We start from the raw sequence: 1,049,567 nt of genomic DNA on the forward strand, positions 1-1,049,567 counted from the left end.
AGATCTGATGGGGAACACCAATATAGAAGAGCCTATTTCAGCTTCTTTAGCCTTCTATCGTTTTTCATTTTACAAAAAATATACAGAAAAAACAAAAATGCAACCCTTTCTAGTGCAATTACATAAAAAAGTAAAACCTACCCACATTTTTAAAAAATATGAAGATGATAGTTTGTACGTAGTCTTTGCAAAACAAAGTAGATGAGCACTTATTGATTAAAGGGATGCACACGCTGCAGCAATTTATAAATTCAGGGTGCAAAACAAAATGTTTGTTTTTACTCTTTTTAATTATTTAACATGCAGTGACATTACTGTTTTGCCAACAGCAGTACAATAGGTCCCTAATGAACTGCACTGAGTTAGTAATAATTAAACCATCAGGCAGAAGTAAAGGGTGCAGCGTGTTATTAAATGAACATTCTTAAATAATCATTCCTTTGTTTTCTCAAAGAAACTCTTTCTGTGAATCTTTTAACTAACCAGAAGAAAATGGTGGTTCTGCTCATTTAATAATAGAGGGCATCACCAAACACAGAGCAGAGATAGGATAATGCACAGCAAACTAAGAGGAGACTTCACTGTGAAGGCTTTTATTTAGTATAGGCCAAATGAAAGTCTACTTTCTAATTCCACTGGGCTTTCCATGGAGGTGGTATGGGCAGGTTATATGTTAAATTTAATTCTGATTTACTTGAAATGCTTTAAATTAATACTGATTTACTTGGAATACATGAAATCAGAAGTATATATAAAAAAAGACTTGTGCTTTAATATACAGTATGAGGATGTCTGGAAATGGATTCCTAAACTGCTTACTGAAAACCACTGTCAAAAGGGATTATTTAGTTAAACAAACTCACTCAGTTACTGTTGCTGCTTTCCTTAACATCTGCTACTTGGTGCTTTACACAAAGCAAAGTAGAGATAGACTATATCCCTCAGGTTTATTGTATAGCAGCCTTTCCCAACCTGACACACCCTCCAACATTTCTCTGATAAAAATAGGGATGCCCTATTCCATACCCTCCAACAACCGATAAAAATAGTGATGTCCTAAGGAAAAGCAGGACCAGGAAAAGTGAGAGCTGGACCATAAAGAAGGCTGATCGCTGAAGAATTGATGCTTTTGAATTATAGTGCTGCAAGAAGATCAAACCTATCCATTCTTAAGGAAATCAGCCCTGAGTGCTCACTTGAAGGACAGATTGTGAAGCTGAGGCTCCAATACTTTGGCCACCTCATGAGAAGAGAAGACTGCCTGGAAAAGACCCTAATGTTGGGAAAGATGGAGGGCACAAGGAGAAGGGGACGACAGAGGACGAGATGGTTGGACAGTGTTCTTGAAGCTACGAACATGAGTTTGACCAAGCTGTGGGAGGCAGTGGAAGACTGAAGTGCCTGGCGTGCTCTGGTCCATGGGGTCACGAAGAGTCGGACATGACTAAATGATTAAACAACAACAAGGAAAAGCAGAAACCAGAAAGAAAATCTAGGACTGTCCCATGGAAATAGGGATACTTGGAAGGTCTAGTGCTCTCCAAATATGGCCAGACCCTTGTCTGATTGGCTTTTGTATATGGGGTGGGGGAAAGCCCTTTGCCTCTGGCATGTTTTGAGCCAGCCCATGACTCACGTACCCAGACATATCTGTTCTCTACATCTCCCGGTTGAGCTGGGACAAACTACCATCAGAAATCTGGGAGAACCATTGTCAGTCATTGTAGACAAGACTGAGATAGACTAAAGGTCTTACTCAGAATAAGGCTGCTTCCTCATTTTTGAGTATTCAAGGAGAGAACCACTTTAGACAGTTAGTGTGGTTTTAGAGCACTTACTCATGCCTTAACTAAGTTATTTAGGACCAAATACGGGCTTCAAAATGAGAATCCAGGTGCGATTTGAGATCTCTCTCTCTCTCTCGCTCGCTTTGTGTGCAAGTTTTACACTACAGTGAAAAATTCTTTCCAATATTCTCTTAGAAATGATTCCTTCTGCAGCTTCTCCACAGTAGTAGAACAAACTTTTATACTGGCTGCAAGTCAAGTCAAAATATTTTGTCAGTTACCACAGGGACTCAGTTAGCTCATGTCATCTGTCACCCCGAATGAAAGTCTATAGAGTTTCAATGTATGTTTATTGTGTTTTGTAATATATGACAGACTTTACAATACTCCTGCCATTTACACAGTGCGATGCCTTCTATTTCACTGGCAGGAAAAAAAATGCAAACAATTTTTACATTGATTTGATCATTTGTGCTATATACTTAAGGGTTATATTATGCCCTTAGGGTTCTCTGAGCTTTACCCTAAGCATATGGGGGGACTTGCCTTGATCAGTGTGGGAAGAAGTTGTGCATGGTTTTGCCTGATCTTTCCCATCTGTCCTCTACAATCCACACTGACCTTGCATGTCCTTCTGGATTACCCTGCAGACAACAGAATATTACTATGGAGCCTGTGGGGATACTGGAAGGGCATATGGTTTTATCAGTTTGATGTTGTTATTACCCATAGATCCCAGTCCAGGATGTTTAGCTTTAGGTTGGAGAAAGCTGACAAAACCAGTCCAAACCTGCCAAAGATCCTTGTAAGTCTCCTCCCAGCTCCAGACCCAGTTCTATGAGGCTAGAATCTGAAATTCAAGCCTACTTCTGTGTGGTTTGCAAGGACTGAATGTATTGAATCAGCACTTCATAACTACAAAACAAAACAAAATATCTGTACAAAAATGCCCTAAGGGTAGAAGCAGCTTGAACAGATAGGACTGGGAGGAATCTTTATGCAAAGGCATTTATGCCTTTTGCATTCACCAAAATATGACAACAGCAGAAATTAGGTCAAATATTGCAGTTCTGTTTCTAGATAACCCCCCACCCCCGAACATTACTTTGAAAATTTTAGTAGTCTATACAAAATCTGCAGTCTTTTGTTGCTTCTGCTTCATGATTATCTGAGGAGTTTTGTTTTCTTGCTATAGCAAAGCTGATTTTGCATTTCTGTGATGAAGTCCATGATGCAGTGCTGCTTTAAAAACACATGGTTTGCATATGTGTGTGCACATCAAAATAGTAATTTTCATATTATAAACACTGCACATGTTTGCTGTTGAAATATGACCTGATGAAACAGACATGTACCACAGCAATTCAGCATACTGTCAGCAATATAACTCTGACAGCTGCATACACAAATTGTGTATACCCAAATCATATACAAACTGTATGAACAAATTGTGCTCATGTAATGATGAATTCTAGCAAAGAGGAATGGATTGTTTGGATGAAGGGATTTGAACTTAGCACTATTAATTGTTGTAGGGACTCAAATGATGAAAACAAGGGCTGAGCCAAAATTCCTCAGAAAATATAATTTCTGGCCATCTTTCCGTTTTTGAGCTCTTCCTGCTAGAAAACCTCAATTCTTCGTAAAGATATTTGATGTAATGGCCTCCACAATTTCACCACCCATGAATTTTGGACCAAACTGTGGATCCAGTTTTATTTTTATTTAATGCTAAATATTTTAACAACATTAAAGGAAGATATGGCCTTGGCCTAATCTTCCTGTTGTAGCTCATTGTTCCTTCATCTACCAATATGAATGAACAGCAGGTTTCCCTTCAACTTAAGTGAGAAATTCTCAGAAGGTAAGTTTCCTAATTAAAAAGAAGAAGACAAAGAAGAACAATAATTTATTGGGAGGGGGGACTGTTGGAGAATTTGACCTCCACTCCAAATATTTGGCAAAATTCCTCCCCCACAAAATGCTTGTGGGATTTTGGGAGGCCACTTTTCCCCAACCCTGATGAAATCAGGTTGCAGGACTGCTGAGTTTTGTCTGAGGCTAAGTTCTGCCTGTTCCCATAACTTGAGAATGTTTACTGTGTAGGATCTAATATTTGGTACAGGGGATCTCCTTTATTAAAAAAAAAAGCAGCCCATTAATATATTGTTGTTGTTTAGTCGTTTAGTCATGTCCGACTCTTCGTGACCCCATGGACCAGAGCACGCCAGGCACTCCTGTCTTCCACTGCCTCCCGCAGTTTGGTCAAACTCATGTTTGTAGCTTCGAGAACAGTGTTCAACCATCTCGTCCTCTGCTGTCCCCTTCTCCTTGTGCCCTCCATCTTTCCCAACATCAGGGTCTTTTCCAGGGAGTCTTCTCTTCTCATGAGGTGGCCAAAATATTGGATACATTAAAAAGTAGTAGTTCTGAGAAACAGAGAATCATGTGGTAGTGTATGGGCAGGAAACACAAAGCATATCACTCATTCTGCCTCTTTCAGCCTAAATTCAAAGCTTGTGGGAGATCTGTTGGTCCAAGATCTGTTGGTCCAAGTTGGTTTCACTAACAGAAGTTGTTGATTCACTGGAGAAAGTAGTTATTTGGCTACAGGGCCAGCATGATTATTAGGCAGAGTGAGGCAGCTGCCTCAGGCAGCAAACACTAAGGATGGGGGCATGGTGGTGAAGTGTTGAAGGACAAAGTTGGGCATGGCATGTGACTTATTGTGTACGCCATAAGTTAGTCTATCACACTCAGGTGTGCTGCAGCATGCTGTCCTGTCAGCTGCCAGTCCAGCTGGATTTTATACATGGAATTTTGTCTCAGGCAGCAAAATGTTTTCGACCAGTCTTGTGTCTAGTCGTGACTGCTGAATTTAACAGTTGTGTGGTTCTGTCCATCACCCTACAGGGCAGAAAAATTCTCTCTCTCTGGGATAAACAACAACACCCCACATTCCTTGTCTTCATGTCACCGAGCAGAAGGTTCAGAATAAGTTCTTCTTCTTTTATCTTCAATCACTGTGATTAGCCCTCCCCCTCCCCAAAATGCTTTCAGAACCCATACAAACATTGCATTTATTTGCCAACATCAGAATGAAGCTCCAGAGTTCTGAGGAAAGTACTTCTTTTTTTGTCTACTAATGTAATGGGTGCTTATTTTCTGCATCTCCATGTTCCTTAGGAAAGCATCAGGGTTTCATTGTAAATCCATTATGTCTTCCTGGGTCAGAAATTATAAATGACAACTAGTCCCAAGGTAAAGAAAAGAAAGTATTATTTTGTAGAGTAAAAAGGGGTTAAATCACTTTTTATCATGACTGTCCTCCTGGTTATGACACATTCAATGTATTATTTAGCTTAAGTGCATGATTAAGAAAGAACGGGGGTACTTCTTGGGAGCATTTTCACAGACACTATACTTACGGTATCTCAATCTGTAGTACAGAAGAAAGAAAAATGACATGTCCCTTTGTGAACCTTTCCATTTAAAATTAGGCTATAGATTATACAGTGGCGTGGGCTCCTGAAAGAAATTCTGGGTCAGAGGTACTTTGTTGTCTGTCTCTTTATACAGCAAAACCCATGTATCATGATTAAAAATGTATTTGCTGTCAATAATTAAATGCTTATTATTTGATCTTTAATGGGGTCAGGATTCCCATAGTCCCATATTAATGTGATAATGCAAAAGTTTTTTTTAATGCCTTTCAGATGGAAAAAGTACTTATTATTCTTTCTTTGTTCTGAGAGTTTATCTTCAATTAAAAATTAAAAAAGGAATCGTCTTTAATCTTCGAGTCAAATTAGTGCTAATTAGTTCTATTTTCTGTTACAATTTTCAAATGCCGAAATCTTAATCATTTCTTCGGAGTATTAATGGTGCCCTTCGGCTGCAATCAAGATTGTCTTCAATTAGAAGTAATATAGTTGACGCCATTATATTAAGATTTATTGTTCTCAAACCACAGGAGCACAAATCATGAATGTTGTTCAAATGGAGAGGGCTACAAATGTGTCTGATAAAGTCACAAGCAAAGCCAACCAAAACTTTGTATAAGGTGCCACTGCTCTAGATGCACTAGCAAACTGTTGGAATATGGAATATTGTTCACATATCCATTGAATACTGAAAAGCAAAAGTGTGTGTGTGTGTTGTATATTTCATGCAGTTGTCAGCTGAAACCTTTTTTAGGCTATAAATCCAGGAATTCATAATATCTAAACTAGACAATAAAACAATGTAAGTTATGTGGCATGATAGAATTTCAGCTTAATTCACATTTGAAAGTGAAAGGTTATGGGACATTTGCTGTTTTGCATTAAATCATTCGGCTTCACTAATGCATTTTCTTTCAGTATGGAAGAACTGGCCTATAAAGTAATAGTTGCTGTAAGCTAAGAAAAAAAGTGCATTTCATCCAACATTTTCAGCTAAACAAAAGGTAGAGAACATTGGCTGTTAAACATGTACACTTTATACATTCTGTCCAGTAGAACATAAAATAATGTTCCTAGCTACAAAGCTTTGTCTGTGTAAAGACCATGTTCTTCGTGTACCAGGTTTGGCAAACAGAAATTTATAATGGAAACAAGACTAGTTTGTAACTAAATTAATGCCCTTGTAGAAATGTCTCTATTCTTTTGGCATGTAAACAAAAGTGATTGTCATTTTTATGTATTGTGTTATCACCCACCACAAGGGCAGGCCTCTACTTGGGAACCCATTAATAAATCCTATTCTTGGGTTACTCAGATAATAGTGTTGGAGGTATTTGGACAATTGTTAAAAGATGTAACCATTAGTGATTAACTAATTTGATATAATAGTTAAAAGAATGATGAAGAGTTGGTTTGTGGAAGGTGGTGCAAGGAAAAGGAGTGTGGGAAAGAGGAAGACAGTGATAAGCAGTGATGGCTGGCCTGGGGATCTGGATCCTGAGAGCAGAGCCCTGAGGGCTGGTAGAAAGAGAAGCCAGCAAGGGGTGGTGGTGGTGGGGAGGGCTGCAATGAAGTTGTCCTGACCTGTTTTGAATATCTCTCCATGACTCGCCTAGACTGCCCATTCATTGCTTGTTGTCATGCTGTAGTTCACAGCGCCATCTGTCTGCAGCCATGTGAACTACAGCATGATAACAACCTTGTATTATTCTTATATGTATGTCATTTTACCCACAAAACCTTTTTGTTAAAAAAGTAAAACCCAGTGCTGCCATTCCACATGCGCAATTGTTCCACTGATAATGCCTCCACAAACTTGCTCTGTTTCCCCCTTTCTCACAATGCTCTGGGAGTGCTATGGTTCAGAGGGCTTCAAGGGAAAGGGGATGCCCCCCTTCTCCATTAGTTAAAGCATCTGCTGCTTCAAGAGCTGTCATGTGATGGGAATGGTAGCATTTGATCTCATCCATTGTACTCTCAGTTTCCAGATCCTGCACAAATCAGAAATGATGCTTGTACCATAAGGGAAGAGCCACTGAATTCCCACAATAAACTCCCTCTCAAACTTTGTTCCAGTGACTTTAAATGGCAGCTTGGGAGACATCACAGCAAATCCCCTTTTATAAGTTTTTAATGTTTTTCGTATTTTAGGGTAGTTTCCAACAGAGAATAAAACAATAATTTCCTCACTGTAGTTAAGTGATGTGCAAGAAATTGTCACAAAAGGTTTTGGATAGTTGATTGATGAAATGAAAGATGGTCCTGCCATCAATTTACCAAGATTATTTTTTAATGAATGCTACTTTAAAAGCATATGCAAAATTAAGATCAGTCACAAAAATGCATTTGGATATGGCATTTAAAGAATGATATACATAATGTATTGGTAGTAACATTTATAAGCCACAGATGTAAAATAATTTTTGTTCCATGGCCTTTCAATTTATAAAAGCTTTGGTAGTGAAAATATTAATTACAAGCAGGGGAACCTGAATTATAATTTATTTTCAGATATTTATATCAATTGCTTTTCCAATAATGACTCCTCAGGATTAGGAGTGGGTAAGTAGGCTGTATTCAGAAGTGTCATAACCTGTGTTATGTGTCATGTCACCACATATGACCACAACAGAATGGTGAAATGTATAATGAGCCTGTGTAGGCCTGCATTTTTCACTCTATGTTTCAGCTACTGGCCTTACTGAAAAAGCTGAAAAAGCACAGGTGCTTAATGGCCTTGGTAGGGGAAGGCAGTGCCACAAGAATGACACAGGAGACTGGTATTGGGTTGAATTAGGCCACAACCTTATTGATTACAGGAAAGAGTAGGTTTTGGCTAAGGCATTGGGCATACATCCTGCACCAAGCAGCTTACCTGCTACCAGATAGGAACCTGGTGGGGGTCAAACTTGTGCTGGAGAGTCGTCCCCACAATGGATTAGATGCCAAAACCCCACACATACTGCCATTGGGAGAGATGTAGTCACCCGTTAGTCCACCAGTGGACTCCTGGACAGAGTCATCTCTCTGGGACCCCTCTAATGGGGTACCCCTGTGATGAAGGACGCAGCCCAATGCTTAACCTGCCAAAGTTGTGACGGTTGCTACGAGGTGAGCAAAAACGTACAAACCGGCCAGTTTGCTTGGAGGAGAAAATTCCTCCCTAGCCCTGAAAATACGGTGACCAAATTAATCATAGCAAGGTCCATAAGCAACATGCCCACTTCCCCTCTCTGGATAGGTCCCTGAAGACTGAGTGGTTGGGTTGAAAAATCCCACAATGATTGTCTAAGAGGGTAGCCGACACCTGGCCACCCAGGTGTGGGCTGTTCACAGCCCCAAGACCCAGACTCTGATTGGCTGAGTGGGCACTGCCCACCCTCACCTGTGGGTCTGACATGGCCCAAGGTGGGCAGTGCCAGTCACCCCTCCCCCGGCTGTGCCTGGAAAGATGGCAGCCTCCCTGAACCCACCACAGCTGCGCCATGCAGCAACGGCCACCCCCCACTCCCCTGAAGTCCCAGGTGAGCGGATATTATCAGTGCAAAGATTCTGACCGAGGTCACCAGCAGTTGGAATGGGGTTTCTATATATTTCCCCTGTTAATCCTTTCTGAAAACAGGTTAAAAACATATAAGTAAATAAAGGAAGAACAGTTTGTTTCTATGAAATGGAACAGGATTGAAAAATAACCCTCTGAGATATAGATAAAACATTATGAAAGAATGTTATCAGGTGTTGTAAACTTGCCTTGGGGATAAGACTGTCAGAGAATTCCAAAAGAAATGGGAATAAAACTGCAGCTGTTTCCTTATTTGTTGCATGTCCAGAACAGAAATCAGTCCAGAAAATATGATCAATATTCACTGGTGGTGGTGTTTTCAGTCCGCAAATGATATGTAATTGATATTACACACACACACACACACAAACACACACACACTCTTAAACTTTGTATTGCACTTCCTTTGCGTTGAAATGAATGGTGCAAATAGCAGAATGATAATTAATTACATAAATTTCTACCACAATAAGCCAAATAACATAGCTTTTGTTGGAAGCTGAACTGCAGAGGAATGGAGACAGTGCTGTGTTTGATGAATACAGGCTGGAATGGAAATCATCGCCGAATTGCCTCCTGGCTCAAGGGAGTCCACTGAAGTTCATTCATATGCTTCAGCTCTGGTGTCATTTTGTGTAGCAAGCTGTCTCTACCCTGAGCCCACTTCCTGTAGGAACATCCATAAGGAGGGTCCAGGGGATCATGGGAATGACGTGGTTGACAAAGGCCCGTCTAGTTAAAGCTATGGTTCTCCCAGTAGTGATGTATGGAAGTGAGAGCTGGACCATAAAGAAGGCTGATCGCCGAAGAATTGATGCTTTTCAATTATGGTGCTGGACGAGACTCTTGAGAGTCCCATGGACTGCAAGAAGATCAAACCTATCCATTCTTAAGGAAATCAGCCCTGAGTGCTCACTGGAAGGACAGATCCTGAAGCTGAGACTCCAATACTTTGGCCACCTCATGAGAAGAGAAGACTCCCTGGAAAAGAACCTGATTTTGGGAAAGATGGAGGGCACAAGGAGAAGGGGACGACAGAGGACGAGATGGTTGGATAGTGTTCTCGAAGCTACCAGCATGAGTTTGACCAAACTGTGGGAGGCAGTGGAAGACAGGCGTGCCTGGCGTGCTCTGGTCCATGGGGTCACGAAGAGTCGGATATGACTAAACGACTAAACAACAAAATGCCTTCATTAGCCATACAAGCTCAGTTGAATGTGGACAGTACTGAGCTTCATGGCAGGTTGGGGGTTTGAACTCTCATCTCCCAAGTGCTAGTCCAGTGCTCTAACTGCTACACCACACTACCTTTCAATGTCTGAGGAAAGATTCCTCCATCTCCTTATGGGGTCATGTTCAGTGGAAAACACTCATACCAGCCCTGCATGCGGATGGCTGCATATTCAGTTACTTTTTCACCCTTAGTTCCCAAACTTCAAAATGGGAATATTGTCTGTGTTTCTGATTATTGTTTCAAAAGTGAACAAACTAAGAACATGAAATAACAAAAACTATAACATCCCCCATTATTATTAATTATTACAATATCTGGACAAACACATGGATGTGTTTCGCCCGGTGTTTTGTAATTCCGTTCATTGCTCTTTTCATAATTTTAGGCAATTTATTCTTCCATGAAATAAAATATGCTGAAAGCCTCGAGATTTTTATGCCTTCAAAGCTCTCTGCTTCATTTTTGAAAATGGTAGGTTTTGAAGCACAAGAGGTTTTAAAAGTTTGGTACCTCAAAAGATCTCCATCGTTTTAGGTAACTACAGATTTAGCTTATAGATTTTGCTTATCTCCCAAACCCTTTCATAAGATATTTAACCTAATTTACAATTAAATACTTTGATCATATTTACTGTAGCTGTTTAAGATATCTCTGCATGAATGATATATGAGTTCAGTTTCTTCATCAGATGTGCCGCTCATTTGATATCTAGAAAGTACATGTGTCATTTCCTATAAGAAATATAAATCATGGTTTAATCAATCTGTCTTCCTGGTAGCTATTGCCAAGTCACTAACTATCTTCTCTCTGTGCCATCCTTAGAACATGCTATGGGGTTGTTCAGCGGTAATATTAATTAGTCATTTCCCCCCCCCCCCCATAATTTAATATATTGGAATACTTGCTTCTGAGCATGACACATGGCTTGGTTCCAGAGTTCCTGTGAGCAGAGTTCTGCTTATGGGATGCTTTTGCTAGAGGAATTGGGTGGGAAGGTGATTTTTGCAGATTCCTTCTTTCCCCTGCAAGCCCCAGGGCTCCCCAAAAAACTGCTCTGGATGGCTGGGGAAGGGCACTCTGAGAGAAGGAGCTGAAAGGGGAATCAGCAAAAGCTGTCTCCCTCCAGTGGGCGCCTCTTCTCCACCTCACTTTGGCATCTTTTCACAGAATGGACACTGGATCCAATCAATTGTTCCTAAAATGACAGAGCACATGTGAAATGGCTGTGTTCATGTCTTCTTAAAAGAGCTGCCCGTCGGGAGGGCTAATCTTCCCTGTTCCCAGTACAGTGGTACCTTAGTTGTTGAACAAATCGGCTCCTGAACGCCACAAACCTAGAAGTACGTGTTCCAGTTTGCGAACGTTTTTCGGAAGCTGAACATCCGACGTGGCTTCCGATTGAGTGCAGGAAGCTCCTGCAGCCAATTGGAAGCCATGCCTTGGTTTTCAAGCGGTTTCAGGAATCGAACAGACTACCGGAATGGATTAAGTTCGAGAACCAAGGTACCACTGTAATACATTTAACTTATTTTCTAGCATGACATTAAGTAACATCATTTAGGACCAGGGATCACCTTTCTCTGTGATCCAGTCTTACTTTATATGATTTAGCTCCAATTCATCTGAGCTCTTCACCAAAAAAATTATGAACTTTTCCTTCTAAGGCTTCATTCCTGTGCTCACTTCCATGGCAGTAAGTACCATTGAACTCTATGGGGTTTTCTTCTGAGTAGACATATATAGGATTGTGCTATTAGTGTTGTTTGTCATTTAGGCTGCAATCCTAATCCTACTTACCTGTGAGTAAGCCCCACTAAACACAGGGATTTATGTCTGAGAAGGCCTCTCCTCGTCCCAGAGGAGAGAAGTAGTGAGTGGGAGCAGGTTCCCGCAGCAGGAGGGAGGCATATTCGGCTCCCTGCTTCTGATTGCCTCTGCTGCCGTGGCCAAGCCTTTCAGCCAGTCAATAGGGCCGGCTGGTGGGCAGGGTTAGCTGCATTTAAGCAGCCGTGGCAGCGCTTTGTCCCCCATTGGAATATGTGTGCTGTGTTGGAGGATTGGGTATGGGCCATCATCTACCCCTCCTCTTTTGGTATTCCGTTAAAGGAATCCGGCAGTTGTGGATCCTGTCCGATGCCCTGCTGGTGGCTAGGGCCATGGCACGACCCCTGGTGACATCATGGGGAAGCTTCCAGTTGTATTTGCACCAACAAGCTCCTCCCAGTGGTTGTTAACCCTGAAAGGACTCCCTGCTGAGCGGGGTGGAGTCATGTACAGTGGTACCTTGGGTTACAGACACTTCAGGTTACAGACGCTTCAGGTTACAGACTCCACTAACCCAGAAATAGTACCTCGGGTTAAGAACTTTGCTTCAGGATGAGAACAAAAATCAGGCGGTGGCGGTGCAGCGGCAGTGGGAGGCCCCATTAGCTAAAGTGGTGCTTCAGGTTAAGAGCGGACCTCCAGAACGAATTAAGTTCTTAACCCGAGGTACCACTGTATTACTGTTTTATCCAATGCCTAAGCCAATGCTACTCACATGCTGTAACCAATAAAGTTGTGGCCTAATTTTGCCCATTAACCTAAAATAATGTGTCTTTGTGTCTTATTATAATCCTATGCGGGTGGTGGGTCCTTGACTCACAAAACATGTGTAAGATCATGCCATTAGCTTTTGAAAAGCATTTGTTTGCTGCGTATCAAAAGACACCTTCCCTCTTCCACCTGACAGCCCGACTTCCCAGGTGTTTTTTTCATTTCTTTCAATTGTGTGCCACATAACATCAACAGAAGTGCCCGAGTCCAACCCTTCTAAGATTCGTTTAATCTTTCATTTTGTTTGGAAAGGATGCCACAGAATACTTTTATAATTTGCTTTTTTTAAAAGAAGAATCTATGTTTACCTTTCTACAAAATGCCCCTGAACATCGTTACCCTTTGCCTTGTAATCAAATTCAATATTTCTGCTTGGAATCCTTCCAGAAACATATGCTGTGGCTGATCTATGTAGTACTATTCGAGCTTAGGCTACTGGTCATATTTCTCCTAAGAAAACTCTTTTGATTAACTCTTCTCATTAGTCAACTTGGTAAACAAATTACTGCGGGGAGCTTTCAAGCTTTGGTTGAAAGCCTGAGCAGTAGCAAACGATATCTTCTTTTTCTGCCCCCCCTCCCGAAAAATAGCATCGCCTCCTCTATCAGGTTGTCATTTCAGGTTGCTACAAATTCACATTACTCAGGGTTAATTGCCTCTGGCACAATAACTCAGATTTCTCCTGAGGACTGTTGATAGCACACTCTATCTAAAACCATATTTAGAGTTTATCCTTCAAGCAAGGTGCAACAATTTTAAACATTTCTTTTAAAAGTAGGATTGATGGCATCCCACGCCATGTTTCTCCTCCTAGTAGATTTGGCTTTTCACCTCTCTGCAGGGTATAATTTTTCTGTCACTAAGTGGACTCTCCCACTTTGACATGTCAGTTAAAATGGTACATACATTAAATACTGTCCTTTCAAATGAAGCTATTAATTTTCCGTCTTGGGGATCTTGTTCTAATCTTTTGTGCATCTTAGTACTGCATCTCGCATGTGGAGCTATAGGAGTTTAATTTCCAGATGTACACGTGTGTGTGTGTGTGTGTGTGTGTGTGTAGAAAGCAGCCTTCCATTCTTATAAGAAAGAACCGGCTTACCTTTGACCCTCTATACTTCAATTTCTTTCCTGGTGCATATGAGGCATGAGTGACTGATTCAGGGCCAAACTACATGCTACATTAATGCATATTCACATCTAACATGCAAGTTTTGAAAATTGCAAATAGCATTAGCTGAGGGGTGTGATCATCATTGCTGTGCTGGCAACCATTGTGGATGGAGGATTAACCCCTTCTTTCCCTGTTGCTATTTGTTTTTGGGGTGGGTAGGTGGGTTTCTGCTGTGATCCTGATGATTATCACACACCCCAGCTGGTGTATTTACCTTTTTTAAAAATTGCACATTAACATCACAACTCATTTGGCCCTCAATTAGTCCCTTAATGGGCTTTGCTCACATGGTTACTACAGTGATGCAAACCAAATACACACATTTTCTTTTCTTCTGTGAGATGTGACGTGAAGTGCATCACTCCTCCCTTTCTCCCAAATCTTCACAATTCAGAGCTCTTGTACCTCTCCTGAACCAATCTCCTGCTTAAAGTTCAAGTTAAACCAAGTGCAAGTCCCTTTTCTCTATTGAACTCTTCATTGTATCTGCTGTAAAGGTTGTCTTCCTGGCAGAGCAGGGCAGAGGTATTGCATTCCTCCTTCCTTTTCCCTCCTCACACCCCTTTTAAAATAGTTTCTGTCTCATTTGGAACCATCAGAGGGAAATTACTGGGAAGGATTTAGGCCAGTTCTTGAGGTGGTCTAAATCTCTATCCAATTTGAATGTGCATTGAGTGGCTTCAATGCCCTTTGTGTGGTGGGTTGGTGTAGCAGCTGCACAAAGAGTTACTGCTGGCGGTGGGAGGAAGTTTCATTGCTTCCTCCTAAGGTTGCAGTGTGCTATTTTTGCTTGGGCTTCCCTCCTGCCTGAGGAGCACAAGCTTAAGTGAGGAAAGCAGTGTTCAACAATTTCCAGACAGCTGTTCCAGAGGATGTCTAAGCCAACTGAAGTGCTTTAGAACTGTGCCACGGGAGAAATTCTGGCCCACATATTTTTTCTTCTTGCCTGTCAGATGCAGGTATATTGTTTCGCACATGTGCAAGCATTGGGCTGCAGAAGTGTTAAGTGGCTGAAAGGACTTTGGACACAAACTATTTTCAGGTCATTTTGGACCAGCCCAATGTCAGAAAAGCCCCCTGAAAAACTGCTCTGTAAGGTTGGTGTCCTCTCTGGAACAGCACCAGAAGTAGTGCTAGGGGCTTTAAAAGGAAAGGAGAATCAACACAAAGCCTATGGGAGTCTTTGCTGGATTGCCATGAATTGAAGAAGCCATTCTGTTTGTGGAAGGGCAACTCTGGATCAAAGTACTGTCCTTGGAGGGAACAGAGCTCATTCGGCACGTCAACATGGATCTTTCCAATACTTTGGACTTGAACAAAGGTGGTGGTGGGGTTGATCCCCTTTGCTCCTCCATGAACTGACGTGGTAAGAAAATATTGGATCTCGCTCCTCTTCCTATTTAATGTTTCACCTTGCCAACAAAGGCCCGTTGTTATGGTTTTCCCAGTAGTGATGTATGGAAGTGAGAGCTGGACCATAAGGAAGGCTGATCATAGAAGAATTGATGCTTTTGAATTATGGTCTGGAGGAGACTCTTAAGAGTCCCATGGACTGCAAGAAGATCAAACCTATCCATTCTTAAGGAAATCAGCCCTGAGTGCTCACTGGAAGGACAAATTGTGAAGCTGAGGCTCCAATATTTGGCCACCTCATGATAAGAGAAGACTCCCTGGAAAAGACCCTGATGTTGGGAAAGATGGAGGGCACAAGAAGGAGGGGACGACAGAGGATGAGATGGTTGGACAGTGTTCTCGAGGCTACCAGCATGAGTTTGACTAAACTGCGGGAGGCAGTGGAAGACAGGAGTGCCTGGTGTGCTCTGGTCCATGGGGTCATGAAGAGTCAGACATGACTAAACGACTAAACAAAAACAACATGTCAGGAAATGAGGAGCCAGAACTGACCATGAATTCCTCCCTTGTTCTTTTATAATGGCAATGGTGCCCACCTGAAAGGTGCCGGAACTGAGTTCCGGCAGGTTCCAGCTGAAAAAAGCCCTGGGCACAGCACAAGCCACAGATGTCATAACAGACCTCTTATCTAAAAGACATATACCCATTCCTGGTATGCCTGTACATAATTTAAAGACTATAGGCTTGCATGGGTGAATCATCCATCAGAATTAATCACCAGAGATAGAGCTATCATATAACTGGAGGTCATCTGAGACACTACACTTTTTGATAGAGATACCTGAACATCTGGCTAAGAGTAATCCAATGTTCAGGCATCAAATAGCAAGAGCTGAAGGGATCTTCATGCATTTGTGAATCAGTCCATCAGGTCAACCTCTCCATCACACAAACCTGATTCACATACATAGCTAATGTATTGTGCAGTTGGAAGACAGACCCAGTCCACAGAAGTCTATGTTTCGTTTTCTGCCAGTTAAAATTGTTTTCACACCTCTACTTACAAGCTATCAAAAATGCTTCATTGTCCTCTTAAACAAATATTGGTGAATGAACATGCGTTGAGTTGCCTTAATAAAAATGAACATGAAAAGGATTTCCTGGAAGGGTAACAGTATGGTTTGTAACTCTGGGAGTTATTGTTAAATCAGAGTCCCATGTCACCAGATGTTCAAAAGGTGTCCTTGCCACTCTGAAGGGATGATCCCACCATTTAAATAATGGTTTATCCCTGCTTTTATTTGAACAATTATTGGTTATTTCAGACTTGAAATGGGCAGATTAAGATCTGTGAACCTCACAGCTGAAACCTCACAACACTGGCAATTTTCAGTGATTAAAGTAATTTACTTTATAAAGTGTAAAGATATTCCATAATAACTGTACAGCAAGTACAGGGAGGTGTAGTTTTCCTGGAGATAATCAGACCTCTGGGGATAAAGGGTCCTGGTTGCACCTCATGCATTGCAAAACCCAAAGGGCTTTATTATCTGATGATTACCCCACCCCCCTTTCCATGTCTTTTTGCTTAATTAATCACAGTAACATTATTGCCCAACTTCAGACAACAAAAATAATGAGAGAAGCTTTAAAAGATTCAAAAGACTAGAGGAAAAACAAGCGATCCCAAAGGAAAGGACCCGTGGTGCAGCAGAGGTTTACAAATCGAAAAACGATGCTTACATTTTGTAAAGTGCCCCCTTTAATATAAATATATTTATATTTTTAATATTGTAAGTATGTATATATAAGGGATAAAATGTACACTTGTTTTAATTGGGAGAAATGAGGTTATATATATATTTTTGGACGTCACGTGTCCCTGACGTGTCCTGAATCTAGGACTCAGGAAAACATGTTAGGGTGGCTGCTATTCTTTCACACTTGTTTGTATTTTCATTTAGTATTTCAAGCCCTGTGTATCCTGGGAACTTTAGCATATTAAGGGTGCTGAGAGTTGTTATGAGACCCATCTTCTCCTCACAGAACTGTCCCTAAAGGTTCTAGGGGAAAACCATGACTTTTTTAAAAGTGGTGTGATTCTGTTTTATATGTGTAGCACAGGTGAGGCTTAGATGAAGAACCCATTAAACACTCCCACAATATGATTCCTACAATGCAGCTGCTTGAATAGTAATAATAATAATAATAATAATAATAATAATAATAATAATAATAATAATAATTTATACCCCGCCCATCTGACTGGGTTTCCCCAGCCACTCTGGGCAGCTTCCAACAAAAATACATGAAAAAACAACATGAAACATTAAAAGCTTCCTGAAACAGGGCTGCATTCAGATGTTTTCTAAAAGTCAGATAGTTGTTTATTTCCTTGACATCCGGTGGGAGGGTGTTCCACAGGGTGGGTGCCACTACCAAAAAGGCCCTCTGCCTGGTTCCCTGTAGCTTTACTTCTTGCAGGGAGGGAAGTGCCAGAAGGCCCTCAGAGCTGGACCTCAGTGTCTGGGCTGAACAATGGGGTGGAGATGCTCCTTTAGGTATACGGGGCCGAGGCCGTTTAGGGCTTTGAAGATCAGCACCAACACTTTGAATTGTGCTCGGAAACGTACTGGGAGCCTATGTAGGTCTTTCAGGACCGGTGTTATATGGTCTCGGCGACCACTCCCAGTCACCAGTCTCGCTGCCGCATTCTGGATTAGTTGTAAATTTCACACACTTGTATCTTTCTTCAGCAACTCAGGAGACAAAACTCCCTTAGGAGACACTCACAGCATGGGCTATAATTGACCTCACAGCCCGGCCACAATCCAGCACAGAACTCAGCATCTGAAGTCTATTGAGTTTGGTGGGCTTCAGCATGCTACACTCTGTATTGGAATGCAAGTCTTGAGATATATATAATGAGAGACAGGGCAGAGCTGGGTTCCTGGCAGTCATTCATGCCATGGCAGTTGCTGCCTTATTTTACAAAAGAAAAAGCATGAAAGGGATGCAAATTTTCCGTAATTATACTTTTAGATTGTTCCTTAAATACCTGTCTCTTTTGCATTACAGGCAAAAGTTGGTGACTAAAGGGATGTATACCTCAGATATGCTAATAAAAATAAATGTCTATGGTTTCTGGCAAAATTATATATATATTTAAAAACCTCCAGTACTTTGCTGAATGTGAATATATACATCTCTTAGGCACTGTCGCGGCGCCTACCGAGGCAAACTTGGATAAAAACCACTACAGTGTAAAGATTAAGGCTGTGCTGTATTCTTTGATTTTCATTTTTAATGCTCCCTGCATTTAAATTACTATATTACTAATTTTATCTGCTATTGGTATTTATGCCTGAACTATTTACACACAAGATGTAAAAGGCAAGCAAAGTAAAATATTGAGTAGAGTAATTTTGGGGGTGGGGGTGGGAGTAATGAGGCTAAAAAAAAACACAACAGCATTACTGTAGTGAGGATTTAAGTTTGGAAAATATTAAATATGGAGAAATAGGCAGTTAAGCTGTCCTACTTTGTCTTGTGTGGTGAGTCAAAGCAGATACTTCATTTAATTCGCTATAACACAATTGTAACTTAAGGTCAAATTGTGCCTGTCCTGGTCTTCTGAGGCATTTAATCTCAGAAACAATGGGTTGTATTCAACATAGCGCTAACCAGCTCCATGCACAAGCAGAATGACTTCTGCTTGCACAACCAGACTCCCCTCCCTCTCCTCACTTTGCACATCTGCTAAATATGTTCTGGGTCTGTCCCCCCAATGCTCTAGAGCTGATTTGGGGATAACTCAGGGTATGTGGTGGAGAGGAAGTCCCATGGCATAAGTAGGAGTCATTCTGTTCACATAATGATTTAGTTGAATACCAGACAGTGCTTCAACCCAAAGACCACAGAATCTCAGCCAGCAATCCTGGGAACAACCTCGACCCACAACAATGGAGTCATTCTAAGGAGCCATCACTGGGCTAGATAGACCAAGGCCTTATCCATGCATACACAATTAAGAACAAATCTAAGCTAAGATACAACAAGGCTCCCATTATTCAAGTACTAAATACAAGTACTAAAATCCACCATATATATCCAGTGTGGTGCCAATTCAGTATATATTTTCAAATGCAGTAAGTGCATTCTGGGATATGCTCAAAGAACTATGTGACTAATTCCATATTCCCAATGACTTGTTATGGGTTTATATTTCTTGAATATCAGATTTGCCTCTTGCTGCCCATGGACACTATTTTTATGCTTCAAAAGCTATTTGTAACATGGTATGGGTGGGGTGTGTGTGTGTGTGTGTGTCTGCCATTAATGAAAGCAAAATATTCCACTTAGCACATCCAAGCAAGCCAGGTGTGCCCCAAGTCGATTTTTGGATCCAGTGTCTAGGAGGAGGCCCAAACTAGCCAGAATATGCTACCCGATAGCCTTTTAACGGGTAATACCTGTGACTCCTGCCATTTAACTATGGCCTCTACAAGTTTAGGTTTATAGTCAAGGTCAGTGGCGTAGCGTGGGTTGTCAGCACCCGGGGCAAGGCAAGTAATTTGCACCTCCTAACCCGTGGATTTGCGCCCCCTAACCCGTGGATTTGCGCCCCCTAACCCTAACCCCCAGATGTTGCGCCCGGTGCGGCCGGCCCCCCCTGCACCCCCCACGCTACGCCACTGGTCAAGGTTATCATTTTCTACAAACTCCTTTCTCTATAAGAATGATTCTCACACTGACACCTTTTATGAAGATATTAAAGCAACTTCTGCAATTGGCCAAATTTTCACTCGCAAATGAGAGAAGCAGCATGTACTGGGACTGTGAAGTCCAGGAGACACTTTGCTTCCCCCTCCCCACTCCCCCCCCCCCCGCCCCAGGAACTTGCTCAGAAACAATTATTGTGATTTGCAGCATAAAACATCTTGATAGATCCCTCATGGGATCACTCCTATCAGCACCTCTGTATTTACTTTCTCTATAATTTTACCTTTTATACATTTGCTTAATCAAGACACTCATTTATTGTATTCACCTGTGTGTGTGTTCAGGATCACCACACTCCTCAGATAAATCATCAGTTAGGTTAAGTGAATGCATTAACCTAACCATCTTTTGCATAATTATCTGATCACAAAACTTCCAGATCTCATAGGGGATGTCTGGTGTGTAGCTGTTCAACCTCTGGTTATAATACAGGATAATTCGCATAGCCATCAAGCCTATCATTATACTTTTCAAGCCGTTTCAATCCCCTTCTCTGAAATTATTTAATTCCTTTGAAACAAGCTCCCATTCATTTGACATAAGGATTAGTGCTCTTCAAAAGCCATCAGCATTTCAAGGTGCAGAACAAATGGCAACCAACACCTTTCTGGGCAGGGGAGATAGTTGAGTTGAGCGATAAGGAATGAGAAAGTGCTTGATTGCATGGCAGTATTCAGATGGCTAGTTACTCACTGCCAGGACCAGCCTGGACAAAAGTACTATTTACAAAATTTACATGATTAAGGGTCAAAGTCTTGGAAAAGCCAGGAAAAACAGGACAGAAAGACAGGAGGCAAGCAATCATAAAATACTGTAACTGGGAATTTGGGTTAAACAGAAGGCTTTGCTGAAACACTCACAGGGGGCACTGGGCAAGAAAACCTAAGGATCACAAATCGGCAAGGCAAGATTGAAGCAGGGACACATAATTAAGGTTCTCTTTGCAGAAGTTTGAAGGCTGGGTGCCAATGAGGCCATAAGCCATCCCCACCCCAAATTTGAGAAATTTGAGACTGATTTTCATTATGAATAAGCGAACAATGGTAATTCCCACTCCCATTTAAATTATCTAATATCCCTACTCACAAAACCCCTTGGCCATGACATTTCCACCATAATCTGCTCTTCTCTTTGATAATACAGTTCCTTTTATCATTAATTGATGGAGAATGATAACAAAAAGTGTGTGGAAGACATTTTTGGCGTAGCACTAAAGTTTATCGGTTAGATTTATTCTCATTCTACTATTGTAATTATGGTGAATAAGAATTAGTCATATTTCCCTGAATCTCTAGCTTAAAGGAATTAATTGTTGATGTTTACAATCTGTAATTAATAAAAAATTTTATTGAAAGTGAGCCCAGAACTATAGCTATAAAGATCAGACATTAAGAACATTCTTCTTGGTGAATAAACTATACAGTGAGATTTTATGGGCCATCTTATTAGGGTAATTTAGACAAAGACGTGTGATTACTCAAGGCGAATAGTAGTAAGCATTTCCACCTGAAGCTGGATGTGTGTATATGTGGAGGTGTAGTTGTGTCCTGCCTGGGGCGTTCTGGGCTTATTGTAACGCCTCAGGCACAGCATTATATAGAAATATCCTATTTTGAAACAAGCTTGCTCATTGCTGCTGTGAAAACATTAGGGTAAACATACACAAGGCAGCCAAGTCTAATAAACCAATTACCAGTACCAAGTCTCCTCATGAATTTGTTGTATTGGGCTGGGGGCTGCTCAGCTAAATTGGCAGCTCCGGAATCCTTGCAGATATATCTCCCTTCCTAATCAAAATGTGGTTTTCGGATAATGAAGTCATTACATTAAGCAAAGGCAGCCTTTGCTCTAGTAAAGATGGCACACCTTCATGACCCCTCGGAATCGCAAGGAACTGCACCGATATCACTCCAGTTCCAAGGGGACATGAGGTCTCAACTAATAAGATGATCATACTATAAGAAAACTTCTTGAGAATGAATGGGTGGTAGAATAAGACAGCAAAGGAAATGGGAGATTTTCAGTAAGCAGAGCCTGAACAAATACCATGACCAGGGTAATTCCAGATACTATCTGTCTTTCAAAGTGACTGTTCTGAGACAAAAAAAGGGAGCCTGCACTAAACTGCCATCCTTACAGGTTTACCATTCCTTCCTTGGATACAGAATTGAACCAGCACATGGATGGGAAAGGGAGATAATAGATCAACAGCATCTCGACTCTTCTTCTGAACTCAGAAGATGGTATTCTTCAGGACTTAGAGAGATGTTCTTTAGTTCTTTAGTTCCTGAACTTTCCCCCCTCTCTTTTAATATCTTTTCTCTCTCTCTCTCTCTCTTTTCTCTGTTTTTATTTTATTTAGATTAATGTTTTAGTTTGGATAAAAAAATATTTGATATTAAGCTTTGTATTTTTCTTTATAAACCTTAATAAAACTCATTATTATAAAAAAGACTTAAAGATATGTTGCTTTTAGAAAGGACAATCCTTTTATTTATTCTAAAATGCATGTACCAACAACTCCCCCAACCCAGTGCTGGATTTATGTATAAGCTAAACAAGCTGTAGCTCAGGGCTCCACTCTCTTGGGGCCCCTCCAAAAATTTAACTATTAATATACTTCTTCTCAATTGTATTTCAGTTCAACAATTACTTTGATAAAAGACATATTTTGTTATGTGCAAATGGCCTTAGATGCCCATTAGGTCCATAAATTACCATATAGCATATATGCAACACAAAAAGTGACAATTTGTTGTTGACAAAGGACAGCTGGACATCTAAAGGGCCCCATTACCTTCAGTAGCTTAGGGCCTCATCAAACCTAATTCCGGCCCTGCCCCAACCTAGATCTGCATGCCAGGGGGTCAGGTCAGGTCATCTTCAGGCAGGTGCAAGGGGCTAGTGGTGCTTGTGGACTGGGCCTACATGCCCATTCACTCAGCTCAGCTTTACCTTGCAACAGGTGGCTGTGAATTGCCCACCATTTTAAGTTTACCCTGGAGTGCTGCAAAAAGGAGGCGTGCAAATAGATGCATTAGATGGCACTTTGCCATGTGTTTGTGTATGTCCTTAAATCTAGAGCTGGCCCTGCCACAGTTAATTTAATGTACCTCATCAAGTTAGACAAAATACCCTTTTTGCTAGCATCAGACTCTACAGCTCCTAGGAGCAGATTGAGGGGCCAGGCCTCCCCCCAACCCCAAGGAGGAAATAAATTAGTTTCTGTGTGTATTATTAATTATTAGTACACATGACATTGACTGCTTTTCAGTGCCAAAGACTTTCCCCTTCTCCCAAGCATTGGATTGTTAGAACCTTTCATTATCTCCATGTGTGTTTTAGCTGGACCCTATTGTCATTTGCAGGAAATGCCCAAATTCCTGTTCTTCTTTGGGTTCTCTATGCCTTTATAGTGATGCTTCATTGGTTTTATATTATATTTTTGTTTCAGATATATTGTTTACTGTTTTTATGTTGTACACGTCTTAGAGATTGATTTATTTTTTAAAAAAATATTAAACGATTTATAAATGTAAATAAATAAAATTTATTGGTTACTGTGACCGGAAGTTGGTGGGGTTTCTGTCTGTTGCTATTAGAATTAGACTGTGGTTGTTTTAGTGCTTGTTTTAAAGCTCTTGCATATTCCTGAAATGGAAAGTAATTTTATAATGCAAGTTGCTGCAAGACTTTTTTGTAGTTGGCACATAACCAATGAAACAACAATAATATACCATGCGTAATTGCAAGAAAGTAGCAGATAGTGAGCAACGTGAGAGCAGTGAACATGGTTAAATTTGTAGTTTTGATCAGTTTGGGTGCACCCTTTGGCTGCTCCTGATTGCTGCAAAAAGATAGGACCATTTGTGCTGGCCAGGTGGGGTTCAAGCTTTTGTGAAACCTTTCAGCTTGTGTTCACTTATTGGAATTCTCACTTGCTTTCCTAATTTCAGATGTATCCTGTTCCTGATCAAAAGTTCTGCTCTAGACATGACTTCATCCATGTCTTCCACCACCTGGATCCACTCTTTGCAAGCGTTGGCATTATTGGTTAAAGTCACAAAGGTTGGTGGTGGTAGTTACTCTTTCTCCCTGCCAAACAGTTTTGTCTGGGTGATTCAAGGACCTGTTCCTGGGGCAATTCAGATTTGACACACCAAAGTTCATAGGAACTATTAGCTTTTTTGTCCTATACAACATAGGCCTAGGAGCAATGGCATGCAGCCCCCTCTCCTTCAGACACTGGCATTCAGCTTCGAAAGTGGGGTCAGAAAAACTTGGTATCTAACCACACTTACCTTGGAAAAGACAGCATTGAAGTTAATGGGACTTCCTTCTCAGCCAAGCTGCATATGATCACACTATAAGGCACTCCTGCATACTTAGCTGAGAATACTGACTGGGAAGAAATTCATTTGGTTCACACTTTAATACGAACCTACTTAATTTGTTCTTCCGTAACCAGTACACAAACTGAAATGAAGCTATCGTTCATTATTTACTCTTCTCTGAATTTTGCGATGCAGGACTCCAGTGCAAAGGCCCATAGGGGGAAAGTGATCACAAATTGTATATACAGGTAGTAGTGCAAATAGCACAAAAATGCATTAGGTATGAATAATTTGCTTGCAGAAATAAATGTATATGATTTTTCATGTGAACTTTAAAAAAAATCACAAACTAATACAGAAATGGGACGTGCTGAACTTAATATGGGGGAAAAATGGAAACTAAGAAAAACTGATTCATTCATCCCTACATGAGAGTAAGCCCCACTGAACTGAATTAGGTTTATTTCTGAGTAATGATGTGTACAATTGAACTCTAAACTTGACATGTCGCCCCCACCATCTTAGGAAGGCAACAGAAAATCTACTTTTAAGAAGATGTTGAAATACCATGCGTTTTCTTCCTTTTTATCATTAGAATACTGTGTTATACTGACTTGATAAGAATAAAAAAATTCTATTTCATTGCAACAAAGAAATGACACGTAGAAAATGCTTTTCTTCTTCTTATAGATCAGGTTCTATTGCTCATGCGGAAAGTGTTCACATTTCAAGTATTGTGGTACCTCGGGTTAAGAACTTAATTCGTTCCGGAGGTCCGTTCTTAACCTGAAACTGTTCTTAACCTGAAGCACCACTTTAGCTAATGGGGCCTCCCGCTGCTGCCGTGTCGCCACACGATTTCTGTTCTCATCCTGAAGCAAAGTTCTCAACCCGAGGTACTATTTCTGGGTTAGTGAAGTCTGTAACCTGAAGTGTCTGTAAACTGAAGTGTCTGTAACCTGAGGTACTATTTTATGTCTTTATGAATGCTCTTATGTGTCTAAACTGTGAGACAGAGCATGTTATAAGAGGGTGATGCTGATGTTAAAAAGTTTCTGGTACCTTTATGTAATAAGGAAGTCATGTCAGAATTATTTATTTTATTTATTAAATTTCTAACCTGCCCTTTCTTCCAAAGAAGCCCAGTAGAAACACAGGAACAAGTGCAAAGAACAAAGAAGGTGTGACTCTTTTTGTTTTACTTTAAATAATTATACCTAGGGATGTCAGAGAATTTCAACAAAAACAGAAATGGGAGCAGAAGTTGCCAATGTTTGCTTGTTTGTCCCATGTCAAACAGAAATCAATGCAGTGATTCGGTATTCACCCTTGCTTTCAGTCTGAAAACGATATGTAATTGATTACTTACCCCATTTGCCTTGTGTTTCCTTTGCACAGGAAATGAATGGGGTAGAATAACATAATGACCATGTAACTTTTGTAATTAAGTCACAGTGAAAAGCTAGACAAATTTCACAGTTCTTGGTGGGAAATGAACTGCAGCAGAATGGAAACAATGCTGCGTGTGACAAATACAGGGTGGAATGGAAAACAATTCTTTCTTACATGCCTTCTTATTTATCCCCTACCTTTCTACTTTATCTGTAAAGTCCTGCCTCTTCAAGTTTAGGGCCCCTCTCCAAGAGCACTATACTTGAGGGCACTACCACTGGCTGGGCCCTCCTTGACTGACAGGTTTACCTGGTAGCAGTGTTTGGGTCTGGAAACTTTCCTGCCGTGTTGCATTGCCCACAAATGAACCAGAAAGTCTGACATAATGACACTGGATGCTCCAAGGTGGTGCCTGGATCTGGAATTCTAATATGGCGGTCAGTTTTCCAGTTTCATATGCTGCTGCCAGGTAAACCTGTTTGTGGGAGAACAGGTGACAGGGAGGGCCAAGCAGGCACCAGCAGGCTCTGCCAGGACAAAAGGACTTGCCCCCTTCATCAAGTTAAAACAAATAGAGTCGTACCTCGGGTTAAGAACTTAATTCGTTCTGAGGTCTGTTCTTAACCTGAAACTGTTCTTACCCTGAAGCACCACTTTAGCTAATGGGGCCTCCTGCTGCTGCCGCGCTGCCACCACACAATTTCTGTTCTCATCCTGAAGCAAAGTTCTTAACCCGAGGTACTAATTCTGGGTTAGCAGAGTCTGTAACCTGAAGTGTCTGTAACCCGAGGTACCACTGTAAGTAATAAGTAATTGTACTGCTTCTGTGTAGTCTGAAGTCATAGTTTAATTTTGAATCATAATCATAATAGCTCTCAGCTCATGTACGTAGTGGAGGGAGAGATAACAGAAAGGAGTGTGGGAGAGAGACATTGGGATTCACCCACCAATGTTTTTTTTAAAACAAACTTTGGCCACACTCAAGCAAGGGAGCTCTATACAAAAGATATACAGGACTAGGGGGGAGAAAAAAAATAACTGATTAAAATTTAACCAGCTGCTGGGCAGATAGTTTGCCTCAGGCACATTTGTCAGTTTCAAAGGGTCCTTTTATTAATTTTGCATTTTGTATTTTGTTAGTGGAAAGAGCTTACTCTGCTGGGACTGCCAAAAGCTATATGATGCGAATCTTACAGCAGCAAAGAAGCTGTAGAGAATGCCAAGTAGATTCAGCGCGCGGAGTAATCTTGGAAATTACATTTGTTTTATGAGTGCTAAAATATATATTAACTTCCAGGTTTAGCGTTTGGTGAATGTAGCTATCACGTTCGTTTCTTGATTGTTGATGACCCTCTCTTAGTCTTGTCTGTGTAAATAAGCCCCTTCCCCATGCCCCTCTGCTAAAAATGCAACCTGCCTTGCAATTTTTACTCTTCTCTTTGACATTAACAGCTGATTCACAGTTAGCTTGTTTCTTTCTTTCCTTCCTGACAGTAAGTGTGAAAAAAATAGTTCCTTGAACAGACTTTAATTTCCACAAAAGTCGGTCATAGTTTTGAGTTTTCTATATATGGCCAAAGAGATATTCAGAGTGAAGGACGGCTTGCAACTGAGAGTACCTCAGGTCTACAGTGGGTGAAGTGATCTTCCCTAGCATGTGGGAACAGATACATACAGCAGGTCTTTCAGACAATTTGTGAACACCAGTTAGAACTCAGGGGTTAAGTGGAAAACACAAACCTCTCCTGTGATACTAGGGATTTCACAAGTTTCACTCAAGTAGCTTCAAACAGCATTAAATACAAAGCAAAAAAGTATACCCCCAGGCTAGAATTTTCAGCAGACTTACCTGCAGGAGAATGAATCTCACTCTAAGCCTGAAGACAAAGCTTTGGGCTAGAGGTGAGGAAAAAATGAATGACAAAGAACTTTTGGGGTTGTTTTTTTTGCTCCATGCATATTATACTCCCTCCCCTCACAAAACACTTTTTGCTCGCAATAATTTTTATGCTCAATCAATACATGATGGGGATCATTCTGAATTATTTAGTTTTTTCAACAACCGTAGTTGTCAGCAAGCCTGTAACAGCTAGCTTCATTCCTGTCATTTATGTATCTTATCTGGCTGCTCTCGCTGAACTCACTAAAGATTCGACAAATTGGTGGAAGCCCCCAATATTTTTGCAAATGAATGCAGGTACAAATCAGGGTGAACTTGCACTGATTCTGTAGGACTGTAGAAAGAGAAAAGCATTGAGGGGGAAAAAATTGCATTCAAAACCTTTCAAATGAGAAAGAGGAAATTGGTGAAATGTTTATTGGCAGGGCAAAGGGTTATGATGAAATGTTCATAGGCACAGGGTTTCAGTTGCACTTACACAACTGGCTTTTAAGGAGGTCATGGGGCATTTGTGAGTTTCCTTTCATTCTATAAATCACCTGTGGTTTGCATGCTGTATCCTTCCTGGGTACCTGCACTTCAGTGAAAACCCAGGGGGAAGGCATCATCAGGTAACTCCTTCCACGAGGAATATTTCCAGTCAGGAAAGGAGGAAGGGTTATAGCTTAGTGGTAGAGCATCTGCTTTGCATGCAGAAGATCCCAGATAAAATCTCTGACATCTCCAGGGAGATCTGGAAAAGAAGATGGGCCAATGGTCTGAGTCAGTTTAGGGGCAGCGCCCTGTGTTCCCAGGTGGGCAGTCAGGAAGGCAGCAGAAGACTGGAGAAATTGCTTCCCATCTACTACTAGGCCAGGTTCAAGATTCCATTAGTTTACAAAGTCCTGAGCAACTTAGGCCCAAGACACCTTAAGGACTACCTTACTCCATAAGTCTCCAGCCAATCACTGAGATCACCTTGGGGAACACAACAAGTAGTCCCCACTCCCATGGACCAGAAGTTTCAAGTTCAGGATCAACAAAGATTGTTCAGGTTTTTTTCCAAGTTCATGAAAATATAAAAATTCAGACCGTTTCATGGTTCTTCTTCAGCTTTGGTTTGACCTCTCGACTGCATTCAGGTGAGAGAGTCCCTCAGTTTGTCTCACATTATTTGGATCATACTTTTCCTTACAATTTTTAGAAGAAAAAAATTCGGAAGTTAGTTTGAATAGGAATAATATTTTGAAGGGAGAAAAAAAAAATCCAAAATCAAACACTTACCACTGAAAGCTTAGTCCCTCCTGAGGTTGTTGGAGGAGATGATTTTAAATAAAAAATTTAATAATTTGTATGATTGATGCGTAATGTCGGCTGGTACATTTTCATTGCTTGTCTAGCCTCCTTGAGTGTATAATAAGATTTCCTTTAAATGGAAATATGTGCATAAAATGGAGAGTTGTAGGTTTTCCCCAATAGTACTCTTCAAGCCTTTTGCCTGCATTAAACATGTGATAGTTATGTCATGTGCTTAGTGTAGGCCTTTAAAAGAGATTTTCTGTTGGAGCATTAAGGGAATAACAAATATCTCTGGAATGCTATGCTGCCATATGTTAGCTGGAAATCCTTCACACTCAAGCCATGCAAAAAATAGCTTAACTTCTAAAAACAGCAAGAAGGTGTTTGTAAAAGGGGGGGGGGATCTTCATTGATTTAATTTCAGAACTAGATGCAAATTGAAATGTACCGGGATACACAAATACTGACTTGGATCTATGAGCCAGAAATTATTTGTAGTCACCATTTACCCACTCCCAAATCCTCTGCATAAGCAAGAGGACCCAGAATTGGTTTGGTGGGGTGTTATCTTACCCCACAATGCAGGTTAGATAAGGTCTATTTCTGCTGAATCCAAAGCTCATTGCAATGTGAGAGACGCCTTCAACTTTCCCAAGCCTTCTGTGCATTTGCAACCATTATACACGCCCAGGCCTAGAAATGTGCTCAGCAGCATCTTCCTTCTAATTTCTGACTCATCTTCTTTACCTTATCATCCCCAACACCCCAAGAGCTCTAGGTGTGCTCCTTCTCAGTTATTTGAGAAATTTACCTAAACATAAGGTGGCCATATACACATTGCCTAAAAGGAAGAAATGCCTCATCAAAACAGATGTCAGAGAATTGCTGTTCATTGCTGACATTTTAAGAGGTCATAATACAGCAGGGGGTATTTCAAAAATAACCTTGTTGTCTTGTGGGCAAAATAAGGCTTGCACTTCTTCACAGTCAACTCAGAGGCCCACAATTTCTCTGGCTGCAGCTAAATCATTTGCCCATCCATTGGGTTTCAGTGAGAGTGACTGCAAGGAACACATTCTTTTCAATATAGCAGGTTGTTCTGTTTAAAAACTATACTGGCTGGGGTATTTGTTTACTTTTAAATATCATGGATTTATCAGACATAGATAGCACCATCCTATGCCTATCGGCTCAGAATCCAGTCCCAAGGAGCTCAATGGAACTTAACTCCCAAGGAACAAAGCCTTCATTTATTTATCCAATGAAATAATTTACCCCCAGCAGCAACACATAGAATCAATGGAGCCAGTCTACATCCCTTCCTTGTTTCCCTCGATGAAATATGCTAATGAATAACAACCTGTGCTGACATGCTAATGGAGGGAGCCCTGTTGCCACACCAGATTTGCGATGCCTGACCTGCAATTATTGATATTGCTCCTATTTAAAATATGTTCTTCTGAATGCACTCGGCCAACAGTTCCATTCCGCATAGCCTGCGTGAATGAATGGGCTTATTCCTGCTGTTAACAGGCCATTGTCCCTTATGTGGACATTGCTGCACAGGTGGATCTACTTAAAAACTGAGCTGATGGCATCATTTGTTTGTTCTTCAATCCTATGCACTGCCATAAACTTAGAGCCCCAGAGAAAGCTACGTAAGCATTGTTCCTCTTAATGCAAATCAAACATCCCCAAGGGAGAAATTAATATTGTCTGCAAACCTGTGGAGCTTATGGCACCTACTCAGAAGCAGCCAGAATAGCATAGCAGGGCAGAATTATTATAAGAGGAAAATCAATATAAAGAAACAATATTTGTTTGATTTAAATAGGGTTTGTAGGGCAAGGCAAAATCTGAACAAAAATCCTCTTTAAAGGTGTCTTACAAGTCCTGTTTTCAGGAAGAAAGAAAAGTCACGATTAGCAATGAGGATAGCTCTACATCTACTGTGTGGGAATAATACTGCAAAGACCATGAACATTCTTAGGCTATAATCTCATACACATTTACATGCAAGTACAGTTGTACCTTGGATCCTGAAAGCCTTGGTACTCGGCCGTTTTGGCTCCTGAATGTCACAAACCTGGAAGTGAGTGTTCCAGCTGGCGAACGTTCTTTGGAACCCGAATGTCCAGCGGAGCTTCCGCAGCTTCCAGTTGGCTGCAGGAGCTTCCTGCGGCCAATCAGAAGCCGCACTTTGGTTTCTGAATGTTTTGGAACTTGAATGGACTTCTGGAACAGATTCTGTTCGACTTCCAAGGTACGACTGTACTATTTAACTGGTTGGGCTTGTTTCTGAATAGACACGCATATGATCACACTGCAAAACACTACTATTGCAAAAATGTTGTAGCTATTTGCAAAGCGAAGTAAATGCTTCCATTATTCTCCTTGGAGATTCTCCAGAAGAGATGAGGAAAGGGACGATGGGTGAATCATATATTCCAGGGGGTGTTCATGTAGCACTAAACCTGGAGGCATCTAAGCGCCCCTGAGGAAGAAGTATTTTTTGAAATGCACTGGGACAAGAGACCTTCATTCTTGTGCTTGAGGCTCTGCCTCTCTGTTTCCTTCCAACAGGCTAAACCAGGGTACCCAAACTTTTTTCAAAGAGCGCCAGATTTGATGAAGTGAACATGCATGCAAAGTTGTTGAGCTTTTTTTTAGGATTGAAGTTGTTGAACGAACTGTCAGCACTTTATAGTTCTTTTAATAAGACTTAGGGAGGGTAGCATGGACCAGCATGTTTGTCTCCTATCAACTGTCTTAACTTGTGAAGTGGAAAATCCAGGATCTAAAATGTATAGGAAGCTTCCATGAGTACAGCAGACACTCTGGTTCAGAGGTTTGCCCAGCCAACATGTGGAGCATGGCCAGAAGAGTCACAGGGTGGGTGTGGAGGTGGGGCACTTGTCCCCACTTTCCTCCCTCACATAGTTACTTAACTTGCATCAAGCACACTTGGAGAGGGCAGTAGCAGCCATTTTCCTGAGACCAGTGTGCTGCGCATTTGAATGGGGCAGGGAAGAGTGGTCCCAGGGTTGGGGCCGTGCAGACACACTGGCCTGAGTTCATCTGTGATGCCCTAACCACACAACCACCTTCTCCCAGCCCAGCCTTGGCTAGGCAAACTGCAGCACTGCCAGTGTTGGGAAGGCAACTCTGCCTGACCACCCCGGTCACTACTGGAAAGGGGTTTTATATTTTCCCACCAAACAGTTTTCCAAGCCAGACGAAAAACTGTCGGGACCAGTCACCTTCCCACATTCCATATGATATAATGTGAAGTCAGATACAAAATAAGTAAGAGGAGACAGAAATACACATTTCTCGTGCACTGTGTCTTTCAAGAGTTCATCAAAGCAAATATTTAAAGAGTTGTTTTTAGTGAAGGGAAACTTTGCAATTAGATGAAAGGGCCTATCTTCTGTATAGATGCTAGTCTCTGAAGTTTGCCCTGACTATTTCTGCACACCCTTGTGGATGTTCTATGGTTGTATAAGACCTAGGTGGAATATATCTGCCTAACTGCTGTAATTTCTAGGAAGTGCCATCCCTCGGCTGCTTCTTTCCAGTGTGATACACATCACCACAGCATGCCCTCCATTAACTTTAAACATTTGTCCTGATGTCCTCTGGAATGATACGATGCATCAGAAAATTAATGTAGAAAGACTGTACCTGTTGCAAAGTTCTCTTTCTCCACTTAAAAGTCTTCATAGGTCAAAGGAAAATAGCTTTAAATGCTCCCTGGTCAACCATGGTACTTAAAGTACTACACAATAAAACCCTGTTGGGTGCCTTTTACACCCTCCTGAGTGCCTTTCTTAAATTGATCTAATATTGACTTCCCTTGGAAATTTTTCATGTCATTGTAGTCAGGAATAGCAAAGTGCATCTTCCATTAGTGGTGATTAGTGGTTAAAACCACAATTTCTTTTTTCAGAGGAAAAGGAATATATATCCAAGCTATAGTGGTCTCTTCTTGAAAATATACATGGGTTAAGCACAATCCCCTAAGTTTACAAGGGGCAGCTACTGTATATGATATTTGATAACGGAATAATTAAATAGATCAAAATATATGTTTACAGTGAGAAAGACGATGCGAGAATGTAAAAGAGGAACTGAAATCCTCACAGAAATAACATGGAAATATGGTAATCAGCTGAGAACGTATGCCAGAAAAGACATAAGTTTACAACATACTGATTTGTCACAAATATTCAGGCAGATGTTGATATTAAATGCAGAAATGTTTATTTTATTCAAAGTCTTTGTGGAGTGCAGGAGGCAATTACCTGAAAGGACAGGATCCATAGAACAGTTGTCTTTTCTGATTCAGTTCAGGCTTGGAAGTTCATTTTCCCTTTGATGTGTAAACATTAAAGCCCCCCTCCTTCCTCTACTCTGCTTTAATTGCATTAGTGTCTAGAGGTCTCAGCTGGGGGATCAGGCCCCCATGAGCTAGCCGTTGAACAAATGTAATAAAATATAAAATGTTAGTGAAAGACTAGCAAAAAAACAACCACCACCGAGCGCTGTTTATGTTGAGCTAATTATTACATCAGTCTCCCTACATAGCGTTGATTGATAACCAAATGAAAGACATTGAAGAATTATTGTCTCATGCCTAGTAAAAAAAAAAGCAATGCTGAGCTTTAGGGTTTTCACAAATTGCCAGAGGCCGTTTGGATCTTGACTGAGCAGAAGCTTCATGGGTTTGGATTTTGCCCGTTCGAAAAAGTAAAGTAAAACCTAAAAAAACCACAAAACCCAAAACAGAAGGCCAGTCATGCAAAACAATGGTTTTTCTCAAGGCTGTTTCATTGAGGCAGCATTCCAGCTTCAGAACCAAAATGTGGCTGTGGCCAATGATGGCAGCTGCAGCACAGAAACATCTGGAAGGCCACATAGTAACATTAGAGTCTGAGGGATCAAGCCAATGGCTCATCAAGCCCAGCATTATCTTTTTTTTTTAATAAATTTTTTATTAATTTTCCAACACTAAGCCCAGCATTATCATTCTTTATTAATTTATTATTAATTAAATGTCTATACTATGCTTCATCTAAGGTTCACAGGGCAGTTGACAATATCAAAACACAAAAATATATGACACATAGACAAAACAATGCTCTCCCCTGTTCTCACAGTGGCCGCCCAGATGCCTGTAGGAAACTCTCAAACAGGACCCAGAAACAAGAGCCCTCTCCCCTCCTGTTTCTAACAACTGGTATTCATAAACATTACTGCCTCTGACTATACAGGCAGAGCATAGCCATAGTGACTAATAGCATGGATTTAAAGTAATCAGTCAAGTTCTTGGCACAAGCTGCTTGTCTCGCCTATATTATCGAGAAAGGGCTGTTCAAGTTCTGGTTTCTCAAGAGCCATTTCGCAGGGAAGTGTATTTTTCCATGTAACCCAACCTCTTCGGGGCGGGGTGCAGTTTCTGTAGCACATATCAGTAAGGAATTCAGCTCAGAAACTTTCAGAAGAGGGTTACGTTCCCTCTGAAGGAGTGGGTGTGTAGCTTGGGGAACCTTCTGGATCCGTTGCTGTCACTTGAGGTTCTGCTGCCCTCAATGGCACAGAGTGCCTTCCATCAGCTACGGCTGGTGGCCCAGCTGCACCCGTATCTGGACAGGGATAGGCTAACTTCTGTTGTCTATGCTCTGGTAACCTCTAGGTTAGATTACCTCAACACATTCTATGTGTGGCTGCCTGTGAAGACGGTTTGGAAGCTTCAGGTGGTGTGGAATTTGGCAGCCAATTTGCTCCTTGGGCCAAGATGGTTTGAGCATATTACACTGATCCTGGCCCGAATGTACTGTCTGCCAATTAGCTTCTGGACCCAATTAAAAGTGTTGGTTTTTACCTATAAAGCCTTATATGGCTCAGGAACACAGTACCACAAGGACCGCCTCTCCCCATATGAACCAAACCAGATCCTGTGATCATCCTCTGAGGCCCTTCTTCATGTGCCCCCTTCATGAGAGGTCTGGAAGGTGGCAAGACGAGAACAGGCCTTTTCTGCAATGGCTCCCCATTTGTGGCATGCTCTTCCCAGGGAGGCTCACCTGGAACCTTCATTACAGCTCTTTAAGCGTCAGGTGAAAACGTTTCCCTATAACCAGGCCTTTGGCTGGTTAACATTCTATGGCCTTTTATATGTGTTTGTGGGAGTAGAGGGTTGTTAGTTTGTTTTGTTCTTCTTGTTCTTTATCATGTATTTTGTGTTCTCATTTTGAATCTTTATGTTGTGAACTGCCCTGTGTTCTAAGGATGTAGAGTGGTATACAAATTTAATAAATAATAATAATAATAATAATAATAATAGAGCCCTTCTCCTTGACAGTCTAGCCCAGGGGTAGTCAACATGGTGTCCTCCAGCTGTCCATCTCCCACCTACATTTACCACTAGCTGCACTGGATGGGGGGGATGGGAGTTATAGTCCAACAATGTCTGGAGGGCGCCATGTTGTCTACCCTAACCCTCCGGTAGCCTAAACCATTTGACCTTTGGTCTAAACCTTTAGACCTTTCTAAAGACAGGTCATGATTGCTACCATAACCACTCTCACCATTTCAGAGCACTGAAATCTCTCTCCCATTATTAACAAGTCCTCCTTCTAAACGCTCTCTTCCTACTGAGGTAAAGTGAGGAATTCTGTCGTTAACGCCATTAGCGTTTCATGGTATCTGAATCTCTTCTGCCATGGGCATCAATAGTGCTTTGCGGCCTGTCTCCAAGCGGTTCTGCATCAGTGCTTCTGGATGGAACATGACAGATACAGTAATGTTCTCCATGTAAATTGCTCCTTACATAAATGTAACAAGCAAAATAACATGGAACATTCATTGCCCCATGACTGCCACAGCAACAAAAGAATTGCAACTGTGCTCATTGCCTGCCGCTTAAAATGTGTGAGCAGCACATTACAACAGACAGCCGTGACTCCATAATTTTTAAAGCCGTGCTTTAAAGTTAAACAATGCTGTGAACGTTGCATGGGATTTTTTTAGGGTGTGTGTGTTCATATACATTATTTATTTTTAAAGGCCAAAAAAATCCAATAAAATAGACATATCTTCCAGATAGTTTGGAACTGAAACTAATTGCAGAAGTCCAACTGGGTGATCCATCTGCGATCCATCACTACACATCGGGTGATCCATCACTATTCAACCTCGTTTTGCCCCAATGCAAATAACTCATAATAATCTTCTTTTTAATGGCGCTCCATCAACAATGCAAAAAGTACTAGTGATGCACTCATGCAAAAGGCTATGTAGCAGAAGTGCAACTTTTCCAAATAACCTCACGAGGAAAAAAATCAGCATGTGTCACTACCAGTGTTGATTCCAGTTGCAGTTGCAGTAAAATGGATCAATAGTCTCTTGAATCTAAATCATCTGCAGTGCTGCTCACAACACTTCCAGCACAATCCGATACATGTCTATTTGGTAGTACAGTGGTACCTCGGGTTACAGACACTTCAGGTTACAGACGCTTCAGGTTACAGACTCTGCTAACCCAGAAATAGTACCTTGGGTTAAGAACTTTGCTTCAGGATGAGAACATAAATCACGCACTGGCAGTGCGGCGGCAGCAGGAGGCCCCATTAGCTAAAGTGGTACCTCAGGTTAAGAACAGTTTCAGGTTAAGAACGGACCTCCGGAATGAATTAAGTTCTTAACCTGAGGTACCACTTTAAGTCCAATTAATTTTGATGGAAGTTACTTACAGGTGAGTAGGTGTAGGGTTGCATCAATAATTATCCTTGTTCACCTGCATTGCCTCCAGACCATGGCCAATAGGCCTGTGTAACATCATCCTAATAGGTCAGTAGTCTGGAGTATAGCATTATGAATGTATGGTCTGTACTCAAATTCTGATCCTGACAAATTGTAAAAAAATTGTCATTCCCTCTCCCTTCAGCTTGGCCTGCCTTTTACAATGCATTTTCCTGTCAGAAGCAACAAGAATTAATTAAAGGGTTAATTGAATTAAGTACTTAACACTTTAAATGGAAAAATGTAGAGGTAGTAAGAGAAACCAATTAACTGCTGTCAGTGGGATTTGAATCCAGGCCTCTCCAAAGTAGTAGAGTGATCCACTAACCATTGACACACTGCTGCTGCACTCACAAAAATAGCCTTGGTAGTTTCTGATAACACAGCACAGGCAGAAGCCTGGGCCTAAGGGCATAGATTACAAAAATTAGTGAAAATTGAATCCAGCACTGTTAGGATTTTGGCAAAGCTGCTGCATGTTCACCCTGGGTTTGGATGTTTGTTTGCACTCAGAATACCGGACTGGATCTATGATTCTGTGATTCTACAGGATAGAGAAGCATATCATTCGGTCAAAAATGATGCCAGACAGACCAGTCAGTGCTATCTGCTATTAAATCATCAACAAGTAAAGCAGGGCTTTTCTTTGATACTGTTTGCAAATTGAAAGTCTAACAACTTTACCACTCAACTGCCTGATGATTAGTAGGCAGTAATTTAAACTATACACATTATGCTAAGTATCCTTATATTAATTCAGTTTGAGTGAGTTTTTATAAAATGCTTTGTTCTGCTCAATAAAGTTAATTATATGTTCTATGTTTCATAACTGAAAGTCTTGATTTTTTTGAACATAATGGAAGCTTCAATTGCACTTTCCCTGCAAAGCTTGATCTGTAACAAAAAGCAAGCCATATAAGGAAGCAAAGCTGTACGCCATATGCACAAAATGAGGAGCTGGAAGTCTTATTTGTTTCAAGTATTTTGTTCTCAGTGTGTAACTGAGTCAGAGAAGAGAAATGCAATCCGTCAACATTAGGCATGTGACTAGCAGCAAATGTTATGATGTGCGAGCTTTTCATTGCTGAAGCCCCTTTGACAGGGCAGCCATAGGGTGCCTCAGTTAGACCAGGGCTATAAAATCTTTTCTAGACTTGCTCTGATGTCTCTGGAGCAAGAGAGTTGACATTACAGCTCAGACAGCTCACTGTGTAAGGAGTAGTGCCATCGCTTTCCAAAGATACTTCTTTGGAATGTGTATTTTGAATAATGCATCTTTCATTCACCATCAAGCATATGTCCAAGCTGCATTTTGAAAAATCACATTTAATTAAATATGGGGCATGCTTTTAATCCATACTAGAAGGCTGCAGCCCCCCAAAAACCTGACTAATTAGTTCAAATCAATATGTGATTTGTGTTGAATTTGTATGCTTTATGTGAAATTCAGTCCAACCACTTCCCCCCAAGATCAAACTCCTCAAATGTACCTGCAGGACATATGCTCTCATATGCCTTCAGTTCAACTGAAGATGGTGTGTACGAGGAGCCTGATTATGTTGAAGAAGGTTCTGGACGTGTTATTCTAGTCTAGGTAAGATAAAAGGTAAAGGACCCCTGGATGGTTAAGTCCAGTCAAAGGCAACTATGGGGTTGTGGCACTCAATTTGCTTTCAGGCCAAGGGAGCTGGCATTTGTCCGCAAACAGTTTCCGGGTCATGTGACCAGCATTACTAAACCACTTCTGGTGCAACAGAACACTGTGACGGAAACTAGAGCACATGGAAATGCCATTTACCTTCCCGCACAGGGTACCTATTTATCTACTTGCACTGGCATGCTTTCGAACTGCCAGGTTGGCAGGAGCTGGGACAGAGCAACGGGAGCTCACCCCGTCATGGGGATTCAAACCATCGACCTTATGACTGGCAAGCTCAAGAAGTTCAGTAGTTTAGACCACAGCACCACCTGTGTCTAGTCTAGGAAATTCAGTTCAAGGAGGGCTTTGGCCACACTTGAGTTTATACCCTTGAACTCATGCGATACTCCCCTACTGACTGCAGAGGGAGTGGAATAGTGGTGAGAACTTTTTATTTTTTGAATGATTACTCTTTGCCATTTTGGATCTTCTCATTAATAATAATAATAATAATAATAATAATAATAATAATTTATTATTTATACCCCGCCCATCTGGCTGGGCCTCCCCAGCCACTCTGGGCGGCTTCCATAGAAACCAAAAATACAGTAAAATATCACACGTTAAAAACTTCCCTGAACAGGGCTGCCTTAAGATGTCTTCTGAATGTCAGGTAGTTGTTTATCGCTTTGACATCTGCTGGAAGGGCGTTCCACAGGGCGGGCGCCACTACTGAGAAGGCCCTCTGCCTGGTTCCCTGTAGCTTTGCTTCTCACAATGAGGGAACCGCCAGAAGGCCCTCAGCGCTGGACCTCAGCGTCCGGGCAGAATGATGGGGGTGGAGACGCTCCTTCAGGTGTACTGGACCGAGGCCATTTAGGGCTTTAAAGGTCAGCACCAACACTTTGAATTGTGCTCGGAAACGTACTGGGAGCCAATGTAGGTCTTTCAAGACCGGTGTTATATGGTCTCGGCGGCCGCCCCCAGTCACCAGTCTAGCTGCCGCATTCTGGATTAGTTGTAGTTTCCGAGTCACCTTCAAAGGTAGCCCCACGTAGAGTGCATTGCAGTAGTCCAAGCGGGAGATAACCAGAGCATGCACCACTCTGGCGAGACAGTCCGCAGGCAGATAGGGTCTCAGCCTACGTACCAAATGGAGCTGGTAAACAGCTGCCCTGGACACAGATTTGACCTGTGCCTCCATGGACAGCTGTGAGTCCAAAATGACTCCCAGGCTGCGCACCTGGTCCTTCAGGGGCACAGTTACCCCATTCAGGACCAGGGAATCCTCCACACCTGCCCACCTCTTGTCCCTCAAAAACAGTACTTCTGTCTTGTCAGGATTCAACCTCAATCTGTTAGCTGCCATCCATCCTCCAACCGCCTCCAGACACTCACACAGGACCTTCACCGCCTTCACTGGTTCTGATTTAAAAGAGAGGTAGAGCTGGGTATCATCCGCATACTGATGAACACCCAGCCCAAACCTCCTGATGATCTCTCCCAGCAGCTACATGTAAATGTTGAAAAGCATGGGGGAGAGGACAGAACCCTGAGGCACCCCACAAGTGAGAGCCCAGGGGTCTGAACACTCATCCCCCACCACCACTTTCTGAACACGGCCCAGGAGGAAGGAGCGGAACCACTGTATGACAGTGCCCCCAGCTCCCAGCCCCTCAAGACGGTCCAGAAGGATGTTATGGTCGATGGTATCAAACGCCGCTGAGAGATCCAGCAGAACTAGGAAACAGCTCTCACCTTTGTCCCTAGCCCGCCGGAGATCATCAACCAGTGCGACCAAGGCAGTTTCAGTCCCATAATGAGGCCTGAATCCCGACTGGAAGGGATCCAAATGGTCTGCTTCTTCCAGGCGTGCCTGGAGTTGTTCGGCAACCGCTCGCTCAATCACCTTGCCCAAGAATGGAAGATTTGAGACTGGGCGATAGTTGGCCATCGTGGCCGCATCTAAAGATGTTTTTTTAAGAAGCGGTTTAATAACTGCCTCTTTCAGCGGGTCTGGGAAGGCTCCATCACGGAGGGAAGCATTCACCACCCCACAAAGCCCATCGCCCAGTCCTTCCCAGCTAGCTTTTATAAGCCAGGATGGGCAAGGATCCAGGAGACAGGTGGTTGGTTTCACTCGTCCAAGCAGCCTGTCCACATCCTCGGAGGTAACAGATTGGAATTGATCCCACTCAACTTGACTAGACAGAACTCTAGCACTCTCCCACCCCGGCCCTGCTCCCACGGTGGAGTCTACTTCTTCCCGAATCTGAGTGATTTTATCTGCAAAAAACTTTGCAAAATCATTGCAGGAGAACATGTGGCCCGTACTGGGCCCCGATGTTGCAGGTGGTTCCGCTAAATTATGAACCACCTGAAAAAGTCTCCTGCTGCTGTTTTCTGCAGATACAATAGAGGCGGTGAAGAAATTCTTCTTCGCCGTCGCTATCGCCACTTGGTAGGCTCGACGTTGAGCTCTAACCTGTGTCTGGTCAGATTTGGAATGAGTTATCCGCCACCGGCGCTCTAGCCGTCTCAACGATTGTTTCATTGCCCTCAGATCCATGGAAAACCACGGGGCTGTCCGGGCTCCATGCAATCGGAGAGGGCGCTTCGGAGCCAAACAGTCAATAGCCCTGGTTAACTCCACATTCCAGCGGGCCACCAGGGAATCAGCTGAAAGGCCATCAACATGGGATAAAGCATCCCCTACCACTCTCTGGAAACCATTTGGATCCATTAAGTGGCGGGGGCGGACCATCCGAATTGGTCCCATCTCGCTGCAGAGGGGATGGGTCACAGAGAAGTCCAGTTGCACCAGGAAGTGATCTGACCATGGCACTTCTTTCGTTTCGCTTTTACTTAGTGTCAGATCACCAACATCCATAGAGGTAAACACCAGGTCCAAGGCATGTCCGTGGCTATGGGTTGGGCCAGACTTATTCAGGGACAGCCCCATGGAGGCCATGTTTTCCACGAAGTCCCGAGCGGCCCCTTGTAAGGTCGTGTCGGCATGGATGTTAAAATCCCCTAGGACGACCAAGCTAGGTGTCTCCAGGAGAACATCCGCCACGACCTGAAGCAGCTCGGGCAGGGAATCCTTGGTGCAGCGGGGAGGTCGGTACACCAAAAGGAATCCTGTACTGCCCCTATTGCCCAACTTCCAGAACATGCACTAGGAAAACTGGGTCTTCCCAATAGGACGCCTGGTGCAAACTAATGACTTCCTAAAAATCACTGCAACCCCCCCTCCCCGCCCACATGACCTGGGTTGCTGTGCGTAAGAGAAACCTGGTGGACAAGCAGCAGCAAGGACAGGCCCATCTGCTTCATCCAACCAAGTCTCTGTTACACATGCCAGGTCAAGTCCTCCATCCATGATCAAGTCATGGATGGCAGTGGTCTTATGAATCATTGACCTGGCATTGAGGATCATCAATAAGCTCTGAGGAATCTGAGGTTTCTCCAGATAATATCTAAATCCACAGGGCAAACCACAAGCATGGTTATGTAGACAAGACGGTGTCAATAGCGTAGGTCCATGCATAACTCCATGAAAATAGATTAGAAAAGTGGGAATTGATCCCAAGACTGGGAATGTTTTCTCACAATTGACATAGGAAAAGCACAGAGAGCAATGGGGAAACACACCACAAACATTATTTACTAATAAAATAATATGGGAAATCCCAACAACTGCAATGCATAAGACTGGGTCATGGTGTATCCTGAGCATAGCAGAAATCAGTAAGCCTGTTGCTGCACTCAAGGCTATCCAGAATGCATGCACATGTAAAGGGATTACTTTAAATTTGTCTCCCCCCAAATTGCTGCGCTGGATTGGGCAAGAGTGTTGACCTTGAAAAGAAATCATGCATTTCATGCCTAAGGTATTCTATTTCTATGTAGTCAATATGTTCCCCCCCACCCCATCTCATGTCTCATCAAAACCCCATGCCATTGGTTTATTGCATCTCATTTCGCTATTGTGCAACACTTTCCAATCCATCATATTAATGAGGCATTGAAAAGGCAGGATCGTGTCAACATCTTGATCTTATCTGACAAAACACATTAAATGCACACACCTGATCATGCAGTGCTCTCCCCCACCTTGCAGAAAACAAAAAGTGTCCCTCTTTGTTGCATTGATTAAAGTGCACTCTGAATGATCCTGTTGTTCAGCTAACAGTGTGTTTTGTAGTGCAGAATAATACACCGTTTTACAAGGTGTCTCCAAATAAGCCTCCTAGGTTACAGGAAACCAGGGAGGGGGTGTTCTTTGATAGATGGAGCTTCACGCTGCAAATCAGAAGTTACTTTTCCTGGTTGCTTCTTTAATGAGATGTATCGCACAGCTGGATAAATTATCTGCTATCCAAAGTGACTTATCATGCCAAAATATACAGCATATATTGTCATGGGCTTTTCTTTTACACTTTTTTTTATTCTCCAGTATCCTGATAAATTATTTGCAACATTTTCTTTTTTCACAGCTGCTAGAATAATCAAGTTATGTTCCTTGAACATCAGTCTATCATTTTCATTGACTTCCTCTCTTGTCAAGGATATGGGCGTTGGTGATGGTGAGGGAGAGAAGCGCTGTTTAATTTCACAAGGCATTTTCGTATTCCCTTTGCAGTCTGTACTTCCTTTATCACAGCTTGGGAGAGACTTTAATTCTTCCTGTTTCAGACTAAGCTAATGAAGTCTCTCTCTCCCCTTCTCTATTCTATATGCCAATCTATCATCACAATCTACTGAGTTCCTTTCCTGTGGTCACTATTTGGGTGGAATTTCTTTTTCCATCTTCACCCTAAGGCTGGATCCCTGCTTCTGCTGGTTACTCTGCACTCAAGGTAGCCAATTGACAGCATCAGGCTTTGCCCTTGCCTTGGTGTGTTATGGCTTCCTGTCCTTAGCCTATCACATTCCCAAAAAACTGGGAAATCCCGCTTTTTATCATGAGAGCACAGTGACCACTTTGATTGCTGTGACCTTGGTTTTCGAGGCAATCTTGTGCAGCGCCCCAAAATGCAGGTTTTGGGGTGCTATTCCTGAAAAAGCACTTTTTGAGGAGGGGGCAGAAACCACGCCACAAAATCACATGATATCATGGAAACCAAAATGGCTGCCGTGCTCTCATGATAAAAAATGGGAAGATGGCATCCAAGAAGCTGGCGTCCCAGATTTTGGCTTCAAAGTGTTGGAGGGTATGTTGGCCATGACCAGACCTGAGTGAAAATGTAAACTCGCTAGTTTGCTCAAAGGGCAAGCTATACATAGACCTGGCCATTGTGTTCCACAAGGGGCGGTACTCACCTAACAAACCCCCATCAGCGGAAGTCCTTCTGCCTGTGCTATGGGGCTTTCCAGCCTCTTCTCCATGTGTTCCCCAAAAGTAGCTCTGGAGGGAGCGGTCAGGTGACATTGAATTCCACCCATTGCCTCACGGGCAAGTATGATGACAACAACTTTAGTGCTTAGGCGCATGCTACTTCCGAACATGGAGTTTCCATTTAGCCATCATTGCTAATAGTTGTCGACAGATTGAACTACCAGGGGTTTTACTCCTTTTTAGAAAACATCTAGGCTGCTGTTACGTTTTCTACAGAAGAAGGCCCAACTATGAATGTGTATATAATTTAATTTTGAAATAAGTAATACATGAACAAGTAGTGAAAGGCTGTAGCTCAGTGATTGTGCACACACTTTGCACAAAAAAAGGTCCCAGGTTTAGCCCTTAACTGCATCTCCAGGTATGACTGGGAAAGACCGCTATCTGATACCCTGGAGGGCATCTGCCAGTCAGTGTAGACAAGACTAAGCTAGACGGACTAATGGGCTAACTCAGGATAAGCTCCAATGAAAACAATTACATTTACTTCTGAGTAGACATATACGGGATTGAACTGTTACAGTCATTTATCTTTATGGCCTTGCTTCAAACCAGTTCTTGGAGTTTTTAGTATCCTTGATCTTCTGAATCTGGACAAAGCATGATGTCAACTGTCGAACAGGAAGTGACCAACTCTGACTACTTTGTGGGAGCTATTTCTGTGGCATGGAAAGTGACTAATGACTTCACTGTGTCTTAAATTACTAACTCTGTATGGTAATTATGAGCTCCCTGAAGACGAACTTCCTTTTGTCCCGAAACTTCTGCTAATCAATTTCATTTGATCCTCGTATTAAGAGATGGCAAAGGGGAGAATCTATCTCATTCCCACCTCCTTTTCCTTGCCTTTGGTAACTGGGAGCAACTGTTAAATATTTGAGTAAATGCTTAACCATAATAGCTGCCAGAGGTCTCTGACCAGTTTTAGTCACTGCTTCCTGGCTGTGAACACTGTGTTGAAATTGTTTATTTATAAACAGCCCAACTTCAAGAGTTCCATCTCAACCAGCACAGTTTTACAGAGCTCAGGACTTTGATGCATATGCAAAGGCTTTGCATCTTAAATAAATAACAGCAAATTCATATTTAGAGACTTCAACCTGTGATATAACAGGTTTCATTACAGCCCAACATTTTATAACTTTTTTTTTATCTGTGATAACAAATCCTGCAAAGGTCTGATGGTATATTTCTTCCCAATGAAATTAAATTATGTTTCAAATGGCTTAATTTCCTGGAGCTGCAGCTACAAAGTGGGCCTCTGTCTCATCATGCATACTGTATATCTTTACAGAACATTTTTTTGAAGCTGAGATGCTTCCACCTTATAAATGCTATGCAAAAGCTCTAATATACAGCACAAGGAACATGCCAAGGTCAGCCCCAGCCTCTTGATGTTACAACTTTTCAGAACACAGAAATGCCCATATAGCTTTATAGTACCAGCAATGGACTTTATAGTGTGTGTGTCTTGGGGGTCCTAATAAAAGGGTGGCTGCTGACATATCACCCCCAAAAAGATGGCACCAAGTTGCAGAATATTTGCATATGTTAATTTATATGTATAGATGCAAATTTAATTACTATAATTTGCATAGAAATCCATTACATACCATAGCAGGAGAGATTGCCTCCAGGTGATCTGTGTGCCTGCTCAGTCTACTGTCTAGGTGTTAACTGTTGGTGGGCAACTTGAAGTTGCCTACCCACAGTTATCCTTTCTGATGGTTCTGTGAACCAGGCTAGGATTGGACAGTCCTTCAAATAGAAAACTGGACAGTCCTTCAAATAGAAAACTGGACAGTCCCTCAAATAGAAAACTGTCCTCTGGCAGCCTTTTGATAATATGGCTTTCCTCTGTAAGGCATATGGTCATTCTGCCTAATAATGTTCTGTGATGAGCATCATCTGCAGCAATCTTTTCTAGCCTGAACAGTGTTAGGTTAGGTTTATTAAATTTAGGTAGGGCTTTCCACTTCAAAAGTTCCAAAGCAATTTACAGCCAAGTTTTTTGTTTTTTAAAGGCTTCTGCAATATTAAAATCACAAACATGTTAACAGATTTAACAAGACAGTATCATATTACACTTTCTTTTCATGGTGCCAGGGAGATGGCAAGAGTGGTGCCAGATGGACCTCACTGGAGAGAGCATTCTGGGAATAGATAAGGTCCATTCTGCAACAGATCAGACCCATTCTCTCTTCAACAGCTCCAGACCACCCTCAGAGGTGGGACGCAGAAAAGAGTCTCAGAAGATGAGCTCAGGGTCTGGGCAGGTTCATATATAGGGCAAGGTGGTCCTTTAGGTATCGAGTCCTGAGTTTTTATTGCTGTCAGAAGGGGCAATAGCAGGACAGTAAAAGCCGGACACCCCAGGACATTGGTGGTATAAGAAGTCATGGAATTTTAGCAGGAAGTTACAGATATACACTGATTCGAAGCAAAGCAGTGTGAGCATCCCAGACATGGACAGTATGAAAAGTGAAATATTGTGAAAACACCCTGATAGCATCTTGACCAGAAATCGCCATGAATATAAATTAAAATGACATGTGGAAGGGCCCACTGTTTCCTTCCTGAAAAACTTGCTCACTTACATAATCTGAGTTGTTCGATGGTGAATTGGAGTCTAGACAGTATTTGCATCCTGCACTGAACAGGCCAGAGTGGCTGATGCCCATTTGGACTTGTGGGGCAGAAGGCAAGGAGGCCAACAGTAGGTGGGGCCAGAGGCTATGCCAGACGGAGGTGACTAATTCTACTTTTGACGCTTTCTGCGGAGTCCTACAAGGGCAACACTGAGATTAAGGAGAAGGAAGAAACTGACCACCCTCTGGACTAGTTGTAAGAAGACAGGCAGGTGAGGACTAGAGATTGAGGTTGGTGGTTCCCCAGTTACCCTAACAGAGCACTGGAGCAGAGGGTTAAAGTTGATGAGCATTAAGTTCCCTTACAACTGCTAAGGGATTCTAACCGACCTAAGATTTACCAACCTATGAACACTTTCCTAGAAGTAAAGCCCCATTCAGCACAGCGGATAAATACATTCTGAGCAAAAGTTCATATGACTTTGCTTTTATCTATATATGTATATTATGAAAAAAAAGGAAATGTAAAGCTGTTTGCAGCAAGAAATCTCATTCTACAATGCTACTCCAGCTATAGATATATATTTAGAACTTTGAATAAATATTCTGTTTCCACAAAGCTTAAAAATTATAATGTGGTTTTAAAATACGTTTTAATGAGTGAATGATCATATAATCGCTGTTTTATGGCCACCTTTCGCAGATAAATGATTCAAAGTTTACAAATTTGAAACCGCCAGAAATATTTTTTTTTAACATTTTGACTCCAAGCATATTCCAAAGTCACCCAGCATTAAACTAGGCAGAATATAGGCCACAATTAAAATGTTCAAAACCCACTCTTAATATATATTCAAAATGATAAAATAATTGCTAAATTATGTAAATTTTTATGGTAGACCAAGAAGCAAGTAGATTTTTATTTAATTGCCACCTTTTGCTGATTCAAGTATGTTAATCAGAGGGAGTTCTAATAGTTCCACGCAGCTTCACTAATATATTCAAGTAAAATGAGCACAATTATTAAATGTCTAAATATTGATCTAAAGTGCTCGAAGTATTAATGAAGTTGTGCTCTCTGTTGCAAATGGGTTAAACTGGTTTGGATAACTCCATGCTTTGGATTTGTCTCTGACTGTAAACACTTCCTAATAGAATCTGAAAGGAGGAACGGCAAATGATCCACACCTAAGTGAGGGCTAGGGACACGATTATGAGGTAAATTGCCCCTTGCCATTGTGAAGCATAGTAAGCGGCATGAATGAGTGCTTTGCTGAAATCTGACCTTCAGTTTCCCCAAACTTTTATTCCCCTCTGAAAGAGGCTTCAATTTTTCTCAGGGCAGTTAATAATTTCTTCATAAAAAAGACTTTGGGAAGTATTCAAAGTAGTGCTTAGTAACTCCTGGTTAGCACAAGGATTTCTGTTTGCACAACAGAACTTTCCACCCCCAGAACAGGGGTGGAGAACGAACTAGCTGTGTTACAAGGATTATGATGATGATACTCCTGGCCTACCTTAATAGGCTGTAATAAGGATTTCTGAAATAATGAACATGAAGCTTTAAACACCCCAAAATGGGGTTCAGATGATGCATGCTGTGGCCATACCCCTCCCACCTTTATCATATTTAGCCAACACACAAAGAGATTCTATGGGCATAATGATGGACATGTACAGAGCTCTTGTGGGATAACCAACCTTATATATTGTGTCCTCCATCATGGAGAGCATGTGTTGCGGTGAGATCACCTAAACTGCCTCCCTATTGTGGGGCGGGACCATTTGGATAGCCACAACTCCCCATTCGTTGCCCCTCGGTTGCTGTTGCAGAAATTTGGCCTGTTGGGTCGTCTATTGGCTACTTTAAGCCAATATTTAAGCTGCTGCACTTCGCTTTCTCTTTCTTGCAATGTGCATCGGATCACCCACCCTCCCACCCTATATTTAGGGCTGTTCTTTGGCTTTGCTATGCCTGTCTAGGGGTCGTCTGTTTTGGAGCGGGGCCCAGTAGGAATTTTGCCATTTGGGTGGTTGGCTGTTGCCATTTGGTTTTGCCTACCGTGTAGCAAATCGTCACAACTTTGTAAGGTTAGGCATTGGTTCAATGTTTTTGGAGGGGAAGTAGTTGGCTGTGCCTGTCCCTCCATTGCTGCTAGGGAATTCCATTAAAGGAATCCAGGGACTCGCCTTGCTTTTGTCCAATCCCCTTTCAGGGGTTAGGGCCACGCCAGTCCCTGGGAACATATGGGGTGAACTGGAGCCTGCACTCAACTCCGTGCTCCCCCAGTATGTTTTCCCTTACTGACCTCTGGTGGAGTCCAGTTGTCAGTCCTGCCCTGCCATGGTGCAGGGTCAGGTAGTCGGGAACCAATGCCTAGGCAACCACTCACATGCTATAATTCAATAAAGTTGAGGCCAAATTATTGCCAAAAACTTTAAACTAAATTTCTGTGTCTATTGTGTATTTATTTTGGGGGTGGTTTTGGGGGTCTTCACATGCAAATCCAACATGCTTGAAACTAATTAATGCATGGAGGGGTTAATACCATAGAGTAAGCCGTCCTGCCAGGCTTAGCTATGTCCACTTCCCCTAGGGGGGAACTAGGTAATCTCTCTCTCAGTCTACCTGAGAAGCTCAGCTTGTGAAGAGGTTTGAGGTGGTTGCTCCAGCTCAGACCACATAGCTCTCACCAGCTCTCACCAGCCATTCTTGAGTTCCTATATTAATAATTTAGGAACTTTCATCACTTTCTAACCAAGCCAAGTTTTACTGCCTGTGCAATTTTTCTGACTGATATAGTGCACTGACTTAGTTGAATCTAGCCCCTTGTACAGCATCAGACCACAGGCCCATCTCGTTTAGGACTATCTACATAGCTTGGCAACTGCTCTCCAGGGTTTCCCAATCCTACCAGGAGACATCAGGGACAGAACCTATATGCAAGGCAGATGATCTTACCTCTGAACCATGCTCCTTTCCTCAGTTAATGTTCCTTATCAGCATTTTCGAGAAGTAAATTGTTTATCCTTTTCTGAATGCAGCCTAGCGAATGGTAAAAGTCACTTTTTCAGGATGTCCAGGTTGTTTCAGGGGTTTGAGCATATTTGAACAGAATGAGATGGTTCTCATCTCAGTTTTAAAAGTAGACAAGCAGCAATTGTAGAGTGTTTTTTGTTTGTGTGTGTGTGTGCTGGCTTCAGCTACGAAATGTTCTTTTGTACTTCTCAAACAATAAGCTGTCAGCTTCATGAAAATAACTTAACAGCAGTTGAGCAAGCTGAGGAGGAAAGGGAATATCTGGACTGTCTTGGTAGGGAAATACATTATGCATTGAAGCAGTGTTTCAGGTATTCATATTAGATTTTTAATGGAAAAATTAAAAAGTAATGCTGCTTTGCACTGCTGTTACTTCCTGTACATCAATGGAATGTCTTTATTATTGGCACATGAAGGGTCGTTTCCACAGCAGTGGCATCTGTACAATTGAGCAATGCAAGACATGGTTTCCTGCCTAATCTAGGAAGAGAATACAAAAGCTGGAACAGTGCAATCTAGTGCATGGGCAAGTAAAAACTTGATATGCTTGAAGGAAATCTGTTGGGACTTTATACAATGACAGGCCTAGACAGCATCTTGAGAAGTAGAGACGTCACCTTGCCAACAGAGGTCCGTATAGTTAAAGCCATGGTTTTCCCAGTAGTGATGTATGGAAGTGAGAGCTGGACCATAAAGAAGGCTGATCGCCGAAGAATTGATGCTTTTGAATTATGGTGCTGGAGAAGACTCTTGAGAGTCCCATGGACTGCAAGAAGATCAAACGCATCCATTCTTAATGAAATCAGCCCTGAGTGCTCACTGGAAGGACAGTTCGTGAAGCTGAGGCTCCAGTACTTTGGCCACCTCATGAGAAGAGAAGACTCCCTGGAGAAGACACTGATGCTGGGAAAGATGGAGGGCACAAGGAGAAGGGGGCAACAGAGGATGAGATGGTTGGATAGTGTTTTCGAGGTTACCAGCATGAGTTTGACCAAACTGCGGGAGGTAGTGGAGGACAGAGGTGCCTGGCGTGCTCTGGTCCATGGGGTCACGAAGAGTCGGACACGACTAAACGACTAAACAACAACAACAACAAGCAGATAGGTCCATGAACAACAGGATTCAAAGGCTGCAGTTCCCTGCACAGTACAATGTGCCTAGGCCTATTAATCTCAATGCATTTGCTGTCCCTGAATAGGAATGATGTTTTGTCTCCCAGAGCCTACCATGATCCTTTGAATATATGTGCCCTTGTGCCACACACACACTCTTATTCCAAATGTAGCACATGACCTGAATGAATACTAGTTGCCTTTTGGCTTGTAAAACTTTGGGTCAGCATATTCTTGTTTGTGATTGATCTTATGTAGGCCACACAGGGAGCCACATTGGCTGAGGAGCAGGGTAAAAATTCTTGCAATAACATACCCTCCAACATTTCTCTGATGAAAATAGGGACATCCAGTGCTATTTGTCTTGAAGAAGAGATAATGGAACTCACCATGAATGCCTCTCTTGTTCTGTTATAATGGCAATGGTGCACAATTGAGAGGTGCCAGAAGTGTGTTTCAGCAAGTTATGGCTGAAAAAACGGGGATATCCTATTCCATACCCTCCAACATTTCGACGATGAAAATAGGGATGTTCTAAGGAAAACTGGTGCTCACTGGAAGGACAGGTCGTGAAGCTGAGGCTCCAATACTTTGGCTACCTCATGAGAAGAGAAGACTCCCTGGAAAAGACCCTGATGTTGGGAAAGATGGAAAGCACAAGGAGAAGGGGACGACAGAGGACGAGATGGTTGGATGGTGTTCTCGAAGCTACCAGCATGAGTTTGACCAAATTGCGGGAGGCAGTAGAAGACAGGAGTGCCTGGTGTGCTCTGGTCCATGGGGTCACGAAGAGTCGGACACGGCTAAACGACTAAATAACAACAACAACAACAACAAGGAAAACTGGGATATCCTGGAATCAAATCAGAAACCGGGACAGCTTCTGTAAATCTGGGACTGTCCCTGGAAAAGAGGGACACTTGAAGACCCTGCAATAATAAACAAGCCAAAAAATATTTTTGCATAGTGTTTAGAGCCTGTGCTCCCATGAGAACCATATAGTTGCAGTTATGTGCATATTCCTAACTTAATATTATAAATGAATGCCTGGTATAAGATTCTTTAAGCAGCATGGCTAATAAAAGGGGTTTAATGGGAGTTGACTAAACTGCGGGAGGCAGTGAAAGACAGGAGTGCCTGGCGTGCTCTGGTCCATGGGGTCACAAAGAGGTGGACATGACTAAACAACTAAACAACAACAACAACAACAACAACAATGGGAGTTATAATTAAGCATACCTGAAGAGCAAGAGGTTTTCCATTCCCTGCTTTAATGGAAGAGATATGCTTGTCCTGGCCACCCCCTGTAAAAACTTGTGGGATCAGCCCAAGCAGGTACCACTGGAGAGCTAGTTCTTCTTCTGTTTGAGGCATGCCATTCTGACGACTCAAAAGAGGGCAGCTTTTTAGAACCTATGAATATAAGAAACTGCCTTGTATCATATTCCATCATGGAGAGTCAGCATGGAGAGACTAGCATTGTGAAGGTCCCAGGTTAAAATCCTCATCTCACCAAGATGTTAATTGAGTGATCATGGGCTAGTCCCTAGGTCTCAGCCCATCCTACCTGCTGCCTCACAAGACGGTTATAAGGATAAAGGGGAAGGGGAGAACCATGTATGCTTCTTTGAGCTTCTTGGAGGAAAGATGAGACATAAATGCAATGAGTAATCATTGTCAGTATAGCCTGGGTTTGGTTACTCTGACGGCAATTCTCCATCTCACCTGAAACCTTCAAACTTTTAACAGGAGATGTAAGCAGCTAAACCTGGGGCCTTCTGCATGCAGAACCACATAACCACAGTCCCTTTAGGCCTTGGTAACAGAGGAGGTTCTGCCAGTGCTTGATTAACTGGCACTTGGGGCTGCCTTTTGTTATCATCCCTTAAGAGTTATCTGGGAAGCTCCACCCACCTTGAAAAGTGACATTGAAACCAGCTTTGCCTTGACTGGCTGAATGCTAAGAGAAGTGGGTGGTCGGCATTTAGTGATCAAAGATGTGGATTCTGTGGTGCTGAGATTGCTTTTGAGCTGGCACTGCTTGTACATTTGGTTCTGCACTCTCTGCAATGTTGTTTCGATTTAGACATCCATGCATAACTGGTTCGCACAAATGCAGCATCAATCTGCAGCCATATCACCACCAAACAAAGCAGGCATTGTGAAGGCTACTCTGAACTTCTGACCACTCAGGGACATAGGGAGCTATGGCCTCTTGCTTCCATATACTGAAGTGCAGCATTCTGACTGGTCCATCGTTTAATAATGCCACCATCCTTCTCTTTCTACAATGGTAAGTGCCCACAATTACTGATACATTGTACAATTTTCATGTAATTGCATTGTTAACCTCCTCGATTAAGGCTTTCGGAGCACATTAATCAAAAACATATACACATATACATCCTAGTACAGACCAAGATGGAAAACAATGTTTCTGTTCTTCCAGCAATTAATTATCATGATGAATGCGCTTCCCCACTTCCCAAACACAATTCTGCCAGGCGCAGCTATTCCGCTATGGAGTTATAATGCATATCTAATTAAAGGTGACCTGATAAGTAGGATTCTTAGCCTTCCAAGTCAGGACCAAGACACTGTTAATCAGAAAGTGCTTGCTTTGCCCCCCTCCCCCTCCCCTTGCTCTCTCTCTCTCTCTTTTTATTTTGTGTTAATTTCAAATCCTCTTCCTGCATCAGTGAGCAGATGAGATCTTCAGCCAGCTTTCATCTTTCAGAAAAATGAATAGTGCAGAAAGAACATTATCAAATGAGCTGTTGAAGAAGTCAGTGAATATGTCATTGAGTGTGACTGCTTCCAGAATGAATTTAGATTTATCTCTGTTATCTCCCTTCTCCCGACTCACTCACCCTACTGTGTCCACGTGTCAAGCAGGCTGGATCATAATGAATCATGAGGGACAGCTACTTGGAGTTGGGTGGCAGGTCCAATTGTGATACGGCTTGTTCTGGAATTAAGTTTGTTAGCATTATAAATTGTCTCATTTGACCAGAGATTTAAACACCTAGATACTTTTTTATGCATGCAATTTCCTAAAGCATTCCATTTCCATTAAGTGGCGGTGACTGCTTTGCAGTGTTCCACATGTAAAGTTGCTACCACATCAATAGTTGCACAAAACCACTGTGACAATGGGAAAGCTGGTTTTGTTTCCTCCTGTCTTCGGGCGGGGGGGGAAGGTATGATTTAAATCAATAACCTCCAGCAATCGCATAACAACACCATGCAAAGGTATTTATTGAAATCCTGCCTTTAAAAACAGACCTGAGCTGTCAGCATCCCAATGAGCCGCCAAATCTTTTAATTGTTTTTACAACGTTTATAACCAGACTACAACTTGTTCTTACAGTTAGTGTAAATTCAAACCTACGGTTGTGATGACCAGAGTACTTTATTTGTGGGAAGGTTGGCAGAAAGGGCTCCAAAGGAACTAGGATGTGGTTCTCATGATATTGTTCTTGTTGCATTGTTTTGAGAGATTCCAACTCCATTTGCACATTACAAGATATAGGCATAACCAGAAGATCACTTGTGTGGCATTGACTTTTCTACTCCTGCATCCTCACAGCATCCCCTTGGACTCCCAAAATGCTGCCCCTGAAGGCCAGGGCACCTTCTGAAACATAATGGTGTGGGGGTAGAGATTCATAGTGTGTGTGTGTGTGTGTGTGTGTGTGTGTGTGTGTGTGTTGGTTAACTGGAGGAAATCAGGCAGAGACATTTTCTGTTAAGAATACAGTGGTACCTTGGATTAAGTACTTAATTTGTTCCGGAGGTCCATTCTTAACCTGAAACTGTTCTTAACATGAAGCACCACTTTAGCTAATGGGGCCTCCTGCTGCCGCCATGCCACTGGAGCACAATTTCTGTTCTTTTCCTGAAGCAAAGTTCTTAACCTGAAGCACTATTTCTGGGTTAGCAGAGTCTGTAACCTGAAGCGTATGTAACCTGAAGCGTATGTAACCTGAGGTACCACTGTACTCAGAGCTGCCTTATTGGGGGGGGGTGCATTAGAGAGAGTGCTCCATTGCATTAGCACTTGTGCAAGTCTGGATGGCCTATCCTTTTTGTTCTTCAAGTTCCTAGAGTTCTTGGCCAACATCTGGAATCACACTTTGAAAGATAAGGGATTTTGGCTTCTGCTGTGGAGCATGAACAGAGCATAGGTTTAAGCCTTGTATCCATCTTGAGAGACATTTATGTTCCTGCTCTGAAGAAGACAGAGCCACAGTCTTTGGGGATAGTGCAATAGAACTACTGTGGGAACTGAGGAACATAGGAAACTTTCTTACACTAAATCAGACCATTGGTCCATCTAGTTCAGTATTGCAGACAGTAAAGCAGACATTCCCAGACCTACCTCTTCCTGCTGGGGACTGAAACTTGGTCCTTCTCCATGGAAAGGAGATGTTCTACCACCAAGTAACTTCCTTTCCTCCATGCACTGAGGTACCAAGAGCCCATACAACAAGCTTCTTGCGGCAGATAGGTAAAACATTTAATAAATAAATATAATATCAACGAATCATCCTACCTTCTTCAAAACATGGAGAGAGCTGTAATCCCATAGCAGGATTTACTTCTGAGTAAACAAGTATTGGACTGTGTGATTAAAATCTTTACTACCTTCAGACCAGTTCCAGTTTGGTCTAAGCACCGCCCTCTAAGCTACCAGAAGATGTCGAGACTCTGTTACTACAAATGAGTTTCTAAGAAATGTCACACCAGCAGATGTTCAATCTCAGATGGATTATGTGAGTTAAACTAATATTCACGAGTCCTTGATTCTGGGTGCACATAAGTAGTGCTTTTCTTCTAGAAAAAAAGGTGCCAGTATTGCTGTGTACCCTTGAGTATATAACCATATAACACTGGTCCCGAAAGACCTACATTGGCTCCCAGTACATTTCTGAGCACAATTCAAAGTGTTGGTGCTGACATTTAGAGCCCTAAATGGCCTCAGCCCAGTATACCTGAAGGAGCGTCTCCACCCCCATCGTTCCAGCTCCGAGGGCCTTCTGGCAGTTCCCTCACTGCGAGAAGTGAAGTTGCAGAGAACCAGGCAGAGGGCCTTCTCGGTAGTGGCGCCCACTCTGTGGAACACCCTCCCATCAGATGTCAAGGAAATAAACAACTATCTGACTTTTAGAAGACATCTGAAGGCAGCCCTGTTTAGGGAAGCTTTTAATGTCTTATGTTTTATCACATTATTATTATTATTATTATTATTATTATTATTATTATTATTATCATTAATTCTGTTGGGAGCCGCCATGAGTGGCTGGGGAAACCTGGCCAGATGGGCGGGGTATAAAAAAATTATTATTATTATTATTATTATTATTCCCCAGAAAAAGCACTGCCCATAAGGATATCAAACCAAAATTCATTTATATGGAAGGGATAAGAAGGAAGTGTGGAGAGGTATATTTTTCCATTGCCCAGACGATTCCTTGACATCTTTGGTAGTACGAGTGAGAAGATATCCCAACCTCATTTCTGCTGATTTCAACTCCCAAGCATCAGCCTTTAGCCAAGCATGCTCCCTTTGGGAGGAAAGACTGGATATAAACTGAATAAATTAATTAAGTCAATAAAACATTTTTCCCTTGTCAAAAGAAAGCTATTTTCAACTCTGTTTTGCCACATATTCAGTGACTGGGAGTAAATGGCTACCCTACATTTACTTGTTGGGTACAACGTAAAGCTCACACACAAATCAGGATTGTCAGAAGAGCAAGGAACAAGGCCAGTGATGTGATAAAGCAGTAGCTTCCAAAGACAGATTCCAAAAGAGGTGTCATTTTCCACCTTTTAGTGTCCATCCAGAAATTTAGCTCTAGATGGGGGGGGGGACTATAATTTTAACATCATTTAAATGCAAACATGACTATAAATTTCTCCTGGATCTTGTTTTAGTACATTTGCCCCTGTGTCACCATTCTGTCCTTGGCTTATTATCCTCCCAACATAGTTTAGAATAATTCTTTTAAAAACATTACGTGAATCAAACACATATAAGCAATCCTATCCGAAATCCAAACTATAATCCCCCCCCCGAAAGAAATCTCCATAAAGCAATGCACACCTCCTTAGGGAGAGAATTCCAAAAATATGGGGCCACCATGAAAAAGGCCCCATTTCTGGTACCCACCAGGGTGATGGACTGAAAGCAATGCCTCTGAGACTTATTTTGGGATCCCAGGCAGATTCTTAAAGGTCACCACCAGAACTTTAAATTAGACTAACGCAGCTGGTGTGACATGATATACTCTGGATGCTTGGCCGTCACAAGAATCCTAGCAGTTGAAGTTTCTAAACAGTATTTAAAGGCAGACCCATGCAGAGCTCACCACAGAAGTCTAGTCTTGGATGTAACCAGAGGATGTGCAACTGAGTCACAGTCTGTTTTCTCCACATAGAATAAAACGTTAGAAGCCCTACTGATCTTGAGAGTTGTTTCTTCCAACAAGTGAATTCCTTGCAGCATGAATTTTCCCAGGGTGCCCTTGGCCAACACCCAAATCTACCTTTGTGCTAATGACACCAGCCAAATGGGCAGACCCTATGAGTGCTTTGTAGACTAGAACATGGGGGAAGGCTTTAGAATGGTGCCCGAGTCAACTAATATTATATATATATATGAATATAAGAAAAAGAAAAGAGTGAGAGAAGGAAAACCGGTGGTGTAGATTCTGCCGTTAATTATGTGCATGTAAATCTCAAATAATGCCAATTACTTCTATGGAGCTACTTCAGATTTACCCCACTGTAAAGAAAAATGAAAAATCTGGCCCATTGTCTTAGCAAAAATACACCCAGTCAATGTCAGTTTATTACGGAGAGAAAGAGAGAAAGGGAATGAGAAAGAAAACAAGGATTTCGTTAGCAATGCATTCTGGAGTATAAAAGATAAAAAGGAATATCTAATTAACACACCACTATAATTGCTTGCAGACATTCTTTTTTATTTAAAGATGAAATAGCTAAGAGTTCTCATCAAAACTAGGGTCACAGCCTACATATTAAATGAAAGAAATTGATTGGGCTTTATTACACCCTGACTACTGCAAATGTGCCTCAATCACTGATTGCTATAAATTTATTCTTATAAACTACTAATTGCCCAAGTCATAATGGTAACAATGGTATAATGAAATTATCTTGATCAAGCTGATGCACAAATTTTGCTTGACAACATGAGCAGTGTGAGAAAAAAGGAAAGAAGACATGCATACAAATACATAATCTTTCATTAAAATTAAAATCAATGTTAAAACAACTGTTCTCTGAAGCATACAAAGTTCTGTATTAGAAGGGTTTCCTTTAGAAAAAATCATTTAAGAAGACAGGCATTTACATTTATAATAAAATGATCCTGCATATTTTATTTGTCTTGAAAATTAATGACTTACTTAATCACATTTGATCAAAGGAGATAAGTTGATGTAGTCATGTGTTTCTGATTGCATTAGGCCTGATCTGAAGTGGCATGATGGATATTTAATAGTCTTCCTGTCCCTCTATATATTGTCACCACTTTTTGATATTCATGGATACTGTAGGATAACATCAGCACTCAGATTTGTACTTTCTGTTTCACAGGGTTCCTCCTAGACATCAAGTGGGTGGGCGGGGAGTAGAAGAGGACGGCAAAGGATTTCATGCAGCAAGTTTTGTAGATTTTATTTCCCAGTCAGCAGAGACCATAACACACAAAGTTCTAAAGGGGCAGGAGGAAAAGAAATATTAATATACAGCGGTCATATAACAAAAGATGGTATGCAGCTGGATAACTGGAAACCATTCTCTTCCTCCACTTCCAAAATACACTTTTTCTGTCTGATGCCCTCAACCAAACCCACACACCTAACCACAGTAAGAGTAACTGGAATGATCACATTCCAGTTTTTCCTCATGCTGCTGGTTTCTTCCCCTTCTTCTGTTGAAACCAAAATTCAACCATCCATTGAATTTTAGATTCTAAGCTCCTCAAGGTAGGGCCATTGGAAAGCACAGTGCATATTAAGGGCTTTAATAAACAAATAACCAACCCAAATTGGCATGGCCTAATCAAATTTGAAGACACTCTGCAACTTTTCTAGAGCTAATCGTTCAGAAGAACCAGTGTTCTGTTTACTCTCTGACATACAGTCTCCCTCCCACAATAGACTTCTCCATTTAATTCAATGGAGGTGCCATCTGCACACCACTGAAGTGAATGGGAAATGCCTTGTAGGCAGGAGTGATTTGCAATTATGGCAAGAGGGTGCATGTGTGCAAGTCTGGATACATTGTTTCAAGGAAAGCAAACACACAGATCCTTCAAAGTGTGGGGGGGGACCTGTGACCCTCCAGATGTTGTTGGACTCCAACTCCCATCAGCACCAGCCAGCATGGTCAGTGGTAAAGGATTGCGGCATGTGTACTCCAGTGATATATAGAGGGCCACAGGTTTCCCACCTCTGTTCCATGGGAATGCCTGTCAGTTGTGTGGATGGTGATTGTGGCCGTATCTGACTTGCTCAAAAGTATCCTCCCTAGAGGACTTTTTCTTCTAATAAATTAGAATTTGAAGGAAAAGTCTCTTGAGTGAGCAAAGTGGCTTCAAACTCCGCTCCAGGAGCCTGCACTTTGGTGTGGCCTCACTAAGCCATAGTTTGGCTCATCATGTTGTGTGAACCAGGTCATTCACAGAAACCCAAAAATGACAAACCCATGCCAAGTTTCTGCCTCCACTGGTTGATGTGCCATGTCTCCTGATGACATCGTACTATTCCACGGACTCTCCTCCACACTTTTCGCTGAAGCTTTCAGTCACTCAGTACGTTGCCCTTGTGACATGAGGCCATCCACTTCATGCTACCAAAGGGGAAACTCAACATAGGGCTGTTGCGGCAACTCCATTTTTGTGATGAATGTCATTCTATGCTTAGAAAAGCAGAAACCTGGAGTATTCTCAGGCAAATTTCATTAAACTAGAAGATCAAACCTATCAGTTCTTAAAGAGCCTTGAGTGCTCACTGGAAGGACAGATCCTGAAGCTGAGGCTCCAATACTTTGTCCACTTCACGGGAAGAGAAGACTTCCTGCAAAAGACCCTGATGTTGGGAAAGATGGAGGGCACAAGGAGAAGGGGACGACAGAGGACGAGATGATTGGACAGTGTTCTCAAAGCTACCAACATAAGTTTGACCAAACTGCGGGAGGCAGTGGAAGACAGGAGTGCCTGGCGTGCTCTGGTCCATGGGGTCACGAAGAGTCGGACACGACTAAATGACTAAACAACAACAACAAGTAGTAGATTCAGGCATTTTCAGATAGGGCTGCTTTTGAGGCATTCTGTCTTTGTGATTGAATTATATGCAGTTTGGAAGTCAGCTGCCCAACAGATCATGCATTTCTTCATAAGTTGCAATGCCAATCTTCGTAGTTTAAGTGTATCAAATTACATTTATAGATGCACATTATTGATTTTTTTCTTTTACATTTTGAAATGAATGGAAATTAGTTTGTTGAGAAAACAGGTTTAAAAATTCATACAGTGGTAGCTCGGGTTACATACGCTTCATGTTACATACTCCGCTAACCCAGAAATAGTACCTCGGGTTAAGAACTTTGCTTCAGGATGAGAACAGAAATCGTGCTCCGGCGGTGCGGCGGCAGCAGGAGGCCCCATTAGCTAAAGTGGTGCTTTAGGTTAAGAACAGTTTCAGGTTAAGAATGGACCTCCAGAACGAATTAAGTACTTAACCCGAGGTACCACTGTATTTAGAAATGTATTTAAATTCAAATTTCTGTGGGTTTAAAAAAAACACCAAAAATTTAGAGATTGAATGAGGTGGAACAGACTGGAAATAGACTGATTTGTCCATTCCTCTTTTCAGACATATGAGCCCTACAAAGACATTGTCATTGGACCAACATAAAATCAACATATGGAATATTTCAAAGGGATCTGCCCAAAATTGTGAAGCAATTTGAACTTCTGGGGATTAAGACTGGCAGGGACCACATGTTTGATTTAAAGAAAAAGAAAAAGATTGCTTTCACTACCCTTCCAACCCACAGCACCATCCTTTTGACTTCCCATCTGTCTCTTTCTTTATCACAAAGTGACAATCCGAAGTTACTTTAAACTCTCCAAAGGAATATTCTTAAATGTTAATGCTGGGAAAGCTTCGCGGCGACTAGTACTTTGGCTTAATGTGTGATGGCTTTTGACAGCTGCCTCTGTAAGGAGAGCAAATGCTGACTGCATTAATGTCAGTTTCTGTCACCTGCCGGTTGCCAAGTCTGCGCCGTGATGATGACAGTGAACCCAGCCAGAGTGACAAAAGGAGCCAAAGCTGTGATTTGAAAGAAGGCAGAGTGTACATTCTTTTGCTGCATTTTTCATGTGTCCTGAAGTTGTTCGTTCTGTTCAACATGGAGGCCGCATTGTGTTGAGTGCCTCTGGCCCTGGCTACCTGCTTTCAAAATCCCCAGAAGATATCACAAATCTTCTCAATGCAAAGATGTTCAGATTGTTTTAGTAGTGCAGCGTTGAAAGTGCTGTGGGTGGGAGCGTTGTCATCTCTCGGGGCTGCTCACAAGTGAACTGGAAACTCTTCTTCAAAGCAGTTAAGAGCAATGAAAGAAAGTTGCTCTGAAAAGGAATTGACTGAGGGGATGAGTTGACAAAGCGCATCATCCTGCCAAAGTTTAGCATTTATAGACCCTGTAGATTTCGATAGGAACATAAGAAGAGTCCTAGTGGATCTCACATCTAATAATAATAATAATAATAATAATAATAATAATAATAATACCCTACCCATCTGGCTGGGTTTCCATAGCCACTCTGGGTGGCTCCCAACAGAATATTAAAATCATGATAAAATGTCAAACATTAAAAACTTCCCTAAACAGGGTTGCCTTCAGATGTCTTCTAAAAGTCAGATAGTTGTTTATTTCCCTGACATCTGATGGGAGGGCGTTCCACGGGGTGAGCGCCACTATCGAAAAGGCCCTCTGCCTGGTTCCTTGTAACCTCACTTCTCGCAGTGAGGAAATCATCAGAGGGCCCTTGGAGCTGGACCTCAGTGTCCGGGTTGAACAATGGGGGTGGAGATGCTCCTTTAGTTATACTGGACCGAGGCCATTTAGGGCTTTAAAGGTCAGTATCACCACTTTGAATTGTGCTTGGAAATGTACTGGGAGCCAATGTAGGTCTTTCAGGACCGGAGTTATATGGTCTCGTCGGCCACTCCCAGTCATCAGTCTAGCTGCTGCATTCTGGATTAATTGTAGTTTCCGGGTCACCTTCAAAGGTAGCCCCATGTAGAGTGCATTGCAGTAGTCCAAGCAGGAGATAACTTGAGCCTGCACCACTCTGGCAAGACAGTCTGCAGCAGGTAGGGTCTCAGCCCTGGACACAGAGTTGACCTGTGCCTCCATGAACAGCTGTGAGTCCAAAATGACTCCCAGGCTGCACACCTGGTTCTTCAGGGGCACAGTTACTCCATTCAGGACCAGGGAGTCCCCCACACCTGCCCATCTCCTGTCCCCCCAAAACAGTGTCCTCTTCCCACATTGGCCCACAATCAAGACCTGAATACAACAGTACAGTGGTACCTTGGTTTAAGAACAGCCCTGTTTACAAACTATTCAGTTTATGAACTCCACAAAATGTGAAGTAGTGTCCCAGTTTGCAAACTTTACCTCTGTCTAAGAACGGAATCTGAACAGTGGAAGGGCACCGGCAGCGGGTGGCCTCATTAGGGAAAGCACGCCTCGGTTTAAGAACAGACTTCCGGAACGGATTAAGCTCATAAACCAAGGTACCACTGTACTCTCTTCGCTTGTGACAGGAGGTAGTAGATAGCCATCCTGGCTAGTAACTTTGGAGAGCCTCCTCCTCCATGAATCTGTCTAGTTTTGCTTTAAAACCATCCAAGTTGGTGGCCATTATTACAACTTGCGGGGAAGTTAATATTTTTCTAGGACTTCAGAGAACTGATAATCCTTAAACAATCCTTTAAAATGAATCTCTGTCATTCCATATTGCCTATTAGAGTTGAGGGTGAGGGGAGACAAATACAAAAAGCAAGCACTGCATTCCAACATGTGTGTGTCCTCCTAAAGCTGTCAGGGACTGGACACAGAGAGGCCTCTGAAGGCAAGGTCTGGGCTATGGTGTTGGGCTAGGGTGCCCCGCTTCTAACTCAGAAAGGATATTTGACCACCTGATCCAGCAATTAACTGAACAGGAAAGTTTCAAAAGAGGAGAGAGAGGAGATTACGTATATAGCTTTGAAAAACAGAGTGATTACAGGCTGCCTACCTTTGCAGGTGGACAGGTGTTCCTGTATCTCAAGTGGAGTTTTGCACTTGCAAAACAGAGTCAGCAAGCAGAGTCAAGGCAGCTGTTAAGAACAACACTGACACAGGTTCAGGTTGAAAACAGTACTGAGCCCAGACACTGCTCCTTTTAGAAAGCCAATATATATACTATATCCATAGTAACTGAGGGCCATGTAGCATATCACATGTAGCATATTATGCAGTGCTTTCCTTGTGGAGGACAATTTAAAGAGTGCAATCTGGCCACCCATTACTGTGTGCAGTAATGTGCAAAGGCACCATGTGAGAATCTGGACAAATCCCCCCTCCCACCCACCCAAGATTAAATGTCTTCAGTGGAAAAACTGAAAATGTATTTTGAAGAGCAAAAACTTCTAACTATGGATTGCTATGACGACTCTACCCATGGAAAAGAGGATGTATGTCAACTCATAAGTTAAACTGCTTTGCAAACCACTGCGTGGGAATCTCCACCCTCCAAGGGTGCTTGCAGGGCGTTCTCTGTGGTGGCCCCTTAGCTGTGGAATTCCTTCACCACAGAGGTGTACCTGGCACCTTCATTGCTTTTGTAAAAGTATAGCTTTTGTTATATGCTGAAGATACACTTCTCTTACCCTGGCTTTTAATACTCTCTCTCTCTCTCTCTCTCTCTCTCTCTCTCTCTCTCTCTCTGTGTGTGTGTGTGTGTGTGTAGATAGGTAGGTATATAGAAAGATAGATATTTCACCTTGTTCTTGTGATTATAAATTCTCTGTGCCAGAGGATTGCAGGATCCTCCGGAGCAGTATTTGAGGGCACATGGGGGAGAAGGGAGAGGAAAGGAAAGGAAAGGGAAGTCCTATTGCACATGCCATATCGGATACAACCTCAAATAAATAATAATAATAAAAGAAACAGATGGTGATCTGGTAACCGCTGCCATATAGCAGACTTAAAGTACTATACAGTGAGAACTTGAAAAGCATGCTGTTTTTCTCTCCATGCTCCCCTTGAGTACTGAATCAGGTCATCATGTGCTTTAGTGTGTTTAACCTGCCATAAATTACAGCCCATAAAATGCTGCAGAGAAAGGGCTTCTTTCTGTCATGCAGCTGGCCCTTGATGTCCTCCGCCACATTCCTTTTCATTGCTTGCTTTTGCATACATTTCTCCGTCAGGAGCTTTTTATTTCTACATTTTCGCCTTTGACTCTTTCGTATACAAATCTCCCTGATCTAAACCTCCACAGGGCTGACTTTGCATTCAGTGCCATTTGTCAATTTCATTGATTGCTCTCTGACCAACAATAGCAGAGGCAAACTTGACGAGTCAGCAACATGGCAATTGGGCTTGTGCTTTAAGAACCTCCAATTTAGAATCAACCAGGAGCTTTCATGCTTCCCAGCTATGGGAATAACAAAATGATTATATATATATATATATTATATTAAAAAAACCCCTCAATCCACTTTCTTCACTCAACAGCAATTTTTCCCTATTAATTCCTGCTCATTTTCCATAGGATGACTCTCTTGTGGAGAAGCAAAATGAGTTTTGCATGCTTTAAATTATTTTAAATTTGATTTGACTTCTTATTAGGTTTCTGCATGCACAGGAATCAAGCAGAATCCCATGTTTGCTTGCTCATACAACTCCCACAGTTTCAGAGATGATCCTGAACTTAGACCCTCTCCACAGCCCCTAAACCATGTGGCTTGCTGGAAAACAAGCAGAGCTCCATGGTGTAACAGCTACTACTATATCCTGTGTGCAGATGCAGGATACTTAAAAAAAGAAAGAAAAGAAAATTGACCTGAGAAAAAGCAAAAACATGAAAGAGAAAAGTAAAGCAATAAAAAAGAAGCAATAAAAGGTGAACAAAATAAGCACAATAAAGTAAATGATGTATAGGGTTGGATAGTAACCGGAAGTGTGTCATTCCAAAACACTACAAATAGACTTCATCACTCTATAAGCTTACTTGACTGTTGATCTTTATACGCCCATCTATCCATTTATCATTTGTCAGTTCAGATAATATATTCCGTATTTTATTGAAACAGTCTGATAACTGAGGAGCTCTGTTCTGTTCCCATTTGGCTGCAATACAGTGTAGGATTCTCCTAAACACAAAGAAAATGTCCTTTGATACAGATCCAGACCTGTTCAGTGCGGACCCAGGAACAAGAAAGAAATCAACAACAACAACAATGTATACAGAGTACATCCTCAAAGATGCACAAGTATAATAGATACAAAAAGTAGAGCATGGATTTACAATATCCCATGTTTATAATGGTTGGATGTTGCCCTCCCAGATACCTCAAGTATCTTGTTGGCAAACACATCTCCTCTATAATCTGCTGGGACAGAGATTGTATCGCATTTATACCTTTCTTCACATTAAATTCTGAAGGCTGGGAGGTGGCGGGGAGGGAATGCCAAGGCACGTATGAATGAATTGTGAATTGAACTGTGAATTAGTTCCTTCTTGGAAGGGGTGAACTGGAGCTAAGACCTTTTTAAAATGAACATCCCAAGCACTGCACCTGCTGTTTTAGTATAGGAAAGAAGAAGAAGAGTTTGGATTTGATATCCCGCCTTTCACTCCCCTTCAGGAGTCTCAAAGCGGCTCACAATCTCCTTTCCCTTCCTCCCCCACAACAAACACTCTGTGAGGTGAGTGGGGCTGAGAGACTTCAAAGAAGTGTGACTGGCCCAAGGTCACCCAGCAGCTGCATGTGGAGGAGCGGAGACACGAACCCGGTTCCCCAGATTAGGTGACTACCACTCTTAACCACAAGAACAGCTCCAGGAATTGAGATTTTCTGAAATCCCCTCCAGCTAACTTGGGACACTTCTGCATATGAGGAACTTCTTCCTCCTACCATGTGCTATCATCCCATGAACAGATTTGTTAAAACAGTTTTGCAGACTTTTGTAGCCTGTTTCATTAAGTAGCAGAAGAAAGTACAGAGAGTACATTACAGACCTTTCTCTTCACCTGTTTCCAGTCAAAGACTCCATCCAGTTTCTGGTATCATTCATCACATCCATTGTTTCATAATGTAACCCGGGGTGAGGAACTCAAGTCTATGGGCTCTATATCTGACCCTCAGGTCTAAGCTAACCCCCTTCCATAAACCATCTCTCTGAGAGGCATATATAGCATGAATATAGTGCTTTTTCTGGTCCTCTGTCCTTGTTCTTTTGATCTTTTGGCCCATAGAGACCTCTTTTGCTTCCATTTGCTCCTGTATTGGTGACTGCATGCAAAACTTTAACAGTGGTCCCCAGCCTTTTTCAGCTGGGAACTTCTTTACTCAACTCTTTGTTGTGTTTATGCTACCTGTTATTGGCATGGATGCACTGAGAAACCTAGATTATGTGGAAGGCTACTGAGGATGCAAATTGTTTTGTGATTCACCTATGAATATATGCTGCTACAACATCATTTGACAATGACTTGGGAAGGCATAGACTAGGCATGTGAAAGTGTAGGTGGGGAATAGTTAATCTATTCCTTTTCTTTATTAAACTTATTCAAGATAGTGAAACCCAAGCAGACTCTGAAGTCTCTTTCCAAACTGAAAGAATGAAAAAGAGGTCAGTATTATACAATTCTGCAGTTGGTTGCATGTGGAATACTGTGTATGTTTCTGGTCAGAAAAGGGTGACCATAAGTGGTTTAAGAACATCTCCTATGAGGAAAGGCTAAAGCATCTGGGATTTTCAGTTTTATATATATATAAAAAAGACAACTAAAATGAATGTGAGAGATTTATCAGATGGTGCATGGTGTAGAAACGGGACGCGGGTGGCGCTGTGGTGATCAGAAGGTCGGCAGTTCGAATCCCCACGACGGGGTGAGCTCCCGTTGCTCAGTCCCAGCTCCTGCCAACCTAGCAGTTCGAAAGCATGTCGAAGTGCAAGTAGATAAATAGGTACTGCTCCAGCGGGAAGGTAAATGGCGTTTTCGTGCGCTGCTCTGGTTCGCCAGAAGCGGCTTTGCTGGCCGCATGACCCGGAAGCTGTACGCCGGCTCCCTCGGCCAATAAAGCGAGATAAGCGCCGCAACCCCAGAGTCGGTCACGACTGGACCTAATGGTCAGGGGTCCCTTTACCTTTACCTTACATGGTGTAGAAAGTCTATCATCGATCAATCAATCAATCAATCAATCATCTCCCTTTCCAACACGATAAATTAGGAGAAAAGGAGCAGCCTCCTAATGAGATTGACTTGCAGTAGACTGAGGGCAGACAAAAAATTTCATGTGACACACAAATAATTTATGGCGTTCACTGCCATAAGAAGTGATGGGTTAAGGCATGGCTTGACAATGAGGTACCGTCCAGACAGGGCTTTGTTCAGCTGGAACTCATCAGTACTCAGTTCCAACCTGGTATGTAGTAGTGATGTCACTGCCGTGAGACCTGGTGACTGCACCATGCACACACACCCCTCCTTTGCACCAGCCACTCCAGTCTTCCTGGCTAAATGTAGAGTCCCAGTTTTGGAAGCAGGTTGCCAGTGAATACAACAGTAGAGGAAGGCCATTGCTTCTATGACCCAGGTATTACTAGAAACATGCAGCCAACTCCTGTGCTGCGAGGAACAGACAGAGCTTGGGCTGCATCTACTCCTCCTTTGGTCTCCTCCCTCTGCAAAATGAGGATAATACTAATGTGCCTTAAAAGGCTGCAGTAAAGATTACTAGGATAAGTGGGATGCGAAGTGCTCTGACCATTTGAAGTTTGTTCTATAAATGTTGTCATTATAAACAAAATCTGCATGCCATCGAGTTGCTTTTTGTGTTAGTTATTCTGCCTCCAAAGGCAGAAATGATCGGCAAGGTCATCCAGAAGGCAAAAATAAAATGAAATAACTGAAGCTAATGCAAATACACCATGAGTGCCACACAAAGGGAGAGAGCGCGCCAAGTACACTTTATGAACTCGATCCTCCCCCTTTCTTTTTAGTCTATTGAACATTTACTCCAGCTTTAGTCCCTGTTTGAATTAGTGGCCCATTTCTCATTGGCTTCAAAGGTCCTGGATCAAGCCTCTAATGGTTGCCTTTGAGTTCATGTACGCCTCTGTGAAGCCACAGCCACTTTCAGCAGCCAGGCTCGACAACAAACCTAAGTTGAAAGGGGGGGGGGGATTACAGAAAAGAGGTAATGGCAAGATCCTCTGTGGGGAGGCTTCCCTTCAGAGATTGCTAGTCACAATTCAGTCAGTCAGACAATGGGCCACAAGGTCGAGAAAAACAGGTACCACTGGAACCTCTGAGCAAGAGAGATGCTCCATTTCCTTGCAGCTGGATTCCCTTCCCTTTGCTTACAGCTTCTATGGCTCATAATCCAGCTTCTCTGCAGATGACAGAAGGGCATGGCCATCATCGCTCTCCCCCCCCCCCAGCACTGCTTTTTGTTATTATGCTGGTGCTGAAGTGTCACTTAAAACACACCAGAATGAACACAGCCGAAGTAGAGCTGTAGGTCAGTTCCAACAGGTTTCAACTAGAACAAGAACAAGGCCATTTTGGTTCTTCCCTCATTCTCCTGTAAAGTGTTGAGAAATGGGGTTCTGTCTAGTGTGGTGTAGTGGTAAGAGTATTAGGCTAGGGCTGAGGAGCTCACCACTCAGCCATGATGCTCACTGTGGTCCCCTCATTGTATTTCTGCCTAACCTTCAACCAAATTACGAAGCAGCCACTGTAGTGTATCTCCAAAGTTATGAGGATGAAATGGGGTGGGGGTGAGGACAACAATGTACACCACTTTGGCCTCCCTGGAGGGAAGGCAGGATATAATAATATATATCTGGTAGACTTGAGAAGAGCATATTTTCCTGTCTAAAAGGAAAGATGATTTGTTCACTGTCAAATATGACTTGCCCATTCTAGACATAACCCATACAGAGGTAGAAGGACTCCACCAAAGGGGGAGCTATATTTCCACTTTACACAAGCAAAATGAGACTTATGCAATGCACCTTTCTGAGTACACCATTTGCAGTTTGAATTGCAGAAGAGCCTTGTTTTAAAACCATAATTTGTAAAACCTTGTTTTCCAAAGTGATGTCAAGAGCAGGGGGAAAAAGCCTGCTAATTCTGAACTGAAATCTATTCTTCTGAGAAACATTTTATGTTAATTTCTTGATACAAATGCCCCGGGTCTCCTTTAAATAACATTTGAATACTCTTTTAATAACGTTGAGAGTTAACCACAGATTGAAATGTAGTTGATCTCACAGGCAAATTTAAATAAAAATGGCATTCTGCTGACACAAGTGTATTAGGAAGAAAACCTATGTAAAGGAGCCGTTAACCCAGATCTATTGTGGGGTATATTATATATTGTCTGACATACTTTCATAACAGCAAGCAGAAGTATCCCATCCTTTAGACTCTGGTAATGTGCCTTATTGTTAAATTCAATAGGAAAAGCTATTCATACGGTGGTATGATTGAAAAGAAAATTGAACACTTTTGATGTTATAAATGTGTCTATTACAGCATGTGCACACAAATTTTCCATGGAAATTATTGTGAAAGTAGTGATTCTCCTAGAAAAATGCATTAGTGTTGACATGTTCAATTTTATCTGCATCAGAATATAAATACCTTTTAACTGTGGCAGAATTGTTTGGAATGTACATACTGTAAGTTGGTTGTCTAGCTATCCAAAACATGTATCTTCCTTTAGTCTAATTGTGTTCTTTTTCATTTCAGGAATGCAGACATTGTAAACAGGTTCTTGAAGTTGCAATACGTTTTAGATTTATGTTGTTACACATTATCTTTTTTAAAAAGTTTTAAACAAAATGCCACTGATATGACATAGGCAAAAGGTTTATTTCACTGTAAGCCTGAGATGGTTTACTATCATACATTAACAGTACTAAACTTGAGCCAAGATATACAAAAGTGGATTACATATGCATATAGGTCTTCTTATGAGTATCAAGTTGTTGAAGAGAATGTTTGTTGAAAGAGCTGCAATATTAAAATAATTAACAAAAGTTATTAGTATGCTTGCTATAGCCTTTGTCTGTATTGTGGCTTGCAAGAGATCACAGGATGTATCACACTTTCATTGCCTCTTGAGTCAGACAGATGCCAACAATAATAGCTGCTTTATACAAAAGAAAAATAATGGATATTTGATACTAACCTTAATATTTTCTTTCAAACTTTAGTAAAAATTATTGGAGGGAAAAGGGAAAAAAATCTCAAAGTGACTTAACAAAATAAAAGACAAGCAGATAAAACCAATTAAAAACAGAAAAATGAAAGCAATGTACAATACAAAATTTCTAAAATGTTCATAATAGCACTAGTTAAGTTCCTTCCTCTATGACCTTTTTCACAAGTATTTTAAGAATGGGGACTGAGCCATACTATTTTGATGCCAGTGCACTGCAGTTCCTCCTCTATGTCACTCAGAAAACATGCCACTGGTATAGTTCAAAACTCCTCAAGCCTAGAATGTATGCATGTTTTTCCAGGCAGATGATTATTACTAGATCATAACAGTTCACAACATACTAAAGTAAAGAGGTTCTTTAAAACATACAATAATAAAACCCTAAGTTTGTACCTAATGCAGTTGACCAGTCTGTGGAACAGCTTCTGTTTGTTTCTCCCCATCTCCTCCCAATGTACTCCCCTGAATCTATTCTGGAGTTCCCCAACTCTACGGAGCAGATTTGGAGTTTGTGCAGGAGGGGTCATGGAGAGAGGAGAAGACAGGCAAGTTCCATTCCACAGGTGGAAGTCCAGGCCAAAATGGAACACCATTGAGTGTGGCTGGACCATATCCTATTTCATGCATTTACAAAACAAGGATAGGAAGAGACTTGTAAAACCGTGCCAAACATTTTAACCGGGCCGCATATAGCCTAACATTCTGAAACATTCTACACACAAATATATGACTGTAACAAAGCACCACAGCTTCTTGAAACATTTGGTTTCATATTATGGCTGGATCCTCTACTAGTGGAACTCCACTGACAGAAGAGGAAGGAGGCCATTTTAGGTGTTTCCTCCTTCATCCTGAAGTCTCATCTCCTGAAAAGTTGCTGGAGCTGGCATGGTGGGCGGTGGGCCTACACAAGGAAGCAGGAATCAACAAATATCAGCTCCACCCTTCCTCCAGTGGGAGTATCTATTTGATTTTTGCCCTTCCTGCAAATGGAAGGAGCCATTCCATTTGCAGAAGGGATATTCCATCACATCCCACTGTTTTAAAATACACTTTAGGTTATTTTAAAGATTGTATAATGTATTAATTAACTCCAGCTATTTATAAACCGCTTAATCACTGACGTTTATAAGCTGTACCAAGTGTCAACTCAAATGAATATTATCCATTTCTTTCCCCCTGTGATGGGCATAATACACTAAGCCATTTCCCCACTCTTTCTGTTTGCAGCCCTGACTTCAACAAAATCATCACAAAAACTGAAATAGCTTTTCCAAATGGAAATGTCAGAGTTTTAACAAGCATATAATAGGCACTGGAGAAGAGTTTCCTAAGAAACAAAATGTCACAGCTTCAAAATAGAATCCGGCAGCATTAAAGGCCAAGGAGTTAGTACTTCTGCATGATGAACCAGGTGGTGGGGAAGAGGTGTAGCCACAGATGAGAAGACTTGATGTAGGACCACATCTTGTTATGGAAGTTTTCCAATGTGCAAACAGAAGTTAAACCTTCCACTATCTCATCTGGACAAGAAGCACCCATGAGCACAATACTATCTATTGATATTATTACTTCACACTTTCAGGACTGAGCCACACATTGCAAATATGTTCTGATGTGCTTTGATCTGTCATGGCTCCAATAAAACAATGTATGTCTCTTGGTTGGAACACTTTGTTTTTTGAATTTAAAGAAATAACTGTTTTGGATAATGAAAAGTTAAAATGATTCTTTGGGGAGGAAAACTGTATGAAACTAGAACAGTTTCTGTGTGTTTTAGTTTTTGTCAATGGATGTTTAGGCGGAAATAAACGTGTTCCAAAAAAATGTGACATGTGTTGCTTAAATTCTATATAAGAGGCACAGAGTCAATCTTGTTTGAAAATCATACTTAGACCCTCTTACATATAAGCTCTTCCCCAATTCACAGATATATAAAGAATAATTGATATTTTAAAGTGAGAAGACAGTGGCACTCTGCACATGTGTAATGGCACACATTCCTAAATCAGCACTGTTGTGAGGAAAACGGTAAGATTAAATAACAAAATGTGATCAGCTGCTATTGTGCATGTGGCTATGTTTTCTGCAGGTTTATTTCTTTGCATTGTAAAAGATGAGAATTTCCTTTCTGAATTGCAGAAGGAAAGGTGCAGTAGGTACTTTTTAAATTCAGAATCAACCTGGGATCATTGAAACAATGTGTAACAGAACTGGAGAAATTTCCACTGGAGCTACCCCAATTTCTGAATAAATTTGTGGTTGGCAAATATGTTAGAGTAATATTTTTGTGAAATAGCTTTAAGGCCATTTTGTACATTTCCAGCCAGTCCCATATAAATGTATTTCAGATTAAAGCATAAAGCATCTTTGCTAGAATGAACTATGGACAAGCTGTTTCACCAAAATTGGTAGGTCAGAGCCTCCTAGACACTGACTTCCCAAGAGAACAATGGGTCGATTGTAGTTTGATTTGGAAACATGTGCTCCTCCTTTGTGGTTCTGGTTAGCTTTCTTGAAATGAGATCACCACCCTAGAGATGCTATGCTAGTCGTCTAGCATGCTAAGCCAGCCCTGTGACATCTTAAACTCAGCATGCAATAAATATTGGTGATAACTTCAACGGCTTCTGCTTCAACAGGTCTTCAAACAAAATCAGTGATGGGATTGATTAAATATACGGGCTTTAAATCAAAGCAGACTTGCTTCAAGTGAGACTACAGAACGGGTTTATAGAAACATACACTTTCAGATGAAGTTAAACATGAAATGCCTCTGCCTTACTCCTGAACTAACATGGCAAGTCATACGGTTGCAAAAAGATAGTAAGTTCTAACACCCAGTTAAATATATCTGTACCCCCGCCTCTCTAGATTTGCCTTCTGAACATTGAAAATGTAATACAGTGGTATCTCGGTTTTCGAATGCCTCCATTGACGAACATTTCGGTTTCTGAATGCCAAAACCTAGAAGTAATTGCTTCGGTTTTCGAACATGCCTCGGAAGTCGAACATGCCACGTGGCTTCCGCTGAGTGCAAGATCCTGAGGCCTAGCTGTTAGCTGTTGAGTTTTCGATTTTTGAACGTTTCAAAACTCTAACAGTCTTCCATAACAGATTACGTTTGAAAACTGAGGTACCACTGTAGTAATGGTGCAGTCTAGAGCCCTGCGGGTGCAGGAATTTCATTTATCTTCCATAAGAAAGGAAATGTGATGAAAGCAGCTGCATTCTTAAGCAGGCTCTTTATTGCAGTGTTCTTCAGCACTGGGTCCCCATATGTTGTTGGCCAAAAATTCCCACCCAGTCAACTTAGCCAAGAACATAAGAAGAGCCTGCTGAGTAATTCCAGTGGCCCATCTGGTCCAGCATCCTGTTCTCACAGTGGCCAGTCTGATGCCTATGGGAAACCCACAAGCCAGACCTGAGAACAAGAGCACTCCACCGTCTGCAGTTTCTAGCAACTGGCATTCTGAAGCATTGCTTCCTCTGACCATGGAGGCAGTGGCCATTGATAGCCTCCCCGTCCAATGCTTTCTTTTATCTGTCCTGAATCTTCCAACATGCAGCTTCATTGGGTGTCCATTAATGCCATGAGAAAGGGAGAACAGCTTTCCTCTATCCCCTTGCATAATTTTATAAACTTCCATCGTGTCGCTTCTAAATGAAAAAGTCTCAAACACTGCAACCTTTACCTCCCCTTGATCATTTTAGTTGCTGTAATGACCTCAGGCAGGCAAGCAAGCTCCGGTAAGAATTAACGAGTCTCTGGCAGTTTTATGGACGTTTATTTTCAACTAACATAACATACAGAGAGCGGCTCCAAGCCTGCCGTTCTTAGCTACGAGTTGGTCACTCAGAGTCTCCGTTGCTGTCACAGCACAAAGGGCACCAAAGTCCAGTCCTTCCTCTCTTGCACTTCCATTGCATTTTAACCCATTCAGCTCTTCTGGTTTGGGGAGAAGGTGGGTGGAATTCCCACCCCCCAGCTCGTTCTCAAAAGAAAAGCCCTCTAAACGCTGTTTCTCTCCTGGTTGCATAGCAACTCCCTCAATGCTGTCTATCTCCTCCCCTCCCCCTGCTTGCTCACTGTCCGAGTCTACTGCTCTATCTGAGTCTGGGAACTCTTGGTGAAGGGGGGCCGAGCTAACCCACTCCTGCCCTGTCTGGGGCTGCAATCCCTTGTCTCCAGAGTCAGATTCTGGCTCCTTTTGTACTGGCATTCCTTCATCTCCAGAGTCTGACTCTTCCCAGGCGTTTGATTCAGCCATGTTCCTAACAGTTGCTCCTTTTTGGAACCTTTTCCACCTCAACAATATTCTTTTTAAGATCAGGTGACCAGAGCTGTACACAGTATTCCAAATGCGGTCACACCCTAGATTTGTATAACAGCATTGCGATATTGGCAGTTTTATTTTATTTTCATTTCCTAATGATTCCTACCATGGAACTTTCCTTTTCATAGCTTCCACACACTGTGTTGGCATATCCTAGCTAACCGGTATGGCCCCAAGGTCTTCTGGTCAGTTACTGCCAGTTCAGACCCTAAGAGCTTACATATGAAATTAAGATCTTTCTGCCCCAACAAGCGTCACTTTACACTCGTTTATGCTGAATTGTGTTTGCCATTTTACTGCACATTCACTCAGTTTTGGAGTTTAATGACCCTGAACAATTAAGTAGCATCAGGAAACAAGGCCCCCTCACTCCTAAACCCTAAATCCAGATTATTTTGAACATTATTAAAAGTGCATGTCCCTATATCAGTCCTTGGTGTTGCTTCCTGCTACTTAACCAATTCCTGTTCCACAACAGATCCTCTCTTCATATCCCATGGCAGTTAGTTTTATTCAGGAGTCTTTGCTGGGGTACCTTGTTTAAAGCCTTTTGAAAGTCCAAGTGCACAATGTCAACTAGATCATCTCAATCTATATGCTTGTTGAAACTTTATAAGTCCTCTTAACAGCTTAGTGAGAAGATTTTGCCCTTGCAGAAGCCATACTGGTTCTGCTTCAGCAAGGCTTGTTCTTCTATATGATTAGTTATTTTATCTTTAACAGTACTTTCCACCAGTTTTCCCAGGACAAATGTCATGCTAAGCAGCCTGTAATTTTCAAGCTGCCCCATTGAATTCCTTTTTAAAAATTGGTGTTACACTGGATACTTTCCAGCCTTCAATTATGGAGACTGCTCTGTGGGACAAGATGCATAATTTTTGCTGGAAGATCAACAATTTCACATTTGACTTTTTTGAGAACTCTTGGATGTATTTCTGAATTGAATTTCCACCCCACTGAAGGCAACTGTTGGTCTGAGTAAGAGCAAATTATTTTGTCTTTCTTCAGTGGACAGGATAGTTACAACAATTCTGACTTTATATTAGCCTTGTCCCAGAATTTCAGGCATCCTGGTTCAAGGCTATACATACAGGTGTAATACTAATAATCAGAGACCTTATTACAGGTTGCTGGTGTAAAATTATTTCTTTCTCTTTGCACTCCTGCCTAGATTTCATTTGCATCGCCTCTGACAAGATCTCATATCTATTACCAGAAGTCCTCAGCCTTCATTTTTTGCTTTTGTTGTTTGAGGTTTCTGTGTGTTGCCAGTCGATAGTCTCTTTTTCACATTGCTTCAAACACTAACATGCACAGTCTTGTTTCAGCCGCTCATTCCAGGGTGTTGAGCTTTCAATTAAACAGGGAGATTTTTATTTTATTCAAGGGGGCCACATCATGTCTAGCTCAGTAGCTATTTGACTAGATAGCAACCGAGGGGGGGATTTTATTGGAAATGGTCTAACTTATTGCAGGAGAATCACAGGATTAGCTTTTCCCTAACACTATTATTTTTCTTCCAATGGAGTGCAAAGTTTTAAGAGAGGAACTTCTATGCTTTGCAATACTGAAACTAGGTTGCTTTTGCATATATAACACCGAAGCAGATAATCTGGACATCAGAGTTTCAAGTGCTACCTGTTTGCTTTTGTCTGCTTCTTCCTTTTTTATTAATATAAAGTTTTGTCTACTCATGTGAAGACCTCAAGGGAACTGATGCACACATTAATGGACAATGCATTATAATGTGTAGTTTTCTGATTTCTAAATTTGGAGGGATGGGATGTAATCTGAGCCCAAGATGACTCCAGCCTCCACTGGGGTTCTCCACTCCACAGGAATAATAATAATAATAATAATAATAATAATAATAATAATAATAATAATTTATTACTTATACCCCACCCATCTGGCCGGGCCTCTCCAGCCACTCTGGGCAGCTCCCAACAGAATATTAAAAACACGATAAAACATCAAACATTAAAAATCTTCCCTAAACAGGGCTGCCTTCAGATGTCTTCTAAAAGTCAGATAGTTGTTTATTTCCTTGACATTTGATGGGAGGGCATTCCACAGGACAGCCACCACAGCCGAGAAGGCCCTCTGCTTGGTTCCCTGTAACCTCACTTCTCAGAGTCAGGGAACCACCAGAAGGCCCTTGGAGCTGGACCTCAGTGTCCAGCCTGGACCATGGGGGTGGAGACAGGAAAGTGGGGGCAGGGGGAGCTGGCATCTCTGTTCCTTCCAAAATCACTGAAGTCAGTGCAAAAAGGGAAGATCCTTCTTCTTACCACCATTCAGTGTGCACACACCTTATTTTTTCCTCCTCCTTCTGCTTCAGAACCTGCCGTTCCAAACTCAGTTCCAAAAGCATGGCAGGACTCATGGCTCAGAGACCTCTAAGTTGGTTTGAGGCCAAGATACCCATAGGTGGTGGTTGTCGCAGGTTTTGCACATAGCACACACCTGCATGGGAGACGGAGCCCCTGCCCCAATGCTGCAACTCCAACCCAAGGGGGCTTTGTGTCTACTTTATTGTTGCTGTTGTTGTTGGGTTGTAAGTAACCCTAGAAGATCCAGTCCTGGGTCTCCTTGCACCTTGTCTAGTTCGGACCCTTAAGAGATGCTTTTCTCTTGCTTTCCAAATCATGTGAGAAAAATAGCGCAGTCTTCTTGCCTAGCCCAGCAATAGAAAACGCTGAGAACTTTAGTCAATCAATATTCTTTGAGCTTGTTTTGTTTTGTTTTTTGTTACCCGGTTTTGTAGTGTATTTATTCGCCCCTCCCTGCTAAAGCATCAATATAAAATCCCCAACGATGTGTGTTTTTGAAAGCAAGAGGCACTGATAGTGCTAGCTGGCGTTTTCCCGTGTGCCACACAGGATAGACTTCGCCCCCAGTGCCACACTCCCCAAATGCATTGTCAACAGCTCAATTAGCTCCTGCTTCTGCTTTAATTAATATTGCCGCCTGGATCTATCAACAGCAAATCAGTATGCTTCACACCAGAGGATAAAAACAATCTGCACCTTGTCAGCCCCAGCACTTGGGAAGCGGTTCTGGGGCTGCAACCCTCCTGGTAATTACTCACCTGGGTCTTCACGCTGCCTTCATTTCCGTTTTTTGATTGTTGACGTTGCACAAAACTGCTTCGTCTGTCTCAAATAAAATTTAAAAAGTGGAAGAAATCGTGTCGGGCCCAGTAATTATGCCTCTGTCACCTCTCCCTCTTCCCACATTTGGACCCCCAGCAGCAAAAATGATAGACATCATTTTCATGTTAACTGTTCCATTAAAAGAGAGTGATTATGTTAAGCTGAGTGAATGAGTTGACACTAAGAATCAACACCTCCCAAGCAGCTGTGAAAACATTTAGAATACATTCATGTACCAAATGACTAAGTGAAAGGGTGCAGGGCGGGGGGGGGGGAGGGTATGTGCAGGTTGGAGATGTATTTAAAAAAGATAAAGCAAGGGGAAACATATCTCTCTCCACTCCTTGTTGTGTGTATAAAGAATGGCTGGATGGTGGTGGTGGTGGGGAATTATAAACCTGCACACAGCCCTGGATGTTCTTTCACAGCATTATGTGATTCTAAAGGAATGCAAGAATGAAGCTGAATCAAGGAAGCCTATCTTTGTATTGTGCCTGCATTTTGGAGCATAAAATATTCACACTTCAAATGTTTCACATTTGGGAATAACAACGGCTGCAGCAACAATATAACAAATGATTTCTTGGCACCTGTCCGGTGGGGAGGGAGGGAGGTTTGGAGGGAAATAAGCAGATGCTTATTAGGTTGTTTTAGGCAAGCCAAAAATTTTAGCTACAAATGCAGGAATTTTCTCACAAGGCTGTTGTTCAAAGAAAGGCGTTCGGATGGTGATCTTATTGTGTTTGAAAGCCGGACTGGAAGCTGCCCTGAGTTTTTGGAAAGGCAAGATAAAATAGTTTGGGGGGATCATTAAGAACTAATTCCTTGTTAACCTGCAAAGCTGTGGCCAAACTCTTGGCCACTGGTTTAGGTGGTGGAAACCATCATTGGCAAAAGATTCCTGCATTGCAGGCGGTTGGACTCAATGACCCTCATGGTCCCTTACAACTCTACAGTTTGCTTATGATTTTATGATTCTGTCTCCCCCTCTTGCTCCAGATAGGTAGATTGATAGAAGCAGTGTTCTTACATTTTTGCCTGGATCAGTCTGCTTTTGCAAAAAGATTAAATCAACCCAGTGCTACAGCATGTCATGGGATGATGGTTCCTGTGCCCCCATATTCAGCATCCTTATGTTCTCCAGACAACTCCCATCAGCTAGCTGGGGCTGATGAGACTTGCAGTACAGCAACATCTGGAGGGAGATTGGCAAGGGCTGCTACACAGCATCACTTTAAATCGGGGACAAGGAACTTCAGAACCAGGGGCCCTTGGACCCTTCCCCCATCCCACACCCCTCACTGGCCCTGCGGTGGGCACTCCACAGGTAGTTTTGCCTGGCTGGAATGTGCTCTTGGACTGTGATCATTTGCCATGCTCATTCAAATGGGGGATAGACAGGAAGGTGATAGCTCAGTGGGAGAATGTATCTGCTTTGCAGGCAGAAAGTTCCAGGCTCAATCTCCAGCAACTCCACATAGGGTGGGGAAAGATCCCTGTGTGGAACACCAGAGGGTCATTGTTAGTCAGAGTAGACAATACTGAGTCAGATGGACCGATTGTCTGAATATAAGGTAGCTTCCTGTGCTCCAATAATCTCCAGATTCTAGAACTTTGCACAGTTAGGGTTGAGAATCTGGTCTATGAAAGCTTCCCCTCCACAAATGTCCATGAAAATGTGTGGTCAATGGGGCTGGGAACATCCAGGCAGGCACGACCCTCTACTGCTACTTTCATCTAGTGCCATTTCAGTCTGACTTCTGATCAGGGCTTGGGAAGCAGATTGTTTGGGTTGTCCTCTTGGACGACCTCGGAAGAGACCAGAAGAGCCTGATAAGTCTCTTGGATCTCACAGACACTTTTGATACCATTGACCATGGAATCTTTCTGAGCCACCATTGTGGAATGGAAGTCGGGGCATTGTTTTAGAGTGGTTCTACTGCAAGCTGGATGGCAGATTCCAGAAGTTGGTGCTGGCAGACTGCTGCTTTTCCCTATGGGGATTTCCCTGCAGGTTTCCATCTCTCTCCCATGCTTTGTAATCCTGCTACACCAAATGCCCATGATGTTCCGTTTTGATTGTGAAAATTGATGTTTTGAAGGGTGTGAGAAGGTCCATGAAATACCTTCTGGCTTTTCACAGTGTTTGTGCCTGTTTCCAGTCAGGGTCCATCCAATCTGCAGCTCCTTCAGTGCAACTTCCAAGGGCATTGCTGATGCTTTCTTTTTCACTGGGAGCTTTCTTTTTCATTGCTGGGAGCTGATACTCTTGTGAACACACATTAAAAGACTCCTTTTAAAACACTTTTGTTCCTTGCTATTGCTTGCCTTTAAAAACAACTGCAAATTTAAAGGATTCTTAAAACCCCATTGATCAGCATGGAGATAGTTTTAGGGGGTGCAAGGGGAAAAGGGCAAGGGTTCTGTGAAAATCACCTTTCTCCCTCCATCAGGGAACATCTCATTTCACAATGGAAGGGCATGTCTGGATCCAATTGTGGGAATGTTAAGGAAGGTAGGAGAGGATATATTGTTTAGATATTATCCCTCACCACTCATGCTAGTGAGTAAACAGCAGAGCACATTCCCTTTGCAACTTATTGGAAGCAAGTAGATGATTCGTTAGAATCCTTTAATTAAGCAATCCAGTCTGGCTTGTCCAGCCTGGCTTGTGTCTGGTAAGTTTCTCCTTGATTTCCATCTTAAAATAATAGTAACACAACACAGCCTTCTTTAAAAGTAAGAATAAAGTTTTACTCACATTCAGTTCACAGCAGTAATCTGAAAGCAGGTTTTATCTTGTGGTTACAGTGAAAAGAAGTCTGAGCTACATCTCAGACGTTCTGCTTGTGGGCTCCATCCTATGTGAAGGTTGAGCGATGTGCTAGCTAAGAGCCAGGGGAGTCCAAGAGTAAGAAAGTGAGAGTCCAAGAAAGAGATGGTTAAGTGGCCAGTGCTTTCATCTGGTCAACTAGGGTCACAACCATCTACCTGGTCACACACAGGGAGAGGAAGCTCCAGAGCAGGTATGACAGGAAGTCATCCCTGTCTGGAGCTACATTCCCCTGTGTGTCCATTCTAGGGAACAGGAAAATATTGGACTTGACTGCTCTAGTAATAATACATTCCACACCAATACCACCATCCATGTTGCTAGTTCTGTTGCTTTTTTCTGCCTTCTTTCCCTGGACTCTTCGGAACAGCCTCTGCTGGCTGGAACACACCTGTATTTTATTTTTGCAACTAGTTAGCATGAAACATTACTATGATGGGTGAGACAGGAAATTAATGTGAGATTATGGGCTTACCCGTGAGATGTTTTTCTTGTACCTTATGCCAACGTAACCAGCTGTGTAGGACCTTGTCTTTATGGACTGCCAGCCCAAGGAATTCAGATAAACATCATAAAGGATATTTAAACAAATCTTTCAGCAAAACATGGTTAATACAAAATAAATAAATAGCCACCTGGAGGCAATCCATCCTTTAAAAAAAAAAACTAATTTAAACTCTCAAAATAGCATACCTACCAGCCAATAGATAATGGATACTTTTACTGCCAGGCATGGCAAAGGAAGGAAACTGATACTCCTCCTCTTTTTCTTCAGAGACGGGCTTCTATTGCACATTGATTTTTATGATTGTTGTATGTATTCATTTAAAAAGCTGTAAAATAAATATAATAACAGTAGAGAACAAAGAGTTTGTATGACAGCTGCCGCATACCAAGCGTTCTTCTTAATCGAGCTCTGCTATAAGTTAATGTTTCTATTTATAACACAGAGTATCTACAGAGTCTTCATTATTGGCAAAATACAGGATGACTCTTGCGTGTCCTCTCTGGAGAGACAGGGAATCCAGTAAGTAGACGCGAGCTTCTTACACTGGTGCTCTTCGTTCAAATCTTCCCTTCATTAAAAACTTCCAGTATAAAATAACATAAATGACGGTAAAATATCAAAAGAAGAAGAACCCATGAGGCAGGTTAAAATGGGGAATTAGTGGGTTTATTGGGGTGACCGGATAAAATAATACTTTGCTTTTCTCTTAGGAAAAATGAATGATCAAGGAATTAGTGTGACTTCCAATAAAATTCTGTTTCAGTGATTCTTTATCTGAATTGGTCCCTCAGGTACTTTGGTGTGCTTTTCTCTCAAGAGGGGAGAACACCCCAAAACATTCAGCTTCCAGATATGCTTGCAACAGTACCAGTAATATCATGGGCAGCCAAACAGTGATTATTGTCCATTGCTGCTGAAAGTATCACAGGGCAGTGATTTGGCACACGCAGGTCCACATTCATCAACTGCCATCCTTCCTGTAGGGTACAAAAGAACTGGGGGGGGGGACAGGTTTGGGCCATGGGTTATGGCTTAACTCTACTCTAGAGCAATACACTACGAACTGCCTCTCCCCGTGTGAACCAACTAGGACTCTGTGATTATCATCTGAGGCCCTTCTTCATTTGCCCCCTCCACAGAAGGTCCAGAGGGGCCTTTTCTGTGATGGCCCTCCATTTCTGGAATGCTCTCCCTAAGGTGGCTCGCCTGGCTCCTATCTTTTATGCGCCAGGCAAAAACTCTTCAGCCACGCTTTCAGCCGTTAATCAATCTATGGCATTTTAAAGTGGTAGGGGTGTTGTATTCCCCCCTGCATTTTACTATGACTATGTTATGTTCTTAACCTGAAGCACCACTTTAGCTAATGGGGCCTCCCGCTGCTGCCGCGCCGCCACTGCACGATTTCTGTTCTCATTGTGAAGCAAAGTTCTTAACCTGAGGTACTATTTCTGGGTTAGCGGAGTCTGTAACCTGAAGCGTCTAACACGAGGTACCACTGTAAATTTAATTAATTTAACAACAACAGCAACTAATAGTGGTGTAGCCCTTTTGTTGTTTTGTGTGTGCTGTGTTCAGGGCAATGGGGTTAGCAGTTCTGGGATGATGGCTAGATGCTCACCAGTCTTGCCACATTTCTACCTCTATCCACCATGTTCTCAGGCACAGTTGCTTAGGTACAGGGCCACACACTACAGTGGTACCTCGGGTTACATACACTTCAGGTTACAGACTCTGATAACCTACAAATAGTGCCTCGGGTTAAGAACTTTGCTTCAGGATGAGAACAGAAATTGCGTGGCAGCGATGCAGCAGCAGCGGGAGGCCCCATTAGCTAATGTGGTGCTTCAGGTTAAGAACAGTTTCAGGTTAAGAACGGACCTCTGGAACGAATTAAGTTCTTAACCCGTGGTAGCACTGTATTGTGCATCAATTTAAGCTGTGCAAATGCAGTGCAGATACCAGTCGCAATGCTTCAGTGTAAAGGAACGTACATATGAATCCTTTCCACCTACTCACTTCTTACTGGAAGATGGAATCATCCCAGAAATGGAACTAGAGACACAGCAGTAAATTTGTGGCATATACGGGCCAAATATAGAGTACCCCTTCAGCTACTTCCAAGGTTCAGCTGATGAAAGTGAAATGGATTGTGCTTTTCAGACTATAGTAAAATGGTTTCACGTAGGAATGAGTCACTCCGGCACAATACTGAAGAAATCACTTACGAAACAGAACTTTGAAAACTTTCATAAATGACTTATTAATTCTGGTTTGGCTTCCATTAACATCAATTGCATTTTTTTCTCTTGTTTTGCCAGGCCCATTCTCCCTGCATTAGCTACAAGAACTGACTGCTTCATCTTATTTAGAACTCTCTAATGTGGAAGCCAGATAATAGCCGTAAAAGAATGACTCTATTTCACAGCTCACTAAATCATGGATCCTCGTGTACCATGAAGCTTTGGCTGCCCTTTCAAAGAGGGCTCTTGTTACTTTACAAAAAAAAGAAAAAAGGTCAATATACCAAAAAAGACAGAGAAAAACTTTCAAAAGTTTTCATATATTTATATAATTTGAATTCTTGCTGAGCAGTACTATTAATATTTTTATGGATGTTTTTCCCCCTTCCTTCTATGGATCTGATACATTTCCCCTAATTCAGTTAAGCCTGCTTTCCCTTTAAGTACACTTCAAGCTATCTTGCTCATTCCCAGTAAATTCTTACCAGTGTACCCAGGGGTATTGCACCAATGTTACCAGTTTTCAGACCATTCACAAAACACTAGAAGAGGACAAGTTCTTTTTTCACCCACCTCAAAATGGTAAAGTCTGCCCTAGCAGGAGAACAACTATGGACTCAGCTATACAGCTGCAAATAAAACATTTTAAGTGTATTGTAAAGTGCAATATACAAATGTGACACTAGATGGTGACAGTGAGCTATGGCAAATTCAATATATTTTTCAAAACGTTTTTATACAAAGCATTTTCACAGCATTTTTTATAAATTTGTGTGTGTAGATTCCACCCCAGTCTGTCATTCAGAAAGTATGCAAGCTTCATCCCCTCAAGGGAGGTAACAATGCCTGCAACTTTCTTCAAAGTCTGGCAGAAAATTAGCATGCTGGGGTATTTTTCTTTCTTTTTAAAAAAACCTGCTTTAAAGGTTCCCTGAACAAAAATTCTTAGATGAATCTGCTTGCAATTTGGCACTCTGGTAGGGCTCTTTTTTCTGCAAATTCCATCCACTTCTGTGAAAACAAAACACAAAAAGCCATTTAAAAATTCCCAATTAGTCAATGCAGGAGCAGAGGAACTGTGGATTTAACAAAATTTATTTGGATCCAAATAATAATTAATAATAATAATAATAATAATAATAATAATAATAATAATAATAAACGGAATCAGAATGATACAGAGAGGATCTGGTTGCTTCCCAGTGCAGCAGATACAGAGAGATGAATATTGTGGTTGAGGTATACAACATATATAATAGGGATTTCTTTTACAATCAAGTGGTGTGTATTTTACTAAATAAATAAATGTTGCATGCCCGAACAGGAAAGCCTAGTTGCATTTCAAGAATCCTCTGAAAACCAAAACTAAAGATAATTGAGAAAGAAGGAAATCATGCTCTCTTTGTTGTGTCAGGATCAGTCAAATGGTCTGAATGGGTTAACAACTGCTCAGCGTAATGTGTTGGCTGGTGCATGCATAGAACAGCGGAGATCCTACACTAGTTGCATTCTCTCTGGTCATAACCAACCATTAATTACTCTGCATGATATCCATTAAAATGAATGGAGCATTGTAGTGCTCTTTAGTAACATATTTTGTTCAGCTTCCATTCAATTCAGTGGAATAACCTCCCTTTTAATGGTTGTTCCAATAAGAAGACCACATGATTCCCATCTGACACATGAAAACAAGATACCAACATTCCTGGTGTTCACTTGTCTTAGTGAGTTGATAGCTGAGCTGGGATGTTGGTGCTGAATTCTCAGTTCTCTTTGCAACCTAACTGGAAGCTGTTTTGTTTTGTTTTTTTTATTCAGCATGCATGTGCTTATAGATTTGGCCTATAAAGCTCTAAGGCTGCAAACTTACCTACACTTACTTGGAGGTGAGCTTCATGTCTACGTAGGGAATCGAACCCTCTACGTAGGGAATCGAACCCTCCTCTCTCAGGTCATAATCCAACTATCTAACCATTATACTGCTCTGGGTGCTTCATTGTATTTTTGTATTTTGCAGTTTCATTGGAACTTGAACTAAGATGTTGCAATGCAACAGGATATCAGTGTGAAAGAAGAGCATAATGGAATGACCAACTCTCTGTTCATCTCCTTATTGGTAGGATGAGGACATATAACTCAGGGACTATGTGAAACCCATCAAAGTACAGTACCTGCTGTCGTGAGCTGTTGGGTCTTCTTATAATAGGCCTGGTTTAGAAATACAATTTGTAGCTATTAATGCAATTCCTTGGATCAGGCAGAAGACCATGAGGGGGCAGGGAAGCTTGTTATACAAACTTTTCTCTAACTACGTCGAGCATTCAATCCCCTGACTGCTACGGTGTGTTTTGTAGAAAACAGAATCATTATTTACATTTGAAACAAAGGGCTTTGTGGCATGAGGATATTCTGTATCGAGCTCTAAATCTTGTGTACGATTCCTGTTGCCTTAACTTTGTTTTGTCAGGGTAAAACTTTGACTGATCAGTTTCTCCTTTTGTGCCTATTCCCCTTGCTTTTTGCTTGTAATCTATTATTAAAAGGTGTATTTGAATTTGGGAAGGACACGCTTTTTTCTTTTATTGACAAAATCCAGTACTTAAAAGAAGTCTAGGAAGACTATAAATCCGAGGAATCAACTATAAACCTGAGGTGTATATGATTATGTTACAATCACAGGGGTACGTGGTGGTTGTTTGTTTGTTTTTTCCATTAGGGAGAGGGGAAGGAATCCATAATGAAGCATTCTATCAGTTTTGTGCAGTGTTTTACACTGAAATGAACATGATTCCTGTAAGCATTATATGTTGCTTAAATGGCATTTTTATCTCCAGGGACTTAGCTACATTGGCAAAGAAAAAGTGCTTTATCTGTGTTGTATATGCATTTTAATGATGTGACACCAGATGGCACTGTGGAGCTCCGTTTTCCCCAACCCAATTTCTCATACAAAGTTTACAACGTGTTAAACTGAAACGCTTCTTTGATGTGTCTAGGTCCACCCTGGATTCTCAAGACCTCATAGAGAACCAGCAGCTCAAATCCTCAACATGACTACACATTTTATTGCAGTGCCCCAAGACAGCATAGGACTATAACAATTGGCCTTTGCGCTCGCATCTCTAGGTGGATCGGGGCAAGGGGCATCCCATGCAAATGATGTGCACAATTCCCTTTCCTCATCTACCAGCCTGATTGCGGCCCTGCTGGATTTATTCCCTGTGTGCTCCCTCTCTTCCCAAAACACCGGACTGACACGTTCAAGGCCTTAACTAGGGCTGCAATGTATAGGTCTTGAGCAGCGCTTAAGTCTCTTGCATCACCACAACAGTCGTTCTTCGTTAACTCATAACCCGCCTTGTAGAATAGAAATCTTTCCACAGGGGAATTCAGCAGAAATAAAGCAACAGTAAAATGCGCACTACAGCCATGGACCAAAGGTTACCATATTTCTGTGGTATATTACAGAAATATACCACAAGTCTAAAACCAAGCCGTATTGGACATGTCCTGCACATGTCGTCCAATGCTGAATTATGGTGCTGGAGGAGACTCTTGAGAGTCCCATGGACTGCAAGAAGATCAAACGTATCCATTCTTAAGGAAATCAGCCCTGAGTGCTCACTGGAAGGACAGATCCTGAAGCTGAGGCTCCAATACTTTGGCCACCTCATGAGAAGAGAAGACTCCCTGGAAAAGACCCTGATGTTGGGAAAGATGGAGGGCACAAGGAGAAGGGGACGACAGAGGATGAGATGGTTGGATGGTGTTCTTGAAGCTACCAGCATGAGTTTGATCAAACTGCGGGAGGCAGTGGAAGACAGAAGTGCCTGGCGTGCTCTGGTCCATGGGGTCACGAAGAGTCGGACACAACTAAACGACTAAACAACAACAACAACCCATCATCACGGTGCCAAATTGAGCTGCTGTTGGAACTTGGGTGTAGATCTGCATACCCTCCAACATTTCTGCAACATAAAAATAGGGACGTCCTATTTAATAATGATAATTGTTGTTGTTGTTTTACTATTTATACTCCACTCCTCTGACTGGGTTGCCCCAGCCACTCTGGGAGGCTTCCAACATATAGAAAACCATAACAGGGCTGCCTTCAGATGGCTTGGGGGGTCGGATAACTCCAAACCCTCCAACATTTCTGCAATGAAAATAGGGACGTCCTAAGGAAAAGCGGGACATTCCGGGATCAAACCAGAAACCGGAATAGCTTCTGTAAATCCACGATGGTCTCTGGAAAACAGGGACACTTGCAGGGTCTGGATCTGGGGTTTGTATGTGACAGGACTACACAACAATAACCCAGGATCTCATTAAAACCTGATTAGAACTTGGAAGTTTCAGTGCTTCAGGAGGCCTGCTTATGTGGACTGCATCACACATACACATGGAACATTGTGTGTTGGGGGGGGGTAAGTATCAGTATAAGTGGGACTCCACTATATGTCCTAGTTCCTAGTTTTCTCCTGTTTTGCTTGCAGTCTCAAGTTAGGCTCCACAAAGAAAGTCCATTTTTAAGTATTGTATGGAAAGCAGAGAATCCCTTGTGTCTGCTGAATTCCTTTCATCATGGTGGCTGTAAAGGATTGAAAATGAAGTAAAAGAGCTGCTTCACACTGTCACAATCTCATTGATCTGAAAAGCACCAAAAATGCAAGTGATGATCTAAAAGGATATTGCTCTTTCAGTTTCAGTGATTGTGATTTGCATGGCCTTTTTGTTTCTCATTTGTGTGTGTGTGTGTATGTGTGTGTGTGTGTGTGTGTGTGTGTGTGTGTGTGTAATAAATCCAAAACGAAGACAACTGAACTAATATGCAGAAATTGTGTTAGAATGCAGCTTCCTTTTAGTATATTATAGACATGCATTCTGTTTTTATCCCCCCCTCCAGTCGTCTTAAAGCACATTGTTATCTTAGCCTTTGAAATGTAAAAATACAGGGACATCAAAGAAATATTGTGATGGTCAAAGGAACGTAGAAAAAGAGACTACATAATAAATACTTAACACCAGAGATTTGCTTCATGCCTCATGAAGCTATCCATTGTAGCAATAGAGTTGGAAAACAAAGCATGAAATTGTTTGTAGAGGAGTCAATACACTGCATATTAAACGTTTGCCTGCATTTTGCAATTGAGGAATCATGCTTGAAATTGTAGATCTTGCTTTGGGTTTACAAACTAGTCCTTTGATATGTGAGGGGAAAGGCAATAAAATTAGTTGAAGGGCAGCATTGTGACATAGGCAGCTGGATCCAAACAACCCAAACTTCACATCGCCACACTTAGAAACTATGTGCATTTACCCCATGGTGAAAAATTGTACATGTGGGAATATGTTGCCAATTTTCAACTATTTTAACAGCCCTAGGAAGTCAAATGGAGAACAACCATTCACCCTATTCAATGATTATATGACAAAGGGTAATTCTTTTCACTGTAGGGAAGTAGATTTATGTTCAGAAACAGGAAGAACTTCATAACCAAAATAGGAATTAACTAATGGAACAAGCTAGTTAGAGATGTTGTAAAATATTATTTCTTTGACTGTAGTATACGTTATACAATTATATCCCAGGGACATGCTCTGTTTAAGATGTCCTGCCATAGGGCAGTGTGGGAGGGGATAGGACAGGCCATAGACCACATGGGTTGCTAAGCAGTGTATATTTAAGGCACATCCTTCCCCTCAAAGAATCCTGGGCACTTTAGGTTACCACTCACAGAGTTACAATTTCCAGGAACCCTTAACAAACAACACTGCCCAAAATTCTTTGAGGGGTGTGTATGTTTGTGTGCTTTGAATGTGTTTTAAAGGTACAGTGTCCACAGAACTACAATTATAGAGGAAGCTCAATATTCTCTAAAGCAACTGGCAGCAGCTCTCCTTGGTTTCAAGAAGGGTATTTTTCCAGGCCTAGTTGGAGATTCCAAGGACTGGACCTGGGAGCTTCTACATACAAAACATGTGCTCTAGCGCCGAGCTATAACTCTTCCTCAGTCTGTTCTAACATGGCTCTCAATAACTGAGTTCAAACAATGTTCATTTATACTAGGAGGGGTTTGGTGCTTATACCTTGTTTGAAATTGTCTTACAATATAGGTGTCATGGACTGGTTGGACACAGATGAATGGTGGGAGGAACCAGCTGGGGAACCACCAAAGGAAGAAGGCTCAGAGCCCAAGGATTGGTGGTGGCATGACAATGAGTGGTCAGATGGAGAAGACTGGGAAGAGGTGTCAGAAGCTGAAAAGTTAACAGGGCTTAGTAAGCTGGGAGAGTCTGTGGCAGATAGTAGTCAAGAATCAGAGGCAGAAGCTAAAGCAGGAAAGTGGGCGGAGTAATGTCAACAGGCAGAGATGAAGAATCACAGGTGTGTCCCCCTCCTGCTGTAACAAGTTCCCCTAACCCCTTAACTCCCAGCACCAGAAGAGGCATGAAAAGGTCAGAGGTTGGCTGCACACAGGCACAGTCTCCGATTGCTGGGAGAAAGCCCTGAGGAAGCGGTGACTTTCAGTCTCAGTAACTGATTTTCATGGAGGAAGACCACTGGAAATGAGCAGTTCTGCTCATTAGTCACGACACTCAACCAAGTCTGTGGAGCTCATGTTTTTGCTAATAACGAGTTAACTCCATCTGTGAACCATGTGATTACTGACCAGCACACTCCTGTGACAATAGGTACTTTATTCATTGATTGATTTCTCGAATTTCTACTCTGGATTTCTACTTAGAATATAACTGAGGCAGGTTCAAAACAATAAACAACAGCAGTGAACACTAGAAAAGCCTGCCAAATTAGGTCAATGGCCCTCCAGTCCAGTTCTCACAGTGGTCAGTCAGATGCCTGTGGGAAACCCGCAAGCAGGATTCGAACACAAGAGCTCGCTCCCTTATGATTTCCAGTACCTGGTATTCAGAAGCATTGTTTCCTCCTTCCATGGAGGCCATATTCATTGATAGCCTTGTCCTCCTTGAATTTGTCCAATCCTCTTTTAAAGCCATCCAAGTTGATGGTCCTCAGTGCCTGCTGTGGGAACGAGTTCCAGAGTCTATCTGTCCTAAATCTTCCAACATTCAGCTTCCCTGAATGTCCTCTGTTGAAATATATGGATGCAAGGGGAAAGCAGACGTTAAGAGCATGGGAAGCAGCCTTGATCTGTGTCGAACCACTGGTTCATCTAGTGCACTATTGCCTACACTCACTGGAAACAATTCTTCAGAGTTTCAGTCACGGAGATGCCAAGGATTGGATTTGGGACGATCAGAATACAAAGCATGTGGTCTACCACTGGGCTATGATTCTTCCCTATCTGCATATATCTATATATCGCTATGTATTTAAATCCAACCATCTCATCCTCTGCCGTCCCCTTCTCCTTGTGCCCTTCATCTTTCCCAACATCAGGGTCTTTTCCAGGGAGTCTTCTCTTCTCATGAGCTGGCCAAAGTGTTGGAGCCTCAGCTTCAGGATCTGTCCTTCCAGTGAGCACTCAGGGCTGATTTCCTTCAGAATGGATAGGTTTGATCTTCTTGCAGTCCATGGGACTCTCAAGAGTCTCCTCCAGCACCATAATTCAAAAGCATCAATTCTTTGGCGATCAGCCTTCTTTATGGTCCAGCTCTCACTTCCATACATCACTACTGGGAAAACCATAGCTTTAACTATACAGACCTTTGCTGGCAAGGTGATGTCTCTGCTTTTTAAGGTGCTGTCTAGGTTTGTCATTGCTTTTCTCCCAAGGAGTCGGACACGACTAAATGACTAAACAACAACAACAAATTTAAATACATCTCTCTCTCTCTCCCCCCCTGCTTCGCTGCATAGTACACATACTAGGAAATTGTTGTTGACTTTGAGCTCCCATATACATATGGCCAAAGAGACACATGCCCAAATCATATTGCAGGATGATGTATGCATTTTCTGTAAACTTATGTTAATCTTTGTGAAGGACTGGGGGCAAAAACCCATGTTCTCTCAACCACACAAGTGGTGCTAAGTAAATATTTAAAAGTAGGAGTAGCAAACTATATTTCCCAAGGCATTTAATGCTTAGTTGTTTCATCCTTGCATTTGTAGAAACCCATGTCCATATGCAAACTGCAGCCTGCCTTTTCTGCAGGCTGAGAAAGTTCCCTCATCTGTGTTCAAACTGCTTTCTCCCTAAGTTGGCAATATTACCTCTCTTTCATACCTTCACGCGCTTGCGTTTGCTTTATGCGAGACAGTGTCATTTCAGCGACGCAATTAATCCTTTATTCTGCTCTTCATCTGAATCACAGGCATCCACAAAGCTGCCTGTGATTGCAGACTACATCTTAGAATACTTTTTCACTTCTTATTGTCTCACACCATTTCCCCTATTCCTCTTGACACTTTCAGATGATTTTTGACATCTGAGAAAATATATACATCCAAATTATTAGAATGTCACTGCTTGGTCTCTGCCCGAGTCAGCCACAAGACGTATAAAAGAGCATTAGAGTAAGAGGAAATTAAAAGGCAATGATATATGATCTCCTTTCTATGTTATTTATTGAAAGATCAGGTGAATGTCAACTAGAAAACACTTTTGCCTTTCTGGCTTGATTTTTGATCAAGCAATTTCCACGTTGATATTCATGTCAGCATATTTTTAGTATCCCTGCAAATTCAAAATTGACTGTTCTCTATGTGTCAACTTGGGTTATTCGAGGCAAATTGCCACTATATTTTAGTTCCTTGTCATTGCTAGAATGATACCCCCCCCCCAATACACCGTTCTTGTGAGCTGTTGAAAAGAAGAAAAAGCCTTCTCCAACTCTTAGGTATCAGAAGCCGCTTTGCCCTCTTCTTCTTCCTAGTTCTACTGAGTATGTGCTACAGGGACAATAAAATAAAAATGCCTCTGTGCCTTTTCTGCCCTAGCTCATTGCACGCATTGTGGGATGGGAAGAGAACAGCACAATGCTAGGTTGCGAGCTGTGATCATGGTAATACTTAGCATTTAAATGACAGGCTGGAGTATTTCAAAGCACATCAAACACATTGTCTTAATATTATCAGTACTATTTACTTATTATATAAGTATTACCAAATAAATAAATAAATAAATAAATAAATAAATAGTAAGTCTCTAAGTATTACAGTGGTACCTTGGTTGTCGAACGGCACAGCTCTCGAACAAATTGGCTCCCAAATGCTGCAAACCCTGAAGTGAGTGGCTTCCGTGACTTCTGGTTGAGTGCAGGAAGCTCCTGCAGCCAATCGGAAGCAGCGCTTGGTTTTCGAACGGTTTCGGGAGTCAAATGGACTCCTAGAATGGATTTAGCTGACATCCAAGGTACCACTGTAATACAGGTACCTCAGGTTACGAACTTAATTCGTTCCGGAGATCCGTTTTTAACCCGAAACCGTTCTTAACCTGAGGTGCGCTTTCACTAATGGGGCCTCCCACTGCTGCTGCACCGCCGGCACGTGATTTCGGTTCTCACCCTGGGGCAAAGTTCGCAACCTGAGGTAACTACTTCTGGGTTAGCGGAGTTTGTAACCCAAAGTGCTTGTAATCCAAAGAGTTTGTAACCTGAGGTACCACTGTACAGTGGTACCTTGGGTTACAGACGCTTCAGGTTACAGACGCTTCAGGTTACAGACTCCGCTAACCCAGAAATAGTACCTCGGGTTAAAAACTTTGCTTCAGGATGAGAACAGAAATTGTGCAGCAGCAGTGCGGCGGCAGCAGGAGGCAGGAGGCCCCATTAGTTAAAGTGGTACCTCAGGTTAAGAACAATTTCTGGTTAAGAACGGACCTCTGGAACGAATTAAGTTCTTAACTCGAGGTACCACTGTATTATCCACATGATTTCAGCTTGCCAGGCAGAACAATCTGCCCTCTCCTTCTCTTGTATTCTGTCCTGGGGTTTCTCATGACCCTCTGAGCCAATTTGGGGGATGCGGGTGGCACACAGTGGGGGGAGATGCGGCTGCAGAAACGGAAGTCCTTACAAGGGCTTCCACTGATGGAACTCATCAGTTCTTTGACCATAAGCCATAGTAGAACTAAAATATCATAGAAAATAAAATCTCAGAATGATACAAACATACAGAGAAGAACCATGATTCAGCAAGCAGGGTACCAGCTAGTAAAACAAAATATCAAACTTGTCTCAAGAGGGTCAGGGGGAGAGAGGAGTCAGTCCTGTTGTACTAGTGGCAATCCTTGTGCTGAGAGCACCTTTATGAGCATTACATTGGCTATAACCCTTTCCTTCCAAACATTTAGAAAGGAAGTTTAATTTTTTATTGGGAAAAGTGAGCAAAGCTACACCTGAGAAACAAGGGAAATAAGTTGTCCTTTCATGTTGTCTTTAAACATATGTGTATATATGTGGGTGTGTTTCTGGCTAGCTTTACTTACTTGTTCAAGAGGAAGTAGGAGGACAAACTACAATCTCTTTGTTTCCGTCACCTCATCTACAGATGTGGGGAAGTCCTGTCTAGAGAGAGAGAGCTTGATACGAATCTGGTTCAGTACCAGTCAGTGGGGCAGGGTGAAGGCGGCTGCCCTGCTTCCTTGGCTTCCCGATACTGGGGTCACTGCTGGTTACTAAGAGGGACAGGGACTAGGTGGCAGGGAGGTCAGCAGGGTGTGGACACAGTGGGCGGGAGCAGCAGATTGGCTCCACCCATGTCCCTACATCATGCCAATCTCCCCATCTCACCCCTCCCACTTTTTCTCTCAGTAACTGGCGATGCCCCCAATATTGGGAATCCAGGTAAGCAGCACAGCCCCTCCCTGACCCACCTTGCCAACTGCTACTGATCCGGTTTGACCACTTTCCCCTTTATCCCTGTGCTCATAGAAAATGTGGTCAAGGGAAGAGATTGGCCGTGTGAACCTGGTTCTGTGCGGACTGTTAAGTCAAGCGTTAAACTGTGAGCAAGTGCTAAGTGAAAGGACAAACCCTGGCAGCGAAGAATTGGTCTGGACCAAAGTACTTCACTTCATGATTACAAAGCTGATGTGGTACAATTGCCCCGAAGTGCTACTTAGCGGCTGATGTTAAATAAAAATGAAAGGTCAGAACATTTCTCGCTCTCGCAGAAAATTTCCAGGGATATGCGCTCTAAAGCAGTAAAGTAAGTAAGTAAGTAAATATTGGCAATACGAAATGATGTCAAAATGCTGTTCAAAATTACAATCATCTCAATCCTTTTTGGAGTTCTTAAAATGGCTACACAGCTGCTGCGGTTTTAGACAATTAGCAATATCACATCTCTACCAGGCAAATCAGTGCTTAAGGTACAGTTCAGCTCATAATTTTTTGGCAACAAAAATATCAGCTTCATCTGGGATATTTTCCTGGAAACTGCAAACCACTTGGTTGGCTCGTTTAAGGAGACTTTGACACAATTAATGAAGGATAACAGAAATTTCAGTTGTATAGAAAGGTTCCACCGTAGCGATGCTATTAGAAAGCCTTAGCCAAAATCACTCCTGACATTTGCGATTTGAGTGTTTTTTAGATGTGTTGCAAAATGTTCTGCTTTTTGTTCTTGTACCTTCCCCTCTCCCCTTCCCAACCCCTAAATATTTGGCTTTTTTAATATGTTGCCTCTCAAGCTACGGAAACCCAAGAAAGAGTGTTTTTGATGATATTTCCTTGTTGGTTTTGAAAAACAATTGATACAGATATTTACATTCTGACATTCCTTCTGCACACATCTTCCTCCATCTGTTCTTTTGCGTAATGAGAAAAGTCATCAGAGGTTTGCTTGCATCAACAACTGGCTGGTGGAATATCCTTCTTGAAACTTTGAGAATGGCTGTACTTGTGCAAAGGCTCTTGGGCTTGTGTTCAACAGAGCGTTGTCACTGGTTCCATCTCTAGAAAGATTTCTCTTTGTGCAACAGAACGATTTCCCCCTGTCCTTCTCACATATCCTCTAAATCCATTTCGTGGTTTTCCCCGAGCCTCCAGAGCAGTTTTGGGGGTGCAATAGGATACACACTGGGGGAGAAGAGGGGATTGTGCTAGCTGTACTCCTTGCCCGTGCACAACTATTTCATTGAATGCCACACTTGAATTCCACGCTTGGATTTACAACAATAAATATAGCAACATTAAAACTATAACTTAAAAAAATGGTATCAATACAGCCAAGAGGCCTCATCTATTGTACCTTACTGAATCCATTTCTTCCCAAAGGTCTGGGGTGAAGAGGTGCATTCTTAAGTGTCACTGAAAATCATAGAACAGTACTTGCATAAAAAGCTGCTGCTGTTCTTTCACTCTTGTATGTGCAGAAATAAGTTTTTAAGAAGTGTTAAAAATTTACAGCATGGGACCAAAGCAGCAGGAGATTGGGTAACAATGGCTATGAAATGGTATGAAGCACGCTGAGAAATTGGAACCGATTTCAGCCTGCTTTTTGCACTTGAAAGAACACTTTTAGTCTGAAAAAAAAACCACAGTTTGGGGGGGGGGCAGCAAAAATTTGGCATAGCCTTTGTTGTAGCATTGATGATATTACATACATGGCAGACATTTTTAATGCTCAGACAGTTCTTAAATATTTCCAAGTTATAATTTCATTACATCCAAAATATATCTAAGATCTGGGCTCCATAATATGTCATCATATTTTCCCTGATTCTTGGATTCTTCTCATCTGCCTTTATACAAAAAAGAAAGAAAGAAAAAAGAAAAGCCTTTTCTTCTTGATCTTGGTCCTCTCTTTGTTTTTAAAAAATGTTCAGCTGGATTCTCATATACTTAGGAACAATTGCTCAATTTCTATCCTTGCATGTTTTTTCTAATTTCAAAATTACTTGAGCAGGTGCTTGCTATTTCTTCCTTTATAAAGTATCGTGCAATCGAATATTATCAATTCTTCTTTGTTGGTTTTTGTAGAGAGCTCACTATGCCAAAAGAAAATGCTCTATTGAAGATTCCTGGTCATACATTTCTTGTCAATACCCCAAGACTGTTCTGGCTCCCAGTATACTGTGGATCTGACTGTGGTTAAAGCATTTCTTCCCCCTCTTGTTCATCGTTTTCCAGTCTTTCCAAATATTGATTTTGAAGGTATAAAGAACAGCTAGTGCCTAATTTAAATGGCCACTTCTTTCAGCTTCCTTACACTGCTGAAAACATTATCCACTGAAGTCAATATGACTTTTGTTCATTCTGACCTCTAGTACTAGTGTACGAGAATCTCTCAGTTTGAATCCTAGACTCTCCTAATTAAATGTTTTCCACTCCGGGGGGGGGGGGGTATGACACACAAATAAACTGATACTTCTAACAGATTTCTCATTTATATTTAGTTATTTATTTATTAAAAGATTTCTATACCATCCTTCACCAAATATGGTCACGGGGCACTTTACAGAAACAAGGTCATGTATAACCTAACAAGCAAGATATTAAAAGAATTATCAGACATTACATAAAGACATAATGATCAGTATCCTTTAAAATGACTATACTCAGCCCCTGAAGGCCTGACAAAGATGAGTCATGCTCCTTCACAGCATCCCTCCAAAGTAGAGATCATTCCCATTTTGCTGGCAAAGACTGAAAACCAAGATACAATTATTTTGCCTTAGGTCATACAAGAAGTCTATGGCTTCATCATGACTGCAAGTACCATCATCTCTGACCATTGGCCATATGGACTGGGGCTGATGAGAACTGGACTCCATCAACATCTACGGGGTCCCCAGGTTTGCCACCCCTTCTGCCACTACTTACTTGCAAATAAGTGTATGAACTATAGCAGTTCCTTTCCAAATATGTTTTCCCCAAGTGATTATACCAGCCTGTAGATTGTTACTTATCATTTTTATAAGCTGTTTGGCCACAGGAAGAATGCAAACCTTGTTTATCTTTCTTGAGGTTATCCAGGTTTTCAACCCGTCTTTTATTTCTTGAAAGTACTAAGAAATAAGTGCTGCCTATAAAATAGACAGAAGGTGGCTTCATGTCTGAGTCATTTTGATTACCCAGATGAGTTCACTAGGGGATATCAGTAGTACAATGGATCTCACGTATTTCTTCCAAAAGAGGGCACTGCTACCCATGTCTCAAACCCAAAAGCTCTGGGTTACTTGTAGATGCATGATGCGGCAACAACACAGTAAACATCCCCGCTGCTGTACCAACAAGAGCCACTGGAAATCATATTAATAATTTTCTTTTCTTTTCTTTAATTTAATTTATGCATCCGTTGAAACTCTTATTGTGCGGCTGTGATGATTCTGCCTGGAGCAACTAACTGGATGTGGTTTGTTGTATTGTTGTGTAGTAAATTAATTGACAGCAAGAAAGAGAGATAAAAGGGAAAGGAAATGCTTTGGGGGGAGAAGTGAAACAAGAAAATTATTCATGGTTTGTTTGTAAGTGTTTTCCTCTGCAATTGGTTAACCCATATTTACATATTAGCTACCGGGCTGAGTTCAAGGTGCTGGTGTTGTTCCATAAAACCCTACAGAGCTGAAGAACAGGATATGTAAAAGATTGTCTTATATACCAAATTGATTACCGTGCTCTGCAAGTGAAGGCGTCTTGCAGATACCATCCTATCAGGAGGTCAGTTCCACCCAATGGAGATATCGAGGCTTGTTTGTATTTATTTATATGCCAACCCTTCATCTGAGGATCACAGGGTTGTTTACAGTAGAAAAACACAAAAATACATAATATAATACTGTGGCCCAACCTAGATTAGGGAGAAATAGTTAACTCTTTATTTGCAAGAGAAACACAGCAGTTTGCATGGTGCTCTGGATACACATGTTCACATACGTCTAGTCTCTAGGCAGCTGTCCACAGGTCTGGGCCCTATGGAGCAGCTGCAGCAACAGTGGGTCTCTCCTCTGGCTTACATACCCTGCCTGCTCTGACAGGTTGCATGCCTGCAACCTGAGACTTCTCCTGCACAGATGCCATTACTGCTCTTCCCTTTTCAAGCTACTCCTGGTTCTAGGAGACAATGGGGCTGGGGAAGGTGGGGAATCTACAGACCCTGAACCATCCCTTCTTCTTCTGCCATTGCTGCATGCCTTCCCTTGCCTTGGACTGCCCTGACTCTCCCTCCTCCCCTGGTTCCTGCCTGTAAACGCAAAGGTAAAGGTACCCCTGACCATTAGGTCCAGTCGCGGACAACTCTGGGGTTGTGGCACTCATCTCGCTCTATAGACTGAGGGAGCCGGCGTATGTCCACAGACAGCTTCCACAGACATGTGGCCAGCATGACTAAGCCACTTCTGGCAAACCAGAGCAGCGCACAGTAATGCCGTTTACCTTCCTGCCGGAGCGGTACCTATTTATCTACTTGCACTGGTGTGCTTTCGAACTGCTAGGTGGGCAGGAGCTGGGACCAAACAACAGGAGCTCACCCCGTCACGGGGATTCGAACTACCAACCTTCCGATTGGCAAACCCTAGGTCCAGTGGTTTAGACCACAAGAAGTGTAACACCCCATAAATCACTGGTCCCCTCTCCTGGGTCTCCCCTGGTCACCTGTGTCTGCCACACACTCTTTAGAGCCCTGCCACTGACTGAGTTATAACAAACAAGGGGGGAAAACCAATAATCCACCTTAAAGGGCAATAGATCAATTAGCCAAAGGCCGGGGAGAACAGAAATGTTTTAGCCTGGTGCAGTAGCACTCAGGCTTAAAAAGTTTCCCCATCCCCTATGATCTAAGGTGAAACATCTGAGACCCTCTTGAAGAGCAGTTTTCATTTCTGCTGCTGCTGTTTGTGGTAGAAATCCAGTTTTAAGGATATTATTTAAAAACGTCGCCCATGAAAACGTTTTGTTTCTTCTTTTGTTTAACTATAACAGCTTGTACTGTAGAATACAAAAAAAATGAAAACCACGCTATGGAAGTCTGTCCTCTCTGCAAAAGAAGACTAAATATTCAGGTCTGAAACATTTTTTCCTCATTGTACATTTTCATGGTTTTTATGGAATCCCCCAACACCCGGCTGTTGGCTAGAAAGCTATATGTGTGGCTGTATTGGGGCGAGGGGGGGAATGAAGGCAATACATTGTATTAATTAGAAACTTAATATATGCTAACTAATCAGCATATATAATTAACTATGGTTTATGTAATTAGGGGAAAGACCCATGTAGGAAGACTCTCGAATTCCAGGTGCAGTTAAGAGAAAAAGCAATAAAAGGATGGGATCTTATTTGGATCACCTGAGATGAAGAACTGTGGAAAAGAAAAGATGAGCACATTCAGTGAATACAGGGTAAGTTGGTCTGAGATTTGGTTGCCCAAGAGCAATATTTAATCCTTTCATATGAGCAAACAATCCACAGTAATGGTCCTTTTCTGACATTTCAGTGCAGTTGGTGAGGTTTACTGAGATTTAACGTGGGAGATAATCATTCATAGAAAACATATTTCATATTTATTTCTGCCATTCTCCCTGAATAATACTGGCCTAAGCAGGGTTGCTATTGTGCTACCAAATATAAAAATAGTATAGGGTAAGAGAAAGAAGGAGCAATGGACAGTAAAATTGGCTTCCAGGTGGAAAAATCAAAATTGGAGACTGAATTGTTAGAATCCAGTACTAAGAATTTGTCAAAAATGTACAATTTGCTGCTGAAATGGAATACACAAGATGAAACGGTTAAATCAAGTATGATTAAATGGGCTCAGGACATTGGTCATAACATTTTGTTTGCTGATTGGGAAAAGTTGTGGACCACCGGGATGAAATTTACGGCATGTAATGCCTTAAGAGAAAATATTATGAAAATGATCTATAGGTGGTACATAACCCCAGTCAAGCTTGCAAAGATTTACCATTTGCCTGATAATAAATGTTGGAAATGTAAAGAAAAGGAAGGCACATTCTTTCACCTTTGGTGGACGTGCCCGAAGATTAAGGCATTCTGGGAAATGATCTATAATGAACTGAAAAAGGTATTTAAATATACCTTCCCTAAGAAACCAGAGGCCTTTCTCTTGGGTATTGTCGGCCAAGGGGTGCTAAAGACGGATATAACTTTTTTTATGTATGCTACAACAGCAGCTAGAATACTTATTGCGAAGTACTGGAAGACACAAGATCTACCCACTCTGGAAGAATGGCAGATGAAGGTGATTGACTACATGGGTTTGGCAGAAATGACGAGCAGAATCCGAAACCAGGGAAGAGAAGCAGCGGAAGAAGAATGGAAAAAGTTTAAGGACTATTTAAAGAAATATTACAAAATTAATGAAAGTTAGAATGATGTTGGACTGGAAAGTAAACGGTTACCATTAGTAATGGTTAAGACAAGGAGAATAAGGAAGATTAAATTAAATTTAAATTAAAATAAGGGAAGATTTGCTGAATAATTGATTAGAACTTGGAATACAGAAAAGGGAGGCATGAGGAAGTCGGGGAAGAAAGGTTAAGAAATTAAGATATGAAATTGTACTTGTTTTTTGTTCTGTTTATGTTTTTGTTTGTTTAATGTATCTGTGGTGTTTATGTTATGTTTTTGTGGCTATAAAAACTTCTTAATAAAAAATATTTAAAAAAAAAAAGAAAGAAGGAGCAATGATATGGCTGTTGCTGGTTATAGATAACTTTTAAAATAGATTTGTCTGGTCCAATATAATTAGAAAATAAATATGATTGACTCTGTACTGAGCTTGCATAAATCGGAAGTGTCTGGCATATGCTATGAAATGGTAAAGTATGCAAGTATGCAAATCAGCACTCTATATAAGAGAGACAAGCTTCTGTTTGCAAAGGTAATTAAAGGCAGCCTTGGCACCCATAAATTGCATGGCCACGGTGCCAAGGAGAAAGCTTGGCATTGCCCAGAACAACCCTTCTATAGAGGCATTCTCTTTCTGAGAGCTGATTCGTATGAGCTTGCAGTTAAGCTCACTCACTGCTTTGGGAAGAGGTCAATTCCTGCACACACTTAACTGGGAGTAAGTACCATTGAAGAGAGTGGGATTTCTTTCTGAGTAAACGTGAACAGGATTAGCTGTTACTCAAACAACACCCTCGCAGAACTGACCTTGAAGCTCTGACTCTGGGATGTAGTGAGGGGGCATGGCTGGGGGAGAACCGGGAAGAGATTTGGATCCAAAAACCCAGAGGGGTCTCCTGACACACCCTTGAACTCGGGAGAAATTTATATAGTGCAAGAGCAGATCTAAATTTCGCCACCCACAATCTTTACCATTGTTTCCAACAGATGGGAAAACACAAACTTAAAGACACAACAACAACAACAACACAGAGAACAACATAGCAGGGCATAGGATATGACAATGGAAGGCACCTTTAAGTTGGACAGCTTGTAGTCTCTGATGCGCCAAAGAAAAACCCTGGGAAACGTCCTTTGGTGTGAAGCGTTGGTAGACCCAGCTGATATTCAGAGTGGAAAGAGGTGCCAATGATTCCTTTCATCTCAATTAAATCATCGTTTCTTTAGAATAAAACAGTCCCTGCTATGGAATCAATTGAAATTAATTATCCATGTTTGCTTTTTACTGACTAAAAGGGGGCAGAGGGCACTTGGCCACGGGGAGCAGTGAGTTTTGTAGCTTTTAGCTATTTGTACAGAGGGGTAACCGTGCGATCAAGGAATAGCCCGTCCCTTTGGTCTTTTAAAGCCTCTGAATACAGTAAGAGTGCTCTACCTTTCTGAAGAAAGGCAAATGCCTGCATTTAAAAAATTTGCATTCATCTTTCCCAGGCCTCTGAAATAGAAATATGAAATATCCAGAACCTTGTCACTTCAGTAATAATTAAGCTGATGGCCTATTATGTTCGATTGCAAATCAATATAGTATCTTTTGGTGCCACTTGAGTTCTTGAGGGTTGGCTTGGGGCCAGCACTAGTTATACAATTGAGGAGCTGCAGCTGCGTGGAAAAACTTCACTGCCATTTCCATTCAAAAAGAATAGACTGGTAACAATGGTGGCCAGCGTCTTCATAGTAATTGTGTGCAAGTACACATTTTGAAATAGTGTTTTGTTCAGCAGGTGCTGTTATTTTAGTTTAATTTCAATTTTGAAATATTGAGGAGAGAGGGGGCTTAATCTTAACAGCATCTAACCTACAGCTGTTCAGAACAGGACAGCAAACAGCATATGTTGCTTTAGATGGGGGCGGGGGGAGAATCATAATTGCTCATTCTTCCTGGCATATTAACAGACCAGATCTACGCCTCTGAAATTATCCTGCATTTCAGGCTTTTCTTACTTTATAAAGTGCTCTGCAATGCTCTGGAAGTACAATCCTAGAACATATGACTTGTGTTTCCCCCCACAAGAAAAGGCTTTGTGATGTCGTTTTTTGCACAGTAAAGGTAAAAAGGTAAAGGGACCCCTGACCATTAGGTCCAGTCATGACCGACTCTGGGGTTGTGGCTCTCATCTCGCTTTATTGGCCAAGGGAGCCGGCGTACAGCTTCCGGGTCATGTGGCCAGCATGACTAAGCTGCTTCTGACGAACCAGAGCAGTGCACGGAAACGCCGTTTACCTTCCCGCCGGAGCGGTACCTATTTATCTATTTGCACTTTGACATGCTTTTGAACTGCTAGGTGGGCAGGAGCAGGGACCGAGCAATGGGAACTCACCCCGTCACGGGGATTCGAACCACCGACCTTCTGATCAGCAAGTCCTAGGCTCTGTGGTTTAACCCACAGTGCCACCCACGTCCCTAACAGTAAAGGTAGCATTGCACAATAGCAGGGGATTCTCTGCACATTCACGGCCACAACCTGCCTGCCATTCTGCCCTAGCCACAAGCTCCTTGTCTCATTCCTTCTCTGTTATTTCTATGTGCCACACCATTGCTATGTCAAGCTGAACAATGTGGGCATTTCATTTTCAGCCATGCATTGAGTAGAATGGTGGCGCTCCCTTTATTTTTCCAAAATAGTAAATGGTGGTTACTCTATTTTCCCAGAATGTCCTTCATATCATTTCAAAGTTCTCAAGGGCTGGGGCATGATAGTCCTTACTTGCTACTTGTTCAAGTATGTTCAAAATTCTACTCAAACACATAGTGGGGTCAGGGCAGATACATGCCGGGTGGCTGTGTGTCTCCTTCTCTCCTCCTCCTGCCAAACTGCCCTCCCTTTCGAGAGCCCTGGATCACTGCAGGTAGACTTGATCTGACCCAGGGCAATCTGTGACTACCTCAGCCCGATCTGGCCAAATCCCATGTTTGGGGATCTAGGATTCTACCGGATCCTGATGTTGACTGTTGCTTTGTTTTCAGAGAGAGAACAGCAAGTTTAGAACTCCTGTACTGCTTAGCATATTGCTGAGAAGAACATAGGAGGAATCAGAAATCAAAATTAAATTTCTAAAACATCATGTCCCCTTCTGTGACTATTAAAGATGAAAAGAAAATAACACACCTAGCTTGAAGTGTAAATAAAGAGGAAAGTTGTGTTGCCTTATAAGGTTTTGAAGGACTTTTCTAGATTGTAGCAACAATCTTGTGCAAACAGGTGCAAGCATTGTATGAATACCAGAGTGTGTCTGCTTATGGACAACTCATTTATCCCTTTGTTAATGAACTCTTCCAGCTGCTCTGGGATGCTAGATCACCACCTCTACCTGGTTATTAACAGACCATTTGCTTAAGTGCCTGGCATAATTGCTTTCTATGGTACCTCAGAGAGGCACACTCCATTTAAGAAGGTCTAGCAAAACTTCTGATCATCTGACTGATTACCACAACCACATAGTCTTGCATCTACCACCTGGTATCAGTTCTGGAGCCAAAATGAGGAAACGATCGCCAAAGCACTCAGCCAGGCAAGGGCCGTTCATTGCACAGGAGCTTGAGTTAGGACTCAGCTCGACTGGTAAAGAAAAAGCGATTTATATGCGTTGTATGTGCGATATAACATTCTGCCACCAGATGGCGACTTATAATAATAATAATAATAATAATAATAATAATAATAATAATAATTTATTATTTATACCCCGCCCATCTGGCTGGGCCTCCCCAGCCACTCTGGGCGGCTTCCATAAAAACCAAAAATACAGTAAAATATCACACGTTAAAAACTTCCCTGAACAGGGCTGCCTTAAGATGTCTTCTGAATGTCAGGTAGTTGTTTATCTCTTTGACATCTGCTGGAAGGGCATTCCACAGGGCGGGCGCCACTACCGAGAAGGCCCTCTGCCTGGTTCCCTGTAGCTTTGCTTCTCGCAATGAGGGAACCGCCAGAAGCCCCTCGGTGCTGGACCTGCGTCCGGGCAGAATGATGGGGGTGGAGACGCTCCTTCAGGTATACTGGACCGAGGCCGTTTAGGGCTTTAAAGGTCAGCACCAACACTTTGAATTGTGCTCGGAAACGTACTGGGAGCCAATGTAGGTCTTTCAAGACCGGTGTTATATGGTCTCGGCGGCCGCCCCCAGTCACCAGTCTAGCTGCTGCATTCTGGATTAGTTGTAGTTTCCGAGTCACCTTCAAAGGTAGCCCCACGTAGAGCGCATTGCAGTAATCCAAGCGGGAGATAACCAGAGCATGCACCACTCTGGCGAGACAGTCCGCAGGCAGATAGGGTCTCAGCCTACGTACCAGATGGAGCTGGTAAACAGCTGCCCTGGACACAGATTTGACCTGTGCCTCCATGGACAGCTGTGAGTCCAAAATGACTCCCAGGCTGCGCACCTGGTCCTTCAGGGGCACAGTTACCCCATTCAGGACCAGGGAATCCTCCACACCTGCCCGCCTCCTGTCCCCCAAAAACAGTACTTCTGTCTTGTCAGGATTCAACCTCAATCTGTTAGCCGCCATCCATCCTCCAACCGCCTCCAGACACTCACACAGGACCTTCACCGCCCTCACTGGTTCTGATTTAAAAGAGAGGTAGAGCTGGGTATCATCCGCATACTGATGAACACCCAGCCCAAACCTCCTGATGATCTCTCCCAGCGGCTGCATGTAAATGTTGAAAAGCATGGGGGAGAGGACAGAACCCTGAGGCACCCCACAAGTGAGAGCCCAGGGGTCTGAACACACATCCCCCACCACCACTTTCTGAACACGGCCCAGGAGGAAGGAGCGGAACCACTGTATGACAGTGCCCCCAGCTCCCAGCCCCTCAAGGCGGTCCAGAAGGATGTTATGGTCGATGGTATCAAACGCCACTGAGAGATCCAGCAGAACTAGGAAACAGCTCTCACCTTTGTCTCTAGCCCGCCGGAGATCATCCACCAGTGCGACCAAGGCAGTTTCAGTCCCATGATGAGGCCTGAATCCCAACTGGAAGGGATCCAAATGGTCCGCTTCTTCCAGGCGTGCCTGGAGTTGTTCGGCAACCACTCGCTCAATCACCTTGCCCAAGAATGGAAGATTTGAGACTGGGCGATAGTTGGCCATCGTGGCCGCATCTAAAGATGGTTTTTTAAGAAGCGGTTTAATAACCGCCTCTTTCAGCGGGTCTGGGAAGGCTCCCTCACGGAGGGAAGCATTCACCACCCCACGAAGCCCATCGCCCAGTCCTTCCCGGCTAGCTTTTATAAGCCAGGATGGGCAAGGATCCAGGAGACAGGTGGTTGGTTTCACTCGTCCAAGCAGCCTGTCCACATCCTCGGAGGTAACAGATTGGAATTGATCCCACTCAACTTGACTAGACAGAACTCTAGCACTCTCCCGCCCCGGCCCTGCTCCCACGGTGGAGTCTACTTCTTCCCGAATCTGAGCGATTTTATCTGCAAAAAACTTTGCAAAATCATTGCAGGAGAACATGTGGCCCATACTGGGCCCTGATGTTGCAGGTGGTTCCGCTAAATTGTGAACCACCTGAAAAAGTCTCTTGCTGCTGTTTTCTGCAGATGCAATAGAGGCGGTGAAGAAATTCTTCTTCGCCGTCGCTATCGCCACTTGGTAGGCTCGACGTTGAGCTCTAACCTGTGTCCGGTCAGATTCGGAATGAGTTATCCGCCACCGGCGCTCTAGCCGTCTCAACGATTGTTTCATTGCCCTCAGATCCGTGGAAAACCACAGGGCTGTCCGGGCTCCATGCAATCGGAGAGGGCGCTTCGGAGCCAAACAGTCAATAGCCCTGGTTAACTCCGCATTCCAGCGGGCCACCAGGGAATCAGCTGAAAGGCTATCAACATGGGATAAAGCATCCCCTACCACTCTCTGGAAACCATTTGGATCCATTAAGTGGCGGGGGCGGACCATCCGAATTGGTCCCATCTCGCTGCAGAGGGGATGGGTCACAGAGAAGTCCAGTTGCACCAGGAAGTGATCTGACCATGGCACTTCTTTCGTTTCGCTTTTACTTAGTGTCAGATCACCAACATCCATAGAGGTAAACACCAGGTCCAAGGCATGTCCGCGGCTATGGAAAAACGGACTTGGAGTTCCGTTTTTCTCTACGTGTTTTCCCTGCTTAAATTTACAACGCTTTAAACTGAAACGCTTCTTTGGTGTGTCTAGATCCAGCCCTAGAGGTGCTTTGAAGACTTGCACATTGGTTTTCAATAATAACAATAACAATAATTTATTATTTATACCCTGTCCATCTGGCTGGGCCTCCCAGCCACCCTGGGTGGCTTCCAACAGAATATAAAAAATAGAGTAATTATTGCTTAATAAGAATATTAACTCATCAGCCACGTCTAGAACACTTTACAAAGAACAGACTTTACAAGTTTTTACCCCAAGGTAATATTCATTTAACGAAGAAACAAAAACCATTGGATTTAAAGTGTGTTAAGGCATTTCCATGTTCATTCAAGGTCCCAAATGCTGGGAAATTACAGCTGCTAAGGGCCACACCTTTAACAGATGTGTTATTTGGGAAATATTTTTATGGTACGGTGTCCTGTCCTCTGATTAGTCCCAGCTTCACCTTGGAGTCAGCTGTCAGTGGCAGAGTGGTGGATCCAAGTGTTCACTGGAATATACACATGGCGCTTATGCAACTGAAGGCACCATTCCATGTGAATTGTACCCACCTGGTAGCCAATGTCATCAACATAGAATAGTAATTCAATTTGTGTCTCCAGTTCCTTCCTTCTTTCTTCACAGAGGGCACTTACAGGAAAGGCTTATTATATATAACAAAGGTAAAATCATCTACAGTGGTACCTCGGGTTAAGTACTTAATTTGTTCCGGAGGTCCGTACTTAACCTGAAACTGTTCTTAACCTGAAGCACCACTTTAGCTAATGGGGCCTCCTGCTGCCGCCAGAGCATGATTTCTGTTCTCATCTTGAAGCAAAGTTCTTAACCTGAAGCACTATTTCTGGTTTAGCGGATTCTGTAACCTGAAGCGTATGTAACCTGAAGCATATGTAACCCGAGGTACCTCTGTAGTAGTATGACAGCCTCTGGACCCATCTGTCTGAACTTTGTCAGGTTTACCTCTCTTATGTCTCCAGTTTTCAAACTGATTGCCCCTGCAAAAAAGGGGGGCAGGAGCATGGTTTCTAGTTTCCTACCCCAGAAGGATAAAGCACTGCTGCACCAATATTTCTGAAATTTGGCAAGCTTTGTTCTCTTAGAAGGAATCATAATGCAGCTTACATTCCACTCTGGTAGAAAATTAAAGAGTTAGAAACACTTCTCTTTTTTCTTTTTCTTTTTTTAAAAAGGGGGGTTTCCTGCATGCTATGTCTGGCACTTAAAATAGATAAAGATGGCACCAAGTGTGTGCCTTCCTGGGAAGAGCATTTCACTAGTGGGGAGCCACCACAGCAAAGGCCTGTTCTCATGTTGCCGCCCCCTGGCCTCCTGGAAAGTGTGCACAGGGATAAGGGCCGCCAATGGCAATCACAGGGCCTGGGTCAGTTCATTTTCTTACTTCAGAACTCCAAAGGGTATTTTTCTTCTCTCAGGAACACAGTGAGCAGTATCTCTACCTATGAGTTTTGTACATTTCTCCCCTCGCTTTTGATCTCTAACTGCCAGCATCGTTTGCTCACTAAGACACTATTAGTGCAGCTTCTAAAACAAACAGATAATGTTCAGTTTGGATTTTTAAGAAACAACGCACAGCACAGAACTTCAGAACTGCCCTGCCTTATGAGAGATCAGAATTCTTCATTGCTTTTCAGGGGCTGAATTTCTTTTACTTTTAAACTCTACCTTTAAGGCAATGTTGAGCCCAGGAAGAGGCAATAATATACCTGTCAGATTAGATGGAAGCTGTGTAAATGACTTCCACAGGGCATTATATAATTTGTACCTCCTTTGTAAAATCCAATCCTGCTATTTCCTAAAAATAGGTGTTTAAACTGGAAGATAACACGTTGAGGTGGAGAGGTGTGAACAGACCTGGTGCAGAATTGTTAAACATTCGGTATGTAAAGAGGCAGGCGAGACCCCTGTGGCTCATCAAATGCCAAATTAGATATTATAATGAATGGTAATTGGTTAGATTATTAATCATTCTATTGCTTATCCCACAGTAACTAAATGGCCTTTCAGTTGCTATATAATTACCAGGTGACTGATGCTCTGTTTTCTTTCTTTGTAGGCCTTATAAGCACGGATATAAAGTCTAAAGCCTGTCATAACACAGCAGGCGAAAAAGTTGTAGAGAATCTTTGAAAACCAACAGTACAGAGTTGAAAACTCTTGGATCCTCTTCCGTCTTATTCTTTAGGCCTGATGTCTCACAGGCACGTGTCATTAGTCCCTTGGAATGGAAGGAGTTGGGAGCAATCAAGACAGGGTCATGGAGGAAGTTAATCTGTAGAGTCACCAAGGGCAGCAGGGGAACTTCTATCTGTGCTGGAAAGTTGTGTGCTGTCAACTCAGTGTCATGCTGGGAATAACTTTGGCAACATTTGAATCAAGAGAGGCTGTGAAAACTCTGGACCGATGTCAGGAAGCAGTGGGTGAGGACCAATAAACTGTTTCTGAATCCGGAGAAGACAGAGGCTCTTTGGGTACGTGGTTCTCATGTTTGGGAAATTGGCAAGTTACCTGTTCTGGATGGGATTACCCTTATTATTATTAGAATTTATGTAGTGCCCTATACCCACAGGTCTCACTTCTTCTAAAGGAGCAAGAGGATCCTTTGTGAGTACGTACTCCTGGATACATCTTCATCATTAGAGGCCCAAGTGTCTGTGGCTAGGAGTGTCTTTTACCAGCTTCGTCTAGTTTGCCAACTAGTTTTTCCTCTGTATGTTTGGCTGATTGCCTCTTTCAGGATGGCGAACAGGCCTGTCTTAAACATATGCGGTGCCAGGGTACAAAGATCCACCCAGTGCCCCCCTCCAGATCGCCCAGTCCCAGGCGCGCAGGAGAGCGGAGCCGGCCAGCCGCTTCAGCATCTTGCTGGCTCAGTCACCCCCGAACTCGCAGCACAAAGCTTCTTGCAGCAGAAGGGCCCACCGCGGCACTCCAACTGATGGGCGGGCTCTTCCCCAGACTCAACTCTCAGGCCCCGGACTCTCAGCCTGGTGCCCCTGAGAACCCGGCGCCCAGGTGCCCCGCACCCCTAGTGCCTATGGGTAAGAAGGCCCTGATGACAAAACCTCTCTTTCTCCTCAAAATACATACTTTTTGTTCTGTTTCTACAGTAAAGTGTTGTTAGGATTTTCTCTCTCTCTCTGGATTCCATCTGCATTATTTCAGTGATCATGCTAACAAATGGAACCCATAAGGGGCCTAGCAATGGTCCCCCATTGCATTCTTTTCCCCCCGGATGCTTATAGAGAACAAGAGGCATTTTATTTCTAAAAGCCAGGGTGGCTGACCCTGGCTTTGTAAACCATTTTCAGAGTGAGTTATTAGTCAATCCCTCTTCACAGGGAGCTCTGAGAATTGTAGCTCTGGGATCGAAATAGAGGTCTCCTAACAACTCTTAGCATCCTTAAACTACAGCTCCCAGCAAGTTGTATCATGTGCACAGTGGTTCTTGGATAGAGTCAAATACATATGGTATTAGTGAGGATACGTACATAGTACTATATATGTGCAAAGAGGGATACCCATTTACACCATACATATGGGGGAAGAGAGCATGAGAATGGACGCATTGACAGTGGTCTGTTCAAGGTATTTCCATTTTTATTTCTCTAAGGTGTGTGATCATACCAATTTGTGCAGATGAAGGTAAGCTCAAGATGTAGGGTGTTTTTAGAAACACAGACAGAAAGAACTATTGGAATTACAGTTTTAGCGGTTATTAAAAATAGTTAAAGGAAGAGCTCAGGCCCAGAGAACATTGGAGTTCTCCAGCCCTACTCTGAGTCATTGTGGCCTGTGCTGCCATTATAGGTAACAAGATATCCAGGATTTGAACATTTTTATTATTATTATACCTTGAAATACATATAACAGAAGATTCTTTCTTCAGCACAAAACTAAAATAAGCATAAGAACCAAACCAGACCTGTGCCTCATCCAAAGAAATTGAAGTATCTGTTTTATGAGTTTAAGCAACTTAAGGTGAATTGCATTAAAAGTAATAATTTTGCCATAATTCTTCCATGACATAAGTTGCTAGGACAATTGTATTTTGGAACTATATTTTACCGTAGGCATAAAACACTAAGGGCACCATCTGGTTGATAGCTGGATTTGAATGTAATGTTCAAGTGTGGCTTAGCACAGGGATTGGAAACCTATGGTTCTCCAGACGTTTTTGGACTCCAGGTAACATCATCCCCAGACAGCATGGCTAAGAGTCAGGCATGATGGGAGTTGGGTCCAGTAACATGTGGTAGCACAGGTTCCTCATCTCTAGTTTAGCATTCCATACCTAAGCCTTGGCCTCATGCACTTCCTCTTCTCTGCAAGGATACTATATAAGACCAAATGTCCACCCACTGCAGCATCCGCTTCTCACAATGATAAACCATAAGCACACTGGAAGCTTGCAAGCAAGGCATGAAGGCAACAGCTCTTTCTCCACTTGTGATTCTGAGCAACTGATGTTCAGAGTCATTCTGTCTCTAACAGTGGAGGTAGAACATAGCTATCAAGGCCATTGGTAGCCCCAACCTGCATGAAGTTGGCTAGTCCTCTCTTCATGCTACCCAAGTTGCATAATTTAAGTATGCGCTGGGTGAAAAGTAATTTTTATACTCTGTCCTGAATCTTTGAACATTCCATTTCATTGCTTGGCCCTGGGTTCTAGAATTATGAAAGAGGAAGAAAAATGTTTCTCTGTTGAATTCAAATTTTAGCTAAAAGTAGTTTGTTGTCATGTCTAACTATTTAAGAGGGGGAAAATTAAAAAATTGTCCAGAACAAACTTAGTTGGTCTCTATGGTGCTACTGGACAATTTAAAAAAAAAAATCGACTGCGTCAGACCAACACGGAAGAGTTGATAATAATAATGATAATGATGATGATGATGATGATGATGATGATGATAATTTTATTATTTGTACCCCGTCCATCTGGCTGGGTTTCCCCACCAACAGAGATTAGAGTTGAGCAGAGGGGCACAGCTGATTTCCCAATGGGTCTTTTAAAAAGGGTATTTTAAATAGGTATTAAATGGGTCTTTAAAATGCTGAGCTTTTACAAAATAATCGTTGGCTTTGGCTGGATTCTGCCCCAAAAAAATCTGAGCTGAGGTATTTCCCCCCTTGCTTTTCAAAAACCATATATTAATTATTTCAGGTTTCCACGTCCCTATAGAAAACAACAGAAGAGACGTGTGAGCTTTCTTCTATTCTTCATGCCATCAAGCTATACTTTGGCTTTATTGACCGCAACCCCCTCTGCCAACCTGTTTGCATTTTTCAAAAATGTAAATGCTCCTTGAGTGTCAATACGGTGCATTGCGGATGGGTGAAATCAAAAGATCTGCTTTTCCAGAGTGATTCAATTGACATTTTGTTTCCATGCTCTAGACTTTCAGAATGTTAAGAGTATTGATTAAACATCTGGTATTTTGCTAGGTTTCTCTGTATCTTTAAAAGGAACAGTTCTCAAATGAATTGGAGACTCAAATAGCTCAAAAGAGGAGCATGCCGCTTCTCATTTTAGTAAAAAATGGACACAAAAGTTTTTTTTTGAAAGAACAGAAGGATGCACACACACACACACACACACACACACACACACACACACACGGCTCCCCATGGTACCTTTCCCCATATTCCCCTATCATCACATTCATTAATTAGAGTGAGGCTAAAAGTGGAGTCTTTTTTTGTCTGAAAAGAAAGAAAACACAACACAACTCAGGTGAGAGCAGGTCTGTTATTGTCAATGGGTTGTATCCAGTTGCTCCCTTTTATGAATGGAAGGAGTCCTTCTATTCATGGCAGAGTCTTTGATCTTGCAGGTGCCTCTGCTAATAGAAGAGGGGACTTTTTATTTATTTATTTTTTGCACATTCCCCCACCACCCAGGGCTGACCCAATACAGTTTGGCACCTGAGACAAACCACAAAATGGCACATACACACACACACACACACACACACTGCCAGGGATGAAAGGGTGAGTGAAGATCTATATATCATGAACAAGGTGGGAATAAAGATCTACATTGGGAACAAGGCTGGGAGGAGAGCAGCAGAGCTTCCTGTTCACCAAGAGGCTGCTGTAGAGGTGGCATGGCGAGGGGTGGTGTTGCCAAGGAGGTGTCAGATCTGGCCTCTGAGGACTGCACCACAACACCACAACTGTCACTGCCAGTAGAGCAGCAGTGCCAGCAGCCAGCAGTGCATTCCGTGATTGCAGTCTTGGGATTTTTGTCTATCACATGATGGTATATGTTTTGACTCCACAGAGTGGGAAGTGACTGAAACAGGATGTTTGTGTTACTGTGTTCCATGAAGTGGGACTATTGTCCTTTGTTCTTTCTCTTTGCTGTCTGATGCTAGAGAGAGAGGGAGCCATGTTGCAGTGCTCCGTGTGTATTTATATGCAGATAAAAGTAGATTAGCCAAAATGCTGAGTTGCTGAGGTCTGTCACGCAAGTTGCGAAGACTCTGTGGATCCTTAAGTGTGCCAGTGTCTGTAGGCATTGGTCGCTGTGATGTTCGGGCTGAAGAAAGCTTATGAAGCTCCAGAACAATCAACCAAGAGGGAGAGAACATGCCAGTCGGGCATGGGTCTCTGCCAGGGTCCTACTTGAGTGTAGGCTGAACTCTTGACAGGGCCGACCCTGGCCCACCCCATCACATTCCATGCTCTTCTAGAGGATTCCCCAACACTCTGGAGCAGATTTGGGGGAGTGCAGGGAGCTCTAGGGGAATGGAGAAATCAGTGAATGTTACTTCCTTTCTTTTTCCATAAGTGGAGACATCTAGTGGATGGCAAGCCCTTCAACAAATGTATGCATGTCTAGTCAGAACCCAATTAAACTGAGATGGATGGAGGTTACTCCCAAGTGCGTATAGGACTGCAATATAAAACACAGAAGAAGAACCATGTAACAAATCTCCAAAATAAGTTCCCCACTGTCCAAACGACCAACAAATGAAGAAGCCCATCTGCACCTTCCATTGCGTGCATGGTATATGCATCTATGCATTGGGACAGTGGTGGCTCTGTGGTCTAAACCACTGAACCTCATGGGCTTGCCAATCAGAAGGTCGGTGGTTCATATCACCACGACAGGGTGAGCTCCCGTTGCTCTGTCCCAGCTCCTGCCAAGCTAGCAGTTCAAAAGCACACGAATGCAAGTAGATAAATAGGTACCGCTGCAGCGGGAAGGTAAACAGCGTTTCTGTGCGCTCTGGTTTCCGTCACGATGTTACGTCGCACCAGAAGCAGTTTAGTCATGCTGGCCACATGACTCGGAAAGCTGTCTGTGGACAAACGCCGTCTCCCTCGGCCTGAAAGCGAGATGAGCACCGCAACCCTATAGTCGCCTTTTTAACCATCCAGGGGTCCTTTACCTTTACCTTTTTGCATCTGTCTACCAGTGTGGACTGATAGCAGTGACAGTCAAAATCCCAAAGCCTGCTCAGTGTTCCATAATATTAAAAAATATGCAACAGCTTCACTTTAAAAAAAAAAATCTTGGGAGATGTTTATGCACACAATCGTGTCCCATCCCTTTACATATCCAGTATGGCATTGAGCAGCTAAGACTAATAATCCCCTACAGTGCTCAGGGATGGGGCACCTGATGTTGTTGGACTCAGACTCTCATTAGTTCTCAGCCAACATGGCCAGTGCTCAGGGACAATGGGAGTTGCAGTTCCCCCACTCCTGTTATATAGTACTTACACTACATTGAAGGACTCCATGGTGTGTGTACTGGTTTTGCACAGGACAACTGTACTTTAGACTACTGTTGGGAAAATATGGAACAACCATCACAGAGAAAAGAAAAAGAACCGCTCAATAGAAGGCAAAGTTGGAGCACCAGTTCTGAGATGAAAACAACAACATTTGAGAGCGTCCCCCAGTAGAGCCTAAAGTGTCTCTTTATGTCATATCATGGCAATATTGTCACTATTGTCACTCGAAATCAGTCATGCGTCTCTACAGAGTTGATATACTTGCGAAAACACAGACACAAGTGCAGAACAAATTGTTCCAGGTGGTAAGAGCAAAAAAGGGCTTGCGAGGATATCTCCAAGGATATCTCCAAACTGGGTGAATGAGCATTAAAATGGCAAATGTGAGACAATGTAAGCAAGGATGCACATTGGGACAAAAAAATAATAATTTCACATATTTGCTTATGGGGTCTGAACCAGGTGAGGGATCAGGAAAGAGACCTTGGACTCAGAGTGGATCGCTTCAGGAAAATGCCACTCTCGCTGTTAATTGGGGTTGAACTGGCCATAGCCTGGCTCCTTCAAGAAGGTTCAAATGGTCTTACTCAAGGGAGAAGCAGGGATAGCCACATGGGGGTGGACTGGTCAGTCAGGAAAAGGTGGGGATCAGGCTTTATAAGCCACAAAAACTCCACTATTCTTCATTGCTGTGCCTTTGCAATGAGGACTTCCGCTAGTTGCCTGTTTGAAGGTGAGTAAGAATTGTGGGGGGAGTCCCCGACTGGTTTTTGGAACTCCTCTTCACACTGCTGAGAATTCTTGTTTGTTTGGAGTGGCATTTTCACATTGTGATTAATTGGCTTTTAGCCCAGGCAGGAAAGAGAATTTTAAGAACTAGTTGGGGAAATACCTGAGGCATTATTGGGTTAAGAGCACTCTTTGATCACTTTCTGCTGCCTTGGCTTCAGGGTCCTTGGGGTGTCCTTTAGAGTCGGCACGCGTACTAGAGGAAATGCTGACCAGTAGGGATACCGTGTACTTGTCAGGTCCACAGACCCAAAGTTCCCATAGCAAGGAAGAGGAAGTGTTGGTGATGACTTTTAAAGCCCTAAACGGCCTCGGCCCAGTATCCCTGAAAGAGCGTCTCCACCCCCATCATTCAGCCCAGACACTGAGGTCCAGCTCTAAGGGCCTTCTGGTGGCTCCCTCACTGTGAGAAGTAAGGTTACAGAGAACCAGGCAGAGGGCCTTCTCGGTAGTGGCACCCACGCTGTGGAACGCCCTCCCAGAAGGTGTCAAGGAAATAAACAACTATCTGACTTTTAGAAGACATCTGAAGGCAGCCCTGTTTAGGGAGATTTTTAATGTTTGATGTTTTATCATTTATCATCATCATCATCATTTTTTATTTGCAGATTGTCTGTGTTATATTTTAACAAATATAACCTTTTATCACAATGGCTATGTTAGCAATGTTGACCCAGTGTGCAGAAGCTGAGGGTGAATTCTACCTTAGGGATCCCATTAGGAAAGTGACTGAAAATAAAATGGCCAATATCTTGATGTCATTACACAAATGTATGGTGTGGCCGCAGTTGCGTACAATTCTGGTCACTGTAGCACAAAAAGGATATGGAGCCCCAACCTTGAAATTCAGTAATAACTTCTGTGAAATGTTTTAAAAGTACTCCGATTTTTGGCACCCTGCTTTTTCATCTCTGAAGTTAAGACCAGGTCAGACAAGCAAGCAAGCAAACAAAACCCCCCAATGTCTTCCATTCAGATTCAATATATGTCAACAGACCATCATTAGAAATCTAACAGTTTTACCTTGCTGTATTTTTCCACCGTCTGATCGAGGAATGGTGTTTCCAGTGCTGTCAATCTGAGACGTTCTCTGTGTTCTCCCACCTACTAAATATGTTTTAGCCCTGGAGCACAAAAGCAGCATGAGTGAAAATTGAAACAGAGTGTGCTGAATTTTCTTCTCATTTACAATGGTAACAATTGGATTCGTCTCAGCTGGGTCCTCAAAGCACCCCAGCCGGCACCAGCCCCACTGAATTTGGACGGGTCCTGCATCAATGGAGTGCCTTGAGGAATAGATTGCCAGGATTCCTGCCGGAAAGCAAAACTTGACCGAGATTTTGTTACAGAATAGAAAATGTTGCCAAAGGCAAGGAAGCTAATAGCTTCCCAAATATTTCTGAAAAAAGTATAATTAGTTATCTTAATGCCCAGAACTTACCTCAACTTTTCATGAGCTCTCTCTGTCTCTCTCCAATATCAGCTCTTCCTATGTCAACTATAATGGGACCCCTGAAGTCTTGGCAGTCCTAATCATTCAAAGGTCACAAGTAAGGTCCTGCAAAACATCCTGACATTTGCTTTAAAGCCTTCAACACTACCTATTAAATTATATAGTCCATTAAGCTATATTTATTTGGGCTCAATTTTTTGCAACTCAACTGATATATATATATATATATATATATATATATATATATGCACATGCAGCCATGAAAATCAAGACATATGGCCAACAGTTCACGCTTTCAGATTACTTTCTAATGCTACCTTATTTGACCTCACTGATATTCCAAAGTGGCAAAATGTGAAGCCTTTCATCAGCTGTCATTTCCTCATGCAGCAGGAAACTTGCAAATACCAAACCACAAATCAAGAAAGTTCTCAGAAAATCAACACTGACATGCAGCTAGAATTTGCCTTAAGAGAGAGAGAGGAGAGAGAGAGAGAGAGAGAAGCGCCAGCATACTTGTGTCGCTTAGGGCATGGTCGTTCCACTAGCATTCCACCTTATTAGCAGAGAGCAACATTTGCAGGAAAATGGAAGGGTCAGACTGAAACAAGATTTCTCACAGATTCAGAATCCTAAATGATCTTTTCGAATTCTAAATTTTGTTTTCGAAATGTGGCTTTAATCTTGATTAATTTTAAGGAAACTGTATCGCCTTAATCTGGCCACATTTGCTACCACTGTTTTGAGCGATAGCCAATGTTACTCAGTCACGGCAGTCAACTGACTTCAGTAGATCTGCTCTGACTTGGTTGGTTATCACCCTTTGGTGGTGGTTTTTACCTCAAACTTTTTAAATCCAAGAAATAGATGACAATGTTCAGAACGAAAAGCCATTTATAAGGAGAATATTAATGACTTGGCTTTCCTCTCCAAGCAAATTTGAATTATATGGGAGTTTGCTTGGGAATATTTTGGTGATTTGGCATAGCTCTAAAATGGACGACGATTTCCAGTACCCTTTTGTCATATCAAAAATGGGAATCCTAATGTACAGAAACTTATTATTGTCTCACTTATTTGTTTGTTTTTTAAAAAAACAACCCACCTGAAGACTATGGCAATAAAAATAACTAAAAGGAGCACAAAAATAAATAAATAAATGTTATTGTTTTTAAATATGTAGCACTTATAAAACTTTAATTCATATCCATTTAAAAAGCCAAAGCCATACAGGACAGAAATTAGCAGATGATCTAATGAAACAAAAACATCTCAGTAGTGCATGAAAACCTGTACAAAGGATCTTTTCAGTGGCTGGCTACATCTGTGATACAGTCTCCATGCTGAGGTGCCTCTAGCCATATCATTGTTTTCTTCTAGGAGGCAAGTAAATCATCAATGCAACTCTTCAGGCATCCTGGCCAAAAAACTACAGGTGGTTCTTTTTTGGGGGGGCACATATTTTAGATTTATCCAGCACAAATGACCCTGTACCTATTTACCTATAGCAGGCTTCCTCAACCGTGGCCCTCCAGATGTTTTGATACTACAATTCCCAGCATCCCTGACCACTGGTCCTGTTAGCTAGGGATCATGGGAGTTGTGGGCCAAAAACATCTGGAGGGCCGAGGTTGAGGAAGCCTCGCCTATAGTTTTGTACGCTTTATACATTTGGGAGGAGCTACTGTGCCTGCAAATTTCATCCATTCCTGGGAAAGGGAGGGAAACCTAGGTGGTTATTTTAAATTTCCCAAGTGTAAATTGGGGTGGAGTTGAAGCAAACTTGGACCTTCCCGCTGAATTGAGTGGTCTCTGAATTGGTCCAAACGAAATTGGACTGTTTTGCGAAGAACTGAGTTGGGGTCCAGACAGAATCTTGTTAGCTTTCTCTTGTCAACAATATATTTTAAAGTAGGTCCTTCCTGAGCAAACTATTGCAAGACCAGGAAGGAATTCAAAGAGCAAAGAGTTTTCATCAGATAGCAAGCAGCATTTGTGCTTTCACACAACTCCAGAGTCCAGAGTCTTGTGGAATTGACAGGGGAAAGTTTGCTGGCCTGTATTCTTGTTCTCTGGTGCTTTCTAGCTGAAGCATCTAAAACCCTACAAAACATTGGCTAGTTACCAACTACAGAATCAGACATCTGGGCACCAGATGTCTATAACATTATATCCAGCTGTGTTACTGCTGCTACATCTGCAAACCACAGCATATGTCAGTTGCTATTGTAAGAGTATTTTGAGAACAGAAGGCTTATGAAAGAAAACCCTGAAGCAGAAGTAGCAAAGTGTGCATTTTACGTGTGCATAGATGTTTCCTTCATGTTGGCAGTTTAGAACACTCTGTTTGCTTTCCAGTAAATTTGGACCAAGTTAGGTACGGAAGTCATAGATTAAGGCATCAGTTCTTTGTCTTTGGAGTCAGCAAGCTACTTTGTTCATTATAATTTACACATTTGGCACTTGGGTTTGGCACATGTATTTCAGTGATATGGGGAGTAGAAAGAAGAAATGTGGCCAATGGCACACCCACTACCTTTGGGTTCCACAGTTCTATGCAGTGTTTGATGCAGCAGTGTGAAGTGGGCCTCACTAAGGCTTCAAGAATGCATTGAAATGTTTGACCGAACCCAAAGAGTACTCATTAATGGTTCCTTGTCATCCTGGAAAAATTGGCAAGTGGGGGTGCCGCAGGGTTCTGTCCTGGGCCCGTTGTTGTTCAACATCTTTATAAATGACTTGAATGAAGCAGTTGAGGGGAATCAGAATTCAAAATGACCGTAACAGGTTCCTTGAGACAGGCACAAGCTAAAACAATAAATTTCAATACGGACAAATGTAAGGTTCTGCACATAGGCAGGAAGAACCAGATGCACAAATATAGGGTGGGAGACACCTGGCTTACTAACAGCACATGTGAAAAGGATCTAGGGGTCTTGGTGGACCGCAAGCTTAACATGGGTCAACAGTGTGATGCAGCAGCAGCAGCAAAAAAGCTAATGCAATCTTAAGCTCCATCAGCAGAAGTATTACTTCCCAGATCAAGGGAAGTAATAGTACCACTCTATTCTGCCTTAGACCACACTAGGAATACTGTGTCCTATTCTGGGCACCACAATTTAAGAAGGATGTTGACAAGCTAGAATGTGTGCAGAGGAGGGCAACCAAGATGAGCAAGGGTCTGGATAACCAAGTATTATGAAGAGCAGATGAAGGAGCTGGGTATGTTTAGCCTGGAAAAGAGGAGACTGAGAGGAGATATGATAGCCATCTTCAAATATCTTAAGGGCTGTCACATGGAGGAGGGAGCATGCTTGTTTTCTCCTGCTCTTCAGGTTGCAAGAAAGGAGATTCCAACTAAACATATGGAAAAACTTTCTGTCAGTAAGAGCTGTTCAGCAGTGGAACATACTCCCACGAGAGGTGGTGGACTCTCCTTCCTTAGAGGTCTTTAAACAGAGGTTAGATATCTGTCATGGATGTTTTAGCTGAGATCCCTGCATTGCACGGGGCTGGACTAGGTTGGACCAAGGTCACTTCCAATGCTAAGATTCTATGATTCAACATAGTGGGACTCGTTTCCAATTAAACATACATTGGTTTTCATTACATTTCATCATTTAGGGCAGGTCCCAGTCCAGGAGAGGCACATTTAAACTTTGCTGGTTTCAATGAGAAAGTTACAGATGTTGAAATCCATGCACCCAGACCTTTATGTGGCTCTTACCCCTTAACTAAGACCTTTAAAATAGATCACAAATGTTAACCTCACCTGTAACCCTTACAGAGACAGACTGTGGTGTGGAGGGCATGGCACTCTTCACATACTCAAAGTCACATTTGATATGTTTTCATCCTATTTCTCAGAAATGAACCCTGTTCATAATAAGGTCAAGTATAAATGGATTGTTCTATAAATAAGTTATTCCTCCTCTTGGCTTCATTCTCATCCTCCCATTCTGCCCCTTCCTCATAGCATTAACCAGGATATCAGATATGACTTGTCCACACATTTGCCTGTCCTGACATTGTCAAAAAACAGACGAGCCTCATGGAAAAGAGCAGACATAAACAAGATAAAGGAAGCTTATTTTCTCAGGCCTAAATCATAGGGATTGTTATCTGAACTCTGAACTTAGTTTGCATCTCGCTAATAAAGGGAAAACATGATGAAACATTTTTGTGTCCAGTCCAAGACGTTTAGTAAGAAACAACGATCTATAGCCAAAAAGTAGTCAGGTTTTTGAACCGGAACTAAGAACCCCCACTTAAATTCATAGTATGTTCTAGAAAGGAATATCTGAAATCTCATGGTGTGCAGTGATCTCAAAAAGGAAGTAACTGGGCTTTCAGAAACTGTTTTCCATTCTCTAAATTGTTTGTTTGTTCCTTCATTCCATTTACAGACCAACTTTCATCAATAAAGATCACAGCGTGGTTTACAATGCATAATGAAAACAATATCATACAATTAATATCGATAAAATCATTCAAAGAAAATACATTAGAGGCAAGAATTATTAACTCCCAATAACAAAGACAATCGGTTGGTTCAAGGTGTCCCAGAAACCTGGGACAGTCACCCAATCATCCATTGCCTTAGCATTTTGAGCTGACAATTAAAACTGCACACAGAAGGTGGTTGGTGCCCTTCAAGGGGGGTGGGTTCCATAATTGCGCCACTATTACAAAAAAGGTCACTGCATCATGGGCATTGGCCACCAACAGGACCACAATGAGGGCATGTCCTGCATATCTCAAAGACCGGGTCATCAGATAGAGGGAGAGGTGTCCCCCAAGTCATGCAGAGCTTTATTAGTTTAGTATTTATACATTGAATTGTGCATGGCCATCTGTGGAGGGTTAAATCAGCATCTGGAAAATAATGACTAGGCAATTCTCTTGCTCAGTGCTCAACCGAAATAGGTCTTCTTTAGACTGAGGAGAAACATGTGAGTGGTTGCACACTTTCTCTCCTGTTGGACTCGTCACTCACCAGCCTCCACCTCTTGGATGAGTAGTAGGTGCACATCTGTTAGTGGGAGGGAGAAAACAAAGAAAGAGAAAAGGAGAAGTTGATATTCTGTAGGCTTGCCCTACCCGTGCTCGGTTGCTTGCCTTTTGAAGTGAAGAGCTCTTAGGGCAAACAGTTTAGGGCTGTGCCAAAACTAGTCCTCCAATTTTTCACGTTTCCTTCTGCCATGGTGGTAGACTGAAAGTGAGGACACTCAGAAAGCCCCTAAGCCATCTATCTCAAAAGTAAGGTGACTGCAATGAAAAAGGCATATTCAAAAGAATTCCACCTATATTTCTCCCCCCCCCACACACACATAAATTTCAAATGCAATTTCTTTTCTCATTAATTGATGGAGAGTGGTTTGGGGAGAAATGCAGGAGGAAATTTCAGCACAGCACTTGGAATTAAAAGGCACTTCTAGGCTCTAGGTGTATGAAGCAGTGATGTGCTTGGTTTGTTAGAGGTATGCCCAGGATGCAAATGAAGATGTAAAATACTTTGGCAATCTGATCCAAAGTTCTGTGGATGTTCCAATGCACACATAGTGAGAAATGGGATACAAATATGAAACTTCTTCTGTCATTGATATATGCTGTCAGTGTATCTACTGGAACATCACATGTGAATCAAAGCTCCACACTGATATTTATATATATGTATGACATAGAAGATGTTGTTTTCATGCAGCAGAGTATTTTTTTTGTCCTGCAAATATTTCTCTTTTTTTCATTTTATATTTGAAATACCGTGTGTGTGTGTGTGTGTGTGCGTGCGTGTGTGTGTGTGTGTGTGTGTGTGTTAACCCCCCTCCTTGTTTACCTCCTATATAAAAGCCATTTAAGGCCAAAATTGAAAGCAGAAGATTTTACTGTAAAGGGAACAAGGAAATTGATTTATTCCACTATTGCTGTGTTCCAATTCAGGTTTCAAAATACCTATTATATACAAGAGCTCTTCTATGGCTTTCAAGCTTTATCACTGCATTTTTCATATCAGCCCTATCAGTCACTGTTGCCTTTCTGTGCTCCCTGTCATTCGTTTTGACATCTTCTGCAAACAAGAGGAGGTGGAGTCATGCTCAAGTTTTTCTCTATTGCTGACAAATGTCGCTGCTTTGATATGACAGGTGTCTAAGGCCTGGGCACTACTAGGCTTTCATTTGTAACATGCTTGAGAAAATAGGGAATCAGTGTCCAGCACTATGTGAGAAGCAGAATTGCGGTTTCAGATAAAAGAAAAGGATCTGATACCGTACAAACATATTCAAGAGAGACTTTTTAAAAACATTTTTCAAAAGCCAATGACGTAAATGTACAGAAAGGCCCATGGGTGTTATAAAAAAGCCCTTTCCTACATTATCTTGGTCCAACATACAAGAACAGTTAAGCACTTTCAAGTCCCTCTGAAATAAATGCATAAATATTTTCCTCTTCATTCCAACAGTGTCTCAGCTACACAGCTGCAAATAAAACGTTTTAAATGTGTTGTAAAGCGCAATATACAAATGTGACACCAGATGACGACAGTGAGCTCAAAAAACCCCAAAATTCAATGTCTTCTTCAAAACGTTTTAAAAAAAAGCATTTTCACAATGTTTTTTATATGTGCGTAGATTCCACTCAAGTGCAGTGATTTACTTTCCGTGCAGGAGTGGGCAGCAGCCATCCATTAATATGGAAGAAATGTTTGCCCACTTCAACTGTGTCCAGAATTGCAGCCCATCTACTAGTCTCCTATAGAGCTCAACAAGAATTATTAAGAGTAGATTCAGCCCCTAGGTGAACATCTCTGCCCCTTTCATTTGCATTTTCATGATTGTGCCCTGACTTCTGTTTCTTTACTAGGTAGAGTGAGATGGAATGGAATGGAGGCAAGAGTAGTTCAATGCCCTGATCCAGCAACTTCCAGTGTGTACACAAGGTATGCATGAGCTGGGTTGAGCACCTTAATGCAGGCAGCGGGTTGGAAAGTATGACATGGTGAAATGTTTCATCAAATTCTAGAATCAACCAGAGAGTAACCAATCAAATCATAGTCCTCCAGTAGATAGTCAAATTATGACCTAACAAAGCTACAAAAGGCCTCTCCAGGCATTACAAATTGTGGGGGATATAGCACATGAGGGCACAGCAGTGAGGACTAGCTCCACACACATACCCCTCTGATTTCTAATGGGAGTGAGTTCCATAAAGATGGGTTCGCTACACTAAAGCCACAACTCCTGATATGTGATGTGCTTCTGATCCTTCGGGAACCGCTAATAGTGATCGCCTAGATGATCTCAGTGTTTGACCTGGAACAGATGGTCCTTAAGGTCCTTAAAATGAAGTGGTGTAATGAGTCAGTGCATCTGGCTGTTAACCAGAAGGTTGGTGGTTCAAGGCCGCCCAGGGATGGCTGTGGACAGGATTCCTGAATTTCAGGGGGCTGGACTATATGACTCTTGGGGTTCCTTCCAGCACTACAATTCTACGATTCTATGGGACTGCAGAAACAATGGCTAGTGTGGATAAGAGATTCTTGCTTCCCGGGCCATTAAGTCCTTCTGAAAACTTCTGCTGGTTTCCAGCTAATTGTCCATGAATAGTTAGTAAAAGAACGGTTTGTGATTATGTAAATACTAAAACGGAATTACTCTGAAGTTTTCCCATGTCTCTCACAGAGATTTTCACAGTCTATGCTAAGCAAACTACTCTCATAACCTGCTATGTGTGGCATTCTGTATAATAACTGCCATAGGTCACTTGCTGGAGGTTCTGCTTGTCTAATACATTAGTGTGATGTTGCTGCAATTTTATGGGTTTTGTTTTAAATTGTGATACATGTCCCTCCTTGTCTTTACCCCTTTTATTCTCCCCCCCCCCTCCATGCGATAGCACAGTCTTATCTGTTAAGATTAGCATCATGCCCTTGTAATTCCATAGACTTGTTATATACATGCCATTTTCCTTTAACACATTTGCTAGAAGGGCAAGTCCTAGTTTGTAGGGAGTATCACTTATTCTGAACTACCAAAAAATAATTTATTTGGTCTGAGATTCACCCCCCACTTCTCCATCAAGGACAATAAGGTAAAAATGAATGGCAATCTCTCTCCCCCCTCTCCAATTCTGGGCTAATGTACAGACAGATCAGCCCGAAATCCTTAAAACCGATCTGAATTATTCAGTCTTAGATTCACAAAAGACCCAGGATGTTTTCCTGCCTGTGATGTAAGGCAAGATGGCACCTCCATCTACAAATTTGCAATATAAAAACTGATCAGATTAGCAGCTGAGCCTTATTGCAAAAGTGGCAATGGGACGGCACCATCATAGGGGTGGCATACCGGGTGCATATGTAGGCTGTGTAGCCCACACAGCTCCTTCCACGAACATCTGGATGCCGTTACCCAGCATCCGCCACCTGAGTCAGTTGCTGCACTCTGCCCCGTGCTCTGCAAGCAGGCTTAAGCATGCACACCTCTACCTGAATAGGGAATCCCATGTGCAAATCACAGAACCATGTTGTTGTTTGTTGTTTAGTCGTCTCTTCGTGACCCCATGGACCAGAGCACGCCAGGCACTCCTGTCTTCCACTGCCTCCCACAGTTTGGTCCAACTCATGTTTGTAGCTTCAAGAACACTGTCCAACCATCTCGTCCTCTGTCGTCCCCTTCTCCTTGTGCCCTCAATCTTTCCCAACATCAGGGTCTTTTCTAGGGAGTCTTCTCTTCTCATGAGGTGGCCAAAGTATTGGAGCCTCAGCTTCAGGATCTGTCCTTCCAGTGAGCACTCAGGGCTGATTTCCTTAAGAATGGATACGTTTGATCTTTTTGCAGTCCATGGGACTCTCAAGAGTCTCCTTCAGCACCATAATTCAAAAGCATCAATTCTTCGGCGATCAGCCTTCTTTATGGTCCAGCTTTCACTTCCATACATCACTACTGGGAAAACCATAGCTTTAACTATACGGACCTTTGTCGGCAAGGTGATGTCTCTGCTTCTTAAGATGCTGTCTAGGTTTGCCATCGCCTTTCTCCCAAGGAGCAGGCGTCTTTTAATTTCGCGACTGCTGTCACCATCTGCAGTGATCATGGAGCCCAAGAAAGTAAAATCTCTCACTGCCTCCATTTCTTCCCCATAGAAGGGAACTAATCGAACCTCCTGCAATGCAGGAATCAAATGGGTTTCTTGGTGTTCAGTTCTCCAAGTGAAGGCAACAGCCAGGAATCTGGAACCCCACTAGTCAGGAAATGGGATGAGGGAGCTGTGGATCTGAATAGCCTGTGCATGCAGCATTCACAGCCAGCTGGTTTCATACATTCTTTTAGAATTTCATTCGTTCTTTTAGAAATAAAACTTAGGTCCCAATCCTAGGAGTTACTGCACTTTGTCACTCAGTCCTAGGACCACTGCAAGGAATGGCTTGCCCCTTGATGATGGCACTGAGCACTGGACAGTCTTCGGATATATTGTGTTTGTGGTGCCAGCTGTACTGTGGTAGGGCCACCGTAATGACTTGATGCAGAAGGAAACAGTGACACTTCCTCCCATCTCCATATTTTACATGGTAGCGGGAGGACTCCAAAGAGGTCCTGGCCAGATAGCTCTTTCCGACTCCCCAGATCGTGTGATTCTGCTTTGGCCGCAGAAGTGCAACCGTTACTTGGAAACCATGCTTACCTGTGAGGGGTTTGTAGTCAAATCACAAATGCATGTTTTGCTAGACAAGAACAGGGCTAGTACACAGAGAGTTCTTAAGCTTCCTAGAGAGGACCTTCTGTGTGTGGTCACTTCCTTTGCCTCCTCTGGATGGGAATTCTGAAACAAAGGAGACAATCCTTTATATTTCCTTCTGCATGTGAGAATACTATCTCTTTCTGCCATGCCTCCAAGCTGACCAGACATGCATGGCTAAAGCTCCTGCTTTCAGCCATATTAGTTAAGACTACCAACTTTTATTTTACTGTAACTTAGAAGTTACAGAGTGGCTGGAGCAATCCAGCCAGATGGGTAGGGTATAAATAAAAAAACTATTAGTATAAGTATTATTATTATAAGTGTTTTTCTGCACATGACTTTGTTGTATTTGCTGCCCGCATTGATATGTAAGTAAACCATTTTACTCTTTATCTTATTAAAAACACGTGGTTCATTATCTGCAATGGAGCTGAAGAGGGAAAGGTCAACAGACCACAAATAAAAAGGGGTAAAAAGATAAAACTCCCTAATTCCTAAGCTTTAATAAGTTGCAAAACTTATAAGTGTTTTATACTGCTAAAAAGGCTACAGGTAGATTACTTTTGTATTTCTCCCACACACGTGGGGTAGGTGGTTTACACACACACACACACACACACACACACACACACACACACAGCTTCCACATCTGAAGATTTTTCAATCTTTATCACTTAATCTACATTTCATTAATTTCACTATTACAGTGGTACCTCGGGTTACATACGCTTCAGGTTACATATGCTTCAGGTTACAGACTCCGCTAACCCAGAAATAGTACCTCAGGTTAAGAACTTTGCTTCAGGATGAGAACAGAAATCGTGCTCTGGCGGCGCAGCAGCAGCAGGAGGCCCCATTAGCTAAAGTGGTGCTTCAGGTTAAGAACAGTTTCAGGTTAAGAACGGACCTCTGAAACGAATTAAGTACTTAACCTGAGGTACCACTGTACTTTTAATAGTCCTTCACTAATAATTCTCTTCATACTTTTCTCTGCAATATTTTGCATAGTCCTCCTTACAAAAATTCTTGTAAACCTACTAGCATAATCTGTTGATTACAATTGCTTTTCAAATAATTCACGTATTTACTCCAGTCTTCTGAGAATCTCTGGTCCCGCATGTTTCAGATTCTTCCTGTCATCTTGTCTAATTCTGCATAGTCCATTAATTTCACCTGCCATTCTTCTTTCGTTGGTATTTCTTCTTGTTTCCATTTCTGTGCCAACAATACTCTTGCTGCTGTTGTTGCATATAAAAACAGTTTATTGTCCTGTCTATTAATGTCCTCACTTACAATGCCAAGTAAAAATGCTTCTGGTTTTTTAATAAATGTATATTTCAACATCTTTTTCATCTCATTATATATCATTTCCCAGAAGCTTTTCACTTCCTTACATTCCCACCACATGTGATAAAAAGATCCTTCTTTTTCTTTACATTTCCAACATTTATTACTTGTTTTATACATTTTAGCTAATTTCACTGGTGTAATACATCATCTGTACATCATTTTCATCACATTTTCTTTCAAAGCATTGCATGCTGTAAATTTTATTCCTTCTTTCCACAGTTTTTCCCAATCTTTTAACTGTATATTATACCCAAAATCCTTGGCCCAGTGTATCATAACTGACTTTACTTCTTCATCTTTCAAATGCTCTTTCCCACAACCTTTGCACACCTGACATTATATGTGACATCAGGTTTGGGGCAGGTATGGACACAGCTACGAAAGAACAATTGGGAGCTTAAAGTTGAACCCTCTATTGTACCTGTTGAACTCCCTAGTGCGATCAGTCAGGGTGGAGGAAGCACTTTGCATTCAAAATGCTTCCACCAAACAGGGCATTTTTTTCCTTGCAAAGGATAAAATAACACTCTGCTTGGGGGAAGTATTTTGAATCCAAAGTGCTTCTTCTACAGATGGAGAAATGCTCTATTTTTAAACATGGCAATGCAGAGGAGAAATGATTTGAATCCAAACAGCTTCTCCCCCCAAATGGGCTTCAAGTGGACTTCCTGTAACCACTGATCAACAGATCAGCAGTTACAGCAAGTTCCTTTGAAGGTGATCCTACCCAATTGTCAGAGTTGACCTATGAAGGAAAGGGTGACTATCAATACAGCCCGCCCACTGGATTCAGTTTCCCACGCTCAGTTGGTTGGAAATCCCAAACCACTGAAAAGTCTGCCCTGCTTTAATGGACAACTTTGCCCATGAGTTGCCAAGTGCAGCCAGTACCATTACAGAACTCTTGGCTAAAAAATTCACAACTACAGTTTTGCCATTTCTGATTCTCCAAGTGATGCTGGAGACAAGCAGATGTGGCATGATAAGTAAATATTTATAATCTCTTTTATACTTCACTTGGTGAATGCACAGCATATTCTGGGATATCATCCAATAGCGTTTCCCCTCTTTTTTAAATAGAAAGATTTTTAAAAGGCAAGGAGAATGTCTTGAACCTAACACTATTTTAATGTGTTTTTAAAATAATGCCGAATCTATGGATTATTATACAGATATTTTTGTTGGCTGCTTTTCTGTGCAAAGGAGACAAACTAGAGGGAAAACACCTAACACGGGTCACAAAATTACATTGCAATGGAACATTCGCTGATTAAAGGCTTGATCTCAGCAGCTGTGCTACTAAGTACGAGAGAATGACAAAGTCACCCAATGAAGGAGGACTCACGAGGATCAACCCCCGGGGCCTCTGTGCTTGTGTTCAAATACTGGGGAAGAGGGAAACAAATCAAACTAAATGATTGACCTGCCACTGAAAGCTCAGGTAGACAGAAAGTGCCATAAAGAAGGAAGGCAAAACAAATCAACATTTCTTAATTCTCTTTAAAACTAGCTGCAAGTGATATAATTGAGTCACAGTTGCACAATTTTGCTCACATAACGTTTGTTTTGTCTTGTGATGATCACTGGTTGAATAGGTTTTTCAGGTTTAAACACTACACAAAACCTGCAGGACCTGTTTGAGCAGAGGTCATAATGGGGCCAAAGAAGGGAATGTATGCCCCTAGTTGATTTTTATGGGCATGGCAAATACATTACCTAGATAAAGCACCACACTTTGCTTTCAAGGCTCTGGTTTCAGTAATACAGCTGAATATTTCTACTCTGAGGAGAGCAAGTTCTGCCACAGCTTCTCTCAGAAAATTATCTTCTGAGGACGTTAGTGTTGAATGAAACTCTGCTCTTAGTTCATATTATTGGATGAGAGAAGCAATGGGCTACAAGAAAAAGAGCAGGGGCCAATACCTTAAATGAAACTTTAAAAATTAAAACAACTAGAGGCTGCAGCTCTGCTCACTTCACTGTCCAACTCCAACTAGCTGCATAACACCTTTCTAGCAAAGCCACCCAGCCACTCCATTCACTCCTTGCCCAAACCACCCGACATTCATTATTTATTTATTTTATTGCATGTATCTACAACATTTTCTTCCAAGGAGCTCAAGGTGGTTACCATGGTTCTCCCCCTCCTCTCTCTCTCCCCACAACAACCCTGTGAGGCCAGTTAGGCTAAGAGGTAGCGACTAGCCCAAGGTCACCCAATGAACTTCATGGCTGAGTAGGGCTTTGAACCCTGGCTTCTCAGGTCATAGTCCAACACTCTAAAACCATTACACCACACTGGCTTCCTCCTCACCAAAGCCATCCATCCCCTCCAATTATACTTTGCAAAACGCAGCCCTCCCTTTAGACCTCTTCAGAACTCCACAGTTTGCCTGGACTGCTCACTTGCCAGCTGCTTGTCCACTTGTTAGCTTACAGCACTCACCTAGCCGCCTCCATTTCCAGTTTCCTCCTTCTCACCCTCCAGTGCTACTGCACAGCCCAGCAGCTCTGAGAACCTAGTTTCTCATTGTTCAGTAATTTACAGTGCCACCTGTTGGTGGCTCCATAAACTACAGCATGATGACATTCATATCTTTATTACATATCAGATATGATCCACAGTTGTCACCATGTTTATCTGTTGCAAGGAAAAGAACATAAATTCTGGTCCCACCATAAAAACTAACAGACTTTAAGATACCACAAGACTTCATTTTATAATTGGTCAAAGCCACATGGGCACCAAGCCATATAGGTACTACCACTAAACATACAAGACATACCATGAGGAACTCATGCTAGAGGGATGTGCTGTAGCTCAGTGGTAGAGTATATGTTTCGCATGCAAAAGTTCCCAGGTTCAATCCCTGACATCTCCTGGTAGGGCTTGGAGGAACTCCCTAAAATGCTGGAGAGTCACTGCTAAGTCAGTGTCAGTAAGACTGAGCTAGATGAACCAGTATAAGGCAGCTTCCTATGTTCTCATGGACATAGGCTGTCCATTTCACCAGGATAATGTGAACACTAGTGTGAGCCGGTGAGAATTTGGTGCAAATGGGACCTTTGCGCATCCTATGAAGGTATCCATTCTAATGCAAATTCCCTTGCCAATGCACTTTGATATACCGGTAAGCACAATCTTCTCTAGTAATAATCCACCATGTTCTTATAGGTTTTGTCTTGTTCTCTAAAAGCTAGGCACTGATTGCAAGTGTGCTTCCCTCTAAAATAGCATGATTCCCTTTCTGATGTCCTCTGTACATATGCTTGCAATCCCCCCCCTTTTTTTGATGCTACGAATCTCTCTCTCTCTCTCTCTCTCTCTCTCTCTCTCTCTCTCTCTCTCTCTCTCTCTCCTCCCTCCCTCCCTCCCTCCCTTCCAAGTTTCTTTCATGTTCTCCATTGGTTTTTCTGTTTCTCTTGCTTTAGCTACTGGTCTTAAGGAATGTCAGTGTTTCATGATTGTCTTGTGGTTTGGCTTTCTCTATCTGGTTTCGCATTCAGTTCTAGCCACTAAACGGGCTGGCATCGCCTGCTAGGTTTTTACATAGCACTGCAAAGTGGAAAAACTAGTTCTATCCAGCTTCCCTTGTTAGAGATGAGCCGGCTGTTAAATGCTTTTCCAGAATTCTAGCACGAATGCTGGATTTAGTTGTGACCACATATCCAAATGTTCTAAGGGTTTTTTTAAAAATGTATGGAAAACAATAGGCTTGCCACTGAAAGACATATAATGTATTAACATATTCACATTCACGTCCAGTGATGAATACTGGAAAAATGACATAAACAACATATACTGGGGAGGGAGGCATCTGAAATGTGGGGATAATCAAGTACACAGACACAAGTACTGTACTGACCTACCTGTGAGATATAATCTACTGGGAGCAGTCAAGTTTTGCTAGAGTGGTCATGCAGGGGATGTTGGTCCAGCCAGTTGAACTTCCTGTTACACCTGGCTGGTGCATCCTTCCTTGCAGGTGACTGGTAGGTGGGCGTGACCTTTCCAGACCTGGTAAGAAGTTGTCACGCACCCACCTCCCTCTCTTTGACCTTCTTTTTTGTCCTACGAACTTCGTGATTCACCTGGACTGTACTACTGGCTGCTAGCCAGCAGTCCTCCAGCTTATCTCCCATATGGGGTAAACCTGTTTGTACATGTTTGTAACTTCAAGCCTAAAGCTTGCCTTTAGTAATCACACTGTGCTCTGCCTGATCATGAGTAAAACTACTTTTTGTTACTTATGAATAAGACTGTTGTGTCTTTATTCTTTTATGAGGGATCAAAGGGATCTGACCAGGAATAATAGAACATAAATGGCCTCGGTTCAGTATACCTGAAGGAGTGTTTCCACCCCCATCGTTCTGCCCAGACACTGAGGTCCAGCGCTGAGGGCCTTCTGGTGGTTCCCTTGCTGTGAAAAGCCAAGTTACAGGGAACCAAGCAGAGGGCCTTCTCGGTAGTGGCACCCATCCTGTGGAACGCCCTCCAACCAGATGTCAAAGAAAAAACAACTACCAGACTTTTAGAAGACATCTGAAGGCAACCCTGTTTAGGGAAGCTTTTAATGTTTAATAGACTATTGTATTTTAATATTTTGTTGGAAGCCGCTGGGGAAACCCAGCCAGATGTGCGGGGTATAAATAATAAATTATTATTATTATACCTCAATCTGGGCAAGCCAGATTGAGTTGCTTGTTGTCTTAAGAGACTCACATGAGTATGCAACCAGCTTTCTGCTGTGTAAGAAGGGGAATGTAATTCTGCTATATAAAGGAACTTGCTAGCGTGAGTTCAGAAGGATATTAATAATCAATTTATCCTTTCCTACCACCCTCAACATTCCCACACTACCTTGGTTAGGAATAGTGAATTCAGATACTCAAGCAACCTAGATATCAAGGTTTGGAGAGAAAGGGAATTCTTCAGACTGGAACAGAAATTACACATTTCACAAATGCGCAAATCCAGAAAAAGCAATCTGTGCACAAAAGCAAGCTCTGGATTCCTCCCATAGGAGGGCCGTGTGGAAGATGTGATCACCCCTGCAGTGTGGAAGGATCCTAGCAATTCATTTATGGGGAAGAGCTCAGTGGAAGTGTGCATACTTTGTGTGCAAAAGGTTCCAGGTTCAACTGCTGGGCTGGGAAAGACTGAAATCTTGGAGAGCTGCTTCCCATCAGTGCGATCCTTGGTCCATGTAGCTCAGTGTTTGACTAGCTCACTTGAGTTCATTGTTTAGCTCTCTGAAGGCAGCACTCAGCTAGATGGACCAAGGATCTGACTTGCTATGTTTTTGAATTGTGTATTCATTCTGAAGCCGCCCCAGTTATTGCTTATCTGGTGGGGTAGGGCTCTGAATTACGACTTTTCTCCCACCTCCCACAGCCCCATCCCACCAACCAACCATATTGGTGGATCAAACCAGCAATGATAATAATTTATTCAGCATAGCCTCTGGGGGCCTCAGGACTGAGGACTTTTTTATATATAATCATCCTAAACATTTTCAAGCTATCAGTAGCAATATGACACTTGTGCATACGATCGTGCTCTCCTCCCCATGTCCCAAGTCCGTAAATGCATGTTTGCATTTCTCCCCCTTAATAACAAGTTTGATCCCTCGGCTGCTGGCAATTGGTCATTGAAAAAAAATCTCCTGACATAAAGAAGGTATCTGCAAGATAAAGTTGTACAAGGGATGATTAGCGGCACTTAAGTTTCCTTTTTGTTGAAAGGAAGAATCCCTGATTGAACAGTGCATTGAATGATATGACAAGCGAGTACTTGATCCCTGTCCAGCTGGAAAGGAATTGTATTCATCAGCAGCTTTTTCAGCTAAGGATGTCTTTATATTTTCACTCTTTGTCTGAGTCTCTCCAGATCCTCCCTTTACTTCATGTCAGCACTATATAGTAGGTATGCCAAGTGGTTTTGAAATTTAAATTACAGTCTCTCTTTCAGATGTTATTGGAAAGAACATGTAATTTATAACCACGTGTTAGAAGTACAGGATGTTCATGGTTCGCTGCCAATTCTTCTTTTGTAAAGTTAATAAAACTTTTCATAAAACACTTACATACTTGTATATTTCATGGTAAAGATTTTTTTTTCTATCTCAGAGGCTAATGTAAAGATTTATTAAAACCATTCTTGTTAAGGGGAGTGTCAATAGTCTGCAGCTGAGTATAATTTCGCATTCCCACTAGATGACGGTCTGACTGAAAAAAAATGACAGTAACAGCTTTGTTGATTTAGCGCTAAAAATACAAAAAAGATACTTTCAAATGATAGAAAGCTCCTGATGCTCATAAAGTGTGCTGCTGAAATGCACTCGAGGCCCAGCAGTAGTCACAGTGAAATTCTTGCAAGCTCTATGAACTTTGCTGCCCGTTCCACCACTAGGCTAAGACTCAGAACTGGCAAAAGAACTCAGACCTGTGCTGGCTGGTGCCTGTCAGCAATGGTAGGACAGAAGACAGAGTGACCAACAGGTGGAGCCAGAGCCAATGGCCAGCAAATCTAACTAATCCTGGTGTGGTTCCCCCTGCCTTCTTCCTTCCTGCAGAATTCTATAAGAACAGCACTGAGACTAAGGAGGAGGAAGCTGACAGGGGGTTGCAGGCAGGTAGGGTTTTAGCGAGGTGCCTTGTTTGCCCTCGTGAACTAGCTGCCACTTGGGCTGGGGGCTGATTGAGGGCAGATAACAGCTGGTAGGACACTTCTGTCCCAGACAGCATTCTAATTAGACAGTTCAACTCCTTAGAATCTGGGGGTGTTCAAATTGGTGTCCCTGGGAGCAAGCTAGGGATGTGTGGTTTTAGTTCCAGCAATGCCGGTGGAAAGGGATGAGCCTCTACACCAAAATGCATTTTAAATGGCTCTCCCTTCATACTTGTGTTTAATAAAACTAAGATAGAGGGAATGGGAACTGCCCACTATTTTTCCATTCTTCAGTTCAGTTCACCACAATACTGTTATCAGTGGTGCAATTTTAAAAAAAAAAATTCCCATGGAAATTCATCAGTATTTTAGTCCACCTGTCTTCTATCACACTCCCTTTTTTGTCTGAATTTTTGCCTAATAAAATGGACATATGTTGCTTTTGCAAATATATGCATTTTTATGCACACTTTTCTCTAACATTTGCATCTTTGTACACGTTATTTGGTTGTAGAACAAAATTGCAAACTTTGGAAAAGTGTGGATTTCAAATGTTTGCTGTGCTTGAATCTGTGCCTTGTTTGAGGAAGTGAGAATTAGGTACATCCATATTAAAATGTGTTTTTGAGTGGTGGTTGTCTAGGCAGAGGTTTCCCCCCAGTTCTGCTCCGTGAGATCCTTTTACATAGAAGAGCCATGGATTGAACTGGGGTCTTCTGCAATGGAGGACCGTCTCAAGATATAACTGAAGGGAAATTGAAAGCAAGATGAATAAGAGAAAAAGACTGCAGAGTGCTAGGAAGTGTCACATGCACACCTAAAATTATTGCCCCAATGAAAATAAAATAAACCATATGTACTCAGTCACATAGACTAATACACATAAAAAACCCAATGGCAATGGAGGGAGAAGAGAGACTAGATAGTATATCCAAATACATCAGATCATTTCATAAATCTGGATGACTCACAGCTGAATGGGTGAACAATCCTAATTAAAAATCATTATAATAAATAATAAATAATAAATTTTATTTATATCCCGCCCTCCCCAGCCGAAGCTGGGCTCAGGGCGGCTAACAACAATAAAACAAGGGGTTTTGACCTGTGATGGCACATTCACACAACCAAGTCAGCACTTGATGCTACAGTCACCAGCTTAGGAATGTGAATGTGTGAACCGCTTGGAATGCATCCTGCTCAAATCTGAGGCAACGAATCAGGATGCATGAATGTGACTAGTACAGACAACAGATGTTTTGTTGTTGGAAATGATAATAGGATTTGGGGACACTTGCATGTCAAACTTGATCATGTTACTCCAATTCATCCTCCCTGTGTGAATAAATAAGAGCATAGAGCCTTAGAGACTCAATTAGTGAGCATAAATATAATGAGGAGGTAACTACACAAAGAGACTCAAAAAGAAACTAGTTGAAAATAGAATATGTTTTGAGACAGTGCTGAGTTACTGCTGCTTCCTGACCTAAATTGGCCACAAATTACTAGTCTTAAATGGAAATGTAATGCTTCTTGAAATGGAATTGTGTAATTCGGCTTCTGACACACTTTGGGAATCATTCAACTCTTTTTCTGTTCGGAGTCCTTTGTTAATGGATAGGAATAAAGCCCTGAGCTACTGGACCCAGAGGAAAGGCGCTCTCCTTCCACACATTGGAGGAAAATGCAAAACGAGTCCTTTGCACAGAAATGTAAAGTTTATCTGCATGGTGGGCTACGAGGAAGAAGGGTTTGGAAATCATCTCTCACTGGCAACCAGTGATGTTTGAGTTCTCCATGCAATAAGTCTAGCATGCATGCAAAAGTGTAGCAATTTTTGCATGTGTAAAAAGCATTTTTGGCAGCTTTCACAAAGGGGCTATTCTAGGGGTGTGCATCAACTCCAATACTCAGTTTAGGGGGGGGGGACCTTTTGCATTTAAAACAGTCTGACTTAGCTCAGACCACTTTGGAGCTGCCTGATCCAGCTTGAGGGTCCAAGTCTTCTTTGTTCTCTCTTCTCCATTGACTGTTGGGAAATTTAAAACATGGCCGTTCCATGTCTCTCTTTGAGTGTTATCTCTCTCTCTCCCCCTCCCCACTAGAATAATAATAGTGCCTCCAGAGTGGGTAAAGCCAGCCAAATTAATAATGTTTTATTCTGAAATGTTTAAGATGATTTTTGCTGTTGTTAACTTTAATGTGTTAAATGTGCATTCTGTCATTGACCTCCTTGGTAATGTATTTATTTTTGAAAACTTTAAGATAATATTTTTGTTTCCTGTTAAAGCATTCCTGTTTTGAATGTATATTTTATATTTGGCATTTATTCTGCATTGTTTTATTGGATATCCTAATGTAGGTTGTAAACCTCTTTGAGTTTTATTTCTTAAAAATATAAAGGGGTATAGAAATGAGATGATGATGATGATGATAAAGATAAAAGCAAAATTGTATTTCTTCCTGCTGCAAAGATGCTCTTTTTTATCTCTTGTACTTTCTCAGCTTGGCTACTATAATTTTCTTCTTTGCCCCTTTCCCAGAGTCACCTTCTCTCCTCCATTCTTATCTCTGCAGGTCATTTATTTTATTCATTACCTTATCACACACACCCCTTCAGTGGCTTCTGACTGAATTTAGAACCTTCAGCACTTCTTGGAATAGGCTACCTATAATGTCACCTCTTGGTCAACTTTTCTCTAAACTACGAATTCCAAAATGCTTTCTTCCTAGGGAGTCGTTCTACCCCCTTGACCATTTTGGTCACGCCTTCCCAACTCTACAATATCCTTTCTGAGGTGAGGCAACCAGAACTGAACACAATATTCCAAAAGCAGTCACACCACAGATTTGCGTAGCAGCATTAGGATATCAGCAGCCAGACGGGGGTGGGGCGTAGCATAATGTTTCTGTAGAAAATACAGTGATGACATGCATATGTTCCTGTGAGGTATTAAGGAATACATTGGGATAAAGCATTGTACCTAGAGACGCCTAAAAGTGGCAAGCTATTGATTTCTTGGAGCCAGAATGCCACGAAATGAGTCTGTTTGTATGCTTAAAGCAATGAACATGCAAGTTCAATACCCACTGAACCATGTCTGCCTATTCTATTAATATGCTTACCAGCTCTGTGATTCAAAAGAGAAGTATCAAATGCTCTCTAATTGAGGCCGAGTGTGTGAAGTGCAGAGGTCTTCTTTTTCCCTCATAGGGCAATCTCATACATATGTCAGTTCAGTTGTATTTAAAAACTCAGACAAAAAAAATAGCATAAATTGTTTTGTTTTGTTAGAAATTGCATATTAGAAGATTAAAGCACACTCAGACAGCCCTCCTCACCACAATTCATGTCAAAATGATATCAATAATTGCCAGTTTTTAACTGGCTCAGAAGGTTTCACAGTTTATGCTTTATAGAAAATTGCTTATTGTTGCCTTTGATGTTGACACTATTTAATAGAGATCCCCTCCCCCCCGTGAATTGTTTCAACTTGTTGGTGCTGTGTTTACATTAGCAAAGCTTTTGAGAAGCAAGCCATCAACAAATGATATTGGACGATTTAGAAAAGATATAGATTGTATTCCATCACTAGTTTTTAATGGGTGTATGTAATGTGATTTTCAACTGGTCATTTCATTGTGCGTGTTTATATGGTAATCTGCTCCGACTCTAGGGATGGGATGAGTTTGAAGCTCAATCAAACAAACAAACAAATGTCCTATGATGATGGCATTTTAATATGTGGAACACATGAACCATCAAAAATTTCAGTGGTGTAGTTTGATCTTTAAATATGCAGTGTTGTGTACTTTACATTTCATTCACATTTCTAACACTTCCCCCCTTTTAATTTACTGCTGTTCAAAGAGTGGCAAACATTGATTCTATGAGCTTGCAAGGAATGGCCTGAGAGTCCCTGATGGTGCGGCAGTGGTTGGCGCTGAACAGCTGTCAATCTGATCAATCTCCTGGAAGGATGAAATCATTCATTTAAAAAGAAGGAGACTGCATGAACACATATTCCAATTGCAAGGATCATATAATTTAGATGAACAAATCAAGTGGTGGAAATGAGCTACCAAATGTCTTCTGGCAATAGTTTGTAAGGGAAATCGTAAAGAAAAAAAGATCTAGGGCCACCATGACTTTTTATTCTTAGCGCTTGTGCAAAACACAGTTGAACAGGAGCGGCGGGCAGGGCAATGCCGTGTAGACAGCAGCAACACTACAGCATAGTGAGGTTGTTTGGCAGCAGGGTAGGGCAGCAGCAATGCCAGGGCAGCACAGGGGCACCAGTAATACTAAACCTGCAGTCCCATAGCTGTGCAGCCAGACCAGCTGCTCCTGTGCAACAAAACATATGCAAATGCTATGCAAATCTGTGTCTTCTTTCTCGGATGGGTCTGAGGGCCCAATTCCTCTACAGTGTACTGGGCCATAAAGTCCTGTTGCCACCCCTTTTGGAGCACCTGACTGCTTTGATATTTCATGAACCCAGAACCCCATTGAATGAGCATTGGTTTTGCCTGGAGCGCTGCCCATTCCAGTAGAACTTTATTTCTCTCCTAGATTTGGCTCTCTGGAAGTTGCTATCTGTAGCTTGAAACATACTGTTGAACAATTCCAACTCCAGATGAACCAAGCTGAGACCTTCCTTTGAACCACCTATCATGCACTCAATCCAGTTGGTATATGACAAGGATCTCCTCGTCCTGCTTTTCATCTCCTTGCATGCAGTGGTGGCTCATGTGGGATGTAATCCATTGGTGCAGTCAAATACAACATTCCTTATTTCCCTAGAGTGGGCACAAGCAGGGGGACATCCAGTCAGTGAAACTTCCTGTTCCACTGGTCTGGAGCTTCCTCCCCCTGTATGTGATCTGGGAGATGGGCATGGCCCTGGCTCACTCCTTAAAAGACCCGAATCACGCAGCCATTTTCTTCACTTGCAGATTTGTCCTGATCACTTGTCTTGTTCTACTTTTGCTGCCATGCTGCTCTCCTTCAGCCATTTTGTTCTATTAATGCAATTTTGCTGTCTGCTGGCTCTCAGTCAGCAGCACATGAGTTCAGTCTCCATATGAGATGAACTCACAGTTTCTTTGTGTAACTACCAAGTAAAGTCTACCTTTCAGGGATCAAATCGTGAACTGAAATGTGAGTAAACTTTTTGTTACTTTACTCAGAAAGACTCTTGTTTTATTCTTTTAAGAGAGATTAAAGGGGACACCAGGAATAATCTTAACTCAGAGATTATAACAAATCTGCAAACTAGTTTCCAGCTATATTGAGGGGAATCTGCTCTGCTACATCACTTACTACTTATCCAATATATCCTTTCCTACTATCCTTAACTTTCCCACAGCTCATGGGGTGGGTGAGGCAGTGGCAGCTTTGCGCCAGCAGTTCTGCATTCTTCACACCAATAATGGGATGGGGCAAGGTGATGGTAGTGAGGTTGGAGGTGCTCTGGGCTGGTGACAGTGGCCCTACAGGTGCACACACTCCTCTGAGGCCCCTGCACCCCAGAGCTCCCCTGACCCTATTGCATTTGCCCCACCCCATGTCCACCCCAGTGCCACTGGTGGCCAGACAACACTTCTTCCCTGCTCCCATGAGCCACTGCTGCGTCCCTCTACAAATTTCATTCAAACATGTAGATCTACTTCAGGGGACTCTAGCACTTTCTTTATGTTCATAAGATAGCCTGTTCTGATCTTTCATTCTTTTTACTATTCCCACAATTTTACTGAAACTTTTATTTTTGTACTATGAATTCTACTCTTCTGGAAGTGTCAGCTACTCAAGCTGCCTTCCAAATCACTTAATTATTTTACAGAAGAAGAAAAAAAGGAAATCCACCAACTGCACAGGGGTTTACTCTCCAGTAAGTGTGTAAGGGATTGGAGCTTTAGCCTCCCAAATTTGGGATCAAATGTTCCCCTGTCTGAACTTGTTTCTCCACCTCCCACTTTCTCTCACAAAGAAACTCTTGTGCAGGAATTGTCATCAGGGAAAATAGAAGGGGGAAACAGAGAAATCTTTGATCTTTGCAGTCAACCTCTGCAGCAAAAGTGAATGGGAGATCAAACACAAGGTGAAATATATGCTATGATGGGTCACAGGAATCCAATATTCCAATGAACAAAAAGATCTGCTGGAAATACCACAATTAAAGCAGGGCTCTATGAGTAACAGAAAATTCAGGCAGATATTTGCTTAATAACCTTGTGATTTCGCACAACTAGGTTTTTGTTTTTTTTAAAGGCCTATAAGGCGTATATTGTGCAGTGACAAGAAGAAGCTTCTGTTTCTAAGAAACTTTTCAAAAGGAGCCTTTTCACTGCCTCTTAAAAACAGCATTTCAAAAACACCAATGGTAGTTGCCTGCTTTCCATGGGGAAGTTCCTAGGTTCATTCCTGGGGCATCTCTGATTAAAAGGATCTCAGGTAAGAAGAAGAGTTTGGATTTGATATCCCGCTTTATCACTACCCGGAGGAGTGTCAAAGCGGCTAACATTCTCCTTTCCCTTCCTCCCCCACAACAAACACTCTGTGAGGTGAGTGGGGCTGAGAGACCTCAGAGAAGTGTGACTGGCCCAAGGTCACCCAGCAGCTGCATGTGGAGGAGTGGAGACGCGAACCCAGTTCACCAGATTACGAGACTACCGCTCTTAACCACTACACCACACAGGTTTCTGCCTGAGACTGCAGAGCATAAGAACATAAGATCCTGCTGGATCAGGCCAATGGCCCATCTAGCCCAGCCTCCTTCTCTCACAATGGCCACCCAGATGCCTATGGGAAGCCCACAAGCAGCACCCGAACCTTCTCGCCTCCTGAGGTTTCCAGCAACTGGTAGTTAGAAGCATTACTGCCTCTGACTGTGCAGGCAGAGCAAAGCACATCTTACGTTCTCTTTTAATATAGGATTTCCCCACTGTAGGATAAATTAATAACTAATGCTCCAAAGCTGTTGCCTTTGAGAGCCCGGGTGGTGTAGTGGTTAGACTGGAGAGGCCTGTGTTTATTCCCCACTCTGAAGTCTATTGGGTAATCTTGAGCTAATCACAAGTTTCCAATTGTTTTAATAGGAAAAAAATACAGCTCTCCCCTCAAGGAGCTTGTGGTTTTCTTATCTCAAATTTATCATAATAACATAACACTGCTCATTCATAAAAAGACATCTAATAAATAATTGGGATCAGTAAATATTTTTACAATGGAAATCTGAACCATCACTGTTGGTGGTATTTGGCTGTGGTTCTTGTTAAATGTCCAGTTGACATGAAAAGGTTGTGGATCATATGGATATGATGATTACGGATATGATGATTATGCAAAGCTCTCTTATGTCATCATAGAGACCAGAGGGAAATGGCCATTCTCAGATCTGAATGTATTCCAAAAAAAGGATGTTGTCCAAAAGGCAGAGGGTTATGCTTGTAACAGGAAATAGAATAGATGCTAGCAGGATGTGTCCTGGTTTCTGAGTTATAAATCTCACCCTGACATGTTGGCAGGATTCCTCATCTTCCCTTTGACATTGTCCCTCTGCAGATTTCTTAATTTTCTCTCTGTTTAAAATTTGTCTCTTTTTCTTGGAAGTCACGTGACTTTACATGACATGAAACAGTGGTGAGAAACTTCTTTGACTTCTCCTTTTGCCCACTGAATGCTTCACTGTGCTGTTGAGAGACACTTCAGCCCACTTCCTCCAGCTCTCTGATCTGTTAGAAATAGCTAGTGATGAGACCTCTAACTCAGAAGCTGATGGATGTGCCATTTCTATTTCCCATTGGCTTCTACAAAAATTGATATCTAGATCCATTCTGCAAGAGGAACATGCTTGTGTTCAGAATGAAAATGACTTGAGGTTGCCTGCAGAAGATATAGGGAGGAGTGTAGACCGTGGCCTGTAACTCATGTGCAAAGTACAGTGGCCAACTTAGGCACTGTCAGAGAAGAGGACAAAAGAAGACATAGATTTGCATAAAGTTAGAAATAATTTGTTGTTGTTTAGTTGTGTCCGACTCTTCGTGACCCCATGGACCAGAGCACGCCACGCACTCCTGTCTTCCACTGCCTCCCACAGTTTGGTCAAACTCATGCTGGTAGCTTTGAGAACACTGTCCAACCATCTCGTCCTCTGCCGTCCCCTTCTCCTTGTGCCCTCAATCTTTCCCAACATCAGGGTCTTTTCTAGGGAGTCTTCTCTTCTCACGAGGTGGCCAAAGTACTGGAGCCTCAGCTTCATGATCTGTCCTTCCAGTGAGCACTCAGGGCTGATTTCCTTAAGAATGGATAGGTTTGGTCTTCTTGCAGTCCATGGGACTCTCAAGAGTCTCCTCCAGCACCATAATTCAAAAGCATCAATTCTTCGGCGATCAGCCTTCTTTATGGTTCAGCTCTCACTTCCATACATCACTAATGGGAAAACCATAGCTTTAACTATACGGACCTTTGTCGGCAAGGTGATGTCTCTGCTTTTTAAGATGCTGTCTAGGTTTGTCATTGCTTTTCTCCCAAGAAGCAGGCATCTTTTAATTTCGTGACTGCTGCACTCTAATCTAAATAGAATTACAAAACAACCTAGCATAATGGGGAAGACTCTGGCTGGGTGTGCCTGCTCAGTTTGTTTTTCAAGTACTAAAAGTTAAAGGGCAATTGTTCTTCCTTCTTATGGTTCTTTTTCTTTAAACTGAACTTGGAGCAGACTAGCCTTAAACTAGAGGATTCCTTCAAATAGAGGACCCTCCTCTGTAGAATAGGGCACATACTCACCCTGGCATTTGGCTGCATATTTTGAAGAGCAAAAAAAGAGGACATACCGTATTTGCCGACTTCTATTTTAACTATGGATCGCTATGACGACTCTACCCGTGAAAAAGAGGACATGTCTTGGAAAAAGAGGATATCAGCCTAAAGAGAGAAGTGCAGATTTTAACCACAAATAATGTGTTTGTGGGTGGGTGTGATAGTTATGTATATATAAGGATCATCTGTATGCCCTGATGCAAAATACCTTGGATTTCAGACTATAATCAAGTCCTGTAGGATCTGCAGTAGCTGATGCAGAAAATGGATTTTCCTGCATAAGGAAAGAAGACCACACCCAACAATGAGGTAACTCATGGAATCTTCTGCTGCGCTCCCAGTTCACTAGATTGGGGCATTTTATGTGAAATTATTCTATAAATTAAATCAATGTAATGCTGTATTTGGTGTTCAGCTGTTAGGGTGTTCAAATGTGCCAAAAATTGTCCCTTTGTAATAATGTCCGCTAAGGATTAGCTATTCATGCACTCCAAACTCCCTTTTCAATATTACTCAAAGCTCCCTTTTCAATATATGTCTATCAGAAGTCAGACTCCCTGGGATGAATGGGATTTGCTCCCTGGTAAGCATAGGGTGGCACTGTGGGTTAAACCACAGAGCCTAGGACTTGCTGATCAGAAGGTCGGCGGTTCGAATCCCCACAACAGGGTGAGCTCCCGTTGCTTGGTCCCTGCTTCTGCCAACCTCGCAGTTCGAAAGCACGTCAAAGTGCAAGTAAATAAATAGCTACCGCTCTGGCGGGAAGGTAAACAGCGTTTCCGTGTGCTGCTCTGGTTCGCCAGAAGCGGCTTAATCATGCTGGCCCAATGACCCGGAAGCTGTACGCCGGCTCCCTCGGCCAATAAAGAGAGATGAGTGCCGCAACCCCAGAGTCGATCACGACAGGACCTAATGGTCAGGGGTCCCTTTACCTTTACCTTTAAGCATGGGATAGAAGCCTTAGTTTTTATAACTTGACTGACTAAACACTCAGGACAAAATAGTGCCTTGCGGGACCCATAACTATTGTGGGTCCGTGGAATAGTCTTCAAATGCTACTCTCTGGAAAAGCTACTAAGAAATTAGATAAGAGAAACAGGATCACACACCCCCTCCCTGCTGTAAAGTTGTTTTGTTTGTCTATCACTATGAATGCATTTTTAAATAATTAGAGTTAGGCTGAAAGTGCAGCTTTTGTTTATATTGCTGGTGGAGGGGGCAAGGCAGTTAGGCTGTATGCCTTCTAATTCTAGCGAGGATTTAATTGTTGAAGTATTCACTTTCAAAATGACAATTTTAATATAGCCAAATGGTCCTAAACAACAGATTGAACGTTTTTGATGCTATTCAGAGATCTGTGAGTCTCTTGCTGCTGCTCCATGGCATGGTTTTACTTTTTATAAACACCTTCACATAAAGTCCTCGGCCTCATTTTGCCCTCTCTTGCATTTAACCAGATTGGCTGTGACTGTGGTTTTGAGCACCCATCATAGTATTACATCAGATGCTGCCGTGTGATGTCACTGGATGGGGTGGGGGAAGCACTAACCATGGCAGGGGAAAGAAAGAAAGAGGGAAGGGTGCTAAAATGAAAACAACAAAACAACAAAAAAGAATGCATTACCAGCAACCAAAATTGCCAAGAATGAAAGGTGTTTTTTTCCTACACTCTCCAACAAATACAAATCAAGTTAACTAGCTGTAGCTTAGCTCTTGTTTTAATGTATGCTAAAGAAGAAAAACCTATATGGCCGCTTTGCCCAACCCAGTGCTTTCATCTGTTGTTGGACTCCAACTCCCATCAGCCCATGTCAGCATGGTGGATGGTGAAGGATGATGGGAGTTGTAGTCCAACAGCATCTGGAGGGCACCAGGTTGGGGAAAGCTCACCCGCCATCTCTCCCATTCATCTATTCAGTTGGCTGTGTCAGTTTATTGTAGCATGGTCTTACGCCAATGGATTTGCTTGGTGGCTCTTAATATCATTTTGACCAAAATGCATTCCTGTCTCTTTCAAAGGAATTGTACTTGTTCCTTTTTCCCTTCCCTTTTCAAGGAAAATAAATGTTTAGCTCACACTAATTCTTGGCATCAACACTTGCTTAATGATGTGTTAATTAATGAATAAGAATGAATGGTGTAATCATTTTTGGCACAGTATATTGAGGGGCTTTCTAGGAATGTTGTCTTGTGTGTGCAGGCAAATGTGTTGTTTTGCTTTTGATATCAGGAATGGCATGTTTTAAATTCCTATTTCGAATTGGCGATTGCCATTGGGTAACCCCGCTGCATGATGCAAAGTGCACTATTATGTAAGATAAGTTTTACATGTGCAGTATTTTGCTGTCCATATTTATATGCTGAGAAAATTCACACAAGAGAAATCTGTGGAAGCTGGAAATTTGGTTGAGAAAATAATTGACCTAAAAGGATATGGGTGAACCCAGTTTTGCAGCTGACTTTAATGAAGTCAAACATTAAGGCTGGCCAATACATTTTGTTTCCTTGGGTGAAGCAAAAGATGGCACACTACCAGCACACACACACACCCTGTCTGACACAGATAACTGAGCTGTGCTCCCTCAGGTAGTGTGCTGCCCTCAGATAGTGTGTTCCATCACAAGTGTTGCCATTGTTCCCTGCCCCTCTGCCACAATAATCTCATCCCCCAAAGAATTATGGGAACTGTAGTTTATTAAGTGGGGTGAGAGTTGTCTAGAGGCCTCTATTTCCCTCCAAGCTACAGTGGTACCTCGGGTTACATGCGCTTCAGGTTACATATGCTTCAGGTTACATACGCTTCAGGTTACAGACTCCGCTAACCCAGAAATATTACCTCGGTTTAAGAACTTTGCTTCAGGATGAGAACAGAAATCGTGCTCTGGTGGCGCGGCGGCAGCGGGAGGCCCCATTAGCTAAAGTGGTGCTTCAGGTTAAGAACAGTTTCAGGTTAAGTACGGACCTCCAGAACGAATTAAGTTCTTAACCTGAGGTATCACTGTACAATCCTCAGAGTAATCTAACAGTCAGTCCCAGGGAATTCTACTGCTTTATTGAAACCTTTGATCCCAATTATTTTTTCTTGACTTGGAGATTTATATATTCACGAGCCAGGATGGCTGGGTGATTATGTGGAATAATGAGAAGAAAGAGGGCCGAAGGACCTATCTGGTGTTTTTTTATTTGTATTATGTCATCATAAACTCATTTTTTAAAAAATACCAAAATCTACAAATAACCCCCCCAAAAATTGTCCACTTTAAGCTTTGTCACCAGTCCAATTCTTCTTCTCCTCTTTAGAGAAAAACGTCAGAATTTCTGACTGAATAATTTAAATATTGAAAAGGCCTGGTTAAATAACACTTTACATTTGTTAGAGTGTCACATGTAAGTTACTTTTAGATGGAATAATAGATTGAGCCAAAATGGATCTCCACTCAGCCCTGGATGTGATTAAATAAACAGGAAAGATTCTATCCCACCCATGCCTTGGGTATAAAATTCCTACCAAGACCAGCCTACAGTAGAGGAATATAAGGCTGCCTGCCAAATCAACATAGACAAATGTTGGGTGGTCCCATTTTACACATGATTTAGTCAGTGTTTTCATTGCATGAGTTTAGCTCTCTTTCAGAGAAAATCCTGAAAACAATACGATCCATTTACATACTCTCAAGGTGCTTTGTTTTGTTAGGGTATGCAATTCAGCCTCAAAATCTGCAATCCAGCAATGAAAACATTTGATTCAGATTAAACCATGTGGCCTAAAACACTACAGATCTTTCAATGAAAGGCTCTTAACACGTCTTCTGTGGTGCGGCAGAAGTTACATCACCACTGCAGATGTAGTAGCTATTGCTGCCAGGTTTCTGTAAGATGTTGGCTCTACAAATGGAATAGATCTCCTGAAATATGGAATGTAAACCTTGGCAGTTGTATCATAAAACCAGATGAGAACTTGTTGACACTGGTGTTATCAGGTACGGCAGATTTCAAGAGAAACCATGCTTCTAGTTTGCTTTGGATGGCAAGGGGTAGGCCAGATAGAAAGATAAGTTTTGTTGTCAATCCCTTTCCTAATGTTCCCAAACATGGAATTTGCCTTGTTCACAGCTGTCTCACATGGGTCAACATCTTCATTGAGCTATCCACCATGACCCCCAAATCTTCCCTGGCCTTTACCCGCCTACCCAGTATGCAGTGTAGGTTTCATTTATTGCTGGTTTCCATTGCTCTGCTGGAATCTTGTAACCTGCTAACCCAGGTGGGCTGAGTGTCTAGTGGGTGGCTTTTGGTTTCAATAAATTCTGTTGCAAATCAGATGTATTGAGCATTGCCATCAATGCTGTCAAATGCTAACTGCTGCCCTATGCCAACGATCTAATACTGCAAAATACCAGCTGTCATATATCAAACATTTAGATTGACATTTTCCATTAGTTCTAACATTTTCATTTAGTTATCATATCAAGGATTTGAGAGAGAATGGACACAACTGTAAAGCTACCCCAAAGGATTCAAACAGCACTACCTACCTGCTAGTCTGGGTGGGCTGAATTGAAAAGGCATCTTTCCTTTGTAAACTGAACATGTGGGATTACATACATCCCCAGTCCAACACCTGTGTGGACTCTGCCACTCACACTGATCCAGCGGTTACCTTCATTTCAGAAGCGCCAAACTGCTCCCAAGATTGGGGGGGGGGGGTCCGACGCATGATGTGTACATGGAGTCACAGCGTCTGGAGGAGGCCAAGTGCTCTGGAGGAGCCAGCCACTGAATCTGTGTCACACTCAGCTCCGCACTCAACCTCCTCTGCTCCCTCAAGATCGAGGCTGCCCAGCACCCTTCCAACAAATATTGAGAGGGGCAAAGACACCTTTCCCTCCTAAAATTGGTGTGCCTGCTTGGTTTCCTCTCTGGACTAGTACAGTTATCATATCATTTGACTAACATTTAAGAGACACAGTCATGATTTACATTGGCTGTGTCCTTGAATTTTCAATTACTTCAGAATATAGCATTGCATCATAGCAGGGAGATGGTTAGGGTGCAGCTGAAGAAGTCCCAGGTCCCTTTCCCCCCTTTAGTTTGATTATGGAGCAACTGGGCATGCTCCAAAGAACCCAACCATGCACCATCTTCTTTTGCAGACAGCCCATTCCAGATTACAGTCTACTGGGCCCAGCAGAACCTATTGGCCCTCCATAATTCAGAGTTAAGCCTTGGCAGCAACAGCCAGAGCTTGTTTTCCCTTCTCTCTGAAATTTGGCCTAAGTGTGTATTTATATAAATTAGTATATGCTGTTGTGCATTCATCCCGTGAGCCCAATTCTTTAAGTATCAGCTCAGCACCTAAGACTGCAACCGTTTAGAGTAAGCCCCCTTTAAATCAGAACCAAGGATTTATTTCTGAGTAGACATATAAGAGTTTCAAGAGTCCTTGGTTCGGAACCATCATGTTACAGACAGTTTACCTATGAAATGGGTACTTTTAAATAGTTAGAACACTCCAAACATTTAACCACCATGTTCCGAGTGATAATAAATCATTCTATCCCACGCTTTTGGCACACCATTCATTTCAGGCAGCCCTTTGAAAAGCAGTGGAGTGTTTCCTATACATTCTGCTGCCTAGACTGCTTGGAGAGGCATTGTATATTTGTCAACAGCACTCTGTGCTGAATTTCTTCCATGAGCAGAAAATTAGCAGGATATTCTAAGGAAGCTTCTCATGATGGGTTTCGTCTTCATTAACTGAACGTCCAAGGCAAGAAATGGGAATAGAAAGAAAAAAAGACCGTCTGTGGAGATCTTCCTTCACCCCACCTCCTGCCCCAGTCACCATCTGCAGCAGGGCTGTGGGTGGAACAGTGGCCTTGTCACTCCCTACAGCTCTACCAGTCATTGGGGTTTGAACTGCACTCTTACAGCTATTTGATGAAGAAAGTAAAGATTTTGTGAGGTGAAAAGGTATGGGTATGACAAGTCCCAAGGCTTGGAAAGAGACAGAGAGAGAGTTAGGTATAGCATACCCTCCAACATTTCTCCAATGAAACTAGGGACGTCCCATTCCATAATGATACTTTTACTATTTATACCCTAGACATCTTACTGGGTTGCCCTAGCCACTCTGGGCAGCTACCAACACATATAAAAACATAATAAAACATTTAAGAAACTTCCCTATACAGGATTGCCTTCAGACAGCTAATTCCATACCTTTCATCATTTCTCCGATGAAAATAGGGATGTCCTAAGGAAAAGCGGGACGTTCCGGGATCAAATCAGAAACTGGGATGGCTTCTTTAAATCAGGAATGTCCCTGGAAAATAGGGACACTGAAAGGGTCTGATATAGCCCTTGGGCCTGTGGTTCTCCACCCCTGTCCTAGTCTCATAAAAAAGAAATTACAAAATTGGCTAGAGCAGCTCAAGCATTCTATAGTTCGGTCAGTTTCATGCTTCAATAGTGGGATACTGCTGAGAGAGAGAGAGAGAGAGAGAGAGAGAGACTGACTGGCCTTGCACTTTTTTTTTTAAGGGTGTATGTAAATATGAAAACAAGCTCCCATTGTTTCACATAGTTAAAAAAAGAGCAAGCAAGTGGTGCTGTGGTGGGGGGGATTCACACATCTAGCAGCAATACTGGTCTCACCTCAGGGAATTCGGTTAGGTTTTTCTAAAATGCAGCTCAGAGTACAACGAAAACTTTTTAAGCAAATTTAGAAGACCACTCTGGATCATTTCAGAACAGCTAATACCCATAGGCTTGGTGGGTGTTGGCACTGTGGGATGCATATGGCTGTCCTGCATACAAATCTAGCTTTGTGGGGAAGTAAGCTGGGACATGGGTGGCGCTGTGGGTTAAACCACAGACCCCAGGACTTGCCGATCAGAAGGTCGGCAGTTTGAATCCCCACAACGGGGTAAGCTCCCATTGTTCGGTCCCTGCTCCTGCCAACCTAGCAGTTCGAAAGCACGTCAAAGTGCAAGTAGATAAATAGGTACTGCTCCGGCGGGAAGGTAAACGGCATTTCTGTGTGCTGCTCTGGTTCACCAGAAGCAGCTTAGTCATGCTGGCCACATGACCCGGAAGCTGTACGCCGGCTCCCTCGGCCAATAAAGAGAGATGAGCGCCGCAACCCCAGAGTCCGCCACGACTGGACCTAATGGTCAGGGGTCCCTTTACCTTTACCTTTTAAGCATCCTGTAATGGTTGCAAAAGCCCATAAGAAATCTAGCTTTACTCAAAGCATAATCAGCTTTGGTAAAATTACACACACGAATATAATTCTAGATTTCCAGCATGAAAATATTACATGCCTAAACCAGAGTGAGCAGTTTAACTTTTATTTAATATTTTATACGTGCATGTTCATGAAAGCTCTGTGTGTGTGCTGCATTGGAAAGTGGCAAATGCTTTTTGGAGCAAGTTGAACATACACAAACCTGCATATGCACAGACTTGCGTTTTTATGTCAAACTGGTATATATCTGGTATATGCCAGACCAGTGAGGAACCATTAGTCATCGCTAAACCTCTGTTGAGTGATCTTCTTATCTTCCAAGTATCTTATTTTTGCTTAAAGGATCAAACTTGGAGGATCAAAGTTAACATCAATTCACTTTACTGCTCTCCCCTTCCATAATGATGGGGTCTGGAGAATAACACAACACTACCATGTATGCCTAAACTGAATAAGGGTGAATAAACAAAGAAAAGGATGAAGGGCAAAACTTCAAAACAAGGCAATGATTAAATGGCTTTGTTTTTGTGCAGCAAGAAACCAACAAGTGAGAGAGAGAGTGAAAGAGAGAGGAACCTTATCCAGCCATTTATTAATGCACTGCTCTGGTTTTTATTAACATCAAATGCTGTACATATTTACTGCCAATTATTTAATAGAACAAAATGTTAAAATCCCCCAAAATAAATATATTGGGTGTGGAGTAAAGTCATTGAAGCCTACACAGGGTAGTTTAGACAGATGCCTCAGTTATACACTGGCCATAATTGTGCAGTGTTATGGATTCTCTTTCTTACTTGACTCAGTTGCACTGAAACTCAGCTAAAACTCTGAACTGTTTCAAATATCACATCCGAGAGTCCCGGCTTTAGCCCAGGTAGTGTTCAGATGAAACGATAATTCTTGAAAATCAATTAACTAAAGTGTCTTCTGGAGATAATCCCTGCAATGCTGGTATACATTTCTGAAGGCAAAAATTCTTTTCCTTGTTGCACTATAAATTATGAAATGGCTTTAAAAGTCTGAATATAAGTGGAGCTTTCTAACTAACTGTCAGTGATGTCATGGCCATGTCAATAACGCCCTGTAAGTGCAGGGGGTTGACTTCCTTTTCCCCCTATATTTTGATTTATAAATTCCATTTCATAATAGCAAAAAAAGACACTTAAAGGAAAGCCTTCAGCTTCTTGCCTTAGAACACCACCCAAGGCATACAATAATCATCCAGAAATGTGCAGCCTGTCATGTCTTATTGCTTAAATATAGGCCTGAAAAAAACTGCCCTACGAGACAGGATGAAATAAGTGTGACATAGGAGAGAGTGGTGAAGGCAGAGCAAAATAACTGGATCATCTGCTCCCATAACAGCAGAATCCAGGCAGAGGTCCAGTAGAAGCTTAAAAACAGAAGACTAAAAAAGCAAAAAACTAGACCCACCATATGGAGAGTCTAGGACCCTCAGTAATCAGCAATGCGATTGTCATTATATCTTTGCTATTTTGAAGAGACGGTTAGTTCCTTTTCGCTCTTGTTCAGCATATTACAGCTGATGTTTTTCTTTTTCATGGCTATTGTTATTTTGTGTGGATTCCGAAAAATGACAAGCAAGATAATTCAGATAGAGAACAGAGAGTTTCATAGAAGACCAAAAGGCTGGGAGATGTGGTTGAAATTGTTTGCTATGATTTTAGTCCTTTGCCTACATCTCCCACACTTTTCCACCTTCCAGCATGTTGTGCCCTCAAATATATTCAGTTTTGTTCCAGATGGATGTCTGGAAGGAAACTCAGCTACCAGGGGCTGAATATGGTTCTCCAGGGCTCTCTATCTGGTCCTCAGGACCTTTCCCAGGCCACATCTCCTCCAGAGCCACTTCATACTTTCAGTGTTATTGCCTGTCTGGGATGTATCCTTGGACTCTGTTAATGCCTCTTGCTTGCTTGCTTGCCTGCATGGACGGAATATAGAGGGCTATGCAAATGTCTGTAGAAACAAGCCTAATGTACAAAGGTAAAATTTGCACTAGTTTTCCCCCTTCACCCTTCCCACAACTGACATCTGGCTGCTGGAAGGGAATATGACACTCAGGTTGAAAAATGTTCCCCACTGCTTCCTCTTTGTCACTCTCCTCCTACATATGAGAGAGTTTTTAAAATTCAAAAATAATAACAAATGAAGGGTGTGATTATTGAGTGTAAACACATATAGAGGCTTTTCATTAGATTTTGTATAATTTAGTACAAAAGAACAAGCTATTTTGAGTGCATTCTTTACAACCCCCCAAATGTAGCAGAAGACTGTCTTCATGAGCTGCACAATCATCTTGGGAAGGTCATTAATCCATTTGTACATTTGCCAACAATATTTTTAGCAAGCCGGTAATTAGGCCTAAGTACCAGTTTCAAACAATAAAGGAAGAGTAAAACAGTCATGTCTGACTTCTTCTAAGAATATGATATTACTTCTTTCCAGCAAAGCTGGTGACATTCCAACATTATTTTGATAAGGCTGTTAACCAAGACCAAAGACCATGGGAACAAAAAAGAAAATGGCAGTGTGAATCAAGGATTTTGTTTTCATTCCCGTTTTAAGATGAGTTGCATTGCAGAATGATATAGACCAGAACTCATTGTTAATGCATTCTCAGAATAAAAAGGGTTTCTGGAAATTTAGTTTGTAGACAAGGTCAAAGGCAACGGAGTGCTTTTGCCTAGCAAACTAACCCATATTATTTTTTTCTCATACACTGGCTGGAATGTTGAGGGAAATGACTGAGCATCAGCATCTATGTTCATTTTCAGTCTGAGGAAATGGATTCTTTCAAGACTATCTGGTGTTGAATCTTCAGCTTGAAACCTTGTTCAATTAAGGATATAAGTAAAATGCAATCTCAAAGTAAAACAGAAAAAGTGCCCCCTAAAAGACTATTTACCTTTGATGGTTTGTCAGGTTCTTGACTGAAATTGTTCTTAACTCCCGTTTTACAAATGTCCAGATCCAAGTAGTTTCATTAATCTTCACAAGCAGTGGTTGTGTACAATACTTTTCAGGAGGTGAGAGTGGTGCCTCAGGGTTCTCACAAAAAGTGCCTCAATGCAAGCACATGCCACAGCTCAATAAACATTCACCAAACCACAGCAAAACCTTGTCTGGCCACTTTTATTCTGGTTTGTACTGGACTTTTGTACAATGTTGTATTCTGTTTATGGTGGTGGTAATCATAAGATGGGGACGCGGGTGGCGCTGTGGGTAAAAGCCTCAGTGCCTAGGGCTTGCCGATCGAAAGGTCGGCGGTTCGAATCCCCGCAGCGGGGTGCGCTCCTGTTGTTCGGTCCCAGCGCCTGCCAACCTAGCAGTTCGAAAGCACCTCCGGGTGCAAGTAGATAAATAGGGACCGCTTTCTAGCGGGAAGGTAAACGGCGTTTCCGTGTGCGGCTCTGGCTCACCAGAGCAGCGATGTCACGCTGGCCACGTGACCCGGAAGTGTCTGCGGACAGCGCTGGCCCCTGGCCTCTTAAGTGAGATGGGCGCACAACCCCAGAGTCTGTCAAGACTGGCCCGTACGGGCAGGGGTACCTTTACCTTTAATCATAAGATCATCATGCTATGAGAACCCAAATGACCTCCTCACTCTTTCACAATGATTCTATAAAACAACCTCAGGTGAAATCCATTGACATAATTAGCTGGGTGGGTTTGACCCTTTTCAAAGGGCTGGTGCTTATCTTTAAAGCTTGGATACTTGGGAAGAATATATCCCCCATCTACTTCCCCATATGCTAAGCTCTTCCTCACAGTCCTTTCTCTGGGCGCCCTTGTAATCCGAAACGAAAAAGGTGGCTACAGGAAAGAAGCCCTTTACTTGTGAAACTCTCTCACTTATTTATAATTTTAGTGTTTTTTGTTGTATTTTTGTATGCCACTTACAGATTTTTAAATATTAAGCATTTTAGATATGCTTTTGAATAATTAAGACTTTGAATTTGTTCTTCTGAATCTGCGCCGGAAAATGGTTGTACATTTTATGGAAATAAGAACTGATATGAATATTTACAAACATTCAGGGTTTGGCAACATCTTCATTTACATCATTCAAATTTTAAGTGTGATATATCAACTTCAACATGTCCATTCAAATGTCACTCTTGACGGTTAGTTTGTCAGATTTCAACAATGAAATTTCATATGCAGTTGATGGCTACGTATCAATTCTTGGTGTCTATCCATGCTGTCAGATGAAATATGTCTGTGCGATGCACTGCCATGGGATGTGCATATTGGATGTGCTTCAGAGCAATCTCTCAATTCACAATAGGTGATGGAGTCCCAGCAATGTCACCATATGCACCATAAAACAGCAGAATCCTCAGCAATGCATGGGGGATATGGAAATTATTCGCTGAAAGTTAGCTTGAAACTAGAGTGGTGTGCCATTGAGTATATTGGGGGGAAATATTGTGCATCATTTCGTGAAAACTATTAAATACTGATAAATATCAACAATCAAATAGACAATATTGAAATAAAATATCCTTGGGTTTCAGATGCATTTATTCATAGGCCATTAGCATTTGCATTGTTCGAGAATATTCCATAGATAATTTTTTTGCAAGGGGAAATTTTGAGAAGAATTTTTGGAACCAACTTGTTTTGCTGCAATGGAAATACAAAACACAAAAAGGAATGTATCCAAATAGAAAATAACTGCTCTTCCTAGTGTTCTGGCTGAACCAGGGGGCACAGCTATTGTTGTTGTTGTTATTAGGTTTGAAGTCCTTGTGATTTCTTTTTGTGCGTGCAACATGCTTTACATTCCCCATCTTTGCTGTACTTTCAACAGCATGTGCTGGTATAAATTAGCTCCTCAGTTCCACCCCTGAGGTGACAGCACTTGGGAGATTGTCAAGTGCTTCTGGCATGCCGCTCTCGCAAGGCTACGTGATCCTGTGTGGTTGAAAGGTGCCACATAATTGTAAAATTTCATTTCCTTTCAATTAGTAGCTGATTACATTTGATGAGCTGCAACATTGTTTCCTCCATGCAGATTACGAGTCAGCACAGTCAATGAGCTGTGAAATCCTCTCACATGTTGAAACAATAGACAATGATTAAAGAACAGCTAATCTGATCATTATAAACAAACCCTGTTGATCATTAGAAACCAACAGAATCTAACAGATTGGAAGTGCTTATTGGTAAGCTGAAGGCTATTGATGAGTACAGGTAAACAATAGATACTGGCAATGGTCATTAGTCTGAACCTGAATGCAAAAGCTGTCCAAAATACCAATGGAGGAATGGAAGTGTGCACTGTATGGTTCAGGTGACCATAGCAGTTCATCTTTGGTTTATTTTTACTAGGTCACAACCATCATTTGCGTGTTCAGAGCCAGAAACCTCCCCCCTAAATAAATTCACACTTGACTCAAATTTTGGTTTGTGGCAGAATTTAGACCACAACTTTATTGATTACAGAAAGTGAATGGTTGCATAGGATCTGGTTTGACTAGCTCCCTGCCATGCAGGTAATGCTGGCCCAGGGTTCCAGCATAGGTCAGCCAAGGGTGAACACCTGGATAAGCAGAAAGCCAGGAACAGGCTATCTCCGCCACCCAAATGTCCCCCTGGACTCAGGCATGGGCACAACCCCTTCTCAGGGGTTGACCAAACCATCAAGTCCCTGGATTCCTTTAACGGAATACCCTTCACATAGGGATGGCAAGAGTGTTCTCCCATCCCTATCACCTGAACCAGAGCCTAGCCACAACCTTACAAGTTGTGAAGATTTGCTACGCGGCAGGCGAAACCCAAATGGCAACAGCCAGTCAGCCAAGTGGGGAAAATTCCTGCTGTGCCCCTGTCCCAATGACAGACAACATACGATGGCATAGCAAGGTCAAGCACAAAGCCTTAAAAGTAGGGAGAGGTGGGCGGGTGTTCCAAATGCACCCGCTGAAAGAGAAAGCTTTGGGTCACATGCATGGGCATAAATAGGTCCCTCGAACTGTTTGGACTGCGTCCCATTGGCCAGCTACGAGGGACCTACCAATTGGGTGTTGTGGCTGACCAATCATACCCACCCACAACACAGGGTGTCGGTTTCCAGGTCTCACCACAATACTTGCCCTCTTTAAGGGAGGACCCGATTTGCTGCTGGACAGGAAATTATTTGCAATTATTTTTAATTTGGAAAACAGAAGAATTGTGCCCAAATGTATAGCCTTACTGCAAGCGTTCAGAGCAAGGATGTTGATGATAATAATAAAGATGGGTCTTTCTTTTTATTTTCTCTTTTACTGACTAGACCAGAATTTAGCCAAGAGTCTATATTCTTGGCCTGCAGCCTGAGTTAGCCATAAGGGAGCAGAACACCAAGGCAGCTCTCTCAGGCCAGATGTTCATTTTCATTTTTGATACAGTAAATTCACCACAACATGCCTTTTACTCAGTAATTTTGGGTGTAGCATGTTTTGCCTGGAAGTAGTAAATCTCAGGTCTCACTACGTGCAGTTGCTTTTGAAAGAACTGCTCACTGTGCAAAACTAGTAGCTAAAAGTCACCTTGTGCATCTTTACTGTGTCAAAAAAGGAATAAAACAATCTTGCTTTATTCCTACTGCAGCCTTCTAAACCTCAGGACATTTCTATGCTGAATTGTTTTCCAGATTTGTGTCCTACTTGTTTATTTTTAGTTGGCCAAATTGTAATTTTCTACACCTCTTGGTATGATTACTTTCAGAAAAGTGGAATAACAAAAAAGTGGAAAAATCAATAACAAAAAACATTGGTAATGCTACTGTGAGTGTCATAAATTTCTGGCAGTTGACATAATTTTTATGCAGGGGCTTGGGGTTAAATGCTGATAATCACAAATGGAGAGATTTCAGATAACCCCAGTGAGTGGTGGCAGACCCCAGTTTTTACATGTGCTACAAGCTTATGCACAAGATCTGAGTAACATGTGAGTAGGGCTAATATTACTCATGAACACATTCAGTTTGGGTAACATCTGAATTGCCAGAGTCAGGCCAGCCATAACTCGAAGGAGATGGGCTGGAACTGGATCTGAGACATCTTTGGAGTCTGGACTGCAGCAAGCAGGACCTCTCTTCTGATGGTCAAGGAAATGCAGATGGGGCAACTCCTAATCTCTACACCTGCTCTGGCAATCAAGGGCTTCATACTCCCTGTTGCATCCTTGTTCTGTTCTGTGCCCAGAGAATGGTTTAGAGCACACAGTCTTGGGCAATGTACAGTCATACCTTGGAAGTTGAACAGAATCCTTTCCGGAAGTCCGTTCGACTTCCAAAACATTTGGAAACCAAAGCGTGGCTTCTTATTGGCTGCAGGAAGCTCCTGCAGTGAATCGGAAGCCACAGAAGCGTTCAACTTCCAAAAATAGTTTGCAATCCGGAACAATCACTTCTGGGTTTGAGGTGTTCAGGAGCCAAAACGTTCGAGAACCAAGCTGTTCAAAAACCAAGGTACGACTGTAAAGCCTAAACCCCAGCTTCAGATAATGTGTGTCTTAATTCATGCTCTGCATGCCCTAAGTCAAATCCTGGAGAGCACACAACAAGCAAGGTGGCCAAATGACCAGGAAACAAAACATCAACAACCTATCCTGGACAGTCTGGGGTGTGTTTTTGTGTCTTTAAATGGTAGCTTGATGTGCAGAAATCATTATGCAGCTCGTTTTCATACACTAATGTCTGTAGAGCAACCCAATGTTAACAAACCAGAGGAAGAGGCTATATAAAAAGTTGGCCACCTTACAAGGGAAGGGTGGCATCACAATGTTAGGATGCACTGTGGCTTCAGTTTGTGGGGAAAGATTTTCTAGGCTTCAGATGTTGAGCTTGCTCCTGCCCTCTGTGCTTGTCTTCCTGCTGGACCCCAATCTTGTGGAAACTTCTTACATGCAGCTTTCTGGAACACGATCCTGTGGAAACTTGTCGCTGGCTATGCCTGATTTTTTTTCTTTTTTTCTTTCTCACACTATTCCCAGCAACCATGTTGATAAATTGGTTCTATGAGATCACCCCATGCCAAGTTGTTAGAAAGGGAATCAAAGCAATTGACACAAAATGAATCACAAAAACACTTGAAGGAGACCAAAGACACTTCAGCCTCATGGATGTTCCCTCATTGCCACAGTCTGTTGCTAAAATACAGTCAGACGGTAATGCAAACAAAAATGTAAGGCAGAAAAATGTACGGCAGTGCTTCTGAAGACTGAGCGTAAAATTCCTATAAGGAAAAGTACAAAAGACAGGCATACTCTTGACTGTTTTGATGAGTTATGTTGTTGCTATGGTTATTATTTATTTTTGAATTAAGGCATTTTAAATGACCTAACTTTCCAATTATCCAGCCAAGTAAGAGGGATGGGAGAGATGTGGTTTCATGGTTCAGATCATACTGAATCACTGTCTTGAGAGCAGTTTCTTTTAAAAACCCAAGCAAGTCCTTGAAGCACTTGCAAAGTGTGCAAGGACTGATAATAGTGGAAAACGTTCCTTAACTGTCTTAACATTCTTCCAGGGAGACGATCAGGTGTGATTACTTTCCTAACCATTCCTACCTCTACCCTATGAAAGGTCTAGTATTTATGTTTGTGTCTAGGGATGGTAGTTCTCGTGGAAAGGCAGATGCTTTCTACAACATGTCCCAGTGAGTGGTGCTATACAATGAAGCTCAGATGTTAAGAATGTAAGAAAGGCCAACCACAAGAACATAGGAAGCCTTAAACTGAGTTAAACCATTCCTGCATCCAGCTCAGTACTGTCTAAACCAGGCACCCCCAAACTCGCCCCTCCAGATGTTTTCGGACTACAATTCCCATCATCCCTGACCACTGGCCCTGTTAGCTAGGGATGATGGAAGTTGTAGTCCCAAAACATCTGGAGGGCTGAGTTTGGGGGTGCCTGGTCTAAACTGACTACCAGAGGCTCTCTGGGGTTACAGACAGGGATCTCTCACAGCCCTTCCTGGAGATGCCAGAAGTTGAGTCAGGGATCTTTTGCATGCAAAGCAGGTGCTCTCCCAATGAGCCACAGCCAGTTGCTTATGGGAGGCCCCTGAGAAGGACTTGGAGGCAAAAGAATTCTCCACAGTTGTTTAGCAGCTGATTTTCAGAGGCATGCTGCCCCCGAATTTGGAGGTAGTAAACAGCTTTCATAACTAATATTATTTTTTTGGTCTTGTTTTTGTACTCAAGTGCCTCCAAGCAACTTTTTTGTTGTTGTTTAGTCGTTTAGTTGTGTCCGACTCTTCATGACCCCATGGACCAGAGCACGCCAGGCATTCCTCTCTTCTACTGCCTCCCGCAGTCTGGTCAAAGTCATGCTGGTAGCTTTGAGAACACTGTCCAACCATCTCGTCCTCTGCCGTCCCCTTCTCCTTGTGCCCTCAATCTTTCCCAACATCAGGGTCTTTTCCAGGGAGTCTTCTCTTCTCATGAGGTGGCCAAAGTATTGGAGCATCAGCTTCACGATCTGTCCTTCCAGTGAGCACTCAGGGCTGGTTTCCTTCAGAATGGATAGGTTTGATCTTCTTGCTGTCCATGGGACTCACACAGTAATACAGTGGTACCTCAGGTTACATACGCTTCAGGTTACATATGCTTCAGGTTACAGACTCCACTAACCCAGAAATAGTGCTTCAGGTTAAGAACTTTGCTTCAGGATGAGAACAGAAATCATGCTCCCGTGGCACAGCAGCAGCAAGAGGCCCCATTTGCTAAAGTGGTGCTTCAGGTTAAGAACAGTTTCAGGTTAAGTACGGACCTCCGGAACGAATTAAGTACTTAACCTGAGAAACCACTGTAAATAAAATAGCAAAGACGTTAACATTACATTAAAAGGGCAACGAACAAAAACTGAAACACTCACCTCACGATATATGTAAAAGGAGCAAGTCTGACCCACCTTGCTTCAACGCTGAGCACAACAAAGGTCATGGACATATCTAACAATTCTCCCAATTAAAAAAAGTAAGTCTGGGTAAATAAGAATGATTTTGCAGGGCACCTAAGAACAGACAGTCGTGGCACCAGGCATGCTTCCTTGGGGAAAGCATTCTGCAAACAGGGAGCTGCAACCCCAAAGGTCATTTCTCGTGTTGGCCCCCATTGCACTCAGTGTCTGGCTTGGTTCATGTGAGGAGAGATGCCCAGGATTTGTGGGGGAAGCCATGAATTTTAAAGTGGTATAAGAGTGTTTTAAGTGTATGCTGTGAGTGTGTGTGACCTTTGCCTTTTTTCAGGCAACGGGGGGGTGGGGGGGAAGAGAGAGAAGGTGTGTGTTTTACCACATGTGTGTACTTACCCTAGCTGGAATTGTGGGCTCAGGAATTATCCATTTATTAATTTATTAAACAAAATACTGGTTCAAATATAAGCTGAGCTAGTTCTCAATTTTGAGAGAAGAATTTTGGCTATTTCCAGACTTGCACATCTAATCAACTGCACAAAGTTTACCAGAAGGTTCAACATACCAGTTTTAATGCTTTTTAAGAAGCAATAGTGGCTATTTGTTCTATGCATTATCTTGTCGCATATAATGATAATCTGACAAATTACTTCTGTTGTTAAAATTTGTTACTTCCATCACAATTGATCAAGTCACTCTCAGTTTGCTTAAATCTAATTAGGGCTGTTACACCAAGTGGTCTCTCATCCATCTACAGTTAATTTGACAGTTCTTTGAATTGCCACTTTTTCTTAGCTATAGGAAGCTTGTTCCTTCATCAAGGAGAACCAGTTAGGATTCAATAGGTTGAAAGGGTGCTAATGTAATGAGGCTGCAATCCAGGAAGGAGGACAAGGCAATCTCTGGCTGCCCCTTTTGAGATGGACGGGAACTTGCATTCCCACTCCAGGCCCCTAGTTGTCATACACAGCTACAGAAGTGCTGTCTAGGGAATGATTGGGGGCTATATGCATTCTGCATAGGTTGAGGATAGATTTCCTTTGCAAATGGTAACTGATTAGATCTATTTACATATGACCCCTTAATGTGCAGTGCAAACGTCTTATAATAGGCTCATTGTTGTACAGTTTTCTTAATGATGTCACCAAAGTCTGTTTTAAGTGTTGTCCATTAACATTCTAACTCCTTCTGAAATCACACTCCTTTCTCTCTCGCTCGCTTGGAGAGTCTTTAGTCTCTCCAGCAACTCAATCCAGGTTTCTATAATAACATCAAGGACTAGGGAGGCAAGTTCCCAGTAGAGAGAGATCTCCATTCACCCATCAGCACTACACACATAAAATACTGCACAATTTCAGTTCAGGTGTAGGAGTCTACGGATCATTTGCTGACTACAGTTCTAAAAGTGGTGGTTTCTGTGAATGACAAAATCCTGTACACGTCTACTGAGAAGTAAGTCCCAGTTAGGCTGACTTCCATGTGAATGGATGTGGAATTGCAGCCTGAGCAATTGGAAGTTAAACTTTATTATTTTTTTATTCCAACTGTTTATCTCCCATTTAATTACAATTGTCTCTAAGCAGTGTACAGAAGCTCAATATAATGAAAGTGAAAATATGTTAAAACCATAACATCAGAACTCAGTTTAAATGGAGTAATAGTAGTAGTAGTAGTAGTAAATTTTCGGGAGGTACCAGAAGTTCAACAGTGGGATGGCCTGTCTTACCTCAACTGGGAGAGAGTTCTGTAGAACTGAGCTCATGATACTGAACACACCAGCTCCAAGTGGGTAGAAGCCATATATCTGAGCCATGGGGGACCACAAGCAGTGACTTCCCCGTAAAACAGTGTGTTCCATTGTCAGCTCAAGCATAATATTTGCAAATGGAATTGATTCACACATTCAGATGATAGACATCGAGTGCTGACAAGCAAAGGAAGCCGTGTTAGTCTATAAGAAAAATCCTAAAGAGGGGGCAATATTTTTCTTAGGGCCAAGCAAAATGTCACACAATAGTGGAGAAGTTAGAAGAGTTGACAGGATTTGAATGTATGTGTGCACTAGCCTGGGGAAAAGGTTTTCTTGGGTTAATTTTCCAGTGGTACAATGGCAAAGAATGATGCTTGGGTTTGTTTTTATGGGATGTTCTACTGCTTTTAAGTAAGTCTGATGAAGGATGGTCTGCAAGTTTAAAACCTGAGCAGGCTGGATGATGCTACAGATAAAATGAAAGTAATTATAGTTTTGGTGTTTTTTGTTTTTAAAGAAAAAGAATATGACACAGGAGCAAAGACATCTTCCAGAGAGTTCACAGTGTTAGTCTACAGCAGCAAAAAAATAATATAAAGAGAGATACATAAGCATATTGTCTTTGTCAATAAATCACAACTTAAACTGATTAAAATATGAAAATACGCGTTCTACCTATTTTCCCACACTCCAGTAAGCAATATGGTAAGAATAATTCTCAGATACGTGTACTCCATTTTGTGTTAGTAGGATGGTAATGGGTCACACATGAGTGATTCTACAGAATAAAGGATAAGATTAGATAACTCTTCTTAATAAAGTGAGCATATTTCCAATGAGGTTTTTTTTGGTGTCAATTAATCACAGTTATGCATCTGGGGCTAACTTCCTTCTCTTTTTAAATGTACCTCATTCAGAGTCCTGAAAATGAGGTTAAGCAAATATTACTGAGCATGACAGTTCACAATTTGGACAGCTGTTCCCAACTATTGTCCAGAAATTAACTTGAAGTCATACAGGAAAAGGTTTGTGTCAAAAGGAAGGAAGGAAGGAAGGAAGGAAAATTCTTCTTAAGCTATGTGAATAGCTTTTCAAAGACACAGGTAGGTGACCTTATCCCTGACCAAAGGTAAGTCCCACTGTGAGGTAAGAAATAATGAGCGTCTTCACCCCCATCAATCTGCCTGGACACTGAGGACCAGCGCCGAGGGCCTTCTGGTGGTTCCATCACTGAGAGAAGCCAAGTTACAGGGAACCAGGCAGGGGGCCTTCTCTGTAGTGGTGCCTTCCTTGTGGAACACCCTCTCACCAGATGTCAAGGAAATAAACAACTATCTGACTTTTAGAAGACATTTGAAGGCAGCCCTGTTTAGGGAAGTTTTTAATGTTTGATGTTTTATCACATTAAACATCAAACATCTAGATTACAAAGGAAAAGTGCTAATTACACTCTGCACTGTTTCCAGCTTCCCCTCATGGACCAATAGCAGATAAGGGAGATGACTTTCACTGATGATAATGGTGGATGGTAAAGAATAGCCCTCCCACACTATGATCCAAAGAGAGGCACTGCAACAGCAGACCCTCCAAGTGCCCCTATTTTCCAGGGACATCCCTGATTTAGAGAAGCCCTCCTGGTTTCTGATTTGATCCCGGAATGTCCTGCTTATTCTTAGGACATCCCTTTTTATTGGAGAAATGTTAGGGGGGTGTGGTAGGATATCCCTATTTTCACTGGAGGGTATGGAGTTATCCGACCCCCGAGGCATCTGAAGGCAATCCTGTATAGGGAAGTTTTTGAAAAAAAATGTTTAATGTTTTATTGTGTTTTTATATATGTTGGTAGCTGCCCAGAGAGGCTGGGGCAACCCAGTAAGATGTGGGGTATTTCTCATTATTTTTTCACTGCACAGCTCAAATTCATCCTGTCTCAGCTGACCATGCAGTAAAGAGAAATTGTGCTTTTCTACTTTTCAGACTGGAAATGGGAGTTGTTATGAACATGGCATGACTAAAGCAGAATTTTCTGGAGGATCTCTTCTAACTTCTGACCAAAGTCAAAAGAGAAGAGTCAACGTATTTGCTGCCTCTGTCATTAACTTAAGAAAGACATATGATGACCTGATATCATTTTCTTCATGCCATGTACAATCTGTTGGAATTAATTACAGCCCATCATCAACTCTGTGCCAAAGTGACCCAAATGACTGAGAAGTCTCTTGCGTTTAATAAAATACAATCCAATTAAGAGGAACGCTTCGGGCCAAATTTGCTGCTGGTGTGACTGGGCAGAGAATGAATGAAGCCATTATTTACCTCACCAGAAAATTTGGCCTAAGCAGGATATATGCCATGATCTATATTTTAAATGACAAAAGCTGCAACTCAGGATTTTATCCAGATTGCTATTTTAATGTCAGTGCTAAAAGCCAAGGAATGTCAGATGTAACTCATTTTCACCCTTGGAGTGGTATTACCAGCTCAGAGGAAATAGAATTGCAAACGTTCTTGACCAAAGTCCTGAGAATGGAAGCCAAGAGATATTCCCACAGTGAGGCAGCTAGGCTGGATCATTTGCGACTGAATCACACGGCATGGGGAAAGTAACGTTACAAACTGGAAGCATTAAAATCCACATGGAATCGTTGAAGAGTGTTTATTTGTGCAAGATCGAAGCTTGCCAAGAGCCTGGGCAGAAAACGAAGCTTCACAGAATAAAAGTTAAGCATACTATTGTTAAGGGAAGTAAGCAACTCATTGTTACGCAAGGAGCTAATGAAACAGAAAACAATGGCTATAAGTTTTTATAAAAGAACAGTGAATTTCTCAATTGCTTTTAGGAGCAATCCTCCACTTGATAAATTGAAAAACCAAGACAGTGAGGTTGGGTTGACATCTATTGCTTATGTCCACTTGTCTTTTTTCTTTCTTTCTTGGATGCAATCCTATGCATGCCTACTTAAAAGCATGCCTAGAATATATTGCACCCTAAATATAATACCTGTAGCACTGCAACCTGTAACATTGCACCCAGGCTCTTCTGGAACTGAGGTGCAACAAAAACAGGAAACCCAAAGAGGAGCTAGAAACTGAAGCCCCCCAAAAGTAGTGGGGTAGACAAGAATGTGGGTTACTGCATTTCAGACCCTACTAGTTCTTTTTCAAGAATATCTAAAATCATTTTTTAAAAATCAATTTTAAATTCAGTTCTTCCTGGAAATGACTTAGCAAGTATTACACACGATTTGCAGACCAACAAAACATGTTACTTGCAATAGCCAGAGATCTGAGTCTGAAACCCAGCCTAGGATGCACACAATGCTAAGCAAAACCAAGGCTAAGAATAAATGAGCAGACTAGCAGATATACACAGGAAGAAACACGACTGCTTTGCTCTTCACCTGCTGCTGCGCTACCCAGTGCTAAGCCATGGTTTGGTTTAGTGTTGCATTCAATCCTGGACTCATGATTTGTCTTGCTCCAGACAAATCCCAAGCTGTAGCGAAGCTTTACTTGCTGCTCTGGGCAACACAGCAGAAGCAAGACTGGGGCAGGAGTGAAGCAGCCACCAATTCTAATGTGAGCACCTGCCTGCTTGCTTGGTCATGCCTGCCCATGGCTTAGCAAACTAGGTCCAATACTATATGGGGGGAATACCATTGCAGAATGGGACACGGGTGGCGCTGTGGGTTAAACCACAGAGCCTAGGACGTGCCAATAAGAAGTTCGGCGGTTTGAATCCCCGTGATGGGGTGAGCTCCTGTTGCTCGCTCCCTGCTCCTGCCAACCTAGCAATTCGAAAGCACATCAAAGTGCAAGTAGATAAATAGGTACCGCTCCAGCAGGAAGGTAAACAGCATTTCCGTGTGCTGCTCTGGTTCGCCAGAAGCGGCTTAGTCATGCTGGCCACATGACCCAGAAGCTGTACGCCAGCTCCCTCGGCCAATAAAGCGAGATGAGCACCGCAACCCCAGAGTTGGTCACGAATGGACCTAACGGTCAGGGGTCCCTTTACCTTTACCATTGCAGAGGACACAGGATTTATGTACCTCTACTCCCTCCCACCCTCTTCCTTCTGTTTATTTTTTTTCCTTTCCACCACCTCACTTATTACCAACAACAACAGTATAATACTGTTCCCCAAACACAATATGTTTCAATCACCTCTAATTAGGGAGGCAATGAGTAGTTGGAACTGCCTTAAAGCGGTTAGATTAAATACTCTTTTGAGCCATACCAAGTCTGTGATGTTATGTTACTAATCTGAACCCAGATCCCTGCATCCCAAAGCAAGGTGTTTGATGACTAATAATCACCCTGTTATGTACTGTAGTTCTGATCTTGCATCATTTCTCTAATATTAGTGTTCCATTTTAAACCCAGCCCTGTAGCCAGAATCCTAATCCCACAAACCTGCAGCAAGTTCAGCAAAATATATCACACTCATTTTTTTCTTCCCCAATATTCAGGGACGACAGCCTTATACAAACTGATTTTCAAAGGGAGCAAAATCATAAAAGGGTTCAGAGAGCTGTAATTCTAAGTGGATAAGGCAGAATGAAATCTTCCTTTACTTGTGACATTGCATAGTCAATTACCAGTCTCAGAAGTAATTTCAACTGACATAGTATTTAACGTAGAGATCCCATGCTGTAAGAATTATTGCTCCCGGTTGGAATGGCTTCAAAAACAACCCACCAAGATAATATTAGTTTTCATTTCACTTTTGGTCCCATGTGTCTAATCATAAGAGCTGAACAGTATGTCATGTGCAAAACATTGACTGGATGTGGAAGCTGTGACACTAAATGACAAAAGAAGGATATGCACAGTTAGCTAGGAAATGTACCAAACTGGATATTTTCCAATACAATGCCACAGTAAATTAGATCTTTCGAAAAGGCGACCCATGTAATCCTAGGTTTGTTTGTTCTTGTTTCCTTTCCATCTTCCTGCATTGTTCTAATAAAGGCAAGTCCTAAAACAGAACAGAATCTTCTGCTGCTTATTTCCTTCTTGGGTGTGGGAAGAGGGAGAGACAGATGGGGGGATTCTACCCTCTGTCTTCATACATCCCATGTTTTTTGGGTTTTTGAACATGGAGTCCGTGTGCAAACAACTTGTGCAGATGTAGCTTTGGTCAACATGAACTGAGATGCTATAAAAAGCAGGAAAAGTGCCTACAAACACATGAGATCTTTGCATGCAAAGTCAATAGGTGTGTGGAGGTCGTGGTCAGGCAGGCCTAACAAGATGGAGCTCACAAATGAATGTCTCTGAGAGTGACAGGATGTGGGGACATGCCATACCTCCCAGGAAGGTTGTACAGAACAAATATTTAATAATAACTAAAGTAAATGTTTAACCCCACCTCCCCAATGGCTAAAAGTGACATGAACAGGATTTAGACAGCTTGCCCATTCCTAGTGTCAACCACCCCATTAAAATTCTTAAATACAGGAATGCAATTGACCACATCACTGCAAGGACTTGAAAAAGATGGCAGTGGTGGAGTTGCATAACTTCAGGAGGAGCAGGTAAGAACACAGCAGGTTTCAAATTGAGCCAATAAACTTTCAATCCCAGTGCCACCTGGTGTACTCATTCTAATCATCTTGTAGGAGCTGTACTAACAGAGTCCCATGATACCCTTAACAGTAGATCCAAACTTTTGATTACCTGAACATTTGGGTATCCTCCAGGCCTTCAGATAGATGGGACTGTGCTATACAGTATTTTTAATATCACCACTAACACTTAGGAGAATATCTATAGCCCTCTCCATGCGGAATATGAAGGGTTAATGTGACTAGCATTTGTTTATTAAGCCCATCAAGTACATGTTTGTGCAAATTTGTCAGTTATCTGAGCGAGGCCAGAAAAACAACATGGATCTTGAAAGAAAAAGAAAGAAAGAACTTCCCTGCCCCTGAGAATTAAAGAAAATGTACTGTAGATAACTAGATAGCTCTATGTAATGAATATTTTTATCAGATTCTATCATATGGCTCTGTATAAAAGAATAATTCTTTATCCATGTTAACAGTCAGTGAACATCATATTCACTTAATGGTACCACAATGGGATCAGCTGTCTTGTCAAGTAAATCTATTGCATCAACACCGTGTTTTATCCCTCGTTCTTCAGCTTCGTGCACATAAAATTTTAATACATACAGTCTTCAGCAGAATGTTCTTTTGTCCATCAGTCACAAATGCATGGTTTCATCCTCTAGTACCACAGTATATTGATGTTACTGTGCATGGTTGCTTTTGGAATCCATCGCAAAGGAGACTGTAAGTTAAAAGGTCTTTTACATCAATTCTAGGGAAATCAGAAATGTGCATCTGTGGATATTGCTGCTTATGTTGAATTTCCAATGGATTCATGTTCCTATCCTATAAAAAGGGCCCTGTTTTTAACATGAAAACAAATGTATTCTGTTTTGGGGGGAAATGTATATATTTTAAAGGATTTTGATCATATCTGCTCCATATTTAGATTTCCTGAAGAACGGGACTCGTTTTCCTATAATAACTTTCCGGCGAACTGTGGCAAGAGAACTTGTGACCTAATCCTGTGATTGAATCACAAAGAAGTATGGTAGGGGGCTTTAGTCAAATGAAACCATTCTCATGTTCAATGAACACATGTGGAAGTAGTGGAAACGTGCATGCTAGGCACACCCCTTCCATGCCAATGTACCCACTGGTCACAGTCCTTGACAGCCACACATTTGGTGTCCATAAGAAAGCGGCTGTACACACACACACACCTATATGTAGGCTTCTCCAGTTATTGGTAATCTTGACTGGGTCAGATTTCTAATCAGGCGGAAAATCTCTATGTGCCTAAGGCTAGCCAATCAGAATTCCAAATAGGTGAATCCTGATTGGCTTGGATTCCCAATCAGATGCACACTGATATATGTGTCACTTGTTAACAATGACAACTGCTGGGGTGTGTGGCCACTGGACACATCGCAGTGCAGGAAGTGAAGGCAGTAGGCACATTCCTACTACCGCTGTGGGGCACGTTTGAACACTCCTACACTAAAGTTCGTATCTCCATACGTTTGGCTGCAGTCTGCACAAATGGCCACGTCAAAATTTGCTTCTGAATCCCACAAAACCAGTGTAAGGAGGGCAACACCTGATTTGACTTGGTGCCAAACCCTTCAGAGGCTTTGAGTTTGCACTTTTCTTATGATTGCTAACATGGCTTTGCAGCAAATAATGAGGAGAAAGCTCTGATATGGTTCTGATGTATCACAATGATTGTTCATGCAGATGACCCATTCATTTAAGCAAGATAACATTTGCTGCCTTCTCACGTCTCCATGCCTTTAAAAATGCAACTTGGCCTCCCGCGTAACACACACACACTCAGAAATGCGCTTTGCCTGTTCTGTGCAGTCCCTCAATATACACCCCCCCAATGCTACCACTTCAGTACCACTTAAGAGTCATTGGTGAAAGTGCTGTTGCCACCACCAACACCAGTGAGTTCAACCCCATTCCAGAGGCACACCATATCCACCCCTGTCAAATATCCTACCCCTCCCCTTTTCTGGTGAACAGTGGCAAAAACTGAAGAATCATAGAATCATAGAATCATAGAATCATAGAGTTGGAAGAGACCACAAGGGCCATCGAGTCCAACCCCCTGCCAAGCAGGAAACACCATCAGAGCACTCCTGACATATGGTTGTCAAGCCTCTGCTTAAAGACCTCCAAAGAAGGAGACTCCACCACACTCCTTGGCAGCAAATTCCACTGTCGAACAGCTCTTACTGTCAGGAAGTTCTTCCTAATGTTTAGGTGGAATCTTCTTTCTTGTAGTTTGGATCCATTGCTCCGTGTCCGCTTCTCTGGAGCAGCAGAAAACAACCTTTCTCCCTCCTCTATGTGACATCCTTTTATATATTTGAACATGGCTATCATATCACCCCTTAACCTCCTCTTCTCCAGGCTAAACATGCCCAGCTCCCTTAGCCGTTCCTCATAAGGCATCGTTTCCAGGCCTTTGACCATTTTGGTTGCCCTCCTCTGGACACGTTCCAGTTTGTCAATGTCCTTCTTGAACTGTGGTGCCCAGAACTGGACACAGTACTCCAGGTGAGGTCTGACCAGAGCAGAATACAGTGGCACTATTACTTCCCTTGATCTAGATGCTATACTCCTATTGATGCAGCCCAGAATTGCATTGGCTTTTTTAGCTGCCGCGTCACACTGTTGGCTCTGAAGAGGGCCATTTGGGTTCAGCCTTAAATTTAACTTTTGCCCTGAGGAAGAAATGCCACATTCAAAATGCATTGGGATTTTTACCTGGCAATAAAATATTACTTGCACTCACTGGCTTTCGGCTTTTACACCTGTTTGCAGTGTTTGATTAAATAATACACTTGTGGGGTAGGAAACTTGCCAGAGGGATGCTGATATCTGTCACAAGTGGAGTATCTCAACCAGTTACATTTCCTCACCTACAGCATCCTTAACTTATGGAATCTTTGACTGAGACCTTCTTGTGATTCTTTGACATGACAGTAATCCAACAAGCCCTATCAGGCTATTTTACAAAGGTGCATCTTCAATATGTCACCGATGCAGAATTGAGCAAAATGAAGTGTATGTGATACATTATACTATACAAAGCGGTTTTAGAGCACTATGGCTCCTTAATTTTATTTCTTCTGACGCCTTATTTTCCTCTCAGTTTTAGCTCTACCAACAGTGTATATTTGGAATAAAGTAATCATAATAAGAGTGATTTTAATAATACGATCCTTTGATTAAACTGCTCTTGATCTGCATCTAGAATAAAAGATCAAGTGATAAATTAAAAGCATAATATCCTTGCTAATGAAATCTGGTTTTTTTGTGGACTCTTTGGTCATCTCCGTCAGTATTTGCTCTCTAAAATCCCTAATGCAGTCCATTTATTTCAATAAGTTGCAAGTATACATACGTTTTATCAATATTATAGATTTCAGTTGTCAGGCTACATTAATTTCAATGTCAACGCCATCCACCATGTTCCTGGGTTTTGAACTGAATAGCTCAATGTACCAGTAAATACACATTATTCTTATTCCAGGATGAGTGACTTTGCAATGAGCTACTTTCATTTCCTTTCATCTGAGAAGAACGCTTTCCTTTTGGTATCCCTCAGGTGTGAGTTTTAGTATACACATAGTCAAAGCAAGAGCTTGAAGAGCTCCCAATGTTTTGTTTTGTTTTGCTCTTCTTATTACATGTCAAAATCTTATTCTGTAGACAGCTCCTTTTCACAGGTTGCGATAAGCAGCTAAATCTAGATTCATCCTCCTTTTGCTAGAGGGAATCACCTTGCATCTGTTAAAACTAAGATTATCGCCTGATTAGAACATCTGAGATCAGAAATGCTTTACATCAAGCTCAGGCAACAATCTAAATAATGAGGGCAGGAGAGAGAAAGAGTTGGAGGGAGAAAGAGAGATCGAGGATGTGGCCCGAATACTCATGCAGAGCTGCTGACACATCTTGAATACTTAGAGTTTAAATGCTAAGTTAATATAGAAGCATAATTGTGGATTTTTAGGCAGGGAGAAAAAGACGTGAATGGTGTATGCACGCCTGTATTTATGCACTGGATACTGAAAAGCGCTTCCAATATTCTGTAAAAATTTACTATCTCTCCCCCCCCCCAGTAGAATAAGCCATATCCTTTATGCTTTTTTAATGACTCTGTTTCTCTCCCCCCCTCCCTTTTAAGAATCTACATTCAACTTAATGTTTACTCGCTACGAGGAAATATTAGCAGGATAAATGGATGCTTGGTAATCGGAAATACATTCTGTCTCAGAACCACCATAGTCAACAATTTCCATGTAATAAATGCAAGCATTTGAGAATAAAATTTGTAAAGAAAAAACCCCTGTATTGCTAACATGAATTCCAAAGAATCTGTTGTGATGCTCCAAATTAGTCAAACCATAGAGTATCATTTGAATTCGTTTAAAGATAATTCTGATGGGTGTAGATGTCTACAAGATGGGTTTGGGGGCTTGTTCATATAGCACTGAAAGTGGGCTGATCTAGGGCTTATGGCGAAGCGGCTACATGTTCAATGTATGCCAGCATTTTCCTGCAACACTATGAACCAATTCCTAGTGTGAGAACAGTTGACAGTAATGAATTTATGATGCCGGGTTAATTCCTTGTAGAATAAAGGTTAGGAGAGAAAGGGTTACAGTTAACTCCTTCCCCATTAACTACAAGGAATTTACTTATGCAATAAGAGGGAGGAAAAGATCACGTCAATTACATACTCATTTCTTTGAAGAGGCACAGAGGAGAGTAGGGAGTCAAACCAGATTTCCCAGAAGGGAAAGTAAAACACACATACATACTCAACATATGCACCCTTTATTGCCATCATTTATAGGTCATACCATCTGTTTTGCATGCAGAAGGTGTCTAATTCAATCCTTAGGATATCCAGGGATAGCTGGGAATTGTCTCTGCCTGAAATTCTGGAGAGTCACTGCTAGTTACTGCAGAACATTACTCAGCTAAATGGGGGTAGTGGTCTGATTCAGTATAAGGCCGCTTTCTCTGGGCCTATGGACCCCTAACCACTTAAGCGAATGTGCAATGCAATCCTAATTATGTTTACTGAGTTCAGTGGGACTTACAACCTAGTAAAGGTAGCTCATATACAGGCGGCAACCATTTTAGGCATGTCCAGTTGACACATGATCACTGAAGCATGGATCCTTTTGTACCCGGAAGATGGCAGAACGGGGGTGGAACAGAGCACAACAGAGGTGGGGCAGGGTGGGGCATAACAGGGCACGGCACATTTATTCATGCTCCGCTGACATGCATGGGGACCAGGAATGAAATGCCCACACGAAATGATCGCCACCTATATACATGTAGATAATGTAAGTTGAAGAGTTAATGTGCATAGTAACCAAACATTGTGCACATTCACCAGGCCTCATACAGAATGCGTTCATGAATTGTGCACATTTTTTTAGTCAATATACATATGTAGGGTTGCAGCCAACTAAGCTTTATGCAGAGTAGACCCCCTGAACTGAAGGAATCTACATTAGTCATGGGTGGGATTCTATCAAGTTGTTGAATGTCTGGGACAAGGTCTATTCACATAATAGGACTTCCCTCTTCTTCTTCCCCAGTGCCCCCTAAATCTGTCATGGAGAGTTGTGAGAAGCATGACAGGAGAAAAGGTCAAAACAAAAAAAAATTTTCCTTCCAGTAGCACCTTAAAGACCAACTAAGTTAGTTCTTGGTATGAGCTTTCGTGTGCATGCACACTTCTTCAGATACACTGAAACAGAAGTTGCCAGATCCTTCTATATAGTGAGAAGGTGGGGAGGGGTATTACTCAGAAGGGTGGTGGGAATGGGTGATTGGCAGATAGCTGTGATGAGCCTGTTGACGACTCTTAACAACTGCAATAGGTCTTACAGGAAAAAGCAAGGGGTGCGTTGTGCCAGCAGACCTTGTTCTCTGTATGCATACCCCACCTAATCAAGACGACCACCCAACCTCTGCTTATAAACCTCCAAGGAAGGAGAGTCCACCACTTCCTGAGGGAGTCCTTTCCACTGCCAAACAGCTCTTACCATCAGAAAGTTCTTCCTAATGTTTAGTCAAAATCTCCTTTCTTGTAACTTGAATCTATTGTTTCGGGTCCTCCCCTTCAGAGCAGGGGAAAACAAGCTTATTCCACCTTCCATGGGACAGTCCTTTCAATATTTGAAGATAGCTGTCATATCACCTCTTGGTCTTCTCTTCTCCAGGCAAAACATATCCAGCTATCTGAACTGTTCCTCATAAGGCTTGGTTTCCAGACCTTTTATCATCTTGATCACCCTCCTCTGCACATGTTCCAGCTGGTCTCATTCCTGTGCATGTTCTGCCTCAATCACTTACTTGCCAGAACAAGAAGGATTCATCAGTTCCTCTTGTGCTTCATCAGATGATGTCACCGTTTCTGCTCTGAAAGAAAAGGTCCTGTATCTTTGGTCCCTTGTTTGATCACTGCTACATCACCAGCAGGCAACAAGGCATTGGTAGCAATTTGTGTGGGAAGTCTGAGACCAAGATGAGCATGGAAAGTGCCAGCGTTGTGTAGTGGTTAAGAATGGTGGACTCGTAATCTGGCGAACCGGGTTCGATTCCCCACTCCTCCACATGCAGCTGCTGGGTGACCTTGGGCTAGTCACACTTCTCTGAAGTCTCTCAGCCTCACTCACCTCACAGAGGTTGTGGGGGAGGAAAGGAAAGGGGATTGTTAGCCGCTTTGAGACTCCTTAAGGGGAGTGAAAGGCAGGATATCAAGCCCAAACTCTTCTTCTCTTCTTCTTCTTCTTCCACTTCAAGCATCAGGTATAGAATGAAGGCTGCTGCTAAAACAGTTGATATTTATGTCACCTTATCATTATATGCTTTGGCTTATTTCTTACTAAATCACACAGCTACCTTTGGGTCACCTCTTACTCAATCATGCAACTATCGAAGACTAACTTCTTCCATATGAATCTACACAAACTATAAGTTCTTCTTCAGTGGACCTGCTTTGAGTGACCCTCTAAATGAAGGAAGGTGTGGACTACCAGGAGAGGATCTTTTTGGTTGTGGCTCCCTGGTGACAATCCAGCCTTCCCAGATAGGCACCATCTTTGTATCTTATGGTTGCCTGGTGAAAACCCTTTCAGATGCCATGTGAAAATAACTTATGTTTTAGAGTCTGATCCTTTAAGTTGTTTTTTAAAAATAAAATAACACCCTGTGATTTATTTGTGTGTTTTTTAAAAATGTTTAAGTGTGATATAATTTTATATAATTCTGACTGAGAGGGGTGGAGAGAGAGAGGAGCAGAACAGGATGATCAAGAAGACAGTGGTGACAACTGTTATTACGAACCTGACAGCGAATATTCTGAATTTTTTGGATTGCCAGAAGAAGATGATGGTCCAATTAAGAGAAGAAATACTGTAATGTATTTCCCCAAATGCACAGAACAGTGGACAGACCTGCTCCCTGCCTTGCAGGCCTTTTCCCACCTGGCCTGGGACCGTAGGTCCCGGACGGACTCTAGCTACAAAAGCTGAGGCTGGTGAAGAAACTCTTGGGCTGGGGTGTTGTTTGGGGGCTGGGGGTGGGTTGCAGAAGGGGGTTGTTGCTGCTGTTGCTGCCATTTTCTCTGTATCTTCATATTAGATTTGATTTAGGTGGAAATTGTTCAGTTTGGTTGTGCATTTTAAAAATGTTTTATTCTTGTTTATGACTGCTTTTCTTGTAGTTAAGTATTTTTTTTTACATGTAGTGAACCACCTTGAGCATGGTTTAAACTGTGGAAAGGCAGCATTCAAATAAAATTATGGATGTATGCAGTAGCTCTTATTATTTTATATTATTTCAGCCCCAGCCAGCACAGCCAATGGTTAGGAAAGATGAGAGTTATAGTTGAGAAACCTCTGGTGGACCACAGGTTTCCTGTCCCTGTTTGATAATTGTGTTTTAATTGTTCTATTTGTTTTGTGATTCACCCAGAGTACTGTTATCCAGAGTTCTTCAGCGGTATACTCCCAGTATGTCAGTCAGTCGGTCAATAATTAGGAAGATGGCACTTGCTCTTGCTGTACAATAAAACAATGCATTGCCGTTCCAAATGCTTATGTTGTTAAGCCGCTGAACATCTCTTGGGTAAGAATGTTGAACTGCTTACACGATAAGCTAATTACTCATCTTCTTGCATTTTTTTTCAGACTCGTAAAACTTCAGTGTAACATGATCACACATAGATCTGATTCCCTTCCCAGTTCAACACAACTAGCATCTAATAGCACTGTCTTCATCAATCTGGTATCCTATAGAAATATAGAAATACTTTATTGTCACTGTACCACTTGCTTACAGTGAGATTAAACGAGTACAAAACATCCTCCAGATGTTTTGTACTCTGACTCCCATCAGACCCAGCCCGAGCCCCCAACATCTGGATGGTAGTAGCCTGCACTGGGGTGTTGTTATATGTAACAGTAAAGCAAAACCTAAATCCCTTGACAATTGACACCTATGGTCTCCCCCACCCCATGCCATTATTCCCACTTTCTGTAACTGATATTCAACAAAGGATCCTCCACTTTTAAGACCCTTGCTTAACATATTTTTATTTATTTTTTGGGACATGGATCACAGACTTTGTTTTTTTAAAAAAAAAAATCTATTTGGAACTCGATCAATGCACATTTGACTTTTTACCTTATTTATTGCGCTTCTGTGCATGAATTATAACTTAATGGCTGGCATGCTTTGAATTCCTTAGCATGTTTTTTATACCTAATAAGTGAATCATCCTGCGTGTGTGCATTTTAAGGCAGTCTTTATAAGTCCTGTGTTTGAACATCTGTCAAGGGATGGAGATTAGCTGAATAGATACAGGATGCAAGTATATTCTATTCTCTGTTATCCTGTATACTGCAATTATCTTGATCCTCAAACAACTCTGTGACAGTTACAGCCACTTTTGCAGACTTGTTATTACTGCAAATTCAGAAATTTATTTTACTTGAATCTAAATTAAATTGATATGTAACAAGGCTCTACCCCCCATTTCTTTCCATTGCAAAATCATATTTTAAATGTCCTTACCTTCATATGATACAGTATCGTTCATAAATGCTTTATAGTGTTGTATTAATTTAGAGGTTTTTGATACGTTGTATCTACCGGTACATCTTTGGGACGTGGGTGGTGATGTGGGTTAAACCACAGAGCCCAGGGCTTGCCGATCAGAAGGTCGGCGGTTCGAATCCCCGCAACGGGGTGAGCTCCCGTTGCTCGGTCCCTGCTCCTGCCAACCTAGCAGTTCAAAAGCACGTCAAAGTGCAAGTAGATAAATAGGTACCACTCCGGCGGGAAAGTAAACAGCATTTTCGTGCGCTGCTCTGGTTCGCCAGAAGCGGCTTAGTCATGCTGGCCACATGACCCGGAAGTTGTACGCCGGCTCCCTCAGCCAATAAAGCAAGATGAGCGCCGCAACCCCAGAGTCGGTCATGACTGGACCTAATGGTCAGGGGTCGCTTTACCTTTTACCTATTTACATCTTTAGACTATAGGTAAAGGTAAAGGACCCCTAGACGGTTAAGTCCAGTCAAAGGCAGCAATGGGGTGTGTCGCTCATCTCGCTTCAGGCCAAGGGAGACGGCGTTTGTCCGCAGATAGCTTTCTGGGCCATGTAGCCAGCATGACTAAACCGCTTCTGGTGCAACGGAACACAGTGATGAGTGTCAGAGTGCATGGAAGCACCAGTTACCTTCCCCTCGCAGTGGTACTTATTTATTTATTTAAACAGCATTTCTGTGTGCTCTGGTTTCCGTCACAATGTTTCATTGCTCCAGAAGTGGTTTGATCATGCTGGCCACATGACCCGGAATGCTGCCTGTGGACAAATACCAGCTCCCTCGGCCTGAAAGCGAGATGAGCGCCGCAACCCCATAGTCACCTTTGACTGGATTTAACCATCCAGGGATCCTTTACATTTACCTTTTATCTACTTATTTATCTACTCACACTGGTATGCTTTTGAACTGCTAGGCTGGCAGTTTGGAATATACAATTTCTGGGCTTGATTAAAAAAAAAATCATTCACACAGTTTTTAATAAAGAAAATTAGAAGAATTTATTCCATCGGCCTGGGTGTGTGTGAACCTTTTCTTTCATTATTTCGTTCTTTCATCAAGGATTATTCTTTAGAAGCATTCTGAAATCCTGAACCAAAAGTTAGTAGGGGGGGGGGGAATGTAAGCATTGCTTGTTAGGTTATGTGAGTTTAAGGCTGAAATCCTATACAGTGGTACCTCAGGTTAAGTACTTAATTCGTTCCGGAGGTCCGTTCTTAACCTGAAACTGCTCTTAACCTGAAGCACCACTTTAGCTAATGGGGCCTCCTGATGCTGCCGTGCCGCCGGAGCCCGATTTCTGTTCTTATCCTGAAGCAAAGTTCTTAACCTGAAGCACTATTTCTGGGTTAGCAGAGTGTGTAACCTGAAGTGTATGCAACCCGAGGTACCACTGTACACACTTAACTGAGTGTAAGTGTCATTGCTCAACAAAGTCTACCATTTGACTGTGAACTACGCTCTTCTAAAACTCAGTGATGGGCTGTAGTTACATAGAACGCCCTGCTCCTGGATCCTATCAATTGCTTCATCTAGCAGGCCTGATGCAGCAGGCTCTCCTTATGGACTTGGTAACTGGACACACCTACTTGCTTTCTTTTCTCTATTACTGCAGCTTGCCATCAGTATTCCAGCTGCTGGAACAATCTTTGGTTCCGTCTATGACTCCGACCCCTTCATGGATCACTGCCTTGCCGTGGCGAAGGGGCTTGAAGAACTCAGAGAAGCTATGAACTACGCCGAGCAGGGCACACAAGATGAACAGGTCATAGTGGAGAGTTTTGACCAAACGTGATCCACCTGGAGGAGGAACCGGCAAGCCACTCCAGTATCCTTGCCAAGAAAACTCCATGGACAAAGACAACAGGCATATAAAAGTTATGACGCTGGAAGATGAGCCCCTCAGGTCGGAAGGCGTCCAACATGCTACTGGGGAAGAGCGGAGGGCAAGTACAAGTAGATCCAGAGCTGATGAAGCGGCTGGGCCAAAGCCGAAAGGACACTCAGTTGCGGATATGCCTGGAAGCGAAAGGAAAGTCCAATGCTGTAAAGAAAAATATTGCATAGGAACCTGGAATGTAAGAACCATGAACCTGGGTAAGTTGGAGGTGGTCAAAAATGAGATGGCAAGAATAAATATTGACATCCTGGGCATCAGTGAACTAAAATGGACGGGAATGGGCGAATTCAGTTCGGATGACCATCACATCTACTACTGTGGGCAAGAAACCCGTAAAAGAAATGGAGTGGCCCTCATAGTCAACAAAAGAGTGGCGAAAGCTGTACTGGGATGCAATCTCAAAAATGATAGAATGATCTCGATACGAATCCAAGGCAGACCTTTTAACATCACAGTAATCCAAGTTTATGCACCAACCACTGGTGCTGAAGAAACTGAAATAGACCAATTCTATGAAGACTTACAAGACCTTATAGAAGTGACACCAAAGAAGGATGTTCTTCTCATTATAGGGGATTGGAATGCTAAAGTAGGGAATCAAGAGATAAAAGGAACAACTGGCAAGTTTGGCCTTGGAGATCAAAACGAAGCAGGGCAAAGGCTAATAGAGTTCTGTCAAGAGAACAAGCTGGTCATCACAAACACGCTTTTCCAACAACACAAGAGACGACTCTACACATGGACATCACCAGATGGGCAGTATCGAAATCAGATTGATTATATTCTCTGCAGCCAAAGATGGAGAAGCTCCATACAGTCAGCAAAAACAAGACCTGGAGCTGACTGTGGCTCAGATCATCAGCTTCTTATAGCAAAATTCAAGCTTAAACTGAAGAAAGTAGGAAAAACCACTGGGCCGGTAAGATACAATCTAAGTCAAATCCCTTATGAATACACAGTGGAAGTGAGGAACAGGTTTAAGGATTTAGATTTGGTGGACAGAGTGCCTGAAGAACTATGGATGGAGGCTCGTAACATTGTACAGGAGGCAGCAACGAAAACCATCCCAATGAAAAGGAAATGCAAGAAAGCAAAGTGGCTGTCCAACGAGGCCTTACAAATAGCGGAGGAGAGAAGGCAAGCAAAATGCGAGGGAGATAGTGAAAGATACAGGAAATTGAATGCAGATTTCCAAAGAATAGCAAGGAGAGACAAGAAGGCCTTCTTAAACGAGCAATGCAAACAAATAGAGGAAAACAACAGAATAGGAAGAACCAGAGATCTGTTCAAGAAAATTGGAGATATGAAAGGAACATTTCGTACAAAGATTACCATAATAAAGGACAAAAGTGGTAAGGACCTAACAGAAGCAGAAGACATCAAGAAGAGGTGGCAAGAATACACAGAGGAATTATACCAGAAAGATATGGATGTCTCGTACACCCCAGGTAGTGTGGTTGCTGACCTTGAGCCAGACATCCTGGAAAGTGAAGTCAAATGGGCCTTAGAAAGCACTGCAAATAACAAGGCCAGTGGAAGTGATGGTATTCCAGCTGAACTATTTAAAATTTTAAAAGATGATGCTGTTAAGGTGCTACACTCAATATGCCAGCAAATTTGGAAAACTCAGCAGTGGCCAGAAGATCGGAGAAGATCAGTCTACATCCCAATCCCAAAGAAGGGCAGTGCCAAAGAATGCTCCAACTACCGCACAATTGCACTCATTTCACACGCTAGCAAGGTTATACTTAAAATTCTACAAGGAAGGCTCAAACAGTATGTGGATCGAGAACTCCCAGAAGTGCAAGCTGGATTTAGAAGAGGCAGAGGAACCAGAGACCAAATTGCAAACATGCGCTGGATTATGGAGAAAGCTAGAGAGTTCCAGAAAGACATCTACTTCTGCTTCATTGACTATGCAAAAGCCTTTGACTGTGTCGACCACAGCAAACTATGGCAAGTTCTTAAAGAAATGGGAGTGCCTGATCACCTCATCTGTCTCCTGAGAAATCTCTATGTGGGACAAGAAGCTACAGTTAGAACTGGATATGGAACAACGGATTGGTTCAAAATTGGGAAAGGCGTACGACAAGGCTGTATTTTGTCTCCCTGCTTATTTAATTTATACGCAGAATACATCATGCGAAAGGCTGGGCTGGATGAATCCCAAGCTGGAATTAAGATTGCCGGAAGAAATATCAACAACCTCAGATATGCAGATGACACAACCTTGATGGCAGAAAGTGAGGAGGAATTAAAGAACCTTTTAATGAGGGTGAAAGAGGAGAGCGCAAAATATGGTCTGAGGCTCAACATCAAAAAAACGAAGATCATGGCCACTGGTCCCATCACCTCCTGGCAAATAGAAGGGGAAGAAATGGAGGCAGTGAGAGATTTTACTTTCTTGGGCTCCATGATCACTGCAGATGGTGACAGCAGCCACGAAATTAAAAGACGCCTGCTTCTTGGGAGAAGGGCAATGACAGGCCTAGACAGCATCTTGAGAAGTAGAGACGTCACCTTGCCAACAAAGGTCCGTATAGTTAAAGCGATGGTTTTCCCAGTAGTGATGTATGGAAGTGAGAGCTGGACCATAAAGAAGGCTGATCGCCGAAGAATTGATGCTTTTGAATTATGGTGCTGGAGAAGACTCTTGAGAGTCCCATGGACTGCAAGAAGATCAAACGCATCCATTCTTAATGAAATCAGCCCTGAGTGCTCACTGGAAGGACAGATCGTGAAGCTGAGGCTCCAGTACTTTGGCCACCTCATGAGAAGAGAAGACTCCCTGGAGAAGACAGTGATGCTGGGAAAGATGGAGGGCACAAGGAGAAGGGGGCGACAGAGGATGAGATGGTTGGATAGTGTTCTCGAAGCCACAAACATGAGTCTGACCAAACTGCGGGAGGTAGTGGAGGACAGAGGTGCCTGGCGTGCTCTGGTCCATGGGGTCACGAAGAGTCGGACACGACTAAACGACTAAACAACAACAACATGACTCCGACTTCTCCAGTGTTTCCTGAGCTCCTATTCTTCTTCATTTCTATTCACCACAACTCCCATCACTGCTGGCAATTGACCATGGTGGCTGGAGCTGATGGAAGTGTGAGGTCAACAACATCCAGAGGGCCATAGGCTCCTCATCACAGCATCAAAACTGACTTTGAACCTGTCCTATCCTAAGGGTGGGATTCAGCTACGTTTTACACAGAGGAGACCCCCTAAAATTGATGACCATGACTAAGTTATATCCATTAATTTCAGTGGGTAATTCTGAGACAGTGGTTCCCAATTAGTAGTCTGATGACCCCATGGGGTCCACATAAACCACTCAGGGGGTACATGGCACCATTCACATAACAAAAACTACACTAGAGATATCAAAACTTTCAAAAGTAAGGAGTCCATGGCTTGGCTTTTGAAAAACAAGGGGTCGACGGTCCTTAGCTAATTTAGAACCACTGCTCTGAGTAAAGCATAGTGGAATACCACCCTAAGATTTCATGTGGCAGCAAACTGCATAATGCACATAACTCTTCAACACAGTCTGGCCACATTGATGTCAGTAATGACACTTCATGGACAGACTCTCATTGTCCCATACTGGAATATCTCATTAGTTAACCAACTGTGACTTATGACTTCTATGCAACTCTATGTCAATGCAGCCATACCCAAATGGCTACACACTTAGCCAAGTGTCTCATTATCCACACGTTTTGGATGTCCTCCAGACTATTTGGATAAATGAAGATGTGCTTTATAGCACTGCTTAATTTGTAGAATGAATTCTCAAATTATTGATTTTTTTTATTTTTTTACTTCAAAACCACAACCACTCTATGGTAAAATCACGTGACCCTTTTCACAACCTTGAATCTTTACTTAAAAGATTAAAATTGCATCATAATATAATGATGATATTACAATGCAATTATTAACTTTCTTTCTGAAATAAAGAATTTAAATTTGGCACCAGCTGCCAATAAAAGAGTTTCATTGTACTTTGTTATCTAGTTATAAAAGGCCCTTGGGCTGGCAGATGCTTCAATACACATTTATTTGCCTATTATCTTTTTTTTCTTTTTTTGTGGCCCGATTGTATAACCTCCCAGTCAGTCATTTCTGATAAATTGAAACGAAGGACCCATCATAGACATATTTAGATAGATGGATGATAGATAGATGACAGACAGACAGACAGATAGATGATAGATAGAAATAATTTGTGTCATTATCAACAACAAATATAGTTTGATAACAGTTATGGAAATACAGAATATGCAGTCAAATACTATATGCAGATATTTTCATCTCTCTCTGTGTTAAAAACCTTCTAAAAATACAACTGCCATTTCCCTAAAGTACATAATGATTATTTCCAGTAATTTTTGCAGGTTACCATCAGCCCATTAATGTACATGGGCAGTATTTTTCAAATAACACAGACTTTATCTATGCATTATGATGACAGAAAGTGGGTAGGGTTTTACTTTAGTGTATTTTACTGTATTTAGGCTTACAGCCTTTTGAATCTGTCTCCCCCAACTGGGTTCATCTTGAGGGAAAGTGGCTATGAGAATCCTATGTGGTCGAACCGCATAGCACCAATCTTGAAGCACTATATGTGACCAGGCTGCATATGTGCCACCAAGCCTGAATCTAGATGTTGCTGTTAGCATGTATGCTACATGACTTGAGACTCAAGTATATTGAGCCGTGTCTCCACCAGAATGGGGTGGAGTTAGCCTTGCTTCTGCTTACCAGAAGAAGAAGAGGGTCTAGCTGGCACTGAGGTCAGGCCTGTGTGAGTACACCAGCAGAGTCTATCTGGTGCTCGCACTGGTGACCTTGGCAATAGTTCACTCCTCCCCTCATTTCTGGCATTGTGGCTCTGCTCCACCAGGTGAGACATTTCTAGTATCAACCTGCCCATGAGTTAAGATCAGCAGGAGGGGGCCTTATTGTTGTTCCATCACTGAGGAAAACTTAAGGTGCAGTGGCACAGAATAGGGTCTTCTCTGTGGCAGCACCTCCTTTATGGATTTCTCTCACCCATGAGGTGCATCTAGATGTTATTTTACTCTGACACACATCAGCCAATATGGCTGATGTTCAAAGGTGATGAAAGTTGGAGTCCAGCAACATTTGAAGGGCCAAAGGTTCTCCACCCCTGCTCTAAACCAAAATTTGGAGGTTCAGGATGTATGTACTTGCTCTTTCCCTTCTGATTTTCCCTCCTTCCTTTCCTATCATGAGTCGATTTCGTATTTCCTTCCTTAGGTTAAGAATCTTCCTAGATAAGTTATGAGACCACATTGGCTTTTTAAATCTGAGCTCTATAGGAGCATAATGTTCACCTCATATTCAAAGCAAGCATTATGAGTTGCTGAGATTCCTCTTTATCAGCCAGGAAATGCAAATCGTGGAAACATTGCAATTCAAAACCATGGTTTGAAATGGGTTTTCAAACTATGGTTAGGAAACAATCATGGTTAATGCTAGCTGTAGTTTGCCCAGGTTGCCCAGGCAAATTTTGGTTATAGGAAAGTAGGCAAATGAGGTGTCTGAAGGAAGAGGAATTTTGTAATGAGCCAACAACATGCTCCTGATTCTCCCATCCATGAGGTCTGAGATGGACCTAGAAGTTATTTATATGGAAGAGAAAACACAGAAATGAGACATGCACAGCTTCTCTCTCTCTCTCTCTCTCTCTCTCTCTCTCTCTCTCTCTCTCTCACACACACACACACACACACACACACACACACACACACAACACACACCCCTCTCCACCCCCTCTCTCTGAAGGGATGGTTTTACATTTGCAACTGCATTTTAGAGATCAAATGAATTAAACCCCCGAGTAGAGCTGGGAGGGTGACCACATCAAAGGGATTTTTAATTGAAAAATAAGCCAACAACAAAAGACAATAATTTATACAAATGTTTTCAATCCAGAGTATCTGATTATATATGAGAAGGAATGACACCTGTTAAACGAAACCATTTAACTTTTTTAATGCATGCTGCCTCTGTCTTTACAATTTCCTTTCTCCTGAGAAATAAACAGTTCATTATATGTGTCAATATATATGTGTGTGTGTGTGCTTATGTGTGTGCAAAGATAATCCACTAGACATTTAAACAACTTTATATTTACAATTCTGCTTCACATAATTTTACAAAAGTAGGTCTAGATGCATTTCTTTCCATCTGGCAGCAGGGGGCAGTAGGCAGTGAAGAATCTGATCTCAAAAAGCCCACTTCTGCTTAAAATAAAAGCTAAAACGAAATATGTCCAAGACGTTTGCTGCCCTAGAGTTATGAATTTATCAGATAGAAGAAGAACTGTCAGAGAGAATTTGTAAACCGTCTTTTCTAAACAGGAGCTTTCACGAAATACAAGGAGAAAGCTAAATGAATAATAAAGCAAAATTGAGGCTACTGTTACAACAGTGCATTTGTAAGAGCATCTCCGTGTGTGTACAGAAAAGTACAGCTCTGGTTTAAATTCCACACTAAAGTTCAGGGAGGGAAACTTCTGCTAGCTGACTTCTTCAGTGGAACTGACTTGGGCAGCTATAGATTAATGAAACTATGCTGGCTATGCAGTGATCACAATTATTACAAGACAGCTTGACTGTTTGAAGTTTCCATTAAGCATAATGGAAAAACATAGTGATAGAGCTTATATAGTGACAGTTTTCATGGGCCTTGAACCTATCTTACATTTCTCTGTTATTATCCCAAACACTCCCTGCCACCTCCCACTAATCTCAGGTAAACAGGACTTAGAAAGGCCTGTGCCTGGAAAGACAGACCCCTCTCCACTCAAAAAACTCCTACCACAAACTTTGTTGGGAGTCTCCACTTCTGTGTGCTAAATATTAGTAGCTAGAAGGAGGAATGGACAATTCTAGGGATTTTGTTTCTCTCTGTTTTTCCCAATTTTAAATTCAGTTCTTCGCATTTCCACACCCATCTGTGGTTTTTTTTAAAAAAGAAAAGTCAGCATGAAAATTCACGTGTATTTTTCTGTGCATTTCACTTAATGTATGCTTTTTGTACACAATTTTATCTAATGTACACATTTTTGCGAGCAACTTCTGCTGACTCTTGCACATTAAGTTCAGTAATATAAACCCTTTGGTGTGCACATTCCCCAAATAGTCATTTTTATACAACACTTTTTGTTTTTCATAATACAGTACAGGGAACTGTTCTGATGGACAGCTGTATTTTGCATTTTGGAAGTGTGAACTGGGGTAGTTCACCATTAATGCAATACACCCATAACTTGTAACAACTTTCAGAACAGCATTTCTTCCTGAAAATGAATGAACATATATTTTCAAGTAGATGGCATCCTGGGTTTCAAACAGTACACCTGAAAGGTAATGCAAACTGAAAACTTGCTTAATTATTTTTGAGAGGTGTGTAGAGGCAGGAAGACTAAACCATCTATGACTGTATAATGGGTTCCATATCTCTTCTGTGGGTATAACTGGAAGGCTGGCGGTAGACTGAAGAGGAAAGCTGGCTGGCAGCTTAGCATATATAGGTTGAGACAAATTGATAGCAAAAGAGAAAGCCTGAGAACAGCAAGGTCGTGTTAAGGTATGGCCTGCAGCTTCAAAGTTCAGAATGTCCCTAATGAAAGTCACAAATATTTCATACCTTTTATGCATTGAGAATCTTTGGTTTGGCATGTGTAGAAATCTCCCTACAGTCCTGAGTGTCAACAGGGCCTCTCTCACTTCCAAAGCAGAGTTTGGTCTACTAAAGATGAAATGTTGCAGATCAAGATAATCCCAGGACAACTAAAGTTTGATATTAAAGCACTCTCCCCCCTTTATATTATTAGCTTTTTCAATCATAGCTGCTTCGGCTGAGTAACACAACTCTTATGTTAAAAAGACATCAGATTGTTTACAGAGTTTCCCTTTCATGAATGGAGGGTGTTTTTCTTTCCACTCACATAAGGGATTGCAATTCAGGGGTGCTCCCACTGGAGAAAGGAAAGTGTGATTTTTACTGATTCCCCTGAAGCTCCTCACACCACTTCGGAGGGGTCTCCAAGCTCCTGGAGCAACTTTTCAGCAGACACAAGGGGGCAAATGAACAATAGTAAAAATTGTAAAAATACAAAGCTCAGGTCGGGGAAGTCCTTAGTCCCGGTCAGGGACTTCCTTAGCTTATCTTAGGTATCTTGATGAAACTGAGGGATGCAGACATTCTTTTAGGTATGCCATGTAAGACTCAACAAATCACATCGAAAGCATGAATTGAGTAGTGGCTGAAACAATATAAGGTGTCAGCTGAAGCTTCAGGGAAGTAAAGAATCATGATGAGCAAACTCAGAGTAGTATTCTCAGAGCTCTCTCTCAGAATACTTGGGGAGAGCTTTGTGGGTGGTATTTTTGTTTTGTTCTGCTTTGAGAAAGCTGAAGGGGCCTGCCACCTTCCCCCCACCAATTCCTTTCATCTGTCCAAACAAACCTATGTGGAAGAAGGGAATGATCTAGTGATGCAGAGAAGTTGCTACAGACAGAACATGCCTGGTAGAATTGCACCCTTTAGGCTTCAGAGTGCCTGAGCAGTACTCCTTCTAGAGGAACCTCTTTCAGCTTGAGGGCTGCGTTCCCTTGCAGGCAACTTCCTAGGGCAGAGGCGGGTTTAGGACAGCACAACTGGTTCCGTCGCACTGGGTGCCAAACCTAGGGGGCGCCGCAGAGCATTGCAAGTATGACATAGTGGACTGAGCAGAATGGAAGGCAAAATCTGAAAGACCAAAGTCCATCCTTGCCCAGGGCCTGTGTGCCCATGGAGGAAAGGGCCAAAGCCTGGAATTGGTGGGACCTATACCACATAAAAACCTTTATATTCCATTCACATCCTTCCCCCATTCATACATTTGCATCCATCCACCCACTTACCTACGGAGCAATCTCTTCCATCATGGGCAGCTCTGTAATATGATGGTCAACAGCCACTCAAAGGTTACGCTGCTCATCTGATTAGCAGTAAACACCTGAGTAGTGGGGGAAATGGGATTGTGGAGCAGGTGGGGCCAGGGAGGCTCACAGGCCAAAGGTATCCCACCCTGCTCTGGAACCTAAATCTGACCTTTAACATGCCTCTTATGGGTGTTAAAAGCAATTCATTTGTAGTGAGAGAATCCCCATTGCACCCCATTTGTTTTGTCCCCATCTATTCTGCCCCAGGTGATTTCTGCATGATGAGGCCACACGAGTCAGCATGCAAAGAAAGCAGACCTACATAGCTCACTGGCTTCTCACATTCTTGACAACCCTGCTGTTTTGCAGCCCAAGGAAGGGCAGAAGAAGTGGCAGGCTCACCATGCCCAGAGTGACAAATGGTTCAGCTTGCCGAGTCATAAATAGTAAAGATCTGGACTTGCCAATATAGGATTTTCGCCATATGGACCAATTGTTCTACAAGTACATCATTTATTCTTGCGATTTAGCAAAGCCTAGTGTAACTGTGCTGCAATTGTCCCCTTAAAGCAGCGTGCCTGGGATGCCCTTTCAGTTATGAAGTGAACGAGAAAACTTCTTTTGGGGGGCTAGATTTTCTTTGCTTTATTTTTAAATTCTTTGAGAAATATTCATTCAGCTCACATTTTATTCTGCAACAGTACATAAATCTCTCTCTTCCCCCCTTCTCGGTTTGGAAGCGCATACCTCAAGGTTTGATGATGTGTCAAAATTAATTGAGAATGCTTTAATTTAATCAAGTTCAGTTCATTAGGCAAACATTTAAATTATTAATTTAAATACTAGGGTAGTTCAATAACATTTATGACAGTAACAAATACAAAAACATCTTCTTCTCAAAGCCTGATTTCTCAGAGATGCACAGCTCAGTAGGTTGCTGTAATTACCATTGTACACGAGCAAATAGTTTTCTTCTTCTTTGCCAGTGTTTAAACTTTTTAGGGCTGCCATTTCAGTGGGATTTCCTTCTGATTAGATATGCATAGGATTGTGCTGTTAACAAATGTTACGAGCTCATAAATGTTACATACAAAACAATAGCAGGAGGGGAAATGAATTGTTGAACTGAAGCAGCAATAATATAGCCAGGAGGTCAGGGCATGGAAATTTAGCACATATGTAGGAATGCCTGCCATGACAGAAAGGTTTGTCAAATTCTATCTTCAAGAATGCATTTACCGTGATATGTTTTATCATTCTAAACTGCTTTGCAATGAGGGGGTGGAGGATCCAGAATTCAGGTCAAGTATTACGGTTTTGTCAGAGTGGAACTGAATCCTGGCCTGCTAATCTAAAATCTACCAGCCATCTAGAAGCATGATGCTTAATCTCAATAGACATGTGTGGGGTGGGATAGCAGGCTGCTCCCATTTCTGCCAATTCCTGCTCCCTAATTATCATTTCCTGCCAGTGAACACAAAGATCCTAGTTCCCTTGGCCTTCGGATTTAGTTCAGGAATCTAAATCAATTACCCACCTCAGGTGCCTAGGCAAGAAATCACACTCATCTTGACCAACCAGAAGAGCATCACTCCCAGTTACTGAGAGGCTAGCATGGCCTGATTATAACTTAGCTCTCCCAGTTACAATTAAGTTCTGCCATGTCTCAAACATTGCTTAGCAAGGGGGAGACTAATGGGGCATGTGTTTTATTCTTGAATTTGAGGGGGGTTAGCTTTCATGAAGAAAACTAGCATGCCTTTTTAAAACAGTTTTCAATGAACAATTTTTAAAAATGGTTTTCAAGGCAAGCTGACAGAAATTTGCTCATCACTCCTATAATTTCTAATTTTAGAATATCTCGATGTTTCTTCATTTTACAAAACTGTTTACTTAGATATTAGGCTGCAGCTTTTTACACTGAATTATCACCCAGCATGGAAATAGCCTGTTTTCCTATTTACTATGCAGAATACAAAAATATTTAAGAAAATAGTCTATATGCTTCTTTAAAAATGGAAAAAAATCCATATCATAAAATAGAGTTAGGATCATTAATAATTCTTTGTGCCTTGCCTTCTCTGTCAGGAACCATGCTTTCCTTTGAGTATTAAAATTATTTTGCAATGAATATTTGACACAGCTCATAATTTGCAAAAATGCACAAGCAGTATGTGTTTCATTGCAAATATTGTGCCAAACTTGACCTATGCTATAATGATTTTTTTCTCTCTCTCCAAGATTTTTCCATGATTGGAAGCAAAATAGCCTTTTGTGAATTAATGGAGAGAGCTTTGATTAATAAATAATGTGTGAGATATTAAATAATAATGGTATGATTACACATATGAGTCCTGTGCCCACACCCAAAGAGATCCATATAGAACTCAACGAAGCCTTCTTCTACATGCTGTGCTCATGCATGGGCTCATGGGTAGTCGACTAGGACAGTCTGAGGAAAAGGAGGTCTGTGCACACCTTTCATATCCCCATCCTGCCCACCTCCTCTAGTTGATTAAGTCATGTGAGCTCCAGACCTGGGTCAACTTGATGAAGCAGAGGAAGCAGGCTCTATGGGGGACATGGAAGGTGCACCCACAAACCTCCCTTTCTGCTGACTGCACAAAGCCAACCTTATTATTTAGCGGAGCGAGGCGGATGCTCACTGGAGCAAGACGGTTTGAGCATAAAGTGCCAATCCTGGCCCGACTGCACTGGCTGCCAGTTACTTTTGGGGCCCAATTCAAAGTACTGGTTTTGATGTTTAAGCCCTTAAATGGCTCAGGAACACATTATCTCAAGGACTGCCTCTGTCCATATGAACTTACCTGGACCCTCCGGTGATCATCATCTGAGGCCGTTCTTCAAGTATCCAGGGGCAACATGAGAACAGACCTTTTCTGCGGTGGCTCCTTTCTTGTGGAAATGCTCTCCCCAGGGAGGCTCACCTGGGGCCTAAAGTTATGTAACAAAGGCACTAAGCAAAAACATTCCTCTTCTCCCAGGCCTTTGGCTAATTAAACAATATGGCATTTTAAACTATGGGAGGTATTGTTTTTGTTTACTACTATGGACGCGGGTGGTGCTGTGAGTTAAACCACAGAGCCTAGGACTTGCCGATCAGAAGGTCGGCGGTTTGAATCCCCACAACAGGGTGAGCTCCCATTGCTCGGTTCCCTGCTCCTGCCAACTTAGCAGTTCGAAAGCACGTCAAAGTGCAAGTAGATAAATAGGTACCGCTCCAGCGGGAAGGTAAATGGCGTTTCCGAGCACTGCTCTGGTTCGCCAGAAGTGGCTTAGTCATGCTGGCCACATGACCTGGAAGCTGTACGCCGGCTCCCTCGGCCAATAAAGCGAGATGAGCGCCGCAACCCCAGAATCGGTCACGACTGGACCTAATGGTCAGGGGTCCCTTTACATATGTTACATATTTTTGTGCTGCCGTGCGATACTTGAAGGGCAGTATAGAAATTTAATTAATGATAATAATAATGTGTCAGGCAGAAGATGGAAGTGGCAGCAAGATGTTGGAAGAAATAGCTGGATGTGCCACATAGCTTGTACTGCAACTTCTAAGCTAGCTCTCAAGTGCAGAAGAGGGTGCTGTCCTATCACTGGTGCTGAAACAAAATTATTTAAGTTGCCATCTTCTCCTTCACCTTTGGCAACACAATGTCTTGGGCTGGCCCTGTCAACAGGCAGAGAAGGAAGAAATAGGGTTCTGCTGTGGGAATTTGCATAAGCAAATAATACCTCCAATGTTTGCAGCTCAAAAACATGGCTGGCTGAGGAAGGTATACCACTGCTTTCAATAGAACTTGTACCCATGAGGCAGAGGAATGTTCATCTAGCCATTGCAAGGGTGTGGCACTTGTGTGGAACTCTGAGCCACATCTGAAATATAGCATTCATGATCTGGATTACTACAGGCTATCTGCAATCAAGAAAATAGATTTGGGAAAGCATCATTCAGGTATGAAGATTTGGCAGTCTTGATCCAGAACACCTCTCAGTTTAGAAGTTTGTGAAAATCCATATCATAATGCACTTAAAGATTTGTAATGTTGTATTTTATGGTATTATTGGCAATGGAAATTGTCAGTGAAACCTGTGGTAATTATGGGTAAGACAGGAAAATGGGTTTCTGGGTGACTATGGCTGGACTACTGAAATTCTAAAGATCCCCAGGTAACAACTGAAGAATCCAGCCCATGTGACTGGAACCTTGTTGTGCAACTTAACTGACAATATATAAAGACTGATTGAGAATCACAGCAGACATTGGACAGTGCTTGCCTGTGGGGAAACCATGCTTGCCCACAGGGAAGCCCAGACAGTGACCTGTGCTTTAGTATCTACTGTAGAGATTGTGTCTGATAATAAATGAAGAAATCACTTTCAACCAGTTCACCAGCTACCACTGATTGGAAGGGCAAGTTCTTGCCAGGATCCTGGTAGAATCTAGTGCAGTGCAAAGGGTGGGGTAAGGTCAAGAATTCAGGCATGTTGCTGATATTATGATGATATTGGCGTTCAGATGAAATACACAGTGCCAAATGAATTTCAACAAGCTGCTGCAAAATGCTTTAAACTGACATGGGCGGTGAACCAGATGCTTCCCAGGGAAATATAAAATAGGTGTGGCTGAAGTATATGGACAATGACATGTGATTCCTGAGGTGCCCCATCTTGCACTAAGGAGTGATATAGGATCTTCAGTAGCTGTGTAGCCTCACCAGCCATTGCCCATAACTTCTGGTAGCAACTGCAAGTATCTCACCACACTCAATGCAAACTTAAATGAATTGTGTCCATGTATAATCTTACAGTGCTGACATTTTGTTAATGCATGGCTAAACATAGCGCTGCATGGGTTTGGTACAACTTACTGTTGTCCACTATCTTTCAGCCAGAAACAGAAGACAATGATAGCATGTTACAGAGATGGCATTTCGTAACATAGATCCAATGGGATTTTGTAAGATAGATTGATCGATAGGAGTTCTGCACATTTTTAGCTAAATTTAAATCCCACATTTCTTTAAATTGCAATCATTTACTATTAAAACACACATTTCATGACGTTTCTTTATTTAAATAAATGTGTGTTTAATTATTTAAAATGAAAATTAAAAATGCCCTTTTATATTATTTTGAAGTGCCCTTTTGAGTTCATTCCTCCTCCCAGTGAAAATTCATTTTAAAAACGCTGGTTACCTGTGACCTCAATCTGGGATAGGCAATCACATGTTTACCAAGTATGAATTCATGGTGGCTTTACTGCTCAAACAATCTAGACTGTCCTCACCCTTGATGACACAAGTGCATCTTTAAAAGCTCAAATGATCAAGCTTTTCCAACAGCACGATTTTCTCAATTTCCTTTTGTCTTTTTGCAATACTTCTCCAATAACATTGCAAAACTGTAGGAATGTAATATTATTATTTTTTCAGCAAGAGACTAAGTCCTCTGTGCTCTTAAGAAAAGCAAAACAACCAACTTCTAGCTTTCCCCACAATTAAAAGTAAAATAGATAACAAATATAACTAAAGTGAATTTGGGTTTTAAATCTTTTTGCAATCTTTGTTCCTCAGTTAACTGGTTTAAGAGATTCCATTATTGAAAACAGGTTTTAAAAGCACGAAAAGCCTTTCTTTGCACAGTGGGGTTTGTTTTTTTTAATCTAGCCCTATATTACAGGTATAATAATGTCTTCTTTTATCTCTCTATTTAATATTTTTATTTCTCTTTGATAAGATTTCTGTTGAAGTAATATAAATGATTAATGTGAGAAATAGACAGTACTTTTTCAAATCACACAAAAAAACACAGAATACTGGGCATTTTATTTTCATTTATTTGCACCAGATTATTCAGAAATAAAGATATTGATTCCTACTGTTAATGAGTTACATTTGTTTTGTTAGGTACAGAGTAAGAGATACCCATATAATCACTCAGTGCTATGACTGGTACTATTTGTGTTTTGTTGCACATACTATTTATGATGTCATCCTAAGTTTGTGGGGGGTGGAGTAAAGGCAAGTGCCTCTCCCCAACAGGGCAGAGATAACGGTAGAGAAGTACCCTTGCACTCCTCCATCTGTTTTGCATCTTCCTGCTTTTTGTTTCAAGAAGATGGGATGCTGGGCTAAATTTCTTCCCGATTTGGGGACATATCTGGTCCCTAACACCAGCAATACCTAAGCAGGCAGGAACAAGTAGGTGGGATAGGAAGGAACACACCATATAATTACAATTCTTTCTCTCCCTCTTTCAAAAGTCCTTCTTTCTGCAGCAAATATCCAAGCCACCACCAGCACACTGGTGAGTGAGTGAGTGGGTGGGAAGGAAATGAGGACAGGGACGAAGCCATCCCTGCTATTGTTTCCTTTACTCCCTCTACTCAAAATCACTTCTGGGCAACAATATATGCCCTCACCCCATTGCCATCTTTTGAGCATAGCTGTCAACCTTCCCTTTTTTTGTGGGAAATTCCCTTATTCCAGCATCGTTTCCTGCTGCTTCCTGCTGCTATCCCGGATTGTTAGATATCCCATAGACTGTCCCCAGGACAGGTGAGGCTGCTGATCCCTTATTTTCAAATCTGAAAGTTGACAGCTATGCTTTTGAGTCCAAACACCTCAAAATAGGCAGACAGGCCTACCTACAGGCCTACAACCACCTTCCTGACAAACTCAGAATTCCCTCCAAAAATAAGGGGAGGTTATTATTTCACAGTCAAACAGATTGTAAGGGGACGAGCCATTGTGACTCCCGGAACTGCTCTGCAAAGCAATATGAAACCTGTGTCTCTTACTTCAGTAATATCTTGTTTCCAGTCAGCTTGCACATTTTGATTCATAACTTGGAAGGGCAAGAGACTTGCTTTTCTAAAAAGGAAAGCTAAGACTCTAACCACCCCGCCCCCGCAAGCATGCAATTGTTCCAGTTGCACCATGATCTAGCCTTGGGTTCTTGGGTACAGAAGAATGAGTCAAGTCATCTCAGCGTTCTTAAGTGCTTTGGTAACAAATGTATGTCACTTTGGGCTGAGAAGCAGGGACAGAGAGGGGTGTGGCCTAGAGAGAGTTTTGAATGGCAGATAGAGAGGCCAGGAGGGCTATGTTCAGCGCTTGGGCCTGAAGTTCCTCACCTCTGCAGAAAAACAAATCAGGATCCAGGTAGAATAAGCCACAAAACCAGGGTGGTGGAATATTCTAAAAGGAAGCTCAAATGCCATTGAACATCTGAGAGAACAGGATGGGTTTCACCAGGCATATAGAGGACCACAATGAAGATGCCAGGCGAAGATAGTGAGGTGGTTTCAACCTTGGTTAGCCATCCCTGAGAATATCATCTCACCATTAGCCAGGCAGCTAACCTCTTAGAGTGAGGAAACCTAGAGAAGGGCATCGGATTTGCCTGGTGGGTTCATAAGGAGAACTATAAAATGAGGAAATCACAAGGAATAAAGGTTATGAGGGAATTTCCATGGCTACACTGGCAGCTCTTCCAAGGTGCAGCAGACTCTCCCCTCATTGATTTTACCAGTTCTGTCATTTCTACAGAGGAGTGGAATACAATGTAGAAGAATCAGCAAGGACTTCTTAGGAAACATATGCCTCGGGATTGATAAATCAGGCTTTCCCCAGACTGTATCAATTTCCCACATGTTCATTCATAAGTCTGTCATGTCCTTGCATTAATCTGCAATTTTCTATCTCCACAAACAGTTTCTTTATGTATTTTAAAATGTATTTATAAACACATTTTATCTCAGAGTACACATATCTAAAAGCATTTTATCATAAAATTTGCATTTTTAAATGTATTTTGGCATGCCTTTGAGCCCAGAATTGCATCACAACATTTGGTGAAATGAGAGGTCTGATTTACATGTTAGTTCAGGAGGTGAGAATCAGATCAGTTTTTGCACAGGCGTTCTCAAAGACAGCACTTCTTCAGCAATACCTGGATCTTGGTCATTCCCATGCACAGCATTTCTCAATGAAAATATGTAGGCTGTCACTGCAGCTACTGTTTACATGATCCCTTAACCTAGAATGAATGAGAGGTGGCTCTAGTCCCTGATCTGTCATGGTTGTTGACTCTTTTTCAACTCAATGCTACTTTTGATTCATCACTTGAATGTACACTACAGGCCAGGGGTTGTAATCTCAAGTTAGTTGACTGTACAAACAGAACCTTAATAGCCCCAATGTTTTTTCAGTATGATTTCTAGAGCAAACACATACGTTCTCCTTTCACTTTTACAAGCAGGGACACCACTAGTTACTTAAAGGACTCAAGCCCCATCATACCAATTTGCATACAATTTTCATATACTAACTTATATGAATAGATGCAAATTCCAGCTGACATTCAAAGAGGGGGAAAACTGGACTGTGTCCCCAATCCCAAAATGAAGGCTTAAGAGAACAGATTTGATATCAATGTTATATACATTTAGTGCACTTTTTTGTGATTATACTCACAGGTATGGAGTACTGACACCTCCTGTTTTGCTCCTCATGGCAGCCATTTTGGACTGGTGCCCATGACGCTTTTATAAAGAGCAATAGCACCTCATTTTTTTACACACACACCCCAAAGAGACCACTTTATCGTTTAATAATATAACATGTGGATCTGTGCCAATAGTTCGGCTTAACAAGTGTAGACAGCTGCAGAGGCACCAGGTTGCCCCCAAGATTGGGGAACCTGACACTCATTGTGCATGCAAAATCACACATGCAACACACGTGCCGTGTGTTTGTGTGTGTGTGTGTGTGTGTGTGTGTGTGTGTGTGAGATGTCTCACACATTATATGCATGTGATGACGCAAACACAATGTTAGAGTAACTGAGAAAGAGCCATTTGTTTCCAGGAACTGTGATGAGATTCTTGAAGCATCGAGGTGCAAGATTATTTAGTCTATAGCAGCTATAAATAGCTGTGGACTTGTGTGATTCCTACAGAGGAGAGAAGCTGAGCTGAGGGCAGGCAGCTTGTTCGACTGAAGTGTGCCTTACTATCTGTGTGGTAGAAAAGTTGTAAATATTCTTCTACCAGCAAGATTGTCGATGCCTGTCAAGTAAACAATGCTTGACTGAACTTTACTACTTCCATGAGTGTTTTACTGACATCGTCTGTGCACAACTTGAACCTTCAACACTTAAGCTGTGTGAGTGTTACTCTGCTAAGCAAGGGAGCTAGCATACATGCAAGGAAGTGTTGCTGGACCACCCTCAAGATTTAAGGTTGAAGATCGTAATATCTTCTTCATACAATGTTTGCGTGACACAGGAGGCCAAGTGCTCTGGAGGAGCCGGCCACTGGACCAGTGCACAACATGTACAGGGCCACCTGAAGATTGAGGGGGCCTGATGTCCTTAAAACAAATATTGAGGGGGCCAAGGTGCCTTTGACCCCGTAGTGTTGGCATGCCTGGACAACTGTAATCTGCATAGATAGCATGGGCAGACCTGCTGCCTGCTGCCAAGGCCAAAACCACCCCAAGAGTGTCCCACCATTCTAAATGGCATGATGGGACTCCACAATGTCCATCTCCCTTGAAAAAGGAGCATTGGGTGTATGTAACCATATTGGCAACCCCAACCCCTACTGTTAAGTATAAAGCAGATGGCACCCACCAGACCCCCAAGAGCCATTAAGAGGAACAACACCCGTCCATGATAAGGCAATCTACCGTAATTAAGGATAGTGTGGAAAAAGGTGCACCAAAGACCAATTGAGGTGGACCCTGAAAATTCATAACCACCCCCCACCCCACCTCCCGGGTGGAAGAGCTGGATGCTGTAAATAGCAAGAGAGATATGTGAGGATGGGGGTACCACTTTTTATAGCGCATACCAACCCCCCATGCTGATTGGCCAAACAGTCCATGTGACTGCCTCCCTCACCATTCCCTTCAGAAACAATCCTATTGAGACTCTCTCCTCATTAAATGCCCGCCTCCGTCAGAGTGGTAAAAATGTCATAGTGGGTTCCTACGGGTATTTCACTGCATGAGGTGGATTGGCCAGCATGCTGCTTATAAATGTATTAAAACTAACACAAATTAAGGTGGAAGATGGCTGGGTCTCCCTGGTGTTGCATTTTGTACTGTGCTCAGTCACTGTGTAAGCATGATTTAAACACAAACACATACAATTTTATTTTATTTTATTTTATTTTATTTTATTTTATTTTATTTAAAAAAAAGAGGGAGGGGAGGCATGCAATTAGTGGTCCAGCAGAAAAAAATCTCTGGCACTCATATCCTTGTTTACAAGAAAGAAGCCCAAGTTTGAAATGTAACTCTGTTGTTTCTCGTTCTGACAGGTAAGAAGCAAAGGAGGTTTAAAAACTTGTTTCAAGCATCTCAAAAGAAATGAAAAGGGTTAAAATAAATCCCAGAAATGTTAGGATGAAAGATTACAGATACCGAACAATAACCGTCCACAGTAAACTGTTGATCTGGGTATCTGTATTAGGTGGTGTTTGTAGTCTCTTCATGTAGAGTGATGGAAAACACAGATTAGGGCAGTGAAAGTTGCACAACAATGTAGTCTGATGCTTTGTTTCCACTTTTCAAAGGCTTTTTTTTTTTATTTGATAAGGCCCAGGAAATTGTTAGCGACATGCTGGTGGGAACCTATGGAAAAGAATACGCACTCTATCAATGGCGCAGTTCTTATCCCAAGAGCTGTGTTTGGTGGGTGTGGGAATAGCATGCTTTCAGTGTCTGCTGTTGCAAGGAGATAGCATTGAGAGACCAGGCTGGAGAACAGTACAAATTCAGTCTAGGGAACTAGGGGCTTTATCCAGCTGTAATGTGTGTACAGACAATGTGGCAGTATATTTGGCCGAACAACAAAGAACTGTAAAAGGATTTGATAGAAAGGGATTGGCAGAAATGCTGGATTGGTGTGCAGTATAATAACAACCTTTTTAAGGCATTTAAGTGATATACTTATGACCTAAAAAGAGAGTATTTGAAACTATCCATTATCTTTAATAGGTCTCATTATTTTTCAGTATGTTCATTTGATACAAGATGAGTAGCATTTAATAAAGGCTTTAGCAGGTTCAGTTACTTACATTATAGCTATTGAAAAGTGTAATATATACTATGGCAGGAATGGGGCGAAAAAAGGCTTAATAATCAATTAATTTTTATAGGCATGAATTCAATTTGGATTGCTGAGAAGTCAAAGGTGAGCACAAAATTTTTACGGCATATAATGTATCAGATTAGTCCCCACATAAACCTTCATGTCCCTTTCCTATCAAAAATTCAAAAGTGTGCTTTGTGGCCATGATAAGGGCAGAGTGTTAAAGCTTTCTCATGAAAGCACTGCTGAATCAGGAGTAGATTAGCGATACATGCAGTTGCGCCAAATATCCTTTTCTTTTTTGACAAATCTTTTTCTCAGAAAGGGCCGATTGCTGGGTAAACAGCCGAGACTCTCTTCCTAATTGTATGCAAAGGAGGAGTAACTTTGGGCAAGGTAGAACTGTCTCCCTTACCAAACTCTGATTTTCCAACCAATTTGAAGAAGCCTCATACATCCAGTTCCACCCAGTGCAATATTGAATCAGTAAGATTCTTATCCTCTATCCTCATTGTCACAGACAATTAGCCTAATATAGCCTAATATAAAACTTTGGAAAGAAAAGGGACTTGGACTTATGGATAGCTCTGGAATGTTTCAGAGAGGAGGCTTGCCTAGTTACATAAATTTTGGGATATGCAAAGAAAGCTGCATATCAACTTGCATGGTGTTCGGTTTTTTCTTTTTCATTTGTTTGCTATTTATGTTGTTTCTGCATTTTAATAGCGACAACAAAAAGGGCATCCTGTTCTGGAGTGGCTTAAGTGAAGCACATTTCCCCTACCATTCAGATTCTAGTCCCTCCCTTCTGTACCCTGCCTGGCACCCTCTGAAGCAGGTCACCTCAGGCTCCTACAGGGGAGGACAGGACACACAAAAATTGCTAGGTTTAAAATCTCATGATGTAAGTGGTTAAGTCCAAGTTCTGCAACAGACCCCATGGTTTTCTTTATCTTAAAAAAAAGATGTGCAGAGAATCTTCATGTCTGGGTGATTCTTTGACCTCCAAGTACATATTTAGCTTGGGCAGACATGCTCATTTTCTTGCATGAGTTCTTTAGCGACTATTTGCCAAGATGGCAAATACACAAAAGAGGATCTGTGATAACTTGGGAAAGTGTGCCTATAGCAGAGGCTGATGTCACGCAGGCAGCCCTCCGAACATTGAGGGAACCAGCGCCCTTGGCCTGTACAAAGCTAGTTTTGGTGCTGTTTCTTATTTCAATAATTATTAAGGAAATACACACTATCATTTTCATTCTACCCCTTACTCAAGGCAGTGCACATGTCCCCCTCTCCTCTTGCAGCAGCAGCAACCCTTCTGAAGAGATGGGGATTTGCTGAACAGCACCTGCTGAGCTTCATAGCTGAGCAAGAATCTTCCTAATCCAGCTTTCTATATCCACTAGATGAGGGCCACATTGGCTCAAATCCAAACCTCTAAGGGCCATATTGAAAGATCTGGTAATGATTGTTTTTTGTTAACACCCTAAAAAAGGTAAGAAAAAGTGCAATTGCTCTTCAATAGCTGTAAGAGAACAGAATGGAGAGTTATAAAAAGCAAATTAATGCACTCAAGATGTCTTACCTGTAATTATACCACAAAATGAAATCACTGGAATATTGACTGTCCTCATGCTAAGCACCATGTTTAATTACAAAATATCACGGGCAGACACTATTTTCAGCATTTGGAACATATATATGGAGTGCTAAAAATCTCCTGTTCATGGCTGTTTATCTTCAGGCACTGGAGAGTTAAATAAAAAATATTAAAATTGTGCTGAGGAAGAGGGGCGAGTGAGAAGAGGCTTCCTTATAACATATTTTCATTTATTTCAGTGTGTAATCTTCCCCCCCTCTTTTCTTTTTTTAAGTGGATACACTTCAAAGATAATGTGAAATTGGAATTATGAATATCCCTGCTTTGTAGTAAATGCATTGCAAGCTTCTTAAATAATTAAATTATGTGAGTTCTGAAAATGGAGTGTAATTAGTCATTAAGGAGCAAACTCTATTGCTGTGCTGGGCCGCTACTGTGCTCTGTGAAGAATATCTTAGAGCTTGAGAATATTATTACAGGATAGTTTCAAATACCAATGGAGCAAAATCAACTATTGTCTACCTCATGATGAGAAAAACTAAGCTGTGTTTCAACCCAAATATATTAAACAGCAGTTTAATAAATGATTGTACATCACAGCCTTTGATTCTCTTGCTTTTCTCACAAATTGGAAACAAGGCCTGAGCCAGACCAACACTGGGGGCTGTCATGGGCAGTCTCTTAATTTGCAGAAGGCAGCAGTCGCTGAGGACAACAGTAATAGTGAGCAGGTTGCAGTTGGGGTGCGTAAAGAGAGTTCCAGAAGGCGAAAGGGTCACAATAAGGTTCAAAGGCCTGCTTGAAAATTAAATTGCAAGAGGCAGACTCTTCCAGCAGCATTCCTTATGGTTATTTTTTAAATACCTCCCAGGAACCAGAGGTAAAGGCAGTGGCGTAGCATGGGGGACACAAGGGCAGTTGCCCCAGGCGCAAAATTGTTAGAGGACGCAAAATTTCAACACGCAGTGCAGCCTCAATACAACTGTGCACTTCTGTCGCTGGGCTCCATTGAAAACTTCCATGCCAAGCAGGAAATGACCTCTGCAGACAACAGAACAACTCTTCTTTTCCTATTTCTGTGGCTGCAATCTCCTGGGTGCCGTGGACGCTGTTAGGCCATTGAATGAGCATGCGTACTCCATTTCCCTCCCTCCCTCCTTCCTCTGTGCAGCCCTGGGCGCTGGCAACCCACACTACGCCACTGGGTAAAGGTATTCCTTGGTTGGGGGTGGGGGTGTAAAAATCACCACCCTTTTCCTCTGCTCAGCAATGGAGCCCTGCCTGAAGGGACATTGTAAGAATGGCAAGGGGGAGGTGAGTGTGGTTGTTATTTATTTGAGGGAGGGGTTTTTTATTCGCCAGTTGCCATAAGGTTCTGGGGCAGGTTACAACAATTTAATTATATATTTATAAGAACAGGCAAAGTAAGTAAACCTGTCCCACCAAAACAGATTCCACCAAAGGAGTGGGTCCCACGAAACAAAATACCTCAACTGTCAAGAGATAAGTCTCCAGCATACAGCAGAAGGTGCTAGATGCACTGACGGAGGAAGAAGAGTGCAGGGGGAGCATACCGCCCCCGGCAGCGCGATCCCGGTGGGGTGCCATTGCGGTTGCCCCCCGCCCATGCTGGGCGCCACACCATCACGCCCCCATAGATGGAGAACCACGCTCCCGCCTGCTCTCTGCCCCCCTGGTGCTGAAGCGTGAAGCTCCGCCACTGACTAGATGTCCCTCAGAGGGACTTTCGCAATTCATGGACAGCCTCAGATAAACTCCTCTCCAAACGCACTTTCCACACGCACCTGAGGGCGATGACACTTGTAAGAAGGGAGCTCCCTTTGCAGATCTTAACAACCGAGAAGGTCTTTAGTGATGGACATATTTGAGGCTTTCAGATATTTGAGGCTTCAGCCAGGTCTTTCATTTATTAGGGGAAGAAGGAAGTCAAGATGTGCTGGCATAAAAATGTAAAAGAAAATTTAAAAAGTTGGACTTGGCATCAAAACTAAGAAATAGGAGTTTGTATTGACATGCAAGTCCTGGTCCAAAGTGCCAAGCGCTCAGCAACACATACACAGACCTACTGTGGACAAAAACCAGTAAGATTTATAGGCACTGGCATGTGGCTATAAAATGGCATGTTAAATAATGAAAGGCATAGAGAGAGTCAGTCTAGCATTCTTGTTTTCCCTTTTGTTTTACTACTTAAGTACCAGAGAGCTGACCAATGGAATAGTCAAGTAACAAATAAAACATAATAGGAAAAGTAATTTTACACTGTGCATAATTATCAATTTGGAGTCCGGAATGGGAAGGGGCCACCATGGCTGGATTATTTGTCTCTATGGGACTTTATATGGACTTATCATTGAAACAATAACCACAACTGCATAAATAATAAAAGGATGTGCCACATGCTACGGGGAATGCGACCTAATTGTTAAAAAGCTGCCTTGCAAAATCGAATGCTTAAACGCTTTCCTTTGCAAACACTGTTCCTGCTTCCTGTGGGTTGCTCTTGTGCCTCAGTGTGACCTTCTGCCAAATGGGGACAGGAACATTTGTTGTACACCAAAAGTATGTGCCACAGTTTAACTATGGATACGAACAAAATGCTGGTCGTGGGCCCTGTACGGAACATGTCAGCAGCAAAGGGCAAATACACTGGTGGTGCTGGCCTTACGCCAATTTGAGGAAATGCATGGTGTTCATTACCAAATCCTTCTTTAGGTTCCTCCAAGTTAGGTGAATGTGCATGGGAGTCAGCAGGGACAAGAACACTCACTCTGCCCACTGGTTCTGCTCCCTGCACCCCCCACAAGTTCCTGAATCTCCATACCCTTTAGAACTCTGATTTTCCAGAGGGAGACTCCATGAGTAGAGAAGACTCCCCATTTTGAGAAAAAGGACCACTCCCACCCCTTTAAAGATCAGGCTAAGCTTATAAATGGCAACTGCATGGCTCCAGGCATTGAAACACTACCTCAGACTTTGTATCACGAAGAGCTTGACTTGAAAGGTAATATTTGGAAAAGTTCTTGAGTCAATTTCTCCTGAAGGACTGATTCGTGAATTGAGTTAGAGGAAGATTTGCTGTGGCTTTTCTCCTTTTGCTGCATTACTTTAAAGAATACGCAAAACATTCATATGGGTGACGCTTAAAAGTTGCTCTGAGCACAATAAATATATTTAACTAATTAGTGTTTGCAAAGTTCTTCTGGTTATTTGATAAGAGGCACTATAGATGTGCAAAAGCACAATTACTCAATCATTTATTAATGATTGCTCGCAGTATAAAAAACACAACTTAAGTACTATTTCAAAAAAAAAGAAAAATTCAGCTTTCTGATATTTGCAAGCACATTGTAAGAAGACCTTTTTGTTGTTTAAATTTATATTAGAACTGGTAGCAAAAACACATATGGTTACTTCTACTGTTGAAGAGATGCTGCGTGTTGATCATCCTTTAGTGCATTTTGAATGATAGTTGGTCTATGGGGACCAGTGAAGACCTCCAATTAATTATTACTGGAGAACATGAAATCATAAACAAAATTCCTTGTAATAAATTTTTAAAATGAGATTGCATGTTTTATTTACAGTACTGGTCCATTTTGGGCTTTAAATCTATGAACAAAAACAAACATGTTTCTTATCAAACTGAAATAAAAAATATATCAATAGTATTTCTTTCCTATCAAAGTAGGACACACAATATGTGGAATGGACTTCTGGTGTGGGGGAGGAGGAAGGAAGGCATCGCTGAACAGGAAGAATAGAATTACTGTATTCCAATTTGTTGAAAGGGAGGACGGAGAAGGAGGAAGAAGAAAAAGAGAACAATAGCACAAAATGTGGTCCTGCAGTGCTCTCTATCTGGCTCCCAGGACTCTCCCTAGGTCACACTCTCTTCTCCATTCCACACTGGCCCTGCTTCTAACCACCTCAAGTTATTTTGCCTTGCTGGAATGACTTTTTGAAGTATGATAGTGCTTCTTGATTAACTGGCTGGGGGTGAGGCGGGTACAGCATTTCCCAACTTTTGCCTACTGCACAAAATTAAGTCTCACACCCAGTGCCGGATTTACGTATAAGCTAAACAAGCTATAGCTTAGGGCCCCACTCTCTTGGGGGTCCCAAAAAAATTTAAAGGAAAAGAAACTGGATACATTTCCAAAATATAAGATAAAAAAACAAATAACATAAAACCTACATACAGTTAGAGCTTAATAATTATTTCACTATTAATATACTTCTTCTTCATTGTATTTAACTATTAATAAACTTCTTAATTGTATTTCAGTTCAACAATTACTTTGATAAAATACATATTTTGTTATGTGCAAATGGCTTTAGATACCTATTAGGTCCATAAATTACCATATAGCATATATTCAACACAAAAAAACAGTGACAATTTGTTGTTGACAAAGGACAGCTGGACATATAAAGGGCCCCATTACCTTCAGTAGCTTAGGGCCTCATCACACCTAAATCTGGCCCTGCTCACACCTGCTACCCTGCCCAATTTTGACTCTACCCCCAACTGCCACGGGCATGAGGCCTCTGAGGGATTGAACTCCCTCCATTTAGAAAGGAGGGAGAAAAAGGGGGCGTTCGTGCTGGAGCTATGCTTTCTGCTCTTAACCTCTCTGCCTGGCTGGTTTTTAAGTGGGTTGGCCAATGCCAACAGCTACCATATTGTGAACAAGTGCCTGGGAAATAAGAATTGTTTACATCTGTAGGGAAAAGAGGCAGCCCTGTGACCATGCTTATGGTACATGGAGATATAGCTCTGCAGATAAGACACGCCATGTAAGGAGAAAGAGTAGTCTTGCCATCTCTCTCCACCCACTGTTGTTCCCCCATACAAAGTAACTATGGTAACCTTGCCAGCTTTCCCTTAGGCCTCTTCATGCTGTTACTGAATACTAGTTCATGGTCTGGTGTGTATTATGGAGGCATGGGTGGGTGATATGGAAGGAGCACCAGCTCAAGGCCTGTCTCCATGCTTCCTGGCTAGCAGACTACCAGTTTTGAGTTATTGTGCCTGGTCAAATGGAACAGATCAGTGGTCTCCTAAAACATAGTTATCCCTTCACATATTATGGTTTTCCTGCATGGAGTTAATGTTCACATAGAGAAGAAAAGCCGCAAACTTTTACTTGAGAAGGCCAGCACAAGTGTTGATTTTACTCTGGGAAGGTGAGTTGAGAAGCATACATGTGCAAGTGTTTTTCATCCTATGGGGGAGATTATCTCTCATTTGGAAAACCATGTGAATGCCATATGTGATTTGGCTTTTACTGCCTACATTAAATAGAACTTTCTCCTCATTCTTATTCCATTGAGTTGGCATCTCAACAAAATAATGCCTTCTTTACAAAGGTGCATGGCACACTGACAGTGCATCAAAGCTACTTTGGTATGAATCAAACCAGAGGTGGGAGTACTGTGATTGGCTAGTCGCTTTATCAAAGGCATCCATCAATACCCTTGGGCATTTCTCCGGATCAAAGGGCCTTGTGTTCATAAATTTGGTTTACTGGCAGTTCCTCTGTTCAGATTATGAATTGTCACTCTTGCTGCTACTGCTTCAGGTCAAAGATGACACAGAATCATAATAGTCAAAAGTTTTTGTGATAGTAACATCAGAAGGAGATCGCTGAAGTTTCAAACAATGTCCCTCAAATCCCCCAGAGCAAAACATGAAAATGTGATTTAGGAATACCCCAGGCAAATTCACAAGTTGAGGGGGAAGCAGCTCTCACTATTGGCTTGAAAGTTACAGTATTCCCCCCTAACATTATTACTTTGTTCTGACAGAATTATTCACTCTCAGGTGTTGTTGTGGGTTTTTTTTATTCCATTTGTAATGCCCTCTGATAGCTATCAAAAAGGAGACAAACTCAGGAACTCTTCACAGTTTGGTCTAGGCATTAACACCTGAGCAAGATTTCTCACTGGGTTAATTTATGTGTCATCTCCTTTTACATATATGTGTGTTGTTGTTGTTTTTTAGAAACAAATAAAAAGAAGCCAATCTAATACCTTTCACGGAATTACAGGTCTTCATGTGTAAAATGGGAGTGATATTGATTAAAACAGGAGAAATATTGATCTTTCTTTGTAGCTATTGTTTGGGATACTAAAGCCAAGACTGAAAATAGGGCAAGTTAACGTTAGAAATGAGTCTGTAGTTAGTTTTTCACTCCTGGTACAATAGGGTGAAATGCATGCAGATTGAGTAAGGCTGGGGACACTCTAAATCTTCAAAGCACATTGGAAGCAAACTACAGTGCCCAGAATTCTTTGAAGGTGTATGTGCTCCAAATGTTCTTTATGTGCACACAGTCCCTGAGTAAAATCAAAGTAAATAAACTCTGGCAGTTTTGTGGGAGATACTGACAATTTGGGGATACTGAAGTTAATGGGAATACTGTGCCTGTGATGCTTCTTTTCTCCTTATTCATGTCCCCTACCCTTTAGAAAGTGTGTTCCATACCTGGTGCACTAAAATAAAGTAAAATTTGAGTAGTCAAGCCCTGAGATGTCACCTTTAGACAGAATTTATTTGAGATGTTAACAACATGGTTACAATATCATAATCTGTATGAAGTATTTGAAAAGGCTATGAAGCAGTAGTTTGGGGAACAAACATCACAACTAGAAAGAGACCTGTTAAACTGTAATATTAAAGTAATATCTAAATTTATATGTTATTGGAATGGGAGACAAAGAACGAACAAGTGAAATCTTCAGTGATACACCGGGCAATAGATATTAGTGATAATATAGAAATGGATGCATGGGAACATTTATGAAATGTGGATATAAAATTCACAGCATGTAATACTTTAAGAGGAAACTATATGAAAATGTTATATAGATGGTACCTGTCAGGGAACTGCCATCAGCTCAGAGGCGGGAGGTGGAAGAGCAGTTGGGTTACAGGGAGCCTCCAAAGATCATGAGAAGCAGCACTTCCTCCGCGGAAAAGGAAAGCCACGCCTCCAGTGGGGAAGGGCTGCAGGGTTCGGAGTATGCAAGGGAGAGACACAGCACCGAGCATGAACAAAGCAGGGGGGGGAAGCAGGTCCCCCTCTGCCCACGCCTTCTTTGTGCAGTCGGTTTATGTGCAGAGAAGGGAGGCGTAGGGTGGGGGTCAAAAGACTACTCTGCTGGGGAAACTTTAAGGACCGCCCACTCCCAGATTCTGCTAGCGAGTGAGCAGACATGGAATTGAGTTGATCTGCATTGTGAACGTTTTGGAAAGATAATAAAGCCTTGAAAAGACCAACCGGGAGTCTTGCCTGTTTGCTCTCGAGCAACCACGCCGGCACACATAACAGTACCTAACACCTAGGCAAAAATGTATAAATCCAAATTGAATATGTGCTGGAAATATAAAGGGAAAGAAGGTACCTTTTTCATATGTGGTAGTCTTGTAATAAGGTTAAATCTTACTGGGAAATGATACATAAGGAACTGAAAAAGGTGTTTAAGATAATATTTATTTAAAAACCAGAAGCTTTTCTTTGGGGAATTATGGGATCAGAACTACCTAAACAGTATAGAAATTTATTTATGTATGCAACCACAGCTGCAAGAATGTTATTTGCCAGGAAAATGGAAGGGATAATAGATCCTAACGAGAGAAGAATGGATACAAAAGTTAATGGACTACACAGAAATAGTGATACTTACTGGGAGAATAAGAAACCAAGATAACATTTTTTAAAAAGAAAGGAGTGGAAATGGTTTATTGGGTATTTACAAACAAACTGCAAACAGATTAAAACATTGACAGGATTAATGTAAAAATCTGCAGTTTCAAAATATATGTGGGATATATACAGGAATTAATATATAAAATAATATGTTGAGATAATTTGGAGTATACAGGAAGATGAAAAGAAATGTAAAGAACCACAGAAAGAGGGGGGAGGGAGTCGGAGTTTGAAATGTTAAAATTATGATTGAATAATTTTTGTTTATATATATATATGAAAGTTAATTATTAATAAAAAATAAAAAAGAAATGAAGAAGCAGTGGCAATACCAGTGGGAGGGAGGGCATAGAAGGGGCAAAGTATATTTCTGGGTGAGCAAGTTGTTCCCCACATATTAAGATCTCTGAAGCAAAATAACGATATTTCTTAATGGCAGAGTCCAGCAATGAGGGCAAAGCTTTTTGTTTAGGAGAAGCCTAAGAGTATGGGCGCTTCTGAGGGGGAAAGGGAGGCATGGAATACCCATGGTGGTCCTGAGGATGTTATGGAGGTGTGACAGGATTCACATATTGAAATTAGTCTGGAGAACAGGAAAACGCTTTTCAGTTGTGGCATCACAGGTATGGAATATTGTTCCCATGAGAGCCATCTGGCACCAAAACCAGTGCCAGGTTAAAACTTTATTCACATGCATTTTGATGTTTTTGATGTTTTCATTCCTTAGGAATTTTTTATTGATCTGTTTGTTGTGTTGATTTTGAGAATTTTTATGGGGCTGGGTGGTTTTAATATTGTATGGATAAACTGCTGTTTTATTGTTTTTAAAAAGTTGTATATTTTGTATGTTTCTGTAAGTCACCTTGAATCTTTGTGAGAAGGTTGACTAAACAATTTAATGAAATAATCATAATATATTTTCTAATGTCTTTATTTTTTAAGGAAATGTTTCATTTCTTGAAATATATTTGCCAAAATATTACTTTCCTGAGCCCATTTCCAAACTGAGATGGCATGAATTGTCCCATGTCTAATGAAAGAGAGCAAGCAACCAGAGGAAGAAGATACTACTAATATGATATTGATATAGATATATTAGCTAGATAATATATAAAATCAGATATATTTTTCTTTAGCAGGAAAGCAAATGAAGAGCAAATGCTGACTTTAAAATAAAAAAGGCCACCTTTACAAAGTAATATTGTGAAGAATAGAAATCATAAACTGGCTTTTAAAATACCCATTTGTGGCATGCCGTTGTAAGGAAAGCAAACAAATAAAGAATTCTTGAAGAGATCTGCCGTTGGTGTTTGAAGGTCTGTGGCAGCATCTGAAAGACAAAAAGGGAAATAATTGATTAGTGGGTTTTGTTTGATCTGTTCAGGGATCAAAGGGACAAATACTGTCTGCAAGGATGAAAGAAAGGGAAACTGCTCCCTGTACTGATTCAGTTATCTGCTTAATCATACACTCTTTATTGTGCATTAGAGAGTTGCTGCTACCTGACCCTGCCTCAAACTTTGAAGCAACAAATGTAGGGCCTAAGCACTTCCTGCCGTTGCTCAATAATCTCATATGAATCGGCCGTTGAGGAGTATTGTTGTTATGCAGATCTATAAGAGTGAGATGCTTATTTTCCAGAACATGGAATTTCATTGCTAGCCTATTACGTAGCTGGGAGTAATAGGTTCTCAGCTCGTGAATGAGGGCTGCTTTGCCCTCATCTTCCCAATCCCAGGCGCCGAGAGTTATTTGGAGACCCCTCACGGAGCTTACAGTTCCCAGCACCCTTAACAAACTACAGTTCTCAATATGCTTCAGGGGAAGCCATGATTGTTAAAGTGGTACAAGCGTATGGTGTGTTTTTGATCTAGATCTAATAGGCTTGAGTTATAGAAGTGCTGATTTTGGGTGAACATAAGCAGAAATGTCTTAATGGTAAGAGCAGCTTGGCAATGGAACCAATTACACAGAGAGTGGTCCCCCCCTCCCTCATTGGAGTTCTTCTATTATCTGCAAAAAGGAAACATGCACATTGGATCTGGTAGCGTTACTGGTCATATTATTTCAGCTCTGCTTCAGAATCATATGCCTCATATGCTTTGCCATCCCTTCTACTACATCGCTCCTTTGCATTCCATTCTTCTTTCCCAGAGTCTGGACAGTTTCGTTTTTTCTGACATAATGAAGGGAAAGCACTGTTAAGAATTAAATTGGCCAGGCTCATGACAGGCTCATGACAAAGCATCCAGTGGGTTTGTCTTTCTCTGTCTGTTTATAATCATGCATGCCTCCTCTTGCACTTATAGTTGCAGAGTCAAGGGTTGTGAGACTTAAGGAAACAATACTAACTAAGTTATGAGAGTATTGGCTGGTGACAAGAAGGTCACATGGGACCCTGTGAGGCTGGATCCACAGGATGTCACAGTCTCAGGCTGCCAAGAGTGGCTAGGGTTAGAAGTCAATCCTGCTTAATTGAGCTCTCACCAGCCTTCTCTACAACATAGAAGTGAAACCCAGACACTCTTCTTTGCCCGCAGATGGCAGAGAAAAGGCTGAGAGACACATGAGCACTACTAATAACCTTAAGCATTAAGTGGCCTGTTTTTGTTATTCGTTTGCTGCTCTCTAGAAATCAGTTGTAAATGCATTTTCCTAAATGTCTTTATTTATAATAGCCTGGATTGAATCCAAGGATGATCTTCTACATGCCATCAGTTCAAAGAACGACTGTTTTCTGCCATACACTACTACAGTGTGGAACGAGAAAAAATGAGACCAGCCCTTCAATCCTGTGGTCCCTAGGAGGGCATCCCAGGGGGCAAAGGATGTTTCAGATCTCCCCCTCCAAGGGTGGTTTGACCTCAGAGATCCGATTCACAAGGCCTTTCCGCACAACTGAAGAAACCTCTGCAGCCCTTGCCTTAGTGACATCAGAACATCAGCATCGTTGGAAGTTGAAAGAGGTGTGTGCTGGTGTTAGGCTTAATTTTGTGTCAACATGCTTCAGCAATAAGCTAAATTAGCAACAAGCTTATGTAGGCTTAGAAAATCATATATAATGATCATAGGGACTTCTCTGGTACTATTTTAAGTATTAAACCTCAGTACAGTGGTACCTCAGGTTACAAATGCTTTGGGTTACAAACGCTTCAGGTTACAGACTCCACTAACCCAGAAATAGTACCTCAGGTTAAGAACTTTGCTTCAGGGTGAGAACAGAAATCGCACGGCGGCAGCGTGGCAGCAGAGGGAGGCCCCATTAGCTAAAGTGGTACGTCAGGTTAAGAACAGTTTCAGGTTAAGAGCAGACCTCCGGAATGAATTAAGTTCTTAACCAGAGGTACCACTGTATTATATACTCTGGTTCAGGATGCGCACCATTAAGTATGAGGCTTTTAGAAGTATTTTAAATGTAACTGCCCGGCTGCTGGAACAGAAAAAGGGTATAGTAGCACAGGTACAAAAAGTGAGGGTCTGGTTGAGAGGGAGTCCTACCACTGAGAGTGTATCTGTGATGTGACAAGATCGACTGGGAGAACCCAAAGAATCCATAGCTTTCCCAGGCCTCCAACCTAGTGAGACAACTATAGTAACCCTGGAGGCTGTGACACATCTTGGGGTCTCAAATTTCAGTGCACCCTGTATGATGCCATACCCACCCACCTCTACAGTTGCCATACATCCGGAATTTCCCGAATATAGCTGACAATCAGCCATCAGAAGCAGTGTCTGGGCAGAAATCGCTGAAATGTCTTGAAAAATCCAGATGTATGGCAAAAAAAAAAAAAGCTCAGCAACTTTGGCTGAAAAAAGCAAAAAGCTCAGCAACTTTTCTGTCCGGATTCTCACTTTTTGAAATGTGGCAACCCTAAATTACCTTCCATTTTACATCCTAGTTGTGGTGCCCCCACAACACCCCCAAGGCTCCATGCCCAGTGCGACTGAACTGATGATGCGCCCCTAAATCCACCTCTGCTAGAAGTGGCATACAGAATTTCTGCCACATCATTCTCATGGATGGATGTGGTTGAATGAAATGTCCTTGGATGGACTGGGGCAGGAAAAGATGAAGGAGCAAAGGAATGCTGCTTTGTTCTCTTTTCTGCCCCGCCAGCATGAGCCCGACAGAACACAAGGTACTTATGAGGTGATCTGCCTTCTTTAAAAGATGTTTTACAAGAACTCAGGCATTGTATAGAAAAAAGATGGCTGTCCCCACTGTTAAAGGTAAAGGTAAAGGGACCCCTGACCATTAGGTCCAGTCGTGACCGACTCTGGGGTTGTGGCGCTCATCTTGCTTTATTGGCCGAGGGAGCCGGCATACAGCTTCCGGGTCATGTGGCCAGCATGACTAAGCCGCTTCTGGTGAACCAGAGCAGCGCACGGAAATGCCGTTTACCTTCCCACCGGAGCAGTACCTATTTATCTACTTGCACTTTGATGTGCTTTCGAACTGCTAGGTTGGCAGGAGCAGGGACCGAGCAACGGGAGCTCACCCCGTCACAGGGATTCAAACTGCCGACCTTCTGATCGGCAAGTCCTAGGCTCTGTGGTTTAACCCACAGTGCCACCTGCTTCCCACTGTTACTTGCATACAATCTCCTTGCTTGTCATCCCTCTCCAGGGCATTTCTGGCTTCTTCTCAACCCTTGCGGTAGCTGCTGTGCTTTCTAGTTGCACCAAGCAGCTAAATCTTATAAAAAAGCAAACAAGCAAATAAATAAGTATAAAGGAGAAAGGGAGAAATATTAAAGACAGCCCTCAGGCCACCTCATAGAACTTGGCAGCAGTATAAATTTTGGAACAAGCCACATTCCAATCTAAATATTAATCCAGAAGCTGCAAATCAAGTGAGTTTGCTCTGGAATGTGGACACCTTCCTCCCCAAATTCCTCACCCTTTGTAATACCATCACGTCAAGACTACTTTCTTAAAATGTTTCATCAATGCACATGTGCACAGTGGTAATGCAGAGCTGGGAAGAGTCTGCAAAAGAAATGAAAGCTAAGGAAATGAAATCTAACAGAAGAAAAATCTCCTGGTTAAACCAGAATTGAGGGCAGAGTGAAAAAGGAAGCCCAATGAAAAAAGAAATGGGGGGTTATTTCACCCCCGTAATAAATATAACACATTGTTCAAACAATGTCAAACACAGATAAATAGTCCCTTTTGGTTCTCTTTTCCTCAATTATGCAAGATCTGGAAGTCTGAGGAAATGTTTGTTATTCCTTCTGAAACCAATCTTTCCTCTTTCTGTCATCGACCCAAATAAAAAACCTACTCTGGATACTTATTCTGCATCAGAGTAGCTTGAGCAGCTGTTTGATACTGATTGCCAGATCCCTTCTTAGTAACAGGAAGCCAGACAAATTCCCAAACTTCTTCAGTGTCAAACATGCCTATCTTCTTTTGTTAAAAAAAGAACACAACCAGACAATTTCAAAAGTTTATATACCATCCAACATTTCTCCAGTGAAAATAGGGACATCCTATTTAATGATGATGATAATGATGATGATAATTTACTATTTACACTCCGCCTACCCTAAACATTAACGAACGTCACATACCTCCATACCCTCCAGCATTCCTACAATAAAAATAGGGGCGTCCTAAGAAAAAGTGGGATATTCCAGCATAAATCAGAAACTGAGACAGCTTCTGTAAATCCAGGACTGTCCCTGGAAAAAAGGAACACTTGAAGGGTCTGAGATTATAAAATACAGTACATTATTTTGCATTTTCTTACTTATTTGGTAAACAGTAATCACCCAGATAATTTGCCAGCATCACCTTTCCCTGGGAGTGTTGATGGATGGTTTGTGCATGGCTTTGATAGCTTTGTGCTCATACCACATTTGAATCTTTTTCACATGACCGGAAAAGAAGGGAAACAAGATGAATAATTGATTTGTTAACATAAATTGTGCTGCTGGGCCCTTCAGTTGTTTTTGCTGCTGCAACAGCCTAAGACAGTCTTCCAAACATGCCCCCAAAGAAAGATGTGCAAACTCCCATTGGGAGGTTATTGCCCAACTAGGAGAGACGGGCAAATCAGAGAAGTCCAAGGAAGAGAAGTTAATAGTTTGTCATAGCTTTCCCCAACCAAGTGCCCTTCTGATATTTTGGACCTCAACTCCTATCAGCTCCAGCCAACATGGCCAGTGGTCAGGTATGATGGGAAAGTCTGGAGGACATCAGTTTCGGGAAGTCTAGCTTATTCTGTTCTGCTTCCTGTGCCCTGATGTGCAATCATGACTAAAGTACCCCATCAAAATTTTATAAAAGATACAAAAAAGGTATGATGCTAATGATCTCCCTTCCTTCCAGAAATAACTCTGCTGCAGTGGTCAGTTGTCCCTCTATTTATTTATATAATGTATAGAATAACCAAAACACATAAGGCAAAAATTGTACTGTACTACTGAAAAGATTAGAGTAGCTTAACCACGGATGAGCTGAAACTTCTCAAAAGAAACTTTCAGCAGAGGTAGATGCAGAGCTTTGTCAAGGTATGAGGTGAAATTTACTGGTGCTACCAGAGTTTATCCCAGCGGTGGGCAATTGCCACCACCCCCCAAAAAAAAACAGTCCGTCCTTTAGACCAACAGAACATCAATCAACAATGTGAGTAACCAGGCAGGGCAATAGGGTGAAAGGTTTCATGCAACCTGGTCCCAAGTTGCTTAAAGCTCTGCAGGTCAAAACTAAAAGCTTCAGCCAGGCCTAGTAGCATATTGGCAGCCCACCCAAGCTGCTCCATTAAGAACAGTGTAGCTAATGCATGAGAAGAGAAGACTCCCTGGAAAAGACCCTGATGCTGGGAAACATTGAGGGCACAAGATGAGGACAACAGAGGATGAGATGGTTGGACAATGTTCTTGAAGCTACCAACATGAGTTTGACCAAACTGCGGGAGGCAGTGGAAGACAGGAGTGCCTGGCGTGCTCTGGTCCATGGGGTCACGAAGAGCTGGACATGACTAAACAACTAAACAACAACAAAGCTAAGGCTAATCCACTCAGGACACTAGCTGCTACATTTTGAACTAGCGGTGGTTTCTGGACACCACCCTTTTCTGGCCTGAAAATGAGGCCACAACATGGTGGAGAGAGAGGAGGTCTGCCCTAAATAAACATAGTACTCTTTGTGGACTGCAGCAGAACACAATACTGTACCTCTTTGCCATTTTAACTCTCACACAGCCACTTATTGTTTAAGTTCTTTATACATTGGATTTATTGATGGAGTTCTAGGCATTTGGTGAGCTTGAAGACAGGAATCATAAATCATATTCCTTCTTAAATGGAACAACCCAGTCAGATGCTTGTTTGTTTGGAAGTATGCCCCACAGAGTTCAAGAGAATCTGCTGCTAAGAAAGTGTTCACAGGTGTGAAGTCTCACGTCCACTTCATCTTTGAGCATCACCTTTTGTTTAATAATAATATGGGCACCAAGCCTTAGTTTGATCAGCATTTTTCTTCCAGGTCAGTTTTTGTAATGGCATCAAGGTAGCATATGCAGTCGTTCGCCCACATATTCTTGACTGTGCTTTGCCAAATGCAATTAGTAACCAGTTTTATGGCTTTCGGACAAACAAGCTATTTTCAAACATCACAATGAGCTCCTTATTCCTGAGCCCTGTTGAAGTCTCAGTAGGATACATAGGAATTTGCCTTTAATTAGGGCTTCTAATAGAAATGTCAAAAGAAAGATGCAGCTTAACCTTAAGCATAATGGAAAATTAACAATTTGTTCAGCTACCATATTTTCCTAGAAACAGACCCCTTTTGATGTTGGAACGCAAATAAAGCAGGCCAGATCCCCTATAAAAGAAGGTTAACTCTCATGTCATTTTAAAATAAAGCTAAATGGATGAAACTGAAACAGCCGTCTCTGTTTCTTCCCATGCCAAAGGGTAGAACATGCAACCATTTAAACTACTGCATTGCTTTCTTATACATTGCTTTCTGATGAAAATCAAAGCATTTCATTCACTTTTCTGCTTTTCATGTTTTGTTTGTAATGTGTGAAGAAGGACTGGAGCTAAGAGCCACGAGATTTGCTTTGTGTATTGCAGTAGTAGAGACAGATAAAGTACATTAGAAATTGCTCATGATTCTGAAATGCTCAATTACCTATCATAATGAAGATACAAGTCATGAATGGGATGAGGGTCACTCACTGTACTGAAAGAAGAGCTTTGCAACAGATCTCTCAGATAAAGGTCAGAGCCTTCAGTAGAGAAGTGCAAAAGAAGGTCAGTGCATCATATCCAATCCCCAAGAGACAATTGTGCACATCCCATTTGAATATGGTTAGGATGGTGGGCTCTACATAAAAAATGGTATGCCAGCATCTCAGACCAAATAATCATGAAATTAAGAATTCAAGTCTTTAATTGCCAGATATCCTGACCGTGAAGATGAATAACTAGTAATGTGCACCATGCACAGGTTAAGATCCCAAAACTGAACTGATGCATTGCTAAACTTCTCTGTCCAAAAGCTACCATGATAGGGAGCAGTTCGGGAAAAGTCAGGTTTTGAGTTGACTCTTGAGAAACCCAACTTTCGAGTTAGTGTTCTGCCCACCAATGCTTCTTGGGAAATGCCCCTCAAACCAATTCCAGCAGTAGCATTTGTGAGCAGTTCAGCCTTGAGCAATAAGGTACTCCTCCAGAAAGAAATGCAATTGAACGGTAAAGTGCACCTTCACATAAGCATGTCAGCTCTCATGTGAGCTGCACCCTGTGAAGATGATCAGCAGTCAGACACTATCTTGTGTCTCAAAGCCTGTGAAGAAAGGCATGCCAAGCGGCCACCACCTTACAGGCAGAAGTAAAGTGCCTCACTAGTTCCTGAAGCTGCCTGAGAGTCACACCTTTGGCCTCAGAACAACTTTCCAGCCTCTTTCTGGAGGTCAGCAACTTACTCTAAGGGAGGCAACCAGTCTCAGTCACCATGTCAAATTGGTGGCTGGCACCTTCATTTTCTCAACAGCTAAGGGGAAGCCAATATAATCTGCTCATGCCTTAAATTAATGTATTAAGGGCAAATATTGTCCTTAATTGGCAGGGCCTGCAAAAAGCAAATTATTGAGATAATTAATGACACAAAGCAAACCAGCCTTGCCTTGAGGATCCACCATATCTCTATGGTGGCTGGTATCCATTGGGACTGTAAGAGCTTAAGGCAGGAAGCCAACAGTAGGTCTAATCAGAGCAAATAACAGGTGAAACCACAGCCAATGGCGGGCAGAACCAATTAATTATGGTTTTGTCCCCATCCTCATCCCTGCTGTGTTCTGCAAGGACAACACTCAGAATAGGAAGGAGGAAGCTGACAGCCAGCGTCAAGCTGACACCCCTAGATTGGTTGTAAGTATGAAGCTAGGCAGATGGGGGTGGCTGAGGGTAGACTGAGGTTGGTGAGGTAGTACCCATTTGCCTTAATGGACTGGTCTTCTCTCTCTCTCTCAAGCACATTTTGGGCTGCACAGGGGCTGCAGGGAGGATGAAAGGAGCAGAAGTCTGTTCCATTCACATGCAGACACCACTGGATTTCACCCTGATAAAATTATTATGGCATAAACTTTTATGGACGACACTTCACTTCAGCAGATGCAGGAAAATTTCTTGGGACTGTGGTCTAGCAAAAGCACACACACAATTCCAATTAGCTGTGCCAAATTCCGGACTGTTTTGAGGATTGTTTTGTACAGATTATTTGCCCTGTTGATTAAACTGCTTGCAAAGCAGTCAATTTCCAGATACAAGTCGAGTCCCGGAAATATTATGCAGCCCGCAATTTGCCAGTTGTCTCTTGACAAAGACCGAGAGTAAGCCACTTACTACTCTTTTTATACAATGAATCACTTTTTCCCCCTTCTTGCAAAAAGGGAATCGTCTAATGAAAATTCAAATGTATTGCTTTCCAGGATACAAACATAAGCCCAGGCACTTCATATACTCTGTAAATAAGCCTCATTTGCCGCACTGTGTCAGCTAACAAGTGATTTTAGTTTTACATGCAAACTCCAAGGGGAAATTTTTCAAATAAAAACAGGTAGCTTCATTTCACATCCAATAAGCAAACATTTTCAAAATATTTAGACATCTGTATATAATAGACTTTATAAACTGTTTGTTCGGAAGCGTAAATAGATCTCTCTGTGTTTGAGTTACCGTCTGTGTTTCTCATTGTAGAAAACAAAACAAAAAAATTCTACCTACAATGCAAAGCCACATGTCGTATTCTTCTTTCCTTTATGTTAAAGGTTTTCAGTCAGGCCTTTACAAAACAAGGAAACAACTACTTGTTCATGAGGCCTGATTCACGAGCATGGTGGTGACCATGTGGGTGGGCACTTGGCATTGCAGATGCATAGATTTTACAACATGCAGAACAGTGTAGAAAGCACCTCCTTGTGTAGTTCTCAAAAATGTATGGGGACACCAGCTGGTTCAGAATGCAGCAGCTGGGATATTGGATATTGACAGCAAAGCACTGCAGTGGTTAGATCCCACTAGTTCTTAAAGATCTCCATGGAAATTTATGGAGGATAAGGTTTCCAATGACTACTAGTCATGACAGCTATCTTATACCCCCTAGTGTATTGGAGATCTGTACTAGGGAGTCAGTTTGTTTCCAAACACTATCCAAAGTGTTGCCCTGAACAGTTTGGTTTCCATGTAGCAGAGGGTGCAATCCCATACAGCTACAGATTCCCAACCGGTACAGCACCCATTTGACTTGCATAAAAGCAGCCTCCAACCCACAGTCACTGCACTTGTGAAGATGGTTGAAGAGAGGGTGCTAACTCTTATCCAGGATGGAGGCAGACCAGGCAAAACAGAGAGAAATATGCACATGTGCAAGAACAATGAACATTTGCACAGTGTTAAGACTACAAAAACCTATGATGCAGTGTGAATGCGTGTAATACATGCATAAGCAAAAACATTCATGTCCTTTGATGGAAATGAACAGTTGACAGAATTGAAAAAATAGTGAGGGCACCACAGTTCATATGAGACAAGGCTGCTTTACTATGAGTACATCTGCATATGAATTGTCAACTCGGAAATAAACGTTATTCCGAACCAACCCCATATTCATAGTTCCATTTACAACTGCAGCATTCTTTATATTACCTTCACATTTTTGAGCTTATCTCCACAACCATGAGTGACAGAAACACTTTTAATGCGTGTGGTTTTTATTTTTTTTAAAGTATCTCAGAATTATAACAAGAAGTCGGGGGATACAACAAGCCACATCACAACTCTGTTGAACCCATGGGCCATGTTGCTCACTTTTGACTGAAGGAATGATTAGGACAACCACCAGCTCAGTTTTTTTTCGTAGCTAATTTTGCTACTTTTGAAAAGAAATATATTTTATTCATCATCGTATCACTTGGATATCAAGCTGGCTCCCTTTGTGAATCATTAAGAGTATGCCTTTTGTGAAATAATATAAAATCATCCACCAGAGAAAAGGACATTAACCGCTTGTGCTTTGGAGCCAAAACTTATCTAAAGAGTATTTCTACCAGGCTAACTTTTACTTATTTTGCTTTGATATAGAGGGTGCCAGCATCCCAACCAGAGCCTATGGAGGGTGGGCAGGGGGGGAATCTCATTTGTTAGCTGCCTGAGAAATACTTACTTTTTAACGAAGTTCACTACTTAAAGACTTTACATGGTATGATATTGCTGGGAGCTGGAACCTGACACCCCCTTCTCCTGCCTTGCCTTTTCTTTCTTCACATATTTGCTTTTATCAAGTCAGTTTTACTCAAGTGACACTGAAATATGGAGATTTTTCTGATCCTTTCTTTTTCGAGAAGGAGCTTATCAGTTGTAAAGCCTACATTTTTTAATGTGAGCTTTGATGTTAACAGCCCCAGTGCTTTTCTTTCTTATTTGGGGCATTAAGTTCAATTACATATTCAAAGTATCTGTTCAGTGCTTTTCCTAGATTTTTTAATAATTCAAATGGCTAAGGTTTTTTTAAGGTCTCTTTCATCGATGTTTCATATATTTTAGATATGTGATTCAGGTTCAGTCCAGTCTTTCCTATCCATTTTTCCACTTTAGAGCCTAATGCTGACCAGCAGTGAATACTTTAGTTCAGGTTGTTTCATGCATGTGGAGTAGCAAGGAATCTATGGAGTAAAAAATAAAGTGGAACAGCTGGAATAGTCAGTACTGCCCTGAGTATGTACACTCATTTCCCAAGCACTTCCAAAGAACTGTGTCTCCACAACAGAAATGGGGGATCAGTGGCCAGCAAATATATCTCCCAATTTACATTGAATTTTCCTGTAAGCAAAATCTTGTGGAGCTCAGGGAAGGGCAGAAGCCCCCTCAGAAACTTTATTGTCCTTATTGAAATTATTATTATTATTATTATTATTATTATTATTATTATTATTAATACCCTGCCCATCTGGCTGAGTTTCCCCAGCCACTCTGGGTGGCTCCCAATCAAGTGTTAAAAACAGTACAGCGTTAAATATTAAAAACTTCCCTGAACAAGGCTGCCTTCAGATGTCTTTTAAAGATAGGGTAGCTGCTTATTTCCTTCACATCTGAAGGGAGGGTGTTCCACAGGGTGGGCGCCACTACCGAGAAGGCCCTCTGTCTGGTTCCCTGTAACCTCACTTCTCGCAGTGAGGGAACCGCCAGAAGGCCCTCGGCGCTGGATCTCAGTGTCCGGGCTGAACAGTGGGGGTGGAGACACTCCTTCAGGTATACAGGACCGAGGCCATTTAGGGCTTTAAATGTCAGCACCAACACTTTGAATTGTGCTCGGAAACATACTGGGAGCCAATGCAGATCTCTCAGAACTGGTGTTATGTGGTCCCGGCAGCCTCTCCCAGACACCAGTCTAGCTGCCGCATTCTGGATTAATTGCAGTTTCCAGGTCACCTTCAAAGGTAGCCCCACGTAGAGCGCGTTGCAGTAGTCCAAGCAGGAGATAACTAGAGCATGTACCACTCTGGCAAGACAGTCCGTGGGCAGGTAGGGTCTTAGCCTGCGTACCAAGTGGAGCTGGTAGACAGCTGCCCTGGACACAGAATTAACTTGCACCTCCATGGACATATGCATATGGCATTCATTTTATATAAACACACAAACTCTTTTGGCTTTCCTCTCAGTTTTTTTCGGGTATTTTGCCTAAGAATTGTCAGTGTGAAAGCACTGAGGTCATTCCAAAACTTCAGACAGAGCTCAAGCCACTGTTAGTCACTGTAATCGCTAGTTTCCCTCCTTCCAAAACTTATCCTGTGGGGTGAAGGAAAGGGGGACTGATAGGTGCTGAGTCCTAGTCCTTAAGTTTTCAGTTTTCTGGCACCAGTGAAGGGTTCCAAGCATACTCAGAATCATCCATTGACATTAGACACGCGGCTCAAGCCGTAAACCAGGAAAGTTGGAAACTGCGTATCAGAAGTCACCCATGTCTTATGATGTCTGCCGTGAGGCTTCCCAACAGCATTCCTGCATCACAAGGATTAGTTTAGGAAGAGGGTCTTGTACCAGACTGAGCACATAACTTCAAGGACAGGGGGTGGACTCAATATCAAATGAGCTCAGGGAACAAACTCATGAAGCCACCCTTCCAACCCCCTCCATTATGAGGTATCCCTTGCTCCAAAATAAAATTGAAAATGGTATCTTAATGTTACCGTTTGACAGGAGACATAGCACCAAGAAGGAAAAGTTGCTTCTTGTTGGGACGTTGCTCTGGCTTCCAACCCAAAGGCTTTTTAGCTCCAAGCAGCATAAAAGGGTAGTTCACCACTGTAGGAGCCTCCTGCCTCCATTGCAGATTTACTAGTCACAACACTGGTTTTTGCCATAATCCTGAATGTATTCCAGCAAAAGACTATGCTCTACAGCATTCATATGAACCTTCCAAGAAAGTTTTCTAAAACTGGAATTATTTGCACAATCCCAGTGCCATTTTGATTGCACAATGTGCTCATATTGGCATTGTACTTGTTAGGAAACTTTTCAGAGTTTATTGGAAATACACATTAATAGTAAACAGGAACCGAGATTGGCTATGGCTATATACTTGCAAACTGTCCTCCCATAGGCAAAAGCTCTTCCATAGCAGGGACTATGGGACTGTGGCTGCTGATAAGTTGGAACTGCATGGGGACCCCTTGATTCTATACCTGCCAACATGTGTCTCATTCACAGGAAGAGGATGAAGAGCTAGAAGAGGAAATGGGGTAATGTTGTTGGCCTCATTCCTTTTAACATTATACTCATTGAGGCTGGACATCCAAGTATGAGCGTCTGAACATGGATGCTCATTGAAGGTGGATATCTTACAAGTTCAGAGCTAGATGTGCATAGGCATGAACAAGATCTGGAACTCTGAACACAATACTGCCACAAGTATGCATGGAGCCCCTTTCATGGATGAAACACATCAGGAAGCACTTCAATGTTTCATTCTTATTTTGTACCATAAAATTTATATTTTGCAAAAAAAAAAAAACAATAAAATTATCAGTAAGAAAAATCAGTAACAATAATTTGAAAAGTTAAAATAACAATAGACTAAAACAGATTAAAACTCACACCAACTTTCTAAACATCTGGGTTTAAATACCTGTCCTTGGTTTTCAAATACTAGACATTACACAGGAAACGACACAGACGCTAGCCACAGAATACAGCATTTACGATAGATGCTGCTGGATGTGGGATGTGATGATTAAAGAATTGGGAGTGGGGATGTGAAAGGGGAGATGAGAATAGGGTGATATAGGGGCCCAAGGTGGGTCTTGAGGAGAGACTTGAAGGAGGTCCAATGAAGAGAGAGAAAGATGCTGTTCTGAATCTAGTGAGCAAGACAGAAGCAAGAGAGGGAGAAAGGACAAGAAAGGAAGAGTTGAAAGCCACCCCCCTCCCCTCAAAAAAACCAACAAGCAGCTATGGTTTACGATTTGGATTGCATATTTTCCACAGTATAACTAAAGCTTTTCTTTACGTATGAGGTATCTGACCTGCTGTACAGAAACAGTGTAAATCCAGTGTCCACACAATGGCCGCCATGTTAAGGATAGGATGCTTAAACTTGCTTGGGGGATAGGATGTGGAAAGTTGTAAAAATGGAGGCAGTGCAGAGACTTAAGGGAGACTGTTGACAAGAAAATAGTGATGTAAAGGAAATACATGTTCAGCAGAGAACTTCTAAACTGCTGTTACTAATACTTGGTGCATTTGTGTAACTTGAAAATGTGTTTTCTACTGGAAAGTTTACTTTGATGTGATGAGCGATCTCAAAACAATACAGTATTGAACAGGAGGGGAAATCCTAGTTTCCTTTGCTTTGATTAAACAATTGTTCATATAATGGTTACTGGATTAATTGCACAATTATTTAATAAATAACCTTAGGGCCATGTGATGAACTTTTTTTTCTTAAAAAAACACCAAACCCTTAAGAATCAGACTCACTAAGCAATTCTTCTGCTAGAGACTCACCACTGGGCAATCATTAGGAGTGGAAATGAGTGGTTTTGTATTATTAAACACTTCTCCAAACTCACCTATTAAGTAAAGCAGCAGAGAACGAGGATAAGCTAAGTCTTGGGCTTAATGTGCTACTCTTTTCCCAGTAAAAGCCTTTAGAAGGACAGAAAGCTAAAACAAAAGCAGATTTGTAATACAGCATCCCATCTGAATGAAGCCCCCCCACCCCGGCCGGTCTGGTGCTTTATTAAAGACCAGGACATACTCGATACAAAGAGTTCCCTTGCTCAGATGAATACGCCTTTCACAATTTGTTTGGGAAGTAGGAAGGGGAGGAAGGGGAGGTTAACACACAACAACAGCAGCAGCAACAACACAAAAAAGTCCATTCATGGGATGAGTGGGGAGGGAGGGGAGTCTGAGGAGATTTTGCTTCATAACTCAAGTGAGAACATTAGTGACACAGAGACCTGCTTAGAAACCTTAAAGTGTGTTTCAGTGTTTAACAGAACAAGTCATTAACAGATATTCAGGCTCAAAACTAAGGCATCTGCAGAAAAACGTGTAATGACGGACCCTCACACAGCATTTGTACTTTCCTAACAGCGCAATAATATGCACTGCTACTCAGAAGTAAGTTCCATTGGATTCAATGGGGGTTCCTCCCAGGTAAGTGGGTATAGGAATGCAACCCAACAGCACAATCCTATACATAGCACCTCAGAAGTCAGTCTGATTTCAAAAAGTGGTAAATTGATATAGGATTTCAGCCTTCATCTGTTTCATATAACCTGATAAGTAGGTTTGAGATATATAGGGTTAGCCTACCCAAAGCAACAGAATGCTATTCCATTGACCTCTTTGCTTTACTTGTTTTAAAGACACAGAGATGTGCTTGCATACAGGTGGAGACCATTTTGCACAGGGGTTCTGTTCCCCACGTGCATTGACAGAGCACACATAAACCCAACACACCCCATGCCGCCCTTTTTGGGCCACTTCCAGGTTGGCAGCGACAAGTGTATGCTTGATTGTGCATCAATCAGATGTGCCTAAAATGGTCACTACCTGAAGATGCTGGTGCAACCAAACCAGTTGTGTTCCAATAGATCCACCTTTGTCTGTGATGCAAGGATTTCCACTTGTGCAATGGAACTTTCTCCTCCTCTTCCTCTACCCATGCCACCTCTGGGGGGTTAGGGGGGAACCTAGAAGAGATTTTGGAGGTGTAAGAGGATACAGGGAGAGGAGAGGGAGGGGAAGTTCCATTGCACAGCCAGAAGTCATTGTAGTGGCAGGTAGGTACTTCACTGGATACTGCCCATTGTTTCCTCTTTGGGGTGGAGGTGGGATAGATTTTTGTCACCATAACCTTCAGTGAATACTTCTCTTTTCTGAGGCAGTTGCATTGGTAATCCATTTGAACCAGGAATCATGTTGCTATACGTCTGATGGCATTATTCACTTGCACAGTTTACACTATCCCACACCTCACCATCCATGAATTGACAGGAAATGTATGAAGAGGGGAAGCTGCACTACATGGACTGCCTTTGGTGATGTAGAACCCTAATCATGCAGTGTTCTAAATAACCGGGGGAACCTAAACTCATAGAGGAGATTCCTCTCTTTATATGCTTCCCAATCCATGGATGAAGAGGGTTGGAGCCACGGGGTGGGGTCTCACCCCCCCCCCCAATGTTAGTTGATTATCGGTACATAAAATTATGTGGGCTAATAGAACTGGCTCAGTGGATGGAGAAATACCTGTGACAACATTCCATTCTTACCTAAGGAGCAGCTTTCAGGATGCTGCTAGATTTTACGATGGAGGTTTCCTGGCCTGGAGTTTTCAGATGGGACTGATTCACCACCTGTGTTGGAAGATAGGCACCTGACCACCTCATTCACGTCCAGCTCAGACTAGTGTAATATGCTCTATGCAGGGCTGCCATCAAAAGTTGTCCATAAATGCCACTGCTTATTTGTTGACTCATCTTGATCATCCTGAACATATAACACAATTTCCAGAAAGCAGGAAGTTGCCATTCCCTATTTATGGTAAAAAGTGAGTAGTTTGTTTACGCTGAGCTTAATTACACTCAGAAAATGATTGCAGAAATTCAGTATAACATCCTGTTGCAAACAATTAAATTTAAGTTTTAAGAAGTCCGCATGCATTGACAAATGAAAATACCTTTTTGTTTTCAGCCTAGGAAATTAGGCAGCAGTTATAGCAGGCACAATTAATATGATGTGGCATTATTTGTTGTAATCTACATGGCATTTTGTACCCTTTCCTAATCGTTCTGATGCTCCAATGACCCAATAAAAGCCCAAACCATGTTGTATACAATTTTGTCTGCATCCCTGCTTGACATCAACAAAAATTACTGTATTTTTCATTACTTTGGCACCTTTCCAGTTAGGAAAATACAAGTCTAATGTGATTTCTTTATTGGCCCATAAATGCTGCCAGTATGATTATACATGAGACCTCTCATTTCATATGCTAACCCCAATCACATTCTTATATTTTAGTAATTATTATGGGTCAGCAAGAATTGATCGGGCATTGTGGTTTTTCCATATGAACTTCATGCCTTTGTGACAAACACATGCCTTGATGCAGTTTAGCTTTGTTAGCCCTTATTATAAAGAAATCAAGAGTAGGTATTATATCAACATTTTGCATGTTGTTACCTTGGTCTTTGACGTTAGGGTGACACCAGACTTTTGCCAACAAAAAAAACCTCTAAACAAAGGGAGCTGCAAAAAGTTCCACATTACATCCCCTTTGTTTACCTTTTCAATGTGCCACCTCTTACCTGTTCACAGCTGTTTCATTTTCTCATCTACAGCTTTAGTACCCTTTTAAAAAATAACCAGAGGCTTCTTCTTGAAGTAATCCCAGCCAGGCTGGGTGATATGATGAGTTATAATCATAATTATTATAATGAGTAATGGCAATACTTCACGGGGGGGCCTTTTCCACATACCATGCCCTATGTCTTAACTGAAACATATTTGATATACATATTCACTCATGCTGATGGTAAAATATTGACTTTGTTTAATGAGGGAGCACTACCTATTAGAATCTGAGAAATGCAGGACACTTCATATTTTAACACTAAACATTAAAGATATACTCAGTGAGATTCTGTAGAAAGTTAAATCGTATACTTCTAGTTCAATTAAGCCAGTACATATTAATAAAGTGCCATCTGCATCCTTTAAAATCTACTAAAATCTAAAAGCCAATGCAATTCTGGGCTGCATCAATAGGTGTATAGCATCTAGATCAAGGGAAGTAATAGTGCCACTGTATTCTGCTCTGGTCAGACCTCACCTGGAGTACTGTGTCCAGTTCTGGGCACCACAGTTCAAGAAGGACATTGACAAACTGGAACGTGTCCAGAGGAGGGCAACCAAAATGGTCAAAGGCCTGGAAACGATGCCTTATGAGGAACGGCTAAGGGAGCTGGGCATGTTTAGCCTGGAGAAGAGGAGGTTAAGGGGTGATATGATAGCCATGTTCAAATATATAAAAGGATGTCACATAGAGGAGGGAGAAAGGTTGTTTTCTGCTGCTCCAGAGAAGCGGACACGGAGCAATGGATCCAAACTACAAGAAAGAAGATTCCACCTAAACATTAGGAAGAACTTCCTGACAGTAAGAGCTGTTCGACAGTGGAATTTGCTGCCAAGGAGTGTGGTGGAGTCTCCTTCTTTGGAGGTCTTTAAGCAGAGGCTTGACAACCATATGTCAGGAGTGCTCTGATGGTGTTTCCTGCTTGGCAGGGGGTTGGACTCGATGGCCCTTGTGGTCTCTTCCAACTCTATGATTCTATGATTCTATGATTCTATGATTCTATGATTCTACTGGTTGCACTCAAACACTGATTTTTAATGTAAAATGATTGAGCACTTGTTCACCTTATTCACTCAGAAGGATCAGCCTCTCTGATGGAGGCCAGTATCAGATATTTGAAATAATAGCTCTATAATTGGGCACTCAGTCCCCACACACAATTAAAATCAAGTGAGCAGAGCGAGGTATTTGCCCAACCACTTCAGTTGTATCGGCCCACATGGTTTTATCTACTGATACCTGCTAACATACAAGGGGTGGGGAACCACCCTGTGGCCCCACGCCTCTCTGTCCATGCATTGGAGGGCAGGATTGTTGTGCAGGAACGCCTCATGGAATCTCCCTCATTTGTGCAAGGTTCTAAATCATGGGGAATGGGGGCTTCAATATGTGCAGCAGACTCCCCCATGCACACATCTAGTGTGTGGAGGGCAACAGGTCCAAGGGACAGAGACAATACAAAGGGGGTGGGCAGTGAAAGTGGCCCCACTTTACCCCTCACACATTTATCTTGTGCAGAATTATTGGCAACAAGAAACCAGAAGTTCATTTGTATGTTCTCCATGCCAAGTCATCCATTCCCAGGCTTATGTTACTCTATAGCAGTGTTTCCCAACCTTGATGCTCCAGCTGTTTTTGAACTACAACTCCCATAATTCCTAGCTAGCAGGACCAGTGGTCAGGGATGATGGAAAGTGTAGTCCGAAAACAGCTGGAGACTCAAGGTTGGGAAACACTGCTCTATAGTTGAATGGCTTTGGGGCACACCTAGAATAAAGCTTTACTAAGTTAGCGTATTTACCAGCATTTTGATCTTGAGTGAGCATCTTTCACAGGCTAACATCTAACCCATTAATTTCGTTTCTGTGGAATTTATGTGTTCTTTTTGTGCAGGCACCATTCACTTTGCTTTTACTAAGGTGATGACAGGATTTGCATTCTGGAGGTTATAAGCTGCTCTCATAAACAACTACACTAGTAGCCATAAAAACGTATCTCTGGAAAAACTCGGAAAACAAAATGCCAGCAAACTAACAATTGGCTCCAAATGTTCCAGGAGGGACATCTGGGAGGCAGCCAAAAGAGAAAATGTCATAATCATATGTGTCTTCAATTATCCTCACATCAACTGAGTAGATGTATATCTGGATAATGACAAAGGGACAACCACAGTTCTAGATATGATGAATGATTTGTTTTAGAACAATTACAACAAGCCTTTGATTTAATTCTGAGAGGTGCCCAGACCCTTATTGATGTAGTTGTTGCCAAACCACTCGGAAGCACCAACTGTAACACTGTATTAAACTTAACCAGTTTGTGTTCTTTGAGATGGGACACCTCTGCCACAGGAGCAAGTGCCCATGCTTTGACCCAGCCTCCCCTAAGACCTCAATCCAGAAAAGAACAGGCTAGGGCTGCAGCATCATGTCTCAAGGTCAGTGTGCCCCTCTGCCCATGCCCTTCAGGGTCTTATGTGTTTGGCTGAAAGGGACTCCAATGCAGCCACATGTAGCAGTTCTCAATAGCATGAAAGTCCTATACACCTACAGTGGAGGAAGACTCCATTTTAGCAGAGAATCCAGGAAGGGCTTAGCACTGAATCCTGCTGAACTGAGCAGGTTTTTCCCTCTCTCCCTCCCCGCACTCCTCATCTGACGAGGAGGGCTAAATCCTACTGCCTTGGGAGAATTGCACAGCCAGTGCAGGATTTAACCTCATCTTCCTTCCCATCAACTGACAGTAGGTGACTGTGGTTTGGGAAAATAGCCTGATAGGCCAATTGGGGTTTCCTGGCAGGCCAAGATTTGACATGTGTGTCTAAGGTTTCTCAGCCCTGGTGTAACTCCACCACTTACACTCTGTTCTCACAACTCAAACACACAGGAGAATGAGGACCCATGTGAGGAACAACCTTGGGTTATTTTCTTTGGAATCCCTCCTCCAAATTACTGTGATTGGCTTACCGCTGGAAAACATTCCACTATTATTAAAAGTTGGCCTTGTACATCAAAATACCCCCTTGTCTCTCTTCCACACCTGATCTCCTCTTGAGCTCTGAGAGTTTTCCTAGCTGGCTTGGTTTGTTTCTCAGAAAAGAAGTGGGAAAGGTTGCATATTTAACTTTTTTGAAAACCTGAGACAACAGAGCTACTATGAAGGTTGGAAACTCCCTGTTCTGCCTTGACAAGCCTTATTAGCAAGCAACCTGATTTGGGAATACCTCAGACCACCCCAATTTGGCTTGTAATTTGGAGTATACACACAGAGCCAATGCACACCCCTAATATATGCTGCTTTCAATACAGATATACCATTCTCAGTGGGAGATCCACACCATGGAAGTAAAACCATCAAAATATATGTGTATTTTCCTAAGAATCAGTGATAACACACCACCAAAAAAAAGTCCAATATAATCAGAAAATACTCATTAGTGATCCCACCAATTTAACATACATGCAAGTGTGACAAACTATCTTTATAAACTATAAACACCCTCAAGAAGCTTTAACAATAGAAAAGCTATCTGTACCCAAATATAACATGACAGTACTGTAGCACCAAAAGAGAAAATGAGAGAGAGAGAGTTACAGACCAGACAAAGACAAAGTTAATTAGTGAATGGGGAATCAGAGCCAAGTGAATCCACAGTTTATTCTACGTTCTACAGAAACCTTCTAAACAGGAAAGTTGAGTGAATATATGTATTGAACCATGCTTCCTGTATGAAAGTAGAAAGGCAGCACATCCTGCAGGATGATCTTACAAGCATAACTTCAGCTCTGTGTAAGGATAACTTTAACTCCATGCATGTACGTATTAACCTAAACATGACTCACACAATACGATATTCCAGTAGCTGTACAGAGAAACAGATGTTGCAAATAAGCATTTAGTTTATACTAAACATAAGAATCAAATATTAGTCTAATTAAAATTGCTTGTGCAAAACAGGCATGATCTTATGGTGAATGGCCAAACCAAGGGAATCTGCCAGAGTTCACAGAAATGTTTCCATTTTATCTTTGGTTTCTTTCACATTTTGAAATAAAAATTACAGCAATGAAACTAAGGCGGAAAGCTGGGTCCAAATGCTGAGAAAGGTACCTTCATATTTGTAACCTTGGATTATTACATTCCTCTGCCAGGTCTTATAAATCACCAAAACATCATGACCAATGGTATCCAAAAGCCACTGAAAGTTGAATTAGATCAACAAAGAACATCTGCTTCTGTCAATATCCAACTAAAGATTTTGTATCAGTTTTCTTCCAGAATGGAAGCATCTACAACCACATCCACAACAAGTCCTGTCCAAGCTTTTCCTACCCAGCTGACACTGGCCAAAATGGCCAATAATCCAACCTGCAGTTTGTTCCCTGTTTGCCACCCTCTACCCAACACATACCACCTCTGCTTCCCTTCTACACCTGTAAGTGATGCCAACTATAATTGATCCATAAGCTGGACACAACTGAACTTCTCCCATCCAGAATTCAGATTCTTTTTGAAGATGTTGGTGACTTCATCTGAGAGAAAGGTGGGGAATTCAACACAACAGCGATTTACCATCCAGTCACTAGGTAGAACAAATGCAATAGAATGCTCTCAAAATAAATGCTGTCACTGAATAAAATGTTGGACCTTCTATGTCAAGCATATATTTTTTTCTTTCTTTGAGGAAGGGTGCACTTTAATCTTTAAAGGCTTCTATTCACTCAAAGGTTCTGCATGAGTGAGGACAGCTGTTTTCACTACTGAATGATCCAGTGGCAGATCTCTTGAAAGGATATTTACTGCTAATATTCACCTTTGGCATAGGTGGGACCCATTTGCACTGTGTCTAACCAAGAGGATTAACACTGACAACAAGCCATTGCTCTTTTTGACAAGGGGGCCAAATGATTTCATGATGCCTCTCCTAAGTGAAAACAGTTTTACTGCTGTCAGGGATCTAAAATATGTTCATCTTTCTCATTTTATTGCAGGAGGAGACAAAGCACAGACCAAAGAATAGCGCTTTTTTGTGGTCACCATCTTAATTACACCCAGGAAGATGGAGACAGAACCTCCAACTTCTTAAAAAGGGAAGTGGTGAGCCTTTTTAAATGTGTGTGGATAGAACACATTATCAGTGACACAATAGAGAACAATAACAGAGTTAGGGTTTATTTATGGAGTGTGCATATATACTGACAATGTCTTGCATTTATAAAAAAAGAGTGGGAGGAAAAAAATGTTTTTTCTGGGTATTATAACAATGAAACGACTACCAAGGAACAGCATTCAATCCGACCAGAGAAGTCAAAAAATTAAACAGACAACCACAATAAGGTTCCTTTTTATAGTTTTATCTGTGCACACCTGCAAAAGAACTCAGAGAAATGAATGTTGTGGAGGGTTTGTGTCAGTCAGTGTAGACAGTGGTGAGCTAGATGAACCGACACTCCAACTCGGTATAATGTGGCTTCCTGTGTTATTAGCTAAGCAGGAAGAGTGGAACTTAGGGCAGAGTTAACCAACTGAACAAGAAGGAACAGAATGAGTGAAATACTTTCAGCCTTAGTCAAATCCTCGAGAGCCAAGACCCACTGGTACCCATGGGGAGGAATTCAGTGTTGTGGAACGCCCTCCCATCAGATGTCAAGGAGATGAGTAACTATATAACTGTACAACCTTTAGGAGACATCTGAAGGCAGTGATATAGGGAAGCCTTTTAATGTGTAAAGTTTTATTATGTTTTTATATATGTTGGAAGCCGCCCAGAGTGGCTGGGGCAACCCAGTCAGATGGGCGGGTGTACAAATTAACAAAGATGATGATGATGATGTTGATGATAATGAAATTGTTCCATCAGTGCAAACATTTCAGCTTGCCAGACAGAACAGTCCTGCCCTTCGTCTGCACTGTTCTGAAGGTTCTGCTGGACACCCCCAAGACAATGTCAGGATTCAGGGGGATGAAGGTCCTTGCACAAATTTCCACTGATGGGACTCATTAGTTGAATCCCAGCCATGCTTTTCACTATTGTTTCTCACCTAATCTAGGATCACATTTCATTTTTTAAAAGATACAAGGAATTATATCTTTCTATCCTTAATGAGGTTTTCTTTTTCTTTGCATGCCTTTGCAGTTTGATTGGTTCTGTTAAAAACTGTGTTTTGTCCAAAGTGGTCCCCATAACCACCACCACCAGACCAAAGCTCCTGAGACCTGTGTAGAGTATAAGGTTTAGGGAACAATAATCTGTCCTTTCTTTTGTATCTCAGTATAGACATATACACAAGAAATCATCTGAGAAAGCTCACGGTATAATGAGGAAATTCTGGGAATAATTATGCAAGGGATAGTATATACTCCAGCAAATGAAATACATCTTTTTATTTAAAGCAATGTTTTTACCACCAACTTGCTGCAATTAGGAGGTTGTTGGAAAGATATCAGTTGAGATTTGAAGCCTTATTTCTGAAGATGTTTTGAATTAACAACTAATTGGTAGCTTTCTTTGATAACTATTTTATTGTAGGGTGCAGCTCAGATGAAAATCAACCACAAAGGGAACTCAATTTTGTTTGTCATTAATTTAAACAGATGATTTACATAGACCCGCTTCTCCGCCTCCATTTTTGTGTGCCTTACAATTCCTTAATGCCAACTAGCAGCAGTTGGAATTGATGCTGTGTCATTTCCTATTTATATATGTTACAGAATGTTTCCTGTCATACATTAGCAGTGGGTTGTGGGAATGGCTGGAACACTGTGAGAATCCAAATGGGAGCCCTTGCAATGTTATGAAGAAGTGGCAAACAGAAAACATTGTAAGGGCATGACTGTGTTTGGGTTAGTGAGGCCATTCTAGTCCCACTGGACAATTCAATCTCCATGAATTTACACTTGTAGCACTCCAGGATTTTTTTTAAAACTCTCTGTGAACTTGCAAATAAAACTACACATATCTGATTTGAATCAGAAATCATGCAAGTGACCACAAATACCCACACATTATCTACAATCCTCCTATACCTGATGCACCTGATGCAAGAGTTTATGCATTTATATTTTCTGGTAACTATGAAAGGCATGGACCATGGCTCAGTGTCAGAGCACATGGTTTGTATGCAGAAAGTCCCAAGTTCAGTCCCTGGCATTGCCAGTTAAGAAGATGAGTTGGGGGAAGACGAATCAGGCAGCTTGTGATGTGAAGAACTGAGAGCTTGCATATCCAGTGCTAGTCAGGGTAACAAAATGCTTGATGGACTAATAGTGTGATGGGACATTAGGCAACTTCATTTCAAGTGATGACTTGATCAGAATAAGTCACAGAATTCATTCTGAGAATGCACTGGCAATTCACTAAAAAAAAAAAAAGCCTCACAACTTGCTCACAGGAGTGGGCTACTCATGGAATCTTCTGGTACACCTCTCTCAAAGTGTGGATGGGAGAAGGGGTATTCATGAAAGCTTCAGAGACCGTCTAACACCAGTCCTGAAAGACCTACATAGGCTCCCAGTATGTTTCTGAGCACAATTCAAAGTGTTGGTGCTGACCTTTGCAGCCCTAAATGGCCTCGGCCCAGTATACCTGAAGGAGCGTCTCCACCCTCATCATTCAGCCTGGACACTGAGGTCCAGCACTGGGGGCCTTCTGGAGGTTCCCTCACTGAGAGAAGTAAGGTTACAGGGAACCAGGCAGAGGGCCTTCTCGGTAGTGGCGCCCACCCTGTGGAATGCCCTCCTATCAGATGTCAAGGAAATAAACAATGATATGACTTTTAGAAGACATCTGAAGGCAGCCCTGTTTAGGGAAGTTTTTAATGTTTGCTGTTTTATCGCTTTATTATTATTATTATTAATATTCTGTTGGGAGCCACCCAGAGTGGCTGGGGAAACCCAGCCAGATGGGCAGGGTATAAATAAATTATTAGAATTAGTATTATTAGTATGTTTCCCGCCCCCTCAGTTCCCAACCTTCCTTGTGTGATGTGGGGAAGGTCTGCACTGTGCTTGCGTCTGCTGGAACAGGAACAGGTTTCTCCACACAATCAGGGAGCCTGCTTTACTAGGGTCCCTAGTTGTGACGGGGGTTCTACTTGTGTAGACCATGTATTCAAGTGAACAATGAATTGCTTGGGACATACCCACCCATGATTGCCTTCTCTTTCTCTTTGTGAACTGGAAAATTTAAAAGCTTTCCGTTTTTTCCTTTCATGGAAGAGGGTCTATGATCTTGCACTGAGTTCACAGTTCTGATGCAACATTGTTTATAAGACTGTTTCACTTTGATTACAAAATTTGGCTCTTGGGGTGTTGTAGTAACCAGTTCAGGGATAGTCACAGCAGCAGTAGTATACACTAATGGGCATATCCATCTTTGCACATAAGGGATGTGTGTGTGTTATTAAGTGTTGCCTGGCTCTGAGGTCCCACCTGCCTAACCCTATAATGACATGGAATACTCACAAGCAATCTAACTTTTTAGAGGGAAACTGCCAGCAATAGAATATTGCCACCTAGGGGGAGAAATGAAGAGTGAGTCAACTAGTCAAAATCCCGCACAGAGCCTAGGAAAATGAAAAACTGTGTGCAATGTGGCCAAAAATCACAATTACAGGTTCAGAATATGAATTTGGCACACTTGTATTGTGCACCTGTATTCCAAACTGGGCATCATTTCCCCCAATTCCTGTCCAGCTTTGATTATATTCATAATGTATGACTGTACATAAATTTTGGAAGCATCCAAGAGGCTTTGTTCAAATCCTCTTTTAATCCCATGGTTGCTACAGGCCTCCAATCCACAGGTCCTTGCATATAGCATGAGGCAATAGTGTACATGGATACTGAACACCGATCTATGGTGCTAGAGACAAAGTAGCATGAGCTGAGATTGGATTTGAGCTCAAAAGGATTCAGAAACTCTGAGTTAGTACAACCCATTCTTCCCACCTGTGATTTGAAGACAGAGCCTCCAGATAGACTTGACTCACTGGCATGTACTTATTTTTAAGAAAGAACACAAAGAAAACAATTGAAGAAAGATGTCTGGCCTGGCTTGGGTATCCAGTTGAATTTGCATTAGAGGTAGCTAGACAAATAAACCGTTTGAACTGCAAACTCTGTAAGAACTATATGTATGGAACATGTCAAGAGAAAATAAACCCAGATCACCACAATCCCACTTTTAGAAGGTAGTTTTTGTAAGAGGAGTGTTAATCTTACTTTCAATACAGTTATGAAATGTTTGGCTTTTCTGTATAATATTTTAAAGTCCCTGATGAAATTAAAGTGTCTAACTCCTTGAGCAAAAATGTATTTTTAACAGCCTTTCATAATTGGGATGATCATTTAATTGGACAGCTGTGTAAATTATATGAAGGGAAATCTGGATTTATACAATGTCACCTTAGTTTGATATTTCAGAGTAGTTCTAAAAATTGTAGATTAAAAGTATTTATTTATTTTACATTCAACCTGCCTTTCTGTAGAACAAAAATATACTCAAGATGGCTTACAATTAAAACAAAGCAAGGAATATTGCACACACACAGCTTCCTAGAAGTATAATACAATTTAAAAAGAATCAGCAGAGCACCACCACAGCCCAGTTCGCTGGGCAGCACCCAAAAATGCTTGCTGGAGAAGGTTAATTTTAGTCTGTCAGAAGGCAAACAGTTGTGGGGCCAGGCCAATGCCCTTGGGCAGCGTGTTCCAGAATCTCAGTGGCATCACAGAAAAGGCCCTACTTCTTGTGCCTGGCTGATTTCAGATGATGGAGGAGGATACAGAACAGGACATCAGTGGCTGATCATAAGAGTTTAGCGTTTTCGTGTTCTTTTCATATGGAAGAATGTAAGATAGATAGATAGATAGATATAGATGATAGATAGAGAGATAGATAGATGATAGATAGAGAGATAGACAGATAGATAGATGATAGATAGATGATAGATAGATAGATAGATATAGATAGATAGATAGATAGATAGATAGATAGATAGATAGATAGATGATAGATGATAGATGATAGATAGATAGGGTACCAAATTCCATCCTTTGCGTCATCTTTGAATCCCAGTACACTGCTAAAATTCCCCCCCTTTCAGAATCCTTCTAGATCAAGTATGGGAAACCAGTGGCCTTCCAGATGTTGCTGAGTTACAACTCCCATCAACCCTAGTCATTGATCATGCTCACTAGGACTGCTGGGAGTTATAGTTCAGCATCTTCTGGAGAGTAAAAGATTCCCTGCTCCTGCCCTCGATCTTCTCCCTCCCCACCCCCATCTTCCTCTTCCCAGGAACCTCTAATGACCTACTGCCATAACTAAGAGGCATTGTTTTCAGGTTAGCTTGGCTGTGTAAGGATACTGGGAACTCAGCAATATCGAGGGATGTGCCATCATAGTGTGTGCTGTGAGCACAGTGGACAACTGGACATGGCTCAGTTAACAATGTACAGACTCTGCTTCTTTATTTAAAGGCTTTAAAACTTCTACGCTTCCAAACTTCCCATGTTCTTTGGTTCACTCTGGAGCAATGTTGGGCTATGCTACAAGAAACTGGGGCAATGACTCATGCGTTTGGGCTGCATAGAACATGTCTCATGAGGCTCATGGCAGAAGGCAGGGATACCTCAGCAAACAAATCAACCTGGCAGGTGTTTCGTGAAGGACAATACCACTGTTTGAAGCCATTCAGTCACCCTCACAAGGAAAAAATAAAATTGGGGAAGTTTTCTTCCCCAATGTCTTAATGTGCACACAAATCTGGCACCCTCAAAATAAGTGAATATATAACTCACCTTGTCATGTTCTCAAAACCACTTTAGAATTATGGCATTGTTCTGGGCACAAATTTCTGTGTATTTACGAGGTGTGCGTGCAGGTATGAAGTGGCATATCACAAAAGCAGGTTGTTAGAAGCTACATTAAATCAGATAGTTTAGATTGTTCATATATGCAGCTGAAACGGAACAGCATTGCAGCAAATGATAATTCAAGTATGCTAAAATGTGTGTGCTGTTTTGGAGTCTTCAGAAATGATTAGAGGAAGAGAGTGTTCTGGCTCTCCTGGATAGCGTTGCAGACTGTGAATGCTTTTAAAAACTAAACAATTTATCTACCGTATTATTCTTTAATATGTATTTAAGCAAGTCATTCCACTGACTCTTGTATTACATTACTTTCTGCCCTCTCTCGATATAGTCCACCATTTCCTAAAATTATAGCTGTAATCCAAGCTGCCAGTAGCTATTTGTTTTCCAATTTAGAGCCAGAACTATGCAGTCCGGAATGGGAGAACACAGAGAAGCATAGACTGTGTCCTAATAGAAGAAGAAAAGAGTGACCATAAAGTCATCGGTAGCCCAGTCCAGAAGAGACTGCAATACTTATAGCAGCATTAGCCACAATGTAACTTCAAGGTGCACAGATTAACGTGGGAATTGCATGAATTTCACTTTCTGTGAACAATGTCCCAATGCAGTAGCTGCTCAGCAGAGTAGATGTTATTCATAGGACTACAAGGTGCCATCTTTATCTGAAAATGTGTGTGTTCTCTATTAAAAACATTGTTGTATACGAACAGAAATTTGAATCCTATATGGAAGAAGGACTTTCTGTAATATCCAGTTGTTGGCATCTTTCTGTCTCACAAGACAACGGAGTGTGCCTCCACTCTGGGGTACAAGCCTGGGCAGTGAGTATGGAGGTCCTGGGCTACCCAGATGACAAGACTCCACTATCAGCTTCCCTAATGCGATCTAAAGGGAAGGAAAGCAATATATTTGGCACCAGCTTGGCTGCAGGAGTTATCAGGAGGCAGCACACAATATGCCATTCAACTGTCTTAGGGACTCCACTCTAGATACATGCAGGGTTTACTCCTTAACCTTTTCTTCTCCCCAAGATGTCCCACAAGCAGTGGGTACAGATTATTCCTCGTGGTTTACTCCAGAAGACTTTCTCACGAATGAGTATAGCCATAAGGCAGCGGATGTTTAGGAACTCTGTGTGTGTGTGTGTGTGTGTGTGTGTGTGTATTTGTTTTTCTACATGGTGGGCTGCATTATTTTCCTGTTTTAGAGTTTTACTGAGAAATGTAATATAGTCAAACATGTGTAAGAACAGCAGGCATGGAAGTGATACATACTCCATTTGTTGCTTATTGTCTTGTATAAGAAGTGAACTCATATTCTCTATCGCAGGGAACTGCACGGGACTCTTTATCTTTTTCTCTCATGCATCTTTTTTCTCATAGAGCAAACTGGAAGTCCTAAGAGCAACATTTCAGCTTCCCCTGTGTGTGTTTCAGGCAGAGGACAAAGAAATTCACAGCAATAGTCAAAAGTATGTTCTCAAAACTATCCAATGTTAAATGACAAGAAGCCATTTTTAAAAGAGTGTTTGTTGTGGTTCCTTTGTATGTGCATCTCATGACAACTATACTTTTGTTTATTGATTCACTATGACATTTATAAACTTCCTTTCATCCACAGCACTCAAAGTGGCATACATTGTTTTCTCCCCACGCTGCCGCCGCCATTTTTATTCTCAAAACTAATGTTTGAGGTAGGTTCAGCTGAAAGACAGTTACTGGCTCAAGGTCACCCAATGAGTTTCATGGCTGAATTGGGACACTCAAACCACAACACTGTGTTGTTCCTCTAGATATAGGGGTTTCTGAGAAATAATCCCTTATTGTGTGAAACATGGTATATATGGGATACATATCCTGCTCCTGGCGAGTCCCCATTTTGAGTTAAGGCAATAGGCCTTGAAAAGTTGACTCATGCATCACTTGCACAACTATTTGTTCCTGCTACATGTTATCATGTGAGAAAGGGTCTTCAGATTAAATTAAATTGAGCCCAATTGTAAACAGTTTCTCTTTTCTTTTTAAAAATAAAGGAATAAAAATAAATTTGAAACACCAAATGAAAAATCTATTTTTCATATTGATTTCAGATTTAGAATGTAACGGAAGTGAATTCCACTGTATCAAATTTGTGTTTAGCAACAGAGACTGCTTTACATTAAAAGAGTGAGAACAGATTATTGTGCGGGCTGTTTCTTTCATGGTATCAAATACATTTGTAACACGCAGCCTTCTAAAGAATCTGAGGTTCTACATGTCTCTCATATTCTTTTTATAAAAAAATGTCCAGATGTTTCCCTAAACATTTTAGAACTTTATTTGAAAAACATTTTTCTTCTTTTCAAATGAGAATATCTGTAAAGTGCAATTAAACATGTTTTTCCAACTAAGCACACTAGCTTAAACTGTGTGGCAAGAAAAGATAAATAAGGAAAAATAAAAACAAGCTGTGACTTAGAAGTGAACAAAATGTAGCATCCTCTAGTTTACACCAGTTCCTGATTCCAGTTCATGAAGCTGCAGCATACAGTCTCCATGAATTCTAGCTTTGTGTGGCCTTTAATGCATTCATTTCTAATCTTAAACTAATCAGCACTTACCAGCATTCACATATAGCACTTAACAATGAGGTGAAAAAATGAACTGTATGTTGCACATAGAGTTTATGAAGAAATACGTATGAATAGTCAAATGCTTATGTGAACATCCTAACATTTTAGAATCAGAATGAAACCACCATACACTCATGGCCTGCACAATCTCCTATACTGTTTCTCTGCTTTCCCCCAAAATGAACCTCAATCATATTTCAAAACTGTGAAATGATTTAGGCAGCACTCCCATGTCCACATCCCAGAAGCCATCCAAGGGGGCATAGTGAAGATAGGGGTCCAGTCACAGAGGCCTCCTTGCAACAGGTGTGCTGCTTTTGCCTCTCTGCCTCTAGGGCTTTATCAGCAGAATAAGCAAAGGGGGGTCTTTTTCATGATTGTTGAGGCATAATGGGGTACAGAGGAAAAATCCTGTAAGCTGAAGGAAGAGGGGAAAGGAAGATCAATATCCCTCTTCCCTCCTCTTCTCTTATTTTGGCCATCATTTGAAGTATTATATTGGATTATGGACGGAAATCCCAATCCCGTAAGGGTGATGTCTGCCGTGAGAAATCCAACTTTTCTGCCCCAATTATCTCTTAACAATCATTATTTTGTTTGTTGGTTGGTTTGTGCAAGAATTTAACTTAGCTTGCCGATTCTGTTTTGCTAAAATATATGGGGGGTATGCACACCTGCCAATTCCCATCTTCTTTTTAAACTGTTTGGGTGCTGGGGACATGCCTCTATACTTGGCTGGCTCCTATAATAAACAGGGTACTGCAAGGAGCTATACGTGATACTGTACACTTGTCAATTACATATATTTATTTTGGTTTGCACTCATTGTGTTTGTTTCTCTATGTTCCAGCATTCAGAGTGCAATGCTGACACTTCCTTTTATTGTATTCTATTGTGCTGTCAGCTCTGGTTTGCAGCACAGTCAAGTCATGGAGGCTGATAATTTGCATACTTGTTAGGAGTATTCACAAACACATTACAGCAGTGCAGGTAGCAGATTAGCCACCAGATCTCAACAATCTGCACTTACAGTAAATATTCCACTTTTGGAGAATGAGAATGATGCTTTAAATGTCGGCAGTTCTTTTAGAAACACTCTGTCACATTTATGGATCTCTGCGTCACGTTTATGGCACCCGGTGTCATGGTAAGTTGTCTAAAGTGCCTGTCAGCTTCACTCACAAATTGAACAGAAATGAACACCTCACAAGACTAACATATGTTTTCTCCCCGACCCTGGCTTCTCAATGCAAGGTTTCTTTTCTACTTTTCACCCAAGGCTTGGATCTATAATTTCTCTTGTTCCATATAAATGGAGCAGTTCAATAGGTGGAAAAGTTATAAATACTGAAATCTTATGAAGTGAAATGTCTGTAATTACTCTTTAAAGCAACAACAACATTCTAGTTGAGGGGTGAGCAGAAGGTAGACAGACCGGAAACTACTGGTTCTATTCTACTCCATCCTCTTTTACAACAGAGCAGGGGTGCCAACTTGAATAAAATATTGTGGGGGCCCAGGAAAGCCCTTCGCCCACATAATCGATCACATGACGCAGTGCGCACACACCATTTGAATGGGAATGCCCGTCATCTTTGGGGGGGCCCGCAGACTGTCTCGCCAGAGTGGTACATGCTCTGGTTATCTCTCACTTGGACTACTGCAATGCGCTCTATGTGGGGTTACTTTTGAAGGTGACCCGGAAACTACAACTAATCCAGAATGTGGCAGCTAGACTGGTGGCTGGGAGCGGCCGCCGAGACCATATAACACCGGTCTTGAAAGACCTACACTGGCTTCCAGTACATTTCCAAGCACAATTCAGAGTGTTGGTGCTGACCTTTAAAGCCCTAAACGGCATTGGTCCAGTATACCTGAAGGAGCGTCCCCACCTCCATCGTTCTACCCAGACACTGAGGTCCAGCACTGAGGGCCTTCTGGCGGTTCCCTCGCTGCGAGAAGCCAAGTTACAGGGAACCAGGCAGAGGGCCTTCTCGGTAGTGGCACCCGCCCTGTGGAACGCCCTCCCACCAGATGTCAAAGAGAAAAATAGCTACCAAACTTTTAGAAGACATCTAAAGGCAGCGCTGTTTAGGGAAGCTTTTAATGTTTAATAGGTTATTGTATTTTAGTGTTTTGTTGGAAGCCGCCCCGAGTGGCTGGGGAAACCCAGCCAGATGGGAGGGTGATAAATAAATTATTATTATTATTATTATTATTATTATTATTATTATTATTATTAGGGCCGAAGCCCCCACAGCCCCTAGGAGTTGACTCCTATGCAACAGAGTACAAAATGTAAACTTCTTAAAATACACTAAAACGGTGCCTTTCTAGCGGTAAGGAAAGAGAGCTGGGGTGTGGTGCTGGGGAAGAGATTAGGAGCTCTGCTTTTCATCATATTTAACCTGAGATGTTGGAGATCTTCCCAGCAGGAAATATGAGCAAGAAGAACATAGAAACTCAGAAAGCTGACCATCCAGCCCAGTATTATCTACAATGATAGACAGTGACTCACCAGGGTTTTAGGCTGCGGCCGCTCTCTGCCTTGCCTTGAGGTGCCAGGAACTGAACCAGGGACCTTTCACATTGAAAGTAGCTGCTCTGCCACTGAGCAATTTTTTCTATCTTACCATTGATTCCAGTGGGACAAGCAGAACGAGTTTTTCTGGGCTAGTGGTGTGATTTTTGTAAGAGAAAATATTGGAAAGATTAGACAGAAGAAGGAAGGAATGCTTTCCTTTCTGCCAAGGTGGTAGAAAGATATTGTGAGCAGCGAGGTTGGTGCTACAAGCAGCAGATGAGTAAAGGAGAAACAGAGCTAAGAAGAGGACATTTAATTTGTTAGGAATAACATCACTGGAAAGCTTTTGAAGTGGTGATCAGGGATGGCACAGAAATTCAATTCAGTTTGCATCTAAAGGCTAACTTACCAGTTGCATACTTTCTGAACCAGTATGTGACCCGAAGCACAGATCTCTTTTGAAATTTGCACTTCTCCAAATTTTATAACACAAATCTCAAGTCAGGTAATGTGCACGACAGTTATTAGGTTTAAGTGTTCATAAAAATGCATATATTAGTGAAAGTAACATGCAAAAATACATTATATCAGGGGAAGATACAAAAATGTGTATTTTAGGCAAAACTGCATGCAAAAATGTGTAAATTAGGAGAAATTCATACTAAAATGCTGATGAATTTTCATGAGAACTTTTTCCCCTCAAGGAAGCAGATGTAGAAATGTGGAGAAGTGAAGATTTTTAAAAATGAAAAACACGGAGTAACTGAAATGGGCATTTTTGCCCATCCCAAGAAACAAAACAAAAAAAGTGGCAGTAGGAAGGAATGAGTAAAAGCTGGAGTTTTCTGCCCAGCCTCAATGCACTAGACATTGCCACAAATGCCTTGAAATATCTCACTCTGTGAGGACAATGTGATCATTTAAAATAGTTTTCCAGATTCACTTGCTGGGGAGCAAACATTGCATTGCAAACAATCAGAGCGTAAACGAGCCATTATGTGTGTTCCAGCTTTCAATGTTTTTGGTACTTGGCCCTCTTGACTCACCCATTACTACCCTCAGTGTTCCTTATTTACATGCACCTGCCGCACTATTAACACCTCATTAAGATACACACCTGCTGTGGTTCATATTTAAGTCCACTGTACCACAACCATTAACCTGCTGTATTTCATTAGGAGGCACTCAGCACAATGGCAGCACAGAGCAGAGCTCATTAATGGGTCACATTGCCACTGAAAATTGGTTTTCTGGGGGGAGTCTCCTTTGGGTTCAAATTCCCTTTTATTAGTAATTGATTTTGTATTAAATATTTTCCCAGAAAAAAGTATATATAACTGGAACACGCATAACATTAAATCCAGCTGAAACAGCATCGTTTTCAGACACTGCAGACTAATAATAGGAAAGTGAAATATATTATAATTAGGTAACAAGGTCAGCTTTTCAGTTAAACCCAAGGGCTTGGGCCTGCCACAAGCTCTTGGCTGAATAATGCAATCTCCCCAGACCTTGGCTCATTCCTATGAAAAATGGACACTTCTCTGTGAGTGAAACCCATATAGTTGTGCAGTATATGGTTTGGAAGCCATTGTGGCATAGTGGTTGGTTACACGTTGGCAGGTTCAAATCTGCAGTGAGCTATGAAGATCAATGGGAGGAGACCTTAGATCTCTCTCTCTCTCTCTCTCTCTCTGTCTCCTGAGAATTGCAGGTGGCTAGAATGCTGTTGTAAACCACTCCGGGGTCTGAACTGATGAAGGATTTTAAATGTAAATTAATATGGGATGATTGCCATGGAAGACACAAGAATGTCCACACAGAGGACATCTATAGCAGAGAGAGCAAGCCCCCCCCCCAATTCCCCTATATACCAAAAGTACTGGTCCAAGAACATTTGGCACAGCCTTAGGTGGTGGTTTCATTTGTCCCATAATAATAAAACCAAGAAATTGTATAAGTAAATACAATATGTTTGTGTAAAGTGCAAAATATGAGGTTCTTGACATTTGTGGTTCTAGCCACTTTCAGAATGTAGACAATAAAGAATATTGATAGTCCCATAACAATTTCTCAATATCAGTGATCAAGTTAGTTAAATATGACATTGTGTCTTGAGTACTGACTTAAGCATTACTCATTACATCTACATCCAGCCAATGTATATTCTGTAGGGTTCCCTAGCAGTCTCCCACACCAAACCAAGACCTACTCAGCTTCTGCAGGGTTGGTGTATTATTTGCCTCCAACACCATGACTCACAGAGAACCGCACTGCACAGTGCATCTTTTGATTCTTTTACCTGTAAGAGCAGGTTGTGTCTTTCATGTTAATGTACCTTAATGTATCAGTCAGGTACCATAGCTCAAGAAGCATCCTCCGGACTACAAAGTCTGCGTAGGCTTCTTTGTTCTAGAACAAGTTCACTGAAGGGATAGAGAAATATGTACTGTGTCAGCTAACATGAATAAATGATTGCCAACTTTTGTCTGATGTAAGCAACTATCTATATTAGTTTCTTTTATATGAATGGCACTGTGTTCCTGACTATATGATTTAAGGACTGCAGCTACTGCCGTTCACATGAAATCCATGCCTAGGAATCCTACAAGTATGAATGAACAAGGTAACTGATGCAAACAACACTGCTTTTTTCTGAGAAAGTGGGCTTCTGCCCATGAAAGCTTATGCCACAATAAAAAAAACTAATATTAATGGTGCCACAGGACTCCTAATTGTTCATATTACTATATGGTAGTTTCACATCCCATATTTTGAGAGGATATTTTAATGAACTGAAAGCCACATTCTAATGAAGATAAAGAGGTAACACCACAGAAATTCTTATCTTCGGCATACAATTCCAAGAGATATTTTCTGATGAAAAGGCTAATAAACCAATGGCAATGAGGACACTTAACATATGCAAATCTGTTCCCGTGAAAGAGTTAAAGTGCTTTATAATATAATTTTGCTTTCAGTGCCAATATAATTAGATTGTAACAAGCAAATCCTCACAACATAACACAGTGAAAATTTGAAAATTTGATTTTGCCTGGCAAACAACCAAGTCCCTGTGTGTGCGCAAACCTGACATTAATAAGCTACAAGAGATTACATGATTTAGAAAAGAAGCACTTGGTGTTACAAAATCAAATAATAGATCTCTAGGCTATAATTAGGAGAATTGGGATTCAACAATGAAGTCATAATAAGGTAATTTAGCTGTAAGTAACAGAGCCATGGAGTCACATTAGGAGGTGTGATCACATCTTTCAGCAAAGCTCCACTGTGTAGACTTATTGCTGCTCCGTTTAGTCAAGTTCCCAGCAACCTGTTGGCACCGAATCATGAGCTGTCGGCCTCTTGTTCTCCAGGGGCAGTATGGCAAGGCGCCACCCATGCCTTTTTATTTCAGCCTTGTGACTTTTAAGTTCAAACAGTAAAATTATATATACTGAGTGCAAAGTTGCCAGCGAACATTTGTATAAACAGCATGACTGTAGGGGCCATCTGAGAAATAATAATGCATTAAATAATCACACATTTAAAGCAATGCGTTAGATGTCTGCTTGGGTTGTGGGCATGTTAAATCTAGTTATTTCATTAGTCCTGGAGCATTTTTTGTTATTTGAATTCTGTTGTTATGATATCTTAGCTGGAAAAGTGTGGTTGTTCCCCCTCCCATAAGTTAAGAATGTATTTTATTTATTGAATTTGTATACCTCCCTTCATCTGAGGATTGCAGGGTAATTTCTAATATAAAAATACAAAACACATAACATAGTAAGTAACAAACACAAACACACTCTGTTTAAAAGGCAATAGATTGTTTAATTGGGCCTTGAAACTAGTTGGCAGCCAGTGCCGTCAGGCTAGGATTGGCGTTACTGTATATGCTCAAACCATCTTGCTTGCCTTCGCTAAAACATATTGTTACTTTTTTAAAAAACCAAGGACAGTGAATGTTGTACATACACTGGGAAACAGACATAAATCATTTACGTAGCTAAGTACTTCATCTGAATGCTGTTCTGACATTTGATATTGATTGCTGATTTCCATTTGCGTGTTGAGTCCCACAATGCCACCCCCAAAAAAATTCACACTTCACACATCAATTTTTGTTTAAGGTTTTTGGCATAATTTTGGCCACAACTTTATTCAAAATACAAAAAATGTGAGTGGTTGCTTAGGCATTGGTTATGACTATCTGTCCTTGCCCTCAGGGACAGAGCTGGCCTTCCGGACTCCGGCGGAAGCCAGCGTGGGAAACAAGTATTGGGTGAGGAAATGGAGCTGGGCAACAGTCCCTCACTTCTCACCCTCATGTTCCTGTGGGGCTTGCACGGCCCAAGTCCGACTCCGGGGACAAGGACGAAAAGAATGGCAAGCCCCTGGATTCCTTTAACGGAATTCCCTTTCCGCATCATTTGGAGGGATAGGCACTTACCCCTCCAAGAACCAATTTAACCAATGCCTAACCGCCATGGAGCCCACAGCTCACCGCCAAACCACTCACAGCCCCAGCCAAGACCTCAGCTTGGCCACCACCGCACCTATCCAAGCCTCATTCCCAGAAGCAGAAAGGTGCACGCCATCAGCTCGGAAAAAGGATGGCACCTGAAAAAGAATCTCAGGGTGAAAAAATCACATCTCCACCCAGCTCAACGATCTTTTTAGACACAGCAGAAATGATGCGCTTCCTGGCCCTTTCAGTGGCAGCTGGGCAACGACTACCCTTCCAAACACATCGTTGCAAAAGCTTTGACCAAAATATTTTTGCTGTCGGCACCACTGCCCGCAGCTTCTCCAGGTCACCCAAAATTGCAGCACGTGGTGAAAAAACAGTCCATGGAAACCAGGTCGTTCTCACCCAGCTGCACCCCAACAGCAGTGGGCGGCCCTTCCAGCAGCACCTGCCTCCGAATCAGTGGCAGGAATTCTGGCCGGCGCATTCCCCGTCTGGACAGCCAAGGCAACTGCACATGTGGAGGAAGGCCAAGACCCGGTCCCAATCCGGACTGCCGTGCACTGATGCCAGCCCAATGCATGAGGCTGTGCCCCACCATCCAGATGCGGACAGCTGCTAAACCTAAGATAAAACAAGCAAAAATTGAAAGACACCAATAGTGTTAACGAACATAACCTTTGAATGCATTCAATTTCCAACGACCTGTATTTTATTTCCACTGCCTTATTAACACGCTTTCCGGCCTTCACAGTGGTAGTTTGTCTAGGCATTGCTTCCCAACCAGCTGCACCTGACCTCAGCAGGGCACCACTGACGACTGGGCCCCACCATATCGTCAGTACCAGCAAACATTGTGGGGGAGCAATGAATCCCAAGGCAACCGCATCCCGCCAGGTGTCGTTCCCCATAGGGGAAAGATGCGCCCCATCTGCCCTAAAGAGGGCAACAGCCTTGAAGAAAATAGCAGGGTGCAATATTACAGAACCACCTAAAGCAAGGACCTATTTTATTTGTTATTTTATTTTATTTACTTTATTTATTTTATTCTATTGTCCACCACCTTATTAACATGCTTTCTGGCCTGCTCGGTGGTAGTTTGTCTAGGCATTGGTTCCCGACTAGCTGCACCTGACCTCAGCAGGGCAGCACTGACGACTGGGCCCCACCATATCGTCAGTACAAATAAACAGCGTGGGGGAGCAATGAACCAGGATCAGACTCAAGCTCACCCCCAAATGCTCCCAGGGACTCTTGCGTGGCCCCACCCCTCGAAAGGGGTCGACAAAAGCATGGCGAATCCTTGGATTCCCTTAATGGAATATCTTTGCGCATTGGAGGGAACAGGTGCTCCAACCCCCCCCCTCCAGACCACCTTGAACCAATGCCTTAAATTATTTTGAGTCCAGGGAGAGCTGCCATCAACTCAATCCAAGCCCTCTTGCATGCAGGGATGCAGACTTATGCTGGAGGAAGACAGCAAACATTCTCGCCCAGCTGTACTACCAGCACTGCGGGAGGACCTGCACAGGTCACACTCGACCGCACCAAAGGAAGCATCTCCTCACAAAGCATTCCCCATCTGGACATCCAGTATATGTTCACATGGGCAGGAAGACTGAGATGGCACCCCAGTCCAAACTTGTCAACATGCTTGCCAGCCTAGTGTACAATGCTGTGGCCCAAATGTGCACAGCTGCTCCTATGGGGAAAAAAAAAAAAAAAGGAAATAACAGACAAGCATCAGCACAGACATCATTGTGACACTTCCTGATATAACCCTTGTCAGCATCAGACTTCCAATGACCCGTATTCACAATCCTGTCTCCTGACAGGCCCCCAGTGTGCAGCCTTTGCAGCAGCACCTAATCGTAAGGAATGAGGCGTGTTCAGCGGTAAGCAAGCCATAGGCCGTAATAACTGGTGCACGACGTAAGCACATTGATGCCTGGCTAACGGGAACCCATTTACATGCACTAGGAGCGGGCCAGCCCCCAGGGAATAAAAAGCCAAATATTCTGTTATCCATAACCGGGCAAGGGCCCTCCTCACCTGTGGCGGGAAGCCTGATTGTGGCACTCCTGCCCACCAAGTCTGTTTTTGAGTTCCCAACTCTAATGACAAGCTCCAAAGGATAAGGAAAAGTCCTGAAGCAATAAGCCTCCAGACTCTCAGCCCCGTGCTGGCTCCAACAACCATTTCCCAACCCTCAGTGCAAAAATGCAATGGACTACTGAAAGGAGTCTCGCCTTGATCTTTAACCAGCAGACAAGTTTTAACTTGTTGAAGATACTGCATATGTAAAAATTGACCGACTTCCTGCCCACTGTCCTATGAGGTTGGAGCCTATTACAACCTTCCAAGGCCCTGCGCACTACAAACTTTATACAAGGGTCTCCGAAAAATAAAGCTTCAGTGTAACAGACATTGCAGCGGACTGAATTCTGATAGTTATAACCGCATGCCCAATCTGCAGCAGGTGGACCAAATACTGCAGGATCTGCTCAGAGGATGGGGGCCAATTCATCTGAATGGCCGAGGACTGCCAGCTTAAGGCTAAGAAATCCATCCAGGCCTTCCCATAAGAGCTAAAAGCAGAAGGGGAAATGGAAGCTGCTGCTCTCTGTAATTACTAATTGTTGTCAAAATGCCACCGGTGGTCTGGAAAAGTCTGGCAATAGCTGAGTCTGGAGCTCAGGATCTGAAGCGCTTCATCTGAAAATGGGATAGAGTGTCAGCGACATCATTAGAGGATCCCGTAATTTGGAGAGTAGAAAGCACAATATTAAACCTTAAGCGGCGCAGCTCGAAAGCATGAGCGGAGGGGCAGAGACTGTGCTAGAGCGTGAGGACTGTTTTGCCAAGACGCTCACCACTACCTGGTTATCAAACCAAAAGCAGATCTGATGGTCACTGAACTCCTCGGGCCACATGTGAACTGCTACTACAATGGGGAAAACTCAAGAAAAGTTATGTCACATGATTGCCTCACCACACCGGGCTTGAGGCCATAGCTTTGCACACCAGCAGCCCTTGAAATAAAAACCAAAGGGCAAAGATCCAGCAGCACCAGCATGAACCTGAAAATCCCTGTACGGGTTCAAGGTATCCTGCCATGGCGAACTACTATTGCATACATTCAGGAATTGCTACCATCGCCTGATATCTGCCTTCACCACACTTGGTAGGCGTACACAAAGGTAAGGGGACCTCAGGCCGTAGGCAGCCTGGCCTAGTGGGAAGATTAATCGGATCTGATGAAGCATCACTTGCTACAGAGGAAGTATTACAAAACAACTTCCTTCAAGGCAGACAGCTTCTCCATAGGCAAGTGGTATGTTTTAGCAACGATATCCAACTGGATCCCTAAATAAAATGGGAATATGGGCAAAAGGTATTGAGCTATTGCTTGCCAGCTTCCAGCCCCCGCTTGGGCAGGGGGCATCTTGCGCTGCCATCATGATATGTAAATTTACAGGGCCGACGCTGGCCAGAACCCCTAAAGAAGTCCTGACAAAGCTGCCGCCAAGCCAGCTTCCTTTTCAGACACACACTCTGTGCAATGCAAAAACACACTCCGTGCAGTGCACACACACTCCATGCAATGCAACTACACACTCCGTGCAATGCAACTACACATTCTGTGCAATGCAACTACACACTGTGCAATGCAAAAAACACGCTCCGTGCAATGCAAAAAACACTCAGTTCAATGCAACTACACGCTCCGTGCAATGCAAAAACACACTCCGTGCAATGCAACTACACACTCTGTGCAATGCACACACAAACCCTCCGTGCAATGCAGCTACACACTCAGTTCAATGCAACTACACGCTCCGTGCAATGCAAAAACACACTCCGTGCAGTGCACACACACTCCATGCAATGCAACTACACACTCCGTGCAATGCAAAAAGCACGCTCCATGCAATGCACACACACTTCATGCAATGCAACTACACTCCATGCAATACAACTACACACTCCGTGCAATGCAACTACACACTCCGTGCAATGCACACACACTCTGTGCAATGCAAAAAACACTCTGTGCAATGCAACTACACCCTCCATGCAATGCACACACACTCTGTGCAATGCAACTACACCCTCCGTGCAATGCACATACACACACTCCGTGCAATGAAACCACACCTTCCGTACAATGCAACAACACACTCCGTGCAATGCAACTACACACTCCATGCAATGCACACACACCCTCCATGCAATGCACACACCCTCCGTGCAATGCAACTGCAAATCTCTCACGCAATGCAATGCAATGCAATTGCAGCCTGTGCAGCGCCGTGCCCTGCAACGCACAGAGCAAACTGCAATGCGGGCACGCAAAGGTGCTTTCTCCTACTTGCATATTGCAAACGTGGCGCCTGTTACATCCCTCGCAGTGAGGTAACCACCAAAAGGACCTAAGTGTCCAGGTAGAGCAATGGGGGAGCATGCAGCTGTCCCATACAGGGACCAATCCTGCAACCTAGGCATTACCGGCACTATGCGCTGACCCAGTGAAACCAATGCTTCATGGACCACATGGGGACACTATTCAGGCCGGAAACGCTTCCAGGCCATTAAATTCTAGGGCAAAGCCCTAGGATCACCTGCTAAGCCAGGCATAAATGTTTCCACTGAAATAGCAGAGTTGAGGTAGCCCACAGCTTGTCCAGGTACCCCTGCTTGCCCTTTTAGAGGGAAGCACCCCTTCAAGAAAACCCAAAGTTCTTTTATCACGAATGGGCTGAACTACCCAGCAACAGAATAGCCCAAAAGGAGCAGTTTGTTTTGTTTTGTTATAACAATGGCTAAGAGGGGGATATGAACCCTGTCTCCCAGGTCCTAGTCCTATACTTTAGCCACTAAGCCACAATGGCTCGTCTCTAAAATGGCAGTCGCCACTATCAGGGCAAAACAAACTTAAAGAAAATAAACTTGTTCAGAAACAGCATAGTTCAAGAGCATATACAGAGTGCTCATAGTCCTTGGAGGCACAGGGAGCCCCTGGGGCCCTCTGTCTGCCTCAGATATACATTAACAGCAACTGGGCCTGCAAGCAGATACATTCCAATAGCGAGAATGAGTCACATGTCACAGAGACTTAACAATTAACTGCTACCTGTAACAGACTTAGGCTTGGAAGTTATGTGCAGGCCGAATAGGCCTCCCTGCTTCTGATCTTGAGAATCTTAGTCTCATAGCAATTTTAAAGGAACTCAAAATAGTGCTCCCACCCAAGGCTATCTTAAAATTTGGCCAACAGCGCTGCACACACTCAAAATAAAGCCAACCTTCGGGGATACTATAACGAAAGTGATTCCACCTAAGCTGGGAACAGCCCTAACTAGCCCCACAATTTCAACAAGAGAAATGGGGGAAACCTTTTTGCAAAAGAAAGCCCCTAACGGGGGCTCTCTCCCTATTGGGAAAGGCAAGCCATAGATACAGGGAGAATCTTCCCACAGGGCAGGGTAAGGGGTGGGGGAGAAATTGAACAGGAAAGGGGGGGAATTAAATTATTTAAGGGACTAGAGAGGATTAAAAGGAAAGGGGAAATACAGAAATAAAGAAATGTAACCAGACAATGAGAAGATTGTCCAAGTGCTCCATGTGATCCGGTGCAAAACGGCCAAGAGGACGTCCAACGTCTGGCCCCTGTATTTAAAGACTCTTACCCCTCCTCCAAATTGGCAACAATCAAAACTCCCCAGCAACCCAAATTTAACCACTTAAAGGCTTGGGTTCCTTACCAAATTTGCCTAGTCACTGCAGGGTGGCTTGTTCCCCCAACCGCAACACGTGCTCTCTGTTAGGGAGAACACGCTTTGTAGAAGACTCTATAGCTGGGACTGAAGTCTAACAGACTCTCACTGATAAACTGATACTGACATCTGATTTGTGTAGGGCTGCCATACGTACAGGTTTCCCCGGACGCATCCAGGAATCAGGTGGATTTTTGCTGAATCGGCAAAATGGCTGGGAAAACCTGGACATATAGCAAGTAGGGTGATTTTTAAAATAAATTAAAGCTTTAAAAATCCAAGAGAAGCCCAAAAACTTATGGGGAGGGGCTCAACAACTTTGACTAAAAACAACATCTGGGATATATGACAAACCTAGATTTCTGAGACACTGCAAACTTATTTTATGATCTCTTTACTATATGTGAACTCCATTTTCTTGCATTGGGTCGTTCAACACAATATCCCCCCCCCCCCACATACAAGTGTGCAAGGGGGTAAACCCATAGGATGTCACAGAGTATGCTGGTCAGTAATCGCACAGACCAAAGTTGGAGTTCACACTTTACTACCAAAAACACAATCTTCACAGACTTGGCTGAGCATCAGGCCTAATGAGCTCAGCATCTCATTCCTGGTGGGTCTTACTCCATCAGTTGCTGAGGCTGAAAGTCTCCCCACAGCTGTCTATGTTTCCTCCTCTCCAGGGCTTTTTCCCTCTGGGCAGCCAATCTCTCCTTCACCCTTTTCAGGCTTCTCCTTGTTCTGAGAGATGGGGAAGTTGAGCATGTTGCAGCAGGGAGCTACACCCATGACTCTTCATTAGCCCAGCTCATTTCTGCCTCTTGACCTCCTTCCCACTCACCAGCTTCAGCTTCTGATTCTGGACTTCCCTCTGCCACAGAACCACCCTTCTCACCAAGCCTTGTCATCTCCTCAGCTTCTGACACTTCCTCCTGCCAGTCTTCTCCTTTCTCTGACCACCCATCACCTTCCCTGTCCCTGCAGCTCTGAGCCTTCTTCCCTTGGTGGTTCCCCAGCTGGTTCCTCCCAACGTTCCTCTGCGTCCTACCAGTCCATGACAAAGGAAGAGAAAAAGCTCGTTAACGCTCATGTACATTACTATGTGCACAAATCATGAATGCATATACTTTAGTCCATCTGCATATATTTTAGTCCATCTGCATAGATTGGGAAGTTGTAATTGGCAAACAAGCTTCTCATGCTGTAGATCAGTTGTGTCTTGTGGTGCCTTGGTGTATCCTTGTTTTCCTACCTCCATGTAGGAAAACTGCTATGTGTGAAATAGGTCCCAGTTTGGTTACTGGTATCAAATCATGAGGCCTTTTGAAATCTCACTGCATCTTCTTTGTACTGATATACACAATTAAAAATAAGATAGCTACAATGAAAACTGTGTAAGTATAATATGACCAAAAGTTCATAATTTCAGAACAAAAGACACCAACTCCAACAAAGCTTTCCCGACTTTTTCTCTAAATCTGAGGGTTTATCATATGGAGGAAGGCGAGATCCTTATTATCTAACTCAAATCAATTCATCACATTTATGAACATTGTTTTACCACTGTAGCACAGTTAAGGACATCTTGTTATCTAAGCTTGTGCTTTCCTATTGAACTGTAGGCCTTGAGTTTTCCTATCATTTTCATGTGTTGAACTTTCTGAAGCAAAGAAAATACTGTTAGCTTTCAGGAGCCTGTTTCTAATTTGAATTTATTTGGTATGTGTTAGCCAGGACTGTTTCCTTGGCTCATATCATCTACTCATTGTAACTTAATAAAATAAATAAGTCAGCTTAGTTTTGTGAGTTGTGACTTGTGCAGTGGCTGGCACCTCATTATGACAAAAATGCTAGCCATTCACCGGGCAAGAGCTATGCTTACATCAGTCGAGACGGCTGGGTATACATACAGTTTTCATTTATGCTACACACTATCCTTGTCTGAGTCAATTATCTCGCTGTGTGAATAAGAAAAGAAAAGAGCTACAGTCCTATGCAAACTTACTTGGGAGTAAGCTCCACCAAACTCAGATGAACCTTCTGTCAATCATACATTTGCTCAGCCTGTGAGGTTGCACCCGTATACACGTTGGCCTCTGAGTTCAAGACTGCAGTTATTTTTAACCTTCTCTTCAATAATATTGATTTAGAGGAGATTTCCTGGTTTCAGCCATTCATTTCTATGTGTAGTGAGGGGACCAGTGGAGGGCAGGACAATGGTGGGAGATTCAGGACAGGCAAAAGTGAGAGCTTCACACGGTACATTGTCCATCTGTGGAACCCACTGCCGTGTGAAATGTGGTGATGGACACCAACTTTTCTTCTTTATTTTCTTTACTCACATGTCGCTATTTTGAATGAGGGTAGGTTTTCCCTGAACTGAGAAAAGCTCCACAATTATAGTCACACTCCTAATGTATCTTCATGTTTCTCCAGCAAGTAAATGTCAGAGTTATAAACATGTGCAAGGGAATGCCCCCTTTTTGGCTTAAAACTTTTTAATGCCTAGTATTCCAGAATGCTGATCTTGTTGGAAGTATAGGAGATTAGACGAGGAACTTTGTGACTCCCTGAGCAATAGGCAACATCAACAACCTTGTTCTTGTCATGAAATTTTATATGCAGCTAATGATTCCTGTCATGGGCAGTACTTTGACACTTCCATCTGCCCAACCTGTCCTCTGAACTAAGCTCACAAATTGACAGTTTGCACCAGTCAGAGGGAAGTGGCACAAAACAGATGTCTCCAAAACCACCCCCAACAACCCCAACACAGAAAGCAGGATGGTGCCAGTATGTTTTCCACACAATAGAAATTACTGAGGATCCAGCTGGAATCTTTCCCAAAAGTCTTTTTCAAAGTGGTGTAGGGAAAAGTAGGTTTTTGAGAACATTATCATACTAGCTGAATGATTTCGTGTGATAACCTGTCCAAAACATCTTTTAAAAGTTGCAACTATGCAACTATAAATGGTGCGAAAAGGCCTTGAGTCAAAAGCTTTTGGAAAGTCGAAGTACACTATGTCCACCATGTCACTTCTGTCTATATAGTTGTTAACACTCGCAAAGAACTCTAATAGGCTGGTGAGGCAGGCCCTGCCCTTCCAGAAGCCGTGCTGGCTCTGCTTCAGCAAGACTTGTTCTTCTATATGCTTGGTTATTTTCTCTTAAACAATACTTTCCACTAGTTTTCCCAGGACAGAGTTTCAGCTAATTAGCCGGTAATTTCCAGGCTTTCCCCTGGACCTCTTTTTAAACATTGGTGTTACATTGGCTACTTTCCGGTCTAACACCTTGAATTAGACCCAGTAACTCACTGACACTGCTTAGAGATTTTTTTTAAATATCAGACAATATTTAAATAATTTCAAATAAATAAATAAAAATGCAGCACTTTCAGGACTAGTGACTTTATTTAAATAGCTTTGAAGGGACAAAAAGACAAATTCATGCAGGCTGCTAGCCATTATGGCTATAAATTCCCTTCAGAATCAGACACAGCATGTATCTGAATACCAGTTGCTGGAAATAACAGTGAGAGAAGGATATTGTCATGGTGTCTCCTGCTTGTGGGCTTCTCAAGAGGCATCTGATTAGCTAAACCAACGGAGCTAAACTTATGTAAGTGCAAGGGAGGATGTGAGCCTATACAATATCTGTGTATATGGATGGGACAAGTAATTATAAACAATTTCATTGAGAGCTTTCATCCAGGTTTTATTTTTAGTGAACACTTTTTGGGCTACCCACAACCTGAATTTTATGGCATATTGCTATCCATATCTCCAATGCTAACCATTTATCCTAAGTAAGAGAACACCAAATTCCACCGAGTAGAATTAACCCAGATCCATTTTGATCCAATTTTATAGCATACACAGCTATAAAATTAGGCTTTGTTTAACTATAATGGACACAAAGCTGAGATTCCCCAAATCACAAATGGCAAATAGCTGCCTCAGTACTTTGAATGTCAATTGTCGTAAGGTACCCTAACTGTAATTTGTGCCTTGGCTAATTATTTCCCCTAGTCCCTACACAATCCTAAACATTTATATCCAGGATATCAAGAGAGAGTTAGAACAATTCAGATGTGCTAATGAAGCATCAGATGCCATGAATACACAATGATTCATTGGAAACTATTTGTTGGCTTCTTTAAATAGCAGAATACTCCAGATTCACTGAAAGGAATGATGCTGTGTCTTAGGACTACTTTATATAAATCTTAACTGATTTTAATACTCTGATGTAAATTGCCTTAACTTAAATAATATTATATTGTTGTAACCTGCATTGTAATAGCCCACCTTTTTGGTGAAGGGCGGGTAAGGAATCCCATAAATGAACAAATTTTGTGGCAAAATACACGTGCATACAATCAGTTAAGAAGGACATGCATTTGTTTGCTGCCGTCAATGTGCTTGGTGCTTTATGGAAATTAGTTCCCTGCCCCAGGAAGTTTGCAGAGTGGGATGTAAAGACTTTAAATTTTAAAAAATACCCAAGCAAGCTTGGTTTAGGCAAGAGCTGTAGCTCGGTCTTAGGGCATCTACTTGACATGCAAAAGGTCCTAGCTTCATCTCCAGGCAGGCCTGGGAATGTCTCCTGTAGAGCCACTACCAGTCAGTATTGACATTGCTGAGCTAGATGAACCAAGGACCTGACCCAGTAGAAGGCAGCATCCTAGATGATGATGATTAAACACATGACTGCAAATCCTCTTTTGTTGGTGGGGAGTGCTGATGCTGTGTATAGGTGTATAGATCAATTTGGGCAAGATGTTCACTGCTTAACTATGTTTATATGTTCCAAATTTTTTATGCCCCAACCCAAAAGCTGTTCTATGAACCACCCTGTGATCTTTGGATGAAGGGTGGCGCACAAATTTAATAAATAATAATATTCTATGAATTAGCCAAAGAGCAGCCAAATTCTTGAAATAACAGAGCCCAGATTCTCCCTGTCTAAGCTGCTATTCAACACAGCTGGGCTGGAGACAGTCCACAACCCCAACCACCCTACCCAATGCTCAAAAAGGCTACAGGAGATTCTTTCTTGCATGTGCTGGTCCACTGGTAAGATGAGAGGTTTCCTGTGAGGCCTCTACAGTATGTCTCTGGGGGTTATGTGCCCTCTCATTGCACACAGAGAGCAACGCCTGTTGAACTGAAAGCTGGGCATTCCAAGGTTGACATGACTAAACGCAGTGCAAGAGCAGGTGCTCCTCTCTGTTGGAAATGACAGGTTTCCCTGGGGATTCAGAGGTCTCTGGGACAGCCTATGGGAAGCTGCCTCATTCCAGGTCATAATCATCCATCTGTCTAGCCCAGTCTTGTCTACTTTGACTGACTGAGGCTCTCTAGAGTCTTGGGCAAAGTTTCCCATCACTTGCTCCTTCTTTCTGAAGGAGAGATGGTGAAGGTTGAAGTTGGGACCTTCAGCATTCAAAGCAGTTACTTTAGCCCTGGGCTAAGTTCCCTCTTTCTTGGCATCCCTATACTTCCCAAGTTCCTACTTTCTAGTACCTTAAGTTGTGTTAACTTCTAAAGAGAGGGGAGGGGGGCTGAGCATGCTCAGTTGATATTCATGCAGCAGTAAAATAAAGGCACTCTACTAATGCTATTGATAGGGACATGGGTGGCGCTGTGGGTTAAACCACAGCGCCTAGGACTTGCCAATCAGAAAGTCGGCGGTTTGAATCCCCACGATGGGGTGAGCTCCTGTTGCTCGGTCCCAGCTCCTGCCCACCTAGCAGTTCGAAAGCATGTCAAAGTGCAAGTAGATAAATAGGTACCGCTCCGGCGGGAAGGTAAAAGGTGTTTCCGTGTGCTGCTCTGGTTCGCCAGAAGCGGCTTAGTCATGCTGTCCACATGACCCAGAAGCTGTACGCCGGCTCCCTCGGCCAGTAAAGCGAGATGAGCGCCACAACCCCAGAGTCGGCCACGACTGGACCTAATGGTCAGGGGTCCCTTTACCTTTTTACTAATGCTATTGACCTCATATGTTCCATTTTTTTAAAAAAAAAAACTGTATTATTTACCACTTAAACAGCCATTTAGATGTATAGTTAAAAAATAAATAGTCCTAGTTAAAAATTAAAAAAACTGGATTATTCATCCCAAAGCTGCAATGCAAGGATGTAAGGTGATGACTTCCAACTCTACATTTCTATGCTTCTAACTCAAATCTCTCTCTGCCAATTTACACAGAGCCATTAGTCCCCCTTAAAGAGGGGGTATTTTCAGCAATTTTTCAGATAGTAAAAGAAAGAGAAATAAGCGCAAAACTCTGTCATCTCATCTTACAATAGTAACCTCTCCTGCCCCAACAGAAACTATACTAGTCTTCACTTGACCTTTTCCCTCTGTCCGTGAAATTGCTGGCAAAGTGTAGGATGAATACTTCGGCCCAGCTCTAGACATTGCCCTTTGCTTTTATAGACTGGGACCCTATAATGTGTTGAAGAGGGGACTGCTCAGTTACTCAGGAAGGTGGGAAATATGTTCTGCATATGTTCAGAGACATTTTCTTGCTGTAAAAGCCCCAGATAATGCTAATACAACTTGTAATTGATCCCAGAAGTTGGTTGGGGGTGGCTGTGACTGTTCTAAAAATAATCATTTAAAAAATATATCAGCACATCTTTCTTGTTTGCTAGTTTATTTATCTTCCAAAAACTCCCCTACAAACACTTTAAAACTGAAACCACTCAGGATATTGCAAAGCTCCAGAAATGTACCCCACAAAAAAGTTATTAAGACTGGTCATGTATTTCATCTTCCATTATATTTCTGACACAACCTTAACATTTCAGGCACTACCACTTCTGAATAATGAAACTGGCATGGCTCTCTCTCTCTCTCTCATTAAAGAATAATAAAAATAAATTATTTACAGCAAAAAATTGGATAGGGTTCTGTGAATGGATTCCTGCCTTTTTAGAGATTTGCTTTACTCTCCCTTTGTGCCTTTTGGGTTGATAAGCCAGAGTAAAAGCCAGCAGCCCATTCCCTCACCTCCTAAAATAAACCCACCAGCAGCTGCAGAAACAAAGAGGTCATGAAAAGTAAGTACTGTACAAATACCAAGTATAGAAAGCAAACATAAACGAGTGTAAAATGAAGACAACATTGGGGAGAGAGGGAAGAAGAAAAGGAGTATGAAAGAAATACAGATTTCCCTAAAACACCAAAATGAAGAACCCTGAAAGCTAATAAAATGATCCACTAACAGGGAGAAAATGTAAATAATTAATTGGAAAAGGGCAACAGGTGACAAGAATAGCCTGTCCCCAAAAAGGAACTGGAAAAGCATCAGAAAAGAACAACCAAAAAACCAAAGGGGTGGAGCACCTCCCCTATGTGGAAAGGTTATATTTGGGGCTTTTTAGTTTAGGAAAAAATGAAGGTAAAGAGGTGAGGGGCAGGATAGAGCTGCATTATATTATTGATGGTATGGAGAAATACTAGAACTCAGGGTGATCCAATGAAAGCAGCTGGGCAGAACTCATCAGCGGCATCACCAACAGGGCCTCCCCTGCCAATTGTAGGGGCTGAGATGGTTGCTATTGGTCAAGATGTTCTTTCACTACTTGGATCACAGTCCATATGGTAATACTAACACCTTGAACTGCACCTGGTATATCACTGGCAGCCCTTATGGCTTTGGAGGCACTGGGTCCCAGAAACCTCTCCCTAAATAAATTCACACATGACTCAAATTTTGGTTTGTTTTTTGGCAGAATTTAGGCCACAACTTTATTTATACAGAAAGTGACTGGTTGCATAGGGTCTGGTTTGACTAGCTCCCTGCCATGCAGGTAGCGCTGACCCAGGGTTCCAGCATAGGTCAGCCAAGTGTGAACACCTGCATGAGCGGAAAGCTGGGAATAGGCTAACTCTGCCACCCAAATGTCCCCCTGGACTCAGGCATGGGCACAACCCCCTCTCAGGGGTTGACCAAACCATCGAGTCCCTGGATTCCTTTAACGGAATACCCTTCACATAGGGATGGCGAGAGCATTCTCCAATAGTATCATCTTAAACAGAGCCTATCTGCAACCTTACAAGTTGTGATGATTTGCTACATGGCAGGCAAAACCCAAATGGCAACAGCCAATCAGCCAAGTGGGGAAAATTCCTGCCGTGCCCCTGTCCCAACGACAGATGACACACGACAGCATAGCAAGGTCAAGCGCAAGCCTTAAAAGTAGGGACAGGTGGACAGGTGTTCTGAATATATGCGCCAAAAGAGGAAGCTCTGGGTCATGTGCATGGGCATTAATAGGTCCCTTGAACTGTTTAGACTGCGTCCCATTGGCCAGATTGCACTCAGCTTCAAGGGACCTACCAATCAAGTGTTGTGGCTGACCAATCGTAGAAGGAGGTCATCAATTGTTGTTTAACATTGTTCTTTTGCAAGACCCTGAGGAAATGGAGTCTCTGTTGGGCCTTCCTAACCACCTAAGTTATATTGTTTTTCCAAGTGAGGTCTTCACTAAGGTAAACTCCCAGGAATTTAAAGGAAGAGACTGTCTCCACACAACCCCCCGCCAATATACAACGGGGCTAGTTCCCCTCTCTTCCTCCGAAAGTCCAACACCATTTCCTTTGTCTTGCTAATATTTAGGTGCAAGTTATTCTCTAGGCACCATGTAGATACTTTTTTGAACCTCCCCACTGTACGCTGATTCATCTCCACCAGCCATACAGAAATTCCAGCAGCTCTTGACAAAAGTATCATATAATTATAGATCTGTAGTCAGAAGGGACCTCAAGGGCCACCAAGTCCAAACCGCTGCAATGCAGGAGTACAGCAGACAGGAAAACAATTACCTTCACATGTGAAACCTTGCAGCTCTGAACTATGCCAAAGAAAAAACACAATGGTAGTGGACAGTTCATTCAATCATATAGTAATATATAATCACAGCTTAGATATTTTTAAACATGTTATTTATAACTGTATGGGAAAACTTTCAAAATGATGGTTGAGTCAGGAGCTGAGGCCTTTGATCTTGACATGTATTTGAGCATACACAAGACTCACGTGTGCCCCCCCCCCACAAAGGGGCTATATGACAACAGAAGTCCTCTCATGGTAATACCCACCACTAAACATATGGTTGTGTGAATCAAGAAGTTGATTGGGAACTTCCCTCCCAAGCAGTTCATCTGCTCTGCCTTTCCAAAAGCAGAACCATGTGTGTTTGCTGCTCGAGAAGCAAAACTGCACTGTCAGCCAAACGCATAGCAGCCCCCATTAGAGATCTTGTTTGCAAGATATGCATATCCCGCAGAACGAAACTTGAACATGGTACAAAAAGCGAAGTGCAGAAGTTAGCCTGAGGGCAGCCCGTGACTTACATGCCAGAGAGTTACATGGTTTTGCATAACTCTCACTGGGGAAAGGAGGAGATGAAGACATGGTGCAGGCCAAAAGCTGCTGCTGCTGCTGCACACATTGCAGCACTTATAACCTAAGCAGGTGCTTTCTCTTGTGCAATAATAGGTTCAAATATCAGTTTATATTATATTGTGTTCTCTATTATTAAAATAGCCTACTTTCTCCTCCTCCCTTAAATAATATATAGTAATCTGTTGCCAGCGTGAATAATATAAATAATCATGTTCTTTCTTCTGCCCTGTTACAGTCCTAGGGTGGGGGCATTGCTTTCTTACTAAGAGGGTGCACAATTATAATGGCCTAGGGCAGCCTTTCCCCAAGCTAGTGCCCCCAAGCTAGGGGGCACTCCTATCTCCCAGAAAACTGGACTATTAACCTGAAAGGACTATTTCTCCATCCAGGTCAGTTATGCCTACTCAGCAGCTCTCAAAGATCTCAGACAGAGGCATTTCCAATTAGAAGATAACTAGATAACCCCATTGTGTATATAAACAAAAACAAAGATCTGGCAATGGTAGGGCTTTGAACCATGTGCCTACACATCCTGAAACATTGAGCTGTGGTCCTAAAAACTGTTACAGAAGTCTTCACAATCAAATTTACATCTTCTGGCATTCAGTATGGATTATATTTGCTGCACTTCGTTTCCTATCAAAATGTACCATAAAGCCCATGCCCCTAAGGTCTACGTTATGCCTCTTCCATTAAGTTCCATAATAGTTTCTTTACAGGGACCTCCTAACGATTTGAAATCAAAAGGTGAACTAATCCATCTGTTTGTAACCTGAATTACATTACCCGGCATGCTTGAGGAATTCTGTCTTTGCAAATTCCAATAAGAACTGACCTGATCCGCGCCACCTGGAGGACTTGTGACAACTGGAGCACAGTCACCCTTCAGATTTCGCATTTCTTCAGATTTTGTGATGCAGTTCTCTGCTATAAATATACACAGGGGGGATAAAATATATTTAGATAAGTGTGATTTGTGGGGGGGGGTACATATTTAAATGTTTAGATATGAACTTCCATGTAGATTTTTAAAAAATGGATAGATTAATGCAGAGGTGGCATGGGATGGACTTGGGTATGAACACATGTTAAACTGGCAAAGACTAGAAATAGACAAATCCTTACTTTCCTTTATATTACAACTTATGCTCCAAACACCTAAGAGATCATTGCCCTCTGTACAGACCCTTCGGGCTGTTACGAATACTGGAGGGAGCAGTCTTGGTAGTTCCACCTCCCTCAGAAGTTCAGGTAGTGGTGTCCTGGGAGAAGGCATACTATGTAGCAATGCCTAAATCAGGCTTCCTCAACCTCAGCTCTCCAGATGTTTTTGGCCTACAACTCCCATGATCCCTAGCTAGCAGGACCAGTGGTCAGGGATGATGGGAACTGTAGTCTCAAAACATCTGGAGGGCCGAGTTTGAGGAAGCCTGGCCTAAATTGTGGCATTTCCTCCTCACAGAAGTGTGTGTGGCACCTTCACTATACTGTGTTGGGTGGATGCTGCAGCCACATTTCTTTACCTTGGCCTTTGACACCTAAGGGCCCATCCTATTCCTGTGACTATAATCTGTTTTAGCTGTTTTCAGTTGGTGTAACTGCTTTGACAAATGTGTTGGCTTCCTTCCACAAACCTACACACTGAACTCAACTCCTTTCACTGCTCCTTTCTGTACTTTTTTTTTTTTTGTGGAATAATAATTGCTCTGGTTAAAACACGATATACCCTGTCACATGACTATAACTGAGCTAGTCGGCAAAAGTAATTTTATGTATCAATTATTTAAACAGAATCTGTGATTATCCATTGGAGCAATGTGAGGGGTTGTTTTTTTATTTTTTGCATAGAATAAGTCTTTTCTTTTTAGGGAATTGCAGCATGATAAATAAATGAATAAAGACTTGTAGCAGTGTATATCTCTGTGAAGAAAGCACTTCTGCTGTGGGAGCATGCCTATCAGAAAACTTAGAAATCACAATATTCCCAAAGGTCCTACTGTTCTGTATTAAAAAATAACTAAAGACTCCAGATGTATGTTTCCTTCCAATACATAAAATGCATTTTATGCAACAATGCCTGAGATGAGAAACTGGCTTGGCAGAGCTTACAACTATTCCACATTACTTCTTTTCATAGGGCTGCTGCTGCTACAGCAAAGCAGATTTACAGGCTATTGTGGGTGTCACAGCGTTTTGCTTGGATTAAAATTCATGACAAATCTTGCTTGCATAAATAAATCAAAGAGGCAAAAGTAAAGTTTAAACACCCATACACAGCAGCTGACATTATGCCAAAGAAGATGCATAGCACAATTTCAAATTTGCTACATAATTCAGTAATTGAGAAGAAAATTTGCCATACTGAATGAATTATGAGAGTCAACACTATTACACACAGCATAGGGTGTATATACAAGTTAGTTCACTCCCCACCTCTATTACATAGCATACTTTAACTTGGGAGCTACAGACTATGGATAATTAGAAAACACAATCCACTTGATAACATGTATGTAGCTGATTTTTACTACATATACTTAAACTTTGTATTTGTAAAGCTTCATTTAGTTCGCAACCCAAAAGCAGCATTCAAGTCAATTTCATGGAGATCAGATGTAAATATCAGTGTTAACCAAGTTTCTAGCCCATATGGAGATACCTTTGGGAGGGCGGAAGTGGTGAAGGTGTGTGCTATGTTTCTGGATCAAAGAGTAAATTAAGAAATACAAGAATGTATTAATTATGTTTTCATTAATCCTTTTAGGCCATCTTAAAGATTTTTAAAGAGTTGTCCCAATTTTGTTCTAAACTGGCAATCCCAAAATACAGAAATTGCTGTTGCATGTGTTCACCAGCTATGTGTTCATATTACTATGGTCATACAAACCATTTATTTATTTACAGATATTTCTATACTACCAACATTTTTTTTTAAAAAAAGAGCTGGATCACCCATCTGGGAAAGCCTGGGTGAACAGGAAAGTTTTAAGAGAAGAAGAAGAGTTTGGATTTGATATCCTGCTTTATCACTACCCGAAGGAGTCTCAAAGCGGCTTTCTCCTTTCCCTTCCTCCCCCACAACAAACACTCTGTGAGGTGAGTGGGGCTGAGAGACTTCAGAGAAGTGTGACTAGCCCAAGGTCACCCAGCAGCTGCATGTGGAGGGGCGGAGACACGAACCTGGTTCACCCGATTACGAGTCTACCGCTCTTAACCACTACACCACACTGGCTCTTTAAGGAGGCGCCTTAATGCCAAGACTGTTTGGTTTCCACTGAAGACACATTCCAAAGGAAGGTGCTACCACACTAAAAGCCCTTGACTTAGTGGACATAAAAACAATGTATGAATTGGTTTATTTGCTTTCAGCTAGGAGTTGTGGGTTAGTTCTTGCCTCCTGGTTATTGATTTATTTCACTGACATTTCCTTGGTGATGAAGAAGTTTATTAAAGGCTTGATGAAGAAACAATAACATTATGAAATCTCAGTGTTTGATTGGGACACTACATGAAAATCTGCATAATTTTACATGGTGGCGCAGAAATTATCAGTCACCTGGATCCAATAACAAATTGTGGAAATTAATTAAGAACACTGAACAATCTATTCCAAGCATAGTTGCGGTACCCACAAGTGGAATGATCACATAAGAGCCCTGCTTTCTCCTCCAGTGAAAGCATTATTATAGGATATAGGAGGTCTGTGTGTGCCTCCTTAATTCCTCTCCAGCTTTCCTGTGTGATGCAAGCTACTTGAAGTCTGGAGAGCTCAAGCTCTTGTTAATAATGTATTAGCTCTCCAATTACAAACATTCTATTTTAGTCTGGGATTTTAACTTTATCTCAAATAGTGGGCCAAAAGCTTCATTCTCTTTCTTGGCATATTTGTATTAGGGAGCATGCATTACCAAAAAATGACCAGTTTTCAATATAATTTGTTAAATTTCTGAAATTTGGCCATGTTAATGTGCCTCAGATGGTCTCAAACCTGACTTGCATTCCTTGAGCATTAATTATATTCAGGGTAAACTATTATACAAAATATTGCAGAACTGCCCTTAATCAAGACTCATCATCTGCTGACCTAGGTGACATAGCATAAAATTCTCTCCCCAAAAAAACCTTTTGATGTGGGCAATTCACAGAACAACAAATGTTGACGATGTAGCAGCTCATGAGCAACTCTAGGCCATGTGTTTTGAAACTGACCTGTTATCAATCCTGTCACAGGGAAAATCTATTTAATCTAATCTTTGAAACTGGAAATCACACTCAGTCACCTGATTTGTGGAAAACATGCCTGTGGGTTGAACTGCCAGACCTTCAGCATTAGCAAAGTCTTTTGGAAGTTACAGTCTGCACATAAAATGGATGTCAAGGACTGGCTGGATGCAGAGGAGTGGTGAGAGGCACCAGCTAGGGAACCCCCTAGGGGTTCTTCCCCCCAGGGGAAGAAGGCTCAGAGCCAGGAGAATGGTCAGAGGGAGAAGAAGCAGGTCGGGAGCGGGAGGAGGTGTCAGAAGCAGAAGCAGTGACAGGGTTTGGTGAACAGGAAGAGGCTACGGCAGAGCACAGTTCAGACTCTGAGGCAGAAGCAGAAGCTGAAACCAGGGAGCCTCCCCCTCTTGCTACAGCCAGCTCCCCTCCACCCTGGTCTCCTAGAACATGTAGAGAAATGAAATGAGTAGAACTGGTGGGGCCGTTCTGATGCAGCCTGAGATTGTGGCACCTCCTGGTAGGGCTGGGGGAGGGACACTCTGGCCTAAAATTCTGGGGAGCCACTGCCAACCAATGAAGATAATCAGGGCCAATTTTAGATTTGATGAGGCCCTAAGCTACTGAAGGTCATGGGACCCCTTATATGTCCAGCTGTCCTTTGTCAACAACAAATTGTCGCTGTTTTTTGTGTTGAATGTATACTATATGGTAATTTATGGGCCTAATAGGTATCTAAAGCCGTTTGCACATGCAGAATATAGGCACGCTATATACTGAAATGAGCAAACCAGTAATATTTTAGGGAGCAGGCTAGCAGGCCAGGCCCATTACTTACATCATAGAAGCCTACAGAACACAAAACACTGTTGCTGTATGTAGGTTTTATTTTATTTGCTTTTTATCTTATATCTTGGAAATGTACATCCAGGGGTTTTTTTCCTTTACATTTTTTTGGGGCCCCCAAGAGAGTGGGGCCCTAAGCTATAGCTTGTTTAGCTTATACGTAAATCTTGCACTGAAGATAATACTGAGCTAAATGAACCAATGGCTTGGTATAAGGTAACTGATTCAGATGGGCAGGGTAATGAATAGAATAGAATAAGTTATTTTCAAGAAATGACCCACATCCATCAAAATACATATCCTATAGGAGGGAAAATAAAGAAAATTTCAGTGCGACCACTTCCACAAGAAGTACACCATAGCAGAATCACATTGAACATGCAGCTTTCAGTGTTGAAGGAAGTATGTGGCTTGCAAGCTTCCTATACACATCAGTTGCAGGTAGGCAGCCTGGTTGGTCGGCCGTAGTCAAAACATCTGAAGAAGTGTGCATGTGCACAAAAGCTCATACCAATAACAAACTTAGTTGGTCTCTAAGGTGCTACTGGAAGGAATTTTTTTATACACATCAGGTTAGCCACTGTATGGACAGGATGCTGGACTAGATGATCCCGATCCACCGGGATTCTTCTTATGTGCCACAAGACCATGCGATCAACCTAAGGGCCAACTTTCTCCATGAATTAACACTACCAACTTAGTTAGAGGGTATGGCGACACCACCCACATCTCTGAAGCTTCAACCTACTCATGTTGTGTATATTAACTCATGCCTTTCAATAGCCATTGGCAATCTGCATTGTGCAGACAGGGCTATGTTTGAGAGAAATAATGGATGGATACAAATCCTACATTAAAAAAAACAAAAACACAAAGACAAAATAGAATCCTTTGAATAAACATTTTAACCTCCCTGGACACTCCATCAGAAACTCAGAGTAGCTATCCACGGGAAAATCAATGCCTGTAGATATATGGAGCGTGAGATGGCAGAATAGGAATTAATTTTAAAAATTGGCTGTGTCAATCAAAGCCTAACCCAGGGACTATGGTTTCCTCTTGCATTATAATAGCTGGAAGGAGCACTGCTGATTTTGTAACTCAATGTTTGCAAAGTAGACTTTGCAGCTTGGGTAACTGTCCCTTTAAAGACTGAAAAGGACCCCACCCCCCACCCAATATTCAGCTTTCACTTCCAGGGCAGTATCTGTTGAATTACATAACCACCTATGAAAGCTCATGCTCTTTCAGTAAAATTTTTAGTCTTAAAAATGCAAGTTGATAATTTAATAATCTTATTCTGGTCTTTATCCACATGCAGATAATCAGGATGTTGTGGGTTTTCTTTGTTCTACTTCTGCAATGGATAACTTTTAAACCTTCTTTAAAAATAAAACATCTTAAGAGTAGACATTACTGTGTGACTTGTGCTGTGATGCATGCAACTTTTCACAGTGTCCCCACGTCATTATAGGCAGCCCATATTTTCTCCCTATTCAGTCTGGATTTACCAATTCCATAGAAAGTGGAATTAATTCAAAAAAACAACAACTTGTCAACAACCTGTTTGCAATATCTGCATGACCTATTTGTGATATTAAGCTCCTTATTAAATCATAGAACAGTTTCAGAAGCAAATGATTTCACAGTAATACAACCTAACATATTGGAAATTGACAATATGCAAGTCATTTGGGCCATTTCTTGAAAATAACTGAATAATAATAATTTTATTATTTATACTCTGCCTACCTGAAACAGCTGCCTTATAACAAGCCAGGCCATTGGTTCATTTAGCTCAGAATTATATTCATTGGCTCCCCAGCATTTCAGGCCAGGGTCTTCTTCCCCCAGCCCTACCTGGAGGTGCCAGGGATTGAATAGCGGACCATCTGAATGCAAACAGATACCCTGAAACTGAACTATGCCCCTTTTCTCTGAATGTGCACATCTGTATGCAATTTTGCCTGATAGATACATTTTTTCCTACTACAGTGCATTTTGTGTGTTGTTTTCATTAATATATGCATTTTTATCCACAATCTGCTCCAGCATATGCATTTTTGTAGTCATTATTTGGCTGGGAATAATGAATTTCAAAGGAGGGGTACGCTTCAGCTTGCATATTGTTTCAGAAAGTGAGAATTAGGGAGGTACACCTTTAAATGCAAAGAAAAGAAAAGCAAATTCCTCCCACATCCTTCATGTCAAGGGATTCTGACTTAAGGTTACCAGACATCCCCGTTTCCCAGGGATAGTCCCTGGATTTACAAATCAGTCCCCATACAAAATCCATTGAAGTTGATAATTGTCCCCGGATTCATTGAAAAAAATCTGGTAACCTTATTCTGACTTCCACTTGTTTAACAGCAGCAACACCAAAATGAGCACTTCCCCCTCCCTTAAATTACATTGTTGAAACAAAGAAACTTGGGGGAGGGAGCTAGGAAAAGTTCTGTATGAAAGGATAGTTAGCATAGTTCTGGTCTGGAAGACAAATTCCTGGGCTAAGTGAGCTCTTAGAAGTGCCCCATTCCTTAATTCGTAGGGTACATTATATGCCCACTGTTTCGTACCTGGCTCACATTCACACAGAAGCCCCCAAAGAATTACATAGAAAGAGAGTCAAAGAAAGCAGCACAACCCCCAAACCGAGGACTGAACATCAGTAAGCAGCTGTGATATGCACAAGATGGCAGAGCACTTGCCTGGTACTAATGAACAATGTTTCCAACCGCATTGATTCCCTGGGATGATGCATAGCCACTGAGAGTTTATAAAGTAATGGTGTGCACAGTGTGTAAATTGGAACAAAAATGTACAGTTTTCAGCCTGCCTGATGCCAATTGCTTATTTTGGACAGCATGACTGTGATTATTTTTCTGTTTCCGTGCTATGTCAGCTCACCTAGGTAGAATGAGCAGACTCAATTTCACTGAAAGTAATGGAGTGCGATTAGCTAGAATTATTTCCACTGGGCTGAATTTGTGCACCCCTTCTGTTAGGAGAATAGAAGTAAACAATGAGGCACCTTCCCTGAAACCCAAGAAGCTTCATACTACTTACCTCTTCATAAAGATAACATTTTCTTTCCAGCCATGCTCAATTAACTTATCCAAGAACTGATCCAGTCAGAAAACAAGTTCATTTAAGTGAGTTAAACTGGGCATCTGTTGGGGAGGGGGGAACCCTGATTACCCAAAGTCTCCTTTCACCAGGAGGAAATGAAATGTTCTCTCTCCACATTTTAAAACATATGCCACTTAAAGTGCATGTTTGTGTTTCTCTATGAACAGGGAAGTTTGTATGCAATAAAAAAACTGACTTAAAAGATGTAATACCCTGAGCACCCAGCACTGTGCTAAATGAGCCAACATTTCCCAGCAGATATTGTTTTTCTGAGAAAATTTCTGAAGTCTTTCTTTTTCTTAGCCACTAGAAAAAGAAGACTATATCACAATTGTTTCTTAATTATTATCCACCATTTTGTGATGGTCACCATCTCTCAACCTTTCCAACTCCAGGCCCTATCAATGTCCTAGATCAACACTGGGGTCTGATCGGCACTATACATTTAAAGCAGTATCACACCCCTTTAAACAGTAATGGCTTCCACCAAAGAATCCTGGGAAATGTAGTTTGTTATGGGTGCTAATAATTGTTAGGAGAACCCTACTCCCCTCACAGAACTACAATTCCCAGAGTTCCATGGAAAGAGGGACTGACTGTTAAACCACTCTGGCCCAAAACACAGAAGACATAATTGCACACCTTGGAAAAGATACACCAGATCAAAATAAATAATGTTAGTGTCTAGCGTACTGAGTTTTGTGGAGCTGGCATAAGAAACAATCTTAAATTTGTATCCATTTAAAAAATAAGTCATATAAAAATCACCATGTGAAGAAATTGCTACTCTATGTCTTTCTTTCTTTCTTTCTTTCTTTCTTTCTTTCTTTCTTTCTTTTTTATAAGGGCAGATTATTAGTCTCACAAATGACCTATCTCTGCTTACTCCCTACAACTATCAGCTTAGCTTAGGAGAGTCGATGCGCTAACAAGGTGCTGTTGATTTCAATGCTGGGCACACAGAGTGTGACTTTGAATTCCTTGCATACTCAAATTGCTATTGCTCATTGCCTGGGACGTTTGCTTTCCACCTTCTGCTTGTTGTTTGGAACCAATGAATCACAAAATAAGTATGCATGCCCAGTTTTCAAAATTATTGCATTTAGAGAATGAGATCCCGATAGCAAAATAGTGAGATTTGTTTGTTTATTAGACTTACAGAATCATGCAACTTTTGAAATGAACATTTTATTCAACATAAAACGAGAGGCGGCAGAGCTATCCAGACTTTGTGATGTTCTTGCTCGTTCAGTATCAGTGCACTACATGGAGTTTTTCTCTCCTGTCAAACGCTGGATGGCACCAGCTGTTGGGCAGGTTGGTTCCCAGGGGCGCAAAAGGGCCTCTCAGCAGCATGATAAAGCTGAGTTGCCACTGACTGCCCTCCTTAGTAGGGCCCTGGGTAGCCATTTTAGCAGTGGTGGGCAGCAGTGCACCTTTTGAATGTAAGCCAAGCTTAGTTGCCATCTGTGGCGTCTACCTGCCATGTCCACTTACTCTTGATGGTTCAGCGGCATTACAGGCCGGCACCACCTCCCCCAGCACCACTTGACGAGGAACACTCACTGCAGAGGGTTTCCCGGCCAATTGGAGGGAGTCTTTGAGAGCCCTGATGTGTTCATCTGTTATACCCACTGAGAAGACCAGAGGAGAGGAGTTTTTCTGGTCCATTCCTAGGCAATACCCCTTATCCCTGGTGTGAGGCCTTATTGGCTGCCACCAGGCAACTAATCCAAGGTCCTGCAGTGCCAACCCTGGAGCCCAGTTAGCTCCCTTCCTCTCACACGCCAAAGCACAACGAGGCCCACTATGGATTACCAAACGGTTGCATGCTTCCAAACCTATCTTTAAAAAAACATGCCTAAGCTTAGATGGTCCACAAATCGTCCATTTGCAAGTAATAAAGGAAAATTAGCTAATAATCTGCAACAGTATGTGAACAATTGCTGCTAATCTAAGTTGCGCATAGGCAACAGACACCAATTTGTAAACTACCCAAAGCCCAAAAGCTTTTTAAGTATTTCCAGTCCCAGTGAATTTCAGTGTGCCACATTAAGGTACAATATAGACAGAGAGAAAAGGGAGCAAACCAATCTATTGGAAAAAGCAGGCATGCAAGAAGTTTTCTAATACCACTATGAAATCCAGATTCTGAAATGTTGAAAGAAGGGGAGAAAATACCCAGAAAGGATTCAATAATAGGCTTACATTAAACTAAATAAAATCATTTTGAAATGACTGAAGAGAAATAGTGTACAGGGGGGAGAAACGCCCTTGGGTCTGCAGTCTGTTTATGCACTGCATATTATACCTTTTCATCACAATTACCTAAAGTGGTACATTTGTATTTCTGTAATGTATGGAATTCATTACATAGTTTTGCAATGAAATTATCACACTGTGGCTGGGACATCTGCACCCTGTCATGTATCATTCTATTCATTTCTAGTTAATTTAATCTTAATATCTGCCTACATGACAAGACAGATGTTCAGCTATACTGGAGCTTCTATAGTTTCTGCCTGGAAGAAACTTTCAGACATTGCAAGAAATGACATATTTCATGCAAACACCTTATGGGCTTCAAAATATGTTTTTTGTTCAGCGTTTTCTGTTCAATTAGCAGTCGCAGTCATAAAAATCAATGCATACCAATGAATTCTTAAATAATATTGACCTGAATGTCCTTTTCTCTCATTTATATTGAATTGATTTCTATAAAAAAATAAACTTTTAATAGCATACTGAATGTGAGGAAATATCAAGTATTGTCGCTCAGAGAAATTAACCTAGAGCTTTCTTATGCTGTCATTAATTTTGATCTCTACTTTTATATCAGACCATTAGCAGGTGAAATGACTGGCAGTTGCCTATAATGACGCATATCAAGGGTCTGAAATGACAAGGTGCTAAACACATGATTTTGACCCAGTGAAGATATTAAATATGAGCTTAGCATTAGCAGAAGAGTAATTCCATTTCTGTGTGTACTGAAATGGCAACAGCAATGTTACCATATTAAATTGCCAAGGGAGCTACTAATTAATGGAATAAAGAGAGCAATATATTTAAATATATATAAGTGAATCAAGGTGCTTAGGAGCCAAATTATTAGGTGGTAATTGTAGTAGTAATTAATAATAATAATAATAATAATAATAATAATAATAATAATAATATTTTATTATCATATCTAATATATTGGACATTTCTGCACCACAGCATGCCCCAAAAATATTCTAGTTTTTTTTTCATGCTACTCTGGAATCTCCACAAGTCACTCATCAGTGGCAATAGTGAAAAATCCATCTGCACACAACAGATTGCAGAGCTTTGCTGCAGGGAAGATATCTGTGCTGATGTTTACCTCCTTTGTTCTGCGTTCTTTAAATATATCTGGATAGATCTGCACAATGTTGCATTAGAATGAGAGAGCAAAGATGAGCAGAAAGCATATTCATAGCTTCTGCCAATCTCCCTGTCTTCCTTTAGCACGTCTTTCACTATGTCTTCCAATGGCCCAATCTCCCCCTTGGTGGTTTCTTGCTTCTAATGTATTTACACAAGTCTTACTATTAATCTTAATGTTTTTAGAAATGTGTTCCTAAAATTATGCTTTTGCATGTCAACTTATATTATTTTTTATCTGGTTTTGTGCTCCATTTTGTTCTCCATTTCTGCAGAACTTACTTTTAAAAAAATGAAAGGTTCTGGTCTTGGATTGTGCTAATTAACCATACCAGAATCTGTTAGACTTGTTGGTACCTTTCCTGATCTGTTGCAGACATTTTACCTGAACTTCTATTACTATGGTTGTAAACAACCTCCAAGTGTTTTGGGAAATATCTGACCCTTGGCTGAATATATTTTAGACTTCTAGATATGCTTTATGCAAACTTCATTGCAGCTTGACATTACAGCTTTTATGTTCCAATGTTCCAAAAAACATTGCAGCTTTTGATTCCAAAAAACCAAAGTTCTATACAACTTTGAAGATGGATCTGCTTAAAACAACAGTACTCTCATGCATATAAAGAGTGTGGAGAGGTTATCCAGTTTCTTAGCAATTATAAGGAGAATTTTCTGAAAATTATTGAAAAGCATTGACAGCATAACAGGCTATTGTTTTCTTCAGTGTTTTCAGAACTGAGCCCTCCAATATTCCTACTCCAAGAATATTTCCCAGTAATTCTAAGAGATATACATTGTACCATAGAAAGACAAATTACAGTAATGTAATCCTTTAAAATCCTTGTCTCTACTTCTTCTGTCTTACCGACTCTCTCAAATGTCTTCTTTGTCTTTGCATTTACTTGAACTTTTAGGGAATTAAACAATATTTAGCTTATTTTAAAGCAGTGTTTTGGGTGAAGGAAGTGAGGAGGGAAATGTGATGTTTATCAACTCAGCTGAATCCCTGGTTGTTTAGTGGTATTCCATATCTCCAGCAGTGGTGGAACTTGGGGTCTTAAATTTCTGTTGCACCCTGCATGATGCCAAAATTCTCACCTGCACCATTGTTGCAGCACCCCCTGTGGCACACCCAAGGCTACATGCCTAGTCCTCTTCTTTGGTGAGCACTCGTAACATTGTCTTCCATACACATGGTTTTAACAGTGAGTCTGTAAGTGACTGTAGGGGACGCAGGTGGCGCTGTGGGTAAAACCTCAGTGCCTAGGGCTTGCCGATCGCATGGTCGGCGGTTTGAATCCCCGCGGTGGGGTGAGCTCCCGTCGTTTGGTCCCAGCTCCTGCCCACCTAGCAGTTCGAAAGCACCCCTTAAGTGCAAGTAGATAAATAGGGACCACTTTCTAGCGGGAAGGTAAACGGCATTTCCGTGTGCTGCGCTGGTGCTGGCTCGCCAGAGCAGCTTCGTCACGCTGGCCACGTGACCCGGAAATGTCTTCGGACAGCGGTGGCCCCCAGCCTCTTAAGTGAGATGGGCACACAACCCTAGAGTCGGACACGACTGGCCTGTACAGGCAGGGGTACCTTTACTGTAAGTGACTGTAGAGGCCAATTCTGAATCCACATGTCCTTTCACAGTGGGGACATAGGTTTCCAGGTGGGAGTTGATCACGGTGAGGGTTTGCCAAGTGTGCCTTCTTCTTAGCATGTTTCTCCCTTTCGTCCTGAGTTTGAGTGTCTTCAAAGCCCATGACACCTTTGGTAAAGGCTATTTTCCAATTGGAGCGTTCGCAGGCCAGTGTTTCCCAGTTGTCGGTGTTTATACTACATTTTTTTTAGATTTGCCTTGAGTGACTGAATCAGTTGAACTCACTAAAATTCGCCTCTGTCTCCAGGATGCCTTTCCGAAGTGACTTAAAATCTCAAGTTTCACATGTGCTGGAAAAGAAAATAGCCCCCTGTTCCACTTTTTCACTATCACAGGTAGCAGAAAAGTATCTGGCTCCCACTCACTACTTTGACTGTGTCTGAATTAAAGTCACTATAGGCTTATTCACAAGTTTCACTGAACACAGGTACAAGCTGTTTCTACCCATGAACAAGCTGTTGTGTGATTGATTATACACTTGTTGATTTGTGAAGCTCAACTATTGTGCATACAGTTACACAGACATGAGCAACTGCACAAGCATATAGTTCAGCTGTTTGTGTACACAAGTACAGAGGTTGTTCGCTCATTGAATGCAATGTGTGAATACCCCAAATGATTCTCTGAGTTGCTCTTCTGTCAACCTTAATTAAGGACTATATTGTAGTCAGGCAAACAACACTCAGCCATTACTGTTTGTCAAGCAAAAGTCTCTGGTTTTGATTTTGATTCCTCATTGGGAAAGTATATAAGGACGACTGTAACAGAATTAAGTTAAATTCCAGTACCAAATGGCTGAATATTGGTATTATGCCTAATACATTTGAGGGGGTTTAAGTTTCTTAATATGGAATAGATTTATGCTGGCAACAGGCCCAACTCTCTTGAGAGACATAAAACAGTAGCCTCGGCCTTGGGACCTCTTGTGGGTTCTCTAGGATTATTTGTTTACTTAAATCTGTTTGCCTTGACTGTTCTTTAAAACAAAACCCCCCAAAGAAAAGAGAGTTCCTGTCTACGGCTGCTACTTAGGATTCCCACAAAGCACCCAGGAGGGGGAAGCTGGGTTGTTTCATGACAATATATAACAAGATTGTTAAATTAGAAACACATGTGTTGAAGGAAAAATGAGATAGACTTGGAACGGCAGAGATTTGGTTAAACCAAGACACTGAGCAGAAGAATTAGAACCACAAAGGCATAGAGGCAAATTCAAAATACAAGGGGTGTTGGAATGAGAAATAGAGGAATTTGTTTAATTGTGAACTGGAGAATGTTATGACATTTCTTCTGCTCAGTAACTGAACAGAGACCTGTAAGGGTCACACCAATCTTGGGATTTTTTGTACGTTTCTACAGTTTCAACAGAGGGAAGGGGCCAAGATTCAGCAAGACACACCCTTGAGTATATTTGAGCTTAATTTTTTAAAAAAAATAAAAATAAAGTACATCTTAAGAGCGCTTGTTGTATTTAGTTTGTTTTGTGTTCTTCATAACACTAATGTCATCCTCACTGAATAAACAGGTACTTTTGTTTGAAGAAAAGGGATTTGTGCCATTTCAGATCTTAACACATGGAGCTATTTCAGTGTGTGGAACATGACCTGGCCAGGACAGACTTCTGCTTCCCAAGCTGAGCATTGTCTGATTGGAGAGCGATAGCAGGAAGCTGACAATGAACTCGCTGGGCTACCCAAAGCAACACAACATCAGGCAACACAACATCAGCAGTTGGTGTCACTGGGCATCTGACATTGTTCACACACTAGCAGGTGAAACACCATTGACCTCTGACATCAGGCTTGCTGCTGTTGGTTTGGGGATGGGTGGTGTTGGTATGGAAGACAAGCAGCACCCCTGAAAGTTGGCCTGTCTTCCCTCTTCCTCTGCGTCTGATGCAGTGGGGTAGCAGTGGCTAATGTGAGCTCCTGGTGTTTTCCTCTTCATACTTGCCTGTCCAAATTCTTCTCATAGTGGGAATTAAACCCAAGTGGACAGGCCAAGCAGTGCCTGGTGCTGTTCTTCCTTTTGCTCTCCCTTTGGAGTCAATTTTCACCCTGGGATTGTGGTGAGACCAAGGAGGAACAACAGAACCGCTGCTATTGCCAGACTGCCGGTGACCATGTATGCCATGAGGTGGGGCCATGAAAAGAAATGGTGTTTTGTGAACACGAGTGCGTAGGCAGTACCTCATTTCTCTCCTAAATCTTTACATCTTAACCTGAGAGTATCTTGCCCACCTCACATACAAAACATTTCAAGTTTAAGAGGAAAGCTATATGTTATGATTTAATGGTTGAGTAATGGTCAGCTAATGAAATGGGTTGTGGTTGTGCTGAGCTGAATATATAGGGTCTGAGCAGCTGTTGTTTAACCAGGGCCCAAGGGCCTTTTGTAAGGCATGCTGTAAAAGTGCTTTCTAAGTTAGAGATGTCAGTTTTCTCTGCTTGAGTTATTCCTTGCAGACAGTGCAGTGTTTTGTCTTCAGTGATGTCTAGGAGGAAAACATTTGCACTATTTCATAGGCATTCAAAGTTGGTCATGGAGCCCAGATTACAAAATGCAAACTCCAGCTTTATTATTTTGACAGATGCATAAAGTAGAAGCGAAGCAGCATGTTTAGTTTTCATTGAAATCAATAGGGCCTAATCACAAGTTAAGCATTTAAGACCCAGTGATTTCAGTGGGACTTCTAACATTATCTGGCTATATATTTAAATATCCTTTTTTGGACCCATCAACCTTAACCTGTTTGAGGATTTAAGGAAAAGAAATTAGTACAGCCAGCAATGTATAAAAAGGAGGTGGCTCAGTCAGGTTTTCAGTTGGGTCAGTTACACACACATCAATCTTTTTAACAATCTGATAATGCAGTTGTGTGGGTTTGAATTTGTTTGTATGTGACCAATGTATGGTATCACATATAAAGTAGATCCCACTGTTAAGCCTCTCATTAATAATTCTGAATCCTTTAATTGCCAGTTTAAACATATGAAACTGTCATCAGCTTCAGAGGAATGAAGTGAAACTGAACTCAAATGGTGATTATTTAGAAATTTAAGTATGTGCTCAAATTGGAAACTACTGATTTCAACAGAACGGTTTGAATGCTTTGTACCTAAAGTGAATGTTTTTGTATCTGTGATAAGGGGACTTTCTAGTCTCTTGAATCAGTGACCATCTCCTTGAGTTTTCATGACTTCATCTGAAAGAAGATCTTATGAATGTCTTGTTTTGAAAGATAATGTTTAACAAGTTCCATTCTACTTTTTCGTATGCTCAGTAGTTCATCCTCAGTGACACTATCTATGAGTGGTATTCAACTAAGTTTTACTTGGGGCAGACCCATTGAAATAAATGAACATGGATCAGCTATGTCCATTAATTTCAGTAAGTCTACTCTGAGTAAAACTTAGCTGAATACCACTCTTTACATTCAAGATCACCTTTAATTCCTATGTGAACTGTTTAATTCTGGGACAGGGACACTTGTGACTTCTCCGTATTATTTCTGCTCATTTATTCTTTATTCCCAATTTTCCTGGGAGCTTAAACACTAAAATCCATAAGCAGTTTACATAAAATATATTCTCTCTCATACACAGATACACACATACAGAGAGAGAGAGAGAGCCCAGTCTTTATGAAGGGTAGAAAATAATTATATAGAAATCAGTTCTGAATTTTGGGATGAATCAGTTTGGGATGTTCACACCCTAATAGGACCAAGATGTCATTTTAGATATGATAATATAAGCACTGAAAATGGTACGGGGTGGGGAGAGAGGATAAAAGACTGGTGTACAGAACAATTAGTCTGTGCTTGTATCTATGCAACCCACAGATTCACCAGTTAAATATAAACTTCAAGAATAAAGGCAATGTTCTCATTCAGCTTCTTTCAATTCCGTTGTTGCAGAACTAAGCAATTAAAACAAGAACACTGTTCAGTGCAACTAAATAAGCAACTCACTTTCTCTGCAGCAGGTCCAATCAAACATGAATATGAAATAAAATATGGAGGAAAGAGCTATTTACAGCGCATGGGGTCAAACTAGATGTGACAGCAACAGTTGTGTGCTTAAACATGGATCTATCAAAACCACATAAAGTTGGTCCAGTTTTAACAGAAAAAGTATTTCATTGGAGCTCAGCTAAGAACAGAGGTTACATGCATGAAGGCAAGCCTCATTCATATGACTCCCTTTGTTGAAGAAACCAGATACCTCTCCAGCTTCTAGTGCCAGCCCTACCATTAGATAGAGATGGCCACCTCAGGTGGAAAATTGGGCTGGCCCTACATTAGGCAGAAAGTGGTGGCTGTGTATGCTATGTGATGTACCCATGCCCCCAAGGTAGCCCACTTTCCTTAGGTGTGATGGTGGTTGCTGCCAATCCCCAGTGTTGAAGAGAGCCAACTGCCACTTCTGTTGGCTTCTGTATGTGGAATGGGCTGCCATCTTGCCTTTTGCCTCAGGCAGCAAAACATCTTGAAACATCCCTGTCTGCTTCTGCAGTGTTTAAACACATGCAACCTGCTGCAGTCAAGTGTGGATTTTTTAAAGAAAAAGAATAAAAGATCTTGCAATTTTTCAATGGGTTGTGACTTAGATCCAAAGTACTGCCAGCAGCAGGAAGCTCATGCAAGGAACCTTTTGTTGTGGAAGTGGGGGGATGATTAACTAAATCAATTCTCCTGGCAAACTGAGAATATCCCCTAACTCACCCAAGTTTAGGATATTCCACACCTTTCCTTGGCAGAGTTTCTTTTTCTTTGAGAAAAGTAAGTGGCTCAGGTAAATGTAAACTAAGCTTTAATAATAAAGAAAATTGTAACAAAATAACAGGATGAGAGAAGCTAAATGCAACATGAGGCAAGAAAAAAGAAGAGGCAGTTAGTCCCTCTTAACTGACATTCTTAACTGAACATACTGAAGGGAGAGGCTGATTCGGGAGCAAAACACACAAGCCCCGCCCACCAGATAACAAGCACTCTACTATTCAAATTAAGCCCCAGTGTTACAACAAAGTTACAATGTTCCCACCCCCAATTCCCCCTCCAGCCCCATGAACCCTTGAAGATATTTTTTTGGAATGGCAAGGGGGATCCGCAACAGTGTGGGATGGGGGCACAGGGAAGTGCTAGGGAAATGCCCCAAATTGGGCAGAGCCACCAACCTCAAAATAATGGATGATTGACTCTAGAGGCTGAGTTTAATTCTCACCCTGCAATCAAATGGGAATACAAAAGCATTGCTTGGTTTCTCCTATGTGTCACCAATGAAACCTATACAAAACAGGGGGACTGCTGTACCAGGGCATTGTGCGAAGTAAAGTTTCACAACAAGAGAAAAGCTAGGGCAAAGCAGCACAACGCCACTAGGAGGGGACAGTCTTACATGGGACAGAGTTTCTTAGCTTTTAATTACATACTGTGTCTATGAACACAAATTAAGCAGTTAAAGCAAACATAGTTCAGGTTAGAACCAATTAAACACACAAGAGCTGGGGAAAACAAAACAGAGCAATGACATTCAGTGATCCACCTGGAAGAATTAACTTTGTGCTGCATACTGTGGTAAATAGTGGTCAAGCCTGCAGATGACTCCAAATTATTCAGAATAGTAAAATACAAAGGAAAGGACTTAGCTCCTGAGTAGCCTGGAAACAGAATGCCAAGCTTGAAAAACAGGAACAAAGCAAATGTCCTTCAGGCAATGAAGGTCAGGGCACATACTGGAGTTGTCACACTGAATTTCCTCAGGGAGACACATTTGACACACCATGTTTTGGTTCTATTTGCTAGTCTGATGTGAAGCTGCCCTGCAGCTAGCCCCCAAAGTCTACCAAGATTGGTGTGTGTGTGTGTGTGTGTGAGAGAGAGAGAGAGAGAGAGAATTGCACAGTGCCTTTCTAATCAAATTTCAATAGTACACATATTAAATAAAACTATCCATTTGGCAAATACAAACTATGCCACAGCACAAAATGCCACTTTAAAATTATTTGCCAAATGCCCTCTGCAGTCTGTTTGTCCAACAGCAGTGGCTCCCCACTATCATGTGGTTTGTCCCAATGCCACTGCAGAAATGGAAGGCCAATAAGAAGCCGCTGTCAACATCAAAGCCTCTGTGAACATCTCTTTATATTGCTTAGGTGGTGCCATTTTCCCTGCCTTTTTGTCCTCATTTCCATCTAATCCTACTGGCTGTGGCAGTCCCTGTGATTTTGTAAATAATGTAATGAAACCAAATCTGATGTTAATAATGTCACAGACAACCATAAGCAAAGTCCTGTGGGGATACCACAACTAATTGGATTAAACAGCAGTGTAGATAAGCAAGAGGTGGAGGAAGATTCAGTGAGTGTATTTTCAGGATAAGAGTGTATTTTCATAAGAAGGAGCCTGTTGGATCAGACCAATCACCTATCTAGTCCAGCATCCTGTTCTCACAGTGGCCAACCAGATGCCTGCAGGAAACCCGCAAGCAGGATTTGATCACATAACTATGCTCCATAATTGCTTGGCTGTATCAAATTTACTTTCTTCAAGGCAAACATCACAATTGGAGAATAGTGGCACAGACCTACAGAACCAAGCTCCTGCTCTCTTTTATGACTCCACAAAACATGGGAAGAGGAATGGAAATTTAGTTTCTATCCTGCTCTGTTTCCTGCAAGTTGAGAACTGAAGTCGGCTAGGAGCCTCTCCCAAAACATAGGAAGATGCTCTTAAGCCCTTTCTGCCTGTGGGATTTTGACACAATTTTGAATTTTACTGCAAATCTCTGTGGACTGGAGTATTATTCTTCAAATTTGTGTTTTTGTTTTTTAAAAGTAACCCTTTTCTCCTAAGCAATTGGCAACAGCTTTAACATTAGCTCTTAAAAATAAAATACACGTTATTTTAACTATTTTAAGTTGCTGTTTATTTCATTTATTTGTTCCAAATATTTGTTCCAAATATCCAAAGTAGTGTACAAAAAGTAAAAGCACATCTTAAGACAATGAAAAACAAATTAAGCAAAACTAAGTACAGAGATTCAATTCATCACACGGTATATGGCAGTTGTAGGCAGTTGTTATTGACCATGGGGCAACTATATGTCATTTTGAAAGCCTCCATGATTTTTATAAACACAACCACTCCAATCTGCTGCTGTGTCTGCATTTAGAGACCCCGTTCCAATATGTATTCAATACTGTCCAAACTGTCACTGTTCTTCATCTGTTTAGCTTAGCTGCAAGGAGCCAGAGTCTGGGACACATTTCTCCTGCCCTACAGATAATCAGAAATGTTCTGTGGCATTTATGTGATAGTACAAGAGCATTGCTTGTACAGTCAAGGATGCTGAGGTTGAGTTCTTTCCATCACTATAGCCATTTGCAGGAAAGGTGGAATCAATTCATGTGTGGAAAGTATGCATAAATATTAGTTCCTCTGGAACAGGGTGTCACCAGGCAGCTGAGATAAAGGCTGTCATCCTATAATCACATTTACCTGGGAGTAAGCTCCATTGAGCTCAATGGGATGTACTTACGAGTGAAAATTTATACACAATTGCATTTAAGCCCTGGTCTGCAAATGGAAACTTTATATTTAAACAAACTTAGGTTTGGTTGTTCTTAAAAAACAACAACACTAAAACATACAATGGCATTTTTGGCTAGTAACTCACATTTAGATTCCCAGTTTAAAAAAAAAAATTAGGGAAATGTACCTAGTTGTTTTCTTATTACAATATGGCTCCTTTTGTTCACTGTTCCATGTTTTTCTTGGAATGCACTAAAGTGGAATGTTTTAAATTATGAGGTTTTACTTCAGGCTGTCCAATATCTACTAAATATCCATCATCTCATTCTGAAATTGGGAAGCAGCAAATGTACTCTGGTAGCCAACAAAGCATACATTTTTTTTATTCCAGAAAAGTGCCCTTCTGTTCTGAATTTACTGCAAAGTGTTCCGCAGACCGGGGGGGGGGGGGATCCTCTACCAACCCCAGGTTTCGTTCTTTATAATGTAGCTCTCTATTCAAACAATCTAGCTTTACATAATATAAACTGTGGGGAAAGTTTTCTTCTTCTATAATACATAGTAGCAGTTGCTAAGCTTTAGCTGATCTAACACCAGGCTCTTTTGTTTATTACCAGTAAAAATGAAACTATGGAGCAAATGAAGGCATAAGATACCGTGGTGAATATAAATCAGAGTCATATTGTAGGCTCTAATTATGAACAGATTTGGAAATGTGAGGCAAAAATTAGATTAAAGGGCTATAGATATCATTCCTACCACTGGAATCTGCCGCGTTATTTCCATGCCCCCCCCCCTTGAGTCCCAGCCACAACTATCACCATTGTTAGCTACATATGCAGGCTATATTAGTACAGAACATGTACTGAGAGAAACATAAATAGTGATGCAAGAATCTCATTATGAACCTAATAAGCATCTTCCTGTTGGAATGATTCTAATTTGAGACATGTGAAGCTCCGGAAGCCCTGCCACATAATTCCTTTGCTTAATGACAGGGAGAAAGTCTAGTAAGCTGAGGTATGGAGTTGGGACTTGGAAGTTGTGGGGTCAAAAACAAACAAAACAGGTCTGCTATCAGCACCGTATATGATCCTCAGCAAGACAAATGGTCCATTTATCCTCTGTTTCTGTGCACACAAAATGTTCAGCAGGTAACAGACTTATGAAATCTTTCCAAACCTTCTCTGGCTCTGCACAGTGCTCCAAACCTCTTTTTTATTTTTTAGACATTTAAAGGAGCTCTAAACCCACAAAGAAGTAACTGACAGGCCCTGCCCTCACGCTATGTGAGTTCTATCACACATCAGTAATGCGCATACATCTCTGCATGTAGAACAGAGATGTGGAATCTGTAGCCCCCGCCCCCCCGAGTCCAACTCACATAAGAACACAAGCAGAACCCTTGGGATCAAACCAAAGAAAGGAGATTCCTATTAAACATCAGCAAGAATTTTCTGACAGTAAGAACTGTTCTATTTTACAATGGAACGGTCCCCCTCTCATTCACTGGAGGTTTTTAAGCAGAAGTTGGATAACCATCTGTCATGGATGCTTCAGTTGAGATTCCTGCATTGCAAGGAGTTGGACTAGATGACCCTTCCAATTCTACCATTCTATGATTCCAGGGCCCATCTACTCCAGCATGGTGGCCAAGCCAGATGCCTCAGAGAGGTGAAATTCCCAGGGTGGTTTAACAATCAGTCCCCCTTTCCGGGAGGCCCTTGGGATCTGTAGCTCTGTATGGAGAATAGGAGTCTCTTAATAATGCTCAACATCCTTAACAAACTACAGTTCCCAAGATTCTTTGGGGGGAGACAGGAGCGTTTAAAATGGTATGCTACTGCTTTAAATGCACAGTGCAGATGGGATCTCAGCCATGCATACTCATCATTGCTGCTTCAAAATAACTTTCATAGATTTTGGTACAAAGAAATACATTCTTCTTGTTGCCTATGCTACTTTTTACTTAACATCCCATTCATCTTTGCTATTTGTGCTCCATTTTCCTTTTCTACTGTTACCTTGGTCTGATTATTTTATGTACTGCTTTGTTTCCACTGTTCCCAGATTTCTCCCCATTGTGCCCAACACTTTTTAAGTCTATACTGAAGACCTACATACCACAACTTCTTGCTTATTTTTGATGATTTCTCAAGTAGTGAAAGGCTAAGGCCAACCCAGCTGAAATGCCCTTTGCTACTGTAAAATATTCCTGTTGTGTAGTCTGAGAATTGTTAAGGTTCAAATTCAAATGAAAAGTCTTTCACTGGTTTCCAGGCATTAAACAATCTCACCCCAAGTTTTTTGAGCAAATCTGTCTAGTATTTCCTAGCAACAGTTCAACTAATATCTACTACATTATATGCTGAAATATTACTTTTTTTTTTACTCACTGTATAAAGAAATATGGTTGATTATAACCTCACATCTTCAGGTCTTGAAATATGTACACTAGTTACTTGTTATGACATCTCTCTTAAAATAATAATTTCCATTAAAGAATCTTTAGACTACAAATACCAATACTGAATTATATGCAACAGCATCAGAAAACATTAACTGTGTGAGTGCACCAAACAGAATCTTAAGAAAGCAAAATCCAGTTGCAAATACCTATTTCTCCGGTATTATTTAGAGATGTCCACTTGGAACAGAATACAGAGGGGTTCTGGAACTGATTCTGAATATCCATAGCAAGGATATATAATCTTTAGGAATTACTGTTGTCAAATCACAGTAGAAATCTACCATGCATCCTAGATGCAAATCTAAGGAGAGATTCCAGAATCTGATAAACTGTTATCAGTTGAGACTAGGGAGACACAAAAGCCCTTGATGAAATGCAATAGAATTGCACCTAGCACAAAACAACAGAAAGTTAGATGTTAGCAAACAGCAAACTGGGAATGTATCTATTTTATCTGTTTTATTGGCTACTGAAGGGAAGAACTTTAAACAAATGTTTCATTGGCAAGTCTGATTCTGGTCATAGTTGAACAGAAGAGAGAAGCAGCTACAAATAAAAGCCTTGAATCAATTTTCAAGAATTTCCTTTTCCAAGCAAGTGCAAGCGTGCTTGCCTTTTTGAACTGGCTAGCCACAATTTTTCTTTTTTTTAATAATCACATATAATATATTCACTTCTATTCCATAGGTTTATTTTTCAAATTTCTGTGAAAATCATGCATATATTATATACATATATTAAATTTTTTATACTGTGATTTCAAGAATGTGCTCAAGCCCGGAGGTGTCTTCATTAATTGAAACTATTGGTTTAACACCAGGAAAAATATTGCTCATGAAGTTAATTTCACAGTGGGGGGAAAAGCAAGGCTTAACTTTATTTATAATCTCTCTACATAGGACAGCTTTGTACTTTTCTTTTTCCATTACATATGCTGGACCATCTACTATATATATAGAGAGAGAGAGTATTAGAAGCCGCCCCGCCCCCTCCATTCTGGTACTTGCTGAAGCCATTAAATTGTCTTGAACTTAATGCGTCTCCATATATGTCTGTTCAGAAGTCAGCTCCACATAGCTCCATGAAGCCTACTCCCTGGTAAATGGGTACCGATTGCTGCCTTGTTCTATTATTAAGAACATAAGAACAGCCCTGCCTCACAGTCACCAACCAGATATCCCAATGAGAAGCCTGCAAGCAGAACCTGAGTGCAAGACAAGAGCACTCTGCTTTCCTGTGGTTTCCAGAAACTGGTATGGAGAAGCATACTGCCTACCACAAGGAATGAGTGCTGTTTGCCTCCATTTGTATTGGATTTCTTGTATTGGATTTTTTTTTTAAATTATCTAAGTTTTGTAAGTCCCTTAACAAAAGAAGCCAGTGGTTGGCAACGCTGCCCTAGAAAATCCTCACCACTTGCCCAAGTGGGGAGCGTGTAACAATGTAATTTGGGATGAAAATAAAGATATATACATAGTCTGCACAAAGATCAAACTTTTTCCTGGCAAGTTTAAGGCAGAAGTCTGGTTTTTCAGCCAAGCTGCTAAGCTCAAAAAACTGAGGTTTATAATGGAAAACCTGACAATCTCTTAAGTGTAATGGAGTAAAGATATTATGACAACAGGGCTTTGTCTACCGAACACGGCTGAAAAAATATACTCCATGCTAATTGTTAACCAAAATGAAGCATACCCTTTCCCTTTTTATTCAAACCTTTTTGTCTGAGGGAGATGTGGCTATCTAATTTCTTGGCAGTTGTATTATTTTATAACAGTAACCTACTGCTTAGGCTGCTGGACTTCCAGGTAGCCACGAGGCTATTATTCTGAATCAACATATAAGTCATGCTACTTACAGGATGAGCCAAGCAGTTCTGCAGCCTTACTGTCTTCCTTTGTTCTGGCATTTACTTTATTCAGATTTTGATGCCCCCCCATCTCCCCTCCCTCTTCGAACACTCCATATTTACATGAGCTGCTGTGCTTTATTTCAGCACTGTGGTTTAGACTTAGGAAATGAGCAGCAAAGTTAATGACAGTCTGAAAACACTTCATGCAAAGCACATCTAGAATGTAACAAAGAAAGAAAGAAAAAGAAACCCTCACACACTTTAGGCCAGATGTACATTTGGTGTAAATCCAGTGATCATAGTGATGAAGGGTTCGTAGGATGTTGGCTGGATCTGCTATGGTCTGGTTCCATTTCTTCTCCCCCATGAAAAATATGTGTAAAGGTGCATAAGGTGGACAGAGGCAGGCAGGAATCTAGTCCCTTCCTTACAGATATTTGTCACACAAAATACAAGTGGATACTGCATCTTAGCACAATCATTTAATCAGAATTTATATTTCGTTACAAGTTTTGGTGTGGTTGCTGTTCCAACTTTGGAACCATCATTTTCTGAGGGGGGGGGTTAACATTGCTATAATACATCCTGGAGAAGAGAAGGAAGACAAAACTAGAATTAATTACTAGTAAATATGTCTGTCATTGACGGTGGCTTACCTCCCTGCCTTCCTCCCTACCAGTCCCAAAGGTCACCAACTGCCACTGCTGCCAGGAGTGTGCCTAGGAAGAGATGCTGGAGATGTGAGTGAGTACCTGTTCCAGGCAAAGGCATGCCTCTTTAACAATTCCATTCTCTACCAAGGAGCCAGTGCCTAGGAGAGGTACTCAGTCTGAGGGACAACATTAGGGTTTAGTTAGCACCCAGCACTTGTTGGAAAAGGTCATTCCTTCCCTGGGACCTGTCCAGGGTTCTGAAGGATTAATGTTCTTGTTACCCTTGCTTTCTAATTTTCAGACTTTTGAACAGCTATCCCTGGCTGTCAGTCCCTGCCCTGACTTCCTGTTCTGGACTACTGCCTGGCCCACTTCATTCAGACTACTGTGGGCTCATCCTTGCCAGGACTTGACAGTATGTGAAGCACTCTGTATACTCTAAATCATTGCCTAAGTTCTGCTTCTTGTTGTGGTTACTATTGCTATTATTATTACTGCTTCCCAAACATTCCCTGAGATTTGGGAATTCCTGGTGTAGTTCATGTCAAATCCTGGTGGCTGGTGCTCCAAGTTCAAATGTTATTGTAGGAAACTTTTCTGCAGCGTTTCACTTGATGATTAAACCAACTGAGATGATCCAATTGTATCAAAGGCGATTGCCCACTTCTGGAGATAATCAGCAGATGGGAAGGCTTCCAGCTTATTGTTTTAAATGGATATGGAGTCTCTCCCAGAAAGCAGGGCTCCACTCTGCCAAATGCCGGGTCTTCAGTCATGTGAAGAGAGCCTAAGTATTTACATGATATATTCCATAGACTCTGTTCTAATTCTGGATCAACACAAGCAGGTCAGGTGTGTAGAGAATGGGCAGGATCCCACCCACTCCTACCTACATAAAGCATACATGCCTTTTGAAAGTATCTAAAGGAGTTTCTGGTGAAATGGACACTAACGCACAAAGAATTAACATGCTGTAATAAACTGCTTAGTCTTTAAGGTGCCACAAGACTATTTGCTGTTTTCACAGAAGGGTGTGATTCTGATAGGATTTCTGGGGAAACAGTTCACCACCTTATCTTGTATTGAAAGAATAAGGTAGAGTTTTATCTATTGCTATCATTTAGCCAGTGTGGTGCTTTCCAGATGCTGGATTAAATCTCCCAAACTAATGATAGAATCTGTATCTAAAGTACCACCATCTTCATAGGCTAATATTATTCACTATGATGGTATTCTGTGCATTAGTACATAATGGCATGTTGACAAGCCCTGTGCTAATTTTGCCTTAAAAATACATGTCCCATGTTTCCTGGTATTAAAATGGCAGCTTTCTTCTTTACATCAGAGACAAGAAGATTTAGAGAAAATAATCTCAAAATAATACACTTTGTTAATTTCACTATGCCCCATTATGCATGTGAAGTGATAAGATGTCACAGAGTGTGAGTTGTATTCAGTAGCACAATGTGATGATGGATGTGAAAATCACAGCATGTCACCAATGTGATAATCACATTCAAAAACCATAAGACCTAGTTTTCCTTTAGTGATCCTACCATTCTTTTCCAGGAGAAATTTCAACTGACATAACCAGGAGATGGAAAGCATGTCCCATATATTTCCTAAGGATAGTCAAGCTATCAGGGACGCGGGTGGCACTGTGGGTTAAACCACAGAGCCTAGGACTTGCCGATCAGAAGGTCGGTGGTTAGAATCCCCGCAACGGGGTGAGCTCCCGTTGCTCGGTCCCTGCTCCTGCCAACCTAGCAGTTCAAAAGCACCTCAAAGTGCAAGTAGATAAATAGGTACCACTCCAGCGGGAAGGTAAACGGCATTTCCGTGCACTGTTCTGGTTCATCAGAAGCGGTTTAGTCATGCTGGCCACATGACCCGGAAGCTGTACGCCAGCTCCTTCGGCCAATAAAGCGAGATGAGCGCCGCAACCCCAGAGTCAGTCACGACTGGACCTAATGGTCAGGGGTCCGTTTACCTTTACCTTTAGTCAAGCTATAGCAATTTAAGAAATATAAAGTGGCATAGTATTCATGGCAACTATTAGTGTATGTTCATGTTGCATTTAGTGGTCAAATATATCTAACATCAGCCAGGTAGGTAGTCGTGTTGGTCTGACGCAGTATCTGAAGAAGTGGTATCTGAAGATGTGTGCATACACACAAAAGCTTATACCAAGAAAAAACTTAGTTGGTCTCTAAGCTGCTACTGAACAATTTTTTTATTTTTTTATATATTTCATCAGCCAAAATGTAATACTTGAGCCAATGTGGTTCCCTCCAGATGTTGCTGGACTACAGCTTCTATTGTTCCTGACTACTGCCTATTGTTTGGGGGTTATGAGAATTGTAGTCCAACAACATGTGGATGCCACATTGGAGACCCCTGCTCATTAGCAAAAGTCAGTGTATATCAGACTTGGACTGGGAAATGGGTTAAAAAATCACAGGGTACTTTGCATCAATTTCAGTCTGAGAGTCATTGTGAGAGAGAATTGGGATACATCCATGTTTGCTACCTGGGGCTCCACAGAGGAAAGGGTGGGGTTGCAACAAACAAACTGGGGTTGTTACAGGAAGGATTAGTTATATTAATAGGCATGGCTTGGAACCATTGAATCAGAGTTGGAGAGAGTCCTATAAACTGTGTGGTCCACTCCCCTGTTTCATGCAGTAAGAAGGCAAAGCAATTAGAGAGAGATTAGGCAAAAGTAAGCTAGAATAGAGAAAAATTAAAAAATATTTAAAAATTGAATACAAAAACAGAGAAACTAAAGAAGGTAAAAAAATTCATTATTTAGAAGAAATGTGTTTAGATTTTTTAAAAAGAAGCTACAAATTAAAATTTAAACTATTTACCGTAAGTTGCTCAGAGAATCAGATTCTAAAGCAGTTCCCTAATGGGACTCAGCACAGCTCTTATTTTTTATGTGATGAAAGCAACAATTTGCCATTAAAATTTAAAAGTAATCTTAAAAAAAAAAACCAACCCACTCTTCATGTTTTTGTGGGTTTGGCACATGACTGTGCTCACTTACCAACAGTGTGTGCCCCTTCAGGGCTCAGTAGACATTTGCTTTTGTGGGTGTCAAAATCAAAACCTTTCCAAAACCATTTAATAGTTTATGGGGATCCAAACACAAACAGAAGCAACAATATATCTGTGTTACTTGCTGTCCTAGCAGTACTTACCGGTAAGCTGCATTTAGTCTGGGGCAATGTTTAGCAGCCTGATTGCTGTGGACTCTCCCATTCTTACATTTTGATAACAACAATATTTGAAGACATTACCAGTTAGTGAACTAGAAAGTCTCCCCTTCTTCAAATATCCACCTAATCCTTGTCACTGGACATTATTATATGAGGGTGAACCAATCTATCGCAATCTGAGAAGTGAATCAAGTACCTTTTAAATAGGATTTCCTACTGAATTTTCAATAGATCTTTCCTTTACTATATTTCTTATCAATTCTCTAGATTAGGTTGGGAAAATAACCTCGCCAGTCTACACCTTGAAATCTACCTGGAAAATAGTCTCTCGGCCACTGAGAATTGTCATTGTGAGTTACGATGATACAGAATAGATGGAGTCATAAAAACATAAGGATTGCCGTGCTGGATCAGACCAAAGGCCAATCTAGTCTGTGAGTGGAATTAGGTCATGTTAGTGGAAGATTAAGAGTGACGGATGAGAGGTTAGGCCTTTCCCCAGGACTCTTAAGCCTGTGCTCCATTCCTTTATGCAGGCGGTCAATCATATTGTGAGTACTTTGGGAACAAAATTTCACTGTTCCCCACTCCTCCCTAATCATAAAAGTATTAGCAGTCTTGAGAAAACTCCAAAGATTGTAGGTGAACCAAAATAATATTAAGAAAAATGAGGTCAGATGTAGAATGCTGATTGGCTAGGGAGGAGTAGCAAACAGGAAGGAAGGGAATGGAAAGGAGAGGTTGGAATCCTGAACGACAGCACTACCTACTGCAATATTTTGTTGCAGGTCCTCACTTGTCACCTTAGGATCGTATACCAGCCTATATATGTGTCATTATTAAAAAGAGATAATCTTCCTGAATGAGATTGTGTACCTTCCAGCTGCACTATGCCAGGTGTTGGAGAAAGTATCAGCCACTTTACATTCCATACAAGCTGATCAACATCTGCATGTATAGGTCAGCTCAGCTGGGCACAGTTGCAAGCCTATAATATGCATGGATAGTGGGTCTCTGAAACATGTTTGGTAGCTTGGATGTGCAAGGCAGCTGATCCTCATGACATAGCCTCTTCCACATGAAGAAACTGCTAGATTGAGACCTATGACATTAATATTGTAATTCATGCTTCTTCAGGTGAGTCTGTAGGAGCTGATTTTAAGAGACATTGCATGTGCCATCAAACTCAGTGTTAAGTTGTGTCCACAGTTCCTGTAATCAAAAGTGCACTCGAATGATTTGTAAGAGAAATAAGTAGAAAAGTCAGAATGCCTAATTCCTTCACAACGCTTAATGTGCAGCTTTGCAGAGTGTCAGTATTTTCCAACACCAACAAAATTATGCATTTTTTTCCTCACATCACGGATAGAAAACCTGCCCAATGTTGCCATTACTTGAGTGAAGGAAAGTTATTTGGAAATTAAATCTTTGAGTAAATGTACTGTGGTGTTCATGGGCAATAGTTCTTATAACTTTAGAACACAGGTATTTCTTTCAGCAGCTATGGCTTTCAGTAGTTCATCAGTTTGGCTTTGCATGAATGTAATTTACCTTTCAAGTACCAAAGGCCTACAGTACAGGGTTTGTCTTTAAATAAACGGGTACTGTAATAGTGCTCACATTATGATCTTTTGAGGGGGAAAAACACCATGCCAAATGTATTCCAACATTTTCTGAGCAGTTAATTGAGATGCAAACATAGTTTGGGTACATTAAAAAAAATGGCATTAACACTGCTGTTTTGTGAGCTAGAAATTGTGTCTTGTGAAATAGATTAGGCAACTGCCATTATTTTTAAACAAAATTATTGGTAAATGACTGTGAGAGCTGAAAACTTCAGCTTTTAAGGAACAACAGAGCCTACTAGACTGAAATGAGACACATAGGAATGAAGGACCCTCCTGAATAGGGTGGGCTGTGGTTTAGGAGAATTAGGGGGAAGTGGGATCACACAAAATTGGGCCAGGACACCTTCTGTGAGTGGAGTTCCTGAAGGTAAGTTAATCCAAACCTATTGCTGCAAGCAAATCACATTCTACAAGAGTGGATCTAAAAACAAATGATCAGATGATTGAGTAATTTTTCCTCAACATCATAAAATCATATAATCATCACAGAATTGTAGTGTTGGAAGGGGCTGCAAGGGTCATCTACCTCAAATATTAGTACTTGGTAATAACTATCCTTGTGTCCATTCAGTTGATGTTCGCTTAACTGCATATAGGAAGAATCAGTGGCTGAATGGCTGCATATTGTCTGATTCATCCTCATGAAATTCATCCAGTGGGTGTAGAAATTAATGCATTTATTGGTAAAATTTACCCATAGGTTGTCAACTCATGCGCTAGGCAGATGCAGTAACAACTCCTGTATCTGAAAAAAAGGCAATAGCTTAGAGCCAAGTCATGTGACCTATCTGGACCTTATTTGTCATTTCATTTCCTTACCTACATTGCAGCTCTATCCTTCCTTCACTGAGTTGGTTGACCAGTAACCTCCCTTGCTTTCTCCAGTCATCACTACTTTCCTGTGCATCTGGTGAAATAATAATAATAATAATAATAATAATAATAATAATAATAATAGTATTTTAAGAGGCAACAAGTAGGGATGTAATAGCATTTTGATTAAGTTCACATTTAAAGGTGAGCCTACCTAATTCAAACTTCCCAAAACAATGTGCAAATTGAAACACAACCATCCTTCAAAATCTGAATTTTGTAATGCATTTCATCAGCTAAGTAATATGTAGAAAAATGTGTACATTAGGATAAAGTGCATGCATTGGTCATAATAACATACAAAATGCATTAGGTAAAATTGCCTTACAAACATGTATATTAGGCAAAATCGCATACATATACAGTGCTACCTCGAGTTACAGGAGCTTCAGGTTACAGACTCCGCTAACCCAGAAATAGTACCTCGGGTTAAGAACTTTGCTTCAGGATGAGAACAGAAATTGCACAGCGGTGGTGCAGCAGCAGCGGGAGGCCCCATTAGCTAAAGTGGTACCTCCTGTTAAGAACAGTTTCAGGTTAAGAACGGACCTCCGGAATGAATTAAGTTCTTAACCAGAGGTACTACTGTATGTGTATAATCAGAGAAATTTCTGCTAAAATTATTATTAGTTTTTATGATACCTTTTTTCAAATTAACAGTAATAATCACAAACTGATGTGGAAATGTGAATTGAACTTGAAACTGGAAAAATGCAACACCGAGCAAAACCGAAATTGGCATATTCGCAGGACTATTTACTGCTGTACTTGCTGCAAGATGCTAATACAGTTACCTATTTGGAATTACCGTATTTACTCGAGTCTAATGTGCCAGCAAATCTAATGTGGACCTTAATTTTGACAATGTAATTTGGCCAAAAAAGGTGATTTGAGCAAATACAGTACTTCTCATTGGCATCAGACTACATTGGACTTGTTCCAATAGATACTGGTTTTGTCGTGGCTAAGGAGGGGTGAATATGCCATTAATTTTACTAAGATACTTGAATATTTTTTGGGAGGTGAAGGGAGAGAATTCAGTTGATGCCCTTGCACTCACAGAAGTGTTTTTGATCCAGCTGATGCCACAGGAGAGGTAATTTTTGCCAGTCATCAGTATGGATATTGAAATATTTTGCCATTGACAACAAAAGAAGCTGGACCCCACTCTTAGTCACAAAAGTGACAATAATGATACAGTTCTACAACCTAGCTTCAATTCTAAATGCAATTTAATTCCACGATGCATTTTTGGATGTTTTTCACTTCTCCACTGTCCCAAATGTTTCTGTTTACAGGAATTGATTTATGCGATAGAAGCTTTTACAACCGCACTCAGTATTTAGAAAGGAAATTTAAAACCAACCATGGAACTTGGTGAAAAAAACTGAGTAAATCAAGTCAGTTTATGCACTATTTTACAGGAAAGGATTGTAACCTATCCAGGTAAAAAAAATAAAAATTTAAAAAACCATGACAAGTTCAAATAGGAATGGGAGATTCCACTGTTGTGATTCATTTTGTAGCAGCCCTGCAGGAACTGGAAGAGAGAAGTTTCAGCCCAATATTAACTCCTAATTGGTTCCCGGGGATTCTTAAAATCTAGCTGAGCCAAGTAGCCAAAATGTTGACAGCTTTATTAGCATATATAATTCAAAAAGGCTCCTATGTTTTAAAAGATTTTAAAGCTATCTTTCAATGTCAACATAAATTCCCCTTAAGACACCTTCAGACACCAGATTTTTCAAAGTATCTCTTTCAGTGAGTGGGTTAACTCCAGCCATCTTTATGTTTGTTATGTGTCCACCTTCCCACTAACCACAGAGTTGCCCTGGGCAACTGGTTTTGAAAAACAGGAGTGAAACCATGTACTTGATTTCATACCAGCACGTCCGGGCTGCTCTCGTTTGAAGCATTAAGTATCCAGTTTAACTATGCACTATATTCAGCGCTTCAAACCTCTACAGTTCAGATGTGCAGGTTTCTAACATACCACCTAACTTCATTCTGCATTGTAGATGACAGGCTGGTGTGAGCTATGCAATTTGCATGGCTGGCTTTCAAGAGTGGGGACACTGTTGTCCTGTGGTACATGCTGTTTCCTAGGAGATACCCTGTATTTCTTCTAGCTGTATAGCACTGCTCTGAACTGAAAGGATGGGAGGTATGCCCCATTTATAGGAAGCTGCCTCTGTAGCTACCTCCTAAGGCCAACTGCACACTCCTGAAGGCTTTATATTGTTTATCTAATTTTTATTGCTCTTTCTATTCCCCAAGGAGCCCAGGGAGGCAAACAGACACACAATTTAAAAAAACAAAAGCAAAGCAGAAACAGATAAAACATTCTGAAAACGATTATAATGAAAAACATCTAAAAGCAGTTACAATTAAAAACATTCTAAAAGCAATTAGAATTAAAAACATACTTCCCTCTAATGATCATGGGATTGCCAGGAACAGTATTCTTCTACCACCAAACGCCTGGGTGAAGAGGAATGCTTTCCAAGTTGTCCTGAAAGTTAATAGCGATGGAGACTGATGCACCTCACATGGAAGAGTATTCCATAACCAGGGAACCATCACAGAAAAGATCCAGTAATGTGTCAGCACTAAATGGGTAAACCCAATTATACTAGGCATACAGAGCTTTCTTTCTTTTTTAAAGCAATGCTTTGGATAGAGGATGAGAGGGGAGTGGGTGGGAAGGCAGCTCTTTGCCTTCAGGTCAGGAAACTCTTGCTTTTGGTAGTTGGGGATTTGTCCAATTGATGCTGCGTTATCATTGGTCTGATCACTGGTTTGTGTAGTCCAGGATTGTCTGCTCTGATTGGCAATGGTTTTCCATAGTCTCAGGCATAGGAATCAACTCTTAAAATATATGAGCCCTCCCCCCCACACACACACACTTCATGAGCATTGCCATTCAAATGGTGTGTGTGTGCTTGTCTTGTGATTGATTATGCAGGGCTTACCTGGGGCTCCCCAATATTTTATTCAGATTGGCACCCCTGTCAGGTCTTGATCTCTTCTAGTTCTGCTACCCTGAGAACATTTTAAATAGCAATGCAGGGGATTGAATCTTGGGATGCTGTGCATACAAAGCATGAATTCTACCATGAGCTACAGCCCCCTCCTTTGACTTCACTGGGAGTCAGATCAGGCCTTAAATCAGGGGGTTGGACACCAACAAACAAGTACGTCCTTTTCCACATTTTCTTATTCTGTGTGTATTTTAATGTGCAATTCCTAAGGCATTAATTTCTACAGACAATGTCCCAGGACTGATGGAGTCATCTTTATTATTTCACTGATTTGAATTCTCTCTCTCTCTCTCTCTCTCTCTCTCTCTCTCTCTGTGTGTGTGTGTGTCTTATGCTTGTGTGTGTATGTCTTATGCATATTATCACACACTTGTGTTCCGTCCTTTAATCGCTCCTTATTTTGTTCCTCTCTCTAGTAGTTTATAAATGCCACTTTTCATTAATGTGACCAGAATGTCATCAAGTAGTTTAATGCTCTTTAATGTCCTTGTATCGTTTACGTTTTTTGAACAGTGTGGAAATGAATCCCATCTGTGGGTTCCCTGACATCAAAAAAGTTTGACAGGCTATTTAGACGTGCTACTTCACATTGCATTAGCGTGTACAATGTCAGGCAGGCAGGAGTCAAAGCTGGGCTGCAGTGAGCTGCTTCCTTCCTTGCTCCTTTCACTGGTCTAAGAGCGACAGATCACTTACCTTAGAAAATCAAAGTCAATCACAGAATATCTTGGTCTGGACAGGAGCCCACAGGCCCCGGGAAAAGTGTGAAGCAGAAATAAAATTTTAAAAAGAGAAATGAGTCAGTTGGAGAAACAGGAAAAAAGCAAGCTCTTTCTCTTGCATGATGCCAAGTTACCTTTACAGTCACATTTTTTTCATCACATGGCTATGCAGATTCGCCACCAGGCCATCTGACTCATTCATTAGTAATCACATTTTTATGATTTGATTTTTTTTTACTCTCCAGGAGGCACTTTTAATTTGTAGCATAGAAGCCAACTGAAAAGGACATTCTAAGCAGCATATTTAGGCTACAAGCAGACACGCCATACCCCAAGGACTTGATTTTTTCTGTTTTGCATCACATTGGGATAATTCTGATTGTCTTCATAGCATGTCTCCAACCCATACACACATGACTTGAAGAGCTTTGTATGAAAGAAAGACTTTTGCCACAATCGTAAATGAACTCCTTTCGCCACATGACTACTAAGCCTGAGTCACACATTATTGTTGCAGTGTGGCGCCACTGGGTATACCCCACCCCTGTGGTTGTTTAGAGGGAAAGGGAAGACTTGGCTCCCTTTTGCTGCTGAGGTGACTAGAAGTGAGCGGAAATGTGCTTTTCTTTGTGTTGCCTGAGCTTGCTCCCCTCAGTCAACACCAGTGTCCTTCTGGCATTAATACTCCAGCGTGGGTATGGGGACAGGCTGAGCAGCCCTGCCTGCTAGCCTTCACACAAAGAGTACAACTGTTTCCACTGAGGCAACTTTGACATGTTAAGCTGAACACATGAAGGTCTCTACGTGGCCCAACATGCGGATCCCGCCTTTCTCCAGGCCACGTGGAAGCCTTCATGGCTACTTCCAAATAGACACTGTTTGTGCAAAGGTTAAGAGACAAGGCTTCATGACAGGCCCTGTGACGGCGCGACAGCACTTTTTCCCCTGGCACCCTTGGGCCCGCCCTCACTTAAATATCATGCACCCACCTCACAGAACACCACTTCCACGAATTCCCACAAACTACCCCAGATTATCCTGTGGGAGACTTGTGTGAGGGCAAACTTAATAATTTGGAGTCTCGGGCAGGATTTGATCAAATAAACAATAAATATTTTATTTAACAAAGGAAGTTTATGACACAAGTGGATAAAACATAGGATACTTGAGATTATAATGTTATTTCACTTCAGTTCTTTCTCAGTTGTTGCACAGCTGTTGCCGCTTAATATTTTGGTTCTTAAACAAGGTGGTACTTCCTGTCAGTTGCACAGCCCTTAGACAACCCTACTCCTGAGGTACTCTAAGTAACAGGCCCAAGGGATCACTGGTTAGGGAGTCTTCTCTTTTTGTAGAAGAATATCTCCCCTCCTGACTGGAATTAGTCCTAAGTAGACTGTATTTTCACCGCTTCTACTTCTCCTGGCTCAGGCTCAGCCTCCCAGTTAATTCCTGGCCTATTACTCTTACAGGACACCACACACTGTCCTTCACACTAAGCTCATACACTCCTTTCTCTACCTTGTGATATATTCCTCAGAGTGGTTGTTTCTACCCAGAACCAACTCTCTCTCCTCTCATTCCCTATCTCCCAACCTATTCTCCCAACCTCAATCCAGCCTACTCCTCCACTGTTCCTCCAAACCCTCTCCTTTTCAACTCCCCCTTCTGGAACCCTGGCCAATCAGAGGCTGCCATTCGTTAACCGTTTGCTGGCAGGAAAAAAGAAAAAGAAAACATATGTTGACCCAACCTGTCCAGCAAAACAAACTTTGCCATCACAGGCCCCTTCTCCCATGCCAAGTAACACAACTTTCTCGATAGTATGGCTCAAAGAGCTGTGAGACTTTAGCCATTTGTTCCTAAGATATATATCCCTTTTATGATGATGATGATGATGATGATGATGATGATGATGATAAGAGTTAGGTCATGGTAGATTTTATGAAGGGCAACAGGGAGTGGGAGGGTAATTTCATGCAATATGTTATCCTTTATCTTCTGTGACTATGATGCTGGTCACAGAGCTCTATCCTTAAGTGCAGGGTGCATTTTTTGAGCAATAATAATAATAATAATAATAATAATAATAATAAATAATACAAATTGCCAGCAGTGAGGCAGGACCGGGGAATCCAGATGGGAACCCTGGTGAGTGTGTCCTGCTAGGGGATTTTTTTTTTTAATCCATTTGCTCCCTGCTGTTGGCCTGGCTTGGGGCAAGAGGTGAGTGCGTCTGCATTTTGCAGTGCTCTTAAACAATCCCATTTGCCTTTTTAAGTAATTCAAGTTGAATTGCAGCTGAAGGTGGCAACGAGTTAAAATGTTGAAGTTCCAATCCAGATATGGGTTTGAGCATTAACTATTGGGGGGGGGCTGCACTTAAGGGTGTAGCTAAGTGAGTAACAGTTTGCAGTTCGAAACTGTATCTCTAGCTTTTTGAAGCATGAACAGTAACCAGAGTAAATACTTTTTAAAGTACACTGTTACAGTTTTCTTGCGATTTGATCTGGAGCATACCTAGAGCAAGCCTACTTGACGCTGGGAAGATGCCCCTGATACATGTTTATCTTCCCTTGTACAATACAGTGGTACCTCGGGTTAAGTACTTAATTCGTTCCGGAGGTCCGTTCTTAACCTGAAACTGTTCTTAACCTGAAGCACCAGTTTAGCTAATGGGGCCTCCTGCTGCTGCCGCACCACTGGAGCACGATTTCTGTTCTCATCCTGAAGCAAAGTTCTTAACCTGAAGCACTATTTCTGGGTTAGCGGAGTCTGTAACCTGAAGCGTATGTAACCTGAAACGTATGTAACCCGAGGTACCACTGTATTTAAATAATGTGAGAACCTTATAGAATCATAGAATTGTATTAAAATACTTTTTCTCAATTTTGTGGCTTCTTTGCATTCAGTCTAATCATATATCTGCCCAAACCTCCCACAACTGTCAAAAATTAACAGAGTTCCAAACAATCTCTTTTTGGAATTGTATATATTTGTATTACATATGTTCTTCACTTATAACAACTGAATGAAACAACCAAGGAACATCTAACACATTTTAGAGGAAATATAGTATCTGACTGTGCAGAAATCTGCTTTTCTTCAGCAGAAAATAAACCCTTGACACCTTTTTCAATTTGTAGACTAACAAATTTATCGAAAGTCTGTAAATAATAGTATCTTCCATCTGTGATAACTGTCAATCACTATTTAATTATGCATTATATTTTGTCAACATAGTTAAACTGTAGTTTTGCTCCATTTTCTTACATTTTAATAACGTGCAACATTTTTGATGTCTTGTAAAATGTACACTGATTAATCAGATTGCATTTACTGAGTCATTACTGGCCCAGGAGTTCTGTTTCCGAAATAGAGGTGCCAGGGGTCATTGGTTCTCCCACACAGACAACAGAGAACAATGTTACAATTGTGTGTTTTTCCCCCTGGGTGGTTGGGATGTACACAGAAGTGGGTGGGATGCCACAGTCTTGTCAAAGTTAAATCAGTGCTGACCCTGATGGCTGCTGGCATTCAGTGTAAGCCCTAAGCAGAACTGACACATTAAATAAGGTCCTTTAATGCAGGTTCATTAATTTCAATGGGTCTACTCTGAGTAAACTTAGTCGTCTACTACTTATTGTGCTGCTGAAAGTGGAGCCCAAATGGTGTCCCCTCCCCTCTTAGGTCCAGCACTTTAAAAAGCTGTTGGGTAACCATACATTACAAAGGACAGATCTCTATTTCAAGATGTTGTTTATTTAGAATGACTGTCTGGTTCAAGAAAATGTAAGCAGTCTTGGAAATAATAATAATAATAATAATAATAATAATAATAATAATAATAACAACAACAACAACAACAACAACAATAATAATATATTTATACCCCACCCATCTGGCTGGGTTTCCTCAGCCACTCTGGGCAGCTCCCAACAGAATATTAAAAACGTGATAAAACATCAAACATTAAAAACTTCCCTAAACAGGGCTGCCTTCAGATATCTTCTAAAAGTCATATTGTTGTTTATTTCCTTGACATCTGATGGGAGCGTGTTCCACGGGGTGGGCGCCATTGCCAAGAAGGCCCTCTGCCTCGTTCCCTGTAACCTCACTTCTTGCAGGGAGGGAACCGCCAGAAGGCCCTTGGTGCTGGACCTCAGTGTCCGGGCTGAATGATGGGTATGGAGATGTTTCTTCAGGTATACTAGACCGAGGCTATTTATGGCTTTAAAGGTCAGCACCAACACTTTGATTGTGCTTGGAAACGGACTGGTGTTATATGGTCTCGGCATTATCAGTAGATAATGACTACTTGGCCCAATTTACACACAGCAGAGTTCTGTCCATATGCTATACCAATGGAGGGTGATTTTCACAGATTCTTCCTTCTCAATGTATCCCATAAAAAGCTACTGCAGAAGGTTGGGGGTCTGTCCAGAATACCATGGGAGGTGATACTAGCAGCTGAAGGTGGAATTGGCAAAAACAGCCTGCCACTGCTGGCTCTAAGTCCCATTTATGAATAGAATAAGACCTGTGGTGTGCAGAATGGCAACTCTGGAGCCAGCCCAGTATAAATACAACCGACCCTCAGATGTCCAAGCATACAGAATTTCACACAATGCCTTTGATTCTTCAGTTGGTTTAAGAGATCCACTGTGGTCCAGCAAATAGAAAATTGGACTCGGATAGGGGAAACTAACCTCAAATGCAGCTAAGCTAAAAGACTCATTGGAGGGCTTTTGGCAAGTCACCATCTCTCAGCCATCACCAGCTTGTTTTAAGAATGAATAAGGCAAGAGTGGGACAGCACAATGAGCATATACAGTGGTACCTCGGGTTAAGTACTTAATTCTTTCTGGAGGTCCGTTCTTAACCTGAAACTGTTCTTAACCTGAAGCACCACTGAAGTGTCTATAACCTGAAGCATATATAACCCGAGGTACCACTGTAGATGGACATATACCTTGTAAACATTGTTTTGAAAACATTTTCAAAGGATGTCATTATCATTAAGATTGGATTTGAACCAAGGTTTAATTATGGAACTTTTTTATGCCAGGACATTGAAATATTTGAAGAAAGAATAATGGTGAGTGCTTCTGATCATGCACAGAGTGCTCTCTTCACCTCTGAGTAGACACAACCTGCTGCCACACACCTGGTAATGAGGGTGTTTTACAGACAGATCTGAGTGTTGGCATCCCGCTTTTTATAGAGGGATTTATTGTCCAGGTAGTTATTTGAAACATGTGCCCTCTTGTCTGTAAAATGCTCTCCCTAGACAGGCTTGCCTAGCACCTCCTTTAATGTATTCTCAGCTGCAACAAATATTTTTTATTCTCCCAGGTCATTTAGCATTTTTAAATATCCTTTAATATTATTGATATTACTTAATTCTAATCTATGCTGAACGCCGGCAATTTGGCCAGGTTTTAGCTTCTGTGGCCAGACTGATTTTGGCTGAATTGTTTGCTGAGGTTTTCAATTGTGTCTGTCTATGTTGGATTTTAGGGCTAGAATTATCTATTGCATGATTGTTTTTATAAATATATGGGTTAGCTGAGTTGCAGGGTTTGATTTTGTCTGCTTTACTATGTCTTTGGCCTAGAGATTATTTCACATTAGATGACATAAACTGAAACAAATAAAAGTCCTTAAGGGATTGTCCATACCTAGGAGAACATCCACATTTTCCTCTGAATAGCAGCCTCCCGCTGCCAGCCTTCCATATTCTGTATCTGACTCAAAATGCTTACAAAACACCAACAGGCCATATTGGGTGTTGAGTCATACTCTGAGTAGGCACGCGGAAATTAATGAACATTATTAACTTTTATGTTGTACATTGCCTTGTTATATTCATTATGAAAGTGCAGTTTAGTCATACTTGAATAATAACAGCAGCAACAACTTGAGCTTACTGATTTAAGCAGGTTTCTCTGAGGAGAACTTAGCTAGATTCAAATGCCGTATGTTTCAGAAAGGATTCGCCAGGAAGTGTGGGAGGAAAACTAGCATTTTCAGAAGTCAAAAGCCTCACTGGGCATGCAGTATTATTACTTCTACAATTCTTTGGATTGTGGCTCATGAGAGCTAGAAACTTACAAGTGACTCACAAAACGCCATGTGTAATAAAAGGCTTTATGTTTTCCGAAAACTAGAAAGAAAGTTTATAACAGGACTGGGCTTTGACTCATCACTCTTAAATCTGTGTTAAAATGATCAGGGGCTTCTGGAATACTTATTAGCAGGGGCCAGAGAACCACCTCTGCCAGAGCTGTAGTGCAAAGGAAGAGAGGAGACAAACTGCTGCAGCTGTACTGCTTGCCATTCATACAAGCAGTGTATTTTTCCAGCTTTCGTGGTTACATTAATTGTTAATGACAAAGGCAACCTTCACTCTGTGTGGTTTCCTGCCTGTATTTGGATCCTTTACAAGGCTTCTTTTCTCCCCAACCCCACCGTCCTGCTTTTCCCTGATAGGATATGCAACCCGAGATGTGCGAAAAAACAGTGCACACATTGTCATTTAATTGGCCCTCACTCAGGCGCATCGGGCCTCAGCGCGTGTGCTGCGGAGTGTCTGCTCCACAACAGGAAAGAATAAACTCAGGCTCAAATCATAGGAAATTCATCAAATATGCTTCTTAGAGTTCTGTCTTTCAAGGTCTGTTTCCTTGCCATATGATCTCTATAAACCAAATTACTGCTGGCCTGAGTACAAGACTCGAGGCGCCTGGGGCTAACATATAATGAATGCCAAATGCATGTGACAATAGACTGATCATGGAGAAGAATGGAAATTTTTTAAGTACTTCTTTTATTTCATTTATAGAAAGCAAACTGACTACACTTAATACATTTCTAAAGGAGCCAGTCATTTCCTTGTGGTTCCAGACCTGCGCACCAAGTCTTTTTATATCAGCCTCATTAAATCAGAAGGATGGATGGAAGATCTTTCGGAATAAGCAGTATAAGCTGAAACACACACAAAAAGCAAGACATTTCCTTTAGACGCATTGTGGAGTGAGCTCAGTTGTTCCTACGAGCCATGTTCCATAAGCGACGGATTGTATCTGATTAAGGCATACTCAGGGAGTAGACTTATTAAAAAGGAAGGACTTCCAATTAATAGTGTCCAATGGTTTCAGGGAGTCTACTCTGAGTATGATTTAGACCTTCACAAGATCCATTGCAATGAATAGACAGTATGGAAACAGCAGCGCTGGGTAGTTTATACCCTTTGTTCCATTTACTTAATGCAACCAAGAGCTCTACTGCTTTGCGTGGAATTTATCACCCCAGCCAGAATTGCTGTGTTGTTGTTTAAGCAAGGGTAGGGGGTTGGGAAATCTCCTTAAAGGCTCAATGGATGGGAAGCAACTTGTTTTATTAATTTGTGCAATAAACAGCCAAGCAGGGTGTCCCTCCCCCGCCCCAAGTTTGCCAATTATATTAAATTCCCTAACAACTGAAAATGTTACCGGTGAAGGATTGCAAGAAATGCGAAATCTCCAGACAAGGAAAATGTACATACGTATATATATTGCACTCGCCATACTGTATGCAGAGAGGCAATTAATATTGCTTCTTAGGCTTTAGAAAATACTGCACTTAGAACTGCAAGTCAACTAACAGATCGTCTATAACCCATAAATGCTTCCATATTCACAGGCATCAGCACTCTTACACTTACAAAAAAAGAGAAAAGAAATAATACATACATATTAATGGATCACTTTTTGTCCTTTGGGGAGTATATTTTTTAAAAGGGCCAAGGCAGCAATAATAGCTCCTTTAAGAATTCTAAATGCTCTAATTGTTTTATATAAGTTACAGTGTTAGTATTAATTAATGATGAATGTTTTGTGTATGTATTTGAGGAAAACAGCCAAAGAAAAACATATATATATACATAAGCCCTATTTCAAGCTGATGTTAATTGTTGCCCTTTTTTTTGAAGGTTTGGGATTGCTTAAATACAAAATTATTTCAACCACATTTCAATTAGAACCATGAAATATAGCCCATGAGGTCATGCAATTCAGCAGACGGGTTTTTATTCCACACTGAAGCTTAAAGCAACACGTGAAAACAGCAGGAGTGTGCCTTCTATTATATTTTCATCTAAATCCTTAAGCAGGTACTATGAGCTACTGGGCCACTGCAGTTACAGATAGAAATCAGTGTATGTTGGTGCTGTACCCTGCTATTTCAGGGGAGCAAACGACATAAACCCCAGTGCAGCAGAAACCAGCTGATACAGTTGAACCAGCAAGGCACTCCCCTGTGCCAAAACTCAAGCCCAAAGTAGGTGATTGTGTCAATATGTTTGTGGTCCACCACTCCTTCCACCATATTGATGCTTCTGGAGAACTGAGCCAGAAAGTGGCATTGCACTGAGGAGACTGGCAGGCCCAACTTTGTGGGATCAGTGCCTTCGCATGTTGAATGAGGGGTGCTATTGATTTTATCATAAGAGGATAATGAAAAGACAATCTATGTTTTCCTAAATGTGAGGTAGGAGGAAGGGGAATAAAGCTTTTGGATTATTGAATATATATGGATAAAGATGTACAGTGGTCCCAAATAATACTAAGAGGCAGTTTCATAGGCTGAATAGTGAGGTTTCTGAATGATCATCATTCTGCTAATTAGTTTCACAGTATATGAATAGCCTAAATGTCCTCCTTACTGGCACATTTGTGTAGCTGATGGAATTAACTAGAATCAGCAAAATCCAGATATCCTTGGTTTTGGTTCTCCTATTCTCCAAGGTAAGCCTTTTCCCACTCCAAGTAGGACAGAGGAAAATGTATTTGGTTTTGTGCATGTTTTTCTATAGGTATTTTGATTGCAATAGAGACTTCCAACATCTACATGCTGCCTGAAGCAAGTTCCGAATGCCATTACTAAACAAGTGCCCTACTTGCCCACATAAGGATACAACACCAGAAGAGTTTGGGCACCATCACAAATATGTATATGCTGAAAAAATGGACACAATATATTTTTACAAAGTGAAGCAATCAGTGCAAAGAAATGTGGACATGAAGAAATTATTGTGGTCAGGATGCTGAATGCACACATACTCAGAAGAGAAAATTGTGCTGAATTACGCAAAACCTCCTTTAAATTCAGCAATGCCTTTAGTGGGGAAAACATCCAGCAAGGAATATATTAATGTACATATTGTCAAGTATTTCGTTTTATAAAGCGTATAGAATAGGTGCCAAAATATGCATTTACAAAGAGGACAAAAATAACTACTCTGGTCTTTAAGAATATGTGGGGTTTTGTTTTGTTTTTAAAAACTACCTACAAATAAATGTATATCTCAGTCTGCCATCAACAAATTGCATACATATTCTCTCTCTCTCTCTCTCTCTCTCTCTCACACACACACACACACAGAGAGAGAGAGAGAGAGAGAGAGAGAGAGAGAGAGAGAGAGAGAACATATAATGTTCCTTAATATAGTAACACAGCCGTAGTCACATTCAAATGTATATTGTGTTCTAGGCATGAATACTTCTTGCAGTTGCAGTTGCATTGCCTAAAGCCTTTTCCTTCACAAACTTACGTAATGTTTGTTAAAGTGCCAATGGTTATGCCTCCTTTGCTGTCTCTGGAACCTTTGCCCAGGTGTTGATCATTCACTGTATAGAGGTATTTCTCTCAAGGTCTCCTTGGCCTGTTGTGTGCTATCATTTTGAAGGGACTTAGCTCTAGATTCAGCCTCAGACCTTGAGCCAAAATGGGCAGACTCTGAAGTGCTTTGGCCAGGGATCAAAAAAGTAAAGCCTTGGAACTTATTTGTAGACGCAAAATGGCATAGAGCTTTCCCTCACTGGATAACCACTTAGTCGCCCCACATCTGGTATGAGGCAAAATGTCTTCCGGGTCAAAATCCATGGCTGCCAGGCAAATCTGAGCCCTGTCACCTTTCATTTGAGAAATTAAGCACTTGCTATTGCTGATTAAAGAATTCAAGGTGTGGGTCAAGCGGGGGGATGGGGGGATTTCACCTTCCTCAAAGAGTCCACGGGAGTCATCAGCTTCCTGGGCATGTTTGCATTCTTTGATATATGGGGAACTGAGAAATACAGATTTCCTTGCTTAAGGGGCCTTCAGAAAGGCCAGGTTGTATTAATTCGGGTCTACCCATGTGTGCTTGTGCTCAGATCAGCCATAGATAGCCAGGTTCCCTGCTACAGCCACAAGAGCAATTTGTAGACAGACTGTATGGAATTATTGCTAAATTCCCAGCTGATGGAAGGTATTATAGGTTATGTCCTACAAGGGAAGATGTTGTAGACCCCACTGTGTGTTGCAGCTGACTTGCTAGAAATAATGGCTCTGTAAAAACACTGGAAGGAGGACAGTACCTAAAACTAAAAACACGCTAAAATATGGCAGGAAACCTTGAGGGAAGTTTCATTTTTGTGGTGCTTGTGAGAGTTAAAGCATCACAGAAAGGCCTAAAAAGGGTAAACAAATATGGCAAGGGAGCCAAAGAACATTGTTCAGCTGAACATATGCACTTCTTGTTTGTGCAAGCTTTTTTCAGAGAAAAGAAATGAAGTCCCGTTGAAACATCCAAATAAAATTATGAAGGCTCAAACGCTTTAGATTTCTGGGGGTATGTCTTGGCTGCACTCTGATCAGGAATTTAGGCTGCTACTGAAGAAGGAGGAATCATTCCTCTCCCGAGGCAAATTAGATTTTGTTCTCCTACTAGGGCTGACAACTTCATTTTTAGCCAGCTTTCCCTCTCAGCCAATGTACACTTGGGGCCATGTGTAAACTGCTGTGTTTTTTGCTGGCACTCAGAGTTCTTTTCTTTTTCTTTTTTTCATGATTTCATGTTGCTAGCGGCAGTACAAATAAAAAAAATGTGTGAGATGAGTGTCGCTATATTGCCATGAGATACAGGGCAGGCAAATGGCAAGATTGCGGTTAGCCAAGGTAAAACAATGAAGCTGATTGAAAAAGCTGGCTCCAAACTGCATGAATGCTAATAGCTATAAGAAGCCATTATGACTGATTTAGGATTGATTTCCTTTTTGCCGCTGTTCTTAATACAGCAGACAATACAGTGTAAATGCAACACATATTTTTCACATATCCAGAAGTCTCAATGTGGCCTCCCTGTGGAGGTGCACAAAATTTAAAGAGAAGTGCAATTTCTTTCCTTTTCTTTTCTAATCCCTTCATGATTTTTATGTCTATCGGGGTTATGAAACTGGGTACAGAACTTCACAGTACAGCCCTCATGTTTTATGCAGTGTAACACCCATGCACAGCAATCTGTGGCACTGAATGCATGATGAGTCATCAAGACTTTGCCCAGCTAGTACCTCTCATCTCATGACTTTGCTATAATGTCTAATAAATGGCATATACTACATTGCAACACAAGTTTGCCATGTAGCTGAAGCACATAATTGTGTGCAATGGCTCCCCACAAAATATTTCTGTTGATGGCATCATTTCAGATCGTGAGTAGTAGCAAAATTCACAGCATTGTTCAAAAGCTTGCTCTTGGATCAATTTTAAATTAAATTAAATTAAATTAAATTAAATTAAAATCTCTGTATTTTTAAAAAGCAATGGCTGTGGTTTTTGTTTATTGGTTTTTTAAAAACTCTTTTCTTATAACCTTCAGAGATACAAGTGCTCTTTAGCGGGGGGGGGGGGGACTTGTGGTCTAACATGCAAAGGAGCAAATTGCCTTTTTTGTGTAGTATCCTTGGCACATGGTGCTGTGGCTAGAACTGAACGGCAGCAGTGGATTTATTAGGTTAAGTATTTCAGAAGGTCATAGCTTGGCATCTTCTTCTTTCCAGTTGCTTATCTCAGGTGAAAGGCTTTTTTACAAAATGTAAAAAGATGGTGTGCCTGGTCAAGATAGGCTTTTACTCATTGTATATCTATTTCTAAATATAGGTTAAACATTTGCAGCACAACCATACTTACTCAGAATGAAGACCTACTGAATTCACTGGGGCTTACTCCCAGATATTTGGGGTGCAGCCTTCCTTCTTAAGTTATTGATATGCTTGCTTGAAGACCATCCCATTTAAAAATAAAAATGATCTCACTGGATTGTCAACTCTGCTTGCAAAGACGGTTGAAGAAGAAGAAGAAGAAACCAGTCTGTCAGTCGTCTCTCCACCCACATCTCTTACAGGCCACTGCCTGTCTTGTTTCACAATGAAGCCATAGTTGGAATGAGCACAGTCAAGATCATCATGAGGTGATTTCATGAGCCCTCCATTTCCAGCAGTGTCATATGTGGTGCTGGGCGAGGCCACCCACATAGCCCACTGTTGTGGCCTGGTTGCTCTGTTGAAAGAAAGTTATAAAGTCAGCTTTTTGACTTCTGCCAATGCATCCAGATGATTTCAATTTGCTAAGGATCTAACTGTAGCATTAGTCTGACAAACCTGTGCCAGTAGGCAACTGCGTTTCTTCTGCAGCAATTTTAGAACTCAAGGGCTTCATTTGGGACTGGGCAAGGGAACAGTTATCTTTACAACAATCCATTACTGAGCTGGCTCCTTAACTGGCAAGTCCATTAAGTAACTCCCATATATGCAAGTGTTTATTGTGGGGCTTCATTGCTCAGAATCCTTTAACTGGGAATCCAACTGATTTTTACTTTTTTAGAAAAAGAGAGATGTTAGGACAGCAGCCTGCCTTTTGCAAGGGAGGGCATCGTGTGGAATCCATTTTGAACTGCAAGTGAGGCTACTCAAAAGTACGGTAACATGCTGAAGTTGAGTCAATCAATTACTAGTCTAGTTTAGCAAGTGCCAAAAGTATTGACCCTACACTTAGTATAGTGTTCTCCAAAGTACTTAAAAATCATATATGGAGGGTAGTATTACCATAGAGATCTATTTTTAACCAGGTTTTGGCAGTATGGTCTCCAAGCTTGAAAAGCCCTCATGTGCTTCTAAGGCAATCTACTGATCACAAACATTCTAAGTATTTTAAAGGTGTTTCGTGGAAGAAAAAATTGATGCTGTTTTATTATGCAGTAAAAGGGAGGAAATAGTCCTGGCACTTGCTGTGATGGTGTTTAGCAAGTTAACCATCAGCAGGAGCCCAACCTCATATTGGCAAGAGTCGCATGTTCTCAGACTTTCCATCTATTAGCTGCCATTTTATTAGAGAGAAAAGTGTGGGGAGAACAAGTCGGTTCTCTTTCCAGACATTTAGACTGTTCTATGATTGTTAATCATCAGAGGAATTCAGGGCTTCAGAAGTTTTTCAGATGTCTCTGACAGCAGAGTGCAGTTTAGAAGAGACATTTCACATCTAAGTACTATATATACTTGGAAAAGCAAACACCATTACTCATGCCATTCATTAGCTTGCTATCGAAAACACAAATGCCAGGGTCTTGTGCATACAAAAAGACAAGCACCCTGGATTAGACCTTAGGGTCATTGGTGGGGAAAAAAGGAAAAAACGAAAGAACTTCCACCAACATTATTGCCAGAGAACTGGGAAAAGTTCATCCCACTATGCCATTATTTGCAATTGTATACTAATTGGGTCTTCCGAATCTCCATCAATTAAATGGAAGGTGCCCAACATCCCTCACACACTGTAATCTCATCTCCTGACTTTGCTTGTCTTCTGGTTGGCAAAGCCAACTGTGACAGCCAAGCTCCTTTAAGAGCTGAGCTGGAAGGAACAAGGGGTGTGGGCCAGCAGCAGAGGGAGAAAGTGGTACAGCTTGAGCTAGAAGGTTAATCATGACGGAGGCCTGTCGTATGAAAACTCAATAATACATTTGTTATTTGCAACATTTTTTAGCTTCTCACACAGAGGTCACTCCCACCAACCTGAATGGCCTTAAAAGAAGATTAGAAAAATTCATGGCGGAAAAGTCTATCAATGGCTACTAGCCATGGCTACCATGCTCTTGACCATCTGCCTTGATGGTCGAGGAAGTATGCTTCTGAATACCAGTGATTGGAGACCTCAAGATGGGAAAGCGTTCTGGTGGTCAGATCCTGTTTACAGGTTTCCCACAGGCACCCGGTTGGCCACTGTGAGAACAGGATGCTGTCCATTGGCCTGGTCCAGCAGGCTCTTCTTAAGTTCCATAAAACAAAAAACAACACACTGGCTTCAAGTTTGGGGGGGGTCCTGAGCAGGGTCCTGAGCAAAGTATCATCTGGGGGGTGCTGTCTTCTGTCAGGGGGCCCTAGTGCATTTATGGTGGCAATGCTCTGTCTCTTTAAAATTCTTTTTTTAAAAAACTTACCTCATTCATTTTTTAAAATTGCATTTTTAAAAAGTCAGAGGTGACTGTGCTGGACTCTCTGGGAATCTACAGACTTTATATTGACTTTGATAATAGGGAGAACTTAATGGGAAAGTGTGATGTTTCCTAGTAGTGATTGGTGGTAGGACAGAAGACAGGAAGACCAACTGTAGGTGGAGCCAGAGCAAATAACATGCAAAGCCAACTGATTCTAGTATTATCTCCACCTTCCATCCTGAGGAGCTGTACAAAAAGAGGACCAAGAATGAGGAGAAATCTGGTAAGAAGGGCAGGCAGACTGAGGTTGATGGAGCAGAACTCTTTCACCCTAATGGACCAGCCTCCACTGTTTCTACAGTGGTACCTCAGGTTACATACACTTCAGGTTACAGAATCCGCTAACCCAGAAATAGTGCTTTAGGTTAAGAACTTTGCTTCAGGGTGAGAACAGAAATCGTGCTCCGGCGTGGCAGCAGCAGGAGGCCCCATTAGCTAAAGTGGTGCTTCAGGTTAAGAACAGTTTCAGATTAAGTACGGACCTCCGGAATGAGTTAACCCGAGGTACCACTGTACTGCCCTTCTGCAGGGTTTATGCAGAAGGGACAAGCTGGACTTCATTGTTGCTGTTCCTGGAGAAGTCCTGCAGCGTGAGATAGACTGCCCTTCCTTTCTCCCCAAAGTTCTCCACATGAAGTGTGTTTTCTTAACCATGTACCCTAGGCTTTTTGCAGAAAATATCCTCAGCATCTCACTGCTGCCACCAGCTTTTGCAAAAGCACAACAGGAAGTGAAGGAACCTTCCTTCTCCTTCAATTTCCAGGAAGTGTGATAGGTAATGTGAGGGAAAGGAAGGGCATGCTCTCTTCTGTCTTTACATCATTTTCCTCCAAGAATTTCTGCAGTTCACACTGAAATAGGAAGGAAGAAAGCATTACACGGGGCTTGGGGGCCAGGACAGGAGCACTAACAAAAACAGAGGGAATTTGGAGAATTTGTTTGCAGTGTTTGTTTGTTTTTAAGAGAAAAATCCTGTACATTACTAGTTACCAATTTACTTGTCCAATTCTGGTTTGGATTAAATGTACCTGAGAGATTTTAGCTTCAGGTTCTGTTCCAGTTCAGTTGTGTGTTGGGGTGTGTGTGTGAATTTACCACCCTCTGAACAAGTTGCTGGGTTCACGTTCAGGTGTGGTTTGTCTCTCTGATTGTAATTATGTCCTGTCTGGCAAATTTCTTGAGCAAAACTTATTAAATTAAGAAAACCACACGTAAACAGGAAGAGTGGGGCTTTCGCTACCTACAGATGTTATTGTGCTTCACCGTATCACGTCAGTAAAGAAGAAGCTGTAACTATGAACTCTGCTTATTATGATAGCTATTAGACTGGATGGGGAAAAGAGATATATATATCCCAGAAATATCTGTTTTGATCTTCTAAGACAGGCAACACGAGTCCAGCTTTGGAATTGTTTATAAAGTAATCAGCATTAATTTGTTCTGTTCAGGTTTAAATTATATACCTTGGGCCTTCCTGACAGGACACCGCCATAGCAATTGCTGTCAAATGCAAATTAATTTGCCAGCAGGATGACCGTCTCCTTCATAAATTATTCATAGGGTGTCCTTGCATGTGACCGCAGCTCAACGATCCCTATATTTAAAAAAAAAGCATTGAGGGATCTGACAAGACAGCCTGCTGCCCATGGAAGCTCATGCCACAATAAGCCAGTATGGGCCCAATCCACCAGGGCAGCCTCCCGCCCTAGGCCCCACCCAAATGAATGGGAGTTACATGAAAAGCTCTTCCTCGCAAAAGGTGCCATATCACACCTTTCATCTCCAGGCGCTTTAGAAAGTGTCTGATAAGGAAGGATTTTATGCAATGAGCTGTGTAAGGAATAATGCCTGAAATATTGTTCAAACTATGTTTCTTATTGACACTGTTTTGGTCACATCCCCCTTCTCCTTCAGCAGCAATAACTGGAATACTATCAGAAAGGGGGATAGGCCATTGCATTTATTTTTTCAAATTCAGAATTGATGGCCCGATTTACATTTGTTCTTTTAAAGAATCAGCCTTGGCAAACAAGCGTTAGATTTCAGACATAATTCTGTTATTCAAATGGGAGAAGAGTTTGATAGCTATGCTAATCACTTTTATCTGAGAAAACATAACTAATAGCTTGGTTTACATTTGCCTACATTTATGAGCATAATTTTAGCACATAATTTTATTGCACCATAAAACATAATACTGCATTAGCCTGCTCTTAAAAAAAGAAAAAAAGAAAGAGAAATGTACCTTCAAGTGATTTGCGCAGAAACCTTCACACTGCATTTAAATGACAGTGTCATTTTTAAAAGTTGACCTGTTTGCATTAATGCAAAAGGCTCTCTTGTAACAATTAACCATTTAAGTCCATTTCACGCAGACATATTTAGCCAGAATGTTTAAAATCTTTATATGGCCATTGATTAAACAGGAGCATTTTCAGTCTGTTATTCTTCAGCCATCTCAAACTGAATGAAGCTTTTCCTCACCACTTTCCCTACCCCACTTCACAACATCGGAGAATGTTTCTGAAAGCCTTTATTGCTATACACATAAGCTGCAAAAATGAAAGCAAGACTGGTCCACATAGAATAATTTTTCACCACCATGGACCTGCATCCAGTGAATATGTATTTGCTGGAAATATCATAAAACAGAAGTAGAGATCATGTTTTATGATTCAAGTGGGTCAGCCATTTCCACTGAACATTCTGGTGTGTGGATAAGGAGAAAATGTGCTAATGAGAAATCCATCTGCAATAACGTACTTGAACATTTTGTCTTGGGAAAGGTCAAGTAGTGAATATACTTTGAGGATTACTTTCATGGGAGGACAAATATATTGATAAGTCCCCTTAGTCACACAAATCCCACTATTATTGCTGTTGTTGCCATGCCATAAACGCAGCCATTTCTGAAAAGGCTACTCGGATGTTTGGGAAGATATTCTCTCAGTGTCCCCAGCTCTGGATTGCTAATACAGCCATCCAATCAAATGGAAATAAATGGGGAAATCCTTCACATGGCAATGAGCCATTATGCTTGGACTCTTATGGCAGAAAGGAAACAAAACACCTCATGCGTAGTAATACCAGTGCTCATGTAACCACGTGATAGAAAATGCTAGCACATGCTAAGCAGTTTATCATATTTACCAGCTCTCTCTAAGCAGTGCTCCCAGACCTGTTGATCACAGGCAAATACAATATGTAAGAACAGCACATTGTGCTGTTTGTTTATAGAGAGAACCTGAAATTTATAGAGAGAACCTGCTTCAGGTGATAGCAGTAGTATGGCCACATTAACAGGCTACATCTCCAAATCTGACCCACCTTTGAATTAGAATTAATCACCAGGTATTTCAAACCCCACCTGGATTAATCCCAGATGTATATTTGGACCCCTTTGTGAAAGCTTCTATTTTGATCACATTTGTAAATTCCGGTCCAACTGCTATGCAAACATTTGCTGAAGGGACATGAGTATTCAAATCCAATTTCTCTTCCTGATTTCCTAGCTATCCCTTCATCACAAAGCTAACTTCAAAGAAACCCTAGAGATTAAAAATCTTAATTCACATATACTCTCATGGGGTCTGAACTGGTGGTGACAGGCCAGGAACGGTATCTTGGGGTCCTATGGATAGCTCAATGAAGATGTCAATCCAGTGTGCAGTGGTTGTGGGAAAAAGCAAATTCATTGCGGAGGATAATTAGGAAAGGAATTGAAAATAAAACTGGCAATAGCTTAATGCCATTGTAATGCAGTGCGACCACATTTGGAGTATTCTGAACTGCTCACTAAACCTCACCTCAAAAAGAGTATTGTTGAGTTGGAAGAGGTTCAGAAAAGGGCAAACAAAATGAGCAACTCTCCTACGAAGAAGGTTGCAGCGCTTGGGACATCTTAGTTTAGAGAAAAGGCAAATAAGGAGTGACATGAGAGAAGTGTGTAAAATTATGCATGGCATGGAAAAAGTGGTTAGAAAAAAGCTATTTCCCCTCTCTCATAATGCTAGAATTCGTAGACCTTGAATGAAGCTGAATGTTGGAAGATTCAGGACAGATAAAAGAAATTACTTCTGCACACAGTGCATAGTTAAACTATGGAACTTGCTCGTACGGGAAGCAGTGATGGCCAACATCACTAGATGCCTGTGAAAGAGAGTTAGACAACTTCATGGAGAAGAGTCCTCTCCCTCCACAGTTGGAGGCAGCAATGCTTCTGAACATCAGATACTGGAATCCACAGGGTTATTGTTGCAAAAATAAACAGATGGAAATTATTCATTTATGTGATGAGTAATAATGACCAGGGCTGGTGGGAGTCCAAAACATCTGGAGAGCACCAGGTTGGCAAAGGCTGCTTTAAAGTAGGTGGTGACTGGGAAAGTGGGAGGTCTTGTTCATCTCAGTTGGTATCTTTCCCCTTAACTTTCCCTCTTTTTGCAGTTTACTACTGATAAGCAGGATGGAATAAAGCTCCATTTTAGGTGCTAGTCACAGCTGAGTTTATCACCCCAACCAAATGTGAATTGTGCATGGAGACCTACAGCAAAGCACCCACATATCCAGCATGCCGAAAGGTAACTGCAGTCTACACCAAATATCAATTTAGCCAACCACTTAGTGATCAGCATGCAAATCATCCTCATGCTTGGGGTAAGGACGGGGGGGGGCATTGGTAAGTTGTCTTATATGGGGAGAGGGAGGGGGAAGAGAGAAGCAAATTCAATAACTTACTCCCAGATAAGTGTGCATAGGGTTGCAGGCAGTTACCAGGGACTGTCAATCCATCCCATCCCACCCCAAATTCAGTATGTCCCTTTACACGATAAATATTAGCCATACTAGCCTGCATATTGATAGTACCAAGCACTTTGATAGTACCAAGCACTTTACAGATTTTACTGGATTCATCAAAAATAAATAAAGGCAATGCATTTGGCATCTTTGGGTTTGATGGTGCTTGATTTCACAGGCTCTTGATTTTGGTAGTGCTCCTAATGTAGGATATTGCATTAATTACAGTACTAATAGGGCTTAATTGTATAGTTATTATTCCATTACACTTGCAGCCTCTAGCAGCCTAGGGATTTGAGAAACATGCATGCCAAGGTCACTACTTAATTAGGGCTCCTTGCAATTAAGAATGAGTAAATAAAAAGCCCAAACCTTAAAATCAAAATATTTCAGGTTTCACTATATACATATAAGAGAATATGCTTATGGCTACCTAAGTTTTGTAGTGCTGGGCTGTGTTTCTCCTTCACCTCCATAAGTGAACCTGAAATTTTCCTTTACATAGTGGGAGAAAACAATAATCACTATGCTTTCTTTTTTCACCAGCTGCATTTAGTTGCATTACTGTCTGTTGATAACAATATGCTTGGAAGGGAATAATGACTCCAGGAAACTGTTTTTGTTTTGTTTTTAAAGCAAAAAACAAAAAATGCACATGTAGGGAACAGGATCCAGACAGCAAGTCAAATCCTGAGCTTCCCCATCCTCCGCAAGCCATTTCAACATTAAGTGACCTAATTTTCATTTCCAGTCCAGCTTGAACCCAAGCTGCACTGAAAAAGAAAATTGTTCCTTTCAAGCATGGGCCAAATTTAAACTGCATCTGCAAAGGTACTTGGAGGTTTGAAGTCACTGCTGATAAGTGGTGACGGCAAATGTCGCTTTAAGCAGGGATCAGCTGCCATATGTATCAGAAAAGGGGCAGGTGGGCATGGTTTGGGGAAATTGGTCATATAGGCCAAATCAGAATTCCTGCCTAATTGATGGTTATCAGCTTCTCTGGGTGAAGGGGCCAAGTGACATGCAATATGAAGTCACATTCAGTTTTGCCCAGCGGGGGTGAGACAACAAACACCTGAGGGGTAGTTTCAAGCAAACTGTCAGAACAGAAAATCCTCCCCGCCCCTGTAGTTGTTCAGCAGCCTCCACAACTGACCGCCCATGGAATTCTGACTTTGCCCCTCATTACCCAGTATTCAGGGCAATACCATACAGTATTGCCTCTGAATATGGACTTCTTCCATGACTCTGAAACTAGAGGAGGGGGGAGACAGGTACTAGTACAGAAATTACATCCAGTCATTAGGTGGAGGCTAGATCCACATTTCAATGTGAGTATATTATTAACTCTTTTCCTTGCACAACTGCTTATGAGCCTTATGCTGACATAAATTGGCATCTCAATAGGGTGATGTTCAGAAATGGGGCACTATTCCACTTAATTCTGAGTATCCTGTTTACCAAACTTGTAGATTAGACTGCACGAGTAAGTTCTAACAACTTTTCAGTTGTCAACTCATTTCTTGACGTAACCATATCTGGATTTTAAATATATATTTAGAAAGTAAAAAGTGGTTATGTTTCTTTTTCAAAATGCAAAGTAAAATTACCCAGTGTACATTTTCTTACTCTGATTTTGGTTACACAGCCTAGGATATCAAGGTAACAATGGGAACCTTATTCTCTCCTTTAAAAATAATGGCTGCTGATGTGACACATAATACATGCTAAAGCTAGAAATTCACTTAGCAGTTAGTAGTTCATTTGTTCTTTTAAGTCCACGTGCAGATGATGAACCTTCCAGTTGGGGAAAAAAGTGAGTTGCTACTGAGATGTAAGAAAAATGTACCAAAATTAGAGAAAAGGGAAATTGGGAAAGTCATTTTGTCTATGATGGGCCATCTAATTATTTCCTAAATGAGAAAAAGCACTTGCCGTACCTGGCCGATCACTCTGCACATTCAAGATGAAAAAATACTTCCTGACATCTGTTTTCAGTTTTCATTTAAATTCAATGTATGCTTCTTTGTCTTATCATTAGGGTTAGCATAGAAACATTATTCAGAAATTGTTTAAAGTTGTGGGGTGGGGGTGGGGGAGTCATAGTTAAGCATTCATGTAGGCAAGCAGTACCTAAGGAAAGAGGTATGTTTTAATGTAGTCCCAGAACACACTTCAGGACCACAGAAAACATGGGAAGGGGTGGGTGGGTGTAACTGACAGACACACACAGTGAGAATCTCTCTCTCTCTCTCTTTGAAAGAATTTTGCGTGCCAGTATTTCTAATGAAGCTATTATTATTTATTTTTCTTAAAAGGGCTACAAATATGGGTCTTGAAACAAGAATGAACACATCACTGTATATATGTAAATCAATGGAAATTAGTCATCATTATTAACTAATGACCCATTGATTTCAGTGGTCTGAATAGCCAAAACTGGATCTCTGTAAACAACAACCTAGTTGCATAGCATTTTAAGGGGTGCAAAACCCTAAAGAGGTTTGCAGCTATATAATCAACTTAGCATTGTGTCAGACTGTTAATTTCCAGGTTAAACCCCTCCTGGATTCTGGTGGGTTGCATTTGTGCTGCCATACATCATGTATCTAAAATTGTACTTTACTTAGAATAATAGAATTGGACGGTACCCAAAGGCCATCTAGTCCAACCCCCTGCAATGCAGGAATCTCATCATGCATGACAGATGGCCATCCAACCTCTGCTTAAAAACCTCCAAGGAAAGAGAGTCCATCACCTCTCGGGGGAATCTGTTCCACTGTAGAACAGCACTTACTGTCAGAGTTTTTCTGTATATTCAGTCAGAATCTATTTTCTTGTAATTTGAAGCCATTGGTTCAAGTCCTACCCTCCAGAGCAAGAGAAAACAAGCTTCTTCTATCTTCCATGTGACAGCCCTTTTGATATTTGAAGATGGGTATCATATCTCCTCTCAGTCTCCTCTTTTTCAGCCTAAACATACCCAGCTCCTTCAACTGTTCCTCATAAGGATTGGTTTCAAGAGCCTTGATCATCTTGGTTGCCCTCCTCTGCACACGTTCCAGCTTGTCAACCTCCTTCTTAAATTGTGGCACCCAAAACTGGACACAGTATTCCAGGTGTGGTCTGACCAAGGCAGAATAGAGTGGAACTATTACTCCCCTTGACCTGAACACTATACTTCTCCTGATGCAGCCTAGAATGGCATTCACCTTTTTTGCTGCTGCATCACACTGTTGACTCATTTTAAGCTTGCGGTCCACCAAGACCCCTAGATCCTTTTCACATGTAATACTAGTAAGTCAGGTATCCTCCATGCTATATTTGTGGATCTGGTTCTTCCTACCTAAGTGCAGAACCTTACATCTGCCCGTATTGAAATTCATTTTGTTAGCTTGTGCCCCTTTCTCCAAACAGTTAAGGCCATTTTGAATTTTGATTCTGTCTTCTGCAGCCTCAGCTACCCCTCCCAGTTTGGTGTGTCATCTGCAAATTCCTTCATCCAAGTCATTTATAAAGATGTTGAACAAACAACAGGCCCAGGACACAGAATTTCCCTGATCCACCAAGTTTGTAAATCCATTAAAAAAAAATCAGATTAGTATGACATGACTTCTTTTTGAGACCCATGCTGGGTCTTAGGTAATCACAGCATCCTTTTCTAAATGCTCACAGACCGCCTGTTGAATTATCTATTCTAGGACCTTCCCTAGTATCAATGTCAAGCTCACCAGTCAATAATAACTTGGGTCTTCCTTTTCCCCTTTTTGAAGTTGGGGACAACATTTGCCTGCCTCCAGTCTGTAGAGACCTCATCTGTTCTCCAAGATTTCTCAAATTACATCCGCAAGATCTTTTAGTACCTTTGGATGCAGCTCATCAGGTCCTGGAGATTTGAATTCATTTAGAGTAGCTAGGTGTTCCCTTACCACCTCTTTTCCTATCTTGGGCTGCAGCTCCCTCCTTACATCCATTATTCTGTTATCACCAGGTTGAGCATCGCTTTCCATTTGAGTGAAGACAAAGGCAAAGTAGGCGTTGAGTAGTTCCGCCTTCTCTCTGTCACCCAATAGTATTTCCCTGCCTTCTCCACACAGAGGACCCCACCACTTCCTTGTTCTTCCTCTTACTTCGGACATAGCCAAAGAAGCCTTTTTTATTATTTCTCACCTCTCTTGCAAGCCCGACCTCATTCTGAGCTTTAGCCAGCCTGACTTTTCCCCTGCAACTGTTGGGTACTCGTGTATACTACTCCTTTGTGACTTCTCCTTTCTTCCATTTCTTATACACGCCCTTCTTAACTCTCAGCTCATCTGTAAGCTCCTTATGCAGCCATACTGGTTTCCTTAGATGCCTCCCACTTTTCTTTCTTGTTGCAATTGCCTCCATTTGGGCCTTCAATATTTCTCCTTTTAGAAACTCCCATCCTTCTTGGACTCCCATCTTTTTGAGTATATGGTTGAAAGCTGTCACCTTGGCAAACAGACCAGAACTGTTCCATGCAATTCTATTACTTAAGAGACTAATGACTTCATTAAAATAGCAACTCTTTGTCAACAGTATCCATTCACGAGACTCATTGACTAGGAAGTCATTTTTTTAAAAGACACAACGTTCAGATATTCCACTTGCAGATCACATAGGTATACTCATGAGTAATGACTGGTTAAGCTCCAAGCTTGTATGCACCACTTTAACATATAGCAAAAGAGATATTTGAAAGTTCTCACATAGTCTCTAACATATAGCTTTCATATGCAGAACTGATATCAGTCTTGATAATGACATATGCCTGGGGTACAAGTCAGGAGACATTTTGATTTTTTTCAGCTGTTTTTAAAAGAAAATTAAACACAAAATCAGATGTCTGGTATAACTTTCAGAGTCTTCCACATTGCTTCATTGGTTTTTTGTTGGTTTTTTAAAAGCAATAGTTAAAACATTTATATCATTCCAAACATGTGCGGCTTACTAATCTCCAGTCAAATCCATATAAGCATCTTTAGGCCCGATTTAATGAAAAATATATTTCACACATAATATATAAATTATCTACCTCCCAGGAATTAATAAGGTCATTAGTCTGTTCCCTACAAATGGACTGTGTGTAGTAGTTATTTTCATCAATTGCAAGAAGCGTGAAGTAGCATTTTAAAAGAAAAAGGGAATTCCCTTGATGTGTGCAACAATGGTTATCCCCAGTGCTTTTTTTCTGGTGGTATTCAACAATACGCAGTACCAGCACCTCCCCCCCCAAGACATTCAACCTCATGGGAAGCCATGACGTGAGTAAAGCCCCACCAGAGCCTGGCTGCCACAGCATGTGACATGCTTTCCCTGCCACGCGCTGCGCTCTGCTGCTGGCTATGTGCGCCCTGGTCACCTCACTTGTGGCATTCACGATGGTTGTGGCAGGGCAGGTGCAGGAAGCACTGAAGTCCCTGGAGCCAGTGCGGCAAGTGCCCCAGGTAATACAAGGACAGGGAGAGGGAGGCCACCTGGCTTTGAGAAATCGAAAAACTGGAAGGGATTCCTAAGGGTCAACTAGTTCAACCCCGTGGAACCCCTCAATTGCGTTACTGGAATGCCAGAAGTACTGGATCCCGCCCCCCAAGAAACAAATACTGGCTATTCCATATGTTTTGTGTGTACAGTGGTACCTCGGGTTACAGACGCTTCAAGTTACAGACTCTGCTAACCCAGAAATATACCTTGGGTTAAAAACTTTGCTTCAGGATGAGAACAGAAATTGTGCGGTGGCAGCGGGAGGCCCCATTAACTAAAGTGGTATCTCAGGTTAAGAACAATTTCAGGTTAAGAACAGACCTCCAGAATGAATTAAGTTCTTAACCCGAGGTACCACTGTACTTATTACTATGAACAGTTAAAAATAATCAGAAGAGATTCATATTTCCTCTCTTATACCACTTCATATGCATCTAAAACAAAGTTCTAAACTGCCACCTCAAAAATCCCAAACGCCTTCCACAAATTGTGCAAAACCCATCACTTGTTACAAGCCTATGACTCTTGGTGGAAATTATATGCACATTTATCCCATTGAGTAACGTGGGTCATACTTCTGAGTAAACATTCATAGAATTGGACTGCATTTTACTCAATATCATTGCAACATGAGAAATTTGTCTGTACATTACCTGTAAGGAAGCCCTAAGTAAACACATTATAAGATAGTGCAGTGAGTCCCATTGAAAGCAATGTCACCTAAGCAGTCATGGCTAACATGCCCCATTCCTTTCACTGGGCTCTAGCCACAAGTAAATTTAACCAGACCTGGGCTTGGAATAGTTTGAACAGAGGCCACTATGGCTACGTGTGACTTCCTTTGATCCCTTCTCAAAATCCAGCTTTTCCGGATTTCCAGCTTTTCTGGATTTCAGGCTGTTACACATACACCGTGAAAGTTGTAACAACCAAATACTAATGCAAATGCCATTGCCTTCATCATATAAAATCTCTGCAATTTTTTCAAATTTGCATTAAGCCTTAAGAAACTTTTTTTTTTTTAGAACACATGCCCCCTTGCTACCACTACCCACCCCCCTCAGAAAACCTATTTCTATGAATGAAACGAGTGCAAACAGATTGCCAAGATGGCTTTAAAAGGCACCTCTTTCTTCTTGTACGGAATACCCACTATAATTATATTTAACCTGTCAGCTCATAATTTTTTCTTATAACCAAATGGGCATTACTGAATGCTTTCTAAAAGCCCTGAAAACTGAGCACAGAGCAGTAGATCTCTCAGCAAATTCAAAACATACTATCTTCAAAAGTCGTCACTGGCAAAAAGAGGGCTATGGAAAACCCATCCAAACAAACCCAGCGTAAAACAAAAAAGCAGAGGGAGAGGTTGGCAACTCCCATGCGTTTCAGTTTAACAATTTGGTTTAAGGTTTAGCATGTTTTTATCCACGATGAGAAAAAAAAGATAAACTTATTTGGCAATCCCAGACACTTTGAAAGCCAGCATCCTGTAATTGTTTCCTCCTTCACCCTGGCAATTTCAACGAAGATTTGAAAACCTATGGCAAAACATAAAGACTGTCTCTCCGAAAGGATTGAAGTGGGGTAGGGGGATAGACTTAATTGCTATGCAATTTTTCAACTGGTACGAAATGTGTTTTTAAAGCCCTTGGTGTGCTACTGCTGGTTCTGTTCTTCAGCCTCGATGCTATGAAACAAAACAAAAAGACCAACTTTCTCTGTGCCTGCAGAGAGAGCGTGATTTTTGTTTTTTTAAAACACAGCTTGGCTTAAATTACAGTGTGAGCAGCAGACATTCTATGTAACATAGTCAACCCTATTAGTGTAGAAAGAGCCCAAGTGGGTGGCAAGCTGCTTGTGAGTCCATAGCCTCTTTGAGATCAGTTGATTAAAACCGTGCCAACCGAGATTAATACACCACTGGGAATATCCTTATTTAGTCCCAGTAAGAAATAAAAGTGATCAGAGAGGATTTAGAGCTGGCATTCTCATTAAAATAAAGGACAGAGGCTGACATCAACAAATGGTAATTCTTTGCTAGTTACTGTGAAATACACACACACATCTGATGGTAGTAGAAGAATTAATGAACATTGCTGAGAGTAAAGCAAAACACAATCCACACAGGTCTGCTAGCACTCAAAATTCTGTCTCCCTTTTGTCCTGTTATGTTGTTCAAATCTTGAATGGAAACTGCAAGGAGGAAACAGGAGGTAGCTGCTACTGATCTGGCCACAAAACAATGTCCTATTCAAAAGCAGTATCTGTTCTTAATATCAGAATTACCTCGCCGGTAGAAAAGCGGGTTGTGTGGGGTGGAGTATTTGCATCAACATCAGCCCAGGAAAGCAATTATGTACTATTCCAAGAATGTAACCGAATAGACTACATAAAATATTTCTGAACATGGAAATCGTTTAGGAACTTTCTAAATGTCTTAACAGTGCACTTGGCTATGGTTTGATTTAGGAAGTAATATTTTACCTGAAGCAGTAAGTTTCTTTTTTCTTTCTCTTTAACTGCTTGAAACCAAAAGACAGTCAAACATAGCTGAGCCCTGTGCATGTTTACTCAAGAGTAAATCCCTCCGATTTTGAGGTAACTTACCCCTATGTTAAATGCGCCTAGGACTGCGGAATCAATGGTGGTGTGAATTATATATTAATTTTGCAAAATTCTGAAAAATAATTGGAACCAAGACCAGAACTACACAAATGAGATATGTTATGGCAATCTGGTGCTTGTAATGCTGAGTGTTTGCTGTATTGATTTTTAACCTATGCTGTCTCAAGTTAGGTGACTTATTTTCTATATCACAGTGCTTCGCTTATCCTACAATTCAAAACACGCAGAGAGATTTGGAAAAGAAAAAAAATCTCTCCCTATTAAGAGGAAAAGTGAGATTAATTCTGATAGACACAGAAATTATACATATAGGATGTGATAATAATTGATAGCACTAAGTAACTTACTGGGCCTAGACCAGGAAGCATGGATTTTTACAAGTAGAGCTGCCCTTAACTACAAACAGCAATTTGACTTCAAAAGGCAAGGCAGTAATTCTGCAATGAGTCTTACAGGTCGATCACAAATAGTTCCACGAAATGATTCCGTTATAGTGAAAAGGATAGAAAGATAAAGGGACCCCTGACCATTAGGACCATTCGCGAACGACTCTGGGGTTGCGGCGCTCATCTCGCTTTTCTGGCCAAGGGAGCCAGTGTACAGCTTCCGGGTCATGTGGCCAGCATGACTATGCAGCTTCTGGTGAATCAGAGCAGCACACGGAAACGCCGTTTACCTTCCCGCCGGAGTGGTACCTATTTATCTACTTGCACTTTGACGTGCTTTTGAACTGCTAGGTTGGCAGGAGCAGGGACCGAGCAACAGGAGCTCACCCCATCACAGGGATTCGAACCACCGACCTTCTGATTGGCAAGCCCTAGGCTCTGTGGTTTAGACCACAGTGCCACCCGTGTTCCTAGTGAAAAGAATGCAGGGTCTTTTAATAATGAACTTTTATCCTGGCAGTTGAACCTGTTCTGGTATTCATGTAAGTCTTCGCGTATTCATGTAAGTCTTCACAACACTAGAGAATAGAGATGTCTTGTTTTTTCAGTATCTTTTCCATACGTTCATGAGCAGCAGGATCTGTACGCCAGGAAGTTTTATGACTACAACCCTTAAAATGGTTTCAGATTCTGAAAAGGAGGGGAATTATCAGGGTTCTATGGTTGGTTCAATCCAAAATAGCTTAATTTAAATAGCTCTATACCAGGCATCCCCAAACTCCAGATGTTTTGGGACTAGAACGCCCATCATCCCTGACCACTAGTCCTGTTAGCTAAGGATGATGGGAGTGGTAGTCCCAAAACATCTGGAGGGTCGAATTTGGGGGTGCCTGCTCTGTACTATCTGCTATAATAATAATAAGCGTATGCAGAAAGAGGATGGCAGAATGTGACATCCCCATCTCCTCTTTTTATATCTACAGGGGTTCAAACACCCAATTGTAAAATATGGACAACACGCATATCCGAAAGTTAGTGACAAAATGATGAATGGAATACTGTTGTTGTCTATAAAATATATAGAAAGGATTGAATAAGTTATATTCTGAGAGGTCTTACATTATATGTCAAAGATAACACAAAGTGCAGTAAGTTATCATCATTATTTATTGATATGGAACCATTCCTGAATATATTGCACCAATGTATGTGGAACTAATTCAGCACCAGATTTAGGGCAGTACAGGTGGTTTCCCCGCACAGGGTGCTGAGGGCACCCTGAGACCTACCTACAAACAAGACATCCTCATGGTTGGGGCCGGTGCAGCTCCAGTTGCTGGTTCCTCCTCCTCCTAGGAGAGAAAGCTAGTGACCCAAAGGGGGGAAAGGCACAGATTAAGCACACATCTACCAGGAAGTGAGAGTACAGAGAGAGAGAGCATGAGAGACAGAGCGAGTTTGGAATTGAATAAAGTTATTTGTTTTATATTGCTCCTGATTGGTTCTTAACACCACCTGGAACACATGCTGGAGCTGTGCACAAATGGCTGCTCAAAATCCTATACCTTATTTGTGGGAAGAGATATTGGGGGGGATAGTGGACTTCCGGGTTAGCGCCATCGGCGAAATGGCGGAGTTCCTCCGACTGGAGGAACTGTCTCCGCGGAAACTGGGTCTACCCGCCGTGGCGAAGGTGGGGACCCGCTAGAAATCCCAGGTGGAAGAAGCCTGGGAACGTGGGGTTCGGCAGAGCACCAGGAGTGCCTCCCCTATTCGCGGGACTCCAGAGCGAAGGAGCGAAGGAGGGTGATCGGCGCGGTGCTGCAAACTGACTGCTATTTTCACGGAGGGAAGCCGCATTGCCATTGCCGGAGAGCACTGACTTTTTCCTGTCAACAATTGGATTCTAAACAAGTACCCGTGAGTAGAAAGCGAGAGTAGAAACGGAAAATTGGATCAAGAAATATTTTAATTTGGCACCGAAGCGGGAAGGTTCAAAACAGGAAGTCTGCCTTCCGCTTTCTGTAAATAGACTGAAGCAAAAATCTTGTAAGCTAATAGCCTGGAAAGTCGCTTTAGAAAGGTCAAAATTTCCTTCATTTATAACCATTAAAACCCCCTTGGAAGCAGGAGAAAAGGGGGGGGAAATTAAACTGTTCAAGCCTGCTGGAGAGGGAGTAAAGGAAAATAAGTTTCCACCGTCTCAAACCTGGGAACGGGGTGCCAGAGACAGAAATTATCGGAGACGTTCCAATAATTCATTCATTGACTGTGAATGGAACATTTTGACAGATAGCAAGAAAAAAGAGAAACAAATTGATTCCACTGCTGCCTGTTGCACTCTAAAGAAACAAAATATTTGAAAACTGAAAGTAACTTTCCTTTGTTGGACATGATTTAAAAAGATGGACACAAATAGAAATTGTATCCTCTAGAGGGAGCTTGTCAAATTGTTGCTGCAGTTTACTTGGGGATTTCACAGCTGTGAGATTAACATCGTGGGACCAGACTGTGACCTTGAATAAAAATGTGTTTGGAAGAAGTCCTGGTGCTTGCTTTTTGCAAGACAAGTGCTTTGCTGGAGCAGTTGCATGAGAAGGTAGATTTGATGAATGAGAAGTTGGATTCGATGACTGTTGCAACTAGTGAATGTGGACAAATAGGGAATATTGACATAGAAATTATACAGGGACCAATCCAGGAAACTGGTTCGACTGGGCAAATGCAAGGCCAGATAATAATGGAGGAAGCTACGGTGCTACCTCAAGCAACACAAATGGTGAGACCCGAGGCCCTGCAGGAGTATAAGCCGCTGTTTTGGAAGAATGAACTTGAATTAGGCCTGAAGGAATCTGGAGCTGAGGAGGATCTCAACTTTGGAGAGATTTTGAAATATGCTGTTAAAGATCTTTTGGATTATATTGATGACTGTGGGGAGTGGGACTGTGGGGAATGGGCTGGTTTGACGTGGGGAGATGGACATGAGTATGGATGGAAATTCCCCGGAGACCTACTCCCTAAGGAGAAAGGAAAGAAACTAAGAAAGAGACCAACAAAAGACAAGGAAAAGTGCAAGCATAAACAAGAAGAAAAAGATCTGCAGAAGGGGCATGGAAGAGACTTAAGAGCCTCGGATATCAGACTACCAGGTTGATGGACTAGATGGAATTGGATAATAAGGACTGACACAACCCGAGACCAGGAAGAAGGGACGTTGGATGAACACTGGATGAGTCTATAAAGAAAAAAATTTATTTTGGGAATTAGTGTAAAATTAATGAATATTAGGGAGAATGTTGGAATGAAATTGTCTGACTTTAGCAGAAATGATATAAGGATAAATAAGTATTAAGTTTTTAAGTTTTAAGGTATTTTACGGTATTTTATGCTAAGATAAGGTTAAGGTATTTTATGGTAAGATAAGGTTAAATAAGGTAAGGTAAATTGAACATCAGAATATGGTGAAAGATGGATAGGATGTATAGAGTTAATTAATTGGTTATAAGATAAAATATAGAAAGGATTTGCTGAAACAATGACTGAATCAGGATACAAAAAAAGGGAGGTGTGAGGAAGTCAGGGAAATAGGCAGATGAAAGATAGGATATGGAATGACTGATTTGTTTTTAACTATTTTTATTTTTATTCTTCTGTATTTTGTATTCTTTTGTCTTCTTTTTTTCTTCTTTTCTTTTTTTATATTTTTGTATTTCCTCTGAAATTTTAATAAATATTATTTTAAAAAAGAGAGATATTGGGGATAGTGGAAGGGAATAGAGAATTTCACCTAATTTTCCTAGCCTGGGGAGGAGAATTTCTCCAGTTTCTTAAGAGGGGAGGGGAGTAACCATTTGCAGGAGCGAAGCATCTTTCTTATTCCCTCTTAGCTGCTGTATCCAAAAATGGCAAGAACAGCAACTGGCTGCCAATTTACAGCCTTCACAATGCCCTCAACTCAGCATCATTTCAGGGGACGGGAATTGCAGCCATAACTGGGGGGGGGGGGGAGAGACTATTAAGAGAAAATTCTGCAACATAACCTTTATTTTCCTATGGACATTTCTTAGAGTAATGTCTTCTGAGAAATTTTAGCTCCAATCCAGTACAAACTGTTTTAGAGTGTGCCGTAATTAAAACAGAAAAGCAGTCTATAATCTGCTTTTTGGCAGAAGACAAAACAAATAGGGAGCAGAGAGAAGCATAACAGACAGGTGTGTGGTAGTGTGGAGATTGAATTCAGTGTGTGCTATGGAATGCAATGAGAGAGAAAATGTATTAATTGAGAATAGGTTAAAAAGAAGCACTGAGTTCAAAGGGTAACAAAAATAATGTTTTCCCACAATTAACATTGTTATGTACCCACCTTAACTTAGTAAAAATAAAAATTGAACCAGAGGCTGAGGTTGTGAGAACTGTGGATGGGTCAATTAACAGGGGGCAGAATTGACAATGGCTTAGTGTGAAAACAGTCTTTTCCAGGACTTGAAAAGGTTTGTGAAAATCCTCTGGTTTTTTGTAACTTGTTCCTGTTTGCAGCCACTGCGCTTGCGTCTGTTGTTGATGTTTGGTAGTAGCAGAATCTATGAGAGAACATGGCCCACATTTTTTATTGCAGCCTTGTTGTTGTGTGCTGTTGCACATGCTGCTGCACATTAGCAGAAAAATTTTAAACACCCTTGCTGTGCACTGATGTACTGATTAATGCCTGGCTTTAAAAACAATTGCAGAACGTAAAAGGCTCTTTTAAAATCCTGCCCTGTGCGCTAATGCTCATTAATGGCCGCTTTTCTTTAAGCCTGTTGCTGTACACTAATGCGTATGCTAGTTCATATTAGAATACTTAAAGATCTGTTGCTGTGCACTGATGCACATAACTGTCTCAAGTTTTTTAAAACATTCAAGATACCTCAGCTGTAAACCTTTTTTTTAAAAAGTGACCCTTCTTTTCAACCACCCAAAAGAAGGTGGGGGAAAATGTTTGTGACACTCAGCCCTTCAGTTCAACTTAGTTCTAGGATATCAGAGGCACTGGGCAAAACCCAGCAATATTAATCGAGAATAGTCAGTACCTTTTTTTTTTTTTAAGGGACTTACTCCCTACTAACTTTTTTCTGGATTGTACCCACCATATTTCTAAGTCATAGAAAAGAAGTAACCAACATGCTGTCTTCTTCTAGATGTTTTTAGGCTGCCATCATCCCTGACCACTGGCCAAGCTGGCTGTGGCTGATGGTATCTGGAAGAAAGTTAGAGATATTATCAGGAGCAATATACTATGAGGAACTATGAGGAAACATCAGCCCATCAGTGCTGAGAACTTCTTAACATTTATTTTGAGTGTCATTCCATTTGTCTTGAGAGAGCACAACTGATAAGTTTAGCTTCCAGCATTCAAGTTCTGAATAAGCTACAAGAAACATACCGAAAGATCTGGGTGTCCATGGGCTCATTTCGCTGACATGTGGAAATGGAAATCCTTCTATCAAAAGAGATTTACATACTAGAGCCAAGAAAACTAGTAGTGTACATTGTGCCAAAGAGAGGGTATGATGTGGTCAGGCTTCTTAATGAGGCTTGTAGGATTTCCCCTAGAACATATTGCAGTGCCAAGACATACAAAACCCACAGCAACCCCAGAATAGAATTAAAATCACTCTAAATAAAAAGGCAAACTGAAACCTAACTTGGTGGCCTTGGTAACTCAACTGTCTTAAGTACAGCAGCTGGGAATAATGCCCCCCTCCTTGTTCAGGAATGGACAGCTGCATATCCTGGACTGGCTGAAATAGTATAGAAAAGAAATCAACTATTCCCTATATGTCCAAAACATTCATCTAGGACAGTGGTGTCCAAACTTTTTTCAAAGAGGGCCAGCTTTTTTTAAGGATTGAAGTTATTGAGCTTTTTTAAGGGTTGGAGTTGTTGAGGGGTTTTTAGGATTTTACCCTAGGTAATAAATTGCCACAGGGGCCGGATTAAAACGACCGGCGGGCCTGATTAGGCCCCCAAAATGGACTTTGGACATGCCTGATCTAGGACATATATGGACTTGCCAAAGAAGAGATTCTAGCTTGCACTCAAACAAATTCTGCAGAATGAAACCAGTTCTCACTGGGTGCAGATTTGGAGTGCATCTGGACTACATAGAAAATACAAATACTCAGACTCTGTTGGTGCTAAAATAAAATGTGTGTACTCATCCCAAAGCATGCACACCCAGAAACAAAGTATATTAGATCTGGAAAGGAGATAACTACATTAAACATTTGCAAGAAATAAGAGAGAAAATTTACCAAATCGAGAAGGTTACATGTTTTGGTCTTGTAGTTCACAACAGCTTGAAGTTCACATTAAATAACCCTGTGCATGTTTCAAGTGGTGTTAATTATCACTAAGGATCAGGTAGGAGTACTATAAAACAAAATACTTTATTTAAACAAGCTTTCTTTTAACTCCTAACTCCCTCCTACTCTTCCTCTGTACTTTCTGTACTGAATCACTTCCTGGTAGCTGTTCCCTTAACGTGCGACTTCCCTCTGTGTCCTTAAGTTTCTCTTCCTGACTGCTGTCCTAACCTTCTTACTTGGTCCCATATGCAAGTAAGTAGCAACTGGCTATGGCAGTCTGGTCTGCTGAATAATACCTACACCTGCATGTACAGTTCATATTATTTTCCAATCACTTCATTCATAACACAGGACAGAAGAATGTTACAATCTAAACAAATATGGGGTCTGAACCAGGTGGTTACAAACAATGGCTCTCTTGCCTTTATCATTTCACCCTATTTTTCTCACTAGCAGTTTTTTCAGATATAGTAACACTCATGCACTACTTACAAATTTGCTTGCCTGCTCCAGCCCTTTGAGCTCAGACTTCATGCAGATACTTTGTCTGATCAGCAGATTTGCAATCTGTCCCCACCCCCATAAAAACCAGCATCCCAAACCATAGCTCAGCCTCTATCCTGTCACCCTAAACTCATATCCTTAAAATTTCCACTTACTAAGATGTCTAACTTCCTGGAGTTGTTTCTGCCCGTCTCCTGTGGTGGCCACTCTGCTGTCTTCACATCACAGCCAATCACAAAATCTCACTACAGAGAGCTGTTCCCTTCCCTCTCACCTAGGTGAAAGTAACAACTCTCACATATTGAATGGAAAGGGTTAAGCAAGGCTGAGGGATTCTTTTGTCCTTAGGTTATCTGACTCTGATCAGTACCACTAGCCAATAGGAGTCCTCCTTATGAGCCAATTAAGTAATTTAGGATTTTGGCTGCCCTTCTGAATTATCTGCCTGTCTGACCATCAGGTGCATGCATTTTCATCTGAGCCAATCAGATGCCTGTTACTGGAATGCACTGATCCTTCCCCACTTTTTTGAGCAAGCAGTCTTTTGGAACCCCCAAAGGGAACAATGGTGCTATCCAGTTGAGGTATGATTTTACAAAGGGGTTGGGAATTGAATCTGCAGAGTTTACTGTGCAGAAAGAGTGTGTGTTAACAGGAGTGTGTTCAATATTTCTAGCAAGGATTTGTGTATGCAACAGAGCAGTCAGGGCCGGATTTAGGTTTGATGAGACCCTAAGCTACTAAAGGTAATGGGGCCCTTTATATGTCCAGCTGTCCTTTGTCAGCAACAAATTGTTGCTGTTTTTTGTGAATATATGCTATATGGTAATTTATGGACCTAATAGGTATCTAACCAGTGATATTTTAGGGAGCAGGCTAGCAGGCGGGGCCCATTACTTACATCATAGGAGCCTACACCACACAAAACACTGTTGCTGTATGTAGGTTTTATTTTATTTGTTTTTTTATCTTATATTTTGGAAACGTACATCCAGGGGTTTTTTCTTTATTGGGGGGCAAGATAGTGGGGCCCTAAGCTATAGCTTGTTTAGCTTATACGTAAATCCGGCATTGTGCGCAGTGCTTCTCAATCGGTGGCCCTTGGATCATGGGGCCCTTTTAGGGGGATCTCGGGACCATACCCTGACCACTGCCTCCTCAGTGCCCCACCTCCTAGCTATGACATAGGCTTTTGGCTGAATCAAAAGCAGCACCTGCAACAGTTTGTGAGCTGAGTAAAAAGGGGCGGTGGAAGAGAATGTCTCCTTCCTCTGAAGAGAAAGGACCAGACGATGCACTGAAGGAAATTAGAACAAGCAAGAAAAGGTCAATATTTACTAACTTGCTTAATAAACTGGTAATGGTAAGGAAGGGTTTAAGAGAGAAAAGTTCTTAAAATAGGAAGAAGTGGTTGTAAAAGAACCAGAAAGGAGGAATGAAAAGAAAACCTGAAGTGTTTTTTTTTTGGGGGGGGGGCTTGTCAGTGGGGAATAAATTACAATATGAGTGTGATAGGAGAATGGGAGCAGAAATTACAGGGCATGGGTAAAAATGCTTTGAAGGGCATGTGGGGGTAGGAAGTGAAAAATATTAAAAGAAAAAGTATTTTCGAATTAGAGCCTCTATATCAGCAAATTCTGCCTAAAATGGGGAGGCTGAATCACAATACCTCCAGAGCAAATGCCTGTACAGTGGTTACATACGCTTTAGGTTACATACGCTTCAGGTTACGGACTCCGCTAACCCAGAAATAGTGCTTCAGGTTAAGAACTTTGCTTCAGGGTGAGAACAGAAAGCGTGTGGTGGCGGTGCGGTGGCAGCAGGAGGTCCCATTAGCTAAAGTGGTGCTTCAGGTTAAGAACAGTTTCAGGTTAAGAACGGACCTCCAGAACGAATTAAGTACTACCACTGTACTTAGTGTGAGTAGAGCTGAGATGCAGGACTCCTTGCTACAAGGAAAATGCTGTAGTAAAGAGTTTAGCCATTTCCAAAGATTAACTGACACCATTTTCTTCTGATACCCATTAAAACGCTGATGGCTGCCACCATTTTGTGACCAGCTGCCTTTGCTCCACCATTTTGTGACTGGTGGGCCTAAGTATTTAGGCCACCTCTCAACCAGGCCTTGAAGGTAAAAAGTTTAAGAACCTCTGCAATTTTATTTAATTTATATCCTGCCCTTCAGCCCAAAAGAGCCCAGGATAGTAAGCAATAACTGATAAAACTTTATTAAAACATTAAAAACAATTCCATTATAGATGCAGACTGGGAAAGAGCTCAACTTAAAAGACTTTTTGAAAGAGGAAAGTCTTAGTAGGCACTGAAAAGGCAACAGAGACAGTGCCTGTTCTGATATCTAAAGGCATTTAAATAGTTTGTACGTGTAGAGACTAAGGATAGTGGATAAATTTGATTCAGCTCCCATTTAAGGGCCACTTTTTCAAAGTTGCACTTTTTGATATAAGAACCACAACCATTCTTTGAAATTTGCTGGCAAGAATAAAGCACGGTCAGTTTCTCCCACTGTCACTACAGCTCTTACCAAATAGTCATCCAACAGCACAGACAAGACCAATATTACATGCTGCATTAGCAGGTAGAAAATGCAGCTGCATAGAATGGGACATAATAGAAGGAAAGCAAATAGCGAGCAGTGGATGGACGAACTTTTTATACCTCTGGTGAGGCTCGTACACAGCAGAGTAACGGGCAGATGTTCAACAGGCATAGCTTTTCTTGGTATAAACATCTTAACAGAAGCAATAGGTTTCTTGTTTGATCCTAGTCTGTTGTTCAGCTGTTAATCCAACTATGGGAAAAGTATTTAATGCCATAAAAGGTAAAGGTACCCCTGCCCGTACGGGCCAGTCATGTCCAACTCTAGGGTTGTGCGCCCATCTCACTTAAGAGGCCGGTGGCCAGCGCTGTCCGGAGACACTTCCGGGTCACGTGGCCAGCGTGACGAAGCTGCTCTGGCGAGCCAGCACCAGCGCAGCACACAGAAACGCCGTTTACCTTCCCGCTAAAAAGCGGTACCTATTTATCTACTTGCACTTAAGCGTGCTTTCAAACTGCTAGGTGGGCAGGAGCTGGGACCGAAAGACGGGAGCTCACCCCGCCGCGGGGATTCGAACTGCCGACCATGCGATTGGCAAGCCCTAGGCGCTGAGGTTTTACCCACAGCGCCACCCGCGTCCCATTTAATGCCATAGCCTGGATTAAATTGTTTTTGGGATTTAAAACTTTGGTGCAACCTTTCACAATTGCTTTACTTAGAGTTGAAACTTGAGTATACAGTTGAGTGCATTAAAAAAATTGTTGAAAAGTTTGTGGGTTGTTTTCTTTTTTAGTTTTATCTGTCAATTAATAAGCAAAAGAATCACATTCAAAAATTACCAAAGGGGAGAGAAAATACCAGTAGAATTCTCACAGGTGCGAATACATGATTTATGCTACATTTACCTCATTTTTGAGGTGACTTGAGAAGTGCTTGTGTTCATTCTACAAATTATTTTACCAGTGGTCTGCTTTTGTCAGCCTTCCCAGGCATCCACATTTTCTGGAAACCCCAGGTTTTGGAGTGGGTTTTCCTGGAAGTTGGGAATGCTGCCCACCATGTGCATAACAGCATATTATTATTATTATTATTATTATTATTATTATTATTATTATTATCATCATCATCATCCCCCCTTTTTTGCTTTTAAAGTAATCCTTGCAGAAAGTGTTTGTTTCCTTTTACCTTTTTAAAAAAGAAAGGACTTCCCTTAAAAACCCAACCAGCAAGCGCACCAATCATAGGCCCTTGATAGCCAGCTTTGCCAGTGCCCTACACTTCAATTATAGCCTAGGGAAAGATGACATGAAGTACCATAACTCTCCCCATTGAGCATTTCAGATCAGGGAGCGTAGACAGCCAAAGAGACTACAGAGAGCTGGAGAAAGGTTTAACAGAAACAAAAATACATACCATTCCCTCAACCTCCTCACAGCAATAAAACCTTAAGTTCCTACGAATGATGTAGAAAATAAAAAGCCTCTTACATGGGAGAAGGAAACTTTAAATAAAGTGGAATACTGGTTTTGGCAAAGCACTTTTAAGAAATCAAAACCTTAGAGTCAACAAGATTTTCTTAGCTTAATTTATGGGGGGGGGATGGTTATCAGAAAGTCAATTCTGTGGCTACATGGTTTTCATCATTGTTACAGATTCTGCCCCTGGGAAAATCTCATGATATCCAATCTCTCATCCGTGGTTCTGCGCTGTCTTCACTGCTCACCATGATAAGGGTCAAGCAGATGGAAGAAAGAAATGATTAAGGTAGGTTTGTTTTGTTACAATCAAATTAAATTCTAGGGACGTGAGAGAAAAGTCTATGCTGTAGTCTGAATTGGTATGTAATCCCACTACTTAAAACTGTAATGACAAAATTAACCCTGCATCAGTAGTTCCCAACCCATTATTTGTAGCACACTAGTCGAGTTACATACAAGCTACATTCTTGTGCGAGAGCCATGATAACTTGTACATTTTTTTTTAATTGTGTAGAAGAAGTAATTGAAAAACATATTGTGACATAATCAGGACTGTCATCAGGTATCCCGCAGTCATGCACCTTCACTTTTGCCCTACAACTGTCTTATCAACAGTGCACTGTTTCCTGAATCCACTCTTTACTAAAGATTATCCTCTCTTTTTTATGTCACCAGCTTAATGAGATGTATTATAGCCCAAGGGGTTTAATCAGTTCAAAAGAACAGACGTTACCTCTTAAGAATGCGTTCACACTTTTTGTAATAAATTACAAGGAAAATCTTGCATAATTAGAACATAAACTTTAATGAAGTTAGACCTGTAAGCAAACCATTAAAAAAAAAAAACCACATGGGTGCTATTGTACAATGTTTACAGGGTTATGCATTCACTTTCACATTAAGCACCATTTTAAAAAGATTGTAATGAGATAGTTTCCTTGTTAACATAAACAATTTCCAGAAGAGCCACAAATCAACCAAAACCTAAATAAATATTTCCTAGAAAAATGAAAAATAGTGATTTCTGACAGCTCATAGAAGAGATTGTGCAGAGCATTATAAATCTAAGCATAGGGACTAAAAACACTCTTATTTTTGATTATTCTAAAGAAGAAAAGAATGATCTTTGTTTCCAGAAACAGTAAAGTACATTCCAAAGCTGCTTTTGTTTTTAATTTACAGAAGCTCTTGATTCTAATCTACTAAGCCAACAAATAATCTGTCCACTAGTTTTCTCCCCCCCCTTTATTTTCTGAGTCTCATGAAAAGTACACACAATTGTTGACATACGGGAGGGGAAAAATACATATTCCTTCTCTGTTATTATGAATGGATCATTTCAATGCAAGTGCTCACTCCATAGCCCATAGCTCTGGAACTTTGAAATCTTGTACTTACTAAACAGAAGAACCTCTAACCTCATTCTGTGAGTATCAATGGAAAAGTAATTTAACTTAATCCAATGGGGAAAAGTTAAGGTCTGTGTCACTTAAAAGAGGGGAGGAGGAAGACAGCAAGAAGCTCATTTCTGTCTTTTTAAAAAAATGTTTCATCTGAATGATGTTCAGTGGGGGTAGAAACTGGCAACTGACTGTGCGATGGGACAAACCTGGCCCCTGAAATAGTGCCATATTCTTTACTTGCTGCTTTGAGTGCCTCCGCCACTCCCTCCTCAAGTGGCAGTGAATCCTATGGAAGAGGGAAACACAAAGTGTGAGTAGGAACAGACAGAAGACGAGCCAAAGGCTACCTAGTCCAACATCCCATTTCCCACAGTGGTCATCTAGATGCCTCTGGGAATCCCACAAAGAAGTCATAAAAGTAACACTCCCCTTCATTGTTGTGCACAAGCAACTGGTATTCAGAGCCATGCTGCCTCCATTCCTGGACGTAGCACATAGCCATCAAGACACCGAGCTGGTTTGCACATAATGCTAAGCCATACAATCACTGAGTGTGAACACACAAGTGTGGGGTTTCTGGAGAGGAGATTGTAGCTGTGTTATTCTTTCTCTGGTCCTGTTGCTACTGCGATCTAAGCCATGGTGTGGTGTGTTGTCTGAACACAGGCTTGTGATTTGTCTGACTCCAAACACACAGACTGTAACCAAGGTTTGTTCTTGGGATTGTAGCTGAAGGATTGTCAGGAGGATTAAAGCCATGAGCCTGGGTATAGATGAAACACAGCCAAACCAGGGCTTAGCTTACAGCAGCAACAGAAATGGGGGAGGGGGGTGCAGTGGCTGCAAACTTCTCTACATGTAGACCACCTCATAGAGTCCATAGGCAGTAAGCACTTGCTGTTTGTAGGTTCCTTAGATTTCAGAGAAGATTTGGAAGTTTCACTAGTTCTACAAGGACAGAGTCGCTTTTCTATGGTAAATACCCTTTCTTGACCCATCTAGCCCCTTTGCTTCTGTTATCTGCACTCAGACCCAGCTGGCAAACTGGATTTAAATTTTTATTTCTATAAAATTCAGATTCTAGGCTTAGGAAGTCAAGCATTTTCCTCATTCAAGGACCTCACATAAAGCCTCTTTTAATTTGCCCTGTACAAGACGGACAACACCAACTCTCATCTGAAATGGAAAACAGCTACCTTGGTGGCTTGAATCTACCATCTACGTCACTAGAACTACTACGCCACCTTTCACCTGAGTTACACGGAATGCTCACAAGTTTCCTTTCTTGCTTTCTGCATTCGTGTTGTCCTGGCAAAGTAAAGAAGGACATGTCATTTCAACAGATTTGCTGTCACAGAAATAATACATTTGCTGTTTTGGGGTTTTTTGTTAATTCATAGAATCACCTTCCACCAAAATTACATAGCTGTCAACTATTGCCTTTTCTTGCAAGGAATCCTATTCGGAGTAAGGGAATTTCCCTTTTAAAAAAAGGGAAACGTTGACAGCTATGCCAAAATAGTGTACAGAAAAGTTGCACAGAGTTGCTGCAGCTTTCATTCCCACCCCCCAGCCCCTGAGTCTTGACTTACATTCTGCTTGAGGCACATTTACTCAGATGCAGAAACCACTCAAAGAGCATTTATGTTACATTATGAGAATGCAAGAAGATCTTGTCAAGCAAGGTGACAAGATTCACAGCAGAAGAAAATTTGCAAACTGTCCCAGACATTGTGCCAACATACCCTGGAGTATTCCATCTACTGTACATTCAGCCATAGAGACAGCGACAGTGTAAACAGGGACACTCCTATTTGTAACTAGAGTGCTTGTGAATGGCTATCAGTGTCCATACTGTTTATTCTGTTTTTGTTTTGTAAATGATCGCTGATCTCTTGTTGCTAGTATAACGGTTCACTTCAATTCTGCACCTTACTTGATGGCTCAGTCACATTTTCACAGATGCTGTCTGTGTGCTTAAATTGTGCCAATAAACCTGAATAGTGCTGTGCCACATGCTACTAATGCACTCTGTACTGTCAGTAAGCTTATCTGGACTAAAAGAGAGTTGCCTTTGCAGAGAAACCTAAGTCATTGTTCAAAACCTAAAGGTAGATTTGTTTCATCTGTAGCTGCTTTTCCACGAAGTGGTTGTGAGGATTAAATGAGGTAGCTCCAAATAGAATACCCTAACCTCACTGGAGAGTAAAATGCTTTACCAATGTCCTGTGCTGATTTCATCTGAAACATCCAGTGAGAGTCTACAGCAGGCTTGGGGAACTTCTGACTCATGAATTTAATTAGGCCTGCCACAGGCCCAGGTTTGAACCACAAAACCCAACCTTGCTCACTGAAGTCATATGTGATGTCAGGTGTGAGGCAAGTAAGGATGCTGCTTCAAAGAAACAGTTAGAGCTTACTGTGAGCACCTATCAGTGGATTGGTAGTGACAGTGAGCCCCACTGGGATTAGCTTCACTTAGGAGTTCCCTACCCCTGGTCTAAACTATAACATGCACTACCAAGTACCATACAACCTGTGGCCTACCAAGAATCAAAGGTGGGATTCACTTAAGGAGCCCCATTAGTTTGCCCTGATTCACAATGGGGTTCTGCCCCATATAGTCTGCCGCTCATGGGCCTTGGATCTGGTGGGGGGTAGGGAGAACTCCCAGAAGAACATGCAGGGGAGGGGAGGAGGGGGGTCATTTCAAGTGGCAAGCTGGAATGCTTGTGCGGATGGAATACTTGTAATAGCATGATGTTGAATTCTACCCAATGTAGCATGCAACCCACCAGCCATATATTGTACCTGATACCCATCACCATTTTACAGTCACAGGCAAGCAGCAAAGCCAACAGATTTATCAAGCCTCTGATGGGCTTCCTAGATGGTGGGCTTGGTGAGCCACACACAAGTAAGTAGGAACTATCACTCTCCGGTGATGTATGCAAAGTGTCACATACAGTACATACGTCTGAGAGAAGATACGACTTAACTGATTTTATATTTCTTATTAACCTGGCAGTTTCTTATTTCTTACTAACCAAAACCAGCTAAGAATAGCGTGCCCTTAATGCTGCTTACTAATTTAAGGGCTTTGTAAGTTAGCTTTTAAATTCTGGCTTGTAAACTACAATGAAATTCACCAAAATAGTGGTAGAAACTGCTTCATTGTAATGTCATCTAAGAAGCTCTTCATCTTAATCTGTCTCCGTGAGGTGTGGCCTCCTGCTGAGGAATACACAGTTATATCGTTAACATGGCAGACCCCACTGAGAGATACAACAGCCCCAGTCATAGATGATAATGAAACAATGACAGGTTTTTCTAAACGAGACTTTATGAAAATCCACTCCCGTTACTGCTTGGGAAAAGCATTCTTACTGGGGTATTTATTGTAAAATGGGTGGGGAGCCTGTTTTTAGACCACAGCTTCCATTATCCCTGACCACTGGCCATGCTGGCTTGGACTGATTTGAGTTACAGCTCAATAACATGTGAAGGGACACAGGTTCCCTGTGATAGAGTCTGATCAATAAGCAGAAATTAGCAGAATTTAGTCAGTTGAATTTGTCCAGGCGTTGCTTAGAAATGTCCTAATAGGTCTCATGGTCAAGTAGGCTGAACAAGAGTTGGTGTACAGGGAAGCAGATTAGAAATTAATGTAAGGGACCAAGGTGAGCACTTAAGCCAATGGAACCTGGAAAGTACAAATGACCCAGGAAAACTAATTCCATGCATCAAATAACCAGCAGAATGTCCAAACACAATCAAATTAGCAATTTATGGATATATGTGAAAAGAAATGTATGAGTTGAGGAAAATATGCTTCTACACATGAACATGGTATGATATATATTTAAGCTGGCATACACCTGGAAAAGGTTGTACATGAAATTGGCAAATTGACTGGCTTCCTCCTGAGTCTTTGGCTCATCTTATTCATTTTGTGAATTGACATCACAGAACTAGTTTTCGTGTTCAGTGTACTGATGCTACAGTTCTTTTGATGGTGATTTGTATTTGATGTTCTTAAGTATTTCCCTCCCCCCTCAGATATTGATTAATATTAAATATGCATATATATATATATATGGTTATCTTTAGGGAGTAACATTTCTCTTTACTATCAGGTATACTATTCTGGAATCTAAAATGTTCCATGATGAGCAGCATTCAGGATTTTTGGCACATGCATTGGTTGTGACCTGATGGTGACTTGCACATAGACATCTCATTTGTAATTGTCCCATATCCTAGGCATTGTTCCAGTAATTTCAATTTTTGTTCCAATATTTGAAAGGAAAGTTAATCAGAAACTGAAAACCCAGTGGCGCCTATCCAACTAAGATTAGTAAAGTTGCTGTGATAATTTGTCCATTTTTCTAGCTATTGACAGAGAAATAGGTGAAAAGAAATTCTCCCCACCACCACCACCACCCCAAAGTAAGAGAAAGGTGACAGAGATTTTACTTAAATTTCCAGGAGCAAGTTTTAGAGAGGTGTGGATGTTATTCCTTGCAATTGTTTAAAGAGCAACCCTCTTGCTGCTCTCCACAGTCTCATGGAAAATCCAGGATGCATGCTGACTGTGGAGACTACTTAAAAAGGATCAGAGAACAGCGTGGTGAATTTTTGAAGTTGAAGGAGATAATATCCCTATGCCCCTCAGCCACCTTGTAACATTAGTTATTAGGGTATAAGTGCCATTCCCTCTCCAGATGTCACCAAAGATCTTTATCAACTTTCACAAGGAGGCATAAAAAAATTACCTCTTTCATCAGATGAGTGGGCAGTGTTCAGAAGCACTGGAATTAATTGTAATAAAAAAAGTTCTTCTTGTTGTTGTTGTTTATATTATATCAATATGTATGCTGCTTTTGTACATAAATATGCCCAAAACATTTCGTAATGCAGTAGCAGTACAACAGCAAAAATGCATCATTACACTGAACAATCCAATACCAATTCATCTCAGAACATGTTATGATGATCCAAAAAAACATTCTTTTTAATACAAACAGTATAACTTTTGCAATTTATTACAAAATAGGCAATATCAATAATTAAAATACATATGAATTGATGTTATTTATGCTGAAATATATAAAACAGAGTCAGATATATAATAAAACTTCCCAATGCAGTCAGGTACTGTATTAATAACTCCTTATTTTGTACAGTGGTACTTCAGATTACAGACGCTTCAGGTTGCAGACTCCGCTAACCCAGAAATAGTACCTCGGGTTAAGAACTTTGCTTCAGGATGAGAACAGAAATTGTGCGGCGGCAGTGGGAGGCCCCATTAGCTAAAGTGGTGCTTCAGGTTAAGAACAGTTTCAGGTTAAGAACAGACCTCCAGAACGAAATAAGTTCTTAACCCGAGGTACACCACTGTACATTGCAATGACAGGGAGTGTCAGCTCAGCTGCCTTGACAAGGTGGACTTCGCTTCTCTTTCCTTGTGGCAGTTCCATTGCAGCACAGGATGACAAACAGGGAGGACTTCTTTCGCCAGAAGGGGAAATTTTATAAGCGGTGCGAGAACTTGGCAAAAAGCAACCCAGCCCTGCTCTTCTTTTCAGCTCAACCCTAATTTTTAACTGGTCACAGCATGAAAAGGTGAACTTGCAAAACTGTTTGATACAACTATAGTGAAGATGTATAGGACGTTCGTTCACATATACAAACTGATCTTAAAAGGAGTGTTCCGCCCCCCCCCCCCGGCAGATTAAAAATGGTGAGAGAATAGCCAATTGAGCCTGCATGTGGACTAGACATAAGTGCAACACTTAGTGTTAACAGTATACATTTAAGTCTTTGTGTCAGAGCAGCATTATTAATCCAGGTGGACTGACCCAAATTCTCCCTAATGTCAACTCCATTGTAGGGGAGAGGAGTTATTTTGATATTCATAATTCAGTGTGCTTTTTTGAATATTGTTATTAGAAACACATATCTACACCTAGCTTAAACACAAACACAGCCGCAACCGCACAGTCACAAAAGCCTGAATTTTTATGCAATGCAGACTATCCATATGCATATCCAGAACTATATAAAAAGAGAAAAAGATATCTTTTCATTTTGCCTTTTGTGCTGTTCACTCCAGGAATCCTGGCTTGATCTTGACAGATCTGCTAGTTTATAATGAATATTTCCGTAGCTTTTATGGTTAGCGTCAAGAAGGCACCTGGGAGTAAGATTTGCTCACTGTAGGGGGCTGCTTTGTGTTCCTCCGCTTTTGTTTTCTTATATTGGTGTGTTTTTTTACTGAATTCTTGGGTGTTTGCCTATAATAAACATTTTGATTGCAACTAAATATTTTATTGATTTAAGCATGAACAAAAAGAGAGCACAACAAACAAAGAACATCTACTATTCTGTTGCACTGGAAAGAAATGTAGCTAATAAACACTATATATGCGGGGAATATATATACACACATACATACACACAATGTGTCAGGCATAGCAGAGGCATTTTTAAAAAAATTACCGCTGCTAATGTGCTGGGGGGGGGTAATCCTGGTACCTTGCACTGGGATAGGCATACAAGGCATATGGGAGTGCTGCACCTCTCTTCCTGAGAGGCATAACCATAAAATCAAGCTCCGAAAGCATGATACTCTATTCTTCTTTATTTATATATTTAATTTTTAAATTACGTTTGTATACTGCCCTATACCCGGAGATCTCAGGGCGGTTCACAACATAAAATTACAATATAACAAATACAAAACACATCATAAAAATAAAAACAGAGACAGCCCAACAATCCCCGCTTCCACAACACATTAAAAGGGCATTGGATGTCAATCAGCCTAAAGCCTGGTTAAAGAGGAATGTTTTCACCTGGCGCCTAATATTGTATAATGAAGGTGCCAGCCGAACCTCCCTGGGAGAGCATTCTACAAATGGGGAGCCACTGCAGAAAAGGCCCATTCTCATGTTGCTGCCCTCCAGATCTTTCATGGAGGAGACACACAAAGAAGGGTCTCAGGATGATCTCAGGGTCTGGATAGGTTCATATAGATAGAGGCAGTTCTTCAGATATTGCAGTCTTGAACCATATATGCAGTAGAATTAGGGCCTAGGGCAGAAGACAGCACAAGGACTCCCACTACCAGAATGGGACTTTACTGTTTTTTGTGGAGAGGGGTGTCTTCTCAGACAGAAACAACACAGTTTCTTGCGGTAGCTATTTCTAGGTGACCTTCCCTAATACTAAAATATTATCTATTTATTTATTACATGGAGATGCCATGGTTCATCTGGAACAGCACAACCAAATGCTTTCATCTGCCCCAGCTGCAACAAAACATGTCTTTCCCATATCAGTCTCTACAGTCACAGGAGGTGCTGTAACCTTGCAGCAGTTTGACTGTTACAGCTGCTTCCTCATTAATCTGTGAACCTTTTTCTACAAAAACATCTGCATGAAAATTTGCAGTTTAAACACATCATTTAAAAATCTGTTTTCTCTCAAAATAAGATGTTGATATTATTTCAATACTTTTGAACCTAGAACTGCATTAGAAGATGTGGGAGGTGTAAAAGCTGGTGGATAACCAAGTTCCAATGCACGCATTGGTATGAGTGGTGTGGATCATGTAAACTTTTATTGGAATTCATAAAGATCTCATTCCGCAAGCATCCTAATTGCAGCAACAAGCAGCTGAGGGAGCAAAATGGCAGAGCAGAGGAGGGTTTAGTCCCCTGCAGCACAGTCCTGATCCTGATTGGTGCCCCTGGTGACTCCTATTAATTGTTGTTTTTAAAAAGGAGATGAGGGAATAGAATTTAAGACATAGCTAAAGTCACATCTGCTGTGCCCTTCTTGCATTTAGTAGATTTTTAAGCACATCTTGTGCTAGTGAGAGCCTATAATTTCCTTTACAGTAGTCTCTTTGCTTTGTAGGGGAGCAAGAGATACCTTTCTCTAATGGAGAAACCCACAACAAATCCAAGATCTCCTATTAATATAGAGAGTCCTGAACTGTAATATATTAATGAATGGACATACACTCACACTGTAATCATGAATTTCAGTATTGCCTTTGATGCCTCATTGGGCACAAAGCTCTTACAAAATGTTTGAAGTGTCTGGCTGTGTAATAATGATTTATAATTCTCTTGAACCAAAGCAAAATTTGCTCGTAAAAATCATTTTTGAAATAAAAAATAAATTGTGACTGGAGGGTCCGGGTTTGTTTCAAAAAGAGATCACCCACAAGCAGCAAATTATTTTAAAAGCCACTGGTTCTAGTGTTTTGAGATAGGCAGTGCACAACTCAGAATTTCAAAGTGCTATTAATTAAGATCAGTTTATTAAAATGTCAATCTTTTCAACCAAAATTTCCTCTGCTGCAACTACTAGCTGCAAGTTTCCTTCTGTGTAACAAATACGTCTAACTTTGGTGCTATTTTTCCTCCCATAACCATTCATTTCTTATTCTGTAAGAAGGGTTTCTTCCCTCCTTCTGCAAACTGGGTTTCTGTGAATGGCTCCTACATTTCTATCTGCCTCTTAAACAGTCAGTAAGGTTTTCCATGTAATAACTAGCCAAAACCAATGATACAATATACTTTAGAGAAGCTCCTTTTCTCAAATTCATGTGCTCTCTGGTTCCTTTCTCACTTTGGCCTTTCAGTGCTACCCAGTGATGGTTTTTAGACAGTCAGCTGCATGTGGAATTATTAGCCAGGTGGACTGCAGTAGACATAGTGATGTTGCATCCCTGCACATCCTTCCTGTGGGTTTAACTGCACTGGTGGATGCGCTCAGTTTGAATGTGTATGTCTGTCACCCTTTTAAGAAGTCAGTTGGGCAACATAACCTTTGAGATCCCTTCCAACTTTGTGATTCTTTGTCATATATGTCAGGCAGCACTCAGATTTCTAAAACAGAGATAAGTGTAGATGATGATGAACATGTTTGCACATGTGTGTGTTTTATGATGTTGCCCATGATCATTTGTGATGAGTTATATGGTTCATGTGTAGAATAGTGGGATCGATGAATTATAGGATGCTGCATGGAAAATCAAGGCGATATTTTGGTTTCCTTAACTTCTAAAAATGAAACCCCACAAATGTTACTGGTTAATTTTTTATATATTTTAGCATCACGGGTTCCAGCAACCTGGAAACTTAGTAGACAATCAGACACCAGCAAGTATCCACCCAAGTAGGATCTGGATACTAATCTGTTGGGGCCCAGCACAATAGAAAAATCCCTGCAAATTTCAAAATTGATAGTATATTTTAATCAACTTTGTATAGTACAGCTTAAACATCTGCAAAAAGTAAAAATTGTTGGAGCCTTTAGCAATCGATCAGGTCTCTTTTGGAGTTGTACTGTAGGTCAATTTACTGTATACTATATGTATCATCCTATCTAGATCTATGAGGTCAGTTTATTAAGGACTAAAGATACTATGACAATTCATACCCTAAAGTCAATTTGTTACAAAAATATAAAACAAATAACGCATAGTTCTCTCTTACTATTTCCAGAGTCTCATTTTGGAACAATGTCCCACTTAATTGCATTAAGAATAGAATATCTAGAGGGTTGTGGGTTGTTGTTGTTTTTTGCTCTTATTACCAACAGAGTTTAAAAACACACACATACTTGTGTCTGTGTATGAGTGAAAGGGCTGAGAGCATTAAGGCGCTACACTTGAATGCACTGAGCTTCTGAACTCCATGATACTCATTGTATGCTCAGCTTGAGATCAAGACAGTTGTCAAGACCTCAGTTTTATTTCTTCAAAAGATCCAAAAACACTAATGCTTCAGATTCTAAATAAGAAAGATTTGCTTTGCAGAGCCACTGATGCACAGGTACCAGTTTCTGCTTCAAATCCCAGACCCCAGCAGTGAGAAAAACCATTTGCCATTACCCAGTTGTACACCTCAGTGAAATCATCACTGTATTAACTTAGGGATAACAGTTGGATTTAAACATATTTTCCTCCACTGTCACCAGTGTGAAGTGCTTAAATCTAGATGGATAGCATCCATTGCCACTTACAAACAGAAAAGTAAAACTGTCAAATTCTACCAAAATTGTAGAATGTCAGACATTCTCACACTAACCTTAATTCTGTGACAGCACAATGCGAGTCCTAAGCACAAGAAGAATCAAGAGTAGAGGTAACTTTGAAAACTCTTTTTATTAATAAACGGCAAACACACAGAGAGAAAGAAAGCTAGCCAGCTTGGCCTTCCTGTGCAGGTTTACTGACTGTAACCAGTTCCAGTTGGCTTAAGGGAGAAACCACACCTATTCAAAGAGGAAAAGGGTACTGCTGTTACAACCTAGGCCTGCTCTTAAAGAAACAGATCATATGTATAACACCCTCTTTTATCTTCCTGGATGTTTAAAGGGAGCCAGAGGGAGTAGCCATGCGGGTCTAGGGTATTGTGAACATATCTGTCAGCAAGGACATCATTTTCTATGAGCATTCACATTAAGCAAACCAATTAGGGTAAACAGTTTCTTCATTCCTCTGTAGTTGTATAAAAGTAGACTAATGAGTAGGAGGCTAGCCTTCTGTCCCCATATGAAACATACATATCCCATCTTAACAAAACAGGTACAGTCAAACTTCGATTCTGGAATGTAATCCATTCCAGAAGCCCGTTCGGCTTCCAAAATGTTCAACAACTAAGGCGCGGCTTCTGATTGGTTGCAGAAGCTTCCTGCACTCAAGCGGAAACCGCGTTGGACATTCAGCTTCTGAAAAACATTCAAAAACTGGAGCATTTATTTCTAGGTTTTTTTTTCAGCATTCAGGAGCCAAAACGTTTCAAAATGGAGGAATCTGGGAGCCGAGGTTTGCTGTACTCACCAGCAGTCATATAGAGTGGCAAGCTAAAATATCCTAGAATATACATATATTTGGATACTTTATCAACACAGTGAAATGCTGCCCTGCATAAATGTTTACCGCAAAAGCTTGTACATTTGAGGGCTCTGTCATTAATGCATATATGACACATGGTTATTTCCACCGTAATACACATCTGATCCATAGCATCACCACCACCAGTAAAGCAGGAGCTGATGTAGCTACAGTTTATAGACTAGTGTTACTACTCTTCAAACAATTCTCAGCAGAATAGGATTTTCCCCCCCCATGTTTAATAATTTCCAAACATGAAATAGATTATTGCTCTGGAATGGAAAGGGAGGGGGAACCTTGAAACATTTTATTGCACAAACTGTTCCTATATGTTCACATGTCAATTCTACAATTACTTTTTCATACATTATTGCAGAATGCATTCAAAATGTATTGTCAGCTTAATACTTTGTTTTATTTGTGAGTTAGTATGTGGTAGGTTTCCATCCCAGAAAGTGATCCATACAAATTAGGTTTGCTTTGTTACTATGGAAGCTTTAAAGGCTTTGACTCTGCAATTTATTGTTAAAGTCAAGAAAATGGAGGCAGAATTAAAACACTCTTGTGTGGACATTTTGCCTTTCCATTATACATTTTAAACAATTTGACAAGCCCTTAACAAGAGGAAATTTATTCCAATGTGCAAGCTTGATATTTCCAACCGAAGTGTATTATGTTAACTGGAAATCTGGGGAGTAATGGACAACAAAATGTTACCTTGTACTTTAAAGTTATAGAAACAAACTTTGGACTTTAAGGCAGGTGGCTTATCTTCCTCAGGTTTTGATATTTTCATGGTAGTTGATGAGAAGATAGGCAAACACCAGTATTTAAATTGTTCTTCACCGTTTCTGCTAACGAACTGTTTGAGTGGAGGTGTTTCCAAGGTTGGCATTTTACTTTTATTTAAACATGCATTTCTGAGTACCAGTAGGGGAAACATCTGCCTACCCTAAACGTTTCTTTGTGGCAGGGTGGGGCTCTAATGGGATTGGGAAAGGATTGGCTTCATATTCCTCTTGCCTGCCAAGAGTAAGCTCTACTCATCTCAGATAACTTGGATATTTAATCATCCCTTCCACAACTTTCTCTCTCATGTTCCCAACACAACTTGCGACCACATACCTCCTTTGCCACTATAGATATTTTCTGGAATACTGGCCTCTGACCTTAAGTATAGACTTCTAAAGGATGCATATCATTATGCTAAATACTTCTGTTAATCTGATGCGTAGCATTAAATTTTATATTATTCTGATGTGTAGCAACCCATATCTTTAGAATGTCAAGATATGTATACATTAAAAACCAAAGACTTCACCACTGCTGCTCTGGCACCATGCCCAAGGAACCATTGGATACATAAAATACTAACAATCCACCCATTTCATCTGCTAGTGGTGGGACAGCAGACATTTAAATGAGTTGTATAGAGATTTTGGAGCTTAAAAATCAGTTCACACACAGCACTGGTCACAGGCTTATTTAGTATCACTGTTTCCCTACATCAGGAGTAGCAAACCCATGGCCTGCACCATTTTAGTGGCCTGCCACACTTATCTGTGATATTTTCTGGAACAGACAATTGTTAGAAAGTCTTGGAGAGGCCAACACTCCTTTCTGCTTCCTCTCTCTTAATACATTCTAGAAAATGCTGTGATTCAGATAATAGTCCCCCGCCCCGTCTGCACATATGCACAAGTGAGCATGAATTAGCCACTTTGTTGTTGCCCACCATGTGGCCCTTGAAGAAGTTGCCAGCCCTCATTGCAGCCCTTTAACCAAAAAAGGTTAGCCACCCTACCACGTAAATATTCTACAACACACACAACACACCTACCCACACCCTTTGGGTGCAGAATTCAGGAGCAGTGAGAAAGTTGTCATTTGAATAAGCCCTGGAGAAGACTGGCTTCTATAAAGAGAACTTCTCATTGAGGAACCCTTCATATAATACCAAGGAACACCACTTTCCCAGAATCCACCACAGGTGTAGATTGATCTGGGAAGGTAGATGATCCTGACTTTGAGTAGAATTTCTCCCAGATCTGATTCTATGAAAAAGAGTACAAGAGCAGTATACACAGTTCTGGCATTTTAAAAATGCTGACATTTTTTGAAGTGGTGCCCCTAGGAGGCAGAGGTCAAACATGATACTTGATTTTCGTAGCAGAGGAGACTTGCTCTCATGTTGCAGTCTGTAACCGAATGTAAAAGCTGTATGACTGTGTTTTGGGGAGTGGAGACAGACTGAAGTAGGCAAATAGTTTTTTCAGTTCCAACTGGTCAAATGTAACCAAAAGAAATAAATATGTTCATGATAGTTTATCATTTTCTTGTATTGCTTCAAAGGGATTTCATTGCCAGCTGCACAGCCCACTTCCATCTCTCATCATATTTGCATTATGTTGGGTTATACATGTCATGTTTCATAGAGTTTCATTGCATTTTATTATTTCTGTTGTTTTCTTTCCTTGTAAACTGTGCAAGGAAAGGTGAGTCACAAATATTTAAATAAATAAATAAATAAATACCCATAGGCTTTAAAACCTATATGTCTCACCTGTTCTGTGCTAGTACAGCCTAATTCTCTAGACGTTGGGCTACATAAAATTATACTTTCTGCTCATCCCAATTTCATCAAGTCAAATATATTTTCAGTGAGTAACTCTGGATGAGTTACTTCACTTGCTGCATCTTTTCCCTCTGGCTGATACCTCCCTCCACCCTGCCTTTATAGGAGTGAGATGGGGTTTAGGAATTTTTTAAGCACTTTGGGATTACAAGTAAGAAACTATTAGCATGATGTAATGAAAAGTATTATTACATTATTATCTATTTAGCACCTGATTAAACACCACTTAACCCACTGGCTTTAATCCAACGCACAACTGTTAAGGGTGTGTGTGGTTTATTTATTTATTTATTTTTGCTAATGCACCATTGTTCTGACAAAGCCAGCATCTGTGCAGTAGTCCGTATCTTCCACTGTCATTAGGGTAAATTGGTTCCCTGGGCAACGTCCCAGGAACGCAGGTGTCCTGATTACAGACATCCTGATTTTGTGAAGTAGACAGCAGTCACTCATTCACAAAAGGAACTCAGCCTCATTGTTAAACAATCACCGCCAAGCATTTGCTACCAATAAGACCTTGGGAGAAAGGAGACAATTCAGCTCCATTGCCCATATTGTGGCTATTCAAACCACTGGCACCTTCCTCACCAATCTCATTCTTACAAAAATATTGATGGCCAAACAACTATAACTGCTAATATTCAATATGAAATGCATGTTTATATGTATATTGAGGGTGGGGGAGGGAAGAGCCATCTAGAAAATGCAGTTACTTGGATACACCAACACTTTTTCTAACATAGGAGTAGACAGAGATAGTAACTGGTGCTACTTAATATTTGCTCCACGTTTGTTGGAAATTGGTCTTTAGTGTGACATCAGCTACACTTTGAAACTCCTTGCCTATTGATACCAGGCAGGCACCTTCACTGTACTCTTTTCAGCACCTACTTTAAACATTTTTGTTTAAGCAAGCTTATCCAGACATGTCGACACAGTGTGCGGTGACCGTGAAGGAACATTCTTTGCTGGGGATCATTAGGAAAGGAATTGAAAATAAAACTGCCAGTATCGTAATGTCATTCTATAAATCTATGGTATATAAATCTATATACTGTATGCAGTTCTGGTCTCTTCACCTCAGAAAAGATGCTATAGAGTTGGAAAAGGTTTGGAAACGGGCAACCAATTTGCTTTATACAGAGAAGTAGGTGATAAATTATTGGAAATAAATAAATACATTCAAGTGGACTTGACAACACTCTGTTTTAAGCCACCTTATATGCAGCACACTTTGGAAGATTAAGACTTTTATGGAGGCATAGTGCTTCAGCCTCACAGTGATTCATTATATCTTAGTTTATAGTGATCTAACCTTCAACAGCATCTGCATCATGATCTATCAAAGCTAGCGGTATTGAACTATGCCATATTTTGCTCATTTTGAAAGACTGCAAGATCAGTTCTGATGGCAAATTCAAGTTCCTGTTGCACGTCTCAATTACTAATCTGGCCAAATAACCTAGGGTATGTTGGGATAATGAATTACAAAAATCAAAGGGCTTAATAAATAATAAAATCTGCCCCCTTTCCTTTAAAAATACACAGAACATGACACTCTTGTGCTTTTAATTCAACTCGATTAAAGAGTGGAGAGAAACTATCAATGACTACCAGCAGCAAGACTCCTCGAGAATTGCCCCTGTTTGTAGATTCTTTATGGAATTAGGTGACAGCTGGCAAAGTTTGCCTTGGGGTTAAGGGCTCAGTATCCATTTCGGTTTCCTCTTTTCATCAACAGGAACCCTACACGTAAATCACATAATGTAACACATTTGCTTTCTTACGTTCCGTTCTAGGATTTAGATTAGCCACCAGTAACATGAGCTTGGCTGTTTAAACAATATAGATGTCATACATTATAATATTAGCTTTACTCATTGTCTCAATGCAAACTTTTAAACAGAACATTTTTGACCCTGAAACTCAATTCACCCCAAAGAGCCCCTTCTTTAATTAAAACTGTATGTGACCCAGAAGGCATCAAGGCAAAGGAGCATCATCAAGCTTATTCATGCCACCTTCACCTGCTAATGAAAAGCAGAGGCCAACATATGAAGGGATAGAAGATTAGAAACAGTTAGGAATTGGTGTGTGTAGGGATAGAGAACTTGAAAAATCACTCCTGGCCCAATGAACGCTTTTAAAAATAGAACACATTTGGGGAACACTGGAAATTCAGTTTGGGGAAAGATTCTAAAACAGACCATCAGTTTGCAAAAGCTTTGTAGTCTTGCAAAAATATATGTAACTATTTGGACTTGTATCTACTTCACATTGACAACTGCAGCTTGATTAGCTTTTGTTGCAAACTTGTTTCTTCATTTCATGCCGATGTGCATGAAACAACTCTATGTTGATTTGATGTGGAACGTGGGGTTCAATTAAAGCTAGGTGACAGTCTGGACATGGTCAGATGTCTGAAGTGTTGCAGTTGTGGGCCCAGGCACAGTGAGCCTGAGATTGCCAGTGGTGGGGACATGGGAAGAGGTAATAAACACAGAACAACATATTGGGATTAAATAGGCTACTACAACTTTATTGACTACAAATGTCAGTAGGTTTTGGCAAAGGTAAACTTTGGAAGATTCATGTGTATCCTGAATCAACCAACCCAGCAGCTGGCTGATTACTGCTGGGGTTAATCCTTGGATAAGGATTGCTCCATGACGTACATCAAATTGGGGTGAACCCTCCAGGAGCACCACATTTCATGGCCCGGCAGCCCCTATCTGGACAGAAACATCCCCTTTGGACCCCTTTAATGGGGTACCCCAATTTCATGGCAGGGGTTAAGAATCCAATCCAATGCCTTGCTTTGCTGGTAAGATGAAGCTCAGGAGGGTCCTCCTAATCCATATAATTAGATTACCATGGGTCCTCACTTGAAGAACCCTCCTCTCCCAACCCTTGTCCCTTGGCTTTCCTTGTGAGCACAGATGCACTAGCACCAACTCACCCTGGCAGCAGTCAGCCAGTAGTCACCGAGGGATGCTTCACTATCAGTAACTGAAGAGCTGGACTCACAAGAATCATAATCACTACCCAACTTCCAGTGCTGCTTCTGATGATGCTCCTTGGTGGGGCACTTCTTGTTGCTCTTCTACAACACCTCATCAGAGGAATCTGAGGGCTCAACTAGAAGTTGATGCCCCGTTTGTTGGCTAAGTGGTCTGAGATAGCAAGAAAGGTAAAGCAAAGCAAGCTGTAGCTGCAATGACCAAGATAGCAGCTGCAGACTGTGTCCAAACTTAAAGAAGGCTCTTTCTCCCCGCACTTGCAACACGGTGACAGATAAAGGTACTGGTACAAAAGTTGGGCGCCACCCCCACTCTCTGCCAAGTGGTAGCAAGATTACAGGGGGTTCCAGGTGCACACCTGGCGTCTGTGCTGCTTTGGAGAATTGAAGATATGGCAGAAACTGTTGTAGTTTTTTTAAAAAACCCACATATTTACACCTTCAGTCTGTATGGAGGGAGCCCAAAGCTTACAGCATGGTCATTCCAAGAGCAGCTTGTTCCCCACAGCAGTGCAGCACTGGAGGCAAAGGCATCTCTCTCAGCCAGCCTTCAGGCAGCCTGCCCAAGATGGATCTCAGTCTTTTTTTCTCCCAGTCTTCTTCCCAGCACACCTTGCTAAAAACTTTCCTGTTGCCTCATACCCAGTTACCCTGGCAACATTCTGTCTGACTAGGCCCAATATTTCTCTTGGATGGGCCTTCAACACCTTTCGTCATGTTAATGCCTCTATCCCATGTAAGGAAGGCCCTGGCTTGGAAAGGAAGCTTAGCCTGTATTTTTCCATGGGACAGCAACCTTCCTTTCAGTACTCCCAGCTAATCCAAACCCTATCATTTATTAATTTCTAGGGTTTATGGCAGGGGTCGGCAAGGCTTACCAGGCATGGGCTGGATCACTCCCACAGAGATCCTCCATGGGCTGGGCTGGCGCAGTGTCACGCCAGAAATCGTGTCTGTGGATGTCCGTGGCAGCGGAAATCGCTTCTGCACATGCCCAGATGCTGGAAATCGTGCCTGCATTATTCTAAAAAACAAGTATGATACATGTGTTAGTTGTGGTTTGCATGCTATGGCTTATCGAACCTACTGGGAATAAAATGACAAAAATTCACTTTGAATGGTTGGTGACTCTTTTTTGTGGCACTTAATACCATTTTTATATATTTTAAAAGAGACCCCAATTAGCTTTATTTTGATACCAAAATAAGCCCAATTGGTTGAAAAATAAGCGAAACAGGAGGTTTTTTCTAAACTGATGCAGAAATTGCATTAGCCTAAATCGCACGAAAATTGAAATTTTTAAAAAATTCTCCTTCGCCCAATTTTGTTTAAAAAATCATTTGAGGTTATCTCATAGGTATCTACAGACAATTTTTTTTCAAAAGAAAATCTGAGTCATGAGAGCACATGGCATCAGGTGATTTGGCGTGGAACCACCCCTCTTGGTTCATTGGCTGGGCCTGGGAGGAGTGACAAGGGCACTCTCCTTTTCCCGAGCCATGATGCTGCCACACCCCTTGGCTCTCACCCCAGGGAATTGCCAACAGCAACCCATGTAGCCATCGCCAAGCCTGCAGAGCTGGGGGGCGGGGTACAGGACAATGGTCCATGCACTGTGACCTTTCCCCCTGCAGGTAGGACAAAGCCCCCCTTTACGAAGGGTAAAGGTAGGGCTCCCCTGCTGCCTGGCTGAACCACCCTCCATCTTGCTGCTGTCAGCCACACACACACACACACACACACACACACACACATATAACCCTTTTGATTCCGGCTAATGGCAGTGAAAAGTGCCTTTTGTTTGGTGTTATAGCAAAGAGGGGGCAGGGGGGAGAGAATGTGGATTAAAGAGGTCAAAAGTATATCAAACAATGTGTCCCCCATGTAAATGCTTAGGCAGATACTCCCCTTTACGGATCTCATGCTATTGCCAGTCACACCTCCATGGAAATTCTTAAGAGGAATGTTTTTAATGAGAAGCTTCACAGATTTTCAGCTTTGTATGTCTTCTAAGTATGCAAAGGGATTGCTTCAGAACCTGAATTTGTCAGGAGAGGAAATGAAAAATAGATGTGAAATGTAAAATACAAAAGAGGTAGCACAGCAAAGCTGCGTCAGGCAAAACACAATACTGTGAAATACTATCCCCTTTTCTAAAAAAACATGCTGCTTTCTTCTCCTTTGCCCCAGGAAGATTGTAAGGGTGAGCTAGAGCCTTGCCCTTACACAATGGGCTTTTAGTAACAAGGCAGTCACTCTGTCATTGCTTTGACAAGAAAGAAAGTAAAGCAGACACAAAAGAATGCCACTTGGCACCGCAGTATCCATCACTTCCAGCTCTAAACACCAATGCCTTTTGTATTTGTGCTTATCGGCAGGAAATCCTGATGCCTTTGCCAATGAGTCCATCACTTGGATAAGAAGGAAAATGAATTGCCATTTGTCCAGTTCCCATAACACTACATTCAAACGACTCCAAGCAGCTTCAAATAGCACTGCTGTTGAACATTGCACAGTGTGAATGCAGAACCCCCCAAATCAAACTCCTTTGTCATATCGTAAAGGTGGTGGTGACCAACTGCTTTAACAAATTTACTTTCGTGTGTGTGTGTGTGTGTGTGTGTGTGTGTGTGTGTGAATGAAAGTAAATATATATATATAGAGAGAGAGAGAGAGAAATTATTTACTTACGTAGTGCCAGCAATGAGCATGATGCTTTTAGAGTACTAAAAAGAGAAATCAGTGCCCTGTCCCCACTACTGTTGCCAAACAAATGTGCAACAGTAATGCTATGAGATCAGACGAAATATAAAGAAATGTGTGAAATTTTTTGAAATTGTTTAAGCAGAACACGTGTGGCCCACAATTTACTGTTGGACAGGTATGGGTAATTTGTGACTTTCCACATGTTGTTACCTTACAACTCTCACTATCCCTGGCCATTTCCACACTGGCTGGGGCTGATCTGTTGATGAGGAAACAACCTCCCAGAGCCCTATTAAGGATGGATGTATTGTAGGCAAAACAATTCAGCATCGCTTGATTTTTCATAATTAGAGAATGATGCAATGAGGAGAATGATGGGGGCTAGAAACATACTGCCCCCTCCACCACACCATAAGCCCCTAACGCATTCCTTTTGCTGGCCTTAGCTGGCAGCAGTGAGGTTTGTGCTGCAGCTTTTATTAAATACAAATGTTGATGAGGCTATGCATGGTAGCATCCACAAGGGAGGGAAAATGACACAGTGTCCAGGGCATTGTAAGAAAAACAAAATGGTGACAAGCCCAGTCCTCCCTGGGACAGGATTGGGACAGGCATTAGTGTAATGACCCCTGCCAGGGTCCCAGTTGCAGTTTGAGGAGCATGTGTACCCCCCCCCCCGTCTGGAACGGGCAGGCAACATTCTGCATGTGCAAAGGGAGTCCAGGTCCTCATATACTATTGCATAGTGACCTTTTTGAGTCCCAGATACCACATTACAGTGGTACCTCAGGTTATAGATGCTTCAGGTTACAGACGCTTCAGGTTACAGACTCTGCTAACCCAGAAATAGTACCTCGGGTTAAGAACTTTGCTTCAGGATGAGAACAGAAGTTGCGCAGCGGCGGTGCGGTGGCAGCGGGAGGCCCCATTAGCTAAAGTGGTGCTTCAGGTTAAGAACGGACCTCTGGAATGAATTAAATTCTTAACCCGAGGTACCACTGTATATCATAGGCAGACTTTGAGGGGCCGCATGGCAGTGATAGGCAGAGCCAGATGCAAAACTGGGTAGAGCAGTGAATATGAATGTACAGTAAGTGACAGCCCTGCAAAGGGCCTGGGTTTCTAGGCACTTGAACACAGCACACACAGATGTTCCACCTTTCTTCAAAACCAGCAAGTTTGTGGACATGCTCCCTCCAGGCAAAAGGCAGGCGTGGCCTGGAAAGCGTTCCAAGGGCCACATAGAAAGGTCTGGAGGACCACATTTGGTCCCTTGGCCAGAGTTTCTCCCACTTCTGGATTAGCTCTGTCTTCCAAATTGGATGGGCTCCAAAATAGCAGCAGCCGACCTATTCCAGAGCCTCATTTTCTTTCAGCTTACAGCTGCCTTCCTCATCAGACTCATTCCTATTATTTATCATCTCACGGGACCAGTAACTTCTGCTTCCTTCCACAGGGTGTAGTGCTGTCCTTCAAAGGCTGTGTCTGCACCTATTTAGGTTGCTTTTGGGGATTTTTCTGAACGTCAGAATTCATTATTAACTGAGTGCAAAAAAAGGAGAGCACATTATCTGCATCTGGTGTAACTCAGTCCAGCTCTGTTGCAATGTTTTGAGTTGCAGAGTTTTGATCCTTAAAGCTTTGTATATGCTTAAGTTATTGCAGATGCTATTGTTGTAAGGTGGATGCTGTGGGGGTGTTTTCTTTATTGTATGACATTTGGGATTTTGATCACTTTTATTTACATCCAAGAGATTTAAAATTCCTCTAAACAAAGTCGGGAATAGTTATTTTCAGTGAAACTTCTCTCAGCTTTGCATTTAAGATTATTTGTGCGTGCGCGCACACACACACATTCCTTTTATCACAGAACTGGAAACATTTACCTCCTTTTCATTGTGAATGAATATTCTGCTTGCATTTGTTTGCTTAATGAGTTAAATGAATAGGTAAGAAATCTGCAATGTCTTTTTTTGTACCCCGAATTAATAGGAGAAAATTTGGGTGTTTTGGAGTATTCTTTCACATTTCTAAATTAGAGTGCACCATTAATAAGGTATGCAAAGCAGATCAGTGACTATCTTCCAAGGAAAATGCTTTCCTCGTTTTTTTCCCATAAAGTTAAATGCACAGCACATTCTCCTCACCCCCATTTCTTTTAAGAGAAATGAAACCAAGCTGTGAGTATAGCAATGACCAGATTTTGAGATGGGAGTGCTGTGTGTGGGATCCTTCATTTAATGAAGGAAGAGGGATCACAAACCATAGCTCACGTACACTCTTTTTCACAGAATGTTCTTCCAGGAGAGTGAGGGGTAGCAATAAAAACTTGCCCTTGCAGAAGTACTGCTACACCTATCTTTCTGAAATTTGGCAACCTTCATTCCTTCAGAAGGGTTGACTATGATTTTCTAATAAATAAAAAGTCAGAAACCTTTTATTTATTTTTAAAGCTTCCCTGCATGAAAATTCCTTAGTGGATCTTCCCGAAATTTGCCATGGTTAATTCACTGTGGACCAGTTCCTTTGCCTGTAAATTTCACCCACTTATGCAAGAAGGAAAGAAATTTTAGCCATTTTTAGACACAACATTATATGTGGCAAAGCATAACATTGGACTGAACAGACTGACTTTGGACCCAAATAATGAATCAAACCAGAATGACATGGAGTGGGTCTGAAACAGATGAGGCTGCCTCAAAATACTACAGGTACATGGTAAATCTGGTGGTCACTAAACAAGCCTAGTATATATGTGTCACTAGATGGTGTGACAGTGTTGTTAGCTAAAACTATTTACCATGTGCAAGACAACTGTTGATTCCATCCTTCCTGATATCAAACATAACATTTACATAAATCTTATTTAGGAAGACTGCTGTCTCACTGAGAATTTCATATACAAAAACACAGAGTTAAAGAAGGCTTGACCTACATATTGGATGTGTGGGCAAGTAGTTTTGTAGTGGTTTATATACTTCAGTACCGTTATTCACAAATATACTTTACTAGCCCTCATTTAAAAATAAATAAATATGAACAAGATTTTTTTTGGGGGGGGAATCAGCACAAAAGGAGAATAGAAGCATTTTTTTGGTACTCTGTTATTGAATATATTAGCAGAAGGAAACCATGCTTATTTAGCAATAGTGATACCATGCACAGTATTCCATCTACTGTGTTTTGCAATATCGCGCAACGTGTTTTAGTACTTGAATTCATATAGTATATACTTTGCTGATCGATTTGCATACCGTATCGATCCCAAGGGTTTTCTAATGTGTTTCACTTGTGGCACTTCTGCATAATTGCCTGATTAACTGACTTATTTAACCTATTGACCTTTACTCTTAATTAGCAGCCCTATGTAAATGTTGAGTAGTAATCAAGTGGAACACGATTCTGTGTGCAATTTACATCTTGTGAAGTTTTTCTTATTTTTAAAAGATTTACCACCAGTAAAAATTCTAATTTCAGATCAGACTATGGTAAAATAAAAAATGAACACACTTACTTGGCTTCAGGTCACAGCACAGGTGAGTTTGAGTCACTCATGTTATTTCTATAAAGTTGAAACAAATTAAGAGTAATCACACACAGTGGATCAAATCACATCAGTAAGTGGGAAAATGTATAATTTAGGCTTTTAAGCGTGGGGGGGAGACATGAATGAGAACAAGAGTCTCTTTTGAACTTAGAAATTATTAGTTCTAGCACACAAACTTTTAATTACAATAAAATCTTGCTAATTCCCACTAATTACTTGTAGAAAGAAAAGACAAAGCACCAGCACGCAAGGATGTTTATTTTATTCTGTAGAGAGCCAGTTAATTTTATTATTTACACTTCTTCATTATGCTTACAAAAGATACACCACAGTGTATACTGAGAGAAACATGCATTATAAGAGATCCGCCCCCTCTCTCTCGTTGTGTGTGTGTGTGTGTGTGTGTGTGTGTGTGAGAGAGAGAGAGAGTGTGTGTATGTGTGTGTGTGTGTGTGTGAGAGAGAGAGAGAGAGAGAGAGAGAGAGAGACTATATTCAGCACTTCCAAGGCCCACTGGGATAAGACTTGTGGTCCATCCAATTCTACTATGTAAGGAGCTCTGTATGTAAAAGAGTGACTGATAGGATGCTAGGTAAACAGAATTTAGGCCTCCTTAGCTATATCCTTACTGCATTTGCCGATGCCATCTGATAGAGAAGGGTTGGGCTGCGTTCCTAGGCATCAAAGAAAAACAGGAAGCTGACATACTGGTTGATCTAGCTCAGTGTTGCCTACCCTGACTGGCAGCCATTTTTCAGGGTTTGAGATGGGGCATTCCTAGCGCTACCTGGAGATGCGAAGGATTGAACCTGAGACCCTCTGCACAGGGAAGAGAAAAGTAGATAATTGCGACAATATAACATCAGATTGATTCTACTAGATCTGTGGTAGCCAACATGATGCCTTCCACATGTTGCGGCCTACAAACTTGAGCAAATGATTACTGTCTTGCGGGGTATTGGAATAGATGACCCTGTGGTCCCTTCAAACTGTACAGTTCAATGATCCCTTATCACTGACTGGGCCTGTTGGGAGTTGTAGTCCATAGAACATGAAGGATACCCTATTGCCTACTGCTGAACTAGGTCCTGTAGAGGGAAACAATTAAGAGAGCTAAACTTACAATTACTGGTTTTGGTGTTGGCTACTCAACTATATTTGCATAAAGTTTGGCTCTAACTCACCCAACTTGCTGGCTTGTATGTTGTGATCATAATCCTACTTCATTGGATTCCAAATATGCTAGAGATAGTTTGCTGAGTATTAAATTTGGCTTCTTTTGCCTTGAACCCTTCACTCTCAAATATCCTGGCCTAGTACCATAGTTCCACCCATCTTGCCCTGTTCCTGTCCAATGATTTGCTTTCATAATAAGTGAGAATGCATCCAAGTCACACTAGAAGCTCACCTATAAAATATTTAGCTTGCTCAACAATGAATGCACCTTGATTAGTAGAGTGTGTTACATTTTAGCTACTTAACTTTGCAGCTTGATTACTGAAGTGCACAATTTAATCAGCACATTTAATCAAATGACAATATATACCACCTAATCCCTCCCTTACTACAGACCAGAAGCCAAAACTATTAACTTCCCATGCACCTGCATGAAGCAAATATGCAATGCATGAACTTCCACCAACACATGCAACTGGACTGCGAAGAAATGCCAATCGAAATCTGCAACTATTACAGTCAAATCCCCACGTTGTTCCCTAAACTGTACTACTTCAAGCAATGACATTTGTGATGTTTCTGTGGTAAGAGTAGAGAGCATGACACCAACCTAACTATGGCTCCAATACAAAGGTATTGCATGTATGTTAGGGAGAACATATGCAGTCTCAAATTTATTTTCCATTGTTGCCACAGCAGTTCCCATTATATTGAAAAAGCGGCTTACCTCTTCAGCAGTGTTTACAATGTGCAAAGCACAGTATTTTGCAGTCTTTACTGCCACTGAAAGAATACTGCTGCATATATCTGATTTATATTTTAAGTTCCTTTGTCTAATGTTCTACTTATCACTACTTCTTAGGGATGATATAAATTCTTCATAGAATAGCCAGGTGGCACTGGGTTTAAGGGAAGGGTTATAAAATCATAAGCAATCTTCCCAGTCAAGGTCCAGCTCTGGCGACTCTTGTGATAGAGGGGCTGAGAGGAGCATGTTGTAGAATGTTATTTGAAAAAGCCCACCCTCTATTTTTCAAAAGACTGTTGTGTGTTCCCATTTCCTTGAGCTGCGAGAAGTTCTGGGTGCAGCACTTGCCTGGATTTGGTTTCCTTTAGGAGGAGAGATCACTGGAAACTTATGGTGCTCTGTAATACTTGATTTATTTATGAATATGCAAGTAGAACATATGCGGAGCCAAATAACTTAAGGCAAGGTTGGGAACCTGTGGCCCCCGCATTTGTTACATTCCAACTCCCATCATCCCAGCCAGCATGTCCAATGGTTAGGGATAATGGAAGTTGCAGTCCAACAACATCTGAGCCACAGGTTCACCACACTTGGCTTAAGCACTCATACAAGTAGAAGATCTGGTGCCCCTCAATGTCAAGAGAGTCAGCCCAGCACCCTCAGGTGCTTTCAACTCACTTTCTGCCTTTCTTCTTCAGTCTCTGTCCACCCAAAGTTTCTTCTGTAGTTCCCTCACACAGACATCTCAGTAGTACCCACCCTCATCTTCTCTCGATTCTGGTTTCTCCACTGAGAACATTCTGGCACCTAACTCTGTTAAGGAACTATCCACCAGCTATTAAAATTATTTTTCCTGACAAGGATACAGCCAAGCAAGCATTTGTAATAGGATATTTTTCTATCACAGCTATTATCAAAGTGCTTAGCAGCAGAGACCACCGTTTTATAAGACAATTGCTACAGGTGCGACTATACTGTGTGTTGAAATATCAGTTTTGTTTTCCTTCCATAGCTGGAACCCATATGCAAAAGGTCAGTGTTTTAAAACAAACGAGGGGAAACAGTTCGTTCTGGGCACAAAGGTCACATAAATTACCATATCTGAAGTGCTTTTAACCTTGACTGTTCACTATAATCCAAAGCTTTAAAATATACAATGTAGTTAACCTATTTCCTTCCAAGAAAGCTGGCGAAATGTTTCTGTGTATCTGAAAATACCATAATCATTGGACAATCAGAGGAGTCTGATTGTATTCTGAGCACAATGCAAGCTAGCAAATCCTTCCTGACAATAGCAGCTCCCTTCACTGAAAGGAGCAGATAAATATCGACGGCAGAAGAAAAACCACATCACCCTGTCTGATTCATTAGATTCTTGGCACTCCAATTAAGTTCTGACAAGCCAGTGTTCCAGGCCCAGTAAAATATTGTTGTTCCACCAGGCTCACTCCAATGTTTAGTCATAAGAGTCATACAATAATAACAGAACAGTGGCCTATCTTGACCAACGGCACATTAGTTATTATCTGCAGCGCAAACACCTACCACTTTGTACTAACATTTTGGCAGTAAATCTAAACATAGCACTTAAAGCTACATCATAATTTTGAGATCTAACGGAATCATTTTCCTTCCAGCTGGCACCAGTAAAAAGTATCTTATAACTAAAAAAAAGTAAATTGAACTTTTTATGAGGACTTCTCTCTCTCTCATTCTCTCTTGTTCGTTCTTTAACAGCAGGCAGAAGTATGAGTTTAGGAACATGCCACACGTATTACCAAGCTCTGCTGCCTAGTGGTGCTGAACTGAGCAAATTACAGGCCAGTGTCTCGTGTGTGTGTGTTAGAGACAGAGAAATTTCTTGTCTGTCACTAGGAAACTTCAATTGGTAGGAACTGACAGACACTCTATTATGTGCAGCATGATTCAAAGTGTGGTTTTGGTGTAAACTTTCTGGGATGGGAACTTACTCTCCATGCTGGCTGTGGGACAGGGAGGAGAGTGAAGGAAAGAGCAATACCTCCCCTACCCCCCCACCCCCCCGGCCTGCACAGCACACACACGGTTTTTCAGTTGATGTTTCAAATGAGGATCCAAACCTCTCCTTCAAAATGATCATTGTTCTTAAACCTTTCAACAAAATTAAGCAAAAGACTAGGAGCCTCAAGACCTCGGTGCTAGTACAACTTAGGCTGTGTCTTTGAAGTGCTGCACTTTGGTGTTTTCTAAAAGCGCTTTTGCAGACATTGCTTTGCAAGTGTCCATACCTGCACACTATGCAGACCGCATGAGTAGTTGTGAAATTGTTGCTATCTGTACGCATGGAGGGTCTGTCTTCTGCGACTAGTTTCTTCACGACTAGACATAAGTTTATTTGCTCCCACTGCACTCACTTAAAAATAAAGAAAATCCTGCTTCTTCACTGATGTACTGGAAGTCCAGTAGTACAGACAGTGCAAGCATAGTTAGTTATATTGCAATCAGTGTATGCCCAGAGGCTTCCTTCCCTTGACCCATGGGGGCAACTACATGATAAATTTTCTCCTTTGGGGAGGGTAAGGCAACCTGGGTTGTAGTAACAGAGAAGTAATCCTGTTCCTGTCATTTCTATAGATCAGATTGCGGAAAACTAAACTTGTGTCACTCATAGCACAGTGTGTAATCTCTTTTGAAATAATACAGGTCAGAATTTACTACAAAATGTTCTACAAGTTCGTACACTAACCAGAGCTTAGGATGTCTGAAAAGAAGTCTTAGGAAAATCTAGCACTCACAATGACTGCAAAAGTAATTATGGATTCAGGCTCATCTAGAGAGAAGGTTTCCAAGGCCCTAGTGAGACAAAAGTTTCCTGGTTAAAAAAACCCAGAAGCATTGCCCCGCCCCTCCCGGTATACTCTGATGCTCAGTGTGAAACACGAGATGTGCAAACCGCACAGCGCCTGGCAGAGAAGCACCTTGCAAGTTTGGGAGTCTGGAATATTCCAGAAATTTAAACATGAATAGAGACCCAGGAACCTTAAACATGATTTTTCCACAATTTTGGTAGAAAAGATTGTGTTCAGAAATAAATGAAAACATAACGTAGGTAAATGTAGTATAGTACTTGGTTAAAATAGCACTCTTATATACCAGGGGTGAGGAACCTCTGACCTATGGCTCGAAATGGTCCACAGCTGGAGAAATCCGCTCCTGTGTGGCTCTTTCTTGCCCGTTTACTGTTCTACAAGGAGCAGCTAAGAAGGAAATCCTGCCTTCTGCATCAGTTATTGAACTGGTGTGGTCTACTTCTGTACATCACACCGTAGCTTACCTCTTCTCAGGAGCGAGCCAGCAGTAAATCACACCAAGCAAGTTGGAGTTTACTTGTTATTAGCAAAAACAGGACCTGCGCAGGAGTGTCAGCAAAGCAACTCTATTCTGCCAGAGTCAAAGTCTTCTTTGTTTCACTCTTTGTTTTTCCACAAAGAAGACTAGCTCCTACACCTCCTGCAAGGCATTAGTTTTTACAAGACATCTTCTCATGCAAATGCAAGATATCTTGGGACCAGTTAGTGGATGAGACATGCCTGACAGAACCAGTGTCAGTGGCCAGTGGTAGGTTTTGAAATTATTATTATTTATTAAATTTGTATACCGCCCTATACCCGCAGGTCTCAGGATGGTTTATAGTTGTTGTTGTTGTTGTTGTTTAGTCCTTTAGTCGTTTTCCGACTCTTTGTGACCCCATGGACCAGAGCATGCCAGGCCCTTCTGTCTTCCACTGCCTCTCGCAGTTTGGTCAGACTCATGTTTGTAGCTTCGAGAACACTGTCCAACCATCTGGTCCTCTGTCGTCCCCTTCTCCTTGTGCCCTCCATCTTTCCCAACATCAGGGTCTTTTCCAGGGAGTCTTCTCTACTCATGAGGTGGCCAAAGTATTGGAGCCTCAGCTTCACGATCTGTCCTTCCAGTGAGCACTCAGGGCTGATTTCCTTAAGAATGGATGGGTTTGATCTTCTTGCAGTCCATGGGACTCTCAAGAGTCTCCTCCAGCACCATAATTCAAAAGCATCAATTCTTCAGCGATCAGCCGCCTTTATGGTCCAGCTCTCACTTCCATACATCACTACTGGGGAAATGGTTTATAGTATACAATATAAAATGACAATATAAAATCACAAAATACATAATCAAAACAACAACCCAATACACCCCCCAGCACTCAACCAAATGCCTGGTTAAAGAGGAATGTTTTTGTCTGGCGCCTAAAGTTGTATAATGAAGGTGCCAGGTGAATCTCCCTGGGGAGAGCATTCTACAAATGAGGAGCCACTGCAGAAAAGGCCCGTTCTCATGTTGCCATGCTCCAGACCCCTTGTGGAAGAAGGCACATGAAAAAGGCCTTCAGAAGATGACCTCAGTGTCCGGGTAGGTTCGTATGGCAGCAGGCGATCCTTGTTCCTGTTGCTTTATGCCCCTCGTTGTCAATGGAGACAGTGGGGGAAGGCATGGAGGAGAGCCCAATGGCAGGACTCTCTGGAACCTTCTTTTCCACCCCAGAGGCTTCCTACAGCACCTCCCCTGCCTTTGACTGCCCGGACTCTTCATCTTGGTTCTCCTCTACGACCACCACCCCACCTCTTCCCTTACAGATTGCACTGAACCTCCCTGTACATCTTCCATTTTCCACCCTACCCACCACTCAAACTCCTGCTCGTCCATCACACTGGCTTAGAGAAGAATGGTCACAAACTGCTTCCATACTGAAAAAGCAGGTTCAAAGCAAAAAACCCTTCTCCAAAATGGAAGGCAAACTGGACTCCAAAGGCCTCAGAACAAGCTAAAGTCTATTCTAAAAACAAACAAACTGGAGTTAAGGAAGTGAATTCTAACACTGAGCACAATCTTTCGTTTGTTCTCTGTAGAAGCTCTTGAAATAACATGGAATTGTTGGCCTACCCTGGGGGTATGGCTGAAATAGGACCTTCATTCAGACCACATCTGCTGCAAAACTAAGGCCTTGTCTTTAAGGTCAAGTCTGTTATCTGCACCTGTGGATCCAGGAAGATGATTCTGTCACTGTCTCAGTATGGGCTTGAATGCCCTCTTGAAGAACAGACTCATATTTACGTCTTGACCTGAGGGTTCTTGACTCAATCCATTGTCTGTATCTCCAGTAAACCCACTTTTGGTAATCCTGAGACATCTATGGCAGGGAAACACAAGCTGAGCAGATGGAGAAGCATGTACTGCTTTAGGTCATACTGAATGCTGTGTGGAATCACTCCAAATTTTCAACATGCCAATTTCCTCATATGAATTAGCACTTAGGGTTGTACATTTCTGTAAAATCTGTAGTGCTTAGTCAGGGATCCTTTTTTTCCACTCACCAACTGGGCAATACATCACGACACCAAAGACCTGCATATTTGATGTATGCTTTCAATACTTGGATATTTGAAACAAACAGGCTTTGATTATTTTGATATATTTTACCAGAACTCCTGGAATATAGTGTTAAATTGTCTAATTGTTCAAGGGAAGCAGCAAAGAACCAATGGCATAGCTGGCCTGCTGCCCAGATATTCTTCCTTTTCACACATTATGTAATTAACTCACCCTTCCTATCCACCTGTTTAATCATTACATCATGTTTCATAAATTATAGCATTGCTAGAAATACTGCCCTCCCACCCAAACATATATGCCGATTAGTCAACACTTTGATGTAACGCCAAAGATTCATATTTTAGAGGCAAGCAAGTGCAGACCTGCACAAACTGGAGTCACTGGAAACTTTGCTCAAGGACTTGTGCATTCCGAAACTCTACAGCTTTGCAAACATTTGCAGAATATAGCAGCTGTCTGAGTTTGGCAGCCTTCTTAGGATGACTTCAGAAAAATGTATGTGACTGAAAGGCTTCAGGCTTTAAGATTCATCAGTGACAACTGCCAGGAGATTAGGGAAAGTTTGGCCCTTTACTAGGAGTCATTCCTAAAAACTGGGGGAGGGGGGAAGCCAGAAGTGTAAGCTGATGAGCCAGTCTGTTGAACCAGCAGATCTAGCTTGCAAAGGACAAAGCTTGGGACCAAAGCTTGCTTGGTCCCAAGATGAGGTGTGTTGTCAGTGAGCCCTTTTTAATTCAAAATACACAGAAGCAGCAAGATGATAAATACCATGGCTCCACATGTTCTTTTCTCTAAAGTTAAAATGGCCACCCCCCTCCCTCCCCTCATGAAGACACAATATATACAAATTGGGATTAGGATCACTGTTATTCAGGTTTCTGCAACAAGCAGTGGACAATTTAAGATTAAAACCAAGTGCATCCAGCTGTAAGGAGTTGTTTGCTCTGCCTCCTTGAAAGCCAAATCTATCCTGATGCCTTGCTCTCAGTCAGTGCACCCATTGATCCATGCCTAGTATAATCTACATTGCCAAATACGTGTCAAGGGGGCATTTGTGGGGTCCACACCACCTACATAGCTGTCAACTTTTCCCTTTTCTTGCGATGAATCCTATTCGGAATAAGGGAACTTCCCTTTAAAAAAGGGAAACGTTGACAGCTATGCACCTACACTGGGCAGCAACTTGTTGAGTAAAGCTTGAAATGCCCAAGGACAGTTTCCTACCCAAATCCTCTCAAGTTTGCTGGCAACATGTAGGGGGTTGGGAAATTGACCCAATGCACAAACTTCTGAAGAGGCCAGAAGGATAATGGCACTGTCTTATATAGACCAGCACCAGCCACCTTTGATTAGTTGCATGATTCAGAGATGGGTGAGATTTCTGAGTGTTCTGTGTCATGTGACATTCACTCCAGCCTCAAAATGGACAGGAGCAAATCAACCCATCTCTAGTGCCAAAGGAAAGGCATTTTACAGATGTGCTTCTGGCAATCCTACCGAGGCTTCCTTCACACTCATCTTGGGTTTTGCAAGCAAGCTTAAACACCATTCTAGAGGCTTTTACACTGTCTTGTCCAGTGAATAAAAATGTACTTAAGCAGTTCTTAATACAACTGACTATAAAAATTTCCTGACAGCAATTATTTTTTATATTGTCAGTCATCTCGGAGGTATTATATATTGTTGTGAGTTCTGGGTGCCCGATTTCCTTAAATTCCTGGATTTAGAAAGTGTCAGAATTTAATCAACGCTTGAGAGTTAGCTTCCTGTGTTCAGGAGATCGCCTGAGAGAAGAGCCATTAACAGAATAAGAGAGGGAGGTGAGGCATCAGCAAGGCAAAGACTGTGTGCCATCTAGCAAATAGGTGGAAACCTGCCCTGAGCTCTGAGTTAGTTAGAGACAAAGCAGCCTTGAGTTTAGGGCTGCAGTTGAAGATGATGTAGACTGGAGGAAAAACAGTTGTACTCCATAAAGCACAGCAAGATGAACAGAGGGTCAGAGAGCCATGGCAGATTTCTATTTGGATCCAAGGCTTCAGCCATGGGAGAGTGTGTTAATGTTATGAACCCCTCCATTGCGGGCTCAGGTTGAATATATGTGTAAATGAACCATAGTAGTGACAGTGGAACATTAGACAAAGGAACTTAAAATGACTTGGGACACCTTAAGGATTGCCTGCTCCTGTATATGTATATGTAGAATGTAGATACCATTGCTGAATTAAGCTCAAGTGAACATCCACTTGGAGGCAGGGCCTTTTCAGAAGTAGCACAAATTAGTAATTAGCTAATTACTGAGGACCCCCTATTTTTCAAAAAGCAAACCATGGACCCCCTACTATTGAAAATTTTGATAACTCTATGGTAGTTACCTGTGCAAAGCAATTTTTTGAAGAAAATGTGGGGTGGCCTCTAATAAGCAAATGATTTAGATATACGGGCGGGGGGAGCATAAAATTTGTGACATTACAACAAATTGCCAATCCCCAGACAGTAGGGAAAACTTGTCTCCATTGCTCCACTACAGCTGATTTTTTAAAAGCAGTTGCTCTATATGCAGAAGGCTTTTTATCTGAGAGAGTATTCAGACATGCTATTCCTTACTTGTAATCTGAGATGGTACATCTTAGCAAAACTTTGCAGCATATGGTTCTGCTGACTGAGGGATCTTGCAGCTTCAAGACTTGGTAAAGGCTTGATAAAATTATTGGTGAAGACTGAGTAGAAAACAGCTAGAATTTTGTAATGTTGGTAATAGTAGTATTAGTAGTAGTAGTATTTTTAAATTATTTAGTCCTCCTGTGTCCAAGTTTCATCTCTGGCTTAAAGAGATTAATTAGTTAAATACAGTACTTATTTGGACTGAATGTTTTATTCTTTCTGATTATCCAATAGGAACAACCAGCTTTTGACTTAATTAGGATTCTAACGCACATCTATTTTCTCCCACCCCAAAATGTAGCGACATGGCTTTCCACAGAAAACCCTTTTGCACTACAGTGGTACCTCGGGTTAAGAAAGTAATTCGTTCTGGAGGTCCTTTCTTAACCTGAAACTGTTCTTAACCTTAGGCACCACTTTAGCTAATGGGGCCTCCCGCTGCTGCTGCGCCGCCGCTGCTCAATTTCTGTTCTCATCTTGAAGCAAAGTTCTTAACCCGAGTAGTACTATTTCTGGGTTAGCGGAGTCTGTAACCTGAAGCGTCTGTAACCTGAAGCATCTGTAACCCGAGGTACCACTGTAAATAGGCCTGGGTGATGGATTGATACATCGCCCTGGACCAGTATGAGGGGAAGACCACAATGGCGGCTTCACTCAGCAGTGAAACTGCCACTGCACTTGACACCCTCCTGCTGGCTCTGGAGGCAGAGGGACTCGTGAGCGGCAGTGGTTTCACCAGCAATATACTGCTGAGTGAAGCCACCATCTCACTCTGCCCTCTTACTGGCAGAGGGATAAAAAAGCTGCATCGGTGAGGCGCTGATACAGCTTGTTCCTTGCTCCGCTTCTTTAAACTGCTTGGCTGAGGAGCACACAAGCCAGTGGTGGGGTGGGGGCTCCGTGAAACTGCTCTGCTGAGGGGTGTGTGATTGCCACTCCCCTCAATCGAGCAGTTAAGAGAGTCCCCAACCTGCTGCTGCCTCGTGAGAGCCAGTGGTGAGCTGAGGGCTCCATTAAAGTACTCCCACTCCCCTGCCCCCACTATAGGGGCCTCTGATGCTTCTCTGGCTTGCATGCAAGCTGGAGAAACAGCAGGGCTTCCTCAGCTGGGGGGCAGGATGCCTTCTGAGGTGTTGGAGTTATTCAGCTGGGGGGTGGCGGTGACAGAAGGCCTTTTCCACCCCCCAGCTGAGCAGATCAGCGAAGCCCTGAAGCTCCTTGGCTCACACGTGAGCCTGAGAGGCATTGGGACTCACTCACCGTGTAGGGCTGGGCCATAAACCGGTATTTAGCTGCTGATATATCATGATGTTGAAAACAAGGTATCGCCCAGCACTAGCACTAAACTAAATCATCAGAGGGTTAGCTGTTGTGCTAATCATAGTGGCAATTTGCTAAGCTATTTTCCCCATTGGACTTTCAAGATGAGACATGAATCCCAAACTCATAAGGCAAGATTTACTGAGAACCCTACCTACAAGCAGTGGGAAAGTCCTCTAAACTTGATAGTCCCTGAAAGCAATTAGAAGATCTTTTCAGTTAAAAAGTAGAGAGCAAGGGAAAGAGACCCCTTACAATTTTTTTAATGATAAGCATATGAACCTGCCCCACGGAACAAGCCGTTTGCTCTCCCCCCCCCTTTATAAAGCATTTTATGAAAGTGATTTAGTATTCCTGTGTTTGCTTGGTTTCCAAGTATGATGCTGCTTTGCCTGTTTTTGTTTTGCTTTGCCTTGCTACTGCATGCAGTTTTTCTTTTGAGAATGGAATGGTTATTTTTCTGATGCCTTCATGGTTTTGAGCTTTTTAGTTTGGATGTTAGTAGTTGCTTAAAATATGGTTGATCAGATGGTTGCAAGCTGCTTCGGGGGCATCTTTGATGATGAAAAACTGGTATAAATAATTTAAATAAATAAACAAAGGATAACAATTAACCATGTAATAACTGTGTTTTGACCTTGGGCTTTTTATTTAAGTAGGTGTGTCAGTTGTGCTACATCATTTTAGACAATCATCATGATTGTCCCTCCTACACTTGGTCTTAAAAAATAACTGGAGGAAGTGGGCTAAAATCTCCTGTCAGAATTGTCTACTATTATTATGGGACACCTGAATGTACTTCATTGTTTTCCCATGAGGACACAAAGAACTGCTAATAAAAATATTATATAGGGGTTATACTGTTTGGGCCAAAGGCAATGTGGTGTTACTGTGCTCATATTTTCTGGTTCAGTTCGTTTGTCTAGTGAGGCTGTAAGAGAAATGAAAATGAAGGGGGTGACAAAGAGATAACTTTTATTCTGTTCCATTCCTATTTGGTATTTCAAAATACCCATCTCATACAGGGTTACTTTACAAGCCTTTCCTGCTTACACATCACACACTACGACTTGAGCTTATCGAGCCAACGTTCAAAAACCAAACTGCTGATGTGACATGAGAAAGCAATAAGTAGACTGACAATGAGCACGGAGCGAGGTGAGCCTGCTCAGAAGGAATTGGTCACTTGATCTGCAGGGCCTTTTCTCACGAGCAGCTCCTTGGGATCTGAAGCGGACTGTTACGTATAGAAAGAACAGAATAGGCTGCACAGAAAAAGCCACACACATATCATAAAACAAAATTTATCTTTAATCTGTAAGTGTCAACAGCAGTACAAAAGATGGAGTGATGGTGAATAGATTAAGGGTAGAGAGGACAGTCTTGAGGTAAATGAGCATAAATAGGCAGTCTTATAGACACTCCCCTGAGGGGTCAGAACCCCTTATCATGGCATATGGTATCACCCAATGATGACATGTTTAACATATCAGGAAAGCACCTTGTGCAAAAAAAAAAAAAGGAAGGAAAAAGGAAAAAAATCCCCTCAAATATGGTAAGGTGCCAACATACACCAGAATATACGATATAAAGACAGTCTTTTTTCAGTTTTGTCTTTTCCATTAATTTCTGAGGAGAGGAGAAGACTCTTAAAAGTACCACTGAAAAATTATTTAATATTTAATTTACCTCACGTCAATACTGCACAACAAAATCCAAGAAATCGGTTTATGCTATGAAGCAAAGCTAAGAATGATTCGTTCCCCCCCGCTTAAATTAAGAGCACAGATACTTTAAAAAAATCAACATCCTTAGCAAACTTTTTTCTTTTCTTTTTAAACTGCTTCAAGAGGAGAGTGTGAGAGAGATGTAATGGCAACCTTTTAAGTTCATTTAAAAACTTTACACTGGACTGTACAAGATTTATTTTGATAAACTATTTACATTTTCAGACTTTTAAAACATATTCAAAGCAGCAATAGACACTAGGGTTTGTTTGTTTTTTCTCTACATGCCCAAATAATTACCAGCCCTGGGCCCAGATAGGTACCTGCACTGTATATAGAATTTCTACACGGAAAACTTGCCAGTAAAAAAAAAAAATGCTTGTGGGTGTAGAATCAGCAGCCCTAGCATCATAAGAGCCACACCCACAGTGTTGCTATAGGAACCAAAGCATAGTACCTTGACAAAGGGAGTCTCAGTTGTCCCCCAACAACTCTACACAAAAAACTTTACACTTTGAAACAGCAGCTAGCATGTCAGTCCAGCATGTCAGTGAATTGTGCTGATTAAATTAACATAGAATACAATCTCACAATATACATCACAAACAAATTACAATGTCAGGAAAGAAAAGAGTTACAGTAAGATAAGTTATGTAGTAACAGCTTATAAGCTTGTCTTAACGTAATAAAAACATTTGTACATGGCAAATACAATAATGAAGGAACAGAAATACTAAAACATTCGGAAATTTGCTACAGGCTGATGAAGGGTACAAGGGAGGCGGGGGCAGGAAAAACAACCCTGTGCTTTTGAGAAAGCAAAACACAAATGACAAAGGAAGACAATACGGAGAATGCACACGATCAGATCTGCAATGTGCAGCATAGAAACAGTTAAATATTTGCACATTCCCCAAACTTTTTTGAGAGCACCAAGGACCTCACTTGTGGTTTTTGAAGAAAGCAGAAGTTATAAAGCAAACTGTGTCACTAAGCTGCTTTATAACTTTCATATTGCCATAAATACCAATTGGAAACATTTTCCTTTCACACATATGCCCCAGACCCACCCTCCTCTTTGAAAACAATGAGTGAACTATCTCAGAATATCATTTTGTCAGCTCTTAAAACTTAAATCTTGGACAAGTTATTTAGAGGGAAGGTATGTAGTCTAATAGCATAAAACTGGATATAAAGAAAAAAGATACCAACCCACTTATGTAAATATTTTTTGTTTTGCGTTTTGCATTCTAACATGGAACTGTGGCATTACAGTATATCAAACATGTTGTCCAAGAACTGCAGAGAACAATGGTTGATAATAAAAGAAAATGGGGGGGCAGTGGGGGGAGGAGGCGGAAATTAAGTGTTTGAGAAAAAGAGTAAGTGCCTTTTGTAAAAGAAAATTAAATGAGGTCACATGTTAGTCTTTAAACAGGACATGCTTAAGTGCCAACTTCAGTCTTTAAACACACATGCAAACGTCTAGGATCTGAGACTATTTTTTAAAATTGAAAATATGAAATACTCTATTATTACATTCTACCAGCTGCATTCTAGAGCAGTTGTTGGTACTGAAGATCCAGTCCAGATAGACACATAAAATTCTGCTCAGCTTTAAACATATACCTAACTCTTTTGGACTTCGGTAGAATGGCTCGGTTGCTTTACGCTAAACTGGTGCCTGAGGCTAAGATCTTCATACCACCTTCTCTAAAGTAGCACCATGGGCTTTCATTGGGGCTACTCCAGAATGTGTGGCTTGAAGATTTCAGCATTAAGTGCTTTCCTGAATTGGAGCGTTGTAGCGTTTTCTTACTGGGAAGTTATTTTCAGTGAAGTAGAAAAAAATGTCAGGTTTTAATAAGACGAAGAGCAACATTAGGTACAGTAGGATATCATGCTTTAACTTTGTATTAGGGGATGCTTGCATTTACACAATCATTGTTTCATTTACACAGTCATTTAAACAATCACTGTTTTCAAGTTACCGCTGTACATAACATGCACCCACCTATCGAGTTGTTCCCCTGCTGTAATAGCATCCCCCTCTTTACACTGCCTCTTGCACACTGATTCTGGATCAGTTGGCAATCCCACAGCTTCCCCCAAATGACATATCTGGGTACCCTCATACGTTTATGTGGGAGGGGGAGGGGGTTCAGCTCAGTGACAAAGCACATGTATTGCATGTATAAGGTCCCAGGTTCAAACCCTAGCATCTCCAGTTAAAAAGTGTCAGTTAGCAGGAAAGGCAGAAGACTGTCTGTTCCCCTAGAGAGCTGCTGTTCACAGCATAAGGATAGATGTTTAAGGCTACAACTTATTTTCTTAGAAATGGGCCCTTTGATCAGAGCTATTTTCCTCACTATAAACATAAACCCTGTGACATTGTGTTTTATTAAGACTTTAGTTTGTATTGGTTAAATATCAAGTCAATTTAACTATTTACTTTTTCAAACATGCCGATATTATTCCACACCAAACACAGATCCGAAGCGGTTTAGTGTTAACTGGCATCGCTTACAAAGGCCTTCCAGAGCATCATTTGTTCATGTGTGTATTTGTTTACTTAGTTTGTCATTCACATTGACACATTTTTTACTATTCACATTGGTTGCTTTCAGACAAAATCTAAGAACTTCCATCAGATTCGCTTGGAATCAAGCTGCAAATTATGAAGCAAATTGAGCCCAAACTAAACTAGAAATCTGGCACTTAAGTAAACCAGTTCTTAAGCCAGTTGCTTTTTACAGTAACTCTAATTACGTGGGAGGAGGGAATGAAATATATCTGGGTGGTATATTTTGAGGAGATAAGCCATTCAGTGATGAATTATACTATTTCATTTACTTCTGAGGAATTTTATAGAACCACACTGGCAAAAGTGTAAGAGAATTAGCTGTTGCTTCAGCCTGCAACAACAGTGTCACATCATGGCTCCAATCAAGAGAAAGTTATGTTTAATTTAATAAATTCAGTGGGACTTGTCAGTCATAACCAACTTGCCCCGTTTATTTAAATGGGAATGTAAATGTCATTTACATCCTTTCACTTGGCTGAAGTAATAGGCTGTAGTGCTGCCCAAGAGGAATAGACATTCCACATCCTATGTACTAATTTGCTGATGCAGCAGTCCTGAAGAGCAGACTATTAGGCTGTATCTCTCTGACTAGTATTTTATTAGTCCCAATAACTATGATGCTACTACCAGAGAGTGAAGACAATGAGGATTGTTATTCCATAGCAGGGGTGGGCAACCTCTGACCCTCTGGAGACTGCAATCCAACTCCCATCAGGGCTGGGGCTCATGGGAGTTGTAGTCTGGCAAAATTTTGAGGAACCACAGGGGTTCCTCACCCCTGTTCTATAAGCAGGTGAAATAGTTTGAAAGGTTAAGTGTTTATGAAATACAGGATTGCAATTTGAAGGAGGGCACAAGTGAGGCGACTTGCCATCCTTGCTACAGGTCCACAACACTGCTCTCGCACTGCAGGTGTAAATTCAGCATCTACATGAGGTACAGTGATTTGTCAGCATTTAATATGGACCAATGTACACTGATACAGAACAAAGTAAATACATAACTTATACTTCACTAGGTATCCATGAACAAAAAATAAAATTCTATTTCCTATGTTATATTTACACTTTAAGAAAAAACGAAGATGAGATGGTGACTAATCAAAAACTTTGTTTTGAGCTCCAATTAAGAATGGGGATAAATGTTTGTTTCCATATGATTGTCCTTCCTTGATTTTCTACTGACACTTTAGAGCCGATTTTGGCTAATAAATATAATACACTGTTTCTGCACTATTCAGAGTCAAATACATATTTTTTTTACCCAAACTGACCAACAAAGTAGCTTTCTACCCTCTGCTGATTCATGAAGAGCCATTCATTGTCAAGAATGCACCTTTAAGATTTGGAGCATCAACACAGATGCAGGGCTGGAGCTAAAACAAAGTATTCATACATATAAGAATTTTGCATAAATAAATGAAATAACAAAGACATAAAAATGACTCAAATCCGGCAACTGTGAGGCAGGCCCACACGAGTCGAAACAGATGACTTTTGTTCATGTCGTTTTTGTACAACAGTTTCACATTAGTTAGAAGTGATAAAAAATACCATTTATATCCAGTGCTTATAACACTTACGAAATAACATCTGTGAGTGTGTGTTTTTGTACTATGAGCAAAATCAAGTTTCAGTCCTAAAGAACAGTCCTTTGTTCTCCGCCAGCCTGCAGAATATTATTTTGGCATGGTAATAAAATTTATAAAAAGAAATTAACCCACTAAACTAAATGTTTGCCTTTGTGCAAAAATAATTACAGAAAATACAATGTTAGCAATACAGCATTCTACCTATGCAACAAAAAAACCATGAAGAAATGCAGAGAAAAGAAATGAATTGTAGGGTGGAGAGATTTATAACAGGAGAAACCTGTAGAAAATTAATAAATAGTCATTCTTTAGGGAAAATGAGTACCTCCGCTCCAAACTACATGTATTAGAACACTTCAAATTTCCAAACAATTTTAATAAGAAATGATTTTCTTTTAGTACCTTAATTAGGTAAAGAGGACGCTCACCAGCTAATGACACAGCAAGTGCTTTTAACATCTCGGCTAGAACAGTTTTATTGCTTCAGCTGTAGACATGGGAACACTTTTCAAATAAATAGTAAAGAAAGATAAGTTTATTTTGGATTTAAAAATGGCTGCCAAAGCTTGATGAGAGTATTATATGTCAGAATAGTATTTGATCTTGTAAACATAGTAGTCCCTATTTGCTTGTCTGGGTTAAATTGTCTATTTTAATATTGCAAAAGCTGACTACCTCCAGCAGTTGCTTCTGAAAGCTGTCAGGGCATTAGTTTTCTTTACTAGCCGTGCAAGGTTGTATGATAGCATGCCAACACTCTGTACTGATATTGGTTATGTTTGTATGTCATGGTAAGCCACAAACCATGGTTTACTGTACACAAATGAAGCATGCTGGGCTTCCTCCTGTCTAGTGCTGCATGGGAAAAACTGGCTATCTCTGCCTTAGAATAACATCCAAGCTCAAAAAAAAAAAAAACCATGATAGGAAAGCCAACAACAAACTGACTTCACTTCTTGGTTTGTTCCAAGCACAACAAAACAAAATCTGTAGTTCAGCCGCACAAGCAAAGGAACATTGATGATTAAATTTATATACTGCTTAATGCCAAAAAAAAGGCTTCTGTTTCGAGCCAGAGATTATGGTTTGTTTCCTCTCAGTGCTAGCAGGGGGGAGCAAAGTACAAATGATTTGCTCACGTATTGTAAGCCATGGCCATTATGTTGGTTCTATTAATGAAAAGCCTTTGAAGTCAAGGAAGTGAAAAATATATATAATGATCACAATCTAATGAAAAATCTAATTGTATGTAAGCTAGATGCTAGACATTGCTGGCTATGGAAAGGGAAAGAACCCCATCTGTCCTAGTCATAGAGTTGGAAGGGATCCTGAGGGTCATTCAGTCCAACCCCCTGCTCCATAAGCAAGGTTGTAGTTTGGGTTGCAACCCATGTTTTCAGAAGAATAGGTTCATGCCCACACATTTATTACATGCAGGTTTGGCCATCAAAGAAGGTGCAGAAATGTTTTTAGAAATCCTGGCACTCTTTCCCCTGAGCAAAGCTAGTAAGAGATGAGGCTACTCTTCTAGCCTTAAACATGGCATCTTTACACAGAGTGGAACTCTCAACACAACCCTGCTTCACAGAATTAATAGGCAGCATGTAATTGCATTTGCATGGTAGTGCTCCAGCTGGATTAGTAAATGATATCTGTGTGTCCAACACCACAGACCATTCATGTTGAGTTTTTGCTGGCATAGAGAAAATTGCACACAACTAGTTCAGTTCCTGGAGCGGTCACCACACAGATGTAATGGAAGTGTGGCTTCCACATCATGAACTATATGTATGGTTGGCTTTATTCTTAGGACACAAACATATTGCCCCTATAAAATTGCCATATTTCTGGAGTATATTAAAGATATAATGAAGTAAACAAAATATTTCGAAAGAGTCTGATTCAATATTAGTGGCCTGATTCCAAACATACATATTTATGAGATGGTGTAGTTTTCAGTAGAAAGTACTGATGAGGAGAATAAGTAGCTGAAACAGTAGACTCTGGCCTTGACCATGGGGCATAAAATTGATCAAGTTCAAAATTTGGGGGCAAACTGACTTCCATTAAGACCTAGATTATTAATTTGGGAATGTTTTGTTCCCACCTCCCCTTGCTTCTTTATATATTTAACAAAATTATATATCAGAAATGAAATAAATAATTATAATTTCTACAGCATCTTTGACCTGAAGGCTTGAGACAACTTCGCAAATATTGATCTGATATTGATACTATGATTGGAAAATAGCTATTTTTTTGTCTTGTTTGTCAGGCAAGACATGGAGCCCTCCAGATAGTTTTCTGCATGTTAGGCATGTATTTGTGCAACAATATGAAACCTACACATGTATAGTAAAACCATGTCAGTGAATGACAAAATAATAGGATGAGCTTGGAACTCTTTTTAGTTTTGTGAAACTAGCATTTGACACAGTTTATATGAGATAGTAAGATTTGTGTGGCTTTTCCTGTATAAAAATCATAGATGGGTATAGTAAATGGATCCTTTAGGTCGGCTATTGATATGGCAACATGTAGTGCAGTATTCGAAACTATGACAGCATTTAATTCAGAAACTCATGAGAAAGACTAGGTGAGATGTTGTATACTATGCAAAGTAAAGAGAACCTGAAAGGGATAATTTAGAACTGCTGTAGGGGAGCTTCAGGGCTTATGCAGACCCAGTTGGATTTTTGTTACTTTTTCCCCTTTGAACCACCATGGTAACAATGTCACATCACAAATTGCTTCTGAAACAACTTCCCTCAGTTTCAAATTTGGTTCATGCGAAGAGGTGGTGAATTTTGGTTCAGAAAACACAAGCCCTGTTGCTTTATGGAACTAACTGGGTGCTTCTTTGGCTCCTGGCCTAAAAGTATAAAACAGACACATAGCACATGCATACTACGCAAATACTGAAAGCATCTGCATCCCTTTGTATCATAGTGTTTTCCCAAATGTTTTCGACACATAGAAACATGATCTCCCATTTAAGCATATAGTTACCTTTCAGTATTAAGTTTCCTGCTATTTTAAGAAAACCACAGGTTTTTAGGGGGAAAGGGGCATTTTATAAAGAAGTCAACAACAAACTGAAAATAATGCAAACGCAACAGTACTTTAAAATTTCTTCTTTTTTTTTCAGTATGTGGACCCCTGACATTCTGGAATGAATACATTGTTAAGATAAAATGTAGTTAAGACTGAATGTAAGGGTTAAAAGCAAGGGGCAGTGAAAGGATTTGGAGTTGGCCGTACATTCTTAAGACAGGCCTGTCTGTAGCTGGTGATCGCTCTTTTGTGCTTACGTAATATTTTATACTGATGGTACATCAAGAGGCAGAAGCAATTGGGCAAGTGCATTGTGGAAATCATGTTCACTATTTTAAGAATATCCTGTCTCCAGATTCCTGAGTACTTTACCATTTTCTGGAAAAATTAGGCTTTTTTAAAAAGATATATAGATATTTTAAGATGCCAAAGGATTGTCTAAGACTTTACAGTGTCTCCCTTAAGACTTTTTTAAATGTTAAGATTAAAAAGTTATGAAAGTTTGGCACATCAGAAGGTCAGCTATACATGTGGAGAAAAAAAATGGAATTTAGAGACCTTGTTTAAAAAAGATGAGCAAAGACACACTGATGCACATGAGGACTTGTTCTGTTTCATGATAGGAAATTTGCACTTTTTTTGTTTCGTTTTTGTTTTCTAAAATAATTCAGAATAAAAACACATTCACAACCTGTAGGCTGGCACAGCATACCTGAGTGAGAATGTAAAACCCCCATTTAAAACAGTAACTTAAAACCTTTTTCTCAGCATCCAGGAGGAGAGAAAAAAATAGACAAAAAAGGAAAGACTTGTAAGACAGCTATTGATTTGTATAAGTTTTCAAGTCCCAATGTCTGATACTTAATGTCTTCACCTAAATTTTAAAAAAAGTTCATGAAAATTAGGGAACAATCTGTGTCACACATTAAGAAACATTTAAGACCATTCTGCAGATGTAACTGTAGGAGCCACACATGCATGCAGGCTCATTTAAGAACTTTTTGTTCAAAACAAAAACAAAAAAAAGTCAGAGTACTTTAATTCAGCAGACATCCTCAGTTGGCAGTGACAGCCTCATGGGCTTCATTTTCACTGCTATAGTCTGATTTGGGGTCATCCTCAAAGTCCTCATACATTTCCATCTCGTCTTCCCCATTAATCATTTCATTTCCAGCAAGGCTCCCGCTGTCCGTCTTCATGCTGTAAGTGCTCTGAATGACAGGGATGCTGGGCTCAGGGCTAGCCGAGGTGCTGGAGCAATCAGATGTCATCTGAGGCGATGGTGTAGTAGTTGCCATAGTAATAGCACCAGGATAGACCACACCCGTCCCTGTGGTGATTGGAATCTGAGGCTGTTGCCTGCAGGAAAAGACAAACATGGGAAAGATTTCCTTGAGTTTGCATAATAAGTGAGTGTCTGTCATTTTGACAGAAGGTGCAGCAGACACCTTTCAGACTGCTGGTTCAGGCTAAAGGCCCATCTAATCCTGCATGCTGTTCTCACAGTGGTCCAACTAGATGCCTACACCAAGTCTTTAAGCAGGACCTGAGCGCAACAACGCTCTCCCCACTTGCAACTTCCCAGCAACTGATATCCAGATGCATAATGCCTTTGTAGTGGAGTTAAATATAACCACTAATACCCAATATGCTCCTTGAATTTGTCTAATCTTTTAAATTCCCCCAAGTTGGTGGCCGGCATTACATCTTGTGGGAAGTGAATTTGGTAGTGTCTTCCATGCTTCTGACTCTTGTGTCCCAACCCTAAAACACTGAATCATACTGATTTCATTGAGGACATGCTTCCTTGCACATTATAATTAACAATAAACAAAAAGCTGGATAATAATTAAGTATATATTTTATTGATTAGAAGTTATTTATAATAAATTTCCTCTCCAAATGGAAACCTTCAAAGCACTGAATAAAAACTGATGATTATTTCTATACTGCTTCCCAAAGCAATAAAGTCAAGCCTTTCTACATGCTTGACAGTATGTTAAAAACTTATAAAATGTATAAAAGTAGCTATCATTAAAACAAGACAATTGAAACAGCCAACATTACAGTGGAGAGACATAATTAATACACCCTCATCTAGTGATAAATAATTTCAAAAAGGGAAAGATAAGCCAAGTCATAATCAAACTGAGTTTGTGAATAAATTCTAGTTCTGTAGTTTGTGAATAAATTCTAGTTCTGTAGTTTCACACAGGAGCCTTTTCGTTGAGGTATGGTAACTGGCATTAGTTAGCAGTAGAGTGCTGAGAGACAGAAATGTTCTCTTGGTGGTTTGTGAATGCTGCTGTTTTCAATATTGGATTTATATCTATTTATTCTCTTGCAAAAAATGAACCACTTATCCTGCGCAAACAGGAGAAGGGCATTGCTGGCATGTAACACACTGGAATACGTGCAGGGTAGTTTCCTAGTACAGTACAGGGGGGAAATTGCCTACACAGTATTTCAGGTTTGTCTAAGCACCATATAAGTGATCCATGGGGTGGGGGGGTGGTATTCATAGCTGTCTTTTTTTTTTAACAAAACCACTTAAATGTTTAATTTGGAAATAGTAATTTGGATTAGGGAACAGCACACAATTACTGAGTCTTAATTCAGCTGCATTGGAGAAAATCTCTTACATGCTACATCCTTTGAAACATAGACGCCAAATAGAATAACATTAACATCAGATCTCATAAAAGTGCTTACTGAATATATTTCTGACACAGTGGTGTGGTTTTATTGCCTAATTCAAAATAGTAGTTCAAAAGCATTTAGAACACGTGTGCATTTTTTGTAAGAATAAATATTAGGAAGGCTTTTAAGATACAAATAATACAGTTTTCCACAGTATCTTAAAAAATACAAAATGAAAAATCTCAAGAGCCCCTCACACAGGGAGCAGGGCTCTGCTAACAACACACAACTTTATCACCTGCCCCGCCCACCAGTGTGAATGAGCTTGAGGGTGGGCACCTGCAGGGGGAAAGTCTACTGACTCCAGCGCGCATAATGACTTTGTAAAGAAAACTCTCTCCTTCCTCCCATCACCCTGTGTGCCTCCTGAACACGCACCCCTAAGTCTGTTTTGGAGGGGAACCCCCAAAGTAGATTTGGGAGAGAGGGGGGAAGTTCTGTTGCAGAATTAAAAACTTTCCCCTTTATTCAATGACATTGTTGGGCACAACTCCCAGGCTATGTCTGAGCTGCTCAGCCCATCTCTACTCATGAAACACCAGCTAGAAAGCATGCCTTTCCTGGACTGGGCCAGGGCAAATCACAATGAATTTGATTCATCGGGTCTAGAAGTTCCACGTCAAATGCCATAGTTGGGAGGTGGCTGATTAGGAGAGCAGGAAGTTGCCACTGGAACATGCTTTTCAAACACTGGTATATGATGCGAAAAGATGTGCAGAATGGTGATTCATAAATCTGGATGTTCACTTATCCAGCTCTTACTCAACTTCCTTGCCTCTTCCATATCATTTCCTTTCAGATCCATTTACCTTTCAGTTCTTGTGTACCAGCTCCTTTAACTGCAGAAAGCATCACCTCCTTATACCAGATCATCACACATGCACACATATACATTTCTATGTGCAAGCACTGCTGCCCTTGTCCTGCACTAGTCAAAGCCATTCTTATTCCCTTCTTCACCCTCAATAAGCTTTACTCTTTCACTGGATAATCTGGCTACAGTAGCAATGCCCTTAAGTAAAAGAGGGTGTGTGGCTGATGGGTTGAATATCTGAAACTCAATTCCCAAATAGTTTCTTGGCTGCCTAAAGTCAGCCAACTATGTTTCAGGATAAGGTACATAGGCCTATTGCCTCATCATATTTCAAGATATCTAACCCTCATCGTATTTATGGATATCAAAAACTGATTTGGGCAGAAACCCGCACTGCTGCAGGCTATACCACAAAATAATTGACTGCAACGTGTGTCTTGCATGCCAAGCCAGAAACAAGGCACAGAACCAAGCAGTCAAGGTCAATTATCTGGTTGCGAAGCCCACAAGAAAAGAATAGTATTATGATTAGAGGACTGAACAGAACATTGTGAATTTAGAAGGGCTGGCAAGAGAAGCTGCTTTCTTAAATTGCCAGAAACCCCCGTGTGTGGCACCAAGCATCCAGCAATTTTGTTTGTGTGTTTATAAGACACTGGCAGAGATAAACCTATTGAGTGACAATTGTTCTAGTGAATGTCTGGCCTGAGACTGAAGATATATCACAGCACTGCATGCTGCTTAAAAGTCCAAGATGGCACATAAGAGATTCATTGAATGCATATATATGGTTTCATTCCTGGGACTCAGATGTTAGATCCACCCACCCTGCAGCCCGAGAAATTCAAAGACAGTGCTGAATACAGCAGAGTCAAAAACATGGTGCTACAAACTAAAAAATACATGAGGAGTATGTCATACTTGCCCCCAGCTGCATACCCAGAGACTCAACACTCTGTATCAAGTGCATCCCCCTCTCCCACAAAGCTTAAGCAGATTGCAGCCCTTTTTCACTCCATATGCAAACAGTGGGCATCCTAGATTTCCATGGGGTTATGGGAGAAAAGGCTGCAATGTGGAAAACTTGGGGTGGGGGATAATTGTATATTCCTTACTCATTTTAATGGTGTAGTACAACTATTAAATGAATTTCCAGTGTCATGTTGGTGCTTCTGTTCAGTAACTGGCTACTCTTATGGCCACTACTGCTTCTGCCCTCACTCCACAGGCAAAAGAGAAAATGATGTGCGTGTACTGAGTCTGGACTCCAGGAAATGTTAATAATGGATGTCCTTCTTTGTAAGGGGAAGATTTAACTTTGCTGCAGTAAGTCCCAGCTTCAGCAGCAGCAAACTACTTGTAAAAGTTGATAATGGAATAAATTTAAAGGGAAGAGGTTTGTTTTACACTTTTTCCAAGGACATTTTCACACTATTTTGCTTTATCAGCTTTAGGGAGAAGGTCGGGGGTGGGGTTGATACCTGTTTAAAAGCAAAGAAAAAGCCAATAGTTCCCAGCTAATGGATTTGTAGGAGTCTTGTGGGTAGGTTACCAGATGGCTGTCAAAGACAGGGAACCACCATAGACTAAAAAGAGTTTAAATATTTGGGTCACGGGCTATGATTAATAAGTGAATCTTAAACAAGAGTCCCAATCTCACAGGAAGTAAAACTATATAGCAACTGCTGGATTTGACACGTAAACCTTCCACCTACCCTACAGTAAAAAATTGTCTCATCTCCTGCCTTCGAGATCTCATCAGTTGTTTATATTCTCCAATACGCAGTTTCTTGCCGTCGACAATGCAGGTGCGTTTTGGTCTGGGTTTATATTTGTAATTAGGATACTTCTCTAGGTGGATTTTACTTAGCCGTGCTTGCTCTTCATAGTAAGGTTGTTTCTCTTGGTTTGACATAGATTTCCAGCGGGAGCCTGCACAGAAAAAGATATTAGTGAGCTCTAAGTTTATTTGTCAGATAATTCCACTTAATGCTCATTTCTGCCACAGTTCACCTTTCAATGCATCAAGCAAGCCATCTCAGTTGACATTAAGAGAGCCTCTCCTCCTGCTAGAGGGGAGGAGTTGTGAGCAGGAGCCGGTTCCTGTATTCGGCCTCCTGCGAGAGTTATTAGGTTAATTGGGCTGGCTTGGGGGCGGGGTTTAGTCACATTTGAATGGCCGCTTCCTGAATTCGTCGGATCACCCGCCCACCTCCCTTTAGGTCATATCTATGCTTTTGACCTTGCTATGGACTTTGGTTGGTTGCCCAGGGGGCCTGGTAGGAATTTTTATCCATTTGGCAAATTGACACCAGCCTCTTGGTTTTTCGCCTACCTCGTAGCAAATCGTCACAACTTTTCAGGTATTGGCTGTTAGGCATTGGAATAAGTGTGGTGTGTTGGAGGGCAGGTTGTGGCCATCACGTACCCCTCCCCTTGTTGGGTATTCCGTTAAAGGAATCCGGCGGTCATGGATCCTGTCAGCTGCCCTGCTGGTGGATAGGGCCATGGCACGACCTCCAGTGACATCAGAGGAAGCTTTCAGTTGTATTTGCATCAATAAGCTCCTCCCACTGGTTGTTAACTCTCGAATGACTCCTTGCCGTGCGGGGTGGAGTCATGTATAGATTGTTTGATCCAATGCTTTAGCCAATACCACTCACATGCTGTAACCAATAAAGTTGTGGCCTTCTTTAGCCCATTAACCTGTGTCTTACTTATCTCTAAGTGGGCGGTGGGTCCTCGACTCACAATTTGAAATCTACTTTTAAAGTGAGTGGTATGCTTAGTTCTGCAGTATTCTTAGTCTTCAGACATTTCCCTAATATTCTATAAAGAGATTTTGCTTGACAAACGTTTGTAAGTGTACTGTTGGAGAACTGGCCCCATTCACATTAAGGTTTCACTGTTTTTTGTATTATTATTTTTGTTCACTCTTTCAATCAATCCAGGATTCTGTATTTGAAACTATAGTGAGTTCTTCACCTATTATTTGAACAAAAATCATTGATTCATGTATACATTGGTAGTTATTTCATTAAGAAACACTACCTGATTATTTTTTTAAAAAAAACTGAATTACTAGCATACTCCCAATGGATTCTGTGCCTTTCTCAAACACCATATGGCAAACTGATTTTGAAACAAAGGGAACTTTAAACAGCAGTTTGAGATATGATAAGTCTGTGGCTTAAAAAGAAAAAACTGGCACAAATCCCACTGGACACACTCAAGCTCTTGGGCACCCTGAAAGTGGATCCTTGAATCTCAGTTATATTACTAGAATCCTGTTTCGTCATAACCTTTCTACTGATCTTTAAAAAAAAAATTACCTTGCTCATGCATAATTTCCCCAGCAAGAATTTAGCTTGTAAATTCATTATAATGAAACCACGACCTAAAATTTAGCAAAACTAGCTTATTCACAAAACTGGAAATGACCCTCTAACCATCTTAGTGTCCTTAATTTTGATGCCCTTTACTATAACTTTAGTTTATTATCAGCTCCTTGACCCTTGCAAATCCTATTAAACATTATAATTATCCAGCCAGATGCAATACATACACTGAGCTGTATTTGAAAGAAAGCGGAAAGTACATTCGCAATGCTCTTCACTACTTTAATTAATATAAACATTCAGCACAAACTGCACTAATAAAAGACAAAAATATATATAACAGTTTACATAGAAAGAAGAAAAGTATTCAGGTCTGTTGTATTGTTTATAGAGAGCTACCTAAACAGTGAAGAAAGAAGGGTGGTTTTGTGTTGGGGGAGATTAAAAAGGAGCTTTCAGATGGTTAAAATGATTACAGCTGTGGTAAACGTGGGTGGAAGCTATTCTTTTACCACGAGCTTTTATACATCAACAAATGGAAAAGTTGTATAAATATTATCCAGAGTCAGCAATACTCTGTTGTCAGTTCTAATATTTCAGGCTTCTTTTTTGTCATTGTCCTGGAAAATGTGCGGAGATATTATATGTAAATTGACACTCACTCTCTCTCTCTCTCTCTCTCTCTCTCTCTCTCTCTCTCTCTCTCTCTGTGTGTGTGTGTGTGTGGTAGTAGCAGGGGAAGTCCTGGCAGGTTTTACCCCTCTTTAAAAAACATACAATTGCTGGCACTTCTGAAATATTTATACTGAATGTTTACATTTTAATGAATACTGTTACTATACTTGTAATGGGGGGGGGGTTGTCAAAGAATACACACAAATAATATAGATTCCATAGAGTTGCCAAGACTGGAACAGTGCAGGTTTTATACAAAACTGAGAGGCTATTCATATAACTTACTAAAATAGTAGACAAATATGAGAGCTTCTATGTAAAACACTGAAAGTTTAAGAACAGAGTTATATTTATTTCTAGATTTCTAGATTTTTTTTTACCTCTGAAAGGGGAAAAAAGCAAGTAAGAGAAATAGCTTTGTTATGTTGCACAAAGTATTGCAGGTGAGACCTGATCGTTACTGTTCTCTTTCTGAATTACATTTATAGACAAATATCAGTTTAATTTTTTCCCTCATTCTCATGTATGTTTTTAATTTCTCTTTTGGGGCCTCCAATTCTTTGAAAAACCAACAGTTTTATTATTGGGAGACAAAGCCTGAGCACTGGCTAAATTTTACTTTTCTAGAGAATTAATTTAAATAAACTTGACGTTAACCTTTTTTTGTCAATACACTTTTGTTTATTTATTTTTTTACAATTAGTTCAATGAGTACCTAATGAACATTTAAATTCTATTAAACATATTGACCACACAGTTTGAACATTTTACTCCCTGCCACGAAGACTTATATTTACATGAGGTTAGAGATTTTCCCTACATAACAAAGTTACCAGCTTTGTCTTGCAGAATTTCCTAATACATGAATTCTAATAAAGGCTTGCAATATAATACTGGCATAGTCCATGTATAAACTGAGTTCTTTAACTCGTATCGAAATCCAATGTTTTTTATTTAAATAAATCTCATCTTCATAAATTGCTGTAGTAGTCTTAAGCTTGAGTACCTCTCTGTGCAATCCTATATATATATCTGCTCAGAACTAAGCTCCATTGAGTTCAATGGGTCTTATTTCCTGTAAGCGTGCATAGACTTGCAGCCTTAGTTTTAAATTAATCAGTGTAGTTTTTAATTAATCAGGACAATGAACATAGCAAATCTACAGAAAGGCAAAACATTCTAACAGCAAAGGACATATAGGAGTTATTTGCTTTTCCATATCTAACTACTAGTGTTCCCTCCCATATTTGCAGTGTTCTGGAGTTCAGTAACTTGATTCAATCAACAAATCTAAGAAATTATTCCCTCTCACCATTCATAATCTGCATATAAAATTGCAAAGCAATTACCAGTTTTGATTGTGCTATTATTAATGGTTTTATACTTACCAAGGATTTTGCTAATATTGGAGTTGTGCATGTCAGGAAAAGCCTGAAGGATTTTTCTGCGTTCATCCTTTGCCCAAACCATGAAAGCGTTCATTGGTCTTTTGATATGTGGCTCACTGCTACTTCGGCCCCGGGCGTCCCTGTAGACTCGAGCTTCAGCCACAGTGGCACCTCCTGTTGGCCAACAATAATACTGCTGTAGTTTAGCTGCAGAGCCATTCATTGCTTTACTTCCTGTAATATCAGAGCAGGAAGAAACAAGATGGATGCAAATATTATTACATTGTCTGGATGGTGGGGCTGCCACCTATGATGCCCTGTCCATTTCAAGTTCTCGCTTTCTGCTTTCAGATCTATGACACAAAGCACTTACGAATTCATTTATTTGAGTTCATTCATGCTATTCATTATTCATTCTTGTAGGAGCCAATGAGAAACTTCAAAGACATATTAAATTTTGAGCCTTTAATTTCTATGCCCTAGATCAAGTGTGGGGAACCCTGAGGTCCTTGGACCAAATGTGGCCTGCCAGGCCTCTCTGCCTAGTTCTTAGAACTTTCCCCAGATCACCCCCTCACTGGCCATACTTTGTACTCCAGTGTTTTGCCCGGATGGAATGGGTAATTGGATTTTGATAGTGCCTCTTGCTTATCTAGATGGACAATAAAATGAAGCATATGAATGTGTTAAGAACTGGTCTATGATACAATGATAAATTTGCCTTCATTGTTCTATCCACTTTTACCTCTCGCCCTGCCCAGTGCTTTTCTTCTGGGGGTATGTATACCCCTAAGCATTTTATGAATCTAGGTTTGGCCTCATTGAGGGGCAGTATTTCAATATGAGTAGGAAAATGAGAGTACCCCTAAACATTTTTTTTAGATAAAAAGCACTGGTCCTGCCCACTAGTGGTATGTCGCCCTGGAAAAGCTGCCCAGAAGAGAATGTAGCTCTTGGCAGTGCTTTTCTTCTAGGGAAAAAGGCACTGATTCTTGATCTGAAAAAGATGCCTCACTCCTGCCTCAGATATACCTCTTAACAGGAAAGAAAATAGCAAACTGTTAAATGTATGGGAAGTAGGGCAAAGCCATGTTTTAATATGCCCATAATAAAAATGACCAGCTGACCAAAGCTCTCCCATCTTTTTTCCCCATGTGTAGTTCATCTAAATTAGTCTTTGCCCAAATGGTTTTAAAGTCACCCAGGATATTTGAATAACTAAAACTAGTGCACAGAAGCCTATTTTGTCAAGGTGGATGCAATTCTTAATTCAGGTATCCTTCACTGAATAAATGTCTTTGAGGTGTTCCAAGTTCAAAGAATTAACACCAGTACTTGTGCTTCAAGCTGTCTGATCAAGCTTATGATACAACAAGAACTCAATTGCTTTCTACTATAGTGGACATCAAGGTCTTCTACGGATGGAGCCTAGCATGCTTTTCATCAAGTACCTATCACATGTAGCCAAAGAATTCATGCAGGTTTACATGATAGATACATGTAATAACTGGAGCCATGGCATGCATCCAAGCTCTGAGGCTGGTGGCTTTGTGATTCTCAATTGAAATATTTGGACTCATTCTTGATATGCTTTTGAAAGATGGCTACATTTGCACAATAAAAAAATGGCATGAATAATTTTTAAATTTGATGTGTGTCAAAACAACAAAGCATATCCCTCACATACAACGGTATTTCAGATCTCTCCCCTCCAGTTCAAATACATATATGACAAATCCTCAATGCCTATGAAATGACAAAGCTTGATGAAATCTAAACTGCTATAAATCAGTAAAGCTCTGTTTACTTCACAGTGGACAGATGATTTACATCAGCTCAAGATCTGAATCTATATTTTAAATTATGTAGAATCCTAACTCTGCTAAATTGGTGTCAAAAAAGCCCCTGTACGTTAAGGTGCACAATAATTATTTTTGTTGTTTTGTGTAGGCAATTCATTTTTATGGATAAATTCTTAAGACAGAGGGTGCATAACTAATACGCTACCTTTTTGCCACTATGCCCACAGTACATTAATTTCATTTAAAATGCACTGACCATACAGGATAAATTGATTTCACTTTATAGGGTGTTGACAGCCATGTTTATTGTGCAGTGAAATGTAGTAGAGCTTCAAGCTGACAATATCCATCAACATAGGGCAATATGCTGACTGCTGGGCCAGATGAAGACATACATTACCCTGGAAGCAAAACACTTATTTAGATGTGACACTGTCTTCTCCTGAGCATCACCAGGGTAATTTATGAAGCCCTCAATATCATTACTTTAGAACTGACACCAGTTCTGCAATTGCACGCAGATAAAAGATGACAGGTCTGCTGTGAATGTCACATGTAAAAGTACTTTAATAGTGGTCTAAGTTTAACTACTCTGCCATGGCTGTTCAGCATTTACTAGCTGTAACTATTACTGCAACATCTCCATCATAAAACCAAGTAGATTGAAGTGTACTTGGCACCTAATCCAAAATCAATAGGGTCAAACTGGAGTCTTGCTACAAGGTTCAGTAGGTTTTAGACTGAGCTTAGCATAGTTTATTTCAAAATATCGCAGTTCTAATGAGGATTGTCCTCTTACTATGTTTTTTGTTACTTTATGGTTGTGAAGCCACAGAAATGCTGGTGCACTTTTACTTTTACATTCTTAATTCTGCAATAAGAATGGCTGAATAATTAAAGTATGTACAGCTGATATACCTGTGACCTTCTACACCTGTAGCTGGGTTTCCTTGTAATGGATGTGAGTGTGTGTGTGTGCGCGCGCGCACACACATGTAATGATTTAAGTGGGTCCTTAACTACCAAGCACAAGGGCCTTTGAATTATTGGAAAGTTCAATTAGTACAAAATGCATTTGGCAGGTCACTAATATTGTGAGTTGTTATATGAGTCACGTGCTTGGAGCACATGATCTCCCTTTGCAAGTCTTTAAGGGCAAGGAAGAAATCTAGCAAATTTTCAATTGTAGAAGCAAATCTGCATTGTGAAAGAAAGAAGTTTTCCCCAGTAAATGCCAGATCCTGAAAATTACTTTAATAAACCCATTTCCTTGCTATCCAAAATGAATAATAAAAATGCCACCTCTCCACAATTTTGCAGTCTGCAAATGGGCCTATGAAAGGGGGGCAAGGTACCAGTGCTATAACTAAGAGAGCTTTGCTGTCTGTCTGTTGGCCACCGGTCTCTTTCTGGGCTCAAGTATAAGTGCTGTGGATTACCTACAAAGCTCTAACAGGCTTGGAACCCACGTACTTGAAGAAACCCCATTTACTACAGAAGCCTATCCAAACTTACCAGTCATCCTCTGATGCTTTGCGTGCGCTCTCTCTCTCTCTCTCTACCTGAAGTTAGACTGGTGGTGACTGAGAAGAGGGCTTTTCAATTGTGCCTCATCTGTGGAATGCCCATCCCAAGGAAGCTCACCTGACACAGACTTTTAAGTTATTTCCGTGCCAGGCAAAGAACCTTTTACATGTTCAGGCACCCCAGCATTTCATTGTTTTTTTCTGTCTGCTGAATGTTATGGTTTATTTTAATTGCCGTTTATACTATTTTGTGAAGATTTCATATATTCATTGTTATTATTTTACTGTAGACCAGCTTGGTGGCTTTTAAGAACAAGCAGCACAAATGTTATAAAGAATAGTATTATCTTTATAACACAGGAAAAAGATGGGTTGGGAAAGATTCATCATAGAATTGTAGAGTTGAAAGGGACCCTGAAGGCCATCTTGTCCAACCCGTGCAATGTAAAAATCTCAGCTAAGGCATCCATGACAGATGGCCATCCAACCTCCACTTATAAACCCCCAAGGAAGTAGAGTCCACAACCTCCCCAGGGAGATCGTAAAATCTCTCACTGCCTCCATTTCTTCCCCTTCTATTTGCCAGGGGGTGATGGGACCAGTGGCCATGATCTTTGTTTTTTTGATGTTGAGCTTCAGACCATATTTTGCGCTCTTCTCTTTCACCCTCATTAAAAGGTTCTTTAATTCCTCCTCTCTGCCATCAAGGTTGTGTCATCTGCACATCTGAGGTTGTTGATATTTCTTTCGGCGATCTTAATTCCGGCTTGGGATTCATCCAGCCCAGCCTCTCGCATGATGAATTCTGCATATAAGTTAAATAAGCAGGGAGACAGCCTTGCCATACTCCTTTCCCAATTTTGAACCAATCAGTTGTTCCATATCCAGTTCTAACTGTAGCTTCTTGTCCCACATAGAGATTTCTCAGGAGACAGATGAGGTGATCAGGCACTCCCATTTCTTTAAGAACTTGCCATAGTTTGCTGTGGTCGACACAGTCAAAGGCTTTTGCATAGTCAATGAAGCAGAGGTAGATGTCTTTCTGGAACTCTCTAGCTTTCTCCATAATCCAGCACATGTTTGCAATTTCATCTCTGGTTCCTCTGCCCCTTCAAAATCCAGCTTGCACTTCTGGGAGTTCTCGGTCCACATACTGCTTAAGCCTGCCTTGTAGAATTTTAAGCATAACCTTGCTAGTGTGTGAAATGAGTGCAGTTGTGCAGTAGTTGGAGCATTCTTTGGCACTGCCCTTCTTTGGGATTGGGATGTAGACTAACCTTCTCCAATCCTCTGGCCACTGCTGAGTTTTCCAAACTTGCTGGCATATTGACTGTAGCACCTTAACAGCATCATCTTTCTTGTGGCTGATTAGCTGCTTTCTCTGTGCAAAGGTCAGAGGGGGCAGGGCTTCTGTTGAGGTAGGGGATTAGCTGTGGGAGGAGCTTGTCAGAGCTTGTAGGGCAGCGGCTGAAGAAGGAACAAAAAGGGTTTTCTTGTGTGAGTTTCTTGTGGCTGATTAGCTGCTTTCTCTGTGCAAAGGTCAGAGGGGGCAGGGCTTCTGTTGAGGTAGGGGATTAGCTGTGGGAGGAGCTTGTCAGAGCTTGTAGGGCAGCGGCTGAAGAAGGAACAAAAAGGGTTTTCTTGTGTGAGTTTCTTGTGGCTGATTAGCTGCTTTCTCTGTGCAAAGGTCAGAGGGGGCAGGGCTTCTGTTGAGGTAGGGGATTAGCTGTGGGAGGAGCTTGTCAGAGCTTGTAGGGCAGCGGCTGAAGAAGGAACAAAAAGGGTTTTCTTGTGTGAGTTTCTTGTGGCTGATTAGCTGCTTTCTCTGTGCAAAGGTCAGAGGGGGCAGGGCTTCTGTTGAGGTAGGGGATTAGCTGTGGGAGGAGCTTGTCAGAGCTTGTAGGGCAGCGGCTGAAGAAGGAACAAAAAGGGTTTTCTTGTGTGAGTTTCTTGTGGCTGATTAGCTGCTTTCTCTGTGCAAAGGTCAGAGGGGGCAGGGCTTCTGTTGAGGTAGGGGATTAGCTGTGGGAGGAGCTTGTCAGAGCTTGTAGGGCAGCGGCTGAAGAAGGAACAAAAAGGGTTTTCTTGTGTGAGTTTCTTGTGGCTGATTAGCTGCTTTCTCTGTGCAAAGGTCAGAGGGGGCAGGGCTTCTGTTGAGGTAGGGGATTAGCTGTGGGAGGAGCTTGTCAGAGCTTGTAGGGCAGCGGCTGAAGAAGGAACAAAAAGGGTTTTCTTGTGTGAGTTTCTTGTGGCTGATTAGCTGCTTTCTCTGTGCAAAGGTCAGAGGGGGCAGGGCTTCTGTTGAGGTAGGGGATTAGCTGTGGGAGGAGCTTGTCAGAGCTTGTAGGGCAGCGGCTGAAGAAGGAACAAAAAGGGTTTTCTTGTGTGAGTTTCTTGTGGCTGATTAGCTGCTTTCTCTGTGCAAAGGTCAGAGGGGGCAGGGCTTCTGTTGAGGTAGGGGATTAGCTGTGGGAGGAGCTTGTCAGAGCTTGTAGGGCAGCGGCTGAAGAAGGAACAAAAAGGGTTTTCTTGTGTGAGTTTCTTGTGGCTGATTAGCTGCTTTCTCTGTGCAAAGGTCAGAGGGGGCAGGGCTTCTGTTGAGGTAGGGGATTAGCTGTGGGAGGAGCTTGTCAGAGCTTGTAGGGCAGCGGCTGAAGAAGGAACAAAAAGGGTTTTCTTGTGTGAGTTTCTTGTGGCTGATTAGCTGCTTTCTCTGTGCAAAGGTCAGAGGGGGCAGGGCTTCTGTTGAGGTAGGGGATTAGCTGTGGGAGGAGCTTGTCAGAGCTTGTAGGGCAGCGGCTGAAGAAGGAACAAAAAGGGTTTTCTTGTGTGAGTTTCTTGTGGCTGATTAGCTGCTTTCTCTGTGCAAAGGTCAGAGGGGGCAGGGCTTCTGTTGAGGTAGGGGATTAGCTGTGGGAGGAGCTTGTCAGAGCTTGTAGGGCAGCGGCTGAAGAAGGAACAAAAAGGGTTTTCTTGTGTGAGTTTCTTGTGGCTGATTAGCTGCTTTCTCTGTGCAAAGGTCAGAGGGGGCAGGGCTTCTGTTGAGGTAGGGGATTAGCTGTGGGAGGAGCTTGTCAGAGCTTGTAGGGCAGCGGCTGAAGAAGGAACAAAAAGGGTTTTCTTGTGTGAGTTTCTTGTGGCTGATTAGCTGCTTTCTCTGTGCAAAGGTCAGAGGGGGCAGGGCTTCTGTTGAGGTAGGGGATTAGCTGTGGGAGGAGCTTGTCAGAGCTTGTAGGGCAGCGGCTGAAGAAGGAACAAAAAGGGTTTTCTTGTGTGAGTTTCTTGTGGCTGATTAGCTGCTTTCTCTGTGCAAAGGTCAGAGGGGGCAGGGCTTCTGTTGAGGTAGGGGATTAGCTGTGGGAGGAGCTTGTCAGAGCTTGTAGGGCAGCGGCTGAAGAAGGAACAAAAAGGGTTTTCTTGTGTGAGTTTCTTGTGGCTGATTAGCTGCTTTCTCTGTGCAAAGGTCAGAGGGGGCAGGGCTTCTGTTGAGGTAGGGGATTAGCTGTGGGAGGAGCTTGTCAGAGCTTGTAGGGCAGCGGCTGAAGAAGGAACAAAAAGGGTTTTCTTGTGTGAGTTTCTTGTGGCTGATTAGCTGCTTTCTCTGTGCAAAGGTCAGAGGGGGCAGGGCTTCTGTTGAGGTAGGGGATTAGCTGTGGGAGGAGCTTGTCAGAGCTTGTAGGGCAGCGGCTGAAGAAGGAACAAAAAGGGTTTTCTTGTGTGAGTTTCTTGTGGCTGATTAGCTGCTTTCTCTGTGCAAAGGTCAGAGGGGGCAGGGCTTCTGTTGAGGTAGGGGATTAGCTGTGGGAGGAGCTTGTCAGAGCTTGTAGGGCAGCGGCTGAAGAAGGAACAAAAAGGGTTTTCTTGTGTGAGTTTCTTGTGGCTGATTAGCTGCTTTCTCTGTGCAAAGGTCAGAGGGGGCAGGGCTTCTGTTGAGGTAGGGGATTAGCTGTGGGAGGAGCTTGTCAGAGCTTGTAGGGCAGCGGCTGAAGAAGGAACAAAAAGGGTTTTCTTGTGTGAGTTTCTTGTGGCTGATTAGCTGCTTTCTCTGTGCAAAGGTCAGAGGGGGCAGGGCTTCTGTTGAGGTAGGGGATTAGCTGTGGGAGGAGCTTGTCAGAGCTTGTAGGGCAGCGGCTGAAGAAGGAACAAAAAGGGTTTTCTTGTGTGAGTTTCTTGTGGCTGATTAGCTGCTTTCTCTGTGCAAAGGTCAGAGGGGGCAGGGCTTCTGTTGAGGTAGGGGATTAGCTGTGGGAGGAGCTTGTCAGAGCTTGTAGGGCAGCGGCTGAAGAAGGAACAAAAAGGGTTTTCTTGTGTGAGTTTCTTGTGGCTGATTAGCTGCTTTCTCTGTGCAAAGGTCAGAGGGGGCAGGGCTTCTGTTGAGGTAGGGGATTAGCTGTGGGAGGAGCTTGTCAGAGCTTGTAGGGCAGCGGCTGAAGAAGGAACAAAAAGGGTGACCTTTGCACCTTTGCGGCGCGCGCAGTTTGACCCATCTTTTAGATTTAGGGGAGCTAGTCTCAAACGTTTGTTGGGGGAGATATAGGTTTATTTGGGGGGATTTATTTGTCCTGTCTTCACGCTTTTTATGATGGAGGACCGCTGTAGTCACCCCCAACCACACCTTCTCAAGATGGAGGGTGAGGGAACAGCTGCAGTCCCCTGTGGTTCCTGCGCAATGTTTGCCATCTTGCCAAAGGTTGCAGGCAGCTTTACCTGCAGCAATTGCATGTTGATTGCCCTCTTAAAAGACAAAGTCCAGCAACTGGAGGAACGTGTAGCTACGCTCCAAAGAATTAGAGAGCTGGAGCTCTTCTTGGAAGCAACAGAGCACACCGTCTCCACCAAGGAGGAGACAGGGGACTCCCCTGAGAAGGAGGCTAGTTCACCAACACAGGAGCCAGATATATGGAGAAACGTGACTCAAAGAAGTAGGAGGCCCAGGGTTCGCTCTGATTGTTTAGAAATACGCAATCGCTTTGAGGTCCTTTCCCCTAGCATGGAAGACGAAGAGCAGACTCCATTTGAGGATCTCTCCCTCATTACAGTCGATCAGGTATATGAAGACGAGCAGCAAAGGCAGTCTTCAGGGAATGTGCAGGCGACCTTGGAACGGACAGCTCACGGAAGAACCCCGACCAGACCTAAGAGGAGGCGTGTAGTGGTGATAGGGGATTCCCTACTGAGGGGAACAGAAGCAGTGATCTGTGGGCCTGACAAGATGTCTCGGGAAGTGTGCTGTCTCCCCGGGGCTAAGATCCAAGATGTAACTGAACGACTGCAAGGAATCATAAAACCCACTGACAAATACCCCTTCCTCTTGGTTCATGTGGGAACCAATGACACTGCAAGCAATAGCCTCCAGAAGATCAAAAGAGATTACGAGGCTCTGGGCAGGAAATTGAAGCAATTAAATGCACAAATTGTCATCTCATCTGTCCTCCCAGTTGAACGACGTGGCCCAGGGAGAGAGGGAAAAATAGTGGAAGTGAACAACTGGCTTCGCAAATGGTGTAAACAGGAACGGTTTGGATTCTTAGATCACGGAATGCAGTTTCTTGAAGATGGACTTCTGGCAAGCGATGGGCTGCACCTCACAACGGTTGGTAGGAATGTTTTTGCAAAAAATCTCAGAAACCTCATCAGGAGGGCTTTAAACTGACTAATGTGGGGGAGGGAGACAGTGCTCCTGAAGGTAGGAGTCTATCAATTGATGAAGATGATCATCCAAATGTCATAGACCGAATGGAGCAAACAGCACGCAGACCTAGTGGTGGGAGGAAAAAATCCTTAAATAAGAGACACGGGGGAATGATTAATGGACTTCAATGTCTGTACACTAATGCGCAAAGTATGGGAAATAAACAAGATGAGCTTGAGCTCTTGGTACAGCAAACTAAATATGACATAATAGGCATCACTGAAACCTGGTGGGATAAGTCCCACGATTGGAATGTAATAATGGAGGGATACAATCTATTTCAGAGAAACAGACCAGACAAGAAAGGAGGAGGAGTGGCGTTATATGTCAGGGATGTGTATACCTGTGAAGAGATCCAAGATTTAGAACCTCAAAGCCAAAGTGAGAGCATTTGGGTCAAAATTAAGGGAGAGAAGAATAACAGTGACCTCATTGTGGGAGTTTACTATAGATCCCCAAGCCAAACGGAGGACATAGATGATGCCTTCCTGGAACAGATGGCCAAGCATGCAAAAGGAAGGGAGATAGTAGTAATGGGGGACTTCAATTACCCGGATATTTGTTGGATGTCAAACTCAGCCAAGAGCATAAGGTCAAACAGATTCCTCACTGGCCTTGCAGACAACTTCATTGTCCAGAAAGTGGGAGAAGCTACAAGAGGAACAGCCATTTTAGATCTGGTCCTAACCAATGTTGATGACCTGGTTAGTGGGGTAGAAGTGGAAGGATCATTAGGCGCGAGTGATCATGCTCTTCTGAAGTTTACTATACAGCGGAAAGGAGCAGCCAAGCATACTAGGACTCAATTTCTCGACTTTAAGAAAGCCGACTTCATAAAACTTAGGGAAGTGCTGGGTGAGATCCCATGGACAGTAATACTAAAAGGAAAGGGAGTTCATGATGGCTGGGAGTTTGTTAAGAGGGAGATAGTAAAAGCACAACTTCAGGCAATACCATTGAGACGGAAACATGGAAGGTGCCTAAAGAAGCCAGGGTGGCTATCTAAAGAACTTTTAACTGAGTTAAGATTAAAAAAGGATGTGTACAAAAAATGGAAAAGGGGGGAAACCACCAAAGAGGAATTCAAACAAATAGCCAGCACGTGTAGACACAAAGTCAGAAAAGCTAAAGCACAGAATGAACTCAGGCTTGCTAGAGAGGTTAAAAGCAACAAAAAAGGCTTTTATGGGTATGTTCGTAGCAAAAGGAAGAACAAAGAAACAGTGGGGTCACTCAGAGGAGAAGATGGTGAAATGCAAACAGGGGACACAGAAAGGGCTGAACTCCTCAATGCCTTCTTTGCCTCAGTCTTCTCCGATAAAGAAAACAATGCCCGGCCTGAAGAATTTGGAGCAAATGATTCAGCAGAGGAAACACAGCCCAGAATAACTAAGGAGATAGTACAAGAATACTTGGCTAGTCTAGATGTATTCAAGTCTCCAGGGCCAGATGAACTGCATCCAAGAGTATTAAAAGAACTGGCAGATGTGATTTCAGAACCACTGGCAGTCATCTTTGAGAATTCCTGGAGAACAGGCGAAGTCCCGGCAGACTGGAGGAGGGCAAATGTTGTCCCTATTTTCAAAAAGGGGAAAAGAGAGGACCCAAATAATTACCGCCCAGTCAGTCTGACATCAATACCAGGGAAGATTCTGGAGCAGATCATTAAGCAAACAGTCTGTGAGCACCTGGAAAGGAATGCTGTGATCACCAATAGTCAGCATGGATTTCTGAAAAATAAGTCATGTCAGACTAACCTGATCTCGTTTTTTGACAGAATTACAAGCCTGGTAGATGAAGGGAACGCAGTGGATGTAGCCTACCTTGATTTCAGCAAGGCATTTGACAAGGTGCCCCATGATATTCTTGTAAAGAAGCTGGTAAAATGCGGTCTTGACTATGCTACCACTCAGTGGATTTGTAACTGGCTGACTGACCGAACCCAAAGGGTGCTCATCAATGGTTCCTCTTCATCCTGGAGAAGAGTGACTAGTGGGGTGCCACAGGGTTCTGTCTTGGGCCCGGTCTTATTCAACATCTTTATCAACGACTTGGATGATGGACTCAAGGGCATCCTGATCAAATTTGCAGATGACACCAAACTGGGAGGGGTGGCTAACACCCCAGAGGACAGGAACACACTTCAAAACGACCTTGACAGATTAGAGAACTGGGCCAAAACAAACAAGATGAATTTTAACAGGGAGAAATGTAAAGTATTGCACTTGGGCAAAAAAAATGAGAGGCACAAATACAAGATGGGTGACACCTGGCTTGAGAGCACTACATGTGAAAAGGATCTAGGAGTCTTGGTTGACCACAAACTTGACATGAGCCAACAGTGTGACGCGGCAGCTAAAAAAGCCAATGCAATTCTGGGCTGCATCAATAGGAGTATAGCATCTAGATCAAGGGAAGTAATAGTGCCACTGTATTCTGCTCTGGTCAGACCTCACCTGGAGTACTGTGTCCAGTTCTGGGCACCACAGTTCAAGAAGGACATTGACAAACTGGAACGTGTCCAGAGGAGGGCAACCAAAATGGTCAAAGGCCTGGAAACGATGCCTTATGAGGAACGGCTAAGGGAGCTGGGCATGTTTAGCCTGGAGAAGAGGAGGTTAAGGGGTGATATGATAGCCATGTTCAAATATATAAAAGGATGTCACATAGAGGAGGGAGAAAGGTTGTTTTCTGCTGCTCCAGAGAAGCGGACACGGAGCAATGGATCCAAACTACAAGAAAGAAGATTCCACCTAAACATTAGGAAGAACTTCCTGACAGTAAGAGCTGTTCGACAGTGGAATTTGCTGCCAAGGAGTGTGGTGGAGTCTCCTTCTTTGGAGGTCTTTAAGCAGAGGCTTGACAACCATATGTCAGGAGTGCTCTGATGGTGTTTCCTGCTTGGCAGGGGGTTGGACTCGATGGCCCTTGTGGTCTCTTCCAACTCTATGATTCTATGATTCTATGATTCTATGATCTTTTAAAATTGTAAATAGTTCAGCTGGAATATCATCACTTCCACTGGCCTTGTTATTAGCAGTGCTTTCTAAGGCCCATTTGACTTAGATAGATGTCTGGCTCAAGGTCAGCAACCACACTACCTGAGATATCCATATCTTTCTGGTATAATTCCTCTGTGTATTCTTGCCACCTCTTCTTGATGTCTTCTGCTTCTGTTAGGTCCTTACCACTTTTGTCCTTTATGATGGTAATCTTTGTACGAAATGTTCCTTTCATATCTCCAATTTTCTTGAACAGATCTCTGGTTTTTCCCATTCTGTTGTTTTCCTCTATTTCTTTGCATTGCTCGTTTAAGAAGGCCCTCTTGTCTCTCCTTGCTATTTTTCAGAAATCTGCATTCAATTTCCTGTATCTTTCACTATCTCCCTCGCATTTTGCTTGCTTTTTTTTTTTTTTGCTTGCATTCTGCTAGAATAGCATTAGCTTTTTTTGCTGCTGCTTCACACTGTTGACTCATGTTAAGCTTGTGGTCCAGCAAGACTTTTCCATGCCACCACTATTAACAAATACCTCTCTATCCCAAACAGAAGAATGCAACCTGTCATTTTACAAAGTCTCATCTGAACCTTGTTTAGCTGTGCAATGTTGTTGTTGTTTTTTAAAGCAACAAATTACTGAATTCCCATCTGCTGCAGCTACATTGCCATGTTTAGTACAACTGATCTTAATATTTTTAAAATGGTTTCAGACTGATTTCAGCACTGGGTATTAAGGACTGTTTTCCATATCCCTTTAGGTCCTGTTTTAAAGGTTTAAAACAGGATCTAAAGGGACATGGAAAACAGCCCTTAAAAGTTGATCAAATTTCCCATCTCCCCACCCCACTCTGCCCATATTCACTTCTATCTGCTTAATGGCCAGAAATGTTAATTGGGCAAAGTTTCCGCAATCCAGCTTTGGGGCATCCTCTCTTCCCAGGGCAACAAAGCCCACACTGTTCAAGAGTGCCCCCTCACCTGAGAGTAAGAGCTGTCCAACAGTGGAATGGACTCCCTAGGAAGCTGGTGGACTTTGCTTCTTTGGAGGGTTTAAAGCAGAAGTTGGATGGTCATCTGTCATGGATGCTTTAGTTGAGATTCCTGCATTGCACAGGGTTGGACTATGGGACTCTCAGAATACCTTCCAACTCTACAATCCTATGACCCTATGAAGAGGCAACACATTGGGTTGCAGAGGGAGGAAGAAACCCTGTTGAACAAGTGGCTCTCTATTTGTGGCTCCAATCAAAAGAATTTACTCAATAATGATTTTAATGCAAAATAAAGTGCTACTAGTATTAAAATTGTTTTAAAATGTTATCTTGGGCCACTCAATTGTTTATTTAGCTGCCAGCATCTGTCACCACGACTTGTTCTGTGCTGTAATTCTCTACTGGGCATGGGTGAGAAAGGACAACCAAAAACAGGTGTCACAGAAGGTAAGGGAGGTTGTTTGGCATTCGATCTTTTGGTGACTACCACTATCTAGTTTGGATTAGGAGAGATCAATGTGGGAAGTGGTACAATCCCTTGTGAGGAAGACTTAATCAATTTATCAGGCACACCCAGATCATCTGATTGGGTGGAAAGAAACTAAAAAAAAAAAAAAGACAAAATTGAGTTTCTTATCAGGTCTTTAAAATAATCTTGGCCTAATCTTGTTAAATGCAGGTGAATGAGGTTTCTCTCTCTTTCAGCGTTGTAATAAAAACCTGGAATTATTTTGGAGGGACCAAACCCTGAGGCACATTTGTTAAAGCAAAAAGAGATGACCCCCCCCCACTCCCAAAAAGCATTTAAAAAAAAAATTAAATCAGTGCTCTTTTGTTAAAAAGCCATTCTTAATTAGAGTCATAAATTATAAACAGACCAAAAAAGTCATGAAACTTCTATCTCCATCTGCCTTAAACAAGCCTACACTTGAAGGATTTAAAAATGAAGCCAGTAAAACCTTGAACTTCTCTACTTGATCTCTGAGTGAATATTTTTGCCTCGGCCCAAAGGCTGCCACAAAAGAATTTGTATTAAATGAACTTCTGTAAATAAGTAACACTCACGTAATGTACCTGTGCTAAGCATCTTAGTAGTTCAGGAAGCTGTTCAACATACAGTATTGTGATTTTCAAAAATTGCTTCTGTTTATAACCTTTACTCTGCTTGAGATTAAAACTTAAACATTATGTGCTCAGCCTAGTGACCAGGGTAAGTGTGGACACACACACACAACATGGGCTTCTTTCAAGCTGAAACCCATACAATAAGAGTTGCTTTGGACTACAAATCATTGCTGAGCCACTTTAACACGAGTCAAATAGTAGAAAAACATGTATCTTTATCTGCTTATGGAATTTCATCAGGTTTTGCAATCTATTATCTTATTTTGATCTGCCAGTTACAACAGACTAGCTAGAAAACAAAACAAAACGATTAGGAGGGAAATGCGAACTAGCTACAGGCGGAAAAACAACAATGGAATGTTATATATATAAGGAGGCAAACATTGGCTCAAGAAACAGGAGGCATTCCAGTATGAACCCAACAGATTTTTATGGGCCTCCCAATGATGCTTAGAGGACCACAGCTGCTGTGTTAAAAAGAAAGAAAAAATCCAAACAGTATGCAGAAAATGCACTCACTGGAGACAAAATAAAAACACTTGTTTGTGTTTAATGACTAACAGGCCATTTGCAAGTGTACTGTTTATAATGTGGTCACCGAAGCGGACTTTGACTTCCGGAATTCAGAATCTGGTTAGGAAGGATTTGAAATCAGTAAGGATTTGAAAGAGTAAGAGTTGCCTATGCAAATGACTTGGAGCTCTGCTTCACAACTCAATAAAACTAAGAACTAGGTTATCTTTTTATTCTGGTTTCACTGATGTCACAGCACAAACGTATTACAATTTAGGTAGATACTAATAACTCACTCCTAAGACCTCCACTTCAAACTCCCATTATTTTAAGTGAAACTTACTTCCAAGTAAGAGTACTTGGGATAAGTTCCTGACACCTTGGTCTGAAACACATCCCCAAAATTCAGTGGCTTCACCAGAACTTACAACTGTGTCACAATGTACCAAGGATCAGACCTAAAGCTTCAAACTATTTACCTCGTATCTGAGACACAGGGCAGGTCCACACAATGTTGTGGCGTCCGACCCCAAGTTTAATCAACTGCTCAATCCAGTTTCACAAAGCAAGTTGGCTCCACTCAATCTGACAGTATTCCTTATGCTCTAAGAATTTCAAACAGCTGCCCTCTATTCATTTGCCTCACCTTTCCATTACCAAAGCCCCTCCCTTACAATCCCATGCTGAGGAAAACCTGAGATTGACCCCCCACCCTGAGAACTGCTCACAAGCAAACTTGCAACTTTAATCCAAAACAAAGGAGGGGACCCCAAGCATCTTCTGTCAAGATAAAGTGTGTTTCAGGGAGGGGATGGGTTAAACAATCTTCCATCAAAAGCAAAGGAACAAGTAGACCTTATCAAAATTCCCTTTACCCAAAAGAGTGGAAATATTCAGTGTGGGAAGGAGAAACCCTAAAAGTAAACTGACTTCAAAAAGAGATTTCTCAAACAGCCTCTATTAGTAGAAAGTGAGGAAATTACTTGCTGAATACCCAATTTCTGGGGTGGGGAATCATCGTCCCTAGGTTAAAATAGCCAATTGACATATATGTCTGTGTGTGGCTAATGAAAGCTTGTTTCAATTGAATTGTTAAAACAAAGAACAGAAACCAAGAGGCTGAAGAGGAGGGCTTGAAATCTCCTTGCAGGTAATCTCCGCTTGGTGCCTGGTAAAAAGGTAAAGGGACCCCAGACCGTTAGGTCCAGTCGTGGATGACTCTGGGTTGCGGTGCTCATCTCGCTTTACTGGCCAAGGGAGCCGGCGTTTGTCCGCAGATAGCTTCTGGGTCATATGGCCAGCATGACTAAGCCACTTCTGGCGAACCAGAGCAGCGCATAAACAACCCACTCAGCAAGGAGCCAGTGTAGAGACAGGAGGAGGAGGAGAACCAGCAGCCTGGGAGTCCTCTGAGGCAAGCTCACACACACTCTAGATCCCATCCCCCCACTGGATAGAGCCTGGAGAGAGAAAATTCCCATAGACTACAACCACTCCCTGTTACCAATCCTCAAGTATGCCCTGATGCTGCACCGGGTACCCAGATTGGCACAGCTGGGTGAGATCAACTCCGCCCTGCTCACCCACCCAGGTCTCAGTGGTACTGACCAGATCAGCCTCCCCGTCCATAATCAGATCATGGATGAGGGAGGTCTTACTCAGAACCTATCTGGCATTCAGCAGCAGCAGCCGCAGCCCCAATGGCTTGCTGATAGGACAGCTGCAATTCCCAAGGTTGAAGGAGGGGCTGGCACATGGTACAGTCACTAACTGCTTGTGTCATGTGCCCCTTCCCCAGTCTGCGCACCCCCCCACTCCATACTTCTCCTTGCCCAGAACCACGGTGATTGGGGTTGTCCCTGCTCTCCCCACACTCATCTTACAGCCCTTTTAAAAAAAGCCAAAGTTTTAAATGCAGAAGTTAAAAAGCAGTTAAAAACAATTTAAAACATTTCAAACAATTAGGGCAACAATAACAGCAACATAACCCCCCTCCACACCAAAACCAAAATCCCTAAATACCCCAACCCAATTGTCTGTTCAGCTGTCTCAGGTTTTGTAGGTGGAGTCATTCAGGGCCTCAACCTCCCAGGCTGGTTGGGAAAAGCCTTCAAGGCAGGGAGCAGGTCTTCCAGAAGTCACAGCCAAGACAGTCTGTATTTATTATATATTTATTATATTTACATATAATAAATATGTTAGTGCTCCAAGTATTAATAAAAGGAATGAAAAACCAGACCAGAGAGTGAGAGCTTCTGGCTGCACAAGAGTAAGCTACATGCAGCCCTACTGCCAGATACTATACCATATTTGGTAACAGTATAGCCTTCACCCTAGTCTTTTAAACAAGGTATTATTAAGGTGGGATTCAAACTCAAATCTTTCTGGGTGAAGAGCACCTTAGTTTAAACCTGAAAAAAACTATGACTGAGATCCAGAATCCATTTTAATATTTAAGCAAACTGTAAAACATTGCACTTCCTTAGATGCTAAAATATGCAAACTAAATCCAAACATTGGAATATATAATATAGCAGAGGTGAAACTGTGTATTTTTTTCAAAAAATCAGCACTTGGTTGCAATACTGTAAAGCAGCATTATTGCAGAGAAGTCATCTATTTTTCGTATTCCAGACTCCATTCTTTCGTAATATCAACAAGAAAAACTGAAGGGAATTCCCTAAGGTCAACTCTGAGGAAACATAAACCTCTAATTCAATAAACTCTGCTACTGCACTGAAAAAGGCCTTATTATTGCAACATCCATATGGAGTCAATTGGACATTAATGACTAATCAATCCCTCCCCTTTCTATTCTACTTATAGTGTCACAAACCATGTTTAGATTAGACCATTTCCTGCTTAGGATCGCTCAAAATGGCTTTTGTTCTTCCAAAGCTGCTCTGATGAAGGCAGCTTAAACAAACACACGGCCCAAGTGGTGCAGGAGTTATAAACTGCCATATGTGAATGAACAAAGGGGCCATACTAAAGCCTTTTGTGGTATTTGTTAATGTTTTTCATCTGAGCTTAAAAAGACCTAATGACTTTGCGGTGAGCTGATGCATGTGGCTCGTGGCTTTGCAAAATGAAGGAAATTCTAGCCACTTAGATTTCAGCATATATTTTCCACTGTTCTTTGAGTACAGTTTTGATGGCAAAGTGTTTATTGTTGTCACAAAATTACATTTGTTTTACCCTAGCAAATATGGTTGCCCATTCTCCCCCCCCCCCAATCTTGAGAATAGGTTCTTTCACAATGAGAAACATTACACCTACAGAATTATCTTGCTCTTGACCATTTGGAAAGCAGAAGTCAAAAGCAATTGACTTTCCTCTGTAACAAAGAAAAATTAAAGCATGTTAAACATCTGTCACATCCTCCAGCTTTTATTAGTGACGGATGATGACATATATATATCTGAAACTATTTTGAATGGGCTATTTTTAGTTCCCCAAAGCCAGCTAGACATGTTAAATTTCATAAAACCCCAAGGAATCTTGAATGGGCTATCAGTACCCATTTGTCATTATTAAGTGTAGATTTGTTTGAATTAAATTAATAGTAAAAAGTAACCTTCATTCAAAACAAAGGTATAAAACATTGTTGTAAATAAGGCAAGGTTTGTTGCAAGTATAGGCAGTGGGGTGCTTTTACATGCCTACATTATCATAAATTACTCTGAAATATTTTGAGCTGCACTCCTCACTTTTTTTTCAGGGGCAAATTTGATGTACCTTGCAAATACCATGGAGTGTATCGAAATCTGCTCTTCTGCTAATAAAATAGACTTCCATTTGAGCAACAGAACTTTCCACACATTCTTAAAATCTGCTTCAGATTTTAAGAGAATTTGTGGACGCAACAGCACAGATTTATTTTTGGAGTGGGCAAGGGGTAGGAGGAAGAAAGTAAAGTTCCATTGTGTGATCAGAATTCCACTTGTGTAGCACTGGATACAACCCAAAGGCCTCATTCTCATGGTGACTACCCCAAATGTAATAATATTGCTCACATTGTCTTCTGTTTGCAAATACAATATGTAAAGATTTCCTTGTGCAAGTTGATGTCACCTGTAAAAAACCTGCAAAGCCGTTCTCAAGCCAAGTAACATATACAAAAATGCATATACTAGGGTAAAGTGTGCATAAATATGCATGTATTAGGGAAAATACCATACTAAAATGTTTGTTAAAGAAATTTCCATGTTTCCTGTAAGATTCTATCTTTCCCCCCACCCCAACCTATCCTTGGAAACTCTGATTATACAGGATTCCTAATCACAGGGAGATCCTGTGCATGTATGCCAAGCTGCCTTTTATGGGTACATTGGCATTCTGTGTTAAATTTTGCCCATAAGGAAATAATTCCCATGTTGGGAAAAGCACACACATGCTCATGTATGAAGTGATTAGTTGCACTGTGAATATTTATTGATGCCAGTGATACTGGCAAATGTATATATTCTTGCCAATACATTGAAATATAGTGTTGCATAGCCTGTGGAAAAGTACTTCCTATAGAGCTGGCTGCAGACTGCAGCCTCAGGGCTGGATAAATCATAATACTAAGTTATGCTATAACAGAGGGCCTCTATGGTGTTATTATCTGCAAATACCTGATACTGAAAAGTTCTGCTTATCCTGTACTGTACTCCTTTAAGATTATATCTGAAAATGGGAACTTCATCACATGGTGGCATGTGTTTTTGAATACCAATGTCAGTATCCTGACTAGTGTAAGGAATGCAACTGCTATGCTTTCCAAAGTGTAGCATATTTTAAGTGTGGTGTTAAGTAGGAAGAAGCAGTTTTGAGTTGTTTACATATGTGAGGCCTAAATACTTTAAAATGTGGTTTCTTCTTTAACAAATGTTTAGCTGTTCAGTTATCAAAAGACAGGTAAAGAGTGCATGGAGAACAAAGCAGACAGGGCCTGGTTTTTCAGCATTCCTTCTGGAAACATTTCCTTGTCTTCAGTTGGCTTTTTCTGTTTTGCGGTATACCCCCTTTCCACTCTCAACTGTCATAGCAACTCTCCCAAATATTTATATGCGACAGATACTGGCTACAGGAGTCATTTCTCTCCCTGTATTTTATGAAAAACTGTCACAAAAGCAGACGATGCTTTGTCATGCATGTACTTCCCGCTGTTTACACCTCAGCGTAGTAGGGTGTTAAACAAGTTACCTCACAGTTTTGGATTCTGTTGGCAGGCTGCCATGATTGATCGGCTTGCACAGGACACAGTGTCTGTTTCACTCTTTTTCTTTCTCTCCTTCCCCTGACAGGTAAAAAACTGACCTTTTTTCTTTGTCTTTCAAGGGGAATTGTTTTTGCAAGTGGAATTTTGCTACCACTTGAGTTATGTGGCACTCCTTGTTCTGAGAGCCAGTTCAACTGTTACATGGAAGCTGAACAAGAAGAGCTAGTAACTTCCTCTTTCCTTATTTATGTCTAACATATTAGGAACCAGTGATAAGCATTGTGGGCATCTGGGTATATACAGTTACCATCTGAAAAGAGGCTTATCTGTTCCCCTTTTGAAAAGTTCGACACTTGTTATAATGCATGTGACTTTTTCCTGTCAAGTGCTTCTGAAAGCCCCAAGGGAGTCACCCTGAAGTGATGGGGAGTCAGCAGGTGGTAGCTATGACTCAAAAGCATAGCCTTGCAAGTAGTCCAGAAAAGCTACAAGCCCACAGCATTTTTACAAGTCTACCTGACAATATAGATGTGAATTTAAAAGTCATTTCTTTGGTAGGAGATAATCTATAGTTTTTAGACCTTCTAAACCTTAAAAAGAACACCACCATCTGTTCTGATATCATTGGGAGGGGGAGAAAAGAACACTCAAGAACAATTAATTTTCCCCACCTTGATGTTAGGTGTTATGCCTGAACAGGGAATGTGAACATTAACAGGGGATGTGAGGCTGTGCACAACCCCCCAACATCCCTGTGTGCAGGCTGTGCCTGCTCCACCCACAAACATTTTTGCATTGAGTGGGAGGTTTTGAAGTTCCTGAGTGCATTTCATTCAGCATGCTAAGAAGTCTCCACAGTCAGGAATTCTGATCAGAAAGGTGTCTTGGTTGCAGGGAGGCTTTTAACTTAGGAACCTCTTCAGAACTTCCCAGGCAATGAAGAAAGGAGCCATCACACATGATCCTGGTCACCTTCCATAGGTTGAAAACTTTTAGCACTTCAGAAGGAAACCTCAGGCCTCCTCAGGTCATACACTGTACTTGATCTTGCTCCACAGTTTCAAGAATATGAATTTTTACCTTAAAATGTTTAACAAGTGGCCAAGTTGTGCTTATTATTCTCCATCTCTCCCCCCCTATATATATATTCAGCTTCACAATGGCCTTTCTTTCTAGTGGTTGTTTGCTGCTGCTGCTGCTGCCTCCTCTGCACTTGCACTGCCATGGCTGTCTCCTCCATGCTCAGCCACCTCCTCAGGCGGTGCACTTGGAGGTGACGGAGGCAGGCATGCGTAGGGGGCATAGGAGGAAGCTGAGTGTGGAGGTAGCGGCTGTGGTGCATGTGCCCTATGTTGCCTCATGGATGGGCCAGCCCTGCATATCCTTCAAAGTATGCCAACTGTTGCTTCCTCCATGGCCTACTTTTCATGAAAAGGAAACATAAAAAGATAAGTTTTGGATGCAAACTGAAGAAGAAACTAACAGGTATTAGTTTTACCCTGAAAGTAAATTATGGCTGTCCTTCTAAAAATAGCAAAATGAACTTGACAGTGCGCAGCTCAAATCAATGCCAACACATTTTTAAAACTAGACCTTCTACCAATACTGATGAGCCTCAAAATTACTTTAAGCGATTTTGGCTTTCATGTATTTCTGCAATAGGAAATATATTACTAAATATGTAAACATGCAGATGTTAGAGAGCTTTTTCTTATAACTGAGTGGGGGTAGTATCTTTCCTTTCCTTTTTTTGAATATTATAAATTTACTCACATCTACAGGAAACTGCTGCCTTTCCTTTGGGTTCCACAAAAGGTTGATGATTTTTCCCCGATATATAAATTAAGTTAAATTTAATAACTAGAACGGTTAATCAGGAATTGGCTTATAAAGGCACAGTTCATTTGTTAAATTGACAATCCCCTTTTTAAATTTTACCTAAAGTATTAATAAAATTATACATTATCGATAACAAAGTGAGCATGCCTACAGTAGGGTTGTTCTGGACATATGAATTGCATATTTTAAAGGTATCTGCTGTTTAAAGCAACCTTTTTTCTTACATTCTGAATCTACACCTGAAGTAATAGGACTTCACCTGCAGAGTGAAGACAGTGCCTCTGTGACATTAGCTTTTAGTCTAATCCCCACTCCCATCTCATTTGTTCCACAAGGAAAGCACAGTTTTTATGTATGGTTAGAATTTGAGAAATAACCTGCTAATGCTAAATGTTTGAAGGGGGGAATCTCACCAATAGAACATAATGCATTTGCAAGGAAGTTCTTCCAGGTAAGGACCAAATTAGACAGTACCTGAGAGTTCCATGATTAATTCTTTCTTAAGAAGCAGATTTTCCCCATGAATTCCAAAAATTATCCAGTCCCAATTATCATAAAATTGTGCACATGTCTTCCCCCCCCCCATAGCAGTTTGGGGAGGAACCAGAAACAGAGCATAGACACATAGATAACGGGTTGTATCCAATTCAAATCTCCCCCTTTCCCTGCTCACTGTACCATTATACAAAAATTTTGCAGGTAGAATCATTATATAGATAGAAAAATGGACAAAAGTAGGTGTTATGTGCAAATTCACACACACACACACACACACACACACACACACACACACACTTAAAGGCAGCCAACTAACTAGTCCTGAAAATTCAGACTAGTTCAGATCTTTAAGAAAATGTCCACATTTTAAAAATGAAAGCTCAATTGCTATGTCCACTTGCCTTCTACACAGTTTATATTAGGAAGGACAATTGCAGGATATGATACACACATCAAGTTTGAATGTAGCTGTAAAAAAATTCTTAATAGAACATAACGTAATTTCACCCCAGTAGATGTTAAACATACTAATTTTTGGAGCTTCTTTTACAGCCTTTTAGGCAAAAGACTACAGGATAATAATTATAAGAGCTCCAAACAACATTTTCTCATGTTAGGTCACCTCTAAACCATATGTATAAGAACATTTAAGTTTAATTTGCTTTAATGGACATGGCATATATTGACCAATGACTACACTTTTAAATCTGCTGCAAATGTGTATGAAGCCATCCAGACTTAGAGTCACATTAGAGCCAAATAAATGGTTTTACATTACTTATAATCATGTAATTTTTCTCTATAAAAGAAATACTTAAAAGCCAAATTCCGGTCAATGGCCAAAGCATTGCTGGCATGCTGAAAATGAAACAAAAATACAACCTTGAGCTATTAGATTTTTTATGATCCATGGAGCTCTGTCCTAAGACCCACCACAGTATATGATTTCTAAGATCACAAGGATTTGTTTTAAACCAGTCTTCCCCAATTGGGTGCCTTCCAGATGCTTTGGACTATAGCTTCCATCTTTTCCGACCATGGGCCATGATGGTTAGGGCTGATGGGAGTAGGAGCCCAACAATATTTGGAGGACACCAGATTGAGGTAGGCTATTTTGAACACTTCTTCCTGACGAAGCTAGCTAAACTAAGTGGAACTATTTGAAAGGTTGTCCTGTCACTACAATCATCAAAATAACATAATGTGTTATGCAAATGTAGAAAGTGAAAGGATGTGAGAGGGAAATGAGTTAATTTAGGGAAGCCCTGAGGTAACTTCCTGCCAGAAAAGCAAGTACAAATATGTTTTATTCTCTTCATTTCATATTATGCAAATAATGTACAAGCCTATCCAAAGATTATAAAGCTATTATTCTATCCCAAAAGGAATATGTGAGGTGGGACCATATTGCTATGATGTTTGTTTGATTAATTTCTTTTATTTTATTACAGTTTTATTTTGTATTTAAAAATCCAATGAAATAAAAAGTTTAAACAATTAAAATTGGAAATAATATGCATACAAGGAGAAAAAGCTAACCTGAAATATTACCAATTAGCAACGTAATTTCCAACAGAGCTGTCAACCAATTAAAGGCTTTTAGTTGATTAATGGCATTGTTTTTAACTGATCAATCCAAGTAACTAATTAAAATAAACATTACAGTGTGCAGTCCTTGACCATTGAAATCAATGGGAATTCTTCCATGGGCTTGAACAGAATCATAACTACAACCCTTCAGATCTCAGTGCAAGTATGTTTTCGCAAAGATAGCATGTTCCTTGAACTAATTGGCACAACTACCAGCACTCCACATCCTTTCATACTGGGCATCTCCAATTAAAATTTCACTGTAATTAATTCAGCAATTGATCAATTAATTGGATAATCCACTTCCTTGCTCTTTTCTTCATTATAGTAATGATAACATACGCTCAAAAGTTCTGCAGGGTCTCTTAAGATGACCAGGGGCCATACTTGCTGATTACTGAATATTGCCTATGAATATGTGAGGAAGTGATCATCTGTAGTCTCTGACTGAATTCAGCATCACTGCCTCCACTTTTCTACAGCTGTTTGGATCTGGAGCAGCATAGGATGGTAATGCTGGGATTAATCATATGTCTGAAGGTGACAGATGACAATTTCTGCATTACCTAAGCCAACCCATATGCACATTTCACTGCTCATATGAGGTTTACCCAATATATCCAGCAAAGCATTAATAATATGGCCAGTCAGCTTCCATGAGTGCAGGCTGCTCCAAAACCAGAAGTCCCTACTCAAGGAATCAGATATATGATATGTGGGCCACCATATAAACATTACACTATTTGTGTGAGCACTTAAATGCACATGCCACCCATCTGAGGTGACATACAAACTCACTCAAGACAGCTTTCTGAGAAGAGTTGAACCAGAGTGTAAATAATGAGAGCAGAGAATGCATATTGTATGGAACCATTTTACAACTAGAACTTATGCTTGCACATGTCACTAGAATCCATGCAAAATGCCTCAAAGCTGTGCATGGGGATTTAGCTGCACAATGCTCATTAAGACATCCAACTTTAAGGAGCTCAAGGAAAGCAATGCTCAGTGGCTCAATATATTTGTTACAGAAACTCACCCTCTGCATCTTCTGGCCTTGTAAGATCAATGACTCCTGGGCCTAGTTTTCCATCTTCACTGGGCTTCCCTGATAGCTGTGGGCCTAAATTCTCATAGCGTGTTCTTTCCTGCCGAAGAGAAAGGAACATTAAGATTTCCAGTCTGTTCATGTCTGAATATCTTGAGCGTACTCATTTTCTATTATACTTCCCTGTCCCTCTGGCTACCACCTGCACATCCCCTGCCCTCCATACTAATATGTCAGTCCTTTCTTGATTTCCACTTCCACATCTTCTTGTCCATCTAACAGCGGTTGCAAGTCATATTGGTAGGTAAATCTTTGTTCCTTACATTGCCCAATCCCACAATTGGTACCTAAGCATGAGCTAGTACTAGTAACAGATACAGGCTCTGTTTTTTTTTAGAAAGAACACAGATATTGTTTCACTGCAGGTATCAGTTTTGAATTTGGTGTCCAAAATCTAGTTTTCAAATATGCAGTACCCCTCCAGTACTGATTAAATGTATGATGAATTAATATTCAAGCCAGTTCCTAAGTTATCTTAGCACCATGGTTGACTCTTCTGTGGTGCTTGCTTCCTGTGCTGCTGAATTTAAAGTAATGAGGAGCCCATGTTGAAGGTGTCTACAAGATGATTATTTCCCATAGCAGCATGGGAAAAGAAGGGCAAAGATATGTGGACGTAGCAGCCCCACCACTTTGGTAATGTACAAACTGGCTTTTGGAAGTTAGCTTATTAACACCTTTGACTCACTAAATCTCTTAATAACAGAAAACCCACAACCACTATGTATTTTACTACACAATGAAACAAATAATTGTGTGAAAAATTAAATTGATTATTGCTAGGCAATAGCTTTAAACAACCCATTACAGCTAAGTATAAAGTAGGGCAGGTAGCATTACTGTGGTGTTGAAATGAAGGATTGCAGCAGAAGCTCTAGAAATTACTAAGAACACAAGAAGGAGATCCTGCTGGACGAGGTCAATGGTCCATCTAGTCCACCATCCTGTTCCCACAGTGGGCAATGCCCAATAACAATGCACGGTCCTATATTTCTTAAATGACCTTGGGAGAAAGATGTTGGCATTTGAAAAAAATGCTAAAATTCAAAACTTAAAAAGCACTTTCTACTAAAACTCGCTAATTTAATGGAAAAATCACCACCAGCACAACCACCACTCCTCTCATCGAGATATGCGTTTGCATTGGAACCCTTGAGAAAACACAAGTCTGAATTTTATGCAAGAGGCTTTCAAAGACAAGTATTTCAAAGAAGGAATACTAGATGACAGAAATGGTACTATTATTTTGTCTAGAAATTTGAACTGAAACTCAATGGGAATTTTAAAAGAGAGAGCAAGAAAAAGAAAGGGCTGTGTTTGTTCCCAGAATAAACAACATTTCTGTGTGCTGTAAACTTCTGCTGTAAAACTAGATCAAGAGACAATTTATGTCCTCAAAATATGAGAGGACAAGAGCCTTGAAACAATATGGCAGCACATATCTTCTGACAGTGGTAGCCTCAGTGGTACTCTGTCTGCAGCAACGTACTAAATAGTTATCATTAATGTATTGTTCTCGTGGAAAAAACCCAATGTGTTCTCTCTCTTGTCTTGTTGATACTTCTTAAGACTGAACTTGGCATTGTGTTGAGAATGAACAAAACACTGTTGTTCATTACTATGAAACTATTAAATGTCATGTCATCTTGAATTTAGACATGAAATGCCAGCTTTCAGTTTTGTGAACAGTTTTCTGTACGTTATACTTGATGCATTATGCAGTAGAAGATTGCTGATTGCTGTTCACTCTATTGTTCAATGACCTAGTTCTGTACTGAGCATATTACACATTAGAAGGAAAACAGTACCAAGTTTATTCCCCGAAGAATTGCTAAGGAACCTGGTATTGGTCTTAACAAGCAAAGTGGCTCTGACTTGTTTGCTCAAATCTCTCTGCATTGGTTAGAATAATAGAACTGTAGCACTGAAATGGGACTTGAGGGTCATCTAGTCTAACCCCCTGCAACCCCCTCTTTTTTCCTAGTGCGAGGCTTAAACCCACTACCCTGAAATTAAGAGTATCATGCTCTACCGACTGAGCTATCCCAGGAGGGATTTGCTGTTCTAGTCAGATCGTTTTCAGAAAACAATTGCTTACTAATTAGTTCTCTGTAACCAAGTTTGCAAGAAGATGTTTAGATTCTTAAAATATAGTTTAGCTAATATTTGGAGTATTAAGGGAAGATGCCAGGCACTGTGTAAAAATGCAGACTAAGCTTCTTTTCCAGGCCAGGTCATGTGGTGGGAAGTTGTTAAGGAGTACAAAGGTGCTGATATCTAGTTATCATCACATCAAAGCAAGGTTTTTGAGTCTGGGCAAATAGAGGTTGCCAGGGTGGCAGTGGGCAATGATGTTAATGGGGGGGGGTATTTGGCAAGGAGTTTCTGGGAAGAAGAAGCAGGAAGTGGGGAGAATGCCATACGGGGCTGAAGAAGAAGACATTGCCACAGGAACAGACAGCATGGCTGATTCATCTACTTGTAGATTTGAGCTGGCTGCTTAGGAGGGCAACAAAGGACTCTCTTGTGATGCTAGTGTTGGGAACTCTATCTAGATGCAGGTTGTGAATATGTATAAATAAACCATATTTCCACTACAAGACACTACAGCCTCTTATGTGCCTTAATTTTCCAACGGAAACACAAACCCCGGTTTTGCATCACTGGGCAGACATTGGGGGTGACGTGCAGTAATATTAAAATGTTTAAATAATAGCAGGCGGGGCAGGGGGTGGGAACCAACATCACACTAAATTGAAGTACAGTTGTTTACTGAATCACTCTGCTTGCATAACCTTAACATTCAACCGTTTTCAGTGTTTCTTGAAGTCTCCCATTTGCTGAAAAACTATATTGTCACTATTAATTTCCCACTATAACGTGTATTGAGATAATGCTGTTGTGATATGCAAAAATACTGAAACAAAGAGCACTGAGAAGAAACATAACTATTGGTTACAGGCAGGCAGGCACAACATTCAGCTGAAGAATGCTATAAGGTCCAATAGTAATACCTCACTATCGGAACGGATCTTGCTTTGCTGGTGCAAAGGAATGATTCTACCCCCTGTCCCCCGGGGACTCACATTTAAAATAGAAGAGTTGGATTAGACCTTTCTTTAAGTTCCTGCAGTTGGGAAGTAATTAGCATTTTGTACACTGTGTTTCTTTTCTTTCTTTTTTCTAATATTTGCATTTAAAATATTTCTATAAGGAGTGTTAATGTGACACCTGCAATTTTCATGGCAAAAACCTAAGTGTGTGCTTTGGGGGGGGGGAGGGAAAATAGCACTCCACTTAAAAAAAAAAATCAACAGAACCTTCTATGTATCAATATGCACATTTGAAGTATCCTTCTAGTCATTCATTCCCTTTGATTTTCTCCAGAAAATATTCTGTGTTAAAAAGAAAGTTTCTGAAAGAATATCAATATTTTGACACTGAAAGAGAAAAGGGAAAATTACATGATAAGGCTCAGGAACTGGGAGGAAGAGAAGCGTACATGGTAATAATACCTAAAAGAATTGAGGTGAATCTGTGATTCTGTAATAACCTTCAATGTCTCATTCTTTTGAAATATATTGACTGCTACAATTCTGTATGTATGGTTTCATTTTTCCACTTAAAGTATACCTCATAGCAATGGTAACTAATTTTCAGGAAAGCTGTAAATAAAAAAAAATCTATTACAACATAATTGGTAAATACAAACCTAAGTGTATTTCTGAAGGCAAGAGCAATTTAGACTGGACTCCTATGTATATTTACCTGAGAGAAAGCCCAGTTGAACATAGGGAATTATTTCCAAGTAAACATACATAGGGATCACAGTCAGGTAAATAATACATCTGTAATTGAACTAAACTAAGCAAATTATAAAGGAGTACAAACTGCAAATTCATTAATAGGAAATGGTCTGTATATTTAAAATACGTTCAGTTGTGTACGCTGTTCTCATGCACCTTCCCAAATTCTATTTAAATTCCTATTTATAAGCATGCATGTCCATATGAATACATATTCATGTCTGAAAATAGCATATACTTGTGAAAATTTACACACACACTAAAAAATTACTTACTTAAAAAACCACACATCTGTCTTACACATAATAGAGATAGCTTATTTATCCTCAGGAAACCCTGAGCTCATTTTTTGTTTATTTCAAACTAAACTGCTTCTTGTAGGCATAAGGCCCTGAGCATATATCTTGAGTAAAGTAAGTGCATTACACCACGGGGCATAATGAACACAGAACAGAATTCTAACTCAGATCATGATTACTGGAAAACCAAGAGGGCTAATGCTTTTAAAGAACACAGTCTATGTCTAAGTACAAAATGGACTCTTGGCTTCTTGGAGATATAGAAAAACCTACTCATTGCTACTTTCGTGGTTTTGGGATGACAACACACTGGGGCAGGATTCGTTTTACTAACAACCGAACCTTCATTTTCCATTCAGTGACACGATTAGGCACTTATTTATGCATTGTCAGGCACAAACATGCAGGCAGCATAAAAGTTATTGAAAAAAAATTAAAGCCTGCTTCGCTGTGTCGCAGGACCGTTGGTTAAGTGCTTTGAAATGATGATCTATGAGGTAGATGTTGCATATTAAATAAAGATATTTAAATGATAAAGCCCCCTTTAGTGAGCACTGATGAATGTTAAATGTTCCAAGCCACAAAGCTGAGCCATCCGTCATATTCACATGTTATCACAGTCAATGATGGAGCAACCCCAGTGATGACAGATGGACTGTGAGATTATTATCCCCTTATTTCCAGAGTCACCAAACCAGTCTCCTACTCAAGCATTATTTTTAACTTTGCATTAAATTAATAACTTCCTCCACACTTCTGTGGTGGGAATGATCAATGCTTTCCTCCTGGGTGTAAAAGGGAAATGGACTAGTGTAGTCAACTGAAGGAAGTAGGGGAAGAAGCCTGCTCATCCACTGGAAAAATCAGAGTGGGTGGCGGGGGGGGGGAGAGGGAGAGAAAGAGAAGGCTGCTGGAAACTTCAGCTAAGTAGAATAAATATAAAATTGTGATCTCAGGGAAGAAAAGTAATGATAACAGTAAGCACATAATAATGGCTTTTCTCTGCACTTAGGTAAAAGCTGAATTTTTGATGTGCACAATATATTTTCATAAAATTTTATATACTATGTTTTATACACTTATTGGCTATTCCATAATAATGTGTGCGCTAACAGTAAAATTGCTCCCAAATTTATGTGTGTTATTTATTCTTTCCCACGTAACAATGCTTTTTGTTGTAAAAAATATTCTGTTTATTAATGTAACTTTACAACCACTGCATCCAAGATCCGTGGTAAATTAATGACATTTTTATTATTTTATAGTGTCATTAAATTTTTACTGATCACTCCATCAAACAGAAGCCATAAAGGCCATAATGTAAACTGGGACACTTAGATCAGGGGAGCAGGAAACCATTCCATATAGTCTGAAGTAAACGGCTTGCTATAAATGATATTTATACCATCTTTAAGCATGTGAGAATACTTGGACAAGTTTGGCAAAACTGTTTCAGTACAGCAGTGGATTGTGTACTTAAATAACAGTTTATTTGCCAGCAAAGCAAGGGTTTGTGTGTGTGTGTTTTTAAACCATATGAAAGAAGATGACTGATTGCATTCATCTCTTGAAAAACAATATATGAAATGTAATAATACACCAGGCCCCCTCCCTTTTGGATTACCAAGACTGATCAGACTATAACCATTCCTCAAATTATTTCAACATGTCGTTCCCGCCCCCCCTTGCTATGTATGCAGACGCTGAAGTGGAAAATGGCATACATAGTTGGACAATGATGTAATATTTCAAGAGTCTAACTTAGTAGTTACCAACATTTATTTCAAGAGCCAATTTTGAGACTCCTTGTTAATGTGGGTCATTTACAGAAGCCACAGAGTAAATGCCTTTGGGACCGTTACACACTCTGCGGACAGTATTCCAGTTGCAAAGTGTGCAGACAATTCCAGGATGTTGTCTTTACATGCACGATACATTAAAGTTAAGTTATTCCATATTAAGCCCACTCAAGAAACAATAACACCAGTGTCTTGTTTCCCGCTTGTTCCTTCCCTAGACCATATTGGCTGAGTCCTGGAAGACCTTCCCAACTGGCCTGCGAAGGCAGGGCCCTTACTGACTCCAGCTGCAAAAGCCAAGGCTGCTGAACAGACTTTTTGGTTAGGGAATTGTTTAAGGGGGCTGTTGGGGGGACAGTTGTGGCTGTTACTGATATTCATATTTTGTATCTACATTTTTAGTTGCTATGATTTATGTGAATTTTTTTCAGTTTGGTTGTGTACTTTTTGTGTGTTTTATTTATTGTTTACGACTACTTTTGTTATATTTGTAATTATGTACATTTTTTCATGTTGTGAGCCACCTTGACAGCATACAAATAAAATGTTTTATGTGTGTATGTATGTTCCTCTGTTCAAGTACAGATATAATAAATGAACAGAAGGGGAATGTTTTCAAAACCTATTTAGATATTTTTCTAGAAAAAGTGCTTGTCATTTCTACACTCATAGCAGAATTCTGTGGGCATTAAATCCCAAAACAATGGAGGACAAAACTCCAGACTTTTAAGCGAGTGGCTTAAGGTAGCCATGACAACATAGTTGTGCTTGCTTCAGGCATATAGATTTCCTTTCCAAACTAGTGCACAAATAACGGTGCTCTGGAAAAACTTACAAATACCTCCATTTTTCTCTGCAAGGTCAACTTGTGCATTGTCCAAAGACTTTCCATTACTTTGTGGCAGTGGCTATGAGCAAATTAAATCACTCTATGCTTGGAATCTCTGACAATATTCTAGGCACAGCAAGAGTCATTTAAAATGGACATGTGAGGATTCTTATCAGACCAAGGTAAGTGCCGTGGAAATTGTTGTCTATTAATTGATTTGTTTTTGTTTTTGCAAGCAATGTAATAGGCCTCAACACAAAATCATCAGCTGCACCCTCCATGCAGCTACAGTGGTACCTCTAGTTATGATCTTAATTCGTTCCGGAGGTCCATTCTTAACCTGAAACTGTTCTTAAGTAGAAGCGTGCTCTCGCTAATGGGGCCTCTTACTGCCGCTGCGCCGCCGACACACGATTTCCGTTCTCATCCTAGGGCAAAGTTCTCAACTCGAGGTAACTCTTTCAGGTTAGCGGAGTTTGTAACCTGAAGCGTTTGTAACTCGAGGTACTACTGTACTGATAAATTGATAAATGTGGTGATTAATATTGGTCTATATAAATGTGCAGGATTATTTATACAGCGGACGCTCGGGTTGCAAACGTGATCCATGCGGAAGGCATGTTCGCAACCCGTGTCCGCGCATGCGCAGGTTGCGATTCAGTGCTTCTGTGCATGCGCAAAGCGTGATTTAGCGCTTCTGCGCATGCGTGACCGCAAAAACCCAAAAGTAACCCGTTCCAGTACTTCCAGGTTTCGGCAGTCCGTAACTCAAAAAAACGCAACCTGAAACGGCTGTAACCTGAGGTATGACTGTATATAAGTATCAGGATTAGAAGAGGTGGGCTCATTTTTCACAAAAATGGGAAAGAGAAACACAAAATGATGGTTTGTATCCAATGCAGTGTCCATTGGTGCAAAAGGGCTTCTGTTTCCTTCCCCTTCCAAATTTGTATGGTCCCTAAATCCCATGGAGCTAATTTTGTAGACACCTAGGGGGTTGGAGGGAAGAAGAGTCTGAGAAGTTCTGTTGCACATGGAAGTCCCTTGTGCCAATAGAGCTGCAGCAAAGTTTGGCTTGTGATACATGACTCCAATAATTAAATGGATTCATGTGTGGCCCTCACAATCCAAATGCTATATCAGTTGAACAAAGGATGTAGATATTCACCCAGTTGGACCAGGTGTATATTCTTCTCAATTCACCCAAAACAGGGAAAAGGAGTATAGCAGTGGCTTTAGGGCTGTGCAACCAGTGTGGCTGCTTCAGCCTCCCCACCTGTCACTGTCCTCCTTGCACTGTCTTGGGTTTTTTAAAGAGAACTGGGCATTCTTTCTTCAGATGTTCATAGAGAGTAACAGCATTCCCGTAAATACATGTATCCTCCTTCCCCCACAGCCTCCCACATTGTTAATGGCTCTCTGGATTCTACCCCATATTTAGCAAAAGTACTGTGCAAGGTTCAGAACAGAACAAATGTTAATTATTGTAAACCAAAGAATTTGGAAAGCACTGTACTTAATGAAGACTGAAGCTGCAGGTGGGAGGAAGAGCGGGGGGGATTGACAATAACGGTATTTCCCCCCCTAAGTTACATTGTTTGGGGGTGGAAAACCTCATCTGCTTCTCTGTTAAGGAAGACTTTTTGATTTAAGTCCTCCACACCTCTGAGCATATAGTCACAAATCCTGAACTACTGCCACACTTGCCATCACCTCTAAATTATAGACCTATTCCAGTTAGATTACTTTCATCAAGATTATTGCACTCACTGAACTGCGTCCCCCCCCCCCGCTTTAAATAGAACACGTTGTGTCTTTGTTCATCTGGTTTTAATATGGTTTTAACCAATTGCAAAGTTATTTATAAAGTTTGCAGCTCCCCAGTAGTTAGACTTATGAAGCATTCAGTTTTAAGCATATCCAGTTGTGTGGTAACCCAACCACTGCTTTCATGTGGTTCCCATAGTTTTATTTATGCACAAAAGCATGATCCATAGCGGTAGCCAAACACTTTGGGATTAACCCTTTGTTTCAAATAAGAGAAGTGTATCATTTTCTATAGTTCAGCCAAAACTTCACGCAGACTAATTCTCACAAAAGGGTAACACATTAATTCTGCTGAAATTAATCTAGTTCTACTGGTCTTGAGAGTGAAAGGTTTGAGCCAACTGAAATAGCCCCTTAGCAAGTGAAAGGAAAGAGAAAAGGGGAGTTTTTGACATGCTGCATTGTAAGCTAAACAGAGGCTGCCAATCTGAAGCCTAAACTATAAGTAAGCACTTTCAAAGATTTTATATTGGTAAATAAATTTAGAAGCAGCAAAGGTTTGATGAAACATTATTTCATAGTATAAGCTGTTCACCTTATGGACACAATGGCCTCCCATCCTTCCTAAGCTGTTCCTTTCCTTTCATTATCAGCACATATTATAGGACTGTTTCACTTGGTTGCATCTGGGCCACTGCCAATGTCAGGATACTAGGATTTAATAGGCTGATGATGAATTATGTGGGACAAACCTTATATTGGACAAACTTTATATTATTACCATGCATTAGGATCTGGAAATGTATTACTTTAGAGGAGACCTTTCCATTTAATACCATCCTGACAAGGCATGGGTAATTACTGACTTCTGCAGCTGTTATTTTAATAGTAATTTCTAACACCCATACCCTAGATTAGTGATGGCCAAGCTTGGCCCTCCAGCTGTTTTGGGACTACAATTCCCATCATCCCTGACCACTGGTCCTGTTAGCTAGGAATGATGGGAGTTGTAGGCCAAAACATCTGGAGGGCCAAGTTTGGCCATCACTGCCCTAGATACTCCAAAGTGTTTTCAGCAATTTCCCAGGCAGTTTCAAATATATGCAGTTTACAGGTACTAACACGGCTTCACTTTGGCAGTAAAACTACATAATAGACAGAATCCCATGCCCAGGGGCCAAATATGGCCCGGCAGACATCTCTGTCTAACTGTTCTTAGGTCTCACCCCTTCTCTAGGCCACACCAGCCATGCTATCCAACCGCCAAGTGCTTTTATCTAGCTAGAATGTGTTTTTGAATTCTGTTAATGCCTCTTGCTTTCCTGTATAGAGATGTGTGTATCCCAGTCTTCTTTCTTAGTGTCCTACTCCCCCAAAAACTCACCCTTATGAAGGAGAAACTGGCAGCGTGAAGACTCACTGGAGACAGAAAAGGCTTTGAAGGCTTCATCCTTAAGGTCTGGATGTTCCTGCACATGTTATTGAACATTATTTCCTGCCAGTGTGCATGGGATTTAAATCTGCTGTGGCTCCCAATTCAATAAATTAGGTTGAGAGGCAGGTGGAATTGCATCAGCTATATACTACAGCAGGAAAGGATGCACCCATCAGGCCTTAATGATGCAATCGAAAAGGCCCCTCCTATCTCAAGTGAGCTCTCCCTACAGCCATTTCCTAACTTTTCAAGAATAGCTTTGCTTGAGAAGGATGGTGAAGTGGCAAGAAGAGCTGGTTCAAAGAGTTGAGAACCTACTCCAAGTTAGGCCTGAGATATGAAATAGGTGTGGACCTAGTTTGCAATGAAACCCAGTTTTAAAACGGGGTTCATATTCTAAGCCTCTGAGTTCTGAAATTCACACCCATAAATTAAGTTTCAGTTAAATCAAACAGGCTTACTTCTGATTAAAAAATCGTTAGGACTTCTCTCTCTCTCTCTCTCTCTCTCTCTCTCTCTCTCTCTCTCTCTCTCAAAAATCAGGAATGCTTAACTGATTGCCCCATTCCATTGTTAATAATAGTTACATCAGCAGTTAAGCTGACTGGCAATACAGATGCTCCAAATAATCTGTGCAGTCTGAAACCTGAGATGGAAGTAGGAGCTGATGCATGCTTATAACTAAAAATATTGATTTGCAGATTCATATATTCTACCTTCACTAAGAGTGATATTGTAAAGTGTTTGCAAAAGCAACCTCTCTGTGTTTCAGAACTTAACCAGATGTTACAGACAGAGCTCCTGTTGCTCCTGGTCTCCTTCCTTTCTCGTAATGTCTCTATGAATACAATGAGCGATATTAAGTCACCGCACTGTGTGTTGTCCTGTGCCTCACTTCACACCATTTGCTGTCAGCTGCAGGGATGAAACAACAAACAACGGGGCTGCATCACATCATACTTTCCGGCCCCCTCTTCACAAAAGTTGCCTGAAACCAATTCTGAGTAGTTCCCACCTCCCCTGTCAGCCATAACCCACCCCATTCAGAAAGGCTCCTGAACGATCATGAAAGGCATATTGGTGGGGTGCAGGAGCGGGGAAGCAAGTGAGAAAATTATTCTCCACAGCCCCCTTATGTGTGTACTTCAAAGAATCCAAGCAACAGGGAGGAATTCACTGCCGCACCCTTCCAATTATTTCATAAGTGCAAGCATTTCTGTTTGCCAATTCCACGCTCTTCCCCACCTCACTGTCCTGGGGATTCTCCTGACCCTCCAGAGAGGATTTGGGTGTAATATTCCATTTTAAGGCTGGGAAATTCGATGATTTGGTTAGAAAACGTCAAGAGGTAGGACCTGAACTCATATGAGGAACCTCAGCATTCCATAAATGAGCAAGCTGAATGTTCTCTGCTTAATGAGAAGAAGAAATTGTTTTATTAAATAACTACCTACAGCAGTCCTCTGCTTCCAGCCTTGCCTCCTAGCTGGGCCTAGCAAAAATTGCTTGCAGGACCGTTGGTTATCTATCTATGACCCACACACAACAGGAAAGGAGAAAGAGAGAGAGACTGAGTGGCAGCACCTCTGTGCTTCTTATAATATCAAGTTAAGTTGTCAGTTACAGAACTATCTTTACCACTTTTAATGCCACCCCAAGGAAAAATTATACAATGTACATGCGCTTTTTGTTGCTGCAATGGCAATCTGCATTTAGCCTAGGTGCAGAGAGGGAGTGGGAATTGCTTAGGCGTTTATTTGCCCAGTTCTGTGCTATTTGCTGTCTGTTTGAAGCATGTTTTAGCAACACTTTGTTTATATGCAGGAATCTTTGGAAATGCTCAGAAGGAAGACTAAGACGCCTCTAAAGACTCAGGGTGGATGACAATGGAATAATGATGCTAACATCACTATGCCATGTTCTTCCCTTGTATTTACAATAACTGCTGTGTTTTCCTGTGATTAATTCTGCCTCAAGGAAGAAAACAAGTGCTGCTTGCTGCTAGTGTCAGAAAAGCAGCATTATTGTATGCAAAGTTACATCAAGCCCGGAATAAAGGAATGTGCATGACAAAAAATTCACACATACTTCAACCAGCTCTTTTCCTTACAAGAAAAGATCACACTGGAGATTAGCAATATTTATACCACTTCAAGTATGCCTGGTGTGGAGTCTGAGTAAGATTTGGGGGGGTAGGGGACCCCATCTGGCTGTGGCTTCCTATTTCTCAGGGCTGGGATAGCCCGGTACCTGTCAAGGGCCCTGCCCCACAAGAGGTTCGTTGGCAACCACCAAAGCCCCTGTCCTTCGCTGCTGCTTCTCCAAAGGAAAGAGGGAGGGAAGGCACCGCAGGTGATTCCACCTTCCCTCTTCCTCTAGGTGTCAGCAGGGACTGGATGGACCTAAGTCTCCATACAGTGGGCGAGACTGAGGCAAGGAAAGCAGTAGTGATGGTGGAGAGGAATGGAGTGCGCTAAAAGGGATGGTGGACTGAGGATGGGGTTCCACCAAAGACATCATGACCAAGGGTCTGCTAATAATGCTGACGGACGAGCAATCTTTTGTACATCAGAAACATGGGTGTGTGACTTCAACCTGTCTCCTTCCCCGTGTGGCTGGTCTAGCTGTTATTGCTGTTGCAATGCTCCTAATCATGTGTTTCAGAGGGAGGGAGGTTGTGTGTCAGTGGGTGAGGGATGAGGAGATTGGATGTGGTGGCTAGAGAATGAAGTGCCTGGGTGGGTGAATGAGAGTGTGTATGTAACTGTGTCACCAGACAACTTCAGAAACAAAACACTCAACCTTGACCACTTCTCTATTTTTAATGCATGACCACCTAGATCTGGTCCCTGTAGAAGCCTGCCATGCAGCAAAGAAACACGCTGAGATCCTGCTAGGGGAAAGTAGCTGGTGGGGTGGTGGAAGCTGCATGGAGAACGTGGTAGGCAGGAAAGGGTTAAGCACCCTTCTCATACCTTCTGTTTCTTCACTGCAAATTCTGCCTTCCCCTTGCCACCTTGTTCAACACCCACCCAGGTTCCCAGACCAGAGTCCACCACTAAGCAGGACACTAGGCCTTAAGACTGCTCTTATTTCTTCAGGATTATGTATTTATATAAAGGATAACTTTCATGAAAGCATCTGAAATTAGGCTATTTCTAGCAGTGCTATCACCACAATATTTTTAAATGGAACCACAAATGTAAACCTGTTTGCTGAAAGTCTCCATGACTACAATATCTCTTTTAAAAGACACTGCTAAAGTCACAGGGCTCACCTTTCCATAAGATGCTCCATTCTGCATTTCTACATGATCAAGTTCTAATTGCATCAGATACATTCGGCACAGCACTTCAGCGTGTGTGAGCGGTATTGTAATCATTTAGCTATTCAAAAGAAAATTTAATTCGTGATCAGGCCGCCAAAAACAGCAGTGTGGCCCATTGTTCTATATGGGGGGGAGCGAAACTGATTTAGAAATATTATATATATATTCCAAGCAAACATGGCAATTAAATGCATATGAAGAAACCAAACCTTTTCTCTCAAAACTGTGTTTGCATACAAAAGAGAGCAAGAAACTCCCATGCCATGATATAAAAGCAAACTTAAGACAAAGCCTCACACACTGCAGCTGAACAATGCGCTTTGGTTCTCATGGCTCAATATTATTAATCCTATGCCTAATTTAAATACTGTCATACAGCCACATATATTTGAATTAACCATGTGACTCAAACAGATTGCAAGTGTCCAGCATGCTTTTCATTTCTAATAAAAGGGGGCAGTATTACACCAGTGATGTTTCAAACTGCCCAAATATTTGTTAAGAGAGCTGATGAAGAATCAAAAGAATTTGAGTGTTTTACAGAATTGTAATTGTTATTTCTTGGACATGGGTTTATTGTTGGAACAAATATTTTGCTTACAGCATTATCCCTGAAATATAGCTTGAAATTCTGGTGTTTAAAACTGAAGCTAGAAATTGAAAAGCATCTAGAGCAAAAAATATGAAGACATACCATTTAGAAAAGGCTATTAAAACTAAGAAAAAAGCAAAGAATGCATTGCCAGAGAGGACAGAAAGGAGAATGATATATATTTTATATATATATATATATATATATATATATATATATATATATCGCACTTTGGATTATGGTAATGTTCTCTACATGGGGCTGCCTTTAAGAGAGTCCAGAAGCTTCCATTCATTCAAATGTTTGCAAGTCTAACTATATATCTCCAATCTCATGGTAGCTCCATTAGCTTCCGATTTGCTCTGGGATCTCAAAGTGCTTATTCTAGCCTTTAAGGCTCTATACAGCGTGACATTTTGTGGCAGTTTCCCCACACAATCAAAATCACATCACCTAATTGTCAACTTTTACGTTTTTAAAAATATACCTTTACTTTTGTATAAATCTTCATAAAACTAAGATGCTTTTAAAATTAATATAATTAATGCAAAGAAAAATGGATTAAATGTGACAATTCAAAGGCAATTTACAGACTTCAAAATTATGTGGCTGAGCTTGGGAGAATATTCCTTTGCACAACAGTTTCAAGTTTATTTGAACTAAAAAAAATCCTGCAAATGGTCAGTCGAACTTCGCCACCAATTGAATTCTGCTTGTCAGGCAAACAGATGGTGGTTTTTGTTTGTTTGTTTTTTAAAATGATTTATCATTAGCTGGTATTTGAAGAAGCAAACCTAATGATTTAGATGTGCATCTTCAGAAACCCCTTTTGAAAAGAAGTACTGAAAATTCGTCTAGGCAAAAGACAACTATTTCAAAGATGTATTACTTGATTTTTGATGCACTGGTATACAGCACATTTTACATAGAAGTTTGTAGCCAGATTATCACTATTCATGTAGTGTGTGGATCAGTCTGCCCATGATTTAGCAGCTTGTCCTGTGAAATTCTGTTAATATAAGCACTGTTTTTCATAATACTATAGGTGTCTATATAATTCTAGAGGCCAGTGGAATTAGCTCACAGTTTTCAGTGCTTTTCACAAACATAGGTTTATAAACAAGCCCTAAAAGCTCCCCATTCTGATTTGGGGTCAGTTTGGAATCTGAAATCTGGACTTCCAGAGATCCTGTTGACCTTCGTCACACATCAAACCTTCAGTTCTTTTATGTTACAAAGAATTCTTTCACAGCGATAATCTGTATTAAATGAGTTTTAAAATGCTATCATTTAAACTAAAGCTTGTGCAAATAAATATTTATTAGGTTATGAATTTGTTTTGCAAACCACTGTTAATCCTCTAGGGGCAAGGGGCTAAGCAAATCCCTTTTACAGACACAGACCCTTTTCCCCTTGTTGTTCTGAGAAATGTAATAAGGCAACATATAAAATGCAAATGAAAAGGCATCTTGTCTTTGAGAGTTCTATTTGCAGGGTTATTTTCCCTTTGTGCATGCAACTATAGGCAATGAACCTCAGAACCCTATTCTCCTCTCGAGGAAACAGTTTGAAGGCAGCTGCCAGTGTCACAAACTCTTGGCGGCTGATGAATATTGTTTGGATATTGTTTGGATTAAGAGGAAACATCAATACAACTAAAATTTAAAAATCTATAAGCTTTTGTTGTGATGAGGCTGGAACAGATCACTGCAAGAAAGCAATGGCTGCAAACTATGGGCATGCTGATCTGAAGTTATTTCTTATAAGGCTGAAGTCATCAAGGTGCTCTGCAGACAGGTTTTTTTTTCCATCTTTGTTTTCATACCAAATGACTGCAGTACATACTTATCTCACTTTAACTTCTCAAAAACCCTTTGAGAGAGGATAAAGTAGAGTAAATTGTCCCGTAATCATCACACTTGTACCAAGCCACAAACCAAACAACCTATCAACAGCACCATATTAGTTACGATTCCGATGTAACTTTCCCAGAACACGTTTTTAAAAATCAGTACTGGAAACAGATTACTCATTAAAAGGCCATGACCATTTAGACTCTAAAATTCACAGAAAGACAGACGTCAGACTGAAGGTTGTGCTAATGGTTGCCTCCCCTTTTGTCCTAATTCACCATGAGAAAATGGGCACAGCTTAATGGTAAAGCACCTCCTTTGCATGCAAAAGGTCCCTGCTTCAATCTACAGCATTTGCAGGTAGGCCTGGGAATATGCCCTGTCTGAAGAGCTCTTACCAGTCACTGCACACAATGCTGAGCTTATGGATTTCATGCAAGGCAGCTTTGGACAGCAGTTTGAAAAATATAGCCCAGTTCATATGCAATGATTCTGGCTGAGGGTTGCTAAATTGGGAACAAGCATCATGTCCATGTGCTCACCCTCCTCTGCTTCTGTTATGGCTACTTAAGACCAGATATTTCCCTTTTAGGTAGGCTAATGCATTTGGAGCTCTTTAATACAGAAAAATAAGAAGTGGTGACATAACAGAAGCTTATAAAAATTATGCATGACATGGAGAAAAGTGCATAGAATTTCCATAGGCATTAGTTGGGCACTGTGGAAAAAAGGATGCTGGACTAGATTAACTTTTTGCTGCTCCACCAAGGCTCTTATGTCCACTCATTTCATCAGACATGACTCCCCCAGCCCAAATGCTAGTATAAATGCCCTATAATGATGATGATGATGATGATGATGATGATTTTATGTTTGGGAGTCTAAATTTCCTTCTTCCTGTAAGAGGAGGAAGTTTTGTCTTCTTTTAAATAGAACTATATGACATAGTGAATAACTATTTTGTCAGTATCAAAGATGATTAAAACTAGAAATGCAGAAGCTGCAACGTGGGGTTCAGAGACCACTGGCTGGATAGAATTGCAAATAAAAATGAGCAGAAGAAATGACAGGAGAAGAATACAGTACCTTTTCAGTCCTACAGTTGTTTAGACCCATGTTATTCATGGCAGGAAGTTTTCCATCAAGGCCATGATGATGTTGCTGCTGCTCCCGCTGAATCTGTTCTCTCATCTTTCGAGCCTCCTGAATGGCTTTCATGACTGTATCCTGGTCCCCAAACAGGGCAGGTGAGTTAAGACTGGAAAGGATGTCTGGAAACAACAAAGAAAATCTTTATTTAAGGATATTTTTGAAAGCAGTCCATTAAAAAAACTTCCTCTTTGTTTGCATGAAAGACTGAACACACCCAACTAATTGTTGCAGACCACCTACTTATTCTAGGTGATGCAAACTTAAAAATATTCTTCTGTTTTCATCTGTGAAGACTGTGAAGAGCACCTACTGAAGCTCCATGTGAGCTTCCCAAATCTGCTCTGGTGGGTTTGGGGATCCTCCAGGGCAAATTTTAAAGAGGTGGAGGACTGCAGGTGATGGAACACTCCCACAAAGTTGGGTATCACCCTGTCTACTGTTAATTAAATACATGCACCAATAATTAAGACATGGGCATAAATCCAGATTTGTTTTCTGCCCAGATGAATGTCTACTTAGCTACAACTAGTCCTCTTAGAGCTGTCAGTATAGCACAGCCAATACTAGATGACTTACTGAAACTATTTCATAACCTAGAATGGCCTGCCATAAATTCTTACAATGCATTTATTAAGATGAACACATGTATTTTTTTGTTTTTATATCTATTTTATGAATATATACTTACATCATGACATTATGTTTGCATAATGCTACAACTGTCTATATTTATTTTTAATAGCCCTCCATGAATTCATGTGGGTAGGACAAATAATGGAGTGTCCCCTCTTTTATTTTCTCCTCACAACCATCTTGCGAGCTAGCCTAAAGATCACTTTGCCTGTGGCCACTACACTCACCGCTTCAGATTTTATCATGTTGTTAAATAAAAGATTTGAGAGTCTTTTATTGAAGGAAGCAGGGAGGGGACAATTTTACCCAACAAGATAACAGTGACTTGCCATCACACAAAGCACTTAACAAAAGGACTCTGCCCAATGAAGCAGCATTTGGGTTAGGGCATGAGAAAAGCAAGCAAAATACCAGGTGTCCAGGTAAATACTATGTGAATTTTAATTAGTCTTCTGTTGTGATTGTATAATTCTGGATTCAAGGCACTCTAGTCATGGAATGGCATGTTACAGCATGTGTGTGAGTGTATGTGAGATAGCACTTAAATAAAAGTCCAGAGCTGTAAATACACTGAGACAATACATTTTGATTCAGTTCTGATTGAGAAACAAGTCAGGGTAGGAACTAAATAAACTCTCATTGCTGTTGCAGATGAATTTGAGTGTAGAAAAGAATAGATTTATGGAAGGGTTTTCTGTGTTTATACCAAAGGACAAAAATCATTCAGTGTTTGGAAACTTGAAGTCACTGTGCTCTTGCCCAGCTTAGGCTCACGGAGGAGGGTAGGGGCAACCAACGCCTGTTTCTGTAGACTGCCCATTTGGCAAGGACAATGCCTGAATTACTGCAATGTGCTCTATGGAGAGCTGCTTGTGAAATGTGCTTGGAAAAACTGGCACAGAATGGGGACTTCCGGGTTGGCGCCATCGTCTAATGGCGGATTCCCTCCGAGCTCCGGAGGGAATCTGCTCAACAGGGGTCGGGTTCTGCCGCGGCGGCGACGTGGGGACCCTTAGAAACCACAGGCGCTGAAGCCTGTGGACCTGGTGACTCGGTGGGCACCATTTGCGCGCCCCCCCGACCCGCAAAGAAGCCTTTTTAAAGGCTTCGGAACGGGGGACGGAGGGAGGTGTGGTGCTGAGAGTTCGACTGCTTCCCCTGCTGAGTGAAGCCGCATGCCATGGACGGAGAGCGTTAACTTCTTCTTTTGAACTTTTGGATCAAAAGTAACGACCCGTGAGTAACACGGTAATTGGACTTAAAAGGGAAAATTATTTCTGGGAATTCGGCAAGATCGGGTAAGGTGCTAAAAAGGAAGTCAACCTGCCCGCCTTGTAAACACCGTAAAGCAAGGATTTTATTACTAAGGTTGTGTGAATGTCTTTCTTTTTTGTGGAAAAGTGCAATTAACTTTATATTGGGCCAATTTAAGTGACTGTGCTGGAGGATAAGAGAACGGAATTCACCCCTCCCCCAAAACCCGGGAGCGATCGGGGAGAGAGCCTGTGGAAGAGGTTTATAGATTTTGACAGCTGTCAAATTAGCTGTCAAAGTTGGGGGGGGGGGGAAGGAGAACTGTGTCTTTGCTGTCTTTGCTGGTTACATCTGATACAATTTGGTAACAAATGGTTAAAAACAAAGAAGAAAAGGTTAATTTGTCATTAAGTAACTAGAATCCCTCTAGAGGGGGTTCAGGACATTACAAAAATGGCTGTAAGTGGAAAAATACTGGCTGAACTGGAAAAGACCTTTCGTCTTTTGGGAAATCTACAGAAGCAGACAAATGTTTTGACTATGAGTGTAATAACAATGAAGGGAACAGTAAACAAAATTGCTGAACCTGGAAAGGATATGATTCAAGCTACTGCAGATGAACAGGGAAGTGTTGTTGCTGATACAAAAATCCTTATAGCCAAACAGGAGAAAGAGTCTGAGTCATTTGAGATGTCATTTAAAGAATATGAGAAAGAAGGAGGCGCTGGGATGTTGCAGATGGCTAAAGAGAGCCAGAGGCCTGTTAAGTTGGAAACAATTGAAAATAAGAACATGACAATGAAAGTTTGGCTGGAAGTGAAGAATGGAATTTGGAGAGATCTCCTCTTATGGGGATCTGAAGACATATGGAATATAAATATGGACAGTACAGAGTTTGGAGCCTTTGGGACATTTGAACTTATGAGAAGCAAGAAACAAGATTTTGGCTCCATTGTTAAATATGGAGGTCTGGCTGGAAGAAATATGGATTTTACTGGAACAGAGCCTCATCGAGATTCGGAATTTAAAATAAAGGACTATCAAGAAAACCGGCAGAGAGAAATTGAGAGAGGGTTAAGTGCCTCGGATGTGAGATCGCCAGGCTGATTTTGGATGGACTGATGGACTTTGGTTGGGGATCGAAACCGGGAAAGGGGGTGGGAGGGCTTCGGGAATTTAAAGGGTGTAAAAATATGACTCTGTTTTAATTAAGTTGGCTTTTGCCACTAACATAAAAATGGGGAATTTGGGGAGAGATTTGGGGCCGACCTTAGCAAAAGATTATCAAAAATAAGTGTTTCGTGTATAAAGATTGGGATTTTTAAGTTTAAATAGGTTAATTAAATTGATGGAGGAATTTAGGGAAAGTATGTTAAGAATAGGTTTTGAAATATAAAGATAGAGGTTTAGAAGTTAAAATTTGTTTAAGATAATTGAATTAGAGGAAATAAGGTAAAGTGGGGAGGATAAAAATTGCTGAGCTAAAAATTGGAATTGGAATACAAGAAGGGCAGGTGTGGGGAAGTCAAGGAAATTGGGTATGGAATGTAATTACAGTAAACTTTTTAAACTGCTGTTTTTCTTTCTCTCTTCTTTTCTCTTTTTTTCTTTTCTGTTTTCCTTTGTATTCTTTTTTGAAAATTTTAATAAACATAACTAAAAAAAAAAAAGGAAAAACTGGCACAGAATGACTTGGCTAGGCTATTTGCAGGGGTCATATTCAGGGACTTCCTTTCTAAAATACAAACATTGGTTTCCAATTTGTTTCCAAGTCCATTTCTAAATGCTGGTCATGTCCTTTAAAGCACATTATGTTTCAGGACTAGGATATTTGTAGGACTACCTTCTCTCACATGAACTTACCTGCCTTCTGCCCCCCCCCCCATATGCCTATTTGGGACCAGGAGTGGGACTTTTCAGTGGCTGTGCCGACTCTGGAACTCCCTCCTGAGAGGGGTCTCATTACAACCCTCTCTTACATAGATGACTGCTCATGTTCCAAATGATCCTGCAATGTTGGAGAACCCCATACGAAATGATACGAGTATTTTCAGGTTCATAAACTTGTTTCCATATTTATCCAGTGTTTAATAGTTCCAGGTCATTACCCATAAAAGTATCCTGTTTCTTTAAAAACTCTTATCTGCTTCTTAACCTGGTTCCTATTGTGCATTCACATCTACTAGCAGAACTTTCCCTGGTTAGCAACAAAGGAGCAATAGTTTCTGACTCCCAACAACAGCAGATGAAACTGAAAGTAATATATATATATTTCTCTGCTGTGGTTGGCTTTGTACTAATCACTTATCAGTCTCAGTGTTCCTGTTCTGTGAAATATGAATATTAATTGCCTTCCTTTGGCCATGTCCGCTAGACAGTTTTAGAGTTGTGTTTCAAATCCCCAACATGAATGCAGATTTGTACTTGGATATATCATGTCTGGCCTGTGTCTGGCTTATGGGACATAGTAAGCCATTCACTCTGCCATCTAAGACTAGCACCTGGCTCTCATTGATGGACCTAGACAAAAACACAATGCAAATCCCACAAGACAGAAGTCTGCCCACCCCTGATTTACAGTTGGTTCCAGATTTTTTTTTTGGGGGGGGGGTTTCCAGCCCAGTCCACTGTCCAGAGGGAAACTGTGGCAGTTGCTACTCCTGTTCCTTCCTCCTGCCACTGCTTTCTCATTTGCAGAGGGCAGATGAACAGTCAGCAATAGCAAGAAGCAGAGGGGTGAAGTTGGCTCCAGGGATCAACAGTTGGCTTCCTCTAAAGTGTGAGCCTTGTTAGAGTCCCAACAATGATGACTCCTGATGCCAGCCATGACCCAACAAAAGAGAGAGGGTAGGGAAGGAGAAAACGGCAAAAGAAGCATCATTTCTGAAACTCTGGAGCTCTTTAAAGAGATAGAAAGGCTCTGCAGGTTAAGACTACCTCTGTTGGCTACTGCATACAGGAAAACTGAGAATAGGGATTGTGTGTGTGTGTGTGTGTGTGTGTGTGTGTGTGTGTGTGTGTAATGATGATGATAAAAATAAGGTAATGATATAGAACAAAATGCAAACAGCTGTTCTTTGCATACTGTACAGAATGCTTATATCCTCTTCTTCCATGTCCCAATAGGATGGTATAAATTCTATAATACAAACTTGCTATATCATCATCTTGAAAAATAGTGCAAGCACCTAAAAATAAAATACCTACAGAAAGTAATTTTTCTGTCTTCCTGAAACCATAAATGTGTTTTCTTTTGCACTATAGAAACCCTACTTTTAGGTCACTCCTGTAGAGACATCAAAATCTAGTACTGGAGGAAACTGTCCCTGCATGAGGAAAAGTACTGTGCTGTGTGGGTTTTGGGGTGTCCTGTCCTTGTGTGAACTGTACCACCAATCACATTTCCACCACAACAGATTTTCAGAAACAAGCAGGAGCTGTTCATAAGGATGTGCGCTTGCACATGAGGGATGTGCTAAATCAATAAAAAGTGTTGTTGTTGTTGTTTTTTTAGTGAAGCTTTAGAAATCAATGGCCTCAAAGGACAGTAATTTGTTTCTTTCCCAAATCAGGAGTGGGAAGAAGCTAGAAACACTGGTTGATGCTGCTGGAGTACAAAGCTCAGGGTTGGGGAACATGTGGGCTTCCAGTTACTCCTTGATTACAACTCCCATTATCCCTGACCACTGTCAATGATAGTTGGGGGCTAATGGCCACTGGCATCCAATAACACCTGGATCTAGCATCTGCTGACTTCATACTGCAAAGCATATTGGGCTAGATAGACATTGGTCCATTCCAGCATGGCATTCTAAGTTCTAAAGCAAAGCTGCATACCCAGGCTCAGCTAACATAGATAATTTTAAGAAGGATAATCTTGTTCACCTGTGGCAGGAAAAGCAAAAAGAAAAAGAAAAAGTCTTGTGGGCACTTTAAACACTAACAAATTTATCACAGCATAAGTTATTATGGAGTTGCATCTCATAAATGCTAATATAGTGTGAGCATGCACTCAAGTAGTTAACTATGTAGACCACACATTCCTACGCTAAATCCCCAGCATTTCTCCCCTTCTGAGTACCTAGAGAAGATCCTCTTCCCAGAGTTCCACCAAGAGGGCTGGGGATTCCACTTTTATTGGCTGCATTCACGGGGCTGGTTTTACTAGTAGGGAAGAGGTTCTGTGTTGGTGACGTCGGGGATTTGACAGGTTCCGCTGTCTTAGGTCTGGCTGAAAGATTCAGTGGCTGTGCGGCATCATCCTAAAAGAGTTTAATGTAAATAATTATTAGAAAAAGACAAATGAAACACATTATCACTTTGGAAGCCACAGCTATTTTACACCTCCTAGACAATGCTGCATTTCCTTGCAATAATAACAAAAGAAGCTAATTATCTACACTCCTTGAAGATTCAATGAAAGGAAAACCTCATTAATTTCTCTGTGCTATGCCTCTATTTACATTAACTATGGAGCTGGATCATTCTTTTTGGCAAATTAAAATTTGAATTAGCTCGCATTACTGCCTAATTTCCTAATGTGTTTTCTGAGATCTAAATTAACCCAGGGCATTTACAAAGAATTATTTAAGAAAAATTCTAGCGGCTCAGTTGTGTTGCTTTACTGGGCCTATTTGAAAAGTTATTGGAACTACAAAACAGACTGTATATATGTGTGTGAATGGTGGGGTTATGGGTAAAATTAAATAGGAAAATATACTTAATACCTTAAACATTTATATTTGTTTACCCCTAGATATCCTTGACTTTGCTTTTTTTGTACAAGACTTTTTGGTCACAATATCTTTGTGAAACATTTCTGCATCCCCCCCTAAAAATCTGGAGAGAGGGGAGAGAGAGGTTGTAACAGCAGTATATTTCCCAGCATAACCCTAACATGATGAAATTCTCACACTCTGATCCTACAGCATTAGCAGGCACTAGAATTCACGAAGCTAAAGCAAGCACCCTGTTACTACTATTGGATGGAATTTGATTGTTATTTAAATTAAAATAGGATCTAAGCAACATAGCTGTATCTTGCTTGCCATCTGAACACATCTAGTATTACTGGTACTTGACTGTGATTTTTTTCACCGGGCCTCAAGAGCTCAGGCCAGGGCCTTTTGAATGCAGTACTCTGAGCCACCAGAGATAGAACCTTCAAAAATCATGCATGACACTGCTGTACGATGCAAAGGCTAAAAAAAAAAAAAAAAAAAGGCAATAGCAATTACTGCCACGATAGCACTGCTGAAGCATTTGCCCCACTGTAGGGCAAATGGATTTTAATGCCAGAATCTATGTGGTATGTCTTACAGCAATAAAGTGCAAGATCAAGTTATTAGCTATTATGTGGATCAGATTGGAAAGTTTTAAGGAATTCTGTTACAATCTGCAGTATTGTCTATAGCTAGACAACATGATGAATGAAAAAGAAGATATACTGTATTGTGATCTTAGAATTCAACAGGCTATGCAGAGCAAGGCTTATCAATATGTTTACAGTTTTCATTAAACCTCCCATTCTTATCTTGTGCATCATACAGCTTGACATAGTTGAAGTGGAACTAGATACAGTCGTGCCTTGTTTTTCGAACAGCATAGTTCTTGAATGTTTTGGCTCCCGAACGCCACAAACCCAGAAGTGAGTGTTCCAGTTTGCGAACTATTTTTGGAAGCCGAATGTCCGACGGACCTTCCATGGCTTCCAATTGGCTGCAGGAGCTTTCTGCAGCCAATCAGAAGTTGTGCTTTGGTTTCCGAATGTTTTGGAAGTCAAACGGACTTCCGGAAAGGATTCCATTCAACTTCCAAGGTACGACTGTATTATATTATTGTTCAATATTACAAAGGTCAGACTATACTTTGGGGATGTGTTTTACAGCACTTTTAAAAAAGCACTAATGTGTCAGTCTCTAATTTATGGCATGCATGTAAATCTAGACAAGGGAAATATAAATTTGGTACTGATATAAGCAGATCCATAGTCATATAATTATAACTATCAGGTATTCACTCGCTTTGTGGTGTCTTTTGTACAAGTGAAATGAGGGGAGATGGGGCTGGAGGAACTCGCATAGCAAAAATCTGTGCACATCTACTCTTATGAAACATCTAACTTCTGGAAAAAGAAAAATCTAAGAAACTTGTTCTTTTGATCTAGCACTCCCCTTTACAATACAACCTCACCCTGTTCATTGGAGAGTTTGTACCCTGTGTTGAACTTGTTAGCAATCAGCCAGGCACAGCATTTTTGGAATAGCAGAATACTGATTTTCTGTAATTAAAATGAAAAGAGCCTGGTAACATGGCTCTCTCATTTAAAATATGCCCAAAGCTGAGATATGCTAGATATAAGGGTGCATCATCTATATTTTAGCAGACAGCACTGAACACTTCAAAGCTTAGAAATATATGAAAGGATACAATAATGCAGTCCATTATCTTATCATTGCCATTCTTCTTGCTGTCAAGTAGAGATTCTGCATGGTACAACTTGTCATATATAATGTATTAAATCGCCCAATGCAACAAATAAGTAACTATTTATGATACTGCACTTACTCTACAGTTTATGTTATTTCTAGGCCATTGCTATATAGGCACCCCTCTTTATTTGTAGAAGTCACATAAAATATAGCTTTTTCCTCAGTTAGTCTGAAGGAGACAGCAATATGAGAAAGCTTTGAGGACAATGACATTAAGAACCTATTAAACATATCCTTATCACTGATGTTTTGGGGGGTTGGCTGTGTTAATAATAATAATAATAATAATAATTATTATTATTATTATTATTATTATTATTATTATTATTATTATTTTAAAATTTATATCTAGCCCACCTTGCTGGGTTGCCCCAGCCACTCAGTCCTCAAAGTCCACACATACAAAGATCTCAAGCCCATCATGGATCTCATCCTTGTCCACATGGATAAGGAGGTGATGGTGGAATTAAAATCTCAGCTTCCCATGCTGAATGTGGAATTGATAATGTGATGTGAAACAGGTCTCCACCATTTCCCAGGACCCTGGCTACTGTCCTGCTGATGCACTATCACATTCACCCAGAACTGTGGGCTCCCTGCAACTGTGTTCAAGAACAGTGTGAAAGTGTTCTCATTTCCCCTTGAAGAACTAGCCTGGAAGTTGTGGTATCTGCTATCTTGTCCTGTGGAATTTGCATATGTTTCTGTTAAAAATTTACAGTGATAGGGACACAGGATGCTGCCTTATACCGAGTCAGGCCATTGGCCCATCTAATCAGTATTGGCTGTAGCTGTCCAGGGTTTCAGGTGGGGTCATTCCCAGCCTCACCAGGGATAGAGCCTGGGACGTTCTGCAGTCCAACATACTTTGCTTTTTCGAACAAAGGATAAGATCCCACTTCCATTCTATCAACAGAAGCTAGCTAACTGGACTGGCAGCTGAATCCGCTAGGGGTGGAATAATGTCCTCCACTGCACCCGAAGGAAGTTTTGGGGTGCAAGGCTGGTTGTGTGGCACACTCAGCTCTGGCCTACAACACCTTGACACTGTTTGGTCACTGTCTGCCTGCTGCCTTGCTTGTTGCCCATTTAAACAACTATAGCAATGCAATTGTAGTGGCAACAGCATGTGTCAAATCAGCAAAGGAAAGGATGAGTGCCACCTCTGGCACATTGGAAAAAGAAAATGAGGTGAGGCAAGACAGACAGACTGCAGTGGTCAAGAGCAAGCAAGCGTTGCTACTTCAGGAGAGCCGGCTCAGGAGGGTAGGAACAGCCAGGAGGTTGCCATCACCATGTCTAGCACCTACTGCCTCACTCTGCTCAATGGTAGGGGTGGCTCTATTCATATAATCCCAACATGTTCAAAATAGCAGTTTCAAATCATAGAAATGAAGGAATGAACGGAACCTGCAGATCATTCAGACAACTCATCTGCTGTGAAGCAGCATCCTCAGTGCCACTCACACACAGAGGATCCATGCAGCACAGAGCGGCTGCCTTGTTTTCTTTTGTGCTGGGAAACATGCAACACAAACAATGGGGAATTCCATTTCTGAATTAAGGCTGGTTATTAGTGTCTGAGGTTAAAGGGGGCATACTGCACTTTCAGCCAATGATATTTTATACTTTTAATTGTATAAGCATATTATTATCTCTGTTTCACTTTGTTAAAAATCTTTTTGCTATATTTCTTAAGGAAGGATGGCTGATGTGGGAAATAGGCCTAAAGCAAACAAACAAATAATTTCCAGCTGCCTACAGAAAGCTGGAAAGGAGGCAGTTTAGTCATTGCATGCTGCTGCCAAGTATCACACTGCAGCTTCCTAGTTCTCTAAGCAAGTGACAATTAAGTATGCATGAGCTTTTGACAATACATCAAAACCAAATAGAAGCACGCCAAATACCAGCAACAGTGTGCTATCAACAAGGGTCCAATCAATCTGCAGTCATGGCTTTTTTTCTCTCCCAATCAATTGGCAGTGATGGTCTTTTCCCCCCTCCAGCCATCCTCCTTTAATTTTTATTTTTATCTGGGGCTTCTTTAAATGAAATGATCCAATTTGTAAAATAAGAAGGGGAGTGGTTTTGCTTGCATTTTACATAGTTAAGGCTAGTTCTTGTTAAACCATTTGGCATGACTGCCAGTCTTTTCATGCAATACTAGTAAGATTTACGCAATCACTATCATATTACACATCACATGTTCCAGATGCCCTGCCCAAGTTATGTCAAACATAGGACTTAACAGAGCAGATACACTCCTGGCTCATACACCTCCTCAATCCCAGGGATTTTTCATGTTGCTCTCGCTTAGGAATGAGAAAGGTGAATCCACATTGGATTTTCACTCTCTCGTCTCATGCATGCTTACTTGAGAACACCAATATAAATATAAAATAAGAAACTCTGGAACTGGCGAGTGATAAATTTTAATAGTTGAAAGCAGTGTAGAATATATTTTAAAACTAGGTTATAACTTATCCTGAAACAACAGTATCTCCAGTCATATGAAGGGCTGGTGAATCTTGACACTCAAAAGAACAGCGAACTGGAAAAGAGTCACAACCAAAGGCCCTTGGCAAGACTGGGGTCTCCAGACTCGCCATATACCTTGTAAACAAGTAAATAGCAGCATGATTGTTATATGTGGCGGGCACAGTTCACAGGGTCATAAGGTCTGACCCCGGAGAGCTGAAATACCACCGGATTTGCTTGTTTGAAATTATTATATTGCATTGTATCAGTGGGAGTATTCACGAAAGGAAACTTAAAGAAATACCTTAACTTGAGTTATAGGGCTGGTCCCTCTCTTTTCATTTTTCATCCCAGTAGGTGAAAGTGCCCCTGTTGTGTTTGGCGGCTGAGGGGTGGAGGGCATCTTTGCTCCAGGCGAAACCTGCATGCTGGCCAACTGAGCGGCATAGAGTTGCTGCAAAACAAGAATAACTCTTCTCCTTAGGATTATCTGCTTCAGCACTTTATAAATGATAGCTGAAATATTATGAGGCCCTAGGGGTGTGGTAACAGAGAATCTCCCATCTTCCTGGCAGGCACTGGACAGTGTCATTCAAGAGGCAAGACTTCTAGGTTAAGGCCTAAATGGCAGCTTAATGAAGAAAGTGGTTAGCTCTCTAGAATATAAAGCACATCTAAAAAACCCCATCAAATATATTTAAAATTGGAGTGCAAGTAACTATCATGCAATATTATAGTAATCTGCAGATATTTCTTTTGTTTAACACCCTGTTGTTTTTCATTGATCTGAGACAGTCAACAGATTTTATATTTTACCTGTAAGTACAATTTACATGTCAAATATATTTTAGTGCTTATTTGAATAGAAGCGTAAATTCCTACTTGTAAAGGTGAGTATAACTCTTCCTAAAACATTATATGGTATTTTCTGAACAAAGCTTAGGTAAGTTCAATTTCTCTCTAGCAACCAACCTTAAAACCTCACCTTGAATTAGCAGTAGCAATAGTTCTACCACTATAAACAGGGAAGATCCTATTCCCTCTTTAACAAGTAAATCTGTATAAAATTTGCCTTATTAGTGGAAAAAAACCAGGTGGTTTGTATGTAATTTCCAACATGACTATCATTCAGATGGACAAATAAAAAAATTACAGTAATCAAAAGCAGACCTTTCAGCACATGTAATTAAATGAAAGCTTAATAAAGAATAATTTGCAAGAGCCAGATGTGCTTATGTCATAATTGTTGCTTTCTTTGGAGCACTTTTTCTAATATAACAAGCCTCCAAAGAAATGAAAGTTACACAATACTGCACATGCTCTATGACTCAGTGGCTAGACAAATGCATGCAGAGTCAGTACTTTAGTTTTTTAACAGAGAAAAAATAATAGTTTTCTGTTTGTTTCGCTAAGTCTATAGTACTCAACCCACTGGACTGGGGGGAAAGCCCATTCACATCCATAGGTATGACTTCCGTATATCACCTGAAGGGCAAGACCAACCTATTCCACTCCACTGCTATGTCACACAATCACTAAACAAACAGGACACAAGCTTTAAGATTCTGCTGAAATTAAATATTTCGGATGAATGCTGTGGTTTTTGCTCCTCTGTTTGAACTCTTGATTTCACAACTCTTCTTTATGTACTGAGTAATTACTTGTTCTGCTGCTGGAGCCTGGTATCTTATCAACACCCCCTTGGCTATGGTACATAAACTAACATGCTCATTCTTAGGATCATTCCTTTTAGTGGGCTATTTAACTGTGCACTAGCAGTTGGGAACTGTTGCAAAAGTTTTTGTATATGATATATGCATTTCCTGTGCAAATTTGACTTGATTATTAAAGCAGAGTGATGACAACAGAACAAAACAACTGGGGAAGAAAAGGAATCTAGGGTTTTGTTTGTTAGTTAGCAAGGTCTATCTGAACATTTGTACCCCAACTTTCTTCACATGGTTCACATTGCTGTATTTGTCCATCAATTTGTCCCATTTCAACTTGGGACTTCTTACCATCTCCCAGGAAACAGACCAGAATCCCCCCCCCCAATGGTGGGTCCAGTTTCTTCAAGTTGTACTCTGCAACAGATAGCCCATTTGGAAGACCTGACATTTTCAAGTCCAGAGACACAGTTAGGATAGACAGAGAAGAGAATGTACACTACTGAGTATTCAATTATCCCTATTCCAGCTCCAGGCAAATTCATTCAAGGATGTCAGCAAGGCAACTGGGACATTCTTAGTCCAAAGGCATTACTTTTCAGAGGTAATACATCCACAAAGTAAGAAAGTACATCAATCATCCTGAGCATAGACACTCCAATGGGTACAAGTCTAGAATAGTACTGTGTGGAGTCTCCACTTAGAAGCAGCTTACATTCCATGTGACCCAGTTTTCCTTTAACCAACATCAGGCAAACACTGAAGTGCTAAAGCATCCCATAATATCTCTGACATTTTATAACCTAACCAAAAGGGGTATCCTGCTATTGTATAAAGATGACTCAATGTATATATGCTGCTGCAGTTATGAAAGAATGTGATCATGTTGGCCACTGCCACTAAACCTAGTTTCAGAGCCTCGAACTGTGATATAGTGGTACATATTGAAGTTCAGGGGTTTACCATGATAACCTTCATAACCACACTTTAAAGGAGAATTCAAAAATTTTGATTTATTATAATTTTTCCCGCATACAGACACTCCCTCTCAAACAGGAGCATACACAATATATGTACTGTGAACAGCCCTGTGATCTTCAGCTGAAGGGTGGTATATACATTTAATAATACATAATAAAATTTATTAGGATCAGCTGACAGTCATAGAATAGGATACTAGCAAACGGTGCACAGGTGAGCACACTGGACGTTAGCTGAAATCTTGGTTCACATCCCTAATCTCTGGTCTCTGGTGAGTTCACTTGGCCGAAGACTAGCATATCTCACAGGGTTATTATTATGCAAATAAAGTGGGGTACTCGCATCCCACCCTGAACTCAACTTGCTCCACCAGGTGATATCATTGCTCCTGCCAGAAAAATGTCCTACAACAGTACTTCCCTGTGCTTCACCTCCACTATACCACTGCTGAAGTACTGGTCCCAGCTTATTAAATCCAGTTCTGAGAATATTACGTTAACTGCTCATTTAAAAACCTGTAACCGATTTAGAAAACCATTGCAGCCATGGGCAACAGCAGCCGGGCGTATGCTCCAGCCATGCAGGGCATGGAGAGAGCTCACTGCTCCTGGCTGGGTGCGAAAATGCTGCCTTGGCAGCATCCTGACACGGTGTCACCCAGCTGAGGAGAGGGGTGGCAGTGCTGCCCTGACTCTCCTTTCTCTGCCCCAACCCTAGGGCAGGCATGACTCGGGAGTGGAGCTGCCGGCTGCAGCCTGGCCACTCATCAGGGAGCAAGGGCTGGGCGACTGGAGGGGGAAGAGCACCCTCTGCACTTTGCTGGCCCCTGCCCAGTACAAGAGTGCCCGCTCATCGGAGGTTAGGCGCAGATGCTCTTCACGCTCTGCTCACCCCACCCTTGCACCAACGGGTGGGCGCTTGCGTGTTGGGCAGGGACAGGGCATGGAGGGTGCTGCTCTTAAACCTCCACACCCAGTTGCAGTGGGGATCTCTATGGGGGGCACCTGCTTCACGTGCCCCTCCCCACTGTGCGCCTGGGGCAGCGGGCCCCCTGCCACCCCCCACACTATTGCCAGTGATGAGCAGGAAATAAATTTGAATGGGAAACAATAATTTTAAAAACTTGTTTACCCCAAACAAAAAATGTACGGTGGAAATGGAAAGTGGATACTTTAACAGAAATATTTGAAATATTTGAAATGCTAGCTTTGTAGCTCTTGACTAGTGACTAAATAAATAAATAAATATTAACAGAGTCCAAAATCATGAATTTTAAGATGCATTATTCAGTCACCACAGAAATCCATGCATTACAACAGCTCTTTTCAGTCTAGTTATAAATTTAAAATAGCTCTAAATGTTACTGCCACATTTTTACATTGGCTCACAAAAAGATAGTGACACGGTTGAAGCAATAACGTTTTAAGACTAGTTCAAAACGAAAACATGACTCTGCTTCCTTTGTTGCTCCAGAAACTGAAGCCAGGTCAGCTACACGGAGAATGAAATGGAAGACTACAGCATCCTAAACCAAACTTGGATCTACTACATTGAGCTGGCAGACATAGGGTACAAGTGGTATGCAGAAAAAAATTAAGGTTAAAGCTAAGAAAGTGAGAGAGAAAGGAAAGGATGGGACTAAGTTCCATCACTATAGTTGAGGATGGGAAATTTGAATTTAATGTTGATGCTAGCAATGAAGGAAAGCCAGGTCAAAGTTCCAGTGGTCAGGTACAAGGGAGAAGATAGGGTGGGGTGGGTGCACAAGGGGAGAATCTGAGATACAGAACTCAGAAGAAGAAGTAGCAGAAAAATAAAATGAGAAACTGGGAGGTTCTGATCAATATGGTTGACATCAATTCATCAATATGCAACCAGATTGTAGCTCAAAAAAACAGCAAAAGAGATTCACCATTGCTGCCACCACAGCAGCAACAGTGGGCAATGCATTCCTTGGAGGCCAGATTTGCTGCCCCTGTGGATTCTGCCATCCAAGGTGGTCGCCTCACCTTGCCTCATGGGTGGGCCCCTCCCTGCTTGAATGCAACATAGGCTATTCTCATTTTGGCTAACAACCCAATTATGGCAAAGACATTCCTTTTATGATCTTCACTGATAATCACTGCCTAGAGGTTGATGGTGGACATATTGATGACTTGACTGTTGGAACCTTATACCAATTATCTAACCTTTGCAGTGGCTCCATTTAATCTTCAGGAATAATGTACTTGTTTTGACATATGAATTGCTGTGCATGAGACTTGTACTTGTTTCTCCCTCATGTCCTCTGCTGCTATGTCTGAGCAACAAAAGACATATCAAAGTAGCCTTTGCATTGGCTTTCATTTTCTACAGTTAAGTCAGTATTTGGGTGGGAGGCAAGGTTCTTTCTATGCTTCATATGTTCTTCAACCAGAATTTCGCTGGACATACTACTACCGTTGATGATACTGGAAATATCATAAGAGTATTGTAAGGCCAGGATTAAAACAGTCATTGAACTACTTTCATAAAATGGATGATTTGGACTTGCTTTTTCTGAACTGCAGCAATCCATGCTAAACTGCTTTTAAAACCAATGGGTGGATCAAAAGCAGGCTGTGACATAGAATCAGGTAGGTAGCCGTGTTGGTCTGACGCTGTAGGAATATTTGTCCAGTAGCAACTTAAGAGACCAACTAAGTTTGTTCTTGGTATGAGCTATCACACTTCTAAGGTGCTACTGGACAATTTTTTTATTTCTTATATATATTTCTACTGTGATATAGAATGTTGGTCAGCTATTCAAGGCTCTTCCCATGTGAGCCTGAGCAGCTCTTTTGAGCCTAGCTTTATCAGATGCATAACTGCATTATACTGGTCTCTATACTATTGAACTCTCTGAGAATTAACAGGGCAGAAAGCAGAGTCCACAAAGCTTAGGTGACTTAAAAGGAAATAGAAGGGATGCCAAGTGAGCCATCAGCAACCTAACCATGTGATAAACCCAGAGGCAACTCCAAAGCTGCTATGCCACTGCCTATGGAATCTGCCAAAGGACCAGATGCTCTTGCTAAAAAAAACATCTTCCATGGCTCGGCATCTGGATCTTTTGAGGAAGAACAGGAAAAATTGCATTCACAATTGTGTACATGTATTAAAGCACAACACACACTTTTTAAAGTTCATAATTGAATTAAATTACACATTCACTGTTTCAAAATGAATATGATATGAAGTGGGGTGCGAATATGATGTAGCAAGTTTTAGGTTAGGGGGTTTTAAGTACACATTTTCTTTCATTTAACAGCTCATTTGCACAGATGTTACCTGTTACAAATGTGTATATTATAAATGCCAGTGTTTCTATATTGAAAACCATATTGCAACAAAACCACGACCAACTTTTTAGGTCTCAGAAGGATTTTCTTGGTTAAATATAAATATTATCTTAATAAATTGAAAAGTTAATATACCTTTTAAAGAATAGAAATGTTATTGGCCAAACCCCCAGCTCATTAACACATGCCCTACTCAATTAATCTAAAAGACTTAATATCCTGATCGTTTATAGTATTCAACTTTAACTTAGCTCAAATATTAATGAGTGTCATGGAATGAAACTGAATCTGAATAAGGCAGCCTATATACAGGGTGGATGGGAGGCTATTAGTTAAAATATTTCTAGACTATAGCAAGTAATATTTGCTAAACATGTTAACATTTTAATGGACAGGTTTTCACAGTTAATTTTTTCTCTCCATGCAATGTTATCCAAGGATGAGTTTGCACTAGGTTCTAATAGATACAGCTTCTTCTTCTCAGGAGTTCATAGATTCATAGAATCATAGAGTTGGAAGGGTCCCTGAGCATCATCTAGTCCAACCCATATACGCAGGCATCAAACCTACAACCTTGGCATTATAGCACCACGCTCTAACCTATCTGGTGGCACCCACTACTGAAATCAGTTTCTTCCCCCTGTACCTTCCCCGTGGAGTTTTTCCCAGACTCGATCCCCCCGCAACCCTCATAAACCCCTTGCACTCAAGAGTGTTGATTTCCATGCTTCACAGCCCTATCTATCTGCTCTCAACTTTGCCCTCTATAAACATTTTGCCATTATAGCATTTTTAAAAACCCATTTTTAACTAGTATATTTATTGTATGGAAGGTAGATTTATGTCACAGTTCTATGCCAACCACTTGAAAACTAAGTGTTAGTGGGGTTTTTACTGCCAAGTAAGTATGCACCATACTGCATTCTTAATTCTTTTGCCAGTAATATAGAAAGGAAATGAGGTGGCCCTCACATTTATAGAGTGGGGGCTATTAAATCTGTATCTTATTCAAGTCAATATGCAATACAAATAGTGTATAATCCTTATTAACATTAAATAATATTAATGGTAACAGTAATTATTAAGGTAACAATCCTTATTACCAAAGGGTAATTACTTGTCTAACAGTTTTGCTACCATTAGCTGTCTGACAAGTTAGAACAAGCACATTCAGTAGGTCTCTCAGTTATTTCTCATTTTACTAATAATTAACCAATAGTTAAATGGAAGAAAGCATGACTAAATATGTTAAATGCTGTTGCTTCCATTGTTAACATGTTAATCTACAGCCACTTGATGTAAAAATAAGAGTTGTTAAAAGAACTGAACTTGAACTGGACCATGGAATATTTATATCTCTCTGTAGTTCTTTAATGAGTTATGTCCTTACATTTTTATGCCTATAGTTGGTCAGAGCACTACAAATCAATGCTTCTTTCCATCACTCCTACATTTGACTATAATTTACAGCTCAGCAAGAAGACTCATGAAACAAGTGCCTATTTTACTTTGGCAAACTAATTCTAGCTAATCAAAGCTTTCCAGCAAAACAACTCAGCATGAAACTCTGCAAGGAAAATATGCAGAGAACAAAGCTTTTTGTCAAACAACACATCTCAAGATGTAAACACATATGTCTCTTATAGGAAATTTTATCGCTTCCACATTAATCGGCACACAAAAGGAGTATTCTTGTCGCAGACCTGGTGCAACTGGGGAGCCATCGTCACTGGAAACAAGAGCCTGATTAGGTTCCCACACAGATATGAATAGACTTTCCTTTTTTTAGTGCAATGCCGCTTTTCTTATTTCTTAAGAACAGACTGGCAATTGTAACTGTTCAGAAAAAAAAAGCTCCAAACAACTCTCCTGAATTGTCTTGGAACTTGGACATTTATTTCTTCATTTCTGGCTTCTTTTGTTGTCACAACCCAATAACATCTATTATCCCATCTGGTTGTCCTCTTCTGGAAAGCCTGAGTTAATCCACAGCTGTAAAGATGAACAAGAACTTAGCAGGCTCCGAGCACACTAAGGTCTCTTATCTGCTAATGAAGTCGGCAGTCTGCGGGACAGATGTTAAAAGGATCTGTAAAATAAGTCAGTGACAAAGATCCTGACCTCTGCTGGGGAATTTTTTTTATTATTCCGGAAAAGGACATAATTGCATGGAAAAGCATTAACAATTAGAGGAACCATATCAGTGCTTTATGGATTCTGATTTCTTGCCTCAGCTTTCAAAAGAAACAGACGGTCAGTTGTTGCTATAGGGAACAGATAATGCACTCTGGTGCAAATATTAGTAGCCACAGATAATTTGTCATGGACTCCAAAGAGATGGTGCAACTGCCTCTCTTTGCTGTCTTCTTGAATGCTGGAGTATCAACAATGCAGTGTTAATTGTTGCAGTATGTGCAAGTGGTATTGAAAAGGCAGTGCTAATTTACAATGCCAGTCATAGTGTTTCCGTTTTTTAAAAAAATTAGCATGGTGGGAAACGTAACATTTTCTTTAAATGTTGCTAACAGTTCTTTTAACATTCTTGCATTTAAACATCAAACAATCTCTGGCTGTTCCAGGTCTCAAAATTTTGTTTTTTTGGTTGCTATCTTTAAAAGAAAACTGTAAGAAAAAACCTAAAAAAACAACAACTAATAATGATTTCTCTGGCCGTTAAAAAAAAACAACACATGAAAAAACAGTTTTTACAAACATGTAAATTCTTTTGCTCCAGACATTAGGCAAAAGTGTGCTACTAAGCTGGAACCGTCTTTTGCCATTCACATTTTGTCCTTCTACCCATGTAATGCGGTCCATTCAGAATGTGTAGATATGAGTACAGGCCCCTCCCTTCTACCATGTCAATTATGACTGGAATGAAGTTGGCATTTTCTGGGAGCACCCATTCATGCAGACGACTGGTTAGCACGATCTCTTTCTTTCATTCTCTTTTTGCAAAATCAGACAAGTCAGATGTCTGCATGGAGCCCCTTCATACAAGTCAGTCACTTCATTATCTAAGCTGGAGAAGGGGAATCAGGACTAAACCACCTAATGCATGGGTTCGCTCATAATTCTGTTCTGTTTCTACATAAATCTGTAATTTTTCTTAGATTCTCTCTCAAAATATGCATTTCTGAATGTATTTCGTCTCAAAACACAACAGTGGTACAAGCAATAACAACATAAAGATGGCAACTACATAGCTTAAGAGGTGCCTAGTTCAGAGACCAGAGTGTGAGAGTCCAGTGAGCAAAGGACAACAGAGGGATTTTATTTTTATTTTTAAGGATTGGTCTAGGATTATCTGTTATAGAATTTGTTTTAATGTGACTGAAATGAGCTTCACGGTATGAAAAATATATAGAAACTATTGCCTTGATACAAAGCCCTGCAGATTGTATGATGCAAAGAAAAGAAATTATTATTATTATTATTATTATTATTATTATTATTATTATTATTAATAGGACCCTTTGTAACAGCACTTGACAGGGTTACATAGGCAGTCCTGCATAACTGGTTTTCCTCATTTCAGTGGAGGGCAGTTCTTCTTGTACAATGGGTTTTATGTGCTTGGAGCTGATCCCTAAGTTGAAACTAAAGTGGGCTTGTGGGTGGAGGAGCATGTATGTGCATCAGGACCTCTGCACCCACAGCCCCTGTAGGAGTGACAAGAAAATCCCCTTTGTGGTTTACATACATAGGGTGCTCTTCAACAGAGGGCTTGACACTTATTTTTCTGAACTGCAACTTTGACATAGTAAATTGAGGGGTATTGTGCTCCCTGAGAACAGCCAAATTACATAGGGCAGATTCAATTATGATGTTTAAATATAACTTCCTTGAATTACCTGTTCACAACCAGTTTACCATAAAATCGAAAGCAAAGCCACAAAAGTACACTTGGATAAACCACAAATAGCTGCCAGCCGCTGCGGCAATTGAAAGAATTTGGCACTTGGCCGTTGCCTCTACATACTAGCATTTGCTTCCCATCTGAAATAAAGCAATTGTTTTATTAGTGTTATTAAATTTCAGCAAATTTCTAAGTATAATGTAACCCATCACCCTATAATGGCATATATTTACTGTAACAGCATCAGAGCTGACAAAAAGTTTACAAAATGGGAAAAGTTTACAAAAGTTTACATTTGAAATGAGTGTGTGTGTGTGTGTGTGTGTGTGTGTGAGAGAGAGAGAGAGAGAGAGAGAGAGAGAGAGAGGAGGCAGTTTCTAAGATTTTATCAGCACTCTGAAGAAACCAAAGAACAGAAGCCTTAAAGGGTTACATGGATAGCAGTTAGAGGCATGTAACCTGGAGCTGGCTCCACTCCATGTTGTGCTTTACAGAACATAGTAAATGGGCTGCACCTTTTGCCACAATTGAGAAACTGATCAACCTGCTTCTCACTCAAGAGATTGGGGTGCAGGCAAGGACCCCCCCATTCTGAGCAGAGCACACAGGGAAGAAAACGTATTCCTTTCAGAGGTCCTGAAAATATGTAGGCTTGTCCATTGTTATTTATTTATTTTAAAATATTTCTAGGTCATCTTTATGGACAACAATGGGCAAGGAGTTCCAGAGTTACCATGGAGAAAGTTCTGGACAGGTTTCCACTCCCTCTAAAGGAGCAGGGACATAGCTTTGTCACTAAAGGTCCAAGTGCTCTCTGTGGCTAGAAGTCCCTTTTACCAGCTTCAACTGGTACACCAGCTATGGCTGCACCTGGATTGAGATCACTTGGCCAATGTGGTCCCAAACATAACCTTGGTAACCTTGGTACTAGATTGCCACAATGTGATCTATGAGGAGTTTCCCTTGGGCCTAGTCTGGGAAGACCAGCTGGTATAAAATGCAGCAGTTAGACTGCTGATTGAAGTTGATGGCAAACAGCATTTGACACCTCTCCTAAAATATCTGCACTGGCTGTACATATGCTACTAGGTCATTTTCAGGGTTCTTGGGCCCAGGACTGGCTGCACTCTTATATCCCATCTTAATTACTGAGAGGATCCAGAGGAGTGCTGTTAGTTGTCCCGCATGTCACAGACACCCAACTGGCCTCAACTAGAAGTTGGACATTTAGTGTTGCAGATCCCATGCTGTGGAACACCCTCCTAGCAGGGAAGTATTGAGCTGAGGGGGATTAAGTAGTAGGCTAGATGCAAGATCCTTCTAATCCCTGGATGCAATGCTAAAATATAAGACAGACTAGCTTCCTGTGTTGAGGTGATCACCTGGGTGATGGGCAATTAAGAGAACGAAGAAAAAGGGGTTCTGTGCAAGTTGGCAAATTGGTGGAGCCCCTCCCTCAACCCAGAGATAGTTAGAACAAACCCTGAGTTTAGAGTTCAAAGGGACTGTGTTGTGACCCAGAAGTAAAGCAGCGAGCTTGAGAGATAGTCAGAGCAACCTTTGAGAGCAATGCTTGATTTCTATTTGAATCCAAGGCAGTGGCGGAGGAAGGGGGCAGGGGGCGGCCCACTCCGGGTGCCATCTCTGAGGGGGATGACAAGAAGGCACCCCACGGGGGGCTCACCTCGCCGTTCCTGGGCATGGCGGTGCAAGCCACTGCCATCGTACCACCGCAGCTGCATGCGGAGGATCCTCCGCTCATGGCTGCACCTTCTGCAGCCATCCGTACAGCGCTTGAGTGGTGCTGTTGGCAAACCACCCAGTGGCGCATGCGCACCGCCGCTACGTACATGCATGCACGCTGCCGCCTGAGCACCGTACGGATGGCAGTGGGATCCCTCCACCGCCACTGCAGCCGTAAGCAGAGTATCCCGCCGTATGTACGGCACATGCATGCATGGTACATAGCGGCGTGCACACATGCGCCATACATATGGTGTGCGTGCATGCACCAGCAGGAAGTTTGCCCCGCCCCACACACCGGGGGCCAGTTCTTCTTCCTTCACCCCTGATCCAAGGCTGCAGCTATGGAAGAAACAAGAACCCTTTTGGGGTGTTAATGCTACGAAGCCCTCCATTGTAGGCTCAGGTTGTTATAGATGTGTAAATAAGTCTCCTAAAGACAACACAGTCTCTACTGTGCCCCATTTCAAAAAGAAAAAGGAAACCCAGGTAAGCATCTGGAACCGTTGGAATCTTCTACTGCTCAAATACTGGGATGGTGTGAAACAGTATTATGATATAGTGGTGTGTGTGAGTGTGGGTGTGTGGGTGTTAAGCCAAGGGTTCCATGGAACAGAAGAAATTGTGTGAAGCCACTCAAAGAAGAGAGATGAACTTAGAGTTCACATGGAGCTCAAAGTTTCTGAAGTCTGAGCAGCATGCAGTTACACATGGAAAGAGGCTGACCTATTCTTTAATATAAATACAGAACAATATATATAGCAACATTCCCTCTCCATATATATATATATATATATATATATATATATATATATATATCACTCCTGATGTCCAGAAAGCAATATTTCTTCTGTGTCCGAGTCACAACAGTAAATTGGGAGTAGAAAGGAGAGAGAATTTTGCTATATTGAAAATGGAGCTCCTAAACTCAGAAATGCAGCTCCCTCATGAAACCATCCTGAGGGTAAGGCAAAAACTCACACTGACTCTGTGGCTGCGCCTCACCTCATTTCACTCATATTTTTTTCAACAGACTGAGTGTTGCTCTGCTGAGAATATGATGCTAAACCACTTTTCCTGTCGAGTTTTTTAAACAGGGCCTCTGAGAAAGGGTTTGATACAACTCAATGACTGAAGTAATACCTTTGTCCATCTGAGCATTAAATGGCCCATTGAAATACAGCTTAGCTTGAAGGAATTTTTCAGTAAATGGTGGTTTCTAATTCCCCCCCCCCCAACTCTTCTCCCAGCTGACTAGATTCTGGCTTCAAAACTGCAGTTCAATCACTTTCAGCTGCCTCTCAGGTCAGGCCTTTAGCCAGTGTTAATTAAATATAACCCCTTTAGAATACTAGAGGTTAACCGAGAGCAACAAATTGGTCTTCAATACAGAATCTAGCACTATTCAAACAAAAGAGATTTGTGTGAGAGGCCTTCTTTGCTTATATTGTCCTTAATGCATTAAATATATAAGGGGGAGAACAAAGGATTATTTCTTTTCAGTTTGAACGGGTAAAAGCATTAAAACATATTTCCTGCTTTGCATATGATTTGTATTTAAAAAATACACACCATAAAAGAAAAGTGCTGCAGCAGATAGTTTTGGAACTACAGCAGCACCATTCCAATTTGATAAAGTGAAACTGTAAAAAAAGAAAATCAATGCACCAGACTGACACTTTCCTTTCCTTATATTCCTCCCTGCAGTTGTTAGAAGTTTACATTTTACGTATTTCATTTGTTTTGGTCTCTAGTCAGCATAGACTTTCATATACCTTCAACTGTACATAGTTAGAATTAGCTGTCTGTTCCATACACTTGGACTCAACGCCACGATTGAAAACTAACTGAAATTGTCTTTCTTTCTCTTCCTAATGATTTCAAATGAGTATTGTTGGCTTTTCGGAATGAATATTTGTTTAGCGTGCTGTTAAGAAAATTAAATAAAATGGGGGTGGGGTTTTTTTGTTTTTATAATTGTCCATAGCTATCTGAAGATTAAGGTAAGCTGAAAGGTTTTATTTTAAATGCACAGCAATTAGCCTTGTCTCCATGAACATGACTTTACTGTAAATACTCCACCTTGACTATCCCTTTGTCCCAAGTTTCCTTGAAGAAAGCAACCAAGCGATAATTCAGCATTATTGCTGCTTCAGTGCCCTAATCGCTTAAAGAGCAGCAAAGACCCTATTGCTCACAGCCACAAGGCTACTACAGTCTCCTGGCCTAAGGCAGGCTTCACAACCCAGCAGCATCCAGATGTCAGGAGAAATATCCAGGTCCTGATGCAGCATGCCGCTCCATTCCAGTATGGCCTAACAGCTGTTTCAGCTGCTGGCATTCAACCTGCTGAATACACCGAGACTGTGGCAGACTAGGGAATAGAAATAGGGTGGAACTGAAATACTGAAATTGCCCCATTTCATGTGGGCATCACGGAAAAAGTTCTACGCAAAATGCTTACTAACTTCCATTCCTTCATATATATTCTGTATTTTTAATCCTTAGGTCTGATTGCTTGACCTGCCTACTTAGGAAAGCGATCCTGTTGCAAGGATATGATGTGGAGGCCGACAGACTGACCAGCAAACATGCAGAATCTCCAGCAATATTACCCATCACCATTGCTTTTAATTAAAAGGAATCCATTTTCACCAACTCTCAGCATGTTATCTTGCTAATCAAGCATGGCAAACTTCCTTTGCTTGAGTTACACAAAGAGATGGAGGACCGCAAAAATGGAAAAGGAAAGAATACACAGCACATAGAGTTTGCAAAGCTTTTATCATGTTCTGTACACGATAAACATTAAAACTATGCTGAACATCTGTCTTAGTTTGCGAGCTATCTTAAGAGCTTTAAAATTGCTAAGCACCTTTTCGTCCGCTAAAGGAACAAAGAAAAGAAAAGAAAAGTCTGTAATGGCATGAGAAAAGGAGGGGTCTAAAATATATCTGGGTAGGAAGTCAACCATTCGTTACACTGGCTCAGTTAGTGACCTTAGACAAGCCACCAATTTCCACAAATCTTTTATAAAATGGGCACAGTAATAACAATACTTATGCACCTTGCATAGGAGTTGCAATGAGGCCTAATACCTCGCTCGAAAAGTGCTGGATGAGAGTTGCTACCATAAATGAGTAGGAAGTGATCATTATTTGTATTTGTATCATAAATCCTGTTAAAGTTTGTAATCTTGTCCTTTGCTTTTTCACATGAGCCTTGACATTTTAACAAAATTCTTCTTGAAGGTTAAAATAAACACAGCCTCATACCAAGTGCTTGCTTATCACACCTTGTTATTGTTGCCTCTGCCTTCTCTCTCCTCCCTGCATTCTCTCCCCCACCTCCTTCTGAGCTGAGATCATTCCAATCATTAAGTTCCTTAGGGCATAAATGCTTTTTATACTTAGGCAACTCTGTAAAAAGCAGACTCTAACTTTATTTTCCAACATAAACTTAAAAAAAGAGAAGGTGTGTGTAGGGGAAGTACTTGGGAGGGTTGTAGCTGGGGAGAGGGGGATAACCCTCTTATATATCCCCATCCTCATTATAACCCTGCAGACTTTACATGTTCTTGGACAGATTCACCCTTAGCAGTACTTGACTGCTTCTCTGCCCGGTGTTGCTTTTCTAGACATGCTGCTGGGGCCCCAATCCACTCCCCAGTTATGAGCTCGGATCTCAGGTCATAACACCCATGATCTTAACCCAGCCTTGATTTTTTTTTTAGTTTCAAAGTAGAATAAAAGAAGGGAAATTTCAAAGCAGAAAAAAAACAAAGAAAGGGGCAGGGAGGGTGGGATTAATGCTTTTAAAATTATAATGCATACAAAATCCAAAAGAGAAATCTGCACGCGTGTGTGCCAGTGTCCAATCCTAGTTCATAATATAGTTTGAAATTATTGGGTTATTTTCCATTTGCAGGAACTGAAGGACAGATAGGGATATTATAAATATATGCTGGCTCTACTGATCAGGAGAAGCTTTATCACTCAGCTGGGGCACTTCTGGGGAAAAGAGCCATTCTAGCATCCCATTCAATTAACATATCATTAAAAATAGCTTTTCCCCACTGAGGTTGCTGTGTTACCTGATAAGTAAACATATTATATGTAAAGTGTATACTATGTATGTATAGATTGTGTAAAAGAGTCTGTGTATAAAACAAGAATAAAAATCCTGAAACACTTTGGTTGGAAACTAGAAAATTGAATATTATAGCTATACAGTGGTACCTCTGGGTTAAGAACTTAATTCGTTCTGGAGGTCCGTTCTTAACCTGAAACTGTTCTTAACCTGAGGTACCACTTTAGCTAATGTGGCCACCCACTGCCGCCATGCTGCCATCGTGCAATTTCTGTTCTCATCCTGAAGCAGTTCTTAACCCGAGGTACTATTTCTGGTTAATGGGGTCTGTAACCTGAGGTGTCTGTAACCCGAGGTACCACTGTAGTCTTCAGCTGCATCAAAGCTTTCAAATAATTCCAATGTGCAAGTTATTTAACAGACTTTGCCTATAGAACATACACAGTATATGCTTGTCTAGTCAGAAGTAAACCCCACAAAGTTCAATGGGGCTTACTCCTAGATAAGTTTACATGGGATTGCAGCAACAGAACTGTTAGATATTTTCAAAACAGTAAAAGTCACGCCTAAACATTGTCTAAGCTTTTTAGATTAAAATTTTCACTTCTGCTTATTAGAAACCTCAATGAGTTTCAACCATCAATGACGGAGTATAGATAAAAGTGGCGAAATCTGCTTCTAGGGACTTTCTCTGCTGAAACATTCATTTCAGGGAGATCTGAATGAAAGTATGCCTTTGAAAGTTGTACCCTGCTATTAGTACCTGTTTGTTTGTTTGTTACAATTAAGCACTGTATAAATTTTATTAAATAAGTAAAATAGATTAAAAAAACTTCTAAGCACATTAAAAACATATAAAATTGGAATTACCAAAAGACTTCTGGAGACACATCACAGATATCATAATGGAAATCACAGGGGTAACGTTGGGATAAAGTCCCACGTTGATCGTATTTAAGTGGATTGAGGCAGATATTTCAAAGGGAACAAAATCTCTTACCGTATTTTTCGCTCCATTGGACGCACCGGACCATAGGACGCACCGGACCATAGGAGGGGGAGAACAGGGAAAAAATTTTTTTTCTTGTTCTCCCCCTCTAAAACAAGGTGCGTTCAAGGTACATTCACCAGAGCTTGTGGGGCTGGCGGTGGGGGGAAGCACTGCTTTCCCCCACTGCCAGCCTCAAAGATCCCTGAAGCCTTTGGAGCGCAGCGCCCCGCTGCCCTGCAGAGGCTTTGCACGCAGCTGTCCCTAAGCTAGAGCAGCGAGACGGAGGGCTCCATCTCGCTGTTCTGGCTTGGGAACAGCCTTGCTAGCTTCTGCAGGACAGCGGGGTGAAGGCACCCCGCTGCCCTGGAGAGGCTGTGCGCACAGCCATCCCCAAGCTAGAGCAGCGAGACGGAGGGCTCCGCAGTGCTCTGTCTTCCTGTTCTGGCTTTGGGCTTAGCGGCGCAGCCTGCATTCGCTCTATAGGACGCACACACATTTCCCCTTAATTTTTGGAGGGGAAAATCTGCGTCCTATAGAACGAAAAATACGGTATATGGAATTTAATAATGACAAAAAAGAGCATCTTTGGGGGTAGGGTATGACAATGGTTAATGGCAGAATTGACATTCTCATTCATGTTTTTCTTTCTCCCCCCCCCCTTTCATAGCACCCCCCCCTCCAAATTTCTTGCAGTTGTGGCAGCTGAACTCACTTCAGTGTTCACTTTTAGAGGCAACCATTTCCCCTCCAGAGTACCTGTGCTCACCACTTTGTTCTTGTACATTCCATGAACATGCCAGAACCAGAACCAGTGTAGTTCCCTCTCCCCCCAAGTAGTAGTGATTTCCTCCCCAGAATACCCTGGAATGCAATGTCTGGGACTTTCTGGGCGGCGGGGGGGGGGGGGGGAGAGAAGCCACCAGAGGGAGCCACAAAAATTAGCTTCAATCCCACTAGCAGTGGCATAAACAATTGTTAAAACAGGAAATAAAAGAAAAGCGAGCATGAATACCTAAATAAACATATGCCTTGTGCATAAATAATTACATGAATGTGATTTTTTTCTGATCATTTTAATAATGAAATTTCATGGCATTGAGACAGAATAAAATGTATTGCAGGCACCTATTAAGCACAATTAATTAAAGAAAACTCAAAACAGGAGTCAGCACTACCTAAATTACTGCACCCTCATTCCAGAAGCTGATTAAAGAAAAAAGTTTACACATTTAAACTATATTACTTCCCCACATAATCCTGGTAACTGTAGTGTGTATGCAGCATCAATTGCTGTTTCTTGCTCATGCTTCTATTCCCCTACCATCCCTTTGGCCCTTACCTTGTCCCTCACCATATCCTTCTTCTTTGGGTTTATTGTAGGCAGAGAATGGTGCTGGGCAAAACACAGGTTGCCTTTAGGTAACCCTCTCTGGAAGCTTGCATATCATGCACATCAGGCATCCCCAAACTCAGCCCTCCAGCTGTTTTGGGACTACAACTCCCATCATCCCTATCTAACAGGACCAGTGGTCAGGGATGATGGGAGTTGTAGCCCCAAAACAGCTGGAGGGCCGAGTTTGGGGATGCCTGATGCACATTATACTGATGTACTTTCTCCTCCCACTCTTCCAGGAAGCTGAAACCAGTGTTCTGACCCAAAGTCAGTTCCCACTAATATTAATGAGAGCTAAACTACTCACAGTTAAATAATCCCATGGATTTCACTGGGATTTAAGCACAACTCATTTGCTTTGGATTGAGGCTAGGGACTCTATAGTGGCATACTGCCTGTCCAAAATACCCAAAAGTAAGTAAATTGCACCCCAAATCTATCTGTAATAGTCATTGAATTTGGCAGACTGATTCATGATTGCATTTTGCAGAGTTAATTTTGATGAAAAAATTCACTGTAACAGATCCGTGATAAGCAAATGCATTTGGCTAAAATAACAAAACAACACTACAAGAAAAATAAGGCCATTGAGAGCTTAGTAGTCTTTTGAGTGCTAGCTGGAAAGATTCTATGAGGCTAATGAAGACAGAATCTCTGCCTGTAACAATATTAAGTTTATTTTCTCTAGTGATTCGAAGAAGTGAGCAATCTGTCACTAATACACTGAGTTAAATTACTTGTCTTGTTGGAATTCCTGCTGACAGTCAGTCACTCACAGCGCTGACCTAAACATCTACCTGCTGACAAACAAATTGCAGTGTCAAACTTTGAAAAGGTAACTAGCTGGTTTTAATTTTGATTGGTCTTACTTGAATCTCTTGTGCATTCTTCCCTTTTCCTCCTCCACCCACCCTCTTCCCTCTCTCAAAATCCCCATTCTTTACTAGGCTGAAAATGAAAATAAAGGAAACTCCTGTTTAGCATTTGTGGGGGAAATTATTATTGCTGGCTGCATCAGAGAAATGTTATGTCAGATAAAACTGTTAAAGTGTGTCTAAGCAACATTAAGAGTGGCAGGCCCGCCAGTGACTGACTGGGTGAGTGAACACATTACCCAGACAGCATTGTAGGAATTAATTTTCTTCAATAAAGTGATTTTTAAGGCTCATATATTTCACAATCTAAACATATGTCACTGTTTCATAAACAAAATAAATGGATTAAAATAATACATTACCAATATGCTGACACATGGAGATATTTTAATTAGGAATACTTAAGCTGTGTGATATTTAACTGCTGTATTTGCTGAAGAGGAGCAGGCATAATTTCATAAGGCAAGAAGCCGGCAGAGCACTTTACACGGTGAGGGACTGAAGCGGGACCAAATAGCTCTCATTTTCGAAAGTAAGCCCACTGCGCAGCATCCTCCCAAACGTAAACTGTTTTAAGCTTACAGAAGAATACAAAGAACTGCATAAACTAAGGCAGGCCACGAAACCAGCTTTTTCATTGGAGACAGGATGGGGGGTGGGAGGGAAAGAAGCAAGGAATATGTCTCAGACATGCCAGTTCTTGAGAATACTATTTCTTCATAAAAGGCAACACTTAACATCTTAGCTATTTCAGGGACATATTTACATGACTGTCACATCACAAGAGCCTCTTTCCTGCACATTCTTCTTGACTTTACTGTAAGGGCCAGCACAAAAATAGCTGAGGAAAGCAAATGTCAACCCCAGTCCTGAAATTTATATGTGTGAGAGAATTAGAATAAGTAGAAATGTAATATATTGTTTACTGTACTGAGTGCCCTCTGTTCTCTAAAGGTCAAAAGCATTGTAACCTTAGAGTTACAGTTTCTGATTGTTCCCAGGGTTAAATACATTATCAGAATTAATGGTTCAAACCCCCTCAACCTTCAGATATATGAGTATTCATGCCTCCATCTGCCAAACTGTTCAACTAAAAATAGCATTCTTTGGCCTTCATTCTGCTAATACTGCACCCCTGAGGCAGGCTCTGTAATGCTTCAGCAGTACTTTGGATCTTCACCCAGTGGTATAACAAAAGGTCATTACTTTGTGTAAGAAAAGGGGGGCTGGGGGAGGAGAAGAGCAACAGACTAAAGAAGCATACTGCATGGGTATTTTGTTGTTGTTGTTTAATTTAGTTGATGATAAAAACTTCAGTCTTCCAGCACACAGCTGCAACCATAGCTAAGACTTGCCAAGCCTCATTAATGTTATACGCGATAAACTTTGAAGGACAAATTATACAAGAAACATCAGGGGAAAGGTAGGAACCATAGGTTTGCTTGCTTGCTCTCACTTCTGTTACACTTTCTCTCTCTCTCTTTCTCTCTCTTCAGAAGATCACATTGTCTAGGAATAACTCCAGCTAACATAATTGCAATGCATTATCACTTTCAATAATTTACCAGTGGTTGTCATACAACTGTACCACTTCTTTATTAACAATTTTTGTGTGTGTGTGTATTCTGGAACATTACCACCACCACTACTACTACTACTAATAATAATGTTATTATTTATACCCCGCCCATCTGGCTGGGCTTCCCCGGCCACTCTGGGCAGCTTACAGAATATATTAAAAATTGTAAAACATCAGGCATAAAAATTTCCCAATACAGGGCTGCCTTACTGGTTTTGCTATGGGGAATGGAAGGAGAAATGATAGGGGGGCCTCATAAAAGATTTCATACAGTGAAGCTTTCTAGGACAGATGTGTGTCTACTGAGCTGCCATGGGATTTCCCAGGAACAGGGTTGCTATGAGTCCACTGAAAGGCTGGGAAACAATCCCTGAAGACTTACATTCAGCTGCACACATGTACCCAGAGTAAAACTAATATAAATTCTACAAATTTAAAAAGTTTGTTTTTTATATATAAAAAATACAGTGGTAAAAAAATAAGAGGGACTAGTATAGGAGGAGGACGAAAAGAAGAGAGGAAACACTAAATAATAGCACAAGCTGTATCACTGCTCCTTCTCTATCACTCTCATAAAAATCTGCCAATAAGGAGGGTTGATTTAAACCATTATTTGTAAGCATGGTATGGTCCTTTCATAACCTCTTACATAAATGCACTGCTGCATCTGGGAAAGTATCTCATGTCAGAAAGGTAGCTAGAATGGAATCATGCAAAGTTGTACACATACCATGATTTTTCCACACATTTCATATAGATAAACATGGCTTCTGCAAGGACAAGCCATGTCTTACAAATGGACTTGGACTTTCAAAAATATTTCACCAAAGACTCCTGAGTAAGCTTAACAGTCATGGAATATGAGAAGTGGCTCAGGAATTGGTTAAGCAGAGAGTAGGACTAAATGCAGAGGTCTCCAAATGGAGGGATGTAGAAAAGTGGAATTCCCCAAGGATTGGTATTGGGACCTGGGCTTTGAAACTTGTTCATAAATGGGATGTACAGTGAGGTAGCCAAGTCTGCTGATGCTAAATTGTTCAGCATTGTTAAAACAAAAAGAGATTGAAAACAGCTCCAAAAGGACCTCTCCAAACTGAGTAAAATGGCAAGGGCAATTCAATGTGGACAAGTGTAATGTGATGCATGTTCATATATACACTCATGGGTCTGAACTGGCAGTGATTGACCAGGAAAGAGACCTTGAGATCCTAGTGAATAGCTCAATGAAAGTGTTGACCCAGGGTGTCGCGGCTGTGTAAAAGACAAATTCCATGCTAGGGATCACTGGTAAATGAATATCTTAATGCCATTATACAAATCTGTGGGGTGACCACATACTGTGTACAGTTCTCATCACATCACATCAAAATGAGTATTGTAGAGTGTAAAAGGTTAAGAAAATGGCAACCAAATTGATGAAGGGGATAGAACAACTCACCTGGGATGTAAGGTTGCAGTTTTTAAATTATGCAAGGCATGGATAAAGTTTTTCTCCCCCGCTCATAACATTAGAACTCGTGGGGATCCAATGAAGCTGAATGTTGGAAGATTCAGGAGAGACAAGTACCTTTTGTATGGAACTCTCACACACAAAAGCCAGTGATGGGCTAAAAGAAGACTGGACAAATTCATGAAGGACAAGGATCTCAATGGCTACTAGCCATGATGCCTGTGTGCTGCCTCCACAGTTGGGGGCAGTATGTTTTGAATACTGCACAAGGAAGACTGTTCTTCTGGTCATGTCCTGCTTGCAGGTTTCCCCACAACCAAGCATCTGGTTGGCCACAGTGAGAACAGGACACTAGACTAGATGGCTATTGACCAGATTTATCAGTTTCTTCTTATGTTCTTAAGCTCTTTGATTCTGAGAATGAATGTGAAAACAACTATCAATGGGTTCAGGAACACTTATAAAATGGTGTTTTAAAAAAGCTGGTATTTTGCCATTTCTAAAGATCCTAAGGTTTGAGAGACAGATTGCGTAAGAGTCTCAATCAGGAATTTCACTACTGGGTTTGGTAGAACTTCTAGAAAATGATCCAGATAATAGTGTTCTGAAGTACTTGTTGAAGTGCAAGCCTTTAGTTATTGTCTGATCTCTTTAGCTTCTAAAAAAGCAATTAGATTATCTCTGAAATATGTAGGACACAGCCTCATGAGTAAGCCAACACATCATGTAAGTGATTTGTTTATTGGTAGTGTCATCTGTCTGTCAATGGAAATGTAAAATTTAAACAGAAACTTCGCAAGCACTGTGATAAAAAAATCTTTCAACAAAAAAATTGAAATGTGGGGGCAAATCTTACTATATATACTCTCATCCACTTTACTACTATGAGAACATGAAAGTAATTGTGTATCATGGATTGGTTGGACACAGATAAATGGTGGGAGAAACCAGCTGGGGAACCCCCAGCAGAAGAAGGCTCAGAGCCAGGGGATTTGTGGTGGGACGAGGATGAGTGGTTGGAGGGAGAAGACTAGGAGGTGTTGGCAGCTGAAGAGGAAACAGGGCTCCGTGAGCATGGGGAGTCTATGGCAGAGAGCAGAGCTTGAAGCTGCATCAGGAGAGCAGGATGGAGGAGGCCAAGAGGCAGAGATGAGTCAGGCTGGTAAAGAGGCACAGGTATCTCTACCTCTAGCTGCAACAAGCTCCCCTATCTCAAACACCACTATCTCAACTTAAGCTAACAAGATATCCAATTTCTTCAGTGGCATCTCCTCAACATAGGTGGGCAATCTCTATTGGGAGAGCCACAGTTCCTATCATCGCTGACAACCGTCCATGTGGATTGAAGCTGTTGGAAGTTGTAGACCAACAACAGCTGGAGGGCAGCAGATAGTTACCCCTGACATAGGCAGCCTGCTTCTTCTTTTCAGCTCTTAGTTACCATATACTGTGGCCAAGTGGGGTGAGGGGGCCAAGTTCTAGGCACTGTTGTTGAAGAGTTTCCTGCTATGTGGCCTATTTGGCTGGCCATCCACATATGTAGCCTTATGTGACATCACCTGAAGAAGAACAGCTGACTATTAGCAGGTTTTTAAAATCCCCTTGCACCCCACAGAATGACTATTTCGTTGTGGCATAAATTACCCTGTTGCCTGCAAAAACTAATATCTGAATAAGCCTATTTGCCTCTGAGGTACCACAGCAATCTTTTGCTGCTAGAGACTTAACACTACTACTCTTTTGGCTGGTAATAGGTATAAGATATATTTGCCACATCATTTAAATGTCCAAGAGGTAAACCTCTAGCGCGATGACTAAACACACCCCCTTGTAAGCTTTTGACTGTTGCTTCATTATTTGACACTATTGTGCCTTTTCTTGGGGAATATTAAAAAGCTATATAATAAATTGGAGTGTAAATCATTTTCACACAACATTTAGTTCCCCCTATGACAAAAATAAATAAATGACCTAGCAAGGGACCAAACTCAGACTCCTGATGGCTGCTGGCATCCAACCAACTTAACGCATGGAAAGGCTGAGATTCCATAAATACAGAAGCTGCAAGTGTTCAGTTTATGAAACAGTCATCACCAAGCCCCAAAGAAAAAATATAATGCATTTATTCAGACACCCACTATGAGCAAAAACAGCTAAACAGGGCACACTTAGAAGTAGCTTAAGAAACATAAATGCTATTAATATATCTTCCAGTAAATAGTTACATACTTTTTCGTCCCCAGTCTCAGAGCAGAGAACATGTACAGAGTACAGAGCTTAGCACAAGTTAAGCACTTTTAAAAATCACTTTGGTTTTAATAGAAGAATCAAATAATACTTATCTGACCAAAATCAACTGGATTAAAAAGTGCTTAATTTAAGCAGGATCCTGCCCAAAATGTATTAACTTCATTGTTATAAAATACGAAGTTGGCTGTATTTCCCAGCATCAAGGCTGACAGCATGCTGTTCTGTTTGCAGCATGTTAAGTACATAAGGTGTTAATCCTTCTGGGGCTGTGCTTAAAAAATTATTTAACATTCAAGCCATTACTTAGCATACAGCTGGTTAGCAGTTTTCCACTAAAGCATTGGCTTCAAGCCCACATATTTTTGTTCTGGCACATACCTGGAGCTGTAAAGGGCTGAGTCCAGAAGCAGCAGCAGCTGCCATTGTTGATGGAATGAACTGCACAGGATAGTTATCACCTGTCGAGAAGAACAATGCATACAGGTTTAGACAATGAGCAGAGAATAGCAGCAGACAAGTATGAACAGGGCCTGTGCTCCACAACACTGCTCTAAGCCTAAACATCTGCAAAAACAAAAGGGGGTTGCTGGGCACAGACTTGCAACTCTAACTTGGAACTTCTGCTCAGCAGATTGCTAGTAGGCAAACTGGCAAAACATAAAATGCAATGCTTAGACCCAAGCATGCCGGCTCTTATTACAGATCACAAAGCATAGCTGCCTTGGAAAATAGTCGTTCATTTAAGATAGGTTTCAAGTGATAAAGCGACACAAAGTGCTATGTGCCCAGTCTTGTCAGATGCTGTGCATCTATTTCTCTAGATTTATAATAAATAATTGCTGCACTTCTTTGGGGTAACAAGTAAATTAGTGGACATGGTCTGATTTCAATAAATTGCTCTGTAGTAACCTTGATGGACATCCCATGCACAGAGAAACAAGAACAAAACAGCAGCAGATCCTGAGCTCTTTTCCTCCCATATCACAGGGGCAGTGAGAATGTGGTCAGACACACATATTCAGTGTGGATATGCAGTGCAAGGTGGCACTGAATTTGACCCAGAACTCAGCTCACAGCAAAGAAAGCACAATCTCTTTCAGGGTCGTCTTTCCCAAAACCACTGCAATCCCATTCCTGGTGTCTCATGCTTAGGTAGGACTATTTCAAGAGCACCCCTGTTACCAGTCTTCCTTTATCATTAATTTGTGATCTTCATGTATCCTTCAGGGTAAAAGGGAAAAGATGTGCCCAGCAATGTGCAGAAGAACCCTAGATAATTTCTCAACAAAATGAAAGCAAGACCTAATTATCTGCTTACTGTTCTTAAAGTAACCATCTCCCATGAAATCAAGGAACATGCAGAACACTGTGAATTAATTTTGTGACTACTCATGCATTATGGAGGGAATGAATTTTTGAAGCGGGGGGGGGGGGCTCAAATGACTAAGAGCACAGCATTCCCTCAACAAGCCCCCTACCCCTGGTTCTCTGTCTCCTCTCCTACTCCACAAGCAGGAGAACAGCAGGAAGGAAGGCAGAGAAAGAGCATGCTCTCACTATACAAAAGTGTCTTTTCCCACCTGGGATGCAACTTCAAATCCCAGGATCCCCAGTGGATAAAAATGCTCTACATATTGGTTGGAACACGTATTGATTCAGCTGCCTCCATCTTCTCCTGGGTAAAGGTTGGGCTTTGGGGTTTTTTAAGAGCTGTGCATAAACGGCTTCTCAAAATTTGCCAGTCTATTTGTAGGTGGGGGAATTGAGAGGACTGGTTCACTGAATTTCTCCCGGGGCGGGGAGAAGTTCTCCAACCGTGTTTTAGGGGAGTTGCTCACAAGAAGCAGTGGTGGTAGCACAGCCTTTCCCCTTTGTTTATGCCGATGTAAATACAGCAGCAACTTCATGGGCAGCCTGGCCATCATTCTGCACAATTCTGTGGACCTAGTATCGTTCCAGGGCACAGTGGGGAAGACATGGTGGTTGACACGAAAAGAAGGTGCCGAACATTCAGGAAAAAAATGTTTCTGAGAAATTTCATCTCAGCCTGGATTCCCTACTTCACCTCTAAGATGGGTCAGTGCTCTGATCAAACAGTGAATTAGCCCCAAAGTCATCTCCCATATCTACTCCACATATTGGCAACAGAATACATTCACAAGTCACTGCTGAGCATTGAAAATAAGCTGTTTGGATAATCATACTTTAATTGCAAAGATGGGTTTGTTCACGTTAATATTTGTCAACACGCATTTCCAAACTTGCTCCCTATCCTCTGCACTCCCTTTGTTTCCACCTCCACTGTTGAAATTTAGATTATGAGGTCACTGGGCCAGGGAACTGTCATTTTTGTCACGAGACTCTGTAAAGTACCATGCATATTAATGACGGAATATGGGTTGGAATACATCTATCAGCATTTTACATCTTATATAAACAGTAAGCACTAGACACAAACCTACAGAATCCCTAATGTTTATAAGAATACAATCATAGGTACTACTGCAATTCCAGGATATTTATAAAATTACTGCTAAAATAAGAAGCCCAGAAAAAAGAGGCTGCTTGCTGCCTATGTGAATATGGTTACCTATATACGGTATCTTTTCAGATTATCACCACAACTAGGCAGTGTCTGTAGCCACCCCACCCACCCACCCCCCATGCCACTTTAGCATGCTTTTGCAAAGTAGAAAGCAGAATGGGAGAGGGGGAGGACGGGAGGTTAAAAAATGAACTTGCAATTAAAAAAAAAGACAGTGATTGATAAATTACACAATAACCATGCTTTAATAGAGTATTACTTCAGCTTCTTATTTAAAGTCAGTGTTATGTACTATCTCTAGGCTATGTTTTAATAAGCTGCTCCTCTGTACATTTTTTACATTTATAATAACCAAGCTGCTTTGCATCAACTCTATATTACATTTAGAATGTAATAAGGTAGGTGCGGATACAAAACAATGCAGTCAGGGAATGGCAAGTTTCCCCCTACACACATAACACCTCAATTCCCAAGCCTCCGAAATCCTCAAAAAGCACCCTCCCTCTGCTTACCACCCAAAGCGCCACAGGACTCAGATAAGCTCAGTGTAAATGTTAAGTTGCTTTCACTTTTTAAACAAATTGTGAAGTTCTAATCCACAATGTCTCTCTGCATCATATCCATAATACCTCATCAGACCATTGAGCACAGTATGTGCTTGTACACAGTCCACTAACAATTGGCTTCTGATTGCATATGGAGCACTGCTACAATGCCTTTGCTAACCTACATTGTGCTGGTGTCCTATGGAGTAACATTCATAAAATCTGATCTTATTTTCCCCCTTTCTATGAGGTTGATTTTAGTTTGCAGAGGGCTGATGTTGTTTTTTAAATAACTAAATTGCTTTCTTAAAGTATAAAACTCTTGTCTCTCTATGGTTAGATAATTCTGCTTATCTTCTTTGAAGGCTAAACAAAATTATCTGAATACAGAGTATCCTCATCAAAAAGTTAAATAATGTTCCTTTGGTAAACAGACTTTAAAAAAAAGAAGTCATCACAAAGATATTGAATAAATGATGCTTTAAATAGGAGAGAAATAAGCATTCAAGCACAAGCATGGGCTGCATTGCTGAACATTTCCAAGGCATTCTTTCTTTAAATATTATGAATTATTTATCCCCGTTCCATGCAGCAACCCTGTCACTATTTCCCCCTTTTGTAAATTCAAGAGTAGTTGCTTTATTTGTACTAAAACATTTTCCATGTCAAACATTTTTTTTAGAAAAAAAAATCAAACCCTAAAAGAATTCCCTGTAGCACTCCTTTTTCACAGCTGTCATGCTTCCATAGGATATATATATACACACATACATACACATACACACACACCCCTACCTTAAAGTTAATTTATTAGTGTCTATACCACACCCTATAGTGTTCTCTGGATTACCTGCTGGCTATGGCTTTCCCTTTTACTTATGACATCCCCCCCCCATTCCTATGTTTCTCTCTCCCCAACCCCCCAAATCATGAAGTGTCCCTTCTAAGATTAAATGGAAGCATTTTAAAGTGAACTGTATATGGTTAACGTAATCCTACTGCATTATATAATAGCATTATCCAGAGAACAAAGCATGACACTTCATACGAATGGAATGTTTTGCTGACAGGAGTAGAACTAAAGCAGGGACAGGTTCCTTGTGGGGAGAGGCAGGGGCCAGGAGCCAGGGACAAAGGAGAGAGATGGTGAAAGTTTTACATTTTTAATTGCAGAAGATGCATATTTCCACTTTTAATTTTCCAAGCACGCACACCACACACACACACACACACATGCAAAATAGATCAAGGATCTTATTGGTAGCTGTGTCTTGGCAATCTATCACTCAACATGTTGTAGCAATTTTTTTCAAATTTGTTTCTGGATTTGGAATGCTTGCGTGAGGACCTATTCTTCTTTAATTTTATGAAGGTAGACAAAACAAGTCAGAACAGGTCCTTTGAAGGCATAGGTGTGTACTAGTCTTGATTACTGGGAGAATGGCTCAAGGAACGGGGTGGGGGGAACAAATCCCCAGTCATCCTTGTTTTGAAAACTACCCTTCTCAGCTCCCCAGCTTTGCCTATTTATATTGGTGCTTCTGTTGTTTATATATACATAGGTGCTTATTAAGTCCCAGAATGATTTACCAACTTCTGTTTCAGATTTCAAACTGGCCAGTGCTCTTTAAACAATTGTGGGCAGCCGCATCACATACTAGAAACATATTGTTCTAAATCCAGAGCAAAGCAGTGTTTCCTGGTTTTGAACATTATGGGGTGCTCCGTACATTTTCATTTTCCTACATGGAAGGCACCTTTCATTCTCTGAAACAGTTGGAAATTCGTGTATAGACCATGACTTCCGATGATTCTACACAAATGTTTGTTGCTCTGTGTGCGCAGGTCAAGAAGTCCAATTGACCACAGCTGTTCGCTACATGCTCAACCACTTTGAAAACTGATCAGTTTCCCTTCCAGTGTATTTGACAAAACAATGTTAATGCTAATTAATGTAAATTGCTAAAGAATTGCACAACCCTTCCTAGAATAAAAAGCAAAGGATTTGATCTATAGCTCTTGGTGCTTTATAGCTTGCTTGTGACATAGTAAAAATAACAGTATAATAGAGTTGTTAGCTCAGATCTAGTCTTGCAAAAAGAACAGCCAAGATGGTAAATCTGAGTTATGCAGATGTTCTGATTTAACCATTTTTGTAGTTAATTTTTATGCACATCCTTTAATCAGGAAGTGAAGGACACCTTTTCTAAACTAAGCAAAACAAGGCCTCAAAATAAAAAGTATGGCAACACAAAACACCTTGGTTTTTGTTTTGCTTTTGACATGTAATCTGAACAACTGAAACTATTAAGAATGTTAAGACTGTGTATGTCAAGAACCCTGCAGGATCGTACCAAAGTTCTGTCTAGTCCTGTATCCTGTTTCCACAGCAGCTAGCCAGATGCAAATGGGAAGTCCATAAGCAGCATATGAGCACAACAACATTCTCCTGCTACTTTCCCTTAGTCACAGCATGGCACAAAAGAAAGAGGCTATTGGAGTAGGGAGGACCCTAAATCATTGTATTAGCCACTTCTGGATCTTGAACATTACAAGTATAAATTCACAAAAACAGCATAGCTATAGGACATCACCTGCATTACCTAAGAAATCCTCACAACAACTATGTAAAGTAGATCAATGTTATTATCTGCATATAGCAGAGAAAACAGTTCACAGTGAGAAATAGTGGTTTGCCTAAGGAAACTAGTGAGCTCATAAATTAGATGAGATTTGAATCAGGGACTTGCTGGCTCACTGCTCACTTTCTTAGCCATAACACTTAGACCAGCTTTCATATTTCCTACCCAGTAACATTTCCCCCATGCTTGACTAAATTAACAGTCATCTAGCATGTCTTGATATTTGCCAAAGATCTCAAACCATTCATAGTACTTTTTCACGATATGAAGGAGTCAAAGTAATCAAGAGTAATTGCTTGATCCATGCAAATAATTGTTGGCTTTGTAATAGCTCTACTTTATGTATCTAATTTAAATATGGTCCAACTTCTATAGTAGGGTGTCCTGAGAGAATTGTCAAGTGTATGTGGGTCAGCAGACAACAGTAATTTGAGTTACACAGCATCTTAAAGTTTTAATTAATCTGGTATATGCTATATATACCAAAAGGAGTACCTATAAAAATTAATTAGGTGATCTATGCAGCCCAGATTTCTCAATTAGTACTTGCTTGCTGGAAAATTATATTATACAATCTTGAGAAGTATGCTAGCTATTTTTAAGAAATCTGTTATCACATTCATGATTGATATTTGCTAGCTTGGGACCCTGTAATCTCTAATAGCTGTGACACAAGGGAGGAGGTAGAAGACATTGTTGGCATACAGAAGGTCCCAGCTTCAGTCCCTGATCTCTCCCATTTTTGTTTTTTTAAGGCTCAGATACATGTGACATGAAAGATTCCTTCCTGAGGGAGTATATAGCATTGCGTTCTTCTGATCATTCCATCAGCGCAAGAATTTCGGCTTGCAGGACAGAATGATCTCCCCTCTCCTGCCCCTTGCTGTTTCTGGTGTTCTCCTGACCCCTCCTGAATCAATTGCTGGGACGTGGGGGAGGGGAGGAAGGCAAGCCCTGTTGTGCAAGTGCAGTCTTTGCTCAGGGCAGTAATGGGACCTGTTAGCGGAACGCCTCCTTGAGCCCCTAGAGATAAGGAGTGTGACCCAGCAAAAGGCTACTTCTTGTGTCCCATGTAGGTGACTCAACTTGCACTGTCCAAAAAAGTCAAGGCTAGAAGGAAATATGAGAGGCATGCACAAACCTGCGACTCCCTGTAATGCCCTTGCATGATGCCTGATGTGCAAACCTGGAGGGGAGAGAACTACATCTAAAACATCCCTTAAAATGACACCTACAAGCAGGGACTGTGCCAGTTTTCTTATCTTCTTATATAGCTTGGTTGTTCACATTGACAATAGTTAGACTGGCTTCAACATGTTTAGTACATAAAAGGACAATGTTTCTCATTCACATGAGGACATCATCATTTCACAGATTAATTGGGGAAGTTAAGGCAAAGTATGTATCCCAGATCACAAATCAGTCAATGACTGAGTGGAGGGCTAGATTCTAGCCATTCCAGTCCAATTCTGACACTTAGCATCTAAAAATCCATTTTCCATAAATGTATTTTTAAGAAACTACCAAGACAGAGCAGAGCGGAACAAATGGAAATAATTTCTGCAGTGTTATTTGGCACAATATCTTACTAAACTTACTTGAAAAGAGTTTATATTTAACTTGGATTACATTTAATATGCAGTTTACATTCTAAAACATATGGTTTTGTTTCAGAACCGATCCCACCTTTTTCTGAAAGCCACTGCAACATTCCCATTAACAGCAGTAGCAGATTCCAAATGAAAATTTTGCATCTAACATTCAAAGGAAATGCTGTAACCATTTTGTTGTTTAATATTAATTAGAGGGGGTGAGATTAATTAGAAAAATAAAGATGCTGCTTCTGGCTGAGATGTAGGTTTACAAGGAATATACACATGAAAATAAGGTTGATTTTTATTTACTTAAATATCTCCTTACCCTGAGTTTCTTTGCTAATGTGGCTTTAAACATTTAAAGTCCTGTTTACAAGGAGACTCTGAAAGTAGCTTCAAACCATTATATCCCTAATTGAATTCCCCAGGAGCACAGTAAACTCAAAGGAATAAAGAAAGAAATCATAATATTTGCTGAATCATCTCCAAACATCTCTCACTGCAAAGTTGCATGACCTGTTACAAGCCTGAATTGATGATTGTAGCTGAACTGCTGAAACCTCTGTTATTTAGATGGAAATCGTATAAATTGCTGCCCAATTGAAATACACAAATTAAATCATACCTACCTTTACTTTTTATCTCTAATTATAAAGATGGCTTGCACAAAACACTAGTATGTGTATATGTATATTCTGATGATAAAAGGGCCTTAAAAAGATATATATGTAACCTCATAAAGAGCCAGGCTACTCTCACAAATTGGCAGAGAAGAAAGTCAATAAATTCAAAGGAAATAATTTTGTGGTATACAGAAGTAAAATAAATATGGCCCCGAGAAGCCAATTCCCTGGTTCTCTCTGGAATAAGTTTTCATCTAGACTTGCAAAAGAAATCCACATATTTCCATTCCTCCCCACCCCTTCCCCCAGCTTAAATCCCCCAGCTTTTACATATCACTGTCCATACCAGGCCGATTACAAGGAGTAGCCATGGCTAATATCGTAACATGTTAAATAGCTTCACAACCCTGTCAACTTACCTGGCTTGTAAGTTATTCCTGGGGGGAAAAGGAATCCCTGCTGGGCTGCAGCAGCCGCTGCCAATGTCCGCTGGTCGTGTGGAAAAATTGGGATCATGAGCGGAGGCATGTGACCCTGAACCTGCTAAACAGAAGACAGTCTCTGATCAGAAATAGCACAAATTTGTCCTGACAGATAACTCTCCAGCACTGATAGTGTGCCTGCATTCACAGAGTCCAACCAAACCTTCTCCTAACCATAATCCTTGCCAATTTCACATTGTCACATCAAAGCCATAGTAGCTTTGTTCTCCCTCAATGTCAAAGGTGCAACAACCTGTACTTTTTTTTGTTCTACTAAGTTTTGCTTAAATCTGGGCCTGCTCGAAAACAAGGTTTCTCTCACTCTCATTTTTGTTTTTTATCCTCCTTCTGTACTTTATAGTTTCATTTGTTTCTAAAATGATGTTACGTTCAAGTGCAAAATTCAAGCAGTTCTTAAAAATTCAACCTACTGAACCTATATGGCAAATAATTCAATGTTTTCAAAAGACTAGCAAAATTTCAGTACCTCTTTAAATGAAATCAAAATTCTTGGCTTTCAATTAAACTAATATTTTGCTTGTCTATCCAGTTTATAGCTTTAAACACTATCATAAAGCCTGATATTTATTGTGTGGTATTGACCATTTTAGAATTAATCCCACTGCATCAAATTTCATATGACCTTCATAAATGTATCAAAAGCCAAAACGTTGAAATAAAAAAAAAATACAGAAGCAGAAAATTATTCAGATACTTATCAGGCTTTATATTTGGGCAAACAGAACTAGAGAGGTGGGAATCAGGAGGTTTTAATATTCAGCTTTATTTCTCCAGATACCTGGATCATGACAACTATGCCAAAAGATGGCTGGATCCAATGAAATGCCATGTTTCTTTTTTCTGTTGGCTTACTCAGAATTAATGCAAGGATTTTGCTGATGATTACAAAAAAGTATAAAAATGAATTGTTTTATAATCAGAAAATAATTTCAGCCCCTTCTCTTGTTGCAAATGAGTGGTTTCAAATTCTATTAAAAATAAACTTCAATGGCTTTTTGTTGGGATTTAATTCCTACAAAACTTTTTAGTGGTAAAAATCCATATGTTGACCTATGACACTGTTTAAATAGTGCCAAATTTTCTTGTCATATCCATGTTCCTCTCCCAACATCTGATGCAGACCAGAAAGGCTACTGTGTGTGCGCTTCTAAGAGAGCTAATTTACCAACAACTCTTCTCTGGGGGAAAAGCCCTAAGATGTAGGTTAATAAAGGTCAAGCAAAACATAAACACTTTACAGTATTTTTCGGAATCCATTTCTCAGGAAAATCAACTTATAATAAAAAGGTCTTTGTGCAATTACTGCCATGGCACTGGGGCGTGAAAGAAACTAGCTATGAGCAGCCATTTCTTTTATTTTAGCTGACGTAAGCCCAGTTTCCCCATGTTAGCGACAAATTTAACATGGTTAAATTGAAGTCGATCCCCCTGTGTCCAGTATCAACTTTTTATACACTACCAAGTTGGTTGCATGATAATTGTTCCTATAGGCCGTTGAATAAACAAGCAAAAACAATGTCAGTGTCTAATGGCGGCGGTACACCATCAGTTAGGAACTAAATAAAATGAGTTTCACAATAATTTTGAGTGCTTTTAGAGTGGATGTTGAATCAAACAGATCCAGAGTCATTCACAACTCCTGAAATTGAAGTAGTAAAGAGTAAACTTGAAGTCATCTATCATCACAATAGCCATGTAGACTATGGCCAGATGGTGCAGACAAAAGCCAAAAGACAACCGCATTTACTTGAGAAGGAAGCAGCAGCATGTATACTAACGCAGTGGCCATTTCTGGAAGTGACTGAAGTTTTTTCCTCTGGTGTGCATGATTTATGACAACTGTACATTAAAAGCAAAATTAGATGTTATAGAAGGGGCTGGGTTGCTACTCAAATATATTTGATTTCCCCGCTCTGTCTAAAATATCATCCAGTGAAACATATTGTGTGACATGGTAGTCATACTGTGAGTGCCCCCCATTACTATTTCAGAACACTGACTGCTACTGCACATTGGGATATATGGTAGTTTATTTATGGTAAAATTTCAGAGAAGATCTATTCATGTGTAGATCTGGTATTTTTTAATTTTTTATTTATATTCACTCTAAAAAATGGAAAACTAGGATCTCTCAGGGCAATAAGGGACTAGCCCTTACCAATGTGATAGCTATACATATGGTGGCCCATCTATCTATGTATCCATCCATTCATCCATACTGCCCTTCGTCCAAAGATTACAGGGCCGTTCACAATATAAAAACAAAAAAATACATACTACAGTGGTACCTCGGGTTAAGAACTTAATTCGTTCTGGAGGTCCGTTCTTAACCTGGAACGGTTCTTAACCTGAGGTACCACTTTAGCTAATGGGGCCTCCTGCTACCGCTGTGCCGCTGCTGCACGATTTCTCTTCTCATCCTGAAGCAAAGTTCTTAAGCCGAGGTACTATATCTGGGTTAGCGGAGTCTGTAACCTGAAGTGTCTGTAACCCAAGGTACCACTGTACATACAAATGAAGACAATACCCCCCACAACAGTTTAAAAGGACATAGATTGATTAATTAGCCAAAGGCCTGGGAGAAGAGGAATGTGTTTGTCTGGCACCTAAAGATATGCTACAAAGCCACCAGGCAAGCATCCCTGGGGAGAGCATTCCACAAATGGGGAGCCACCACAGAAAAGACCCATTCTTGTGTTGCTGCCCTCCAGGCCTCTCATGGAGAAGGCACACAAAGAAGGACTTCAGATGATGATCACAGGGTCTGGGTCACTTCATATGGGGACTGGTAGTGCTTGAAGCATTGCAATTCTGAGCTTTTTAAGGCTTTAAACCAGCACTCTGAATTGGGCCTGGAAACTAATTGTCAGCCAGTGCAGTTGGGCCAGGATTGGTACAATATGCTCAAACCATCTTGCCCTGGTGAGCCACCTGGCCACTGAATTCTGCACCAGCTGAAGTTTCCAAACTGCCTTCAGAGGCACCCCCATGTATAATATGTTGCAGCAATCTAACCTAGAGTTTACCAGAGCATAGACAACAGAAGTTAGGTTATCCCTGTCCAGATAGGGGTGCAGCTGGGCCACGAGCCAAAGCTGACTGAAGGCACTCCATGCTACTGGAGTCACCTGAGCCTCAAGTGATAGGAAAGATCCACAAGCACCCACAAACTGTGTACCTGCTCCTTCAGAGGGAGTGTAATCCCATCAAAAGCAGGCAACCTTGCACCCATCCAGTCTAGGTAATCACCAACTAGCAGTGCCTTAATCTTATTGGGATTGAGCTTCAGATTGTTGGCTCTCATCCAGTCCATTACTGAAGCAAAACAACGGTCCATCACATCTACTGCTACACCTGCAGATGTAAAGGGAAAATAGAGCTGTGTGTCCTCAGCATATTGCTGCCAACATACTGTAAGACTCCATATGACTCCACTCAGTGGTTTCATGTAGAAGTTAAACAGCATGGGGATAAAACTGAACCCTGAGCAACTCCACATTGAAGGCTCCACAGGGCCTTCTCAAGCAACACCCTCTGGAAACAACTATTCAAGTAGGACTGGAAGCACAGTGAGAAGAATACCTTTGATGGGGGGCCCAAAATATGGTAAAAAACAAGGTGGAGGGCAAGGAAAGTGAAACTGCCATGTGCTTTTCTGATTTGCAGTCACAAGGCTTGAAGCTTACAAACAGATTATGGGAATGAAGCTTCCACAAACCTTCATACTTTAAGTGTGGATGTTCTTAAATCCTCTAATATCCAGATATTGTGGCACAGTAGAAGCAGACAAGACTTAAAGGTAAAGGTAAAGGGACCCCTGACCATTAGGTCCAGTCGTGACCAACTCTGGGGTTGTGGCGCTCATCTCGCTTTATTAGCCGAGGGAGCCGGCATACAGCTTCCGGGTCATTGGCCAGCATGACTAAGTCGCTTCTGGCGAACCAGAGAAGCACACAGAAACGCCGTTTACCTTCCCACCGGAGCGGTACCTATTTATCTTTAACGTGCTTTTGAACTGCTAGGCTGGCAGGAGCAGGGACTGAGCAACGGGAGCTCACCCCGTCGCAGGGATTTGAACCGCCGACCTTCTGATCGGCAAGTCCTAGGCTCTGTGGTTTAACCCACAGCTCCACCCACATCCCTATCCCTAGACAAGACTTAGTGTCCCCTTTTTTCTGAGTTAACCAGAAACAAGTGTATATTGGAGCACCAGGACAGATGTATAAGGTGTGTAGTGAGAACACGGATCCCTACACAGGACAAAAGGCATAAGGTATGCACTATGGAGTAAAATGTGCCCTCCCTTTTTAAAAAAATAAAATAAAATAGCATACACAGTGATGATAATTTGAACTAAGCTACTGGCATTCTCTCTGGGTATGCTGGAAGCAAACATTGAAGATGTAGCCCTTAGTGTTTTATGCTAGTTGATCTAGCAGGGTGAGGATAGCCAGCTTCATTAAGTCATATAAATTCTCAAAAAGGTTAATTGCTTCTCTGTTCCTTGAGTCTTTCTGAAAAATCATGACACCAGCAGATGCCAAAGAAAAACTCAGGACTCTCTTTTCTTCCTCTTCAGAAAAGCAATATATTGTTGCACCAACACCTCTTTCTTTCTGTCTCCTTTGCTAACTTGATGATGGTGCCTTTTTATTTTTGCCATCTGCCCTGGAGCTTCATTAAAGATACATGAATGGACTAACTAGCCTGATATCTTGTGAGGAACAGGTGCTATTGTTTGTCCCTGAAGACTTGCACTAAAGATCTGACTCTGAATACTTGAGAAAGAGCATCTGCAGCAGTCAGTCAGAGAGCAACTTGGCAAAGACCTTGCTATGTGCTAATGTGCAAACAGAGTGACACTCAAGGGGACTCATTTTCTCTTTCATGAAGATTTAACTTTCTTTTTTCTAACATGATTGAAAATAACTACTGAAATCTGAACAATCCTCTTTGTTTAATGCCTGTCACTCAGCTACAGAAGAGAAACTACAAGAAGTTCTTATTTCATTCCCTGTAAAATAGAGATCCATTGAAAAGTAATTCTTGATGTCTCCCAATTCACAAAACAAATTGTCAGTTAAAGTAACCACAGTTGAAGACTGTTGAAAACAAAGGATTTTTAAAGGCTTTGTCTAATTCTGTTGTTGCCTCAGATTTTAGTTTCAGGGGATTGCTAAATTTAGGTTTCTGTTACTGCTTTGTGTATTTAGCTGTGGTCTTTGCAAGTGCCACAAACAGTTATGGCTAAAATCATATGACATTTTGTAATAATGGTATAACCCTCCAACACCTTGGAGCGGCTTTGCATCCATCAAAAAGGAAAAAGTTTTATATCATTCCATCACCAAGCAGCAGATTCAGTCTACTTAGATTCAGGCACTTTTAACAGCACTAAAGAACTGGCAAGTGAACATCACATTAGTAACATATGCTTTAATATTCCAAATGCACTGTATATCCATCTTTAAAGATGTGCACAGATGTGTATTGATTTATGGTTCATGTTTATTTGTTGATACACAAATTTGTTATACATGCTGTAATTTAAAATAAATAAATAAATGATGTGCACATGACAGACAAGGAAATAGCTATTCTAAAATGTCAGTTCTAACTTTATATCTCTGAGTAATATTTCCTATTTTTGCAAGGAAGTATGTTAAAAGGTAATTTACTTTGGATAATTTAAACAACTGAGTGAACAATATTATAGTTTGTACTAGCTATGATTCATAAAACTGTCAAAAGTTCCCTACTAAAGGCCAGAGCCACTCTATAAAGACATAAGGGATGTCTTACTACAGCTTTACAAAACTCTACCAAACATTATTGCACTTTATTGCCCTATATTTGACATTCTAATATGAGAACCTTATTCTTTGCCTGTAAAAGAATAAAAAGAAGTATACACAGATATGCAGGGCTAGTTCGATTCAGGAGCTCCTTGTGTGTATATATAGAGCAAAGCCAGCTATAGATAGTTAGATTTGCTATAGACAGCAAATGTACAGCCAACAAATACCCTAAATGTTGGGAAAGCCCTGCACACTTTAAAATACAATCTACATGTACTGTTATTAGTTCCAGTCTACAATCCAATTAGGGTGTGTTACATTACTGCGCTCATAGTTTATGACAAATTTATGATGTAATGGTCATCTGATTGTGTCAGACTAAATTATGCACCTAGATTACCAACAAGCCTATAATGAGATGAGTAGTGTGGAGCTGGTTCATCAATATGTATCCCCTTTGCTTCTTTCTTCACTTATACTTGATGTAAATCCATATTTTTACTGCCTGTCTACTGTTGTGATCAGTTTGTAGCTATACATTTAGTCATATAGTATAATACGGGAACAAAAAGACATCTAAATCCTATTTTATAATGCTAAAAGAATGAAAAATGACTAATTAAATAACTTTAAACTGTCTACGCTTTCATGAAAGAGTCACTAGGAGGGAAGGAAGATGTCTCAGCTATAAAAAAATTAATAAAACATGTTATGCAAAAGTGAATTTATGGCTCATTTGGAATTAGAGATCTACCACCTTCTCAATCCATACAAATGCATAATCTTGTCAATTAAATATTATTGTTAAGGTCTAGTAGTATGTTAAAATCACTTTGAAGTGCAACTAAGGAAAATTCATGTGTGTTTATTACTCCTTATGGGTCTATTAGTGGGCATTTTATTCAGATTCGTGTTGTAAAATCTGCATAAACTCAGCATATTGTTATCCCCATGTGTGCATTTGTTTGGTTAAAGCATAACAGCAAATCCCGGTTACTACAACTTCTGAAAAAGTCAGGAGAGCTAAAAGAGTCTCACTTTTTAAGCAGAACGAAACAGTTTATGGCTACAAGAGAGAAAAGTTGACTATTATGCAAATTTTCACAGTCAGTGGTCACTCTGCCATGACAGAAGGCAGAACAAGTCCATTAATTCAAACATCCCATAAGACTAGTGAAGAGGTATATGTTTCATGTTTCCACTCTGCCTTGTTCATCGGAAGTAAGTAAAAATACTAAGGACACATATTTTCATTCGGTGTTCATATTCAAACACATTAGTTCTACATGTTAATAAGGTCAATTTAGGTAATGACTGGTCTAACTTTGGGATAACACTAAAACCTGCAGTTCATATGTCCTCCTTACCCCATCCCACACAACCAAACAACAAATCTCCCCCTCTCTCTCTCCAAGTTTTCTTTAAATTCTTACTGACATTTGTTTTTTAAACAATGGTCATGTATGGTGTACTCACACAAAACACAAGGTTTCTATTTTATAGCATTACGATTATCTAAGTTTACGTGGGTTGCTCCACCCCACCCCAAGATCTTGCCTTGAACCTCTGCCAATAGCTCTGAGGGAAATGGGAGGGTAAATCTAATTATATTTTGTTAATGTAAAGGAAAATTCCCCATATATCAGTAACATATATATGTAATATTAAGAGAGAGAGAAGTCAGTCCTAAACAAATACTTCAGCCCTAAACATATTTATCAAATCCTGATTGTAACAAAACATATCTAAATATACACATTTAGTACCCAAACCTGCATATTGTTATAGGTTTTGGATGCCAGAGTTTGTGGGTGCAAGGTGCTCATACTTCCTAGAAAATGTTAGAAGTTAATCAATATTGGAGTATTAAGAGAAGGTGCCATAATGTTAAAATGTTAAAATATAAGCCATGTTAAAAAAAATAAGACAGGCTGGCTGATGAAGTAATCTCCTGGAGAGATGGACCATTAAAGAGCACCAAAAATGAGTGATGACCCATTAAGAACGCCGTTAACAAAGACTCTCTGGGCTGGACAAAAAATGGGGAAATCCCCTCCCTGAGGTAAGAGATAGTTAGCAGAGACAAAAGGTCAGAGTTTCAGGAGGGAGGGGCAGAATTGCAGTGGGCGATGAAAAGGCCGGTTTTGCAAGCTGCAGAGCACAATGAGGGCTGTCTGTTTTATGCTACAGAGAGGGTCAGACACATTGTTTGGGGTCTCTTTGAATCAGAGTCTGCAGCAATGGAAGGAACAGGACCCTCTTGGGATGTGAATGCTCTGCACTCATCTTCATCCAGGCTCAGGTTGTATGTGCAAATAAACCACATATCACAGAGACACCACAGTCTCTGCTGTGGCTCATTGTCCCAAAGGAAACACATACCCTGGTAAGTGCCTGGTACCCCTGGAATCTTGCACCACTCGGAAATTGGGGTGGTGTGTAACAAAATTCTTAACTGATACAATTCCTATGCTAATTTAGTAATGTATGTATCTATGGTTTCCTATTTCCGGTAACATCTAGATTCTGGACAACAGAGACACATGGGCTAAACAAATTGCACACTTCCTTGCAACCCCAGTGCAACTCCTGTCTTGGGCATGTGATGCTGGTGTCATCCACATTGTTTCCTTCTTATGGAAGCTACTGCTGGTGCAGAATGTAGCAGCTAGGTTGCCTGTGGACCAACAGGTAGCATTGGGGTTAAAGAGGCTGCACTAGCTGCCAATATGTGATTGGAAGAAGTTTAACTTGATTAGTATACAAAGTCCTAAACAAGTTGAGAGCAGGTTACTTTAGAGGCCACCTTATTCCTTATAGACCTGTCTGGTCACAGAGATCATCTGAAGAGGCTCTCCTAGTGCTGCAAGATGCTCCTGAAATCCATCTTGTGGCTACCCAGAGTCTTTGCTCCACATGGAAGGTACCACCACACTATTCTCCCCTTGGAAATAAAGCACACTCTGACCATTTTATGGGTTTGGCATATGCTGAAAACTTTCTTGTTCAACCAAGTATTTTCAGAGTGAAGCCGTAGGATTGTATTTTATGCTGTTGTATATTGTTTTGTATTGTATGATCTTTTTAAAAATCATTTGTATACCACTTTGAGGTTTTTAGAATTTTCAAATAAAAATAAAAGTTGGTTAAAAAAATGATTCCTCTGAAATCACTGTGACTAACTGCTAAGTAAATGTATTTAAGAACAGGGTGCCAATATCTTTTTCAATAAAATATTGGTCCCTAAGCAATTACAGTATTCTTCAAGGAGAACAGTGTAACAACATTACCATGAAGCCTTTATTACAATATAGTGCTATGAAAATAACAAACAATTATTTTCACAGCTCTCATGTGAATACTATTCCCCCCCCCCATCATTTGTTGCCATGCACTCTCTTGCATCGCACAAAGTGGTCAACACCTATGAGAACTCAGTTTTCCAGAGCGGTTCCTATAATATTCATAGGCATAATGACCATGGTAGAAACCATTAAATTATTAAGTGCAAGAAGGGGAATGTGGAAGCCAGCAATGAAAGCTTGGGAATGACATACAAAAGAACTTACATCCCAAGGCTGTATTGTTTTTAATATTCGGTTGGATGTCGCCCAGAGTGGCTGGAGAAACCCAGCCAGATGGGTGGGGTATAAATAATAAATTATTATATTATTATATAAGGCAGATCTACAAGATCTTTGAAGGGGTGTGTGGATGTGTGAAAAGTTAAACAGGAAGTAAGATTACAAGTGGTCCCACGTTCTACATAAGAGAATATAGGATGGCTCCAGATCTAGGGCTAATCCACACATCACTTCTTTTCCACCGTAGCATCATTGAGGTCAACATAGCTTAAGCATGGCTGCAAGGAATCAGTACTCCACTAGAAACCCAGACACTGATCTCAAGTGTGTCACTGCAAAAACTTCAGAAATATTGTTATCTGAACTGTGACATTCATGTCTCTGTCTGCAATATTGCAACAGAAGTGCAAGTACTTTCTTCCCTACATCAGTTCTGGCTGGAATAGTACAACCTGTCTGCTGACATGTTGCACTTCCTGCATCAGCTTGTGGACGCAGACAATTGTGCCTACACAATCAGTAATATTCTGATCATCAGTTTAGGAGTTAGATATGCAGTGACACCTATGCTGCTGTGCCATTGTTTACAAAGTGACTGACTGCTTTTCCCGTCAATCATTCCAGAATGGAAACCATGGTACTCTTCTCCTATACACATTCTCTGGCTTGCCCAAACAGTAATAACGACTCAGTTCCTATGCAACAATTTCTGACTGTAGGTTTCCATGATGAAATACGCAGTCACATCTATTTAGAATTATTTGTCAGTAACAATGAACCTTTGTCCAGCTGTGACTATTTCCCCACTACTACAGCCAGGCCTTATCTGCTCAGGAAATGCCTGTTTTAACTGACAGGTAGGAGATTAAATCTACAGCTGCTGAAACACAATCTCCACTGTTAGATAGGCTTTCATTGAAAAGCACTACAAACACATAATTTGTTTATGTTGTACCAGCAATCTTTGACAAAGCAGAATGTCTAGCTGAGACAAATGTGGTTAAACCCATTTATTGTATTATTTCTGCTACACAGAGCAAGCTCTTAAAACATAGAAACTAGTGAAGGCACAAAGCTCTAGCTGTCTAAAGAAATCAAGAATAGATGACTTCTTGTTACACTAGCTCCCTTTACACAGCAAAGCATGCTCCCTCCTGGAAAATATCCATTGCATTTTTTAAAGCTATGAGGTTCAATGATACTTATGTTCTCAGGCTGTAAGATTTATTTGTTTTGTACCAGGCAATAGAAAAAGTTAACCATTATCTTAATAACTGGTGATTTTAAAAACCATAACTTTTTAAAATAAAAACCATCATGCTTTTTGCATGAATTTATTTTTTTAAATATCTCTTAATACAGATGGCATGCTGTTGCATACATTTATATATCCTTCTTAGATCCAGGAAACTGAGAGGGTAGCAGAAGATTCTATACACATTGCTGCAAATACTGTGATCTAGAACAGGCTCCTCTGTGACAATCTGAATAGTGTAACCCATGCTCCTAACCATATTTGAGGTCTCTATATACTTCACTCATGCTTGTGTGGTGTAAACATTCCAACCCAAATTAACTCTACTGTAAGTTGTGTGCATATGTGCATAGAGTAGCATTCACTAACAAAAACTTCACCTTCTCTTTCAAACCAGGAAATCATGTGTGTGTTTCGTAGGTACTGAAACAACATCACAAGTTACCAAACAGAACAATTTTAACAGAAAGAGCAATGCATAATTGGGAGGGACTGAAACTGAGTTAGCATCCAAATGCATCAATCATCATTCACTTTCCTCCCATATTGCCCTATTTCCCATGAAACTTTTTACAAAATAATTATTTTTTAATTTAATCTTATTTGTAATAATCACTGTTGGATTTGAAAGCTAACCCAGGAACTGCCACTCACAATGCTGCATTTGGCATATATATATATATATATATATATATATATATATATATATATAGTATGCAATAAATGGGTTGAATCCATGGGGAATCCCTCAAAAAGCATGGATAATGAGGGGAATCCATAACAGACATAAACAAATGCAGAACGATGTCTGTGGCCAGCATCATTATGTAAGATATATCGGCATGTATTTGAATGTACAGCTTCAAACTCGGTGTCTATTACATTGATTCAATCACAGTGTGGGATTCAAACAAACCTTGCCTTTGGAGAGAGGGAGAGGGAGAGAGAGAGAGAGAGAGAGAGAGAGAGAGAGAGAACGAGAACTGAGCGAGAACTGAGCATGATGCACCAATCACTTAAGTCTTGTGCAAGTTTTACTGTTAGCACTTCATTACAGCAGGACTACACGGGAAAAAAAGGTGCCCATCCTTACCTGAAAACAGATATTCCCTGACCCACACTTCCCAGCCTCAGTATTGCAACCTTTAAAGCTGCTGTCATCTCAAAGCTGCATTCCAGTTCTACACACAACGGACACTTGGGAAGATTTTGTATTAAGAATTAGAGACCAGTTTTAGTTCAAGGGCTTTGATGCACACCTTCCCATGTTTTTTAAGCATGATACTCATATCTTCTCCAAGAATACAACAATAACACTAGCAAATCTTTTTGGTAATTATTAATTTCACTGTAGAATAGATTTCATTGCTATGCTTGGCTTGTTAAAAATGTATTTTGTTCACCTCAGGGCACAGCATTAGCCTGTGTATTTGCTCTTTCCATTTTTTCCCCTGATTCCCCAGGTTTTGTTTAAAAATTCTACTTAAGCCCGGATATTAATCACTGCTCAGAAAGTAAAAGAATCTGCAGGAACAGCTGAAGTGCTATACGCTCCCCCTTCTTTGTCTCCAGACCAGAAGCTAGTTAGTACTGGCAGGTTTTACTTATATTTGTGTAGAGATATTAACAAGACATAAAGAAAGAAAATAAAGGGGAAAAGTTAATTAAGAGAACAAGAAGGGCTAGCCTGGAGGTATGTTCAGTGGAGCGGGCTGTCAGGTTGCAAATCACTGTTCTAGTCCTGGGTTCTCTAGGCTAGAAAGGGATGAAAACAGGCATGATGTTCAGCCTGCAGTTGAAGGAAATCCTGAGCCAACTACTACATTCATGCCCACAAGCTGTAGCGTGAGATGCCAGACATATCTAGAGGTGCCTATTCTCCATCTTGGTAAGACAAAAAAACCCAAATATTTCTATTACTCAAGAGTCTGGGACTTACAGCCTGTCAGCTGAATTGCTCTGCAGTTTTACTCATAGTCGTCTTCTTCTTCTTCTTCTTCTTCTTCTTCTTCTTCTTCTTCTTCTTCTTCTTCTGTATTGCTTTTAGTGTAATTATAAGCCACCCTGAGCATTTGTTACAAAGGCAGGATATAATCCCAACTATAAATGAGTGGATAAATAAATATCTTCCCTTCCGCACTAAATCTGGAGCATTTGCTTGTCGGGTTCAACTTCACAGTCAATGAGGGCAGAAGAGCACTGAGTGACTCCACTTCAGCATTTCCCTTTGCCAAAAGGGAACTACCTTGAAATGAAAAATACAAATCCTGGAGGTGAGCCATGTGGAGCTGTCCCAGTGTTTACTCTGATGGTATGAGGAGTAAGGAAACCACGTTTGACAGGAATTAGAGAAGACTGAAAAAATAATCAGGACAGTATGACGGGATAAACTAATGCCATTGCCATGCCAAATCAACCCATAGGTCAATCTCTCTCTCTTTTTTAAAAACCAGAAGTCCATCTTGTTCAACACTCCTCTCCACTGTGGTCTGCCAGATATGCCTGGGAATCCCACAAGAACTATGGATGGGAGAAAAGGAGGGCTTCTTTCTTCCCATGCTCTAGAATCATAACTTTTACTGTGATGTGCCCTATTGCACATTAAAGAGCTTCCTTTCTTGCACTACTCTCTCCACTTTCAAAACTCAATAGCTTCTTCTACCAAGACTCATCTTTTCTGTACTCCTTGCATCTCTCCAAGGAGTTCCTGGAAGAACTTAAAACAAAATTTAAAAAAATTCCTTCCAGTAGCACCTTAGAGACCAACTAAGTTTGTTACTGGTATGAGCTTTCGTGTGCATGCCTGCACATTTTGTGTGCAGTCTCTAAGGTGCATGCCTGCACATTTCGTGTGCAGTCTCTAAGGTGCTACTGGAAGAATTTTTTAATTTTGTTTCAACAACGGCAGAGCAACACAGCTGCCTACCTGTAAGTGGAAGAACTTGGTTACTGTAGTTCATGCACTGCTAACCTCACAGGTAGACTACTGTAACACACTGTTTGCGAGCCTTCCCTTGAGTTTGGTTCTGAATTTGAACTCATTGTTGTCCCTAGGTATACAACACACTGTTACATCTGTGTTGACCAAGCTACACTGGCTGTCAATTAGTTACCAAGCTTTTGCTCCTGGCATATAAAGCCCTAAGCAATTTGGGACTGGAAATCTCGCAGACTGCCTTCCCTTATACATCCCTGGCTAATTGCTAAAATCTCCAGTAGTGGCCTTGCTAGTTTCACCATAATAAATAGAGTGGTACCTTATGACAAGCCCCCAAATACCTGGAGGGGACTAGTTTGTGTACTCCTGCCTCCATGAAGTAATCATTTAATGTTTTCTTGTACTTGTAAATGTTGTTGGATACTGCCTTGATATTTTATGTGAGGGGCAGACTATAAGTATTGTTTTTTAAAAAAATATAAATAAATTGAGTTTCTCGGCTCAGTTGAGATTTTGAACCCAAGACTCCACAATTAAAGATCAACCCTAACCACTTCACTGCCCAGGTCTACCTTCTGCTAAACAGAGTGTGGTTAGGTTGCTGACTAAGAATAATGTCATGCAGATTAACAAAGCTAAGTGAGTGAAGAGGGGCAATCATAGAATTGTAGAGTTGGAGGGGACCCCAAGGATGATGTAATCCAACCCCCTGCATTGCAGGACTATACAGCTGGCCTGTAAGGAGATTGAACCCATGACCTTGACGTTATCCTTACCAGGCTCTAACCAACTGAGCTAACACGATAATAAATTGAAAACAACAGCAAAAGAAAGTATCTAGGCAAGAGATTTTGATTCATTTATACATAATACAACACAGGTAAAACCAGCAAATCCGTTAAAAGACGTGTGAAATAATGCTCAATAAAACAGATAAAAAGCTGTAAAACTTTTACATACAAATATAGATAGCTAAATTTTATGTCTCAATAGGCATGTTGAAATGAAGGTTTTCAGCAGGCATCTAAAAACAACATAGTGAGATCACCTGCCAAACATCAATGGGCAGGTTGCTCCAAAGTGTAGGTTCTGTGCCACACTAAAAGACTGCCCCATCGCAAATGTTTCATGAACATTATACAGCCCTTGTATAAGTACAAGGTCTGCAGACTAAAGCAGGCGAGTGGGCACAAATGGTAAGGCAGTTCTTCAAGTAAACTCAGTCGTATCCCAAACAATGGGACAATTACACAAGTAAGAAACAGATAGGTAGCCGTGTTGGTCTGCCATAGTCAAAACAAATTTTTTTTTTCCTTCCAGTAGCACCTTAAAGACCAACTAAGTTAGTTCTTGGTATGAGCTTTCGTGTGCATGCACACTTCTTCAGATACACTTCTGAAGAAGTGTGCATGCACACGAAAGCTCATACCAAGAACTAACTTAGTTGGTCTTTAAGGTGCTACTGGAAGGAATTTTTTTTTTTGTTTTGACAAGTAAGAAAGTGTGTGTAATGAGAAAAGGGGAACAGAAAGGATGGGTGAGGAGAGTTGAGGGAGGGAGGAAAAAGCTAGGTGTAGGGCTTACACATCTAAGCACAGTCACCAGAAATTTCAAAGGAGACGAAACCTCCTGCCACTCTACATTCACAGTAACATCCAACAACTGGCGTTTTTTTTTTTAAAAAAAAGGTTTTAAAAACCCACAACTCAACCAATAGGAACTTTGTTTAAGCTGTAACCCCTTTTCAACTTTAGTGCCTCTGTGTTCTGCTGAAATGTTCTGTTCCAGGGGATATCGAAATGTGATCTTGCAAAAAACAAGCAAGGAGATGCAGTATTTTGAAAAGCAAACAAGACAAAATGAACAGCTTAATCGTATTCGGGGAAGATTTGCTAAAACTTTATTATCCATCCAAATTTAGCTCCTCAGGGCTGTGTTATAATTTCTCCTTTTCACTTCAGTGCATGTCAAGATTGTTGAGTGCTGGTGACATAGATCACTGCTGGGGCTCCTTCAAAGCTGTGCTATACATCCAGCTGCACTGCCTCCTTGTCGCATTCCCATGAAGTCAATGCTTCAGTTGTTGCTTTGGACAATCAAATTCCTATCAGCTTTTAGCCATATTCCAGCTTCACAAGACACATCCTCACAATGCCCTCAGCGAGTCCACCGTATGGCGAAACAGCAGGAGGTCAAGAGATCAGCTCATCCATGTAAATCAATATTCAAATTTGCTTTTACAATTTGAGAAACGCTGTTTTGCCATATACACATAAAATAATCTCACCAAGCATACACATACACTGATGTAACAAAAACTAACAAAAGTCACATTGTGATATTACAATTTTTATAAACGTTAATTTCTGGCATAGAAAGGGAAAGAAAACATCATTTGGTGCTTGGATTTGCCTGCTGAAGGTAAACGCTTGAGGCTACTAGGTTGAATTATCAGCTTAGATTTCTCTATAGCTATAGTTATAGATGCAATAGCCTAAAAAACTAAATGGAAAAACCCCTACCCAAATCAAATGAATTTTCAGAAATACCTGCAACCTTGGATCACTTTAAGACATATAAATGGGGTATCAATTTTTAAAATAACTAAAAAATAAATCACTATCCCAATTTATAAACACCCCAGAATTATTTATATCAACCACTAGAAGTGGAACTTTAATTTGTGGACTTTTAACCATGATATCTACACCTTTGCAATATTTATCTCTTTTTTAAAAAAAAAATATTATTGAATTTTCAAATTACAACAACAAATTTTCCACAAATCTTAACTGAACAATTTATATTTCTCTCCTCCCCGCGCTTTGGCTTCCCCCGTATTTCCGTATTGATTTCTTAAACAAATTCTATGCAATATTTATCTCTGACCTTTTGCCTGAATCCAAAAGGTGAATGAAAAGGAGGTTTGTGGGGGAAGGTTTCCTGTCCCATCCTTCCCTCGCTTAGGATCCAAATCACGATCTATACCAGTACCATCCTATGGCACTGATAATTTCAAAGTTATGAGTGAGTTAGTCTGAGATTACCATCCACAAGACCATTACAAACAAGTTGTTTTTCAGATGAAGTTTTCCATTTCCATATGTTTAAGGGTTATTTCAAATAATCAAATAGGAGAACTTGCAGAGTTGGAGGCAGAAAATTGACAAAAATTTCCAGTCAGAAGGATGTTGGGATTTCTAGTTCCAGTCCTCTCTGTGATGGGAAATGGCACTCTGATGAGCAACTAAAACGACCCCACCACTGTCACAGCCCCTGCTTTTCCAGGCCTTGGTAAATTTGGGGAGCCCTTGGGGACAGGGAAGGGGGAGCCAGCAGTGGTTTGAAGTCTATGAAAAAATTGTGCATGCAGGCTTGAAGTATATGCAAAAACTTAAGCTGCACAATGGAAGGTGCCAAACAATGCACCTATTAAATTAACACGATCACGGAAAGCACCATGTGGAAAATAGGGCTGTATAAACTCAACCAAAATCTTTCCACCTGCCAACTTTGTTATAAATACAAACCTGTTATACTACAAGAGGAAATCTGGGGTGTACAAGACCTATACACCCCAGTGAGCTATAATGGAAGGTACCTTTTCAACAAGTAGGAATAGCGCAATTTTGGCCCATGTATAGGCCACATTATCTTAATTAAATTACCTTTGATATCATTTTCAGAATAGTTTCTGTTCGTGATGAAATCTACATGAATTCACACTCTCTTATGTTTCTTCTTTTTAAATGCACTCACAAAGGCTACTCATTCATATCATTTCAATTTACACAAGTGTGTGATGATGCACTGATAACCTTGTTTCAGCAATCAGAATGCATACTACTTCTTTCAAAATATCTCACTAAATTAAGACACAAAGAGCTACATTAGCTCTAGGGCTTTCACACTCCTGATAGGATATAGATAGATTTAATCTAATTTAGATGCTTAAAGTGATCTCACAGACACACACCTTTCAGGCAAGATGAAGCTGAACTATCTTTGTACAATTTTATCATTTCAATAGCATCATTTCTAAGGAACATATGTATACATGTAAGTCAGTGTGTATACACAAACACACATATGTAGCGGAGCTTGTAAACATAAATATGTAATACTATGTCAATGTTCTGGAACATCAGAGAAAAGGAAACAATTCAACTTGTTGACTGTTTAAATATATATTTGGTGGTGTGTTTTATGGCAATCAAGTTCTTTCAGTCAGACCACCCAAACCAAAACAAAAAGGAAAAATCCTACATTGTTTGCAATAATCTGGAAGCAAATTTAGGGCATATTCACGTTTTTCTGCGTTTTCCAGCTAGATTAAGCTGTTGTCTTCACAATTGCCTCCCAGCTGCTGTGACTTGCAAAAACAACAGACCCAGCTCTGTTGTCTGCAGAAAGCCTGGATTGTTATGAGTAACTTTATTGCAGGCGCATGAGTGTGTTAAGACTTTAAAACACGCTCAAATGTCATGTGCACACCCAGTGACGGGCAAGAATAATTATGAAAAAACAAGAATTCTATGTCTATGAAACACTGTCAGACAAAATGGGCCATTCATTGTGTCCCTTTGGGAATAGTCAAACTCTCCAGCCAGAAAACAAAAAAGCCACTTTTTTCTGCTGTAGCTGAATGCTTAGCTTTGCCATCTGAGCCCTAAGAAAACATGGGCCCCCTCTCTAAATACTGGCTGGCTTGCACACAGTAAAATGTATTAATGCCCCCCTTTTCCCAGCAGCACCTTCTCTATAGGCGGCAGCCAATGTAAAGTCAATGCAAAGACAAAACAGTTTGCCTAACGCTCATGTTGTTGCTTTTTTTAAAAAAAGGGAAAAAAGAGCAACCTACCATTCCAGCACAGTCTGAAAATCTCTCTGACACAGAGATTTTATTCTAAGGCAGATCTCCTTGTGTATTTTCCTGTAGCTGCTGTTAATGCTTTTAGCAGGTAATAACAGCTGCCTGCTGCTACACTTGAGATTCTCAAGGATGTATAAGAAGCTACCAAAGAGTAGGAATGTGTGCAGTTGTTAAAGGTCATTATCTACTTCATAGAAAAGCCCAATTCATTACTCTCTCATTTTCAAATCTCAAAGCTTCTAAGTACTACTGCATGCCTCTCTGTCATGTGCAAGAGGATCTGCTCAGGTTCCCCTTGTGCTCAAGCACACATGTGCACAAAATACCTAGCATCCCTCCTATCTGATCTTATTTTACTTCCTGCCCTTCCCACAACTCCAATAGCAGGATTTTGAGGACCCACAAAATACACAAATAATTAAATATAGTGCTTTATATGTAGTTAGACTGCGAGATGACAAACTTTCACCAGGGCTGCTGCTGTTCTTAAGTATCTTAAGATTTTACTGACTGTTTAAAATTTATTTCAGAAGCACAGAACAGGGTGCTACTCAATTCAGATCAAAGTCCTTATGTAAATAAGCAAGTGCATCAACAATGCTTCATATGATCGATTGAAAAGTGGATATGATAGGTTTCAAAAAGATCTGAAAGCCATGGTGGTAAACTCTCTAGATTAAAATGTGAATGGTTGTACTGTAAGTCGGTCAGTCGGTCAGTCTGTCTATCTATCTTTCTCCAACTTGGGGGGGGAGGTGGGGAATAAGCGTGCACCTGGGAAGGACTAGCACTACCAATAGGGGACAACCTCAAGTTACAACCTCAAGTGGCAAATGCTGGGAGGAAGCAGCCACTCAATAAGAATGTAAGAATAGCCTGCTAGGTAAGGCCAGAGATCAGCTGTACATATGGACATAGTTGTGGCTGTGATAATTTATAATTTGCACTGGAGGTGGCTTGCTTCACCTGCAGCAGAGCCAATTCAAAGCACCAGAATTCATGATAGATGTCTCACGACATAAGAAGAATGTTCTGTAGTGTGGCAACATGAGAACGGGGTTTTTCTGTGCTGGCTCCCCATTTGTGGGATTTTCTCCCCCAGGGAGGCTCAGCTAGGACTTTCATTGCATATCTTTAGGTGCCTGGCAAAAGCATTCCTCTTCTCCTAGGTCTTTGGCTATTTAAACAACCTATGGCCTTTTAAACTGTCTGTATGGGGGTATTGTTTTTTTCAATTTTTTATGGTTTTATACTTTAAACCATCCTGTGATCTTCGGATGAAAGGCAGTATATTAGATGATAGATAGATTGATGATAGATAGATAGATAGATAGATATAGATAGATAGATAGATAGATAGATGGATGGATGATAAGATAGATGATAGATAGATATCTCGGTGGATCACACCAGTGGCCCACGTAGTCTAGCAACTTGTTTCTCCACTGGCCAACCAGATGTCTATGGAAAGCCTACAAGCAGGACCCAAGAGAAGGTACACTCTCCCATCCTGTGGTGTCCAGCACTTGGTATTCAGAAGCACCACTGCCTCCGATCATGCAGTGCACCTACAGAACATGACTGGGATATTCCTGGGGCACCTGGACTGTTCCTGAGCAAATATTTCAGCATCTTTAAATCATTTCTTTTTTAAAGAAATAAGTGGGATCTTTGTGCATCCAAATGGAAATAATAGACTCATGGGCAATGACTTTCAGTGTCACCCACGGTTGGATCTGATTTTTGTCATAATGGAAGAAAGAGAAGTCGTCAATGATCACATAACCGTCTGTGCCTGCCCTGCTCTCCTAGTACAACAGATACCTTCGACTGCATGTTGCATGCCGACGGGTGGGTTCAACATAGATTGAAATCAACATTGTCTTCCACTAAAGAGCTAATGCTGCCATTGCCTTAGGCTACGTTTAAAGGGTGAAATGCATCCTTTCTGTTCTGGTTACTATCTTGCTTCTGACAGTTACAGCAGCCATATCCATGCATACAAACCTCCAGAAAGGGTACATGGGAGGCTTTCAATAGCAGCAATCTTCTGCTCCATTTTGAGAAAGGCCTTTATTCCTTTCAGTGCCAGTTCAACACTCCCTGCAAGACACTGAGTCTGGATAACCTTAGCTCAACTAAAAGCCCAAGTAAAAGTTCTGCTGTAACTACCCTTCTTCTCTTACCTTCTGTTGTGAGGCTTGAGCCTGCTTCCTGTTTTCAGATACAAATTTCAATATGAAGGACTCATGCAGTATACAGGATCTGCAGTCCTTGTGCAGGGGCATCCCAAAACATTTTCCTGCCTGAAGCAAAGGACAACAGGGCACTTTACCTCAACCACATTCCACATACAGAAGCTGACTGGACTGAAAGTTGAATTTTATGTCAAAACTGGCAATGGGATAGTGTTATTTGGTGCACCTGAGGGCAGCAGACTATTTATGGGAGTACAGTGGTACCTTGGGTTACATACGCCTCAGTTACAGACTCTGCTAACCCAGAAATAGTGCTTCAGGTTAAGAACTTTGCTTCAGGATGAGAACAGAAATCGTGCTCCGACGGCGCGGCAACAGCAGGAGGCCCCATTAGCTAAAGTGGTGCTTCAGGTTAAGAACAGTTTCAGGTTAAGAACGGACCTCCAGAACGAATTAAGTACTTAGCTTGAGGTACCACTGTACAGGAGACATTGGGTAGCTCTGCCTTCCAACAGAAGGGTACAGCTAAGGGATAAGAGAGATGCCAAAATGGCGCCCTGCTCCTTGACAAGGAAGAAGAGGTGAGGAACGATATACAACAAGAACAAAGGGGTGGGAGGAAAAAAGATTGGCATCTAGATCTGCTGCTCCTATGGATCCTGGCATCTGAGGCAGTCACTTCACTTTGCCTCCTGGGTAGGCGGGCCCTGGGTTGGCTGCTGTGAGAACAGGATGCTGGACAAGATCACTGGTTTATAGGTCACTGGTTTGATCCAGCAAGTTCTTCTTACGTCACAAGACATCTGTCATGAACTCTGGTAATTTGCATTTCCACTGCTGCAGGTGAACCAAGCCACTTTCAGTGTAACCACAGCCACAACTATGTCTGTTAAATATAAACCAATCAATTTACCCTATTTAGTCTTGTAATAGCTGCACATTGCACAATATAATTAACCAGAACAGCCACATTATCTTTAGCTGCTAAGTTGTATGCCCTGCAAAGAAGAAGATCTTACTGCAGATATTTTTGTCGATAAAGAGAAACTTCGTACACATTGTTAGCACACACTCACCATTATCTAACTTGGCTGAATCACAGAGAGTAACAATAAAAATATGAACCACTGAAATCAGAATCTTTCTGTTTATTCTGCACCAAGCTAAGTGCAAGCATATAAACCTAAGAAATTTTTGTGGATTGTGATCTAGGATTTTATATCTCCCCCCCCTTCAAATCCAAATGAGAGACATTTTCAGGAGATTTACAAACATGTTTCCAACCAGTTAGAAAATTCAGGGCTGTTCTCAGATCGAAGAAGCACTGAGCCATCCAACTAGGCATGAATTTGTTTTAACAATCCAACAACATCACCATTTCTCATTCATCCACTTAGCTTAATTTTCCTACCATCACTTTCATTGCTGAGGTTGTCTCTATTAAGCCATTTTTTGTGCATCATTAACTTTTAACCAGGCATCGATAGCTTTATTGTTTAAATTGCGTATGACTTTATTTAACGTCAGCATTTCTTCTGGCTCCTGACAAGAAGTCACATTTTATAACTAATTAAATTGATCCCTGGGAAGCAAAAGCCACTAAACGGAATTATTCGTACCCAAGTGTCAATATATTAAATCAAAGGGCTAATGAGTTGGGTCACTGCTTCTTTTATCTGAAGGCAATAGAAGAATGGGATTCATATCATCTTCTATTTTCTGCTTTAACAATCAATTTTATCTCAACCAAAAAGGCATCTAATTAATAAATTTAGATCTAGCAGTAAATAATGCATACTAAGTATGTTTTAGAAGTTGTATAAATCCTAAGTTTATATTAAGCACAGGGAAAATGCCCTGTTGATAAACACACTGTCCAAGAGTGTAAGTCTCCTGTTCCCTTATGGCAATAATGTTCCTGCTAGTTCTTAGGAATGTCTACAGTGATCTAAAAGGTGTTTTGTAAGTAAATGGCTTTGAAGACTTTTTGCGTTCACAACCATTTCCATTACGGGTGTAAATCAAGAAAAACATTTGCCTCTTGGAACTGACAATACCGCCTAACGAAAGCGATTAAGAAATGACTAAATTTGTCATGTCAGCTTTTCCTATGGTTCTTGCAGCTGCTGAGTAATATTTTGGATGCTTTCACTATTTACATCTGGACACTTCTTTTAAAATTCATCACCTAATAATTCAGACCACTTGCTGTATTAGTCACAGCTGAGCTTCCTTTAACCAAATGTCTTTACATGGTACAGAGAAAAAGCTATCATTTTTAAACTTGTCTTCAGTTAATCAACTGGCATTCAAGTGACCATTTCCCTTGACCTTTAAAAAACCACAAAACTATCCCAAAATTTCTGCACCCCCAAGGAAAATGTTAATGGCGAACCTTACGCTTCAGGCAAATTTCCACTTCCTATAACTTATTGAAGTGCACATACTAGTACATGGATGAACAATTCGTGGGCTTTTTAATTCACCTAACATTTCTCCAAAATAACGTTTAAGAAAAGTAACTGGCGATTAAACAAAGCTTACATTCATACAGTCCTTGGAGAGGGAAGACCAGCCGTCTTCCCACTTGAGCCACATCTACACAGCAGGGTACAGTATTCTATGGAAATAATGACATATTTCCTCCTTTCTTATCCCTTAGTTAAATATTTGCACTTACAAATAATAGTGGTGTGGCTCCAAGCACAGAACACACATACCCACCCACATGCACATACATTCACTGGTGGTCACTCTTTAGAGTGCTGGCAGAGAGTTGAACATTTACAGCTTCTAAATACCTTGGAATGCAGTGCCTACCTTTCAGTTACTGGCTCCTTCTCAGACCATGGGCAGAAAAGGAAAGAACCCAAAAGACTCAAAAGGAATTTCTTGGCAATGCCAAGAGTTTGTCCCCATCCACATCATTCTTGTTGTTCTTCCTTATACCAGATGCAGCACATGAATGCCTGGAGCTGCCTAAAGCCCAGGTAACATTTGATTGCCTCTTTTTTGAAATGGCTTGAAACAGAAGAAACTACAGTGGTACCTCGGGTTAAGTACTTAATTCGTTCCGGAGGTCCGTACTTAACCTGAAACTGTTCTTAACCTGAAGCACCACTTTAGCTAATGGGGCCTCCTGCTGCTGCGCCGCTGCTGCACGATTTCTGTTCTCAATATGAAGCAAAGTTCTTAACCCGAGGTAATATTTCTGGGTTAGCGCAGTCTGTAACCTGAAGCGTATGTAACCTGAAACATATGTAACCTGAAGCATATGTAACCTGAGGTACCACTGTATATGTTTTGGGGAACTTGGCTGCCATATCATGCAGTTCCTGTCAACACAGAAAAGCATTTGCCAAAGGAATCTGCTCTTTTTATACTGTTTATGCTTTTCACTACTTTTAGAAACATTTCTTGACTTTTTGGTTTAAATTCCCCTTAAGCTTCAATTGTGCCTTGGATTTTTCAAGCTATGTCTATTTATTCAGTACTATGACACACACATACCAGACAATACCCAAATATTTGATTCCTATTAATTAAAAGTTTTTAAGGAATTCTGGGGACTAGAACACCTGTATAATGGAGGTTTAATTTTTTTAACTCTGGGGAAAATAGGGGTGTGGAGCAGGAGGGGAGCTCTGTACAGCTTTTCAAGATTTGTGAGCTTGAGTAAAATGTCACTATTTTGATACTTTATATTTAGTTTAAAAATAAGATGTCTGTTCTATCCCATTCCATTACAAGTTTGATTACAAAGTTTGATAACTTTGACAATATCAAAAGAACCACAAGAACCACTAGTGTGTGAGTATGCAGCCAATTGTGAGATGCACATTTTCTCAAATATTAAATTGGGGTTTACTAATAGCACATCAATTTCTTTTTAAAGCAGACGTGTGGACTTAAGATATAGCCAGAGGGCTAGATCCAGAACTGGCCCACTCCCTGTGAGCCACTTTGACAGGAGAGTGAGTCTGCTCTGCTGTCAGTCACCAGGTGATTATATTTTTCATTGCATCCCTGTCTTGAATTATTCCATTGCAGCAAAAATTCAGCTCTGAGGGTTTTTTGGGGGTTGTTTTTTTTAATCAAGTGAAATGAATGAATTAATGAATGATGGTGTTAGATTTGTTATAATTGCTAGGGTTAGATCTCTTAGAACTGCAAGAATTATATAACATTACTAGGCCAAATAGGGACGCAGGTGGCACTGTGGGTTAAACTACAGAGCCTAGGGCTTGCTGATCAGAAGGTCAGCGGTTCGAATCCCCGTGATGGGGTGAGCTCCCATTGCTCGGTCCCTGCTCCTGCCAACCTAGCAGTTCGGAAGCACATCAAAGTGCAAGTAGATAAATAGGGAAGGTAAACGGAGTTTCCGTGCGCTGCTCTGGTTCGCTAGAAGCGGCTTAGTCATGCTGGCCACATGACCCGGAAGCTGTACACCGGCTCCCTCGGCCAATAAAGCGAGATGAGCGCCGCAACCCCCGAGTTGTCCTCGACTGGACCTAATGGTCAGGGGTCCCTTTACCTTTTACTAGGCCAAATAGGTTAATCAGAATATTTAGAAGACTGTCCCGTCTAGTTAGTAATCTAGGGAGTTAGACAGTAATCAGTAAACCATGAAAAGCTTGTGCAAACTTGCATTTGTTCGAAATGTAATAATAATAATAATAATAATAATAATAATAATAATAATAATTTATTATTTATACCCTGCCCATCTGGGTGGCTTCCAACAAAACACTAAAATACTTCCCAGTCTATGCTCGCATTGCAAAGTAATGTACTGCTGATCCTAAGGTCTTCTGTTAAGCTAAATAGAACCTGTAGCAATTAGCTGCTATAATTTCCATCAATTTTCTGGTGGCAGGCTTTCCTTTTCAAGTGACTTTTCAAGCTGGAACGTATGCAGTGGAATGACCAAAGTGATCAAGGGTCTGGAAACCAAGCCTTATGAGGAACGGTTGGGGAAACTGGGTATGTCTGGCCTGGTAAAGAGGAGACAGAGTCCTCTTCAAATATCTAAAGGACTGTCACATGGAAGATGGAGCAAGTTCTGGATGGTAGGATCTGTACCAATGGAATCAAGCTACAAGAAAGAAGCTCTGGTGGACTCTTCTTCCTTGGAGGTACTTAAGCAGAGGTTGGGTGGCCATCTGCCATGGATGCTTTTGTTGAGATTTATGCATTGCAGGGGGCTGGACTAAATGACCCAACTCTAAATTCTATGATTCTATGTTCTAAGACACTCCCTAAGTAAATTTAATGCTTTTAAAGGGAAATAGCTCTGCAAGACTTAAAGAACCAAAGATAAATACCACCACAAGCCCAGAGAAACTTATTTATGCCATAGTTCTACAGAAATCAACAGAGCAAGTTACCGTAGTTGTGACTAATCCATGTCCTATTCATTTCAATGGAACTTCAGTGTAACTTTCTTTAGATTTGGGATATTATCATTTATATTACACAGATCACAATGAAATGCAAAGGAGACAAGGGACAACTATGCCTATTTAGAAACACGACTGGCAATAATTATTCTGCTTATTCAAGAAATTAGCTGGAGAAAAAGGCATAACAAAACATCACCCCTGCTTTCAGGCTTTGGAGTTGTCTGTTGAAAGAAGCTTTCAGAGTATAAAGCAACTAGGTATTTCCTATGTGTGAATAAATGGCCAAAGAATTTTCAAAGACTTTTAGTGAGTGGTTTTAGAAACAAATCCTCTCAGCCTTACTCACATGTTCCTTAAAAGGAAATAATTAGTAATTATTTCTGTCATGCTTTGCAGCATGTGTTCAGTGCAAAGACACACCTAGTAAGTAATATTAACCTAAAACAGAAACAACACTTAGATTTTTGATGGCATAAATATACAAATATATGCATTTTAAGACACACTCTTGAACAAGTCGTATTTCCACTGTGCCTCAAAGCTCTCCCCAAGGCCACTGTGAAATGAAGATAAAACCACAACAGACCCTCAAATCAATAACACAGGTGGAAATTATCGATTTCAAATGGCTAACAAGTCTAGCAATGGCTAACAAATGGCTAACAAGTCCCCTTCTCTGCCACCATAAATCTCCTCACATACATACATATATACATACATAATTTTATTTGTATGCCACCTATCCATGGTTGAAACCATGCCCAAGGCAGCTTACAACATAAAAACTACAAAACTGCAACATAATAAAAATAGTCAAAAACAATGTACAACCAAACTGAAGAATTTCCACATAAATCACAAGATCTAAAATAAAGATACAAAAAAACAAAAACAACAGCAATAACAACAACAACAATCCTCCTTCCAAACAACACAGCTGCCCAAGAGTCTGTTCAGCAGCCTCAGCTTTTGTAGCTGGAGTCAGTCAGGGCCCAGCTATCCCAAGCCAGGTAGAAAAAGGCCTGAGAGGCAGAGAGCAGGACTCTTCCAGGACTCACAGCTAGTATGTCACCTAGTTACCATGGAATTTCTGCACATGCTGCCACACCCTTCAGACCTTTTGGTGTGCTTGCAAATTAATTATTGTGACAGGAACATGTTCTTCATTGAGAACAGTACCTATTACTTGACAGTTGATGACTGACAGTGAATGTGTGAACTGAAAAACTTTTGTGTATGAGGTTTATCTGGGCAAATATGAGACTCCTGTCTTCAGTGATGATCAATTTACTGATGCAAACCATCAACTGATGTCCATGCAGTTTTGCAACACCTCAGTCCATGGGAAGCATCTGACTAAATGTAAGGTGCCTAATTTGCAATTTATCTTAAAGTTCTTTCCACTGGATTTTAAATAGTCTATAAACAAAGGTCTTTGTGTAATTGAAAAAAAATATTCTAAAGTTTAAAATTAAAATAAACATTAATCTGTGGGGAAATCTAAGAATTAAAAGAACAGTTTTGCTAACATTTAAAACCTTGCCACTGAGGCCCGCTATTTTCATCAGTTTTACATGTATAAGCATTGACATATATATGCCAATACACAATTATATATGTAAACAACCCTGAAAAATTTGAATTGAAGCACATTATAAAAATGCTTTAAACACACACACACACACACACACACACACACTTACTCTCTAGTGGTTTGCATTGTCATAAGCTATCATTGATAAAAAGTATGATTTGATACTGTGCAGCTGGGCATAGTTTACGCAATGCGTGCGAGTGCTTGGAAGCAATAAAACATGACATAATGTACAGTATAGTTATACCACCCAGGAACTTGTAGTATCCGGAAGAACCAAAGTGTTGAAAGGACTTTTTGCTATTGTAAATTGGATTTTGTCACATATTAAAAGGATAATAAGGAGGGGAGGGAATCAATTTAAAAAGCATGTGCCTTACTATATTTCACTTGCAAGCCTCCATTATCATTTTGTGCTTCTTTCTCACTTTCCTAGTAAAAATGTAGCACATCTCATTAAAAACAAAAGAACATATATTCATATAAACACAATGTATTGAGCGCATTTAAATCACGTCTATCTCTCTGTACCCCACAATTTAAATTACAGACAGACTTTTGTATTGAGTTTGCCTAATGCTTCAATATCCCTGCTTTAAATTACATATAAGCTTTGCCAAATTATAACCATTCTTACGTTTTTTTGCCAATATTTAACTGCTCTCTCTGAAATTTTCTATGCTTGGTTTCTCCCACATGGATGTGGGTTTTTTGGGGGTGGAGGGAAGGCGATTGTACTACAAAAATAAAGTCTATTTTTCTTATTTTGGGGATAAAATCATTAATTAAAAATAATCTGTTTGCACTGCCATTTTTCCTTTTAACAGCTTTGGCATTTCGAGGCTTTGGACAAGGAACCTGAAAGCTGACAAGGACAGAAACTCCTGGACTCACAAGAACTGCCTTTTGTTATTCCTAACCAAAGGGTTCTGTTACAGAACTGCCGGTTCCACAATTATTTCCAAGAATGACCATGATAAACCATGTTAAAGATAGATCCACAGATCAGAGTTATACAGGCACCATGGGTACATGTGCTTGTTTCACACACTGCATGCATAAAACAACCCCCAATGCACACATTTCACCATGTCATTACCGAGGAGGCAGGTTTAGTTGTTGTTTGAAGACTATCCCTGCCTCCAGGTCCGGTCTTGACCACAAGGATATTGGAATCAGCAAGGGAGACCCACATGACCTGAAGGTGCTGCTGGGCAATGCCAGGTCTATGATTAATAAGACCACTGCCATCCATGACTTGATCATGGATGGGGGACTTGACCTGGCATGTGTGACAGAGACTTGGTTGGAAGAAGCAGATGGGCCTGTGCTTGCTGCTGCTTGTCCACCAGGTTTCTCTTACACACAGCAACCCAGGGCTGTGTCCAGAAAGTGGTGTTGGGGGATGAGTGTTCAGACCCCTGGGCTCTCACTTGTGGGGTGCCTCAGGATTCCGTCCTCTCCCCCATGCTTTTTAATGTCTACATGAAACTGCTGGGAGAGATGGGAGTTTGGGCTGGGTGTTCATCAGTATGGAGATGACATCCAGCTCTACCTCTCTTTTGAATCAGAACCAGTGAAGGTGGTGAAGGTCCTGTATGAGTGCCTGGAGGCAGTTGGAGGGTGGATGGTGGCTGAAAGATTGAGGTTGAATCCTGACAAGACAGAAGCACTGTTTTAGGGGGACAGGGAGCGGGTGGGTGTGGGGGACTCCTCAAACATTAAGAAAGTGAAATAAATAACATTTTAAAGCCTAAATAATAAATTGCACTTATTAAAAGATGATACATGGCTGAGTTGTACTGAGGGTGACAAATACTTTACTACATTCTAGTGCTAAGGCTACAATCCTATAGAATCCACATCTATGTAGGAATGAACACACACAGTGAACATCAACACAGTGTGGAAAGTGAGCTAAAGTAAGGGTATTCATTAGAATGCCAGTGAGAAAGTAGGAAGCATTTGTAATGTGCAGGATCCTCTGCTTTGTTTCTTAACATGTAGAAACCATAGTAAGCATTGGGTTCTGAATTACAGAGAAGTAATTCTCCACGCCTCCAACATATCAAGAATAGTTTATAGAACTGCACTTACAAAATTAAGCTTTTGTATCCCCTGAAAATAAAGTATGTAGCAAAGATTAACCTATTAATTTTAGCTGGAATTGTTTGTTTATTTTAACTTTTATTTGCAACAGTCCAAATAATGAATGTATACAGCTTGCAATATGCCTCAACAAAATCTAGGCTTTCTTATGGTATGAGGAAATAATCCTGTGTGGGACCTTCCATTACAAGGGAGAGAGTTGTCTCCTAATCAGATGATGAGAAAGGTAAGGAGTCCGTTTTCTTCCAGAGAATGGAAACAAATCTTCAGAGGGAGGCTTAATCAGAGAGTCTTTGAGAAATCCAGGTTAAACCGTTTTTCCTGGGTCTTGTTTCAGCACCAAATGCCCTTGCAGGACATGAGACTCTTTAACCTTATCCAAAGCTCATTTAAATCCAAACAAGATTTCATCCTCCATTATCTCTCTTTGTAACTTTATCTGAATGTTTCTGGAATCTGTACTTCATCAAACATTATGGGCTTTGTCATACAGAGAAAGTTTAAGGATTACTGTGTGAATCTGAGACTCAAAACTGTGACTCTGTTAGATTACACTATAGGTCATAGGTAAATTTCTGTTTGGTGGAGCTATTTTGCCCCCCAAATTCATATGCAACATCTAAATTCTAAACCTATGGATGAGGAAGAAGGTCCCATTTGTGGAAATTCTTTTGATTTATTTGTAACTGAGATATAAAGTTTACCAATGGCTTGTTTTCACCATGCCATTGCAAATATTGGGGAAAGCTTTCTCCCACAGTCAAAGGTAGGCTGAATAAAATCATTCCAAGTATTTCTGAGTTTTGCAGTCTTTCTGTTCTCCAAGAGAAATTTGATATAATTTCCTTTTTCTAGCTAAATATGCATTTCAGTCTCAAGCCACTCATACATGTTTACAGTCACAGTAGGCTGTACATGAGCTTTGCTCATGTAGAACACTCCTCTTGAAAAACATCAATAACTCGGCTTGTGCTAGTAAGATGGGTTGATATTTTTCACCCAGCTTTCACTAAAAGAGGATCTGTTCCTTACGAAAGCTTGAAAACATGGCGAAATTGAGCCTCCTATAAACATTCTTCCAAACAGTCAACAATAAAGGTCATTACTGTCAAATTTCACTATGAAACCTTTATCTTGTCCAGTGCCAAGGCTTTAAAAAGAAAACTGTCCTCAGAATAACCAGCTATAAAGATATCTATGTGGCAACAGTTCATCAAAACATTTTCAGATGAACACCAGCAGAAACACATTGCACAAAACTTGTACACATTATGAAGGAGTGGGGCAGATTTACATTCCCCTGAGGACAACAAACATAACTTGTGTAATCAAAGGACGTGCTGCTACTGAAGAAGGTGGCACACAGAAGAGACTATTCTCTTGGATGTGGCACAAAAGTCTCTACTGATAGAAGGAAAGAAGGATTTTTCAAAAAGACATTTAAAATCCATATGCTTTATAGATTGTTGCCCCTGTTATGATCCAATACAATCTCCATCACTAACAGAAATTATCCCCTTAATAGTACTACCCACAGACTGCAGTAATTCAGCAAGAGTGTGCAGCAAAACATTCACAGCACTGTGAGTTGGGCTAGTAAAGACCTCCAACCCGAAGCCTTGGGAAGCTGCTTCTAGTCAGATGATGTTATTTTGCTATATGTACCAATGAAATAACTCAATGTGAAAAGAGCTTCTTATATGTTTTAAGATATTAGAGCAGGCTTCACCAACTTTGGGTCCTCCAGATGTTTCTAATTACGTACAACTCCTATCAGCCCCAGCCAGACACATTTAGAAGACACAAAGCTGGAAAAGGCTATACTAGTCCAAATTCATATTTTTATAAATACAAAAGGTAAGTTGAGGCTCTTACGTTGATTTCACATGTATTTATACAAGTGTAAACAAACCATATACTGTATCATAAAGACACCACACTCTCCACTGTCCCTCATTCTGAGGAAACTAAGCACCTGGAACTCCTGGAATCTTGCATAGCTCAGAGATTGAGTGGCATGCAACAATGTCAACAAGCAGAACACCTTCTCCTTGGAAAGTCACAAGGACTGAATCTTTGGAAACATTCCAAAATCTGATTAAGTTATGGTGGATGGGGTTGGCTAGTGTTAATCAAGCCGCAAACTGAAGTTTAAGTCATTTAACGATCTCTTAATTTTCAATATAAGGGGATTAAAATTTGTTTAATCTGCTATTATCCTACCAAACGTTCAGTGTGGCAAAAAACTTATCCCCCACCTACACAATTAGATTTGCCAAGAGTGCTATACTGGGAGTGTGTTAAGAAGAAAACTTCTACCTTTTTTTGCTGCAACCCAGAACTCCTTTTATCACTTGCATTGCTTCTGGAGAAGGATATTTCTTCCTCCATTCTAGGCATGGCTCCTAGAATAGTTGAGCAAATCCTGACTTTTGCAATAAATAAATTAATTCATTTCTTCCTATACCTACAGAGCACATTTTTATGAAATCATGGCCCAACTGTTACAAATATTAGAAGAGCTCTACTGCAGCCAAAATATACTGCATTGTATAGTGCATGCGCTCTCGCTCTCTCTCTCTCTCTCTCTCTCTCTCTCTCTCTCTCTCACACACACACACACACACATCTTCAACTGCCTGCACCCCAATCCTGAATGTTATTCAGCATAACCACTGGAGCAGGTATAAATGAAGCATTCCTCATGATATTTGTGCTGACAAATAGGTTTGAAAAGTTAAATTCTATCCCCACAGCAGAGAAGGTGCAAGCCCATTAATATTAGTTCTTCATTGCCTACTGATGAATGACTGTGTATGTTACTCCAGACCTGGAGAGAAAAGCATCAAGAGAAGCCTTAAAAAGCTTGCAATGTGAAGTAAAACAGTGGTCTCTCTCTCTCTCTCATTTAAAGCATGTTTGCATAGAACAAAAGTGGCAGTTCCATGTTAATAACCTCCATGGGTGGGGGGAGTAATTAGCCCTTTAGCATCTCCCTTTCTTCAGGAATGATTCCTCCTGGGCTGGTGCTTTTAAATGGCTCCAGTTCTGACTGCCTTTGTTGAGCTCGGAAATGGTGCACATATGAGAGAAATTAAGCCCTCATTTAACAGAGACACATGCCTGTCAAGACCAGAGTAACAAAGGCTGGTCCCTCAGGGCTACTCAGCTCCCCGAGGCTGCCACTCATTCTGTTAGCAATGCTTACCCTTTACAGACTGTGTATAAAACCCAATAAATCATTTCATCTGCTCTGGTTAATATGCACATGAACCCATTCCTTTCTTCAAAGTGTTTTCTCTTCTCATTGCAACATTCCCTGTCAGTTTTCTAAGAGGTGTCCAGCGGAGGGATTTTAAAAGATAATAAATAATGTGGCAATGGTTTCACTATTAAACACTAATATTATTGTGCCTATGGTATGTGGGAAACCCTGTACTTGCCCCCTGAGACAGTTTCCAGCTAAAAAGCATTAACAAATCCCCACAAATGGTAGCAATGAATGCCACACTCCAAATGAGTGCTTAATAACTCATATTTTAAAATTAATTCTTTTCTATCTGTATTTAACACACCTGAAGTGCTTGACGTACCATCTAAAAAAACCACACACACACCAAACGATTTTATTTGTCAGTTACAAAGTGTACAAAACAGGGCATAAGCACAGGAATGCAGCAAAATAGGAAGGCGGGTTTATTATTAGGAAATAAAAATCATGCAACATACAAACATCAAAGCAAAAGAAGAAGGCATTTCAAAAACTGGTTGAAAATGAAGCTTTTTTTTGTCCCAGAACCATAGCTGTCAACTTTTCCCTTTTCTTGCGAGGAATCCTATTTGGAATAAGGGAATTTCTCTTTAAAAAAGGGAAACATTGACAGCTATGCCCAGAACACTCGTGTTTCCCTACACAACCCTATAGCTCATTGGTCATAAATAAGTACCTGTGTGTTCAACAGGGCTCTGAACTTGTATTTAGGATAACAGACATAGTTACCGTACCTTGTTTCTAAGGGTGATATTGAACGCTACATGAGTAAACGTCTGCTTACACAATGGAGCTTATCCTTTCTCTCCTCACCCTTCTGCCCATTGTAGCCTGCAATTATGCTCCAGAGGTTCCTCCTACCCTCCAGAATAGATTTGGTGGTTATGCCGAAGGAGGAAGAAGCGGAAGTCCCGTTGAGTGAGAGGAAGTCCATTGTGCTGATGGACAGACAGCATTGTATGTCAGCTTACAAGTCCTCCTTTGAGGTAGACTGTCAGCGCTGCCCGAGGTCCCAGCTCACAGAAGACCAACGCTGCTCCGTTGTTTAGTATAAAAGTCTTTATTGAAGTTCAGTTTCACTTCCACAGGCGCAGCGTGCAACGCTACGTCTCTAACCTTAGACCGCCAAAGCTCCATCTGAATCTCCTCCCCCCTGACACCAGCTTAAGATTCTAGCCTTGCTCCACCTCCTCCTTTGTTCTTTTCTCCTCTGGGTCCGCCTGCCCGTCGGGGTCTCTCCCTTCCTAGACTCCTCTGACGCTGAGTCCCCTGACTCTTCCCCCTCCCTCCGTCGGGCTTTAGGACCTGGCTCCCAATCCGGGTTTCCTGCTGTCCCGCGCGCCTGTACATTTGAACTTCCTTCTGACTGTTACACTGCTGTCACTACTCCCTCCTTCGGTGAGGCTAGCTGGAACTGACCTCCCCTCCGTTTCCCCACTTTCCGATTGGGGCGTGGTCAGCCCTGACTCATCTTCTCTCCCTGCTGGAGGAGAGGCTGGCCCTGACACATGTGACTCTTCCCCCCCACTGCGCTCTGGTGGGGGAGCTGGTCCTGATCCCCCGCTGCTGCCTTGGGAGTCCCCGCTGGCCCCCTGCTTCTGGTGCGACCCCCCTTGCCCTCACCATCGGCGCCCCCTTCTGGGAATCTTCTGATTCGCTGGAGAAGCTCATGGAATCTCTCGGGTCACTGTCATACTCCCCTACGCTCCCCTCGGATCCCTCCCCTTCGCTCTCCATTTCCTCTCTCCCCTGTGCTTCTGCTCCTGAGCCCCTGACATATACGAATAGCTTTTAGATGCCATCAAGCACCCTTGGCCTAGAACACCTCCATCCATAAATTGAATGACAGAATATAGTGAAAGATGGAAAGGATTTGCTGAGCTAACTAATAGGTTAGATTGTTAAGATAAAATACTCAATAAAAATTGAGAAAGATGGAAAGAATTTGCTGAAACAAATAACTAAACTAGAATACAAAAAGGGAGGTGTGAGGAGGTCGATGAAACAAGTAAATGAAAGATAAAGATATGGAATATTGGATGTGTGTTTTTTTTATTGTTATTGTTGTATTGGTTTTTATGTTTTTTCCCCCTTTTTATGTATTGCTATGTATGTTTTGTTAAATTTTTTGTTGTTTTTTTCCTTTCTTTTTTCTGTAATTTTTGAAACTTCTAATAAATATCATTTTTTTTAAAAAAAAAGAACACCTCCGTCCAGACACCCTTTCACTAGCATTAACAGGAAAAGGCAGGAGAGAAAAGTGTTTAAATAAACAAACAAGAACTTCTCCTGAGGCATACCTATTAATAGGGAAAATATTTGTGGTTGAGAAGCTGTCCATCTCCCTGGTACATAGGCTGTGAAGGAAGCCATCTTATACAGAATCAGACCATCTAGTTCAGTATTGTCTACACTCACTAGAGGCAGCTCTTCAAAGTTTCAAATACAAGATGCTGGAGAATAATGCTGGGACCCTCTTCATGCAAAGCAGGCCTTGCTGTGGCAATCACACAGGGTCCCCGGACGTTTAACAGTCTATTGATCCCTGTGCCACACTGTGCTCGCTTCCCTGCTGCCACCAACCAGTTACTCTCTGGTAAAACACTGAGTCCAGTCAGTTGTTAAAAGTTTTTTTAAAAAACCAAGTTTATTTAACGAACATTAACAGGTTTATGGTTTTTCAGATAATATTCCTGTCAGTATCTTAACTTTAGTTTCTTTACCGGCCTATACCTTCCTAATACCTTCTGACTGATTTTCTCAACTGTTTGACTGACTTCTCTTAACAAATTCTCTCACTCTCTCCCACCAGACTAGCCCAACCCACAGACTTTATCTTCTCTGTCTCTTCTAACTCCAGACTGTCTTCTCAACAACTCTAACTAAAAAACCTCTGTGTTTAAACCTTATACACAGTTAACTCTGCCCCCTGGGTTCCCATTGGTTAGTCATTTTACAATTAACCCTTTCCCTATGAAAGCAGTATGATGTCACACACATAGGAGGGCAAACAGCACACTTGCCCAATCAAGATCATGGTCCAATCAATATTGTAGGAGAGAGCTTGGAAAAGCCAATCAGGAGATTTATGTTAACAGGGTTTCTGCTGCTTGCGCTAATGAAGCTTAATGTGAACTCAGGATGATTGGGGGGGGGGGACTAGGAACCATATATTGGCTGCCATGATACCCCATGAATAGAGCCTTAAGTAGGGATGCTTGGAGAATTTGATTTCTCAGAATTATGATGCAAAGTGACCTCATCTGCTCCTTCTGGATGAACCTGGACCTTTGGATTTTGCACTTTTCCAAAAAAAATTAATTCAGCTCAAGACTCTAAACTATATCAAGATGCATTAAAAACAGTATTTTAGGATAAAACATGTCGTAAAATGTGTACAGTGAAATGAAATGTACAATTAAATAAGATACATATTAAGATTCATTTAGCAGATTAATCTGAAAATATGACTGAAGAGAATTACGAAGCAGCACACGTCAAATTGACATATGCTCAAGGTGCACAGGAATCAATGAAGGACCAAACTAGACATTACTTAAAATGTGTTTGACACCTAGTTCAGGATTCCCCATGTCTTTTTTCCTTACAAAGAACAATGGGGGTGTGGAATTCAGATTGGGACTATGACATGGGAAAGGGATGATTAACCCCTTTTGCCATTTTCCCACTAAAAATCTATATAATTATAACACTTCTATACAGTGCTACGGTTCAAAATTTCCAGTGCAGTTTACAGTAACTAATAAAAACACCAAAAGGCAGTGATAAAAACAATCACAGCAGGGGAGGGAAATACATCAGGGATTAAAAGCCTGGGAAATAAAAAGGCCTTTGGTGCCTGGTGTGCTAAGAGAGGATAAGGAGATTGTAGAAATGAATTCTTTGCATCTGTCCTCACTGCAGATGTTGGGCTCACACCCATTCCTGAACCGTTTTAAATTTTCAGAAAGGAGGTCTGCAGAACCAAGGCAAATAGTGGTGATGAGACAGGATCTAAGCACTACAGACAAATTAAAAATTAACAAAAACTCACCTTCCTTGATTACAAAAAATTAGGAAAGGATTTAGCAGAAACAGCAAGGCAAAAAATAAAAAATGCCACTGTAGGGCATCTAGATTAAAAATCTCCCAAACATATTCATTTAATTCATTTTATACTTCTATGCCGCTTATTTTACACTAAAATGTTACTCAAAGCACACTTCAAATATTTAAAATCATAGTATGCATTGGCTCTAACCATAATCCATGCAACTACAAAAATAAAATGTACCTAGTATATGGTAGTATAGGCAGCCATAGTATCCCAGGAAAGAGAATAATTCAAAATAAGGTTTCAGAATTGACCTTCTATTTAACCAAGGGAAAGGAAATCAGGGAAAGGAAATCAGCAAAAAAGTCCATGTATTGGCATCTGGAAGTGAACGAGTGTTGCAGCCTGGTGTGGTCATAGGTAAGTTGGCGGGGGGGGGGATTTCTGGTTCCCATGTGGCTGATGAATGACATGATCACCTCCATTGGCCACAAGGGCAGTTGGGACTAGCTGGCAAATTACTCGATTGTGCACCAGCTTGAGAGCAGAACTTCAGGCCGACTTGAGTGAAGCCTACCCCTGCCTGGCTTCGCTCAGGTCCGCCTCCAACATATAAAAGCCAGATGTGCCTGCATTCAGTTGGGATGGACTTCCTACCCTCCCACCCTAAACAACATCTTGGGCCTACTCAAAGCTGAGTGGGCAGGGCATGCTTAAGACCTTGTTGTGGAATTATTCAGTCACCATAATCAGGGGCAGGAAGGAATTTGCCTGGAAACAAACTGGGCCGGCCTGGAGGTTTTGCCTAACTCATAGCAACTGTCACAACCTGCTGGCAGGTAAGGCATTGAGGCTGAATCTTTAGTCTAGACAGAGGGGGTGGGATGGAGCCTATCCCACTCCAAAGAATTAGGATACCCTGGTAAAACGGTTGGGGGTGCTTCTGTCTAAATGCCCAGATGAGGGTGAGTGAACCATAGAACCCCTCTCCCAAATGGCATCCTGGTGGGACCACACAGATTTGATGTACATCATAGGTGACCCCAAAGTGACCTTGAAGGAATAATCAGCCAGCAAACAGGCTAGTTGATTCAGGATACACACCCAATGCCTATGTCAAAGCCAACTGACATCTGTAATCAATAAAGTTGTGGCCTATTTGATCTCAGGCTGTTCGTTTTGTCTTTATTACTTTTCCCCATGCTTTGACCCCGACAACTGCAGACTCACTGCTCCTGGGTCCACCATAACCTACCCTCTCATTCCACTGACAGAAACCTCAGGCTGGATCAAAAAGCCTTCTATCAGCAGTGGGATACCATCAGATATCTTCCTTTATAATTATATGCAAGGCTATTTAAACTACAGCCCATCTTGCAATCCATTTATGGATTTACAGATCTTATTACAGATTTGGGCTTGCTTGCTTGCTTGCTCTTACCCAGGGTAAGCTGGATTTTTAGAATAACTCAGCTCTCTGAATAACAATACTTTGCATTATTTTAAAATTCTAGAATCGAAATGTGGATATATATGGTAGAATTTTGAGATGTTCTATAGCTCAGGCAGCCTTGCAGATAACCGCATTCACTGGGAGTTTGTTTGAAAAGGCTTTTTTATATGTCAAGCATAAAATGTTGGGCATACTCTTTTTGAATAAATCATGATACTTAAGTTTTGTTCTTAGCTTTTCAAATTGACTAATATAGCTTGTCTGGTAAGAATCAAATGTCCCATTCACTTCACCCACTGCCTCCTTTTGCAAGAATAAAATGCAATAATACTTTTGCCATGAAAACAAGGGAGAACATGTGAAGGTGTCACAGGCTACATATGCCACTGACATAATTCTTTAATAGGATATGCTGTAATTTCCTGCAATTAATACCTTACCAAAGCTATAAAGGTCTTTTTTCTTCCCAAATTCTAAAATACATGCAATGTGAAAATTAATGTTGTGTCAACCTTTCCATTATTAGTGCCTTTTTTCCATGTTTTTATATAACTTGGCTATAAAATTCATTCCAGCCTTAAAAAAAAAGGCATGCTTGATACTAGCTTAAGCAGATATTATGATTAAATTATACTTAAAAAACAACTCCATTGATAAAACAATTACTGTGGGGTAATTTCAGTACCCTACAAAATGTGTAAAACGTTACAATGGAGTGAGCAGCAGAAATGAGGATTTGTTACCAACTTCATTTGGAGCTTCACATTGCAAAAGTATTCTTAAGGCAGATGCAGTAACGTGACTTTTGGGCAGAATGCCATCTTTATACCGCAAACAAAAATTAGAGAGAGTGGTTAAAAAGACAATTCCATGATATGGCCTGATGAGCCAATACTTCACCCCCGGATTTTATTTCGTTGGACATCATGAAGAGTAAAGTAAACAAGTAAACCAGGAGGTTGTGCCTACAAACAAATGAAAAAGCGGCATAGGACTGGAGGAACATGGGAGAAATGCAAGCCAAAGCCCCACAATCTGAATGAATGGATTATATCTGCTTTCATCCAGGGTGCAGCAGCTGTAAACAAGGTGAATTCCATGTTCGAATCATTGTGAAATATAATTTACTAGTATTGCAAAGCCTTCATACAGATTTATGGAGTGATCACACTTCGAATACTGTGTACAATTCTGGCCATAATAGCTAAAAAAAAAAAAGATCTTGTAAAGTTTGAAAAAGTGCAGAAAGGAGCAATCAAAACATTCAAGGGGGAAAAGTGCCCTATTAGGAAAGGTTACAATGTTTGTCTAGAAAGGTGAATTAAGCGGGTGGGGGACATGAGAAGGGGTATATAAAATGCATTGGTGTGAAAAATATGGATATAGAGGGCCCCCCCACCTCATTACACTAGAACCCATGGTTATCCAACAAAGCTAAATGGTGATAGATTCAAGATACAGAAAAGGAATTACTTCATCATAGAGAACATAGCTAAGACTAAGTAATTAAGACTACATTGGATGGCTTTTAGAAGTACTGTATTAGACAATTTATGGAGGCTGAGCCTCAATGACTATCCACAGCTAGTCATGATGACAATGTACTAACTCCAGTATCAGAGGCAGTGTAGGCATAACGGTTTCAAGTGTTGCAACAGCATGGCGGAAATCAGAGTTCAAATCCACACTCAGCCCTGAAACTGAAGGGTAATCTTAGGCTGGTCACTCTATATCAACCTAGACAAAATCTCACAGAGATGTTGCAAGAATAAAATGGAGTTCTTCTTACAACTGTTATGTTCACCTGAGATTCAATTATGGGCTGAGGTATTGTACAAACAGGCCCAAAGCTCTCAGTAATAACTTGAAAACTTTAATACAAAGTGAGCCCTCTAAGGCTAAATGTATACTATTGCTTAAATGAATAAACTTTCACCATGCAGCAACTATTCTTTACTATAGATTTTACTCATGGCTAGATTTGCAATTAAGTACATCACATGAAACAATAAAAAATAACATTTTTCACAATATGGTTGATTATAAATTAAACTACACAAACACACATTCCTAAGAAAGCTTTACTGAGCTAATAACAGAAAAACAGCAATGTGATTTATAAAATCATCTTCACTATTTCCTTTTAGAGTTATATGCTTTGTGGACCCAATTCAGCCAAGATGAAGAACCTTTAAGTCCCACTGATTTCAGTAGGAATGTGGTTATGTATTAGCTTTACTGTAACTGGATCATATAAGCCTCTCCCTCACCCTCCCTATTTTACTATAATCACAAACCATAGTCTATGAGAGTAATTAGCACTTTCAGTCTATCGATGCTTTTGAATTATGCTGTTGGAGGAGACTCTTGAGAGTCCCATGAAGATCAAACCTATCCATTCTTAAGGAAATCAGCCCTGAGTGCTCATTGGAAGGACAGATCATGAAGCTGAGACTCCAATACTTTGGCTACCTCATGAGAAGAAAAGACTCCCTGGAAAAGACCCTGATGTTGGGAAAGATTGAGGGCACAAGGAGAAGGGGACGACAGAGGACGAGATGGTTGGACAGTGTTCTCGAAGCTACTAACATGAGTTTGACCAAACTGTGGGAGGCAGTGGAAAACAGGAGTGCCTGGCATGCTCTGGTCCATGGGGTCACGAAGAATCGGACACGACTAAACGACTAAACAACAAACAACATGATGTATGTACATATGATGTTTACTAATACAGTCATGCCTTGGTTGTTGAACAGCTTAGTCCTTGAACTTTTTGGCTCCTGAACACCGCGAACCCGGAAGTGACTGTTCCAGTTTGCAAACTATTTTCGGAAGCTGAACATCTGACGGAGCTTCCGTGGCTTCCGATTGGCTGCAGGACCTTCCTGCAGCCAATCAGAAGCCGCGCTTTGGTTTCCAAACGTTTTGGAAGTCAAACGGACTGCCGGAACGGATTCTGTTTGACTTCCAAGGTACAACTGTACTAGTATTTTATTCAGCTGCCTATATTTTTAATGTGATCAAAACTCATTATGCCCACATGTGTATGGGTATATCTGTGTGTATGTATATGTGTGTGTGTGTGTGTCTACACACACACACACACACACGGTCTATGTTTTTACTTTTAAAAATTATTATTTTGGGGAATCAGCAGTTTATAATGAGTTTCTTTATTTCATCATTTAGTGTGTTATAGTGTACATACTTTCTTTGGATATTGTCATTTTGGGCAACACAAGATAAACATGGTGCACCATAGTAAGTCACTGTGTACCATGCTCATGATTTGTTTTCTTTCATTGAATGGCTACAAACTTCAGTGTAGCATTTTATGGAAGTTCCTATAGCATAGGAATTTAAGCATGGTGATGTCAATGCTTCCCTGTGGAACTGAAAAGATATTCTGCTGTGTTATATCAAGTGTCGCACAATATATCACTTTTTATTCCCCATCCCTCAAGTATGGTATGCACACTGTTTAACTTCTTAAAATCTCAATGTAGACATAATTTACACAAGCTGTGCAAATGCCTGATTTACAGAAGATGGTCTATACAAGATTTATAGGAAAGACTTAGTTCTTTTAAACAAGCAGGACTTCTAAGTACAACAGAGCCAACAACCCTACTCTACCATGTAGTGAGAAATATTGTGCCTAAATAGAAAATACAGCTTTCTCTTTTTGAAGCAACCAGTTCTCTAATATAATTAGAAACTACTCGTAGTGATTTTTTTCCAGTACTGCATTAAATGCTTACGAAAGAGACAGTTTACAAAAAACAAAAACTTCATTACTTGTCAATTGTTCATTCATTCCAGGTTAATAGGCACCGTGTCCAAAAGAATATGAGGCAGTTGACGAGTTGTGATGCAGGAGCCAAAACAAAAACTCAACACAGAAATAGTTTCGGAAAGTCTTCACAAAACCAAAACATAGGTGTGCATACATAGGCCTTGTGCACACCTTGAATATTTTGAAGGAAAACACGTCTTCCCAATGCTTAAAGAATCAAAAAGTGCCAGTACAGAAAGAATTATATTGTTTCCAAGACTTGTTAATGTGCAGAGAAGGCCTGTTTTTAATTTAGGGCAGTTAAATAAATCAGCCCTTTTCTTCTGATTTTTCTCCTTTACGATCCTTTCACAGTCCTATGTAGAGTTGGTTAAAAAATATTTTTAAAATATACTGAGGGAAATGAAGCATACAACAATGTGACTTGATTTCCATCTCTAGATGATATGAGGAGAGCTGAGCTGCTCCGTGTGTTCACTGCTCATGGCCTATGTTCAGACAACATCTCAGCTTCACGCAAACAAATGTTAGCTTCCAAATGCAGCTGCTTTACTATTCCTTTTTCATGGGCCATCAAACAAGCCAGGAAGCCTTTGGTTAACTATAGTGTAAAACTGGTTTCATATCCTGGTTTGTTCCAAAACAATTAACCACAGTTTCCCAGTTAGACAGAATTGGGTAGTATAGTTAACAGGAAACTTTTGGGCTTCTTCACTCACAAACACACAAAGAGGGGAATCTGTATCAGGAAAGCATGGTCCATTTATATCTCATCCAAAAGCAGCTGTTGACTATTGATATTAGGGGATGCTGAAAAGATTGTCAACAGGGATGCAGAAAGGGGAGGTATGGGGAAGTCGCTGAAAGAAGGCTTAAGAAATGAAAGGTCAAGAAATTATACGTGTTTGTATGTTTGTTTGTCTTGTATTGTGTTGTATTGTCTTGTATTATGTGTGGAAAAAACTAATAAAAAATTTATTTAAAAAAAAAAAAAGCAGCTGTTGACTGTAGAATCGAGTGTTCCCTTGAATGGGTAGATAAGTCATCAGAGATTCACCACAGATAAGTAAGTCAACTCAAAAGCAGTTAATTCAGTTCATACATTCAACTGCCAGTCATTGAGTGTAAAGAGATAAATTAATATGCACATAAATGTGAACCAATCCAACAGTAGAGGCTTCTAATTGTATACAATACTATACAATTGTATACAATTTCAAGTTCCTGCTGAAATTCCAGTACATCACCTGAACCTCTCTTTCTTAATTTATATTATTATTAAAATTAATTACTATTAATTTAATGGATTTCAGGTCTGCTTTTACCCTTCTAGGGCAGGTTACAACATTCAACATATTTTTGAAAAGCAGTAAAAATAAATAACAATATTGAAATACAGCAGCAGATCACAGCTTTCTAAACTATAATAACCATAAAACCACCCAAATGCAGACCAGATTTTTTTTTTAATAGGATTTCCCCAAAGGCCAACAGACAGAGGGTCATGCAGACTTTATTGAAGAGGGCATTCCTTATGTACTGAATTAACAACTTTGTTCTAATAGTTGATCAAAGAAATGCACAAGGGCATCACCCCCACTTCCACAAATTTCTGTAATTGTTATGTACTATTCATTATAACAACTAAAAACCACCTTAACTCCCCCCACCTGTCAAAGTCTGCCCTGTTTAATGAAAAAAATGGCTTATTGTCACAATACAGAAAGTATACTACAATTATTCTCTAATGCTTTAACTGACATTCTGCCTCCCTTTTTAAAACAGAGCTGTGTTTTATCATTTTTGTCCAAATACCTGAATCTCTGAAAGAAAACTTTGACCTTTGATATCATCACATTCCAGCACTGCTTGTATACATGGGCATCACCATAAATCAGGTTCTTTAACGCACTAACATTTTATTAACTATTCCCTTTATTCACTATATCCAGGAAAGCACACACTGCAGACAATATATTATTACTTAAGCTCAAATAGCTCACAATTAACCATCAAAGAAATACTCCATGGCCGTAAAAGTTACAGCAAGCAAAAAACCCAGAACTGACAGTGTTATTACATCTTATTAAGGGATGTGTTTCAATGCAATCCTTAGAGACTATCCATGACAGTCTATTGCTGTAGGTACCAACCCAACTTCTACTACTTCTTAATTCTTCAAATATAACACCTCCCAAAAAAACCCCCAACCTATTTTGTCACCTATAAATACAATGAATCCTAGCATGAGAACTTGCAATTTACCCAAGTATATTAGAAAACCATTTCTATTAATACCTGATACATGACATAAACTAGCTGTTCACTGATCATGTATTAATTACCTGTAAATGCAGGACTTTGCATGATTAAATAGAATGCTATTTATGTATTTATTAAAGATGTGTCTTAACTGTCATTCATCAAAAGGATTTCAGGATGCTATACAAAAGACTGTTAACTGTGGGTTGCCACTCCTAATCACACTGCTAACAAACCTTGCCTACCCAGCCCCCACCACATCCTCCACCTTCCTTGCCAACTCCGACGCTCTCCCTTTACACCTTACACAACCCCTGCACTGCTCACAGCTCCTTCATCACTGGGGAGTATGTGAAGTCCTGTCTGGAATGCCTGCCTTGGACCATCTGCCTGCCCACTCCGCTGGACCACCTGCCCATTTTTTTGCTCACTCAACCAAGCTGCCTTCTTGCTTGGACCCTGAGCTTTCCTCACTCTATTCTACATGCATGCAATAGGATGGAACAGAAATTAACTCAGTTCACAATTGGATGCAAATCCAACTAATTTGCACTTCCCAAACCGATACAGGGACCTAAATGCAGCTATAAGTTGTTTTCCCCCCAATTTTTGTGCTAGATTTATTCAACCCGAAAATGCAAACAAAATATTTTTAGAGAAATGTGTACTCTAAACTATGTCTATTAATGAAAATAGTACAAAATATATGCTTGCAAAAATACACACATCAGACAAAAATGCACACAAAAATGCATAAGTGTGTGTGTGTGTGTGTGTGTGTGTGTGTGTGTGTGTGTATTTCGTTTTTATACAATTGCAAACTGTTGTGGTAATAAGGTGAACTGAACTTCTTTGGAAAAATGAGAAACTGAGAGAAACTAAAATTGACACATTTGTCCACCCTTAATCCACATTAGACTTTGCTGCAAAGTAATGACTAGCTATTGAATACATCACATGATTGGATTTTGGCTAGTTTTTCAGCAGCAAGGGCACAGCCTTCTTATCAATTGTCCCTGATTAATCTGGTTTATTCCTCCATTTCTCTATCAAGCAAGTGTTCTGCTGCACTGATTGAAATGAGAAAAATGGCTATTGATTATTAGATACACTCCTATAGTACTTATAGGAATTAGGGGAGGGGATGTCCAACAGAACTTGGGAGTGAACAAAATAGCTAATGATGTCATCACTTTCAAAAATAAAGAGAGAAATAAAGAAACAAGCGTGCTCAACCTTCCTTTCCAAATTCCTGTTTCCTCTCCTAAACCTCAGCTTTTGCTGCAGATTTAGCTCTTTTCCACACATCAGATCATGTTCAGGTTCAATGCGCCAGAGTCCTATTCTTCAAGCCTGTTGAAATATCACTTTCCGAAACATGTGTGCTAACATTTGGCCAACAGTACCACAAGATGATTTTATTAACTTGTAGCTCATTTCATAGACTGCTGCTCATGTTGCTAACATATGCTCGCCTACCATTTACTGCTCTATAATTAGAAGAGTCATATGAAAGAGATACTGAAGGCCTAATCATTTCCCCCCCTTTTTTGAATTCAATATACTGTTTGGATATCTTACAATAAGAAATAAGACAACTCTACAGTCATAATTATTTTTTAGACCAATTTAAATAAAGCACATGGTCAAAGTAGATAAGCATTTAGTAGTTTTCCTAAGGAGATAACATTCTACAAAACTTGGAATGTAATTGTGAGATGTTCAGTAGTTAATGCTAAACCATGGTTTAGTGTTACATGCCTGAGCCTCTCGCTTGCATGCTCCCTTCTCCCCTCACACATGGAAATTCCTCCTTTGTTGCCTGGCTATGGGCAAAGTACTGTTTTCTATTCCATCTAAAGCTGGAAACTATTTGAAACCAGGCCAAGTGTAAACGATAGTTTGTCAATTCAGATTAAAAGAAAATTTACTAATCTCAAACCAGAAATGGAGGGAGAGAATTGTTATTTGCAAAGAGGGATGCAATGGTTATGCCAAGCTCATTCATATCATGGTGGTGATCAGTAATTTATTAGAGTATTGTTTTATTAGTGGTTGTACTTGTGTATTTTGTATTATTATTTATTAATGACTCAGGGGTTTTTTTATGAAGAGCAGTAGAAGTAAATAAGTAAATAAATAATACTTCAACTATGTCTATGGCTGGATTCAGGCATCACCCTAAAACATGGTTGATTGCTTTTGTTGCAGGGGCAATCAGAGGGGAAGCAGCTGCAGCAATTATAGCCTGTCAATTCGGATATCACACCAAGACAGTTTTGGATTCTGATTTGCTAGGTAATAACAAACCATGGTTTGTCAAGCCTGATATACAAAACCATAGTTAAATTTCATAGTTTGATGTAGTGAGCCTGAATTGAGCCTGAATCTCTGCAAACATATTCCCCTGCATGAAGTTCTGGGGGTTCCCTAACCACCACCCTGAGAATGTTGCACACATCATTACCATTATCATTATTAGTAAACTTTTATACAACACCATCAGCTTGCAGATCAGATTTGTAAGCAGAGTATGTGCCTACTTTGAAAAGCATGTCCAAATTTATTTATTCATCTAAATATGCAGCAAGATATGGGGCATTGGTTGGTTCCAATATACGTGTCATGGGCTGGTTGGATGCAGAGGAGTGGTGGGAGGCACCAGGCGGGGAGCCCCAGGGGAAGAAGGCTCTCAGCCAGGGGATTTGTGATGGGGCAATGATGATTGGTCAGAAGGAGAAGGAGCAGACTGGGAAGAGGAGGTCTCAGCAGCAGGAGAGGTGGTAGAGTTTGGTGAACAGGAAGAGGCTGTGGCAGAGAGCAGTTCAGACTCTGAGGCTGAAGTGGAGGCCAGAGGGGAGGCTGGCTAAGAGACAGAATGGAGACAGGCTGCTAAAGAATCCAAGGAATCTCCCCCTCCTGCTGTGACCAGATTCCCCTCCTCACTGGTCTCCTAGAACTCGCAGAGAAAGGAAATGGGCTGAACCTACACAGCCTGAGGCTGCGTGGAAAATAATTTGGTGAGGAGGATTCCTGGTGGACACTGGGAAGGCAGGGACCTTTAGTCCTTGCAACTGCTTCACTGGGGCGAGACCTCCTAGAAAGCGTTGCTGAGACCACTAGGCCAGAGCTATGGTTTGTTTCTATTGGAATAAAGATTTAAGTGATTTTTTATTTTTATTTTTTGCTGCTGACCTATGCCTGACTCTAGCCTTGACAGTAGTAGGATGTGTCACTTTCATATATATATTCAACAATTATAAAACATAATTTTATATGTTATACAGGTTTTTTTTACTTCCGTCAACCACATCTGAAAATTTTCCATTCCCCCCCCCCTTAATTTACATTTCTTACTTTCACTATTACCTTTAAATATCATAACTAATTTCTCTCTTCTTTATCTTCTTTGTAATATTTCATATATTCCTCCTTACAAAACTTCTTGCAGTCCTGCTGGTGTAATTTGTTGATTACAGTTGCTCTTCAAATAGTTCACATATTTATTCCAATCTTCTGTGAATCTCTGGTCCCACAGGTTTTGAATCCTTCCTGTCATCTTATCCAATTCTGTGTAGTCCCACTTTCACCAATTTTCATAGGATCACATTGTGATCTTAGAAGCCTAAGCTTTCCCGTTTCTAAAAACTACAGGCCACTTATGTGAAGATACACAGGAGGCCATGTTTTCTCCAAAAAGGAAGCCAAACCATGGGTTAGCACGGACACACTAACTCACAGAGGGGAGCTCACACCTACTTTGCTCACCTTTCGGTTCAGTGTGGCACAGCAGCTAAGCCAAGGTTTAGGGATCTGCCTGGGTTCATGGTTAAGCTCTCTCCTCCTTATCCATGATCTGTAGCCCAGGTTTGTTCTGAGCTGCAGCTAAAGAGAGAGCCTAACCACGAGTACAGGTGCAGACATCACACTAAAGCTAAACCTTGCTGAGCTCCTCTCCAGCACAGTCTCCATAAATCATAATTCAGTTTACCAAGACAGGTGAACCAGGCTGCAGATTTAGCAAAAATGCAGCACTTCCATTAGAGCACTGTTCTGAAGAGAGGCCAGTCCTGACTTTGACTATGACTAATTGTGGAGCAGTCTAGAATAATATTAATGAGCTATGGATGGATTTCATATAATCATAGAATTGCAGAGTGGGAAGGGACTCCAAGGGTCCTGTAGTCCAACCCCCAGCAATGCAGGAATCATGACTAAAGCATCCATGACAGATGGCCACCCATCTGATTAAAAGTCTCCAATGAAGGAGAGTCCACTATCTCCAAGAGAGTCTGTTTACTGAGCAAGAACAATTATATACACACTCAGCTGTGTTCTGTGGTGAGCACAGTAGGTGTGCCTATTCTTTTTAATCCAGAAAATCAAGTTAAACATTTAAAGAAAGCTCTAAGTACATTTATCATAACTTTTAGAAGCTAATTAAATTAGATAAAAGAAATAATTAGATTTGCATTTTTATCCCTCTTTTTTTAGTTCTGAAGAAGATCACAGCAGCATGCCCATGGGCAATTAAAAACCGCACAGTGCAGTGAAAATATAAAGGGATGAGATGGGCTTGGGTCTCTTTTTTTCCTGGCTAATTCATGATTGAATATACAATTAAAAATATTTTAAGGACTTACTAAAGTTGAGGGCTATTCTTAGAATTTGAGTTTTGCTTACAAGCCTTGTTTTTCTACTTTCAACAGAGCCTCTGATCCATGTAACATGCCAACAGATGTATCAAATTGCTTTCAGCAACTTTATTTGGTCCTGTTCTGAGCTTACTGGAAGGAGATCAGTTCCATGATCGATAACAAAAGGCGGGAGGGGGTATTCCCCTGTGCCAGAACAGTAGTGCTATAATTGCTTTTTGCTTGTCAGTGCTAAATACAGTTTACAGAGAAAGAGACCTATGAATGAACAGTTGCAGCCCAGTTTGAGCTAAATTCCAGACAGTGCCCCTTCAGCAAACATATAGCAAATAGCTTTAACCTATTTCTAGAAGGCAATAAATGAAGGGTCCACCTCTGAAACAGGAGGTCAATTAGATACTTAATAATGACCAATATCTTAGCATTATTATCCTAGCAAAAAAAAATTAATTAACCAGGTTGTGGGGGCCATGAAGGCTAATGTAGAATGTAATTATTCCTGATCTTTAGACATGCACTTCACATAAAGGGATAGTCCTTATTCAGCTCACCAGGTACCTCAATTGTCAGTAGTTAATCAAGGATAAGGAAAGGGATTTGTTGGTTCAGCCTCTCAAGTTTTAAGTACAACAAAAATTATTCACACTCAAGGACAGTTAAACAGTTGTCATTTTTCATATTACTGCCCCTTTGTTTACCGTCATGCTCACTCATTTTAATAAAGTAAGACCAGGCAAGTTTGTTGATATTAAACTGCACAGCATGAATGTTACTTTCAAGAACAGGAGGAAAATGTATTCGTGAAAATGAACTCTAGTGACAATAAAAATGGAAGAGGAACTGAACCTTCAATGTGCAAAGATAACTTCAAGGATTAAATGGCAATCTAACTAGCTATTTGAAGGAAATAACTGCAGGGTTCACTATGGTAGGAAGGGAATGTGATGAGAAATGAAGCTTTAAGCCACAATTAGAAAAATATTCCATTCAGAATTGACACAGTAACTTCCAGTGACAGAGGGATATAAACGTTTTCCAAATGAGTCAGATATTGTGTTGTACAGGATTGTGGCAACTCTGGAGTGAAACATACTGGCTGACAGCCCTAATGTGAACACCACAAGAGCTTATAGGGCTGCCATTAGTATTAGCTGAAATTCTGTTTTAAACTAGAGGAACATAATCCAGTTGTCCTTAAAATACAGTTTAGAAATGACATATGGTAAAGAACATGGGAACCAGACTATTGATGGGGTGCTATCATTCAGGTAACACTAACCTTAAAAGCTTCCACACGTGATTCAAAGTGCTGATCTGTCTAAACTAGGCATCCCCAAACTCGGCCCTCCAGCTGTTTTGGGACTACCATCATCCCTAGCTAATAGGACCAGTGGTCAGGGATGATGGGAATTGTAGTCCCAAAACAGCTAGAGGGCTGCGTTTGGGGATGCCTGGTCTAAATCATTAAGCAACTTGTGACCAAGGTACTTGAAGGGCTGTCTTCTCCTTTATGAATCTGTCTGAAGTTTCAAAATCTGTATTGAAGGCCCTTCTCTGAAAAGAAGTGTTGGACTCCCTCACCCCTCATGAACTCTGATCATGCAGGGTTCTAAATTATTCATCACTCATCCATTCATTTTTCCCTGTCTTCCTCCTCTCTTATGTTTATTCATCCATGTTTCATTCTCACACAGATCCCATACCAGACATCCCTCTGTTTTTCCCTTCTCCCTTTTTTGTCTTCTATTTATTCAATCAATCCATCATCCATCATCTACTAATTCTCACATGCATGCACGCACGCACGCACACACACACACACACACGAGAGAAGAGGGGCACATATTTAAGATGTGCTGTTTTGCCTTTTGCCCATGCTCCATTTCATTTACCAAAACCATATTTAAATTGTCCTAAGTTTTAGAGGGCTAAATAATCAGTATCGGCTTCACTTGTTTCTATTATTCTTTTAAAAGGACCTACTCATTTTGCGAACTGACAAATGTATGACTTGTGTCAACAGACTTTTGGCAGCAGTTCTTTGCCTACGAACTGCAGCACAACAGCACATCATAAAACTGTGAAATACTGGTGCAGCTTCAGGCTATTGTCCAGGAAGACTAGAAACACAACTAATTAATGCTGCAGGCCTTGATCCAAGGAACCACATGACTAGCCCTACATGCCCAGGGGAGCTTTGAATTTGTATTTCTCAAAGAGAACATCCCATGCTACACACAAAATATCTTATGAAATCGATTGGAATTTCAAAAGCAATTTAATATTACTGGGGAGATCCTTAGCCATTCAAAAGTAAAAACAAAACAAAACACTGAGTTTGTGTATAAACTCTTTGGATCCTAGCTATAGCCCCTTCATCTTATATGAATGGTGTCTCCTCACGTGTAACGTGCTTCTTCCATTCAATTTTAGCCAATTTTGCCCAGCCCACACTTTCCAGGAGGGTCTCCTGAGTCCTGATCATCCTCTGAGGATTAGAAGAAGCAGGCTCTTTGGTGAAAGGAAAGGACTTAAAATCCACCTTAAACCTCTTGGATAGGGCAGGCTGTTCAATAACTATAAGCAAGCTAAAAGCTGGAAACTTCTAAAATAATCCCACCCTCTCTGCCTTACAGTAGCATTTCCTTCATATTCGTTTGCATGCCTGATATGGCACTGGTTCAGCAGCTCCAATAGCAGCCAAAGCTATTCCTTACAAGATGCTCCAGGAGAAGATGAAAAGCCCACCAGAATCCTGGCAAACATGCTGTGGAAGAGAAATACTTAACCTGCCTGGAATACTTTAATGAGTTTTCCCAATGCACACAAGAGAGAGAAGTAATCCACAGAAGTCTCTCACACTAAACAGGCCCAAATAACCAGATTGGCACAAAATGACAAAATGTTGGGCAGTGTCTAAACTCCATAACTTAGTGGAAAAACATGTTTAGAACAAGATGGATTGGAGGCAGATTAGTTGTTCCTAGGAAGAGCAACTGTCACTTGATCTCAGTGACATGCCTGTTAACCTTTGCTCAAAAAAAACCCAAACCAGAATAGAAGGCAGTAAGGCAAGGAATCAGCTAGAATTATGAACAGTAGACAGAAGGGAGCTCAAGACCAACTCCATCATCATCATCATCATCATCATCATCATCATCATCATCATTTGCATTAAGTGACACTCCACTTCCATAACCCCTGCCTTGACACAGTAAACTGTTTCAGAGCTTAAACACACATTTTGCTTCAGGTACCTCAAAAGTGAAGATAGGATAAGTACCGTAATTAACAGAAGGCAAGGAGGAGACATCAGGCACAGAATAAAGGTGCAAATCCATGCCTCCTACTGCAGTCCAGCTAGAGAGCAAAATTGGCACAACTACCCACAGTTCTTGAATTTCAGATACAGTCTGAGAAGCCATGGAGCAAAAGGGGGAGAAAATACTCAAGCAGCATCAGAGCAATACAAAGTCTGTGCATGGTGATGTGGACAGTATGGGATCAGCTACAGCTCCTGCTCCATTTTGGAAAGTTGGTCTTCCAAGTTCTTCTCCATTAGAACATCTTGTTCTTACAAGGAGACCTTCTGCTCCAGATCCTGAACCTTCTGCTTGCTCCCAGTCGTTAGGGCTATCTTTGCTTGTAGAGACTGAATTTGCTGACTGGTCTCTCCCTCTCTCTTTCAGTGTAATGCATTCAGCTGTTCAGTCAGTTCCTGCTTCTGTGATTCGTGGCTCTTCATTTGCATTTCCTGATTTATTAAGTTCCGCTGCAACTCTGATATATTTCCGTTCAGCACACTAATTGTTTCATTAGCTTCAGCCAGCTCGCTTCCTTCTCCTGCAACTTCTAATTCAGAGACTCTGTGTTCTTCCAACTGGATCTGTTAATTTCAATTTGTACTTGAAGCTTATTTTCTGCCTCAGTTTCTCTTTCTCAATACTGCTTAGTGCAGTTGAGGAGCTTTTAGTTATGGTCAGCTCCTACTCAAAATTTCCTCAAATTTGCATTAGCCTTCTACTCAAGCTGAATTTGAGCCCCTTTTGTGACTCCCAATTTTCTCCCATTTCACTTGCAAGAGCTGCATTCCTGAACAAATTTGGCCAGCCTGGTCTTTCTGCTTCATCATCTGCACTGCATACTCATTCTGCATCTGCAGAGAACCTTGAGTCACTTGTGCAGTAGTCAGTGCAGACATTTCCTCCACAGACTGTGACAAGTTGTTGAAATATCTTAGAACAGAGAAGACCATTGTATTTCCTTCTGCATCTTCCATATGCACATTACCTCCCCCACAGCCAGTCACATCCTCAGTTCGTCAGCATTGCCAGTCACTTGCTCTACACTTTCCACCTTGAACCTCCCTCTCCAATATATTTGACTAACCTGAGGTAGCAACCATTAATAGCAAGAATTAATAGCAACCATGCAAGTGTTGATAAGCTTCTTGTCTCATGCCATCCCATTTTACAAGAGGAGAAACCATCCCCCTGTGATAAGCCAGGATTTAAAGCTGTACTAATATTCTGAAATATTATGCAGTACCATCCTTGCTGGACTGTAGCACTTGAAGAGCAGGTGAGGTTATCACATATGAAAACAGACTGCTAATTTAAAACTAGCCTAGATCCCTGACATGAAAATTGTTCTATATGCATGCTGCCTTTTATGTGGGAGATGTTCAAATATGCAAGGTGGTGGTGGTGACGTTGACTACTATTATTTTATTTGAATTTGCAAACATTCAGGTCAAAATTAAAGCACAAATAGAGGGGGCATGACTAGGTAAGGGTGATGTGGGGGAAATTATGCAGAAATTTGGAAAGGCAACAGCATCACTTTTTCTTTTCTTTGTCTTTAAAAAATCCTAACTTGTTTCTGTACCATTCCCATCCTCCAAGTTCCTTTGGAAAAATACTACTAGAATTCAATGTTACACTACTACAATTGTTCCATCAGTGTAAGCATTTCTGCTTTCCTAATGGAAAAAAACCCTTTCTCCTCCCCCTGTGCTCCATTCTGGGGGTTCACCTGATCCCTCCAGAGCTGATTGGATGGGGGAGGAAAGATGGGGGAAAGTCCTATCATGTTTTCAGGACTCATTGTGCTGGTTCCCTCTAGCACAACTATTTAGCTGGACCCAGCCCATTTTGTCATTTGGATTATCCTTTGGATCCCTCCCAAGTTACAATTCTGTAATTCCAAACTGCTTTCTGTCAGGAAATGAATGAATGGGGCAGAATCAATTTTTTACCCAGAATAATGCTACAGAATATTTTAATATGCCTTTGGGAACTGGTTCTTGAGAGGTGGCTATTGCAGCCACTTGCAGTGGTGTCCAAAACAACAAGAAAAAGTGTTTAAAATGTGTGTGTTTTTAAGGGAATGGGGCGGGGATGCCACAACTGCTGTGTTTATATTATGCTTAACCATGGTTAAGACAAGCAATAAAATTCATGTTAGAATGGAGGGAGCCCTTTTCCAATACACTGGATTCTGATCTTGGTAACTAACACCCTATTTTGAAATATATTTGCATAATAATGATTTTATTATTTGTACCACACCCATACGCGGGTGGCGCTGTGGGTTAAACCACAGAGCCTAGGACTTGCCGATCAGAAGGTCGGCGGTTCGAATCCCTGTGACGGGGTGAGGTCCCGTTGCTCAGTCCCTGCTCCTGCCAACCTAGCAGTTCGAAAGCATGTCAAAGTACAAGTAGATAAATAGGTACCGCTCTGGCGGGAAGGTAAACGGCATTTCCGTGCGCCGCTCTGGTTCACCAGAAGCGGCTTAGCCATGCTGGCCACATGACCAGGAAGCTGTACGCTGGGTCCCTCGGCCAATAAAGCGAAATGAGCACTGGAACCCCAGAGTCGGTCACGGCTGGACCTGATGGTCAGGGGTCCCTTTACCTTTACGTTTTACCACACCCATCTGGGTTGCCCCAGCCACTCTAGGCAGCTGAAAGTTAGTACCATGGAAATCAAGTTAAGTTAGGATTGGAACCTACATTTCAGAAGTACTTTCCTGTGTTTAACAGAAGAGCTATTGCTAACAGATGCCACACAGAGGTGAAGTCCTCCATGTTTCATATCAGTGTGATTTATTTCTGAGAAAACACTGTCTCTGACCATCTCACTGGTTCTATGAATCGAACTATTTGTATAAATAGTGAAAGGAGCCTCTGCTAGGTATGTATTGTAAAGGTACAAATACAATTCCCTTTTGGCTTTTTGTAGGTGACTGTTTGACCTGTGGTAATAACATTGTCATAGTTATGATGAGGCATTAAAAGAAAAGAAAATAACCACAACAAATGCTTTCAAAATATAACACTTCTTCACAATCTGTTATTGAATATATCCAAGAGTGGGTCCTTGGACCATATTGAATGCTCCTGCTCTCTCTCTCACACACCACTAAAACTTGAATTGGTGCCCCTGGCAGATAAACATTGCTGCCTACAAAGGATTTGGTACTTATATACCTACACAGCAATAGCTTCAGATGTTTTCCATAGTAATTGTCTCAATATAAAGCAGTTCAGTCTTGGTTGTAATAAAGCAATCCATAACCAACAATTGAATCACTGCTTTTCCTCCATAGCACAGAAGTTAAAATGCCTGTTTATCTTACAGCTAAATAGGAAGATTTAAAAGTAATGCGTATCTTTCAAACAAAACCTGTTTATTAACAAAAGGCAGGCTACACCAAAATATTTATCACAATTTAATTTTTTTTTTAATGTGGACAATCCTCCTTGGATTTGAAGCTTTGCTTGTCTAGGAGGGTAAAAGCAATTTTGTTGTAAAGCTTCCCCTTTTACTAAATGGAATTTAAGCATAATCAGAAGAGAGCAATAAAACACACTGACCTGAATTTGCTGCTGCAGTAGATTGATTTTGTGCTGCTGTTGCAGAAGTTGCTGCTGTTGTCTTGCAATCTATTAGAAATAAATTTTCCATTAAATTAAAACAGTGATGTTGAGGCTTCAATATTATTGAGTGAAAACAAGTTCCTACTTATTCCTCATGATAATTTCAAAGATTTTTCTTCTTTGTTTCACCGAACCACATTTGTTGTGGAGTTAACTAAAAGATTGGAAGGAGGTTTAAATATATTGTTTACTAACCTATCTTTAAAGACTATTGAAGTAATTGAAACACAGGGCTTGAAGTCAGTTAAGTCTACATGTATTCATTCTCAAAGCTTCAGCTTCAGCTGGACCTTGCATACATGACAGAGAGCTTTCTTCCCTATGTTTCTCCTGGCTTCTGAGCCAGCAGGGGAGGCCCTACTTTTAGGATGTCTCCTATTTGCAGGTGAAATTTGTGGAAAATCAGAGCACAACCTTTCTAGTAATCTCATCAACCATTCTCCATTTGTCATTAATTTGCACCTTGTACCAAAGTGCTTCCCTTAGGAGTAGCTAGATCAGCCTTCCACAACTTTGTACCAGTGTGGTTGCTCCACACAGGCCACTGAGCCAAGGGGAACAATGTTAATGTCGTTGTTGTTGTTTAGGGTACCTACTGAGAAGATCCATTTAAAAAGCAACTGTACCAAAATGAATTATTGTGAAATTAAGAAATATTCAAGGTGGTGATGGGGGCACTAAATTTTGTTCTCGCTCAGACACCACATTACCAAAGTAATATGCTCAGCCTGAGAGCAACTCTCCTGATCAGGTTTCCTCAACCTCAGCCCTCCAGATGTTTTTGGCCTACAACTCCCATGATCCCTAGTCAGCAGGACCAGTGGTCAGGGATGATGGGAATTGTAGTCTCCAAACATCTGGAGGACTGAGGTTGAAGAAGCCTGCTCCTGACAAACCATCCAATGATTATTGAAGGGGTTGTACAAAGCCCTTTCTCTAGTTCTTCTCAGCTATTACTAGGTTCATACAAAACAGTCTGAATAAGACTATGCCTTCCATCATCAAACACATGCTACCAAATCCAAGTTGCTGCGGTAGCATGACTAATGGGGCAGGAGGAGAATTTAACGTTGCCTTTAGCTTTATGGATATATTTCACCATTGAGCTGAGAACTTAAACATGTGTTTCAGCAACATCCCTACTTAAAGCAATTACTTTTCCACAAAATTTCCACAAATGCCATGGCCACGAGAGAGCAATGAAAATGCTCAAGTCACCAGGGGGAAAGCATTTTAATGACATAATAAGAGCACATCAAAATCAACTCTTGATATAATAAGAGCACAATGCACATCTCTCCCAGGACCCTCAGAAATTTTAATGCACAATATTGTGCTTTAGCTATATGCTCTTGCTTCCTTCTCCAGTATAAATAGAATAGGTTGGGAAAGATGATAGGTAGGAACTTCCGGGTTAGCGCCAGCGCTGAATGGCGGATTTCTCCCGGAGCTCCGGGAGAGATCTGCTTCGCGGGTTCGGGTCCCGTAGCTCACGGCGGAGCAAGGACCCTCAAAAGTCACAGGCGCGTAGCCTGTGAACCGGAGACTCGGCGGGCACCTTTGCCCCCCCCCCGACGTTGTGAAATAGCCTTTTTAAAGGCTATAGATCAGCGGAGGGTGCGTGGAGCGGTGCTGAGAGTCGCTTTCACCCAGCCTGCGAAGCGAAGCCGCGTCGCCATTAGCGGAGAGCGCTGACTTCTTCCGAAGATTTTGGATTAAAAAAGAGCAACTTTCCGTGAGTAGGATTGAGCTTGCATTAAAAATTGGACACTAAAATTAAGGAATTTGGGCACCGAGACGGATAAGCATTAAAAAGGAAGTCTGCTTTCCGTCCTGCAGCAAGATTAAAGCGAAAGACAGCTAAGCTGTAACTTTTGACAGGAGAGTTTATGAGCCAAGAAACCCAACACCAAGTAAAGAACTCCCCCCCCCAGAAGGCAGGAGAGGGGGGGAAGAAGATTTTAAAGGGATTCCCTGCCTGTTTTAAAGGAGATTGAACTGTTTACCGCTGCTTATCTACCTGGGGGTCGGACTGCCGGAGGAAAGGAACCGGCTAAGGACGGTCGTTACAAAAAAGGTTAGAAAGTAACTGATATATAGACTTTGGTTACTCTCAACTTGAAACATCGTATTTGGCTACATAGTAAGTTACTTGCAGGACACTATTGATTTGGATCTTTTACAAAGAAAGGGACTTGGAGGGCTTTTGCTTTTTGGAAGTGTGGGAACAATTTAAAGTTTAGGAACTGACTTTACGCCCTCTAGAGGATTTGGACAGTTTCAGCAACCAAGTGGAATTTAAAACCTGAGAACTTTTCTCTATTGACAGCTTAAGAGTGTGGGAATGACCTTGAACGAAAGACTTTGTTATGGCAGATGGTAAACAGAAAGAAGATTCACAAGAAACAACTTTGAGATCTGGTAGACAATACAAAGTGGACTCTTCTATGCAAAGAAGGGCCTCTGTATCAGGGGCCTCGGGAACTGCAGCTGTCACAAAGGCAAGAGTGAAAACAATGTCTTCGGAAGAAGTGTTTACAAAGGCCTTGGGAAAAATAAGTGATTCTTTAGAGGAATTAAAGAAGCAAGGTGCTGAAACAAATAAGAAAATTGAAGAAATTTCTGGGAAAATTGATTTAAATACTAAAAGTATAACTGACCTCGGGAATAAAGTGAACTCTAACGCAGAAGCAATTGGGAAACTACTGGAAGATTCATCTACAACGCGAAAGATAGCTGAAGAAGCCAAGGAAATTGCTACTGCTGTTGAAGGGAAACTTCCACCGGTGTACAGGAAACTGGATGAGTATGAACTGACACTTTCTATGCAGGATATGCAACGCAAGGAGAAAAACCTAAGGATTAGACTTGTGCCGGAAAAGGAAGGAGACAACTTGGTGGACTATTTGACAAAAGAGTTTTCTGACTTCTGGAAGCAAGATTTGAAAGAAGAAGAGTTCAAAATAGAGAGTGCATTCAGGTTGGGAATAAGGCAGAGGAAGAATAGACCCAGAGATTGCTTGATAACTCTAAGATCCAAAGAAGAGAGAGATAAAATATTGAACCTGCACTACCAAACAACCCTTCGAATTGAGGATTTCCATATTGAGATCTTTAAAGATATCCCTAAAAGTATCTTGGATGCAAGAGGTCCTTACAAGGATCTGGTGACACTACTGAAGAGGAACTACATGCTATTCAGGTGGGAGTTTCCCCAAGGCCTGTCTTTTAAATACAAGGGGAAGAAAAGAAGAATAAAAACAGTGAGTGATAAAGACAAGTTCCTGGGAGAACACGAAGAAGACCTACAGAAAGAGACCTATCCAGGAGAAGGACATCCTTCAAGACTAGATACGGACACAGAACCACCGACAAAGGACGAACAACAATTGGGAGCTGTAGGAGGAACTAAATAACCCCATCATGGCTTTGCAACTTCTAACTTGGAATTGTAATGGTCTAAACAATCCCCGAAAAAGGAAAAATATATTTCATGCTTTAAAGAAAGACCAATTGGACTTGATTTGTTTACAAGAGACCCACGTGACAAGAGCACATAGAAAACTGTTAATAAATAAGAGATTGGGACAAGAATTTATATCTTCAGACAAAGTTAAAAAAAGAGGAGTGGTGATCTACGTAAAGGAAAATTTGCAGCCGAAACAAATTTTTAAAGATGACCAAGGAAGATATCTGGCAATTGAAATTCAATCTCAAGGAGAAAAATTTTTGATAGTGGGGATATATGCACCAAATGAAGGGAAAGCAGAATTTTTTAAGAAGTTGCATGAGACTTTAATGGACTATATGGATTATAAACTGATTATGATGGGAGATATGAATGGAGTAGTTTCAACAAATATGGATAAAGCACAAAGACAGGTAGTTACAAAAGATGGAAGACTACCAAAAACTTTTTTTGAAATGACTGACAATATGGATTTGATAGACATCTGGAGAACAAAACACCCATTGGAGAGAGAGGGAACCTTCTTTTCTGAAGCCAAAATGACATGGACTCGGATTGACCAAATTTGGGTGACTAGCAACATGGCGTCGAACATAAGGAAAGTGGAAATCTGCCCCAAAACTCTCTCCGACCATAACGCAGTAAAGATGGTGATGAAGCAAACAACAACTGGTTCCTTCAGATGGAGAATGAATGACACCTTATTCAGAGACGAGGAGATCTGTAAAAAGGCCCAAAAAACTTTGAAGGATTATTTTGAAATTAATCTAAGAACTAAAGTAGAAAAAAGAATAATATGGGACGCAAGTAAAGCCGTGATGAGAGGGTTTTTGATACAACAAAATACATTAAAGAAAAGAAAGCAAAATGAGAGGAAAGAGAAAATTCTGGAAAAGATAAAGGAAGGGGAAAGGAAACTAAGACTGAAGCCAAAATCGCAAGTGGTTTTAAGAGAAATTAAACTGTACCAAACACAATATATGGAACTGATGAATCAAGAAATAGAATGGAAAATTAAACAAATGAGGCAAAAGACCTTTGAATCTGCAGACAAATGTGGCAAGTTACTGGCTTGGCAAATAAAGAAGAGACAAAAACTCAACACGGTAACAAATTTAGAAGTGGAGGGAAAGAACATATGCAACCCAGTGGAAATTAGGAACTGTTTCCAGAGCTACTTTAGACAATTGTATACACAAGGGCCGCAGAAAGATAAAGACATACAACAATTCCTCGAGAAAAATGGGCTGAAAAAGATTTCCCAGGAAAGTAAGACAATTTTGAACCAGGAGATATCAGCACAGGAAATAGAAGATGCCATTCAAAACATGACGTTGGGCAAATCACCTGGACCGGATGGATTGACTTCCAAATACTACAAAGTTTTGAAGGAAGGGCTTATACAACCTTTGAAGGAAGTCTGCAACGAGATCATGGAGGGGAGAAGGGCACCCGATACGTGGAGAGAGGCCTACATTACACTTATACCAAAGACAGAGACTGAAAAGACCCAACTTAAGAACTACCGACCCATCTCCTTACTAAATGTGGATTACAAAATCTTTGCTGATGTTTTAGCAAAGAGACTGAAAAGAGTTTTGATGGAGGAGATTCATGGAGACCAGGCGGGCTTTCTCCCGAAAAGGCATTTGTCGGGCAATGTAAGGAATATAATTGACATTTTGGAGAAGTTGGAAGTGAACATAAACACTAAGGCTGTTTTGATATTTGTGGACGCCGAGAAAGCCTTTGACAATATTTCTTGGAGCTTCATGTTGAAGAACCTCCGGGGGATGGGGGTAGGCCAAGGGTTTGAAAATGGTATAGGTGCAATATATTCTGAACAGAAAGCAAAATTAATTGTAAATAATGTGGTAACAGAAGAGTTTAAGATTGAAAAAGGGACACGACAGGGGTGCCCTATCTCCCCATTACTTTTTATATCGGTCCTGGAGGTTTTGCTTAATATGATCAGGAGGGACCAGTTGGTTAAAGGGATTCAGGTCGGAGCTAAACAATACAAACTGAGAGCATTTGCAGATGACCTAGTACTTACATTGCAAGAGCCAGAAGCTAGCACGAAAAGAGTTTTGGAAATAATTCAAGAGTTTGGTCAATTGGCAGGATTTAAATTGAATAAGTTAAAGACTAAGGTATTGGAGAAAAATTTAACACAGATTGAAAAAGAAAGGTTTCAGAATGAGACGGGGTTGACTGTGGTTAAAAAAGTGAAATATCTGGGTGTGAATATGACAGCTAAGAATGTGAACCTATTCAAAGATAATTATGAAAAAACTTGGACAGAAGTGAAAAAAGATCTGGAGATCTGGTCAAATCTGAAGCTTTCCTTGTTAGGTCGAATTGCAGTTATAAAGATGAATGTATTGCCAAGAATGTTGTTTCTGTTTCAAGCATTACAAATTATGGACAAAATGGATTGTTTCAAGAAGTGGCAGAAAGATATATCTAAATTTGTCTGGCAGGGCAAGAAGCCCAGAATAAAATTTAAGATATTAACGGATTCAAAGGAAAGAGGGGGGTTTGCCCTGCCAGACTTTAAATTGTACTATGAAGCGGCAGCTTTCTGCTGGCTAAAAGAATGGCTGCTTCTTGAAAACACAGACATTTTGGATTTGGAAGGATTTAACAATATTTTTGGATGGCATGCATATTTATGGTATGACAAGGTTAAAGCGCATAAAAGTTTCAAAAATCATATTGTCAGGAAAGCACTATTAAATGTCTGGGTTAGATATAAGGACCTGCTGGAAAATAAGACTCCAAGATGGCTATCACCAATGGAAGCTAAGGCAGTTAAAAAGCTAAATATGGAGTCGAAATGGCCAAGATATTGGGAAATCTTGGAAAAGGAAGGGGACAAATTGAGATTACAGAGTTTTGAAAAACTAAAAGGGAAGGTGAGAGATTGGTTACATTATCATCAAATAAATGAAGTGTTTAAATTAGACAGTAAAATAGGCTTCCAGGTGGAAAAATCAAAATTAGAGACTGAACTGTTAGAATCCAGTACTAAGAATTTGTCAAAAATGTATGATCTGCTGCTGAAATGGAATACACAAGATGAAATGGTAAAATCAAGTATGATTAAATGGGCTCAGGACATTGGTCATAACATCATGTTTGCTGATTGGGAAAAGTTGTGGACCACCGGGTTGAAGTTTACGGCGTGTAACGCCTTAAGAGAAAATATAATGAAAATGATTTATAGGTGGTACATAACCCCAGTCAAGCTTGCAAAGATCTACCACTTGCCTGATAATAAATGTTGGAAATGTAAAGAAAAGGAAGGTACATTCTTTCACCTCTGGTGGACGTGCCCGAAGATTAAGGCATTCTGGGAAATGATTTACAATGAACTGAAAAAGGTATTTAAATATACTTTCCCCAAGAAACCAGAGGCCTTTCTCTTGGGTATTGTCGGCCAGGGGGTGTTAAAGACAGATACATTTTTTTTTATGTATGCTACAACAGCAGCTAGAATACTTATTGCAAAGTACTGGAAGACACAGGATCTACCCACACTGGAAGAATGGCAGATGAAGGTGATGGACTACATGGGTTTGGCAGAAATGACGAGCAGAATCCGAAACCAGGGAAGAGAAGCGGCGGAAGAGGAATGGAAGAAGTTTAAGGACTACTTAAAGAAATACTATAAAATTAATGACAGCTAGAATGATGTTGGGTTTAAAATAAATGGTTACTATTAGTAATGGTTAAGACAAAGAGAATAAGGATGATTAACATAAATTTATAGTAAAATAAGGGAAGATTCGCTGAATAATTGTAAGAACTTGGAATACAGAAACGGGAAGCAAGAGGAAGTCGAGGAAGTAAGGTTTAAGAAATTAGGACATGAAATGGTACTTGTTTTTTGTTCTGTTATTGTTTGTTGCTTGTTTATGTATGTTTTGTTTGTGTTAATATAAAAATTGTTCAATAAAAAATATTATAAAAAAAAAGGGAAAGATGATAGGTAGAACAGAGTTACACTTTCAGAATAATAAAGTAGCTCAACCTGTTGGAGTGAAACCACTTCAGAATGCAAGTGGGGGGACTGCCTGTTTGAATGACTGTGGTTGTAAACATGCATAGAAAACTAAAGCATGAGGGGAAAACCCTAAGCTAAACTAGAATTTTCCTCATTGATATGTTAGTTTTCTACAAGCAGGGCCTTATTTTACATATATGAGAGAGGAATTAAAAACGGACTCTGCTGAGTCTGAAGCAGCTCCACAGACCGAGGCCTTCCTTAAGGTCTCACGTAAAAGGAAGCTGAAACTGTGGTGACACAGTATGCCCTTCTCTTCAATTGTCCTGCGGCCAGGGAATTCCTTCTTAAAGAGTTGTGTACCAGCAGACTGTGAATTTTTGAAAAAGTTGCTGGCAGAGATTTTTGTTTTGTTTTAGTTTGCTGTTCTTACCCTGCTTTCAAAGTTGATGTGTTTGAAAATTGTAAGATTTCTACTCTTAAATCTTGAAGATGTGGAGAGAGATTTATTTTTGTAAAAATAAAAATAGGTGTAAGATTCATTTCGTCATTTAGTGAAAGGAGCAAATCCATACATCATGCAGATACAAGCCTCATTGTATCTCGGACCTGAGAAATGTTTGCATCTAGGACCTGAGAAATGACAAAGGCTTTGTATAATTTGGGGACTGATTTTGTTTGAGATCAATTTGCTAGTGCACAGCTCACTGCAGTTATAAGTACAATATAGGATCAAATGAATATTCATTTCCTTATGGAAACCAGTGAAGTACTACCATGGCATTTAATATTGATGGTGGTGTGATTGAAAAAGGCATCCAAAACACTACAGTGCAATTACCATAGCACAATTTCAATGTATAGGGCTTGACACCGCAAAAGCTGGTGCAGAAGCACCATGTGGCTCAAATTCTGAATTTTATTTGCCAATTGGTTGAGCTACATGCTCGCTTCATTGAGCATGACAACCTAGTTTTAAGTGTCATTTAATTTTCATTTTGAAATATAATTACAAAGTGTTCACTGTAAGATATCACTCGTCTGCAAATGTGTCAAGATTAATTTGTGCTAGCTTATTCACAAGTGTCAATAGTTAATTACTGTGTCATCTCTGGATGGCTAAATGACATTCTAACTTCTGATTTTTTACAGTATTCCTTTATGTTATTTTCCATTAGGGACGAGTCCATATTCCTTACATGTGGGCAAATATTCAAGCACATAAAATACAAGACGTCACAACTCATTAAAATCAACAGAGCATACATTGCTGTATATACCCTATAAAACATATTTAGCTGAAAAGATAATTCTAGTTATAATGTCAGATTTCTAAAAACTGCACATTAATTTGAAACTAATGCATAAGGACCTAATGGAATCTTTTGTTGTTAAATGTTTTCCACTAGACAGCATGGAATATTGTTTATCTCCTAGTCCTTACCAATATTTGGCTGGTGGGGTGGGGTGTGTGTAGGGTTTTTGTTTTTTCATTTCTTTTTAAGATATAATGTTCAGAGAAAGAGAGTTAACTGATCCTTTTGCCAAAGTTTATTAAGATGCTGTAAATCACCTACTTAGGAACTAGTAAGAAAGCAAGCCTTACAGACAGGAAAATATCCATTTGACAGGTATGTTGGAATCTACTGTATAGGCATAATCCAGCAGATATTATTCTGGCACAAATTCTATTCAAATTAATAGGTTTGTGAGAACAGTTCCTGGTTCACTGAGCCCTTACGAGTTCCCATCTGCCCTTTCCTAAGTAAACAAATGAATCCTTTCTATCACCCACTTCCGATACTGGACAAACCTCGTTCACAATGTATCCTTTTCACACATCCTCATTGCATTTGGACATTTTGAAAATGGAGAATTGAAATTCTAACATGGATAGTTTTTCAAGGATTGCTACAATTTATTCCTTCTTTACAACTTTTTTGGAGGATATAAATTCATAATGCAGTATTTTATGTACATGTATTATCAAAGGTGATATTTACAAGTAGCAGACTATGAAAAGCCAGCATATCATGGAAAGTACAGTTATTTGTCTCTTGTTTGCAAATAATATATACCAGACTCTTTTTGGTTGGGAGTCGATATAAGAAATAGTAGAATTTTTTTCTGGGAGTGGGGAAAAAAAACATTTTCATATGTTGCTGTTTTGTTGCTCACCTGTTCTTGCTGTTGGCGAGCAAGGTCCATTTGCTGCCGTTGTTTTTCAATTTGTGATGCTGCCAGCTTTTTCTGCTCATCGTGGGCAGCCAGAAGCTGCTCCCGTAAACTGATGAGCTGGGTGATCATGGTAGAGAGCTGTCGCTCTTTTTCCGCTAGGCTTTCAGGTGTACCTGAAGGAGATAGGGAAATGCAGAATAAATAACATGTAGACAGCAACAATGAAACAAAAAGGAAATAACCTGAGTTTTTGTATCTGACAAATGGCAGTTTGAATATTTATTTTATTAGAATATGTACCAGTAAATCCTGCTTGTGTTTTTGCTGTATTCTGAAAGATAGGGAATGTCACTATATACTGTGAACAGAAAAGAGACAATTTACCCCCCTTCTGACAAGAGTAATTAATTATGTACTCTGCAATATCAAATCCCTCTTTCCCTTCCATCCCAGTGTAATGACTCCTTAATGGATTACCAAATTCACAAATAGATTAACATAATTTTCCCTCCATTATACATTTTTAAACAAACAAAATATAAGATGACTAAAAAAATCCTGCTTAATAAGGAAAACAACTTAATTATTGCTGCTAATTTCTCAGAGATCTCCAGTATTAACCAAGAACTGAGCACGCCACAGAGTTCTACAAGAGATGCCTCATTTTTGTTACTAAGAAGCCATGCCTAAGTTAAGCCTTAATAAAGGGTGTGCATAGGCACAACTAAACCTGTAGGTATTGAAATAGGGCTCAGAATGAAAGAAACATAATATGAGCCTTCTTATTTACATTAATATTCATTTTAAAAGATTTAAACTTAGTGGGAAATTCAGTTTTCTTTACATGAATGGTCCTTATTGATGGATGCTTTCACACAGCTTCCTTGCTAAGTGTATCAAACTAGAAATCTAAATCTGTCCAACTTTGTAATTGTGATTTTACAAAAGAATGCATTAGAAACACACTTTGGTTCTAGCTTTAAGAAATATATACCACACAATTTTGTGTGTGTGTTTGTAAACGTATACTGACATGAACCCGCATGAGTCTCTGAATCAACAAAGGAGTGGCAGAAATTATTATTATTATTATTATTATTATTATTATTATTATTATTATTAATGAGTCCCTTCCCATGAAAGATATGGAAGTGATCTAAAATGTAATGATATATATGCAAATTACATATATTAAAAACAGTTTGAAACAATTGAATATAAAAACAATTTTTTAACATATATAAATATAAAAACAATTTAAAACAACACATACATAAAACTAATTCATATCCAGATTAAATAACAACACAGATAAAGATTTTAGAGGCTTGTTGAAAGTATGCCAGAAGCTGGTAATTAATACAAAGTATAGAACTCAGTGACAAATATTCCATTGGCTTTAAAGGTTATGGGTTAATTGTTAACATGTTAATTGTGACTGCCTGCAGTCTAGAGTTACCAAGCATATGATGCACATGTGAGATTCCACAATCTAAGAGTAGCTGAATCTTATTTAAATAAATGCAAATTTAAATTTATTCAGCTGAGATACTTGATCATTCTGCCACATGTCCACCTTGAACCAGAATATTTTCACTGTCATGCTTACATCTATATATTCCTGCAATATCAGCACTTTATATCACAAAATTATTTATTATTTATTAAAACTGTCTGTCACTTTATCTTGCCCAGGACAACCCAAAACAACTTACAACAAAACAGACAGCCAATGAACCATTCATTGATACATCAAAACCAAGAGGAAAGAGAAATGCGTTAACAAAAATCACTCTGGCAATATTTTAGCACTGTAATATCTAGTGCGATCTAGAATATGTATACAAATGTTTACAAAGCTATCAGACTGCAAAAGCCACGGTGGAATATATAATACATCAACCCATGCATACTGAAAAACCTATAACGCCTTGCAACTACTATATCAGAAGAAAATCTAAATACAAGAATAACTATGATTTTACAACTTTAAGGCTACAAGCCCAATTTATGTATTATGAATAGTGAAAAGTCATGCCTTGAAACTCATACTGGGACCTTGAACTAAAGTGAACAATTGATAAAAGCACTGAAGGAATAGAACAGCAAACGTAACTAGAAGAAATCAAACTCAGCTCATGCATCTTCTATGGAAAATCTGCTGGGCAAGGAAAACAAAATTCTACTTTGACACATGATTAGAAATGCTCTTCTATCCTGGAATATCTAACACAAAAAGGGCGTGTGAGAGATCAAGCACTTAACAGGCTAATTTAGACACATCCCATTTTAGATTTTTGTAATAAGAACAGCTGTACCACAATCTTAACTCCTGTTAACTGAATGCCTGTGATTCTCTTCAAAGATAACTGAAGCTAAATTCATGATTAACCTTATAATATGAAGTAAGCCAATGACTAAGCAGTGATTTGCATACATGTATGACTGACTGATCTGGGAATTCAATCTGTTCCAAGAGGATCACTTACTAGATCTTACTGTGACTTTCAAAATGGTGCCAAGCACCCTCAAAACTGAGTGCTGGTGAGCTGCAGTGGCTAGAGGGTGGAAGCTGGATGTGAGAACTCCAAGCCCAACTCTCAAAGTTCAACTTGGCCAGGCAGGTCACTGGGTGGATTGGGGGAAAACGACTGTCATTAAGCTTATCTGACTTCACAGAGACAAAGCAAAGCTAGAGTAAGGTCAACCAATTCAAGCTAAGCTTCCTAATGATATAAATGTAAAGTAATTGGAAACATAGGTACAGACTAGCAGGTAATCCCCAGGGCAACTCTTATTCTCTTGCCATTCAACAACTGCATCTACACTAGGTGAAACTAAGAACATCTCCAAGGTTTATTTTCAAAGGGTTCCTGGCATCCCAAATAAAATTAAACAGTTGGGTAAAAAGCTTAATGGTGTAATGTTGCGTAAATAAATCCTTATACACAGTCATTGTGAACAATATTCATATAATGTACATATATACCATTTATTGTAAATAAATAGGTAAGATAAAGAGCAAGCACTGATCTACCATCTTCCAAGTGTCATATCATATGTACCACAATTGATATTAGAACTTGAACTTTTAGAAATACAAGGTCAGCTCTCACAAATCATTAACTTTAACATGTGTTTTTTGTAATTATCCACCTTGGCAATGTTATCATGTAATTCCAGTGCCCATCCAAAAAGGGGAAGGAGGTAGTTTACACTGACATTGTAACAATTCTCACAATTCCGTGGGCTTGTCACATGTAGCAGCATCTATGTAGCAGGATTTCAAGGGCCCAGCAGTTTGAGACTTGAATGTTATCAGGTATGAGCAAACATCCTAGAGATGGCAACACTTTCATATAAGGATATTCCCTATCATCATCATCATTGTAACTGAATGGGCTGATTTAGTTGTAACTTTGCTGATACATAGTGTTTTGCCAAGCCATTGTACCTATCCATACACAACATTCCTGTGTGAGCATACATACTTCTCTCCTGTCCCTTTCCTATTTAGCAATAAGCATGATTTACTGTTAGGTAAAGGTAAAGGGACCCCTGACTATTAGGTCCAGTCGTGACCGACTCTGGGGTTGCGGAGCTCATCTCACTTTATTGGCCGAGGGAGCCGGCGTACAGCTTCCGGGTCATGTGGCCAGGATGACTAAGCTGCTTCTGGTGAACCAGAGCAGTGCACAGAAATGCCGTTTACCTTCCCGCCGGAGCGGTACCTATTTATCTACTTGCACTTCGATGTGCTTTCGAACCGCTAGGTTGGCAGGAGCAGGGACCGAGCAACAGGAGCTCACCCCGTCACGAGGATTTGAACCGCCAACCTTCTGATCGGCAAGTCCTAGGCTCTGTGGTTTAACCCACGGCACCACCCGCATCCCTGATTTACTGTTACATCTGAACAAATGTAGCTAGAGTTTCTGCAAAACACAGTTGATTCTTAAATAAAATTCCAATCTGAATTTCAAACATCTGGTTTAAGAGCAAACTATAGTTCACAGGAACTCATTATGCCAGTTCACTTAAAACTATAACCATAGTTTTTGATTACCAAGAAAGCAAGTCGGGATTTGCACAGAGGAGGGAGAAGAAATAATATGTGCAACAGATAGAGCAGTTCAGATTGCCAAGCCGTGGTTTGGCCATTGGTAGCATCAGAACTGAGCTAAAGGCTCTATTCCAGGTGTGGGGAACCTTTCCCTTCCAGATGTAGCTGAACTACAAGTCACATCATCCCTGGCCATTGGCCATGCTTGATGGGATTTGTAGTTCAACAACATGTGGAGGGACAAACCTTCCCCAAACCGGCTCTACACAAATAGGGCAGATAAATACATAGAGCTGGTTTCAATTAAGTTGTTGTGCTAGAGGAAGCCAGCACAAGAAGGAGCATCTCCACCCCCATCATTCTGCCCGACACTGAGGTCCAGCGCCGAGGGCTTTCTGGCGGTTCCCTCACTGCAAGAAGCCAAGTTACAGGGAACCAGGCAGAGGACCTTCTTGGTAGTGGCACCTGCCCTGTGGAACACCCTCCCACCAGATGTCAAGAACAACTACCAGCCTTTTAGAAGACGTCTGAAGGCAGCCCCTTTTAGGGAAGCTTTTAATGTTTAACAGACCACTGTATTTTAATACTTTGTTGGAAGCCGCCCAGAGTGGCTGGGAAAACCCAGCCAGATGGGCGGGGTATAAATAATAAATTCTATTCTATTCTATTCATTTGTGCAACTGGACTTTTCCCCCGCTTCTGATTAGGAAAGTCTGCAGAATCCCCAGAACAGAAACAGGGGGAGAGAAGAAACATTGTTCCATCTGGGAGAGTGGCTTAGGATGCACAGCACTTTTGCTGCCATCGAACATCAGGATAAATATAAGGGAGCAGCATATAGGCAAGAGACCCATTTTCCTATAGAAGACAGCCTTATCTGTCTATTGTACAGATTGGAACTCAGCTATCCACCAGATGATGCGCTTCTCCAAATGTTGCAATGCAATTTGATACTTTGAATGTACCAAAATACATATTTAAACATGCATTTTGAAAGAAAGTGTATTAATTATCATTTAAATTGTGAATTATTTTTGTGTAATTAGCTGGAACTGCTTTCTGTAGGCATGATAAAATACCAATATCCATCAGAATTGTTTCTCCTTTTTTGTAGCACAAACAATGGTACACAAAATTTCTTCCATTCAAGAATCTGAAGTAACCATTATACTACAGAAATTAATATATGTATGTTTTCAGTTCATTAAATACACTGTGCTGTTGTGTAATTTAGGGGAGACACTCCTCAACTCTTTTATTCAAATTTCTGCATCCACTTCATGGAGCTCGATATCACTTCTAGCCCTGGATAAAGCAGCACTCTTGTGCATGTGACAGCAGTTCTGCCTGCTATATGATAGCACTTATATGAAAGTTTTGGACCCCCTAAGCTATTTCGAGAAATGCAGTCTTGTACGGCCAATGATACAACTCGCTCTTGTGCAGAACTACCTAATTTTTGATGCTCCCATATATTCTATCAAAAGCAGGATTAGAGAACTAGGAGAGCATCATAATGCTTTCATTCTAATGGAAATGCTTTCACTCCTGTCACCCCCACTTTTCCTTTTACTATAGTTGAGATAGAAATAAAAAGCAACTTGCTAAGGATGCAGACCAGATTGAGCGGCTCTCGCTGGGCCAGCCAAGGTCTCTCGTCATTTAACTGTGTGCTGTCTTCATTTGTTTGCCATCCAAGTGCCACGATACCCTTAAGAAATTACCAGTAAATAAACTCTTCTGCTGAGCAGAAAATGGCATCTAAAACAAAATAATCATAAAAAAACATTGCTAGCGTATCTTCAAAATGCACTTGCTGTAAAGCCGGAAAAATACTCTTCATAAAGTATCTCAAAATACATTACACATTACAGATTCACCTCTCTGTGTCTGTCTTTAAACTGTATCTATCCTCTAACTCCAAAGACACTGACTGTTACAATCACCCCCTCCCTGCAGCTTTCCAGCAGGGTCTTCCTTATCCCCAAATCACATCTGTCTTGAGTTTCTCTCAGATTTGTCAGGTGGATCAGTGCTCCCCAGGGCCTGCTCCAGCTGAAGTATTTTAATTTGACTAAACACCTGATTTATTTTATCTCTCCGATGAGAAAGGCAGTTTGTCTTAATAGAGCCTGTCAGCCCACAGTCCCATTCAGAGCAATTTACAGGCAGCCAGGGATGCTGGGAGAGAAGAGTGCTGTGATTCTGTATTTTATCCTCCTCCAGAAAGCACCTAAAAGCAGCTATTCACAGCTCCTGCATGTGGCATTTTAGAACTGAATTAGCTTTTTATTCAAGTAACTACACTTGTTGTGAATAGCTTATCTGTAAAATTGCCACATTCACTACTGATTTTATTAACCTTTGGCTCTATCACAAAATGGTCTTCAGTTAGGAAGGACCTTTAAATTTGACATATATTTTTTCTAAGAGACCTTTATTCTAGTGACTTCAGATTTACTGAATTTGATCCATTGACTCCTTTACCAGTTATATTCAAAATCTTAAGTCTCAGAGGGAAAATCAATAGCATGCGTGGAAACCTTTATAGAGAGATAGATAATGACACTTTTCCTTAACAAAAGGTAAACAAAAAACAGAAAGAAAAAACAAATCAAGTATTAATAAAACTGCAATGTTTATGTGTTTCTTTGCAAAGGAGGGGAGATAGGGAGAGAACCAGAAAAGGTGGAGACCACACAACTTTTCTCCCAGCAGAAAAGCAATTGTGACAGCAGGGGCCCCTTCAGAAAGAAAGTAAGATAATTTTCAGTTTACTCAGGTACTAATTATTTGTGCAACTGCAATCAAGTGTCCACAGTATCTTTGTACAAGAGGAAAATAGGTAGAAAACCAGAACAACATGGCCATACCTCTGTGACCTCCTAGCAGACCCACCAGGTCTTGTGGTCATCAGCCACCACTGCATATACAGGAAGATGCATTTCTAAGTAGGCATGCACAAAAAACATGTGAAGGTAAACATGTGTTTGCAAATGCACAGATCATAAAGCAGCCATTTATTGTGCAGCTACCCTTGAGAGGATTGCCTGCAGTTCCTTATCAACTGCAAAATCAGCAGCAAACATCAAACAGGTGCCCATGGAAAATGCATGGAAAATGGGGGCAATCTGGAAAGCATACAGGTGGGCAACCTGCATTTTATGCTGCCCCGACACCTGAAGCTATTCCATTATTCTATCCCATAAGAGTTCCTCCCTTATTCCTCTTTATTTTTCTTGGCTTTTAAAAGTGTTTCACCCCTCTCAAGCTTCATAACAGGAAACCAACAGGGACACTTTACACATTCCATTTTTAAGTTGCAGGTTGGCTTTACTTTAAAGTATGAATGTAACAAATAAGTATTACAGATACTGTAGAGCAGCCCAGATGTGGATTGTGCATTAATTTCTGCCTTTTTTGTTAATCAATATAGATATGAGTGAAACAAATGACTACAGAATAATTAATTAATTGATTACTCCAATTATCTTTGCTTAGCTTAATATTATTCAATACCATTCATACATGCATTATCATCTCTCCTCATTTCCAATACATTTTCATACACACATGAAATTTTCACCTGGGCATTTTAAAGAAAGTGAACCAGTATTTCCTCTTTTTTTTTCATCTAACATGCAAACACTATTCTGAAATTTTATTTCTAATCCATTAAGGAAAATGCTGACAAAGTAAATCAAAATACAAAGTAAGAGGATTAGGTCATAGACACATTAAAAAGAGTGCACATCCCCAGAGTTGCAGAGCACCAACTATTGAAAGCAACAAAACCAACCATTCAAACTTTTTAAAGAGAAAATAATAATAACCAGGGCAGAAATTTAGTATTTCAATAAAATCAATTACCCTTTCAGCTTCAATGTGTGTGTGTGTGGTGTGTGTGTGTAGCAAAACACAACGCCAGACATAAAAGCGATGGTATTTCCTCTTAGATTGCCAGACATATAACTTGGTTAAACCATTCTGTCTAATATTGTGGACTGCAGCAAACATCAGATAGACTGTGATGTTTCTACTTCACAGGCTGCGGCCAGCCATTTAGCATTTACCTTGTTTGATTGGGTCGCTTTTTAAATGCCACAAAACAGGGCAACAAAGGCAACAAAAATAAACAGTGAGGATAAAAAACACAGAGAGAAGAAAGTAACAATCGAATGGAAGGGCTTCCAAGATAAAAGTCACTTTGTGCTGTCTGTCTGTCTGTAGAGCTTCCTTCTCCTGTACACAGGCATCTAATTTGAGTTTTAACTCCAACAGCAGTTTAAAAAGCTTTCCACTCTGAAGAGCCCCCAAGTGCATCATAAAGATAAAGGATTTCAGTACAGAACAACCACAAAGACTTCTATTATCTTATCAGTCTTTGGTTACAACAGCTGAACCAATATGACTAAGTTCTGAATGACTTTTTCTGTTTTTCATTTAAAAGAGAGAGAGAGAAGGGAAGGATACTGGAATTCCTTTATTCCATGATCAGTTAGCAATTGTTGATGCATCCATATGCTACTGTCCATTCCTGAGTCAATTAAAAGTTGTCTAAAGGCTGCAATTGTGTTTTGCAACATTCACTGCAAGCATGCATAGCATCTAGAAGGCTCACTTGGTGAATTAACTTACACGGCCCAAAAGGGCATGGAGAGGGAAAATGTCCTAATTTTACAGAGTACTGTAAAATTATTGTAGGTGAAAATATGTTGGCTAATACAAAAATAACTTACATAGCATCTTAAACAAATACTGTTGCATTATGTACAAACACCATGCTTAAAAAGCAACAATTTGCAGAGTCTTCCAAAACTATTCTCAACACAACTTTTTCCAAAATTAATATCCAAAAACTATACATGACTTAAAGAAACTAGCTCTCTTTAGGCATCTATTCTGGTACAGCAAGAGTAGTTGGCAGGGTGTATGTGTGTATGCATCATCATGTTGGCTGTTTCCACCTAACAAGTTCAGCATTATTTGCATATTAAGAGCCTTAATTCTACAGGCATGAAGTCTGAAGCCGAGAGCAGATTACACATTATCAGTGCTTTTCTTCTGGGGGTACTCAAGGATACACAGTGCCAGCACTTTCCCCCCCAAACGTTAAAAGTGTGGCACTTACACTGTAATAACATCATGGTGAGTACAGTGGTACCTCGGGTTACATACGCTTCAGGTTACATATGCTTCAGGTTACAGACTCCGCTAACCCAGAAATAGTACCTCGGGTTAAGAACTTTGCTTCAGGATGAGAACAGAAATTGTGCTCCAGCGGCGCGACGGCAGCGGGAGGCCCCATTAGCTAAAGTGGTACTACGGGTTAAGAACAGACCTCCAAAACGAATTAAGTACTTAACCCGAGGTACCACTGTACTGGCATCTTTTTTTCTTAAAAAAAAAGCACTGCACATGACTACACCAAGTCACCTGCTCTCTATACATGTTAGTTCACAACAGAGACAGAGTACTCTCTAAACCTAAATGACAGTATCACTCTGTGAAACTTCTCCAAGTATCCAAACACAATTGCCTTCTGCTGCTTCTGCATCTTGAAGAACAAGAAAACTCGTATGACATTACCAATCTTTTTTTTTAAAAAAAATGTATCTATATATATCCTACCTACTTTCCAAGAAACACAAGGCAGCAAACAATGCTGAACCGTATTTCAAATAAACAGAATCCTCAAGTTAAAGCCAGTAATAAAACCAGATGACAAAACTGCAGACACATATAGGATAAAACTCAATGTCATACTAATAATACGACTGTTCCATTAGCATAAGTATTTCTGCTTGCAACAATCTCTGCTCTCCTCCAGAGGGTTCTCCCGACCCTCGGGAGTACCAGTTTTGAAAGAGTTGCAGGAAAGCTCCATTGTGCTAGTGGAAATCCTTGCACTGGCTTCCACTAGCACACTGAGCTAGTTGAATCCTGCCCACAGTGACAATTCCAACACACCAGGCAATTTTTTTAAAAAAAATGGATGCAGAAACAGGCCAACCATCAGTCCTTCACTAGCACTCTAAAACCTTTCATCTCACTGAAGATAAGAAAGGAAACTGGTGGGCCCCAACTAAGTTTTTCTGCTACAAAATGCAGGGGGAGAATTTACAATGAAAACCTACAAAGCCTTGTCTGCAGGTCTAGGCTGTGGCTGCAGCTGCTGCAATAGCCAATGTTTGTTCAATGCTGTGCCAAAATTGTTTTTCAGCCTCATTTTTAGGTCATTTTAGCATTTCTTAATTGTTTTGATGGGTAAGGACCTTACTTTATCACTGTGAGATGGGCAAGGTTTGTTATGTGTCTGGATTTATTTCCATTAAACATTTCTTCAGTGCTTTGTAGCCTTCCTGGCTACCTGCACTTTGTGGTTTGAAAAAGTCCCATGGGAGATGTTATCTCATGTTTCCTGTTGGCTTTAACTGAAATACGGGAAGCTGAGGAGGGTGCAGAGTACAGAGCACTGGAGAGATTGTTTGTCGTCTGAAATAAAACACACTCACAAACACCCCAAGTTAACAACCTTTTCTCGCATACGTTCTCAGAAGAAGATTAAGGGATGGTTCAAAGACTTATAATGCAATCTGGTCTTGGGTAAGACCAAACTGGATACCACATACATGAATACTTGCGAGATGTTCTGGGTTACATGAAGAAAGAGCAAGGTAAAAGTGCATCTAACAAATGAACTGTACATATTGTAAACCAGATTACACTAAATTCTGGATTCTAAAAGCATATTCTACATGTCAAAATTCCCAATGATGTAGCCAAAAGAACTGGGGGCCCATATAACCTCTGCTTATTTGACAATGGACCAACAATGTTTATTGTTCTGCATGAAAATCCAGTGTCAGCTTTGGCCAGATTCACATGTCAACACGGAATGTGTTGGTGCATGCTGCTGAAAAGTTCCTCTTCCGCCGCTGGAGAGTAAGCTGGAGTCTGACTTGTCATGAACCCAGGCATGTGGCTTGGTCCTCTCTAAACAAACCACAAGGGGTAACCAAAGTATGTTCTTAGCTTATTACTTGTGGTTTGATTGAGGAAACAACCAGGAGCCCAGGTTCAGACGTCACAACAAGAAAAACTGGCTGGTTTCCAGTGGTGTAGCAGGAGTAGTAGCACAGGAGGTTGTCTGTAGTAGTAGCACATTGCACATTCACATTAAACCACAGTTTGATTTTTAGCTATGGTTTAATGTGATGCATTGTTCTTTCCATTTTCATTCTTAGCCATTATTTTCACAAGTTGGAATATAGTGGCTACTGTTTTTTTGGTGAATAACTGCCTAATAAAGTATGCATTGGCAGTCTACCACTGGTTTACTGCTGGATGTACACCTATTGCTGGACAGTTTATACTTGACTAGCAATAGTTTGAGAGATTTCAATCACTGCTAGAAGATGAAGCAGCATTTCTCCCCACAAAAGTGGTCGGTTTAATCCAAATGTTGTTTGTTTTATAGATAAGCTGCGTCATTATCTGTGTTGTCACCTATGCCTGCAACAAAGGTTGGATAACTAGAATATTAATCTGGTGTACTCATTGGACTGGGTTTTAAAAAATATAGTACAATGAGACATCATAAGCCTGCCGTCACATTGTTATAGATGTATTACCTTCCAACAGATCCATATGCAACATGAATCTAGCTCCTGCCACCTCAGTTTTTCCTCAGCCATTCATTTATACTAGTATTACACATATCCTTATAGAGTAGCTTATCTTTCACAGTGGCTTATAAGTTCCTTATTAAGCAAGGCACTTCCATGTCTACCCGGTTATCCGTTATTAGTCCCTATCTCCTTTGAAATGTCGGAAATATAAATATGAGTACTATACGATAGTACTGCAAGATTTATATACTTTAATGATAAATATTAATTTTGATGCTAATTACATGACCACCTTTCATGTCTTACAAATATGAACATCAGTGTAAAACTTATATTTGCCTCTGAAGGTTGCTGTTTTTTATTGCCTCTGGTTATAAGTAATGAAGAGGTGAAATTTACTGCAAAACGAAAGAGATTTGCATACCCTGCCTATCATAAAAAATGGTCCAGAGGAAACTTCCCATTATTTACTTGAGGAGAAAACTTATTCCAAATCTTTTTATATGTGTGAGAAGAAAACAACCATTAGAGTTGCTGTCCTAAACACCAGGCCATCCCCAATGTGGTACCCTCCAGGTATTTTGAAATACAACTCTATGGGCCCCTGGGGGACACAAGGTTGACAAAGGCTGCTAGACACATTTTCTTTAGAGTGAGTAGACATTACAGGATGACACTGTTAATAGGAGGAATTAGGTGCTATGTAAAACAGAAATCACAATGCAGCCTATGAGAAATAGCATTGATCATTAAAGCACTAGCAGTTCTCTCCATCTTCTCTGATCCTGAACTTCAAAGTCCTGCACAAGAACATTTTATATAGTCCAGAGACCAAGGCCCTCCAAGAACCCCCAAAATGTGCCCCCTTTTTAAAGAAAAAAACTTTTTAAAATAAGAATAATTATTATTGTATGGACTGATCCCATTGGTTTTCCACGGTCATGCCATTTTTATTTATTTCTTGCTGCCCCCCTCCCCTCAGGTCCCCCCAAATTTCCCATTAGTATTAGTATTATTTAATTATTTATCAAATTTGTATACCACCCTATACCTGTAGGTTTCAGTAGAAGTATTTCCATTTTATTTATTTTTTAAAAAATTACTTTTCACTCCTGCAGGTCTCCTGCTGTGATTAAGTGACACCAAAAGCTTTTTGTGACACCTAAGTATGTTTGTTTGTTTGTTTGTTTGTTTTAAAAAATTAAATGGAAATGCTGTGAAATGATTAAAAAAATTGCAGAAGAACTGATAGGGAAATATTTTGGAAGGCAGTTTTTAGAACTGCGCCTCTCCCCTGGAAGAATGGCAGATGAAGGTGATTGACTACATGGGCCTGGCAGAGATGACGAGCAGAATTCGAAACCAGGGAAGAGAAGCAGCGGAAGAAGAATGGAAAAAATTTAAGGACTATTTAAAGAAATATTATAAAATTAATGAAAGTTAAAATGATGTTGGATTAGAAAATAAATGGTTACTATTGGTAATGGATAAGATAAGGAGAATAAGTAAGATCAAACTAAGTTAAAATAAGGGAAGATTTGCTGAATAAATGATTAGAAATTGGAATACAGAAAAGGGAGGCATGAGGAAGTCGGAGAAGTAAGGTACAAGAAAATAAGATCTGAAATTGTACTTGTTTTTTTGTTTGTTTGTTGTGTTTATTGTACTGTATTGTTTTGTTTTGTTTTTGTTGTTATAAAAAAAACTCTTTAATAAAAAATTAATTAAAAAAAATAGAACTGCGCCTCTCAATATGTTCATTTTTTCATTTCATCCCAATGTTCAGCCCACGTTGACTTAAAGGCTAGTCACCCATACCCCTTCTGTGAGTGTAATTTTACTTAAATGGAATGATCTTTCATTGACAGCTAAAGACTTGAGAACTGATGAGTTTTTTCTCATTTTAACTAAGAACTTGCCATAAGAAGCACAGAACTTGTTGGATTAGTTCAAACAAAAAATATTAATTAATAAACACATAACAGAGCACTCAGATGACCACTGACTTGAACTGCTCCCCCTGTGTGAGTTTTATATTTGATGTAGGCAGGCAAAAAGAAAGGTCATACATAAATCAGTCCTAAGCCACAATCACTATCAAGTTAAAAACATAGCCAAATGCTCCTAACCAGCTATGTGTCATCTCAAGTTCCTAAGAGAAAGAAATTCTAGAAAGAATTCTAGAAACATACAAAGATCATATAGCTAGAATGAACAAACACACCAGAAATTTAAGCCACAACCATTTGCTAGTCTGTTTGTGCTTTGAAGGTCATGTTGCAAGAAAAGAGACCAAGGTTCTTAACCGTGTAGCAAAAATTCCAAAATCACAATCAGCAGGCACATAAAAGAGATGGCCTACATTTTCCAGACCATAGTTCCACCCATGTTCCTACTAGGTTCTGGTCTAATTATATTTTCAACCACAGGCATGAATATGCTTAGCCAGATGTCTCTAAGCAGCTGGTAACCAACAAAGTTTAAGTTTTTCTCTACTCTCCTTAACTGATCAGAAATCAAACCACTTATGTAGAGTCAGAATAAAACAGATCTTTGTCTCAAACCACATTATATTAGCATGATGTCTTATTCTATCCAACAAATGCAATCCCCAACAGCCAAATATACGTATGAGTCACTGAAAAGATTCAACGTTGTTTAAAATTTGGCAAGGTCTGGAAAAGGCATCTTGGGTCTTCTTGACCACATTGGCCTTATGTCAAGAGCATCTCCCCAATGCAAGCAGAGACCACACAAAGAAATAGGAGGTAATATAAGAGGCTTTGCTTCCTTTTGAGAAACCCTTGAACTTATGGCAGTAAGTACCACTAATGCAAGGAAGGGGTCTTAGATAGATCAATAATGCAATATAAGGCAGCTCCGTAAGAATTTTCAAACATTAAGGGTCGAGGGTGAGTGAATCACGTGGCCTACAAGTTACATTTTCTCAGTCAAGCAAGGTAAATTAAAGAATATCCAAAGCAAATCTATTTAAGAGTAACTTACACTAGTCAAGCAGAAAGTTTCAGCAGCCACACTGTAATACACTTTTTGAATTATGTAGCCTTAACTTAATTTTACATCAAAATGTTTCTGCAACCACTATGATGGAATAAAGCAAACACCTGGTAGAAAACAGAACAATTTATTTATTTTTTACCGCATTTTAGCAGCTCCTATTTCTCGAAGAAGAAGAAGAAGAAGAAGAAGAGTTTGGATTTGATATCCCGCCTTTCACTCCCTTTAAGGAGTCTCAAAGCGGCTAACATTCTCCTTTCCCTTCCTCCCCCACAAAAAACACTCTGTGAGGTGAGTGGGGCTGAGAGACTTCAGAGAAGTGTGACTAGCCCAAGGTCACCCAGCAGCTGCATGTGGAGGAGCAGAGACGCGAACCCGGTTCCCCAGATTACGAGACTACCGCTCTTAACCACTACACCACACTGACACCACCACAACAGAACAATGTTGTTGTTTTTACCACATTTTAGCAGCTCCTATTTCTCTTATTTGGGAGTTTATTGAGGAAACATCCCACAGCTTCTCTCTCTTTCTCCTTTACTTTTACTCTCATGTGGTTCCAGTTCTTTGTTGTTAAAATAAAGCAGATTTCTATGGGAAATTTACCAGTAGTGTCATCAGCCTATAAGCTACTAATCCCTGTGAAACCTTCTCCAATCAATTTTTGAAGCTCAATGCCTGCTTGTAGATTCCCTTGTTCTAAAACATATATGGTATGTTTTGATGGAGAAACTTGTGGTCTCTGGATGCAAGTCTTCCCAAAACATAGTAGCCTTGAAAGTAACACCGTATGTCACCAAGCAGCTGTAGCATCAATACTTTCCTACGCACATAAACTAGCTGACACTGCAAATAAATAAATAAATGTTGAAGTTCAAGGGTAGACTTTAGGGCAGTGTGGTAATTCCAGCTCAATAATATTAAAATACCCAGCTAATTCAGAGGCATGCAGACACTTGTGTGGACACCCAAGTGCAGTTCCTGGCTTTTTCTGCATTAAAAAGGTAAAGGTACCCCTGCCCGTACGGGCCAGTCGTGTCCGACTCTAGGGTTGTGCGCCCATCTCACTTAAGAGGCCGGGGGCCAGCGCTGTCCGGAGACACTTCCGGGTCACGTGACCAGCGTGACGAAGCTGCTCTGGCGAGCCAGCACCAGCGCAGCACACGGAAACGCCGTTTACCTTCCCGCTAAAAAGCGGTACCTATTTATCTACTTGCACTTAAGGGTGCTTTCGAACTGCTAGGTGGGCAGGAGCTGGGACCGAAAGACGGGAGCTCACTCCGCCGCGGGGATTCGAACCGCCGACCATGCGATCGGCAAGCCCTAGGCACTGAGGTTTTACCCACAGCGCCACCCGCGTCCCTTTTTCTCCATTAGTAGCTCCTGTTTAAGGATGGTAATGGAATCTATTTCAGGAAGATTCTGCCCCAGATTTTACTTCATACTTCCAGAATGGGTTCCAGTTTGGAACGTGGTAGGGAAGAATCCAGTTGTGTTCCAGAGGAAAGTTGATGAATTATTACTTTTTTATGCACAATAGTTATTGCACAGCTACCAAATGAATAATAATAATAATAATAATTTATTATTTGTACCCCGCCCATCTGGCTGGGTTTCCCCAGCCACTCTGGGCGGCTTCCATAGAAACCAAAAATACACTAAAATATCACAGATTAAAAACTTCCCTGAACAGGGCTGCCTTAAGATGCCTTCTGAATGTCAGGTAGTTATTTATCGCTTTGACATCTGATGGGAGGGCGTTCCACAGGGCAGGCGCCACTACCGAGAAGGCCCTCTGCCTGGTTCCCTGTAGCTTTGCTTCTCGCAATGAGGGAACCGCCAGAAGGCCCTCGGTGCTGGACCTCAGCATCCGGGCAGAACGATGGGGGTGGAGACGCTCCTTCAGGTATACTGGGCCGAGGCCGTTTAGGGCTTTAAAGGTCAACACCAGCACTTTGAATTGTGCTCGGAAACGTACTGGGAGCCAATGTAGGTCTTTCAAGACCGGTGTTATATGGTCTCGGCGGCCGCCCCCAGTCACCAGTCTAGCTGCCGCATTCTGGATTAGTTGTAGTTTCCGAGTCACCTTCAAAGGTAGCCCCACGTAGAGCGCATTGCAGTAGTCCAAGCGGGAGATAACCAGAGCATGCACCACTCTGGCGAGACAGTCCGCGGGCAGGTAGGGTCTCAGCCTGCGTACCAGGTGGAGTTGGTAGACAGCTGCCCTGGACACAGAATTGACCTGCGCCTCCATGGACAGCTGTGAGTCCAAAATGACTCCCAGGCTGCGCACCTGGTCCTTCAGGGGCACAGTTACCCCATTCAGGACCAGGGAGTCCTCCACACCAGCCCGCCCCCTGTCCCCCAAAAACAGTACTTCTGTCTTGTCAGGATTCAACCTCAATCCATTAGCCGCCATCCATCCTCCAACTGCCTCCAGGCACTCACACAGGACCTTCACCGCCTTCACTGGTTCTGATTTGAAAGAGAGGTAGAGCTGGGTATCATCTGCATATTGATGGACACCCAGTCCAAACCCCCTGATGATCTCTCCCAGTGGCTTCATATAGATGTTAAAAAGCATGGGGGAGAGGGCGGAACCCTGAGGCACCCCGCAAGTGAGGGCCCAGGGGTCTGAACACTCATCCCCCACCACCACTTTCTGAACACGGCCCAGGAGGAAGGAGCGAAACCACTGCATAACAGTGCCCCCAGCTCCCAGCCCCTCTAGACGGTCCAGAAGGATGTTATGGTCGATTGTATCAAAGGCCGCTGAGAGATCCAGCAGAACCAGGAAACAACTCTCACCTTTGTCCCTAGCTCGCCGGAGATCATCAACCAGCGCGACCAAGGCAGTTTCAGTCCCATGATGAGGCCTGAATCCTGATTGGAAGGGATCCAAATGGTCCGCATCCTCCAGGCGTGCCTGGAGTTGTTCAGCAACCACGCGCTCAATCACCTTGCCCAAGAATGGAAGATTTGAGACTGGGCGATAGTTGGCCATACTGGCCGGGTCTAAAGATGGTTTTTTAAGAAGCGGTTTAATGACCGCTTCTTTCAGCGGATCTGGGAATGTTCCCTCACAGAGGGAAGCATTCACCACCCCGCAGAGCCCATCGCCCAGCCCTTCCCGGCTTGCTTTTATTAGCCAGGATGGGCAAGGATCAAGGAGACAGGTGGTTGGTTTCACGCGTCCAAGCAGCCTGTCCACATCCTCGGGGGTAACGGATTGAAATTGATTCCATGCAACTTGACCAGAAGTGAACAAAATAATAAATACAGCAACTAAGTAATAAATAAGACCAACCATGCTCAGTGGGGCTTATTCCCAAGTAAGTGTATTTAGATTACAGCTTTAATAACATTTTGTGTTTCCTTGATACTGTCAAGCTAAATGTGAAAACACCAATTGGCTGACCTGACATCCCTTTTTGACATTCCACAACATGTTACTCCCACTGCTGTCTCTTTTAGAACAGGGAAAGCTGTTTTCTGTAGTTATTCAAGAATGCAAGCCATTGTTCAGATAAAACTAAAGACTCCCCCCCCCAATAAGGAGTAAAATAAGCTTCAAAATCCCTTAATTGAATCGTAAGGTGAAACTTGCCTATAAATGGTTTTCAAAGAGGTTAGAACTGTGTGATCTTTTATTGTGATATTGAACACTCTAGGGGCACATGTCAATCTACAGCTTTTCAAAGTCATGTTAAAGAAGCATCTTCAGATACTGTGGCATGCTTTCAAAATAATGGAAATGTCAACCACTCACATAATGTTCGTATTATCCCTAATTAATATAAATTGCATCTAATTTCACCTCTACTTAAATATATTGCTGCCCAAAATAAGGACCCTAATTTTTATGAGTAATTACTATTACTGATGCATCAACACAATTATTTAAATTCAACATATGCAGAGGCAGAACCCAGCATTTACAGCTTTTTTTGTTCTCTCCTTGCTCGATCCCTAATTTTTGTGGCTTGGAGTTCTTCCAGATTCTGTCTCTGACTTTGTGGGTTGTTGTTTTTGTTTTTGTTTAAAAAAAATGTGAAATCTCCTATCTTGTTTCACTTGCAGTTCCTGATTGACAAACAGGCAGGGATTTGAAAACAAGCAGTTACCTCCATGTAATCGGTACAGATAATGTGCATGGATGTACTTCAAGCGTACACTAAGGAAGGCTTAGTATTTTGTAGTTATCAAAACAGAGGGAAGAGACTATAGCTCAGTGCCAACAGCATATGTTTTACATGCAGAAGCTTCCAGGTTCAATCTCTGGCATCTCCATTAAAAGGATCAAGTAGATGATGCGAAAGACCTCTTTGCTGCTTTCCTGGAGAGCTGCCACCAGTAAAGTCTGATCAATCTTGTGGGTGTATACAACTCTCTCCGCTGGGCTGCAAGAGTTAATTCAGAACATTTCACTTCTATTTTAGATTAAATGCAGCTTGTTACGTCACTCAAACTTGGACTAACTGGTTTATCTTCGTTTTGCTTAGCTGGGCCAAGCCAACTTCAAACCATAGTTTACGAAGCTGTCTTTTTTCAATTAACCATAGTTAAGATTAACCACAATTTATAGTTCAGAAAAATACTAAACTGAAGTTAGATCAAAAATGAAGTGAAAGCTTTTGATCTTCTCACAGTCATGCTGAAGGAGAGGGGAAGAGAGAGTACATGAGCCTGAGGCTGACATAGACTTCTTCTTGTAGTGCTAAATCAGGCTTTGGAATTACATCCGAATGCAGCCACAACTCTGGGCTAGATGAAGAAATATTTTAACCAAGTGGCTTTCTATGCACCTGTGATTGCCATCACACACAAAACTTTCTTTTCCTGTTAGCAATGTACCATCAGTGTGAGACAGCCTTATTGATTAGTAGTAGTCCCAACAATAGATTCTGAAATTTGGCGCTGCTTTTCTGAGATAATGCTAATTTGTATGGCCATCAGTTCAAGTAACAGTCTAAACTGATAGCTGAAAGTGCCTTTTTTTAAAAAATGAATGTGCTACCGAAAATGTTGTTTTTATTTCAATCAATCCCAATAATTAAAGGAGTGGCAATATTTAAAGAATGGCAAAGAACAATATCAAGATATATCTGCCATGGGGATTGTATCTGAGAAATAAATTAAGTTCCAGGCCAGCTGTGGAATAGCCACCTTGTACAACCAAGCTACACAATAAATGTGCCTGATGAAAATTTGCCTCCAACTGTACAGTATCTGGTGCAATTGTATATTGCACTTTACATTCAGAAGGCTTTTCCCATGCAAAAACAACAGGAAGAAATCACCTAACACATGTTGCAGATTGCATCACACACCTGCCTGGCATGTAAACTGCAGACATTTCTGAAAATGGAAACAAATTTGTTACTTGTACACATTTATTCACTGTGTTATTTGATAGAGCATGCACATGTATACAATATGTCCCTAAATAGGTATATCCCACCCACACAGTCCACCAACCACAAAAGGGGTGCAGGGATCAAATGGGTGGACCAAATAAGTCTAAGGATATATGTGCGCACTTATTTAGCAAGTTCTAGACATAATGGGTGGAGCGTGCATGGAGTGTGCATGACTTAGAAATTGGTTTCCATATCCTGTTATGTACAGAGTAATTCAGTAATTCAATACTGAATTACATAGGTTTCATACAGTTATCTCTCCTAAAAGAATATGGAAGACTATTTTGCATGATGTACTCGTATTTTTATCACAGACTATAACGCTTCCCCTGGTACAGCCTATTATTAGCAGCATTTTAGTGTTCTCCCCCCCCCCCGCCAACCGGGTATAATGTAAGGCAAATTATGTAAAACACACCTAACCAGTTATTCTGCAAGCTGCCACTTGCTTGCTACAAACAATCAGTTTCTGCAGAGTGGAAGAAAAAACCTGCCAATAGATTGGAACTTCACATCTTAAAATTCCTGTCGAAATCAGGTGCATTTTAAGCATCAGATTTGATTATTTAATCAGGCAACTTGCATTTTGCCCTGGCTAATTTAGAAAGCTTATAATATTTTACTCATAAAATAATTGTGCACCTGTTGTGATGGAAACCTATTTAAACAAATCTTAATAGGCATTACAATTTGTTCTAAACATAAGCAAGCTAGCTGATCACTTAGTTCAATCTATAATGCAACATTTTAAAGCAGATGGCAGATTGCTCTATACCTCTGCAAGAATTGTTATGCACATTATTATGAGGATAAATCAAAAACCGCTGATGCCATATAGTAAATCATATTAGAAGGTTATCCATCATTGCCTCTCCATGTCCAACAGGCCTTTCCATTGCCCTATGTGCAATCACAAATTAGTGTAATGGATCCCAGAACCACAAAATTCCCTATGCTTACTATACGAAGATAGTTATTTTGTAGCATTGCCTCTTCCCTAATATAAATGTACATATGACAGACTGGATAAGAACCTGAATATTCAGAGTAAATTTACATCTTAGGTTCATCAGTCAAAGACATCAGTCTTTGCATACAAGATTTGCTACAGCAGCCATGTAATGTGTAGCGTGCACTGCCATATGGATCATTGATGGGAAGTGGAGTTTTCTACCTGACCTACTCACACTGGTGTGCAAACTCTCCCTACCAACAAGAACAATCATGTGAGTCGCCATGATACATGTCACAGAGCTGTATGGAGAATCCATCACACGGCAAGCCATTTTCAAGCTCCTCCATCCAATAAGATTTAATATGTAGATCATAACTTGGTACATAAACAATTGACCTGATTTTCTCAGAATACTGTACACATATTCAGCATTAATAGCTAGCATAAAGCAATGCTTTTAAAAATAACTGTATATACAATCATGTTTTATATTTGCTTCTTTTGAGAACCTCGTTCATAAAATGCCAAATCTGGTGGAATCTGTACTGGACTGAGGTCATATATCTGTGAATTAGTTTACTTTGTGCATTTTATAAATGATTATGCTCTGAAACGTCTTCATAACAAGAACCTACCTGCAAACTAAGGGAAGGTTCTGCTTCTTATCACTCATTTTGCTATCCATTTCATATCTGAATCAGTGAATGAACAAAGTTTGTGAATTTGACTTTAATAAATTTGTATTTTAGATTGCTGTGAACTGCCTTGAATTTTTTAAAATAGAATTTTGCATGAAACTGTTTTTAATTAATTACTTAATTACATAAATATAGTAATATTTTCTGTTGGGTGTATTATTATTATTAATAATATGTTTGATTTGAATAATTATGTTTTGTCTCCTAAGATTGGTTGTTTCTGGCCATGTCATTTACTTAGGTGTGCATATTCATACAAATATTTTTAAATAACTATTTTATCTAATGCATGCATTTCTAAAGTATGTATTTCATTCTAAAGTATTTTTGAACAGAGTTTGGTACATTTCTTGAGCCTAGAACTGTATCACAAAATGTGGAGATGTGAAATCTGAAGAATCAGTGCATTAGTCCAGGAGGTAAAAATTAGATCAGTTTGCTTGAAAATGTGGCCAAAATTCCTCCCCTCCTACCTGAGTTGCCACAATGTTCATCAAAGAAAATGAAGGATATAAAGCAGTGGAGCCCTACTCGCGAAACAAATATGATACTGTAGGACACAATCCAAATCCCTGATCTGCCATGAGACTTGGATGGGATAATAAAAGAGGTTTCTTCAGTTTCTTTGAACTGGGTATGTTCAAAGTGGGTGGGCTGCAGACCAGATCCAGAAGCTCTTGGAAGAAACTGATTTTCTAGCTCCATTTCCATTGGCATTCAGGCCTGGTTTTGGCACCAAAACTGCTTTGGTCACCTTGTATAATGACCCCGTCAGGAGAGAGACTGAGGAAATGTGTCCCTGTTAATTCTCCACGACCTCTCAGTGGCTCTCAGTACCAACCATGGTAGCCTTCTGGAGTGGCTGTCTGAGTTGCAGGTTGGTAAGACCACTTTGCAGTGGTTCTGGTTTTTCTTGGATGGTTGTTCCCAGAGGGTGATCCTTGGGGAATGCTCTTCAGCCACATGGAGCCTTCAATGTGGAGTTTCTCAGGGTTCAGTTTTATCCTCTGTGCTATTTAACATCTACATGAAACCACTGAATGGGATCATCTGGAGTTTTGGAGTACATTGTCAGCAATATGCTGATAACACAGAGATCTACTTTATCTTTACATCTACCAGTGAGGCAGTCGATGTGCTGAACCATTGTATTGCCTTAGTAATGGACTAGATGAGAGCCAACAAACTGAAGCTCAATCTAGAGAAGATTGAGGCACTGTTAGTGGGTTCCCTAGACCAGATGGATGGTCACCTGCTTTTGATGGGGTTACACTCCCTCTGAGGGAGCTCAACAACTTTTCTGTCCGGATTTTCACTGTTTGAAATACGGCAACCCTAGTTTTATGTAGGGCTGCCTCTGGAGACAGTTTGGAAACTGCAAAATTCAGCAGCCAGGTTGTTCAGCGAGGCAAGACTGTTTGAGCATATTGCACTGATCCTGGCCCAACAGCACTGGCTGCCAATTAGTTTTCAGGCCCATTTCAAAGTGCTGGTTTTGACCTATCCAGCCTTAAATAGCTAAAAAAAACCTATTAAATAGCTTTAAAGCCTTAAATAGCTCAGGACCGCAATATCTCAAGGTCTGCCTCTCCCCATTTGAACCATTCCAGACCCTGCTATTATTATATAAGGTCCTTCAAGAAATACATTGAAGAACAAAAAGAAACAACTGCTAGCAGTGCTTGATTTATAACATAGAACACAACTACTTTCTAATATGATCATGGGACATCTAGAAACTCTAAAACAATGCAGCTACATGAATCATTCCCAAAATATAATATTGATCATCCTTGAATCTTCCCACACTTCCCATCCTCTCCTGCCACACCAGTGTGGCACACTGCACCCTTTGAGAACCACTGCCTTAGCACATCAAGCCATTTTGAAATCTCTCTGCTGTTTCTATGGTCTCAGACATAGAATTTCTCTAGTTTTGCCACCTGAATTTTTTTTAAAAGAAATAAATCTGGAGCATAACAGCATTGAATAATTTCTTTTTAAAAACCAATGCCTCATGATTTACCAATATTATGAAAATCAGTTTCCGGACATGTCTTTTTACTATATTGTTCAGGACAAAGACTGAACAATGAGACATAGAGTGGTCCACATGCAAATGTATACTCTTCTTCAGCTTCTTTTGTTTGCAATCCATTTCGTACTTATTGTTTTTATGGCCTGTTGGGCCTGGCTAACTCTGTTACTATAAATGAACTTCAGAATGAGGTAAGTCTCATGCTATGACTGGAATTTGTAGCTACAATTCAAGATACTGACAACTGTTCTGCTAAAGGTGCGTTCTGGAAAGCTGTTTGTTACTTGAAGTAATTTACTTGTTTGGCCTGAGCAAGCTTGCTCATTACTGTCAACTCAATGAGCTAGAATTTAGAGTTGTCTTTGAGTGAGGGGATCTGAGCACCATAGTTTCTGAAGAAGGTTATATAAAATTCTCAAATTAGAGACCTACCAAATATTTATTTATATTTAATCCTGGGATAACTTTATGAGTGAAAATATATGGTTTATCTGTTCACATGCAAGATAGTCACTCTCATGGCCAATTACAGGAGGGGCACAAGGCATGCTACCTCATGCCATGGACTGGCTGGGTGCAGAGGAGTGCTGGGAGGCACCAGCTGGAGAACCCCCAGCTGAACCCCCAGGGGAAGAAGGCTCAATAGCAAGGGGATTGGTGGTGGGATAACGATAGGTGGTCAGAGAGAGAAGACTGTTGGGGAGGGGAGCTGGAGGAGCAACAGGGTTTAGTGAGTAGGAAGAGTGTGTGCCAGAGTGTAGTTCAGACTCTGAGGCTGAAACAGAGGCTGCAGAGGAAGGGGGTGAAGAGGCTTCTGAAGAATTCAGGGAGTCTTCCCCTCCTGCTGCTACCAGCTCTCTCCCCCCCCTCCCAGTCTCTGAGAACATGCAGAAAAAATGGAACACAGATCAGTTGTGTGCAGATGCAGTTTGAGACTGTGGGGGGGGGGGACACTTGAGGAGCCTTAGAGAAGGGTGGGAAGACAGGGACCTTCAGTCCTCACAACTTTGTCATCGGGGCAAGACCTACCAGGAAGGATTGCTGAGACCACTAGGCCTGAATTGTATTTAGGTTTACTTGAATAAGGATTTCATTTCACTGACATTGGTGACTTAGTGCTGACTTGTTTCTGCTCCAACCTTGACACCTCTTTTTTTTGGGGGGGGGGGGGTTATGCATTCGAGACACTTCACACAAACAGTAGTCTCATGAGAAACAGAAATCTTAGTGGCCAGCCATGAGTAAAAAGTTTCATTGCATGTTTAATGCATGATCCACCCAGAGTTAAGCACTTTTACTGATTTCAATGGGTGGGTGGGGGGGAGTTATGCACTTAAATATGCTTAGTTGTAGAAATATTGGAGTCTCATTTTGTTTTCTTCCTATATACAAGAAACAGCCAATAAACAATATATTTAAGACATACTTACACTGCATATCAGTACTATGGAAAATTAAGCATTTTATTCCATGTGGTCACTTTAATAAATTCATTACTAAAAATAATTTTATGCCCTGTAGTATATTACTAATCAGGACCTGCTACTGGGTTTAAGGGTTTCTTCCCTCTGTTTCGTATTTACATTGATTTCTCTAATTGGAACCAACTGATCTTTTTCCTGTATATTGATTTTTTAAACCCTAGCAGTTAACAATGATTCTAATATATTGTAACACTTTAGACCTTAATCATAGAGTGAGGGGGGCTTTGCTTGTAGCTTTTGTTTGAGTTTTAATTAAGAAGACCTTGTGTCTCCAACCCTGAGCTGTGTTTTTAATTGCTCATATGTATATCATGTAGACTTCAAAAGAAGGAAAAGACGTTTATAACAGAGAGCACAAAGGGGAGCTTTGAAATGTCTACAACCGTACAAAGTGGCATAATTAAAAACCTATGGGTGCTCCTGTGATATATAAGCCATATATATTTATAAAGTAGGCTGCGGTATACACTTGTGACTTGCCAAAAGGGATTTTGGCACTATTAGAGAAATAATCTCAATGCATCTCAAATAAACTGTAAAGAAAACTAATACGGTAATCTTTTCAGCCTTCTATTGCTCACAGAGTTCCTGTGTATTCTTGTTATCATGCTTGCTGAACCTCTGACAGCTAACCTACATTTTTCTCTTTCTGAATTCCTAATACAACTGTAATACCAATTATCCCACTTTATGCCTCCCTCTGAAAGCAAGAGGCAGCACTTCTAGCAACAACGTAGTAGCACAACCTTCACAGAATGGATACCAATCCTACTCCTATCACAATTACAATATATACTCCATCTTTCCTCACAATTCTCTTCTCTGAAGAGAGTAACAGCTATTTCTATCACAAGCCATCAGCATGAAACTTGATACAGATAAAGGAATATGCACAGTGTATTTTATAGTGGAAATCTCTTATGCAGCAGGTCAACTCTTATCAAGCTCTTAAAATCTTGAAACTAGCACAGGCCTCTCTGTTTGCTAATTATTCTTAGGACACCGGAATTACAAACAAAAGCTTTGAACTCACTTTAATTTATCAAAGAAGAAGATCTTTGCATGGTGGAATTAAAGAATTATGTGCAAGTCAAAGAGTCATACAATGCAAATGCTTTTCTGTAGTGGGTAAAGCTATGCACATCCGTCAATGTCCATCCAAAAATAGAGCATACTGTACAAAGAAAGACTGCATGTGACATTTAAGCCACAATGTGTGTAAATATAGATTATGTTCCAGTAGTATACTCCTCTAGAAATGGAAGCCAGAACACTTCACCCACTAGATTGTGACCCAGAAGCCTTCTATCTACAAGGCTGCTAGAACCATCATGACTCTTGGAGATAGCATAACTGCTTATGTTGTGTATGGACTGGCCTCCTTTATTTGATCTTCAAAGACCCTGTATTTTGAGAGAAACCACTGGAGGCTATTTCAGTGGAACAACAGTGTGATGCTTGCAGGACTCTGCTAAGTAAGAGATTTATGTAGACATGTGAAACAAAACTAAAAACAGGCTATTTGTGGCAATAAGGGGCACCATGCTTTCTGATAGTTGACTGGGAAAGTTGGAAAATGGGGGTGGGGCTTTAAATCACTGTCATTGTATACCTCGATATTTTATTTACATAAGGTATACACACAGGAAGGAAAGAAGGAAGGAAGGAAGGAAGGAAGGATGGAAGGAAGGAAGGAAGGAAGGAAGGGAGATTTTGCATGTAAAATTACTGCTGGAGATATTTCTAATTAAGTCATTTTCCATTCATTAATATTGGATGGGAGCTATTTGGGAGCACTAGCCCAATGAAATTTTGATCTTTTAACCTTTGAAGAGCTAACCTCTATATGGTCTTATATACCAAAACCTTGAACTTAGCACAGTCGCAGATTGGCAGCCAGAGCAAATCCTGTAAACACGCAGTTATATGTCATGTCATTTGCCCCCACAAACAACCTATCACAAGCCATCAGCATGAAACTTGATACAGATCAAGGAATATGCACAGTGTGGGTGCATATTAAGTACCCTGTTAAACATAATCAGGTCCAGGGTGGGCTTTTTTTCAGGAGTGGCTACATTACTACACCTTCAAGGTTGCATGCACCACCTCTTCATGCAAATATGAACTCAACCAGTTATCCTCCTGACCCACCTAGATTTAATCTGCCATGAGGGCAAAGAGCCAAGAGGTAGCATCAGTGGGTGCATACTCACAACCATCTTGTAAACCTCTTCAGGCTGCAAAAACTGAAACTGATCCCACAAAACAAGGCTTGATGGAGCATTGGAAACCTCATTTAACCCTCTGAGATGTCCCAGGCTCCATCCACCAATATAAGTGACACAAGTGCTTTTGGTCTAGAAAAAGAGGTGCCAGAACTCACCATGAACATGTCCCTTGTTCTCTTATAATGGCATTGGTGCTCACCTGAGGGGTGCTGGAACTAAGTTCTGGTGAGTTCCAGCTGAAAAAACCCCCTGGGTGACACCAGTCTATGGACCACCCCTAAGGAGTTATGTTGAGCTGACATGATGGCAGTAGAAGTTGGGATTCTTTGCTGCATTCATCACCATGCAGCAGGCATGATTATGTGCTATAACATGTGCTTGGTTGTCTTCCCAATCAGGCTTTTGCCACTTACACTTTAGCCATCATCCAACCTGCTTCATAACACATACCTCCCCAGTATACCAGGAAGATGAATATGCTCCACAGTCTTGTAGATGATGCTCAGGAGTGATCATATCTATGGCCCTCTGCATCTTGATGTGCTACAGAGAGACAGGACCTCATAAGGATCACCAGTTCTGTCCACTGGAAAATAACCCAGAGTGTTCAGGAATTGTTGCTTATGTCCAAAAGATGATAAACATCGCACTCAAATAAATAAGCCAGCAAGCAGCTTCAACTAATTTCACTAGGATGCATGCAGAAAAGCATTGTGGTGAACTGCCTGTAAGTACTACATGCAACATAAAATTAATTGTGTCCAGGGAGTAGAGAAGCAATTCCCATCCAATGTTTATCTTATCAAGTCTATTATAAACAGATATAGACTCTAATTTTAAATAAGATCAAGGCAATTAAACATCTACCTTAAGGCCAAAAAATGCACCTTCCACTATATGTCTTGTATTATGACTAATATTTTCACATCTCTTTGTTTTGGTAAACAAGGTTGGCATAGCAAACACGCAGGCACGGAAGAGCTTGGCTGCCTTTTCCCCTTTTTTCCTGGCATCCTTCACCATAACTGATCTGCCAGTATTGCAGGCCACTTTTTCAAAGGGAGAGTATGTGCTTCATTTATCCTTAAGAACAACGCCTTCTGTCTGATAAAGCAGAGAACTCCCCAGTAACAGTCAGTGCAAAGAGCAGCTCTTCCTCACAGAACCACACCTTTGTTTCTTGCTATTGAGATTCTCTACCCACCCCCTCCACAATCACCTAACTTGTTTCCGTCTTACAATGTTGCTTCACAGCTCCACTATGAACAATCGGTGAATCTGGGAAGGAGGAAAGAATAACTACACAACACAAACACAATTAAGTAGTAAAACCTGGCAAATCCCTACATTTTCAAACTAAGCAATGTTTTCTTAATGAAATACTGTTCAGAATCACTAACAGACTGTCCTGGAGTACATGTATTCTACAGCATGGCCATTCCTGGACATTCCTTGCCACAGCACCCATGGCTTGGTAACCTCAATACTCATTTACTATAAAATGTATGCTCTAGGTGGGGCTGTCCTTAATCTTGATCCAGAAGATCCAGATTACAATTCTGGTGCATGCTAAAAACTTAATTGCTCTCCATGACCTTTCCAATCTATTGATGTTAGTCTCTGTTAGAAATTTAAATATTATTTTGCTGCTTCACTGGACTTGTATTTAATTGTGTTTCTATATGGATTTTATTGTACTGCTGAACACCACCTTAAAAAGTCCACATAACAGATGATGTATAAATATCTTAATAACTAAAAACATACATACACTGATTGAGAGCGGTAGCCCAAGGAAACAACTAGGAAGCATGGTTCCATGTTTGTGGTTGCGAACTATAGTATACAAAAGGAACATTGGAGAGCTTTATTGCAGGATACAAGGAACTTTTTCTCCGGAAATCCCTTGCCTCCATGTTCACTATAGGAGGCGGCCACCTGTGTATATTATACATCTTAGGACACTCCTATGCAGCATGTACCAACCAGAAAGCCAATGCAGGCTTAAGAACATAACTCAACTTTGCAGAGTTCAATGAATCTGAGACAGACCTGATCCAAAAAATGAAACCTGCCTGAACACAAAATCCATAGTTCCAGAGCAGGCGCCTCACTAAAAAGCTATTTACTTCACCACATGCAGAGAAGTCCTATTAGTATTCTTGGAAAGTCGGGGGTAAACGTCAATAGGACTTTTTGCACTATTAAAAAAATCTGCTTTTCAAAATAAAATATGGTGTCTAATTTATACTATACCTTTAATTTCTCCGAGGAGTTCACTTGTGTTTAATCTTTCCATTTTCTCCTTCCAGTCTTTAGAAAGTAACTTTTCTACGCAAGATGAATCTATGAAAACAAGGGGGAGAGAAAGCGTTAATAAAAACTTAAATGTTTGTGAAATCAACATGCAGATATTTTGAGCTGCTGCACAATAAAATAAGTATTTTGCATTGAACAATCTAACTTCCTGCACAACTTCCGCGTCATACCATCTGCTGCCGCTGTACTTGCAGTCAATCCAAAGCCACGCTTTGGTTTCCAAACGTTTTGGAAGTCAAACAGACTTCCAGAATGGATTCTGTTTGACTTCTGAGGTACAGCTGTATTGTCCCTGGACCTGGCCTTACCCACTTAAAATGCATTCCCCCCCCTCCCCCCGATTTGAACTACTGAAGGATCAATAAATGCCACATATAAAGGAGGAAATGTCTGGGAAAACACTGTGATGGGGGAAGATGTCATATGAATGCCCCTATGTTAACAGGCAGACACTCTGATGTGAATCCACATTTTGCTCCAGTGTGGACAAATCCCAAGGGTTACGTGTTGCCATTTTATCACAATAAAAGTTACAGTACAATCTTTATACAAGTTTTGGTTGCAACACTGTAGAAGTGTCTTTGGAAGGACAGCACAGCTTATGCATCCCTGCACCCCCAAGTAATATTTTAGTAGGGAAAGCCAATATACTAATTATATCCTTTCAAAAAAGAGCAAAATTAAGAAGCACTAAGTTGTAATAGACAGCATTAAAATACTTGATACACAATAAAACAAATAATTTAATTTTAACAATTACAAGCCTTTATTATTTTTATGAGTTTTGGCCAGATAATAGAAGAATCAACAAATAACCACCAATTATCGATAGAACATTATAATTTGTCCTTTTCTGTGATATCATCAGTTTAAAAAGCTGCATCTCTTGTGCCCTGCCAAAAACAAAGAACGCTGGCTTTATATTGATATTTACAGAAAGTTAACAATAAAATATTTAAAGTAGGATACTTTTGCCCAGTTTATGACAATACAGTATTAGAGCAAAATGAATCAAGGAACAAAAAGATATGCCTGATTTTTAAGGCACCTTTTATGTAGTATTTTTAAAACTTATATAAATAGAGAAGCATTAAACACACACACAAATGGCAATGAGTATTTATTTATTTATTTATCTATCTAGCTATCTCTCTTCTCTTGATAACATATACAAAACAAAGCTTTCTTTTCTTTTATCAACAAATGGCAATCGTCTGAAAACATCTTGACAGCTCAGCTGTGATATATCTCCCTATATCAGGTTGTGGCCAATGAAAGCACAATCCAAATCTTTGAGGTTAGGCAAGATATGAAATCTCAGAAAATAGAAATAATATTAAGAAAGTGCAGGTTCTGCTAAAACTGCAGTGCTGGGAAGGAGCAGCCTGAAAAATGCATAGTTGCCTAACCCAAAGATTATCTGTTGTCAAACAAATCAAGAACCTGTCCTTCTCCAGTTTGAATTTGTAAGTTTCTATATGTACACAGAAGGTTAGATCCAATGTTAATAGAGCACTGGAATAAAGAGTCTTAAGGTACTTATTAAGTCTATGGATTTCAAGGGTCTACTCTGAGTATGGCTAACACTGGATACACCATAGTTTGATTAGGGGAAGAGATTACAAAATCCAGTATGAGTGTCAAGGGAGCAATCCAGAGGAAATAAAACAGATGGTCCAATTAAATCAATGGGACTTGATAAACAGTTGGGGAAAAGTATGTTCCAGGCAGACTGAACATTTTCGAGTTTCTGCTCAGCACAAACGACCAAAAGTTACACCTTACATAATCTCTAAAGAATGTGTGAGCATTTTTTCAAGATGCTGGACACAATGGAGGGAGCATTAGTTCCACAAAAATAAACAAATAAAGCCCAATATATTTAGAACTGGGTTCCTACAGCTGACCAGTTCTGTCCTTTCCTGCAGGGTTAGGGTTAGGCACAGCTTCCCTGGCCACAAGGGCTTCCCTATTTATTTAAAAGGAGCTGGGGGGTCCATTGCAGTAAATGTGGAAAGGCCCTCATACATTAGTGGTATGGAAAAAATGGAATGCTGAGAGAACTCTGGGTTGGTATCTATATAGAAATTATCATTGTGTTAATAACAATTAGTAATTTATAGTTATTTATAATTTATAGTAATTTAGTGTTATCCTGATTACTATGAATTGAAAATGGTTACAGTTTGAAATGCTGTGTAGTATGGTTTCACTAACTGTACAGGTCATTGATCACTTTTTAATGTATTGTAAATTGTTTGTGGCCATTAACAAAGGGCAGTCTATAAATGAAATTATTAATAAGAAGAATACTGTTATGAGTTGAGGTGGGCTAGATCCTCCTAAATGTGTCATGATTTAGTAAAAGTGAGAACTGATTAAGCTTTGATTAAGTTTTGCCAAATGTGGAAACCTCCTGGATTTAGCTATGCTAATGAGCCAAGCCAGCTCTGCAGAGTTAACTGGATGGGACATTAAAGGTAAAGGGACCCGTGACCGCTAGGTCCAGTCATGGCTGACTCTGGGGTTGCAGCGCTCATCTTGCTTTATTGGCCGAGGGAGCCGGCGTACAGCTTCCGGGTCATGTGGCCAGCATGACTAAGCCACTTCTGGTGAACCAGAGCAGCACACAGAAATGCCGTTTACCTTCCCGCCGGAGCGGTACCTATTTATCTACTTGCACTTTGACGTGCTTTTGAACTGCTAGGTTGGCAGGAGCAGGGACCCAGCAACAGGAGCTCACCCCGTCACGGGGATTCGAACCGCCGACCTTCTGATCGGCAGGTCCTAGGCTCTGTGGTTTAACCCACAGCACCACCCACGTCCCTGGATGGGACATTAGCAGGGGACAAAGGGCAGTGATGGCCCATCAAGGAAACCATCACGGCCAGGCAAATGGGGTTGGGGCCTTTCATCGCTGGGTGCTAGTGAGCAAAGGCCAGGTTGAGGGTTTCAGCTCTAAATGATGTAGCCTGGCGGAGGTCCTTGGACTCAGTTAGTAATCAGAAGGAGAAGAAGGGGCAGAACTCCAAATGAGCTGGGGATGACAGGCTGAAACAAAGAGACACAGAAGATGGCTTTTCCCCCTCCTTTGAATCCAATGCTGCCCTTAGGGGGGAAGCCAGATCCTCACAGGATGTGAATGTTCTGCAGTCCCTCCATCTAGGTGCAGGTTATATATCTGCATAAATAAAGTCACGTATCATAAAGATACCACAGTCGCTGTGCCTTATTCCCAAAAGAAAACACAAACCCTGGGTAAGTGCCTAGAACCCCTGGAATCTTGTACCACTCATGGAGATTAAGGTGGTGTGTAACAGTACTGGTAAAATTGGAATTATGACCCCATTTCAAAGTGACTATAAAAACCATGCACTCTCCAACCTGATGGATTCCTGTTTATAAATATTTCTTGATTCTATGCCATGGGCAAATGTATCATTTTTGTATGTGCTTGGTGTAACAAGCGCATCTGTGCCAGTAAATGGTAAAGGTAAAGGACCCCTGGACTGTTAAGTCCAATCAAAGGCGACTATGGGATACGGTGCTCATCTCACTTCAGGCCGAGGAAGCCAGCATTTGTCCACAGACAGCTTTGCAAATCATGTGGCCAGCATGACTAAACTGCTTCTGGCACAATGGAACACCATGACAGAAACCAGAGCGCACGAAAATGCCATTTACCTTCCCGCCGCAGCGGTACCTATTTATCTACTTGCACTGCTAGGTTGGCAGAAGCTAGGATAGAGCAATGGAAGCTCACCCCATCACACGCATTCGAACCGCCGACTTTCCGATCGGCAAGCTCAAGTGTTTCAGTGGTTTAGACCACAGCGCCACCCGTGTCCCTGTCTGTGCCACAACATGGGTTTATTTAAAAATGCCCTGACCTATAAGCTGCAGTATTATCAAGCAATTGATCTGAATTTGGAAATCTGCTATCAAAAATCCTACCCACTGTAAGCAGAGCTTTGCTGGATTGGGTCAATGACCCATCTACACCAGCAGTCTGTTCTCACAGTGACTTGCCAAATGCCTATGGAAAGCCGGCAAGCAAGACTTGAGTGGAACAGTCCTTTCCCAAGTTATGATTCCCAGCAACTTGCATTCAGAGGCAAACTTCCTCTAACAGTCGAAGTACTGCATAGTTATTGTGGTTAGTAGCCCCTGACGGTCTTAGCCTCCAAATGAAGCAGAGCTCAGATTCCTGACAAAGCAGAGTTTACACATGCACATGTACACCACGTTTCTTCTGAGTGTTTATGATTGTCTATAAATTATTCTTTCTGTGGAACAATGAGATAAATCATGTCTCCTTTATTAGTAAGCTCTGGCCCCCTTTGAGTAGCTTTTTACGATTACAAGTGTACTGAAGTTTTCTTTTTTAGTGACAACAGAAACAAAACAGCCAAAACAAACAAACAAAACCTCCGAAAACCATGGCAAAGAAAAGCTATGCCTATTGCCTATACTCAATTTTATCTCTAACTACACAGGACCCAGGACATATTCTTAGTACCAGATGACCAGGTGCCAAGCTAGAAAGCAAAGTGTGGTAGGGAGGGTTCTGTGGTAATGAGGTAATGCCCTCGGACATTTTCCTTAAAACCTGAGTGAAATCCCATATTGCACACACTCAGAAGGCATCTTCATTACTGTTTCACAGGCCTATTTAATCTAATTGTGAATGTCTCTTTAACAGGAAATAATGGTACTAAGGTTCAACTCTTAATGAATGTGTGAAGTAGCATGCGATTAAATAAGTTGTCAAATCCTAGCCTCACAAGGACTTTGAAAGATAACTAAAATGAACACTAGGCTGGAGAAGCACTAGCTTAAGTACCTTAGCTTAAGGTACTGATCTGCAGTTCATGCGCACATGTAAGAAAACCCACAGTGACTAATGATTTGTTGCTATGAGAACTTTGGTTGGGAAGCGGGTTTGAAGTGTAAGAAATAAATAGCATCAGAAGAAAACCCCGAAAGCTTGTATATGTGATCATCTGGTTTATTGCTGAGCTCATCCATGTGTGCTGGTACAATTTTATGCAATTGCTGATTTTAAGGTGTTAAGACGACACAGGGCGTCTCAGGGCGGCATCACTGGGAAGAGAAAGGGGAAGTGATAATAATAATAATAATAATTTTTTATTTATACCCCGCCCTCCCCAGCCAAGGCCAGGCTCAGATTCACTACAACGCTTTTTAAGAGATCATGTGAGCTCCAGGTTTAAAAAAAGAAAGAAAGATGAAAAGCATGTCTCTGTGATCAGAGGGCATGATGAAAACAATTAACATTTATCCACTGAGTAATCAATCAGTTTTGGAATGGAAAGAATCTCTGACTGCCAATGAAGAACAAGTGTGCTGGCTATCAAGGTCTTAAGTTCTTCTGACTAAATCAAAGTCATCTTGATCCTATCAAGGGTTGGTTTCTCCCGCACGCCGCCACCCCCCATCCACTACAATCCCAATCTTATGACCTTCAACAAGTGAAGAAGCCCAGTTCTACCTTTCCTGAGTACTATGACCTTCCAGTGGCCTGCATCCATCTACATAGGGTTCGTCCACCCCCAGGTTATTTTTAATTTACTGAAGTAGCCCTCACATTACTTTCTTTGACATACAGATATGAAGAATGCATTCATGCCATGTGTGTGTTTTGCTTTTTATGGTAAAAGTCAGACATAAAAGAAAGCCTAAATGTGTGTGTGCCGTAGCAAAACTTCAAAGCCCTGACTGTCAGACATTATTATTTCAAATCAGCTCTGACTTTTTGAGACTCAATAAAACACTATAGTACACAGTGGCATATTTATAACATCCATATCAATGGTAAGTGTGATCAACTGTCTTACTCTCACTGCTTTGAGAAGCCCACTTTCTTTCTTTCTTTTATAATAAGCTTCTTTCAAAACATGTTGTAACAATACTGTAAACTGATAATTATTGCTGATATGAGTTCTAAAACATGACTTGTTTTGCATACAATCATTTCCTTATCCATTTGGTACACAGTGACAGAAGACAAAAGCACATTTATTTATTAATAATGATGGCAAATGTATGGTAGATTTATAAGCAATAAATAGATATTGTTCAGGAAAACATTTCAATCACATTGACTTGTTTATTTGTTTTTGTCTTAGTACATATAAAATATATTAGAGTATCAGGAGAAATCTGGGTGGGAGAGAAGGGAATTCTAACTAGATCTAAAACACAAGCAATGATTTCAAAACATGAATAACCCTCAATATATTAACATTTGTAGTACAAAAACAATGAAGTCTTGCCTATTTTTATCACCTGATAACTGTCATAATACAACAAAATACAACAGAATGCAGAACAATCATTATATTTTCAAACAGACAGAGATTGTTGCAGTTTCCCTTCTTTTTAGGAGACCCTCATTGAAGGCCCAATTCCCATATTAATTATGCCACATCAATTTCATATGGTGAATATTTTATGTGAATGCACCATTACGTGACTGGAGGTGTTGATTTGCCACAGTGGAGTGAACTCTAGCAGATTTTCCCCAGACATGATTAATACTAGTTCTCATTCAACAGAAACACAGCAAAATGGAGCATGGTCATACCAGGTCTGGGCAACTTTACCCCCCACAAAACATTACAAAATGATATCACTTAGGTGACTGGCCAGCAACAAAGCAGCACCAACAGCAGCAACCATTAGACCATACTACGTGCATAGTGCTCTGCCATACATACTTAGGATGCATAGCTTCTCATATCTGACTCATACTTAGGATGCATGGCTTCTCAAATCAGCTCAGTCCTCAGTATAGTTAAGCTAAACTACCTACCACAAAGATAGCCAATGTGAACCCTCCAGATGTTGTTGGACTCAAATTACCATCTGGCACGGCTAATGTTAGGAAAGATGGGTGTTGTAGTCCAACAGTATCTGGAGGTACCACTTTCTGTTTGCCTGTGTTCATTTGGGGTACTACAGGGGAGAGAGGACTCAGTGCCATGGAGGCATCCAATACCGCTGCAGAGATTGCTGTACGAGAAACATTACTGCCAGTGGCGTTGCCACCAGCAACAGGCAACATAAGGCCACAAAATAGGACGTTATGAGGGTAGTACGGGATCCCAAACTAATATCTATCCAAGAGATTAGAATGGCACATGTCACATTAACTGTATTTTTTGATAGACACAAAACATATGAAGGATGCATGCATGGTGGATTTTCAAAACAGGAGACAAATAATTGAGGTTCAAAAAATGATGGCTCCAGTGAATTTGCTTCCTTATATAAAAAATTGAGTTAATCAAGGAGTGTGTTGCCTGTTCTAGCAAAACTATGAAGTCATGCATTATTAGGAAGTACTGATGAAAGAAAAAGAAGAGGAGGAGGAGGAGGAGGAGGAGGAGGAGGAGGAAGAAGAGGTTGGTCCACCAAAATATCTCACTGAATTGATGTGATTTCCCCCACTGCCTACAGCAGCACAGGCAGCCAAGCATAGCTGGGGGTCTGCAGACCCACCTAGTCTACCTGCTGTGGGATCAACTACTTGCACTGTTTTAATAAAAGGCTTTATTTCAGTTTTTATAAAAACATAATGAAGAGCAGTCATACAATTCATCTCCATGTATCTTACATATTGCAGCTCCCCACCACTAGATGCTGCTGCAACTGATCCAAACAGCTGTGGTAGCACCAGCAACAGAGACTGTGGGGGCTAAAGTAGAGGGGGGTAGGGAGGTACATGGGTGCATGGTACAGAAGAGTTCTGGAGCTGGTTTTTCCTAACTGCAATTATTGTCAGTAAGCATATGTACCCAAGGCAGGGCCTTAAAACAAGAAATCTTCTGAATCCATAGCTGTCAACTTACAGATTTGAAAATAAGGGACCAGCAGCCAAAATAATGGACCTGCAGCCTCACTCCAGTCTCCCTGTCCTCCTGCAATCTGGTCAAACTCATGCTGGTAGCTTCGAGAACACTGTCCAACCAACTTTGTAACCAGAGGTTCAACTGAATAGAATCTGAATCACATGCACCACAAGGCCTATGCAGCCTCAACTTAAGATGGCTCCCCGGCCTGGCTTTGCACTGCAAAGTTTGCAGCAGCACGTGCAACAAAATGGCGTCCAGCATTCAAAAACCCCCTCAGCTTGCATTATCTAGCCACACACAAGGCATGCAAGCTCCACCCACCAGTCGTTCTTAGACTTCTTATTGGGTGAGCAACACAGCCAAGCAACACAGTTGGAGCCTCCCTCCTCCCTGGCCGGCAGGGAGGGAGGGAGAGGAGCTGCTTCCTTTGAAATTTAAGGGACATCATTTAAGGGACATTTAAGGGACATCTATCAATAAGGGACAGCAGCGGGACATGGCGCTGGAATAAGGGACTGTCCCTTTAAATAAGGGACACTTGACAGCTATGTCTGAATCTGCAGGTCTTAATACATCTTTCCCTTGTTGGTGAAAAATATTTTCCCTTAAAATGGTAAAATTAGAACCGTTCAGAGCTTTGAGAGTTGCCTTAGACTTTTAATTACAAGTCTGTAAGCCCACTAAAAATAATTAGGCACTAAAAATGCATTCGTTTTACTCTGAATTCCACACATATTCCCAAACTATTACTAGCTCTCACTTGAAACTCTGGTCTTTCCGAATCCAAAGGCTGCGATATAAATACTGGCTGTTGCCAGGCTTGTAATCTAAGCTGAGCCTGACTGAGAAAAAGAGCTTGCAGGCTACACCAAGAAATCCCAGAATGGTTTGCTTTTTTTAAAAAAGTGAATCTCTCGTGAAAACTTCAATGCACATAGATAAAATACCACACATTGCCTATGTGCCCTCCCTCCCCCCATCTTGTTTCCATCTCGACATACAGGGAGAGCCTAAGATTCAGCCCTGACCTTTATTAATTTAATTTATTTATTAAAAAACAAAACCTTTCACCTTTCAGATGTTTTTGTTCTCCTAAAATAGCTCATACAATGCTATATTCCTCTTTATTTTTAGCAGAGAAAGAAGAGAAAGCATGCTTTTCCCATACAGCAAGGCACAGATATAAACATCAACACAGATGCTCTGTGAGAGAGAGCTGGGCTTCTCAGGCACTTGATCATTAAGGAATGCACCAACTGTTTTAGATAATCTTGTGCCAGCTCAAATTCTGCTCCACACTCCCCTCTGGGAGTGGTCAGTCTTGTCCTGCTCCTAATTTTTCATTTTCCTCACTCCTCCAGGCTTTTTTTCCCCTTCTTCACTTCAAGAACAGAGGGGGAAGGGGTGCACTGTGCAGCAAATGAAAGAAAAGAAAAGAAAAGAACATACTTCCCCAAACAGAGCAAAACTTTGAGACAATTAACCCTCCCTTCTTCTTTCAGATAAATTACTAAGTATCAAATGCAATCTGTTTCCTTTGTTTACTCAATATGAACAATTTGTAAATGACTCAAGGATAAAATTCAGAAAATGTCGTTTTAAATTAGAACCATTATAAACATGCTAATGATTGCTCAACTAAAACATGCAGGATCAGTGTGAATAAATACATTTAGTTCCCTGAGAAAATACAGTTGTATTGCCACAGAACTATTTGGACATTATATGATTTACTCCCATAAAATTTTGATTCCATGAGCATTGTACCAGGCAAAATCCATTGGGAGCTTTCCAAAATGTCAGCACAACTGCTTAGATGCACCGTCTTGGCACATTAACAGGCCAAAATTATATTTTGAACCTGTCAAAACAAAATGTACATTTCATTCTTCTCCTTTATCTTCCATTATGGAATGAATTTGTATATTATATTGCCCTTATTCACTTATATGCATCCTCCTGAACTATTTACCTAACAGTGTTGATAAGCAGCACTATTTCACATAACCACCATTTTCCACCCAAGAGAAAACTTAATTCCCATTATTTAATTTCCAGAGTAACCTGTAATGTTGCAGAAATGTAGCCTCAGAATTCACAAAACAGCAATCAATGATACTTTGATAAAAAGAGGGCACAATTTACTAGCAATTCTTGAGCAGATGAATACATGAATTGACACTTTCAGCAAGTACTATGCATCTAATTGCTCTTTCCTATCATATATCATATTTCTTAAGGTACAGTAACCAAAAGAATTTATAGTATCTCCTATTTTAAGAAGCCAGCATGCTTACTGAGTCCTTAAAGATTCAGCGATATCCATTTTTCTTTTAATAAATAGATATTAACTTCCATGATGACACATTATAGTTTACGTCTATGAAAGGCAACATAAACTGGTTCATGTTATTTTTATTGCCATCTGCTCTGCACTAGGATTTATGATCTTTCAATTACGGTATTTGTCACTTTTTCACAAAATGTCTCAAAGCAACTTACAATGTAAAAACAAAAGAAGTCAAAATTGTGTACACATATAGGCATTGTTGCAATCAACCATGGAATTATTTTCTAACAAGATAAATTTAAAATAGCTGAAATAATTCAAGCAGTGGATTATTCTTTTCTTCTGAAACAATAAAACTCATATCGTAAGGGGTTTCCCTGGAAATATTAAGCTTCCCCCCACCTTTTTAGAATAAGTGTGGCACAACCAATATGTTTACATATTTTAAGATCTTATGTTACCATGCTACCCATGGCACGCCAACAGCTGGTGAGAACATGCTCATTTCAGCAGCATGGGCTCAGAAAGATGTGGGGTATACTCATTCCACCACCCCTCTCAATACACCACCCAAGAGAAGTGGCTCATGATTGGTCTGGGTTCTCTGTGCTCCCTGTGATTATCCTAGAGTCACAGGTCTACAGATATATTGGTCTTATGTCAAACATTTCCAACACTGGCTGCCCAAGAGAAGTTGGGGATCCTGTGACTGGGTGAAAGATTCAGTGGAATGATCCCAGAATGAAATCGTGGTGATCCTTTTCCTCTTGGAGCGCACATTCACAAAATCTTAAAAGGCTGAGCAGGAATCACACACATCATCATCATGGTGCACCCCAGGGTTCTCACAAAGGGAAACTTAAAAGGCTAGGAAACACACTAAATAAAAATACACAACCAGGAATCAGGAAATATAATTCTTAATGTTTGGAAGAAACCCACCACCCACCTCCCACAAATAATACCTTAAAAATATAAAAACACTTACTATGAAAAAGAATGCCTAAAGCGGGGATCCTGCCAAAGGTTTCCTTTTGTATGTTAAAATATACAAAGGACAACATAATAAGCTCTTGATTTGAAATTACTTCAAATGAGGATAAGAAAGAATGAAAACAATAGCTACAATCTCATCTTTGTTTATAGTTTTCCAAGGTCTCATCAGCTCATAAGTGGAGTTCTTACCAGAACACCATGGCAAAATTATCCCTTCACCTCTTCTGAAAAGTAGACATGGTTTCAAGTGCCAGGACATTATTATAGCACTGCAGAAAAAACTGCTTGCTATTAAGGTAAATGCTGCAGGCTTTGAGGTGCATCATTACAGAACCTGAGGTATAAAAGGAAAAAAGGATGACTGCCTTTTAGAACCCAGAATTTGGTCCTTTTAAGATTACTTCTCACATTGAAATGCACAGGTGTCTTTCGTAATTCTCAGGAATTATGACAACATATACATATGAAGATAATGCCAAAACTGTCACATACTTCTAATAAAGACAAGACATGCATGTGTCACAAGTGGGAATCTGAGCTTGAGAACTGTGCTCAGTAAATGCTATGCCTATGGCTGACATTTTGCTGCCTGAGGCAAAGGACAGGATTGCCATCCCCCTCATCATTCCAGAATGCAGAAGGCCCGCAGACTGGCAGCTGAGACAGCATCTTAGCATGCACCTAAGAGCAGCAGGCTAGCTCAGGGGGCACAAGGTAGACCACATGACGTACACAGATCTCTCTACCAGCACTTCATTGCCACTCACACTCTGCTCTGGCTGCCGCTTGCCTGATTGTCAATTCAAGCAAATACTCAGTGCAACATCAGGATGCAAGCAACACATGGCCAGAGTCATGGCCAGGGCTGCCTGCCTCTCTGCCTGCTTGCTCAGTCAGGGGCCTTTACTAACTGTGCTGCCTGTGATAGATGATAGATATTTTAGGCCAGGGATGGGGAACATCAGACTCAGAGCATGTATCTGTACCCCCCCCCGTGTGTGTGTGTGTGTGTGTGTGTGTGTGTGTGTGTGTGTTAATTAATATATTAGGACATTTATATTCCTTTTGCGGAAACAACAGATAATTCACTTATGGCTGTGCTATTTGGGAATTATGCTTCTTTAACGTGTCCTTAAAAATTTCAAAAGAGAGAGATCACCAATTTATGTAACGTCCATTTCACAAACATTTTAAACACTAGTAAATATAACTTAATGGCCACTTACCCCTTTCCTGGGTGGGGGGCAGTTGCACCCCCTCACGTTCTGCTGCCATCCCTAACAGCCAGAACACACATGTACGGTTGGCAGTTTGGGAATTTCCCCAAAAGGCAATGACCAATCAGAGGCCCCAGCTAGTGGGCAGTAACACACTGGCTGGCCGGGCATTGGCTGCTCCTGTGTCCAGCCAGCCAGTGATGCATGGTCAGTGGAAGAGTAAACCCTCCCTTCCTCCCTTATCATCTCATAACATTCTAGGTCAATCCTTTATCGCGTATCTCAAACGTATTTTGCTTTCCAAGTTGCTGGTTTAACCTCGTTTTATTCCCTAAGTTTTCTTCTGTTTAACTATGTTTTTCATTTCTGTATTGCCTCACTTTGCTATGGTTACCAATGGTTGCCATATTTGGAGCCAGGAAGAAATTTGCCCAGCAAACAAATTGGCCCCCTTTGCAGGCTTTGCCTTCTCCATAGCAAAATGTCACAACTTTTGGCGGTTAGGGCACTGGGTAGAATCCTAGTCATTAGAAGTTGGGTGAATTGGTGCAATACCCTGATAGCAACCTGCGCCATATTCAGGGCACCCCGTTAATGGGGTCGTGGTGGAAGCCAAGAAGCCAGAAGCCAAGCAATACTAATCTCCACTAGAAATCCCCACTCCCGCCATACAAAGATTGTGAAAGCCTTTGATCAAGGGCGGGGGAGGGTGGAGTCTCTCTCCATTTATGTTATCATTTCTGTAAATCCTCCCACCCTTGAACTAGGGCTGCAAAGATAAGTAGCAGTGGTAGAACTTCATTCTCTTTATGTCATATATTTCAGCAATTTACAGTGCAATAGGTAAATAGTATTTTAAACATGCTTATAGCATTATTTATTATTTATTTGCATACCATCCTTCATCTGAAGATAACAAGGCAGTTCAAAACATAAAAATAAAAAATGATAGCGCAAAATATATAATAAAAGAAAAAGAAAAGAAATCCAATACGCCCCTTCCCACATATATAAAAAGCCATATAATGTTAATCAGCTAAATGTTTTTGTCAGGCATTATCTATGTAATGAAGATGCCAGGTCAGCCTTCCTGGGGAGAGTATTCCACAAACAGGTAGCCACTGCAGAAAAGGCCCATTCTCATGTTGCCACCTTCTGGATCTTGCATGGAGAAGGCACACAAAGGAGAGCTTCAGGTGATTAAAATCAAAAGCAATAAAAGTAAAATAAAGGTTCCCTCCCTTGTAATAGAGACAACATTAACAGTTTCTAGCTTACCCACACTAAGCCACAATAGTCCCAGGTTAGTTCAGAAAGCAATTTAAAAGCTTGCATAAATAGAATGGTCTCAACAGGTGCCAAAAGGTCTGCAGAGAAGGTGCCAGGCAAGACTCTCTGGGGAGGTAATTTGAAAGCCAGGGTGACATCACTGAAAAGGCCCTATCCTTAGTAGCCACCCACCTTAACTCACGATGGGCCCAGTCTGTTCTGGGCTGCCAAATAGGATCTTAAGGTTTGGATATTGGCACATGCAAGAGGAGGTTTCAGGTAACCTGGTTGCAACCTGTTTAATGCTTTATAGGTTAAATCAGCATTTTTAACTGGGCCTAGAAATGGACAGGGTGATAGTACACCTAGCTCCAGTTCAAAGACTTACAGCTGTAAGAGAGTGTTACAAAAATGAACACCACTCTATTTACTCCAATGGGTAGCATAAGAATGCACAATCCAAGAGAGAATGCTAAATACTATTATATATTTAAGTTTGTTTTTAGTCATATAGTGCATATATAGTCTACAAAAATTTGTGTGTGTGTGTATTACAGGTGACAGTCACTGTGTACTGTTCTTCAGATTCATTCCCTCTATTACAAAGCTCATTGTTCATAAGATAAGTTGCAATTGCTTTGCCAGGCTTGGTGCTTATATAAGTCATTATTCGGTTTGGAAAACGTGGTCTGGCTGAACAGACTTGTTCCTTTTGTAGGGGATTACAATAACACACGGAAGCTTATGAGTGCTTCTGACAGATGTGTTGGCGGTCTGCCACTGCATGAAGGGTGCGGCACTGACTGACAACTTGCAATTATGGTATGATGAATGGTTCTGATGTGTGTTCAAGAGAAAACCACTTTCTAGAAAGTGAAAGTCATGCATACGGTTCCTATAAAATAAGCCTTAAGAAAAGTATTCTTACTTTCACATTCTGGTCGGATAACAGATTTAGAAGCCCACTCTTCTTTCAAACTTTCCCCCCTGGTTTTAATAAATAAAAGCCCGACTTAAGCTTATGTGGGAAAAATTAGCTTGACTCATTTTGGCTTCAAAAACGCTTTGTCTGCATTTTCAGTCAAACTGACATCACAGTAGCCATCTACACACATGCTCACATAAGATTCTTAAATACATACATATGACTTGTGTAGTAACCAACACGTTTATCAAATAAAAATATCTGTAGGCAATAAAACAATAAAACATTTCAACCATCGGTAGCCCTGTGTAATACATGCTAGTACTCATGGAAGTTATACTCACACTTATACAATCACCCTAAAGGAAGAATGTTGACACATATTTGTGAGTACTTATTTCACTACAGTATGTATTATAGTTCATAAGTTTATTGTTATAGCCAAAGGCCAGCATCTACTACTAAATATTTTGTGCCAATGCTGTACAGAACACAAATGACCATGCCCTGAAGTGCTACATTCTTCATTAGACGGACAAGACAGATAGATATTGGGGACTGGTGACGAGGAAAGTGAATGACAGTATCAAATGCCAAGAGGGAGGCTGTAGCGATTTGCTAATGGCTATGATTGGTGAGATGCTGAACCATAAGAAAATAGTAGATAGGAAAACCTAGGACATTTTATTCCCATAGACCTGATTGTAGTACTGTTAGGAAACCTTATGAGGCTGACTGAAGTAGGCAAGTTCACATTGGGGTGCAGCTAGAGAAAAGCCATGGAAGGGGATGGGCAGAACTTCGACTTTTCCAGCCCTGTTTTTGGCACTATCCCCACTCCCATCTCCCTAAAAGTCTCTACTGAGGGTCAAGGAATTCAGGTGAACTTTCACAAGGGGATGGGCTGAAGGGGGATCCTTAAAATTGGGAAGAGGGACTTTCGGTGAACTTTTTAAAGGCAGCAGTATTTAAATAGAGTGCTTCTTTATTTTTAGGTTCTAGAAAAATGGACAACCTCATATGCTCATGACCTGGAAACATGACTTGCTATGTACAGGGCATTTAGAGTGAAATAACTGGACCATAAAGAAGGCTGATCACCGAAGAATTGATGCTTTTGAATTATGGTGCTGGAGGAGACTCTTGAGAGTCCCATGGACTGCAAGAAGATCAAACCTATCCATTCTTAAGGAAATCAGCCCTAAGTGCTCACTGGAAGGACAGATCCTGAAGCTGAGGCTCCAATACTTTGGCCACCTCATGAGAAGAGAAGACTCCCTGGAAAAGACCTTGATGTTGGGAAAGATGGAGGGCACAAGGAGAAGGGGACGACAGAGGACGAGATGGTTGGATAATGTTCTTGAAGCTACCAGCATGAGTTTGACCAAACTGCGGGAGGCAGTGGAAGACAGGAGTGCCTGGTGTGCTCTGGTCCATGGGGTCACGAAGAGTTGGACATGACTAAATGACTTAACAACAACATAGCTCTCAATGAAATTAAAAGGACCTTTGCCATTTGCTATAACAGGCCAAGAGCCAATGGCTCTATGATGCATGAAGCGTAGCATGGGGCGGGGGGGCTACCAGGGTCGTCGCACTGCTCATGCTGCCCTCCCCGAGTCAGCCCTGCCCCACTTTGCGAGACTGCAGTCAAAGGGCACATGGCTGTTATGTCCTTCTCAAACAGCCTTTCCCAGATCCCTGTCTTGCAGAGTCGCTCAGGCAGAGCAATGTGAGAAGATGCAACAGCCATGCACCCTTCGACCCCAACCTCACCTTTGCTGTTTTTATATTGTAAACTACCCTGTGTTCCTTGGATGAAGGATGGTATAGAAATTTAATAAAGAAATAGAATACATAAGCAATTTGTACACAAGTTCCAAAGCAAGAAAAACAAACAGTAAAATTAAATGGATTTTGAGCAGGGGTATAAATATACACAATGAGAAAGAAGTGTTTGTTTTAATTAACTGAAGGAGGCGGCTTCCTATATTTTCAAGATAAAGCAGAGAAAGCTTTTTGCTTTTCTGATTTACTGCTATATTATTTAGCATTTGGCATGAATGAACACAAACTAGCCCAGCGTCTACTAAATCTGAATGAAATGTATTATGTTTCACAAGTGTCATGTGGTAATCTGACATAAACTGTGTTAATCGACATCATGTTTAAACTAATGCTGTATATATATGAACACAACATATGGTATCAAGTAGAAAATAAAAATTAAAAGCTCTTTCTGGTCCACACACATGCTATCATCCAAATGGCAAGTAGCCAAACTAAATTTCAGGTAACAGATGGCTCCAATACTGTACATGCATGACACAGGCAATTTCAATTATCTGTGAACAGTTAATAGCGATGAAAACTTGGCAAACCACATTTTTATTTAAAAAAACAGATTTGATAAATTACTATTGTGCGAAGCATTATTGAAAATATAAGTGTACAAAATTATACTGATACCAATAATAATTTCATAACCTGATAAGGAGTTATAATACATATATATAATCTGTCCCTAAGATTCAGCCTTGCTTAGTGGAACAATTAATTATTCCAAACAGAAGGTCATTCCTGGGAAAAGAGCAGCGATTCATTTAAATTATTATTTAAAGAAATGGCTGACTAAACTCACTCACATAAGTACTCCCACTGGTTTTAGTGTAACTAAGCCTTCCTGAAGCTGGTGCTCTCCAGATATTTTGGACTACAACTCTAATCATTCAGTCAGCATGGCAGTGCTGGCTAGGGCAGATGGGAATTGTAGTCCAAAACATATGGAGGGTACCAAATTAAGGAAGACTGCTATAACTGCTGATGCAGGAAAAGGGGACAAAGTAGTAGTCAGTAGAATTTTCAATTTTTGTGAGCAACAACCAAAGGTGATTTCATACAAAACTACTCACTGCAAGCCAGATACAGCTAAATGTACATCATCATCATTATTGTTTTATTTATACCCCGTGGCTTAAAGCATATAGCAAACCATAGTAAAACATCAAACATTAAAAACTTCCCAATAAAGGGCTGACTTCAGATGTCGTTGTACAGTTCTTTATCTCCTTGACATCTGATGAGAGGGTGTTCCACAGAAAGGGTCCTACTGCTGAGAAGGCCCTGTGCCTGGTTCCCTTTTACTTCACTTCTTGCAGTGAGGGAACCGCCAGAAGACCCTCAGAGCTGGACCTTAGTATCCGGGCTCAGAGATGGGGATGGAGACGCTCCTTTGGCTATACTGAGCCGAAGCTGTTTAGGGCTTTAAGGTCAGCACCAACACTTTGAATTGTGCTTGGAAACATACTGGGATCCAGTGTAGATCCTTTAGGACCACAGTTATATTATCCTGGTAGCTGCTCCCAATCACCAGTCTAGCTGCCACATTCTGTATTAGTTGTAGTTTCCAAGTCACCTTCAAAGGTAGCCCCATATAGAACGCATTGCAGTCCAAGCGGGAGACAACTAGAGCATGCACCACTCTGGTGTGATAGTATGTGAGCAGGTAGGGTCCCAGCCGGCATACCAGATGGAGCTGGTAGACAGCTGCCCTGGACACAGAATTGACCTGTGCCTCCATGAACAGCTGTGAGTCCAAAATAACTCCCAGACAGCGCACCTGATTCTTCAGGAGCACAGTTACCCTGTTCAGAACCGGAAGTCCCCCACACCCACCTGCCCCCTGCCCCCCCAAAACAGTACTTTTGTCTTGTCAGGATTTAACCTCAATCTGTTAGCCGCCATCCATCTTCCAATCACCTCCAAACACTACAGAACAGTCAGCATTCCTTAGATTATGTCTTTAAAGACCAACCATTCAATTTTTTTTTTAAAGGAAAGGACTGAAGGACAAATGAGGTTAAGTTTTGATCTACATGAACAAACTGGGATGCTGTAACATTTTTGGGGAATGTTTACATCAGCATCTGAAAAGGACCACCAAAAATAATGCTTTTAGTGATGAAAAATATGCATTAATATCAACGTTGTTTCATAATGAAAAAGGACAGCAGAAATGAATGCACGTATAACTGCCATAGCTCCAGCTATTTCAAATTTGTGCAGTCCCATGAATCTGCACACTGTATATGTGGCAGGCATTGTAACTGCAATGAAGTACACATTAATTCATTTATGGCATACCTTTTTTTAATCCCTCAACAAATAGCATACACAACTTAAAAGCTAACAAAATGGAAACATGGACCATTATATTAGAAATAGTTTTAATTTAGCAACTGTAGCAATCTGAAAGCCGTATTTTAATTAGCACCCCTACCTACTTTGTGCAGATGTGTATGGATGAAATAACCAGCCCCTTAACTATCAACTTGCCTTCTATATCCTCTTCAGAGGAAACAGGTAGAAAAGGTAGCTAATACCGAAGTGCCAAATACACCTTTCAGTATCAAGTGAAGGTTGATTCAAACAGCAGGTGAACAAATGGCCCTCAAACCCAAATATTTAAATCATTACAAAGTATGAATTAAACTCTTATTATTCAGCTAAATAAGATTTATGCAGTCTTAGAGGTTTCTACTCTACTGAGGGTTCCCAGGCCAAGTTTCCTGACTTTTCTCAGCCTTCTCCATGAAGCTGCACAGAGCACTGGAGTAAGGAGGGAAAGCTATGGCTACTGTAACAGCTCATGTTTTGGATCCAGAGAAGGGGTGGACTAGAAAGTGACTTTCCTGCCCTTCCTCTCAGTAGGCCATTGAAAACCATATCTCAATTTATGTGAGCAATACCTCTGCCATCTGCCTCCGCCATATTTGTATATTCATTGTGTTGTGTGAAAATTTGTATTCTCTCTTGCATGTGGGGTAGAGGGCCCAAAAATAAATAATGGGTAACACACAAGTAATAAGATGTCTGACAGGATAGAATGTCAAGGGCCGGAACATAGTTCTGTTTCCATACTAGGAACCTAACCTGTTGAATTTATCCTGCCACACAGCTATTAAAGGGACAAAAGTCCTGCTCTCCTCCACACCCATTAGCTAAAGTGGTGCTTCAGGTTAAGAATAGTTTCAGGTTAAGAATGGACCTCCGGAACGAATTGCCGTATTTTTTGCACCATAACACTCACTTTTTTCCTCCTAAAAAGTAAGGGGAAATGTCTGTGCGTGTTATGGAGGGAATGCCTACGGGTGGCATGCCTACGGATTTTCCTCCTCTAAAAACTACGTGCGTGTTATGGTCGGGTGCGTGTTATAGAGCGAAAAATACGGTAAGTACTTAACCCAAGGTACCACTGTGCAGTAGTCCAGTGGTGTAGTGTGGGTTGCCAGCACTTGGGGCCACGTGGAGGAGGGAAATGGACAGAGTATGCATGCACATTTAACTGCCTAACAGCGTCTGCATCACTCAGGTGCCACAGAGATAAGAATAGAAGAGTCATTCCATTGTCTGGAGGGGTGACTTCCTGGCTTGCATGGAGAAGCTGTTTTCAACAGAGCAGCAATGGAAGCATGCAGCTGTATTGAGTCTTGCGCCCCCTAGCCAAATTAGCTCTTCGTTCCACCTCTCCTCCACCCCCTCCACCCATTCAATTCACCCTCTATTTAAAACCATTTCTTATGAGGCAATAATCAATATTTATATTTATGGACATATTTTTAGCCAATTTTGCAGCCCACCCCCAAGATTAAATTGTTTAAAAGCAAGAAGTGTATTTTAGCAACATTTGTTGTAGTAACTACAGCAATATTATTGGTGCAAGTCAAACAGCCACCCTTTCCTTCCTCTTTTCTTCCACACCCACACCACAAAGGACCACAAAGGAAACCCCTCGGCCACCTTGGAAATGTAAATGCAACAAAAACTCTGCACCTTGCCCATGAGAATTTTTCCCTTTTTGATAATTTTCAAATGCAATTTCTTTTCTCATTAATTGCATGAGAAACTTTTGGCACAGAGCTAGTGCCTGCTCAATTTGTTGCCCATGTGCAAACTGTTGAAGAGCAACTTCAAGGCCCCTGCTCTCCCTTCTTATGGTTCTTTATTTTTAAACCAGACTTAGATCAAACAACCCTTTCAAAGATAGGACTGTTTTCTATAATGTGGTCTAACTATCAGAAATGCAAAATCAATAAAGCATAACTATCAACACAATACACCACAATACCTATCTGGTGGACTATGATCATATTCTCGTATCAAGTTGTACAGGTTGCACACTTGAGGGAGGAAACCCACAGCTTACAGAGTTACCATCATTGGGCTGTTTACATTCACAATCTGATATACTGGATTGTAGCTGATCCCCAGCCCTGCAGAGGTGGCAGAAAGTATAAAACAAAAATATAAGTATAACAGTTCTCCTAGATATTTGTTTTATATGCGCTCTTTGCTCATGTGGAGGATTAGGAAACGGGTCCACACCTCCTGGCCTTGTCTGAACATCACACACTCAGCTGGCCCTTCTCCTGACATCCTCACATTGTCTGCAGATGTCTGGAAAGTGGGTGAGGGACTATGCACTAGATATGATCAGGTGCAAAAGAGAGTTTCATAGTGCTCGAAATACCCTGCAAAACTTTTTGGCCTCATTTTGTCTTTTTCACATCATTTCATTTTTGTTTGCTTCCTCTATTGGCAACTGTTTTGGTGATTTTGGTTTTTAAAGAGAGTCTTTATGTTGCCAATCAAGGATCATGCAGCCAATCAAACTTGGCTATGCGATGACATTCTGCCCTCACACTGAATGGAAGAACATCCTCCAATTATCACCATAATAAGAAAGGGCATTTGGAATGGGATGCATTTTGTCACAAAACATTGCACTCCCCACACTCTTATTTTAACACTGTCCTAGGTTTAGAATAGTTCAAACAATGCAAGCCAGACAATTAGTATGACTCAATATAAGTACACATGCACAATATGAATTCATGTAACATATGGATGTTTTTTCCTCCATATCTTGGATTAGACCATAGTTGGGGACAAACATTTCTCAGTATCATAATTAGGATTTGCTTTTGAATATATATTTCCACTGGTAGCTGTTCTCAAACTTCATGATTTTTGTAGACCATTTGAAAACTGCTCAAAATCTCAGTGGACCATTTAACAACTTCTTTTCCCTCAGCACTGTCATCATTGCCCAAATGAGTGCTGTTTCATGAACACCACGGGCCCTAGGTCAGGCTGCTGAAAAAGGTCCTTTTAACTGATAAGTTGTGAGGGGAAATTAGTAGACTGCACAAGCACCATATAAAAATCATGAGCCCTAGGTCAGGACCTTGTTAGCTCACTCCAAAATCCACCCCTAGCTAAATATCTCTATCCCCATTGCCAGAAAAAAATGGGACAAGTTTAGGGCCAAGTACAGATATACTTGACCATTCCATAACTTTTAATAGAGCTCACTCACTCACAGACTACAGTGTGTACAGTGCCTACATGTGACAAGCAGTGTCCCACAGCAAATTTCTAATGTGTGGATGTCAGAAAAAAAGAGTACATTTATCTTTAAATACTTAAAATCACATCTGTGTGAAGATACAGTATTGTTTTTCATTAAAATGCCCAGTTTAACTACAATATTTCCTGCAGCAAATGTGCCAGGTACGGAAGTAATATATGTACGTGAATGCATTATTGAACAACTTTGTACATGCATCGCATAAATCTGATTGAGCCGTTTCCTAGATACATGTAAACAGATGTTTAAAGGTGCATGCACATGCATGTATTACTTCCTTACTTGATATATAGCTGCTGAAAGTATCAATATAGCACGGTGTTCCCCATAGCAATTATAAATTGCTGTACTGTTCTAAGCCTTTGGTTTTTGCATACCTGTTTGACAAATGATCCATCCAGCTAATTACAGGTATCCAAAAATCTACCCCAATTATCTATCCCATATGTTCTCACATATCTACCCCAATTATTAGAATCTTGGTCATCAGAAACAGTGAGCAACTAACATTTATTTAACAATTTGCTGCCCCTATGCATAACTGATGGATGGCATGCACAAGGGATGGATGGGGGGGAAATGCAATCCTGTTGATGCTTCTGGACTTCTTATGGTTTCAACACAACCAACAGTGGTATCCTTCTGGATCATTTATCTGGGTTGGCTTACATGGCGTGGTGTTATGGTGGTCATAGTGTTTCCTGGAGATGCAGTCTCAAAAGGTAGACTATTGGACTATGGTGTTCTGCAAGGTTCTCCATGTTTCTCAGCATCTACCTGAGACCACTTGGGAAAGCCACCCAGAGGTTTGGGCTGAAGTGCCACCAATGTGTAGATGACACTCCGTTCTAGCTATCATTTCCATCTTGTTCTTCCAGGAAGGCTATGTAAACCTTGAATTGGTGCCTGGAAGAGGTTTGGGGTAGATGAGGGTGAACAAGCAGAGACTGAATCTGGACAAGATACAGGTACCATGGGCAGAGAGCTAAACTGCTCTAGATTGAGGTTTACAACTGACCTTCGATGGGGTTGAAGTATGGAATTTGGGAGTTCTAAGTAGAGAAGTTCAGCTGGAGTGAACAGGAATGCTTTTTTACCAGATGAGCCTAGTTCACTAAATGTGGCTCTATCTGTAGATGACAGAACAGGCCTCAGTTATCCATCCAGCCGTGATCTCCAAGCTCTAATGAACTCTAATGCAATCTAATGCAATGTGCTCTATGTTGGGCTGCCTCTAAAGACAGTTGGAAAACTTCAAATGGTGCAGAACTGTCATAGCAAATTCATTTATATGTCACATTTCCCAAAATTACATTTGTGCTCAAAGCAGTTCAAAGAAAATAAGCATTCTACAATAATATACATAAGAACATAAGGATAGCCAGTTTGATCAAGCAATGGTCCATCTGGACAAGCATCCTGTTCAAGCAGTGGCCAACCAGATGCCTATGGGAAGTGTGCAAGCAGGATCAGAGTACAACAGCACTCTCATATCCTGCAGTTTATAGCTACTGGTTTTCACAAGCATGCTGCCTGTGACAGTGGAGGTAGAACATAACCATCATGGTTAGTAGCCATTGATAGCTCTATTCTCCATTAATTTGGCTAATCCCTGCTGTGATCACCAATAGTCAGCATGGATTTCTGAAAAATAAGTCATGTCAGACTAACCTGATCTCATTTTTTGACAGAATTACAAGCCTGGTAGATGTAGGGAACGCAGTGGATGTAGCCTACCTTGATTTCAGCAAGGCATTTGACAAGGTGCCCCATGATATTCTTGTAAAGAAGCTGGTAAAATGCGGTCTTGACTATGCTACCACTCAGTGGATTTGTAACTGGCTGACTGTCCGAACCCAAAGGGTGCTCATCAATGGTTCCTCTTCATCCTGGAGAAGAGTGACTAGTGGGGTGCCACAGGGTTCTGTCTTGGGCCCGGTCTTATTCAACATCTTTATCAACGACTTGGATGATGGACTCAAGGGCATCCTGATCAAATTTGCAGATGACACCAAACTGGGAGGGGTGGCTAACACCCCAGAGGACAGGATCACACTTCAAAACGACCTTGACAGATTAGAGAACTGGGCCAAAACAAACAAGATGAATTTTAACAGGGAGAAATGTAAAGTATTGCACTTGGGCAAAAAAAATGAGAGGCACAAATACAAGATGGGTGACACCTGGCTTGAGAGCACTACATGTGAAAAGGATCTAGGAGTCTTGGTTGACCACAAACTTGACATGAGCCAACAGTGTGACGCGGCAGCTAAAAAAGCCAATGCAATTCTGGGCTGCATCAATAGGAGTATAGCATCTAGATCAAGGGAAGTAATAGTGCCACTGTATTCTGCTCTGGTCAGACCTCACCTGGAGTACTGTGTCCAGTTCTGGGCACCACAGTTCAAGAAGGACACTGACAAACTGGAACGTGTCCAGAGGAGGGCAACCAAAATGGTCAAAGGCCTGGAAACGATGCCTTATGAGGAACGGCTAAGGGAGCTGGGCATGTTTAGCCTGGAGAAGAGGAGGTTAAGGGGTGATATGATAGCCATGTTCAAATATATAAAAGGATGTCACATAGAGGAGGGAGAAAGGTTGTTTTCTGCTGCTCCAGAGAAGCGGACACGGAGCAATGGATCCAAACTACAAGAAAGAAGATTCCACCTAAACATTAGGAAGAACTTCCTGACAGTAAGAGCTGTTTGACAGTGGAATTTGCTGCCAAGGAGTGTGGTAGAGTCTCCTTCTTTGGAGGTCTTTAAGCAGAGGCTTGACAACCATATGTCAGGAGTGCTCTGATGGTGTTTCCTGCTTGGCAGGGGGTTGGACTCAATGGCCCTTGTGGTCTCTTCCAACTCTATGATTCTATGATTCTAAAGTCATCCATGTTGGTGGCTTTCACTGCCACTTTTGGGAAAGAGTTTCATAGTTTAACAAGGCACGGAGTGAAATTTCTTTGTCTGTCCTTAAACTGCAAACACTCAGTTTCACTGGATGCTCTTGAGTTGTGAGAGAGGCTGTAGCGGACCCATCGCTAACCCCCAATTAAATTTGGCGCCCACACCTTATGGTACGCTATTTACACGAATGTCTTCAATTTACCACAGGCTATGTTGTGGGGGTCTTGTGTGAGGGAAAACTCAGTGACTTCAAGTCTCAGGCAGGAGTTGATCAAACAAGAAAAGATTGGTGAAACAAAGTTGGGTCAGGAAATGTGTTCTGTCGGGTAGAAGTTAACTTACTGCTTAAACTAAATATAAAGATGTCTCAGGCTTAAACACAATAATGAATGCACAGCTTCTCTTAAACTTCACTCTTGTTCCTTTTCTTAGTACAGTTAAATGTTTTAACACAGCACAGCTTCCATCACAATTTAACTATTTGGTTCATGAGTAAGGGCCACTTTCCATCAATTACCCCCTCTCTTAACAATCCCACTCCTGAGGTATTCCAGTTGGTATAACAGACCCAGGGGATCACCTCACCCCTTGTTACTGGTTTGGAAGTCTTCTTTACCTAGAAGCACTCTCCCCTCCTGGCTACACTGAGACCCAGGTAGTCTGTATTCCCACAGGTTCTAAGCTATGAGGCTCCTTCCTCCAGCTATAGATATCCTCCTCAGAGTGGATGTTCATCTCAAATTTGAACCAACTCTCTCAGACAAATCCTATCCTTCTCCTAATCTCACTCTCTGTGGCATGCATGTGGAAGCCCCATTGTAACAACAAGCAACAGCAGCAGCTGTGTGCAGGATAACAGTCTTAATTCCTTCCTCCCCCACTCCTTCATTTTTAAAATTTTGTTGGCTCTCAGACTGTGAATATTAATAGGCACAATTTGAGGTTAAAGAGCCAAAAATATGTCCTTCATCCAAAGTTCTCAGAAACTGCTGAAAGGAAACCCTGAGAACTTTTCACATCGATCTAATGTGGTACTGTGTAATTCAGAGATTAACTGGGTAAGGGCAAGACTCAGTCTTCTCAATACAGAAAGTATGTTTTCACCAACACAAATTACAGAGAGCTAATTTTCAGTGTACACTAAGCTGCAATTCACAGGTTATTATTTTACCACCTTTACACTAGGTGTGAAGGGCCTAGAACATCTGAACGCTTATCATAAAACTGCAACTCTTCTCTTTTATTTGTTTGTCTCTGCATCACTAAAACATAGGATCCCACAGGACAACTGATGGGCAGCAGTAGTTCAGGAGAGAGAAGAGAAAAGACTACTTCACACAGTGCATAATTTAGAGACTTCACTGCCACAAGACGTGGCGTGGCCCCTGGTTAGGCTCCTTTAAAAGGGAATTAGACAAATTCATGGAGAACAATAGATATTTATCCAATGGAGGCTTCCCTTAAAATTCACCCTTTTGGAGTGTGCCTTTATTTTCCTTTTTTTCTTTTTTTTTGCTGGGACCATGGAAAGGGGGTTAAACTTCCCTCCTCATCTCATGGTCCCAAGGCTTATCAAGCTTTCTCAGAACTGCTTAACAAAAATGTTCACATTAACTGCATGAATGCAATTCATATCACATCCTTAGATTAGCTAAGAATTTGCTGAAGGCTCTGCTATACTACACAAACCAAATGCTTTGACATGGAAGTATAAGGGGGGGGGACCAGGGGCAAACTTACAAAATGAATTGGGGTTCATTATCACAGTCAAAACTTAAAATCTAGAAGAGCCTTTAAACTGCAGCAACAGTACTCAGACCAAAAATGCTTGGTGCTATTGCTTTGGCCCTGGACCTACTTACACGTGCAATGCATCATATCGTTGGACCGTAAAGGTAGTTCCAATTTTACCACTCCACAAGGCACTGGTGTTAGATTTTGTATGGAATGTTGTTTCACTAAAATCTGGAGCAAGCTGCATATATCACTTGCCACCCAAGTGGACACCTCTGTTGGGAGAGCATGAGGCTTTTAATCTCAGGGTTGTGGGTTCGAGCCCCCGTTTGGCAAAAGATTCCTGAATTACAGGGGGTTGGACTAGATGACCCTTGTGGTCCTTTTCCAACTCTGCAATTATATGATACCCAAATCCACAAGCTAGCTAAACAGCACTGCAGTTTATAACATAAGGAATAAGTTATTTTGTTAGATGAATTAGTACAAATGAAAGAGAAGCAAATCCCAGTCTCCCAGTCTTGCAATATGTTAGTGACACAGAGTATGTGAAGCAAGCCTATCGACGTAAGCACTCACCATAAATGCATGCTCAGTATTTTAGCAGCAGAAACCATCCAGTTTAACACCTAACAGCATCTCTCCAGTTTATATCTTGATGGAATATTCATGATTAACTACTAGGTAGATAAGTGGGACGAAAAGGAAGCAAGTCCTTCCTTTGGAACAAAGGAACCTCTGGATCCAACCCAGAGGTGATGATGATGATTCCCAAGGCTATCCTAAGACATTTAATATTCCTCTGATACATGAGATTTCTAATATCTATTAAAAAGAACAACTTATGTCAATTGATTCGTGAACTCACCTTCTCTTCTACCATGAACAATTCTGACATCTTGTAGCCATTTGAGGATTAGCACACTTGGACCCAGATCCAAAGATCCCCGTGAATTTTCCACTAGACTTCTTTTTCCTTATTGGAGTTCCTAGTATAGTGCCAGGGACCATTCCCAAAGGCCATTCATGTTTCAGGAGAGATCTGTTGGTTGGCATAGCACTCAAAGAGAGGTTTCAGGCATCCCATTGCATTGTCCCATATGACCCCTTGAATCTAGACCCAAATAATATAATTCAGTGAGTTTTCCTTTGTTAAAAGCCCCTTAAAATTGAATTCTATTGCTTTATTTATTTTCAAATGGGAAACAATTTAAACAGAATAGCTTTCTCTTCTGTTAAGCATAAAAACTCTGTGTTGTAGTCATACTAAGACACAACCCCCGAACTGAACTGAGCATTTGTATGGAGATCCAGAGGACAAAGGAGATGTACTGCATTGTAATTGCTGCTCTGAGATAAAAAGTAAAAATTAGCTCTATGCGGCTGGATTGTTCTGATCTCATTTTCTGAATATTTTTGTACTCATTTCAGATAGAAATATTTGGAATTGTTACTGACAAACTTCTCACCAGTTCATTTTTAAATGCTTTTAAACACACACACACACACACACACACACACACACACACACATCCTGCCTGCCTCTATGACTAGCACCTTGGCATTCAAACAAGTACTGTGGTGAAAAAGAGAGGTGGAGGGAATAAAACCTGTATAAATGACAGAGTGTTCAACCATGAACACATTGTCTTTTATGAATATTATAATCACAGAATCAATAAGCCTACAAAGAAAAAACAGGACACAAAACGTGTTTTGTCATTTCTGACGAAGTTATAAAAACAACAGACATTCAATATGCCAAGTGTTCTTCAATCCTTCATAATCATAGCCTTATTGAAGTGAGGACAAAAAGGGTCTAATTGCATAGGAGCAATCTCAACGTAATAGGTTATACACCCAGGCACTGCTGCACAATACAACAAAAACAACGTTCCCTGTGTATAGCAGAATGTCATCTCTCATTTTCAGGCAATTACCTTCTTTCTTGTCAACAGTTTTAATAACCTCCATCATCTCTAAAAGACTTTTGCTTCAGTTAAATAATTTTCAGCTTTTTAATATGCAAATGTGCTTGTTCATATGCATGGGTGAAGTGGTGCTGCTACTTGAAATGTGTCAGTACATTGTGGAGCACCTGCACCTCGGGGAAGCTTGATTTAATTGACACCTAATACTATTCATTATTCCACTTAGTGAGCAACTCCTATTAGTCACCTGTAGGTTTTCCTATAAGCAGCGCTTTGGCCACCAATAAAAATATGAATATTGCTATAAATAGAATGGCCATATATAGTACAGAAGGATTCACTACTGGTGTATCTCTCTAGGAATATTGCTCTCAAAAATGTTATTCTGTCCTGCTCTCCCCTTCTCGTCTCACTACTTATTTTCTTGGATATGGACATGGCAAACCTATATGACAATTGCAGATTAGCATTTCAATACAAAGAGAATTGACTTTAGCTACAGATTCTGTGAAAGAAGCAACAAGGAACCAAGGCAGTAAGATAGATGGGTGTTACTTGGTGCAGATGGGGTTAGGGTTCACATTCTCATAATCGTAACAAATGAGCAAATTCTCCATTCTCAGTGCATATTCTGACTATTCAGATTCCACTTAAACCAGACATGAAGCCAGGAATTATGTGAGTTATCAGTCTTGCTTTGATTCAATACTGAAACAGACTTGCACTTAAGAACACAGAAAATGGGATTTAAAAAAAAATGCATCCAGGAATACAATTAAAATATATTTATACAAAAGAAACAAGTTGAAATCCCATTGTTATGTAACACTATGTGAACTCTGCTTCATTAAATCAGGCTGCTTTTGCTTCTATATAATGCATGGTCTATAACCTTATTGTTCAGGCCACATTTCTTTCCAACATTAATGCACCTGTTAGTCCCAAAAGGCTTAAACTACAGATGTTTAACATCCTGCTTATGGGCAGATCATCTGGAATATGAAGTGAGAAATCCATACCGCTTATTGGTATATTATATGAGTGTAACGTACGGTACTTCATAGTCAGTGAAACTTGATTAGTGATAGATTAGACAATGAAACATAACATACTGAAAAATGGGGAGAAAACTATGTGTGCTTTTCACAAATTGGAATATTATCAGGACAATGCCATTATTTGTGTTCTTTAGGTTGAAATGTATGAAATGTGAATTATATTTTTCTACATCTAAACACTGTTTTTTAATAGAAAAGTACTGTGAAAATAGTGGCTCCCTTAAGGGCTTTCCGGCAGTGAATTAAAAGTGATGATAAATTAAGTTAAAATCTCAGCTCTCCAAAGACGACAAAGAACATAGGCAGAAAAAAAGACTTACTAATCCTAAAATCCAAATATTTCTCAAGTAAGTGGTGTGAGAGCGCTGGTCAAGTAAGACCTTTGTTGGTATCCCCAAAAATGTAATCTCCAAGCTGAAGAATAGCAGCTTGCAGAACAGCTGGTGAATAGGATTAATGTCAGAAGAAAGAAATAAAACTCAACATATGTCCAAGCCTGCGGTGCTGGGACTGAGCATGATTGTACCCCGACGGATACCATGTGTACAGCTGGAAAGTGCCACTGTGCCATGCTTCCATACCCCACAAGGTCATTTCTAAGTACAGCTAATAACCAAAGAGCAAATTAAAGTTTTCCTAAAGAACTCTGTGACTGATTAAGGAAGGAACAAGCAACTCTCATTATTGCAAATACTACAGCATGGCTTTCATCCACTGCAGATACTTGGGTACAATGCCCCATCGAACAAAAAGCAACAGCAAATTAGTATTAATAAAGCTAACAAATTACATTAAGACAACTGCAATTTTTAATTGTTTAAACATACTATTCATGCCACATGCTAATTCAGGGCCTATTTATGTAAGGCCTAGATGTCCTGTGCTGGCTTCCCAGTTTAAAAAAACAATCAGAGTCCATAAATATGTCACTGATAACCAGTGATTTAAATATATATATATATTTAGGGGTACTCTCATTTTGACTCAAGAAAATCACAATTTTATAGTTCAAATCGGGGAAAAGAAATACAGTAAATGGACAAAAGTACAAAGATTCACAAAATGTTTAGGGGTATGTGTACCCCTGCGTACCCCCAGAAAAAAAGCACTGCTGATAACTATGACTATGCAAGACAAATGATTTTTTTCACTGAAGCGTAATTTAACTTTTTTTGTAATCTATACCATTTTAAAATAAGCCTTTCATTTCTTTAAACAATAAGCAAGAAGAGCAGTACCTGACCTGCAACATATTTATCTTATACAAATGAGAAGCCCAGAAATGTAACACAAAAACCTATTCATTTAATATTCAAAGGGAAAATATTATTTAGCAGCAGCCTACCTTTATTGGATGAATAGTGTAATAAAACAGAAACCTCACTCCCAACCTTCATGAGCTTGAAGACAACAAGGTTTTTAAAAATACAGGGTAAGACACTAAGTAAACAATCCTATGCATGATGTCTATTAAGTAGTAACTCTCTCTTAGTTCAATAAGACTTACTCTTTGGTATGTGTGTATTCAGAAATGCAGCCTGCTATAATTTTGCACAATGAAATGTCTGGCAAAAGCACTGAGCAATATTTGCCGTGAAGTTCAGAATCATAAACCAATGATCAAACTCTGGGTCATGTTTGAAGAGGTGGTCTCTTCAGTTCATAAAATGGGGTGTGCGTGTGTGATTTTTGATCAGTTATATGGATGGTCCATAAAAGTCATAATCAAAGCACTGTCTGCAACTTTTTTTTTCTTTTTCTTTTTTTGGCAGTTCATCAAGGACCCTGCAGTGAACTGTGACCCAACACATTTTGACCATGTGGAAAAGATATACCTTTGGAAGGATGCAAGCGTGTACTGGTATCTCCAGATTAAATACCCAACAGAGCATCCATCTGTCACCATTAATTCAAAGTAGCAACAGGCACGCGGAAGTGACATTTTAGTTATTCAGATTTTAAAAGGTTCATAAAGTGCAACATGATTATACGGGGCTTTCAAGGTATGACCAGTTTCAGTCTTCAAAGTGGGGAAAAAAAGTAGTTGGGTGAGAAGTAGCAGCAGCAAACAAGTACAGAAAAGTAAAGAGATGTCTTTGTCTTTTCTGTATCAGGTCTGCTCTATATTTCTATCCTGCTTATGTCATGAATATAGCTTGAGTATAGTACCAAACATATAGATAATCCTGATTAATTTGTAAACAATTGAGCTAAGGTTGCAGTCCTATGCCCAAATCCAGAAGTAAACTCTACTGAATTCAATATGGTTTACTTCTGTGGAAAATGAATTATTAAGCAGAATTCACTATAATGTGTCAGAATTTGATTGTTGTTGTTGTTTACATCACCATTTCAGAGATAACAGCCTGATCTGTTTGCAGAGAGACAGAGACAGAGACAGAGAGAGAGGTGCTATATTTGGCACAGAAGCAGCCCCTAAAATACAAAGTTCAGATGCTTAATTTTGTTACAAAAGTTCATCCCATGTTTTAACAGAAAACTGACTTTAGCCCTTTGAATATATTTTAGTAACCCTATTTAGATTAGCAGTAACAAAAGTTACTGTGCATTTTTATCCTACTCTGTCCTTCATGATCATCTGGAAATATCACTTTGTCTAATGTGTGATTGCCATCAGTGATTGCTGGATGCCCCCCAAAGTAATCCACTTATATTGATATGTAAAACAGTAAGAATGAAATGTTATATCGAGTCTATATTGTGCATTTGCCTATTCTCTCCAAATACATCATACTTTCCAGAATTCTCTTTCTGCAAAATTGTTGTCCTTCTAGAACACAATCCAAACAAATTTAAGCATATTTTACATCCCACTAGTTTCAATGGGATGTATCAAAAAGTCCTTAGTCTGTTTAAAGTTGGCTGGATTAAGTTCTATTTTCTAAACTGCCCTGTGATCCTATGAGATGAAGTGAGGTATAAAAAGCATGCTAAATAAATATGCAAATAGACCAAGACTCAACCAGCTACGCATATAATATACTAGGTTACAGCAAGCCCATTTCCGAGGTGTTTCTTCTTCTATGAACAGGGCTGTGAAATCACAAAACAATCATTAACTATCTACTGGAACTTTCTACTGTTTTCTGTAAGAGCAATTCTACGTTCTCTGATCCAGCACGCCACAGAAGTTAAAATGGGATGTCAATATATTTTTCCTATTTAGCATTTTGTTCTTTTCCCCCACACAGAATATTTAGCTGTTTAAACAGGATTTGGATCCAGAGCTAACAATATTATACAAGGTTTTATTTCTCAATGGAGAAAGTGGAAAGAGTGTGGCATGACATTAATATCCATTTAATTGTTTGAAGGATTTTTAAGATATTAGTTAAGGATTTCATAATTTCAATTTCTCCTTTTTCATTTAATAGTAGACATTCATTAAGAACCACACACTGTAATAAATTATAATAATTTCAAACAAGAATTAAATTACTAGGTAGCTACAGAAAGAGCCATTTTTCCTTAGGTAACCTGTAATCTAACTGTCAAATTTAAAATCTTTTCCCAATCAACTCTTCACAACATTCACATTTATTCATCTATGTTAAATTAATAAAAGGTGTGAATAATACTGACAAAATTGATCATTATTGTTCATGCAGATTAAGGAAAATTATAAGGTAATCTAAGATGTAAAAAGAATAGAGGAAATCTATTAACGATCTTATAAATAAATTATTTCTGTTTCTTTTTTTAAAAAAACTAAAGAAAAACTTCAACAAGACTTATTTAAATTGGCCATGGAAGCTATTTCACAAGTTGTACATTTTAAACCATTAAACACTTCATTGGCCTTTTCTTTACAAAGGATGTAAAATAGAATGGTACGGTAATGGGTGATTTTTTTAAGGACGATATAACAATAATGGAGTTTTGACGAGCTGTAAAGATATCATGCTGAAATAATGCTAAAGATTGGCAAGCATGATACTCTGTTCGAACTCCCATAGGTCTTATACACTGGGATGTTACTGAGTATCTCTTGGAGAAAACTCTTCTTCTCTCATACATCTTCTTAGGAATACAGCTCTATTATCAATATATTTTAGTAAAAAAAAAATTGAGACGATTCCCCGTCTTCTCATATGGGGCCCTTGTGGTGTCTTTCCAATATATATTTATCAAGTAAACTGACAAGTCTTTCCAATAAAAAGCTGCCAATTGTATTCCAGCCCCTCTTTTTATAATTATATGCAAAAGTCAGTGCACTTCTTGGAGCAAGCTATCTTGTTCTCTGCCTTATTTGCTATTATCTAACCTTGATGCCCTTCCTCCCCCTTTCAGCTGAGATCCCTGTAGATAAAAGTAAAGCATGTCAACATCTGTTTTCATTCACACCAATTTTAATTTACAAAAGAGAGAGATTTGCTATTTTCAGAATACACTCCAAAGCACAGATTTAAGGACATTAATGCGACTGCAATTCCAGTGCATCAGATTTTCATGCATACTACGGATACATTCTGGAGGGGGTTGCATGAGGTGCTGTGGAATTGCATATACTTTAAATATCACCAAGTTATTTAAAGTTATTTTTGCCTCACCACAGTCCTATTCTGTGATAATGTGAAAAACTTTTAAGTCGTTTAATAAGTTACAGAAGATGTTAGTAGTCTAACAGTTCTGATCCTCAGATAAATTGACATTTATATTTCAACAGCACAGAGAAGGCACAATTCTAGCAATCCCCTGCTACTATACAACAGCACTTCTCCTTCCCCTTAGAGTTCAATTCAAATGCTCCAGAGTGCAGAAGGACTTGTGTTTTAGTCCAAAGGCATTTCAAACAGACCTCTAAAATAAAAATCGTAAAACAGCCCTATAATATGGCCCATTAAGAACATGCAAACCACTGGGGTGGCCCACAATACAACCAAATTTTTTTTAAAAAAACACAAAACACTGTATTACTTCCAATATATAATGTGTAATGCAGAAACACACAGAATATTGAAGGGTAAAATACTTTAAAGTGCTCACCTTGAACCTAACAATACTTTCTTTGAAGCCACTGGTAAAATCCTCCTGACTGCCACGGAAGCCAAGTTTGGTCACCACTGATTGCCTTTCTCAATTTCCTCCATCTTTTCCCCCCAGTTAATATGCTGGTAGTTATACTAATGATTGCCATTGCCCTGCAAACATCTGAGTAACCTCCACATATTTACAGGCCATATTCATTGTGGATATCAAACAGCTTTCTTCTCTTGCCACAAAGTTGTAGAAGCAGAAGCCGGCGGGGGGGAATCTTGCTCCAATGTTTACATCTCTATTTGGAAAGCATCACAACAGTCTAGTCCCCTAACTGAAAATAAAACTTCTCGGTCTCCTTGGAGCTCTTTAAGACATATAGCCTGAAGAGAAACTTGGAGGGGGGGGGAACAATACATAAGTTGTGTTGTAATCACATCGAGCAGCTGAGCCCAAGGAAGGCAGGCAATGGAATGCCATACAGTAATCAGCACTGTTGACTAATCAGAATTTGAGACACTAGAAGGTAATAAGGGTATTATAAAGAATGGCTTATTGAGGGAGCAGCTGTTTACGGTTAGTTCACTGTTTAAATGAGTTTGTCTAGATTGCTGTGGCACGTTTTTGGTGTGCGCACACACACACACAAAACTTTGCTCCTTTATAAATGATCATTAGACCAGGAAAAATCACAGAGTTATTGGCAAGAATTCAGATCGAGATAGTCCCTTAGAAGTAATTACTTGGGTTTAGGAGATTTCTAAAGATTGACAAACTCAGTGCCTTTGGCAGCTTCTATTAAAAAAAAAAAATCTCCACTGATTTTGTTGCCATGGGCACAAGAGCTGAGGTAGCAAAGAAGGGTAGCAGTAGCAGGCAAGGAGTGGGGGGGGGGGGATGGGGAGGGAGGAAAGTATTCCATAAAAGCTACCAGTATTTACAAAAAGATATGTAGTGTGGACCACTCGTCCAATCAGCATAATAAATGAAATTATAAAACATGTACCCTTTTAATATCCCTGAATGCAAACATACTTAAAAAAAACACAAAAAAACACTGCTGCAAACTCAGCAAGGAAAATTAGTAAATGTATGTTAAAACAGAAAATATGAAAGCTTTTTTTTTAGAAGAAGAAGAAGAAGAAGCACACACATTGAAAAGAGACAACTCACCATAACTCAGACAAAAACCATCTTGTTCAAATCTATTTGTCATACAGTTGTTCAACTGTTTGGGGTTTTTTGGGGATTTTTTTTTTTTTAATTCTCCTTCAGGAAACCAAATTCTGGTTTGGCATCCAAAAACATCTACGAAGTCCTCAAAGCATGAAGAAAGCCGAATAATACTAATGGAAATTTATCATAATGCATTATTTAAACATATTCTACTTTGGGCAACAGCCGGCTTGGTAATGTTTAAAAGCAGTCAGCAAGCAGTGGAAACTCTGATACCTTTTGTAACAGTTCACATGTCAAACTGGCAAAGTGCCCACAGCGTACAGCAAGGAAAAAAAAATCTATTTAATGTCTGCCCCACAAGGCGACATGAGGTTTGATTGGCAGAAAGCAGAGAGTGGCTTTTGATCATGTGTCCTAACAAGCAGTTCCAACTCCTGTCTCTTCGGCTGAACAGCTCTACATTGCCTATTCAAACAGAAGTGACAGGCCACTGCACTACTCCTTGGCTCTACTCTTGCACAGTGGGAACTATGCTGGAGACAGAGCCACTGATTAAATAGAGCACTTTTTTCCCAAGACAAGCAGGTTGTCTGAATCAAAGTTGGGCAGAATCAATTCAACATTATTAAAAGAGGATATAAAACTGTAGCTGAGTGATGTTAGGCCAGTTTGTACAACCTCAGGGATTCACAGAATGATGAGCAGGATAAGGAATGGTAAGACCTACAAAGCTAGGTTAAGAATTAGCTGCTACACCTTGGCCATTTTCCCATTGCTTCAGGTCCCCCTTTTTTCAGTCATTTCTTCATAGGTTTCTTTTAAAAATAGACATACATATATGCATATACATACCATGACAGAATTTGCAGTCTTAGTAGAATTCAGACATCTCTTTTTAGCATAACTGTACTGTTGTGGGCCCTTGTTATTTCCTTTCCCTTTCCAGTTCTGTCCCTTTCTAGTTAAATACAGCAACTAGAATTTTTGAAAAAAAATGTTCCAGCATGCCTATTTCAGTTTTTTTTTTAAAAAAGGGCATGCCCACCAAATAATGAAATGCTTAAGCATAGAATCATATAATTGCACAGTTGGAAGGGACCCTAGGGGTCATCTAGTCCAACCCCTTGCAATGCAAGAATCTCAACTAAAGTAGCCATGACAGATGGTCATCCAACCTCTGCTTAAAAACCTCCAACGAAGGCGAGTCCACACATTTTGTAGGAGTCAAGAAGCTCTTAGGGTCAGAAAATTCTTTTGATATTTAGTTGGAATCTCCTTTCTTGTCACCTGAAGCCATTCATTTGGGTCCTAGCCTCCGGAACAGGAGAAAACAAGCTTGCTCCATCCTCCATGTTACAGCCCTTTAGATATTTGAAAATGGCAGCATATTTCCTCTCAGTCTCCTCTTCAGCAGGTTAAACATACTCAATTCCCTCAACCGTTCCTCATAAGACTTTGTTTCCAGACGCCTGATCAACATAGTTGCCCTCCTCTGCACACGTTCCAGCTTGTCAATATCCTCCTTAAACGGGGGTTACCAGATGTCCCCGTTTCCGGGGGACAGTCCCCAGATTTACAAATCAGTCCCCTGACAAAATCCATCTATTTAGTAGGAAGTTGAAAAGTGTCCCCGGATTCATTGAAAAAAATCTGGTAACCTTACCTTAAACTATGGTGCTCAGAACTGGACACAGTACTCCAGGTGTAGTCTGACTAGAGCAGTACAGATTGGGACTACTATTTCCCTTGATCAGGACACTATACTTCTTTGATGCAGCCTACAAAAGGATTAGGGTTGTTTGTTTGTTTTTTTGCTGCTACATCACACTGTAGATTCATGTTAAGCTTAAGGTCTACTAAGACACCTGGACCATTTTCACATGTACTACTGGCAATTCAGTGTCCCCCATCTGTGCAGCTGGCTCTTCCTGCCTACGTTCAGAACCTTCATTTGTCCCTATTGAAATTCATTTTGTTAGTTTTGGCCCAGTTCTCTAATCTGTTCAGGTATATCTTGAATCCCAGTTCTGCTTCCTGCAGCATTGGCTACCCTTCCCAATTTGGTGTAATCTCCAGATTTGATTAGCATCCCCTCCTGGCATTGATATCAAGTTCATTGGTCGGTAGTTACTGGGGTCTTCTTTTTTCCTCCTTCTGAAGTTGGGGACAACATTTGCGCGCCTCCAGTATGCAAGGACCTCACTGTTCTCCTGGAATTGTCAAAGATTATAGACAGAGGCACTGAGATTACATAATGCCTTTGGGTGCAGCTCCTCAGGCCCTAGTGAGAGCCAGTGTGGTGTAGTGGTTAAGAGCGGTAGTCATGTAATCTGGGGAACCGGGTTCGCGTCTCCGCTCTTCCACATGCAGCTGCTGGGTGACCTTGGGCCAGTCACACTTCTCTGAAGTCTCTCAGCCCCACTCATCTCACAGAGTGTTTGTTGTGGGGGAGGAAGGGAAAGGAGATTGTTAGCCGCTTTGAGACTCCTGAAGGGGAGTGAAAGGCGGGATATCAGATCCAAACTCTTCTTCTTAGTAACTGCTTTATTATGAAGCATTTATGTTGTTCTCATTTGATAGTGGCCATTAACTAATTTACCGTTTTTCAACAGCATGCCAATAGTAATCTGTGGTTTGCTGGAATGCTAAGGCGATGCATCAAATAAAACCATCCATTGGATATCCACCAGTTTTGGTGTTATGAGAGTAGGGAGAAAAAACTTTCCTCTATCCACTTTCTTCATGCCATGTATAATTTTGTAAACTTCTATCATGTCGCATCTAACTCAGCCTTTCTCTAAACTGAAAAGTCCCAAATGCTGCAACTTTTCCTCACAGGGAATTGCTCCATCCCCTTGATCATTTTGGCTGCCCTTTTCTGGACCTTTTCCAAACTCTACAAGGACTTTTTTGAGGTGAGGCAACCAGAACTACAGACAGTATTCCAATTATGATTGCACTGTAACTTTGCATGACAACATTATGATATTGACACTTTTATTTTCAATTCCTTTCCTACTGATTCATAGCATAGGATTTGCCTTTCTCAAAGATGCTACACAATGGGTCGACGCCTTCATTGAGCACTACAATCCCAAGCTCTCATCAGATATGGGGGCAAGAGATCAATGTCTGTATAGATGTGTTGCGTTAATACTATAGAATACTACAGAATAAAATACCTTTTATCATATTGCTTCATTAAATGTTTAAAACTTTCAGATTAAGGCATCACTAAAGAGATAGATAGATTCAATTACGACTTGTCATGTATCTCCAAGCTGATGGCAAACAGGGCTGATCCACTCAAAAGGCAGGCTGTGGCAGCTGTCTCGAGTCGTGGAAGACCATGAGGTGGTGCCGGTTTCTGGCAAGATCTCGCGAGATCACACCAAAATTTTGTGAGATGTCATGCACTACAAGAGATCTCACAAAATCTTGCCCAAACCCACTGTTGTTGCTTCGCCGGTACCACCACACAACACAGGTAAGGGAGGCTTTGGCATGGTGGCAAAGCAGTAAAATGAGATGTGCCATTCCTAGTGGCTAATATTGTTGACCCTTCATGATCTGCTTTAGAACTCAGATTCTTACCCAGGATCCATTGCTATAGCTTCAATGCAGTCTCCCATCCAGGTACTTGCTAGACCTTCTATGCCTAGCAAGCACCAAGATTAGCAACCAGTTTAATGAAAAATGCAGCTATTAAGCAACCAGCTAACACACTAAAATGTCACCTATCCCAAGTCTCAAAAATCCAGAGTGAGCAAAGTAGTAAATTGCTGGATATGATGAAAAGCCCTAGTCTGCAGCTTGTAAGAGTCTTAAAATGGAATGGAGGAGGTGTTATGCAGTCTTAATTAAATTAGATTATGCCTAGTGCAAAAAGATCTCAGGTTGCAGCATGGTATGCTGAGGCAAAGAAGCAATGGCTACTTAAAAGGGACCAATGTGCTGCAATTAACACTAGAGGCAAATCCAAGTAACAGCTAGCATTTGTAGTTTCAAAGGAGGAAATTAGCTATTGCTCCTCAACCCCAGCATGCCACACTGTAACCAGAGATCATTGTTGCATATTCTAATAAGTATATGCTACTGTTGCTATTTGGATTTTATTTTATCATTCATGTCTGACTGCAAATTTGTCAGTGTATAAGCAGAAAGAAGGAGCGTGCTTCCAGTTTTCAGAGTGCACACATAGGTGCTTATGGGATACTGAGTAAGAGTTCTGACCATGGCACAAGGACACAGCTGGTGCCCTTTCACTGGACCTTATCTCCAAAGAAGTAGCAGCTGCAGCATTTGTCTCCTGTTACACAAGGGCAGATCTCTAATCCTAACTACAACAGGATTCAAGGGCAACATATTCCAGAACTCCTCAGAAGACAAGATCCAGCATCCAACCTTGTACTCCAAGGTCAGTGATTTTTGAGACTGCAGGCAGGAAGTACCAACAATCCAAGAACCCCCATTGCCTGCAATGGAAGACAACACACTTGGGTTTGGAACTTGTAAGTGTATCCATTTAACAACTGATATCAGAGATAGAGTGGATATTAGTATCTTGGGTTACAGACACTTCAGGTTACAGACTCCACTAACACAGAGTTCTTAACATTGGGTTAAGAACTTTGCTTCAGGATGAGAACAGAAATCGCACGGTGGCAGCACAGCAGCAGCGGGTGGCCACATTAGCTAAAGTGGTACCTCAGGTTAAGAACAGTTTCAGGTTAAGAACGGACCTCCAGAACGAATTAAGTTCTTAACCCGAGGTACCACTGTACCAAGGACTCAGCTGGAAGCTAGACTTTCCTGGAGTAAAGGCTGCCCCAGCTAATAGTCAAGGCTAGTCTCTTTGGTTATTTTTTAGCAGTTAACATGACTGCCTTCCACACATTCCATCAGATTCTCAGTGTACCTACATTCCTAGTACCATAGTATGCTTTTAAGCACTGCCTACTTTCTATTCTGGGACGCGGGTGGCGCTGTGGGTTAAACCACAGAGCCTAGGACTTGCCGATCAGAAGGTCGGCGGTTCAAATCCCCGCGATGGGGTGAGCTCCCGTTGCTCGGTCCCTGCTCCTGCCCACCAAGCAGTTTGAAAGCACGTCAAAGTTCAAGTAGATAAATAGGTACCACTCCGGCGGAAAGTTAAACGGCGTTTCCGTGCGCTGCTCTGGTTCGCCAGAAGTGGCTTAGTCATGCTGGCCACATGACCTGGAAGCTGTACGCCGGCTCCCTCGGCCAATAAAGCGAGATGAGTGCCACAACCACAGAGTTGGCCACGACTGGACCTGATGGTCAGGGGTCCCTTTACCCTTTTACTTTCCTTTCTGCATCTTAAATAATTTGCAACCTATAGCCTCCAAGCCCTTGTGTGCACATCTCCACAGGTATCTGGAACTCAAATAAACCTCCTCCACATCTCATGCAAGATACATGTGTAGTTTTGCCACTCCCCACTACTGCTTCTCCATTCAGCCGTGCACTTGCACCAAAACAATCCCCTCTTGGGTTTTAGGGCAATATTGTGTTTTTGTGGCTCATAGGCGAAATGGTACATATTAAGCATGGAGGTGGAAAGACAAAAGACACCACTAATTATGAAAAAAGCAAACCAGCAATATAATTTACCACAGTTATAACCATGGATCCAACTAGGAAAAGGCACTCTGTAAATCTTATTAAAATGAGATGCATATTTATTTATATACTACTTTTCACTGAATTTGAATCCAGGAAAGTTTACACAATTAAAACAAGCTATATACTGAAAACAACCAGCAGATAAAAATAGAGCAGTTCAGCAGATTTTGAAATCTTGAGAAGGGACGTTTTCACTGCAAAAGAAGAGGATTAAAACAAAAAGCAAAAATACACAAAAAACAGCAGGCTAAAAGCTAAATGAACAGCAAGACGTTGCTCCAGACCTGATTCTGATTGAGATTTCCGGCATAGTTCATCCTTGCTACCTCCTCCCTGGGCCAAGCAGCACTGGGTTAACTGGCTGGCATTCAGGATTTCTTAAAGCATCATAGACCAAGGAGCCAAGCACACAAAGTCTTGCTGCTCTGAAGCTCCCACCTTGTGTCAGGCACAAAAGGAATGGCCCTAAGGATGATAACACCTCAAACACATATACGCTCCTCATTCTTAGAAAAACAAAACAAGGAAGTAAATATTTGTGCATACAATTACCACCATGAATTGGGATTCTCTGGCTCTGAACAGACAAATCATGCTTGATCTAACTGTGAACAACGGAGGTGCTTCACAGACCCACGTATTTCTCTTCCTCTATCCTTCACTAGTACACAGCAGTCAAACTGACCTCCCTTTCCGTTTTGAAGTTTACTATGGTTAATGTTACATTTGCACTGGTAGCTTCATCAACCATAGTCATTACTAAGCCACATTTAACAACCTTGGCTAGAAACAAGTTTGCAACCTGCCATCTGGGTAAATTATGACAATGTCACTGCAGATAAAAGCCCTGCTGAATAAGGCCAAAGGCCCATCTAGTTCAGCATCTTGTTCTCACAGTGGCCAACCATATGCCTATCAGAAGGTCACAAGCAGACCATGAACGTAACAGCACACTTCCCACTTGTGCTTCTCCAGTAACAGGTTTTCAGGGGCATACTGTCTCTAATACTGGACGTGGTACACAGCCATCAGATCCAATAGTCATTGATAACTTTATTATCCATGAATCAGTCTAAGCTCCTTTTAAAGCCCCCCAGTTGGTCCCATTTCTACACTTTATGGCAGTGGATATAATAAGTCTATTGAGTTTTGTATGGCTTTTATTGTAATGCAGTTTCCTAGTTCTTCCCTGCTTATCAATGTTAGTTCTAAAACTAAATAGCAGTAAGGATTTCCATATTAGGGAGAGGAAAGGTAAAAAGCCCACAGACTACTCCAGATCTCTAAAACCATTGTTAGGAGGTTAAGCAGAGAATCTAGAATCTGGGGGTGTCTTTGTAAACAAATATTAACTTTCATTTTATTTATTTATTGATATTAGTGCAGGGATAAAATATGAGATTTAATTAGGAGATGTGGAAGTCTTGTGGCTGCATTGAGCTCCCACGCCCAACATAGAAATCTACTATTAATAGATTAAAAACATTTGTAAGAAGGCACAGCACAATGTTATTATTCAACTTGACAGTTTATACTATACTACAGTATATAGTATGGTAAATATGAGACACAGTCAAGTTCAAGACTGGTTTGTCTAGCAATGTTTAGACAATTCCTGCATTCATTATTATACCGACATCACCAGTAGTGCATAGTCAGAATCACACTGCAGACATGGAAATCCTGAGATACTTAACTCCGTTCCTTTATGCAGATATCTGACATGTCCCTATCCACTTACTTCGCTACTTTGCTGTCACTGCATACACCTGTAAACTTAGCTTAATGCAGTGTAGCATGAATGATGTTGAAATAATGTAGAACTCAACAGAGGTTGTGCTAGCAAACTACACACAAACACCTTGGTGCTGCTAATGCAGCAAAAGTAATACGGGAGGCAGCAGTTAAAAGTTGCCATCTCTGCAACCACAGCAGGCACTGTGATTCTCCAAGTTTGATTTCACCCTACTCCATTGTCTCTCGAGACAAAAGGATGCCAAAAACAAAATATAGATACAGTGGTACCTCAGGTTACATACGCTTCAGGTTACATACGCTTCAGGTTACAGACTCTGCTAACCCAGAAATAGTACCCCGGGTTAAGAACTTTGCTTCAAGATAAGAACAGAAATTGTGCTCTGGCGGCGCGGCGGCAGCAGGAGGCCCCATTAGCTAAAGTGGTGCTTCAGGTTAAGAATAGTGTCAGGTTAAGTACGGACTTCTGGAACGAATTAAGTACTTAACCTGAGGTACCACTGTATATGGGGACACACACACACACGTATACACACACATACATACTTACAGATTGAATCAACGCTGTACATATCTAGTTACCTAGGGAAAACAACAACTGCTTCAAGGAGAACTGCTTGACAGCCTGACAATCAAGTTGTACTGCGCCACATGGGCAGGTGAGGATGGGTGTGCTTGTAACATTTTGTGGGCTGGTTCTAATCTACAAGTCCAGTGTTTTGTTTTTACAGTTTCAAATGTAATTCTGTGATTTGTTCTGATGGTTTTTCCTAGGTCTGGAATTTGAACAAAAGGAGATAAGATCTTGTTCTCATCAATCAGGTCCTTTGTGTACTCAGTTTAGCTCAGAAACTGCCATCAGATGTCCAAGCACATATCTCTAGTATCCTGTAGGCTGGATTTCCCAGATCTGGTACCAGGGTTTGATTTGAAATGCTGGAGAAGACAATGGGTGGAATTCAACCAACTTTTACTCGGAGTAGACCCACTGAAATTAATGGACCCAACTTGGTCATGTTCATTAAACAGGTATACTCTGAGGAAACCTTAGCTGAATATCTATTATTTAGCATTTATAATGTGGCATTCACTGTACTGCTTCATTATTTGATATACTTGAAACAGCCACTTTCTGAATATTGAAAACATGAGTAATATGTACAAATGATCTCATCAATTTTATACATATATAGCATTAAAATAAGTCAATGGAACATTGGAGTAGAGTTTCTTCCTTTCATTCATTTTGCTGAAGTTAATCTCAAAATAATGCTTAATCTAAATGGCTTCATACTCTTGACAGTAGGGAGGAAGATACTTCTCTGTGTTTCCTGCTCTGCCTGCCAGCATTGCTTTCAGAATTGTCATCTGGCAGCTTCAGCCTAAAACAGAGCAAAGTAGCAGCTATTTTATTTACACACTTTCTGTCCATCCTTCCATGCTTTCTTACCAACTGAGCAGGTCAGATCTTACATGCAGTCACACAGAGAGTGAATGTATCTCTATTTCATCTGACAGAAAAATAAAGGTGTCAAAATTATTATTTTGTAAGTAATGAGAAAGGTATCAAAAGCCACATAGCCTACTGAAAACAAGAACTATATTAGCATTTAAAATATGTAGCAACGCTGACCATTTTTACAGTCATTTCCTTAAAAAAAAGCTGATCTAATTAGCTATATTTCCAAAGTGCATACATAGCATTTTTAGTATTATCATAACATTTTGCTTAGAGTTGACATTTTTATTCTGACAAGCACTGTCTGGAGAGCTCTCAATAAATAATACATTTACAATTTTCCGTAAATAAGCAGTGGACACAAATCGTTATCCTTACTTACAGCTGCCCCTCTCTAATAGTGCTTTTACAAGTAAGGTGACTATTCAGTCTAATGCAATCCTCCCAGTGCTCAAAAGACATTTTCATTCATTACCACGGTCACAAGCACTTAAAGCACTTTTAGGCGCTGTTGCAAAACAGCAGGAATGGCAGAGCAAATAAGACTAACTAAAACCAAAGTTCATCACCAAAGAAACCAGAGGTTATTCACCTAAACAAATTGAAGATTGACTTACGTAAGGTCAACATATATACAGCTAATCCACACACAGACAAGTTTCTTAAAACATTTTCTTTTTATTAAAAGCTAAAAGTCATAGGTGGGAGTACAAGATTAATTTGTAGATTCTAGACCCAACCACAGCATATATTTTAATATTCACTGGTAATGGATTGTCTCATCAAAATATTGTTTCCTATTCTGTCAAAACTGATTGCAATGAGGTGTTCATTTTCTCTTTTGCCATCCCTATAAAATTGAAATAGTCTTCTATATTTTATTAACTCAGTATGGAACATAAATTTCTTTCATTGCAAACTCACCTCATGTAATATGTTGCACTAATGATCAGAAAGTGGCACTTATGCAACAGATCCCTTGAAGAGAGATGCAAAGCTAGGGCAGGAAATTGTTTTAGGTCTATCTATGACAATATAAGTCCTCACACTATGAGAGTTGTGGATCGGTTCTCCATGTGGTCCCTTCTATTAAAGCTTAGAATTCATTTTCAAAGCAGAAGTAAGAATAGCAGCAGAAAACAATATCAATCCCAGACCCAAATAAATGTGGGCTGGCATCACTTGCAATTGCTGTATAGCTTGAAAAATGCTTTGCAACGATTAAAGCTTATCTTAGCAATCTAGACAATAATGGATACCGAAAGGGAAATCACTGAGATATGAATACTAACCTCTCTTAAGACAGAGGAATGGTGCTTTCGTTAATGGAAACTATGTGGGTGGGGATGTGGAGGAGATGGACAGGATGTAACTGTACAACTGGAATTAAACCTAGATGCTTCTCTTCAGAAAAGTTCAAGGGCATTTTTAGTGCTTGTCAGTGCTAGCCGGCTTTGTCTCATCCAAAAGATAAAATCTCCTGCAACAGACTTGCACTCTGTATAAAGCTCTGCAGTGCTTCCAAGTTCCTTGAGCAGTGTGTGTCATGTTAACAGTCCACCAGCAGCAAAAATGAGTAAATGTGATGGCTAAGCACAGGAATTTAAAAACTTCCAAGCACTTTTTTCCACCTAAGCAACACTGAGTAAAATGTTACAACATTATAAAGACTAAACCAAACAGAAATATTCTAAAATAAATAACGTTATGGAAATCTCTGCCAGCCTTCTTTGAAGTTCAGCCTGATATTAGAAAGGGCTAAAATGACAAAGAATGTCTGTAACCAATATCATACGGCAAACCTTCATTTGACCACACCAGCAGAATTACCACAATAGAAGAAATATCCCTACAGATGTATTTATATACTTAAACTAGTTTATCCTTTCAACTATGTGTATGCTATAGAAAAGATTTGCTGTTATATGTTTATTGTGTTATACTGAATGATGGCCTTCAACATGGAAACTGGAGTGAGAACCTGTTTATAAAAAACTTTGTTGAAATATGGTATTGTACTCTTAATGCAGAATCAAGGCAGAAAGTGAATTATGAATGTGGGCCCTGAGTAATTGGGTTTTGGGATTTAGCATAAATGTGGAGTTGAGTTTCCAGTGTACCAAATGACTAACCAGCCTACCGTTCCACATTGCAAGCATTATACTGAGACTTGGAAAAGAAATCTACCCTTCTGGCTACAGACAAGTCAGTTGCTAGCTATTACTTGTAAGGATTTGGAATGAATGATAAAATAATTAGTATGAACCTATGCCTTAATTTTAAGGGACGCGGGTGGCGCTGTGGGTAAAAGCCTCAGCGCCTAGGGCTTGCCGATTGAAAGGTCGGCGGTTCGAATCCCCGCGGCGGGGTGCGCTCCCGTTGCTCGGTCCCAGCGCCTGCCAACCTAGCAGTTCGAAGGCACCCCCGGGTGCAAGTAGATAAATAGGGAACGCTTACTGGCGGGAAGGTAAACGGCGCTTCCGTGTGCTGCGCTGGCTCGCCAGATGCAGCTTTGTCACGCTGGCCACGTGACCCAGAAGTGTCTGCGGGCAGCGCTGGCCCCCGGCCTCTTAAGTGAGATGGGCGCACAACCCTAGAGTCTGTCAAGACTGGCCCGTACGGGCAGGGGTACCTTTACCTTTACCTTATACCTTAATTTACAAAGCAAATAAGGCTTTTTCTTTTTTTAAAAAAAGTGAAAACAGCATCAGAAAGCATGCATAAAATATTATTTTTAGGTCAATGGTTCCCAAACTTATTTTCCATGGAACACTTGAAAATTGCTGATGGCCTTGGACCAATTAATGGTTTTTCTTCCTGTTTTAAGCAATTGTAATACACTGTGCTAAATGCTGCATGATTTTTAATAGTATTTTTATTGCTTTTATTTCTTATATTTCAACTTGCATTTCATAGAATACAAAAAATACATTATAAGAAATAAAAGAAACAACAAAAATGCAATTAAAATTCAAAATTACCGTATTTTTTGCACCATAACACTCACTTTTTTCCTCCTAAAAAGTAAGGGGAAATGTCTGTGCGTGTTATGGAGGGAATGCCTACGGGTGGCATGCCTACGGATTTTCTTCCTCTAAAAACTACGTGCGTGTTATGGTCGGGTGCGTGTTATAGAGTGAAAAATACGGTAATATTTAATGTTCCTTTAAAAGGTGAAGTTATCTTATATGGGATTTTGAGGAGCCTGGTCCCATTGTTGCAGAAACTACATGACTGAGGGGTATTAAGGCATGGAGAAACTACCTGTCTCTGCAACAGTGGAGGTTGTATAATCTTTTGTCTCTTAAGCCGTATGGAGGCTTCTGTCCAATTCTGAAGCAGTGCCAGAGGTTCCTATGGGGCAAGTAATGAAGTTACCATCAGCAACTTAATACAGAGTCATGTTACAAAGGGGTAATTTAGAAAGCTTGCTCTCCATGAATTAATCACCAGAATGGGTTAACTGCCTTTTGCATGGCAATCTCAGTACAGAAAAATCTACCTGCCAGTAAGCAACTCCAGTGAACAGTCCTTTCTATGGGTCAACTGTTATCAGAGCAGCAAATTATTCCTGGCCCAGTTGTAACAAGGCAACTTTTTCTGAGTACCTCAGTGCAGGGCCACAAATTTGTTGAGTTTGCAGACCTCACTGGTCTTTCAAAAGCAAAACCCCCAGGAAGACAAACAAGTAGTTCCTTCTGCTAAATATATGAACTATACCTTGATCAGCATATAAAGACCCTTAAAAGAATATTTTCCCATTGCTTTTGGCAAGTGGGAAGGTCAAGCAAGGGGGCTTGAAAGGAATAAAGGAAAGGGAAAAAGACACAGATGAAACCAATATGCAACACTGGCTATCAGAGTTTACTACCAACATGTGGGTGGTAGTGCATCCCAAACCCAGATCAGATCTGGCACCTTATCAAGTATTTTGATAGAGTCTAGAATGCCTGTAGTTTGGCCACAATACCCATGCTGCTGAAGGAAAACCAGTTTAGGCTTCAGGCAGCCAATAATTTCCATCAAATGACTTGGGTGGAAAGGAATGGGGAGCTATGCTCCAACAACTGGAGGCAATGTACAGCTTCCTATATATTATTCTAATGGTTTCCACTGGTTTGGTGACAGAGTTGGGCATGATACCGGCTGAAGTGCTATTATTAAGGACAGATTAAAACAGCTGTACATTATGCTGAAGTACTCAATGTTCCTTTTACAGACAGACGGTCCTGGATTACAAGCAGCACTTGACCATTTAAATCACTACAACAACCAGATTTAACCAGCTGGGCCATATTCTCTTAGGCAGGGCCTGTTGACCTCCTCAGTGACAGCTGCTCAAGTGAAATTTTGATTAGACAACTTATTTCCAGAAGCCAAAGGACTCTGATTAAATAGATTTACTTAGACATGTTAAAGTATTTAAATGTGCATTCATTGGTTCAGAACTGCCAGTTGTAGTAAGCAAGGCACCAGACCCTAAATACAGTAGGAATGATATAGAATAGCTAATGATGTAAAGATACATCTGTGTGAAGCACGTTGCTACGCATAGAAGTTTTTCCACAGGATGACAGCCGATATATTTATTAAAGGTAAATGATGATCGGAAGGCTGTATTGATCTAGGGGTGGACAACTAGCTCACCAGTGAAAGCCACTTCAGAAATGTAAGACAGAAGGTCACAGCTAATTTGCATATGCTAGTTGCAATAATTGGCCGCATTTGCATACCGTTTTAGGAATCTAGAAGATGGCAAGCTACAGCTTAAATTTCCAGCACTTATTCCACAATGTGCTACTCTGAAATTTATATCCCAAAATGTGGGGGAAATACGTCAGTTTAATTTTATTTGCAGAAACCCACCAGCAAACCAACTTAAGAATGTGTGTTTGCCACTCCTGTTCCACAGATTCAAATATGTAGGGATCAAAGAAATTCATTTCCAAAAGATGTGACCCATTCACTTCATCTAGACATTTTCTCTGATATGACTGGCAACTATCACAGCCAAGAATAAATTATTTATTTGTAATAAAGTATATAGTATTGCAAGACCTGAATTCATGCAAAACATTATTTGCAACAACAACAAAAGTTTTAAGAACTTAGTTATTTTAGTTCTTGAAGGAAACACAATACATTACTGAAACTAATGGCTTAAACTATTTTAATGGCACCAAAGGCATGTGACCTCACACAAGCACAACATGCAACGGGCGACCTCAATCTTTGGCGCAACTTGGCACCTCTGGTCCTATTACAGCCCATAAATGCCTCCTGACACTAATCAAGCACCTACACCGCTTCACCTGACTTAGATGACAAGAAACAGGGGGGCTATCATCTGTATACTGGTGGCACCTCACCTCAAATTGCCTGATGACAACTCCGATCATCCCTGACCACTAGTCCTGTTACCTAGGGATGATGGGAATTGTAGTCCCAAACATCTGGAGGGCCGGAGTTTGCCTATGCCTGTCCAAGAGGCTTCATATACTTGTTGAACAGTAACCAAATGAGCAACCAAAACATGAGCAACCGAAACATGTCTTAATGACTTAATATTCAGTGTCTGAAATTCTGTAGTATTATACCATAGGGCTGACACTATCTGTTGTAAATTAATTTTTCATTGTACATTCTCAGTGCTTATTTCTAGCAACAGGCACTTAAGTTCCCTCATTTGCAAAAGCCAGCCAAGAATGTAAAATAACTCAACATAAATACAATGGTTTGAATCCAAACTTGCCCTTCCATGAATGGAAAGAGTCCTTCTGTCTGCAGAATGGGCTAAGATCCAGCAGAGACTCACTGCTAGAAAGAGGGAAGAGACAATTTCCACTGATTCACCAATCACACACCAGGGGCGGGCGGAGATGGTGCCACCTCCCATGCCATCGTAGAGGGTTTACCAACCCTCCACAGTAGCTTTTCAAGAGGTAGAGGGGTCTGCAAGAGGAAGGAGCAAAAAAACACATTCCCTTTCCTCCAGCAGGAGCATCCTATGAATGTAGTTCTGCTCTTTTTTTTTTTAATGGGTGGGGGAGGGAATGAAATAAAGCTTACCCCTGAAACACAGGTCTTGCGGATCTTTGCATGCACACTGCTATACAACAGAGCATCCAAAACACTCTTGAAACAAGTATTAGCTACCTTGCAATGTGATCAACAACATTAAAAAAAAAACTTCTGTGAAAAGTGAGCCAGAACAAAATTAAAATTAAAATAGATTCCATCCAACTAGTCTAGTCATCCAACTGAAGCCAACAATTTATTTTGAGGTGGGGGGGGGAGAGAACTTCAAACCTCTAAGTCTGAAGACAGATGGCTGTGAAAAATCTGGGACATTGTATCACTGTAGTGATGCTTAAGACACCTATACAGAACATATTTAACTTTGCATTTGTCATATAGAAACCAAGCCAAGAAATGGATGTAGAATCTGTCATGGAGCTACTTCTACATATAGTTTTTTCTCCATTTATAAATGCAGTGTTAGAGCTTAACCCTGACGTTTTGGATTTCTCCCATTTTCCTTTCCCTGCCATGAAAATGCATGGGCCCGAGCCTACTATCTGAATTTTGAACCTCCCTTAATCTGGTGCCCTTCAGGAGCTTTGGACAACAATTGACATCAGCCCTACCCTGCATGGCTCTGCTGGCTGGGGCTGGTTGGAATTGTTGCTCAAAACATTTGGAGGGCACCTGATTGAAGAAGTCTGCACTAACATCTGGCAAGGCTGGCATATCTCAAACTCTGTCACGCTAAACTAATCCTGAGGAAAATTCTAACAAATATATTTATATCTGAAATAGATTGCATGCAATAATTTCCAATTTAGCACAAATTTTTTTTGCTCCAGTGTAATATGTAAGCAGATGTAGTGGAGACCCAGATATTTGTTTACGCTTAAGTAGGGTACTGTTTCTTCTTCTTTCAAGGCCCCACAGTTGAACTACAAATTGTCCTTTGAAACATAGGGAAGTTTTCATGAAGGGCAGAAGCCGCAGAATTAATTTCATCAAATAATTGCATATGCTTAAATCTTACTTGAACCAACGAGGCAAAAGCATATAAAACACTGCACTGGGATTGTGGCTCTGTTGGAAGCTATCTACCTAGCTACCAAACATTTCAAAAGTTCAGCCTCATTCAAGAGCATTTTGAATTTATGGAAGCATAATTTAAGAGGCTCTTGGTGCCATTTTAAAAGCAGATCTCATATACCAAAGAAACACATATCCCCAAATGGAAGATGGGGAATTGTCAGAAGCAATATCTTTCCATCACTTGCATTTTTCCAAACCCTGTCAACTTTGGCCATGCATCAGAATTTCCTGAAAGTGCTAAACACAGAATGGCAAATAAATTGAGATCCACTTACTTACTAGATGAAACCTGGTATCATAAAAAGAAGGTACTGTACAAGTACCACCATACCATTTATACCATTTTACAGAATTCTCAAACAAAACCTAGTCTAATTAATTACATTGCACAAAACAAATTTATAAATAATTTCATGTATTATTTCACACTATGAGTGGTGTGCGTGTTGACTATGGGTGAATACAAACATTCCATATGAAATTTAGCAGTAGACCTTTAAACATGGGTGAACTAAAGTCTTAGGTGTAAATCCACCTTACCAGTTATAGCCTTAAGGGCTGAAATCAACTAAAGAGAAGGAAATCAAAATATGCTATGTCTGTACATACCCTCCTGTTCAGTTCTGGTCATTTCCTCGAGTTTCTTCTGCTTCAGTGTGTCCACCACATCGGCAAGGCTTCCTTTGCGGCGTTCTGGAGTTCCGAAATTAACACTGGTCATTAGCTCGCTGCGGTCACGACCTCCTTCTTCGGGCTTATGTGGTGAGGTAGAAGTATTTCGGAAGGAATATAAGGAACATAACTTATTACTTTCTGACTCCTGTAAAGAAACAAGACAATAATGCAAGAATAAATGAAGCCCCACGATCTCCGAAATATCTGTTATTACATAACAGCAACTGAACATTAAAAAACCCCTGAGCTAAGCCAAAACAGTCTTTAGTTTTATTTTTGCTTTTGCTATTGACAAATAAAAACCCAGACACCTCAATTTTTCAGTAAGGGGTTGTTGTTTTTTGTGCCTCCTCAAGATTTCTTACATACCTACTTATAAATCTAGGCTACTAGAAGAAAGTGTGCAATGACTCCAAAATCTATACGCGAAGACTCTGGGAAACGAGGGAACCCACACAAAACAGTTCAGGAAAGTTATTTATTTATTTTATTGAATTTGTATACCAACCTTCATCTGAATATCATAGGTCAACATAAAAATACAAAATGAGAACCCAAAATACATAATAAAAACAAACCAATAACAAACCAATAACCCCCCCCCATTAACATTTAAAGGACATAGGATGTTAATCAGCCAAAGGCCTGGTTATTGAGAAACATTTTTGCTTGGCACCTAAAGATATACAATGAAGGTGCCAGGTGAGCCTGCCAACAAAGATGTGATGTAACCTGACTGACCAACAAGAGGAAGCTCTCTGACTAACTGACAGGGACAGGCAGGACTCTGACGAGTGTGTGGCAGAGGAAAATAGGCCAGAGAGGGGGTCAGTAATTTATGGGGTTTGGTAACCTACAAGGCAAAAGCCAGGAGGCTGAGGGAGATAACAGGTTGGGGCAGTCAGAGACAGAGGTAGGAGCACAGGATGGTTCAGAAGCACAGAAAAAGGCTGTCCAGGTGAGGGGCAAGGCAGGCGAATCCCCACCACCCCCTGCCCTGCAGGGGGTTCCTTCCTAGAACCAGGAAGGAGAAAGAAGAAGGAAGAGCAGCTATGACTTCTGTACAGAAGATGTCTCAGGTTGTGTGCGCACACTCCATCAGATGAGTGGAATACTTAAGGCCAGCTGCGGGCAAGAGCAGCATGTGTGTGTGAGTATCAACTGCACCTTAAAAGTTGCTGTAAGTGCATGTGTTTGTCAATAAAGAATTAACCATCCGTCGGTTGCCTTCCTCGGCTTGGTGGGCTCAGGAAACTAACTGAGCTATGGCTTAGGCAGAAACCCTTTAAATATTGTAAACCCCTGCCCCCCCCCCGGCAGGCTGACTAGTGACAACCCCCAAGTACTCTTTGTGGCCACACAGGCTGGGAAAAGGGCATAAGGAACGTGTGCACAGCAATTTAAGTATCATTTAGCTCAGTCAGGTCAGCAGTCTCAGAAACTGCACAGCTCCCTTGCTCAGGACTTTCCCTGAGCTTTGCCCTGTGAGCTACTTCAGTGACCATCTAGTTCCCCCCAGAACTTTAAAAATCAGTGTTTGGGAGCTTTTACATGGCACCTACTAAGCTGTGATTTATGCTCATGACTCAAAGGACAGAAAAAAATTATGCAATTTCCTTAGTTGCTCCACGAAAAGCAAGTCTGAAAACAGATACTCAAGAAAATTTGGTTACCTCTATGAAATACCCATTGAGGTTACCCCAGTAGAATGCTAGGCATCTTTGTCTCTCATTTCCATGTAAAATGGTAGGTTCTTAAAAATCATGTTCTGCAAGAATTTCCCCAGCAGCAAAGAATTAAGGGGCTTCTAGTTAATACTAGTTAATGGTGTTGAAGAATTTCAATCTTTGTTTTGATATTTGCTCATAGCCAAACTATACAGCCTTAATCACTGTTCACATTTTTCAATTACTTCTTGTTCACGGCTGGGGGAGGGGAGAAATCCTTCCTTTCTATTAAATCTTCAGTGTTTTTTTGCAATTTAATAGTAACAAAAAGTAACAATTTAATAGTAACAAAAAGGCCATTCCAGAATCTGAAAGCTTGATAGAAATAAATATTATCAAATTAAAACCTAATCAGGTATAGCTTTTCTTTCTTTTATTGAGGTGATTTCTAAAAATCAATTAATTCCACAATATGCTACCTTCCTGAATTTCCTCCCAAAGTGCATTTGCAATAATAAACTTTTCCAGTAGTAAGACAGCCATTTGTGTTATCTGTGCATGAAACATCTTTGTTGTGAACACTGTTGACCAATTAACATACATAGTGGAACTGTGAGGACTAGGCAACCTAATAAAAATAAGTTTTTTGGGCTTGTATATGTACCTCATGGGACGTCAGCTGCAACGCTGCCAGAGGCATACCTAAGCTCCCTTATGCCCTTGGCAAGAAGCTGTATCAGCACACACACATATGGTTCCATGCACCCTTGGCAAGGAGATGTTGGCAATGAAATACAGCCTAGGTGTGCATGGGCAGCCAGGCTCTGAGCTACTCTGAGCCAGATGGAGAGGCGCAAATTTTTGAACACCCCTGGGCATGTGCCCCTGGTGGGGGGGGGGCAACCTAATCAACCCCTAGGTTCACCCCTGAATGCTGCACACAGCCTCTCCTATATTAAGGCCCAGGCAAACACAGCTTCTTGACTGTTGGGCAGACATTACCTGAATATAAAGTTTTGTGGACCAACTGCAAGACTTTCAATCTTTCTTCTGTTGATGGAGTCACTGAGAACACTTGAGATTGTAAATGCAAAATGTAAAAGTTGTGATACAACTTTTGATGGGATGTGGATTTTGGGTACACTTCTGTGACACCAATATTGTGTGAGCATTTTAATAGTTGATCATGCTTGACAAGCATGCCTTCAAGACCTGGCATTCATCAATGAACAAAGCTTTTTCATCCTTATGAATTCAAACAATGCCATCTACACATTTGGATGCTAAATATGTTAAAAACCCAATAAACCCACAGCAAAGTGTGAGTGGGCAAGGGTTGGTTGAAAATACCATTCACAATGACACTGTATTGGTATTGTGTGTTGTAGACAACACTTAGGAACAGATTATGACCAGGATTTTCCTTGTGTTTGTTCGCATACAAATGGGGGAGTCCTTGTTTTGAAAAGACCTTTGTTGTATGTTCCAAGAGCATGTGTTGTTACAAGAAAATGATTGTTGCTGTGACTGCCTCTAAGATTAGAAACAAATGTGTCCAGTTGATAGCAGTTTCCGGTCTTGCCGACCATCTGATATAATACAGTATTGTTAAAATAACTTCAAACTGTATATCCTGTGCTGTGTTAAATGTCCTAAGAGTTGCCACTATCTCAGCAGCCCTTCACATTTTGTGAGTATTAAGTTTCTTATGTTGTTTGACTGTTATATTGTTTCTTTGGGTTATCTCTTTGTGACAACCTTTCATTATAAGCAAATAAAATGAACTGAATATTCCAACATGCTAATTCAGAACTGGCCATCATTTGTTTTGGAAAAGGCCTTTTAGTGCCTTGAAACGGATAGAGATAGGAAACATAGAAAGCTGTCGTGTACCAAATCGGAACATTGATCCATCTTGTTCCGTACTGCCACTCTACAGCGTGGGGAAGGGGGCTCAGGCCCAGGGGCCAATTTTAGCCTTTCAAGCCTCTGTGTCAGGCCACACTCCCTATCCTCAGGCTACACCCCTCACTGGCCTTGTTTCAGACTCTCCCTGAGTACTTCTCCCTGGCCAAAATGTGCCATTCAACTCAGATAATGACTCCTGCTTGCCTGGACAGATGATAAAAAGGGGTGTATGAGTGTGCAAAAAGTAGCCTATTACACAAAGGTAAGTTTTTAATTCACTGCTTCACCCACTTACGTCACACATCCCAGAAATGTGCCCCCCAAAGGTTCCCAGAGGGGAATGCAGCCCTTGGGTTGCAAAAGGTTCCCCAGCCCTGACTTGCAGCAGCTTTCCAGGGTTTCAGGAAACCCTGGAGCTTTTGGCATGCAATGTACGTGCTGTGCCATTGAGCTGCAGCCATTCCCTATCAGGTCACATGATCCTGCTGCAGGTTTAGCATTCAACAACAGTGATGTCTTAACCTTATAGAATAAATAGCTCCACAATTCATTTTCACTCCTTTTCCCACCGAAAACGAAAAGCTCATTTGCAAATGTACATTACAGAAAGCTAGTCAAGTTATAATGGCATCCTTTCAAAATGAGAATACAATCATTTCCATTTTTGGATGAGAATATCATCAAGTGAATATCCCATGGACATAAGCCATAGGTCAAATTAAAAGTCTCTAAGTTAAGTGTGCTGGGCAAAGGTTAGCTGCTGGCAACATTGTGAGGCATGCATTCTTACTGTAAAGACGTAGAGATTAAGGAGTGGCTGTGTCAAATAGCAGAACAAACAACAAACAATGGGCAACTGTGGTTACTAAGGGCCACTGACCTCGGAGATGATGTTGATGAGAAACCATCATTCATTGGTGCATTATATGCATGGCATGGCTTTGTTGCCATCACCTACAAAGGAGGCAGCACTTGTAAAACTGCTGGAAATGCATTCTATTTACCAATATAGTCATTTAAAATTCATCTTTGCATCAGTAAGAATACACTAACCCAGTCAACCATACAACATGGTTCAACACAGTCATGCAAAATCTCCACAACTATCTCTCTGCTTTTAATAATCTTGTTTTTAGAAACTCCTACCTTTATAGGGAAAGACACTCACTGAAGTGAATGGGGCAGAAGCAATTGGCTGTATTTTATTTCAATGGAACTGAAGAGTGCTTCAGTTCATCTAGATAAGCAAAGCACAATGTATGCTAATGCTTTGGTGCAGTGCTAGAAGAAACAAAAAGTAAGGCTTGGCTGAAGAAGACATGTGCCCATTTACAGTATTAGCAAAAGAACCATACTTTAACATGTAACACTTAGTTTTTCCCATAGCCAAACCAACCACAAATTTGTGAACACCCTCCTTCCACACTCCAATTCACCTTTTCTAGTTTATGCAAACAATAGTTTTCTAATACATTTGCACCAGCAAACTGGTTTGCAAGCATTGCCCTCAAAAACCAGGATTTAAAGCAGTGGTTCTCAAAGGGTGTAGTACACCACACTGTTGTGGCAGGTGAGGGTGGCAAGTGCGGTGAGAAGATTCAAGGACAATCAAAGAAATCTTTAAACATTTGTGTAGAATAATAGTTGTTTCTTTTTGTTTCCAAAGTATTTTTTATCAATAAAAAAGTTGGTGTGGCATGCATGAGCATAGCCGAGGGGGCAGAGGGGCAGATATCCCCCTAAGTCAATACAAATCAATACAACCTGAGGTTATGCCCCCCCCAACATAAGCCTGCCCACCTCTTACAAAAATCCTGGCTACACCCATGTTAGCGTGAGCAAACTTTATTCTGAGTGGCCCAGAGAAAAGGTTTGAGAACCTTTTCTCAGTGTGTATCTGAAGAAGTGTGCATGCCAAGAACTAACTTAGTTGGTCTTTAAGGTGCTACTGGAAGGAAAAAAAATTTTTCTTTTGACAAATCACACTGAAATTAATGGATTTAACTTAGTTAATAATAATAATAATAATAATAATAATAATAATAATAATTTATTTATTATTTATTATTTATACCCCACCTATCTGGCTGCATTTCCCCAGCCACTCTGGGCGGCTCCCAATCGAGTGTTAAAAACAATACAGCATTAAATATTAAAAATTTCTCACTTTATTGGCCGAGGGAGCCGGCGTACAGCTTCCGGGTCATGTGGCCAGCATGACTAAGCTGCTTCTGGCGAACCAGAGCAGTGCACGGAAACGCCGTTTACCTTCCTGCCGGAGCGGTACCTATTTATCTACTTGCACTTTGACGTGCTTTCGAACTGCTAGGTTGGCAGGAGCTGGGACCGAGCAACAGGAGATTCGAACCGCCAACCTTCTGATCGGCAAGTCCTAGGCTCTGTGGTTTAACCCACAGTGCCACCCACGTCCCTCTATTCATATAGATCATGGCAAAAATAATGATTAATCTTAGTGCCCTCTTCCTTTGTGGAAAACAACAATGTCCAGTTCTTTGCATTGGATCCATTATCAAAACAACCTCATCCTAAATTGATTTGGAAGGAAATTGGTCCTTTAAACATTGGAAAGGCGAATATTGTGAATCAAGACAACCTTCACTTCAGATAAGTACTGCCCCTTTAAAAATACCAGGCACCAAGTGGGTTTTCTTTCTGATCTTTATTTGCTTCTCAAATCAGCAACAGAAGGCATGTAGTTGAGAAGAGAACTGCACAGGGAGAAAGGTATTCAAGGGATTAAGCAAGCAAATGGAAGGACTATTAGTTTATCTAATAATAGCTGAAGTATATTATCAAAATCTAAATTAGAAGCAAACGCATTTTTCCTGCAGGAGAACCAACCAGCTCCCATGAATTTGGAAGGACATTGTCTGAAACATCTAAAAATGAAAGCAGCACCAATATTTAGAAACATGCACGTAATGATATTTTAAAGCTACTTCACAATTTGACAGAAGAGAGATGATAATGAGACAACTGGACACTCTTTCTGCGTACTAACAACAACTAGATCTGAGCTGACAGAAAATTGCAGGTGCAAACTGGACAGGTGGGAAATAGAGGGGCAAGGAAGGACTTTCCTTGACATTTCCTTGGAAATCTGACCCACCTATTAGATTAGCTACTTGAAAGGCAAATCACTTCAGTAATAATTGTGTTACATGCCTGACACAAATGCCTGAAGGATTCCCATATATTTGATCAACAAAGTCTAAGGTTATTTTCCTTCATTTTCTCTCAGTGTCCTCATACATTTTATTTCAAGACAGAGAGAAAGTAACCTTGCTGTTGGTGGAAGTTTGGTGTTTTCCATATGCAGACAGGCAATGTCTCCATACAGACAGTGCTGAGAGGAGGAAGGACTGCTGGGAGGGGCACAAAGAAAATAAACACCACGGTGCACCTGCAGCAGCACAATTGGACACCTTCATTTGCCCCAGCTGGAAGAAAACATGTCTCTCCCATATAGGTCTCTACAGCCACAGCAGGCACTGCAACCTTCCAGCAGTCTGACATCACCCTCAAAGGCACACTCCTCCATTGTCTCCCAAGACAGACAGATGCCAACAACAATGTTGTTTTCCAACAAAATATCAATGGAACACACTTTCTGCATGAAACTACCCATCTATGCTTTGCTAATTGGTCCTCTTAGCATATGATCCCCATATGGACATGCAGCAAATTCCAGGTTCAGAGACTGAGTGTGGCTATTCCCTCTGTACAAATCCACTTTACCAGACCTTTAGCGAGTTTCACTGAGAGCATCCCCAGTCATGGTTCAAATGAAACCAGGTACAGTCCAACTCATGTTAAGAATGCCAGTTAAACCAGTGGTTGTTATATATATACACTCACCCACCCTCACCCACCCACCCACCCTCCCCCTCTCTCTCTCTCTCTCTCTCTCTATATATATATATATAATATGTGTGTGTGTGTTTCATTCTAATCACAGTTGCAATGGATATACATGGCTCCCTTCAATATTATGGGGCCAGTCCTGTGAAACTCACCACCCCCCACAGCCAGATGATATCAGACAGGCTCCTCCCTATTGAACTTATCCAGACCAGTGAAAACCTTTTAATTTCAGCAAGTTGTCCAGTTAGTTTCAACTGATAGTTGCATTAACCTTGCTGTATACCACTGAAGCATTATGGTGTTAAGTGGTATATAAATTGCTAAAAGAACAACCTAAGTGCAGCACCGGTGGCATATCAAATGCAAAATTCTGTTCTCACAGTAGTCAGCTGGGTGCTCCTGGGAAACCCACAAACAGGGCATGAATGCAACAGCACTTTCTCACTCATGATCCCCAGCAACGCATTTTCAGAGACATACTGCCTCCACTAATGAATGTACATGGTGCTGAAACAAGGTAGAAAGATCCAGAATAAACTGGTGCCTAAGGCTGGTACTGCAGCCTGATCTCAATGTAAACCAGTATCTCCAAATCATATAGCATCACTTTATTTCACTTGCTTTATAGTTCATGGAAATAAAATATACTTTATCGCAACCTTGTGGATCCTAGACCTAATTGATAGCCACTGAAACAGGTTCTGGTTCTATGAGCCCCCAGTGATCCTAGGCTCAGTTAAGCACTAACAAAATATACACTTTATGAAGGGATCACCACAGCAAGCTGGTTGTCCTTACTACCTTAAGAGCAGAATCAGATAAAAAGCATACTCCTATCATGTCATGATCTCCTGTTCATTGGAAGAATCTCTTAAATTATAACCTTGTGCATGCCTCAATCTTATCTGAGTAAGCCAAATCCAGAAGAATTACTTTCAACAGGCTGTAGACTGTTGGCAAACTATTGTCTGCTTCAACATATTAAGAGCAGAAAATACGAGGGGCGGGGGATCAGTAAAAACAACAAAATGAAAAACAAACAAACAAACTAGGCTAAAATGGTAACTTGTACTTTAATTTTCAATCATAAACTGGAAGTTGTTAATGCTTTCCTGTTCAGTAGCCAACAAGAACACTTGCAAACACAAGGCAACTGCTATTTCTATAGGAGTTCAAAGAAAGCATTTGCATGTGTGGGCAGCAAAGCAGAAAATAAATATTACTAACATGAATGAGTTGCTTGAGTCCTTATTTCTATGCAGTTGAGGGGCCTCAGTTATGAAGAGATATTTATCAATCCTTGCATTTAATATGACACAAGCATCTAAACACCCAAGAAACGTTGGATATTCAGAATGGTTTTTATTCCAAAATATGGCAGCAGGCTAGCACTTGGATCTCAATGGAGTTAACATATAATGAAAGCAAATATTTACACACACAAACACCCAAAAATGTTATATAGTCATCACGTTAATATAAAGTTTTCAAGTTATCCTGGTTCCACAAAAAATATAAATGACTAGTTTCAGTGTGTATTTCCACTTTTATTTCTTTTTTAAAGCTTTCCTATAAAGCTGAATCTCTAAGTAAAGTATGTTTTACAAACAGAGAAGGAATAACCAGGACAAAGTTTTATGTTGCACAGCATTCATGTGTAACAGTCCAATGGCCATTTGGTAGGACTGCTTAACCCTTCCCCTGTCGGTAACATGTCCCATGAAACAACCCCCTCCACCCAGCAGCTCTCTTCCATTAGATCCTGGGCACACATTTCCATGGAATGTTACATAGCCAAGTAAATATTGCTGAAGTACTGAGAGAGTTAATCACTCAAATATTTGAAGCCCATGTATCAAAATGACCAGGACGCCCAAGGACTTTGCGTAAATAATTTCAAAAGGTGGAGTCCTATTGGTGTCATTGCACTCTTAGAAGGGCTTTTAATCCAGCAGAGGCATCTCTAATGGAAGAAGAGAGGAGGGCATTTTCTTCCATTCCCCCACCCCCTGAAGCCCCAATTCCCTGTGAAAATCATCTTCAGAGAGTTGGGGATCCCTCCAGAATAGGGTGGAAGGTAGTATAGGGGATGTGCAGGGAGAAGCAGGGACTAACCAAATTTATCTCCTCTCTACCTTCTCTGGATCAAAACCCTATCTGTGAGTGCAAAGGCACCATTTAGATTCCACCCAAACATGCCTCCAGGAACTTCCTTCCAAAAGAAAGCATTCTACCCATGCACTGGCGGAGGAAGAGGGTGCGGTGGGTGCGGTCCCCCCCAGGTGTCATCACTGAGGAGGAGTGACATCGCTGCCCTGCCCCCCTGGGATGCTCACCCTGCTCCCGCTAGCCCCGCCCCCGGGTGCACAGCATGTGCGCCGCTCCAGGTGACGGAGCAGATAGCTCCCCCTCTTTACCCATGGAAAGGAATATTTTTAAAATATACATATATTGTCCACACATAGAGCAAGAGAATAAAATGAAGGCTTTTTAACTTAAGAGTAAAATGAGCAGCCTTGCTCACACACCAAAACTACACATTGTAAATGCCACTAGCATTCCATTGTAGAAGCCACAATAAAAAGGGATTATTTTAGCCACTTCCATACATACAAATCCTTCACTGCACACATTTAGCATGCTCTCCTATGCATGCATTGCAGCACCTGCAGAGGAATGTCGGGAGAAAGCAATATAGCCCTTGTGTTTCTGTATGGTAAACACTGCTGAACCGTGTGTAAGAGTCACATAAAAAGAGGACATTTATGAGACATAAAGGTATCTCATAAAATTGTTATGAATTAGGATATCCCTGGCCAAATCCCAGAAAAGATAATCCTTATAAACAGGCGGGAATGTTGTAACTTGCGTGTGAATGTCAGTGATACAGCATGTTAGTTGATTCATGTCTCACTTTCAGGGCAGTGAAAGTCCTTGCTATTGGATTTTTCGTAACCTCAAAAACTGAAACGAATGTCCATGGTTTCTTTTCCTGCCTCGCTGAAAACATTTTACATACACAGCTTCATTATGCTGAACAAAGATACAAAACCCATTCCCCCCCCCTCAAGCTGTCAAAGTACAAAAGAAATGCAAAAAGTCTTGCACAGATGTAGCAAAGTACTGGATTTTATCTTCTGGCAGGTGCTCAATATGCAGCCCACATAATCACATGTTAATGACTGGAGTGTGTTAATCAGCATGCATACCTGATTCCTTCTCATCCAAAGGGGGAAAGAAACTGAACAATTTAGAGCATGTAAATGCTGCTACTTTCAAAACACACATTGTAAATATACAGCAATGGAAAGGGGGGGGGGGTGGAAAGAGCTTCCGAATACAGAGGTTCAGAACCACTGAAAAGGACACACAGTCCATCAGCTCAGTACATCCAGACAAAAGCTGAAGTTTCATTCCCTGTAATTAATTTCTAAAGAGGCATACATACCAACCCTTTCTAGATGCAACATCCTCACACTGGAAGCATTTCTGCCTAACACCTGATTTCTGGTGGTGATGCAAACTGTAGTTGTTTGCAGTTGTTTCATGCAGTGAATTAACTTGCTAGTCCCACTGAGTCCCATGGCCTCATTCCCAACAGTACAATCCTGTGCATGTTTTCCCACGTAAGTGTGTATGGAATTGCAGCCTTAGTCTATTGAAACTGCAATTCATTGTGGCAGAAAGTTATCAGGGCTAACCCAAAACATGAAAGTTATCAGGGCTAACCCAAAACACTCTGTCTCTACCTGAGACAGAGCAGCAAACGCTGCTCCTGGCCCCCTTCCCCAAATCAAGGTGCACAGCACCCAGGGCCAGTCAAGTTATCTTGGGACATGATGCTGAAAGTCCCATAAGGACCTCTCTTTCACTCCCTGGCAGGGAAAATATAACAATAATAAATTAAACAACTAACCATTTGCTGCCTTTTCAGGATATCGAATGTATGATGTCTGAGCTGGCTGCTTTACTATGCCTAATGGTAGGACAAGGTATGTCAGTTATCCAGGGGCAGATCTACACTGCGGGACTTGTTCATTATCCACACCATACATTTAAAGTACATGGCTCCCCCCCAAAGAATCCTGGGAAACGTTGTTTGTTAAGGGTGTGGGAATTGTAGCTCTGTGAAGATTAAACTACAGTACCCAGGATTCTTTGAGGGAAGCCATGACTGTTAAGGTGCTGTAAATGTGCTTGAAATGTACAGCTACAGATCCCAGGTTTGGCAAGAGAACAGCCAAGATCTTTGCTTGGGGGTACTTAAATGTTCTTTTAAAGCCTGAATTCAAATTGTGGCCTGCTTTATGCTACTTGGTAAGTGTTACTTATGTAAAATGGCTCATGGCTATCCTATTGCCAACAACTTCTGGAATAAGAAGTCATCTGTGCAATTTATCTGCTACATCCAACATAACTAGCCATTTCGCTGCTACTGGAATATCTATACACAATGCGAAGGAGAAGTGGCACATGCCTCATTTGTGCAATGCCTCTATGCAGATAGAATTACTTCTGCTGTCCCACCAGTTTTACCCTACAGAACTATGTCATGTAACCACACGCTACAAAGATTTAGCCAGATAATCAACATAATTTGGTTTAGCAGGAAATGCATTATTCAAACTATATCAAAATCTAAAGATGAACATCCGGTAATTGAATCCTTAAATGAGTAAACTCTGTACATGGAATAGGATTTATTTTTCTAACCCAAACACTGAAGGAAGCATTGATTTAATTCCATGATTAACGTTCCTTTCAACTAACTTAACATGGATAAGTGGTATCTCGGATTACAAACGCTTTGGGTTACAAACACTTCAGGTTACAAAGTCCACTAACCTGGAAGTAGTACCTCGGGTTGAGAACTTTGCCCCAGGATGAGAATGGAAATTGCGCAGTGGCAGCAGGAGGCCCCATTAGCAAGTTAAGAATCAAGTTAAGAACGGTTTCGGGTTAAGAAAGGACCTCTGGAACGAATTAAGTTCGTAACCCAAGGTACCACTGTACAATGCCGCCTACACTTAAGAGGACAAATGTTAAGCACAGATATCTGAAGGAAAATTCATGAAAACCAACTGAGCTTCAATCCAAGAAATTAAGTGCAGGCCTGTGGTGCTAATTTAAAATGTCAAGGTTGAACTAGCCCTGGAAGCCTGAGAAATACTATCTAGCAGAAGTAGACCCAAGTAGGTTCCCTGAACAATGGTAATGACCTCAAATGGCTGTCAGCCTCTAGAATGCCCCTTCTTTCTCATACAGTGAGGGGGAAAGTATTTGATCCCCTGCTAAATTTGCCCATTTGCCCTCTGATGAAGAAATGACCAGTCCATAATTTTAATGGTAGGTTTACTGTAGCTGTGAGAGACAGAATAACAACAGGAAAACCCCTGTTCTTGTCCCTGACATCCTTGGACAGCTCTTTGGTCTTGGTGGCTACTTTGGAATCTGCTGAATTGATTGCTTCTGTTGACAGGTGTCTTTTGTACAGGTACTGTAATGAGCTGGGATTACAGGTAAGACCTCTCCCTTACAGCAGGTGCTTATAATCTCAGCTGGTTACATACAGTGAAGATACCAGGTAGCTTGACATCTGGCTGGTTGATAGGGGATCAAATACTTATTTCACTCATTATAATGCACATCAATCTCTGACTTTTGTCTTCTGGGTTTCTGGGGGTTTTCCTGTTGTTATTCTGTCTCTCACAGCTACTATAAACCTACCATTAAAATTATGGACTGGTTATTTCTTCATCAGAGGACAAATGGGCAAATATAGCAGGGGATCAAATACTTTCCCCCCTCACTGTATGCTGATAAGACGTTCACTTCAGCAATCTTTCCCACCTATTCCTATCTTCATTTTCTCTTCTTTACAAGTTTGCATGTATTTCATGCTCCCTCATATGGTGTTTTCCCTTTCTGTCTATTTGCCCCCCAAAATTCTCTAAGGACATTAGAGAAATGGGAAGGATAAGAGCAACCACCACTAAATAGTATTGCACTTTCATCAATCATTCAGTTTGTTTCATTTATACATCAATATCCACAGCATATCACCGCATTGACTCTATGAGCAACAGCCATAATACTATAAGTTACTAATTACTGTATTAATGACTATTAAACTTTTTTTTTGCTGTTTTCATGTGTCAATTGCCTTCCATACCCAAAATATGCCTAGTTCTTACACTGCTTCCAAGCTCTCATGATTTGCAAGGTTTAAACCTCTGCATTGTTTCATTTGCATGAAAGGAGGGACATAAAATATTTTAAATAAATAAAACCTGACAATTCTTTAAGAATGAAAGGTGTATTATTACATATATATGCAGCTCCATATTTTCCAATAAAATAAGCATCAACACCCACTGTCAAAGGATAGAAACAGACTGCCAGTATATCCAACTGTGCAATGGGATCATCCTCCACCCCCACTCAATTGTTTTGTATTTTCTCTACTGTAAAATCCACCAGGATGGAGATGAGATACTTGAAGTGGAAGCCACTCCAGGTCTGACATGGCAGTTGTTGCACATTGCTGAATCTGTCAAATGAAGAGCAAGCACAAAAGGAATTTCCAAATGCAGCTGCTATTTCCCATTTGTTAAATCCTTTTATTACACCATATAAGTACACAGCTGGGAAATACTATAGAGTGGGAGTTAAAACAAAATATTTTGGCTTCCAGACATTCAGAACACACAAAGGACTCAGTGAAAAGCAATTCCTGATATCAAAAGGGAGTGAAAGTTTGAAAACATTTCTAGTCAATGTGTAGGGTTTGGTGGTGGTTGTCTTTTTTTAAATAAAAAATAAAAAATGATAACATTAAAATTCAATATAGTATATGTTACTCTTGTTATAACTCAGAAGTGCTGCATACAAAGAATGCTGGAAATGACTTGTATAGTAATTTTTTCAGGCCCATTTCCATATTCCACTTTCTTTTTTTAATCTCACACAGCTGCATAGGGTAGACACTCTAAAACCTCTATTCATATGTTATGAATTGGCCCCAATATGTAACTCTTCACATGAGTGATTTGCTCAGAAGTGCAACATCTCCTAACATGTCAGAAAGCATGCAGCGGCGACTTCAACAACAAAAGATCTGTGTATCCCCAGCAGTTCCACTGTGTAATGCTATGGATGCATCTTCCATGACTAAGCTTATGGACCTGCCTCTTCATTCAGATTGTCAGAGGAAGAGAAGGGCAGGGGTGCCCACTACCGCAATGTGGACATGTGACGTCACACGCACACTCCTGCACATGCCTCTGCCTCTGCATCTGAGCACCCACCCAGAAAGGGTGCCTTGCTGGTTGGATGTAAAGGGTGGAACTGAACAACTTCTCTCTTGGAGGCAGCACTGTTGCTGCCTCCTGGCTTTTCTCATTGATTTGTGGGTGCCCGGCCCCCACAATTATATTATTGTGGGTGCCCAAGCACCCACAGCCTCCTGGAGTTGGGTCCTATGGAAAGCGGGGACTGATTGGTGGCCACTCTGAGATTCTGAACTTCACTTTCTGGTGAGGTTTTATTGCTGAATTCAGTCCTAGGGCTTAGGCATCTGACTTTGGAGAATGACTGATAACTACATGTCCATGACTATAGTACCTATGGATTCTGCAGTTTGTATTTATCATTCATAATTATTTGTCACATCCCATTTATATCTAAATCTGCTTACAAAGAATATGCAAATTACAAAATGAAACTACAAAAAAATCATTAACACACCAGCACGAAGATAACAAATCAATTAAAGCAGAGCAGTCCTTAAAATCATTGCCCAACAAATCATTTAGGTCTTCTTCACACCTAAAAGCACTTCTGGATCTGTAGACAAGCAACTCTGGGAGAATTTTTGGAGTGGTGTTTTTCCCCCAATGTGCCAACCAGAGAGAGATTGTTCTTAGCTAATTCCCATGTTATCAGTTGCTTACATTAAAGAAATGTGTTGCTGGTTTCTCAGTCACTGTCTGTGGTAGGTTTTGAGCTGCTGGGGCTGTCTGGCAACCCTGAACAAGACATTTTGTAAAGATATTTCTGTAAACAGAAAAAGTGGACATGTACAGGTTTTTGAGGTTGCTTGCAGACATCTGCAAATGCAGTTGGGGTTGCAGTGACCCAAAAATCCAAATTTGTAAGTCTTGCACAAAATGATAGCTATGATTAAAAATAAATTCAAATTTGCTGTCAGACATGGAAGATTATAAATGGGGAAAATGTTCTTATAATTCAGATTTGTAAAGGGGTTTTGTAAACCTGTTGGATAGTACTGGCCCTTAATAACATGTATAATGACAAGGTATTGTTTTCTCATTCTCTGTGCTCCTTGCTCTAGGCTAAGCACGATAGACATGAAGATAAACAGCACCTTTCAGTGTCACTTTGACACCCCTCTAGCATTCGGTGTGAATGGTTTTAAAGTTGTTTCTGCCATTGTAAGAGAAGTAGAACTGACCCCAAAAGCTGCAAGAATAAAAACATCAATTTTCAAGGAGAGCCATTGAAACACTACATGGCAATTCACACCTCACCATGATTAAGGAATACCTGGAACTGTGGAAGACCAACACAAACGCTTTTTATGCATTTTCCCCACCCCACCCCTATGTCAGGGTGTATTTGATCCCGCCTGTCAATTGAAGGTTAAATGCTGATGTCAATCCCTAAGCTGTTGTATTTCCCCATTAGTTCAGCTATCGGCCACTTTTTCTGACTGATCGACATTTATAATTTCAAGCAACATGATTTTTGGTTTTTTCCCTGTAAGCTTCAGGAATTCAGTTTCTGCTTAGGACCAACTACTACCACTCACAGGCAGTCCTCACTTAGGTGAAGAATTATGTACAGCCTACTGGATCTCTCCTTAGGGACATGTGGTTAACTACTAATGATTTTCAGGAACTTTATCCAAGAAGGCTGGAGTATTTTTCAGAAACAAGAAAAGTGAAACCAGAAAGCTAAGTCACTCGAGCAAAGTTCATGCACCTGTTTCAGAAATCTGATAATGGGAGAGTAACTTGTGGCTGTTTCAGCTTCTTGAAGGAACAGCAAGTATTGACACGAAGTTGCGTCCCACCCACCCCCACCCCCACAAAAAGAGAAGTAAATCTGGAGGAAGATTTGCAAATACATTGAAAGGTAGATTCAGTGCCACACCGTCCCCCCCCATCCCATCTCCTTTTGAGTTCTTTACTATTCCTCTCTCCACTTTTCAAAGAACATAAAAGGTTCAGTTACTGTATAAGATATATGTTTGATCACATTTAATTTTTTAAGCTCCTAACACCTGGCTTCAGGGACACATTTTTCTCTCATCACACAGCCTGAGTAGATAGTTTGTACCTTGGGGGAACACAGCAGGTCTGGGAATCCTATTAGGAGTTCTCTCACAATTATGGGGAGGGGACAGATTTTATCCAACTATCAGCACATCTGCTGCTGTGTATCTGAAGTTTGCAGATTAACAAAGAGATAGAAATAATTTCCCACAAACTGATGTGTCACACGCAGCCTGAAAGAATGTTCCCTCAATATGTTTTATACAAGTTTCATTGTGTTAACCAAGCCGCTCTAGAGAGATGCCCTCCATTTAAGCACTGGGTGCTTTTGTCCAAAGTCCAATTATAAGTATGAGGGATGAGAAGGAGATAGCATGGCTTTTGCCATTCTCTCCTCTTCATTGCCAAGTAAAAATTACATTATTTAAGGTGTTTGATCATTGGTCCTGGAAAGAAGGTAGGTGAGGCAAGAGTCACCTCTGCAGTGCAGGACTCCACTGGCAGGCCTGAAACCAATGAACTTAAAAGAACAACACATCAGTCATTAGAGTCAATCATCTGTGGTCTGTGGCAGGGGTAATGGTGTTCTGAGTTGTGAAACCAAACTAGACATGAAGTTATCTGCATGGTGAACGGGGTGGAACTCTTATCATAGCAGTAAGATCTCATACTGGGAAAGAGGCAATTAGCTTTGATGAGCTCAAATACACTTTAGAACAGCCTTTTCTAACCTCCAGGTGCTAGACTACAACTTCTACCTGCCCAGTCAGTATGGTCAACAGTCAAAGACAATGGGAGCTGTAGTCCAAACATCTGGAGGCTGGTGGAAGCTGCTTTAGTTCCCTGAAGAAATTAGCATTACATTCCAGTTTATCAGCTCAGCCATCACTGACAGAGTCTTCATAGCCGTGACCACAAACACAATACAATATTGATAAGGTGAATGATGCCAAGACTTAAATTAGGAAACGGAAAGAAAATGATGATAAACAGGGGCAATTTCCTTTTGGTGGTGAACTAATCCCATGACTTCATTCAAGAAGACCTGTATACATATAAGAGGAACTGCTTAGCTTACTGACATTGATCTCTTACGCACTGTGTCATTTCAGTTTGAAAATATCATGATTAAGAAGAGTTGCCTAAAGCAACACTCCAAAGGTTGTCACAGATTTAGGACATACCATTCTATGCTGGGTTGAGATAACACTGTTCCAGTCAGCGTCTTGTTGGATTGTAGTAACTAGAGTTGGTAGCTCCTCGGAGTGAGGTTTGTTGTGCAATAGGGTGTGTAGAGGCAGATGGGAAGCCACAAGCTCTTCATTGTTGCCTTCTTCCTGCTCCTGTGATGCTAAGTCCTGGGTTGTTGCTTCCTCTCCATCAGCTGCAAATGGAGAGGTGGCCTGCTTGGAAGACATTCTTCTACAAGATAAGAAAAGGAAACACACAGATGCATTCTATTAAATTTAAAGACTAGGCTGCAAATACAACAAAAGGAAAAAAAATAAAGTCAAAATAGGGAGAGGTCTTTTGCTTGCACAGGGTTTTAGTGTTCTGTTGGGAGCCACCCAGAATGGCTGGGTTGGGCAGGGTATAAATAATAAAATTATTATTATTATTATTATTATTATTGCTACCACATCCAAAACTAATTTACCATCATATCCCTAAACTAAGTGTGGTTTGCCAAGAGCCCAGGAGCAATATCAAAGGAAAGAATTAGTGTTTGTAGTGGCACACCAGCTGATGCTGGCAAAATGCACTCCTAGCCATTGATATCTCTTGGGTCTCTAGTGACAAGGATGGATCAAGGAGCATCCCTCACCTTAACAAAGGCTTGATCAAGACTAGGGGTAGGCAACCTAAGGTCTGGGGGCCTGGATGCGGTCCAATCGCCTTCTCAATCCGGCTCACGGACGGTCCGGGAATCAGCATGTTTTTACATGAGTAGAATGTGTGCTTTTATTTAAAATGCATCTCTGGGTTATTTGTGGGGCATAGGAATTCGTTCATTTTTAATTTTTTTCAAAATATAGTCCGGCCCCCCACAAGGTCTGAGGGACGGTGGACCGGCCCACGGCTGAAAAAGGTTGATCAAGACACTACTGCAAAAATAAGAATTTGGGGTAGCTGGATTAAGTTCTCATCTTTCATGTGAATTTCAGATTCAAACAAGTGAGTCCTCTGTGACTTACACCCAGAGAAGGAAGTGGTTGGTACAGCCAGAATAATCATATTGAAATACCAGAGGTATGTGATTTCTCCTACCCTTGATACCATAAAGGCTCCTAATGTAAATACACAGTTTTTCCTCACAACCCAAAGGTTTTTCCTGCATGTTCTCTTAATTTAAGTGAGCTTGTGAGAACTGCCTATTTTAGCATTTGTACAATTAAGCCAGAAAGCCAGTGATCACTTGATTATGGAATGTGTTCCCCTTGCAAAACAGAATCTATAAGCCACTATCTATGCTGCTCCAAATAAGCCCTATGATATATTTGTAGAGCATAATAAATAAATAAAGGATCTGCCTCTTGAAGTTTGCATTACTTGTGTTCTAAAAATTAAGTTTCTAAAATAGTTTTCTATTTCATATTGTTCCTTTGCTACAAGGTGCGAAGAATTTGGCATACAATCAAATGTATTGGATCAACGATAAAGAAAGGTATGCATTTAAAATCTCCGCTTTATTCTAAGAAGAATATTTGATCTTATCTTTTGAAGCCTTTTCCACAGAAGCAAACTCATGATAATGTTCAAAAATAATTATTTCAATAAAAACAGAAAATAAAAAAAATTTAATTTATGAAGAAACAAGAAGACACTGTTAAGGTAAACTAACAGTTCAAATATATTGATGGGGACATATACTTAAGATATTCTTAAGAAAATTTAGAATATCTTTATTGCGAAAACTGCATCAATAACTCAATAATGAGGTTTCCACCTTAATTACTCTTTAATAATAATTGATTTCATACCATTTCCTTAAAAATGCGCAAATCAGTTAACAGAGGAAACCACATGAGCATTTTTCAAATTAGCAAATCATTAACTCAGTAGTACTGTTTCTATAGACAAATAATTACTGATTAAAGAGGATGGAAATCTGAGACTAACAGTTAAATTTACAGATCTGACACATGCTTTCATGAATATTACAGTGAAGGAAATATCAAGTGTAAAGAAAAATAATTAAGTTAATTCCAATTTAAACAGTAGTTTTTAATGTAACAGGCCAAGTTTCACATAGGATTTAACAGCTAATGCTAAATTTCTCACAATTAATGAGAAGAATCAGATTTAGTATCCTACAGTGAACAAAATTATTATTGGTTCAGCTAATCTAATTATATACATTTTAAAATAGAAGTATTACAGGCTGTTTGACATAAATCTGAAACATATCAAAACAATGATACCTGTTATGCAATAATAATCATAACAACCACAAACCTTACAAATAATTTTAATGCTGACCTTTAGACCGTGAGTGCAAACCAAAGTACTGTCAATGACCAGAATTATCTTGATGTTATCACTGTATGTACTACACTAAACTAACAAAATAGCTGAATCCTGGAGGTTTATTTCAAACAGGACGACAAAAAAAATTCTCCAGTTTCAAATTCTAACTACTGCAGGATATTTTAACCATTACATTAGTGTTGCAGTCACAGGATCCTGACATTAGAAAGGAATAGGTCAGGACAAATATTTGGCATCAGTGTGCAAGACATACCACCTTATTTTAAACATGAAAGCTAAATGTACACTATTCTGATTACCAGCACAGTACAATTGTGAATAAATCTCCAGTGGTTTTAAGGCAATGGTGCATTTAAAACAGTTCTTAGAAGACGATTCTATTCACTTGAGCATTCGCAGGCATCTTCCAATTACAAACAGGGCTGACTTCTTCCAGAAGGAATAAGCTCTGGCTGCTTTTTTCAGTTTAAATTAATCATGACACAAACCCAGAAATGAAAATGTCTCTTAAGAATAATTCCAACTACAAACTGCACCAATGAATAACAGTGCACAATCCTAATTAAATGCAACTGTGCAGCTGTGAAAATAGGTTAAATCTGTCCAAAGCTATGAGATGGCTTTTAAAGGCTGGTTTGTTAGGGGGTGTTTTCTTAAGGAAGGCTGGGCTCTCGGTCTTAATCAGCCAATAAATTATTTCCTGCAATTACATTAAATAGAAAATTATCTTCAAATTGGGAATGTTAATTGAAAATCAAAATTCAGAGTGAAGTTTAGAAATTACATGCTGAATATAATTAATCTGGAAAGACTTCACCTCCGTTTCATAAACAGGATTTGGGTAATTCCTCAAGTGACCGTTCTGAAAGCTACCGAGTTAACAGTGCAATTACAGTGGAAACATCTTTTCTTTCCATTTCATATTTGTTTATTTATACATACATATGTCAATGTTGATAAGGACGCATTAGTAAACAAATATTCAATGCACAGATAAATACACTTTAAACAATATATCTACTCAGGATACTTAAAAATAAATGTTAAACAACATGAGAATGTTTTTTATCATAATTGCAACTTTTTGCTACAAATCTAGTATATCTGTGCAGAAACACTTATATGCCCAGCTTTTTGTCTGTTTATCTATCTACACACAGACACATAATCTGCAGGATAAGACAGCACCAGATCCTGAAACTTCATAAGCTATTCCTATTTTTGTCACTGACAATACTGCATGTATCAGAACAGAGGATTCGAATCTGAGCATCATCTACCAAGAAGTGATGGTCACCCATGATGTCAGGTGAAGCAACTGCCTCAGATGGCAGGAAGGCTTCCAGTAGGTTGCACAGAATTGAATGTGACTCTCAGGTATTTTTAAAAAGGGTTTCCCATCCCTGAAATACTGAGTCAGTGTTGCAATAAATACAGTGGTACCTCGGGTTACATACGCTTCAAGTTACAGACTCCGCTAACCCAGAAATATTAAGGTTAAGAACTTTGCTTCAGGATGAGAAAAAGAAATCGTGCTCCAGTGGCGCGGCAGCGGCGGGAGGCCCCATTAGTTAAAGACACTGCTATATTTATTGTAATGAACAAAATAAAAACACCGCACCAAATACTCCTGAAATACGCTCTTTAGCTGCACTTTTGAAACTGCCTGAGCACTAAATAGAGCTATGGGTACTGTACTGTGCAAACTTATGCTATTTGCACTCCAGCTGCTGCACTTTGTTCCTATACTGATAAGAAATATACCAACTAGAGAAGGGAAGGGAGGAAGGAAGGCAGGTAGACCTACCCACCTGTCAATCAGCTGATGCCACAATGATATCTGGTGACTTTAAAAAAATGCAAATGTACAGACCGCAAAGTGCTGACAAATCAGCTGATTGTTGAGTTTTGTGAATCCTGGTCCACAGTGGGCCATAAGACCTGATGATTAGCCAACTGTACTTGTGAAGCCCCATAAAAAGTGCTTTGCAAGCCCTTGCCAAATGTGATGATCGGCCGAGGTTGCAAAGCCAAGTTTGCAAGGCTTTGCAGGTGCCATCTTTCAGCTGCTTATTTGTGCCCGCAAAACCCATTTTGGCACAGCGATGTCTTTACCTGCCTCGTACCAGATGTCAGGGCCAGTGCCAAATAGCATGATGTGCCAAATAGGCAGACCTATCAAGTCTAATTAGGACCATGGGCCAAACGTACCCCACCGCTGAGGTACAGAATAGGCAGTCTGGGTGGGTTTAAAAAACAACAACAACCCCCCCAGGTGGAAATAACGGGGGTAGAAGACGGGATGCCTCGATCATGACAAATCATGAACAGAAGGAGGTATGCTGTTGGAGGCGAGGGTGGTTTGGAGCCCTGGAATACCTGCTGTGACTACTTTGCAAGCAACTTTGAGGACAAAGTCGTGGGCATTTGTGTCAAGCTTAATGCTATTGATGTTGCAGCATGCCATGAGGTATTTTATATTTTGAGCTTGGGGTTCCCTCTGTTCAAACCCATGGGCAATGTGGTGCCCTCACACAGACACACCCTTTTGGCTCCTCCCATGGGCCCCCTGCCTCTCCCAATTCTTATCAGTATTTTTAAAATAAGTGTTTCTTTGCTTTGAATTAGGCTACCTTGGGGGGGTGGGTTGAGCATCACCAGTTATGTCGCTATTTTGTGTTGCCCTCAATGGTTTTTAAGATTTTCAAATGGGCCATAAAGTTTAGAATTTTCCTAAGCAATTGTTTCATGTTGTGGTACAAATTTAACCACTGAAGCTGCAATTTGAAGGGAGGGGTTTCTTAACCCTTTCCCCCTTATGCCGTATTGCTGCCCAAAACCACTCTACACAAAATTGAGTTATACTTTTATTGTTTTACCCAGTGAGATCATGCCAGCTTTGGGAGAGTGATTTTCAGCAGGAGTGTGGTACAAGAGGGAAGGGAGAAGAAGCCTATTTCTTCCCACTGTGGTCTTCCCCTTCAAGCCTCTTTTTTTGGGGGGGGGGGGTACTGTTGAAAAAGAATCACAGAACCATGTGGAATAATGAAGTTCCATTCTAGAGAACAGGGCCAGTAAGGGGAGCACAACTGTGATCTTGAAGAACTTACTAAAGTTTGTAAAAACAAGTTTATGACCATCTACATCTGGGCGAAATCTGTGGTCCTCCAGATATGGTGGCAGTAGATTTCCCATCATGCTTCACTAACAGTCATCTTAGCTGGCAGTGAGGGGAGCTGTAAGTCCAGCAACATCTGGAAGGGCAAGAGTTCCCCAACCCAGATCAGCATGATCCTAAGGTATTTTCTGGCATCCTCAGTACTATTTAAAAAAATAAAAATGCAAATCACCCTTATTCTAAAAGTGGTTTGACATTGTGCCACTTTTTCGTTTACCTAATATTATTTTTGTGCGTAACAAATTTATAATGACAGTGAAATCAGTTCTTTTCTAGAAGTTGTTTTTTCCCAAAAAATTATTTTTTTAGAAAAGAATCCCTCGCCACTTATAACCCCTGAAAACAGGGATTTATAATGGAAGTGCTGACACAACCCTAACTAAAGCGGCGCAAATGGTGCTGCTATAATACACAAAATCAAGTTCTATTATTCTAAACTCTTCTCACTTGTGGGGTTTTTCTTTACTGTGCTCCCAGACAAACTGCTGAAGCATGAAAAATTTAAATGCAATCAAATGGATCCAATTCCACTTTCCTAGAAACAAGTGTCTACAGTGGTACAGTCGTAAAAGGAGAGGCATCCAATTTGTCTGATGCTCGTTTTAAAAAATCTGTTTATAATACTGTGCAGTAGAGGAATAAGAGGAAATTACAGCCACTGCATTAAGTGACTGTCAGGGGGGATACATTGTATGACATTGAGGGGACATTGGAGGGAGGTACAAAAGCATTGCTGTAATAAACTGTATGACACCATGCCATGCTGAGATGTGAAGGGTCCCCACAAGATAGATACATATATACATACGTACATACATGCATACAAACGTACATACATAGGACGCACCGGCCCATAGGGCATACCTAGTTTTTTGGGGGGGAAATAAAGGGGGGGAAATTATTTTTCCCCCCCCAGGTGCTCTGCACTAATCCCGAAGCTTGGGGCGTGCGGAGTTCAGCGCGCCCCAAGCTTCTGAGTGCCGACAAGGTCTCCGCAGGGGACTTGTCTGGTAAAAGCTGCTGACCCAGGTAAAGACAAGACTTCACAAAAGTAATCTTCATTCCTGTCCCTTTTGTGAGAAGCCTGAGCTTATAGAAACTTTCCATCCAGTGTGTTTTTCAAATAATCCAAAGCGCACTTTCAGAATTCCTAGATGGCATTTGGAATTCCCACAACATATGGGGGAAATACCTCTAATCGTTATCCAATGAATGAACAAACAGAAACAAAATTCACAATGTCAGTAAAAGTGTTCTGACAAAATAATTGTGTCGTGATACTAATAGCACTCCTCTTCTTGGAAGCCATCTATTGTGGAAAGGTTGAACTGCAAAGCAATACAAAATACTGTAGGCTGTAGGAACGTGATATTGAAATCAGGTCTTTGGGGGCCTCAGTCTAGCATCCTTGCCCAAGGAACAATTTGCCAGATATATTAGTCAGGACATTTCTTCAAACCCAGTAAATATTATACTGTTAGAGCCAGCAATGATGGCTTGTCCTCTTATCATGGATGACCTGCTACAAACCTCACATTTCTTCAATTAACAACCTGGTCTGGACTGTCACCTTCTTTCAATCAGATATCTGTTCTCGCTCTCTGCACTACTGCTTTGATTTCCATTCCTGCTCCTAGGCCTGGTTTTAAACCATAAATTTCTCTCTGCAAAGTACAGAACTCTAAAATCACCTACCTCCACTGTTGAATCAGGTTTCCTTACTAAGCTATTCAACATTAACACCTAACCACTGGTATCTGCAGCTGGACCTGGTTAAGAGTTCTGGTTCCTGAGTCTCTTTGGGTCTGATCTTACAGAAAAGGCCTCAATCCTTCAATTAGCATCTATGCCCCCATCCATTTAATACAGGGACCCTCTGCATTAAAGAGGTACCCTCCAAATACTTTGGTCTACAGCTGCATTCAGGTGTGGGGCTTAGTGCATATATTAGTTGTAATGCCAGCACTTCAGTATCATTTTCTAATGTTACTTTTCACACTGTTGCATTATGGAACTATGACTTTTTCATCAACATACTGCCATGCTGTGCTTAATTTTAAATGATGGGAAAGAACCGTATCCTGGGACACTGCTACAAATTTTGCCACGCGAATGTACAATACAAAACTCCCATGATTTCCCAAGTTAATGGGATTGTTGTTGTTTTCTCCTGGAAATCATTGACATGGAAATGAGCACTAAACTTCCACTAGATTTCCAGAAGTGGGTTTTACATTGTGTGAAAGATCACACAATATGAAGAAATTATCAGGGAAGGATATGCCAGGAAAAGAGAATGAAGTGCTGTTTGAACACAACCTACAACTCCCAACATACGGTACCTGACTGCTAGCAATGGAGTCTGGAGCTGATGTCCTAAACATCTGGAGGGCACCATGTTGGCTACCACTGGTTTAATGGATTCAGACTCACACTGCACCAGGTAATATAAAAATGCAGATGCTAATGTTCCTAAGACTCAAGAGTGAACTATACCACTTCAGTCTGCAGTGAAAGATTGTGGATTTTAATGCTACCTCGCACCAAAAAAGAAAAAAAATGTAATTAGGAAATTAGTGCATTAGAAGGAACATTTTCCCCAACCTTCTCCATGTTGTGTTATTTTTCTACTTGCAAGGTAAGGTGATCTTATGGAGTTGTTGAAAATGTTTTGTGCACCTGTGAATTTAATGGCACTGTCTGTTATGTACTCCGTCACTTCTGTTCCATGAATAGATCCAGACGGGTGTAGCTTCACTTGTTTCAGCGAATCAGCAGTCATTTATTTTGCTCTGGAAGCAGCTCCACAAATCAGACATAGAAATTATTTGCTACATCTGTGCCCTAGAAGAATACCCATTTCCAGGAAGCATGGCTTAATTAGAATGAGAAAATGGAAATCTTAATCTTGGTGCCAGATTATTTGGAACCCTGACTCTGCCAAAATGTATTATCTAGCCATAAATTCAGAAACATAATGAATTGCTGAAGTAATGCTCTAATCCACCTGACATTTAATAACAAATAGTTACTTCCTTAAATTATAACGCATGGTATCCAATTACAAGGGGCATACATGACAGGGACGAGATCGTACAGGAGTGGCTGCCTATACAGCGGGATTTGTATCCTGACACGTAATTCCCAAACAGAAAACTATGACAATGATGTTTGGTTCAGCAGTTTGCACAAGGAATTCTGTAATTCTGTTTGTTGTTTACTTCTGGTATCTCAGCATTTGGCTGTTTTTCAGTAAACTCATGTAAGGCTACAACCCATAGCTATGTCTACTCAGAAGTCCCATTAAATTCAATGGGTCTCACTTCTAGGTAAGCGGGAGTGTATTATAAAACAGGTATAATAAAAACAGCTATGAAAAAGGAAGAGTATTTACTATGTTTAGATATGTGATGTGCAAGGTGGGGAGAAGGGTGGGGAGAGAATTCTCTCATAACTAGAACTCAGGGCCATCCAATTAATCTGAAAGCTGGAAGATTCATGACAGACCAAAGAAAATAGTTCTCCACCTTCCACACTGTGCCCCCATCAAATTTACTTTATGCAACATTCAGACACCAAGTCCTGCTTTATTTTACTCTCCCTGTGCCCCTGGCATGGTTCCACCGGTTGAATGGTGGGGCCAGTCCTGAACAGTGTAGAATACATGAAGGTAAGTAGAAAGTGGGGTAGGAGTGATGTCATGCATAAATTGGGAGGCAGGGCGGTTTTTCAGGTCAGAACGCAACACCCGATGTGCTGAAGACTAGTGAAACACTGATCATACAACTCAGAACTCCAGAAGTTAATATTTTCTGCAGTTTATATTTAGTTGATAATATTCCTGTCACTTTATTTATACAGCCTAAGCTTGTTCTCTGGGCTGGAGCTCGTATGCCTCGGAATGCTTTGACTCATGAATTGTTTCTCCTGATAATGTTACATCATGTAACTACCTCTGTTTAAGTGGTTAGTATTAGCTTCTCTGTGCTGCCTGCCTTTAAAGTCGTATGACTCTGCCATGTGTCTCTGCATATCTGATTTCTTACTGACACGCACACAGATTGAGAGAAAGACAGACAGAGCCTTCAGCTAGAAATTTTCTAATTGGGAACAATAGTAAGGGTGCTGGCAACAGACTGAGCAACAGTCCTTGCTCTGCTTTTACTTGCTTCTTTGGCAGCCATTGTAACAAAACAGAAAGTATACATAAAAACTGTATAGACCATTAGTATTAAAAGGGGGGAGTCACAGTTAACCACTACTCTGAGTTCTAGGTAACATAAATAATCACCTGCCCTTGTTGAAGTGCTACCAAAAAAACCCAAAACCCTAAAAATCCTTGGATTGTTATATTTTGAGGCAATAGCCGAAAATAACTGCATTGTTTTATCCCTGGCATGTATGCCACCCTAGGCTCCTTTGGGAGGAAATGTGGGAAATAAATTTAATAAATAAATAAAACAGCTCTCAAGGAAACTCAACAGAACTGTTTTTGAAGAAAAGTAAACAAAAAAATCTTAAATTATGTGGGGTTGTGAAAGATATTTGAAATCCATATTTCTTCCAAATTTATCAGCTGAAGGTACCTTTATGTGCTTTGTCTCATCTACGTGGCTTTCAGGAGTGGAGTAAAGCTGAAGGGACAGACTGCATCACATTAAGACACAGTCAATGATAAAAATATATATATCATGCAAAGCACTTCTTTCTTCTTAGCAAAACACTTTTCTTGTCCAGTATCTTAAAAACTGATTCCCAGCACTTCATTCCACATCTCAGCAATACCTTTTGTTCCAGATCAGCAAATAAAGTGTCAATTTCAAGCATATCTGTAATCACTTTCTAGTAAAACACCAAATTAGTACCTTCGTCCAAAATGAAACAATGGGTGCTACAGTGCAGTTGCAGATTGTTAGTTTACTTTAAAGCCTACTATGCAAGCATGGTATTTCTGATTCAACAGAGGTTACACAAGCAACAAAGCAGTTAAATATAGGTGCCAAACCACACTGCCAGGAGCTCTTAGTACTGTGAGGCAGTGTTACCTGACACCTTGCTGAACGTAAAATTACTTGTTTCTGCAACTGAGGACAATCAAATTGTCACCTTCCATTGTAATAATGCACAACTGGTGATCAGCTAAGTGCAAACATAATTACCAGAAAGCTACTAAGAGAAAATGTAAATCTTTCTCAAGAATAAACACATCCGTCCAGCTATGCAAAGATGTCTTCATTTTAATGTCCAATAGCATGTGCAAATTCAGATGCTAGCAAATGAGGGGAGGGCATCGTAAGAATACTTTTGTGTTGCTATATTCGGACACTAAACCTTGTAGACAGCCTCCTACGGCTCAGGGGTAACATGTAGCATGGGCATCACAAAAGACACATTTAATGATAATGATTATAATTTTCTCTACCATCTATGTATGCTTACAGACTGTGATACAGAGCCAGGCCTGCCTGTTCCCATATCCCTCAATTGTCCGGTTTTTCATGCAAAGCACAGTGAGCATTTTGGGTGCCATGATCTCACCCCAAAAACTTTTTCTGGAGCTGCAATTTCATGTTGGTCACATGACTCGTGCAGCCCCAGAAGAGTGTGTCCTGGTTTTTCACACCCTCAAGGTGTTGGAAGATATGCTGTTCCCAAGCTCAGTAGACTAGAGGCAAAACCAGCACACACTAGAGCAGAACTTTCCAAACGTTTCATGTTGGTGAAAACTTTTTAGACATGCATCATTTTGCGACATAGTAATTAAGCTTTACCAGCAAACAGGAGGTTGAACAGCCCTGGGAGGAGCACGGGGAGCATTCGCGCAACACACAGTTTGAAAAGTTCTGCACTAGAGTGACATTGCCTTCTATCTGAGACCTTATTTCTAGCATTCAGCACTATCAAACTCCAAACTAAAACAACTTGCTGATTTGGTGGCCAAGCTCTGTAACAACAGTCCTGTATGAGCATTCTGTCTGCTTTCCTAGCACTCTCTCTCTCCGTGTGTGTGTTTGTGTGTGTACACACAGAGAGAGACACTCACTCACAACTGTACTCCTCTAGTGAAGCAGCCCTGACATATTAATGCCAACTGCTTGTAGCCCATACTGTGCGACTAACGAGGGTGCTGTACAATATTGCAAACTAAACAAGTCAAACATTAACTTTGACCAAGTAATTTCACCCAGGTCATTGTTGCCTAGTTTTGTTTTTGTTTGCTTAATTACTAGAATGCACATATGGATGTTTACTTCTCCAGATTAATATGTTGATCAACTGCACACATATGCAGGTTTTCAAAATACACTTTAACAATACAGTGGTATCTTGAAATAAAGGAAAACTCAGTACACTAAATATCTATGAGTCAACTTCAAAACACAGTAGGCTAGGCAGGCAAAGTTAACAGTGCCCGCCTTCATGTTGGAATTTGTGACTTGGGCTAAAACAGCCTTCAGTGAGTAATAAAAATAGCTCTGTGCCTCACATTTACTGAACCACACAACATGATATCTTACAGACATCCAGGACCATTCTTCCCTAGAGAGACTGAAGACTTTTACAGACCCTGCACCAGATTCACTAGTGAAATGTAATTACTGTTAAGAATAAAATATAAAACTTTCCTGAGTAGAAACTGACCTCCTGTATAAAACATGCAGTATATTAAATGGCATCTCTTTTAGACAACAAGGAACTTCCACCGGTAAAATGTGCACTGCTTAGTTGAAGAGGAAATTTGAGGGTTTCCTCACAATCTCACTTCCATTAATAAATGACATACTTCTCAGAACAACAAACAGATGGCATGTTTCTAACTGCCCTCAAGACATGCAAATAGAGGCAATAAGTAAATACACAAGTAGCATTAAAGCTGATATAAAAATACCCCCCCCCATTTCCCACAGTTATAAACAACACACACAACCTGACAATTAATCTCCCACTAAACAGAACATTAGTACATGGAAATGATCAGCGGTGGCTGGTGCTCATTGGGGCTTGTAAGGCAGAAGGCAAGGAGATGGACAGTAGATGAGGTCCTGCCCAATGATGGGCAGAGTGAACTAGTTCTATTTTTTTCTCCATCCTCCTCCCTGATCAGTTGTACAGGCGCAACACTATTTGGTTGTAATAAGGCAGACAGGTGAGAGATTGATGGGAACAGACTGAGGTTGGTGGGGTAATACCCTATTAGCCCTAATGGACCAGCTTCTACCAGAAATTGCTGCTGTGGCTTAGCAATACTTAGGAAATTTGATTTTTGCAAATTCTGATTAGTATGTGAATCCAAACTTAATAATCTACTAGTTTTTGGAACTCCTGAATATTCAGCTGCAGTTTGGGGCTCAAAAAATTATCAAAATACATTCAAGAATGCACATTCTGGGAGAACATACACTTAGAAATGCATATAGAGAGAAAATAGGTTTATAAAATATATATTTAATTGTGTGTTTATATGCAAGTTTTCCTGCAGATTCTTTTTTTAAAAAAAACCACACCTAACAACCTCTGATTCATGAGGAACTGTGATTGGAGAGAAGTGAAAATGACACAGACTAGAAATAGAGTGAGCTGCCAATTCCGACATTGCTCCAATACTGTCACCATATTTTAAATTTCTGAATAGTTACACATATCAATTGGTGCTAAGGCCAAATGTATGTTTTCACCTATGTGGTGAAGCACATAGCTGCAGCCACTCTGTCAGGACTTGCTTGCATGTGGCAAAGTATACAATCCTGAGAGAACTGTGCTGGCTAGCAATTTGGCTACCAAGCCAAATTTAAGGTGCTAGTGATGACTGCTGCATCTGCACCATACATTGAAAGCACATGGATTCCTATGAGGAATGAAATAATGCTGTGGGTGGGACCTTATAAAACCCCAAATAACTTGGGACCTAGAAATCTGAAGAACCATCTCCTCACATACAAACCTACTCATGTACTAAGATCCGAAAGTACAGCCCACCTGGTTGTCCTGCATTTAAGGGACATTCTTATCTTATGCAACAACCTGGGAGAGAGCTTACTTTGCAATGGGGCCCTGTCTACAGAACACCCTCTCTTCTGATGCTGACTCAGGTGAGCTTTTGACACCTGATAAAAACTCCCCTATCCCAGCAAGCTTTTGTGGGGGTTTTGACCATTACATTATATATATATCAGTAGTGATGTATGGAAGTGAGAGCTGGACCATAAAGAAGGCTGGTCGCCGAAGAATTGATGTTTTTGAATCATGGTGTTGGAGGAGACTCTTGAGAGTCCCATGGACTGCAAGAAGATCAAACCTATCCATTCTTAAGGAAATCAGCCCTGAGTGCTCACTGGAAGGACAGATCGTGAAGCTGAGGCTCCAATACTTTGGCCACCTCATGAGAAGAGAAGACTCCCTGGAAAAGACCCTGATGTTGGGAAAGATGGAGGGCACAAAGAGAAGGGGACGACAGAGGATGAGATGGTTGGACAGTGTTCTCGAAGCTACCAGCATGAGTTTGACCAAACTACGGGAGGCAGTGGAAGACAGGAGTGCCTGGCATGCTCTGGTCCATGGGGTCACGAAGAGTCGGACACAACTAAACGACTAAACAACAACATATATATTAAAGAATTAAAATAAATAATAACCGCAGCCTATTGGTCTCTGGACTGACTCAGTCTACAAAACAGGCAATGAAATGTTCCTGAGCAGGAAGAAGAGAGAGCTGCCTCTCTTACTGAACAGGGAGTGCAGCTAAGTGGGTGTGAGCTCCTGTCTGGGAGCCCACATGTTTGCATGGTCCCAGTAAGCCATAATTTGGCTTACCATCTTGTGCAAACCAGACAAGTGTATAGGACTGAACAAGCTAGAAACATAAGAATCATTTCAAAATGGCACACTGCCAGGAAGAACTGCCTTGTCCATATCATACTCCTGAAGGAGAGATGTGTGAAAATCTGTCCGACTGTCTACTTCTATTTTAATGCACATTCATGCAGCAAACATCATGTATAAAAACTCATTCATTACATTAAAAGCAAGATATTTCACAAGAGCACAGAGAATGTAGCTTTAAAATAATTTTCACCAGTAACACTTTTGAAGACAGGACTGTTCAAAATACATGCTTAACACTTGTTAATCCAATTTTCTGTTAATTCAAATTAACAAGCTCTGCATGTTAGTATTTTAAAGTTGGTTCTTCCTTATACAACAGAACACAACTGAAATGTTTCCTCATTGTGCCTGATGTGGTACATAAGAGCTGAAAATAAAATTGTTCTTTATTGCGGTTTTCATCTCTGACCTGATTTTTCCTATGTCTTTAGGATTCAACATATGATCTGTATTTGAAAGGAAAGAACTGTAGTTTCCCCAGTGTTGTCAATTTTTCACTTAGGGCTCTCTGTTGTAATAGTTTTTCCACTTGTGTTTACCATGAATAATTTATTATAGGAAAGTAAACAACATATAATATTCATTGTATGTTGATTACTTTGGCAGTCAAATTCTTATGGTTTATGAGCCATCTATCCATTTGCAAGAGATGTCTGCAGTGAAAAAGCATTGGGCTTTACTGCCTCCTTTTGAAATTTTGCTACCTAAATCATCATGACCACATGACTCGGTGCAATGGTTAATGGAGCAACCATGGGCTGTATCCGGTTGGTATCTGTCAGCTGACAGAAGGCTCTTCAGAACCTTCCATTTGCAGAACAGGAATTGATGTGATCTTCATCAGTTCCCTCTCTCTGAAGTCCTCCCACATCTGCTTCAGAAGGGCTAGTGGAGCCTTCAGAATAATGGAGGAGAATTCTATGGGGAGGAGTGGGGAAATCACTGTAGGTCATCTCAGTCCCTGTTCTCCTCATAGAAGGTCCTGCTGGATCAAAGGTTCCTTCCATCAGTAGAGAGACACCAAAGTCAATATGAAAAGCGTTCCCTGACGTCAGAAAGTTTGAAAACCACTGACTTGAGGCAGCATAAGACAAAGAGTCTACTGAAGGATAACTGCGGATACTATGAAACTTTGGTGATTTACAGAACCAAGTAACTTAAAATCTGTGGGTTGTATCCAATGTTGCATGAGTGAAAGCCAAGACCACACAATGGATTTCCCCCTTCCACCTGCTTCCCCCAGTACCCCTCAAAAAGCCTCTCCAGAGGATCAAGGGCCATTCTGAAATCACTCCAAATCAGATGGAGGACTCTTTTCACTACTGCAGCCCACTAAAACATATGCTAAAATGTTTGGTAGGTTCCCCAGTCCTTTGGATAAGTTTTTTATGGGGGGAGGGGCACAGGGGGGGAAAGGAAAGATCTGTTGTGTGAACGGCTACCTTCCCTTCATACAACGTTGTATACAAATCCTGAAACCCTATAAACAGTATTGGTCCACAGTAGGCAGAATTAAACCTAGGTTAGTTACATTACATAGTTATGAACTCAAGTAGTCAGAGCAATACGCATATTCTCACTTGGGACATCCATATGGTAAAATTTCCTCCCCTCTGAGCATGCCAAATCTAATCAACTGGTAAATTTGAAGTGGTCACATGCCCCCTATTTTTAGAATTAGAAAGCAGGCTCTATGGCTCCCACATCATCCTGCTGTACTTGATTTAGCACACTATTAAGCACCTACTTAATTTTTCTAAAATGACAACTCCTCCATTCAGAGGGATGGAGAGAGACAGAGAGACAGAGAAAGAGGTCTACAACTTGTTGTGGGAGGCAAGTAAGGCATTATAATTCTTCTTGTCTAAAAAACACTTTTTTATTCTGATTGCCCTATTTTATTTCTTTTGTAATATTTGTTGTTCTTTTTTTTACTCTTTTGAAACTACCCTATAAATTCTGATCAACCACTGAAGGATAAAATATAAATTTTATAAATGAACAAATGGCTCAAAAAGCACACTTTGGTCCATTACTGATATTTGGAGTGTCGCTAGAATCCATCAGAGACATAAATAAAATAATAAATAAATAAATATCAGGGGAAATTTATGACAGTGCCCTGTGAATGCCCAATGTGGATAAGGGAGACACACAGAGAAGTATTCATGGTGGGTGCTCTCCAGTTACCCAGCCTGAGCTTGGGACATTTTCCAAAAGCTATATCAAACATATTTAGCAATCAGTGATGAGAGCTGGGTTATTTTAGTTAGCCATTTGGCAGAGCAATCCTGTCGTATAGGCAAAGCAACTACCAGATTCACTGAACTGATGTTTCACTATGGTCAAAGCAGGAAATGGGGGTGGGGGGAGACAGCTTTATCCCTCACACTGACTGCAATGAAAGGGAATTGACTATGCCAGCCCTGGGGTACTCTCAATTCCATGGACATGTTGGGAATTGAGGGGGCTTTGCAACTGGCAGAGCCACACCTGCTCCCACAAACCTGGTTTTCTCTGGGACATCTACACAGCTGATACTTCCTACCTAGACACCGGTCTACTTCTGGCAGTGTGTCACCCCCGGATGGATCTCCTGCTACCCTAGTGGAGTGGAACTTATTCTGCTTTCTAAGGCATTTCATCTGGCTTTCTGGTAGGGCTTGAATTGCAAATTTATATATAATTGGCTTGATTAGAAAGCAACATGAACATAAGCCACCTGCACAGCCCTCTAAAGTTTTACATTACAATATTATTATATTATATTATATTATATTATATTATATTATATTATATTATATTATATTATATTATGCCATATATCTTCCTCCCATATTAACCCTCCAATCTGTATGTATATTACAACTTCTGTATTCTACTTGTGGAATGGGGGGGCAGGGTAATCACCAAAGCTTCTGCTCATACTGGTAGGATCACCAAAAGTATTGACTTGTAGCAAGATTTGGGAAGAAGAGAGTGCGTCAGCAGGTAGGATTCATATAGATTCAGCTTTTGCATTCAACATATGTATCATTATGCGTTTACCCCAACAAAGGGCCAAGTCTGACGTAGAAGTCAAATCAATATAGTTTTTTATTCCTATTAATTTTTGTTATTTTCTGTACTGGTCTTAGAGTAATTTCCAGACATATAGGAATAAAATTTTTCAATGCAACTATTACTGGCTACTTATCTCCCTTGTTTTAGAGAAGGGAAACAATTGCAATCAGGATGAGCAATAGAGTTGAGCAGGTTTCTTAGGTTGGTGGTTTACTGGAGTTTCTTTGTGGGTTTTGGTTGGGTTTTCCTCTTTCATCTTTCCTCATTCATTGACAATATTTAAATCAGCATCTTTTTAATGAATGAGCATATAAAAATAGCCAATTACCACTTTTTTGCCTATGAAATAGCACCCCTAGTCTATTTCATATATGGCTTCGTCCCCTGTTCTAGCAACTGCTCCAGGGGGAAAAGACCACACTTGCAAAACTATAATTTACAAGTTAAGACACAATGTCAGTGTGATCTGAAGCATGTCTACTCAGAAATAAGTCTAATTTAGTTCAGTACGGCTGACTCCCAGTGTGCACAGGGCTATAGCCTCTGTAACTGAACAATATATTTCCATTTTGGTACTTTTCTTTAAGGAAGCAAATTTTATAAATTCCACATACCTCTTCCTTTTAATCATTATCAAATTGCTTCATTCCACTACAAGTTCAATCACACCAAAAACAGAAGGTGATGCTGAAGAATATTTGTTGGCACTGAAGCAGCAAATTCCTGCAAAATGTGCCTGACTGCCCATGCAGATCATGACCAACATCAGTTAAACATAGCTGCTACCCTTAGCTCAAGTAAGGCTGCAATCCTAACCATACCTACTCAGAAGCAAGTCCAACTGAATTCAATGGGCTTACTCCTAGGTAGCTGACGGCAGGAGTGCAGCATAGCATATGAAATGTATGTTTACAAAACAAACCTATGAATGAAGGGTTGCTTGTAAAAATAAATTGCACTGACTAAATACTTTTTTAAAAAATCAAAAGTGATAATAGCATTTACAATGACAACTGCAAGGATTTTTTTTATTGATTACAATAAGCTATCAAGATTGTATATAACAGGAAGCCTAACAGCAAAATATAAGATTTCAGTTTTGAAATAACTCTTTTAACTCCATTTGGGGGGAAAATGATACTTTATATTTCATTTCATTTAATCTGTTCAGTATGAAATTCCAGGCTGCAGAACAGTCTTCTCTGAGTCTTTATATAAATAATATTAAGAGCTTGCTGGTAAATATTCAAAATGTACTAACTGAAAAATTTATGTTGCCATACTTACTATCAAGTAACAGAACACACTTCATTAAAAGGCAAAATATCACAAAAAGAAAATTGTTATATTTTTGCCTTTTAATGAAGCTCAAATAAGCTTAATTCCTTAATATTTCAGAATATTTCTTTTCACTTTTTGTTGTGATTCATTTAATACAATAGTTTTCCCAGTAAAATATTTGCAAGTGCTCTAAAGAGTTAAAAATTGAATGCTTTAGGGAGAGTTGCCATACCTCACAAAACTCCAAAATTAAAGGAAAGACTCTAAATACACTGTCTTCTCAAAACAAAATAGAACATACAAAGAAAGGTTATTGTCATTTCTAAAATGTTTAAGTTGAGTTGACAGTCCTGAGTCAGTTTAAGCAGCACTCAGAGAGTGATGGACAAAATAACAGCCACTAATAATAGACACACACATATAACACTCACACAGGATGGTTGTTCTTCCACTTCTCTGTCTTGCTGTCTCCTACCACCTCAGCCAGCACTTCAGAACTTGATGGCATAACACCTCTGACAACACCTCAGACACCTTCCCAGATCACAAAGAACCACTGTCAAGTGTCAGGAAATCACTTTGAATTAACCTCATCCAACTCTCAGGGTACCCCAGCTATCCATAAGGAGCGCAGCAGCAGCAGCAGCAGCAGCAGCAGCAGCAGCATCCAGTTCGTGGCACAAAGGACTGACAACTCTCTTCAGCGATTAAAGTTGATAAAGACATAAAAGCAAGTGGAAGACATAAAGGAATTGGGGGCCTGTTGGGAGACACAGAGTACCCCACATGCCTTCTGCCACTGCTGCTACAGTTAAGCAAACTTTACAGCCAGTCAAGCCATCATCCAATAGAGCCTATTTGCTGAGCAACAGTGGAGCTTTGTGGTTTGCCTCACAGTTGACAGTAAGTTATGAGCCCTTTGTGAGCACAGGGGAAGGAAAACAGAGATCGGAATTTGGCAGGAAAATATAATACAGAATTCTCCTGTCTATGGAACCTGAATTTTTGTGAAAACAATCAAGCATTGTTGAAAGAAAGAAAAGCAACTTTGACAGATGAAATATAGAGGGGCCCCTTTTAGGAAAACAGTAAACAAAGCACCATTCAGGCCAGGTCCATTCTGTCATTTATAAAGATAGGTTCTTCTGTGTGGTGAGAGTTTACAGCAGAGTTCAGATTCAACAAATCAAGTGTAAAATCTCCCACAGTCCACATTAAAAAAGCCAGCAAGGGAAGGACAGGAATGCCAACGAGAAAATATCACAAGTTTTTCTGTTTGAGAGGATACAATAAGGAGATGGGTGAAAAGAAGCTCTAAGAATAAAGTCTAAAAGACAAGCCAAAAAGCTAAACAATTGTTAATTATAAAAGAGCTAATTTTGTCCGAGACAGGAAAGAGCAGAACACTGGGGGTCACTGAATAGAAATATGAAAGGAAGGAGCCCATTCTCAAGCACAGTTCTTCAACAATGTCTTTATTTCTCTAGGCTGGACCTCATGAGATCATCATTGGCATGAAAGGCTCCACACACGCACACACACACGGGCTGGGGGGGGGGACTTGGTCTGGTACTACTATAGTTTGGACATCTGGAATGTCAGCACACAGTGCACTACTTTCTCCAAAGTATCTTTATTCCTCTTTCCAAAAATAGGCATCCTCGCCAGTTTTAGTCACTCAAACTGGAAAATGTACCGTTCAGAATGAAATGAAAAGCATTTTTGTTTCCTTATACTTCGGAACAAGTAATAAGATTTCTGTAGGGCCAAATTAAGGAAATGGTGTTTGACACATTGTAGCTATAGATTAACAGTGCCTACTCTTTCTACAGGGCTGGCAATTGTTTTGTGGTTATGACTGGTGCAAGTTTCAGGAATCAGTGGGGAATCTAAAAAACATGCAGAAGGGAGGGAAATTCAACTGTCTCAGTAATTGCTAATGCTCTAAATAGTAGAAAGAGACCACAAACCAGTGAAAGCCCAGTTAGAGTCAAATGACACATTACTTGCACATCATTTGGAAAACATGAACAAAAACTCCTTGGTTTTGTTACATCCAGCTAAAGTAACAGTCTTCATTGTGTGCTAATCTGGAGCCAAACCAAGCCACTCCTAAGCAAATAATGCTTGGTAGATGCAAAAAGAGAGAGAAGATTACCAATTTCTTTATTTAGACAACCAAAACTATTTATTTCACTGATGAAATCACATAATAACATCTGTGCTTTAAACAGCCCTTTAAAACAAAGCCCGCAAAATACAGAAGTGTGCCAATAGGTCAAGAATAATAAAAGCAAGCATGCATATGGATTCAATGCGGAAGATTTATTCAGCTTCAGTTAATGGTTTCTATAGAGATTGATGTCAATCTCTCTGGCCTTTCTTGTGTCAACAGTCAGTTACAACAGAGAAGATCATGGCTTTTGCCTTTGATTAGAAGAATCATCTTTCTGCAGTTTACTGAAGGTCACAGCATTTGCAACAAGTTCTCTCTTATTACAAGATCCTGTGTGTAATGTATACACTTGTGAAGCATACTGAAAAGAATTTATTTTATAAACATGGGTCAAAAAGGTTATTGAAGCTACAGTGAATTCCACCTTTTTCTTACTAACTTAGCTCTGTCTTTTGCACATTGCTCTAAAAATCTACGGAAACCTTCAAATGAGACTAATTAAGCTGTCAAAAGGTAACCGTGACACAGTACCACAATTTGTTAATACTACTGCCAACTTTCGGTATGACATGACAAGACAGTGAATCATGCCCTTGTCTGCCATTAAAGTGTATTAATAAAGACAGTTCTCAGTATTTAGGGCACGGAATATCACACACAGGCAGGTTCTTCCTCCCCCCACCCAAGAGGTTATTTACATTGCATATGGGCTTGTGAGGAAGCAAAGGAAAAGACAGGACGATACTGTATAGAACAATTGTTGCTGTCTAACATACTCACACACAAATAATGCTGGTTACAGAGACTTTCTATAAATATATGACAGATAAGTTTACAGAAATTCTCTGAAGACAACAGTCATAACAAGATACACATTGCTGCTGCTGTGACATCAGACTCCATTATTATCAACCTGGCACCTTGACACAAGAGAATCAGCAGCAGCAGAAGCTTGTAATGTAAACACTACTATTTGGCCATGCCTAATCTTGAGACTAATGTGATAGTACATGATACAGGAGCTGGTGAATGGTATGACCACAGGAGTACCATAATGTCTGAACAGGGAGAAATCAATCCCCATGCATTTCTTTTGATACATATTCTTGCATATACTTTCTAACAGATGAAACATATTGTAAGGAAATTTTAAAATTAAGTTCATCATTATGTTCCATTCTCCTATTTAGTCCTGCCTAGCAATCAGCCCCACTCAGTGGGGCCACATCAGGATTGTGAGCATTAATTGGAGCACCTTTCATATTACCTAAGGCCAGTGATTTGCAATGCATGAGATAGGTGTCCTTTGGGGATCTAGGGCAGGGTGCCCCATTGTATGGCAGGAGTCAGTATATGTGCAGAGCCCTCCTAACATTCAGTGAACACATATGAGCACAGTCCCTGATCATAGCAGGAATGGGCCCAAGCTCCACAGTTCTACAACCCTGCTCACACATATCTTCAACTTGTGTGGTGTCATTTGAACACACACCCCAGACCAATCAAATCAAATCAATTCAAATCATAACCTTACCACGATAGGCTTACCACTGGATTTTGTCCCTGTAAAAAGCAACAGCGGCATGCTGGATGGTTGCTACTTTGCCTCATTGGTGATGGGAGATGAAAGGAAGTCGGGGAGGGGGCAAAACAGAAGGAGGTGGAATATTTTTTTTTCTAAGGAACACTAAAAGGTTTAATAAAGATTGCAGAAAGTGTGCAGGTGCCCCCTGGATGGTTATACAGTGGTACCTCGGGTTACAAATGCTTCGGGTTACAAACTCTGCTAACCCGGAAGTAGTACCTCGAGTTACGAACTTTGCCCCAGGATGAGAACAGAAATTGTGCGCCAGCGGCCCAGCGGCAGCAGGAGGCCCCATTAGCAAAAGCGCACCTCAGGTTAAGAATGGTTTTGGGTTAAGAATGGACCTCCAGAACAAATTAAGTTCATAACCCAAGTTACCACTGTAAGAACATCAGACCAACAAAAATTCTACAACAGAATTCTAGTATACCAATAAATCAAAGAGTGGGAGACTAGGAAAAAGAGAGATAGTATACAAGCAGTTGAATTCTCTATACAGATACTGCCAGAACTAGAAATTCTCAATGCCTTATGCAAAGACAAAGTTGGGAGTTAAGCAATGCAATGCAACATATGAGATATTCTCCACATTGCACCCCCCTATATGGCTATCCAGATGTCAACTGTAAAACACATCCAAGTCTTACAGGAGAAATTTCAGCTAGGTGATTCATGCTTATCACACCACTGAAAATGAACACCATCTGAAAAGTGTGCTCGATATCCTTCTGGGCTCTTTTTCTGCTCCCATCCACATGAACTCCCACTCATCCTTCCATCATAAAGCACCCTCAAGTATAATAATGAATGGAATTCTCAGATTATTATTTTAGAGACTAAATGGATTCTCACTGTTTTTAATGGACACACAAAGAGGCTTTGTTGGGTATTTTGCAATTTATATAAACAGGCTTGGAAAGAGTCAGTGTTTGTTTTTTTGTAATTAGCTGCAGACATGTGTCAATTTATTTCTAGCAGCTTTTAAGTCCTAGCAGCGATATTTCTTTTAAAATATCTGGCTTATGTTTTATCTTCAAAACGAAGTGGCTTTGAGTGTGGAAATGTAAAACTAAACTTTGCCTAATACTTTTCCTCTCCGTGTTTCTACTTTTCCACTCCTTGTTTCCATTATTTAGCAAGGTGAACAATTTTTAAAAGGACCAGCATGGGATTGTTGCAGGGATAGCTTGATACCACATGTACTTTCCCTAGCAAGACAACTACTGAGTGAGTTATAGTTATAAACAATTGATACAGATCTTTATAGAGAGAGGGCACCTTTCTATTCACCACATGCTCCTCTTGCTAACTTATGAGCATACAAAAATGTATTGCATTTAAATTAGGGGTGACTTGCATCACTTTTGCAAGGATTCATTCATAAATCTGTTTTGCCCCATTTCTATATAAATCTGAAAGCTTTGTGTGTAATTTTAAAAACCATATTTGAACCTTCATGTTATTTCTGCACATATTTTTCAAAAAATATATGCATATGAAGGCACAAACATGAATTATTGTATATATTGAATATACATTTTGGTACTTGTTTTAGTTGAAAGCTGCATCACAAAATTCAGGGTAGTGTGGAAACCAAAGGATAACTGCATTCTGATCCATGTATTAGTTCAAATGAGGTTGATTTGCTTGAAAATGCAGACCAAACAAAGTTCCTGAGCATCCCTAATTTTTGTCATGCATTACGGTAATAGAACAAACCTATAAAAGCACCACAAATTTAAAAGAGTACAAAGAATATAGATACTTGAAACAAATGCATCATATTCTGTGACAACCAGCAAAAGAGCCACAGGTGTTTGGTGTCTTGCAACTTATTCTTCTGATGAGGCATGGGATTTCAGATCATAACATGGCAAGTCCAACTCATCTGGACATAAGCACTTATTGAAACAGGGGGAAAGACATTCAAAACTTTTACCAGCATGTAAAATAATAGTGAGCAAAACACCAACTTCCTCCAAATGTACCATTCCCATCATGAAATCTGCTCAGTGTCACTATACACCCACAAACACCAGTCTCTGTCTCTTATAATACATTTTCTAATCTTGTTCTCTGTGCCTTTGCGTTCTCAAACTGCTTTTACTATATGTGTCTTGGTGAAAATGTGTAGCTGTTTGCCTCGCCTTTATTTCTCTGCACATACAATATGGCAGTGAAGCATTGAATCACTAGATCATACTTTATTTTTATGATATATTATGCCTTTTGATGTCACGTTGACATCTAATTGATGTCATTTTTGCTTTTTTCGTCTTTGTTTTGTTTCAGAGTTCTAATAAAAAGAGGGTGTTTTTTTAAATAAAAAAGCCTTTCGTGCTGATGAGTTAGAGTACTGACAGACATGAGCATCTCTTTTATGATGTATTGCCAAATAATTGACTATACTTCTAGCTTCAGTTGAATGTATAGAAAGCCTCCAGTTTCTAGGCAGTTCTTTATATTTGCTGCATGGTGTAAGACTTCTGTAATTCAAGCATGCAACCTGAGCGGTACAATTTTATTTATCTAGAGATTAAAGATACAGAACATATTTCTTTAAAAAGGGCTTGACCCCCCCATCGACTGTCAAACACCAACTAGCCTTAAAGTGATGTAAAGGCACTGAACTCAACAAAACTGAAGGCCAACCCCCTGCTATTTCAATAGAGCTGTATCTTAATGCTTAGCTGTGATAAGGAATATCATAGCACAGAAGCATGCATCTAATCCCTAAATCAACAGAAAAATTCTAATAGATTTAGATGCACCCGAATAGGATCTTTAAAATATACTCCCATATAAGGCCAATGTGTGGGGTTTTTCTTAGATTTTGTAGGTATGTGAGTAAGTGGCACTCCACATGTCCCTAAAAAAGGAAATGGGGAAAATTGGTTACTACCACATCCAAATACCCCCTAATTCAGTTTAATGCATCAGAATATGGGAGACATATTTTGCACATTACTCTTGTCCCATGTGTTCCATGTACACATAAATCATCATCATCATACCTGTACTCAATATTTTACTGTTGTTCAAGTAAGGAGCCTATGTAGGGTTGCCACCCATCCCTAGAAAAACATGCTCATCCTTTTTTGGGGAGAAAAAGGTCCCCTGTCCTGTTTGGATTTCAAACAGGGCACATTTTTTCATATATTTGAGCTTATTCTCCTCCTCCTCCTCCTCCACAAATATAGGAAGGGAGACACTTGGCTTACTGGCAGTACATGTGAAAAGGATCTAGGAGTGTTAGTGGACCACAAGCTCAACAGTGTGAAGCAGCAGCAAAAAAGCTAATGCTACTCTAGGCTGCATCGACAGATGTATAGTGTCCAGATCAAAGGAACTAATAGTACCACTCTATTCTGCCTTGGTCAGTCCACACTTGGAATACTGTGTTCAGTTCTGGGCACCACAGTTTAAGAAGGATGTTGACAACCAAGATGATCAAGGGTCTGGAAACTAAGCCTTATGAGGAGTGCTTGAAGGAGCTGGGTATGTTTAGCCTGGAAAAGAGGAGACTGAGAGGAGATATGATAGCAATCTTCAAATATCTTAAGGGCTGTCACATGGAGGAAGGAGCATGCTTGTTTTCTCCTGCTCTGGAGGGTAGGACTTGAACCAATGGCTTCAAGTTGCAAGAAAGGAGATTCCAACTAAACATTCGGAAAAACTTTCTGCCAGTAAGAGCTATTCAGCAGTGGAACAGACTCCTATGAGAGGTGGTGGACTCTCCTTCCTTGGATGTCTTTAAACAGAGGTCATGGATGCTTTAGCTGAGATCCCTGCATTGCAGGGGTTGGACTAGATAACCCTTGGGGTCCCTTCCAACTCTAAGATTCTATGATTTTATGAAAAACACCCTAGCCCTTGCTACACGTCAGTTCTCCATCTCAGTCACCTCTGGGCATTGGTCATCAGCTCTCATTACTATCTGTCCATCTGCTGATAACATTCCCTTTTACATCACAGCTTTTATAACTTACAGTGTTCTGCTGCTACTATATATAATGAAGCATCACTTCCTCTTTATAAAAAATATCATTTTTAAAGTGAACTCTAGAAGTGTTGCTCTTTTGCCTCTCTCCCATGGCTCCCATTCTTACTGTATCATTTTCTCTTTTGCACTTAAGCCCACAAATTAAATCCAAAGCAAACAGCAAAGGCAAATATCTTTAGAAGACCAGACAAATATTTAAAAAGCACAAAAAGAGACTTTACTTCTATCGCTAGATCTTCCTCCAACTTTTGTTTGTCAGGCAGGTTTCTTCCTTGTTTCTGCACTTCTTTTTAAGAGAATGCCACACTTGCAATGGTATGTTTTATAATCTACACAAAGTGCATGAAGCTATAAACAATAGCAACTGGATAACAAAGGTTGCAAATTTATATTGGGCATTTTATTACTTAGTGGTAGAGAATGAGCTGACACTATAAAAGAGCCTGTTATCTGATAATCTAACGCAAACACACCTTCAAACAATGTAAAAGCTAAACATTAGATACTTATGACCAAAAGCAAACAATATTATAATCAAGACATCAGAGGTAAATGGCCAAAGTGGAAGAGTCGAGTCCAAGGGCACATTTGGATGGTTAAGCAAGTGTCACAGGTGCCACCCGCTTCTAGCCACTTCAATCTTCCAACCCTTGCATCACCTTCCAGAAAGGAAGAGTGAAAGTGAACACATATTCCCACTTCAATTCTCCAAGGGAGTTGGATAAAAGTTGGCTCCAGTAGAATTAATTTGAGCATTAAAAGTACAAAGAATCAAAAGAGGGAGTGGAAAAGAGCATCCTTCTTCCAATTTCTTCCCTCAGCCCCATGTATTTTTAATAGAGAAAAGGGTAACCACCCTTTCCACCTCATGATGAAGAGGGCAGTGAGGAAGGCTCAGGAGCTTCACGGTCACTAGGAGAAGACCTTAGGGATGCCACTACACCCATGGGTGCCATGTTGGTGACCCCGCCTTTCATAGTACAGTGGTACCTTGGGTTACAAACACTTTGGGTTACAGACTCCGCTATCCCAAAAGTAGTACCTTGGGTTAAGAACTTTGCCCCAGGATGAGAACAGAAATCGCACAGCGGTGGCACGGCAGCAGCGGGAAGCCCCATTAGTTAAAGTGGTACCTCAGGTTAAGAACGGACCTCTGGAACGAATTAAGTTCATAACTAGAGGTACTACTGTACAGACGATTGCATAATTAAACACACACACACACACACACACATATATGTTCTGTAAAGTGCAAGTATGAGAAATGTCTGTTGAAAATATTTTCTGTGAAACACACATACCCATGATGGGAAGCCAGCTTTGGAGACAATATGGCCAAGTGCTGGCCTCCATTGCTTCCATCAGCTGCATATATCAGCATAGAGAAAACTGTGCACATGGAGTGTGGGCACTCAGTATTGTTACATTCTTATTTAATTTGCTGTTACCACAAACTTCTTTAAAAGGGAGTAAGTTTTACTGCCACAAACATTGAGAAATAATGCCTTTTGTTTGTCACCCTTGGTGATTTAATTAGCAAGGAAATGGTGGTCTGGTCTTCCCACATATTGCTGCCATTTTTCTGTTAAGTTCTTATTTAATACATAAGACAGGGCTACTCATTTGTAGGCCCAGAACAAGAAGAGGCTGCATGTTGCACAACACGTTAACATACAACTGCATAGAACTACAAGGACAAGCTAAAGGGTGGGGTCTTAGCTCCAACCCATAATAAATGGAGACAATGTTTTATTCTGTCATTACTACAGATATCTGCACACATGTGATCCACAAAACTAACATTGGGTATATATTCCAAAAGGCAATATATTAGGACCAACCAAGATGCTCAGAAGTGGGGTAAGCTTCTGAGTTCTCCAGAATTGTTCATCAGGCAAGATATAACAATTGTAATTTTTAGAGATTCCTTTTATTATGGACAAACACAGCTCTCTGTACTTTTTATTGTGCATATATGTTCTACTGCACTACTGTAGTTCATTGCTGAGTGCAAACATAGGGCAAACTCTGATCTGTTTCCAATAGTGTGTAAAAAGCCCCTTTCCTGCTTTGTTTTCAAAAAGGCACAAGTCATAAATAGGCAGCAGGATTCCCATCTACATAGCTAAAATAGGTGAGCAGTTAAATGAAGAGGACAACAGCAAGCAAGGTCAAAGAAGCTATTAGAAGAAAGAAGGCTTCCTGCAGAAAATGGAAGCCTTGTCCAAATGATGAAAACAAAAGGAACACAAATGTTGGCAAGAAATAAGGGGTGCAAAAAATCCTACAGACTTCCCATAGACTTCTGGACTAGATAGGCCTTTGGTCTGATACAGAAAGCTCTTCTGATATTCTTATGAAAGAATGTAGTAATACATAGATACAAATACTTAAAATATTGCATTCATATAAATCATAGTAATTTGAAAATATTATTGTAAAGAACATGGTTATAAAGATGTTCAAATGGCATAGAAAGAGCCTGTTAAATCTCCAATTCATTAGTTTAAACATTCCCAGATCAATACCAAACAAATGATATGGCCAGCTGGTTATTTAACAATCAATACCTGCAGATATCTAAACATTTACTATGGAGCAGTTATCTCCCTGAAATCAGTATGATTACTCAAGAATAAGCAGTTCATGAACTGCAACCACTATATGAATTTAATAGATGGCCTCGACAAAATGTCACATTAAAGAAACTTACAAAAAAATGCCTCAAGAGCAACATGAAACTCAGCCAGTGGACATCCTTTGTTGCAGCTTCATGCTTGAGGCAAGCATGAGCTTTTATCAATATTCCCATGACTAGGATTTCTATAGCTGCTCTATAGTCTAGCAACTCTGATGGAGAGGGAGACACTGCTGTACAGATTTCACAAGATTACAATGACTTGTGCAGACACTTCTTACCTATGCTGTCATCAAGGCTATGGGGTAAATGGGTGACAAAAGTGACAAAGTCTAACTCTACTGAATTACCATTTGGATGACTATACTCCTTCACAACTAAGACCTGAAGTTTTATTTTAACAGTCTGCAGATTTACTACAATAATCTCAAATTGGGTGGAGGCAGCCGCTAATGCTTATTTAGTAGTGAAAACTGAACTTTCACCACTTTGGTGTAATAATAATAATAATAATAATAATAATAATAATAATAATAATTTATTATTTATACCCCGCCCATCTGGCTGGGCCTCCCCAGCCACTCTGGGCGGCTTCCATAAAAACCAAAAATACAGTAAAATATCACACGTTAAAAACTTCCCTGAACAGGGCTGCCTTAAGATGTCTTCTGAATGTCAGGTAGTTGTTTATCTCTTTGACATCTGCTGGAAGGGCGTTCCACAGGGCGGGCGCCACTACCGAGAAGGCCCTCTGCCTGGTTCCCTGTAGCTTTGCTTCTCGCAATGAGGGAACCGCCAGAAGGCCCTCGGCGCTAGACCTCAGCGTCCGGGCAGAATGATGGGGGTGGAGACGCTCCTTCAGGTATACTGGACCGAGGCCGTTTAGGGCTTTAAAGGTCAGCACCAACACTGATGCCTTCCTCTCTATTTACTGATAAATAGTTTCAGTATTGAGGCTAGATGAAAGCAAATATCTCTATATTTTCTTGTTTAAAACTTCAGTCCATGAAAATGTAAAGTGTTCTATGCTGTAGCAAAACATTCCTCTTAACAAGAAGAAAATGTAAGAATATAATAGTTGCCTTATATACATGTGGCAAACAAAATATCTGAACTGGGAATTTACCCAATTATACCCTATACTCTGAACTGCTACTTTACACAGCTTACACAGAACTGCAGCACATGTGCATGCTATTTTATGGATATATAAATTAATTTTGTGTAGCAGTTTGTAACACGGGCCAGGATTTATTCATTTTAATTAGTTGCATGCTAAAATACGCTGTGTGTGTGTGTGTGTGTGTGTGTATGCACACGCGCACACACACGATGTTGAGCACCTATATGTACAATTCCTACTAAACAGCAACATTCTTGCAGGCTTCACCCTCAATTCAAATGTCTGAGAAACAAGTGTGATGGTGGTGGGGGCAGGGTTTGTTTTTAGTTTTTTAAATCACTTTTACTCTATATGTACCAACCTGTGGGTTTCTAAATACAGAAAATTATTGTTCTGTGTTGGGTTGATTCATTCATTAGAACAATTACAAAAAGTCCTCTAAATGACAAGCAGTTAAAATATTATGGAGGCCTATTAGGAATGGCCTTGTGAAGAGCCTATTGCAAAATTAACCAAGTGACAGGTTTAGATGTATCATCACTTATTTTAAAGAACAGTTTATCGACACACTAGCATACTGGCTAGTGCTGTAAATGTTGCCAGAGGAGGGGTTTACAATATGCTTTGCCTTGAAAACCTAGTAAAAATAAACCTGATAGACAGCATTAGTGCCGTCTCTCTCTAATCTCTAAAAGCAATTGTGCATAGAGCAGATCATAAACTTGGGTGTACAATGTCCAATTTTTTTTATCTCTTTAAAAATCAGAAGTACAAAAGAGGTAGAATAAGCTATAACTATTGGCCAATTCACCCACTGGCCAACTCAAACAAAAAATGTGTAGGGCAATTTTTAAAAATAAAAATGCTAGTGTGAGTTGTAAGTTTCCCTTCAGATTCGTTTGCTGTCTCTCAGCAAACACACAATAAGAAAAACATTGCTGCAGCGTTTGCCCTTTGGTTATTCAAAACCAATGTGGATTATATTGCAGCAACTATGGCTGGGGTCCAAAAGTTTGTTAGGCAACAGAACCACAGTTAGATGGTTGGGACTCAGAAACATCTTGAGCAGTGCTTTGATTCCAGGTCTGTGTGTCATATTTACATGAAACAAGCAGACTCCATGGCTACCAATAATATAAAATTAAGGGTAACTAACTAAGATTTATATAAGCACATACTGATAAGTGGCACATAACAGTATATATGTGGTGTGCCTTTTCTGTGCATTGGACAAGTTTACCAAGTATAGCAACCATGTCACTGCCACAGTTATGGCCATGATCTCTCTCTCTCTCTCTCTCTCTCTCTCTCTCTCTCTGTGTGTGTGTGTGTGTACTCACTGGTACAGAGCATTGTACTGACACCTCTCTTTTTTTGCTGCCCATGGATGTCATTTTATGCACTTTTATCAATATATGACTACCAGCACCTCATTAGCACTGGTTACAACTAATAGAACTTAATTTGAAGAAATTGTTCACCAAGGATCAGTTTCAAACATATCTTTAGGTCACCGTGGTTCTGAGCCACTACAGACTTATTTTCCTTCACCACAGACTATTCACTGTAAGACACGATATACCAATACACCTAGGATTAAAGGGAACTCCAATTCAGAAGAAAAGGTTCCTCTGCAAGCTTGAGCCCTAGCACCACAACAAACCACTAAGTGTTCGTGTCAGTCTGACTCTTCTGTATTATTCTTTTTGCCTATTAAAGATTTGGAATTAAGTATGTCTAGTTCAAGGCAGAAATTAAGCAGGTTTTTGACAAGGACACAGAGCCTCAAAAGCATTTATATTACAACAAAATGCACGCAGTTCTGTCAGTTGAAGAAATACAGAAATACATACAGAAATACATTCATTTAAAGGAATGAATGAGAGCCACATTTTGAAAGAAATTTGGCACCTTAATCTCTCTCTCTCTCTCTCTCTCTCTCTCTCTCTCTGTGTGTGTGTGTGTGTGTGTGTGTGTACACACAAATACCTATTGAGTCCAACATCCTGTTTTCAAGGTGGCCAATGATACCTATGGGAAGCCCACAAGCAAGACATGAATACAACACTCTCCTCACTTGTGATTCCTAGCAACTGGTATACAGAGACATACAGCTTCCAGACATGAAGGTAGTACCATAGTACCATAGAGGGACCTCTGTAGATACACCCATGTCTCCCAGCTCCTCTTCCCCCTTGCCACCTAAAAATCTGGGCAAACAGATTCTGATGAAGTGTTAAGGAGCTATAGTATGGGGGAGAAAACTGAGAAGCCCTGAAAAACTGTTTGCACACATAAAAAAGAAGCAGACATCATGCTCAAAAGGCATATTATACATGTGCCTCCATCATCATCAATGATCTATCAACCAGTTTATTCCATATAGTATACTGCTATCAGACAGCATGCATAATGTTGCCAGGGGAGGAAAGCACTCTGACTAAAGTATTTACACCAAGTGACTAAATAAGCCAAGCCAAGAGACAAACTAGGGGTAAAATGCATAGGGGTTACTAGCCAAATTGACCTACAGTGAGTTTATTTCCGATATGCAAATACAGCAACATGGCAGACCCTGAGTCCTTTACAGGGAATGTTACCAGGATTCGTTTCATTGCACTAACATTTCTGTTTGTGGGCAGTCCATGATAGCCAACAATGAAAATCCACCCCAAAAAGTAATAAAATAGAATCTATTTATGACAGAATCCTCCTTTAAACCAAATCTTTTTATACTGATTGAGTTTGATGAAAAAGGTAATGAAACAGCAAACACAAAACTAATTTTAATAAATAAAAAATATGCAGCAATACTTGACATCAGATGAGCCTATGTGCTGCTGTCCATGTGATACACTCCTACTGCTATCAACCACATCCAGCATGGCCAGTAATTAGGGGTGATGAGAGCTACATTGTCTGATGGGCACCACTAGCTACCTCTGCTCTAAATATCCAACTCAGAAGTGTGAGTACAACAATGTTCAATCTTTAAAGCACTGATCTTAGAGAAATTCATGTTAATTCAATGGGAATATCACTCATATGGTGCTTTGGGAACTTGGTATTAGCCTCCCATCTTCCAGTAATTATGTAGTTCCCAATTAAAACCCTGGAAACAAAACCAAACTGTTTTTCTCTTTCAGACTATTTACACATCAGTACTTTACTCAGAAGTACTAATCAGACTCAACAGACAGTCGTCATAGGGTCATTAATAGTTACTTCATTCTCTGGCAACTGTAATATGATGATAGCCTTAAATAGAGTGCAAATGATAAGCCAAAAGGAGGAGGAGAAAACCAGCAATATAGCATAAAACCAGTTTGCAGAGCATAACAGAGCAACACTGAAAACAGATTCATCACAGTGACATGCCATTTACTTATAGGCACTCTGAAATCTCAAACCACAATTAGAATTATATTACACACAAACACACCACACACAATTTTGGCATGTGAAACCTGAGCCATGTTGTTTAGGATAAAAGTAAGAATGTTATGTAAGTTGAAAAGCAGAATGCAGTGTGTCTAAGAGGGAATAATTTGTTCTTCAAAGTGAGTGCGCTCATGAGGAAATTCTCCAAACTGAAGTAATGGTTATATCACAATAGCACTAATTTGCTTGGCACTGAGAGTTGGCCAGGGTTTCTACACAGATACATCTAATCCACTACACATGCCTGTCTTTTGCTTGTTACCATTTTCAGGACATATTTGAACAACACTTTCTTCAAGCTATCATGAGATGATCTCCACAGCCATTCCGTCACAATTGACACCTCAGTTGTCTGTCACACCTCAGCCAATGCCAAGATTATTCCAGGACGATCACATGCATCATGCAATGATAGAGAAAGGCACGTGCAAATGTATTTAAGTTGCTAATAGACATTATATAAACAAGGTTCCCAAAGTTGCATGAAGAGCTGCTACTAGGGAAAGCAAAATATCTTCCGTGCACTTGCATACATCTTGACAGAGCCCGGAGGCTGTATACTGGCAGCTATGCAATTCCATATTTTTATGTGCTGACAGAAAACACTATAGGGCATGGGAAGAACTAAATTTTTGGCAGGTTATGTTTTACTTCTTTTGCCGTAGATATTAAAACAAGCCATGCTCCACTTTCTCCACTGATCCAGCTGGTCCCACCCAGTGCAGTCATCAGCCTTCATAGAATTACTTTGCAATATCATGTAGCTGCAAACTCATGTTTAAGGCTGAACACATGCTTTGAAAGGAAATGCAACCAACCCAGGTCCTTGGTGATGAAATGGTTGGGTCCAGATTTGTGGCCTTCTGCTTGTGCTGGAGGAATAGAACAGGGAGGTGTTTTTTATTATTGCTCCTTCCTCCTGAAGCCCCACTGTGTTCTTTGAAAAGTTGGTCAAGAGGGTTGGGGGGTCCTTTCGAACAGCATAGGAGGCAGAGGAAGGGGAATTGGCAAAAATAGCCTCCAGCCTTCTTCCAGCAAAGAAACTCCATCAGATCCATCTGCAAACACTTTTGGTATCTTCAATTCCTTCTATTTGTAATGTGAGAAATAGCCTTTTTGTTAGCCTCAACAAGACTGAGTGTATGTTCTTCCAAACTCCAGACATACTTAGTTAGAAGTACTTGCACAATATTGATTAGTAGACGTAGGCAACAATTTCCCTTTGTAGAGGTAGCTGACCACTGGCAGAATTGCTGAAGCACAAGAGCACTTAAAATACAAAAGTGTAGATAACTTTTAAAAATTTCTTCATTAATCCAAACTGTTTCAATGATCTAATAATATGCCAAAAAGCATTATATCTACCTATTCATATATAATCACCAAGTTGTTCCACAAAACGGTTTTAACAGCCACCAAAAATAAATACTCTGAACAACAGTCTCATTCTTTCTCTGCAGACACCTCCCAGAGAAAAGCAACACATTCATGCTGCACTTCAGCCATTACATACCACCCTTTCTGCATTACCCACAGATGGACTAGACAGGATTTCTTGTCACATGCCACAAGCATAGACATTCCAGAGGCTTATGTTCCACAGCGATCTTATTTTAGGATCCATAAGAGGCCTATGTCATAGTCATTTGCAGGCTACCCCAAATAAAAGCAACGTAGCTGCAGCATTTCATCAGCCTCTGCTATTGCTCATTTCCTTTGTAGAAATCCTCCCACTACCACAGTTCTGTCTGAATCGGAGTAGAGTTGAACAAAATATATCCATTTTATCAGCCTCATTGTTACATTTCATTTGTGAAACGTGTAGCTTCTCTTCCTCCAATTCCAGATGTACTAAATTTAAGCTCAGGAAAAGATAAGTAATGTTGTAACAAATGTGTGAAAAAGAAAGAGGGAGACTGTGAAGATTTATGTGGCATCACAGGCCAGTTCAGATGTAATGAGAATCCATGGTTTATCATTAAAAGAGCGTGCCACTGTGAGCCTCCAGAGAAACGAGACCTTTCCCCTGCCTCACACCCAGTAAACCTATTGTGGAGTTTTCCCCAACCCTCCAGAGCAGATTTGGGGTGTGGGGGTGGCAGAAGAGGGAGAAAGTCACACTGTTCTGCGCACACGATTTAGTTGAATCCTACCATATATGTCTGTGTGTATATAATTTGTTGTTATTATTTTTAAATTATGTAAACATAAATACAAAATTCCCATAATAAAAATATTGGCAATTATATGTCACCTTTCTGAATGAGAATTCCTAATATGTGTCTGTACATTAAATTAAGAATACATCAACCATAGCAACCTCCCTCCCTGGCTCCCCCAAAAGCTGAGGGACTATTTGTTATATTCCACAATCCATTCCCTACTGGTATACTTGTGTAGGATAATATCTCACAATATTTACCTCAACAAGAAGATAATTGGAACTAGGGACTTTTGTTCTCAGGACCCATAATTAATGAAGACCATATATTTTTAAAAAGAAAAATTATATATAGCTCAAACCACAGATCCATCACATCTAAAAGTAGATGCCTATTTTTTATTTTTTTTACGTTTCCAGAGGATAGGACTGTATGAACCAATCATTATAGTGAGAATGTTAGGAGTAATGTATCATCTCCTCATTTTAAAACAGTAATCTAATCTTTGACTACAAGAAACAAATGCCACAAAACCAAATACATTTCCATGTGGCAAAAGAAGACAACATATATCAATCTTGACTCCGTTTAACATTTAAACGTTTTTCTTTAAAGTAATGTTCATACAATAGTTTATAGATTCATGCTGGAGTTTATTTCTAGAAAGGCACGCTATTTATAACAGGAGTCTTCCAATTCTGGGTCACTATCCCAGTGGGCTACCTGGTAGGAACCCAGGCACTGTGTCTGTTCGAGATAAACATGTTAACTAGTCACTGAACACAGATGCCGGTTTATCAGTTTTGGTTTCATTTTTACACATTTCTAATAAGCATACTGTACTCCTTTATCAGAACTGTGGTTCATTTACACTAAAATGTTTATGGTTTTGTGTTAAGATGCGTTTTTGGAATAATATGCCTGATTCTTTTCACTTTCCTTTCCCTAAGAGGAGAAAGTTGTAATTGGCCCATTAACCTTGTGCTAATAAAGTGAAATTTATAATGGATGTTAAATGGATTACTGATTCTTGCAAGCAAACTAGCCTAGATTTATTAGTGCAGGATCAAATGATGTATGAGAGAGAGAAAAATGCTTAAAAGCCCAATAGTTATATGGAAGTTCTAGTTAGTGAAGTATTATATTAACATTTCACAAACAACTTGTAATATGCCTGCTGAATCAGGGTTGATAAAAATTGGGATTTAAAATTAAAAACATTGTTTTTATTTAAAAGCTTTTTGATTTAAAAAATTTGTTGCACTAATTGTTCTATTAAAAAAATAACCTGGTTTGAAATATTACTTAAATGTAATGCTGCAATGTGATGTCAGTGTAAGGTGGAAGTCTCCAAAGGGAGCCCCTAGAGCAGGGATCACCAAACTTTTTGAGCCAATGGCTTGAAATTGTGAGAAAGCGTCTTAGGTTCCGGTCACAAAATGGCTACCATAGGGTGTGCCATAGCACAAAACTACTGCTACAGCTAGCAGGAAGAAAAGACCAGACCTCAAAATGATGCACCAGCCTCCCATTCAAAGGAAGTGCATTAGCCACTGCCATACCTGCTCAGGAAGAAGATCTTTGCAGCTTCTGTTCAGAAAGGGAGTGAGGGAAGAAAGACATATGTCCAGGTTGGCATCCAATTAAATGTAAAATGACTTCTTTCTCCAAAAACAAAGGAAACCCCCACAATCATACAGCTCTCAAGCATTCATCTCTCAAGCAATTCAATTTAAGGCCCATGGGACTTCGTCAGATCAGAAAATGCAGGCTGAAATGCTGCAGAAATGTTTAATGGAAAGAAAAACACACATCCCACTGCTGACCACTTCACAAGAATATGGTACACTCAATGCCATGCCCACTTAAATTCTAAAGAAATTCTATAGCACCTTGTGAACAAGGCAGAAAAAAACAAAAGCCCCTTTCACAGGAAAACTTTCAGACAGTGTTATTATATAAACACTTAAAACCATGCATACAATACAGAAAGGAAACCATACCTGGCCAGCAGTCTTAAAATCAAAAGAACCGGTTCACATGTTCCTTCAGTTTATTTCTTATATTTAAATGCATAGCTGCTTTACCACCATATTGCCCTCAAAAGAGTTTACACCAGAACCATTCTACTCCTCGTTACAGCCAATCTAATCTCAGGAGGCACCTGGTCTCTCCAGCTGAGCTCAGTTAATGGTGCCAGGGGACAAGGATGAGGGAACTCAAGGGTGGGAATAATCTGAACAATGGATTTCCAATTGACAACCTCCTGCCTGCTGGTTGAAGGGATTCTTGCAAGGAGTGCTGGGCTAGTTGGACCTTGATCTGACCCTGCACCATTTCCTACATAAGACAATGTACTCATTGCTAATACAGCAATAGCCATCTTGCACATCCCTGGACTACTAAAGGACAATGGCTGTACCCTTTTCTGTTTGGAGTGGGGAGACTTGACTGCGTTACTGCCAACCTATAACTAAATCTTCTTTCTTGGAAAGTCGCAGAATGGAATAGTAAGTGTAATGATGTAGATTTGTTAAACTTTCTTAACTGGTTTTTAACTTACTTACTTACTTACTTACTTATAAGAACTCCCCCAGGTCCGTGGATATAGCCCTTTTTTCAGCCAACCATTAAAGCAAAGTTATTTTGGATGGGTGATGGATGAGCTAGCTACTTTGATCTCTGTTGAGATCACACAATATTATACAGCTTAGGTTTGCCTTAATTGTCAATAAGTTCCACATATGTATGCTTCCTTTGCAGAAGCAAAATGGTAAATGCAGCTAACATAAAACTGGTGTCACATGCTTCCTGAAACCAGTATCAGACAAAAAGCTGTGTTAATGCATTTTGGATCAGCTGCAGCTTCTATTCAACCAAAAAGGGTGTCCTTATGTACAGTGCATTATAATAGTCAAGTTAAGTAAATACCACAGCATGCAAAGCAGTGGCTAGGTCCCTCTTCGCAATAAGGAAGCTTCACTAAAACACCAGCCAATGGTCGTGAAATGCACTTTTGGTCACTGTGGAATGCCTTAACCATAGAGTTTGTGCAGTAGAAGCATCTTGCATTTCTGATTCCCTTCAATTAAATTAAAATAGGAAGCAGCAAGCATGGCTTGTATGCATGGAAAAACTCATGAGTACTAAGTGATTTAGGGTCATTTTATACACTAACCACATCTGTTGGACTCTAGTCAGGGCAGGGGACATGGGAGGACATCTCAGTCACATGCATGCCTCCATACTGACTGCAGAATGTGCTGTGTGATCAGGGGTGCATATTCTACCCATGTGGAATACGGTCTGCATTTCCCCCTTCATGATTCCTCAGCACCACCCCAGATCCAGGATTACAGTGGAGCATAAGAAGCTGCTTTATACCAAGTCAGAACATTGATCCATCTAGGTCAGTGCTGTCTACACTGACTGGCAGCAGCTCTCCAGGGTTATTGAAAGGGACATTCCTGGTTCTACCTGCAGATGCCAGTGACTGAACATGGGACCTTCTGCATGTAATCCAGATTCTCTACTGCTGAGCTATACTCCCTCCCTAGGGAGAAGTGCCACATGGTGAAGTGTCACTGTGAACTGTAATTCACATTGGATTTCTGCAGTTGTGACATCACTCCTTTAATTTACCACAGCCATACAATTCTTTGGTTATAGCCAATAGCTGCAAATATATCCAATAGCTGCAATTTTTTAAAACTCACATATTACTTCCCAAACCTGTGGATGGCAGAAGCCATTTTAGAAGAGGCCTACCCCCTCCTCCTCCCCTCCCAAGGGAATGCCACTTCTAAGATTTTGCCTGCTCCAATATAGGAAGCTGCCTTATACCAAGTCAGACCATTGGTCCACCTAACCCAGTACTGTCTACACTGACTAGTAGTGGCTTACCAGGGTTTCAGACAGGTAGTATTTCCAGCTCTACCTGGAGACACCAGGGACTGAAGCCGGGCCCTTCTGCACAGTGTTCGAAACTCCCATTGTTCTAGGTGCATTTTGGACAGAGAATTTCATTAGCGCAAGCAGTTTCTGAGCTCTGGGCGCAATACTGTGCCTAAGATTTCAGATTAAAACTGCAGAGTGGAAGGAAAGGAGGGCCTTTTTCTGCCTCCCCACTTCCAGCTACTCTCTGAAGACTGGAGAAGAGACTCTCCTAAGAATATTAGGGGGGTGGGCAGGGGAAGGACTAGACCATGTGAAAAATGAACATAATATTTTAGCTGCAGTTCATTCATTTTCAGCTTTGTATTCTTGTTATAAAAATGCACGCCTAGACATTCCCCTGTTGTGCCCATAACCTAGGTTTAAGGTGCCATTTAGCTCCTAGCTGTCATATCTCAGTTTCTAACACTGCTTCTGCACGCTAAACAGATGCTCTACCATTGAGCTATGGCCCTTCCCCACCACACTTACAATAAACACATACCACCCAAAATCAAAGGAACAATGCTTTCCCCCACGCCCTGCTTCAGAATTATAATTTTATTGTTACAGAATTCTATGTAGATACAATGAATTAATCAGCAGTTCTTTCATACAGTGACAACCTTAATATAAAATAATAGTACAGTGTGTTTCAGACACATTAGCAGAGGCTACAGTGTTACATTTCCCTGTTCATTTTGTGAAAACCCACTTGCAGAAAAGAGAGGTGAAGGTGGGAAATCACCAGGTGCACGTCTCTGCAATGCTGAAATGGTGAGGCACGAGTATCATTCCTTTGGGTGCTTCACCTGTGCCTCCACCTCAGTTCAAGTACCTCCTGCTCAGGTGTTACTAGGGTGGTAGAATTGCATGTGTGCCTGCTTCTCTGCATCTATCTTCAGTATGCAAAGAGGAAGTCTTCAACATCAGACTTGACCCTAATATAGCCCAGAGATAATACACTGACTGCTGCATACAAAGATCCTCATGCCAAAGGAGTGTTCTGGTGGAACAAGCTGGATTAACTGAAAAGGGCCTTGCACTCATGCTGCTCCCTGAGGATCAGACTTGTTTGCTTAAAAGGGATATCAATTTGTTTGTGTCTAATGACTGACTGGAAGAGCGCACAAAATGCAGCTGCCGATAACTGGAAGATGGGACATCTGACAATCATTCTGTGAAGATGTCCCTCTTCAGAAAGGCTGGCTAATAATTATTCTTTTCAAACAAGATAAAGCTGTGGTTTACTGAGGTTTCCCCCTTAATATACGTGCCATTGCTGTCTCTTTGTGTCTGTCCTGTTGCTTTTCCTCTCCTTCTACTTAACTCTGGGACATAAAAATGAATTTTATCAAGAGAAGTTAGTAGATATCACAATGAGCACAATCTCCATGACACACTTATTTTCACAATTGCTGGCTCTCTTAATGTGGAAACTCTTTTATTCAAAATCTTACTATTGTATTACTCCTGCTTTTCAGTTCTCCAGAGCTTTTGCACTGGAAGAGAAATTATGTAATTTTTCAAGTTGTCACTATGAAGGATTATTATGTTTAACACCACATTAAAGCTTGTTTTGGTTTTTCTAATCTACCCTTATTCTTAACCGCAACCCAATCCAGGCTTTCAAAGGTAGTTTACAAACTAGCAATATAAAGCAAAGTTATTGCCAAATCTGCCTTTAAATGTATTTTGTTGACATAGGGGAGAAGGTGGATTATGCTATGCTTAACATTATATCTGTTTTTTTAAAAATCAGTCTAAAATTAGATGTTCCCTTAAGGAAAATGTTTAATCTCTGTAATAAGATGTCTGTGCTTACCTGACTCTGCCATTCCACACCGACAGGCTGAACAGTATTATCAGCTCTTTGGGTACTAATTCTTGCTTACTGGATGGATATTTTTCTCTTGCTGGATTAATAATCAACTTTCTAGATCAGTTCATTTGCAATTCTCTTCTGGTTAACCCTTTGTATTACCTTGCATTTAATCCTGAACTGAATGTGCACTTTCTCACCCATGCGTTAAGAAAAGTAAAAGAACAAAACCAAAACAAACTAGGTTATTATGGGATTTGGTTTAAGAATGTTAAAATTAAAGGCCTCCCAAACCAAGTCTTGAGTAAATAATAGTAAATAATATAGAAAGTACTTACACATTAAACCAATGTTCCAAGTTCAAGCAACTATGGGCATCTACTCACATGAGCAGTCAATCACCTCGTGGGAAAACCATCAGTTTTTGCCCCATGAGCCAGAGTAGTAAGAATTAGTACTACTCTCCAAATGCAAAATAAGTGTGACTGACTTCCCCATATGACTAGTTAGCTGCAAAATTATCAGTTATCAGTTTATGCAAGACTGTCCATCTGTGTAGTCAGACAGAGAGAGTGAAAAGTAAATGTGGCTAGGAGCAAGAAGATAACAGGCAGGCACCCTGAATCGCTTTTTTACAGTTCAAGTGAGGCCAGGATTATTGAAAGGGGGAAACCTAGAAATTATTGAGGTTTCCCTCCTTCTCGCCCACCTAACTATAGTAATGAATAACCAGTGCTAAAAAAGTAATTTATCAGATAAGTGCAACAGATCATGGAGAATTTGTATTATGAGAAAGAAAAAAACTAGAAAATAAGAAGGAGTAATGTTTGTTGACTGACAGTGCCATAGGAAAGAAGCTTGAAATCTTGGTATTTTAGTGGGGGTGTGGTGGATTTTGCTTTGGTTGGAATAAAATGAAAGGAAATAAAACTAGGATAGCTAAGGTGTTGTGTTAAAGAAAAGAGAATAAAGGGAAATAACAACCTTTCTATCTTGCCTATTCTTTTTAAAAAGCGATGCGTTAGGTTTAGGGAGCCCTGGGCAAAATCCAAGAGATTGCAGCCTTTTCACTTTAACAAAAATGATTTCCCTGCAAAAAGCATGCTAGAGCTGTTTTATTAAACAGCCCTGAAGTACCTTTACGTTCCCCACAGACAAAAGGCAGAACCTCTTCAAGATCAGGCCTAGCACAAAGGGGCTTGACCTCATCTTTGCACAGAGTAAGTAGCAAATGTAATATTTTTACATGGGAGTAAAGCGCTTTGTAGCAGCAGCTCTTAAAACCATTTATAGTAAACTTTCCATAAGATGTGCTGCAGATAATAAAATGCCGTAAAGTGTGAAGCAAATTTCCTTCATATTTATAGTGAATATTATTCTTTGCGTGTTTGAAGGAAAACCTTTTTAAAAATCCAATAACGTGAGAAAGCACAGCAGCTAAATTTATTGTTAAGCATCACATCACTGATACTCCTGGGGGTTTTTCTTCATGGGAAGAAAGCTTAAATAACATTTTCTAACACATTGGAGTGCTTCCCAGAGATGTGATGGCCTACAGAGGTGGTGCGGTAGAAAAGCACACAGGGAATGGTAAGTTAGTAAACAAGCTTTTTTTTTTATTTTCCAGATGGTAGACACAAATAAATCCAACTCTGTTTAATAAAATTGAACTATAGTTATCTTTTGTTCTCTGCAAGGTACATTATCTCTCTTTCCTGTTTCACCTGACTAATCTGGAGGTATTTGTTCCATCACCTGACTTAGTGGTTGGCTAGAAATAATAAGACAAAACAATCTGCTATTGTTACATGAGACAACCACCTTTCATGTCCTTGAGCTCACCATGACCTTTCACCCTGCCTATCCCTCAATGGTCTCTTCTAACAATTAAAACTACACTCAGGCTGAATTCCAGATTGTCATATAAAGAGCCCTGTCCTTTCAAAACAAAACCAATTTTTACACCAAGGTGGGGGAGAAACACAAGTCCATTGTTCCCTCACAGATGGAAGTTAGAGTTACTAAGGCAACAGCTCTAATCCTCCTTTTAACCACCTTTTTCACATCATTGGACTATCAAGTATGCTACCTTTTAACTCATAAGCTCAAAAGCTGGTAGTCTAACTCACTGCTCTAATTAGCTACGATTTTCACAGTACAGACAACATGATGAGCTAATCGAAATTTGCAAAATAATGACGTACCTCCAGCAAATATTCCTCCTCCTGAGGCCCAGTCTTAGAATAACAATAATGGGACCATTATTAGAGGAGGGCATTAAAATGCTGCACTGCTGCTAAACAGAGAACTTAATTGTTCTGGTCTTGTCCATTGAATCAACAACCTATTGTTGAGAACTTGAAAAATAAAGGACTAGAGAATGGGTGCCATAATGATTGGTCTGTGCTGCCATACCAGCACTCCGCAGAATTGTTTTTCCTTTTGAAACTCTTGATGGACTAGTAGTTTTGTTTAAAAGTAATATAAAAGGCAATTGTTTGGGTAAAAAGTCCTATTTATTGAAATCCTTTGAAGCAGTTGCAGGGATTTGCCCCCTCCCCCCCCGATCTAAAAAAAAGTGTTCAGACACAGGAATACCATCTGAAGAGGTCTACATTTACACTAAATATCACTTCTTGCCAGGCTACTGTAATGAAGGAGGACACCTCCTTAGCCTTCTCTTGGATCAATAAAATGTCATCCTTTGTAGACCCATTATGGGGTACATCAAACTAAGTGGTAAAATTGGGAAGTTACCAAAGTTTTCGTCAAAACATTATCTTTAATAGTAATCTGAAATTACTTAGAACTCACTATTCTTATGAACCGTGAATAAATTCAGACATGGTAAAGTACAGCTTAACTTTCTCCTGAGAGCACGCCATTGAAATTGATGGATGATATGAAAATGCTTGACACCTTCTTATTAAAAATAGCTGTATATCAGTTACAGCCAGTGACTAGAAATCATTCCTTCAATTTCAGTTCTGTCCTCCATTTATCTATTTTTTATTTTTTTTAAAAAAAAAACAAGTATTCCCCTGCAAAGTTGCAAAAGGAAAGGGGGAGTTGCAAGGGAGTAACTATGATGCATAGGATAGGTGGGACCCAGAGAGACCTTTGCCCAAGTGGAAGAAGGTACATCTGCTCATGCAAGGAGGAGGGTCTGATATTTCTGCTAGTTTCCCCCCAGCTACATTCCCCATCCCACACCATCCCAGAGGGTCTCCTGTCACTCAAGAAGGTTGATATTCTATAAGTGGCCAATTATATTTCAAGTATAACAACCAAAATCAATATCAATATGCAAAATTATAAAAATAGGCAAATTGTTCCAACTCTACGCATGATTAAGAACATTTGAAATTGTCTGATGGACAGGCTCACTGTAAAGTAGGTAAGCTTCAAATCATTTTCCATTAGTGGATATTTACTGAACCTTTTGAGCAGTTTGGTGATTCGCACAATATTTGCTTATTTATGTGGAATATGGAAGCCACTGTTTTAATGTGTCGAACACATCACTGTTTATTTTACTCCGTGAGTTTTAATGATCTCCCCAACTTCTTCTTTTCAGCTGTTGAGGTTGCCAATCTATGCCAATAACAAAAACAGTTTGGGGCATATTGCACACTTTCTCCCACTTCACAGCTGCTCTAATATGAGGTCTATTAGGGAGAAAAGAGCTCCTCCTACCCCAACAGCTGGCCAGCCATGCCTCTGCAGCATGACTGGGATCTCTCCAATCTTGCTGGAAGGCATAAGGTTGGGGGGGGAAAGGCTACCAATGGCTACCATCCACAATAGCTATGTTCTACCTCCACTTCATGGGGACGCCGGTGGCGCTGTGGTCTAAACCACAGAGCCTAGGACTTGCTGATCAGAAAGTCGGCGGTTCGAATCCCCGTGATGGGGTGAGCTCCCATTGCTCGGTCCCAGCTCCTGCCAACACATCAAAGTGTAAGTAGATAAATAGGTACTGCTCCAGTGGGAAGATAAACAGCGTTTCCATGCGCTGCTCTGGTTCGCCAGGAGCAGCTTAGTCATGCTGGCCACATGACCCGGAAGCTGTACGCTGGCTCCCTCGGCCAGTAAAGCGAGATGAGCGCCGCAACCCCAGAGTCGTCCACGACTGGACTTAATGGTCAGTGGTCCCTTTACCTTTACCTGTTTACCTCCACTTCACAGGCAGTATGACTCAGAATACCAGCTGTTAAGAATCACAAGCGGGGAGAGTGCAGCTGTGCTCAGCTTCTGCTTGTGGGCATCCTTCAGCATCTGGATGGCTATTATGAGAACAGCATGCTGGACTAGCTAGGCCGTTAGCCTGACTCAGCAGGATTCTTCTTTGTCACTTAAATGATAGGACAAAGCTGGCCACAGATGGCTGGGAAATGGAGGCACAGCAATATACTAAAATATAAGTTACAGTTGTACGGAAACGGATCCTGACACCCAGGTGACATGTTTGTTCACTGTTGAGCATGTTTACTTAGACACACACACACACACATGGCCTGGATGGTATTCAACCCTAGTCCTAATGAGAGTGGACCCACTGAAGTTAATGCACACGACTAACTTAGGTTCATTACTTTCAATGGGTTAACTCTGAGTAGGACTAGATTTGGATACCATCTGCTGTATCGTTATAGTCTGCAAAAATGTACAGTGGAAGAAGGTTCCTAGGGCTACCTGTAGAAGTTAACTGCCTGAAGTTTATATAAAATATAATTTTGAAATCTTCAGAAGTTTAGTGAAGCAGAAACATGGACATTTGTGAAGTACACAGAAAGGCAAAATAAATAATGTTAGAGGAGGCAACACAAACGGAGAAGGGTTAAATGTGGGAGCTAGCTGAAAGTGAAAGGAGAGGGTGTAAGAAAAGATGGGGGAATGGTTTAAGGGATTTAAGGAGAATGAAGTCAGTATTTTTAATGGAACAGAAATGTTTTGTAATGGAACAGGGAAAAAAACAATTTGTGGCTGAATGACTCCTCCTGCTTTTTAAAAATATAGACATATATTCACATACAGTATCTAACAAATATTCAAAGAGGCTGACTGGGAATAATGGGAATTGCAGTCCAAAATATCTGAAGAGCACCAGGTTGAGGAAGGCTACCATAAGCCCTCTCATACAAGGTTTGGTTTTTTGTACTTAATTTGCTCTTCTATACGTACAAGTCTCTGTTTTTATCAGGGTACTGCATACTGTGCACATTTTTTTAAGTCAGGTACTTTTCTTTTGTAAATTGAAAAAGAAAATATATAATATCAGGAAGTATTAAACTGTAAACAAGACATCTTGATTTATGCAAGCCTTGCTTTGCTTCATTTATCTTCATCTTGTTAGGCTAAATTAATTAATCTCAGCACTGTACACTTTCTCTTTTCATTACATCAAATATTATGGCCTGGATATGGGAGGAAGCTCTCACCAGAGGGATTTTAAAACACTACCTCGAGGAAGAGTTTCTACAAATGCATATCTCTAGCAATATTAACCAGATTAGATGCATTAATTGTATAGAAAGTTTATTAAAGGCAGTATTCCTTGGCTTTAAAATAATTGCATTCCTGCAATCCCAAAAATATTTCAGAATCTTAAAGTATATCAAAGTAGTTTTTGTTTGTAAAAAATCAAATATTTGGACATTCATTTAAAAATAGGCTAAATAAATTGACACCACAAATCTGTACATTCTTTAAGCAAATCGTCTTTTTTTACAGTACATCAAATTATGAGAACACAAACAGTTTCAAATTATTTAGGCAGGCCACATACACTCTATGAGATGAGTGTGTGTTGTTAACACACTTTCGCTGTTAATTTATTGATGTAATGAAAGGAGTAACTAGATTCTCAGGAAACCTACTTGTCTTGATACAGCAAGAAGGGGCACCATGTAAACTGTTCTGCAAGTTTTCCTCTCTTAACTTGCAACAGTAGAGCTTCTGGAGCTATGCAAGTGGACAAAACTGTAAAGCCTTTTTTAATCTTACCCTGATCAACCAAGCCTCTCTTCCTCCAATCACAGTTTTGTGCGTGATATCTTTCTCCTAGTGTTTCTTATTTAATTAAAACAGACACTGACAGAAGGACATGGATTAGGGCTGTAATGATGCATTTACTTAGATTAATCGGAGTCTCCTTTTGGAGTAATGGCTTAAACAAAGAACAAAAGGAAATTGTTATGAAACAGCCTTTTATCCCAAGCAAAGGTCATATTATGAGGTTTTTAATTTTGTTGGCCTCTGTTACACTGGGCCTCGCTACTGGAACATGAGAAGTGCCCTTTTTTTCTCTTGCAAAGCCCGTTATTATAATATAGCCATTATAGCTGCAAATTAAAATGTCTGATTTTAAAACAGGTTGCTTAGCTTTCAGAACCCTCTAATTAGCATGTTGTGCATTGTTGTGAAGGAAAGATGACTAAAACACTAATGACCCACTGCCAGGTGACTGCACTACTGCACAAAGTAATAAAGACCTTTTTAAAGGAACACAATGAATTATCCAAGATGTGGTCTTCTTCTCTGCACCACTTTATTCATAAAGAATTCATTGCATTCGGTCACATAAGCAAGTTCGGGAAATATTTCTATGGAAATATTTTAATACGGGAACTACAAAGAAGACCAGAACCATGCTACGTTGTTAGGGGAGAGCAAGGCAAGCCAATGCAACAGAAGTCGAAAGCAGAATGAAGAGAGTACATAATCCTAAATATGGCTACTCAGATGGAAATCCCACTTATTTCAATAAGGCTTACTCTTCTCAGCTAAGTGGCTATAGGACTGCAATCCAAAGAGTGCTTTCGGAGAGTTGCACTTCCTGTTGCTGCCACTGTGTGTATAGGTGGGTAACACAGCTCCCCACCTAGAAAACACTGAAATAATTATAATCTGGATAAGAAAGATGATTTTAGGGAGTCATGAAGATCCTGGTTGTTTATTACAAACACCCCACCTACATTGTAGCTGTTCTAATGTAAAGTGAACCACTCATAGAATCATAGAGTTGGAAGAGACCACAAGGGCCATCGAGTCCAACACCCTGCCAAGCAGGAAACACCATCAGAGCACTCCTGACATATGGTTGTCAAGCCTCTGCTTAAAGACCTCCAAAGAAGGAGACTCCACCACACTCCTTGGCAGCAAATTCCACTTTAATAAAAACATTAGAGGATTTGATTCTGGATGTCCCACATCACATGTGCACTGATATGTTGGAAGACCCTTAAAGATCTATTCCAGATGCACATACGATATCACTTCAGCCTGGCACCAGTGGCTGGCTAGCACAAGCACTGGCCAAGGCCTCAGGGACTTAGAAGGACCACTCACAGGTTTGAGCCAGTCACTGGTCATTCACCGTCCTTCATGTAGGGCTTCTGGGTGTTTTGTGGTGGACAGAGGTGCCACTTTTGAATGGTAGCCAAGCTCAGCTCACATCCATGGGGGCTGCCTGCCATTTAAAGATACCCAAAATGCAATGCCTTGCATTTAATAGATCTATTAAATTTACTGATTTTGTAGACCTGTAGTCCAAGTGGGAAGGGACGTGGGTGACACAGTGGTCTAAACCACTGAGCCTAGGGCTTGCTGATTGGAAGGTCGGCGGTTGAAATCCACGTGACGGGGAAAGCTCCCGTTGCTCGGTCCCAGCTCCTGCCAACCTAGCAGTTCGAAAGCATGTCAAAGTGCAAGTAGATAAATAGGTACTGCTCCAGCGGGAAGGTAAACAGCGTTTCCATGTGTTGCTCTGGTTTCACCAGAAGCGGCTTAGTCATGCTGGCCACATGACCCGGAAAAACTGTCTGCGGACAAACATCGGCTCCCTCAGCTAGTAAAGCGAGATGAGCACAGCAACCCCAGAGTCGTTCGCGACTGGACTTACTGTAACTATCAGGGGTCCTTTACTTTTTAGTCCACGTGGGATGGGAACCAAGCTTGGCTCCCATTCAAAAGTGCTGCTGCCCATCAACTGTTGAATTATATCCCTGGTAGAGGATGAGAAATGGTGCCTGCCCCAAAACAGCAGCAGAGAAATTTGGACCCTTCCTGGTTGAAAGAGTTCTGAAGGGAAGGTTGAAGTCTGACCTTGGCCCTATATTCCTTTTGCTTCAATGGGGGAGCATTAGAACTGGCCTGATAGCAATAAACAAATAGTCGTCGTCCCCTTCTAGCAATGAAAAAACAGATAAATCACTCCACTTGATTCAAAGTAAAGGCAAGGTTGTTTCCATGCACAAAGTTTGCTTCACAGAGGAATGGAAAGTAAAGTGATTCTTCTGTGGCTTCAACTACTTTAGTTCTCTAGACAAACAAAAGACCTAAATGAAGTGTCTTCTGTTGCAAGTAAAACTTTGCAACTGTGCTTTATAGACTCCAACAGTCTGAAGTAATTTCCTGCCCTACCTAAAACCACTGGCTTCCCACATAAGGATCTGAGTGGAACTGGAAAAGCTGCTGCCTTGCAGTGCAGTCCTATACATGCCTACTCAGAAGTAAACCTCATTGAGTTCAATGGGACTTGCTCCCCTTGTGACTGGACTGCACTTTTAATTTTCCTCTCTCTTTTTCTTTTAAAGTGGTGGACATAAACTAAAAGGATAAGGTTTCTTTGCCCATGATTATTGCTGTCTACTTTCTCACAAAATGACATTGCCACCTAACACAAGGCAAAGCTACCTAATGTGCAAACTTGAATACTGCCTGAAGGCACATACCTCTTATTTTCCTAGTCCAAAACACAATTCAAAGTTATGTCATTAATACAAAGTGCGCTCTCTCTCTTTTCTCCCCATCCCTTTGTTTTTTCAAGGTGAGCAGTTGAGAGAAAGAGAAAAAAACACACACAGAGGGGCACAGCAATAGAAAACATCAGCTGGCAGGGGTGGCCCATCCTGTTTCACCACCTGAGGCAAAATGGGAAGGTTCCCCCTGCCCCGAAGCCTTGCTTACCAGGATTGCATGGCTGCAGCTTCCAGGTTCCAGCAAGACCTTGCTGGAAACCCAGAAGCCACAGCCACTTCTCCTCGCTTCTTTAGCAGTGAGGGCAGTGGCAGGGGGTGAGCAGGGCACCTTCTCCCATGGGAGAAGTGAGGAGAAATGGCGGCAGTGGCAAGATCTTGCAATAATTCCATGGGATCTCACCAGAAGCGACAACCACTTCTCCTTGTTTCTCCAGCAGTAGCAGGGCGCCTGCAGGGATGCTGCTCCTTGGGATTCAGCCTCCCAAGACAGCTGCCTCAGTCTGCCTCATGGGTGGGCCAGCCCTGTCAGCCAGAAGATAGTTGGACAAGCATGGGTCAATCGTCACTAAGAAGAGCAGGAACAAAATGAGAAGATGCAAGATGCATGCTAAGCAGAAGAAGACCACCCATCCCCTCAGTTATTCAGCACCAAGGACTTTCCCTGGCAGTATTTTTAAATCTTTGAAGGATATAGGGGAATGAACGAAAGCTCATCAGCCACTATCAAGAAGTACCTCTGCTCAAATTGTGTTGTAGAACAGAGGCTAGGAGTCTGCAACAGAATTATGAAGAACCAGCATACCCATGCCACCTGGTGAGTACTAGGGCAGATTCACATATGCATGTGCTTTATTTGATGTTCTGCATGTGATGACTTGCAGCTGAATATGTAAACAAACTATACTGGAAAGCATAGTTCTGAAGTTATACAAAAGTTCCATCTGTGGTGTTATCTGCAACAACTCATTCACACTTGCAAGTCATCTCTTAAATGGTGCTGTTATCAAGTGAATAAGCATGCACGAGTAAAAACCAACCTATGAACTTCAGAAGTGAAATATGAAAACAGAGAACAAGCTAGCAATCTAAAGCCACGGATCAAGTATCAAGTATTTCATGAGAAACCAAATCTAAAACATGGCAATACCGAGCCCAAATCATCAAAACATCTACCCATAAACCTTTCGCTGAATTTAGTGGTAGATCGGCAGCTAAAGGAATTACAAGAATGGGTCGTAGGATACTGTGTAATGTGAGTGAATGCATTGTGTGCGTAATTCAATATCCACTAGCCTAAGCTAGCATTCAGAAGGCACATTTTGACTTAATAAATGTCAAATGTTGAAACACACACCACAGTCATTTTAGTAAATAAGTAGAAAAATGTGGGCCAATCCCCCACATGCAATATGAGCATTGGCTTTAAAGTAAGAATTGTTTAGATAGTAAATTAACTGTGTTGCTTAACCTTCACTGGATAAAAAGCCCTTCCAGGCAATATCTGTATCCATTCAGCATTAGAACAATGAGCTCCTGCCTGAGCATAGTACTTAGTGTCCTGTGGTTTCTATCGAATATCCATATATTACACCAGTGTACATAGCACAGTAGCAGTAATTTAAGAGTTCAGCATAGCAGCCTGGCAGGATCAGGCTGGCATAACAGCGGTTAGTGGCATGGTACCACACAAACAGTAGCAAAGCAGTCATGCGGAGCGTGGAGTCATGCTGGCATGGAACAGAAATAGATACCAAATTGGGTTTGGTATAAGACTGGGCTGTACAACTGCAGCCCTCATACTTGTGTTCTTTTATATAAGTCAGCCCTTGATGCAATTCAACCAAATAGCAACTGATTTACCTAGTGATCATATACATTTGTTATAACCTTTGTTATAACCATTGGCCATGCTGGCTAAGGCTGAAGGGAGCTGAAGTCCAACAGTAGCTGGAGACTCCCACATTGACTACTCCTGGTTATAAGTTCTATATAAAAACAAACAAATGTGACATTTGCTCAACCTTGCCTATGAGAATGGTCATTAAATGTAGCTCTGAATTTGGTAAAATAACAAACCAAGTATGCACAGTGAAATATAGCAATAAAAATTATCACAAAAGGACACCTGAAAGAGCAGCAGGCAGATTTTTAAAAGATTCTTCTAGAGAGACATCATTCAGAGAGACAAGAAGACAGCTTTAAGGGAAAAGAAGCTCTCCAAATATGGTTGTGGTTAAAGAACATGCTCTTTAAACTGACAGCTAGAATCAACTGCACCTCAGGGGCAAAACACTTCTTGCCCACTGAAGCTTTTATTCTCTGCTTTACCTTCAGGCAAAAACAAAACAAAACAAAAAACCCAGCAGGATTAGGCCAGTTAAAAAGCATGATCATATGGAATAAATCCATACTGCTAAGCAGTGTCTTTTTCATTCATATCCAGTAAGAGATTGCACAAATTTGTTGCAAATAGTTTGTATACTTCAGTATATGGTTTTTATGCAGATAGGAGAATGTTCAATTTTAGCTAAATCTTCTTCATGATGATTAGATTTCTATCAAATGGGGCTGGACTTGCCAGATACAACTGCTAGGCAATGTGCTGGAGGGCAAAGTGCTTTCTCAGGCTCCTCCTTGTTCTGTACAACAAAAGGAGTTCCTATTCATGCCTGTACAATGGTTTGGGCTCACCCCACACGCAACTGTACAGGACCTGAATGTGCCAATACCTGACACACACAGAAGCACTGGGCACATCCATTGCTTGAATGAAAGAAGAAAGTCACCGTAAACGAGCTCAAGAAAGTGAGCATATTAAATACCTGTACATTCTGTCAAATGTGGTTCCCTCCAGATATTTTGTAGGTTTCATATCCATCACTCCCAGCCAGCACAGCCAATTTTCATGGATGATGGGAGCTGAAGTCCAGCAACATCTGGAGAGCACCAGGGCAGAGAAGACTGGTGTGCATTAACAGACCACACATCTTAACATGAACTGCTTTGTCATGCTTAGAAGGTATAGTTTGGACAGCTTTATCATCAGATTAAATGCAACATAGAAGCGCCTCCAACTAATAAAGGAAGTTGAACACAACGTTTCTTTCATGCTGGCACCCACTGACAAAGCAAGATACATTGTCAGCCCTCACTTAGTGAAATGTTTGTGTTGCAAAGCAGCTCAAACAAATGCTTTTTTCATTTTCATTTAAGATGGCCACCCACTCATGTTTCTCAAAAGCACAACACACACATTTCATAACAGAACACAAGAACTTTGGACAAACTACCAAGGAAGAAAAGTGGAGCTATTTATTTCATCATCAAAGAGACAAACCAGATAATATGCAAGATTGCATTTAATGTATCTTGTAAAACAAAAAACAAAAAACCCAGCATCACAGAGGCAGTTCCATTATCAATGGAAGGCCATGGACCACTTCTGCATCCCTCCTGGTGCAAACTACAGCTGTAGCAGGAATTTTTTGTTGCGACCATAGTGGGGCGACAGCTAACCCCCACCCTGTGTACCACAGTCCTGATTACCCCACAGCTGTTATTTAAGAGGAGGGGGTGGGACCTAGACACATTCCATACAATCACACATTTAATGTATCATTTAGTTCAGCCCTAATTTATTTTGCCAAATAACCAAATAACCAAAACTGGTTGAACTGAATGCTGGTGCCGTCATATTCTCACTACTCGGTTTTTCTTCCTAGTCACAGAACATGAGCAACCATACAACAACATTATTAAATCCTTGGGAAGAAAATGGCCATTCAGATTGTACAATCATGCCACCATACTCTCTTCTCCCCATCATGTCCCTTTAGAATCTTTGTATGAAATATGATGAACTCACAGGTATCATTATAAAATTTATGGTATAAGTTCACTGCATTGCATGATATGTCTCATAGTTGTTTGCCCTGCAGTAGGAAAAATTTGCATAGAGTTTAAATGTACGTGAGGTCTATACAAACTATAGTTAAAACACTATTACACAGTTATATGTTTTTCTGTATGAAACAGTAAAAAAAAATATCCATTTTTTCTTTTTCTTTAGGGCAACATTTTATTACAATTAAATGAAAGGCTCAGCACCACTACTTATTTGAAAAGAACCATGCCAAATAATAATAATAAAATAAAAGAGTTTTAGGACATTTAACAGAAAAAGATAAAAGATGCTTATTTCCATAAGGTTATATCAAAATCAAATATGCTTTTTTGATCTTTAAAATGGGAATGGTTTCTCTTTCGTAATTCTTCCAGCTGTATAAACTTTTGGACAAGCACTTTGACAGAGAGAGAAAATTGAAGAGCTTAAAAACAAAATAGTTGCCTTTAGTCTTGCCATTTTAAATTTATCTATCTATCTATTTATAAAAAGGAATTCCACTCTCCTCTAGCATTCACCAGTGACCGTCACTGCAGATCCATGCCCCTGGCTCTGAATCAGAACATGCAGCTCCCCTGAAACCGAAAGGACAGGTGCTTTTACTGACTTTGAAAAGGGGGTAATTGTGAAGGGGAAACACACTTGCATTCCCATTTCCTTTGAGCTTTAGGGTCATATTCCTTATCAAAGGGAAGCAAGAGCCATCTATACTATGCGACAAATTTTAAAGGGGTGGGAAACATAAAAGTAGGATTGCAGGAGATTAATATACCGTATTTACTCAAATCAAAAGCTCACCTTTTTTGGCCAAATTACGTTGTGAAAATTAAGGTGCACATTGGATTAAATGGTGCATTAGACTTGAGTAAATACGGTAATACATGGCACACCAACTTTACACTGATGGAGGAAGATCCGTACATTCACACATGAATCAAAAGATCAAACCAAACATTTATATTAGAAGGAAGTTCCCTTGAGCATTACTTTTTTAGACTGTTAGCCCTGCTGGGACAGTTATCCTTGTCTATAAAACTACTGCTGGTGCTCTGTGTTTGGAGCAAGACAGATTTAAGTCAAAATAAGACAATGTTTACACTTAAATGAAATACTATAGAGAATATGAGATATGGGCACACAACACAAAACATTATGGAATATAAATACCCACTCAAAGCAAGGTGGCAAATCCAGATGTGGGGAAGCTCATACAGATGGCCAAATTAGCCCATAAGGATGTTCTGTTACCCCAGGGTTGCTGGCTCATCTGTATCATACTGCCAAGTCACAGGAAGATTTTTTTTACCACATATCAGGCTTAGATTTGTGTGGCAAGACGTGCGGCAAAATAATCCATTGTAACTGCATTGAGGTTGCAATCCCAATCCTACTAACCACTGAACTTAATGGGACCAAAAAGACATACACGGGGTTGCACTGGAATGCATTTCCATTTGAGTTACTGAAAGAATACAGTTCATTAATATAATGGGATAGCGTGCTCGTTATACAAGCTATTATATACCTTGGCATCTTCCCCACCCAAAATAAAAATTAAACAAGTTCTAAAGATCTGGACGCATCCTGTTTACAGTTCCCTCAACAACCACTGAGGCTGACTGTCTCCGTTCCTACAGATGCTGACCCTGGTTGGTGTCAGTCAGACATAACTTGTCAGGATTATTTTATAGAGTGTTCAAGTTATATTACATTTTTAAAAAACCTGCAGCGTAGTGTCTATAGTCGCCAAAACCAGGTAGGGTGGCTTCATTTATCCACTTAATATTTTCACACTGTATATATCTCTATCTACCTGGTAGTATTCAACTAAATAGATGTAGAAGTAGAACAATTTCCACTTGTGCAATGGAACTTTCTCCCTCTCCTGCACCCCTGCTATCCTCAGTTCTGCTCAAGGGTTGGTGTGAAACCTAGAACAGATTTAAGGAGTATGCGGGGAGGTAGGAAAGTCCCATTGCACAAGCAGAAGTCATTCTGCTCACGTGAATGGCTCTTTACTGCTACATTGAACACAGCCCATTGCCTTCTACTATGCATACACAAACATATCCAGATCAATATTTTCCTGTAGCATGGAATATAAGATCCCCAGAAGGAACCAGAGGAAACATCCACATATATACCCTCAGAAGGAGGGCACACACACAAATCTGGCAACTACATATGGGGTATATGTGTGTTTTAAAACCACACTTACTATGGAAGAATCCAGTTCAATTAGGTAAACTTTCTCAACATTCAAGGGCATTTCTGAATATAATAATAATAATTTATTATTTATACCCCACCCATCTGGATGGGTTTCTCCAGCCACTCTGGGTGGCTTCCAATGGAATATTAGAATATAATAACCTATTAAACATTAAAAGCTTCCCTAAACAGGGCTGCCTTCAGTTGTCTTCTAAAAGTCTGGTAGTTGTTTTTCTCTTTGACATCTGGTGGGAGGGCGTTCCACAGGGCAGGTGCCACTACCGAGAAGGCCCTCTGCCTGGTTCCCTGTAACTTGGCTTCTTGCAGCGAGGAAACCGCCAGAAGGCCCTTGACACTGGACCTCACTGTCCGGGAAGAACGATGAAGTAGCATCTAGTTTTGCACTTTGAAAAGGGGTAGGGTGGGGGACATGGCTCCAGTAGAAGAGTGATAGCTCAGAGTTAAACTACTCTATTTGCATGTAAAAGATCTCAGGTTCAATCCCTAGCATCTCCAGGTAGGGACAGAAAAAACTCCTGTTTGAAACCACTGCCAGTCAGCCAGGGGTCAGCAAACTTTTTCAGCAGAGGGCCAGTCCACTATCCCTCAGACCTTGTGGGGAGGCCGGACTATATATTGAAGAAGAAAAAGTGAACGAATTCCTATGTCCCACAAATAACCCAGAGATGCATTTTAAATAAAAGCACACATTCTACTCATGTAAAAACATGCTGATTCCCGGACCGTCCACGGGCTGGATTTAGAAGGTGATAGGGCCGGATCTGGCCCCTGGGCCTTAGTTTGCCTACCCATGGTGTAGACAGTATTGAGCCAGTTACACCAATGGTCTGATTCAGTATAAGGCAGCTTCCGATGGTTCCCTAGGATTTACTACATAGTCAAATGCGAGCTCCAATTTTAATTTTTAAACCTTCAGCTCATAAATAACAGTTTATTGTAATATCACATACATACCATAGTTGTTTGTATCAGAGAAAGCCATAAGCAAAAGGGACAAGTTAGTCCAAGGACATAATGTCTTTCAGGCTCTATAGCACTTAGCAGGTTAGTGGGCCTCCAAGGCCTAACAGATTTAACCAAGACTTTTCACACAATCAGGTAAAGAACGCTCAGCCAGTCAGTAGATGTCCCATTCAGATAACAAAGAGAATATTTTAGTGACAATGTGAGAAAATAACAGTAAAAATGGTTTAAAAACCCACTCAACCATATTGCCTTTTTTGCGCTCAAGAACCTTCCCTGTAAGTTTCATCATGACATTCACTGTGGTCTTCCTGCAGCAAATGTGAAGGCAGATGTACATTTTTGTCAGTGATTCTGATAAGACAAACCTAGATATCTGTTTGGCAGGATAAATAAAAACCAATGCAAAGACTGTAATATGTATTAATACACCAGTCTTTCTTCTTCTTCACTCACACACACAAATACACAAAAAATATGATTGCTTTTTGTTGTGCAGTTCGTGTAGAACTACCCAGCATGTTTTCTGAACTTTTCAGTTTTAAAATTTAAGTATTTCATGCATTCAAATTTATTGCATTAGGAATCTGAAAGAAACCACAAATGAGAAATGGTTATTAGTATTCTGGCCAGTCTTTAATGACTGTGCTCCATTCCACACCACTGAAAGGGGTGAAAGTTCTCCACTGTGAGCAAATCTGGTTTTATACTTTGTAAGGTCACTTCAGTTCCTTGGAGTGGCCCTTCTTACAAGTCCATTACCTTAGGTTAAATATGTTCAGCTGAGCGAACCATAATAATGATGGTGCAACAACCCTAGAAGATTGTCTAAAGAAATGAATTTGGGGTGTGGTTTCGAATTTGATAAAGGAAGCCATGACTCCACTGCTCAGTTTCCTCCCTCTCTTTTTTCTCTGGTGCCAAATATTTTTTTTCATTTATCTTCAGCTGCATTTTCATTTGCATTGAAAACTATGAATGGAATAGTTTCCAAACATGACAAACATTGAAGTACAGCATAGTATGATCACTGTATGAGTTTGTCGAAGTCTGTGCATAAACTGTCTAACCTTTTTACCATCCATATGCAACAAATGTGTTATTAAAACAACTTGAAAACAAGCTGGCAATTACTACCACACTTCTGCATATATCTCTAGCTCTCTAGCAGAATGCAGATTTCAAACTCTGAGTGATTCTCCTTGCTGAATTACCAACTTACTGTTTCTGTTTGAATTTCAAAAAAACAACATCCACCACTATCATCCTTCTTCCTCATGTGTTATCCTAGAGATACTGCTATAACTGAATCAAAATAAGTACATGCTAAATTACAATTTCAACATTCATCTGAGTTTATACTGTAGCTTCTATTACTACATTCAAGAACTGTGCAATATGCAAATCCAGAATAAAACTGGTTTAGGTAAATTAAACTAAATGCTAACTGAGATATACCTTGTATATGCTTGACAAAGGTGTTCAGGGGAGGTGGGTCAGATTGCAAGCTCCTCAGGGCAGACACCTATCTTCTTTTTCTAATGCTACTCAATAAAGTACCAAGTATGACACTATATAATAATAAAGGACAATAATCAGACTGTTGGCTGCACACAAGATCCAAATGAGTGAGACAAGCCACAGTTTACATGGCTTCCCCTAACTATGCCAAGTTAGGAAAAGTCTGCTCCCTTTGTCAGTGAAGTCCCCTAACCAGCCATTATTATGCGGAAAACTGGACACAGAACAGCACATACTTTCTCAGATCAAAAAGCACACATGGCCACCTAGCAGAATTGGGTTGCCTACTCTGCACCTGCATAAATGTACTTAATATGTTGCAGACAGGGCAGTGGAGGGAACTACTGGGGCAGAAGTATGAATAACTGCTGCTAACTGTGCAACTTGGGTTCTTGTGCTGGGTCCTAGCACTAGCACAACAACATCAGTTGCTCCTTGTAAAGACTTATCTTTTTGTCCTGTCCTTACTCATAAGACTGGACCCTGCCTTATGTGTTTGAAGTCCAAGTTTTATTTGCTTTTGTATGCTTTTACATAGTGAGAAACAGTAGTGTATGGTTATTATTTGTAGTGTAGGCTAGATAGCAAACCAGGCTCCATCCAAAAGCCCTGCAGAATGGTCTATGTAACTCAGAAAAGAAGGGAGAGAAAACTCCATCTGTCATCATTATTATTTAGCTTGTGGGAAAGATCAGGCAGGATCCGAAAATTTATTGTACATTTTCAGAGTCAAGCTTTTTTTAGTACATATCAGTTTACCTTACCACTGTAAACCCACTTTCCAAAGGACGGATGTTGGGTGGGGAGGAGTCATGGCGTTGGCATATTGCCCTTGCAGCATGGAAAGGAAAAGTTTTTGCAGCTATTCTCCCAGGGCAATGTGTGAACCCCCTTCAGTTCTTTTTATTTAAGGTATCAATTTTTGACACGGAGGGCCACTAATTCCCTGTGACTGTGGTATGAAGATCAGAGAGGACTGTACCACATCAATCTGAGAAGTCTAGCTAGGCCCCCATGTCAGGATGGGGGAGATATAGCAGTGGTAGACTTTGCTTTCGAATTCTGCCACACAGGTCTCCTCTTGCCTGTGTCTTAAAATGATTGCAGTTTGATATGCTAGGGTCCCCTATCCTTTTGTATGTACCGGTACCTCTCAAACTTTAGGAGCATACATCCATTTTAAGGCACTGTTATTTCTTTACTCATTTGGCTCCCATCTTCCTTTGCTTGTGTTTTGCTCTCTGCTATGGGCTTCATCCACAGCTGCTGACCCCAGCATATGCCTACTTAATCATGGTAATTGCCTCATCCCAGGAAACGATGCCAGGCAAGTTTACCAAGTGATGAGCTTGATACCGATCACCTCAACTAATTGTGTGAATTGGCCTCACACATCAGCAATTTGGGCTGGAGAAAATGCTGTCAATCATTTGTACATTAAAAAGATGGTAAATTCATAAAATAAGCCCCAAAATATCAGAAAATAGCAGCATCCTCCCCTGTCAGCAGTTTAATCCTACCTGCACCCTCCCCTCCACAAATTCCAGCTGATTAAATTCATACTGTAGCAGACTGTCTACTTCCTGGCAGCTCCTGTGTATGTATATCTATATATATTACCTGTTTCGTTTTCTGTTTTTCCCTTCAGAACATAAATAAATCTTAACCTCCCTTGAGTGACAGCAAGAAATAACAATATTTAATTAACATCTCTTCGTTTGTAGCAGATCTTAACAGACTCCACCCAGTTAATAAAGCTCTGCAAAAGTATCCCTCCAATGTTTTGAAAAAAGCTTTTAAAGAAAAGCTCAGAACACTGTGTTCTTAATTCAAAAGCACATGCCGAATTAATTATGGTCTTATGCTTTGACCAAAAGTAGGATTTGTGGGATTTTCTCTTCCTTAAGTCAAAGGATTCAAAAGTAATTTATGAATGATACTGAAATAATGTTTGAATTAGTTGCTAACATGCTGTTACCTTGGAGTGCTCAAATGTGTTTTTAACAGTATAGTCCTAAGCATACTTACTCAGAAGTAAGCCCTACTGAGTTCAACTGTACTTACCATTCTCAAGTAGATATGTTTAGGACTGTAGTCTACAACAATCTGATTGATACACCAGACATTTAAAAAAAAACTGACTTCAAAACAATAGAAGCTGCATTAAGTAGAAATACTTCCTATTATCCCTACCTGTTTTTAGATTATCACTCTTGATCACACAACCTATCCTGAAGCTTTATAACAGTGTGTATTTGAATACTGAAGAAACACTTGCTGCTAAACAAATAACATGAGGCTGAATCCCTAATAGTCACTTATTTTGACATTAGGGAGTTTTTCTTAATTCTTCGTGTACAAGATTTCCTGTAGACGTTAGCAACATTTTTAAGCTAGTGAAGTAGTTTATCTTGTTCAAATATGCACTTCTCCCCTGCAGAAGAGAAAGCACACATGCAGCTGCTTTTGCGCAGTTGTCCATTCAAGGTCTCTTGCATTCAAGATTACCACATATATGATAACTGAAGGCATTTGCCATTCGGGTGTTTCACCATTATATGTGCATGATTTTCACTTTCTAGTAGGTTGATCTTAGCTCGCAAATTATATCATCACTACTGTAGATGTCCTTTCCAATTACCAATGATCCAATTTCAAAATATTTGCATTGTAATGAAAGCAAATACTACCATAATTGCATCTACAATTAACACTGAAGATATTTTAATGATATCCCCCAGACAGAGGGGAGTTCTAAGTTGCCAGTGGATTCTCTGCCACCGAAAACCTCTGCTAATACAATTGAATACCTTGCTAATACCACTGGGGAAAGACTGTTTACTGTTTTAGCACAAAAATACACCTCAGAAAATAAAAGAAAACAGAGCAAATAATGCTGAACTTAAATGTACAGCATTTGCAAACATGCAGCTGACATTATATTCTGTGAAGAGATGCATGTTGCATGACCATGTCTACATATGAATTTATGTTCTGATGACAGCAATGATAGTCCAGTAAAAGGTCACCTTTTTTGAGTACAAAAACCTGAAATTCTGAAATATTTTTGAAGACTATAAAAACATTAACTTTAAGAAAAATAGCTGCCCCAACTGCCCCCCCCCTTTTGGTACCTGATTTAGCATGTGAGGTCTGGTGGATTGTCAAACATCTTGCACTTCTTTTATCCACTTATTCCTTTAATACATTAGAGTCTTTATCATGAAAAGGTTGTTGACCCCCCCTAGAAATATATTTTTTGTGGAGTAGATTGTCAGTTTAACAGGAAACCTGGTTTAGTTTCCCTAATTGAAGAGTAAAAGTGATGAGAGCTTGGGTAGGGAATTCCCATCATCCTCACTGACCATTGTCATGCTGAGAGGAGCTGAAGCTTAAGATCAGCTGGAAGGCCACAGAGGTTCCCCATTATTGGCTTTGTTGAACCACAATGCCAAGTTCTCCCTTCCCCTAGGGGTCAAACTAGTTTCAGTGTGGAATCCCGCTATCTAGAGTTCTCCATATATTAGTTTCCCCCCCCTGGAATAAACCAGCAATGGGGAGGGGTGCAATTTGGATGCAGGCTGTGACATGGGGGGGGGGGGTTGCAGTCTAACCCTTTGCCACCCTGCCAAGAGCTGAAGCCCATACTTTCCCCCCTCTGGTGTAAGTTTGGGAAGTGATATTTATCAGAGCAGTGGAAAAGAGCCAAAGTACTACACACCATGAAGGTGGAGGAGTGCCTTTCATTGCGGGGCTTTTTTTTAGCACTAGCTTCATGGCAACCTATCAGGAATGCTGAAATGTTGTATTTTCTGAAGAGGGTGGACTAGATGAACTTTCAGGTCACTTCCAACTCTATGATTCTAATCCAAATTATGTTTTCCCCCTTCCTCACAACTACTTTCTGAGAAAGAAAAAGATGTCAGAAACTCCAAACATGGAGCTGATCATGAGTCTTAGTCATGTCAAATCAGAAATATGCACTTGCTCTAAGGCCAAATGGCAAAATACTACATTTTGTTACTTTCCTGCAGCTGTGTTGATAGGAAAAGAGATACAAGTCTTAGAGCATAGATATGTTAAAGGGAATGTAAAGTGAGTGATTAATGTGCACAACAACTGCCCAGTGTGCACATTTAAATACACACACACACACACACTGCTATATCAGAAACCATCAACTGACTGTTATGGAAAGATGTAGTCTTAATTGCCTGAATAAACTTGGCTGAATAGAAATGTTTAAAGGCTGAAACAGAAGGAGCCAGTTGCAGAGCCCCCAAGGCTCTGGGCCCAGTGTAACAAACTGGTTGCGCTCCCCTAAATCCACCTCTGCAAAGGAATAAGTTTGTAGTATGGGACTGCTTCTAGAACAATCATTATCTCTTGAGGTTTGGGTAACCTGAGTGGTGTCTTCTAGTAAACTACTTAAATTTCTTGCAAGCCACTTAGAAATTTTGTTATAATTAAGTGGTATATAAATTTTGTTGATTCATCAACTAAGGCTTGTGATCATTTTTGTTAAAGAATTAAAGAATTAACTTAATGCAGATTAAAAGGAATCCTCCATGTCTTAGCTATAGCATCATATCCCCTAGGTACTGCATCCATACTTTTTTTTAATGAAACCAACACACTGCATTCCTATGCTAATTGCTAAACTTGAGAGAAAGAAAGAATAAAAAAAGCTAAACAATGGTAGTAACTTTATGTAATTTCCTATTAAACTCAGCACATTTAATTACCAGAATATAAAATGTATTAGAAATACTATAGACTAGCTATAGGTAGAAGACAGAACATGCACAGAGATTGTGTTTCTATGTGTGTGTTATATAAAGTATTTCAGGGGGCAGGAAATTCTAGTAGACCTTGGGTTGTCTTTTATTCTTGAGTGCACAAAACAGAAGAATTGTTATTTATCTTAGAATATTTGAGAAGGTGACCCTATCTCCCACTCAATAATCTCACTCCTATGCTTGAATAGATCAAGAAAGGAAAAAAAGTTTATTGATTATTCAGCCACTGATGTCTCTTGGCCAAACCCAGAAAAATGTTTGCCATAGAATAATCTACAATGAACTCAAGAGAAGTAACAAAGAAGCCCTCATTAATCTACTAAAGGAGGACATTACTTTGTTTCAAGAACAGCAAAAACTTCAGTTTCCTGCACTGGCTCCTTCTGGAAAACAAGTCTTTTGACACAGATGCAATCTTACTGCTTGTTGCATTTTGCTTTTTCTAATATAATTTACCGGTACTGCCTGGCCTACCATGTGATGGCTTTTGCACTCTTAATTGTAGCGAAATCCCACCAACACAAGTGGAATGCTGGCATATACTTGCAAATAAAATGCATTGATAAAACACATCTAATACATGCAATATGGTCTATGAGGAGCCCCACCACTAGCACATCATAAAACCAGCTTTATTAAAAAGTGGACAGGTGAGCTTTGTTATCAAGTAGAATAATCTACTCCCTTTCTCTTTACAGGATGGTACTTTACCTCTTCTGACAGAAGACTTGTATATCTCTGAAATACCTACAAGAGAAAAGCTAGAGGTATGCAGTGATGGTATAAATTGTAGCAGAGCAACAAAGCTATCATTTCTATAGTTAAACTATCCATAATGATTTGTGTGCTGCTGTTATTATTTACTAGAAGAGCTACTGCACAATACTGAACAAAATGCTTTCCCACCTTTTATACGGCAGCGTGCTTTTAAAAACAAAACACAACCTCTACCCAATTTGCAATTTCACAGAGTGGGCAACAGTTCTGCCATATATTTTTGCTGTTCACTTGTCTTGAACCTAACCCTAACACATAAGCTAAAAGCTGACTGGCACTGCTTCAGCAAATGACAACTTTTAATAAACCTTGATAAGCTTGTAGAAAATAAACTGACTTCATCTACAGTCCTTTATGAGATGCACAGTACATCCTGAACTGCAGAAGTTAAATTAGTATTTGCTGTGTATGTTATGTTTGAAATCCATCTAGTTCTTGGCACACACCCTATGGCAAAGGTCAGAGTAAAGACAGAAGAACGCTATGGAACCCCCCAGCACAGATGATCTGACACCGACTAGTCAAGGCACTATATATGTTGACTAAAGTACAACCTTAAGGCTATCCAAGTAGTTTCTTTTTACTGTGAGGATGCACCACTGTCAATCATTATAAGCTGCATAAATGCCTAAGGAAGACAAGATGATGTCCTTCCATGTCAAAAAAGAACATTAGTTTTATGAATGAATCCTACCGTAAATATCCATGTTTCACAGGCCAGAAAAATCATGGTGTCTACCATCAGAGCAAATAAGCTATTACTCCACTGGCTGTCTTGAACAGTTATTTTTTATTTTCTGGGGAAGAAATCATTGTGACATCTCTTCCTTAGTAGATTCATTGAAGCAACAGCAAGGGGTGTAAGCTTCAGTGATAACAAAGGTGTTAAAGACAGAGTCAAGGTGAGAAAGTGATCCTAGCTTTGAAAACTGTGGCTTCATTTGTGCTAGCAGAATGGGTTGTGGTAAAACACTGCAGGGACCACCTGGAATAGTTTTAATACAGTCTAGACTCTAGAGCATCCTTTCTCAACCTTGGGTCTCCGTATGCTGTTGAACTACAACTCCCACCACCCCTAGTTAGCAGGACCAGTGGTCAAGAGCGAAGGGAGTTGTAGTCCCAAGTCTGGTCTAGTGACAATATGATGATTTTAACTTTGATATTTTATTTGCTTTTGGTTGTTTATTTTGTTGTTTATCTCCAACTTTGATCAAGTGTACTATATCCATATTCATTATGTCGGCCTTCTAACTCATTGCATTATTTTATCTTTTTATAGTGTAACCTGCCAGGCAGGATAGAAATGTAACATACAAGCATCCCCAAATATCTTCAGCTACTGGCCCAACATCTTCTCACTCAGAGAACAGCTAAGACTGTGAAAGGTCAGGGCTAGAACTGAGTAGTCCTTTACATTACTTGAAGGTGAAAACAATATTTCTGAATCATTCATCATGGACAAACAAGTGAAACAACTGAGTGAAGAAAACTTAATGTGAACTCAAGGCTTCTGCAGTAACACAGCTGCAGTCATTTACACAGTTGCAAAGATGAATAAATATACAGCTGTGATATTGAGAAAGGCTGTCCCCATGTAAAATACTGTTATGAGTTTAGGGTGTTAAACTGGGTGCTAGATCCCTCTAATCCCTGGATCCAGCAAGTATAAAAAGCTAATCAAGCCAGGTTAGCTTTCTGAACCCCATGATCAAGCAAATGTTAACAAATAAACCAGGCTAGCTACCTGATGAAGTGATCACCTGGTTGAAGAGCATTAAAGGAAACAAAGGAAATGGAGGCTCTGTGCAAGATGTCAAATATGTGCCCTTCTTCAACTCTGAAATAGTTGGAAGGACAAAGCACAAGTTTAGATATGAGTTGAAGTGATGTGGGCCAGAAGCAAAGCTGGAAGCTAGAAAGCCAGAGATGCAAAGCAATGGTTGATTTCTGTTTGAATCCAAGGCTGCAGCTATGGGAGAAACATTGCCAAAAGGAAATATGAACCCTGGGTAAGAGCATGGAACCGCGGGAATCTAGCACTGCTCAGAGATTGGGGTGGCGCACAACAATACTAAAGTTTCTGCATATGCTCTTGTTTTGTATCTGAAACACAATCACAAACAAAAATATAAACACCCCAAGTAGCATATTCATATTAAAAACTTGATACAAATGTAAATTTTTAAAAGGCTAGTTTGGAGCCAGATTTTATAAATTACTAGGGAGTATTTGACCTGAATGCCAGTGGGTATCCAAGTTCATTCAAAGCAATAGCAGCCAAATTCTTCCTCCCTGGTTAAATGCCATCAAAACCTGCTAAGTACAGAATGCTATTTAGTTCGCATTCAGGACCTTGCAGTGCCCACCACATTCTAATGTGCCAATATTTTCCATCCCATTTCAAAAAGCACACCACTGTACACCGCTGTTCATCTATATGTTGCAACATAAGCACAAAGGCATTACAGGAGGAGAGAAACATTGTGCTAACAGGGCTATAGTATTGATGAATAAAAAATGTAACCCCCAGGCTAAGCTGCCAAATAAGTAGTGAATTAATTTCTGTAAAGTACTCTAACATTACAAAGGTGTGTTGAAAGGTGTCTGCTCATGTTTCAAATTAAACGCACTGCTGGTCAGCTTTAGCACCTCAGCTTTGAACAGCAGCCATTTGCCTATAACACTTCAGGGGTTGGGAAAAACGGATTTTCCGTTCACACTGGAATAATTAGAACATGTCAGGAAGAATTAATTTCCTCATTTTTCAAAAGGATACACAGAAATTACCATGTTATTATATGACAGGGTCCCTTGGAGAATTGTATTAAATTTAATTTCTAGCGCAGCCCACACAACAAATTAAAGTCATAAATAAGATGGAAAGAAGCAGGACGCAGAGCATATGTTTATGGCAATGAGTGAAGCCAAGGGACCAGAAACAACTATCTTCATTTCATTTTATTTAAATCAGCCAGACACTGTGTATCTGAATGACAGCACTTGTTAATGGTGCTGAGATTATAGGGTCTTTAATTTCAGAAAAACAGAAGCAGTCAGTTGGTGTTTGAACTGGAAGGTTTTCTCAAAAGAAGGCACTCAGTAGGTTCCCTTGCATAAGGCTGTGCTCATGCTCCAGCTTCTGCAGAGACACACACTCCCCCCCCCCCCCGCTAATAATCTAAATCTATGATTTGCTGCACTCACAGGTAAGCACTGAAAATGAGTTATGGCACCAGAGTATCCTAAAACCTGATGTCCCACAGACACTGACAATTTCACAAGCTGATAATTCCCCCCGCCCTTAACAAATATTTGGCAGGGGGGAAAGCTTTTCATTTAGATGGTTTAAACTTTCTGCTTCTAATCAGGCTTATACATTTTAAGAGTGGAAAGGACAAATGCTCCCTCACCTGAAGTTCAGTTGAGAGGATAGGACTCTGAAACTCTAGGGATAGAATCTAAGAATCGAGGTGCCCATTTAAAGCACATGCTTCCCCCAATCCTGAGAACTGTAGTTTACCCCTCACAGAGCTACAATTCCCAGCACCCTTGACAAACTACAGTTCCCAGGATTTTGGGGGGAAAGAAGTGTCCTCTGTCATGAAAGAAAGATGCTGAGATGAATGACCAGAATGGGGAGGAAAAGCTGGGAATTCATCTTTTGGCAGACTAACTTACCTTCTTACTTCTTGGTCCTCACCATGGAGACCTAATGAACCCCTAGACTGTGGATGACAGCTTGATACCCCAAACCCTAGTGTTGCCCACCCCTTCAAAGTTCTGCACGTGCATCCATGTACTACTAACAGCTCATGGTCTCTTGAAATCTACATATGTGTATGCCAACTTTTTCTCTTGCCTCAGTAAAAAAACGGTGGCACTCACAAAGGGATTTATAACAATGGTCAGATTATACAATGCTAAAGTCAACTCAAGTGCATTTTAATAGTGTTAATAAAATTTTAATAAAGCATTATAAAATATTTACAGTGCTCTAACACTCTTTGATACCTGCTTCTCTTTTATCCTGTGTATGCTTCAAGCTTTTGTTGCCCACGTTATAGATGAAAATATTAAAATTGGATGCAATGACACGGAACAATATTACTTGTTCTAGCTATACTGTATAATATCGCAGAATGTACATCTTTAAAATCCTGAGCTCAGGGAGGCATAAAGACTATGAAATATTGTGCTTGACCACTATGAATTTCAATAGGTAGGCTCCTATAATTACTGATAATCCGTACAATGAAATTGCAAGTTAAGAGCAGCAGTATATGAAATATTCTTCAATTATGGCAATTGCAGTAACATTGACCTTCATTTTCTTTAGCAATGAACAATACTTATTGCAAAGCAAACAGATATTATAAATGAGGATGAGGTGAGGATCTAAAAGAGTTATTCAAAATGGTAAAAATAGTTGACTTCAAAAGATGCATGAGATTCGGCATGACATTCACCTTTGCTCATGGACACTTTTAAACTTTGCTTAAATCATATATGTTGCACTGTTACACACTGCTCACACGGCTGCAGCATGAAAATCTGAAGCTCCCTTTCAACCATCACAGCAGCAGGGTACTCAGAATTTCCCATATAATTATTAGCAGCACCAAAATCATGGTTGTTAGCTTGCCTGGCTTGAAAAGGAGAATGAGTTTGTCCCTTCTATGAAGTAGCTGCCATGGATGTGAGCACTCCCTTGGGTGCAACAAACTTTAAATAATTTGTGAATCAATTAACTGGCAATTCTGCGCACAGCTCAAATTTCACACTCCCAGGTCACTGCATCATCAGCCTGATATGAATCATAACATTTTGGGGAAAAGTTCATAATTGAAATCATTAATTAATTTAACAGGACTTTTAGTTATGCATTGCATTACACAGCTATAAAGGGGCAAGGATTAATTAGTTGTTTCTCCGACAGTTTTCTCCACTTGGAGGAAAACTTTTCCAACAATATCTTGACATACTCAAATAAGCATCAGCCTCTTACAGCCAAGTTTCAGAAGTGGGGTTTTTTTTGCCAGCTGGTTTTTGCTGTGCTTTGTATTTTAACTGCTACACACTGTGATAGGAAGAACAAACTAAAGCAAAATGTGGCTCAGGGATTATTTAAATTGGATACTGGTCACCAGCAAAGCACTTGCCCTTGTGAGCATTTTAGGTATGTGACGATGTAAGAAGAGCCCTACTGGATCAGGCAAGGGCCCTGCTGGTCAAGCATCCTGTTCCACAAGATACCTATGGGATGCCTACAAGCACGACCTGAGTACCACAGTGCTCCTCCCTGATGCAGTACTGCCCAGTACTGCCTCCAACAGTACTAGCTATTGTGGCCGGTAGCCAGTGAGAGCCTAATCCTTCATTAAGTTGCCTAAACTTCTTTTAAAACCGTCCAAGTTGGCGGCTATCACTACACATTATGGGAGAGAATGATATAGTCTAAGTATGCACTATACAGTTGCTATCTTGCTCTACCTTGCTCTCACCATGTGCCCCCAAGCCATCCATTGCAGCACATCCTCCTGATTGTTGGTGTGTTAACACGGCTGGCACACATGGCAAGAACATTAGAGATGTAACGACACACTGTATTGGCCCGAATATAAGCCGTACCCAAATATAAGCTGCACCTTTAAAATTCGGGGGGGGGGGGAGAATACCTGAATATAGACCACTCCCTCAAAATTCTGCAGGCACTCACACCCGTTCCGTTTTACCGTATGTCTGTTTTAGCAGCGATATCGTAAAAGCCCATTTTTGTAAGGTCGCAAATTTAAGCCGCACTTTAACTTTTCATGGTTGGAATTTGGGGGAAAAGTGAGGCTTATATTCAGGCCAATATGGTATAACGTGTACACAGATGGGTGTTTTGCCTATGACCAGCATCATGTTTCAACCAAAACTGATTTAAGATTGTAACTCACAGAAGCTCCAGAACTTTGGGGGAGGAGTGTGCAAAGACAGAGAAAAGGGGGAGAGAGAGGTAAGGATTCATCTTGTGTACAACCACTTAGCTCAATGTAAAGTAAGAAAATTCTGAATGACTGCCAGGTTTCAAAAACACCTCTTAAACATCAACAGATCGGACAAGGCAAAGCCTTGGATTTATGGAAGCATCCACCTCAAATCTGCTTTTGGAATCAGCAAAACCACACTGAGTTTACTACTGGCCTGATAATGACCAACACATATTACCTAACCTTGCCTTGACCTTGTACGGTGACATTCTCCCTTGACTGTGGAGTAGGCAGCAGCCAGGTCTAGCAGGCTCACCATGAAGGCATGGATCATGCAAACCCATGGTGAGAGACAGAGCCTTTTCAGTGTTGGCCCCCTATTTCTAGATGATGATCTCCCATGAAGTACTTATGTCCTCTTTATTAGTGAGTTTTTAAATACATTTTTATTTGCACCCATCCATATAATTTTAAACTGTTGATTTCATTTTTTTGTATGATTGGTTTTGTATGCCACCTTGTGAGGATATTTGTCCTGAAAAGTAGGATATAAATCTTGTAATTGATAAATATACAGTGCTACCTCAGGTTAAGTACTTAATTCGTTCTGGAGGTCCGTTCTTAACCTGAAACTGTTCTTAACCTGAAGCACCACTTTAGCTAATGGGGCCTCCTGCTGCTGCCGCGCCGCCGGAGCACGATTTCTGTTCTCATCCTGAAGCAAAGTTCTTAACCTGAGGTACTATTTCTAGGTTAGCGGAGGGTGTAACCTGAAGCATATGTAACACTGTATTTCCAAAACAAATGGAAATTTTGTATTCCATTGTATTTGTATTTGGCAACTTTTACTTACACAGGGAGTGTAGGAACCCAGGAGAGTGTGTCATCATAGGGCTAATGCAAAACAAGGGTCAGAAGCCCGCAACCACCTATCATGTCACCACTTGGGAGTCTTCACTGGGAATTTTTAGCCAATTTTTTTTTAGCCAATTTTTAGTCAAGTGGTACCCTAAGCCATATATCACCACACTGCCTGTTTCCTCATTATAGGCTCACAGTCCTGCCTGCCCAGTGGGTAAAATTCTATAGGACTACTGGGGCAGCAGTATTGAACCATAACAACAGGATTACAATGAACATATGATTATCTCGAGACGCCGTATTACACCTAATCCAAAGAAGCATTCAGACATGTGTTTTTAAACATATATGCATACAAATAGAGAAGTTTAGATATGTTGCAAAATGTCACAATCACTGGCACAGTTCGACAGAATTCAAAGCCTGGATTTAATTCTCCTCTTTCTCCCCAAGGGAATACAATATTTCTATTTTCATCATATGTGTGACTTGCTCCATAAGCGTACTTCAAGAAACTAAATTTTTATGCTTTTGATGGGGTTTTTTAAAGCTTATTTGTTTAAGAAAGGTTTATCTTATTCCTACATTCACTCATTGAACCCATCTCCCTCCTCTTCTTCAAATTCCTCATCAAACATTTCACCAAGCCTTTCTGAACCAGAATTTAACTGGACTCTATCCAAACCTATTGCTTTATCAAATCCTTCCTGCCCTCCCCCACCAACACAGACAGACTTCTAAGCCCTCAGTTCACACATCAGGTCATGCCTGTGTTTCTACCATGCTCCATCTACCACACTGAGGAGCAGTTAAGTACTAAGAGCACCTTAATTTCCCACAAAGCTCATTTCAGATTTTCAAACCACATCACTTTGCACCTTATCATCTAAATGAGACTCTTCTTTTGAATTAAGTGTTGTATGTCAAGAATATAAATTATGTTTTACACACCAAACAAAGTGAAAAATGACCCTGTAAAATTATAATTTTGAAAAGAAGGAGGAGGTAAAATTGTTGTGCTGAATTGTTGTCTAAATGTATAGTATATTCAGGAGGTAATAGTTTAGATTATTTATATGATTTAAATCCAGAGACTAATGGTGTCACCCTTAAGAACAAGTCAATAGCAATTGTGCTTATTAAAACAAAGGTGTAATATGAGTTTTGTTAGTAAAGAGTACAGAATTATAGTGCTGTAATGTTAAAAATCTTTATAATAATTCCTGCAAAATAATTATTTATTAGCATTTGGAAAGGAGAATAACAAAAGCATTTTCAGCACTTTTGGAGAGACAGAGGCCTTTTTCCTTCCCAAAGAGCCCAATTAAACTGCATGTATGATGAAAGTACAACTACCTCTTAGTTAGACCACTATCAGTCTGAAGCAATGAATTTGATCGTGCTTATAAGTAGAACCGTTGAAATCAATTGACTTAAGTTACTATCATTGGAATCCTAACAACAGAAAGTCTGTCTAAGTTGTTAATTTACCCCTATTCTAAACTCTGTTCATGAGGTAATTGACTTACACCACTATAAGTGGTGGATTACTAGGTCGTGTGACTGAACTGAAAGGAGTTTGGAATGGATGTTAGTCTCTCTTTGCCCTGTCCAGCTGCTGCCACAACCCTTCCATGCCCCTGGAATGCCCCTTTTTGGGGATTTGTGTCAAACATAAATTCCACCATCTTAAGTTCCACCAGCTAAGATAAGGTGAGGGACTTTCCAGCTCAGCTGGGGTGAGACACTTTTCTGGCATAGACCCAGCCGAGCCCAAATTCAACCAGGAAAGCCCAAGTTTCTCCAAATCCAAACTCTCACATCCCAGTGGGGTCTTGGTTTTGGATTGTGCTGTTAGTCTGGAGCCAACACAACAATGTTCCAACACTGCTTTGAGCTGCAATAACCAAAGAAATGTCTGCCACCTTATCCTGGTTTTCACCTACCTACCTACCTACCTACCTATTTACATAATGTCTTAAGAAAAAATTCTAAAGCTATGCACAAGAAACAGTATAAAAATAACCATTTAATCCCCAAAATGTATGTATTTATTTAGAAAAGTATTTATATACTGCCATAAAATACACCAAGGCAATGTATATAACCAAATATAAAACATCATTTAAAATGTGAATAAATACAGATAATCCATTCAGGTGACTGACTAATGACAAATTAAAGATTACAAGAAGCATAATCGAGATCACACCTCTGGAAAGGTATGTCTAAATAAAAAGTTTTCAACAGGAACTCAAAGATCACCTCTGTCTAATTTGTACAGGGTGGGAATTCCATAAACAAGCAAATTCCAATATACATATACTAATAGGGTAGCAACTTATGCATCACAAAAAAGGAAATAATGATAATTATTCATATGAAGATGCAGATTATGACCGAATTGCTATAATTCAAATAGAAATTGGGATGGCTCAGTTGGTAGATGATGAGACTCTTCATCTCAGGATTGTGGGTTCAAGCCCCACATTGGGCAAAAGAAATTCCTGCATTGCAGGGAGCTGGCTTCAAAGCCCTTGCTCGCCCTTCCTATGGTTCCTTATCTTTAAACCTGAACCTAGCACTCCTTCAAGTATAGGACCCCTTCAAACAGTGGATTGCTTGCTACACTGTAGGTCACATGGCCACCTATATGTCATTTTGGTCACTACTTGGTATCACCATTTCCGTATCCTGTCCCACTTAGCTTTTATACATGCCAAGATGCTGACATCAGACTTCTAATATAGAATTAATTTGTGCCCTCTTGTATCACATGGAATGGAAATGCTACTTAACCCAAGAATAAACTTAGTCTCTTAAAAGTTCTTTAAAAAAAAAAAGTTCTATTGAATATCTTTCATGTTCCTTTATGCCTTTGTGCATAAATTTTGTTACAGGAGCTGATATACATTGGTTTAATCAAATTACTTCTTCAAAGATTCATTTGGGGCGATTGGATAAATGACAAATCAGGAGAACAAAGTGGGGTCTACAACAAAATATTGCAGTGTATGTCCCACCCTCTAAGGAGAGTGCTCTTGTTCAGGAATCCAGCCAACCTGAAAGAGGAGTCTTATTATACTATTCAACCCTGGGGCTGGGAGTTTCAGGAGTTGCAAAGAAGTAAAGGTCACACCCTTCCCAGGCCTATTCCCGCTGTGCCACAGAGTGGTAGGCTGCTGCTCCCAACCCAAGCCTGTTATGGCTACATAGCCAAGAATGTAGTTCTTCTAGAGTGGGAAAGGGGGAATGCACATCCACTAAACATCCCTGTATAATGCAAGGTTTCACTTTTTTAGTACAGGATGAGAATTTATTAACCTCAAGACGTGCATCCTCACAAAACCAAATTCACCTCTCCTCTTCAGGAGAAAGCAGTGGCAAGTTGGGATGGAGGCAGTGGTGACTTCCTGGTGGTTGCACTGCACCTGTGAGGTCAGAGGAGTTTGGGGTTAGCAGAAGCCCCACAGGTGCCCAGTGCTGTCACCAGGAGGATACCACTCCCTCCACCCTTATCCAAAAGCAACAGCTTGAACAGGTCGATTTGCTCTCTTTCCCTGCCCTCCTTTTTCTTTGACTGATATCCTAATATTCTGTCTATCTAATGTTGTCTGCCATAGGCTTAACATATAAATTTGCACAGTGTGCCTGCATTCTGGGTTCTTTACACCCCTTTTCTCATTCTCTAGGCCCAACTGGCATTCTTTTCTTAAAGCTCACAGGTGACTCAGGTACAATTCCACATTCATCTAGAACTCAAGACACTCTAGACTAGACACTCTGTCACTCTCTGCCATGTTGTGGGGATAAAATGGGATAAACTATGTCTGTTGCCCCATGACCATTGGGAAAGAGCAGGAGTTGGGTTTCCTTTGAGAACTGTGCACAAAACATTAACCATGCCACAGAAGTAGTAAGTGGCATTTATTATTTTGTTTACAATGTCACTTGTCTTGTTTTGCTTTTTAGCACCGAAAGCATCTATCTTGATTCTCCCTCCCCTCTTACGCTGATTACTTACATTCAAGAAAAACCATGGTATTGAAGAAAATAAAAAACAGTTTTACATAAAGTTGAATTATTATGAATATGCTGTTTGCTGCTGCCAAGACTGTGTTGGCTAGGCACTGCAAAAGTGAAACAATACCATCTATGAAGAAAAAGCTGATCAAGGCTTTAGAGATTGCCAAAATTGATACATTGACTGATAGCATACAAAGAGAAATGGACTATTTCATCAGTTCCAGCCCTAGATAAATGGAATACAATACTACAGATTATGCATGGAGGGCGGGAGGAGTTCATTGGAGAGAAGTTTGCTTTTATACTTTGATATCATTTAATAAAATAAAATTTTAATAAAACAATAAAATAACATTTGCAGAACTCCACAGGTTCCCTAGAGGGCCATGCCTGACAGAGGAAAGGAAGGGATCTACAGCATTGCAAATAAGCTTCAGCTACCTTTTCTAACAAAACATTAAAAGGTAAAGGTACCCCTGCCCGTACGGGCCAGTCGTGTCCGACTCTAGGGTTGCGTGCTCATCTCGCTCTAGAGGCCGTGAGTTGGCGCCGTCCGAAGACGCTTCCGGGTCACGTGTCCAGCGTGACGAAGCTGCAGCTGGCAAGCCAGCAACAGCGCAGCACACGGAAATGCCGTTTACCTTCCCGCTATAAAGCGGTCCCTATTTATCTACTTGCACTTAAGAGTGCTTTTGAACTGCTAGGTGGGCAGGAGCTGGGACTGAACGACGGGAGCTCACCCCGCCACGGGGATTCGAACTGCCGACCATACGATCAGCAAGTCCTAGGCACTGAGGTTTTACCCACAGCGCCACCGGCGTCCCATAACAAAACATTAACACAAGGTTCCAAATAACAGAACATGAATGGAAGTTACCCATAGACAATTTAGGTTGTATCCAATGAAGTCCAATGAAGTCATCACACTAGCACAAGGACTTCTACTCCCTTTCCACAACCACCACAAATCTCCAGAGAAGGGGGGAACCCCTAGAACAGATTTGGTGTGTTTGTGTACATGTGTACATGGGGCACACAGGAAGAGAAAGTCTCTCTGCACTGAAAGAAGTCCTTGCATTAACAGGACGACTTCCTTGGACACAACCCTATGGTTTACATTGCTTGCCTTTATATAGTGCAATGATTTTAATTTTATTACTTGTTTTTCCAGGGTTAAATTATTTTTGGACGATTTACCTAATTGATTTCTTTTTTTATTATTTTTGCCTTTAAAAAGTATATGTGCAACTTGATTCTTTCTACACATTTCTCAGAAAAAGTTATAACCAAAAATGGAGATGTTATTTGTGTTTGAATTCTCCTAAACTCCTTTGCTGTCTATGATTCAGAAATGCCATCTGCTAGAGTTTAATTTAATAGTTTGAATACTTAGTCCTGCTTTATAAAACCAGTAGTTGTTATGAAGGGGCTGACAAAAGGATCGAAATAGGTATTTCTAGGGAAAGTAACTGGAATGCAAATCCTGAATCTATAATTTCTGCATTGTCTGTATTTTCTATTTATGAATATACAGCAATTGCTTAATTGCTGAAGGCATGTAGTGTGTTGGGTTTGGAGTTGTGATCCATGTATAACTCACTAGATGGCTTTTCAGACTCCTGGTAACTAGAATGTAGTTAGACCTCTTTCAACAAGCCTTTATCTTAGTCTGTATCTATACTGGATTTCAAATGGCTTTTCTATGAGTTTTTATTGTTGATATTTCTTATTGTAAAGTCAGTGTGGGACATTTCATGGGACTGCCTCAGTAGAGAGGTCTACATGTTATAAATGAAATCAATACTATCTGCGTACATGTGTATAGTAGGATAAGACAGCACTCTCCAAACAATGGGGGCATCCAACGAAGTGGGGGAAAAAAATCTAATGCTCATTTCTTTTATATTATCTAGGTCATCGCCTAACTAGAAAATATGGAGTATGAAGGTATTATAAGGGGAGAAAATATGGCAGGTGAGAAAAGCATTTCCCTTACCACTGATTAGAACATTTAGGTGAGTATGCAAATGTTACCTGGCCCCGTCACAGGCTGCCTTTCTGCTCTAGCAGTGTCTCGTGAAAGGTGTCATCAGAGAAGAAGCCAGCAAGACAGCATCTAGTAGGTCTATTAAAAACAAAGACAGAAAATAAGTTGAAGGTATGTTTCCTTCACAGCTATTGACAATCAGCAGTGAAAATACTTATTTTGGCCTATCTTTAAGAGACACAAAGCAGCTAGTTGGTTACATAAAAATGGCATTCCATAAAGGTGTTATTATCCAAAATGGTTGGGAAACCAGGAATATTTTATTGTGTTAATTTCAGCCAGACAGCATCTACAGATCCATGTTCCAAGTTAGGTCCAGTAATGATACAATTTCAATACTGATTTTATAAAGGCTTCTGACCATACTCTGCCCAAAGGTGTGTGATGCACAGGAACTACGATGCTATACAATATCTTTATTGTCATTGTCCCATACAGAAGAATGAAACTGAAAAATCTACATAAGATATTCAAAAACCCCTAAAAACTCTGAAACCCCATTTTAAAATACACTATACTATAGAGACTCCTTATACTGCATTTAAAGCCAGAATTGCATTTGGGTAGAAACTGTTTCTCAGGCAGCAAGTCCTGGTCTTTATAACCCTATACCTTCTTCCAGAAGGCAGAAGTTGAAAGAGATAATTTCCGGGGTACGTACTATCTCTGCAGCTTTCTTATGGTACCTGACAGCATAGATTTGATCTTAGGTGGGAAGAGTGCACCCAATTATTCTCTCTGCAGTCTTTAAAACCCTGGACAGCATTGTTTTTTCCCTGGCTGTGCAGCTCTCAAACCACACACAGAAACCATAAGTTAATACACTCTCCACAGTACAATGGTAAAATGCCATCAACGGGTCCTTTGAGAGATTGTTTTTCCGGAGAATTCTCAGAGCCACTGCTATTGCCCTTTCAATACTTGGGGCAAATGCAGGATTCTGAATACAGTGGTACCTCGGGTTAAGTACTTAATTCGTTCCGGAGGTCCGTACTTAACTTGAAACTGTTCTTAACCTGAAGCACCACTTTAGTTAATGGGGCCTCCTGCTGCCGCCACGCCACCGGAGCACGATTTCTTTTCTCATCCTGAAGCAAAGTTCTTAACCTGAAGCACTATTTCTGGGTTAGCAGAGTGTGTAACCTGAAGCGTATGTAACCTGAAGCGTATGTAACCTGAGGTACCACTGTACAGTATTATAAAATATTGATAAATTACACAGATTTCATACTTTTCAGCTAAATAGTAGACCTCTAATGAGCCAATGAAATTAATCAATCTTTTCTAACTATTTTAACTGAGTAAAAAAAATCACAGCTGAAAGGTTATTAAAACTGATTTGTAGAAGTATATTAGTAGTAGTATTACTACTACTACCATCACTAAGCACTTTTTTTTACCTTATTCATTTTTAGAATGGTAAACTGGGGAATGGAGGGACAGTAACTGACATGGAAAAAGCACCCCATTACCATGCCTAAACCCCAGAATACCTAGATTTGAATAATTGTGAAATAATAGCAATCACAGGTTAATTGTTTAATCTACATGACTGCTTGACTAGCTGAACCTTTGGTCTGATCACCTAGATCTTCTTTTGTAAGGCGTGCATTAAAGTGCTTAGTTGTGGCTTGATCACGCTCTAGTAGCAGATGTCTTTTAAACGTTGTTATCGTATGGAAATGGTCATCTGTTTCCACCTTTACTCTCTTGAAGTCTTAATGGAACTTTCTCCACACTGAATCAATGTTTCTCCCTTGTAGAATTCAGGCACTTACTCCCCAATATGGATCATTTTATTCCTTTTGTCAAAAAAAATACCATTTAGTCTAAAGCAGTCCATGTATCTTGCACGAGTTTTATTTTCATTTACAAAGTAAACAAGTCAAAAATAAATTCTTGCATGCAGGAAGACACAGAAGTAGCTCATATATTTTGTAAGTTGGTGGTTGGTTTCTCAGACAGATCCTAAATGTAATATGTACACAGTTTTATTCTTGTGCTTTCACTGAATGTTGTTAAACTGTGCAGCCTACAAGTCGGAACTATATGACATAGCAAAAGCTTTACTGTTTTTAGATGCCGAGCACTCTGTGATGTCTTCCATCTGGAGAGGAATACAGGATTAAAATAAACATCAAATTGTGGAGATCACAAGGGGCAATTTGTCAGCAGGAAAAGGTAGAGAGGGATCAGTTACCACAGTGTATTGCTACAGTGCCAGCAATGCAGCATCTTTTAGAGTTCATGGAGAAAGTGCGCCTGACTAATGATCTTATTAGAGCACTACATAGTCAAAGAAAACAGGGCCTTAAGAAAAGATGGAGCAGAGAAAACATTGCAGGAAGTGTAAAATTCTTATAGCAGAAATAATGTCTTGCTGCTATAATACATACACACTGCAATATCTAGAAGAGCTCAAAGGAGTGGTCAGCAGAATGTGTGTTTGTGAAGATCCATGACAGGTCAACAAATCTCTTTCTAAAGAAATAATTATTCTTACAGAATGTCAACCCTTGCAAGGCAGAAACAGGACAGGTGCTGACATTCTCCAAAAATGCCATTTTAAATTCATCCATGTCTAACACTCTGGGGAGTATAATTCACCCTTATGAAATATCAGCCTGAGGTTGTGAGTGTCTTCTTTGGTTTAGGAATATTTCCACTGACCATGTCTGAAGAAAGAAAGGTGAGAAAAGGATGATAAATAGTCTCCAGTCTTACACAGTCCTCTGCCTCTGGCCACAGCTTCTCAAATAAAGGAAAAGGAAGAGTTCACATTGGTGATTTTGGGTTCAGGGGTATACTTGGAAATTATTCAGAACACAGTAGGGCAGCACTGCAGCCCAGCACTATAGTAACTCTGGAGATCTGTGCAGCTATTTAACCCATGCATAAGCTCCTAACAGGCTGAAGATGCCACGCACAGCCCTCTCCCTGAAGGCACTGTGGTAGCATTCGTAGAAGTGCCAAGACAAGAGAGACCTTTTCCAGTTAGTACACTAAACTGTGGATTGGCATCTAATTGCCTCGTAAAGGGTTCTGTTATGCCCTGCTAGTTTGTCAAGATCAGATCAATAGTCGCTATATTAAAATGTGTTTCTTCATTTGTAGAAGTTACATCTTTGTATTTGGCTATGTTTTTAATACAGCAAAAAAACTGCATAAAGGTACTTCAAACAAAAGTAAATTCACAGAGAAGATATAATCTTACAACTGTTGTTATATCATCTAGTAGCTTTTATGATTTCAATTAACTAGTAGCTTGTTCCAAGAACATTTAAATACTTATGATTTGATAACTATGGTTAATCTTCATTCAACCTAAGATTACACAGAGTAATTACATGTAAACAGGAAAATGAATTGAATAATACTCCCTGTTCCACTGTCGGACACTATATTGTGTATTGTACAGTATATACAATTAGCGTTATATTGCTAAGCTAAAAATATTGGTGAAGATCTAAAAATGACTAACACTGCCTTTTTTAAATTAATGTCTTATTAGTTGGGTGAAGTACACTGACAAAGAATAATTTATGCTTATTCAAACTGCTCTCGACATCTTCAGGTGTTTCCAAATGAGCTCACAGAAGAGTGATTAAATGCATCTGATAACAAGCCACACATTGCTGAAATTACTTACCGCCTCATTTTATGATTAATTAAACATGTAGATTAAAGTTGCAAAAGAATTTAGATTAATGAGCAAGTTAAGTCTTGCTGATATAAGTGAATTGGGAATTGGATGCTCTGTGGAACTTTATAAACATGCATTTTATAATGAGTAAGACAAGGCTACATGTTGAATCCTGGCCACAAGGGCCTTTGACGATGCAGTCTTTTTTAACATGGTTTGACAGCTTTCAAATAACATTCTACTATAGGCTTTAAACTTTGTGCATTGCTGTAAAACATGAGACTACATAACTCATGTATTAGGAGTACAATTATTTCCAAGCTCTCCAAGGTAATGACCCCCTGTAGCAGCAGCTGTTCAGAAAAATTACAGGCTCAATTGTTATTTTAATCAGAGAGAGTTTAGTTGTTAAAAGCAGTTATGCAACTTGTAAAATTATATGACACCTCATCAGTGCTTTCTCTGCAGCATCCTTTAGCCAAAAAGAAAAAAGAAAAGAAAAGAAAAATATAAAGCACCACAGCTTGGGCTTATTAGTAAAGCTTGGTACTCAGTCATTCATAAAAAATTCAAAGCCATTTATTAGTGTGGTTTCCGTGCAAGGCAAGGTAATGTTTAAATTTACGATGACTCTTATCAGCTCCATGAGTGTTTCAAAATATCTGCTGGGTTTGCGGAACATCCAATTTTTCTCTTTTAAGACCAGGTTTTCCTAATCCAAGTAGCTTAGTCAGTGTCAGAAAGCCAAGATGGACTTTATGGTTTTGCAGGGGAGAAACAACTCAGATTATTCACAGGAACCTAGCACACCACGTATAGCAATTCAGAAAAAAGAAGATGGAAAGCATAACCTGATAGTTAACATGGTACAGTTGCCATACAATCTCCCATTTGTTACTGTATCTTGAGCTGATACCATACAATGGACAGTGGCACTTAGGATGGATCTGTAAATCACAAGCCTGAGTAGCCCCAGACCTTTCAAATAGATCTGTCATGTAAGTTTCTGTACTAGGCTGTATGTTGTTCAGTAACAGCTTACTTGTACTCTAGAAAAGAAGGGAGAATTTATGTTTTCAAACACAGCTAACCAAGAGTTTGTCACAAAACAGGCCATGTGGACATAATTATCAAGTACATGCTACGCTGACAGTGGCAAGTATCAAGTTATTTTAACAGCAGGCCTGGCAGCTTCAGTACTTTATAATCATTTGTTTATATAAGACCAAATACAAATATATACTTTGCCTCCAGAAGCTTCAATTGTGATGCTGAATATGTGTTAGATCCAGAACTGCTCTTCCACAGATCTTAAAAGGAAAGTGGCTCAGTAAAATGATCAAGTGATAGTCTAATAAATTTATAGGGTTGGATCTAACTGTCTCATTAGCAGAACCCCACTCATTGGATGCTCCTGTTAGACGAAGCAGGGAAGCAATTTTCACTAATTCTTCCTTACCCCTGCAGCCTTCGCATCACCTTCCATGCTGTTTCAGAACATCCACTAACCCTTGGAAGCAGCTTTTCAGGGGCCACAGGGCAGAAAGGAGAATTGGCAAAAATCACCTGTCTCCTTCCAACAGAGGCATCCTGATAGCAGAGTTTTGCTGAAGGAAACTCTGAATCCAATCCTGCTTAGAAGTTGAGGATAAAACATTTTACTAGGTCACTTTCCTTTAACATATAGTTAACACTAAGGAGATATTTTTATTCGTTCATATTTTTAAGTATATGCCTCTTTTAAATAATGCCGGAACTGTCTTCTCAAATGACTGCTTTGCTAAGACCTGGAAATTATCTTAGCAAATGTTTTAGGTGTCAATTTCCATATTATGGTTTCATATAAAAATGTCTTCCCTCCTTTAACCAAGCTTGGCTGTATCATTCCAGGAGAATAATTGTGTTTGGGTATTTTTTCATCCAAACATTACTTCAAGGCACATTTTTCAGGCAGGAGAAACCATGTCGGTATGCCATTCTGATGTTACAGGACAGAAGATTTTCAGATTTTCAGATACAACTATAGAACCCTGTGTGCAAAAATCAACTCTCTTTCCTAAAACATCTCCTTCCCACCCTGGGGCAATATACTTCATGAATCTCCTCCTGCCTTCCAGATAGAAGAAGAAAGAGAAGGAGCAATTTTTGGACTGTCCTTCAATTGCCTTCAGATGTTCTAAAGAAGTAGCCAAAATGGAACTTGCGTGGTGGGTGGAATTTGCAAGCTCTGGGCATGGTAACATTTGTACTGCATCGCACTGATGTGAAAAGGAAGGGTCTGCAATCAGAACAACAGTTTGATTTAGTTCAGATGCTGGTACTTGATTTTATATTCAGGTTGAACTTACTGTTTGTCATTTTGATGGTTTTTTAAGGATAGAAATGCAATCAAATATGCCAGGTCTGAATTTTCGCTCTTTGGAATTCTGCTGTGTAACAGTGTGCATATCTCATTAATCAACCAACCAACCAGTCAATTAATTAAATTAATATACCACCCTTCATCTGAAGATCCCAGGACAGTTTACTATAAAAACACAAAAATATATAGCATATTAACAAACAAAAACAATACCCCCACACACCCTGTTTTAGAGGAATGAAAGAAAACAGGATTATTTTGCAGACAACAAAACAGCCCATCAAATGGACCTTTCTCTTAATCTTGTTTTACTGATGGAACAGAGGGGGGACTAAAAATGTTCACCCATTTTGAGCAAGGGCAGGAAATTTTGCTCTTACTTTGACTTTTTTCCTCTTAGGCCCACATGCTACTTACATTATCCCTGGTGGGATTGCTTTGGGAGGAGGTCCCTGATAATGCCGATAAAATTGCAAAACAGGGAAAGAAACAGGTGCAAATGTGGAGGAAAGCATGAAAAAGGGTTGAGGGATTTCAAAACTTTTATCATGCCCAAACCTCCTCCGGCCTCTCTCTCTTTCACACACACACACACCCCTACCTCAGTTTGGGAGTTCAAGAACATTGGCAAATGTTCAAGAGGAGAGCAAAGGAAAGCTGACTTGAGTGCTTACCACACTAATATCTCCCTTCTTCTGGGAAGCTAGCACATGAGGCAGAAACTGTATTGCCTTATGTTCTCCTTAATTGCAAAGTTTATGCATGCAGGGAAATTTTTAAGATGGAAGAGAACTTAAAATCACCTTTGTGAATACTGAGAAAATATAGTTTTTGTCCTGTGTAGCTAAAGTTACTATGATTCATATCAAGTCATTTTTAAAAAATATAGTTCTATGAAGGTTCAGCATATATGGTGATTTGATAGGACCGTGCATCTCAAAAGGTATCATGCAACCAGAACCGGTGTTTCCTAAATGTCCCATGTGGTTCATTTAAATACTCTAACCAGTTGGCGAGATAAGGAATCATTCCGACTTCTCCACATGCTGTTTATGAATGACCAATAGAAGAAATATGTATTTCCTGTCACACTTCCACTTGGTTATTATTTACCAAAAAAAATGCATTGTTTCCTGTTAACTGAACATATGACTGCAATGTAATTCATTCCCACCTTCCTTCCATGCTTCTCCTACATTCTTGGAATTCTGTCTGAAGGAGTTATTAAAAATAGTACAAGGGAGAAATAAAGTCCAATACAGACAAATAACATAGCCAAAATAATGGTCCAATTAATCAACAAAATTATGACATCTCCCTACTCTGTTGCCCTTTCAGCAGAGAACAGCGCTGAATGCCTAAAAAGGCCCTGCAAGACTTGCAAGTTATTTTAAAGGAATGGCATAAAAATTACTGTCCGGAGAGCTGCCTGGGAAAAAACACATGCAATAAAGCAGCATAACAGAAATGAACAAATTTTTCCAGTTAGCAAAATTATTATTTTAAGAGTGGTCTATTTTCAATTATTTGCCAGCTACATAGCAATTTAGTTAAGAAAGAAAGAAACCATTAACATAAAAAAGGAAACTGCACCAAGAACTGTAACAACAGTCTTATTCTGGAGATTGGCCAATGGAAAATATTGTTAATTGGCATGTTTCTTTCCTCTCAGAAAGCTTTATAGAAATCCCTCTCCTACAAGAGGACATATTTCTGCAGATGGAGAAGGGGACAGTTTATAAACTATCAGGCGATTACAAGGAAAGAAGGATCAGCATTTAGCCAGTCTTCAAGGGGATAGTTTTAAACACGTAAAATGGAGCCTATGGAATTACATGAAATACAACTCTTATTTACCATCATTTATATAGGGAGATTCATGTACAAATGTAGAATCAAAGCAATTATTAACAAGAACAGTAAGAGGTTCTGCTACTGTCCCACTTAATCAAAGGCTCAAAATACGATTGCTCTGGAGTAAGTATGCACAGGTTGCCTAAATAAATCTATTTATTGCATAGCTGTTATGTTAGCAGCCTCATACCTAGCATTCTAAGAAACCAAAAAATCTGTGAAGCTTTGAAATCAGTGGTTAAAATTGGTGCAGTTTTGAAAGGTTCAGTCTGCCATCATGTCCAAGTATATCCAAACAGAGATGAAAACCTACTGCTTGATATCAGGAACCATCATGAAAATATTGGGTGAAATATCTTAAGGGATGTACAAATGTATAACAAACAAACTTTGTAAAATATATGTTATTTATAAAATACCGTATTTTTGCTCTATAAGACTCACCAGACCATAAGACGCACCTAGTTTTTGGAGGAGGAAAACAAGAATAAAAAAAATCTGAACCCCAGAAGCCAGAACAGCAAGAGGGATCGCTGCGCGGCGAAAGCAGCGATCCCTCTTGCTGTTCTGGCTTCTGGGATAGCTGCACAGCCTGCATTCACTCCATAAGACGCGCACACATTTCCCCTTACTTTTTAGGAGGGAAAAAGTGAGTCTTACAGAGCAAAAAATATGGTAAATAAATTCCAAGCCTTCAAATAATTCACTCTTGAGATTTGTCACTGAACTCAGTCGGGTTACTACATAAGAGTTCTTGGAACTGTAATGCTTCTGGGACAGCTGCCCTTTGCCTTTCAGGAAAAAATGGGTGTCGTTATTTATCTTTCTCTTTTTAATAATCTTTTAAAGTACATAAAGATATTCCATTTAAAATATTATAGATCAACATAATTTTTGAATTGTGCCAAGCAATCTAAAGTAGAAACAAAATGTGACGACATGAAATTCTATACTGTACATTCATGAGACTCATATGCAATATGACTAAACGATAGGTCTGGTCACTTATTCACAACGTATTTAACTATTCCTAATGCTATTTCAAATACAATCAATGTCCATCTCATGAGAGAACTAACAATTTGGCCCTTGGCATTCACCTTCCAATCATAAATAATGTACAGCTGGAGTACTCAAGATGCAGAGATGTATTTTCCATCTCACTACCTTCTGATAGGCTGTAGCAACTAGATGGTACATGTGCTGTGTGCAATAGATCCCAGGTTCTATCCATAGCATCCCTAGGCACGGCTGGGAAAGACTCCTATTGGTAATGATACTGAGCCACTGCCAGTCAGTGCAGATAATGCTGCATTACATGGAGCAATGGTTAAAGCTGCTTCCCAAGTTCCTAAATAAAGGAATCCAGAATGGGGCTGTGGAAATGAAGGCACAGGACTTTTCAAATAGTAATTGGCTTAATTCACAATGCCCGGGGTCACTGGGGCAGGGGAAAGTGTGTCATTGTCCCCATAGGAATTCCTGCCATTTTGATGATTCTAGGCCCCAAGGCACCTTACAATCAGATTTTTAAACCATCAGTCATAAGCAATCAATGAAACAAGACTAAGAGAGAGAAAAGAAAAACATCATCAAAAACATCCTATTTCTCAGTGCTACTGATAAAAATTAAAGGCTGGGAAAGATTTTTATTCACCTAGGCAGATTATGAAGGCTTTCAGTAGCTTCTGAGACACCAGCAAAGTAGGAATCCAACAAACATACCAGTCCCCAAGTTACCCAGACTTTTAAATGACAAGAGAAGCACTATGAATTGTACCTGGGCCACCTCCAGACTATCACTATTTTGCAAGAGGTGTTCAAGTATATACTGTAAATTTAGATTTGTGCAATTAAAGTGTATTAAAGCGCTCTACTGCCATAGCGCAACAAATTCACTTTAAGATGTAGAAACACCCTGCAAGCAAATCAGGATGAAGGTTCAATAAATAAGAGAGAATTAAAATCCCAGTTAGAAAATGCATTAAAAAGTATGGAATGAACTAATGGGAGGATGTATAAACAACTCACAAGCAAATCAGGATAAACTGCCACAGTATTTTGAACTGGATACATTCTCTGAATGCTATTCATAGGTCATATATAACACTAGTGCAACTTAGAGGTTATTATAGCATGTAAAACTGTAGCAAGACCAGCCTGTTTCAGGAAGTACAAAAACACTAGTCTTCCAACACCACCTCTGGAATCAATGAGCAAGGTAAGAACAGAACCACTGGAGCATGGAAACAAGGATACGATGGTCAATGATATTAAAAACACTCCATTGTTTCTTTTGCAGCTAAGATTGTCCATCAAGACAACCAAAGCTGTACAATTTCAGTTCCAAAAACCAGACTGAAATGGATCCAGATAATCTTTCTTTATTCGGGGATGTCTGGAGTTGGGCTACAATGCTCATTCAAGCACTAAAAGGGAAGGTTACAAATGGGACAATATTTGGAAAAATCAGTAGAGTCCAAGGGACGCTTCTTAAGGAGTAGCTTTGACAGCTGCCTCCTTCAAGGCAGCTCTGACCACCCCTTCTCCCAAAGAAGAACTGACCACTTCTTGGGCCCAGCTGGTCACTCCCTTTAGCCAAGAAGAACAAAAGTTGAGTACACAAGTGGTACACCACATTTCTCCAACATCCTATCCATTCCTCAGACCACAACAACTGAAAATCATCCAAGCAAAAGTACACGGAGGAGCAAAGAACTGTACTGAAACAAACTAGCATCCAAGTTGGAGCAGATGCAAGCAATTTTATCTGCCAAATGCTGTGTAAATATATCACAATGGGCTACCAAGGGTTCCAGCAAACTGTTCTAGAAATGCAAATGAAGAAAGCTCTGTTGGATGGCAATGAGCAGATGCAATGGTGGTATAAAAATAGTCCCTCTTTGCTGCCATCGTCACCATGAAATAGGCTCTAAAATTGTACTGTATCCTCTGTCTTGTAATGCTCACTGAGCTGTTTGTCATGTGTGTTCTACCCATCATTCCTGTGGTTCGGAAGCTTTGCTGTCTTCAACTGTCCCTAGAAATAAAAACCACAACATCTAACCTGAGACCTCACCTCCTCCACCAGTGTACATAAGAAGCCTGAGAAGATCTCCACTCCATCTCATATGCACAACACTAAGTTTAAACAGTTGTTCATATGCACAACATTAAGTTTAAACTGTTGAAAATGCAATTCTTTCCCTGAAGAGGGAATGGAATTCTGTCAGAAGACGGCAGACATTAAGAACCACAGATCCAGATGTCAAATTTGGCTTTCTGACCCTTTCTATTTGGGCTTTGGGACTCTCCCCGGGGTATGTCCTCCTGCTGTTATTCCCCTTCACCATGTGACACACCTCACTGGCCCTGCTCTGTGCTCTCCTCAAGTGTTTGGGCCAGGTTGAAATATGTCTTTGAACTGTGATAATGCTTCTTGGTAGCATGGATGGAAGATAGAGGGGTAGGGGGTTGTGGGGGAGTGTAGAGCAGCTTCAATGTACCCTACCATGCAAAAAAGAGGAGTCACATTTGTTGTGCTTCCTATTTCTGACCCTAGCTGCACCCACAAGGAAATGTGGCCCTCTGGCTGAAAAAGGTTATCCACTGCTAGCATGCAGCAATTTTGCCCCACTTCCACCCCACCCCAAATCATTGAAACAGTACCGACGCTACATAAGGAACTTGGAAGGACACAACAGACAGGCCAATGTTACCTGTCTCATCAATTTTATTATTTGAATAAAACAATCCATTTTAATGTGGTTGGTTTTCTATGTGGGGGAAAATCATGTGGTATGTTGGAGGACATTGTTGCAGCGACAGCAAGATTTGCCCTTAAAGTCCATAGGACACAAGACTAGCTACCACAAAGATCCCACTGCCACAATGAAAGACATTTTGCTTTTTTACTATACCTATCACCGATCCAACACCATGGCAAAGCTGCTTAAACGTGAAACTTATTTGTGCAACAAGAGAAGGCCACACTTCAGATTACACGCACATTAGGAAGTTGCGTTATTATAAGTACTAAAATCACTTATCTGAACTTTGTCAGACTCAAGAACTGAAAATAAGATCATTGTGATGTACATCACCCACAATGCCAGCAAAATGTACATATTCAGCATTAAACAAGAATATATTCCTGTCAAACAAACAAGCACAGGGTGTTCCTGTTAACACAGGACTGACACATGGGGCTGTCCACATTCTACTCTTGATGTGACTGGGCTTCAGGGTACATCAGTGCCAATCTGGCAATCTGCATAAACATGAGACTTTGTTTAGATGGTAGAGGTTACATCATAAGCACAGATTTACCTTGGCCTGAAAAAAACCCCATTACAAAACCAGGAGCCAGCTGCCAAACTATTGTCTTTCTAGCCTGCCATAGGCTAAATGCAAACTGAAATAAAAATATGAACCATATACTGTGAATAACTTTCATTATTCTACTTAATTCATTTGTGCAAATGCATAAAACTGGTGGATTTTGCAAGTGGGGCATCATAACTGATAGATGATGTATATGGCACCCTGCTGCTCTCATCCATGGGAAATTGCTACTAGGTTTTGTTTTTCTTTTCAGACAACCGTTGGGAGTTTAAGCCAGCCTTCACCAATCTGATACCCTCCAGATGTTTAACTACAACTCCCATCAGCCACAGAGACAGCAATGAGAGTTATAGTCCAAAACATCTGGAGGAAATCAGGTTGGCAAAGGCTGCTTTAAGCACAGGAGGAATAAGTAAACTAATGTAAAGATGCACCTAGAATACCTTGTATCTCTCAATTTAAGTATTCTAAGCAAGCAGCCAGCAACAGATATTTCTGGTAGCCCAGGCCACTAAGCATTTCTCACTAGCTAAAATATTAGTTATTTTAGTTAGTTTACTTTCCTTTTTATTTGATGGATACTGTCACCACTTCTGCCAGGTCAGTCAATCACCTGGTCTCATTATTCAGCCTTAACTGAATCAAGAGGATATAAAGGAAACTTGAGTGTAATAAACATGATTGTTGATCTGATAAACATCAAACTGAAGGGTCACTAGCACACACAAGCCTATGGGATAGCCACCCCATCCTGCTAAATAATTAAAAAAAACCTGCCACAAACACCACACCCATTTAAATAATTACATAAATGCTACACAATTGCATGTGGCATGGCGGGGGGGGCAACTATTTGAGGAAAACTATCCCCTCACTCCACCCCGGACTCACAAAAGTGATTTCACATATCTTTGGAACTTGGCCAATATTATTTTGTGTGTATCTTGTTGAATTTATGTGCATGGCCCTCCTTGTACTGTACAATCTCTCCTAGCCTTGATATAGTCTCCTTGTTTGCTACTCATCCTGCAGCAAAGCTCTTGCCTCCCAAGAATGAGAGAGAGATTAAATGTGGCAGAAGGCCAATTCCTAGGCTAAATCCTTTCAAAGGGGAGGAAACTGCTTGAGCTTGTCCACTGGACCTGAAAAGTCATAGGAGAGCAAAGGCACGCGGGGGGGGGGGGGGAGAGAGGGAGAGAGAGGGAGAGAGAGAGAGAGAGAGAGAGAGTGTCGAAAGTTTCTTGTGTGCAGATTCATCACAACTGCTCTAATTCATTATTCAGCACTTTCACTAGAGCTTGCTCAAGAACAGAATAGCTATTTGTCTCTTCCATCTAATATGTCCCTAAAACCTTTTTAAACACTTCCTTGTTAATATAATGGCAGACTGGAGTTTCCTGAGAAAATGTTCACTTGTCTAGAGTCTCTGTCTCTCAGACACTCAAGACTTTATTCTTCTTTAGCCTACAGGGCACTCTTTTTCCCCTCTGAAGATGATGGAGAGGCACTCCACAAACTGCACAGGCAATAGGTTGCTGCTAGCAGAAACTGAACAAACACTTCCCTTGTTTTTTCAGTGGTTACTGGATAAATGCTGATATTCTCACAAAGGTGATTTTAATCTACGAAGTCATTGCTGGCACTCTCAGAAGAAAAAAAGACAATTAAGCACTCATTTGTACAATGATAGCACTCATAATACCATTTAAATTTTAATAAATTTCATAAGACTAAGCCTCTGTAACAAAAGCCAGCTAAGCAGCAAAAGGTCTGTTATGTCAGAATAGGTAACCTTGTCTATCAAAGTGTCATTGTAGCTAAAAAGAGGCATGGGAAAGCGGTGGTCTCACCCTTGGGAAATTGGCAGACTTATTTATTCAGTTTCAACCTGAACTTTTCTTATGAGTGGAAATCTTATATTTAAAAAATAAAACTGTCTCAAAAATCTTATTGTCTTCCTAGACAAGAACAATAAAGAGTTTCAAAAGGCTTCTGAACCAATAACAATAGTAGTAGTTGTTAATTTTCTTTTAATACCTAACTTGGATAGTCCTTACCTATCAGTTTGGAAGTGCAATAGTGCCTTTCAAAAATATGGTACTAGTTTTTCTGTGCTCAGGGGAAGTATTTATATTAAAATACAACTTTTTAATTAAAAAAAGCCCAGGGTGACAAGGACCTTTCATTTCCAGGACTACCAGAATATTGGACATGTCCATTCAAGTGGGAGTAGGGACAGGGAATTGGCTTGCTTGAGCCCATTGAGGTTTATAGTAAAGGAATCAGGTATAACAAGTGGATATGCACTGCATTAAACACCCCTTTCCCATGGTAGGGAGCTTTTCAGGAGGGAGAAAAGAAAAGGGGTACATTTTCCCTTTCTCAATAAAGTTTTGCATATATAGCAATAAATCACTCAGGTTTGGGATGGGCAGTCAGTCTCAAGCCCAAGTCTTTGAATGTTTTATACTGTGCAGCAACAGTACAAGGATCCTATCCCTGGATCCCTGAAAAGGAAGAGTCCTTTTAGGGGCTGAGAATCAGAATTGTAGAGTTAGAAGGGATACCAACAGTCATCTAGTCCAACCCCCTACAATGCAGGAATCTCAACTAGGTCGTACATGTCAGGTGGACCTCCAACCCATGCTTATAAACCTCCAAGGAAAGAGAGTCCACCACCTCTTATGGGAGTCGGTTCCATTGTTGAACAGCTTTACTGTGAGGAAGTTCTTCCTGATGTTTAGTCGGAATATCCTTTCTTGTAACCTGAATCTATTGGTTCAAGGTCCTAGCCTCCAGAGCAGGAGCTTGCTCCATCCTCCATGTAACAGCCCATGTATCATATCCGCTCTCACTCTCCTCTTTTCCAGGCTAAACATACCCAGCTCCTTCAAGCACTTCTTATAAGGCTTGGTTTCCAGACCCTTTATCATCTTGGTTGCCCTCCTCTGCACACGTTCCAGCTTGTCAATATCCTTCTTAAATTGTGCTGCATAGAACTGGACAGTGGTGTGGTTTGACCAAGGCAGAATAGAGTGGAACAATGCTCCCTTACATAATTCTGAATGCAAGTGTATGATGCAAGTTACTTGGTATGGAATATGGTAGAACAGCCTTCACCAGGCTCGAGTTCCCGGATGTAGTGGGCTCCAGCTCCCACCATCACCAGCCACCATGGCCAATGGTCAAGGATAATGGGACATGTGATTACGGAAGGCTGCAACAGAACATGCAGAAGAAGCATGCGCAAACAGAGGTGAACACAGCTTCCACCCAAGCCAAATAATTCAGCACAGTGCCCAGTTTTTTCTCTACTTTTTCTCTCCTACTCTAGGAAGGGGGAAAAATTCTGACATATGTATTGTGACAAGTCCTTGCTTGTGTCATGTGCTGCCCTCACATATTAGAGAGGATCAGGCACCATCCCCATGCAGTATAATAAGATCAATTTCAGCACTGGATTGGTCTCAACGTGATTTGCCAATTCCCAGTGCACAAGTTTACTTTAATTCTATACACGTAAACAAATCTATATTTCCTCGTCAGCATGCTCAAATTAAAAGGAGCACCTTAAAGGTTTTACACCACAATACTTAAAAGAGTAATTTGTAGGCACAACAGTACAAAATCAGGTATTTGGATTTGTTCCCAGCCAGTCTCAGACACTTAATCTTGAGGATGGTTTCTCTTTTCCATTTGTGCATGTGACTCTTATTAAACATTTGATGTTAATCAAGTATTTACAGAGAAGAAAAGGCATCCCTCACATTTCAGTATTCAATGCTGAACCAATAAGAAAGCAGCTGTTGTCAGTGGTGTGCACATTTTATTGGCAACCCTTAAACAACTGCCCTCTAGCTATGTACAGTATCAGATCTCAAGTCAAGAAGGTCTTTCCCCCGCCCTATCTGCAAAGGGTGTTGAATCATTTTTATGTTGACTCTGGCTTTAGCCTCACTCTACCTTCACTATAGTAGTAAATTCAGCTTTACTACAGTACTATAAAGATGTGAAAGTACTGTAATAACCTCTTTATAAAAATAAGCTGTTAGCATTGTAGTGTTCAGTTTAGAAAACTCTAAAAAGAATACCGATGAAAAAATGTTAATGGTAGTTTGTTGCATGCCCAAAAGGGATAATATAATTCTTTTTTTCTCTCTTCCTTTTTTGTTAGAGCATGTAAATTGTGTTGTCCTTGAGGTATCTATGAGATTACAAAAACAGTCCTGAGAAGACGACCTGAATATCACTGCAGCAACTAGCATTTTACACATATTATTATTACTTTCCTGAGCCTGATGATTAACACCTTCCTAGCAAAGCATTGTTTAGAGACGCATGTAATCCTTAAGCACAGGTGCAATTCCAGTTACCTGGACTCAAGCAGATACTTCAAATTACAAACACCGGGTATTACCAATCCCAATCCTGTGCTTGTTTAACCAGAAGTAAGGCTCACTTTGTTCATTTGGGGCTTACCTTTACCTTTTGCTAAATGTGCTTATGTTTGGCTAGATCACACAATGTTTCTGAACTGTTGTTTTATTTTTGCTTACTTCAGATTATCACCAGTATTAAGTGTCTTTCAGTGATAATTTGTATGAAAGCATTAACATTACAGGTAATTTACCTTTTTTTTAGAGCTGTGTGTCTATGCCCTCTACCCTATTCCTTTGTGGTACTTATGAAAATGTTTTTAGATTCGGCAAAGAATCTACAGGCACAATTGTCATATCCCCAAGGCGGGGGGGTCTTTTTCCTCCAATAAAATGGTATGTTGTGGCTGAATAATGGTATCCACTACCTCCAATATCCAGGCAATGTGGTAAATGCAAAAAAAGATGCAAGAGACTTATTAACAATGGTTCTCATACATTCAAACAACCAGTCAAAAGCACTGACAAGAAACCATCACAAAGCTCACCAAGACCAAGATGGTAGATTAGAAAGGCCTATTATTGTAGCTTATTCTTTCATTCTGGTAAAACACAACCATAAGCAACTGAGGAGTTAATTTATATTTTTAATTTTGTTCCCCAGGAATCCAGGAAGTTAAAAAGGTGGCCGCAGAACTCCCCAATACAAGGAAGGGGTGGTGCTGAAAAACTCCCCTCACAAATTCTAGCCTCTATACCTACATAAGAGTTCAAAGCTTAGATGATCCTGTGCCTGCATATACTGGCATGCCTGACATTTAAAACTATGAAATACCAACCTATTTTGAAATTGTCCAAATCATTAGTTGTGGAATTTTCCTAGCACTTTATGAATACCGCTGTTAATTGAGCAATTAACTTGAAACTGCAGAATGTGCTGTGATGGCATGATATGATATAAGCCATGTAAAAGAAGAAGCAGCCAAGCAACTCAGTATGTTGAAAGATATTAATGAAGTGGCAAAATCTGCCAGAGAAAAAAATAATAATGGATGATTTCAACAACCCCGATATTAACTGGCTGAATGACACATCTGTACATGGTTTGGAGAAGCAGCTTACTGATACTATAAATGGCTTCTTTTTGGAACAATCTCATTCTAGAATATAGAGGGGGGGACTGGGTTTAACTTCTTCAATGGTAGCCAAGTACATCCATACTGTTAGGTACAGAGGACACAAAATTTTGCAATTAGCTTAAATAGTGCCCTATCCAACAGTGAATATTGATCCTAAGGCAAAGGCAGATGAGAAGACAAACTGTATAAAATAGGATTACTCAGTTTAAGAGACTTGAAAAAGTTAAGAAGCCACTTTTGATGATACAGTATATGACTCTAGTAAAAGCATCAAAGATGCAGCAGGATTGTTTTGAAAATAGCTGGAAACATGACAAACAGCAAGGAGATTTTTATCACCATTGCTAGCATGGTAAACAAGTGATGAGATTTTGGAAATAAATTGTAGCAGCAATAAGCACAATTCTTAATGAGAAACAATAACTAGATCCTATAAAACACAAACCTTCACACATTCCAAATTCAGGGGACTGGATTAACTCAGCTCCAGTGTTTAAAATACACTGCTTTCCCCTTAGATCTAAAAAATCATTTCAATTAAATTGGCTGATTACACACACACACACACACACTTTTAACCTGGCACCTAAAAAAGAACACTGTAGGTGCCAGACGAATTTCCCTGGAGAGGGAATTCCAAGATCTGGGAAGCACTCATGAAAAAGTCCTCTCCCTTTTTTGCAGCCCCTTCAGTTTTGCAACTCTCGAGAAAGGCCTCTGTGGAAGATCTGAATTCCCATGCAGGTTGATATGATAGAAGGCATCCTTAAGGTATCCAAGTCAGGTATGCATTTTAGATAATAGATGGCCTATTTTATATGAGTGTGGCAGCTCGAATTGTTTACATAAAGTATTGGAAAACCAATCGGATGATCATAGACTATATTGTAAAATTACGGGATATGGCCATTCTGAATAAAGTAAAGTAGATTCCCTAAAGGTAAATTGTGTGGACTTGTATATTTACATAGCTACCCAAAGCACCATCCATGTTAAGTAATATGGGATTTGAAATGTATTTCAGGCTAACTTTGGAGTTGCAAGTCAACAAAATTTAGACATAAATAATTTTTTTTTGCTTCCTTAGTTTATTCTTGTAACATGATTGTTACATCTTATTTGCATTATGTAATGATATAATGGCTATATATAGATATTTATTATATTCTCCCCTATCTTGTTTTAAGCTGAAAAAGTATTAAACATTAAAAATAAACTACAATTTTTGTTCTTTTTGTTATAAATAAAATTAGAGAAAATGTGTGTGTACAGCCAATGCAACACTTCATCACTAAAAGAATAACTAATTATAACAAAATTACAAAGACAAGCAAAAGGAACTAAAAAGAGATGTAACAATTTACATAACCCCATTGTGTAAAAGAACCATTACATTATTTCATTTTCCCTAATTTTTTATTTACCCTACCAAATATAAGATAAAGATTTACAGTCTGATATTTTACCAAGAAACCATTTATAATTCAAATGTCTACACCTACATTGGATGTACTTGAATTACCAAAAGCAATTTATTTATTTATTTTAAGAAATTCATAATGTAGGAAGAAAGGGATTGCCACTCACTGAAGACTGCTTGTCATTCCAAAATATTTTGAACCGCTTTCAGATTTGCACATATTCCATAGCCAACCCAAATGACCCAAATCAAATTAGTTCAACCCTGCCATATTTCATAGTTTGGCATATAATTCTCTGAATCGCAGTATCTTTGTTTGTTTTTCAAGCTCCCCCCCCCTCCAAAAAAAATTAAAATTCCAATGGATTGGGGTGAAAGTGGGGATGACCAAAAAATACAAGCTGAACTAGGAGGAGGCGGCAAACCCTTGATGTAGTCTTACTGTAGGAACTACGTACAGCATAACAAAGAAATAGAGCCAGTTTCTCTAACTAACAGATAAAGAAAACAAAACTGACTATAAAGGTTCATGTCCACATGAAGCTAATCAAAACCTGGTAATGAAATTAAAGAAACTGATAAATCACTCTTCCTTTAAGCTCCAGAAACAAAGCTTGTGTACATCTGAATAGGCAGGTTTCTGCGCAATCTGCTACTGTGTATACATGGGGAGTCTGTACAGTTAGTGTTTTTACTGCACCTTTCAAATAAAGTATGCCAGAGTGGCTTTCACACAATAAAAAAAATAAATTTAAGAATGCAGTAATGTACAATACAAATACAATATACTAGTATAACAAATTTAAACAGTTGGTCAAAGCAGAATAAAACTAGGGTTTAAAGCGGCCTACTCTGCTCATCAGCAAAAAGTTAACAATGTAGGCACCAGAAAAACCACAGGTGGGACACCACCATGGGGAATGCTCTCTCCCCAGCCATTGCGTAATATTCCTACTTTGTCTTCTGCACGCTTTATTTCTGTATCCTGAGCCAGCATGCCCATTTCAGAAGAGCAACAGGGAGCGATGGGGTAAAACAGGGAGCACCAAGGCTTAAATAATAGTAACTTAGTAACACAACTTATTAAAACAGATTAAGAGAACAGTTGCAGCTGATCAAGTTGCTCCCCACTGATGTTCATACCAAAAATAACTCGCTCCACCTTGACTTTCCTGTCTTCTTTACCTACAATAGAAGGGACACAACTCTCTCCATTTATAAATGGAGTGGCTTTTTGTAGGACTCATTACTACTGTTTCTTCCACCACCTGACATACCATATCTATGCCAGGTACACTGAGTCCTTTGACAGGTCATTCCCTTGGAGTTGAGGCCCTTATAGCCATCCCCCTGGAGTAGTCGAAGCAGAAGCAGAAACAGAGGGACCTGAGAAACAGCAGGATGCTTGGTGTGCTAATGTTAAGCATGGGATGGCTAGGGGTTGCAGTCATGTCACGTTGCAAAGTGCCGGGCAGAGTCAGATCGAACAAAAAACAGAAGGAGAGTAGTGTAAGACAAGAGGGTTCCACTGGATCTTTATGAGAAGCAGCTTATAAACTGTTCTATGCATGCAGGATTATGGCCTAAAGCATCAACCCTGGGCAAAGGCTACTTAAATCCCATTGGCATATGTGGAATTAATGTAGCCTGTGAGTAGAACTTTAGCCAAACAGAACAGTTCTGGAATTTGCCTTCATGGTTTTAAATTTTTAAAGAGGGAAGTCAGCAGCCTGTTTGAAATAGTCAGGTACTGTTGTAAGATGGATTTAAATTTAAGTTGTTCTTTTTTAAAAAAATTAAAAAACCACCCTTTTCACCTGTTTTCACATTGCACGTACTTTACATGTTTCATTAAGAGCTGCATTTTCTTTCCAATCAGACACACAGATGTTTTTATAGTACTATCTTTATCAAACATTGTGCTAAGTGGGTAAAAGCTCTCTTTTACCTGCCGTAAACTTATATCGCCAGGCCTCTAAACAGCACAGTTATTTATAGTAGATCTCATCCATCCACTGAGCAGTTAACCTTTTACTGCACCATCTTCTATGATGAATGAATGGCTTGCGCTAAGTGATTTTGTTTTTATATCTGGAGATGAATCAATCCACCCTTGAAATATTGGGAGGGGTGTGTACACGCGCACACATACTTACATGCACACTCCAAAGAGGGAAAGGGGGAGAATTAGACAATCTACCATCTTGACCTGTTCAGTAAATTTCACTCAATAAGATTCCATTCAAGGGCTACCCTACAGAAAGTAGTATATAATTATTAAATTCATAAAATACCATCAAATGCATGGGTAGGCAAACTAAGGCCCAGGGGCCGGATCCGGCCAAATCGCCTTCTAGATCCAGCCCGCGGACAGTCCAGGAATCAGCGTGTTTTTACATGAGTAGAATGTGTCCTTTTATTTAGAATGCATCTCTGGGTTATTTGTGGGGCCTGCCTGGTGTTTTTACATGAGTAGAATGTGTGCTTCTATTTAAAATGCATCTCTGGGTTACTTGTGGGACATAGGAATTTGTTCATTTCCCCCCCCAAAATATAGTCCAGCCCCCCCCCAAGGTCTGAGGGACAGTGGACCGGCCCCCTGCTGAAAAAGTCTGCTGACCCCTGATCAAATGTATTTCTGACCTAGCTTTCTGAAATCTTGATTTGCACTACCAAAGATTTTAAGATGTCCGTTCTGTACCAGTTATTTGCCTTAACAGGAATTCCTCTAAAATCATGCCAAAGTATAAAGTTATACCACAGCAGAGGTTAAATAATAATAATAAGACTATTTTTTTTAAAAAAAAGAATCCCTCACTCACAAAAGTATATGAATCAGTCACTTAGGGAGAGTGCCCTTTCCTTTCCAAGGATGAACAGGGCAATCCTTGAAGCATGGGGCTTAATGCAGCCAACAGGCCCAGACCACAAGATTGAGGAGGGGAGTGCCCTGCCCATTCACTCCTTTTGGTCCTTTTGGAGCTCTTTAAAATATATTGTTAACAACCCTGACCAATTTAGTACTGTCAGCAAACTTTGCCACCTCACTGCTTGTTTATGAACAAGTTAAAAAGCACAGGTCCCAATACCAAACCTTGAGGGACAACCCTTTCTGCATTTTTCCATTTGGAGACTGACCATTTATTCCTGCTACTTAACCAATTATTTGGTTGCTGCATGTTATCAAAAGTTTTTGAAAGTCCAAGTATGCTATATCAGCCAGATCACCTCTTTCTATATGCTTGATGACACCCTCAAATAACTAACTGGTTCATGCATCAGGAAGCCATGCTGGCTCTCCTCAACAAGGCTTTTTCTTCTAAATGCATGGCTATGTTATCTTGAAAAATACTTTCCACCAGTTTCCCCAAATTTGACATTTCTGTGACCAAACATCCTCTTTCATTTTTAGACCATTAAAAAACATACATACTATGTAATTGCAAAAGTATTATAAAACATGGTGTAATTGCAAAATACAAAAAAAAAAAAAACCACACCAATTTATCTCACTCTTGATTTACTACTCTTCCAGTAGTTTTCCTTCATTCAATAAATGTACCTTTTGAATAAAAGTTTGTATTTGCCCAACACCATGCCTCTAAAGATAGGATACAAAACAACTCAGCAAAAACAAGCAGAGATAAGAAACACACACTATGAAGCGAAAGACCAGACAATTTGCAGCACAAATTGCAAGTTAGAAGCAGCAGTCACTATTTCTCAGCCTAAGGTCACCTTGTGATCTTTGTGGTTGAGTGGGGATTTGAAACTGGGTAACCTTGATCCTAGGGATGCGGCCTAGGACTTGCCAATCAGAAGGTCGGCGGTTCGAATCCCCGCAACGGGGTGAGCTCCCGTTGCTCGGTCCCTGCTCCTGCCAACCTAGCAGTTCGAAAGCACAAAGTGCAAGTAGATAAAAAGGTACGTTAAATAGGGGTTGTGGCGCTCATCTTGCTTTATTGGCCAAGGGAGCCGGTGTACATCTTCCGGATCTTGTGGCCAGCATGACTAAGCCACCTCTGGCGAACCAGAGCAGCGCACAGAAACGCCGTTTATCTTCCTGCCGGAGCGGTACCTATTTATCTACTTGCACTTTGATGTGCTTTCGAACAGCTAGGTTGGCAGGAGCAGGGACCGAGCAACGGGAGCTCACCCCGTCATGGGATTCGAACCGCCGACCTTCTGATCGGCAAGTCCTAGGCTCTGTGGTTTAACCAACAGCGCCACCCACGTCCCCATGAACGACAAAGCACAGCTTTAATACTAGAACTTCAATACTGTCTCATAGTACTTAAGACAATGCTTTCCAGTTAAGTGGATTTGCAACTGAATGTTTGAGCAATCAAGAAATGACAGATCAAGTTATACAAAACATGTGTGAATTAGCCCATAATCCATTGGAGACTTTTTCTGATAAATAATTCCTAAACAGTACCATAAACCCTTTCAATGACGGAGCAAGGAGCAAGCTGCAATGTAAGATTTGTTTCATGACCCTATCAATGTGTCTTAGGCTGCCATCCTAAAGCATACTTGGAGTGAAGCCCAACTGAATATGGGGGACTTACTTCCAAGTAGACACACATCAAATTCTGCTCTCAGCTGTTTTAAAGAAATTCACTTGGATAAAATCCTAAGTCAATTAGACTTTTGCTGTTAACTTTGCACAGACTAAATATCAGTCTTGTTTCATATAATGCTTCATTATTCGATATATGAACCACATAGCCTGCTCACTGTAACCTGAAAGCTGTTTGCTTGATCACATATGTCTTCTCATTTGACCAAAACCAGAATGAAACCCACAAGTAGAAAAATGCAGGGTTGATATTTCATAGGTCAACATTTCTTCCTCAGTCAGCTTGCCATTTTTGAGGGGTCAGTATTCAGGACTCGTTTTTTTTTCCATTCCAGGTTAAGCAAATATGATTAAATACACACACACACACACACACACACACACTCACAATTCTTTCAACTGAGAACAAATTCAATGTTTTACACCACAGGTTATTAATATAGGTTCTCCTCCTACATGTCATTTTTTGCAGCATCCACACAAGGTTGTTGGAATCAAAATGCTATCCCATATTCCACCCCTAATTTAATCTGGATTTACTCTTTTTTGGGGGGGGATTCCGATAAATTTAAAAGAAATGTTGCCAACAACCCAATTGCAGTATCTGGACAACCTGTTTTTCCATCTGGAAGCACCCTTTGAAAATTCTAGTGCCCATGTAAATGTTTTGGTCACCCCCCCCCCATTACACAAAACACCAATTATAAGAGAGAATGGAAATATTCACTACTGTATGTAGATCCATGTTTCAGAATGGGATTTTTATTTGAATTCTACGTTCTAAATATGCTGCGCAGTCTGAATTCAATAGGGCTTACTCTCAAGGAAATGTTCAGAGGATTGCAGTCTTAATTATTCCATGTTATGAACAGGGAAAGTAAAGAACATTCATGAGAAGGGTATCATCCGGCTGTGGGTAACCTGCGGCCCTTCAGACGTTGTTGAACTTCAACCCTCATCAGTCAACGTGGACAATAAACCGGGACAATGGGAGTTGTAATCCAACAACATCTGGAGGGCCAAACATTCCCCCATCTCTGCTTTATGCAGAACGCAGGCATACCAATTTAAAAGTACCTCCATCAAATCCTAACTCTCTTATTTAGCTTGAGCACCTGGACTATTTTGCTCATCTAATTATTACATTGCTGCTAGGCAGCTGAGGCAGACAATGAGTCCTTACCTCTCAATGAGGCATCAGTGTAACTGTGATATAGGCTACCCTCAGCAAAAGGTGGAGCAGCACAGCATGCAGATCCTGAAGACGAGTCAGTAGCTGAGTGCTTCCGTACAAGACACAGAAGGGCCCAATTTGAAGTTAATAGTCTGGTTGCAATATAGCATGTGAACAAAGCAGCAGTGGTTAGGCATGAAGATGCCATGGGGGGCAGGGAGAAAAGGTCTCCACAGCATGTTCCATGCATGGAGCAAGTATAATTGCACCCATAGTTTTAGGCTATTTATTTCAACCGTGTATGTGTGTTGTACACTAAAATCAACAGAAAATCAACATGTAACCTTTTAATATATATCTATAAATACACTGTGTTTTTTATGATGGCACTCACTAGTACCCCTTTCCTTTGCTGCCCATAGCAGCCATTTTGTGCTGAAAAACACAGCTGCTTAATCAAAATATGAACATCAACACCTCATTTCTATTATTTTTTTTTACAAATAAAGCACATAAAGATTGGGGGGGGAGGAACTTCCTGTAAGGTACAAAGTAGTCATAAAACATATCAGTACTTACAAATACACAAGAAAACCAGCCCAGGCACCCAGAAATCACTGGTAAGTTTCTTTTGAATTCATGAAACTGACCTAAAAGACACAAGAGGAAGAAAAGTGTAAGCAAAATAGCCATTTTTTGTATTCTTCTTAATTTAAGAGACATTTTGATTCATTTATTGGGGGGGGGAATCCTTTCCACCCATTTAAGATGAACGCTTTACACAGATGTGCTTTTCAGACTGTGAATACCAAGAGAAATACATATTTCATTGTTTTCCATTTCACATAGCAACCTTATCCATTGCTGGCATCTATAAACTGTCAGGCAAACATGAGACAAGACTGTAACACACACACACACACACACACACACACACACACACACACACACACCACTCAATTTTTTTAAAAAAAAGATAAATTGCTTTTTGTTATGCATGCCAACATACGTCAATAGAAAACATTTAGATGTGCTTTTTCAATGTTGAATGCAATGCAAATGACCAAAAAGTACAGAAATGCTGCTTTGGGATAGTGAATGCCTTTGGGACTGAATCCAAGTTCTTTGGTCTACGTATCTTGTGGACTGGGCTGCAAGTTAGTCTAGTACAATGCAGTCAGTATTAGGCATTATTCAATTTAAGCCCCCGCCCCCTGCTTCCCTTCCTAAATGCCCGTCAGTACTGACTAGAAAGGTAACAGATGCAACTCCAAGCCACAGGCTTGCCTTATAACATTCTTTTGCTAGCACAATGAGTCACTTTATACCTCTAAATATCCCTGGTTTCCTCTCTCCAGAACCCCCGTGTGTTAGAAGGTAGTTCGGCAGGAGTTTATTTTTATTGTTTGGTCTGTATGCAGCTGTTTTAGTTCTCGAGAAAACAAAAGGCACTTTGTTGCAAAGCCCTTATTTTCTTTCCAGAACATGGGCATGGATACCAGTAACGCTGCCCTGAAAATAGACATGAATACAAAAGCACTAAGCTTGGATCGAAATCCTGTACTACTCCCACTGAATTGTTCACAACTGATAATTTTGAAAGATGGAACTGCAAGTAAAAAAATGCATTCGTTTCCAGGAGCCTGGTAAACCTCAGAATTGCAGTTGCAAAGGCTTCGTGCGCAAAAGCTTTCACAACTTCAAAATTATATTACTTTTGAAAGGCCCTTTTGTGGTCTTTCACCTGTCAATCTGACTCTGAGACACTACACATTGTGGAAATGTTTTAAAATACTTTTCCGCTTTTTTTATCAGGGGAAACATACGAAGCTTCCTTGTATTGAGTCAAACCTTTGGTCCATTTAGTCCAGTATTGTTAGCACTGACTGGCAGCAGGGAATCTTTCCTGGCTATTCCTGGAGGTGACAGGGAATGAACCAGGGGCTTCCTGTATGCAAAACAGATGCTCTACCACTGAGCTTCAGCCCTTTCCCTAGTATTATATTACTGAAACATTGGAAGCAACTTCATCAAATAAGCAGAATATAGCAGTAGGGGAACCTGGGCCTTCAAGCTACTGCTATTTTTAAGTAAAAAACTACAACTCCCAGAAGCCCAGAGAGCAGTACCAATGGCCAGGGGTGGTGGGAATTGGGTAGCCAACAACATCTGGAAGGGCCATAATACCCCATCCCTGTTAGAGATGCTGAAATCATGAGAGAGATTATAAGGCAGCAATTGGCTGATCTGTTACCTCACGTAGAAGCTTTATCTCAGAGTTAGAAGGGACCCTGAGAATTATCTAGTCCAACTCCCTGCAAAGCAGGAATATGCAGCTGTCTCTTACGGGGATTGAACTTGCAGTCAGCACCATGCTCTAACCAACTGAGCTATCCATCTTTTGGGTTCATTTATCTAAGAATCTATGGTATACGTATCATTGAAATACACTAATAAATGGAAACATCAGCCACTAAGGCTTGCTTAAATGAGAATTCATGGCGGGTGGCTAATAGAGACCAGACATACCTCACCTGTTTGATTGGGGGCTGGGCAGAATAGTTTGATAGCTAGTGGCTGGGAGTTTTTGCAGCTGGCCTGCAAATAACTATCTTGGGGAGGGGATGTACCATAAATTTTCTGCATGTTTTTAAGCAACCCGATACTGCTCTGAAACCTAAAGCCATACCGACCTGGCTGCTTCCCTGCTCCCATATATACCGTCCCCATGCATTAAAAAAACATACACAAACATGCCATAAGTTTCTGTAATTTCTCCACGTTAACTAAATCTTCAAAATAGGGATGGAAAACCACTTTTCAACCTGAAGGCCAGTGGGTTTTTCCGGCTGTACGCAACATTAGGCAGTCTTGCCATCTTTTGGGAATGAAGGAGGAGGGAGAGATCTCGGACTCCATCAGAGAATCACACCTCCTTCCCTAAGCTGGGCAAACGCTTCCTGGGCTTGGAGAAGGAGGCATAAGGCTCTGAAGGGATCCTGGAACCTTGCTGGCTCCTACCCAAAGTCAGACGGGCTTTCGGAAGGTGGCGGGAGGGCTCTCTGAACCCCGTCAGAGCATCGCACCTCCTTCCCTGAGCTGGGCAAATGCTTCCTGGGCTAGGGGAAGGAGCTGCAAGCCTGTGTCCCAGCAGGATGTTGGATGGTATGACCCTGTGGGGAAAATAGGCCTGCATAGTCAGGTACTGAGAGTACAGGAAAAGGTATGGCGTTGCAGCATTTAATTACCATGCATCCTGTATTAACTATATACCAAGATCTTAATGAAGTGCCGGTAAAACATGTAATCGCATTACATGTACCATATTTTTCCGTGTATAACACGCCCCCATGTATAAGACGCTCCCTATTTTGGGGGACTCAAAATTAAGAAAATGGGGGGAGATTGTCCCCATGTATAAGACTACCCCCCTTTAACATTATTTTTAAGTAAAAAAAAACCCCTATCTTATACACGGAAAAGTACAGTAATTGTTTTTCCCTGTCCCGGGGAAATTTTGCACACAGGGCAACTGCCCAGAGTACCAGCACCTTTTTTGTTCTAGAAACAAAGCACTGCTAAGGGCAACCTGGGGGTTGAACACAGAACATTTAAAACATCTCAAACTCAAAAGCTAAACTGGTAATTTATGACATATCTGCCAGTTTGAAACTTTAGAAGTCACTTCTAAATAATCAGGTATCATGTGCCCCTCCATACCTGTATCCTAACTTACCCCAAAATACACAATTATCTAGCATGTGAAGATTTCCCCCTTTCTTAATGTGAACTATTGGCTGCACTCATATTGCAGGAGCAACCAACGCAGTGGGGTGGTGCCATGGAGGATACTGAATTGTTACCACTTGAATGGATGGGGTATAGGCAGAGGAGAGTGGTGCCAAGGTTGAGCCTGAATGGGCACACTAGCAGGAGTGCCAAATAGGGCTCCACTGGTGTGTCCACACAACTCTGAATGCCCCACTCTCCTGCACCTGCCCTGGTAATCAGCAGCAACGTGGGTTTGTGGAGTGTGCTTCTGCTGTAACACCACTCTGGTTGCTCTAACCAAAATATAATCCCAAACAATAGCTTGGCACTGTTTGAATGAGCTGTGGTGAGCTATTCCCTCCTCCTGCTCTTCCCTTACTCTTCACAATCAAATGTGACAAACTGTGGTCTGAGCACAACATAGCATAGTATGTTTGCATGCAGCAGCAAACTGTGGCTTGTCAAGAAACTCAAAGTGCTTTAGGAAACTGTAGTAGGTGAAGAGGGAAAGAATCAGGTGGCCCTGACATTTGCCGTTGCTTTCTTACATACTTCAGCACCCTCATACATTTCAGCCAAGTCCCCACCATAGAAAACATCTACGGTGCATAATCTCTGCTACAGTAAGAATTGGCATTCTTGCCTCCCCTCCAATCCTGCTTTTAGAGCTACATGTGACACAAATTCAACAAATGTAACTTTTCAGGGAACTGATATAAGTAATGAGTCAAGGTATTACCTTCTTAATTTCTGAGCTGCTATTAAAGGCATGGGAGCAAGCCCCTCCCAAAAGAGGTAGCAACCCTAGCTATAACCCAATGTAGAATCAACAAATCTCATTTGCTATTATCAATGCGATGCTATTATATATGTCTGCAACCAGCTCTGAATCTCATTATCAGATGATTTATGCCATTACTGTGCTTTGGAGACACCAATTAAACAAGGACAGCAGTTCGTAAGGTCACAGCTAATTAATCCGAAAAAGTATAAATACACTTTAATGCACAGCACCTCATGTAGTGAATTTAGGAACAAAGCATCAACACTATATAATGGGTTACACAATTAAGCATGAAGGTTAAATACACACAGAGAAAGAGACTCAACACAGTCTCTATGCTCTGCTAAATGTATTTTTATTATAGACTTCCTCTTTCTTTCTTTTTTAAGAGGAGGAGAACTACAGGCCAGCAAAAGAACAGCACTGGAAAGATTTGCATCTGAAAGTCTTGATGCTTAGGGCAAAAATATGCGTAAGTGAGAAGACAGAAAAGGACTAACCATGTCCAGTGATCCTGAGCTAATTAAGGCCTCCCGTTGTTCAGATAACACCTCAGAACTGGGAATCAGCTGCAGGCTGCACTATTATAAAGGCCGTCAGGCAGGGGGTGGGGACCAAAAGGTAAAGCTCAGTCTACTCAACTCAGTTTCATTTCACCAAGACCACTGTTTTAGAGACCCACTTCTTTGACAAATATTTGCTAACCAGGCTTTCGCATACATATACCTTACATTCCCCTCTTCGACACTCTATTCTGATACTCCTCAATATCCCCTCTCCCCGCTGGCATGTCCCCAACTTGTCCATATAACATATATGGTTACCTCTCTGTGGTGATCTTGCAGTGGTGTGAGGCAAATGGTTTTTCCTTTGCAGCATGGCAAGCAGTGCTACCAAATTAAATCCAAGCCAAATGAGGCTTGATGTCACTGCTTGTCAACTGCTAGGTGATGGCGCCAATCCTGCTTTCTGCAGGAACCAACTGTGCAACCAAGTTCCCCACGGCTGCCGTGCTCTCACCACAGATCAGCTTATTCATAGTGACAATAAGCCTCCCTTGGCAATGTACAATCAGGAGCACATTTTAAGGCTCCCCCAGTTGTGCACTGGCAGACATGTCTACCTGCCGCACACCTGACATCACATGTGCAGTAGGTGAAAAGGTTTATTTTATGTGTATTTTTCAACATGTGCTCTTACGAAATATGCATTTTTCAACATATTTTCTCTGAAGATATGCATTTTTTTATTTTAAAAGATATTCATTTTGAAATGTATTTTGATGCTTTCTCGGCCAAATACTGCACCACAAATGTCAGAAATGTGCTAAATTGGAATGATAACTATTTTTTGATCCACACATTTAGCTTGAGATGAGTGCATTTGGTCAGTTCATATTGGAATACAGAAATATCAAATTCCTCAAGCATTGCTGATATTAAAAAATAAATAAATGCAAAAGGTGGTGATCTGTCACTTTGGCTCCTCTTCCTGATTGTCTCATGCTAAAGTATACATCTCATTAAGCAGAAAGAAACCGATTAGCTTGAGAAGAACACTTCCTAATCATTTCCCTCACCTCTTCCCCTTCAAAATCAGGGCCTCTTTCATTCCTCTGTTTCCTTTTTCTTAAATATAATGCATTTGTGATTCTATTGGGCTGTTTTTCTTCCTAGGACTACAACTATGATCCAGTCTCAAGATTCTCACTCCCCCTCCTCTCTTTTTCAGCACATTTCAAAGGTTTCAGAGTGCACATTTGTACAAATCCATTGTTAATCAAGGGATTTTTTTTAAAAAAAAACTGTGTCTCACAATGCTGGCAGTCTTATACCAACAATATGCATTTGACTCTCATGCCTGGTAATTTGCCAAGTTGCCAACCTTATGAGTTATCAAAGGACTCCACCTTTGAGGGCATTTTTGTAACAAGTGGTTCTCAAAAACACAAAATTCAGATAAGGAGTTCCACAAAGCACTCCCTCCCCAAGACCCTGCCAAACAACATCCTCTGCCAATTTTACTAGCAGTTTACTTCTCTAAATATTTTATTATGCTGTTCACTAGAGAAACTAATATGGACCATTATTGGCTTGCTATTTACAGTGTTATTTGCATTACACGGGCTGCTGTAAAACTACAGCAGCTGCTTGTGGTCTCAGTTTAAATGCACAAACCATTTTCAAAGCTTGCATTATGTACACACCCTATTAAGTAAATCCTACCTCTGCCTGTCTGCCAAGGTTTCATTACAGACATCACTCAAACCCAGAGTCTGTTTTCTGTGTATTAGCTCAAGTGCTGGGAATATGCTTACAAGCATGTACAGAGTGCCAGTATCCTTAAATTCTTGCAAATTAGAAAACCTGATTTCTTGGAATGCTTGAACCGCAGTATCTCAAGGCACTGCTGCTATACTCACAGAGTACTCTAGATTGTGCCACCTTAAGCTGAAATATACCAAACTTTTGTTATTGTTGCTTAACAAACAGCAGTGTCATACTAATATTTGTTTTACCCTGCAGCCCTAACCATGTCCACTTGTAAGTAATTCCTGTTGAATTCAATGGCGCTAACTTCCAAGAAAGTGGATTTAGGATTGCAGCCTTGATCCAAGATCAAAAACCACAATACAGTGGTACCTCGGGTTACATACGCTTCAGGTTACAGTCTCCACTAACCCAGAAATAGTATCTCGTGTTAAGAATTTTGCTTCAGGATGAGAACAGAAATCATGCTCCCGCGGTGCGGCAGCAGCGGGAGGCCCCATTAGCTAAGGTGGTACCTCAGGTTAAGAACGGACCTCCAGAACAAATTAAGTTCTTAACCCGAGGTACCACTGTAAATCACACTCTCCTCTGCAGGCCCAATCAATTCCCAAACATTTATCATGGGTACAGAGAAGTACCAGCAGAATTAAAACTTTCTTGGCATTTTACTGGTTTTCCCAACACCTACCCTAGAAATAAAATCTGTCTAGCTGTATTATTCTAAAAAAGAGAGAGAGAAGATAAAAGCTGCTAGCGGTTGCAAACAAAGTAGTTTCACATCCATAAGATACCCAAAGGCTACATATGAGTTTGCAGCCCCATTGCACTAAAAATGTTAACAAGCTTATCAAATGAAAGTGAGTTTTTATTATTTATTTATTTATTTGAATTTCTATCCCACTCTTCCAAAAGGAGCCTAGTGTAGCAAACAGCAAAACAATACAATTAAGGGGATGCATTAAAGAAAACTGCCTCAGAGCTAATGATTTTAAGGCTGCAAAAAAGAAAAGTATTTCAGCTGTCAAATGCCCAGGTGATCAGCAATGTTTAAAAAGCCCACCTGAATGTTAACTATGTGGAAGACTGATGCACCTTATTTTGCACTGAGCTTTTGTGTAAATGAGGGCCCAATACTGAGAAGGTCCTGTCACCAGCTGGACAACACCCAGCTTCATTTCCAAGTGCCCAATTTAGCAATAAAACACAGATAATTTCATTGGTGACAGCAGTTATACAGATCAATTAAAAATGTGTAAAGGCATTCTAACCCAGCAAGGATTAGCAGTCCACAAAGATAAATTTCCATTTTTAATTGCACTTTTGGATCCAGTCCCTTACATGCTGTGAGGAGGAAATAATCAGCATTCAGCCCTTCGGCATACGTATTAGGCACTGCTGAACAATATGTGCACATAAGTGTGCACACACACACACAAACAGACGATTGTAGTAATGAACAGATCCAGAATGTTTTTCCTGCCTTCCCTCTTTCTATGCTTCACTTCCTCTTTCTAAACATGTAATCACCACTGTTAGTTCTGATCATCTGTTCAGTGGAGAGAGATCTCCACATGCAAGGCACATGAAACTCTAGTATTCAGATTTGTACATTTCAACAAATTCTCCCACTATGTTATATTTAACATAATAATGCTCAGATTAAGCTTGTTAAAGGATCATTCTATGCAAAACTATCATTCTATGTAAAAGGCAGATTTCTTTCTCCCAGTGATTGTTATATTAAGCACAGATATAAGTGGCAGCTTAATCGTGAAGACTATAACATCCCATTCAACCCTGTAATTGAACATGCAGTCAAGCCTTTTTAATGAACTCCATATTGAAGTAAACTAAAATTCAATTATATAACAGAAAAGAATCATATTGATTCACTACAGTCTACTTCATATCAACTTTATCTACCATTATTAAAAGGGTATATATTACATTTTATTTTAGAGGTTAGATATTAAATAAAACTGCGGGGATATTCACTGCAAATGTACTGTATTTTTAGTTATATGGTATGCTGTGCAATACTGTGCATTCTTGCTCAGCAGTAATCCACTGGAATACAGTGGTACCTTGGTTCTCAAACTTAATCCATTCCAGGAGTCCATTTGACTCCCGGAACCATCTGAAAACCAAGGCACGGCTTCCGATTAGCTGCAGGAGCTTCCTGCACTCAAGTGGAAGCCGCATTGGATGTTTGGCTTCCAAAAAACGTTTGCAAACCGGAACAGTTACTTCCAGTTTGCTTAGTGAAAGCACTAAAAGATGAGCCTATTTGCCTCCAAGAAGAATTCAACGTTCCACAGTTATTCAGCAAGTACAGACTACTACAGGTCAACTGTATCCAAGTTGTAGGAAACTTCCTACAAAAAATAGAATTTTCAAAATAGGTGGGCATGGTCTTCTTCTTTTCCTACTTCTCTGCACTTTTTTAGCTTTGAAAATCAAATGGTGAATACAATCCACCAGTCAAATGAAATCTTAAATGGTGGTTACAGTTGTAGCTGCTTGCATAGAGTTGTCAATTTACCAAACACTTGGGAGACATTTCCCCCATGGTATGAGTATCATCTCTTCTTGTGTCACCTAAGGACATCTTGACATTTCTCCAGGATTCTCCAAGAGCCAACATATTGAAAAAGGTCTGACAGATGTCAGTGATTGTAAACTGCTTGGCCAGTAAGCAGCCCAGGAGAAGTTTGTTGCACCCTCACATAAAGACCTTTCTGAATGAGTAATCCCTAATCTCTGATGCCCGCAACTGGAATTGTGGGAGAGAGCATAAGAAGCTTGGGGAGATGTTTGTAATTATATATAAAATTTTACTCTGTACAAAAAAAAAATGTACAACTTCAAGTTTGTACTTCAAGCATTTTATGTCTTTAATGTGAAACTACTGCAGTAGCTACCCTTGAGAAAAACAAAAAGCAGCACAAACCAATGCTGGACTCAGGATCACCTATCAGAGCTGCTTCAGATGAATGTCAGACAATCAAACTAAGAACTGGCTTGGCTTCACAATGTCCCCAGTTGACTCTGGTGTTTTTTTACTTCTTCATACAAGTCTATTTTTAAAGATGATCCAAAAAGGACGGTGCCATTTTCTCTCACAGTAGCCAAGCGTCAATACTAGGTATTCTGACAAGTACTTCTTAGTACTGAGATTGTAAATACATTCTAAAGAAGCTGAGCTCTGAACTCCCAACAATTGCTGCCATACTGGATTACAACCACCTTACTAAATGCCAGAAAGAGAGATTTAAAATCACGAAAGTCTGAGTGATCTATCATGCCAGATGCTTTGGTCTTTGGATATTACAGCTACCTCAATCCTATTATGTTAATCATGTTTACTCAGTAGGACGTCCCACTGAGTTCACTCCTAGGTAACTGTGCAGTGTTAAGAATTTAGACCCCACTTCTTGTGCAAAGGTTATGATGACAAGACTGTTTATTTTCTCTTGGGTTTTCTGAAGAATACTCATAATTCACAAAGATCATATGAGGACTCTGTCATAAATATATGCACACATTATTTGTATGATAAGGGTGAGTGAAAGCAGTACACCAGAATTGGTTTTCTGTTCTTAAATGGTGCAACTGCTCTTTTGAGGCTCAGAACCTTTCAAGGAAGGAACACCCTCTCTCATCTGAAAGCCTGCACAAAAAGTTCTGGTGACTCATTTATGAGGAAATTGCACTCTGCACATGTTCAAATGTTATTCTGTTTATGGTTCATATATTACAACCTGGGCCCTGGCAAAGAAAACAATTGCCACAATGTTGCTCAGAATCTACAGCACACAACACTGCAGCACAATATCATGTTGGCATAAGCACATCTTCAGTCTCTATCATGTCCAGGGGATTGAATTTAATGAAGGTCCCTTTCACTCCTACCATTCTGTGTGGATGGCATTGGTTGCCAGTTGGGTACTTGTAATAAGGACTGATCACTTCATACTCTGTGTGTCTTTCCAGCTCTAATTGATGGCCAGTCTGAAGTTGGATTGCCTATCCTGCTGGTGGAAGAGATGTTGTGCTGCTGTGAGTTGATGGCAGATAATATCCATAAAGGAAATGTCCACAATGTATCTTTGCTACCATGTGATGGTATGTTGTGATGTGCTCTTCAGCATACATGTACAGAATACATGGAAGGAGCATGTGTCAGCATTTAACCACAAAGAAAGAGCTTTGTACTTTAAATCTCTCTGCAAAGACTGGTCACGAGTTAAAATGCATGTTTTGCTTCTGTCTTGTAGATGATTGGAAAGCAGCAAGTTAAAGTTAAAGATTCTTTACATGAACTTTTTGTTACATATGGGTACCCTGGGATGCCACCACCCACTACCCCCTACAACAGACAAACAAAATGCAAAGCTGATAACAAGAGGGATGGCTACTGGGATATGTTACAAGTTTCTTTTCTCTTTTTATCCCAGAATGTTAACACAGCATCCCATTTTAAAACACAAAGAAGAGTTGTAGTTTAAATCATTTGATATAATTTAACCAATTATCCACAATAACTTAATGATCCTCATTATTAAGTAAGGTTAACGTCAACAACTAATTTTATTTTAAGTGCTAATTTTATTTTAAGGTAGAACTCTCCTTTATTTTTAAAAAACGTGTTGTTCTGTACACCTGGTATTGTAGGATGCTTTAGTTCATTTTGAACTTAATGAAATACCAAAGAACAGAAAATAGAATTGCAGAGTTGGACTGGGACCCCGAGGGTCATCTAGTCCAATAATAAATAGTCTCACTAAATGACTAGAGTACAAATTACTCTAAAGTGTAGGATTCTCTGTTTGCAGATTTGTTTTGAATTCTTTCTTTTAACTAGGCATGCCTTACTCCCTAAAGCAGTAAGCATACATATTCTCACTCATCTGAAGCAACAGGAACCACCTTATCCCTATTTGCTTTAACTGTTTTTAATTTCTGAGTTTTGAATTGCAAACCCACTCTGGGACTTGGTCAAAAGCAGGCAATAAGTTTAATATAATAATAAGGGCTTATTATAAGGCAGCCACCAATGCTTGTATCTGGCATGCTTCCAATGCAGAGCTGTCGTTGCATTCGACATTCTGTGGCCATAGGATCCCGATACTTAGATTTCAACTGACCAAGACCCCTGCTTGTAACTCCCATAAAAACAGACATCTGCACTGAGTACTTGGCAAATTTGACATTGGTGAGTCAAATACTGTCCTCACCTCTGATTCCTGTTGCCAGTTTGGTCATTTTTCATCATCTGTTTAAGATGGTGAATCAACAAAGCCTAGTGACTCAAAGCCAGTGACAAGAACGGAAAGCAACTGCTCAGCAGTGAAACTATGTTCACTTCATGATGATGTCTGTTCCCTCCAGTCAAGCCAGTGGAGTACCAAAGCAACAGATGCCAAAAGAATTGCAAAACAACGATCAGAAGAGAGGCCGTTGCATCATCACAGCCTATGCAGTTTTGTTTTTCCAACTTGCATGAGTGTGCTTAAAATACCAAGTTGAGTTAGTAACACCAGAGATGCTAAAAATCCCAAAGGTAGCTTATAACACATCGGAAAACGGCACTTCACACTGCAAATTCATTCTTTTATATTGATGCCTAAAAATAAATAGTACAAGAGAAAACTAGCCACACCAGCATGGGCTAGATTCCTAAGGGCACTTCCAGGTTCACAGTGTATATTGCACACATCTTATTTTATTTTAAGCCAAAATTTCTGAACGAATATGGTTGGCTGAACCCTCTAAATTTCAAGGATTCTGCAGATAATGAATTTTAAAAAATGAAATAAAACTGATTTCACAAATAAATCTAAGTGCAGCTATCACAAACAATGGAACTTTAAAAGCTAGAAACAAAAAGAGCTTGGCAAGACACCAAATACAGCCTTCTACATAGCATCCTCTAGTAACAAACATGCATAACATTAAAAGGTCACCAGCTGATACGTAAGCATGCCTGAATGTGCACTCCAAGGTTAAATATAGGCAACACTGCCCCGATTAGCGCCTCCTTTTACCGGATTTGCAAGTGACCAATTTTTCATGCTAAATAAAGATTAGGTAGCTTTCCAACTTATTGCAAGCAACTTAATGTATGGTTCATTCTAAAGAAGATGATGGAGAAAAAGAGTTTTTAAAAGTACAGCTAGTGGCATGTCAAGTAACTATGTGGTAAGGAACACAAATATAATAAAGGCTACTGGTAACTAGATACATTATCTATTGGTAAATAAAATTAGTGAAAAATTATATGTATTGGAGGGGGAGGGACAGTTGCCCCAGGTGCAAAATGTCAACACCCAGTGCTGCTGCCTCAATACAGCTGCATGCTTATGTTGTTGGGCTCCGTTGAAAACGGTTTCTCCCCGGGAACCAAGAAATGACCTCTCCAGACATTGGAACAACTCTACTCTTCGTAACTCTGCGGCTGCACTCTGCTGGGTGACACAGATGCCGTTAGGCAGTTGTATGTGCCTCCCACCCACCCACTCCCACCCCTCCTCACGGCCCCAGGCACTGGCAACTCACGCTATGCCACTGAGTGGATTGTGTGAGTTTAAAAGAAAATATAACAAGGGCTTATATATTCTTCAATTCTGCACAAGTACAGGAGTGCTTCCCCAAAACAGCTGCTTTTTATATTTCTCCTATGAAAGTATTATTTAAAGTATTTGGGTAATACAAACATCAGAGCACATCATGGGGGGGCAGTATTAGAATACAGTGAATGAGTCTAGATTACTCAGTGCTCTCAGTGCTGATAATGCCAAGGTTGCAGGTTTGATCCCCATATGGGACAGCTGCATATTCCTGCATTGCAGGGGGTTGGACTAGATGATCCTCAGGGTCCTTTCTAACTCTACAATTATATGATTCTACTCACAGCCCTAAATATAACTACCAGTCTTACCAGACCAAAAACAAAACAAAACAAAATGGAGTAACAGCATCCAAAATGGAGTAACCTGGATCTTATTTGTGTGAACTATTGAATTACCTAGAAGAATGTGTAACTGTGGGATTCACATTGTCCCAGGACATCAATGGCAGCAACATTATCATTGCCTATAATCAGGATAAAATTCTGGTTGAGTGAGTGAAGAGAAGACAAATTAAGTTATAGTGCTACGCAGCGCGCTCACCAACACACCCAGAAAACACATGTACACACACAAATTCCTATTTCTGCTTCAGGGAATTGGAAGTGAACTGGAGAGGGGGAATCAAGGGCACCTTGATAAATGAGTCACTGAATTAGCTGCTAATTAAACCTAAAAAGCTTGTGACGAAGGAGCAAGAAAGTAGGTGGCTAAACTGCTAGAAAAAAAAGTCAGTTTCTAATAAATGAACTGCTACTTCACAGCACTAATTGACAAGCTTTTTTCTAAGCAGACAATATTCTCAAGACGCTGCAAGTATCAGCACTGTCAAAGACAGTGGTGCTTTGGAGAGGGGGTTTGTCTTTTCTCAACTGAACAGTGTCATGAACTTTTTGACCCAAATTTTATATTAAACCAAAGGTAAAGGTAAGGGACAGTTAAATCCAGTCAAAGGCAACTATGGGGTGCAGCGTTCATCTCGCTTCAGGCCGAGGGAGCCAGCGTTTGCCACAGACAGTTTTCCGGGTCATGTGGCCAGCATGACTATATTGCTTCTGGTACAACGGAAACACCGTTTACCAAACTGCAGAAATGGTGACCTTCATGCAGGCGACACCAAATGCAGGCCAGTGGACACACATTTTGCAATTCCAGGCAGACCGCAAAATAGAAGATTGACTGAACTTCTGGCTGAGCTCAGCTTGACAAATAATAATTTATGCAGGCATGAATCATATTTTATTGGTGCCAAAGGTGTTATAGAAGCATGTTCCTTCCTTTTAATGGTTTTTTCCCCTTTTTTCTCTCTCAATGTATATGTGCTGCAAACTCTCTCGGGTGCCTGGGTGCCACACCACCACCCGCCCCATCTCGTAGAATAACCAGGCAATGCAATGTATTTGGAGGCAAATAAGACCACAACTACTGACATCACCATCTTGGGGAGTGCTATGGCCTTAGCACCCGCCTGGGCATCTGGACAGAAGCAGTTCCCCCAAATCCCTTTAATGGAATACCGTTTTCCTCAGAGGAGCAGGCAGAGGCTATAACCTCCCCTCCAGCCAAGACTAAGGCTTACCCAGTCCTAAACTGCCAAAGTTGTGACAATTGCTATTAGGAAGGCAAAACCACAAGGTGTAAGCCAATTTGCCCTAGTGGGGAAATTCCTTGCGGGCCCCAAATACAATGTCCATAGCAAGGTTAAGCATCGAACAAGGCAAAAATACAAGGGAGGGTGGGTGGAAGACTTAGTCCAACAAAAAGAACACAATTAGTCTTACCATAGCTTGTTGATTATTGGCTTTTAGTGATATGGGCTTCATCACTGGTGGCACCAGTGTTCTTGAATGCACTCCCTGCTGTATTGGCATTCCAGACATTTGAAGATGCATCTGTTTACACTGTCATTCTCTTGATCTCTTGATTTGGACCTCCTATCTTAATTGCTGTTTTAATGGGATTGTTTTATTGCATACTGTGATCATGAATGTTTTAAATATATTAATGGGATTGTTTAATGGTGCATTTAAATTATAGGGTATTTACAATTTATTCTGCATTTTAACAATGTTGTGCAATTGGTTTTTATGTTTTATAAACTGCTTAGAAGCCACCTAGGCATTAAGCAGTATATAAATTAATAAACAACAATAACAGAGTACAGCCTTCAGCAATGCAGAATGGGAAGACAGACTTGAGCAGTGATCTTTAAAATGGGAACAGGGGTGTTACAGGCGAATCCTTATTTTGTTAAATATTGGAGGTTAATACAGATGTGTTGGCAGGCTGAATCCATGCTTCGGACCAAACAAAAACTTCCACTCATGTAATGGTCTGCGTAACTCTCATACAATATTGATACCCTTTGTTAATGCAAGTTTACAGCAATAACATTTCACAGAATTTATAGTGTTATTCAATAATTAAATGCTCATCAAAAGCAAAATCAGGCCATTTAGAAAATAAATGCCAGGTTGGAATCAAAGCTATAAATCAAGGATATTGGAGACTGTAAATTGGAAAAAGCTTTAAAATGCAATATCTGAAGATCTGCAAACATTGGATTTGTAGACTAATGTTCTAAAAATTGTCCCAAATCCCACCATTGCTAATTTTGGGAAGATTAATGTTTAGATCCATTTTGGGAGGAATCCAACCTTGTGAAAGTGGACATCTAATCATGAAATTGGGTGTCACCTTTCTTTCCTCCCCATCCCCTCACAGCTTCTCCCACATCACCAAAATCTGCTTTGAAGCATGCTCAAGGGAGACACCGAAAACTACAGTGGGGAGGAGATAAAGTTATAGTCCCACTATGCAAGCAGAAGTCTATTCCACTCATGAGTGGACAGCACTGAATTCCAAAGTAACACATCCTAAAAGATGAAAAGTGGGGGTGGGGGAGAAATGGACAACACTTTGCCCTTTGCAACTGCACTTACGTAGTTGTGTTTCCATCAGCTACTGCACCTTATTTTGCATGCTTTGACTGGGCCTAAATGTGGTTCACAAAATTCAAAGTTTGCAAAGCTTTTTCCAATGTACTGTAGAATTTTGTGTGTGTGTGTGTGTGTGTGTGTGTTTCTGTAAAGCAACAAAATACCTTTAACCAACATTATAATTCACTATTGCCCATCAATCACTCTCTACTCAGACAATAAAGTTTTTATTAATGTCTAGTGAGGACATTTTCCTATAATACTTAGCATCAAGTCAATCATATGGCAAATTAAACTACAATAGACTCAGTTGATCTATGAGTGATCAGGTTACAGTGAGTCATATTAGTCCGAAGCTATTGTTCATATTCAAGCACCACTATATTTTTATATTACTTTTACTGTCAAATCAGAAGTGGACTTCACTGGCCTTCTTGAATAGTGAGTCTAGACACCAGGGAGCAGGTGGAGACATAGATCTACCGCTTCCAACAGCAGCAAACATGATTCTTCCATGACATCTTATTCTGGTTCCTTGCTTATGACATAAGATGCAAAGTAGGATTCAAATATATCACCCAGAGGTCCATGGTATGGAGAATGAAGTAGCCAGATAAGACACCATACATAAGCACTTCCCACACAATTAGGTCCTCTAATACACGTACATGTATCTGTGTATTATCAAAGTTATTGAGAGCAATTTCAAACCCAGAAGCTATTGTGTATGGATAAATTATTATTTTTCTTCTCCCATGTTGCAACAAAATAAAAAGTTTGCAACCAACATTTCTACAAATATAAAAATTATGGTTCTAAAGAATTCAAGATGTACATGATTTTGGGTCTTATTAAAGTCCTTCATTTTGAAACAATTTTTAAAAATGTAATCACCTTCACAGGTGAGCTGCTCTGTTTATTCTATGGAGAACCATTTCATTGTGGATTGTAATTCTTCTAAGTGATTGTGATAATTTCTGTAAAGAACATCAGAAAGGAAAGTATTTATATGGAAAGAACTTTATTTTGTAGAACATATGTTAGATAGAGAGTTCCTCGTGGCATCTGAACTTGGGGAACTGTGGACTGGTAAACAGTGCTGAATGAGAATAAACCACAATCAAACTGGTTTCAGGTCCTGGCTTGTTGTGAAACTATTGTTTAAACAAACCACAGTTCCTGTCACAGGAAACTCTGGTTAGTTTAAAATAAAAAAATGTTTCTAATCTTGTTCTCTGGAATACAAAAGAAGAGGTATGTGTGGGAAATCAACTCAATAGGTCATTCACATATCAGGAAAACACGGTTTCTCATTACTACTGAACCAGGCAAGAATATGTGATGTATACATGCAAGTTTTCAATCAATCTGCTTTGGCTATTCTGGCTTTTAAGGAAGCTGGCAGTGCATTTGTGAGTCAGGAATGAAAATATTCACAGGGCCACAGGTAGATGGTAATAATACTGAAGATTTTAAATGATTATGTATACTCCCCTGAAATTAAATTCTGAGTGTACCATTTCTTAGATATGAGCAAAAAAGATTTGCTTTAAAAAAAAACCCATAGAGGCATAAATACTGAAGGTAGACTTTTACCTAGTCAATGTTTTGAGTGAATTTATTTATTTGGTTTCAACTACCAGCATAAGTAATTAAGCCACAGTGAACTTAAAAATGGGGGGGGGGGTTCCTTTATGATTGAATGATAGGATCTCTAACTCAGCCAATATTAAAAAATACTGATAACTTGCACTACATTTGAGCAAATGTCTATTTTGGCACATGTTGATTCTGAAAACACACATTGTTTGACCAATGAGCCATAACTCCTCACTGAAAGGCATTGTGAAAATCCCCCTTATTTCATGGATCATTGACCACTGTTTTCAAATCCTTCTTTTCTCGCAGGCCATAGCTCAGCTAATCATAAGGGTTCCAAATAGAAAGAAAATCCTTATGGTCTGATGAGCAAATGAAGTAGCTTTCAATGCCCAACTCCCACAAACAATTATACATTTAAGTCCTACCTAATAAATAATGTGGCCCCAATCCAGCTAAGGTTTGGGAGGAAGCCCTATTGAATTTACCTCCCAATTGGTGTACACTGATGTGAAAGCAAGATGACAAACAAAGGAGCACTTTCAAGCAAGTGTCAGAAGTGTTTTTAATACTGAATTTTAAATGGTTGTAACCCACCCTGTGACCTGCTGATGAAGGGAGGGAAATAAATATAATAATAGATTCAATCATCAACATCATCACCCCCGTCATGCCCTGGTCCTGAGGAGGAATCTAAAAGGGCACAGCAAGGTGGGGCTGCTGTCACAATCCCAAAAGAGCTCCTAGTGAGCAGCTTGCTTCAATGAGGTCCAGAGGCAAACTTGAGACCTTTTGCACCTCTGCCTCTAGTCCACCTCTCCTAAACTCTGCTCTGCTCCCTTTGTTGGAAAACTGCAGGCTCTTAAAGAGGCAGCCCTCTAGCCTGAAGATGGACTTCCTGTCTTATGTACTGTTCTATTATGTGATCAGTTGCTACAATTCACAGTTTGAAAACAAATGTAAATTGATTTATTCCTAGACCCCTTTATTCCTTGGCCCAAAGATTAACAGAAGGCAAGAGAGGGGAGGATGGGGACTCTTGAAAATCATCTTAAAACACCCTGGCCTCAGTCCAGTTAATGTCAGTCATTTCTAAATGCCATTAGGACCACCAGAACTGGAGTTAGATACAAAATATTTGTTCCATTGGGCCAACCAGGCTTTAATACCGACTAGCATATTTCCTTTAGGGACACTGACGCCAGAGTTTAGCTTATCTTATTTCTACCCAAATCAATGGGGTGGCAAGGACACACACCTAGAATAGGAGCAACCCCCTAAATTCAAAGATCTCTGTAGATCAAAGACACCAAATATTCTTTCATGGGTGGGGGGTACACTTTATTAAAATGTGCATTTCTAGTCTGCATCTACCACACCCATTTATAAGTACTTTCTATCTTTCTTTAGCAATTTCTGGCATTTACTGAAGCTGTGAATTGGGCAGTTTAAAGTCTTTCAACAACAGTGAAGCTCTGTTAGTTCCAATATGAAAACAATGATGTGAGTGGTCACTGAATCTAAAGCTCTGGTACAGTGGTACCTCAGGTTACAGACGCTTCAGGTCTCCGCTAACCCAGAAATAGTACCTCGGGTTAAGAACTTTGCTTCAGGATGAGAACAGAAATTGCACACCGGCGGCGTGGCGGCAGCAGAAGGCCCCATTAGCTAAAGTGGTACCTCAGGTTAAGAACAGTTTCTGGCAAAGAACAGTCCTCCAGAACGAATTAAGTTCTTAACCCGAGGTACCACTGTATTTGAAGTCTGCCACAATCCAAAACCTAGCAATGAAAAATTGCACTGCTAAGGCTAACATTTGCTTTTGTTCACAATATTTTGTTAGATATGTTACTTTTCACCTTTCATTTCAAGTGGAAAGCAAAGGCAGTTCCAAGCTGCAGAAATGCAAATGTTATTTTCAACAGTGCTGGCTAACTGTTACTCTCTAAGATCACCCTAACATGAGGTTACTATTATCAATTGTGAAAGCACAACAGGTGGGTCGCGAGGAAGGTCACATTAGTTTTGTTCACAGGCCCAGACACAAGGTTTTCATTATCCTTAATAAAAACAGAAGCAAGCAATAAAAATATATCACTGCAGGAACATATCTCTCCATTCATAGGCCATATATAACCTCAAACATTAGCTCCTAGTATTTCAAAATACTTCTGCTGGCTTCAGTATTATGATTATTTTTGCGGTTGCTACTTTAGAAAATAAATGTTATAAATCATGGCTCAACTTCTCAACAGTCCTTTTGAAGTGCATTTTAAAACGTTGGTCTAGACGGATCTAAAATATATTGGTCCACTTCAAAATTTTAAGCACTTTAGATGGTCAATAAGGTAAGAGAGCTATTTAGCAATTCCTGTCATTAGAGCAATATGAAATTATGATGACCTAGGAGCAATTAATGGCCATGTTCAAATCCCAATACTAAGCTAAAGTAGAAACATAATTCAGTAGTGGTGCAAAATAGCCCAGAAATTTAATCTCAGCATAAAGTTATGAGAAATCAGCTTCTTCACATTCTACTCAGCACATGCTATAAGGAGTCCCTTTACCTAAGATAATACAACTCTACAGTTTTGATGTCATATATTTGTACACTTTTTTAAAAAAAGCTTTTTACATGTATCATTGAGAGCTAACCCTATGCTGCCTCATTTAAATACATTTATGTTAAGAAGCCAAAATTACAAATAGCACTAGCATTCTTCGTTCTACATTTTCCTTCTTCCTTGCCATGAGCATGGCAAACATCTGTAAGATTCAACAGAATTCACAATCTGATCAGGAACGAAGGCAATTTGAAGCTCCATTGTTTCCAGGATTCCCAAACCTGTAGTATGTCATGACATACCAGTACTGGCCCTACCATTAAACAGAGTGTGGCAGCTGCCCCAGGTGGCATACATTGGGTATAGGGAGCAGCAACAAGATAGTGGAGAGCATAGCTGTTTCTACCACATGGCCTGGCTTTCGTCCCCTAAACCTGACTGCTACTCTCAGGAAGACACTGTCCCTTCACCAGTAAGGTTCAGTTGTCAGTCTTTTATTCATAGAATGGGAGAGGGTGCCATTCTGACCTATGCCTCAGGCAGCAAAATATTGTGGGCCAGCCTGTCCCTTCCAACATCCATATATAGGCTCTGCTGACAAATCAAATTCCTCACATGAGATAGGGGATGGGGAATGAGTTAAGTCCCAAACCCAGAAAGTTGCAAACATGTCCTTAAGTCCAACTGAATAACTAATTTGTGGTTTTTTTTAAAAAAAAAAAGATTGGGAAATAGGAGAATATATTGGTGTTCAATCAAACATAACATGCATCTGTAGATTTGTTCCTTGCTGCAAGAAGCAAAAGACAGGGAGGGAGATGTCAGATATTTGAGTCAAGGACAATCCTATTTTGTTTCATCCAAAACTTATTCACACAGCAGGTGATGCTCTCATGCTTACAAAGCATGCCAAAACCCTATCTACAAAGTGTTATAGTAAAAGCAGTGGCATGTAAATAATTTTGACATGATAAATCTCTCTTGAAGGCAGGTTCTGACCAAACAAACTGTATTTTATTCAATTATGTTTATACTAAAAATTCCAAAGACTCCTGCAGAATTAGTCAAAGTAGTTTAGTAGGCAAATTTGTGGTTAGCATTTCAGCAAATCAGTTCTTTTTCTTTTTCCACATCCTTACCTGTGCGTGCCACGCTGTGCACTGACATTAATATCTGGAACACTTAGATTGGATAGCATGCAGGGTACTTTAAAATAAAATTAGCACTTTTCAAGCAATTGCCAAGTGTACGTAGTTTTTAAGCAGCTATGGGCTTCTCCACTCCCATCCTGCCCAGTGGTCTCATATATAATAGACAACAGTAAGTTTTGATTCCCCCCCCCCCCAAAAAAAAACGGTTTTATAATATGGAAAGAAAGCAAATGCATTCAGGCAAACAGAGCACAAATACTTTATAAAGATAAAGGAAGCTTATGGACAACACTATAACATTTTGAAAAGTTTGCTGTAATTATAATTCCACTTCCCACATTTTTCAATTGGATATTTAATACTTTAAAGAAACCCTCTCCTTGTTTGCCTGCAGGATTTGCAAGTTTCATTTCTTTCAGAGGTTTGCCTGCCACAGAAATCCAGTCCCTGTTAGGTTGTGCTCTCTTCTGCCTAATAAGAAATGAGTGTCATCAACATATTTCACAGGGGCATGCATATGGCTGCTAATGATTTGGTTATAACAGCAGGAATTGAAATGGCATCTGGAATGTGGTATTTGTTGACAAGGTTTTGGTTAAACAGAGGATGGTCTGTGGTTTTCTGTCATCATGCCCCTCAGGCATTTATAGCATTATTAATTAATCTTCACAACCAACCTGTGAAGTTGGTTACGCTGAGAGAAAGAGATTGTGCTAGAGAGCTTCATGACTTGAGTGGGGATTTAAACCTGGGTCTTCCAACTCCTATCCTGACACTCTATCCATTACATTACACTACATTGGCTCCTATATATTGACTGCTGTGATGGGTTTAAACATGAAATTTCTCATTAAAATAAAAATCCAAAAAAGTCACATTTCCAATTTATCTTAAAATGTGTTGATACATACAGACCAAACTCAAGGTTCCAAGAGGAAATCTGAGGTGCAGGAAAAGGGAAAGGCTTTACTTGTTCTTGACACCAAAGATGATCAATATCTTGTGAAGGCATCTAAAATGTCATGATGCAGATTGCACCTACGTACAAAGGCACACAAGACATAAAGGAAGCAGCTATCAGTGGCATAGATTATTCACCACTCCTGCCTTCCAAAGTAGATCTCAGTGCTACTGAAATGTTGTATTTAGAAAAATAATGATTTGGCAGAGTCTCTACAACAAATCCTAGGTCTTAATTCTGTAAATTCAACCACGAATACTTTTAACTTTGGATGGATTATTCACATGCTTCGTTGTTAAGCATCCTGAGGGCTTTGATCCCAAATTGTAGGGTGAGAAAAGTGTAGCTTGAATGTTCATGTATCACATGAAATCCATTTCATAACACTACAGTGATTAAAGGATTACAGTGTTTTCTTGTAACTGATATTTTGGATGTGGGATGTGTTGCCAAAACTTCTTTTTTTTACATATGCATCACTCTTCGTCCAACGTGAAAACTACCTCTATACATACAACAAACTCTGTATATCCTTTTCTGCCACATACATGGCAGTTTCTCCAGGGAAGGCTGGAATGTTAGACTAATACTTCATTTCAATCCCAAAGGCTCCTGGATTGTCCAAAGAACCATTTCTAAACCTCTCCTGTATTGCCTATCTTGCAGAAGTTCAAAAGCCACCAGCATAGCACAACTGTAGTAATATGTGATTCGTCGTATATAGAACTGGGAAGCCTCAAGCTACTGATTTCCCAAAGACCTTTTATCACAAAAATATGCCTGCCTTCCTGCCTGCCTTCTTTGGATTCAGTATATCAGACGTTAATGAGCATGTGAAAACAGGAACAACAAAAATCTGACATCTTAAGTAATAAAAACCTTGACCATGGCATGATCTTTTGTGGGCAAGAGTTCTTGCTGCAATAAAGCTATGAGTCTTTAAGATTCCACAAAACTGTTTGCCATTTATTGATTACTAATGATCATAAATAACAATTCCATGGGCAACCCTGTAGCAACAGGTGTTATGAGGAAGAGCTGCAAAGCCTCTCTGCTGACACAGACATCACTGCAGCTTACTTTAAGAGGGCTGAGGAGGGGCAAGATAGTAGTGAGTTCATCAAGGCAGAGCAGAGACATCAGCAGAGTCGCCCTACCATTGCATCCATGTGGCCCAGACCATGTCATTTCCCAGCCCTAACCCAGCCTCATTCGGGTGAAACTATTTCAATAAGGGAGAAATCAGAAGGTCCAGAGGTCTTCCTGGAACATTTAGATGAGAATGAGATGCACTGCCTTCAAAAGGGAGCTCCAGAACCTGGAAACAGCTGTTAAGAAGCTCTCTCCCTGTTCCCAACTAGGCATACTTCTAGGAACTTAAGAACTCACAGAATTACCCAATGATAGTTTTTGTAGGTGGTCAGGCTCTTTTGGGAGAAGGCAGCTTTTCAAACTGCTCCCAAATCACAAACAGCTTGAAAGGTCATCACCAGTGCTTTAAATTGGTTCTGGAAACAAATTAGAAGCCAGCGGAACCACTTCAATCAGGGAGTCACTGGACCAGTTGTAATTTCCAAGAACTCATCAAAATACATCCCTACTCAAGAGCACATTGCAGCAATCCAGATGTGATGTAAGTAAGGCATCTGTTACCATGGTCAGGGCTGCTATCTGCAAGAGCTAACGTAGTTTGTGCACCAGCCAAAGATATGCAAAGGGACTCCTGTCCATAGCTAGTATCTACCCACCCAAGGTCAAAGTTGGATCCAGAAGAACTACAAGCCTATATTTTCAAGGGAATGTAATCCCATACATTACTGTTTGAACCCCTATTTCTAGACCAGCTTTAGTAGCCAAGAACACCTCTCTATTCACTTTGTTTGCCCAAATCCAGGTCATTTCAACCTCCCAGCATTGGTTTAGGATCTCTACAGCTTCCCTTTAATGAGTTGGCAAGCAGAAATTGAACTAGGTGTCTTCCATATACTGATTATATTGAACTCCCAAATCCTTTGATGATTTCTCTCAAAAAATTCCAGTAAACAAACAGCATAGGGAACAGAGACTGAACCCTCAGAACTCTCGAGCCAATGGCCAAAGCTTCAAAATGGAGTGCCTCTAGCTCCATCTTCTGGGACCATGCCAAGAAGGACTAGAGCCACCATAGCACCACGTCCCATCCTCAACAACCAGTCCAGAAAGATACCATGGATAATGGTTCTTGACAGCCACCAAGTGGTCCAGCATAGTCAACGGGAATACACTTCTCTTATCCTATTCCTGGCATAATCAGAAAGGTGACCAAGGCTGTTTCCATACCAAAACTGGGTCTAAGACCAGATGAAGACATTTAAGATCAAGACATTTAGATACTAGATCTGAAAGGCCGGCATGTGCTTTGCCTTCCAATGGAATATTACAAGATTGGGTGGAAATTCTCCAATATGATCAGATTAAGGTAGGGGTTTTCAACCACCTCTTTCAAACTTTTGGGGACCACAGCTTTCCAGGAGGTGGCATTCACTATGCTACTACCCACTCAGACAAACCTCCTCCAGCAGCTCTTATTAGCTTAGATGGGTAAGAGCTGAGTGAATATGTTGTTAGAATTCCTGCTCCATGATTGCAGTAATGGGATTGTTGTCTTTCAAATGACGGTATATGTTTTGACACCACAGAGTGGAAAGTGATGTTTGTGTTACTGTGTTCCGTGAAGTGGGACTATTGTCCTTTGTTCTTTCTCTTTGCTGTCTGATGCTAGAGAAAAAGGGAGCCATGTTGCAGTGCTCCATGTGTGTTTATATGTAAATAAAGTAGCCAAAATGCTGAGTTGCTGAGGTCTGTTACGCAAGCTGTGCAAACTCTGCGGATCCCTAAGTGTGCTTATGTCTGTTGGCATCAGTTGCTGTGATGTTCGGGCAGAAGAAAGCTTTTGAAGCTCCCAAACGATCAACCAGGAGGGAGGGAACATCCAGGGTCCTATCTGAGTGTAGGACGAGCTCCTGATACATGTGACTGGTCTCATCTCACCTGGAAATCTTCATATCCTAAGGCTTCATAAATTTGAACATATTGAACTGGACAAGGATGCACCAAAAATATACCTGCTGATATTGCCCTAGCTGCACCTAAGTTAGAACAGGTATGGGTGTTTATCTGCAAAAGTGGTCACAGTGAGCTACCAAGCAATCCTCCTCGAGGGCCAAGATGTAAACAGGAGCCTCGGACTCTGAAGAAAGGTAATGGTAACTAAAACATCCTAAATAGCCTGATCCTGTGCACATTTACTCAGCAGCACATTCAATCCACTTTTAGCTTCATTTCTTCCAGAAATATTTTATTAAGGCAAATCTCCAATTTCTACTTTTTCAGACAAAGCTTAATAGTTAAGCACTAAGGAGGACAGACAGAATGTAAATATAATCCGATACATGTATATTGTCATCTGATGAATTTCAATAAGCTGCATTAAGTTACACTGGCCATTTTTGTCTGCCTTATGCATTCTTCTTTGCTTCAAACAACAAATCTATGCATTTTTAAAAAAGAAAGAAAGCATAGACTAGGAATCAGGCCTTCAAGTGCAAACGCTTTGCATCACAGTTGGAAATGGATGCAATAAAACAACTTCACTCAACACAATTAATAGCTGGAATACAAAGAATCAATTAAAAAAATTAAATGTGCATAAGAGCTTGTGTATACCCAATGGGGTGTCTCACTTTTTCCTGAGAGCATCACTTGTACTGTATTGGAGGATGCTTGTGATACAGCCCTGAATTTTAGCATATCAATTATCATAGGGAACACTGCTGTTGGGAGAAGAAATTCAGAAGCCAAGATGCAATTTCCTGCACCTCTGACAATATTACTTCTTGAGTCCCCTTAGTAGCAGAGCTTTTAAGGAAATCGCACCAATATGCAATGCATAATATGCATTCAGCTACAGATGGGAATATCTGTAGATGACTGTTGGTAGCAGATAACAGAATTGGATACAAAATTTATTTATTATGTTTATATAATATTCTTCTCCCTAAAGAGTTGAGGCTGGCTTTGAACCAGGAACTCTGGAACACGATTTTGTACAAAACTTGTTGCATGGTTGTCTGGCAGGTTCAAAGTGCAGAATACAGCTTGGTATATAACCTAAAGGGCCTTTTAAATGGTACCATTTTAAAACCTATGCAAAAGCATCCTCAACAGCATACTAGGCTTTACATAGCTTCCAGATTATTCTCAGGAACTGGCATCACCCTTGTTACTCCATCTGCGCATGAATAGTTTTTGTTTCCAGAGCAGGGGCTCAAAAGCTTCACAGCATACAGTGGTACGTCTAGTTAAGAACTTAATTTGTTCCAGAGGTCCGTTCTTAAACTGTTCTTAACCTGAGGTACCACTTTAGCTGCCGCCACGCGATTTCTGTTCTCATCCTGAGGTAAAGTTCTTAACCCAAGGTACTACTTCTGGGTTAGCGGAGTCTGTAATATGAAGCGTTTGTAACCCAAGGTACCACTGTATAAGATTTTAATAATCCAACATATGAAGATAATCCAAAAGGCTTCTTAGCACTGAGCAGAATTTCCTGAAAATGTGCCAGCTGGTAACATTAACTCTGTTAATGAAGAAGGTGGTAGCAAGTCCATGTAAACCAGAGCAAGAAGCTCTGGGGAAACAGATACTAACCCCCAGACACAGATCGATTCCCAAACATTCCACTGACTTGCCCAAAGTGGCTCCATATTGGTTGTAATTCTTGAACCTTTTCAACATATGGATTGCCTTGGTCACATAGACTCACTCTCCACACAAGCAACCATGTGGAACATGGACCACATTCCTTGTGCAGAAGCTTCTCAGATCATGTAGATCCACGTGCTCAGTGGGTTTTCAAATTTTCTGGCACCTTAATGGAGCAGCTTATACCCACACAGAGAGACTGCTTTAAATGGTTCTGTGCAATGGCTCAAGGCTCCAATTCCGATTCTCCAGCCCACGCTATATCATGCTGTTTGTACCACATTTTGGCCTCAAAGTAGGTAAGGAGGTATATTTGTTATTCAATAAACAAACCTTACTAATGATTATGATGATGATAGAATAATGTCTGTAACATTTTCTTCCCCAAGGGAACATGAGCTTGCCTTTCTGGTTTAACTTTACAAATGGCAGCTTTTCAAAGTAGAATGACTATGAACTACAAAGGCTCTTGTTACTCTGCCCTGGCAGTGGCTTACTTCATCCATTTACTTTCTTCTCTGGCCTTACACGATCCCCTAAAACAAAGGAAGGAAGGCAAGTGCTCCTTCCCTCCTGCATGGCTGGCCTTTCTCTTTGTCCAAGAGGAAAAGTGACAGACCTAACCTACTTTTACTCTACAGCTTTTCCACATGGGGCATCAATTATAATATAGAATCTGTCCATTAAACATCAGCCTCTCTCTTTCAAAGGGGGGGGGAGGGATATCCACTTTAGAAATGTGTAAATTTGCACTGTGCCCATTTATATATTTTTTAAAAATACTTCTCAGCATCAGAAAGCATGTTAATTGTAGTAAAATGAACAATACTGAAGTTGTTTGAAGACAGAATTAAATTTAATGAAATTCACAAACAACCCCTTTTAAGAAAGTAACAACATTTTTTGAACATTAAAGAGAAGCTCATTATATCAAGACAACTCCAATGTAAAAGGCAGCCCAACTTCAATCGCTGCATATCTGCATGTTAATGAACTTGCTGTGTGCAGCAGGGACTGAGCTGAGCGAGTATGGAGAAGACTGTCTTAAAGCACACAGTGCACTCTGAAAAGGGGGAAAAACACGCCACCTTTAATCAATAGAACACCTTTTCACTGGTACCTTAATAGCAACTGAAATGATTTCAAACGCAACACAAAAGGAAGATGATACTTAGTAAAGGTTTCTTTAAGACATAACATTTCTTGCACATTCCTTCAGCGTTCACATGCTGTCAGCATCACTGTGGCAAAGACTTTCAAGTTTCGGCAGACAGATACCGCCTAGTACAAAGTCTTTGTCATAATAATTTCATTGCAGTGCCCTGATCAAACATCTAGACAAATCTGAGACTGAAAAGTGAGAGCTAACCAGTGACCTTTGATTATAACCACCAGCACCAGTTTTAATAAAATGCCTCATTCATTGCTTTCTGCTGCCAACAAGGAAGGTGTGTTAGAGCCTCAGAAAAATGAAGTCAATATACCATTTACACCCATATAATGATTCCTATTATTCACAGCTGGACTTTGTGAATGTACCAAGTGAAACACAGAGATCTTAAAATAGCAAATAAAAAAACCATACAAACAGAATGTTCCACCTTGAAAATAAATACAGGTCTCAAATACAGTTGTCTCATTCTCTGGTTTGCCTGCTGCTGGCTTTCATGTCATGTAATAATCTTCCTTCCAAAACTTTACTTGCACACTGTTTGTATTTGTTACCACTTCTGCAGGTCTGCAGACAAGGGGGGGGGAGGTGAGTTTTCAGGGTCATGAGACTCCTTTGATTAATGAACAGTACACTATTCAAACATACCATCTACTCAAAAGTTAGAGAGCTGTTTTCAGCTGGACTTCCTAACATCGTCATCACTGGTTTATGCTTTATTCTAAAAAATAGAAATAATAAGACTTTTGGGCTTTGGAAGCAATTTCAGGATAGTTTTCTGCCTTCTACGTACAAACAGCTGTTGTCAAGCACAATGCTCCAAGGAGATACAATTAGAGCCAGTCTCACATATTTGTTGGTTAGCATATCAGGCAAAGGAAGAGGAAAGCCGGCCTTAGCACATTTATTTCCCACTTGAAAAGGAAAAAAGTATTACGCAGGGTAATAAATATTCAAATGACTTTGCACCATCGAGCGACCATATCAAGCTAATGATCTGTAGTCTGGAGCCCTATATAAAATGAAGAAGCCTTCCGTCACCTAGAGGTGTTGCTGTAAACACGGTGGGGGGAATCGGCTCCTCTCAGTATGTGTGCGCACAACTCCACTTTATGTTGTTTTCAAGAAGGGGATATATTGCTGATTAGTACAGCCAAAAAAGTTCTTGTCCTGTTTTGGTTTTTGCTTTATTTTTTAAAAAAGAAGATGAAAGAAATGGTGGAAAGATATTCAGAGGAAAGAATAAAAAGACACGTTTAAATTTTTGTAGCATTTTTTTATACTTAAAAAATAATAATCCAACAGAAGTTAAGAGATTCAAGATCTCACTGACTGTTGAACTAATTGGAAGCAGGAAAGAGCTGCAGACGTCCTTTTGATGGGAACTAGGCTGAGCTGGCTGAGCAGGAGTACCACTAGGAACTGGGCTACCAAAAGGCTACAGTTGATATCTGCGGGCTTTTCCACATAATCAGCATTTACATTTTAAAAAGTTATAAGCAAACTGCGTATCTTTCTTCAAAACTGAGCTACTTTTCTGAAAGCATTGCAACCATACAGTATTTTGTAACTGCAGAAGATGTGTATAGGAGAAGCACTGGAAAAGGCACCTACAGTTACCACTATAATCTTCCCTACACCCAAAGTTTCTGTGTCCCGCCAGCAATGTGTACATTGACACAGGGAATATCCAGCTGGTGACAAGACTCTTGAGCACTACACACAAGTAGTGTATTTGTCGCTAGTGGAACTTAATGCACAAGAGCCATACACCAGCTGGATATTCCCTGCCATGCCAACTACTGTCATTTTAAAAACCATTTTTTGAACTGCTTACTGTGGTACAGAGAAGCCCTAGACCATGTGGCTGCTTATATCAAAAGCAGATATGGGGTCGCACTGGGTGCTGAGCCTCCAGGGTGCCACGATGGGTGTCAAAACCATGACATCCAATGGAATGTGAGAGGCAGGGAGGTGCCAGATTTTGGCGCTGCACACAGCACCATTGAAATTTGAGGTGTCATGATTCACCACTGCTACTATCTTCCTTATCAGCAATGTCCCTGGGCCCTCAGTGGACTGTATCCAAGGACTGAACTTGGAACTTTGTTCACATAGCGCCTTTTGCTTCATTCTGGGCTTCCAGGCTGAATTTCCAGACTAGATTTATGTCCTGGAAAAGTAGTGTAGTACAATTATCATCCCCATCTGACAAAGCAGCAGGAGAACGTTTATGGACCAGTATCTGTTTGACCAGTATAACATTTAATTCCTTGCCCACATCTTGCAAATTGTCTTAAGGCCACAGCTTTCCATATCAAGAACAAGGAGTCAGAAATCACAAGCAGTAATTTAAGAATAACTTTGGCTCATAATAGTCATCCAGTTTTTGGTCTTCCAGCCAAAATCCTCAAGGTACCACAAAGTATTTAGAATGAAAAATATAACCAAACTTAGAACTATTAGATATATTTCCCCCCCCCAAAAAAAACCCATTATAAATTAGACCAAGAAATGTTCGCAAAATGTCCCATCAGCACAAAGGATTCATTAAATCCTATAACTGTCTCCTGTTAAAGATGTTCCAGCCCCCTTCACACACGAACAAACAAATCCCACTGCAGCCAACCAAAGATAATCAACCACACCCTAGGCCACCCCAACTTCTCTCACCACCAAGGAAACATAACAAGCAAACAGAAAGAGAACTTTCTCAAGTGATGCTGACACAAAAAAACCCATGCATACACTAGGTAAAGAACATACGCTTTACAACCCCACCCGCTCTTCTGCTGTCTCCCCCCTCCTTTATTCCCAACCCTATAGGTTGCGGGTGGCGCTGTGGTCTAAACTACACAGCCTAGGACTTGCCGATCAGAAGATCGGCGGTTCGAATCCCCGTGACAGGATGAGCTCCCATTGCTCGGTCCCAGTTCCTGCCAACCTAGCAGTTCAAAAGCACGTCAGAGTGCAAGTAGATAAATAGGTACCACTCCAGCAGGAAGGTAAACGGCATTTCTGTGTGCTGCTCTGGTTCGCCAGAAGTGGCTTAGTCATGCTGGCCACATGACCCGGAAGCTGTATGCTGGCTCCCTTAGCCAATAAAGCGAGATGAGTACCGCAACCCCAGAGTCGTCCGCGACTGGACCTTACGGTCAGGGTTCCCTTTACCTTTACCTTTTATATTGGATATAAAACCAATGTCTCACAACAAATGTAACTGATCTGTAGAAAATACAACCTGAAGAAAGAGACAATGTTTGTTTTTGTAAACGAGGAAAATCTATAATAAAAATTATATTTTTAAAAAAAGATGTGCCAGCCAGTTATTCACCCTTCCCAAACAAGAGTCATAACAGCCATCCCACATGTGGTTTGGAAGATGCCACACACAGCGCACCTCAAATCCTCCTTGTTAATTTGGCATTTGCTGCTAAAAATTCTAAATGGACTTGGTCCACTAACTAAAACAATTACAAATTGCCTAGTATTATTGATATGGGGGGGTTTTCTGTGGTAATAAATAATCAACAACTTTTGCAATGTTGTTTAGTTCAAGGTGATTGGTGTGCAATTAGCACTCTCTTTTGCCCTTGCTCTATATCTGAATTCAAGTCAGAAAATACATTTCTAACTACAGTACTACCAGACTGCCTGCCTAGATCACTGTAATATTGGCCTCCTTGACAAATCAAAACACTGCCTGGAGAGCTACCCAGGATTTACATTTCTACAGATTACACAGAAGCAAAGATAAATCCCACAGGACGTCTTAAAATCAAACTGCAGCAGCTTATTCTGATTGGACGAGTTCAGATGTTTCTGGAAGACACAAACTTTTCATTCTATTCCTGCTGCTCAGCTCTCTCAAACTTCTCTACTTGAAGACTGTAGTGCAGTGTAACCCACAGCCACACCTCCAAAAGAGGAAAAAATGCAGCGAGTTGTGTTGACCCTAGATATAGACCACACACACAAAACTGCAGTACACATAATACCCGATTTATTGTAGTGAACAATACAGCCACAGCACACGCTGTAATTCTCCAAAGGTTTTACTTCACCCCTGAAGGTGCACTCTTCCACTGTCTCCACAGACAATGTAAACAACAACAATTTGAAACAGTATACAGTTTCCTGGAAGTAAGTGTTACTATTTAAACTGGTAGGATGAAGAAACTCCATCGATGAAACGTAGTATCTAGCATTTGCTCAATTTCCTCTCTCTCTCTCTCTCTCTCTGCTTTCATTTGTGACAGACAAACCTGAAAGCTTAATTTACCAGAGCAAGAAGATCAGTAATCTAGATGAAGCCTGAAATAAGCAGCTGGAGTTAGGCTCCCCAGCATTCCCTCTCCACTTTAGACCACTGCTTGAATACTTCTGAGGGCCCCTCTCATCTCTTTCTGTCTCTTTCCCTTCAAGCCCATGGTGTGATTGGGGAAGGTTGAAAGAGTAGGGCATAATCAATCTGGTGCCCTCCAGATGTGTTGGACAACATCAGCCCCATCATGAATGATGAAATTTATAGTCAGAAACATCTAAAGGGCAACAGATTGGGTAAGGATGCTTTACATTATGCTCCCAAACTGCACTTTTTTAATTTAAAAAACAAACAATTTTTATTGTTTTTTAAACAAATAAAAATACAATAACTATCAAGCACTTCTCCAGCATTCCACATTAATTGCCATCAGTCTTGTGATCTCTTTCAATTTGTTTTCCAAGCACTCAGTTTGAGTCAAAACCCGATGTCACACGTGCCTGCTATTTTCAGCATGCAACTTATTTTAACAACACATGTTAATCATTGAAATACATAACAGACCTTTAGGCCAGACTACATAAAACAGTGTATCTGTCATATAACAGTGAATGTTCTCTATTTTCACCTCCATTCACAATTTAATGAAATTAATGTATTTCTTTAGTTACTTTCATCACAACTTTAAAAGGTAAGACTCTATCCCAAAATAAACCCCTCATACATCAATATTTGAAAGGACATTTTTATTCAACCAAAGATGGTTTGACCTTTTTGTCTGAAGAAATATTTATGTCTTGATTCCAGCATGATACATGTCAATGCTGGTTTATTCTTCCAGTAAGCATCATGATTTATAACATTTATTGCCACTCCTCAAAGCACACATTAATTAGCATTGTAAAGTTAACTCTGATAAAAACCACTAACACTTCAATCCCACCCATGTCTACTCAGAAGTAATTCCTATGGAATTCAGTGACACTTGTGAAGAAAGAAGGCCCATTCTTATAGCACTGCTTTGCAAAGTAGACCACCCTTTTTGCCTACAGCTCCCAGGGGAACGGGAATTCTGGGGCTCTGGGGCTCTTTGGCCAACTCTTAAACATGGGGCCCATGATAGCATCTAGTTATTTTAATCATTCCCCTTGCTTTTCCCTGCCAAGATCCCTATCCGTTTTCAAGGGGAGAAGAGCCTGCACCCGACTCCCTGTCTCTCCCAGAGATCTAAGCAGCCTGCTTTCCTCTGTCAACCCTCATTCTATAGCTTTGTAGCATAAACCCCAAGGGTCTTAGGCTCATGGGAAGATTTTCTTCAACCCTGTGAGTTGGCAGTAAAGCCAATTTGTTAAATATATAACATTTCTTAGGGATGAAAAGCGCAAGGGAGAGAACAAAGGGACAAAACAGACTACAGTGGTACCTCGGGTTAAGTACTTAATTCGTTCCGGAGGTCTGTTCTTAACCTGAAACTGTTCTTAACCTGAAGCACCACTTTAGCTAATGGGGCCTCCTCCTGCTGCTGCTGCTGCTGCTGCTGCTGCTGCGCTGCCACCACACAATTTCTGTTCTCATCCTGAAGCAAAGTTCTTAACCTGAGGTACTATTTCTGGGTTAGCGGAGTCTGTAACCTGAAGCGTCTGTAACCTGAAGCATCTGTAACCCGAGGTACCACTATATTGAAACAAGTTTGAAAATAAAAGGAGCTCTTACAGCTCAACATGGGCGTAGCCAGGATTTTTGTTAGGGGGAGAAGGCCCCCAGTTAGCTATGTATTTTTATTGAATTTTATTGATGGGGGGCAGCTGCCCCTCCTGCCCCCCCGGCTACACCATGCATCTCCAATCTAGCTTATCCTGAACCAGTTAGTTACAGACACGCTGGTCTCCTGATGAGTAACACCATGTGCGCAAAGGTCATTTGCAGGGCCTTCTGATGGTTGGAGAGGGATGGAATGTGAAGGACCCTGGTGTGAGGGACTGCAAGACCACATCCCATCTTAAGGGCTTAAATGACAGCTGACATTTGTCCGACAGTAAGCTCATGTCACTTTCATTAGAAAACCAATGTGGTCCTTTTAACACTGCACTTACTCCCGGGTAAATGGGGTTAGGATTGCAACCTAAATTCTGAATTAGTGATAACGGGCTCCTCAGTCCCCAGTGGCTTTTATTTCCCACAGCTCATAACAAAATTGGGTTCGGATTGAACAGTTTGCAGGGATCCCTGATTGAAATAAATGAAAGTAAGGAATTCCAATTCAAGCCAAAAGTAAAATCTTAGGGATGGAACAACTATCAACAATGCGTTCCTTCCAGAGTACTGTGTAAAATTTGCCAACACAATTTATATTTCTGCATGAAATTCTTTGCTTTTGTCTTGTAACAGACTAATCAGATTTGATGGAGTGACACAAAGACAGCAATATTGTTGGCTTTTGTTTCATAACTAATTTGTGAACTGCCTTTTTGTGAACATAGTTGAGCATTAGCCCCAAGTTAAGCGGTAATATGATCCATTTAGTGGCACACTTATCGAGTCAGTTCTGCTGCTGTTTATTTAAATGGAAACTGAAAGATTAGCTAGCCAGCAAACACCAGGCATTCCACACAGGAAATTGAAAGGACTCTAGGTCCCCCCTCTAATGAGAGAACTTTTGACAAGGTCTCCTAAACAGTTTCCTGTTCTGAAGAATAATCATCGTAAGCATCCAGAAGAAAAAGACACCCTACAAAATGTACACATATTAGAAAAGCCAAGATATATTTAAATGATTGGCACTCTGTTAATTCCCAAGTGCTTCTATTAATGTTACTGCCTCCAGGATGTACTTTTCCTGTGGTTATAGTCTTCATTAATAATTGCCACTGCCCTTGTAAAAATATTAACTCCTTAAAACAAAAAGAGCTTTCAAGGTGGAGGGGGGACACAGTAGTAACTATCAACAGTCAACAGAAAACTACAACTGTTAATAGCCATTGAACTATCCCTTAAAAATCCCCTCCAAAATGACATTAAACAGCATGAGTTGCATTCCTTAAGCATTAGTGCACCAATGCCTCTTGGACCATTTCGCACACCAAAGTGTATGGTACATGCTGGACTATTTATTAAGTTTGAAAATATTAGCTAAAAAACATTTACCACAGTCTCAGAGCCCTGTGTTCAATATTTCAAAGCAACATAATTTCCTATGGTGGGATCAGTGAAGTTGGTTGCCATTATATTAATAAACTAAATTTCACCAGCTGTAATATTCACATAAACTAACAATTCTGATAACCAAGTAGACTCTGTTCCTTTAAAAAAAATGACCATTCCTCTAACTAGTGTTTTATATGGATATAAGCAGTCACAGTAATTGGCAATCATTTTTGTAAAAGAAGAGATCAAAATAACTCTGAGACTGCATTCACAGACTATATCTTGTAACTTCTACATCTCAATTTGGTTATGTAAAAAAGAAATGTGATTTGAGGATGTAAAAATAAGTGGTTCAAGTTTAAGTTTTCTACTTTTGCAACCTGCCAGGGAATATCCCCAGGGAATGCTGCCACAATCCCTGATTCTTCACACCCTAGGACAAGTGATATTTTCCATTTCTGTTCCATTCTGTTTAGCCAGACATGCTGACTTTGATTTGAGCTAGACGCGTTATGCATTGAGTGGTGGGGAAAATAGGCAGGCAGTCAGGCAGGCAGGTATATGGTGAAGCTTTCGGCATAGTGGCAGCTAAGCAATATTGAGCCACACGCTAGCCTTATTGCAATCAGGGGATGGGGGGAGGAGTCAGGAATTATTTTCTTCTTTCAAATCCAAACTAAAGAAATCTCTTTTTTTCTGTGCTCACACTTTCTGTACTATGCATGCTTAAAGTATTTAACAGTGGAACAGCATTTCAGAACCTGATGCTGAAAGCTCTTCTTGAAGTAGGCAGCCCAGAGCAGAAACAGATTGTTTAGGCAACAATCTTAACCCGGCCTACCTTCCATTTAATTCAACAATACTTACTTATGAGTCAATATGGTTAGGGTTAAAGTCCTGTTACCTACCTAAAATACACTGTGCAACACAAGCCATTGTATTTATACTGTACATGGAGAAGCTATCCAATATTTATGCTACTACCTCCTCTCATAGTTAATGGTTCTTGCTTCACACTTGATGCTATAACAATTATATCAGTGCTTATCTAAAACTATTATTGCCTTTGATTTTTTCATTTTGACAAAATTTATATTCTACACAGCAATGGATAAACTTCCATTTCATTGTTCATCCTATGTTTCTTGGTTATCTGAATCATGTTACCATCAGCTTGATCCTATGCAGGGCATGTATTCAGTGGGGTTTGTTAGTAGCTGCATTTAGGAATCCAGCCTCAGAAGATTTTTCTGATGGTGCCTTGCTTCTGATTAATCCGGAGTCCCTCATATTAGTTTTTCTGGGGGGGAAACATATTGTCTGCTGTGCCTTTCATTTTAAAGATGATTCCCTCACTTGATACTACATGGAGTGAGTGCCTTGTAGCATAGTCTAAAGAGCCAAATGTAGTTTCTGAAAGGAATGTTGATATTTCCAGCTGCAAAGCCCTACTTCCAACAGTACAATAGCAATTTTGTTGGTGCTGAAAGACTGATTTCATTATTTAATAATCTAAGGTAACACTTAAAGATGCTAGACTAGAGCTTGAGACTGATATTCTTTTTGAATTCTTTTTGTCCAAAAGAATTCTTTTTGTCCAAAAGAATTACACAACAATATCAGGAGTTCTTGTTGTCTTACATTTAGGGTAGCAAGTAAGAATGTAAAGTGACAATGGGCAAAATTGTCATATTTCACTGGACTCTGGTTATGAAACTCTACAAGCTATTGTAAGTACCTGTAGAGAGAAAGTGGGGGGGGGAAATGGGCCCCAACACTTTACTCCATTAACAATCTCTTCCATGATTGTAACTCTCCATTTGTAAATGTAAGTGCCTTCCCATTCACAGAATGACAAGTTAGGATCCAAGCCATAGATATGAATTTGCTTCCTTTCAACTTTAATAATGAATAATTTCCTCCATTAAAGTGAATTGGTTATTAGCAAGAGATTAAAATCCTGTCCTAAAACAAGTTATATTATTGCTTATTCCAACTCTACAGTTATGTGATTCTATGACTTAATTTACAGTCAATAACAAAGGCTAGAATTCCATGCGTACTTATGTAGGAATAAATCCCATTGATTATAATATGCCAACATGTAGAGCACAGCAATGTTAGTAAGTTAATTTGTTTAGACGGTTGGTTGAAACAAACTTTGCAAACTTGTGCAAAGTTTACAAACAAAATAAATTCAAGGTTGACAGGTAGACACACTGATCCATTTTGTGTCAGGAGGTCTTATGCTGTGCCTTATATTTGTAATTTGTTGCCAAGCTGAAGTATGAAAAGAAACCATTTTCCTATTTACAGCATGGCTTATGGACAGGAATGGTGGGTGCTGGATCCCAGCAAAATCTGGAGGACCACCCAGGATAGCTGCCCCAATTTACAGGTAACATTTTGTTCACCTTTAAAGCCAGTGTAACTCCTTATCCAGTCTATATGCTGCTCATTCTAATAAATTAATAGTCTAATGATCTGCATTAATTCATAACTAATGCTACCACAACAAGTATTTATCATGTCATTAAAGATTATTTCTATGAAGCAGTTTCTGTTACAATATCTTTCTAGGAAGAGAGGACAGCTGTACAAGCGTTTTGAAAAGCTAACATATCCTAACAAATTACAACTATCCAGCACATGGACAAATAGGTCAGGGCCAAATTATCATTCCTCTCAACTTTTCTTAACCACCAGTTATATCTTATTTGTGGTTTCCCAGCTCATATTAAATCCAATCATATATATTTAATCCCATCCTTAAAAATTTCAATAGACAGCTTGAGTGCTAACCCCGCAACTGGCCTGTCAGAAAATCTTTGATGTCATAGCATAATGCCTCCTGAAAGAACAGCAGTAATACTTAATGTAACATGAAACCAAGGCCCTGCAGTGGGCTTGTCTCCTGTCAGGAACAAACAGTTTCACTGTTGTGCCCCAGAAGTGACAAGGATTGAGACCTAGCAGGGCTGTACCTTCCTGACTTTTCCATGAGACCTGGCACTAGAGTCACTAGAGAGAAGATTCAATATTGTCACTGCAAATACGCCAGCTGCAACTTTGGGGGGGGGGTTAGAGGGGGGAGCCAGATTGAATCACTCCACATTACAAAGTCTGAGAATATTAAGCAGATTTTCACACATTATTAATAATTTTAATAGCATACCTAACTCTAAGAGCAGTTCCCAAGAATTCAGTCACATTTATTTAGAAAGTCTTTCTAAGGAAGGGCGTTTCAGATTGTAGCTTAACTTAAATAATTTTCTTCAGTCTGACACAAGCTATATAGAGATCTCAGAACAACAGGAAATGATGCTCTTATTGATGTTACTCTTACTGATACTGACAATCATTTAGAACAGGGTTAGGACACTGTGGGCCTCCAAATGTTGTTGGATTTCACCTCCTATCAGCCCCATCCAGCAAGGCTGGCTCAGGTCAGAGATAATGCAAGTCTGGAGCAACATCTGCAGGGCCATAGCTTCCCTACCCCAATTTGGATTATAGCGACATTATGTACAATATACAACCTGCTTGTTTATAACCATCTCTCTCACCTGCCAAATACCAGAGTAATAAACCTAAACAAAAGCGAATGCAGTATCAGAAACATTCATCAGATTTGAACCACCCTGATATCTATGGATGAAGGGTGATATCCATATTTAATAAATAAAATAAAAATAAAAGGAGCACAGCATTTTTACATGGGTTTGACTCTGAACAGACTCTTGTAGTGCACTTATTTCCAGAAAGAAATATTTCACTTTTTAAATACACTTTCATGTCAGTTTTCAAAAACCAGGGACTCCCCAAAGTGGCTCTGTTATAAAACTATAAAGAATCATTAAAACCACAATGAATTTAAAAGTTTCTAAAAGACAGAAACTAAAAAAGGAGCATCAAACATCAAGCCATCAGTATCACATCACAAAATGTCCATACGCTAAAAGAATTTGAAACAAGAGCAAGACTAAATAAGGCACCCAACTTTCCTAGATGAAGGCAAATAAAAGATTTCGTTTTAGCACCCAAAAGTAAACAGGGAGTTTTATAGAAGGGGGTCATGATCAAAATGAGATCTGTCTTATGTTCTCATTTGTATCTATTGCTGGGTCTGCAAGCAGGGCCTCCTTGGCCAAACTCAAGATGCAGAAGCACTCCTTTGTTGCAAGTGAGCCATCAAATAATTTGTCCCAAACAGTTTAGGGGTTTAAACCAGCACTTCAAATTGAGTTCAGAAGCAAATAGGCTGGCAGTGCGGCCAATATTTATTATTGGAGTGATATGCTCCCACAAGCATTTGGGGGGGCGTATCCTGTACTAGCTGAAGCTTCCAAGCCTCCTTCAAAGACAGCCTCATGTAGAGCAAATTACAACTGTCAAGTCTGGATGTAACTTAACAGCATAAGTAACTTAGGCAAGGATTACAGCTGGCATAGAAGAGTTCATCTCTATTCAAAACATTTGAAGACTCACATGTAACTAGTTTAGGTCATGAAAAATTAGGTTGCTAAATTTATTTGCTTTCTTCAAAAGCCAGTATGTCATTCCAAATACAGCTTGAATTAAACCGTGTTGATTTGGAGCAAAAAAGAGTAATTTTTAAAGTTTCCAAAATCTAGCCTCTGACCAATTTGCATTCATCAAGCATAGTGGGTGGTATCCAACACTTTCTGCCCACTGATAGAGGGAATATGTCAACAAAACTGTGAGGGGAGCATTTTTTTTTTTGTCATTTCTTCTCCACCATACAGCCCCCAGCTTCCCCGCCATCTGTTTCAGGGAGTCCCCTGGCCCTCCTGAACATCTTAGGGGGTGCATTTAGTAAGGGGAATCACTTAAAACAGCAACATACACACCAATCTGATGAAGGAATCCTTCTGTAGTGGATGGACACCACTGGATAACCCAGTGTGTTTTGCATCTGATAAAAGTGGACTGTACCACAATAGCTTATGCTATAAATACATCTATTAGCCTTTAAGGTGCTACAATACTGCAACAGAGTAACACAGCTCACAGCTGTCTCTCCGGAAACTGTTAGTTTCATTTTTTAATCTTTGGATATTAATATGCAAGCTTTAGTAAACGTCCTAGCATACCAAAAATCTAAACTACTCACAATTGTGTCAAAAACAGTAAATTAAACCAAAGGTCAAGAGATAAGGATTTATGTATTGCCTAGTAAAACTTTCTTGATTCCAGCAGCCACTTTCCTTAGACAAGGAGACATGAAGCTGAAGTTACATTTAACCTGGGGCTTAGGACAGACAACCTAACAAGAAAGTTATATGGATGTAAGAAGGAGTGGAGTAGATAGTTCCCCTGTAAGAAAGGAAATTGGTGAGTTAAGAAAAGGTCTCCGTAAGATATATTATGGAGTAGGATATATACTAACAGAAGTCCAGAGAGGGAAGCAAATTTGATTCTGTAACGGTTGCAGGTACCAGACCTGCTGATACAAATCTCTCTGGAGAACTCCATAACCATAAGAAGCATCCACCAAAGATCGAAAGACGATTTTGTAATGTTTATTGAAGGAACAAATGTTTGCTCAGGTAGAATCTCAACAAATCTATTCCACAAGAGAACCTGCCCACAAGATGGCTAAAGGACCAGATCCAATGTTGTTATCACTGATGTGTTCTATGGGATGTTAATGTCCCCCACTCTATTTTATAACGTTTGTATGTATATGGTATTCAATGAAGGTTGCTTAGAAACCTGTTAGGAGACAGTAAGTTGTATTAAATACGTAACACTTCGCTACTGTCCACTAATGCTGCACTACAGAGCTGTCAGTCTCCGCCTCTAGGCTTCCCATTCAAACACAATACTGTCCTTATTTTCATGTGTGGCAGGGATAGGAAACCTGCAGCCCACAGATGCTGTTAGAGACTCTACCTCCCACCAGCCATACTGTCTGGGGCTGATGGGAGTTGGGAGTCCACCATCACTTACAGGGCCATAGGTGTCCCATCCCTGATATATGAAATGTTGTAATTGTAATATAGCCTTAACCTGTGGTTTCTTCATTTAGTCCACAACTGATCATCTGGAGAGATGAGCTTTGCAGAGTGGGGCAGGCAGTGTGTGACTTTGCTTCTGCTTCTTGATCTCTCTTTGGTTTTTGATACCATTGACCATGGTTCCCTCCTGGATTGGCTCCAAGGAATGGGAACTGGGAGCACTTCATCACAGTGGCTGCAGTTCTACCTCTGAATGTCCAGAGAAAAGCATCAGAAGAATGTTTTTCAGTGTCATGATGGTTCTGCCATCTTAGCTCAAATGCTATTTAATATTTGTATGAAGCCACAGGGGGTGATCATTAGGAGTGTTGGGTCAAGCTGCCATTGTATCCTGATAACACTAGCAGCTCAACATCTGAACTGGCAGAGGCCATGTAGGCCCTGGACTGGTGCCTGGATGCAGTGATGAGATGGATGAGGAAGAAACAAGCTGAGCTTCAACCCTGGCAAGGCAAAGGCAATGTGAGTGAGTGTTTCCTGTGTCACTCATCAATTGCCTACCCTGTATAAGGTTGCACTCCTGCTAAAGGAGCTGATTGACAGTCTTGGTGTAACTCTGCATCCTGTTCAGAGACCTGCACTGGTTGACAATTTCCTAGCATGCCAACTTCAAGGTATTACAGAAAGCCTTTAACAGTTTGGGACCAGTTTACTTGTGAGATCACCTTAGCCCTCGTATGTTGACTCAATCACTTCCATCTGCAGAACTCGCATTGTTACAGGGATGCATTCATATTGGCAATTTATCAATGAGCTTGTCTGTACTACAATAGGGTTAGGCAATGACCAGCAGCAGTCAGATGTTAGGAGATCCAGTAGAAATTTAATGCTGCTTCTGAGGGAAGGCTTGACAAAAACAGTGAATAAAGTGAATGAGCTCCAGTTACCGCTGGTATCTTAAGGCTGTGTGTGGACTGCAGCTCATGTGGCTGAATGTTCCACAATGCGCACACACACAAAAACAACCTCCCTGCACATAGCAATCTAGCAGTAAAACAGCGTAGTAAACTATTAAAACTTCTGCCTGACATCCCAGTTTTCTATGTAGAATTTCTTTCTTTCCTTCCTTCCTTCCTTCTTTCTTTCTTTTTCTTTTTAAATGTTTTGTTGTTGTTGTTGTTGTATGGAAGTATATTCAGTCCCAAAAGCCTCTGCCTGTGATCTGAAGTGCTACAGCCTAGACAGATACACGTGAACAACCTCAGTAAGGACTAGATCCACATCTGTCCACCTAAGCAGAAGCAGCTGGATAGCATCATTTTCCAAAGCAGTAAGCTCCGTTTCCTTACAAAATGCAAGTTAATATGGGACGTTCCGTGTGTGTGTGGCAGAAGAAAGGGGAATGGCAGTGGTTTATTCTCCATTCAAGTGGCAAGGCAAATATTATAGAAGTAGCACTGGTGGTGATGAAGCGGGAACCAACTCTAGCATTTTGAAAAGGTCTCTGTACCTCAGATATTGAGTATTAATATAAAGACATCAAGAGGTGGGAAGAAAGAAGCAGGTCCCAAAAACAAAGCAGTAGAATTATGGATAAAACCTTTATCTTCCTGTGTTTCTGGTCACTTGTCCGTTCTCCTTCCTACTCAAACTAGTTATATCCAGCAATACCTGCATAGGCATACCTCATTTTCTATAAACAAAGGCACAATGAGCCACATTCCAAGCATATTTTAACAGCACACTTAAGCAATAACTATGCAACCAGAGACATATCTACTGCAACATACCCCACCCGGCTCCAATCTTCTGACAAATCAAGACCCGAAAGACTTATAGAACAATCCTGTGCATGTCTACTTAGAAGTAAATTGCATTGTTTTTAGCATAACTTACTCCAAGTTAAAGTGTGCATCCTAAAATACCTAACAAGCCTGCCATTAAAACTGTAGGGGGGGGGAATGAGTAAAAGTAAAAAGTGAAATTTCCATCGATATACACTCAGACCTTTGCAGAACTTCGCACAGGCTAGCAAGTGGATTAAGTAAGTGCTAAAAGCTTTATGGACCTGAGCAATGCAAACCACTCACACTCTTGCAGGCATCAGAGCAAGAGTATGTTCAGAATCAAGCTCCAAATTTTACCAACTGTTTACTTGCTTAATTTAAAATTTGCTACCCCACCAATCAGTCTGAAGGGCCTTTAAAGTGGCTTATGAAATAATATTGAGCACAATTTCTGTAAAACAATAAAATATAAAACAGAAACAAAAAAGACATAGAACAAGATAGATAAAAACTGTTGTTCTGTATTGTTTTTATTTCCCTGTTTTCAGCTGGTTATGTCATGTTGCTGTTGTTATGGTGCTTTTAAGTGTCTTTGTTGTATTTGTAGTTCTTCCCTATTTTTACTGTATGTGTAAATCCTTTGCTAGCAAGATTTAACTTTTTGGTAAAGAGGGAAATAAATGATTTAAATATATACATGGTAAATAAATAAAAATGCACTATAAGTCTACGAACAGCAGTGAAAATATCTGTCCAGTATAAAAACAGCTGCTAGCTTGACTATTCCAAAATGCCTGGTGGGAAATAAAGTTTTTCACTAATTTTATAAATACTGCAACAGACCACGCTTGGCAACAATGTTTTGGGGCACGGGGACACATTTGGAAATCTAAAGAACAATCAGGGGCCAAGATACCCAAGCCACAGAAGAAAAACAGGTGGTGTTCAGAGCCCATCCACCCGCAAACAAGCAAGCCACCTGCACGGTACCCCAAAACAAATAAACAGCAACAACAAAAACCAGGCAATATCCATGCCAACATACAAAAAGAAGCAGACAACACACTGAATAGAAAAGCAAGCAAAGGATTCACGCATAAGACCCTCATTCTGGGGAAAGAGGGTGGGTTGTATGGATACCTGCAATTTCCTTTTTAGCCAGCTCCCTGTAACATTACTTCTTGCAGTGAGGGAACCTAGAAGGCCCTAGGAGCTGGATCTTGGTGTCTGGGTGAATGACAGGGTGGAGATATTCCTTCAGGTTTACATGACTGAGGCTGTTTAGGGCTTTTAAGTTAGCACCAACACTTTGAATTGTGCTTGGAAACGTATTGGGAGCCAATACGTTATATGTCCCAGTGTTATATGGTCCCAGTGGCCGCTCCCAGTCACCAGTCCAGCTGCTTGCATTCTGATTTTGTGGTGTTTCCACATCACCTTCAAAGGCAGACCCGCATAGAGTGCATTGCAGTAGTTTAATAGTCCATCTAGCTCAGTACTGTCTGAAGGATTTTAAACTGGGAGTCTTTGCAGCACTACCTGGAGATGTCTGGGGTTGAACCTGAGACCTTCCTGCATACAAGGCAGATACTCTACCAATGAGCTATGGCCCTTTCCTGCACTTTATCTTCTAATCAAGGAAGAAGACTTAATCATCTAATCAGAACAGGAGCTAAGGCTGCAGGCAAGGTCTGGCAGCCTACATCCCATAGCATGGTGGGCTGGATGTGACTCACTGGCTGCAAGGTAACAATCCTGAGCCCAAAAAAAATTGAGAAGATTAATATTTACTTCAACTTTTCAAAAGCAACTCCTCTTTTGACACCTGTTTTCAATATATGGACTGGATACACTGTTTTGATTTTACTTGGATTAGCCAGTGCTGCAGGAGAGGCACAAAACATGTGCATCTCCTATTGCAGCTATTTCTCTCATTGTTTGCTGGCAACTAGAGGCATCCATTATGTTCCCAACATCCTTATCCTGAGGACAGTCTCAATTTACTGCAACCCCCGATTAAATGCTACTGCCTACCCCTCCCACTTTGAAATAAGTAATATTTAAACTTTGGTTTCTGTTTGGTCTTGCATAGGTACCTATCTACTTTGCAACAACATATATTTGCATGTTAATTTCTCTCCATAACCTAATTCAGCTCCATGCATGTCTACCAGGCAACCGCTGCCTTTGCCTCCACCACATTTGGTATCAGCTCCCTTCTATCTCTATCTGCTTTATATTTCACCCCAAAGTTGCTAGACCAGTTTGAACTTTGCTTGTTTCTTTTCTTTTTCTTTCTTTTGCTATTCTTCAATAAATTGTACACTTATTTTAAGCACTGGTTTCTTGTCTGGTTCCTTGCCCCACAGTGTGCAGTGACTAGGCTAAAGAGCTAAATGTGTTCATGTCTCCAACAATATGTAGATGAGGACATATAGGGTTGAGTGAGTGAGTGAAAACAGTTCAAAAAAAGAGGAACTCTTTTGAGCGATACCTACAGAAACAATCAGTGTTGTTGGCATTTCAGCAAATATAGCCACAGACTGAGGATTGGCGTGTTTGATAAAAATTATCACTACCCTGTAGCTTCTCTCCCGCTTTCCTCTCTTTTTAAACAAGTCCATCTCTTATTTTTCCTAAGTTCTCATTTGTTCTGGCTTCAGATGCCTGCTTCCCTTGTTCTACTCACAATTTCAAAAAAAAAAAAAAAAAGGAAAATAGCATTAATTGGATGTGTCAAAGACAGCAAAGTGTTATTTCCTGGAGCACTGTTTAAGGCTGCAATCCTATACCCACCTACCTGGGTATAAGCCAAATTGAACTAAGTGAGACGAAGTTTTAAATATGTATAGGATTTCACTGCATTTTTTTAAAACAGCGGCTTGGAATTCAGTGAAAAAGCACAGAGCTGTCTAGAGATATATGCATTTTCTGTTCACTGGGAAGATATACCATAAATCATAACCAGCACTAATGAGTAATGAAGAATGCAAGTTACGTTTTGCTATTCCCCATACATTTTTTTGTTTTTGTTGTTTCATAAACTATTAACTATTAACACCTTTTGCTTTGAACACATAACGTCCTTAACATTCTCTATATAACCCCCTTGCTATATTCCTACCTCTCTCTCTCTCCAAAAAAAGACAAGTAGGGAAGGAAAAGGCGAATCATAGTCAACCCAAATTTATACCAGTCATTTGGAATAGGCATATTACACTGAGCAGAAATTGTGTAGCTCCATATAAAATGACTGATCCAATCCACAGAGCCCAATTCTACACAAGCGCCGCAGGTTTGTACCATAATTAAGAAGTACACTAGTGACTTCATGCTTACGGCTGCAACTATGGCAACTTTTCTCTTTGATGTTAAAAATGTGCAGCATTGTCCCTCCGCACCTTCTTCTTCCTAATTCTTTTACAAAGAGAGAAGGAAGAGAAGTAGAAACATTCGTTTGTCTCTCCCTTCATTCTTTTTTCTCATAGCCTTCTTTACAATAATATTAAAACAGCATGCTCTTTGTCATGTACTGCAAAATGTACAAAATCATTCTGGTTCATTCTGAAACTAGAACGGAGAAAAGAAGGGAAACACACTCAGTAGCTCAATGCAACTATCAAAATTATAGATTTGAGTGGGATCAAAGTTTTACCAAAGTCTGTATACTGAAAAAAACTTAGTAAGAGAATTTAAACTATTTAACAAACCACATTTTAAAGTAGCAAGCCTAAGTTTAAAATCAAAATATTTATCCTTAGTACTACACACTAATGCAAATAAGAAAAAAATGTATTCATGTAAATTAGCCTGTTTGCATGCATGAATACCTTTTTCGACTACAGGCTGTTGCAGCTTGTGGCCTGTTGTAGGAATCACTTTTATCATTGGCAATAAACACTGTATGCACTTTTGGCACAAAAGGAAATGGTGAAAGGAAAACCCTAGACCTCCGTCCAATTACCTGGATCTGTTCGTACAACTCTTCCCACAGAGCACAAAAGGGCACATCTTTTGAAACAAACAAACAAAGATCAGTTCATTTATTCTATGGCCCATTTGCTTTTTGTAGGATAGAACTTTATGGACTCAGTGTTATCCCAAATGCATGCATGAAATCTGAGTTGCTGTCTCACAACTATACTGAATAATAAAGCAAGAATCCAAAGAGGTCCTTAGGTACATGCAAGTGGTGGTCAAGTAATTCCTGTTTTCAGCTGCTAACCTGCCACTTCTTGCGCTGCTTTGAAGACCACTCCCAAAGTCCCCTGAGTAGCTTTCAGTACAGTAGGCTGTGCTGCCTTTAGAAGGGGGGAGGGGGGGACATCAGAAGCATCAGCCCAAATGGGGCCTATTGGATCCCAACAGACCTCAAGAAGGTGGAAGGAAAATTAGAAGCCTTATGGTTCCAACAATTTCAGTGTTCCAAAGGGACAAAAAAAACCCCAAACTTTAATGTGAAGAATTAAGACTAAATACAAGTCTCAACTGAATTGTAATAGAATAATATAATCACAACTGAATTGTAACAGAATAATAGCTTGCTTAAGAAAGCCAAGTAACAAAGAACTGTGATAAACAGTTTATTTATTGTCTGACGCAGTATAAGTTTTCACACAAAAAAACCCTTAAGGAATATCTAAGGCAATCTGCATTATTTTAATAGCATCCAACATTCCAGAAATAAGCACCCAACATTCCAGGAATAAGTTTAAAGCTTCAAATGCTGTTTATCTACTGTACCCCATAGGACCAGTCTTGCTTTCTGAAATAGCTCATAAAATGAGACTGAATCTATGTAACCTTTTACAACTATTTGGTACTATAAAAACAAAATCCCCTCTGTACATTAACACCTTCCATCCAGAAGGCCCCCAGAGTATTTTGTGTACCACATAGCCTGAGGCATCACACTAACTGAGGCTAAAGGTGGATTCAAATGACTTTAACTATTTTACTCTCATCACAAGTTCATTTTTACAATCACCCTCCATGTGCTTCATGGTGAAAGAGGTCACATGAAAGATCTGACACACATCAAGATCAACGCAAGCTCAGCATGCCTCAAAAAGGCCACTTGTCAAATGTGTGTTATTTTGCAACATGAACATATAGTTCTGATCCTTTACATGACCTAGTTCCAAACAGCTCTGCATAAGAAGTCACTGGGAAAACACTTCGGGGGGGGGGGCGGGAGGTTGTGTGAACCCAACTTTGCCTTATTGGTAACACAGAATATAGTATAAACTGACAACACTGCTCAGTGCAAGACATTTGAATCATGAAAAGAGAAGAAAAATACCCAGCTGCACTTCAAGAGTGTTTTCATTTCTATTGTATTTCTTAGACACAGCAGTAGAATTTAAAAAGCGGGATGACAAGGTCCATCACGTAATCCACTGATGCGCCACTAAAATATATTTAGGAGAGGAAGTTAGGATTATGTGAGCCAGTTGAAACTGCCAGGGAATGTGGATGAGCAGATACATCCTACCCTGCCTATGCTAAGATTTGGCCATGACTCTGAAGATTAAAACACCAACTCCTGCAAATAAGAATTATTATTATATTATATTATATTATTATATTATAAATTTCTTAGATTGCTTACTTTTAACAGTTCACCCAAAATGCTGTTTTCTATTCAAGCACCAGTTTCTTAATTCAATTATAATCTTAAAGTTTTAAAAACAATCTCTAAGACCAGGCATGGTGATAATAATAAAAAATTCCAAAAGAAACAAGAATAATACCCAATATGCTGGTTTCTTTCACTTCTGAAATTAGCATAAGAAACCAAAATGATTTAACTCCCCCTACAAATATAACCCGAGGAAAGCAGAGTTGTGAAAAGGTGTGCCTAGAGCGCAGTGCATTCTTCTGAGGAATTTGTTCATCTTTACATTGTGTAAGGATGAGTCATAACTAGGAAATGTGCATTGTATATTTAAAAGAAAAACTCTCCTTATCATACAGTAGATTTACCCTAAAATGCAACATGTAACCTTTTGTGCTCTCTTCAATTAGGCTATGAAAGAGTCCCATTCTGACCTCAAAATTAAAGAATTTTTTCCAATCACAAAATACAAATGTGAGACAGGGTTGGGAGGGGGAAATCTTAGGAAATATAAAGTGAATGTGAATATAAACAAGCCATCATTCTGGTAAGAGGAAATACAAACAACCGGAATAAAAATAGTTGATGCACAAAAGCCATAATGAGGGGGTTGCTCAAAAAAAATAAAATAGCTCTGGCTTTGAATGGCTTGGATGAAATACAAATTATCCACAGAAAAGTGTGGACTGGCATAAATGTTTGTGCAAAATTGCAAGTGTATTTCTAGAAGTATGCAAGAGGCAACCGGCTGCATTCTGTACAAGATCCCAACAATGCTCTGCTTAAGTGATAGCGCAGAGTCCAAACCACTGCATTTTAATTACTATGCAGCCTCAGATATATTGCCTTTGATATGGAAATGTTCTTGTTCTCTCATCTTCACATACGGTCTCATGCACAGAAATCTTTATCTGATTCATAAAAAATAAACTAGAATCCAATCTCAACACCTGACCTCAGTGCTTAGAAGTTTTTTTACTAAGCATAGTGTCACTATAAAAAGAATGGCTAATATTGGTGTAAAGTTAGATATTTTGAGCAATGATATGAAGGCCCTGCAGTTAAGAATCAAGTCAATACTGCATTTCAGAGATGTACAGGTTTGGGAAGGTCTTCTTTCGGTGTACTGGAAAAACAATGGGTTAGATACATCTGTTCTGTAGAAGTTGCAAACAGCAGGTATTCCAATATTATCCCATCTTCCAAAGTACAAAAAAAATGCCTTAGTTGGAATAACCTACACTTACACTATATAAACATGTCCGTATTTTTTCCAGGTAGCTTTGCTTGCAAATTATCTGTGTATTATTTTAAACCTGTGGGATTTTGTACAGTAAATTACCAAAAATCAATCACCAAAGCTCTTCTACTATTTCCTCATGGCACACACACAGTAGATGAAATTCTTGTGGCACAATCAAAATACTGCTGCATTTAATTTTATTTTGTATAGGGGTATTCACATAACAAAAAAAGCTGCATGTCAACAGGTACAATCTGTATACAACAGAAGAAAACTACTAGTTATTATGATTGTTGGAATGCCATACAGTAAAAACTTTCATACGGACAAGGCAGTTTTGGAAAAAAAATAAACACAGCATACAAAGACAATAATTCCGGTATTGCTGCTTGTTAATGCCTTTAACAAATTCTACTAAATATTTAATAATAATAAAAATATGCAAATATGTCTACTCCTGTTTCTAACATTCTTTTTATACTGAACAATGATACAGGTTTACATCACTGTGGTAGATCTGACATACCTGTAAATCAACTAGTTGTAGGTAATCTGTGCTTTGCATGATACTCCTAATCACAGTAACCTGATAGTGTGTTTCACTTGTATTCAGAAACATAAAAGCATTCATTTATATTACAAATAACCAAACAACCACATTTTCTAATTGACTTTTTTCTTATTAAATAAGTACTTCTAAACAGAGTTTTAAACTGTGAAGAGGTTGTTCTTTATTTAAAAATGCATGCATGGCTAAAACTGATAGAAGAATTGTCAAGTATGCAAGGGGGAGGGAAGAAATCACTATGTACCGATTCTTGTTTCTTTAACAGAAATCCATTTTTCAAGTTCCTGTTATACTAATTGAAAGAGAATTATTTAAAACTTCACTGAATACTTGAATATCTGATGGGTATGTGTAGCAGTTTCATCAGTGTCAAATAACTCATGACTTTCTAAGATAGCTACAAACCAGAAATTGGCACGATTATCCATTATGGCAATGTCCAAAACAGGCTAATTCTAGACCAAACAAAATTATAATGAAAGGGATAATTTATCATAATTGCAATATCATCACCGTTTTAAAATCAGTGGATTTCTGGTCTGGCAAATATACATAATGAACTCACCTCCTCTATATAACTTGGCACCTCAATCCTAAGTATGCATACGCATTCAAGTCCCATTGAATTCACTTTATTTCCTAATAACACTACAATTTAAGTGGCGCTTACTTCTTAGTAAGCATGCATAGGAGTGAACTGCACAGGTGCCGGAAATAACACCCCAATTCTCGATGTACTACTGATGGATACCACATAACTTCTACACGTTTTCAGAATAGGGCATGCTAAATACTAGACAAACTGTAACATCACCTAAAAGATGTGTCGAAAAGCAGGCACAGGAAATTGGGGGCGGGGATTAATTATTCATTTGCCTCAGTTTATAGAGGTATAGAGAATATTTCTATGTAACAACATCAACAACAACAAAATTTAAATACCTATTTAGGACCTGGCCAAGAGCTTCATACTTACTATATAGTTGCAACCTATTATAGCTGGGGAAAAGGCGAGAAAAAGGAAAATAGACAATATGCTGAAGAGGTTTGTTTCTGGGCATTCCACTCTTGGAATAAACTACAGGTGAATTAGTACTGTAATTCACATCTCATCAATTTAGTGCTACTCTAAAAACTCAGTCTCTGTTTTCATGGTGGGAAGCACCACTAATTGGAATCTACCTTACAATGACAATCTAATATTGTTATTAGCTAGCATTAAAAACAGCTCTGTACAGAATTGACTGTGAATTGGCTTACATACATGCATACATTCATACAGACACACATTGAATTTTCTATCTGCCAAGAGCGGTACACACCCAGTGCAGTCACACTATGAATTGGCGACGGGATTAAACATTGAATTATTTTTCAGATATTACACATAAAAAGCTAACTACCTTGATATGCTTTATAAAGAGGTATTCCCTAGGGTGATTAAAGTGCTTGGCAAATATAATAAGGTTTTCACTGAAGAAACTTTTTTATGTCCACCAGAAGCAAAACAGTTACTTCTACTCATGTACGAAGGCCTGATCTCCATCCCTCTTCCAGCTTTTCCTACACATTCATTGATTCTCCAACCCCCACAGAAAGAGGTTACCCTGAACTTAACACCATTATTTTCCTCTTTAAAACATATTTGGTAAAAATGTCAGAAATGGACTAACTATAGGAGATAGACATGCCCAAGCCACAAAAACTGACCTTTGTTTTGGGTTAATACCTCAGTATGAAGCACTGCAACATATTCACATCATACAACTATCTTCAATTATTTTTTAAAGCTTGCCCTTATTTGAAGGCTATATAGTTTTGAACATTGGATTGTGTACATATGTATGCAACGCCCACAAACACTGAACTGATATAGATGGAAACATATATACACACTATTAAGACAAATCTTAACCTACTTGGTAATAAAAGTGAATTCAGAATGGTTTGCTTCTGATAAGGCCAATCTATAAGCATAGCTGTAGCGGAATCCTTATTCTCATTCCCTGAACCTAGTCAATCAAACTTCATAGCTGGCCACATGACACCCTATGGAAATATTCATTCCATTCACCTAAACTGTTACACTCTTATGTGATCAAAATATACACCCACATCATATTATCACATAACATACTATCAAATGTCCAACCTCCAGTATGTGTTTAGGAAAGAGGAGAATTTTAAGGCATTTTCACACTGCTCTTCTCAGAAGATATCACTCAACGTAAGTGTACAAACATAAATAATTAAAATCGCAATCAAATAGCCATATAGTACTACACAAAGAGACAATATACTCCTGGAATATACTGCCTACTGCATAGCTAACACATTCCTGAGGGGTGCGTGTGTATGTGGAGTTTGGAGTGGAGGTGTGTGAGAGATAGAGAGATGGATAAGCACACATACAAGCCTATTTGCGGTGCAATGATGCCAACGTCTGCACTGTTCAGCGCGGGGGACATGTTTACATGGGACACCAGTGGCGGGAGGCAGCAGTCACACAACTCATTTGTCCCAGAGCAGTCGCATTAAGATCAGTGGGGCTAATCCAGTGTAAACGAGTTGCGGCACTCCTGGCACAAGCCAAGGGGGAAGGAGCGAGGCCCAGACAAACTCTGCAGCCAAGCCTGCCTGGAGAAGCGAGAAGGAGCACTGAAAGAAAGATAAAGCGTGGCCGGCGGCGGCGGCGGCTCCCCCGCCCCCCAGCCCAGTCCCGCCGCTGCGGCGAGGGGTGTTGCAAGGCAGAGGCGCTGCGGCGCGTGTTCTTCGCTGCTGGCCCGCGGCTGCCACTCGCCCCCACCGAGCCGGAGCCGCCGCGCCATCTGTGGGGAAACTTTGGAGACAAACCACCAAAACCCCCTGCGGACGCCTCACCTCCCACTTTCCCTGCGGACCCTGCCGCCGCCGACGGCGCACTTGGCCGCCTCTGTATCCCTCCTCAGCGGTCGCTTCCAACAGAGCAGAGCTGGGGCAGGGGCTGGGGGGGGGTTTAAGTTTGAAGAAGTTCGGCCGGCGAAGCACCCTTCTCCCCCCCGCCGCCGCGTGCGCGAGGATCGCCAGCTAACCCTAAAGCAGCCAGCGCCTTCCTTCCCCGGGAATTAGAAGGTCGTTGATTGAGAGGAAGGGCCTGAGAATGCAAATGACCTTCTTCCTTCTCCCTCCCCGACAGCCAATTCCCTCCGCTCTCCGCCGAAGAGCGTTCAACTGCCCCTCTGTCGAGCAGCAGGAGGAGGCGGCGGCGGCGGCGGCGGCGGCTGCAGGAGCAGCAACCACGGCTTGCCTGAAGCTCTGCTCCTTGTGACTGACTGCACAGGGGGCGGGAGAGCTGCTGCTGCTGCCTGCAAGCAAAGTTTCTTCTTATAGTCCTCAGGAGGGGCTAAAGACTTTTCCTGCCAGTTTTCCCAGGGACCTGTGTTCAGTTGCAAGCACAGGTGTAATTGTCCTATATCCTTTGGCCATTTTTTTTTAAAGGAAAGAAATATATGCTAGGAACATCTTTTTTTTCCTCTCCTGAATCCACACTGGCTGATTTTAGTTCCCTCCCCCAAATAACTTTTTTCTTTAAAAAGGAAAAAAAACCTCCTCTCGCCAAACTTCTTGTATTTGATGTATGGATTCCCCAATACAATTGTTATGAATTGCTCTCCTTATATTCTTTGGCCTTTCATGGCCAGCTGAGGGGAGAGATTGCAGAGTTATTGTTTGCTTTCTCTCTCGGCCCCCCTCCCGTTCTCTCATTGCCTATTCTAAATTTGATGCCGAAGTTGAAGTAGTTGAATTGGCTAATTCTGAATACAGGCTATTGAGAGAGGCCAGACACAGCAAGTATATCCCTGTATAGCAATGGATACAATGTGCTGAATTGGCAGTCTAATTATAAATGTGGCATTTGGACCTCCTTTCAGAGAGCCAGTGCCACCTTACCTTATGAGGGAACTTCAACTACAGCAACTGTTCAAAACAAAATGCCATTACAGGATCAGCTTCACCCAACACTGGGACTAGCCAGGGGATTGTTTTACAAACAGCCTTTCTCACTTAACACAAGAATGTATTATAAGAAACGCAGTTATGGAGAAGGAGGCAGAGTTTAAAGAAAACGCTTAAGCAGTTCTCTGCCAGGTGTCAAGCTACTTCAAGCTGCAAACGTAATCCAAGTAACCTAATTATTTTCATTCAAATATGTACCTCCCTAAAAATACATTGGAGGAGAGGATCAGATTTATTTTTAATTTTTTAAAAAAGATTAACTTCGAGATACGGTTACTAATTATAAAAGGGAGATATCATACATACAGAAATCGGATGCCAAAAAGCGAGGGAGAAGAGTCTTAAGATACATCATCTTGTACAGGGCTTCCAAACGTTTTAGACAGAGGTTCGCGTTGCAGGACAAATTTTGTGTCCATCTTAAAAACGATTTGCTTTGTGGCAGAGCGGTTTGATGCAATGAGCCCACACAAGGGAGTCAGTATAAGTGCAATCTAGCTGCAATCTCAAAGCAGTTTCTGCAACAATACCACCTGCCCACCCAACCACAGTCAAACCCACCCAGCTCCAGGGTTTTTCAAAAAGTAAAAAGTCACTTTAGACCGAGATGCCCACCAGTTTCAATCATACCGTCATTTTAAAAATGAAAATATGTTTTAAATGTACGTTCCTCTCCCCTTTCAAATTAAAATTAGGTTCAAAGCTGCTCACCCTACTACGATGGGCTATTTTTTAAAAAAAGAAACCCACATGCAACCTGTCTCCTTTATCTGCATAACAACAGGCGCAGATACGCTTGTTTATCTCGGAAAGTTTCCCTGTCTGTGTTTTTGGGGGAACACCCAGGAGGACGTAGCTAATCTCCTGACCGCAGGCTCCCAAGCCCCGGCGAAATCACCCTGACACACAGACACAACAACGCTCAATTGCCTTTTCACATTTGCCACCTCTTCCCTTCTCGCCGTCCTTAAAAAAAAAAAAGCACCCGGGAAACGAGTCCTCCGCAAAGCAGAGGTGGCGGCAATCAAATCAATATGATCTGCGCCTCTGATTGACCCCAAGGCCCTGCTCTGCTCCTCAGACGCGCGCGCACACAAGGAACCCCGGCTGCAAAGCGGCTCCAAGGCGCTCCCAAAGGTGGCGGGGGAGAGCTGGAAGACTTCAGATCCCGCAGCAACAAAAAGCCCGTTATATACACTCGTGCAAGTTGTGTGTGTGTGTGGTACAGTGTCATGTTGTATACATCCATACACACACACACTCGTGTACTCTGTCCCATACATACGACATACACACCTGTTTTACCACTGGATCAAACAGAGAACTTTTAGCTCCTGCCAAACGCCCTCTCTCATATATAACTTTAGGAATATTTGTAAGGCGACATTTCAACAATACAACGTAAAGCAAAATAAAAGCACCAGGTGATTTCTCTCTCTCTCTCTCTCTCTCTCTCTCTCTCACACACACACACACACACACACACACACAATCACAATGCCTGGCTAAGTGACATGCAATTTTTCAGAGACAAACCAGATTTACAACAGAAGATTGAAAGATCTTCAAAATAAATTACATCAAACCCATCTTATTTTTTTTTAAAAAATAAGATCCTTCTTCAAAAATGACAAACAAGAAGCACCACTTATGAAAGGGGGGGGGCTAGCGCTCCCACCAAACCACCTTGCTGCCTCCCTACCATCTCTGCAAAGTATGCTTAAAACTGCGGTTGAAGGCAGTTTCCCTGAGATTAAAGTTGCGCGAAATAACAACAGAAAACAACGACATTAATGCAAAAGAAAATACGTTCTGGGAACTTACTTTGCGTTTACTTTAGGCACTATTCTTTTCTTCCAGCTCGCAAAGGAAGCCGTTTTGTCCAGGTTAGGTATTGTCTACTTATGAATCAGCCCGTGGCTACGGGGTTTATTTTAATTTATGGCTTATGCATTCTTTTAAGGTCGATTTGCATGACCTCCGGCGAGAGCTAAGACACAGCAAGAAATCCCCAGCTGAATGTTGGGCGAGCCCACAATGCAGCCAAGAGCTCCCCTTCTCATGGTGTAAGCAGAGCCCTGTGTGTTGTTGGGCTCTCACTCTTTTTTTCTCTCTCTCCCCCTCCCTGTGGAACACAAATTAGGGTGTGATATCAATTTTAAAGTTTTCAGTATAACTTTATCCCAGCCTCTGCCTGCAGAGAGATAAGGCGCCGCAGGAACAGCAAATCCTCGATACACTGCCCCTCTGTGGTCAAATCCAGCATTACCACCTAGCGGTATAATACTCCCCCCCCCCCGCCTTTCTCTTAAGGATCTGTTCTACAGATATATAAGCACACTAGCAGCGAACTTCTCGGCAAGTTTAACCACCACAAAGTTAACAGAGAAATCAGAGGCGCTAGTAAAGCCCCCTCGTTCCTTCATCCTTACTATCTCCAAGGGTGAGGACTTCGGAGGAATGGCAGAAGCTTTAGGCTCCCAAAGATTGATTTAAGGGCTTTATATTTTTCCTCGCTCGCCTGCCTCTGTTGGTATCACTCTTACGCGCAGTATCTCTAGAGCGCCATGTGTTCGCAGGCAGCGGGTGATCTTAAAATACAACGCTGATCTGTCACTACGTTTTAAAATAGACACACCACTTGGAGGGCGGAAAGGAAAGGGGGTGGGAAGCAACAGCAGCAGCAGCAGCAGCAGTGTTGTGATTTCAGAGAGAAGCGGGGTCTTTTTTATGCAGCCTCAGGATCCTCCCCAGAGCAACTCACCCCAGGTCAGAAGCGCAAGGACTTTCTCCACCAGTTCGCCTCTTCCCATCCCATCCCAGTCCGCGCCGCCGCCACCAACACCGCCCTCCCCAAAAAGTCCAGCACTAAGCAGCCGCGCCGGGGATTCATTCAGAAATCTCCCTAACTTCACAATCTACCTCCGGACGCCGCTATTGCGGCTGCTGCTAATACTGCTGCTGCTTTGGTCAATTGCAACCAGCAAGCCCTTAAAAGACAGCGGGGGGGGGGGAGAGAAACAATACCGTATTCTCTGGTATAAAGCGACACATACAAAACGTGGAAGCCCCTTTTCAAAACACGACTAAGGAACGCGTCCGCCGTCTCCCCCCCCCCCAGCTCAGCCAGGCTGCGCACCACACACGACCGCAAGTCCACAACAGGTATCAGCAACACAACGAGCGCTGCGCCGGTTTGCTTTTCCTAGTTACCTCCTTCGAGATCCAGTGTGGCGTTTTATAAGCCTTGGGGGGTCCTTCCTTTAAAAACAATAACAATAAACAAACAAACTGCCGTAGCCGGACGGAAGGAAGGAAAAGGTGAATGAGTGTCTGTAGGGCTGGGTAAACAAGCTGCAGAAATACTAACGAAAGGAATAAATTCACTGAGCTACTGGCTGGCTGCGTTTCTTCGGGCCACGGATGCGCAGGATCCAGATCGTCAGGAGAAGTTTGCTGACGGGTTGCCTGGAGATTTAGTTACAATCGGGTTCATTATTGTTTGTTGTTGGGCTTGGCTTCCCCCTCCCTGCTCCCCCCGCCTCTCTCTCTCTTTCTCTCTCTCCCCTCCTGATACAAGCGAAGGCGCTGGTTTACTGCTGTCAATCTTGGCAATCAACGTGAGCGGCCATGTCGTAAGTATTCAAAGCATTTCCCGTCGTGCAACATCAGAAAGTGAGTGGCCAGGGGCATTGATCGGAGGAAGGCGAAAGGAGGCAGGGCTGCTATATCGCCGCCGCTTCTCTCTTCTTACCCCCACCCCCGACGGCAAGGCAAGACGAGGCAACAACACACACCAACAAGCACACAGCCGGGAGGCAGGGAGGGAGCGGTAAAGTCGGGGGGGGGGAGCGTGGAACCGAACGACCCAAGAGAAAGTGAGCACAAAAGAGAAAGTGAAATATCATTTTCTCTCCCTCCCTCTCCCCTCTCCACCCCACAACAGGCGCGCGCGCGCACTCCTAACCACAATCCCCCCCCCCCGATTCCCCCTTTCCTTCGCAGTCGCCACTCATCAGAGAACGATTGGCAGACGGCTGCAGTCCTACGCGCTCTTTCCTGGGAGTAAACACTTTGGGGCACAGCGGGACAATCCGCAGCCTTCCGGGCTGCGAGAGTCTTACGCGCGCATCTCTGAACATAAGTCGCGCTGAAGTTAATCAGATTTGCTTCCAAGTAAACGTGTTCAGCGGTTAGTGACGCTTCACCTCCTCCTGCCCCTCCCCGGCCAAAAAAAAAAAGCGTGCCTAGGACTGCAGCCACCCTCTTGGGGGTTTTGGTTTTAAAGGAACTTAAGACTCCCGTGGCAAATGTGTCAGTCGGACTGTCAGCCGCGCAACCGCATTCTGTGCGTGTTTACTTCGAAGTAAGCCCCGCTATGTTCAGTCAGTGACGCTCACCGCCAAACGCATGTGTGAAGAATTGAAGTTATACCCATTCATTTCAATAGAACTTCCTGTCAAGGAAGCAAGTGGGGGAATCCTGCCAAAAGTAAGGACATTCATTTAAATGAGAGCTTTAAGCAAGTGCTTAATTTTGGCTGCATCGTGCCCTCCTGGTTGCTTCCGTTGAGTTCCACTGATTTATCTGAATCTTATGTGCAGATGGGTTAATTAAACCTCCATCCTAAGAATATTTATGCAGACGTAAATCCCACTATATAGGATTACAGCCGCGCTGCCAGATCCTATGCTTATTTACTCAGAAGCTTCCGGCTGATTTCAGTGGGATTTACTTCCCACTGCGCGCGCTTTTAACCTTCGGTGCTATTCTAACCACGCTCACTTGCATGTAAGTCCCGTTGAAATCAATAGGAATTACTTTCAAGGCAACTGATGTTTAGCCTTCAATCCTATGCCCCACTTACTTACTTGAAGCAAATGAGTCTTTCTTCTGAGTAGACGTATACAGGAGGGCGCTATTAGGTTGGGATAGGAAGGAACCCACATTGACTTTAAACACAACTGCACGCCGATCCTCCTACACAAACTTACCTGGATGTCCCACTGAGTTCTTTTGGACATTCAGTAAATGTGTTTAAGAGTTGCTGCGTTGTTCCCTTGACTGAAATCAATGGGGCTTACTCGCAGGGAGGTGCGTAAAAGCTATGATACGGCATGAATTTGTGAATCTATCGAGCCATGGTGCTTAAGAATGGGATCCTGTAAACTTACTTACCGTACTTGGGTTGCACGACTAACACTGACCGGTAAAGCAAGGCTTAATGGAAAACTGGAGAGGGGAAGGGGGTGGCCCAGTGGGTTAAAAGGGGGAGCGGGGGGGAGGACCCTTCCTCCCAAGAGAAGTGACTGCAGGGTTATTCCTTCCCGCGCATTATGTACTGGAACTTTTAGGGGAAGACTAGGTAGAGGGTGCGAGAACAGAAGACAGGGGGAGAGGAGCCGGGAATAAGAGGGAGGTCAGCAGAGAAATTAGGAGGAGGGGAGATACAAAGGCTCATATAGGAAATGCGGCCTGTAATCCTAAACCCCGTTGCGGACCGCTCGCCCGCAGGTTTACATAGAAATAAGTCTCGCCAACCTCGGTGAGTCTCACAACTTAGTAACTCTGCACAGAATCGCAGAGTGAGCTTAACGGACTGACTTCCTGAGAATGCTGGTCAGGATGCTCAGGTGGCGGAGAGAGTTGTAAAAGAAGACTTAGGCTGGCTGCAAAGTTTCTCTCGCACTCTTACTTTGGAAAAAGTTCCGTTGACAACAGTGGGGCTTACTCCTGAGTAAGTACATACAGCAGCAGGCTGCTAGAAGTCACTCGAAACTGGAGGAGGCAAGGTCAGGTGGCAGGCTGCGGTCTTCGCACTCGCACTTGGTCACAGAAATCCAAAGAGTTTACTCGGACTAACCCTAAACTAACTTACCCGTAACTTGCTTCTGAGTAGACACGGTTAGCTAGGATTGCGGTATTGCTTCCTATTCCCTTACTTAACATCAACTACGGGGTGCGCTAGAGATGCAAGGCGGCAGTTCACTAGGAGGAGGAAGAGGGGTGGTTTTTTTTAGAGTTTTGGGTCGAGCTGAAGAACTTCGCTGAATTCAACTCTCTCAAAGTGGCCCCTTCGACTTTCGCTGGGCGGAATCGCGACTTGTGATGTGTTCCGAAGGCCCCCGCTGGGCTGAAGCTAAGCAGGACCGAGAAAGGGCGAACGTCTGGATAGGAGATCGCATGGGAAGCACGTGTACGCCGCCCTGGGTTCCGCGATGGAGGAGAGGAGATATTGTAAACAGAGTAATAAACATGAATTGATACGCGGGTGCTGGGCGGTCGCAAAGGAAGACTGGCGCATAGCTCGAAGCGGGCCAAGAGAACAGGACCCTAAGTTATGGGTTCAAGCTGAACTGCTGGTTTGCTGTTCCTGAGGGTACCTTGCCCGAAAACCAACGGGGGGAGGCATTTGAGGAACTTTCACTTCCTTAGAAGTGTTAATTAGAAGCCGAGGCTGGGGAAGAGAAGTAGAACTGTGAAGAGATGGAGAGAATAAATCCAAAAGAGGGAGGGGTGTGGGTGTTTAATGTTGCATGAAAGAGAAAAGTCTCTCAATCATTTTCTTTTTAGGAATTATTTTTTTAAAAAAAAAGGTGTGTGGGGCAGTCAAACCTTGAAAGAGGCTTTTCAAAGTGCCAGGAGGCGCCGGGATCATGTGAGCAACCACCAGTGGAAAAACTTAGCGCGCCTCTCTCGCCCTTTTGATATTCTTCGCACCTCGACGCAAGGGGATGCGAGGCGGAGGGCGCGCGGGGTGCAGCCGCCTCCCCCCCAGGCCACCAAAACAGAAGAGGCGCTTTGTGGGTCCGCCTTTGTGCTTGGGGGCCAGGCCGGTCCCATCACCACCTACTGCTTTCGCAGATCAAGACGGGGGAACCTTTCTGTTTCCAAAATAGCTGCACGCGTTTCCAAAAGGCCAAGAAGGGAGCATCACTGCTGTGTCTGAAGTCCCCAAATGGGCGGGTTTGGTTGGGATCCCAGCACCTACCTGGGCAGAGCGCTCGGCGCAATATAGGCAGCCACCCAAATCCTAGGGATGAACAGCGAAACAGCGAATTTGCCCTAATCTGGTTTCATTTCAATTCACGTGGGGAGATTGATCCTTCAAAACTTAATGAAAGCGTTTCTTCTTTTCTCATCCGCTAACAAGACCACGTAAGATATTCTGGCCCATTTAAATGCCCGCTTCGGAGGAATAAGTAGTTTTAAGTTTGCAACCCTATGTACACTTACCTTAGAGTAACTCCACTTACATTCAATTGAACTTGCTTCTGGGTAGACATATAAAGGGTTGCTCTGAAAAAGTCGGGATCGCTAGAAATTTTCTAGTTCTTGTTTACATTTTAATTCTGATATTCCTCCCCAATTAAAAAGGCAGTCCTTTGCTAACCTGCATTCCTGTTTCTCTTCCCGCGTTTTAATTTATCCGGTTCTTCTGGACAGCTTTTTTCCTCAAAATTTCCTAAACTGCACATCTACAACACATCCTAATTTTGACTATTCCTTTCCTTTCATTCAAATTGTTTTCTTACCAACAAAGTTGCGCCTAGCGCCTTCCACGATTTTCACTAAACTTATTTCTCCTAGTTTAGTTTATACATTATCACGAGGGAGCCTCGTACATTTTTAAAAACCCACATTTTAATTGCCATAAAGTCTGAGATTCTTTTTCCAATCTTGTTTTAATAAATCGACACACAAATTATTAAGATGTATACGGAGCAACATTTCTTCCCCATCGAGTGATAAGATCTAAAACAAATCCCTAGCTGTTGAAGAGACTTGTGTGATTCGTAAACTTGCCTACTCCTGCACCCAAAAGACGCAAAGTCTAAGAAGAGACTTAATTTTACCTGCGGTGTCCCCCCCAACACCCCGATTCCAACCCGGCTAGCCTTGCCTTGCAGCGAGATCTATAAGAAAACGGCCCAAATGCGCACTTTGCATGCGTGCGAGAGAACGCCGGCTGCTGCCTGACGCTCTGCCCTCGGATGCCTGCATTATTGAGCCCTGTCGGGCGTGTTGTGTCAATCAATGCACGGAAGAAGCATCAGGTGGGAGATGCATCAGGAACCAAACTCATGTCCATGCAGGCGACTGGGGAGCATCTTTTGCAGCGCCGGAGGCGTAGAGCGCACGACAAATATTTCCAAACTTAGGGAGAACAAAACTCGCCCGCGGGAGACATTTGGAATTTTTGCAACCCCAGGGTGACGATTCTTTTAGTTATATCAAAGTGCGGAAATCAGGATTAAACAGATCAAGAGGTACATAGACGTATCCCGGCACTGCGCTGCCCTCAGGGTAGAATTCAACACGCCGGTCTGGCTGAGCCCTACTCTAAACACTGCGCAATGGGAATAAGTCCCATATTGCCGTTATTCGGCCTCATCTCGTGTCAAACTTAAGGAGGGGGAAAAAGTCATCCCAGCGAAGTGACTGCGAGCTGCTAAGGAATCGGATGCCGGTCTCCGAAGGCGGCTTTTTGATCTGAACGGGACTTTCCCCTACTGGAAGCTGAAGGAATCCCGGCAGGGCTTTGGAGAACTAAAAACCCCAGTGCCTCTACCAGGCGATTTCATGCCGATCATCCAGCCACAGTCTTAGTGCTGGGCTGCTGAATCGAATGAAGAGGAGACGAGCAAGATTCGGACTTGCTACCACGTGCGGCCCAAATCCTATGCACACAGTTAGGAGCGCCTATGCCGCTTGAAACTTGTGCAGGACCCTCAACTTTTCTGAGATCAAGGTTAGGAAGGGAGAGATGTTCTGTTCTCGCAAGGCTTTCTACAAATGGTGCAGAATCTCTCTCTTCCCTGACACAGGAGAGCTGAGGGAGGCACACTTACCACCCTCAACATGCTGCCTCACAGGCAAGTCTCCCCAAAACCGAAGGCCTCCCAAGTCCAGGTGTGTAACATCTCCGGTGCCCGTCTAGAAGCACATGGCTGATCTAAAACCACGTTCATTCTATGAAAGCACAACAAGGCGTGAGGCTACGATCCTAACCGCTCCCTCGTTACTTGAGAGTAAATCCCGCTGAAGCTGGCAGGGCTAACTGGGCAAGGATGCTTTGCTTGGAAGAAAGGCTGCAGCCCTAAACAGTTTTATTAAGGGCAGCAATTTTCCACTGAGCTCAGGTTAACATGTCGGAGTAAACGTAAGTAGGACTGGGCGCAACTCAACGGGGTTCAGCTGCCAGTAAAGTTTTGTGGAAAACTTACCCCACTGGTAAAGTCTACTCTCTCTTTTTATTTCTCTTTTTTACAGGCTGAGGAAAATAACTCGAAGAAGGAGGAGTAATAAGGAAAAGCAACTTTTTAATTAATTAAAAGAGAATGATTTTCATGGACAAATTTAGGAATAAAATCGCACGATTGGCAAAAAAAAAGTTACGTCAGGCAAAAAGCTAGCACATGGTTCTCTTACAGGCCGACCCAGAAGTTGTTCTGAATTCCCAGACAGTGCAAAACTCCCTCCCCAAGGCGATTTGCATCTGTGGGAGCAGAAGGACCCCAACCCCATATAACTCACCGGACACGCATCCCCTCTGCATCCACACAGCCTAAGACAACAAAATCTAATCATCCCTCCAGTCGGCTATTGACAGGATGCGAGGTATTGTCCCTTGAGCGGAAGTGGCACTTTTGAGTTCATCTACAACGCTTGAGAGGGATCGACCACAACAAAAGCCTGAAATTCCACCAGCCAATAACACCCCGCTACACTTCCTCCCCCAGGGAAAACAAAACAAAACAGAAACCTGGCAAACCAGCTGGAGTCCTCCTCTCCCCCCCCCCCCGCCCAAAGACAGCTCGAAAGAAAAGTTGCACGTGGAATCTTTACTTCTTCTTCCCTTGCCTGGGACAGTTGGTTGGGAAGACCCCTCTTCCACGTGCAGCGCAAAGGCAAAGCGGGGGGAGATGGAGAGAGGCTGGGATTTGCATGCTGCCGGTGCTGCCGCTACGGAGAGCAGGCTGGGGGTACTTACAGTACGAGAGGGCAGGCTGCCTGAGGAAGGTTGTGATTCACCGAGGCTGCAGAGAGAACAAGGAGAGAGAGAGAGAGAGAGAGAGAAGGAAGGGGGAGTGCCAAACTGGATACACCTTCGCCGCAGCTCATCACATCTGCCAGCCTCTCTCCCCTCTCTCTTTCATTTCCACATTCCCTTTGTTCCTGGAGGGGGGGGAGGAGGGAAAAAATATACACGTCACATCAGAGTCCCCAGATGCAGTCTTCTACACCAAAAAAGAGGGGGGATATGAATAATTCAATCAAACAGTAGATGGTCTCTGAGGCAATAAAATGTATTGCACTTAAAGCAACCGAGAATAATTATTACCGCGAAGGTATTCGAAGAAGGTAAATGATGGTGGTGACTGTGATCATGGTGGGCTGCTCCCGGGCTCTGCAAACTTCCAGGGGTCAAGACAACACCACTCGTAATTATTGTGTGTGTGTGTGTGTTTTAATCATAGGGTAACTCTCCCCCTCCCATCACCTCTCCAAAAGAGGGAGGATCAAAAGCTGGGAAAGGGCCACCAAAAGTGCAGGAAGTGCGCGTGGGACCTCACGAGCTCTTCCAAAACGCAAAGGCAAAGAATTAAAGAATAGAAGAAGAAGAAGAAGAAGAAGAAGAAGAAGAAGAAGAAGAAGAAGAAGAAGAAGAAGAAGAAGTGAAAGAAGAAGAGCAAAGGAGCCGGCGGAGATTTTTGTGTTTAAGACGTGTTTTCGGCAGCTCCCCTCCGGGGCGCCCTGTCCCACCCACCCTCCGCCCGCCTGCCTGACTCCCTCCGCCTCGCTCTCGCTCCCTGCTCTGCTCTCGCGCCTTCTGCTCCAAGCCCTGCGCAGCCGGGATCGTCCTTGGCATCCTTACCTGCTTCCTGGGTCTCAAAAAGAGAGCCTTACAGGGGAAATGTCATCCTGGCAACCGGCTGGTTGCTCCGCGCTCTAGGGGAGGACGCTGACTGGGGCGGTGGAGTGGGGGGGGTGTCGGAGAGAGGGGGGTGGGGGCGGCGAGAAGGAAACGCGAGGGACTGCTGGTCCCCCAGCCTCCAGTGAAAGGTGTGTGGGATGAGGAGGAAGGGTGGGAAGAGCCGTTGGTTGACTTGTGGATGGGTTAAGGCTGACTTGGGGAAAGCGGGGCAGATGGAGAGAGAGAGGGGAGGGAGGGGGAGGGGAGGGAGGCGATCGAGGCGTCCTGCAAGTTTGTCACCGCCAGGCAGAGACGGGAAGGACTGATCGAGTGACAGATGCCTCGGATGGCTCCCTCTTCCTCCTCCTCCGCCCCCGAGGTTGCCCTTCGCTCTTGGGAGGTAAGCTGGGCCGTGTGTGGGGCTCCCTCTTTATTTACGGTCGCGCCTTCAGACATCGGGTGGGCAGTCCGCTCCGCCACGGAGCGCCAGGTGGAGCTGAGCAGGGAGTCTTAAGACGCTCCTTCTGCGGTGTCAATTCCCGCTCCTACAAACTGACACAAAATAAATAATAAGCCTAGTTTAAAAAAGAAGAAGAAGAAAGTGGGCAGGGGCTGGTGGGTTTTACTGAGCTCCCGGTCTTTGGTGAAATCGTGCCGCTCTTCGGCGTGCAAGGAGAGTCAGGAGCTTCTCTGGAGCCGCGCGCTTCCCCCTCTCCCCCCTAACAAGGCAGACGTGACGGATCACAAAACCAAAACATTAGCGGCACCGTTAGCCTAATAAGAGGTAAACTGCAGAAAAGACGCGCGCGCTCCGCCGCCGCCGCTTTGGAGAAGCCTTTGTTTATGTGCCTAAAACGCCACCTCGAGGCCATCTCCCGAATAGCAGCCGCGGCATGTAAGGAAAATATAGAGGGCGGGGGGGGGGGGACAGATCCAAAGCCTGCCAATGGAGCGTTAAGGATTACCGCTTTGAAAAGCCATTTTTAAAAAAAAGGTCCTGATAAGAACATAGCGAAAGTAATGGAAGGACTGGGAAGAGAAGTTGAATACCTTTCTAATGAGAATGGCAGAAGGCAGTTAAGAACAGAAGGGCATCAGATCAGATCACCCAGGAGGATGAGCATCATGAGGGCGCGGAAGCGGCCAATGGGATTCCCTTCTGTGATGGGATCTCTCGGACTCCGAGGGGAGTTGCTTTTTCCTTTCGGGGCTGTACATGCCTGAAGAGCTACACAACGAGGCTTCTTCCTAAGTCTTATTTTATTTCTGCAGCTTTTTAATTCCTGACGGGTTTTTACACACACACACACACACGTTCTAAGCGCTGCTTTAGGATCTGGTATCATTTCCCAACATTTAATTTCTGTACGCTTTATCAACCCTGAAATAAATAAAAGAAAGGGAAATTCTTCTGATAATCCTCTTCTCTCCCTCCTACCCCATCTCCGCCCACTTAAATCCTGATTCTTCAGGCTGCTCCCGGATAATATCAATTAGCTTTGCCCAGCCATGTGATCCGGGAGACCAGAACTGATATTGACGGGATTTGAACGAGCCCGGGTGGGCGGGGAGAGAGTTCTCTTTCGCCCCTTTGCAAAGGAAAATGAAAGCTACAACTCATTCAAGAGCCCAGTGCAAACTAGGAAGACGCGCTCAGGTCACACAGCTGAGGAGGAATCGGGGCTCTTTCCTGAGTTTTCGCGCAAAGTTCCTTTTGTTGCTCTTAGACACATTTCAACAAAATGTGGAACCGAGAAGGGAAAAGAAAAATTAGTCTCGGGGAAGTAAAATGCTTAAAAGGGTGTCGACGCTTTTTGCAGCCCGATCCTGTGAATGTTTATCCTGAAGTAAGACCCCCTGTGTGGTTCAACGGTACTTCACCCCAAAGAAAACAAGCATGGCCTCGGAACCGTTCATACCGCGGTATTATGTATGTTTTTACTCGGAAGTACCAAGGAGTTCAATGGGACTTACTGCTTGGTAACTATGCAAATAGAAGCCTTACTCTCAGAACCCTTAACTTAGAAAGTCTATGGGTGGTGCAGGTTTACACTGTGGCCTGACAGATTCCTCATATAATGCTATCACGTAAGATCTGTTAGTATGAAAGGCAAATGTTAGCGTCAAATACCAGGGGGAGTTTATGTTGAGCAGAAATACTTAGGAATGCCCAGGGGTTGTGTCTGCAGTACAGGAAGTTGTTTCTGAATAAGTTGACCCCCCCCCCACCTGTAGACAAAGCCTCTTATCACCTGCCTGACAGAACATTCTCATTTGGAGACAATTCGCTTTTCTTCTGCAGGTTGCCCTTAACAGACAACCTATTTACTTGGAGATTAGTCAAGTATCTTCTTTTTTAAATAGTTGTTCCCATTTCTCTGCTATCTGAGCAAAAAGTGGTACATCAGGTTGGTGGGTACCTCAATGCAAAGGAAACTAAAAACCGCTAACAGTTAAAAGAAAAGTGAGAGTTGGGATAGCTAACATGGTGAACAAGGAAGGTGCTGTTTCAGAAAATACAAAACAAAATTTGTGCTCTTTTATCCAGCCATCACTAGCTAGATCTTTCTGGATACGTCTCTGGAAGAAAAACTGACCTCACTATTTTGAAAACTTTCTTTTGAACATGTCTTTTAAAAAATAAAATAGTACTACAAGTCCTTGACAGCTGTCAAATAGGAAACTTGAGAACTCCTATCCACTGCCTACTCAGAAGTAAGTCCAGCTGAGTTCCAGGGGGCTTACAGGTATGTTGCCTCAGATTTTCATATTCTCTAATCATCTCTAGTTGTGCAGCCACCAGTGCATGTACCCAGAGCTTCTAAAGAAGTTTTGTGTCTCTCTGCCAAAATAGGATAATGTTGTACCTGCAAAGAAAGTCCTTCTGAGTACACAAGCATAGGATTGGGCTGCAAAGTAGAAGTTAAGGAAGCTCTGCAGTAGGGCAGCAAAGGCCCTGAGCAACCATAATTCCTTACTGAAGCCAAGCCAGCTAATTGATGATTACTCTAGTGTACATAGTAATGTCCCTGATTTCTGAGTCTTTCCTTATATTAAAAAAAGTGCCTGTGCAGAGGAAAAAGCATTTCTCCCAAAGCAGATGTGAAAATCTTAAGTGCTTATCACCTCCAGGAATACTGAATCACAGGCTGCTGTCTGCAAGCCTGGGAAATCAATGACACAATTTCCATTGATTGGTGTAGATCTGGACTGCTGGCAAAGGGCATTCCTTATTTGTTTATGGGGTCAGCCAAGTTTAGCTTGTTATGGCCTGTGGTCACACAAATGAAATTATTACTTTGCCCCAGTTCAGTAGTCAAATTGTGAAGTCTCTAAGACTCCTAAATCAATTGATACTGTACCTGTGTAGACAGTGTTTGTTTCATTCCTTAAGCTATAGCTGCATCTACATATAGATGACATATAGATGATTCATGGAAAGCACTAGTGATGTCAAGAGCAGGATAAAGCTAAATTAAGCTAACTGCCTTTCATTCCACACACATCTATGGGGCAAATCAGTGTGCAAGGGCTTAAAACACAACCTGCTGGAAAGTTTGTCTGCACAAGCCCCATTTAAACAAATAAAAGGAGCACAAGAACATCTGTGCTCTAGCCAAATTCCCATGCTTTCAAGAGTAGTCTAAGTCACTTGCGTGTGGATGCCTGAATGGGGAAACATTATCAGAAGTGATTGATTTATATAAACTTTCTATATGCTGGTTGTATGTGCATATATTATACTTGCATATTGATCCCACTTTGCCCACATTCAATAATAATGCTTATAATTATAATTACAAATTTATTTATTAATATTTTTATTATTATTACCTTAAAAGAAAAATGTACTATATAACATAGTACTTAATAGCTAGCAGTTATATTCTTAGAACCAATGTTTTCCCCATTACAAGCTGGTAAATGCTTGGATGAAGCTTCCAAGTAGATGTCTCTAGAAGCAAGATATCAAATCAATAAGATTGTTTGAAAGCTGCATAGAGAAGTAAAAAAAGGCAAGTAAGAGGGTTTATGGAGTCAGAGAATAATAGTAACAGTGGCATGCTTTAGTGTAAAGGATTAAACATTGTAATTAGGAATATCACCCAGTCAAGATAGCAGCTAAAATTAGTAAAATGCTTAGCTAACATCTGTTCTAAAATGTAAATTAAGTAGATTTTGGTCAAAAGAAGGGCTCTCATTCTCCTCTCTATTTAATAATGCTTTATTGTATTAGAAGGGGTGCTAAATGAATTCAGTTTTCAGCTTAAATGTGATAATTCTTTTAACTTTTACTTATGCTTAACTTTTTGAAAGTTGTGGAAGTGCAAACAGCAAATGGACTTGCTGCGAGAAAGGTTTGAAGAAATTGGCCAACGGTGTTGATTTCTTTATCTGAATAATTAGCAAATGAACCTAAGAATTATCCATTAACATTTAAAAGTGCTCATTAGCACATTAGAAATGAAGACTATATTTTATTGCAACAGCAAAACGTTCTTAAACAGAATCTTCAAATATTATCAGGGTTTAATTACAGATTAACTTGAATGAAGTCATTTTACAGGTAGCGTCTTCCAGTGTTTCTATCAACAGCTCTTGAAAGACAGGGGCATTTTTATTTGCACAGTAAACACACAGCCTTTACAACAAGGGACTTTACATCCTAATACGATATGAAATGTTAAGGCTTCTTAGATTTATGATACCATGGAAATTAATACACAAATGCATTAAGCAGCGTTATGTAATTTTACCCTATGGACTACATTGACAATAATCAGTTCCCTTGAAAGCATTACATCAGGAGGTAGTAATGGGATTCTAGCTCCAGTATTACAGCCTTTGCCAACCTGGTGCCCTCCAGATGTTTTAGACTACAGCTCTTGAGCCTCAGGCAGCCTTGGCGCAGAGTTGCGTCCCAAATCCCTGGAGGGCACCAGACTGGCAATGACTGCTGTAAGCAAATCACAGCAATATTATGTTTTACAATACTGTTGTTTGTGTACTTTCTTTCTTTCCTTCTTCATTAAAGTTTTTTTTGTAATAAAAAGTCAACGTTTACATAAAAGCAGTAATTCCAAGGCAGAGAAAAAAACAAACAAAAATATAATCTGCCTGTTGTCATTGCCTTTTAAGGTTCTAACTCTGAGGCACCTCTTTCTGTTAAGATGCAGCTGGGTGGATTTATATTTTAAAGAGTCTGAAATTAAAATAAATACACTGAGTAAATGTTTAATTGACTGACTGTAAGTGAAGAAAATGATTTAAAGCTGAGCAAACCATATATTTGTTAAACTGTGAGATATCCCCCCACCCCCCAATATGAGTAGAGGAGCAAAAGGAGAAGATTTAAATGTGGCAAATCTAGAGTAAGGGTAATAGTTTTTTAAAGGTAGAACATATTTTGTGAACAGATTGCCTTTCCACCCACTTCTATAATACAGCTACTGTGTATTGTGAACAGTACCTGAAGCAAATCTTTGCCAGGCAGACTGCACCAGCATTGATTCTGAGGATAGGGTTGAAGGGGAAAAGCAAATGGGATTTTAAAATTTTTAAATGGAAAAAATATTTAAAAACAAAACACTATGATGCTGTAAGAAGATTGTTTTTATTGTGCTTCTTGCTAGATAAATAACTAAAGAAGCATTGTTGCAATTTTTAATCCCCGCTTTTTCGTAAAATGTCTGTTTCATTTATGAGCTTCCTACAGCTAGCTATCATTCACCAGCTCCTGGGAAGAGTCATTTATAGAGAATTTCGAAAGTCTTCATATTTTTATTAGCACTTCATTGAAGTTTTCCTCAAAAAGATAGAAGCAACCCTCAAAAGCATTTGGGGGGCAAGCATCAAAATATAAAAGAAACTGCATTTTATAGCTCCCAGGAAATATGTAAAATTCTGCATTCACTGTGACTCATTCATAGCACTGCAAAATGGGTTGTTATGTTTAGAAATCTAAAATGTTAAATTGTCCATTAATAAATGTGAGCCAACATTTATTTATTTTACAAAGGTGGGGGGGGGGAACAGTCTGAAGGACCTGCTCTAGAAAAGGGAGAGTGGTGAGAATCTAGCGCTTTTCTTACAGGATTAAGAAGCGCTGCAAAAGAAGCATTTAAGCCTCTAATTTTTCCTGACAATTAACAATGAAAAGCAGATGTTTACAAAGCTGTTTTATATGCTGGTTTATAAGATGCTAAAAGATGGTTTGTGGATGTTGAAAAGGAAGAGCCGGATAACTGCTTGTCTGGTGTATTTTTAAAAGCATTTTCATTGGCTCAGTTATTGTTAATAATGAAAGAAACACTTTGTGCTACATGGCTGAGACTAAACTGCCATCATAAAGTCCTCAAAAACACACACACACATGCACACACAACCAAGCAACTCTTAAGATGTAATTTACAAAGATAATAATAACACAGAATGATTTCACTTCTCTGAATGCTCCACATTTGCATACCAGGATTGTGTACAATGCACTCATAAATGCACATTCATAATGACAAGGACTTCTTAGCAAGGCAAACTGCAGGCTGAGCTCTGCACGTTAAAAACAATATGAGAGTGTCATGTTTCTCTTTCTGACATGGACAGGGGGAGCGTTGTGGGGGTAGGAACAGCTTGTGCCTGGATCCCAGGTGCTGGCTGCTTACACAAATGAAGCTCACATTCAGATCCACACCTTTGCTGTGCACGATCATCTAAATGATAATATTGCCTTATATAGGGCAGAGCAAAGCAATTATGCTGGCAGTTATTTTACTCAGTGTCATTTGCAGAGAGTGCGGGTGGAGGCAGGATGGAAAATCAATGTTCACCTTAACTGTTGTTTTCAAATAACTGTTGTTGTCAGATCTGTAGTACTTTTCATAGTAAGAAGTGTCTTCAAATTTACTGAGCCTCAGTGAGGCCACTTGAAGCCATCAGCTTCCTACATATGTGGGAATCGACACAAAACCTACACACTATGAGGTGGGTTTATAACCCTGAGTACAACATAGGGCAAATACCCATTATGATCTAAAATACTCCACATGAATTTCCACATGTTAAGAAGCAATTTCTCAATGTGCACAGGAGCTTTGAGGCTCGTGACTGATAAGAGATTTTGAGCTGGGTCTCTTGTCTATCTGCCCACTTCATCCTTTTTCAACAAGCCTTACCTAGGAAGCTACCCTATACTGCAACAGATCACTGAACTATCTAATTCAGTACTGTCTACACTGGCTGGCAGCAGCTCTCTGGAGTTTCAATCAGGAGTCCTATCTAGACATGCCAAGGACTGGACCTGGGACTTTCAGCATAAAAAGCATGTACTCTACCACTGAGTTACGGTCCTGCCCCTAAAGTGGCATGACTGGGTTTCAAGAAGTATGAAATGGTCTCTGTCGGGAGGTTGTGGACTCTCCTCCCTTGGAGGTTTTTAGGCAGAGGTCAAATGGCCATCAGTCATGGATGTTTTAGCTGAGATTCCTGCATTGCAGGGGGTTGGACTACATGATCCTTGGGATCCCTTCCAACTGTACCATTCTATGAATCTATAATTCTATAAGTATGCTTTCTGCTTTCTCAACCCCCGCCCCACCCACATGCATTCTGCCATGTGAGCAGATGCAACCCACATCTGAATACATTTATGACAAACATATACATGTGAATTTGGAATTGCTTAAAGAAGTGAAGGTCCAAAGGGGTAGAAATATTTTGAGACTAGATGTTTCATATTATTAGCTCAATGCAGATATACCTTACTAATACACAGCACTGTATACTGTTCATACACTATTTGTATATTAGATAAACATGTGAACCAGCCTCATATTATTTCCACACACAAAAGCTGAGAATGGAAAGAAAGAGCCTTCCTCCCTGGCTCCCTAGTGCCCATTACCTGGCCCTGGCCCTGCTTCTACTTCACCCACAGAGAGAAAGATAGAATAAGCTTGCCTTCAAAAGAAGGAGATGCTCCTTTCAGTCACTATCAGAACTCCCCAAACATGTAGGTCGCTGTTCCCATATACAGATGGAGAAGGATAGCTGAGACAACGACTGGAATTAGAGCCCACAATGAAACCACAACAGAGCTAGAGCTGGGGCAGGGGCAGGCACAAAAGAGTCTGTGGCAGAAAAATCCCTAAACAACATAGGGACACAGGAGCTCAGGCAAGACAATCTCAGCCCCAGGAAGCCCGGGTGGAGGTACTTGCAGGTACTGGGTGGGAACAACTTTCCTAGCTTTCTACCTCCCACCTCAATAATATAGCACCTAGAAATATACTTGTAGAGAACCACAGCTCTGCCGGGTCTACACATTTCCCTCAACCATGTTTTGGGAACAGCAGAAAAAAATTAACCTTGCAATCTGAATCGATATTGCCTTTTGCAATCTCATTGTTCCTGTACGCAATAAAATATGGGTATCCCAGTAGTGTAAGGAGTAATTTTGGCTCCTTTGAAGTCTATGAATGAGCAAAGGAGACAGAAGCAGAGTCAGGAGCATACATGGATGCTTTTGGGCAGCTGCAGAGGGGGCTGAAGCTGCTAGTTGGGAAAGACAAAGATGTAGGGAAATGGCAGCCTGTCTGGAATCCAGTAGTTGAATGGACTGCTCCATGTCACTCCATGGTAAGCCCACTTTTCTGGGGTAAAATAAAAGGTCAACAACTTCAATTCTAAAAAAAAGGTCAACAACTTTGGTCGGCCCTCACCCATGCTCACTTCATCAAATCTGGTCCTCTTTGATCGGCACCCCTGCTGTACAACATGAATGGGAGAAATCCCATTTTATCCTCACAACAAACTTACGAGGTAAACTGGGCTGAGTTAGTGACTTGCTAAGGACTACCCATCGGCAAAAGGCTTAACTCACCCTCAGTCTTTAGCCAACCCTGCTTTTTTAAAAATCAGCACCAAAAACAATACCATGAAGGTGCCTGCTTAACATGATTGACAGGTATCTCGGCAACCAAGTTGATGAGAAGTTATGACAAACCAGGTCCAAATAAATACATCCTTGGAAAGCAGTGGTGTCACCAAACATTGGATCAACTGTCTTCCATGGAATAATGTTTTCCCTTGCCCCAGTGCAGGGACCTCATTCCAGCACAGCTGCAATAGCCGGACTACCGTCTAGCAGCTGTGCATAGCAGAATTTGCCAAATGAGAAGTACCAGCGAACCCTGGCCCCCCACACCAATTCCCTGCAAGGCATCCTATTGCTTTTTTTGATATGTGAATATTAGAACCTTGTATGCTAGCCATAGAGTCAGAAGAAGTTCCTTGACTTCATTGCAGGTAAAACCTATCTACAGGATTATGGATTGTAAGATTAAAAATAAAGCCTACCAGATATAAACAGAAGCTTTCATGTTATGGATTATTTAATTTATACAATTATGGGCCTATTCAGCATTCTTCAGTGAGAGAATGCAGGATCACTTCTCTGAAAAAAAAATGTCTATACCAGGGCGCCAATATTAATATTATATGACTAGAGCAGAGGTATTTGATATAGTTAGATGTGGCCACATGAGGTTCGTTAAAAAGAAAACAAGAAAATAGATGATTAATTGTACTAAATACCCCATTTTTGTGTGAGAAACTACATCACTGCTTAAAATCCACTGACTTGTAGTGCAATTTCATCAGAGTCTTTGACCTGAGTCTACATAACATGAAGAATCAAAATCAAGGTATTAGTTTGATATAAATAGAAGCAACAGGGGACGTAAAAACCTGGTGGAAGAAAACTGCCTAAAACCTGCCATCTGCCTAAGAAAGACAATACAGGAGAAGCCAGTCTTATGTCCTTAGGGAGGAGTTTCCACAATTAGGACACTGCCACTGAAAAGGCCCTGTCCTATATCCCCTCTAACTGCACCTGCCTTGGTGGACAGGGTCTCAGAAGATGACTGCAATCAATAGACAGAAAAAGGTGGCTCCTCAAATACCCTGGTCCCAAACCAGAAGATTATCCAATTTCATCTGTGAGGTGGGCTAGTCTGGGATATAGAGAGTGGGCCACCCAGTGAAATTTATGGCCAGACAGAGGTTTGAAGTTGCATCATCCCAATCTAGGTCTTCATTCAATCCACTACACCACAATGACTTAGTTAAAACAGTATACTTTCACTTCTTTAAATCTTGCTGGGAATTTATGAGGTGAATCATTTTAAAAAAAAAGTAGCAATGCTATTTATTTCAAGATCTGTCCAGTTTATGGGCTGATCCTCTTGCATTGTAGTGCATGAGGGAAAGGAGCAAGCAGAGTCAGAAGAGGAATCCATGCCACCCCAAAGGCAAGGGATGTTGTCTCTCTCTGGCAACAGGGTCCAGTTGGGCAAACTTCCCACTGCTGTTGCTGCATCATAAAAAAAAACCCAGGCAGGCAGAGATTCTGTGGAATGTGCCTTGGAATATAAAGAAGTTTCAGATAATTAAGATGCAAATAATTGTTTTTCTACATTACTCAATTTAATGACTTGGGCATAGCAAGCAAAACAGATCCAGCCTTGCCAATTTTCACTTTATAGCCTCATCCTTAAAGAGGCTTTTCTGGTCTAGCCTTGAGGCTGTTTATTTGTTTCTTTCTTAGAAATATATCCCATCTATAGCCCACTTACACTTTTTTTCCAAGGAGAGGATCTAACACTTTTTCAAAAGCCTTTTCATGGAGATTTTGAGTTTTTCTTCTTTCCTTGGTCAAAATTAATAGATGTGCATCATTTTGATTTGAAGAGAGGTTTGATTTTTGCAAACACTATTTAAGAGATTCTGCTGTTGATATTTTCACATTAATATACATTATTTATCTCTGCAGGGTGGTGAAAATGAGGGAGTTGCACGGGCTTAGGTGGCAGGAAGTGGGATTCTCTGTAATCATCAGCAGCAGGGGACTCCTTTGAGGCTGCATTGTGAGTTTCAGTTAAGATTCCAGCAGAAACAAAATAATTGTGTGTTGAGTAGTGTGCGGCTGGGAACTAATACATGAGTAATCTCTTTCAGTTTTTAATTTCCAGTTCAAAATGTCGCAAGAGCTCAGTAGGGGCAGGGATCAGTTTCCTCTGAGATCTGAGCCCCTACAGGTGTTTTCAATGCTAGGATTTAACTCTAGAACACCTAATATAGGAAAATTTAAAAAAATTCCCTGAGCAGGAGTAGAGTGCGTTTTTCTAACCATCAAGCAGCCACTTCTTACACATTAGGGAGAAGGGCTTCCTCATCAGAGGGTGTGTTTCCAAGCAGATATGCACCCCAGTGGTATCTCTTCTTCTTGAAACAAGTATTGAGCGTAGGCCTTCTCTGTTATTCACATTTCACTTCACTTAAGCCTAGGTCACCTATTCTTAGCAAAGCAATATATGGCCCTGTTTGCTAAAATTCATTTTGAGGAATTAACTAGATTTTCAAGCACCAGTGCTAGACAAAGTAAACAGTTCTATATGTAGTCACTGGAATATTACCAAACTGCAGTTAAATATCTGGCACCATTTCATTTTAGGTTTTATATGGAAACCTCAAAAATAATGTTTTTTTCCTGATGTTTTCATTGCTGCGTGAAAGTTCTTTTTGGGGGAGCCAGACTCTGCAAGCCTTAAATTCCCTATTAAAGTACTAGAAGAAAGAAAAATGTATGATGGAGTAAAATGCAGTGAACAGGCAGGGATACCATTTCAGATTTCAATGAGAGGAAGCAAGATCCAGAAAATTCCAAAACCTATTGGACTCACTTAAGGTGAGTCCAAACTATAGGGGGAAACTAATGTTTTATTAACTTATTTTGTTTGTTATGTTCTACTTATATCCTACCCTTCCATCCAAGGTTCCCAGGGCAGCAAAAAAAGAAAAAAAAAGTCAATTCAAATGCAACACACTGGCACAATTCAAAATCATAAAATCATGATAACCAAATCAACCTTATTCACATAGGACAAATAGTCAATCTTTTCCCCTCAAAAGGATATTTCATTTATAACCAGGGCCCTTCAGCGTGGAAAGCTGCAATTTAACAAGAGTTATATGAGCTTCAGAGCAATAATCCTATGTGGTCTGAAACACGGAGTGGGAGTTCCACCTATGTGGTGCACTTGGGTTCAGGAACCATAATATGAACATCAATTTACAGGTTATAAACCTGTCCTCTGAAATGTAGCATAGTGACTAAGGCTGCAATCCTGTGAGCACCTACCTGGGAGGAAATCTCAGTGAAGAAAATAGGAGTTACTTCAGAGAAAAGGTGCAAGAAATTGAGATACAAATCAAGAAATGCCAATTTTTTATCTTACCTTTGTCATAGGCAAGCCATTCCCTCTTAGTCTCAGAGTCAATCTGTTCATCTATAATATGGAAATAATAATACCTTAAGGTAGATGTAAGGATGACAACACACAACAATATATTTGAACAACTGTAAACACTTGAAAGTGCTTTAGGAATGCTACCCATTTTTATTCTTTCCCCAACTTGTGGCTAGACTACAGTTACCTGGTATAAAAAGTCACCCTTAGTATTTCTGAAAGTTGAAAACCACTTTCTTTTTAAAGTTACAGCTTTGTAGTCAAAATATAAAATATAAATAGGTGATTTTACAATAGGTGATTCTGAAGAAGTGTGCATGCACACGAAAGCTCATACCAATAACAAACTTAGTTGGTCTCTAAGGTGCTACTGGAAGGAATTTTTTTAATGATTTTACAGTGTTACTTGTAAAAGGGTCGGGCAGACTAACCCACCTTGGGGACAAGGGGCTGAATCTGCTCTGTGTGTGCTACTGCCACTGAGAGCAAATGGCACCCTAGTCCTGGCAACAAGAGTGAGCAGCAAAATGAAGGAATGGAGACAGTAGTGGTGAAGAGGCAGAGACTTGGTGGCCTAACTGCAGAGGCTGGGTGGGCCTCTTGTAGCACATACCCCATCTAACAAGGATTGTCATTTAAGGGTAAAATGCAAAGTAATAGTACTATTTAGGACGGCATATTCTCCATGGTCTCTCCACAGCCTCTACTCTTCATAAGGTCAAGATGCCAACTTTGGCCAGCCACCAATCCTAAGCCATCAATTGTGTTATACTTGTGTTAGACCCACCCCTGGGTGGAAATCAGTCAAATGTCCAAGAAAATCTGGACATATGGCAGCCCATGTTGGCAGTGCCGGTTTTTCTGTCCAGATTTTTAGTTTGAAATATGGCAACACTACTATAAGCATTTTTTTTTGCTAGTGTTCAAAATATATAGAATTTGTATCTGTCAATGATTCAGAAAGGAAGAATTTGACACAAAAGAATGCACGCTCAAAGGAGGTGAAAACAGAACTTTATGAAATGGGCTTAGTTTGTCAAGATGACTGCAGTAAAAACAAGAATCAGAAGATAATAACATATTCCCATATGTACCAGAAAAAAGACACCAGAAGTAGCAAATGAGAAATAAAGGTAAAGGACCCCTGGACGGTTAAGTCCAGTCAAAGGCAACTATGGGGTGTGGCACTCATCTCACTTCAGGCTGAGGGAGCTGGCATTTGTCCATAAACAGCTTTCCAGGTCATGTGGCCAGCATGACTAAACCGCTTCTGGCGCAACAGAACACTATGACAAATGCCAGAGTGCACAGAAACAGTGTTTACCTTTCTGCCATTTACCTATTTATCTACTTGCACTGTTGTGCTTTTCTGCTAGGTTGGCAGAAGCTGGGACAGAGCAATGGGAGCTCACCCCGTTGCACGGATTCAATCCAGGGACCTTCCGATCAGCAAGCCCAAGAGCCTTAGTGGTTTAGACCACAGTGCCATATTTATATGTGAAATATAATCTACATCTACATTCTATTCCTATGAGTAAGCATAACTGAAATAAATGAGTAGACATGCGTAGGATTGCATTGTTGGGGTGCATGCATCCTGGTTTGTTTGCAGGGGAATTAAATGACATTGGCTATTTAATGGGCATTATTTCTGATTGTTTACAAAAATATTGGATGACACTGCATTGAAGCAAGTGTTATCACACACTTCCAGCACTTTTCTCCATAACTTTTTCTTATCACAAAATGTCTGATCTTTTGGGGAAGTGGGTTTGATGCACAAGACCTCCTAATCAATTATAAATGTGAAACCTGAACTCACAGGTATGTGATTGAAACCTTCCTGAAAAAAAGGGAAACTGGAAGCACTCTCAGTTTCTAGACATGCTTCTCTTCCCTTATCTTCTTCCTATCTGTCTGAGGATGCAATGTTCCTCACTGCTCCCATCCCAGTTAGGCTGAACTATGTAATGCATTTTTTATATGTTTAAAATATATGTGCCGCACAAAGGACACATGTTGCTATAGAAGGCCTTTGCAGGTATGTGAATTCACAATAAAAGATGTTCTTGCAGAGATGTTCTTTGCAACCAAGTTGCAAAGAAACTTGTACTTACATTGCAAGAAAATATGGGTTATCCATGCCGGTGCTAGAGGCTGGCCAAACTGGCCAAATGTCAGGGTGCAAAAGCCGACAGAAATAGGAGCTATTGAGCCAGTTGTACCACCATTTTAACTGGGTTTGCCTGACCAAAAAATGTAAAGCAGTGTGCATTTAACTCACACTGTTTTTGCTTACTTGGCAAAATGAGAACACCCTATACCTTCTACTACTGGAGCAAAGATGGAAGATGGTGGTAAAGGCGTTATCTCACTTTCCACTGGGCACCCAGGGAATGTCTAGGACACTATGAGACAAGATTTTGAAAACCACACCTTATAGGTCAATATAAATTTTAAAAATCAAATATAAACCTAATATTAAAATAAATATTTAAGAACAAAGCAATCCAAAACGGGCAAGGGAGAGTGAATCTGTGTTGGCAGAGCTGCTGGTGTAATGGAATGGGATGGTTGGCTGAATAAATTTTGCTGCCTGAGGTAGGCAACCTCTCTTCCAAGTATTCAAAACAACTGGACGGGTAGTTAAGTTTTACTTCAGCATTGGAGATGAGACAGCACATTTGAGGGCAACAAGTTAATTTAGGGTGTGCACATCTGGCCAGATAGCACACACATTTCTGTTATCTGACACCATACCAAAATGGCTTTCCAAAATGGCTCAGAGAGGGTTTAGAAGACCATACATCTCTCTCTGAGGATGAAACCCACCTTCATCCACAGAGCAGGAGATCCTCAAAATTCAATGGACCGAAAGGGACCAGAGGATTGTGCCATTAAAAAAGGAAGTAACATTACAATGAAGCAATCTAAACAACCTAACAAAGAATAAGAATCTAAAACAATTTTAAAGATTTGAAAATAGCTTGTGCAAAACCTTTAAAAATAGAAGATTAAAAATTACTTAATAACAGTCTGTTAAAACAAAAAGGTTTTTTAAACATGCCTCACACCAACAATAAAGGATCCTAGCGGACCTCTACAGGAAGGGTTTCCAATAATTCTGGCTGCAGCGCTGAAAAGGCCTTTTTTTTTTGCACATACTCATAAGTTGGATCACTTCATGGTGAAGGTGAGCCCCATTGGTGATCTTAATTGATCACCAGGCTGTATTTTATACTATCTGCAGTTTTCAAACTATTTTTCAAAGGCAACTCATTGCAGTTGCCTACCCTGGAAGTAACCCGAGGAGATTCCAGGCTAGCTATTTATGGAACATGGAACACTCATGCTGATCTTTGCACAAAACTTGCACAGAAGTTATACAACATCTCCTATTTATTGAGCATTCATTCAGATATGTTCGTGCAGAGGTTATATGACATTGCCAGCTAGTGGTTGCTATCCCACACTGCTATCCAGTGGAATTTTCTATCACTTTTCTCATCAGACTTTTTGTGGTTAGAAAAGTGACAGAAGTGTGGGGTAACAACCAAGTTTTGTGTGAACAATGAGGCAGTCTGGAAGTGTTCTTAGGAATGAACAATTACTGCATTACAGATTTGTCTTCTCTAAGAAAAAATGGAACACTGCAGAGAATTCAAGGGAACAAAGAAAACTTATTAAGACTGAAAGCTCATCTTTTTCATGCTCCCCCCCATCTTGCTGTTTGTCCCCCAGTGTCTATGTCGATTTTCTGTATCTTCTCCTTTATCTGAGATTTCCATTTAGAAACAGGAATCTCACTAACCTTTTCTCTGAACAGAGGAGCAGAGTGAGCAATTGTCCTTCTTTAACTACTGAGAATTGGAAAAGAAGCAATGCCATTTTAGGTATTGGGATATTGTATGCTTTAAACACAAATGGAACATGTTTATGAAAAGATAGTATGAGCATTTTGACTTGAGCTTGGAAGTGAACAGAGAATTAATGGAGTTGTTGTTTTTAAAAAATGTCTGCAGCGATCCTGCCTCCTGGTCTCTGTTAACTGTCTTGCAGTTAACTATAGCTTTTGGACTGTCGATTGAACAAAACATTATCTGTTGCAGCATGTATTATATATACCAGGGATTAGCAACCTTTTTCAGCCATGGGCCGGTCCACTGTCCCTCAGACCATGTGGTGGGCCGGACTATATTTTGAAGGGGAAAAATGAATGAATTCCTATGCACCACAAATAACCCAGAGATGCATTTTAAATAAAAGTGCACATTCTACTCATGTAAAAACACGCTGATTCCCAGACTGTCCGCGGGCTGGATTGAGAAGGTGATTGGGCCACATCCGGCCCCCGGGCCTTAGGTTGCCTACCCCTGATATATACACACTGTAGTAGTAATAATTCATAAACTTGACGTCTACTTAAAAACACATCTTGTTTTTCCTTAGATAATTACATAGGAAGCGAACCTTGTTAAGTTGTGGGTGAACATATCAGACGACACAGCAATTCTTCAGACAGCTCTTGTTTATTCACAGGCCAGAACAGAACTGAACTTAAGGGTTCAGCCAACCTGCTTATATAGAGCTCAACTACAAAGCAACAGTAACAACTTTCTGTAACTATCCAATCAGTGAACATCACTTTCAATTCCTTATTTGCGTATGCGGACCTGAGTGAAAACTATCTACAGTATCCCCCTGCTGGCCCAGGGTGAGAACTTCAGTACATAACAAACCTTACTCTTTTTGTGAAAGCAGCACCTAGGAAGGGGAGGTTTGTTTCTTTACTCTCCCACTTAGACTGGAATGGAGATTGCCCCTTGCCATGGCTAGGAACCTTAGTAGAAAAGGTCCCCCATTGGCACCAGTGGAGTCTCCCTCCGTGCCCCCTGCCACAAGATTCAAAGCCCCACAGGTAATCTCCAATTAGTGGAGAACCAAAAAGGTAATCCTCTCCACCCCTGTGTGCTGCTTTCCCAGTGAGAACTGGGCTCTTGCACTGTTGGTGTGTTTAGAAAAGCAAGATATGTAGCTGCCTGCTACCTGTTAAGTGCTCACCTAGTTTGGCCCTCTTTTCCAGATAGCCCTTTCATCAGAAGTAAGGCAAGCGGCCTCCAGGAAGAGAGTGGCAATAGTGCTTCCACCTGGGAGTCTTCTTTGGCACCCACTTTATTATGTGGTCCTAAGTGAAGACCTTCCAGTTTTCCCAAGCTATTATATCTTTTCACTTGTAAATCTGCTGAATCTTTCAAAATATTTTAAACTGTTGTTAGTTTATTGGATTAGAAATTGTTTTACGTTGTGCTGTAGTTTTATGTCTGCTGTTTTAGATGTTTTGTATGTATAACATTTTTATTTTTATGTAAGCTGCTCTAGGTATTGAAGGGTGGGGTAAAAATATTGTGAATTAATTAATAAGAATGTTGGACTGTCTCGTTTTCCAAAATAACATCAAAGCAACACGTAATTACAATGTAGTTTCTTTGATTAAAAACTGCCATGGTTTGGAAACTTCAGAGTTTCCCCAACAAAGTCCTCAACAAAGATGGCATTTCAGCTGAAATTAAGTTGAGCAGCAGCACATTTAACTTGAAATAAATTAAGCTCATTTTCTCCCATTTTTTTCCCATTTAGTTTTTGGGTCTATACATTAAGGTACAGTTAATTTTAGATGCAAAACTTTGTATGCTGTGCAAATCATGCCTAGATGTCAAAGTAAAGTAACAGCCCTAATGAGCAACGTTAAAAAAGGCAGGACCCATATGAGTTAAAAGACACATGGAAACAGCCAAAGATGACAAACATGCATAAAATTCAAAACATGATGGAAAAGAGAACAGGCAACTGAACCACATAAATCAGTGTTTTGAATTTTATTTCTCTGTGGGTATAATTGTACCTTAGTTTCTTATAATGATTTATTGAGGTAAATATTCTGTATGGTTTAACAGCTACAGCTTCAAAGTGTCAGCCACACAGTCTCCCTTATTCATGAGGCAGCTAAGGACTGGGGTTGTGAATTAGCTTCTGTATTCTGGGACTTGGCAAAGTTTGTTTTTTAAGGTTCTTATAAAGGATTCATATTGATGCAGCTATTCAAATGTTAAAAACACTGTGCTGTAATGGATGAAATAGAAAACCTTTACTGTAATTCCTGAGGAAAAAAAGTAAATAAATGGAAATAAACCATGCAGAATTGCCTTCAGCAAAAATAGAGCAGTGCCCTGAAGTTGTTTTTGTATCGTGTGTGTGTGCACGCGTATACTCTTTCTCTCTCTCTCTCTCTCTCTCTCTCTCTCTCTCTCTCTCTCTCATATGGGAAGACAAAAAAAGCACACTAGCATTTATTGAAGAGAAGAATAAAACAAAATTATATTAAATCAGGAGAAAAAACTGGAACAAAGACTTTAAACTGTGACATTTGCTGTTGCTGGATGCCAAGCCACACTTTCTAGTGCTCTCTGATCAGAATAAACCAGCCATTAACTAATAAAAGAGTCATAGTCCATGAAAGTTGTGATGGCATTTTAACAGCTCTTCATCTATTATTTAAAAAAGTATAATCTGCAAAATACAGTTCCTTTTCTGTTTCTCGTCTTAGGGCAATGATGGCAGAAATTAGATGTGTTCCCATGGTGTGGAAAGCCACCTTGTGGTCCATGCCAAGATATTCAGCAGGAAGCCTTATTATTGCCAAGAAACACGTGTGCCTCGGATACCAAAGATCGACATGTGCTGATGTTTCAACATTCCTGAAGAGAAATCTGACCCCCTCGGTGCCTATACTAGGCTCCCTGGCATGCCAGCACCTCACCCCATCTGTCCAGAGTGGCACTGTGCCTTCTCATGTGGCACTACACCAGTTACAGAGCACAGGTGCCAAATATATGCTTAACTCAAAACCCTGAGAAAATGCAGCAAATGACTTCCCTGCAAGAAAAATGGCATCTCCTGCCAAACTGGATTCATGCTTCATTAGAAAAGGGTGGCAAGGACTTGCCATTGAAAACCTCACTGAGAAATGACCACTCTTAACATTGTCATCTAGCTTGAGGCCCTTCTGCCTTGGAGTGTAAATCTCACATTGTGAGGTTCACAAGGAGTTCCGCTAGTTGTACTGGATTTTAGAACAGTTACAGCTGAGGGCACCAACATAGTGCCTGTTCATACAGTGCTACTCTTGAGGAATTCCCCTGGTGCCCAAAAAGCACCCCAGGCCTCCCTTCGGCTCACTGTCCTCTTGGTCATGAGGTGGTAAGCATGGTAATTCCACCCCACCATCTGCCACAAAGCACTTAAAGGTGAAAGAGGCAGTGGGTGGAGTGTTTCCAAGGGTGAAATGAACACCAGAGTAGATGAACAGAAAGTGGAGTGAATGAAGAGGGCAGGAGCACAAGGGAAGAAATCTGGGAAGCTTGTGGGGAGGAAAACATAGCAGCCAGGTGGGAGAAAGAAGGGTAGCATAGGAGTCATGGGGGGAGGGAGAGAAAGAGAAGGTACACATGCATGAAAACACATTCAATCCATCTAAACCAGAGCTTTCCAAACTGTGTGTTGCGACATGTTAGTGTGCCAGCTGCAGTGTATAGGTGTGTCGCGCACATGCTCCCCACACTTCTCCTGGGGCTAGAAAGGGGTTAGTTTAATCTCCAGTTTGCTAGAAAAACTGAATTACTGTGTTGCAAAATGATGCATGTCTAAAAAGTGTGTCACCCAAAGTCTGGAGAGCTCTGATCTAAGCAGAGCCTCTTGAAATAGTATAATCAAATCACAAGTCAAAATGCAGATCACATTTTCTCAATTACCTGAACCTTAAAAAATAATAGATCCAGTGCTTTCTAGCACTGCCATAACATAAAGACATGGACCCAAAGCATAGATCCTTGTGGATTCTCAAATCTTTTTACAAATTATCATCTCAAAACCACCATCAAATCGTAGGTCGCCTCTGTGTCCACAGATCTGTTCTGTGGTTTGTTGGTGGTTTTGTTGTAATTATGTTGTAATTTTGTGTCAAAATCATGAAAATCCATGAGAATCTGTGGCGTGGATCAGTGTTTTTGCGGGTGGCGCTGTGGGTTAAACCACAGAGCCTAGGGCTTGCCGATCAGAAGGTTGGCGGTTTGAATCCCTGCGATGGGGTGAGCTCCTGTTGCTCGGTCCCTGCTCCTGCCAACCTAGCAGTTCGAAAGCACGGCAAAGTGCAATTAGATAAATAGGTACTGCTCTGGCAGGAAGGTAAATGGCGTTTCCATGCGCTGCTCCGGTTCACCAGAAGCGGCTTAGTCATGCTGGCCACATGACCCGGAAGCTGTCTGTGGACAAACGCCGGCTCCCTCGGCCTATAGAGCGAGATGAGCGCCGCAACCCCAGAGTCGGTCACAACTGGACCTAATGGTCAGGGGTCCCTTTACATTTACCTTAGGGATTGTTACTGTGCAATCTGCCATTGTAAGGTTTAATTTGATAGTGGGGGAGGATCCCTTGTAAAATCATACATATTCAAGAGGATCTGTCAGCTGGATCTGACTTTTATCCAGACCATTTGGAAAAACAAATGATATGTGTGTGCGCTTTTCCTTTTTCTGTCTGTTGTGGGGATGGGGAGAGACTGGCCTAGGGGAGGCAGAGAGAAGCAGCTGCATGGGGTGATGCCGGTAGCACTCTCCCAAAATTCCCAATGGGCCCCAAAAGGTTGGCAACCCTGAACATATTGTCAACCTAGTAAAAAACAGGTTGACATCACAGAACTGTACACACCATTTTGTACACACAAAACTGTGTACACTGAGAATGAATACACAGAAGTGAAGTAATATATGGCTCAGGCTATCAAGGATGCAAAAAAGTCAATAATTAATTCCCCCCTCCCCACGATTTATAGGAGGCACAAGAGCCAGGGATGTGTCAGAGAGACAGAGGAGACGCAGCATGAAATGTAGCTAATAGGAAGAGGGTGAGCCATTTGTGGCCTGATGACCCTTCCCTTCCATCTTGGCATAGATCTTCTTCTTCACAGTTCTAGATAATGCTATTCTTCTGTGTCCAATACTATGTCAAATTGTTATGCTTCAGATTCACCAAGTTAAAAGTACCCTGATGCTGCACGTGGAATTGCTGTTCCCAAAGCTATGACAACGATTTTGCCAAGTAATGTGTTTGCAGCTGCTTGATTGGCTGCAAGTTATGACCAACCAAAGTCACAATTCTGCAGTTAGAGCAAAGCAAGTTGGGTGGGGAATACAGGTAATAATGTCATTCTTTTAAATTACTAGTTCTTAGTCTTATTGCGGGGCAGGGGATTCCCTTTAAGGGGAGTTGATATACAACTCAGGCTGCTATTGAGTACTTGGTTAAACCAGTTTCAATTTAACTGGGAAGAGCTCTGAGCTGGACAATGGAAGTAGATCATTGCAACCTGAGAATTATCTGAGATTTTTTTACTGGGAATCCAAATCCCCTTCTGATCTGCAATATTAACAATGGGCTACATTGCAGGGCTGCTGCAATAGAGGTGTAACCATGAGCTGCCCAGCAGGGTATACTACTCATTCAGCTCATCCTGTAGTGTAGGGATAAAACAATGGATAACATTTCATGTACTCTTTCCACTTCAGCCCAACCTGCAATAGGGTTCTAATACTCCTGGAATGAACAGCTATGGGACAGCTGCATATTTCTGCATTGCAATGGGTTGGACTAGATGATCCCCAGGGTCCCTTCCAACTCTACGATTGTATGAAATGATTGGAATCTCCAGTTTTACAGTGCTTTTAAAGACATTGTTTCACACTAAATAAGAAATAGCATGAACTCTTCACTTTGCTGCTACCTATTGGGCTATTTTGGGAGTTGAGTAGGGTAGAGATACTGGTATTTAATCCAAGGCTGGCTCTATGCACAGGGGAGAAATGCTATAAATAAGTCATAAATTAAATTGTTACAACAAAAGTAAAAAAGACTCTATGTAAAATGGCATAGACAAAGTTTTGTGCTCTACAGCGCCATCTGGTGGCACATGTTAATAATTACAGGTAGGTAGCTGTTTTGATATGCTGTAGCCGAAACAATATAAAAAATTTCCTTCCAGTAACGCTTTAGAGACCAACTAAGTTTGTTATTGGTATGAGCTTTCGTGTGCATGCACACTTCTTCAGATTCACTGAAACAGAAGTCACCAGACCCTTATATATAGTGTGAGGGTTGGGTGGGGCATTACTCAGAAGGGTGGTGGGAATGGGTGATTGGCTGATAGGTGTGGTGAACCTGTTGACAGCTGCTTATAGCGCAGTCATAGCATTGTAACATGGCTAATACAGTGGTACCTCCGGTTACGAATGGGATCCGTTCCGGAGGCCCGGCCGTATCTCAAAGATTTCGTAACCAGAGGTGCCTGTTCTGCGCATGCACGCGGTGCTGTAGAGTGGTTCTGTGCATGCGCGAGGCGTGCAGAGCGCAAACACACTTCCGGGGTTGCCACGTTCACAACCCGAAGTTTATGTTACCCAAAGGTAATGTAACCTGAGGGTCCACTGTATAGCCAAGTCCTACGATTCATAAAAATACTGGATTTCTCCATTGATTTCTGCTTGGCAGCAGTCACTTCTCTTCTTGAGGGCACTTTAAAAGAGCTTCTTGGTGTGAACCAGGATTTGACTTATACAGACAATGAAATGGTTCCATCACTGAATGCTGTAGTCATCAACTATTGAATGTGCACCTGTGAACCAGGCCTAGATGACCAACAGTTGGATTCTTGAAGTGATTCCTTTGAAAAGCATTGTGAGATCAAATCATATGGAAGCTTTCTCTGTGATATTTGATCTACAGTGGTACCTCGGTTTAAGAACAGCCCTGTTTACAAACTATTCAGTTTATGAACTCCGCAAAACTGGAAGTAGTGTCCCAGTTTGAGAACTTTACCTCGGTCTAAGAATGGAAGCCGAACAGTGGAAGGGCACCAGCGGCAGGATGCCTCATAAGGGAAATTAAGAACGGTTTCGGTTTAAGAACGGCCTTCTGGAACGGATTAAGTTCATAAACCGAGGTACCACTGTATGTGCAAGTGATTACTTGATGCTGTAGCCATCAAGTGTTGAACATGCATGTGTGAACCAGCCCAGTGTGGGCATGTAAAGAAAGAAGAAGCAGAAAAAAGAAGCATGAGATGTTCAACCATTTTCATAAGGGCTGTGAACTCCACTTTCCTAACTTTTTTATTGCTGCCATTCCCCTGTACAGTATAAACGAAAGCAAAATAGCAATCCTTTCTTATTTCCTCTGTTAATAAAAAGTAGTTTGGCTAGCACAGAAATCAAGATTTGTGAAAGCAGCAGTCTTCACACTGATGTGTTCAAAACCGTTTTGTAAAAATGGGGGAGCATTTTAAAGAAAGGTTTTTATAATGGTTTCAAAAGTATGAAAGCCATTTCAGAATGAGAATATGTCTGTTCTTTATGTTCTTGAGCCTTAAAAGGACCTTTAAATGTTAACAGCCAAGGCAGTTTTCCTCAGACTGGTGCTCTTTATGGTACACACTCTTATTGTTTCATAATAAAACAAAAGTAAGAACAGGTGGGAACTTTCACATGGTCAGTCTCACTGACTATTACAAGTGATAATAGCAATAACAATTTTTTTTCCTATTCTGCTCTTCCATTGATACGCTCAGTGACTTACAGCAAATAATCAATAATCACAGCACTAAATAATATAAAACAGATAATACAGCAACATAATAAAATCACATTAACATCCGACAGTAAAAAAAGCCCACTAAAATAAAAGGCTCCTGTTCATGGAGTAAAACACTCAAAGAGGGGCCCTCACAGATCTCAACCGAGAGAGTATTCCAAGGCTACGACATTACCACAGAAAACCCATTTCTTGTTCATCAGACTATTGTGGGATGGCACTTGGAACAGGGACCCCAAAGCTGATTTTAATGCCGAGGCAGGCTTAAGAGGAAGTAGGCAATAGTCCTTAAAGTCCTATCTAGGATATTTAAATTAGGCCAAAACCAGAACTAGAGTTATCACCTCACGGTGGATGTTCAGCTAAATTCCTATTTGCATCCTCCTCGTTTCAGTGCCATTTGCAGTGAAGTGAATCTTTCTTCATTACTGCCATGTCACTAATATGTGTAGCATAACCCAATTAAAAAGGTACAATGTATTATTTCAAGTCAGATTTATTTCAGATATTCAAATACCACTCAATATTCAGGAAATCTAAGCATGTGCATTTTTTAACAAAAGCATGCAGAGAATTAGAACAATTAAAATTCATCCTAAAAGCATAAAATTATCTTAATATGCCTGCTGAAATAAGAAGGTCCTTGTTATATAACATCCATATATCACTTATATGATTAAACAGAGAATGGTAGTCTCCAAATTTCTCTGCTCAGGGCTATCCTCCCCATGAAGCAATGTAATCTCCAACAAGCAGCAGTTGATAATGGGGTGGGACTGAGGCACCATTTTCCTGCCTTCAATTTCTAACTGAAGGCACCTACTGTTTTAATTGTTACATGCCTTCTGTTTGTTTGTTTGTTTATGATGGCAAACATACACAGGCAATTAATAAAATATCTGTCTGCAACACTGATTTAAAATTTGTGTATGGTTTTTATTATATGTGTAATATGTTTGTTGTAAACTTCTTTGATTTTTTTGTGTGAATAGCTGTATACAGAAATTGTGATAAATAAATAAAAGCTTCTGTTTAAAACCATATGGGAAATACCATCCTCTTATAAATCTATTACTATTACTCTTAATTGCTTTGAGAACCGCTATGTTTGAAAAGCAGTACACAAATACTGCAGTCAGTCAGTCAGTCAGTCAGTGAACTCTAGACCAAGGCCACCATTTTGATTTTTCTTTCAGTACAGTAGTGAAAATGTAGGGGCCCATCACTATTTCTATTTAAAATAGCATAGGAGAAAATTTTGAAATGGCTTTCAATCTCTCATGTGATCTAGCCAAGGAATATGAGCCAGAGCTTATCAGGGCTCAGCCAACATCTGGAGAGCCAAAGTAAAAATCAAGAAATGAGTGTGCTTGAGCATATGCACAGGCTCCTTTCCCTCAACTCCAAATCCCGAGAACAAAAGCTTCTAATAAAATCAACTGCAGAAAATTCTCAAGTTTTTAACATTATTAGACACAGGAAAACTGAAGCAGGCTCTGCTTTAAGGCAGCTTACCTAGACTGAAGGGTGAGCTCTCTCCATCCTGGATGCAAAAAGGACTTTCCTCAGCTGCAATGGAACACTCAGGGAAGGTTTGTTTATGACAAATGACAGGGGAGTAACTGTGCTGCATGTTGGCTCTCTCTGGAGGGGTTGTGCTGAACCCCTGGTATTGGTAATCTTCTAGGGAGAGCATATGAGCACACCTGTAAGTAAGCAAGGGAATGAAGGGAAGGGTTAACTCCTTTCTCCAGTCCTGATCCAAATCACTCCTCTTTTCACAGCTGCCATTAGTAATGTGTGTGTGTGTGTGTGTATATATATATGCAAAGCACAGTTGACAAAAATTAAGGACCTGAGACCAATCACAGCTCCTTAGTGCAGGCCTACTGCATGTTCCCCAACACATTTTGTTGCCTGAGGTGTAGGACAAGATGTGGCCACTCCCTAATTCCAAGTACTGTACTGTACAGAAACTAACCATACTGGCAGCTGAATTTTAAGCAGTGGCAATGGAGTATTCTACCACACCTGAAATCCCACACACGTCTATTCTCTTTTTGCTGCTTCCCATGCTCAGCATGTCACCTGAGGCAGCTGCCTCACTTTCATGGTAGGGCGGGCCATATACATATTTTTTGAGAAAACATGTCTCTTCCAAAATTTACATATTCGTCACACATGTGCAGGAATGGACACTCGGGTATTATTTTATTCATCAGGTATGGGACAAGTGATGTGGCACAAAGTGGTGTGTGTGTGTGTGTGTGTGTGTGTTCACACACAAAAATAATAATAAAATAAGCTGCCCCCCCCCAAATAAGCTGCCCCACAATGGACTTGCAGAGCAACTCCATTTTCCCCAGCTTATTTTGGATTTGGGGATTTGGGCCCCAGCTTTGCTGCGAGGTCCACTCATATATGGGCAGAATCTGACATACACAAACAAATGCTCAGAAATTATAAGCCAGAACCAAAGTGTCACAGCATATGCACCATATTTGTTTAAGCTCAAGGCTATAGAGAGTCATCACTCTAGAGGTACTCTGGCTTGAAAATAAATCTAAAATGTAACAATCCACATTCTGATGCATTTTGAGTTAAAATGCTTTCCTACTGCGATTTACAGAATTGATATGATTGCTTGGTAATAACTACAATTCCGTAAGCTACACTGATGGTATGCCATTACTGCCTGAGCTACAGCGGAAAAAATTGAGACTTTTTATCTGCTCCAACAGTGTATATAAACTTTCTCCTTCCTTCAGTATTCATTCAGATGGGACAGTGTGCAAAACCTGTGGCCCTCCTTGTTGCTGGACATCTCTGACCTTTGGCCATGCTGGCTGGGGCTGATGGAGGGCTACGGGTTCCATACCAATCATAGCTGAAAGTTATATTAAGTCTGACTACTTGATTTATTTTTCAAAGACAGCTCTGAGAAAGATAAGAGTTTACAAAGTGAATTTCTGAATCTTTTTAGTGGCTTAATTGTAGCCTGTTTGATTTTACTTGCTGCTTTTGTTTTATCCGCTAGTTCTTTTCCTGTTTTCAGAATGTTACTATATTTATAATTTTTCTTGTTATTTTCACTGTACAGTATTTGTACCCTCCCCTAATTTTATTAGTCACCTTGAACTTTTTGGAAAAGGCGGAATACTGTACAGTATTCATACTTTAAATAAGAAGCAAGTCCTTCCCACTTCCCAGCAGCAAGCCACACCTCCTGGGCCATGCTGTATTCTGGTCCTGGGCTCACCCCAGAACCTTTTACAGCTATTATTTCAACAACAGGCAATCCTTATTACTTTTGCACAAAATTGGTAAGACTGGACCACACAAAAATCAAGCCGATAGCTAAGCAGTTTCAAAATATGCCACGGAAATTAACGGGATTTACTGCCACATCGAGCGTTTAGGACGGATTTTGAGATAATGTTCTGCATGTTTACTCAAAAGTAACCCCCACTGTGTTCAATGGCGCTTACTAACAAAGGTAAATGTGCACAGGATTGCTGCCTTACATTTTCTCAACAGGGAATCCTAGCCTAACCCATAAAATTTGTGCCAGCGGAGAATGTTATCAGTTGAATCCGTACTCAGTAAACTGCCCTCTTTTTTGATGGGGAGGGAGAGAGAAGGAGAGCAAAATGCAAAAGGAAACCCCCTCAACACCGGAGGAAACGTGAATGAGGGGTGAAACACAGAATCTACAGACGCGACCAACCACCGATCAAATTGTTTCCTTTCCCCGCCCATCTCGCCGACAGCCAATCACCAGCGAGGGGAGGGGAGGAGAGAGAGAGAGAGAGAGAGAGAGAGAGAGAGAGAGAGAGAGAGAGAGAAGCGCGCAGCTATGTCGCAGAGGCTTGTGGGATTTGGAGTTCCTCCCTTTCCGAGAGTTCCCATAGAATAGCAGCAAGTGGTTAGCAGGATAAAAACTACAACTCCCAAGAAGGGAAAGGTTGAGAGGGAAAGCGGGGGGAAAGACAGACGGGGAGGGAGAAAGAAAGACCCGCCGCCTGACCTAAGCGGGAGTTCTTTCTCTGCCTCGCGCGCTTGCGCCGTGGGAAGCTCTTCGAGGAGGCGGAGGCGGAGGAATAGGAAGCCGCGATTGGGGCCGCCGAAGCTCGGGCTGCGAGCGAGCAGGGCCGGGAAGTGGCCCTCGGGGCGGGCTGCTGATCGGGGCGGCTGCAAGATGAGCGCCGCCAGGGAGTCCCAGCCTGAGCGCGGCCACGGAGTGAAGCGAGCGGCCTCCCCCGATGTGAATAAGGGCGGCTGGGGGAGGAAGCGGGGTTGGGAAGCGGGGGGAGGGGAGGCGCGAGGGGAGGGGGAAGGGGCTTCTTCCTGTCCCGCCGCTCATCTGCGGGGCCCTTGCCCCCTCCTTGCCCCGAGGAGAGTTGCAAAGTGGGCCGGGAGGTCAGGATCCTTTCGTCCAGCTGTGGCCCCTTTCGCCGCGCATTTTGCCACGCGGCGACGTCTCCTGTGCCCCAAGTGCGGGGAAGTTCTCCTCGCGGCTTAGCAGAGAGAAGGGACACTGTGACTGACCTGCTCGGTGGCCCTTGTTCCCGCAAGCCCCGTCCCCCCTTTCTCCATGTTGGGATTGTACATATTGTGGTCCCCCGCCTTAGTTTTGGGGGAAAGGCATGTCCTAAGCAACCCCGAGGCGAAAGACGCGCTTTCATAGAAGTTTAGGCCCTGGTTAGGCATGCAGAAAAGCTGTAACACGTGTAGCAGCCTCGTCTGGAGGAGGTGGGGGGGGGAAAGGAGGCGTGTATTGGGCCTGTGTGTGTTGTTCACGTGTGAATATTTAACTAGATATTTAATGTCAAGCGATCTAGGGGAAATAGCTGGAGAACTTTATTGCACACGCAGGTGTGCCAACCGTACTTATTAAAGGGCACCTGTAAAATCAAAGCGACCCTGAGGTCCCTTGGTTTGTTCTCTGTGTGTACATCAGTTGTGCATCCTGTCCCAGCTACTGCTCAGAAGCGGGTAGAGCAACTAAAATAAAGTAAAACGTACCTGAGCACTAAGAATGATGTTAGGTAGGAAATGGAGGAATGATTGGAATGCTAACCTTCTGTCCACATAAACATGGCCAAGGTGTGGTGGTGAAATGATACCCAACTAAATCATTTGTGAAACAACTTTGAATGTCCCTGATTGAGTTAGCAAGGTTCCATGGGGAGAACAAAATACAGCATTGTATGCTCACATATGCTATAAAATAAACCTGTGTAAACGGAAAGTTCCCCAATGCCTAAAAGTGAGTTGAAAGCAAGGGCAATGCTTTATATTATAATCATCCAAGCCACTTGTGTGGGAAGTGATGGGAGTACAAAAAAGTCTTGATATCTAAAGCCTACAGGGAGTTAAATAGCTTAATAAAATTCACACAAAAAATGTATCTGCAGACATGAAAGGGGACATGGGATTTACTGGGATACCACCTGCAAGGCACTTCTATTAGCCAAATAGCTGCCTTTATTTCTGAGTTCATCATGGAGGACTTGATTAATGATAGGATAAAAGCAGGACAGTCAAATTCAATGCACCATAATATATATATTTACCGATTATTACTTTTGTAGACCCTCCCTCTCAAAAAGCTTGCATCCCCAGGCTTGGAATGTCTTTTGGAGGACTGCCACAATTGTTACCCTTTTCAACTGTGTTTCAGCAGCTTCACAGTGGATATGACACCAGCAGTATTCATATTTTGGCCATTAGAGTCCACAGCTGCTTCTCCCTGCTGATGGTCGACATACTTTTTAATATATATGCAGCCCTTGTACATTGTGGGCAACTTTTGATTAATTCTATGATGTCTGAAGCAGCTTTTAATTCTATGGTTCACTTTTCTCAAAAGAATTTTGGTAGAGAGGGTGATGGCTTGCTTCCATTTGCTGGTGTGTTTGACTGTGCTATAAGTGCTGCAGCCTCATATGGTAGGTTTTTGAAGGAGCTGATCACATCCAAACAGTGACAAGATGGAAAATAGGCATATTCTTTCAGTTAATTGAAATTGTATTATTGATCCCAGTAACCAGTAAACTGCAATGATTAATTCACCCCACTTTTCAGATTGTCAACATGTATTTTCATATGGTGCCAGCTACTACTTAACTGGGCTTTCCTGGAAATCATGCTTACTTTACAGGTGGTTAAATAAGCTTTGCATTTTTAGCCTCCTCCTTTTTTAAAAAAAGTCTTCCTGATCTTGTTTAAACGCAGCTATAAATTTTCCACTTCCCTTGAAAGGAGCTGGTCATTTCCACAGCCTCCACAACCTGCTTCTAGGGCTGTAGTTTGCTACTAGCCATTAATGGGTGCCTTCAAAAAGCTGTTGCCGTGTGGGTAGTAGCTTTGCTGATTGGGGCTTAACAATCCCCATTAACAGTGTGTGTGACTCTGAACTTGAATGATCGTGGCTGTACCCTTAAAACAAAAGCTGTTCAGAATATATGATAAAGTAATTGAAAATGTATGCATGCAATCGACTTATCTTTCTTTTTAACGTGACCACAGGCCACCTTCTGTCTTGCAGCTTGGATCTAGCAGCTGGGAGGCAGCAGACCTGGGTAATGAAGAAAGAAAGCAAAAGTTCTTGAGACTTATGGGTGCTGCAAAGGTGAGGCTTTATCTTCCATCTAAACAGTTCATTGAACCACAGAGGAAACTTGTATAGAAGAACCTTTTAAACTTATTCTTTCACTGATCATGCTTGGTTTACTTCACTGATTTTGATAAGCATACAAGGGGTGGCAATCCATTCATCTTGATGTTATTTTAAGGCATGCATTATCTATGGCTGCTCTCAGAAAGAAAAAAATAGTTGAGCTGTGGCACTCTCATGTATTGGGAATAATGCTGTTGAATTTTATTATTGTTTAAACAAGCAGGTTACTATGTTTCACTGAACATAGGGGAACAAATATTTTGCTAGTATGATTGTTAACTGATACTCTGAAGGATGAACAGAATACAGTGGTACCTCAGGTTAAGTACTTAATTCGTTCTGGAGGTCCGTTCTTAACCTGAAGCACCACTTTAGCTAATGGGGCCTCCTGCTGCTGCCATGCCGCTGGAACACGATTTCTGTTCTCATCCTGAAGCAAAGTTCTTAACCCGAGGTACTATTTCTGGGTTAGCGGAGTCTGTAACCTGAAGCGTATGTAACCTGAGGTACCTCTGTAAATTTTAATGCAGCAGCCAGTCAAGGTTACAGCTGAATAGTTTTTCAAGTAAGATGCTTGAGACAATATGGGGAGAGTGCCTTTAGTCTCATCCAGCAGAGCTCGTTATGTTATTAGGTAACTGGGCTCTGTAGAGGTAGGCTGATGCAGCATTTTCACAGCAAACATCCAAGTGTTTCATAGAAGATAGGATGGAAGCTAATGTCCTCAAGAAGAAAAATGTGTTTTATGATACTTGTACTTCTCATATAGTATGAAACTGGTTCTATGTTGGACTTCCATATTTGAATCTCTGATTATTTTTATTTTTGCTTTTATTCTTTATTTCCCCCATAATTACTTACAGCATCTGGTTGTTTCATTTTATCAATTCGGACATATGAAATCTGCATGCTAGAACATCGATATTAAACAAACAAAAAGCTGATTTTAAAAATATGACGAAGTTAATGCTGGGCATTAACAGAATGTAACTCCCTGAAAGCTGGCACAATAATTTTATGATACTTACAAATAATGTCTATTGCAAGGTGGCCTGTGGAGCATGAAAACTTACAAAGTGCTGCAGAACTCATTGTTGTGATTTGCTTCAGGAGACAGCAGTTGTTCTCAAATAATAGCTTTTATTTCCTTTTAGAAAGAGCATACTGGCCGCCTTGTTATTGGAGACCACAGATCAACTTCTCATTTTAGAACAGGTCAGTCTAAATTAAGTGGAAGTAAGTTTATGTATCTTTTAATGAAGTGTGGCTGTTTTTCAGGAAGTCCCCTTTTTTTGGCTGAATAGCAGCTTTCTCAAGGCTACCCAGTAAGCTTTATAAAGCAAAGATTTGAACTCAAAACCATCTCTCAGGCCACTAAAACCACACTGGCTCTGTGGCAAGCTGAATGAGAGCAGGAGCACCCCACAATGTGTAACCCATTGGCCTAAGGCATACATTGTCTCCTACTTACTGGACACAGGGATGCCATGAACAAATCATGCTTTACCAACAAATGTCTGGAGCTCCTGCTTCTGGATAATGTTTTTCTCTTGCCATCAAATAAGCTTCATGGATTAAATTAATTAGCTGTGCTGTTTTGGCTCACTTGAGATTTCATTAGTAATTTTCAATTGGGATTACGCATCTTCTGCCATTGGTGGGAGCAAAGTTTTCCCTGGGACAATTGCTTTCAAGGCTTTTGAAGCTGTTCTGTCCCTTTGTTTTAGCACATGTCTGTAACGAAGCACTAGCAAGGCATGGTGATTCGCATGAAGTATTCTGACTCTAAAAGGCCTTACACTCCTGCTTTTGTGTTGTAATTAGATGTTTGTTTGTTAGTTTGACTGGATGGTAACCAACGTGTATGAACATATAGGGGAAGAAGACAAGAAGATGAATGATGAGCTAGAAACTCAGTTCCAGCAAAGCATGGATAGCACCATGTCAGGAAGGAACCGGCGGCATTGTGGACTCGGCTTCAGTGAGGTAATCATGTTTAACTTGAAATAGTGACTCAAGAAGTTGTGTTTCTCTAGAAGCCAAACACAGACAACACAACAGAAGCACAGTTTTGTACAGTGGATGCTGCTTAAGTATGTCAAACTGTCGCATGGCACACACACAAGCCTATCCATTCCTTCGGCCACTGTCTGCTGAACTCAGGCCGCACTTTACAACGGCTGTATTTTTGCCAATGGGCCAGTGTAGTCAGCTGCTGCAGTCTGTAAACTTTGCCCACTGGAATTGTAGGAGGTCCAGAGGGCTGGAGGTTTTCCCACATTTACGACGAGGCATTATAATTTAGCATCACCACAGCATTCCCTTGCTTCTGCCTTGAATTCATAAGAAGATACAGCTTAGAGCAGGGATGGCTAACTCAAATCAAGCCCACAAAACTACTTTATTTGACCTTTGGAGCTGTGCCAAATTCTTTTTTTTTTTAAGATATTTATTGAAATTTTCCACTTTAATACATTAAAAAATCAAAAAAGAAAAAACAAAAAAAGTTAAAAACACATAAAGTTTACAATCCTTATTTTTCTATAACATATTTCCCTGACCTCCCCACACCTCCCCTTCTTATATTCCAATTCAAATTGTTAGTTCAACAAGTTCTTATCCCCAATTTTTGACCTTTTTCTATTTAGTTCATTTTTTAAAAAAGCCAATTTTACCTTATAAACATCAATATTTATATATCAATACTCATTCTTAAGACCTCTTTCTAAAGTCGACCCAAATTCCCTTCCACGACTTCCCCAATTTTCATACGAATAGCAAAACAGAGTAAAAGCAAAAACAGATTGTAATTATGCACCCTTTGGATCCCCAAACTCCACCCCACCCTTTCGCGGTTTCAATCCCCAACAAATGTCCATCAGTCTTAATCTACTATCAGCCTGGAGATCTCACGTCCGAGGCTCTTAATTCTCTCTCAATTCCTCTCTGCCGGTTTTTTTGATAGTCCTTAATATTAAACACCAGATCTCGGAGAAGCTCTAGCCGAATGGGATCCATGTTTCTTCCAGCCAGACCTCCATACTTAAAAGTGGAGCCCGAATCTTGTTTCTTACTCCTTTCAAGTCCAAATGTCCCCAAAGCTCCAACTTCCATCTTAATCAGATTTGTAATCCTTGGATCTTCAGATCTCCACATAAGGAGATCTCTCCGTTCTTCAATCTCCAATTCAAACCAGATTTTCAACATCAAGTTCTTATTTTCCTTTGTAGCCATCATGTCAGGCCTCTGGCTCTCCTTTGTCATCTGCAGCATTACAGCTCCTCCTTCCTTTTCCTCAGGAACAACATATATCTCTTTCTCCACATTCTCAAAGTTCTCAAGTTTCTCTTCTTGTCCAGCTGCATGGACTTCCTGAATCAAGTCCTTATCAAATTCAATGAGTTTATTTACTGTTAAATCCAGAGTTGCAACATTTATAGCCAAAACATCAATTTGGCCTTGTAACTTTCCCAAGAGAACAAAAACTCTGTCCAATTTAGCATGTATTTTCCCTCCTTCAGCCATTCTTGTAATGTCCCAAAACCCCCTCTAGAGGGATTTTGGTTACTTAAAATTCCTTCCAGTTCAAATCCAAAAGTCAAGTTAGTTTGTATCAATTCTTCCTTGTTTTCAACAAATTATAACCAAATTGTAACAAATATAACCAGCAGAGACAACAGAAACAAAGTTCTCTTTTTCAGTCTTGACAGCTAATTTGACAGCTGTCAAACTCTTCAATACCTCTTCAACAGGCTCTCTCGCGGATCACTCCCGGGTCCGGGGGGGTGGCACTTCAGCTCCCAAAATTAGCTCTTATCCTCCAGTAAAATTACTTATACTGCCAAATCGTGAAATTAATGTCTTTTGCCCAATAAACAAGAAAAAATTCTCTCGACCTTAGTTAGCTGATCCTTGCTTTAAATTATTTACAAGACGGGGAGACGGACTTCCTGTTTGCGCCTTCCCCGATCGTGCCTAATTCAAAAAAAAATTTTTCTTTGTAAATCCAATTTCCGTACTACTCACGGGTTGTTGCTTTTAATGTCCAATTGTTCACAAGAAGAAGTCAGCGCTCTCCGACCATGGCATGCGGCTTCACTCCGCAGGAGAAGCAGTCGACTCTCAGCACTGCGCCGCTCACCCCGTCCCCCGTTCCGAAGCCTTTAAAAAGGCTCCTTCGCGGGTCGGGGGGCGCAAATGGTGCCCGCCGAGTCACCAAGTTCACAGGTTTCAGCGCCTGTGATTTCTGAGGGTCCCCGCGTCGCTGCCACGGCAAGACCCGGATCCTGCGGAGCCGATTCCCTCCGGAGCTCGGAGGGAATCCGCCATTAGCCGATGGCGCTAACCCGGAAGTCGGAGCTGTGCCAAATTCTTACCTTTTTGTGGTAAAAGGTTTTGCCCAAAGTTTTACTCGCAAGGCAGGAGGAAATGGTTTTCAACATTTTGCCACAGTTTCTTTGGGTTTTGTTTGTAATGCCTTCGCCATGCCAAAATGCACATTTTCCCATTTGCTGGGGCGCTCTTGCCTATTCCATAACTTCATCGTGAAGCTTGATTGATCACTATTTAGTTAGGTTGCGCAACAAAACATTCTGTGTTAAGTCTGGTGGCTTCCAAAATGCAGAAGTTGGCCATCCCTAGCTTAGAGCAAATGCCTGATTTTGCATGGCTAGGGGCTTATCTCTGGTGAAGCGAGGCTGTAACCCTCTACCTGCTTACATGGGATTCTGAGTGCGTGTATATTGCGCTGTAGCGTACTTCAAAATTTTGCTATGTGAAGGGGCCTAACATGGCTGCTTTGTTTCCTTAATGATACACCCATCATTTTATTTGTATGCTGCCTTTCTGTAGTTTGAACCCTGCTCAAGGCGGCTTACAACATGAATAGAAATGCTGTTCAGCAGCCTCAGCTTTTGTAGCTGGAGTCAAATCAGGGCCCACACCTCCCAGGCCAGGTGGGAAAGGCCTGTAAGGTCTTCCAGGACTCAGCCAAGATGCAAAGCTCATCAAGATGATTTTACATGGGTTTTTGTACATGGGCTTTGTTTGTTATGTTGAAACATCAATTTTTTCAGTATGACTTTTTAAAAAAGGGACGGAAAGTTTTTGCATTTTCTGTAATCTGAATTTTTCTTTTAGTTTGAAGAAGACAAGGGAGATCCAGAGGATACAAGAGACTCTCTGGAGCCAGAAAGCTCAGAGGACTCGGAAAGTGATTCTGAGTCTGAGCAAGAAGAGGCTGCAGAATCTACTGAAAAGCACAGCAATGCTGAAGATCCTCAAGCTAAGAAAAATTCAAAAAGCAACTATAAAATGATGTTTGTTAAATCCAGTGGTACATAACTACAGATCAAATCTGCCTTTAAGCAAAGTAAGCCTTATGGTTACAGTGCAAAGTATTGGACTGCTCACAGCACAGACCTTTCTATTATGGTTTGAATAAGGCCCTTTTAGAGAGAGAATAGTGTTTGCTTTTCCATCGCCATGAAACTATTTTTATCAGCATGACTGTATCCATTTTGTTTTGTAAAGTATGAAAATAAAATTGGACTGGTTGTGGGGAGGGTGCAAGTTAGTTCTCAATCCCCTTTTACATTATTCTTCTGTCCCCCTTCCTATTCCATGATGGCTATCAAACCTTTCTTAAGCTTGTTAAAATGATTTATCGAAATGATACTTGATGTCTTTAAGTGTGGTTTATTTTTTAAAGCAGCACACAGTTTGGGTTTTGAATGATATAATTATTAAAAAGGGAGAATTGGAGCTCCTTTGTCTTGCTGGCATCCCAAAAGGGAACAGCATTTTAGGATGTGCCCAGCACTGGCTTTTACTGTGGTGGACTTCTAATATTAGAGCTGTGCATGCATGTGAAAGAGAGAGAAAGAGATGCATGTATGAGAGAGAAACTGATTAGCCAAAGGAAGTTTGGATAAGGAATTAACAGACAAAATATTCAGTGAGGGGAGTAACCTTAACATACACATTTGTAAGTTAACTGTGTTGTATCTGTGTATACGTTATTGATCTATAAAGCTTCACTGGCAGAAACCCTGAAATGGTTAAGGAGACTTTAACAGAGTGGGTTGAAAGGAGAGTAGGTACCTGAATGTGAAAAGTTTCAGGACTCCAGTAAAAACAACCTGCCTCAATTTTCTCTTAAGTACATTAACTAACAACTATGTTTACAGTGGTACCTCGGGTACTTAAATTTGTTCCGGAGGTCCGTTCTTAACCTGAAACTGTTCTTAACCTGAAGCACCACTTTAGCTAATGGAGCCTCCCGCTTCCATGCGATTTCTGTTCTCATCCTGAGGTAAAGTTCTTAACCCGAGGTACTATTGCTGGGTTAGCAGAGTATGTAACCTGAAGCGTATGTAACCCGAGGTACCACTGTATCTAAATTATGCATTTTAATTAGTAGTACATTGGAATCATTTTTGCTTGGTTTCAGTGTGAAACCATTTTTCCTCAGAACTTGATACTGTTTTCGTCTTTTACCTACATTATATTGATTTTGCATAACCATTCCAGCTAGAGCCTGCAAAGAGAGTTTGATGCTGTTGCTGCGGTTCTTCCAAATGAGTTATACCCATCCAGTGTTTTACAGAAAGTACAGTGGATGCTCGGGTTGCGAACGTGATCCGTGCAGGAGGCATGTTCGCAACCCGCAGCGGCACGTCTGCGCACGCGCAGGTTGTGATTCGGCGCTTCCTTGTACGCGCAAAGCACGATTTAGCGCTTCTGCGCCTGCAAGACTGCCGAAACCCAGAAGTAACCCATTCCGGTACTTCTGGGTTGCGGCGGGTCCGTAACCCGAAAAAACGCAACCTGAAGCGTCTGTAACCCGAGGTATGACTGTACTGTTGGTAAAGTGACAGAACTAAAAGGACTGTTTGTTGAAGGAGCTGTTCATATCAAGGATTAAAGTGGCTGTAGTCTGAAAAACTACAGTTGAAGCACGTATTTCTGGCATAAAATGAGAACTGATTATTCATGGTTAGTGCTGCTTATCTAATTCACCCTCTGTTCTGGGTGCCTTTCTCCATTTTCAAGATGAATAAAGAATGTCTTTCAAGCCTTCAAACAACAATAGTAGGGAAAGAAATGTGTCTCCCTGCCCCTCAACAATCAGAAAAAACAAACTATCCCTAACTTCAAATAGCACTAATGATGCTGTTTTACTGTTTTTCACTCCTTATCACTCTCTGAATTTTATTCCTATTTAAATAGTAAGAAAATAGAAATATGTGAAAATAGAAACCAAAGATGCCAAATTATGATTGAGAAGAGTTCTCATTTTATGAATGAGTTGTTTAAAAATTTCAAGTTACTCTTGAAGATACTGTCTACAAGCAGCATTGCAAGTCCTGAATTTTTACTGGCTGAATAATTTTTATCTTTTTGATTCCAAAACATTTTAGTTTTTAATTTAATTGACCTCTCGTGGAATTTCTTTTTTGCTTTGCCTGTCCCCGTGCTGGAAGTTGCTGACAACTGATTTTCAAACTTTCTGGTTCTTATTTTTCTTGGTGAACTCAAGCTGGGTTTCTAGCTAGTCTCGAGATGGGAGTGAATGAATCCTGTTTAGGGGAGACTTCAGTCAGGGCTGGCCTGAAACAATTTGTTGCCTGGGGCAGTGCAGCAAATGCCTTTTCCCTGCCATAGTACATAGTAATCAAGACAGATCAAGTTAATTTGGTACAGAGGCTGAGAATCTTACAAGCACCTCTTCCTCCTCCTGGCAGTAAAAATATAACAATTATAATTGGCTGCCTCTGTCATTTTACTGAACCTAGTGTGGAGGACTACAGTCCAGATACAGATTTACCTAATTTTCTCAGCATTCTCACTCCCAAGAGAAGTATCTCAGTTAAAAGAAAGGAAGGAAGAAAGGCTTCCAATTGCCAAGGGAAAACATGTTCTCACTGTGAAGGAGACCCTGTGGTCAAAAAGGAAGGGTTTTAGAAGGTGCTCTGACTTCACACAACATTTCTAGAATTTTCTATCTACTGTTCCTAAGGATCCTCAAAAAGTTTTATTTCAGAAAGCACAATTTTAGGGCAGCATCAAAGCCACAGGTCGTTCTAAGGCTAGGGTTGGGGAATTCACATCAAAAGATTGTATGCACACGTTAGTTCTCATGGCAGGAGGACTGCTCCATGGAAATCTCCTGTGGATATGCTACAGTCCCCAGAAGAGATTAAATTATGCACTGAAGCTGCCTCTATAAAATGTAGCAGACAAAGAGACTCGGCACCACTGGTAGGCTTCATAATCAAAGCTTCACATCATGGTTTGCTTTGAGTCCTTATGAACTGTCAGGAGAAACTTGAAGTAGGAACCAAGTGTTCAGGAAACATGGAAAGGCCAGGTGGTATGAAAAAGCAATCTACTTTATCAGACTTTCTCCTGAATCTTAAAAGTCCTTTGCATATGGCATTTGATAAATATGTGGCTCTATACAGTTATTGACCCACATTGAAGATATACTTGAGGTCAGAAGGATGACATAGAATTGAAAAAAAAGTTTATAGCTAAGGCCACAGGGAAAAGTGTTAGGAATAATACGTAATCTGTGGTCTTAAGAATCTTCCCCGTCCATTATTTCACAGTACATTCTATGAAAATATATTATACTATATATTAGATAAATAGATATTATAGTAATTAGTCTGGTTTTATATTAGGTGGTTTTTTATATATTTTTTAAAAAAGAATTACTGAAACTAGTTGCAAAGTAATGATGGTTGTGTCACTCATTTGTTTCAAACTGTTTAGGCTGTTTGAAAGTTTAGCTCTTATAATTATTCTGCACTTTGGAATACAAATTCTTTCCAAGGCTACTTCCAAGTAACATAAAAATAACAGTAATAACATCACAATAGAACAATGCAAGTAGGCCTGTACAAAATGGTGCAGCATAGTGTGTTATGAAGGGTTTCAGTCAACCAGCCATACCCTGCATGTTCCAGTTTACTTCATTCAGTTCCCTCCCCTTTCTGGATTTCAACCCCACCCCCAAACAGACAGTATTCCATGTGAGTGAGCATACTGGGTACTTAAGGGGCTATTTCAGAGTGTGTGTTTTTGTTTTTGATCCTCTGTTTTCCCTCCCCCTTCTTAAAGCATTGATCCCTTAGGTTGTGGTTTTTGTGTGTGGTTTTTTTGGCATTACTGTATTCTTTGGGGTCTGAGGTTGTTGACACCGCCTTGTTTGTAGGGGTTGTGGTGGTGTTTTGGCTACATAAGGCTAAGCTCTTGGGAAATGAATTTGCTTTTAGCTTGTTCCAAGTGAGACCTGAAACATCTTCCATTCAGTGTATGCTATTCCCCCACCCCGACAATCTGTCACCATTCCATCGCCACTGAGAATGCAGCCCTCCTTGACTTGCTTTTGTGGATTCTTCAGGACCTACCTCTCAGCGCGCACACAATACGTTTTTAGGGTGCTTTCTGCACCACAGCTGGCTCTGTGGAACAGTCCAGTTGACAGATGAGTTTTATTTATATTCTTGCCTTTTCACCCTGTTATTTTGCATTGGGCAGTTGATGGAAGATAGCTCTGTTGGGGAAGTGGACTTTGATCAGGCTGTGGCATCTTTGCCTGCAGCCTTGGCTCCTCTATGTTCCTGTCCATAGGGGCCTGATGGGCTGGAGCAACCTCTGAGCTATTATTGCCGTACCTCCCTTGTTCTGCTTTGTTATAAAACCAAAAGAAGACAAAATGAATTTCCTCTAACTCTAATCAGCCCAAGAAAGCATGGCCCATAGTCAGGAATTATGGGACTTGTCCATAATATCTGGAGGGCATGACACTGGCTTCCCTGCTCCAAATACTACCTTCACACAAACAGGCATCCTACTGACATTAGCTAAGAATTACCAACTTCACTGATTGATACCTTCAGCTATATGGATCAGAGTAACAACATCATCATCATTATTACTATTTCCATTTGTATGCTTTCCCACATAAATATGCCCAAAGCAACCATAAGATTTCCCCAGAACAAAACACAAACCTCAGGGACTGACACAGTTCATTCTTATGTTTGCCCTTTTATCTGATTTTTGTTACCCATGAACTATGGCTGTAGCACAGAGCCACTGCCCCATGTAGTTTGTCATATCAAAAACATGGATATTTTGATTATGGGTAATTACCATGCTAGCAAGAACCACCTGACATATTGAATATCTTTGTTAGCAACTTAAGAGACACTTTTTGCAAAGACTCCACATTTCCCCTCCATATCTCCATTCTTACTCCTTTTGTCTCCGGTACACTGAAAAATGGGGGTGCTATTAATTCACATTCCAATTTTAACATATTTTTTAGTTTTTTGTTTTTTTCTTGCTTCTTATTTAAATAAATCAGACACGTTAAAATGCTTTTCTCCTTTGTCTTGTGCCTTGAGTAGTGCCTTTATGAGACTCAGTGTAGCTCACTGGCTAACTAAATGGGCCATGAAGAACATTCGCTCCAGCCGTCGTGAAATCTGTTGTTAAGAGATATTTGAGGAAAGTTCAGTACAAGCATGTCATGAATTGTTTAGCTGTCAAAATAGTCAATTGGAGTGGCTGATCTCTTTCAGATACCTTTCTGTGATTCCAAAGCAGCATGCTAATGTGGCACATAGGAGTATAAAGTTCTCTCTCAAAGCATTATTTGACATTTTTATTTATTCCATAGGCCAAAAGGTTACTATTTCTCCATACCATGATACTCCTGCAACACCTCCGTTTTCTTCCTTCTTCTCAGACTTACCTGTAGTTTAAAACATTCAAAGTGTGGCTGCAGCGCAGAACACCTCAACAGACTGTATTAAAAATGCCCTTTAAAAATCCCAAAGCTTTGAACTAAAAGAAATATCTCAAGAAGTTTTCATGGAAAGTTCATCTCAGTTGGTTCAATTCAGCTACACTTAGATGCACCTTTTCAAATAATGGAAAAAAGTGTAAAGAGGTCAGACCCAATCAATACACTTGTTCAAACAGAATTCCAGGCACTGTGATGTATGTACATTTTGTGCTCTTCCTTTGTACTGTTCCACTATGAAGAAAGGTTGCTTTCACTAGTAGGCAATAAAAGTCTTAGCCTTTTGAATGCAGCTAACCAACCAATAGCAATGCATATTGGGCAAAAACATACAGCAATTTTTCCATGCCTCCTCTGTACTTCTTATAACTATGTAATTCAGACACAAACTGCATTAGCAAATGTTTTCAAATACAGAAAGACAAACAGAAATCAGAGAACTGGAGCCTCAAAAGCATGCCTTTCCAACATCTGAAGTTTGTGTCTTAGTACTGATACTATCTCTCAAGTGTACAAAATAAATTGCTATGAAAGTCACACACACACACATTTTTTGAGAAAGCCATTCAAGTGAGGAAAAAAATCCTGGGTGAAGCTAACTTATTAGCTGTCAAGACATTTGCTGTTTATTTTGAAACCTGTAATATTAATATTGTTTTCCTGGGACTGGCATGCATGCTACCGGGAACTCATTTACCATAGTTAACAATGATCAAAGCCACAAGTGTTACTGTTCATAGTTCCAGTAGCATATTGTTGCTAATAGGTGGAAACAAGAACCATTAAGTAGCAGGACACATTAGTCTGAACCTGGACTACGTGTAAATGAGAGACACTAATGGTAGTAACTGGCGGTCCCATAACTCACAAAGTATATTTAAGAAAAGCAACAACAGATAGAAAATTCAGAGGGGAGTGAGCAAGCGCCAGAAAGTTTCTGCAAACTCTAAACAACTTTTCTCCAATCTCACAAGCGGGTGAAATTGTGAGTGGATGGGAAACTGGAAAATACTTCCAGAATTTGCTGTGTGCTTCCGAACTCTGTAGGTCCTTTGAGTTGGCATTGGGCAAATCAAGCTTTCCCTAACTGTAAAAGATGGCCATTGGAAGAGGGGATAGGTAGCTATGACTCAATTGATGGAGAATTTCAGTCAGCTCTTGAAAAGCATCTTTGGACCCCAAGTATTGTAATAACTACAGACTCTTTTGGGTATGGCACTAAAGAATATATTGGATGAGACTGACCATCTGGAGGACTATTGTACTTGGTTTCAAAGCAGAAACTGCCTGGGCCATGACCTATGTCAGGTGAAAGAGAGAGAGTAGGGCCAATTAGAGTCTGTACCAAGCTAGGAGGCAGAATAGCAAAGAGGCACTTTTTCATACCCTCCCCAATTTCCACCCTGGCTGCTGCGAGTGGTTGGGCTGTGGATTCAGTGATCATTACACTGCTACATTAAGCCCTACTCCAGCTGGGCAGGTCTTTGGATTGCTGCCTAACACTCATTGAAAGCAATGGGGCTTAAAAAATCTATCACCAGGTATTCAACAAAAATTCTTCTTCTCACACACACCCTAAATTTGTTCTCTGTTTTCCCCCCAACGCTCGAGAGCAGATCTGGAGCGGAATTGTTAGAAGAGAGGGTAAGGAAGTTCCACTGAGGTAATATCCATTGCTAACTTTGACCAGTTTTGGGGAAGCATTATGATATATTCGGCTCATTAGCCCAGGGAATGTATCCTGCTGTTTCCCTTTGGATTGTGAGATGGCTACAATAGCTTGCAGTCTTATGGCACAGAATTCCCATGGCTGGATTGTCCAGTTTAATTTAAGTTTCACCTGATGGCACTATAAAACGGAGAATATTTTATAAGAAGCTTAACTTTGAGCTTCCCTTCACCACCTCTGGATTTTTAATGGTCACAACATTTACATGCATACCTAGTTCTCAAATAAAGCGGTCTTCTCATTCATATTGTGGCATTCAACAGTGCTGAGTTTGATCAAACTCAGAATTATCCACAGTGTGAAGCAAGACATTGTGCAACTTGGATGTGGGTCCCTTGCTACTGACGTATTTAAAATTCCAACCGGTTGCCTTGCCAGACATTTCTTTGGTTAATGCCTTATGCCTATTACAGGACAAGAGTGTCTGTGTAACACATTGCCACAATTACAAATGAAGACTGACAAGTTTCTGTATACACAATATGCACGGTTATTCTAACTATTTAAAATTCACATTAAATCAAGTGTCAAAAAGATGGTAGATGAGAAAATATATTTGCAACTTAGAAAAGCAGCAATGTTTAGGCTGAAGTAAGGCTATTTAAAGCAAATTTTATGGGTTTTAGACACAATAAAGTACTTTCCTGTGATGCAGTCTTGGACTGCAACCTTATTCACATGGGAACAAGCCCCATTGAACTCACCCTTACATCTGAGTATAAGATTACTCTGTTAAGCATCAGATAACACATTTGCAGGTTTGTATTCTAAAACTATGCCTGGTATGACTCTAGCAATTACCGTATTCACATGCACAAGTGCGTGTTACTGATAAGTACAAGAAAAGTAGGGGAAGACTGATATGCACCCTGGAACAGAATGCTGCAGTGCAAAGTTTCACATCTTCCAGAAAATTAACACAATAATTCAAAAACAATTATTGCGGATGCATACTAAGTATTTATGCCACAAACTGGCAGGACACTGAGGAAGGGGAGGAGGATACGGATGAGGTGTGTAGCCACGACTGACACAAACTGGGACAAGCTGAAGACAGGGAAGGTGAGGTTGGGGACTTAGGAGGTACTCACAGGACATTGGAGGACATCGAAGGGGCAGCTGACAGTTCATGGAAGCCAGAGGAAGGTGCCCTCTAGGAGACTGAGGCAGGCAAGGGAACCCAGCCCAGGACACTAGTGGAGCAGGTGAGGACTATGAGGTTCGTTAGGTCTGGGAGAGGCTTTGTGGTCCCTCAGCTGCATTAGGCTCAGTGCAGGTGAGGATCACATGCCTCGTCAAGTGGAGAGGCCCAGCTGCTCAGCTGGAGCAAACACAGATGCAGCAATCAAGATTGAGAAGGATAAAAGGGAAGCAAGGCAAAAGCCTCTGTGTCTGCTCAGCTCTCTCTGCTGATGGGCCAGAGCTTGGCAGCTTTTGGACTGTGATTTTGGGACTGACCCCCAGGTGTTCCAAGCCTGGATCTTCTGCAAAGGCGGGAACCTGGCCTGATGGTTTGACTTTGGAACTTGCTCTTTGCATTGGACTTGTACCTGTATTTGACCATTTGGACTGTCTGCCTATCTAGCGTTGCCCTTGGGACTGTGTGCACTATCACGACTTACCTCTGGGTATGCCAGGGTTCAGGGCAATTTATTTAGCGCCACAGTGACCAAGAACAGAGAAACAACAGCTTGACAGTATAGGATTATACTTGAACAAATATAATCAGTGATACATTCAGTTGTATCTGCAACCAACCCAAAAGCCACTCTGGAACTCCCGAAAGCTCAGTGTAAATTATAGCATATCCTGTTGTATGCATTTAGCCATCCTGTGAATTGCCCAAGACCATTCAGCAAGGCTCTATCTGGGGCTCCTACATCCAAATCCAATTTACTGCACCAAAATGCTATTTTGTATTATGGAATCACCTTCTCTTCCAGCAGTCCAATCTCTATGATGTGGTGATAAAGAATGAGCCAGGAGTTAGAGACACTCACCAAGAACTACAGCATTGTATATGAACATACAGTATTAGGGATGGATTCAAATCCTACTGTTCAGGAAAACCTCTCACTGAGTTTACTGTGGACTTCAATCAGTGCTAGTAACACCAGTAACTAAAAGTCAAGCCAAACCAAGCCCAAATTAGATGAACCATATCTGAACACCCAAAGGCAGTTCCAGTGTTATGTTAATAGTTTAATATGTACATTTACATTTCCCCCAAACTGTTACATTTTATTTAAATTAATGTTTTCTGGCAAAATATTTATTTCTACATTTTAATAAAGGCAAAAATAAAATAATTTCATTTTGGCAAAATGTTACAGACTTGACACAGGCAGTATTCGGTTAGTAAAAAATAGACTGCATTTTCTAAATACATTTCTCAAGAATAGCTTCCAAGCATAGTCAAAATAGAGTAAGATTTTTTTTATTTGATAATTTTAAACACCATCACAGTTACTTTTTTGATAAGAGCAATAAGTTAGGTGGAGACTGAGGATTGGATCTAGACTTTTACCTTCCACAGATGGAAAGGCTTCTGTATATGGAAGGCTTTGATCTATCCGATGGATCCCAGTAGCAGAAAGAGGCAGGTGACATTTTCCAATTTTTCCTACCTCCTCAAGGTCTCCCAGCCCTCCAGAACAGTGTGAGGGGGCACTGGGGGCTGCAGAGGGAATTGCCAAAATTTGTCTCCAGCATCTCTATCTTCAACAGGAGAAGCAAAGTCTGGATCCAACACTTTTAAATAACTTCCCAATATCTTACTAAAGGCGGGGGTGGGCGGGACTTTTCTTTTTGTGAAACTTTTCTTCAAGCTAAATGGCAACTGCTGAACTAGACATACCTAAATCCATCTCTGAACTGCCCTTAACAAAAGGAAGTGGAAAACTGGAATTGTATTAGAATGGATTTGTTACCACTTCAAGAGATACAGATAACAAGAATGAGTTTGAGAAAAACGGTTAAAGTCACTACACACGTGGGTTTGTCTTACAGAGAGAGAATTTATGAGTAGGAAAAATGATCTACCCTGTCATTTTCCCACAACCATACAGGTTGAATACACAGGTTGACAAACACAAAGTTGCAAAAGAAAATTGTTCTTTAACACAGACCTGCTTTTAGTGTAATCATATCTAACCTCTTCCTCAGACTAGCTTCTGCATCTCTTCCTCTCAAAGTATTAACAAATTAATCCAGCCTTAACCCTACCCACCACTTCCTGAACACTTGAATTTGTCACATTTATTTTGACCATTCCATCCCAATAAATTGTGTGGGCCAGAATCCAGAGACCATACCAAATCTGACCATACCAAAAGACCTGCATGCTCCCCAGGAGGACTTCACTGAATGGCAGCATCATCTCATTAGTTTGCCATGTGGTGCAGGGAACTGCTGTACAAAAACAAAGTAAGTCCTGTTCACACAATGACTTCTGCTAGTGCAACAGAACTTCCCCTCCATTTCCTTCTCCTGCATGTCTCCCCATCTTTTCTGGACACTCCCCCAACCCTCTGAAACAGGGAGAGGAAAAGGAAGGGAAGTGCATTGCACCAGTGGAGGTCCTTCCACAAACAAGGCAACTTCACTGGCTACAACCCATTATCTCCAGTTAGTCTACATCTCTTATCTGGGAGGCTAACAGGGCAGTGACATCCTAAACAAATTTTGCAAACATTTAATGCCTATAGCACACCCCACATATACTGTAAAACTCATTAATAATTGCTAATGCTAACAAAGCCTGTAGCTGACTATGGAATCTCATGAGCATCGTGTTTTCCCCTTTTTCATCTACGAGAAGGCAAAGTTCTCCATTGTTCACATAGAATTTTCTCAGAAAAGAGACTGGAAAGGACTTCTGCATCATGGCAAAGTACTGCAACAACTAGCTGCCAATCTATATACTACACTCTCCACAGCATGGCCACTCAGACAGCCTCTACACTGCAAGTGTTCTGCACCTGCAGGTCTAGAACAGCTTACAATGTGCATATCTAACACTGCTTGGAGATCTTCATGAGTCTTCACTGCTGCTGGATATTCCTAGTGGTAGGTGGGGGATGGAATGTAGGCTGTCCTCAAAATGAATAGGTGGTTTGCAGCAAAGTCCATGAAGCAAGTGTAATATATAGACCAGCAGTAAGACAAGTCCGCTCACCCTTTGGGTGTGGCGGTGTTGTGGCTGGGTCTTGATGTGCTGCGCCACACTCTGGAGGAAGCCCTGTTTGTTGGGGGCTTCCCAGCTGGCGAGGCAGCCAGGCCTAGTCTCACTGGCTGGACCTTGGTTTCAGGTCTGCCCAAATTCAGCCAATCAATGGCAGGCCTGTGAGGTGGACACCTCCCTGTGGGTGGGCCTGTGGAAACATCAGATTCCCCCAGGTCCGCTCCTGGGGAATAAAAGGCAGCCTGTCTCGGCCTCCTACTTGCAGTTCTAATGGCTTACACCACTGTTACAAAATACTTCAAATGAGTTGATATCATTCTTGCGTATCTTCTGTATAAAAGGAGTGCACTATAGCAGAATGCCGCAGTAAATATGACAATGCACTGAATTATGTGTGAATTCATTTTGAATTCACTCAGTATGAACAGCGCATTGGCTGCTGCAAAGCACACACTGTTGAGTACACACACACACACACACACATTTTCAAGTAAAAAACCACCAGCATCTCATGAACTCTCTCTCCAGTTGTGCCAGCCTTTTGTCCAAGACTCAAGAAAATATACTTGAAAGTTTTAGCAAAACTGAGGGCACCAGCTGAATTACTATACAAAGTTAACAACAACTGATAGCAAATCATTTTTTGCTTTTTTGTTGTTGAAAACGTTAATTAAAAAAGAATATAGATGTAAAATTATACATTCTATTAATATTTGCATTGCTCACTTTACATATTTCAGTTTCCATGGGTGATCCAGTCCCATCTCAGGTGCAGCACCCATGTGCAGAAAAGGGCTCAAAAGACCAATTTCTCTTCACTCCCTCTTCTTGTCTTTGCACAAGCTATTATAGGAAATTGGAGGTTTTGTGCATACCTCCTGCTCTCCCTCAAGCTCAGAGCATGAGTAACTCATGTTTAGGCAAAAAGAGTGAAAGGTGCTCCAGATCTCACATTCCACTTAATGGCCAGTCATGTTTTCGCTCTTAAGGAGGGAAGTAGGGAGTAGGAATAGAGGCTCTATTGACCTCTATGATAATCCTCTGTAGTTCACAGATGCTTCATCTGCAGTGGGATAGAAACCAGATCACATTCAAAATATTTCAGTGCCCACACCCTAAGTTAAAGAGAAAAATATATATTTGAAATCGTAACTGGACAATGTTTGCTTGGACTAAGCTACATAATAAAAGGACAGTGACATACAACTATTAGCAATGTTTTGTACCTGCCTTTTGCTGTTTGCACGGGATTCCAGAACCATTGAAATTTTGAATATTTCAGTAAAATTTTATCTGACTGATAATCAGTAGTAACAAATGTATTATAAACCCTGAAAAAATAGGAAAAGATTTCATTATTCCTACCTAAATGCTATGTGCTTCCAAAAATCTTCCTTTTTTAAAAAAGAAGCTAAAAACATCCACCTGCCTTTATTGCATGCATCCAAACTTTTAAATGAATGCAGCCCTTTAAAAAACCCAACCAACCACAAATCATATATATATATATATAGTTTCTAAAAATACATTGGCTTACAATCTGACACTTTAAAGCATTAGGACCTATTAACATCAACAGGAATTGAATGCAGTTGATTGTGCAGGGTTGTAACCAATGCCAATATACAATGTCAATATATAATATAGTATATTAAAAGTGCTGTTTATATAAACAATTGTTCTTTTTGTACAAAACTTTTTCTGTGCAGTTATTATTTGTAATGTGTGTTCAAATAAAAAATAAACAGGAGAGAAAGCTAATGTAGGGAAGTCTTCCTCCTCGCTGCTCTCTTCTTCAGGTGGTTGTTACGGGTTTGTATCAGGGATCAGCGTTCATTTACTGCTTTGGCTAGTTTGAAGAGAAACAATGAAGTTAGATATTATTCCAACAGGTTTAGCACACACATCCACAAAAGGATGAATCCATCAATATCTTTTAACGGCATGCTAATGGATGTTTCATGAACACTAGGTGCTTCAGAAAGTTTGTAAATGTAGCCAGATAAGCATACTGCTTACAATATACCTTGATACTATGTAGGCAATGGAGAATGCAATCAATACTTTTCCTGTTCAAACTAATTGTTATGCTGAAGTTTCTTAGTCTTTGACGAAGGAAAGAGGATATTATCAGTGAAGCTAAAGGCTTGTTTTGGGTACTTTCACTCATTAAGATATGTCTATATTATGTGAAGAAGCTTTAAAACCATTTTGATTAAATATGGTGGGTTTTGGTGATCAGGATTAAGAGTATACTAAAGGGGGGGAAATGCCCATCTCATTCCCATGGCAGCTTGAGGAATTCCTGAATAATGTCACAGTGATTTATTTGTTCTTTTTAATATCCTCCCCTCCCTCCCAAATGGGAGCACAGAGCAACCAATGTCATAAAACAATATATTAATCACAAAAGCATTTAAACATCCTCAACAATGAAAAATACCTTCCTCAGGCCTGGACAAATAGGTCAGTTATGATTGCCCTCCTAAAAGTAAGGTCTATCTCATTTTGACAAAGCGTTTTAAAAGAAGAAATTGAGAAGTTTAAGTCTGGGACAGTGATCTGTGACAGTGTAAACAGTGACTTCGGGGCCCTTGTTAATATTTTCTTCAGATGATTTCCTAAGATTTAACAGTAAAGAGCTTCAAAATTATAAATAGTGCTCATAACACAAAGTTCTTTTGAAATCTTATACTTTCTGTACTGATAAGAAGGAATCCTTAAAATTATAAATTGTGAAATTGTAGGTGGAATTAAAGAGGAGTTATATGCCAAACTGCACCATGGTAAAGAAATGGGAATACAGAGGGAAATGAAATTTCCTTTTGTAGAATAATTACAATGGCTATAATTGTGGCAAAAATAGATCCCTCAATTCATGGCAAAGATTTCTCATATGGAAAATTATGGAATCAACGGGTTAGGAAAATGACAGAAATCATTTAACATAGAACTATTCCCCCCCCCCAGCTATTCCGTTACTTTGTCATTTGATGGAGGCTTTTTCCTAGACCCAGCCCACCAGTAAAAGTAAAGGTAAAGGGACCCCTGACCGTTAGGTCCAGTCGCGGACGACTCTGGGGTTGTGGCACTCATCTCGCTTTACTGGCCAAAGGAGTTGGTATACAGCTTCCGGGTCATGTGGCCAGCATGACTAAGCCGCTTCTGGCGCACCAGAGCAGCGCACGGAAACACCGTTTACCTTCCCACCGGAGCGGTACCTATTTATCTACTTGCACTTTGATGTGCTTTCGAACTGCTAGGTTGGCAGGAGCTGGGACTGCGCAACAGGAGCTCAACCCATCACGGGGATTCGAACCGCCAACCTTCTGGATCGGCAAGCCCTAGGCTCTGTGGTTTAGACCACAGCACCACCTGCGTCCCACCAGTAGTATGTTTCAAATGGTTCTAATTTTCCATTTAATACAGAAAGGGATTATTTGTGCCATTTAGCACATGTGCTGCATTAGATACCTTTTTAAAGGTGTAATCTTTAGTAGGTTGCTGATGAAACGCCACATCTACCGTATTTTTTGCTCTATAAGACTCACTTTTTCCCTCCTAAAAAGTAAGGGGAAATGTGTGTGCGTCTTATGGAGCGAATGCAGGCTGTGCAGCTATCCCAGAAGCCAGAACAGCAAGAGGGATAGCTGCTTTCACTGCGCAGCGATCCCTCTTGCTGTTCCGGCTTCTGAGATTCAGAATATTTTTTTTCTTGTTTTCCTGCTCCAAAAACTAGGTGCGTCTTGTGGTCTGGTGCGTCTTATAGAGCGAAAAATACGGTAAACATTTCTCTTTAAATTTTACATCACAGTTATGAGGCAATCAAAATCCAAACTCACAGCAATTACTGAACATTTCTATGAGCTCATATATATTTCATAAGGTAATTTTTAATAGCAGGTGGCAGGAATCTTTTAGATCACTAAAGTCTGCATGCATTAATTAGGGTTACGTTTACACTTAAAGATCAAGTTAGCTACCAACAATGTTAAAACATACAATTAATGACAAAATAAGCAGCCAAGAGCAGTTAGTTCTTACTTTCAAGATGCTTAGACAAATGTGTAGTGAAATCCATTGCTTAAGGGGGGTGGCTGAGGTACAGAAGGTGAGGGTGCTTTAGATGGATAGGTCAATTGCGGAGCTAGAAGGGATCATACAAAGGAATTAGGCACTGTGATTTTACACTCACACACAACAGACACGTGGGCTGGAATACAAGACAGCAGGGTCAGCAGCCAGTGCAGCTAGGTCTTTTTAGTACTGTACATTAATAATAATAATAATAATTATTATTATTATTATTATTATTATTTTATTGTTTAGACTCCGCCCATTTGGTTGGGTTTCCCCACCACTCTGAGCGACTTTCAGCATATCTAAAAAAACAACAAACCAAGCATAAAAAACTTCTCGATACAAGGCTGCCTTCAGATGTCTTCTAAATGTTGTGTAATTCTTTATATCTTTGACATCTGAAGGGTGGGCATTCCACAGGGAGAGTGCCACTCCTGAGAAGGCCCTCTGCCTGGTTCCCTGTAGCTTTGCTTCTCACAGTGAGGGAACAAGCAGAAGATCCTCGGAGGAGGACCTCAGTGTCCAGGCTGAACGATGGGGGTGGAGATGCTCCTTCAGGTATACTGGGCCGAGGCCATTTAGGGCTTTAAAGGTCAGCACCAACACTTTGAATTGTGCTCGGAAACGTACTGGGAGCCAGTGAAGATCCTTTAGGACCGGTGTTATATGGTCCCAGTGGCCACTCCCAGTCACCAGTCCAGCTGCTGCATTCTGATTTGGTGTGTAACCCATGTTTGGTCTGACTCAGAATGAGTTTTCTGCCACTGGCACTCTAGCCATCTCAGCGACTGTTTCATTGCCCTCAGCTCCAGGGAAAACCACGGGGCTGTCCAGGCTCCATGCAATCGGAGAGGCCGCTTCGGAGCCAGACAGTCAATAGCCCTGGTTAACTCCGCATTCCAGTGGGCCACCAGGGAATCAGCTGAAAGGCCATGAGCATGGGATAAAACACCCCCTATTACTCTCTGGAAACCATTTGGATTCATTAAGTGGCGTGGGCGGACCATCCAAATCGGTCCCACTTCCCTGCAGAGGGGAAAGGTCACAGAGAAGTAAATAAATTCTGTGCCTAGGTATGCCAAATTTTGCAACAAAAAAGCCAGTTCCTGCAATGTTAAAAATGACTGAAAATTCTCCCAACTTGCTTGTTTAAGCTTTCTGCCTGCACAAAAAGAGGATGGGGAACTCCACTCCCTGACCTGTAGAAATATTGCTCAGTACTGCCCCTCTTAAAACATGTTTTTTCTCCCCACCCCAGCACTGTGCTAGAGAGGGAGGAACCTTTCCTTTCTTGGCACTGGAGTAGGGAGGAACTGTTTTCTGAGCTCTAAAACCTTGCAGTGACACTATGCCAAATGAGGCAGCAGTGCTTCTGCATGGTAAGTGAAGGAAGATGTGCTCAATTTGGCATGGGGAGAGAGGGGGTGGCACCAGAAGCAGATTTGTGGGTTGGGTGCAGCCTGCAGTTTTGCAACCTCTGCCCTAGTGATGCATCAAAGTCTCAACCTGAATATCTACAGAATTACTGTTTTGTGCCTCGACTTTTCATGGCTAATGTAAAGCAGGCAGTAGGACTTTGCAATCATACAAGGTTTTTTAAAAACAAACAAAACAAAAAAACAACTCGTCAGTCAATATTTACAGGAATTACCAAATAAAACTGGATATTATATTTTGGTGATTTTATTGTGTTGTGATTCAAAATTGTTGTTACTTTTCCTGAGTATGGGATAGAAACTGAAATCAGTAAATAAAACATAAAGCCACCTGGGAAGGCTGCAGGCCCTGCTAGACAAACTGAGAAGAATGTGCTATATTAGTAATGTACTGAAGCACTGAGCTACAAGGAAAACGTAATTAGCGACAACATCTTCATCTGCTGTTTCTGGCTCATGCTGTTTGTCTAATGTACATTGTGCAAATATTAAAGTTTTTGGTTTTACTATACTAGGTTCTACAGAAATTAAAAGCACTAAAATATCAATTATAATTTGAAAAATCAAATGCATTCACCAATTTTAAATCTTGGAACAGTACTACAAGTTAGTCCAGATTCACTACTTCATTTTTATGCCTTTTCTACTTGTGCATTCTACATACATGGGCAGAGAAACAGATGAGAAGATGGAGTGCAAGATATAACAGTTAAACATAGGCTTGCAGGGAATGGGAAACAAAGATGGAATTTTACCCCTTGAGTAACGAATCATTCAGCACAGCCTGATCCATTTCGAAGCCGTATTGTGCAGGCAAGTACAGAGAGAACCTGCCAGCACAGCTGTACACACAGGGGCTGCTTTGACATAATGCTGAATAATGCAATTTAATTTCCAGTCGTCAAACTTCTATCCAGCTTTTTGCAATAGGTTTCCAGGCTGTTTAAAAAAATGGTGTCCCTAACAACTTGATACAGTATTTGCCATTTCAGTTCTAAATCAGAGTAGTAAAAATTTTGTGTATTAAGACAACAATGTCATGCTACTGCTTTAGAAGATATGGAACCATGGTAGAGCGATTCCCAGTAAATATATATATATATATATGGCGTGTAATTGCATGCATCCCCCCACTCATGACATTACTTCTGATTGCTTCAAGTTGCGGTAACACTGTGCTCAACACTGATAGCAACCCATTTATGTTGTGCAGGTGAGTCCATGGTGTAAATCCAGTGTCTCACAAGTACACTGGAGTGCATTCAAAGAGCACTTGCCTGGGTATACCCCAAAGGGTAGATATGGCCTTGCTGTTGTTCCTGGTATGTACTGCAGTCCAGAAGGAACACAAAACCTTAGAAGTTTGCAGCCATAGGATTAAAAGAACATATTGTCAAAGCCATTGCTTTATAAATAACTGAGCAATACCTGCCACCTCCTTGCTCCGCTGAGAGGCTTCAGAAGCCAGTGCGTATGATATGGTAATGATGCGTTCTTGCTCTTGCAACTGTGAATCTAAATTAGCAGAGTTGTGTTTGTCCTGAGCTGAAGGCTGGAGGTTGTGCATACTAGGGCAAAATACAAAAACACCACATTAACTTTAAGGCATATGTTACACATGTACGCAAACATTTTGGTATATTGCTTGATTGTAGAAAAATATAAAAGGGTCACATCCACAAACACACTCATTTCCAGAATGGCAAAGTCCTCAGGATCATGATGCAATTATGAAACTCTTGAAGCTGGGCATCCAACAGTAGACTGTAGTCTTTGGATCATGTTTGAATGTTTCATTTGATTTCAGTTGATAAAAGGACTTGTTAGCACATACAGAGAAACATGTTCTATTGTTATTTTGACTGAAAAACCAACATCAGGTTATTAGCAACTGTGGAGCAGAAATGAGCTAAAACGTTATACTTAATTGCTGAACAGTCTCCAAATTCCAGTGGAAAAGCACAATACAGTCGTATCTCATAAGTTGAATGGAATCTGTTTGACTTCCTAAATGTTCGGAAACCAAGGAGCAGCTTCCGATTGGCTGCAGGAAGCTCCTGCAGCCAATCATAAGTTGCGGAACCTACGTCGGATGTTCGGGTTCCAAAGAACATTTACAAACCACAACACTCAGCGTTCGGGAGCCAAAACATTCAACTCGCAAGGCTGTATATCAACTAGCCCTGTGCTGCCAGGACAGCTAAGGCATGGGGCTCTGTGGTGCAATCAATCAATCAATCAATCAATCAATCAATGTACAGATATATTTTCAAAGACCTGAAACCGAAAGTTCTTCTGCTCAGCAGAAAGTAGAGCTGGAGAGTTGCTTCCTCTAGAGGAGGAGAATAGAGCTGTTATTTTTTATTTTGTTTTGCCTGAAAAATTGAGTCTCAGTGTAGTAATTAATCTTTGCTGTCCCATTCCAACCCTGCACCTCATGTACTGCAATGAAGTTTCAGCTGGTTTCTCTAGCTTTCACCAAGTGAGAGACATTAGCTTCCTAGGAAAAAAACCAGTCTGTGGGAGCCACTACCTCTGGCTACACTTAAATTTTAAACACAGGAGACGCTCCAGGGAACCCTTTCAGTTTATAATTCACAGTTCTTGCATTGTTCTCTTGGCATCTTTGGGTTCTGGATGCTACTGGAGGCCATTTCATGGCTGTTGTGAGATGCTTCAGAACATCATGGGGCAATGGGGCATTGCCAAGCAATGCCCAGGGTGGATCATAGCAGTTGAGCCTTGCCTTGCTTCCAGGCTGTACATGCAGGAAGGTGAGGGAGATGAGCAGTTCAATAGCAGTATTCATTAGCCTATTTTGCTGCAGTGTAAGCTGCAGGGAGAAGCCCAGAACTGGAAACTGTGCCAGGAAAAGGAGGCCATCTCTCCTCAGCAACTCTTCAGACTTAGGGGTTAAAGAATAGTTTAAAAAACCTCTGGGATGAAGAGAAGGATAATTAATTAATTAACTATTACATTTTAATCCATCATTACTTATTTTGACCTCTCTGATCTGTCCTGTTTAATTAATATACAACAAAATATATTTTTATAATCAAAAAGGCTGAAATAAGGAGAATGGCCTTGTTCTTATTGTCAAAGCAAGGCAAGGCTCTATTATAGAATCAGCCTACTAGAGGTTAGTGGCATTGTTCCTAGGAAATTCAAGACCATGAACACTAGCCTCCTATATTCTAGGGAAAGGTTATCACTCAGGTAGGAGATCTCAACCTCAGACGTATCCTGTCTAGGATGTTCATTCTGTTGAGACTTTAATCTTCCTCTTTAGCAACAGCAGTCTAATCTTTTATTCTGCTGAATTATACCATCAAACTGTTGGCTCAATTCACCTAAATACCTGTCTAAGTCAGCTTCTACCAATTGCCTTCTTGTCTAAGCTCTATGTGGGCTGACATAAATTCTTTCTTTAATATTATCTCTTGTCAACTTGGAGAAGAGGCTGCAGTGGTGATCTGGGCAAGATAGTGAACTGAATGTATTATATATATTTGTAAATAAATAAAGCTGAGAACCCGACTACTTAAACGTGTTATATGAGTTTCAATGGCTTGATCCTAGGAGCTGCTGTTCTGAACCAGTGATCCCATCATATCTGAAGCAATGGAAATCCTCCCCTGTAGTGGCGCTGGACACAGTTTTAGCCTCCGCTCCCAGGGTTCCAACAGCTCTTGATGCTTCTGTACCTCCATGTGGCAAAAGAGACTATGCTATGCTACGTTCAGTGGTGGGAAAGCGAGGCAGCTGAGCCACATGTCTTTGCTCACTAGCAAGGGCAGAACACGCTGATTTAAGCTGCAGCAGCACTTGCCATTTCTTGTGTCAGTGAAAGCAGGGCTGGGCTGGGCTGTGTGTTCAGCCTGTAAATAAGAGTATACAGAGAGGAAAAGACAATAAAGAATAATAAAGCCCTGCCCTGCTTTTCTCCACCTTCTCTCCTCCAGGGGCGGGCCTGACAGGCTCCATAAAGGACTGCCGCTGCTGCTGCTGGGCAGAAAGGGCTCCATTTTTGTTTTCGAAATTGCTTTTATTTTTTATCTATGCCATTTTAAATTGTGATTGATATTAATACTGCATTCTTAGTGTTAGATTTTATGATTTATGTGGAAATTGTTTCCCATTTGGTTGAATACTTTTTGATGTGTTTTATTTATTGCTTATGACTTTTGTTATGTTGGTAATTATGTAAATATTGTCATGCTGTAAGCCGCCTTGAGCATTGCTTTAACTATGGAAAGGCTCAGCATAAATAAAATGATGATGATGATGATGATTCACCATATTCATTATATGCAGTAGTGCTGTGGGTGGTGTTGCTGCATTGCTGTTCCAACTGTGGTGGTGGTGCTGCCTGCCAGAACTGGAGTGGTGGGGAGGGCAGGAGAGCACCATCTTGGTAGCAGCAGTGGGGAGAGGGCATCTGAACTTGCTGCCAACCTGGTATCCCACACTCTAGCTCTGCCTGGCAAGCAGCACTACTCCCCACCTCACATACCGCAATTGATTCAATGCAAAAAGTACAATTAGTATTAATTGTAGTATTAATATATTTCTATAAGTTTCTGTACTATGATCAAATGCATATAACTTTACCAAGACTGCAGCAGTAGGTCCCCCCCCCCCATTTCTAATGTTAAAAATGAATGGGAGTAATATGTTTATAAGAATCTGACCTTGACCTTGTAAGAATATTCTTTATTTTTTCTGTGTTACGGTGCCTTGCTGCTAATTCTTCTGGAGTAAGGGGTTCTTCAGGTTCCAGCTCAACGTATCGCTCTGGAATTGCAACCTTTTCAGGTTTTGACAACTGGGGGTGGCAGGGAGAGAGAATCATAAGTGATTAATGTAGCTCATATAGAATATTACATTCAACTGAAACAAAACTGTTCAAATCAACCAAAGGAAAAAAGCAGGGCAAAACAAGAATTTTAACACTTCCTTATGAAAATTGTAACATAATATACTTGTGGGCCAATTTTTTTCTGAAAACAATGTTTTGATAAAAACAGTAATTCCAATGTTGAATTGCTAACACAAACGACAACAAAGTTTAGCTGTATGTTAGAAAAACGGAATTAAATATGATGGAATTTCTCCCATATGCACCTAATCCTGTTCTTGAGTTCATAATTGGAAATCCTTCTGCATCTAATGAAATGAGGTAGGTGCGATGAGGGAGAAAGCCCGTATTATAGTCTTTTGTTGAAAAACTTTTTACTTTCCCAAGAATTTTAATTTAAAACATTATCTTTTATTGATTTTAATTTCTTGCACCACATTCTTTTCTCCCTAGTGTTTTTATGTTCGTTTTTTATTTTTATGTTGCTACATTTATGCTGGATTTACATGCCCTGTGTAATTTGCAGTGTGTGTATGTTTGTGTGCTTGTGTGTGACACTGACAAACACACACACACAGCATCATGTATTTTCAAAGCTGTAAATCACACAGAAAATTAAGCTATACATATATAAGAAAATAAAAATAACAGAATTCTTAAAGTCATTTAATGATTTTATTGCTTTTAAACTGGTCTTGCATTCAGTAGATTTTCCTCCCTGTTCCTTCATATTTCAGTGATAGCATAATATACTTCATTTGGGCCACCAGATGGCTCTACAGCTTTTCAAATATATGCATAAAAAACGTTAATACCCTCTTGCTTTTCCAATAGCCATGGGGATTATGTGTTACCTTTTGGGGAGAACACAATGGAATCTTAATCTCTGATACCATTTTCTCATAGATCACCATTTCATAGACATCGTGGTTGATAGGTAATGAGAAAGCATAGGAATTCTATTTGACTTTATTTTAAGACGAGTGATTCAATAATTTTGTAATGTTAATTCAATCTGTTTATGGGATGCATGACCTTCGTTGCCCTGGTTCGCACATCACATTAGTTGATTAAATATGGTCTAATGCAGGCTTCCTCATCCTCGGCCCTCCAGATGTTTTGAGACTACAATTCCCATCATCCCTGACCACTAGTCCTGCTAGCTAGGGATCATGGGAGTTGTAGGCCAAAAACACCTGGAGGGCCAAGGTTGAGGAAGCCTGGTCTAATGTGAATAAGCAGAATGCTGGTGCGTGCTGCTGAAATTGCAGGTGCTTCACTCTTTCCCCACTCCTGCTGTGCTGACAGAAAACAAGCCATAGTATGTCTTGTGTTATCTGAACCTGGACTCTTAGTGGTTTGCTTCCCCACAAACAGGTGAGGTGTGTAGAATTTCCTGGCCACTGCCAAGATTCGGCCGTCTGGGCGGAAATTGCTTGAATGTCCATAGGGCAAAACTAAAAAAAAAGCAACAAAAAAAAAAAAGCTTTTTAGTCCAGACACAACTTTTGTGTCTGGATTTTCACTTTTTGAAATATGGCAACCCTAGAGGAGTGGCACGCCAAGCAACTTGGCTTCTGCTTGTGGTTTGTTTGGAGAAACAGGTTCAGATGACACAAACCAGATGATGGCTTGTTCCCTGGCAGCACGGAGGAAAGCGAAGCACCCATGATTTCAGCATGCTGCTCGTTCACAGTAAACCACAGTATTTTAAATATGGTTGAATGTGATGTGCGCAGCAGACCATTACAGTGGTACCTCGGGTTAAGAACTTAATTCGTTCTGGAGGTCTGTTCTTAACCTGAAACTGTTCTTAACCTGAAGTACAACTTTAGCTAATGGAGCCTCCCATTGCTGCAGCGACACAATTTCTGTTCTTATCCTGAAGCAAAGTTCTTAACCCGAGTTACTATTTCTGGGTTAGCAGAGTCTGTAACCTGAAGCGTCTGTAACCTGAGGTACCACTGTATCTCCCTTTTTCTGAAAACATAACACATTTCTACATTGTAGACTTCATCACTTAAAGCTGCCTTTCTGGTTGTTAATATTTATCCCGCTTTATACTATATGTAGCAATGCAGAAACAGACAACTAGCCTTACCTCTCTGCTAATATCCAAATTATAATCTTGAGGTTCTAGGTCTGCTTCTGTCACCAACACAGGTTCAACTCTTAGCCAGTTATTTTCCTCTTTGTGTTCTGGGCGCACAGCTCTTTCCAGTAGCTGCAAGTCAAATTCTTGTTCCCGCTTCCACTATTAACAGATAGGAAACAATTACAAGTTTGACCATTCCAACTAAAACACCATGTAGAAATGTTCACTCCCATTACCTCAGATTATGGATTGATACAAGGGGAAGCTAGGACTTACCATAACATTTGCTTCTGGATGCTTGCTGGATGGCTGTCCTTGATGAGGTACTCATCCTGTTCAGCCAGCAGATGGCAATAAAATCTCAGCAAAAAAAGCTGCCAATAGACCAGGGTTAAATCTGACTTTACCAGTCAGGAGCCACATTCAAGTGGCACAGATAGGGGGTTACATGGGGAAAGCAGGACAAAGAACTAAATGCACCAAAAATACAAGGGAAAAGGAAGTATTCTTTGGAATTAATAAGAGGCTATGATCAGATGGAAAAATCTGACCTCAGCTAGTTCATACAATAGAGCCTATTTCCATGTACAAGTGTTTAGGATCAAAAAGTATGGTTTTGTTTCCAATGGTATTGCCTATTATCATTTTTTTAAAAAAATTGGTCCTGTCTTGAGAGATGATATAGCTAATTGCTGGCTTAAGAGAGTGAGTACCCCATGTAGGTTCACCATCTAGGGGAAAATACACGTTGTTACTCTGTTAAACAACCTGCACAAATGATAAGCCAAAACAATGTTTTCAAGGCACAGCTTTCTGGTAATGTGTTTGCTTTACAGATGTGCTCCATAAATTCCACTGTTTTGAAAACTGTCCACTATAACAAACCATGTTTATATATTAGATCCCTTAATTCTTACGAACACTCCATATTCGTTCAAAATCCCTTTGGAGTACCTTTTACAATGACAAAAAATTGAACACTATGTATTCTGATCAATTTACAGTCTTCAAAAGCACTGAATGCATGTTCTTCTAAGTTGCAATGAAAATAATCCTACTATTTATCGCAGGGAAGCCCAACTATTCACACCAAGTGGGTCACAAGACTACCTCAACACAGAATCTGCAGGTCACACATTGCCTTGCCAAGGTCAAAATTAGATGCCCCCCCCCAGCCCTCGCACTGCCTTCCTAAAGCCAGCTAACCAAGGCCCTGGGCCTTGGGAAGGAGGTGTGAGGCTCTGGCTGGGTCTTTGACCCTCCCACCGCCTCCTCAAAGCTGGGAATATGCGAACTAGGTATGGGGAGGAGGACTCTAGGACCCTGCAGAATCCTCATACCTCCTTCCCAAAGCCCAGTGCCTCACTTACCTGGCTTTGGGAAGGCAGGGCGGTCAGGAGGGAGTCAACTGTTGCTGAGAGCTGCCAGAAAAGACCTTCAGTTGGACCACCCTGGTTTAACTGGACACCTGAAAATGTTTTAAGTACCTCTAAAATACATAATATGTTTCATATAAGAAAAGTTTAGTGCACCTCATTAAACTGCCCTAGAGCTAGCATACTCTGCTCATACAACTCCCCACAAAACAACCAAGTTTTTACTATTACAAAATGAAAGGCTTGAATGGAGTACCTACTTTGGGGGAATGCAAATGTGAAAATATGATACCTGTATTTTCCTCTCCAATTAATATGTAATTTTGATCCATTGGCTACAATCCAGAGATCCACACATCTACTGGGGCTGTGGACCTTTGGACCTGCATTACTCAAACCGTTGCTATGTAGCAGATAGGTTTTGACAATGCAGCTAATGATAATACAATTGGCCCTGCTGTCAGAGGAAAAATAAAATTAACCCTCCCTTAGTCTTTGCAGAAACCAAGCAGCCCTCTGGCTCACAAGCCTAATTGGATCGTTTATGTTCTCACCCATTACCTCAACTCACAAAGGAACATTTCAGTTTTCTCTCAGTGTGCTTATGGGATTAATCTCCCCTCAAAGACTTAACTTCAACAAAGAAAGGATGTCACAGCAGCATATTTGCATTTACACTTTGTAAGACATGGGATCCAACCTCATGCCGAGTCAAGAGTTCCAGTGACTGCTGGAAGAAGTGAGGAGAGTAGTTTTTGCTGATCCCTACTTGCCCCTGGTTGCTTCTGGAACAGTGTGGGAAGTTGCCCAGGGAAAGGGGAATCAACAAAAATGGCTCCCACCCTTACTTCAGTGAAAGCACCTGCTAGATCTTAATCCCTTTCATGAGCAGAAGCCCTTCAGTTCACCAAGGGGACACTCTGGATCTATAGTCCATAGTGGGTTTTGGGGGAGTTCAGTGGGGTGGGGCGATCATTCATGCACAAGCTCTTGATTTTCACTCAGAACATAACAAGTATTTGTATTAGGAATAGGATAAATATTGCTTAATTTAAAGGCAGCTGCTTCTCAAGCAAAAATTGGAGCCTTTAAAACTGTTGAAGAGGAGAAAGGACAATCTTCTTCACCATTAAAATGCACCATAACCAGACATCTCAATATTCAAACCAGGCCTGATTGCCAGAATATGTATAATAGAAACACAATATTAATTCTGAATTAATTTTATACTTGAAGAAAAACGTGAATTCAGTATTAGGAAGTATGTTTATTGGTGTTGATACGGAGTCTTTTACATCAAAATTAAATGACAAATCCATATATTCTGCTCAACATTTTTAATGTCATACTACATTTAAAAAGTGATCTTTTAAAAAAATATCAGTGCATTGTATTAAAAGTAGATTTACACATACAATGTATGCAATGTTATAAACTGTGCACAATAATTACATATTCCATTGTTCACCATTTGGCTGCTAAATTAGTGTCCTGCTGTAAATTGTGCTATCAAATGTTACTTTTTGTGCACTGGAGCAGTTTGGGCATACAAGAAAGAGATCTCTATGAAACATTTTCTTCTTGGCCCTACTGTGCCATTTGTATATTTTACAGCAAGAACACAGACCAATATGGCATGCAAATATGTAAAGTTATTTGTTTAACTTGTTAAAAAGTTATGAAATGTTTGCATTTGAAATAAGTATGTGTGCAATAGCTATACATTTTTTAAAAAAGATTTAAAACCTGCTACTTAAAACATGAATATGGCAGGGCTTTACCTTTCCTAAAAGATATATACTGTTACTCAATTAAAGTGTGACTGCAAATATATAAATCTGAATGCACCAGGTCCCTTTAAGAGTCCAAATGTGTATTTAGTAAAGTAATGAATCATAAATGAATTGCAAATTAGTGCTACTAAGCAACTATTTAAAATGGGAACAAAAAGGGTTAAAGGGCAAAGCCCACAACAAAAATGAAAAACTCAGTAGGAATTTAACAAAAAGCTACTAAAATGCAATTAAGCCTGGCAGAAACTGAGTGGTCTAGTTAGAAATTGTTTTAAATAATTAGAAAATTTAAAAACAAACATGAAAGCCATTATGTATGATGTGAGTGGCAACTCTAGAAGCAAGAGACCTTGTGCAATGAATTAGGCAGGTGATGAGCATTACATAGTTCTAGTGTACCAAGAGGAGAAGGCAATGCAAAGAATTAATGTTACTGTGATTGTGTAAATCTCTCAGTGTTATAATGAAATCATTATCCTAAGCAACAAATTCCCATGACACCTTAAAAAATAACAAATTCATTGCGATGTAAGCTTTCATAGGCCAGTGCCCACTTAAATACAGAGAGAAAAATTAAGATATTGGGTTTTTTTACAAAGTGGAGCCAAAGACTACACCTGTAGCAGTGTTACAGTATTATGCAGAGCACAAGTGAATACAGAATACATCTGAAGGCAGCCCTGTTTAGGGACTTTTTTCATGTTTAATGTTGTATTGTGTTTTCAATATTCAGTTGGGAGCTGTCCAGAGTGGCTGGGGAAACACAGCCAGATGGGCAGGGTATAAATAATAAATTATTAAATTATTATAAATTATTACAGAACCCAATCAAAATGAATGCAACATCTAATCAAATATGGAAGCAGGGTGGTATCCAAAAAAGTGCTTCTGCTAGCAGAAGGGCTTTTGGCTGTGCAATGGAACTTTCCTTCCCTCTTCTCTGTCTGGCCCCCAGAACTGTTCTGGAGATTCCCCCAACCATTTGGGAAGGGTGTAGGCAGGGAGAGGAGAAGTTCCATTGCACAAGAGGAAACCCTTGCACTGCTGGAAGCCCTTTGTAGGATACCATCCAGAGTTGACACCGGAGTTTGTTACACACTTTTAGGCGACCAATTATTGCTTAAGGTTGGGGATGTGTCTGTCTGCAAATAAGAACAGGAAGCAGGAAAGGATACTATATCTTTAAGGAAAATTCTTAACAACGAATTATAGAAGTATTAGCTGAGAGCAACATTCTGTTAGACCAAACGATGTCAGTCTGACATCAAAAGCTTGTTCACTCACATCTAAATGCCATTAAAAAATTAATCAGGCTGGTCTCTATGCTCAAGAATATATGGAGAGAAATCAGACATTTAAAATAGTCATAAAAACCAGTGGAAGAGCATTTTAACCTTCTAGGACTTGAAATCCAAGAAAAAGATTTCAAAGTGACACTCCAATATAAAGCCACTGTATGTGAATTCATTAGCAAATGTGACACTCCAGAAATAATGGAACTGGCTAGCTTGCTATGGAAAGTAACGGTTCCAGTGGCTGCTAATCAGGGCAGGGTCACATCAACACTGATTGGATCTTATATTCATTGGATCTTCTTTTCATTTGTGCTATGCATAACACTGTAATTCACCTACCATTATCTCTTGCATTGTTTGACCTTTCGGACTCACTTTGATCCTCCTTCCTCAGCTGCAATCAAGATCTATATACCCAGTGCCTTTTTAAAAAAAAAATAGAATGACCGTTCCCCGCATTAAACGGGGTGCCAGTACTCACCATGAAGTTATTACAGTGAGTGCCACACTTTTAACATTGGGGGAGGGGAGGTATGAGTACTGTGTACCTTTGAGCACCTCCCCCCCCAAAAGCACTATTATAGTTATACCTAACTTCTAAGAGCCAAACTACATAATGGTCTGATTTGCACATCATGGTAGGCCAAAGTATCGGACTGCTTGAGCACATGGGTTCCCAGACAGGAACCTGCAGTTGCTTTGCTACTCCCTGACCATTTTTCTCCCAGGCACTGAGCTAAGCCAAGGTTAGGCTTAGCATGCCAACTGAACCTGGACTTTCTGAAACTGGGCTTATCTATCCTTGCTAACTATAAGATGCAGCCAGTAACAAGCCAGAATTTGGCTTGACGTGCCAATATTCTAAATTTATGAATGCACTTAACTTCTCTGACTTTTGTTATTAAATAGCAGTCACAGTATGTGTGTGTCATTAGAATGAGGACTTTGGCATGCTGGGACTCTGGCACACTTTCCAAAACTGCTGTGTCCCAGGAGGGAAGTTGCCATTACTGTCTATGCAGCTGCCCTACTGGGACAAATCATTGTTTGGGGTTAGACCTCTCCACTCCGCTGTGCCAGGGTCTTGATCGCTCCCACCCAAGAAGCTGCAGTTCAAAAAACTCAAATCAGACATATTAAGTGCATTTACTTATTTAACAGATAAAATAATTTGATTCTTAGACTACCACTTCATGCATCTGGGCCACAGATCGAGCTACAATAAATCTGTTTTGCTGCAACAGACTAGTATAGTTACCCATCTGAAATTTATCATAATCCTCAACACATTGGCCACAACCTAACATTATTTTCAGAAGTGACACTTCAGCAAGGTTTTGTATGTCCCACAACTATAAATTTATATTTAAAATCTACATTGGGTGGTGTATTACTTTCATTTAAAAATGGCTCTTTTCTGCTTTTTTTTTTTTACATCAACATTCACAACGGACACATTCCAGAGAAAGAATATTCTGAGCAATGCTTAGAAAATGCACAACGAATACTAAAAACACAAAATTTCAACAGGCGCTCTGTACTTTTAACTGTGCATTGGACTGAGGCCAAATACTGAAAGTAAATCCCATTTAGTTTAGTGGAGTTTATTTCCATGTAAACATGTTTAAGGCAGCAGCCTGACACCCGGATCCTAAGCAGGATGGTTGCAATCCCAAAATGCAGTGCACACATAAGCAAAACCAGCACATGTCGTAAAAAAGGCTTTGCTCGCTGTTTCTGTCCCAGATAGCTACCATAACTAAAGAGACAAACTATTCATTTTTTAAGAGCCTCATTCTTTGGCAATGATAACTGCTGTTGTAGAAATGGCAAATGGAACTTTGCTCTGCATGAAATTCTGTTCTGTGCACATCACTCTTATTTTTTTTTTTTTATAATATTTTTTATTACGTTTCTTTCCAAATTTTATACATTACAAACAAATAAGGAGTTTACAAGAAACCTTTTTTTTTTTTTTTTTAACAAAAATCCCAACTTGGACTTCCCCACCCCTTCCGATTCTGCGTTCTTTATATTAACAATGTCAGCAATTTGTTACCTTATGTCATACCTTATTGTAACTTTTACATGTTATGTATCTATATTCAATGTATTATGTCCCAATTTTTATACCTTTAAAATAAACGTAACATGTTCAATTTCATATTATCTCCTTTTCTCTTTTATCACTTAGTTTACTATTTACTTAATCATAATTGCTAAAGCGTATCATTTCCAAATCATGTACCGTCTTAAGATTCATACAGTTTGTAATACTTTTGCAAGTAGTCTTTAAACTTTTTCCAGTCCACCTCAATTGTTTCTACATCCAAATCTCGGATTCTGCCGGTCAGTTCAGCTATCTCCATGTAGTCCATCAGCTGCATCTGCCATTCCTCCAGCGTGGGTAAATCTTGTGTCTTCCAGTTCTTTGCGATGAGTATTCTTGCTGCTGTACTGGCATACATAAACAAAGTTCTGTCCTTCTTTAACACTTTCTGGTCTACCATGCCCAACAGGAAGGCCTCTGGTTTCTTGGGAAAGGTATACCTAAATACCTTTTTCAACTCATTGTAAATCATTTCCCAGAAAGCCTTAACCTTTGGGCATGTCCACCAGAGGTGAAAGAAAGTCCCCTCTGCTTCCTTACACTTCCAACATTTATTGTCAGACAGGTGATGTATCTTAGCTAACTTGACTGGGGTCATGTACCACCGGTATATCATTTTCATAATGTTTTCCTTCAAGGCCGTACTGGCCGTGAATTTCATTCCGGTGTTCCATAACCTTTCCCAGTCTTCAAACATAATGTTGTGTCCAACATCCTGTGCCCATTTAATCATAGCAGATTTAACTGTCTCATCCTGTAAATTCCACATAAGCAGCAAGTTATACATTCTAGATAACAGCTTTGTCTTTGGTTCTAACAATTCTGTCTCTAGTTTCGACTTTTCCACCTGGAAACCAACTTTTTTGTCCATTTTGAAAACCTCTTGAATTTGAGCATAATGTAGCCAATCTCGCACCTTATTTTTTAGTTTATCCTGGCTCTGCAACTTCCAATTGTCTCCAATTTTTTCAGTCAATTCCCAATATTTCGGCCAATAGGCCTCCATATTGGGTCTTTTTCGGGCCTTGGCCTCCACTGGTGATAGCCACCTCGGAGTTTTACTCTCTAGTAAGTCTTTATATTTCATCCAGACTGCAAAAATTGCTTTTCTGACAATGTGGCTTTTAAACAATTTATGTGCTTTAACCTTGTCGTACCATAGGTATGCGTGCCATCCAAAAGCATTATTAAAACCTTCCAGATCTAGGACATCGGTGTTTTCCAACAAAAACCAATCTTTCAGCCAGCAGAAGGCTGCAGCTTCATAATACAACCTCAAGTCCGGCAGGGCAAACCCCCCTCTTTCTTTCGAATCTGTTAATATTTTAAACTTTATTCGGGGCTTTTTGCCCTGCCAGATAAATCTAGATATATCCTTCTGCCATTTTCCAAAGCAATCCACTCTGTCCACGATCTGTAAGGTTTGAAACAAAAATAACATTTTCGGCAACACATTCATTTTTATAGCTGCAATTCTTCCCAACAAGGAAAGTTTCAATCTTGACCAAATTTCTAAATCCTTTTTAACTTCCAACCAACATTTCTCATAATTATCCTTAAATAAATTCAAATTCTTGGAGGACAAATAGATCCCAAGGTACTTCACTTTTTTAACCACATTCAGTTCTGTTTCTCTCTGAAACCCCTCTGTTTCTGTAATTGTTAAATTTTTGGTCAGAACCTTAGTTTTTTGTTTATTCAACCTAAATCCCGCCACCCGACCAAATTCAGATATAAGTTCGAGAGCTCTTTTTGTACTGGATTCTGGCTCCTGCAGTGTCAAAACTAGATCATCTGCAAAAGCTTTCAGTTTATATTGTTTCACTCCGACCTCTATCCCTTGTACCAACCGGTCCTCTCTGATCATATTCAATAGCACCTCCAGGACTGAAATAAATAACAGAGGGGATAGAGGGCACCCTTGTCGTGTCCCTTTTTCAATTTTAAATTCCTCCGTCACCACATTGTTCACTATTAATTTAGCTTTTTGTTCTGAATAGATTGCATATAATCCATTCTCAAACCCCCGTCCCACTCCCATCCCCTCCAAGTTCTTCTTCATAAACATCCAAGATATATTGTCAAATGCTTTCTCCGCATCAATAAAGATTAACACCGCCCTTGTGTTCCTGTTAGTCTGCAAAAGTTCTAAAATGTCAATGATGTTTCTAGTGTTCTCATATAAATGTCTACCAGGGAGAAAGCCAGCTTGGTCTTTATGAATTACTTCATTTAAGACTTTTTTAAGTCTATTTGCCAAAATGTCTGCAAATATTTTGTAATCCACATTTAGGAGTGAGATGGGACGGTAGTTTTTAAGCTGAGTCTTTTCAGATTCTGACTTAGGTATCAATGTGATGAAGGCTTCTTTCCACGTTTCTGGTGCCCTCTTCCCATCCATAATCTGGTTACATACCTCCAACAAAGGTTGTATCAAATAGTCCTTCAGAACCTTGTAATATTTGGAGGTAAGTCCATCCGGGCCTGGAGATTTGCCTAGTTGCATATTCTGAATGGCACCTTCAATTTCCTGTGTGGTTATTATAGAGTTCAAGATTGATCTTTTATCTTGAGTTATTTTTGATAGTCCATTTATCTTTAAAAATTGATCTATCTCTGATTCTTTCTGGGGCCCCTGTGCATACAGTTCTTTGAAGTATCTGTGGAAGCACCTCCTAATTTCTTCTGGTTTCTGTACGGTCCTTCCATCAATCTCTAGATTTGTTATCGTGTTTAGCTTTTGTCTTTTTTTCAGCTGCCAAGCTAGCAGCTTTCCACATTTATTTGCTGATTCAAAAGATCTTTGCTTCATCTGTTTTATTTTCCATTCAATCTCCTGATTGATCAATTTTGAGTATTCTGCTTGGTGGAATTTAATTTCTCTCAGCACCTCCTTGGACTTTGGTTTGGTTCTCAGTTTTTTTTCTCCTTGGTGTATTTTCTCCAATATTTTGTCCTTCTTTCCGTTCCAGAGTTTTTTCTTGATTGAATTCTGTTGTATCAGAAACCCTCTCATAACAGCTTTACTTGCGTCCCAGATCGTTCTTTTTTCAACTGTAGTATTCAGATTTATCTCAAAATAGTCCTTTAATGTTTTTTGGGCCTTTTTCACAATCTCTTGATCTCTTAGTAGTGTGTCATTCATTCTCCATCTGAAGGAACCGGGTTGAGTTAATCTAAGTTCTATTTTCAAGGCGTTGTGGTCGGAGCATGTTTTTGGGCAGATTTCCACCTTTTTAGTCTTGGGTGCCAGCCCCCTGGAGGTCCAGATTTGGTCGATCCTTGACCAAGACAGGTGGGCCTCAGAGAAAAAAGTTCCTTCTTTACCTAGGGGGTTCTTTGTCCTCCATATGTCGATCAAATCCAGATTGTCAGTCAGTTCGAAAAAAGTTTTGGGCAGTCTGCCATCAGATGTTAAGTTTTGGTTGTAAGACTTATCCATATGTGTAGACACCACTCCATTCATATCTCCCATCATTATGATGTTAGCATAGTCCAGATAGTCCAGCAACGTCTCATGCAGCTTCTTGAAAAATTCTGATTTCCCGTCATTTGGGGCATAAATTCCTAATATCAATATTTTTTCTCCTTGGGTTTGAATTTCAATTGCCAAAATTCTTCCTTGTTCATCCTTAAATAGAAATTTAGGTATCAGGCTCTCCTTAGCATAGATCACCACTCCTCTTTTCTTTACTTTGTCAGACGAAATAAATTCTTGGCCTAATCTTTTATTTACCAAAACCTTCCTGTGGAGCCTGGTCACATGGGTTTCTTGTAGGCAAATAATGTCCAATTGTTCTTTCTTCAATATGTAAAATAACTTCCTTCTTTTCTCCGGGGAATTTCCGCCATTTATATTCCAACTGAGTAGCCGCAGAGACATCCTGAACTATTCTGCTACACCTAGAGCGGTGTATCTTCTTTCTCTTCTGGTTCCGAAGGTGCAGGTATTGCTCCACCTGGGTTGGGTATAGGCCAATTAGCTGCTGCTTCTTTTTGGAGGTCTTCTCCGTGGTCGTGCTGGAACTTTTGTAAGTCCTCTGGTGATCTTATTTTAACCTTCTTCTGTTTGTAAGTGAATGATAGCCCTTGTGGGAACTCCCACCTATAAGGAATTGTGTTGAGTCTCAGTAACTTAGCCAAATCTGAGTAGGTGGCTCTCAAGTCCAATAACTGTTTAGGAATATCTCGATAAATTTCCACCCTTTTCTCTTGTATCACAATTGAGTTTTTGAAGTGTAGGCCTAGTATTTTGTCTCTCTCCTCCCTTGATCTCAAAGCTATTAGGCAATCTCTGGATCTATCTTTTCTTACTAATCTTCCCAACCGAAAAGCCGATACAATTTTAAAATCAATATCTTCTTTTAAGTCCCAGAACTTTGTAAACTCTGTTGTCAAAAGTCCTTTCAAATCTTCTTGTTCAATTTCTGGGACTGCCCTTAGTCTAAGGTTGGTCTCGCGATTTTTCAATTCCACCAACGAGAGATAGGTTTGTTGGTCCCCTATCTGTTTATGAAGAGGCTTGACTTCCGCTTTAACTTCCTCGACTTCTTTTTTAGCTGATGTTGCAATTTGAACGGCTTCCCCTGCCAGTTTACGATTCTCTTCTGTTGCTCCTTGCAATTTTTCAATTGCTTGAGTATGTTGGGAAACCTGATCTGTCAATTTCTGAATCGAGGATGTTGCTTGGTCAATTTTTGTTGATTGATTATCAATTTTTTGATTTATTGCTGACAGTTGTTCCAAAACTTGTTTCAGTACTGCCTCCGCTCCTCCTGCTGCCATATCTTCCTCTTCAGATTTTTCAGGCTTTTCGGTTTCTACTTTTTGTGTCGCAAGCACAGCTGGAACTGATAATCTACGTCCCTGAGTTAAAGTTGTTTGCAAAAGCTGTGCTTGCTTTTTTGCTTTCTCTTTCTCCTTAGCTTCCTTAGCTTTGGCTGCTCTTGTCTTTCCTGTGCCACTCATCAGTCAACGTTCAAGGTCAAGTGTTGTAATCCCATGGGAAAGGCAAGTCCAGAATTAAAAACAGTCTATTGGGAGAAGGTAAACAAAAAAAACTTTCCCAGGCCTCTGTATTCCCAATGTCCTCTAGGGGGAGTGCCACCAAAGTTTTAGTAAGAAGAAGGTAACTTTCCACAATTAAAGTCTCTTTGTTCCAACTTTAAAAACAATTTTAAAAGCAAATTAGTTCCAGCACGCTAAAAAAAGAAAGTCCTGCAGAGCCCTTTTCAACATATAACAAAGTTCCAGCAAGGTGCCTGCAATTGTATCCACTTCAGCTAGATGAGCTCAAAAGTTACAAAAGTATCTGGAAGCTTGCAACAGTTCCGCAGTTTAAACAACTTTACCCGGCCACCCGGGAATTTGGGGTTAGAGTCTTCCCTTGCCCTTGGGGTGTCCGCTCCAGGTCAATTTTATGCTGTATTTATTCTTTAAAAGTGAAATTCAAATGTGCACGAAAGTCCCGATTTAAAGCTTCAAAGCTTCCCTGTTCACAGCGCTTTCCGCTCTTTAGACCGTCTGCTTTGATCTTGAAAGCAGTGTCGGAAGACGGACTTCCTCTTTCTCGTCTCCCGTTTTTAGCCAAATTTTCCGATTTAATTTGTAAAATCTTAAGTCCTTACTCACGGGTTTGATGTTTCAGCCCGATGTTTCTTGGAAGAAAGGTCAGCGCTCATCCGTGACAGCCGCGCGGCTTCGCCTCCGCAGAAAGAGCGATGAACCCACAGCACCGCTCCCCCTCCTTCACTCCGGAGCCCCTTACGGGGTTCCTTTCGTGATTTCGGGGTCGCTCCAGGTGCCCGCCGGGTCCCACGGCCACGGACTCACTCTGCCCGTGGTTTATCTTGATGGGTTGCCGCTGCGCCGTCGCGAGCAACCCTTTTCTGCGGTGCCCCTCTTCAGAGCTCGAAGAGGTCCGCCATCACGGTTTTGCGCCGCCTCCGGAAGTCTCTCTGTGCACATCACTCTTAGATCATGCCCATTCACTGGAAGTAAATCTTATTAATTATAATGGGATATACTTCTTTGTAAAATTACTTAAGATTTGTTATGTAAAATAGAAATGACTGAACCAGTAAGAAATGCTGTGGTTAACCACCCAAAATGAATCACCCTATGTTTATATTTAATCCAACATTTAACCATTGAAATAACTTAATTTTTGCTAACTGAATGCAGATACTTGCTAGACTATTCTAGGAATCTGAATAATAATTTATAAATGGACATTAGCAGCTGTATAAACATCTGTTAAATTAGCTTCTACACTTTATAGTTAATATATAAAATTTGTCAAATCCTATGCTTTCTTTAAAAAAATCTTTATTTGACAGAACCATAGCTACTATGGTCTACTAAACTTGCAATATAGTTTCTTTAATGTACTACCTACATCTACAGAGCTCATTCTTTTATGGTTCAATCAGAAAAAAATGCAAACTTATTGTTTTCATAGCATAGCTTAAGCCAATAGGATGAGGTGGGAAAGCTGTAGCACTCCAAATGTTGCTGGAATACCATAATTCCAACCACTGACCATGCTGGCTGGGAGTTCAACAATATCTAGAGATCCACAGATTCCCTACCCCTGCAATAGAGGGGGGGGGATAAGCCAAGACCAACCCAATATCCATATATGAATCCATTTCCACAAAATTCTTTCATTGCTAGACTTTTCTTATGCCAAGTTACTTCTGCACCTGCTACATTAAGCTGTGACTATTTAGAGTTAAAAGCCATATTCTGTTATTTGCACTTCAGAAACTGATATAGCACTATAATTAAATAATACAAGTGTAATGCACTTTCAAATAAAAGTGCTTACTAGAGAAGCTACAGATCATATTTTTAGTCTAGTCCTCTTAAGGCATGTCTAACATACTGAGCCTACGTCTGCAGAAACAGGCCGGACGAATGATCGTGACGAGACAGACTGTCTTTCTCCTTGACCAAGAGTTCTCTTGCGTTCACGAACTAATGCCTTTTGATGTCGTTTCATTCTTTCTAGTTGTTCCTCGGCACTCATCTTGCCTCTTTGGTGATCTCCGGAGTATAAACGTTCCAAGGCACTCTTCGGTCTATCCTGTTAACAACAGCGTGTGATATTTAATACTTTTAAAGCTGTATCCTAGGGACGAAATCCAAAGCTCCTGTTCTACATACAGAATGGCTTCTGATCCATCAGAGGTGTCTGCTATTTTTTTTAAAAGGGGAGAGGATGGAAGCATCAGCAAAAATTGCCTCCCCTTTATTATAATAGTAGATGCACCTGCTAGACCATACACTGTACTGGATTTCCCTTTTTATTTCCAAACTGTAATGCATATACTCTAGAACAATTCTGTTTAGAGTATGTCACTATAAAAGGCTAAAGACAGTGACCAATCCTTTTCTTCTTTCAATGGAAACAAAAAAGCTGTCAGTTTCCCATACATTGTAACCTCTTTCTCGAAAGTAAATACGTCCCTATGCTGCAAGCACCTAATTTTACACAAGAGGCATAGGTAATTAACAATTCTGACAACTGGAGTTGCAATAACTATAAACCCTAAACTGAACAGAATTATATAACCCCGCCTATCTTATATTGTGGCTGAACTTGTTATATATTAAAGCAAAAAGCAACTCTGTTGATTAGATTTGGTATCCATAAAGATATGTGCAGAATTACCTTGGAACCATCTCTTCGAAATGTTGCATATGATGAAGCTGTTGATGACTGATGCAGTCTGGAAGTTGAGCCAGATAATCCTTTACAAAGGAAAAAGGTGCTTTTAAAGCAAAATTGTATTTAGGAAGAAATGTACTCAGTGCTTTCTAAATCTATTTTTTAATATATATATTTCTTTCTATCCAGGTATGTCCTATTAACTACATGTAAAAAGATCTGGCTGTCCTGATTTGTGAACAGGCTATATGCTCAAAACTAACAGCAAATTTCAAGAAAGGGGTGTTTGAAATGGAACAAGAAATGCAGCTATGAGGTCCTGGAAGCTAAATTTAGGTTGCTAGGTAGGAGGCTGAAAGGCAAGGCAACTTTCTCTGAAATGCAATGCTATCTGTCCCATACAAAGGGCCAGCTAAGCAAAGGGCCAGCTAAGTTGAAGGATTTATCGGTGTATGGATGACACAGCAGTGTACTGACAAATTAAAAACTAACAAATCACTGGGTCTAGATAGTATCCATACAACAGTTTTTATAGAGCTCAAATATGAAACACCCGATTTTCTTTTTAAAAAGATCTATTTAGAGCATTTAGCTCCCAGAGAATCTACAAGTAAATATTAGTGATAACATTATTGCTGATGGATAGATGTGGCTTCAGACTCAAGCTATGCAGATTCTTTTAACTGAATTGTTCATTCATCTCTGGTGTGAGTCACTAAAAGCTCTGCTTCTGGGATAACACAGTCTCAATTAGGTGGGTTAGTCTGCCAGGGAAAGGGATACAATGAAAGCTTAAGCACTTAGTATAGGACTGGATAGGATCCTTCTATCCCTGTCCCTTCTAGAATCATGTAGAGTTCTAACACACCCATGTATCAAATGGAACTAAACAGCTTTGAATCTATATTTATATGTACTGGTGAATCTCTTAACTTACCTCTGCTAGGTAATGTTTGGTATCTACTGTCAGTACCTAGAAAACCAGCAGAAGGTTGGCTCAGATCACTGCCTATTGTTTCCAGTTCAGGTTCACTCACATATGAGCGGAGTTCTACCTGTACAGATAAACACTTGATTAAATCAGATTGCAAAAATATAGGACACATTTTCATAATTTTGTTGGAGTCATATACTGTCTCCCTGAAGTCATCATATTATGTTTCATAATGGTCATATTTGAGGAAACATACTTTTTAAAGCAATACAACTACATTTGGAAAACCAGTGCCTGCGTGCTTACCCTGTAATCTCCGTTGACATACTGCCCTAGTTCACGGTCTCGTTTCCTTTCATCTGACTGGCGTTTCAGGCCCCGCACTGAGGTGTGCCTGATGACAGTGGCTTCCCTGGGAAGAGGTGGGACGGCTGGTGGGTGGTCATCAGGGCTGTACAACTGTGGAAGAGGAGGTCTTGGTGGCGCTTCGTCTTCCTGACACAATATTAAGAAGCAAACATGTCCTTTAGCCTGCGGTGTTCAGCCATTTCAACAGGCACAAAATGGGAAAACTGACATTTCTTTTGTTTAAATCCAAGAAAATAATGTGCATGAATTCTAACTAAATGGCCTGAACACAGCTTCAAGAATGTGTTTTGGGTATTTCTTCAGTCTTGTTTCCTGTCTTTCTTAAGCAGCGCCAACAAGTCACAGCATTACATCTCAATTCAGAGCATTGCAAAACTGAAGTAAAGAGAGTCAGAATAATATGCTGTCTGGTATCAGGCTTCATTACTGTATGTTGTATACACAAAGAAAACCCATTCCCAGATACTATTAGCCAGTGCTTCCCCCCCCCTAAAAGAAATGTTTAGAGGTACTCTCATTTTTACTCAAGGGAATTACCATTTTATAGTTCAAATCGGGAAAAATAAATACAGTAAATGGACAAAAGTACAAAGATTCACAAAATGTTTAGGGGTATGCATACTCCTGCGTTCTCCCAGAAAAAAGAACTGCTTTTAGCCCACTGATTACATGATACCGTAGTTATGACACTTACAACATTTGGCGTTAATTTTACAGGTGACTGAACTGGAGGCTCAACTTTTTTCATTTGCTGGGATGGCGAGAACATTCTAGGTTGCGTATAAGGCTGCGGAAGAAGTCTGACTTCTAAAGAGGGCTTGACAGGACTAGATGGTGAACTTTGCTGAGTAGAAAGTTTGCTGTCCCCTGACATGAGAGTAGATGATAATGAAGGCACTAGAGGTTTTGAAAACGAAGGCACTGTTTTTCTCTCTGCAAAGAGGAAGACATAATGCGCACAGATGTAGGTCAGAAACACTGAGGAATCCACATGCACAATATGAACCTAAATATAATATTTAGACACAGCACCTTAATGTTTATTGAACTACTTTTGGAAATATAAAAAGACATACTTTTCTATGTATGAACCTGACAGATTTCAGCAGGCCCTGAATGGTAACGCTAATGAGAAGGTGAGAGAAAAGTTGCCAGCAGTGCAAGATGGGATATGCTTTTGTTAGAAAAGTTAAGAATGATAAGCAGCCAATTTGAATGCATAATGTTGGACAATCTCCCATCATTATGCAGGATTAGAAGTGAACCAAGGAGATTCCTCTGTGATGCAGATATCATTGTCCTAAAATAACAGAGGCAACTCCTCAATGAAAAAAATGTGGCTGCCAAATTTAATTCTGGATAAGGAGATATAGCTTTTAATGTATGCATTAAATGTGTGCATTTTACTTACCTGGATTCTTTATAGACTCTATGATGACTTTATAGTTGGATTTGTTTGCACTTAGGCCAGCCGTAACATCTTCTATTCTCCATAAATCTTTTTGCATTTGGGCTTTCTCCTAATAAGCAATGAAGACCAGGAAGATGGTGAAGGAATGGCAAAAATATGAACAATAGTTACATAAGCACAAAACATATTTTTCCATTTATTTTGCTTTAAATAAAATGTTGTATATGGTTGCTTTGGCTACAAAACAGCATAGTTGAAAATGAGAGATCTCTTACATCATTTTTGCATGAGGGGACAATGGTCCTGACAGTAAAGTCTAACTCAAGGGCGGCAGCAACCACTGGTGTTGCTACCCTGCTACAAACCAACGCACACACAATGCTGATCCTGATTTGTCAAGTCTGTTCTTCTCATATGTGTGTGGGAAAAACAGCATTGTGGTTAGCATCTTTAACACTGGGCTTATCCTATCATGCACAAATAAAGAATAGTAATAGATAACCCAACCTACAAGATGACTGACACATGGAATTTATCTATGAGAAACAATTTTAAAAATCAGGTAAGAAGCTCTGCCTTAACTTAATACATTTTGCTCATTTATGCTCTCTGCTAGTTGTACAATATTCTGGATAATGTCATTATCCAGTATGGTAGTGTGCTACAATGAAGGTATTAAAGACAGATGGCAAGTAAAACACTTTTTCTCAGTGCTGGGCAGTTAGGTAGATTGTAAGTGCTATGATGTATGTGTGGCTGAAAGAGACAAAGTGTGAGTTTCTGGAAAACAAACATCCACTGGGAATGCAGTGATCCATGTGTAAATGGATGTAACTTCTGCCTATGTATGCGGGGAGCATTAGTTTTCACCAACCCTGCCCCTCAAGTAATAGCCACCTGTACCTCACCGTACACTGCTCCAGAGGGTCTGTGGACTGCAACCACAGTCTTTCACGGGGCAATGGGAGGACAGTAGGTAAGGGTGTGATAAAACCCTGATGTGTACATTCTGTTTGGGGTTCAAACCACTAAAATGAATGAAACTCAGAAATCAAGATAAGAGAGGCTTTATTCCTTTTTTTTTTTTTTGCTGTTGTTAGTGAGTAAACCCTCTTCTCTTTATATGTGCAGGTGTAGAAGTGAAATTTTTAAAAATCTCTCCAGACAGGCATTTGGATTTCTATTCCAGTTTGATATGGATTTGTAACAGTTTGATTTAAATCTGAATTTCTGGAATGTTTTATTGGTTAATATTTTTATTTATTTGCATGACACTTTTCAGAAGCAGCAAAATTAAAAAGTTAATACATTAAATAAGCAGAAATAATCTGCTTAATAACCTGTAAAGCCATGCCATTTTATCCTTGAGATGAACACTAATATACTGTTTAACCTGGGTGCAACTTCTGAACATCCTTTTTTCCATTCAAATACCAAACCTCCCCCCCCCGCAGTTTTTCCAAGAGCTTATTAATATAACAATGCAAAATGTCAAGGAGCACTCCCAAGTTCTCATCGAAATCTTACTTTTATCTCAAAATTAATTATAACTTCCTTTTAAGTAATACAGACTTTTTCTTTGTAATACATTTTAAGAGTTTGCTTGAGAGATGAAATTACAAAGGTCAATTTTGATCAATTCATGTCAGCAAATGGGGAATGTGCATAATTTTTTAAAAAAAGATTATATGAGATGCAATTTAAGAAATCCTAATTCCTTGAATGAAGGTCCCCGCGACCAAAAAGGAGCAATAGCCTGCTTGGCATAATTGGTCTACATTCCAAACATACATGTGTTTGTGTCTCATTACTAAAAGCAATCAAGTATGAATTTGAAAATAAATAATGAGAATATTGAAACTCTATGTAGTAAGTCTAAATGAACGCAGAAACACATGATGCTACCTCAAACTAAATTAGACCAGTGGTACCATTTATGCTGACTGGCAGCAGCACTCCAAGACCTCAGGCCTTGTGTGAAAATTATTTGCCTATTTGCCCGTTTCCTTCACTTATTCATTGCCAATCCCTCACTCCTAAAGCAGCTTTCCCAAGAGCAAAAAAGGAAGTCACTGGGCTACTGATACATGCTTTTTGGTATAACATGTAGGTTGCTGTTGAAAAAGCAGCCAGAACTGAGAGGAAAGGAGAGCTTACACAATGCATACAGCCTCAGAGTTTTCCTAAGGGAAAACAACAAATATAGCTTCCTGCACAGAGGTTCAGTTCTCTTTCTGATAGCTTAAAGGAGATACTGTGCATGCAGACGTCATGGTGGTGCATTATTACAGCACACTGTGGTGGAATCTACACGTGCAACTCTCCACAAGTGTGAGGAATTCAATATTGGTCTAAGGCGATTGTTCTGTCACAGCAAACATTTTGGCTTGCCAAATAGAATGATTCCCCCTCTTCTGCCCCTGCATGCTGTTCTGGGAATTCTCTCAACCTCAAAACAATTTCAGGGGATATGTGGGGCATAGGGAGGAGAGAGGGGAAAGCCCCATTGTGCAAGTGGAATCCTGGCCCCTGCATTTACCTCAAGATTCGCTCACATAGTGGGACAAGATCTGGCTACGCTGCCAAAGGGCTTGGGCACATTGTGCAAAAGCTGCTTGAATCATGAAGCTGAATAATCCTCACCTGAGAAAAAAACGATCTGTTCATTTGTTCCTGTAAGGCTTGCTTCAGCTGGTGTACATCTTTTTCCAGTTTCAGATATTCATTCCAGGCATTTTCCATTTCCTGTTGGCAAAGACAAAATATTCAGCTTTATCCTTTTATCCCCACCATCCTGTGTGTGTGGTGGGTCCATATGGATTCCCCACCCTTAGAGAAAGATGGAACCTGAGGTGTTCCTGAATGCTCTGGGAGACTGAATATACCCCCCACCTATGTTTTTAGCTGTTTCAGTTTTGTCTGTAAGTCACCTTGAGTCCCTCTCAGAGAAAAAGGCAGGATGATGATGATATTTCCCAGTGGATAAAGCTAATGAGCCTGTCAAAGCCCTGATCTCGCTATGCTCCCACATGTCCTCTCCAGCACTATGGAGCCAGAATAACATCTTGGTATTCTGGGGAGCTCCAGGATATGAAACAAGCCAGACAAAGACTAGAGCACAACTAATGCAAGCCTCACTTTAAAGCTGATGGGACACTGTTCAGAGCACATAATTGTGTTTACCATGCAGCAGTATCAGCTGTGAAGAAGGCTCATTTTGCAGTTTGCATTGCATCCTCTAGAAGGCGGCTGATGGAGTTCTTTTAGACAGTTCAGAGGTTACTGACTCACATTGTGGGGAGGAACATCTGGAACATTTGAGGACCCACTGGGATCAACTGGCTACACACTCTAAAGATAAAGTTTCTAGAGTTCAGAGTGATATTGACTCTGCAATTGTTGCCACTCTGGTTGACGTAACCAGTGCCAGAATCAATGATGTGTTGTGAGTTCAGTTTCAGCTGCCCTCTGGACCCCTATCCCTCCTGGCTTATTAAATCTAGCAGAGGGGGGTCTGACTGGTTGGGTCTAGAGCATCATTAATGCTTCACTGTGTGAGATGATGCTCCCCAATGCCTTTAAAGATATTTGTGTGGCAGCACCCAAACTTTGGAACTCCCTGCCTATTGACATCAGTCACGCACTTTCATGGTACTGTTTTCGGTGCCTGCTAAAACATATTTGTTTAGGAAAACCTATTCAGAAAACTAGAATGCTGACTTGAGTTTTAATCTGGTTTTTAGCTTATTGTTGATTATAATTATTTTTTCAATGTTTTAAATAGTTGTTTTAAACTGCTTTTCACTGATAATTTATTGTTTCATTCTTTTTGTAAACCGTTTTGAGGTTTTAGTACAATTAAGCAGTACAGTGGTACCTTGGGTTACAGAGGCCTCAAGTTACAGACTCCGCTAACCCAGAAATAGTACCTCGGGTTAAGAACTTTGCTTCAGGATGAGAACAGAAATCGTGCTCCGGTGGTGCGGCAGCAGCTGGAGGCCGCATTAGCTAAAGTGGTGCTTCAGGTTAAGAACAGTTTCAGGTTAAGAACGGACCTCCAGAACGAATTAAGTTCTTAACCCAAGGTACCACTGTATTTACATCTTGTGAAATACATAAACAAACAAACAAACAAACAAACAATAAAAGATATAAAATGCTGCAGGTTGATCTAAGCATTAAAGCAACTACTTTATGCTGTTTATACCAAAAACAAATATACTTTAGCTTACAAAACTATGCATTCTTACTTGGAAATTACACCCACTGAAACTGATGAGGCATTATTCTAAGCATATAAGAAAAGACTGGGCCTAAAGAAAATTTACTATGGCTTTGGATTCACTGGCTCCAAAACCTTGAGGATCCCTGAAGAGCTCAACTCTGGAAGTACTATAGCAATTTTTAAAAAACGAACCCATTTCAGTGGGTCTGCCATGAAAATAGAATTAAAATGACTGAACACTAAAATATTTGTCTATAAGTTAACTTTTGTATCTCTAGGAATTACCGTATTTTTTGCACCATAACACTCACTTTTTTCCTCCTAAAAAGTAAGGGGAAATGTCTGTGCGTGTTATGGAGGGAATGCCTACGGGTGGCATGCCTACGGATTTTCCTCCTCTAAAAACTACATGCGTGTTATGGACGGGTGCGTGTTATAGAGCGAAAAATACGGTACTTACTGTAGATACTTTGGATATTTCTGCCCGAATATGTACGAGATCCTCCTGCAAAAGTTTCTGCTGGTATGAAATCTTTTCTGTGTGCTGTGGTTGGTCTTTGTATTGTTCCATCTGCCTATGCAGCACTTCCAGGACAGATTCCAACTGATCCTGTAGAAGATTTAAAAGATATTGAAAAGCAACACATCAGCAAATTTAAAACAAATTTATACACATATCTAACTGACCTTTAGCCCTGGAAATATATATGCATATTATCTGAGGGAGATATGCATAGGATTGTGCTGTTATTTTCTTTTTACCATATTATTAACCTCAAATCAGCCTTAGTTCTTGTTCACTTTTATTCTATGTTATTAATGATGCTACCAGCATCTACTATTGTCCTCATTTGGTTAGATAAGTATCAGAAAACAGAATTTAGCTACTCAATGCAATATTACAACATGGGAAATTTCAGACCTCATCTCCAAAAAGTTGATTACGGACAGCAGTTATCAACCATTGTTGAGCTCTGCCTTGATCATTCTAATTTCAATTCCATACCCAGCAGCTGGGCTTGCAAGCAAAACATGGTGTGACATCTATTTGCCAAATCACTGTATTTTAATAATGCATCCTATTTTCATCTCAACCCTGTTCCCATCAATGAACACAGCAGTTGAGCATACTATCCAAAATAAGCAATTGCAGTAACTACAGTGATTGCCATATTTTACTGCAAAACCTGTTAGAGAAACAAGGCAATGGAGGGATTGTAATACTATTTACTTTATTTTCCTTCAGGGCTCTTATTTTGTCTTCTAGGTCTTGTAGAATCCTGTCTTGTTCACACAGAACACTTAGTTTCACCTACAAACAAGAATGTATATAAAAAAAGATTAGAATAATAAAACAGAACTGGATTCATCAGGACAACTGCATCCTCAGTAAAATTATGCTTTATTCTTACATCAATATCACTTTCTCCAATCCTGATGGGTTTCGCATTTCGTTCTTTTATTGTATCACGCCCTGTTACCTAAAAAATAAAAAAATAAAGATTTGAAAGTAAAATTAAAAGTTGGTCATAAACAAAAAAGGTCTGGAGAAAACTTTAATAATTCCCTCTATATTTTAAGATTATTTAAGGAGGAATCTAAGCTCCTTGGGAGGCAGCAGAAGGGCCTCTGGATGCTGTGGACCTAGAGGGTAGTCTGCAGATGGAGGAGGAGGACTGCAACCAGAGGTCTCCTTAGTGCAGCAGCAGCAGCAAGGTTTGTTGCCATTACTTTGACAGTAGTAGGAGAAGAAAAGAGCTTATTGAGACAGATCCAAGAGGCCTTGGACACATAGGATCTACAGATTTCCCATTCTCCCAATAAGACAGAAAAACTACACCAGCCCTGAAGCTACCACAGTTATTTTCCTGCCCATTGAAACCAATAGAAATTTTTGTTTTGTTTGTTTTTTAATAGCAAAATGAAGGGAGGGGAAAAGAAAGAAGCCACCCACTATCATCTCCCGTGGGCAGCCAGCACAAGCCTGGTAGGGAAGGAGCAGATTCTTCACCACAGATATATCCCCATATGATGATGTTGCCTACACTAGTAGTATTACAAACATCTTATATAAAATTTGGGATCTTTTAAAATATGGTTGTTTAATTTACCTTTAAAGTTTTATAGCAGCAATGTGAATTCTTAACAAATGGGGCAAAGTCAGCATTATTTATATCTTCACGCATTCTATGATTCTTATACAAAATTTCTAAACAAATCCATTTTATATTAACACAGCACAGCAGATTTTGCTGGATTACATCCTCCCAGCACTAATTCTTTGATTTCTTAATGCTGAGAATCAAACATCCGTGGTTCTATTTCAAAGGTTAGATTTCTTGGGCTTTTTTCAAAAACACATTGTTTTAAATTGTTTTAATACCCATAAATGTCACCAGTTCTTTGCTGGTATAGCAGCCTGATATATTGACCCTGATCCAAAGTGTTTCAGGGAGGATCCACATGCACAACAATTCTTTCAAATTTGGTTGGGTTCCAAATGATAAACTTCCTTATGCAAAAAATGTTCACCTGCAATATGCTGCTGGTAGCTGGAAGAGAAATACTGACCCTATAAGGTGTTAAGTTCCTGCACTATACAGGATAAAAAGAGCAATGGATGGATGCGATGAATGGATGGATGGACCCAGCATTGTGAGCAGACCCACAGTAAAGTGGGGGGGGGGGGGTAGTAGAGACAGGAGTGGAATGTGCAACCATCCTAATAGATCAGACAAAATTCTCAAGTGAATAGAATACAGTGGTACCTTGGTTTACAAACTTAATCTGTTACAGAAGTCAGTTCTTAAACCGAAACGGTTCTTAAACCAAGACGCGCTTTCCCTAATGAGGTTTCTTGCCACTGGTGCCCTTCCACTGTTCGGCTTCCGTTCTTAGACCGAGGTAAAGTTCGCAAACTGGGACACTACTTCCAGTTTTGCGGAGTTCGTAAATTGAATAGTTCGTAAACAGGGCTGTTCTTAAACCGAGGTACCAGTGTATATGTTTGGCCTACAACATGGTTATAGCCCTATAGCCCTTGTCTAAGGGCTGCATTCCCTTCTGGCCAACATTTCAAGGGAGACATGCAGCAATGAGCAGGGCTAGAGGCAAAAGCGAATGGAACAATGAATGTTAATTTTATATCTGTACACTAGGCTAGCCCCATGCCCTGCCCCCTCCTCCCGGCAATCTCTTTATCACCCATCCAGGCAAGCAGGAGGCATTATCAGAGTTCAAGGACACATTCCAGCCACACAAAATTGGGACGTGAAGCAGGGCCAGTGAGGGGTGTGGCTGGAGGAGACTTCCAAGGGTCAGATATGAGGGCCTGGAGGGAAGCATTCAATCCCAGGTCTGAGGTTCCTCGCGCCTCGTCTGTAACAAATCTGGTGCTACAAGAAGTGTTTCCCAGTTTCTCAGCACATGCACCCATGTACATATATGTATATTTACATATTTCACGAATGCTACATACAAAACCCAAACAAGAAATGTAATAATGAATGTTACTGGGTTGTTGTTTTTTACAACTGAAATATATTTTTATTTTCACCACATGAAATCACCTCAGGGGCCAAGCCATCATGATTTACCCAAAGGATATGAAAATGGTATTTAACTCTTGAGGCAGAAGATAGTAGTTAGTATAACGGCTAAGAGAACAAGTAGTCAGCCAGAAAATGTCTTGTTCAAAACTCACCTTGTGCATTATTATACTAGGTAGCCTTATAAAAGGTACTGTTTCAGCTGCAGCCATGTGACTGCAAGGTGGTGTAATAATTCTGACCTTCCGTATAAGATCGTTACAAAGTTTACTGAGAAAAATGTATGTGAAGCCTTTGAACATTCAGAAGGCGCTATAAAAAAGCTGGAATTATTATTAGTACTATTATTAGTTCTATTTACCATTCATGACTATTTGTCACAGCTCCATCTTCAAGTTCCCATCATTGTAAACTGATAAAATGGAAACCAAATAATCAAATACAGGAGGGCTTATTGCCTTTTGGCAATATTTAGATTTAGGTTTTTTTTTATTGCAGTAAAGCACCATTTCCTTTTAAACTGCCACCTAGAATATTGTGTGGATTTAAAACTTTCTAAGATAAGCAACACATACTATATATTGGTATAACAGAATGTAAGTAATCAGTATAACAACAAATATGCAAGCAAGGGAACTGATCTGAAATCTAAAAGGTATACAGTGCACAGTGAGCCAAGGAAAAAATATGCAATTATATCATATAACAGTACACGTAAAATCAACTCATTGTCAAAGCAGCAAAATCAAAACAAAATTAGCATGCTTCTGTATTTTCATAATTATAGAAATGGAATCACCACTAGTTTCCAACACATGAGAAAATAAAATCAAGCAGTACTGTGCCAGCCATAATATTGCACAAAGCCTCCAAAAACACACATCTTGCAGAAAGCTGTGGTGTCGTATGTATCATGAGACACCTGTGGATGCTTAGCCATTTAAACATTGACTGCCATTGAAGAAAGCAATGGAATGGTTACATTTCCGTTACAGGCACTCTTACATTTATACTGGATAGTAACCCTTGTGCTGAGCTCTTTAGAACTTTGTAAACCATGTTGATCAGAGGTCCATTATTTTTTATCTGTTTCAAACAAAATTTTAATACATATCTTGTTATAGAGGAAAAATTGACACTAGAAGCCAATAAACAACAAAACAGGAAAATAAAAATATATGTATACTATTATTTTTAGCAGCATTACTTCTCCTTGCTGCAGTTCAACACTCCATAGTTAGTTGACTTTCACACATTTCTTGGAAACTGGAGTGGTGGGAAGGACAGGTGGTGGTGGGGGAGACGTAAAAGCATTTTTTGCTTCTCATGTGCTCTTTTCCCAAGTTTGCTGATGATACTAAGTAATTCAGGGTTATTGAAACAAAAACAGATTGTGAAGAGCTCCAAAAGGACATCTCCAAACTGAATGAATGGGTGTCAAAATGGAAAATGCAAATCAATGTAAATGCTCCAAAGATTCTTTGCAGCAAAAAATATTTATTTTACATCTACACTTATGTGGTCTGAACTGGTAGTGAATGACCAAGGAGCAAGACCTTGGGGTCATAGTCAATAGCTGAATGAAGATGTAAATCCAGTGTGTGGCAGCTGTGAAAAAGGCAAATTCCAAGCTAGGGATCATTAGGAAATGAACTGAAAATAAAACTGATATCATAATACAAATCTATGGTGTGACTGCCTTTGGAATACTGTGTACAGTTCTTGTCTCCTCACCTCAAAAATGATATTGTAGAGTTGGAACAGGTTCAGAAAAGGACAACCAAAAAGATCAAGGAGATGGAGCAGCTCCCCCAAGAGAAAAGGTTGCACTATATGGGACTTTAGAAAAAGGTGAATAAGTAGTGACATGGTTGAAGTTTATAAAATTATGAATGGCATGGAGAAAGTGGAGAGAGAAAAGTTTCTCTCTCGCACATAACCTTGGAACTCATGGACATCCAAGGAAGCTGAATGTTGGAAGATTCAGGACACATAAAAGAAAGGATTTCTTCACGTAGCACGTAGTTAACTCTGGAACTTGCAGTGATAGTCATCAACTTGGTTGGCTTTAGAAAAGGGTTAGACAAAATTCTTAGATAAGTCTATCAATGTCTATTAGCCATAATGGAAGCTATTCTCTGCTTTCATGGTCAAAGGAAGTACTATGGTTCTGAATACCAGTCTCTAGAAACCAGAGAGTGTGCTCTTTTGCTCAACTCCTGCTTGCATCTGTATGTTCTGATTGCTAGCATAACAGTTAAGAAATTCAGGGCATTAGGCTTATCTACCAACCTCCTCCAATGTATGAATAAAGAAAACATGATTTGTGTGCATTATTTGTGTCCTTGTGTCTAAACAGAGTCTTTAGCAACAAAACATACCTCCTACTACCAGTGCATACAAATATTGGGGACTCCCTCTTCCTTCCACCAAATATCCAAAACTTGCAGAGGGAGAGGATGAAAGAAGAACAGGCTGAAAGGTAGCAGATGGCCACAATCCCTACAGACTGAATGCAAAGGTGAGAAAGGGAACTGGACTCTCAGGGCTTCTAAGGCTAGTCTTCCTCTTCAAATGACCCTTTTGGTGGCCCTTCATCACTGAAAGGATCCTGGAAGGAAGAATTATTAGCCTTGGAGGATATGTCACCCCAGGATCCCTTCAGCAGCAAGAGGACTGCCATGGGGTGCATGCCATCCAAACCTGAAGGATATTGTTGCAGATAAAATGTGATTGCAGCCTCTCTAGATTATTTGTAGGTAATTACTTGTATATTCTACTTCCTTTTCCTTTCCTCTTCTACATTCTGAGTGCTTTGATACTGCTGTGATGACAATATACAGCAGGCAAGCCTCAGATTAACAGCTCAAGAGAGTATCTCAGGCTAACTTGAATTTGCCTTGATTTAGGAGCTGAATTTATTCTTATTTATTTATTTATTTAAAAAGTTTTCAAGTTTTACAATTACACTTTTTCTATTCTTATACAGTAATTCTATTTGACTTCCCATCTAGCATTCTATGACAGATCTTTTTACATCTTGATTGGCTGCATATACATTAATTCCTTCACCTTATTTTCCACACCTTCATGTCTTTAATATTGTCAACTGTTGGTCACAAAGTAGGAACTGAATTTATTCTATGCAGCATATCATCCAAAGCATTATTTCAAACTCCACCAACAAAAATTAGTGGCTACCAAGGAACTATAAACTTAACATTTACAGGATCACTCATGCTGCAGCTGCTTTTAAAGCAACACTCTTCAAAACATACCGTACCCAGTGCTTTTTTTCTTAAAAAATGTTTAGGGGTACTCTCATTTACCTACTCATATTGAAATACTGCCCCTCAATGAGGACAAACTTAGATTCACAAAATGTTTAGGGGTATGCGTACCCCTGTGTATCCCCAGAAGAAAGCACTGACTGTACCTAATTCACAAACACAGAAAACAAGAACCATTACAAGACTCAACAGTTATAAAGGCTGTGGTTTGTGAAACAACACAACAACACAACAGTTACCTTAATATTCCATCATCAGAATAACTGCATGTTACATGAAATGCTGCCTATGCTAGCCAATATATATACATACAAAATATATAGAATATTTTAAAGAGGTGAATGTTAGGTATTTAACATTAACTATCTTTAGAATTTAAGATTGCAATCCTATGCTTACTTCCATGGGAGCAGGTTCCATGGAACTCAATACAACTTATTTCTGAGTGGTAATGTATGAGGTTGCACTAGAAAAGTAATGGTCGTCTAAATCAGATCATTACAATCTGTTATCATTCAGACATGGTTTTCCTGAGCCTATCTGCTTTCTACTTGAGAGACACAATAGTATGGATATGTTAGGATTTTTAGGTATTCAGGATTTTTGGAGACATCCTTAACACAGAGCACACTGCAGTGATCCAGCCTGGAGGTTTACAAGGCATAGATGACTGTGGCAAGATAAGCTTTTCGTGGAAGGTGATGCAGCCACACCAGCAGGAATTGATGAAAAGTATATCTGGCCATAAATACCATTTTCAGAACTTTAAATGGTCCGGAAAATGAATCAGTTTATTAACTGAGACTTATACCAAACATATTATTTCAGTACTTAAACATCTTCACTGGGTTTCAGTTTGTTTCTGGGCACAATTCAAAATACTGTTGATCCACAGAACACTATGTGGTCAAAGACCAAGATCTAAAGGACTGCCTTCTCAGGTATGAATTTAATTGTTTGGTGAAGTTTCTCTGGGTGTTAATGGCTCGTGTCTACAGATTAAATAGGAAGCTACCAAGGATTACCTCTATAGAATACTCTTCTCCAGAAACATCTGTATAGCATCTACTCTGCTGTCTTTTGAGCACCAAGTTAAATCTGTTTTGTTTACACTTATACAATTTTTTGGTGAGAATAAATTTGGAAATGTTTTCCTACTACCTTTAAACACTATTTAGTTAACTGCTGCTGTATCTGTTTTGTTCTGCTTAATTCATATATGTTATGCTTTTGTTTCTTTCATATCGTATTGTTGAACTGTATTTTTTTTAAAAATAAAAAGCTATGTCTCATCCACTTACCTTCAAGCAGAGAACAACAACTTCAAAATGGAACCTTCTATCTTGGAATACTTTAAAAAAATAAACCTTTCAAATATGTCTTTGTTTTTTATGTGCAGTCCAGAAACTCTAAGAAAATGTATTGCTTTGGGGCCTCCATCTGCTCTGACCAGGGGCAAATATCATTATGACTATGTTCCCAGATACAATGCTACATTTGAACTATGGTTAGGGAACTAATAACAGGCTATAGGCATGTGCCTTTTCTATTTTCTATATTCTTCCCCTTTGCAAACAATTTTACCCTGCCACCCTTACCTGTGGGTTTCAATTAGGTCTGTACGGAGCATATTGCAAACAAAAAGCTTCAAATGACAGTTGTGTTGTTTCACAAACCACAGCCTTTATTTTTAGTATCAGGAAATCACATCTCCCCAAAGATTTGCTTTGGAAACATTTCCTAACAGAAAACATAGCCTAGGTTAAGGTATGTTCAGAAACTTATTGCTATTTTTCTGTCCTAATAGAATTAAGGTGAGTGCATAAATTGCACGCATATCTGGGAGTAAGCATCATTAAATACAAGCACTCTGATTTCTGATTAAACATGTAAAACATTACAGTATTATTAACATGTATCTGCATTCACATTTAACTCTAGTTAACATTGTTATGTTGTTGTGGCTGTCCAATGAGGCCTTACAAATAGCGGAGGAGAGAAGGCAAGCAAAATGCGAGGGAGATAGTGAAAGATACAGGAAATTGAATGCAGATTTCCAAAGAATAGCAAGGAGAGACAAGAAGGCCTTCTTAAACGAGCAATGCAAACAAATAGAGGAAAACAACAGAATGGGAAGAACCAGAGATCTGTTCAAGAAAATTGGAGATATGAAAGGAACATTTCATACAAAGATTACCATAATAAAGGACAAAAGTGGTAAGGACCTAACAGAAGCAGAAGACATCAAGAAGAGGTGGCAAGAATACACAGAGGAATTATACCAGAAAGATATGGATGTCTCGTACACCCCAGGTAGTGTGGTTGCTGACCTTGAGCCAGACATCCTGGAAAGTGAAGTCAAATGGGCCTTAGAAAGCACTGCAAATAACAAGGCCAGTGGAAGTGATGGTATTCCAGCTGAACTATTTAAAATTTTAAAAGATGATGCTGTTAAGGTGCTACACTCAATATGCCAGCAAATTTGGAAAACTCAGCAGTGGCCAGAAGATTGGAGAAGATCAGTCTACATCCCAATCCCAAAGAAGGGCAGTGCCAAAGAATGCTCCAACTACCGTACAATTGCACTCATTTCACACGCTAGCAAGGTTATGCTTAAAATTCTACAAGGAAGGCTCAAACAGTATGTGGATCGAGAACTCCCAGAAGTGCAAGCTGGATTTAGAAGAGGCAGAGGAACCAGAGACCAAATTGCAAACATGCGCTGGATTATGGAGAAAGCTAGAGAGTTCCAGAAAGACATCTACTTCTGCTTCATTGACTATGCAAAAGCCTTTGACTGTGTCGACCACAGCAAACTATGGCAAGTTCTTAAAGAAATGGGAGTGCCTGATCACCTCATCTGTCTCCTGAGAAATCTCTATGTGGGACAAGAAGCTACAGTTAGAACTGGATATGGAACAACTGATTGGTTCAAAATTGGGAAAGGAGTACGACAAGGCTGTATTTTATCTCCCTGCTTATTTAATTTATATGCAGAATACATCATGCGAAAGGCTGGGCTGGATGAATCCCAAGCTGGAATTAAGATTGCTGGAAGAAATATCAACAACCTCAGATGTGCAGATGACACAACCTTGATGGCAGAAAGTGAGGAGGAATTAAAGAACCTTTTAATGAGGGTGAAAGAGGAGAGCGCAAAATATGGTCTGAGGCTCAACATCAAAAAAAACGAAGATCATGGCCACTGGTCCCATCACCTCCTGGCAAATAGAAGGGGAAGAAATGGAGGCAGTGAGAGATTTTACTTTCTTGGGCTCCATGATCACTGCAGATGGTGACGGCAGCCACGAAATTAAAAGACGCCTGCTTCTTGGGAGAAGGGCAATGACAGGCCTAGACAGCATCTTGAGAAGTAGAGACGTCACCTTGCCAACAAAGGTCCGTATAGTTAAAGCCATGGTTTTCCCAGTAGTGATGTATGGAAGTGAGAGCTGGACCATAAAGAAGGCTGATCGCCGAAGAATTGATGCTTTTGAATTACGGTGCTGGAGAAGACTCTTGAGAGTCCCATGCACTGCAAGAAGATCGAACGCATCCATTCTTAATGAAATCAGCCCTGAGTGCTCACTGGAAGGACAGATCGTGAAGCTGAGGCTCCAGTACTTTGGCCACCTCATGAGACGAGAAGACTCCCTGGAGAAGACACTGATGCTGGGAAAGATGGAGGGCACAAGGAGAAGGGGGCGACAGAGGACGAGATGGTTGGATAGTGTTTTCGAGGTTACCAGCATGAGTTTGACCAAACTGCGGGAGGCAGTGGAGGACAGAGGTGCCTGGCGTGCTCTGGTCCATGGGGTCACGAAGAGTCGGACACGACTAAATGACTAAACAACAACAACAACAACAAACCAAACTATTGAAGGTACCAGAATGTCATGATAAACATTTGTCAAATTGGTGCTTTTTATTTGCTTTGCTTCTTTGTTGTTGATAGTTTTACTGTTGCTGCCATTTTTAATGAAGTATTTTAATGCTGGCATTTATATTTTATTATTAATGTGAACTACATTGTTAGTGTTTTGCGTTATTAGGAGCTGACTTTGGAATTGATAGTAAATAAGGTAATACAAATATTGTAAACAAATAAGTGAATAAATAATTATTAGTAAAACAGGCAGTTTTTAGCAGAAATAGAATTAAAGAGTAAGAAGCAAGCACTACCATCTGTTTATTAGCAGCTGATAATATTGAGCCCCTGGCACAAATATGTTGTGACAGGGGGGTGGCAGTAGAAGGGGGAACTGGCAAAAATACATTTCCTTGCATGAGTGGATGTGCCTTCAAGTAGTGCATGAGGCTCTCTGATTTTCTCCAAAATAAAGAGGCTGTTTTGATGTCATGTTATACTGTATATCCAGTGTATTTTACGTTTAAAATTTACTCCAGTTACAGAAAAAAGAAATCAGAATATCAAAGGATTGATAACTGATACTATAACATAAATACACTAATGAAGGTTGTATATAGAGGATAGATCAACTGTAAAATACTAGAATATTTTATACGAACATGTTTTACCTTCAAATCCAAATATTCAAGATCTTTCTTCAGCTGGATGTAGGTATCATCAGCCTGCAAATGGAAGTACATAAAAAGAATATAGAACAATCTATTGCAATACTGGACTCTATAACTAACTAGCAAGTACTTCTGGGAACTTCTGCAAAAGCATATATACATGATAAACTAGCTATCTAGGAAGACTTATCATTAACACACTGATGTTTATGGTTGAATGACAAATGAATACAGTGCATCAATGGCAGCACATCATCTTCATCAACCTTACAAACATCAAGATCACAGATTATTTTCCTTTCTACGCAGTTAGCTAACATGCAGAGCTATCAAAATCACTTGTACATTTAAAATTATTTTAAATAATCAAGACCTTTTTATGAGGAAGATATGAAAACATCTTCATTAAATTCATCATGTAAAATTTTTCCTTGATAGAAGTATTAATTGTTTGTTTTAAAAAATTTTATGAATGTATCTATCACTTTCATCTAATTAGTGTAACTGATGGACAAAATATTTTTAGTTTTAGTTTTCAAATAATATGCAGAGACAACTAATATTTCATGCTCCATGAGGCACATCTTTGTAACACAAATAATTTTATCCTAAACTACAAACTAAAGCTCCTAGCTTAAAACTATCAAATCTGATAATTATTCATTCAAAGTAGAGTTATTCTTATACTGCTGCCTTTGATTGTTACTGGTATATGGTGCAAAAAGACAACTAGATTATGATAAACTAATGGACACACAAATAGCTGACACAATGCTGAGCCAATACAGATACCCTCTTAGTTCCTTAATATATTTGAAGGGGGGGGGGGATAAGCAGCATGTGGTGAATTAAGCCACTTCCATCAAGAATGAGTGGAAAAGCTTACTTTTTTCAGCCAAAATTAATACATCTGCAAGTTAGTAAGCTTGCCTCTTGAACGGATTTTTAAGGCAACAATCACAAAAATGAACATCAAAGCAAAATAATAGCAGTTATTCATATGCAACAGCATCCTATAGTTAAAAAAATGCTTACAATCTCCAGCACATGCCAGAGCAAAGTAAAACTATGAATGAACTGGGGACTTGAACATACTGAAGAATGGGCAAGAAAGCACAGACTTGAGCATGGTACCAGTGAAGCACTTGCAGAGTCACAGAATATCATATACAGCACAAATGAGCCAATCAGCAGCTGACCTGGTAAGAGGAATTAGTTGGCAAGTGCTGTAGTAATTGGGCGATTGTGTAATTTCGTATACTAGCCAACTTAGCCTGATGTCTCCTTAATCGAATGAGAAGCAATGTTAGCTCTTCAGGCTGTAGGTATTTGGACACATTGTAAAGAGGAAATTAGCAGTTTTCAGGGAGAGTCACTGTAGCTATAATTCTTCACCTAAGGTGCCCAGAAAATGTATATTTGACACAGTTAAGCAACCAGTTTGTATTTTTGTCTTTGATTGGAATATTGTACTTTAATGTCAGAAAACAAAAGCAAATTCCATGAACAGTTCCGCTTATAATGACTTCAATGGCAGTTGAACGTAGGCCACATTTAGAGCCAGGAAGTTCAAGTTACTTGATTCCGTTAACAAGACATGAAAAATCAATAAAGAGTGTTTTGGACTCAGACATCCTTAGAAGTTCTAGTAAATTCAGCTGGTACATAGAAGGGGAAGGAAACTAGAAATGCTTATACGTACCGATTTCCCATGCAAACTTGGAGCACTTACAGTATGGGTCATATATCCCATTGTAGGCATGGAACGCCTATCTACGTGTGCTGAGTTCTGTATAAATGGAAAGGCAGTATTAAAGAGTAATTTAAAATGGAATTTTCTTTTCTTAAATCCTTCAAATTCACACCTGCCATCCTTGCATCAAGGTGGATTGACTTAAATTGCCATTTGATGCAGCCAATACTGAGCTAGATGTACAAATAATCTGACTCGAAATAAGGCAGCTTTCTATGCTATAGTTATGTAAGCCCTCCCCTGCTGTCATGTGAATAATGCATGAAGCAGGGTTTAGTTAAAGGGCATAAAAAGAGCAACAAACAGGGTCACCTAAGTTGGCACAATGGACAGACTTCCAAGAGATATATAGGATGGTATCCCCTGGAGCCAGGGAATGAATCTTTGTGCCTGTGGTGACTTACCAGTCTCTGGGCCTCTCAGTATAAAGCCTACAATAATATATGATCTACAGTGTCATATTTATACTGCTTTACCTCCAAAAGACATTTTTCCTCATGATTTTTTACATAGAAAAATATAACCTTTTAAACTCAAAGGGTTAGAACCAGACTAATTTAGTTGCACTTAGGTTGCACTGAAACCAATATGAAGTTACCCATGATTAATTTAGTTCCTACTGATTTCAGGGGGAACTAAGTGCCTTGGCCTCCTGAATCCAACCAAATAAATTTACACAGAGTCACTGACTCAGTAAATGTAGAGTTAACATGTTTATAGTCATGTGATTCTTCCATACATCATCTAGCCATATATATATATATATGTGTGTGTGTGTGTGTGTGTGTGTGTGTGTGTATGTGTATATATATATATATATATATATATATATATATATATATATGAGACAAAGTGACAAAGTCTGCATCTCATTCACTTCACCTGGCCAGGGCATCATGTGTCTTTTTGAAACAAATTTTGCTCAACCTGCAACTGGCCAAGCACTGAGGACATAAATCTTGGCTTTGAAAATACAAGTTTAAGTGGATAATGTAAGAATATTGACAGTGAACATTGATCAAATAATCTAAAGGTTAGTACTTAGAAACGTTGCAAGGTAATTCTATTACACCTCGTTAGTAAAGTCTGAAAAATATATCAGTAAAATTTACTCACTTTTATAGTTTGACTTCGAATCTTCATGGGTGATCCAGCAAAAGGAACATCTATCATTGGTCTCTCATCAGATGGTTTGACAGTAACCCTTTCTGCAGGGGTGTGTGGTCTTCGAGGTGGAAAAATTTTAGGGGGCCCAGGTGGTGGTATATCAGAAGGAGATGGGGGAACAGAAACTGAACGTGGAACATCTAATGAACTTCTTCCCTTACTACGGTCTGTAAAGTCTGGAGAACCAATATAAATAGGTGCTGTGGGACTGCCATGTTTAAACTGCTGTCTCTGTTGCCACTCATACAGCTGCCACACAGTACCATCTTTGTTAGCTCGTCTCTCATCATGGGACATCTTCAAGTGGCTAACCCGGTCTTGAGCATACTTGTAGTCACTTGGCAGATTGCGATTTGAGGGCGGTGAACTTCCTGAAGGCTGCCTGGTATTCTTTGGCAAGGTATGATAATTCTCAGGAAAAGATATGGAATGACTGGGCACTTGGCGAATAAGGGACTGATCAGATGCAAGACTGTTTGAGAAAAATTGTTTCATTAAGTATTAAATGAGAATGCAGCTATTATTAAAGTCAAGGTTTCATAAAATCCAACTTTATAATTCCTTCATTTAATTGAAGCAAACAAGTATGTATAGAATCTCATAGGCCACAATAGCCTTTAACAGTTTTTTCAGAGTTGACAGCCATTTGAAAGAGTGATGCCCTTTCATGGTGTATTTACTCAGGCTTCTTTTGCCTCTGTTTTATCATGTTCAAAACCCTGCAAAAACTGCAGGCAAAATTTGGATTTTAAAAAGTGTGTTTGCACCATGTGAAGCAAGTTACTCAGCTCTTCTTAAAAACTGTCTCAAACATGAGACAGTTTCCTTAGCAACACGTTGACCACTAGGTGGAGCATGCTATTAAACAAAATGTTATTTGTTTATCCTAAGGGTTCCCACCACCACTTGCTGACTGTCTTGGCAGAGCACTTAATGATTTTCTGTCTGTTGCAGCAATTGTGATGTGCTAGATGCTGTATGATTTGTAATTGTATTTTCATGAATTATTTTATTTATTGTATTCTATTGCATTACGATTTGTATTCCAAATAATTCAAATTGTAAGAAAATAAATAAAAGAATGAAAGAAGCGATAAAAACACAATTAAAATAAATATGATTATTTAATGTGGACATGCCACAGCCACTTGAATGCAGCTTGCAGACCATGGACCGTAGGCTGGAAACCCCTGCTTTATCCCAAAGAAAACAATCACCTGCAGTTGAAAAAAGGAAGCTTGCAACAAGATATGTTCAGTAAATATACATGCATTTTGTGGAAACAGAAAGGACGTTTCTGATACATTATCATTTGCTAAAAATGTCTCTATCCTCAGTGAGTTATTTGTAAAATAATATTCTCAGCAAAAAAACAAGCAGATTCTCCCAAGGTTCTACATCACTTGACTACCTGGCTTCATGACAAGATTAATTATGCTTCATGACAAAAGTAGCTTAAAGCCTGAGCAGCCAATTTAACAGGAAACCATCATGTCACATAAGTAGTCTCATCTGTTGCACAATTAAGGAGCTATTGATTTAATGCATCAAATGACTTTACTGGGCCTTTTGCCAAGCTAACATTAAAAATCATTCTCACTTTTTTCTTGGAAGAAAACAAGCAAGGACCTGAAACACTTGGACTGCATCAACCAAGTAGCTATTGGGTAGCATAAGCTCATCATGCTCATGCTGTGAAGGGTGCCCATCAGTTAAGTGTTAGAACTAAATGGATGGAAGACAAAGGACCATATAATTGTAGAGCTGGAAGAGACTGAGAGGGGAAGGGGGTTATTGACTTGTTTTGTTTTTGTTTTTATTATGTATTTTGTATTTTGATCCTGTATTCTCTTGCTGTGAACCACTTTGAGAGCTAAGGGTGAAGGGTGGTATGCAAATTTAATGAATGAATGAATGAATGAATTAGTCCAACCCCCTGCAATGCAGCAATATCAACTAAAGCATCCATGACGGACGTCCATCCAACTTCTGCTTAAAAGCTCCCATGAGGGTGAGTCCACCACCTTCCAAGGGAGTCTGTTCCACTGTTGAACTGCCCACATCATCAGAAAGTTATTTCTGATGTTTAGTCGGAATCATAAAAGATATTGTCACACTGCTGCTATCCTTTTTCAATAGGCTCCGAGACTGTGAGACCAGAGTCCTGACAGAGGAATGAATAGCTGACAGAAAACAAATAAGCTCCTCCTTGAACTTTGCACAAATTTCTCTGTACATTTTAACCGGACTTTAAGGCACTCCTTTTCCCCCTTCACGATTTTCCAGCCTGTATAACATGAAATTCATGGTCACTTTTATGTATGATGGTCAGTGAAAAAGCTCTAGTTTTGCAAGGCTTCTTTCCTCACTATATTCCTTTCCATGAATACTTTGAATGAACTCTGTTCTGCCATTTCATCTTTCTGGTTATAGAGAGAATGCTGTTAGTCCCAGCTATTTATTGGTAGAGAGATTGAACAGTTTACTTCTTGACATTGAGAGGTTTGCTATAAAATAGCTGGGAATAAGCACACATTTGGTTGAATTCAAACATGTGCTATCAGATGCAAAAGCTGTCTTCCGTTCAGCGGAGGACAGATATCCCCTTAGCTTGAGAGTATTGAAAGTATTACATAGGAAAAGTGAAACTTGACATGATTTTTTTCCTTCCACTTGTGCAAGAGGTTGTACAAGCAGAAGCATGCTACAGAACCTACTATAACACATGTGAACTACTGTGCTAACTCTTGTCCAAGAATTTGCGGAGCACAATATCCGAGTATTTCCCTTCTGTGCAGTTTTATTTATTCAATCCATTTAATTTCCATTTTTGTGTCTGCTAGTATAATTTTAAAAACAGCAACACAATACTAAAACACAACTTACATGACAAACCAAGGCGAGAGAGAGAAATGTGAGCTTTAACGCCTTTTGTATATAGTTCTTTATATAATAATGCTATATAGTTATTAAACTGTCCAGAGGGCAGCACCAATACAAAAAAGGGACAGCTGGCAACACCACTGGTTCACTCACAAACACACACAATGCCCCCCAACAACCCTCCCCAAATGTTTTTCAAGCAATTTTTGGAATTCTGTTCTACTAATAAAGTCAAGAGGCTTAACTGGTGGGACAGGTAGAATTGCTGACATCTGTATTTTGCTCTGTTGAAAAGTATTATTATTATTATTATTATTATTTGAAACAAAACTTCCCAACAATGGGGATGTGGCTGCTTTCCAGAATGGAGAGAGTTGATGTAGCAGGGGGGCTAAGGTTGCAAGGGTGGAGTCAACACAGAACCTGCTGGTGTGCTCACACAGACCCAGCCTCTCCCTACCCGTAAGCAGTAGTGATGCTACTGCCAGGGATCTAGCATTGCAGCTCTATCCCACTTGGTGAGCTGCTTCTGATCTGAAAACAAAAGAAAAATTCCACGGTTCCTTATTGTACACAATAGGCACTGCTGCCTTCTGCTTTTAAGATATTAAGCTTCAACTAAACCAATATATACCATGTATCACAAATGAAAGTTTATTTTGTCGAGGACCAAAGGCACATTTAAGCAAAGGCCCTAGTGTGGTGGGGCTTTTGACTTTACCCTACCCAGCCTTTACAGGGTATCCTCCCCTTTAAGAGTCAGTGGAATAAGAAAATCAGTTTTAGCTTACACAATGATATGCTACTAATCTCCAATATATAAATTGCTTTGCACAGGCTCTCACCTTTGGTCTAAAATCTCACCTATCTCAAAAGCAGCTTTTCAAATGACACATGGAGATTATGTAAGGAAATAAAAACCAGATGCTTCACTATACACAGAGTCTGCAAAATCAGGCCTCTTATGATGTGCATTGTTCTCAATATTTTTGAATGATAGTAATATAGTAATTTAGACCACAATGCTGGGATGCAGTTGCAATGTTCAAGCTAATCAGCAAATCTTGCTGGTATCTCAAACAGTTATCATGCTTTTTATCTTAGCCCAAAGTGCTAATCAATTATCACTATTGTGGATCCATTATTCTAATACACAAAGATCTGTCATGAAGCATGGCTGCACAGAAACAGCATTTTGTAACCAAGAAAAAAGAAAATGAACAATGTAGATTAATTACTATACTACATGAAATGCTAAGGGAAATTCAAATAAGTAAGCTGGATTTTGGCAAAAAACAACAACACTCTAATGCATATGGTGTGATACTGAAAGTTTGGTCTATTTGTGAAGAGTATTTTATCCTGACCATAAAGAATAGCTGGCAGAATAAGAAAGAAGCAACACTAGTTTTTGTAGCATTATGTAAAGGGGAATGACCTAATATACAAGAAGTATATAATAGCCTATAAGCAGTCTTCACTGGTCTGGTTTTGCACATCACACCAAGCGAAACCTTGGCTTAGCACAAATTTGCAAATATGTGAAGGCTTCTGGACAGGAGTTTGAAGCCATTCCAAGTGCAGTCACACCACAGATTTGTGTAATGGCATTATGATGTTGGTATTTTTTATTTCAATCCATTTCCTAATGATCTCTAGCATGCCAGAGGTGGGTGAGTATCACACGTTAGTTTAAAGCAGAGGTGGCTAACAGTTTTTGGTCCAAGTGCCACATTCACTCTTGGCCAAGCCTCCAGGAAGTCACATGCAAAGGTTGGATGTGGCCACCCAAGCCTCTCACATACATGCACACAGGACATACCCAGCCACAGATTCATGCATGCAAACACAAACACACACACACACACCTCCTTCCTTAGTTGATCCATGCAGATCAGGTAAGGAGGAGGGGCTATTACCCTTCCCTTCTCATCAAATGATCAATCTGATGACTAAGGATGGGAAATTTGCATCCCTATCAGGGCACAGAGCCAGGTGTATAAGTTTTGCTGCCACTAAAATTGACAGCGTCTTGCAGCCCTCCCTTGCTAAGGTCCTAGCAACCCACTTTAAAGCAATAAAACAGACCATCTAAGCTTATTACTAACCTTTTGGGGTCTCCTTTTTGGACTTTTACCCAATGCTCTATGTGAGCCATATTGTTTTTCCTCTGTGTCTGCTTTTTTTGAGCTGGTCTGGAAACAAATCCTTGTTTATATAAACCGATACCATTCTGCTCCACTAGGCCAGGACTTGTATTTAACGAATTGGAAAGTGTTCCATTCTTCTCAACAGGCTGAGCTCTCTGGGACCGAGACAGACTTGACTCTGTATTCAATGTGCCAACTTCCGATATCAATGGATGTTTAGATTTCTCCCTTTTTGATTCCACCATGTTCTTCCTGACAGCATAATGCTCATCTTCTATTGCTTTTCTCATCTCTTCATGCTTATCATATGCAGAGGTTTCAGGAGATTTTCTATAACATCCTTTTGCATCAGCAGAATCTAACTTTCCACATTGTTTGCAGGCATCCACATGATTAGCTTGAGGAACAGCTTGCTGATCTGGATTTCCTGTTTCTCTAAGGGAAAAAAAAGTGCACTAAAAGTCAACACTTTATTTGTTGACACTGTACCTTTAGTAAGTTCTCTTTGTACAGACTTAATGCTTAGCAAACTTCTGTAATACTAAGTGATGCCTCAGAGCTCTTACCGGTAGTTTTGTCCCATCGCCTAAAGGCTGATACGTCATTTATGCAGATGTCATTCAGATTTAATATGCGAATATTTTTTTAAATGCAAAATGTACTTTTTAACATTGCATTGATATCTGAGACACAAACAATGGAAATCTAAATACAAACGATCCCTGAACTTGCCTCTTTGGTGATGAACGTGTTTGCATAAGAGCAGCTTGATTCATAGCACGGATCCAACCATTCATATCTTCTTGAGTATCTGCACTAAAGTAGTACGTGCGCATCCCTGAATGCTCTGCCTGAGAGCCAATAACAGAACTCTTGTTATAGATATAAGCTCTCATGCCTGTATGGACAGCCTGCAACAGTAGAAAGAAAGACGAATTAGGTAATTTTAAGGAAGGAGGGTAGGCAAAATTCCCTACATATGAAAGTAGGTTGGGAGGTCTTTTTGTCTGTTTTTTGGTCACATCTGATGAAATGTGCTGCTTTTCCTCCCATTTGCTTTCAACATTTTATTGTTTAAGCACACACACACACCCCACTAAAAACACACACACACAAAAACCAATGATGAGACAGTGCTAAGATGTCTGAACTATATGGCAATATAAAGTGTATATCTGAGCTTAAAATAAAATAGAATAGGTAGGTAGTTTTTAAAACCCAACAGGATTGCGTCACATTTCCAAATAACCAGGGTAGTCCTTGTAACTAAACAGAAAGTTTTACTACCAAAATCACTGCAGAGCAGCAACTTGGCATGCTGTAGTTTATTTCCCCTCTAAGCACATTTGTGATAGGGTATTTTTGTGGCGGGGGGGTGTGTCTTTCATAATGTTGTGATATTGTTACAGAATTTTATTTAGCCTTTGTACCAGTAAAATTAACTCTTCATGATTTTCCTCTTGATGCATTTTGTTTACTGCAAATGTGACACAAAACAAGCTACTAGATATTTTATTTGCTATTTCCCTTGCTGAATTTACAAACTTGAATATATTTTATAGATCACTGGATGAGGTTTAATCAGCTGAGAAGAAAAGTAGGCTACATATCTTGTGGTGCATAAATGTGATTTTAAAGTATCATTTTGTAATGAAGAAATTATTTCCCTTTTAATTATAGTTTGGTCTTCGAAAAAGCTTTGTTGAAAGGTCACTAGAGATGAATGAAAATTAATAGTACTTTTGAGCTTATATTGAGGAAAATATACTTCATTAAACACATAATGAAAGATTCTATTAAAAAGTAAAAACAATGTCTTTACTTTAAAAAGTAAAGAAAATGAGTGGCATAATCATATGGGATCCAACATAATGGGGCTATGTTAGTACAAGGAATGGAGTTCTACTGCAGCGGTTTTTCAAGGCATGCCCCTAATAGTAATAACATGCAAGGAAGCACAGGACAAAGGCTTGGTGGAAGGGGAAACTAGAAGATTACAAATTGCACAAAATAAGTACAATACAGCCACATCAGCATGGACAAGGAAGGGTTACACCCAGATGCCAGAGGGAAATAAATATATAAATAAATATTGCTGCAGAATCGCAACACCAACACCAAACACAAACACATTATTCACAAAGCCCTAACAATATGTGGTGCTCCAAACATTAAAGGGTATAGTTAAATACAGGCAGCATGTTACTTGTAGGCTAGGAGCAGCAAAGGTTTCAATATCAGTCATGTAAAGCAAGACATAAAACTCTAATTCTCAATAGTTAACAAGAGTTAAAATCAATGGCAGCAAGAGCAATCCTGCCCCCACTGCCGCCATTGTTGGCAAATTTTGAACATTAGAGCTTCAGAGTTCCTATATGCATAAGAAAAGGAAGATGAAAGCAACTCAGTGTCCTTCAATATTTGCCTAGTTTCTCAGGCCTAGTGTCCTACCTCTTCTCCTTCTATGCACCAAACTACATGTGACATTAACTGTCTAGTTTGGTGTTGCACTTGTCTTTTTTCCTTTTTATTGTGAATAGCAGCTGATGGGGACTCTCCAAGCAGTCACAATGAAAAGTATTCTGCTTCTCTTTTAAATTCCTATTTGGCATGGAGAGAAAATTCAATTGATACCAAGTGTATCTTTTTTATATGTATTTTTGCTACCTCTCTAACCATTGCTTCAGTCACCTTCAGTCATTCAAGGCAATATGTAACAAAGAACAGCTCATCCACAGTAAAGAAGTTGATTTTGCTCCCAAGTTTGCACAGAGTTTCATGCATCAATGAAACTTGCAGATACATATCTGCAAAGGGCTGCAGTTGTAGACTGTGTGTACCACAGGTCACCACAACATCTACTCAAGATAAAAAACAAAAAGCAGAAGTTCTGTTTTGTACATTGCAGGGACTACCATGGGTATGCAGACCTGTAGCCTAATATGAGACTGCCCTCATGAAAGGGTGTTAGTTTAATTTGATACACTGTGGATCCTTAACTAATAAAAGGATATCCAGAACCAAAATTGCTTCTGTGACTGCAACATACAGCCAAACAGACTAGACAACACACCACTTCAGGCACACCTACATCTCCTCCAGGCTTCAACATGTGTGGCCATGGCCTATCTCACATTTATATCAAACCTGCCTCCTGATTGTTGAACACTGGTGAACTAATTTATAGGATTTCAGTTGTGGCCTCTCTAATAAGGGAACCTATTTACGATCATGTGACCAATCTGTCATGGTCCTGTGCAATGTTTGCAATAGGGGAAATCCATCTTGGTGTGCTTGTCCTATATAGCGCTATAATCAGGCTGCAGGCATTTTCTGTGGTGGCTCCCCATTTGTGGAATGCTCTCCCCAGGGAAGCTCACTTTAGGCGCCAGACAAAATCTTTTCTCTGTAACCAGGCCGTTGTCCTTTAACTATCTATGGCCTTTTAGAAGTGGGTGGGATGTTTTTAATGTATTTCTGTCCTTTTGGTTTTAATGTATCTATCTGGGGTTTATTGTCTGTTTGCTGGGTTACAGGGTTACAGGTCAGTTTGGGTTGCCCTAGGCAAAACACTGCAAAATATGTGGAGGGAGGGTTGCTTTGAAAAGGAAAAAGGAAAAAAAGGGTAAAATATATAGACTACACTGTGCAATTGGAAAATTCTAATGAGAAATGGTGGTTGAATGCTATGTGAAGGCATAAAGAGAAGCACTGTATGTAACTGAAGGTGTGTGTGTGTGTGTGTGTGTGTGTGTGTGTGTGTGTGAGAGAGAGAGAGAGAGAGAGAGAGAGAGAGAGAGAGAGAGAGACACTGTATGTGTGTGGGGGGTATTATTTTAAAAGTCCTATTTTAAATATAGGACTTGGGAGATAATATTATATCAGAAGGGATTGCCTGCATTTCTGAACATGAACAAATGATAAGAAAAAAAATAGGGCCAGTTTGGAAATAACATTAAACCATAATTTAGTGTTATGTGTATGAGTTATGGGAAGCCACTGGCATGCATCCTCCCCATTTCTTTCGCGTACGAGAACAGGGGGAGATCAAAAGCTATGCTTTCTATTTTAAACTAACCAGAGCTCTCTGTTACATCTGAGCACAAGCAGAAGAAAAACTTGGCAAACGTAGAGCAAAGATTAGAAAGATGTTGATTGGTTTGATAGATATTTTAATTTGTAAATGTCAGCTGCTCATTCCACAACAGACTTTGTAAGAGAAAGATAATTTACAGACTGAAAGAGAAACCAATATCTAACACTGAGGGTGAAATATATTGCATGGTTGTATAAGACAGACAACACTACAAAGGGATGTATGAAAAATCATATAGAAAAAGATGGGGATCAAAATTTAAAGGAATAAAAAAGGCAACATTATAAAGAATATCTAAGGGAAGGAATAAAGTAATGCACTGGCAGTTAAAAATTCACAGGCAAGCCAGAAAACAAATTATGGATACTTAAATAAGGAATAAGGAATGTGGGGTGGGGTGGTTTGGGGTGGGGTGGGGTGGGGTGGAAAGGCGACTCTGGGAGTAAAAAAAAATGCCAACAGCAGAGTCTACACTTGAAGCACGGCTAACTATTTAGAAAGCTGAAATGCAATATTCAATTATTTTTTAATTCATGTAGTGAAAAGGGTGATGGTGGAATGTAATAAAAAAGAGAGGGGCAAAATACACAAACATTTTCATGGGTCTTCACTTCTGCAAAACTAATTATGAATCTCTTTTTTTCCTTGTATGTCCATAACTTCCTTCTTTGTATGGGTTCAACCAACAGATCTTCAGAGCATATTGGCTTGGGATAGTAAGCTATTAACCGATATAGCAATCCATACAATCCCTATGCTGCCTATACAGCAGGGGTCAGGAAACTGTGGCCCTCCAGATGTTTTAATAAAGCAACAGCCATCTGGAAGGCCACAGGTTCCCTGCCTCTTCTATACAAGCTATAGATTGGATAAAGCCCATCTTCTCCCTGCTGAAGGATTAGACTGAAGAATAATTTACAATGCTTACTTGGTTTCAAAATATAATTATACTTTTTGACAGCACAAAATCCATCTAATCCTCCCTATAGGATCTCAACTACATGCATTACTGGATATTACTGAGTATTTATTAGAAGACTGAAGCTTCATAAATCCACCACCAAGTCCCCATATGCACATGCAGACTTCTTGGAACCAAGTCTCTCCCCACCCCCATTACTGCATTCAGTATATTCTGAATCACTGAACTCCTCTCATTCATTTACACAGCAGCACTGAAACTTTCTGAGTAGGGAATAGCCTTCATTCAAATCAGGGGTGGGGAACTGTTGGCTATCTACATGCTGTTGAATTATGACTCCCATAAACCACAATAAGCATGCCTAAAACCGGGGGGGGGGATAAGAGTTGTAGTCTAGCATAATATGGAGCCCCAAAGTTTCCCACACCTGATACAAATGAACTCAAATAAAGGTCCTTTACACTTCCTTCAAAGCTCAATATATGGTGCACTGTTATTACTGCTGTTCTTTTGGCTAGTGACAGCCTCTCCATTGTAACTCTGCCTATAGAGCAGCTACAATCTCATTTTAAAAGCAAAAGCAGATACTGTACAGTTTCATTATCAATTATCTAGTTAAAATGGAAGCAAGCAGAACATTGCACGTTTCCACATCCAGCAGCTGAAGAAAGCATATTTACAGTATTTGAGTAAGCAACATGTTATCAGCAAATTCTTTCTACTGGAAGGGCCAGCTCCAGTGTGATTAAATTAAACTGTCCAAACATATCCAGTTATCTCTTAGCAACGTAGCAAATGAACAACATGTACATGTGTGAATGTAAGCGTGAGGACAATCAGTGACAGGAAAACACAGAAGAGCTTTGTGATGTCTTAAATTATGAGTAAGAATTTCTAAAGCACAGCAGTCTGCAGGACAACACATACACATTCACAATAGGGATGAAAAAGTAATATTTGTACCTATTCATGCATTCAGATGCCCTTATTCTGGAAAGAGGGAGAAGAAAAGGCAGCCTCTCTCCCATATTGCACAGAAGAAGAAATGGAGAGCAAACCCCAAGAGCATACCAATAAGAACAAAACAAGGACAAAAATTCAGTAAGTTAAAAGAGCAGAATTCCTAAACAATAGAAAGTTGGCATGATGAAACAAGAAATTGAAGTCAATCCCCTCAGACACAGACATTATTACTTATTTTCACACAACACCTGTTTACACGTTGAGCTCTTTAGAAGTTCACCTACTCAAAATGCTCACACCCTTAATTCCTCCCACACAAGCCCTCAGGGTCAAAATACAGCAGCACTTTTAAATGCAACCTACTTGAATTGAAATAATTAAGAAGAATTGCAAAGGGGCTGTGTAATTGCTAGCAAAGTGCCTTCCAGATTTCTCTCTACCTCTAGCCAGTCCAGGCAACCTAATTCAGTGCAGAGGCTCACTAGATAGGAAGAAATGTGTAATAAATCCACTGAACGCCTCTGTAAGTTAACTATTTGCCTCTGAAGTTTAAGTTTTAGCATTGCTAAGCAGAGACAACTAAGAAATATTGAGTAATGTACAAGCAATACACTATGGATCATTGTGATTCTTGCAAAGGTAAAAGTTGATTTATACAAGATAACAAAAAACAAACAAACCGCCCAACCCTAAATATATAAGTACATCCTTCTAAATGTCCTATTTTAAAACTGTTCTGGAAGCTTTTTAAAAGGAGTGTTACTTTTCAAGTAAGAAATGAGTTGGGTAGGCCACATTAAATTTGACAAACTTCTATTTTTAGTCCTATATGAACTAACCTGGGACCATGTCACATTGAACATAATGTACAAGAATTGCACTGTTAAAATGATTTAATAATGAGCTAGAATATAATATTTCAGCTTTGTTTAATATAAAAAACATCTTATCAATTCTGCAAGTAGTGTTTATGACACAATAAACATTTTGGAAAAGGATCCACATAAATTTGCATCAATAATGCAAAGTATGAAGCAGAGGAAAGTTGGACCCTGAAGAATTTTTAGAATGAAAGTCTACAATGCTAACACTTTCATTAGAATAATAAATACAACTATTTCCTAATGACAAACAATCCTTCTTGAAAGTTGGAGTGATTTAAGTTGAATTTACTGCCCAGCACGTATGTTTATGACTGCAGTCAAATAAGGATACATTTTAATCAAAGTGGTAATAATAAATCCAAAGGTAGCAATTGTTTATCATATATGCATACATTAAGTTGGACCCAACATTGGTAAGTAATGTGGGGAATTGAATTACTTTGAGCTTACGCCTTAGGATACAGAAAAAAGCACCGCAGAAGAGACAAATAACCACACTGTTTGCCTCAAAGGACCAATTCAGATATTACATTTTTCACCAGGGAAAAGAGGGGAAGACAGAGATAAAAAGATTAGGCCATTTTTTCTCTTATAATGCCTTTCCATAAAAATAAAAAAGCAGAAGTCTGAATAGATCCTTAGAAGCAAACTGTCTAGAAGGATAATTCAGCGAGCACATTTTCTCTTCAGGGGATCACCTTCAAGAATATTTTAAACATGGAGATCTGTGGAAACGCCAACCATTTATTTCCCTTTTCCAATTAACTACATGTTCTAATATTCCAGAATTTAATGTAGCACATGCAATGGATAAGGAAGCAAGTTTCAGCATTTATGCATTAATGTATAATGCTTCCTTGGGTATCCGTATATGGGAATTGCTTCCCCGACAAATGTAATACTGCCCTATTACAGTAATTAATAAACAGAAATTAATATGATGGTAATTGGAGCAAAGTATAACAAATAATTTAGCATTACAGTTTGAAAACTAGAATCAAGTATATTATGCATGTACCCTAATGTTTAACTCATTGCAGGGGCATAGGAAGGGGGGGCGGTGGGGGCGGTCAGCCCTGGGTGTAATCCATGAGGGGGTGACAAAAAGGTGAGCCCCCCGCGGTGTGCCTTTTTGTCACCCCCCCCCATGGATGACACCCGGGGTGGACTGCCTCCACTGCCCCCCCTTCCTACGCCCCTGCCTTTAGTCAGAGGAAGGGACCCATTGTAACAGGAGTTTTTTTATTTTTTATTTTGAATAAAATTGTATTAAGACCTTCCATAGTACATTACAATAAAAAAGCCAATCTAAACAGAAATAGAAAAAAATAAAATAATAATACAAAGTCTTCTTTCACAGGTAAATCTTAACTTGTGCCATACAGAGAGATGTGAACCCTCCTAGTTCTCAACTGGGAACTTCCCTATCTTCTTCCATCCTCCCACCCTGGAGATCCTCCGTTCCCTGCCTCTTACACAGGGGTAATAGGACCTATTTTTCAACTTACTTTTTAATATTTAGATTTCCCCACTTCAAATTCAAATAACACACATTCTTGCTATGCTTTTTATTTCAAACTGCATTAAACAGCACTAAACTGATTAGAAAAGTTTGCTATAAAACTAATGAGTGATAGAATTCTGGTCAGGTGGTACTTTAAAGCTGACGAACAATGGCACTTTAACAAGCATTTTTAAAATACTGCTTTGGAACTTCTAGAAAAATTAATATGTTCTTCCCTTCTAGATGAAGATATACAATTTGAAGTGGTCTTGATCTTAAACCTAGGATCAGAAAGCAGATGAATTATTTAACAAGAAGAAATATAAATACTTCAGGCCATGGTAGGTTTTCTTGGAACAGCATCAAGTAGATATTTCTTTAAAGCCATCTATGATGTCAAATATGCAGAGATGCATACTGATATCAACTGGAAAGAATATAATATTTTACCCGAAGGATTTTGGATGTAATACAAATATGCTGATATTTCCTTTAAGAAGCTTCCCTCATTGATCCCATAATATTAAGCTTAGGAAGCAGGTTCAGAGTTTAAGCACTAATAGATGATTAAAGGGTAACATACATTCAAATATCATCAGCAGAAATAGGTTTTATTTCAGCTACTCAGAGTATAGATGATAAATGTGCATGCTTTGAAGTTCAGTCATTGCCTATACATATTCCATTATATAAATAACCTAGTCTTCATTGAAGTGATGCTTAATCATAAAGAAACAAAAGTACATCTAAGTTAAAAAGAAACTAAAAACCAAGACATTTCTTGACATTTTAAATTTACAGTTAAGTAAACACCTTGCACATCACTATTACCTCCAATAAGAATTAAGGATTCACAGTGCACTGTTATACGTTATGTAGACAGACATAGGTCACATTAAGTTTAGTGAGACTTGCTCCCAGGGTTGCAGCCTTAGTCATGCATAGCATTAACAAAATTCAGCATGTTATTGAGTAGGCATGCAACTTCATATATTTTAATACTGGGCTGAGGCAATCAATGCATTGCTGCAGCCAATCCAAAATTTGACTATATGTTGAAATGACTAACCAGATGCAATCCAACTTACACTTTATATTTTAAAAAGCCAGGGGTAAGATTCAATCACACTACCACCTCTCTGAGTGCAAGTGGGAAGCATTTGTGCATGAGAATGGGGAACAGGCATGTTTCTTCTGAAATCAACTCCTTATACCTTGAACTTATACTGCTGAACTTCAGAGGGGTTTGGGGATTGAACACAAGATGCTCTGAGGTTAAAAGTCCCCTTCTACAGGCGCAGCCAGCCAGTTTTTTAGAATGAAAAATCAAATTACTGAAAGACACTTTTAAGACAGGTGGAACAAAACACTGTGTTGGCTGATTGAATTTAGTAATATTTGTAAGCCTCTTAAGAATTTTGTTATGTCTCTATGGACAGGGGTACACCAAAAGGTGAGACTATGCTCCCAGCTCTTCTCCTCCTTCGCACAAATAGCTGTAACCACTGGGTTGCTCAGTTCAGAAGCTGTTTATTAGGGACGTGTTAAATCACATTCTGATTTCTCACTGAATATAATCTGGCAGTTTCTTCTTAGGAGGATGACTCTCTGGATATATGCGACAGTCTACCTTTCAGTACTGCACAGCACATCATGTTTCACCCCCAATATCCTGATGCAATACCAAATAATTTTTAACAAACAAGTTGACCTCCTTGGAGCCTTCTTCAAATGATTCCAAAAATGAAGAACTAACCTGGAAATAGAACACATTGCTTGGTGTCCCCTTAATGTTCCTAAGTAACACCTCATACACCAAATAACAAAAAACAACCTCGACACACAAAAACACAAAAAGGGGGCAAGGAGATGAAACAGAAAAAGCTAGCAGGGATAGCCTGGCCACAATGACCCTTGAATAGGAAATCTCAAGAGTGGGTTATTGCAATGTATTGTATGTTGTGCTGCCTTTGAAGTTGGCCTGGAAGCTGCAGCTATTGCAAAATGCCGCAGCTAGGCTTTTAAGCAGCACAGCTTACCAAGGAGTTGCATTGGCTGCTGATATGCTACAAAACCAAGTTCAAGATGCCTGCACCAACATGTAAAACTTTATATGGCTTAGGATCTGGATGGATAAAACTGAACAGAGGACTTTTCCCCATATCAATCTGCCTGGAATCAAGCTCCACTGTAACGATATGTGTTCAAAGAACTGCCCAAGTAATAGGACTGCATACAGTCACAAAAGTGGATTTAAACATTACCATACTCTTGCATTGCAAAAATATAGAGGGCACATTATCAGAAATTGTTAACAGCTCCATTCAAATTAAACAAGAACTTTGAAGCAAAATAATAATTTAAACAAAAGAAAAACAGTATTGCCATGTCATGTACTGCAAACCTATGTACATTTATTTGGATGTAAACTCCACTCTACTCATTGAAACCTACTTCTGAGTAGCACTGATTTAATGATTTAGACAACAGAGAATCATAATTTAGACTAACATAGGAAAACACACATTAAAGCAATGAATAACATTGAGTTATGGTGGAACAATGATCTGGGCTGATAATTTTCTTTTAAGAAAGGAGATACATTGTTATAAAAATATAAGAAGGTTCGAAGTCCTACAACTGCATGCCAAACCTTCTACCAGTGCACAGGCACTCTCCAGATTTCCCTTCCACCTGCAACATGTCACATTGCATTGGAAGCTGTTCAAGGAAGACCATCCAATTTTGGAGGGAGGACAAGCACTGTGTGGTGGAAAGGAGAGGTTCCAATACGTATGCAAAAACTATCAGTGGCTCTTTACATTTTGCTCCAGATATACATGAAAAATGCTAGGAAATGGCATTTCCCAAAAATGTATCATGTTTACTGTTTAAAATAAACACAAACTTTGAAATTACTAAATTTACCTTAAATGAGTACTTGCGGTTTATATGATCTTCAGGTCCAACTGTAGATATTACATAGCTAGGCAATGGTATACTTCCGAGAACAGATTCTTCTCTGCTGTCTTTTGAATGAAGAAAGAAACAAATTAACTTCCATATTTCAACTGAAACACAAAATGTATTCATGCTATCAAGCATGTATTGTGCAACAGCCCACATCTTGTGCGACTTATGTTAGCTGCACTATGTGTATAACTTGTGTGGTTCTTTGGGGGGCAGTTGGGCACACAACAGTTCCACAAGCCATCTAGAATCCCAGGAGCTAGTAACTGTACCATTGTTCAACAGCAGTAGTTGGCACTTGAGATATAGGCTGACAGAAAGGTTATAGAGGGACTAAACCTTGGAGGGACAAGGTGCACTCAGGGTTCCAGGTTCAATCACTGGCATTTTCAGTGAAAAGGATCAGCAGGTAATGTGAAATATCTCTGCCTGAAGCCCTGATTAGCTGCTGCAAGTTAGAATAGACAATACTGGGTGAGATAGACAAAAACATTGATCATTTTTCTGATAATTTCATGTGCTTTATTAATGTTATGTGTGAATCTCCTTTTTTAGCAACACAAACATTTTGTGCATCTCATAGGCCTCTGTATTTTCCAGTACATTGTTATTATTTGTGAGGAGCAGAGAGAAAGAAATACTCCTAGCAATCAAGAATTGTTTGAAGGAGACAAATTAGAGAGCGGGGGAAGAGAGAGAACTGTTGTCACCAAGAACTGGGAATGGCAATTGGTTTGCACAGATGTTCTTCAATCAAAAAGGTAAGAAATGCATAGATTAGCTTCCATAAATGACTCCCTGACATTAATGCAAGCAGGAGGTAGGGAGTTGTTCTCTAGCATTCTCCCAGACATTTTGAACACCAAAAAGCTCAACACCAAAAATGTAACATTTGTACTCAGCTCTCAGTTCCACAAAAAATATTAAAAGCAGATCTTTATTCACTAACCTTTGTAGTAAAATAAACAATAATCAGCAAGCACAAACCATCGCCTTTTCCACAATCTCATCCCAGAGCTGTCCTAAAAATACAAATAATAAAATACCAATTTTTTAACACAGACAGTAGAAGAAACAACACAGCACTAAACAGAATCTGAAATGTATATATTTTTTCTTAACATATGAAAATATGATCATCAACAATCATGCAAAGCTATGGCAGAACCTGCCCAGTATCATTATTTTCTCATACTACTTCCCAAAAGCTTAATTTTTTGTTACTGGGCGTAATCTAATTGGTGCTCTTAAGAACATGGAAGGCTTTTGATTCTGCAACGACTTCCACTAATAAAAGCGGAACTTTCGCTTGCAGCCCCCATGCTGCTTTCTACCCTCCTCTGGCGAGTCTCCCAACTCTCTTGAACTGATTTTCAGGGCGTGCTGGGGGAGGCAGAAAGGAGCCAGAAAAGGCAAAAATCACATCTCTTTCTTTATTGCTAGTGGAGCCACCCACTGGATCAACTCTTCCATCACTAATTAGATACCATTATTATGAAGAAAAAGCATATTACAATTAGTGAATGCTAGTTAGAAGACATCAGTAATGCACAAATGACAGATATTATTAGTATGCTGGATGGATCAAGATCAGTGGAGCAGTAGTGGCAACTGTATGATATATCTGAACATGTTTATGTTTTTAATTCTGTATAGCTTGGGAAAGGTTTTCAAGACTGCAGTGCTAATAATGATACGGGCAGAGTTCATCTTTCATGTCAGTAGAACACTGACAGGCACTAACCGCTGACCTTTTTGTTTCCAGATAGTTGACCTGCCTGGCTGTTTATTACATGCTGCCCAGGGCTGTGCTGTAATTTTATGCAATAAAACTAGTTATGTTAATATACGTGCAGGACACAGTAATTTGCATTGTGATAATTTTTAAAAAATGTTAATTATATTTATAGAGTCTGGTATTTCATACTTATTGCCTCCTGGAAAGGTGTTTAGGTTACAATCTTTCAGCTTGAACTGTTCACATTTTGATATGACTAAGCTTTTATCCGCCTCTGCCTTAAATACACAGCATCCTAAACTATAAATCTAACACTCCTACACTATATAATTTGACAACTGTGGTACTTATTCACACACACACAAATATTACAGTTGTGTTAAAGCTCTTATTGGTGGTCTATTTTCACCTAACAATCACGATCTGTTCATAAGTTGCCCAAGGAAAAACAGTAGACTTTTTAGTACACTATCTAGATAACTCATTTGCAGAACTACCTGCCTATTAGATTACTCATAATATAAACATGTATTTTCCTATGTTAGATTTTCTACAAAGACTGTACCCTTATACTAGAGACAGAAAACAAGGCAAGAAGATTTGAAGGTCAATTCTGAGATTCCCTGATCACATGAAATTTGAATTCCAAGAACTCCACTCCAGCGGAGGAGCAAGCTGCTCAGGCTGCTGGGGCAGCACGCCCAGGGCAGGGCAAGCTGCCAATAGGGGTGGGGCGAGTCGCCCACAGGGGCAAGGCAAGTCGCCTACAGGGTGAGGGTGGAGCGAGGTGCACCATGGGGCCTCCGGTGTCTGCCTGCCTCCTCCTACTCAGCTGCCCTACAGGAGAGATGCGTGGCTCGGGCGCACTGCAGCCCCCAGAGTGAGTGCCACCTGGCATTTTGTCACCCCCCTCAGTGGTGGCACCCGGGGTGGCCCACACCCACCACAACTCACTCCCCCCACCTCTGCTCCAATCCAGCATTTTCAAATGCTATGCAAAAAAAGGTTCCTTTTCACCAGGCAGTTCTGATTTAACTCATTGCAACACATAAATATAATTACAAACTCACCTGCTTATGAAGCCAGCCTCTCACCACAACAGGAACATTAGGGTTTCTCCTTATAGCCTGGTCTCTTTTCCCAAAACTGTGTATTTTATTGCCAGATTTTACCACCTTCAGACAAGTATAATACAGGAACAGTAAGTGCATGACATGAGCAAACATAAAAAGTACACATACAATGTATTTTTTAAATAATGTTCCCTAATTTGTTACACAATAATGTAGTATTTAAACGATTTTGCCACAAAATGGGTATTATCAGTTACTACACAATTACACATGTTTCCATTTCCTCTACATCTTTTAATTCTTTCTAAGAATCCAGTTATTCAGCAACTCCTCTCTGCAGTCAGAACATCCTCAACTGGGGGTATATCTAGCAATTTATCTTTGTATCTTGGGGCTAATTGAATATTAATATTAATTTATGCTGGTCAAGAGGGAGGAAACTAGCAGAAGTCCTTGGGCTTCTGAACCCAAATTCAGACTGGACTTCAGCTTTTGTGCAAAACCCCTCCTGCTTAAATACTGGTATTTTGAAATCAAATCTTCTCTTTCAACTCCTCCTTAACTTCGCACACTGACCGCACTGATCAATTATGTTAATTGAAACCATGGCGTAAGAATGAATGTGTCAACATGTTGGCTCCTCAGGATGAGCCACTTTCCTCCTCTCTGGGCTTTTAACACTCAGAGTATTGTCTGAACCCGGGATCATGGTTAAGGTCATTCTTTCTTAACCATGATCTGTAGCCATGGTTTGTCATATGGTTAGATGTCATAGTCAAGAAGGAGAGACCTTAACTATGATCCCAAGTTCAGAAAACCTTGTCCTCAGCAGGAGCCCAAACATTTGCCTAGTCATGGTAAGTCATACCCATGCTCAGAGTGATGTGTGAACTAGGCCAGTGAAAATCTGCTACATCACAGTCACTTTCCATTGTAAGTCTTAAGTTACATTATTCATTCTTTCTCTGATTATATAAGGACGCAAGGAGCCTAGCCCTGTCTTCTCCCATCCTTCTGTGTAGGCACGTCTGGAAATTTACCAAAGTCCTCTTTAAGATCAAGTATGCAGCTTTCTCCTTTTCTATTTTTAAGCACATAGTAATATATCAATATTGATTATACATGGGTAATATGTTCAATTTCTGCCATGAACTTAGGGTGGCATAACATGATTGCACTAGTGAGTGATATATCATTTTATTCCTCAATATAGTAAAATCCTTAAACTCATGCCATAGACACAAATCTTAATTTCAGGAGCAGAATCAGAATCACTATGACTGAATTTACCATAGAATAAAGCCTTTTACTCTTGGTTAAGCTCTTTCTACCTTCATGTCTATGTTAGGAGGTATAGTGAGAAAATAAATCTGCTTAAATGTAGGCTTCCATACGGTCCATAATTTCCCTGAAGTGGCTTGCTAAAACCTGTCTTCTTTTTTTTACTGCACATCACATTTTTATAACTATTCAGTAGCAGGAATTCTCCAACAGTGTCATAAAGGGCTCCCCAGTCATGAAAGAAACTGCTGAAGCATCCTCAAGCATGACAGCCAAACAAAGACAATACCTCTTTTAGCTGGTTGTCCTCTCAACCTGAGCATGGGGAAATGAGTTAAAAGAAGAAAGGAACTAGAGCCATATCAGCATGCAACAATCTTTACAGCTCTTCACCTCAGGGGCATACCAAATTAAGAAACAATAAGCCATACTTGACCCCACTAGCTGTTTCAACTACACAAACATACAATCATTTGAATAGTACTGCTTGGAAATGAGCAAAATGATACTTTATGCCTCAACAAGAGCTACACAAGAGTGGGACTTGGAGGAGTATCCTAGTAATGATCTTTACATGTTTTTTGTTTTGTTTTGAAGGAAAATGCAACTAAATACTTTTCCAGTTTCTAAAATAGGGCTTTATACACCAAAATCAGCACCTTGAACTTAGTCCAGTAGCTATATGGCAGCTGGTGCAATTATTTCAATAGCTGGGTAAAGTGCTGGCCTGATCCATCTTGCTGTTCCACAGCATGACGAGAATCTATTGGATTCCATTGGTATCCAGGTGTAGATCATCATAATCTATCTACCACCCCTGCAGGGAATGACTGAAGCTACAAGTACAACCTCATCATGAAAATAGGGTGACATCTACACCCCTGTTTCCAGACCATGCCTTCCTCCCTCTGGAGCAAAAACTGAAATCAATACTTTGCTCTGCACTATGTGTCAGATGAGTGACAACCTGAGACAGCCTCATGGTTGTCATGGAAGCTATGAAGTCATGAGCCAGAACAACCAAGGTAGCTTCAATATGGATATTCATCAAACACCACATACAAGACCACCTCTGCCAGCTCAGTCACAGAAGCTGCTGGACAGCAGGGTGGACAGTACACCAGCAAGAACTATAGATCACTGTGTCCTTGGCATGATACCAGGTGCAGGACCTCACAGTAAGCTCCAAGACAAAGGGTGTTCCTGGTGATGGAAGTTCTACGGACCATAAGCACTCCTCTCTTCCATTCTGCCCCCAGTTCCTGCAAGCCAATGCTTACGCGGAATTGAGTATCCAGGTGGGTGCAGCCGGGTCAGATCAACTCCTCCCAGCACACCCACCCAGAGCTCAGTAATACACGCCAGATCAGCACTCTCATCCAGGAACAAATAATGGATAACAGGTCAGTGAGCACAGCAGATAAGCAACCAGGAACCAGCCCATGGCAGTGGTGGGAGCAAGGAACAAGGCGTACATAGGTTTGTCCCCATCTTCCGTGGTAACCTATCGCCTCCCCATGGCTACAACTCCTACTACCCATGATCACTGAAACTGGGATGGCATCACCCGTGCCCTTCCTTCTCAAACTCCTCCCAAACATATTATGCAAACAACAACAGTCCATCAAGAAAATCTACCACAACCAATTATACATATACAGAGCTCCCTAGTCCATAAGGGGTTCCCTTTAATTTCTGTTACCAGAGCAGCTTTATAAAATGACACTGTCCAATATAATGAATGGTGCAGCCAAACACCATGATACAGTATATAATTTAAAAAAATGATTTAAAAGAAATGCTTAAAGCTGATATTGTCCAGGTAAACAGTGTGAAAGAAAAAAACTGAAAGCAATGAAATAGAGAACATGTACCACAGTGGTTAAGAGAAACAGGAAGCTTCTAGCTCAAATCTTAACTCAGCCATGAATCACTGTATGACCTCAAAATGACTGATGTGCCATATCTGTGCAGATCTAATGAAGTGCAATGATCACTTTGCCCAAGGGCTAAGCTCAGTCCTTGATACTGTTCACATTTCAGAATAAGGGGGGGGGGGTATGTGTCTTACCTTGGAGCCAGGTTTTGTATCTACAGTGGATGTAGTCACTGCAGTAGATGTTTCACTGACCATGCTTGAGGGTCTTTGGTTTATCCGATGCTTGGACATAAGTGAATTTTGCCTAGGAAAAAAAAGAATAGGGCATTTATGACATATTTAAGTTCCCCCACCCCCGGGGGCTTTTTTGCTCTTGTATAAGCATGCCACAAAAGGATAGATGAAACTTGTGAGCTTTTCTACACTTGCGCCAATGCAGTAAACTGTTCACTTACAACAGTTTTTATTACAGATATCACTGCTAACAGAAGCATGCTCATTAAGTCTGTCCTGCAATCTAAACACTATCTTCTATAGTTCAGCTAACAGATGTGCATTAATTTACTTACATCATATTTAACAGATTTATACACTGAAATGATTTTAAGAGCCGAATAAGCTGATACAGTCAGTAACTGTAATTTTCTGCAGAGTGCAAGAATTTTTTTATTTACGATAGTTATTTCTGTACATGCAACTGAACAGGACCCAAGAGGGGCACAACAGGCCAACACCAGCTTCAGGCAATACAAAAGCCTGGGGTCCTTCCCAATTTGGGCTAGCAACAACTTCCTGGTCAAGCTCACTCTCAGCTCTGACAACAACCTGGAGGAGGTAGTCTCCTTCCTGATGAAGCACCTGCTCTGGGGGATAGTGGTACCCCTAGTGGCCAATCCTGTGTCACAGGCGGCCAAGGATGTGTGGAGATAAAGGGCCACAAGGTTAAGAGCGCCGGAGTGTGCAGAGGCTGAAATGAGAACCAACACAGTCAGTAAGCAGAGCAGGGGTGGTGAACCTGTGGCTCTCCACAGATGTTGTTGGACTACAACTTCCATCAGTCCTCAGCCAGCATGGCCAATCATCAGGGTTGATGTTTTCAATCAGTTTCAGCTGGTGGCCCAGCTGCACACCTATCTGGATAAGGATAGCCTAACTTTTGTTGTCTATGCCCTGGTAACCTCTAGGTTAGATTACTGCAACACGTTATAAGTGGGCCGCCTCTGAAGATAGTGCAGAATTCAGTGGCCAGGTTGCTTACCGGGGAAAGATGGTTTGAGCATATAATGTCAATCCTGATCCAACTGCACTGGCTGCCAATTAGTTTTTGGGTCCAAATCTAAGTGCTGATTTTGACCTCTAAAATTTTAAATGGCTGAAGACCGCAATACATTAAGGACTGCTTCTCCCCATATGAACCAACCCAGAGCCTGCAATCATCATCTGGGGCCCTTCTTCATATGCCTCTTCTGCAAGAGGTCCAGAGGGCAGCAACCAGAGAATGTGTGTTTTCTGCAGTGGTGCCCTGCTTGTGGAATGCTTTCCCTGGGAGGTTTGCCTGATGCCTTACACATTATTAGGTGCCGGGCAAAAACATTCCTCTTCTCCCAGGCCATTGGCTAATTAAACAAACTGTGTGATTTTTAAACTGGGGGGGGGTATTGTTTTTGTTTGTTATTATGGTATGTATTTCTGTGTTTTAATATTGTAAACCACTGTGTGATCTTTGGATGAAGGGCAGTATAGAAATAATAATAATAATAATAATAATAATAATAATAATAATAGTAGTAGTAGTAGTAGTAGTAGTAGTAGTAGTAGTAGTTATTGTTAGGAAGATACAGCTAAAACCACACATCAATGTTATAAAAAATAATAATTAAATAAGTTAAGAAAACTAATTAAGGGAACAGGAGCAGGTAAGCAGCGCCTACTTTAGAGATGAGGTCAGTGAGTGCCACATGAGTTTTTGTTGCTACTAGTTAATGCAAAGCCAGTATTAAATAAAACATCAACCATTCAGGATTCATTTCAGCATGAGACCTAGTTCACTCAGGTGTTTCAGTTAGTGGTCGCTCAGATGATTTCACATTGCAAGCAGTAACCAAGGCTATCATGGGCAAGAAATTTTGAGCTAGGTTCAATTCATGAGCCATGGAAATTGAATGTTCTTGCCATTAGCAATTATTTGGAACTCCAGCAAGTACAAAACAGGGAAGCTGACTTACTGACTCACAACATCATCTTGACTACATGATCATCTACATGTCAAACTTAAAAAGTAAAGCACACTTTTCTGCTGGTGGCTGTCTTATAAATTTCCACTACAAAAACTCAAGGGTGTTTATTTGCATTAGAAAGCTGGGAACACACACACACACACATATACACATAAGCTTTCATACTGGGGCAGCCTAGAAACTGGAAAAGCAGCAAGTGAAATAAATGCCTTTAGCTACCAAGTCTCTGAATGCCAGGAGATAACAGACAAGTGTGTGATTTCCCACATTCATATTTGTAAGACTGATCATGTTGCCTCTTCATTTTTCCATTAACTATATCAAGACTCTTGATTTTTCCTGCAGATATGAAACCATTCTTATAGCTTCCCTCTTCCCAGAGCATCCCCATTGTTATGACAAATCATGTGAAATATTTCATTTTATAGAATAAATATAAAACCAAGAATTTCTACTGAAAGGATAGACAGATGAGAAGAAAATTACAGCCAACTTATTGATGGCAAGGGTGGAATTTTAATTAATTTAAAAGAAAATTTTATTCCAATTTCTAATAGTGGAGTGTGTTTTTTTGGAAGCTGAACGGTACAATTAATTGACATACAAAAACATGCAAATAACCAAAACACAAACCTGCCCTATTTTACTGAAGGAATGTTAAATATAAGATCATGTTTACCTTTATGTTCAGGGAATGAAAGCAGCTAATTCTTTAAATGGAATACTATGAACTTTTATGAAGGATGAAAACTCAGCACACAGTAGGGGAGGAGCTTTCTAACTGTTATAGCTCATTACACTTAATAAATGGCACATTTTAATATCACATCTATATGCTAAACACGATGAGCATACTCAGCTTCTTACTTTGACATCTGCCCATTGTGTTTTCCTTGCTGTGCACAGAAAGAAAAATAGGATTTCTTATTTCACTTCCTACTATGAAAGTCGGTATCTGCCTCTTTACAAGGTCAGAGGTGGGTGGGTGGGTGTTTCTTTTTCAGAGCAAAAGAGCTTGCTCCTCACGTTTCAGAACTAACTTTGCCATGCACCACCACTAATCTACTAGGGAAGTAATGTTATGCTGACATTTCTCATTAAAATCTAACCTGGTATCTGTAGTAGTGGTGGTGGTGGTGGTGGTATGCCAAACCAGCATAAATGAGCAAGCTTATTCAAAGTTTGTATAAATTATCTGGTATGGAACTGTTTAAAATATTTGACTGAATAAATAAATTACTTTTGTCGTGATCATTGTAAATACTGGAGACAGTAGCAGCAACAATGGCCTGCTTCAGGTTCAATGATTAAGGGGTTTTCTCAGGACGGTGGAGGGTGTGTATGCTGTGTCCTGTTGGTGTAATGCTGGTGGCACTCACCTTTCTTCTGGTAGGAAATGCTCCATGGGTGGGGACAAAATGGGGGGGGGGGGTTGAGGAGGGTCAGTTGAGGAGGAGTGAAAAATGTCCCTATTTTCATCTGAAGCATGTTGGAGGGTATGGTCTTTAGTGTGTCCAATCTGGACATCACAACTAACAATGGTCAGAGTAAATTTATTGATTGGTGTTTTTCTTTTAAAAAAATTATTATTCTTTGGTAGATTTGCAAAAAAACACACACACCAATAAATAAATTTTAGAAAGTGGCAAGATTAAATGCAGACACACAAAGCATTTTTTGAAAAATCAAAGAAAGCAGCCACTACAAGCTGCCTAAGGGAGGAAGAAGAAGAAGAAGAGTTTGGATTTGATATCCCGCTTTATCACTACCCGAAGTGGCTAACATTCTCCTTTCCCTTCCTCCCCCACAACAAACACTCTGTGAGGTGAGTGGGGCTGAGAGACTTCAAAGAAGTGTGACTGGCCCAAGGTCACCCAGCAGCTGCATGTGGAGGAGCGGAGATGCGAACCTGGTTCCCCAGATTACGAGACTACCGCTCTTAACCACTACACCTGACAGCAGCAGAGAGGCAACGAGATGCTCCCTTGCCGCCGCTCGGGACAAGTGCCAGCTCCCCCTCCTTGAGCTCGGCAGCGGCAGCACTGGCAGGAGAAATAGCGACATTTTGGGATCAAATCAGAAGCCAAGATGGCTTTCATAATTCCAGGACTGACCCTGGAAAACAGGGAGACTTGGAGGATATGAAAGACAAACTAACCAGAATTGCCTCAAAATAATGGTTCGCAAACCCATTTCTTGTTGAGTTTCATTGTTTCAAAACATGGTTTGGAGGCAAATCCAGTTACCATTGTTTGTATGATCTGAATGGTCTGGAAAACTACAGTTGGATTACAAGACAGGTGGAAGTGCATGAGCCCACATGGTGTTCCTGATTGCCAAGAAGTGTTTCGTGCCTCACATTTAGGTAGCCCTTGAGCAGGTTCAGACAAACCTTGGCTTCCCAATCATACTTTCTTTGGAAAAAAACAGCATGTTTGGATGGCACACGAAGCCAAAGGCTATCCCCTGTTGTTCCCTGAACGAAATGGGAGTGCTTGAGCTGTGATCCAGAACACAGCTTTTGCACATTATGGTTTAAACGAACCTCCCCTCCCCGCACCCTTCAGATATTTTGAACTACAATTCCCATTATCCATGACCATTGACCATGCTGGCTGGGACTGATGGGAGCTGTAGTTCAACAACTTCTGGAGAGCACCAAGTTGGGGAAGTTTTAAACAAACCATACAACTTGACTTAGTGTCATATGTGCCAGTAACATACAAACCAGAAAACAATGGTTTGAGCAAACCATAACATTAGAATTGGAAACTACCACTTTGAATGTTATTTTTCAGTCCAGTGTTGTACAAGCAAACCATGGTATGCCACAAAACCAGAAGTGCAAGAGGAAAACACATCACGTAAGTGGGGGATGAATGGAACTGAATCAGCACAAGGTTCATTGCATCCTAACTGAAGAATGGTTGTGCTTGATTAATATTCCAGTAATGTAGTACAAACTTTCAAGATCTATTTTATATCATGCAGCTTTATTTTCATAATAAATAAATGGGTCATACTCAGAGTAGACTCACTGAAATCAATGGACTTACACTAGTCATGTCTTTTGATTTAAGTGGGTCTACTCTGAATTTGACTTGGTTGGTTTCAAACTGACTAAGGTGAAAAGGAAAGAATGATATGTCAGTATCAGTAAACACATTTTGCTAGCTCTGCATATTAATTAAAAATCAAACCCACACAGCAGTTTTTGAACAAAGCTATATGCCATTATGCCACGGGAGATTTGATTGTTTATGTCATAGAAGGGGGCCAGGAAAAACAAACAGAAAACAATGAAGTATTATTTAGACTCAGAGGAATAAAAGCAGTTTAAAAGGACAAGGTCTCTGGAGGACAAGGAAGATGCTCAATTTTGCCAACAGAAAAAGGTTGCCACATTAAGTTAATTATCTGTTGCAGAATCAAGTCATAACATGCTAGTTAACAAAGTCAATTTTAACTGAACACATCTATTTAATAAACCTTAATTAGGGTTTTATACATTAAGAGAATAAATTTTCACTACCTTCACAAATTATAGAGACATGTGAGAATAGATGAGTGCATTCTTTTACATTTAATGACAGTTGTCAAAACCAATTTTAAAATAAGTTACTTTAGTCTTTTGGTGTACATAGGCTCACATGCAAGTAAAAACATGATACATTAGTTGTGCCAGAAGTAACATGCTCCTTACAAGTGTTAATTTAAAACAGTTTCTTTGCTTGCTAGAATCTATCCCCATTTTTAAAAGGGAAAAATACTATAGCTTAGATAAAGTGTCAGAATATGGAAGAAAATGTAGTTATGCATGAATGAATGTGGTGGGGTTTTCTGTTTTATTTTATACCAACAATGACTCCTATTCATCTAAACCAAAGTGCTCATGCCATACTAATTTTAAAGCATCAGACAACAGAGTTTGTTAAAAAACCTGCGCAATTTGTAAATGGAAAAAGAGGACTCAAATTAGCAACATAAAGAACAGAAGGTTGAGTCTAAGAGCACGGCTGAATGCGGCTATACTGTGCAACATATTGCTGCACAGAAACCTTACAACTTCTTATCTACCTTTAACACAGCCAAAGGGGAGCTCTGACAAATTGGCTGTCCTGAATGTTTCTGTGGCTGTCACTGATATTCAATGAAAGAATAAACGAAATAGGTAGGTAACAGCAATTCTTGGGTCATTGTTCATTATTTCTCCTACAAAAGAGCAACCTATCAGACGAAAACAGCTAGTGAACATGACAATCAGCTTCATGGTTTCATTCAAGACAGGCACAGGTCAGCCTCCAACATCTACTTGGGATTAATTATATTTTTAGAACCCAACTGTTAAGCTGATTCCACCCTTCAAAAAAAGGCAGTTTCATTAAAAGGTTTTGCAATATTAGATGCTTGCATGTGCACTATTTAAGAATTCGCTTAATTTTTATTTATTCTACCTTGTCCTTCCTCTCACAATATCCCAGGGTGGCTTACAACAATGATCAAAAGCTAACACTAAAAGCAAATTAATTCACACCCCACAATTGGTATGGATGCCTTCCATTTAGACTTTGTAGGAAGGCTGAGTTTCAGAAAGTGGCAGATTCAGAGCTCTTTAATAATAGTCTCAAACAAAGTTTATGACCTTTTTGAGTAATTTATCCTATATATTAGCATATGCTATAACAGTTGCTGTCTTCTTTTCTCTACATCAGAGGAAAAAGATATTTTTAGTATTTTGCTATCTTATTCATTCACTGCCAAGAGAGAACATACGTATGGTGATTTACATAAAGAATTCTATTTGGCAAATAAACACTTTGAAAATTATTATGCTGTCAGATGTATCTATACCCAGATAATACATTTGTCTTTCTCAGCGAATATCTGCACCTTTTACACACTTTCCATTAATTAATTTCACTGGAGTTTTTGCAGCAAATTTCCTGATAGATTGCACTCAAAAGTTTCTTTTCTGCAGTTCCTTGCTAAATCATAAAATCAAAGAACTGCACAGCTGAAAGGAATACAAACCTTCATAGAGCTTTTTTTATTTTGCGATTATGATCTAATTTCTGACTTATTTATAGCATTTTTCACCTCTGTGTGTACCTTCACCCCCAGTCTCTGCTTTTCCAGGCTAAATATACCCAAATCTCTCAACCATTCCTCATAAGGGCTTGGTTTCCAGACCCTTGATCATCTTGGCTGCCCTCCCTTCCAGCTTGTCCTTAAATTGCAGCGCCCAGAACTGGACACAGTATTCCAGGTAGGATGTGACCAAGGCAGAATAGAGTAGGACTTTTACTTCTGTTGATGCACCCTAGAATAACATTAGGGGTTTTTTTTTACTGCTGCAGCACACTGTTGACTCATGTTTGATCCTTTTCAGATACACTATTAGCAAGTCAGGTGTCCCCCATATTATATTTGTACAGTTGGTTATTCCTGTCTGATGTTTGTTTCAATGGAAATTCTTTTTGTTAGCCTTGGCTCAGTTCTTCAGTCTGTTAATGTCACCCCAATTCTGTCTTCTGTGGCATTAGCTACTCGCAGTTTCATCATCTGCAAATTTGATGAGCATTGCCTCAATTTCTTTGTCCAAGTCATTTACAAAGATGTTGAACAAAGGGCCTAGGATTGAACCCTGCAGCAAAACCCTAATTGCCACTTTTTTCCCAGGATGACGAGAAACCAGAAAGCGAGTACTCTCTGGGTTTGGTCAATCAACCAGCTACAAATTCACCTAACAGCTACCTTGTCCATCCAAAATTTTACCAGCTTCATCGCAAGAATATCAAAAAGTTCCACTGAAATAAAGATACAGATAAGGATGATATCCTTCCTCCAAAAAGCAACCTTGAGCCTTTCACATTTTCAGCTAGTGAGAGATCCGAGAGATGAAAAGAGGTATCTCTAGGAGTTCTGGCTGAGTTCACTGGCAGTCATTGTCTCATTATCAATTTTTAACATCTTCTGCCATCCCTATTTTATCAATCTGTGGTATACTGCAAGCCTTCTGGATAGGATTGTCACACTTCCATGCCCTTTCAAGTGACTAGAACACGGTGTGGAGTGAGAAGCAGTATGTGAAAGACTGGATAAAATTTACTATATGAAGTATAGCTTATGTTTCTGGAATAAATGGTTTAAAAAAGAGACCTATATCAAGTAATTGGTCACTAGCTAATCAGCTGTTGGACTGAAATACTAGATATTGACTGTGACTGTAGAACTGCAGGAAAAGTTGCAGAACTTCAGCAATTAATTGTGGACCAAGCAAAGTTATTAGATGTGTTTCTGTAGCAGCATTGAAGTGATATGATCTCTCTCTATTTATGGCAAAGCTCCAAGGGGCCACATGCCAGTGGTGGGAAAGGCCAGAGTCAGAAGTGGATGCACAATGCAAATAAAGGTTACCTTTGTGCAGCAGACGAGTTTTGACACACACTCTAACACTCCTTGCTATCATCCATCTAGGCAAGCAAGATGCATTGTCAGTGTTCAAAGGCATATTCCATACAAAAACACTTAGGGGAATGTGGAAGATGGCAGTTGAGTGTTGTGGCCTGTAGAAAGAGGATGTGGCCTGGGGAGAATCCCAAAGGTCAGACAGAGAAGCCTGGATTTGGCCCTTGGGCTTGATGTTCCACAGCCATTATTTAGATCTATGTGAATGAACCTCAATGAGCCTTGACAAACTTCAGGATTACTAGCTCCTCCTTTCCCCTCTCCTCCTCCTGTGCAGCCAGGAGAATGACTTTCACAGAGTTTAGTTTCATTTTTAAAGAATCTTGGGGTAATATTATTTTAAACCAGGCATCCTGGATTTAAACTAACTCCATAGTTTCACAGTAAGGCTGCTTCATGGTTTATGAAGCTGTAAACTACCTATACTGTTTTAAACCAGGACCCTCAGGTTTGAATGCGATGCTAAGCAGGGATTCTTAAAAGTGAAACTAAACTTGGCAGAATTTCTTTTCCTGGCTGTGTGAGAGAAGGAGGGAAGAAGGAGGAGCACGCAGGTTTGTGGGTTTGCTTTGGCTCCTTGAGAGTTGTCCACAAAAACCTAAGACCCTGACCATAATCTTTGACTTCAGAAAAATTTCTGATTCTCTAAAGTTACTATTTCTAAAAAACTTTTTAGTATCAATGCAGAAGGTAAGTTTGCAGTTGGGAATAATGTTGATAAATAATGTATTTTAGTTGTACATGTTTGCGTTTATCTTGCAACACAAAAATTCAAATGTTTACAACGCATCCTATTTTGTAAAAAAGTAGTAAGACTGATCAATCTACTTACTCCTCTTGTAAAATAAACTCAACGTTTTCTGGGGAAAACTGGCCAGTCACAGGATGCCTAAATGTTGTGGTCTGCTGGTTGTGGCTGAAAGGAAAATCAGAATGTAATTTAATACCAAAGCAAGGACAACTCTGAGAAAATTACAACTTTTCAAAAATATTTGCTCTGCCCAGTTGCTGATCTTACAAAGAGATCATATTTCCTGCAGTGTAGCAGGAACATTAGATCCTTTTATCTCTTTTGTCACAGGCTTATTGAATCTATGAGAGATCTACTATCCCATTTAAGTCCAAAATAAGGACATCATTTGTTACATACACTTCTGATATTTAATAGAAACAAAAAAAGTGTGTTTCTATCATCACCACCAAATGCTTGCTCCCATATTGAACACCGGTTACATTTTTTTTGTACAGGCACAAGAAACAGAGTCTTGTCTCAAAAAAATAAACAAACATTCCAAGAGATAAATTCTATACCACACACTCAATGTTATGCTGTACAATCAGTACATAGAAAGTAAACAGCTCTAGCAATAAGAAATGTTGCTGTCAACATTTATTTCCCCAATATAGTTTTGACTTTTACTGAACAAAATTTAAAACTAGCTAAAGCTATTGTACAAATGATCTCCACTGATGAGACTGGTGTGTTATTGACCTATAATGTAATCTCAGGGAAAGTTTGTCAGTGTTCAGTAGTACTGTATAAGGCTCTCCTATGCTTTCATAGCCATTCACAATTGTATTCTTCCTACAAAGATATAACCCTAAAATGATACTTGTGAAGAAGGAATCTCCTAGTCCCTGAGCTGGTATTTTGGCATTTCTTGAACTCTCTGTGGCAGAAAAACTGAAGGGACTTTCGAAAACAATTGGCCTGGCAGCTTACTCTTCAAAGAAAAAAATGGTGAACATCACACCAGCTATCTTTAAGCTCTGGGGCATTCCTAAAGTAGGTCTTTGGATTCTGACCATACTGCCTATTTGCATGAAGCATGTTTTTTAGACAGCATATGCATGAGCTGTGTGACGGGTATGCAGCCCCTGTGCACAAATGGGAACAAACCAGAAGGCCACAGTTAATCATAGCTGTGCAGCATATAATACAGTGGTACCTCGGGATGCGAACAGGATCCATTCCAGAGCCCCCTTCGTATCCCGAACGGAACACAAGATGCAACGACGCGTCGGCGCATGTCACGTTTCACCGCTTTTGAGCGTCTGCGCATGCGCAAGCGGCGAAACCTGGAAGTAACGCGCTCTGTTACTTCTGGGTTGCCGCGGAGCGCAACTCGAACACGCTCAACCCGAAGCACATTCAACTCGAGGTATGACTGTAACTGAGAACTAAGGTCGGTAGTTACTAAACAAGTCAGGTTTAGTAAGCCACCTTTAAACCACAGCTTTATATCCTTGATGGTCTTGAACAAATTAGCAAGTTCCCTGAGTTAGAACATAACAAGAAGTTCTTCTTGTTCTTCCTGGCTTGTTTCTCCGTTTGTGCAACAACAAAGATTGTGAGAGTGCACGGCTCATAGAGATCATCTCAATATATCTAAGAGGGTGACAAAATGCATCCAGAAAAGCTATAAGCAAATAGAAGAAGAAATTAAATATTCAAAGTACGCTATGTAGCTAGCAAAACCTGTTCCGTATCTACTGGAAACAACAACAGTAAAATCCCTCCAAATACCAGCAATGGAGATTGTTTAAATATAGCTCTTAAGGAGATGGAACTGTCTCTAACAATAGCTCTTAAATAAAGCACCAAAAATGGCAATCAGTTCTGCCTAAATTCCTTCACTGGTCCTCAAAATATTTCAATTAGCATCCTATACTTTGAACAGCTATTTAATCTGGTTGAAGTACATTCCAGTAAGATACACCTGGCTTTGGAGGTCAGCTGTTGCTCTTTTCACCAGCAAGCGCTATTCAAATTCTGTCCTTTCCCGTTGGTTAATTATTCCTGCATGGCTCAAGGTTAACTGCTAAATACCTTTTTAACAGGACTCAATAGATTGCTGAGTACGGGGAAGAGAAGACTTGCAACTGGCTGCATATTTCCATGTCTGGGCAGGTTAAATCAGACATAACACAAAACACCTTTTCTCTACACATTCCTACACTTCTCTTTTGTCTGTTAATTAGCTTTCCAGATATATATCAAAAAAGTTCCCATTTGATTTTTTTAAATGCACATAAAAATATGTAATTAGATTCATAATTTTGAGATCTTCCATCCCAGGAGTAGGTACTGTATTGAAGTTATTAAATCACCAGGAGCACACACAAAATATGTGTTGCAAATCTATGCAAACAGTAATTTATAACGTGTTTATCTATCACAACCAAGCTTCAATTATTTTAAACTATAAACTCAAAATTTACAAGGGCTGGGATCCAATATGCTACTTTAGGCAATTCCATTATACTGCCTAAATAAGGTACTTGAGATACTTAATCCCTTCTTCTATTTGCTTATAGCTCTCCTGAATGCCTGGGAAAAGTGGAAGGTGAAAGGAATTCTCTTATTCATGAAAGAACTACTCTGGATCCAAGTCATTGTCTTCAGTAATATACACAGCCTGACAATATATTAAATATATGGATAAATTATAGGTATCTTTGACAAAGTACTGGCTACTGTAATATAGTATTAATGTATTGATGAGCAATACTGGATTGATCAGCTGTTTAATTGATCCAGTTGAATGTCTAATCTGATGAACTTGCGTATCTGGCTTAATTTTTAGACCTTAAATTATAAAATGCAGGTTCAATCCCCAGCATCTCCAGATAGGGCTGAAGGGTACCCTATCTGAAATCCTGGAGAGCTGCTGCCAGTCAGTATACACAACAGTGAGATGAACCAATGGATTCTCACCTCAAATTCCCATTAAAGCCATGAGAAAATCAGTTTTACTAGCAAACAGGAGGTTAAACTAACCCCTTTCCAGCCCCGGGAGGAGCACAGGGAGCATTCACGCAACACACCTACACACTGCAGCTGACACACTGTTTGGAAAGCACTGATGTAGAAGACTAGGGGTGCTTAGTAAAGGTAAAGGTACCCCTGCCCGTACGGGCCAGTCTTGACAGACTCTAGGGTTGTGCGCTCATCTCACTCTATAGGCCGGGAGCCAGCGCTGTCCAGAGACACTTCCGGGTCACGTGGCCAGCGTGACAAGCTGCATCTGGCGAGCCAGCGCAGCACACGGAACACCGTTTACCTTCCCATCAGTAAGCGGTCCCTATTTATCTACTTGCACCCGGGGGTGCTTTCGAACTGCTAGGTTGGCAGGTGCTGGGACTGAACGACGGGAGCGCACCCCACCGCGGGGATTCGAACCGCCGACCATGCGATCGGCAAGTCCTAGGCGCTGAGGTTTTACCCACAGCGCCACCCGCGTCACCCACAGCGCCACCCGGGGTGCTTAGTTTACCATATATTAGCATGGAGAAACAACACCTCATACTAGCATAAGCTTTTATATTTTACTATCCCCATATTTATTTACTTAGACAATTTAAATACCATTTAACATAAAAGAACAGTTTTCCTGCAGAGGAGGAAACGAGTCCAGAATGAGCTGTCATGGCCCACTTGCTCCACTGGCATGAAGTGGAATCTTTCAGAGGGGTTTCCTGAATGCTGGAGAACCTGAACCTCACTCACCAGATTCACTTCCTGCCAGCTCCATTGCTGGTCAAGAGCTGGAGTTCTTTTTCCAACCATCCAGGGAGCAATGAAAGGTACACATAGGGCTGTATAATTTACATTCCCTCCCCTCTGCAGAAAAGCAAGTCCAAAGTAAGTCCAAAAGTTTGCTTTACAAGAAAAAGTAATCAGCTTTTCTGTTAGTTTTTCTCAGTTAAAAGAATGGGATCAAGGAGATTAATGAGCTTTGCAGATCTAGTTATCAATTGGACTTTTCCTGCTATGGGGTAACTGCTTGTTTCCAGCTTCCTTGTTCTGAACAACATCTACAAAGGCAAAAATGAAAACCAGTCTCTACCATTCTGCCTGGATCTGGCTTTGCAAAATAGACATTTAACTTATAGAATCCTGTAACTGTACAAGTACATGATATTTCCTTCAGACCACCCTAGGATAAAAACAGTCTGGTTTATTAGCCACATTTCAATATTTCTTTTCCCCACCAATTTTTAAAATGGAATATTTAATAGCAAACAAGTTACAGAAAAGGAAATGAAAGAAAAAATAGTTTTAAAAAGGTAAGTTGTCGTAATTGCCAATAAAGAAGTATAGGTTATAGGTATGTTATTTACATACCAAGAGGGAAAGGATGTATGGCCTATAATTACAAAGGGTTTCATGGACTAAATTAAAACAATTCCAATGAGAAGATAGAAAATAACCTTGAACTGTACTAAATCCCCACGCTCTCATAGACTCGTGATACTTCTTTCATTGTACATTTGCATGCCATATGATTATCCCCTAAGCACAAACCTAATTTTCCATGTTATCACATTATGGGGTTGTCGGTTTAAACCCTCCATGCCTATTCATGCTCAGAAGCTTTGTTGTGCTCATGCTGGTGGCAAACAGGTATCATTGGGGTTTTATATACGGAACTGAGGAAGCCCCCACTAATTGCTTAACAGATTGAAATATATGTATTAAGTAATGATTGTTAAGACCCATGCGAGATGGTGGAAGCTGAAAACAGTTTTCATGAGGTTCTGAATATTTTAAAGGAACCAGCTGTGGGTGCAAGTGTAGGAAGTTAATTAAAACTCAGCTTGATGGGTTAAGTTTTCCAAAGGTAGTATTCTTGTTAGAGCTACAGAGTAGTGCCTTTGTCTATCATAAGGAGCTAATCAAAAGAAATGAAGCAAAGGGAACTCCCTGAAGTTTCTTCACTCTCCTTACTTCAGAGACCTGAAGGAAGTCTTCCTTCTTTCTCTCTCTTTTTTTAAAAATAATATTTATTACTTTTGAAGATTACAGAAAAAGAAGAAAAAAGAAAAATAAAGACAAGAAAGAAAGAGAGGGGGAAAAAAACAAAAAACAAAAAAGTGAAAAAACACCACAATACAATACCGTATACAAATATTATAAAACCCACCCCAAAACCATTAGATTAAACACATGACTTAAAACAAAAAGAGTTTAAAATACATCTCTCCTTTTCCATATTCTATCCTTCATTTCCTTGTTTCCTCGACTTCCTCACACCTCCCTTTTTGTATGCCAGTTCTTCTAATTGTTTCAGCAAATCCTTTCCATCTTTCTCTGTTTTTTATCATCTTGTAAATAACATATTTTAACCTTATTTCCCTTTAAGACTAAATTACTTATCTATACTTAACTTCTTCTAACATTTCACTAAATCCCTATAATATCATTCCACAGTTTTTCTAACAGTCATTAATTTTACAAAATTTCTAAATATGAACTTTAACTTCCCAGTCTTCTTCCACCCTCTCTTTTCCCTGGTTTCGGATTCTGCCAGTCCTTTCCGTCAGATCCATATAGTCCATCAACCTGGAGATCTTATATCCGAGGCTCTTAATTCTTTTCCAAGTCCCTTCTGCGGATCTTCTTCGTATTCTTTAATACTCAGCAGCAAATCTCGGGTAAACTCCAACCAAACAAAACTTTTCTTCCTTCTGAACAGCTCAGCCAAGTTTCCATAATTGAAACTAAAGTCCATAAGGTATTTCGGGACGTATTTCAGGATTCCTCCAAATCCATAGGCCCCCAAAGCTTCAAGTTCCTTCAGGCCCAAACCCATGTCCCAAAAGTCAGTTGGTCCCTGAATATAGGGATCTTTCCAACTTTCATTCTTCAGTCGAAGCCAGGGTCCAATCCTCAAAATCTGGCTTTTGCTAGAATCAATCATGCAAGGCCTCAATTTATAATCCTCAATTTGCTTCTGTAGAACTGAGGATCCTGCCTGAACTACCTTAGATTTCGCAACGGCATCCTTCTCCTTTTCCTCCACCATTTGTCCTACCAAAGTATATTCCTGTTCCAAGTCCTGAATTATTTCTGTATTGTTGCTTGCTTTTTGATTCAAATTGGTCACTTTCTGTTCCCGGCTGTCAATTTTGGAAATGTCATCTGCCTTTTTGTGCAGCTGTTCAAGTGAATGATTTATCTTATATAATACAGTCACAATACCTTCTCCTATCAGCATTTTGAATAGTCCAAGGTCAATCTCTGATTCTCAGAAACTTTATCTTGCAGCTGGAGCTTATCCTGTTACACTCCTGTAACAGTTTCACATGCTCCCTCTAGAGGGAAACAGTCTCAACTTGTATGAATTCTTTCAAGCACAGAAACAGTTTCTATTTTCAGTTATTTTTTCCCCCTCCCTTTGATAAACTCAGAAGAGATCAATGGAAACAGTATCTTTCCAATTTTAAGTAACTGTCAAATCCGTTCTGTCAATGAATCTTCCCCAAACGTCATCAGGCAGACCGTTCCCAGGTTCAGAGCAGTGGTAATTTGCTTTTCACTCTCTCCTGCAGGTTCTCCCTAGGTTCACGACTTCCCCCCTCTTCTCCTGCTTCCAAGGGGGTTTTGTATTTTTAGCCGATGGAATTTTAGTCCTTTATCAAAAACTTTCAGAGACTTTAGTTTGTAACGTCTTTGCTTCAGTCTGTTTACAAAAGCGGAAGGCGGACTTCCTGTTTAGAGCCTTCCCACTTCGTTGCCAAATTAAAATATTTGAAAATCCAAATTTTCCAGTCTACTCACGGGTAGTTGTTTAAGGTCCAAATGTCCACAGGAAAAAGTCAGCGCTCTCCGGCAGCAGCAATGCGGCTTCACTCCGTGAAAGAAGCGGTCGATTCAAAGCACCGCGCCACTCACCCCACATCGCTCCGGATCCCCAAAACAGGGTTTTCCCGTGAGTAGGGGAGGCGCAAAAGGTGCCAGCCGAATCCCAAGTTCACAGGCTTCTCCCGCCTGTGATTTCTATGGGTCTCCGCCTTCGCCGTGGCGGTTAGACCCTGCTTTTCACGGAGCAAGTCCCTCCCGATCGGAGGAGCTCTGCCATTGCCGGAGGCGCCAACCCGGAAGTTCGTCTTCCTTCTCTCTCTTGAGCTAGCACTAATAATTTTGGGAAGTTAAATTTTCAAAGGAAAAAGTTGCTGTTTCTGGGGAGACAGAAGCAGTTATTGAAAGCCACAAAAATGCTTTCCAGAATGGAAAATTCACAGGATGAAAAGTCGCAGCATAGCAAGTGCTTTGTCAAGAAAGGAAACACTGGATAGCACAAAGCACTACCGGTCGCTTACTTTAAAGTGTGGTTATCATAAACTGCCTTGAGTAGGGCAGTTTTACACCAGTGACTATTCCTCTCCCCTGCTGCCCCATCCCAACACCTGAAATTCCTAACTTTCCAGTCCTCTACCCCAGAAGAATTATGATCATGGTCACTACAATAATATATCTCCTTTTTTGGAAAGCAGTGTCTGGCGGTTTCTCTGTGGTGTGGATGAGTGCGAAGTCAAAGACTGGGATGGAATTAGTGTCAGTCTACTACAACTGCATTCTGTACATATGTTTTGAAATTATCTATCAGTGGAATAGTCATTATAGTCTAGATCTCAACTATTGGTTCAGCACAATGTTGGGGAGTTGTAAAGAGAACGTTGTTTGCAAGCAGTTTTCCATGGAAAGTGGATTAGAGCTGGATGGCTCTGCTTTATTTGCCAGGATTATAATGCCATTTTAGTTATTTGTATCACTATTTAAAAAAATAAACCTTAGAATTTGGCTATCAGACCATACTTTCTGGACACTGTGGTTGTTAAATGAGAGAAACTTATTTTCATGGAAGAAATGCAACAAAAGATATATCCCTTACCCTGGATTTGCAAAACAAAACACCATTTACCAAGCACTACGCAGAACCACTTAGTTCACAACCAGCCAAGTGTCATATATCAATGTTTTAGTGACTGATTAAATCTCTCTCTCTCTCTCTCTCTCTCTCTCTCTCTCTCTCTCTCTCTGTGTGTGTGTGTGTGTGTGTGTGTATGAATGAATGAATGAAGAAAACATTTAAGAAATGAAGGCTATTGGCTTGAAGATGGTTGAGCTCAGTAGTATGGCCAGTTTTTGATTACCGTATTTTTTGCACCATAACACTCACTTTTTTCCTCCTAGAAAGTAAGGGGAAATGTCTGTGCGTGTTATGGAGGGAATGCCTACGGGTGGCATGCCTACGGATTTTCCTCCTCTAAAAACTACGTGCGTGTTATGGTCGGGTGCGTGTTATAGAGCGAAAAATACAGTACATCCTCTCTGTGAATGCAAGTATTGCTGCTAGTTTCAGGTTCTCAGTGAATCATTTCTGGCTCTATAGTCTCCTCTTGTGATGTTTTTGTCTTTTGCTTTTTGCCTTTTAGATGGTGCCCATTGCTTCTGTTGCAACCAACAACCTAAAATAGGGCAGGCTCTACCGCAGAAATGTTATCAGTACTGGAATTTCCAGTAGCATATTAATGTTGTTAATAATCTTAGGATAGTATTTTAGGATGAACAACTTGCCTTCAAATACTTGACAAGTTGGGTTACTGTTTGCCATATTTCGTGATGGATATCACTCCAGTTGATGCCATAAAAGAAGATATACAATACAGTAATTGTAAGGTTTTCTATTTATTAGTATAAAGCAAATGAACCTGGCATTGACAGACACTTATCAAACTGGCAGGTGGTTTCTATCAGCACCAGTTGGGAATAAACTGTGGTATTTTAAAAGTTATTTATTGAGCATACTTTGCACTGTCAGCTATATTAATTATGCCCGTTTTTGTCATCTTCAGTATCAAGCAGTGATAGGGAAGCTTGATAATATACCAGACAAACAAATTTAAGCTCAACTATAAATATAGCCCATGAGCTGGAAGGCTTCTGTACTAGTCAGGGGGCAAAAGCTCATCATGTGTTTTTTTGTGTGAACTCCATATGTTTAGTAGTGGAAAATAGCTGATAGCCTTGCATAACTCTCTGCCTTCTCTGTGTTTTCAACTATAGCCCTAAATTTACTAGAATTATACAATTGTGTCAGGAAGTCTTTATATTAATTGCCTATTAATCTTTATTGGTTTAGTAAGACTATTCAAATTAAATATACTTAATTAATTATACTCAATTAAGATAGTCAAATGCCTTTCAGATATATTCTTCTGACTGCAATCACTTCTAATAACAGCTTAAATGTCATAAACATTCTTAACGAAAGTAAAGGTAGCCCATCGTTTTGACATACTAAGAGTTTTGATGCATATATATGCATATTCTTAACTCAAGAAGTCTTACATGTTTTCATGAACCTATTAGTGCCTGTGTTAAAACTGCAGGAAACTTTTATTGTGAATGCAGAAGAAGATATAAATCATCACAGCAAGATTAAGGCATGTGCAGCCTGGATGGTCTGATATCCTGATTTGTTAACTAACTCTTATTTGCAGAAACCACAGTCTCTCATATTCAGATCAAACAGAAAATGAATTTGTTTTAAACAGTGAACAGATTTTTCACATGCAGGTAAGTCCTTCTCTTAACAAACCATGCAATTAGTGAGCTGGTTCATAGGAACAGGGAAGAACCTCAGTGAAGCTCCCCCACTCCTGCACAGCTGGGAGAATAACTTCTTAGTGTTTGCTTTCAGATTCACAGAACACTAGCCTATAAATATTTATAATCCAGAAATTATGGATCCAGAATAAAAAATAAATAGAAGCTGAGTTGTTGTGTGAAACTTCACCTAAGAGGCAGAATGGCAATGCTTGCTTGTTTTTCCAATTTGTGAAATAGAAACACTACAAATGTATATGAAATACAAAGGGTCTTTGCTTCTTTACCTTGATCATTTTTTTAAAAAAAGCATGTATTGATTACAATTTGGTACAGTTTTCAAGTGCCAGATGTGACCAATGGGGAACTGGATGGCCCTGATGCAGATCATGCAACACTAACGACAATTTCTTATATTGTGTTTTCACCTATCCAACATTGTTGTATTAATGGCCTTTCCAGAAAAAGTACAGTATGTATACTTGAGAGCACAAGTACTGAAAACATAGAGCACTGAACTCTAAACAAAATTAAGTTTCACTAAATAGTCTTTCAAATATATTCTAGAAATATCAAGTAAATTATACACTTGAAAAAGTTCCTGAACGTTAACATTTCCTAAAATTAGCAGATGTTTAAATTCATGTGCACTCTGATCACACTTTAGTAGAAATATTCATCGTGTTCACTGAATATAATTAACATAACACAGTTTAATCCTATATATATTTGTAAAATACTCAAACTCAACAATGAGATTAAAGAAAAAAGAAAAGGAAAACCACTATGCACGAGTCATTAGCTATGAATTACAACTTCAATAAGTACCAGAAGGTGGAAAAGTAGATAGAAATCAGTTCTGTTAGAAAGGTGAATGATCTATAAATTAGCTTTCCTCTTATACTGGAAGACCAGCTAATCCCTATGACCCTGTTTGGACAGTTATATGTCAGTTTATTAAAATGAAGCCTCCATTGGATACCTCAGTTAGTAGAAAATAAGACTTTTAATCTCAGGGCTCTGGGTTTGAGCCCCACAAAAAGATTCCGGCATTGAAGTGGGTTGGACTAGATGACCCTCTTGATCCCTTCCAACTCCACAATTCTATTATTCTAAGCATGCACAAGTTTTTATTTGTTTATATTTATTTATAAAAGTATTTATATACCACTAATTACAAGACATCTCAAGTTGCTTGTGTACTGAACCCCTTCACTACTGCCTTCAAGCAAGCTGTGATTAAACCAGAAATGCTAACTCAACCATAGCTTCCCACTTCATTCAAGCCAAAAACCTATGGATACTAACTTTGAAACAAGCCAGGAATTTAAATCAGCTTCAGAACTGTGGGGTTTGAGATCCTGGCTTATTCTAAGGCTCATAACCCTGGTTCCCCCGTTAAGATGGATGACGAAGCATGGCTATTTAGAAACTTTCTGTTTAATTGCATCTAATGGGATGATGAAATGGACTACATAGATGGGTAAAAGGCTCATGCGCATCTTGACTAAATAACGGGCTTAAGAATCCAATACATGGTTTCCAAACACAGCTTTTCTCTGTATAGCTTTAAGGTAACTGTGAAAAAATAAATTTCTCGACGCTGAAGCCATAAAACATCTGCTGCCCTAAAACAATGGCTCAGGATTTGAGTGTTGATCTAGGGAAGGGTTTGTACCAACACCTGACCAATGAGGAGTTTGTCAGCAAATGGCAGAAAACCATGGCTAGAAAAGCCACCTCTATTGGTCTGTCACACCCCCCAAAAAAACTTTATTACCTGGGTTATAAAGGTGCCCTAAAGACATTAAAGCAAAGATTATGGAATAATACACACAGTGACTTGCGATCTCGATCAAACGCAGTCCGCTGGCAGTAGGAGTACAATATGGGCATGTCTTTAAAAACCTGACAGTTCCAAATTATCGAAGGTTATTCACCAAAGCCAGTGTAAATGTCTTTCCTTCTGCAGTGTTGGATGGCAGGTGAAGAGGAGTTCCCTACCAGGACAGACTTTGCTCGTGTGCTCAAGACATCGATTGTATAAAACATATTTTGCTGCACTGTGTAAAATATGAGCAAGCCAGGGTTGAACTGATATTACCCTTGCTGGTACCTTTCCCGGGAAAATCAGAGGCTCACTATGTTAGGTTCCTATTGGAAGACCGGACAAATGCTAGAACATTAGCAGTGGCAAAGCTTTTATCGATGGTTGCAAGAACCAATGATCCCTATCTTTAAGTCTGAACAAAATGCTTGTTTAACCTGGAGGTAGGCTGTCTGAATTGTGCATTGCTTTCTAACGATTTATTGGATCTCTAGACCATAATAAAGATTGGTGACTGATGATGATAAAACATCCAGAACAAGAAGATAGTGTCACTCTCCACAGCTGACCTACTATAATATATTTTTTTTAAGTTGATATTTTCATGTAGCCATGAAAGAATAAATTAGAAAAGACATGGTTGATTAAAACAAGGAGTTGCACTCTACTTGAATAGAATTTTTACAAATTACAAATGATAGTAATAAATTTCATTTTATTTAAACAGAAAGTTATTTCAAGGCAATTGATTTTAAGCAACATCTTACATGTCATCTCCATATCAGAAGGAAGGCTGACAAAAGAAATCCTAATCCTTGAAGAGGCTGCATGGCATATCAGACTAAGACTGCAGGCTCAAATCCCCACTTGGCAATGAAACTCAGTGGGTGACCCTGGGCCAGTCGCTCTTTCTCAGAGTTGCTGTTTGAATAAAACCAGCAGGAAAAAGCATATGCTTCAAGCTCCTCGGAGGAAAGGTAGGATATAAATTTAATAGATCAAATCCAAGTTAAGATACACATCTAGTATGTCCTTAGAATGGAAAATCCCATAGTTCAAGAGAAAGTTGAGGCTGAATTCCCATACGGTTTATGAGGACATAAGGTGCTGGACTTGATAGACCTGTGGTCTGATTCAGCAGGGTTCTTGTGATGTCCCATAAAGCAAAGTGTTTAGATGAACAGCTGGAGGAGACTCTTGAGAGTCCCATGGACTGCAAGAAGATCAAACCTATCCATTCTGAAGGAAATCAGCCCTGAGTGCTCACTGGAAGGACAGATCCTGAAGCTGAGGCTCCAATACTTTGGCCACCTCATGAGAAGAGAAGACTCCCTGGAAAAGACCCTGATGTTGGGAAAGATGGAGGGCACAAGGAGAAGGGGACGACAGAAGACGAGATGGTTGGACAGTGTTCTCGAAGCTACCAGCATGAGTTTGACCAAACTGCGGGAGGCCGTGGAATACAGGAGTGCCTGACGTGCTCTGGTCCATGGGGTCATGAAGAGTCGGACATGATGAAACGACTAAACAACAACAGCAAGCATGTTAGGAAGCAATTGCATAAAAGTTTAAAATGTTATCATGCTAATCACAGCAAATTAACAACAAAATCTCACATATTTCAGTACTGTATATTGTTGTTGTTGTTTAGTCGTTTAGTCGTGACCCCATGGACCAGAGCACGCCAGGCACTCCTGTCTTCCACTCAGTACTGTATACCAATAAGCAAATTTAAATGACATTTTAAGGTGCCCATTATACAGAAGTCTACAATTTTATTCTGCAAACTATTCTCAATGAAGTTTTAATTATTCTCATTAGCACTTACTTATTTTTATATTGCCACTCAAATATCACCATGGCAACCCAAAAATCTTCTCATGATCAACAAGGCAATGGACATTTTGATTATTGCCATCCATTCTGCAATTTGAATGAAAATGTTTGAACAAAAGTTTGCCAAAAATGAAGAGGCAGTAAATACTAATCAAGATTTAAAAAGTAAAGTTGTACTCTTCCTAATAGTTTTATTCTTTGCGACTTTTAAGAAATTTGTATCCAATACTACTGTGGATATGATCTGCTGGCTGTTAACATCTGAGGGACAAACTAGACATTGTCCTCATTTACATGCAATGCCAAGCTAAATTATAGCTTAGTGCAAGTGAATAAATGTGTGGACTCCCCAAAAGGATAATGTGGCCTCTTTGCTTCTCCCCATTTTGCTGTTGTGCTGCGATGAGCTAAGCCTTTGTTTGGCTTAGCATGTCGTCCAAACCTTCGGTCACTGTTTAGCTCTCTCACACAAACCACAAGCTGTAAAACATAGGGAAAACCTTGCCTGAAGAGAGCTAAATCATGATTCTGAGTTTGGACAGCTCACCAAGCGAAACCATGGCTTAGCTCATGCAGCGCTTTCTAGTGATCTCATCTCATCAACTGGTACATGGGCTCCTACCTCTCCGCTTGAAAAGGGAGGTTTGGCATCTCAGCATTATGTCCAAGGCCACACTGCAGCCAAGTTAGCCAGATGACAACTACTGTAACATGACACAACCCAAATTCCATGAACTACATTTCCAAGGTCTCCTGGCTGCTGGGCCTATGCAGTAAATTCTGTTGCTGTACTAACAGTATCTATTGCCACATAAATATAAATTTATATAAATGTGTAAACATGTGTGTTGTGTTCGCGATAAACCACATTACATCTTCTAAGGAGGCATCTGTTTGAAGTATCGAACTAAACAACCATGAAACTAGTTCCATGAGCCAAGGTGGCTTTAGACCTCACTGTCAGCATCCAGCCCCATGCTGCATGTGGTTTGGTTGTTCAGGGGGGAAAAAAGCCATATCTCACAGATAAATATGCAGTGTCAGTAACAGGCTCTTTGTCTTGCCATGTTCAGCAAGTCAAGTGGAATAAAAGACTTGTCGCATGCAGTCATCCTTTGAACCAGACAAAACAATCAATTCCTGGATGTCCTCCACACATTTTTGTAAACTTTTATTAGGAGCACTATCAGATCTCCAATGTGGTGGAGTTTGAATTGTGCAAATACTATTTATGGGGAGCCTACCAGTTATTGTGTATTGCCCATAATGACAGCATACATTACTTTGTGGTAAATCATATTCACCCCAGCATTGTCCTCATGCCAATCACTAACTGAGACGAATATTGCTGCATTCTGGAAGTTGCATACTGATGCAAAAATTTCATATTTTCTCTGGATGTAGCTGCATACTGCTAGGAATGCTCCACTCTTCTTAAAAGTAGCTTGTTTGCTCACTCCTCTGCAATAAATATTTATTTTCCACTGGATGTTACAGCTGACTAATGAATGCTTTTAAAATGCAGGACACTCTGTATATGGTGTTATCTGTCAGTCAGCTTTTTGAAAGAGCAGAAAAATCTCAGCGCTGAACTGAAAATTGGTGAAAGTTAGGATCTATTAATACCTGCTAGGAGTAATTTTCTCTTTTTAAATAGCAGGTAAAAACCACTTCCTCCTGTGGTTTTGTGGCTGCACTTTGTCAGGTTGCTGCCTTCCAATGAGTCAGTGTTAGGATCCCCTAGCAAGCATCTATTAGTTTGCAGTCTGCTTCTTCCATCCACTGACCACTGCTACTCATAGGCAGAGGGACTGCAAAAAGGAACTGTAAAGAAGACAGGTTTGATAACTTGAAAGCAGGACTTCTAAGGCTACACATGTACATATTCTGCCCATAGACAAGTGATCCACACACAAAACTGTTCTTCCTATTTGACCTTGATCCTTCTTCCCTTTTGTTTAAAATTTCACTTAACAGTTCTCTGTTTCTGAATCCATGAAGGGGGTGGGGAGTATGATCTGTCATGTCCAGAAACAGAGGAAACTGATATATCCTTCATTAATGTAGAATATGACTAGGTCTCATGACTTGGTTCTCGGGCACTGTCACCAAAGGGGACACAGGTGTATCAGAAATGCAGGTGTCTCATTAACAAAGCCAGGAGGTGGGAAGCCTTCACCAATTCATGCTGTTGGATATTTCAGGCAGTGACGGAGGGCTATTCTACAGCATCTTTTCTTCCACATACTCTATGTGAAGCTAAACAATGGAGAAACACAGCCATGTTGGCTGATGCTTGTTTTCTCCTGGACAACAAGACTATAGAAAGGATGATTCCATACCAGAAACTATCAACGGTGTTTCAATCTTCTTAATCATTATGAAGAAAAAAGGGACACCTTGGATCTCACATGGATTAGCCTGAGTTCCACATTCTCATCTCGGAAACTTTCTTGGGACTATAGGCCAGTGGTGGGCAGGACCAGAGGGAAAAGTGTGTGGAGCAAAAAATTTTACTTTTATCTCTGTGCAGCAGGCTAGATTCTATACACACGCAAACACACACCACTCTATCCCACTGCTCAACAACTTAGAGGCATTATCAAAGTTTAAGGACATGTTCTAACCAGACACACTCAAGAAGGGTGCAAAGCAGAGCCAATAAGGAGTATGGCTTGGGGAAAGTCCAAAGGGCTAGACAGAGAGGCCTGGAGGGTCACAGTTGGCCTCTGGGTCTGAGGTTCCCCATCTGTGCTTTTAGTGTTTAACCAACTTTGCTTAAATCAGACCTTTGAAAGTTATTTACAAAGCCAAATGCAGTTTGGTCTGATAGGTGCTTGCCAATTCCTCACCCCACCATAATTTTGCAAAAAATAGGTGTATTGAGTCTCTGGTGACCTAGTGTGCTATGTGTGGCTTGATGAGTCACAAGTAAGGTCAGGTTGGCTGCAATGTTTCAAGTTCAAATACACACACACACCAAAAACTTGGAGTTCTGTAGGTACAACAATAGTCCCAAGCAACCCCAAAGGAGGCTTTATCTTTCCACCGACCCCTGTTCTCATTGTCACTCCACTTTGTGTTCAGCTGTTTGCCTGCTGATCTGAGTGCTGAAAAGAGGAAGTGGAAATAGGAAGAGGGAAAGAGATGGTCTTTTAACATCCTATTTCTGACAAAACACTGGGGGCTTCATGGACAACCTGGGCAAGCCCTCGAGGTCGCGATTGCACTTGCAGGTGTGCCATATATGAGACACCATGGGTAGAGAGAAAGCTTCATTAAAATTTCATTTTATTCTTATACCAGAGTCACTTTCATACTTTGTAACTGCAGAACCTAGCCTTTCAATACTTTCAGGACTTAGGAACTTTATGTAGATTTTGTTAGGCTTAAACAGGTCTCCTCCAAGAAACTGTGGTGCCTAAGGTAGAATAACTAATGGAGACCCCATTCCAGGCAGCAAAAATGAATCAAGCAAGTTATAACTTGCCCTTTAATGGAACTTTACTTAAATGCAGGGCTGAGCCAGGGATTAAGTGGGAGTATTAGAAACTATATATGATAGGGAAATCAATGATTGTTCTATCTACTCAAGAAAATGATAGAGCATGAACAGTTATGGGCCTCTGAGACCCAAAGACCATAAAACGGAGTAGGAATTAAGGTTAAGAAATTTGAGATATTTCTGTTCAATGAACCATCAGTGTTGAAAACTTATTTATTTCTTAGTTCTTTAAGTCAACAACAACAAATAATTCAATATATCACTAATAAACAGAGTAATACATCTGATTTTTTAAAGTCATCATTTGGTATTTCTATGCATGAAGCAAATGAAGGGAATATTCAGATTTCTTTTCTTTTCTTCTTGCACAAGCAAACAAATTTTTAAGAGATGTTTTGACCAACTGTTCTGGAAATGTTGTAGTAACTGTAACTGAAAGTTTTAGTTAGCCAAAATGCAATAAAATATAGTTTTATAGCTCCTATTAAAAGAGTGTTAGATGTGTGCTGCCCCACAATAAGTTCATGGAGAAAAAATATATCCATAATGTTAGTTAATTAATCATGGGAGTGTAGAGCAATACCCTCTATAGCAATACTGCTTTGCTTTATATTAATCTTCTTTATTTTATTGAAGAGGAGTGTGAACAGAAGGCATTAAGTTCAGTGTTCCTTCTTTCCAAGCTCCATTTTGCCTGCTAGTATGATTTATAATAAAACACTGCATTTTCCAGTTGCATTAATCATAACTGTATTCTCACAGTAAGTTTCAGCTTGCACAGTATTTAGAACTGTAGTCAGGAGAAAGCCAAAAGGACAATATATAAGCAGAAACAAATCAAAATTCAACCTCTACCAATATACCAAACATCTTTCAACTTTGTGATTATTCTTTTAATGAAAGAGGAATGATGATATTGTGTGAATTCCTGAAGTGGGCATTACATTGCTCTTGAAAGAAAACCGTTCAAGTTCCCCAAGTGGGAGACAGAGAGGTGGTTTGGAATGAAGACTGAGGATTTCTACAAGTGGTTAAACCCCTCTCCCCTTTTTACATTGTCTTGAGGACAATATTTTCCTGCAAAGTAGACTATTACAAATATTATTCCTAACATTATCTCCAATTGAGGAAGACGAGAAGATCTTGAGTTCTTCTGTGATGGAACGGAAATGTTATTATGTATTGAAATGAGTTATATATTTTGTTTTGCTGTGTTATTATGAAATTGTTACTATGTCATTGTTTTGCTTTTTTATTATGAGATTGTTTTTGTAGTGTTTGTTTGAAATGCATTACTGTTTCTTTGTCGTAAGCCGCTTTGAGCGTGATTTTTTTTTGGTGGGAAAGTGGCATACAAATAAAATGAATGAATGTCCGAGTGCAGATTTGGAGTCCCAGGTCCTAGTCTAAAACTCTAAAGCACCACACCACACTGGTTCACATAATTATCATGTGATTTCTGTAATACAATGTGAAACTTCATGCTCCCCCTCCATCCAGTTGGAGAGCCACTGTTGTAATACTCCCATAGTTTAAGAACTACTGTTGAAATTTCAAACTCTGATTCAATCGACTGAACTGCACAGTAATCCAGATCTCTCATGCTCTTTGATTTACAAATGACTAACAAAATAAACCGGAGGTCTATCCAACATGCTGAAGCTTCAAAATGCTCCTCTACTATTACTTTGCCTTTGAAGAGAATGTTCAAGTATTATTCCCTTCAAGCAAAATGAGTCTACTGTTTATTTTGAAGTACATTCCTGCTTAGCAAGTTATTTTTATAATATGCAACTGTTAACTGTGTTGTTTATTCTGTGAAGCCCAAATAAGTGCTGACATTTTAACTGTCTGCCAAAAACGTTTCTCAAAATCAATTTTCTGATTTGCCAGTAAAGTAATTATATCATATTTTATACCCTTTCATTAAATTACTTCTGTATGCAAAGCTTCAGCAGTGGATAAACTAGACTGTGCCACCTTCTTGCATTTTGATTTTATCATATTTAATCCACTGTATGCACACTCATACTTGTAGAGGAAGGAATTATTCTTTCTGCATTAAAAGGACATAGAACAAATCCATGTTCTAACCAGTATAAAACTGCATGTTTCTGTGCTTATTGGATTAAAATACAGCTTTATCTGGTGGCCTAATGTTTCTCTATGTTTAATATTACACTTTACATTCCCTACATATTCCCTATACAATCCATATATTCCTATGAATGCTTTATTTAAAATACTAGTGAAATGCCTGTCATGAAGACATGTGGGAAATGATATATATTGCATAGATGGATAGCACTGTCAGTGGGGTCAATAAAGGCTGATGAGCCTGCCTCTGTCAGAAGCAGAAAGACACAACTCCCAGATTTACTTCTGTTCTAGCTTCTGCTGAGCATAGCAGAAAAAGGAACTATGACAGAACCAAAAGTCAGAAAGTGAACAGGTCACAGTCTACTGAACACAGAAAGAATATAACTTATTTTTCATCTAAATATGTCAGTGTCAAACAAGGGAATTTCTCTTTGCATGAAACAGGTCCACTATCCCCAACTATGGAATGACTTCACTTTTGAAAAACCATGTTTAAAAAGTCTCATTCATCTTAACAACATATTCCAACACAATGCATGAAAAATCATGCCAATTATACAATCTTTCAAAATTCAAAACTTCTTCATTGTGATGATGTTTTTATTATCTTCTCACATGCCAGTCTGGTTATTTTACTGAAGGGTGACCCAAAAATATTTTTCTCTTCTCCCACAACTGATACTGAACATTATGTGACAACTAAGTATGCACAGTCCTCACTGAGGTATTTTTGAGGTATTTTTGCCTTCAAGCATTTTCTTCAAGCTTTCCTCCCTGACCGATTATCACATTTTCATACAGATTCAAATGTGTATTTGCAAAGCTCTATGTATTACTCTAGTTACACACTACTGGTCTTGAAATTAGTTTTTTGTCTTTTTCTATCATATATACCTGTTATCAAAAGGGACACGGGTGGCGCTGTGGTCTAAAGCACTGAGCCTCTTGGGCTTGCTGATCGGAAGGTCGGCAGTTCGAATCCCCACGACTGGGTGAGCTCCCGTTGCTCTGTCCCAGCTCCTGCCAACCTAGCAGTTTGAAAGCATGCCAGTGCAAGTAGATAAATAGGTACCGCTGCAGTGGGAAGGTAAACAGCGTTTCCATGCGCTCTGATTTCTGTCACGGTGTATCATTGCACCAGAAGCGGTTTAGTAATACTGGCCACATGACCCAGAAAGCTGTCTGTGGACAAACACTGGCTCCCTTGGCCTGAAAGCAAGATGAGCACCACAACCCCATATTCGCCTTTGACTGGACGTAACTGTCCAGGGGTCCTTTACCTTTTTACTTTTACTTGTTATCAATGAAAAGGTGAGTTGTTATTTATAAGCCTGTTTTAGAACAAGGGAAAAATTAATGTTTGCCAGGTCCAGAGGGTGGCAGCATCACAATGGGCGTGTTCATTTGGAATGTTCTCCCTAGGGAGGCTCCCTTGACTCCATCATTACATATCTTTAGACACCAGGCAAAAATGTCGTTTTAGTCAGACCCTTTTTACTTTCTATGGCCTTTTTGTGAGGGTGAAATGTTTTAATGTACTGTAATTTAAAATATATATAGAGAGAGAATTATCTTTTAGGGTTTTTAATGCTGATTTTAATGTATGTATATGGTATTTTTTGCTTAAAATAGTGCAAGTTGCTTTGAGTTGGTGTGGCAAAAAAAGCTACCAATAAATTTAATAAATAAATAAATAATATTCCTCTGTCTAGAATCAGGACTATCAATTATATATTTCAATGAAAAATCCCAAACCATGTAAGGAAAGCTATTTATATATACAATTACTGTGATTCTATTTTCTTTATATTTGCTATTTGCATTTATTTTACTTTTTTGTAACCAAGTTGGTATGAGCAGCAAATGCTACATGGAACAACAGACAACCCTAAAATGTCTGTCCCAAAATGAACAATGCCATAAAAGTCTTACCCATCCCCCCCAAAAAAAATTAGGCAACTCCTCAGTCACATAATTCATCTCAATAAAGCACCAAAAGTAATCCCCAATAATGAAAAAACTAAGAAACCTGAATGCAATCAGTAATTAGGATTCAGTGTGGATTCTGCTAAAATTAAAAGGGAGCACAGAGAGACTTAGCAAATGTGTTAAGACAGCCTGCCTCCACTCCCATCTGAAACACCAAAAGCACAAACAGAAGCAAGGGGCGCTGTCTTAAAGCCCTCTGAAGAAAGTCTTCACAGCAGCCTCACTCCTCTAAAAACTGATCATTAAAAATTAAAACACTCTTTGAAGTAGCTACCCACTATGCAGCTTTAAGACAGTGAAGAGACTGTCTTCAAGCGGAATGGGAGGGGAGAGAATAACTTCTTTTCAGAACCCTTGGGATAACTCTGTGGCCCCCAGGTTGGGAACCACTGGTATAATCCATTACATAGTTTTGTGTGTTTGAGTCCCAAATACCTACGCTCAGTGTTATTTTTCTAGGAAGAGGTGTCGGAACTCACAACAAACACCTCCCTTGTTCTCTTACAATGGCAAAGGCGCCCACTTGAGAGGTTCTGGCTGGGGGAAAAACTGCCTATGATACTTCCAGACAACCAGACTAGGGAAGATAATCATAGTGCTCTTCTCATTCTGGAGAAGTCCAGTCATTCTAAAATATTTGCATAAAACGGGAATTGTGCACAGACAAGACATGAAGACCCATAATGGTGTTTATTGTATGTTGTACCCAACTAAGTTATACCATAAAATTAATGTATCTAATCTAGTCATGTCTATTAATTTCAATGAGACTTTTCTGAGTATGACTAACATTAGATACAAACCTGTGCTTTTAAAATACATAATTGAATGCTCCTAGTCAGCTGCTTTCATGGAATATAAATAATTGTGGTGGATAAATAACTAAAGTTTAAGACAGTCACAATTTCACTGATTAACATATGGAACAGTGGGCAGGTGCCAGCACCCCTTTTAGATGGGAGCAAAATGTGATTTCTACCTGTAGTGGTTGTCCACCTTCAGGTATAGGAACCTGATCCCCAACTCCCATAAGCATCTGCCATTAGTATGGCCAATGGCCAGGTCCAACATCATGTGGAGAGCTCAAAGTCCCCCACCTTTTTCTAAGTGGTGCCTCAATTACCAATGTCTCTAGTTCAATCTTATTCCTAACCCACACTGCTAAGCCAGCTGCAGCCTCATTTACATCCAGAAATTACCTTAGCCCTCTGGAAGTTCACACATGCAGTGTCTAATAGTGGAACACACACCCACACCACAAACTGATTGCTAAGGCTAATTTGTTCATGAGTGGGCAAAATTCTTATTCAGAGATCAATATGCGATCAGCTAGTCTCACACTGCTGAGGAAAAGTAAGCAATCTGGTTGGCCACTCAGAACAGGATGTTAGACTATACAGGCCTTGGTCTAATCCAGTAGGACTCTTCTTATGTTCATATGTTAACAATGGAGAAATCCAGGATGTTAGTATAGCTGCAAATAGGTAGAAGCAAGTTCCCTCACAGACAAATGGCAGCAACAATGGGCATGTGTTCCTCTCTTTACTATCAATGTACTTCAATAGGTTTCATCACCAGATAATGAGGTGAGTTTCCATGGGTTTCTTATCTCTGTAGACTCAAATGCCAATTACATTCCTTCAATATAGAAAGTGCCTAAGTCCTTCTCAGGCCATTTAGGGTTTTTTATATACATATAAATAAACATATTTCCAGATAAATACTAGGGAGTCCTGCATTTAATTTTGGGTAGGCCTGCTTTGCTTCCAAACTAATGGGTAGTTCATCACCTGAGTTTGCTGTTAGAGGGAATGACCCACACCCTCTACACAATGCTCCTCATATGCCAGGTAGTGTAAGCTAACCATATTCACCATGATTCCTTCAGGGGATTTAATATTAGCGATCACAACTGCAAACATCCCAAGTCCTATCACCAGGTACATTCTTATGTTTAGACACATTAATTATTAACTTCCTCTTTTACTCTCTTCCTCAAACGCATTTCAAACACATGAGTAATTTTACAGAAACTCTGAACTCTAGTTTTCGCTTCTTTTTACAACCTTGCACCAGAAAGAGGCAAAGGTTTCAGATACAGACACGGTAAACAAAGACTGCATTCCTTTAAAAAGGTGTGCCAGAAACCAAAGACAGTTAGTGAAAGCTGAGAAAGAAACTTGTTTAACTTCTATTTGTTCTTTATTACACTTCAGTCATCAACACAAGGAACATAATTTAACAGAAATCTTTGAACCTTCAAGCCATGTTACAACATGCCTGGAAAAGTTACATGAGAAACTATTTCTAAAGGCAATATTGATCTCTTGCTTAGCAGAGGAAACCACATACAAAAATGCAGGAATCATTCTTCTTATCAGCATTCACTAATTTCCCCATATGTAAATATTTTGAACATGCCTTGCCCTATAGCTTTGAAAGTATAATCAAGTCACCAGAAAACTGATTTACCAGGATCATGTTCTCTGGGACTAAACAGGTTTCTTTTAATAGGAACCTAACAGCACTATAACAGGCACATATTTGACACAGCATGACAAAACAACCATCCAAATGCACTACAGACACTGTTTTAAAAAACTGAATGATAAACGATTCACTTTTGTTCCATTCAAAACATTAGGAAGCTTCAAATACCTGACCATGGAAACATCAGCTACCCGTTTAAAATGCAACATCTTTTTAAAACACTGAATAGAGATTAGCACAGAAAAGCACACCATAATTTTACCATTAAATATTGCCTTTGTTCTCCAGTTCTAAGTCTTTTCAGGCAAATGTTCATACTGCTATCCGTAAGAGAAGCACCACACTGCAGTTTTACAAAACTAAATACATATACTAAATCTAAACATGTACATACCTGCATGACACCTGGAAGAATGGATGTTCTGGCTGAGAAACAGAGTTTGAAAATCCAGCTTTACTCCCCATTGTGTTCGTGTACTAGAATCACTTACATTTCTTTCATATTCCATACGTTAAAACCAGAGTATTAAAACACCCACATCCATCTGTACAGCATCATTCAGCATCGTTCAGCAGCCTACTAAAAAAAGCCAAGAGCACTCTGAGCTGGTCTTAAAATTCTGACCGCATATCTGATTGCTTCTTCCTCAATGGCAAAATTTCCCACTATCAACAGTCTTCTAAATACTATATACCACAAAATATAGAAACATATGGTTGTATAAGCAAGGAACAAGCATCTTATTCCCAACTGGATATAAAATCTTGTACTGTATTCTTCTTTCAGAGACAAGGCTTGGAATGCTGTAACGAGAACAAGGGAGAGAAAAAGAGCGAGAGACCTGGTATCTTAAACAGCAGCCTGGTTTGGCTGTCAGCCAGCAACCAGCAGAACTTATTGCCAATGCTGCAAATCCCTCCTATCAGCTAATGAAGATCAAGACTGCAGGTGAAACATGATTTTTATCTCTATGACAAGGATTCCCTTGGAAATACAAAGATATATGACCTTGAATTCTGTAAAGGAAATTAAAAACAGCAACGATTTAAACCAAATGGCACCGTTTGTATAATATTATCTACCATAGCTAATGTTTCTGCATATCATAGCAATGCAAGAATTCACTGGGTTAAAGTCTTAAAAAGCACATAGGTTTAATTAGCTGCTTTTATTTTTTTAAAATGGTCATAAATTCCTACTGATTTCTATAAGATCACATATAAGCCATTTCAGAGGAAAGTAATCATATCTGGAACTATCAACAGAAAGTATGAACAATAGTAAATTCGTCTATTTCAACCTCTTCTGCATTATCCAATGCCAATGAAACTTTAACATCACATACACAACAGTCAAAGACACTACTATGAGCACTTACATTCTGAACTGGCAGCAGGCTAGCAAACTGAAAGCACAGCCATGCCTGAAAATAGTGCTGGATTTAATATGCTAAGGAGGAATGCCATTCTAAAAAATTCCTTACAAGACTATGAGATCTATACCACAGTTGTGGGAGGTTTTAAATTAATGCAGATAATTGGTGTAGGTGACAGAGGGTGCTGTGCATAGTCAATTGAACAGCATTGTATGCGGAAACCCAGGATGTATTGAGTTCTCACACAAGAAGGGCTTGGCTGAAGACTGCAGGCAAGACAAGTGAAAAATTCTCATTTCCCACCTTGCTGGGAGCAGTGGGGGGAGGCGTTCTCCCACAATTTGTGACTGTAGGGGATGATGAGGGTGCCTGGGATCTTGGGAGCCAATCAGCACCTAGCTAGGCTCCTGAGGGGCAGAATTCAAAGTAGACCTGGGTGAGAACTCCTATCCAGGTCCATTCAAGGGATGGTTTTAGGCTTTGCTGTGGACATCTGTTGGTTGCTGGTTACAGGCAGGATGTGAATTTTCCTAAAGACAAATTGACTGGTTTTGCCTATGTCATAGCAATGTTGCAACTTTTGGGTTGGATCCTTAGTTGTGACAGGCAGGAAAAGGTCTCTGCTCACTTGGTCAAGATCATTCTCTGCTGGCACTGGGCGCCAATCAGGCTGGCAAAAATTAATATCCCCCTTTCCCCTTTCTGACAGATGTCAGGGGGTTCAGGAACTTATCCAGGGTTGGGTTTCCTTGGAATAAAGGACAACAGAAACTGTGGTGTCTTTAGGCACAGTTTAGTTTATTTTCACATATGTACAACCAGGGATGTGCTCTATGGGGAGCTGGCTTCAGGCACAAGGCTCATTGGCAGACCAACTCTGTGTTACAAAGATGTCTGCAAACGTGACATGAAGACTAGCAAACTTAACCCTGCTCTGTGGGAATCCCTTGCAGATGACTGCAGTGCCTGGAGAAAAACAGTCAGGTTATGCATCCATAGCAATGACCAGAGGAGGGATGACTACTGAGAGGAGCACAGAGAGAAGAAATGCCATGGTGCATCTGCAGCAGCACAACCAAACGCATTCATCTCCCCCAGCTGCAACAAAACATGTCTCTCCTGTATTGGTCTCCACAGCCACAGCAAACACTGCTACTGTCCACCGGTTTGACTTCACTCCAAAGGTGTATTGTCTCCAGAAACAGAATGATGACAACAACATACAACAGGAACCTAAGGAGTTCAAAACATTAATACAGTAACAGATCTTGCTTCCCCACTAGGTTTCCAGGTGATCCCCAGAGCCCAGCAGAGCAAATATGTCTCTGTCTCTTTAGCTTCTGCCTGCTTTCTTGCTCAACTGACAAACACTAGCTATTGTCCTTCTAAGTGACAACCAGATAAAGAGGGTGCCCACCCATTTGCCCAGAGGATACCATCACTTATTAGGACTCATCCACACTTCTGCTTGCCCCATGCCTTGAGCAGTTTTGCCTTTGCCCTGTCACTTTCCCCTAGAAAACCCGTTCTTTAGTGCTAAATTGAAACAAATGGCAATCTGTGGCAAATCTGGTTGCTGTTTGTTCCAATTCAGTGCTAAACTGTGGATTTTTTTGGGGGGGGGACAAAAGGATGTGCGGGTGAACTCTAAGTAGTAGCTCTTGTAGCCCAGGGCATTCTTTCTGGATGCTGATCATGGTGCTTAACTGCTCAGCCCAACAGTCATTGCCTACACGAAGGGAGTGATTTAGCAAGCTGACCAAAAAACCTGACTAGAGTTCTGTCTAGTCAAGTTGAGTGGGATCAATTCCAATCTGTTACCTCTGAGGATGTGGACAGGCTGCTTGGACGAGTGAAACCAACCACCTGTCTCCTGGATCCTTGCCCATCCTGGCTTATAAAAGCTAGCCGGGAAGGACTGGGCGATGGGCTTCGTGGGGTGGTGAATGCTTCCCTCCGTGAGGGAGCCTTCCCAGACCCGCTGAAAGAGGTGGTTATTAAACCGCTTCTTAAAAAACCATCTTTAGATGCGGCCACGATGGCCAACTATCGCCCAGTCTCAAATCTTCCATTCTTGGGCAAGGTGATTGAGCGAGCGGTTGCCGAACAACTCCAGGCACGCCTGGAAGAAGCGGACCATTTGGATCCCTTCCAGTCGGGATTCAGGCCTCATCATGGGACTGAAACTGCCTTGGTCGCACTGGTTGATGATCTCCGGCGGGCTAGGGACAAAGGTGAGAGCTGTTTCCTAGTTCTGCTGGATCTCTCAGCGGCGTTTGATACCATCGACCATAACATCCTTCTGGACCGTCTTGAGGGGCTGGGAGCTGGGGGCACTGTCATACAGTGGTTCCGCTCCTTCCTCCTGGGCCGTGTTCAGAGAGTGGTGGTGGGGGATGAGTATTCAGACCCCTGGGCTCTCACTTGTGGGGTGCCTCAGGGTTCTGTCCTCTCCCCCATGCTTTTCAACATTTACATGCAGCCGCTGGGAGAGATCATCAGGAGGTTTGGGCTGGGTGTTCATCAGTATGCGGATGATACCCAGCTCTACCTCTCTTTTAAATCAGAACCAGTGAGGGCGGTGAAGGTCCTGTGTGAGTGTCTGGAGGCGGTTGGAGGATGGATGGCGGCTAACAGATTGAGGTTGAATCCTGACAAGACAGAAGTACTGTTTTTGGGGGACAGGAGGCGGGCAGGTGTGGAGGATTCCCTGGTCCTGAATGGGGTAACTGTGCCCCTGAAGGACCAGGTGCGCAGCCTGGGAGTCATTTTGGACTCACAGCTGTCCATGGAGGCACAGGTCAAATCTGTGTCCAGGGCAGCCGTTTACCAGCTCCATCTGGTACGTAGGCTGAGACCCTATTTGCCTGCGGACTGTCTCGCCAGAGTGGTGCATGCTCTGGTTATCTCCCGCTTGGACTACTGCAATGCACTCTACGTGGGGCTACCTTTGAAGGTGACTCGGAAACTACAACTAATCCAGAATGCGGCAGCTAGACTGGTGACTGGGGGCGGCCGCCGAGACCATATAACACCGGTCTTGAAAGACCTACATTGGCTCCCAGTACGTTTCCGAGCACAATTCAAAGTGTTGGTGCTGACCTTTAAAGCCCTAAACGGCCTTGGTCCAGTATACCTGAAGGAGCGTCTCCACCCCCATCATTCTGCCCGGACGCTGAGGTCCAGCGCCAAGGGCCTTCTGGCGGTTCCCTCATTGCGAGAAGCAAAGCTACAGGGAACCAGGCAGAGGGCCTTCTCGGTAGTGGCGCCCGCCCTGTGGAACGCCCTTCCAGCAGATGTCAAAGCGATAAACAACTACCTGACATTCAGAAGACATCTTAAGGCTTCTTCAGGGAAGTTTTTAACGTGTGATATTTTACTGTATTTTTGGTTTCTATGGAAGCCGCCCAGAGTGGCTGGGGAGGCCCAGCCAGATGGGCGGGGTATAAATAATAAATTATTATTATTATTATTATTATTATTATTAACCCCAAACCTATACCTACTCTGATCCATGATATCATATCAAAATTTTAAAGATTGCCTACAGCTCTTTTTGCCTGAGGCTGTTATTCAAAACATCTTGGTTAAAATTAATCTTCCTAAAGTATGACCAGAAAGCCAATTTTAGAAAAATTAAAGTGAGACCAAACATAGTAACCTTTTTAAATCTTCAAGTTTTACTTTACAAATAAAACTAAGACTGTATGCATTGCAAGTGAACTCCCAGAATATTCTTCCCTACCAGTCTAAACAATATGAGTGAAATAATTTAAAATCATTTCACATTCCTACACATGCCAGCATTAATAACACAAACTTAAACTGGGCAGATGAAACTAGGTTTCCAGACTGTCAACTGATGAGTCATGCCATCCATAAGAGTTGTAGATTAGACCTTTGACACTTTCCTTAAAGTTATTTCATCGCAGTACTATCTGTTCAGACACAATTAGAAAAGTTGAATATTATATGTCATTAAAAAAATTTAAGTGTCTGAACTTAAGTACTGTAATGTCCTTTTAAGTGTTCAAAGTTTTTGTATCACTTTCAAGTGCTCAAAGTCTTTCATATGCATTATATAACTGTAATCCTTGCAACAAACCTGCAAGATAAACTAGTATTATTTTCCATATGCTGACTGCTGAGGGAAATTGGCTTATCCAAGCCCATATTGTGAGCACACAGGAAATAAAATATTCCATCCAAGGACTTCCTGATTAGTAGCTCATTCTTTTAACCTCTTACTTCACCAGCACTGTCAATGTACTCTGAAAATTGTGTACTGTTCTATAAAGTATGTTAAACCAACTTATACAACAAAAAGCTGCTGTATTCATGCAGTCTCTGTCTGAAAATCCACCATGGTGTAAGTCCACCATTTGCCTATTTAGCATTTGCTTTACAAGCAAAGTTGCTCAGATTCTGCTGTACTTAAGGCTCTAGTTTAAATGCTGAGATTGTCATAGAATCATAGAATTCTATGACCTAGTCTAACTCCATGCAATGCAGGAATCTCAACTAAAAATTAAAAACCTCCAGTGAAGGAGAGAGTCTGTTCTACTATGGAACAGCTCTTACCATCAGAAAGGTGAGTCCAGCACCTTCTGAGGGAGTCCGGAGGACTTGAACTCACTTCTGTCTGCTTATTTTGACAGGTTTCAGTTGGTCCACCATAAAAATATAGGGTACAATTTGAAGTCACACTAAGGCTTTCCCAAAACAAAAATCTCCTTTCTCTCTCACCCCCATGCGTTCTGTTCTGAGAGTTCTTCCACCAGATTAGGGGAGAGCATGAAGCAAGGAGAAGGGAAGTCCCATGCACTATGGGAACTCATTGTGCTGGCTTCTGATAACGTGATCTCTTAGTTGAATGTAGCCTATAATGTCAATGGTTTTCCTGTATTGGCAGGTTGAAATAGATGAGCTTTGAGATCCCTTCCAACTGTATGGTTTTGTGCGGTTGAAAGCAACTAGTAGATTCAGAAGAACCAACAGGATGCATTCCTCCTGATTAAGATAATCCACAGGAGCACCAGGGCAGTTTCAGTTCCAAACCTGGGTAAAAGTACCGTATTTTTTGCACCATAACACTCACTTTTTTCCTCCTAGAAAGTAAGGGGAAATGTCTGTGCGTGTTATGGAGTGAATGCCTACGGATGGCGGGGAGATCTGCTGCAGTTGTGAGCAGAGGATCCATGGTTCCCCTTCCTTCCCTCCGTGGCTTGCTTTGAAACAGCAAAGCGGGAGAAGAGCCGCTGAGTGGGGAGGAGAGAGGAACAGAGAGCCTGCTTGCTTTAAAGGAGCAAAGCAGGAGAGGAGAGGAGCCGCTTACACGGGTCACCCCAAATTCACCAGCAGATCACATAGCATGTCCATGGCTACAGCTTGCACCAAAAAAATCACACACCCACTGTTGCCTGGGGCTTGCAGTGGTGCAAAAACGTGGTTACAAAGCATGGATCCACATGGATCTTCAGGATTTTTGCATTGGGCTACCCCAAACTCACCGTCGGATCACATGTCTGTGGTCACAGCATGAACCACAAAAATCATACATCCACTGTTTCATTTAGAATTTTTTTTCTTGTTTTCCTCCTCTAAAAACTATGTGCGTGTTATGGTCGGGTGTGTGTTATAGAGCGAAAAATACGGTAATCACTATAACTGAAGAATATCAGGAGTTCATATGTCACAACATGTTCCATGATTCCTCCAAGTGGACTAAAGTTTGCTGGTGCTTCCATTTTTTAAAATGGGAAGCATGGCATCTTTCTAGTCCAGAGGGGTCACCTGCTCTGTCATTTATTATTTTTGCTATCCAGTAGCAGGTCTGATTAGCCAAGGTGGGCACTGATGGAAAAAAACTAGTTGTGGATATCACACATCCAAAAATCTTGTCTACAGCTCCAGGTTGCACAAACTGAAAGATATCAAGAATCCAAACACACAAGGACTAGCGGAAATTCAATCACATCCAAATCCATATCTAGAGTGAAAATGCCATCCAAATCAGAATAGTTGCAAATGATCTAATCTGTAATGTGTGAAGCATATGGGACACAGCAGAGCAGAGGGTATGCAAAGAGCTCCTAACCACACAGGACAGTTTCTGTGAATGGAACTACATTCACCCAATGGCAAAAGATCGACACCATACCATATTTGACATCGTAATTGCCACAGTCTATAGCCATGATCCGTTAGTTTTCATCATGAGCCTTCTATCACTGCCACAGTCTTCACTGCCCCCAAGCTCCTCAGAAAACAAAGGGGATCCTTGGGCTCTAGCCAGTAGAAAATTCTAAGCGTGATTGTGCCAAATGCTTAGGCCACTTTCCTTTTTCAGGAGGTAAACTATGTTTTCTACAGTATTACCAGCTATGCTTGCAGAGTAATGAATCCATCAGAGCCATCTAAGAACCATAATAATCTTTCAGCATCCAAGGCAAACATTATTGATGGGTGCCCTCCCAATCACTGCAGAATTACTTTCATTTTCATCATATTCTGTATTAATCTCTTATGCTGCATCCGAAACATTTATTTTTATTTTTTATTCCACTGCTTTGGGTTAAAACCCAATGTTAACTGATGAATCAGGTTCTGTGAGATCCTGGGATAATCTGAAGAAAGATTTGCCCTACTTCCTAAACTGCTCCCAAAAAATAGCTCCTGGACAGGATTTCTTGTACTTTCCCCAGAGCTGCGTTCTCACCTCCTCTCCTTATTTCTCTGCCTACCCCTCAAGGATGATTTTTCAGTTGTCTTTCCAACTTCTGAGCAGTCCATTCTCAGCACTGCCAACCCAACCGATTGTATGATATAAGCACAAAAGTAATTTCTGCCACCTTAGCAGTTTGTTTAAATGCAGGTCTGGCTATGAGAACATAATTTGTTTCTGATAATTACTTTCAACTCTCTGACTATTCAGTTGTCTGAATAGTCCAGTATCCAGTTTTCCGATTATCTGATTACGCAATTCTCTGACTGTCCGATTGACTTGCTGACTTTCTGCCACAGGTGGTTGGAACTAAAGGTGGAGACAGTGGCGAAGCTGCATATTCCGGTACTGGGGGTGGAGAGCAGGCGGGGGCATGGCTGGCACGCGTCCCGGGGGCGTGGTATGCGTCATGGGGGCGTGATGCACCACCCACAGGGGTGTGGTGTGCACCCTGGGGCCGTGGTGTGGCACCTGCAGGGGCGTGGCACCCAGCGCGGTGAGGGTGTGTACGGCACGTGTCCAGGGGGCGACAGTGATGGTACCCCCCAATGGTCCCCCCGCCCCCCCGTTCCTCCGCCAGTGGGTGGAGACAACATCAAAAACAGACTATTGATTATAGGAAGAATGAACAGGGTTTCAGGGGTCTTTCCCCGAGTAAAATCTGAGGCGATAATCACAAGTGGGAACACCCAACCCCAGACCAAATTGAAACAGCAAAGATGCATGGACTTAAAGGGAAAGTATGGCTGAGCGGGGAACTCTGCATGTTTTCTGGAAAGGGGACTATCACAGGTTTCACTTATCTCCTAGCTACTTTTATCTGCTTATAATCAGATCTCTTCTGATCATTGACCTATTTGATTTCAGCACTTTGTTCTGTCTAGAATTCCTGAAACCTACCAAACTTTTTTTGTTTGATTGATTCGTTTGTGTTATTTTGAAAGGTTACTCTTGTGTTTTGTAATGCTCTTGATGAAAACCTGCATAAATCATATATCACAGAACCTCAAAAGCAAATATACAATCTTTGCAATACAGAAAATAGGCAACTATGTTTTGTTTCTGGCTGTAATTTTAGAAACTGATTTTGTGATTATGTTGGTTATTTGAAAGTAATGTATGTGTATCATGAGTGATTAGAATTCCTCTTATGGATTATTTTTGGCACACTTTGGTATCGCTGCTGGTTTGTTAAAAGTTTTGTTTGTTAAAGTTAAGATTACATGTTATCATTGTGGTGTTTTATACTGGTATTGGCAGAATGAATATCTTATTGTAATGCATAAGTGCAAAATTGGCAGTAGCAGCTGGTTGGGCGGAATTGACTTAGCTGGCTTCCCAATGTGGGGGGTGGGAGAGGGGCAGAGGGAAGTTGGCAGGGAGGGAGAGGTGTGATGCAGGTGCTCAATGGAGCCAATCTGTTGCCCCCTCACCTGTGCCTGCATTGCTTCAACCTCCCAGCCGATTTGCTCCCCCCTCTCTCAGTTACTAGCAGCTACTTCCATCTTGGGAAGTCAGGTAAACAGCACTGACCTGCTGGCTACTGTTGTTGTTGTTGTTTAGTCATGTCCGACTCTTCGTGACCCCATGGACCAGAGCACGCCAGGCACTCCTGTCTTCCACTGCCTCCTGCAGTTTGGTCAAACTCATGTTAGTAGCTTCGAGAACACTGTCCAACCATCTCGTCCTCTGTCATCCCCTTCTCAAATCTTTCCCAACACCAAGGTCTTTTCCAGGGAGACTTCTCTTTCCGTGAGGTGACCAAAGTATTGGAGCCTCAGCTTCACGATCTGTCCTTCCAGTGAGCACTCAGGGCTGATTTCCTTAAGAATGGATAGGTTTGATCTTCTTGCAGTCCATGGGACTCTCAAGCGTCTCCTCCAGCACCATAATTCAAAAGCATCAATTATTCGGCAATCAGCCTTCTTTATGGTCCAGCTCTCACTTCCATACATCACTACTGGGAAAACCATAGCTTTAACTATACGGATCTTTGTCGGCAAGGTGATGTCTCTGCCTTTTAAGATGCTGTCTAGGTTTGCAATCGCTTTTCTCCCAAGAAGCAGGCGTCTTTTAATTTCATGACTGCTGTCACCATCTGCAGTGATCATGGAGCCTAAGAAAGTAAAATCTCTGGCTACGACTGTCCCCCCAAATAAGAGCTTTCTAAGCTTTAAGGCATCTTATTCTTTATGACAGCTCCAATTATGTTGGTCCCAATCCACATCTCAGATCAGTTGGCATGCCAGCCAACCAGCAGATCTCATACTAAGAAAAGACAGTAGGCTGTCATGGTTAACAGATCTGGGAGCAATTATTCAAAAATTAATGTGGATGTACAGAGATATGGAGATAGCAGCTATCAGCAGAGCTATTGTTTAGAATGAAATGAGTGACTCTGCAGACATGGTGAACCAGGAACAGAGTTGAGGATGCCAAGGAATATAAACAAACAAACAAACTAACAAACAGAAATAGTGGTGGAGCATAGCCAGCTGGGAAGGAAAGTTAGGCCTGGCACTCACTCACTAACCAGATTGGCATGTGTTTATTTTCATAATGTAGCATTAATACAGAATTGTCCTATCTTAGGAAATACAATGCCTTGCGTTCTTTCATAGATAAAACAAAAGCACTGTAGAGCAAGCAGATTTATACTAAGGCATATAAAAATTACCAAACCAGTTCTACATTCAGACTTTAGAAGATTCTCATTCCCATGAGCCAAAATACAATGCATGTTGTGAAATTGTTTTTAAAATGTTTTCTGTATTTTTAAGATTAATATTTCAGCCCTTATTCAATTTGAGACTTCCTATTCCTGAGGCTAAAAATGACCTTCAACCTGCTCTTGTAGGCTGGAAACAAGCAACAGCAGTACTTCAAATATTTTATCAGGAATAGTTTAGATTGTTTGTGGAAGTGATAGTAAGTGAATGTCAGCTAGCATAGTTTCCTAAGCCTTAATAAGGAAAGCTAATTCTGGAAGCTCTCTCGTTATCAGTCCATTAAGTTCAGGAGCTGTTATAAGCTATTTCAGTTCCTTTACAACATTTCATTGAAGGCCTTTAACTTGGATTGAAAATGCAAAGGCTTGTTGACATCTGTTTATTAACATTTATAAAATGTTGAAACATTTCCATTGCAAACTAGTCCAAATATTGGTAGTATGCATGTTATTTTGTAGCAGGCTAGTGTTGCTCTGAATTTAGCTTGTTCTAGACCTGAGAGCAAATCCTTGAATTCAGAATTTCCCCAAGCTAGTTACTGACAGTCAGCTTATAATGCTGTCTATCTAGGTAGGGCCTTTTCTAGGCTCAGTTTGTAAATAAATAAATAATAGTGAACATGATCAGAAGAAGAAAAAGAAAAAGAAAGAGAAGGCTTTCTGAACTGGCAAATGGCCAGAATATCCAAGAAACTTTGGCAGTCCAGGGATTTTTGACACTGTTTAGTCTCCTAGTCTAAAAGACACTCTTCACACTTAGTCCCTGCAAGCCTATAGCTCAAGGGGCTGAAGTGCTGGCCTTTCCACGTTATCAACATGTTTCCCATGTTGCTGATATTTCAGAAGCACTGCCTTTGCAGACAATTTACAAAATGTTAATGAAACAGCACATAGTTTAAAAACTTGGTCAAGGAGGGCCAGATGTGTAGCTAGATACTCCGGCACCAGGAGCGGTGGGGTAGGGTGAGCCGCGCATGGAGGCGGGGTGAGCTGTGCACAGGGGCGTCGCACGGGGCCTTTTGGCAATCTGTGCACAGGGCCCCCGCGTCGAGCTGCCCACGGAGTCTGCCTTGCGGACGCAAGCCCCACGCTGCTTTTTTGGGGAGTGCAGGGCTCCGAGCCACTGTGTCACTCCCAGGAGAGATGCGTGGCTCGGGCACACTGCAAGGCCAGCCCCCGCAGTAAGCGCCACCCCTGCAGCGTGCCATTTTGTCACCCCTCTCAAGAATGACACCTGAAACGGGCCACACACCCCTTCCTACACCCCTGAGGAGGACTTGACTGCTTCGATCTGCTGCAAAGTTTGACACAATATGAGAAAACTCATATCTTGAAATATCTAAAGGTCTGTCACTTGGAGGATGGAGCAAGCTTGTTTTTCCCTCCAAAGGCTAGGGCTAGTTCAAATTACAAGAAAGGAGGATCTGACCTCCTTTAGAGGTTTCTAAGCAACGGTTGGATGGCCATCTGTCATGGATGCTTTAGTTCAGATTCATGCATTGCAAGGGGTGGGACTAGATGACCCTTGAGGTCCCTTCCAACTATACAATTCTATGATCTCCATTCAAGGGCACTAGTTGTTGTACATTACTAGTGCCAGGGCCTTTGTACAAATTTATTAGAGAAGAAAAGAAGTAGCAACAAGAAAACACGAAAGGCTGTTTTAGCAGAGGTTCTGTATAATCTACCAATAAGATGCTCAAATGAAATGGAAGGTACACTGGTGCAGGTGCTTTGCTAATGTTAATAACTCCTGTTCAGAATATATATTTGTCATGTAGCAGTTTTTCATGTGGGACTATGCAATATTTGCTGACTGGTTTCATAAGTTATCACATGTTCATGCCCTTGGTTTAGAGGTTGAGTTAAAGGCAAATGTGTATTATGTGTATTTCCAACTCCAAGAGCCATACAAGGGCTGAAGAGGAAAAAATTCTCTTCTATTTAAATTACACTTTCTTTGTCAACAGGCACTGTTTTCTCATACCTTATCCTAACAGAAAAGAAGCACATCATTTCATCAATTTGAGATGAAATAACCACAGCGGGCTATTACGTACCTTTTTGGGATATTGCTGAAACTATAAAATGTGTTGCTGAAACTATAAAAATGCCTACATAGACATGGGTCCATAAATTTGGGTGCCTGGATTTTTGCAGCATATTATATTACTAGAATTAATAGTACCATACTTTCTAACAGTGAAAGTGAACTTCCTTTTTGAAATTGCTCTTAGTAGCAAAGAAGGCAATCACTTTAACAGACACGAGCCACTTACTGGAGCTGCATAGCTTTTTTATTACCAGAACTGGTGAGGGAGGTTTGAGATAAACCAGGACTTCAGAACTCAGGAGACATTGTTTTGTAAGAGCATTAAATACTTTACAGACAACATAACTATTCTTGAATTTAAAAAATTGGGATTAGCAAGCACATCAGAAGTATAGACTTGGATCAGACCACATATCCATTCATTAGAGTTTTATGTTTATCATCTTATGCCTGCCATTCTTGTTGTCCTGCTCCTCCTACAAGAGAAATCTCTAGTGACTTAATGGTGCAAGTAAACCTCAGTCTTATTTGCTTTCTTATGTTACACAAGTCTTTCTTATTTTAATAAACAAGAGGTCTCATTTGGAAATTTTGTGATGTCACTGTTGGAATACATTTTAACTCATGATTTATTAATTACGTATATGCACCTCACTCTGCAGGTGGGAGCTGATGGGAGCAGGTCAGAAAATGTTCATAAACCCTGATTTAAATAAATCAAGCGGGATCAGAGGGTTTTGGTTACGGCTTTTTAAGAAAAAGAAAATTTAACTTTCTAAAGCAGGCTTTCACCAAAATAAAAAAGATGCCTCTCTAAGAACTATAATTGCTGACATCAGGTAGCAAAAGCAACCACACCAGATGCACACACAATCAGGCTGTAACAGGCTCTAAATTCCAATGGCTATATTTTGCAATGTTATGTGCACAAAGCAGTAGTCAACTCAGCATAGGTGTCTTTTAGTTTTACATTTAGCTCTCAATTTGCAAAATCTCAGTAACCTATTGAGTTTGTAACCGATGCATTGATATGCTTCCATCTACATTGTCAACAAAAATTATTCATGTGATTCATATGATTTTAGGTGCTTTTAATATTGCTGATAAGAAATTATGTTCAAAGCCAAACAAACTTCTGTTTTCTAAAGCAGTCTTGTTTCCTCGACCCCCCCCCCAGTGCATTCCTCTGATCTATAGATAGTGATTTAAGAGACTGTAAAGACAGCTACAAAATAATGAAAAATCACTTTATCTCCCATTCCCATCCTCAGGCTTTTATGAACCAAATGAAATTGACACGTCATTCATGAATAATGTGCAAGACAATTGGTTTAAGAGATTTACTTTCCTAATCTGACAGGTAAGCAAGATAGATTGGAACTAACTCTGAATCCTGAAAGGAGTCAGATTTCCTACACTGATTAATGGTATGTAATATAATTGTGTTTCCAGGAAACCAATATTGTTTAGACTTATCCAATACAAAGCATAGGTTTTATATACTGATCCTTAGAAAACCAAACAGCAGTATGGAAGCATAAAGACCACTGGACTTGGACACAGTGCTTGCGTTCAAACATAACACTAAACCATGGGCGCCAACACTAAAGGGCCCATATACATTTGCCCCTCCCAAAATAATGTTTAGGGAGTGTCCCCCCAAAAAACTGACCATACCAAGCCACCCCAGCCTCCTTTTCCACTGCTGCCACATGAGAGTGCAGATAAGGCACCCGATCAAGCACCCACCTCCCTCTCCCAGGGCACCCTCCATCCTTGCCTCCCGCTGTCTGCTGGCTTGTGGCCAGGGAAAGGAGGGGGTGCGCAGGCTGGGTCTGCCATTGTGCCCTCGTGAGCCCCCCAGCTCAGCCTCTTAGTGCCGGCCCCAACTTGAGCAGCACTGCCTCCCATGCTTGGAGCCTGGCTGCCCATGCCTTGGAAGTGCCAAGTGGAAGAGGAAGGTGGGGTAGCCTCCGCCGAGCCAAGGGAGGCCTCACCCTGGGCTACATTCATGTGGCTTTAGCCTTCCTCCCTCTGTCCTTCTGACAAGCTTCTGGCGGGTGTGGAGCAGCCCCCCAATTAGTTTTTTTCAAGTTGGTGCCTACATAAATGAGCCTTAAAATTGTGAATCCTGGGTTCATATAGTTCTAAGAGATAAGGAAGGATTCTAATAGGAATCCAGTGGGTCTTAGTTCTTAGTAGACATGTATAGGATTATATTGCTAGATCCCAAAATGTGTATGGAGACTCTTCCAGTGGGATTATTTGCAATCGTGATTAGAGGAGAACATTGAACAAAGATGATATGACATTAGTTCAAAACTATAATACAGGAAGTGTCATCTTCATTTTTGTTTCTGCCACCCATTCTAAACATGAAATTGGTAATTTAGCCCAATAGTCAGATCTGTTTGAATCATTTTCATTACCCAATGTAATTCTCCTCCATATCTTTGAGAATAATCTGTTTTTTAAAAACCCTCCAAGGTGCATATACCCCTTGCACTGTGAATTGTTGAATATTTAATATGTGATTGCTACTGTTCATCCACACTTATAACTAGCGTTTCTGATTATAATTAATATTATAACCAGGTATCCAACTAAACACTATTATTTTATTCATAATGCTATAACTGATAGTCTAGAAGCCACTTAAAAATGAATATAAAAATATGGAATTTTGTTTTAACATTTTGGATTTGGAGCTAATGTGCCACCATTGTACAAAGAAATAGACTTTCAAATAATAGGCCGGAGGTATTTTTTTATTTAAAATCAGTGTCAATAGTCAATTGTAGAGGAAAAAGTAGTAATTGATGATGTACAGCAAATGAATTAAGAATATTTGCTGCAGAAACTAATTCATTTCCAAAACAAAAAGGCTTTTATTACACTTAAAATAGGATTTAAAATACAATATATTGAAGGGGAACACTTATTAAATTACATAAGCAGATATACCCTTCTCATTGCTAGGTTTCCAGTTTAGTTGCATAATCTAAAAGAGACAAATCAGACAAGATCCCAAGATAGCAACCCAAAATCAAGACATGTTTTATAAGGTTAAAAGAATCCTGAACTTTCCATATGGAGAGATTAAGAAGTCCAAATAAGATTTAAGAGGTTTAACTTTAAAGAGGAACAAATTAAAAATGTGAATACAGAAAGATGAGGCAGATGGTAGAATTACATTCTATCTCAATATGCAGTGATAGAGCATTATTGAAATAATTAGCTCAGCACTGTTTCGGAAAATATGAAACATTCATATGAGTAACAGCCTCAAAGTACCCTAAGAAATAAATTATTTTATTTAAATCTGTTAAGACTGCATAGCAAAACTGAAAATAATATTTGAACCTCAACTGTACTTGGCTTTGACAAAACTAAAGCAATTAATGAAGAGGCTATTTCTCCCCACGGAAAACTTTTCAAGCAAATAATTGCTCAGGAACTTTGTAAAGAGATATCATTGCATAAGAGAGCTGTAAAATATAAACTCCTGAATGTCTGAATCAATTGACTAATTTAAAACCAAGAATCTGTATATAATTATGAATAAGGCAGCATATGTCTGATCTACATGAGTCATGAAAAGCATTTTCTTTCAGGTCAAATGCATATTAGTATTGAGAATTAAGGTTTATTGACAAAATTACCATTGTAATCATGCTATCAACCCTACTATTAACAAAGATGGCAGCCCTCTTCCCAGGAATCACTCATAGCTTTATGTAGCAGAGATGATTGTTTTGTGTACACCACGGTTTCCCTGCAACAAACAGTCAGTATGGGTGGCAAGTATTATACCGGGAATGGCAAAACTTGGCCCTCCAGATGTTTTGGGACTACAACTCCCATCATCCCTACTTAACAGGACCAGTGGTCAGGGATGGTGGGAATTGTAGTCCCAAAACATCTGGAGGGCCAACTTTGGCCTTGGCAGTATTATACATACTTCCATATTGCTTCCCTCCTCTCCTGCATTAAGAACCCTGTACTCCCAACTGCAAGACGGGAAAACTAAAAGGAAACTGGCCTCTGTCACTAGTCAGGGCACTGAGCACCACTGGGAAGCTGCACTTCCTGCTTCTCAGGAAGAACCTCTGCATGTCCCCATACTGTACCCAGACCCGCCAAGTGTCACTATTTTTCAGGGACGTCCATGATTTAGAGAAGTCATCCCGGTTTCTGATTTGACCCCAGAAAGTCCCACTTTTCCACCTATTTTCATTGGAGAAATGTTGGAGGGTATGGTAGGATGTCCTATTTTCATTCCACTGTGATGGAAGCTTCAGCTTCAGGCAGGTGGTGGAAAGCTACCATCTGAGTTAGCTGACAGAAAGCCCAAAACTGTGTGTTTGGGGCAGGACACTGACAGCTTTGGTTGTGTTGGATCCAGATCTCCAGAGATCCCCATAGTGGCCTAATCCATGAGCTCCTCAACCATATCAGCCTGGAGCTTGGAAAGGGAAAAAGAAAGAAAAAATGTCTCCATCTTCCACCCTGGTGGATGTGAACTGGCAGAGTTTGGAAAACTGTAGCAAATCTACCTCTCTAGATTTCTTTGTCCATCATTTCTGAAGTTCTTTGAGGCTTTAAAATAAAGAATCTGGATGGCTATATAAAACTAAGGTTGAATCTATAAATGCTGGAGAATGCAGTTGCAGAACGGACTCTATTATTTCACTGTTAAATGAAAGGACGCACATATCCGAATGCAAAGAGAGCAGCACAGCAGAGAGAACCATCTTGAACTGAAGTCTTCTTTTGCTACAGACATATAACATGAACTCTACAATTTTTTTTATTCCTGGAAGACCTTCAATCTTTAAAAAAATTGGATTGCTGGTACACTAGGGGTTGGCAAATTGCCATCCTTGAAATGATATCTCATAAACTGCAAGTAACTAAAGAACAGAGCTCCAAAGACCTCCCTCCCCCATATGTCCTATGTGACCAGTATATGCAAATACCTGGCTCATCTAAGACTTTATAGAACCTTTAATTGCAATAATGATGGAACTCACAGGTGAAGAATACCTTGGTCCTTCCAGGTTGTGGTGCTTTATAGTTCACATTTTTTATTCTTTGTTTTCTTTCTTTTCTATGTTTGTACTTTTAAACAAATCAATAAAAATACTAAAAATGAAATGATAGAAAGTTCTGTTTAAAAGGCAAAGTTCTGAAAATAATTAAGTTAATGATATTTTATATATCTCCTCATGATGGCAGCATAAACCATTCTGAATTTAAATTGGCAGCATAATCCTTTCTATCCTGCTGTTTTAAGTATTAAAGTTATCTGTAACATTGTTTGTGACTGACAGTTGTAAGTTTTAGGCAACAGTATTAACCATTTCCCAACAGCAGCTTAATATACTGGGTATTAAACAGAATTCAGTAGCGCCCAAGCGTGGCAGATGTCAAGTATGTCACAGTCCTGACTTCAAAAAAGTCAAAGTTTCAATAGACTAAACAGCACATAGTCCTTTATTTTTATTTTACTAAGTTAATTTTTTTCATAACAGACTTAGCAAGCTCCAAAATGATTAAAGGAAGGAGTAATATAGAATACTGAAGCCAAGGTAAGTTATTTCTGCCCTCTTTTAAAAGTGAAAGTGAAGCTGCAACTACTGCATACATAAGTTAGGGAGGGAGGACTATGACATTTATAAAGCTGGTGGAATAAAAAGGAGAGCAAACATTTTTCTCTGTTAAAGAATGTAGTGAATGATGTAATCAAGAAAGCTATATAGGAGGAGTTCAGTGGTTAATTATGATAAGTAGAGAACTTAACTTTTTAAAAAATAAATCATTAACACTTTGAAAGCAGTCTAACCAAACATGGGAAAGGCCATTAGTATATGTCGGTACTAGATATAGGAAAAGCTCTGACATTTCTCTAAAAAGCAATTCTATCAGCATGATACCTTTCATAACTGACAAAGAATGAGAATACAGAAAGCTGACTACCATGAATAGATACTTGGCAACATCTTCAAAATACTTTGATCCAAACCAGATATACTGTGGTTAATCTTAACTATGGTTTGGTTGAAACAAGCCAACTTTAACCCATGGCTTATAGTCAAAACAAAAAAATTTTTTCCTTCCAGTAGCACCTTAAAGACCAACTAAGTTAGTTCTTGGTATGAGCTTTCGTGTGCATGCACACTTCTTCAGATACGTGAAGTACCATGGCTTATAGTGTTGCTTGTTTCAAACAATTCATAGCTAGGATTAGCCACAGTTTAGGGTTCAGACATAAAATGAAATTGTGCTTAATCAAAAAGCTTTCAGTTTCCTTTTTGTGGCCACACAAGAGAGAGAATGGAGATGGAAAAGTGCATGAGCCCAGAACTCATCATCTAGGCTTACTCCCATCACAACAAAACATGAGTGCCATCATCAAGGAAGAAGACAGAGATCAAATGGCAATCATGACTGACAACATGTATTGATAGTCATCATGTATCTTACCCAGCAAAATATAAAAAGTGATAACTGATATTAAACTGTAATAAGACCTGATAAGGAGTATTAATATTCAAGAGATAATAGGTAACAGTTTGAAGATGGTTTTACTTTGTAGTTTTTCAGACACACTGTGTCAATATCTAGCACTGTGTCTAAATTGATAAATTCACTTAATTTTTCTTTTAAATTTTCAAGATGGTATCTGAAAATAATTTCAAAATATTCAATCCCTATAATTACATCCTGAGATGTTCAAAACGGCATTCCATTTGCAGATGTGTTGCAATTGCACAGAGATCTGTAAAGCATTTGTGGAAGGTTTTCTTGTCATTTAAATGTTTCCTTAGTTACTTTGTTTAATGTTAGCAATTCTAGCTATGCTACTTCAGAGTAAGGGCCAAGGTCCACTGTTAAAACAGTTATCTGACAATGAATCATGAATACAGGGATACTTTTCCTGCAATATTTGTGTTTTGTGTTTATTCATTCTAGTCACTGATACTGTAGTCCAGCAGGAACTCAAATTCTAGATCTGATTCTCCCTGCAATGCTACTCCACATGTAAAAATGCAAAGTCCATTTAATGTTATCAAATCATTAACTGTGATTTAGAAGAGCCACCACCAGCAGATAAATAAACTATACCTTCTTGGTAATATTTCAACTATAGGTGTAATAAATGCTTCAACACTCTCATTACACATGCCAGCTCAAATGTCTGGAAACTGCTGGCATTAATAGCACAGCATTATAGAAGCTTTGTCGAAACAATTTTTAGAGCCTCCCTATAGGGGCTGTAACATTTAAATCAGCCATAAGATACATCAAATTCAAAATTCAACCCCACAGCTTCTGACTAACCTGAATTGTTTCAGAAACGATTTCCTACACAATCACCAAAAACATGTTTTTTGGCAGAAAGCACACAATATAAATAAGTGTTTTTAATATTTTTTATTCAGCAAAATGTATATACCATTTGATTGTAATAAAACCATGAAATTGTTTGCAATAATAATAATTCAATTAGTACTTCACTGAAAGAAGCCCAACTTATCTCTCAACTTAACACCAGTGCTTTTTCCTGGGGGGGACACATACCCCTAAACATACCCCGGTTTCGTGGGAGCCGATTGAAACTAAATCCTTCGAAGACAGAGGTCCTATGGCTAGGTCGGGATGGCATGGGGATGAGAGACCAACTCCCTTCTCTTGTGGGGGCCCAATTAGTGCCATTGCCTTCCGTTAAGAGTTTGGGTGTAATCCTTGACGCCTCTCTTTCCATGGAGGCGCAAGTTACAGCAACAGCCAAGGCGACATTTTCCCACCTTCGCCGCATCAAGCAGTTGGTCCCTTACCTTTCCCGCCCCGACCTGGCGACAGTGATCCATGCAACGGTCATCTCCAGGCTTGACTACTGTAATTCGCTCTACGCGGGGCTGCCCTTGAAGCTGTCCCAGAAACTCCAGCGGGTACAGAATGCTGCAGCGAGGCTCCTCACGGGGTCTCTGCCATGGGAGCATATTCATCCAGTGCTTTTCAAGCTGCACTGGCTCCCGGTGGAGTACAGGGTCAGATTTAAGATGCTGCTTTTGACCTTTAAAGCCCTTCACAGCCTAGGACCCTCGTACCTACGGGACCGCCTCTCCTGGTATGCCCCACGGAGAGCCTCAAGGTCCATAAATAACAACACCCTAGTGGTCCCAGGCCCTAAGGAAGTTAGATTGGCTTCAACCAGAGCCAGGGCCTTTTCAACTCTGGCTCCGGCCTGGTGGAACGCTCTGCCTCATGAGACCAGGGCCCTGCAGGATCTGATTTCTTTCCGCAGGGCCTGTAAGACAGAGTTGTTCCGCCTGGCCTTTGGCTTGGAGCCAATTTGATTCCCTCCCTCCCACTCTTTCTTTTTTCTTTTCCTTCTCCTCCTGCGATGAGGCTACATTTTAATATTTTAATGTTCCATTATTTTAATGTTGTTTTTTATTTTTGTTTTTAAGTTGTAATCATTCATCTTGTTTTTATTATTGCTTGTAAGCCGCTCTGAGCCCGGCCTTGGCTGGGGAGGGCGGGGTATAAATAAAAAATTATTATTATTATTACAAACATTTTGTGAATCTAAGTTTGGCCTCACTGAGGGGCAGTATTTCAATAGGAGTAGGAAAATGAAAGTACTCCTAAACATTTTTTTAGAAAAAAGCACTGCTAATGGAACTGCTGTGGCCACAGAAGCTGGTTGAAATATTTGTAAAATATTTTTTAGCAAACCTGAGCCAGTTCATATTCCATCTACTCCTCAAAAACTGTGTGGTCAGCTGTCTCTTATGGTATTTATCTCCCCTCCTCTCTGTTTGATTTTTCCCCATTTTTTGCAATAAAAAAAATATTTTCCAAAATAATAAAACTTTTAACAATAGCAACTGGGTAAGAGTCTAGTTATACAATACAATCTACACACACAAATTACATTGAGTTTGTAATGTCATTTCAAGCACATTCTTAAGACATTAATGGTAATATAGCCTATCCACAGACAAACTGAAATGTTGGTGGGAGAGAATTGTTATCGTCTTTCCTTACAACACCTTTTGCTACCCTTCCAAACCCAGTTAGTTGCTCTGAGATAGTCACATCCCAAATGTTGTTGAACCATACCTTGACGGGGTAGCTGAGCCTAAGATTTCCAAAAGTACACTATCACCAAACATGCAGCCGTAGTAGAAAGAAAACTAAATCTATATGTTGAATAGTAAGGTCAGAATCTACATTTAATGAAAACACCTGAAGACTGTAGTGATTGCTCTCAAATTATAGCAATTATTATAACATATAAAGGAACAGAAACAAGTACACAAACTTCACCCATTTTATTTGGCATAAGCTTTTGTGGACCTCAGACCAATCCACCGAAGAACTCAAACTCAAGCATATATGTAGTTTTCAGTCAATAATAATTTAAAAATCCACATAACATCCACGAGAACGGAACAGTGTGCCTGTAAACATGATTTTTGACTCTCACTTTATTACCATTTATGAAAAACTGCATAGGAATTGTGAATTGCATTCTAAGCACTAGGCAGATTTGTTTAAAAAAATTACAAACACATTATACTTCAAAACCAGTAACAAATCAATTTAATGGAACTGAATTAGCTCAGTGAGAACATTGTTTACATTCCATTGTCTTGATTAGAAGGGTGATTAGGCAGTGAAAGTCCACACTTGGCTGAAATCTAATCTAATCTGTGGTTTCAGAACTGAAAGCACAATTTCACTGTCAGTAAACTGCTCCTTTGCCTGATTCTGCACTCTCAAAGACACTTCCCACAAGTCATTTGACTACATGGATATTCTCTTCACATAGAGAAAACAGGTTGTGTGAAGCAGCCCTTAGCTAGCTTAAGTTTTTTCTATGCTTCTACATATATGTGACAGGATAGGACAGGAGCAGTCTAATGCGAAGCACACCACTATAAACAAGTACCATGAACCAGTGCTAAATTGACAGAACTTTTCATCACAGGAACCTTAGTAGGTAACAGTATACTTAAATAATCAACAGAAAAAGAGCCAGTGTAGCATAATTAGGAGTGTAGCATGGGGGGGATTGCCGGACGGAGGTGCCAGGAGGGATAGCCCTGGGAGCATGATTTTGAGGGAGTGCCAACCACGCACCCCCACCCGGGGATCCCCGTCCCACTCTGCCTGCTGCCAGGGGTCTCTGGGCCCCGGAGCCCAGCCTGGCCTTGCTGCCATGTCCCTGGCCCCTCACTTAATGGCCACCCAGGGATGCACCTACCAAGGGTAGAATTGGCCAGTTGGGCTTCCCCCTGTGTGGGCAAGCGGCGTAGTGTGGCCCCATGAATTATCCATGCCTTGTGCCCACCCAGCAGCATCACTGGCAAGTGCAGGGTGGGTTTTGTTCACCCACCATGTCCCAACCCCCAGTCCCGACCAGCATGTATGCATGTATGCCCTGGGTGCCAGCAAAGGACACGTCACTGGGCATGATTAGAAAGATGGACTAAGACTTGGGAGAGCAGAGTTCAAATCCCCACTCAGCTGTACAGTTCACTGAATGACCTTGGGCCACTCATCATCTCCTTATTAAGTGTATATATATATATATATATGCCCTATAATATACAGAGTGGTATAGAAATTTATATGCTTAAAATTCTACAAGGCAGGCTTAAGCAGTATGTGGACCGAGAACTCCCAGAAGTGCAAGCTGGATTTCGAAGGGGCAGAGGAACCAGAGACCAAATTGCAAACATGCGATGGATTATGGAGAAAGCTAGAGAGTTCCAGAAAGACGTCTACTTCTGCTTCATTGACTATGCAAAAGCCTTTGACTGTGTCAACCACAGCAAACTATGGCAAGTTCTTAAAGAAATGGGAGTGCCTGATCACCTCATCTGTCTGCTGAGAAATCTCTATGTGGGACAAGAAGCTACAGTTAGAACTGGATATGGAACAACTGATTGGTTCAAAATTGGGAAAGGAGTACGGCAAGGCTGTATATTGTCTCCCTGCTTATTTAACTTATATGCAGAATTCATCATGCGAAAGGCTGGGCTGGATGAATCCCAAGCCGGAATTAAGATCGCCAGAAGAAATATCAACAACCTCAGATATGCAGATGACACAACCTTGATGGCAGAAAGTGAGGAGGAATTAAAGAACCTTTTAATGAGGGTGAAAGAGGAGAGCGCAAAATATGGTCTGAAGCTCAACATCAAAAAAACGAAGATCATGGCCACTGGTCCCAACACCTCCTGGCAAATAGAAGGGGAAGAAATGGAGGCAGTGAGAGATTTTACTTTCTTGGGCTCCATGATCACTGCAGATGGTGACAGCAGCCACGAAATTAAAAGACACCTGCTCCTTGGGAGAAAAGCGATGGCAAACCTAGACAGCGTCTTAAAAAGCAGAGACATCACCTTGCCAACAAAGGTCCGTATAGTTAAAGCCATGGTTTTCCCAGTAGTGATGTATGGAAGTGAGAGCTGGACCATAAAGAAGGCTGATCGCCGAAGAATAGATGCTTTTGAATTATGGTGCTGGAGGAGACTCTTGAGAGTCCCATGGACTGCAAGAAGATCAAACCTATCCATTCTTAAGGAAATCAGCCCTGAGTGCTCACTGGAAGGACAGATCGTGAAGCTGAGGCTCCAATACTTTGGCCACCTCATGAGAAGAGAAGACTCCCTGGAAAAAATTCTGGTGTTGGGAAAGATAGAGGGCACAAGGAGAAGGGGACGACAGAGGACGAGATGGTTGGACAGTGTTCTTGAAGCTACAAACATGAGTCTGACCAAACTGCGGGAGGCAGTGGAAGACAGGAGTGCCTGGCGTGCTCTGGTCCATGGGGTCACGAAGAGTCGGACACGACTAAACGACTAAACAACAACAACATAGAAATTTAATTTAAAAAATAATATCCTTCTGTGTTTGTGTGTGTGTGTGTTCTTCTAATGAGCTTTATGTCATATCTTTCTAAAGAACATTTAGAATGGAATGTTGTTATGTAACTTGTGTTGCTTCCAAACTTTACAACAATATACTGTTTGCCCACTCACAAGAAAAACTTTCAAAATATTCATCTAACTGTTATACTGAAATATGATGGGAAGACTCAAAGCATTCAAAACTTTGATTTAAATGTCACCAGTGATAATCACATGAAACAGAATGTGACGTTCCATGTTGAATTCACATCTTCCCACTAACAGTAAGTTTGAATACTTGCTCTATTTCTTATTTACAAAAAGAAAAGTAATCTGCCAAGAAAAGACTCATGAGAAAAGCAATCCCACACATACTGCATCAATCTATTTTCAAATTAAAGATTGTTTTTCTAAAAATTCCATGACAGAAGAGTTCCAAAAAGTACTCTCAATTCTGGGACTAGAGAGCTGTAGTGCTGTATACTCTGGACCCCTCCATCAGCTAAGGGACTAAGGGCTCCTGTGCTATCTAGCACAATGGTTGTGTATGCTATGTGGACTGGCATTATTTCAGATATATTTAGTAGTAGTATATCTGCAAAATATTATGGGAGCAATTCAATATAGCACTAAGAATATTGCCCTCTCAGCACAAGCATTTCTGCGTGCCTGATGGAATGACCTCTCCACTCTCCTCCCTCTGCACCGCGCTCTGGGAGTTCTCCCAAACCCCCTGAGATGATTTGGAGGGGAGGGTGAAAGAGAAGGGAAAAGCCCCATCCAAAGTCCTTGCCCAGACTTCCACTTGTGGGACACCAGGAGACTACTATTACCTTTCAAATATTTTTTCCAAGGTTATTGGAAAAGGGCCTCCTCGGTAGTGGCACCTGCCCTGTGGAATGCTCCCCCATCAGATGTCAAGGAAATAAACAATTCTCTAACTTTTAGAAGAAATCGGAAGGCAGCTCTATATTGGGAAATTTTTAATGTCTGATGTTTTACAATTTTTTATATGTGCTGTAAGCCACCCAGAGTGACTGGGGAAACCCAGCCAGATGGGTGGAGTATAAATAATAAAATTATTATTAGTAGTAGTAGTAGTATTTAATAAAGTTTACAATCAGAGGTGTACCTAGGGATTGATGAAACCGGACTGCACTAGGGGCACAGGCCCGGGGGAGTGGGACACAAAAAACACCTATCAGGGATTGTATGATATATACGTGTGGCAACGTGATGCCAGTAACATGGTGAGATCAAATGTGAGAGAACCTTTCAATCCTTCTTGCACAACAGCACAAAGGTGTGTGGTAAAGTAATTTTATTCAGAGGATGGGGGTTGCCAATACAGCTCCTTGCCAAGGGTGCAAGGGATCCTAGATGTGTCTCTATTTACAATATACATTAGTGGTCTAATACACAATAAAAAGGAAGCTCACACTTTTTAGAACTCTACTCTCTACATAGATTAGCAAATACATTATCAACTCTGCTGTGATAATTAAGTCTATGTTTAAACTTAGAAAAAGACAAGAAGATTAAGGCTGGTAGATTAAATCAATTTAATCAGTAGACTAATCACTAGGACAGATGTTAATCAATAGGGATATATTTTAATTCACAGACTGAAGATAGAATGGCATAAACTATTGTGATACATTATGATTTTGCAAAGTGCAAAATCCAGCATTACACAAGTGGCTTCCACTCATGCAACAGGACTCCCCCCCGTCCCCTCCACGCCCCCACTGATTATGCTGTAGAGTACATATCACTTATGCAGAGACTACATTTGCATTTACTTCCTTTAAAAGCATAAGTCAGAATAATAAAATCAGAATAAAACACAACAATAAACTCTGCCAAAACAAATACATGCCAATAAAGCATGGTAATAAAGATTAAATGAAACTTTGGCCTGATCCAGCGGGCTCTTCAAATGGTTTGAGGAGAAATTCATCACTCCAAATATGGAGATTAGATAGACCCTAACTGATTTATCAAAAAGAAAATTACATTTTCGGCTTCCGGCAAAGTGTATCTCTCCACCACGTATAAAAGGTTTGCTATAAGGGGGAGAGTAGGGAATATGTTACACCATTTTGAATTCATTGAGGGCACACCATTCCTCATTAAAGCATTCTAGAGCACTAAAGCTTCAACAGAGCTTCCATTGTATTAATCTAAATACATTGCATACCAACTTGTAAATGAGAAACAAGTCATCATAAGGCTGGTATGTAAAGCTTTGTCTTCAATTAATTATACCAACCCACTGCTGTGGGTCTGTGTTGAAAACAATAGGTTTAACAGTGCACACCTTTATATGCCCACTCAAAAGTAAGTTCCACTGTGTTCAATAGCATTTCCTCCTAGTGGGTATAAAACTGCTGCCTAAGTTTTGTAGAGAATCTCCAAAGAAATAGTTTCTGGTCACGAATTTGATGTTTTTAACATAATTAGGCATATGATAAACAAGGCAACTGCACAATGCACAGGCTTGCACCAGTTATTTAGCTGGAGAATTACATGAAAAACAGGTAGTCTTAATGGCCTTCGTCTTTTTTATGTGGTTTAGAGCCACTGAACAAAATCAACTATTTTTAGGAGAGGTAACAAATTTAGAATTGGATGTAAAGAACTGTGAAACAAAGGAAAATAAATTATTGTACTCATTCACAAATGCTTGTATAAGACTGTGGCATGGTTCACATATCATCGTGAGCCACATTTAAAAATAAACTATGGTTAAATGAACAGTGTGCTTTATGCTGCTCAATCATGCCTGCTTTGCTCCTCCAGTGCTCATTCCTGTCTCCAGCCAGGAGGAAACAAACCAGAGTGTTGGGTTACTGTCACATGCAAACCAGTCCCTGTTTCTCTCTAAACAAACCACAAGTGGAAGCCAAGGTTTGTTCTTCACTTACCACACAAGATTCATTTGAGGGAAACAAACCACAAGTGCTGGATGAGTCAGCACCCTGACTCATTTCCTCTCCTGTGCAGCACAGGGAGGAAAGGGCAGGTGTCAATGAACAATGTACATGGATACATTTTTCATCGGTGAAAAGCCATGGTCTACTTACATACGAGCCACTGTGAGAGCTCACAAAGTGCTATAACAGAAGTTCTATTGAAGTCCTCATACACCCGCTTACACAAACAAATGAACCTCTTTGGAATATGTGTTCCACATTTCGACCCAACCAAGGATCAATAAGACAAACAACGAAATAAATGCAAGGGATATGAATAGTCTCTTCATCTTAGTAGAGGAACTTTAAAATCTTACAGTAACACTGTCCTTTTACATTGTTCTACTTTAATATAGTTTTGTGGCCTTCAAGGAAGAAGTTTATTACCAACCAACATAATTTGTTCAACAGAACAAATTAGTAGGCTCCCTTCTACAATTGAAGTTTATTATTCTCTTAGTATCTTATTACTGTCCTAAAAAAGGACACAGTACAGTACCAAAAAGTTGGGAATATTTTTTCCTTCTACAAAACTTTTATTTCAAACCAAATTAAAATATTAGGACAGAAATCAAGAGTGCAAATACAAATGAAAAATTTGGTAGCGAGCTTCAGATGTGTTGGTATGTGTGTATGCATGGAGCATTAAAGGAAGTCTACACAACACACTGTATAACAAGTTACCATGCTAAGCAAACAATCTAAAATGCACAAAAGATGAAATGGAAGCCACTGTAAAATGTATGGTGAAATAACCAAAATAGCATAAATTCAAATGCAATAATCAGAACACCCTTATCGGAGGAGGGTACATCAAGGTACATGAATTTCTACCAGTGCAACTGATGCTTAGCAACAACAGCCTATGGCCCAGTTCACATGTCATGGTAAGCCATGATTAATTGCTTGCTGTGAATTAAGAAACCTTGGCTTCATTATCTCAAATTCATATGTAAAATGTAGCTAAGTTTCATGGCTTGTTGTTTTTGCTCAAACCAGAGGAGGAGTGAAATGGGAACCATTGAGCAACATCCACCAGCATGCTGCTTATTCACAATAAACCCTTGACCAAATTTTACAGTGATATGCAAACTAGCCTACTGTCTCACTATGACAAATTCTGAATTGCTGTATCATTTGTATAAGAAGTTCCATCCTAGAATGAAAGGGGGAGGACAGCAAGAGAAGCTTATAATTTCAGAAGAGATCAGTCTGCAGAAAAGTGGCAATTTTACCAAGCATTGTTTGAAAACAAAGAGGTAGCTGAATGACTCTTCCTAGCAGCTATTTTAACATTCTGAATACATCCGCAATGTTAGAAAACACAGTATTCCAAACATCAGTTTCCCCAGTGAAATCTTTCAGATTTAGAGAGGCATAAGAATGACACATCAGAAGTACATTATTCCTTTAACTGTAGAATTCCAAAACATTCCACAACATCTTTAGTGAACAGAAAGGACTGCATTGTGTGTTATTCTGTCTAATAATATTGTTTTTAACAATACAAAAGACTGCATTGACCTATGACCTGAGACCAGGGTTCAAATCCCCACTCAGCCATGAAGCTTAATGGGTGACCTTGGGCCAGTTACCATCTCTTAGCTTAACCCACTCACAGGGTTGTTGTGAGGATGAAATGGGGAAGAGAACCATGTGAACCACCTTGAGCTCCTTGGAAGAAAAAGGTGGTATATAAATGTAATAAATAGTAAACATAAGTTAAAATTGAGAGTGTTCAATAAATCCTTCAGGAAGATTTGAGGGGAATGGATAGGTTTAGAAAACCCACATTTCCCCTGATATGTCCCCTGCTCACTTTATAAGCATTGTTTTTAGTGCATCTTTCAGTTAAAAGGAGAGAGAAAGTAATACCGACTTTTCTAGAGAGATATCAATTTAAAATATTATACAACAAAAGCATTACTATGCTATTCATGTTTATTGAAAGTGTAAATGCAAGCCTGTACCATCTATGCACAAGAGAGAGCTATTACTAGACTTGAAGTTACTCTGAGGTTTGCAGATGCTCAGAACACCTTTAAAGAAAAAAATCCAAAAAAGGGCCCCCTAAAACATCCCCATAAAAACTCAATGGCATAGAATGTTGTGAGACTGAGGGGAAAACAGACAACCAGATGGGATAGGAAATATAATAGAGTGGCTAGACACAGATGTATAAACTGATCACTTTCTAGTTCACACTGAGAAGCTGTTTTAAAATGTATCCAGGAGTTATAATGAGAGCTGCCTACTGAAATCAATGGAGAAATCCAAGATTTTAATATATCTGGGACTGCACACTAGTATGTCTATTATTAGTGGACCACCAGCTGTAACAACAACAACAACAACAACAACAACAACAACAACAACAACAACAACAACATGGAGTTGGGGAAACAAAATGGGGGGCGCAAAATAGGTGAACATAAAAAGCAACTTGGTAGAGGCAGAAAAATCAGGGGAAGGGGGAACATAGTGGCTGAAACCCTGAACAGAAACACTCGCTCAGCAATCATTTTGTTTCAGTGCCACACTTCTAGAAATTCAGTTATGTAAAAATATATATGACAGTGTGGAATATACTGTCATGGTGAATGCTTTTACGTTTCCCATAGGCCACTGCAAGAATATGGACCCTCAACCTAATCCAGTAAGGCTCTTCTCATGCTCTTCTCATTGCTTCTTTTATGGTAGCATTGTACACGTTATGCATCTAGTAATAATTGCCTTTCCCCCCATACCATTGTTTTGAAGAATGAGGAGTTGAAGTTCATACAAAATTGCTTAAGAACAGGAATTGGAAACATGTAGCCCTCCAGATGTTATTGCATGCCAATCCCCATCAACCTCAGCCAGATGACAAGTGGTCAGGAATAAGTTGAGTTCTAGTTCAGTAAAATCTAGAGGGCCACTTGTTCCCCATCCCTGGTTTAGAAGATCCACACACCTAGACTCTGTATTCAGGTCATATGTAAATTCAGTTACAGCTAAAAGCATGTGTGTGCCCACACAACTGTTTATTTTAATATACAAGGACTAGTCATCTGCTTTTGTGCCGTTTCTATGGGTCACAACCTGACCCAAGGCAACACTGCAGTGCAATGTTTCTTAATGTATGTACACCCTGCATTGCTGGAAAGAACAAGGTGCAAATTTAGAGGTTAAAGCAACACTGCCCATCACATTAGTGGAGAAAATAGAGTGCATTTATAACAGGAAATTCCCAGGCTGAAACTTAGCGCTGAATGCTATTAACTGCAAAAAGATAGCAGTTATAATGTGCAGGGGGAGCCTAAAAAGAGATCAATTTAAAAAAATGCTATTACAACCATGACTTGAACACATTACCCAATGGCAAACATAATCATCAGGATATGACAATCAGTAGATAAAATTAATACAACAAATCATGGACCTAGTATTCCAATAATTATTTTTAGTCAAGAGTCTTTGCCTATACCTAGAATCCTTGAGCAGCAATGTATAAGGGCCAAATCCTGCAGCAATGTCTTGGCCCCCCCCCCACCACATTGGACATCTGTGCCTGTAAACTACATAATTCACAGAATGGCACAGTAGCAACTACGTCATATTGCAACATACACTGCTGTTGTTGCAAGTGCAGGAGAATTCTTTCAATGACAACTTTTTTCCAAATCATCCAAACAGTGTTAAAAGGTTCAACAGCTATCCACGATGCTCAGGAGCAGGTGGCGCTGCGGTCTAAACCACTGAGCATCTTGGGCTTGCTGATCACAAGGTTGGTGGTTCAAATCCGCATAACAGGGTGAGCTCCTGTTATTTAGTCCTAGTTCCTGCCAACCTAGCAGTTCAAACACATACCAGTGCAAATAGATAAATAGGCACTGCTGCAGCGGGAAGGTTAATGGCATTTTCATGCACTCTGGCACTCATCACAGTGTCCCGTCGCACCAGAAGCAGCTTAGTCATGCTGACCACATGACCCAGAAAGCTGTCTGCGTACAAATGCCAGCTCCCTCAGTCTGAAGTGAGATGAGCACCGCACCCCATCGTCACCTTTGCCTGGACTTAACCATCCAGGGGTCCTTTACCTTTACCTTTTAGTGCTCAGGAACCCAAATAAAACTTACAGATTAACAATTGTTACACGGAATTGAAGCTAATAAATAATAATAATAATAATAATAATAATAATAATAATAATAATAATTCAATTTATATACTGCCCTTTATCTGAAGATCCCAGGGTGGTGTACAACATTAAAAACATAATTTACATAGCATAATAATTAAAAACAATAAAACAATCACAGAAAAAAATCATAACAGTCCCCTACTTTAAAAGGCCATAGATTGTTTAGTGGCCAAAGGTCTGGGTAAAGAGGAATGTTTTTGCCTGGTGCCTAAAGACAAGTAATGATGGTGTCAGGCAAGCCTCTCTGGAGAGCATTCCACAAACAGGGAGCCACCACAGAAAAGGCCCGTTCTTGTGTTGTCACACTCCAAATCTCTCGGGAAGGAGGGATACAGAGAAGGGTCTTAGATGACAAATGCAGGGTACAAGTTGGTTTGTATGGGGAAAGGCAGTCCTTAAAGTATTGAGGTTCTAAGCCATGTGAGGTTTTATAGGTCTTTATAGCACCAGCACTTTGAATTGGGCCTGGAAACTATGCTAATTGGCAGCCCCATCGGGCCATGATAGGAAGCTGAACTTGTCTTGCCCCTGTGAGCAACCTCATTGTCAAATTTTTTCTGAACCATCTTCGGAGGCAACTGTACATATAACACACTGCAATAAGCTAAACCGTTATGCTGAGGATAAAAAAATACAAAACTGTTCCTGCTACCCATCACAAGCATGGAAGTCCATGGTGGGTGCAGTTGCAGAAAGGAGGCAACTACAGGACACACTTCTAGGAGGCACCTCAAAACTAGAACTGACCACTGCGTGGAAGCGGTTGGAGCTAATATTTTATGATCACTCTTGTGACTGGCTGGTCACCCCATCCAACAAGACTCAGGTTCAATACATAGACTGGTCAGAGGGTAGATCCATGTTTAGTTTGAACTTTCATACATGTGCCTGCTGCTGACTGGCCATCTATCCATCAGTCATGCCTAGAATGAACTATGTTGTTCCAATGATAGCAAAGCTGGTATTTGGGGGAACACCATTATTTTTTAATGTCTTACTAAATATCTGTATCATCACTACCCAGCCCTCTAATATAGACAGATGGAAGGTTCTTTTAGAGTTATATTTACTACTATATTTTTACATTTTTAAACATGCTAACAGAATCGATTCCAGGCTTCTCTATATGTAAGAGAACAATTTTGCAAGATGTCTAAAGCACTGCAGAAAGGGATACATTTCTCTTTTTCTAATTCCTATGATTTACTTTAGTTGCTAATTGTAGAAATCACACTCCTTTTGCAGCATTTTGGTGATGCAAATATTTAGATTATATTTGAAAACAAGTTTACCCTTAAAAGTTTGACCTATATAATCTCAAAATTATGAAGAAAGACAGCTCATAATTTCCCAAAGAAGTTCAATATACTGAGAATATAAGAAATTAAGTGCTTTATGAAACATTGCACTTTCACTTACAGACTCATTGCTCATTAAGCCCAAAGTTCAGAACAGAAACACAAATAAGTTACCTTATTATTTCTAGGCAACTGTTTTGTATTTTTTGTTTAAAAAAAATACATTGTCATCATAGCTCATAAAGCATACCATTGCCGCAATACAAAGGAAAGAAGACATGGTTGCTGTTAAACAGGGAAATAAAACTACTGTCAACAACACTAACATCAGCAAATGAACAAATGACTTACAAGGATTAAGAATGCTGCACAAACAAGTTAAACGTTAACCATACTCTATGATACTGCATGTGAGTTTCATTAAAAATTACAGCTAAAGGGTTAGACTTTTGTATTTGTCATTGAACTCTTGAATAGTTAACTGTGAAGCCATTACTTGGCATTCCATATTTCCCTCAGCATGTTTTCAGTTTAAAAAGAAAAGTTAAAGGTCAACATTGTTCTTTCAAATATGGCTTCTTACACGGAAGCATACAAGGCTACTGAAACAGTTGGCTCAAAGGATACCCAAGGACAGAAACAGGCATCGTGACTGAGTCAGACAGAAGTGGCTCAAAGGACTAGCTAAAGGTTAACAACACCTTTAATGTTTTATCAGAAATGCCTCACAACGACCAGTAAACTAATTTGCATAAACTTTCCTCTCTGAGTGCCAAAATAAATGCCTCTATCAATTATGTTTTCTCTCCTACAATCCCTCCGCTCTCATGGAGGGAACTTACCATAGGGAGTGGCTGCAGAATTCATGTAGGAGCAGAACAGCAATACTGATGTAAGCTTGTATATTTAATAAATCTCAGGTAAGCAAAAATGCATAGTAGTCTAATTCTTTTTTTAAAAAACTCACAAAAGCAGATTATACTGTACCTTGTGCCCGTATGCCAGGGGTCTGGCATTTCCAATTAGCAGTCATACTACCGTTTGAAAAATGAATGTTTCTTCATACAAGTGCTTCAGTCTCTTCAGACTCTTGGAGCAAAAAATTTCAGTCCTTCTCTACTTCAATTGTGGCACAACTACTCATGGACTTCTGAATGTACTTTTTCTAGTTATAGAAATGCCTTGCAAATAACTATTTATTTTCATCAAGTGGATCTTTTTTGTATAGTGTCTCACAGGCCTTGAATGCAAAATGCTTTTTATCTGGCCCAAACATCTCTTGTGGACAGTTCCAGCCCAGAATGTCTTTCCTATGTTTTCTCCCATTGATTATAACCCAGTTGCATGAATGGAATTCATGAGGCACACATAATTAATCTTAATTGGTCTCTGACAAGATCTCTACTCTAATTTATGTATAAACTGAGTCAATTACAATAAATTACAGAAAGTTATGGCATCTGTGAGGTGTAAAGTAGGAATGCATCACAGTGAGGTCATAAGAGGTAAAACAGGAAGGCAAACACAGAAGCAAAACCAAGAAAGCGGCTTGCATTCAAGATTTTTAGTGCTTAGCTCCTATAACAGTCATCTGTTCCAACCCACATCATTCTCCATAAAGACAACATTGTTAGGTCCTGGGAAGCAATTATTCCATGCTCCAAATGAGAGATGTAAACATTTTCTTCTGTCAAAAGAAATGTAATTTTCCATCAACGTTTCATAAACATTTGTAAATGTTTGCCTATTTTGAAACTGTATTTTGCAGCCTGTTGTTTAGTGTGGCTGAAGGAGTGGGTGTCTGTGAAACAAGAGACTTTTGAAATTAGAAGCTTATGCCTTAAGGTTTGGATGGCATGAATATTTGTGGTAGGACGCGGGTGGCGCTGTGGGTTAAACCGCAGAGCCTAGGACTTGCCGATCAGAAAGTCGGCGGTTCGAATCACCGCGACGGGATGAGCTCCCGTTGCTCGGTCCCTGCTCCTGCCAACCTAGCAGTTCGAAAGCACGTCCAAGTGCAAGCAGATAAATAGGTACCGCTCCGGTGGGAAGGTAAACGGTGTTTCCGTGCGCTGCTCTGGTTCACCAGAAGTGGCTTAGTCAGGCTGGCCACACGATCCAGAAGCTGTACGCCGGCTCCCTCAGCCAATAAAGCGAGATGAGTGCCGCAACCCCAGAGTCGGTCATGACTGGACCAAATGGTTGGGGGGTCCCTTTACCTTTACCTAAGGTGAAACTCAACGTGGACTTTAAAAACCATTTTATCAGATGTACTATATTGATAATCTGGAATAGATATAAAACTAGCTTGTATGTGAATATACCTTTATGAATCTCAACACTAGAAGTGTTTCATGGAAAAGAGGTGATAGGCAAAGAGAAATGATTAAAGTACCAAGAATTATTAGCGTGGAACCAAGGAGACTGTAAAGTTAAAACAAGGGAACAACTAGCAAGGGAAGGTCACAGTCTCCAACAGTTTTCCTACTTACAGTTTACAGAGAGATTTAAGTTACAGTAGATAAAAAGACTTTCGGTATAGAACAATAGACAGACTTTGAAATACAGTTGTGTATGAATGATGATCATGTCATTGCAAAAATGTACAAATTACTGTTGAAATTTGAAATGCAATAAGAACAAGTTAAAGAATGTATGATTAAACTGGGGGGGGCACTTTGGGCATAATAAACAGATGGAACAGAACATATATGGATTAAAAAATAAACTGGGACACCTAGCAACTTCTTACATAGTCTTAGTTGTCCAGGGGGTTTATATTTTGTGGGTTGACAAAGTTCTTGTCTACTGCAAGGAGGATTCTGTTGTCCAACTGGGGCTTCCAATTTCTCTTTTTGTTTTCAACCCTGCTTTCTATTATGTATGTGAAGGGTGAAAAGTGTTCCAAGAAGGCATACTACAGTGCCCTTCATCCCATCCAGCTGGGAGCCTTACTACCAAAATCAGTTCCTATGTGAAGTCCTCCACCTCCCTAGGCTATTGGTTCCATTGTCCAATTGCATTTACTATCAAGTTTCTCATAATGTTCAACTAAATACATACTGTTCTGCAATTTACCGTATTTTTCGCTCTATAACACGCACCCGACCATAACACGCACATAGTTTTTAGAGGAGGAAAACAAGAAAAAAAATATTCTAAACGAAACAGTGGATGTATGATTTTTGTGGTTCATGCTGTGGCCACAGACATGTGATCTGACGGTGGGTTTGGGGTAGCCCAATACAAAAATCCTAAGGATCCATGTGAATCCATGCTTTGTAACCACGTTTTTGCACCACTGCGGCCCCAGGCAGCAGTGGATGCGTGATTTTTTTGGTGCAAGCTGTAGCCTTGTGTAACCACGTTTTAAGTGGGGAGGGAAGGAAAAGCACTCAAGGGACAAGGAGCACGCGTGGGGTGGGTGGAGAAGGATGCTGCTAATAATGCAGAAGAGGGGTTTAAGGGGAGAAGAAGCACGTGTGGGGTGGGTGGAGAAGGATGCTGTTAATAATGCAGAAGAGGGGTATAAGAGGAGAAGGCTCCTCTCCTCTCCCGCTTTGCTCCTTTAAAGGCTCTGCTTCTCTCCTTCCTCCCCAGCTCGCTGAAAAACTTTGCTGCTATTTAGCCAGCTGAGTGGGGAGGAGAGAGGGACAGAGACCCTGCTTGCTTTAAAGGAGCCAACTGGCAGGCTTTCTGTCCCTCTCTCCTCCCCACTCAGTGGCTCTTCTCCCGCTTTGCTGTTTCAAAGCGAACCACGGAGGAGGGAAGGAAGGGGAACCATGGATCCTCTGCTCACGACTGCAGCAGATCCCCCTGTCATCCGTAGGCATTCGCTCCATAACACACAGAGACATTTCCCCTTACTTTCTAGGAGGAAAAAGGTGAGTGTTATGGTGCAAAAAATACGGTAAGTACAATAAACCTAGTACTTTGTTGTCTTCTATATGACAGGTGTTTATTTGGATATTTGATGAGAGCTCCACTTACTATGAACCCCAATATCTGCTTTATTAAAAAAACCCCACTATACCAATGTTTTGTGCCACACAACCCCATTTTTTGCCATCATCCACACATGTGAATTGACATGTCAAATTGGGGTTTGACCCTATGGAAGTGAGAGCTGGACCATAAAGAAGGCTGATCACCAAAGAATTGATGCTTTTGAATTATGGTGCTGGAGGAGACTCTTGAGAGTCCCATGGACTGCAAGAAGATCAAACCTATCCATTCTGAAGGAAATCAGCCCTGAGTGCTCACTGGAAGGACAGATCCTGAAGCTGAGGCTCCAATACTTTGGCCACCTCATGAGAAGAGAAGACTCCCTGGAAAAGACCCTGATGTTGGGAAAGATGGAGGGCACAAGGAGAAGGGGACGACAGAGGACGAGATGGTTGGATAGTGTTCTTGAAGCTACCAGCATGAGTTTGACCAAACTTCAGGAGGCAGTGGAAGACAGGAGTGCCTGGCATGCTCTGGTCCATGGGGTCACGAAGAGTCGGACACGACTAAACGACTAAACAACAACAACAACAAAGCTAATGCCCCCCATCAACACTGATGGATCAATGTGTGCCCCAATGCATAGAAAACTCTTGATTTATCTAGCATAGAAACCAAAAAACAAAAACAAAATTTCAAGCCTATAGCCCTAACTTGACATAAATGATAAGTAACCATTTGGCTTCTTTGGAAAATGAGTAGACGCTTTCTTATACCAGCAGGCTTTTACAAGTAGGAGCAATGTTTAAAGCATTCTGGTTGATTTGATATCATAATTTTATGGTGATTATTTTACTTTACCCCTTAACTGCAGAAGCTACATCAGTTTCCACTTTTGCAAAATTGAATACAAAAATAAAATGATTTCTTAAAGGCAAATGTTTAAGACTGAATAATATACATTAAAAAAATTAATGGCTCCATTATATTCATTATTTATTAAGCCTTGAAATTCTTGTGCCCATCACATTATAATATTTTATACATGCACACTTTTTATGCCCCACACTTCTTATAAACTGGAGTCTGGGGCAGCTTACAATATAAATACATAAAACCACCAGTACAATAAAAACAGGACTTAAAAACACAACCACAGTCAGTTAACATAACTGAGCAGTGATGAACATTTATAGCATCACAATTCTCTCAGCACCACTCCTTCTACAGTTCAAAGGCCTGAACAAGTAAGAATGTATTCCGCTTATGCCAAAAGGCCTCTACTGTGGGGGTCAGCTGAATGTCTCCTGAGTGGGAGTTCCATAAACATACCAGTCTTGGGGGTTTTTATTATAAGCAGTTTCACTGAAATATCAGCTGTGTACTTCATACTACACTCTTCAGTGCTACTTGCATATAATGAGACCAATCAATCTTGATCTTGAATGGGTGATTATTATAAACCATGTCCCTTTACTGTTTAACTAAAAGGTTTATCTGCAAATTAAAAACACAGCTTAAAGTGAGAAAAAGGTCTGTTTGTAAACTGTGTTAATACAACCTTATGCATACCTGTTCAGAAGTAAGTTAAAGTGAGTTTCCTCCCTGGTAATTAGATGTAGGGTTGCAGCTCTAGTTACAGTGGTGCCTCGCAAGACAAAATTAATTCGTTCCGCGAATTTTTTCATCTAGCGAATTTTTCGTCTTGCGAAGCACGAAATCCCATAGGAATGCATTGAAAATCAATTAATGCGTTCCTATGGTCAAAAAAAGTCCAAACAAAGCCAAATTTGGTACAAGAGTTTATTAAGTGCTCTTTAAAGTCACACATACTGTAAAGAGCATTTCAAAATTCAAACCCAGAAATTTTTTTAAAAAACAGCAGAGTGGCCCAATGGTCACAGAAAATCAAAAAAATGCAGGGGAAAAAACAAGCTTCCAGATTCTTGCAAACCCCTCCCCAACTGTTCCCCCAGCCACCCAGCACACAGAAATTCAAATCCAGAATTTTTTAAAAAAAAACAGCAGAGTGGCCCAATGGTCACAGAAAATCATAAAAATGCAGGGGGAAAAACACAAGCTTCCAGATTCTTGCAAACCCCTCCCCAACACCAAGTTCTTGAATTCCAAACACCCCAACCCAAAATCCAAAACCCCCCAAAAAAGTTTTAAAAGCTTAACTTACCAAATGGCTGCAAAAGAAGTTTTGGAAAAGCTTCAAAAATCACCAAAGTCTTTAAAAACCTCAAAAAAGGCTACTATGTACACTGCGTTCTATGAGTTGCTCCTCGAAGTCAAGTCGCAACTGTATTAACGGTGTTAAGAAAAAGGAAACAAACCTGCAAGACGTTTTCGTCTTGCGAAGCAAGCCCATAGGGAAATTCGTCTTGCGAAGCAGCTCAAAAAATGGAAAACCCCTCTCGTCTAGCGAGTTTTCCGTCTTGCGAGGCATTCGTCTTGCGGGGCACCACTGTATCTTTTCATAGCAGAGTAAACCATTGCTACCAATTTCCTAAAATAATGTGCTGGAGGAATGCACACTGATAACTTGCAAATTCCAGATAAGGGCCTCTAATTTGTTCTGAATGATATTTTTAGTACTACTGAACTATAAGTCCAACACATCCAGCAATAAGCAATGTTGATTTTTTTAAGGATTGTTTCAAAATATTTAATAAGAAACATTTCCTTTTGTTATAGAAAATATACCAGCAACATTTGCTGAGAGTTAAACTTCATTTTAATGTTATCCCTGTCATATGTCAAGTCATCACTGCTTGTTTTTCAAAAATCAATAAAATAGATTTTTTTAAGGAAGTGTCTAAGCAACAGAGCTGCCTCAACAGTAGACAGCAAACCATGAAAACTGGTTGATTGTGGTACAAAAAGGTATTATTGTCAGACAGTAAGACAGCACAAGTGGACAGGGAAGTAGTAACAGAAAGCTTATTTTGACACTGAACCATGTTAAATTCAACAGAAACACGGTTAAAAGCAAGCATCCAGATTAGTCAAGCTCCTATAACAACCTGTTAATACCACATGCACTGCCAAAATATAGCCCCCCACCCCCAGCAAAAAATGTATATTGGTTTGGAGTCCAGAAAACAGTTCAGCCACTAAATTTTCAACAGAACACTTCAAAACACTTTGGATTGGGTCAGGCATAGGCAAACTCAGCCCTCCAGATGTTTTGGGACTATAACTCCCATCATCCCTAGCTAACAAGACCAGTGGTAAGGGATGATGGGAGTTGTAGTCTCAAAACATCTGGAGGGTCGAGTTTGCCTTGCCTGGATTGGGTCCATATTTCACTCCCAACAGCTAGAATGCTCTCCCTAACAAGTAGAGGGAAGTGACAACTTTTCCCAAACCTCTCTTTCCACTGCCTTCTGTTATAGTAATTTACAATAATATTCATCTCCAAGAAATTCTAAATAACTAATATTCCTTCTTTGACTCACTTATAAGTTACTTATTTGTAAGATTAGTTACTTGTCTAAAGCTATTGAACAAATCTGTTTGTAGCAGTCCGTCAAATGAGATGGCCTTAGAAATCTTCAATATAAGGCTTTATATACAGGCCACACTCTCAAATTTATTCATTTTTAATAAGTAAATCTGTCAGTTGCTTTATCTTGCCCAGAGCAACCCAAAATGACTTACAACCAAACAAACAATAAAACCCCACAGAGATGAAACCAAAATGAAAGAGAAATACATTTTTAAAATCCCACCCATGGGATACAACACTAAACAGTGACTTCTGTGCATAAGCCAGGTTCAGAAACTACAATTTCAAGTTTGCTTATGAGCCAGAAAACACAATAAACCAACGTTCATTAAAACTAAAAGTAAATGTTAGCAAAGTCCTTCTCCTGGTCATGTGGGAGAAGGGGACGGGAGGGCACAAGTCTTGCACAAACTCCTTCCTGCTCATGCATGAAACACATATGGTTACTTGTAAATACAGCCATCTTCTGAAATCAGCAGGCATATGGTTAATTCAAATTATCCACCAAAGTCAGATCTTTCAGATAACCCAAAACTGCAATTTTTGGATTATATGGAATGTCGCAGCAGCCTAATGTTTTTTGTCCAAAAACATTAGAAAATATGTGGACAAGGAATTAACAGCCTTTAAAAAATAGTTCTATCCCAGCAATAGGTATTTTCATTTGGCACAGACATATTGTACTTCAACTAGCTTGAAATACAATCATTTTAAATGGTAATATAAGCAGTCTAGTAAACGTGAAGGAGGAAACCCCATAAAGGCAAGATAACTGGTGGAAAGGTGGCAGCTCCCGAGGAGTTGACAAGTGTGAAGGGGCTGAAATAAAGCAAAGAGTTAGTTTTTTGTAGCAGTACTATTCATAAAGGTTGTTAAGGGTATGAAAGCATTTGATCAGATAGCATTTGATCTGCAATACTCAAATTATGCTTTAAGAATTAGCAACAGATGAATACACAAACAAGATCAAGAGTTAAAACCTAACTTCAGCACGGTGACAATCAAATACCACAGAAGACCAAATGTGGAAACTGATATGAAAAGGGGGGGGGGGAGTCCAGCAGCTCTCCCAGCTCAGCCATTGTTCTTAGGAAGCACAACTATTCTGGGCAGCCTCTTGTTTTTTCTTAGTGACTGCATGGTAAATATAACTAATTACACAGTGGACTCCAGTCTCATAAAGTAGACTACTTTTTTTGTTTCTACCAGATCCTACACGTAATTATTGCAGTTAGTTATGAATATTATCCCCAGACAGCTACTAAATTTTTTTGCTGGAAACTAGGAATCTGAAATATTTTTCCAACCCTGAATTCAGAATCGCTGAAAAGCACAGGTCATTTTCCATAGCATTCAGAACACAACAGAAGAATATCCTTTTAGAACACTGCAGCTCTCCCATTTCAGTGCAGCATTTGGGACAGATGCATTATTTTCATGCATGTCTATCAGCAAAATGAACATGAGAAGAAACTTGTTGGATCAGACTGAAGGCCCAATGAGGCCAGCATCCTATTTTCACAGTGGCCAACTACATGCCACTGGGAAGCCTACAAGCAGGACTTAAGCTCAGCAGCACATTGTCCACATATGATTCCCAGCAACTTATATTGAGGCTTTGTTTGTTGTTGTTTAGTTGTTTAGTCGTGTCTGACTCTTTTTGACCCCATGGACCAGAGCACGCCAGCACTCCTGTCTTCCACTGGCTCCCGCAGTTTGGTCAAACTCATGCTGATAGCTTTGAGAACACTATCCAACCATCTCGTCCTCTGTCGTCCCCTTCTCCTTGTGCCCCCCATCTTTCCCAACATCAGGGTCTTTTCCAGGGAGTCTTCTCTTCTCATGAGGTGGCCAAAGTATTGGAGCCTCAGCTTCACGATCTGTCCTTCCAGTGAGCACTCAGGGCTGATTTCCTTCAGAATGGATAGGTTTGATCTTCTTGCAGTCCATGGGACTCTCAAGAGTCTCCTCCAGCACCATAATTCAAAAGCATCAATTCTTCGGCGGTCAGCCTTCTTTATGGTCCAGCTCTCACTTCCATACATCACTACTGGGAAAACCATAGCTTTAACTATACGGACCTTTGTTGGCAAGGTGATGTTTCTGCTTTTTAAGATGCTATCTAGGTTTGTCATTGCTTTTCTCCCAAGAAGCAGGCGTCTTTTAATTTCGTGGCTGCTGTCACCATCTGCAGTGATCATGGAGCACAAGAAAGTAAAATCTCTCACTGCCTCCATTTCTTCCCCTTCTATTTGCCAGGAGGTGTTGGAACCAGTGGCCATGATCTTCGTTTTTTTGATGTTGAGCTTCAGACCACATTTTGCGCTCTCCTCTTTCACCCTCAATAAAAGGTTCTTTAATTCCTCCTCACTTTCTGGTTTTAAATGATGTTATGCCAATTGATATTCATAGGGTGGATATTAAAATTTTTGTAAATGCATTTTACTCTTCTGGAAGCCACTCTCTGAGCACATTGGTCCCAAAAAGCAATTTATAAACATTTTAGTAAATAATAATAAAATATCATCCATTCAAACCTGGACTCCACATTTTAAATGCAGCTTGGTTCTGGTTAGAACCATTTCTCATGTTTAGGCGAACCTGAGGACATGGATAAGACCCTTATAGTGGCAAGGCACACTACACATTCACAAGAACCCTGTTCATATTGGCTGATGAAAGTGGTCAAAGGAGACCTGGGGTTTTAGATGTCAAAAATTATTTATGTCTTATTATACAAAAACCTCAGATAGTGGTGGGACACAAAGCAGGGCTTCTTCTACTGCTCTCAGTGGATAGGTAACTCTACAAAGGATGAAACAGGTACCGACAGAGAGAAGGTTATTGAGAAATTGGCCATTGAACTATTTCAAACATACCTGTTTGTTATCTTTTTCGAAGTTCTGCCAGTCTAGGTTGTATATAGATATGGCACTGGGGGTATACTTATGACCTTGGCTAAAAAGTCTACTACAAAAGATCAATAAAACCAATTATACTCCATTGATCCAGTTAGATCTTTCCATGACCTTTGTTAGCATTGACCATGAGATGCTGGTGATATGACTGAGACCTGTCAGACACTCTTGAGTGCTTTTGCTACTGTTTTCAAGAAAGCTAACAGATTACAGAAATGGCTCATCAACATGCCACAATCTTAATACCAAAAGACTGAATTGTGTCTCTTCTCCTGTACAAGGATAACAATGAGAGCAGCATTGGGCAAAACCAGTAGCACATTTGGGGCTAATTTTTGCATTATTTCCCATGCATCAGAACAAAATTTCAAAATAAATTTAGCATTATTTATGAATATTGCATTGGCACGGCCAAGATAAGGCCCTCACTAACATGGCTTATTCAAGACAGTTAGGATGTAAATAATTATTCTCTATGGCTCTGAAATTTCCAACCCATGGAGATCCAGTGAAGCATTGTAGCCAGACTTTTTTGGCATCCAATTTGGCACTTGCCCTGAAGCCTGGGTTAAGTCAATAACAAGTTAGGGGTCTTAGTATCATCTATATCTTAGTTATTTCAATCCGATTCTAATTTGATATTTGATATTTGTTATTAAGTCTATTGTTACATATCCTAGACCTTTGGAATGGTACCATGATGGCTATGTTCCAACTCCATTGTTGGAGGCACTGTGCTTCTAAACACCAGTTGCTGCAAACTACAGGAGATGCCTGCATGATTCCCACAGGCTGGCCACTGTCAGAACAGATTTCTGGACTAAAGAGGCTATTGGTCTGATTCATGAAGCTCTTCTTATGAATGGGGTTACAAGTTATAAATCTTGTTCATGAATAGGTATGCAACTAATCATATTGGTTTTTATTGGTTTTTAATTGCAGCACACCATCCTGATATTTTATTAGATGATATATAAATATTTTTATAAATAAATAAAAACCATTTGTGCCCTTTCCTTATTTATCAAAAATTGTTTATGAGAAAATACCTTGTCAAAAATACTTTTCATGTCATACCCAGACATACCAATGTATGCAGAAGGGCAAAAAAATTGATAGACTAGTCATTTTTCCCCTGAAATAAGTAGCTCACTATTGATTTGTATGGAGTATCAACCAATTATACAATATATAGGCATATTCAAAATCAGCATATTCAAAGTAAAACTCATTAGAACTCAAAAAATTGTGTATTTAATCTCCTCAATATGTAGATAACAGACACAAAAGCATGAACAGAATACACATTTGCAGTTATCATAAAAAATACATAAATGAGCAAATATTTGCAAAAGCAAAGTAACAGAAAACATGAAGCAGAAATATTTTCTGTGCTTCAGGTTCTAACTACATATCAGATATGAACACACTATAAGGGTTCTCTGCATAAAATGAAATTTTTCTTTGTGAGAAGAAAAACTAATAATAAAATTTATTGCCCTATTTAATGAGATTGTCTTGGTTCCGAATCATAGAATCATGGAATTGTAGAGCTGGGACCCCGAGGACCATCTAGTCCAACCCCTGGGCATGCAAGAATCCTGCCCACAGCTGAATAACCATCAAATCCATATATCAGAAATGATTTGCACAAATCCAACTGAAGCAAGGGGGGGGGACCTTTACCTAAATAAAGAGAATTGCATGAAAGCACATAGTAGACATTTTTCTAATCAATAAAACTAGCTATTTTAAAACTATTAGCATTTATTTACATCTTGTTGAGCCAGTTAACTGTCCATTTAATCTTCAGCAAGAATGCTGGGGAGGGAGACCATTTGTGGAAAATCTATAGTTACTTTTCCAATGAGAGCATTATGTGAAGATAGTGCAATAATGTGTTTACATGGGCATTAGAAAGACATACTTTCAGTGCAAGCAATACTGCTGTAATAAATTGGGGGGGGGGTGCTAGTACCACAGGTAGAACTGACTGCAGGAATCATAACATCTAGTGTTGGTGTGGACTAGTACCTTTCCAGGTTCAATAATTTTATCAACACAATATTTTATCCCAATAAGCCAAAACATTCTTTCTTCCTTGTTATTATTTTCTCAAATGAACTCCTGATAATGTCATATATTCAGATATCAAGAAAGAAAGATAGATAGAAAGAAAGAAAGATACCACATGAATTTCAAATCTAGAAAAGAAAATATTACGTGCATACACATATTGGGTCAGACCCAGTCAAGACAAATGGAAGGCCTCTTCGGTCCATGGAATAATTTTGATTCAATGAAGAAATCATGCTGGTGGAATGGGAGAGGATCAGATTTTTAGTGATTTCCCCTCTCTTATAGCCCTCTATGCCCTCCCAAAAATTGCTCCAGATTGGGTGATCCTCCAGTTTGCAGTGGAGGATAGTGGGGAAAATGGTATAAGCTGCATTCTGCTGCTAGGAGCATCCTGAGCAAAACTCCCCTAAGGGGAAGCTACTGGCATTGGAGGAAAGCTCTGAATCAAACCCATAGAAGTATATGCAACAGGCTTCTTAAGCAGAGGTCAATATATACCGGTATATGTCAGGATTCTCTGACCACTACAAATATATTGCTTCCAATTACTAATTTGCAGCTACAGAAAAACTGGAATGTATCTGTAGTTCATATCTAGCAGCTCTTAAACAAGACGCATTTATGAAGTCATCCATAGCACTGGCAATTGTTTCCTGGTTTTGGAAAAGATAGAAAAGATTGGACAGATTTTTTAAAAAATATATACACTGCACTTTATAGACTTACAGTAGTTACAAATTTATCTCAAACCATTGCCTAACTATGAATTGACATGATGCCTGAATTAACAGATTTTGGTTTTCAATCAATTGGCAATCCAGAAACCATGGTTTGAAGTGAGTTTGTCCTAACTATGATGCCTTAACTGGCAAATATAGTCAGCACCAGTGCCTTTGATGTACCATGAAGCTGCTGTGCTATGGAGACAGAAGGAAACCTAGGAAAATGAGAGGATGAGAAATGGAAGTAGAGAAGTAGATTTACTATTCAGATCAGTCTTCTCCACAAACTTAAGCAAGCTTGCACCTGAAATAGACTCAAAGAGAAGCTGCAAGTGACAATTTCTTCCCCACTAAAATTTGTTCAATAAGTAGTGTTCATACAAGAAAATAGGAGTGGGAGAAGAGGCAGCAAAATAAGTGCTCAAAATGGCCTTAAGATGACATGCACTGTGTCTGTTATCAAGAAGAACTTACCACTATTACTTTAAAGCAGAAGTTTCCATAAACATTAAAACAAGAAAATGTAAAAGCTACAGAACAGTTAACAATGATAATCATCAGCAGAAAACTTTTAACACACACATTTTAAATATGAAGATACAATAAAGTAGCTACTTGAAAAGCATTCTATATCTGTGGCTTTCTTGTCACATAATATTTCATTTTTTTACTAAAATGTGCACATGGTTTAAACATTATTCATTGTTATAACACATTACATTACGTCTTATGTTATATTCTGAAAGAATCAGTATTTGCCTTAGATCAGCAGGTTGAGGCTCTAACACAATAATAATTGATAAATGTTTCATTTGAAGTGTGAAATATATAAAATCTTAGTTCTTGCAAACGCTGCACACACAAAGCATCAAAAGTTCTTATTTTGAGAAACTGTATAAATTTTTCACAAAGGTTGACATTCACAAAGGTAGGAAGTAGGTATATTATAAAAGATGCTATGCTTCTGGTTTTACCAGCACTGTTTTTCAACTCTCTCATTCCAGCTATCAACCCATACCATCTCCTCATGAAATCAGCTCTGTTTCCAAGTACAGTGGTACCTTGGGTTAAGAACTTAATTCGTTCTGGAGGTCTGTTCTTAACCTGAGGTACCACTTTAGCTAATGGGGCCTCCTGCTGCCGCCGCCCGATTTCTGTTCTCATCCTGAAGCAAAGTTCTTAACCCGAGGTACTATTTCTGGGTTAGCAGAGTCTGTAACCTGAAGCATCTGTAACCTGAGGTACCACTGTATATGTGAAAATCTGCAATTTCAACTGTATTTATCTGGTAATACAATTACAATCATTCACTAACATAATAATACCTTTGTATGCAAAATGGAAAGCATTAATCAGAAACTACAAAGCTGTTTCACAAATGGCTAGTGATTGAGATAGAGAAGCATTGAAAGCTCAACCCTTCTAACCACTAGCTCTTTCCAACACATTTTATTTTAGTCAGAAATGATAGTACAAAATTTTCTAATTCATGCTGCTTGGATACCAGAAGTGCTTATTTGTATTAAATCACAAATATGAATCCAACAGATTATCTGTAGTTACTTTAATATTGGTTCACGCTTCTAATGTGCATTCACAGCTTTATCAGAGAAGGCATCCTTCCATGCACTTACCTCCTCTAAAGAACTGTAGACTTTAGGCACATGAGCAGACAGGGGCACATACAAATGCCAGTATTCTTAATCTGCACTACATTGCTTTCAAAGAAAATGCGCACCCCTATTCACATTCTTGGGACATAGGTGGTGCTGTGGTGTAACCCACTGAGCCTTGGGCTTGCTGATCGGAAGGTCGGCGGTTCGAATCCCCACGATGGGGTGAACCCCTGTTGTTTGGTCTCAGGTCCTGCCAACCTAGCAGTTCAAAAGCATGAAGTGCAAGTAGATAAATAGGTACCGCTCCGGAGGGAAGGTAAACGGCGTTTCCATGCGCTCCTCTGGTTTCGTCAGAAGTGGCTTAGTCATGCTGGCCACATGACTGGGGAAAACTGTCTGCGGACAAACATCGGCTCCCTTGGCCAGTAAAGCGAGATGAGTGGCGCAACCCCAGAGTTGTTCGGGACTGGACTTAACTGTCAGGGGTCCTTTACCTTTACCTTTTTATTCACATTCTGGCATCACTAGTCACACCCAACTAGAAATGGTCTGGGACATCAACGCTTAGTAGTGTATTTCTTATGAATATTAGTATTTCAGCCAGTAATTATGTCTGAGCAATGAAAACTTACAACCCAACATAGTTAGATCTTCTGAACATAGTGAAACATTTCAAAGGCTTGAATCTCAAGGCTACTTAGCATTTTAGGTTCCACAAACTGGAAGCTGTTTCCTACAGTTCCATATTTATTAACCTTCACTTGATCATCAGTCTAGTTGCAAACGTTTTAAATCTCTCTTTAAATACTAAGATTATGAGTCTGTACTTTTGCTTTATTAAAGATGAATTGCTTGTAAAAATTAAAGGAAACTTGATAGCAAAGGCACCAACTTTTCCCTCACAGAATTTCACTCTTTCAACTTACTACAGTGTGCTATGCTGAAAAGATGAGATTCTGACAAGGAAGGACTCCAACAAACACCTGTTTGTATCAGTTCATGAGAACATGTGCATCCAGGCATAGAACTCGACACAGCCTGTTCACGCCACTGTCAGACTAATGGGAGCTTCTTGAAAAGGTGCTACGTGTGCTGACATCACACCTGTAGCCTACTTACTGATCATGTACTGGTGTTGCCACGGACAGAACAAAGTATTCTGCAAATACTGGCAATTCCTTGGAACTAATTGAGACATTTGAAAAAGACTAAATAGTCAAAGCAGATCTATAGCTGGTTACTGTCTCTGTGACCCAACAACAGATACAAGCCCTTGAATCCTGTCCTGGAGTAGAAGGACCTTCTGTTGAGGGCAACAGAATCCCTATATGCTATGGGAAAAACACCTCCTACCTGCATTGGTGCTGGACTGAGTACCCAGGTGGGCAAACCTGTGTCAGAGTAACGTCTCCCAGGGCTTGGTCATAGACCCTGCTGATAGACATTTTATGTTGATAAATCAGTTTACAAATTTTTTATTAAGCCTAAACTTATGTATCACATGTTTGGAATTCTACCGCAAATCTCCATTTCCAGGACTTCAGACAGGGTTATCTCCCAGACCTACATGGAGATGCTGCAGATTGAACCAGAGACCTTTGCCATACAAAGGAGATGCTCTACAACTAAGCTACACCCCTTCCCTGATATAAAAACAACATTTTCTTCATCTTGTACAAGAGTGTTAGTAATAAATTGTTTGATGTTTACTTTGAAACTTGTGTTGTATCTGAATTTTTAGAGATATTATCTGCATGCCACCAATAACCAATCTACTCTAAAATAAATATAAAACCCAGTTTGATATGTGGCAGATATATACAATAAAAACAAAAAAATATATTTTCCCCAAATTGTGGGAGGAATCCAGTGTAATCTGGCACCTCTCAAGTGGGTGTCATTGCCATTCTAAGAGAACAAAGGAGAAGTTCCTGGTGAGCTCTGGCATCTCTTTTTTACACTGAGTGTAATGCTATGGCAATTGATCTGTCTGTGCAAGCATTTCAGCTTCCCAGATAGAATGAAATCCCCTGCCCTGGGGGTTCTCCCAGCTCCCCCCACCATGAGCCAATGGGGAAAGGAGAGAAGGCTCAGTCCCACTGTGCTGACGGAAGTCCTTGTATGAGCTTCTGCTACATGGGCGAGGTATAGATTGTTGTTGTTGTTAATTGAATCTGCCCCTCTTTATTTCTACAATTAAGATACCACTTAACACCACAGTTTCTTAGCACTGCTTAGAGAGTTTCTAAAGTAGATCCAAAAAGTTAGAAGGCATCAGAACAAATCACATATTTTCACATCTGAACAGAGATAAAGAGCCAGATATGTTGGAAGGAAGTTTTAACAAGTTGCTTTATTAATTCATAGAATCACAGAATCGTTAGAAGGGAACCTTAGGGTCATCTAGTCCAACCCCCTGCAATGCAGGAATCTCAACTAGATCTTATATGGCAGGTGGCCATCCAATCTGTTAAAACCTCCAAGTTTCCACCACCAAGTCCACCACCACTTTTGGGAGCCTGTTCAACATTTTAAATCATGGTTGAGTAATAATAAGAAATAAATCTTAATTTTTAAATGACAAGCTTTTTAGACTTCAAATGTAAAATGTGAAATATAGCAATAAGATTAGAAAACTGAATGGATTATAAGGTAAGAAAGAAGAACAAAAGAGGAGCCATTCAAAAATAGCTTTTATTCAGCTGTTCAGCAGAGCAGAGATGGGTAACCTGCAGCCCTCCAGGTGTAGTTGGGCTCCAACTCTCATCAGCTCTGTAGGCAGCATGGCCAATTGTCAGAGGAAATGCAAGCTGTGATTCAGCAGCATCTGGAGGTCCACAGGTTACCCACCCCTGCTGCAGTGTGTAATAAAAGAGAGGTGTGCCATCACAGAGAACTCAAACAATGCTTTCTCCTTGAGGTTGTTTTTTTTCCAGCTGAAAGTTTTCAATACACAGGGAATTTTGCATGGAATTTTGCAAATTTAATAAATTACACAGAATCCTAGAAAACACAGTTATCAAAAATAGAGCTCTAACTGTTACAGTTGTTGAGAGATGTTTGAAAATGTTGCGAGAGCATCTATACAAGTTCCAGTATTCAGAGAGCAGTGCTTCAATGTCTTGCATGACTACGTGTTCAAGGCTCATGGCCTCCAGTCATTATTCAGCACTTTCCAATAATCCCCACCTTGCCACTGTACTGATCTTTGCCAGGGCAAAAAGAAAAAATTAAAAATCTGTGAAAACTGGAATGCTGAATTTATCACATATATTTAAATACTGAATCTATAATTTTCAAAAACCTTTTGATTAAGTCTGTCACAAAGGACTCCTGAGTAAACTTAGCATTCATGTCATCAGAGGAGATGTCCGCTTATGAATTGGTAATTGGTTAAGGAATGGGAAGCAGATAATAGGAGTAACTAGACAGTTCTCTGGAGCGATGAACGAAGTAGAGTCCCCAAAGGATCAGTATTGGCACCTGTGCTTTTTAACTTGTTCATAAATGATCTATAGTTAGGGCAGAGCAATAAGATAGCCAAGTTTGCCAGTAACAAATTGGTCAAAGTGGTTAAAACAAAAAGGGACTCTAAAAGGATATCTCAAACTGAGAGAATGGGTAGTGAAATGGCAAATGCAATTCAATGCAAGCAAGTGTAAATTGATGTACATTGGGGCAAACAAAAATCCTGATTTCATATACAGTGGTACCTCGGGTTACAGACACTTCAGGTTACATACGCTTCAGGTTACAGACTCCGCTAACCCAGAAATAGTACCTCAGGTTAAGAACTTTGCTTCAGGATGAGAATAGAAATCGTGCGGCGGCAGCGGGAGGCCCCATTAGCTAAAGTGGTACTTCAGGTTAAGAACAGTTTCAGGTTAAGAACAGACCTCCAGAACGAATTAAGTTCTTAACCCGAGGTACCACTGTACTGTATATACTAATGGTGTCTGAAATGGTGATGACTGCTCAGGAATGTGACCCCTTTTTCTTTTTTGTGAACAAACCTCTCCGTTCATCCTTCTCCTGATCATTTATGCACAAGTTAAGACGTCGGCCCAATCACATCCTTAAGGACCTTGCTTTTTCCTCCATTATTTGAATTGCCCATTTATTCCTATTCCTATTCTGCTTCTTGTTCTTTAACAACTTACTGGCCCATAAGAGGACACATCCTACTACCCCATGACTATCAAGTTTGCTAAGGAGCCTTTGGTGAGGGACTTTTCAAAAGGTCAACAAAGTGTGTCATTATTCCCAACTATTTTATCACAGCAAACCTCTCAATGTCAAGAAGCAAACTGTTCATTCTCTCTACCAATAAATAGCTGCAACCAGGAAGGTGGAATGGGAGAACAGAGAGAGCCTGAGTTCATGGTAAGGGATATAGCGAGGGGGGAAACCTTTAAAACCTAAAACTTCTTCACTGACTTTCATACAAAAAGGTGACAGTGAGTCTCATGTGATATAGGTGGGCAAACTATAAAGGGGGGAAAGGAGTGCCTTAAAGTCCAGCTAAAAAAATACAGAGAAAATTGTACAAAGTTCAAGGAGATCATTTGTTTCCTACCAGCTATTCACTCCTCTGTCAGGATTCTGGTCCCACAATTTGGGAGCCAGCTGAAAAAGGATAGCAGTGGCATGCCAGTATTTTTTATTATTCTGACTAAACTTCAGAAAGAACTTTCTGATGGGAAGAGCTATTCAACAGTGGAACAGACTCTCTACTTCACTGAAGGTTTTGAAGCAGAGGCTGGATGGCCTTCAGTTATGGATGCTTTAGTTGGGATTCATGCATTGCAGGACTAGATGATCCCCAGGGTCCCTTCCAACTCTACAGTGCTATGATTCTAAGTATACAGTGTCTACCATATCATCCCTATCCACATATTTATTGACGTTTCTCAGCAAACTCTAAAACATAGGTGAGGAACCTCAGACCCAGGAGATGAATACAGCCCTCCAGGACACCACCTGACCCTCAGAACTCTCCCACAGAAACATACCCTCTCTCCCTAGGCCAAACGCCTCACTATCCCTGTTTCACACTCTGGATGCTTTGCCGTTTGGAACGTGTTTCTGAACTATGATAATGCCTCTTGCTTCTCTGGATACAGAGGGGTGGTGTGCAAGTGTGTGTAGAAACTAAACTACTGTACAAAGGTTACATTTACATTTGCTGCTCTGCACACTTTTGCCTCTGGCTCTGCCCACCACCAGTATGTAGACTTTGGTATTTTGCCCAGAAGGAAATGCAGTCACTGAGCTGAAGAAGCTTCCCCACCCCTGTTCTAAAAAGTTGGTAAGACAGGATATACCTTTGTACAAACCATGCCGATTCTTGCTGAACTACAACTCCCATCATCCCTGTGGCTTAATGTGACATGCAAACCAGGTCTTTGAATTGCATCTTGAAAATGACAGTCTACTTCGCCAGACCTTTATTAGGCATATTAGGCATTACAAGTATAGGCGATCATAAAACATCCATATATAAAATTGTGAAATAAATACAAATAAACAGCCATGTAAAATATGTAATGACTATGATTTTCATTGGGAAACTGATAGTCACTGTCGCTTACTTCAGATGCAACGTGTTATCTAAATTTTGTATTATTGATTCATAACTGGGCAACCGCTTTCCTGATTACTCAGTTGGGCAGTCACATTTCAAAGACTGCCCCATATAGATCACACTGCAGTAGTCTAAACAAGAAATTAGTATGTATTCTTTCAAACTCTTTATTCTCCTGGAAAGGGTATAACTAGCAAACCAGCTGAAGTTTGTAAAAGTAACTCTTTACCACAGCTGGCCTTCCAGAAATAAAGCTAGATTTAAAATTATTTGATGTATTTTCGTTATTTCTGTAATTGGTTCTGCATGTGACACATAGTCCATTAAAAATGTTCTGCCATGTTTACTTTGTCTGGCAGGTTTTTTTAAAAAAAAAACCTAGAAATTGTTCAATCTAAGTGCAATCTGAAAAAAATAGAAGTATATATCATGTAAAGCCTTTACATTTGGTGGTAACTCGTATTATTTACCAATACCACCCATCCTCCCTTTAGTCCATCCAGATCAAACTCTTCAATTTACCATGTTCCTTCCTGCACAACAACAGACCATATGTATGTAATATCTGAATGGAATATGCTAAGGAGGTGGGGAAATGGCAGCCAGTTTTTAAAAATTGTCCATATTCTTGGTATTCCTTCAACACCCCAGATTCCTTCAACACCCCCAAAATTCCACTTACACTGCATTCTAAAACAGCTTCCATTGTTTTGGGCATCAATGTATTCTTAAAATGTCCCCAGACTATCTTCTTTTACAGCTCCTGGGAATATGATCACGTCTTTTAAGTAGTACATACTGAACAGGTGCACAAAGCCATTGTAATTCTGCACCACCTATACTGTTCAAAGTGAATGCAGTTTTCTTGTGGTGACATTCCAACCACAATAAACTAAGAGCTCAGGCAAGAATTATTTCCTACAAGTAATATTGTAAGACAACTTTTCTAGTATTTTAGTCATGCAAAAATCTATCTTTCTACTCTCTTGCAATATATATAAATTTATTACTTTTATTTATTACTCATCCTTCATTCCAAAATGGGTCACAATAATTTAAGATACAACAGTAAAACCTGTTTAAAACACATTACAATCACAAGAACAGGGTGGATCCTAAAATATCAGATGTCAGTGTTCATCAAAGGTTATGAACCAAAAGAATTCCACAGATCCATTCCTGTATAGTATCAGATTAGGCATTACTTATTACTGATCTATAGCAACATTCCTTTTATTCAAATACAGCAGTAGCAATGGAATAATCAAAAGGCACAAATAAGAAAAATCTATCTTGCAAAATGTTGCCCCATGTTAAGACAACAGCCTCCCCTTTTGCAACAGAAATATTAAGAACATTAAAGAAGACTATAATCCAAAACAGACTTCTGTTCAAATTAAATAATTTTTAATTCACCACCAGTGTTTTATAAATTATGTTCTCTCTGTTTTTTGCAGTGCTGTTTGTATTTTCAATATGTAACATGTGATATATAAGCTGACCCATTCCATGCTTCAACAGATCTGTGACCATTAATTTGATCTAAACTTCTTTTTTGCAGAAAAACGTGACAATCTTTCACATACTGAACACTGCTAGCCTGCCTTATAAACAACCTCATTGCTACACTTCAATTCAGCAGCAGGCAACAGGTTCCAGCCAGTGTGTTAGTAACACATTCAGCCAAGTTTGGCTGACATTCAGTCAACCGTTCACTACGGCACGAAATCCCGAAGCAATATAAACAAGCTACAAAGGTAAAAGCCTGTTGCTCTTGCCAGACAACGGAAGTGTCAAGAGAACACCAAAGTACGGCAATATAAAGCACTATTATAACCAGTGATTTTAAAAAAACAAAACACAGCAGAGAGTATCAGAATTCATGCTCTCTCTCACACACACGAGACAAACGTCTCCTTTACTTCATTTATACGGGACCCAAAATAAGGTGATGTTAATTCCAGGGGGAGGGGGAAAGCAAAGTGGGGGGGGGGACAAGAATATATCCCATTTTCTGATACGGAAGATTAATTCTTTTTCTCTCTCACACACACACACCCCGGGTTAAGTAAGCGAGTATATCTCGAGAGTGGGAAATACTCACTCAATGAAGTAACTGGCTCCTTCTTCCGAGAATCCCTCCTCCCATCCACGGGGAAGATCTAAAAAAAAGAACAAAAGCAGGAGGGGGGAGAAAGAGAGAGAGAGAAAGTGGCAGTGAGAGAAAGACGAGGGAAGCGAGATCTCAGTGCCCTGGAGATAGGCGAGCGTAAATCCCAGTCACACAAAGGTCGTTATCCTCCCCCCCCCTCCGCCACCCCCCCGTGAGAGAGAGAGAGAAAGGCAAACACGAGCGCGGGGCGAAGGGGGGGGAGCAGAAAAGTCCCATTCAGCCTCCCTTTCCCGCCCCGCTTCTTTCCCGCCCCCCCCCCACCACAAGTGCCCTAGCGGGAAAGTGTAGTTGGGGAGGGCGAGGGGGAGTTTAGGGCACCCACCTGAGCGGATCATGTGGCCTGAGTTGACGGGCTCCCCGGTGCGAGGATGCAGCCAAGTAGTTGAGCGGGTCAGGTCGCTAAGGAGGGAGAAGCGGCAAACATGCACCTGTTAGTACTAGAGCCCGTCGTGAAGGGGGGGGGAGAGGAAAGAAAGGAGCGGAATAAGCGGCAGCGCTACCGGCCCCCGCCCTCACCAACGCACCGCCACCCCCTTTTCCCGCCGCCCGGCGCCTTACTCGATGAAGAAGACGCGGCCGTCTCCACAGACGCCATAGGACCAGTGCTCAGGTAGAGTGTCCCGCCCCACCGCCTCGGCCGCCGCCGCCGCCATGTTCGCCGCGCGCACAGCCAGCCCGCCTGCCGGAGGGGGGCGGAGGGGGTGCAAGGGAGCGGGAGGGCAAGGCAAGGCGAGGCAGGCAGGCAGGCGCCCGCCGCAAGTGCCCGGCTCTGCTCAGCAGCGCCACCGGCCGGCAGCGGAGAGCGGGAGGCGCGCGGGCAGGCGCGCAACGCACAACGCGGCGCAACGCAACACAAGGTGGCTCGCCTCCCCCGTCTGGGTGGGGAAGAGCGCTCTGTGTGTATGTGTGTGTCCCCCACCCTTTCACTTAAGCTCAGCAGGCAGATTGGGCAGACGGCTCGTTGCCCCGTGTTTGGAAACAGGAGGAGAGGAAAAGAGGGAACTCTTCATTTCGAACAAGCCTGTGGTTTTGTATCCCATAATAGCAGTCCGGGCAACAGGTTGTGTGAGCCCAGCTAAAGTCCGCTGTTCCTTGTTTAGGACTTAATAGGTGCCACCCTTAAACAGCTACGCTTAGGGCTGTAGGTGAATAAATAGAAATGAAGAATATGCTACCTGAACTTCCCAGTCGCACTTCCAATTTCAGACAATCAGAGCTCCAGAGATACAGATATTAACTCCTTGTTGTGAAGGCGTCTGAATGCTCCAACTGTTGAAATAACGTCGCATTTTTCACAACACATGAGCAAGGCTACTTCTTTTCCCGCCAATTTGTGAACTTTTTTCCTGACTTAAGATCTGGATCTTTTCCACTTCCTAAACACAAACTTTTCCTGAATTATTTATTAATTAATGTGTAAATATAATAAAAGTCACACACACGTCTCTAAATGAAACCCTCCTACTGTATCTAACTGTGGTGGCTCAGCTAAGTGTTTTAACTGCATAGGCAAGAACACATAGGATACTTTTCAGTGTCTGCACTGTTAGGCTTTGTGGGATACTTTGCCACCCTTGACACATGGCAGAAATTAAGCTGCCCTCTATAGATCATCCACACCATACATTAAAAGCAATCTTACATCACTTTCCCCCAAAGAATCCTGGGAACTGTACTTTGTTAATGGTGCTGCCACCAAAACTAGCTTCTTCTCACAGCTCTTTGTCCACCACACCAGAACTACCACCATATGCAACTATCATGAGGATAAATTTGGGGCCCAGTTTATCTAGTAATTAATACAACAGGCTATTGTAACGGCAATTTAACACGTGAAGAAGTTTCAAAGACACTTGCTTTTTCTACATTCCATGTTTTTAACCAATCAATGATAAATAAAGTTTGACATGTGAGAATGCTGCCTATACATGAATAGAATTTCTGTGGTGATATTCAGTGGTAAGTTATATTGAGAGCAGACCCATTAAAATCAATGAACTTCAGTACTGAACTCCATTAATTTCAGTGGGTATGACTTAGTTGGATATCACCCATAGGCCAAATTTCAAGTTGAATTTCCTTCCAAAAATATGAATATGCAACTCATGTTACCCTACAAATTGATTTGTATGGAAACAATGGATCCTCATTTTAATACAATTTGTACTCTTTTGTATCATCAGTGGAAATAAAAGGACAGTTCATTAATTGAAACAGAATTTGGGCTCCTCCAGACAACCCATTTTATCAAGCATTTATCCTAATTTGCTTGCACAAAGCATACTTGGATGTTATGCAATGTGTGGTATATATTGAGCATTTATTCTGATTTATTGCAGAGAGGTTATACAACAATGAGCATTCATTCTGATATCTTGTGCAGAAGTTTTATGTATTCCCATTAATCAATCATTTATCACACACTTTTTGGTGCATTTCCCCATCACTTTCCTAAACAAAAAATGTCAATGTTTAAAACCTTGATTTGTTGCAGTAAAGCATTCAATTCACTTTTATTGTGCAAACTAAATTTCTGGTGTGCAGCTGAATCCTGCTTGTAGAATACTGGCAGTCTGGTAGCAAACTTTGTTTCGCTTGTTCTGTTTTCCTTTGAATGCTGTCAGACATAAACTCCTAACAAACATACAAGAGGATACATGTCTCTTCGCTCTATGTAATTTGACCCAGCTCTGCACATGGTCTACCCAGGATACAGTGCCTTATTCCTTCCTTTCTATAAAATTGTTTCTCTTCTATTCCTGCTGAAAAATGCAATCTACAGAGAAACCAGCAGGGCATGGAAGAAGACAAAATCAGAGTTGTTGGAGTGGATCAGCAAGCAAAGTGAAGATAACTTTGTTCCTTTCATTGCTGCACAGGCTAAATCACACATCAGTGGAGATTGTCAGCTGTGGGGATTGTAATATTTTCTGCAGCCCTGAACTACATTAAAGAACCAATCAGAGATGTGTTCATAATTGTTTGATGTTTTGAGATTGGCAATTACTGTAGGGGAAATTCTAAATATAAGACTTGTTGCATTTTTAGCTAATACTATTTTGGTAGACATGTAACAATGCAGTGTGTACCTACCTAAAATAAATAGTGCATCTCAATCCACAGCATATTTCTAGTTACTGAAATTCTATTTTATGGCAATAGAACAGTGATATTGTAGAAAGTAGCAGGGCAAATCTCTACTTTTTCCAGCAATTGTGTTCCTGTTTGTTATTGTCAAAAGAAAACTCCTCAATATTTCTTCCTTTTTAACAAAATGAAAAGAAATACAAAGCTGTTCCTGAAGGTTAATCTGTACAGCCTGCATAGAAACAGAGAAACACTGTACACAACCTCCAAGTGTATTTTTTGCAAAATACAGGCCCTCCATCTGTGTGTATAAAATCATGACTGTCATTTCAATACTTCAAAGATTAAGGAAATTCCTTTAAATATGGAAGCTCTCTGTAGACATATCCTAAGTCACTTGTCCAACCTGTGCAAAGCTTTTATTGCTTCAGTCTGTACCGGCTCTCATTTACTTCAATATTGCCTATACAGTATGTGTTGGTGCTCAAAAATGAACCGTTCCAATTATTTCAGCTTCTACAATTAATTCTTAGCTTAGAGTACCAGCAGTATACAACCAAGTTCAGATGATGGCTGTTCTTCTCCTTACTATAAATTTAAAATATGCAGAAATTATATTGTTGTCTTTGGAGTAACTTCAAGTCTAAAACCTTGACCTTATATTGTTTCATGAGCATACCCTGAATTCATAATGTCGCAACTGGCTCAGGCCTTAGCCTTTAAATCTCCTAATTAAAACAATGACACCCTGTAGTATTTTCTTCACCTTCCCTACAATTGACCAATTCACTTTCTGCTTCCATTGCTCTTCCCTTGGCGTAGCCAAGGAGGGACATGGAAGGGCAGCTGCCCCCCCCCATCAATAAAAAAATGCATAGCTAACTGAGGTTCTGCTCCCCCCAAAACAAAAGGCCTGCCCCCATAACAAAAATCCTAGCCATGCCCATGCTCCCCTCCCTACTTTCCCCCACTACTTATCACTGACTCACATGTTGAGGCCCTTTTCACTCCTGTAGTTCTCCTAGTTCTAGGGGCTTGTATGTCCTCTGGATTTACTTATGCATGCGGATACAAACATCAGGTCTTCTTGTGGATCTCCCTTAAGGGTTTTTGTCATTGTTGTTGGAATATATCTTCAGAAGTGCAAAAGAAATGGATTTTTAAAGTTATAATACAGTTCAGGATCTGGTGTGTAAGCAATTCCGAACTTTCAAAAACAAAAAACAACACACTGAATGCTACTCATCCTGCCACAGATAATTACTTGCCAATATTGATTCTGGAACCTTAACACGTCCATTAAAATGCTGTTTGCACCCGCACAGAGGTAATAGCTTCTTATATTGGTATTGACATTTTGAATCAGTAGTGTTTTTTAACCTCAGGTGGTAACTTTAAGAAAGAGAAGACTGTAATGATATATTATTCAGTTACATAACCTTCAAGGTTTAATCTCTAGTCCTTTCCTATTAATTTATTTACAGTTTTCTCTCTGTAAACAGCATATTTAGAATATTTGTCTAGAGAACAGATAATGAAATTGTAGTCCATTGATCATATGGAATCATTGTGAAAACTAGCAGTAATGAAACTGTTCAATGTAGTACAAGAATGAGGAATTTTGAGGTGGTAGTAGTGAAATGAGTAGTATGGAAGTGAGAGCGGGACCATAAAGAAGGCTGATCACCGAAGAATTGATGCTTTTGAATTATGGTGCTGGAGGAGACTCTTGAGAGTCCCATGGACTGCAAGAAGATCAAACCTATCCATTCTGAAGGAAATCAGCCCTGAGTGCTCACTGGAAGGACAGATGCTGAAGCTGAGGCTCCAATACTTTGGCCACCTCATGAGAAGAGAAGACTCCCTGGAAAAGACCCTGATGTTGGGAAAGATGGAGGGCACAAGGAGAAGGGGACGACAGAGGACGAGATGGTTGGATAGTGTTCTCAAAGCTATCAGCATGAGTTTGACTAAACTGTAGGAGGCAGTGGAACACAGAAGTGCCTGGCGTGCTCTGGTCCATGGGGTCACGAAGAGTCGGACACGACTAAACGACTAAACAACAACAAGTAGTGAAATTGTAGAATGTAGTGCTGTACCGTATAAGCTATCTTTAGTGGCCTCTGTAGTGTCTCCCTATTGTTCCACAGGGATAATACAAGACAATATTTCTGTCCTATAGAACACTTCCTAGTTATAAATATTAACAGCTCCAAACATGAACAGAAAAATGCCTAATGAAGTATTCTCAGTGGCTGCCCTACAAATGTAGAATGTCTTCCGAAGTATATGTTGAGCAGTTCCCCTTCTCTCTGTCGCCTAATAACATTTCTCCGTCTTCTCCACCCAGAGGATCTATCACTTGCTTGTTCTTCCTCTTGCTTCGAACATAGCTGAAGAAACCATTTTAAAATTAATTTTATCCTCTCTTGCAGAGCTCATTCTGTTATATATTTTTAATTATAGGCAACCATAAGGATGGCTTTTCAGCAGTAATGTATTTTCATCACATTTTGGATTGTGTTTTATAATCATGTAATGTGCTCCATCCTGGGATCCATTGTGTGCAAGGGTGGGTTGGAAATATCCTTAATATATAAAAATAAATATTCTTTTTAATACCAATTCAAAAAATTTCCTTGCTTGTGCTTGTATAGCCAACACTGCACACAAGAGAGAACACTCAGCAGACTCAGAGTAACCCAAGGATTGCAGAAGTTATTTTTAAAAAAAAACTTTAAGAGGACATAAGCGGAAAAGAGCCCAATGAAAACCAAGAATTTTGAGAAACTGAGTGAAAAACAAAAAAGTGGGCAGGAGGGGGAGATGGAGTGGAGTGGCTGGAAAGGGAGGAAACAACACAGAGACATAAAAAGGGATAGAAAGAAACATCTCATCATCTGGATAGATCATTTCCTACTCCACACTGTTTTAAAACGTCCCCAAGGTTAGAAAAGAGAGCAGCCCAGAGACATCAATGTGGCTGGGAGAAAAACCAAAATGTGGGAAGAGGCAATGGCAAACACTCAAACAGGCTAATGAGAACTGAGCCTGCTCATGGGTCCTGAACGCTGACTTACTACTGTGGTGAAGGAAACCCTAGGGAGGGGATGGAATTGTGTGGCTAGATAGTACCTTTAAAGAAGCACTCAACACTGAAACATTTTGCTATAGGACCCAGTGCCAGATTTATGTGTAAGCTAAACAAGCTATAGCTTAGGGCTCCACTCTCTTGGGGGGGAGGCAAAATATACTTTTTCTTAATTGTATTTCACTATTAATATACTTCTTCTTAATTGTATTTCAGTTCAACAATTACTTTGATAAAATACATATTTTGATATGTGCAAATGGATTTAGATACCTATTAGGTCCATAAATTACCATAATTTGTTGTTGACAAAGGACAGCTGGACATATAAAGGGCCCCATTACCTCCAGTAGCGTAGGGCCTCATCAAACCAAAATCTGGTCCTGATAGGACCCCACTTGTCATTACTACATATCAGCATCCAGAGATCTCCAAATGAGCTGCAGCAGGGATTTCTTTCAGCTGGAACTCAGCGGAACTCAGTTCTGACACCTCTCAGGTGGCCGCCATTGCCATTATAAGAGAACAAAGGGAGGCGTCCATGGTGAGTTCTGGCATTGAGTTACAAAAGCAAATAAAAATTAGTCCAGTTTTTCAGAGTACTATGAGGGAAATGATGTGAACAGTATGCCTGGAGTCACTTTGATCATAAGCAATACAGGTAGAACAGGAAGCACAAGCCACTCGTATCTGCACATGATGGGGAATATGAAATAGTTCCATATCGGATGTTACAGAGATATATGAGACGTTCGTACTTGCAGTGTATGTGTTGGTTTCTGTTCAGGGGGCCAGCTACAAAATTCCATTTCCCCTCTCCCTTAACACATATGCACAGAATTAGTCTAAAAGTGTTTTTAAAAGGAGAATGATAATGGAGTAGGAAGAGCAGAGCAATGAATAGAGGAAGGACATTGTGAGATATATGGGAAAGTTAGTACTTCTTCCCTTGAGGTTCAAAGATTAACATGAAGAAGCCTGATAGCAGGGTGCCATTCCTGCACCTAGTCTTTGTGTAGTATCAGACAACAAACAATTGCATGCAAATTAACTGGTAAATAATACCTTTCATGTTCATTACAGAAATTTCTCCTTTTTCTCCATTGTAGACTGCTTCCTTCGACTTCCATTCAGTGCATTGAATGGAAATATTAATAAACGTGGGGCGTATAGTTTGGTCACAGCTTCTATTCATATATCTGTAATAACTTTGCAAAAGGGAATGGAGGTTAATAAACTAAACAATCACCTTCAAGAGAGACACTCTAGGAACTGCCTTTGTGCCTACATATACAAAAGAAGAAAGAGTCAAAATCTTTTATCAAATTTATACAAAGCAAAGGCTAATTTAAGAACATAAAGAGGCTACCCCAATAACAAAATTTTGCCATTTATTTGTATATATATTGGATCCTTTGAAATACTGGGCAGAATTAAACACTCTGAGAAATATGCTATGGTTACACAATTATCTAAAGATGCATATCTTCAGCTAATAAACTAAGATTAACACAATCTGATGCACGTCTGTTCAGAAGTCCAACTGAGTTCAACAGGATTTACTCCCAGTTAAGTATATGTAGGATTATCACCTTAAATTTCAATCCTACACCCATTTACTTGGGTGTAAGTCCCATTGAACTCCACGGGACTTAAATCGGAGCAGACATGTCTAGGATTAGGCTACAATCTTAAGTACACTTACTAGGGTGGACACCTCATTGAAAACATGAGCATGCATAGGATTGTACAGTAGATGGAAGTAGGTTACTGCAGGGAGAGGGGTTCTAAGGGTTTTAAAAATTATTTCCCCCCTCAAATATTTGGAAAAAATACACATACATAAGATGTTTTTGTAGTTTATCTGAAGGAGGCATAAGAAGCTTAAGATATTATTCCAGCCCCCCCCCCATCTGAGCAGTGAAAAGGACAGTGGAGACTGTGATGTCTTTACGATATATTGTTGATTTACAGATTATATATATATATATATATATATATATATATATATATATATATATATGTATATGTATGTATACACACACACACACACAAACAAACTGAACTACGATGGAGGGCCTCACAGCATCAGCACCACAATAGGGTATTGCTTTTTCCATAGCCACAGCCTTGGATTCCAACACAAATCAGGCATAACACTGCCTCTACCTTCCCAGCCTGCTGCCTTACACACACTCAGCTCTCAACTCTGGCCTTTGAATTTCTAACTACCAGCAAGTTGGGGGGGAAGCACCCAAACACTATCTGGCACAGTGCCACTTCCTTTGTTACCTTAATGACCCATACTTAAAGAGCCACTACTTTTCCATGAAATGAATCTGTGCTGTATCCAGGAATTAAAAAGGGGGGCAGGCATACAGCCTTCCCCCCTCCAAAGTCATAACAATATTATCAGGGATATTCATCATAAATACAGCACCAACATGCTATGCAATCTGACTGATGAGGCCACACATTGGTCAGCCTAGAGGGGTTGCAGTGTATTCAAGTGAAAATATGTGGAAATGCCACAAAAACAGTGTTTATAATTACAGATAGGTAGCCGTGTTGGTCTGCCATGGTCAAAACAAAAAATTTTGGTCTTTAAGGTGCTACTGGAAGGAAAAAAATGAAGAAGTGTGCATGCACACGAAAGCTCATACCAAGAACTAACTTAGTTGGTCTTTAAGGTGCTACTGGAAGTGTTTATAATGTAAGCAAAATTAGATCCTTTGTGATCCCTCAACCTTGAATGTATATGAAGCTCCATGAAACATACATGCAAATGCTTAGGAATTCAGAACTCTTGGTTTAAAAAAAATAACTATTTCAAAAATAATTTACTTTCGGACACAATCGATTTGTAAAAGTGCAGGTGTGCCAGCAGCCTCAGAGTACAGAGGAGGAGTCCACTCCAAGGGGAATTCCTGAAGTTACTTTGGCAACCAAACCTTTGAGGTCCCGCAGTGTGTGGATAGTAAAAGAAACTTTTGCCAAGTCCCCAGCAAGAGCACAACCTTTGCTCTTTAATAAGTAAGTTGGGAGGCAACACAACAGGAAGAGAGAAAACCCAAAAGGGAAAAAAAGTTCAATTCTATGTCTGCCTCACTTTTTAGCTTACTTTTTGCCCGGAAGATGAAAGGTTGCAGGCTGTCTCCTTGCATTGCTGTTCACACCAGTATCAGTATCAAACTTTATTTCGGTCACAGACCAGTATAAACTGAACACATAAGACTTCAAACAGGTAAGGGATTTAAAAACTAGTAATTAAAAGGTGATTATATCATACATAACTTTAAAAGATAGAAACAAGGGCAAACAGTTCAAAGTGACTATAAGCGACTGATTACACCAGACAGCAAGGAGACGCTGCCTTCTTGCCCCTCCAGGGCTGGCTGGGGTTTCTCTTCTCCTGGCTTGTGTTCACAGGGTGCCTAGAGCAGCTCCTTTTCGGGATCCGTCTTGAGGAGAGAATGACAAAGTTGGTATATATGTAGCCAACCCCCTCCCCTTCCCGTTGGCGGTTCTATATCTATCTATCACTCTGACCATCATAGCCAGCCACATTCCTGTGCTGTTTACAAGATGTGGGGTTTCCTGGGCAGAAATGGTCTGCTGTAGTAAAGCACTGCTGGTGAACAAGCACCACTGTGGCATAGCCCAGTCTACTGTACCACAACAAACTATTCTTTTTGTTATAGATAAGTTTCCTGGAACTAAAGCCTGTGGGTTCCTTTTGGCACTGCACCCTCAGTAGGCTCCCTTAACTTGGAAGAGGTGGGATGCCAAATATTATGAAAACGACAACTTTTCTTTAAATGCAGAACAGTGCAGAGCAATTGCTGGAACTTAGAAGAGCCTGCCTCCTCGCACTGTGTTTAGTTTTGAAGCATTTGGGGAGAAGATGGAAGAAGTGACAGGGCTGGCTTCCTCACTCATCTATTGGTCTCCCATTGGCTTATTTGTTGCCTGCCAGCCATGTGAACCTGGCAACAAGCACTTGTTCACCTGATGAGGTGGCTGTGTGTGTGTTTGATGGGGAAAGATGCACTTGGGCAAAGAGTGTTGTGTCATGTGTCATGTGTGTAGTGATGTGTAGAGTGTGTGTGAGAGAGAGCGAGAGAGAGCGCAGAAGGGAGGGGGAGAGGCATCTATGAATGAATGTGTGGTTTTTATGTGAGAGAGCGGGAGAGATATATGTGAGGTGGAGGGGGAGAGAGAAGGGCAGCTATGTGTGTGGTCTGTGACAAACAGAGATGCATTTGGACAGACAAAGAGGGAGAGATGTATGTGCAGCTGTGCATATGTGAAGTGTGTGTATACAAAATATCCATACTCTATCTTCCTTCGGTATATCTGTGGTGAGTGTGTGTCTGTGTGTGAGAGAAGGAGAGAGAGGGTGAGTGTAGTCGCCTTGTGTTATTTTCTGAGTACTGGGAAATGTTCCCTTTTGTTATTAGACAGTGGGTGGAGATGATATTTTGTGAGCTCCACAACCAGAACTAGCAGGACTCCTATAGCAGCCATGTTGTGTTATGCCATTCTGGCTCCCCTCACCCCACCCTACATGACAGCTATTTTATAACTAGAGTTCTTAGAATTTTCTAAAAATTTGAAATGTGTCCAGTGGTCCCAAAAGGTTGGCAAGCCCTGCTTTGAATGCACACTAGTATTTTTTGTTGTTCTAAAAGGTCACCACAAAAAGAATTATAAAACCTGAGGTAAATGCAGTCTGAAGTCTTTGACATTTTCCTGGTCAACCACTTCTTAAGATATTTCAATACCATTGAAGTGACTGTGATACCACTGAGGTCAGAGAAATACAGTAAGTCTCCACACTATTGATAACATGAGTTTTTGTAGTGGTATGGAATGCTCAATAATAATAATATAATAGATACACAAAGCAAAGGTCAAAGAGGTAGATAGAACTTTCACCTGTTCTTCATAAAGGATGCAGAGAAGTTAGGAGGCAGAAATACTGCAAGGAAGGTCACCTCTTAAGCTGGGTGTGGGAATGGGGCATCTGGGCGGTCTTCAGACAGTTGTGTGGAGCAGTGTGTAAATGACGAGTCTGGTATGTGTGTGAATGGGTACAGAAGCTGGTGAATCAACTGACGAAGGTGGAGTTAAAGAGAAACTTCCAAAACATCATATTAAACTTTCTTCTTCAAACTGCAGCTTATTTTTTCCATAAAACAGGTTTAAAATAGATTCTATGTGTGAGCATTTTGTACAATAGAATAAGTCAGTGGGGTGCAGAACTCTATTCTGTAATTTAAAGCACTTACACATATATTTCACCTTTCATTCCTACTTTAAAAAAACAGAGGTTTGTCAAGCTGATTGACAATACAGACAACATAATAAATAGGGTTATTAATATGAACACTGGGTCCTAGAGAAATTTTGTATTGTTTTATTTGAATTAAAATGGTATTTTACCCTACTTAAATAGTGCAGGTTAATCTTTTAAAATATATGCATACTTATAGCTTCTGGAAGACCTGAATCTCACATATATAACTAAAAAGCATATTGTACTTACCAATATAGTACAGTGGTACCTCGGGTTAAGTATTTAATTTGTTCCGGAGGTCCGTTCTCAACCTGAAACTGTTCTTAACCTGAAGCACCACTTTAGCTAATAGGGCCTCCTGCTCCTGCCGCCGTGCCGCAGGAGCACGATTTCTGTTCTTAACCTGAAGCACTATTTCTTGGTTAACAGAGTCTGTAACCTGAAGCATATTTAACCTGAAGCGTATGTAACCCAAGGTACCACTGTACTTACCAATCCACAGATGCATGCACACATACACAAACACAACTTCCAAATGAACAGCTATTTTTGACTACATTGTTCCCTTGCTGATGTATCTTGAAGTATTTTGACAAATGGGGTGTATGGGGCATTAGGGGAGGGGGGCCTCTGGTGGGGGACACATTGTGCTCCTTCTGGGGTAGTTTGTCCACCTAGGGTCCCCAACCTGCACTCAACTCTCACCTGTGGATCTGAGAAGCTGTCAGCATGTGACAGCAGGCACACCCCCAGGAAATGGCTTTGACTGGCCAACTAAGCCAGGTGAGGGTAGCCGATTTATCTCAAACCCTTAGTGAGTTAGGGACTACCCCTTGCATGAGAAGACAGGCTCTGGAAGATTGAGCAGACAAGGCCAATAGTGTATCCAGCAGTCTATGAGGTACAGTACATGCCCATCTTCTTCCACCATAGAAATTAATAGAGACTCATAGGAGCTCAGTATGTTGCCTCACTTCCGTAACAAATTACTAGAATGAAGCAATAACCTTCTAATCTCCTACATTTATTTTTATTTTTTCAAAACAACTTATTGGAAATTATTTTGGTCATTGATTTATATTTAAAAAGCCTTAATCTACCCTGACAACATATTCACAGTTCTTTAACAGCTTATTGAAATTGCTAAACGGAACATTCAAAACAGAGACGATCTCACAAATTGCCTATATTTGCCGCTTTGTGTGACTTCTTCAGAATCACTATCAAATATTATATTTCTTCTGCGTCTCCTTGGGTTTATTTTAATTTGGTTTTGCATATTGATTCATTCAGTTACAATGATAATAATCAAGTGGAAATTTAATAAAGCTAATTCCATTTGTGCTTTAGAAGGCTTAGCAATAATTACTCTTCCCTTGTACTATCAACTGAACAGATGTCTTTTACATTATTTGTTTCTCAAATAAAATGGCTGCACATTTAGTTTAGCCACTAAATACCATCAAATCATTATTATGTGGGGGTATTGCCCAACATACAATGTATCACTTATGGGCTTATGCTTCACAAAATTAGTGTTGTGCTTACTCAACAATAATTACATGATATTTGTTTTCCCTTTCTAATCCTGTTTTTCCAATATTCTTTATGTGCTTGGCAAGTATTTTAGAAAGCTGAAACACATACATCTTTGAAAAATAAGTCACCTCTATCAGGTTTACAGTGGACATGTAGTGTATGAGACACAGCCAAAGTGCAAAAACAGATAGAGCCAGCAATGCAAAACCATTTATTTGGAAGTATGGTCCAATGTCCAAATAAACATACACTTTTGTAGGCTCAAGCAGTGGCGTAGCGTGGGTTGTCAGCACCCGGGGCAAGGCAACTAATTTGCGCTCCCTAACCCGTGGATTTGCGCCCCCAACCCTAACCCCCAGATGTTGTGCCCGGTGCGGCCGGCCCCCCCTGCACCCCCCATGCTACGCCACTGGGCTCAAGGGCATTTTATGATTATGCGAACTGAAACACCACACTGGAACTTCTGAATTACTCCCACTTTTCGGGGGCCTGTCTCTGGAATACAACAACAAGGGATCTGATTGTTCAGGCTCCTGCCTAACAAAAGAAAGCCGAGGCTCAGTTGCAGCTCAACAACTGGCTACATCTAGTGTTCAAAAGAAAGAGGGTCAGGATTTCCTGACTGGCAGGGCTTAAAATCATGCTTCAGCTATAGTGGCACAAGTCACTAGTACAGCTTGGTGACTGGGATGCCAGTTATAAGAAAGAGATATTTATTTTGGCAAGTAACAGTACAGGCTTGGCAGCAGACACAGTGCTCAGGAGTCACAGTTGAGGAGCAGGGCAAGAAGTTAAGGACCGGATGGAAGTAACAAATATGTTTCTACAAGTTTCCCTTCCCCTACCACCAAGCTTTTAAAGATGAGGCAAGGCATGCTCACTCATGAAACTCTTCCACCACTTGGGAATATTCAAATGGAAGTGCATGCTCTGTCAGGGCGGATGAGTCTGTTCCCATCTGCAAAGGTGGCAACTTCCATGCGACATGACTGCACCCTCCTGTTCAGCTTCCTGTTCAGTCACTGCCATCTTCCGTTCAGCCTTTCCCCTCAGCTGTCCACTCTGCAGGAAGGTCAGGAGAGAGAGCTGGCATCCTTGTTCCCCATTCCAAGATGGCTAAAGTCAAAGTGGAAATGGAAGGGCACCCCCCCCCAGTGCCCACAATTCATTCCTCTCCTTGTTCTTCTTCCCCCATCAGAGCTTCCAACCAAAGCCCAATCCTGACAACACTGCAGGACTCATGACATTGATCCCTCTTGCCAAGGTAGTAACAGGATAAGATTTCCTCTTTACCTTTCTATTATGCAGGTGCACGTAGTGTAAAATAGCCTACAAAGTGTTTTCCCCTCATCCTATAGCTAATCTTCTGACTCACACACTTACAGCTATTCTTGTAGAACAGAATTCCTAACTCAAAAACTACCAGATTCTGACCGAATTCAAACTGCTAAAAATGGCTCTAAAATGTGCTCTGCCCCATCCTTCTAACTGGGCAGTGTCACTTTTGAAAGGCTGGTGAGATTCCAGGCCATTAGGAAAACATCCAGGCAATCAAATAACACTATACATTATTCTGTTCAGACTAACTATTGAAGAAATAACAGCTTAATAAAGAATAGCAAAGTAGCAAAGTAGACTTCTACTAGATAATATAAGTAAGGCTTGAATTCATACTATAACTGGTGAAATAGCTATGTAGGTATAGTTGAATGATGTTCATATGCAGGCCTACTGCAGATATAACAAACATAGTCGCATCTGCCTGCATTGCTCTGCTAAAAGTATAAAGGTGCACTATACCAATCTAATAAGGGATGCAGGTGGCGCTGTGGGTTAAACTACAGAGCCTAGGGATTGCTGATCAGAAGGTCGGTGGTTCAAATCCCCGCAGCGGAGTGAGCCCCCGTTGCTCGGTCCCTGCCCCTGCCAACCTAGCAGTTCAAAAGCACGAAGTGCAAGTAGATAAATAGGTACCGCTCCAGCAGGAAGGTAAATGGCGTTTCTATGCACTGCTCTGGTTCACCAGAAGTGGCTCAGTATGCTGGCCACATGACCCGGAAAAACTGCAGATAAATGTCGGCTCCCTCGGCCAGTAAAGCGAGATGAGCGCTGCAACCCCAGAGTTGTCCGTGACTGGACCTAATGGTCAGGGGTCCCTTTACCTTTTATACCAATCTAAACACATTCTGAAGATGATCAGAAGGTAGTGACTGAGAGGCATCCACACCTGTCTTGATCACAGTCTGTAGGGAAGGTCATGTCACAGTCAGAGAATATCCTGTTTGGGACAAAGGTATATTACCTAGCTTACATCTTTTTCAGGCAGTCCCCACACTCACACTCCATCCCATGCTGGTCTCCTTACTTTATCTGCACATTTACACTTTAGGCTGCAGTAAATGCATAGACTAAAGCTTATCCCCAAAACACACACACACAGAGGGAGAGAGAGAGGGAAAGTGATAGGAAGCTACCATCCAAATACATCCTCTGATGCTATGAGTTAGAAGAAGCCATTACAGCTACATATCAAGTGTATTGTGGATAGGTGCATAGTAAAGGTGGGCAGGAAATGCATTATATTAATACCCACTCTGGCTATAGAGGGTCTATTTGTCACTAAGCAACCTGGGAAAGGAAATAGGTGTAATTTGCTGTGTATCAGATATGCCCTTTCATTTGTTTCTAAAATTATTTCCAGACTCAGGTTTTTTAGCACTGCCCCACTAGAAGCTCCATAAATGTCCACATCCCCCTATCTTCCCTTATGTCAAGTTTCATTTACTTTTTATAGGGCGAAGAGTGGGAATATCACATTAAAGCACATAGGTTGGGCTTTAAGAGTTGGCAAAGAAATTTATTAAGTTTATGACATGTTTTTTACTGCTATGTGTGTGTTTTTTTCTTGATTGCTTGTTGACACATATATTTTTTACTTGTAATTGTGAATATGATTTTATAATAGGCAGGATACAAATGCACAAAACAAATAAGTTAATAAATGAGGATTAGATTCCAAGTTATGTGGGCTGGCCTATTAAAAACTTCCCCCTATTTTTCTGATTCCAGAGGAAGGGCAATCCAAACCTGTGGCAGGACAGGATATACCACCTTAGGCATGTTATGAGAGTCATGTGTGGCACAGAAGTAAATGTAAGCCACACAAGGGAAGAACAATGGATTACACATCACTGCAAAATTATGGTACCTGCATGGGGCTCAGGGATGGGGACCCAAGTGAATCCAGGGGTGCAGGACAACTATTGGTGGGCCTGGGGGTGAAACCAATCCTCATGGCTAGGTCCAGGAATGGAGCCATGGAGTTTTACACAAATATATTTTCCCCACTCCACTAGACACAGTGAATGATGTGAAACAAGAGCAGGAAAATACACATTGTGATTATCTGATCCTAGACATTGCAGCAGGGCAGTGGACGACTTGAAAGTGTATGGTGTGGCACATCCCTTTGTGACTATTACATTACATGAGAGCGTGTTAGCTGAAATATTCTTTGGAATTTTAATCATTTTACATTGTCATTTCTAAAAATGAGCATCGTAATACTTTATTTTGTTTCCCCTGAAATTCCCAGCTCTTCTCAGGATTATCTCCATTTCAGCATTTATAGTTTTATCTGCTTAGAGACACCACTGAACATTAGGCTTATGCAGTAGATGATGTACTTCCATCAAAGAGCTATTACAGCTTTACAGATACATTTTAATATGAATGTATTATATACAGTAATGAGCAGTTGCTGAATTCAATCATATTAACTAATTGTGCCATAGTACTTTTGTACTGCATATATGTATTTTCAGAGCATAACAAATGATAAAAGAAAGACGTGGCTGTTATTATACACATATAAATGTAACAGTACTCTTTTAAAAGTGTTGAAATACTCCACTGTGAATGTGATTTACATATATTTATATGTTGATTGAATGATACATTTGGGTGCGAAGAAGGATTGGTAACTATTATAGATGAAGAGGGAGGAATTTGTTTACATCACAATTTTATTTACTGTTGACAATAAATTTATTTTTCCTTATTAGGAAGCCTTGATATACAGAAAGCTTGTGATATTGTATACAAAGCAGAAACAGATTGAAAGGAGTGAGCTGTATAACAAAGATAGTGGATAGTGAGAACTCAAATGTCATAAAAACCAATGACTATGAGTTGGACCCAGTGCTTAGAATGGACTAATTTTATTTAATGATGTTCACTGAATTAGTTCAAAAATTAGACCTATAGATTTATTAATAGTATTCTATTACTCAAATAAAATCATGTGTGGTTTTATACTACAGGCATGCACAAAGCCTGCTTTTTACAGTGTTCTTTCAAGCTGCTGTTTTTGCTAGGAGAACATTAATTAGGTCTGTAGCTGTGAGCAGGGCCTGCCTGAAATATTCTGCCCAATTGCTCAGTAGGAAGTAAACCTCTGCCAGTGTTATGGTCAATGTATAAGGACTCTGGTATGATTGACAAGTAACACAAGCAGTAATGTTCTGCTTCACTTCTTTCTATTCCATATACTAATCAATGAAAAAGGGTAGTCAGGCTTTTTCCATTTCAGCAGTGCTGTTTGATGTATTTCAGGGTGGCTAATTTTTCTATCACTTTTTCCAAAGCCATGTTGCAGATGCACACATTTGCAGAAGCAACACATAAATATGCTTGGCACAGATGCAGGCAGCAGGGAGAAAGGCAAAGGACAGCTCAAGGGCATACCACTCTTGCTAACACTCATGAACCATCAGTCTGGTTGGGACCATTTGCCATATGGGACTGCCTCTCAGGCAGTAGCCAAGGGATCTCAGCAATGCAGAAAGAGTGTGATCCAGAAGGAATTTCATGAGAAAATATGCTACTTGCATCTGCCTTGCCCTCCCTCTCAGTTCCAGGAGCCTTCCAAAGAAAGCTGCTTATGGAAGGAGGGAGGGGAGACATTCTGGCTGCCATAAAACAGTTGCTATCCCATTTAGTCCTGGGAAGTGCTCATGGTGTATTTAGTGGGGGCATGGTGTGCAATATCATCCCAAGTGAGAAGTGATTACAAAATCCTTGTATCTAGTCTATGGGTACGCAAACTAATGCCTGGGGGCCAAATCCGGCCCAATTGCCTTCTAAATCCAGCCCGCGGACAGTCCGGGAATCAGCATGTTTTTACATGAGTAGAATGTGTCCTTTTATTTCAAATGCATCTCTGGGTTATTTGTGGGGCATAGGAATTCGTTCATTCCCCCCCAAAAAATATAGTCCACCCCCCCACAAGGTCCGAGGGACAGTGGACTGGCCCCCCCTGCTGAAAGAGTTTGCTGACCCCTGATCTAGTGTGTGAGAGTGTGTGTGACCAGCGGCGGAGGAAGCCTTTCGGGCACCTGGGATGGCATGCCCAGGGGAGGGGCAAACGGCCATAGGGGTGGGGCAGCCTTAGGAAGGGATGGGACGGGGCGCACAGCGCCCATGGGGGGCCTCACCCGCCCTACAGCTGGGGGGGGGGAGGCAGTGGGCGGACAGCATGGAGCCTGCAGGCGCTCAAGACGCGTGGTTCTGGCATGCTGCAGGCCCTGCGGTGATTGCCGCCTGCCATTTTGTCACCCCCCTCAGTGGGGACACCCGGGGTGGCCCGCACCTACCGCACCCCCCTTACTATGCCCCTGTGACTACTTGCATTAATTAGGCCCTCTATAACTAATCAGTCTACTACAGCCTATATTAGTCTGCTACACTTATCTATTTTTCCTCTCTTATCCTGACTGATCCTCCCCACCATCCCCTTAGAGCTTTCTTTACACTTTCCTTCCAAGCATACCCTTCAACATTTCTACAATGAAAATAGGGACGTCCTAAGGGCCTAGGGGGCTTGCCGATCAGAAGGTTGGCGGTTCGAATCCCCGTGACGGAGTGAGCTCCCGTTGCTTGGTCCCAGCTCCTGCCAACGTAGCAATTCAAAGCATGTCAAAGTGCAAGTAGATAAATAGGTATTGCTCCTTCGGGAAGGTAAATGGTGTTTCCGTTCGCTGCTCTGGTTTTGCCAGAAGTGGCTTAGTCATGCATGACTCGAAAAACTGTCTGTGGACAAATGTTGGCTCCCTTGGCCAGTAAAGTGAGATGAGCGCCGCAACCCCAGACTGGACTTAACTGTCAGGCATCCTTTACCTTTACCTTTTAAGGAAAAGCAGAACAGGAACGTCAGTGGAAAATAGGGACACTTGGGGGCTCTGTCCAAGTAGCACACTATTTTCTGTTATATGCCTGTACGTGGCACCTGCTTTTGTGATCTGGTTTTATACAGCCCCTAGACAACATTAGGTGCTTTATATATAAAGAATAATTTGCCAAAATTTATATAGTCCCTTCTGGGGCGCTTTTAGGATGAGTAGCTGGGGTGGGGGGTTCACACAAGAGTTTTCAGGAGGCACAGCGTACCCATGAGGTAGCAGGCCTGTAGTATCTCAGTTGTTATCACCCTGTTCTCATTTTGGTCTATGAAAATAAAATTGAAAATAGGAAACAAAACAAATAATACTCCATGCACAGGATAATTTTTTACAAAACCTCAAATGCAACTTTCAGTAGCTGTAGGCAGACCACCTATGGCTAGCTGGCAAATCTGAGCAGGATAATGGCATTCTTGTGTTGGGAGCAAGGGAAATTCAGCAATAAAAGAATAGACAATCTGTGGGATATTTACCAAGTTAGCTAGTGCATTATTAAAATAGCTCTGCAAAACATTTTGACTTGCATCTGGTGACATTTTTAATCTAATAAAAACCCTCTAATTGACATAAATATCTAGTGCACTGCTGCCAAATGATTGCTGCATGGAATTAACATGCAAGGCATACTGCAAAGGACCAATTCAAATAAATCTCTTTGGAATTCCAGGAGGAATCCAAAGCCACTTAGAGCAAACATTTGCCAGCTTGACAATTTGAAATGCCTTAGACAGATCTCTGCATAATTACACACAAAACACAGGACAAAGAAAAGATACAAGCACATCATGAAAATATAAAGCTGTTGAGAAGATTATACATAATCCTATTTTGTGACTGAAAAGGCATATAAGAAACAGAACTCTAATGGAATGCATTGCCATATTCACAACAATCCTTTTGGCATGTTGACTACAGTTGTAAGGGAAACAGAAGGCACAGATTATAATTAAACTGGTAGTGTTAGTAATGATGGTGGACCAAGCAAAACAATATAATTGTCAATTAATATACAAAGAGTTTGGATTTAGCTCAGATACTTTACCAAATAAAAACAGCAACAGTATTTACTATTTACTAGTATCATTATACTGAAGCAGATGTGCAGGTGAGATTTACTCAGGTACCATTCAAAATTCACTTTAAATAGCAAAAACTATTAATATATTGTAGTGCATTTGCATTTAGAGCCCTATAACTAGTTGAATTCAGGTCCCAAACCAATATGCTTGATCAGAGATGGAGAAAGATAGAAACATAGAAACATCCCATGGATTAAATCATTGTATTCTTTTGGCAGAGACTTTCTCTTCATTGCACTCTTGTCATACATCAGCTAAGAATGACCTTGCCAAGAGAGTAGACTGTGGTAAGGTGGCATAAATAAGCTTATGTTTGTGGTGGTGAAGCCTGTGACACTGATTTACTAAGCTGATATGGTGGAACGGAATAGCATGGTGGCTGATGTTTGCAGTCCAACATCTGTAAGGAAATGGCAAATGTCACTGTGTCTGGAATTAACACCTCCCACAGGGGCAGGCTGAGAATTGGAAGAGAACCTAGAATGTTGGGAATGTAAGGAAATCCAGATATAAGGAGGCTGCAGGAATATAAAGAATAGGAAATTGATTTGATAGTGGATCCCTGAAGGATAGGTGATTGCTGAGAGATTGAGGAAAAGTCCAACAAAAATGTGAATCCCCAAAATAGCATATGAAAGCAAAAGCCATGGGAGTGAGGCCAGGGACAGAGACAGAAACCTCCCTTTTGATATCCAGGTAAAAAAACCAGGGTGGTTAATGGAAGTAACTGCTAGGTCTAGAGCAGGCTTCCTCAATCTCGGCCCTCCAGATGTTTTTGGCCTACAACTCCCATGATCCCTAGCTAGCAGGACCAGTGGTCAGGGATGATGGTAATTGTAGTCTCAAAACATCTGGAGGGCTGAGGTTGAGGAAGCCTGGTCTAGAGCCTAGATACCGACTGTTGAATTCTGACCATTATGACTTTTACCACTGCTACGTCATTGTGACTTGGCAACCCTTAGGGCTAAAAAGCAATGTAGGTGGGGCTGATTTCATGTATTTAATGGACATAACAAGTCAGTTATTGGGCTGTAGGCTTCTAGTTAATGTATATACCCTTAGTAACAAAAACTGTTTGGCAGAATGGGTCCTGTGCCATAGGATTAGTTGTCAGATATTCTTATTGCTGTGGACCCCCACAAATACAGTAATGCCTTATGTTTACCCACTAAGTCATGATGCTCACTGGGCAACTTTGGGCCAGTCACCATCTCACAGAGCTGTTGTGAGAATAAAATGGGTGAGTGCCTGCAGCCTAGCCAGCTTCTAGCTCAAATAACTCAACACTCTTTCTCACTACCAGCAAGTTGAAGGAGTGGGGCCCACCCAATTGCTGTCTGGCACAGAATCACTTTCTTTGCTACCTTAATGGCCCACACTTAGAGGGCCATTACCTCACCAGGAAGCTATTCCAGAAATTGAATCCATGCTGGAGCCAGGAATTAGAAGAGGGCTCAAGCATACAGCATACATAACTACTGGCCAGTTGCTAAGGTGATCATTCTATCAGCACAAGCATTTCTGCTTGCCAGATGGAAAACTCTCCCCTCTCCTCCCTGCATGTGCTATTCTAGGGGGTTCTCCTGACCATCCTGAGCAGATTTGGGCAGGGCACTGGGGCATAAGGGGAGAGGAAATTCCCTTGGGCTAGCTAGTGGGACTCAAGGCACTGGCTTCTGCTAGCGCAGCAACTTCGTTGAATCTGGCACTAATAGTTCCTTCTGCAAATGGGAGTCTCTTTATTTAATAGCAGAAGCAACAAAGCCATTTTCAGCCTTCTCCACTCCCTGAATTCTGCTCAGGAGGGTTGAGGACCCTCTAGAACAGTGTAGAAGTTGGTGCAGAATGCAGAAGAGGGGAAATTAGCTCCTTAGGTTAGAAGAAATCTCAGCAAAATCAAAGAATCTCCTGTGAATGGAAGAACACCTTCCTTTTATTGGAGGGCACTATTGTATGCATCCCATTAACTTTACCTGGTGCCCACTGCATAGCTACAGTTCTAGTTTTCTCACTGTGTGTACCAGGTGCTTTCTGAAACATATGAGGCGTTTGCATCAATATAAAGGAGGTGCAGTCAGGGGATCAGGCAGAGTTCCATTATTCCAGTAATTAGCGGATCTCCTGGTATGCCCCAGCTTGGGCTGTCAGCACTGTTCAGTTTGACGCTAAATGGGACAAGAGGCCTCCGTGCAAAATAATGTAATGGCAAAAAGCTTGTGTCTTTTAAATTGTTGGCTAACAAACATTTTCCTATGCCTGCATTTGGAAATTTGCTTTTGATGTTGCTTTTGAAATTGAATTGTTTGAAGTGTTGCCAAACTGCTGGCATGCTATGAGAAGCCTCCACCAACCCTCCTCTTGTGTCACATGTGTACTTTTAGCTCAGAGTTTCCCGATACACACACATACATACAGTGTGTGTGTACACACACACACACACACACTTTCTCAGCTCCCAGACCGTGGGTTAGTCTCCTTGTATTTGCAGGATAGCTTAGCTCATTATGTCTCCTGACATCCTGCCTTTCCTTTTGTTGAGACCGTAAGGGTTTAGAGTTGGAAGGTTTCCTGAGTAATGCTGATACTTCTGAGAGGCCCCTGCCCACTGCCTGCTTGTCAGCTGTAGCATAGCTTGAATCAAGAAATCCTATTGTGTCCTTAATTCCTCTCTTATGATAATGTCACTACCCATATACAGACACAGAGAAGTGTATCACTGTTACATGAGTTCTCCCCATTCTGCTCACTGCAGAGTGGTGCATGTACCCAATATAGTGTCTTCATCCTTCAAGCCGTATTTCATCTCTTTCTGTGGCCCAGCAGTTTTAGAATCACTTTTACCCTCATCTGACAAGCATGCCATCTCATGTGAATTTATGTGTACATGGAAATAGGTAAAAATATTTGTGTCAATTCTGGAAGCTGCATTGTTCATGTTGCAAGGAGTGCAACACCCTAGGAACCAGTTTCAGCTAGTTGTCTTGCTTGGGTTTTGCTTTACTGAAGTCTCCACATATCTCAAAAGAAATCCTAGTCGTGACTTCTGATTACAGCTTCAGTGGTGCAGAGCCAAATGACAGATCATTTCATTCCACTCAGCTTCATCTGCCCAATACCATTTTCACCTTTGGTCTGTGCAGTTTAGGTCCTGTTGCTCCTCACCCCATGGCTGTTGAAATGAATGCTACCTCCCTCGCTTACTTATCTTGTTTACTTTGGCTGCTCATATCATGCATTAAAAGTCACAGATAAAAAAACACCACCGTATAAAAATGCAATGTGTTATTGAAATTAGGACAGATCACTGTCTTCAGATATAAGTGGCTAATGCTTGGAAAAACTAGGACACTTGTGGGTCACTGCAAGGGGCACAACATGTCTATGTGTGAGTGTGTGTGTGTGTGTGTGTGTGAGAGAGAGAGAGAGAGAGAGAGAGAGAGAGAGAGAGAGAGAGAGAGTCGTAGCATGCTGGGAATTTTACATTTGCCCTGGGCACACAAAGAAGTGTGAAATAAGTTTTAGTTTTATTTGGTATTTTAAGGATACAATGTAATTACTTCAATGTAATTTTTTGAAGGTGATGTGCCAACATTTTGGAATTTTTATTGCTATGTTCATAGTATTTTTGGTTTAAGAACTGCAAAGATCCTGCAATTTTATAGGTTTAAAAATAGTCTAATTCAACTCTTTTCCTTGTTAGAATAGTTTTTACTCTGTTGCTATTAGTTCTTTTATGCCTTGCTTCAAGTTCTGCAATTTCTTTTAAAAGTTGTGGTTGTACGTGTATTTTATTTTTATTTTTCCTGCTTTGTTCTGATATGAAAGTATTTCCAAGAACTGCTTTTGACGTATCCCATAATAAGGCAGGAGTGTACTGTTACTGGTTATGACTTTCAAAGAGTTATTTTATATCTTTTTATATCTTTCTATTGTTATTGAGTTCTAGAGAAGTTCTGAGTTTAAGTGCAGATTGGTATTTTGATATTATTACAGTTTAGTTGTGGTGTTGCTCATGTTTATTAATGATCTGATACTGTTAGAAGTCCAATATCAGCTTTTGTTAGATTCCCTTTTAAAGTATCAGAAATCATAATTTAATCTATTCTAGTATAATTTTTATTCCAATAATGTGTATAATCTCTTATGCTGTACTAGAATTAGCATAACAGCACGTATCTATTAATGCCATAAATGGAAGATATAAGTGCTAACAGGAGCCAGTGAAAAAGTCCCCAATGACAGTGTTGCCTGTAAGGATCACCTGTCTGTGCATCGGTAATTTAAGCAAAGGTTTGATTTGGCCCACAGCATCTCAAAACCACAGTCCCTTGGTTGTTGTTTTTTTACAGGCACAGACATAGACTGCATCATCTTTAGCTAGATGACAGCAGGGTGTGGGGATCTGGAGTGTTTATTTGCTAAAAGGGTTCTCATCTCTGGAAGGTCCTTGCATTTCCTTGCCACTGTAAAACATTTACCTGGAATTTCCCTAACACACTATATACCAGGCATGCTTGAGCTAAGGAACTTTAAGCAGTCCCATTAACCTTCTGTCCAAAATACAAAGCTTACAATATTACAATTCCTGCAAATGTTCCAGATTATACACATATGTACAATACAAATGCACATTTAAGTTTTACGGCATAGCAGGCCATTAATGCAACGGTGGTAGAAGATCCAATGCCTGGATATCTGAGTAACTGTGTACACAGTGTAATTTACAAGCAGCCATCTAGAAATACCTTAAATCAGTGTCACAGAATGCTGATGTGTGTGGACATGCCTCCAGGGAGCAATGTAAGGAACTGCCTGAGAAGCATACCATTGTTGTTGTTGCTGCTGCTGCTGCTGCGATGCTACAGTATGCGGTATAAAGGATAGTGTTGTTCTTAGACCAGAGAGTCCTGGGTTCATGTCTCCATTTGGCTATGAAGCAGAATGGGTAACCTTGGGCTACTCACTATAGCCCTCTTCAGGAATTCTGACATCATGTTCAATAGGCATATGAGAAAGGGCTGTGTTTTAGAATGCTTGAAAATCAGGGTTGTAAAATGTACAGAGGGTGTCCACAAGCACAGCAGGACCTCACATACAAGTTTGCCCTCCAACTTGTATAGGGCGATAGGAACAATGATGTGGACAAAGCTAGCGTGTGCAGTCAGTCACCACTTCCCGCACATGTTTACTGAACATCAGAGCATCAGAATGTCTGAAGAGGGCTGTCACCCTAATCTACCACACCATGTGGGTATGATGATTACTTGATGTGGGTGGGTGTGAAACACTGCCTGAGAAAAGATGGCACATAAATACGATAAAAATCGATGCATTTGTGTCACTTTTACAGTGTGAATCTGAATTGGAGGGGCAACATAACCCCAATTCTAGCTGTAAATATGATAAAGAATTTAATGTACAACATACTGTAAGTTAGTATAACGTTGGAACTGAACATTTCAGAAAAATAGTCTTGAGATTCCTGTTGAAACTGTATTTATGCAAATTGATTTTGGGTATCAGCCTACTTTGGAGATAGCTACACAGTTTCCATGCTAATCAGCCTCAAGGTTAGCAAAGGATACCACCTGCTATTTTTACTTAGTCAAGCCAATTTATTGAAATTAAAGTCAGTTTACCTGCAAGAATACACAACATGAATTCATGGTGATTTGCGAAAATCTATGCTAATAGCCTCTGGGAACACTTTCACCTGTAGCTGCATGAAAAAATAACGTGCCTCTTTACAGTTCTCTTCTATGTACATTTAGTGCTGCTCTTGACAGTGTCCATATACATTATAGACTTTCTACTGAATACCTTGATAATAGGATAGTACATATTTGAGGTTAGATTCTGTAAGTATAGCCCAGTTTAGGTTGGTTTGTTGTTGTTGTTTAGTCGTTTAGTCGTGTCCGACTCTTCGTGACCCCATGGACCAGAGCATGCCAGGCACTCCTGTCTTCCACTGCCTCCCGCAGCTTGGTCAAACTCATGTTTGTAGCTTCGAGAACACTGTCCAACCATCTCGTCCTCTGTCGTCGCCTTCTCCTTGTGCCCTCCATCTTTCCCAACATCAGGGTCTTTTCCAGGGAGTCTTCTCTTCTCATGAGGTGGCCAAAGTATTGGAGCCTCAGCTTCACGATCTGTCCTTCCAGTGAGCACTCAGGGCTGATTTCCTTAAGAATGGATAGGTTTGATCTTCTTGCAGTCCATGGGACTCTCAAGAGTCTCCTCCAGCACCAGAATTCAAAAGCATCAATTCTTCGGTGATCAGCCTTCTTTATGGTCCAGCTCTCACTTCCGTACATCACTACTGGGAAAACCATAGCTTTTTCTCCCAAGAAGCAGGTATGCCCCCCCCCCCAAGCTACACTGGAAGAAACAGAAGTGAGTCCGTGCAAAAGAAGAATCAGACGCTAGTGGCATGTCGTTTTGCAACTGCAGTGTTGTGAATGCAGACCAAGCATGTTTCTGCAGATAAATCTTATCCCCTGGGTGGAATGGGTAGAACCAGGACTATGACACAGACTGAGACACTAAATGACTTCTCTTTTTATCAGAGCAGTGTCCATAATAACCTTGATGTATTTTGCCATGCCAGTATATCATATAGTATTTAATGTCAAGGCTTGGCTCACAGAATTTTTTGTATGACTTAGAAGTGGAATTTATTGCAACAAAGCACTGCAGTGCACCCTCACCTCCTAGCAGAAGTGCTTGTCTTCAGGGTTTCAGCCTGGCAGCCATGCCCTACTGAAGAGTTCTATGAGCAATCAAGAGCTCAAACATTACTTGACTACTAAGAGCATACTTAATCCTCGCCGGGGATTTTTTGTTCTCAGTGGGGAAAATAAAGTTGTATTTCTACAAACTGTACTTTGGATTTGCCTGAGCATGTTGATGCCTCTATTGGAGGCAGTATTTCTCTGTATACCAACTGCTGGAAATCACAAGCTGTTGCACTCAGGTCCTGCCTGCAGAATTTTCATAAGCATCTAGTTGGTCACTGTGAGAACAGAATCCTGGACTAGATTCACTGGTCTTAAGCCCGATCAGTAGGGCTCTTCTTATGCTCTTACAGTATTTCAATTGCAGCCTCCAGTGTCCTTCCCCAGGATGTTTGTGATCAGATGGAACACAGAGTAGCCAAAAATAGTGGAAACTCACCCACCCGCAGCATTAGCAGAAGCTCATCAGATATCACTGGATTACAGTAGTCAGAGAACTCTAAGCATTCCCATACATATTGCCTCTGGTTTTAAGCCTGGAAGCAAGACTCCTAAATAGTTGATTTTGACAGGTTAGCCTGATTTACGGATGGTGACTGTAACACTACATCCACTTAGATGGGTAGGCCTTTTGAACATTTGCTATTCCTTAGCTAACTCAATCAACTGCAACGTTTATATTCTTACGTAATCTAAGGCTGGCTGTGCTCTGGCATCACATATAAATAACTGAGCTGGGTCATTTATCAAACGGAGCTAGCATTTCCTGCTACCACCTCAGTTATTATTTCATGGATTGAATGAACCTTGTAAACCTCCCCTCTTGGTTCCGGATACATGAGAGCACTGGGAGATACATCCCTACATGCCATAGACTGCATATTCTGAGCCTCAGACACAGCCCAACGGTAGCAATAAATTATGATCTCCTAGTAAACTCATGCTATTTATTAGTTAGTTTAATTTCTGCTCCCAATTATAAAATATGTATGCAGAGTCTATTATGCATGCAGAGTTGATTGTGCTAAAAGAAGTCAGAAGTAACTTCTACTAAATTCAATGTGATTCATTCCCTAGAAAGTCTGTTTGAGATTGTAACCTAAGGCTATATAACCTTGCTAATAAGTGTCTCTCAATGAACTCAGTTGGACTTATTTCTGAGGAGACATGCGTAAGATTTCACTGCACATGAGCAAGCAACCTGGCCAAGTAGTCTGTAGGCTGGGGCACAGCCTCGTGTGCCCTCTTTGCTTGGAGAGGCTGTGCCTACAGGAGTACATGAGTGTGCTCTGCACATCTGATCTATCCAATGGAAAAGAGACATGGAAGAATGAAACAATAATCAATAAATGTGCCAGGTTGCACAGAACATACTGCATGTAGGACAAAGAAAGTATACAGATCTGAGACTTGCTACACATACATGCATAGAATGTAATACCTCAGAAATATATATATATATATATATATGGAAGAAATGCAGTTTCCCCACTAATCTGAACATGAGTGGCTTCCAAAAATAGCCCCTTCCCTCTGTCTCATAGATTTCCTCTCTAAAAGGGATAAAATAACAGGAGAAGCAATTAATCTTTGATCCCAATTCTTTTTCTCATCCCCTCATGGCCTAATTCATAATCTTAAGATGTCTGATACAGAAACACCAGCAGCCTGATTAAAGAGTTGATAGTGGGGTCATGTAGTGCCAAAGAAGTGTGGAGGTTTTTATAGAATGCCAAGTATATGCCATGACTGACTGGCTTGGCGTGACACAATCCACTGGGAGATTCTCCTGAACCTGTGCCATTAATCTGTAAGGCAGTGGCATATGAACCCGGCTTTCATGGTGTGTTGTACGCTAAATAAGTAGCCCCTCTTGGGTTTTTGGGGGGGTGGTATGCAAGTCTCCCAAGACGGACTACAGCTGTGATGACAGGGCAGAAAAATGTTATATTGCTTTAGCCTGTTGTTTTTAATCAGACAAACTTTACTTTATCCCTTAATTTTTTGAAAAGAAAATCAGTGTTAAACAAGTTGCAAAACTGCTCAGGGAATAGGGGAGGGATTGTTATGTACAGCTACCAACCAATCAATCCTGGGCACAGCAAGTTGCTGCTACAGACCAGCAGAACCACTTTTCTCTTATCTTGACCCTGGAAAGCATAGTTAGCAATTTTCCATCACTTTTCTTATCAGACCTTTTTTTTTTTTTGCAGTTGGCAAAGTGACAGGATAATTGCACTGGAAAGTATGGGATAACGACCAGTTTTTGTGTGAATAAACAGCCTGTCTGGAAGTGCCCTAACTTGTGCTGGACACACATACTTGGGAAATGGAATTGAGGGGAATAGTGGCAGTGTGAGTAGCACAGTTGGCAGGAATGGCTGCCACCACCGCCAAGTAATGGCCAAGAGGATGGGGACTGAGGAGACCTTGGCCCTCCCATGTCATCAGGTCCCCAGAGGGGATATTCAATGTTCCCTCAGCATGTCTTCAGCCAAGTCCCTCTCTGCCTCTGCATCTCTCTTCCAAAACGCTTCTGCTTTAAGGCTATATTGCCTATATCTCCTCTTACAACTGTGTTCTGTTTGGGAATTCTGTCAAAAATCAGAGCACTCTGTGAATGTATTTGGCTCCAAGTTCGTGTGCAAAACAGGGACCGTTCCCTGCAGTTTTGTGCATTGCTCAGACATTATCAGGCAAAGACCCAACTAGAAGAAGCACCAGTAGAATGTTAAATTAAACCTAGCTTTGTTCATAGGCTGGCATATGATATTGCCATAATGTTCATTTCTTCTCTGACAGCACCTTAGAAGAAATGAAGCACTTGCATTATTTGTGAATAGGCAGCCAAACAAATAATCTAATTGTAATCACTCTTTGCAGTTTGTGTCACCAGCCTTAATTGCTTCATACAAAAAAATGAACCTTGCAAGCTACTAGAATATTAAATCTGATGAGACAGGGAACATTGGAAGTTTCTGTGAGTATCTTAATCTATTCAGAAAAATATTCTGGTAATTAAAAAAATACTGATTGAGATCAAACTAAAATTTTGGACAGAAGCATTCTGTGGAAACTGAAGCAGTAAAAAAAGCTGTTAATTATTGAGAATTTTAGCTTTGATTTAAAACAAAGACTGCTGTGAGCTCATTGCTGCAACCCAAATGGTTTGAAAATGTGTAAACTCCTTGCCAAATACCCAGAAATCAATGAGAAACCTTGGGAAAGATTTCAGTTAGAAATCTGGGAAGGAGATGGAAAAACTGGAGACTTCCACTGCTATGCAACCTTCTTGTTGGCTCGACATATATTCATATTAAGTGAGGAACTTACAATGAGTGAAACTCAATGAAGGCACAGCAGCTGTAGTTACCTCTAAATAAACATGCTTAGGATTGCAATGTTAATGCAGCAGCTAGACTGGTGACTGGGAGTGGCCGCTGAGACCATATAACACCGGTCCTGAAAGACCTGCATTGGTATGTTTCCAAGCACCATACGTTTCCAAGCACAATTCAAAGTGTTGGTGCTGACCTTTAAAGCCCTAAACGGCCTCGGTCCAGTATACCTGAAGGAGTGTCTCCAACCCCATCATTCAGCCCGGACACTGAGGTCCAGTGCCAAGGGCCTTCTGGCGGTTCCCTCACTGCGAGAAGTGAGTCTACAGGGAACCAGGCAGAGGGCCTTCTCGGTAGTGGTGCCCACCCTGTGGAACGCCCTCCCAGCAGATGTCAAGGAAATAAGCAACTACCTTACTTTTAAAAGACACCTAAAGGCAGCCCTATTTAGGGAAGTTTTTAATGTTTAATGCTGTATTGTGTTTTTAACATTCGGTTGGGAGCCACCCAGAGCGGCTGCTGAAATGCAGCCAGATGGGGCGGGGTATAAATAATAAATTATTATTATCCTAAATTATTATTAATGTGGAGAGCTGCCTTTAGATACCCTTTAAGCACTATCTCATAGTCATGGTTAGGTTTATTCAACAATGACAGATTGATAGATTTTCCTCTCTACTGTTTTAGTGTATGCACAAGGGTGAAAGTAAGATTGTAAGCCATGGCAGTCATGGTGAGTATATATGGAGTCGCTCAATTGAGGTTATTCTAGGTTAAATATCATGCAGTATATGGTATGCATGTTGTCTTGGAATTATAATAGCATTTTTCTTGCCAGTGCAAAACTAATTTACTCCATGTCCAGAATCTCCGGTTCTGCAATATACAAACTGGAGCTTTTGGGAACTTCTGCATGGAGGACTTCTGACTTTTTTTTATCAGAATATGGGATAGCACAGCATTGTCCACACTTTTTTGAATACTAAGTTTTAACATCCACGTTGTCCTATCTACAAAAGTGGATATTGAGTGCCTATTTTGTTCATGCATAGATGCATTTTCCATTCTTCCCATCCACTACCTTTATACTTCACTGAGCATTCACACAAAGAGCCAAATCGGGAGTGGTTTTTGCAACAGTCCAGCCATAGGAATTGTTTGATGTACACTTGCGCATGCATCTTAAGTTTAAAAAGCAGTTTGGGGATTTGGCACGATAATATTTTAAAGTGAAAGCACCATCAGTGCATGTGCACACTGTATTTCCCTGCATAATTTAAAGAGCTTTTCTGCTAACGTCCCTGTGTGTTCTTTAAATTCAGGCATTTGTTGAAATGGGGAGCTTTTTTTGCAGGGGGAGCGGAACAGATGCTAAGAAGAGATTATGAGAAATATGTGGATTCCTGCACAGGGCCTACATATACACTCTTCGGAATAATGTCAGTTTTCAGCACAGTGGTCCAAACTATGTTCAAGATTTCAATACAGCTCCATCAGAATGAACAAATTATAGCAATACCTGACCCATTAAATTTCCTTATCTATAGAGTGTATCATGCCATGGCATATGAAATTGATAATACTGTATTGAGGGAAGAGACAAATATATTTTGCAGCTGTTTTAGAAGACAGCAGATGAAGGGAAATGACAGAACACTACTATATTATTAACTTAAAGCAAAGGGAAGTATTAAAAACATTCCAAACAGAAAGCACTATCTTTCTGAATCAGTCTGGGAAATCCATGTGAAAATAAGAAAGCATGGCATGGATCACAACTCTGACTTCCATGGGTGGAAGGTTTTCTTCTGTTTTTGGAAGGGCTTTTGATCCAGCATAGGCTCCTGCTGGTAGAAGAATGCTGAGGTGAGTTTTGCCAGCGATTATGAGATTGAGAGGGTGCTGATTGGCTGTCAAACCAGGCATTACAGGTACAGCAATTGCTACTTAATTGAATCATGCAATGAATGTGTGTTTCACACAGAAACCAGACATTAAAATAGCTGTAGATACTAGACATTTAATAAAGATTTAGAACTTTAAAAAAAAAAAACCTGGGGTATTTTCAGCCGTTATGAAAAGTTCTATATTTAGGATGTGTGACATTACATTGCACAGCACTAAGAAGGAAACTGAATGCTTTATACAACCTTTTTCCATGTTATAGATAAGAAAAAATATTTTTGCTTGGACACCCAAGTCTATTTTAGTGACAATATCAAGCATACTAATGTAGTTAAGGGCTTCAGACAGTTTTATTCCCAAGCCTTTATCCACTTAACATGGCTCTGCAAAAAAAATAAAAAATTGTCCCTAGTGATAGTTAATGTGTTTGTGCAATATTTCAGTGGAAATTGATATAGTAGTTTAGGGCATCAGGAGCAAGCTTTTTGGTTTGTTTGCACAAGTGAAGCATACACTTGTTCTAATTTGGGGGGTGGGGGCAGACTTCAGGCCAGTGTGATCTCATTTGTTTTTCACTAAAACTCAAAAGATCTACCAGCTGGAGCCAAGGGCAAAAGATATACACTTACAGTTAAAGAAAGGGACGGGCTGTAGCTCAGTTGTAGAGCATCTGCTTCAAGTGCAGAAGTGCCTACCTTTGGTCCCTTATCTCCAGGTAAGGCTGGGAATGCCCCTGGTCTGAAACCCTGGAGAGTCAACTTTCAACCACTGTGCACAATACCGAGCTAAATTGGCCAATGGTCTGAGATGGTAGAAAGCAGCTTCTTATCTTCCTAATTAGAAACCCATGGATTTGTTTTTAATACCAGAACTTAATGGAGGTCACAGTCCCTCTACATAAAACCCCATTCCTAGGTATCAAATGCAGCTCGCCACTTCATTTCGGTGTTATAAAATGAGGTAGCAATTTTGTCGTTGTCACTGTTAAACTGTTGGGGGGGTCAGAAATGCTTCTCAATCTACTTCGCTTTACTCAGATATCTACTAGTGAAGCTATCTTCAACTTTGGCTTCCCACATGTCATTGCACTACAACACCCATAATTCTTTGAAAATCGGCTAAATTGTCTGGGGATACTGGGAGTTGGAGTGCAACAAGATCTGGGAACCTAAGAACTGTGGGTCCCAATCTACACTTGTTCTCGTCCTCTGAGCAAGACTGTATACTGCAGCACCGCACTGCAAAGGCAGACAAAGGTCTTAGCCTGAATCTGCCATACCCAGGCCCACTCCAATTCCTGCCCAGCCTACTGTTGCTTATGGTAGTCCTGCTTTAGGGCCTATGCAAAGCCATTATTTGTTTGCTTGTTACTTTATTTTTATTTAATTTATTAAATTTGTCTACCACCCTTCATCTCTACATCTCAGGGCAGTTGACAGCAATATTATATTGTTTGTTTTAAATATTTCTATCCCACTTTCCCCCCTGACAACCAGCATCCAAGGTGGCTGATAACAAGTGAAAAACAGCACATAATAAACATGATACATTTTAGAAAGTAGCAGGAAGGGAGGTGAACTAAGCTCTTAAGTGAAAGTTTTTACTAGGAGGCTAGGACTGGCCTGATTCCAAGCTGCAGCAGACTGTCTGTGATTAACTGCGCATGCTCCAGTTAGTCCTATTTAGAACCTGCCAGAAGAAAGTAGGGCAAGAATTCAACTCCCCTCCTTTTCTTCTTTTTATTTGCCAAGCCCTTCCCTTCAAAGATTCAGGTTCCTTTTGAGCTTTTCTCCTTTCCATCTCTCCAAACAAATTAAAGTGATAGTCTAAGACTAGAAAAAAGTTA

At 40.7% G+C, this 1,049,567-nt stretch overlaps 3 protein-coding genes and 2 long non-coding RNA genes across 41 annotated transcripts; 3 read left to right on the plus strand and 2 right to left on the minus strand.

Moving 5' to 3' along the window:
• Positions 1 to 332,166: 332,166 nt before the first annotated feature.
• LOC128415776 (uncharacterized) lies at positions 332,167 to 456,078 on the plus strand. Of its 5 annotated transcripts, none has more exons than XR_008331062.1 (4): positions 332,167 to 332,401; positions 336,027 to 336,138; positions 420,998 to 421,049; positions 425,894 to 426,150. It is a non-coding gene; the product is annotated as an uncharacterized LOC128415776 (long non-coding RNA). The 5 variants fall into 5 exon arrangements; XR_008331058.1 differs by lacking the exons at positions 420,998 to 421,049; positions 425,894 to 426,150 and adding exons at positions 445,972 to 446,076; positions 455,929 to 456,078 and having other exon boundaries at positions 332,169 to 332,401; XR_008331063.1 differs by lacking the exons at positions 420,998 to 421,049; positions 425,894 to 426,150 and adding exons at positions 360,008 to 360,066; positions 412,440 to 413,696 and having other exon boundaries at positions 332,169 to 332,401.
• On the minus strand, positions 372,667 to 821,369 carry SOX6 (SRY-box transcription factor 6). 17 transcript variants are annotated; one of them, XM_053392369.1, is made up of 18 exons: positions 821,331 to 821,361; positions 808,114 to 808,298; positions 743,520 to 743,590; positions 718,034 to 718,124; positions 640,590 to 640,827; positions 622,584 to 622,794; positions 570,133 to 570,222; positions 540,342 to 540,514; positions 530,623 to 530,691; positions 474,417 to 474,540; positions 466,426 to 466,505; positions 442,155 to 442,304; positions 436,963 to 437,143; positions 430,929 to 431,113; positions 414,066 to 414,174; positions 389,245 to 389,478; positions 385,559 to 385,775; positions 372,667 to 381,688 (listed from the first exon to the last, which is right to left on the minus strand). In XM_053392369.1, the coding sequence occupies exons 5-18, from the start codon at positions 640,821 to 640,823 to the stop codon at positions 381,385 to 381,387; spliced, it is 2,361 nt and encodes a 786-aa protein (XP_053248344.1). In that variant the 5' UTR covers positions 640,824 to 640,827; positions 718,034 to 718,124; positions 743,520 to 743,590; positions 808,114 to 808,298; positions 821,331 to 821,361; the 3' UTR covers positions 372,667 to 381,384. The 17 variants fall into 17 exon arrangements, with proteins under 17 accessions (XP_053248344.1, XP_053248380.1, XP_053248372.1 ...); XM_053392405.1 differs by lacking the exon at positions 808,114 to 808,298 and having other exon boundaries at positions 821,331 to 821,369; XM_053392397.1 differs by lacking the exon at positions 821,331 to 821,361 and having other exon boundaries at positions 808,114 to 808,510.
• A 15,686-nt stretch (positions 821,370 to 837,055) lies between these two features.
• On the plus strand, positions 837,056 to 845,397 carry C1H11orf58 (chromosome 1 C11orf58 homolog). 2 transcript variants are annotated; one of them, XM_053392490.1, is made up of 5 exons: positions 837,056 to 837,303; positions 839,571 to 839,673; positions 840,876 to 840,936; positions 841,598 to 841,707; positions 844,861 to 845,397. In XM_053392490.1, coding segments are annotated over exons 1-5 (480 nt in total). In that variant the 5' UTR covers positions 837,056 to 837,301; the 3' UTR covers positions 845,065 to 845,397. The 2 variants fall into 2 exon arrangements, with proteins under 2 accessions (XP_053248465.1, XP_053248457.1); XM_053392482.1 differs by having other exon boundaries at positions 837,058 to 837,303; positions 839,590 to 839,673.
• A 12,175-nt stretch (positions 845,398 to 857,572) lies between these two features.
• Positions 857,573 to 1,016,144, minus strand: PLEKHA7 (pleckstrin homology domain containing A7). Of its 16 annotated transcripts, none has more exons than XM_053392551.1 (30): positions 1,015,972 to 1,016,139; positions 1,015,736 to 1,015,812; positions 1,015,345 to 1,015,402; positions 936,284 to 936,367; positions 926,939 to 927,050; positions 923,584 to 923,688; positions 921,725 to 921,797; positions 920,734 to 920,834; positions 910,169 to 910,347; positions 909,395 to 909,871; positions 904,353 to 904,875; positions 903,186 to 903,272; positions 902,683 to 902,802; positions 901,484 to 901,537; positions 894,660 to 894,740; positions 891,519 to 891,587; positions 891,338 to 891,418; positions 890,567 to 890,716; positions 888,525 to 888,626; positions 885,882 to 885,990; positions 885,165 to 885,403; positions 884,408 to 884,596; positions 884,105 to 884,222; positions 883,171 to 883,250; positions 882,382 to 882,582; positions 868,928 to 869,080; positions 866,666 to 866,793; positions 863,397 to 863,536; positions 860,497 to 860,599; positions 857,573 to 858,301 (listed from the first exon to the last, which is right to left on the minus strand). In XM_053392551.1, exons 1-29 carry the CDS (start codon positions 1,016,064 to 1,016,066, stop codon positions 860,508 to 860,510), a joined length of 4,077 nt encoding a protein of 1,358 aa, XP_053248526.1. In that variant the 5' UTR covers positions 1,016,067 to 1,016,139; the 3' UTR covers positions 857,573 to 858,301; positions 860,497 to 860,507. The 16 variants fall into 16 exon arrangements, 15 of the variants coding, with proteins under 15 accessions (XP_053248526.1, XP_053248517.1, XP_053248550.1 ...); XM_053392542.1 differs by having other exon boundaries at positions 866,660 to 866,793; positions 1,015,972 to 1,016,138; XM_053392575.1 differs by lacking the exon at positions 860,497 to 860,599 and having other exon boundaries at positions 866,660 to 866,793.
• On the plus strand, positions 1,015,920 to 1,018,863 carry LOC128415867 (uncharacterized). Its single transcript, XR_008331094.1, has 2 exons — positions 1,015,920 to 1,016,023; positions 1,018,196 to 1,018,863. It is a non-coding gene; the product is annotated as an uncharacterized LOC128415867 (long non-coding RNA).
• The last annotated feature ends 30,704 nt before the right edge of the window (positions 1,018,864 to 1,049,567 follow it).

This window comes from Podarcis raffonei, chromosome 1, assembly GCF_027172205.1.
Source record: "Podarcis raffonei isolate rPodRaf1 chromosome 1, rPodRaf1.pri, whole genome shotgun sequence".
Classification (NCBI taxonomy): domain Eukaryota; kingdom Metazoa; phylum Chordata; class Lepidosauria; order Squamata; family Lacertidae; genus Podarcis; species Podarcis raffonei.

Bases quoted from the DNA above. Each gene is read 5' to 3' on its own strand.
- SOX6 (XM_053392303.1), bottom strand. From the start codon at position 659,807: ATGCCATCAAGTTCTGAAGTGCTGGCTGAGGTGGTAGGAGACAGCAAG. The intron at 570,223-622,583 runs GTATGTACAGAC...TTGTTTTCATAG, and splicing joins GACCAGAACTGAACAGGAGG to ATTCATCTTGCGTAGAAAAG. The intron at 431,114-436,962 runs GTACTCAGAAGG...TGTTGTTTCCAG, and splicing joins GGGAAGAGGATCTTCTCTAG to ACATCCTTTCCAGTCTTAAC.
- C1H11orf58 (XM_053392482.1), top strand. From the start codon at position 837,238: ATGAGCGCCGCCAGGGAGTCCCAGCCTGAGCGCGGCCACGGAGTGAAG. The intron at 840,937-841,597 runs GTCAGTCTAAAT...ATGAACATATAG, and splicing joins AACTTCTCATTTTAGAACAG to GGGAAGAAGACAAGAAGATG. The intron at 841,708-844,860 runs GTAATCATGTTT...TTTTTCTTTTAG, and splicing joins GTGGACTCGGCTTCAGTGAG to TTTGAAGAAGACAAGGGAGA.
- PLEKHA7 (XM_053392501.1), bottom strand. From the start codon at position 1,016,066: ATGGCGGCGGCGGCGGCCGAGGCGGTGGGGCGGGACACTCTACCTGAG. The intron at 910,348-920,733 runs GTAAATTTAGTA...CTACTGTTGCAG, and splicing joins ACCGCAAGTACTCATTTAAG to GCTGTCCATACAGGCATGAG. The intron at 891,588-894,659 runs GTAAGAGTGCCT...TTTATTTTTTAG, and splicing joins GGTTACTATCCAGTATAAAT to GTAACAGGGCGTGATACAAT.